Below are 1153433 nucleotides of genomic sequence, written 5' to 3'. Positions count from 1 at the left end.
GTTCGACAGCTAATTAGTGGTAGTGCTGGAATTTGAACCTAGGTGGTCTTGCCCCATAGCTGGGCTGTCTAATGTGGCAGCTACCGGCCACATGTGGCTATTGTGCTTTTGAAATGTGTAATCCTCACATCCTCACTGAGATGTGCTGTGAGTAAAATACCCACTGGATTCTGAAGACTAAGTATGAAAAAGAGAATGTAAAATTTCCTCACTTGTGTTTTTAATGTTGATTGCATGCTCAAGTGAGAATGCTTTGGACATACTGGGTTCCATAAATAAATCATTAAAATTAATTCATCCTGTTTCTTATGTCTTTGATGTGGCTATTAGAAAATTTTAAATCACATGCATAACTCATACTCTGTTTCTACCAGACTCTAGCACTGGGCTAGAGTCTTAACCATCATGCTGTGTTTTCTCTCAATGCAAAACAGATCATTCCTCCAGGCCTCAGGGCTCAACCATGTCTTTTCCTCTAAAACCAGATGATGACTTGGCCTGGACACCATGTCATTCTCAGGCTCCTGCCTCTCTCCATCTATATCTCCCACCGCTCTTCTCACTGGAGAGGTATCCCCACCAGACTCACCAACCTTGCACTCACTGTCTTGAGCCACTAATCAGCGAGGCCAATGTGCCTTGTTCTCTCTTTCTGCTCTTGTCATGCTGTTCCTTAATCTGGAACACTGTTCCTTGCCTTCCTCACTTAACTCCCACTTACTCTACTTCTTCAGGGATGCTTTCCCTGACCCCTAAGCTTCCCCATACATGCTCTCATGGCATCCTGAGCCTCCCCTTAATGACACAACCACCATTTATTATTTTTTTATATATATTGTAAGTAGATAGGTAGATAGACAGACAGACAGACAGATAGATAAATAGGTAGACAGATGATATGATTTTATGATTACTGGCTTTATCTGTCAGAAGTTGATCAGGAGTCAAAATTCACACCAGTTATTTTAACAAAGAGAATTAATATAAAGAATTGCCAACCAGACAGCTGAAAAGATGACAAGAAGTTTATCTCAGGGGTACCAACTGCAAGGAGTTGCTACCATCTCTAGGATTGGGGAATAAAGGGAAAATGTTGTGATTATTAAAACTTTGAAGCTTAGAGGAGGGAGTCCATGGAACTGACCCTTGGCTGGTGACCGTGAGCTCAGAGAAGGGTCCCTGTGCAGCTTAGATCCCTGAGCTCTGAGGAAGAGCACTGTCAGCTGGTGTTTTTAAGAGGGATGTCATGAAGCTCATTCTGCAACCACTGAAAAAGGTGTCAATGGGATTCAGCTGTTGCTACAAGAAGGCATCACCACTGCGGGGATGGCACACTCCCAGGTGATGCTCACAGGAACTGCCAGTAGACGAGAAGGAGCAAGTCCCCTCACCTCCTCCAGACTCCCTCTGTCTCTCACTGCTGGTGGAGCCCAAGACAGGGCCACGGGCGAGGCAGAAGTGAGGTCCCAGAGTCCCAGCCTCAGCATCCCAGCACAGAACACAGGGTTTGGAGCTGAGAGGTAGTAACAACTGGAACTACGGCTGACTTCCTCTCTGGCTTGTAACCTCCCTGAGAGCAGGGGCTGGGCTGAACTCCTCCTCTCCCCGCATCTACACAGCGAGTGGAACTCAGGATAGTGAACAAAGACCTTCACCTTGGAATGAGGGCATAAGGGAAGTCGCGTCCCAGTCCCAAAGTCCATCAAGGGCTTGCTTTGGGGATACTTTCCAGATGGCGGAAGAAGAGCAAGGCACTATAGATTTTGTCATTGGCTTGTACATCGTAGCCCACAGCTTTCCTTTACTTTACATGCCCAGCTGTACCGACCATGCTTTCTAAACCTCAGCTGGGGTCAGTGGTGTGACTGAGAAGAGGACAGACTTCTTTAAACCAAGACTTGATCGAATGTGGAGAAGTGTGGGTGCCAAGGCTCATGTGCCTTCTTGCCCAGTGACCAGCACGTTCTAGGTGACCAATACATATTTGTTGAATAATAAACAGACTGAGGAATAGGTGAACCTCTGTGCAGGAATGTTTTCATCTAGACATTCGAGCCTATTCACAGAATAACAGGATGCCATGTGCAGAGAAAGTCTTGGAGTGGGTTGAAAGAAATAATGGGGCTCAATTTCAATGACTAATGGTCACAGGTCACAGATTGGGGAACTGATCCTCAAATTCTTGGTATCTGTTGGGAAATTCACCAAGTGTGAGCTCTCTTCTCTATTACCAGTATTATTATTTTCTCAAATAAACACTTCATACCTACTAAAGATGATATCAGTGAGAATTTTAACAATGTAAATATTTAATTCACTGTTGCCCATTCAATAAATAATGTAAGAATCATTTACTTGTAACTTCAAATGTTTAAGAAAATGCTCATTGATTTTTAACTCACTCTTTGCTTGTTTTTTTTTAAATAAATTATGTGTCAGAGATGTTAATACAGATATATAACTTCATTATGCATTTTTTTCCCATAAGCTGCTCACAACAAATGACAGTTAAGAAATTACGAATAAGCAAGTTTGAACCTGGAGCTACTCATATTAATACCAGGAATCTGGGGATGAGTTTAAATTTTCCTCTTGCTGGCTCTTTCGTGTGGGTGAACCACAGTTAGATTTATCCTGGCACCTGAGAGTGTTTGCTGTGTGCTCCTCATAAACTGGTTACCTTAGACAAGCCATGTGTGTCCCTCATAAACTAGTGACCTTGGACAAGCCACGTGACCTCTCAGGGCTTCAGTTTCCCAGTTTGTAAATTGCTAAGCATCTCCAATGTTTCTTTAACCAATAAACCACCATTCCAATAACTGGAACCCTCAGGTCCGTGATTTCTATCAATTGACAGAATCTCAGGGTATTCCATAGGCCTTTCTTACTCTTAACAGTGGGGACAAAGTGATTTCAGGGGTTCAGAAACAAGATGCCGGCAGCATACGTGCACTAATAACAAAAGAACTGGACTCACACACAAAGGAAATGAGATTCCCAAGAAATGCCCCTGTTTATGAAAGGGCAGAAGGAAAAGAGAGCAACTTTTCACAGTGCTGAGGTTTAAACACTCAAGAACATTACCCAGGCATCAGGTATCTCGGGGAACGAGGGAGCTGGCGTCCTGCTAGGCTAATACACATATGGAAAATGTTAAACAGGGAGGCAAGGGAAGTAAGAGTATACGTGAGTTCAAGAGACACCTCGATTTGTTTCTGGGAAAGAAGGAAATTGTCGTACACGGCAAAACAAGTCGAAAGGTTGAATTAAGCTAAATCCCAATAGAGGAAATCAGCACTGGCTGGATGGGCTGGGGTGTGTTTATTTTCTTTCTTTCTTTCTCCTTCTTCCTTTCCTTCCTTCCTTCCTTTTTCTCTTTCTCTCTTCCTTTCCTTCCTTCCTTTCTTTTTCTCTTTCTCTCTTCCTTTCCTTCCTTCCTTTCTTTCTCCTCCTTTCTTTCCTTCCTTGTGTGTGTGTGTGTGTGTATGTTGCGTGCAGTGTCGTCCCCATTCCTTTTCCTCATATTCTATTAGTAAAACTTCTCTGCTGAAGATACTTGACCAACATGCCCTAGAAATGAACGTGTTGTGAGTTCTAATCCTAATGTCACCACGAGCTTGTTGAGTGACCTTCAACAAATTTCTTAACCCAATATGGACCTCAGTTTCCTCTGTAAATTTCCTTGGGTGGAGAGCAGGAAGATGGAATTCAAGACCCAAGGTATTCACTGGAGGGGACCTGAGTTTTCTAAATTACCATCTGCACATCCCAGAGTTATCTTAAAATTGACTCAATCCCTTAAAGAGGAAGATGCAGCTGGAGCAGCCCTTCCCCTGCTGTCCACGGGTGAGGACTACCCTGGATCTGGGGTAAAGACAAAGTTGCAGGAGTCTTCAGGGTTTGTAACGGAAACTTTTTTTTTTTTCATTTAGAAGGTACAGAATAAATGAATAACATAATTACCTGCCCCACAAAAAGATGAAAAAAATAAATAAAAATTAGAAGGTACAGCGTAAGTTTTATCACAGCATTGTCTATAACAGCCAAAGGAATGCAAACAACCTCCACCGCAAACTAAAAGGAATCATGAACATTTATATACGAGAACACTGAACAGCCAGTAAAATTCAGGTCTTCATAGATTTGGTCACGTGGGAAAATTCTTATATCGACAAGCGTAACAAGCAGGACTTTGAACTGTACATATACTTAGAGTATAAATGTATAATATATACATCCACATGTGCAAATATTAGACACAGATTCCGGGACTGGGGAACTACATCAGGAGGCAATGTCTAGTTCATTGTCTTTCTCTTTTTTTTAGCTTGTGAGCTAAGAATGTTTTTCTTTAAAATATTTTTGAATAATTGAGGGGGAGAAAATCAAAAGAAGAATAAAGTTTCAGAGCACATGGAAATTATGTGAAACTCAAATTTCAGTGTTCAAAAATTGAGTTTGATTGGAACGTTGCCCCGCTCATTCCTTTACGGATTACCTATGGCTTTCACACTACAAGGGCGCAGCTGAGCAATTACAACAGAAAGCGGAAGGCTGCAAAGAAGAAACCTAGCGCTCTCTGGCCCTTTGCAGAAAAAGTCTGCTGACCTCGGTGCTAAAGGACAACTAGGAAGGACACACACCCAAGAGTTCACTGTGGGATGGCCAGACTGCATAGGATTTTTGTTTTATTCTTCGAAGTTTCTTCCAATTTCTGTTTTCTTCCCCTAAACAATGACTATTTGGTGACTTTGATACGAATCCAAACATGTCCATTTATTTAAAATCTTGTAAATAGTAAAATGTTGATTTGTACAAGATACTCCTCTGGGACTGGGGCAAACAGTGGAAGATTTCAAGGGATGCCCAGAAAACTCTTCTTCCTCCAAAATGTGCCATTACAGGACTACTACCATTTATTGAGTGCCTACTACATGCCAAAATTGTGCCAACACCTTTATCTCCCAGACTTCATTCAAACTTCACTGCTACCCTTTATGGGCACTGCCGCCACCCACCTCAACCCCGCCCCATCTCAGAACTGGCTAAACTGGGGCTCAGAGACACACAGCTACTTTTATAAGAACACACAGCGACGGAGTTGCAATTCCAGCATTGATTTTTCTGACCCCAGAGCCCAGTCTGTAACCAGGAAGCCCTGCCTTACTGAGGGTGGAAGTAGACAAGAGGCTGCCTGCTTGACTCAGACCCTTCCTCCCCTAGATGGAAGGATGAGCAGACCTCTGCAGAAGAGGAGGACAAGTTAACAATCCCACCTGCGGCTTGCCAGGGTGTCCAAAAGGTCGTGTCTGTTTGTCACAGCTTTGTGTGCTGTTCTGTCATTTGTCCTTTAAACCTTGATTCAACAGATCACCTTTCCATGGAAGAGGGGAAAATCCCAGCTACTAATTGCAAGCCGTGAGCTGCTGACCAGATGTGTCAGTCTTAGTGATATGACCTGCCAGCTTATAATCTTTAACATGGGCTCCCTTAGAAAACCCTGTAGTTAATAACATCCCCCTTCAACACTCCCCAGGGACCCCCTGCTTCCTCCACTCCTATTTCCAACACCCCCAAGGCATGCTAAGCGCAGAGAACCTGGAAAACAGAATGGGCCGATGCCCACAGGGACACATGCCCATTTGGCATCGTTGTTGAGGTCAAAGGAAGTAGACGCGGCATGAGCAGTGGAGAGATTCGGGGCAGAGGAGATAACGGATTGCCAAAAGGTGGCTCAACACTATGAAGAGAGATGGAGACAAAGGAGAAACATTCTTAGGGAAGCGGCATCTGGTGGAGTTGACATGTCCTGGATCCAGCATCAGACACACCTGGAGCTATTCCCGAATCTCCCACTGACAAGTCCTGGGACCCCAGGTCAGTCCCTTAATCTCTCAAAACTTCAGTTTCCTCATTTAAAACAATAATATTAATTGCCACTTCCATGGGCTGTTATAAGAATTAAATCAGAGAATGTAAGGAAAGAAAGGGCTTAGCACAGACTTTAGAGCATACTAAGCACTCACTACATAACAGTCCTGTTATTATTATTAACATTTTGTCATTATTATTATTAATGTGTAATTATTATTATTTTGGCATTGGGCTCATTGGTTTGGAGGTGGTTTCAGTGTTTCAGGGTCCTTGTGATTCAAGCAACCAGATGAAAGAGAAAAACTCGGGCAGCTTCTGAAATTATATGAGGACACATGGGTGGTACAGTAAGCGTGGGCTTTCATATAAACCCTGGTGATCGGAGCCGCAGCTCTGCGCCCAGCTAGTTACATCTCACCTTTCTGAATCTGTTTTGTCACCTGCAAAATGATGCTCAAGGCATTTTCCTCATTGCAGAGATGGCAAAACAAAGAATAAAATCAAAACGTCTCTACATACCAGTTAATGTTCTTGTCGCTTTAAACGATGTGATTTGTTCAAAGGGTGAATGTCAGTGGCACTGCCTGTTGCCCCACCAGCCCCCAGAACTCACATCTCTCTTATCTGACCCCCAAGGCCCCACAGCCAAGGTCTCAGGGATCTGAAATCATCTTTCACATCCCATCCTGTCTCATCTTTGAAGGGCCTCCACGGTGCTGTCAGGGGCTTTACTCTGAGCAGGTTTTCTTGCAAAGTTGCCTGGCCCTGTGAGCTGCTTACCAGCAGCAAGAGGAGGTGTCGAGGTGCAAATGGGAACCAGATTTCTCTTCTTTAGAAGCTTCCCAAGGTTGTAGACTACTGGGTTGGTCTGCTTTATATTCTGAATTATTGGGCCAAGCTTTGGCCAACAAAACAATATTCTTCAAGATTCGAGTGAGAACATGGAGAGAAAAGAACTAGACTGGCTGTCGGGATTAGACTGAATGTCTTCTCCCCTGGAAGAATGCATCACTGAGCATCCTTTGGGGGTGCAAGGAAAAGAATATTCAGCTGACGGTGGCTTAGCTGGGAGATTACTTTTCTCACATGGCAAGAAGTCTGACTGAGGCAGTTCCAGGGTTGTTGCAGTAGCTCATGATGGCAGAATCAACATCCATGATTCTCTTGGCCTTCCCCTCATGGTCACAAAATGGCTGCGGCCACTGTTGACATCAAGCCCTCACAAGAGAAAACCCAAAGTGGATAGAAAGGGGACTGGTGAAAAAAAGACTCTCTCCTGGCAAACCTCTTCTTTTAGGGAAGAAAATATTTTCTGAAAGCCTTGGTATCAGAGCACCCCTACCTGCCACCGCCTTACATCATACTGGCCAGATTTGAGTCACTTGTCCACTCTAGACCAATCATGGGCCCAGGGGAAGGAGCTGACTGATACTGACATAGCTAAACTGTGATCACTGTCACCCTCAATGAAACTGGAATTTTATTAGCAAAAAGAAAAAAATGGTGAGGAGGTCAACTATCTCATAGAAATGCTCCTTGGGGACCACGTGTAATCATCCTCTTTGTCTCTCCTCCCGCATCTGGCACAGTCAGGGCTCCGTAAATCTTTGTCAAAGGAATGAAAGAATGTGTCCAACCTGGAACTTACCAGAACACCTAGCACTTAGGAGGTGCTCAGTAAACATTTGTTGAACCAATGAATATGTCTGTGCCAGTGCCTTGAATAGCACTGAGGGTCTTCAATAATAACTTGTCAAAATCAACTATAACACCCAACTCTCAGATTCCTCATTTCTTAAAGAAACTGAAGCACACCCAGGTCAGGGAACATGCTACTTATTCAAACTCTATTCCAACAACATATTCCAGATATGTTATTCCAGACCACATCCTGGCCAACTCTTTCTATAAAGGGCCAGAAAGTAAATAGTTTAGGCTTTGCGGGCCATAAGGTCTCCAACCAAGGGCATTGTTGTGGCATGGAAACAGCCATGGATACATACGTGTAAAGTCCTGGCTGTGTGTGGATGAAATTTTATTGGCAAAAAGAAGCACTGAGGCGGATCTGGCCTGAGGGCTGTGGCTGGCCGACTCCTACTCTCCACCACAAAAGCAGGCCCCCAACCTGGCATGCAGCCATCAAGCTCTGAGTGACAGCAGAAGCCAAGGATGTCTAGGCTATGTTAGGAGCCTCTGAAAAGCAGTCCCCCCAAACAGGGTTTGATGTGCAGTGATTTAGTGAGGGGGATGCCTGTGAAGGGTTAAGGGGAAGAGGCAGGAGAAGGTGGGAGAGCCTTCATACTCCCATGCAGGCCTGACACCTCTACCTCTGAAGGAGACGGGGAAAAAAGGACACAAAGCAAAGACCAGTTGGTGTCTTTCTTTTCTGCTTGGGACCAAAGGATCAAATGCATAAAGTCCTAGGCATGGTTCCCAGCCCTTACAAAGCGCTCTACACATGGTTGCTGTTACTCTTATTGTTGTTCTAAGAACCTTAACATAGCCTCCGGGTGCAATAGGGCCAATGAAATTCACCTGCATTCTACAAGACCCTGGAAGAGCCAGAGTTCCGTGCTTTCCCTGGAAAGGCTTGATCTCCTTGACTTCTAGATGGAGCCTCTATTTCCCAGACCGTGTTCTGAGGAGCCCTGGTCTGTGAGAGGGTAAGGTAGTAGATGTGACGCTAGACCAAAGCGTTCCGTGCTCAGCTGAGTTTGAGAAACGTTTCTTTAACTGAATTCAAACAAGTTCCCTTCCTGTAAATCTTCCCAGAGACTTTGGTCCAAGATTCAGAGAACTACCCAAGACTAACTTACCACGGAGCTCTTTTTAGCACTGAGCAGTGCCTGGATGGAACAGAGTGGGAAACCCAGTGCACACATTACAGGCCCACCGTGAGTCTGTGGGTATTATCCTGCTTGTCTTGCTTGGATGAGTTTCCCAAATGCTTAAGAAATATCCAGATAGTAGAATGACTGTGGATGCTTGAGAGTTTTCTAGAGAAGCTATATTGCATCATGGTTTAGAACATGGGCTGGGGAACCTCAGCCTCAGTTTCCTTAACTGTAAAATGAGGATCACAATAGTTCCTACCTCATAAGGTGTTTGTAAGCATAAAAGAGGCTGTTATTGTATAAAAACACTTGAAACAGGCACATAGAAAGGAGCATTTAAGTGTTACCTATGGCTGCAGGCTAGGCATTTTATAAATGTCACCTGTATTCCCCCAAGAGCTCTTAGAAACTGGCTCAAAATGCTAAACAAAACCAAATTTAATGTTTGTGACTTTGAAAGGCTTTCAGTGAAATTTGGTACCTGAGCTGCGGCAAGATGATTTCCTGGAGGAATGATTACAGGTCACAAAACCACCAGAGTACGTGTTTGCGGCGGGGCTCCAGGTGGTGGCTTGACAATTCTCTCCCGGGCCCAGATGCATCGGAAACTCTGCAGGGAAACGTGGAGAGGCCAGGGCCCAAGCCACACTCGGTGACATTCCCCAGAATCTTTTCAAAGTGTCAAAGGATATTGAAACCATGCTAGGGAGCACCGTGTAGTTCTAAACATTGTGAAAATTGGCCACTTTGGAAACAATTTAGTTCTACTCTGTGTATTAAATCATTTCCCCATTTTATGAGTTGTATAGAAAAATAATAATAAATTATTTCTCCCCAAGGTACTAGGAGAAATTGTATTGCAGTATTAGGTTATGATCTCTTGTACGATTTAATAGATATTCAAGGCTGCTTTGTTTTAATACACAAATATAGAGATTTAGTGAAAGGTGTGATGGGAAATACGTGTTCCTGGATCATTGAGGATTTACATTGGGGTCCCTTCCAACTAACTCCATAAGCAAAATTATATTTCAATTATAGAAATCTCTGGGGGACCACTGTGCCAGGTGAGTAAATTCATCTGCGGGCATGAGCTGGATTTTTAGGGAAGTTCATTGGCTGTGGCAGAGGGAATTGCAGTGAATTACAGTCCCAGGAACCTGATGGTTGGGGGGGGGAATATTTTTCATAATTGACTGTTGCTTTCACTCTTTTCATCGAAGGGGCAGCAGCAATGAGGATCCCACAGAACCTGGAGTGACCCCCAAAGCTGACTGTGATTGAATCAGGAAAGTGTGTTTCATAAGAAGATATTCGTTTCTACACTAAATTTGCCATGTAAAATGGAATGGGAACGTGAGACAAGACAGAGTGATGGAAGAAATGGAATGGAAGCAATGCTGGGAGTACCGACCATGTGCCAGGCGCCAAGGATAGGAAATACAGTAGTCTACAAAACCTAATGTCCGCCTTAATAGAAGCTGGCAGGGGAGATGCGGACGTGATCTTCAACGTACCTGACAACTGTGGCTCATAGACCTCTAAGATGACCCCCATGGAGCCCCACCTCCTGGTGTTCATGACCCTGTACGATCCCCTCCCTTTGAGTAGAAAGTTTCTAACTAATAGAACAGAGCATCATCGGATACTACAATGAGTGTGAACTTCTGACTTTTTATACACATTTGGGATTCGAAGAGAAGAATGGTGGTTCTGAGATGTAAAACAAATAAACTTGTAGATAAATAATTGCAGATGAAACAGTTCTCAGCTTTTCCCAGGGGTTCTCACTTCTTAAACTCACTTCCTCCACTTACAGGCACCCATGATGTTGGCTCCCAGGACAAAGCAAGAAAAGGAAGTTCCTAACAGTTTATCTGTCTTGGATCCTGTCTTGATAGCCCAGTTGGGAAGCTAGCTTCACCATGAGTATGTCACATTTTGGTGAGTACAAACTCAGCCGTGCTTGGGCCATTTAAAAACCTTTTCTTCTCAAAGCCTGCACCTCCTCCAGGAAGAAAGCAGAGGGAAGTTGGATATGGGCTGCCTCCAACCATCTAGCAATCCAAGCTGCTTCCAGACACCACGACCAATACCCTGGTACCCAGAGAGTCTGGGCGTCACCAGCCATCCACGCACAATGACTTCCAATATAGTCATCTGGTCGGAAATGAAGCGAAAGGTTAGAAGGAAAAACAGGAAGGACTAGATGGGGAAGAAGGGAGGGCAGAACCAGAATTTGGATAAAGAGAGGAAGAAGAGCTTGATGGAAAAATACTTTCCTCTTTGCCCTCAAAACATCATTGCTGGTGTGGCTTTGGAACGTGGGTAACTAGAAGAATACTTAGCACACTATTCTGGAGACTTCCAAGGAGCACGGGAGATGCGAGACAGTATAGTACAATGATTGTAAGCATGAGTTCTGAGCTGGAAAGACTGGGATTAAATTCTAGACCACTATCTACAGCTGTGGAATCTTGAGTGTGTTCTCTGAATTTTGGAAACCTTAGTTGCTTTATTTGTAAAATGAGGATCATGAGAAAATCCACCCCAGGGAGGTGGTGTGGCTCAAAGGAGATGCCGTGTTTCAGCAGCACACAGTAGGTGTTGAGTTACTGTCGTTAGGGTTACAGTTAATGAGGGAAGGGGACAATATGAAAGTGAAAAGGGTCAAACAGATCCATCAGTTTCTGTACAGTGCCCACTGGTAGGGCCTCTCTGGAAGTCCTGAGATGCTCTGGGCTAGACCGAAGGTGTCTGAGGCACTTTCTACCGCACTTGGGAAGGCAGCAGGGTGTAGGCAGCACGGAGAGCTGTGGAGTAGGAAATGTTTCCCTCTTTGTGGCCTCTCCTGGGCTGGAGTTCAGCGAGACATAGTTGGCCTCCTTGCCCGAGTCTGGGGAAATCAGAAGGCTGTGGGATGACCTTACAGAAATTGTGCAGAAGAATCCAGGTCAAAATTGGGAAGATCCAGTTGGTGTTGGAACTCAGGTTCAAAGTCAGGGATGGAAACCAAGAGTCGGCAGAGGTTAGGAGGAGACTGAGGAAGAAGGGGAGTGGGCCAGTCACATCTGCGGGAACCCGGGGTCTTTCTGTCTTTCTGCTCTGCCACGCCCTGAGGGTTAGCCTATCCTCTTGGGCTGCCCAACAGGGCTCCAAAAGGTTGCTCAGATCCAGGCATCATGGAAAGCGATTTCCAGATGTAGAAAAAGAGACATTCATTTCTTGTGTCTATTTTCAAAAGTGAGATGAAAACATCTCAGGAACTACTCAACAGATTTCCCCTGATTTTTTATTGGTCACAACCACATCACATGACCTCACACAAACCAATCCCTGGAAAGCAGAAAGGAGCAGCCACAGTTGGCACAGATCATACATGACTCAGGGACCCACCTTCTTGTGGGATGGGAGCTGGGGTGCTTTACATTTTCTTGAGAAGTACATGACTGACCAAGTGATTCATGAAACACATTAGAGCTCTATTTCCAAGGCAGAATGGACAGAGTGGTTGTTAAACAGACAACAAAGAGCATCTTATATCTCTACCCTCATGGTCCTCTCCCTCCCCACGTTTTGATCTCTAACACTTACTGAAAGCTTGGGTACCAGTCACCCACACAAAGCATTCCAAGACATTACCTTGCTTAATCCTCACATCAACAATAACAAGGAGGTACCATTTTAATCCTCATTTACTGATGAGAAAACTGTGGCTCAAAATGGTGAAGCAACTTTCCTAGGGTCACCCAGTTATAATGAGGTAGACTTGGGACTCTTGCAACTGACAGACTATATGGCCGTGCCACCACAGAGCAGCCACTAGCCGCACGTGACTCTTTAATTTTGAAGTACTTCAAGTTAAAAATCCAATCCCTCAGTCGCATCTGCCACATTTCAAGCACTCACTTAATAATGACACGCAACCTAGCAGCTGCCGTAATATGGTAGATACAGAACATTTCCATCATCAAAGATTGATTGGACAGTGTCGTCCAAGAACCCAAGATCTTAACCACGTCATGGAAACACATCCACGCGACTCACACTGTGGACTGGTGGTCTTTGTGCAGGTTTCCAAAGCAACAACACCCAAGACAGGAAGATCCCCACCTGTTTACACCCCACTTTCAAGAAAGAGGCTCTATTACAATGTAAGACCCAATTTTTTTCCCAAGAAACTTCTCAACAACCCACCTCAGAGTGGAAGGGAGACACTGAAAGGCATTTCTCATCTCCTGGGAGTGACCTGGAGGAAGAAGAACTAGAAAAGCAACCATTCAGTAGCACACTTTGAATTAGGAAATGCTCAAAACTGCACTGTGGTTACCCTGTCTCTCCACACCCAAAGCCAGCAAAGCCCCTGCCAGGGCCACATTCCCAAGCTCGTCCCAGCTCTCACCCAAACTGCCAGTCCACAGAAGATGTGTTTCCCAATTTATGACATGAAAACATTGTGTCAATACCAGGTGACAATGTGGTATAAGGTACAACCCCCAATGAAAACCCAAAATACCTTCATTGTTCCACCCTCGCAAAAATTCCTCATGAGTCAGTTTGTGGTCTGGTTAATCTGACTTTGAGATGCTGGTGGGTTAGGGAACTGGGCATGGTTCCTTCCCAAAGGCGTTGTAACAGCCGTGGAGATATTTAAGGTAGCACACGAGTCTCTCCTTTTATCCATTTCCCGTCATGCTCAGCTGGGTGGCAACCTGAGGGCCGCCAGAACAAAACTGCCCTCCAGAAGAAGTATGGAGTCTAGGAAGGAATATGTATTTAGGAGACCCAGACCTGGGCTTGATCCCTCCTCTGCCATTTACCAGCCTTCCAAAAAAGAAAGGTCACTAATCTTTTAGATCCTATCTCAATTAAAAGGGACCAGCCATTATGGAAAACAGTATGGAGATCCCTCAAAAACCTAAAAATAGACTTACCCTATGATCCAGCAATCCCATTCCTGGGCATATATCCAGACGGAACTCTCATTCAAAAAGATACAGGCACCCCAAAGTTCACAGCAGCACTCTACAACAGCCAAGACATGGAAACAACATAAATGTCCATCGACAGATACTAGATAAAGAAGTTGTGGTATATTTATACAATGAAATACTACTCAGCCATTCCAAAAAGGAATAAAATAACGCCATTTGCAGCAACATGCATGAACCTGAAGACTGTCATTCTAAGTGAAGTAACCCAGAAAGAGAAAGAAAAATACCATATGATATCACTTATATATGAAATCTAAAAAAAAGAAAAAAAAAAGAAAAGAAAAAAAGACACAAATGAACTTATCTGCAAAACAGAAACAGACTCACAGACATAGAAAACAAAATTCTAGTTACCAGGGGGGAAAGGGAGTGGAAGGGATAAATTGGGAGTTTGAGATTTACAGATAGTAACTACTATATATAAAACAGATAAACAACAAAGTCCTACTGTATAGAGCACAGGCAACTATGTTCAATATTTTGTAGTAACCTATAATGAACATGAAAAGGAATATATGTGTGTATATGTATGACTGAAACATTATGCTGTACATCAGAAATTGGTGCAACAGTGTAAACTGACCATACCTCAATAAAAAAAAAAAAAAAGAGACGAAACTTTTAGGGTTATGGTGAGAGTCAGAGGAGGTGATGGTTATAAAGCGTCTGACACATGGACTTCAAACAAATGTTACTTCCCTCTTCCCTCCAATTACTGGATAAGTGCCTTAAAAATTTGAGTTGAACTGGGGGTAAAAATAAAATAGTATTCTGGATAGAGAACCAGATATACCTAAACTGGACAGTTACGTTTTCTGAAGGGGTATCACCAAAGAAAAATGCCAGACAAGTGGAAAGGAAAACAGCATTGTGTTACTAACTGGGGCTTTGGTGCCAAACCCCAGGGCAGGGCAGGAGAGTCACCTGGGCTGGGTTGCACCGCATGAAAGTCCTCTTTTCTAAGGTTGGTGCAGTCTAAACAGCCTCTGGCCAAAGTCAACCCAGACTCTAGCTCTCCTTCACCCTGTGTTCCCTCACCTGCAAACTGACCCTGGACATTCAGGGGGAGGGAGCGGTCTCTAAGAGGCAAGGCTGGAGTTCTGTGTTATCCGGTCAGGAAGCCAGAAAAGAGAGAAGAGCAAAAGACAGACCGACTGACACAAAGTCATTATGCCCTGCCCTGAAAAGTCCAGCCCTAGAAAATGGACCCGAAGCAATGTCCTGAAATAGCGCTGGTCAGACCCACATCACTCCTGGTGATGGGGACAGTGTTTCTTGCCACTGGTTTTGATTAGGAGCCTGGAGGGAAGGAGGAGGCTGTTCAGAAGACTCTAACTGGATAATCCTGCTGGCATGGAGCTAACCTGTAACGATTTCAGGCTGGCTTTACAAAGTCACTGGGGAGGGACGTGGTAAAAGAATAGATTCCTGGGTCCAGCCCTGAAGACTGGGATCAGCAGATCCAGAGTGGACCCTGAGAGTCTATATTCTGCAAGTTGACGTATCATCACGTGGGGAAGGTTCCTGAGACGGTTGGGGTTTTTTGTCTCGTTGTTTGGGTCCATCTCCTGGTCTCCTTCTCAGACTGTTTCCATTTCCATGTCCCCTGAGTCTTGCCATTGACACTTTCCTTAGTGAGTTCTGCTCCTTCCCTGGGTCCAAAACCCTAACCTCCTCTGAAGAAATGTTTCCCCTCCAACTCCCCTGACCTGCAAAGCCACCACTGTGGGTTTTGGTTAGGAATGTGTTTTTCCAAAGGATTTTTATTTCTGGCTATGTTTCTATGAGAGGGCCCTGCATCTTAGGCAACTTGTGTTCCTCTGACAGTAGGCATGTTGGAAAAGTCTGGTAAAAATTTATCATGGAAAAGTCTGCATCTTCAGAGTTCAAAAGTAAGTTGAAGGACCAAAGAGTCACATGGTTGAATACATGGATTCACACACACACGCACGCGTGCGCAGACACAGAAGAAAACAGAATCAAAATGTGGAAAATTCTGGGCACACGCACCAGACCCATAAGGACCATGGAAATGCCAATACATACACTGGGTTACATTTCTCTAGGCAGCTGCACCCCCTCCCAAAGTGCATTGAGTTCCCTTCCTCGGGGACTGGATGTAACAACAGGCATTGACATGCCAAGGCCACCAGCATAATTTGCCTGAACCCCATACCTTACTCTCCCCCAATCTGGATCCATCAGCCAATCCCTGACATTTCATTCTAAACTCCATCTTCAACCGCTCTGTCCCTGACCACTTCCCCACCTCCTCAGCCATCCTTAATCCTCCTCCAGAGTGGGAAGCTGATTATTAAAGTGAGTCTCAGGGGTGGCAGGAGAACATCTACACATGACTCAGCTAAAGTCACTGTCAAGGACAGATCTCCATGCAGAAACAGATCATGACATACGACACACACACCAAAGAAACCTCAACCCACTTGAGGAGCATCAGAAAAGTGAAACATTCCAGACATTCCTTCTTAATGGTCAATACTCCAAATATTCCACTGGATCAGAGACAGCAGCAGGCGTCATCTGAAGTCCAAGATGGAAGCATGGAGAAGCACAAATACATGTATTAAATTGGAACGTTCTCTCTGAAACGGGAAGGAGGAGGGCCTGGCAGACGTGTGAGTGACATGTGTGCCAGGCCCCTGTGCTGTCAGCAGAGTTCCAGGTTTTGCTTAAGGGCAGGGAAGTTCTGGGAAGATAACTGTTTTTGTCAGCTACCGTGTGAAAGGAGACAATCCTTTGGTCAACTTACTTTGAGACATGTTTCTGCCAGGACAGAGTAATATCTCCATAGATTTCCAGAATCATGGAGTACTAAAACTGAAAAGCACTCGCATGCCCAAAAATGTGTTCAAGAAAACACTGGCTGCATTGGATTTAAAATGGTGCAAAGGAAGGGAGAAGGGAGATGGGAAATTCTACCATAAATAAAGTGATTTTTTTTCATTACAGGACTTTTCAGAGCCTTTAGTGGCTAAAGCACATTGTAAATTTCAAAAGGGAGATGGGTAGATAATGTTTTCCAAGCTGACTTGAGCATAGAATCTTTTTCTGAGATGTATCTTTTAGGACAACTATCTTAGAAACATTTTAGGGGAACACAAACCAATCTAACAATTTCCACCAACTGACAGAGGGGAAAACTAGGGCCCAAAGGCAAAGAGATTAGCCCTAAATAGCCCACAGGTTAGTGGAAGCCCAGGTCTCCTGACTTGGTGACTCTCCAGTCTATCCAGCTCAGATCTCCCTCCTGCCCTGAAGACCAATGGCCAACTGCCGACTGGCCATCTCTATTTGTACACGACACAGGCTCTTCAAATGTAGCATCCCCCAAATCAACCCTGACACCTCCTTGCCCAGATCCACCCCTTCTCAACTGGTCCCCACCTCAGGGGGAATGGTACCACTATATATCCAACAACCCAAGTCAGAATCCTAGGAATCAACCCTGACCCCTTCTTTTCCCTCGTTTATTCTTCTCACATCCATTCATCAGGTCTTCCTTACTTGGCACCCTAAATATCCCTGGAATCCTTCCACTTGTCTTCATCCTCCCCACCACTTCCCCACTTCAGGCTACCATCTTGCTTGCTTAGATGACTGTAGCAGTCTGCTAGCAACGACAAAGGCCTCCCTCCAATCTATTTCCCAAGGTGCATCCTTCTAAAATTCAAATCTGATCATATTTCAGCTTTCCTTAAATCTCTTCAAAGTTTCCCCATTACTCTCGGGAAAAAAATCTCAAATCCTTAATGTGGCCTATAAGCTTATAAGGCACCCACCCACCTCTCCAGACTGACCTCGCACCAACCTTCCTTTCACACGGTATACTCCACATGGACTGAATTCTCAGTCCTTGAATATGCCTCTGGTAGGCAGCCTCTAAAATGACACCAATGACCCCTGTTCCAGGACTGAAGCACATGTACAATCCCTCTCCCTGAAGTATAAGCTGGACCCAGTGACTCACTTCCAATGAAAAGAACATGACAAAAGTGTAAGATGTCACTCCCAAGATTAGGTTGCAAAAAGATTCTGGCATCCATTGTTCCCCCTCTCTCCCTCCCTCCCTCTGTTTCTCTCTCTCCCTCTCCCTAGCCCCCAGGCTGCCATATTGCAAGTAGCTCTACGGAGGGGCTCAGGTCGCAAGAAATTGATACCTCCAGCCAGCAGTCAGTGGGAAACTCAGGCAAAGCCACACCAGATTCCTAACCCAGAGATACTGACATAATAAATGTTGTTTTGAGCCATGATATTTTGGAGTCATCTGTTACACAGCACTGGATAACTACTAAACCTCTATAGACTTATTTCTGAGCAACTGCACATGCTGTTCCCAACTCCTGCATCACTCCTCCTACTTCTCCCAATGAACACCCATGTCATCTGACTCCATTTCATTCTCCGGTCTCAAGTGAGGTGACACCTCCTCCAGGAAGCCTTCTCTGACTTCCCTCATTACAGCATGGATCACACCAGACAGTAAGCTCCCTGAGGACAAGCATCATGACTGTCATGATACTTTGGATGCCCTATACCCAAAAAAGAACTGGACATAGAAGATGGGTTGTAAGTATCTCCTGAATGAATGAAGGTCATAGAAAGTCTTCTCCTCTCCATGCTGAGCTGTCTTCTCCAGTCCATGACTCAGTATCATGTAGACATTGACTATGTCCTGAGTTTCTAGAAGTCATGCTTTTAATTTACATAGTGATAATATTGAACTCGAATCTGATATTTCCACTGAGCTTTAACATATCGTATTCTCATTCATTATCTTTTTTCACTTTCACAATAACTAGTGGGGCATCAATATCCTCGTTTTACACATAAGAAAAATGAGACAAAAGGACCTGAGTAAGTTTCATCCACTACCAAGTGCAAAACTTGAGTCTCAAAATTTGTCTCCAAAGTCAGCCTAGGACTGCTCTCTGAAGGAAGATATCAGATGAACGTATACTCTAATTGCTAAATAATTTTGCTAGAATGATGCAGATTGCCTTTCATACATGACTGATGCTTTCAGTTCATCACCCAGGCATCTTGGTAAGCAAATAAACAAGATGAAATTTTTAGTCTCTAAGGGGAAAACACAACAGAATCAAGGAAATAAAGCAAAATCTAATTAAATCAGATCCGGAAAAAGGGAAGTTATGAAAAAAAAAATCAGTAAAAAGCAAAGCATTTGGAAAGAAATCAGTTTCATTGCTTTCAGATACAGTTCAGTAAGTTTATAAATTGTTAGGGGGAAAAAAAGTAGGAATAAGCAAAATGGAATAGTGAAAAAAAGGAACCATTTATAACAGGCTGCTTTACTGACCAATGCATCAAATGTAAGTTTCCAGGCTGGGCTTTATGACTCTAAGTAGTCACAAGTCACTTGGTTGTTGTTTTTTGGGTTTTTTTTTTTTAAACTCCATAAGGATCCTATTCACTATGTGTGAGTAACATTTCTAAACCCATGAAGTTCTGAATTAAATGCAATTCAATGAAAAACAATCATACTAATACCAGTTGCAGTCTATACAGTGGGGAAAATGCTTTCTAACCAAGGACTTTTGCATTTTCAGTAATCAAACGCGTGTGGGTAGCTCACAGACACATGCACCACATAATGCACCACATGCTGAACTCCACTCAACCGTAGAGAAGATTCTAGAAAAGTCTGCAAAGCGTGAGCTATGGCTACATATGTGGTTCATTGGCCCTCATCATATTTTTTAATTAGTTATCATTTTTTAATTATTACAGGGTTGACATAAATTCCAGATTTCCAGCATCTGGGCCCACATCCTCACATGGCAAACACTGACTGGAACTCATTAAGGATTTCCCCCTTGTCCAGGACATGTGGTCCTGGTATCCCAGTCTTCATCATCCCCTACTTCTTCTGTGACCAGCCCATCTCTGGCATTTACGGTATTTTCCTGGCCACTAAGGGCATGGGGTTGAGAGCCCTGTGCTAAAAATGATGGCTGCCATTTTCTTAAAATTCCATTGGTTAAAACACTTACGCAAGTGACCTTTAGGAAAAGGGAATTTTTTTTAAAGTGTTACCAGGATCCCTTCAGGTAACCTTTCTTCTTTCACTCCCTTCTCAGCCTCTCAATCAAGGCATCTTTGCTCCTCTCTGTGTCTCTGCCATTTTTCCCCTGTACTGAGGTCAGTTTCTCCATAACATCAGTTGTAAGTGTAAAACAGCCAGCCCGATTGGGCATCTATTTCTTGGTCTTTCAACTCAGCTTTCACAGCTCTCCTGGCCCAGTGTCTCATTTTCCCAAATCCAATTTGCCCAAACAGGAATCGAATTGATCTAGTTATCTGCTCAAGCTGGTCACTCTGTGAATCAGGGTGCCTGGGACCCTGCCCTAATAGCAAGGTGGGGGTTATGTGGCACAGAATATGGCTTCCCAGAGCATCGAGGACTCTAAATAAGACACACTCCCTTCAAGGGCAGGCAGGCTATGGCCCCACCACTACTATAGCCTCGGCCTCCCCAAATTATGATCCTAAGTTTTAAGCAATGCGCCTTCTCTGCTTCCATGAGCTGTGGCCTGGCTGTGGCCTGGTGTCCAGAGGGCAGAGCGATGCACAAAGGAATAATGCATTTCACTTGGCGACGGAGCCCTCTGCCACGTACACGAATGGAAGCAGTTAGCTGCTGTAATGAATTTGTAATGCTCCTTTGTTTCCTCTCTGCGCCTGCTGGCCCTTCAAAACAGTGTGAATCCACCCTAGAACAGTAATTGGGCTTCTTCTAGCCAATGCTGGGGTCCACGCCTGCTGCACCTCCTCTGAAGTGGCCATAGCCAATTGGCCTTTATTGGCCCGACTTTGGGAACTCCAAGTGACTTGCCTTTGAGATACAACAAAGAGCGTTTCTATACTCTCTGGCTCCTCCCAGCTCTGAGAGAGCCAGGAGCAGAGTGTGATTCTCAGGTTCCAGTTCACCGTGCAGAAGCAAGGAACTCTGAGCTGCAGGAGAGGCGGAGGGCATGGTGGTTAAGCACCTGGGACCTGGCTGTCATCCCAGCTCTGCCAGGAAAGTGCTGTGTGATCTCTGGCAAGTCGCTTCACCTCTCTGAACTTCACAGTCTCCATCTGTTCAGTACAGATAGTAACTCCTCTCTGGAGTGTTGAGGACAAGGTGATAAATGTAAGCAACCCTCAGGGCTTAGTTCGATATACAGTAAATAGTATTTCACTTCCTCTCCTCTCAAATCCCCTCTCTTCTAAATATTTAAAAGAGGTGGTCAGGATTTGAACTAGTACTTGGGTGTATTCTCATGCAAATCTGTGCCCAGAGAGGTTCAATCCCTCCCCTCTTGCTGGCTCCTTAGGCTGTGTCCACTTTAAACTCTAACACACAATGTTTCATGCACATCTTGTACATATAAGTTTTCCTCCACGTGTATTTCTGTTCGATAAATTTCTAGTACTGCCATCACCAGGTCAAAGGATTTTCACTCCTAACTGCCAGATGTCACAGGGCTCATTTGAACTGTTTTGGCGGGTGGAAGTGTCCCCTTGGCTCCACCAGCCACCCCGTCATTCTCAGCCTCCTAGTCCTCAGAGGGAGGCAGAGGGAAGCCCTGGCTGGCTTGTGGCAGCTTTCACACTTCCTGTCTTTCTGCAACTAGCAGAAGGCCCTCGATGCCTCCAGCAGAGACTGGGCTCAAGTGGAGCTCCCGTTTCCAAAAGAGAATGAGATGTAAAATTGGACAAGCTCCGTTCAAACCCTTGTTGCACCTGTTGCTGGCTGTGTGACCTGGGGTAAGTCTCTCAACATCTCTGAGCTTTTATAAAAAGAGTGACGAAAAGCATACATGTGGACTGGTCGCAAGGCTTGGAAATAATGGATATAAAGCCCTGAATGCAGTGCCTGACACCCAGGCTATTATCATTTTATCTTTGGTCCCCAGTACTTGAGAGTGATGCATTTCTTTCCCCTCCCAGGCTTCTCTGCTCCTTTCTTTGACATTTGACCAAGAATTCTGGACAGAGCACTGAGAAATGCTGCATCCCATCTCCCAAGTACAAGCCTCAGGGTCCATTCAAAACCCTTTCAAATACCTTCCACTTGAGATTCAGTGGCTGAGAAGGTCAACTCACTGTCAGAGACAAAGGGGACATTTGCCTGGGTTAGCCTCAGCACAGCTGTCAGGGAGCTTGAGGACTCTTTCCCTGAAAGCAGGATTATTATTACTATTATTGTTGTTGCTGCCATCATCATTGCTGTTGTTTTGATAGTTGTGATGGCACGGGGGAACCATGCTCACCCACAGATAAGGGCACAGGGAACCCAGTCTCAACTCTGAAGACCACTATCCCCTCTGAGACCCGACCATTCAATTGGAACCTGCAGTAGAAATCAGCATCTGACAGTCACTCAACATCAGCAGCTATTTAGTGAGCACCTGCTGTGTGCCAGGCCTTCAGCAAGGTTCCAGGCACACGGTGAGCAAATGAGGGAAGATTCTTCCCTGGGGGAACTCAGAATCCGGCGGGGGAGATAGTCACTACATAAGGGGTTGGTGTGATTTGGTTTTTAAGCACGTAATGGCAAACTGTGATTCCTGCCGCAGAACAGAGTACAGTGCTTAAGACCAACAAGGGATGGAGACAGAAAGATTTGGGGATGCCCAGCGGGTGGAAGGAGGTCTTAGAAAGCTGTGTGGCACTGGACTAAGCCCTCACCTCTCTGAGCCTATTCCCAGTAATTTAAACAAGGGGGCACATTACCTGTCCCTGAGCTGCTAGGGCATGAAATGTCATCTTCCACAGAGGGGTCCAGCACAGGTCCTGCCTGCAGTGGCCTCTAAGTGGGGCTAGTTCCTCTGCATTGGTTGATCCCAGGCTTACGCCGCCTGACTGTTCTGCCCTTGGAACATTCCAGTTCATGCTGGACGCCTGGGGAGAGCAAAAAGAGAACCAGTTGCCCGCAAGCTCAGGCAGAGGCGTTCGGAATTTAGGAACTTCCCAAGTAGCCTTTCCAGGGCACACCCTGATTTTGGGAAGAGATCCTACCTGCCTCTTCTTCCTAAAATGTCACATCCCAGTGACACAAACCAAACAGCCCTGTCTTCATTACGGTATTGTCATTGCTGAGTTTATTGCTACTATTACTACTACTACTAATAATGACGGCGGTGTTGATACGGCAGCCTGTCTGCCCGGTCAGTCTGTTAAGGGCTTCCACGACTTCCTCTACACGCCCCATATCCATCCAACTAACTCTCAGAAAGAAAGGGGTCATCTAAGAGTCTAATGCAAGCATGGCAAGCATTTTATGGCAAGGGCCGGAGAGTAAACATTTTAGGGTTTGCGGAACACACCGTCTCTCTCACGACTGTTCAACTCGTCCCTCATAGTGTGAAAGCAGCCATCAGAAAAGATGTAAACAAAAGGATAAGGCCGTGTCCCAATAAAACTTCATTTATAAAACCAGGCAGTGGGTGCTGGACTGAGTTGATGTGCAGGCTATGATGTTTATAAATTTAAAGATTCATCTGTCTTTATGAAGGGAGGTTGTAGAGCAGCAGCAAACCATACAGGTGCTATGGTGCAATTCGTAATGAATATGAATATCTACTGATCACAAAAATATGATCCCCCAATTACAACCGTTAGAAATTAATAAGCCTTCGTAGGTCAGAGCAAAGATAAATCTACAGAACAAATGAAAATCTATCATAACAGGAAGTGAATGGGTGGGAACATACCGCTTAGAATAAAATTTATGGTGCTAACATAAGGTCAGTATTTGGAAAAGGGCCATGTCTCAAATAACACAGATGAAAATGAAGCTGATCTGCTCTGAGCCTCCTGTATGATGCCAGGGAAAGTGTCTCCAGTGATGAGAGAGACACAGGTGGGATGTTTGGGAAGGGTTTAAAGAAAAGAGTTTTTTAAATGGGAAGGTTGGGGAAGGCATCAATTTCTAAGTTAATGTATTATTTTAACACAGTAAGTGATTTGAAATATTGTTTCTATAACTCAATTAATACATCAAATAGTAGGAGACGTTTGATTATTTCATCTCCACATACTTAAAAGCTGGTACATTTGAGCTGTTTAAAAAATGGTAATTTCTCCTTGGGGAAAGAGGAGTACACATTACGGTCAGGCAGAACTGGTATCATCTGCTTTGTTTCCAGAGCCGCTGCAGGGCTTGGCACACAGTGGGTAGTAATGAAGAAAATGAGTGAATGAGAGAGTCAGTGAATGAATGAATGAATGAACGAATGAATGAACGAACGAAACATTTAAGCCCTCCCCATTAAGCACACCACCTCAAAAAGACTCAAACTCTAGCCATTAAAGAGATCCACAACAATTTGGCCAACAATGGAAAATTCACTTAATCCTCATCTGGGCATTGCCTCTCCCAGAATTTAGCATCCTAATCACTTTCTCAAACAGGAAAGGCCAGGAGAAAGCCAGAGGATTCCCTCAGAGCTCCTAGACCTCAACTTCCCTGAAGCAGCACAAACCAAGCCAGAAACAACCCTGCCCCCAAAAGGGCACGGGCAGAGATGGTTAAGGTGGGATTCTGGAAACCCTCTCTCCCTGGGAGAAAGAAACCAATGCAACACAAGACTTAGACTGTTCTTTCTGCTGTCCATGGTGACTTTGCATGGAGGCCTGAGAGTCTTGCTGGGAAAGGATGCTGGGGCAAAGTAAGAGATGGAAAGGGATGAGGAACAGGAAGATCTTTGACAGCAAGGCAGCTGGGACCAGTCAAAGCTAACACTATTGACTGAGGGTTCCCATGTGCCAGGCACTCTGCCCAGGCTTTACCCAACTCGCCTCACCTGGACCATTAGCCCCATCTGATGACAGAGCCAAGCTACTGGGCAACATGGCTCAAGACCACAGGGCCAGCCCAAGGAGAAGCAGGAGCGCACCTTTGCGGTCCATCTGCAAAGACTGAGCTTTTAACCACCAAGTTCAGGCTTCCTCTCCATGTTTGAATTGGTAACCACAGCAATGACAGAATCAATAAAAATAACTAACACCTAGACTTCCTATAATAGGCTTTATGCACACTGGAGTCACGATCATTCTCCCCATTTTATAGATGAGGAAACTGAGGCACAAAGAGGTATAAGTAACTTGCTCAGGTTAGCTAGGGAGTGGCAGAGCTAAGATCTGGGTGAACAACTGTCCCAGTTTGCTCAGGGATGTTTCCATTTTAATACTGAAAGCTGTGTGCTAGAAAATCTCTCGGACGGGGGCAAACCAGGTCAGTTGGTCACCCTAACCAGGAGTAGGGAGCAAAGGACATGTTCTTAACCAGTTCCTGACCCTGCTCTGGAAGGCAGCAGGGTGTAACTGTTACGGGCATGAGCTTTGAAGTCAGGGCAAGACCCAGGTTCAAGCCCAGCCTTTGCTTAGCCGCAGGGTCTGTACAGCTTAGTTTTCCTTATCTGTAAAATAGGAATGGTACAATCTACTTCATTTTCTTGTTTCCAAGCCCAGGACCAGGCACAGGAAGAATGCCCAGCCCTGGTTAGATCGTATGGTCACCCTCATCATTGTAATAACAGGTTAGTCTGGAGGGAGCGTGGTGGGAACTGCTCAGGCAGGAAGGTGTGTTAAGAAAGGATTAAATGGCACATCTGCTGAGGCAGGGGAAGGGGAACCCGTGTCGCCCTCAGGTCACACCAGCTGCTGTCATCTCCCGTCCCAGGCGCCCAGATATCCTGGCGGGGTGAGGAGGCATCTGTGCCGCCTACTCAATCCTGTCTCGGCCTCAGCTGCCAGCATTAAGCTCCAGAGCCCGGGGAGAGCCCCTCTGGCTTCCTCCCACCTCCCCTCCTCGCCCGGCTATTTGTGGCCCTTGTACTATTACAGGGGACGGGGAGGTGATGCTGGTCTCTTCCGTCACATGCTCTATTCCAGAACAATGGGAAACAGGATGTTCAGCCCATCAGATCCTCTAATTGTCTCACCATTCTCTCTCTCGGCATCCCAGCCCGGCAGCCCTGCCCAGCCTCAGCGCTCCATGAATAATCAGGCCAGCACTGACAATCAATTATGTGTTTCTCCACCTCCCATGCTAATTCGGATTCCAGCCCTGATGAAGGTCATCATTCAGTCACTTTACAAACACTGAGGGATGCCGGGTACCCCAGTGAGCCTGTGCTCTGGAGTCAGGTGACTCAAGGTTCGATTGCAGCTCACCACCCACCAACTGCCTGACCTGGGTGTCAAGTTTGTTAGCCTCTCCCAGCGTCCACACTGGGCAACAGGCTAATAATAATACTCACCACACAGTGTGGTGTAAAACCCTTAGAATAATCCCTGGCAATTAGTAGGTGCTCAATAAATGTTACTTATCATTATTCACAGCACTATTCATGTTAATATGACTGTCTTATACTTTAGGTAAACAACCCTTTCATTACATCCTTGTTTCTGGGCTGTATCAAAAGTACAGTTGACTCCTGAAAAATGCAGGGGTTAGGGGCACCGACCCTCCACACAGTCGAAAAATCCCTGTGTAACTTTTGACTTTCCAAAAACTTTACTACTACTAATTGCCTACTGTTGACAAGAAGCCTTACAGAGAACATGAACAGTCGATCAACACACATCTTGTATGTGACATGTATTATATTCTTACAATAAAGTAAGCTGGAGAAAAAAAGACTTCACTCAGAAATCATAAGGAAAATACATTTACAGTACTGAACTGCATTTTATCAATGCCATCAGTTTATGTCATCTGTTAACAAGATGTATCATTTGTCAGTACCTAAGTCAATATTGTCTTATGACTCAAAACACTGCAAATACTGTATGTATTACTAACACTAGACATTAAAAACAAAAAGATACTGTGAAAAAGAAATTCACATTTATTTACAGGCACAATGATTCATGCACTGACAACAAAGAAAAAGCATCGATTGCTCTGTAGTTGCCTAGTATAATTGGAGGCACCATGTATGGTCTTTAAATGTGGCCATAAGTTTTGATAAATCTTAATTTTTTATAATAGATTTGTGTATATTTTTGGTAGCAAACAATAAAATAGACTCATATCTCTCTATATATATTCTATGCCTTCATGACACACCTACTAACTTTTTCTTAATTCTTTTGTTATTTCTAGGCTAGGCACTTCATCTGCAAGTTTTTCCAAATTGTCACAAATCTTCGATATTTTTTCCAAAATATTTATCGGAAAAAATCCATGTATAAGTGGACCCACATGATTCAAACCTGTGTTGCTCAAGGGTCAACTGTACAGAACAGCATCTTGAGGGAAAAATCTTACAAGGGGCTGAATATTAAGGAACACAAACTTCTCTCACTTGTATCATGCACTCGGGGCCAATTTCATGGGCACGTGGCCAGTGCACAGGGGCTCACACCCAGAAGGGCCTTGTGCTTGAGTTTCACCGTCCTGTGGTCTATGCTGAACTGAGTGGTGTAAGTGAACTCCAGTGGACAACTGAGTATGCACTGAGTTGGATCCTGGGCTCCAGTGCCACCCACCTCCTGCCCCCACCCCCTACGAAGTACACAGCTGATACTGTACCCACCTCCCTAAGTTACTTGGATGTGTGATTTTGCTAATAGAACCTCTGTCTCTCTTCTCTGTGTTCACAAATACTCCCTTCCACGTAGAAGCAAATTGGGGAAATAAAAGAAAAATAAGAGAAAGCAATGAAGGAAGGAAGGAAATCTCACCCCGCCATCCATGTCATCCCATTGCAGTCTGGCTTGGGAAACAGACTCCAACTCTGGAGCACATCACTTTGCCTCTCTGAGGCTCTGTTTACTCATCTGTAAGGTGGGTATAAAGTCTCCTATCTGTGATGCTCAAAGGATTAACTGAGATAGTGCTGGACTTGATTCTGTGCTTGGCATTGAGAGAGTACTCAATAAATGGCATTTCAATAATAAGAATAAGTGGGGGAGGGTATAGCTCAGTGGTAGAGCACACGCTTAGCATGCACGAGGTCCTGGGTTCAATCCCCAGTACCTCCATTAAAATCAATCAATCAATCAATCAATCTTACCACCACCACCACCCCCAAAAAAAGGAGGAGGAGGAAGAGGAGAATGGTAGTTACATGGTAACTAGACTTATCATAGTGATCATTTTAAAATGTATAGAAATAGTGACTCACTATATCATGCACCAGGAACTAACAAGAGTGTTGGAGGTCAATTATACATCAAAAACAAACAATTCATAGAGAAAGAGATCAGATCCGTGGTTATCAGAGGCAGGTGTTGCAGAAGCAGGAATTGAATGAAGGGAGTCAAAAAGAACAGACTTCCAGTTATAAGATAAACAAGTGCTAAGGATGTAACCTACAACGTGATTACTAGAAGCAACACGTCTGTATGTTACTTGCTTAATAACTTTCATAGGTGAGTCCTAAGAGTTCTCATCACAATGAAAAATTAATCTTTAAAATTCTGTTATTTTCAATCTAGATAAGATGATGGACGTTTACTAAACTTATCGTGGTCATCATTCCACGTTGTACAAGTCAAATGATTCTGCTGTACTGTACGTCTTAAACCTACAGTGTTGTAGGTCAATTTATCTCAATCAAACTGGAAGAAAAGCAGCAGCAGCTGTCAAATCTGGTGTCACTGATTACACAGTCCAGTCCTACGACCAGATCAAAACTGTTTCCTCTCTGAGCTCAACCTGTAAATTGGTTCTTCTGCTCGTGAGGGATGCAAAATCTTCCTTATTTTTCTCTCATACGTTTTTTGTTGTTCTTCTCTGGGTCACTTCCCCTCCTGGGCAGCAGGCCTTGCCCCCAGAGCTTCCTGGCCCTGGTGCGTCTGGGCACTTCTATCCCAAGCTGCGCCAGTCAAATCCTGGCTGCTTATAACCCAGACATTCACCAAACCTACATTTGCTCAAATGCCTGGACAGGCTGGTGGCTGTGCTTTACGATTCTTTTTTCATTATTACTACAAGCAAAAAAGATATAACGAAACTACATCTGAACACATAAATTGAGGTGGGAGACAGCCACCTGAGTCAGGCATTGATCTTTCGTTTGTGTAAGAGATTCACTCAGCAAATCCTTTTTATGGCTGTAGTAAAGACGGAAGCTGTACTTCAGCTGCAATGATGGTAGATTCCCAACGAGGAATAAATTTTCACATCAGTTGACGTTTGTCTGGTCAGAGGACCAGAGATCTTAAGGCTTTCTCCCGGCTCCAATTCCTCTTCTTCCTTCCACAATTCAGAATAAGCTACACTCACATAACTGATTTTTTTTTTAAATGCATCACTTCTCATTGGAGGGTAAACTGGTCCAATTTTAGGGGAGAGTAATTTAGCAGAGTAGTTCTCATAAGCCCCAACAATGTCAAAACTTCTCAATCCAACAAATCTGCCTGCAAAGACCTCACCTAAGCAAATACTCTGAAATGGGGGGGGGGGGGGCAAAGTGACTAATTTCACAACAATATTTTATTATAGTTTTAAGTTTAACAGTTAAGAATAGGAAACAGTTGGATCACTACATACGGGTCTTACTAATTCAGTGTTCTGGTTATCTCTTGTTATGTTAAAAAAAAAATTCCAAAGCTTAATGACTTCGCCACAATTTTTTACTTTGCTGATGAATCTGCCATGTGGACAAGGCTGGATTGCAGGGAGAGTGCCCCCTCTCTGTTCTATATGTCTGTTCTTAGCTGAGTTAACTCAAAAAAGCGAAGGGCTGGGACAGTGTGGATCTGTGGTCTCTTGACATAGTATTTTCAATATGGTAACCTCAAGGTAGCCTGATGTCTTAAATGATGGCTCAGGACTCCAAGGGACAGAAAGTAGAATCTGCCAGTTTCTTAAGGTTTGGGGCAGGAACCAGGCACAGCATAACTTCTGCTCTCTTCTATTGATCGAAGTCACAGAACACCATGCCTCTGTTCAGGGCATGGGCCATAGTCCCCACCTCTTCCTGGAAAGTGTATCTAAGAATTTGCAGCCATCTTTCATTCCCCCAAGTCAGTTATGCTGTAGTCATGCATGATGCAATGTCAGGGCATCACTAAAAATGATGTTAATGAAGAGATATAAATGTTTATGCTAGATTGAGGTTAAAAAAAACCTGGCTAAAAAACTTTATAGATAGCTTGATCCAAACACCAAAATGCTATAACTGGTTGCTAGAAAGCTGAGTTTTTTCCTTCTTTATATTTTTTGTTTTCTAAGATTTTCATAGGCCATGCCCGGCCCATAGCCCTGCCCTGTCTGGCTCTTATGTCATTTTAAGCTTAAGAAAGTTCATGTCCAAATCAGAATTTTTCAGATCCAGTGAGGAATTCTGTGCATCCACAGCTCCTGTTGGCTGATGGGTTACTGGCAACCCCATAAGCAGAAGGTAGACTCCCCAGTTAGCCATAGCCCCTTACTGGCCTGCTTCCTGCATTTATGACTCCTGCCCAACCCCTCTGGGCATTTGAGTTTGCAATCCCACAAACCATATTTACAACTGAAAATCAACAAATACAGACAGCTTCAGAAAACAAATCTAAGGCAAAGCACACTGGGGTAATTTGTCTGCAAAGAGGAGAATGGTGCCTGGGATGCAAAACACCCCTGATTTCCCTACACCTTGTACAAACGGGTCCTTATTCCAGGCCTCTTGGACAGGGGCCTCTCTCCCCATGCCCATCTCACACTTGCTCCCCAAGGCACATCGTAGGTAAGACGTGGTGGTCTAGGGCCACTGAGTGTCCTCTGCAATGCAGCCAAGCCCCGAGAAAGGAGTAGGGAGAAAAGGCTGGGCAGCTGAAGGAAGGGCTAGAAACGTGAGATCAAGAGCAGGTCAGCCACCGGCATGGGAGTAGGTGCCTTGTGTTTGGGATGAAAGAGACAAAGAATGAAGTCAGGGTAAAAGGAAAGAGCGTGAAATGGCCATTTCATGCCTCCTAGCAAATAAGACAGAGGGCAGCAAACCCTGGCCGCCCTAACTGCTTCCACGATCGCTAGCAAATTGCCCTGCAGACAGCTGGCAGGAACCTGGACCCCTCTTTCCAAATTATAGTTCCATGAGTCACCAACTTTGTGACTTTTGCTCTATGTGCAAATCACCTGGGCCATTATCCATTTAATATTTTTTTCTTTAAATTGATGTTAAGTGGAATCCTTTAAAAACCTCAATTTTGTCCTCTATAATTCCCTCTGAGAAATCACGGGGGTCACAGGTGATGTGCTACACACACCCACAGACACACGCGTGCACACTGCCGTGCTGGAGCTGGACCGGGAGGTTCCCAAAGGCCAGTGTTCAATTTGCAGGGATTTTGCAAGCCAGCTGTGAAATGCACCCATTTGAAAAAATTAAATTATATAAGCTTGCAATTAAGTTTTTTCAAAGATAAAGGTAATGAATACCCAGAGCTCATCCCTTCCTAATTATTTTACTGCATTTCACTATGATCTGTGTCCTCGAGGTTATTCTCACCTGTTGTATCTGTGTGATGTAAACACTGTATTAATAGCAGACTCCAGTACCTCTCTTTCCAACTCTGTGTTTGATGACACATCGGCAGCTTGATGATCGGCAGCTAGGAATATTTACACCACAGAAACCAGCAAATGCTCCACTTTCTTCCGCTGGAGGACTGATGGCTAAATATTCACCAGCACGCCATACCTTTGTGTAATTATTAAATACACATTATGTGTCTAGTATGAATGTAATATAAATGTATTTCCCCTAATGCACACTAAAACAAACTCAGCTGCCAGTGTGGAATATATATATATTCCTGTACTCCCTAAAAGGTCTTGGTGTCCATCAATGAGGAGGTGCAGCGATCTGATCCTCACTAGCTCAGCCCACCAGTCACTCATTAGGGAAAGTGAGGCCTGGAGGAGGTGAGTGAGTTCACAGAGACTACGCTGGGGATTCAAGGCCAACTCCAGCTTCTGCCTCTCTGCCCTCAGCACTTGCATCTCTCTGTTCAATGCTGCCTCCCTCTGTGGATGGTACCAAGTCGCATCCCCTAAGTACACTATTCAGAAACAGCTGGAACAAGAGGGAACAGCCTGAATGAGGGGGGAAGGGAGGGAGCTGAGGGGGCTAAAAGGGTCATTAGAAATTCACACAATTAATTAGACAATGCTGGGGACACAGCCATTGATAAGGATGGCAGGGGGCCTGTTCCCTCGGGCCCCTTGTGGGTTACCGCAAGCAAAGCTCAATGGTCTGCCTCCCTCTCAAGACACCTCCCCAAACCCGCTTAAATATTTGATGCAAAATTAAAGCCCGTTCCAACTTTTATGAGCCGTGTAGCAGTGTCTGCTACTGCTGGGCGCCTACCACCCCCACCATTTCCCAAGGAGCCCCCCACCCCCCATCCTGCGCAGCCTCCTCCTCCATCAAGCCAAGTGCATTAGGACAATTAGCACCAGCCCACTGGCGCCAATTAGCAGCCAATAGTGTCTATATTATGGAGAGAGAGCAGCGGGGGCGCCTGTGTCTCCAGCCGGCCTTCACACTCAATTACATTAAGTGGAGGCTCCAAGCTGCGGTTGGTGGGATGGACAGTTGCTGGAGTAATTGTGTCTTCTCTGTGCTGCAGGTGATCTTCCCCTGGCTCCCTGATCTGGGACTGACTCCTTGTCCACTTACATCAATACACACTCCTTCCAAACGCAGGAAAAGGGGGAGGCATGGGGTGGAGGCTGCAGTGTCCAGAGAAGCAGGATGTCATGGAGTTAAATCTTCATGTGGATCATTCATTCATTCATTCATTCAGCAAATATTCATGGAGGGTCTGCTGTGTACCTAGAATGCTTTTACAGCCAGAAGCAGCCACAAAATTGGCATTGCTCAATGCAAAATGAAAATATGAGACTCATTCAGAAACTACTAAGAACTTCACAACGATGGCACAGAGCATTAAATCAACTGCAGGGTCCTTCCTAGCAGGAGACCTTCTGAGCCCACGGCCCTACACAACAGCACAGTTGTGTATCTGTGCAGTCAGCCCTATCTGTGTTTTGGGATATGGTAGTGAACAAATCTGAACTAAAACGACTGCCTTCCAGGGACCTCACGTTTTAATGGAGGGAGACAGTAAGAAAATTGTAAACAAAATAGATTAGTAAATTAGCAAGTTTATTAGAAGGTAATAAGTACAGTAGGAAAATGGAAAAAAAAATTGAGCATGGTGAGAAGGATCAGGAGGGACAAGAAGAGTGAGCAGGGGGCAGGGTTAAATGGACACTGGGAGAGTTCTCAAGATGGTGAGATTCGAACAGAGAGTCAAAGGAGGTGAGGGAGTGAGCCTTCCAGGTGCGGGAACAGCCAGTGCAAAGGCCCTGTGGCAGAGGTGTATTTGTTACATTCAAAGAGTGGCAAAGAGGTCAGGGTGGCTAGAGTGAAGTAAAGAGGGGGAGTAGGATATGGAGGCCCAAGAATTAAGAAAGGATGGTGGGGCACTGGGCACCCGTGAAGAGTCTACCCGAGGGGTCAGCAAATGTTTTCAGGAAAAAGCGAGAGAGCAAGTATTGTAGACCCTCTAGGCCCTATGCTTTCTGTGACATCCATTCAGTTCTGCCCCTACAGCATGAAGTCACCCATATTTGATACTGAAACAAATGGGCATGGCTGTGTTCCAGTAAAACTTTATGGACACTGAAATTTGAGTCTCCTACAATCATCACATGCCATGAAATAGTATTTTTCTTTTGCTTTCTTCTACAACCATTGCAAAATACAAAAACCAATCTTAGTTCAGAGCATACAAAAAAAAAAAAAAAAAAAAAAGGGCAGCAGGCCAGATCTGGCCCAGTTGCTATAGTTCATCAACCCCAGTTTTCTGAGTAATCCAGGGAAGATGAAAGTAGGAACACACATAAAAGCAGTGGGGAGATTCTGGATATATTTTATGGTACAGCCAGCAGGACTTCCTAGAGGTCAACCTCAGGATGGATAAGAAAGAGAGAAAAGCCAGAGATGAATCCAAATTTGGATGCCTGAACAACCAGAAGGATAAGATTCAAGATGCACCTGAATGGAGAAGACAGTGGGAGGCGATGCGGTGAGGGAGGGGCGGGTGAGGATGGTAATAATCCTAAGAGCTCTTTACTAGTTATTTAACTGGGTATTTAATATGTGCTCCGCACTGTAAGAACCACTCCGCTTAAGCCTTACATAAAGGTATTCAGAGAGCTTGACTCCATTCCTGTCTCAACCCATTTCACAGACGTGGAAACTGAGTCTCAAAGGCGTGAACTCTTTCTCCAAGATCACCAAGCAGTTAAGTTGCAGGCATAGGTCTTTCCCACTCAGGAGTCTGCATTCTGCAGTATTATGTGACTCTGCCCAGACTGCTTGGAAACCTCATCTGAAGCAAGAAACTTTAAAACAGACAGGAGAAGCCTTTCCCAAGCCCACGTGTTGGTTTTCGCTTTAACTTCAGTATCAGTTTAGGGGTGTGTGTGTTTCAACAAGCCTCTCCCGGTCTCTGTGCCTCAGTCTCCCCCATCTTTTCATGCAGCTCTAGGACCAGATGCTTTCCCAGGTTCCTTTCTGACCTAACATTTGCTAACACCATGATTACTCAGCTTCTGAGCAAAGCAACTCGTGCAGGGATGTTCCAACAGCCTAAGGAAAGAGTTAATTCCCTGTGAAATTACTGGGGATTATTTACGACTTTACACAGCGTTTTATACCTTTAAGTGCTTTCTGATCACTTAGAAGCTAATCCCAGGTGGAGGCTAGAGGCCTATAAGAAAGTCCCTGTCAAGTGGAAGCTGGAATCTGAAGGAGCTGGCAGATCTGGGGCAGGGGATGGTGTCTGCTGGAAAGGCAGCCCTCCCCCTGCCCACCTCCAACAGGCGCCTTCCCCCAAGAACTGCCACTGGGTCACCTTGCCACTGGCCTGCAGCCTCAGTAGAACGGGGCATGCGCCAAACCCCCCATGTGCACCTGACCAGATGGCAAGATGGGTGAATGTGAGTGAAACAGCCCCTGCCCTTGGGGAGCGTAGGGTCCGACTAGGGGAGATGTGACTTACATGCAAGCCTGGAACCAGACTCTGGGAGCTGGTCGATGGCCCAATGCAAAAGGGCAGCACTGAGTCATTCAGCAGTGGAGATAATGTGGTGGCCAGACCCAAGGCTCCTGCAGGCTCTCAAGTCCATAGAGTGGGCCGGGGAAGGACAACGGTGGGTGACGTCTTCCCAGAGAGAACACGTGGGCTTAGTTTTGAAGGATTCCTTTATGTATCAACTCTTTGAGCATCTCTGACATGCCAGGCACTGTCCCTTCCCCCTTCATCACCATGCGTCACAGTCATGTTGCCCCCTAGTGCCCAGGGGCGGGTCTTCAATCCTCCCAAGCCTCAGTCTTTTCATCTATTAAATGGAGAGGAGAATCTCTACCTTCTGGGTCACTGGAGGGGATAATGAAATACAAAGACAAATGTGAGTAATCAGTCATTGCAATATTTTTGAGCACCTACTATATAACCAGGCACTCCTCTAAACTTCACATGAACTATACCATTGGCTCCCCTCAGCTACCTTTCAACATAGAATCTTATAGCAGCCCCATTTTACAGATGAAGAAGCTGAGACTTGGCAGGATACATGATGTGCCCAAGTTACTGGCTGAGTACACAGCCAGGAAGAGCTGCGACCAGCCTAAGAACGTATGCCTGATGCCCAAATACTACAAAAGCACCTGAGTTTTTCAAAATCCTTTGGGATAGACTACTCATGATCTGGACGCACAGCCTTCATCCTGATCAGTGATACTTTATCATCTGCTTTTTCAAGTGTGGACTTTGGGGAAAGTCATTCAAGGCTTCTATGTGTTTCTCAAGGAACTGGGAGCCAGGGGGGAAACTAGCTTCCATCTGGGACACTTTATCTCATTTGGCTGTATTAGCTCTGGCCCTCCAGGATGCAGGCACCAAGGAGAGATTCAACGTACGAGGACTTGAGGGGAAAGGGCTGTCAGAGGGGAACTGGGGTGGAAGAAGGGGAGTTGTCAGATGGAAGTCAAGTCTGCCCTTGAGAGGCGGGGAGAGGGAGGAAAGGTTGAGCGGGAGAGTTCTAGCTCATATGCAGTCTAAGGAAGCTTCCAAAGGACGCATAAAGTTCCTGAGCCAGAGTTGGCTGTCAGAGCAGTTGTGTCTCCCAGAAATGGGCCTGCCTTAGCACCCCTGCAGTGTGTGGTCCTCGGCTGGGAGTAGCCTGGGGAAGAGTGGTTTCCGTGCAAATGTGGCAGGTGAGCATCAGAGCAGCAGCCGAGGCCTCCTGCAGTGGGACCTCCCCAAGGCGCACTCTGCGGGCCGAGGCACCTGCTGGCCCCCTGTGGATGCACCATGAGGTCTGGGGATGCGAGGAACCAGCGATGTTCTCCTGGCCTGGCTACAGCAGACTGGCCCAGTGAAGGGAGGTCATGGCCACCACTGCATCGTCTCCTGATACAGATAAACCTTTCCTTTCCTCCAGCTCCATTCCTAAAATTAATTCAATCTTGACTCAAGCAGGCTGCTTCACATCAGCAAGGTAGGCAACCAGCGAAGCCGTACTTAATCCCTTAGACCATTTATCCGACAGCGGCTTTCCAAAACTTGGGGCCAGATAAATCATGCAATGAAGGAGCCACACCTATTTCCACGGCTCAATTTTTCCACCTGAAAAATGGGAGTGTCGCAAAACCAGAAACCCAAAGCACTGGTGCCCAAGGGAAAGCACTCGTTGTCAACAGGCAACACTTCCCTTTCCACCCCTGCCTCCACCCTGGAAGACTGGGTTGTCCCTTACAGCTCTTTCTTAGACGGTATCCCATTTGGTGACAGTGAATTATTTGTGCAATTATTTAAGAATTGAGTGGCAAAGATCTGAACCTCTGGTCTCCCCCTGCCTGAGTTGGTACACCAGCTGTGTCACTTAATCTCTCTGCGTCTCAGTTTCTCCGTCTGTCAAATGAGGATAATAAGAGTGTCTCCCTGACAGGGCTGCACTGAGGGTTAAACGTGAGCAGAGGAAGCGCAGAGAACTGATGCGCATCGTAAGATACAATGCAAGGAACCAGTAGCTGTGAGCTTTTAAAAATGGTTGCCGTTCCACATTAAGAGATGGAGACACTAGAAGGTCAGAGAGACTAAGTGAATAGCGTGAAGTCAAAAAGGCAGTGAGGGAGGAGACCTGGAGAGGAATTTCAGGCCGGAGCCCATGCACACGTGACCTTCTCAGCTTGTGGCTGCAGGTGGATCCTGGAGGTGTCCGTGCTACCCTGCCATTTCCATTGTGCTCTCCTTCCCCAGAGCCTCTCATTCTCCAGCTACGAGAGCTGATCTTAGGGAAGGGCAGGCTGAACAGGCACCTCCTTGTCCCTGGGAAACAGCCCCGGATGCCTCCGCCTGTGGCCCAACCCAGGGTGGGAACTTTTCAGCACCTGCCCCAGCCGGAGCCCCAGAAGCTCCAGGCTCATCCCGGCTCCCATCTTTCTGTTAAGTCCTGGTCGAATTTATCTCCTCTGCCCTATATTTTAATTATTCGAAGTCCAAACTTTTGCTCTATCTTTCCCGCCTTCCCTTAATGCTCACCTGACCTCTCCTCCCTCTGTGAGCTTCTTGTCCAAATGCAGACCTTGCCCTCTGTGTTCAAGCTGAACTCCAACATTCACTCAGCACTTAACGTGCACACGCATACATCCCATGTGTGTATCTTCTCTGTACCAATGGGTTTTGCTTGGCCACATTTCTAACTCCCCACAACTGTCACTACAGAATCAGCAACTCAACATATATTCAAACCCAGTTCTTCCCAACTAATAGTGCTGTAATAATTATAAAAAGAAGGAAGAGGAGGATCGCTGTTTTTATTCACGCTCATTAGGTGCCAGGAACTGCTACAAAGAGAGGCTTTAAATGCATGTCTCACTTGAATTTCTGAACAAGCCAATGCAGAAAAGAAAACTGAGGCTCAGAGAAGTTAAGTAACTTGGCCAAGGTCACATCTCCCCGTTTCCACTTCTGGACAAGTGGTCAGGCACTTATCCCCAGGGGCCTCCCACATAAGCCTGTTGGGCCAAGATGCCCCAGTTGGACGAGGTCTTGGCTAAACACATCCCCAAGGGCCAGAGAGAAGGACTAGGGGGCAGAGGTGTCCCAATTCAATCTAGTTGAACTTCCATCCTGCCTTTGCAAGGACTCAAGGCTCTAGGGCAAAATGCTGGCCAACTCCTAAAGCCGGGGCAAGGACAAAAGAGAACTAATTAAGATTGAAAGCAAGACAGGGACTCCGAGCGCTGCCTCCTTTTACTTCAGAGACGCCTGATAGTTCTACATTTCACTTGTTTCTTTGCAGACATCCCCAGTGGCATCTTCAAGAGACCTGGATGAACCAAAAAGTAAGACTTTCTGTCCATGTTGATGAGGGACCCACCCTGAGGAGGAGCTTATTTAATATGAATGAGCAAGTGCACATGTTAAAATCAAACATCACCCAATGCTCATCTTCTCAGTTACTAATGCCCAGTGATCTTAATTGCTCTGGGAGCTGCATTATTTTCATGGGCACCAGGAAGACACATTATTGTGGGCTGAGAAGATGGACTGTGGGTTCGTTCAGTCACCAAATGGCTCACTCATTCATCCTCAAGACAACTGCCAATTCCTTCCTTCCTTCATTTATTCTCAAGATCTATCTCCAAGCCCCTATTTCACTGGGATTTCTGTACAAGTATAATTTTGTTTTAAAAAACTTTATTTCTCAGTCTTCCCTGTTGGTTCCATTCTAGCCAAATGAGTGGGTGCATCTAGTTGACGCTTTTTTGTCCCTTTACTCTTCTGCTAGTTTGGAAAGCAGATGCAATGCCTGGAGGCAGAGCAGCCATTTTATAATCATGAGGCATTAAGCATGAAGCGAAGCAAGCTAAGAATATCACAGAAGGATACTGGAGCCGCTAAACTGATTCCAACATCCATCTCCCTCCGGACTTCTTGTTATGTAAGGAAAACAAGCAATTGTTTCACTCACATAAGAGTTGAATTTTTCTCATAATTGTAGCCAAATGTACCCCTGATATAAGTGACAATTATGAGCAAGACAGCCCTTCCCCTCTCCTAATCTAGTGAGATGGGGTGAGAAAGAAAATAAAAGATGTGATAAAAAAAGAAAGTGCCATGTACGTATGGTTCTGTTGTCACCATCCAGGGAAATGGAGACAAGGACATTTCCTGCCCAGACCCTGCCCGTAAGGTTCTTCTCATTCCTTTATCCAGAAGCCCCTGACTCTAACAGAGCTCCCTGCAGCTGAAGCCACCCACGGTCCCTGCTCTGGTGTGTACTGCCACACCTCTCCTACTAGTACAAATTCCAGAGTTCAGATCACATGCAATGAAAGAATTTCTAGATTATCACCCATTTTAGGTTGGCTCACACTTTTGATACATATGTCCACTTCTGTCACCAGTCCCGTTTTTTTCCTTCTCTCTAATTTAATGTCCCAGCAACTTCTCACTTCTATACTGGCCAGCAAGGACAAGACTACTTTCTATCCCCAGGTCTATCCCTCAGTTCCAAGGTGCAGTGACCCTCCTTAAAGTCACAGATTGGAAAAATGATCCCAGTTGCAGATTTGGTGCCTAATAATGAGGAAGGAAAATGGTGATGACTATTTTTATTTATAATAATAGTAACCACAAACAGTAATGGATCATTGATCATGTGAGCCAGTCTAGAAGAGCCCTCACACTCCTGCTCTCCCAGGGAGCCTAGAAGCTCCTGACATGCAGGGACTATGTGTGTTGTCTCCGCAATGGGGATCCAATGCCTGGCGCAGACTAAGTTCTCAGTAAATATTTATCAAGTGAGTAAATCCTCACCACAACCTAATGAGGTAAGTATGATGATCAATCCCATTTTACAGATGAGGAAACTGAGGCTCAGAGAGGGAAAGGGATCAGCCTAAGGTCACAAAGCTGGCACCGGTGGGCCTAAGATTTGAACTCAGGTGACCTGTGCTCTAAACACCATCTCCAGGACTCAGGGCTGTGTTTTGGTCTATTTGGCTGCACTTGGACATGTCCAGTGAAATTCAGGTATGAAAAAAGTACAAGGACTGTGCCATTTGTGAAGGGCTTTGATTTTTCACTTTGTTGAAATAAAAAGGCTCATGGCTGATTCACTGCAGCTTTTCTTATAAACAACATCCCAAGACACATAGGGAGGGAGCGTGCCACGAAGAAACTGTGATGGTGAAAAAAAAAAAATCACTGTTTGAGAGCATGAGTTGAAGGCAATTATTCAGATTATCAAACCACCCTTCACAACGGATTCTGAGCAGGGTTCATTTAAACAGCAGCCCCCTTTCCCTTTGGCTTACAAATGCAGTCACTGATTTCATTCAGCCAACATGTATCAAGCCTCTACTGTAAGCCAGGAATTGTTACAGACACTGAAGCCATAACTTTGAACAAAGAAGACAAAATCCCTGCCTTCATGGGGCTTATATCCTAAAGCAAGGAGACTGATAATGTGATTGGCTGGGAAATACTCCCCCGCAAAGGGTCCACGTCTTCATCCCTGGACCTGCAACATTATCTTATATGAGAAAGTGGGGGAGATCTTTACAGATGTAATTAAATCAAGAATCTTGAGATGGGGAGATTATCCTGGATTCTCTGGGTGGGCTCTAAACACAGCAGTTACAAGAGGGAGGCAGAGGGAGATTTTACATGCACAGTCAAGAGAAAGTGATGTGAAGAGAGAGCAAAGAGCTGTGAAGAGCTGGTCTTGAAGACTGGAGGGATGCGGATCCAAGCCGAGCAGCAATGGAAGCTGGAAGAGGCAAGACTTCATTCCTTTGATCCTCCAGGGGACGCCCTACTGACACCTTGATGTTGACTGAGTGATACTGATTTCACATTTCTGACCTCCAGAACTGTGAAAAATAAACATCTGCTATTTGAAGCCGCCAGGTTAGTGCTGATTTGTTCCAGGAGCGCTAGGAAGTTAATACAGATAATTTGTTTTTAATCTGATAGATGAACAGTTCAGCAGCAGTTGCTATTTAGAAAGGATTCAGTGCACACGCATCTTTCCAGAAGAAGCCCCTGCATGCAGTACCTCCCTCCTGTAATGGAAAGCCCAGTGGCAGCTTCTCAGCCCTAAGGAAAGCCCTGACTTCCTGGCTTCACTTTCCTTCTCCTTCGCTCCTTGTCAGCACAATCCCAAGGCCACAGTGGAGCGTGGATGGGGCCTTCTGCCTGCATCCTGTTTAAGCCGGGAGACTTCCCTCGCCAATTAGAGGTTTCCCCTTCAGCTGGCCCTGCTTTCCCCACACCTGCCGGGGGAAGCACGTGGCGGCCATCAGACCCCATATGTGCCATGGTCTCGTGTCACCATTGTTCCAGAGTTGGCAACTGCTCTGCAGAAGTGACCCCATTTGGGAATGTTTGGGAGAGACAGAGCGAAAGATCGACACAGCCCTCTTCTGGGGGAAAAAAAAGCAGTGATCACAGACCCCCTTGACCAGGTGCCGGATTTTGTACCCTCACTGCTGCAGGCGTGGCCCAGGTGTCTGCAGTGTCCAAAGCCTCAGACCTGCCCATTCAAGACCTGCATTTTAACAAGATTCCCAGGTGATTCATCTGTCAGAAAGAGAGACCGGGGTGCGGGAGGAAGCACTGCCTTGGTTTCACTGGTCAAGGCTATTGGTAATTCCCATTTGCCTCACTGCGGGGAGATCTGGGCACACTGCCAAGGCCAAGGACATCTGGGTTCTGCACATTCTCAATGTCCTAGGTCATGGGAGGTCTTTGCAGGACATCCCAGAATCCACTTCCCACTTTTTTCCAGTAACAGCCCCTTATTAGGGGATCAAGGCAGGCCTGCCTGTAACACTTGGGGCCTTGGGGTATGGAGGCCATGAGACTGCATCTTGAAGACCTCTCGTCACAAGAATGGAGTTGACCAAGGGCCCCAGCCCTGCACTCTGACACCCATCTGTGCGTTTGCTTGGAGGTCAGATTTCCCAAGGGCTGCCCCCAACCAATGACTGAAAATATCTGGGACACTAAGGTGGGTTCATTCTGGAAGGCAAGGGACACCACTGATGGCCAACTTTGGCTTGAGGACTTTCTTATAGCCTTGTCAAATATCCTTAGACTGCACGTTATTCTAGGACACCCCCATCCTGCCTTCCCTCCCCCTCAAACACCCCAGGACCTCAGTGCACACACGTGGACCTCCCAGTCTAAGTCTATACATCCAAATTCCAGCCATACTCCATCAGCCCTTAGCAACCGCCCTCAGGCATACACAGGAGCATCAGCACCCTGTGGGAAGACCAGCACAGGAGGGAATGCCTAGACCCTGGAAGAAGGCCTGGAATGACTACAGCATGAAATTTAAGGTTTCTGGAGCAAAGTCTTCTCCTAGGCTCCATGCACTTTCCCTCTCATGGGAAGGGGCCCCACCAAAAGAGTGACAGAGCAGAGCCCTCTAAAGCATGACCAGGCAGGCCACTGTGCCCACTGAAACAGGTGTCTCCCACCTTCAGTCCATGAAGCCAGCATGGGCTCCCTCACCAGCCCGACGGATGGGCATGTAACCCAGGTGTCAGCCAGTCAGTCTCCACGTCCAGCCCCCGGCCACAGTGACTGGCTCTTGGTGACCAAATGCCTAATCTGCTACAGAAGGTCCTGGCTGGCAAAGCTCAGAGAAGTCAATGCCCCTTCCTGCTGGGCTTGGGCTTCCTGAGGCACTGACACCATCTTCCTTCAACGAGAAGAGGTCTTAGAGCTGCCAGGGGGGACTCGTGGAGAATGAAACCAACACAGAGATGGAAAAACAGACACAGCAGAAGCCAGTGCCAACCTGGACCCTCCAATTATGTGGCCCGCTCAGTCTCTCAAAACAGAAAGATTCCAAACACATAGATGTGATCACAGAGGACAGAGAAGTGGGTGGCTGTTCTCACTCCAAAAAAAAAAAAAAAAAAAAAAAAAAAAAAAAAAAAAACCCAAAAACTCACCAAAGACGACAGACATTTGTTGAATAAGCACAGGAAAACATGCTCATAATTACTATTCCTGCGGAAAGTCAAATTAAAACCCCAAAGAAATGCCACTGCACAGCTATCAGAAAGACCAAATGAAAAATGAAAAAAATTGGAAAAGCTGGTACTATCAAGCAGCGGTGAAGATGTGGGGCCAATGGAACCCTCCTCCACTGCAGATCAGAATGCAAAGCGACATAGCCACTTGGGAAAACAGATTGGCAGGTTCTTATGCAGTAAAACGTACTTTTATCATGCTACCTAGTAATACAACTCTTAGGTATTAACTCAAGAGAAATAAAACCAATGTCCATACAAAGATGTATACACATGGATGTTCATAGCAGTTCATTCATAATCATCCCAACTGTCTACCGACTGATGAATGGATACACGAAAAGTGGAATTTCTATACAATGGAATATTACTCAACCACGAACAAGAAACAAAACACTGGTACACACAACAACATGGGGGACCCTCAAAAGCCTTGTGGAAAGTGAAAGAAACGGGGAAGGAAAGGCTAGGTACTAAATAACTTCCTTTCTATGATATTTGGGAAAAGGTGAAAATACAGAGACAGAAATCAGATCAATGACTGTGAGAGACTTGGAGCCTGAGGCAGAGAAAGAAGCACAAAGGAACTTTTAGGGGGTGATGGAGGTGTTCTATATCTTGATTGCGGTGATTACATGATCATAAGTATATGCTGGAACTCATCAAACTCATCAGTGAACTCATCAGTGAAAGGGCGTTTTTCAATGGATGTAAATTAAATAAATCTGACTTAATAAATCTGACTTTAAAAAAAAAATAAACCAAAGGGATTCCACAGCACTTATCATGTGTTCTAAGCCCTTTCCTGGGATTGCCTCTTTGAACCCTTATGACAACCTTATAAGGCAAGTAACCTAGTATTATCACCATTTCACATATGAGGAAACTGAGACACAGAGAGGTTGAGTAACCTGGCCAAAGTCATCCAGCTAATAAGTGATTCAATCCCAAGAAGTAGGGCTCCAAGTTCATGCTCTTAACCACTGTATCATCTTGGTAAATGGGGAACACGGATGCCAAATCATTAGCTAAGGTCATAGGGGAGGTTGGGAGGTGGAATGGGAGAAGAAGGGGATAAGACCCTGTTCCAGCCCCAGAGATGCTGATTTCCCCACCATTGCCACTGCAATTCTTCTGGTTCATTCTTCAATGCCAACCAACTCCCTCTGGGCCCCTAACGAGAAAGCCAGCACGATTCTGCAAGAGAAAATGACTGCTTCCTAAAAGCACTCGGTGGATTTCCCCGACACGTCTTGTCGGCACTCAGAATGCCCGTGACAGCTTCTCCTGAAATATTTCCCAGGTGAGCGCTCCGGCGGCCCCAAGCAGCCCGGCCTCTGATGAGCCCCCTTCCCACCTGTTGACAAGGCTTTCACTCTTCCAAGGCTCAGAACCGACCTCTCCCCACCTTGTTAGATGAAATGCAGAAGGTGCTTACGGAAGGTCACTGGATGGTGTTAAAAGCCGATTTCTCCTCCTCTGAGCAGTGCAAGTTGGAAGGTGGTGACCAGAGGGGAAACATTAAGAGCAATGTTCTTCCAGGTGCTGTTTCCACTGGGTGGGCCAGGAGCAGAGCGTATTTCAAACAGCAGGAAAAAGTCAGTGGGGGCTGCCACCCGGGCTCTGGGCCTGGTGCGTGGGAGCAGTGAACGTGCCACCGGGTCTGGCTTCAAACTTTTCGTAAAGGGTCGCAAATATCTGGGCTGAAATGCTCCTCCTGGCTCAGCTGGAAAGCTCTGCCAGACTCCACGCAAAGAAATCTCCCCCAGGAAGCAGCTGGAACCCAGTTTCCAGGGGCCCTCGAATGACAAGAGTGAGAACATTTGCTGACACAGGGAAAAGGCTGAACAACTCGGCAGGAGTTTTTTCACTCTGCCCTGGGGTTTGTCTACTGTAAGTCTGTCAAAGCAGGATCTGAGCCCAGTGGTATGGAGGAGTCGGGAATCATAGTTTAAATGCCATTTCAGACTTTATTCTCAAACTTTTATGTCCTTCCTCTGTTTCCACTCTCTCTGTCTTACTATTAGCAAGCTATCATAGTTTCATTTTACGGGCCAGTTGTTCTGAGTGGTTGGTTGTGACTGTTTTATGTTAAGAGGGATTCTGGACCTGGCACAGACATTGTGATCCATTAGTGATATCTGCCCTGGGTGAGGCAAGGGGAATACAGCAGGCATATTTTTCACACCTGTTACATACAAAAAGGACGTGGCAATAGAAGGAAAACTCCAGAAAAAAACAGTGTTAAAGATAAATGCAACCTGGTTCGCTGGAAACCACCAGACATCTTTTAGAAACTACACATGAGAAGCAAACCTACTGTCTTTAGCTCAACCCCAGGGGATCCAGGAGCCACACAACATCTGCGAAGCACACAGTTTTCTCCTGAGAAGGACACAGTTTCTCTTGCACAATGATGTCACTACTGTGCTCTGTGGGCCTGCTACCCCGGCCACAACAGATTAGTTGAAGGCACCAGTTTTTGTAAATAAAATTTTATCGAGACGCAGTGGACTCATTTGTTGACGTGGTGTCTTTGAATGCTTTTGCACGCCAATGATAGGATGGAACAGTTGTGGCAGACTGCACAAAGCCACAAATATTTACTGTCTGGTCCTTTACAGAAAGTTTGCTGGCCCCTGAGTCAAAGAACTGACATTTAAGCCAAAAGCAATTAAGAAAATTCTGTTCCTAATAGGAGTCAGTCATTTATAAGCTGTCTTGGAGACAGCTTCTGTCCTACAAAGGGGCGCCATGTTAGCTGATGACAAATTAGCCCACTTGGATTCTCTCTCTAAGGTACAGAATGCATCCCAGAGGTGACTCTCTAGAGATCAAGGTAGGGCATTTATCCTCAGCCCCTACTGGACCCCCCCATTGGTTGAAGGTCACCCTTAGGGTCAATCACTCCCCTTGGCTTTTGGGCACATCGAATTGTCCCATTCAATGTCCAGTCTACAATAATGACAGGCTGCAGAGCACACGGCCCTTGGGATTGCCAAAGCCTATCCTTCCCACTTTTCTCTGGGAGAAAGGGCATTATTATTGCATCATCTACCATCACATTCTCTTTCAGCTAGACCCTAGGCTCAGCCCCTAGGGTCTTCATACCATCTCTACAGTTTGTGGCTAGATTCTAGGCTTAAGGATTTTATCCAATGTAAGCAAGAGACCCCACCAACAGCAATGGGTTAATGGGAGCAATTGTACTTTCTTGTGACAAGCAGGGGGTCGGCACCCTGAGTGGGGATTATGAGGTTGCCTTCAGTTGGTTCCCACAGTTCCTCCTACTGTGCTGGGTATACCAAAGACAGCTGATACCTTACCCCAAACTCCGCACAGAAACACATGGATGCATGAAAACATGAAATAGGAGATAAGGACAGAGCAAAGCAGGGAGGAGATGGGAGAAGACAAGAAAAGAAATCTTTAAGAACAGACAGAAAACTCCATGTATCTGCTGGTTCAGTTGCAGGCTTTAAAATGTAAAGAATCACATGTTCCTTTAGTTGTTTTTTTTTTTTTTACACAGATCTATTGCCTACAATCGCACAAATGAGCACAGCAGGCACCTAATTTCACGGTTACACCCCAACTTGATTATCTGTGCTAATGCCGTTAAGGGATGCTCTCAATAGTGAAATCCACAGATAATTCCCAAAGCAGTTGAATCCAACTGCTTTGGCTTGGTCCTTTCTGTAAAATGGATGATTACTCTGTGCAACTGTCATTCCACCTCCTTTTAATAATCCTGCCCACTTTTATCACATAAAGAAGTGTTCCCAAAGCAAGGAAAAGGGATAAATGTAACAACAGAGTATACCCCACCCCCATCCACCCCCAAAGGAATCCTTGTTCTCATGGCGCCTGCCTGGACCATCTTAACAGGTGGCAAACTGAGAAACACTCAATATTTGAAGTGTTACGACACTATCACTCTCATCCTACCAAAGTCAGGGAAGCCATAGGGTATATGGAGAATGAACCAGGCTGTCAATCAGCAGGACTCAGTTCCAGATCCCCCTGCTCTTCCAGCAGTTTCCTGTGTAACCTGGACCAAGTCTCATGCCCACTCTGTGCCTCAGTTTCCCCAACTGTAAAATGGGGGAAATGACACCTACCTCGAGGTTGCCGTGGGAATTCAATGAAACATTCATAAAGCGCTTCATTACAGCAACTGGGTGCTGACAAGCACTTAAAGATGCTGCCGAGCACCACCATCTTCATTGTTATTATTATTATTGATCAATATCGTCAACCTCTAGAACCCTTCTCTCCAGCAAATCCCTCTTCCCCCAAAGCTCCAGCCACTAGAGGTGAATCCAGAACTGGCTCCAGGAAGGACCCTCCCCCTGGCCCCTGCTGTTTGCTGGGGGTTTGCTGAGCCTCCCCTGTGTGCACACAAGCCACAAGGCCCAGAGAGAAACAGCCGCCTTGCGCAGGGGCTGAAGACAGGCCACAGCAGAGGCTGCAAGTTTCTCGCCCACAAACAAAAGTTGTCTTTCATCTGATCCACTGCTCCCGAAGAGGATTCACTTCCTCCCGCCTGGGCGTTTATGAAAGCCGACAGCAGAGGCGAGAAAACAGCCAGCTCTCTCTGCGCGTGATAAAACCATTACAATCAATTTAGGCAGCTCGCAGGCGCGCAGACAGACTCTGTGTCGACTGGATTCTGTTACCAGGAGTGGGGTGAGGGAGGCTGGGGAGGGGGCTAGGTTAGGTGGGGGGCGGGAGGGGGGCCTTCTGGGAGGCTGGAGCATTTGGCCTTCCTTGGATGGGCCCCATTATGGCTGCAGCCTGGCGCCACTGCTGCGGGGGCTCGCTACCAAATGAATCTGCCATCCAACTGTTCTCCAGGAGGAAGGGAAGATGGGGGGGTGGCTACCAGTGTTAGCTTAACTCCTGTGGTCTCGTAGACTAATTGCTCACGGTGGAAACACGCCTCAAAGTGCTTTGGCCTCGTCAGTAATAGGGTATTAGATGCCTCCCATTCCGAAGCACATCGATCTGTTTCCTCCCCAGGCCTCTTGCTGGCTCCGCTCCCTGACATCCCCCGCCCCCTCCCCCCGCGTTGCTCCAGCTTCTGCTCCTGATGACTCCTCTTCCTTTTTTTTTTTTTAAGTGTTTTCTAAGCGTGTGTTTAGCAAGAGTGGTGCCTAAGTGCTAATTGTTACACCACAGATTGATTGGCGACGAGATGGCTTGCCAAGTTCCTCCAATCTCCTGGGGGAGGGGGGCAGGGGAGGAGAGAGGAAGGACAGGGAGGGGCCAAGAGGTGGGGGCTGTTGGAGGGGGAGGAGAGGGGAATCCTTGATGCTTCTGAGTTTCCTCTCCAGCTGTATCTTTCTAGGTTTGGAAATTGTGCCCATAGTTGGGGAGGCAGTGGGGCAACCTCTGCTGATATTTTATTATTATTTTCTGCCTTGGAAAAGTGGCAAAGGTTTACCCACAGGGGCCAACCCTGGACCAGGCTCCAGCTGATGGAGAGGAGCAGAGAGGGTGAATGGGAAGAGCAAACAGCCCGAAGCCCTGGGCAGGGAGAGCACTGCTTAGCCATGAAACCCTCTCAGCAGCCCCACCCCAGGTCTAGGCTAGGGGTCCCCGGCATGTGCTCGAGAAGACCTTGTACTTACCCCACTACCCTTTATCACTACCCTTCTTTAATTACCTGGCTCTTTTCATGGCCAGGGGGTTCCTGGATGGTCAGAACTATCGCTGGGCCAACTTAACCCAAACCCTGACACATTGCTCCAAAAACCCTTCTTCTCATCCACTCAAGCCACTAGATTTTGATGTGTTTGATGTGTTTGCTTAGCTGAGAACTTCAAGATTCCCGAAAGACAGACAGCGGGTGGACCCCTTTGGCATGTAAAATTCCTTTAAAAGATAATACTGGGTATTTCCTTAAAAGGAGAAGAATCTGAAGTCTTGACAACTAATGCCCCCAAACATTCCCACCTGGCAGGTGACCTTGACGACTCTGAGTGTGCATCTGCCTAAAGTGAGACAGGGCAGAGTCTATGACTGCAACAGTGAAATTCAGCCAGTCTGGGAGAGCTGCTTCTGAGCCACTTCCAAGCTCCATCTTCCAGATGGAAGGGGAGGGAGGGATATGAGATGTAAGTGGAGGGATGCGCTTTGAAGTTAGACAGCCCGGGGTCCACCTCTCATTAGTTCAGTGCCACTGGCAAGACATTTACCTTCCTAGTACCTCAGTTTACTTATCTGTAAAACAGGGATGATGAAATGCCTGGCCTGTAGGAGTTATAAGGGCAAAATGAAAGAACACTTGATGGGGGAGGGATAAAACAGGAGTATAGGATTAACTGATACAAACTACTATACATAAAATAGATAAGCAACAAGGATATACTGTATAGCATAGAGAATTATACCCAATATCTAGTAAAAACCTATAATGGAACATAATCTACAAAACTACTGAATCACTGCTGTACACCTGAAACTAACATAATATTGTAAATCAACTATACTTCAATTAAAAAAAAAAAAAGGACACTCAGTGAGTGGTAAATACCCTATACACGTGGCTGTTACAATCATTGCATGGTCACCTTCTTTCTTTGTTCTGGAATATTTAACATCATATATTCTTCCTCATTTGATGTATGCTCCATGGAGCAGCAGCCTGGGCTCACCTGGGAGCTTCTGAGAAATGCAGAACCTGGGACCCTGCCTCAGACCTACTGAACCAGGTCTGTGTCTTCCCAGGATCCCCAGGAGGTACAGATACAGACAGAAGTTTGAGAAGCACTGGCTGTACCACTCCAGAGCCCCTCCTCCCCCTACCTAAGCATAATAGATGCACAGCTCACGTTTATACTTCTTGTTGAGGATATGAGTCTCTCCTTGGTGTTTTACTCTTTGGCCAACCAAGAGCTGAGGCCTGGTTTTGGGTTTTTCAACTCTTTCTTGGGGCAAGCATCCTCTGGGTTGTGCTTGCTTCCTGGGAAATGACAACTCTGGACAATTTTTCCTGCCAATATCCATCCTGGTCAAAATTCAGCTACAGCCTTAGCCAGTTGATGAAGCATCCAGAGAAGCAAGAGAAAAAGATGATTCAGGATGTCCATTCTAGGGCTAGCCCTTTGCTCAAATGCTGAGAACAGTTTATGAGGCATAAGTACTTAAATCCACTCCCATCCATCCTGTGCCTGTCCCTGGGCCTTTGTATGTACACCTCCTTCTGCTCAGAATGCTTTTTATCACTGCCTCCTTTTCATCATTCAGATTTGACCCAGGTGTCACCTTCACAGAGACACCTCCCTCTCTGACCTTAAACATCTACCCTCTCTTGTATTATCCTCTTTCTTCTTTAGCACTTACCAGTGCTGGAAATTATCTCATTCATTTATGTCTCCCTAATCTGCATCCACCTATCCACCAAACAGAACCAAGCCCATTGAGGACAGAAGCTCTGTTCTTGTCACCACTGTACCCATAATGTCTGGAATAGGACATAGTAGGTGCTTCAGAAATCATTAACTCACTGCTTCAAGTTTCCTTATCTATAGAATGAGGATAAAATAGTGCCTTATGCACAGAGGTGTTTGTGAGATGTCATGGAAAGCTCTTCAGTCAAGTACTGGTGTCTGATTAATGCTCAATAAAATAATGCTGATTACTCAGAGCAGCAGTAGTGGTGTAATTTAATACTAAAAACAAACTTAGAGATCTTCACTCACCTCTACCCTTGAAATAAAAACTGCTAGTGTTGTAACACTGCAAACTACTACTAGTAATAATAATCTAACAAGACAGTCACAAACATGAAATTCCATTCCCATCTCAAATTGGTGTTTTGGTTTCTGCATAAGCTTGTTTGAGGACCTAAGTTAAAATATACAGGGGTGTGAATTGCAGAGTCTAGTAAATTGTTAGTAATTTACTAACAGTAAATTGTTGGTGAATGAACAAATGAATAATATTTTCTAACTGCCTGTCCCAGGGCAAACTACTGTACCTACATGAACCTCAGTTTCCTCATCATGAAATGTGAGGTGGGGTAATATTATCTATTTCATGGAGCGTGGTGATGATAAAGAGATATAATGTATACGAAATCAGCTGGCTGGGCTGTAGCAACCACTTACAAATGTTGCCTTTTCTAATTTCAGTCTCTCTCCAGCTCCTGCGATTGAGCCTTACTTGGAAGTATTTGCCTCATTTCACAGTGAGCAAAGGATTCTCAGAGAGGTTTGAGAGTTTGTCCGTCTCTCTCTCCCTGCCCCTGTCTCTCTCTGTCATGCACATACTCTTCTCAATCAGGAAAGAAAGGATAAACACACCACGTTTTCTGCTTCCAGGTCATCCTCACAAGGAACAGCAGCAAGACTTCAACTCAATTCCAGATTCCAGCTACGAAATTTTGTAAGTCTATCACCAGCAATGTGGGTCAGCACCAGGGGAATCTTGTAAGTGATTTTAAGACCTATAAACAAATTGTGGGGACCGTTGATCATCCTCTTCCTTCAACCCAAGCTCAAGGATTCTTACACAGGTTGTCTTGGGTCTTTGGTTTTCAAACTGTTTCTTCAGCTTTAGTGGTATTCCTCATGCAGATTCTCATATGAAGCCACAGATAAGGAGGATGATGGTGGTGATGATGATGATAGCTAATATATTTTTTCTGAAGTATAGTTAATTTACAATTCCTTCTTTTCATATTCTTTTTCACTATAGGTCATTACAAGGTATTGAATATAGTTCCTTGTGCTGTACCACAGGACCTTGTTTATCTATTTTATATATAGTAGTTAGTATCTGCAAATCCCCAACTCCCAATTTATCCCTCCCCTCCCCCTTTCCCCACAGTAACCATAATTTTGTTTTCTGTGTCTGTGAGTCTTTTTCTATTTTGTAAATAAGTTCATTTGTGTCTTGTTTGTTTGTTTCTACATATAAGTGATATCATAAGGTATTTTTCTTTCTCTTTCTGGCTTACTTCAATTGGTATGACCATCTCCAGGTCCATCCAAGCTGCTGCAAATGGCATTATTTTACTCTTTTTATGGCTGAGTAGTATTCCATTGTATAGATACACCACAACTTCTTTATCCAGTCATCTGTTGATGGACGTTTAGGCTGCTTCCATATCTTGGCTATGACAGCTAATAATTTTGAGTGGTCCCTATATGCTGGGCACTCTACCTAACAATCTAGATGCATTTTCTCTTTAGCTCTCAGAGTAACCTCAGGACTTAAGTAGTTCCTTCTTAAAGATGAAGAAGCAGCGTCTCTAAGAAGGAAAGTCACTTCCACAGGGTCATGCTATCAGTGCCTGGTCAGGCCTGGACATGAAGCCAGATCTGTTTAACCTCCAAGTTGAAGTGATGACCTCTGATCGTGTCCAGTGGAAGCCTCAGAAGAATCTCAGGGAATCTTCGGGCTCTGGGAGACTTGAAAAGCATCAGCCTCAGTTTCTTCTAAATCCAAGAATTTGTAATTTCAGGTTGTTGGATGTTTGAGCCCCATAATCCCCTCCGCTGCTCATTGTAAAATTTGAAATACGAAATACAGAACTGACCAAAGAAGAGACCAGAACATAAGCCCTGTTGGTATTTCTTCCCCAATGTCCCTTTGGCCACTACTTGCTAGGTAAGTAGCCTATCACAGGCAGGGTGCATATCAGTGATAATTCCTGAGTTCACATTTGAGCTCCACTGGTCTAAATGCTGTGTGACCTGGGGCAAGTACCTTGCTGTCTCAGAGCCTCAGATTTCTCATCTGAAAAATGAAGATAATAATAGTACTAACCTCACAGAGTTGTTACTGAGTTAAGTGAACTCCTTGATTTAATTGCCTGGTTTATGATACGAACTCCACAAAATCTATACGAGTGAGGGATTATCTCTTTATTCTGTGGTTAACAAGATAGAAGAGAACTCTTTCTCAAGTTTTCTTTAGTATAAAAATGTTATACAAGCGATTTTTTTTAAAATGTGCTTAGCAGCTGAACATTTTTTTCTTAAACAAGTCGAATTTTCTTAAATTAAATGTTAAACAGAGACCAATATAAAAGGCAGGTAAGATGGAGAGCTGCTCTGTTTGAAGCAGCAGCCCCCCCCCCCCATCAGTAACCGCTTTGGCACAAGCACAGAATTTTTAGAAGCCAGTTTGAAAACCACTGAGCTACCCAACCCCATGTGTCCTGTCCTCAAGGTCAAAGTCCCTTCCCTCCCCCTGACCTGCTTTATTAGAGGACTGAAAGGAAGAACCTTATGGTTCCAAAATTATGTTGCTGTTGTTTTTATTTCTTCCTTCTATTTCTGGAGCTATCAAATAGAATTTTATGGTAATGCATGATTTAGGCCAATATTATTTATTATGCAACCATTCTAAATAAATGAATGGATGGATGATTGATGGATGGGTGCATAGTGGCAGGAAAGGGATTAGCTCTAACAGGTTAACCTGTCCATATGAGCAATGGTGATGCATAGATTCTCTGGCTAAAGAGGAAGTGGTGGGAGAGAGACTAAGTAACAGTTACCAGACTCTGGTAGGTGATGCCCTCACATTACCTTGTTTACTCCCCAGCACCACCTCAGAACTCTTATCCCCACTTTGCAGAGGAGGAAAGTGAAGCTCAGAGAATTTCAGTAACCCACCCAAGGCAACACAGCTATTAAGTGGCAGGCCCAGGTCCTTGTCATCATGTCACCATGCTTTCTGCATAGAGGTTTTCTTCCTGTAGCAAATCTTCCAGAAATGCAATAGAAGATTATTAAAAGAAACTCAGCTAAAGGGTGAAAAGGAACAAGAGAGGAAAAGGAAGAGAAAAGGTTTAAGGATGGGGAAAGACTAACATTTATTGAGCACCCACTGTAAACCAGACCCTGGATTTTACGTGTATTTTCAGATTAACTCTCAACATCAAGCCGTATGGTTGCAATTATTAACTTTCTTTTTGTAATGAAGAAACCAAGGCTCAGAGAGATTGAGGAACTCTCCCAGCATCAGGTTCTCGTTCGTGCAGGTCCAGAACTCAGAACGGAAGCCCATCAGAAGTCCAGTTCCATGAGATAGAATTTTTTAAAACAAAGGAACAAGGGTAGCAGGAGGGAGGGAAGGAATAAGGGAGACACCAAATAAGAGAGACAGGAAGGAAAAGCAAAATGAGAACTGCAAGAAGGAAGAAAGGAAAAACATTTCCAACAAAAAGAAAGGACAAAAAGAATAGGGAGGATGAAGAAGGGAAGACAAAGGACCCTTTTCTTGATCTGCTCCTGTCCAGAGAAACCGCAGCACAAATTGCAGCGGACGGTTTCCCCTCACACAAAGTGCCTTTTAGCTTGCACGCCTCCCTCCGAGGGCCGGGGCGAGAGACGGCTGGCGTCGGCTGCACCGTGTCTGAGGGCGCTGGCAGGAAAATCCCAAGGAAAGCTCAGTGTCTGGGGTCATCCGATTAAAGGAGGCAGTGAGGCTGCAAATGGAGGAGACAGGGGGAAGGGGAGAGGAGGGGGTGGCGAGGGGGGCCGCCGACCCCCTTGACCTCCTGCCTGCTCTAACCCGATATAACAAATAGTCCTGGAAAACAAAATAGTATTAACCCTTGGAGCCAGGTCAACCCCTTCTGCATTCGCCTGGGACTGTGGGACTCTGCAAAGGGTTTAACTCTTTCTTGGGACCCTCTGATTGCCACTTTGCAGTCCTGCTCTCAAATTCATCAGGAGTCAACAGATCAGATGCCCGTAGGGCGTTATAGTCAGGTAGACATAAAGTGTCTGCTGTCCATCAAAAACTGGACAAGAGCCTCTGGAGAGAAAAATGATCTCTACATTGTCTATCCAGTCTGAGACTGTATTCTAAGTTGATTCTATTAAAATAGCCATATTTCCTCCCATTCCCCCTCCCCAGCCCCCAAATAAGATTAATATAAAGCCTCGGTATGCAAAGCGTGGTGGTCCAGGGGCTGCCAACTTCAGCATCACCTGGTGACTTGTTAGAATGCAGAATCTTAGGTCCTGCCCTAGACCTGCTGAGTCAGAGTCTGCATTTTAACAAGACCCCTCTAGATAAGTGGTGTGCACAGTACACAGAGAAGCACCCATGAAGCCATCATCCAGCTTAAAAAATAATTTTCCACAAGAAAAAAAATTTGTAACTCTGTATGACTGTGATGGATGTTACCTAGATTTACTGTGGTGATCAATACATATGATGCAAATATATTTTGCAATATATACAAATTTTGACTCATTATGTGGTACACCTGAAACTAATACAGTGTTATATGTCAATTATACCTCAGTGAAAAGAATTTTCCTGTTTAGAACATCTGTCTTATGCAGAAAATGAACACAGACGCACCTCAAACGCAGTAATGACATTTTAACCCAGGCAGATCATCAGGGGTTTTGGTATTTCAGAGGGTCAAAGGACTCATGTTCCTTAGCCAAGCATTATTACTACAGTGAGTATTAAGCACAGCAGTTTCAGGTTGAGTAGACAGTAATTGTTTTCATCAGTTTAGTGTCAGTTCAGCATCACTTCCCCTCTTATTGCTATAAAAAATGCCCCCTGTCTTTGGGGCTACTCCTGCTCAATCAGTCCCAGTGATTCTGATGGTGCTGCTACCCTTGGCCAGTAACTGGACGATGACTCAAACCAGGGCAATGAGAGTCCTTCCCCAGGACTTTGCATGCACTTTGGCCAGGTACGCTGGGTTGCATGAAGCCTATAGCCATTCTCCTCACTTCTTGGCTGCGTGGACGGGCAAGATGCCCATCTACCGATGAAGAGACCAGGGCAAACACAAAGCGAAGTTCAGAGATAGGGAGACAGTAAGGACGTGTGCCATCCTTTGAGCTTCTAAGGTCAGCCCCACCTCTGGACTCTCAGACACATGTGTCAGTAAGTCCCCCTCGGGGCTCAAGCCAATTTGAGGGGATGTGTGTCTTGTGCAACTGAATTAGTCCAGACAGACTCACAGAACACACAGCTCACTCTAATACCTTGAATTTGTTGGGACTTGGGGCACATCACCGGTATAACTTGCAGATCTGCCATAATGCTCTCTTGTCCTGGACCATAAATCACTACTGGGGTGATTCCCTGGAGGAAGCCATTCTTGGTACACAGACTTTCCTCCAAGTGCTAGGAACTGGCTCTTCAACAGTTTCTCCCTGGAAGACTTTTCCTGACCTCCAACCTTCAGATCCCCTGATGGCTATTCCCATGCCATCACCATTTACAACACTCATGATCCCTGAAAACCCTTCCCTGCAAAATTTCAGGCTTTAAAAGAGCCCTGGTTGTGCCTATCCTGATCACCATTAAATTCGCAAGTTCCAGCACAGAGTAATCACTCAACAACCATTATTCGAGTCAGTGAATTCTAAATCTGTAGACCTGGCTGCATCAACAAAGGATGTAGAAGACTAAACTATCCCTTCTTGGCAGAAAGGATAAGTGAGATCTTTAATGATCAGTAGAACATGGGAACTCGGGAACTGGAACTGAATCTAACGACAGACAAAAAGCATGACCAACAAAATGTTTCTAGGAGAACATGTCCCCCTGCCTCACTTCCAATATGGAGGTCTCAGAACACTAGGAGGGACTTCAGACCCTGAGGGGTACCCAGACATTGTGCTGAGACCTCTGTCTATTTTCTCTCTAACTTCCTCTACCCAAGTAAAGCCCTCACATTTGGGTCCCCACAGGAATCCCATATGCAGAAACCAGTTCACCTGAGCTGGAAGGACCCTTGTTGCCTGTCTAATCCAAATCTTTCATTTCACAATATGCTAACTAGGTTCCAAGGGGGAGGTGACTTGCCTAAACCTAGTAAGGTCAAAGTCAGAGCCAGAACCTGATGTTCTAACTCTTCTGTCTACTGTACTAGCCCAGGAGGATGAGCAGGGGACAGTGACCCCATTCAGTGGTGATGAAACTGAAGTCCAGAGAGGCAATGGGACTTGCTCCCTGACCTCCATGGTTACGGCGTGGTCAGCACTTCCATCCAGCTTTCTCCACTCCAAGGACCATCTGCAGACACTACTCTTGTAGTTCCTTCTCTACTCTATCCATTTTTCTCATACCTTCACTCTCATCTCCCCTCCCATTCTTATTTTCTGCTTCTCCCTTTATTCTTCCTCCTGGATATTGCTCTTTGGGAGTCCCATACCCAAAGACCCTACCTTCCTCCAGCCCTGGACCTACATGGACTATAATATCAGTAATGATGAAGATGACGAGGATGCCAATGGTAGTTATTTCTTGAGCTCTTTCCCCATGCCAGGCGCCATGCTAAGAACTCCCTTGCATTATCTCTTTAACTGGCTAAGCAACCTGATGAAGCAATACCATGTATCCATTCGCCAACAGCTATTTGATGTCCACCATGTGCCAGACATTGGCCTAAGAGCTGATAATATGTTGGTGAATGAGTCATTTATTCATGTATAACAGATAACCCCAAATGGCTTGAAACAACAATGACAACATATTGTTATACCATTTCTGTGGGCCAGGAACCCAGGAGAGGATTAGCTGAATAGTTCTGTCTTAGGATCTTTCATGAGGTTGCACTTAAGATGTCAGCTGGGGCCACAGTCATCAGAGGGTTTGACTGGAGCTGAAGGGTTGGCTTGTAGTCTATGCCCATAGTTGGCAAGTTGATTGTGGCAAATGGCATGAGGCCTCGGTTCCTTACAAGTGGACCTCTCCATAGGCCTGCTTGAGTGTCCTCACAATATGACAGCCGACTGCCCCCAGAGCAAATGACCCAAGACAGGGCAAGGTGGAAGCCACAGTATTTTTCATGGCCCAGCCTCAGTAGCCACCAACATCATTTCCACAATGTCTGTTGATGATCCAGGTCAGCCCTGTTCTGTATGGGAGGGAACCATACACGAGCACAAATAGCAAAGGTGGGGTCACTGCAGAACGTCTTGGAGGTGGGTGACCACAGGTGATGAATACAAAGACATGAAAACTATGCTTATGATGGCTACTATCTGTTAGACCATTACACCATTTTAAAGTTAGGGAAAATGAAGTCCACAGAGAGTAAGCCATCCATTCAAGGTCCACATTTAGGCATGCAAGAGTGGAGAAGTGAAATTGCCACAACCTCATACTCCAGCAGGCTTCTCCCATCTTCCCTACTGCTGAGCAGCCAGGATTTTAGGGTGGATCAAGCCACTAAGATTTCAGCTTGGCAAGAACCAACACCCCAGGTTTGGCCAACCTCCAGCAACCTCACCCCTCCTGCCCTCTCTGTGGATCATTTATTCCAAGAGTCCAGCTATAAATATCCACTTAGTGAAATGCCTTGCTCCTCAGGCACCCTCTCCCCAACCCACCCCCACCGCCCAGCTGCCTATATCCTGCTCAAGCAATGCCAGCTTGCAATCAGTCTGCAATCTGAGTCCACTTTGCACACCCAGCACCGACTGGCTGCCCAATCTAGTCTGCTGGAGCGCCTGGCAGGCCCCCAAGATCGCTGCTGTAAGTTAACAACACAGCAATTGTTGTTGAAAACACTAATTAACATTAAATAGGCGATGTTATCCCCATAATTCACAGGAAGTTTCCCCAATTCTTTATTCTACTCTTTTTCTTCTTCCCTGCTTTTTTTTAATGCTGGGGAGTCCCCACTTATGTCAGGAGTCACCTGGGCACAAGAAAGAGCTCAGGACCAGAGGACAGGCACACACAAAGGGTCACTGGTTCCCAGCAGCATCCTAGAGAATGTCTGGCAAGACTGACCCTGCTTTCTCTTTTTGTGCCTCCTTAAGGAAGAGTTTCTAACTTGAAGATTCAGGAGATTCCAGGGGAGTCAGAGATGCAAAGATGGCAGTTCTCTCCTCCCAGTGGAATTTGGGATGTTTGCTCTCTACACACAAGGTATCACTGAAAAGAGACTCTGGTATTTCTTTAGCAGAGTGCATTTTATAATCATTTTTCCTTTTTATGCTCCCTCTGCTCAATGGCTAATAATACTCATTACCAGCTAATAATAAGTAATTTGTTATAATTATTGAACATATACGATGGAGACAGACCCTGAGCTAAGCCCTGACAGTCATTGTCCCTGGGAATCTTCACCACCCATTGCAACCAGGAAACTCAGGATCAGAGAGAGGATCAGAAGGACACACACCCAAAGGAGTCCAGAGCAGAGGTCTGCACCCAGGCAGTCAGCCTCTCAGTTCAAGGCCATTTCCCTTGAACCACCTTGAGTTAGAGTTGGAGGAGGACCATGGTGCTCATTTTCATTCATGTCCCTCCTCCAGGGATGAGTGAGGGAAAATCCTGTGCCCTCTGACTATTGAACAAAAGAACTGCTTCTCCAGGAAGATGAGTCCTTTTCTCTCCAAGCCTTTTTTTTTTGGGGGGGGGGTCCCAGGTTCATGGATGGAGATGTGTGGCATCCATTGTTCCATGGCAGGAAGCAAGGGTGGTTTCTGAAGGAGTCAGGCTTATATTAAAACAAGCCTAGCTGGAGCTGGGAGAAAAACCCAGATCTCTGGTTCCCTGCGCTCAGTCCACAGACCATCTATTCATTCCAGGTTTGAGCATAATTCACAAAGGGCAGAATTAGGATTTGAGCGGAGAATCAGAATCCTCGAAAAGGTACCAGTGGTGCCCATGCCCAGGCACCATGTGCTTACTCTCTGCCAGATACTCTACAAGGTCGGAGGCTGTCTCTTACCCATCTATCCATGAGAAAGCTGAGAGTCAGAAAAGTGTCTCCTCTCTAGACCTGTGGTTCCAAACTTCCACCAAGGGCTTGGAGAGAGCATGGGACTGGGGAAGGGGGCAATACCAGGCCACCAGGTCCCCTGTCTGCTCTTCAGCCTGAGCAATGCCTATGAACTCTACTGACCTTTATGGATAAAAACTTGCATGGCTGAAATTTACAAGTTAGAAAGCTCACTTAATCAGACTGTAAACCAGCACCTCCACCCCAGGGCAGAGAGCGGCTGCCTTGATCCACTGGAGTTACTAGTGCCCATCAATACAAGTATCTATTGAGTGACAAGTCACTGACAGGTGCCAGGCCCTTCATATGTACTGTTCCATCTGCCAAAGAGTCCCCAGTTGGCAGAGGAAGATGAATCTCAGAGAGATGAAGTTCTTGCTCAAGGTCACAGCTAGCAAGTAACAGAGTTGGGTTGGTACCTAAGTTTGTTCATAGGCAGAACCACAAAATATCTGTGTCCTCATCCCTGCAACCTGTTCATATGTTAGTTGCATCTGGGAAGTCACTCTTGCCATGTAACCTAAGTTAAAGACCTTGAGATAGGGAGATGATCCTGGATTATCCTGATACAGTCACAAGGGTCCTTAAAAGAGTCAGAGAAGTAGGTGTGACGATGGAAGCAGAGTCAGAGGTTGGAGATGCTCCATGGCCAGCCTTGACCATGGAGCAGAGCACCAGAAGATGAGGAATGACAGGCAGCCTCTAGCAGCAGGAAAAGGCAAGGAATAGATTATCTGCTGGAGCCTCTAGAGGAAACACAGACCTGCCAACACCTGGATGTTAATCCAGTGAAATCCATTTTGGACTTGTATCTTCCAGAACGTGTGTTGTTTTAAGCCACCAAGTTTGGAGTAACTGTTACAGCAGCAGTAGGAAGCTAATATACCGATCACACTCCTAACACACAAACCATGCATGATGCCTCTGCTTGCTTTTTATTGTTGCTGAAAATTTTTGAAGCCTGAAATACCAAGAAAGTCTTTTTCTTCTTGCTAGAGTGAGTCTCTGGGAGGCATTCTCACTAGCAATCATCTCTGTTGAAGAGAAGTGGGGTTAAGTGGTCCGAACAGCTCTGGATGTAGGAAAAGCTGGGTCAGATGGGCAATAAATCCCTATCTCAGCCTCGCCAGGGAGCCATTTCTACCCCCAGACTCGTCAACCGAGGAGCAGATGGAAGGGAGAATTCCATGGTGTCACAGCCATCTCCAGGGGTCAGGCTGAGGCTACCTGGGGTCTTCACCTACTCCTTAGAGTCCCCAGGACAGCAGGCGCGTCGCCACCCTGTCGTCCGGGTCCCCTGGCGGAGGGAGCTTGGCGTCAGGCCTTAATGGGGTGATGAATTGTAGGCGTCAGAAGCCCTGAGTTCAGCTCGTTAGGACGGCTGGGCTGGCACCGTGAGGACAGAGGGGGCCACAGCTGGAGACAGGGAAATGGTTCTTTGGGGGCCTGGTGGAGCCTCTGCGGGCCCCAAGGGGGCTGGGTTGCCGGGCTGCCACTGGTCTCTGTGCCTCTTAAAGCCCATTACCTGCTGCCTTTGCCTCAGGAGCTGGGAGCAGAGAGTTTCATCAGTGCAGATTGGGCCCTGAGGATCAATGGCTCGGCCTGTGGGCTCTTCCTCCCCCGATCTTCCGCCCACCCCACTTCCTTAACTAGATGTGGGCGCCAGACCCACAACAGGTCCTCGGCAGCTGTCAGTCAAGGGCCATGAAATATTCATCTAGGTTAATCTTCTTCAAGGACCTGCCCAGAGCCCTGAGGGGGGCAGAACAGTCTTCATCAACTTGTAAAGACTGGATAGAGGGGAGGGGAGGGAAGAGGAAGGGAGGGGGCCAAAGGCAGATACTGCAGGAGACAAGAGAAAAGCAGCTAGAGACCCTCAGCTGGCACGTTCTCCAAAAACACCCATCAATCAGCATTTCTAGAGCACCCACCATGCACCCAAAGCCGCTGGTCACAATTGCATCCTCTCTCTGGGTGCTTCCCAAACCTCAGCTGGCTGTGGACCCATCTACCCATTTTTATAATATTCATGTACCAGCCGGACTATTAGTCATATCATTTTTTTCCTTAATCTCACTTTAAGCAAATAGCTTCTGAGAACTTATAATGCTAGCTTTACTTACACTTTTTTTCTAAAAAATACGCTAGTATAAATATATATATGTATAAATTATTATTACTATATATAGCAATAAAACTAAAAAACTATATAGTTTTATTTATATATATATATATGCGCTTTTAAATAGCCAAAATACATGTTCCAGACTTTGGAAGTGTATGAGACATATATCTTACTTTTCTCATCATTTCCAGGAAAAACGCATAATTGCCTCCAATTACAGATGAGGAAACTGAGGCTCAGAGAGGTGCAGTGACTTGTCTAAGGTCACATAGCAAGTAGGGAACAAATTCTGCATTCATTCCCAGGCATCTGAACTATAAGCATCAAAATAGCTTTTTAATCACTAGTTTTCAGGACATTTTGGGAAAACTCATTGACTAGGACTTTCACCTTCTGCCTTTGCCCTTTTCAGTAATTTGAGACCCTTTCTTAATTTCTATGCAAAATTATACATCTGAAAAGAAATGTCCTTTCTATCTCATTATCCCACATAGTCCCAGAAAGAGTAGGGCTCAGTGGTTGTTTCTTGGATGAATACACAAGCCACCAAGAAACCAAGACTGCTCGAATCCCTTGTCTTTCCTCGCCTTCCCCGCCACAGGCTCTATGATCAAGTGCTGCACAATGTAATTCCCACACAGCACTCACTTTGCTGCTTTTGCTCCATCCCACCTCACTCTCTCCAGGCAAAAGCAACGCTCTCTCTCACCAGGATGCCTAAGGCAGCCTCCTGACAGGGACTTGCTTCCTTAACTAGCTGCAGGCACCAGAACCCTAACAGACCCTGCAGTCTCTCCGTGCATGCTCTCCACACTGGCCAGAGTGACTCTGTCTCCATCCGCTCATCTGTAAAACTCAGAGGAGTGACACCCCTGAATGAGGTGCCACGAGGGCTTTGCATCATTCAAGGCATTGGTGCGCCGTCAATAAACGAGCTCTGCCAGGAGTGGGGAGAACGGTGAGGACCACCTGAGGCCATCGTACCTTCCCCTGCCCAAATAAGAGGTAGCCACAAGGACCCCGCAGCCTTGCCTCCAACTGCACAGACTGGGGTTCCTGGGAAGTGCAGATTTTTCCAACTGCTAGAGCAATTCCTTCCTCAGAACTCCAAGAAAGCAAGGTCTGGCCTGGCCCACACGTGGCATGTCTGTCCCGGAGGGTGGGCGAGAGGTCAGCCAGACCCCCATGTGATTGCTCCCTGACACTTCCTCCCTGCTGCCCAGCCCCGCCTGACACACTAACCCTTTGCAGACCTCTGGAATAAGTGGGGCTCTGTTAGGCCAGGACATTCAGGTGTCACCACCCCAGCTGCTGAGCCTGCCAGCCCTCCAGGCAGGTGGGCCTGAGTGCCGGAAAGCACCAGCATTTCCTCCAGCCCTGATGGGGTCAGGGATGGCGGCTAATTGGAGGATGCCGGGCTGATGCCTGTCTCCGGCTTCCTGCCGCCTTGCCCGGGGAGGTCACTGTGGGCGACAGCCCTCCATCTCCCACCTCCAGCCTCTGCCACGCAGACAGAAGTTCATTCCCAACTGCAGGTGTTTCACTCACCAACTGCAAATGCAGCCATGTCCCCAGTATATATCTCCTTGCTATATCATTGCCTCATCACTCAATGTTCACCCCAAACCCCTAGGCTGAACCCTTGAGAAAGGATGGAGGAGTTAGGATAACAGGGTCTTACTTTTCAGTCTCAGGTCTATGTCAACTACTACAAAAACAGTATTAATCAGGGCAGGCCAGCTGCTGTAACAAGCAATCCTCAAAACTCAGTGGCTTAGCCATGGCCAGCACGGGAGTACTCTGCTTCACTGGGGCCCCAGGTTCCTTCTCACTTGTGTCTTTGCATCTTCTGGGGCAGTGGTTCTCAAACCAGAGCAGGCATCAAAATCCTCTGGAGGGCTTTTAAAAACACAGATCACTGTGTTCACCTCCAGAGTATCAGATTCAGTAGGTCTGGAGTGGTTCCCCAAAATTTGCATCTCTAACACGTTCCCAGGAGATGTTGATGTTGCTGGTCTAGGGACCGTACTTTGAGAATCATGGTTTCCGGGCATCCGAATCCCTAGATTTCTGCATCTAGCTGACAGTTGAGGGAAGAAAGGGTGTGTAGGACTGTGCAAGAGTTTTTAAGAGGCCAAGCCCATCTTCCATTGGCCAATACTCTATCACATGACCCCCCTCAACTGCAAGGGAGGCTGGGAAATGTAGTCCAGAAGTTATGTCCTGGAAGAGAATCCAGGCTATCATCATGAGCACTAAAGCATTCTCCGCCATAGACACTATCTCAAATTATCCTCATGACACCTATTAAGGGAATGGCATTTTATCCACATTTAACAGAAGAGAAAACAAGTTTAGAAAGATGATACTGCTTGCCCAAAGCCACACAGCTAGTAGAAAACAGAGCTAGAGTTCAAACCCAGGTCTTTCTGACTCCAAGGCTTAAAGAGAAGGTGCCAAGTTCAGGCACAAGTCTCTGCTGTGCACCAGGAATGATGCTTGGTGCACATTTTTACAACTGTTTCCAGTTCTCATACAAACCCCCTGAGTGAAGCACTATTATGCACACTTTACAGATGGCCAAACCAAGGCTCTGGGAAAGTGACTGTGTGCAGTTACACAGCCAGCCAGTATGTGGCAGAGCCAGGATCCACATTCCTAATTAGTGAGGCACTTGGTAGGCAGGGCCTGCCTGCAGGGAGTGGAACTGCGTGGTGGAGGAATTGGGGGACTCTGGGACTTGACATCCAGGGGGTGATGTGTGATACCATGGCAACCAGGGAATATGGGACTCTTTCCGCACCCGGGGCCTGTTAGCCAGAGGCAGATGGGCCTCAGGTAGGGCTCAGAGTGAGACTAGCCATAACCCTGAGGGGATCAAGACTGGAGCTCATGAGGAAGGGGAAAAGTCAGTCTTAGGAGAGAGGGGACCAGAATGTGGCTTTGACGAAGATGGCTGGTTTTAGCAGACTGAGAAAAAGTAGAAATTTGTGAATTAGGTGTGATTAACTGTTCGGATGGAATCTCCAGTTTAGCAAAGCAAGTACTTGGCCAAGGTAACACAGCCGTGAGCTGCAGCATTTGATAGTGGCCCCAGCTCTCCCTTGGGTTGGTCGGCTGCTCCATCCCATCTGGGGGGACTCCTGCTTTCCACCGCTCACAGCAGGTAAGCCAGGATGACAGGGCGTGGTGAACAGTGGGAGTGGGGTTCAGCCGGGCAGACAGCCCAACTGTCCAACAGATCTGAGTTCACATCCTGTTCTGCCACCTCCTAGCTCTGCCAACAGAGGCAGGTGACTGTAATGTATCTGAGCCTCAGTTTCCTCATCTATAAAGTGGGAGTTAATAATACTGCCCACCTCTCTCCTACACTGGTGCAGGGAATGCAACCTGGTGCAGCCACCATGGAAAATCAGTACGAAGGCTCCTTGAAAAACTAAAAATAGCAAAAACTATGTGATCCAGCAATCCTACTCCTGGGCCTATATTCAGAAAAGATGAAAACTCTAATTTGAAAATATACATGCACCATAATGTTTGTAGCAGCACTGTTTACAATAGCCAAGACATGGAAACAACCCAAGAGTCCATCAGCAGGTGATTTGCTTAAGAAGATATATATATGGGGATATTACTCAGCCATAAAAAAGGATGCAGTATTGCCATTTGCAGCAATATGAGTGGGCCTAGAGATTATCACTCTAAGTCTGACAGACAAAGATAAATATCATGATATCTCTTATATGTGGCAAGATAAAAAATTATACAAACGAGCTGTATACAAAACAGAAACAGACTCACAGACATAGAAAATAAACGTATGGTTACCAAAGGGGAAAGTGGGAGAAAATATTAGGAGTTTGGAATTAACAGATACAAACTACTATACATAACATAGATAAGCAACAAGAATTTATTGTACAACATGGGGAACTATACTCAGTATCTTATAATAACCTATAATGGAAAATAATATGAATATATACACATATGTATGTATATGAATCACTTTGCTGTATACCTAAAATAAAACTAACACAATATTCTAAATCAACTATACTTCAACTAAAAAAAATAAGAAAGAAAGAAATACCAGCTGAAAACTTCTCTAAGCAGGGAGGAAAACATATCAAAATCCAGGAAGCCCAGAAAGTTCCAAAAAAGAGAAACCCAAAGAGAAACCCATGCCAAGATATGTGTAACTGAAGTCTCCAAAATTAAAGACAAGGAGAGAATCTCAAAATCAACAAGAGAAAAACAATTTTTACATACAAAGGACCACTCTTCAGATTACAGCAGCCCACGTGCTAGGCCCTGTATGGGCATCCTTTCATTTCATGCCTGTGGGTCAGATACCGGAACCAGCCCCATTGTACAGAGGAGGAAACTGAGGCTCAGAGAGGTGAGAAGCTTGACCTGTGCACAACACAGGAGGCACTCGTGATCCCTTTGTTGTCCAGCAGAGGAATGTGCCCACCCGTCCAGCCGCTGACGCCTAGGTCTTTGTGCTGGGCTGGGATGTCTTCCTGTCTTTCTCTGTTTGTGTTTTCCCCGGATGCTGTGGGCTGAGCTGAGTGCATCCCAGGGGGCTGCCTTGCACTGGGCTGTGTGTGTCGTCCCAGGGGCAGGCTGGGGAGCGGAGCCGGCTCCAGGCAGAGCTGTGATTTAATAAGCAGACACTTAGGGCCCTGATGCAGGGACCAGCCCAAGCGGGACAGCCTTCTCCGTTAATTGTCCATTGGCTGCCGCCCGCCATCCTGCCGGCGTCTCCGGGCTCATTAGGAAAGGGAAGGGGGGTGTCTGGGAAGAGCCTCCTGCAGCTCCAGCAGCTTCCAAGATTTTTATCACACTGGACAGCACAATTACATTCACTCTTCTGAAGGAGGATCAAAACAAGGCCAGCTCTGTCCTGGGCGTCGCCCTCCAGGCTTGGCTTAGAAAAGACAAAGGAGCTGGGTTCAAATCCAGACTCTGGCTATGAGATCCTGAGCAAGAAACTCAAACTCTCTAGGCTTCAGCTTCCCTATAGGCAAAACGGCAATGATGGGGTGTCTCCCTTTCAGAGGCATGTTAAGGCTGTGGGGAAAAACAAGGAGTCTAGAGCTGGGCAGCCTATGTTCAAATCCCAGCTCCACCACTGATGAGCTGTGTGACCTGAGCAAACAACCGAACCTCTCTGTGCCTCAGTCTTCTCACTCATCTCTAAAATGCAGGTGATAATAGTATCCCTTCACAGAGGTGCTGTGAGGTTTAAGGAAGTTACCAGAGTGACCATAACCAGCGCCATATGCATTTGCTCCTGTCACTATGTCAGAGTGTTCCGAGACGAAAATAAGGCGGAACATGGAAAAGCACTTTGATAAAGATTATTTTTAGCTGTTGCTGTTTCTTTTGGAGGATAGTTAAAAGATGTAGTGGAGACTGGCTGCTCCCCAAATCCACTAGCTCCTCCTCCTGGAAGCCCAACCAGACCACAGTTCCGGCCTCCTTTGCAGTTAGGTTGGGGCACGTGATTGAATTCTGGCCTGAGGACCCGAACAGCTGTGTGGCATGCCATTTCCAAGACTGGCTGCCCTCCTAAAAGCCTCACACCCTTCCCCAATTCCCCATTTGCCTTCTGGATGGAGAGGAAGCTAAGGCATAAAAGGAGGCAGGGTCCAAGACAGAAAGCACCTGGAGCCCTGAATGATGGCATGGAGCGGGGTCCTCCCTACCCGACCCCTGCCGCCAGCTGGCCCTGAAATGAGCAAGACACAAATGTGTTTTGAGTCAAGCCATTTTGGGGTGGTGGTTGTTGCTTTAGCAACCAGTCTACCATGACTAATACAGAGGACAAAAATGTCCTAGGCTGGGAGGAAAGACAAATGGTTAGTTTCTGCGGGCAGCTGTTGCTGTATTCTAGGAAGATCATCAGGCCACAGAGCAGAAATGGCATACGCTTTGGAGTCCGTTAACGTATCTCCTGTGTGACCTCGATCAAGTGGCATAAGCTCCCTGAGCTGCTATTCTTCCCTTGGAAAGAGAGACACACGTGATCTTCCTGGAAGGGTAGTGACAAGGATTACCCAGGGTGTGCATTTGTGACAGTGCCTAGAATACACTGGAGATTTAACTAGTGCTGTGTACCACTAGTCCATCCTTCCCATAGATGGAGCAGCTCTTTACTCTTTCAGGGCAGCTTCCACCCTCATACTGGCTCATGGTCCAACCCCAAACTGTCTTCTGCAACAAGGATGTCACCCTGCGTTGTGGGACATGTCCCCTTGACCCCAATGCCTTGTTGGGTGGTGAGGTATGGGAAGGACCATCTCAGGTCAGCCTCAGAGACTTCTCTGAGCTTTCAGCTTCTCCTTGGGATCCCCTGTGACCTGGTATTCCTCACTTGGGCCAGATGGGAGGCTGAAGAGTCTAGATTTAAGAGAACATGTGGTTCCTTCTTCCTGGGAATGCTTTGCCTGACACTCTTCAACTTTTGGCTTTTTGTTATCCTTCAGGCATCAGAATAACTGTCACCACCCTCCTGGACCTCCTAGCTAAAATAGATCTTCTGGTTAGCATCTCTTACAGACTTGGTCCTTTTCTTTCATAATAGCACTTGTTGAAACTCCTAATGTTATATTTATTTGTTTGATAACTTATTAATTGCCTCTCCCTCCAGACCGTTAAGTGGCTGAAAGGCAGAAATAATATTTGTATGAAGTATTTTATCTGCTGCAGTGATTTACTATTTTGTCTATAATACCCAGAACTGTGACTGACAGTGGGCTGAATAACTGAATGAAGGCCAGGTTTGACATTTATTAGCTGAATGCCTCGAGTACCAAGTTATTTAATCTTTGTGAATTTGATTTATAAAACAAAGACAAAAATATCTTACTATCGTGAAAAACAAAGGTTTTTCTGATGGTTTATTCAGCGCCTGATATATACTAAGGATTCAATAAGTAGTTTCTGTTGGTGGTGGTGGTGCTGTTAGCTGTCTGGGGTTGAGCTTCCCCAAAGAAAACCCTGAGGTAAGGATAGTTTATCTGGGAGGTGATTCTGGGAAGCACCAGTAGAGAAGCAAAGAAGCGACAGCAAAGGGGAAAGAAATCAATTTAAGGTGCATATAGTGAAACCTAACTCTCCTCCCCTTGAAAATGGGCAGGATGAAGTGACTCACTTCTAATGAAGAGAATTTAGTGAATGTGACTGTGGGTCACCTCTGAGACTAGTTCAGAAAAGGCCCCCCAGCTTCCATCTTGGTCTTTGTCCCTTTTAGAACACTCATTCTAGGGGAATCCAGCAACCATGTTAGGAGACACTCAAGCTGTCCTACGGGAAGACTCAGTCAGTGAGCAACCAAGGCCTCCTGCCCACAGCCATGGGAGTATGCTTGGAAGCAGATCCTCCAGCTCCAGTCAAGCTGTGGATGACTGCAGCCCTGGCCCACACCTTGACTGCATCCTTGTAAGAGAACCTGAGCCAGATTCACCCAGCTAAACCATACCTGAAATCTTGCCCCACAGAAACAGTGACAGAATAGACATCTATTGCTGTAAGCCACTAAATCAGGGGGTCATTTGTTATGCAGCCCTATATAACTGATACACAGTATTGTATGTTCTCTCATGGGAGAACTCAATCCTACAGAGCATGGTTCAGAGTTATGCCCTCTGAGAGATAAAGCTGGGGTACTTCTTCTCCAACACCCACCTGTCATTGGTAGAGGGCTACTCCTGGGGCATTAATTCCCCTAGATTTTCAGCCTGCCCCTCACTGAGGCCAAGAGAAAACCTTGCAGTGGAGAGTGATGGGTGCTTGGAGTTGGCAACATAGGGATGTACTAGAATGGTGAGTGTTGAGGGAATATTGGTGGGGCACTGAGATGGTCAGTGATAGTGGTGTGCATCCTAGATTTGTCATAGGTTCCCGAATTCCCAAATGTCTTCTTTCTCCATAAAGTGGAGTCATTAAAAGTGTTTAAAGTGGCTTCATTTGTATACCTTTGAAGATGTTTCATAAAAATAAACCCACAAGTCAGAATAATTTGTGGCTGGGAAAGTGGAAGTTTTTTCGTTTGTGTGTTTGCTTCTTTAATAACCTTACTGATTAGTGGCATAACCACCAAGTACAACATAGCACCTTATTCTGACATTGACTGTAACACAGCACAATTAGGCGATGGGGGTCTTAGAAAATGGCATTTTTATATTGCCTCATAAAATATCGAATACTGAACTTTGTAAATTACATCAATGCCTTTGAACAAACATCGAGTTCTTTTTAATAAATAAAATGTTCAAAACGATTTCCTGGAAGCGCATTTTAGACATTAATAACTGGCTTCAAATGAAATTCCGTTTCATAGTGATAAGCAAATGTAATTGCTGCAAACTGAAACAGTCTGCAAAGTTTACCTGCTCCAGAATGGAGAGGAAATACTGAGCTAATGTAGCCATCAAGATATATAACCTGCTACTTCTTGAATAAACCAAATTCCATCCCTAAACACAGAGAGCTCAGAAACTCAGACCCAAGGACATAAATATAAAGTATTTCCTGGAATTAGTTTCATATGTTTTATACATTGCAGTTATCAATTGATCTGACACAACATCTTAGCCAGTTTTAAAATTACATGTCGTGCATCAGAGAAATAGACATTTCCACGGCATCTGGTACTCTACGTTATCAAAAGCGTAGAGTTATTTAAGTAAAAAAACAAAAATCAAGATTTCCACATCATTAAAAATAATAACTCCAATAGTATAAATCTCCATTCTATTCCTCACACCAGAGGTCAGGAAACTATGGCCCACAGACCCAGTCCAGTCCACCACTGACTTTCATACGACTTACTAGATGAGAACGGTTTTCTATGTTAAACGGTTGAAAAAAAATCAGAAGAGTACTTTGAAAACTATACAAAATTCAAATGTCAGTGTCCACAGATAAAGTCCAGTTGGAACTCAGCCACACCCATCACTTACATTTTGTCTACGGCTGCTTTCACGCTATAACAAAGCTGAGTCCTTATGAAAGAGACCTTAGGACCTGCAAAATCTAAAATATCTACAGAAAACATCTGCCAACTCCTGCTCTACCTTACCTTCTTCTGCACACTAAGGAGGAGGTAAAACGGAGTTATTTTAGGGACTCAAAGTACTTGAAAGGCTTCATCTATCCCACCCCTGGCACTGCTCTAGAGTATCCTTGTATCTTACCCCTTGATGGCGGCCGTGGGGTGAACAATATCCATGGAAACCTCCAACCTGAGTCACTTACGGTCAGACAAGTGTGCAAACGGTGTGTTTTTTTCCCTTCCTCCACAAAGAGAATCTGTCTGAGTGCATGAAGTACATCAATTGCCTTTGCTCTCTCCATTTTAACCTCTGGAGACACACATATGAGCAAGAGGGAAGAACAGACATTGGGTTCATAGGAGGAGAAGCTAGTAAAATGCACATCCTTTAGCCTGCAGTGTCTATGATGACCCCTTTTCTAAGCACAGATCTAGTTTGGCCCTCGTCTGCCTGAGGTCACTTTTAAAAAGGATTCTATGATTCCACATTTCTTTTCAAAAACTTCATTTTTAAAATTACAAAACGTGTATGAATTTCTTATAGAAAGATGATAAAACAAAGCAAATAGATAAAAATTAGACTCCTTCCCCAAGATAGATCACTCTTGATATTTGGGTGCCTTGCCTTCTAGGTATCTTTCCATGCATTTGTGTGCTTTCTAATGTGACAAGAACATTCCATGTCAATAAGTAGACTCCTACAGCATTGCATTAATGCCTTCATATGGAACTCTTTGCTGTATTTAACTATTCTCTAATTGTTGGACATCTCCATTGTTTTCCAATTTTTTTTTTAACCATTGTAAAAAAGCATGGATGAACATCTTGAGAGCTAAATTCTTAGACATCCTATGACAATCTTCTTAGGATATATTTGAAAGCCTAGTATCATGTCCCCAAATGGATACATATTACAAAAAATTTTGTACATATTATAAAACTGCCCTTGGGAAAAGTCATTTATTTCCTCCAGCATTATGTAATAGTGGCTGTTACACACACACAGACACCATTCAACCTTTTTTGATGACCTACTATGTGCCACTTTTTTGAGGAGCTAGAAATGTAAGCAAAGTAATGTGACAAAGAACAAAACAGAAAAATCATCCCGTTTATGTACCTTTGAAGATGTTCATCCATCAATCCATCTATCCACCCAGTAACTCCTGCCTTCATGAAGTATATATTCTAGTGGAGGAGAGAGACAATAAATAAAATATATAGTAGGTTAGACAGTAATAAGTGGTAACAGAGAAATAAAGAGGATGAGGGACGGATATGAATCACCAGGGTAAGAAAGGGGTGGCAATATTAAGTATGACTATCAGAGAAGCTCTTCCTGAGATGGTGTCTTTCAAGCAAAGACCTGATGGGAATGAGGAATCTCTGAGGATACCTGACAGGGGAGCATTCCGGACAAAGGAATACCAAGTGCAAAGTCTTAGAGGCATGAATGTGTCCAGAGGGTTTGAAGAGCTAAGAGGCCAGTGTGGCTGGAACAGAGGGAGAAGTATGAGATGAGGTCTGAGATATAAGGTGTTCCATTGCAATAACAGTTTGACATTTACTGTGGGTGAGATGGGAACCACTGGAAGGTTTGGAGCAGAAAATGACATGCTTTTCTGTTTTAACAGAACAAATCTGGCCTCTATACTGAGAATAGACCTGGGGTGGGGGTGGGGGGATGCAGATGGGAACACAAAGGTTTGTCAGGAGGCCACTGGAGTAATCCAGAAGGAAGATGGTGGTGACTTACTCAGTGAGAGCAGTGAAAGGGGTAAGTTGTATATTTTGGACACACACACTTGTATGTCTACATACATCTTTGGAGATAGATACACAGATGCATAGGTTGGTGGATGAGTGGGTGGACAGGTAGATGGAGGATGGATGGATGGATGGATGGAAAGAAGGAAGGGTAGACTAAAATAAGATAGGATAAGGTAAGATATCCGTAATATATATGTTACCCTATGAAAACCTGAGGGAGGACCAGTGAGATTCTTAGCTTAACCTTGAAAAGGTAGACACGGCGCATTCCTTTTTCTCATTAAATGCAGCATTCTAGAGTGACTCTCTCCCCTCAACAACCCTGAAGGTAGGTATTTTTATACCCAACTTCTAGAGGAGGAAACTGAGATTCAGAGAAGTTGCTACTAAAGCCAAACAGCTAGCAAGTGGTGGCACTATTATTCCAAAATTCTAATTCATTCCAACCCGTCAGCACAAATACTGTAATATGAGAACTGGGAAGAGTATTATCCAGCCCCAAAGAAAATAATGGGAAGAGGAAGTAAATGTTAGTTGTAAAGGAGGGCTGAAAAAGAAGAGAGAGAGAAAAGGAAAGAAGGAAGAGAAAACCACCTAGCTGGTTTCTTTGTAAGTAAAAGAAATGGGAGCAGGAGGGGGAAGGAGTTAATAAAAGTCACTTGAAAGGGGACAAATAAAGATCTTTCCATATAAGATGACTCGATATGACCGAGCGGAGACTGTAGAGTCCACGGGCGTCATGTCCTTTCTCCAAGGCTAGTTATTTATCTGCTTGAGCTCTTGTTTTTTCCCCTGCCTTAAAGTGAACTACGCAAACACTCTCACTTCAAAGGGGAAAATCCTCATAAATGTCATTTTACTGCCGACCCAGAAGAATAGCATCAACAGACCCTGAAAGTGGGGCGGGGTGCAGGGACCCCCGGCACATCTGGTGACTAGGAGGGAAAGCTGTCACTGGTCGCTTGTTATCGAAGGGAGGCCAACCTTGAATGAACGCAGCTGAGCACATGCCTGTAGCCGCTAAAAGCATGGCATTGCCTCAGTTCAGATCCCAAATACGTCTCTTCTTATTTAGACAAATACCAGCAACTCTGAGCCTGGGTTTCTTTGTACAATGGAAGTGATTTAACAGTAAGCACTGCAGTCAGTGTAAGGACTTTAAAAATTAACAAATGGAAAGTGCCTAGCACAGTGCCTGGCTCATGAGTCCTTAGCAGACATGAGCTACCATCTTTGAGCATCTCTTGTATGAGTGGTGCTGGCTCTTAGTATCATGCCACTGCCTGTGATAGAAAGTGGGAGGGTATCTGCTCACATACGTGGACATTCCAGGTACAAATTATTGAAGGAGACACAAGTCTCCAAATAAAAAATGGGAATATGCAAAGTGAGCTGTAGAAAGTGGGCTGACGCTGTTGCTTGGAGACCCAAGAGTTTCTCCCACTCCCTTCTTCTCTGCTACCTCCCACTGTAAAGGCTAGAAAGCTGTGCATGTACATTGTCAGCCTCCCTTGCAGGTATAGGCCTAGTCCTGGTTCAGCAACACAAGTAGAAGTCTGCTGGGGAGGACTTTGGAAACTTTATAGCAAAGTGTTTTTTGGTAAAAAGAGTTGGGTGTAACTAGTGAAGCCTTTCCCAGTGTACCCTTTCTTCTCCCCCTTCTGAGAGTTCAGGAAGTGACCATGGGAACCACCACAGCTCCCAGGAGAACTGGCTTACTGAACCAATGCCAACAACTACCCGCTAACAGACTTCTTGGGATGGGAGTGATTTCGACCACTGTAGTCAAGTTTTCTATGATTTGTAGTCATCTGCATTCCTACAAATACAAACTCATACGAATGCAAGAGAGAGAGAAGTCCCTCCTCTCCTTGGGTCCAGCCCTATGGAATCTCAACTTCAAACAGCCTAGAGGTATCTGCAAGCATGTCTACCTTGCAGGAAAATGTGACCTTCTGCTCTACCAACAGCCAGAAAATAGGCTAAAAGACACTCAAAAGATGCTTGAAGCCAAGATGAACACAACAAAGATGAGACTCTGTGCGTTCTCAGTTTCTCACCTGTGCCATCCCAGAGACATTAGTGAAGTGGTTTTTAACAGCCTGGCCTGGTCCCAGACTTTCTCCAAGGAATCGGAAGGAGAGTTATGAATCTGCTTATGTAAGACCACTGAGTAGATAGTGTGGACTGACCAAGGAAAGTGGTAGCCTGGGGGAAAGGAAATCATGGCTTCAAGACCTTCTCCCTTTCCTGACACCATGGTAGAGTAAAGACTGATTTTATTCAGGGGCCTGGAGAGACCTCAAAATCCTCAGCAGACTTTCCTATATAATTTCCTTCCTCAACTGGCTCAGCTATGACAGGATGTTCACAGGTCTTTGGGCACTTCAACCCATTTACACTGCTTGTTAAACCCAGTCCAATTTCCCTCAAAGGTAAAGGGCATGTCTGTTTCAGAATGAATTTCTTTATCCACATCCTATAGAGAAAAATGCATTCTCTTATTACTGCCTTTAATTATTCACTCATGCATGTATGGGTTCATTGATTGGCTGATTCCATGGACATTTATTGAGCACCTACTGTAAGCCAGATTCTGCATGGAATGGAATTTCAAGAATGGCAAGTGACATGTTCCTATTTCAATAAGGATCCAATATCCTGGATTCCACTCATTTCCTACACTAAACCTTCCTCAAAATCATCTGGGGACACTTCCTCCCAATTCGTTCATTCCATGATTTATCACTTTTGTTGATATTTTTATTGCTTTTGCTCCAAGAGTGCCTGGTTGCAACTGTTCCAACAGTTTTGCTAAGTCACTCTGCAAACGCATTTTTAAAAATATCTTGGCAAGTACACAAAATTCACTGGAGAATGCCACATGACTTCATTATGATTTTTCAGAGAGCAGGAGTGTAAGGAATGGGACATACCACAAAACTTCTACAGTAGCTTTGGAAGGTCGGGGACAAACTGCCTTGCTTAGGACATATGACCACACTACCACCTGGTGGTAATGTTGTACCTGGAGCCACTGAGTAAAGATGGTGAGTTACCCCAAATCTAAATTTTTGGTGAAACCTATGAATTGGAAAGAGATCCCTCATAGATGAATCTTACAGGGCCAAAGGGCCCATGTGGGACCATATCTCAGAGACCCAGTAAAAACTGAGATCAGTACTCTCCAACTTTGATCACTAACTGCAATATTTATGGTGAATAATAATTGTTCACAGTTGTGAAGCATTTTTCATATGCCTGTCTTGGGATAGGCATTACTATTGCCTCCATTTCACAGCTGAGAAAACCAAGGTTCAAAGAGGTTTTGGAACAGCCCAGGTGTATAGTTAGCCATGTAGGGAAACGAGGGACCAAACAAACCCACATTTTCTAATGCTTACACACATATGTTCTACCTTTAGGAAGGCCATCATTCTGGCTGCAGGTGCCACATAAAGTTGAAAATCAGCTGCATCAGAGCACACTGGTATTAAGACAAGTAAATAAATAAAGAAACAAATAAATGGTATGTCACTATCATTGTGAACACATAGACTCCATGTTGGTTGAGTCTACATAGGACCAGATGGCCCTGTCTTAGGTCAGCTCAGATTCCCCAGAAGCAGAGCCTGAGGCAAGGATTCAGATGTAAGTGATTGATCAAGAGGGCTCTCCAGAGAAACCTATACCAGTGTGGGAGAAATAAGACAGGGAAGTAGAGGAAGCCAAGCAAGGATGTGGTTTCAGGTGAAGTCTAGCTTCAGCCTCATCCCACGGCAGGGCTCTGAAATGTTAACTGCATTGTAGAGTTGCTCCACCTTGAGACAAGGAGGTTCGGCTTTCATAGCCCAAGGCAAGCCAGTCTCTGGCTATGGGAACATATAACTTGAGAAGGGAACATAAACTCTCAGGCACCTTCAGCCAAGATGGCTTCAGTTGCCCAGAAGTAATTTTCTGAAGGATTGGAAGTATGAGCCATTAACGTCAGTGTCCACAGCAGCTGGCAGATGGGCCTCCTCAACCAGCAAAAGGGAACCCAGGGTATCTGGTAGGGTTCCAACAGCTTCCCCGTGTTCACTGGCTTCCTGTCACAACGGCTTCCACAAGGTTCTTCAAATGCATCCAAACACATCCACCCCAGGGCCTTTGCACATGCAGTTCCCTCTGTCTGGATGTTCTTTTTACTCACTTCCTTCAGTTCTTGGCCCAGATGTCATTATCTCAGTAAGGCCTTCCCCAACCCTCCTAATTAAAACTGAAACAACAAACACTCACACATATACTATCCTCTTTCCAGCTTTATCTTTCTCTGTAACACTTCTTACCATCTCACACATATACACTTTACGTATTTGTTTAGTGTACTATTTCTCTGAACTAGAAGGCAAGATCTGAGAGGCCAAGTGTTTTGGTCCATGTTGTTCACTGCTATGTTCCCAGCACCTAGGACAATTACCAGCACAAAGTATGCACTATAAAAGTATTTGTTCCTTGAATGAATGAAGACGTAAAGGTTTCATGGGAAAGCATGCTTGTAATAAAAGCAGAATATGCAAATAAAAACTCAATGATTACAGAAAATAAATATATGTCTGAGCACAGGAAAGAGACTGGAAGGAAATCCAGCAACATGTAAGCCGCGGTTAAATTGACAGGCAGTAGTATTCGTGATTATTAGATTCTTCTCAGAACTTTTCTGCATTTTCAGTCCAATTTTCAGTTGGGACCATGTATAATCTATCTGTTTTAGCATAGGAGGAATGTTTCATCTTATCTTGTTTTTTTAAAAAAAATAAGAGTTAAAACATGCAAGACCTTTCATGGATGAATCAGTTCAATGATCATTCATTCCCACAGCGGAAGAGACAGGCAATGTACTAAATGGTTACTATGCATGTCAAACTGTGGTGCGACATGAAGAGAGATACACTCTCGCATGACACTGTGTTCCGGCACAGTGCCTGGCTTGCACCAGGTGTTCTTTAAGGGTTTGAGAAAGAGGAGTGGAAGGAAGGGAGAAAGATAGGGAGGAAGGAACGGAGAGAGGGAGGGAAGGAGGAAACCTATCAATCAAAATCTGCCTTCCATCTTGATAGGCCTAGAGGTTTCTGCCCCAGTACCTGGATGGGGTGGGACTGTCGAAGGAGGCAAGTTCTTGGCCTTGGACAATAGCCCCAGTCTTCTGGGGAACAATGACTGTGTGTCAAGACCCCAGATTAAGCAGCCTGGATCCTGACCATGCACAAGTGACTTCAGTTGCAGTGCCTTTGGGCTCCTCTGCACAAGGGGATATTTTCACATCAGCACCTCCCTTAACGTCTCTTAGTTCATACAATAAACTGATGAGACAGACATCATTCACCCCAATTTAAAGATGAAAACTCCGAGGCAACAAGGGAGGATAAATCACCTGTCACACACTTTGAACAAAGACAAATTTTACCCGATTCTGCATCTGTCTTTATTTTCACCTACTCTAGCTGCTCCCTCTGAAATGGCATTTGGGTTTGAAAGCGAGCCTTGGAAAGAGGGGAGATTCTAAGGCTGACAAACAAGCCTGCTGGACCTGCAGCCACTTCAGACCTGGCTCTCTGTGCTCTGCTGGTGAGCAGACATCTTTGTAGCTCCGGACCCCCGGGAGTGAAATCTTCCATGTTCAAGAGACTGTAGTTCACCCAAGGTCAGAGTAATTGTGCATGATTAATGGTTGATCTCTTCGTGAAAGCCCTACACAAAAGCTCCAAACCGACTTAGTCGTAATTTCATACTCCTCCCAGTCCATTTAGAAGAACAGGGTTTTATTTCCTCTCTGCACAGCTAAGAAGTCAGAATCTTCAGCTCTGGAAAAGAGCTTTTAAACCCATGACTCACGGACTGTGGTTTCCCAAGGCCAGTACCAGACATCACAGATGTGTCTGGCCCCTTTAGGTGAAAATGAAAAGAGAGATTTTAACAGAAAGAGAGAGTGTTTGTTTGAGCACTCACCATGCACCGGGCATCATCCTGTGCCAGTCACAGGAATTAACTCTTAGTCCTCAAATCCAATATGCAGTGATTATCTCCATCTTACAGAGATGGTATGTAGCTCTCGGAAACGGAGCTGGTAAGTGGGGCAGCCAGGATCTGAACCCTGGCACTCAGGATTCAGAGCTAGAGCTTAAGGAAGTGCCCCCATCCAGCTTCATGTTTCAGAAGATGTTTCAAATCTTCCCTGCTCGTCAGTCAAAGCAATCTGCTCTTCACCTGGTAAATAACTGAGTGTAAAACGGTTCCTGCAACCAGTGACACCTGCCAGGCCACGACCAGAGTTGTCACCCCTCCTACAGCTCACATCACACCACCCATCTCCCCCCAACCCCAAGGCATGCACACACCGCTCCCCAGGTTTCGATCAGGCCCACTCACTTTTCACTTTCCTTGGCATGTCATGCTTTTGCATCCCTTCCTGCCTCTGCATGGGCTGTGCCCTCTGCCTGGCATCTGTTTTGGTCTGCCTTTGCCCACTTACCAAGTCCTGCCCGCCTTTCATGACCCAGGCTGAGCCTGGCCCCCAGCAAATGCTGGACAGATGGATGAAGCAAAACGCTAAACCCAGGTTCACTCACTGACATCCTAAGGTCCAGATGCAGCCCCCAAAGGAGTTTTGTTCAGCCACGTGGTATTTTTAAAACTTTAAATTGGTTGCCTATATTTTTAAAGGTAAGTAATTTCACTTAAAAAAAAAAAAGAAAAAAAAAACCCCGCGGCATTCTGGTAACTGTTGAAAAGCCAGAAGATCTGAAAACAGTGACCTAAAAATCCTCCACGGCAACAGTTACAGGAGCTGGGCAGTGTCTGTCCCTTGGGAGGGGATGAGGGCTCACCAGACTCCTATCCATCCTCTGTCCTCACCCACCTCGCTCAGGCATCACCTGGCTGGCCCCTGGCGGTGGGGAGTTTCAAGTCCTGCTCTAAAAGATATTCTGCAAAATGGGACTTTCAGAGCAAAGAAAGGGCAGCCTTCGAGACGTATTCTGAACTGTCCTTTCCTTCCTGGTGCCGGCTGCCTGCCTACCAAGCCCACCGCAGGATATATCATATCACCAACCAGACCATCAGTTCCAGAAACACATTGCTAAGCCAAGTCATATTCCGTTCATTCACTTAATTCACAAATATCTGTGAAGTCCCCACTAGCTGCCAGGAATTTTGTCTGACCAGCATGCATTTCAGGGAAACTGCCAGAAAGCAGTCACTTCTACTCCTTGAAATCTTCATCTTTTCTCCTAAAGCCTTTGCACTGTAACTTCTCCACACTGCATCCAAGCTCCTCCCACTGAGGAATTTCATCTCCTGTGAAGGGGCCATTAAAGACTCCTCTGTGTGACTCCATGGCTGCTCAGTGCAGCTCCTTGGCCCTGCCTTTCAGATGCTCTGGGTCTCAGCTAACACCTCGCTTGTTTTCCTGTGTGTAGTTAGAGCTGGGAGTCCAGCCACAGGGCCTGTGCTTCCCAGCAAGGCCCCATTACAGCATCCTCAGCCTGTGCCGAAGGTGTGGGTCTCATGTCCCAAACCCAGCCTGGCAACTTTTATTGGGGCTCGGGCTTTAACTGGGGATTTTACAGAGCTGCGGGTTTTATGTGAGACAGCTGGAACAGCAATCCCCACAGGTCGCCACAGCCAAAGTCTCCAAAAGGAAAACAGTGGGTTCCCCAGACAGACCTGCTCAGGCTCCCAGCACCCAGGAGAAGAAGGGAGGAGGAGGCTGTCACCCAGTTGCCCCCTGATCCCTGATCTTTGAACCCAGGCCTGTTATCTTCACAAGGGAGCAATAGAGAATTCATCAAGTCCAGGTGACTGTGTCCATGCCACCACAAATACGCAACCCAGCCAACTTCCCCAGAGCCCTGGGTGTGACGACCCCACGCCCTCGCCGATCTGCTCTCACTGGTAGACCAAGGCTGTTTGTAATCATGGAACAGTAGAAACCATTTCTCACTGGGAGTAGGGTGCTTCCTCCAGTAGGGTCACAATAAATCTTTATTCCATCCCAGCTGGTGACTCTTGTAACTTAGACCATAGGTCTTGTAACCCAGACCAGGCCCAGACTGTTGTTTTTGTTTTTGTGGGTACTTTTTTTTAAATAAGAAGATACTACCTTTAGGGTTTTTTTTTTATTGAAGTATAGTTGATTTACAGTATTATGTTAGTTTCAGGTGTACAACATAGTGATTCAGTATTTTTATAGATTATGCTCCATTTAAAGTGACTATAAGATGTTGGCTCTATTCCCTGTGCTGTGCAATATATCCTTGAACTTACAATGCATATCCACAAGGTCTTCCCTGCATGGTCCAATTTTGGCTTGAGGTGTGGAGTGAGAAATTAAAGTCACTGCAAAGCAGTCCAAGGCAAGAATCTGTCTAGATTCTCAGGATGAATATTTCCTCAACACTTGGTTTTCTCACCCATGCTTAATTCAATGGCAATTGTTTTTAGCAACTCAAATCCAATCATATTTTTTCCGAAGCATGCAATTTCATTTCCATCGGTGCAATTCTTCCCCCACACACTCACTTTTCATTGGCTTCTATTTAGTTATTAAATTATATAATTACAAAAACAAGGAGGGACAGATCCTGGTTTTGTAAGGTCTAAAGCTTATACAAATGGAAGACTGGACACAAACATTGGTATTTATTCACAATGAGAAGAGAAATCACCACTTTCCACTTTTTAAAAAGGTGGAAACATTATAAATATCGAAAAATTCAGAGAAAGAGATCATAATACTTTGTATAAATTAATTACCTCTCATATAGCTAAAATATTCTTATCCTATAACTTCTGGCCACAGATTCTTAATCACTTCTTTGTATGACAATCATTTTGTAATCATGTCTTCTCTGGAAAGACTTGAATTCAGTATTTTCTTTAGAATCATTTTTTACTGTGGAATGCACAAAATATGCAACTTCTCACCATCTACAGTGCTGCTACTTGCGCCCCAGATTCACAGGAATTGATAAATTCTATTTTACATGATTTCCATCAAATAAAGGAGAGGTTATGGGGTGAGTATCTCTGTTAAAGCTGCACTTTCAAGCATATTCCAAAATTGGAAAGAGCTTCTGTTTTAACTAGTTGTCATTCTAATTGAGTCACCTGCTAAGAGTTTTATTCATCGGGTAATTGAGAGAATTATCTGTTGACTAGCTCCTGGCTCTGTGTATTTCAAACTTCGTTTCTCTGCCACTACCCACACGTCTGGTATCAGGCATCATAGTACATACTCATATTGAAATATGCTCTCTGATCCTACACCTGTAGGTCACAACATCAGTAAGTAGACATAATGGGTGGTAGGAACATTTCTGGAAGCCGTTTCTACCTTGGGATGGCTAGATATACCTTCACACAGAAATGACTCCAAACCACACAAATATAGCCCATTCAATCCCGTCTCAATATATCCCTCCATCAATGTTCCCTTAGCAGTCACTTCAATGACCCCTGACATTTGGGGGAGTGGGAAAAGACAGTAGTCCTAACCAACTACAATTAAAATATTTTACTGCAAAAAATGTTTAAAAGCATCATGAGACAAATCTGATAAAGGATTGCTGTTCAAAGTACACAAAGAACCTTAAAACTCCCCAGAAAAATGAACTCAATGAGTAAAGATAAGCTCATTGACTTTTAGAAATTTTGCTATTCCTCAGCTTTAAATCATCCTCAGGTTTAGGAGCATGTGTTAATTCCAACATCAGAGATCTCTGCAGTAATCCAACAGGGAGTTAGGCGCTGATGGACAATAGAGATACGGTCAAGAGTCACACTGTCATAGTAACTCAGAGCCTCTTTCCTGATTTCTGCTCATCCCTGTCCTTCTCCATGGATTTTTAAAGAACTGTCAAGAAGAAAGAAAATGAAGGTTGCCAATGGAATTCTTGATGTAATAAAATCCTATTCTTATTTAAAAAAAAAATAACTTGATGAAAAAATGGACCAAAGGCATTAAGAGACACCTCATCAAAGAAGATATGCAAATGGAAAATAAGCATATGAAAAGATGTTCACCATCACATGTCATTAGGGAATTGCAAATTAAAGCAACAATGAGATACCACTATACATCTATTAGAATGGCCAAAGTCCAAAATACTAATAACATCAAGTGCTGGTGAGGATGTGGAGCAACAGGAACTCTCGTTCATTGTTGGTGGGAAGGCAAAATGGTACAGCCACTTTGGAAGACAGCTGGAGGTTCCTCACAAAACTAATCATACTCTTACCATACAATCTAGTAATCATGCTCCTTGCTATTTACCCAGATGAGTTGAAACTTTATGTCCATACAAAAACCTGCACACAGACATTTATAGGAGCTTTATTCATAACTGCCAAAACTTGGAGGCAACCAAGATGTCCTTCAGTAAGTGGATGGATAAATAAACTGTGGTCCAACCAGATAATGGAATACTGTTCAGAGGTTAAAAGATATGAGCTATTGAGGCATATAAAGACATGGAGGAAAATTTTACCATGTTACTAAGTGAAAGAAGCCATGCTGAATGTACAAGCAAATATATGTATGTGTGTGCATGACTGGGACATTGTGCTGTGCACCAGAGATTGACACACTGTGAATGACTGTACTTCAATTAAAATAAAAAATAAGGAAGAAGCCAAGATGAAAAGACTGCATACTACATGATTCCAACTATATGACATTATAGTGAAAAGTAAAAAGATCAGTGGTTACCAGACGTTATGGGGGAGGGAGGGATGAACGGGTGGAGCACAGAGGATTTTGAGGGCAGTGAAACTGTTCTGTGTGATAACAGAATGATGAATATATGCCATTATACATTTGTCAGAACCCCTAGAATGTACAACACCAAGAGTGGACCTGAATGTAAACCAGGGCGACAATGATGCTTCAATGCAGGTTCATCAGTTGTAACAAATGTACCACTCTGGTGGGGGATGTTGATGGTGGAGAAGACTGTGCACATGTTGGGGCAGGAAGCATGTGGGAACTCTCTGTGCTTTCCTCTCAATTTTGCAGTGAACAGAAAATGGCTCTAAAAATGTTTACTAATTTAAAAAAAATTTTAATTGTGATCTGTGGACATGTTGCTAGGGCTTCTCCCAGGACCTTGGAAGAGGTCTGTGCAGAAGAGAGACCCTGAAGCTTAAGCATCATTAGCCTAATATGTTGAGAACAAGCATAACTGGGTCAAATAGCAAAGAGGTCTGGGAATCAACATGATGTTTAGTAAATATGCACCTTGAGTGATGAAAGCAGAAATGTGCGGGCATCTCAGACCTGTGGGTGCACAACAAGCATTGTCTAACAGTTAGTATGCTTGCATAGGGAATGGGGAAGGCCAGAAGTTTGTGAATCAATTAACCAGAGGATGGTAAAGAGAGTTTCTACTGTCACCGCTAACATTTGTTGAATTTCTACTATGTATCAGACAGTGCTACATGCTTTATACATCCTTTAAAACCTTCATGGCAGCCCTTTTATTATTATCAATTTAGAGAAGAAGAAACGAAGGCCCTAAGAACTGAGTTACCAGAAGCCTTACTTACAGATACTCAGTGAATCTGGGATTTAAATGACAGTGCACCAGGCTCCACCAAGTCATGCTGCATTAATCCAGAACTTTGGGTGATATATTTGCCCCTCTATCTTTTTTATTGTTTGGTTAATGGTATAGTAGTACCTGTCTTGAAGTCATCCCTGAAGTTGTGCATATAAAAGTCAAAATGAGATCATGGAACAGAGAACGCCTTTTAATTGTGAAATGCTATATCTATTTGTCAGGATCCAGTCAGAAAACAGAAACCACTAAAGGTCTTTCAAACAGAGTGAGTTTAATAGAAGGAACTGATGACCCCAATGATGGAAGAGCTGAGAAGCCAGCAAGAAATGAGGAAGCAACCCAGAGGCTGGCAAGAACAAGGAACAGCTACTTCCCTTGGGCTCAAGGGATAACAAGAGAAGACAGCTTTGCCAGAATCAGAAGCTGGGGCATCCTGTGGGTGCTAGAGCCCCAGGAGGGGCTGCCCATGGAGCTGAGATAAGCGAGTAAGGAGCTGTCCTAGCAGAGATGAAGCCAAGGAGAAGAGGCAGGAGATGCCCCAGAAGCAGAGGGTTGGGTGGAAATACCCTGGCTTCTCCCCTTCTGTCACTCTCCAGTTCTCCAACATTTTTCCAGTGGGCCAACTCTTTTCAGGAGGCTGGGAACCAGAGTTTCCTGTGATACACAGTACAGCACAGAAGGGGAAGAAGAAGCAGATTCGGGGACAAGCTTGCTGTTAACCACACAACCCACAGGCAAGATACTATTGTTACAGGAGAGAACTTCAGGGTCCTGATTAACAAGAAGAGGAGAGACAGACACAGGATTCCAAAATATCACTCAACCCTTCTTCTCCCACATGGCCAGAACACACAGGTGAGAAGAGAGTGAAAAGACTCAGCCAGGAGATCTTGTATTTTTGGATAGAATCTTGACTATACAAAACTGATGGGGTGGAGGTGTAGATGAGAAAAAGGGAGGTGGATAGCTTAGACATTCTATTCTGCCTGAAACCAAGCTACAAAAGGCTAGCATGCCAAGGGTAGGGTTTATTTTCATCTTAAAATAGAAGCCTCAGGACTGATGAAGTGACCTGCCCCCCTTCAAAGGGGCCTCTGGAGAGGAGGTGTGGAGAGCTCAGCCCTGGAGACCAGGAATGACACTGTCCTTCTGGCTCCTTTGATCCATCAGAAACTGACAGCCTTTCTGTCCAGCAGTCAGCCTGGCAGAGGCAGCTCCGGCTGCCTCCTGCTTCAGGGTGTGTGGGAGGGAGCAAGCAGCTCCAGCCGAAAGCCACTATTCCCACTTCTCCCTTCATCAACACTCTGCCCTGGATTCTCCTCTGAGAGGCAAACACAGTTCCAGAGAAACAGTCTGAGCACCACGGCTGCACCAGGCCTAGTGTTGGCATATAGTTCCTGAATCCAGGACTGTCTGTCCCCATTGGCCTTGGGAGCTGCCAACATCTTATGCTGCAGCCATGTGGACCATGTTCAGCTCCTTGGAGTAGATGCCCTCTCTTCCCTGGAGCTGGAACACCCTACAACTCCTCCTTAGCAGGTTAAGTGCTGACTCAGCTCTCAGTAAATGTCACTTCTCCATGTGAGTCCTCTCTGACCATCCTCCTAAAGGATCTGTGTTTCATCGCACCCTGTACTTGTCCTTTTTTTTTTTTTGTCTATTTTTATCACTCATGGAATTACCTAGATCCAGGGTCAGCAAACTAGAACCAATAGGCTGATTCAATCCACTGCCAGTTTGTGTGAATAAAGTTTTATTGGAATATAGACATGTTCATTCATTTACATATTGTCTATGGCGGCTTTCACCTTACAGTGGCTGAGTGGAATAGTTGCAACAGAAGCCCAGGGATCTTTCTAAATGTACGTCTAAAATTAAAATCTTAAATCCTCTTTGGCTCTTCCTATTGGCTTCAGGATAGCATTCAAACTCCTTAGCATTGTATAATATGCCCTGCTAGATCTGGTTTCTGCTCACTTTGCAAGGATGCAGATACTGAAGGTACAGGAGGTTGGAATGAAGGGAACGGATACTGTCACCTGACTGCATCATGCCGGGTACTGTGCTAGGTGCTCTAGGCTTATACTCATCCTGGTGTGTCCCCTATAAAGCCCTTGCTTATCTATCAATCCTAGATTGCTGGCTGATAATATTTTTTGTTATTCTTTGATACATTTTTCAGAAAATAGTGTCAAATGTTCCAATGAAGGTTCAAACTAATTTCTTTTTAATTGAGCATTTTTGTTTGTTTCTCAGTCAGCAGACTAGGCCAATCTTCCTATGACCCCTAAATTCTGGATATCTTATCTTTATGGTGTTTTAACTAGTAGCAGCTGACCATATCAATGAGTGAGGTTCCAGATCCCCAAAACTATGCCAAATCCTGTAGAATTAGGCTCAGTTGTATATGAGGAAAACCCCAAAATATTGGATTAAGCCAACTAGAAATTCACTTCTCTGTCACATAATTTAGACTAGGAGCCACCAGTCCATGTTGACATGGCAGTTGTATAATCAACAGGGACCCCAGCTGCTTTTCTTGTATTGTTCCTCCTTTCTTAGATTCTTGCCTCAAAATCCAAGATGGCTGCTTGAGCTCCATCCCTCACATCTGCATTCCAGCCATACAGGAGAAGGAAGGGAGGAAGAAGAGGCAATGGCTTTGTTCTGGCTGTTTTTGTTTTTTTTTTTTTTTTTTTAAGGATATTGAGCACACAACCTTACTACTCAAATCTTAACAATCAGAACCTACATGACCATTCATTGCTGGAAGGTAGGCTGGGAAGTGGAGTCTTTATTCCAGGCATCTGGTGCCCAGCTAAACATGGAATTTCTATTACTGAGGAATAAATAATGGGCATGTCTAAGTACCACCAATCTCTGCCATAGTGTTCAGCTATTCCAGGCAGGATGTCACAGGTCTGACTATATTTATGCATTTTACACAAAAATAAATCAAGACCAAACTTAAAGATTACACAACACACAATTGGGTTATTTTGTTTACTCATTCATCCACTTGTTTAGTTATTCGACAAACATTTGTATAGCATCTATGCTAAGCCAGGCACTAGCATCAAGATACATGATACAAGAATTGAAAAGATCAAACTATTCCCAAGCTTACTCCTGAGGTTATTTTAAGTGAAACAAGGGGTATCACTCAATCACAAGAGTCCACAAATGTGGACAAAGTAAGAATACAGACCAGCATCTCCATCAAATAGTGCTTTCTGCACCAAGTTCCCCAATCAAATGTGAAGTTCCGAACTCTTTGAGGGTCCCCAGGCTAAGCTGTCCAGAGCTCTTCTCGCCAAGTAAACTTCAGAGTCGCCTGCTTGGCCCCCTTCCCCAGCCATGTCCAAGGACAGAATCCAGCCGGGGGCTTCAAACAGGCAGAGATATTTATGCCACATCCAGAAGACCAAACCTAAGAGACAGAGCTGATGCCACTTGAAAGGAATCGGGGTGGAATCTCCGGAGATTAAGAAAGTGACAGTGACCAAGATGCAAAGGGGAAAGGGGTGAGAAAAAGTAGAGATTAAAGCAGCCGGGCCATCCGTTATTTTGATTTGTGCCTTTTTCTATTTCAAAGGGAATTAAGGGAGATGAATTAAGACTTCATTAGATCCCGACAACTTCAGGAGTATTAATCCGTCTTCCATTTGCAATAAGACTCCCCAATCTCTGCAGGGTCAGGGTGAAGGAAAGAGAAAGCTATTGATATGTTGCTGTCTCCCTGCCCCGTGCCCCCTGCCTCTCGCCTCTGGTCACTTTCCCTTTCATGCCTTTGTTTGACATATAGGAAAGAATCATGAGGTGTTGAGTATCATTAACTTCCAAACACCTATGAAATCAGTAGGAAAGTGCAAACACTGTGGACCCCAGCTGTCTCCGCCAATGATCTGTCCTAAAGTCCTCCCCTTTGGAGATGAAAAGAAAGAGCTTGGCAGGCAGACAATCTCAGGGAGAGAGGAATGAATGAACAGGAGGGGGACATGCAGGATAAATGAAAATAGGATTGACTTCTTACCTCGATCCGGCTCACACATGGTTCTGAGCATTTAATAAACAGGTTGACACTCTGAGTTCCCCTCATTAGGAGAACGTGGAGACCTGGACTATCATAAATCAGAAGGGCAGGTTATCAAAGCTTGTGATCTTTAACTGTGTCAGGGCGCCCTCCTGTCTGCTCATGGAGGCAACAGCCCGCAAGCTGCAAAGAATTAGCCACTGCACCGTGATTTAAGACACACGCACCCCTGGAGGAGGTGGGAAGCTGGGCCAGGCAGGGAAAGGGTGCCCAGGTACCCAGCCCAAGGACAGCTGTCTCTGGGATGCGTGGTACTTGAGGGGTAAGGGTGAGGTATGATCCTATGATGGACCAAGTAACAGACCTATGTGTTTGGTGAAACTGGGAGCCAGCACTGGAAACTTTTTAAGGATGGTTTTCCAGCCTACCTTCACATCAAATTCTAATGCAAAACTCTTTAGTAAAACACATCTATCCCAGGACTCAAAAACTGCATCCAAGAGAATGAATGCATACACCCACAAAAAAATTTCAGCAAATAAATGTTCACAGCTGCTTTATTCATAATTACTCCAAACTAAAACTGATCCAAATATCCTTCAACAGGAGAATGGGCTGACATACTGTGGTACATCCATAAAACGGAATACTATTCAGTCATTAAAAGAAACAAAATTCTGGTACATGCAGCAACATGAATGAATCTCATAGATCTAGTATTGTGTGAAAGAAGCCAGACACAGGAGAGAACACACTGCATGAGTTCATTTAAATGAAGTTCAAAGACAGGCAAGACTAATCTATGGCAATAAAAGTGAGAACAGTAGCAGGATACAGGGACATGATTTGGGGCATAAGGGAACTTTCTGGGGAGATGGAAAAGTTCTGTATCTTAAGCTGGAGAATGGTTATAAGGGCAGATCCATTTACAAAAACTCATCAACCAGTACAGTTAAGAGCTGCATATTTTAGTACGGGTAAATTACATCCCAGTAACATACCACAAAAACAAACACATACAAGAATAAATGGAGATTTTAGGGCCTTTGTACATGCTTTGCCTGGAGTTCCCTTTGTCTGGAGTATCTCCCCTCCCAGGTGAGGCTGGCCCCACCATATCATTCAAATCTTAGCATAACCGTCACCTCTTCAGAGAGCTCAGCCATTCTTTGTCATGTTTTTTTGCTGTTTGTTCTCATCTTGCTAATCACACTCAGAAATCATCTTGTGTATCTATTTGTTTATTCTCTGCCTCTTCCTCCGGTCCCACCTAGACTGTAAGCTCCTACAGAGAAGGGTCTTACCCAGCCTCAGAGCTGCCTTATCAGAGAACATCAGTGCCCTTCCTCACCTCTGGCCTCTGAGTTTTGGCCAATGGGAAACCCTAGCAGGAGACTGAAAGAAAAGGGGAGTGGGAGATTAGGGTGTCGTCTCCATCTCATGAGGTTGCTACAAGGTGGCTGCATCTCTGTATCAGTGGTTCTCAACTGTGGGGAATGGTGCCCCCAGGGGACATTCGGGAATACTTGGAGGGCACTGCTGGCAGCCAGTGGGTAGAGGTCAGGGATGATGCTAAATACCCTACAATGCACAGAACAGACCCCCCACAACAAAGAATTATCCAGCTCCAAATAGTAACAGTATCAAGGTTGAGAAAACCTGTTCTAGATGAAGGTGACAGCTCATCGAAGGAGGACCTCTCTCCATCCAGATACAGGTCTGCTAGTTCCTGGGTCTAGGGGTTATAAAAGCCCCAGGTCTGCACTGTCCTTTATGCCTCCTCTCTATCCCACCCACATCCCTGGCTTAGTGCCTTTATGAAGCTCCTCAGATTATCCTATTCTTTAGCCTATGGGCTATTCTCTCTCCCAAGGACACCCTGACAGATACGCCGCTTCATCTCCAGCAGCTAAGCATCCAGTAAACATCAATAAGTGCCTGCTAAATTAATGAACTAATAAAGAGAGGCTCTCCCCAGGAGATAAGGAGTTAGAAGTCCAAGATAAATCTTGAAACTTATAATCTCTCAAAGATTGTCCAGGTGATCCTAGAACAATACCCTCATGCATTAATGGGGAAACTGAGGCCCTGGGGAGAGGAAACTACTTTTTTCAGGGTCACTCTGTTTTGAGAGGTACTCTGGGGTCCAGAAAGTATCCAGTGTTGACATTGATTGTTCGTATCATTATCCTTTGTACTTTTCCTTGAATTATTTTCCCCATAAAACTGCCAATTCCTTTGGACATAATGCAAATTCTTAAGTCCAGACCTCCTGGCTATCTAAGAGGAATATTTAATCTCTGAGATTTGAATTCATGTACACAGGCTCTGAATGTCCAGGGCTGGAGGGGCAGATCCACACATGGAGGGGCAAAAACCCTGAGGACAGATATTTCTGGCTCAGCCCCAGGTTCTGCCACATCCAAGCTCCTTGACCTACTAAAATTCAGTTCCCTTGTCTGGAAATTGGAGATGACAGAGCTTACCACTCAGGTTTGTGCTAAGGCCCCCATGAGACAATAAATATAAAGTGTGTGGCCAAGTGCTGGGTACAGAGTAGGATTTCAGAAGGTGGTGGTTTTGGCTGAGGCACTGCCCTCCAGTCCAGTTCCCTGCATCTGGTGTTCTAGAACCAAATCCTCAGAGTTCCCAATGTAACTCAAATCTAAAAAAACAGAAGATATTCAACCCTCCATATTCTTGGCTAAAATACGGGCTATGGAGAAGCCGGTCTCCAGCCATAAGGTCCAGACTGTAGGTTTAAACTGCTTATCATAGGTTTAAACTTGCCAGTGGGGGAAAAAATCCATATTCCTTTGTGAGCTTAAGAGAATAGGTTTCCTCTAGATATTCTCCAAAGAGTGGAACTGGGGATCGCCCACCCTTCGCATACAGGTGAGAGTCTTTAACACTGGAGAACATTCACATTTTCCACTTAGAGAGATTTGGGGTGGGGGGAGGGGTGGAGAAAACAGATGACTACTTCTGCGCCCCCATAACTTGGGGGCACGCTGGAGATCTGAACATTGATTAGTCTGAGAGAAACCCAAAAAGGTGTGCTTTTAGTCTAACTTAGGTCCAAGGAAGGTCCAAAGGGATGGGGAGCATAAGGAAATACTCTCTTTAATGGAGACTTATATACCACGGCTCTTCTTCCGTAAACTGGAGAGGTATCAGGACCTCCCTCACATGATCGAGGTAAGAACTGACTAGCACACACAACCACAGTCGTTATTTACCACCTACAACTGCGTGTGCTACCTTTCCCAGTGAACAGATTCTGTCGTTTGTACATTGTCCCCAGGGAAAATCACTTTCACTTTTTCTTCAAATTAGTCAAGACTGTTTACGGTAGAAAAACTGAACAGTACATATAAAAGAATAATGAAGAAAGCATCCTGAAACTCCAGCATCCTAAGACAGCTACCATCAACATCTGGGGAATGCCCTTTCATGTATCCCTTGATACATTTTATGTTGCTTTTTTAAAATCCAACCTAGTGTCAGAATCAACTACAGAGTTGTGAATTTTAATCCAGCTCTACAGAACTTGAGATTTCATGGCTGGGTTAGTGACTGAACCTTTCTGGACCTTTCTGGGCCTCGGCACCTTAATCTATGAAATGGAATCTTTGTTCCCTAGGGCGGTAGTAACAAATCTCCATCAACTGGGCAGCTTAAAAAAACAGAAATCTATTCTCTTTCAGTTCTCTGGAGGACAGAAACTCTAAAGCAAGATGTCGGTAAGGGTGTTCCTTCTGGAGCCTCTGAAGGAGAATCTGTTCAACGCCTCTCTCCTAACTTCTGTGGCTGAGGCCAATCCTTGGCTTTCTTTGACACTTGACTCAAATCCTTGCCTCCATCTTTTTGTGGCCTTCAGTTCCATGTCCCTTCTTCTCTTCCTGGGAAAGGCATTTGTCATTAGATTCAAGGCCCTACCCAGATAATCCAAGATGATCTTATCTCAAGATCCCTAACTTAATTATATCTGTAAAGATTCTTTTTCCAAAGATGTTCACATTCAGTTTCCAGGTGGACATATCTTGGGGGGGGGGGGCAGCAATCAACGAACTACAAATGGGTACAAGAAAGTTGCTTCCTAGCTGCTTTAACTGTGATAAACAAGTTAAGTGGGATAACATGTATTTGTTCTTGGCACATGATAAATGGTCAATAAATGCTGTGTAATAACCTTATCTGAAGGGCATTGTTTCTTCAAATCCTTTCTGGAGAAAGGAAGTAAGATGTGAAGTTCAGATGGGTGCCAAAAATGTGGTTTTCTTGAATTCTCTGTGAGCTCTCTCTAGTGTTTTGAAGAGGACACTCTGATACATGTATGCTCTGATTTTTTTCCCTTTCTCTTCTCTCCAGCTTGCCTTCCTCCAGTCATAGCTCAGCAGGTTGGCCACTTGACTTGGAAAAAAGAAAGCTTCAGAATGCACAGATTCAATCCAATCAATTAGGTGAATTGCATTTTATTTAGAATGAAAAATCTACCATTCATTTCAACCAGCAGCTTTTCATGATTCTGTGACATTGAGGTTAAATAGAAATTCTCTACAGCTTCATTATTTTGAGGCATAGAGTTGCTCTGATTTTTTTTTTTTTAAATCTGATAAATGAAAATCAAAACTTAAGAAAGCTGAATGACAAAGCAACGTTCCCTGCACAAAAAGATCTGTCCTTGACCGAGATGCCCCTAGTCATTTCTGGCAACTTGATTTACAAGAAGTAGGTAATAATAGAGCAAGAAAAACAATGGAGTCAGAGTCTAGAGAAGTGTTTTGTCCTGGGCTCTGTTACCCCCAGGCTTGTGGCATCTGCTGGTAAAGGAGACTCTCGATTTTCCTACCATAAGATGAGGCTTCAAAGATATGACCACCCAGGTGTCTCCCAGCTCTGACCTTCTAGAGCTCACCAGCCACAAATGCTAACATTGCTCTATTCATCCTTCTAAAAAGTTAACTTGAAACCCTTCCCTAGTGGCCAGGGAAGTGTTAGAGCTGAATTCAGCAAATTTTCTGCAGTCGAAACTCAAAATGGCATTTGTTGACTTGGAACCTTCCAGGGCTTTTGATCTAAGAACAGGACGTTCTGAAATGAATGAGCAAGACAGGAAATAAGCCAACCCACACAGGAAGCTGAGTAACAGTTTCAAGACAATACATTCAGGCTGGTCCCAAGCTTGTGTGTCCAGCAGCAGGATCCGAGGTGAAGCCCAAGAATGAAAATGCAAGAAGGACCTTTGGGAATAGGAGGAGATTTGGCTTTCCTCATGAAGGAGGAACAGCTTAGACAAGGACCACACTGTATAATTCTGGGTCCATCATGTCTTATACAGAATTGGTGCTTGGCAAGAACTCACTGACTCATTGGCTGTCAACTACTCAAGAGACAGGTTATCTTCTAGAGAAGGTTGACCATGGGGAGGAATTTCCATGAACTCAGGTGGTGGGAGAGAATATGAACGGAGAGGACTACATTATGGATCTGGCTGAGCAGTTGCTTTAGCTCTCTATGCCCTGTTAATCCACAGTTCGCCTCTTACTTCTTCCCTTGTGGGATTCAGTTTCATCATGGTCATTGTCATTCTAATTATAATCAACATCACTTTCTTCTTTTTCTTCTCCTTCTTCTTTGTATTCTTCTCCTCCTCCTCCTTTTTCCTCCTCATCATAATCTTCATTGCCTTCATCTTCATCATCAGCATAGCTGCCTTTTTTCCCAGAATTTACTATACATCTGACACTAAGCTAAGTACTTTACTCTTACTTTCTCATAACCATCACAACAATCTTAAGGAGTCTGGTTTCCTCCCCAAAGCAGATACTGAGAGGAGGATTTGGGTGCAAAAAGTTTATTTGGGAGGTGATCCTAGGAAGCATGAGGAAGGAGGGAGAGACAGGGAAGACAGCAGAAATAAAAGATGCATTAATGGGCAGCTAGTGCTGAGGTTAACTGGGGTACCATTTAGCTGTGGACCTCCTGAGGGCCTGTGGGAACACTTCAGAATTCTCCCACCATATCTCATTCCTCATTGGTTGAGGTTACTCCTGGGGGTGTCAACTCCCTGGTACTTCTGCTCTGCCCCATCCTGGGAAGTCAGAGAAAGCCCTTGAGCAGAGGGACTGAACATCAGCAAGTTGGGAACTGCCCACCTAAGCTACAGGTGGCTTGGGAGGTGGCAGGGGGCAAGGAGATATTGTTGGACACCAACAGCATCTATGATACTATTATTATTCCAGACTTAGAGATGAGGAAATTTGAGATTCAGTGAGGAAAAATAACCGATCCGGATCACATAGCTCCTAAGTGCTGGGTGTGGGAGTTGAACCGGGGTCTACAGATGCCAGAGCCTGAGCTCCCCAGCCCCATCCACCAAAGTCGGGGCAGCACCAAACTGTCTTCACCCACAAATCACCATCTCTGCTTCTGGCTGATGAGATTTAGAATTGGGAAAGCTGGGTTTTTACATTCTCCTTTGTCATTCTTCTCTAACATCTCTATGACAAATCTCAGGGCAGAGAGGGAACAGTTTTGAAGACGAAGCTCCATCAGTCAGCTGAATATCCCTCTCACACACACATCAATGACGTCTGAGGCTCTGAAACTTTAGGGAAGTCACATAAACACTTGGAGCCTCAGGTTCCTCATCTGGACAGCGGGGGGCGGGGGGGTGAACAATGACATGAGTACCCACTTCACAGGGGTTGTGGCCAAAATTCAACAAGATAACGCATAATACGAGTACAGCACAGCATCTGGCAAATCAGACGAGCTCGGTAACTTTGAGCTCATTGTTTCTATCATACATTATTAATTATCTGTAATGGCTTGGCCCTCTGGTCTCCTACCTGAAAGATGATGTTTCCAAAAGGAAAATCAGGACATTACCTGGGGCAGAGTCTAACAAGGTAAGAGGAGAGGGAAAATAAGGCAAATTCAAATTTACCCTCAATAACCTACCACATCTGGCAGCTACAACGGGCCACCGTGTATGTATGTTTAATAGCAGCGGAAGATGATCAGAGGAGCCTGCAGATGTCTAGCCAGGCTCAGACTGGGACACGTCCCTGTAAGTTGCCTGGAACAAGGTTTGACTTACCATGGCCCTACTTCTTTCCTTGCATCACCCCGGCCACCCCACCCCACACAGTCTGCTCTAAACCCAGCAGCAGCCAGAGTGGTCCTACTTAAATACATATAATATCATGCCTCTGTTCAAAATCATACAGTGATTTCTTTTTCTCTTGGAAAAAAGCTAAGACCTGATAGTGGCCACAAAAGCCCCCACTGCATAGTCTGAACATCCCCTCCTTTTACCTCTTGGCCTCCCCTCTGAGCACTCTCCCCTAGCTCCCTCCACTCCAGTCATATGAATCCCCTTGGTGGTACTGAGATCATAGCACATGCTCAGCCACTCACTGGCTGGTCTCTCCTTCTGGAATGTTCTTCCTCCATGGCCACAGAGCTTCCTTCTTTGCTCCAAGTCTTTGTCAAATGTTACCTTCTCAACCAGGACTTCCCCAACTACATCATTTAAACTACAGCAATCTCACAGCCCCACCCCACTGCCAAGACCCAACTCTCCCTGCCCTACTCCAACGTCTCTATCAGTGCCTGGCACACAGCCATCACTCAATAAATATTTAGGGGTGAATAATCCCTAAAAATGGTCCCTAGAGTGAATACCTCCAGACTCATTGGTTATCTCAAGGAATGTAAAATTCTTCAAACCAGAAGCAAAAGAAATAAACAGGCACTAGCCAGACAGTGAGAAAGATTCAGGCCCTTGTTTGGAAAGGAATCGTCTTTCACCGGAAAGAAAGAAAGATGTCCCTCCAGCAGCCCCACCCAGAACTCACACAATGTGTTCTAAGTTTAACACATCTTGTGCTCTCTCTGCTGAAACCCTTGGCTCCAGCCCATAATATCCCTGAATCCAGGAAACCATTATGACTGATCAGGGTCAAAGGTTGCTCCTATTGTAACCCACTTCCTCCATCAGAGTTTTAAATTTGGAAAACGTTCTTATTGCTATTGTGTGGAATGTCAGCTCTCAGATAACCTCAGAATTATTTTTATTTGTATACCATGACCCCCACCATCAAAAAAAAGAAAAAAGAAAAAAATGCAGAGCACGAGGGGGTTTTCATCAGAAGATGATGTTAAGAGACAAGGAGTCAGATAAGAGCCAGCTGATATTTTCAGCCTTTAGCTGAATAAAAGGAAGGAGAGGTTGTCAGATTCCCAGAGGGCCCCCCAAACGAAATTCCATTTCTTTTTTTAAGATGACTAGGATAGGAAAAAGATCAGAACCCTAAAGGAAGAGCAATTTTAGGTGACTGTAAGCACTTAAAACTTTAAGGAGGTTGTTGTAGTAGCCTTGGATATTTCTGGGTTGTTCTGCCCACCTTTTATATCAAGAAGAGTCATGGTAGTCTTACCCACAGATATGTCCTGCATCAGAGAAGTCTCTGGAGTCGACTAGGGAGAGAAGAGGAGGCAAAGGGTAGTTGATGAGGCGTGCTGAATCTTGGAATTACATACAGTAATTAAATGGCAACAGGAAGGTTGTTTGGGCCAAGAGTGTAGAACAGGTGGGCACACTGCCATCTTTAGGGAGAAAGCATACTAGAGGAAGGAGTGGGTGGAAGGTCTGTGGTGCCCTTACAAGGTCAAAAAAGTTATTTTATCCAATTCTGCAAATATTCATGGAGCCCCTACTCTGCATAAAGCTTGGTGCTAGATGCTAGCAGTACAAAGACAGAAGGCGCTAGAGTGTGATGCCACATGATTGGGCTTTGGCATGGGTTTAAATCCTTGCACTGCCATTTACTTACTAGATCAGCCTGAGCAGTTTACTTAATCCCACTAAGACTTCGTTTCCCCACCTGTAAAATGACATTGAAATTAACAGTTACCCAGACACACATTATTATATATAAAATAGATAAACAACAAGGACCTACTGGAGAGCACAGGGAACTATATTCAATTTCTTGTAATAACATATAATGGAAAAGAATCTGAAAAGAAAATATGTATGTATGTATATGTATAACTCAATCACTTTGCTGTACACCTCAAACTAACATTGTAAACCAACTATACTTCAATAAAAATGTTAAAAAAAAAAGGTAATAGTTATCCAGATACACACTACCATATATAAAAGATAGATAAACAAGGACCTACTATATAGCACAAGGAACCATATCCAATATCTTCTAATAATCTATAATGGAAACGAATCTAAAAAAGTATACATATATATATATAGTTGACTTACAGTTTTTTATATATATTTTATATTGTATTAATATACTATATTATCATATGCACATATATATCACTTTTATAACATGCATATATATGTGTGTGTATATATATATATATATATATATACACACACATATATAACTGAATCGCTTTGCTGTACACCTGAAACTAACACAACATTGTAAATCAACTATACTTCAATAAAAAAACTAATTAAAAAATATTGTTACATGCCTCATGGGGTTGTTGAGAGGATGCTATTTGGCAAAGTATCCAGCACATGGAAAGTATTTAATGACAAATAATAGGATTATTAGAAGTCCGACAGGGTCCCTCCCCTCACATGTTCACAATGTAGCGGGACATATATCCTCACAATTAAAAGAGCAACCAACATTTATTGTGTATTCACTCTGTGCCGGCTTCTATACCACGTGCTTTGCAAATACCATCTCACTGAATCCCACAGTAACCTGTGATAGACGTAAGGGCTGTTCAATAACATGCCTGGTCCTCTTTCTGCCCTTAGGACGACTGTACTTCCCTCTGTATCTTGTATTAGGGTTGGGCCGTGTCACTAATTCTGGCCACTTGGGAGTATGGGAGACAATTATGCCTGTCACTGCCTGGTTGGAGGATTTAATGGCCAGTCCATGACCCTGATGCACATGATCTTCCTTTGCCACCAGGAAAAGTGCCACTCCAATAGCTGGGGCCTTGGTCACCACATGCTTTGAGTTGTCAGTTGCCCAGATCACCGTACTACTAATACAACCTTTAATGGCTGCTTTCCCTTCTTTCCTGATTTTCTCACTTCCCTATCAGTGCTTCCTGGAATCACGTCCTCCAGAAATCTTCTTGCCTCACATCCTAGTTGCTTTGGAGATTACCCACTATGAAATAGCCATCTTAAACCACTGAGGTTAGCTCTTGCAAATCCCACTTAGAATTATCTAGAGATGAGCTAAACTCACTGTCAGGTCAACAAAGTGGGTGTTGATCTAACCCATTAATCCTGCTTATCCTGAAATATGTCCTGTTTTTGTAAATGTTCCCAGGTTACTCTTAGTCCAAACGTGGAGATGATAGGCTAGAGGCCCCTGCTGGTGTGCAAAGAACACAAAGAAATAATAAGAAATAAATCTGTGTTGGTTTAAGCCATTGAGATATAGAGATTGATAACGACTGTAGCAAAAGACTTAGCCTCTCCTGAATTTTATATAACCTTATGGGGTAAATGTTATTCTCATCCCCACTCGGTGGGCATAGACCTTGAGCACAAAGGTTAAGTGATCTGCCTGGCTCCTAGGTCTCACATCTAGCAAGTGTAGGGGGCAGGCTTCACACCCGTTTCTAAGTCCAACGGTCATGCTCGAAACCACTTTACCATATGGATAAAAGTATGTAAGTAAAGATACGTGAGTAAAGAATTATCAGTTACAGGAGGACTTTAAACAACACGAAGAATTTGTTGACAGTGTAGGTCACTACTCAAAGAAAACCACACCTTCTCCTGAGAATGGCAAACAGGACACAAAAACACTCTGTTGCCTAGAATAGGCTGACACCTCTGCTGTCGATAAAATGACCAAGTGTAGCATCCAGAACTGAAAGGACACTCAATACACATTAACTGATGAATAGCAGGATGGGCAGGATTTCATCTGTAGCATCTCTTCCAAGAAAAAAGTGGGCATCTCTGAAGAGCAGCCAGTCCCATTTCCTGGACCAGACAGTTGTTACATGATTATTATAGAAGAGATGTGATGTGCTAGGTAACACTGGGCCACAGAAAGAGAAGAGAAAATAAGTAAGTCATAGAGAGAGCTGGGAATCTAGTGGCAAGGGGCAGAGTATCTTCTTTTTCATACATAAAACAGGCAGGTCTTCATATATTTTGGGAACTCTGAACCAAAAGGAAAACTCGGGCAGGCAGCAGAATCTCTACCTGGCATCCTTTACCTTGAGATACTCGTCTGTAGGCTCATGGAAGACTACAGCAGATGCTGCTCATGCCTGGCCCCTGGCCCCCCACCACTCAAGGCTTCCACGTTTGCCAAAGACCTCTTCCTGCAAGCCAGGGTCAGGCCAGGGTGAGGAGAATGAGGCTGAAACTGCACTCCCAGACTGAGCACCTCCCTAAATTTTGTAGCCTCAGCACCTCACCCACCTTACACTAGTCCCGGAGGTGCAAGCACCTGCATCCTCCAGCCTGGGGCTTTCTCTTCCTGAAGGAGCATGTCCAGCCTTGTGCCGGGCAGGCCAGCAGCACCAGGCAGTGGAAGAGCTCGTCAGTAACCCTCAACCAAGGACAACTGTAAGACAGAGGATGAATGTTCCGGCTTCCCTGCTTCTCAGGTGGGACAGCTCTGAAGTATGCTTACACCGCCTTTCAGAAGTCCCAAGTGTAGGGCTGCCATATTGAGCAAATAAAAATATAACAAGCAAGCTCAGTTAACTTTGAATTTCAGAAAAACATTGCAAAATAGCATAGGTATGTCCCATGTACTATGTGGGATATACTTACATTTAAAAATTACTTGTTTTAAAAAATTACTTGTTTATTTGAAATTCAAATTTAACTGGGTGTCTTTCATTTTATCTGGCAACCCTACCTCATGGTTGCAACTTGCTTATAAATACCCTCTTTTCACTTCCTGATTTCTCTACGTGTGCTTCTTGGAATCAGTTCTCAATTATACCATCTGTCTGCTAATCCTAGTTACTTCTGGAAAAACTCAACCTATGATGGAGACTTCAAGCCACTAAGGGTACAGGTATGGCAGTTTCTCCATCAAATGCCCTCTGCAGTTTATCTGGGCAAGAGCTAAATGCATCACAGATCACCCAAGTGGGTGTTGTTCTAACTCATCCTTTCAACCAATGTTGAAATTCTTCTGTTCTCTGGAAAGTGAGAAAAAATTCATGTCACCAGTCTTACTAGTGGGCCTCAGGATGTAGAAAATGTTGCGATGAATTGTCAGGTTTCTTCTCCATTACTGGCCCCCAAACTCCTCATCGTTCTGAGAATAATTCATTCCACAGGAGGAGACACTAGTGGATGGAAGTGTGCACAGAAGATCTGCTCTCAGCTTTCACTGTAAACGGAGCCCAAGCTGTGTAATAAAGGGTTGCACTAGGATTCCATCCCAGTCTCTGCATGATGTTTCGTGACGGCCAAGAACACAGGCTCTGGGCAGTGAGACTGAGTATAAGGTTTTGTGTGCCACTTCCTGGCTATGTGACCTGAGCAGGGGGCTTCACTGGGTGGAGCCTCAGTTTCCTCATCTGTCAAACAAGGATAATAACACTTGCCTCACAGGGCCGTTGGGAGCATCCAGTGACATGATGTAGACAAGATCACTGTGATTATCATGCTGCCCTCTTGTTGAGTTTGTTTCGCACAACCCTAGGCCGTCACAGTGTAAAGGTTCTGCTTGCAAGGCAGACATTGGAGCGATGCTCATGGAGCAATGCCCATAACTGGCGAAGGGTTTCAAATCACTTCTCCTGGCATGAGGCCGTGGCTCTGACGATTTGCACAGAATGCATCCCAAAGCCAGGAGGAAGAGCGGACACTTTCGAGCAATGCACCCAACAGTATTTACTGAGCTTGTAGGTGAGCAGTGGGTATCTTTTTAGATGAGACATGAGCTCTTTACCAACTAGTGCCCATCCAGACTAGTTCACTCATTCTCACACCTGCCTGTTCCTTGTGGACATTTGGGTTTGTGACGTCTGATCTAATACTGTTGTGCTTTTCCCAACATCTTTCAAAATGTGTGTTTTCCCCCCAAATCCCTGAATAGTGTACATGGATGATGTTTCATGGTTTTATATGGTCCTGGTGTCCTGTGTATACCCCAGGGGAGTCCATGTACTGCAGTTTAGAGGCATAGCTAAAGGCAATTTCTGTGTGCATGTTTGGTCCTGATAAGGAATAAATTGCACCCTTCCTCCTGGCAAATAAAAGGGAATCCTAATTTTGGAACAAGAGAAAAGAATTCAAGGATCTAGTTTTTCCCAAGTCTCTATAAGAAAGTTTTAAAACTCTAAAGGTAACCCTTATTCAAATAACCTCCAGTCAGGTGTTTTCTTTTAAATTCATCTGAAAAAGGTATCAACTCTTTAGTATCAGGCCACTCTTGAATGATGACAAAGAAAGGCTTTCAACTCCTAATGGCTTTTTGTTTTCAATTTTTTTGTTTTTCACCCAAACACATCTTGCTTGGCAAAGACTTTTTATTTTTTATTTTCTTGATTCATAGGTCCTTAATGAAAGCAAAATTCAGCCTTACATTGGTCTTGTATGAATTAGGGACCGTGTAAACAGTACTTAACAGTTCTAATTGAAGGTCAGTAAATCCCCAAGAGATTAAATGAATCCTGCAGGGAGCCGTGTAAATCTCCTTCCCTCTTACAGCAGACCAGCCGAGCCCCCAGCCTGCTTTGTGCAAGGCTTAATAAACATGGTATGCATCTAATCAAAACCATTTTGCACCCAAAGAGGTTAGGGGCGTAAATCACAATTACTCTTGGCACTAAACCCTTGGCCCAAAGAGGCCCAACGTTGCCAAAAAACCATCAGGAGCTGACTTCTAGAACTTAGCTGTCTGGCCTGCTTCTCAGCAGAAATATCTAGATAGGGGTATAAAATCTGAAAAGAATAGTCATTTCAAATGCCCCCCTTGCTCTCTGCTTTCTATATTCCGTGCCAGCTATTGCCTGATACAAACAAAACGAAACAAAACATTGTCCTCATCTTGATCTTCAAATGTGGTGCAAAAACATGCTTCTTGCCATTCCTGAGTTTAATTTCACTTTTCGCTTTGGGTTACTTTCAGTGCCAATGCCTAGATCTGCCCTTGAAGTGCCATGAATTCATTTCTTGTGTCCAAATATGACTCATCTTAGAAGAAGATGGCATAAGTTCCCAAAAACCTGGATGAAAGGAACCCAACTCAGGAACATCCAGAAGGGTGGCTGTGAATCTGCATCAGAACATCGAGATGAGGACAATTTTATCCCCCCAGCACAGCTGAAAGCTACAGCTGTGAATGAACAGACAAACAAATAAAATTGTAAGAACAAAGGGTGGTCTGTGACCTGGGGACTGGAGTAACTAGAGTGAAAAACTTCTCAAGATTTCCACCAAAATGCAGAGCATGTAGATCCAAGATCCTGTATCTGTTTTATCTGTTGAATCTGGTCCTGGGATCACACATCTCAGGTAGACAGTATTCTCTTTATTTCACATATGGGAAACTGAGCTCAGAGAAAGGAAAACCGTATCTTTGATACCTAGTTGGTTGAGTGAGAAACCCGAGGTTCAAATCCCCGTTTCAGAAACCATTCTCTGTCCTTTTGACATAACACTTCTTATAGGAACAGGACAAGGAAGACACGCAGACCATCTCCAGAAAGACTCCAGAAAGTGAAGTGACATCCAAGGAATAGTTCTTCAGAGGCAGGGAGCAAAATGAAGAAAGTAAGTTCTGGAATAATGACTGAGTAGCTCGGGGATCTCAACTGGTTGGGATTCTGAGCCCTTCTCGAAGTTTGCTCCACGGGCCACTACAAGTCACAGCGGCCCTTGGGGTGATAGCTGTGTGCCATCCCAGATGTAGCCATCAACTGGGGCATCAGCTGGATGCTCTTTCCAAGATGGCAAGTTGTTGCCCCATTCATGGTCCTTCTGGCCATGCAGAAAAGACATTCTCTACTTTCCCTCATGATGTCTAACCTGCAAGCTGCCTAACATGTTCTTGGATGACCCTGGTTTTCCTCTGAAGCATCTTCTGACAAAGTCAGAGCTATGTCTTCTATCACACAAACTGTCCTGAACAACCTTGGAGGTCACTGGCAATAGCTTCTTCTCTCAATATTCTAGAGACTCACTAGCATGTATGGCCACATCTCTCCTTTAATTTTCTCTCTCTCTTTTTTTTTTTTTTTCCTTTCTCCTTCAGCCCTTTTGGAGCATCTTGCCTTGAATCTTTTACTGGTGCATTTATTGAGCCCTCTGAGTATCAGGGATAAGGTATTCTCAGGCCACCTCAACTACACAAATCCTCCCCCAACTGCAGTCCCCATCCATGTTTGGTCTGAAATGGGCCGCGATGGCTGCAGGTCACTCCATCAGCCCCAGGCAGCCTATGATTCATTCACCATCAGATGCACCTCTAGGTTAGAGACTGCCAGTTACCCCTCAATAGCCATCCATCCACCATTTCATAAGTAATAGAATCCACAAAGTCTAACTGGACACATAGCTACCTTAGCTAAAAAGACTGTATTTTTCAACTTCCTTTCGATCTAAGTCATGGCCTTCTGTTAACTTGCAGTTATCTTCTCTTCCTTTGCTTTCATTTATTCCCCTTTCATTCAGTCATACTTGTAACACAAATGAACTCAGCCTCCCATGCAACCCAGTCTCTAAAGTCAGAAAACAAAGTGAAAGTATTCCAAATCTCACTCTCTCAAGCAAACCCCAAGGAAGGAGGGGATGGTGCATTGTAAATGTACAGTAAATATCTTTAAAATCCTACTGTCACTTCTGCCTCTCTCAGTATCCTCCACTCAGATGTTAGTTACACCTGGAAATACCCTCTTTCTCTCTCTTAAAATATCCATCTCTGAAACTCCACCTTCACAGATTTTCTAGCTTTCTCCCTCAACTTAAACTCTGGGAATTTTTATTATGCAGATACAAAATCCTCTGTGATTTCTTTAATCTTTTTCTCCATTTCACCCATTATCCAGATTCTCCACAACAAAGAGGAGCCCAAGGTTCTATCCAGCAAGAATCCTTCCCTCACAGAACTTAGAAGGAGGGATGAACATATAAACGGCCATACACTAGTGATTTTTGTCCGTGTAAGGTATTTGTCTAAGGTCGAGTCTTCTGAGGCAGAGATTTGCATGCAAAGAGTTCCTTGGGGGATTGCTTGCAGGAGTAACACCTGCATGGAAGCAAAGGAAGCACGACTGGGCAGAAGGAGAACGTGGGCAGTGATGATGCAGTTGTCTCAGTCAATCTAACAGGGAGCTCAGGAGCTGGGATGGTCCATCAGAGCTGGTTTAAATCAATGCAAAGGAGCTGGGTCTTTCTACACTCCAGTTCATCAGTCACTGAGTGTAGGCTTCCCCTGAAGAGTGGGCAAGCAGCTCCCTTCAGACAAAGGCAAGTCCTGCAGAGAGACTCAGCTGTGAGCCAGAAACATCTATTATCTCTGGAGCTAGAGGGGTGAGTCCAAGGTTCTGATGGTGGAGGGATCTGGGTGGCACAGCATAGCACCCACTATAGTCTTCATTTATCCATTCAACAGATACTGTGGACCTACTCTGTGCCAGAAAAAGGGCATCTTTTTCTAACTTGCCCTCTCCCTGCTGCTATTCCTTTTCCTTGCTCCTTCCTCCTCCATCTCTCTCTCCAACCCCCACGGTTCGCCTGGAGCCAGAGCTTCAAGAATTGGCTGGCGCCTTAATTGCTTCTCTCTCCTCTGTGACATCAATTGGAGGTGACATTTCCCGGGCATGGAGCTGCATCCCTGTGGCTGCATATTCCCCCTGTCACAGGAGATCATCGAAGCTGTCACCAGTGGAAAGCTAGAAGCCACTGGAGGAATGGGGTGGGGAGCACAGAGATCCCGGGTAGCATTCAAAGGGTTGGTGAGACACACTTCTCAGAGCGGGTTCCAGAGGCACTTTCTGCCCCGCTGATCTCTGCCTCTGGAGAGTTGACAGGATCTGACATTTCAGGGGTTACCCGACTGAGCTACACCAACCAGGTCTCTCACCCAAGCCAGGGGAAAAGGGCTAGATCCTGGGTGGCAAGACAGTCCCTGAAGAAGGAACGGAGCAACGCGAACAAGGAGAGAAAGAAAATCACGAGCTGAGAGGATTTCAAATGGCCTCTTGTGGCAAACAGACATGGTTTGAGTTTCAGTTCTGACCTTTAAAGATGCCTCAGTTTCCTTAGCCATAAAATGAGGATAATAATAACCATCTCAAAGGGTAGTTGTGGGGATTAAATATGAAAATCCACTGGACCAAGCAAGTCAAAAACATAGGGATGTTTTCGATTCCTCTCTTTTGATTCCTCCAGGTTCCTTCCCTGTTTACCTGTAGCCTATCCCTTAGTAAATCGTGTCAGTTTCACTTCTAAAAGATGTCCTGAGGATGACCCCTTGCTCCGTCTCCACTGCCATCAAGCCACCACTGCCCAGACAACTTCAATAGGCTCCCAACTTGTCCCTCTGCTTCTACTCTTGCTGCCCCACAGAGCACTCAAGGTTGTCTCTGCAAAGCATAAATCAGATCATGTCATTCCCCTGCTTAACACCTTTCAGGAGGCTCTCGTGCTTGGAAAGAAGACCTCTCATGCTCTGGCCCTGACATCCCTCCAACTTCTCCCTTGCTCACTGAGCTTTAGTCCTTCCCCACTTCTTCATGAACACACCAAGTATGTTCTCACTCCAGTGCCTTTGCACTTGCTGTTGCCTGTGCCTGGAATGCCCTTCCCCTGATCTACCTGACTGATGTCTAGGCAACTTCAGATCTCTGCTTGGAAGTCAGCTGCTCAAGGTGGTCATCTGCGACTGCATAATCTCAAGTATAACCCTTATTTTGCCCCCTCCCCTTCCCCCTCTCTCTCTTTATCTCTCTCTCTCATGCATATACACACATACTCATTTTTCATCATCTCACTCTTGGCCAGCATTTTCTAGTTCACTTTGTTGCTCATCTAAGGTCTGTGTCATCCTGTAACTTCCCATCTCATTCACCATGGTATCCCCAGTCCCTAGGGACCTGATACATATTTGTTATGTAAATGAAGGCTGCATGTGCTTATTATTAACACATGGTAAATAGACTATATCCATTTCATGACTTGCACTCCTAGTAACGGGAAGCCTTCTAATCTGGCGCCAAATCTCAAGGCACATTTAGTGGATGGTGTCAGTGCCACCCACAATAATGGAGATGAAATCTGCAGCTGGGAAGTCTTGTTCTACCCTCAACAGCTTCCAGAGCTGCTCTTTAAATGACCGTTCAGGGTGACAAAGGCCAAACAGGTGTGGCGGGATGTCCCAATCCATCTCAGTTTCAGTTTGTCACCCCAGACGTACGTGCTTGCAGAGCTTGTAGGGCCCGAGGGACTGTCCAGAACGGCCCTCTCATTTTTCAGATGGGAATACCGATGCCCTGAGAAGTTAATCACATCGCTGGTTCTTCAACACAGGGGGTCCAGTCCTGGATCCACTGTCCTTGGCTGGACTCTGGCTCTTGTGTATATGGCTCTTTGTATGACTGGCTTCCGCACGTCCCTCTGGTGAGAGCTGAAATGGCAATCCCACTGGGAATAATCCTTTGACCCCTCCCATAGATCTCTGGCAAACCCTGTTCTATTAGTGTCTTTTCCACACTTCGAGGAATAGCTTATCTAATTATCCAGCCTCACCTCCCGCAGACTCAACTCCATGACAGCAGGAAGGTGTGTGTCTTATACACTCCAGTATCCTCTCAGTACTGGGCACAGAGGGATTACTCCATAAACACATGACAGGTGAAAACAAACAGAAACCTGCATTCCCAAGGAAAATTCTGAATTCTCAAATCATTTGCTCGTGGGAGCAAGACCAGTCTTCATCTACCTTCCAGCCTTTCCTTCTCCCACGCCACATTTCCTCAGCACGTCTAGTATCAGCTGGATTTTATTATTAATAATAAAAACAGCCTATGATTTATGGGGCACCAAGGGGCCCAGGCTGAATAGGGGGCTTAAGCTTTGCACATAAAAATCAAGCCTGCTACCTGAAACCCGGCAGCTCGGCCAGAAAGGAAAAATGAACCATTGGGTACTCAGGGACCAAGACACTTGGGTTTCCCTGCCAGTGGGCCCTGCCCAGCTCCAAATGGATAAGCCCAAGTTCTCCCCACCATACGCTCTCTTCCTCTGTGGTCTACTCTCCAGGGCTTGCCAACGTCAGGGCTCTGGAACCCATGGGGATTCCTGTAAGTCAGAGAATCACAGCACTGCGGGCTGGAGAGAGACCTTGAAGATCAACTAGATTAGAGGTCACTCTTGGCTGGCAGGATTGCTTTGCTTGGCCCATGTCATGCTTGTAAGAAATGTAAATCAATCGCAAACATTCAAAAATCAAATTTTTACGTAAAATGCTTGATATCTCTCTTTTCTTGAAAAATAAGAAGCTCTGGCGACGTTAAGTCGGCATTCCTGTCTGGCAACAATTTGCAGGAACTGAGTGACAGCTGCACCCTTCAAAGGATTAAGGGCCCCTGAGTTTACCCAGTCACTGTGTCTCCCTAGGGTGCTGCCAGCCAGGCTACTTCACTTACTTTTATAAATTGTCTAAGAGCTTACCACCCACAAATCAGCCAATGTTCCATTTAAAAGTGAGTTATCCAAAATCACCTAGAAGCAAAGGACAGATCTGAGCCTAGAACCAGTCTCTAGGCTTCCATCCAGGCTCCTTTCCCCAGTTTGCACTTACAGTGCTGTTCCTGGTGAGGCTGCTGAATTAATTTTCCGGGGCTGATGTAACAGGTTACCACAAACCAGGTGGCTTAAAACAACAGGAATTCATTCTCTTAGTTCTGGACGCCAGAAGCACGAAATCAAGGTGGTGGCACTCTGAAGGTTCTGGGGGGAACCCTTGCTTGCCTCTTCAGGCTTCCAATGCTCCCAGCATTCCTTGGCTTATGACAGCATCACTCAGATCTCTGCTTCTGTCTTCAAGTGGCCTTCTCCTCCCTGTCTCTGTCTGTCCTCCACTCTATCTGTCTAATCTCCCTTTGCCTCACTTCTACAGGGACACCCATCATGGGAATTAGGGACCACCTAGGTAATACAGGGTGATCTTATCTAGAGATATCATTTTGGAGGCCACCATTCAACCCACTACAGCTACTAAGCCAGAAGAGTTCCCTATAATACCCCAGCCCCATGGAAAAGATGTCAGCCTAGGATGAGTTATAAATGGATGACAGTTCCAGTGCTTGCTGCTCTGAGACCCTGGGATGCACAGGAAGTTGCAAGACAAATGCAGAGTTTCCAAAATAGCCCTCATAGGTGACCCCCACCTAAGGAAAGACCTCTAAGAAAATATAAAAACCATAACTGCAATCATTTATATTATCAGTAATAATTATGGTAATTGTGATCATAATAACAACAATAATAGCCAAGTATGGATGTTACTTCATGTAAGCCTCCCAAAAACACAGTGAGGAGAGTCAGATCGTTATACTTTGTGTAATGATGAGAAAATTGGAGCCACAGAGAGGTTAAGCAACTTGACCAAAGTCACACAGCAAGTAAGTGGTAGAACCAGGAGCTGACCAGGTCTACCTGACTCTAAGCCCATGGTTTTCACCAGCACCTAACTTAAGTATGGAAATTTGCAGGGAGTAAAGTGTCCAACTGTGCACATATGGACTCAATCTCTCCCCATCTTGGAGCATTACCTAGAATTTTTCCCATATCAGCCTCCTCTCATTCAAAAGCAATTCCTGCCAAAGGGAACGTAGGTCAAGCTGGTGCATTTAAGATACTTCCAGAGGCAGAGGGAAGGTTTAAACACTGGTGGAAAGGAAAGCACATGAGAGTATGCTGTTCCTTCAAGAATGTAGATCAGGAGACATTAATGACTTTCTCACCCACTGGTATCTTCCTTCCCAAGGAAAGGCCAGAGACCATCCTTAAAGTTGCTGGGAGCCTTCACATCTTGGGTTGTTAACTACTCTGAAGTGTGCAGGACTTCCCTCAAAATATCTAGTCTTCACAGATTTAGGTTCTGCAGCCAAGGAGCCACAACCCACCAGCTCCTCTCATCCTTGTTAATTCTCTGATTGGATTTTTTTGTACGTATGACAAAAGGGTTCTTGCCTTCCAGAATACATAAATAAAAGGATGAAAACAGCTAAGAGATTTGAAGCTGGGGGCTGAATATGTGAGGGCTTATCCCATTTGATGTTAAAAAACAGTATAAAGCCATAATAACATAAACTGTGGTACTAATAGAAAGAAAAGAGACAAATCAGAAAGCCAGGTGGTTCAACAGATGTTGTTAGGATACTGGATTACTATTAGAAGCACAGAGAGGTTAAATGACTTGCCCAAGATCACAAAGCTAAATGGAGTTAACAGTTCATGAATAATCTAATTTGAAAAAAGTTCCTGGTCTATGAGTGGCGGCCTTTCCAAAGCATCAAGTTAGTGGCAGGAACCATAATGCAGAATATGAATGGATCTGACTCCATGAAGAAATCAAAACCCATGGTATCATCCACAAAAATAAAAGCACCATTCAAAGGAGGAAAAGGATAAAAAGACAATTGACAAAATTGAAGGGGTGTACTTCTAAGTTACGAGAACAAAGGTTTAACTTATAACAGTTAATCTATAATGAGCTCTTATACATCAATAAAAAGGATAAGACGCTCTAACAAAAAATCAGAAACGTACAGTAATTCATAAAAGAAAAGCTACAAAACATTAATAAGCATATGGGGAAAAAACGTTCACCTGCTCTAATGAACAAAGAAATGCCAGGAAAATAGAGAATTTTTTTCCTTCTTAAGATTGGCAAAGATTTAAAGAGATGATAATGGCTAAGACTGGGGAGGGCCAGGGAAAAGGGCATTCTCCGCACTGCTTGCAGGAGTTTGAATTGGTACAATCTCAGGAGGCAATTTAGCAACTCTACCCAAAATACTTCTACCGATCAAGTAATTAATTCTAAGGAAATAATCAGGGACACACAGAGGTTTATGTCTAAAGTGACCTTAAATGTCCAGCAGCAGAGAACCAATTAAATCAAGTTAGAGGTAGCCTTGCAATGGAATACTTTTCAACTGTGAAGATTACTTGAAAAATATTTCAGTATCAAACAAATTACATGAGAATATATAAAAGAGAAACAGGATGCACAGGACAATTATAATTCCATAATGTGTGTGTGTATAGCCAAAGACAGAGACACTAAGATGATATAAAGCAAAATGTTAACAATGTAACAATGGTAGTCCTCTAAGAGTTGGAATTAAGTGTTGTCTTAGTCTGTTTGCTGTAACAAAATATCATGGACAGGGTGGCTTAAACAATAGACACTTATTTCTAACAATGGAGGCTGGGAAGTTTGAGATCAAGGTGCCAGTAGATTCAGTGCCTGGTGAGGACCCACTTGCTGGTTCAGAGGTGGCCATCTGCTCGCTGAGTCCTCACATAGCAGAAGGGGCAAGGAGCTCTCTGGGGTCCCTTTTATAAAGGCACTAATCCCATTCATGAAGATTCCACTCTCATGACATAATATCACCCTTAAAACCTCCCAAAGGCTCCATCACCTTGAGGGAATATGAATGGGGGAGAACCATAAATAGTCAGTCTATAGCAGGCATTTAATTGTCTCTACAGTTTTCTACATTTTCCAAATGTTCTTCAATGAACATATAAGTGATTGTCAATTCTGCTATTACCATGTCTCATTCTCCAGCCTCTAGGCACAAGATTTCATTTCCTGGCTCTCTTCCGTTTGAGGAGGAGCATGAGACTAGTCCTGGCCAAGGAGTGGTCAGCACGGCGACATGTGCCACTTCTGAGCTGTAGCACTGAAATGCCAGTGTGAGACCAGTCACGTATGAGATGGTGCCTGCTCTGTCAGCCAGGGTCACAGAATGACCACGACCAGCTGAGCTCCATGTGCTGATCCAAAATGGATACGTAGCATAAAAAGAAACATACTTTACTTTGTTGACTTTTAAGCCCACTGAGATTTGGCAAGTGTTTGTTACCACATCCTAATATAGTTTACCCTAATGGGAGAAAAAAAAAAAGCGTGTTGCTTTTACATGCAAAGAAAAGAAAAAGAAGAAAAAAAATTCCAACAAGGGAAAAATCGGCATGTGCTGATCTTAAAGACACTTTAGAATCTTGAAAATTGTGAATGTTGTCATTATAAAGGAAAAACATCCCTTATCACAGACAACTCTTCATCAATACTCCTCTGCGAATAACCCTAGTCATCCTTCTGGTGAGGCTGCCGTCGAGAGATGGTATAGTGTAAATTTCGGCAGCCTCCAGCACCTGAGTGAGACCAGTCCTGGGTTCAAATTCTGACTCTGCCATTTACACACTGTGCAACCTTGAGCCAATAATTTCTTCTCTCCGAGTCTCAGATATTCATAGGCATATCTGGGGATAATAACTGCACCCATCTGTGAGAACTGGTAAGAAGATCAAATGAGATTAGGATGGGTGACTACATAATTTATTGTATAAACCAGGGCACTTAGAGGAGTCTATGCTATTACTGATCTGGATAACAGATGTATATGGTGAAGGTACTGGGTAACCCTGGACATAAAGTCACCCTAGGCCAGAGGCTCTCAGCTCAGCTCTACTTTGGAATCACCCGGGGACTCTAGCAATAGTGATGCCTGGGCCCTACCTCCAGAGAGCTGACCCGGGGTATACATGGGCATTGCGAATTTTAAAACACTCTGGGTGATTCTGATCTGCAGCCATGGTTGAGAACCATATGTCTCTCATCTATTTGAGGCCAAACACGTGGTGAGTACCATCAGTCATTGTCATTACTATTATTATTACATCATTATTGTTATTACTAGAGAGAGTGACATGTATAATGCTTAGCGTATTATAATGATTTTGGTAGCTAGCACTGCAATAAATAATCATTATTAACAAAGAGAACATTGGGTGACATCTTGCCAATTACCATGAGCCTGGCTTAAAACAGTGGGTCTAAATAAGGAGCAGTTTTGCCCCCTAGAAGCTATCTGGCTATGTCCAGAGACATTTTTTGGTTGCTGCAACCCAGGGACAGTAGGGGAGGGCAGGGTACAACTGACATCAAAAGGGTACAGACCAGAGCTGCTGCTAAACTTCCTACAATGCACAGGACATACCCCCCTCAACAAAGAATTATCTGGTCCAGAGAATTAGTTGTGCCAAGGATAACAAACACACTTAGGAGCTGCGACGGAGAAACTCTTGAAGTAGAAAGTCATGTCGGGAACTCAGGAACAGCCTTTGTAGTCCTGTCCTTGCACTGCCGCTGCGCCTGCCAGCTGTCGGGGAAGAGGAGAGCCCCTGGGGCTGGCCCTGGGTTGCATGGTCAGCGCCTCACTTAACCTTCCCCCTGGATTTAGATCATCACACACCAGGTATGCACTCGAGATTGCCTTTCGACTTGGAGGAGCCGTTCAAAAGTCTTGGCGTCTGCTGGTGCTGGAAGTGTTTATAAGAGACTTCCTTGGGAAAGAAAGGTCATCCAGGGAAAACCAGAAACAGATTTCTTTTCTTTCTCTGGCTCACTTCCACCATGCACCTCCAAGTAGCTCACTAGCACCTAAATCGTGGAAGGGAAACTTTTAGGAAAAGAGAAGAGGAGAAGGAGAGAAGCTGTTTATGGCATTGCAAGCAGGCCTGCACTGAGGGTCAGTCCAGGCTGTGGTCTAGGAGAGGAAGAGGCAGAATTAAAAAGGGAAGGAAGGAAAGGAGACAGGATGCATAGAAAGAAGGAAGGAAGGAGGAAAAAAAGGGAAGGAGGGAGGGAGGAAATATGAAAATGGAGGGACAAAAGAAGAGAGGGACAGATGGGTGGATAGATAGATGGGTTAAAGGATAGATTAGTGGGTGGGTAGATGGACAAATGTGTAGGTGGGTTGGTGGGTAAGTGGATATATAGGTGGGTTGGTAGATAGGCAAATGAACGAATGGATGACTGCAAGGATGGATGGATGGGTGGATGGACGGATGGGCAGAAAGAAGGAAGGAAGGAAAAATGAATGGGAGAATGGACATTTGGAAAGGTAAATGGTGGGAGTATGTGTGGGGGCAGCTATCTCATGATACGCAGATCAGAGTGGATGGATAGATTGATTCATCTCAATCAAAGGCACTGTCTCTGTATGTAAGATTGCAGACTGGCGGTTCCCTAGCTGAATATGGCACCTAGCACGCTTTATTTGGCTCACTCAGCACTCTTTAACAGGGGCTCTCAATCTTAACTCTACCTTAGAATTAACTGGGGATCTTCAAAAAAAAAAAAAAAAAAAGCCCTGCTGCTCAGGTGTCGCCCCCCACGCCAATTATGTCAGTCTCTGGGGATGACAACTGACACCATTATTTTTTTAAATCTTCACATGATTCAAATGACAGCCAAGCTTGAGAATCAGTATAAATTCAAAAGACAATGTAACTAGGCTAGTGTTACGCCTGACCAAAATACGTGCAGATCCTTATCTCTTGCCTTAGGCCAAGTCCCCTTCACCCCTTGGAGTTACTTGCCTGGCCTTGCTAAGTATCTGAATTTGTAGCCAGACTCTGGTGTCACTTGGGTTAATATCTGTCCCTATATCAAGAGGCTATGTAGCTTCAGTCAAGTGGCTTAGCTGCAAAATGGACCCCATGAAAGTAAAGGTAAACGCTGTATAGAATTTTGCAAGGAGCAAGGGACATAATGTCTTGCATAGTGTAAGCATTCGATCAATGATGGCTACTATGGTTACTATTATGAGTATAATTTGAATATAATACCTCCCAATTCATAGATATGGATAGTCCTCATGGACAGCATGTACCAGTCACTTCCTTTATGCCAGCCATTGTCCTAAGAGCTTTACATTTGATATATATTGACCGATTTAATCCTTTTTCAGCCCCAAAGAGTTGGGGACTGTGGCTATTCACATTTTCCAGATGGGGAAACTGAAGCACAGAAAGGTTGAGTCACCAGCTAGTGCTGATGAAGGCATGACCTGAGCCAAGCAAGTCTGGCTATTGTTCCTCACTGTTGTGTTCCACCCTTCACAGCACCACCCTGCCTGGCCACTTAGAACTCATACAGCCCACCCTTTATATCTCTAGATGAGACAGGAGCTCAGAGGGAAGAAATGATTTCACAAAGTCTCACTGCTAGTTATTGGGGAAGATGGCCATTTGAATAGCCCTAAATCTGGAGCTCTCTCCTGTTGTGCTCTGTCAGTGTCCCTTGAAGTCTACCAAGGCTCCTCAGGTCATTAAGAACCTCTTTGAGTCTCAGAGCTTTCATTAAGTCAAATGCTTCTAAGAGGTGGTCCCTGGTAGCAGGTCATTTATTCACCCAATCATTTATGCAATGACTCTTTGCCAGGAAGAGTGCTAGGTGCTGAGGATGTGTTGTGACTGGAATGGTTACATCTCGGTCTTAAAGGAGGCTGCTGGTGGTTTAGCATTTCTCAGCAGGCTTGGCAAGGCAGACGTCTGGGCTGCAAGGTGGGAGGGGGAAGGGGCAAGTCCAGGAGCGGAGAGGCAGTTCCTTAAAACACCAGTCCTTCATTCCTGACCAGCCTCCCCACTTCACAGTTTCACCAGTCTCCACCTCAGCCTCACATCCAGCCCGCCTGTAGAGGAAAGGAACACATTCTCTGGCATCTCCATTTTTTCTTTTATGATATGTACAAACCTTTCTTGAGGAAATTGTCAAAAAGAAAATGTTGAGGGAAACACCCCACTTAACGGCACAACCACACACACGTCTGCACTTTGGGGTGCTCCCTGCCGACCTTTGTTTGCAGCAGGGTTGCCATCATGGAGCTGGCATAGTCAGGCGCACCAGGTCTCCGACTCTGACTCGTGATGTAGTCACTGTATTGATTTAGCAGCGTTACCCTCCACTAGTTTCTTGCTGTCAAAAAAAGAACCAGTGTTCTCTTCCTACCTTGCAGGATTGTTTGACAGAGGGAGCGAAATGAATATGTGTATGCTCAACGCCTGGGGCGCGGCAGGCATGCTATACATTATTCCAATTACTCCCACTTTTAGAGGTTTAGAGGAAAACAGAGCCAGCCCTGGGTCCAGGTCCTCCGTCCTCCTCCGCTTACTAACTGTGAGACACTGGGCTAGACACTTCACTTCCCTGAGACCCAAACTCCTCGTTTGTGTCCTGGTGATGAGAAAGCCTGGCTCAAGGTCACAGCAAGAAGGAAATGAAAAGAACCTGGCGAGCAGTAGGCACTGTGAAAGTAGTAGCAGCTACTCTGTTGTTGTTATTACTATTATTATTATTTCACACAATACTTACATTTCAATATTCTCTCTAAACCAAAAGAACCATTTGTAAATCAAATCACCCCGAACAGAGGCAGATCCAGGACCAGTGGGTGTGGAGTCTATAGCTCACTTCAATTGGGGAAACTTCAAGAGAAAGCATATAAAAGTATCTGGCTTTTCAGACTTGCAGATATAGAGAACAAACTAGTGGTTACCAGTGGGGAGAGGGTACCGGGGCAATATAGGGGTAAGGGGGAAAAAGGGTTATTATGGAATTCTATGAAATCATGTATGTGAAACTTTTGAAAATTATAAAGCACCATAGAATTTAAAGAATCTTTCATTCAGTAGAAAAAAAATTACTGAAGTATAGTCAGTTTATAATGTTGCACTAATTACCAGTGCACAACATAGTGTTTCAGTTACACATACACATATTCCTTTAAAAAATTGTTTTAAATCTGACTTTTGCCAATTTTGTAAGAATCCATGACCCCAGGAACATTTTGCTAGGTCCCCACTCAGGTTTGGAAAAGAGGTTCTTCTGAAAGGTAGGGCTCTAATGCATAAGCTTTGTGAGTTTCAGGAAGCCTGCTTCTGACCTAGATTGTGGGGGGTGTACGGGGTGTTGCAGGGTTGAGAGGGGAAAAGAGCCCCCACTATAGTCCTTTCCTTTAGAACTTGGCCAGCCTGTCATGCATCGGCCTATCCAGAGTTCCTCACATCCCTACCATTTGGGTTTTCACTGGTGTCGGACAAGTGGTACCCGCCCTGCCTCCTCCTCCTCCTTCTCACCCCCCCCCCTCGCTCCATTCCCAGAGACTTGGCTGGCTCCGAAGGTTCCAGACAGAGGGGCTAAACACGTTAGCCGACAGACTCGCAAGACACAAAAGGCGGCAGGAATCAAATAAAAGGAAAACGCAGCAGTCACAGGTCAGTCCTGTATAAATATTTATGCTGGAGGAAAAGTTGGTGCCTGAGTAATGACCTTGTGGCTGGTATTAATAGAGATAATGTGTGTCTCTAGAACATGCCGCCAGAAAGAGAAAGGGGGCGAGGATGGGGAGGGGGCTAGAGCAAGAGCCGGGGAGGTTATAAATCTTTGTGCCAAGCTGAAGCCCCAGCTGACCTTTATACCTTTCCCTCCCGTCCCCTCCAGCGGCCCCCCCTCATCCGTCTGCATCTTCAAATCTATTTTCTCTCCTCTTGGCCATCCTGTCTCCACATAGGCACTCTCTCGTGCATTAACCATCTCGGAACTGATGTCTGTCATTCCAGCCGGTGGCTTGGCACCGTGTGGGGTACACAGTTGGTGTTTAGTAAGAGTTCACGGCAGTGAGTTAATTGAGCCATGTATGGAGCCCAGCCTCTGTTGCTGATTGGAGGTCCCCAGTAAAGGACAGATTTTTATCCTTTGATGGTTTCTCGGTCTGCACTCCCTTCTCCATTCCAGCCAGCCTCCACTCTGTTGGAGCTTAGGGGAACTTTCCAAATGCAAATCTGATTGTGTCTCTCTCTTCTGCAAAATTCTCTCAGCAGCTCCCGTGGTATTACAATCAAATCCAAACTCCTTAACACAGCATTTCGGAGCTTTCCTGACCTCGCTCCTACTCACCTTTTCAGCTTTGTCTCTCACATTCCCCACCCCTGATGGCCCCCCTCCTCACAACAGTAACTGCCTACACAGGCATCCCTCCTTTTATCGTGCTTTGCCTCATGATGCATCTCAGATACTGCATTTTTTTACAAATTGAAGGTTTGCGGCAACCCCACAATGAGCAAGTCTATTGGCGCTGTTTCTCCAACAGCATTTGCTCACTATGTGTCCCTGTGTCACATTTTGGTAATTCTCGCAATATTTCAAACCCTCTACCAGCAAAAAGATGACTCCTCGCCAAAGGCTCAGGGGATGGCCAGCATTTTTTTTAAACAACAATGTATTTTTAATTCACTCTGTACGTTGTTTTTTTAAGACATAATGCTGTTGCACACTCAATAGACTGTGTAAACATAACTTTCATATGAATGCACTGGGAAACCCAAAAAGTTCACATGACTGACTTTATTGTGAAATTTGCTTTATGGCCACAGTCTGGAACCGAACCTGCGATGTCTCCAAGGTTGCCTGTAATTCCCAAGAAGCCATGCTCCTTTTCACATCCAGGTCTTTGCATGTTCTTTTCCCTCCACCCGGCATGCCCTCCCTGCACTTCTTAATATGACTACTTCACCTGCATCCTGGACACTTCTCTCAGGTCACATCCCCTCCTCCAGGAAGCCTTCCCTGCCTTAGATGTCCCTTTTATCCGGTCCCATCGCTCCTGGTGCTGCTCACCATCACACCACTTATCTCACTGAAGAGTCATTGTCATTTAACTTGTCTCTCTCATTCCTTCAAGACTCTTGAGTGTCATGAGGTCTGCAAACTGACATTGCTACATCCACACACACAACAATGTAAAGCCTGGCACGTGGTAAGTGCTCAGGAAACCTTCGTCAGGTGAACCACGGGGACAGGACCACACCCTCTACTTGAAAAACGTAACGGACTCAGGCTCCCCCATCTGGGACACAAGAAAGTAGAGGCCATGACCTCTGGGAAAGCCCCACCGTCATCAAGGGGATGGGAACCCAGAATTTTCTCTCTCCTTCATCTGCTGTGTGGAACTCCTATTCAGAGGCCAGTTTCCCAGTGTTGGGTAGGAAAGACCCCCCTTTTGTGCACTAAAGGAGTGAGGGAGCAAAAACAATGAGAAAGATCAGCTCTGCTCAAAAGGCTTCAACGGCAGCATTCCAGCTCAAAGATGCCGGTGCCAGGATCTGAACATTAAGATGTAGAAGGGACTTCAAGCCACAGCTTCCTGGAAGCCGACACGATCTCCCAGGGCAGGGAGCCACCGAGCAAGCCGTTCTTGGAGGCCACTGGAGGCCTGAAGTCACCGCACCCTCCTCCTCTGCTTGGAGCAAACCCCAGTTTCAGACACCAATACTTCTCTATCTGAAACGTAACGAGGAAATCAGCCATTGAACTCTTGGTCTTCACGGGCCTGTACTGTGTTAGGTCTGTGCTACACAAGGAAAGAAGGCGCTAAGAAGAGTCATACCTGACCCTTAGCACACATGGGTTGTTTTCTTTCACCTTCACCTCAGCCCTGGACCATAGGAGGCATTGTCCCCATTTTCCAGATGATGAAACTGAGGCTGGTAAGGCCTCAATTTGACCCCAGCTTGTTTAATGCCAAGCCCAAGCTCTTTCTTCTACAGTCTCCTTCCCTGATGCTTAGAATTCACACGCTCTACTGGGGACCACCTCTGACTGACACCTAACCGTTAGAAGGGACTTGGTCTTTTCCTTATTCTGTCTCCCCTGTCCCACCCACCCTAGAACCAGATTCCAAGCTGATGGGCAACACTGATATGACTGAGCCAATTTTGTCATTGGCTAAAGGAGCAAAGCCAGAGGCAGCTGAGTGAGTTCCAGAGAAAGGATGCCTACTCATTGTGGGAGCTTTAAAATGCTTCTCTGGAGAAGACAACAAAGGCAGGAAGAGATGCTTGCTCACAAAAGTTCACGGCAGCATTATTCACGAAAGCCAAGAAGTGGAAATAACCCAAATGCCCATCAGCAGATGGATGGAGAAACAAAATATGGTGTGTTCATACAATGGAATATTATTCAACCTTAGAAAGGGTTGAGATTCTGATACACGACACAACATAGATTAACCTTATAAACACTATGACCTGAATAGAGAAGAAAAAAACCACAGGAGGAAAAGAGAATTCATTCACTCTCTCTCTCTCTCTCTCAACCCCTGACTGTTTAAGCTGGGACATTCATCTTCTCCTGCTCTCAGACTAGAATGTGCACCATCAGCCCTCCTAGGTCTCCAGTTGGCCAACTGCAGCTTGTACAACTTCTCAGTCTTCATAATTGCATGAGCCAATTCCTTATAGTAAATCATATATACATACGGTCACAAAAGACAAGTACCGTATGATTCCATTTATGTGAGGTCTCTAGAGAGACCTCAAATTCACAGAGACAGGAAGTCGCATGGTGGGACAGGGTACCAGGGTCTGAGGGGAGAGGGGAAGTTACGTTTCCTGGGTCTGAGTTCCAGTCTCGGTGATGAAAAAGTTCTAGAGATGGATGGTAGCGATGGTTGCACAACAGTGTGGATGTACTTAATGCCACAAGTGTACACTTGAAAATAGCTAACATGAGAAGCCTTCTGTTTTTTATCATTAAAAAAAAAAAAAACGCGAGGAGAGAGGGAAGGAGAGCAACAAAGCAGACTAGAAGGAAAGGAAAAGAGAGGCTGGGGGGAAACAGAGTTAGGAAGAAGGAAGGCCAGGAGGGAGAGTATTTAGGGAGGCAGGTAGGCACAACAATCTGGAGTTGCTGAAGTCCCCACTTTCTCATCTCTAAACATGTGTGAGATACAGGCTAACCCCCTCTCTCACACACCTGAAGTGAGAATTCCTGTCTTCCCCGCAAGTGTACAAGGACACCCGCTTAATTAATGCTTCAAATGCCTCAAAAAAGGAAAAGATGATGGGGTAATCTGGTGGTTTCGAGTGTGCTTTCTTCCCAAAAAGAACCTGAAGAAGAACAAAAAACTGCAGCGAATGTTTGCAAAATGAAATTTAGCCTCCAGTTGTCCTTAATGCAAAATTTATTTTCAGTGTTAATAAAATTCAAAAGCGACCAAGAATGCATTATTGACGTGTCACAGTTTCCATTCTTGGAATGTAAGCTTTTTGTCCCCTACCCCCACCCCTGCCCCAGAGTTTGCGGTGGAAATCTCGAATAACAATGGTCAGATCATCAGGTCCACGGAGCAGAATGAAGCTGACCCTCCTCAATTACAGATTCACACAGAGTCCAACTGAGAACCCCATCTCACTTGACAGCACTCATTTCCCACCATTCTGATTAGGATTTGCTTCCTCATGTAGATTTCTGGCATCTGGCCTGAGGACGTGTCTGATTCCAGGGACATGGTGGGTAACATGATCTCTGCACCGATCTCTGTAACAGGGAGGGGCCTTTTTAGCCTTTTATCTTACAAGGACACCTAGCACCATGTGATGTGGAGACCTGGCCTGGCGTCCACTTGAGTGCAGGTGGGGAGCATCTGCCACCTGTAAAGCCCACCATTCACCATGGCATCATCCATCCATTTCCCCTTTGGTACCCGACTGCCTCTCCATGATGGTGGACAAAGGCATGAGTTCATGGATAACTTCCAGCAGGACCAGCAAGTCTGCCTTAGGCTCCCTGACCCCTTCCACTGCCACCCAACCGATTCAAAGGACAGCAGGTCTATTGGGTATTATTCTTCAATGAAATTGCATGTGTCCTTTTTGCCCCCATGGCACACCAAGGACACACAATGCAGGGCTCTAGACACCCAGGAGTCTGACTTGAAAAGTCAATGTCTCAAGCCCCCTCATACCAGTCCCTCATTCGTCTGGACTAATGTCTGCATCACTCCTGTTCAGGGTGCTAACTTGATCTGACCAGCAGTTAAGCACTCTACCAAGTGGCCCCCCGATGTAGGCTAATTAATCTTTAATTCTAGGATTTAAAAGATAAATTTTCCAAAATGGAAGAGAAGAAAAAGAGTATCTTTCAAGGATCAAGTCCATGGCAGGTCCTTATGATACAGTGCCTCACTTACTCTCTACAGCTTTATGAGAGAGTTGTTATCATTCCTCATTTTATGAGATCTCACAGTTAGTAAGTGGATACATCAGGGTTCAATCCCCAGGCCCTTTGATTCCACCCCTCTGATTTCCCCTCCTACCGGCAAGCTTAAAAGGCAGCACCTTCCTTGCTTCCCTCCCCCACTGGATTTCACTTCTCCCCCTCCACCCTCTTGGCCCTTCCTGGGACCATCAATACTTAATGTTTTGTGCTGTCACTTTCATAGCTGTGAAGGATCCAATTGTGCAGTTGATCTATAATGTAAGGTTAATGCCTAATTAGCTCGTTTAACATTTCTTCCGTGGATAATTCATGATAGGTCATTAACAAAAGCCAGGGCAAACAGAGGGGCATGTTCATGGCCATAAATCAGAGGCCTAAAAACATCATAGAAAAGGAAAATGCACGTAGTATTCAGGTCAAACAAAGAGCCCAATCTACATAAGTCTCCTCAAAGTTCTTCTGACCCTGAGGTCAAGGGACCAAGTGCAAGGACGGATATTTGCTAAAAGCAGGAACGGGCTGCCCAGGGCCTAGTGGGGATCTAACTCTCCCGGTCATATGGTAACACATCTCATTGTTAAACTTAGAACTCCCCAGATGGAAAAGGCCCCTTTGACTACCAAATAACGCATACCCATCACATCAATAGATACCCATCACATCACCATATACAGAGCATCTGAGATGTGCCATGTTACATTGTATGTATGTGTGTATGCATTCTATACATCGGTTAGCTACTGCTACATAACAAATACCCCAAAACTCAGTGGCATTTCATGAGTCTATGGCTTAGCTGGTTGGTGTGGCTGATTTGGGCCAGGCTCATCTGATCTTAGCTGGGTCCTCTCATGCAACTATATTGAACTGGTGGGCTGGCTAGGGGCTGCTAGTGTAGTAGGAGCTCACTCGTGTGTCTGGCCATTGATCAGCTGTTAGTTAGGGTGACTGGAGGGACCAGGTCATGTCTCTCTCATAACGAAGTCAGAGTTTCAAGAGATAGGTTAGAAGCATGCAAGACTCCTAAGACCCAGACTCAGAGCTGGCAAACTGTCATGTCTGCAGCATTTTATTGGCCTGAAGTCGCAAGCCCAGCTTAGACTGAGGGATGTGGTCATTGACTCCCACTTTTGATGGAAGGAGCTGCAAAATCACTGCACAAGGTAGAGAAAGGGTGGAGAATTGCAGTCGTTTTTGCAATCATGCTACCACAACCCATTTCTTCCTTATAACAAATCATTTATCCATTCTTCCAACAAATATTCATTGAGTACCTATGTGCCCAGCACTGTTTCAGGTGCTGAGGATACAAGTAGTGAACAAGAAAAAGTCCTTATTCACATGAAGCATAATGTCCATGGAAGATAAGAGACAAACAGTAATGAAGGGAGACATATGCAAGATACGTTTAGATGGTGCTAAATGTTCTAAGGTAAACATACCAGAGGGACTGCCTGCTAGGTATCAAGAGGCAACTTCTAATGAGGTAGTTAAGGAGGACCTCTTGAGGTGATGATATGTGACCCAACACCTGAAAGATGAGGAGGAACCAGCCATGCAGGACTGGAAGCAAAACACTCTAGCAGGAGGAAGAGCAGGTGCAAAGTTCCCAAGGCCAGACTAGAGAACTAGAGAGAAGCCAGTGTGAGTGGAGCACAGTAAGAGGAAGAGAGGTGCCAGACGAAGTCTGGGATGTGAGCCAATCCTTGGAGGGAGGTATGATTACTTTTAAGGAAAATAAAACTCAAAAAAGTCATGAAACTAGCTAGCAAGTGGTAGAGCCAGGACTTGGACCTGCAATCATCTGAATTCAAAGCCCACGCTCCCTCCACTGTCCCATTCTGCCCCCTGAGAGAAGTACCAAATGGGACTTTTTCACATAGGTGAACAAGACCTCAACCATCAGAACGGCTAATTCAAGAGCCCCTCATGGAATATGGTGGTGGCCAAAACTGGATGCTCCAGCTCAGTCTGAACTAAACTTGACTTAACTGACTGCCCCATGCAGTTCCCCCAGTAGCCAACAGACAAGCCCACACACCCTAGATTCTTATGATGAGTTGACCTGAAGCAGCATCCCAGCTCTCTGCCCAGGGATGACCACTTCTTACTGGCCTCTATTTTCCAGATGGCTCCATTCTTTCCCCATCTTGGGTCTTCCCTGGGTCGTGCATCCCTGCCGTCTAACCATATTCTGTCGGGAATCTCTAAGACCTTTGTTGCAAAAGTATTGCCCATAGCTGGGAAAGAAAAACAAGACACACCGACATCTGCTGATAAACCCTGTACAAGAACAAAAAGTCCCACTTTAAGAATTCAGTTGTCTTATGGAAACAGCCTAAATGTCCATCAACAGATGACTGGATAAAGAAGATGTGGTATATTTATACAATGGAATACTATTCAGCCATAAAAACCAACAACATAACGCCATTTGCAGCAACATGGATGCTCCAGGAGAATGTCATTCTAAGTGAAGTAAGCCAGAAAGAGAAAGAAAAATACCATATGAGACTGCTCATATGTGGAATCTAAAATAAATAAATAAAAATAAAAAGCATAAATACAAAACAAAAATAGACTCATAGACATAGAATACAAACTTGTGGTTGCCAAGGGGGCAGGGGGTGAGAAGGGATAGACTGGGATTTCAGAATTGTAGAATAGATAAACAAGATTACACTGTATAGCACAGGGAAATGTATACACGATCTTATGGTAGCTCACGGAGAAAATAATGTGACAATGAATATATATGTATATGTTCATGTATAACTGAAAAATTGTGCTCTACACTGGAATTTGACACAACATTGTAAAATGATGATAAATCAATAAAAAATGTTAAAAGAAAAAAAGGACTTTGTAAGAAAAAAAAAAAAAGAATTCAGTTGTCTTACTTGTTGGCCAAACCCAGGCAAGACCCTGTGTCATTTAAAATATGACATCTCATATATGCCAATTATTTTAATGGAGCCCCTCGTACACGTCAGGGGCTGGTCTAGGCACTGGGGGTAGAGCAGTAGGCTTGGCCTGCATCCTTTGCAGGGGAGGACCGATGATGAACTAATACAAGGCATGACATGTGGATAAATGCTATGTGGAAAATGAAGCTAGGAAAAGGAAAGGGATTATGGGGAGGGGAAGACCTCACAGATAATAGCCATGTGAGTAGGAGTCTGCCAATGAGGAAGACAGCCCTGCAGCTATTTGAAGGAATAACAGAAGTGTGCTCAGAATCTTCTGGAATCCCACAGAGACCAGTGTGGCTGAAACAGTGAATGCGTGGGGAGTGGCCAGAAATGAGGCCAGAGAGGTCACAAGGGACAGATCTTGTAGAGGCTACCAGGTCACTGTAAGAGCTCAGGCTTTCCCTTGGGGTCAGACAGAAGCTCCTAGAGGGTTCTGAGCAGAAGAAGGACCTAATAGGACCCATGTTTTCAAAGCAAAGTTCTTCTGGGGGCTGCGGGAAGCAGAGACTACAGGGGCAGAGATGGGAGAAGCAAGGAGACCTTCAAGGAACCTGCTGTATTTGTTCAGGTGAGAGGCAATGGTGGTACAGATTTGGGGGTACCAGTGAGACATGATATTCGAGTGAGCAAGACAGATAATAAATAATTGCATGGTGAATAATTTCATTGAAATACAAGAGAGGTACAGGATGCTATCAGAATGTATAATAAGGAGACTGGTAGTCTGTTTCTTTGGGGGAAGGAGAGCAGATATCCGAGAGAAGGTTTCTCGGAAGAAGTGGCAGATACTCAGTAACTTGAGCGATGGGCTCAAGTTAGTCCAGTGAGGATGACGAGATGGGCATCTCAAGCAGAAGGAAGAGCATGAGCAGAGGACGGACAGGGGCAAGTGTGGCATTTAGATGCTCGTAAGAACACACTCTGCTTCTGTGATGTCTGCCCTGTTTACTTGCCTTTGAAATAATTAATGATTCAGACACTTCATAGCAAGAGGCCCACACTGGCTCCACATGGCTATTACCACTGTTTTTTTTTTTTTTTTCCTCCACTTCTCTGGAGGCAGTTAAGGAAGATCCAAGCCTTCCCACCTAGCAAATGAATAATAAGGATGGAGCAAACTGGCTAGGTTGGAGCAAGATTAATACTGATGGTGTGACTCTGACCTGTCCAGAATTGAGTGCCCCTCATTGGGAAGGACCTGAGAAATCATTCTTTGTCCCCAATCCCTGCCCCTGTAGACAACTGTGCTACTTTTCTGAACTAAGCAGGTGTGGGGGAGATGGCAGGATGGCTCCTCAAAGGGGGACTCAAGATTAAACACATAAGCTGGCCTTTTAAAAGCTTAGCGAGCCTTTCCAATTGGATCTCAAATGGACCACACTTGAGGAATTAAATAAACAGCATTTGTCAAGGGCTTTTGTGGGCTCCCAGCTGTATTTATTTATAGGTCAGTCTGTTATTTATGGGCGCTCGTGCTCCATATAAAAGCTTTGTCGGAGAGAAGAGGTAGGGAGGAAGCAGAGTGCTTTCATGCTTACGGGGACACTTAAGTATTCGCTCCAAGGAGCTCAAACAATGAGCATTTGCTGCTTTTGTCCCACAGAAGCTGGGTGCTAGAACACATCGGGACAGCATTCCTGGAATGACTCTGGACCACTGGGCACCCCCTAAAGAGTCACGGGTCCCCTTGGAGACCACTGAGGGCCAGTTCCCAGGGAAAAGTTGAAAACTCTGAGATCTGTCACATCTTTGATTCTTTGTGACTTCTGACTCATAGATGGGAAGGCCCAAGAGTTACGCCTTGAGAAGCACACCAACAACTCCTTGAGCCATCTGCTGAGTGAGAGCTCAAGAGGTGTTGTCAAATGAATAATGAAGGACTATATGCTGTCCCCATAGTTATGAAACTGAGAAACTGGAGGGATCTCAAGATGTCATGTGTAATGTCTCAGCAAAAAAAAAAAAAAAAGTTAATACGTATCTAGAAACTTGAAATGTCCAAAGCTTGGGTTTTGAAAAGAGGAAGGGAAGGGAGAGAAGGAGAGAGAAAAAGGAAAGAAAAACTCCATGGAAAAAAAAAAAATGATGTTCGTTGCCGTGTCCTTTGTAATAGTGAAGAATTTCACTATATTGATATAGATACAGAAACGCGGAACAGCAACACTAGAGGAGTGATTAACTTGGGCCCATCCCTACTTTGAAGGGTTGCTAAAAATTTGTTCGTGGAAACTTTTACAGTAATGGAGAAACGTCTATGTTAAGATATGAACGCTACAATAGCACTGTTACTGTAATATTAAAATTAGGTGATTTTTTTAACTATTAGAAAAAAAGCCAAAAATGAGAACACTAAAATATTAAGCATGATTACTTTTGGATAGGAGGACAATGAGCCATTTTTTTAAAAATTCTATTTTTCTAAATTTCCAAATTAAAAAATTATGAGTCAATCTGATTAAAAAAAGTAAGAGTCAGTCAATGCATTGTTTAATAAATAAATAGCATTCTCTCACCGCAAGGAAACATTTTTAAAGACATCAAGGAGAAAGAATCCACTGGGTATTGTTTTTACAAGTACTATTATAATAAGTATTAAAATATTGTATACATTTATCATTGTTTCATCATCATGGAAGCAAAACAAATGCCCACAAAAAAATTTAAAATATCAGGCTCCCTAATTCACCATTTGACTTCTTTTCAGCACAATAAATTAAAATATTTGCTCTATTACTATGTGTCTATTTTCTCCCTGCTCTTGTCAACATCACCCTCCTGGCCACACAAAATCTTTCTTCGTGACCATCACTTGCCCACCACTTTAGTCCTTTCTGTGTGAACCCAGACAGGACGATGGGGCGAAGCAAGGACCACTGACTCAGAATCACGTAGATCTGTGTTTAAATCCTGCCTCTGCCACTTCCTAGCTCTGTGACCTTGGGCAAGTCCCTTCATTCCTCTGTGCTGCAGTTTCCAAGACTGATAATAGACAAGATACTTAAATGGGAAGATGAAGAATAACAACAACAAATTCAGAGTAGTAATGGAGTAGCCAAATTAATGCTTAACATGCACTGACTGCCTGGGGTGTGTCAGGCATTGTGCTAAGTGCATGACACTCATGAAGTCATTTAAACCTCAAGACCATCCAATACAGTAAGTGCTATTTTTCCCCAGATCCAGTACATTTATAGATAAGACAGACCTGTAAGTCATAGTGATCCATGGGTGGGACTCTCACTTGGTAGCTAGACCCTGGCCTCATTCCATCTTTACACCAATTCCCCCAACTGGTTCATTATTATACCCATTTTCTAGATCAGAACACCAAGGTTCAGAAGAGTAAAGGGTTGGAATAGCTCACAGGTAGAGGCAGGACTCTCACTCAGCCCTCTCTTCCCACCCCCAAATCTCTAAATCATACAGGCACTTAGTAAACCCCTAATAAATGGTGCCATTCCTCCCCTTTTAACCAGGCAGCATCTTCCGGTACGTAACCTGGCTGCTTCTTGCTGTCACACGGGCATTCTCATCCGCTCTGACCTCCCAGAGAAAGTCTCCTCAAGTGCACAGAGAATGACCTCCAGTACAGGGAAACAAAGTGTCTGCTGTCCAAAGGGCTGCTGTCCAGCCCTTCCCAGACCTGGGTAGCCCCGGCTCTCGAAAACCCCTCTACCACCAAGCCCGGAGTCTGGTTACAGGGAAAACCCTGAAGCAGAACAAGCATAAGGGAAGGGGGCGTTGCTCACTTTTCTGCCAGATCTCTGAAATGACAGCTACTGTCTGACCACAGGCAATCAATGCAGTTCTGCCCTTCCCACATGGGAGGTCGTAACATGAGACCTTCAAGGAAGCAGATAAAAATTGGTACCCAAACAAAACTGTATCTGGGATTAAAAGAGGTGTTTTTACCCAGAACAAACAAAACACTGCCCTTGTCCTTTGAGGCATCAATGAGGAAAGCGTGAGATGTGGGAGCTGTTATGTTCAATCCTTGAAAATAGATTCAACTGGGAGATTGCCTACCTCATCTAGACTCTGTAACTCATGGTGGAGAGCAGATTTCCTATAGTAAGGACAGAACCCTAGCAACTAGGCCTACTTGGGGAGAAAAGGAAAGTTGGGAACTGGAGACACATCTGTGAGTCATTTGAGTTGAAATGAACACATTCTGCCGGGCATGGAGGATGGAGGAGGGGCTGGGGCAGTTGGTTCCCATTAAACTTGGTAGCTTGAGAATTCCCTGCGTGCGATCACATGCCGGCCCCAGCACCATGCAGGGGGCCAGAGCTCCTAATGCAGCCTGAGAACTTCCCTCCGCCGGCCACTGACACATGGGACCCCAGTGTCTCCTCTGCGCCTCCAGAGAGAGAAGCAGCCAGGAAGCCTCAGGATACTGGCCCTCCCATCCACCTCATTCTCCAAGGCCCCTAATTAGGTTATTTACATGACAGACCAATTATGGTCCTGAAAAGAGTGGTTACAGGCCATTGGGTAATTAGAGACATTTTTAAAATACATCTTCGACCGCACAAAACCATGTTTACACAATGTTAAGGAACTGGCTTCAGACCACAGCAGTGAAAAGAACCCTGCAAAGGCAGAAAAAGTGCCCCCTATACCCCGAGTACAAAGGACAGCTGTATTCTTTTTGATGCTCAAGCCACAGCTGTGGGTTGATCTGCTCAAGGGCTGATGGTCAGTTTTCCTGACTCCTGGAATCTGAGGACCTACTATGTACCAGGCACTGTCCCAGGAGTTGGGGATACAAGATGGACCACTGATCAGTTTCTTCGCTTGAGGAGCTCACAACTCTCCACTGCACCAGGGCAGTTTTTGCACAGCCATCTTCGTTCACACAAATGCTTAGTCATTCATTCAACAAACATTGACGGGGCACCTCCTATGCGCCCAAAAAGGGAAAATAAAGAGAAGCAAAGGTCTGGTCTCCTTTTAAGAAGCTCAAAGTTCTCGATTATCTGGAGGTTCTATTTGTTAGCATCTTCCAGCGGCGGGCCACACCTACGTTCAGTGAATGTGCTAAGTGCTGCTGGAAGATGAGAGGACACAGAGCTAGATCCAGATTTTGATTTTGCCCAGGTTCAGTTTCTGGGTGGTTTTAGGAGCTACCAATATCTTCAGTTCATTCATTCACTTGTTTATGAACATGCTGAGCTCCTATTCTATGACAGATACAGGGTTGAGTATGGCGGATACAGAAACAAACACATAAGAAATGGTCCCTGGCCTGAGCTCACAGAAAGACACGTGGGTCCGTGATGCCAGCAGAGTTGGTGAGTTCCACAGTGCGGGAGCCTCCAAGGGAGGAACTAAGCTCTGCCTGGAAGGCAGCCCTGAGTGGGGCTAAGTCTTAAAAAGCGGTTAGTAGGCGGCCAAGTGAAGAGCAAGGAAGGGGTATCCAGCCCCTGGGCAAAGGAAGGCAAGGAAGGGTGAGGTGCATGGAGGGACCTGGTCAGGGTGGCAAGAAATGAAAGCAAAATCAATCCCAAACTCTCTGAATGGAATGGGGATGGGATGGGGCATCAGCAAGAGAGATATGAAAAGGTCACTGACCACCTTCCAGACAGAAGAGTGGCTGAGCAAGATGGAGCGGTCAGATGTTGACTGGAGATGGCCGTGCCGGGAGTTCAAACAAAACTCCATGAGGGGCAAGAGCTGGAGCTGGGGGTTCAAATCCCTGCTCGGCCATTTAATAAACCCAGGGCCTTGAGCAAGGCACTGATTGTTTTAGCCCTAGGTTTTCCCATCTGTAAAATGGGGTGGCTCACCCCTTGCTACACAGACCTGCAATTATGGTAGTGATAATGATACTACCCTATTCATGCAGGTAACATTATTAATATTAACTACCATCACTACCATTTTTCAGCCCCGTTGGTCCAGGCACCATTCTGAGTTTTTTATGTGTATTTCTCATTTAATTTCTGATTAACCTCTATGAGATGTTATATACTCCTTAGCCCCTTTTTATAGATGAGGAAAGTGAGGCCCAGAGAGGATAAGTAACTTGCCCAAGGACACCGACTGTAACCTCAGTTCCATCTCACTCTAGACCTCTCCTGCTCTTCAAACCCTTCCTTACACACCTTTCAAATCCTCATGTGAATTCAAGTCCCAAAACCTTGTCCAACATACACACTCAGTCCCACATGTCATCTGCTTCACTTTATCTCCTTGACCTCAGCCTTTCACTAAGTCCCCAGAAAATCCCTAGTTGGAAATATTTTGCCCACTCCTTCCCATCCACCCAAATCCTCTGCATTCTTGAAGGTCTAGCTCAAATGTTAAGTCCGGTTTTCCTGTAGGAAAGCTTCCAGGGCCCTGAGGTCCCTCCTCAGAACTGTCATAGCACCTCTGTCTATTAACCACACCACTAACATTCAACACCACCACCTACATCATCTTTCTTGTGGTGATTTTATGTGCCCATATTTTATTTCCCTGCTTTGATTATATCTTCTCAGATCTTACATGGAGTAGACCCTCCTTACCTATTTCACTCAGTTCACAAGTAGTTGTTGTGCATCCAGCATTGTTTTGGTCACTATAAATAAGCTTTGTGGACAAGATATGCCAAGTCCCTGCTCACAGAAGAGGGACCATATAATGAACAAGTAAACAATTAAGAAAACTTCATATAGTGAATGGTACCAGAAAGGAGATGAATGAACACAACATAGCAGACAGTGAATGGGGGGCATCCTTGAAAAAGGTGCTTCTCTAAGGAGGTGGAACATGAGCAGGAGCCTCAAGCAATCAGAGGAATCAGCCATGAGAACTTGAGAAAAGGAGTCCCAGGCAGAGGGAACCACAGATGCTAAGGCCCTGGAGTAGGAACAGATATAACTCTCAAAGAAAAGGAAAGAAGACAGCCATGGCTGCAGTATGGCAAGCCTGAAGGCGAGGTGGGAGACAAAGTCAGAGAGCTGGGTGCAGGTCAAGCATGAAGACCCTGGGGAGGGGCTTGAGCTTCTTCTAACTTGAGTTGGGCCAACACATCATTCTCCTTTGAGGAGCCCTTGAGCTGAACCGCAGACAGTTGCAGGAGCAATTTGGCCCTATCTCTGTGAGCATCACCAGCCTCTTCCCATCCTGTACCAATTAGCCCACTGATTCCATCACTCCCATCTTCAAAGGGGAAAAAATGGTGGGGAATTTACAAAGACAATAAACCTACTCTGTGGCAGGCTGCAGGCTCATAAACTTTTACCAGCCCCTCAACTGCCTAGAATACAGCACTCCTTGCCTCGCCACCAAAGCAATGCCTTTATCCACAGCCAGCACAATAAAAAAAGAAAGAAAGAAAGAAAGAAAAGTTATGGAACCCCACACCATCTGGGAGCAAATCTGGGATGTAAGATTCACTTCAATGAATCAATCTGATTTGGAACAATCAAGGCTATTACTGGGGACACCCAGTTACAATTACAGATTGCAATTCATCAACACTCAAGCCCAACTTGGTCATTCACGCACTGTGTGACCTGGGGCAAGTCACTGTCCCTTCCAGTCTTGGTTTTCCCTCTGTGAAATGATGGGTTTGGGTCACCCATAAGGGCCTCTTCATTCCACACATCTACAAGTAGGTTAAGTACCACTCAAGGACTCCTTAAGACCTGACTGGGTAACAGTGGTCTTTAGCAAGCGTGTGAGGAAGGTGCGTTGTCGTGCCCTGCAGGTGGTCTAACGAATTGGTACAACTCTTGGGGAAGATGGTTTGGTCACGTGTATCAAGAACCTTTCAAAAAAAAAAAAAATAGCACATACACTTGGATCCAGGAAATGATCACATCAGATTACAAAGATGTAGACCTATGGTTCTCAGCTGGGAGCAATTTCACTCCTCCCACCCAAAGAACACTTGGCAATGTCTGGCAACTTGTTTGGCTGTCACAGCTGTGGGTCAGGGGAGCTACTGGCATCTAGTGGGTGGAAGCCAGGGATGGTAGTGAACATCCTACCATGTATGGGACAGTCCCCACAACAAAGAATGATCTAGCCCAAAATGCCAAGAATGCCAAGCCTGAGAAACTCTGATTTAGATAAAAGGATATTCATCCCGTGTTGTTTCTGGAGCTGTCAAATAAAATTGAAAAAAAAATTGAAGAATGAAAAATACTTTAATGCAAGAAAGGGGGATGGGTTAAATAATGTGGGTTAAACCCACACAAAAACATTCAATGCTGTCATTAAAAGGTGAGCATTTTTGTGGTCGAGAGCCTGGAGACAGATGGCTGCCTGGGTCCAAATCCCACCTCTACCACTTATTGCGTGAGTGACCTTGGGTGAGTCTCTTTTTGGTTTACTTGTCTGAAAATAGGGATGAGAGTCATCATTCCTAAATGTCACATGGGGAGGATCTGAGCAGAGTGGATCCTCCTGGCTCCTTTACGTTTTTGAGTTTGCAATCCCAGAAAAATAACACAGAAAAGAGCGCCTGGTAAGATCAGCTGTCAGCCAACCAAGCATCGCTTCAGACTCTACCATTGATATTTGACCAGAATTATGTGGCCAGAGACCTACTTAGGGACTTGGTGTCACATTTTCAGAGAGATGCCCTCTGCTGAGTATCTGGTATGCATTATCTCATTTCAAACTCATAACACCACCATGAAGTCAATTCAAGCATCGGCCCTATCTGACAGATGAAAAAACTGAGGCTTGAGAGGCCAGGAACTTGCCCAAGACGACTTGCTAATAAGGAAGTGGTACAGATGATGACAACTGCCTGATGCCGGGGCCCAGGGCCTTGGCCCCCACACTGGATGGCATTCTTAAGATGCCTCATTACACAGACTTCAGTAAGTGTTATTTATAAGATTTTACCAAGTCATGTGGGCACAGGGGGCCCAGCATGGCCCAGTTTTCCTGGAACTCTCTCGGTTTTCACACTAAGAGTCCCACATTCTAGAAAGCTTCTCAGTCCTAAGCAAACCGGGATGGTGGTTCACCCTCCTTGGGGTCACGGCGGTGTCCCTGCTTCCTTCAGAGCACCCAGCCTCAGGGAGCGGAAGTTTAAATCTCTCTCTAGTCAGTCTTCTAGGGCTTAGAAACTTCTGTAAGGCAACAGGGAGAGAGACGGGAACTCTGCCCAACATGTCAGAGACCTCATTCTGCCACAAATCCGCTGCTTGAAACTAGACTCCTTTGGGTGCTTCTCTCAACCACTGAAAACAAATGAGATGGGGTTAAATTTCTCCAAGTCATCCGTCTATAACCCAGTGCCAAGCCTTCTACTCGTTCATCCACAATATAGTACCATGGTTGGCTGCCTAGGCCTAAGTATCTGCTCCAACCCTCTAGCTGTGTGACCTTGAGTAAATCAACCACCTCTCAGCCCCAGCAAATTTCCTCATCTGTACTAAATGTGGATCATAATGAGAATCCATTGCACAAGGCATTTGGAAAGTATTTATAATGAGGCTTTGGCACTTCGGAAGGTGTTCTATAAATATTATATAATACTCATTATGAACACACGTATTTCATTCAGTAAATATGAAGTGAACACAGGATACGTGACACAAAATCCTCATGGCATCTGCCTCTTTCACATGAAAAAGCCCAGGTTCTAAATCTGTATGAATTAATGACTGACTCCTTCCCTTCTGAAGTTGAGATTAAAGAGAGGGAGAGAGGCAAAGAAAGACAGAGAAGCTGTGCTCAAACGCACAAGCCAAAACACACACCCTGCGCTGCCGTAAATCCATCACTGGATGAGGGCTCTTCCCAGCTGCTGTGGCGACCGTTTGGGGCTCTGTACAGTATTCCTGCACAACTGGCTGTAATTACCAGCTGGATAATTACCGGGCCAACCCACTTCTCCCAAGTCCCTCTCAGCTCGGCAAGCAGGGAACAGCGTAAGCAAAAAACCTTCCTTCCTCCAACCCTGTGAGCCTCCCTGCCTCCTAGCTAAGCCAACCTCGGGAGGGCCCTGCCAAAAACTGCTCCCCGGGGAATAAACTGCCTCGCCAAGCTCAGTGTGCCAATGCCTTAAACTGTTTTATGTTTTTTGTCTCTATGAATTAGAAGCAGTTAAGAGAAGGCCGCCCAAGGAAACCAAGCACAAAATATATTTGGTTACAGATGGATGGGAGAGGTTTCTCATTGCTTCCCACCCCACTAAGAGCGCAAGCATGAACTTTTTTTGTTTTTCTTTTTTTAATGGCTGATGAATTTGGAGCCAGTTCTTGGAGCCCAAAGGGTGTAAGAAGCACATCCTCCTGAGTGTGGAGGAGCTGTCCCCTCTATAAACATCCCTGCCCAGGCAGCAGGGCTTGGCCCAGAATCCCACTTCCACACAGTCAAGGACAACCCCTGGAAGCAAGGAGGTGTGGGCTGTGCAAATCCTGGTGCAAAAAGGACACGCTGTTGAGGTGAAGGCTGCATCCGTGGGAGCCTCTTTCCTGATCCCCAAGCAGGGCCATCCCCCTGCGTGATCAACACTCTCCACAACCTTCCCACCATCCCAGCCCCTGGTTAAGCAGAAGGATTTGGAAATAACTCAAATACAAATCCTGCATCTGCCCCTCTCCACGTGGGCAAACCTTGTGTGCCTCAGTTTTCTCACCCATAAAATGGGGGGAATATGGGTCCAACCTCACACCCTCACATGGTCATTATGATTGAATGCAGCAATGTTTAGGACAGTACCTGACACCTATATGTGCCTAATAAATGGTACCTATGATGACAAGTTACTTAGTTCCTCCATGCCTCAGTTTACACAGCTTTAAAATACGGATCTTCAGGCGAATTGTCATGAAGATTAACTGAATGACATTTTATTTCTCAGATTCAAACAGCTGAGTGTATTTTTTGCCTGAAAGTGTGCTGAATCATCTACACACATTATTCTACTAGATCCTTATAATAATTCAGAAAATTCAGCATTATTTGAAAAATTAGAAAACTGAGGCTCAGATAAGATAACGCGTTAGTTCAAAATCTGATTCCAAATCTGTCAGATGAGAAAACTGTCCTGTCAAGTATGCCTCCCTCTAGGATGAGAAGGTACAAGAGCTTACCAGAGGCCCGACTTTCCTTGCACGCTCTCTGATCAACCTTGAGCCTAACTTGGTTTCCGTATCTCAGGAATTAGGAAGTCCATGATAGCAGAGCCAAGGGGATGTGATAAGAAAGAATAAAGATGCACCAGAAATTACCCTCTTAGAGTCCAGTCTCTGTCTCAGTCTGGTGGAAATTTGGTGAGAACGTGTCACTTTCCCAGAGTCTCATCACTTTGGTTACACTGATCAAATCAAGTTTCTGGGATGTGTTGCCCCTACAGAGGAACTGGACCACCGTCACCCACCATCATCATTACCAATACGAAGACCCCCTCTGCTGCCATCACTCTCACCATCCCATTACCACCTCCACCACCATCACCAATTCCACACCATTAGCAGCACCACCACCTCCTCCACCACCCCTACCACCCTGGAAGGGCTTACCTGAGCAAGATCTAAATTATGGAGACAAGGAAGAGTTTAATTAAGATGTCAGTCAATTGGGTGCCTTAGCAAAAGTCATAGAGATGAAACTGAAAGTGTGACCTCCATACGTAATCCCCTGAAGTAGTAAGCTTCCCCTCCAATGCCCAGCTTCCTTCGTATCATCTGAGCCAGAGGGCCAGCCAAACCGGATGTAAGTCAGAGACAAGAGGTAACAGGTGCTGCTCAGAATGGCGGTCACAGCATGATGTCTGCAGGAGGAGAACGGGTCTTAGAATCAGGCAAACGTGGGTTTGGAGCTGGCTCTACCGTTCACCAGCCGGGCACCTGAACCTCTCTGACCCTCAGTTTCCTCATCTGAAAAATATAGGTAATGAAGCCCACTTTTCAGATTTATTGTGACGGTGAATTGCCATCATGTGAGTACAATGGCCAACACTGCTAGGCTCTCAGTAAATGTATCACCACACTATTAAACCCAAGACCATTACAGAGGTCTATTCTCTACACCACTCACACCAAAAAACAGTTTTGTTAGAGGCGAGGTAGCAGCTCACTATCCCTGAGCCAGCAGGGGAGAAGCTAACTCTGGAGAAATTAAGATATTCAAGAAGTTTTAAAATGAAGATCTCTTGTTTTCATTGTGGGGGAAAAATGCTCTGAGTTCTAATATGATCAGCTGTACAAAGAAGACACACTTGTTAGAGATGTAATTTCCCAAGAAGAGGACCTTGTGTGTGGCAGAGGACGGCTGTACTCACAGTGCAATTCAGGTGAGTCTGCAAGTCTGAGCAGGAAAGAGTGAAAAGCTCTCTTCCATCTCCAGTCTTGATTCTTGTTGTATTTCTTTTCCATTTGTCTTTCCTTCTCTGGATCAGAAAGGAAGTCCGTTACACGATCAGAGAGGTGGACTCCTTGTTTTCCTCAACAATTCCCATGTGACACCGACTTTGTTTTCCTGTAATTGGAGGGCTCAGTGCAGAGCTCCAACACGGGTGGGTGATATAGCAAGAAGATGGAGACAGGGTTTGAAGTTCGATCCCTTCCTCCCTCCCCATCCCTCAAAGGGGAAGATCATTCATTTGCTTTGAAAGGGCTTTGCTCACTGGGGAAAGAAAGAGGCAGAAACCACCCAGGGAAGATAAACTAGGTGCCCCCTAAGTGTCCATTAGTCCATGGCAAACTGAAAAGGAAAGAGAGTATCACCAGTTGTTTGCACAGGTAGATGTATTCAATATCAAGGACTGCCCTTTATACAAGGATTCTGTTCTCTTCATATTTATTATGAGAAGACTCTCTCTTTAGTAATGGAACACAAGTGATTAATGCCTCCCAGCAAAAAGGCTTCAGGTTATTACTGCCCAGTGTCCCCCACTTCCATGTCTCTGGAGAACCGGTCTGCCTTTGCTGGACAATCGGGAGAGGCGGTTTTTCTGATGCTGGGTCAGAGAAAGGGAGGACAACACTGCCACCAGAAAGAAGAATGGAAAGTGGAAAGGACTGAGAGGGTCGGAGGTTAAGTCAATCTGGGTGACACAGAGCTGGAGTAGGGTGGGAAGGGAAGGGGCAGACCAGAGATGGGGAGAAAGTTAAAACCTTGCAGAAGGGGCTGAGAGTTTGGACTTGGACTTATTTAAAAGCAGCTTCACTTCAGAATGGAACTTTGGGGTCAGAGTTTTAATTGATTTATGCATTGACAAACTGTAATTTCAGATAGCAATTTTTAAAAATATTACTTAACTTGGCAAAAGAAAAATATTGGCAACCCAGATCAACCTCCAACGAGTTTTAGAATCGCATTGTTTGTGACGTTCCAAAGTTTGTGCTACTTTGGCACATGAAGTGGATTTTTCTCCAAGGGTTGTCTCTTTTATTCTGGATATAATGGGGACTCTTCTAAAAGGAAAATAGGAAGATAAGCTGCCTTCTGAATTCAGTTAAAATAAACAATCTTGACACTTTTTAAAAAGCTGATTATTGACTTACGAAAGCCTATATGATCCCAGGTTTGGAGGTAATAGAAATGGAAATTAACATTTAATGTTTGGGAGTAACTTCCACAGGGCAGGCACAGGTTAACATACTTTGTGTGCCTTATTTAGGGGGTGGGAAGGAGGTAATGAGTCCTTTCATAAGGGAGAAATTGTGATTGATGGGATAGGGGGAGAGGAGTGGAAGGGAACAAGAATGACTCCCAGATTTTTGTCCTAAACCACTGAGTTAGCTGTGGGGTATTTTGTAACCTAAGGAACACTAGAGAAAGAGGAAATTAGAGGAGTAACGGGGAAAAATGAAAAGTTGCATTTTAGACCTAAAGAGTCCGCAGTGCCTAAGAGATACACAAGTACCAATATGCAGGAAGTTTTAGGATTGATGGATTTGAAGTCCAGGAGAGATATGGAATAACAGACTTAGACTTCAACACCAGCCATACAGGCTGTCCCAGAAAATATTTAACTTTGTACTGAGACCCAGCCACCCTCTCACTACCTTCACATCTTGTCCATGTTTGGAAGATGTCCATCTTCAAGGGTCTGCTATGAAAATGCAAACCCCACCTCCGTCCAGAGGGGTTACCCTTGATCTCTTGTCATTTAACTCTCCATAGACAATTGTGAGAAAAATAATCACTATTACCAATATCCCTACAGGACCTATGCTTTCCAAAGCAGCTTTCCATACTAGATCTCACTTCTGTAATAAGATTCTTTAGGTTGCAGATGACAGAGAGTCAATTCAAACTAGCTTAAGCAACAATGGAATGTATTGGGTAGCATGTTAGTTCAGTTCCTGCAGGAAGCAGAGATCGAGATAGAATTAGACAGTCATGAGATTTATTGGGGGAGATGCCATCTAAGGATAAAGGAAGAGGAGGCAAGAGGAGATGGGGGAGAGGCTTCAGATGGTGACACTGGTCTGACACCTAGGAGAAGAGGAGGAAAGGAAGGAGAATTTGGTAGAAAGAGCCTCAAGCTACAGTGCAGCCCCAATCAAGCGTCAGTAAAGCCAATGGGAAGCACTAGTGTAAAGAGAAATGGCCCTGCTCTACCCAGTCCCCACCATGCTCACTCATTGGCTGGAGCTACCCAGGAAGAGTGTGGCTTCAGAGTGAAAGCTGCAGCAGAACACTGGGGGCTTCCAACTTTGCTACTCACAGTGGCAATCCCCTTGGTACCCCAGGAGGCTGAGAGAGAGGCTTCAGGCATAGCTAGATCCAAAGTTCAATGAAAATGTCATTATATTTCTCTCCCTCTCCCTCTCTCTCACACACACACACACACATCTCTCTCTCATCTCTCCTTTTCTCTCCAGTGACTTCATGTCCTCCTATCTCTTCTGGGCTCAACTGACACAACACCAGGCTTAGATTATTCCTAGAGAAGCTCATAATTTCTCAAAGAGGGAAATCCACTCTATCCCAGAATCCACCCTGACCTCAGCAATGGACTCACATGTTCACCTTGAACTAATCCATCACATCCAAGGGGATGGAAATAAATCCCCTAAATAGTCAGGCTAAGTAGTCGGGGAGGAGAGAAAGGGACCCCTGGTGTGAAGTCCCACTAAAATGACATGAGGCAGACAAGAGCAGTCCAAACGACAGAACAATCAATAGAAGCTACAGGTGCAACTTAGTAAATAAAAGTTACTTTCACCTAGAAGGCAAGTGGGAAACCTGGGCGTAAAGTAGATTCTTCAGCTGGGAAGAGAACATCCAGAGTCAGGTTAGCGAGTATCATCTTATTTACTTATTTTGCAGATCATGAGTTGAAGGTTAGTTTGGCCAAAATTTACTATGGTTGGATTTTGTCAGGCATTCGGTTAGGTGTAAGGAGAACAATAAAATTCTCAGAACTAATTCTATTTTCTTGTTAGAAAAATAAACAGACATCAGTAAGAAACGCTAGGAATCTGAAAATTAAACTCAGCCGTGCTAATGCCCATTTCCAAATGACATATTTTCCAGACTAAACACATGGGCTATGGAATTCTCATCCCAGCTCTGCTACTGTCTCACTGCACGGTCTTGGGTGATAACCTGCTTGATTCTTTGTCTTAATATGGGAGACAAGAGAGGAAGAATCTACTTTATAATAAGATCATTGTAAGAATTAGTTGTGATCTTCAAACATCCAGCACAGTGCCTGGAGCTTAGTTAAGTGCTCAATATATCGGTGTCTAGTATTATTAAACCTGAAAGATTTCACGCACTTCAGCTAACACTGGCTTTCTGCCCTCTAACACCAGTCAGCCACACCAGGCAGCCTGAAAAAGCCCTTTGCTTCATAATCCAATAATCCCATGGAGCCCTAAGAGGGGAAGGAAAGTGTTCCAAGCCCAACGGGCTATTTTTGGAGATGAAACATCATCCCATTATTTGCAGAAGAAAAAGGGGATAGGGCAGAGAGAGGCTCTTCATGTTATCCTACGCCTACAGTTAATAGCGCCTTGGGGAAGGTTCCGTTAGACAGAGAGAGAGGTTTCAACATCCTAGAACACAAAGCAGCTTTACAATTGTCCTTGATTTATTGCATCTCTGAGGCTGTCTTCTAGCTCTAACCACAATCCGTTTGGGTCCGCGCAAGTTTCTGCTCATGTGGATTGAAGGGCATGGACTGGAAGAAGGGTCCTGGGGATTCTCACAAGTCCTGCTCTGAGCCTGGCCCTACTCTGGAAGCCAGGGGGACACTCCACATGTCTTCAGAGTCCTTCCCACCAAGCTTTGTTTCCTACATCTTTCATAAGCTTGTCTGGTTAACTGAGATATCATTTTTTAGGGCAATGATTTAAAAAAAAAAAAAAAAGAAATCAAAAATACAAAAAAGTTCTTTGGAGGTCATGGTCTATTGGCTTTCTCTGTGGTCCAGTGAAATAAAGCAAATGGCAAAGAAGTGTTCCACTGAATAAATAATGGTGGGAGGGACCCACTGTTAACTTTGGCAGGTGGGAAGTAAGTACTCTGCCTCAACTTTCCAGGCAGAACTTGCACACAGAGAATTCCTTGCATGCTCAACCCAACTTCATCATGGTTGCACTAGGTACAGAATGGTGAGTTGGCACTGCTTTTGAGAAGAGGTTAGGTCAAGACAGCATTAAAACACACAATTGGAGTAACTCCTATGATTACTGGATGATGATTATCTATTAGACTATGTACCTTACTTAATCCAAGCAGACTAAATAAGGAAACTGAGGCTCCAAAAACAGAGGCAAAATGACCCATCACTCCTAGCTATCTACCCAACAGAAGTGATGGCATATGTCACAAGACAACAAGCACAAGAATGTTCCCAGCATCTTTATTTATAACAGCCAAACACTCAGAATGGTATGAACACCTCTCGAGAGAGGAATGGATGACGACATGGTACTGTAGTCATACATCAGAATACTATGTCAAAATAAGAAATAAACTATTGCTACACACGGCAATATAGATGAATCTCAGATACTATTTTGAGTGAAGGAAGCCAGATGCAAAAGAGTATATTCTGTCTGATTCCATTTATGTGAATTTCAAAGACAGGCAGAACCTATCAATGGAGGATAGATTATGCCCTCCCAATGGGCATACAGATTGAAAAGCAGCATGAGGGAACATTATGGGGTGCTCTATCCTGACCTGGGGGGTGGTCACACACACACGCACATAATTAGGTAAATACATAGATAGATATCAATAATCACTTGGCATTAGTGTACTTTACTCACTTTACTTTTTCTGTGTTATACCTAAATAAACGTGCAAAGAAGGAAGGGAGGGAGGGAAGGAAGCCAAGGGACTTGCACAAATCCCCACAGCTAGTAAACAGCAGAAATGGAATTTGACCCCAGATCTGCCTGGATTCGGAGTACACTTTAACTGTTGGGCTATCCTGCCTTACAGCTAGGGTTATGTGGACTATTGAATAAACATTTGTTGATGGATGGTTGTCTGTTTATGGAAACTTAGCCGCATTAGCTCACTGGCATTCAAGATTTAGATCCCGGTGAATTCCCTCTGACCTTTCCTATCACCCCTTTCAATATCTCTCATGGTTCGACAAGGAAAATTTAGCCCCAGCAAGGCTATAATGAGGCTCTACTGCAGGCTGAAGTTTCGTGGTGAATCTGGCCTCCTGTTCTTAGGCCATCACCAAGGGAATGTGGACAAGAACAGAGACAGGTATTGATCCTTGTTCATTATTTAAATGCATATGGCGGCAGGCAGCTCTGCTCAATAAAACCCTGACAGAGACGCCTCAGGCCTGAGTGATGGCCCCCAGCAATGCCCACGGGCTCCTCAAGGGACCTGAAACTCAGTTTCCCCAACTGAAAAGATGGGAGTGAGGATGGGCCCAGCCGGTCAAACGAGATGACTTGGGAGGCCATCATGGTTACACTTACAGTGTGCAATGGTACTTTGATGTTTTTTGTATTCATACAGTAGGTGGCGCATTCGGTAATTTTTATCTTGCAAAGTTTAATTTTAAAACAGAGTATTTTAAATATTGTAATTTTATTCAAACTTCAACCTGTTCATAGAAGCAGCATAGTGGTTAGGAATTCCCACCCTGGAGAGACAGACTTTCTTTTCATCCTCTTTCTGCTGCTGGCCAACACAGGGAACTAGGGCAAATCACTTCACCTCCCCAACCTTCCCTCTCCACTTCAGAAATTAGAGAATAGAATTCATATCTACCTCACAGGGCTACTGAAAGCATTAGATGAGTTCAAATGCTTATCATGGCGCTTAACGCAAACCAATCCTTCAATAAGTATGTTACCATTTTAATACCAATAATGATCATGATGATGACAATACTGATAATCTGGACAACTAGTATTATATACTCTGGGGCCACTCTTTAGCACTTAAACTAACCAGGTAAAGGAAAGAGCAATCTCTGAGATTTACAACACATTTAAGTAAAAATCAGTTCTAAAACACCTCACGATGACTTCTGACAAATCACCGAATCTTTCCGGTTCTCCATTCTCCCACCTAGTCTAAAGGACTAGATGGCTTATAAAGTCTCTTTTAGCTTAAAAGTTGGATTCTATAGAGAGAGTTCTTGGGGAAATTTCATCTGCATGCCAAAATCCGGAGCAATGGAATTGCAGCAGGCTTCTGGAGTCTTATTTCCACCAAGATTCCATGAGTTGGGAGAAGGGAGTTAATGAAGAGAATTCCAGAACTCAACAATGAGTCCTGGAACTGTGGCAAAACATTTTCACCAAAGGTTTACCCCTAACCATTTTGGGAGCTACCCAAGTGGACAATGTGGTCTCAGAAGTTGAGATTTATTTACTCATTCATTTGTTCCATATGTATTTGAGGTGTTTCTCAAGCCCTATTGTTGTAGATGTTCATTCTCACTTACAATGGGACAAGGAAGTACCAAGAGGCCTCAAGTAGATTATGTGAGTTCTACACACCTGAGTTCTGCACTCCTGAGTTCCCTGTCCCCATCAGGTAAAGAAACCCTACCTCCTCCTGCAGCTCAGGGTCAACAATTCCTCTTAATATGGTACCTCCTCCTCTCACTGCCCTATTTCTGGGCCCAAGGAATCAAAAGTACCCTGGCCAGAGCTGTAGCCTGTAGTCCAATGGGACATTTGCTGTGCCCCAAGAAGATGTCTCCTTTGGGGACCAACACTTCCAACCTGGAAGAATCCAGGCCATTGTTGTGGCCCAGATAATAAATGATAGTAATCTGGACTAGGATGATGAAGATAGAAAAATGAAAGAAATTCTATGATGTGACTTTCACTAAGGCAAGAACACCAGGGAACAAACATATTGGGAGGGTGGGGACTGGAGTTGATGACTTCAGCCCAGAACTTGCTAGATTTTTGGTGTCTTTGAGATACCCAAGTGGAGATGGTTAGAGGGCATCTGGCTACATGCTCTAGAGCTCAAAGGAGCTGCCTGGGAGACATATAAATTTGAGAATCGCTAGTATCCAGATGGCGTTGAATGCATGGGAATGGATAAGAATATGGGGGAAACACATAGGGACTAAGCCTGGATGGAAGACGTCTAATCCTAGTGGCTGGGTAGAGGAGGGGGATAAGGCTGAGATAAGGATAAGGACAACAATAAGGGAAGCAGCCAGAGAGAGAGGATAAATCAGGAGATTATGAAATTACTCAAAACCAAGTGAGGAGGTTGTGTCAAGAGGGAAGTGTGTTCGACTGTGCCAAATGCTGCTGAGAAATTACATACCGTGTGACAAAAAATATCCATCGTATAGTAAAATGAGCGTACCCATCGGATTTAGCAACATCAGGGAGACCCTCAAAGTCCACCTGTAGGGATTCAGGGGCAGGTGGGAGGTGGGGATGTAAATCAGAATGGGATGGTTAAGAGACAAAATAGGAATTATGAGAGAATAGAAACAGTAAGTATAGAGAATTCTATCCAGAAGCTGTCACTGAGAGTGATACCTATACCCTGGGTTATATGGGTCTGTGGAAGCATACATTATGCTACTACTATTCCACGCATGGCTCTGAAAAAGGAAAGAAAGTCTCTTAACAGAACTTTCTATCTGACTTAGAGGCTTGAACTTCACTTTCTGATGAGTTCAAACTTAATGGAATGCAGAACTTTGAAGGGGTAAATCTCAAGTGCTAACATACATACACACATTCACTCACACACACATGCGCAAGCACACACGCATTTTAAGAGGCTTATATACAAGCTCATAATTCTTCCTGGACATCAAATGGCTCTTTAAAGGCTCTATTTTGATGACCTAAGTATACTACAAATTAAATAGAAACATAAGGATTACATTTCCCTCGAAGCACCAAGGCTTTGAGGAAAAATCAGAGGAAGGAAAGAAATGCCTGGATGATCACATTGTGGTTTTTCCTTTCCTTCATGATTCTAAGACTTTGCAAATTCGTAGTCTTAGAGAGCATGCCAAACCTACGTGACATCAACCACCACATCCCACTAATACCCTACCCTGAAGCATCTTCTCCACGCTGTCCTCTGTGGGCAAGAAGGAAGTGGGATGACAGATCCATGTTCTCATGTATTAATGAGTGGAAGCAGAGTCTCACAGACTAGCTGGATTCTCAGAGGAAGGAATTCAGACAAAACACTCTTTGTTTCAATCTGAGAGCCATGTATTCATGATGAATGGGAAGTGACCAAGACTGGGTAAGAACAGTACCATCTTGTACTTCCCTAGCTTGTTTGCATGACATCATGGTAATGGACAACTGTTGTTTGAGTCTGGTTGGTACCCAATTTCCCCTTCAGTGAGGATGTACCTCTGCCCACTGGGGATGTTCATGCTGTTAAAGCCCCTAGTCCCTGTAGTGCCTATATGAAACAGACACCGCCAGTGAGAGTAATGCATCCCAACAGGCAGTGATCAGTTTAAAGATGGGCAAGGGACAACTAACAGGCAATCAAAGAAATGAATAATTCTAGGCCTTCTGTTGGGATGATTGGGAAAAAAGAAGCTCCTTTTCTGGTGTACTTCAAGCTGGGAGAACAGTATATAAATCTGGAACTGTTGGTGCCAGCTTGTCATGTTATTATGAAAGAGTGGAGTGGAGCTCATACAGAGGAAAGCACGAATGAAGAGCAAACAGAATACAACTGTCTTGAATACATCATTTGAGCCCTTGGATGCAGCTACACCTAAATTAAAATCTACCTTTTCACTTACCTCACTGAGTTGGGATTCTGTTGCTTTCAGCTGAGAGTCCTGAATGGGCCAGCCTTTTTTGAAGTTCCCACAATATTTTGAACTACCTATGACTTGTGGAAACCACTTCCATCTTCCCTTTACCCATAGATCAATGAAAATAGGTAGTTGTCACATCTGGGTAGTGCTTCGTGCTTTCCAGAATGCCTTCACCAAGGGTGGATGTTCAGAGTGGCCAGCCTACTTGTTAGAGCCAGCATCTGTCTGACAGCTGTTCCAACTGGTCCATCCCCATGCTATACAGATTGATAAACAATTTGGATATCACCTTTGCTTTTGCCTCTAACATCCCACTTATACTACAAAGTAGGAGCAGACCAAAGAATGGGTCACCAAGGCCATGTGATAGATGAACAAGGTAAGACTCTGAAGTGACCTCTCCAAGCTAATCAATGGCCAAACCTGGGTTTGAAATTGGGACTTTTGTTCCAAGGCTCTTTGCATCTCACTGTGATTTACACAGACTGTAAAGATAACATTACATGTTCCCCTTATTATTCTCAGAAACTGGGCTGAGGGATTCACATGCATTGAAGACTTACAACAAACCTCAGGAGGCAAGTTTCATTATCCTGCTCATTTTTCATTTAAGGAACCTGACATTCAGTGAGGTTAAGTCCATTTTGCTAGGAAGTGGATCTAAACTCAGATCTGACTACTCTAAAAAAAACCACATGGCTCCTACCCTCAAGAAACTAGTTGTGGAGTCCGGATATGCAAAACATTATTCATCATAAGCTATAAAATACAATTGATGTGATTATACTCAGATAATATATGCTATATGAGATCAGGACAAGGTAAGGTCAACTGAGTTTGCATCATCAGGAAAAACTATCATAAAGGATTTCAAATAAACTCAGGAAACGGTATTTGTGATTTTGTAATACTGTGGCTGCTTGTAAAAACTTGATGAGCTGCATTTAATCTTGAATGATGAATTGGGGCTTAGTTAGGCAGAGACAAAGGAATTCTGGGTAAAAGGGCCAGCACTTAGAAGGATATAAGTATAAGGGAAACCTAGAAGGTTCAGAGAAAAAAGCCAGTGTGCCTAAGTCAGGGGTGGTGAATCAGCTTTATTTCATACACTGTGCTTCATCAATTGAGAGTGGTCGCCTGGGGCACTATGTTGAGGACAATGATGAGACTGGGCAAGAAGTCAAAGTGAAGATCACTTAGTGATGTCTGCCATGGATGCTAGATTGGAGCCTAGTAGCACAAGTACCCTTTATTTGCCCTTCTAAGATGCCGAGTACAGAGTATATTAAAGAAGGATTAAGCAAGAAGACTGAAGAGCAAACTTAGGGTGTATCACAGAGAGTTATTTTCTGTGAGGACATGGAGTTTGGACTTGATTTAATGCGCAAGGAGGAGCAATTGAGAGCAATTGAAAAACAGAGGCTCCAAATAAAACTGGGACTACAGTATGTAGAGTAACAAGAAGGCAGCTATATGAAATTTGGTTCCTGAACATTCACAAGAGCTTTTGAACCCAGCCTTCTCATGGACCCAATCTTTATATATCAAAATGATGCTTTAAAAAGAAGAAATAAATTAAAAAGCTCAGAAAATCTCAGGTTGGAAGTAAGCAAGCACCTGGCTTTACCACAGCTATGGGATTGGCTAATAAAATCCCAGATACCACTTCCAATGGTCACTGGATCACCTCAACTGCACTCTTGGATATGGTATTCCACTGAGGGAAACTATGTCACCAAAGACCAAGGTCTGAGCTGACCTCATCACAGGTCACCATCTCATGACAGTTCATCATCATCACTCAGATTTACTGAGTATACACCATGTGCTAGGATGAGACTTACTTTACATTTGTCTCAGTTTATCCTCACAGCAACCCTTAAAAGCACCAGTGTATCCATTTTGCAGATGAGTAAACTGAGGCTTAGAAAGGGAAGATAAATTGCTCAAGGTGGAAATGAGACACAAATTGAGGTGTACACATTGCCAAGGATGGGCCCTTTACCATTACCGTCATTTAGGCCATGGCTCTGCACCCATGGGCTCCAGCATATCACATTGCCACTGACATCACAGCATGAAACCACAGACAAGCTCATGTGAGAGCCTGGGGGACTGTGTATTCTGTCCCACCCCTTTCCCAGACAACATCCACAACCAAGCCAGAAGAACTTGGAAGTTAATTTCTATGTAAACCACACACCCCAAAATACCTACTGTCAAGAAATTGGACTGAGAGTGTCTCACCCCCATAAACATCATTTCTAAGGTCCCTAGTAAATATGTCTGAAGCATTCAATGTATTTCTGAAGTTGGGAGAAAATAAACTTATAGATCATTATTGAGGTTAAACCCTCCTTAGTTTACCAAGATCGGCAAACCCTCCTAGAAACTTAGGTTTTATTGCAGTTTTCTGAGACATCTAAAATTCCCAGTTTCTACATCCAGTTCTCTGTTCTTATATGTTTGGTTTAGAATGGCGACAAAAAAACAGAAACAAAACTCCACATGCATCTAATGCCATATTTTAAATACATCTCTGAAAAGTTGGACGGTGACCAGAAACCCTCCCATTCTGGACCAAGAAGCCCTTGTTTATTTAACTGATACATAATAAGCCCATTTGCTTTTACCTTTAACCCCTTAAAAAGCTCTGTGGTTTTCATAGATTTCCTTTTCACATGTACAGTGGTACCCACTTTCATTTTCATTATATATAAAAGCTTATACTTCCCATCAAGCCCAGATTTTTTTCAATAAGAATCCATTTCAGCACACTTCAGAGCTGAGGAGAATCTCTCTCCAAAAGCAAAAGAAGTTTTTCTCCCCCTGACTTTACTTGGATCTGCACAATGGGATTACTGTACAATGTCATAGAAGTGTGAACCCCTGAAATATTTATTTGAATAATGAAGATTCCTGTGGTTCAGTTGCTAGTGCCCTCCACTGTATCGGTCAGGATACGATGAATTTTGCTGCAGTAACAAATAACCCTCAGTTTTAGGGTCTTAAAACACCAAAGCTCTATTTCTCATTCACACTACACTGCTACTGTAGGTCAACTGGGGGCTCTGCCCCATGCCCTTACTCTGGTACCAGCCTGACAGAGCATCCAACATCTGGAACCTTGCTGGCACCACAGCAGAGAGAAAGACAGATGTGGTAAATTGCCTGTCAGCTCTGAAAAGGTCCACCCAAAGTGATATATCACTTCTACTTATATTTCACAGCCAAAGTAAGTCATTTGGCCATGGCCAGTCCCAACCCCAAGCTTCAGGGAAGTGCAAACCCTCCAAAACAAGGTCAGGAAACAGCAGCATCGATGACCTCCGCCATCACAGCATCCTGCTATCTGTGAGGAAAGCATCACTGACAATGATGATGACAGTTCATCTTTACTGATGGCTGCCTATATGCAGAAATGACTTTAAAATTTTGCACATACTGTCTCACTTAACCTTTAGGGAAGCTGTGGAAGATCAGCAACTTCACCCCACTTTAAAGATATGAAAACTGAGGAACAGGAAAGTAAATTCACTTGCCCAAGGTCACCTAGCTAGTAAAAAGTTGGGCTGAGACTGGTACCCAAGTAGATAGCCTAGCTCCAAATCTTGTCCTACCTAACAGCTCTGCAATAATGCCTTCTAGGGATACCATTGCTACCACTACCAATAAATACCCTTCTCTTAGCCCAGTTTTCCTTAAGTATGCAATGATAATAATAATTTCTGACTCTTGTGATTCTTGTGCGGGAGAAAGTAAAGCAAAGTTGCTCGCTAATGTAGTTTTACCATAGCTTATCTGGTTTGATAGACACTTAGAAACAGTCAACAGTCAAACAGAAAACAGTCAAACAGTCAAAAGGCAATTTACAGGCCGGGAGAAAATACTTGCAAATCACATATCTGATAAGGGGCTAATATCCAAAGTACACAAGGAACTCATGCAACTTCATAGCAAAAATAAATAAATAGAAATAAGCCAATTAAAAATGGGGAAAGGATCTGAACAGACATATTTTCCAAAAAAGATATACAAATGACCAACAGGTACATGAACACATGCTTGACATCTCTTATCATCAGGGAAATGCAACTCAAAACCACAATAAGACATCACCTCACACCTGTTAGGATGGTGATTATCGGAAAGACAAGAGATAAAAACTGCTGGTGAGGATACAGAGAAAAGGGAATCCTAGCGTTGTGTTGGTGAGAATTCAAATTGGTGGAGCCAGTATGGAAAACAGTATGGAGGTTCCTCAAAAAATTAAAAAGAGAGCTACCATATGATCCAGCAATTTCACTTCTGGGTATATATCCAAAGGAAACAAAATTGCTATCTCAAAGAGAAATCTGCCTTCCATGTTCATTACAGCATTATTCACAATAGCCCAGAAATATAAATGTCCATCAACATTTGAACAGATAAAGAAAATGTGGTATGTACATACAATGGAATATTATCCAGACTTTAAAAAAAAAGAAATCTTGCCATTTGCAATAACATGGATGAACCCAGAAGACATCTTGTTGAGTGAAATAAGCCAAAGACAAATACTGCACAATTTCACTTATATGCAGAATCTAAATTTAAAAGAAAAAAGTTGAGCTCTTAGAAACAGAGAGTAGAATAGTAGTTTCCAGGAGCTGGAGGTGAGATAAGTAGGGAGAGGTTGAGAAAAGGTACAAACTTTCATCTATAAGCTGAATGTGCTCTGAGGATATAATGGATAACATGGTGACTATAGTTAATAATAACATATGACATAATTTAAATTTTGCTGAGAGAGTAGGACTTAAATGTTCTCACCCCCTCACAAAAAAAAAGGAAAGATAAAAAGTGAGGTGATGGATGTGTTAATTAATTCAAAGGTGGAAATCCTTTCACAGTGTATACATGTCATATCATCACATTGTACACTTTAAATAGATTACAATCTTATTTGCCAATTATAGCTCAACCATGCCAGGGGAAAAAAGGACCATTATTTTTAAGTCAGAATTTTTATATGCATTTCTTGGTTAAGGTAAGACAAATAACCCATCTCAGCCAGCCATGAAGATGTAGAAGCCAGAAACTTAGGACTTGATACCACTCTTTTCCTTACGCTTTCCATCCTCCAACCCCAAGTCTTTGCAACTTCTCTCTCATTCACTTCTTCCCAGACTCACATCTGCTTATTTCAAACCACCATGCTCTTCTGCCTGGACTATTGCCATGCTCTGCTCCCTGAAACTGGCCTTACAGCTCCTACTCTTGTTCCATTCTACTCACCCTGCAGCTCAAGTGACCACATCTGACCGTGTCACACCTTTAGTGTGATTATGTGATAAAAGTCTGTCTGAGCCCCTGGATCCAGCAGTGTCTGAAGCCAGCTGCCCTTAGATGTTTAAGTTCCTTTTCTGTCCTTTGCAAAGAATTCACACCCAGCTAATGCTTACCTCATTCCCCTACCATTCTGGACACCCCCGAGTTATCTGTGTACCCCAAGTGGCTTATCCAATGCCCAGCACCTATTAAACACTCAGTACATGTTTGCCAAAGTGAGTTGATCTGGATGACATTTAATGTCCTGCTCTAGATTGGAATGGGGTTTTGAATGGGAAAGGCCTCATGATGTTGTCCTCGAAAAACCCACAAACATCACTGAACCAAGATATAAAAGTCAGACCTAACATCTGACAAGCAAGTTGTATCACGAGTCCTCTTCTCCACCCAGCAGCTTTTAAGAAGAGTTTAGGGAGCTTTTCTCACTCCCTTAAATGTGGTTTTGCTTACATACTTCCCAACCCCCAGGAAAGGCTCTCATCTCCTGGGCCTCTTTCGTTTTCAAGTCCAGCCTGGAAAAAAAAAAAAAACGTGTGTGTGGAAAATCCTGTAATTACCGGATCTGATTTTCATTTGAACTTCTCCTCTCTGACATGACTGCAAAGTTCTTTGGTACACGGCAGCCAACAAGGCCCCAGTGTGTGTCTGTCATAAAGAATCTGCTGGGGTGTGTGTGTGTGTGTGTGTGTGTGTACATGTGTGTGTACGCGCAGGCATGCACATATGTGCAGGGCGGGGGGGTGTTTGTGTATGTGTGTATGTACTAATATGTTTGAATGAGTGTGTGAAGGAAAGTAGTATGTTTGTGTGTATGTTTGAGTGGGTGTATGAGTAAGTGTGTGTGTGAGTGAGTGCATTTTGGATATGTGTATGTACATGCTGTGTGTGAGTGAGTGTATGTGAATAAGTAAGGGGCTATGAATGGATGTGGGGTGTCCCTGTGGTGTGTGTGCATGTGAGTGAAAGTGAGTGTGTGCACGTGTGTGTGTGAGTTAGCAAGAGCTTTCTGAGCCAGCATGGAATCTGAAAAAATGTACTAAATGCCAAGCAAGAAGAGAGGGACAAGGAGCAGGAAACACAGTGCCACAAGGATGAGCATAAAGACACAGGGACCAGAGATGGAGGGAGAGCTCGGCTCTCCAGGCAAGAGGCCCTTGTGTGGGGAAGCAGAGAGGAGAGTGACTGAGGGTGGGAGGGCTCAGAGCCAACCTCAGAGACTGAAACCACAGAGTTGTGCCTATTAGTGTCCTCAACAAATCTGTCAAGAGGACAATTAGATGTGAGAAACTCACAGCCAGATGTTTATTTTGCATGGAAGATCCTAGAAACTTTGTAGGGAAAAGTGTGCCTAAAATGGCAGTAGGCAGGGTCTTGGAAGGCAGACTCTTGTCTTATTCAGAATTTAATGATGACGACCAGGAACTTCAGAGCTGGGCTTCACAGATTTGAATTTAGGCTCTGCTGCATCCTCTTGGGTAAGTTAACTAACCTCTCCCTGCCTCAGTATCTTAACCTGTAAAATGGGGAATATCTTAGAATTTGTCACATAAGGCTGTTAATGATAATGGTTAAATGGGTTAATATACATAAAGTGCCTAGAATAATGTCTGGCTATTTAAGTGTTTGTTATTGTCATCATCTCCATCACCCTCATCAGCACCTCCCCAGCATTAAGCAAAGTGCTGGCTATAAATGTAATAGGCATCTTATCTAAGTCTGCCAAATGAATGAATGAACAAATGAATGAAGTAGTTTTGCACTGGTAAGCCAGACTTTCCTTCCTGAGGCCCTGACACATATGTATCCTCTGCCCAGTGCACTAGCACTCTTATTCTGACTCCTTGCCGCCCTCCCTTGGCCTCACTACAATATACCTATCCTCCTGGACTCCAGTGAAACTCCCTTTGTTCCGAGGACCCTGCCTTGGTCTCCCCCACCCTCCCAGACATATATGTTCACATGGATCCTTGTACCTTTTGTTCCTCTGAAGTACATATTCAATGTCTGTCTTCACCACTTGGTTGGACATCCATGAAGTCAGGAACTTTGTCTTTTCTGTTCACTGCAGTAAACTCAGTACCTTGTTTATAGCAGATGCTTCATGCATTTTGGATCAATGCATGGATGGATGGATGGATGGATGAAAGATAGAGCAATGCTACTCAAGTTTTAATATGCATATGAACCAACTAAGAATTGTATGAAACGTGTTAAAATGCTGAGATTCTGCATTTCTAACTTGCTCCAGGTGATAATGATGCTTCTGGTCCACAGACCACACTTAAGTAACAGACACCTAGAGTATCTACTTGTTTGAGGATTTAGAGAATATAATTATTTTTTGTGTCATGTTAAATGGTTATATAAGGAGTAGAATGAAAAGTTCACATGAATTTTTAAAAATAAATCCCAAGGTTTGAAGACCCATAGAACTGCATCCCAAGGACCATCAGAGAGATTCATGTCCACATTTCTCTGATATGCATGGGGTTCCTTGAGAAGAAAAGTTTGAGAACTTCTGTCCTACCCAGTATCTCAATCCTGGAACAAGCCTCAATGAGACAACACAGGGTCCGTCTTCAAAATAGGTAAACCAGTCCATACAGTGTTTCCTGCTTACTGGGAAGAACTTTTCCCCCACAAAACATCTCCTTCAAGCTCAGATTCCTCCAGGGCTAAAAAGTCCACCTAAAAGGACATTGGTTTTTACTGCTCGGCCTCTGCCCACCCTGATTTCCCTTCAGTGAATTATTCTTGTATATTTCCAGATACTGCCCTGCTACCTGTGGTCTCTCAGCCCCTCCCTTCAGTCCTGTGAGCATCTCCATGAACTCTCTCTTTGCCCGAGTAAGCCAGAGTTGGTTCGGTTGCATCCAAACAATATGGTCTAACCAATTTCTTTATCACTGTTTTGGACAATGCATTAGTTCCCAATAAACAAAACCAAACCAAAAAGAAAATAAATAAGCATAATTTACAAGCAACCTAATTACTTATAAAAATATAAGATCAGTTAAGTGAATCATGGGATATTCATAAAATAGAGTATCGTGTGCCCATTAAAATGAGGGTAGAAATCTCACAAACATAATATTGAGCAACAGACACTATACCCAGAAGTATACACACTTATGTGATTCTGTTTGTACACAGTAGAAAACCAGCAAAACTAATCTATGGTGTCAAAATCTGGATACACCATCCTTGTTGGGGTGATGGAGACTAGGAAATGGGCTGGAAAGCCCTACTTCCTGATCTGGGTATTATTTCCAAGGATATTTTTACTTTGTAAAAATTCACTGAACTCTACTTTTATAATATGTACGTTTCTTCTGCATACATATTATAGTCAATGAAAAAGATTTTAATGATGAAAAAGAGTAGTTTTAAAATTTTGTTTCATAGGCTCCAGAGAGCCACATGGAATTCCTCAAAGACCACCACGTTAGGGAGAGGGGCCCCAAAGCAGAAGAGCAGAGGCTAGGTGAGTGAGATTGCAGGCTTCTGAACACAGTGAATCCAGAGCACTTCCATCCATATCTTTTTATATATTAGGAAAGAAGGGAGGGGAATGTGCTAGGAAAGGGTTCCCCACGGACACTCAACCATATCTGTAATGTTGTGTTGAAGTAAGTATGTGAGAGAGAGAACAGATACCAAGCTCTACTGGGATTTTCTGCTTTAACTATCAAAGTACCCCCCACCCCCCATTCTCCTGGAAGCTGACACCTCTATGACTGGGACCAGACTTTATCCCTAATCAGAATTTAGCACTGGGTTAGTAGTCAAGGCTACAAGTGTTCACTGAGTGACTCAGAGAACTAACACAGTAAAATCAGGTTCTTTGAAACACTGAGCACCTAGATCAAGACTTGCCTGAAGTCATCCCTACAGTGAAACTTTCAATTACATTAAATTCCCTTTTGTGTGAAATCCAGTCTCAGCTGGTCTACTAACATTCGTACTTGAAAGGTTACAAATGGCTGCAGCCCCTTAATCGCTTTGTGCCTCAGTTTCCTTGTTTGCCATACTGTAGGAACACATGAGGAAGGCATGAATTGTTAAAAGCATAGACTGTGGAGTCAAGAGACTTAGATCCAAATTGGTGCTCCCTTACTAGCTAGCTGAAAGGTCGCGAGTGAATCACTTTACTGCCCTGAGCCTCAGTTTCCTCATCTGTAAAATGGGGACAGCATGTACTTGAGAAACTGTGGGAAGTATTCAGTGAGATAATGATAGCAACACCCTCACACAGCATCCAGCACGTAGCATCCAACACCATTCCGTGTTGACCAGATGTGAAGTTCATTTCCCCAGCCCACCTCACAAAGATTTCATGCATGTCAGATGAGTGAAGGCTCTAGGCAAGCATTTCCCTGATACTCTAGATCACTATTATTATAGCAAGGTAAACCAATGTACAGAAACAGGGCAAGAGCAAAGGCCAAAGGGAAGCAATGTTATTCTGGAAAACAAACCAGGGGAAAGGAGGCAAACACAACTGCTGTTGTTTAGGGCAAGAGAAAGGCTGGTGCAAAATGGAAGAGAAGATGAGTATTTTCAAGCTTTAAATGAACTGTTTTTCCCCAACTCCATTCAGAGAGGAAAGTGCAGTCAGATATAATCAACGGCTGACAAAGAGCAAAATGTGTGTTCCGGTAAATACACTCATCTCTCCAAACTCACTTGAAACATCTTCTGCTTTTCTAAAGAAGCTCTTAGGAACTCAGAGCCACTAAGAATCACCTGGCAAGCGGCTGTTCCAGGCCAAGAGAGGGCGCCCCAGCCCTGGACAGTAGGCACCTAAGGCACCAGGTTGGGTGTCATGGAGGGTGACCTTGGAGGGGCTCGGAACCCACTGCCACTTAATGTGCTAATGGAGGTGGCACCATGTAAGTCATGAGCCACAGATTGGGCTCCTCTACCCAGGAAGGTGCAGCAAGGTGTCAGGGGGTGAACTGAGGCTTCTCTCCAGAAAGAGAGGAGGGACAAACACCTGTTGCTATTTTTTTTTTTTTTTACCGTTTTACGCATAATTGCCCAGCTGTAGTCATGGAGATCTGGAGCATGTGAAGGTCTCTGTCGGCACCCCCCCTCAAAATAACATAAGCCCCATTTATAATTTTCAGCTTTCTAGTAGCCACATTAAAGTGGGGGGGGGGGAAACAGGTGATACTAATTTTGATGGTATTTTTATATAATCCAAAACACCCCCAAATACTAACATTTCAACACATAATCAATATAAAAACTATTAATGAGATACTTTACATCCTTTTTACTTTAAGTCTTCAAAATCCAGTGTGTGCTTTATTTACACCTACATTACATGTCATTTTGGGGTGAATCACCACAGAGGATGAGTGGCTGCCATATTGGAAATGCATAGCTCTAGACGATGCCAGTTCAGGGATTGCCCCCGGGCACTTGCATCGCATTACCCTGCGAGTAATAAAAAGTCTAAGCTTCAGAGGAGAGGTACCATTCAGGAAGCTAGGATGGAGTACCACTTTTCATCTTTGGGGCACTCTGGCTTTGAGTACTGGAGGAGGAAGTCTCTCTGCGTCTTTTACGGTCCCTCTTTCTCATTCTGTTTCTGTCTTCCTGCTCTCTCTCTTTCTGCCTCTGACTTCATTTCTCTAAATCTGTCTCTCTTAAAATTTTTTTCTTATTTCAAAAGCAACAAAAGTGAGCCAGGATATTGTGCTGTACATGGAAACTAACACATTGTAACTGACCGTACTTCAATTAAAAAAAAAAAAAAAGCCAAGGTCAGGGATAGAAAATAACAAAAATGGAATGAATTTTTTAAAATGTTTTAATAAAAAATGAAATTATAATTTTTAAAACTAAAATGAATTTAAATTTTTTAAAAATAATTAAAAAAAAAAACTGAATGAGGCAGGGGAAATCCTACCTAGATGGGCTGGTAGGGGAAAACTTCTCTGAAGACAAGTTATTAAGGGAGATGCCAGCAAGATGATAAGGGATCAGCCATGAGAGGATGGCTGGGAAATGACTCTTCCAGGCTGAGGGAACAGAGTGTGCAAACTCCTGAGACAGCAAAGGACTGGATGAGTTCCAGCCACTGAAGAAGGGGGAAAACATCCTGGAGGAGAATGGTGTGGGATGAAAATGAAAAGGTAAACTTATGGGCAGATGAAATGATGGGTAGATAAGTATAACATTGATCTAAAGATGATTTATCCTTAGGATCAAAACTCGCAGGAAATACGTAAAGGATAATAGATGTAGAATATTTTATAAACTAATGTTTGATGCTATACTTTGAAACACATTTGACATATAACTCATGGATTGAATGTGAAAAAAAAAATCTCTTTTCATTTTTTTGATACCAAGAACAAAAACATGAGCAATAGTGACAGTTGGCAAGAAAACTTTTGAGTGAAAAATCATAAGCCATTGACTAGGTCCTTCTTTCCAACTTTTCACGACACTATCTCCCCTAAATCCATGTAGCACATCCTTTAAATGAACTTTTCACAGTCAGTATGTCCTTGAAAACTTCTGTGCAGTGGAGTATTAGGACCTCAAATACTATTTACCCATTACCTTGTAGACCAACTGAGTATGTCATATCTGACTGCCCTTTAATGAGCAGTGATTCCTATCAAATATTCTCAGCCTGCCTCTTGGTACGCCCCATCCTTTTATCCTTCTCCTTCTTTGTGCTCCTCAAACTTAAATGTGCATCCAAAACATCGGGGGAATGTATTTTTGAAAAACACAGATTCCCAGCCCATCTCCCAGTAACTTCAGTTGCAGTCTGCCTGGTGTGGAGCCTAGGAATCTTCATTTTATCAAGCACTCCCTTTCCAGGTGATTAAGATGCAAGTAGGGAGCCAATGCTATTTATTTTGAAATGCTGGTCTAAGGCAGCACAATAGCCCTTTCTGCAATCACAGAAAAGTTCTGGATCTGCACTGCTGAACACAGCAGCCACTACCCACATAGTTACCACCACTTGCAATGAGGCTAGTGGAACTAAGAAAGTGAATTTTTTATTTTAATTAATTCTAATTTAAATAGCCACACAGTACTAATGGTAAAATATGCCCTTCTTCCATTAATAAAATTCAAGGAATTGAACTCCTAGTTAAGGAAACTCTTGGCTCCTTACACACTATTGTGTATGTGATTACTCATCCCCCACAATTAAATCAGTTTGGAGTTTTATTTATAAAATATATATATATATGTATATATACATATATATACATATACACACACACACACACATAATTAGAGATAGGTAGATAGACAGGTGGATAGATGATTGATAGATTTTTTTTCTTAATCTGAGCTTACCTGTAATTACTATTTAGTTCCAGGCTCGTCAAAGAGTCTCTTGCTCAATGTTTGCCATGCCCAGAGTACTACACCTCTTAGTTTAAGACAAAAGTCAGCTAAGGCAGGGCACAGACGCTCCCCCAAAAAAACTCTCTTAAAAGAAAAACTTAGCTTTTCTCATCTTGTGCGCTCAATACTTTATGTGCAGGACTCCCTCATAGACCCCCAGCTTCCCAGACTGCACTGAAGTCATTGGAAATGAGCTTAAGGAGGGAGGGAAGCCAAGGGCTCAAATGTCAGAAGAGAGTAACTTAGTGTATGACCTTGAGCAAGACCTTCTCAACTTCCAAGTGAACTTCTCACTTGGAAAAGGGAAGCATCTTAGGTAAATGAGCTCAAGGATCCTTTGAATTTTAAAATTCTTATTTAAAATAACACAACTGATCTATATGTACTCTGGTGGCCATAGTATATTTATATACTTGTTTAAAGAATAAAGTAAGTTTCCCATTTGGGGGCTATATACATATACACATACATAGATTATCCACATACATAAGCAGATGTACACACAATAGATATTAATATATAAAGATACAAAGACAAAGTCTAGAAGTGTACACACCAACGTGTAATCAAGGTTGACATCCTCTGGGTACTATGTAATCAACATCTATTGGTCCTGACAACCTGGGACTCCATCTTCAGGGAACCACAACCTGATTTCCGCTCTCCCTCTTTCAGTCCATGATTTTGGATGGAGTTGACTGTACTTCCCCTCGCCAGCTCCAGTGATGGACATGTGACCCAGGCCTGGCCAATAAAGGGACAGTATTCCCCAATCTGGTCAGGTTGGGCACATGACCCAAGCCAGCCAATCAAAGTCAATCCAGGTCCCTGCCTAAAATTATGAGCAAAGAGCTCTCTTTATTCTGGGGAGAAGTGAATCTGGAGGTAACTTGGGGCCACCTTTAGGCCAAGAGGGAGAGGCTATCTAAGCAGAACCCTACCCAGAAGAAACGGAGCTGAAAGATTAACAATGGCTGATGGTCTGCTTCGAAGGTCTGGATCTAGCTACATGTGAAGACATCTCTACCCTAAACTTTGTAGCCTAGTAAGTAAATAGATCCCTCTTTCATGCTGCAGTCAGGTGAGGTCGGCAGTGACCTGCAGCCTTCATTAATGCATAGGTGGCACTGGCCGGCAGGGTAAGTGGACAACCTCCACTTTTAATTCCAGGAGCTTCTATTTTTGTTTGATTTTTTTTCACAAACTTTACAAAATGGATTTACTTTACAAAAATAATCTGATGTCTTTGCCCTTGATAATAAATGTAACTCACCTGTGTCAAGTTCTCATTGTGGCTCAAACAGTAAATTAAGCGTTTTCCATGCATTATCTCAACTACTATTCACTCTCACCCTACAAGGCAGGTACTGTTGTAATGACGATCTTGTACATGGGGAGACTGAGGCTGGGAAAGGCTAAGCAGCTGTTCAAGGTCACACAGCTAATAAACAGGGGAGACTGAACTGGGACCCATGTGTGTTGGTCTCTAAAGACCCAGTTTTATCCCTCCTTTATTCATGTTTGGAGGTAAGAACACTTGACACAAAAGAGTTCTTTAAAAAGATCTGTCTTTTGCATTAGATCCCATAAGGACCCTTGTTCATTACTAAAGATCCAGCAGCTGGCACAGAGGGGCTCACCAAACTTTTGTTGAGTGAGCAAATGAATGAATGAATGAATGAGATAGGATATCTGAAACTTGAGGAAGGTATACAAGACTCTCGTTTCAGGCCAACATCTAAAGCATTCCTTCCAACTTCATTGGGGATGTATCTTAACAGCTCAGACATGCTTTCCAGTTGAAAACATTCATTTAATTAGCAGGCATTTTCCAAAACGGATGTGCCTTTCTCAATCACTGTGTCTGCGGCGGACATTTGTTGAAAAGGTGCCCTTCCCCCAGACATCAAAGCTTACGCTCGGAGACCTTTCTCCCCCAATTACTTCCATTGGAGAAGGACAGCCCAGCAGACAGGAAATCGGTCACAACAGGCAAGATGTTTTGTAAAAAAGATACTTGTGAGGTAAGGTCTTATTGAGGGAGGGGGGAAAACAAACTATACCTTTTTAATCTGTATCTTTCAAAATGTTTCCTTGGTCAACAAGGGCTGCTCGCTGTGAATGACCAAAAATTATTTCTCACTGAGATCTAGCTTCCACTCCCAAAAGTAGTATCGAGAACAACCTATAAGATATGGTCTCAGTAGGTTTGTTTTATTTCTTCCTGATTTTTGCGGCTACCTAGATGTGCATTTTGGCTCTTTTGTCTGCCTTGGTTTGACCATTAACAATTTAGCTTGAATAGAAACCCTGAGCCTTCTCTTGAGTCCCTGTATCCCAGAGCCTGGGGCAGCAGTGTCTATGGAGTACAGATGGCATCAATATTTTAGAAAGATGATGGTCCTTAAGAAAACATGATTCTCGAGATCCCCTGAGGTATAGCTGGAGTGGGATGAATCAATCCGTTGCCCTAAACTCTTGCATAGCTCCCCTACTGCCATCTGAATAAGAAATGGATGCCTCAGCATGACTCACTGCCCTCAGTTCTTTCTGCTCTCTGACCTTCCCAGACCCCAGCCAGGTAACTTTCTTGCAGTTTCCAGCATCCTGTCTCCCCATTTCACCACCACCCCTTCTGCAAGTACTCTTACCACTTCCTAAAACATCCTCCCTGTCCCACCTGCTCTACCTTGTTCATTCTACTCAGCATCAGGTCTCAGCTTTGATGTCACCTCCTCCAGGAAGCCCTCCCTGCTTCTTCCCTCCACCCACCACTGGAAGAATTGAATCAAGTGTTCCCTCCAGCACTATCACAGCTTACCCTCTCCAGCACTGATGGCCACATTATAAATGCCCATTTATTTCTGTTACTCTCTGGACCTGAATCCCTTAAGTGCTGAGTCTCAGAATCTGGCATATATTAAGCCTTCAATGAACAGTTGAGTGAACTTGATAAATACACAAATGGGGGAGGGAGGGCAAGGGAAGGAGCATAGCATCAGGAAGAAAGTAGCTGAATTTCTCTCATTAAAATGGTTGAGCTGCGGCATGCTGTACATGATCCGGACGGCAGCAACCCTTACCCCCAATGCCAGGGCGCCCAGAAAACTAAATCCCCCCTACCGTGGTCCCTACAAAGAAATCAGCTTGGACCTAGGAGGTAATTCTAGCCAAACAGGTCTGCTTCTGCTTCTCCAAGCAAGCTCACTTTGCCCCACAGCCTGAACCAGAGAATTCGGCTTCCCAGACAAGCCACTTGGAATGAGCCTTCAAGGTCACGGAGAAGGTTGGGATGAGAAGAAAAGGCAGAGCCAGGAAGACAGAGATTCTTAGACAGAAATGGTCTCTCTGCTTGGCTTTGGGTTCTGGTTATATTCCTGTTTAGCAATTGCCAAAAATCCAGGGCTCAATAATAAAGTTACAGTGGAAAATGGGTGGCAAAGACTCTTAAAAACTGGAAGAGTCTTTTCCTTCCAAATTTCGGAGTCTCGGGGAAAACTCCATTTTACCCTTCACTTCCTCTGTCCCACAGAGCACGTCGTCAAGTAAGTGGGCTTTGGTATTTTTCTGCTCTAGGAGAGTGGTGCTGCAAAGCCCACTGGGAAAAAGAATTATTTGCTTCTCTCAGCCTCCACCTACATGGTATCTCTTTGGGACACTAAGTTTATACTTCTATTTCTCAGTACCTCAAATCTCCCTCTTCCCTGGGCCATCACTCTAAGGAAATTGCAAGAGAACTCCAGGCTCAATAGGTCTTCCTTTTGAACAAGCTCTTTTTTTTTTTTTTAATTGTAGTTGATTTACAATGTTGTGTTAGCTTCTGGTGCACAGCACAGTGATTCAGTCATACACATATACATACATACTTTCTCATAGTTTTTCATTATAGGTTTTTATGAGCTATTGAATATAGTTCCCTGTGCTATACAGTAGGACATTGCTGTTTATCCATTCTGTGTATAGTATTTTGTATCTGCAAATCCCAAACGCCTAATTTATCTCTACCCCACCATTCTCCCCAGTAACCCTAAGTTTGTTTCCTAGGTCTGTGAGTCTGTTTCTATGTTGTAAGTAAGTTCATTTGTGTCATTTTTTTAGATTTTACGTATAAGTGATTTATGGTATTTGTCTCTGTCTGAATTCCTTCACTTAGTATGATCATCTTTAGGTCCATTCATGTTGCTGAAAATGGCACTGTTTCATTTTTATGGCTGAGTACCATTCAGTTGTGTGTGTATATATGTGTGTGTGTGTGTGTGTACACACACACACATATATATACCACATCTTCTTTACCCAATCATCTGTCAATGAACATTTAGCTTGCTTCTGGAAAAACCTTTTCTTACCTCAAAAGGTGTGCTTAAGGGCCATGCTTAAATATTCTAGTTTGAGGCACACTCTCCCAGGGGTTTGAACTCTATCATTGCACCATTTAGGCTGTGTGATCTTGGGCAAGTGACCTAACTTCTCTGAGACTCATCTGTAAAGTGGGGTGATATAGAGCTCTCTCAGGAATGTTTGTGGAGATGAAATGAGAGGACATAGGAGAGGCACCAAGCGTGGCCCCTGACTTCCACAAAGCACCATCATCGGTGATTATTACTGCTGCACTGGAGTGAACTCCCTTCTTGAATGAGGACTTCCATGAGGCCACTGTTTTTTCCAACTCAGATTCAGTAATCCTAACAAAGCACAAGGAATAAACAAAAATAGATTTCTCTGTCTTCTATAAATGTTGAGCCTCAGAAAATGCACACGAGACAAAGAGCTGGTTTGCATTGACTCCAGGATGTATCATGAAGAAGTTTTGTTATTTCTGTTGTTAATACATTCCTGATAGCCACTTGTTTCCTGGTTATTTGCCTCTTTGGCGCTGACTGGCTGAGTTCCAGTTTCTTGAGGTTTTTACTGCATTTGGAAGCTATGTTATGAAAACCTTGAAGCCTCCACGAAAATGAAAACTTCCTTTTCTTCCCCTCTCTCCCCAGAGGGTGGTGGCCAAACACCCCTCAGATGCAGAGGACTGAACAATTTCAAATGCTCTGTAGCAACAATTCCGAAACTATCAGTTGTCCCTGAAATTATAGCATTTGGGCATCTCAACTCTAATTCTCTGCCTTGCCTCTCACACTGAGAAGTGGTCCAGAAAAATCCTTCATTGGTTCTGAGCATTTCCCCTTTCGATTCAGATTATTTGACTCCATGTTCATGATATAGCTCACTTTCTCCTCCATCCAACCTCCTTCCCCCATCACCCAACCATTATTTTCATCTGTAAGTCACCTTCCCCATTTCCAACAATGGCACACACACATACACAAATGCACATACACACGCACCCACACACCGCACACGGTCACTCCCTTCTCTCCCTCCACGGTGGGCATCCTCATCATTACTTATGCTCAATGAAAATCTTGGTGAAAAGGTTTGAGAAAAAACAAAGATGGCTTTCATCACCACAGGTTATGTGAAGGTGGTATAATTACACCACTAACCAAAGAAATCATTTTTTTTCCCTGAATACCTGAAAGGATTTGGATAATCCTACAAAGTCACAGTCTTGCTTTCTGCTCAGTGGTGCCAGACCAAAATCCACCCACACGGAGACAAATGGTTCTTTTTTAGCTCTAGCAAGTGTCTCAAAGGCAAGACAGCCCCACAACCTGCAAATACAGCTCCTTGGCTTGATCTCTTTCCTCTTGCTCTTGGTCTCTCAATGCTATTGCTCACTACCCAGAATCAGCCCCCAAGTGCCTGTCCACACCCTTGTCCAAAAGACAGAAACAGCGCCAAAATCGGATCCAGGAGTGGTAACCAGGGGTGGAGTGCCATCTGCTGGCCATTTTGATAAGACAGCTTTCCGTTGCTCAGCCCAGGCTAGAAAATGTTCCTTCATTTCAAAGCTGTGGAAAGAATCTGACGATCGCTTCAGGCATGGGAATAAATGATTTTTACTGTACTAATATCCTGTTATTGAGAATAGGCATGTAGAAATTTTTAAAAAATAGTAAAAGAGAAGGAGGGTTTAAGTACTCAAAGGCAAAATCAGAAATCCAGGAGAGATCAACTCTGCTTATAATTGCTTTTTTTGTTTGTTTTTGTTGTTGTTAGAGTGTTATATTGGTGAAGAATAATAAACTCTTAGGAAATTCAGTTGTACACACTCATAATCAGGACCCCCTAAATCAGCGTATCGCCATTTGCAAAGGGATTTACGATCCCCCGTAAGTTTACGAGACCTTAATACAACAAAGGCAAGAAAATACAGGAAAAGAAGAAAAGTAACACTGAAATGAATGAGCCTATTTCCAAAGGAGCAAGACTACAGCTAATGAATGTATATTTTTGTGAGGAGGCCGATATGCTTCATGTGTAAATAAGCATTTCTATTTAAGATCCAACAGGCTCACGTCTTTTTTCCAGGCTATTACAGTCTTTGTAGTCTCCTAAAATCCAGAGAAAACACTGAGGGTTCTCCCTTTTAAATAATGTACTTCTTTCGAGAGAAAATCTCATGCCTAAAGGTGCTCCTTTGAGAGCTTACTTTTTTTGCTTCTATTCTTTCTGGTTTCAAATTAGACAGTGAACTGGCAAAACTGACAGGAGGGAAAGGGGCGTCTTTCTTTACAAGGACTCGAAACACATTTTTAGTTGTCATATTCGCCAGGAAGTGTGTCAATAACATACAAACATCAGACATTCTCTTCCCAGTTGCACCATGTGCAAGTTTTTCTAAATGATCATCTACATAAGTGTAGACAAATATATGGAAAACAGTACAGGTCACACACACACGTTTCCATCTGCCACGCCTGGGAATGCCCACCCTGGAGACTTCTTCTCTGGCTGGATGTGTGTAAGCTTTCTGCACCGAACAAGTCATTGGGATTCGAATCAGTTCTTTTGTTTGTGCTCTGCTCAGACTTCCAGAGGCACCTACAAGCCACAGTCCTTACTGCAAGGGGAGGATTTGGTTAATAGTTCCTAGTATTTTCAGCCCCTTCGTTGATTTCCTTCCTTTCTAGTATTTTTAGTTCCTGAGATAAAACTTCATTTATAATAAAGTCAAAATCCCTGGAAAACATTTCGTCAATGAAACATCCAGCTTTGTTGTTTGTTACTTTATTGAATGAAGGGTTTTTTTTTTCCCCCTTGAAACCTGGAAACTCGGCTCTGATTATTTAAAGGCAGACACAAAGGCAGAATTGGGTGGAGGGTTTTTTTTTTTTTTAAAGATGCAAAAATCTTATTTAAAATGCTTGCTCTTTGCCGTAAAACTACCTTTCCAAAGGCACAGGTTTCCTAGGACCAAATTAGTCACTTGAGGAACTAGGGTATGTCAGCACCAGATTCATTTCCAGCATATTCTAAGTAAATGTATGTCTCAGCGTGGATTTTTTTGTTTTTGTTTTACTTTTTATCATTGTGTATTATTCATGGTCCCCAGTCTAAAATACGAAAATTTAAGACATAATCAAATAATATTTTAATTGAAACTCGTCAACTAAGAAGTTCTATTTCTTTTCTTTTTTCCTTTTCAAGTTTTACTCCTTTTCAGGGTCCTTTCATTATTTCCCCAGAAATTTGGGGGAGGTTTTTGCAATCATTGTACATTTGGAATAGCAGCTGCTAACTTCAACCCAATTTTCTGCCCTGTTTGAAAAAGATTTTTTGTTTGGGTTTAGGGGGGTGAGGATTGAGAGTGTACGTGTGGAGAAAGATACAGAAAACGAGAGAAAAGCACATGAATAGTTTTGCTTTGAAGTTGCTACATAATTACTGTTAAGATCTCCCAACATGTACTGAGAGAACAGCGCTTCTGACTTAAATCTGGTGAAGGAACAGCAAGCAGCGTCTAGGAAGACTTTCTTTAAGGATGGAGGAAATGAAGGACCAGGAGAAATGCAACCAAGGTAGAGAGAAAGATGTGGTTTCTGTTGTTGTTTTCTTGTAGGAAAGAGAAGGAAAGGAGAGAGGAAACGGGGAGGAAGGAGATGGAAAGGAAAATGAAAAAAGAAAACATTTATAGAGAAGGGGCGAGGAAGAGAGAAGAGGGGAGGAAGGAAGGAAAGAGAGAGGAAAGTAAGGAAGGAAGAAGGGGAAGACAGAGAAAGAAATATTTACCTAGCTGTTTTCTCTTTGAATGTTTCCCTATTCAAAGCCCTGTGTCTTTGGTGCAGAAATTAAACATTAAATATGGAACACAGAGAAAAGGAGGGGAAAAATAGTTGGCTTCCCCTTTTCATTTCCTTTGTTGGAATACTGGCTTGGAACATCTCAAGAGAAAACGGTCGCAAAGTTGGGGGATTTTTCGCTTTTCAGCAATGATCAAACTAGCAGCCTCTTTGAGCAAAAGTTGTTAATGTCATAGTGCCCCCTGGAGTACAGCGGGGAAGGGACCCTAACGTCCCCCTTCAACTTCTCTTCACTTGTTTTTCTTACCCTGGGTAGGGGAAGAAGGGAGAAGAGGATTGGAAAATTCTGAAACAATCTGAGAACCTTTTGAAGAGCTGCCACTGGCCAGGGCAGAGGTGGATTTTGAGAAATAACTTCCGATTTCTTTCAGGTAGTTCGGGGAAAGGGGAAGGAGGGAATAAAACCCTTCCTTCTCTTCATTTTTTTTTCCTTCCCCCTTACCCCCTTAATCCTATTTTAGTTGAGGTCTGACCTTGGAAGTTTCCAAAAGACTTTAATCTCCTGTACTCCAAATTGCTAAAAGGAGCTCAAAGCAAGAGTGTGTGCATGTGGGTAAAAGGCGGTTTTAAATTGTTTATTTATGAATGGGGTAGACTTTCTTGATAGTAAGAATGTTAACTAGTTCATTAGGTAGGTACTCTCTGTAAATTTAAGTCTTCCTTTTTTTCTTTTCATTCCTTTTTTTTTTTTTTTTTTCATTCCAGACAAATACATGTAATCACCAAAACTCAGCTGTGAAAGAAAATGATTTCAAGTTTTGCCTTCTGCCCTGGGCAGATCTAACCCTCGCAAACACTAATATTCTCAGATAGCTAGGAAATGCCATTTGGTATTTTCTGTAACTACCCTGCTCTTCTCCACCCGCCAACTCTTCTTCCAAAGAAAACAAATTACCTTCATGTTGGGGGCCAAGAAGGGAAGTGGAAAAAACAAGAGAAAGAATCATTTCCATACATATTCCCAGATATAAAAGAATCCAGGCTTTATACAGATCTCGAATTTGGGGAGGTACGAACTCATTGAAATCATTAAGCATTTCATTTTTCAGATGAAAGGCTCTCATTTTGCATTACCGGGCAGAGTTCTGATGTGATTTGAAGTGTCACGTTGGAGGGGTCTTGGTGATTAAGCCTTTTCCATTTCTTTCATTAAAGGGCTGATTTTCCTGATGTGGATTATAACTTCGTTCCGATCTGAAATTTCACCCACCCTCACCCACCCCCCCAAAAGTCCTATATATACGACTGATTCTGAAAGAATAACAAATCCGGTTGTATACTTTTTTTTTAACTGCTTTTGATTTTATTCAACTATGAAATGCAGAAACCACTTTGCTATCCTTCTCAAAGGTCCACTTTAAATCAAGAGATACGTCAAGGTATAATTACTCACATTTAAAACATTCTGTAATTATAGGAAGAAAGAGTAGAAAATGCCTCTTTTAAAAAAAAGGATTGTTGGAAGCAATTGACTCTCAAGAGATGTCTGTCTTTTATAAAGTTTATAATTTCCCAGTAAATTTTTTAAGTTAATAAACATCCTAAACATGAAGAACCTTAAAAGTACCCTGCCATCTGCCACCACACATACACACATAGAAAAAAAGACTAAATTCTTTTAAAATACGCATTTTTTTAAGACTTCAGAGACGGAAATATCTCTCAGGAAATGTCAAACATGAACGTCTACAAAATATCTACATGAAATAATAAATTAAACTCAGCTTTTTTTTTAATCTGACAAAACACAATAAATGGGTTTGAAACATTATTTTTGTACATGTTTTTTAGCTCTCTAAACAAACAAACACAAAAACCTCCAATAATAGATAATGCCTTATTGGGAAAGATAACATGTGTTTTCTTATAACTTGGTGGGAAAAAGTTTTTTTCGCTCTTTGCAAAGGAAATTAGATATATATTTGGGGAAAAAGAATATAATATTTCACTATGATAGGAGCCAACAAAAACCCAGGAAATTCGAAGTCCGACTGATGCTCAGCTAAAAATTCACACCATTGTGCCCCTTTACTGACAACAGATTTAAGAGCCCAGAATGTCTGGGGGAACCTCCAATTTCCTGACTTCCAGCCTCTCATGTCTAAATACCAAGTTGTTATTTAAACATCAGCCAGCCTTAGAAGGGTTGCTTTTTTTTTTTTTTTTTTTTTTTTTTTTTTTGCTTCTTGCATTTCCCCATGTATATTTTATATCTTTGCTGATCCTTTCTTGTTTCATATCACCTGAAATTTATACGGTATATTGCATTTTAACCCCAGTGACTGATACGCTTTCTGGGGAAACTGAATTTTTTTTCAGTGAGAAGGGTATTTAACAAGAGAGGAGAAGAATCGTAGAATCATGGGGTTTCCAAGCTAAGAGAAACTGAGGATCCAGAACAAATAAAAAAGGAAAAGACAAATCAAATGAAAAGGTGGAGAACTGGGGTTAAGGGGGCCCCAGATTGCGTCAATGGCGCTCTTTGGGGCTGTGCCTAGAAAATCGTTAATCGTCAGGGACTCACGCCTTTGTGTAAGTTTCAGTTACAAAATCAAATTATAGAACCCAACATGCTGTCAGGGGCCCTTGCTAAATATTTAAGCCCTCAAGTTCCACACCATTTGTGGATTCCAGATCATTAATTTACTACTGGATTGTTAATTACAACAGAGTAATGGAAAACCCCGGCACGTCGATTTCATGGACACCGCTTCTGTGCAAGTGCCTGTTGCTACTTTCCGAGGCTAAAAGCTTAACCTTTAACTGCATTTTAAGTGTTTGGGACTGGGGTGAAAGAGGGACCTGTGTGTAAGTGCTTTGAGCAGGTAAGTAGTTAGTTATTAAAATGGGCTTTGAAGCCCTCTCTTGGTGTATGTCTGCATATTTTAAAGGTCCCAGCAAAAAAACAACTTTTTTTTTAATGCACCTAATTTGGATTTCATTGAACTTTCTGCGTGCCCTGATGGTAGGATATTTGGGTGAATTAAATTCCCCCCAACCCTTCTGAATGAAAGAAAAGAAACTCTTTCTTGAAGAGATTTAGCAAGGGAAGAGAGAGTTTTTTTTTTAAAGCTTAGAGGACAGGGCTGGTAGAGGGAATAAGTGGGAAGGAGGCTTTAATTTCTAAAGCTCTAATTCCAAAGAAGAAGGATTATCTACATAAGGACTGAAACTAATTTACCTGAATTTCTTTGTCACTGCTTGGCTCTTGAATATTAAATGATTCTTTTCACTAGCCAATAAAACCAAATCCAAAGCCTGTTTGGGATGTAGAGGTGGTGCCAGCCCTCCCCACCACAACCTCCAAATAGAAAGCCAGTTTTCCATGCTGTTTGTTTTGGTTTCCCCAAGAGAAAGATTTTCAGAGAGGGAGCCGGGGTTTGGGTCACCCTACTTGGGTCGGACTCCCACGGGGGAACGTGGGGGATGTGTTGGCTCTTGTCGGTGGACCAAACGCCTCTCCCCGTATTACCCAGAAAGGAAAGAGAAAGTACCTGCCTCTCAATCAGGTCGACAAGCCGGTAGCTCTTTTGTCTTTGTTTCCCTCTCAAAGGCTGTTTTAGGATCTCTGCCAACGCAAAGGGCTGTGGAAGCGGTTGCTACTCTTCAGAAAACAGCCGAGACTTTCTGCACCTTAATACCCTTACCTTTGTAAAACAGCAGCAAAATCCACCGCCTTCCATCTGGAAGATGCCGGAGAAGATGTTTACAAAAGATTTGGGGATCCTTAAAAGCTAGTAGCTCTATAAAAATACTGAGTTTTTTTTTTTTAACTTTATGACAGCACCTTTCATTTTATTTCTGACATCCTGTTGGTTAGGATGACAAAGAGTATTAGAGAAAGCATTTAAAGTGCCTAATCATTATTACTAATAAGAAAAAGTGCCCAACACAGAGTAGGCATTCAATAGCTCTGATTTAATTTTAATAGAAATAATAGCCTTTCAAACTCTTTCTTCCCACCTTTAAACTAGAAAGATTCCCCCCTACCCCCTGCCCTTCTTTTATTACAGGAAATCAAGCAGAGGAAGAAATGAAGATAAGATAAAACTGCCCAATAATCACTGTCCCTGGATTTTCTAACCTCAAGTGACGTTTTGAGGCCTTGATTCCAAGTCTCTTTTCCACACAATGACAAGCACCCAATTGAAAAATGGATGAACTAAAGCTTTTTGCTGTTCCCCTGTCCTAATTGGATTGGTTACCCAATTTGACTGAGTGCTTAGAAATTAGTCAATAAGGCAACTAATTAATAATTTGACTGGGGGGGGGGGGATAAGTCAATTTCACAGCTGCACACAGATGTAAGTTAGGAGAAATCTCGAGGCTCCTTGTTACATAATTCTAGCAATACCTTGTTGCTTTGAAGATCTTGTAGGCTGAGTTAAACCTGGAATTTCAGGTTCAGTTCATTTGTATTAAGCCTTTTCATCTCAATGAAATAGTATAGTGGAGAGAAATGATATACAGAGAATGAAAACAAAGCTGTGAGCATTAATTCAATACAAGATATAGTAAAAATATATTCTATATGCTGTATGTTTATAAACTGTATTATATAATAATAATTTAGTCACTATAATCATGATGTTGAAGGCAATAACTATGTCCTAGGTACGTGTTAAGTAAGTACTTTGAATCCATTATCTTATTTAATCCTCTGGTCCCACAGTGGAAGAGGTACTATGAGCCCCATTTTTCTGGTAAGGAAACTGAGGCCCAGAGAGTCCAATCATCTGCCAACTGAGCGAGATCATATAATAGTGGAGAAAACAAAGATTTTTGAACCCAGACCCATGCATTCCAAACCCTGCTTTCCTAGTCCTCTCCTTGACAAGCACTGGGAAAATTAACCAGAGATCCTGTTGCCAATTTTCTTCCTGCCTAGGGGAAAACTGAATGGCTTCCAAGACTGGCCCTAATTTGCTATTTGGCCAGAGACAAGGCATGTCCCTCTGGACCTCAGTCTTCTCTGGACAAATTCAGAGAGGTCCTCTAACAGCAGCTCCATAAAATAACCTTATCATTCAAAACTCCTGGCTCTACTAAGGAACATGTTTTCGAAAAAATCAGACATTCTGTCTGTACCCAGAGATGGCAAAACTTGAAAAGACACGAGGGTTTTGTTTTGTTTTATTTAATTCTAGAATGGACCTTAAGAAATTGTTTAGAGAGGCTTCATTAAGTTGTTAAGAACAGAAGTAGCCTGGATGTGATTCGTGCTCTACCACTCATTAGGAAGGTTGGCCCCAGATGCCTCACCAGCAAAACTAGAATAATAGTATTAATAATACACATGTAAACACATATTCCCTAGGGTGGTTGTGAGGGTTAGATAAGAAAATGCTTTATACAGTGAAGGGCAGAGTGCCCGGAACATTGGGGATGCTGGGTAAGTGTTACCTAGAATAAGGATGATGATGCTGGTGGTGAATATGGTTGATAAGAACAACGGTAATGACGGTGGGTGCTGACGGTACCAACAGTGATGATGATGATGGTGGGTATGGTAAAAATGGTGATGAAGACAGTGATATTGTTGACGACTGTAGTGATGGTGTTGCTGATGATTCTAACAGTGAAAGGGATGACAGTGATGATGTTAATTCACTCAGTTAGCAGCTGAGGAAATTGAGGCCCCAAAGTTATATGCTAATAACCAGCCTAGCCAAAAGTAGAAATCTATCTCCCCAGGGCTGGCCCACTGCCTCGTCTGTTGCCCCATGCTAAAAATAAGTGGAGTAGGATTTGGCTGAAGGAAACTGAGAACTGCAGGTCAGGTCGTGGCTGAGAATCAGTGTGGTTTTGGCCTCTCCTCCGCCACCAGCTCGTTTTACAATGCCAGAGAAATCAGTTCGTCCTCACCTGACCTCATTCACTGCCTTTCATGGATGATGCCACCTCCTGATGTTTAACTGAGAGGTAAGGGAAGAAGGCGAGGTCTAGTCAGCTGCGTTTTAACCAGTAGCTCCCAGTGATTCTATTGCAGCTGGTCCAACACTGCATTCTGAGAAATTCTCCTGGAGGGAACTAATTTACTTTCTGGTTTCAACCCAAGGGACAAAACAACCTACTGAATTTGTCGGTTTAATTCTCCAGATGGAGCTAAGTGGTCCCTCAAGGGGCTTGTAATCAAGGCTGTGAGAAACCAGAATTGAAGAGAAAGAAGAAAATAAGAGGTAAAATCACATATTTCATGCCAAATACTAGCAGAACTGATATATTTTGGGTCAGTGCACATCCTCAAAGATCTCTGAGTTTTCTCAATGAGAGAGAAATTAGTTTTAAAATTCAAAGGAGCCCTACTATCAGGGGACAGTTGCCCTAAGAGCCCAAAGCTAACAAATAGAAAGAATAGATGACAATGTTCTCCTTAAGTTACCCATGCAGATATTACTAACAGATAGTGGCATCCTCCACCAAGCCCAAAGCAGCTTCCCAAGGCTTCTCACACAGCTCTAGGCAGCCATGAGCAATCGATCAGAGTGGATACAGGGATGAAAACGATTTCCTCTTAGCATGTGGGAGCGAGAACTGGAAATGATTCATAAGGTCTTGCGACTCCTGAAAAAGCCATAAAGTGACTAGGCCAGGGAAGAGGTTACAGACAGATTTAGGCCTCCCAGTCTAATCACAACAAACATTATGGATGATATTTCATTCATTCAGTCATCCACACATTTATTCATCCACCCATGCATTCACTCACTCATTTATTCATTCATTCTCTCATTCATTTTCTCATTCATTCATTCCTTCAAACATTTACTCCTTCATTCATTCATTCACTCATTCCCCTTGTCATTCATTTTTTAATTTAACCAATACTTATTCTGCATCCTATGTGCCAAACACTGTCCTGGATGCTGGAGCTATAAAAATGAACAAGGCAGACTCAACCCTATCTACATGGAGCTTACTGTCTCACAGAAAAAAATTAATTTAACAATCACACAATTCATTTTTTTTTAATTGTGGTCACTGCAACAAAGAGAAATCCTGGATGTTTTGAGAGCGCAGATTAGGGACTCAGCCTGGTCAGGAAAGGTGGGGTAAGAATGAAAGAAAATGTCCCAGGGGAAGAAACATTGGAGGTGAACACCTAAGGATGAGGAGTTAACTAGATAAAGAGGGGAAAGGGCTACCAGGTGGAAGGAATGGCTTCTCAAAGAGCCCGGAGAGGCAGAAGCACAGCACATTGCTGAAAACGAGAGGTCAGAGGGACCAGAGCCCAGAGAATTCGGGAAGGAGTGGTGCTAGATAATGCAGTGCTTCCTCCTAAACATGAGTCTTAGTGGGACCCTCACCAGCAAAACAAAAACCTTCAGTGACTGCCCCTTGCCCTCACAATGAATTCCAAACCCCTCACCATGCTCTGGCCTCGCCCACCTCGCCACCTTACCCCATGCCAGCCGTTCTCACTGAAGACACTCAACCCAGACTAAACATCCAGTGTCTAGAATGGGAAACACTACAATGTAAGCTCCATAGGAGCAAGAACAACGTGTGTTTTGTTTCCTGCTGCATCCCCAGTGCTCAGGGTCCTGGCGTAATGCCAGGCATATAGATGAACTTGAGAAGTACTGTAAATGTACAAATGAGTGATTCTTTGACCCCACCCTTGGCACAGTGCCCAGCACAATGCACTGAAGGTTTAAATGTTGGGCAAGAGGAGGGAGGGAAGAGAAGGGGAGGGAGAGAAGGAGGGAGGGAGGGAGGGAGAAAGGAAGGAAGGAAGGAAGGAAGGAAGGAAGGAAGGAAGGAAGGAAGGAACGAACACTTTACATGAGTACTGAGAAAAGGTCATGCCATAACCAAGATTTTCAAAGTTCTAATTCTCATACAAAAAAAACCCCAGAGATTCTAAATTATTTCAAGAATAAATTATTAAAAAAAAAATCCAGACTCACCAGTCTGGCAACACTGGGTCCAGTAGTGAGAAGGAGGCCTGACTGTAAGCAAGATGGGTGGAGCCCATTTGGATGCTTCCAGCCAAAAAGCATTTTTGTGGCCTCATAATTTCTGAAAGCTCTTGGCAAGGCTAACTGACTCCAGGCACAGTCTCCTGCAAAGCCCTCATCTTTGCAGTTCCTCAGTTCACCCTCATGTACCTAACACAGGCCAGGCTCTCTGCTGGGGCCTCTGTTTCCCCATCTGTAAAGTGAAGTCATTGGGTTCAATCATCTAATCCAATTCTAACACTGTGAGTGTCTCTCTTAGGTTTTCTTCTTGGAATCCCTTCCCATCCACCTACCTCAATTCCAAAAATACTAATGATAATTATGATAATAATAATTATTATTCTTATACGAGCTACCTCTTATTGAAGCATGTTTATTTCACCTTTGCAACTGTCATATAAGGTAGATCTATGATATTCATTTAACACAAGGACACTGAAGCTCAGAGAAGTGATGTACTTTGCCCAAAGTAACACAGCCAGAAAAGGGAAAAGCTGGAATTTGATCTCAGACATGTCTAAACCCAAAATCCACCCTCCCCTTCCGTTATTCACAAATCTAGCAGGTCCTGGCAGGGCTGGTGTTTACTGAGCACAGATGTAGATTCCCTAGTTAACATGGGAGGCAGGGAGAAAAAAGGAAAAGGAATGTTTACTGTCTGACCAGCCTCCCTCTTTCCTTTTCTCTTTTCTTTTTTTTTTCTTTCTAGTAAAGGTGTCTCTCACACATATACAGAGTTCTAGGGGATGTTCTCTGCCATCTATGTAGTTCTGATGGGACCACCAATCACGCAACCCTCTCAAGGGCAGCAGTCACATGGGACCTAGGTCACATGACCCACGCCTGCCCTATCATAGTGCTAGAGTACACCATCTCCTGGTCCCAGTGACTGATGACTGGTTCAAGTAGTGGACATGTGACCCAAGACAGCCAATCACAGCCCTCCCCTAGTCTGAAGTAGGGAACAAGAGGCTCTTTTCTCTAGAGCCGTTAAGTTGACATGATAAAGCTTAGAGTTTCCTGTGACCTTGCGTCCCCACCACCCCAGCCACCGTGCCATGAAAGGGAAGCCCCCTGTCAGAGGGAAGAATGTGGCCAACAGAGAAGTGAAAATGAGAATGAGGGAGAGAGGAATTGTCACCCCATGGATGGGCTCCTGCAACCAACTCCACACCTGTCCTTCCCAGTTACTGAGCCAGTAAGTGAACTGTGACACTTCTGTCACTTGCAAATCAACAGAATTCTAACTAAGAATTTTTTGACGGGCATTGCAGAGTTGTGGTTATACCCCCGTCACACTTAGAACTTTGAAACAGACTTGGAAAAGGGCAAGGGAGAAAAAGAGGCAAGGAAGAACTACTGAGAGAAAACAGACCCCAAATCACCGTGTCCTCCCCATCCAATCCTGGCTCAGTCTCTGACCCATATCAAAGCTCATGCATTGATGGCATCTGGGCTTGACTTTCCCCAGCAAATCAAAGCTACTCTTTCCCAAACAGCTACCACTTCGTTCTACATCAGCTCATTTAGTCCTCACGAAAACCTGCAAAATAGAAAAGTGATGCCCATTTTGCAGAGGAGAAAACTGAGCCATAGAGCAATTAAATTGCCACACAATTAATAAAGGACAGAGCCTGGAGTTTTGAACAAAGACCCTATAACTTTAAAGTCTATCCCCCTCTCTTTTTTTAAACTATAGCCAACTGTCTCCTCCATCAATGACACATTGGTTTGGATGCTGGCACTTTCAATGGAGTTGCCCGTCTTTTCTTTCTGCTCTGATATGTCAAGGGGATTGCCTGAGCCTCAAAGACCTGAAATTAACCAGGCGTATCCTGATACATGGGGATGTTTCTTTTCAGCAGCGTAAAGGCTTGCAGGTAGTTTGGATCCTAAGAGGAAATAGCCCCAGGGCAGTGGCCGCCAGCATCCAGCAGCCTCCCTCCACTTCCAGGAATCAGTGTCTCTGTGTGTGGAAGGCAGTTAGGACTGCCAACTTGTTAAGCGAAGATATGAAAATAAGGGTGGTTGATGGGGATGGAATAAAGCGGGACGGAGTCCTTTGAAAGCAGAGAAGATGAGAAAAATGAGAGATAATATTGTCACTCACACTGCTTTGAATCCCTAATCCAAAAGCATTTTTAAATCTGTATACAGAGTGACTTTTCATCCGGGGGGGGGGGGGTGGTGGGGAGAGGTTCTGATGACCCATAGCAAGTTGTTCCTAGGCTCTCTAATTCAAACTTACTATGTGCCCACCTCTGTTCTAGGCACTGAGGGCACAGCCATGAACAAGACAGCTTTCCCAAAACCATCTTTCTGAACCACAGATCTGATCATGTCATACTCCCCGCCTAAAACCTTCAATGGCTCCTCATTACCCACTGGATCAAGTCCAAAGCCCTTAATACGGTGTACAAAGCATTCCATTGTCCAGCCTGTTCGATTTCATCTCTCTCATTTGCTCCCCAACCCCATTCTTTCCAATCCATGCTGTGGCTCTACCAAAATTCTTTCAGTGCCCCCTGGCACCCAGGTATTTAAGCCTGCTGCCTCTCCTTTCTTGGACACCATCAGTGTCCTTTTGCCTATTCACTGGTTGCCTCCCTCTCGCTCATCCTTCAGCACAGATGTCACCTCTTCAGGGAGCTCTCTTGATCCCTCTTCCCCAACAGTGTTAAGCATCTATAAATAACAGTGCCGTCTTGTTGGTCTCCTATCATTCTCTTCTCTGGTAACAAAAAATCCTCCCTCCATTGGAGAAAGCATTCAGTGGAGATAGGGTGGGGCTATCCTGGGCTCCTACTCCAGCCACAGGTGACTTGAGCTTGGAACGTGGCTGAGCTGACTATCACTGAGACCCCACAAGGACGGAAACATCTGTTTGCTTTGCCATTCTGATCTTAAACACAACAGAGAAGGACAGATCTGTCTGCTTCACCGTTCTGATCTCAGCACCTAACAGGTGGACAATCCACAGGTGGATTATCAATAAATACATTTGAACAGATGAAAGAAGAGCTCTTAAACCTTGCTTTCCCCACAGATCAAGTGGAAAATAGCTGAAGCTTTCTCCCACCAAAAATTCTTATTTTTGTTCACAGAGAACCAAATTTCAATTTAGAGGGAACTGAGTTCAAATCCCAGCTTTGGGACCTAAGAACTCTGTGGTCTTGGGTAAGTGGTTTATCCTCTCTGAGGTTTGGTTTTCTCCTTTAAACTAGAATTAAAAATGAACCTACTTCATTGGGTTATGGTGAGGGATAAAGGAGATTATATCTGTAAAATGCTCAGGGCAGGCTCTGGCACTTGGTGGGAATCAGTCAACACTGGTGGTTTCTGAAATTGTATTTAAACTAAGGACACAGCATCCTGGATACTGCATGGGGTGGCAACAGGCGCACCAGGGGAGTAGAGGCTGGTGGGACTCCTAGCTCTGTCATTTCCCAGCAGCCCTTGGGCAAGTCAGTCACCTCCCTGGTCTCAGCTTCCTCATGCATGAAGTACAGATAATAACCTCTGCTGAGTCTACCTGATGGGATAAAGATTAAAATGAGACCAACTTATGATGGTTAGGGTTTGAAAAGCACAATGTGCTGAATATATGAAAATTTCTTTACTGTAATTACTGTTATTCTGACAGCAATCCCAACTAAATTCTTATATTTTGCTCTTCCCAGCTATGGATGTGAGTCTAATTGGTCTCTGGATCATTCAGTGTATGAGTCAGGATAGGTCTTCTGCTGTAACAAACAACCACTGTGTCTAACTTACAATGAAAGTGTCTAACTCACTGGCTCACATCATGGTGAACTCTGGTGGCAGGCTCGGGGAACTCTGCTCCCTAGTGTCATTCAGAGACTCAGGCTCTTCAGTCGTGGCAATGCCAAGACACTTGGTCTCCAACATCTCCATGAAAGATGGAGAGACACTAGAACAGAGGTCAACTACAGCCCATGGGCCAAATCTAGCCTTCCACCTCTTTTTGAAATAAAGTTTTGTTGGAGCCTAGTCATGCTCATTCGTTTACATATTGTCTATGGCTGCTTTGACGTTACAATAGGCAGACCTGAGTAGTTGTGACAATAGATCCCACGGTCCAGAGAGCAAAAAATACTTAAATTTATCTTCAGAGAAAAAGTCTGCTGACCCTTGAACTAGAAGATCCCACAAGGGGTTTTATGCCCTAGTCTGGAAGGAAGCACACATCACTTTTGTCCACATTCCACTGGCCACAACTCAATGACATGGCCCCAATGGTAGCGAAGGCTGGGAAATAAAGTCTCTCTTTGTGCCAAGAGGAAAAGGAAGCAGATTTTGGTGGTCAAGTGATAATGTCTTTACATTATCATGATTTCAACAAGTCTGTATTGAGCACCTGTATTGAGTAAGTGCAAGACACTTTCTGAGGCACTGGGGACAAAAAGATGAATGAGACAGGTATACATTGCAAGGAGCTCACTCTGACAGACAGAGCTGTATGGACAACTGGTATACCTGTATACAGTAGTGACAACAGTACTCAGAATCATCAAGTCCTTAACATGCAGCGGGCACTTGTTTACTTTCATGGACAGTGTCTCAATCGGCGCAACAATCTTAAGAGGTCAGATCTGTGATTCCCAATTTTCAAATGAGGAAACTCAATCTCAGGGGTAACATCACTTACGCAAAGTCAGAGTTGGTAAATGGTAAAATCAGGATGTAAACGCCAGCCTCTCAGACTCCGGAGCTTGAATGCTTATGCGCTTTGCTAAACAGCTGCTCCAGTTACTACTGTGAATGGTATTGCTGGCAAGGGACATGAGGAGAATGCTTTGGGAAACATTTTCTCACATCTGCTTCCACATCCCCAGGGTTCCTCTTCCTATGCAGAAGAGTTGCAACTGGGCACCTACTGACCATCAGAAAGAAGATCCAACCACACAGGACCAAGTGTGCTGGACCAAGCAGTGAACTAAACAGTCAACAAAAGGCACATTTTTCAACCTCAACTGAGCTAGCCAGGAATTTCCCATGGTGCCTTAAGGAGGGTCATTTTGCCACATCCTCTACCCTTGTCTGTACCTAGGCACTGACCTGGATTGAAACTGCTACAATAAAGGACAGAGGGATTCCTGCTCATTATTTCCATTTTGTAGGCTTTGACATGCTTATCTTTGCCATACTCTTCTCATGGGGTTTGATTTAGGGAAGCGCTTCAATTATCTAGAAACTCTGAGACCTTAGTGGTGTTTCCTTGGGTGAACACGGCCGTTCCTGAATGGGATGACTGGAAATAAGGCTAGTTATACGAGAGAAAACTGGCTCATTTCCTCTCTGTCAAATCCAAATTAGCTTCTTTCACCCACCAAAATGTAGCACTGAATGCACCAGAACAACGCTTGGTGCCCAACTGTGATCTGAAGTCCTGTTGTTAGAATGGTACTACTTTGTGGGTAGGAACATTAACTCTAGAATCAGAAAGACCAGCTTGGGGAAGTTACCTGAATTCTTAGAGTTAGTTTTCTAACAGGCAAAAGCGGGGACCCATAGTTGTCCTGGTTGTTACCCTAGTTGTTCTAGTTAGTGTTCTCCCGAAAGCAGACCCCACGTCATGAATTTATAGGCAGGTAATTTATTTGGAAAGTGATCCCAAAAAAGCAGAAATGAGCAAATGAGGAGGGGGAGAGCCATTTTTATAAGTGTATTATCAAGGTCTCTGCAGTAGGCAACAGGGTCTTAGATTTTGCACAGAGTATTTATTCAATGGATTGTCCATTGGTTAGGTCCCTGCACTTCTAGACAGAGCTTGAGTGCCACCTAGCAGGCTCTCAGAGCATTAGAGAAGGTCCTGGGGCAAATGCAGAAATCCAGGGAACAAGTCCTTGAGACTGTCAATGTAAGGTGTGTCTGAGTTCACAGGGAACTGTCCACCGCTGCAGAGGCTGAAATCAGAATTGATTGGAGGAGATGTGGAAAAGGGAACCACGGCACTTGTGACATCTACCTAGAACTCTTCTACAGAAGATAAATGAGATGCGCATGGATCCTGGGAGATAATAAGCACTCGTGGGTTACTGAGGTTTGCCATGAGATTGGGATGGGGACGATGCCCTTCTTGCGTGGCCAGTGTATTGTTTCTTTCTTCAAGTCTTCCATTTCATACTTAGAGGTTAAATGTCCTCATCTGTAAAATGAGGATAATACACAGAAAGAGTTTGAAATCATACATCCGAAAGTGCTTTGGAGAGATATAGAATATACATAAATGTGAGGGCTTCCTAGCCAACTCCCTCCTCCCGATGAACTGGGGAGAAGTCCTTGGGAGTAAGGAGGTTCTCTAAGTAGATAAGCCTGGTTCTCTTCCTGCTACTTAAACACGCTGCACAAAACTGATTGCTGGCCAGGGGACCCTTATTTGGCAATGACCTTGCAGTCAGTAACTTGCTTTTTGTTCTTCCCGTCAACCTTAAATGTTTCTCATGGCAAAATAGTACACTGAATTTCTCTGCAGAATTTCCACACACTTAGTCCATCTGGTTTGGGTCCATCTCGCTCTGGGGATGGGACTTTAATGGGCCTAAACCAGGAGTCAACAAACTACAGCCCATGGGTCAGTCACCTACTTTTGTAAATAACAAAACTTGTTGTATTCAAATACAGCCATGCCCATTCACTTACATATGGTCTATGACTCTTTCCATGCTATAATAGCAGAGCCGAGTAGTTGCAATAGAGATCATATGGCTCACAGCCTAAAATATTTACCATCTGGCCCTGGAAGAAAAAGTTTGCCAGTCCCCAGTCTGAACTAATCACCCTACCCATTTCCTGGATACCACGATTGGTCCGTAGATAAAATTTGACCCAGTCAGGCCAGTGAAGCTCAAAGTTCTCTTTTCCTCTGGACATTAACCTTAGAGGATGTGCTGTCTGGAGCCTCTACAGCCATTCTGCAGCAATGAGGAAAGACTCACCTCTCTGACCTCAAAGATAGGTAGAGGAGGTAAGACACATGCAATTAAAAGCATAGAAGAACAGAAATATAAGGCTTTGAAGAAGACATAGATAGAACATTCAAAGGCTTCAGGGAGGTGGTGTATTTAAAGCTGGCCCTAAAGATTAGTGGAATTTGGACTGAAGGAGAAGGAAAAGGTGTATCAGGTGCAGGTGGCACAGTACAAACACATTGGTAGGAGTGTCTAAAGAACTTTAGTGGAGCCACAAGGAGAGCTTTGCCAGCGAGGAAACTCTATTCCACATCCATGCAATTTGAAATCACATTCAACCACTACAGAAGCTCTTCTTCCATGTCTCAACTGAAAATATATTTTCCAAAGCATAAATGATAGAGATGGATAAGATCCTTAGAGATAGAGTATTAACAACAACAGTATGTAACCTAGCAGCCAACCACAGTCTGGTGTTCATGTGTTTTTCTTGGAGGAAGAATTGCTTCCCCTGTTTAGGGGGGATAAATGGGTATATACTAAGCACCAAGCATTGTGCTATAGACTTATTTTATCTCAGTTAATTTCCTGAAAGTTATGAGATGTTCCCTGTTCTTGAACCCAGTTTACAGAGACAGAAACTGAGGCTCAGACAAGTTCAATCATCAGCCTGGTACACGGCAAGAATCTGAACCAAGTTCACTGTCACTACTCCTCACCAATGTCCCTTCCTTTCCCACACTGGCATCCTTGTCACACTGGTTCGGCCTTTCCTTGGTGTGTGAAGCAAGTGGTGGAATTCCCTGCCGCTCTCTATCACTCCCCCCCCCCATCTTCCTCCACATGCTTCTGTGCCTCATGTCATATGAAGGGATTAGGTGATGACATTCTGTCTACCTGGCGATATCCTGGGCCTTAGGAGGGAATTCCCATGCTCAAGATATTTCTCTGGTAAGTCCCAGGTCTGAGAGGGTCCAGGGATTTCAGCAATCCCAAGGGTTCCTCCACCCATGAGCTTCATGAGGCCTGAGGCACTGATGCCTCCTTCTCTGCTGTGTGCTCAGCACCCAGCCTGGTACCAGAGAGAGAAACCTCCCATGGGGTTTTTGAAGTGGACAGAAGATCCCAGGAAACAACAACAAGAGGCAGAGAGAAGGGTCAAAGCCACAATTGACAGCAGTTTTCACTCACTCATGAGTGGGTGAATATACATCCAGACCTACACATAGAGGCAGCTTCTTTTTGTACCAACTTCATCCCTGGACAAACTCTGGATGGTTCTGGTGTATGGGGACACACACACATGCCCGAATGCACTACTTGCAAGGCCCTAGCAATTTTGCAATCATAATTTTGTGTTTGATGGGGGAGGGATAAATTAGGAGTTTGGAATTAGCAGATACAAGCTACTACATATAAAATAGATAAACAAAAATGTCCTGCTGTATAGCACAGGGATCTATATTCAATATCCTGTAATAAACCATAATGGAAAAGAGTATGTGTATATGTATGTATAACTGAATCACTATGCTAACACAGTATTGTAAATCAACTCTACTTCAATAAAAAATAATAATCTTGTGTTCAAATTATTTAAAAGGGCCTCTCAGATTATATACACTGTTTGTCCCCAGAAAATCTGGCTCCTCCACCTGCCAATACTCATAAGGGATTGTTCTGGAGAGAGATTCAAGAAACTTCTACATTTTAAGAAGACACTCAGCTTTAGCTTGCAAGTCAGACCTGGGACACCCCACCTCGAGAGGCCCAGAAACTAAAAAATTTCAACCACTTTATCAAATGATTACTGGCCAGGCTGTTGCTTTATGGTTGCCACCATATCTGGTTATCAGAAGTGCAATACAGGATCTCAACTCAGATAGAACTCACAAGCAGCATGAACGTGATTCTCCACATGCAGGAAAGTTAAATAACTATCCGAGATAATACATAATTGAGAGCCAAAGTACTTGGTATAAACCATTAATAAGGAAAGGGGGGGGTCCCAGTTGACTGGAGCCATGAGAGAAATGTATCTGCATGATTACATCTTGCATCATTACAGCCACACTCTGGAATAGTATTGTATCCATTTTGCAGATGAACTGAGGCTTAGAAAGATTATATGACTTGCCCCAAACATCAAAGGGGAGCTAAGCTCCACAGCTATGTCTCAGTACTTCCTCTGCTGCTCTAGCTACAGGTGGATGTTAGCCCTTACTATGGAATTTCCCCTCTGTCAGTTCACCTGTCCCCCAAAGTTCCTATTCACCATCTTCCGGTAGACAATGAAAATAAAGATGCTCCATCCCTGGAATTCAGACTCCTGAATTCTCCTGTTTCCTTCCCTCTCCCCTAAAATTCCCTCCTTCTTCCCCATTCTTGTTCTTGAGTCCCTGCAGAGTTCTGCCGGGGGTCCCCAGGAAGCAGTGGTCTACTACTTTTGGGAGCCCAATCCAAGCGGACCAGACCACTTCCTGCCAGGAGACTACCCAGACAGACCCATGCCTTAACCTTTGCTCTGAGTTCACAGTCAGCAGAAAGCACCTGCAATTCTGCAGCTTTTCTTACAGGCATATTACTTCCGGTTGGCCGGAATCACAGCTCCAGCCGGTGGAGGCAGATAAAGAGCTTGATAAGGGAGGAATCACACGTGGCAAGCCCTACTGCCAGGGAGCAGAGGGAGGGGCTGACTTCATTTCTTTGTTGCAGTCCTTCATGCCTGTTTCTCAAAAAGTGCACATCTGCATTTGTCCCCATAATATATCTGATGTGTGTTAAAACTCCAGTATAAAGAAAATTACAATGCTTCCTTCAGTTCACTTCCCACAGATATCTACAGTTATCAGTTTGATGTGTTCTTTCAGACCTTAAAGATATTTTTAGATAAAAAAGATTATACTACACATATTATTTTGTAATTTACAGTTTTCACTTAAATATAAGATAGTATAAGACAAATGAACTTATTTACAAAACAGAAACAGACTCACAAACATAGAAAACAAATGTATGGTTACCGAGGGGAAGAGGGTAGGAAGGGCTAAATTGGGAGTTTGAGATTTGTAGATACTAACTACTATATATAAAATAAACAATAAGTTTATACTGTATAGCACAGAGAACTATGTTCAGTATCCTGTACTGACCTATAGTGAAAAATGTGAAAATGAATATATGTATGTATATGCATGTATATGTATGATTGAACTATTATGCTATACACCAGAAATTGACACAATGTTGTACACTGACTACATTTCAATAAAAAATTATGAACAAATATAAGATATGGTGGCTTCCAATTTTTCAGTATTATAAACAACACAGCAATGAACATCTTCATCCATACATTTTTGCACCACCTTCTTGTTTCTTCTTTTTTAAAGTCAATGCCTGGAAGTGTGATTGCTAGGTCAAAGGGACTCACATGCTTAAGACTTTTGATACGTATTTCTCAGGCCTCTAAATCTATTTCTCAGTTTGTCAACCCACCAGCAGTGTGTGAAAATGCCAGTTTTTCCACATCCTTGATTTACAGGTAAGTAAAGAAGCAGCATCAGGAGTTGTTTCTTTTTTTTTTTTTTTTTAACTTTTTAAATAACTTCAGCCTCACAGAAAAGTTACAAAAATACTACAGAGAGTTCCCATATACCTTTCACCCAGCTTCAAATGTTCACATCTTCCATGATCATAGTATAACTATCAAAACCAGGAAATTAACATTGGTACACTGTTACCAACTAATGTACAGACTTTATTTGGTTAATACCAGTTTTTCACTGATGTCTTTTTTCTGTTTCCAGATCCCACATTACATCTAGTTGTCATGTCTCTAATTCTCTCCAATACGTAACAATTCCACTGTCTTTCTTTGCCCTTCATGACACTTTTAAAGAGGACTGGCCAGTTATTTGGTAGAATGTCTCTTGACTTAGATTTGTTGATTTTTCCCATGATTGCACAGAGATTTTGTATTTGGGGCAAGAATGCTACAGAAATGATGCTGCCTCCTTCTTAGTGCATTGTGTCAGAGGTTTAAGATGTTGTAATGTCTTATTTACTAGTGATATTAACCTTGATCACTTGGTTAATATGAGTGTCTGCCAGGTTTCTCCATTCTAAAGTTATGATTTACCCCCCTTTGTAACTGATAAAGATCTTGGAGGAGATACTACCATTGAGATTAGGCAAATACCCTACTTCTCAAACTTTGGCCTGTTTGTCTCAGTACCCATCCCTGGATCTCGTCAGAGGCAGCATCTTTTAAAATATAATTTGAAATGTGGAGAAAGCACACCTGATTAAACAGGCAGTAGCTAGTGAGACTGGTAGATTAACTTGGGGTCTACACTAGCCAGCTAGGTGCAGGGATATGCACCCACCGTAGAAGACGTTGTTTCCTTTATGATGAGCACTGTTGCATGACCTACCCCCGGTGACAAGTCACCTACTCCAGGGCCAGTAACTTGCCAGGCTCATGCATGTGGAAAAGGGCTTGCAAGGCAAAGCACTCCACCATCTCTCTCTCTCCTCCTCTCTCTCTTTCCCTTTCTTTCTGCTATTTATTAGCAAGGTCACCCTAAGCAAATTACTTCCCCCTCATCAGTGCCTCAGTCTCACCATCTGTAAAGTGGGGTTAACATAAGTACCTACCTCATACGGCTGTTGGTAGGACTCAGTGAGCTGATGACTACAACATCCAGCACAGAGTTAAGTGCTCTATGCTCAATAGTGACCAATATTATTGTCATGCAGCTTATCTGATTGTTCCTGGCTGCTCTTGAGGAATTTCTCCTCTGCCTTTAGGGTGTCTCCTTTACAAGACACATTAAGCAACCATCAAGCAAAACTCTCTTGTATCACAAAACAGAAGCTGCTACTCTAAGAAGGTGAGTAATTGTAAGGAGATGATCAAAGGTGGAGGTTTCCTGGCTCACATACTATTACCTTTCCCAATGATGAGTTCTGAATAGCAACACAAGTCAAACAGGACACTCCATAGACCCTCACTTTCTGTCTGCCTTAGTTAGAACTGTTTTTGTGGAAGTGACAGAGACCTGACTCAAACTGGTTTAAGTGAAAAAAAGGGGGGGGGGGTTACTTAATGGCTCAATTAACTGAAAAAAAAAATCTAGTGGCATACAAGCTTCAGGCATGGCTGGATCCAGGAGCTCAAATGAAATCAATAGGGCTTGAGATATCTCTCTCTCTCTTCATATCTTGGAGCTCTATCTTTAATTCAACCTCAGGAAAATTCTCCCTGAAGTATTTATTCCACTTCTAAGCTTACTTCCTGTCAGGTCCAACTCCAGTAGAAAGCAAGAACTTCTTTGCCAACAGTCCAACAAGTCCTGGAATGGAATCTCGTACCCTGAGATGACAAGCTATGACCCGACCTGTCTGCTGAAAAGCCCTAAGTGCAAATCTCCTAGGCCTTCAGCAAAGAATCAGATAAGGGAACACTGCCCCAGTGCTGAGTTCAAGGCCTAGGACCTCAGAGCTTGAACATGTGGTTTCTGAGTCAGAGCATTATTGCCTTACATATAATAAATATTGTGCCTGGGTGCTGACATGGTGCAATATACAAGGCAACGAGTCCCTGTTCTGTCATCTTTGACAGGGCCAACATCCCACTGCGCTAAGACATCAAAGGTCACAGATGCCTCAATGAGATAATGACCCACATTCCCCACCTACAGGCTTATGTCCTTTATATCCTCTATGTTGCTTATCAACCACTTTAACAGTAAAACAAAAAAGTAAAAGCCACCAAGTCCAAAGGACTTACTCTTGTCCACCTTCAAACCTGAACTAAACCTTGTGATCTACTCCACCACACCTGGCTTGGGTTGCATGCCCTCCTTGGAACTGGTCACTGAGGCCAGAGGGATGAAGTGCTCTGATTGGTCACATAGAAGCCCCCAGAGCAGGGAGGTGATGTCCCTCCTACCTCAACCAAGAGAACTAAGAGTGGGGGTTTCCGGAAGGAAATAAGATGATGGATGCTGGAATTTCCCATTTCTGCTAAAGGAACCAATTATTTGAGATATCCAATTCCACATTCAAGGAACGTTTGCTCTCTCCAAAGGATCAGAGTAATTTTATCATCCTCATTAAATGCATCACCATTACCAATGCTTAGCTCGTAGAGGTATACAGTTGGGTTGTTCAGAAACAGACCTGCCAGACAGCTTCTCTGGCACTGAGGAGATCTGGACTAAGATCAACTGCGCTGATGCAGACCAAATCATTTCTGATCAGCTGATGATGGTCTACAATGCTGCGTCCAGATCTGAGCTCAGTGTAGAAGACTGTGATAACTGACTGGTGATGTCTGCTCTGGCTATAGGCAAGGAGGAAAGGAGCATGTTTGTAATGTGTGTCTTATGGAACATCTCAATGACACCCTCCTGCTCTAACATACTAAAATCCAAGTCAAGGCAATAAATTTTGGAGCACACTTTGTAAATACCTCAAAGAGAGCATACAAAATAAAGCTTTGAACACAGGAGCTTACTTTTAACTGGGAAGATGGGACATTCAGAAACGCATCTGGATGTCAGACTGTTAGCCTCAAATGCTCCCAATGATTCCTGCCCACTTCTCCCAGGTTTGTCTTCAGTTTCAAAGAACATCTTTAGCCTTGATTGAGCAGCTGTCTCTGCTCTTGCCTGTGGATTCAGGAACCCTATATAAGGCTTCCAGGACAGATGAGCCCCAGATAGAGTCTCCCTTATTGATATAATCAGGAGATTTGGAAGAGCACTGACAAAAAGAGAACATTGTGTATCCAGAACACAGCCCACTTTGTGCCTACACTTCAGGATTGGCATATTCAGTGCCTCCTTTGTTCATGCTGATGCCCGGAACAGAAGCTACTTACAGAGAAAGCCTCCTGAACGTTACCAACATTTGCACACAAGTAGAGAAGAGCCTGTTGGGCAGCACTGATGACCTTACGGTGCACAGGAGTCACCTGAGGATCTTGTCAAACTGCAGAGCTTAATTCAATAGATCTGGGGTGGGGCAGGGATTCTGCATTTCTAACAAGCTTCCAGGTGATGCCCCAGATGCTGGCTCATTTTAGGGATCATGGGGCTAGATAACAGACAAACTAGGTGCTATGGAGAGAGGAAGCTGCACTGCATAGGACAGGGTAGGAAGGGCAATGAGTGACATTCTGAATATCTGCACAAACCCATCAGTCTAAAGCCTGACACACGATATAAAAAAAATACATTTAAAGTGCCCATTTTCTTTTTCCCCTTAATCCTCCTATGTTAGAAGTAGGTGGGATTGCTGTTTCCACCTCCCACCCAACCCAACACACACACACACACACACACACACACACACACACACACACTGCTTTCACGTAGGGAAACTGAGGCTCAGAAGGATGAGTAACCCATCACAGGTTACACTTTGGGTTAAGAGTCTAGCCAGAATCCCAGCAGCCAGCCCATGCCTGCCTATTTCCACTCCTCCGGGTTGCAACATAGAACTAGAAAGGGGACCCGAGACGATCTGGGGGTGCGTGCAGGACCAGCTTAAGAGCGCTCGTCCAAAAGCCTCCGGCTTCTTCAATAATGAGGCCAGTTGGAAGCCGTTAACACAGATGGGAACCAGCCAGCAACAGGTGAAAGGCCGCCCAACCTATCAGCACGGCTTGAAGCTACAGCACGTTCCTGGTTTCCTCTCCCCAGTTTCCAGGGGCCCAATCCCCAGGTGCACCTGCCAGCAAACGAGCAGCAGCCAGAGGGGAGCCCACAGTCTCCCCACTCTGTACTGCCTTCCATGTCCCCCCATTTCCTGGAGCCCCTTGGGAGAACAGTTTCTCCAGGTTAATATATAGTGCTAATGAGGGGGAGCGGCCAGCGGGAAAAGGCAAGGTCGACTTGATCTGGGGCTTGGAATGAAGCCAGGGTCCCCCTGGCCGTCGATTCTCTCCCTCCCTCCAGGTTCATGCGCTGCGCGGGGAGATTAAGATGTATAGTCTGCAAATGGGCTAACCTTTTCCAGGCCTCTTTAATGAGGCTTCCCATAATAGGGCCATTTCTCTTTCTTACGTATGTGTACACATTCACACACACACACGCACACACACCCATTCCTTAACATAATCCATATGGAAATAAAAATCTCTCCCTCGCTCTATTTTTTAAGTGGATGCTATAATGGGCGACACTTTTTTCCTTCAAATGAAAATCCATGGTTCAACAGCATGCATTTCCAGTGACTCAAGAAGGTAGTTTCAGCCAACGGGCTAGGCCCCCCCGTCTTAAAGCTCCACTTTATGGGTAGCAAGTCATCAGCTAGACCAAGAGTTCTTCGAGGGTAGAGTGGGAACCCAGCACAAGGTATGGTAAGGCTCTTAAGAAACATGCTCAGTCCTGGGAGGCTCTCTGGGTGAAGCAGCACACACAGCTCCTAAGCCTAAGTCTCTGCAGTGAAGGAACATGGTTATGCTCTACATCTTTCACACCTTCATCTACTGAAAAGGAGAAAATTCTGGTATTACCAGGTACCTTTCAGCTTTAAAATGTACAGTGCAGGTGGCGGGCAGATAAAAAAAAGCAAATTCTGAAGCTGCCCCTCTAACCCTTGACTTTTCAACAACCATCACTATTATCTGAACCAGGGATACAGACAGGAACTCTGGAGTTTCAACTCCATTCCAGATCAGATCTTCTGACCTTAAGCTTCCCAAAGAGCAGAGGCCATCTCAGGCCAGTCTCAGGTACATGAGCTTCTGAACTCAAGATGTCAAGCAATGAGTAGTGGCTCAAAATTGAATTGTCTGACCACAGGTAATAAAACTAGAAATTACTTTGTTTTTAAAAAACCTTGGCAACTTGCAAATGTAAAGGCACAGTCCCAAATAACTTAGACAAAAAGGAAATTGAAACCAACAATTACAACAAGGAAAATAACAATAATGAGAACACTCTGTATTTGAAAAATCACATGGGTAGTGCCCAAAGCTGTAATCGGAAGTGTAAGTCATAGTATTAAATGCTACCGTTATTGTCTTCTAAAGGAGACAAATAAATGAGTTGAGTATCAACTCAGGAAGTTAGAAAAGAAAAACAGAACAATGAGAGGGGAAAAAAAAAAACAAAGAACTATTAACAAAGAGAAGAGAAATAGGTGAGTTTAGATTTTAAAAATCCAAAGCAAAGATGCAAAACTCCAAAGGGGTTTAATCAAGAAAAAGATAAACAAGATACACATAATTAGAAGGAAGAGAGTTGGTGGAATAACCAGAGATGGCAAAGCTTAAAAACAGCAAAGCCTCTTAATCATGTGCAAAAACGTTTGCTGAAATATTCGCAGCATCCACAAGGTTCACATTTTAACTATAAAAATAGTCACTAACATTTCTATATAAAGCACACATGCAAATGAATAAGAAAAAAACCTTATGATAAAAAAAAATGAGCAAAGAACATGAATAGGCAACTCAGATCAGAATAAATATCTATAGGCAATTAGCACATCAGAAAATACCCAACAACCCTGTAAATCGAAGAAGTAAACATGAAAATGACCCTGATGTCATCTTTCCCACTGTCAGATTAGCAGAGTTTTGTTTCTGTGGTTGTTCTTACTGTGAATGGCTACATCTGATGAGGATGGAGATAAGGTAGACCAAGCACTCTTCGACCTAGGTGAGAGGAATGTAAATTGTTGAAAGACTTCTTGGAAACATTTCAGGTGGATGTTCAGCAATTTCCCTTTGGTGGGGAGGTCCCAAATGTAACTCTTCTTTACAAATGTTTACAAAGCAAGAACTTGATTTCTACACATTTGGGGGTTTCTGGATACCCAAATAGTCAAATTTGGGGTACCCAAGAATGAGATCAAGCCAAGGATGAGGGTACCTGGCTCCAGGACCATGCTCTGTCACCAATAACCTATATGACTTTGACAAATTATTTAATTTCTCGCAAAATTAAACCAAATGAGTAATACAGGAGCTAAATTTGATCTAAAAGCTCCCCACCCCACCCCCAGGCTGACATGTTCTATTCTCTTTTCAGTGCAAGGGTCTTCTTGGCGTCTTTAACATGACAGCATTTCTGTACCCGAGGGAAGAGAAAGAACAATGGGATGGGAGTCAAGAAAAATAGACTAACCATCAAATACAAGAGAGTTTCTAACCCTTCCACTGCTTCACTTCCTGCACTTCTTAAATGGGCCATAATGCTTTGTATGTTTAAGCTCTCAATAAATATCTGCTGAATTAATACATTAAATGAATGAATGAATCAATGACACAGAAAGCCTATTTCCAAAAGTTTTTTTCCTTGCTGATCTCCAAATCACCGGAAGGATGTAATAAAAATATATATATTGATAAAAGAAATTGTGAGCCAAGGAAGGATACACATGGACTCTGTTTCCTTGCCCCAAATCAGGCCTTAGTTAGCAATACCACACGCAGAATAAACCCCAGCTGCTGATCCAAAGCATGCCGTCATTTCAGAGGGGACAAAATCCAGTCAATCCAGTTGCAGGTACTTCCCCAGAGCTGAGAGTTACATGGCCAGTGGTGCCAGCCACATGGACTCAACCGTGTCCACTCAACCCATTCCTCAATCATCATTACCACCCTGGTGGTCAGAACGGGAGGAACCAGTGTGGGCAAAGTCACATTCCAGGTGTAGTTACCACACAACACGAGTCTGTAATGAGGCAGACTAAAGACAAATCACAGAGCAGGTCAGCTGAAGCTGGATTCAGCCAAAAGGACAACCCACTGCATGCGTATCACCACCCCCCAGGCCTTTGCCTACAGCACATATCATCTTAATCTTTCTCACTGTACCCAGATAGGACCTCGGAATCTTTCACAACACTGAACCTTCCAGGCTACCAATAGCAGCTGACCGGAATCATCATACAACATAAAATGTATCTGTGATCTCTGATTCAGAGAATGCCTGATGTTCCCATAACGAGTATTATGAGCTGGGCTGTGTCCTCCAAAAATTTGTATGTTGAAGTCCTAAGCCCCAGTGACTTGGAATGTGACAGCATTTGGAGACAGGATCTTTGCAGAGGTGATTAAGGTAAAATGAGTTCACCAGGGTGAGCCCTAAACTAATATGACTGGTGTGGTTATAAGAAGAAATCAGGACACAGACACACACAGAAGGAAGACCGTGTGAGGACACAGGGAGAATATGGCCGTTTACAAGCCAAGGAGAGAGGCCTCAGAAGAAACCAACTTTGCTGACATCGTCATCTCAGACTTCTGGCCCCCAGAACTGTGAGAAAATAAATATCTGTTGTTTATGCCACCCAGTATGTGGTATTTTGTTATTACCACCCTAATAAACAAATACAGTGGATATGTTGATAATTTGTTAGGCGAGAAACTTAAGTTATAAAAGAGTACAAAGACATGAGCTTCGTGTGATTAAATCATGCATCTAATGTGACTGTGCGGCAGAGGGGGAGGTACGTGTGTCAGTGTGTGAGAGAGTGCACACCCACAAAGGAAAACGTTTGGACTATATTACAAACCAAAGTGTTCACACTGGCTCTTTCCAGATGGTGGGAGTACAGGTGATTTGCGGGAGCAAAAGTGTGGTTCCCAATTCTTGCTGATCAATACTGCTTTGTCAGCAGTCATGTGCAATTCTAAGAGATTTATGCTATCATAACAGCTAACTCTTACATAGTACTAACTGTGTGCCAGGCACTTACTGTTTTATTTATTTGAACTCACTTAATCCTCACAATCACCCCAGAAGGCAGGGACTGTTACTATGCCCATTTTCCAGATGAGGAAACCAAGGCTCAGCAAGATTAAGTGACCGCCCGAGATGTGGAAGCTGGCACGCGGCAGTCAGGCCTCCAAACCAGGGCTTCACATCCATGGCCTTAAACACAAAGCTACCCGGCCTCTCCATAGACACCTGGTCATTTCACTGCTTTATTAAGTGTTTATCTGAACGTATTTTTTGTTTAGTGCATGATTTGATAGCGTCCATGAACACACATACACACACATACACTCACTCAGGCACATTTAGCCATGCTGCATGGCTCAGCAAGTTACTTAAGTCCTTTCCATTTAAGGTTCACAGCTTAATTGGATTCAAGACCCCATACCTGACAGGGTGACACCCATCTTGGAAACACAGGGAGGGAGAGCGGAGAAGCTCTACTTTCCTAAGTTCCGGGGTGGGGGGAGTGACCCTTATGCTCTCGGACAGGGGGCAGGGTAAGCAAACTATTCATATTTTATAAGGTTGTTTAATGGAGCCTTATTTTTTGGGTTATGTATTTTTAAAGACCACACAGCTTAGATTGATGGAGACCCGACGCCGATTCTTCTCTGAAAGCCAGAGAGCTGGAGGAAGCGCAGCCCTTCTGGGGCCAAGGAGGGACAAGGGAACGGTCACAAATGGACAAATGCCCATCAGTGGGAAACTAGTTAAATAAATTATGTTCATCCCCATAATGGAATGCAGGCAGCTGTTAAAAAGAGTGAGCTAGGGCTGTAGATCCTGTCAAGGAAGGGAGTTCACGATGTACTGCTAAGGAAAAAAGACAAGTTGCAGACCACTTGGGATGATATGATCCTATCTGGTGATAGAAAATTGCGGGGGGGGCAGGGGTGTCTGTGAGTGTGTGTGTGTCTGTGTGTCTGTGTGTTATAATCACTGAGGATATGGACCCTGGCCGAACCAACTGGAGTTCACATCCCAGCTCCTCTACTTCCTAGCTGTGTGACCTTGGGTTTTCTTAACCTCTCTGAGCCCCAACTGCCTCACCTGTAAAAGAAGAAGAAACCCCAGTACCCATCCCATTCACAATTTGGTGTGAGGGTGACAAAGATGCATAGAAAGGATATTCAGTGGCTTAGCACATGTTAAGCACTCAAGCAATGCTTGTAAGAGGAGGAGGAGGATGATATGAAAACGGTCTATAAGGAAACCTGGCAAATTTTTCAGTGTCCACCACTGGAGAGTAGTATCCGTGACAGCAAGGCTCTCACTGTTTATGCCATATATTTGTCATATCTGAATTTCCATCATGTGTGTATTTGACTTTTGTCACTGAAATACAATAAAATGGAATTTTTTAAAAAAATTTCAGCTCTCCTGAAAGAAATTGCATGACTTCTGAGGTTTCCAACAGCCTCATCTCTAGGGAGCTAGCTGCACTCCTGGGGTCAGTCTTCTCTGTGGGGTGGAGGATAGGAGAGCGAGTCTTACCAAATCTCTCGGTGGGAACAGGCAAGGTTATTTGCATACTCCCAAGATACATGCCTTGGCAGTAAAGCCTGCCCTAACTTGATCACTACAATCCCTCTTTTTTTCAGTTCAAGTCAAGCATGCTAACCCGATAAAGCTGGGCCAAGTGAGCAAACCTACAATGGTTTCAGGAAATTATCAACAGCAGCAATAATTTCCTGGGTCCTTAAAAGCATCAGGCTTGATGCTAGTACTTCTGTACCATCTCATTTCATCTCTCATAGGGATCCTCTAAGGTGGGTAGTGATTGGGCCCCTATTTTACAAAGGAGGCAACTTAGGCTCAGAGAGGTGAAGACACTTGCTCCAGGACACACAGCTAATACCAGCAAAGCCAGAATTTGATTCTAAGCTTGCCTGGCCACAAAACCTAAACCTTCCATGGGGTGCAGAATAACTACCTGTGTACTCTGTCAGAGGGAAGGGGATGGACTCTTACCATTGTCAATTAAATGCCTAGATGCCCTCTATGATCTAAATAATACCAAAGAGGAATGTAAAATATTTCAAATTCATGCCCCCCTTGAAATTTTTACCACAGTCCAAGCTCATGGTTTCCCAAACTGTTTCTGGGATATCACTGTCTTTTGTTTTGTGTGATGGTGATAAGTGTTTTCTAAAACAAGATCTAGTGATTTTAAGGAGTTTTAAGTTCATTTTATTCAGTATGTTCCCTAATTGCAAGACTTGTCAGAGCCTTTGATATGCCAAGTGCATCTGACTCCCCAAGAAGATGCCACTGAGTACAACGTTGCCCAAACTTATTTGATCATGGAACCCTTTTTCTATGATGCATCTCCCAGAACAGAATTCACTTCGGAAAATACTATCCCCAAACAAACACACCTTCTTTTCCAAGTACATTAAAAACAGTAGAAAAATTTAAACACATTTAAATCTAAGACCACACGAAAAATTATTCAGGTCTCTCCCAAAAGCATCCCTCTGCCTTCAGATAAACTCAAGATCCTTAACTATATACCCGAATATAAGAGAACTCCAAATACAAGGAAGTCCCACATATAAGATGAGCCCATGCTCTTCCCAATGGGAAAATCTAAAAATAATTTTTAAATTATATATATGTAAGTATATTCATGTACATATATATATATACACACATAACTTGAGTTTACAAACTTTTAGGGACTAGATGAAGGAGGCAAATGTTTACTTGTATGTAACTTACTGAGTCTGACATGTGTTTTTAAACCACATACAATATAAAATAACACTGAAGTAGAAAATCTACTTTCTCCCACTCCCACGTATCATGAAACAACTTAATTCAAACTCTCTGCCTGCAGCTTTATCTTAAGAAAGCCACTTTCTGTACCATCTCCCACGGCGTTCCAGCTCATGTTAAGTTCACTTCTGCTTAAATCCTTTTAAAATGCCGCCATCTTTAACCCCTGCAATGTGCCATCAGGGGCAACGTTACTCCAGGCCACAAGCAGTGGTATGCATAGCCTGGTGACAGCCGAGACAGTTGTGTTTTCCCCCTGGTTCATCCTGGTGGTGTCTAGTCCTGGCCTCGGCAATGCCACTGCTGACAGAGCTGTTTGTAAAGTGAGCTTCAGGATGCCTGTTTAGCAGCAGGGCATCCAACACTGGCAGTTCTGAGGCATAGGCTCCTGGAATTACTATTCAGCCTCTTTGGTTCTGACAGGTGAATGCTGGAATCTTCCAGAGAACTAGATTTGCTATCCAAATCATTCTGAAATAGGACTTTCCTAGTCTAAAGAAAATCACTGTGGGAACGCCTCATCGTCTGAGACACCCCACAGGGACATAAGAGTTTGCGACTGCTTCTCTTGCTGGATAATTATGGGGTGGAGCCTCTCACGTTCCAGCTGGGCACATGCAGGGTATATAAAGGAAAGACCTCTGCTCTAAAAGGATGTCTGTGCTCTATCGGCAATGAGTGGGTTAAGCTCGAGCTCTGCACTCCAGTTTGGGAAGGAGTCAGACCTGACATGGCATGGGTCTCTTTCTGCCCAGGACCAGGAAGAGTGAGGGCAAGAAAGGAAAAATTATTGACCTAGGGAGAGCACTCGATTGCAACCTCATGAGTAAATGGGCCATTTATCCCCCAGTCCTGAGCTCCTTGAAAAGGTGACCGTCCATCAATCCCTCCTCCAAGCTGCCCCTTGATGAGCTGTTCTATCAATGGGCTAATTTAGCTGATTACAGAGGAATTTGAGAGGAATGGGCCGCCAGAGCCTGGGTCTGAGCCAGCAATGCATTAAGTCCACCAGTGTCTCCATCACCCCCCACTTGGGACCGATAGGGGCGTCTTATTCCTGAAAACATGTCCCATCTGATGGGCTTTCTTTAAACTCAGCTCCAGCTTATCAGGTGCTAGGTGGAAGCCCTACTGCTATAGGGCATGGATTGTTCTGTCCTCCGAGTCCTTGATGAGGGAGGAGGGCCTCTGGGACCAGCGCCAGGCTATTCTCGGCCGCTGGTCAGCATTGTGTCAACGCCCAGCCCCTTCAGATGGGAGTGCAGGGAGAAATGCAGAGGCCCAGGCTGGACTGTCATGGCTCCTCTACACCGCTGACTTTTTACAGCACACAAGGTTTGGGAAATGCGCCCCCCCCCCAACCCCCGCCAACAATCCTCCAAAACCAGAGGGTTAAATGCCCATACAGGTGGAATAGATGAACATCCGTGCTGGAAATCTCCACACTCCTTCCAAATGGAATCACGTTTAACAGCCTCTAACATTTCCTACTGTTTCCATCTTTGGATTAAAGTATTGCTCTATCCAAATATCCCACTTAAAATATTGGGTTGTTAGCCATTTACACTTTAGTATGAGTTAGTCTGTCCACGCTATTTAAGGCTCTGGGAACAGAACATACAAGGGTATGTTCAGAAGATAAAAGTCTGTCTGGAGAGAAGGAGGGCTGAGGGATGCTATGTCAAATGCTACATGCATTTAACTCTGCACGGTTGGGTCACAGCAGGTTTCACTGGGAAGGGAAGGAAGATACTCGAGGAGGAGGGAAAAGGCCCCAGGGTTTTTAACTGAGAGGGATCTCAAATGCAGAAAAACGTGAACTTCCAGTTCAAACCCCTATTTAAAGGAATACGAGCACAGGCTCACATAGGTAGCTATAAAGTGACTTCAGTATTGTTCATTTCTATTAAGGAGGGTCTGAAACCATCCCCTACCTGTTAGTGGACTTTCCTATCAGGACTGTGTTGATATACAAGTAATTCCACTCGTTTATTTCTCCAACTTGAAACCCAAGCCAGTTTGTATTAAGCAGAAATCTTGATTGCAAATGACAGAAATCAAATTGAAACCAGGCTGAGCAAAAGAAAAACTTACTGGCTCATGCAGCTTTGAGGTTTAGAAGATTCGTTTCAGGCATGGCTGGATCCAGAAGCTCAAATGATATGGCCAACAATCTTTTTCCAGCTCTCAGTTTTTCTCCTCCCTCTTGTTGACATCATTCCTAGACAGGCTTTCCACATATAGTTTTGAAAAAGGCCACCAGGAGCTCCAGATTTGCATTCTGCCAGTTTAGAAACCCATTGGAAAAAGAACAACTCCTTCCTGAGAGCTCCAGAAGTCCCAGAGCTGTTTCTCATTGTACCCATTTCCATCTTGCACCCATCCCTCAACCAATCACTGGGGCCGGACTGGCAGACTAAATCTCACGCCCAGCTTTGAATATGATGGGGGTCTCCCCCACCCAAGCCACATGACCTGTAAATGGAGGGGGTGGTCCTCCAAAGAGAAACCAAGAGCTGCTTCCAGATGAAGAAGAGATTCTGGGCAGGTAAACAGGAAGGTCCCTACAAGACTCATAAACAGACAGTGCAGTAAAGTGTTCTTGATTCTTACATGGAAAATTCTAGATCCCGGTGGTAGGTGAGTACAGAGGCAGAACTAATTTAAATGATTCCCATAAGACCTCATCAGGACAGGTTAGTCCCCCTCTGGAGTTTAACCCCATTTCCTGATATTCTAAAGTCTGCTGATTCTTTTGGATTTCCAACTTAGCTTAACTGTGGCTTAAATGTTACATCAAAGACCAACTTCTAGTGAGAAGAGCCTTGATCCCATTGGGAACATGTGGGGTTGGGTTCCAGAAAGATGGGTTTCTTCCGTCATCTCAAGGAGCAGTTTTAATCAAACCCAGTGGCCTCTCTAAGCCCCTCACTTGATTCCACCCAACAAAGAATGGTGAGTAAAAGCTTCTTTGGAGTCAAAGCTGTGTTCGGATTAGCAGCTCTCCCATGTCCCCTGGAGCTACTGAATTAACCTCTTTGAACCTCTATATCCTCATCCATAAAATGAGGTTAAATAACCTCTAATATATAGGATTTTTCTGAGGATTAATCTTTCATTCATCATTTGAACATCTACACTTGCCAGGCACTGTGCTAGGTATGGGGAATACAAAAAGAAATAAAATTAACAAAATTCTCCACCATTATAGAGCTTATATTCTAGGAGGGGAAACAGACAATAGACATTAAGAAATAAGTAAATTATTTTGAGTGTTAAAAAATAAGTTCTATAGGGGAGGAGGTTGGAAATGTAGAGCAAAGCAGTAGAAACTAGGAGAGGAGGAGAGAAAAGTTCCAGTATTAAATCGATGGTGAGGATGAGTCTCACTGAGAAAGCAATATCTGAGCAGAAATCTGGAGACAGTGAGTGAGAGGGTAAGGAGTGAGGGAAGAGTGTTCCAGCCATGGAGAATAGTCAGTGCAAAGGTCCTGAGGTGAGAATGTGTCTGGTATAGTCAAACACTGCAAGGAAGCTGCGTTTGTGGTTAGAGAAGAATAAGCAAGGAGATGGACAGAGAAGAAACAAAAGGTCAGATCCTGTAGGCCACCGTAAGGACACAAGCCTATAAAATGATTAGCACAGCATGTCCCATAGACAATTCCAAGAAGTGGAAGAGTGGTGATGAAAATGATGGTAAAGATGCTGATACTGATGGTGAAGATGCTGATGGTGATGGTGAAGATGATGACAACGATGAGATATGATGTGGCACCCAGCCCTTCAGCAACAGCATCCAAGCTTAACACAGACATCCTTTCACCTTTCTGAGCTGTTCTGAGGATTTCCAAATTAACACAGGCAATTTGCACTTTGAACCCATGCTGAGAAAATTGCTCCGTAAACATAGGGTGTTTCCTGCCACCACAAGTCTTTATCATGTGCCTGACACCATTATCACCGAAAGGTCACCAGGTGGCACCCATTAGCAGGGCTAACACTTGTTCTGCTTACACGTCCCTGTTCTTCACTTCCTCCTGATATCAGCAGAAATTCCCTGAATCCAACAAACTGCCCCCATGAACACCATGTGTTCCTCACTCATGGCCTTTTGCCCAAACTAAGTGGATCATTGCCTGGGTAATATGTGATGTGTGGGTTCAAATTATCTGGATTTATTAACAGCAACTGACAAGGCTCCAGGCAATCAGTATTGACATCATCTAACCAGCGCCTGCCTCATCCTGGCTCTTGACTCCTGGAAGCTATTCCAAAGTGTAACTAATCCTTCTCAGATGGCTAGCCCCCACTGAGTGGTACCCTAGCACCATTCCTCCAGAAAGGAGTTTCCCAGACATTTCCAGCTCATGGACACACACACGTGCGAGGCTGAGATCTCCTTGGAGAATATCTCCTCCCATTACCTCTGACTTGGCTCAGTGGGCTCCTCGCTTCACCTAAAATCATTTCCCAAATCCACTGCAGCAGAAAGTCTCTTTTTTGAAATTTAAGTGCAGAGCTATCAAACTATTCAATGTGTTCCAAATGCCCCTGGGAAAGTCCAAACTCCTCAGTGAGAACACCGACCAGGCTCTCCATGACTAGGCCTCTGCCTTCCTCACCAGCTACATCTCCCACCAACCCCTCTGCCAACTTGAGAGCTATCAGACAAGCAGTTCCCCACTGCCCAGGCCGTTCCCTCGGTCAGGCCAGCTCCCACGTGTCCATCTCCTCCGCAGATCCTCTTCTGACCTCCCCAACTCTGGGCAGGAGCCCCTGCAATGTGTGCCCTGGGTAAGCAGCCCATAACCCCACTGCAGCTCTCACCACCTACATTGTACTGTGCCTTGATGAAGTCCTCCCATTTACCAGACACACTATCTCATGCACCTCTGGGTCTCCTCCTCTGAGGAAGGGGTCTGCTTGAAGCAGATGCTCAGTAAGTGACCCTTGCTTGAACAGAAGAACCAGTCACAGACCATCTTCACTTGACACTCCGAAGCAGATGCAGACATACAGTCCACAGAGCACTGCAGCAGGCTGGTTCAGCAGACCTGGGTCCAGATCTGCGCACCACGACCTATTGGCAGTAACTTGGGGTAACTCAACCTTTCTAGTTTTCTTATCCCTAAAAAGGGGATAGCACTTGCCAATTCTTACAGCTATACTGGGGATTAAATAAGGTATTCTAGTGAATATTCAACAAGTGCTAATAATCATTATATTCTCCATAGTCAATTAAGTGGCCGCTATATTGTTTGTTCACTGATGTATCCCAGGCATCTACCAAAGTGCCTGACACATAGTAGGTGCTCAAGAAACATTTGTTGAATGAATGAACAAGCTGGTCTTGCTAGACTGAGGGAGAAACTCCCTGTGTCCCTAGAATCTTTGGCTTCACCTGTAGGATTTCCAAGCTAACTTTTCCCACTCCCAGAGGTTCTGATTTGGCAGGGTGTGGGTGGGACCCAGAAGCCCTCATTGAATGGGCCCCCCAGGATCACTCCCTTCTCCAACAGCACCAGATGATTCAAGTCTCCATTAGCTCCCCGCCTTTTCTCAGCTCACCCCCTGTTCCTTTCCAATTGCAGTCATCTGAAAGCTCCGTCTTAGTAAGCCGAAATCATCATTGCACTGGGGCTGACACTTTTGTCAGACACAGAGACCCAGCAGAGGCTTTTAAGTGAATACTTGGTAATAGAACAATCAAGTTAAAAGAGCAGTGTGACGCAGAGCCTGAAATAGGAAAGTCTCGTGGCCAATTGATTTGGACCACACTTATGGGTTTGTGAAATGAATTTCATTTTCTGGACCAAATGGAAGCCCGTCTTATAAATCACTGCCTCTCTTGGAGATTAATAAAGGAAACAGGCTTGATTAAGAATTCAGAGCATTGGTCCCATTGCAGATTTATAGACCCAGAGGTCTCGCCACAGGGATTTCAAGACGTCCCACCTGTTAATTGTCATTTAGGAAGATTAACCCCGGGGCTTCTGGCTAAGACTTGAGGGCAGGCTCCAAGCCCTGGTTGGGAGGTAAGGTAGATGCTAGAAAACGCACTTCTCCACATATATCGAACCCTTCCCAGAAATGAACTAGTCACATGGCCTTTGATACAACATTCTGTGGGATTTTTCCTAGATTCCAGACAGGTGGGGAATGTGGTTTGAAAATCTTTCTGCATTTCTGGCCAATCTTGGCAGAGCTGGGTTGAGTCAAGATTTAAAACGAAAAAGAAAACAAAAGCAATAAGGCAAAGGGTGTTTAGTGAAATCAACCAAATGCAAAACCCCCATCAGCTTTGATGCTAGCACACCCTGCTACGTGGGGGAAGGTTTACACTGAGTGCTAAGGCATCTCGCACTCAAGAGTATCCTTGGAATTTCTTATCTGTCAAAGCCTGTCTGCTCAGCTCAAGACCAAATAGAGTAGGACTCATGAAGCAGATGTGAGGAGAGGGGACAGGACCACACTAACAAGCTTTCTGGGACAGAATCAACTCCTATTATTCTATGAAATGTCCTGGTTTGGATCCAGTCACATATAGGAAGTCACACTAGTTTAATATTCAACTCTAATATTTGGGGCCCTAATGGTTTAAAATCCAGCAAAAGTTAGAAATCAGGATGGTGTTCATAAGGATGAGAAGGGAACGCAAGGGAGGCTCCTGATGTGCTGAGAACGTTCTGTTTCTTTATCTAGATATGTTTCAGTCTGTGCAATTTTCTCAAGCTTTGCACTTAGGATGTTCACTTTTCTGATGTTTATATTTTGATAAAAAGGTAAACATTTAAAAAGCAGCACAGGACTGCTGAAACCGAATGAGTATGTCTCATGATACTGCAGGGCACTGGCAGATAGCTTAAGTGAAAACAGCAGTGAGGAAGCCTTGAGTACAGTTTATTTCATTCATTCATTCACTCATTCAATAAGCCCTGTATGCCCACCGTGTTTACTCTACATGATTCTGTTTTACCTTTTTCAGGGAACTTGTCATTATCTAAAATTATCTTGCAATTTGTTTATTTTGTTTACTGGTGTATTATCTGTCTTCTCCTAATAAAATGCAACATTATGAGGGCAGGAACCTTACGAGGGCTTTCTTGTCACTGCAGTATCCCCAGAGCCTAGCAAGTGCCTGGCATGGAGCAAACACTCCAGAAATACTGGTTTCCCAAATGAAAGAATCAAGGTAATGCCTTCAGCTCTGGAGTGTCCCAATGCAAATCTCCATGGTAGCACTAAATCGAATGGTCATTTTAAGCCAGAAAAAAAAGTACTGCTCATCTTGAGACTCTGAAATTACAGCAAGGAACAAAGCTGAAATAGTCCTGTGCAAACTCCCTGCCCCTGGGAGCTTAGAAATTAAAAAAAAAGAAAAAGAAAAAAAAGCAGTTAAGGTGTTATGACTTGTGAAGGGGGAAAGTATTTTAAGTGTTACTGGTGATGAGGAAGGATGTTACTAGAAGTGAGACAAACAGGCTACAAAAGCAAAAACAGAGAAAATAGACAATAGGACTACATCAAAAAAGCTTCTATGCAGCAAAAGAAATAATAAACAAAGTAAAAGGACAACCCTTGGAATGGGAGAAAATATCAAACCATTTAACTGATCAAGAGTTAACATTCAAAATATACAAGGGAATATCCCAACTCAAAAAAAAAATCAAATAATCCAATTAGAAAATGGGCAAAGGGCCTGGAAAGACATTTCTCTAAAGAAGACATACAAATGGCCAACAGGTACATGAAAAGGTGTCCAGCTTCACTAATCATTAGGGAAATGCAAATCAGAACCACAAAGAGATCGCACCTCACACGTGTCAGGATGAGTACTATCACAAAGACATGGGATAACAAACGCTGCCAAGGATGCAGAGAAAAGGGAATTGTTGGGCACTGTTCGTAGGAATGCAAATTGATGCAGCTACTTCAGGAAACAGTATGGAAGTCCCTTTAAAAATTAAAAATAGAGCTACCACATGGTCCTGCAATCCCTCTTCTGGGTATCTATTGAAAGGAATTGAAATCAGGATCTCAAAGAGATACCTGCATTCCTGTGTTCATCGCAGCATTATTCACAATAGCCAGGACATGGAAGGACATTAATGTCCATCAACAGAGGAATGGAAAATGTGGCATATACGTACAACAATATTTTCAGCCTTTGAAAAGAAGGACATCCTGCCATTTGCAACAACATGGATGAACCCAGAGGACATTTGGTAAGTAAAATAAGCCAGAGACAGAAGAACAAATACCACATGATCTCACTTATATGTAGAATCTAAAGTAGTCAAACTCAGAGAAACAGAGTAGAATGGTGGTTTCCAGGGCTGGAGGGAGGGAAAGCAGAGAGGTGATAGTCAAACGGTACAAAGCTTCAGTTACACAAGACAATTACGTCCTAGAGCTCTCTCTTAAAGCACAATGGTTATAGTTAACAACACTGTATTATACAATTAAAATTTCACTAAGAGGACAGAGCTATGTTAAGCACTGGAAACTTCTGAAGGTGATGGATATGACCATGTCATTGATGGTGGTGACAGTTTCACAGGTGCATACTTACCTCCAAACTCATCAAGTTGTACAATAAATATGTACAGCTTTGTGCATATCAACCCAACCTGAATAAAGTGGTTTAAGCAAAGAAGTGAGATGGAAAGAAGTGGATGCTCACTGCAGATGCTCAGTAAAGAGCCAGCTCACCGTGATGGCAGAAACTAGACCATAAATCACAGACTAGCTTCTGAGGACCCTAGGGCCCCTTCTACCAAGAAGCCCTCCTGAATACCCCTTAAGTTCCCATCAGGAGCCCTTATATCTTCGGTTAGTCTAAGTCAGAATCTCTTCAAGTGTTATTGACTGAATTGTGTCTTCCTGTCCCCCGAATTCCTATTTGAAGCCTTAACCCCCACTGTGACTATATTTGGAGATAAGGCCTTTAAAGAAGTAATTAAGATTAAATGAGGTCATAAGGGTGCGGCCTTAACCCAATAGATCCGGTGTCTTTATAAGAAAAGGAGGAGACTCCAGAGCTCTCTCTCTGGGTGGGCACACAGAGAAAAGGTCATGTGAAGATATAGCAAGAAGGTGCCATCTGCAAACCAAAGAGAGAGGTCTCAATGGGAACCAGCCCTGCTGGTACTTTGATCTTGGACTTCTACCATCCAGAACGGTTAGAAAAAAACCTCAGGGTGGTTTTTTAAGCCACCATGTCAGTGGTACTTTGTTACAGCCATCCAAGCAGAGTAATACACCAAGCGTATCTGGTTTCGTGGCTTTCAACTATGTTTATTAGCTGAGACTCTGCTAATATTGATGTACCTCGAAGGTCTTGATGGGAGCAGCCGTTGTTGGCCCTTTAAAAGGAATTCACCATCAGTATATTAGTAAATGTCCTATAAATCCTGCTGGGTATAATCAGAAGGGGTTATTGGAAGCAATTTAAGCACTGTCCCTGTTAACTCTCCTCTGAGTCACTCATTCATTCAACAAACATTTGCTGAGCAACAACCACGTACCCAGTATTGTCCCAGGCCCCAGGGAAGCAACAGTAAACAAAGCATAACAAATCCTGCTCTCATAGGGCTGATGTTCTAACGTACAGAGACCAAAAATAAACAAGTGAATGACACAGTATCAAAGAGTACTAGGACTCTAAAGGAAACTAATCAGTGTGGAGCATGATGGGAGGAGTACTTTGGAGATTGGATGGTCAGGTCAGGGAAGGTCTCTAAGAGGAGGTGACACTTTAGCTGTGACCTAAAAGACCTGCAGGGGCCAGCCAACAGGAAGACCTAGAGAAGAGCATTTCAAGAAGAGGGTACAAGTGTAAACATCCTGAGACAGAAAGGAGGGTGTGTAAAAGCCCCTCCAGCCAAAACTTCAAATTATCACTGGGTTTGAAGGAAAAAGTACGTGCTCAGTAACTATTTGTTGCTTGAACAGAACCACTCACCTGTTCAATCATGTGCCATCTTCACTTTACCCACTCAAGCTGATGTAGGTATACCAGAAGTCCCTGGTAGCAGGCTGGTTCAGCCAACCTGGGCTTGGATCCCTGCCCCATCTCTTGTTACTTTAAGGGGCTACTAGAGGTCTAGTGTACTTGTAAGGGTACATCCAACTCATTTATTGAATTGGATGCCATTTATTCAAAGCTTTTAATGTTACCCAACCTTGTTATTCAAAGTATAGTCCTCAGACCAGCAACATTTGGGTGGGAAATGTGAAATCCCTGGCCCCACTCAGATCTACAGAGTCAGAGTCTGCATTTTTAACAGATTCATGTGAACATTACAGGTTGAGAGTCATGGCTCTACAAAACACTCTGTATCATTTGATTTCATCTTGGGAAGAAAGACATTAAAAGATATGGACCCATAGGCAAAATATAACTATGTTATCCTCTCTCTCATCTTTGACTCATTATAACTTCTTTTAATAGCCCTGGAGAAATGCAGATGACCATGTGGGATGCAGAGGCACAGTTCAGAAAAAAGATCTGAATCTGGAAAGGGCTCATTGGTCAGAAGGGCTCGGAAGGGAGGAAACTCAGAAATGTTCGGTCTTCGTTTTCTATTCAGCTTATCCCAGAAATCAGAGTCAAATGGGGACAGATTCCCCTGAGAAAACCCAGGACCAAACAGCCACACTGAGTCATAACTAGTGTGCTTTTGGTGGGAGGCTCTTTGTAACAGGCTCTTGTAATGTCCCAGAAAGGGGAGCAATTACCAGCGCTGGTTACATGCTGCTTCAGAGTCTCCAAGACTTCGGGCCCAGGTCTGTCTTCCCCGAGGAATCAGACTGTGGATACTTCTGAATCCGTGTTATCTTCGGTGGGGAGGAGGCCCTGCAATTTGATTAGACACAGCTGGTGCAGCAAGGGGTCATTTGCCCGGAAAATTAGGGCTGTCTTGCCTACAAAGCCCTAAGAGGGGAAAGTGCAGGGTCAGTTGAAATGGTTTCAGCTTCCATGGGTCAAATTAAAAGGCAAAGAGAAGAATATAATCTATAATTCACGAGCCCAACCAGAGCAGGAGAGCTACATCAGAGGGAAAAGCACACGCACGTGCAGGATGGGCTCTGTCGCCTGAACGTCTTCAGGAAAAATGATTATGATTATTTTGCACAGGAAGGGAAAATGTTTCCAAGAATCGATGAAGGACACTGTTCAGAAACGTCCATAAGCTGGCCTAAGAGACAGGACGGGAAGGCCCTGAGTATCTATTTTACAGATCGTTTAAAGGTGCTGACAGCACAGTCAATTACTCAGGCAATTTTCGAATTCGAGGAGCGTCATCCGAAAGGCAGACTTTTCCATTCCCACCCCCTCAAATACCTCCTCCCAGATCAGGCGATTCCAACCACCCTCCAGCAGCAGATCTGGAGAGTAAGGGGGTGAACTCTGCACTAGCATGGCTCACAGGAGTTCAAAGGCCACCCTTGCCAAACTCCCTTCCCATCATTGCATTGAGATGGTGAATAATGAGGGAGGAAAATACAAACCCTACCCCCAAGGTCACAGGAGTGGAAAACCAAAACCTAGGCAACACAAAGTTCCATATGGATTCAATTCAGAGTCCTCTAGACCAGGGGTCAGCAAACTTTTTCTGTAAACAGCCAGACAGTAAATATTTTAGACTTTGAAAATCATAACGTCTCTGTAGCAACTACTCAACTGCCAGTGTAGCATGAAAACAGCCATAGATGATGTGTAAAGAAATAAGCGTGAACTGTTCCAATAAAACTTTATTGACAAAAACAAGTGGGGGGCCACATGTGGCCCATGGGCCAGAGTTTGCCGGCCCTTGATCTAGAACAGTGTAGTCCTAAATTATCATTTTACAGATGGAAAAACCAAGGCTGGGGAGGAAATGACTTGCCCAAGGCCACACCCCTCAGTCAAAACACAGCTTAAGTTGAAAGCCTAAAATGTTGATTCTCATCTTTTTAAACTCTCTCCACCATACCACATGGCCCCGTCCTCCATTCCTGTCTGCCTTCCCTTTAACATGTGCTAAGTAACTAGGGACACCATACACAAACACGTAGTCCTGACAGTCATGAACCGCCAACCTAGTGCTCTACTGAGAAACCATTTTTTAAATAAGTTTCCTTACAGAATCAGCATTATGCTTGTGTTTGTTTATAAATATTAATATTCTAAAACCACTGCAAATTATTAGAATAGAACTCATCTAGAGCATGCATTACCTTTGGAAATACATTTTCTCTTCACAGGTATCTGTACTTATTTGCTGATTAATTAGTCAACTAATCATGCTCATTCAAAGGAAAAAATTTTTTAATGTAAGTAACAGATGAAAAGAGAAATTGCCTATTATCCCATTATTCAAATATATCTACATTAGCAATGTGGTGTGTATTCTATTTTTCATATATCTCTATATAGACGTGGATGTATATATATATATATATATATATATGAATATGTGTGTGCATGTATGAGGGGTTTTTTTGGGGGGGGGGGGGGTAACAAAAAAGAGACCCTTCTGTGCATACCACTCTGCACAGGTGTGACATTGCTTCTATGGTAAAATGCTTATTCATTCCCATCCACTGACTTACCATTAAGTTTTGGAACACAGCCCACTCATGAGCTGCCATTTGTCTGAATTTTTCAAAAGCCTGTGGCACCGAAGATGGAATGGTGTTGGTGGTGGCTGGAAGGAGGTAGGAAGACTCCACAGAGATGCTTCCCATCTTAGGAAAAGTGAAAAGGGAAGGTAGCAGCCTAATTCTGGAGTTGTTTAATTTTTTAAGAGGTCTGCCTAATGATCTCACTGTGCAGGATGACTTTGATGGTTCAGAAATAAGCATGTCACCATTAGCAGAGGGCAATTTTTACAAAGATCCAGACCCAGGAGCTTCTAAAGATAAATAATCCATAGCAGGGAAATATTTGGCATGGGCCTCCAGGGAGTGGACTGAGGTTTGTTGTTTTTTTTTTAAAAAAAAAAGAAAACTTTCTCCATCTCAGAGTTACGAGTCTGACAAGTAAAACATGAGACTCTCTTAGGCTTGGGGACTCAGAGCTGCGACATCTCAAACCCCATGAGCTCAATGGTTCCCTCCTCTTTGAACGGTGCCCTATATCACATGACTCACCCACGACCTGACCCAATTCAAACACAACCACTTTCTGAAGCTGGCAAGGGGAGGGCTCCATGACCCATGTGGATTAAGTCCCTCTATCCATCTTTGAGCCATGACTATATACAAGAGTGTTCATTTAGGGTTTTCTCAGTTGTAAGCAACAGATGCCAACTTGGGATTCCACAGCAAAGCCGGACCTTCTTGGAAGACTACCATGTGGTTCATACATCCTAAAGAATGGACTCAGGAAAGAAAGGCAGAGCACTGTGGCCAAAAGCAGGAACTAATGGTGACACTCTTCAAGGTACGATGGTCTGGATGGACCAGCTCCAACCATTTTTAGTCCTCCCTCAAGTCTTCAATTTCCTGGAGAACCCGGCTGGCCTCCCTGAGTGTCATGACCACCCCATGACTAGGGAAGGATGCAACTTTGATTGGCATTCTCACCTTGGGGGAGGGGTGGCTTCCCCAAAGCACAACCAGACTGATGTTACTGGGGAGAAGAGGAAATGGATGCCAAGCAGGTGGAAATCGCAGATGTCCGCCCTGCAGGGGATGTGTCAGGGCTCCAAGCTGAAGTCAGGGGAGCCACAGTGTCCAGAATATATGGTTGGCCGTCCCTCCATAGCCTGATCTATCCTTCTTCCTCAGGCACATGATGCCTGCGGGGGAGGGGGGAAACTACTTGATGAAAATGGCCTTTACAAAGGAACAATTAAGCTGACACTCTGGGGCATGACACAGGGAGGTTCCAAATGGTTCTTCTAGACCTATTCATGCTCATCACCCCCAAGTTCAATCTCCCGACAGCAGTTCAGGTACTGTTTCTAAAATTCACCTCCAATCATGTCCATCCCCTACGTAAAGCCCTTCACTGGTTCCAAACTGTCCCTTCTATAGATGCCACATTAGGTATTAGAGATTCCAGGGTCTGGTTTCAATCTGCCTCATCTTCCACCTGTTATCTCCCTCGCTCCCTGGTTCCAAGTCCCCAGATACCTCAAGTTCCCTCCTCCCACACTTCTTCCTGGATTTCTTGTCCTCTCCCCTCCTTCCTACTCCCCACTCCCTCTTCACCTGGCAAACACCTTCCCACCTGTATGAGTTCACTAGGGTCTCCTTGGCAAAGCACCACAAACTCAACATAGTTCTGGTGTTGTCAGAATGCTAGATGCTAGACACCCAACAACAGGGGTGGGCAGGGCCATGCTCCTTCTGAAGGTGTTCGGGAAGGATTGTTCCACGCCCCTCTCCCAGCTTCTGGGGGTTTGCTGCCAATCTCCAGAGTTCCTTGGCTTGCAGATGCCTCATCCTGATTTCTGCCTTCATGTTTACAAGGGCATCCTCCAAATTTCCCCTTTTCATAAGGACACCAGTTATGATGCATTAGGGGCTCACCCTACTCCAGGGTGACTTTATCTTTTTTTTTTAATTGAAATATAGTCAGTTTACAGTGTTGCGTCAATTTCTGGTGTACAGGATGACGTTATCTTATCGAATTACATCCACAATGACCCTATTTCCAAACAAGGTCACATTCCGAGGTACTGGAGGTTAAGACTTCAACATATAAATTAGGAGAGTGGGGAGGGGGGAGGACACAAGTCAACCCACAACATCACCCTTCAAGCTGCAAATTAAACTGTCACTTACACAGCACAGTCTTTCCTGACTCTCCAGACCTAGTCACCCCACTCCCCACACTACACTCATTACACCTGTGCTTTTCCTTGTAGCCCTCCTCAGAGCTCACACCAATTCTCTGTTTTATGTTGATTAAGTTCCATGGCTTAAGGACTGTACTGTCTTCTTTATATAGTATTTCCAGCAACCAGCGCACAGTAAGACCTCTAACTCTATTTATTCAGTGAATGAACCAGTCACAAACTAGCCACAAACAGTTTAGTGTGAGGCATCAGAGGCAGACAAACTGGATTGGAATCCCACTTCCACACCATCCTAGAAGAATGATCTTGGTCCACAACTTGGTCTTCCCCTCTGTAAAACAGGAATAATAAAATACCTCCTTCATCAGGGCATCCGGCAAGTTAATACACATGGAAAATACGGACACTGGTGCCCGGAGCAGGGCAAGAACACAATGGGGTCAGCTCTTCAGGCAGGGAAGGCCAAAATAAGCACATGGGTGACTTTGCCGTGACAAAAAACATGTGGCTTTTACTAACGATCCAGGCCAGGCTCTGTCATTTCACAAGGTCACCATCCTTGGTCTCCTTCCATTCCCACATTTTGTGTTTCTAGTCGATCTGGCAATGCTCCTCACTGGAATGCAATTTCACGCGGTTTGGGAAGAAATGATGTTCCCTGAAACTTCCGCCTCATGGCTCTCCCGAGATGGCTCTGAGATAGGAAAGTAGATCTGGCTCCGTTCAGAACCTGTTTGAACATTCGTTGCACAGACTTCAAAAACCCAATCCCTTGGACTTCTCACCCATTTACTCTTGGCAAAGAGCAGCTTCCTGCTTCTGCGACGTTAAGGCTTTCAAGCTTAGGGGAAAAGGCTTTTTGGACAACAAACAGCCCTTTAAAAACAATATTGTGATGAGTTAAGTGTAAATGAATCAGAAACACATGGATTAAGCTTCTCTTGATGTACACATGGGTTTAATAATTATTGGAGGTGGGGGCGAAGGGAAATGGGGCTGGAAAAGCCGTGTCTTGGGTTTTATCAAATCTAAAATGTTTGAAAAGTAATTCAAGACATTCCATCCCCCCCCCACAAAAATGTAGCCAGATTTTCCGATTCTACTTCCAAGGAGCCACACAGGATCTCTCTAGTAACGATCTGAGTGTTCCAAAGTGCCAGGTTTTCGTGGCTTCTGATTGGCTGGGCATGAAGGTATGATTTATGAGACCATTCAAAGATTTATATATTGCCATTATAACAAATTCCTTCCAAACTGAACAGTACCCAAATGCAGCTTTATAAATATCTTTCCTGTTAGAAGCCTCTTTCTATTCACAAAACTCTCCTTCTTTGCTTTTCTCCCCCAGCCCCCTCTAAGCCACAGATTCCCCCATGAGGTCTCAGACCAATGAAGAGTGAGGGAATTAATTTTACCACGGCTGAAACGTGTTTCACTTTGGATGGAGTTTTAAATGACTTGGGTCTATATACGCTGCGGGTCATAAGAAGGTTATAGCTAAAGGGCTCTTAAGTTAGGTGAAGGGTGGAAGGGGTAGAATTTTATAAATGCTTATTGCTTTCATAAAAAGAAAAGCTAAGTTGTGTTCGTGCCGAACACAGCCAAACACTCAATACATCAAGGCATGCTGTTTCCTAGAGGAAATGTCCCACACTGGTTTGGCGGGCTTCTGTCTTCCTCCATTTCAATGACATCATCAACGCTGGTTAAGTAACTTCTTCCACATGTCACCATCCGTGTGTCCTTCCCCCAAACAAAGTGTAAGTCACTCAAAGCTCTGAGGTATCCTAAATTGCATGGCTTAGTGGGCAGCAGAAATGTGGTGAAAGGTGGTGAGGGAAAGGACTTTCTGATTTTCTAATTCATTATCCCATAGGTTTTGTTTCCCATGGTATGTTCACAAACCCCATCAACCACGGAGCACAGGGGTTATCAGGAAAAGAAACAACAGAGTTAAGTCTGCATGGAGTTCTGGGCAGGCACGGGATTGCAAAATTGGAATGGGAGAGTTGACGGATTTAGAAAACACAATGCAACAAGGGGTGATGATCCAACAGTGCCCAAGTGACCCAAGCCATCTGTACTAGTCAGCCATGCCACAACAATGCTGCATAACAAAATATCCCCAAATGCAATGAACTGTAAGGACAATCAGGTATTATGTTCACAGATCAGTGAGTTGAGTACAACCAGCTGAGGTTAAGAACAGACTTCAGTCTCCAGATTCCGTCTGTGGGCTCCAGGCTGTGAATTGAGTTCCAATCTACTTCAAGTATCTTTCATCCTCCTTGTACCAGTGGTCACCCAGGTCAGGGGGCCTGCTCCACATGTCACATTCTAGAGCCCAGATCTGCAATTCCTCCTCAGATACAAAGACTTTCTATACTACATTGCTTCATGTTGTCTACAATTCATGACTCTCCTCTACTGCAAGAGAGGGTCATCTGATTTCCCCTGCTCACCTCTGCTGGTCACCTGAAGACCAAATGAGCAAACAGGTGGGGAACCATGTACACCTCATAAAGGCAGATTTTATTTTCTATCTCTGCCGTGTGTCTAATCCCTCGAACAGACCCTAAAACTTAGTAGATACTAATACATATTTGTAAATAATAATGAAGTTAAAACCCAAGCAATGTGTTCTACAATCCCACTGGAGTGGACAGACAGCCCTATCTGCCCAATAATGGGGTGGATTGTACAAATCTCCTTGAGGTTACAGACTTTTGATCTGCCTTCTAAACAGGCTGTGCATTCAGGGTTGGATGTTTCATAAACTGAGTCATGATGGTGGTGGTGGGTGCCAGTGATAGTGGGAATCATACTATTAGCTAGAAAGAAAAGAAACCCAACCCTAATTAGCTTAATCAAAAAAGGGGGGAGGGATGTATTGGTCCACCTAACCAAAAACTCCATGTCAGTTCAGGCAAGTTAAAAGAACAAGGACCTAGGAGTTAAAACAAACACCTAGATGCTCTCCACCTTTCCATTCTGTCTTGGAAAGTGATGGTTTTAGATAGTGTTCATTCACCATGGGACTTCTGGACAAGACCCTCTGATGCTCAAGAAGCATGGTTGCCAACAGCTCCTCTCCCATTCTGAAGAAGTAAGAGGGTCTCCACTGGTAGAACCCTCAGAAGGGGAAGGAACCTTGTCTGTCAGAAACCCAATCAAATATCTTCCTGCATTGCACAGGCTCTAATTCACTAGATATTTATCCCTGAGCCAATGGTTGCAGTCTGGGTAGAAATATACCCATTGCTTGCACCGGTCTGACCTGGGAGCTGCTTGTCAGGGCCATCCCACCCAAACCTTGTGGCTAAGAGGGACCAATCCCTGCAAAGACAAACTCTAGGTAGTGCTAGCAGGGAAGGAGTGGACTGAATGCTGGTATACCCACTTCATGCCACCACCTCACATTTAGGTTACCTTTTTACAATTTCCAAAGCTCTTTCCCACACATTATCCCCATGTAACCATACAAAGGCTCTGTAAGGGACAGAGTAAAGTTTTTTTTTTTTTTTTTTTACTCTGATATTTCCCACCATGTTTACCAAGAGGGCACATATCTCTTCCTCTGTTCCGCATTTGGTGACTTCATGTTGGGAGCTGAAATCAGCCATAGTGGGATAGTCACATGAAAATTGGCAAAAGCTACAAATTATGACCTTTTTTTTCATATTCACCAAGAAGATCAGAGAAGGATCTGTTTACCCTCCCCAATTGATCCTCCATTTTACCTCCACAACAGTCTTCAGAAAACACAAATCTGAATAAGGCATTCCATGTAAATCCTTCCAGAGCTGACCACTGCCTTCAAATTATCTTTCCAGATTCATTCCCTTCTTTGTCCTTTGCACTTCAGCCATGACAAGTCATTTCCTATTTCCTAAAATATCAGGCGCTTTTTCACCTCTATGACTTTGCACACATTGTCACCTCTGTCAGAACACCTTCGTCACCATTCTTCACTCCTCCACCAAGACCCAACTCAAATACTCGTAGTTTGCAACTCTTCCAGGTAGAGCTGACCAATTGTCCTCTGTGGTCCCATCTCACCTCTACTCCAAAACTTTTCATTATGAATTTAATTACTCATTTAAACATCTGTCACCCACCTCTTTCTGTTTGCTGTTATATCCTAAAGTCTCGCACAGAGCTTCACCCATAGTAGACTGTTCAAAAATAATTCTCAAGTTAACAATGGCTAAAACAAACATGGATGTATCACTCATTACGTGCCAGACTCTATGCTAAGCCCTAGACCTTGTGACAGTGAGCAAACATGGTCCCTGACCTCAAAAAGCTCAGATTATACAGATGAATAAACAAGAGAGAGACCTATCCTAACCATCTTTACCTCCCTCCCACCTCCCTCCTACCTAGCATTTATTATGTGCTAAACATCTGTTTGTGGTGCGAATGATGATTCAAAGCCTCCCTGGGCTGATTCGAGCCAGTGGGAGAGCATTCTTGACTCAGCTGTCATACACCATCGTCGCCAAACACTATTAGGCATTCTTGCAGTATAAATACAAAACAAGTTACAGAGACGCAGACCCTGATGTCAGGGAGCCTGCATGCATTAAACTAATGACATCATCTCTCAGCAAACAGGAAAGAACAAACAAGCAGAGAAAGAGCTGTGTGCTCCGCAGGGAGATGGGGACGAGTGGCACAGACTCAGGATGGGATCAGAGCACAGGGACACAGGGTACTGGGAACTCGGGCCAGCTGCCCTATTTGAGTGGGATGAGTGGGAGAAAGAGCATGAATCATGGCCTCACTCACACTCTAGCTCAAAGGAGAAATGAAATGGCAATGACTAGGAGAAGAAGTGTGTATGGCACGGAGATGGTAATTAGTCAGAGCCATCTTTTTTTTTTTTTTTTTTTTTTTTTTTGAGTGCTGGGTATGCACCAGGCACTGTGCTGAATAATTCTATCTCCATCAGATCATTGAATACCCACCATCAGCCTGATGGTAACAGTTGCTATATACAGTTGAAAAAAACCAAGCCTCAGAAACGTTAAGTCACTTGCCTAAGATTGCGCAGCCAGTAAGGCAGAAGGCTGGACTCCAACTCAGATCTGTTTGATTCCTGAGCCTGATTTTTTCACCACAGCCCTGTACCACCTCAGAGAAGTAAGAAAAGGGTACCAGTTTTGACCCTCTTTTTCCAAGAGAGAACAAGTCTGGGTCAAGGATGTGTAAGTTTGAGGATCAGCCAACCATCAATTTATTCTTCATTCTGAAGACCCTGTTTGACCCCTCACATGCTCCTGATCCTCACTGGTATTTTTTTTTTCTGTCACCTTTCTGGCTATTGGGAAGGTAGATACAGGAAAAGAGCCTACAACCCTAAACGGAAACAATCTACAATATAAATTCATCACCCAAACAGATGGATTGACTCTTACCATATATCAGAGTCCTGGAAGGAAAAGATAACCCACTTTATCTGGGTTACTGAGGGGATTATTTACAAAGGTTTCGAAGGGTCAAGGGGAAACAAGGGATAGTGCGGTACCCAGGGGCTGGCAACAGCTGGGAGCCATTACTACCCTGGTTCTCAAGAGGCAAGGGGGAAGGTGGTTATTAGAACCTAAAAGAAGAAAGTCAATTGGTTGAGGCAGCCTTGATGAGAACACTGAGCTTAGATGGAGGGCCATTATCAACCTGGCAGGAGGAGCCTGGGTTAAAGCAACCCAACTCCACATCTCCTCTCTGGTTCCTCCCAAAAGCTATATCCAACCAAAGCCAGAATGCAGAAAACCCCACTGATGCAGTCCAGTTGGGACAGCTTCCCAAGATGAGAAAGAGGATATGGAAGGACCAATGGGGAAAAAAGAAAGGCACACCCACTTTATGAAGTCAGTCTCCTAGATGTAGAGCCTGAAACTCACTCTCCCAGCTTCCCTTGCAGCTAGAACCCAATTGTGTGATCCAGGTTCAGCCAATCAGCTGTGTTCAGGTGTGACATCCACTGGGCTGAAAGGGAATGGCCCAGAATGCACTCTGACACTGTTGTGGGGTGACATCCAGCCTGCAGAGGGATCAGTGACAAACATCTTAGTGGTGGTGTTTTCAGTAGTGTTAGTGGGTCAAGTTGCAGGGCCCAGATCTGGTGGAGCAACCCAGGCTACAAGTCAAACTGTGCATATTTTAAGCCTTATTTTCTGTCCTGGAAATAAGTTCAGTGAGCTTTCTGGTACCCTCAACACAATCTTCTTCTGCCTAAACTAGATAAAATAGATGCTCTTACTGGCAACCCTGAACTCTGACTGATGCACTACTCTACTTAAACTTCTGTGGCTCCCTCTTGCCATTGAAACACTAAACTCCTTCACAAGATTCTTCAAAATCTGGATCAAATCCAATTTATGTTCCAAGCTTGAATAAAATCCCCTCCTCACTCCCACCTTCCCCTCCAAGTGTCTTGCTCTCCAGTCACAAAGAAGTCACCATGCTCTTTATAGGGTCACTCCCTATCTGCCTATATTACCATTCTCCCTCTTCTTTACCTGAAAAAAAAAAAAAAAAGCAGCCCTTGAGAATGCAGCACACCTCCTCCATGAAGCCTTCCTGACCTGCCTCTAGGAAGATTTTGTGATCCTGTCTCTGTGCTCCCTTAGTACTGGGCTGACATGCCTACTGAAGTTCTTATTATACCTTCAGGTGTTTATGTATCAACCTGCTCCCCACCAGGATGGGAGTGGGGTTTGTGTCTTAAGACTCTGTAACAATTTCTTGGGACTGTCATAACGAATGACCACAAACTAGGTGACTTAAAACAATAGAAATATATTCTCTCACAGTTCTGGAAGCCAGAAGTCAGAAATCAAGATGTCAGTAGGGTCAGTTCCTTCTGGATACTCCATAAATGCTTGGACTGGGTGAATGAGTGAATGAAGTATATGGAAATCTTCCTGGTGGGTCAAAACTCAGTGTTTCCTAACAACATTCTCTTTCCTCAGTCGTGCTCTTGTCCCCGGTTTCCGCCCAGGACAGGGCCAAGTGTTAAGAGCATCTGTCGGGAGAGGATGCAGCTGTTCCTTCGTCTCTCCTGCCCCCACCTCCAACCCCCCACCAACTCTTTAATTATTTTTATAGCTGACAAACCCAGCCAGGCAAACAGGGTTAGCACAAATCTCCCTTTCATTCTTAGACTATCTAATGTCTTTTTTTCCCCCAGCTTTATGGAAGTATAATTTACAAATAAAAATTGTATATATTTAAGGTGCACAACATGATGTTTTGATGCATGTATATGATCTGAACAACCATCACAAGTTCATTAAGGTATCTATCACCTCCCTCACCTAGTTATCATTTTTCTTTCTTTCTTTTTGGTGATGAGAATACCTAAGATCTACTCTCTCAGCAAAGTGCAAGTATACAATACAGTATTGTTAACTATAACCATCATGCCATACATTAGACCTTCTGAACTTACTCACCTTGTGTAAGTGAAAATCTGGAAGGGGAGAAATTATTTACAAACCACATATCTGATAAGGGGTTAACATCCAAAATATATAAGGAATTCATAAAACACAGAAACACCAAAAAAAATTTCTGATTTAAAAATTGGCAAAGGACCCAAATAGACATTTCTATGGAAGAAATGGGGGGGGGGGGCACTGATTTCTTCTGATTTCCTGCATGTGATTGGCTTGTTGTAAATGGAACATTCTCAAGACAGGTCACCTCAGCACCTCCCTTCCCCTCCCCTCTGTTCCAGCCAAAAATGCTACTATAATGGCTTCTGCCTGGGACAGGAGGTAAGATGAACAGGCAGCTGCGGATGTGGAAGAAGTTAGGGCGTGGAGGCAGAAATAGCTCAGACACGCATCTAGTGAGTGGCTGGACCAGGGGCGACCAGTGGCGACGGGGGAAAGCGAATCCGAATGCAAAGTCAAGTTTCTTTTCTTCTGTGTTTGACGCAACTTCATGCAAAAAGAGAAGCTGGCAAAAAAGCCACAGGTCCCAGATCTCCATTAAGTTAAAGAAAGCTACTACCATTGTGAGGAACAATCTTAGTATCATGGGTCACTTAAATGCAGAGGCTGTGGAGTTGGTCCCATGTGGCAGTAATTCCCTGCTCTAGCACTTGGCAGAGACGCTACAGTAGGTAAAGTAACAGTTCCCCCCGAAGCTGTGTCTAGCTGGGACCTTAGAGTGTGACCTTGTTTGGAATAAGGGTCTTTGCAGAGGTAATTAAGGTAAGGATCTCAAGGTGAGACCATCTTGGATTCGGGTGAACCCTATATCCAATGATGGGTGTCCTTATAAGAGACGGAAAAGGGAAGGCACACAGAGAAACCCAGAGGAGGCCATGTGGAGGCAGAGGCAGGGACTGGTGTGATGAGTCTGCAATTCAAGGAATGCCAGGCATCACCAGAAACTGAAGAGGAAAGGAAGGATGCTCACCTAGAGCCTTCAGAGGGAACCGTGACCCTGCTGACACCTTCATTTTTTCTTCTCACCTCCAGAACTTAGAGAACAAATTTCAATAGTGTTAAGCCATCAAGTCTGGCAGTCCTAGAAACAAACAACAGATGCTCTCTAGGCTTCTGTTTTCTTACCTTTGAAATGGGTACAATAGGAATATCTACTTCTCAGAGGTAGCAGGAAGACCGGATGAGAGGCTGTCTTCAGGACAGGGCTTCGTATATAGTAGCTGCAGTCATTGTAAATCTTACAAGCCCATCAAGCACAGAGGGGAGAGCCATGAACGGACTAGGCCCACGCCCTCAGACAGCTGTCTAGCATGCTTAAAGGGAAGGAGAGGGAGTAATGCGTCGGCCTTGTGGGCCAGCCCCAGACATCAGAGGTGGGAGCTAGGAAGGGCAGGATAAAATCAGAGAAGACCTCAGATGACATGGAGAGGCAAGGGACCCCAGTGACAGGCAGGAGAAATAGAGAACTTAAAAAAAAAAAAAGTCATGTCCCTTCTGATGCTTCTGAGAGGACCTGGGACACAGCTCTGCATCTTTCTGAGCCTCAGTTTGTTTTTCCATAAAGTGGAGATAATAATAGAATCTCTCCTGCAAAATTGTTCTGAGGATAAAATGAACATTGGTGTGGAATGCGCTTAGGATAACGCCTGGCAGACTCACAGATATAGAGGACAAACCAGTGGTTTCCAGTGGGAATGGGGGAAGAGGCAATATAGGGGTGGGAGAGTGGGAGGTATGAACTACTGGACGTATGACAGACTCAAGGATGTATTGCACAACCCAGGGAATATAGTCAGTATATTGTAATAACTGTAAATGAAAAGTAACCTTTAAAATTGTATAAAAATAGAATTTTTAAGAACTATTATATTTAACCTAATAGAGTATATATCCTGGCATTTCAGTCTACATAAGAATATCTACTTGTATTTAAACACGTATTTATTAAATTGAAAATAAGAATTTGAACTACAAAATAAAAAGAAAATGCCTGTTATCTATTCACTCATTCTGCCCATAACTGTTGGACCCATCTGGGGGCCAGGCACCAAGCTAAGCATGTAAGCAGCACTCTGTAAACACTCCCCCATCATTTTCATTTGTGTTATTATTATTGGGTGAACTAGGAACATCTGTGTCAGCTGTGGGCTTCCCTGACTGTGGTAGAAAGATGCAGAGGGACCATTCTTTTTCCTCCCCCTCAGTCTCAATCAGCTCCCAGACGTTCTCCTTGGCATCCTTCTTAGAGGCATCTACCCATCTCCAGAGACTTTTCAGGACTGCAAGGGAGGAGCCCACTGTGGGCAAAGTCGTTCCACACGTGCACCATGGGAATCTGCCCTGAGGACATGGTCCTGGCTTCCCAGAAATACAACAGCAGTGGTGGCACAGCCATAAATCTCCCAAGTGACTTCTAGCTCATCAGTCATGCTGCTCAGCTGAGAAACAGGACACAGAGACTTCACAAGCTCCCTTGTGCCCTCAGACCCAAGAAGAAAGACCACTCCCTTTGTTCATTCATTAATTTACTCTTTCAATAAATAGTTACTGAGCATCTCTGTGTGTTGGGAAATGTTCCAGGCTCTGGGAAGATCAAGGGGAAAAATAAACAATGTCCCTCCCATCATAAAGCTAACAGCTCTGTTTATTGTACAATTAAATATATTATTTCAAACCATAGACAAGTAACCCTGGGAGAAGTGTTTATGCAGGGATCTAACCATGGGGTTCAGGAGAAGAGACTGACTGGGAAAGGCTAAGAGCTGAAGGATAATGAACACAAATTAAGCAGGCCAGGAGGGAAGTGGAGAAGGGTTCTAGGCAACAGAACAGCTGGTGCAAAGGCCCTATGGTCACAGGGAGTATTGCTGGAGGACAGAGAGGCAGAAGGGCTTGTGTAGAAAAAGGAATAAGATAGGGCTGGAAGGGGGCAGTGGGTAGATTTGCTGGGTCTTCTATGCTTTGGAAAAGACCAATGTTTAATAAAAGAGCTAACATTTATTGAGCACATCCTGGGTGCCAGGCAGTATGCCAAGTGCTCTGCATGGACTGACTCTGCCAGTATCCACAACAGGCTCAGCTCCATTTCACAGGTGAGAACCCAGGTCAAGGAGCTTTCATCACTGGCTCAAGCAGCAGAGAAAGCCCTCGATGTATTTTAACTTGAGGCTTTGGTTTTTTGTTTTTTGTTTTCTTTTTTTATCATTTTTTTATTGAGTAATAGTCATTTTACAATGTTGTGTCAAATTCCAGTGTAGAGCACAATTTTTCAGTTATACATGAACATACATATATTCATTGTCACATTTTTTTTCGCTGTGAGCTATCACAAGATCTTGCATATATTTCCCTGCGCTGTACAGTATAATCATGTTTATCTATTCTACTTCTTAAAATCCCAGTCTGTCCCTTCTCACCCCCCGCCCCCTTGGCAACCACAAGTTAGTATTCTATGTCTGTGAGTCTGTTTCTGTTTTGTATTTATTTATTTGTTTGTCTGTTTGTTTTTAGATTCCACATGAGTGATCTCATATGGTATTTTTCTTTCTCTTTCTGGCTTACTTCACTTAGAATGACATTCTCCAGGAACATCTATGTTGTTGCAAATGGCATTATGTTTTCGGTTTTTGTGGCTGAGTAGTATTCTATTGTATAAATATACCACCTCTTCTTTATCTAGTCATCTGTTGATGGACATTTAGGCTGTTTTCATGTCTTGGCTATTGTAAATAGTGCTGCTATGAACACTGGGTTGCAGGTGTCATTTTGAAGTAGGGTTCCTTCTGATAATATGCCAGGAGCAGGATTCCTGGGTCATATGGTAAGTCTATTCCTAGTCTTTTGAGGAATCTCCATACTGTTTTCCACAGTGGCTTTCCTTGCTTCCCTCTCCCACTCTTAATGATTTAGATGTCTTCTTTCACAATTTTGTGTTTATTCTACTTGCAGTTCATGGTAGTTATCACCTTTTCAGTTATGAGTTTCTCATTTTTGTAGCATCCTGCTTCTTTTCTATTTCGAGTAGACCTGTCAATACTCCTTTTAGCATGGATTTAGTGTTGTTAAACTCCTTCAGTTTTTGCTTGTCTGTGAAGTTCTTTCTCTCTCCTTCTATTCTAAAGGATAGCCTTGCTGGATAGAGTATCCTAGGCTGCATCTTTTCTTCATTCAGGACTTTGAATATATCTTGCCACTCCCTTCTGGCCTGCAGTGTTTGTGTCGAGAAATCAGCTGAGAGCCTTATGGGGGTTCCCTGGTAACTCACTCTTTGTTTTTCTCTTGCTGCCTTTAGGAACATTTCTTTATCCTTGACTCTGGTCATCTTGATTATGATATGTCTTGCTGTGGGTCTGTTTGGGTTCTTCCTGTTTGGGACCCTCTGAGCCTCCTGTACTTGGATATCAGATTCCTTCTTTAGGTTTGGGAAGTTTTCAGTCATGATTTCTTCAAATACTTTTTCAATCCCCTTTGTCCTTTCTTCCCCTTCTGGAACCCCTATTATGCATAGATTGGCACACTTTATACTATCCCATAGGTCCCTTATACTGTTTCCATTGTTTTTTATTTGTTTTTCTCTCAGCTGTTCTGATTGGGTGCTTTCTGTTGTCCTGTCTTCTAGGTCACTTATTCATTCCTCTGCATTATCTAGCCTGCTTTGTACAGCCTTTAGGTCAGCTCTCATCTCAGCAAATGAGTTTACTATTCTACTTGGTTCTTCTTTATAGCTTCTATTTCATTTTTGACATATTTTATATCTCTAAACACTATCTCTTTTAGTTCCTTCAGTACTTTGATCACTCCTTTTTTGAAATCTTGATCTAGTAGGCCATCAATGTCTATTTCCTTGATCGTACTTTCAGGGGATTTCTCTTGATCTTTTAATTGGGAGTGGTTCCTCTGCTTCTTCATATTGCTCACATCTCTCTGGCACTGTGGCTTAAGGAGTATTAGTTATCTAGTTTTCCTGGAGACTGTGTGCTCTTAATGATTTTATCAAGAGGTCTTTGTGTCTTTGCCCTATTTCACGAACTCAGCTTGCTGTTTCCAGAGGTCCTCTGTTGGCGCCCTTGTCTATGCTGCTCCCAGTGGCTGTTGCTAGCAGATCGCACCCCCTCCAAACACTGGGTCAGGTGCTAAGCTCTTACCCGGTAGGCAGGCGGGTCACTCCCCCTCCTGATGCTGCAGTCAGATGCTGCACTTGGTCAAGGCAGATGTGAGTTTTGGTGTATTTATGGGACAGGGTGAGCTACAAGCATCCTTCTACTCTGCCATCTTGCTTCTTCTCCTTGTTTTCTTTATTTGCTTCCATACACAAAAGGAAGATAAGCAGGGTTTTTGGAAAGGCAGTTGAAATAAGGTAGTGGGGGGAGGACTCAAGCACAGTTCCCAGGCTGGGCAGGTGGTTCAGAATATTATCATCACTTTGCATCCACACAGCATTTTTGTTTCTCTATGATTCCCTTCAACTTACAAGGTAAGTATTATTCCCATTTTCCTAGAGGGGAAACTTAGGCAATGAAAAGTGAAATGTCTTGCTATGAAGCAGAGAGTTCATAAGTGCTAAAGCCAGGATGTGAACTCCACTTCTCTGACCTCTAAACCAGCGCTCCTTCCAGCTCCTTCCAACTGCCCCTCCAGGACAACTACGTGCCTTTGCCCCAACTGCCTCATCCCAGACACCATCCCCTGCTAAAACTATCCTTGCAAACTCACAGGACATCCCTGGAAAAGGATGCTTTCAGTAGGAGCCTTAATTAACTCTAATCTGGTTTCCACACCCTCCCTTCAAGTGTCAAAGGATAAAAGAAACAGTTCTCAGATATTTCATTTCTTCAGTAACATTTTATAAATCTGGACCCATATTTTCATCCTCAGTCTCATATTTTTCACATCTGCAATGTTGGCTAGGCTTACCTTTACCTCTCTGAGCCTCCTTTTGTCAAAAGACCTCCAGGTAGACAATTACATTAAAAACTTGGGTGAAGACACTGATGTAACACCTGGTGTGTAGACTGTGCTCTGCAGAGCTAACCTTCACCATGGCTCTAATGAGGATTAGAGCCACAAATGAGTTTGTAAAGAGTCAAATGCAGTCACCAGACAAGGCATCGGGCCATTTTGGAAAGACCCTTAACAAACAAGCTTTGGAAAGACGACAGAAAATAAGTTATCTGATGGATCATTGATTAATCAGGGGGAAAAGTGTATATGAACTTAAATCTGGGGAGCAGCCTCTTCACACAAGTTGTAAGCTAGCTGACAGACAGACTTCTGCTGGGATATTTCATGTGCCCCCTTCCTCCCTGCAGTAATAGCCCAAGAATGCTATATCCCTTTGGACACCTCAGCTCCCCTGTCTATGAAAAGAAAAACTGGGTTAACAACTACCTTTTATTGATTATTTATTCTTCTCCAGAGCCCATGCTAGTGTTTACACACATTGACACACAGCACATCTCACTTAAGCATCATATCAATCCTCTGAAGCACACATTCTTATTACTCCCATTTTACAGATAAGAACACCGAGGTTGGGTAAGTCACTTGCTCAAGTGGTAGAGGCAGGTTTTGAACCATGGGCTGTTTGATCCTAGACTCTTAGACCATTTGGCTCAGCAACCCTATTGACTGACGCCCCAGCCCCATCTAGATCTAAACATTGCACCGTTGTCAGGTGCAGACCCACCCTTAGCCCTGCTTCCTGGAAATCCTATTCCATAGGTCAGTCTTGGCAGCCCCAGGCAGGGTCAGGGGACAGCCAGGCCAGGGAAGTTGAGTTTCTCAGCCATAAATCCCCCGTCTCTGATGTGCCCCTTAACTGATTATCTCTGGAAAACATGACCTGGAGTAAGGCTGAGGGTTGGCAGGCCAAGTCATAAAGCAGATGGCCAGGGGACATCGGGTGTCCGGACGATGCTTCTGACATTCTGGCTGGATGATGGCAGCAGACCAGCCCACACTCCCCTCCTCCTGCAAAAAGGCCTGACCCAGAGAGATGCCATGGGGAAGTCACTAGAGGTCTTCTCTATTCCCATTCTTGCCAGATCCCTCTGAGCCATTTTCCCATGGCTGTTCTTCACCTTCTGATGTGCTTCAGGTGTGTGAATATGATATGAATGCTCCAATTTCAAAGCCCCTGTGGATGGAGGATCCAGCCTCTTGGGCCCCAGGCTCTTCATTAAGCTCCTTTTCATGGACAGATAGATGGATGGATGGATGGATGGATGGATGGCACTTCACACATCACTGCAGTGGCACCATCTTCTAAAAGGTCTTTCTGACAGAAAGGGCACCAGAACCCCCTCACCCCAGAGTCAAGCAGAAGAAAACAGGGGGAAAGATTAAACTGCTAGCCCAGGGGTGAGCAATCAAAAAGCTCAAATACTGGCACATACTGGCATGAGGGTGTAGGGGCAGAGAGTCCAGTGAACCTATAATCACTGGAGATTATTTTCCAAATGCAGCATCTTGGGCAGGACTCTTCAGCCTCAACTGTGCATCAACATCACATGGGAAGAGTTTCTTAAGTGCTGTTGCTTGGACAAACCCCTGGAGATTGATTTAATTGGCCAGAAGTCGGACTTGGATGTTCGTGGCTGTAATTGTGTTTGTAAGTTCCTTAGGTGACTGTGTTGGTTCTCCACTGCAGCATAATTAGTTATTACAAACGTAGGGGCTCAAAACAACACACGTGTTATCTCGTGGTTTCCATGGGTCAGGAATCTGGGTGTGATTCAGTTGAAGCCTCTGCTCTAGTATATCTCACAAGGCAACAATCCAGATGTCGATCAGGGCTGAGGTCTCATCTGAAGGCTCATCTGGGGGCAGGATCCAGTCCCACACTCCTGTGTCATTGGCAGGATCCAGTTTCTTGCAGGTTGTAGGACTGATAGCCTTGGTTCCTTATTGGCTGTTGGTGGGAGGCTGCCCTTGGTTCTTTGCCATGTGGCCACTTGCATCATTAAAGCCAGCAAGAGAGAGTCTCTGCTAGCAAGATGGAAGTTACTAACTTAAGTAACACATTACCAAAGTGAAATCCCATCCCCTTTGCCATGTGCTAGCAGATGGAAGCAAGTCTCATGTCCTGCCCGTGTTATAAATTTCAGGAGGCAGGGTTCATGGCAGGAGGGGTGGGGATCTTAGAATCTGTCTACCACAGGGATATTGATGTCCAGCCAGGGCTGAGAATCATTCATTTAGGCAAACCCCTCAAACAAAACATTTACTTCTCATGCTTTAAAAAGCATATAAACCTCCCAGGGATCTTGTTAAAATGCAGATCCTGGCTGGTGCCTGCATTTCCTACAAAGTCCCAAGCGATACCAATGCGGGTGGTACTCAGACGTTTACAGAGAGCAGCGAGGATCCAGGGAGTGTCATAGAACCAAGGATATGTTTTCAAGGTCCAATTCCCACTCCATCTTTAGCATCATTAGAGTTAAGGGGTCATCCTCAAATACTGTAAAGCATAAAGCTTAGTCTATCAGGACATTGGATAACCAGAATCCCATATTCAGTATTACATCACTGAGCACATCTCCTATTTCCAGTCAACTGACGTAGTCACAAAACCCTAGTAATTTGGGCTTTGAGATTTCTCTTTATAGATCAGTTGAGTTAATACATGTGAACACATATATATAATACAGGTATTATGTAATACAACTCCAATGATGCTACAGAAACAGAATGTTTACTGTCAACCTACTAGAAGCTCCAAAGGAGACCAAACCTGGAAACAAGGGGAACAAACACTGAGTTCCCAGTACAGACTCTCAATTAAAAACATTCAGTGCCCTATTTTCTTGATTCTCAAAAAAAAAATCTGAAATCTAATATGCATTAAAATTGATGTGTGCAGTTGATATAGTGATGCTTTTGTTTCTCTAAAACATTGCTAATAAAAATGTATATTATTGTTGCAATAATCTCATGTCTCCCTGATTCCAACTTTGTACCTTGCAGTCCACTCAAGCACAGCCACCAGAGTTGGCCTTCTAAAGGCTAAGTCAGGTCAGGTCCCTCCTCTATGAAAAACCCACCTCATAGCTCCCACTTCACTCAGCATACAATCCAAAGTCCTCACCATGGTCTACCTACATGATAACACCCCCTCAACATCTCTGATTTCATCTTCTACCCCTCTTTTCCATCACTCTGCTCCAACCACACAGGTCTCCTGGTTGTTCCCTGACTATATCAAGCATAGGCCACCCCAGGGCCTTTGCACTTGCAAACCCCTCTGCCTTAAACACTCTAGGCCAATATTTGCATGTTTCACTCCCTCACTCCCTACATGTGTCCACCCAAATGTCACTATCAGAGAGGTCTTCCATGACTACCATATTTATAAAAAAAAAAAAAAAAAAACCATATTCTACTTTAATTGATTTTATAGTACCCATCACTTATTTCTTGTCTGGCTACCCAAACCAGAAGGTACACCCCTTGAGATGAGGGGCTTTGTCTGCCTCATTTACTGCTGTGTCCTCTGCACCTAAATAGTGCCTGGGTCATAGTTGGCACTCAGATACTTTTTGAAGGAATATGATAAATATAACCTCTTTTTAATCCTCTCCATAATATAGTTAAGTAAAAATTACCACTAACAATTTACTGATGAGAGGGTCAGAGGGATCAGCTAATTTACTGGGGTAGCAATCTGATAAGTGGCAAAGCTGGTACATCATGCCAGTCCTTGTCGCTTGAAAGCCTGAGGCCTTCCCATGTAAGATGAGAAGGGACAAATGTATAACAGCATATCTCTACCATTACAGTATCGTACAGAATAGTTTCACCATCCTAAAAGTCATCTGTGCTCCATCCATTCATCCCTCCCTCCCCTCATCCACCCTTGGCAACCACTGACCTTTTCACTGTCTCTGTACTTTACGATTTCAAGGATAAAATTCTGGAAAAGGTAAAAGTATATAGACTTTTCAAATTGGCTTCTTTCACTTAGTGAAACATGGACATTTTTGTCCATGTCTTTTCATGGCTTGATAGCTCATTTCTCTTTCTTGTTGAATAATACTCCATGTCTGGACGTACCACAGCTTGTTTCTCCATTCACCTGTTGAAGGACATCTCAGTTGCTCTGTCATTCTTTATTACAGACTTGTTGTCTTGGTCAGCTGGGGCTGCTATAACCAAATACCATAAACTGAGTGGCTTAAACAATGGACATTTATTTCTCACAGTTCTGGAGGCTGGAAGTCCAAGGTCAAGGTGCCAGCAGATTCAGTTCCTGGTGAGAGCCCTCATCCTAGCTTACAGGCACTGTCTTCTGGATGTGTCCTCATAGGTCAGGGAGAGAGAGCTCTAGGGTCCCTTCCTCTTCTTGTAAGGGCAATGTTCCCATTATGAGGCCCAATCCTTATGACCTTGTCTAAACTTAATTATCTCCCAAGGTCTCCATCTCCAAATACCAACACATTGGGAGTTAGGGCTTCAACATGTGAATCTCTGGGGCAGGGCACAAACATTCAGTCCATTGCATTTATCTTTGTCCTAAAGTTTCATGGGCTGGACCAGGTGTTCAGTCCAGGGAGCAGACACCATGCCCTGGCCAAAATCAACCCTGCCCTCCCAGGAGGCATTGCGCCCATCCAGCCTTTCCCAGAAGGCCTCTCCACCACTCAGTCCAACAGACGTCCTGGAAGCTCCTCCTCTAAGTCAAGGATCATGTAGAGAAGATCATCCAAGAACTATGCCTTCTTTGGACACTCACTTCTCACCAACTAATGGGACAGATCCCATCCTGAGCCCTCTCCACTGGTAGAGCCTGGCCAGCCTTGCCTCCACCACCCAGCACCCTGAGACATAAGGAGACAGCTCCTTAACGCCAAACCAAATGGTTCATCCAAACTCCAAACCATCACGGCAGAGTTATAGCTTCTTCCAGGCCCCATCTTGGGTTCAACCTGGACCTTAGGAGTTTTTCCTGTTTGTGTATCAACATTCTGAATGATGCCTTTGGAGAAACAGAAAGTCATAAAGGGTAAACTCTGTAAGGATCCTCTCTCCCCCAACCCTCTGTTTTAGAGTCACACAGAAGAAATGACATGTGGTCTCACATGGTGAGTTGATGACACAGGTGGGACAAGAATTGAAGCCCCAGAATCCTGGACAGGAATGGTTTCCCATAAACTCCCTCAGCAATTAAGAAATAAAAGAAAAACTGCTACCACCCTACCTTCTGAACCTCACTGTCCAGATCCATCACTGAGAAATCTTAAAGTAAGAGGAAGAAAAAATTAAACAATAAAGAGAATGTATTGGCCTCTGTTTAAAAATAAAACAGAAGGGAAGGATTCAGGTGTAGCTTGATCCAGGCACTCAACATTGTAAAAGATCCAGTCTCTTTTTTTCTATGACTCTGCATTACCCAGTATCAATTTTATCCTAAGGCTAGATACCCCTGAAGTCACAAAAAGAGTCCTAACTCAGATGTGGCACTTCTAGTCATACACTCAATCTAATCCAATCACTAGCAAGAAGAAAGGGATTCCACAGTGTGACCTGGACCAGTCAGGATCCTGCTCCAACCCTGGAGCAGATGGTGGGCTCTGTCCTTCCACTCTGGAGGCTGCTACACATCAAAAGAAAGATGAAGCCAACACTAGGCAGCCACCAACGAGATCATCCCACAGCCCTCCTCAAAGACTAAACACTACACTGAAGGTCTACATAGCATTAAGCTCTCTGTATCATAATGAAGTGTTAGCATGCTCTGTTTTGCCTGACTCCCTAGGATAAGTTTGCCTAAATCTCTAGGCAGAACATTCATGGAGATAAACCCTGTGGGCTCTCCAAGAACTGGTCCCTCTAGGCTTCTGATGGACCTTGAATGATCAAAAAGTTCTAGTCACTTACTTGGTTCTTATGGGCAAAAATATGAAATGCCACAGCCTTTGTTTGCACCAAAAACTAAGAACTCTTTCAATGATCTGCAAGATGACTTATTAAGAGTTACCACAAGTTGGTAAGTTACCCAAATTGCACAAACACCAGGGCTTACCAAGCACCCTGGCACTTTTGAAGAGTTCCAAGGGCCCTGATTCATTATTGCATGACTCTGCCAAGCTCCCCATGGAATGCACACTCTGTTGGAATTTCAGAATGGGTAGGTGGGTCACTGGTCCTTTTGACCCATCCAAGAAGATAAGGTTAAAAGGAAAATGTAAACCTCTCTCCCTCTTCTGCCTTGTCACTCCCATAAAGGATTATGAAACTTTAAAAAATAAATGTATCATTCAAGAAACATCCAAGTAGGTGGTTGCTGTGAAAGCCTTAAGCAAAAATAGAAGCATAAAGAGCGAAATATTTCAGGTTCCCCTTCACCTCCCTCAATCCCACTTCCTCTCCAGATGCGGATACCATTAATATTTTAGTGCATATTACTCTAGATTTTCTCTTGTGCGTTTATACAGAGTATATACAGACATATATTCCAATTTTTAATACCATAAAAATAGAGTATTTTTCATTCATATGTGTATTTCTAAAATGTGCTTTTCCACTTAAAAACAAGTCTCAGAGATCTACCCATTGGAGATCTACCTATATTGGCGCAATCCAAATCTACCTCACTGCTTTTTACAGTTGCATAGAACTTCCGAGTATGAATGGACCATGGCGTAGTTCATCCCTGCACGAAGAACTGATATGCATTAACTTATTTTAACCTCGGTTACCTGTCTTCATTCCCCCTGATCCACTTCCTTACATCCCACTCTATTCCTCAAACACACCAAGAAGGTTCCTGCCCCAGGGCCTTTGCACTGACTGCTCCCTTGGCCTGGATAGCCTCAATGTCTCTCTCCCTCGCTTCCTAGTCCTCAAAAGCCACATTGTCTATAAGGCCTGACCCAGCCACCTTACCTAAAATTCCAAACCTACCCTTATCCAAACACTTCATACCCAACTTGTATTATTTTTCATTCCTTGCCACTCAACACCAACTCCTCTATCTGTCTCCCCCATCAGAATGTCATTGACCCACTAGAGCAGGGATTTTTGTCTATTTGGTCTACTGCTAAGTCCCAAGTGCCTAGATCAACACCTGCATATTGTGAATGCTCAACAAACATTCATTGAATGAGTGAACAAATGACAGTCCTGTGTAATCTGTACTCTTCTTAATCCCATTTTAGTAAAGAGGAAACTGAGATATGGAGAGAGGAATTGTACAGTCAAAAGACATAACATACCAAATGCAATTACAACATCGCTAAAAACTTTCAACTGCACCCTTGGCTGTTGCTGGGCTTCTTTTGATTCATTCATGTAATACTTATTGCATGTCTATTCTGAGCTTGGCTCTGTATCTAGTAGATGTGGGTAACAACTCAGCTCCTGCCCTCCAGCAACTTATAGTCTGCTGGACGATTGAGGCTAGAAAAATCACCATGACAATGATGAGACAATCTTAGGATTCTGATGAGGAGATGAACAAGACTTGGGGGTTAGGAAGGCTTCCTGGAGGAGGTGACATCCAAGGCAAGATCTGAAAATGCATGGAAGAAACAGCATGGCAGAGGGAGGAAATAGATGTGCCAAGTCCTGGAGCTAGGAAGGGAGAGTGGTTACATAAATGTAAGCCTGAACAAGCCAGAAAAATTGATGGCACTGAGCAAAAGGTACGTTCCTCTCTCTTGCAGGTAGCCTGCTAGAAAGCCCCGACTCCCAGCTGCTGTGATGGGGAAAGCCATAGACATTTTGCTGGGGTTTAAACTGTCCCTGACACTTCCAAATGCTGGGGGATCTTTCTACTTTAATCCATGGAATTAGCTTCTGGCCCCACCAGCACCATTCCCTGAATTGCTGGAGAGCAAAGGTCAATGCATCAAGCAAGGCAGATTAATACCCAGCCGTAAATCCCAGAAGCAGCATTTAAGCAGTAGTAATATTTCACATGGGATTGCTTCAGAAATTGATCGGCCCATCTTCGGGAGGGTGCATGTTGTGTCCTAGGCTGATTGTGTTTACGAGCCTCCCCAAGCCCTCCTGGGCAGCGCCCCCCACACACCGCCCTTTGATCAAGGAAATCCAATACCTGAGGTCTGGGCTTTATGGGCAAGCAAGTCTAGATTAAGGGAATTAACCACAATAGATCACAACTAATAAAATGGTGCCTGGGCCCCACCACAGCGTGGCCCTGGGGGACAGACGGCGGGGACAGGGTCCCACCCAAGGGCCACCACTCCTAGCCTGCTGCTGGGAAGCTGAGAGTGTGTATGTGTGTGAATATGTTTTCACCCAAACGCTTTCAAACACTTCTTTTTCCTCATCTTCATTCTCCACAGAAACTTTTACATACCAACTTTCACGTGCCATTTAGATTTGACATTTCCTAGAGAAATAGAGACTCCCAGACAATCCATTTATTTATCCATGCAGCCATTCATTCATCAAATACTTATGACAAACAGATATGGTAGGCACTGGTGTGGGTTGAATTTTGTCCCCCAAAAGGACGTGTCCAGATCCTAATCCCTGTTACCCATGAATGTGACCTTATTTAGAAACAGGGTCTTTGCAGATATCATCAGGATAAGATGAGGTCCTACTGGATATAAGCCCTAAATCTAAGACAGAAGGACAGGCACACAGGGATGATGCTGTATGACAAGGGAACCAGAGACTGGAGTGATGGAGCCACAAACCAAGAAATGCCACAGATCACCAACAACACCAGAACCTGAGGACAGGTGTGAGACAGATTCTCCCTCTGTGGTTGCCAGAAGCAATCAACCCCACTGACACCCTGGCTTGAGCCAGGAAATCGGGGCAGCCTCAAGAAACTTCCCTAGAGCCTCCAGAAGGAACACAGCCCTGCTGACTCCTGGATTTTAGCCCAGTGAGGCCACATCTGACCTTCAGAGTTGAGAACCTAGCATCCTGAGAAACTAGCACAGTGCCAGGAACATACCAGGTGCTCAGTAATGACCTTGAATCACCTAGAATCCTCTTTCTTCCCATCTTGCTAAACATTACCACCATTTACCCCAGCACTCATGCTGGAAAGTGGGTCTACTCCTGTGTCCCCTATTCAGTGCTGTCAATTCTACCACCTCAAGATCGTTCACGTCTGTCCCCTCCTCACTGTGTTCCCTGCCCACATCTTGGTTAAGACTTAGTGCATCTTGTCTGGAGCACTGCAATGGCCTCTGCAATGGTTAGTTTAATGTGTCAACATGGCTAGACCATGGTACCGAGATACTTGGTCAAACATCAGTCCAGATGTCACCATAAAGGCTTTTTTTAAAAATGGGAGTTAACATTTAAATCAGTAGGCTTTCAGTAAAGCAGGTTACTCTCGACAATATGGGTGGGCCTCACCCAAGCAGTTGAAGGCCTTAAGGGGGAAAAAAATGAGGTTCCTTCAGGGAGAGAAAAATTCTGCTCCAGATTGTCTTCAGACTCAAACTGCAACAGTAACTCTTCCCTGGGTCCCTAGTCAGCCTTCTGGCCTGCCCTGAAAATTTTGAACTTATCAACACCCACAATCACATGAGTCAATTCCTTAAAATCTTTCTCTCTCTCTCTGTCTCATTCTCTCCATAGATATTTTTGTCCATTTTATAAATATTTTTATATGTTTATATAAACACATATTGATATAATTGTAAATTATATATAAATTATATACACATTCATAAATTACAAGTTATGCATAGTAATGACTAATATATACAAAATAGATAAACAAGTTTATATACATAGCACAGGGAACTATATTCACTATTTTGAGGTAATCTATGAAAAAGAAAATATATGTATGTTGATGTGACAAAAACATGCTGTACACCAGAAATTGACACATTGTAAACTGACTATACTTCAAATATATATAATTATTATAATCCACAAGTTATAACATATTATATATACATAATATATAATATAAATAATATATAATAAAATATATGGATTATTTATATGCATAAATTATATATGTGCAAGCTATTTGCTCTGTTTCTCTGAGGAACGCTGAATCAGCCTCAAAACTAGTCTCTCTGCCGCAAGCCTTGTTCTTCCCGCCCACTGTCACTTCTGTATGTTGACTCACGAAGCTTCTTTTGCTGGCACTACCCACTTCCCAGTTATTCTCCCCAAGCCCCACACACCAGTCCCCCCACTTGTCCCAGCCCCACACGGAACTGATCATCTGAGATCAGTCAGGGTCAGACTCGAACTCAGGGTGATGTGACCCCCAAGTCCATGTCCTCAAGTACGATTGCTCAGTAGTACAGTCATCACCTAATTCAAGTGAGCCCCTCATTCAATATAATGAGCCCCTCCTGCCCACTTCCCAGCTTCAACAATTACCAGCTCCTGGCTACTCTTGTTAATCTACACAACCCTTCTCCCTCCCTCATCTCTTGCATTATCTTGAAGCAAATCCCAAACATGATATCCGTCACCGAGCCATTCACACGTATTTCAGAATGTATCTCTAAAAGATAAGAACTTTCTGCTTTAACATAACCCAATACCATTATCACAGCCCCGAATTTAATAATTTAACAATAATTTTCATACTATCAAATGTCCAGCATAGTGTTCAGGTTTCTACTTACCTCATATGTCATTAATAGGGTTTTTCTTTTCAGTTTTTAAGGGTTTTTTTTTTTTTACATTTTTTCTTCGAACATTATTGAGATATAACTGGCATGTAGCATTGTATAAGTTTAAGATGTCCTGCATAATGATTTGACTACATATATCATGAAGTGATAACCACAATAAGTCTACTGAACACCCATCATTTTATCAGATGTGGTACATATACACAGTGAAATACTACTCAGCTATAAAAAAAGAATGAAACTTTGCCATTTGCAGCAACATGGGTGGACTTGGAGGTATATTATGCTAAGTGAAATACGTCAGACAGAGAAAGACAAATACCATATGATGTTACTTATATAGAGAATATAAAAAACACAAAAACTAGTGAACATAACAAAAAAAGAAGCACATTCAGAGTTACAGAGAGCAAACTATACCAGTGATTACCAGTGGAGGGGAGGAAAGGGCAAAATAAGGGTTGGGGAGTAAGAGGTACAAAACGAGTAAAATTTCAAAACTAAGTCATAAAAGAAATTTGCATACCCCCAGCATTGTATCAGGGTTCTAATAACACATTCTATCTGAACTCAATTCTCTAAGCACAAGCACCTCCCAAGTTCCCAGTAAGATGCCTAAAACCACACTCACAGGAAGAAAGGTCCTCAAACTGCATTCAAAATAAGTATCATGCAAACCAAAACCACAATGAGGTATCACTTCACACCCATCAGGATGGCTACTATAAAAACAGAGAAACAAAAACAAAAACGAAAATAACAAGTGCTGGGGAGGATGTGGAGAAATTGGAACCTCATGCATTGCCCCTGGTGAGAATGTAAAATGTACAGCCACTGTGGAAAACAGTTTGGTGGTCTGTCAAAAAATTAAACACAGAATTGCCATAGGATCCAGCAATTCCACCTCTACATATAGACCCAAACGAACTGAAAGCAGGGACTGGAACAGATATTTGTCCATTCATGTTCCTAGCAGCATTATTCATAATAGCCACAAGGTGGAAACAGCCTTAATGTTCTTCATATGATGAAGAAATGAACAAAATGTGGTATCTACATACTGTGGAATATTATTCAGTCTTAAAAAGGAAGGAAATTCTACCACACATCACCACATGGATGTACCTTGAAGACATTATGCTAATATGCCAGACACAAAAGGATAAATACTGTATGATTTCACACATGGGACCCAAAACAGTCAAATTCATGGAGACAGAAAGTAGTCGTGGTTGTCTGGGACTGGGTGGGGTGGGGTGGCTGGAAAGGGGAATGGAGACCTAGTGTTCCCAGAGTACAGAGTTTCAGTTTGAGATGATCAAAGAGTTCTGGAGGCAGATGGTGATGATGGTAGTAGAACACTGTGAATGGACTCCATGCTACTGAACGGATATTTTAAATCACTAAAAATGTTCAGTTTTATGCCACGGATATTTTAGCAGAATAATAGTAATTTTTAAAAAAAGAAATACAGTTGTGTTTAATTTCCTTACCAATTCAGCCACTGGAAAAGCCCTAGTCTCGATGTCAAGGTACAAGAATAAAGGTTTGGCAAAAAGACATGTGAAGAAGACATCATTTCAGGCAGGATGAGGCAGGGAAGACTGACCACTCAGCCCAAGACATGGAGTAATTTTCATTCTCTTCTGTTGTTGCTACTCATGTTTTCAATTTTCTAAAATTGTTACATCTCTGGGTTTTCAAATGTTAGAGGCAGAAGTTTTCTCCACATACAGAATCTCCCAGAACCCTGCCATCAAATTATACACTGGACAACAGAGCCATTAACATTCATCTGCGTCACAGAGGAACATCATTATTTTACAGCAACTGGTCTTTTTTTTTTTTTTTTAATGCAACTTTAGGCCAAAGGACATAGACTTGGCTAAGAGAGTGGAAAAAAGCAGCAAGCAGACAGGGAAATGTTTTTCAAAGAGCTTTAAAGATGAGGAGGAAAGAGTCCTTGGTGATAAAATGTGGATTCTGGGGGGTGAAAGCAACACAATTTAAAGGACAGGGGTGGATTTACCCGCCTTCATAGACAGAAGAGAGAATGACTGAGGACATGCTTTGCAGAATTTAGCACGAATAAAAGAACCGACTACTATTTTCACATATATTTAAGGAATATATAATTTTTGACGCTTCATCTTTATTGTTTTTACTGACTAAAAATATTCAATCTGTATAGACATGCATAAATTAGAAAATAGGAACTTTTCATTGTCCTATCACATGGAGAAAATACCTTTAACAGTATCAAGTTAAGTTCTTTTCCAATTTTTTTTCTGTGCAGATAGATATGCAATTATTTATGTTTGTCCATATGTAAAAAGGTTACTCACATATACATATAATTCAATGTAGCATATACAATAAATTCCACGTCACATTTTTATGACAAAAAATTCTTCAAAAATATGATCATATAAAACATTATCTTTCGACTTGCTTCTTTAATAAGGACTCATGGATGTCTTTGTATATCAACACCTCTCTCTCTAACTTGACTTTTGGATGGCTGTATTGTATTCCATAAAGAGCAGTATTCGTCCACATAATTTATTTCCTATTAATGGGCACTTGGGTTATGATCTTTTTAATGACCTTCTAGGGGAGGGAAAGGAATAGTGTATTAAATCCCTTCTAAAATAAAAGCAACATAAAATATACTTTCTAAAACTCTTTCTTCAGCCTACCACATGTAACTCAGAAAATTTAAACACTGTCCTCTCCTAACGTGGATTCCACTGATGTCAGTTTTCCTTGCATGTTGGTGCAGAATTGGATTCTTTATCATGCTTGGCATGACACAATCTTATCATTGGTCCGTGCTTTTATTTAATGATTTTTCTAGTGATTTTCTAATATTATTAGCTTATAGGGACTCACCAACAACAACAAAACTTAGGCCCCTGCAACAACCCACATCCAACCCTGTGGTCTCCCCAGCCCACCCTCCTGCTCCTCTCACTTGATGTAACCACTACCCTGGATTAATTAGCCAACCCCCTGCCTGCATTTTTTTACGCCGTCTTTTTACATCTACATGCATTCCTTAAAAGTATTCTTTAACTTTAGTTTTTTAACTTTAAAAAGGAATACCAATTTGTATGTAACTTCTTGGGACTTTTTTTTAACCTAATGTGACATTACCAAGCACTTTGACTTGGGTTCCCCTAGAGTGGGGACAGGATTTGTGTGCAAGTAATTTTGTGGGGTTAGATGGAGAAATGAGAGAGAGGTTAGTCTGTTCAGGCCGCTATCACAAAATACCTTAAACTATGTGGTTTATAAACAACAGAAATCTCTGTCTCACAGTTTTAGAGGCTGGAAGTTCAAGATCAAGGAGCCAGGATGGTCCAGATTCTGGTGAGAAAGAGTACTAATCCCTTCTGTGAGGGCTCCACGCTCTTGAACTAACCACCTGCAAAGCCCCCACCTCCTCATACCATCATCTGCTGGGAAGGAGGATGGACAGGGGTGGATAGGTTTCATTATATGAATTTGGGGAGGGACACAAACATTCAGACCATAGCAGAGGGGAAGACAGCCAATAAAAAGCACATCATACAGAGTATGACAGCTTAGTAGATACAGATTTCCTTTGGGGATAATAAGAATGTCTTCAAACTAGAAAGAGGTGGTGATTGATCCACTTTGTGAATACACTAAATGTCACCAAACTGTTCACTTTCAAATGGTTAGTTCTTGTTACATGAATTTTGCAAGTGCATTATCAAACCAACCACACTAAGGACAACTTAATCTCTTAATGTCTTAAACTGCCTGGAACCTTAATATCTTTGGGGGAAACTCAGGGTTTGTGGTACACACATTTCAGAGTTATGTTTCCCCAAGCAGTGAGGGATCTGAGGTGTTAACCCACCAACTCCTGTCAGTCCACGATTGAGAATTCCCTAAGGGATGCTACTTCGCAGGCGCTTCCAGCCTGCAATGGAGGTGGCAGAGTAAATGGGCTCAGCTGGTGGCACTGAAGATGTAAGGACAGTCACACGTAAAGTAGGTGCCCACAGTATCACTTGCACTGAAGTTCACTGCATTGTCACCATCCTTCATTTTTTTTGACTGCTGTGTTATGTTTCATGGTTTGAAAATACCTGACTTTTTTGATCACTGTATCACCAATAGGCATTTAGTTTGTTTCTAGCCATTTTTGTGAACAGTGGGTGGTGACATTCTTACTTCTCTTGGATACACATGCAGGAGAAGAATTACTAGATCAGAGGATGTATGAATTTTCAACATGACAATATAACATTAAGCTGGTTTTCCAAAGCACTTGCACCAGTCTGCATTTTCTCTGCACCCCATACCCTTTCTAATCCTGGTTTGTCAGATTTTTTTTTTTTAATTTTTGCCAAACAAATGAGTATAAAATACTATCTCATTCTGGTCTTGATGTGTCTCGTGATTAGTGATGTTCAACATCTCTTCATGTATTTATTAGCCACATATGTTCCCTCATTTGAAACGTCCATGTATTTTCCCCAGGTTTCTACTGGGTTGCTGAGCTATACTTATTGATTTCTAAAAACCTTTTACTTATGCCTGATAATAGTCTTTGTTATTTGTGTGTACTGCATTTTCTCCCAGTTGGTAACATGTCTTTCATCTTTTTAAGTGTCTGCTGATGAGCAAAATTCTTGATCTTAACAGTCAAATTTATCCATCTTTTTTAGTTTTTGAAAAACTAAACATCTGACAACAGGAAACTGTGAGGATGAGATGAGCTCATCTGTGTTACTGCTGCAGCCAGTGTGCCTTTTAAAAACATAAATCAAGTCACATCACTCAAACCCTTTCCCTGGCTCTTATCTCACTTGGAATAAAAACCAAAATCCTACAGGGAGGAGCTCATGAGATCTGACAATGGCCTCATTGTCCAGCTACCTCCTACTTTGGTCTCATCCTTTAACTCACTCCTTGTCCATCAGCCAGCCTCCAGCAGTCCCTCCAACACTTTACCAAACTCCGCCCTGCCTGCAAGCCTTTTGGATGCTTTGCTCCCTCTGCCAGGAAGGCTCTGCCCACAGATATCCCCACGGCTCCCTCTGCTGCTTCAGATCTTGCATGAGTAAGATCTGCCCACATCCTGATCCTGTTGGGTTGTTTCCCACTGTCACTTGTCACCACCTTGTGTCTATTATTTGCGGATTCATTTCTCATCCTTAAACATCAGCTTAATGGGGAACAGGTACATGCTCCATTTTGTTCATCGCTGCATCTTCAACCTTAGAACAGGACCTCTCACCCTGCAGGCCCCCCGTAAATGATAGCTCTCCCCAGAGGCGGGAGGGAGGGGTGTTTTAGGCAAGAGGCACAGCCTGAGCAAAGGCATGGTAGCAGGGAGCAGAGCATGACCCCAGCAGGGAGCCACAGGTGGTTCCATTAGCCTGAAAACGGCCTCTGCTTATCACCAAAAACTCTGAAGCACTGACTCCTTAGAAGCTGGGCTAAAACACATTGGGCTGACAAGTCATCCAAACGTTTCTTCAACCCCCTTGTCCTTCCCTGGGGCCTCTGCTGCCTTTATGTTCATCCCCGAAGGCTAGAGCTCCAACCAGCCAGTCCCAGCCAGCAGCTTGGGGGGTGCCTGGGAGGGCCTACATCTAAGAAGATGAGGGAAAGACTTTGGGGTGGGGGTGGAATGCCTGCCCAGAGCAAAGCTGCCTAGTGGGACACTGACAGCTCACAGCAAATAAACAGAAAAAAAAAACCTGAAAAGGGCCTGCATCCTCTCTAGGCCTTTAAGAAAGACACCTCTGGACTCTGGCTGAAGGTCTCAGCAGGAAACCACACACACACAGAAGGGCCACTCGGCCAAATAAATAGTTGGTTATTAAGGTACTTGTCTCCGCAGCAGGAAACCAGCATGGGGGTCGGAGAGCCTCCAGAAGAGGGCAGACATCTTTAAGAGAGAGGGGGGAGAAAAGCTTGATTTGAAACACTCATCTCCAGATGGGACCAGTGAAAACCCAGGCCCTCGGCCTGGTTTCAAACCACACAGGGAAAGGAATAGCAATGAACCGCTTTCTAGAGCCTTCCAGGGCAGAAAGAAAGGCCCTCTCCAGGCCACCATGCTGGCTGCACAGCCTGAGCTCCCCCTCAGACCTGCCCCCATGCAGCTCCCTCTGAATTTACGGCTAGGGCTAAGATGGTAGCCGAGCAGCGCATTTTGTTTCTACAAAGAGAGGCTGTCTTGGGAATGGAGCCAAGACAGGGTCTGAACAGGGATTTCCTGGCCACAGCTCTGGGCAGTGCATCTAGGATGGGGCTTCTCCAAGAGCCAGGCTGCCTTGGGCCCCGTTGCTCTCCTTTCCTGAAAGTTTCATGCTCTCTCCTTCTGTGTACCCTGTGTGGGGTTTTCTCACTTTGCCTGGAACACTCTCTCCCCACCATCCCCCACCATCCCCACTGTCTCATCTTTCAGAGCTCAGTCCACCAAGGAACCCGCCTCTGATCCCTTGGACAAGCTCAGATGCCTTGCGATGGGCTCTCCTGTACCCACCTTCTCTCCAGATGGCACACTGCTCATCACAGCTGGCATTCCACACCTGGTATAGGAGTGACGGTCCACAGCCTTCCTTCTCCATTCCTTCAGCCATGCTCACCCTGAGGGCCACAGGGCACAACACATAGTAGGCCCTCAACCAATACGTGTGCAGTGAATGAATACATGGAACTTCAGAAAGATGTGAGTATACCCCAGGCTCCTAGGCAAGTGGCCACTCTACTGTACGCGTGAGTGAATGAAAGAATGAATGAATGAGAGAATGAGTGAGTGAATGGATGAATGGGTGACTGAGTTAACAAGTAAGTGAAACACTAGGAATGAACAGGGATGGCTCCTTCGGGGGTGGCCCTACAGGTCACACCTTTCTTCTGTCTCTCCTTTTCTCTATACATAGTCAGTGGAGGAGGCAGGAGACGTTGGCACAAATACGACTCTAACCAAAACATGTGGGCAGAGGACATTTTCTAAAGGAGCACCTGGTGGGGGGGCTTCCAGGCAGAAGCTGACCCCAAAGGGGCAGCTCTGTCCCTGACCCCTTTCACCTTCTCTTGTTCTGATCTTTATGGGGCCGTCTGCCTTTTAGCATCAAAGGAGACAGCAGGGCCGTGATTTGTCCCACAACAGCTCTATAAAAATGTAATTACCCAATAACCTGCTGTCTGCAAAACAAACCATCTTCCTGTTTCTTCTCCCATAAAAAGCATTTGACAGCCCTGTTCTATCAGCTTATAAAACCTGGAGAGAGTTGACTTAGTCCTCTCTGGAATGAAAACCCTCGGGGGGGTGGGGGGTGTCCACAGTGGGGAGAAACACACCTCTGATCTCCCAGGCAGTCAGCTGCAAAGTCTCTGGGAATTTCTAGAGAAGGCAAGGGAAGCAAGTCATTTTGGTCCGATGTGGGACTGGATAATGCAAGCCTCACCTCTTTTGAAAGGACAAGGAGAACTTGGAGACGCGGAGAACCCAGGCCTGCCACGGCCTCGGGAGTCATCCCCACAACTTTCTGGAGGGTCATTCCTTCACTGAGTCACTCAAGAAACATGGAGCAGGCATCAACTATGCACTAGGCATTAGGCTAGGCCCTGAGGGTTCAAGTTCAGTACAACATGTCCTTTGAGAAATTCACATCTATAAATAATGCATTTATTTTAAATGATGATAGAGCCCTTTGATCTGAACTGCTTAACATTCAAAGGGTGTGGACAGTCCATCACTGCATGGTTGAGGCAGGGTGTAAAACAGTAAGGACACATGGCTCCACATTGCTTTTGAAAGAAAAAAATTATGGAATTTGAGGGAGGGGGGTGATAGAATTGTTGTCTATCTTGAGTGTGCCCTCAAGGATCATAGGTTGAATTGTGTCCCCCACAAAAAAAGATATGGCCAAGTCCTAACCCATGGGACCTGTGACTATGACCTTATTTAGAAGCAGAGTCTTTGCAGATGTGATTAAGACAAGGATCAAGATGAGATCATCCGGGATTAGGGTAGGTCCTGAATCCAACAAGAGTGCCCTCAAAAGAAGAAGGCAGGGGAGATCTGGTACACACAGAAGAGACCGTGGAAAGGCAGAGGCAGAGATCGGAGTGATGCAGTCACAAACCAAGGAATGCCTGGAGCCACAAGAGGCAAGGAAGGGTCCTTCCCTAGAGCTTCCAGAGGGAGCAAGACCCTGCTGACACCTTGGTTTCAGACTTCCGGCCTCCAGAACTGTGAGGCAACACATTGCTGTTGTGTAAGCCACCAAGTTTGTACTAATTTGTTACATCATCACAGGAAACTAATACAGGGTGGCTGCCAGACTAGACATATGTGCCATAGAACTGTTCACTAAAATGGATAAATTCTACTATATTTAAATTATACTTACAATAGCCAAGACACAGATGCAACCTAAACGTCCATCGATAGATGACTGGATAAAGAAGATGTCGTATATATGTCTATAATGGAATATTACTCAGCCATAAAAAAGAATGAAATAATGCCATTTGCAGCAACATAGATGGACCTAGAGATTATCACACTACATGAAGTAAGTCACAGAAAGACAAATATCATATGATATCACTTATATATAGAATTTTTAAAAATGACACAAATGAACTTATTTACAAAATAGAAAGACTCATAGACATAGAAAACAAACGTATGTTTACCAGGGGGGAAATACCAGATGATATTGATAATAAGTACCATATGATATCACTTATATGTTGAATCTAAAATGACACAAATGAACTTATTTATGAAACAGAAACAGACTTACAGACATAGAAAACGAACCTGTGGTTACCAAAAAGAAAACGGGGTGGGGGAGGGATAAATTAGGAGTTTGGGATTAGCAGATACAAACTACTATATATAAATTAGATGAACAATGAGGTCTTACTATATAGCACAGTATACTCAATATCCTGATGCTGAGTGAAAGAACCCAGACACAAAAGGACAAATACTGTGTGTTCCCACTTACATGAGGTACCTAGAAGAGAAAAATTCAGAGAGAAAGTAGAATGGAGGTTGCCAGGGGTTAGGGCGAAGTAGGGGTTAGTATTTAACAGGTACAGAGTTTCTGTTTGGGATGATGAAAAGGTTCTGAAAATGGATAGTGGTGATGGTTGTACAATATTGTAAATGTACTTAATGTCACTGAATTGTACACTTAAAATGATTAAAATGGTAAATTTTACATTATCTATTATATATATATTATATATTAAAAGAAATAAGAGATGTCTAGATGTTACCAGGGACTTGGGGTGTTTTTTGTTTTCTTCCTTATAGTTTATACACTTTTTGGTGTTTTTAATGTGTTTTACTATGAATATATATTGTATGAAGAATTCACAGTCTGGTGGGGAGACAGATAAGGAAATCAGCTATTACAGTACATGGTAATGTACACCCAGAGCTGGGCATCTAAACCAGACTGTGGGGGTAACACGGAAGGCTATCCAGAGAAAAGGCAATAAGCAGGAATGACCCAGGCAAAGAGGTAGGGTGGAGGGGAGAGGGCATTCCAGTTGTGAACTGACAGTGGAAGTGCCAAAGACTGCCCAGTTTGATTCTTGGCCTGGCTACCTACTTGCTGTGTGTCACTGGGTGAGTTAACCTCTCTGTGCTTCAGTTTCCTCTTCGGGTAAAGTGAGGATAAAAAATTGTACTTACCTCATAGGGTGTTGTGAGAATTAAGTGAGTTAATGCATATAGAGCAATTATAACAGTGCCCAATATATGGCAAAGATTATATAAGAATTAGCTTTTTCTAAAAAATGACTATAAAGGACAGGAAATTTCTGGAAATAGCACAAAATAGAAATGGAATGGCTAAAGGAGCCTGGGGAAAGTGCAATGTAAGAATCATCTTCAATAAAATACAGCAAAGAAAGCTTTGGGGGAAAAAAACAAAGGGAAATCACAAATCTGAAAGCAAAGGGTCTTATGATGACACGATTACATTTTGGACCAAGATATTTATAGCTAACAAAATTGGGTTAAAATGGGTTTGACTAAGTAAAAAGATGCTGAAAATGCATAAAGGACTTAGGCTTGAAAGCCTGAATATAAGTCAGCCTCTTTGTTAGAGAAAGCTCCACTGTATTCAACATTTGGAATTAATGACTTGGTGGTTTCCTTTGGGGAAGAAAATATCTTGACATTTCCTGGTAGGTCTTCCTTTCTATCCCCTTGCTCTCAATGACATTCTGTATCAGCATAATGGCCCTGCCTGAGCACTGATGGGCGTGTGTATGTAGATAATATTCAGGATGGTAGCAGTTGGGAGGTTCGGATTGGTATTTGCCCTCTTCATGAAGATGCAAGCAATTCCACCGCTTAAGCATGCCTTACAGTCACAAATCACCATGCAATGAATCCCAGGATTTCAAAGCTGCGGCATAAATTTCCAAGCCAGAAGAACAGCATGGAAGCCTTAAGTGCTGGGTTTCAGCCCTCTAGACTCCCTGGAACCAGTGTCTGGGGTTCTGGCAGCTTTCATCCTTCCAAGGGTTATGAATAGTGTGTTAAGCCAACGAGAGACAGCATGTGGTCTCTGAATGGAAGCCACAGCATGTACTTCAAGGCTCTTGGACCCACTTTGAAATTTTGAATGGCAAACCTCTGCTCCTCATTCCTCTGCATTATCATCTTTTAGATGGGTACAGCAATGTTTTATTGTGGCAAAGAATAAAAAGTCTTAAAAAGTCTTTGAGGGTAGGAGGACTGGGTCAGTTTAAGCCTATAAATGTTGGGATTTTATTTTGCATTTGAGGGAAAGGTTTGGAAATATCCTTTTATCCATTAGTAATATACTCAGTTTCAAGTAACAAAATACCTCACTGCAGTGCCTTAAATGTTAGGCATTCATTTTTCTTACATAATACGAATTCTGGAGGTGGTTAGCTACATGTACTGGCTTAGCAGCTCAACCATGTCCTGACCAAAGTTTTGACAAAAGAGCTGCCACAGCTCCAGCCATCACATCTAAATTTAAGACAGAAAAAAAAGTGAAAGAGGAACATGCCACATCTGTCCCCTCTTTCTAGGAGAACAGTTTTTCCCAGAATTTCTTGCAAAAGACCTTTAGGACAGATGACTATTATTCTAGTTCTGAGCTTCTGAGGTTCATTTGGTCTCTCTGAGTCATCTTGGCCTGGGAAGTCTTTGAACCTAGCCATGTTAATCAATTAATCTTTATAGGTGCTTTGAGATATCCAAGATCAAATTGTGTCAGAGCACTTGTGCCTTCTTTTTCCATTCCACACAAATCAAGAAGTACCTAACATCTAACAACCTATATGAGAAGGACTCAAAGAGTGATAAGAAGTTTAACTCAAAATAGGGAAAGACGAAGCACCTCCCAGGTCTCCTAAAACCCACAGATGTCAGAGGAGACCTCAGAATCAGACTCAAAGACTTTCTGTCTGGTTTGAACTATGAAGAAATTTCTCAGTTTGGAATTAGGAACATATGTCTTGATTCATTTGAGGCTCAATGGCCTCATTAAGCCAAGTCAAATAAGAGAAGTTATTTAAGCAAATGGATAAAAGCTATTATTTAGCATTTTATATTTACTAAGGGGCTGATCTGTCCTCTAACCCTACCTGTTCCTCATCCCCCATGTTGTTAATTATTTTTTTAGAGCTTCCCACTGATGGAGAGGGTGCTTGGAATGGGAAAATGTTCCCATTTTACAGATAAAGAGGGTGGGGCAAGGAGAAAATCCCTCGAGCCTGAAAGCTAAAGCCAGACAGTTTACCCTGTTTATTACCTAAGAAGATGAGAGCAAGGACTACTTGGGAGACTAAGTCAAACATAGGTTAAAATTGCCCCAGATCAGCCAAGACAGCCACCCACAAATTCTATCTTCAAAGTCTATAGACTCGGGTAGTCCTGTCCAGTGATCAGAGACATGTTAAGCTGAGAGGGTTAAAAACAATGACAGCAATATTAAGGACTATAGATACAACTGTTCCTTACTCAGTTTGTTCCTGGCACTGAGCTAAGCCCTCGGTATTTACTCTCAGATCTTTCAACAACCTTATGAGGTAGAGTCTGTTATTAGCCCCATTTTACAGATGAATATACTGAGGCACAGAGATGCTACGAAACTTGCTCAGCATTCCTTGAAGCAGCAGCTTCAAAATCAGGATGTGAACCTCAGCTTTCTCAGTCCCTACCCATGACTACATTTCTAGGGGTTTGTAAGGGTTCTGGAAATTCCAGAAGCCTTGGTTGACAAGCACAACTCATTCTTAGCTTCAGGGGAAAAACTGTGAATCTACAAACTTCTAAGGAACATCAGCAAAGGAGTTGGGACACTAAGATACCACCATGTATTGGACATCTCCTGTTTGCCAGATGACACACAAACGCACATGACACACCTGCTCTTATCTGATGCTTTTAACAGCACTATGAGGAGGGAGGGATGTGTCAAAGTTTGATCAAAGTTATCAGCTTTATTACATGTATTACAGCATCCCAGCCACAAAGAAATAACAGGCAGGAACTCGGTAATTTCTTGAAGGCATGATTTACAAAGCTGTGGGCAGAGTTTGGGGGAAACACAAAGATGGGAGAGCACCACAGGGCCAGCTCAGGAGAGCGCTGTTACGAACCCTAAGACCTGAAAGGCCAGGGGAGGGAGTGGTTCCTGGGACCTCAAGCAAGGGCTGTCCAGACAAGGGCTGCTTGTCAGGAGCTGTCACCTTAAGCTAAGGGATTCAGCAGCCCACAGTCACCCCCACTCCCTCGAACAAATGTCCCAACCCACTCTCTTCCCTCCCTCAGATCCCCTGCTGATGGTCCCATTGGAGGAACCCCCCAGGAAGCCAGACAGCACCAGAGCTGGCCGGTGCCATGATGGAGGTCAGCCCCAGAGCACAAGGCAGGATGGGGAAGCCCGGACAGTAGATCTGGAGGGGCAAACGGAAGATACCTGGCTCCTCAGGGACCCCAACACCTGAGATTCCTGCACCCCGATCTATTCTCAGGTTTGTGACCAACAGTGATAGTTCTGACAACAGCAAACACTAGGCATGTAAGTGAAAGGACTTCACACAAGAACACATAAGCTAATCCTACGGCCACACAAGGCCCCCAGCCCTCCCAGCTCCAAGTGTCCTGGAGGACACAGAGAAGCAGATAGGCAGTGGCAAAATCACAACGACAAAGAAAGCTCTGGGGGAAGGGCAAAGCTCCCAGCTTTGGGGCATTCGGGAACGCTTCCCGGGAAAGGGAGACCCAGCTGCCATGAGCAGGAAGAAGCAGTGAGCGAGTGGGAAGGGCCGGAGAGCAAGTGGCCGTGGGCATGCAAACAGCTTCAAAGAGCTCAGCTGGCTGGAGTGTGGTGCTGGAGGTGAGTGGTGAGAGAGGAGGCTGGACAGGTAGGCTGGGGCTAGGTCATGCAGAGCCTTGCAGACCGTGGAGATGAACTGGAACAAGAGCCTGGGGGCAATAGTGAGCCATGGAGGAGGTTTAAGCAGCTGAGTGGCATTTTATTCCATACCTAGCAGAAAGAGGGAAAGAGATGGAAGGAGAGGAGGAGAAGGAAGGAAAGAAGAGGGAAAGGGAGAGAGAAGAGAGGGAGAGTGACGAGCACACACTGGGGAGGGATGAGGGAGCAGGTCCTGGCAGTAGGAACAGGAGTGTGTCTGGTATCTGATGTCTGCCGGCGTATGTGGCCGGAGAAGCACATGTGACCTGACCTGGGAGGAGGTCAAAGTGACCCACAAACAGCTGAACATTCCTGATCATTCTATTTCCAATCCAGGGGTTGTTTCCAGGAGCTCAGCAACTTCTGCCCCCCTCCCCGTTCCCCCCCAGAACCACGATCTCCCATGCACTCCCCCTCATCCCTCCCTGCCCACGGGAGAGCTCACCCAGCTGCCAAAATGCAGTGGATGGAAGGAGCGATGGGAGGCGGGGATGAGAACACAGTGGGACTCAGAAGATGACACAAGACGGCTTACTCAGAAGACAGAAACCGTAGGCAGGCACTGGTGGGAAACCATGAGGTGCCAGGTGTAACCAGACTAAGCCCCAGCAAAAGGCACTGTGCTCCATTCATGTCAGGACCGTGTTCCTGGCTTCTGGTGTCCACGCAGCACTGCGACATCCAACCACTGGCCTAGGGAATCCTAGAGAAGGGGACTGCGGTTTGCTTCTTGGATGGGCATGGCCACAGCACTTACCCTAGGAAAACTATAATAATAATAATAAATTGTTCATAATGATTGGTGGTAATGATAGAAATTGTAATATCATGACTGTATTGACCACCTTTTGAGGACAGACTTTGCAGCAAGTACTTGGCAAGGTACTTAACAAACATGTGACCTCGTCTAACCCATCCAACAGCCATTGGAGGAAGGTAATATCCTCTTTTTCCAGATGATGGTAGACAGGCTCAGAGAACATTCAATGAGAAAAGCAGAAACTGAACTCAGGTTTTTCTGGACATCGAAGCACAGATTCTTAACTGCTCTGTTCTGCTCACCTATCTCGGTGATGGCTTTCAGAGCACACTGCCATTCTTCCAGCTTGGGAGAGAGCTCCAAACTCCAACACAGGATTCTGAGAACTAGATTCTAACCCAAAATTACTAGCCCTTTACCCTCCAGTTTGAGGGTGCCCTGCATCCATGGTCATCATTAGGAAAACTGGCCCCCGATCTTAAAAGGTACTGAAGATGTGTGATGCCTTCACTGGAACAGACTGAGCTGGTCTTTATTCTGATGTGTTTCTAAACAGCCTTCTCCAAACCCAATTTTTGTAACAGGCCCCATACATGAGTACTCGGACCCACAAAGCATTTATTAAGCCCTTGCTAGACAGAGCAGGCTGCTATATGTATTCTACAAAATACAGGGAAAATTCAAGTGACAATTCCCTAGGAGGGTCTAATCATTGACTGAGGCAGGAAACAGTTTCCCCCACATAACGCAAAGATACCCATCACTGCCTGATCTTCTAACAGCTACAGGTCGCTGTTTTGTGGCACCTGGATGAGGCAGCCAAGTTGGAGAAAGGTATTCTCATCTCCCAGCCTTCAGCGGCCACAACTTCCCACCCTGCTCAGAAAACAAACATTCTCTCCATCTTCTTCCAGCTCCAGCTACATATCCTTGAGGTGAGAACGAATAGCCCCAACCCCAACCCCCGCCACCCGGTAACTGCCGATCCTTCAGTGTCGTTTGGGGCAGAGGTGCTCACGGAGGCTGGGAGTCTTTTCGGATGGAATCCAGCCCAATCCTTCTTATATCAGAATGCCTTGTTTACCCATTAGTGGAGCTTTGGACACTAGCAGCAGACAGGCTGGCTCCAGGGCATTTAAAAGGTCACGAATTGAGAGCCCGGGAAGGCAATCAGCTGGGATTCTGATCAACAGAGCTTCCAGGGATGAGCATGGTTTTCTAAATGCACCAAAAATGGGCTTTGTCCTAGAGGAGAAGGGGACCCATGGGTCAGAGGTGAGCCTCTCTAGGAAATGATCTTTCTCTCCAGCCAAAGGTGGCCAATAACCCTTGGGGACCTGCCCTTAGTCGGAAGCTCTGCCTGAATCCCTTTGACTTTGGGGAAACTGAGAAGACCTTAGAGAAACTTTCTTGGGAAAACCACTGCCCGGGAGAAACTGAGGCAGTAAAACAAGATGGGACTCCAGCATAGTCCCAGGACCCATGATCTTTACAGGGACTCTCTAATTCCAAACAGCTGGAATAAGGAATTAACCTAACAAGCTGAGCCTCTGAAAATCCCCTGCGTGCACCCCACTTCTGCTGAACACTATCTGCATTCTCTCGTTTCATACAACCCTAAGAGGTACTTACTTTTACCCCTCCCCTGTTACAGGTGAGGCTCAGAGAGGTTAAGTCACTCACCCAAAGTTATTCAGCTACTTCTGTGGTGGAGCTGGAATTTGAACCCAGGTCTCTAAATCTAGGTTGGCCTCATCTAACAGAAAAGGGAAGAAATGGATGTCATCTAGCAGATGGGAATTATAAAGGTGCTGCGGCAGAAAGCTTAGTGTGGTCCAAGTTGGAAAGAAAGTGTATTTTTGTTCATTGTTTGTTTTTCCCAACACAGTTGTGGGGAGAAGGTGCCCTGACAGGCTGAACTGGTCAGACTGGGGGTAATATTGTGATGGACTCAGAAGGTAGAGGATGACTCACCACTTGAATGTTTTATAGCTGGTAGAAAACACAGGGAGGGAAACTTGCTGGCTAGTATCTTAGAAGAAGAAACTCTCATTTTATACATGTGGAAACTGAGACACAGATGGAAAATATCCTGCCTAAATATGAACTGGGATTACTGGCTTCCTGGCTCCTAGAACACTTCTTTTTCAAATAACCACAGTAACAACCATAATAACAAACGCGGCCAACATTTTACCGAGTGCTTAGTATGTGTCAAGCTCCAGACCAAGCATTTTATATATCAATAAATACAACACTGTTCAGTCTTCACGAAAGCCTCATGACACGTTCTAAGGCTCAGAGAGGTTGGGTCCGTTGCCTATATCATACAGTTAGTAAATGGTGGAAATAAGATTTTAAAACGTAGTCTGACTCCAGAATCTGAGCTTGTAACACTTAGGCTCTGCTTCCTTTACAGAATAGCACTCATTCGCAGACATTGATGAAGCTCTCATGGGGTTCTGTGTGAATGAGAGGTTCTGCCCACCCTCTATGAACTCACCAGTTCATCAAAGAAACACACATACCTAGAGAATTTAATACAGTATGAAAATGCTTTAGTGAAGGAGGAAGCAAAGAACAGCCTGGGTTGGAAAAGGACTATCAAGAGATGTTGTCTGAGCTGTGTGTTCATAGATGAGTAGCAGTTTACCAAAGGCAGGGAAAGGCTTTCCAATAGAGGGAACAGCATGAGGGGAGAGCTATGAAGCACGCTGTGTCTCTAAAAAACAGCAAAAAAGTCTACTTGGCTAGATTATGAAGTAGGGGAAAAGCCCAAATGCACATCATCAGGTAAGTCAATTTTTTTAAATTGTGGTGTCATTTGGAAATGGAATTGCAACAGTGGAATATTATGCTGTGATAAAGACAGACAAATAGTATATACAATAATATGGATGAATCTCCAAACCATTATGCTGAGTGAAAGAAACCAGAACCAGACAAAATATATACTGTATGAGTCCATTTAAATAAATCCAGAACAGGAAAACAAAATGAGAGAAATAAGAGTGGTTGCTTCTGTGGGGGAAGGGTCAGTAGAAAGACAACAAAGGAAGCTTTACAGTGATGAAAACTGTTCTACATCTTGATTGCTGCAGTCGTCACATGGGTGTGTAAATTTGTCAATGCATCAAATCAAATTTGTAAGATAGGTGCATTTTATTACGTGTAAATTATACCACAATTCGAAAAGAGAGAGAGGAGTGAAGAGGTGACAGAGTGAGAGCTCTTAATCTGAAGGACTGTGTATGCCTTGCTAAGGAAATTGGACTCTAGAGGATGGGAGGGACGTCACTGAGATGTTTACATAGAAGAGCAACAACGTGGCTTGAGTTTGAGAAGAATCATTCTGGGTTGAAAAGGAGGACAGAGAAGTGGGGAAGGCAAGGAATACAATTAAGAAGCTGGTAGCCAAGAAATGGCTACTGATCCAATTAAGGCAGTTGCTATAGAGATACAGGGAGGGGCTGGGAAACGTGGGGATGCCTGGATACCAACTGGATGTGGCAGGTAAGGGACAAGGAAGAAATTTGGATGATGCTGAGATTTCTGGGTGAGCAGGTAAATGTCAGCATCTTTCACAGAGATGGGTATTTTTTTAAAGGTAGGTTTGGGGACACATGAGGGAGTCAGAGTAATGAGCTTTGGTTAGGTTTACACATGGGGAGCTTCAGGGGCGAGTGGACATCTAGGGGGCGTCGGATATTCAGGGAGCAGGTGGATAAGGGGGACAGGAGAGAGATTAGGGAAAGACAAGGAGAGATTCAAGAAACAGGAATGGTGGACAGTCACAGAGGTTACCATTTAGAACATGCTTCCTGTGTGCTTGACATCTCTTGATTCTCACAGCATACCCTGAGGGAGATAGCTCCGTAGAAGGGCACGTGATTTGCTCAAAGTCACCCAACTGGTAATGGGAGGAGCCAAGATGCAAACATGGGCTAAGCGGCCCCAGTGCTGAGGGTCCTGACCACCCTGCCACAAGAGTGCATAGGACCCGTCCAGGACAGCATTCTTCAGGCTGAAGCAAACCTTCCATTGGCTCATAGCTTTGTTGCCCCAAAGTCATGGTCTCCTGCCTCCTCCCATAATGCAGTTCAAATCAACAAAACCTGATTGAGAACCACCAGCTTCAGGGGACACTCAGTTTTAAAGGTGTGGTCCTTCCCCTCTGGGGGTTCACAAATAAATTCTAGATTATCTTTGGACTCACACATTTGAGGAAGCCTACATACCATGAAGGGGTTCTTCAAGTCCAAGTTTGGACCTGGTTTCCAAAATAGATTCTCCTCCCACTAAAAACCAATTCTAGGCTTATTGTATATAACCCAGTCTTGTATAGGTAGCAGCAACCTGAATCTGTCCTGAACACAGAGTTCCCCAGACAGTCACTCAACAAGTATTTATTAACTGCTGGCAATGTGCTAGGCATTGATAGGCTCTGGTGAATTCCAATGTTTAAAAAGATAGTACTTAAAGGATCAGCAAAGCAAGTGCATCAAAACTTAAGGAGAAAAAATTTTTTTAAGAATTTCATCTTTTACAATGTCATGTGTAGCAACATGAGTGGACCTGGAGATTGTAATTCTAAGTGAAGTAAGCCAGAAAGAGAAAGAAAAATATCATATGATCACTTATATGTGGACTCTAAAAAAATGAGACAACTGAACTTATTTACAGAACAGAAACCGATTCTCAGACATAGAAAACAAACTTGAGCACCGGGGGAAAGGGGGAGGTGAAGGGATAAATTGGGAGCTTGGGATTAGCAGACATAAGCTACTATATATAAAAGATAAACAGCAATGTTCCACTGTATAGCACGGGGAACAATATTCAATATCTTGTAATCACCTATAATGAAAAAAGAATATGAAAAGAAATATATATAGATGTATAACTAAATCATTATGCTATCAGTGTCAGAATGAGCACAATATTATAAATCGACTATACTTCAATAAAAAATTTCTTTAGGAATTTCATATTTTATATCCTCCATTAATAAATGTCCAAGTAATCATAACAGCAAAAATTGAATTTAAATGGCATCATGGTATTCTCAGTACACTGGGTCTCTACTTAATCCCAGAAAAAGACATTAGTCCCCAGTCTTTACAGAACCGGATGAAATATATGTTAGAAAATGTTTGAGCATGGTAGAGTGTTTAAATCAGACAAGACTTGGTTTAAATCTCAGCTCTGCTACTTTCTGGCTGTATGATTTTGGACAAGTCCCTTAAATTATGAGCCTTTTTTTTTTTTTTCATCTGTAAAATGTGAATAGAAACAAACTCTTTGTTCTTAGAGTTGTATGGATTTCATAAAGTACTGTCAATAAAGTATATGGTCTAAATCAATATAAATGGAACCTCTTTTTACAAAATCTTCCTTCTCCGTGATTGTGTTAGTTATCTATGGTGCAGCATAACATATCACCATGAATTTAACCCCTTAAAACAACACACATTTTTTTTTGGTTTTTTTTTCTTTTTTTATAACATTTTTTATTGATTTATAATCATTTTACAATGTTGTGTCAAATTCCAGTGTTCAGCACAATTTTTCAGTCATTCATGGACATATACACACTCATTGTCACACTTTTTTCTCTGAGTTATCATAACATTTTGTGTATATTTCCCTGTGCTATACAGTGTAATCTTGTTTATCTATTCTACAATTTTGAAATCCCAGTCTATCCCTTCCCACCCTCCACCCCCCTGGTAACCACAAGTCTGTATTCTCTGTCTGTGAGTCTATTTCTGTCCTGTATTTATGCTTTGTTTTTGTTTGTTTGTTTGTTTTTGTTTTTGTTTTTTAGATTCCACATATGTGTGATCTCATATGGTATTTTTCTTTCTCTTTCTGGCTTACTTCACTTAGAATGACATTCTCCAGGAGCATCCATGTTGCTGCAAATGGCATTATGTTGTCGGTTTTTATGGCTAAGTAGTATTCCATTGTATAAATATACCACTACTTCTTTATCCAGTCACCTGTTGATGGACATTTAGGCTGTTTCCATGTTTTGGCTATTGTAAATAGTGCTGCTATGAACATTGGGGTGCAGGTGTCATCCTGAAGTAGATTTCCTTCTGGATACAAGCCCAGGAGTGGGATTCCTGGGTCATATGGTAAGTCTATTCCTAGTCTTTTGAGGAATCTCCACACTGTTTTCCATAGTGGCTGCACCAAACTGCATTCCCACCAGCAGTGTAGGAGGGTTCCCCTTTCTCCACAGCCTCTCCAGCATTTGTCATTTGTGGATTTTTGAACGACGGCCATTCTGACTGGTGTGAGGTGATACCTCATTCTAGTTTTGATTTGCATTTCTCTGATAATTAGTGATATTGAGCATTTTTTCATGTGCTTTTTGATCATTTGTATGTCTTCCTTGGAGAATTGCTTGTTTAGGTCTTCTGCCCATAACACACATTTATTATCTCACAGTTTCTGCACATTAGGAATCCAGGAGTAACTTACCTGGGTTTTCTCTTTTTGAGTGTCTCATAAGCCTGAAATCCAAGTATTCGCCAGAGTTGGAGTCCCATCTGAAAGCTCAACAGGGGAAGGTTTTTCTTCCCAGCTCACTCATGTTGTTGTCAGGATTCAGTTCCTTCTGGGCTGTTGGGCTGAGAGCCTCAGTTCCCAGCTGGCTGTCAGCCACAGCCACCCTCAGTTCCCTGTCACATTGGGCCTTCTCAACATGACACATTGCTTTATCAAAGTCAGCAAGGGAGAGAGTCTGAGCAAGATAGAGGTTATCATCTTATATAACATAATCATGGAAGTAACACCCCATTGTGTTTTCCATACTCCCTTGGTTAGCAGCAAGTCATAGGTCCTGCCCACACTGAAGGGGAGGGAACTACAAAAGAGTGTGAATCCCAGGAGGTGGGGGTCACTGGGGGGTGCCCTTAGAGACTGTCTGTCACACTAGCTGAACTTTCACCTTCAGCAAAGGCTTCTACTATTGGCACCTTAAAGAGGATGCATATGCTTTTGAGCTCAAAAGACTTGTAGCATTAAGACCCCCTCCAACATGGCGGACCAGGTTGGCCACCAGCTGGAAAGCACCAGCAAGCCTAACGTCTTTGAACAGCACTGAACAGAGGCATGGATTTGCATTCTGAAATACAAATAGGCATGTGATTTGTGATCTAATGTGATGTCTTCTCTCCTAAAGGCAGAGTGAACTTTGCTTATAAATACTTTTCTAAAATGAAGGTGTCCTGTTTGAGATTAGATAGAATCACATAAAACTCAGGACACCTTTAAGCCTACTTACTGTCAGCATGGTTCTAGACATTGGAGATACTCCTAGTTTAAAAAAAAAAAAAAAACAGACAAAACCTCTGTCCTCAAGAAACTCACACTCTTATCAGCAGAACAGAGGAGACGGAAAGAGCAGAAAGTAAAATATATAACACTTTCTGCAATACAATAATTTATCATATGTGATTCAGTTATAAAGTTTAAACATAAAATTTGAAATCCATGGTTTATTTCCAAAGATGAGAAGTACCTTAAAATGTTTATTGACAATTCCAATAACTATTTCCTCAGCAGAACAGTTTCTCCAAAATGAAATTAATTTTTAAATAACTATGGAAATCTTACTTCAGGTGATAATTGGATAAGTACATGCATTTATTACAACTCATTGAAATGTTACATTTAGAATGTGTGTGTGTTATGACATGTAAATTATACCCTAATCGGAAAAAAAGAAATAAAAATTCATTTCAGAAAAAAAAAAAACCTACCTAAGAAGTACCATGCCTGAAGAAAGATTTTTCTAATTCGGCAGTATCATTGATAGATCACAAGTTATCTGAAAATACTGATTATAACCACATAATTCATCATTTTCTCAAATAAAAGAAAATACATGGTTACCTTATGAATGCACAGCAATGTGTAAGTTATATACGTCCTCACTGCTCATTCAAACATCACCAACCATCAACAGAACACCAAACCTTGCATGATTATAATTAATTTCAGTCATCTTTGCTATCTTGCTGGTTTTCAGTTATTAGAAACCATATTAGGACAAACAAATTTCTTTTTTACTTTGTTGTTACCAGCTGCCTCTGTCAAGATTGGACCCCAGAACATATTTTAACAGTTTGCTAGTTGGCACTGTAACATTTAAATTTCAGATCTGAGTAGGTGGGTCTCCCCATGTCCTCTTGCCCTGGGTCTCAGAAATGTCCAAGGGAAGCCTGCCGAGAGGGTCTCTACTGCCAGCGCCACAGGTGGTGACGTGGAGCGGAGGCTGAGAGCAAAACCACAAGGATCACTAAGTTAAACCCAGTCGCGCCCCCACACACGACACTCCCAACTCAGAGCCTCAGTTTCTTCACCTGGAAAATGGAGCTGACAGCAGACCACACTTCGGAGAGGAGGAGAGAGAAGTAAATGAGACAAAGGCCTGTAAACCAGTGAGCACCAGGCCTGACAGGCAATAAACCCAAAAAATAAACTAGGAGTCTCCAATGTTTTGGTGGAAGCAAGAAAGCCCCCTAGTCTTTCTTTGAAAAAATTCATTTTGGGCGTTTGTGGGGAGAAGAAGAGTTTAGTGAACTGAGAATGATCTTGGAGCATCGGGTCAGAATCCTCAAGGCAGAGGTAGGAGTAATCTTCAGTGAGAACTAAGGGATGCGAGTTGTGAGCTCTACAGTAGGACCTTCTTGAGAACTATATTCAATATCTTGTAATAAACCATAATGGAAAACAATATGAAAAAGAATATATTTATATATATATGAATCACTGAATCACTTTGCTGTACACCAGAAACAACACTGTAAATCAACTATACGCCAATAAAATTTAAAAAAGAAAAAAAAGTCATAAGCTTATTGAAGCTCAGCTCTATCCACTGTTCAGAGAATGACTCAGTGCGCTGTGTGATTCCCCTGGGGCCTCAGGCCCACCTGGGGACTAAGGAAGACTGCTTTGCAAATACATACTACCTAGGGAGCTGGTCAAAATGCAGCTGAAGACCCACCCATAGACGGTCTGATTCAGTAGGTCCTGAGACTGAGCTTTTTACAAGTATCTGCTGGTAAAACTACAATTAGAAGCAGTGTTTTTGGAGCAATTCCAAGGATCCCTGCCCTTTTCCTGTTCTAAGTCATGTTCAAGTCACCCTTTAAAACATGCACACTCTGATCAGTTAGAATCCTCAGAACCTCGACACCCCTCCAGGTAGTGGCAGAAATTCACAGGGGATGGTTTTCGCCATCTTGGGCTAAGACCAGGCTGCATTCCAGTAACAGAGCAGCTTGTTGGAAGCACCAGCCTTGATGGTACATGGAAAAGCAGGAGATGTAGGTAAGCTGAGAACACTGGGCCTGGGGCAGGGGGTGGCAGACTTCTGTAAAGAACCAAATGGTAACTATTTCAGCTCTTCAGGCCGCACAATCACTGTGGTGCTAAAGCAGCCACAGGTAATACAGAAACAAATGACCATGGCTGTGTGCCAATAAAACTTTATTTATAAAAACAGGCAGTGGGCTAGATTTGGCCCCTGGGCAGGAAGTTTACCAACCCCAGATCTGTATCCAGATGGAATAGCCATGAAGCCCCAGCTGCATTGTGCTGTGTGTCTTTGCGTAAGTCACCTTACTTTTCTGAGCCTCAGTCTCCTCACGGGAAAATTCAGAAAAACAATAGCATCAGCTTCACTATGTTTCTGTAAGAATCTTCACATTTTAAATACAAATTATTTCATGCATTCTTGCAACTCAGTCCACCAGGGTAGAAGTCAGCTATTACTACTGTCTGATCTAGACTGCCAAGATTCTGACCATGGCTCCACCCCTTCCCAGCTGGATGACCTTGGGCACGTGATGTAACCTCTTTGTGCCTGAGTTTCCCACATGTCAAACAGGAATGGTAACAGTGGTGAGAATTCAATGAGACAAGTAATGCAAAATGCTTAGACTAATGCCTGTAAAAGCACTCAAAAGTTAGTCTGAATTATTATTTTTGTTATAATGCCATAGTAAATTATAAATTATTGTTTTATTATTATATTATGTTTCTCCCAGAGAAGAGATTGAATCAACAGAGTAAAAGTGAAAAATCCCTTCACAAGCAAAGAAAACACCACCAAGAGCCTTGCCTGTCTCAAATGCTATAAAAACTTGACCCTTTAGCCAAAGACACTGCATATAAAATGTCTTTCTTTGCACCCACAGGCCAGCCAGGAGACAGCCACACTGAAACCAAGGTCTGAAGCTGAAATGTATTTGTCACACTTAGCTTTGCCTCTAAATTCCTACTAGAGATGAAACACATCATCTAGAACCTTTGTGAGAACTCTAAGACAAAGCTATGGGATGGAAGGGAGGGCGGCTATTTTAATAAATAGGTCATTTTATCTGATTTTAATCTTGGTTTCATATTTGTTCCATCCGTCAGTCTCCAGAATTTGCCATCAGCTTGTCAAAGACCAGTGACGCCTTCACAAATACGTTACCTTTTGTTTTTTTAACACAGTAGATAACGCAGGCTTCTTCGAATGGGGATTCTCTTAACACACACACAGGAGAACCCAATTAACTTTCCTTAAAGAAATGCCATCGCCTTTGAGAAAAATGGTTCTTGATTCTCTCTTGCTGCTACAACACACACACACACACACACACACACACACACACACACACACACACACACACACACACACACACAAAAGTCCAAACAGCACTAAAGTAATTAAAGCAGCTGGGATTGATTGGGGTTCTGAGTGACCTTTTGGTAACTTACCTACGCCTGCCATTTAGAGAAAGAATAATTTATGATGCGAGTCGAAGTGCAGAAAACCAAGGCAGACAGAAAGAGAATTCTGATTAGCCCTAGAGGGGTGAACTGTCAGGAAAGGCCCCCGGAGCCCCTTGTCAAAACAGGGAACAAAAGCAGTAAAGGGCCAGGTTTGCCCAGACACAGACGCCTGCGGTTCCCAGGGTGCGTCTGCTCTTCTGGTTTGTAGAATCTACGAATTTCAGGGCTAGCAAGGTCTTAAAGGTCTCACCGAGCCACTTCATCTGACAAATGAGGAAACTGAGGCTCAGAGGAGGGGCTGATTTGCTCCGGATTTGACTGTAGAGCACCTGCCTGCCACTTTGCATGGACAACTGTTCTCAAACCAGAGGGATCGTCAATTCCAAAATGCCCCTTTTTTGTAAATTATAAATAAGTTTGTAGTCCAAATTACAAATTAAAATTGCAGAATGCAACCTCCACAACCCCAAGGATTTTTTTTTTTTTTGCTTTGTTCACGACTGTAAGCCCAGCACCTAGAACAGCAGCTGCTTTGTGGTGGACAATACATTTCGGTGGAAAAGCTTTCAGGAGCAATTGTCTCTGGATGCAAAAGATGCATGGTAGGGCTGCACGGTGCCCATCTGGGGGACCAAGTCAAGAAAAGGAAAGCTCTAGATGCTCAACGTATTTCATTTGCATTATGATTATTTCACAGCCTCTCCATCAACGGTCCCAGGGACATGGATGACCACTGATGAAATCTGTGTGGCTAGGAGAATTTTGACAAAATGGTCAATTTAGTCCCTTAATGGACTCTCACCACTGCCCCACCTTTGCTTCTGATGTTCCTTTCACCTGGGAAATGCTTCTCCCACCTCTGAATCTTCACATCCCATCCACACGTTAAAGCCCAGCTGGCAGGCAACCTCCTCCAGGAAGCTCTCTTTTCTTTTTCCTACATAGAAGCTACCCCTCCCTCTTTTGAGCTAACTTCCGCACAGCTTGTGGGACTTGGCTTAAATGCCACTTTGTCAGGGGAGCCTTCTCTTACCCTCTGGACGAGGTTCGATTTTCCTACTTCTTATACTTTTACTCTCATAACACTAATTATGCTTCTTTATTATCTGTCTTCCTGCCTTCAACAGTAAGTTTCATGAGAACAGAAACTATATCTGCTTGTTTTACTGTTGTATTCCTAGAATCTAGCACAATGTCTTGACCACAAGAGGCATGAATAAATGGAAGGAAGGAAGGAAGGATGGATGGATTCCATCAATGAATGTTTGAGTGAATCAATTAATAAATTAACCAGTGAATGAAACAATGAATAAATTGATGAATTTATCAACAAATCAGTGAATCAATGACTGAATCATTTATAGGCTATTTACTCTATCTGTTGCTACCTACCACACTGTTCAATTTATGTCTCAAAGACAGAACAAGGTAGTGGTTGAAAGTCTGGTTGCTAGAGTCAGGCTGCCTGAAGCCAAATTTTAACTATATTTATCACCTGCACGTTCTGGCTTTTCAGATAACTGTTTCACCTGAAATACAGTCTCATGAACTCATCTCCAGTAGGAAATGAGCAGTTAAGCCTGCAGAGGAAGAAACATGATTTTGCATCCTTCTTTCACAGCAAACATTACTAATCAAGATGGCATCCTTTCTCAGCAAAGCCAGACACAGCCTCAGAATCCTTCTCAACACAGCTACCATCAAGCAAACGAGTTGATTCTCCAGATGAAATAGCCATAGACTTGACCACTTTCTGAGATTTTTCTGTTCCAGCTGGGGACTCGTCAAAATGCAAAGCCTTTCGACTGAAGGCACATTAGCCCCTGGAACACGTAGGTGGGACAGTCTACAAACTACCACTCAGAAGGCTCTATGCTTTATCCCTAGCAAAACTTGGAATTGTGTTTACTTCGGTCAAAGGAGGTTCTATGTCATAGGAAGATTTCCAGCAATCAGATATCTCTGGGTTTGAATACCATCTCTCCGAACACAACTTCCAACTTGGACAAGTTGTTTTTACCTTCCTGTGCCTCCGTTTTCCCATCTACAAAAAGGAGCATACAATCCCCAGGCTGTTACAAGGACCAGCTAAGGTAAGGACCGTGAGCATCTTGTACCCTGCACAGCTAAATTATAGGATTATTGTGATCGTGATTATCCACATCATCATAACCATCATCTTTCCCCCTTTCTCTTCTCTCCAATTACCCCAGCTAATGGAGTCCTACTTCTCTTTAGAGGCTAGAAAGCTGTCTCAGCCCAAAACATTCCAGCTTGGGTTCTTCAACAACCCACGGAGCTCTCCTGCCTTGGATCTGAACCATGCCTGAGTTTCGAGAGAGCAGTTACATGTCCATTTTCTTCGATTATCAGTGAAAGGTTAAGTGCCCCAGCCCTCAGCCTCAGATGCCTATCTAGGTTTTCCATTATGAGCGGAGGTAGAGCAACTGGGTCTGTGAGTTCATTCTCCGGCCCTGACCCTCCAGCTAATAGAACCTCAGCCACTCTCTTGAATGTAAAGCTTTATCTCCGGGGCAAAGCCAACCAATTTAAATGGCACTCACAGCCCATGTCCGCATGTCATGGGCTCTGAGTACCCCAAGGAGCCAGAGCAATAAAATCTATTAGGTCTCCTTTGTCCCATCTTGTTGTGAACTTATAAGAAAAAGGCACTAAGAGGATCAGTACCCAGAAAAACCTTCATAATTGTGGCTTCTACACAGCGAATGAGGACAATTACCAAGGCAACCGGCCAATCATTCTGGTTAAGGGCACAGGGAGTTTAGTCCAGAAGAGGCTGTTTCGAACCTCTATTGCGCTGTAATCAGAGAGTAACCAACATTTTAAAAGGCCCTTGTTTAAAAACAGGAGGGACAGCAGGGGAGGAAAAGAGAAGAGGGGGGAAAAATTAATTTCCTCTCATTTCCTGCCTGCTCCATTGACTGCAGTCCAAAGGCAAGATGATGCCCCGTACCCTGTGCACCTGGGGCCACGGAAGCTGCCAGCCGAGCCAGTGATGTTGTCTGATTTTACGTGTGCCTTTATTTACTCTTCTCCCCCCACTGGGCCCGGCATCTGCAGTGCTGATCCCATGACAGGCACCACAAGAGTATCAGAAAAAATCTTTAAGGACAGTGCAGAGCCTCTCACAGTCCCATGAAGATAAAAATAAGATGGCATCCTTTCTTTTAAGAAAAATGGCCATATGTGTACAAAATAAAAGAGAGAGAGAGAAATCTTTTATTAAATAAACTCTCCTCAACTAAACCCTTTCAATGTACTACCTATTTTCAGACTGATGCCATAATATCCTTGAGGCTTAAAAGAGAGCCTGACACATGGGCTGGCACTTAGCAAATGCTCACTCCACTTGTTGCAACTGTCATATTGTCACTTTTCCTATTACTTTCATTACCGTTATCTCAATGTAGCTAGAATTAGAGACTCCACTGGTCAGAAGGAATCATGAAAACAATTTCCTCCGCAGTGCTAGAAGGATAGCGCCTGGCCTGTGTTTACTGAGTGAACCAATGGATTTCCTCAATGGGGGACACCTTTCCTTTCACATCTCCTGTCATGGGAAGCTCGTGAATGGAAAAGGTAGCTTCTTACTTCATTCGATAGCCTTGTTAATTCTACCAGGAAGATGCCAACACGGGGGAGGTTACCTAGGACTTTGCTACCTGTGGCTGGGTGGTTGGAGGCACGAGAGGCAGGAGTCCCGGGGACAAAGAGCTGAGAACCCAGAGACTGCAGGCCAAAGACCCATTCTCACCCGAAATCATCAACCCTCCGAGGAGCCCTGCACGGCCTAGGAGGAAAAAGTTAGTCCCCAAGTATCCGTTAGAATTTCCAGAGTCTCCATGATGGAAAAGCATCTGGAGTTTTGTGCAATTCCAGTGTCCCAATTTCCCCTGACTTCCGACATAAATTCGTAGGAGACACTCTTGAGACCAAGATGACTTCCATCATGAAATGACCTGCCAAAACCAGCCACGAGGGGATGAAGGCTGGGTAAGGAAGGATGCCCTGAAGAAGTGACCAGGAACCACTACACCTCATCGATGAATTTGGTAAAGTTGCAGGATACAAAATTAATATACAGAAATCAATTGCATTTCTATACACTAAAAACAAAACAGTAGAAAAAGAAATTAATGAAACAATACCATTTGCCATCACACCAAAAAGAATAAAATACCTAGGAATAAACCTACCCAAGGAGGCAAAGGACCTCTACTCCAAAAACTATAAGACACTGATGAAAGAAATAGAAGATGACATAAACAAAGATATGCCATGTTCTTGGATTGAAGAATCAATATTGTTAAAATGGCCATACTATCCAAGGCAACATACAGACTCAATGTAATCTGTATCAGATTACCAATGACATTTTTCACAGAGCTGGAGCAAAAAAAAATGTTAAAATTTGTATGGAAACAAAAAACCCTGAAGAGCCAAAACAGTTTTGAAAAAGGAGAACAGAGCTGGGGGAATCAGGGTCCCTGGCTTCAGACTATACTACAAAGCTACAGTAGTCAAAACAGTATGCTACTGGCACAAGAACAGACACACAGATCAATGGAACAGGATATAAAGTCTAGAAATAAACCCACTCACTTATGGTCAATTAACCTATGACAAGGGAGGCAAGAATATACAATGGAGAAAAGACAGTCTCTTCAATAAGTTGTGCTGGGAAAACTGGACAGCTACCTGTAAAAGACTGAAATTAGAACATTCTCTAACACCATATACAAAAATAAACTCAAAATGGATTAAAGACCTAAACGTAAGATCAGATACTCTAAAACTCCTAGAGGAAAACATAGGCAGAACATTCTCAGACATAAATCATAGCAATGTTTCTCAAACCAGCTTTTAGAGTAAGCGAAATAAAAATAAAAATAAACAAATGGGACCTAATTAAACTTAAGTTTTCGCACAGCTAAGGATACCATCAACAAAATGAAAAGACAACCTACAAAATGGGAGAAAATATTTGCAAATGATGTAACCGAAAAGGGACTAACTTCCAAAATATATAAACAGCTCATACAGCTTACTATAAAAAAAAATCAATCCAATCAAAAAATGGGCAGAAGACCTAGGCATCTCTCCAAAGAAGACATCCAGATGTCCAACAAGCACATGAAAAAATGCTCAACAGCACTAATTGTTAGAAAAATTCAAATCAAAACTATAATGAGATATCCCTCACACCAGTCAAAATGGCCATCACTAAAAAGTCCACAAACAATAAATGTTGGAGAGGGTGTGGAGAAAAAGGAACCCTCCCACACTGTTGGTGGGAATGTAAATTGGTGCATCCACTGTGGAGGACAGTATGGAGGTTCCTTAAAAAACTAAAAATAAACTTACCATATGATCCAGCAATTCCACTCCTGGACATATACGTAGAGAAAAACATAATTCGAAAAGACACATGCACCCCAATGTTCACAGCAGCACTATTTACAATAGTCAAGACATGGAAACGACCTAAATGTCCATCAACAGATGACTCTATAAAGAAGTTGTGGTACATTTATACAATGGAATACTACTCAGCCATAAAAAAGAATAAAATAATGCCATTTGCAGCAACATGGATGGACCTGAAGATTGTTATTCTAAGTGAAGTAAGCCAGAAAGAGAAATACCAAATGATATCACTTACAGGTGAAATCCAAAAAAAAAAAAAAAAAGACAAATGAACATACCTACAAAACAGAAACAGATTCACAAACAGAGAACTATGGATACCAGGGAGTCAAGGGTGGGGGAATGGATAAATTAGGAGTTCGAAATTTGCACTCCTTGGCGAGTGATGGAAATGTTACTATCTTGATTGTGGTGGTGGTTTTATAGGTGTAGACATCTATCAAAATTCATCATCATCCTACAATGCTCAGGACATCCCCCCTCCAGAAGACTGATCCAGGCACAAATGTCACTAGTGCTGTGACGGATAGGCTCTCCTTTAATCCAACCTCCTCCAGCCTCCATGGAGATGTAGGGATTACACCAAACTCCCCTTAGTGTGGATTTTTTCAGAGCCCCCCACCCCAGTAAATGATAAACTTTCTCTCCTTCCCATCTCAGAATTCACAGCTAGGCGTCCAGTTTCGAAACATGTGATTCTTTCTTAACACCCACCATCTCCAAGAGGGAAATCAAAACAAAACCCTCCAAATCAATTTGCAGGAAAAATAAAAGGATATTTCTGATGTTTTTATAAGCTTTTCATCCTTTTTAAAACAGAGGTTGGGGGGGTGGGTCAAGTGGCAACTGAAGAATAAAAGCAAGTGTTCAAAAGCATCAGCAACCAAAACTCCACAGAAAATCAAAACAAACCCGGCTCTCAGTGTGCGTAATTATGGGTCCAACCCAGTAATGAAAGCTTTATTAGTTTAATGTGATTCCATCAAGTACCAAAAAGTGGGAAGGAGTGGGAGAAAGAAAGTGCGTATGGGAGAGGAGAGGGAGGGGAGAGACATGAAAGAGGAATATGAGAGAGCAGAGAGGGTGAGACTAAGATGCATCTGTAGTTAAACTGTACGTCCTGGGTGTTGGATCAGCATTTATCCAAAGGAGCAGCGGGAGCAGACCTGAACACCTTCTCCAGGATGTGCGCCTTTGCATTCAACCAACAGATCACTTGATACTATGTGCTCGCCCCGGTTTTGAGCAGTGGGGATCCAGTGATGAACAAAAGAGACAAAAATCCCTCCCCTCCCCTCCCCCGAGGCTTACGTTCATGTAGGGAAAACAGACATTAAATGAAATAGTAAGTACAATGCATTGTACCTTGTGTAGAGAAAAATAAAACACAGAAGGGGATGGAAAGCACCAGGGATGCAGGGAGCACTGGAATTTTAGAGCAGGTGGCCAGGGAGGGGGTGACAGATGAGCAAAGATTTGAAGGAAGTGAAGGAGTGAGACAAGGGTAGGTCTGGAGGAAAAGCATTCCAACTGGAGGGCCAAGGATGTGCAAATGTCCTGGGGTGGGTTGTGCCTGGGGAGGAACAGTAAGGGGGGGAGGGGGCCAGTGTGGCAACAGCAGGGCAAGGGGAGAGGCCAGTGGGAGACAAGGGCAGATCCCACAGGGCCTCATAGGGATTGGAAGGCCTGTTTCCACCCTGAGGGAGAGAGGAGCCCTGGGAAGGTTTTGGACAGAGGAGAGACACAGAATCACTCGGATAGGGACTAGGGTGAGGCAAGTGATGCACCAAGGGGGCAAGAGGTAAAAAGGAGGTGCTCAGTGCCTTGCTCATCTCACCTAGTCCTGGCCCTGAGATGAAGGGTCATCTACAGCTTGATGCGAGAAATCTGGGGTGGACACCAGCCACCCCCTAAAGAAAGGCCTTTTGCCCCAGCCACTGGGAGTGCTGTTGGTGGATGGCCTCCAGCTGTCAGCCCCCTTAGGGATGGCCCTAGATGCAGGGAACTGCCTCCTTCAGGGTCCCACCGCTTCCCAGGGTGTGCTCTTTAACATAGATTTTTGTTATTGTTCAGGTAAGGGGAGGCCAACCGATCAGGAGACGGCTGTCACTGAAAAGATAGCTTATCATAGACAGTAGCCCAGATTATGAGAGCCCTACAAAAGAGGCTGTGGAGGGTATGGACTCTGATTGGTTTGCATATAAAAGATGAGCTCATAGATGGATGGGTCATTTACTATCTCTAGGAAGTGGCTAGCCCTGAGAGGGGCAGTCCCTGCAAGGTCAGCAAGGTCCCAGATGCCAAAACATCAGAATTCAAAGACATACTTAATACAGAGTGCCCCACATTCAATGACTGATCCATGCCGGAGTATAAAGGCCTGGGCCTCGTGTTTTCATTGCTGTATAGTATTCCACAGCACAAAGATACCCAATTTTCTATTCGACTCTAATAGACTTTTGGGTTAACAAGAAGGTCGTAAAAGAATTTCTCCAAATGGCTAATAAACATGTGAAAAGATGCTGAACATCATTAATTACCAGGGAAATGCTAGTTAAAATCAAAATAGGATACAATATACCCGCCAGAATGGCTAATATGAAAAGTTGGAAAATGCCAAGTGTTGGTGAGAATGTCACACCACAGCGTCCCTCTCTCATCAAGCCAAGCTGTGTAGTAGTCAGGTTACTGGATGAGAAATTGACCATGTTCACCAAAACCAAAGGAAACCAAGGACCACAGTGACGACTACAGACCTCAAATCAACCGAGCAGACACCACGCAAATTCACCACTCCCCCTCCAGAGCCCCTCATCCAGCTTAGTTTTCCCCATGAAGGCAATAAACCTAAGTACAGTTGAATAGGGGCATATATTTTGGCCTCCACACCAAACCAAAGGGGCACAGCTGTATGCTTGAATCTCGAGTCTGGAGAGCAAGGCGGTACCAGGACAATCATCTCTCTCTGACATGTTCCCTGAACGCAGGTCTGGTTGTTTTGATAGGCATCCAAACGGCTTTCAAAAAATACAAATAACCTAAGAGGTTACAATGATGAATACTGAAACCCAAATCCTAACAGCCTTCTGACTGTGGGGCTCCAGGTGGCTCAGAGATATATTTTCCCCCTCTTTTAATCTAAATCATGTTCCCAGACAGCACAGAGCCTGGTCTAAATTCTCTTTTGCACTAATCTTTTATATACTTTTATGCTTGTCTGAGATGATTGAACATGACTCATTCATGGTTCTGTTTTCCACCACCCCTGGTTGCTTCCAGTCGACAACATCTGGTTTTTTGCAGTAAAAGTTTCCCTTTGTCATATAACTCTGCAGTGTTCTTAAGACGAGAGGAGTCTACACCAGGGGCTGGTCAAATGCCAGTAACTGCCATGTATGATAGGAAAACCTGGATCATCACATGATGATGATGTGAAATTAGATATCAGCTGAATGAAAGCCACCAGCTCCACAGTGTAGACTAGCGGGTTTCGTTTTTTAAAATTATTATTATTGTTTTTCTTGCAATTTTTTTTTCAAGCAAAATTTCAATCAGATGGTGAAAAGGGTTCCTGTTCTGAGGGAGATACTCTCCCCTTTTCTCTCAAGACAATTCCTGGGACACCTGCTCTGAAACACCAGTGCCCCAGAGAGCTGCTTGAAAGCCACTGTGTAGCCCAAGTTCATGGCATAGTTCTGGTTAACAGAGGTTATCTCTGGGTGATTTTGATTTTTTTTTCACATTTTTCTGTATTTTAAATTCTCTTTGATGAACATTTATAACTCCATAACCATAAAATAAGTTGAACGTCTTAGGGAAAATGGGTATTGTTTGATATTCCTTAAACATACCTCATAAAGCATCAAGTCAGTTTCTGGCACTCAGTCTAAGTATCAACCAAGTGCTAAACACGTGTCAGGCACTGTTCTTGGCTCCGAAGACACAGTGGTGAATAGTCAGAGCCACTGACTTCAAAGATCTGCCAGTTTCATGGCCGGAAGACAAGTGGAAGAGCATCTCTGTCCAACATCGCCCTCCAGGAACTCGCTTGAGGAATGTGATTGACTTGGAAGCCTGTGGGTCTCAAGACCCTAGTACCCAGAGGAAGGATGCTTCCATCACAGCACTCAGTAATAATTCCACTAAACTCAAGTCTATGGCCACCTCCTGATCACTTTGAATAACTCATGCTAGTCATCGAGACGGCAAGGCATCACGGTGCTGGCGTAGGTCGCTGACCCTGATCGTCACCAGAAAGCAGGGCTGCAGCCACACAGTGGAGACAGGGAGGGAACTGCCTGCTATTCAAGCAGTTTGCAGGGGCATCTCTTGGTGCCTCCATGCCTGGGAGTAACTGTCCATGGGCAGTACAGCCACCCCAGTCCGAGAAGGACACGGTAACTGGGACTCAGATTCCTCCAGGATGAGGGTCTCGGTCACCCCACCAGACCAGCAGCTCAGACCAGTGGAGGGGGAGGGGAATCTGGAATGCACTGGCGGGGAGGAAGATGAGGAGCATTCATGATGACATGGAAACCACCTACAATAGTGGGGGCTCTCGTTCAACCCACTACCCCTCCTCTTAGAAATTCTTCAGAAATTGTGACCAGAGTCCTGCAGAAACCACACCTGGATGAAATGAACATACAGGAAAAGCAAGAGGCTCCAGGCTGTGCCAGGGGCAGACTGTAGCCGACGATGTTGATGTCCCATCCAGATCCTCTTACCTGGACTGCGTCCAGCTGCACTGTTGTTGGCTGAATGCAACTCACAGCTGATCCCCTTCTCCAGATACCTGCCCTAAGCTAAGCTGGAGCCACCTCCTCCAGGAGGCTAAGCAAGCCTCCTCATGGGGGAGACTGACTAAACAGCATGAGGGTACAAAAGCCCAGCCCCCTAGCCTCAAAGGGGGACCAACTCCATGCTTTATTTTTATGTAACATAATTTATGTTCCGGAATTCCCCCGTGGGATTGACTGCAAGTTGTATCCAGCTGTTTCTTCTTGATGCTTTGTGTTTGAGATTAAAAAGCAGATATTAAATTCAATGAGTTTTGACAAATGTCTTCCAATGTAACATCCCAATTAAAAATTAAACATTTCCATCACTATCTCCTGCTCCCTTCCCATCAATCCCAACCTTTTTAACAGCCACTTTTTAATTTTTACCACCATCACTTTGTCTATTCCTGAGCTTCATATATATGGAACCATGCAGTATGGATTCTTTTGTATATATCACATTCCAATCAACATAATATTTCTGAGATTCATCTGTGTTGTGTATATTAAAGGGTTTTTTTTTATTGCTGAGTACTATTCAACTGTATGAACATACAATAATTTATTTTTCCATTCTTCTGTGGGTGGAAATTTGGGTTCCTGGTTTTTAGTTATTATGGATAAATCTGCTATAAATATTCTTGCACAAGATCTTCTATGAGCATATGTTTTTATTTCTCTTGGGTAAATACCTAGCAGTGGAATAACTGAGTCATAAGACACACACATAACTTAACATTGTAAGATCCTTTCAGTTTTCCATAGTGGTTGTACCATTTTACACTAATAATGTATGAGAGTTCGAGTTGCTCCATATCCTTGCCAACATTTATTGTGGTCAGATTTTTAATTTTAGCCACTCTAGTGGATGTGAAATAACTCATGGTGGTTTCAATTTGCATACTCCTAGTAGATAATGATGTCAAGCACCTTTTTGTGTGTTTCTAAGCCATTCATGTATCTTTTCTTCCAAAATGCCTATTTGAGTATTTTGCCCATGTTACTGAGTTGTCTTTTCACCACTGATTTGTTAGTATTTTCAATATACTTGATATAATCCACAAAATATATGTGTGTTATTTTCTCTTAATCTTGCCTTTTCATTTTCTTTAAGGGGTCTTTTGGTAAGCAGGTTTTATTTTTGATGAAGTACAATTTACCTATTTATTTTTATTGTTTGTGCATTTTATGTCTTCTAAGAAGTCTTTTGCCTACACCTCCAAGACTGCTAAGATACTCCGCAATGTTTTCTTAGAGAAGTTTTATAGTTCAGCTCTCACACTGAGATCTATGATCCTTCTCCAATTAGTTTCTGTGTATAATGTGAAGTAAGGATAAGGATTCATTTTTGCAAACATGTATCCAGTTCTAGTGCTACTGGTTAAAAAGACTTCCCTTTCCTAATGGAATCTGGGCATTTGCCCAAAATTATATGGCAAATCTGTTGCATTGATCTATCTGTCCATCCTGGAGGTCATGTTCTTGCTTAGATTTTTTTTCCCCTGCCTTACCGTGTATGCCTCCCCCTTCATCTCCTGGGAGAACGCTCTTAACAAATCACTTGGGTAACAGTCCCACCACTGACTCTGATTTCACGGAACTAGCTATAAGACCACAGACAACAGACAGGCAAGTGAATTGTTAAATGAGATACTTTCAGGTGCCACGCAGTGCTGGGAAGAAGATCAATATGCTAATACTGAGGAAAGGGACTAGCTAGTTCAGAAAAGGCCTTTCTGAGGAAGTGACATTTAAGTCAAGTTCTCAGCAATGACAACTAAGTGGATTGTTGAGGGACAAGGAAAATAAACGCCTGAGCCAAGAAGGTCTAAGAACAGAGAGGGAAGAGTGTTGAGGGTTGGTCTTCAATAGGAAGAGAAGGGGTAGTATGTGGGAGAAAGATCCAGCTGCCAAGCCAGGCTGGAGGTGACTGACACGCCCTTCGTGTTAGCTGAGGGTTTTGGTGGAGGAAGGAGCAGAGACCATTTCTAACTGTCAATAGGAAGCAACGAGAACATACACCCCATCTTCAGGTGCTGAATTCTTTGGGAGCTGGGAGGAACTCACAGCCTCGCTGAAGAGGGATGTAAGGGGAAGGTATCCTCAGGGAGTGGCCAAGTTTCATTTGGAGCAAGAATTTTGATCAGTGGTTCTCAAACGTGAGCATGCGGCAGAATCAACTGGACGGCTTGTTAAAACACAGATTGCCGGGCCCCAGCCCAGGGTTTCTGATTCAGAAAGTCTGTGGTGGGACCCCAAAATCTGTATTCCTAACAAGTTCCCAGGTGATGCTGATGATGGGGGGCAGGGGACCAGGAACTACTCTTTGAGAACCACTAGCTTAGACAATACCATGTCAGGAGAGTCAGTGATTCAACCTTGGTGAGGCCACTGATGGGTTTTGCTATTAAAGTTTCACTGACACACAGCCATGCCCACTTTTCGCAGGTCATCTATGGCTGCTTTCCTGCTACCATGGCAGAGATGAGGACCTGCAACAGAGAGTGTGTGGCCTGCAAAGCCTAAAGTATTTATAACCCAGCCCCTTATAGAAAAAGTTCGCTGATCTCCATTCTGTTTTACCACTAGACTTCTGAAATTCCTTGAGGATGTCTCTGGGGGAGGAAGTTAGCAAGGAAGAACACAAGATAAGAGTCATGATCTTGTGTAACTTAATCTCTTCTCTCCTGTTCTCTTTGAATGTGTAGGTTTGTGCTCTTAAAGATTATTTCACTATCTTTTTTTTTTTTTTTTTTAGCAAAAGTCTAGTAGGAACTGACATATATATGTTTTCAATCCACCAAGGTAAAGATGTTGATTTTTAACTGAAGTATCTTTGGGTCCCTCAGACCCAAATCTTCACAAAACTCTAAGAAAGAGAGTTCTCTAGAGAGGAAGTTAAACACACTGTATGTCTCCGAGGTGGGCTTCCCTCTTTATCCACTTTGGGCCACCAACTGGTGTCAATTCATAATGAAGATTTTGTGTGGAACAAAATGAGAACTATGAGATTTGCTTTTCTTTTTAAATAAAGCTAACCATGCCCATTGTCCTTCATTCTGAAACTTTCTTCTAATGTTTTTGGTGTTAAAAATGTACTGTCTTAAAAATGAACAAATGGTGATTTTTAAATAGAAGCAATTTAAAATTTTTTTTAGTATTGCCAAAACAAAGATTTGAGAACTTTGTATTAGTCCATCTGATTTTCCAAAAATTTGCACTCATCTATAAAATACCAAAGGCTGGGAACCCATGTACTGAGATATTATAGCAGTGCTGTCCATGCATTTCACCTCCCTTGCCCACATCCCAGAAGACTATTGAGTAGGATGCCGAGGTTCTGTCTGATCTCACAGGACGTATGCAATGATTGAGTAGTGATGTCTGCACAGGTGCAGGAAATCAGAGTAGAGCCTGGGCTGCCATGTACTTGTCATCTTCAATGAGATTATCAGCAAATATACATTTCCAGTTCTGATCTTGTGATCCAGGTGGTTTCACAACCACAGAGCACACAGCCTGCTTACAAACAAGCCCTAAGGCCACAGGAGAGGGAAACTAGGCACAGGCAAACACGCGCTGCAGAACACAGCTTCTTGGAAGGACCTCAGAGATGGCATCAAAAACAGGAGCAGTCCTCTGATCACACAGTAGATCCTGCTTCCCCACAGGAACAATGTTACCATTAGTGCACCTGGCCAACAACTGTGCCCTAAGCGAATCAAAACAGGACACAAAGTAGCAACACGCATACATTTATAAGATGTAAATAGCAACTTTTCTTTATGTAAATAGCAATGAAGATCTTTTTAACCCTCACCACCATGCCAGAGAACCAATTTTTGCCACATTGAGGATGATAGCGCCCTTTTTCCATGTGAACACTTGAACTAACCAGGTCAAGAATCATTCACGTGAAGCTGCCTCCTCCAGGGAGAGATACTGATCACTTAGGGGAGAAAAGGAGGGAGATTCACTTCCACCATTTACCTTTGGAGCCCTTTAAACTCTGTACATGCGTTACCTATTCAACAACAAGTTTCAAAAATTTAAAACCATCGCCACTATCGTTTCATAAGAGAAAGGCCATTTGCTAATCACCAACGGAAAATTAAAAGGACACCGTCACAGAATATAAGACCATCTTTCCCCATAGAGAAGAAGGGGCAACTTTACCCTGAATAAGAAACAAATGTATGGTCATATTTTTGTATTTTCTTAAATGCAAAAAAAAAAAAACTTTCATTTTTTAATATTACATTGCATGTAAATAAAATGTTGTTATTTTAATAGAAGGTTCTTATTTGGGGGGAATTCTTAAGTGGTAGAACTTGAAGTAAAACTCATCCAATTCCTTCCAGCCAATTATTTTCATATCATTGACTGAAAGTCCACTTCCCCCCCTCAAAAAGTGGGAAACATTCACAACACCTGGACTGATCTTTCAGTGTCTTAACTATTCTGGGCTAAGCCTGGAAAATTCAGTAACCAAGCCTGTACTCTCTGGCTACTTCTGCCCCTCTCACTGAAGGGCCTAGGAAAATACCGTGACTACAGGTCTGAGTTCCAACCAGCAAGTATTACAATGATTACATAGTTCTTGAATGAATTTATTTTTTAAAAAAAGAAAACAAACAAACAAAACCTACTACCAGACACTTTAAGAGCCTATTAAGGCCTCAAAACGGCCATGTGAAGTACATACTACATCACCCACTTCAAAGGAGAACACGAAAACTCGGAGCAGTTAAGTGACTCACCCAGGAACACACAGCCGGAAAGCAGTAAAGACAAACTCAAACCCAGCTCAGCCAGGTGGCCAGCCTTACTCACTCAGAATGCACGCACGTGGTGCTCGCCCAGGGCTGGCTGTCTTCCCGAAGGTTTACTCCCGCCGATGGGTCCCGCCAGGAGAACGCCAGCTGAGGGAGAGGGGACAGAGTCAGGAGACACAGGCCTGAAGCTGTCTGGGCTGCGGGTGGGTCAGACACGGGCCTGTCTTTGGACTTGGTGCTGCTTCCAACACACAGCCCGAGTCCAGCTGGGTGTCTCCACAAATACAATCCCCTGTCAGACACCCTGGTCCAGGCACCAGTGAAATGCAACCTGAAGAAATGACTCAGGGGGACGCCAGGACCCACAGGCCTGAGGAGCATAAGGGGCCCTGGGACCACACACGCGTGCATTCAGAACCCACTAGGCCAGGCCCCGTCTGCAATTCCCTCCACCCGCCCCGAGCCGGGAAACCATTTCTTAAATATTAAAACGTGGCCTCTAAGCTGGGAGATTAACCGAGACGCGGCCTTCTTATCTCAGGCAGGACTTCCAGAGGCCCTCCTGGTGGAACCGTAACAAGATCCCTTCGTGAGGGGAACTAATCACTGTGAAAGCTTTTGAGGGTGGAGGGAAGCGAGGAGCAGACAGAGGTTCCAACCAGCCCAGCCCCACGCCCCACAGTGACCCAAACAAGAGCATAAATCTACCTGCTGCGAGCCCGGGGGCTCAGTCCTCCCCGCAGATGCAGAGCCCAGAGCAGCAGGCGAGGCCACGAGTCATGGCCGGACCCGTTCCACAGATGGGGCTCATCGAGTAAACGCTCAGCGAGCTGTCCAGGGCTGTAGACGCAGGGGGGTCCCCTTCACTTGTCATAACCAGCGTGGCCGGCCTCCCCCTACCCCGTCCATTCTGAAAGGTGACCCAGGGATGCGCTGGGTGCTGCAGGTTAAGTCAGGAGTTCTGGGAGTCGGTTGTGCAGTTGCCCGGAGCCTCCGCTCAGCCTCGGCAACCCTTCTCCCGGCAATTTCTTTTCTGGCCCAGGTTGCCGTTGTCCTTTCCCTGTGAAACCCCGCTGCCTGAGTTACCGAGATCCCAAGGCAGAACGAGGTCAAGGAAAGAATCCGACCTTTAGAACGCGGAAGACGCAGAACCGTGACCCCTCGCTTCAGCGACTGACGAGACGCAGGCGCGTGCGCGAGTCACGGGACTCCTCTGACCAATCAACTTGCGAGCTGCAGGCGCGTGTGCGAGTCATGTGACTCCTCTGACCAATCCCGTGCTCCCGAGCGAGAGGGCGCGCGTGTTCTCCCCGTGAGGCGGCGCTGAGGAGTAAATGAAGTAAACGTGTGGAAGGCACGCAGCTGCGGCTTGTTAACTCGCTCTCTGGTCAGGGACGTCTACCTTCTGTGCTCCAGGCTCCAGACAGACAGACCTGGGTCCCCATCCACCCTAGGGGCCTTTGGGCAAATCATTTGATTTTACAGAGCCTTGAGTTTTGGACAAAACCCCCAGAGCTATTGCAGGCTTTAAACAAAAGTACACAGAGCACAGTACCTGGTACTTAGCAAGCCCTTGATGAATGGAAGCTGCTATTTTTACTGAGGTCAAGGCGCCTCTTCTCCAACTCTACCACCCACTCCCCAACACACACACAGACTCCTTTAAATGCATGGGATGCTCAGCACGTACTGCATGGGGGAATGGCTGGTGACTCAAAACAGCAGAGGGTGAGTAGCGCACTTTGTCTCTATCAAACACCTAATATGTCCAGGACTCGCATACTGAGAAAAATAGTGATAAAGGGAGGAGCTGGGGTGTTCTGGATATGAGGGAGGCAGATTTGCAAAGGGAACAGGATGTGTCTGCTTGAGGAGACAGGACCAAGCTCTAAACCATCAAGCTAAAGAATTTCCCTGAGTCCCAAGTTTCCTCATCTGTAAAAATGTACTAGGATTCCATGTTATGGAATTGTGTGAGCATCAGATTAAATAAGCTACCGTAAAGTACTGACACAGAGGAGGGGTTTAAAATGTTAGTCTTTAGCAATATGATTGTTACTAGTGGTAATGAACCCTGGGAGGTATTATCATCAGGTGCCTTGAAGTAAAAGGATAAAAAAGTGATGAAAGAAACCCTGGGGTTTGGGCTTCCTTCTGTCTTCAACCGGGGAAAGGACCCGTGCTGGGAAGAGCATGTTAGTTAAGATGTGCTTAGCTGCAAGGAACAGACTATCCCACCTTAAACAACTGAGATTAATTTTCCCACCTAACAAGTCCAGATTTGGGAGTTCAGGAGGCCAAGGTTCTGGGTGGATATCACTGCAACTCTCTTGACCTCAATTCATGGCCCCAACTCCACCGTGGTCCTCACCTGCTCAGCCTCCAAAAGCAGTGGGGAGAGGCGGAGAGGTGGGACATTTCCCAGAACCCCTCACAGAGCTGCCATTGGGTCCCCCTGGCCAGAGCTGGGTCACATGGCTTCCCAAAAGCCAAAGAAGCCCTGGTGAAGGGAGCCGGTTTACCACGACTTAGAGACTCTTAATGATTTATCCCCTGGGGCTGGGCCAACCTCCCCTGGAGAGGAGACACTCCCCATTGTTCCCCCCAAACAACGAGATTTCATTAGCAAGAGCACCAAGGAGGAGGCTGGGTGTGCCCCCACCATGATCTTCTTCCCTGGATACACACATGGGAAGAGCAAAGGCAGGGCAGAGAGGATCCCATCCCCAATGCCCTGAGGACCTGAGGTCAATCAAGGCCTCAGGTGGGACTTACTAGATGCCTACTGTGTTCCCAGTCCTGTGCCTGACACCATCGGGGAACAGGAGACCCGGCTCCTGCCCTCTAAAGGACAATGAAGTCGTAGAAACAAGACACACAACTGTCTAAAGAGTGGACCCTCAATTTCTCCAGGCTGCCCAGATTTTGTGGGTCTCAGTGCCCTTGGCCTGCAGAGGGAGCCAGACCAGGGAAGCTGGAACAGGCGAGGGCATTCAAGGCAAGGGGCTCAGCCCGAGCACAGGCAGAGAGGGGTTAGCCATCCTAGCTGAGGGCCTCTTTCCCACATTGAGAACACTTGTGAAATGTCAGTGTTTGCCCCAAATCTGGGTACAGAGAGAGGAACCCCAGCCCCAGCCCTCACTGAGCTCACAGACCTTCGGGCACCCCGCTTGTTTCTGTACCCCGAGCACACAACAGCAACATGAATGCATATCGTTTGCTGTAAGCCAACCACTACACTGAGCACATCCCAGGTACAACCTCCCTACCCGTAGGTACCATTAAAACCCACATGTCACAAACAAGGAAACTGAGGCATGAGACATTAAATACATAGAAGAGCAGTAGAGTGGAGGGCTGTGTCAGTGGGAGGCAAGAATTCTAGGTTTGCATCTTGGCTCAGCCACAAATGCTCTGTGTGAGCCTGAGCAAGGCCCTCTCTGGGCCTCAGCTTTCCCGCCTGTAAGGGTTGATGCTCCCCCAAACACCAGGTTCTGGGCAGAGGGTTCTTGGCCACTGCTGCCCATTGGAAATGCCTGGGGACCTTCCAGAACTCCTGATACCTTCATCAGATTGCAGGCCAATTAAATCAGAAAGTCTGGGGATGGGAGCCAGGCATCTGCTTTTTTTTGTTTGTTTGTTTTGTTGTTTTTCAAGTCTCCCAGTGATTCCTACTTGCAACCAAGTTTGGGAGTAAGGATGGCAATGTCCTGGCCTTCTGTGATAGCATGAGGGTGGCCTGGTATAGAATGAAGATATTGATCCAACATTAAAGTAAATATCCAGAAGAGCCAGATCCATAGGGACAGAAGGCAGATGAGTGGGTGCTGGGGCCTGGGAGGAGGGGGGATGGGGAGGGACCGTTCAGTGGGTCAGAGTTTCCAAAAAGACATGAAAATGTTTGGCCTTTAGATTGGGGTGACGGTTGCATGACACTGTGAATGTACTACATGCTACTGAATTGTACACTTTAAAATGGTAAATTGTATGTTATGTGTATTTTACCAAAAACAGATGAAAATAAATAAATAAAAAGTAATTCAATTAAAAATAGGAGGTGTCTCTCGAAAGGTCAGAACTTTGTGGGTAAGCAAAGGGAGGAACAGGGTCAGAGCTCGGCCTCTAACCTGGACTCAAATCCTCAGTCTGCAACTTGCTAACTGGGTGCTGTGTGACCCTGAGAAATCGACCTGACCTCTCTGATCCTCTATCGTGCCTCAGCAAAATGGAGGTAAGAAAACTACCGACCTCAGCAAGCTATCCTGACCCCAAATAGGAAATGCACACATTGCTTGAGGAGTGGAAGTTACTATCACTGAGAACCTCAGGGATTTTATGGAGACCACAAACGCTGGGGCCCAGAGAGGGAAAGAACTTGAGGAGAGTTACCCAGTAGGGTAGAGACCCAAATGCTCGAGCATCCGGGTTCAAGCCTGGCCACCTCCCTCCACCCGCAGGTCAGAGAGCCTGACTCACCTGTTCCCCGGGGCGCAGGGCAGGGCTGTCGGTTCTCACCTGGCGCTACAGGCGGCCCACACCCGCCACCTGCCTTTCATCTCCCCTCCCCGTGGCTCCGGGCGCTGCTTTCCCCAATTGCCTAGGTGACGCCAGTGCCCGGGCTCTCGGCTTCCGCGGGGTGCGGGGCGGGCAGGTGCGACTGCCGCCAGGTGGGGCCGCCCCCAGGTAAGGCCGCCAGTGGGAGGCCCGCCCACCGCGCAGCTTCGCCTCCTCGCGGTCTGTGGCGACACCTGCTGGCCTCCTGCGGACGTTCACAGTCTCTGTTCAGACCTCTGCCTCAGTTCAACAAATTAATTCCCATTCATTCTAGAGCACTTATTATGTGCTGGGTATGGTGTTAAGTGTCCGGGATTCGCACCGTCCCATACCACTCAGGAATCTGCAGACTACCAGAAAACTCAGATGTGGAGAAGTCAAGCAGACAGAAAAAGATGCGAGTTCCTTGGTCAGATACAAAATAACTTTAGTTGGGGAGGTATCAGACCATCCTCTCTGAGGAGATAAGGGGAAGACTTAAAAGAAACTAAGAATAATGGAAAATAATCTGGAAACAATATATTATATATATATATATATATATATCAATAAAAAATAAAATTTTAAAAAACTGAAACTAAGAAAATCCCCCATGGAAAGGGGGTGAAAGTAATCCAGGCAGTGATAACAGCATGTTCAAAGGCCCTGAGGTAAGAAGGCACCTGGCTTTCTAAAGAGAGGAAAAGGCCCAGGAACTGGAATGTAATGGCTGTGGTATGAAGTAGGCAGAGATCAGATAAAACCCTCTATCTATACTCTCACTTTCCCCATGGGAGAGCAAAGACCTGAGAAAAGGATTTGGCCTCCTTACACAGTGAGGGAGTGACAGCCAAGTCTAGAGAACTCTTAGCAGCTATTATGTGCCAAGGACTGTGCTAAGCATACAGGCATAACAGTCAATGAGACATATTCCTGGAGATGCCCCTAATCTAGTGACGGCATCTAACCAGACTACGAAAATTAAAGAAGGTTCCCTCTACCCTGCAAAAGACAAACCCACAGGAATGAATCTCTAATGGTGGAAATCTGGGACTAGTAGAGGCCAATAGAGGAGCTATTTCAGCACTCTCCAAAGCATACATAGGAACAAATTATTTTAATCAAACCTTGTCTCCACTCTTTTGTAGAAGTGGAACACTAGGTCACAGGTGATGGAGTCAGGATACTGAGCTGGACCTCTACTAAGGGGCCAGAATCCTGGTGACAGATTGATACCAGAGGATATGTTAGTAATCGAAGTTCAGCCCAGTTCCCAGTTGAGAGAACTTGTCCTCCGCCTTCTGCAAGAGGGTCCTCAGTGCATACTGCCCAAGTCAGGCTGATAGGGCTAGTGTGACCCACGGCCACCATCCTCCTCTTCATGACCGTCTTCATTTGGAATTAACCTCATTGGCCTTATTCAGAACTTACTCTGAACCAGCCCCAAGTCCTTGATTTCTTAAACCAAAGAAGGATTATTGCTTACCACCCTTGTCCCAGCATTGCATTTTGGGCTTGGGACATGCTTACAGAGGTAAAAGCCACCCTTGAACAGCTCACAGAAGAGGCAGGTTGATTATAAAACAATCATTTCAACCTGGTGTGATAAAAGTGCCACACTGGCGGTAATTTCCACTTGGGAGGAAGCACAGAGGGACAGGGATTCCTCTTGCCTGGGGAGGTCTTGAGAGAGAAGTCAGATGTGAGCCACAAAACCTTTCACCTGAACCCGCAGCCCCATGGTTCTCAAAGTCTGGTCCTAAAGCAGCAGCCTTTTTCCCACTCGGGGACTTGTTAAAAATTCAAATGCTGAATCTGAAACTCTGGAGTGGGTCCCAGCAATCTGTTTTACCATCCCCTCCAGGTAATTCTGATGCTCGCTGAAGACTGAGAGCCTCTGGGTGAGGCAGGAAGACTCAGAGGAGCCTGTAAATCCGTGTTTTCAACAAGCATCCAGTTGATTTTCTGTGATCCCCGTGTCTGGAAACAGTGCTTAGGTTGAAATTACTGCATTTTCTCTCCACTCAAGTTTTACATTCTCCTTTTCTTCTTTTGTCTCAGAATAATTATCTCATCTCAATTCCGTGAGTGCATTTGTTCTCATAGACCATCAAGACCACACCAGAAAGAACAAATGTGGTCAAATACGGGATATTGTGACCAACCATTCATTGGCCTGGGACAGTCCTGTTTTAAGACCGAAAGTCCCATGTCCTAGAAACCTTTAAGTTTGGGGCCAACTAGGACTTGGACATCCTAAGTGGACATTTATCTATGTGCTTTACTGTGACTAAAAACATAAAATGCTGAAGAAAAGTTTCAAATTATAATTTCCACAACTTTTCCACAGCAGGCCTGATCCCATCCCAAATTTTGTAATCCTCGTCATCGTCATCTTTAAAGTTTCCTATTTCTGATCCACTTTCATGAGCAAAGCTCATAGGCAAAATGGTTTCATTTTCATGGCCATTGGACTTACAAGTATTATTGAAACTTGACTGTAACATCGAAAATGAACATTCTGTGACCCCACAATTCCTCTCTTAAGAGAAAGTTTATTGCTACATTGATGTTCCTTGTCTTGAGATTCGGAAACAACAGGTTATCCACAGGAGAATGGACCACCACATGGTACAGAAAAATAAATGGACCAAAGCTATACGCGTTGTAACTCCACAGGACTCTAGGGGCATTCCTGGGACAGACCCTCTCCTCATATCCTCTGCTGTGGCTCCTCTCTGAAGTACCCAGATAATAGTATCTGATGCATTTTTCCTGATTTTTTTAGATGTTAAAACCGCCACCAAATGGAAGAAATTAACTACTTGATGATCATGAGCACATGGCCCCCAGATCTAAGGATTGATCACCGTCAACCAATCAGAATTGTGTGCGAGCTGATCACATACCCTGGGGCACCCTTCCCTGGCCTGGCCTTTGAAAATACTTTGCTAACCCCTTGGGGAGTCTGGGTTTTTTGAGCACAAGCCACCTGTCTTCCTCCTATTGGCATCTTTTGATAAATGCTGCAACCCGGTGTCAGTAGATTGGCTGCGCATGGGCGAGTGGACCCGAGTTTGGTTTGCTAGCAATTTTGGTATTCAACATGAGGCTGTCTTGAGTAGAGGTCTTGCCCATGACACATTGATCCCAGCCGGCGGTGGCTCCCAGGGCCTGTCCAGCAGCTGTCTTTCGGAGCCCCTTTGTCTCCGGGACAGGCAGGTGTCCCTGGCCCAGGGAACTTTGAATTTTGGTGGTGAAAGAAACAAGGGACTCTCATTGGCCAGTTGAGACATCTTTGGTGAGTAATGGGGTTCCCAAGTGAGGACACCAGGGTATCTTCCCTCCTGCATTGGTCGGGATTTTCCCTTCTAGCCTTGGTCTTTGATTCCACTTCATCTCTGATGGGGCACTGGTTGGGGTTCTCCCCTTTTTGGACAGATGGGGCATTGGCTGGGAATCTCTTTCTGGGGCTAGGGAACTGTGACCCTGAGAGATGGTTTTGCATTGCATATATTTGATAACACTGGTCGTGAATAACTGGTTATAAGTAATCAGAGCTCTGTTTCATCTTAGAGTCCCACTAGGATGTATTTTTCAAAACTGGGAGACCTTCAGCTAGGCTCCCATCAATGAAAGAAAATGATATTTTATTGTGACATGGTGTGGCCTCAGTACTGCAATGAGATCTAGAGAAGAATGCCCCCGAATGGCTCTGCTATTATATCAAAGCCTTTTGCAATTGCTCTGGCTTTTATCTTGGGTGTGTGTGTGTGTGTGTGTGTGTGTGTGTGTGTGTGTGTTGGTACCTGAGTCCAAATCGTGTTCTCTCTTCCTGGTTTTGCTGAAAGTGAGGCATGTGAATGTGAGCCAATGAGATATATATATATATATATATATATATATATATATATATATATATATATATATATATATATATATATATATATATGTAATTACAGCTACTAAAAATAATAAAGGAAACATTTCAGTATACAGCAGGAAAGTAGGATATATGTTTTGAGTAAAAGAAGATATGAGGAATGGAATTGCATTTTGTTAAGGGAAAATAGAGTGATTTGGTTATAAAGCTGATTGTTCCTAGATGGGAAAAAATAAGAGACAAACTAATATGGAAACAGAAAGTTCTGGAATGTTTGTAAAAAGGAGTTTGTGCATGGTTTGGCTGAGATTGGATTAAACTCGATTAGGTAAATGGATTTTGGTATTAAAAGTAGGCTGGTGCAGGACTAGATCTGGTTTCTTCCTCTCTGTTAAGAGAACAAGTTTACTTAGAATACTGCATTTGATAACAGATTATGTGAACTCCCTTGCCTTTAAGTGGTCTACATTTGCTTTTGAAATCTTGTGTCACTTAGATTAAGTGAATAAATATTTAGTGACCTATGATCCTATCTGACCGAGTGTTTGGAAACCTTTTGATATTTTTGACAAACTTCCCATCAAATTTTAATTAAAGTTATTTTGACTTCAGCTTACTTTGGGATGTTTCAGAGGGCCACTGAGGCATCTAAGAGAGAAATATTAAACTAACTAGGATTGTTTGCTATGGTGAATTACCGTAGTGGTAATTCCATACCATATGGTGAATAGGAAGTGTCATCAAATGAGTGATAAGCCTCCTCACATTATATGGTGTGCATAAACATTATTAGTATTGACACTCTGGAAACTGTATGAAGTTTCTAAAATTTAGGTATGTCCTGGTATAACGCTGTCAGTCATAATTCTAGGTATTATCTTAAAATATTGTGTGTCACAGCACCGTGATTAAGCTTCTTGGTCAAAAACCTTATACTCAGATCTTTAACCTTGCCTTTTTAAGTCTTTCATCTTTGCTGGACAGGCAAGCTGATGCTTTTGCAAAACTGCTTCATCTTCAAGAAGATTCATAGGAAGGACTTTCTGACAAGTCCAGGTCTCTGTTAATTTCAAATAATACTGCTGACCTGGGTAAGAAATTTAAAAGTCCTAGTGGAAAGCCTGACGGCTCCATGAACAGTTAACAAAAGGACTGGTTACTGAGGGAACTGATGAATATGATTATAATTTCCTTGTTTTGTCTGGAATATTACTGGTTTTCAGTCTGTCTCTTCCAGATGTAGGGAGACCTTTCCCCTTAAGCTCATTATGATGTGTGCTAACTTGATAAATTATACCTTTGTAAGTAGAATTGAAACATTTATTCTGTCTCTCTACCTGATGCCTCCAGAAGCTGGAAACTTAGTTTCCCAGCAGCTGTATCAGATAAATGAGGAAGGCTACCTCCTAACTGGTGATATTCCTCAAAAGGGAGGAATTCACCCAAATCTGTCAGGCAAAATCTGGGACAAGCCTTTGGTATGAGTTTCCTGGATCTGAGAGGCCTTTTAGAAGTTCAATCTGAGATTCCTTATGAAAAGTTTCAGCACAGCCGATTTAAAAGAGCCTGTATGGTACACCAGAAATTGACATAAGATTGTAAACTGACTATACGTCTTTAAAAAATATATATATATATATATGTATATATATATATACACATATACATATACATATACATATACATATACATATACATATACATATATAGGAGCCTATGTGATCAATTAACCAGACTCATGTGGCAAACAAATCAGTCTTACTTTGGCTCTAGTGGAAAAAAATGAGAGTAACATCGGAGAGAAAGACTGTTTTAATAGACATTAAATTCTAGTGTTGTTCACTGTGGTCACTATTTACTAAGACTCACTGTCCAGATGGCTCTTTGTTGCTCTGTTATGTTATTGTAAGTTCTGGATAATTTCTGAAGCTTACCAAAGCAATCTACAGCCGGATAAATCTCAGACGCCCCAGGACGTGCAGCCAGGGGATGACGCTTACTGGAAAGGGAATCATTTAAAGACTGGTCTGTCTCCAATCCAGACAACAGGACCCCTGTCAGGTGCTCTTCACTGACTCCTGTGCCGTGAGCCTGAGTGGAAGTGGCTCGTGGACTCTTAACTTCCCACTTGAGCAGGGCCTCTGCATCGGGCTGGTCTGTAAGACCCAGCACGCTAGTCCTGCTGAACTGCTTACCCAACGTGTGTCTCCCCATCAACACTGAAAGTTACTGTTTTATTTCTAGCCACACTGGTGCCCCAGCGTTTAGGACAGAAGGAGAATTCTCTGATGGAGGTGTCACAGGTCTAGCTGCCCACGTGTGTAACACTGCTTGCTTTAAGTCTACTGCTAGAGGCACACTGACGATGCTTGTGTAGCAACTGGGTGTAAGTGATAAAATGTGTGGCCTAGAGGTGTTTCCCATTAAGTGACACCCTTCGGCCTGTTCACAACATGGGATTAGTTCTCCCCCAACGTGGATGACCAGGCAAATGAAAAGGAGGCCTCGCTCCGAGGGGCATGATCTGAACCTGGGGCAGGAGCCACCACCGCAGCACTGAGGGACAGATATTTTGATCAACAGTGCTTTCTACTGAAAGACTTGCTATCAAAAGGGGAAAGGAAGGGGATGGGAAAGAGAGTGGTGAGGGGGGTGGGGTACCCCGGGTCAGGCGGGGCGAGGGTGGTGGGGGGACATCTTCTGGCCATCACCCGTGCGTCTGTGGCCAAGAACTTCTCCCACCATGTTTTTTGGGGACACCTCCTCCCAGTTCCCTCCAGGAAAAAGCATCCTGACCAAAGGAAAAGACTCCTGAAGGAAAATTCATGCAGGCTCCCCTCACAATTCTTCCTCTTCCTCCCCTCAGAATGCTCCAACGCCCACCCTGTAAGTAACCCCACCCCAGGAAGAGTCTCCCCCTGCCTGAAGCCCCAGAAGCAGTATTAAAACCCTGCCTTCCTCCCCCTGTGTGCCTGGACCCCACCCACCCCCCGGAAATCAGTCCCTTTCTGCCTCCTTCCTCCTCCGCCCTCCTGGAGAGGAGACACCTATCACAGATCTTCCCAAGCGTCCACGTGCTTGCCAAGAACGTGTGGTCTCTAATGGTGCGGTTCTAGGCACGTCCATTAGAGCAGGACTGTTAATGGTGGTGTCCCAGTCTGCTCTGTTCTTACTTGTTACACGGCTCTCAGGGCTGGGAGAGGCATGTGAAAATCTTCCACTGTCGTTGGGAATTGGGGATGTGTTAAGTAGATGCAAGTTTAAAATTATTATAGCTTCTAGTGAATTAAGTCTTTTCGCATTATGTTGTAAGCCTCTTCATTTCTGATGGTGCCCTTTGCCATAGAGAAATTATATTAGGGATAATTAATTGCATTAGGGATATTAATATAGTCATGTAAGCTTGCTCTTACTATTTGCCAGATTTTTCTCTTTTTTTGAGGGGGAGGTAATTAGGTGTATTTATTTATTTTTGGAGGAGGTACTGGGGATTGAACCCAGGACCTCCTGCATGCTAAGCATGCGCTCTACCACTTGAGCTATACCCTCTCCCCAAGACTTATATGTATTTTCTTATCCTTGAACTTCAAATCTTTCTGCACCCTCACAGTTTTAGCTGCATCTTTTACCAACAATGTACAGCTGATTATTATTTTTATTTTTCCTCTTGATCCAATAAGACACTGCTTCCTATTGCTTTACTGGTATACTTAGATGTACTGAGATTGCTGATACATGGGAATCTATATCTTATGTCTTCTTTTTACACTGTTAACCTTTGTTTTTCTTCCCTTTTCTGCCTTCTGCTGGATTCCCTGAGTTTTCTCTATTTCCTCTTTTATTTTTTATGTTGGAAGTGGTACATTCTGGTCCAATTGTATTCATGTCGACACTTAACAGATTTTTAATTCTTCCCCTTGGCTTCAAACTAATTGTAGGTAATTGAGTCATTCAGTATCTATACCTTCCTCTCCAGCAATACCAAGATGCAGAACACTTTTATTCAGATCATCCTGGGACAGGATTTACTTCCACATGGTTTCATAGCCTCAGAAACACTCACTGTCATTATTTTATTCAGTTTGTGCATTTTGATTGGCCCGCATATTCACCAGTTTCTCTTCACCACTGCCTCCCACACTCCCCACTTCCTCCTGTGTTTGGTCTCCTTCCTGAAGGTTGTGTCCCTGAAAGATAAGGTATTTCAGCCCATCAGCTGATGAGCAGAGCTTTTCTCCTGTTCATTTGAAAATGTCTCCTGAGCTTTCATTCCTGACGGATAATTGCACTGGGTATAGAATTCAGGGTTGTCACTTACTTTGAAGAAGGTGACTTTTATCTTCTGTTGTTGCTGTTGAGAAGTGTGGTGTCAGGCCTTCCCTGGAAACATTTCCTTTCAATTGATTATAATACTTTCTTTGGCTCTGTTTTCTGCAGTTGTATTATGATGTGGATTTATTTTTATGTATCCTGCTTGGTTTTTACTATATGATCCAAAATTTTTAGGTATTTTGTAAACAGAGGGTTCTTTGGTTTGGTAGTTCACAGGATAGCCAAGGGGGGAAATCCAAAATCACTCTTGGAGGTGCAAGTGTGTCTCCAACACTGCCTGCCCCTAGCTGGTGGAGAGGTCTAGCAGGACAGGAATGGAGTCAGAAAAATCCCAGGCCTCAGCTACCAAACGAGCCTGGCTCTCGGTTAGCCCTGGTTGAGCAGGACTTTGGGATGGGGATAACTGGCACAGATAATTCAGATAACTTGATAGATACTCAAAGATGTTTCCTTTGGAAGGGACTTTCCATGGCTGAAAGCAGAGAGAGGAAGGAGTATGGATGAACTCCTGCTACGTGCCAGGGGCTGGTCCCAGTGCTGAGAGAACAAGGATGTACCAGCTGTGGATCCCACCTCTGGGGAGTTCACAGCCCAACAGGCGACAAGGCCTCCTTCATGAAATGGGGAAACCGAGGCTCCCAGGTGCTCCCTCAGTTGTTAGCAAGCATAACAGGTGCCCTCGTGGGAGGTGCCTGGTGCAGAGGCGGCTTCTCCACACCAACAATGCACACGGGCAACGCTCTTTGTAACTTACACTTTGGTTTCATCCTCACAACAGTCCACTGAGTCCACCCTTTTAAAGAGGGGAAGCTGAGGCTCAGAGGGCAAGGAGTGTAACTTCTCTGTGCCTCAGTTTCTTCATCTGTCCAATGGGGATAATTGTGGTCATTATGTCTTTGGGCTGGTGTGGGAAAGAGATGAGTGGATATATGTGAACTGTGTTCAGCGGTGCGGGAGATAATCATAAGAGAAGATGCCACTCAGTGTGAGAGACTAACATTATCCACACGTCACCCCACAGTCCAAGCCCCCACTGCCCCTCCCCACACTCTACCCCAGTGCCCTGTGTCATTTCCTTACAGCACGTGTCCCTGTTGGAAATCACACATTCACCTCCCTGGGTGCTGGTTTCCGTGTCCCCGCATAGATCACACGTTCCGTGAGGACAGGACCTCGCCTGTTTATTCACCGAGCGCCCCGGACGAGGTGGCACTCTGTAGATCTTTTCTGAGTCTGAGAGTGATGAAGAAACTGATGGAGGCTTGATCTCTAGGAATCCCCTACGTTAACCTCGTCCCAGGCCAGCCACTCGCTCTGAACCATAGAAAACAGCTTCTGAAAGGCCCACACCTGGTCAGTCACAGCCACGCTTAGAGTCAGTGTCGCCACGTCCAGTCCCGCCTCCTCCAACGGCATCCTCATCCCTGGGCTGCGTCTATTTTCTGCTCCTAACATGCTCTGCTTGGACCCCTGTTTATAACACCTAGTGGCTGTTAGCAATTTCCTGCAGAGCGGGGGAAGGGTCTCCTAGGCAGGGAAGAAACTAGTTACTCCTGAGTCTCCAGCAAGTGCCAGGCATCTGGATGATGTTCTAATGAATAAGTCAATCAGTGAATGAATGTTATATGATGCCAGGATAGGGTTCCCAGACATAATGTAAGACAGCTAGCTAAAACTGAATTTCAGGTAAATAATGGCTATTTTTTAGTATAAGTATGTCCCAAATATGCCATGGGATATACTTATACTGAAATTCATTTCTTGGCTTTCTGAAATTGAAATTTAACTGGACATCCTGTGTTTCTGTTTGCTAAATCTGACAGCCTTAGAGCAGAGGCACCTGCAGTGAGGGACAAGAAAGGGTGACAGAGGTCAGAGGTCACTGTGGGGTGGGGCGGGGTTTGCTGGGGAGATAGTCACAGCGGGCAATGCAGCTGCAAGAACAGTGGGTTCTAGGGTTTGGCCTTGAAGTAGCTGATCCAGGGAAGGTGGCCAAGGGCCTGGGGTCACCCCCTCTGCCCCTGCCCTCGTCCAGGGACAGTCAGGGCATCCTTCGGGAGGATGGCGGCAGGAGGGACAGGGAAATGTCGGGAGGTCACTTTGGAGGAGAGGGACGCTCGCATCTCATTGGCTGCACGCTCAGCATCTAGCATCTAGCAGGCACTCAGGAAAGGCGTGTTCAGCTGAGAACAGCCCCCCCCGCCCCCTCCCAAAGGCCAGCTGCAGTCTGCCTTCCCCAAGCGAACCAGGAGCTTCAGAGATGAGTGGGGCGCGAGACGTTTTGCTAAAAATCAGGGAACCCTGCTGTCTGCCAAAAGTCATAAACAAGGAAAAAAATGCCCCCACATTTCTACAGAATGTGTTAATTTAACTTTACTATTAGGAAAATTTCAAACATGAACAAAAGTAGAGAGAAGACTGTCACTAACGCCCACGTATTGGTGATCCAGATTTAGCAATCAACGTTTTGCCTTCCCCTTCCTCACAGGCAGACTTATTTCCCTGATGAGTATTTTTAAAGCAAATCCCAGACATCATATCATTTTATGCAACTTTTCAGTTTTAAGGAGTTTACACACCCAATAGTTCCTCTCCAAGAGGTAGGTGTTGTAATCCCATTTTACACATGTGGAAACTGAGGCTCAGAGAGGTGACATTCTTGGCCAAAGTGACAGAGGTGCACAGTGGGTCTGGCACACGCTGTCAGGACCCCGACCCTAAGACCCCCCTCCTTCCATGAGGCCCCCGGGCAGCCCTCCTCCTCTCCCCGAGGCAGGGGTCCAAGGACCAGACTTTGATCTCTTCCAGGGCCGAATTCCAGATGGAGGCCTCGCCTGCAGGCTCAGGCAAGGCGATTGATGGGGTGTTGGTGATGTCAGGTTTACAGACAAGCTCTGGGCCGGAGCTGGGGTGCAGAGGGCTGATTGTCAGCCCTGATGGGAACCAGACACCTCGGGCCCCTGGGCTGAGGGAGGAGAAGGTGCAAGGCCAGGAGCAGGGCCTGGGGCTTCTCACACCGGGGCAGCCAACAGAATCGGGAATATGTGTCAGGTGAGAGCAGGTGCTCCTGGTTCCTCAAGGATCTCAAGGTGGCCCTCAAGGTGTCCAGGTGCCCTGAACCCCCTCCACGTGGGGTCTAGTGGGAAGGGCTCTCGACTCAGGATCCAGTGTCTGCCACTGAAAATCATCTCCCTCCATCCTGCCCTCCTTGGGCCTCAGTCTGCTCATCAGTATCAAAGAAGTTCAGATTAGAGCAGGGGTCAACATAGTTTTTTGTTAAAGGCCCAAACAGTAAACACCTCACCTGTGCTAACCACACAGTCTCCATTGCAACTACCGCACTCTGCCACTAAAGCGTCAAAGCCGCCGTAGACAAGATCTAATTGAGTGGAAGTGTCCGTGTTCCGATAAAACTTTATTTACAAAAACAGGCAGTGGGCTGGATCTGGCCCTCCAGCTGTACGTGGCTGAGCCCCGGACTAGTCAGTCACTAAAGGCTCTTTGAAGTCTAAAAAATGTGCAAGTCAGACATTAGGTTTCACAAACACCTCGATTTAGAGGGCCGGGCAGGTAATGTGACTGAACAAAGCAAAAGCCAGCAGAAGACACCAGGGAGCGGTGGGGACTGCAGCCAACTGGAGAGTGCTGCCTGGACTCAAAGGGGATGGGCTGGGGTCATCTCTCCTCCAGCCAGTTGTTGCCAGGTGGAAACCAACTTGCTCCCAGATAGAAACGATTACTCAAAAGAAGCTAGAAATCTGCTCATTAAAATATGTGAATGACCCAATTTTGAAATGTTGGTTAGAAATGCAGAGTTGTAGAAAAGCGTCATGTGGCCTGTCTCACATGGCCAGGGGCCATATTAGGCCCAAGGGCCACCACGTGCCATCTCCGCCCTCCATACAGACCCTTCCTCCCACTGCAGACACCGCGCTAGTAACTTGCAGAAGCACAGAGGTTATTTGGGGTCACTTCACTGGGCCGGTTTTCTCCTTCCACCCTTGGAAGTCCACAGGCTGATGGGACAGTTAGCAACGCGGATGAGAGGAGAAGCCAGCCTCAGCTCGCGGGGGTCTGGACCGAGGATTCCCCCTGGGGAAGCAACTTTGCTGCTAGCCTGGAACCTGTGATCTGCCAGATGTTTGCCTGGGGCTGGACGGAGCACAGAGGCTTCTCCACTTCGGAGGGAAGCAAGCAGGGCTGTCACTCCAGCCACCTGACCTGAAGTCTCCCAAGGGCCACCAGCTCAGGGCCCTGGAGGCCTGTCCCTCTGAGCCAGCTCCACAGGAAGGCCCCCCTGCTCTTTTAACTTGCCGTTTCCCTGGCTGGAATGGAAGGGGTTAGGGTCGCCAGCCTGCTGGGGTGTCCTTGCCAACTGTCTCTAAGGCGACATCCCACCAAGGTGTGCGATCCTGGAAATGGCTCTGAGAGTTGGGAGACAGTGAGCAGATGCAAGGGGCTTGCCCAGGACGGGGAGGTTTATTTTTATTTGGGGGCCTACAGGCCTGGGAGACATTAAAAAATGCCTTTCAATCTTCCTGTTGGTCTCAGAGAGTAAAATTAGAGCCAGAAGTGAGTCTGAAGTGACAAGGACATGGGAAGATCTGTGTGAACTGGGGAGGAAAACAAGATGCCTTCCATTGCTGCTCCAAGCGCTGTCTAATGTGGCCTCCTCTTTTAATCTTCCTTTGAAAATCAAAGATTTATTGAGGTATAATTTATTTTCAAAAAGTACACCCATTTGGGTGCAGCTGCTGTGGAAAACATCAAAACTCTTTATGTTCCTCGAAAACTTAAAATGACCATATGGTCCAGCAATCCCACTTCTGGGTACCTACCCAAAAGAATTGAAAGCAGGGTCTCAAAGAGATCGTCATCTGGCCAGATTCAAAGCAGCATTACTAGCCAAAAGGTGGAAGCAACCCAAGTGCCCACGAATGAACAAACCAAACCTATTCTAACTGTGGAATATGATTTAGCCTTAAAAAGAAAGGAGATTCTGACACAGGCTACAACAACCTGGGCAAACCTTGAGGACATTGTGCTCTGTGAAATCAGCCAGTCACAGAAAGACGAATTCTGTATGATTCCACCACATATGTGAGGCTCCCAGAGCAGTCGTATTCACAGAGACAGAAAGTAGAATGGTGGTTACCCGGGGCAGGAGCGGGAGGGAGGGAGGGTGGCGTGTTGTTGTTTTAGTGGGGACAGAGTTTCAGTTTTATAAGATGAACAAGTTCTGGAGATCAGTTGTACCAAAATGTGAACATCCTTACTAACACCACTTAAAAGTGGTGAAGATGGTAAATTTTTATGTTGTCTGTTTTCTCTCACAATTAAAACTTAAAATTTAAAAAAATGTACCCACTTTACAGGTACAGTTCCTTGGACTTTGCTGTATAGAACATCTCCCTAGTCAAAATAGAAACAGTTCCTCAGCCCAGTGTGTCCTCTTGTGCCTGGCTGCAGTCTCTACTGGTTCTAAATATTCTGCTGATTTAAAAATCAATTAACTGGGAATTATACCCCCACTGCCCTGGGGTCTGGGCCAAGCCCAAATCTCTGTGGCTGCAAGGAGCTGTTTCCCACCCGGGGTTCCTTCCTACCTGGGCCTGGAAGGCATCTGTGGGAGAAGATGGGAGGGACCAAAGAAAAGATGTTGGCTTTGGCTTCTTAATTTCTCATGGGCTGCTCAGGTATTGAAAGTAGCGCATGTGCGGGCGCGCGCGTGCACACACACACACACACACACACACACACACATACACCTGCCCAGCCTTTGCTCACTCCCCTATGCGCTAAAGTTGCCAAGTAGGAGCCAGATTGCTCTTCAAAACCACACCTACACCTGGCCCCAATGCGCAGCTGGGAGTCTGTCCCCTGTGGCTGTTCACCCAAGGTGGAGGTCTCCCCTGGGAAAGTAAACTCAGACCAACTTCCTTGAATGCCACCCCCTCCCCATCCCAGCCTTGACCTTTTAATTTTCAAACTCCCTGACTTTTTTGCCTGTGAAGATTGGGCAGTGAAGGTCGCCCTCTGGTGGAGTATCAGGGACATAACAAAAATGTCTTGCACCCTTGGTATTTCTTTGAATTCATTCAATTCAAAATATTTGAGCGGGGAAATAATGACAGTGGAACAAGCAGGAAGACAGCGCCTTGGCCAAGTGATCAAGGTTAATGTCACCTGGAAGGGGACCTGACATGATACACTCAGAAGGGCACTCCCCTTGTGAGGTTTTCTTACCCACACATCTGTAATACTTCTGCAAGTTTTCTGTGAGCCTAAAATATCAAAAGCTTTTCAAAATGTTCGAAATTATTTCAAAATAAAAAGTTAAAGTATTTGTGGGCTTTCTTGCGTATATGAAAGGCACTGGTCTCTAAGTGGGGGATGCTGGCCTTCATGGAACTTGTATTCTTATAGGAGAGAAAACACAGAAACCAGCCAAACAGTTGCATCTTTGTCCGGGAATAAGGGCTGGGGAACAAAATAAGGAAGGATAAAGTGTTGGGGGCTCGGCTGGTGGCTGGCGGGTCAGGGGCAAGCTTTCCCTTGAGATGACTCAGTAGCAGGGACCTGAGTGGCTGACGGGGGAGCCCTTCAGACTCAGTCATTAAGTTAACAGCTATTGTTCCAGAGCCCGCTGTGTGCCAGGCGCTTGGGGACACAGCAGTGAGCAAATTCCTGCGTCCCCCGCAGTGCTTACCTTCCAGGAGGGAGGAGAAGGCATGAGGTCAATAAGGAACAGAAGGTGTCCAATGGGGCCCAGGGCTCTGTATGAGAAGCAGGGGAGAGGGGGGGTGCATGTGCTTTTAAAAAGAGCATGCGTGTAACACAGGCCTTGCTGGCAAGTGATCACTGACCACAGGCCTGGAGGAGAAGAAATGAAAATTTTCAATGGAGCCAACAGGGCGTGCAAAGGTCCGGAGGTGGGCTTCTTATCCAAAGAAAGCACCAAGCAAGATCAAACACCCACCTTCCTTACTTTGCTCTAGGCCCTTACTACTTCTCAGTCAAGAGGACACGATGTCTGTCTGTTCCCTTCCAGGTGACATTAACCTTGATCACTTGGCCAAGGCGGTGTCTTCCTGCTTGCTCCACTGTCATTATTTCCCCCCTCCCCAAATATTTTGAATTGAATGAATTCAACAAAATACCACAGGTGCAAGACATTTTTGTTATGTCCCAGATATTCCACAAGAGGGCGACCTTCACCGCCCAATCTTCACAGGCAAAAGTCAGGGAGTTTGAGAGAAAGCAAAAGGTCAAGTCTGAGATGGGGCAGGGATGCGTTCAGGAAAGCTGGTCTGAGTTTACTTTCCTAGGGGAGCCCCCCTCCACCTTGGGTGAACCGCCACATAGGGACAGACTCCTGGCTGGGCAGTTTTGATTAGGGTGATTTTCTATATAGCAAAGTTCGAGGAACTGTACCTGTAAAATGGGTGCATTTTTTAAATATTAATTATTTAATAGTGGGAGAAAACAGACAACATAAAATTTACCATCTTCACCACTTTTAACTGGTGTTAAGGATGTTCACATTTTGGTACGACTGATCTCCAGAACTTATTCATCTTATAAAACTGAAATTCTGTCCCTGCTAAACACCGCTACCCCACCCTCCCTCCCCCTCCTGCCCCAGGTAACCACCATTCTACTTTCTCTCTGTAAAATGGGATTATAACATCCACCTCTTGAGAGGAGCTGGTGGGTGTGTAAACGCCTTAAAACTGGAAAGTTGCATAAAACGATATGATGTCTGGGATTTGCTTTAAAAATACTCATCAGGGAAATAAGTGGGGGGGGGGCAAAACGTTGATTGCTAAATCTGGATCACCAATACGTGGGCGTTCGTGACAGTCTTCTCTCTACTTTTGTTCATGTTTGAAATTTTCCTAATAGTAAAGTTAAATTAACACATTCTGTAGAAATGTGGGGGCATTTTTTTCCTTGTTTATGACTTTTGGCAGACAGCGGGGTTCCCTGATTTTTAGCAAAACGTCTCGCGCCCCACTCATATCTGAAGCTCCTGGTTCGCTTGGGGAAGGCAGACTGCAGCTGGTCTTTGGGAGGGGGTGGGGGTGGGGCTGTTCTCAGCTGAACACGCCTTTCCTGAGTGCCTGCTAGATGCTAGATGCTGAGCGTGCAGCCAATGAGATGCGAGCGTCCCTCTCCTCCAAAGTGACCTCCCGACATTTCCCTGTCCCTCCTGCCGCCGTCCTCCCGAAGGATGCCCTGACTGTCCCTGGACGAGGGCAGGGGCAGAGGGGGTGACCCCAGGCCCTTGGCCACCTTCCCTGGATCAGCTACTTCAAGGCCAAACCCTAGAACCCACTGTTCTTGCAGCTGCATTGCCCGCTGTGACCGTCTCCCCAGCAAACCCCGCCCCACCCCACAGTGACCTCTGACCTCTGTCACCCTTTCTTGTCCCTCACTGCAGGTGCCTCTGCTCTAAGGCTGTCAGATTTAGCAAACAGAAACACAGGATGTCCAGTTAAATTTCAGTTTCAGAAAGCCAAGAAATGAATTTCAGTATAAGTATATCCCATGGCATATTTGGGACATACTTATACTAAAAAATAGCCATTATTTACCTGAAATTCAGTTTTAGCTAGCTGTCTTACATTATGTCTGGGAACCCTATCCTGGCATCATATAACATTCATTCACTGATTGACTTATTCATTAGAACATCATCCAGATGCCTGGCACTTGCTGGAGACTCAGGGGTAACTAGTTTCTTCCCTGCCTAGGAGACCCTTCCCCCGCTCTGCAGGAAATTGCTAACAGCCACTAGGTGTTATAAACAGGGGTCCAAGCAGAGCATGTTAGGAGCAGAAAATAGACGCAGCCCAGGGATGAGGATGCCGTTGGAGGAGGCGGGACTGGACGTGGCGACACTGACTCTAAGCGTGGCTGTGACTGACCAGGTGTGGGCCTTTCAGAAGCTGTTTTCTATGGTTCAGAGCGAGTGGCTGGCCTGGGACGAGGTTAACGTAGGGGATTCCTAGAGATCAAGCCTCCATCAGTTTCTTCATCACTCTCAGACTCAGAAAAGATCTACAGAGTGCCACCTCGTCCGGGGCGCTCGGTGAATAAACAGGCGAGGTCCTGTCCTCACGGAACGTGTGATCTATGCGGGGACACGGAAACCAGCACCCAGGGAGGTGAATGTGTGATTTCCAACAGGGACACGTGCTGTAAGGAAATGACACAGGGCACTGGGGTAGAGTGTGGGGAGGGGCAGTGGGGGCTTGGACTGTGGGGTGACGTGTGGATAATGTTAGTCTCTCACACTGAGTGGCATCTTCTCTTATGATTATCTCCCGCACCGCTGAACACAGTTCACATATATCCACTCATCTCTTTCCCACACCAGCCCAAAGACATAATGACCACAATTATCCCCATTGGACAGATGAAGAAACTGAGGCACAGAGAAGTTACACTCCTTGCCCTCTGAGCCTCAGCTTCCCCTCTTTAAAAGGGTGGACTCAGTGGACTGTTGTGAGGATGAAACCAAAGTGTAAGTTACAAAGAGCGTTGCCCGTGTGCATTGTTGGTGTGGAGAAGCCGCCTCTGCACCAGGCACCTCCCACGAGGGCACCTGTTATGCTTGCTAACAACTGAGGGAGCACCTGGGAGCCTCGGTTTCCCCATTTCATGAAGGAGGCCTTGTCGCCTGTTGGGCTGTGAACTCCCCAGAGGTGGGATCCACAGCTGGTACATCCTTGTTCTCTCAGCACTGGGACCAGCCCCTGGCACGTAGCAGGAGTTCACCCAGACTCCTTCTCTCTGCTCAATCAAAATGCACAAACTGAATAAAACAACAATGACACTGAGTGTTTCTGAGGCTATGAAACCATGTGGAAGTAAATCCTGTCCCAGGATGATCTGAATAAAAGTGTTCTGCGTTTTCATATTGCTGCAAAGGAAGGTATAGCTACTGAATAACTCAATTACCTACAATTAGTTTGAAGCCAAGGGGAAGAATTAAAAATCTGTAAGTGTCGACATGAATACAATTGGACCAGAATGTACCACTTCCAACATAAAAAATAAAAGAGGAAATAGAGAAAACTCAGGGAATCCAGCAGAAGGCAGAAAAGGGAAGAAAAACAAAGGTTAACAGTGTAAAAAGAAGACGTAAGATATAGATTCCCATATATCATCAATCTCAGTACATCTAAGTATACCAGTAAGCAATAGGAAGCAGTGTCTTAATGGATTAAGAACAAAAATAAAAATAATAATCAGCTGTACATTGTTGGTAAAAGATGCAGCTAAAACTGTGAGGGTGCAGAAAGATTTGAAGTTCAAGGATAAGAAAATACATATAAGTCTTGGGGAGAGGGTATAGCTCAAGTGGTAGAGCGCATGCTTAGCATGCAGGAGGTCCTGGGTTCAATCCCCAGTACCTCCTCCAAAAATAAATAAATACACCTAATTACCTCCCCCTCAAAAAAAGAGAAAAATCTGGCAAATAGTAAGAGCAAGCTTACATGACTATATTAATATCCCTAATGCAATTAATTATCCCTAATATAATTTCTCTATGGCAAAGGGCACCATCAGAAATGAAGAGGCTTACAACATAATGCGAAAAGACTTAATTCACTAGAAGCTATAATAATTTTAAACTTGCATCTACTTAACACATCCCCAATTCCCAACGACAGTGGAAGATTTTCACATGCCTCTCCCAGCCCTGAGAGCCGTGTAACAAGTAAGAACAGAGCAGACTGGGACACCACCATTAACAGTCCTGCTCTAATGGACGTGCCTAGAACCGCACCATTAGAGACCACACGTTCTTGGCAAGCACGTGGACGCTTGGGAAAATCTGTGATAGGTGTCTCCTCTCCAGGAGGGCGGAGGAGGAGGCAGAAAGGGACTGATTTCCGGGGGGTGGGTGGGGTCCAGGCACACAGGGGGAGGAAGGCAGGGTTTTAATACTGCTTCTGGGGCTTCAGGCAGGGGGAGACTCTTCCTGGGGTGGGGTTACTTACAGGGTGGGCGTTGGAGCATTCTGAGGGGAGGAAGAGGAAGAATTGTGAGGGGAGCCTGCATGAATTTTCCTTCAGGAGTCTTTTCCTTTGGTCAGGATGCTTTTTCCTGGAGGGAACTGGGAGGAGGTGTCCCCAGAAGACATGGTGGGAGAAGTTCCTCCTGGCCATAGACGCATGGGTGACGGTCAGCAGATGTCACCCCCAGCCCCGGCCTGACCCAGGACTCTCCATGTCCCTCACCACTCTCCCTCCCCTCCTTTCTCTTCCCAGAGGCCAATCCTGCTGCCTCTCCCTCAGGGCACCCCCTGGCACCATTCTGAGCTGCCCATGGGGGCTGGGGGCTGGCTTCCTGGGGTCACCCTGCCTGAGCCTCAGGACTGAGGCTCCCCTAGCTTTGACTCCTCTGTTCCTTCAGGCCCCACTCTCATCAGCAAGGTCTTCTTCAGCCTTTAGTGAGCACCTACTGTGTGCCAGGTCCTGGGTTGGCTGCCAGGGCCCCTGTCCCCTCCGAGTTCCCGGTTTAGCGGGAGAGTCAGAATGAGGCTGTAGGAAGCAGAAGAAAAACCCTCCTGCTATGACTGATCAGTAATTTCTGACAGCCTGCTGTGTGCCAAATGCTGTTCCTCTCACCCTCCCTCTCTCCACCCCTGTATCCCTTAGCCCTAGTATGTGCTACTTTCTGGGCTAGATGCTGCCATGCAAAAAAAACCGCTCAGAAAAGTAAGGCTGTGATCCAGATTCTGTGGATTCATTCATTCCCACAATCATTAATTTAGCCATTGGGTCCTGAGTGCTTTTCTGGGCCTGGGGCTGCTCTAGGTGATTGTGAGGACCACACACTGTCAGGAAGACCCTGAGAGGCAGTCTCACCTTCCAGCAAGTATCACTGCCACATATTGTATGGAAACCACTTCACAAACACCCTCATTGACTCTTTGTGACACTGTGTGGACCTTAAGAATCCAGGCTCTGGAGCCTGACCACTTGAGTTTGAATCCAAGTTCTGCCGCTTACCAGCTGGATGAACTTGGCCAAGTCGCTCAACCCCTCTGTGCCTCAGTTTTCCTCTCTATAAAATGGGGCTAATAACAGTCCCTCATCGTAGCCTTGTTATAAACATTGACTTAATATGTATAAAGTGCTCACAATGGTTACCTGGTACAGAGACAGTTTCTACAGTAATTTGTTAAATAGATAAAACATGAGGAAGAGAAGGTATCCCCATTTACAGATGGGAAAACTGAGGCTGGGAGAGGGGACTGGACTGGCCTTAAGGCTGTTTGTGCATCTCATACATTCATTTTTCAGACTGGAAATATCTCAGTTTTATTACAAAATGTTCATGTGCACACTGTAATATAGTCAAATATCAATGACGTCTAGGTTGCACATGACACTGTCTGCATTCTGTAACACATTCATCCTTGAGGTTATGATTTTTAACAGACTGGTGCTTAACCCTCCCAAATTTAATAGAAAAGCCATGTTCACATACACATTTACAGACCAGGTTTTTTTTGCTCCTCAATGCATCGCAGGCATGCTTCCATGCTAATACACAGATCTAGCCCTTTCTTTAAATGGCTGCCTTGCAGTTCAACGCCTGGGTCTCCTGTAATCCACCTAACAGCCCCCTCCTGATGGACAAGCACAGCCTGGCCCATAATCTGTTATCAAAACCCACCAGATAAACGTTTCTGTAATTCCATACGATACAATTGGTCAATAGGGGGCACATTGACCATCTCACACTCTGCCAATTTTTTCACTCCCCTGGGGGCAGAGGGGAGGACACTGAGCTCTGGTTTCAGAATGAAATTAACCACATTCATTCTTTTTGGTGTGTTCTGACAGTCTATGAGAACAAATGCACTCATGGAATTAAGATGAGATAATTATGCTGAGGCAAAAAAAAGGAAAAGGGAATGTAAAATTTGAATGGAAAGAAAACTCAGTAATTTCAGCTTAAGTACTGTTTCCAGACACGTGGATCACGGAAAATCAACTGGATGCTTGTAGAAAACATCAATTTACAGGCTTCTCTGAGTTTTCCTGCCTCACTCAGAGGCTCTCAGTCTTCAGCGAGCATCAGAATTACCTGGAGGGGATGGTAAAACAGAGATTGCCAGGACCCACTCCAGGGTTTGAGATTCAGCATTTGTATTTTTAACAAGTCCCCAAGTGGAAAAAATGCTGCTGCTTCAGGACCAGACTTTGAGAACCATGGGGCTGCGGGTTCAGGTGAAAGGTTTTGTGGCTCACATCTGACCTCTCTCTCAAGACCTCCCCAGGCAAGAGGAATCCCTGTCCCTCTGTGCTTCCTCCCAAGTGGAAATTACCGCCAGTGTGGCACTTTTATCACACCAGGTTGAAATGTTTGCTTTATACATCAACCTGCCTCTTCTGTGAGCTGTTGAAGGGTGGCTTTTACCTTTGCAAGCATGTCCCAAGCCCAAAATGCAATGCTGGGACAGGGGCGGTGAGCAATAATCCTTCTTTGGTTTAAGAAATCAAGGACTTGGGGCTGGTTCAGAGTGAGTTCTGAATAAGGCCAATGAGGTTAATTCCAAATGAAGACGGTCATGAAGAGGAGGATGGTGGCCGTGGGTCACACTAGCCCTATCAGCCTGACCTGGGCAGTGTGTATTGAGGACCCTCTTGCAGAAGGCTGAGGACAAGTTCTCTCATCTGGGAACTGGGCTGAACTTTGATTACTAACATATCCTCTGGTATTAATCTGTCACCAGGATTCTGGCCCCTTAGTAGAGGTCCAGCTCAGTATCCTGACTCCATCGCCTGTGACCTAGTGTTCCACTTCTGCAAAAGAGGGGGACAGGGATTGATTAAAATAATTTGTTCCTATGTATGCTTTGGAGAGTGCTGAAATAGCTCCTCCATTGGCCTCTACTGGTCCCAGATTTCCACCATTAGAGATTCATTCCTGTGGGTTTGTCTTTTGCAGGGTAAAGGGAACCTTCAATTTTCCTAGTGTGTTTAGATGCCCTCACTACACTAGGAGCGTCTCAAGGAATATGTGTCATTTACTTTTATGTCCATATGCTTAGGACAGTCCTTGGCACATAACAGCTGCTAGGAGTCCTCAAGACTTGGCTGTCACTCCCTCACTCTGTAAGGAGGGCAAATCCTTTCCCCAGGTTCCCCCAGGAAGCTGAGAGCCCAGGCAGTGGCCTCACCGGGCCAGTTGGGAGAGCAGCGAGAGTGGGGGTGGAAAGGCAGTTGTTAACCACTTGGCGCTCATTTCCCTCAGCTAGAACTCACTGAGCACCTACTGTGTGCCACGTTCAGACCCCACCTTTACAGGACTCACAGTCTGGTGGGGAGACAGGCCAGAAAATTGACATTTTACCAGCCAGTGAGGCCTGTTAACAAGCGGCAGCAGCGTGCCTTCCACACGTTTACTTCGTTTACTCCTCGGCGTTGCCTCACGGGGAGAACGCGCGCGCCCTCTCGCTCGGGAGCACGGGATTGGTCAGAGGAGTCACATGACTCGCACACGCGCCTGCAGCTCGCAAGTTGATTGGTCAGAGGAGTCACGTGACTCGTGCACATGCCTGCGGCTCGTCAGTCGCTGAGGTGCAGGGACGCAGTCTTGCGTCTTCTGGGTTCTGAAGGTTGGATTCTTTCCTTGACCTCGTTCTGCTTTCGGAGCTCGATAACCCGGGCAGCGGGGTTTCACAGGGAAAGGACAACGGCAACCTGGGCCATAAAAGAAATTGCCTGGAGAAGGGTTGACGAGGCTGAGCGCAGGCTCCGGGCAGCTCCACAACCGACTCCCAGAACTCCTGACTCTTCACCCGCAGCGCCCAGCGCAGCCCTGGGTCACCTTTCAGACTGGACGAGGGGCTGGCCACACTGGTTATGACAAGTGAAGGGGACCCCCCGCGTCTGTGGCCCTGGACGGCTCAATGAGCCCCATCTGTGGAACGGGTCCGGCCATGACTCGTGGCCTCGCCTGCTGCTCTGGGCTCTGCATCTGCGGGGAGGACTGAGCCCCCGGGCTCGCAGCAGGTAGATTTATGCTCTTGTTTGGGTCACTGTGGAGCGTGGGTCTGGGCTGGTTGGAACCTCTGATTGCCCCTCGCTTCCCTCCACCCTCAAAAGCTTTCACAGTGATTAGTTCCCCTCACGAAGGGATCTTGTTACGGTTCCACCAGGAGGGCCTCTGGAAGTCCTGCCTGAGATAAGAAGGCCGCGTCTCGGTTAATCTCCCAGCTTAGAGGCCACGTTTTAATATTTAAGAAATGGTTTCCCGGCTCGGGGCGGGTGGAGGGAATTGCAGACGGGGCCTGGCCTAGTGGGTTCTGAATGCACGCGTGTGTGGTCCCAGGGCCCCTTGTGCTCCTCAGGCCTGTGGGTCCTGGCGTCCCCCTGAGTCATTTCTTCAGGTTGCATTTCACTGGTGCCTGGACCAGGGTGCCTGACAGGGGATTGTATTTGTGGAGACACCCAGCTGGACTCGGGCTGTGTGTTGGAAGCAGCACCAAGTCCAAAGACAGGCCCGTGTCTGACCCACCCGCAGCCCAGACAGCTTCAGGCCTGTGTCTCCTGACTCTGTCCCCTCTCCCTCAGCTGGCGTTCTCCTGGCGGGACCCATCGGCGGGAGTAAACCTTCGGGAAGACAGCCAGCCCTGGGCGAGCACCACGTGCGTGCATTCTGAGTGAGTAAGGCTGGCCACCTGGCTGAGCTGGGTTTGAGTTTGTCTTTACTGCTTTCCGGCTGTGTGTTCCTGGGTGAGTCACTTAACTGCTCCGAGTTTTCGTGTTCTCCTTTGAAGTGGGTGATGTAGTATGTACTTCACATGGCCGTTTTGAGGCCTTAATAGGCTCTTAAAGTGTCTGGTGGTAGGTTTTTTATATATATTCATTCAAGAAATATGTAATTGTTGTAATACCTGCTGATTAGAACTCAGTCACTATTTGTCTTTTTAAGGCCCTTGAGTGAGAGGGCAGGAGAAGTAGCCAGAGACTACAGGCTTGGTTCCTAATTTTCCAGGCTTAGCCCAGAATAGTTAAGACTCTGAAAGATCAGGTGTTGTGAATGTTTCCCACAATCAAGGGGAAAGCAGATTTTCAGTTAATGATATGAAAATAATTGGCTGGAAGAAATTAGATGACTATTACTTCTGTTACCAAACCAAACTGGGACCTGACATGGGGTGGTGGTGAAGGAAAGCACAGCTTACGAGAACGGTGGCTCATGATCAGAAACCCAGAACTCCTGGACCGGTTTCAGCTGAGCTTTTATAAAGGCCTGGTGGGTAGAGGTGTCCTCCGGTCTGCGATCAGCTTCTGGTTGATGGTGATTAATCCTTAGGGACCAGAAGGTCTGGGGGCTGCGTCCATATGGTCATCAGGTAGTTAATTTCCTCCACTTGGCGGTGCTTTTAGCCTCTAAAAACTCAGGAAATATGCATTAGATACTATTATCTGGGTACTTGAGAGAGGAGGTGAAACAGAGAGCATAGGAGAGGGGGGTCTGTCCCGAGTAGGCCCCATAGGGTCCTGCTCGGTTACAATCCACCCCTTTTCTTTGATATGCCTCGATCTTGAGGATAAGAGGTTGGACAAGGAAGGGAATAAAGTTTGGGGTGGAGAAGTTCATCATCAACTCAGCAGAGGAGCTCGGTTTTAGGGCAGCTCGGTTTCACTCTCCAATCCTGTTTCATCCTCCCCCAAATCTTTCAGGGACTGTAGTGATGACCGCTCTGGCTACTTCCTGCTGAAACAGGGCGTAGTCAATTCCTAGAACTGGGGAATGGACACTGAGTTTAAGATATTCCCGAGTTCCAAGTCCTGGATCCGAGTCTTGTATGATTAAGATCTCAGTCCCTTTGTCCACCAGTTAGAAGTAATCGGCGGAGTGGCAACTGGAATTTTAATAGACAAACTAGATCTCATTCCCTGAGGAATTCAGGGGAATAAGCCTGAAAACCAGCCTGGAACTGGTACTTTGGGGGGACTTGTGGTCAGCTGTCTACTTTTATCTGAGTCAGTTTTAACTTATGATGTGGTGTTAACATGAACATAACAACAGCTATTGGCCATTACACATCTCCTTTCTTCTGCTAGCATATGATCTAAAGCAGTTTTACTGTCTAAAAATTTACTAGTTACTAGAGGAGACCTTGAGGTTATAAGGGTGCAGCTGCTATCTGCCAGCAGACACTGCTTTGAGAATGGCTGGTGGTGTCCTGAGTAGGACACAGCTCAGAAAATTCGAGTTCTCAACCATACAGGATTGTGCCTGCAGACATGTCCACAAGGACCACCTAGTTTTACCTTGAATGTGTGAACCACAGCCACTCCATTTTGACTTTCAAATGCATTCTCCTCCTCAAGACCAAAGCAGATGTACAGTGCATTTCCAAAAGGCCAAAGAACAGGATGCTTTGTTCAGTAAAGTTGAAGTTAGACCATGTATAAGCCAGAATGACTTCCCCATACCTCAGTGTGTACAGATATTCCCATCATTTTCCCTTTTGATAGCAAGTCTTTCAGTAGAAAGCACTGTTGATCAAAATATCTGTCCCTCAGTGCTGCGGTGGTGGCTCCTGCCCCAGGTTCAGATCATGTCCCTCGGAACGAGGCCTCCTTTTCATTTGCCTGGTTATCCACGTTGGGGGAGAACTAATCCCATATTGTGAACAGGGCGAGGGGTGTCACTTAATGGGGAAACACCTCTAGGCCACACATTTTATCACTTACACCCAGTTGTTACACAAGCATCGTCAGTGTGCCTCTAGCAGTAGACTTAAAGCAAGCAGTGTTACACATTGTGGGCAGCTAGACCTGTGACACCTCCATCAGAGAATTCTCTTTCTGTCCTAAACGCTGGGGCACCAGTGTGGCTAGAAATAAAACAGTAACTTTCAGTGTTGATGGGGAGACACACGTTGGGTAAGCAGTTCAGCAGGACTAGCGTGCTGGGTCTTACAGACCAGCCCGATGCAGAGGCCCTGCTCAAGTGGGAAGAGTCCACAAGCCACTTCCACTCAGGCTCATGGCACAGGAGTCAGTGAAGAGCACCTGACAGGGGTCCTGTTGTCTGGATTGGAGACAGACCAGTCTTTAAATGATTCCCTTTCCAGTAAGTGTCATCCCCTGGCTGCACGTCCTGGGGCATCTGAGATTTATCCGGCTGTAGATTGCTTTGGTAAGCTTCAGAAATTATCCAGAACTTACAATAATATAACAGAGCAACAAAGAGCCATCTGGACAGTGAGTCTTAGTAAATAGTGACCACAGTGAACAACACTAGAATTTAATGTCTATTAAAACAGTCTTTCTCTCTGAAATTACCCTCATTTTTTTTTCCACTAGAGCCAAAGTAAGACTGATTTGTTCGCCACATGAGTCTGGTTAATTGATTACATAGGCTCCTTTATATATATGTTTTTAATGAAGTATAGTTAGTTTACAATGTTATGTCAATTTCTGGTGTACCATATAGGCTTGTTTATTTTTTTAATTTTTTTATTGAAATGCAGTCAGTTACAATGTCAGTTTCTGGTGTACAGCACAATGTCCCAGTCATGCATATGCATACATATATTTGTCTTCATGTTATTTTTCTTAAAGGTTATTACAAGATATTGAATATATTTCCCTGTGCAACACAGAAGAAATATTTTTTAAAATCTATTTTTATATATACTAGTTTTTGCAAATTTCAAACTCTCAAATTTATCCTTACCCACCCCTTTCCCCAGTAACCGTAAGATTGTTTACTATGTCTGCAAATCTGTTTCTGTTTTGTAGATGAGTTCATAGTGTCCTTTTTTTTTTTTTAAGGTTACACAAGTGAGTGATATCATATGGTATTTTTCTTTCTCTTTCTGGCTTACTTCACTTAGAATGACAATCTGTAGGTCCATTTATGTTGCTGCAAATGGCATTGTTTTATTCTTTTTTATGGCTGAGTAGTATTCATTGTATAAATATACCACAGCTTCCTTTATCCAGTCATCTGTTGATGGACATTTATGTTGTTTCCATGTCTTGGCTGTTGCATATAGTGCTTCTATGAATATTGGGGTGCATGTATCTTTTTGAATAAAGGTTCCCTCCAGATACATGCTCAGGAGTTGGATTGCTGGATCATATGATAAGTCTATTTTTAGTTTTTTGAGGAATCTCCATACTGTTTTCCATAACGGCTGTACCAAACTATGTTCCCACCAACAGTGTAGAATGGTTCCCTTTTCTCCACACCCTCTCTAGCATTTATCATTCATGAATAAATGCTTTTTAGTGATCACCATTCTGACTGGTGTGAGGTGCCACCTCATTGTAGGTTTGATTTGCATTTCTCTGATAATTGGTGACTGAGCATTTTTTCATGTGTCTGTTGGCCATTTGTCCATATAGGCTCCTTTAAATTAGCTGTGCTAAAACTTTTCATAAGCAATTTCAGATTGAACTTTAAAAAGACTTATCAGGGCCAGGAAATCTACACCAAAGGCTTGTTCCAGATTTTGCCTGACAGATTTGGGTGAATTCCTCCCTTTTGAGGTTCCCAAAATATCACCAGTCAGGAGGTGGCCTTTCTCATTTACCTGATATAGCTGCTGGGAAATTACGAGTTTCCAGTTTCTGGAGGTATCAGGTAGAGAGACAGAATAAATGTTTTAATTCTACTTACAAAGGTATAATTTATCAAGTTAGCACACATCATAATGAGCTTAAGGGGAAGGGTCTCCCTACATCTGGAAGAGACAGATTGAAAACCAGTAACATTTCAGACAAAACCAAGAAATTATAATCATATTCATCAGTTCTCGCAGTAACCAGTCCTTTTGTTAACTGTTTATGGAGCCATCAGGCTTTCCACTAGGATTTTTAAATTTCTTACGGAGGTCAGCAGTATTATTTGAAATTAATAGAGACCTGGACTTGTCAGAAAGTCCTTCCTATGAATCTTCTTGAAGATGAAGCAGTTTTGCAAAAGCATCAGCTTGCCTGTCCAGCAAAGATGAAAGACTTAAAAAGGCAAGGTTAAAGATCTGAGTATAAGGTATTTGACCAAGAAGCTTAATCACGGTGCTGTGACACAACATTTTAAGATAACACCTAGAATTATGACTGACAGCGTTATACCAGGACATACCTAAATTTTAGAAACTTCATAGTTTCCAGAGTGTCTATACTAACAACATTTATCCATACCATATAATGTGAGGAGGCTTATCACTCATTTGAAAATGCTTCCTGTGTAATTTAACACACCAAATAATCCTAGTTAAAAAATTTCTAAGTTGCCTCATGGGCCCTCTGAAGCATTCCAAAGTTAGCTGAAATCAAAAGAACTTTAATTAGGAAAGCTGGAAAGCCACATGTAAATCAGTGAAGTTAGAACACTCCCTCACACCATACACAAAAATAAATTCAAATTGACAAAGACTTCAATGGAAGACAGTACACTGTAAATCTCCTAGAAGAGAACATAGGCAAAATATTCTCTGAGATAAACTATAGTGATGTTTTCTGGGCCAGTTTACCCAGGCAATAGAAATAAAAGCAAAAATAAATAAATGCAACCTAATTAAACTTACATGATTTTGCACAGCAAAGGAAATCATAAACAAAACAAAAAGACAACCTAAGGAACAGGAAAAAATGTTTGCCAATGATGGGACTGACAAGGGCTTAACTTCCAGAATATACAGACAGCTCATACAACTCAGTAACAAAACAACTCAGTCAAAAAATGGGCAGAAGACCTAAAAAAAAAAAATTTCTTCAATGAAGACATACAAATAGCTAATAGGCAAATGAAAAGATGCTCACTAGCACTAATTATCACAGAAATGCAAATCAAAACTATAATGAGATAACACCTCACATTGGTCAGAATGACCATCATTAAAAAGTCCACAAACGACAAATGCTAGAGAGGGTGTGGAGAAAAGGGAACCCTCCTACACTGCTGGTGGGAATGTAATTTGGTGTAGCCACTATAGATAACAGCATGGAGATTCCTTAAAAAACTAGAAATAGACTTATCATATGATCCAGCAGTTCCACTCCTGTACATATATCAGGAGGAAGCTCTAATTTGAAAAGATACATGCACCCCAAGTGTTCATAGCAGCACTATATACAATAGCCAAGGCATGGCTAGCCAAGGCATGTTCATCAACAGATAACTGGTTAAAAAAGTTGTGGTATATTTGTACAGTGGAGTACTACTCAGCCATAGGAAAGAATAAAATAATGACATTTGCAGCAACATGGATGGACCTAGAGATTATTATACTAAGTGAAGTAAGTCAGACAAAGATAAATATCATGTCACTTATATGTGAAATCTTAAAAAAATGACACAAATCAACTTATTTACAAAACAAACAGACTCATAGACATAGAAAACAAAGTTATCTAAGTTACCGAAGGGGAAAGGAGGGGGAGGGATAAATCAGGGGTTTGGGATATGCAGATACTGGCTGCTGTGTATAGCATAGATAAACAACGAGGTCTTACTGTATGGCATAGGGAACTATATTCAGTATCTTGTAATAACCTATAATGGAGAAGAATATATATATGTATGAATCACTATGCTGTACACCAGAAACTAACACAACATTGTAAATCAGCTATACTTCAATAAAAAAGAAAAAATAAGAACTTTAATTAAAATTTGATAGGAAGTTTGTCAAAAATATCAAAAAATTTCCAAACAACTTGGTCAGGTAAGATCAAAGGTAGCTGTGAATATTTATTCACTTAACCAAAGTGACAAAACTTTTCAAAAGCAAAGGTAAAGTTTACACAATTTGCTATCAGCATTCTAAGTAAATGTGGGTTTTTTTTAACAGAAAGAAACCAAATCTAGTCCTGCACCAGCCTGCTTTTAATAACAAAATCCTTTTACCTAATTAACTTTAATCTAATTTCAGCCAAACCATGCACAAAACTATTTTCAGGGCTCCCTTTCTACAAACTTTCCAGAACTTTCTTTAGCCATATTAGTTTGTTTTTATTTTGCCATCCAGAAACAACCAGCTTTGGAACGAAATTACTGCTTTTTTTTTTTTTTCCCTGGCAGACTCTACAACAGAAATAACATAAACTTATGTTTACTTCAGGTACAATAAAGGACATGTCTGTATTGATTAAACCAATAAGCTTCAGCTAGCTTTAATATTACTTATTATGGAATATTTTTCCTAGAATCATGTGAACCTGAAATTTGTTCTGGCTAGCATTTACTTAGAAGTATTTAATTTGTAAGCACTTTAAGTCAATTAAATAGAGCTCATTTACAAGTTAATTTTTATGTAAGACAGAACCAGATATCTTAATTTTTCTGCTTGAGTTTAAAAAAGCCTATTTTTTTTTCCCTTGGAAGCCCGGGTAGTTCCCTTACATCTCAAATGCATGGAAGAGAAATGCAGATTTCTCCTTGAAAACTGCCTTATACAGAACCCAGCTATCTTGGCCATTTCCAGCAATTACACCTCCCCCCACCATGACCCCCGCCCCAGGTTTCCGAATAGTAGATTCAGTTTAAACAAGTAACAGTAACAGACAATTTTATATATATAAATCTCATTGGCTCACATTTAGATACCTCACTTTCAGCAAAACCAGGAAGAGAGAACACAATTTGGACTCAGGTACCAAGACACACACACTCACACCACTCCCCACCCCCAAGATAAAACCCAGAGCAATTGCAAAAGGCTTTGATATAATAGCAGAGCCATTCGGGGGCATTCTTCTCTAGATCTCATGGAGTACTGAGGCCACACCATGTTACAATAAAATATCATTTTCTTTCATTGATGGGAGCCTAGCTGAAGTTCTCCCAGTTTTGAAAAATACACCGTAGCAGAACTCTAAGATGAAACAGAGCTCTGATTACTTATAACCAGTTATTCACGACCAGTGTTATCAAATATATGCAATGCAAAACCATCTCTCAGGGTCACAGTTCCCTAGCCCCAGAAAGAGATTCCCAGCCAATGCCCCATCTGTCCAAAAAGGGGAGAACCCCAACCAGTGCCCCATCAGAGATGAAGTGGAATCAAAGACCAAGGCTAGAAGGGAAAATCTCGACCAGCGCAGGAGGGAAGTCATCACACGTTAGCTCTATTACTCACCAAAGATGTCTGTTGGACTGCACCCCGCAGGCCTGCAGGCCTTGTGCTCATCCATCCTAAAGACTGAAGAAAGAGTCCGGAGTCAGCGATAGATACATCAGCAATTTAATAGATGGGAGACCTTACATGTCTGAAGCGGAAGGGTCCTGGAGCAGCACCCCACTCTGGACGGCAGACTGCAGGCAGGATGCAGCAGAAGCTGTCCTCACTGCAGGGGGCAATGAAGAGGCTACCCGTTGTTGGGAAAATTGATGTCAGGTTGGCCCAGCTATTACCAGGGAAAGCAGCAGAAGGGTTTGGTCCTCTTAGCCCCTCGTGCCAAGTACCTTCAAGGGTAGAGGTCTTCCATTTGTTAAATTATCAAAGGGAGGGGTAAGTGCGTAGGTATTTCCTGATTAGGCTCTAGAATTAAGGGGGAGGGCCTGTCATGCGAGTCCGATGTAAGTGAAGCAGGGACTGGTCCAGCAGGGGGTGTACAAAGAGCAAGTGAAGAGCCATCTTGGGCGGCCTGATACAACTGGCCAATGTGAGTGCCTTGTTTCCTTCACCACCAGAATCAAAAGCACTGTGGGTCAGTGATGCCAGCCCTGAAGCAAAGGCACTCAGGTACTTCCTGCATAGGCTGGGAGCCGCCACAGGCTGGGGGACAGTGTGCCATGGGTGAGACGTCCACTTGGGCCTGGGGCCCACGTTAGGTGCCAAAACTGTTAGCGAACCAGACTTGGATCTGCTCGCCTGCACACCGTAAAGCCGATCTACTGACGCTGGGTTGCGGTGAAGGAGTGCAGCGTTTACTGCAGGGCACCAAGCAAGAAGTTGGGGACAGCTGAAAAAAAGCGAATTCCTAGAAGGGCTGCAGCAAAGCATTTTTAAATGCAAGGTGAGGGAGGGGAATCCCAGGGTCTGTGATCAGCTCGTGCACAGTTCTCTGATTGGTAGATGGTGAGATAACAGGGCGGGGTCACAGGGATTAATATTATCAATCCTTATGCTCCAGTAGGTCTGGGGGCTACATGCTTCTGATCGTAAACTATAAATTTCTTCCATTTGGTGGTGGTTTTTAGCATCTGAAAAAGTCAAGAAATATGCATCAGATACTATTATCTGGGTACTTCAGAGAGGAGCTAAAGCAGAGGGTATGGGGGAGGGGTCTGTCCCGAGAAGGCCTCATAGGGTCCTGCTCAGTTACAATTCAAGTTATACCACAAGTTCCCCCCAAATAACAACATTCTATTAAGAAGACAATTACATGCAATGTAATATTGAAAAATAAAAGTTTATATATTTGCATTAAAAGACCCCACAAAAATATGACCATACATTTGTTTCTTATTCAGGATAAAGTCACCTCTTCTCTATGGGGAAAGATAGTCTTATATTCTGTGATGGTGTCCTTTTAATTTTTTATTGGTAATTAGCAAATGGCCTTTCTCTTATGAAACGATAGTGGCGATGGTTTTAAGTTTTTGAAACTTATTGTTGAATAGGTAATGTACAGAGTTCAAAGGGCTCCAAAGGTAAACGGTGGAAGTGAATCTACCTCCCTACCCCCCCCCCAGACTCTCAGCGATCAGTATCTCTCCCTGAGGGAGGCGGCTTCACGTGAGTCATTCCTGACCTGGTTAGTTCATGTGTTCACATGGAAAAAGGGCGTTACCATCCTCAGTGTGGCAAAAATTGGTTCTCTGGCATGGTGGTGAGGGTTAACAAGATCTTTGTTGCTATTTACATTTTATAAATGTATGCATGGGGCCACTTTGTGTCCTGTTCTGATTTGCTTGGGATTGGGATGCAGTCATTGGCCAGGTGCACCAATGGTAACATTGTTCCTGTGGGGAAGCAGGATCTACTGTGTGATCACAGGACTGCTCCTGTCTGATGCCATCTCTGAGGTCCTTCCAAGAAGCTGTGCTCTGCAGCACTTGTTTGTGCATGTGCCCAGTTTCCCTCTCCTGTGGCCTTAGGGCTTGTTTGTAAGCAGGCTGTGTGCTCTGTGGTAGTGGAACCACCTGGATCTCAAGATCAGACCCGGAAATGCATATTTGCTGATAATAATGCTGATTAAAGATGACAAGCACATGGCAGCCCAGGTTGTACTCTGACTTCCTGCACCCGTGCAGACATCACTAATCAGTCATTGCACATTTTCCTATGAGATCATACAGGGCTTTAGAATCTGACTCAATGTAGTTTTCTGGGACGTGGGCAAGGGAGGTGAAATGCAGCACTATTATAATATCTCAGTACACTGGTTCCCAGCCTTTGGCATTTTATATAGATGAGTACAAATTTTTGAAAAATTCAGATGGACTAATACAAAGTTCTCAACTCTTTGTTTTGGCAATATTAAAAAAAATTTAAAATTGCTGCTATTTAAAAATCATCATTTGTTCATTTTAAAGAAAGTACATTTTTAACACCAAAAAAGGTGGGCAAAAGTTTCAGAATGAAGGACAATGGGCATGGTTAACTTTATTTAAAAAGAAAAAATATCTCATAGTTCTCATTTTAAAATCACTGCTATTTAAATTTACCTTTTGTTCATTTTTTAAAAATATTTTTATTGAAGTATAGTCAGCTTACAGTATATCAGTTTATGCTGTACAGCATAATGCTTCAGTCATATATGAACAAAGATATATTCATTTCGTATTCTTTTTCACCATAAGTTACTACAAGATACTGAATATAGTTCCTTGTGCTATAGAGTATGAACTTGTTATTTATCTATTTTATATATAGTAGTTAGCACCTGCAAATCTCAAACTCCCAGTTTATCCCTTCCTATCCCCTTCCCCCTTGGTAACCATAAGTTTGTTTTCTATGTCTGTGAGCCTGTTTGTTTTGTAAATAAGCCATATCATATGGTATTTTCCTTTTTCTTTCTGGCTTCACTTAGAATGACAATCTCCAGGTCCATCCATGTTGTTGAGAATGGCATTATTTTATTATTTTTGGCTGAGTAGTATTCCATTGTATAAATATACCACAACTTGTTTATCCAGTCATCTATTGATGGACATTTAGGTTGCTTCCATGTCTTGGCTATTGCATATAGTGCTGCTATGAACATTGGAGTTCATGTATCTTTTTGAATTAAGGTTCCTTCTGGGTATATGCCCAGGAGTGGGATTGCTGGGTCATATGGTAAGTCTACTTTTGGTCTTTTGAGGAATCTCCATACTGTTTTCCATAATGGCTGCCAGCAGTATAGGAGGGTTCCCTTTTCTCGACACCCTCTCCAGCATTTATTGTCTGTGGGCTTTTTAATGATGGTCATTCTGACCGATGTGAGGTGATACCTCATTGTAGTTTTGATTTGCATTTCTCTGATATTGAGCATTTTTTCCTGTGCCTATTAGCCATTTGTATGTCTTCATTGGAGAATTGCTTGTTTAGGTTTTCTGCCTACTTTTGGTATTATTATTATTATTATTATTATTATTATTATTATTATTATTATTATTATTATTATTATTATTATTATTATGTTGTATGAGCTGTTTATATATTCTGGAAATTAAGCCCTTGTCAGTCTCATCTTTTGCAAATATTTTCTCCTATTCCTTAGGTTGTTTTTGTTTTGCTTTTGGTTTCCTTTGCTGTGCCAAAGCCTATCAGTTTAATTAGGTCCCGTTTGTTTATTTTTGCTTTTATTTCTATTGCCTGGGTAGACTGCCCTGGGAGAACATTGCTAAGATTTATGTCAGATCATATTTTGGCTATGTTTCCTTCTAAGAGGTTTGTAATGTCATGTTGTATGTGTAAGTCTTTAAGCCATTTTGAGTTTATTTTTGTGTATAGTGTGAGGGAGTATTCTAACTTCATGCAGCTGCCCAGTTTTCCCACCACCACCTGCTGAAGAGACGGTCTTTACTCCACTGTATGTTCTTGCCTCGTTTGTTAAAGGTTAAATGCCCAAAAGTTTGTGAGTTTATTTCTGGGCTCTCTATTTTGTTCCATTGATCTGTATGTCTGTTTTTGTACTGATACCATGCTGTTTTGATTACTGTAGTTCTGTAGTATTGTCTGAAGTCTGGGAGGGTTATTCCTCCAGCTTTGTTCTTTTTCTTCAGTATTGCTTTGGCAATCCTGGGTCTTTTGTGATTCCGTATAAATTTTAGGATTATTTGTTCTAGTTTTGTGAAGAAAGTCCTGAGTAATTTAATAGGGATCACATTAAATCTGTAGATTGCTTTGGGTGGTGTGGCCATTTTAACAATATTAGTTCTTTTAATCCAAGAACATGGGATATCTTTCCATTTCTTTAGGTCATCTTTAATTTCCTTAGTCAGTGTTTTGTAGTTCTTCCCATGTAAGTCTGTTAAGTCTTTCACTTTCTTGGTCAGATTTATTCCTAAGTATTTTATTTTTTGGATGCAATTTTAAAAGTGATTGTTTCTTTTCTTTTCTGATATTTCATTTTTAGTATACAGAAATGCAACGAATTTCTTTACGTTAATCTTGTATCCTGCTACTTTGCCGAATTCTTTTATCAGCTCTAATAGTTTTTGTGTGGAACCTTTAGGGTTTTCTATATATAGTATCATGTCATCTGCATATAGTGACAATTTTATGTTTTCTATTTCAATTTGGATCCATTTTATTTCTTTTACTTGTCTAATTGTTATGGCTAGGACTTGAATACTATAGCAAGTAGAAGTGGTGAGAGTGGACATCCTTGTCTTGTTCCAGATTTTAGTGGGAAGACTTTCAACTTTTCACTGTTGAGTATTATGCTGGCTGTAGGTTTGTCATAAATAGCTTTTATGTTGAGATATGTTCCCTCTATACCCACTTTGGTGAGCGTTTTTATCATAAATGGGTGCTGAATTTTATCAAATGCTTTTTCTGCCTCAATTGAGGTGATCATGTGATTTTTGTCTTTTCTCTTGTTGATGTGGTGTATCATGTTGATTGAAATACTTAGGGAAGTGAACTAAAAAGGGTGGGCCTGGAGGCAGAGGGATGAGCAGGGAGGCTATGGTGAGGTCCAGGTAAGAGGTAAGGCGAGGAATCAGAGAGGGACTTGGCATCAGCAGAATCTGGCAATGGAGAATGATGACCTCAGATGACAGGATGCCTGGGGCAAGAATTGTTTGGGTCCTGCACAGATTGCAAATGCACGCCTCTGTGAGAGGGCATAGCAAAGAACGGGAGTGTTGGGTAAACCAGTTCCACGATGTCCCCCACCTCCATCTTGGTTTCTAAATGGTGACTGAAGAGTAGTCAGGGCAATGACACTCTAAGTATGGCCCGAGCTTCACAGGAGTTGGAAGCAGAGAAAGTTGGTCTCTGCTCTTGCCCATGTGCCCATCACCACCTATGTTGGCTACCAGCTCTCCTCCCTCATTGTGTGAAGTTCTCCTGCCCTCCCTTAAGATGGGATGTCTTCCATCTCCTAGCTTATCCCCTAGAGCTATGCTGAGGGTGAACCTGATGAATTATTTTGAGCTACAGGGAGATCAGAGGTCTATTTCTAGCTCTGGAATCAGACACCTCAGTCTTGGTGTCCAAACTGATGTCTAGGGATGGATCCTGGTGCAGGGGAGGGACATAGTGTGAGCCGGCAGATTGGTGCCACCATGAATTCCTGGTCTCAGGCCGGTTCCTGTTGTTCTCATTGGTTCTCTTCCCCACTCCCATTGCACAGGCTCTTGTTCCCCTTGTTTGCACAAGAAAGCAAAGCCATCAGCCGAGGCACTCTCTTAACCTCAGGCTGGATCTCTGCTTCTTGGACCCTTCTCTGTCAGTTGCCCTCTGCTCTGTGCTGGCAGCTAAGCACACTCAAGACTCTCCAGAATTACAGAGCCACCACCCACCCAGCCACCTGTGTCCTCCCTCCTTCCTTCCCACCAACGCCGCAGCGTGGTCCCTGCCCCTCCACCCGGGGAGTTCTCAGTCTGCTCACCAGTAGCCCCCTTGTCACCACAGCCCCTGGGGCTGCCCCTGCCCGACTGCTGAGGCTGGAAACCCTCATTGTCCTTGACTCCGCTCTTTACGCCCCTCGCCTGCCTCCTCGTCACCATTCTGATTCTGTTTAAATAGCCCTGAACCCATCACCCTTACCTGCAAGTTTACTCTCTTAGAGCCACGATTCTGTTCTAAAAGGTCAAGCTGATCAAGCGTTTAACTTGCTGACGACCCCTTAGCGAGTCCACGTTTTCCTGAGTCTTCACCGACCCCAGCCTACCTGGCACCTCAGAATCAGGCACAGGCTCACACCTGTGCGTCATCCTGCACTTCCCTGGTCCCCTGGCCACCCTCCCGCCGGCCCCCGCCGGCCCCTCCCCTCCACCGGCCTCTCCCATTGGCTCTGCAGACCTCACTGAAACGACCGCCTCCCCGCACATGCGAGCACAGTAGGTTTGCCTGTTTTCTCCCGTCTGTCTTACTACCGTGAGCTACATAAGGCCAGGGATGGTGTCTGTCCTGTTTCTTGAAGAATCCCAATGCCCAGCCAAGGAGACGTAGTGACTTGGATGCAGAATCAGTGAGCGACAGGACATAGTGGGTGAGGGGTCAGAGAGAGAAGCTGAGGATGACACAGGTTTCAGGATGGAGGAGGAGGAGAAGAACAAGCGTTTGAAGGAAGGATGGCCCTGAGGCCATCTCTGGAGTGACCGGATTTCCTGGTGGAGGTATCTGGTTGGCAGATGGAAACAGAATCCACAGTACAGACTGGGGTGTCATGGGGCAGAATGAGGATATCTAACAAATATGTAGGAGAAAAAATATTCCCAGTCTTAACACAGGAATGGCAGTTTGATGTCCTGAGGTATCCTTTGCCAACTCCCTGGCCATATTGCCCTAGTAGAAAGTAAAAGTGGGTTGGACAAGTATTTCTCAAAATGCGGCCCACTGGCCCCTGTGTCAGTCACCTGGGGCGGGGAAGGCATTTAATGCAGATTTCTGGGCCCCAGCCCCTACTGGCTGGATGGGAACCTGAATGTTAAACAGCTCCTAGCGGATCAAAGACTGAAACTTGACCAAGCAGCATGAAGACTCACCCATGGGGGAGGATTTGAAGGGGTCGGCTGGCTCAGTTGCAGTGACAGAACTGGACAGGGGAGTAGTGTGCCCCTAGGACAGAGGCAAGCTGAGGGGGGCAGAGCCTGGAAGCCTCGGGCTAGAAACAGGAATGGGTTTGCCCATCGTCCAGGCTGGGCTGGGACGCACGCTCCTCTGCGGGGCTCTTTGAGAAGCCGACCTCCTCGGCCCTTAGGATCTGAGTGGGGGTTTTATCGCCTTTTCCTCCAGCACAGGGCCTGGCACCTTAGAGACACGGAGTGTCTGCTGGCGGCATCAACACATTCATTCTTAACATTCAAGTATGTTACGGTTCTGTGACAGGACCGCGTGGTTCTGAGGGGGCTGATGGCAAGGTGTTCCTGTGTGAAGTGGCTTCTGCATTTGTTAGCCTGCATCTAAGGGAGCTGCTTAAAACTGAAGGGTGGTGTCCGAGGAGAAGGAGGACAAAGATGAACAAAAATACTGCTCTGATTCACAGATTTTCCCCGGGCCAGGAAATGAATACAGTGAGTCATGAGAGGATGGGGTGGAGGTGGGACTGGCGGATAAGGAGATCTTTTTTTATTAGAATGGGTTCATGTCAAATATGGAGGGCACTGTGGATGTCTGTGGACTGTTTGAACGTTATCAGTAATAGAATTAAATGGCAGAGTTTATACACAAAAAGGAAAAACTGAAAAGTAAATGGAAGCAAATAATATATATGTGCATTTATAAGAATTGGCTGGCAAGTCAAAGTGTAACATAGAACAGAAAATGCCAAATGGTAAAAATTACCCTATTGAAAGATTATAATTCTGCTGAGTGGTAAAACGCAACAATTTGTATGAAAAAGAACATCTAACACAAAATGACAAAGGTTGGTAGTAAATGATTGGTTATAGATAACACTGGGATTCTAATCAAAGCTTTAGGAGTGGTAATATTCACATCCAAGGATAACTTATAGCAAGAATATTATGCAGAATAAAGGGCTATTACATAGAGATAAATTACATAACAGGGATACATCATGAGCCTTTATGCACCAATACTATAGGACAAAAGAAGAAAGGCCAGCCCCAGACTGGAGTGGGAAATGTTAACTCCTACTGTTTGCCCGAGACAGAGTTGAGGAGCAGACAGGGCACAGAAGATACGGAAAATACACTCGAGGAAGAATTAATCCATCTCAGATTGTACGAGCTAGCACTGTACAGTAGGATAGCCGTGTGGCTGGCTGTTGAGCACCTGGAAGTGTTAGCATAGCTCTAAGAACTAACTTTTAAATTTTATTTAATTTTAATTAAAATTTGTTTATAATGTGAAACTGTAAAATATTTTTTCCTGTTAAGTCCAAATTGTCTCAGGACAACTACATTTTGCTTTAATCACTGAAAATTTAGCATCCAAATGTAGGTATACTGTAAACATAAATACTACATTTTAAAGACATTGCAAAAATAAGAATGCTCTGTATCTCATCAGTAATTTTTATATTAATGTTGAAATATAAGAATTTGGATAGAGTTAAATATTAACTTATTTCACATGTTTTCTTTTACCTTTTGTAATGTGGCTACTAGAAAATATAAAATTACATTTACGGCTCACACGTTTCTGTTGGACAGTACTGCCCTAAGAAACAAGACACTTGCTTTGAAGGTTTTAGAGAATGTTTACAAAACCCAATCATTAATAGATTATGTTGTAAGAGACAATTACAGTCCAAGAGACTTGAAATCCAAAGAGAACTTTCCTTTATTAAAAAAAAGGCAGATCAGAAAAGAAAACACTGAGTCTAAAAATGAAAATGAAAACATTAAACATCAAAACTTGTAGGATGCAGTCAGCTTGAACACAGTCCCAGAGCAGTGGTGTCTATCCCTTCTAGGGTCAGATACCTCTGAGAATCTGATACAGAGACCCCTCCCCCAGAGAAACGCAAGCACTTGGAGAATGTGGCGTATAATTTGAGGAGGGCTGCACAAATCCAGAAGCCCTCAGGCTATAAATGCCTGTATCATCAAAACTGAAAATAAATTAACTAAGCAGGCAATTAAGATTCAAGGACAATAAAACAAAACCCTCAAGGAAACTAGGAAAAGGAACAAGATTAAAAGCCAGGATAAAAACAACAGAATTGTTAAATCCAAGAGCTGTTTTTTTTTTTTTAAATCAAACAAAACTGAAAAACAGCAACTGCTAGAATAATCAATCAAGGAAAAAAAAACAACCAACACATAAATAGTTAGAAACAAATGAGAAGAAGCATACATTACGGAAAAAAAGAAACAAAAAAAAACAGGTTTAGAATTAGGGGACTACTCTGCACAATTGCATAGTAATATGCTGGAAAAACTCATTTTTTTTCCTGTAAAAATCCAAATTGCCAAAATTGACATAAGAAATAGAAAACCTAAATCAACAACATAAAGAAATTCTTATATTTTCTAATACATAAAATATAGATTTCCTGCTCCCCCCAAAAGCAGCAGAATGTCATGAATTTGCTGGTAAATTTCAGATTTTTGAGGTGCGATCCACCCTTTCAACAATCTATGTAAAACAAGTATTTCCTGGGCGCCTGCTCTTATCAACACCAAGATACATAGTCAGCCCGATCTCAAGTCGTTGTCACATGGGGTTAACTCTCCTGTGTCACAGAAACGACTGGAAGGTCATCAGTTCATGCTGTGAAACAAAAATGACCTTGATCCCTAGACCTGATAAGGGCGCTAACTTCCTAAGCTTTGCGGTGATACGAGATACCAACAGGAGAGAAACACACTGGTGTGTGCACGTATAACTGCACATTCCCTCTTCTACAGTTAAAAGTCACATACTTAAATAAGGGAGGCAGATAGGAAGTTATTTATGTAAATAGTGCATGTAAATTAATAAGGGCTACATCAAGACCTCCAAGTAAGCAAAGTAAGATTTAAATAAGAGGTGCTAACTTGTAAATGCTTACAGACACATTCCAGCGCAAATGAAACAACTGCTCTCTTACATGTTAAACTGACTACCCCCACAGCAAACATTTCCTTGTCAGCGCTCTGATCGGAGCTCTGGCGGTGCCAATTTTCTCGAATGTCGTGTGGTTTCATGAAATGGGTAGACTGAAACATGGCTAACCTGCTAGCAAGGCAACGAAGGCATAAAATAGGCAGCAGCCAGCCAGAGAAACGCTGAAAAGTGCTGCTAATTTCAGCGTGTTTGCTTGTTCTAAGTACTGGGCGATTCTGTTTGGGTGATTTTAAGCTCACTTCAACAGACTAACTCCTCTATCTGAACAGAGCGTTGAGTAACAACAGCCCAGACAAATGCTGTTTTTAGATTATTAAAACAAAATGTGCTTTTCTTACTTCCATGCTTGTTTAAAGAAAAAAAAAAAAAAGAGACTGCCCCCAGTGTCTGTCTGCATCTTCCCATTTCCCTGGTAACTAATGCTCGTTGAGAAAAATAACATTTAGAGAGAAAAATCAACACTTTAGTCTTATCCAAGCACCTTTCTCCTTATCCAAACTTTCCTCCTCATCAACTTCTGTTTTTTACCTGCTTCATTACTTTGGAGTTCTTGCCAGAAGTGCTCAATGTCAAAAATTCTTTTTAAAGTTGACCTGAGAATTTTATTTTTTAACTTTTTTTCACTGTGACCTGAGAATTGTAAGTGAAGTGGTGGGAGGCTGGTAAATCTGGTTCCAAGCAGAGTAAGGTGCCCAGGGCAAACATTAACAACCATGCAATTACCCGGCACAACAGAGTTTTCTAATGGCCTCTCATTAGGTATTAATGACATGAAATAATTACTGTTAAAGTGACCTTTTCTTGTCAAGGGGGAGTAAACAAGTGAATCATTTAACATCAATATAACATAACAAGATAATATGAAAAATCTGCCTTTAAAAACTTCTATTGGCAAAGTGTACTTTTTATAAAGATTTTTGTTGGATTTGTTGGGATCAAATCCCTGGCTCCATGACTTCCCAAATAGGAACATAAAGCTATGTGATGGCATCGTTGGAGGGGGTGAACTGGTGTTGTGGAATCTGAGCAGTGCAAATGGCTGGAGGCTGGTGGTTCTTGAGTGCCACGTCAGATTTATCTACATCTAATTTGCAAAATACTTTAACGCATTTGACAGTTTTTCTTACCTCATAGAGATTCAGCTGCTGTGGCCAAATTGGTACAGCTAATTTAACAGTGGTTATAAAAACAAAGTTTCTTATGTAAATAAATCTAACATTCACTAATTGTTGCATAAAGTGTCATCCACTGTATGAGGACAGAATCCAAGCTAATAAATTGCTTGGAAAAATACCACCTAATCCTGCTTTTTCAGGAGACACAGGAATCATTGGACTGACCTGATTGATTACATCAGGATCTAGGAAATACGTGGTTCTTTAATAATGCTAAATAAAGCAGATTATCAGGAGTGCTAAGAACTATACACAAGACAGTGGTAACTGGACGAGACAGAGGCCAATACTATCTTTTAACAGAAAAATGGCCCCACTTTTCTCAGCCTTCTTCCATAGTACAATAGTAACAACATGGACACGCTCTTTAGTTTGCAGAGCATTTCTCATGGACTCACCCTCCTCCCTCATTTGTGGATGAAGTATCTGAGGTTGAGTAGTCTCAGCTCCAGATCCAGACAATGTCAGATTCAGAACAATGTGCAATTCCGAAGAGTTGGAGGAAGATTTAAAGCAAGGTCTTTCGATTTATTCGAATTTTGACAGTGGGCTCTGCCGCATCCTGGTGTTGACCTAGAGTGGTTTTTCCTACTGAATGGACCAGAAGAGGAGAGAGCAACGAAGTGGGAGCCAGGCAGTCACGAGTGCCTTGCTTGCATGTGGTGTGTTAGGTGGTGTACTGCTGTCACCAGCCTGGGAACTGGGAAAACAGCAGAGAGAGATGGAAGTGTTATTTCTAAGGAACATCAAAAAGAAACTGGCTGGGACCATGAAGAGAAAGGAAGTGGCAAACAGACGGGTAATCTTTTCTAGGGTTGACCACAGTCTTACGAGGTAGGAACACTGTTAGATGTGATCTGCTCAAAACAATTAAGGAACTAAACACCAGGGCTCCAAATTCAATGCCGTGTGTGTGTTCTACAAACTGACCTAGGGATGCACTTGTACCTTGGAGTATGTGAACACCATCTGAGAATACCTATTAGATGTGGTGACTAGGGGAGTGAAATTTTACTCTGAAAGGTCGAGCCTGGCTCCTGGTCAAGGACTGTTCAATCCGTAATACCTAACACCTTTTGAATAGGTGTAGATCATTTTTATTACAAAGGCAGGATGGAAGGGGAAAAAAGCCACTCAACATTTCAGTAATTCAATAATTTATTCCTCTAAAAAAGTGTGTAAAAGTATATAGCTCTCATTCACAAGGTATATATGAATGACATTTAAAATGGAGGCCTTTTAGTATTGTTTCTTTTTATCAAAGTCTTTTAGTGTACTGTACCAGCGCTATACTGTAGTTTTTTTAAATGAACTTCACATATTTTTGTATTCTTTCAAATTGTTTGCTATATATAAAAGAAGCTCACTGCAAAATGCCTGAAGGAAAAAAGGAAACAAAAGAAATTCAGAACTTCCCAGAAATGTACAGCTTTTACATTTAAAAAAGGTTCTGAAATATACATACAAGCATGCTGGACAATCCCACCCCTCTCCCCTCCCCGCTTCCCCTTTTTAGTTCAAACCATGGTAAGAGTTCAGATTTCTGCAGAATTTCCAAAATTAAAAATTAAAAAAAAAAAAAAAAATAAGTTCTCACTCTGTAGCAAATCCAGGGCTTGTACATTTCAGATTAATTCAGTAAAAAACTCACAAGTAAAATAATGCATATTTAAGGGATTATTATACAGACTTTTTCACACAGAAGTACATAATAAGATTTTTTAAAATCTATTGCCATTCATTTATTTTTGCACAAAAACGTATAAATATGTCACCAGCTTTTCTTAACTTAAAAAACTTAAATAAAAGACACCAGATGAAAACTACCCTTTGCTGCCTTTTTTTTTTTTAAATTTTTGTAGGGGTTTTTTGTTTTTTTGTGGGTTTTTCTTTTTTTTTTTTTTTTTTTTTTTGCTGAGAATTGGGTTTCTAGGGAAGAAAAGCCCCTGCATTAAAAACAGCCCATTTAAAAAAAAATTCAAAGTTCTGATGAATTCTGGGGAAAAAAGCAACCCCAAAGTGGTAAAAGATTACAAATATCTACTTTACAATTTGTCTTCTCACCAAGATAATTTTATACAAGTTTACAATCTTCATCATCTTATGCTCTTCAAAAGGCCTTGAGAATTTTTCCTTTCTGATTAAGAAAAAATAGCACTGCAATATTTTTAAAGTCAATTTTACACTGTACATATTAGATACAAATGGTTTGATATATCAGATTTTTTTTTTAACCTATACATTGTGAAAGTCAAACCCACCCCCCCGCATCAATTGGTGGTACAGAGAACAAAATTACCCATTTACAAGTTACTTCTCTGCTTTCACATTCCCACCACACAACTTTTTTAATATAATGTTTTAAACGTTAGATTATTTCAAGAAAAATACTTTTACAAAATCATATCAGTTATTACATTTTTCCTTTTTTTTTTTGTTAATAACCAGGATATGGAAGTCTCTTGGAAGAACTTTAAAAATTTGCATGATTCTCTCCACAGACGACTAGAGCTCAACAGCCTGACCGGAGCGGCTCACAGGAGGGAAGCCCACGCCCGGCGCCCTCACAGACGCACGGCAGCGCGGGGGAGAGACGGAGTCTTAGAGACAACCCTCTCGGGCCTGGAATGAGGAGTCATAAAACACTTCAATTAGCCGTAATGCTTTAAAAAGGCGTGGTTTGTTTTTTTTTTTTTTTTAAAAGTCCCACCATGAAGGCTCAACTTCAAGTACTAATTTAATGGTTAAGTTGCAATATTTCTTTGAAATAATATTCCTATGGTCCAGAAAAACTTCACCATATTTATAACTGATTTTATGAGCAGACACTTTGGATTGTGATATGTACATGAGTCCCTTTTGATCTAATGAGAGGAGAGACCTGGCTTTCAGTAAGAATTCACTAGAAAATATATTTCCTTTGTGACTATATAAAACTAATGAAGGTACTTGCCTCCATGGCTCTGGGTTAAACTTGACTGCCTTCTGTATAAAAATGTTATCCTTCATGAAACGCTGACCACTTTGAATAAGGAATATGGCAGAATGTTTACCCAGCTTATTCTCAACACCTACTGCTGGGTGGTTTTGAATATATTACTTTGTAGGCATGATCTCCCCCATTTGTTTCCACTCCTTTTCCGGCTTCTAGGACAGAGGTATGTAGTTGAAGAATCCTATGGTGGATCTGAGTTGGGTTTCAGCTACTGTACCTGGTCCTCGTGAATTAAAAAAATTAAAAGAAAGTCACAGAAACCATATGACAAAACAAGTTAAAATAAATAAACAAAATGAAGATGTCTCCAGACCTCTTGTATCTACACACAGGTATGAAGTCAACCCAAGCACTCGTGCCAGCCTAGACGGGAGCACTAGGGAGACAGAAACCCCAGTGTGAAAGCGTGCACTTGAGCTGGTTCTTAGTTTTCACGAGTCCCCGATGATGGAGTTCAGGTAACCCACAGGCCATACACCAGTAACTAGAGGATTTCATCCAGAGGCTAAACTGCCCTTATTAAACAGAGACTGAAAACACAGACTCTTGTGCAAAAGGATACTGTCTCTTCTGGTTCCCTCTTAAAAACCAACAGCAAAAAAAACTTCCTGTGGACCAGTGGTTTGGGGCCACACACACCATAACACTGGCTGAAAGTCACTGCTTATGGAAGTTTCCAGGTTCCACGAGAGAAGTGTCAGTGAGTCACTCTGGTAATGAACACTGCAGAAATGACACGTGCCTGCTGAGAAGTAATCACAGTGCAGGACTGTGGAGAGTGGTCTCGGAGGAGGATGTGGGGCATTTGCAGAGTGTAGCAGGTTCCTTGGACTGAGATTGCAGGGAGAAGGAACTGAGCCAGAGAGAACAAGTGCTTTTCCAATTAGAGTATATTCATGATGGCATTGTACAACTGAGTGAGCACCACAAAGTGGACGGGAAGGCAGGAGGTACGGTCCTGGGTGGCCGGATTGCACGTGAGCCAGGACAGAGCGTTGTACTGCTCCAAAACAAACCTGCCGGAGAGAACACACGGGTCAGGGCACCAGGCGTGACAGAGGTGGGGCTGCTCCGGAAGTCCTAACGTGCCAGATGTCTGCAGGAAGAAAGCCTAAGGGCATTCCTTAGCTTGGCCCGGGCTCTGCCCTTGAGTTTGTTTTCTCAGTTCACCTTCCTGCTAGCCCTGCCCCACCCCCTGCGGCAGCCAGCGGCCACACGTGAATTCAGACAGGCTGTCTGCAGAGAACAGGGGCAGGGATTTCAAAGACTGAGCATTAAAAAAGTATGTAAATAACAGCTCATGACTATTGTTACATTGATTACTGTTGAAATAATATTTTTTTGATATTTTGACATTACTACCACGTATTTTTGATATAAATAAGTTTATTAAAATTAACTTCACTGATTTCTTTTTACTACTATATTGTGGCCACTAGAAAAATTTTAATTATATATGTGGCTCACATTGTATTTCTACTGGACAGTGTTGCTCTAGAAGTCAAGTTCAGGTTCCTGCTTAACTATAATTTTCAAATCATTTAAGAGTTAGAAAACATTAAAAAAGCCTGCATATTTTCTCAAGGTACAGGAAGAATGTTTGCAACCTGCTGAAGTGCAGGAGCATCAGTACACACTCTGGGAGGTATTTCCCAGGTATGGAATTTGTGTCTGTCTGAATTTCATCTATATAATCTATGTCAGGCAGGGTAGAAAAGGTTTCCAAAGTCGAGTGCTTTAAGTTCCAGACTGTCTTCTACCTACCCACCCCCTAATTCTGTTTTCATCTCCATGAAATGCTCCCTCTGAACAGGACGCAGGGGCGACTGTCCTGGCACATGAGGACCGGAGGTGACGAAGCATGCCCCACCGTCCAGCCTGTGCGCGCACCAGGGACTGTGGCTCTCCCTGGCCAGACAATGCTCCACTGCACAGAAGGCAGCACCTCGTCCGTGACTACCACAAGTCTGTAATTTCAAACTGCACTGCTACGTTGCTGAGGTCTGAATCTACCTTAAAACATCAGACGTGGTTTTGGAGTCAAGAGGATGTGGAACCCGCTGAGAATTCCTGGCAGGGAGAAGTTCGTCCGTCTGTGCTACAGAAATGTGGTGATGCAGCGAAGCCTGGGAAAAGAATGAAGACAGTTACGTCCTGGTCTAGTCAACCACCGGGCCGAGGTAAGGCAGGACCACGTCTGCCAGACGCAGACGCGCTCTCAAGTCCTTACAAGCCAAGGCTTCTATAAGTCTACGAATTTTAAACTGCTCAGCAACCCCAAGGTGATCCCCACATAACTCCGTATCCTAGAGTTGGGGGAAGAAAAAGCTTAACGACTGCAAATAATTCAATAGTATCTCTCTTCTGGTTTAATCTGCAGAGGCCCCAGGCTGGACACGGCTCACTGTCCTGGTGGCAGGCTCCTCCCTCCCAACCCCTACACTTCAGCGCTGGTGCTGTGCCGGCTCATCGCACCTAAAGGCCCCTGCTGTCAGCTGTCCCCTTGAAGCGGTAAGACGGATCTCTGGATTCAGCAGGTACCAGCATGCTCTATCCACTACTTAGTTCCCCATCAATGTTTAATGTACTGGTTTTAGCACAGTTTTACTTTATTAAATAACTAAAAAATATAGTATGTAAAGAAGAGGCAATATAAATGCTTGATCCTCTGTTTTTCAATTTTTAGATTAATGAGTTATGGCTCTGGCCTCTTCAAAAGGAAACTTATAAATGCTTTGTTTTTCAGCAAAATTATGAACCCATGGATTTGTATCAATCTGCTGCTACCACTGTTCATGTTAGTGATCAAATGATGCCATCCCTGGGCCGCGGGAACCCCTCCAAATTGGTTACTGGGTCCTCAGATAGGACTTTAATAACCTTTGGTAACTTCCTTATTTTTAGGCGTGACAAGATGTCTCACGTACATCTTGAACATTTCTTACTTCAGACTGGGATCTGTCATTTCCTCAAAGAACTCTGGTTCTTTTGAATTATAAGTGGTATTTAGGGACCACAACTGTGTCAAAGGTATTACTGCTGCTAAGCTATCATTGCTCCTCAGTCTTTTCAGGAGGCAGAGCTAAGAAAACAAAAAAAAAGTATACTTTTTTAGAGAGGAAAAAATAAATCTAGGTTCATACTGATAATTCTAATTGGAAGTAAAGACTACATGGTTTTTTATATGAATTCTCTGATTTCATAATACTGTGTTAAGTCATCAGGAAAAGAAAATGACTTCAATTGTTTCTGGCTTTAACCTTCCAGATTTGCAGGTATGTCTGTGTGTGTATCTTAGTGATTACTCCATGACCATCTATTCTCCATAAAACAGTTATATAAAAATATTCCCTATTTTGTTACGAATGACTAATACTCCACCGTGAGGATGTACCATATGGTTTGGTATACATTTGTTCCTAATCTTTTACATACATCATATTTGGTTTTTGCCGAAGTTTCTTTTGAATAGATTTCTAGAAGTGGGATTTCTGCATCAAAGGGAAGTGTGCAGGGCTGTGCTATCTGGCCTTCCCACCCCAAACACCAGGGCCTTCTCCCTGGGGCCCTACCAGTAGAGTATGTTATCATGCTTTGGCTTTTTGCCAATCTGTGGATGAGAAATGGGTTTTATTTTGTGTTCTTTCACCCAAACTGGAAGTGAGAGAGCTTTTGTTTTTAACCTTTAATTTGGATTAAAAATTCCCAAGAAACATACAGGAAGGCGGGAGCGTAAACGTGGACTCAGTAGCTGGCTCCAGCCCTACTCTAGAAAAGAGCGCCGCCTGCCTGTGGCAGGGGAGGCAGAGGACAACCGGTTATCACCTCCGCCCAGGCTCAGCCTCACTGAGCGCGGTACGATACAGACTTGGAGAAGGACCGTCACGCAGAACCACGTGTCCTCCCTAGATGGACCTTTGGGTCGCAGGACGCCTCCTCCTCGGGTTAATGTGATTCATTTCTTTGTGACATGGTTTAGGGTTCCTCTCCTAAATTCTACTTTCTACCTATAACTGTAAAATATCCTCAGACTGTAAGTAGATGCGAGAGAATCGGGGAACAGAGTAAGACTATAGTGACTAAGATATTTAACAAAATTGATTTTGGTCAGTTTTGGTAAGAAATTTTACTCATCAAAGAAAAGTCACTCATCCCCCACAAACTTCAAAAAATGACACCAAACCACCAACCTTTAGGAAGAGGGGGCACTGGTTCTGAGCCTGGGGACACGATGACCAAAACCACTGGGGGAGATTCTCAGCTTTGGCAGTTGATACAAAGTACCCCAGGGCCAGAGGCTGCTGCTTCAGCTCCTCGGGTGCTTCCCTAGAGAGAAGGCGCTCACCCTGGCTCTGAAAAGTAAAGTTCCAAAAGCATGATCAGCCCCTATCGCCGAAGAAAGCTTTTTTTAAAAATTAACTTTTTTTTTTAAAGAAAGAAGTTGTGTTATAATTTAGATATATTAGTTCTAGGTGTACAACACCATGATTCAAATTATGGGAAATAATCACAAGTCTGGTTAACATCTACCACCATATATAGTTACAGCTTTTTTTCCCTGTGATGAGAACTTTTAAGATCTACTCTATTAGCAACTTTCAAGTATACAAGATAGTAGTATTAACTAGAGTCAACCCGTTGTACATGGTGCATCCCAGGACACTTATAACTGGAAGTTTGTACCTTTTGACCACCTTCATCCAACTTTTTATCAGTTCACCTGGCACCGTGTAGTGACTAATCCCTCTCCTGGCAGCCTCTCACACAAAAATGTCAAGTGACCAAGAAAGGTCAAGAGGGGAGGCAGTCCTTCCTGCACAGATACGCGACTGCGGCTCAGGCAGAAGGTACTGGCAAAAAAAAGTCAGTCAAGTAAGTAGATTTTTTTTCCTGGTTCCTTTTCTGCAGAATGTAAAGTCTGCTCCATAGCACTGTGAGGTAACAAAGTAAAAATGGAAAGAGTGGAAGCTGACAGCAGACGGCACCACCACACCCATGTGTTCTTTCACCAGCAACCAAGCAAAAATACATGAGCGCACCTGACCATCCACTCTCAACACCTGACCAGTATCTGACCTGCCAGTGGTGTGCGATCTGCTGGTGAGGAAGCCCTGCTTCAAGTCACAGCAACCCTGGTGGTCAGGCTCCTGTGAGAGCCTCACAGTGTGTTTCTGCCACTGACATTTCCCTCATCTGTGACTGCCTTAGCTAGCTTCGAGAGATGAGAGCGTACCTTTTATGCAAGCAATAATAAGTAATCCATTTGTTCCCAAAAGCCTTCTGTTTCAAGGGGGAAAAAAAATCTCAACTACTACACCAAGTTGTATCAATTCTGAGTTGGTTAAAAAAATCAGCACTTCCTGCAACCTGTAATGTCTTAATTGGGTATCAAAGAATGGTTAATGGTTCAGAAAGAGGAAATGCAGAAACTCTTAGGGGTCACCTGGCTCCAGGATGCTCAGGACTGGAAAAGGCCACCTGACCAGCTTCAGCAGCGTGCTGTTTCAACTGTGACATTCAATAGCTTGAGGCCCCAGCAAAGGGACAAAATACAGCAGGCCTCTGTTTCTTAAAAAACTAACAAACATTACACTTCAATTACCAATTCTCTGTTAATGGAGAAGCTGAATCACAACAGCTGGTACTGACAGGTCCACTGCTGTTACTTCCATTTCACAGGGAAGGTAACTAAGGCTGAGAAAAGTAAGGTAAGAAAGCTTGTCCACGGTGGTAACGCCAGTAAGACGTCAGTCAGGCTGTGATTCAGAGCTGTATTTATCAAGCTTCAGGGCCTGTGTTCTTGGCTGCTATGATATTTACCTCTAGAATTCACATTAATCCTAAAGTAAAACTATTCAGTGTAAAGTTTGCGTTCTTGGTCCCGACCACTCCATCTCCAGTGAACCAATAAATTGTCATTAACTGGCAAATGACTGTGGAGGAAATATAAAGACATTTAAAATCTCTTCCTTCCAGAAGGGAGCAATGTGAGTTGCCCTTCCATGGTGTCATCTGCTCTGTACCTCAAGTTTGCAATCTTTTCTCTTGATTGTTCTTCAGGAAACACAGGGCTGGCAGGAAAAGTCCCACCCGACAGAAACCTGACTCCTCTAAGCACATCTCTGTGTCTAAAAGAGTGTGAGCAGAGTTGCTTATACTTGTCCAGTTTAAGACGTTAGACATAGCTATTTCTCCGTGTCTTAACCCCTCAATCTCTTAACATTTTAAATAAAAAGTATAATACAGCAGGGAGACACGAATCACCTAGCTTTTAAACAAAGTGAACATGAGCGATGGCAGAACCTTTAACTCTTCAATCTCCTGCTAATCCACCTCCACTATCCCTGAGATATTAAAGGATGAAACTAGTTGTAAGCTCTGTTTTTTTCCCTTAATACTCTGGCATTAACCTGGACACTTCTCCGAAATCATCCTCCTGCAGGCTCTTCCCAGTCCTGCAGGCTGGCCACAGGGAAGACCTGACTGCCTAAATGAAGGCTCCCCGACATGGAACAACAGTTAGGCTTCTTTCAGAATAATTAACCAGCAACAATGTGTTCTTCAATTAACACAGTTACGTCACGTGTTAAATACGCAGGGTTATTGAACTAGCCTCTGAAAAGCCACCATTTTGGCAAAAAATTTAAAAATAACTGGGAAGCAGCAAGCAAAATTAATTTTTGCTCAGAAAACAATAATTGCACAAAACCCATGCAGCTGTAATAGGACTAGTCTTCTGATTAAACATACAGATCAGGAATAAGAATACATTACTTCAGAACCCCTGTTTAGTCAAAGTGGAGCCACCACAGCGTCACTTTCCCACTTGCTGTTTCTCTCGTACCAGGGACCGCGACCACCAAGAAGAGAGGTGCGTGTCGTAAAAGATGATCATGCTTCTAGAGGATTTTCTTAAAGGCTGACGGTGCTTTAAACAACCCATTTCAAACTGTCCTTACCCGACTGTGCTGGAAGTGAGAGCCCACGCCAATCCCAGAAGGAGAGCCTGGGGAGGGAACTGGGGAGGAGTTGGGAGAGGAATGGAGGTTCCCAGTCATCAATATGCCAATATCATTGTCCATATCATCTGGGAACGGAAGGTCAACAAACATGTCATCTAGAGGGGAGAGGAAAAAAAAGCACAAAAATTAAAAGGAGACCCCACAGCCCCAACTTAACCAACATACTGCGTGTGGTGGTAACAACTTAGTAAGATTTAATGTGTGCCCACTGGGGATGAGGCGCTGCGACCATTCTTTCACTTTGTACTCTCTGGTGATCTCCGAATGTGAAGTATTAACAGAATGGAGAAACAAAGAACATAAAATTCAACTCCATACTCTGTATTGCCTCCAAAGGCACATAAAAAGATGGCAAAACAGCTAGAGCAGCAACTTGATTATTAAACAAAGTTAAAACTGGCACCATCCAAGAAAACAGCAGACTCCACGTATGTGTCCAATTAACATGCATTAATTCAGCCTTCAGTATTTTAGATGTTAATAGGTATGAACCTGCCCTGAAACTGGAGGCCTATTACACAAGCAGATCAAAGCATGTTTTCACTGAGAAATCCTCTCCCGTATTATAAAAGTAAGGTGCACACAGAAAATTTGGAAAGAAAAGTGTAATGGGGAAACCCGATCACCACGAACATTTTTGCTAAGATTCAGTGTGATCATACAATGTATGTTATACATACATACATGCAGGATGGTTTCCTTTTACCTCCCCATTTAATGGGCGTAGCTGCTGGCAGCTGTGCAAAATTCTTAAAAAAACAGTGCAAATGGCTACATAATAAGCATTTTACAGTTTATAAGTAATCATTTCTTAACAAATGCCTTAAGATATTCAAACCAAAACAAATCTACTCAGAATAATCAAATAAGGAGTTGTTTTAGAGCAGATTAGATTCCCTTCGACTAGCTCAAGGCAGGTGCTATCTTCATACATTTCAAATGAGATCAGGACATATTTATTCCAAGAGTGATACTCATGTACAGGAGACTACCAAGCAGATATGACTTTGCCTTTAATGAAAAACAAGATAAAGTTAATTACCCAAGAGAGGAAAATGTTTACTTGGTCTTGGTAATAGTGTAAATTAAATCTTCAAAACCACACGGGTTTTTCAAACTTTCATATTTCGCCTGTTGTTCACGACAACGCTGAAAACCTGCAGCAGCCCAATGACTGACTCCATGTGCTAGTAGCTCTGTGTCTTGCTGAAGGAGTTAAGCTCAATACAGACAGCGTCTTCCACTCACCATTGTTGGGGCTAAACCCATCTTCGTTGGGATAGTTGGCTGGAGCCACTTGGATGGTTGACGATGTTGGGAACACCAAGATGTGTGTACAAGAAGCATCCTGAGGGGTGTTAAGCTGAGATGACTGCATGTTCAGTGCAGTGCTTCGGCCAAAAACCGAGCCCATCGTGACAGCATCTTAAAAAAGGAAAAAAAACTAATGTATCAATTCCTTTTACACAGCAGTGAACAACTCAGCAATGAAGTTTTAAGAGGACCCGAGCTGGAGCCATGCAGGTCTGACACAGCTACTGTGAGAGATGAACATTGTAAGTTGAGTCCACTTGTTCAAATATTTCCAAGAAACTGACTCAGAGCACAAGCGATGATAACTGAAGCCACATTTCACACTGGGAAGGCTAAGATAAAACTGGACTGAGTCCACCAAATATGTTTTAATTAATTATTGAAAAAGTATCTCTAAAAATAAAACTTTCTTTCCTCCTGTGATTGCTCACAATTTATAAAGGACTGATCTCCTAAATGACACAATTCTACGGAAATGGTACCATTCAACTATTAATTGTTACAGCTAATATTTATTGAATCCTCACTACATGCCAGATTCTGTGCTAAATTCTTTATTCGTAGCATCTCATTCAATCATCGGGGTAGAAAGTACTATCCCCATTTCATGAGGAGGACAGAGCACAAAGAAATGCTGTAATCTGCCCAAGAGGTGCAGACGACAGCTAACTCCAGGTCTGAGGAGCAGGCTGGTACAGGACATCTGTCTCTCTGGACCGATCGTAAGCAACCCCATTCTCTCACCACAACACTATTGACTTTTACAGGGAGTGGACAGGGTCTCTCACTTGATCAAAGAAACATTTAGATAGTAAAAACAGGTTTAAAAAGGATAACAGTGCTTAGTAATAAAATTATAAAATAGCTTAGTTGCTAATTTTTTAAAAATTCTGTGGCCACAATGTTTTGACATTTAACGCTTACTGAGAGTTACTGTGGCTACCAGCCCCCTGTCTGCCTCATGTTCATCCTCAACATGTGTCACAGAGACTCTAAATGTCCTCAGGCTGCTTGGGGAGCCTGTCAAGTACCCAGCATGCCTGCTGCAGTCATTTCTGAAGGGCGATCTTCATGCACTGACAGAGTGGGGTCAGGCAACACTAACGCGGCCCTGACGCTAAGAGCGCTCAGTCATATCCAGGACTTAGGCTCTCTCCCCAGCGATGGTCAACAAAGGTAATAAAATCATAAATCACTCCCCTTGGAAGAAACCAAATGGTTTCCATTTTTGAGTCCTAAGTACAGTCTTTTCTCATAAAGATAAAAAGGATACATTCCACACTTGTGTGTGGACTTAAGTCTGAATGCAGTGAACTGCTCTGATACCTAATTAATGAAAGTATCAGAAGTTTACCTGGCATCACTACAAAGGACCCCTGGGGTTCCATGGCAACCAGGCAGGCACTAAGGATAGAAGGAGAGTCTGCGGCAGAGATTCCACACATCCGGCACACGTCCTTGAGCCGTTTGCTGATTGTCTGTAGTGAACATTCTCCAAGGAGGATACTCCAATCTGGAATCAAATATCACAGTCACACATACTCTTTAGAAATTCATACTGATGTGAGGTTTGAGCGTTTTACCAGTTCTGCCTAGTAATTGCACTTCCAGGATCGGGCCCTAAAGGGAATACGGCTTTGCACAGGTTCCCCTCTTCGCTACAGAGAGAATGTGACTTGACATCTGTTACACTTCATTAACAAAGAAACACAGGTCTACAACTGTAGAATGAAACTACGTCCGAAATGACCTGTGACTCCAGCACAGACCCAGACAGACTCAGGCACTTCAACAAATGCCTTCTGATGGCGATGCCAGTCTGTTCCAGCCTTTCTCCTCTATCTCCAGGTCTGGTTCTTGCCCTGCCCCTATCAACACTTCTTGTTAGAAGAGGGCACGGTTGGGGCGAACCTGTACTGTTTACTGCTGTAGGTTGGCTGTTTCACAAGAGGCAAGCAGCGGAAGTGAAGTGGACCCTTCCTTAGCATGCCCGAGAACTGATGAACAGTGGGTGCGAGTAAGGTGCTCCAAATGACGTCACACTAACTGCTGACTAAAAAATCGGCACAAATTTTCTTCCTATTATTTGTTTACTGCCTCCAAACAAGGGCACTATGTCTACTCAGAGAACCGTTGAGGGTTATGTTACTCCCTGAACTGCAAAGTACTCGTCCTCTATTTTGACCCCGGCACACACAGAGCATGTCACATCCCACTGACATGTCACTCCACTGCAGGCTTCCCTACTTCCATACACTTTCTGCAAACAGGCTGCTCTCCCCTTAAAAAGCAGGTGGAAGAATAAAACGTTTCACATTTCATATGCCTAATGAGCATCAAACTGAAGTGGCTGAAATTAAAGTGGCCGGGAACATGGAGGGTGAATTTTAAAAAACCACAGAAAAATCAGATATGAGTTCTGTATTTAAAATGCTCTCAATCTTTTGATGGAGTCCTCAGTCAAACTTATACTCCAACAGATAAGAAGAGTGTGTCTCTTCTAAAAAATATTAACACAGGAAGGCAATGGCCTTAATAATCTTCCAAAACACCAAGTGACTAGACTGCTAGGCTACATTTTTATCCCCTCTTCTTCTTTTCTATTATAGTACAACTTTTCCCAAGGGTTAAGTGTGGCTCAAAGCCTTTAAGAAGTAAGATTGACTAAAAGGCATACTAGGAGAGAAGATAGGAATTCTGACAGAAATGAAATGAATCCTCTAATGTATTAGACCTCCAGGCTACTGATACAGATTCATTATAAGAATAATATTCTTTAAAAAATGAAAAGGGTAATATTTTCTATTCAGCTACAGTGTAATTCAATACTAAAAAAATTCTGTGTACAACAGATTCCTAACAAAACACTTATTTAATACATATTATATAAGACTCGTATGAACTGCTGTTAAACCCTAATAAATAACTCACTTGGGCACTTGCTACAATGCCAGGTACATCTGTATCAGGGGTTCCACAAATACCTGATAGAACTATGCACACTCTAATGCAAGGGTCAGCAAACTATGGTCTGCAGGCCACGTTCTGCCCACCACCTGTTTGTAAACAAGGTTTTATTGGAACACAGCCACACCCATTCACTGGGGCTGCTTTGACATTACAATGGCAGAGCTGAGTAGTTACAACAGTGAATGGCCAGCCTGCAAAGTCGAAAATATTTACTATCTGGCCCTTTACAAAGAAAGTTTGCCAACTCTGCCCTAATATACTTGGCATTTACAAAACTACCAAGCTAATTTGTGACATATGCTTGCTCTTGTGTAGACCTTAGAAAAAAAACTTCTCACAAATATGCATATATTGAACTTTTTATAATGTGTCATGAATTGCTAGGGCTTAAAAAAAAATAATCTAGGCCTGTTCATACTGCTCATATAAAACTGTACAAGCAGCCAGACTAGGATAATAAATGAGCTGGGCTCGATGCCAGGCAAGGCAGCTGCCAGTGGTCAGCTGGGCTGTGTTGCAGTTACAGTGCTTTGTGACTGTTAGGCGTATGATAAGGAATATAAGCAGTTGGCAGCTACACCGGGGGGTTCAACTTAAAAGAATCTGCCATCTCTTAAGTTTCCAGACTGAAGAAAATCAGACAGTGGCAATGAGAACAAAGACTGCTTCAGTTTGTAACTACTTGTCCTTGTCTGACTGACAAGGGTTCTCCTGCTGTTATGCCACCAAGACAAAAACAGACATAGAACCCATCACCGCCAACCACCCAACACAAATGAAAGACACTGAAGGCTGTTCTCACACGACTTCTACTATCATCCATTGCCTCTGACGTAGAATTTTCCAGTTAAAATGGACTGGTTCTTCTCACTGACTCAATATATACGTAAATGTTAGAAATTCTAATTTAAGTACCACTTTTATATTAATAAGACATTCTTTTCCTGTTGTATATATTGGGGTTCAATATTTAAGATTTTTTGGGGAGCGGATGATTCTGTTGCTAGTGAAAAGTCTAAAAACCACTGGTTTATCCTACACGGTTAAAAGAACCAGAATACATAATCTGCTCTATTCTTACTACCAACTTTACAACTTGCTCCCTCAGCTCGGTTAAGGACACTAGCTCAGCCCTTCTCCTTTGTTCCAGGAATTTCTCACCTTTAAGCTCCCCATGGCCAAGACGCCCAAGTCGCCCGATTACAACTCTCCAGGGTAGAGATGTCATCTGAACAATACCTATGCACCATTCCCATAACTTCTGTAGTCCAATTTTACGTGCCGACACTTTACTCCTCCGTGATCTAAAACAGAAACGGAAACGGGTTCCCCAGATCAAAGTTACCACTTAGTGAGACAAAACCAACAAAATTCCAAAGAACCCACCCACATGGTACCCACTGCATGTAGAGACAAAATTAGGACAATCCACATCTGAGAAGAGGCATAGCATCAATTTACATGCACCAAAAACACCAAGGCTCCTCACCTGTTTGGTAAAGCAATATTTACAATACAAGTTTCTAATAATTCTCCATGGAGGTCAGTGCAGGAAGCCAAAAGCCAGCGCTGGTCGTGAGACAGACAATAGCCCACAAAGAGCACGTTGTATTTCTGGCTCGCTTCACCAAACGTCTCTCCCAGCTCTGTCTGCTTGTCTTTGATTGGGGCCAATATAAAAGGAGGGGAGTAAAGCTGGATTGGGCTGGGCCGCTGAAATCAAAATCAGAATCAGTATCAACACAAAGCCACTCGACCTAACACCCGCAAGAAAACCCAGAACAGCACTGAGTGCAACCAACAGGGATAAATGACAGCAGACTGCGCCTGACCAATGCTATATATATAAATAAGAATGATACAAAAAGATTGTTTAAGGTAGGGAACCCAACCAAGCCAGTATTTCCTTATTAAAAGAAATTACTATTTTAGGAAGTAAATTGACCCAACTTCTTTAGTCATTAGGAAAGTGAATTAAAACCACAGTGAGATACTATTACACAGAAGAATGTCTGAAATAACGAAAACATCAAGTCCTGGTGAGAATACAGAGCAACTAGAACTGTCCAATGATACAGTCCCGTTGGAAAGGTGTCTGACAGCATCTGCTGAACTGAACATACACCCTGTGACCCTACAAAATGCACATACGTGTTCACAGAGGACGGGGATAAGAATGTACACAACATCAATCGTAACAGCTCCAAACAGGAAAAAGCCTAAATACCCATCAACAGTAAAGTGGATAATAAACTGACAGAGTCACACAAGACAAACACTGAACAGCAGAGAGAATTAAAAAACTACCACTACAAGCAACAGAACAGATGATTCTCAGCACTGAGTGTTAGAAGCCAGACACAAAGGACTGTAAATTACATGATTCCATCCATATAAAAATCAAAAACAGGCAAAATTATGTTGTAAGTCAGAATAGTGATTACCACTGGAGTGACTAGAAGGAACATTAGAGAGCTTTCTGGATGCTTTTTATGTTTTGTTTCTTGTGCTTGTTAAGTAATATTTTTATTTAGGGCACAAGCAATATACTTAAGACTGGCTACTTTTAAGTATGTGTATTACACTTTAATGTGTGTGTGCGCGCGCGCGCATGGGCGCATGTGTAATTTAAGAAATCAAAGCACTAGCTGTTACCTAAAACAAATATTTTAGATAAACTGTGATGAAATTTAATTCTCATCTTTGTTTACTGCTATTATACACATTTCAATATCTAGTAAACTACAGCAGGGGTCGGCAAATTTAATTAAAGGACCAGATAGTAAATACTTCAGGCTTTATGAGTCTTTGTCATATAATCTTCTCTTTTTAAAACTGTAATAATCATTCTTACCTAGCTGGTCCCACAAATACAGGCCGCAGGCCGGATTTAGCCTGCAGAGTTGCCAACCCCTGAAATACACAGCATGAGAAATAGTAATAATGGAATTAAAGAATTTTAAAGCTAAGAGAGACCTTGGAAATATTTTAATCCAGTTCTTTCATTTTAGAGATACAAAGATACTTAATGATTTGCTCAAGTTTCAAAGTTAACTTCATCACTCATACATTCACTCTCCATAGACCCAGAAATTCCACTTCTAGGTATTTACCAAGAAAACTGAAAACATATATCCACACAAACATTCATAAATAAAAGTTTAGAGCGCCATTATCCACAATAGCCAAAAAGTGGAAAAACCTGTATGTCTACCCACTAATACATGGATAAACAAGATGTGGTCTATCCATACAGTGAAATATTATTTAGCCACAAAAAGAAAGAAAGTACTGATACATGCTATGATGTGAATGAACCCTGAAAACACTATGTTAAGCGAAAGAAGCCAGAGATAAAAGCTTACCTATTGTACGATTCCATTTATATAAAATGTCCAGAACAGGCAACCCCCCAGAGACAGAAAGCAGAGAGTGGTTGTCAGGAATTAAAGGGAGGAAAAAATGATTGACTGCTAACAGGTACAGAGTTTCTTTCTGGATTGATGAAATGTTCTAAAATTAGATAGTGGTGACAGTTGTACAACTCTGTGAATAAACTGAAAACCACTGAACTATACGAGTAAAAGGATTAATTTTATGCTTTGTGAATTACATCTCAGTGAAGCTTAAGGAAAAAAAAAGAGTCCAGATGAGGTTACCTTAAAATTGTGTGTAAAACAAAATGTTAAATGTCAAATATTTTAGAAGAAATAGACAGCTTTTGATACATCACGCACTAGGTAAAACATCATTCCCAAACTCTGTTCTATGAACAACAAAGGTGATACCAGCAATAGGACTTTTCTTCTAAAATTTGCATGACAAATACTGAAATACACCCTTTCTTATGTGAAATGTGCTTGCAGGAGACTATGCCATCGCAGAGAATGAGAATTCCCGGAGTCAGGGGCCTGGTGTTTTGTTCACTGTTGCACCATCAGCACCAAAAACAGCACCTGGCACCCAGCAGACACTCAGCTCTATTTACTGAATGAAAATGCAAAACTCCAGCTTCAGACTGAGGGAGAGGCAGTATTTAGCAATGCGCCATTACCTTAATGCAAATAAAAATTTATAAACCTCAATAAATATTCATAACATTTGGTTCTTTTGTTTTTAATAAAATCAAATGATAGATTTCTCTCTTCCTGTCCCAAAACAAAAGAAAAAAAGCATAGTTTTGCAATTTATTTTAATCCAAGTCCCACTTTATCTCATGAACTCTCATAGTATTCTGCCAGTATGTTATAATCTTTAAAAATGTTACATAACACCTTGGGCTATCGTAATGCAGGTAGTCAGCCTTTCTTTTCTAGGAAAATGCACACTATTACCAGTTATCATTTGAAATTGTGATAATTTCTTACTATAAGCATAAGGAATGATTGCATCTGCATTGCAGAATAACCACAAGAAGTACATAAGTAAAAGATTCAAAGTTTATAAAGGCACAAACTCATAATTTCTAGGCACAAATGAACAAGTAGAAACATATTTTGATTCTAGAAAAACCTAGTAGTAGATAAAAGAGATGAACTGCTTACAAAAACAATATGGGAGGGAGGGTAGAGCTCAGTGGTAGAGAGCATGCTTAGCCTGCACGAGTTCCTGGGTTCAATCCCCAGTGCCTCCTCCAAAAATACTTATAAATAAATGAATAAACAAACAAACCTAGTTACCTCCTGCCCCCCCAAAAAACCCCAGAAATAAACAATGCAAACTCAAAAGAATAAACTAACCTAAAATTGCCAAAGACAGAAATTTTCTGTACGCCCAGAATGAATGTAAAGTTGTCAGCTAAGTAGCTCCCTCTCTCGGGGCCAAGCTGACCTGACCCACGTTACAACAAATGCAGTATTAAGTAGTGCATCACTTTTTTTCACTTATAAGCATTTCATAGTTTCCCAGAAAAATTTACATTATTAACTAAAATTAGCAGTTTTTTGTGTTTTTAAGTTTCTCTTATGGTGAGGAGGTGTTTGCTGGCCTTTATTAATAGGTTTCATGCAAAAGTTGTGGGAACTGAGTTTAGAAGGCTTTGAAAATTCTAAACATTGCCCTGTACATCTGTCTTCAGGATAAGGCGATTGGCAAAAGCAACAGTGTACGACTTCTGATTTGGTGTTTTAAAATTCCGCTTGAGGTACACAGCTGTGGGGAGTAGGTGTGTGAAGATGGAGCGATTCATTTACATTCAGCAGCACCAGGACAAGCAGAGGAGAAAGCAACTCCCTGTTAGAACGCGCGTCAGAGGACGGGGGGCCCAGGCAGAGCAAGCGCACCTGCAGCGGCCGCTCCTGGCGGGGGGGGGGGGGGGGGGGGAGGCTGGGCAAGTGGAGGGCGACTAGGACGGAGATTCGCTTCAAGGGGCAAAGAATAAAACAAATGTAGGCAAGTCGAGCATTGTAAGTACAAGGGGTAAGGGTATTATTGCCTTAGGTTCTACCTCAAAAAATAGCCAGAGTGTGCCTCTTTTCTCAAAACATTATTCAAGTGCATAGAGGTTGCTCCTCTATTTTAACTTAAGGATTAAAGCAAGCTGCCGCTCTCATGTGAAGGTATGAGGCCACCAAGCAGCCACCTCTCCCGGCGTGCATCCTTAGTGTGACAGTACTCTCTCTGAAAACTTCTGCTTTGCTGCAACCTACCTCCGGGTTCTTGAGGGTCATCTCGATGCTGGCGGCAGGCCCAAACCCGGTGAGGGACTTAATGTGGATCTGTGTAGGCAGAGGCCGCCTGCACCGGCAGTACACTGAAAACGCCATGGACTTCAAGTATTGAATGTAGAAAACTTGCTCATCCTTCATTGTCTGCAGCATGTACTGGCAAGGCACAATCTACAGACACAAATACAAACACCACTCGAAACAGATCTAATATGCTAACAGGAAAGTTGGGAAATGAAATGGCATGAATTCTTTACTTGCATGGGGAAGGGAACTGTAGTCTTAAAATACAGAAATGCCAAACATAATATAATTCCCCTTAACTGCTTTCAGTGACAGAGTCCTATATTCCAAATGTACACCAGCAATTTAAGAAGAGGTGCCCCTTTGCCGGTCAAGTCACACTGTTGCTTAGAAATTACCCTGTTCCCATTTTAGGGATAAATTCTCAATTTATCGTTGCTATGCCCTGAAATTTAAAGACTTGCTTTTTAATATATTTCTCATTTTTATAATGTATACACATAGTATACATAGAATCTTTGGAATTACTGTCTAATCATTTGAGACAAACTTTAAATCAATAAAAAAACTATCAACAACCTATACTGGTAACTTTAATTTCAATCTTTTGATTCTGTAAGATGGCTTTAATTAAAGTGACAGTAAAACAAAATCCAAACATTCAAGAATATAATTTTTTACCTATTAATTATAAATTAAAAAAAATTACTACACTATAAAGCTGATGAGGGTTCAGTGACAATGGATATGCTCACTCACTGCTGAAGGAAATGTAAGTAGCTATAGCCTTTTGCAAAAGGAATGTGACATTAGTTATCACTATCTTTATCTAAGAATTCACTTTAAGAAATGACCTGAAATGTGAAAAGAGATTATTCATAAAGATGTTATTACGGTTGTATTTATAATAGCGAAAAGGTAGAAAAAAGTAATCATACCTCACTGTGCAGGAACGGTTAAACATGGGAAAATACACAGTAAGTAAGTACGCTGCTTGTGAGAACTTTAAGTAACATGGAAAAGTGTTCTGAATGACTTTAAATACAAAAATACTACAAGTTACATTAAAACTATGATCTCAACTGTGTAAACAAACACAGAAAAAAGGCTAGAAAAGCATCAAAATGTTAATAATGGCTGACTCTAAAATATAGAATAATTTTTTCTATTCTGTATACTTCCAATTTATGAAAAAATCATGAACTTGTATTTACTTTCATAAAAACAACAACAATAAAGTAAAAAAAACTTGCAAACAGTTACCTGGAGAATGAAAGAATTTCTCATATGCTCAGGTAAATTATCCAGCATTTCTGTGTAGCAGCGCATCAAACTCAACAGCCAGAAGTTTCCGGAAGTGGAGTCTTCCTCTGCGGTGTAAGTGAAGGGGTCCACCATGTAGACGACCACAGCTGGAGGGTAGGCCTGGCCGTCTGCGGAGTCAGGCTCGGTGGGGATTCCTATCCTCTCCCTTTCTGTGACACTGCAGAGAGAGTCCCTCGTAAGACACTTACACAAAATAAACCCATTCCAGAGCACACTGACTCCCTGGACAATGATTACAGATTAAATGGAACAATAATATGCAGCAAAATGAAGGCAAACCAAACCAGCTGGCACCAAGATCGACAGAAAACGAAGATATGCTCCTCCAACATGGGGGATGGCTTTTCCAGCTGTCTTTCCCCCTGTGGCTAGATTCTACAAAGATGCTTTATAATACTGTTGTGTTAACAGCAAGAGTTTACTGTTACTATCCATATATTATATTTAATATAATATTAATAGTAATTAATATAAACTTACTAAGTATATTAATTAGTAAGTATACTGATAGTCCTATTATACTAGGAATAGTTTTAGGCTAAAAAGTTTAATAATACTAAGTTTCTAAGAAGTCTCAAAGTTCTAAGTTACAGACTGACAGCTGTTACTTTCTCTTGGGAAGGAGAGAAACAGAGCCCTTTACTGGGTTTAGAGACTCGTGTGGCTGAGGGGAAGGGGGCACAGGAAGAGCAGACAGGGGTCCAAGCTGAAGGTGCTTGTCATGGACACTGAGTACCACACCTTTCCTGTCCATCCTGCGACGGCTGAGAGGAGCTCTGCCCAGGCTCCGTGTCTCCACCACAGCCTATGTTCCCTTGTGTTCTCTCTGCAGAGCTGGCCCCGGAGCTGGGGTTCTGCCCTCCGACACTACCGCTGAATCCTGAGGAGGAGGCAGTGCTTATCTGGTTGACGACGGGAGCAGAGGCAGACGAGGAGGCCGGCGGCACAGAGGAACCAGGTGCAGAGCCGCCTGCTGCCGGGTTCGCAGCGCTGCCGCTAGAGGCGGGATTAAACGCGCTGCCAGCGGAGGGAGCTGCAGGCCCTGAACTTGAAGCTAGAGGCCCGGCGTTCCCAGGTGCAGCTTGTCCCTGCGCTGCTGCTGGTGGGGTCTGGTACTTAGGTGGTATCAACAGGCTGCTGTCGAGCTGCAGAGTGGCTAGATAAGGTGCTGAAAGAGTATGCAGAGAGGCGACGTTAGTCATGTTCTGCAGTGTCTGGCTGAGTCAGAAATTCAGAATGGCCACTTTGTAAAAAATTACGCTTCCATGCTGCGATGCTCTGATTACGACACCCAAAATGCTATCTCCGCACTTGAACATAAGCTTATATGTTCTGCAAACATAGAAGTGAGCATGGAGCTACTCATTATAAATTCTGGAGAAAAGCTTCACTTGAAAAAAAGAAAATATATGTGTGCGTAAAAATTAACATTTAACTACCTAGAATGCAAAAATTCGACCTAAATAAATACAGTGACGGAACACTACCATCCCCTGACACCAAAGAAGCGTAATGGTGCATCTTGACTGGGGGGCGGGGGCAGTCTGCCATTTGACTTCCCAAATTCGACTTGACCAAATAAATCCCCACTTACCTAGGTGATGGCGGCAAACTTGCGCATAAAGTTTGAGTCTGGAATGATTGTCGTTCTCCTCGCTGCCCCAGGGCTGGTTAAACCACTCACTCACAAGCTCGTCCGGCAGCTTCTGCGCAGCGGTCCTCCCCACACGCAGGATCCCATCGCGCAGCACTTTGCAGATGGGCTTGTGCTGCCCAAGCCTGCACATCTGACAGCACAAACCAGACCACTGTTACAAGAGCTGCTCCTTGTTCAGCAGCATCACTCACTATGGAGATTCTTAACCACACACGGGGAAGCATCTTCCCTGTTCTCTCAGGGCTGCCACAGACGACCAAACCATTGCAAGCTGGTCCTTTCTAGCAACTGTAATGTGCCCTGCAATTGCTGTCTCTCCAAAACCTGGACTAGCCTCTCGAAGGAAAAATAAATGTTTCTTCACTCCAGCCAATTCCTCCTACATAAGGGAAGATTGCTGAGCACTACCTGATTGCTAATGGTCAAATAAAGAATTAACCAGATTCCTGCCTACAAAGGCTGACTGAGACATATGTCCACTAAAACCTCTTAAGTAATCCGTACTCATGATTTTTCCCATAAGACGACATTAAAATTTTATGGGCCATCTGTTACGCTGTTACAGAGATTTGGAGATCACTAATAGCAGAGGCCACTGAAGCAGTAGATATGCTGATCACTTCTTAAAAGTAAGTAGTTTTCTTTAGCACAATGAGATTCTGTTATTAACCTCCAGGACATCAAATGGGTGCTTACGGCAGAGAATTAGCAATACACACCTGCAGAAAGTAAGCTACTTAACTACTTACTGACCAGCAGAAGAGGTCATACTAATGTGGAAGAACGGAAGGCTTAAAACCTCTATAAAATGCTCTAGTGCACACTCACCTGAAGCAGATATGCATTACTGCCAAATGAGCAATCCTAATAAAGTCATTAAGATCTAAAGCAATCCTGCAATCCTTTTTTGTTTTGTAACTTATGTTGAAAGCTTCATTCAAGAGAATGGCCAACTTTAAAACTGCTTTGACAAGTTTTCTGTCAGGGTAATCATGATTTAATATTATTAACACATTCATGGACCAGGCACTGTTCAGAAATTACTGTATCCAAGAGTCTCCTTTAGTGGTTTAATTAACACCATCATCTGACACATTGGCATCTTCTCACTTCTTTGTAGCAACACATAAGTTCACAACTTCATGTGTACTCACACACACAGTGATGTTCTATTATGAAATATTTTTGAAATTTAACTTGGCATCTGATTAACAAACACTTTCATATGCTTATAACATGCCTATCACAGTTCTAAATACTTTATAAATACTAATTTCACTGAATCTTGTCAAATAAAAGATACCGTAAGCATAAGGTACAAAAAACTTAGTGTGTCTGTACTTTAGCAAAAGATATGTGGCACCTGCTCTTAGACAGGCATGATTCTAATTTTTCAAAAGTAACAGGAATTTATGTACTGAATATATAAAATTATCTAAATGGCTTTTAGACATTGTTAGACATTATCAGTATGTATCAAAATTTTACTATTACAATGAATGCAGTGTCAAATATAACATGAGAGACATGATTCATTAAATGTCTTTTGATTCAGAAACTGTCAAGCTAAACATTTTTATACTGTTTTCAGGAACTGCTCCCCGCCCCCTCAAGAGATGTGCTTTCTTTTTGTAAAGTTCATCTTCTGAACAATCACTATCCCCTGATGAGCAATACTTTTAAACTCAAGCACATAAATGGGGAAAAAAACAGCTGATGGGATTTTAAGATGTATGTGGTAAAGCTGGTAGAGGGAATCTTTTAAATCTAATGAAATATAAAGCTAAGATGAGAAAGCAATGTACTTCTACAGACACATGCCAATTTAATTCTTTTCTTCATCCTCCAACTATTTGCAAATGTTCTCTGAGACCTCCTTTGAAGATATTTGTTCTTTAAAATTTAGTCATAAAAACGAGAAACCATCTGAATACTCGTATGATAAAAACAATCTTCCTATCCTTCTCACCTCGTATACAGCACTCAAGTCCCTGAAAAATGTTTTGGCTCCTTCGAGCAAGGCCTCATTTTCTGGACACACCACAATATAGGCAACATCACGGTGGCCTCCATATGGGTCCAACAACAGCCTCTCCCAAAACGGCAAGGAGAACGGCGAGATGGTGAGGAAGTCCTTGTCGTAGCCGACCAGCAGGGTGGGGATGGGCAACGGCTCAGGGGATTCTTCTGAACCTGAAACAAAACTGCAGTTTAGGAAGCTGCTCAAAAGGCTGTCTCCCACAACCTGGACAGTGTGGAGTTTCCTGGCGCATTAGTCTTAATTATGGCATCAGAAATTTTATTGTAGGTTGACGTGACACTTTTCTTTAAATCCTCTGATTAAATGGCCTCTGATGAAGAAACTTAATTAAATGAGTCAGAACGTGCTTATAAAGTTTCAACAAAATCAGAGGGCAGACTAGAGTAAGTTAAAGTTAGTTTTCCAAACAGTACTATGTCCTTTTTTTAAGATCAGCATTATAATCCTAACTATGAAGAAGCTGACAGAACTGATTCAGAAGTTCATCCAGACAAAAACGCAGTGAGGACTGGAAGGGCGAGGAGACTCTAACGATGACTCTATTTAGGGATTGTTTGTGACCGTGACTGTGCCAAGGATGTTTAGAAACCTTATCTCCAAAACTGACTATCAGAAAACAGAGATTATAAAACTTAATAGTCATGAGGAAAAAGATGCTGTTTTGTCAGGGAAGCAAGGACTTGACAGTAACTAAGCTGCTTTTCATGAACAAAAAACCGGAAGGAATTTTAACAGGGAAAAGATACTACCATAGGTTCCCCGTCCTGCCATTTTGTGGAACTGCTGCCAGGTGAGTGGCCCCTGTACATGCTGGATGTTCTCCCAGGTCCTGCCCGTGCGCTTCTTCTGGATGGCGTCCTGGAGAAAGGGCTGCAGGGACAACAGCATACGGACCACATCTTGGGAGGAGAGCATGCTGATGTCCAGCACTGGAAGAAGAGAAATGAAATGAAAAGGACCAGAAATCATAAAGGGGGCTGGCATTCCCCTCTTTCCTGCCGTCATTTTGGACCACAGTTATAGTCCATGACAAAGACATCACTGACAGCAGAGTCTATTTATAGTAGATTCTAAAATACTTGACTTAGGCATCAAGAAGGAAGATATTCTTCTCCTAAAGTGGAGAAAATATAAGTTCTTACTGGAAGTAATAAAAGAAGTTAACTATTGGATTGCCTAAAAGTGGAAAGGTAGATAGGTCTGAGTTTTGGGAACCATACAAACCTGTTTCCAAAGTTGCTAATAAGAAAAGAGAGCTGTAAAAATTTCTTAATTATTGTTTCTTACTTTAAGTTTGTTAATTTGTTTATTTACAAATATCAGTGTTCTGATTATATGATGAAAAGGAACTTAATGGAAACTTTAAAAAACTTTCAAAAATGCTCTTAATGTAAAATATTTTCACAAAATACAAGATGCATAAAGAGAGAGACAACCTTCTGCACAGGCAGAAGCCCATGAAAACACGGCAGAGGCAACATCTGTACAGAGAGGAAGGTAGGGGATTCGTCGTTTCAGAACATATATTCTTCCTGCTAGCAGGAGGGGCCCTCACTCTAGAATCTGAAGAGTCTGAAACTCTACCCTAAACTGCACATGCATGCACGAACATATGTGTATTTCTCCCCGGGGAGAAAGTCCATAGTCCTCATCAAATTCTCAAAAAGATCTGAAGAAGGATCTAATTAGGTAGGAGGCGATCAGCTATGAATCTGCACAGCTAGCTTCCTAAAGACCTTTCCTTCCTCTTACTTTTCTAGCTGATTAGGAAAGGGGCACGGATGGAAATCTATGACTTATCTACCAACTAAATCTGAAACATACGGGGCTCAAGGGGGCTCAGATGAGTCCCTAAATTAAACGCAGGTTGCAAATTGATGGCCCACAGAGGTTTTGTTTTTAATTTGGAATGTACCTCTCCAGGAAATTTCATATACAAATCTGAATTTCCAGCTTCTCTTGAAAAACTGGAAGGCTGCCTGACAACCCTGGGGCCGAGAGCATACTCCTGCGCGAACACCGCCTGCTGGAGCCGAGGAGCAGCTGCCGCCTTCAGACAGTTCTGGACGGCGCCCGCTCCGCAGCCTGCCTGAGACTGAAGCAGCATTAATCGCCTCCATCTTCAAGCCTGTGCTTCTTGTTTCGTTACAGTAAAGAAAAAAGTAAAGCACTTCTCGTACCTATGGCTCTAACAAAAGTAGGAAAATGACAGACCAAGAGAACCACAGGTTAGAGAAAAATAAAAGCACACATAATTCTTTGTGAACTCTATTCTTGTGCATACAAAACAAAGTATGTTGCTAAAGGACACAATTTAGGACATAGCTCTTCGCAAACCTGGCTCTGCACATTATTCATTTACGTGATGTGTACTTTTACGAATTTGAATTTGGTATCCCTAGCTCCCCTGCAATAAAATGTGCTATTCCTCATATCCAAAGATGGCACTACTGAGCCACCCACACAATCTGTTTTTCTCTCTGAAGGCCACTATCTAGTAAAAGGAACCACCTGAGATAATCACCCACAATTCTTCAGGGGAAAGACAGCACTTTCTTTAATTCATAAATTCAAGCAGCAGACTAATTAAAGGCCTGCTAAGCATAAGGCACTGAGCTCAAACTCAAGCAGTTATAAAAATGAATACGCCCTTGATATCCTTCCTCAAGAGCCTCCACCTCCAAGAAGCCTCCCCGCCTGGCCTCTGCAGAGAACACTGCTACTCCCTGCTCCACTGACCCCTGTCCTCTGGACATACTTTTAGTATTCCAGATTCCAAACTACGTGTATTTAAGAAGCTTACGGACCCTTCCCCTCTGCAGCACTGAGGACTATTCAAAAGCAGGGTCCATGTTTCACTCATGGAACCCCTCCAGCCTGGCCTCTGTGCCCACCGTTCCACAGAAACAGCTCTCACTATGGTCAGAAGACGTGCTTAATCCTTATCTTAAAAGCTCGGCTGCCTCTGAAGGCCTGATGACCACTCTCTCTTTCGTGAAACCTGGTTACATCGCAGAACTCACCAAGCCCTGTTCCAGGCCCTCCTCCTGCTCTGTGCTTTCTCCTGCTCAGCGAGCTCTCCTCCTCCTCAGTGCCCCTGACCTGAGATACTGTCCGCATGCCGTCTACTCCTTTTCCCCTGAGCCCCAGGCTGTGAAGTCCTAAGTGTCGACCTGACGCCTCTACCTGGATGTCTCAAAAGAGATCTTTAAAACTTCCAAAACTCAATTTATGGCCTTTCTCCCCAGACCTGGTCTTCCTCTAATACGCTTATCTTTGAATGACACCACTGTCGGTCCAGGTATGCAAATCACAAACTGGGACTCTTCCTTAATATCTGGCTCTCCCTGATTCCCAGACTTCAACTCATTACCAAGTCCTGCAGTAATACTGCCCAAACATCTCTTAAATGTTTCCACTTCTTTTCCATCGTCTTTGCTCAGACACTAAGCCAGCCTGTTGCTTCTTATTTCGTCTACTGCAACACCTTCTGTCTCCTCAAGTCCATTCCTGCCATTTTCTAATCCACAGCCCACATTATGGTCAGAGTACATTTTCTTCTTTTTTAACTACACAAAGCTGATGTCAGCCTCTTCAGAAAACCCATCAATGACCTACATGAGGAAGACCCCATCCTCAGCATGTCTCAAAAGGCTCTTCACAGCCTAGTCTTGCTGGCCTCTAAGCCTCTGTGAGCTCTCTGAAGGGCCTGTGCTCTACATAATTCTGGGCCTTCACACTTTCCACTCCTGCATGGGACACAGTTCTTCATGACCCTCCCCCCTTTCCCAGTTAACCTGCACTCACTGTTGCAATCTCAACGTTATTACTTCTTCAGAGTGTCTCTTTACCTCCAGCCTAGGGTGGCCCTCCTACTCCATGGTTTCATCACTTATAATGGTTTGTAATAATATGCTTATTTGTGTAATTTTTGATTCATATCCATTTTCCATAATAGATTAGAAAGTCCCTGAGGGCTGGTACCTTGTCTCTTTCAGTCACTATTTTATTCCCCAGGATACCTCACGGCACAGATAGCGAATGAGTAAGGAAAGGGAAGCTTGGCACTCTTATAGCTCAAGTTTTTAAGACAGTGACATGCCCCAGTAACCACAGCACAAAGTAAAATGTGATCAGTTACCAGAGACACAAAATACTGGGAAACCAGAGGAAGGAGAAAATACTCTGTAAATGGGCAGAAGGCACCATGGGAGAAGCATCACGGAAACTTGACCCAGAAGAACGGGCAGGCTTGAACGTGAAAAGGTGTGCAAAGTATCAGTTTGCATATTCTAGGTGACCTGATACTCAGCAGTCACAGGCTTCCAGTATGAGCTGCTTATGTGAATTAATAATACAAGAGAAAATTTTCATAAAATAATTAGTCTTCTCCAAAGATGTTTCAATATGAAACATTTCCCCATCCTTAAATTTAGGGTGATAACAAGATGGCTCTTAGTTTAGCTCTGTCTTTTTTTTAAAGAAATGAAATTTAAAATTTTGTCATGTTACAAAGCAAAGAAAGTCTGCAAGTTATCCTTGCACCATGATAACTTTCAAAGTACATCTGCCTTCTGGGAAACCTACCGTTGCTATGAGGCCAGGAGTGCACAGTGGCACTTCTCACCAGAGCTTCATCCACTTTGCCGCCTGTGGGATTATCCACGTACTGCCGGCCCTGCTCCAAGGCATTAAAGCATTCCGTCCAGTAATCATTATTATCTGCTTGCACCCGGTCGTAACTCCAGCTCATGCAGGGAAGAGTTTGGCGATTGTTAGAGGAAATGTAGTCCAGGAAGCTCAGTGAAGCAAAAGGTTGTGTATGCTGATTCTGCAGGAGGAGGAGAAGGCTTATTGGTGGCTCCTGGGATTTTCTGGCTCCTTCCATCTGAGGAAGGAAGGTGGTCTGACACATCATTAAGCGCCTCTCCGCAGCCTGACCAATGTCAGAATTCTTCCCAAAAATATCCAACTCATCTTCCAGGAAAAGTCCCGAATTGTAGCCAAGTTTGCGATTCATGATCGCACTAAACCCACAGGTACAGCGGTACTGGTCCTCGTTGGAAGAATCAGGGATGTAAAGCCCGACATCCGCCCCTTTGATGTTCATGTTGCAGGCGCAGATGCAACAGCTGTCAAAGTTTCTGTCTTTAAAGATATTCATCACAGAATCGGAGAGAATCAGGGTGACATAGAGACTGTGGGCTTCAGGGATTGGCTGCATGGTGGCAGGCTCCACAGAGTTAAGGGGCCGTGTGGTAGAAGGGGTAGAGGCTGGTGACCCCTGATCGGTGCTGTCATATTTAACAGACCCTTGACCACTGGCAGTGCCCCCACCTCTGGGAGTTCTTGGGGTCCTGGGGGTCCGTGGTGTGGGGACAGAGAAGCGAGGGGTTGCTGGAGATGGCAGAACTCCTGCTCCGCTGTTGCTGGCTGGGGCAGCACTGTTCAGTGTCACCGGGGTGTTCATCTGTGGTGTGTTCAGATAGTCTGGATCAGCTAGGCTCCCGACACTAGGCACGTTACTGCAACAGACAGACGGCACCAAGTGAGACCAGGCAGCAGGACACAGGTGCTGGCAAACACACAAAATCACCCAAACCTGACCGGTGCATTTCTTATTTATGCTTGCTGTCACTGGCATATTCAGTTTTCTCTTAAAAAAAAGATGAAAAGTGGTCAGTGCAGTGTGTGGAAAATCAAGAAGCCAGCTATGAAGAGGAACTCACTACAGCAATGTCCCTCTGCTTATTCCACATTTAAGCAACTCTCAATCTTTTGAGGGAAGTTTTACTATTTTTACAAGAAAATATGACTCTGGGTTTGGACACTGTAAGTTTGAAAACCTGTAACTACTAAACAGAACTTTAACACTTGAGTTCAGATGCCAAATTAGCTAGAAGACCATAGGATGAAATTTCGATCTAATTTGCAATTACATTTTTGTCATTTTTTGAAATTGAAAGTCTGCCAGTGTACTTGTTCTCTGAGGCTATAATCTATATAGGATTCTAAAATAGTTATACTCAAATGCACATGAAAATTTAACATTCTTCTAATTTTCAAAATGCAGTCCTATCTAGACTTACTAGCATTTTTAAAGTAATGAGTGACCATGAGGGGATTCTATTTTAGGAAACTCATTGGCCAGTACTATACCCACAATTAACACAAATATTACACATGCTGCTAAGAGGCCTTAGTATTAATTAGGCAGTTGCACAGAAGTACACCCTGCATCATAGTTGCCAGACTTCTAACAGATTTCTGTAGGGTGGTAGGCAATTCTAGTTCTTTTTTTGTTTGTTTTTCAACATGCTATAAATTATATAGCACGGTAATTTTTAGATTGATCACACTGTGCTGTTTTCTCATAAGCAGTGACTTCTATTTTGTTTTTTTGGGGGAGAGGTAATTAGAGTTTTTTTTTTAGTGGAGGTACTAGGGACTGAACCCAGGATCTCATGCATGTTAAACACGTGCTCTGCCACTGAGCTATATACCCCTACTTCCCCATCATAAGCAGTGACTTCTTGGAATAGCCACATAGAAAACAAAATAGTATCTGCAATGTTCTGCCTTTACATTATTATTATTATTATAAAATTTTCTTGATACACATTCTTAAATGTACATGTAAAACATCATGAGACCATTCTTTCCAATTAGAAGGCAACAAAAGAAACAGATTTTTAATGCTTAAAATTCTTCTGAAATCTACTAATGTTGTGCTTAAACTAATGTTCTTCCAGTAAGCTACATATTCATTCACTTACAATTTAAAAGAATGTCATAAAGTAATGGCTTTTCAAATCATTTTCCTGTAATTTTAATTAGCTATGCCTAAACTATCAACCTGAAAATCCAAATCAGGCACTGTGAAAAAATGTTAAATCTGAGGCACAGTGATATCTTTGAGTACAGATAACAAATGACCCAGAAACTCTGATTAGCAATCACTGATATCTCAGAGACCAAAATACTAAGTATGTAATAATGATCTTTACTCTAATTGGATTCCTTTCAAATCTTCCTGTTCAACAAAACCCAAAAACTATTATGCAGTTCAGATCAGAAAAGGAACTATGGTGATTAACTGAAAACCTAAATAATTAAATTGCTCCCTAGGCAGTAAAAATGGTTTATCTTGTATAGTTAACTTGATTTTTTCCATTCAATAAAAGTGAAGTGAGGACCAATCCCAGGTTAGATGCTGGATATGCAACAGTGAAAAAGAGGAAGAAAAGTTAGCTCACAGCAAACATGCCAGGACTCGCAGTGCTAGTGTGCTGTGACAAAGCCAGGGGCCAGGGCGAGGGAGACCACAGCAAGAGGATTTCTAGAACCGTGCTGTCCAGGGAGGTAGCCACCAGCCCCATGTGCTGAATTTAAATTAACCTAAAAAAACCTAAAACTGCAGTCCTGGTCTCAACTAGGCACATTTCAAGTGGCACACAGCTACAACCTGGGGTAGCAGAGGTCACACTGGAAGATGCAGACACATCCCAGCAGGTTCTACTGACAGTGCCAGTGTAGAATACCAGTAATTGAGGGGCAGTGATAGCAAACGATAGATTTAATAGATCCAAACAATGATCTAAATTACCTGTTACTGATACTATCATATGGCAAAGGTTACAGGTCACTTTTTTGAGGATCTTGTGTGTGCGGGAGATTGAGCTCTGGGAAGGTTCTGAAGCGGCTGCACCGTTTGCTGGTGGCGTGCTAACCCCTGCCTGGCTGTGCTGCACCTGTAAGCCAGGGCACCACCGGCGCAGAGATACGCCAAGCCCTCCCGTCCAGGGCGCTTCCGCGCACACGCGTTCCTGCTGCTGGTGAGCTGTGAGTCCCACCTAATTCCACAGGCATTAGTCCTCAGAGCCTTTCACAGTCTTGCATGGGAGGTGGGGCGACACAGCCCGTTTTAAAGACGGGAAGACCCATAAGGTCACAGAGACTAAACAAAAAAGGCAGGTATGACTCTATAGCTGAACGTCCCCAAGTCTAAGGTTCTTTTCAACCATTTCTGTCAGTTTTCATTCCAATATGGACTTCACATACCCAAGCATAAACCCTGTTTATAATATTCAAGTTGATTTCGTCGAGATGATTTTTATATGAGGTCACAGAGAAGTAGCTACAGACTGGGTCTGGATCACAAACTTGTCTTAGCTCCTAAAATGTAACTCTGGATTAACTATCAACATTTTAAAAGAAAATTTACATTAAAAGCCCGATGTCAGCCTCCCACACTCCTGTCTGAACAATCACCGCGGCTGAGCAGCAAAGGCCCCTTTAAATGGGCGTATGCGACAGCTCATCAGTGACCCTGCCCACCCCACTGTCCCTCACAGTGACCCTGAGCATCAGCAGTGCCAAGTCTTTTGTTCTGTCCCGTCCATTTCATCCACAAATTGCTTACCTGGTCCTGATAGAAACTTGAGTTTGTGGTCTTCCATTTTATAGAATTTAATTATTTTATTAAGAAATTATTAATCAAAGGGGAGACAGATTCTACATCGATGAAATAAGAACTTTTTGGGGGACAGTATGAAATACGTCCAAGCTACGAAAATACATCCTTTTCCTTCCCCTGCATCACAGCACCATTCTGTGCTGCTTTCTTACGTGGTGTGGGGTCAGTAACAGAGACACTATCATGTGAATACTTAATTTTAGAAGTATTTACCACCATCACCCCCAAAATATTACCCACTCCAATCTAGTGCTTGATTTGGGGACAATGATTTGACATTTAATGAGCACGAACACCATGGTTCTCTATACAAATAACGCCCTTACTTCTTCCACGTACATAAAATTCAGTTTAGAAAAATCATGACATTTTCAACACACAAAAATAAGCACAAAAACATGAATGACCAATAAAGGAAAGTTCCAAATGTGATGCTACTGTCATCATTTAACATGAATATTTAGTTAAGATAAAAGTCATTTTAACATGGCAGGTGACTAGACACAACCCAGCACGTACTTGTAGCCGTCTCTAACGAAAGTGGCTGCAGGGGGCATGGGCAGTTGTTCGATTTTAGGAGGGATTGCCCACGAAGGCCGAAACAGACAGGCATCAGGAATCTTCAGAGGTAGCAGGCATTGGCTCGGCAACATCTTTAGTGGAGCAAACATGGAGGATCCCACGAAGGGTTGAAAAGTTGGAACTTTGTGCACATATGAAAAGTCCTGTGATGACAAAATGTAATTCAATATACCTCTTGTCCGATCAACAGAAAAATGCCAATGCCAAAATTTTAAACTAATCAAGACAATGTACCGAACATACCGAGTGGCCCACCTCATGATCTAGTTCAGAGAACTCTCAGTAAGTTATGTGTATATGGTGTACTGATAAAGACGCATATATCTGCCTGGAAACCACCCTGTCTCTGTATAATTAATATACTGGCAATTACCTTTATCTCCTCTGGCTTGGGACTTCCTAATCCGTCTTCCACTTCCATTTTGAATTCAGTGAGCTGTGCTGAAACCATGCTGACCATAGGGCTCTCCATCATGCCTAATGCTGTCACTGTCTCTGAACTGATTCCGTCTTTATAATTCATCACAGGAGAAAATGCAGGATGCTGTTCCAAAGAAGGAGGGGTGGGGAACATCCTTTGCAGGTCTGCAACTGCTAAAAAAAATAAAAATAAAAATAAAAAATTTCTTTTAACAGGCCCGACTTCTTTTAAAAAAAAAACACCCCAAAACCCCAGTTCATAGCCAGGTACCTGATTTGGCATCAGAAATAAGTTAACTGAATGGTTGGTCATATCAGTTACATAATAGAATATTAATAATGGAAGTCTCGAGAAGAAGGCCATCGGCAGAAAATTACTCTTTCTGGAACTTTATCACTATCTTCTTGATGCTTTATAATTTGGCTTCACATTAATTAAGTGAATAAAGTCCACATAAGATACTTTTTTTTTCTTTCAACAACTGATTTCCCTGGAAAAATCTAAGGAGATGAACTAAGTAGAAGCTGGAAGCAATTTGATGAAATAATCACTTTATTAAAATAAACTTCTATCCCTGCTTACAAGTATGTATGAAATATTTCAGAATTATGTAACAAATGCTACACAGAAAATTTTAATGGAAAACCCATTAGGCATTTTATATCACAGAAAACAAGAATTGTTCAGAGTCAGAATGCTGGTTTACATGTAGTAGGATTACTCAGCTAGTTTGATAAATCCACTATACTCACTACTTTTTTGGGAAACAGTCCCATACTCTTTTCAAATTGATATTAAAACGAAACTTCATTGTTAGGATTAATAATCCTATCCAAAACCAGAAGACAATTTAGTGAAAATCAACTGAGGAAAAAAGGTATCTTTTAAGAAATACTCAGAATAGTGATTCTCAACCTTTAAAACAAACACTGTTACATACCTGAGGTTAACCATCATCAACAGGGCTCATTAAGGCACTAATTCTCACAGCAGGAACGGACAGAGTGAAATGCAAGCTGTGACTGTGATTAGGGAACCTGGCCACTAGGAGGTGTCCTGTACAGCAAATTTATTTAAACATTTGGAGCCCAAGTTTAAATCAGTGATTTGGAATCACATCCCTTGTCTCAATTTCCAACTATATTGCTCTTTCTAGCAACTTCAACATTTAAAAAGGTAAACAGTAACCACTAAATGGACTAAGATACGATTTCCAGCTCTGAATCAGAACTCAACAGAGTGCAAGTGCGTCCTGCTCTGACCAGGTCAGAGTAAGGCAAGGCCAAAAGGCAGCAGCAGCGGCCTGGGCTCACAGCCGGGCGCTCCCAGCACAGCGCTGCGGTGGGCGGGCCACTTCCTCCCTCAGGGCCTCAGTTCCTTCATCTAAAACGGAAGCCTTGACCAGGACGTGTGATTCCCACCAGGCTCTCTTTCTTTCCTTTGTTTACGGGGGGAGGGGAGAGCCTCTACCATACAGAGGCAGAGAGGTGAGAACCTCTTGGATTAGATGATTTTTTACCTTATATCCTAGTTAAACAATTACATAATCCAGAATACACTGCCCTCTCTTGGCCTCCGGTGTTTATCTGTAAAACAAGGGGAGGACAAGGCCAACAGACAGGGTTTCAGATCTAAACTTTCACTTCCAATAGAGAAGCTCCGCTTCTATTTATTTCCTATAATTGGATTCTGTGTAAGATGTCGTTAGTAAAAATGGTACCTGCTACTGCTAAGAAAAAGAAAAGAAAAGAAAAAGAAAAAGAAAAAGAAAAAGAAAACCTAAGCCCCCAAGTTGACCTTCAAGGCACCTTCTTGCTGTGACAGTATTGTACCATTAAGGAGCACAGAGCTAGGGATACAAGCCAAGCCAGAAACTACCACAGAACTACTGGACGTACTACGTAACTGGTACGTCCCGAGGCTGAAAAACAGGTCTTCAGATGTAGCAGCAACTAGATCAGTAAGTTTTCTTCAAAACAAGCTTAAAGACTTCAATATAGTTAGCTTACACTTGAAATACACTCATCACCTTTAACTTTTATAGTCCCTGTTCCTTTTTCCAAGCCAAAGAGCAGCTACTGGTCAATTTTAATATAAAATTAATTTTAAGTGGAGCATTTTAAACTGTAAGTCTGCTTCATAGGATCGGCAAACTCATATCACACTATAGATCTTAACTAACAAAGTAGGTATTTGGAAAATAATGAAACTACATAAATTCACTTTGAATTAACATGATAGTGAACGTAGACTAGCTTTTCCTTCACTTAAGTATTCTGGCTCTGGTACAAAACTTTGCCCTAAAATTAGTTTATTAAATTAGTCTTTAAATTTTCTCTAAGAAATGAAATAAAGGGATTTTTCCACTTAGGGATACTCAACTTTTTTGATGCTACATAACAGTGTTACATTATCTGAGGTTTCAAAGCTTCAGCCACCTTGATCATTTTTATCAAAGGTAAAAGATAACAAAAAAAGTATGGATAAAATGAGATTCCACCTGCCAGAGATTCACATTAAAAAGTGGTCTTCACCATTCTATTATCAGGTATTCTTCAGGAGTTAACCTCTCTAGCTTTAATTCCTTCATCTGCAAAATGGGAATAATATCTACCTCACATTGTTTTGGTGCATGTTAAATGACATAATGTATGCACAGAAGTGAACACTTTGCCAAGTACACCTAAACACTCAGAAACTGATGAGAGTCAGCAATAACCGGGCCTCCCTCCCAATGCTAGTTAGATTAGAAAAAGATGGAAATGCTGTTAAGTCACAGGGAATTTCTGAAAAGAGATGACCCTAAAGAAATTGTGAGGGAAAAAAACCTGGGAACTGGACTCAAAGTGGGCAAGGCAGAAAGAAAACAGAAACCCACAGAAACATCCCGGTCCTCCAGAAAGTAGACTGTTCCACTTACTTGCACCCTGCCTATTCTCAGGACCCACTACACCTGCGCAGGAACTCACCATTAAGGACACTGTTTCCCACCCTGTACTTCAAGTATTTATGCACAACGCTTCCAACAGAAGCATCATCACTTTCTCAGTCAACTTCTTGGTTTTCTTCCCCCCCCAGAGCACCTAGCAAAGTCCCTGACAAACGGTATGTTTTCTTGTAGAATAAAATGAAGCCAACTCAAAAGTCCAACTCATTCATTTTGCCTCCTCAAAGACTCATACTTCAACTGAACATGCTTTTCAAAGACAAAAATTCATAATCAGCTGATTAATAATAAAACCTAAGAGAAACACTTGTGTTTTTATCAATATAACACAATATGCCCTTAACACAGTCTTAATGCTGAATTAAACCTCACTGTTATTGTGTGTTGTGGTCTCCATTATTACATTCACAAATGAGTAATTACGGACCTGTGCCATCCAACACAGCATCCCCTAGCCATATGTGGCTGTGGAGCATTCAAAACAGGGCTCATCCAACCTGAGGTGTGCTGCGTGTATACAATATACCCTACATTCCAAACAGTTGGTACGAAAAAGGAATGTAAAGTATGTCAATATTTTTATACTGCCTACATATAAAAATGACAATGTTTTGGATACACTGAGTTAACTAAAGTATATTCTTATAATTAATTTCACATGGTTCTTTTTACTTTCTTAAACTGTTAGAAAACTTAAAATTACTTATGTGGCTCTCAGTGGTGGCTCACCTTGCACCCCCGTTGGATGGTGCTACTCCAGACATGGAATGTTTATGTCTGTCAGTCCACTTCAGCGTACACTAAGCTACTGCAGAGATGAGAGCTTCCTGCCATGCTACTTTCATTGTCATGTCTTGGGAGGAAATATTACGTATACGTCCCCATACACACATTTATACACACATACTTAGACACGTTAAAAAGATCCTCTTGAATCCTGTGTATCTGTATTTTCCTCATGTTAATATTTTTGCTGTATTTCAGATTCATTAATTCATATAACCTGTACTTTATAACAAAATTTTGAGTAGCTTCTTTTTGAAAAAATTCCTTTCTGAATAAAATGAGAGAAAGAAGAGAGCACACCATATACTTTACTAGGCAATGACATTAACTAGCAGGATGGCTTCTGAGTGAATAATCTTGGACAAGTTATCAGGACATTCTAACACTTAACATCACTATGTATCACTTAATGTCAAAAAAAAAAAAAAAAAAAGCAGGAGTAACTGGTTCAATACAAGGCGAAAATTTATTCATCTGACCTATTCCAAATGACTCTACTTTAATAATGTTTCTTTTAATCTGTGAGTTTCATGTTTGTAAAATTCTGCAGTGCAGAGTAATAAAAAAAGAAAAATGTTTAATTAAAAAAACCACAGAAACTGGCTGGCTATCATTATTCATTTTCATACATGTCATGCTTGAGAAAGCTTTGCATATTTTAAAAAGCTATGGATCCACTAAAGCTGTCAAAATCCAATCTCTGTATACTTCACACTTCTACATTTGAGTAAATCAGTACTACATTTATAGGTTCATAAAACTTTTTGACTCATCCCTATGACATGGTGGTTTTTCCCCTCAATTTGTTCTCATTACCAGCTGAAGTTAATGAGAAGGTATTAAAGAATGATTTGCAATGGAATTATGTTTCTGCTTCAGAGTATCCATATAAGCTACTCTGACTTTCTTTTCTCTTGTAGAATAATGTTTCTTAGGGTAAAGAATAACTAGAAAAAAAAAGTTTCTCCTCTTATCTGCATACATAGTAAAAACTTGTTGCTTTTTTAAGGAAACATAAAAACTTCAGAATGAATTGGAAAAAGGACCATAGAAAACAAATATTCATTATCCTGTGTGAATTAAATTTATGAAAATTGAAACATTTTACACAAGCTCTTACAGCTTTAATATCGCTCTGAAAAACCCCCGTGCAGCATGTATCCTACTAGGAAAGGGTTATTTGGAAAAAAAAACCTAAAGCATGTTTTTCCACATTTTAAACCATAAAAATTAATTCTTATTTTGAAAAGGAATTCAAATTTAAATGGTCTCTTAGCTGCCTGCCACCTTAGGAACACTAATTTATATAAGTTTTAATTCATAGTTGGTATTCTGTTAAAAAGATTAAAAAAAAAAAAAAAGGAGGGGAATCTCAGTTAAGGCACCACTGAGTATGAGAACATTATATATTAGCTGTAAGTACTGAGCCGAAGCTCAATCTCCCTTTCTTACTTGGTGGGTAAGGAACAGCAGCTCTTCCATCCTTCCCAAGAGGTCGGTCTTCTGTCCCAACCGTAGGCATTTTTGACGAGCGCAGTGCAGGCGACACAGCCTAAGAACAGATTATTATTATTAACACAGAAGAACGCATTTGCATGCAAGTAGGGCAGCAGGCAAGTATGTCTTAGAGTGTATGCCTATTGGTATTTTAAAATAAAGATGCTTCCTTAGTGTTCGCCAGGTGAACTTCTAGAAACACCAGCAGACAGTGACATCAAAGAGACAGTTACAACCTTATTAAGTATGAGAAACTGAGTGACTGAGTCTTTTCAGGGATCTGGTGAGGGCAGACTGTGCCATCAAAGCAGAGCTGGCAGATCCTCCTTCCTTCCCAGGTCATTAGGGAAGCAGTTTTAGGGACACAATAATTACATTAGGGTGGTGCCTCCGAGTAGTAATTGGCTATCAGTCTGGTTTTCCTTCTGTTTGGAAGCAGGCAGCTAAAAGAGATGACCTCAAGTCCTCTCAAGCTAAATATTCTTTTATTTTTCACCACATATATATATGTACATATGTATGTATCTCCTAATTTTATTTCTAAAGTTACTGTTTATCTGCATAAAAAAAACCAAAACCTTGTCTCACACAGGAAAGCTTTTTTCTTTGACTTACTATTCAAAACAAATTAAGACTCTTAATAGGCAAGATTATCTTTAAGAGCGCAAATGAACTGGTGGCAAAACAAAATAAAGTGGAAAAAAAAAGATTCTCAGAAATAGAAAGCCCTTTATTTATGCATAATTATTCAATGTCATAGATCTGAGATGTAAAATTAAATTTAAAGACTTGTGAGATGAACGCTTGGACAACAGCCTCCCAATGCCAGTCACTAATAAGATGAATTAGCAAAATGACCCTACGGTAAACTGCTCCTTTGATTAAATGTCAGACTAGAAATCAGAGTAAAGTAGAAACAATCATTTCAGAGAAATGAAAATTAGATTAAAAATGTCCAATTCTCCCTGGCACAGTAACATTACTAAGAACATATTAAAAAAAAAAAAAAGTAAACATTTCTTCTCTTAGTCCACCAGTAATTCACAGCTCACACAGAGAGTAAGCAGAATGACTCAGAGGCTAGACAGCAACCACTAGGGATGACGGCTGTGAACCGTAACTTGCTTTTTCCTTTTCTCACATCTCTACTTCTTTTTGACTCCTTTACCGTCTTCCCACCATCACCAAAGCATCTAAACTACCCTCAAGATCATTAAAACCAATCCTAGGTGATGCATGGCTTTATGGAGACAGTCAAGTTCAAAAAGGATCTCCAGTGCAAATAGTACTCCTGCTTTGTGTGTATCAGACTGATGGGAAACGGCACTCACTTCTACCAGGTCCGTTCCACACTCGCCAGCCTTCAGACGAACACGTGACCAGTGGAGTTTGAAGTTCAAAGCCTTAAGGATGGCCCAGACCCTTCCTAGCCCCATCAATCTTTACTGTTTAGGAAACAGATGCATGGTTTGCTCACTGTCCCTCAAAGCCCATCTAGTTCATTCTTGTTGCTTAACCAAGGCTCATTCCAAGCTCAAACTAACATCCCATCCCTGCGTCTCACTGATCCAGTCTTTCCACATTTAATGTCAGTTCCATTCTTCAAGGCCATTATGATCGCCTCATCTTCTAAGAAATTATAATACTAATGGTGTACAGTATCTGTTAATCAGTTACATTTTATTTAAAATGATAATGAGTTTTAGACGTCTGATTCCTACCTAACTTTCAAGCTATTACTTAAACACTGCTTGCTTGTCACTCTGTCCTAGGTGCAGTGCACCGTCTTTAGAGTCAGGTCAATTAGAGCACTTGCAGGAGGAAGTATACTGCAACAGTGATACCCATCTGCCCATTTAAGTGATTTTTCGTTTGTGTAGCTATGGCAGACTCACCCCAAGTTCGTCATCATCAGAATTATCAAAGATGTTGTCTAAGTCATGAAGGGAAGGTGCCAAATCTGTCACTTGAGTAAGGCTACTGGAGCCAGCTCTGCCAGCAGCATTATCCTGCCGGACATCTGTGGGGAAGGAGGCAAAAGGCACAGAATGAGCAACTTGGTCAAGAGAGAAGGAGTGAGGAGAGGACACAGATCTTTATGAGCAAGCCCTGCCTGTGAATTGTTTCCCTATGTTTTCAGTTAAATTTAGAGACAATTATTGCCAAATATGTTTATCAGTTTTGAAAGGAACTGAAAAACAGACTATGAAAAATATATTAAAGATGAGATCAAATTATTGCTATCACAATAAGAAAATAATTTTAAATAGAGAGGCATCTCCCTTGCATTTTATTTTAGCAACAATCCAAGTGAGGCAAATAATCATGGTACACACCTGTTTTAGTAGAACTGAAAAGGGACATGGCATTTTTCCCTTCAGGCACCGGCGTGGAATGACCTGGTGTAGTGACATCCTTGGTACCAAATCCATCCTCTGACTGTATAATAAATTCAGCCAAACAAAACACATGAACACCAACCCAAAGTGTGGAATATGAGGGAGAACACAAAGAATTAGAGGGTAGAATGGAACTTGTTATGAGCACAAGTATGATAAACCATGGTCTATGCAACCAAAGGAAATAAAAGATATGTCCTTTCCCCTGAATTTAAACTGAACCAAATACTACCACACTTTCCCTTTAATCTGAGTCAGTCAGGGTTTCGTGCCTAAACAGTACTGGTGGTGTTTGATTACAGGCCTGTAATGTGTTAAAAGCTGCCTTTAATATAACATTTTGGATGGTGAACTATGGTTCAAGATTTCTGGGTCTAGACAGAACTTTGTAAAGGAATCTGAGAAGCATTCTCCTAAACTATACTAGCCTCTTGCAACTGTCTTATTTCCTCTATTCTTAAGAATACCTCTTTAAATGGCCCAGTATTTTAGAATGTTTTAAAATTTAAAGCTAAAGACAGCAGACACCCCCAGTACTCATTTTTATGACAATGAAACTAGTAAAATTAATACTGACACAGTCTTGGAGTAGGGCTGACATTAATTCGGAGAGATATATAGGTAAAGCGCTTGGCAAAGTAAACACAGTGAGCGCTCAGTAAACACTAGATATAGTTACCAACATTTTTTCTTTACATTTTGGGCATTTTGGAATAATAATTTAAAAAGAAGTAAGTAGGGAGCATAGGCCAACAAGAATTAGCATATGAGAGGAAACATGCACTGTACAAGCTATAGCCTGGAAAATATGAGGCTTCGCTTATGTTCAGCTGACTTTTAAACAAAGGTGAGCCATGACATAAAAAGGAACAATACGCTGTTTGATACAATAGTACCAAGAGCATGAATATGGGGACAGAGCAATCAGGCAAGACTATCTCAAACAATCTGCCTCCAAGTCTTCCCACGTGTGTTGTACTGACACAGACTGAAACCCACACCAGGCTGGACTCCATCTATGTTTAATGGTACCTTATTCTTTTTCAGGGAATCTTTCTCTGTCCCTTGTTTGCATTTCTTGTTTGCTGTAAAGATGTATTTTATGTCACCGTCCTCAAAGGTATATGGGTCATTGACTTCGCCCAAACTGTCTCCAGGTTGTTGTGATAGAGGCATCGTCGGATCGAGGAAGTGGAGTGGCTGCATCTGGGGCTGCTTGTCTTGCCAGATTTTAAACCGTTTGTTAGGTTGTGCTAAGAGTCTGAAAGGGAAAATAAATGACAATTTAAGCAAGATAAAGTAAAAAGGTTACACTTTTAAAAAAGCAACATTTACAATTTAAAGCACTTGTAAAGCTTAAACTAAACATTAACAAAAAACCCTGAAAATTCACCTACAAGTGAATTTTAGAGATTATAGTCACAATTAAATAAAACTTAGTAGATTCTGTCAAGAACATAGGCTTTTGTCTCTGATTCCATGGATTCCACTTTAGAGCACAGATGGACTCTGAAGACAAACTGTCCAAGTTCAAATTCCATCTGTGTCATTTACTAACTGCATGACCCTAGTTTCTTTCTCAGCTATGAAATTAAGGTAGTAATGCAGTTGTGGTAAAGATTAAATGAGATAATCTATGTAAACTGTTTAGAATAATGGATAGATCAGAAAGCACTCTGAAACCTTTATATGCCAGCATTTAAATAATGACATGTGTTAAACCTCATGACAAAGCACTTGACTTTTAAACATTTTCCAAATGTAGAGTCTAGAATGGTGAACAAAAGCCTCTTTCATTTTGGATCTGAAGTTGTAGCAGGGACAAAAGACAAGGGAAGCCCCTGACCCTTGGGAACCTACAACCCTGGCCTCCCGGTGGGCGATCAGGTGGATGGTGCAGAGAGTCGCCTTACCTTTGCAATGCAGTGCTCTCTGAGTTTACCTCCATTTTGGCATCACATCTCTCACCCTGGAGCTCTGGAGGCCGGAACTCAGCATCGTCAATGGATGGGAGATGGTAACTATGCCACCACTTCTCTGATGACTCGGGGTTTGAGGGCCTAATCCCACAATATAAGGCGGTCTCACTGACCTCTGCCATCAGAGGCAGTCTTTGGCCTACGAGGACAGTTCTGTCGTCCAGGCTAGACAACTGCTGGAGTTCTAGCCCGTTTCCATAGAGGGCTGGGTTCACAGGGACAGATGGTGGGTCCAGACTCTCTGTTTCCTGACCTCGTGGCTGAGGGCTGAGTGTTGGCGGCAGAGGGGAAATAGGGGAATGAGGTGAATCCATAGGATTCAGATTCATTTGCTTGCTTGTATTTCTGGAAGGCACAGCCATTTGCTTATCATACTTCCTACTGCTAGACACCTCTAAGGAGGAGTCTATCCCTGCCAACCCCAGCTTCTGCCCTGGTGTGTCTTGTTCCATGCATAACTCTTCGGCCACAGAGGGCCTGTGGTGAAATGGTATCAAGGGTCTCTTTTGCAACTTGTCTCCTTTCTCTTGTCTTTCTGTCGTTTTGTGCTTAGAAGAAGCAGGAGGTGGTAAAGATGAAGATGATGATGGTCCTGCACTGAACCCTGGTTGTGATACTGTGGGAGGTCGACTGGGTCCTACTGCACAACGTTTTAAAAGTTTATGCCTGAAATAAGAATTCAAATAAGTCAGTAAATAACTCAGATGAAAATAACCTCATTTTTCTATTACCAAAGAGATGCCTCTGACAAGGTTATGTCTTTTAAAGTACACATTATGTGTGTTAATACATCAAAATGGACTCCAGGTGTTAAATACATACATCATGACAAAAAATTGCAACACACCCTGAGAGAAAATGATGAACTCATCACACACAAGTTAAGCAGATAAAAGAGCAAATTAAGAAATATCAATTAATATACTGCTAAACTCTACAAACATACTAATTTGAAAAATCCCCAAATCTTTCAAATTTGGGGGGGGGCCCTCAGGTAATTTCTTCATACTGCATTTTAAAACCAAGAGTAAAGACATCATCTGCCAAGAAGAGAACCCAAAAACACTTCCAATTTCTATTTTACCACACTCTACTAACTCTAGTATACAGTGGTTTATAAACGCTTACAATGCTATAAATCAAGAGTAAGACAACTATGTAACTCTCCTGCAAAGTGTGAAACTAAGAAAAGAAGGCTCAATCCTAAGAATATTTAACAGGATAAATACACTAGGATCTTTACATGCCACTATTATCTAAGAAAGAAGGGATAAAGGACAATTTTGGATCTTTCAGAAACATGTTAAAATGAGGCAGAAATAAAGAGGCTATAAGTCAATATTAGAACAACACACACACAAATGCATTTGTACTATCTAAGCAGGAACAGCAAGTCTGCTCACATCCTAACACACGTCTTGGCAAGCGTGGGTGTGAGAAACTGCTCAGTAAGGCCTACTAGCTTTACTCTGTGCAAAAGAGTTATACAGCAGGTCGGCCAGTTCCTCCCAATATATAAATCATTCCCAGCAAAAAATGTAAGCTCTCCTGCCGGTGTAGCAGTAACTCTCTGAGGCCACTAGGGTGGGATTAAATTACTGCTGCATTGCACTGAACGATGCCCTAGTGGGCAGTAAAACGGATTTGTGTGGCATAATGGGATGGTTTAGTGGGACAGCAGGATGGCCACCCTGCCCCATAAGGCCATTAAATAGTGTGAGGAGTGGACCATTCCACAGTGGGTTTGGTAATCCCGCAGTAGATAATCTGAAAACACTCTTGCCAAAGTCTTCGCCACTCTTTAAAAAAAAAAAAAGTCCTGACACTGAAGAAGGTTGCCTATGCATAAGGCTATTGTCAATAAAGCAAAAATTGGGCTTTAAATCTCCAGGGCAAAGTACCACAGTAAGAGATGAATGTCTCATCTGAAACTATCTCAATTATATCTTCTCAGGGTACTTATTTTAAGATCTAAGCTCTAAAAATCTTTACATAAAACTTTTTGATTTGGATTTTCTCAAGAAAGTATTTAACTACACTAGTCCTTTGATGGATATTTTATGGCAGCCTCTTTAGTGTAAGGACCTTTTGCAAAGTGGATAATCTTATGAAGCCACTTTTCTATTGCATTTAATGACTCAGCTACATTGTGGAATGGTTAGAATTAGGGATACACCAGTAAGTAATAGACCATCACTGCATATCTGTGAACAGGTAAGGGACCTTGCTGAAGCAGGCAACAGGCAGATCAGGCTCAGAAGGCTAATTATATGGGAGGCTGGTTGGTGGGAAGGAACCAGAAGCAGGCCCAAATAGCGTAGAAACACATGGTGACCAAACGGATGAGGAAGGCAGAATGACAGACATTTCAAAGGAAGCCACCATGATATACAATGATATAACTGATCTAGAAAATTAAGAAAAAAATTCAAATGATAGTTTCTAGGCTGAGAAGGGAAAAATTGTGACAAAATGACTTCAGTAGGGTACCTGGTTTGTCAGGAAACAAATATGTCAATATTAAGAATATATTTTAAAAGCACTCCCCAAAATACAAGACTAGAAAGTACATGTGAGAGGTCAGGTCTAGAGATAAATATTTACAAGTCAATGGAATGGAAGGCATAGCTACAAAAAAGACCTGAAGGCTCTAAGAATTTCATGAGGAAATAGAGCAGTAACTCCACAGGACAAAAGAAAAAGTGTTATTTATTTATTTACACTTCAGGTAAAAATAATTCAAGGTAGCAAATGAAACAGAAATCAGTTAAACGGTTTTTTTTTAAGTGAAAAAAAACCTAGATTAAGGAAAAGAGCAGGAAAAATAAGATGACACAAGTGAAGTTAAATACTCAAATTTTTATCCTATGTACTCCCTTAACAGCTGTAAGCTGTTTAGAAATCAGTATTAATAGGAAAATAGTTTTTGTCACAGAATTTACAATGGTCTAGAGACAAAAGCAAACCATGTGTTCAGCTGTTACACCACACTTATCCTGAGACTAGAGAAAGACTCTCACATGCTAAGAGAAACTTTAATGAGCAAATAACATTGTCAAAAACATCCTCCTTGAAAGATCAATCAAGAGTTTCATTAGGTACTTACAGCATCTCTCAACAAAAAGCTGACTACCAAGGCAGAGCTTGATAAAAGAGAATAAATTTACTGGGAAGCGGGGGTGGGGGACAGGAAGCAGGTGTCAAACTGTCACCTAAGTGTACACACACACACACACACACACACACACACATTTGCAGGGATTCTCAGGTGCACAGTGACCACCTCCTACCCTGAAACCAATTCATTTATGCCACATTAAGAACCCGTTGATCTAAATTAGAGATGTGAATGACCATTTTCTAGATACATGTATCTCAATTTTTTAAAGTACTGAGCAGTATCAAATGGAAGCAGAACTTTTCTAAGCTGCTCATTAAGTGAATAATCATCACCACAGGCTCTAACAGTCAGTTGAACTGGGGGTAAGGCTGGTGTACACTTGAAAAATTTAAGAACCCTAATGAAAATCTGTGACAATAAGATTCTTTACTATCACAAGGAGCAAGTCGAGGGAATCTAAGTGAGGAGTGCAAAAATTTTCTACGGAAGACAATTTGGGTTTCAACTCAAATATCTAAATGAATGAGCAACAATTTTAGCTTTTGGTACGCATTATTACCATCTACCTGCTTCAGTCATCAAAAGACACCAGCACCAACAATTAAATTTTCCATGGAAGGGTCTACTTAATCTAAATTCTATTAACCAGGCCAGCTTGTTTGATACTTATCCCTATTTTAAAATTAAGAGTAATTAAATAAACTCATTGAAATGGCAAGAGACTGTTTTGTCAAACTGATGCCTTTAGCCTTAAAGTAGTTATCTTGAAGAAATCAGTGGGAGCAATTTCATAACAGGGCCAGTTGTCTAAAAAGGCTTATTCTGAGTCCTGACAATAAAACTGTATCATCTGCACATAAGGAAAGATCAAGCTTTTATTCCCCTTTACTGAAGGGAGAAGAAAATCTAAAACAAAACAAAACTAAACTAAATGATATGGAAGTGATCTGAGAAGCCAGGAGACAGCCAACAAAATGTTCTATCATTCTACCTGACTGCCGTTCTGCCTGGGCCACTACCTACCTAGAGCAAGAACAGCTGACTCTTTGGGTTGGATCCACAAAATCCCAAGTAGCAGGATTGTTAGCAGGTTCTTCTTCAAGAGTTGGAGTTGACATCTGGCTCCTCCTAAAAAAGGTTGAAAAACGAGGCTTGTGTAAATGTAATATTCATACCTCCGAGGGGAAAATACTTAAAAGACATACATACATTTTACACAGTAACGTATCCTGCTGACAGACAGTTCAGAGGAACCCCAGGTGTGTGTGTGTGGCGGGGCCCGGGGGGTGGGGGGCAAACTACTACTTGCATGCACTAGAAGAAGCACTTTTAACACACGTGGTACACACACCAATTAAAACACTATCTGGCAGTATTAGCTGTTTTTTTTTTTTAAGTCACCTGAATGAAGTCTGTAGAAATAACCTAAAATTTTAAAAATTATCTTTTCACAGTATCTGTGAATCATTTGCCCTCCAATAGACTGTTTAAATCACTCTTAAAATGCCTATATTTACTAGCATTTAGGGGTAGGACTCCACATTTGTGAACTAAAAGACAAGAATCAAAAATATCTTCTATATGTCACTAATAATTGTTGGCAAAAGCAGATGACTGTTATTGCACAAATAAGAACACTCGGCAGCACTTCTGTCCTGCTGATTTTGCTACAGCTGATGCTGCAGTGTTTCACTGACGGCTGTGCAGGGACTTCACTTGCTCTCCATCCTCCTCTATCTTTCTGGGTGTCTCGCTTCCCTGTTCTGTGCTGCTGACAGAAGGGCTCTGCTCTGGTGATGGTGGCAAGGTTAGTGGGGATAAAAATCAAAGATGGTAAATCAAAGGAAAAGGGAAAAAAATGTTAGTCTGGATACTGTCTAGGCATTGCAGGTGGAAATGAAAAGAGCTGTACCAATAATTCTAAAGGAAAGGGTTGTTTTTATGTGACTAGAGATACCTTTTAAATTCTAGAACGTGACATGGTTTTTAATTGCAATTATTTTAGATTCTCTTCTACTGTATCTTCTTTAGTAGCCTATTCTTGAGCCAGTTAATTAGGAAATATATGTATAGTATGAATTTGCTAAAAGCGAGGTCCAAAGGACAGGTTTTAAATCTGTATTTAAAATTTTGAATAGTAGTCACTTAAGAAACATATAATTGACTTCTAAAAGAGTTCTTAAGAGTTGCTGATAAGAATGTCCATTTTATTCTGCTCTAGAGAGTCAAGACTCATAGGTTTACTTGTATCAGTCAAGAAGGTGGACATCTCAGTCATATCAAAACAGATGCGAATATGTTGAATTTGTTTACATGTAAAACAGAATTTACTAACTACTGTTGTCATTATCACTCACCCAATTAAAATAATCACCAATAGTCTCTTCTTGGAATCAATTCCTCCTCTTTTTTAAGAGACAAAGGAGGGAGGCGGGTGGGAGGGGGTAGTGGGGAGGGGTTCAGGGCAAGGAAGGGAAGGAAGGGAAGTTGGGCAGGGGAAGAAAAAAATTTCCCCCAAATCAACAAACAGAAGCACAATAACTACTAAATACTCCTCTAACTGTCATCAGTTCAGTTTAGAAATGTACTGTCAAGTAAAGTATAAGGCCAATGTATAGTAAAAAAACATGACAAAGAAGGGCATTTCCCTCTGTAAACAGGAAACATTCATCGATTGGTATACAGGGAAAAATCAAACCCACAATTATTGTCCTGATACTCAGGGTAAATCCCTGATTCACTTGTGCTTAAAAAAAAAAAAAAAAAAAACAAAGGTCAGATGAACACCATGACAATCTTGAGATGATCAGGAACTTCAAAATTTTCCTGGATAATCAAATCATTTCAAAATCTCTGTTGTGAATCTGATTCTATTACGTTCAAAAAGATGAGAGAACAATCCAACGACCGCTCAGGGTTTGATCACACAACAGTGCAATCTGATGGATCCTCTTCATGTAGTTACTAAACCCAATCCAGACATAATGCAAAAAACATACTTGGACTGGGTTCTGTTGAGGATGCATTCCTTCCAGACTCGATGGACCATATGATTGTGGAGTTTTGGAGGAATCTTCCCCGATCTCTTTGGACTGTGCATAGTTATCATCCCCCCGTCTTGGGAGCCTAGGTGACTGACAGCAGTCTGAGTACCTCCACTCTCACCTGGGAAAGAAAGACAATTTGGAATGTCAGAACTTCCTGGAAAGGTCTTCTAGTGGATAGACTGCTGGCTTATTTAACATAAATATTTTAATTGCTGAAACTCATCATGTAGCTTTGCCACTACCTGTGACAATAACACTCTCTGAAGCATCAGTACAGCTTTCGAGCACATGAATATTCACACACTCACATACCCTCAAGGGCATACCAATCCAGAGGCATTCCTACTCCACAGGTACTAGAGACAACTTACATGGGAGGGTTCAAACATGACAATATTAAAGATATAAACATGCATGGATTGTTTCCATTTTTAAATCCCAATGAAATAAATAAGTTTTGAGGCAGAACAAAACAGCAGAGGGAGCCTTGAGCTCATGTAGCTAAATGGCTGTGTAACAACTGCACACAGCGCTCTGGGTAGGATGAAGAATTTAATGGCACAAAGCTTTTAACAAGGTCAATTTTCGAATTTGTGTGTGGAACTGTTTGTCCTTATGCCTGACACTATGAAAGCTTAGTACTAAAACACTGCAAGAGGTAGACTCAGCATTTTGTATCAGAGGATTAAAAATTCACTGGTTTCTAACACCTCCCTTAGTTTTTCCAACTGTACTTGGTATGCAATCCATTTTCTACTGTGTCCACTATAATTGCTGATAATACTGATTATTAGTTATGAGTATTTTACTTTAACTTCCATCTCATACGAGACAAATACTGAAGCCAATTTCCAGTTTCAAATTCTGATCCAATTACTTTAATCAATTTGATTTCATAAATATTTTATTCTTGACATAACTACAACGCAAAATATCTTGACTGAAATATTTCTGAGCATTCTGAAAGCCTCCACTCTCATCTGGAAAAGAAAGAAGCAAATTTATATCACAAACTAATATTCTTGGTATCACTGCAGACTAACCATCATATAAGTTAAACGGTAGGCTCAACTCTATTTTTTTAAAAAAGAAAAAAAAAAAAACAACCCTAATGCTTACATTCTTAGGAACTGAAGATTTCTTTGTTCCCCAGAAAAGTACTGATATATTACAAATGAGATAAATTATGGAGACAAGGAATTTGGTCTTTCATTGCTGCCTTTTATCTTTCAAGTTCCCTGACTTGTTTCATGATGCAAAGTAATTCAATTTTACAATGGATTTTCAAATGTCTATTATAAAATGAGGCAAGGTGAAGAAACAAAGAGAAGTAGGTAACATAGCCCTTTGCCCCCAAACACAATAATTATGACCCAAAACAGGGGAGGGCATGGGGAAAGCAAGTCACAGAATCTTTTCTGATTCAAGTTGGATTAATGCTTTTCCTTTTGATGTTTTAACTAAAATGTGAGTGATGTTTTACATGGAATTAAATGAGACTTGCACTCCATGCTGTTAAATGCATATTGAATACTGTTTCTCACAATTATCTCCACAAACAGAAGAGGCGAGCTGACGTACCTATCCACATGAGGCAGAACCATTTGGCCCGCCTAGGTCCCCTGCTACTCTAGGAGACTCGGTCATTTTAGGGGGCAAACTAACCCACTCTGTCTATTTCTAGGAAAAGATGGCAATTGTCAACATTAGTCAAATGGAGAATGACAGGGCTGTGCAGGATTCTCGCTGTTAGAACATTAGGAGTCCTAAGCTGTAATTCAACATTATTATGGTGGACAATTTGGACAAATTCATTTTATGACAAAGATACTAGTTGCTTTTATTTAGCTTTTTTTTGTTTGTTTTAGGGAGTGAGGAGGCATCAAGAGATTTATTTACCCAAGGCTTATTAACACCATGGCACACACAGTTAAAGGGGAATAAATGTGAAGACTGTAGTTATGAAGTCCACACTGAAATCCACCATAACAAAACTTTTTTTCTTTGCATTATAAAATTTAGAGTTCTGAACTGATGAGAAGTCAAGGCATCATGCACACACCAGGCCTTCAATTTTAAGTTGAACAGAAATTTCACTAAGTATCAGGCAAAACAAAAACAAATATAAACAAACAAAACCTGATGTTTTTGTGATTTAATTGTTAAACAACAAACTCAACTAAACAGATGTAGTGTAACTGTTACAAATCCAAACTTTGATATGAAACATGATAAAATACTTTTCTAAATACTGGTAATTCTAGACTACCTCTAGAGGCTACGTGGTATATCCACTCATGTCTTCCACACAATATCTGAGTAATTCCTTCCAGATAACTCAATAATGTGTGTTAAAACTGGACTTCTGAGCGCTGCTTTAAGGTTTTACACTACTGCTTGTATTCTGCTTTACTGTTTATAGATCAAAAGTACGTGATCAGATAAGTGTGACAATCCTGTAAACTATATAGTATTTAACAGAGAAGGGAACTGATGTTCAGAACAGGTATAACAATTAAATAAGGTAACTCACCTAGTAAAATCTATAGCTAGGTTTTAAAATTAGGTGTGTTCAGTCACAAAGGTAATACTTTTCCCCAATATAGTGTTTAACCATGAACATTTATCGAAGACCCACTACATGCCAAGCACTATGCTAGAAACTTTGCAACACTGTCTCATCTAATCCTCAGGAAAATTACCATGTAAGCATATATCACGCTTGATAGTCCGTTTCCAAAGTTTTGCAGCCAAGACTTTATTTATTCTGATGCTACTGCCAACATGGCCCACATTAAATACCTACAAATAATCTCATTTCAGTGCAAGTATGATGACTATCCTTTTCTTAGTGACTAGATTTTCAATTAAAATGAAGTCAACTACAACAACAAAAAAGTTAATATAGGATATATACCACTCAACAAAGAAGGCAAAATCCTCCCTATTTAAATATTTTGAATTTTTCCATGAAGGAAGACTGTTTAAATTGACAAAATTTTCAAATGTAGTTAATATGTCATTAATATGGACAGATTATTGAAAGGACAAAGCATTTATTCAGAGCTTCTTATTATTAGACTAACTTTATAATATAATAAGGAAAGAATTGATCCAAGACTTGTCCCTGGCTGGCAACAGTCAACTGGGGAAAGGCTTCAACCATTCTCTCATTTAGTGTTTTCCATTTGATTAAAAAAAAAATGTGCAACTTACATCTTGCCTCCTGTCTGTGAATGCAAGCGTGCACATCAGTACGAAGGGGCAGATGTGTGTGTGGAACTCAGAAGAAAACAGATAAGCTGTTTAACCGGAGTAACTAATATGAGCACAATGAAAATTCTGAAGCACATCAATTCCGTTTACAATTTCACTTCTCCATTTTGTAAAACCTCCATGTTATTCTACCTCCACCTCGTCTACCAGAAATTTCTCAGTGTGAGTTTCCTCACCTGTTTCATGGCAAAGGGAACATGATTTTCTGGGATCTCTTCCACCCAGGACATTCCTGGATTGTACTCACCTATGACAGCCTGTTCTGGAGACGTGGGAGGGGTAAGAGGCATCCCACAGTTACTTGGGTCCTTCACACTACCAAGGCCCTGCTGCCCGACGGTAACATGACCTCCAGTACCGGCAACATTCTGAGGAACTGGGATGTCGTTCTGAGAGATCAAAACAAAAGCTGAAGGATAAACCATCCGAACACCACCTGTGAGGAAAGAGAGGAAGAGGAACAGGCCTGAGAAAAAGTTCACACTAGACTGCCAGATATGTTGTTCCAGTGGTCAGAGTCAAAGCTCAACGGCGAAAGGAGACGCTCATTAGGTACTGCCGAAAGTGACAGTGATAGGTTTCGTGTTCTCATAAGTTAATTGCTATTTCAACATGTGTTCCAACATTATCATAATAGCATTTGGAATACAGGGACCATTGGTGCTTCAGGCAAGATAACTACTCAGCAAATACCATTGTGTCAAGAGAATACAAAAAGATGGGGAAATTTTGATGAATCTGAATGATTATCTTTTTAAATTAAGGAAGATGAAGAAGATAGAATAAAGTTCTTCAGGCAAAATATTTTCTCTTACCAACAATTACTTCTACTGCCACAGGGAAATCATCGTCATATCCCAACTCCTCCTCTTCTTTCAATTCTTCTTTCTTTTTCAGCACCATTGGGTAGAAATACTGCCATTCTTCGATCAACTTACGGGTGGCTGGGTCTGACATCTTGTATGCTTGGCCTGTTAGTGTGCCATTTAAGCCATAAGGACTTACCAGTACTGAAGCAGAGAGGAGAAATACATGTCACATATCGGAGTAATAATTCCTACTAAGTGTAACGTTATATATGTGGTCATTTTAGGTTGAAGCTTAGGATTACTTAATGTATATTGCTCTTTATTTCCTAATTCCCTTTTAAAGTGTGATTTTTTAAAGTTCCTCACTACAGTACTTCTTATTTACATGCCTGTCAACTCAAATCAATTTCTGAAGGAAATCAAATGGAGAAGGTGTAACACTGTCAGGCAGCTATATCAACGCACAATATACAAACGATCTACACATTAAAGCATATAAGCATCTGTTTGATAATAGCTTATGCGATGTGAATACTGACTCTTCCATGACAGAAGACCATTTAATACATGTACTCCCAAACCAGACTGGAACTTGAACACTCTTCCTATGGTTTCCTGAGACTTCCTAAAGAGTTGAGGTAATTTAAAAATATATCAGTAAACCTTCTACTAGCAGGAAAGTCTTTATGTGCCAAGTCTGAAACATACTGTTACATGTAACTTCAATTATGACTATTCTGGAAGTCTGTTGATGAAACAACTCTAAATAAAATTTATTTTACTCAAAGTGAAGGACTCAGAGTCCCTCTATCTTATTCTGTGACTGTTTGACCTTGATGTCATTTTCACAGACACAAAAATATAGTTAATGGAATGTTGTATAACCCAGCCAGTTCTTAGTCACACCGTATTTCAGCACTTTTGTGAGGATAAAGGTCACTTTTCCTTAATCCTGATCTTTACCCAAGGAGGGAAAAAAAAATCTCAGCATAAGCAGTAACTGGGAGATCCTTTCTGAGGGGATGGTTTTATTTTTTTTAACAGCTGGATGATGTATCACAATAATCAAGACACAGACAGCTATAGACAGCACATATTTTGTGGTGCCTTTCTGCTGTTCCTCACTGATCATAATGGGATAAAAATACTGATTCCAACCAACACAGCTGATCAAGAGTGATTTTTCTGTACTAACACTTCTAAAAACTCCCTACATCAATTCGGTTAATTTTGTTCACTATAATTATCTATAGGCCAACACCTGCCCTGAGAACATACCTTTTCCACACCAGTCATAGAAAATAGGCAGGACAATGCCCCACAAAGTCTTCCATGATTCAAGGCATTAGTAACAAACTAGTAAGATTTAAAACAAGTAATCTATCAGGACCTGGTATGCTAATATTTTTCTCAGCTTAGAAGGTTAGTTTCTTTTTCACATGACTAGTAACTCCTTTTGCTATTAATATAAATAAATGCTTTGATTTTGAGTAACAGAGCTTATAATGAAGTCAGATGATCCTCAGCACTTTCAAAGTCAAGGAAACAGTATTTTTAATAATCTTGACAATCCATAATATGCACATACTGTTCAACTTTAAGTGTACAGTTTGAGAATTACATGGTTTTGAATATTATAGCAGTTCATAATAAAACATCCAAAATTATAGAATTATAAAGTACACAGCTTAAAATGTGTTGCAAGAGGAGTGAAATGTAGGTAATAATCAGGACACAGTTAAATGAGGCTCAATGTCCTTTTTTACCTTAAAACAAGAAAAAGACCTTTACTACCTTTAGGGCAAGAAACAGATGCTTTCATCAAGTTAAGTCAGAATCATTTGTAGAAAACCAAAAAGCAATCATAAATATTACTCATATGACAGGCTATTATATCAATAAAAATACTTCAGCCAATTCTATTCAAATATTGGTTTTTTAAAAATTACATTGTGTGATACAGTAGGACTATTTTAACCAGGCATCTCTAGTAATGACAAGTTAGACTGAAAAAAAACAAAGATTTTTCTAAATGGTTCAATTTAATATTATAATATTAAAAGAGTTATTCATAGAAAATACTGAATTCCAAAGACAAAACCAAAGCTTTAGAACGCACAGCTAGAGGAAAAGGACACGGAGTTATTTTGGTGCTATCTAGGGGATAAGCTGAGAATTAATAAAAATATGAATGTAAGTTAAATTGCAACCAAATATCTATAACCAGTGTAGTCTATAATTAATAAATAAGAAAGATATTAATATCAATGAAGAAACTATATACAACTCTAGAAATCTGATTTTGGTTGAAATTTCAAATACACTAAGTTTAATAGTAATTTTCTATAAGTCATTACATTCCTAAAACTATGGGACAAACAAAACAATGATTTGTCAATTACTTATTGGACTATATACTTATTGGTCCTCTTTTGATCTAAAGAAAATTCTCCACATTTTATTCCACAATACAGACAAGACTATGTTGCATATGTGAGATGCTTTCATCAGAAAACTAGCAAGCCATTATCACTTAACTGTGAAATGGTGGTCTTCTCTTTGTTCTTCAGAAACTGACTCTTACTGCTTAGCTTAACATGCCCATTTAAGATAACATGCCATTTAAGATAATATCTCATTCTGTAAAATCTCACTGGGCAAGGTGGCTATCCACTTGGTGGGGGCCGGGTGGAGAGCAGGGACACCATCATTTACTTACCTTGAAATGGTGCAGGTGAAGACTGAGCCATGTGTATATGTTCCTCATTGATCAAATAAATTGGCTGGTGTTGGGCAATCTCCACACTTGTGCATACATTACTTTCCCCATGAAGAAAGAATGTGAAAGCACAGGACAAATGCTCACTAAAAAAGAAACAATTAGAATCTCAGCTCTACATTTTGGAAATAGGTGCTAAACACACTCATGTAGAAAACGGGTACTAAACACAGGAACTACAGATGGGATACAGCTTTATCAGTCATCCAGCAAACCTTGCCCCTGATAATATTCATAAGTATAAACTTCTAGGTGATTGTGGACAAATAACGTAACAATAACTTGTTAACAAACTAAAGATGCCAGATAAATATGTCTCATGTACTATTTCCTGAACTGGCTTTTAAGTGAGCCTGGGGACAATGACAAAATAATTTTGCTTACGTTCTGTATGACATAAAAGAAACAACAAATTTATAAGTTTACAATATGTATTACAATAAGGTTATACTGTTGATCTAAAAGTAGCAATTAAGGAAAGTGCTGTATGTAAATTGCCAATATGCAATTGCTAAGGTAACACAAGTCTCTAAATGGGCTGGTAATCTGTTACATTTAATTTTTACAATTTACCTCTGATCACAAGATTTTATTAAAGCATTCCACTTCTCCATTTTCCACACAATTAGCTAAAATTTGATAAAAATGATATGTCCTGGAGAAAAATAATTTCAAAATTACTTCAGTGGCACATTCTGTCGAAGTTGTTAACTTGGCTCTAAGCCAGCCATGACATCTCCATTTCTCAAGACAGCTCATAAGAACATTTGCCTTATGAACCAAAATAACTGTATTCCAAGCAACCACCATTTAAAAACCCATTTCCAAGATTTGCTTCTTTTCAGAATTCTCTATTATAAGGTGTATTTTGAGTACTACTCAAAAAATTAAATTTTAAGTATAAAATTATAATGCTTTATGGAAAAATAAAAAAATGATAAAATTTTCACTCTATCCCAGAGTAAAATATATATATTCTTCCTTGACAAGTATGCTGAGATAACCTGAGAAAATTTTGTGTTTTACTAGAATGTGAAGTTTCATCAATAAGAAGCACCCAGTCTTGATATTTGGGTACTCAGGACAATAGAGTAAACATAAGATAGTAACTAAAATTTTTAAAGAATTTTGAAAATTTAAACATCCCTGTAACACGATACTTCTAAGTTTCAAGCTCACAAAAAGGAAATGATGCATATAATGTAAATGCATACAGGTATAAAACATTCTCAATAGTAAAAATACGCTTGCTGTCTTTTATTTATGTAAATGACACTGAAAACATATCATCCTCAAAATATAACATTATTCCCGGCACATAAGAAGACCAAAATACAGATTAAATGATTATGGAGTTGTAACTTTCCACTTGTAAAGTTCAGTGGAGGAGTGTGAGCCAGCTTATCCCTGTCACGCCGACCATCCCATGCAGTCATCAGAGTATTTATAAGACAACCAGTGAGAGTCACAGACACTGAATGCAGCACAGAACATGTTCTCGATTCCACTGAATTCCACCTGTGCGTGAGCACAAATGCAACCAACATTTGTCTATCAACTAGAAAGTGCAAAGAATGGTGCAAGAAGCTTGAAGTGACAATGACTAAAATATGGTCCTTGCCCTCAACGAGCATATAAACTAACAAAAAAATTGGTAAGAGTGCACATCAGTAAAATAAAACCAGGCACAAATACAGAAATAGAAAACCAAAATGCCAAGGGTAGGCTAAGGTGTACTAATTTTTTTCAATTTGGAAGATCCAAACACTTCAAGATAAAAACAAATGAAAATAGAGTTTTAGTGTAAAGGAAAAAGTAAAGGAGGGAACATGAGGCAAGGAGTATCTGTAGTTAAGAATAGGCTATAGCCTAGAAATTCTAAAAGGAGGAGAGACATGACACGATGGGAAGGGAGTATGAAAAAGAAGTCAGAGGTCACCCCTTGAGACAACCAAAAGTCTTGCATGTAAAAAACAGCAGGGGGCCAATTTAAGTTTTGGTTTTTAAAAGTCAGCTAAATCTAAAGAATCCAGATGAAAACCTCAAAATAGTATTCATTTGAATTTGCTATGTCCTAAAAGACACAGAGAAGAAGCACAAATGAAAAAGGTAGGAACAGAATCAATGACCTATTTTTTATATTGCTAACTTTAAAAACAAAATGTCTTCTTTGAAAGAGACAAAACTACGTAAGAAAAATAGCAAGTTATGATGGAAATTAAGAGAAACTGCCAGTAACTGATGTTTGGTAAGTTACTTCACCTTTGTGATCATAGTTTCCTCACATGTAAAATTAGCTGTTAGCACAAGTTGCTGGAGTCCCCAAAGTTCTAACTCAGGAAGTCCAGGATGGGCCCCAAGAATCTGCTTTTCTACCAAGTTCCCAGTGATGCTGTTCCTACTACTAGCCCAAGAACCACACTTTGAGAATCACTGAATTTTATGGTACATAAAATCTTTTCCAGCCATAAAATCCTTTTTTTTTTCTTAAATTACAAGAAACAAGAGGGCAGGGAATGACAATATTGACACTAGAAAGTAGAATTCCCCTTTGACCTAATAATACTACTTCTAAGACTTTATTCCATTATACATATACATTTATTATTATACCCATTATACAGTTATTAACCACAGCATTACTTGTAATGTTAAAGACTAAAAACAGCCAAAATGCCCATCAGTAGAGGACTGGCTAACTAAACCATGATACATCCCTACAAAGTAATACCGTGCAACCACTTAAAAGAAGATAATCATACTGATATGTAAAAACCTCCAACATAAACTGATAAAGATGGGGGGGGGAAACGAGGTACAAAACACTTGTGAGTAATATACTCCCATCTGTATACAAACGGGAAAGTGGGGAGGAAAAAACATATGCACACACAATTTGCTTTCACTGGCATGAAATTCCTCTGGAAGGATACACTGTAAAAACCTAATAATTTTGGTTGCCTTTGGGGAATGATTTGGGAACAAAGGGAGAATTCACAATATTCTTTTACACTTTTTGGATGTGGGGCCGTATGTCACAGAGAAAGTAATGGAGTCAAGATCTGAAGGAAGCCCTGCCTCCCATCCTGTGCAGTGTGCTTGCTGGCCCAACTGGAGGAGTGCCCTAGAGGAATCCATGTGTTTCATCTTGTCACATGTGGCTCTTAGTAGAAGCCTGCTGAGATCATCTTTGATTCTGATTCTGTTATCCAACATGGTGGCTATTTAATCAGTAAGCCATCAATATCTTTACCCATGTCATTGCTAAAAGTGGTGAATGAGACTGCACTGAAGATAGAATCCTGTGTCATTTTATCAGGTAATTCCCAAGTTACAAATTCTCCCAAGTGCTGCCAGACATTTACTATTTCTTGTCTATAAATGATCATCTAAAGGGTTACATCAAATGTTTTGATAAAATGCAGATACACAACAACTACCATATTTCTCTGATCTAGAAACCTGCCTAAAAGTAAAATTCAGGTAGTCTGATACAAAGAACAACCCTCCTCATTTTACAGATGAGAAAACAGGGCTAAAAAGTGCGGCTTGAGAATGGCATTTCTGGAATCACAGCTGGAATTAGACTTGAAATTCAGTGAACTTTCCTTCAGCTAGTCTATAAATGAAAATACTAATTTATATCTCTACTAACATTTTTATGTAGGTCAATGAGATCAGATTCATGAATGAAAACAAGGGGCTCTATAAACACATTTATAGATATGTTATATCATGTTACTACAAAGTTAGGAGGTAAAACTTATTACAAGCTTCATCCTTATTCTTGCTGCTTCTCACTTATCATCCACTTTTACCTGAACCTTTAATCACTCAACTCCATCTATTTCATACACTCTCACTGTTTGAAAATTGGAAAGGGCTTTAGAGAGGATCAGGCTCATCCCTTTTCTAATTCAGGGGGAAGGTAAAACTGTGCCCATAGTTACAGCAGTTTAGAGCACAGTTGGAATGAATCCAAGTCCCCTTCTTAACATAGTGTTCACAGCACATTGATGATGCTTTTACATTTGCTGTTTCTACTTTAGGTCAACGCTACCTTCACCCTGTATAATACAGCCCCCCTCAGCAGCAAGAACACACACACGCTATGTAATTTCAGTCACTCTCTGCATCATTTCTATTAACCCCCTACTGCTGTAGACTAGCAGGCACTATTCGAATGAATACACACTGTAATTTCACTTAAACTACAATCAGAGCCTCACCCCTGTTCTCACGGTGCTCCACTTGACAAATATTTCAACCTTCTCAACTCCGTTTATTTTCCCCTCTTTACTTGGTATATCTGGTCTGACTCAGGTAATTATTTAATCTCTTTTTCACCTTAAACATGCCTGCAGTTACACTTATCTCATCCTCCCCCAGAGTCCTGGAGGACTACACAGTTCCTTTTCTCTGTAAAGGTGCTCCCATACTTATTTATGAATAGTTTTTATTTCTACCTCTTTACTTGCTCCAGGTTTCCAAGCCCTGTGATACCTTTACTTGACCATGTTGCTCCTTAAGGGCTACTGTCATATATTTCTCCCTCTACTGACTAAAATCAAATAATCAACAACTTAATAAAATGATTAGTATAAAAGTATTAATATCACTAAACAACCTATCTATAAATATCTTTTATGTTATAAAAGAAATAAACAAGGCACTAAGACATAATGGGGTGCTATTTTAGAAAGGAACAGGCCAGAGAAGAGCTTCTCTGAAAAAAAGCGGGGGGGGGGGAGCATTTAAATAAAAAAAAAAACTGTACGTGTTAAAGATACTGAATTAGAGAAATTGACATTCTAAGGAAAATTTTTTAAAATTTAAAAGGCTGCATCATTGTGAAAATGAAGACAACTGTAAAACGAATTTGGAAATACAGGTATAATTTGTTCACTTTCTGCCTTCAAAAAGATAAAAGATTCTGCCTTCAAAAAGATAAAAGATCATCAGAATGGCTAAAAAATAAAACAAGTCCACCTATTTACTGCTTACACAAGGCACACAAAATTAAACTACAACCCCCCCAAAAAGGAAGAAAATGATACGCCAGGTGAATCTAAATAAAAACAAAGCTGGTACAGAATAGCAACAAATAAAATATTTTTAAAACTTAGGTTCATCATTACAGAATAACAAACAGAGGAATTAAATAAGACATTTAAACAATCTTGAATGTGTATGTACATTCAGGTTATATGGTATGCAATATAACTTAGAAATATATAAAGAAAAAATTGGTAGAACTACAAGGAAAAACTGACAAGTCTTTAATAAAGATTTTAACATATTTTCCTCAGTGTTTAATAGAATAAGCAAATTATTCAGAATACAAAAAAAAACAAACAAAACAAAACCATGAATGACAAAAGTATACAAACTTAAGTATACATGTAGGGTTTCAAGAAATAAATAATCAATTCTCTTTCCAAAGACACATGGTTGATGTACAAAACAGGACTGGGGACCAGGACACAAGTCCTAAATTTCAAAGAATTAATATTACAGAAACCGCATGTTCTCTAATCACAGTACAACTTAATTAGAAATCAACAGTTAAAAAAAAAAAGGTTAATAAAATCCCTTTGTTTGGAAACTTAAACGTGCACTCCCTAAATAAATCATGGGCTATAGAGGAAATCACAATGGAAATCACAAAATATTTAAAACTGAATGACAACAAAAGTAATACATGTCAAAATCTGAGTGATACAGTGCTTCCAGAGTAATTTATATCCTTATATGCCTAAAATGAAGTCTTAAAATAAATGAGATCAGCATTCAAATCAAAAAGTTATATCCAAAAGGAATAAACTCAATGAAAATAATGACAAAAGCACATATTAATAAAGTAGAGGGGGAAAGAATAGGAAGGATTAACAAAATCAGATCTTGTTCTTTGAGCACACTAAAAGAAGACAAACCCCAAAGCAGACTGATTTGAGGAAGGGAAGTAGAAAAGAGGCCTGTGCAAGGAGGGAATGGCATCACCAAACAATCCTGAAAAACAAAAAGAGGAAGTAAGCACAAGGCACTCCTCTGGCTCCCATCACCACCGCGTATGCTGTGCTGCCTCATCAGTCTTCCCTACCCTTCCTCTGACTCTTACTCATCTTTTCCAATAAATCAGCCTTAAGGTCCCAGAATAAGAGAAATGCTCCCAAACTACTCTGTGTATAACTCAGTCAAAGCACTTCAAAGTTTCTAAGTTTTACTCCTAGTCCATCTAACTTTTGTGTTAGAGGACAAAAATCATGTTTTTTCTATCATTTTGGACTCCAGTACTTTGCACGGTGTTTGGAGTGGGCAGATACCACACTAATCACTTACTTGAGTTTGTGATGCTTTGTACCTTTCTCTAAAATTTTCTGGCATTTTATTAGGAGAGTCTGAAATAAGCATGGAATTCTGAGTTATGAGATGGGGAGAACACAAGAGTAAAGCTGTGTGTGACACTGCAGCCAAGAATATAGTAGGGGAGACTGACTCCCTAGTCTTGAGAAGTTCTGACTCTCTCTCTATTGGTTCTCATACAGCGAAACTGCTTGGAGTGTATCACTGACAGCTACGATGTATAGTAAGTTATGACTCTCTTTGGGACTCAAGGTAGTTTATATTCTCTGAACTACAAAGGAGACTAGCACAGAATAACTAAGGACTAGAAATATACACCAACAGGGTATCTCTTCAGTGAGTGCAATTAAGGAATTCTGTTCTTTTATACTCTATTATCTACTCTAAGTAGTATGGTCAAATCAGTCCTCCTAAAACACATTTATAATCAAAATCTATACTACTCCATCTATCCCATGTCATAGTCCCCCACAGCCCAGAGGCAAAAAATCTACACCCCTCTGCATATCAGGCTAGGTCTTCTAGACTCTGCTGCAACTCACTTTTTTTTTAAGGTAGTATTTGAAATCTTACTTCCTTGGACAAACTCTCAACGACAGCCAATTTGGAAGGGTTAATACTCTGTACATCCCACCTACATTCCTGTAACTCCACACATTTTCCACTCCTTCATTCCCCTTAACTCCCATCTTTCAAAGTCCAACATCACTGCTACCTTCTCCATGCAGCCTTCTCATATTAGTTCTTTTCACAGAGATCTCCTTATTCTTTGCTACCAAGAGTACTTACCTCTTGTTTGGCACTCATACTATCAGAAGAACTCATTTAATTAACAAGTACTTACTAAGCACACCTATCTATCTTGGACCAGACACTCAGCTACCCTTAGGCATGTGGAAATAAACTAGACTAGAATCAGCCTTAGAAACTATTTTATAGTTTCTTAGACTATTTAAAACTTTTAAAGGAACAAAAGTACTAAAATGGAACTATGGTACCCACCAATCATGTACAGCAAATGTCCCAAAGATTTTAAAAGGGATAGAAATATGAAGATGAAGAAATTCTGGTAGGACATCCTCAGTTAAAATTGGGTACTTTAATATTAAATCTAAAAAAAAAAATGCCCTCATCATATAATTATAATATCTTATACTGGTTTGTACCCTATGTAATCTTTAAAAATTATCAGTTTATAAAAGGAATGAAATGAACCATGGGGGGGGGAAACTTTCCTATTACTTCTAAAATATCATATATTCTATCTTAAGTGTTATAAATGACTAAAATTTTATCTTCTCAGAGGTCCAGTAAGAAAAACTAAACTACATTCCAAAAATTCTGATTTCATTCTATCTTTCCGATGTCATCTTTTGCTCTATTAATTCATGTATCCAATGCTGCCATCCCTCAAATTGTTTCCCTCATAAGGCTTTGTCATAATTTGCAATTATTTACTCTGATAGTCTCCCCCACCACAGTATCTGTCCCACTGCCCTCTGTGTCCTTGCACAGCGCATGACACACAACACTTAACAGTTACGGAAGGGATGAACTACTTTTCTTCAGCAAGTTCTATCATGAGGAGAACAAGAATAGTTGATGTGCACAATGAATATTTTCCAAGTGGGAAGAAGATTAATTATTATTAATAGAAGGAGGTGTATGTAATTTCCAGTGATAGAAAAAAGGAAACTTTCAAACTGTTTACTTAGGAAAGAAACACAATGGGTTGGTGCAGGTTGCATCTGTGTAGCTGGGAAAAGACTTGCAAAAATGCAAAGAAGGAAGTAGTGTTCCAGATCATTTTATTCTTATAATATTCTAAATCTTAAGAATTTTTTTTTCACTTTTTACATTGAGTTTTCAAGAATGCAAGTAGTACATGTGCTTTCAAAATGTATTATGAATATTAATAAACTCCTGTTCTTTTCACGGTATAAAAGTGTTTTGATAACAGATTCAAAATGTAGAATGCATTTAGATAATTTTATCTAAATGCTTTCTGTGTTATGAACTTATTATCTTAAAAATTTCCAAGTTGTCATTAACTAAATCTCTTGCCAGAAGTAATTTGCCTCACTCTATAGATCCTCATTTGGGAATATTCTCCTAATGTTACTTTATCATTTTCTTTCCTTAAAAATACAGCATTTACTTTGGCAGTCTTCAGAAAGACTACATTAAGATCTGTCGCTCACTAGCATACTGACCTTTCTCTTATTGGACAAGCCTTAACTTTCACCTCCTTTTTAAAAGAGGGTGACATTATAATATTCAAATAACAAGAGTTGATTAAATTATTTCATAAAATCCTGAGATGCTTTCACTATTTCATACATCTTTCCTTTAAATTAGAAGTTAAACCTGATTACAAAGTGAATGAAAATGTCCAGGAAAGCTAATGGCATTTTTTTTTTAATATGACAGTATTTGCATTATAACTGTTAAACTACAATTACAATTCTATGGATAATCATCCTTTGAAGAAAAAAGTTATCAGTTATATTGTTACAATACAAAATTGCCTCAGTGAACAATTTTTCTTCATAAATAGGTATATACATATGCAATACATACACATATATATATACTTACAAGTATATACACACACATGCACATATATAAGAGAAATCAAACTATCAAGTTCTATGACTGCTCCTTTCTACTCTTCCATCCTCAAAGCTGAGTCGTTCCCTGGCAATAAATTCGGCATAGGGCAATGCATTAATTCTTCCCAGTCACAAGGGTAAATGATCCTGGCCCTGTAGTGGTAACAGAACAGCAGTACATCTTACATTAATACAAAAATAGTGCCCTAGTGGCCTAAAGGAATTAATGTTTCTCCCTGGGTACTTCACTTACTAGAAGCAAATGGCAGTGTGTATGTTCTGACTCAGTATGTCCTTGATCCAAAGGCTAAAGAGTGTGAGGATTCCCATCTTGATGGTACAAACTATATAAGATAATTTTCAAGACGCCAAGATAGACATAAGACTGCTCTAGTCAGTGATGTGTGCTTGAAAATAAGCAGCAGCTATACACAAAATTTGAGGAGGCTTATGAAAGTCTTTTTATTAAAATCTCTCTTGAGGTTACTAAACTAGGCCAGATTATCTAGTCATTCTCTGGGCAGACTAGAATTTCTTTGAAAATTCAATGGGAGTGTGCCTGCAGAGACTATAAAGTGACATTTATATTAGGTAACTCATCACCACAAAAGTACTTTTATTACTCACTTTAAGACATGCTTGGATTCTTTTTTGAATTTAAATATAAAACAAAACCTTTAATCCAGTTTTTGCTTACTTTAAAAGACAGTAACAAAGTTGAGGGAAGGAGCAGGGAGGATAGATTAATGAAAGGTATAGGGAACCACACAAATTTTCTACCATTTTCTCATTAAATATTAACTAGGCATTATATACTACTAAGAACAAAAAAGGATCAACTGACACTAAAATAGCTAAGACTTTATATATATGCCTGACAACACAAACTACATAAACTAGCTTTTCTCCATTGTTCCTTATTGATAAACTGAAATGCTGTTATCATTCCAGATTTCAAAATACATTTGTATAGTACATCTAAAAATCAGTGAATGTTTCAGTATACTTTACACAAATACCCACTCACTGTAACAGATCCTGCTGCTGGCCGAGGAACCTGAGTGCAGACCTGGCAGAGTTCTTGCCAGCTTCAAAGAAACCCAGGGACAGACCTCTGACATCTGCCTAGGTTCCCACACACAGCTCACAGTGGGGGAAATGACCCCCCCACCAAGAAGCTTAAAGCAGATGGGAATTCATCTGCTTTCATTCATCAGGTGAACGACAGCAAGTATGACTTTACCTGCGTGGCCAAACGACAACAACAACACACAGAAGCAGAAAAGGAACGCCTGTTGACAAACAGGTGCTAACTATGCAGCCTTTTTCGCTTTCACAGAGTGTTACTTCTCCATACTCCATCACTGCACTTTTCATCATGTATGAGTATCAACCCTTCTTATTTCTCCCTCCCTCACTGTATTTATTGTATGCAAACTACCTTAAATACTTCTAGAAAGAGATGAGGCAGGAAAAAGAGGGAAGGACCCATGCTGAGATTTTCTATCTCACTCAAACCCCAATTCTGTTTAAGGAACTGATAGTGTTAACAATGTTAATGGGAACTAATATAAAGTAAACAGTACAGCATCATAAAATTATTTTATGTCTCTACTCACAGTAATGGTTCTAGTTATACCTTTAAAAGACAATGTCTACAATAAACAAAGCAGGAAAAAAATACCTAACTTTTTACACCGCTCTATTTCAGACTAGCAGCTGACACTCAGTGTGGCTTGGCAAGTTCTGCAAAGGCTCCCAACGTCTGGCATCAGCCTGCCAGAGAGCAGGCCTTTTATATTCGGCACTGTTGCAAAACGTCTCACTCACCAGTACTCAAAGGAGGGCACAGTTTTCCTAGCAAAAGGAAAATAAAATTGGAGCTGACACTTACTTGGTAGAGTGCTGTTATTAGCAAGTATTCATCTTCCATACTCTTCCCATGCCAGAGGCCTACAACAGAAGCTAGATTTTTCTTTTTCTTTAATCAAAACACAGTGCAGCCTTTAATCATCAGCATTGCTCATGATCCCAACTTCCCTATCCCTAACATACGAAAAATAAATCTGGTGGCTAAAGCCAACAAAAATAAACATAAGATGCTGCTATACTTTTCATGTAGTCTCCTTAACAATATGAAGTCAAAGATAGTTACATGTTTTGCAATATGCTATACAAATACTAAACAGAATTAACTTTGATTCTTAATATTTAAAAGCAATTTCTCCTAATAAGGTAAAGTTCAGCTGAGAGGATATACAAGAAAAAGGAGCTATTGGAACTAATGGAGTCATTAGTAGCTGAAAATCTAAAAGACAATGTTTATTCAATATAAGGATGGCATTAGCATCTCACTGAAGGGTCCAACAGAAAATACAAGATCCTTCAGGTGATGGCTATAGCACCTAAAAAGTTGGTGTGTACCCTAGAGGTACCAAACAAATACCCACTCTTAAAACACTCTGAAATGTACAGTAGTGAAGCTAACACTTATCTAATGACAATGACATACAGTTAGCTCTGGTCACTACTAAAAAATGTAAATGCTTAAAATTACGAAAGCTTTTTTTTTTTTTTGAGAGCGCTAATTTGTAAAAGGTTTAGAGGAAACAGAAGATTCTGACAGAGAACCTCTTTTCATTATCAAGAGTCAGTAGCTTAGGCAACTTTCAGTTTTTTGTTCATTCCACAAATGTGCAAGCACTGCCCTAAAATGCCAGGTGTACCATAGTGAAGAAGGCCCACAGAGTCCTGATTCTCACAGAGCTTGAGGCATCAGACAGTTCAAACGTTTTTTAAAAGATAATTTCAGAGGGGGCAAAACACTCTGAAGAGAACAAAACAAGATGCTGTGTTTGAGTGGCTGTGGAGGGAGGCAGGGGAGAAGAAATGACACATTAGATGCGGGGCAGTGGTGGGTGTGGAAGACTTCTTCGAGGAAGAGCAAATGAGAAGCTAGCCCTGGTGACATGGAGAGGAGTTTAGAAGAGAGGGGAATTTAGACAGAGGGCATGCACAAAAGCTGGAAGTACAGGAACAAGCTTAATGTGTCTGGGTCAAAGAGGTGAACAGGGGCTGGATCACGTAAGCTTTTCAACAATAGGATGGGGCTTAAATTTTATTCTAAACACATGGATAAACCCTGCAGGATTTTAAGCAATGGTATTACCATGGTCTCATATTCTAATAAGACTACTTTTAGTTACTCTCTCAATAATATGTTATGAAGGGGTTAAGAGAAGCAGCAGGAAAAACAACTAGAAGACTATTTTGGAAGCCCAAGTCAGAGAACAGCACGGCATAGAGTAGACTGGTAGCAGTGGAAATTAAGGGGACATGGATTCAAGATGTTTTTCAAAAATAGAGCTGACAGGACATGCCAGAAGACACACCATGAAGGAAGCTGGACACAGTAGGAAGAAAGAGGCAAGGGTGAGAGATCATATTTGGAAGATGTCCACTTAAAGATGGTACTTAAAGCCAACAGAATGAGTGAGAGCACACAGGTCTGAGTCTGAAAGACTCCAGATACTGAAAATGTGTTACAACTCAACCTCTGTTTTAACATTCTCAGGTTCTTTTAAGGGGTGGAGAGGGGGAAATGCTACTGTGTAGCCAGCATGTGAGGCGTATCTTTTAATGATCTTTCTCCAAACAATAGGTAAAAAGAAAAAAGAAAGTTATGGTATATTTTTCTTAATTTTTGTTTGTTTTTGTGACAGAAGCTTCCTTCTTTCTCTCTCTCCCTCCCTCCTCTCTCCCCAAACACAAACACACACACCCCTCTTCATTTGGAGTTTAGTGAATTTAACTGAATCAAACATTCATATTTTTTTCCTTTCAAAATCATCTTTTTAAAATGTAGAATTCACTGAGTAATAAAATTCACTGAAAACAAATAATGAAGTTATAAAATACTATTAGAATCAAATTATCATCTGAATAAATACCAGTTTTTCTAATTAGTAATTATATCTATGAATCTGATTAATATCACAATCTCAAGAACAATAAATGAGGCAATCACACAATCTATTTTACATTAAATTCAGAGATTTCCACTTAAAATAATTTTCCCTTTTCATAACACTGACAAAGGTGGGGGAGAAATGTGGTAGTCATTGCTTTTCTCTGGATCAGGCTGGGTCATCTACTTAAAACAAGAGATACCATTAGCTCTACTGCTTTCTCACTGAATGACTCTGACAAAGTCTTATTTACCAACTTTAAACATATATCAGGACTGAAAACTACCCCAAATCCCATCAATAGTAGAACAGATAAATACACAGAGGTACATTCACATAATGGAATACTATACAGCAACCAGAATAAATGACCTACAACTGCACACAACCTGAATGACTATCACAAACAGTGCTGAACAAGAGAAGCCAGAAACAAAAAATATATATATGTGTGTATGATGCTGTTTACATAAAACAGAAAAATTAAAGTAAAATAAGCTTTACAACACTGCTTATACTTGGGAGGGGAGGTGCAGTGACTTGAAAGGAGAATGAGGGAGGCTTTGGGGTGTTGATAATATTCTATTTCTTGATGAGAGTGCAAGTTACATAAGCATTCTCGATTTGGAAAAACTCACTGAGCTACATACAATTATGATACATGCCCTTTTTGTACTATATATTATATACTTCAATAAAAAGTTATTCCCATGCAATCTGAAAGAAATGTGGCAAAATACTAACATTCTGGATTATAAAAAACTTTAGGTTAAAACTTTAGGTTAAGTCTGAGTTGCAAAAGCTGAGTATTTATCTTAGTGACTATGTTAAGCAGAATAATGGTTTCCCAAAGATGCTGTGTTGTAATCCCCGAACCTGAGAATGCTCTGTTCTACGTAGCAAGGGGGAACTGAAGTTAATGACTGATTAAGGTTGCTAATCAAATAACCTTAAGAGGCAAAGAAATAAGATTTGACTCTAGAGTGTTCAAAAAGGAATGCAGCCCTGCCAACATTTTTAGTTTAGCCTGGTGAGGCCCATTTCATACTTCTGATTTCCAGAACTGAAAGAGAATAAATCCGTAAGAGCGCTAATGATCTACTCTGCTCCAGCTGTATGCTAGTCTGGTTTAATTCTGGATACCACACTTTAAAAGGATATTAAGCAAACCTGAACACATTCAAAGGAGAAAGACCACAAGAACTTCAAACCATCCAACATGATGACAATGAAAGGAAGTGAAGATATTTAACCAAGGGATGAGAATTTAGGGAAGAGACAATCTTTTGTACACAACCCACACTCAAGTACACCATGTCATGAAACCTGTTTGTGCTCAGCTTGGTATTTAACAATCATTGTTGCAATGGCATGTGCCATCCTCAACTGTGGCAAATCCCAGTTTTACACACTGACCAAAATGTGGCAAATGTGGTCAAATACTTCATGGTATACCAGAGGACTCAGGCAGACTGATCAAGCACCATGGAGACAGAGACTATAGAAAAACAGATCTAAATTCAATATGATTTTCTAACTGAGTTGTTGTTTAAATAAAAAATGGGCTTACAAGAAGGGTAATATATTTGCTATACCTGAAGCTGTGGTGGAGGAAACTCCAGGAAACTCAAGCATACTGAAAGGGGAACGGGACAGAATGACCTTTAATGGTACCTTCAATCTTGAGATTCCACATTTCGATTCTCAGATCTAAGTTGTGCCTATTTAAAAATATCCCATATGGGCTGATTATTCAGAAGCAGATAGAATACTGAAAGGCAAAACACAGCAAATTATAAGAAAGATGTACTGAGACAGAGTAAAAAAAAAAAGTATCTTGAAGATACAATTTTTGAAACTTGGAATGTATACTGCTAGTAAAGTCACAATTACATGAATTCTTAAATCTAGTCAGCCAAACCAAACTTTTCTGCTCTCCTTTTTGCTACCAGGATTACTTTTTGAAAGCAGAGTGTACATGAATACCTATTTATAAAAGCAGCAATATAAAAGAGGTGAAGAAACATGATTTATGCTCCCTGGAAAGGAGACATGAGGCTGACAGCCTTCAACAGCAATATCCTGTCAGACTGAAGTATCAACCTGGGAGTTGGAATGAGAAAAATCAGTATCATTTGGGTAGAAACAGTTATAAAAAGAAGAGAATTTTCCCTGGGTGTGGTGCCTTTACACTGTTTACCCTCAAAAGTTCCTCTCAAGGATAGAGGGTTGTATTTACCCACTGTTAGCTCATGTTCATCTTGAACTTACGAAACGTATACTTTCAAATTTCTTATTCAGTAACACTTAACTTTTGTGCCTGGAGTCATTACTGGTAGGAGTTCTTAGAAATATTCTTTCTCTGGAAATATTTTCAGCTATCCTGGAAGAACTACCACCTTAAAACTCGATGGATGATTCCATCCCTCTATCCCATTTCAACTTTATACACTGAATCCCCTCTGCATCAATTAAGCAAACAACAGAGTGCAGTATATAAAACCACAATAATAAGCAATACAGAAAAAAGGATTAAAGCCATGAAAAATGTATTAATTTATTCTACACAATGCACTTGTAATTCTTCCACTTTCAGTCAAGATCACAGTACAGTTTAATAGTCTGGTTCAGGGACCAATTAATCCTTTTATATTTAAATCAATCACCGACTCCTCTCCGAATAATTTAGCTTCTACATGCTGCCTCCCATTTGATGTCTTTGGGGGAAAGAGCCCAGTTAACACTATGTGGCACATTAATCATGTTTGGTAATAGAAAGAGAAATGCATTATCAGAGAAATCTCTTACAGAAAGTAGTACATGCTCTAAAACATGTTAGTATAATCAGTATGCATGTCGTCATTTTCTTAATTAAACCAGGAGAGTTAAACCTGGAGCCAAGAGTGCACCCTTCATCTGCCTTTTCATAGTATATGTGCATACATGTATCTTACTTGATTCTCTATAAAATATATATCCAGAAACAAAACCACTCTACACAAGCCCCCCAACTGTTGTCAGATTCCTCTCCCCCATCCCAACCAAAAGCAGGACTTTTTGATGCTCAAACAATGGGAAAGGGGAAAAGTAACAGAAAAGCGTGCATTTTATTCAAACTGGCATGTATTTGGCACCTTGCCACAAAGCTGTGTCCTTTTCCTTGAGTAAATCTACAGACTAATTAATAGGGTTGATTCAGTGCAATAGTCACGTGTTGTCTTAAGATCCTTACCCTACATATAAAGCAGTTGTCCATATTTTAAGGATATTTTCTCTAAACAAATTTGTCAAGAAAGCATTAAGAGTTCATGTGACTAAGAATGGCAATGTTATACTAAATACTACTTCTTACTTTGACCAACAGCAAATAAGGGGGTGTTTCTTTTCATTCCTGGATCTTATTCGCCACAATAGGTCAACTTTGTATTCTAATGGCCACACCATGGATTACAAATGCCAGATTTAGTTTCAGAAATTTCAAAGCAAACATAAGCACTTTTCAAATGGTCCATAAGTAAGTGTTTTCCAAAAAATTTTAACCGATTAACTTTGGATGTAGATCCAGCACTTAAAAAGTGCAGTCTGTATCTTGGCATAACCCAAAGGCACTGCTGACTCAGGAGCTCTGCCAGTTCAAACAATTACAAAGGGAAGAAAGCACAGAGTGAATGTTAGCTCTGTGTTCACTTCACACCAACACAGAGAAATCAAATGGTAAAAGTGTAAGATCAGGTCTATAACACTAGTAGGAAGAACAGTGAAAAAAGCAGCCATGGTATAGGTGATAATCTGAACTCCTAAGAGCACACAGCATCTAAAGACAAAAATTCAAAAGGCTGACTACATTAACTGTCACACTGAAGAAATATTTCTCTGGGTCTATGAGCTGTGACAACCTCTGAGAATTTGTTTGACAACTATGACCTACAAAAAAATCATCAGGTGGGAAAACAGTGTCATTCCTCTCTAGGCCCTAGAATAGTTGCGTCAAAGAAACATATAGAAAGAACACAAGTCTTCTGTTTGTTTTTTATCTTGGAATGGAATGGAACACTGCTAATCAAGTTAAACAAGCGAACCAAAGCTCATCATCAAAAATCATCATCTTGTGCCCAGAATATGAAGTCACACCAGCTAACCAGCTACCATCAGCAGGATGTGTCTGCCTTGTGCGCAAGTTCATGGTGGTTGGGATTCATTCACACTCTCCTGTCTAGTTTCCCCTTGCTAAACTAGAATTAGCAGTGCCACACAACGACAAGGAGATGGTAATAGACCCCACAGATCACTAAAAAACAAAAAACAGAAAACAAATCCCAGCAGTTAAATGCAAGGGCAGGTAAATCTCCTGTATGTGTTTGGGTAAAATGCACTCTTCTATTTCCGTGACTGTACCTCTCAGAGGGAGAATCCCAAGGGGAAAATGCTTCATGGATTCAGTTTAGGATAGCATTCAAAAGAAGATCATAAAATGCCAGTCTTTTTTGAGCACTGGTGTATCTTTCCTTTTCCTCTCTGCTTTTAATCTAGCTGTCCTAATTCTGGACCCAGATAGCACTGGCACCCTCTGGCTGAGACAACAAATGAAAACCTTTCCACACCCCCCAAGTGCTCCTCTCTCAGGCTCGGCTCCCACAGGAGTAGCTCGGGACAAGTCCTTCCCATCACCCTGCAGCAGAGGCTGCACAGCTTCTGGATGGGGGTTTCAGGTACTTCTTAAGTGCCCCTGGCTTGGTAGGTTCTTGGTTATCCCTTTCTTTACTAGGCCGTGTGGGCTTATGACCAAGTGTTCTTGTATCTATGGGTAGTTAGTATCGAAAACTATAGTACAAGACAATGTATGAGTCAGAGCATATTTGGTAAAGGTTTATATGAGGGGGAATGCTCTTCTATAAACCTCAAATTTAACATAATTTGATCAACATCAAGACACAGATTTTAAAATAGATAACCCAAGCAACACGATTACCAAAGAGGATCCAATTTAGAGTCACTATCAGCAGCCATCTTTAGACAACTTACAAGTGAAAAGTAAAAGGGGAAAGAAGAGCATTAATGCAACAAAAAGCACTAATGCACAAAGACAGGTTTTAACCAGTCTTTCAAAATCACTAATAACAACACATTTTGGGTAATCAATAAAAATTAAATGAATGAATGGTGACATTTCTAAGACAATGGATAAAAGCTACTCTGGAAAGAGACTAATGCTTAAAAAAGGAAAAACAGGCTTATAAACTATCTTATTTGTAAAACTAAAATTAAAATTTAGTCACTGTCCTATATATTCTTTAATACACCATGTCTAAATCAAAATATAATAAGATGGTTTATAGTCACATGAAGGATAGAATTCTTCATTAGTCCCTTACTTTCAAAAGTTGAATCAGTTAATTTTAGACAGTCATTGTGAAAAAACAAAACCAAACACAAACACATTAGTATCTATATGAAAGGCAGTGGAACACCCCTCCACTGACTCATTAAAAACACATGCACACACACACACAAAAGAAATAGTTAATGCTGTAATACAAAATCTAAAGCCAAATGGACGTAAATAATTCTACCTGTCAAAATAATAGCTGGAATGACCATTTAAAAGAAATTTTGTGTATTTAATGCATTTACCTTATATTCTGTTATCTTCTTTGTTACATGGAACTAATTTAACATTCAAACACAACTCCAATAATATTTTATATACATTAGAACATTTTAACAATGAATATATATGTAGTAACACATAAAAACGCAATTAAATATATCTGTTCAATTCATGAGGAAATTTTTAATAGCAGGGGAAATCAGTGTACTTATTTTTTTTTTCATTTCCACCTGTGTAGAATGAATTAAATACTTTTTAAAAAGAAAGAAAAAAAGAAAACACCTCTCTTTACTCAGTATATAAGTAGGCAATCCACCCAAGTTAAGCAACTGATAAGGACATAAAAAAATTAAAGACAAAAACACCCAGCTAGCTGTTTTACAGATTTATAGAAAAACGTTGTTGATAGTGGAAAAATACTATTGCTTTCATTTTTAAGTAGGTTTTCTTTATCCAACAAATCTGCCTAGGTTAGCTACATGGTACAAGTGACATGTTCTTGACAGTCGATATAATTTAACGTAAAATAATGTCAGTGATTAAAAACACAAAATTAGAGAAACTAGATTAAGATGATGGGGAAATAGAAGCTGATAGCAACACCATCCAGAGGCAGCTCCCAAGGATATTCCCCAGGGTCTCCTAGTCAGATCTAGCAGTTCCTGTCCCATTCCTCCTCCCTCCAGCAAGGGTCTCCAGGCCAAATCCCAGTCCTTAATGCTAGAACTCTTGCCCCTGCCCTTCTATCTGAATAACCTGTACATCATATCTGAGACACTAACAGGGTTCTAGTCTTCCCTCTTGCTTCCTTTTTCAATAGTATAGAAAGGCTAGATGGTGTTAAGAAAAAAATAAGAGAAACTTAACTATCACATTTACTGAATGTATTTTTATTCAGTTTAGTTTTTATTTGGTCTTATGAGAAACCTACAGTAAGAGCTGTAATTACAAACATATGTTACTTTTAATTGTTCCACTTAAAAATTCATATACTACTGTCTGAACAATCTGGGAACAAAAACTTGGAAAAGAATAAATAAGTCCATGACCGTCACTAGTCACAAACGGGAGCAGGCACTAATCACCACCCTGGGAACTGAGAGTGGAAACAGTCATGAGAGCAGCTCCTCAGAAACCACCATTTATCACACTGGGCTGAATCAGGGGCTGAATCAGGCGTGGGAACCTAACCCACCCTGCCAATAGGGGTTCCTTTTCCAGCACTTGAAAGCGCGATAGAGAGAATGAGTTCTAGTCTCTGGCAGATCGTACCTACTAGAACCTATAACCCTGAGATTTATATGTGATCACTTCGAGAAAGTGGTGTGAGGTGGGGAGTTGGGATGAGACCCAGGGAAAGGAGTAGAGAGTCAAAGTATTAAAAGGCTAGTGTAGCATCTCAGAGTGAAGTAACAAAACCTTAAGATTAGGACATGGCAGTGAAAATGGAAAGGAAATACATTTTACAGGTAGACAAACCAAAAAGTATAACCTTGTGATACTATCTGGGTGCAGCTGATAATGTTTAAGACATAAACTCATCTATGAATCAGAATGAAGCTTGGGGGGGTGGTTATTAGGTTTATTATTTATTTTTAGAGGAGGTATTGAGGATTGAACAGAGGACCTAATGTATGCCAAGCATGCACTCTACTACTTAAGCTATACCCTCCCCACGAAGCTTCACTTTTTTAAATATCCAGAAAAATTATTTTTCTGCAGAAAAATGAGCCAAGTTATCCATATCTTATCTGCAGTCTTTTCTTATGCCTTTTAACTGGGAGGTGGGACAGTGCATCAAGTTACAGTCATTATTATTACTGATTTCTGTTTTTTAAATTGCTGTTTTAATAGTTTTATTAAAAACTGAAGAGACAATGATATTCTAGTTCCTGCATTGTCTCCACTTAACCTTGTTCCCAAGGAAACAGCTAACGTCTCAAATCAGACCCTGCATAATTATTGACTACAAAGGAAGTATGCTATAATGAGACATTTACACTTTAACAGAATGAAAATGACCAGCTTGTTTTTTGCCTTAGCATCAAATTGAAGTCTCTGATTTTCACATAGAGACCAGCGTTTTCTACTAGACATATGCTGACAGGAACAGGTTACATTACTTAACATGTTCTCAAGTGCAGAATGTTACTATTTTCAGTGGCACGCTATTCTAAATTAAAACAAAGACATAACTGAAACCATCTTTATTTTTAGATACTAGTGACTGCCTCTTTTGGAAGAAGCACAGCTTTGAAGTCATTCTGTTAAAGCATAAGTGGAGACATAACTGCTCATAAACTATCATGGATGAACATATTTCCCATGACCAAGAAGCTTGAAATTAAAATGATTTATTTTTAAAAATTGCATACATTTTTTATTACTAAAAAAAAAAGAACTAAGCACAAATCTTGAATATACTACATAATTTCTATAAAACAACTGCAAATCTCCTACCTTTTATAAACAGCCCTTTTCTAAAGAAAGTACTTTTGACACAGTGAAAGAAAGTGATACATGAATCATCTGCAGTTAGAAAAAAAGATAAATGAAATACTGAGAATTCTTTTTCATAATCACTGTCAAAACTTCTAACTTACACTTCTAAATAAATGTTTTTAGTTGAAGATTTACAAATGTTCAAATCAGGCAGTTCTATCATAACTGGAATTGTGTCTAAAAATATAACACGCATGGACATTTTATTTTGCCCAAAATTCCAAATGGTAAAAGGAAGGCTGACTAATTCAAAAACCTAGCCGCATTTACCACTACACTTGAACAAACTAAAATAAACATTACGAGAACACCTGGGAGAGAGAACCTTACAGAAAGTGCACCCATTCAGGTCCCTTCCATGTGGGGAGAAATAGTTCTGGGAGAATAATGAATGACTGATGGTATGACTTCAGATGTGATAACTGAGATTCATAATGAAGGCCCCACATCCTTTGGGAACTATTAAAATATATTCTGAATATTCTGATTACAGACAGAATTAGGGAACATATTTGAGAGAGGAAGAAAAGGAAGGAAAGAGAAAAGAAAAAAACAAAAAAAGAAAATACCTGAAGAGTAGAATTCTAGGACAGGGTTTTTCAAATGGTAGGGATCATGAAGCCAATTAAGTGGATTTCAACCAGTATCTTTTAACTAAATAGAATAGCATAAAATAGAATAGAAAACATAACAGAATTTCAGACCTGTTTTAAGAGAGCACATGAGAGTAACACAAAGACCACATACACTGGGTTGCAATGTAAGGCTCATTTCTTTGAATGCAGTTAAGAATAATTTAAAAGTTCTTTGAAAGATCAAATATTGTGGTAAACCTCAATTTAATATCTCATTAACATTAAGATTTTTCATTATATTGGCCTTTAAAATTTTTGTTAAAGACCCAAACCATAATTCAAACTAGATTCTTTCAGGTGTAACTCCATGAAAGTTAAAGTTTTGACTCTTGAGAGTTCAATTAACTCCTTCATGACATTAGATATAGCACTGCTTTCCCAATACTGGTAACCTAGCAGGCCAGGATAGTATACAGATTTAGAAAATAATTGAGAAGAGACAAAAAAAATCTGAAAATTTTAATGACAATTTCACTAAAACTTTATTAGACAAGTCTGCATGCTATAAATATAAAATTTCTCTGTGCACACACAGGATAGGCACCATCAATACTAAAATTCTCTATAAACTAAATGTATCCACTGAATGGGAAATTAAGAACCAACACCACTGAGACAGTCTAATAACCAGCAACAGGAAGCCAAGCCTGGCTAATAAAAAAAGCAATAAATTTAACTAAAGACTTCTCATTCTGAATTAAAAGCATACCAAACTTAGAAGACGGTAATACTTTATTCTTCATTATATAGTCATACAAGTTCCATTTATAGATACCCAAATTCATTTGTTTAAAGTTTATAGTTGAAGAAATATACATTTCTCAAACAATAAGAATACTCATTTTCAAATATGACAACATACTTTTTAAACATATACTGTACAAAACTGTATGCATAAAACACATAAAAATATCTAAGTTAGGAAGCCAATGTATTATAAAGTCTAACCCTAAAGAAATGGGTTGTTAGTAGATTCTTCTACAGTATAAGCAATTCTCAAAGAATTAAAATATGAAAGACTATCATATAACATTTTACCATCAAGAAACAAAAGAGGTATTTTGCTAAGATGAAATAATAGAATTCAATTAGTATTTCATTGAAATAAATTTTTTAAACTAGGTATACAGTTTTACTCTCCTCGTAAGAGGAGTAAACAGTCTGTAGAGTCTCTGGGATTTAAAAATCATAATAGAATAATTAATTCTAATTAACCTAGATAATAACTCTGTCAATGAGGAGTAAAAGTTGGCTATAGGGTCATATGCAGAGAGTAATGATAAATGGCAACCCAGTCTATCAAAAGAGATAGCCACTAAGGAGCCACATCAATTAATATGAAAGTAAGAAACAGGTGAACCACAGCCACATTTCTAGCTTTTAAAGAGAATGTGTATGTTAAGAAATCACATGCCAAAAAGCCACAATCAAATGCAACTTTGCCCCTCAATTTAACAATAGCAGCCAACCCAGTTTTCTGTTTTTGAAGTCTAAAGTTTACTAAATGCTTAACTAACTTTCAAAAGTATACTTCATATGGATGAAAAGCACAGAGTTTCTTAGGGTAAATGTCTTACAAAATGCAAAGAGGTCATTGGGGGCAAGGATTAGAACTCAATGACATGAGTGACTTGTCTTTTGTGAACTCAAAGAGATGACCTGATACACAGGACAGAGAAACAGAAAGGTCAGACTGAAAGGATACTGAAAATCTTTAGGAAATCTAAAGGTTGAGAGAGAGGGAGTGTTGTTACGGCCAATACTATTGGAAGTTGGTCTTACTGGGCCAAAAACTCAATTTCTGATGCCTAAAAGCATCTGTTTGGTTCTGCAAGGGATATAATCTAAAGGCATCAACCAATGGGAAAACTGCTCTGAGATATTACTGAGCTATGGCTTAGAAATGAATTCTTGATCATCCATTGTGAAAAATGTCTTGGTATCATTCTAAAAGGGTGTTAAATCAATTGTGATCTTTCTGGAAAAACAGCTGGAAAGCATCACTCACTCTTAAATGTCGGCCAGTTAAGAACAAAAATCACTAATCGTGTTGGACTGTGGTTTGCATTACACGGTTTTAACCATTCCAATCTTGTTTTGCTTAAGCTAATATTATATTATAACCTGGTTATATACTATCTCTGAGACATACTGAGAGATTGGGAAGAGGAAGCAGTGGAACATGGTTTTGGGTGATAGGAAAAGATAAGCAACTATGAAAAATTAACAAGGAAGAATTTAAAACAATAATCGATATGTGAATAATTGAGTTTAATGTATTTGGATTCAACGAGGAAGTCAAATACATTTCAACAAAGTGACGGGCATTGCAATGAGTAGGGTAAGGTAAACATCATTAGTATCATAGAAGAGCACTGAAAAAGCCTGACATTTTCTAGGAGATACATATAATCCATTATTCCATGTATTATGCAAATATCTATCTTTCTGAAAGACTTAGAAAAAACATTTTCTCACTGTGTAAGAAATCAAGAAAACCACAGTGCTAATTTTAGAGTTTCTTATTCAAGAATAAAAATCATTTATTATCGGGTGACTTCTAAATTCTTGTAAAGCTGTCACATAATTAGGGAGCCAAAAACATAAATGAAATATAATTTCTGCCCTCAAGGAACTTACACTCTAGGAAAAAATAGAAAATACGGCCACAGATAAGTATAACAGAGGGTATAGATAAGTGTCACAGGAAACGTATGGGTTTGTATAAAACTTCAGAAAAGATTATTCTACCTGGGACAATCAAGAGGCTTTGTGGAGGAGTCAGGACTAAAGTTGACCCTTGAAGGATTCTTGATGGGATAAAAAGCCGAAAGCTTGGAAGGAAGTCACTGCAGGAAAGGAAACACTAACAAGTAGCTAACGTTTATTGGGTGCTCACTTTGCCAGGCACTATTCTAAGTACTTATACACACATATACATATGTAATACTTCTTCATTCCCACAGTAACTGAGGTAGGCATTATGCTATTATCCCTACTTGAAGTGATAAGATACAAAGAGTTAAGATTACTTGCCCATGGTCACATCATTTGTTAAGAGTTGGGCCATGTTTCAAATTCAGATCTGACAAGAGCATTACACTCTCAAAGCACTGAACTTACAACCTTAACTGAACTGGCATGAAAAAAGCTCCTTATAATTTGGTGACTACTGTTAAAAGGATTTTACTATACACCAGCTCATTTAAGCTCTTTCTCCTTTACAGTGCTCATCAGAGGTACATTAGTATGCCCATTTTAGATACCAACACACTTACGGAGGGTCACAGAGCCACAGGTCGAGCAGACAAACCTCACGTTCGGCCAGCAAGTCTAGTGCTTCCTCACACCACCTCTTCTTTCACATTAGAACGGATGCTTACAAATTGTGTCCCATGAAGCCCTAGGGTTTCCCAGTGATGCCCCACAGTGTGCCACAGGAAGGTGCGGCATTCTCACTCTGCACCCCACTTCAACACAAATGGAACGAGTCACAGGTTTCATCTGAAAAACAGAGTTCTACTACTAACGGAAAGTTAACAACCATCTCTCTCTCACACACACATCAAAAAAAAAAAAAAAAAGTCATTTCCTATCTTCTGCTACTCTAGACTCTGGTATCCAAGTTCTACTCCAGAAAATATCTCCCATTCATTACTTAAACAATCTTTCCCTTGGTTTAAAGTGTGCAATACTTCAATCAAAACCAACACGTATTCACAATAAAAAATTAATCTAAAAGGACAACCGAGTAACAGTAAGAGCTGCCTATGACCCCTCACCAGTCTACCTGCATGCGCTCTGTGTGTACTGTGATACTTCTAGACATGCTGAGTACTTATCATTTGTGCATAGCTTTATAAAAGCCTAGCTTTCAAGAATAACCAAAAATGAGTAGCTTTCATATAATAAATAGACACTTAAATCCATAATGCTTCTGTCAAGTTGAAATGTTTTTAAAGTAGCACAACCATTAGTAAAAAGTTCATGGGCACCAAAGTGGTTAAAATAATTAAAACAGACAATTCCAAGTGCTGACAAGATGTAGGATAACAGAAAATTTCAAACCTTGCTAGTGGGAATCTAAATTGGTACAGCCACTTTGGAAAACGTAAAAGTGTCTATTAAAGCTGAACATGTGTCTACTACTCTATGACTCAGTAACTCTACTCCTAGGAACATACCCAATAGAAAATAATTACAAGAATGTTCTCAGGAGGATTATTCATAGCCCCAAAGTGTCAACAAGTGAATTTCCATCAGCAGTTAACATAAGTTAACTGTGGTATATTCAAACAAAGGATTACACAGCAATAAGAACGAACAAATTGAAACTGCACACAATATAGATGAAATCTCAAGAATGCAATGTTGGGAGCAGCCAGACACAAAACAGTATAAACTGTATGATTCCACCTAAATAAAGTTTAAACACTTGTAAAACTAATCTATGGTGCTTTTGGGATAGGGGTTCCTTTGAGGGGAGGCAGTAACTAAGAAGAGGCACAAAGGGGGCTTCTGGAATATTGGTAATGTTACATTTCTTGATCTGAGTGCTTAGACACAGCGTGTGTTCACTGTAGTGGATGGAGCTAAACTGTTATTATGTACAAACATATTTTTATACGTATATTTCACTTATAAGATTTTTTAAAATTCCATTAGGAATATGATTATTTATAGAAGGCCTACAGCAAGTAGTATAGTTAAAATATGTGCCCCTGAGAAGAATATATTACCATGTAAACGTATGGCTCCACTCTCAGTGAGTGAGTGAGGAAGCATAGCACGTTCACATGAGAAGTTACTTCTTTAAAAAACATTCCCTTGTGTGAAAATGAGTATTTTAACACTGCTTCCAGGTGGCCTTTCAATGGAAGAGTCACAGAACTAGTGGATTTAAGAGTTGGGAAGGCATTCATTAAATATCTGGGACGATAAATATGAGGTCCATGTCCATAAACAATCATAGCAAAGGATTAAAACCAAGATGTGATGGGCAGGTTGGCTGTTGGCAACCCAGAGATAAGCTGGTTAGGATAAGACCCTGACCATACCACCAGCAACACCCTGAGGAATAGAGGAGAGTGGGAGAACACAGCAGGTACAAACAAGGGTGTCAGAACCAGACCCAAATCTGAGATCTGGTTATATATATAAACAAAATGTATGACCTTGCATAAACAAGTTGGTTTTTATCCCAGTCTGCACAGTTAGCACAAGGAGACCTACTACTAGATTATAACTAGGGTTACTGCTAGGTTTAAAGGCTATGACATATACAAGTACTCATACAGAATACACAGAGGCGATGACGGTGATGACGACGGCGATGACAACATGACTCAATGGCAGCAGTGTTCTGAATAAAGGATGCAAGTTCGACAGAATTGGATCCGGGGAGGAACTGAAGTGGCTTTCTAGGGTCAGAGAGGCCAAGAAAACAGGTAAGTAAGCACAGGTAGGACTGCTCTGAGGACTCTCACAAAGAGAGAACTACAATCTGGCTGCAGTACACCACAGTGACTAAATAATTTTTTACCTGAAAGAGCCTGTACTTCCTGGTTTATAAATAAAATTTCTGTATTCATAATGCCTATATACATCTCTAGGTCCTTAGTTAAGACATCATTATTAAAGTATTAAAGTATGAGAATCAGTTCAACCACTGCTGGTGATGATAAACTCACAATCTAACTACATTTGTTTTCTATGAATTCTCTAAGCAGCAATGAGATGCATAAGGGAATCATCATCAGATGAGATTCTCTAAGATTCTTTAAGAAATTAATTTTATCTAATCTTAAATGATTGCATAATTATAGGATAAGATTAATATCTTGGGTACTAATTCAAATTGCACTTAATGATCCTACAGAAATGAATTACTAGAGATAAAAGATAAATTTTACCTTGGTTTCTGATCTTTATTTCTTTCCTTAAAACTTAATAAACCTCTTTAATTTGTCTTTCTAATGTGGCAGATTTACTAAAATTGGGAATATGCTGCAGTTACTGGCATGTATTTGGTTATTGTATTTCCTGCACAACTGACATAAATAGTAAAAAAAAAAAAAAAAAAAAAAAAAAAAAGCCAGATAGTTCTGGTAAAGGAATAAAAACTGTCCTTTTTTACCCCTCCCCAGAAATTATGTGAAACAAAATTAACCTAGAAGCAAAAGTGATCAGCAACAGAATCCCTGGAGAAAAGTACTACATACTAGAATCATTTAACAGAAAATGAAATTGGCTAACACCTGAAGGATTAATTGCAGTAGATTATTTCAAGTTGCTTAAACATACAGCCTATAAAATAAAGCCCTATGAGGCAGACAAGAGTCCAAAAGAGATTACACTTAATAATCCTCCTGAAATGGCAGAGGCACATTCCACATGAAAGGTACAATGTACTCTTGAAGGATGACAAAAATTGCAGAAGAGAGGCCAAATCTCCAGCATCCAAACTCCAAAGCTCTAATAATCCTTATTTTGTACAGGAGTATAGCTAATATTTGCATTATATGAATAGTTCAGTATTCACATGCCATCCAGAGTTGAGTACCATCTGACTGACTGACACCAGAATGCCCTGTCATCAGCACGTAAATTCCAAAGAGTGCTTTCTAGGCAATGAACTAATAAAACTAAGATGTAGCACTCTGTTTATGAGATACTGGTGATTACTATTCTGCTGCTGGATAAGCCTACTTTGTCCCAAACTCAGACTAATGGTCTTTATTACAGTCACTGAAACTGTTTACACATGGAGATAGCCCAAAAGTCAATTTCAATGACTTCACATTCACCTGGTAAAATATGATTATTTCATTCAACCATTAAAGTTGACTCTCAGAGGTCAAAATATGCCCTAATTTTCAAAATTTTGGTATTCAAAGTACCCAAATTTAGGAAAGAGACTTGGTTTTCCTCCCCCCCTTTATTTTTTAAAAGCTGTGATGGTTACAAAAGGAAACTTTACAGGCTTATTTTAAATCAGTGAGCTACCTATAACTAGTACATTTATAAATAGGATTCAGTTCATTAAAATGTATTATGTCCTCTGTATTTTGATCCAATGTCCTCTGCATTCTGAAACAGATTTATCATTTAGCCAAAGACTCAGCCAAAAATTTATCTTTCTTACTTATTTCTGCCAAGGTATATAACAGAAAAAGCTTTAAACTCTCTATATTACTAAAAGAATTCAACTACAGCCAGTGTGCTATCTTGTTAACCATTTATATAGCTATTTTTAACTCCCCAAATATTTTTGAAGGTTATCAAAAGATGAAATGGGAGGCCTTTCTTTCTGAGAAAAGTTGCCAGTAACTGTTTTTAATCAATATTGCTGGAAAGAGAATCCATCCAACAGGGAAAGCTGAATTTAAAACAATCTAGCCAACTGTTAAAACAAGGACAGCATAACAGAGTACACAGTAGTTTACAACTTCCAAATTTAGCATTTATGTACTCTCACATATTATCACATTCCTCCATCCCCTTCAGTAACATTCTAAAACATAAGTAGCTTTTCATGTCTTTTAGTAGACTGACCCATGACCACAAATGTAAAACACAAATACATTAATTAAAGATGGTACAAGTATGTGCAGATGTTACTAATAAAGTAATAAGGTGTTATGCTTATAAAGACACATGAAATAATCATTTCCACTTACAGGCTTATATTATAATAGATGTAACAGAATAAAAATTTACAATTTGTACATCAAGTCTCCTTAAATAAGCTTGATTTCATAGATAATGCCTCCAAAAAATCATACTCTGCAGAATGATTTTTATACTATGAAGACGTTTTGTGGTATAAAATATATTAAGTAATTGTTTAATACTGGGGGGGAGTTTTACAGTAAAGAAACAGAAAAAACATTAAGGAGCAAAAAAGATAAATGAGACACTAAGAAAAACGCTTGAAATTATATTTTATTTCTGATTTACGTGCTATTATTTTTAACATAAATAAGTTAAGTTACAGAGTAACAAATATAAATCAATGTCATAAAGTCCAACATTATCCCCTTAAACAAAATACTTGGAAAGAGTCTGCCTTTTCTCAACTACAGGGCAAAAAAACCCCTTCAAATGTTGGAGTTATACAATTCCAGAGGAAATTCTCACATTGTGAGAGAAAAGCAAAGTAAGTTCAAGATTATTCCTGCAGGTTCCACAGGAAACAGCCCACGATCACCTATGAATTTGGAGAATTTCTCTGTATCACTCAAGGTATATGGAGTGGTGTCAACTTAGGCAAATTTCTAAAATGCCTCAAAATTTTTTAATTAATTTACATTTTGAAAAGTAAAAACAAACAAAAGAGAAAGACAACAATCAGGCAATTTTTTTCAGATCAGGATTAAGTGGCCAGGAGGTGTCACTTTGCATTGAGAATACTTAGCATTAAAAACTGGAGAAATATTTTAAGGCCTGAGATGCAAAAAGCAACAGTTGTACACCAATAGTTTGATAACTCAACCATAGATTAAAACTATTAGATTGCACTCAGGGATAGATTGTAGATTCAACCATATCTAGGTATACATACACAAATGACACTTGTTTCATGGAGTTTTGACTTTCACAGGATTATTAATTCACTGAAGATAAATGGAAGTGAAAGCACAGAGATGAGAAGAAAAGTTGAAGACATGGAACCATGGTGTCATCTTTAAGAAGTGGAAGCTGAAGACAGTGGTGTAACAGCGTCTATGCCTCCTGTTACTCTACCTTCTGCTTTCCTTCCCCTTCCATCTCTGAAATTCAGCTCACATCTATAAACATGCTAACCACTAATGCAAAGGCTTCTTCTCATCACTAACTTGATAAGAATATAAATGACTCTTTCCATCTTTAATTTTAAAAATTCTAAGTTAGTAATTTGTGGGCAGAGGGGAGGTTTCTTTCTTTCAAGTCATGAGACTCACTTATTTCCAAAACTAAATTTTCACTTTTTGTCTTGACTTTCAAATTCCATCTTCTAGAACTGCCCACATAAGCATTTTTACCCAGATGTATTTTGTATTTAAAAATAAGTTGTTGTTACAAATAACATGCCTATTTTTTACAGCCATGCAATCAATTCTCAATTGTTCAGCACTAAGAAAGGCAATGTCAGAGGATCTTGCAATCAGGCAGACCTGAGTTCAAATGCGATCCTTATTAGCTGCCTTAGGTTAATTAACCTTTCTGTATTTCCGTTTTCAATGCTATAAAATAGAGATAATAATGCCTAACTCACAGAGATACAAACATTAAACAAGATAAGGTGTGATCATGCTCTGGACATAATAGTTACTAAAATTAATGAAAATCCCTACCGCAAATCAGAATGAAATCATCTATTCAACAGCAGACATCTCAAATTACCTAATATGAGTGTGGGGACATAAGTTTAAATCTTACAATTCAAATAAACATACTAGAAAACATACTAGAAAGGAAAATCCATTCCAAAATCCAAATAACCAAGTATTACAAAGCCATACCCAAACACTAATACCGTCAATCAATTCTGTGCTATTGGTTTTCAAACTCTTCTGAACAATACTGACTTCCTTCATACAAAATTTTACACAGTACCCCAATGCATCTTAAAAAGGAAAGACGAGAGTGGCCCTGGCTGGACTGCAGGCTATTTTCACGCAGATTGCCTAACAGTCCTGCACAGTGCACAAGGTCCCAGAGTGCTTCAGACCCCTTCCTGAGAACTGTCTTCTCTCTGCTAACCAAGTCTGTCCGCATGCTGTCCTATACAGAGAAGCAGCCACACTTTGTGCCTTTCCTGCCCTCTTGCAAAATACTGGCTCCTCCTCATTTCTGTCTACTTTATTCCTCAAAATCAGTTCAAGATTGTTTTCAGGGGCTCCATAGGATACAGCCCAGAACAATACCCTGCTCTGAACTTTTCTCTTTCTGTATCACTCATCTGGACCCTCAAGATAGCATCTTGCTTAGTATTATTCAACTTGGGGCATGTCTGTCTTCTCTCCATGCCTAGTCCCACCCAGGAGAGCAAGGTACGTGTTAGCCTCTGGACAGCTTGAAGAGGATCCGGTAGACCTCTTTTTGGTATTAGTGGTAGGCACTGAGTATGCTCTGAGAAAGGAAAAAAATTGTCACTTTTAATTAAGCACTGTTTTGGATTATCTTAGCTAGTGGTAGTTTCATATATCTCCAAGACAGAATCTCACTGACCTAGATAAACTAACATCAGTAGAGCCTAAGACTAATCAGGCAAAAGTCTTTTTTAGCCACTACCACAAAAAAATTTTTTAATTGAGATATACAGCTTTAAAATTGTGTGCGCGCTCTCTCTCTCTCTCTCTATATATATATACTTAGTGCTGTTAGCCGTGATACTATTAATACTAACACAAAAATACAAACTATAGTTAGTACTTATTTCTTATGGAGAGAGGTTAATTTGATTCAACTTCTCTGCTCTTAAAAACTTTGGAATCTGGTGCTCCGTACGACTGGAGCATGACTCCCGACTCCCTGAGGAAGAAAACACGACTGGGGAAGTGGGAAAGCAAGAGGCTTTGACAACAGCTTCGCCAAGTCATAGACTGCGAAGGGCATTCCCAGGGTCTCATTAGTACTCAGCATGTCTAACAGAGAGCTGCTTTGGTGCAGGCAGACAAGGAAGACTGTTTAAACACACAACAAAGCAGCCGAGCCCTCTCAGTACTAAGAGCAGATTCCTCTCCTTACAGCTTTTCCATCTGACACTCCTTCGGCGCTAAGTCTCATCACACCAGTACATGGTCAATCTCCGCTCTACAGGGTGTTACTCAATTATAAACAGTGTGAGGACACGGGCCACAGCAGTTTTATCCACTGCTAAACCCTTTGCATCTAGCACGATGTGTGCCACATAGCAGGCTCTTTTCAAAGGGGGTGGGGGTGGGGGGATCTAGCTATATGTAACATACATGCTGAGTAAAATAAACAGATGGAAAGAATAAAAAAAAGCATTTTTACTCTCAACCATCACAATGTTACACTGATTTTTTTTTACAATGACCTGAAGATACAGTTTTTAAATTATGTTAAATATAATATATTACATTAATAAACTTCCCTGTAAAGCAAGACTATGTGTAGGGCATTTAATGTTATTTCTGACCAGATCTGAGCTTTACTTATAGTTTTTAAGAATATGAAGAAAATACGACTGTAACACACTAGAATCTCCTGCATTCTGGCAGCACATCAAAAAACCTGTCCCAACAGGCCTAATGTTGCATGGTCAGCGAAGAGGAAAAGTGAAAGGAGTCTTCTACTTTGCTGCTTCTCTGAAAAGAGAATCACATTAGGCCATTAAGTAGTCAGATATATTATTTTATTGCTTGCAAAACCCTTGGGTAATAAAGAATGAGTACAAATTGCCATAGGCAGTTTTAGAGGAAAAACAGAACTGTGCAAAACAATGACAGCTGCTCTATGCAGCCCTGGACAACTGCAGTCAAGAAAACAGTGCATTAGTTGTAGTTTTTCTGCTCAAGTAGAGTACTCCGCCATGTGTGAGAAGGAGCGACACAAGCACGTAATTCTGCAGAATCTGGGTGTGAATGCATAAGGATGAGAAAGGTGAGGCAAGAGGGCAAATGCATTTTGTAAAAGAGACCAAAAGTCAGATTCAGTCACACACATACGTTTCCATTCTCTCCTAAATAAACTTACGGGCATCCGCCGTGAAAAAACGCACATGCCTCATCGAAGCACAGAAGTAAAAAGGTCAATACTTTTTAGTGGGTGGGGGGGACAACATTAATTTTTTCCATGAAAATAATAAGGAATAAAAACAAAGAAGGATATTTCTTTAACATGGTCTATGATCTAAGAAAACAACTTAATTTCTAAGCCAAAAACCCCACCAATTTGTGTCACATTTTGTATAGGTAAATAGCAAGAGTGAGTATTTTCACAGGATTCAGAGAATAAAATTGGACTCTCCTCTTTAAACTTGCTTGAAAGATGTTATAAAATATCATGTTTTCTTCTAAAGACCATTGCTCCACTTTAACCTCTTTATAGTGCCATTGTAAAGTCCTATGTGAGATCTTTATTTTATATACCAGTATATACCACTTAAATTTTTAGAGAAAATTATAAGAACCCTTCGGTACTATGGTTATAAACAACATAAGAGCTTTATTTTTAATTACATATTAGAATCTCATTACAAAACCATGTAACAATTTCATCCATAAAAAACCCAGAAAACTCCATTTATGAATTTTCAAATTTCAAATTGTCTTTGTAAATTTAGAAGAAAGAAATCTCTATAGAGTAAAAGAATCAACTCTACCAGCTACCAACAGGTGGCGCCAGCGGTCACAAGCAGCCACTCCAGCATCTGCTACTTCACCCTCTGTAGTCCACAGGTTCATTCTTAGTTTTAGGGAGTTTTAATAAGATGACTGATCCTGTCATGTTTAACAAAGACAAAAGCAGTCCAAGTAAAAAGTGTGCAGTCAACAAATGAAGTCCAAGACCATTTTAAAAACTAAAAGTGATGAGAAAATGATGTCAGTGGAAATAACTGTGGAGGACACAAAGTGAGGCCTGCAATACCGGAAATAACAATAATCAATAAGAGATGAGGAAGAGGAATAAGATGGGAAAACACCACATGAAGATCAGCACCAGTGTTTGCTTAATGGCGCAGTAATATGGATTCAGGAGAAATAAAAATACAAAACAAAATAAAGAAAAATTTTAAAAAATTTGAATTCAGGAGAACTGAGAAGACAGTCAAAATATTCAGAGGAAGAATTCAATGAATGAGTTCAAGGCCAAATGAAATCTAGAGCAGCATAGCTCTTTATGACACCTTTGTTGATCATCAGATGGGAGTTTACCTGCCTCAGCATTCCTAAAATGGTCCACAGCAGAATGCGTTGGGAAAAGACACTTGGATAGCACTCATACTGGGAAGAACATACCTAGTCACGCAGATGATGGGAGATCAGAAAATTCTAAGCAGGAGAAATAAAACTCAGAAAAACTATTTTGATTATACACTCCTATCAACTAAAAAATAAGTGAGTACACATCCCCAATATGTATCTATTTGCTTACTTTCTAATTTTCTACTTACTGTAACTCTATATTTCACTGACTGTAAGACTCATAAATTGTAAACACTGTCATTTTATTACTCATTAAGGAAGAAAAAACACTAATTATAATTCTTAACTGAGAAATACCATAATTTGAGATGTTAAAATGTGTATGTGAGGGGATACATCTTAGAGCCAATGAAGCGTATGTAGTTTGTGACTAACAGTAATGTATTTTGTAAACTCTTAAGCATACACAAAGTTGGAATTTTAACAGAAAGGAAAAAAGACACAAAGTTACATTTCTATTCGTGTATTTAACAGTTTGTCTTTTGCACAAGTTTGGAGATTCCTATCAGAATAGAGGATGAAAGAAGGAAACTGGCACAAGATGATGTTAGAGCTCAGTAAATTCTTAATGAATAAAGAAGCAGTTGCTCAAATACATTTATTACACATCACATGAACATGATCTGTGATGAACGCAACAAGGAGAGAAGGCAGACAAAAATACTCCTCGTGAATTACACCCCCTTATCTTTTTCATCAGAGCAATACCACGACGGGGTAAAGAGCAAATTTCAGAGCAGAACAACTCTGGGTCTGTGTCTATTTATATGCCACTCGTTATGAAAAACATTATGTAACTTCAGTGTTCTCACCTATAAAATGAAGATAACAGTTTTTATATCACAAGATTAAAATGGGGGATTAAGTGAGTAAATGCACATAAACCTTTTATCAAACTCTCAGAACACAGCAAGACTCAACAAATGGCAACAAAGGGATCATTCACGGGAATTAACTTCATCTTTTAAATTACTTTAGATTATCTGAGGTGTTAGATGGAAAGATGATATTCAAAAGTATTTGACTTAAAACCAGACTCTTCACCAAGATCACGTCTACATGTGACTCTCACTGACACAAATATTTATGGGATGAACCCTTAAATCAAAATCTACTTTTGCCTATAAATCTGAGTGAAGATCAAGTAAGGGAATTACACCAAAAATTACATACTGCCCTCTTCATTTGACATCAGGTTCAGGGTGGTAGGGGTACTTTGTTAAACTAGCACCAGGGAGCTCTCGGGGCCTCAGATGTGTCTGACAGCTGACAATACTAATGGTACAGCGTAGCACACTGTTGACAACACAAAGCCAGAAGAATCTCCAAAACAGCAAAGCCCATTTAAACAGGACACATTCTCTTTAACTAGTGCCTCTGAAACAAATGCCAGTAAAATAAGAATTCATTGATAATCTGTTCTGTAAGACTGCATTCGACTGATTACCTCTTCAAACATTTTTCAAATATAAACACTCCTGATACATGGTTTAAAATTTCTAAAACGATCAATTAAAGAATTTCACCTTGGCATAAACCCAAATGTGGAGGGCAAAATATTGACAAGATTTGTGGTAAACAGGACAGTAGAATCACTAGCCTATAAATTTGTTCCCTAGCCCCTGATGCCCGTTTGTTGTCTTAGGATTGGCAATAGCTATTCTCAGAATAAGAAATCTGAATTCCATGTACTACCTTGAATTGACTTTCCACATATGCTTTTCACAATGTCAGTTGTTTTGGATTTGAATTCTTAATTTACATTTTAAGGACATTCAGTCTGTGTTCTTTCTGGAACTCTTAAGATGCTAACCTAAAATAATACTTATTGTTGTTGTGCACAACCATATGCTAACACTGGCATCAGCACCCTGTATGTACTCATGGTGGCCCATGTTGAGTTTATGTTTCCAAGACATAAAAAATAATGGAGGTGGGGAAGGCAGGGCCCTAAATTAAGATTCACAACCTGAGAGCTCTGGTTTTAACCTGGGAAATAAACTGGACACAAGAGTCAAGGTACTGAAAAGAATGCAGCACCAATATCATGATCTAATTCATGAGAATGATGAAGGTGCTGCCTCCCAAAAATGACTGAGAAGAAGTCAAGGCCCAAGGAATACAGAGATTCTATGTCATTTGACTCAGACATCTTCTCCCTGTAACAGCTCACAAGGCAGATGCTTCTTACAAGCCAGAAACTTAGTAGTGGAAATGGAACATAATAATGCCAAAAGAATCCCGAATGGCCCTATTAAAGTTAATACCTGGAACCAGGACTTGTTGACCAAACTCATCCTCCACTTAGAACAATCTTAGCTTTTATCTTTTTCTCTAAAGATGATGCCTATCCTAGCTTCCTTCATTCTTCAAGTCCTGATGAGTTTTTTCAGTTGGTCTGGGTTCCCAATCTCCAATCAGCATGTGAAGTGCCTGGTCTAGTGGTAAAAACCTTCCTGAACCACATTCTTGCCCAGGCTCCCCAGTCTCAACAGATGTCTATCAGAACCCACCCAAGTCAAGGGCAGTGAGGAATGAGCAGTTATGGCAGAGCAGAATGCAGGCTCAAAGTCCAGCCCCCCTTAGCTTGGGTAAGTTACTTAACCTCTCTGCACTTTAGGTTTTACAACCATAAACTGAGGATAATTGTTACTTAATAGGATTGATACTAAGATTAAACAATCCTTGAAAATGCTTAGAAAAGCAGTATACAGTACTACTTTAATCAACAAATGTTAAGAGGATATTTCATTTCTACAGTTTTATATGAACGAGAGGATTACTGGAAAAGAAATACTGCAAGAGTATCATTTGTTCCTTATTTAACCAGCTTCACAGAAAAAAAAAATACTAGTTAAGGTCAATTACATCTCAATAATAGTGGGAAAAAATTTAAAAAAAAAAACTACAAGATAAAAGTCATTGATTCACCTATCCACCTATTATCCATTGACTTATTGAAATCCTACACAAAAGACAGGGCACTACGCTTAACACATTCGTTATCAGTCACGTAGGGGTGGGTAATCACGTAGGGGTGGGTAATTATAAGAATCTATCACCTCTTGCCTTGGTTCACAGACTTCATAGAATCAGTGTCAGAGACCATTCTGTCCCACACCTTCATTTTACAATTAAAGTTACTGGTATCCAGAAAGATTTATATAAAATCTTTGTAATTAATTTTATATTAATGTAAGCATCATGTACATTTGGTATTCTTAGAAATACATTTTAGATATTATTAAAGATCTCAACAGTGAAAAATTCGTATTTGAACAAATATTTTTGCTTAACTATTGAAAATTAGGGGGATCCCAGTTATTGGCTAATTATAAGTAATACAACTAGAAACATCTAAAAAAAAGTTTTTCCCACAATACCATTTGTCAAAAATGATATTATTAGGTGAAAGAATAACAGGAAATTTACAGTTCTCATTTTGTGGTACCATATCACTATTTAGAAAGATTGGACTTACTGACATTTTCCACACAGTAACAATGAATAAGTGTATAGGATACTCTTAAATGTCACCAGCTTCGGTTTTGTCCGGTTTATTTATTTTCGCTTCTTTAATATATGTGAACCTGTATTTACCATTTGTTTCCATCTGCATTTCTTTTAAGTAATAGGATGGGTGAACAAAATACTTTTCTTCTAAAGTTTGTTATAAAAATTATTGTAAAGACTGATTGAGGTGTTTTCCAAAACGGCGGCAGCGATGGACCTGGATACCCTGAGCGGCACCAACAGCAGTGCAGGCAAGAAGCACTTTGAAGTGAAAAAGCACACTTCTCACTTCCACTGCATCTGCATCTCTTGCTGGCTCGAAATATGGCAGGTGAGTCTCTGGACAATAGAGTGGGAATTCCAAAAGTATGGGCACTAGAAGAAGAATTCTTCCATCAAGCTCAACTGTTTCGTTACTCATTTAATGACCTGCCCTCCTGTTACTTGATTATAAATTAGAACCATGGTGGGGGAGGGGGAGAAAGATTGACTAAAACTGAGTCTTTGCTTGATAAATAGTGGTTGTTTTTATTGATCAATCATTTATACAGAGGGGAAGGGTCTAATTGATGTGCGCATTTTTAGTATTTTCTGGATATTATACTTGATACATTTATCATGATCAGCCTGTTGCTTTTCTTTTTTTAGTACCGCTGGTTTTCAAGTACTTAATGAAACCATCAAAATGCAGATAAGTTATTATTGCTTCAATGGGGCCTTTTTTTTTTCACAGTTTTAAAGTACAGCCAAGATAAATTCTTCTGGTGTATGTTTTTTAATGAGACTGTTTCATTCCACATTTAACTTTAGTGCATGTATTTTGAATTATCAGTTTCAGGGTTTTTAAAAATATTAACATACATTTTTCTCAGATTATTATATTGTTTCCTTTCCCAATAATGTTGTTTCACCCAAACAGGGATTTGCCATATTCAAATATCGTTGACTCTATTGTAAACTATGTATCTTATTTAACTCCCCGGCCCAGGACCGGAGGCTGGAGGGGGTGGAAGAGGGGGGGTTCATGGGTTTTAAGTATCATAAATTTTAGACAACTTTCACTTTTTAATATCTTAGCAATAGGTAAAGCAATCCCACATATGTCCTTTTTACCCACTGGAATCATGTCCAATTACTTTTTCACGCATACTTGACTATAATTATGTCATTTTATAAAGCATAAGCATCACTCACTGTTGACATAATACATTAAGGGCTAGACTAGATAAAATAACTGCCAGGAGATATGTCCAAGTGCAAGGGGCTATTATAAGAAGGGCATTTACAATCCCAACACACATTTTTGGAGTCTGACAGCCCAGAACTTAAACTCCAGATCTACATCACCAGCTATGTGACCTTAAGCAAATTACATAATCTCTCTGAGCTTTACTCTCCACATCTGTAAAATAATCATCTCTCTCTAAATGTTATTATGAGGATTAAATGAGATGTTCATTTTACTAATAAGCAAACATAAAACATGTCAGGCATTCTTCTAAGCACTCTGTAAATATTAACTTATTTAATTCTTATAATAATCCTATGATGTAGGGATAGTAATTACCTCTCTTTTACAGGTAAACCGAAACAAAGAGGTTAAGTAACTTTTACTTGCCTAAGGTCACATCACTAGCAAGTGGGAAAGCTAGGATTTGAATCCAGAGGCAGTCTGACAAAGTTCACACTCTTGAGCACCATACTGAAGTGCCTCTCAAAATACGTAAAGCACTTGCCTGGCACCCAGTATAACGATAAGGATGGTGATAAACCACGTAGTGCCACACCTAGCATAGAAGCATACAGTACTCCAGAGCCTCAAAGATGGCTGGGGGCCATGATGTTGATTAAGATGACATACAAAACACACAAGTATTTCTAGATTAAACTTACATAGTACAGAAATCTCTAAAAAGACTAAGTGCTTTAGGAATTTCAAAAGAAATCACTAATGAACTATATTTTAAATTACTTTTTCAACACTGAGACCCTGGGTTATCTCTTAACATTGTTAAATGAATCTTATAAATAATTAGAAGTTGATATTTTGGTCATATCTACATTTAGCACTCAATTTCAATTATAAAGTAGAGTTACTACTTTTTAAAAGAGAGTACTAAATGTGCTTTACTATAAAGATTCAGAAGAAAATTAAATGTATTATTTCATGTTTACTTAAAAAAAATAGACCAGTATTTTTTTTCTGATTAATAGTATATTTTCTTTATAAAAAACTAAGAAATACAGGGGTATGGAGGAGAAAACAAGAACCATCAGTCATTTAATATCATATATAGTTGAAGGCATTTAATTTTCAGATGATGACAACTTCATTTTTTCAATTCTGAAAACAGATCAGATGAAATTTCATGAACTAAAGTAATTACTGTCAAGGTGCTTCCAAGAAAGAAATATTCATCAATTCTGTGAGAAACACTAACTCCACTTAAAATTGTTTTAAATAATGCTTTCTTAACTTTTTATGCTTAACTGAGTTTATAAACAAAGTCAGTCAACAGACATGACTGACTGAATCCAACTGTTTTTTAAAACAATTTAAACAAATTTTGATGAAATGAGAACTGATTACTAATTAACGACAAACAATGGAATTAAAATTCATTCTCTTGCACAGTACAGATAAGGCCAAATAATTCAATTAGTTTTGCTCAAGTTTAACATGTTTTAGCTTGGTTCCAGATATGCTAACACACTGGAAAAGAAAAGTAACTTTTGTTCTTCTAAATAGAGTACCCTATGAAAATAAACTTTCAAGCAAAATCAATACTACTTAGATGAATACCTACTCAAAAGGCATTTACAATTTCAGTATGAATGGTCCTCAAAGGTCGACCTTCAAAATCCAAGCCCTGTATCAGCCAACAAGCAAGGAAAGTAGTGGTAAAAAATTAGTCAAGTAAATTGTGTTTCTCCTCTCACACTCATATCCCGATATTTATTTACTATGATTTTATCTTACTCTAATTTACAGAACAGATAAAGACTCTACGTACCTTCCAATTTTCCAAACTAGTAACAATTAATACTTAATGTTCAAAATAAAATTTTTAAGTATCTTTTGTGGAGGGGATCATTTAAAATCTGTTAATCAAATCAGTGAGTTCAAATAAATCGGATTAGTAAAGGTGCTCCAACACTGTGGTAATTCAGTGTTCCCATCAGTTTTGGGAAGTGACTCCTTACACTTCAGAAAATTTAACTTGTAAAAGTTTTCAGCTTCTGTACCTGATTTGACTTAACGTTAATGAAGCTAGCACAGGTTTTTATTACATGCTCAAATAGGTTTCTAAGCAAGTTGTTGATTTGCTATTTGAAGAATAAGCAGGCTTATTCTGCAGATACTCTTGTTAATGACCCTTCATGCCCTGTTTTTAATCTTACTGTTTAAACATAAGGAATACTTTCGTTATGTTTCACATATAGTGATGAAATAAAGCAAGAATTCTTTAGATGAGTTTTATGAAAACTTAGAGATCCTTTATTTTTTTTTCAACATTTATACTGTTTATTTCATCTTCTTGTCTTTTTTTAAACATTTTTTATTGATTTATAATCATTTTACAATGTGTCAAATTCCAGTGTTCAGCACAATTTTTCAGTCATTCATGGACATATACACACTCATTGTTACATTTTTTTCTCTGAGTTAGCATAACATTTTGTGTATATTTCCCTGTGCTATATACAGTGTAATCTTGTTTATCTATTCTACAATTTTGAAATCCCAGTCTATCCCTTCCCACCCTCCACCCCCCTGGCAACCACAAGTCTGTATTCTCTGTCTGTGAGTCTATTTCTGTCCTGTATTTACGCTTTGTTTTTGTTTGTTTGTTTGTTTGTTTTTGTTTTTGTTTTTTAGATTCCACATATGAGCGATCTCATATGGTATTTTTCTTTCTTTCTGGCTTACTTCACTTAGAATGACATTCTCCAGGAGCATCCATGTTGCTGCATTAGAGATCCTCCACATACGTCTAGGTACCATAAACTGATTAGACTAGTGCACTACATTATACAGTCTGTCAAGGTAACTAGTAGAGATTCCTACCAAATCTTGGCCAGTAAACATTATTTTACATGGGCCATGCTCTATCCCCCTAAGACTACACCACCACTTAAATTCCAGCCAGCTTTCTGCCCCAAACTTCAAACCCCTATTTCCAGCTATACTCCTGGTATGAGAGGGGACTACTGGCTTATAAATCAGCGCACTGCTGTATGCAGAACAGAGTTGTGATCTGATCCGAAATGTGTGGGATTTGCAGTGGACATTGCCTAATCAATCTTGGTTCCATTTTGCAACTTTCTGCATTTGTGAAATTTCCCTTTAATTGGAACAAGCAACTGGAGGAAAAGGATTAACAGGAAACCTGGCCCTTGAGCGCAGCAAACACTGCAGGGCACAAGGAGATTCATGCCTGCTGGGAAAGGACTAGCCACCCAACACGGTAGCTTCTGACACTGAAGAAAAACAGCCTGATTCTCTGAGGATAAAATGAGACTAAAATATAGACATTTACTGTGGAAAGGTCCTTAAAAATGATCTGGTACAACCTCTCATTTTCTTGACGACTGTAGTGAAAAATAATTTCAGTACAAATATTCAAGTATGTGCTGTGCACTGGGTATTAGCTCATGGATTAGCTTTTGTAAAGAGACTCCTTTAGTACACACATGAAACATGTCTGTTTATGATACATGGTTCACTTTTAAGCCTATAAAATCAATTGAGAGGCAGTATGGATTAGTGGGAATAAAAGAAATCTAAACGCTGGAACATTTAGTGAAATTAAATACTGTGGTGCTCTATGCAAATCACTTCACCTCTTATTTTAAAAAGCTAAGGGACTGTCTTACCTCACAGGTCCTTCCAACTCCAGTAACATAACAAATCAGATTCCCTTGTTAAAAAATAGCATTGAGTAATTTGAAAGTCCACACTTGAAAACTAGGAAATTGGATTAAAATGGAAAATGTTTAATTTTCCTTAATTTAATGGCAGATTAAAGAAAAACTGATAACAGAGGTACAACATTAGAATCTTTTGAATAAAATTCTGAAAGAATACATAAGCGACTATTCATAGGAACTGTCTCGTGAGCTTGGGAGCAAAAGAGGGAGATTTTTGTTGCCTTCAAAACTACCTAATTTTTTCAGGGACATGTATTACTTTTATAATTTTTTTAAAATGCCAATTAAAAAAAACTTACAAGTACTTAAATCATAGAAGGCAATGTAATATAGCAGAAAGTACAATGAACTACAGAAGCAGAGGAAAATTATAAGCCTGGCTCTGTCTAGCTCTGTGACCTCGGAAAGTATATCTGAGTTACAACATTCTAGCTTTCTTATGAAAATAGGAATGAGACTGCTCACTGGGTTACCGTCCTACTGGAGTCAATTTTATACTAACTGGTCTTAGGCTACTTTTCTCTCATGTAGTCATTAAGTATATCCATCAAACACTGAAAGAACAGCAAGAACTAAAAATTAATTACCCTATAATAAAAATAATTAACAGCCAAAAAAGATATCAGAGTTCAGGAAATGTCTGATTTGCTGAAGAAAAAGAGAAGCGGTAAAAGATAAATTTGCTGAAAACCCAAAATCTATTACTGAGAAACGTAAATAAATATATACTCAGACCTTGACCTAAATGTCTTATTAGAACAATTTCCAAATATACGTCAATAAAGTCATTAAATAAAAAATTACTATCAATCACATAAATTACAACTCTGCTGGGGTTAGGATATCGTCTTCTGTTCTTAATTGACTGATGGCCATCCTTTCCGTCTCTAAATATCAACCCAATTATTGATCTCCCTAACAATGGAGCTTGATGCATGAAATTATTCTTCGTAGCTTAATGTTAATTCACTCTGTATCAGAGAAAAATAAGGTTTGTTATTGCATTTTTCTTCCCAGCTTTACGTGACCAATAACAGGGCCATGTGGTTATCAAAGCAGCTTTCTCATAATTTATTATAAGCATGCATCTCTCTACTGTACTCTTCTCCCATTTCACAGCCCTTGAATAAAACATACTGTTAAACACTAAGTCTTCCAAGCGTTTTAGCTATGCTCAACTTTTGAGCTTCAAAAGAATGCTTTTTCATGTATCTCACCTAATAGATAAATGAATAAAAGACGGAAAAGTAACATATTTCTCCTCTGTAATTCTAAATTTGGCTAAATGCCACAAATAAACTGTATTTTTAAACTTATGATTAAGCACCAGTCACTGAATATTTAGGCAAACTTTGAAGAGACAGGCAGAAACTCACCTCTCTGTACTCCTGATATCTACTCTTCTGACCCAAGGATTCAAATTGATTTGACATACCTGTTACAGTTTGACAGCTATAGGAAAAGATGCAAACCACGTGACTACCGGCAGGGAGTCTGGCATAGAGTAGCTTCCAGCTTAGCCCCTTAGGGCAAGTGCCCAGACCACCTATTAATTGAAAGAAAGCCCAAGGCCAGGAACCTCTCTCTTCCTTCTAAATGTGCATTTAAATACCCTTCTTGGGGCTTTCTTATGCAAGCAAGGTCCATAAAAGAAAAGTGTGATAAGGAATCTCCTTCAAAGCCTTGTACACAGCCAGCTCTGGAGCTCTCTCTTTGTGTCTCCCCTCCACAAATTGTTTTCCCATTGCTCGCAGTTAGACTTTCTAGCCCAGGAGCTAAAAAGTGAATCATTTTGTTTTTTATTTGCTCTTTCTTTACTATTTCATACTTAACATTCAACGTCTACATATTATCTTTCTCTACCTTTTTTCATTTTTTGGAGAAAGACAGTACTTCTCATTTGTTTGCTAAGATTAAGGGCAAGAGGCTTGGACGTAGGCTGATCTAGCTCTGTCCCTCAGAAGCAGTCTTACCTCTCTACAGATGGTCTCTCTCACCATCTCCGTGCCTACCACCAATCTCCCAGCGCTGCTGTGAGGAATACTGCTGTGCATATGATTTATTATGATAAAGACACTCATCTAATCATTTCTTGGGTAATCAGAGAGATTCTAAATGGGAGCCCCTATATAACTTTGTAATTAATTTTATCTTAAAATTTATTTATAATCAATAAACACTCCTATATTAAATCTGTAATCATTAACCTCATTAGTTATGACAGCATGAAGAGCTGAGGAAAAACAGCGGCTGTGAAATTAGGAATGCCTCAATCTGAGTCCTCCACTTTCCAGCGGTGTGGCTTCTCAGCTAGTCACTGAACCTATCCAGGCAGCACTTTTCCTCTTAAGGGCAGAAGTCAGCAAAGTTAGGCACCAGGGCCAGTTTCACTGTGTTACCTATTTTTTGGTAAGTAAAGTTTTATTGGAACAATCTATTTACATATTGTCTATAGCTGTTTTCACAGTGCAATGTCGAACCTGACTAATTTTGATAGAAACCACATGCCCTGCAAAGCTAAAATATTTACTATCTGACCATTCACAGGAAAAGTTTACTTGAACCTGCCTAAGAATAAAATGCAGACAAACCACATCTTCGCTGAAATTTTTAAAATATAGGAATGTAAAGCTCCACTCCGAGCAGGCAAGCAGGTCAAAACTATCTTAAAAATAACATGAAGACATTATTTATCCTTTTCACTCTGATTTATTCCAAGTGCACAATGCAGTTTTCCAGAGGATACATGGTGTGTGATGTCACAGCAGACTACATGCAGAACTAGACACAAGAATGCAGCTGTTTTCCCTTAAGCCAGACATTAAAGGGATTTGCAAAACCAGTGCCACTCTTCTGACTAAATATTGTTTTCTTTTAGAAAAGTGTTATTTTAGTTTAAAAAGGGGTTATTTGTGTTAGCATATAATGGGTTTGTTATTGTTATTTTTCAAAGTCATAAATATTTTAACTTTTCTCAGGTTTTCATCCTTTAGAGTAAATATCAATAAGTACAACCTATGTAAACAAAAGCTCTCTTGGGGGCTCAATAATGTTTACAGGTGTTTTGAGCCAAAAAGTTCAAGCATCTGCTATACTGTAGCTCTAGTGATCACAGTGGCATGGTTAACTGGCCTTCTATAGCAGTCTATACACTCTGCACGGTTTGGATAAACACAATGTAGTTTATTGATCAATGGACACTACCAGGATAGTCAATGACACTAACACCACCGCCACCATGTAGCAGGTAAGTTAAGAAGGGAAATTTGACAGTTCTACTTAGAAGCTCCTCGGGGTACTTTTTAAAAAATTTATTCAAAACAATGGAAGGCAGTTTGCCCTTTCAGTGTCACATATGGGAAATTCTTACAGGATTATCTGCTGCCTCAGTTCCCCAACTGTGAGCCAAAACACCCCAGAGCACTACAGCAAATTCACAGGGGTGTGCTGGGATATTTTAAATTTGACGGGGAAATAAAGCAACATCTGTCACACTCTACACGAACTACTAGCTCAAGGTAGTCCAGTTTCCCCATTAGACTGTACTGCATTCCCTGCAAACAAATCAAAGCTTTGTAAAACTGGTTTTTCAAATCAATATGGACAGAAAATAAGAGAAGTGGCATCCAATCTGATTTTAAGGTTGGAGAAGTTGTACAGTGCTCAATAGGCACACATGTCCTATTTATAAGCAATTCTGGTTACTTAAGAAGAAAATAAATTTTATTCAATTTCTGTGCATTATTTGTTCAAACAGCTACTAAGTTGTTGGTACATAAATACTTATTAATTTTCTAGGAAAAAAAATGCTCTGAACTGGTTTTCACATCTTACTTGTTCTTTCACTAGTCAGAGTTGATTAAAATGTCTGGCATTTGTTCCTTCTATATTTGCATTAGAGACTCAATTTTACCTTTTTGTAAATTATAGTACATTGTGCTGAAGTTGTTCTTTTCCAGTGTATCTAGAAATAACTCTATTTTTAAAGGCTAAAATTTAAAGATTTCAGTAACTAATCATCAAGCACTATGGAGGGATGTATGTATAGGAATACATAAAGTATCAAAAAAAAAAAAAAAAAGAAACAACAACCCATGCACAGTCTTGTGTTCAAATAAAGGACATATCTATGTGTTAGAATTCAATTCAAGTGTCTCATAATTCTATGTGGTTTTCTAAAATTTTCAATTTTTAATAAATACATTCAATCCTTTGTTACAGAAAAATACACAAGAGCTTTTTTAATGTTTGGGATGACTTACGAATACATTCTTGAAACAAAGTAGTATTAATGAAAGCTTTAAAAAGTGAATGAGTACTATGGGATTAAATTCCCTCCAAGGAGACATTTCACTATTATTCATTAAACAGAGGGCTAAGCACAAAAGAACAAATGGTCACATTTATATAATTATTAACTTTTAATGTCAGACTATGCCAGTAAACTAATAATACAGATAATAATTTATTTTATCAACCTCTCATTTATTTTCTCTATTATTCTTCAATCCATGTCAAATGTTCTTATCTAGACTATCCTCACTTCAAGCTACAAAAGTGAAAAATGTGTTTAAGGAGGAAAAAGAACAGGAAAAATCCACACCCTCCTCCATATCTTTATGAGGAATAGTAGGGGAAAAAGCAATGCACAAATATGTTTCTGTATGTGTTGAATGATGCCTACCTCAGTGAGAAGAAAAGTCTGGAAGTGTTCGTTGTTTCTAAGGAGCTTCCCTCCTTCCTCATCTGGTAACTGTGACTGCTGCGTCCATTTGTCTGGGTCGCTTTTCACCTTTACTGCCTCATTTTATTACCCAGAGTAGCTATCTCATCTTACTACTAAAGACACTTGGCTTAACACTACCTAGAACCTGTCTTTTACATATGAAATGCCAAATACAGACTATTACACTTATAGTGAACCTTAATAGTCAAAAGGCCTCTTTATACGTATCTAAGTATCTAAGACCAAAATCAAATCCATGAAAATATTTGGTATAAAGGAGGTGAATTTTATGGAAGTTCTATCATCTGCTTTTAATGCATGGTTTATATAAAATATACAACTTTGATGTATATAAACAACATCAAATGATCTGAAAGAGGAAAAATAAAATGATGCACAATGCTATTCCTGAATTATGATCATTTAATTTTGAAAAGTTCAGTGGTTTCATCTGTAATGGAGTGAACAGTATATAAAGTGCAATAGGAACCTAGGAAGAAACTTATGAAACAGGCTAAATGATTTGCTTATCTGGTCACTGATTTAGTCATTTACATTAATTATCTCATTTAACCCTCAAAACAACCTATATAAAGTAGACATCATTATACCTTTATCATTATTCCTACCAAGAGTTTAGAAAAGAAAACACAGGAATAGAAACACAGGCTGTAGTAAGTGGAACCGTTTGACTATGTACACTAACCGCGTAACTAGAATCGGAGTCAAAATAAAGTCCTAAACTTCTGTCATTTATTTCCAAAGGAGCAGTCTGTTGGGTGGTAGATTCAAGCCCATCATTAATACTTGTAATAATGTATATATGTACCACATACCTGAAAAACTCACAGGTACAAAAAGTTCTAATTCCTAAAGTCAATATTTATAATTCTGACTACTCACATCGTGGGTCAGTACAACTGGCCCCTCACTCATCTATCTCACCTTATCTGATGTCACCCCAGCTTCAGCTCCAACTTGGCTACTCAGTAATTTCAGCTGTTTCTAAAAGCATCTGAGTTGTTCAGAGGAGTTACAGTTGGGATACTGCATGCATCCTTAAAAGAGATCAGATACACAAGTTGCCAGTGGCCCAACTAAAGGCTTCTCCATGATGTACTCAGATTTGAATTAAAAGAGGTCTGAAACTTGGATAGCTTAGTTTATAAAAAATCAAAGCACAAATACAGAATGCTTTGTTCTACAGCATCTACAGAACATACCCTGTATTATACTTCAAACACAGAGCCACATTCAAATATATCAGTGATATCCTTCAACTAAAGAATCCTCTGGTTTGAAATGTACTGAAGAATTTTATCGAGTTTTCAATGGGTATTTTTAACCCCATGTGTTTCTAAAGACTGGGGGGAAAGGAGGCTTTGCCAGTATCAGTGTCCCTTACTAATTTACCTTTCTTAACCTACAAAACATGCTTAAAATGATCGAGGTTGATACAAAACAATACATAGTCAATTTAATACTTGATCATAATCATGTGTCACAAACCAGTACTATACGTTTTTAGAGACTGAGTAAAGGGAGGGCTATAGGATAAAGCTGAAAAGTAAAAACATATAATCCCAATTTTTCTTTTTTCACACACTGGGTGTTTAAAAGATATCACAATGTCTTCCACTTTCCCTAAGAAACTCCAATGAATTCAAGGCCTGAAAATATTTAAGGACACAACAAACCACTAGCAGAAAAACGTTATTTCAGAAATGCAAACCATACTCTGATATAAAGCTTAAATTCTAGATCTTGAAATTATAAATAAGAAACAAGGGGGGGTGGCATGCTACACTGAAATGGATATAATACTTTAAAGACCATTAATATAAAGCTTAAAATTCTCCAGCTAATAGTCCAATTTCCTCCTTCAGTGAAACTTAACTTCCCCTTTCTTTTTCTTTAATTCAGCTAACCTAGAAATACTTTCGTCGACTGTCTTCAACTATCCTGCTAAGATGTTCCTTTGTTTTTTTATGTTCTCAGTACCAGGTAAACTCTATATATAAACAATGCTGGCCAATTTCAGTGAAACATAATAATCCTTCAAATGTTTCCCAACAATGTTGCCTCTAGGCTCTTCTGTGTGCAACTGATCAGAAAGGCCTCCTTCTTTCTATGTGGCCTGTTAAGATCTCAAAATGTGTTGAGGCTGTTTCCACAAAGGAGGATTGCAATTCACAGGCCAGCACTGGGGTACAGAGTCCAATAGTGTAATGTATGTTTTATACTAGGGAATACTTGAACTAAAAAAAAAACATCATAAAGAGCCCAACTGCTCAGACTTGAAACTTGGAATAAACTACTCAAGTAAGAAATCATATGGGGGGAAAACTCATGAAAAAATTGGTAATTATAAGAAACAAAGATTTTAATCCATTATAAAATATAGTATTTTAAAGGATCATCTTTTAAAATAAGAATGGTGAAAAGAATGTTGTTTCTTTTAAATTTTTAAACAATTAAAATTTTATTTTATTTTATTATTTTTTTAATGTAGGTATTGGGGATTGAACCTAGGACCTTGTACATGCTAAGCATGGGCTCTACCACTTAGCTATACCCACTCTCACCCCCAAGAATGTTGTTTTAATGACATAACTTCATATTTTGCTTTATGTTAGATGACTTTTAATATCTCATTTTTTATTTTGCTCCTAGGGCAAACTAGATTTACAACAGAAAGAAGTAAGTTCCATTCAGTTCAACCAAACCTGTAATATCCTTTGTACTAGGAATTGAAAGAGATGTTGAGTCGAATAAAAGGAAGAATGATGACGCACAGTGAACACCAAAATAAGTATGATTTTGTTTTAAAGATTCAGTTTAGGAATAAAGAAGGAATAGGGAAAGGAGGAAGGAGAGTAAATTCTCATCTTTCTTACTACAAATTCAGGAGAAAAATAAAATTTTTAAAGTAATAAAATAAAAACAAGAAACAAGAATAATAATAAAAAACATACCATTGATAAAATTAGAGGTAAAATGCCAGGAAAAAACAGCTAGATAAGTTGCCTCAGGGGAGCAGCTCAAAGAAGAGAGATCAAAGTTAACTTGAGTTGCCAGGGAGGACAGAAAAGGGGGGGGGGGAGCAAGAACAAAGGAGAAAAGGAGTTTAGACTATGTGAGGAATTGTGAAGGGCCACTCTGATCGGACAAAAGGCTTCTGCTGGGGAACAGGAATGCCAGATAAAGTTTGGGTAACATCCTAAACACAACTGGCACCACATTATGTTCTTACACAGGAGACTGCCTCACCGAAAGCAGTCTGACACAAGGATACACAGGGCAGAGTGTAACACGAGCAGTTTAAAGTCAGAAGACCCAGACAGGCAGAAGACTGAAACAAAAGACCACGTACCAACGTGATGACAAAGACCAAGCTTCAGTTACATAATTTAATATTTCATCTTGGCACTCACATCTTTCCATATTCTTTAGCCATAAATATGAAGCTACAATACTTCAACTTACATAACTATCAACAAAATCCTTCATGAAGTATATTGTCTCACTCTACCGTCAAGTTCTCAGATAGAAATTTCAATACTTTGTAAGAACCACACTTAATAAAAGCTTTATTTTTATAATATCCTCTAACACTAGAAATATACCACAGAAGTCAACCAAATCCTTCATGTAAATATTTTAGGGGTAAAAATCAAGACACAATATGAGATGCTATAAATAGCATATTGACATAAAGTAGAAATACCTAACTCATTTAATACAAACTATATGTGTATGTATGTGTATATATAAAGCTGATTATTAAATATTTGAGTAGTAAGCTTATTCTAGGACAAGAAATTATCAGGAACACATAAGAAAGGTACGTATCTTTAATTTTTTCCTAAGTATTACTACTATAACCTCCACTCCTGGTGGCAACCAACCACCACTGAACAACCCCCACATGTTGGGTTATGCGCTAGTATTTATGTTATCTTCTGTAACACTCGACAATCTTCAAAACAGTCTCCAATTTCAAAATAAAAGGGCAAACCTAGGCTCTAATTTTAAGTAGAGTAAAATTTATGTAATTTTCTTTCTTTAACAGTGTAAATTATGTTTTATTAAACTGATAAAGGGGAAATGTTAGGAAGAAAATTATATAAAATCAAGCAAAAGTAAAAATCTCAAATAGTATTTTTAACCTTCTTTTAAGAAATGAACATTTGTGTCTAATGGGAAAGGAAAATGTTCTGAAATCTAACTCTAATCTCTAATGCTTCCCCCCTGCTGCCAACATGCTACACAGATGCCACAGTCACATTTTACTGAGACCCTGATCACACCTTTCAAAGAAAGGACCCCATTTGGTCCTTCCCTTGGCCTTGTCACTTCCTGGGCCTGCCTTCCTCTTACTCTCCTGTCTCATTTCTCATCCTACCTCATTCCCTAAAGGAAATTAATAAGGACTGTTTAAGAACATTTTTTATAAAGTGACTTAGGAAAAGGCTTATATAAAAAAGTCAACCCAGAAAAGAAAGACCTTTCATGCCTTTACATTTTAAAAAGCTGTTTAATGTCTATACATTTGGGGGTAAGTCTATAAACATTAATACTTTTGAAAAAATATAAAGCACGAAACTCATTAATTATTTGAATAATTGGGAAAAATTCATATCCCTCAAATATTGGAATTACAGAGAAAACAGGTGTCATTTCTTTAATCAACTAAGTAAAAAATAAAATGGAAGTCTCCCACCACTAGGTGATTCAGCTCCAGAGGCTAAGCAATCCCGTTTTAATAGACAAACAACATTAAGTGTAAGTGAAGCACAAATAAGAGCAGGGTAACAAAGCAACGTCAAGTTTTTTGTCCTGAAATATTCATCAGGCTCCACTTGGGGTAGCAGTCAAGTAGCTCCTTGCAAACAAATATCTGTCTCCCTCCAGAAAATTAAACAGCAAGCATAAATTCTGAAGAAAATATTAAAATCTGCTAAAATAAATTTTACTAAAGTTACCAAATGCAGGCAAGAACTTAGAGAGGGACAAGACTCTACACTTGAAACAAAGGAATGGCACTGAGTTTTCCTTTTTTTTGTTTTTGTGTTTAAACAGCTTTTAGCATGAGGGCAGACTGAACCATATGGGGGGTGGCTAAAACTGATAGAACTCCAGTCTTACTGGTCTGAAGAACCAGAGTACCAAGTTCAAAGAGACCACAGCAAGCTAGGAAATGAGAAAGGAAATCCTGGAAAGAAGAGAGTCATAGATAAAATTGTTCAGATCTCTGGTTGACGCCCTGAATTATGTGCATGGGTCAGATTTAACCCAGCTAAGACTGAAAACAGTGGTTCTTAACCAGAGGAAATCTGGCCTCCCAAGGGACATTTGACACAATCTGGAGACATACTGGGTTCTCAAAACTGAAGGAGGAGGGTGTTAGTGGCATTGTGTAGGTAGAGGCCAGAAAAGCTGCTAAGCATCTTACCATTCACAGGGCAGTGCCGAAAACAATTATCTGGCCCATAATGTCACAGTGCTGAGGCCAAGAAACCCTAGGTCAAATGATTTACAGAGATTTCAGCTGCTTCCTATGATAGGTGAGGCAAGAGCCTGGAGTTTGACTCCAGCTAAAATAAACTGTCAAACAAAATAAAATCAAATAAAAATTTTTAAAAAATAAAAATACAACAACATAAACTAAATCAACATTCTCCCGAGAAATATAGCAGAATCTAGAATCTTTGTATCATTTACAATTCCCAAAACACAATTCAAAATTATTCAACAGATGAGGAAACAGCAAAACTAACCCATACTTAAGAGAAAAGACAACCAATGGAGATAATTTTATTTAGTGCCCAAGATTTTACAGCAGTTATTGTAATTATCCTTAAGGAAATAAAGGAAAATGTGCTCATATACATAAAAATACGAAATCTCAGCTGAGAAATAGAAATGATAAAAAAATCAAATCAAAACTGCAGAACTGAAAATTACCATATCAAAATAAAATATACATTAGCCAACTATTTTTACTCTCAGTGCTTATTCCAGAATCTGCCCTCTTTTTTGATACTAGAAAATGAATGGTTCACTTAAGAAATATATTGCAATATTATACCTTTTAGGGTTAATAATCTAGGTAGCAAATATATAGTAGACTTTACATCTTAGTTTTAGTCCTCTAGCAGGAATAAAAAAGATACTCACCCAACCTCTCTAGTATATTAAAAATCCATTATTGATAGTCAGAGTATCCATTTTTATTATGTACTTTTTAGACCACAAATAGAACAAATAAAAAACAAAAACTAACGGTGATAACTTCATCTTAGTTATTAAGAAAATAGGAAATAAACTTTTAAAAAAGTAAATAAGCTATCTGGAAAGCAGACAACTATCATCACCACTGGTTGAGCCGGTCTACATTTTACCACTCTACGCATAATGTTTGTGACAGTACAAAGCAGAGTCCCTGGTACATGAATGACACTTTAAAAATCCAGAGACAGTATCACTCAATTTTATCATAGGCTCTTACTAAATATTTGTCTCCTCCTTCCCGAGATGCAACAGCTTTTCACTTTGCAGCTACTTGTAACAAGATAGAGCAAGAACTCTACATTCCTAGCTATTCAATTCCCATTCATAACTCAGGCTACATAACCTGAAATTCACCACTCCACTGAAACTGTTCATGTTATGGTCACCATGACTGCCCAAATGCCAAATCATTAGTCCTTTTAGAATGTCTTTTACAGGCCTCTCGAGAAGACACAGCTGATTAATCTTGAAACTTTAAAAATCGATGGTTCTGGTGACACCAGTCTTCCTGGTTCTCATTTCTCATTGACCTTTCCCAGTCTCCTTTATGTATTCCTTTCTCTACCCAACCTGTAAATGTTGATGCTCCCTAGGATTCTAACCTTCTTTCTTTTCACACAACTGTCAAATACATTCAAGTGACAAAATACATAGTATCTTTTGATATATCTTCCATCAGACAAACTAGCAGAAAATGACCACAAATTTTATAGACCCACCAAAAACAAAGATGGTAAAACTACTATCTATGATTAATAAGACCAAATTGTCTCATTAATATTTTTTATGAATTTCCATCAGCTAGTCCTTGTTAAATGCACCACATAATACAAAGTAAATTTATGAGGAAACTAAAAAGTTATCATTGATTAGTTTTTTGGACCCTAGGAAGAGACTCCCTTTATCTTTCACACTGTAAGTAACTGTTTGCATGTCTGCTTATCCTCTCTTTAATGAGAGATCCCTTTCCCTGACTTTTCATCTTTGCATCTGTAGAAGAAAACAGGGATGACTGAGCCGTAACAGGAAAAGGACAGGAAAGAGGAGGATGGGAAGAGAAACAAGAGGTGAAGACACAGGGGACAGTGAGGAAAGAGAGGGAGGGGAAGTTTCAAAGTGCTAAAAAAAATTCTCCATCAAAATATTTCATCTTGTTACATAAAAATCATTTTTGCTACTAAAATCAAGATAAGGGCATTCCTTGTATGTTAGGTCGTGTAAGAGCATAAAAAAGGAATTAAAGCACTCAAAGTAATACTCTACCAATTGTGTTAACAGCACATACAAAAGTAATTAGAGTATTTGAAAACATGTGAGGCTATCTGGAGTATCATCCAAGAGCAGGGCAGGTTTCCCAATAAGGAAGAAAGAGCCAATTAATTCAGAAATCAATTCAATAAAAGCAAAAAATAAAAGTTCAGCTCAGAAAAACTCAACAACTTGTCTAAAAGCAAATCACTTGTAAAGAAAGGTATGAGACGTGACCCCCAACTCTTCCAATTCTAAATGCACTCTTCCCCAAGGTCACTCTGTCCATCCAAAATGATGCTCTATTTTCCACTCAGAGAAATAAAAGTAGAAAAGATGTTACACCTAATAAAGTTTCACTGTAGCAAATTCCAAATTTTTTAATTGAATCTTTGCCTTAAAATGTTTTCTAATTGTAAACAACTTCAAAAAGTTTTTTTATCATTAACATTTATACACTACAAGAAAACAAAGTTCCATGAGATTCAATCTCAAGTACAAAGTCTAAAAATAATAAAATAACACAATTACATTGCTCCGAAATCAACAGCCCCCCAGTTACACAAATCAAATGGTCAAATACACTACATGCATTATTTACGTCTTATCTGATGAAGTTCGGAAAAAAAGGATTTAGATCTGAAGATCTAAATGAAGTGTAAAGCTATACAAACTGTATGATATAGACTGATAACTACACTTGACTTTTAAACATTGTTTTTTACCATTAAAATACTAATTGCCACTCTTTTGATCCTTATTTTATTTCTATATTTCCTCTAAACTCCCCAAATTCCTGTCACATCATCACACAAACATCTGTACCTACTGATCCAAAGTTTTAGGACTTGTTCAGTTAATTCAATAGCGGCCAGTTCTGAGGACGCACACTAAGCAAGGAGAGGTACACGAAGAATGGTAAAGAAGATCACTGCGCTAAGACAACTCCATATATAACCATTCAGACTCATCAACATAAAAGTCAAAACTTTAACCAGTCAGAAAATCTAAGCCCTCTGTAAATTTAAGGAAAGTGCTAAGATGAATTATGTCCATGAAACATGTTATTAGTTAGACCAAATCAATATAAATAAAAGAAAAAAAATTGTCTCCATCAATCAAAGCACCTGTAAAAAGAATCACACCCATACACACTGGTACCTTTTCCTAAAAGCATTATTATCTTTTTCAGGCAAACTCTGATGCACATAATACCTACTGTCTATTTAAATAAAATTTTTAATAAATCCTTTAAGACTTTTAAACATACTAAAAAGGGAGAAAATATTCCAAGAAAGTTCATGGTGACTTGATCCCTGCCCCCACCAAAAAAAAAGCCAGTCCCAAATTTATGTAATTTGAAAAAAGAAATCCTGATTTTCATAAATTAGGTTTGGTTACTGAGGAGATACCACAACCATTTCATCAAAGCTTTAAGACATACAGGTAGGAGAGAGGGCTGCTAATTAAATCTCTTGTATGAACAAGAAAGTTAAGAAAGTAAGGGTTCCAAAAAAGGCAGGAGTTGCCAGGTAAAATTCTGGCCAACTACCCAAAAGATCTAACCTTAAGACTACCTAAACCGTATAAGGCTTCGAGAGCTCCTGTCGGCAGCCAGGAGCTGGGACCCTAAACTTTGGGCAAGTTCATGGACAGTAAAATACAATCAAGATTGTGTACCCTTGACCTAGAGAAATGAAATAGGCATCAACTTCCAATTAAGTCCACACTGTGTTCAAAGGAAAGTGAGATAAATATTAGATTCTGAGGGCTTTGTTTTTTGATTCTGGCTTGATTGATCTAAAACTCCACGTTTGTTTAGTATCAAGGACTGCCTTTAAAGCCAGGCATATAATAATGATTAAAAGTTTAGGATTGTTTTAAAAAAGTATTCCCAGTCCTAGTTTGACAACTCTCATGGATATGTTGACTGATTTTTAAGGGGCGTCAATCAATTCTATAAAAATTGTCACCATTTGAATTCACTTGACAGTTTATTTGGTTTGGGGTTTTTTGTTTTGTTTTGTTTTGTTTTGTTTTTGGCAGGGGGAGGTAATTAAGTTTACTTATTTATTTTTGGAGGAGATGCCAGGGATTGAACCCAGAGTCTCGTGCATGCTAAGCATGTGCTCTACCACTTGAGCTACACCCCCGCCCCACATGACTTTTTTTTTTAAAGTTATGCCACATAACACTTTAAGGAAGAAAGATAAAGAAGGATAATGAGAACAACACAACAGAGTCATTCAATTCCAAATAGTGTGGTTATAAGAGACTTAGACACTGGTTACTGATAATCATTTTTCTAGTCCAAAATTTAATATTTCACAAAAATTTAATAATAGAGTGTTTTAATAAAGTATGTTCTAGGAATCTAATTCATACATCTAAACTACTAATGTGATTGGAAAATAAATAAATAAGCTGCTTCCTCCATTCACCTCTTTCCTAAAGATTGTTGTGATCAAGCAAAAGAAACCAAAAACCAAAAGTGTTCCAAAGACTCACCTTTTGTTGACCGGCTTTTCATCTTTTTCATAAGGTCGGACAAACCATTTCCCAATCCTAACGAAGTTCTTATCCATTAGGCACCTACAATAATTACATCAAAAATTATAGTTTCAATAACAAATTAGTAAGTCACCAAATCAATAATCACAGATGAGATCCATCACTGAAGAGAAAAACACCACCAGTTAAACTGCAAAAATGTTTTCCTATCACTTAAAATGTTTACACTATACTAATTGAAGGAACTTTCTGACTTTGTGTATAGATTTTTATTATGTATTATTCTTGTACATGTAAAAAAAAAAAAAAAAGCAAAATTAATCAGTTGATGCATTCCTGAAGTATCTTACACTTCTGAATTACTTCAAATCCAATCACAATTCTGTATTACTTTAATTATTGTGTCATCGAGAATGCTGGTATGTAGGCAGCACTTCTTATAAGCACCTCAGGGATATTCTTCCAAGCCACTGATGCCCTTCTTGGAACTTTTAATGTGGGATCATTTTGCTTGGTGTGTGACAGTCAATTCTTTAGCAGGGATTTCAGTAGCAGAAGCATAGCAGAGCCTCTTCTACTTAGGTATTTTCCTTTTGCAGATACGGTAAAGCACTTGACTATGGCTTTACAAGAAAACGAGGAACTGCAGTCATTTCTTCAGTAATGGATATTTGCTTTCCTTCTGTCTAAACTGTGCCCCACTTCTGTTACCATACAGTTCTGTGTACACTGTTTTTCAGTGTCAAATCACAGGGTACTCTTTCTGAAGACACGTTAATGGCAACTGAACTCAACTTGTATAATACCAAAAATGCACACAATTCAACTGACGTGACAACAATACATATAGCTATGACCAAGTTCACTCATATATAGGCAGATGACAACTATATCATAACTGCCATCTGGTCAATTGTGAGATGCCATCATTTGCAAGGAGTATCCCTGATTTTAAAAATATAAAAATGTGGGAGAAAACATGCATTTCAAAATTGATCAAATACAACAGAAATCTCTAACACTATTCAACGAGATGATGCATGTTCTGCAAGAAAGCCTGTCAGAAAGGTGGATGTAATTTTTCTATACGAGGTTCTACCTACCAGCAAAAGAGCTATATAGCAATTCTGTATTGAATATTCAGGCAATTCTGCACGTGGCTTTTGCCTGTGTAATTACCACTCTATCAAGGAGGATGGAAACAATTCAAGCCTTCAATCAACTCATTACAGATTAGATGGGTTAGTAAATGGCAACAGTTCGGCTGACCACAATGTCACTCCCTGTGGGCAGAGCTAATCTGGAGCACTGTTGCATCAAAAAGTCACTGGCTTCAACTTCTTTTATTTTGCAAATGAATTTCTGCAACAATTTTCCTTGTTCACAATGTAAAAAATCATTTTCAAACCCCATCTGTTTTCCTGAAATTATACGTTAATTTGCTTTATAGGGTTAAAGACTATGTGACTCCATTAAAGTTACAATAGAAAATATGGAATATCCAGTAAGGTGGAAGTGCTCAAGAAGCAAAACTGAAAAGTAAAAACTCCACAGATTATTCCCTAGTTAGAAGACTTAATTGTATTGTATTTTTTTAGCTAGACTGCCTATAGATACTTCCTCTGAAAAACTGTAGCTTTTATAATCTGTTTCCTTCCTCCAATAATACTACCAACAACTATTACCAGAACCACTTCTATACCACCACATCTGATTACCAGGCGCAGTATATCACTTAATTATTGTAACAATTATATAAGACAGATGTACAATGTCAATTTTTATATACGAAGAAGCTGGGGTACAGTGAGAATGTCACCTAGACAAGGTCACACAGCTAATCAGCAGCAGAGCTGGGATCAAGCCCAGGTATATCTCATCACAGAGTCAGGACATTTAACTATTACCGAGTACTGATTCTGATGCTGTCTCATTTTCTCAATTCCTTACTCATTTTTAAAGTCCATATGTATCTTGTAATTGATGGGTCTATTTAATGTTTCTTTATTTTCCAAAAGCTGTTATTAAATTGAAGGTGAATCTTAAAATCAATAATGCTTAGAATGAAAGCAACAGAGCATGTAATAAATACAGAATCACATCAAATACTAAACACTGTCTTCTACTGACACACATCCTCACTTAATAAATACCACTTTTAAATAACATATTCATTCTCTCATATAAGTCTTGAAGGTCAGAATTAAAAAGAATCATTTATTCAGTAACAGAAAACATGAATTTACAGTTTAAGGATAGAAAAAAATCCAACGGTTAGATAGTATAATATGAAAGAAAAAACAGATAAAATGTCTCATTAAAGAGGATAATATATAAATTTTCTTTCAAAACCCTCGCCCTTCTATGATGTAAAAGCCACAAATTCTATTTACTGATTTCATTCCAGAACAAACGACGGACTGGGGTGGAGCAGCACACAGTGAAGATCACTCAAGGACAAAGGCAAAAGGCAAAAAGCTAATGAAAACGCTGAGAATCTAACTCTCCGTGCTAACATATCTCCTGGAGTTCTCACTACAGATCATATTTCTTTGTCAGGCAATGTCTACAAAAGGTTATTATCACTAATACACAAAACAGCCATAGAAACTACTGATCCTTCAATCCAAAACCATCTGGTTCCAAATGAGAGTCATAAATGACTTATGCGATTTTCAACTGCTAATCACTTTCTATGTGATCAGTGATTTCTCTCACACGAAAAGAAACCATGAGAACACATAACTGCATTGGATGAAGTACTGCTTTCACAAAGCTTTGGATTTGCAACTGACCTAACTCTGCATAAGGGAGCCGTCACAAGTCATGCCGTTAGCAGTGATGAGGCAGAAAGTTGGAGTCACCAAGTACCTCAGAGGAGGTTGGGAGCAAATTAGTGAAGATGCTGAATACTGTGCTCCCGTTCTCTACCCTGACCCCCAGCTCAATAGAGAATTATATAATTGCTGAGTTAGATGGCTCAAGGATGGCTAAGTATGAGGGCAAAGTTTCTTTTTACTCAAGAAACAAGTAAAAAGAACACAGCAATTATCACTACCGATTTTTACACTCCTCCATCTCAACTATGGCTGGTCCAAAAACAAACTTGTCCCTTCCTCCCTCACACACACACAGACAGAGATACAGATACACGTAGCTCCTCCAAGACTAATGAGCAGTACAGAAAGCATTTCCATCTGGTGTTTTGTACTTTAAGTTACGAGAGAAAATGAGAGAAGACAGGGTGTGTCTTTGCTAAGAAAGACAATTCCACCACCTGAATGAAAACTGGGACTGTGTTGACTTGACTCAGTAGCAGACAATATACTGAGATATTAATAAGTCCTTGGTTCTCAATCTTTGGGGGTCATGACTTTATGGAAAAGGAAAGGAAAGAAAAAGAAAGAAATTTAATGAAAGTTATTATAAACTCTCCTAAAAAGGCACGGAAAAGCAAAGTACTGCGTATAAATCCACAGGTTTAGTGAACTCCCTGAAGCAGACCCTAGAGTAAGAACTTCCGTACTAAATACTCCCATTAATTGCTACTGACCCTGCTTTGGCCTGGAATCCCTTCCTCATCCCACTCTAGCCCTTCCTCCTCTGATGTAATTCTGTTCATCTTTCCTGTCCCATTTCAGCCTGCACAGCACTCTAATCTACAGATCAGCACTTTCACCACTGAGTGGTAATGATTCATTTCTGTGACTCTTTTCTCCCAAGAAACAATGGGCAATTTGGGGGCAGATACAGTTATCTATCTTATTTACTGGCAATATTCAACAAATATTTAAGTGCCTATTATGCAATATGCTTTATGTTCTGCTCTGCACTAGCAGGTGCTCAATAAATATCTGAGAAATAAATGCTATGCACCGAGTGTTTTACTATTCACAATAAAATACTGTTACTCTTCTTGTTTGTAACCACTAATATGAGCAGCCTCATATTGTTATTTGAATTTTCTTGTGTGTATATGTTCCTACTAGTGAGAAAATCAATGTCTGAAAGAAAAAAAAAGTATTTCATTTCTTTATAGTCCATCACCACATACTCCAGACTAAAACCATAGTAGATACTCAACATGTGGGAAATCATATAAGTGCTAAATAATGTTTAGGAAGCCCAGCAGCTGCCCATTTATTTTAATTATACTTGAAGAATTGAATGAAGCAACTCTTTTTAAGAGAGATAATGTTAAGGTATAAAATCTACAGAACATCAGAAATATAATTTCCCCCTTTTATACTCTATCAACCTTTATTTTATTGGCAAATATATAAACCTAGCAGACATACTTCATCTGCCAAAAACTGCTTCAAATCAACATCATAGTGTTAAATATATATATATATACACACACACACACACATATACACTCAGATTTATAAAATGTTCTTAAAGCAAAGTTTTTGTAAACTATTTCTCTTTAGAAATAATTCCAAGCCCTCTACTGCTATCCAAAAATCACTGTTTCAAGAAGAAAAGAAATAGCTGCTGAAATATAAAAAAGAAATTAGGCTGTATGTATGTGTATGTGTGTGTATACATAACATTTCTGTGTCATGCCAAATGGCTCTAAATAATTAAGTACAAGAACAATTTGACTCTGAAGTTGGTAAACCTTACTCTCTAATCCCAAAGCCAGGAGCAGACTTGATGTAAGATTACAAGAGCCACAGGAGCAGCCACAGCCTCAGCCAGCACACCGTGTCTCAGATGGAACCATTGGGAGGTTTAGAAGGGAGCCACCACCAGCTCTGGCTCCTTCTGTGCCCCTCAAACAATAGAGGTATGACAGTTTTCTAGATGAAAAGGTCCAAGGATAGTGTTTCTCTACCACACCGTCAACTAAACTGCAAGTTAGTGTTATCATCTAACTACAGAGATGCTTAGACTGCATTTTATATAACTTCATACCAGAACACCCTCACCTGCATCACACGTTAAGACTTCACCAACCCTAACATACACCAAACAGGTATGCAAACAAGTCTCCTCCCTAGAAACTGCAGTGCTCCTAATTCCCAGACAAATAAAAGAAACCCATATAATTTAAGGCTGAAGAAGCCTTTTTCAACTGATCCCTTCTACCTTCATTACTTTGGGTTCCTACTGTGTCCTATAGTAGATGCTGTCACCTCTGGCCAACTAATTCCTATTATTTTCACCCTTTCCAAAATTTCTGTAAGGCTAAGCTCTTTTGTAGGACTAGCCTCACCTGAAACATCCATTTTAATGCAATTTCAAAGAACCACATAGCTCCTCTAATTTCAAACATTTTGTGTCTAATCATCCTCTAACAATAAACAAACAAACAAACAAACAAATATTTAAAATAAAAAAGTAAAGTTTTAATCCTTTCCTAGTCCTAAAAACATTAAAGTGATTACTCTTAGTGTGTACATGTTTCTCTAGACATTTACAATTAGATACATGCTCTCATTCACTTGTCAATAACATTTGTAGCATCTCTTCCTTTAAGGCATAAGCCCCTTAGATCTAAACGCTCATTTTTCTACTTCCTTTGGAAAAGTACACACTGTTGCAATTCAATAAAATGGGAATTTACTAACTATTCATTTCCTGCTCCTCTTATCACATTATTTACCCAGGGACCCTCATGTTGCAATGGTATATCATCATTTCTTCAACTAAGGCTGTACAAACACTATGCTCTAGTGAATAGATTTATAATTTTGAAATCCTTGAACCACCACATCTAAGGACATTGTTCATTTGCCCTTTGATAATCATCTCCAGTGGATCACAAGACCACAGGGCACTGAAAGCTAGTAATTTACAAATATAATGTTACTGTTATCACAATTATAATTCCAATTTTCTCCATGTTATTTTTACTCTACTTTTCCAAATGAGTATCTTCACTCTAAACACCAACTCTTGGCAAACCAAGAAGCTCCAGGCCAAAGGCAATTTTACAGCTGTGCTATAAACTACCATGGGGTGAATATGCTGACAATCCATTAGGAAAGCAGCACCAGTGGACTACTCTGAAGAGCCATTATGTTTTATAACTGTCAAATACCCACAGATTAAAGTCTCCCTAAGTAAGCATGGACAGGACAGAGCATAACAGCTTCAAAAGACCCATGTAATCTTCCATTGTGCAAAAAGCAATGACCTGCATTTTAGAGGGGGGAAAAATCCTCCCATCAAAATAAGCTGTGTTTAATTCTAAAAACTTAAGAAAGTTAAAGTTAAAGTTAAGGTATAGTACCATACATAATGCCGATTTGACAGCAATACGCCAGACATTTTAAGTGTTTCTACAAAGCTACAAAAGCAAGATTTTCACAAGTCCCATTTGTGGTGCAAATCACTGAGGCAACAATGAATCCCTAGGTGATATGCACTACACACGTTTCCTGGATTTTTAAAAAAGCTTTTCAACCCACTTTTGCTTCATTTAGATAGAGATAGGTGAGAAGATAAGGTGTATCATGAACACTATACAAATAATAACATAATAGTCACTAAATCTGCAGTATTAAAAAGTGCCAAATGAAGACACTACTGAAAAAGGATTGCAGGTTTCTGTTTTCCAAAATCCATTCACAGCTAAGGTACTTTTCTGTTAGTGAAGAAGATGAGACAACCTAAACTTAAAATATGAAATGTAACCTTCGAGAAGCTCATTGTAAGTACATACAGAATCCTACTAAATTACGAAGACTGACAAAGATCAATCTGAACTAGTGCATTATTTTTTAAAAGGAGGGGGCAAAAGGATAGCAGGGTGGGAGGAGAGAAGAGTCATGTCAAATTAGCAGATTCTATTAAAAGTAAAAAACCAAATTAATGGTATTTTATTATTCTGAGCATTTTGCCAAAAACAGATAATCATTAATAGGAAGCACATTACTTTCTCAAAAGAGAGGAAAGATAAGCATGATAGTATGAGCCTAAAACCATAAAACTTAGAAGGCCCACACACTTTCAGATACTGAAATTCAGACTCAGAAATCACAAGTGAAGAATATCAAAAGAAGTCAATAGGGCTCAAAGCTTTTAAAGACATGTATTAATATACTATAGTTGTATTATAGAAACATACCTGTTTGAGTAATATAACCAGCACCAGTTTGAAGGGTAGATTATTAGAAGAAAGAAGACCTCAATTAAGAGGTATGGTAGATTATATCTTTTTCCCAAATATGTGCTATCCTACCCTGACATCAAGCTTGGCCATGTGACTTCCATACCTCCCACTGATGAATACTACTTTCCTGGCCATTTGACTTTAAAAGCTTGGTGGTAAATGTCTTGGTTAATGAAATACACCACTTCTGAACAGAGGCTTCAACGGGCTATTACACATTTTGCCACTGCTCTTTGCTCTCTACCAGGAGCCCAACAAGTCTTTGGCAGGGGGTCCCCCACAGCATAATTCCTGCCTGGAGGGAAGTGGCTAGAGTAATGTTGTAGTAAATGACTCACAATGGACAGGCAGCACGACCAAGAAATACACCTCAACTGCCATAAGTAAGATCTTTCCGGTCTTTTGTTACTGCAGCATAACTGAGCCTAACCTGATTGATTAAAGAGGCCACTGCAATACTTCATGAAATACTTACAATGTCTTAAGTAGGCCAGTGTTGATCAAAATGAAGAGAATTGGACTGACTAGAGGGATTTCTGGAAGTTTGGAGGGAGGGGGAGAGGAGTCAATAATATATGATAAGAAACACAAACAAGGAAAAATAAATAACTCAGGAGACCAACATAATAAACAGGCTACCACATGGAAGTAGAATTAGATAAATTATATATGACCCCCAGTGAACAGAATTAAGATAAGGAAGCTGTGCTCACAGAATCAGAAGTAGTCAAGGAAAGGATGGATCACCACATTAAAAAGGATATTACAGAATGGGATTCCAGAATTAGCTGGGTAAACAGACTAACTGACTTTTACTGTTGTGCCCAACCCTGGAAATAGTAACATCAATACTTCTGTTAGCTAATATTAACAGGTGTTAGCCATTTACTGAGCCTTCACAATGAGAAAGGTACTAAGCTGAGAAAGACAATCCTTCACCATTTTAGAGGTAATGAACAGGGGCTCAGCAAACTTAAGTCATTTTTCCACATCATATAATTATATAATTGGCAGTCAAGACCCAAAATATCTCGTCTCTGCAAGTAGGGAAGAAACGGACGTCTAGAAATGTGTGCCCCCATAAAGATACATAAAATTAAAGCCAGATAATGTCAGCTTCTGTCTGACACCTTGAAAATACTGAGGTAGGCAGCAGAGAGGTGTTTTGGTTTACTTTTCCTTTAACGGTCAGATAACACTAGCCAGATGTATACAACATACTGTATGCAGATACTAAAAAAGTACTGCAGAAATGAGTAAATGAAATATTAATAAACCTCTGCAGTGACCCATCATTCTGCACACACTAGCAACCACCACCTTTTGTAAAGAAGATCAATTCATATGACTACTGCTGAGCTGCAAGTGAGAGTGTCTCAGAACAGTTAATGGAATACCTTTTTAACGAAACAAATTTGTATGCTCAAAAAAATTAAAAGCAGAAATAATAAATCAATTGTACAGGCTTTGTTCATATGCAAACGAAAGGGGAAAAAATGGTTTAGGAAGCACTGACACCTTCAAGTGATATATTCCTTGATGATGTATTTCAATAACCTCAATTTTGGCTTTCATGCTAGAAATTCAAAACATCCAAACTGGGAAACCAAGTCAATCTTATCTAAATAGAAATGGAAAGACATAACAGAAGAGTGTCAAGGATAAGACGGTAAACTGTATTTCAATAAATTTAGGTTGTAAACAGGTAAGCTACAGTAAGTTGTCTAAACAATGAGAAGAACAAAGGGGCCAGCACATATGAGCCAAACCCAGTTTCTGTTGACAATGAATAAGTATCTTTATATTTTGCTCAAAACAACCATGTAAAATGCTTCCATGCCTCATGAATAGGGTAATTTTTGTTCATAGAACACAATTACTTAAAGTTTGATGAAGAGAGGACATTATTTTAAAGAACAAAAGAATTACTACAATTTTTCAAAAGAATCTCAACTCTCCCATTCTAATTGCAGGAAGGTTGCCGAATAGCTTAATTCTTCTTTTCTAAAGAAACACTGTTTTATTTGTTTCAAAATAAATTCTTATAGAATTCAAATCAAAATATATAAAACAATAAATGGGAAAAGGGAATTAATAACTACTGAATATTAACAATAGGTCAAGTATTACATGGCATGCATCATATACATCATCTAACAAAAACTCAAAATGCATAGTATCCTCTACTTCAAGGGCATCAACTACACCTCAGTGCGGTTAGGGTAACTGCCCAAGTAACAGACCCTGAAATCAAACTGAGGTCTAACCCAAAGTTCTTTAGAACTACCTCAAGCGTAATTGCATGAATACTGAATATGACACAGTTAAGTTTCTTGTGAAATAATAATTCAACTAGACCTAGAATACAGTTTCTATCACAAATTATGAATGCATGAGCACAAAATAATCTGCATTTCTTTTTTTCTCCTAGTTTCCCTGCTTTTCTAATTTTCTCCCCAAAAAGAAACATGATATCACTTAAAATACAAAATACAAAAAAAAAAAAAAAATCAATCACAAATTCATCAATATTTTTTCTGAAAAGAAGAAATTATAATATAAAAACATTACAGTTAGTTACAATTTTTAAAGATATGTACTTTGTTCCATATACATTAAAAATTTATGTAAAAAGGACTGTGTTTAAAGGTTAAAGAGCTTTATTCTGGCATAGGATTATGGAAGTAGTAAATTATCCACATTTTCCTGAAGGGAATTTTGTGTAACCTTGTTTTGTTTTGTTTTGTTTTGTTTTGTAAAGAGACAGAGAATTACCAAATATTTGAAATATTTAAGAGTACTCAACTCTTAAAACCAATGCTTCTAAATTATACTGCCTTGCCAACAGCCTCTAAGTTTGCTCCAAATCATAGAATTAGAAACAAAAATTCAGAATGAAAAAGAAATTTGGTGGGAAAAATCTTTTTGACTGACTTAAATTATGACAACTAATCAACTCTAACTTGAGAATCCTAAACGGTGATACTGTAGTGATGCTACCCTAAATAACAGCTTGGATAAGAACTTGGGGTTGGGTTATGGCTCAGCGGCCGAGTGCCTGCTTAGCAAGCGCGAGGTCCTGGGTTCAATTCCTAGTACTCCATTAAAATAGATAAATAAACCTAATTAACTGCCCCCACAAAAAAATAAATAAAATAATTTTAATAGATAAAAAAAATAACTTAATGGTACTACAATGTCCTTTCAAAGGTGTCCTTTTGATCACCCAAGAGGATTATACAAAAACTGAGGAAGAGAAGTAAAAAAAGTTTTTCCTATCGAAGTTCTTAAATAATCCATTGTTTCTCATCTATTTCTCCCCTTAAAGCACCATCCAGAACGTGGGACATATTGTCATCCCAGGAAGTGAAGAGGTGCTCAAACATGATGAGGACAGGTCAAAAAACCACAGGAGCCATCAGAAAGTGCTTTCCCCCAGCCAAAGCTAGAAGAACTTATGCATCAAAATAAATGACAGCAATAAATTATAATTCCTTGGGTAAAACGGGAGTCCCTTTTCCCCAAATTTATAAAGAAAGAGTAAGGGAAGTTAAACAAATACATACATACAGACACATGGGGGAAAATGAAAAGCTCTTTCTCACAAAAGAATGCCAACTAATAAAAATAGAAGGAATGGTGATATTTGAAAATTAAGATTGCAATAACTAATATAGACAAAGACTACCAACAGAGGATAAAACAAGTGATTCAAAATCTGACAACAAGGTGGATAATTACAAATGTCACCAGATCTGGCCGAAGATTAATTATTAATTACAAAGACAGAATTAACAAACAGAATTAACACTGAGAAGGACACCTATAATATTCCTACTAAAAAAGCAAAACTTGAATCCAATAATGATGGAACGATCTCAAATTGAGGGGCATTATGTAAAACATATGGCCTGAACTCATCCAAAATGTCAATGTCAAGAAAGAAAAAGGTTAAGGAACTCTTGTAGATTTAGAGACATGAGAACTAAATATAATGTATGATCACAGACTGATCTTGGGGGTGGGGTGGGGGAGTGGTTAAGCTAAAAAGAACATAACGACGACAGGTAACATCTGAGTTAAACTGCGGACTGGATAATGGCATTTTATCAGTGTTCCATTTCCTAATTCTCATAATTTTACTGGGCTTATATGAGAGGATGTGCTTGTCCTTAGGAAATACTTTGCAGTCATAAAAAGAGAAGAATCTCAAGTGTGCAAATTACTCTCAAGCAGTTCAGGGAATAAACTTAACCACATGCATGCATGCGCACACACATGACACAAGCTGGGGGGGAGAAGGTAGGATGGGTGAGAGAGTGAGGAATTACACAAATTATAAAGCAAACTGGACAAAAGAAAAACTGTTAGTGAATCTGTGTAAAGGGATATATCGAGTTCTCTGTGCTAGTCCTGAAAATTCTCTTAAGTTTGAAATTAAATCAATATAAAAAGAAATCAGATTTACATAATTTTATTTTTATAAAGTTGTATGTGAAAGTGTTTTGAGAATTACAGGAAACCCTCCGAGTATCTAGCATTATTCTTGTGTGTCTCAAAACCACTGTGATGCTGTTCCTTCTCTTACCTTTCTAACAGATTGTGGATTGCTTTGAAGAGCAGCGTCCGGCATTCATAGGAAAGGCCATTTTCCCAGAGTCCTTCTTCCACAACTGAAAACAAAACAAAACAAAAATGGACCAGTGAGCAGGAAATCCAAATAAAAATAAAAGAAGCTTTTAAAACATTTTTCTAAAGCAAAGTTAATGAGCTAATTTAAGTAGATTAATTCACACTGAAACAAAGAAAATACATTAAATTCTTGCCCAAAGATATAAATATTTATATACAGAAGTGAATGATGTGTTTTAATTTTAACGTCATTGAAATACAGGCATCCCCCTCTCATAAGGTCTTTCAAGCTGCTTCTTCAAAGTTTGAAATCACTCAAAATTCTCAAATTAATCTTTCTACCTAAAAGTGTCACCAGGAATAATTTTGTTAAAGTTCTATTTAAAGTAACAAAATGACACAAATTAATACAAAGGTTATCATAGGTATTTCAGAGAGAAAATCAAAAGGAAAAAACACCCCAAAAATGACATTACACAAATTTATTTAAATGTTTTAAAAACAGTATCTGAACGGGATTTTAAGGACATAATTTTAGGGAGATTGTGAGAAAATTAAATCTTAATATAACATCAAATTTATTTCCTGAACTTATAGTTCCACTGATGTTTGACATTTTGGGAAGTATCATATTTGCCTTTGAAATATGCTGTAACATTAAGCCACAAGTAACTCAAACACAAGAGAATCTAACAGATTAACAACGCCTTCTGCATTCCTAATGTTCTTTTCATATGTAAAAAGTATAAAACACCCTAGAGAAAATAGTTTATTTTCTTCGAAATTATATAGTTCATTTCAACATAGCAAAAAATCGAAAGGATGCAAACATTTGCAAAAGAAAATTTCCTCTCCCTTTTAGCTATTGTCTGGACAAAAGCATTCACAAGAGAAAATTATGACAAAGAATTTAGATACATGTTAAATCCACAACGCATTTTTAATGCATTTACCACACCAACTGACATCTCAAAATGCATCTCCAAACTCTCCAATTAGAATTCAAAAAAGTATAATAACATTCAAGAGCTTTATCAACAGGACTTTTCTAAAATGCTAAAACTGGATAAATATTTTTTTCTTAGGATGTCAGGTAGTTTTTTTTTTAATCTTCCTGTCTATGTGGCCAATCATGAATTAGCAAATTTTTCCAAATTAACCTCTGTCAGAGACATTTTATATTATTTATAGCTAGAGATACAGAAATAAAGCACAGGAAATGAACAAACATTCCTGCTAGCAATGGATTATCTCTATTCAAGACAAACATCCAAAATTTTTCTACAATCCTCTAAAGAAGGAGTCATGAATCTCTATTCACATACATTTATCTTTTGGGTAGAGCTTTTCTTGAGTGAGAAAGAAAGCTAACATTTCAGTAAAAGGAACATCTCATATTCATTTGCTTTTCTTTCCTAATGTAAGTTTAAAGTTCTTAAAACTGTATCAACCTTCGAAGTCCAACTCTTCTGAATTACTCTTCAACTCAGTCACCAGTTTCAATTTTTTCTACATAATAGTCTTTTGTGCCATAAAGAGTACTGGTGATGCAGCATTTGTGAAACAAGTGTCTTATTCTTTCCAAGATTTTCTTCCAAGTTGGTGACATGTATTCTGTACATTTTAAAAAAACTTTTATAATTAGCATCTTCAAACACACTTTAAAATAGAATAACAGGCAATAACAAGCCTCAAACAACTGTGATCAAAGATTAACCACTATAATAATCACTATCAATTTAAACCACAAACTTAAGGTTAAGGCATTAACATGCTAACTCTTTTAATTACTGTCTATATATAGTAATTAAACTTGTGGAAAGTAACAGTCAGATCATACTTTATTTCTTATTATTTTTCATACAAAATTCCAAGAGTGATATATGTTTCAATGAATGTCTAAATAAGTTAAATCCAGAATGGAATTTTTGGAATGTAATAATAGATATTTTGCCAACATTCACTGGCCAATACTTCTTGGCTGTATTATATCTCAAGCCCCGGGCCAGAAATTAGGAATGCTCTCAAAAAGCAAATAGAGACTTTGAAAACCACTGAGAGGGAAAATTACTTTGAATCATTTGCACAATAGCTATTGAAGACTAAATGTCTTTTATTTTAAAATAATAATAAGAGTAAAATAGCTTACAATCAAGATGAGTTTTCTATCCAGAAAACAATCTTTCTCATTTTCTGAGGCTTTATTCTATATACCAAGTTTCAATCAAGTGCTATATACAAATGGGGGGGGCTGCTTTACATCACAACACTATGAGACAGAGCAGAGCATGTGATATTCACTTTAGCCACTCAGTATCTGACTTCTTCCAACTCTGGGAATTGCCTATTTCATAAGTTCTGGTTGGGGACAAAGATGGTCAATCATCCCTAACAGGAACTGAAAATACTGATTCTCCTGCAATAGGGACAAGGATATATAACCTAAACTCTACTGATGCTCCTGCAACACACTTTTGAGTCTGGATCTAGTGACACAAAAAGCAGTGAAATGGAGAGATCTTTCTGTCAGCACTAAAAACAGAGGCCGCAAGATCAAGTTTCCTGATGTTGAAGTAGCAAGAAGTACTGCAGGATCTAGTGCTCGGTGGTAACAGCACCAGTTTTCTCACCAAACCAGTTTTGAGGCACTGATCCTACAAGTGAACACTCGATATTCTCTTAATCAACTTCTTTTCAGTCTGCAACTGAGAACTCTGATCAATACAGGCAGTTTATTCTAATCTCCATTTTATAAACAAGAAAACTAAGGCTTAAAATTCTTAAACTTGCCCAAGGTCACATAACTAATACATTAAAAAATGTATTTATTAGCGTTAAATGTAGTCATACTCAACAGCTAACAACATCAAATGAATTTTATATCTACTTTTACAAATAGTACATATACAAATTATTCTATTAATTATACTCCTCAAGGGGAAGCAATTTATTTTCATAACTGCACTGACTATGACATTTCAGATATTCATAAACATGTTTTGAGTTGACTTGTTATTACGTGTGCACATACGTTTCAAATTTCACTGGAATTAGCTTCAATCTAAAATCACCTTGTATCTAGTAAAGAGGATTAGCAGCAGAGATGGGATTCAAAGCCACGTTTTCTAACTTTTAACACAACATGCTCTTTCCATTACATCACACTTCTCCCTAAGGTTTCTGTTGTTAACCCAATCCACCCCACTCCTTCTTTTATTCTTAGTATTGCCTAGAAAGGCAATCTCTGACACTTAAGCTAAACTTCCCCTTGGATCCACAATTTGCCCCTTAAATTAATGTTTTCTAAATAGCTGCATATAATCTTTTCAAAGTTTAAACAAAACTGAAATTGCTTCTGCAATCTATTTGTACAACTCCATAGTAAAGTCAAAAAAAATCATGTAACACCTTTTTAAGCTAATTTATCTGAGACACTCTTCCCAAGGTAAAATTTAAACCAACATTTCATTTGCTTGATATTGAGATTCTTCAGAAAGCACTGGAGAAGCAGGGGTATGAGAATCAGCCAGAAAGTAGTTAATCTAGGTTGTTTTCTATCAATGAAATAAGATGCATTTATTGTTTAATTATCTATCTCCCTTCCAAGGTGGACTGAGAAGTAAAGCAGCTGCTAAGAATTTTACAAGGTCAGCAGGTGTTGGGCCCTATCTTTATGAAACCTATAATCTCCCAGGGTACACTGTCTTCATCTTAAAAAAAAGGCCTCTAATTCTTTTGATCTTTCAAGTTTCAACTTAAATGCTTATTAACTCCTTAAGAATATAAATTAGCAAGAAGGCTATCTCTATATTATTTGTAAGTCAACTTACATATAATGGAAGAATTTCTCTAAAACTTTATTAATAATCTGGGGGGTGGGGCATCAAGAGAATTAAAATGTATGTACAATACACTGGAAAAATCAACCAAAATAAAGAATACCTAAATTAAAACATTCTGTGGTCTATTATAGCCAGACTGAAACTGAAAAATAAAACTAAGTAGTACCACAGCTGCCTACTTAAAAACTATTCTGGCACTAAAGTTATCTCACTTAAATTGCAAAAGCTATAATCAAAATTTGTTTAAATTGCTGTTATTCAACCATTTTTAATATAGTAATACTCATAATCAAATATTTAAACTGCAAACGTACTATATAAATGTTTTTCTTTGGGGAGAGAGACACTGTTTTAGAAAGGAAATTTTAAATAGCAGTCATTACTACTTGGTGCCCAAGTAATTTTTCAAAATCCTCACAAACTGTAATACAACTTCTTTCAACTTTGAGAAGCACGGCTCCTTGCAGAATTAATAAGCTTCTTTGAAAGAAAAACCATATAAAAGGTTGAAGAAGAAAGTCAATATGGCAAAATATCAAAGCAGCATACACTTCAATGATTTTGTGTTTCCCAGCAGAGATCTTGGAAAGATCTCTCTTCCAATTCGGCAAATGAAACTGACATACTTTACTTGAAGGGGAAAAAATGGGAGGAGGTAGAATGGAATAGGGTAGGGAGGAGCATTAAGATTGTGAAACCTTGAAGAAATTCAAGCTCATGCTTTTAGAATTCAGGTCACCCTGTCTTACACAGTTTAAAAGTAGAATTACTTTCAAAGAATACATATTTCCTCTGAGCTATGATACATATTTCCTTTTAATGTATCACATTGCAGCAACAGCTGAAATGAACGTCTAGACATCAAAAACACTTCTTACTCCCACCTACTGCTTTTTTACCTCAGGCATCAAAACTAATGAAACCTATTATCCAGAACATTGAGTTCAGTAACCACATTGGCCATTGCAAACACTGAAGGGGGAGGTACACTCTCACGGATGGCACTCCTTATTCAGTCATTAAAATTACTGAAAATCAAATTGTGCTCCAAACTCCAGAAATACAAATAGATTAAAGCAAGGTACATGAAACAAGAAGATTATTTCCAGTTAGATTTCAGTGACAAACTGCTCGAGATAATGCAGCGCTGAATCTAGGATTTATAATTTTCCCACTGCCTTTGTGTTCAAACTTTATCTGCAATATATAAAGCCCACTAGTTTTTTAACTTAAATCTATAAAAGAACTGCACTAAGCAAACATTATAATAAGAAAACAGTTATCAATTTAATTTTAAGGTTTGCAACAAATGAAACACTTTAAATATATAGAGAATGTTGAAGTATCTGCTTTTTTAAAAAAATGGGGTATAGCTGATTTACAGTATCTACTTTCTTAAAATTGACTTACAAAAAATTAAGTAACAAAGTAGCACAATGCTACATTAATTCTGAAATATAGCATTATACCCACAAAAATCCAATTACATACAACACTATTGATTGATCACAGTTATGTTATTGACTGCCTTGTAAAATCTATACTTGAAGTCATTAATAACTAAATGGACTTATCACTTACATCAAATTTAACCCACTTAGAGCCCTGATTTCCTTGAATTGCTCATGGGTGTAGAATATTTGGTATCACTTAACATATCTATGTTGAAATGGATTTTAACTTTCCCAATGTCAATTCACCAATCAAGTAAGAATTAAGGATAGAAGAGATGTATCGAAATGCTCCATTTGTTTCGACCTGCTTGCCACTTTAAATAACTACCAACACTGATAACGTTCATCAGACAAAATCACAGTTGTGATTCTAAATTTACCAGTCTAGTGCCTAACTAAGGAATCTCTAACAGCATGAGTTCTCTGCCAGTTGCAGGATAACCAGAATTTTAATGATGGTTTCTACACAGCACTGTAGCAGTTGAGACATGACCCAAGTTAGCATTTCAATGGATCATAGAACTCTGCGTAAAGCCACTAAACTTTCAATTGAAGGAGACCATAAAACTAAATTTCTAGATAAATTGAACAAGAACTTCAAAAGACAATTGCTACAGAAAACAGTCAGGCTGCAATGTTACTGTAATAGCTACACAATGAAAAAGAAATCTTTCTTGCACAATGGCTGTTACTTGACTTCTAAGGACTAAACTTGCCCCCATTTGCTACTCCTTTCAAAGATTTTAAAGTAATTATTACATTTTTAACCTTTCAAGCTATCAATATGTTCTTAACTGTCATATAATACGCATAAGTATAAAAAGGGCCAGAAGAACAACCATCAAAATCACGTTATCTTTGATTACTATAATAATTATTTTCTTCTCTGCCTCTTTGTGTATATTAGAGCTTTTCAATGAACATGCACTACCTTTAAAAAGATATATCATATTTGAAACAGGTTTTTAAAAATAAGTCTACTATTATTTATTAAACAGCTGTATACTTAAAAAATAGCTCAGAAATTATAAGAAAGATCAACACTCTTAGGACAGGAATCACCACAAGATAAAATTAAACTCCAAAAGAGGAAAACCAGGTATGTGATTCAGTTAGAACATTTATATTTAAATCCATCAATACTACAAAATAAACATTTTATAAACTTCCTCTAAGATAGACTTTCATCAAGATGACTCAGCTTATGATTTCCGCGTGGCACAGTTGAGCAATAAGAATTAAAAATATTTCCTTCCACTCTTCAGACACAACCTGATTTTGCACGCACACACACACACACACACACACACACACACACACACACACACACACACACACACGATTGCTACTAAAATTCTGACAGGGCAAGTCCCCAAATTGCCTTTTACACTAAAGCTCAAACAGCTGTCTGTCACTGCTATTACAGTGAGTAATCCTTGCAGCTGTAACTGTTTGAAATGCAGCTGTCTCGCTGGCATTCTCTCCCCACCCCCACTCATCCAGCATTTCTGTTCTTGCTACAATAATCTTAAAGAGCATTTTACAGGAGGCTTAGCCCTGGCTGAGGGCACTCTACAGCGTGACCAAGAGAACATGGAAACACGATTCATTAGACACGCCTGGAGTGATAACAATGGTGCTGCTTCTTGCTTCCTTTCATTTCGTACATCAGGCTGAGACTAATGCATTCTCGTTACACAACAAGCACATTTACAGACAGGAAAAAACTGTAATCACCTTTGATTAAGAGACAGCATATTTTTCCTATATGAGCCGCCAGCCATACTGACATAGTAATTATTTTTTAACTGACAGGTTAAAACAGCAAATGTAGCAAAAATAACATCTGCCCAAAAGAGAGAGAGAGAGATGACGACTAGTATGAAGACTTCATACACAAAGGTTTCTTAGACGAGGCTCAGTGCCATATCCTTGAGACCTGATGGTTACCTCACTTGTACTTGAGCTAGACAGTCCATGACAAATAGAATAGGCCCTAATTAAGCAATCTCACTCTATATACCCAATTCTTTACAAGTAAAAATTACAGAATCTTTTTCAGTCATTTTAACTGTAACTATTATTGACCTATCTTCTTTTACCATAAGACTACAAAATTCAACAATAGTATTAATCCCTTTTTCTTTTCCATTAGCTTACTTTTATTACAAAATAATTTATCTTCTTTTACGTAAAAATGACACACCAAAACAGAAAATCTGCTTTTTATTTAAAGTAAAACAGCAAAAAAAGGTAACTTTGATTAAGAATGGGAATATAGAATAATTATTTTATATTAGTCTATCATTTCACCCAGCTTCTATCAATCACTGCACCCAGCAAAGGTCTGAATTATAAATATAAAAGACCTAATTTAAACTGAAAAAAAAAAGTCATAAGCCACATTATATTGACAACATGTAAAGTCAATCATCTTACAGGACTTTGAAAAGTGAAGTACTTCTCCACACCCCCATACAATTACCGTCTTTTGTGGGTTCATGCATTATGCTGCTGTGTTATTGTTTATGGGAACTTTGGTAGTCAATAGGGAAAATACATATACTAGGCAGGAACTGAAAGATTATATGTTAAACCAAAATGCTGAAAAGTATTTTTTCAGGTTAGCAGACTCTGTATAGTTAAACATTTTTTTAAAAAAATGGTTAGTATCTTTTTAAACTTTCTACAACACTACTGTATTTTACGCTAGGAATATGCTATAAAACTAACAAAACAATTTGTACATGTGAAAATTTGTTAAAACAGTAAAGAATCAAAAATAAGCAAATAACTGAAAAGGTTAGGTCTGGTTCACAAAAATTTGAGGCCAAATAAACAGCTTTTTTAAAATATGGTTATGCAGAGCAAATGAGTTTTTGTGAAACAGCAAAATGCTTGAGCAACTTTCAGCTGTTGGATTTCAGAGTTTGCTGACCTGTGCTACCACACCAGGTTAGAAACTAGGAAATTCACAGCCTGGTCTGTAAGAGGACCACCAAAACCTAACATGCATTTAAACACTGTGTTTCGAAGAGAAGTCTGACATACACTGTATTATAATTACACATGTCTGAAAATTTTACCATCTAGAATAAAATAACAAGTCTCACTACAAAAGATTACATCTATATAGTTTATATTCCATGAGTGTCCCAAGTCTCATTTTTCTTATTTTAGTCTTTATTTACTGTATAAAAGCTCCCCCAAAACTATTCAAGCTAACTCCATAAGCATTTCCTGCCTGTCTTTTGTTTTGAAAGTACAAAATTAATCCCCAATATCAAATATGTCACCACAAAAAATTACTTTAAAATATTCAGTTTAAATGAATTCTTACTTTAATTAGCAAAGAGGTTAAAATACTTGGCTTACATATGAATTTCCATTATATTAATCTGACTCTTAGAAGAATCACAAAGCATTATTCAAAAGCACACAATGTATAGTTCTCCCCTCAAGTCTTCAAAATTAATTTATGGCTTTAAAAAATTTTTTTTAAACAATCTATTAGAAAGCAATAAAAGCTTCTCAAAACTTTAAATTGAAACATATCCAGAAAGATGTTGTCTTTATTCTAAAACTTTTAATAAGCTAAGCAGTTTTCAATTCACAATTTATAAATGACCTAAATATTCCAATACTGTCAACGTTTTTACTCCATGTACACGTTTCAACACTAAAAGATACGTTTGCAGTAACACGATTCAATTACGAAAACTGCAAGTGCTTTGGGAAATGAAGACGAGTTATTTATACAGAGGTGTGAGTGAGTTCAATCCTATTTTCTTTCTAAACTTGGCCAGAATGGCATTTTGATTGGAGGGTGCGGTGACCCAGTAATTTTGGATAGGGCACAATCTGGAGCTGGGAAGCGCTGAGTAGTCTCAGTAACACATGGGGCAGTGGTTTTCTCCCTGTGGTCCTGGGAGCACAATGTCCTGAGGAAAAGCCCCAGCAAGTCTCTGGCCCTTTCCATCTCCACATCTCAACTAGTATGGCAGCAATTTTATCAGTTAGAAATAAGGGAGTTCTACTATTGAGGGTTCATTTGAAAACATAAATAAGTACAAAGAGTTTGTAAAGAGGACAGAACTTGCAAACCACTGGAAAAGGGAAAGGAGTAAATAGGACCAGAACCCACAAAGCCGGGGTCGCTCCACACTCCCCAGTGCTGCTGCTTCTTTCAGTTATCTCCACTTTCTATGAGATTCTTTCCAGCTTTCCAACTGTGTGATTCTAACAATGCGCACTAGAATAGGGGAAAGTCTTCCAAGACAGATTGTGAGGACTTCAAATATAGAGTCAATTCCCAGCCAACCCACCGGTTCTCATCACAAAACCAAGTACACAACTCAACACTAAAGTTAAGCATTACTGGTTAAATCAGCTCATATAGGCTAGCCTTAGAATTTATCCACCAGTTAGCATAGGTGTTTCATGGGGAAGGGGAGTGGTGTATGTATTTTGGATTTTCGAGTAATTAACTTATAAATAACCTTTCTGGAAACATGGTATTAATACTTACTTTGTCATCTGGTGTTTGCCCATGTTGAGTCTCCTTTCCAGTTTTTAAAATCGGCTATTATAAAGTATAACAATTAAAAATTACTTTAAGTAGCATTTATCACTTAAAGGGAAAGGAGAGCATTTTGACAGTGAAGAAGTAACTCAGGAAGCTTCCTTTGTGCCTGTAATATTTCTTGGGAGCTATATATTAGATGTCTGTTGTACAATAATGCTCTATTGTAGCTCACAACTTTAAAGTTTATTTTCAACTATGTTTCAGAAACAAAAAATACATATGAAATAATACGAAGTTAAAAGTTCAACTGTATATATACTATAATAACAACATTTAAGATGCATGTTCAAATATCTTATAATGGAATAAACAAAAGTTATAATGATTGCTATAAATTTAAAGTACCTGCATCTTAAAATAACAGTGAATACTCCAACTAAAATATGCATATACTCAAAGGCAATATTATCCTTAAAAATGACTTGGCAATTAAAATGTTTATCAGATAATAAAGGAAAGAGCCTAAAGACAAAATACGGTAAACATGAAACAGATGATGTTTGGACAACACATACAACACTCTGTAAAGTACAGATACTGTTGTTAAGTTTCTTTTACAATCCAGCTTCATCAAGAAGCAAAAGCTTCTAAACTGCTCTCACTGCTTTCACTCCTAGCATCCTAAGCCCATTCTCCATGATAGATACAGCCTAAGTGATCTTTTCAAAACTGGAATCACACCATAGCATCCTTCTGCTTAAATCTCTACTCCAATGGCTTCACATGGCATTAATAATCCATTTAAGCTCCTTACCATGGCCTACAAAGTTCCACATGATCTCATCTCTAGCTATCTCTCCCATCTCCAAAGGGTCTACCAGTTTCAATAGCTTTGGCCTTCTATCTTTTCCTCCAACAAAGTGAGCTCAAAGCTTTTGCCCTTACTCTTCCCTGTGTCTGTATGTCTGGCTGGCTTCAGGCCTCAATCCAAAGATTCGTCATTTCCTCTCAGAGGCTTTCCAAAGCCCTTTATCCAAAGTAACCTTGCCCTTTCCTAGTCATTTACTTTCTCATCATTTGCAATGTGTAGCACATGACCCTAGGAAATTATTTGTTGGCTTATTATCTCTTTTACCCCTACAGAAAAATACCATCTCCATATGCACAAGGGGAATAGCAATAGTTGTGTGCTTACTATATACCACACAGAATTTTCCACAAGGAAAACACTGGCCTCAAAAAAAAATTTAAAAAAAAAATTCAAAGGGAACAAAAGGCAATCTATCACCCAAAGACAACTCTTCAGACAAGGGAATTATATATGACATAGCAGCATATGAGTTTGAGGATTCTGACACTATGCAAAACAGACACTTCCATAGAAGGCTTAGCTTTCTTCCTACAGATGATTTAAGGAAAGTTGTACACATTCTCAGAATTGTGATTTTATATGGTTTCCATGGAAACTAAATAGGGTCATAATTAAAGCACAAAAACATTTCTAGAGAAGCAAGTATAAATAAAAGATGTGATGAAAATAAAATCTTATTTGAAGCTATGATTATAAGCAAGATCAGAATGACTAATAAGGATTCTTGAGGGGGGAAAATCAATTAAATTATATTAAATTAAAATGCTTTATAATAATGACAATAAACTATCACAATTTAAAGCAGTTTACATAAGGAGGTGTGTCTCCTATTGAGTTTTGTGTGCCAAAATCAGATAACTCCAAATAATAAAACTTCTATCCCAATAAGCAATACTTAGAAATATAATTATTAACTTCTGGTCTTCCCTAGGCATAACTGATTCTAGTTATCAACTCTATACATGTTGTTGTTGTTATTATTATAAGGCCTCTTTATCACTATAAGTTCACAATGTCCTCTAATTTTTAATGACGATCAGTCATGTTCATCAAATTTAGAATAACAAAATAAAGTTATACAATTATGGAGTGACATTAAATTGTTAAATTCATACTATACATTGATATAACTGCATATAAATGTGTTACTTGCTCCATTCTATATGATGTTCAGTGAGCCAAAAGTCTCTCTATAGTTATCTGAAGCCACATCTACAAAGAAGACCAGAGGAACTTATTTTCCGGGGGGGGGGGGGGGGGGGTGCCAAAAAATTTTTTGTACAAAAATATTGTAAAATCATTTCTGTGTAAATATTAGCAATTTTATGTGATTTTCTTCCTGGAAAACCACTTTCAATATCATTATTCTTATCTCTTGACTTAATCATGGACATCAAACTTCTGTGATTCTCAAAAAAAATTTTAGTCAGTTGATTCCTTTTAATCAAGTATAACTTGATCAATTTATCAATGATAAATTCTCGATTTGGGAGACAATATTTAAAATATTTATTTTATCTATTCAAGGATAACCCAAGTATTATACTCTGAGCTAGTTACTAAAAATTTCATTTTCAGCAGAGATATTTAAAAATGAAGGTGAATAGAGAAGAAACTGGAACACAACGGCTCTTCACATTCATTTTGTATCCTTCAGTCTGGAAAAAGTAAGGCCTCTTCTAACTTTCAATTAGTCATACATACACTGTCCTTTTTAATTTTTTCACTAACCATTTTGCCCTTTTGAAGGTGAACTCAAATTAAGTCAAAGACATATAATACAAAGACAGTAATTTGGAAGTGGATTTTTGCCTCCCCAAACCAGACATTATGCCTTGCCAAGGGAGAAACTCTATAAATAAGGCTATTCACAAGATAGGAAGCATCAGCACATGCCCATTTACCTCCAGGGTAGTCAGTGAAACTTCAAAGCGCCATTAAGCACAGCATCAATGCTTTTGTCTAAAAGATCTCAGAAACTGTAAGTGATCTTGGTATCATAATTATGTAAGACTTTCCAGGAAACAAACAGGCTTCTTAAACTCACAAGAAACTGCCTAAACATTTCTCATCAACTATTAAAATCACAACCTCCTTCTTTGAAGGTGATCATACTTACACAAGTTTAAGAAAAAAAATCTTGGTTACAATGGAATAACATAAAAATGTTTTATACTTGCTTTACTTTAGTTCAGGTTAAAACAACTATTATAAAAATAAAACTCCAGATTGTGCAGTTTCAATTTTCCACTGCTCATTTTCCATGACAATCTGACCAAGAATTTCCCCGGGTGAGGAGGGGAGATGATACTCTGAAACCTTATTCTCAGAAAAATGTATCTGATAACATAACTAGTTTGCCTGAAAATAACTAATGAAAAGGTAACGATACCATAAACTGAAAGTTGGTTTTAGAAATGAGCAAGTCAAGCTTCTCTAAAGGCCAGAAAGGACTTTCTGGAAAGAATGATAAGCATCTTGGAATCTCACTACTTCTCTCACACACTGAGCTCCAATCTGCAGCCATTTCCCTCTGAGCCAATGCACTTGATGGGTGTGATAACAGATGGATCATTGTATCTGCCAACTTCCTGTGATGTACTGTATGGGGACTGATAATTTAGTGACTACAGAAGTCCCACAACAGACAATGCAAGCAATCCTGGCATTCAGTTAGTAGCTGCATGCAGTCCTTTGACAGTCTGTAGGTGTTGAATATTATGTGGATCATTGTACAATGTAAGCTCTCTGCAGTATCTGTGGCACTTTGAAAAAAATTAAAAGCTGGGCAAGCTAAGAACTAAATGAATGAACAAATATATCTTACACTTAAAGTGACATTTTTCACTTAAAAACATATGAAAAATACATATTGCTCAAATAGTTGTTAGAGTTTTGTGACCAGGTTAACTAGAAATACATGTGTACACTGAAAAAAGCATCTGTGGACTTGCTTTTCAGGTTTCACAACCTGGATAATATTGACATTTTGGGTGAAATAGTTCTTTGTTATAAGAGGCTGTCTTGTGTATTATAGGATGGTTAGCATCAGCCCTAACCTCTACCCATTAGATGGCAATAGCACCCTGCCTCCAGTAGTGATAACCAAAAAATGTATCCAAATACTGCTAAATGTGCTTTGGGTGACAACACCCCCACCCCACCCCCATTCCCACTGAGAATCACTGGATAAGATAGTCTAGAACTGCACTCTTCCAATTTTACTGTTTATTTTGAAGGAGAGGGAGAGTGTACAAGGAAAAGGGAATGTTTATTCATGGAAATTACACACAAAATACTAAAACATAATCTACATAGTGTAGATCAGCTAAGCACACATTACTATGAAGAGAAAAGGCCATCTAAAGATTCAGTGGCTGGAGGGGAGGGTATAGCTCAGTGGTAAAGTGCAAGCTTAGCATGCATAACGTCCTGGGTTCAATCCCCAGTACCTCCATTAAAAAACAATAATAATAATAGAAAGAAATCTAATTATATCTCCCCCCCTCCAATACCCATCCCCGCAAAAAAAAAAAAAAAAAAGACTCAGTGGCTGAATTATTCACCAGGCTGCACAGGGACCTGGAAAGGTAACTTCCATTAACAAACATGATAAGTGTGCTTGAGTCTCTCTGCAAAATAGAAAAAAATTCATAGCTCTGCTACAATACTATATACAAATGATCAAATAAACTGCATTATGCTGGGCACTGATTTACAGAACTGTCAACTTTAACAGATGCTTAAAGATGAAATACTCTAGGTTTTAGGTTCTGGTTTTTTAAAACTTCATATTTATGCATATACATATAAATGTGTGCCTGTATATACTCGAAATCCCAATGTAATCACATTTTAGAAATATGGGTACCAAATTAAGTATGACCATGTTATTTTACTGCACATCTCTGGAACCTGCCAAATATACTCAAGTTATTGGGGAGAGGATTAATTTGTCATTTTTGCAGCAACTCTAATGTAATGCTCTTCTCTAAGTCTAAAGCACAAAATCTCTTTTAAAATACTATGTTAGATACTACGCAATATTAGCACTTGGAGTAAATGTCCTATAATCAAAGTAAATATGCTATTTGCACATGGAAATGTAGTTCTCTTTCTTGTTATTTTCTTTCTGCCTGCTCTTTTTGCAATTTCACTTCTTGCCAATCCTGGGCTACAAGGCGGATGGGGCTGGTGGATAGACTAACTGGGGGAAATGAACTTGCTCCACAGTTGCAATTCTTCGATTAGGAAAAATTAAAACTAGAAATTCTTGAAAACCATGAGTGAATGGAATTCACTGATGATAATACAGACATACAGAGAAGAATCCTTGGTGATCTGACAAAGAAGGAACATGAGCAATGGGGCAAAATTTCCCCCAACTAGTAGAGGCCACTAGTACTACTGAACGAAACAAGAACCGATTTCTGGTAGGCCCCACAGATTTTCTTCTTCTTCCTATATTTCTGTCTTCTCCACTACACAATCAGTCTTTATTTTCAAATTCTCAAAGTGCATCCGTAAAACATAGCACTTCACTCTGCAACACTCACCCTGCCAGAAAGTCCATACTGAGCCTCTCTCGTCCAGCCTATAAGACTCCTAACACAAAGGCTCAATCTGATGGTAAGCTCCTAGCAACCTGGGAATTGCCTACACACGGAGGAGAGCTAGAGACAGTGTGGCCGTTGACCAAGCTGGTATTAAGTGCATGCTCTGCTCAAAAACTGGCCTCAACAGGTTCCAAGACCATGGTGACTAATTCGCAGCCTCTGGATACAGGTGGACAGGTCCTCGAAGCATAGCTCACCTAGTCTGACACAGTCTATTTCCAAAGATGGCTGGCACAACATATCCCATCCTACACGTTCTTTTTACATTGTGACAATGTTACACTTCCTATCAAGTGATGAGGTATAAGTCACCTCACCTGACTCTAGGTGGCTCTTTGTGACTGCCTCGAAAATTTGATGAAAGTGACACTATGCCAGTCTCCAGGTTCAAAGCTTCAGAAACTGGCAGTCTCCACGTCCTGCCTCTTGGAATGCTCATTTTTCGAATCCAACCACCCTGCTGTGAGGAAATGCAATCCACATGGAGAGGCCACATGTGGTTGTTCTGGCTGACTGTCACAGCTGAGGTCCCAGCCAACAGTCAGCATCAACCACCAGCTACGTGAGTGAAGATACCTCCAGAAGATGCCAGGCCCTAGTGATATAGTCACTCCCTGCCTTGGAGTCTTGCAAAAGGATATCCTGGAGCACAAACTAGTAGTTCCTGCTGTATTTTAAGTTCTGACCCACAGAATCCATGGGCATAATAAAATAGCTGCTTTTTGCCACTAAGTAACTCATCCAGTACAACCACTGTTCCAGGCAGAGTAGATTCAGTATCTCATTTACAAAAACAAAACCATTATAGTACTTCATACTAGTTTTGCTAGAACATAATCTGGATGACTTATCACCGTGTGACAAATCATTAAGGTAGAGGTGGTATACTGATGGTGAAAATATTCAACTTTAAAGGTACACGATCTCATTAGTAACATAATATAAACAAAGATACAGAGATTCAGTGACATCAAATACTAAGTTTGTAATTTGTAACGTTACATATTAATATAAAATTTTATGAGAACTATTATCATATAATAGAGAGGATACTAGAATGGTCTCAGCTCTAACACAAACTGGTTGTATGGCTTTTAACTCATGCATTTATCAACTCTACAAGCATTTACTGAGTGCCTATGATTGGCTAGGTACTACTTTAGGGGCTGAAAATTCAGCAGTGAAAAAAACAGACAGGTTCCTGTTTTCACAAAACTTTCATTTTAGTTGAGAGAGGCACATTAAAAACAATAAAAATTTTATTTCTATAAAAATTTTCTAATCCATGTTAAATACTATGAAGACAGAAAAATATGGTTATGAATGTCAATGGAAGTAGGACTGGGATGCTACTTTATAAAAGATGACATGGCAGTTTTAAAATATGACCCTAAAATTTTTGATACTCTTCCTACTGAGAGTTAGGATCTGTATCTCTTCCCCTTGAAGCTAGGAGGATCTGTGATTGCTTCAACTAATGAGTAGGGTGAAAGTGAAGCCATGTAATCTCTAAGGCTGTGTTATAAAAGGTCATGCAGCTTCCACCTTGTTCACTGGAACGCTAGCTTTGGAAATCCTGATGTATTAAGTCTGACTACCTTGAGGCCACTGTTCCTGAAAGGAAGCTCAAGTAACAGGGAAAGGCTACTTTCAGGAACTCTACTTGGCAATCCTAGCTGAGACCAGCCCTCAGGCCATCCCCATGGTGGAGTCAGACAGATGAGGAAAGAAGCCTCCAGACAACCCGAGCACACAGAGCCATTCAGTTGCTCTAGTTTCCCCAGCTGAGGCCTCAAACATCATGGTGCAGGGACAAAACAGACCTAAAGTGATAAAGAAAAGACCACTACATGGAGGTAGAATCTGTTCCAAGACCAACAGTCAGGCTCTTGAGGATGTAAAGAAAAAACGGTCCAAAAAGGGAGAACTGTAAGGACAAGTCCTTAAAGCAAGAAGGAACTTGAAGGCACGAGATAAGTCAGTCAGGTGGCAAAAAAAGACTAGATGATACAGTGCTTTGTATACCTTAATGAGTTATTCAGAAATTACTTTCAGTGTACGAGAAAGCCAGCCACTGTAATGCAGGCAAGACAGTTTTTTAAAAATCTCTTTGACTTCTGTGTGTTTCTTGACATTAAATGAGGAAACTGAACTAAATGCTACACAGTTCCTTTGGATCTACCATGCATACACTCAGTATTTCTCAAACTGGGTCTCTAGAAAATCTTTAAGCTCCCCACAACACATTTACCTTGTATTTTCACAAATTTAAGTAATTGTTCAAAAGTAATGCTTATTTGGGTTCATCAGGATGACCTCCTCATAACTGAAGGCCCCCACACAATTTCTGTGTGCGTGCATTTACACGTGTTCCCTCACCAAGTGCTAATGAGAAAAAAATACTTTGTATACACATGATGCATTCACATCACATGAGGACTAAATGAAGCTACAGTAAGCTGTGCAAAGGAAAGTTTTACAGCACTCCATATAGGAGGATATGATGGAAGAACTGAGTCATCACACCATCCACCATAGAATAGGCAAGCCATTATTAACAGATCTCTTTCAAAGCACACAGCACCAAATTCTTGCAGAAAGTTACATTCAAGTAAACATCAGGTAGCATAAAATATTATGTTGTTAATCTGTATTTTTATTGGTTATATAATTTTGATCGTTTTTAACCTGTAAAAATGTTTTACAGTTTCAAGTTCTATAATTATATACACTATAAGCATAAGGCATTTATTTCAAATTCGTGGTATCTAAGTCTCTAAAATTGTAATAAAATGTTCTCATACATAATATGAATATATTATACATTGGTGACTTTCACAACATCACATGTTATATGCACATTTTCCTCAACATTTTTTTTCTAAGTAAATTTAAGATTCCAGCCAACCTATATCAATTATTTTAGAAGATAACTGAGGTGAATCAACAGCAAAAAATAAATAACCCAAAGTTAGTTATTTTGAAATAACTCTGTGTTTAATGGAATGGCCTTCTCCTTCCAACTTTGTCTTTACTTGGCTAAATCTTTTTCATTCTTCAAAGTCTAATTCAAGTACCATCTCTCTACATGAACATCCCAGATAACTCCAGCACAAATTCTTTTCAGTACCTCTAAACTCTCAGATCACATCCATGCCATTCCTAGGCATGCTGCCTGACACTGTTAGTTATTTCATTCATTCCTGTTAGTAAGATGGCAAATGATGAGATGAGAACAATGGTGTAGGTGTTGTGATAATGATGACAACAATGACAGAAGCTATCGTTTACTAAGTGATAATTTATGTTCCAAGCACAAAATTAACTCTCCATAATAATCTCCACTGTCCAGATAAGGAAACTAAGGTAACAGGAATTAGTAATTTTCAAGGGCACAAAACTAATACATGAACTAGAATTCAAAAACTTTCAATTGTCTTATAACACTAGTGTTAATTAAAGCCTGGGCTTTGAAAACTCAAATTAGAATCACAGGGCTGTGAAAGTTAGATAGAAATTCCCAGCTACTCCAAATGACATTAAAATCTCAGAGAAATGGGCTTAAGAATCTATTAACAAGCTTCCCAAGTACATTCTTTTATACCTTTAAGATTAAGAAACACACTGTACCTGAACACCCCTGGAGGCCTCTATCTATATTTTTTGAGACTACTAACATTATATAGCTCTTCCTTGTCAAAAGAATTTAGTATTGAACCTGGCAAAACGGTAAGAGCTTAATAAGTGTTGACTGCCCAACTTTTATACATAAATAAATAAAAATAAGCCGTTATTAAAATTTTATAGTTGTTAAAACCTAAAAGGTCTATTTACACTACAAAATAAATTTTATAAAACACAGACTCCATCCAGTATTTATAGCCTAGACTTTTTAACATATCAGAGTTTGTAGATGTTATTAGGTACAGCAACTGGAGGAGTGGAGCACAGGATAGAGAATGGATGGCAACGACACAGAAGGCTGACAGGGGGATAGACTGTAAAGAAAGTGGAAGAACCAGAGACCTCTTGGGGGGTCCCTGGAATTCTCTGTCAATGCTCTATTCTGTAGAAGAAGCAAAGGCCAGGCTGGAATGGACCCAAAGCTACAGCATCTTTTTACTGGTTCCATCTAGCTCTAGAGTTTTATGATTCAGTGAGGTGGGTGTTGAGTTAAACTGCTGTCTTCCTACACTAGACACTTGTCTGTGGCCATCAGGATAAATTTTGAGAAGCTCAATTAACATGTGTGACCTTGGTCATAATTCCTCAAAATACATCTGCAATATTGTGATCTATCAGAAAATTCCAAGCAAAGCTTACTAGCTGGTGTGAAAAGGTGTGAAAATTCTATTCTGTAGTATCTTCTTTGTTCTGTTTTGCTTAACCAATGATTCTTAGGGCACTACAATCCAAGGTGTTTTAAGACAACTAAAATCTCTGCCTTAGGATGTTACCTAAGAAAAAAGGAAAGAAGCAGTATTTTCAAATCAAACCACCTCTACATGCCTATTTTACTAGTAACTGCTGAGATTCATACCAATTAACACATTTGGTTAATGGAGGATACTACAAAACCATAATATAGTTGAGAAATATTTCGGGATTCTCTGAATCCACAATAATTACACCTTAGTGTTAACAAAGGGGTTAAGAAATGACTGGCTACAGATGATAAACTAAAATTTGATCAGAAAGACATAAATGCAATGACACGCCAACCCTTCACACTGCTTAACCAAAGGCCCTCTGAACCAAGAACATCATAGAGCATGTTTCTCCAATTTTAAGTATGCCAACATTTCAAAGTTTGAAAAGGGGAACTTTATATAGTGTCCTAGCTTACTGATTGCATAGACTAAAAGAGTGATTCAATGAGGATTGATGAAAACTTGGTAGGTTTTCCAAATTATACTCAGCAGGAAACAATCATAATGCAGATTCTCCTTTTTTTTTCTCAAAGAGATACCACAATCTCTACAGAAAATGCTGATTTTCAGCAGTCAGTATTAAAATCCCACCAAGGGATCTCAGTTCATAAATGAATTAGTTCGTCATAAAAAGTCAAAGCTAAAATGTTTTGTTTCATCCACTTTTTAGTTTTTTTAAGGAAAAAGATAAACAACTCTCCAAATTACTCCTGAAAATATTTTCCCAATCTGATTTTAAACTCCTTAGGGGTAGAGGACAAGCGTTTTTATTCCCTTTGTTTCATAGAGTAAGTAGGACAAGGTGATATGCTTGCTGAGCATTTACTAGATGAACAGATGGATGTAAACAGTTCCAGTGTCCAAGGCAGACAGGACATTTAAAACAATTTTAAGTACACTTTCTTTTTAAAACTCACCTAGGAACAGAACTATCATAAAAAGGAAAATTTGCATAAAGTAAGCAAAAAACATGTTCCCTCCCTTTTTCCAGCATGCTCTATCTTCTTTATCCTGATTTATTTTCCTCCAGAGCACTGACTACCATCTGACTCGCTGTGTGTTTATCGTCTGTCTCCTCACTCCACACCCTATTAGAATGTAAGCTTAAAGAAGACAAAGATTTGCGTGCTTCATTTCAAGGCTATATCCTCAGTGCCCAGGGCATTCCCTGGGACACACTAAACATTCAATAAGTAACTGTCAAATCTACCTTCAGGGTTCATTAATGGTGTTTTTATTTCTTCTGGCAGCATCTATAGAGCTCTAGTTTTACACTAATAAATGAGTAAGTCTTACAGACATATATACATGCAAACAAAAATTATTTCATCCCTCATGAAATACTGCTACCTTTGAGTTCCGGTACCTGGAGAAAGGCATGTTTGAGATAGCAAGCCATCACATCCTCATCCAATCACAAAAAAGACCCAGAAAAACAATTACTTAAACTGGTCTAAAACCATAACCTTCAGTAACAGTTGCTCATCCCTCTAAAAGGATAAAGAAGATGTGTAATGCTACTCAGCCATGAAAAAAAAATGAAAATTTGCCATTTGCAGTAACATGGATGAACCCAGAGATTGGAATACTAAGGAAGTAAGTCAGACAGAGAAAGATAAATAGCATATGGTATCACTTACATGTGGAATCTAAAATATGATACAAATGAACTTATTTACAAAACAGAAACAGACTCACAGACAAAGAAAACAAACTTACAGTTACCAAAGGGGAAGAAGGATAAACTAAGAGCTCAAGATTAGCAAATACACCCTACCAAACATAAAATAGATAAACAACAAGGTCCTACTGTGTAGCAAAGGGAACTACATTCAATATCTTGTAATAATCTATAATGAAAAAGAATATATATACACATATATCTAACTGAATCACTGCTGTACACCAGAAACTAACATAACACTGTAAATCAACTGTACTTCAATAATATGTGAAAACAATTGGTCATCCCTCAAGTTAAGTATCTCTCATGCAGCATCAAAACCCAATTCAGTACTGACTTGGAAACTATCACATTACTAACACCATTCCTGCAACATCTTAAGTTGCTTCAGGGAGGTTTCTAACTAGCTTATTCCAATGCATCAGGAAAAATGGCTAAAATGATACAGTCATAGCATTTTAAATGTTCATCTACCTTTTTCAACTATAAATTCCTGTTCAAAGGGTCTGTACTTATTGCCCAGTTCATTTTCTTCAAATTGTTAATTATTTCATTATTTGTTCACTTAAAAAAACCCACAAAAAATCTGTCCCTTATCCACTAGCACATAATAATCATAAGGGCAGAGAGATGACAGGGCTGAGCATAACAAACAAATATTTGTTGAACTGTATTCAATATAAAGATCAAGATGCCAATATAATTAATCTTCAATCTATAACCTTATTTCTAGACAATTCAATTATTGTACTGAACATCCATACCAGGAACCTAATATGAAAGCAATTAAGTAAGCCTCAATTAATCTGCTAGCATTTTATTCTATTTCAACCCAATATTAAAGCTATGCATAACCAGTTATTCTAATTATATAAATGAAGGGCGATAAACATTAGGTGGCAGCAGCAGTACACTGTACTATAATCCTGAAATTGATTTTTTATATCGTCATATATAGAAATTTGATCCATAAATGGGGCTACATAAATAGTAGCCTCACAAACATAAAATGTGCAAAAAGGAACTGAAAATAAAATAAAACCCACAGATAATATTATCTCTTTGTATCCTGATTTTTCAAATTATTTCTGTAATAAAATAATTGAGCAATATCAAAAAAGCACTGGCAATTTCCTATAAATGTATTCAAATTTTTGCTTTCTATTTGCTCTCTCACAATCCATATCCAACCAGCCAACTCCTGCCCTCGAAATTACATCTACAATATGACCACTTCTCACCACACTGACCGTAGTCCAAGCCACAACCAGCATTCAGTGGGACAGTTACAACAGCTCCCCTGTTCTGTGCTGGTGTCCCCACTCTCAGCTCCACCCAGTCTATTCTCCACATGGAAGCTGCAGGGATCCTTTAAACAAGTTGTTAGTCACCTTATTCCTCTGCTCAGAACCCTTCAATGGCTTCCCAACTCAGAGAAAGGTCCTACTTTGCCTTCAACACCCTTTGTGAACTGTTCCCCCAACACACACCCTACCCCACACCCCACTGTCACCCCAACTAGTCTCCTCCATGCTGGCTCCACTCCAGTCATACTTGGCCTTCGTCATGTTAACAAGCACTCTCCACCTCAAGGGCCTTTGCATTTGCTGTTCTCCCCTCAGTATGCTCTTCTGACAGCCAACCATACAGTTTCCCCCCAACATCTTCAGGTCTCCACGCAAAAGCCACCTTAATCAGTGAGACTTTCTATGACCACTTTATTTTGATAGCACCTGTACTTCTTACTGCTTCATTTTCCTCCATGACACTAATCAGCATCTGACATTGTTTGTATTTTGTGATTACTTCTTTACTATCTCCCCTAGTACAACTTAAAATCCACAACAACCAAGATTTTAGTACATTTTCTTCAGTTTAGTTCCAGTACCTTAAACAGTGCCTGGTAAGTAAGTAGTAGCAGTCAAATATTTGCCAGTAAATGACTCCTACTGTCAAACAAGCATATAGCAATAATTGTACAGCTGTTTCTTAAGACATAAGACTACGCTAAAAGTTCAATACTACTACTGATTTACTTACTACTTTCAAGTTCGAGTATGCACAATTTGTGTGTATATAAAAATGAAGTGGCATTTTTAATGTGAACATTTTAAAGCTCTATGAACTTAAGTCAAATGTGTTATAGTGGCCATTATAATATGTTAGAATTATAGTTTTTAAAAATAAGAACTATTTTCAGTGTCTTTAAATATAAGAACTGCATGCAGGCAAGCTCTTCCACTCAAATCAACAGGTGAACTCTGTTTTTTATCTTATCTACTGACAAGCTTTGTGGGTTCAGGCTCTGCTGGCTTCAGAGAGAGAATGAATTACAGGTTTGCTCTCTGCCAAATGACTCTATAATCGGTGTTGATTGCTTAATTCTGAACTACACCAGTAGCTAACCACTGATTATGGAATGCCCAGATTTAGTCTATTTTCATTACTGTTTACATTCTATAGAATAAACATTTGGGCAAGAGATGGAAATACTAAAAAACCTCAAGAAATTTTCAAAACATAGCACACCTTTGGAATTCTCCCATGCCCTTTGTTAGAATGATCAGCATTATAGTTAACCTCCTAAAAAGTGACTTTGAAAACATACAGATGAAAAAGCCATCACTGTCACTCCTTAATTGTAATACACAGTAAGAACTTTTTCACACAGCATACTTGTGCACATTCCAAAGAAAAAGTTACAAAATTGCTTGGAAAAGGTTCTTATTTTTTTTTTTTCCTTGTAATGTTTTGTTGTTGTTTGGAGAGGAGAAGAGGCAAGGGGACAGTAGCAGAGCATGAAGAGATATTTTAGAATTTAACAAATACAGAGTATTTTTCTTCCTCCTCTGGTGTCAAACTAAACGGGGTCATGTGCTACTTTGCCACATTGATGTACACAGAAAAGATAATTATCATGCCATATTTTATGCACACAAATAAAATACAACACAAAATTATTTCTCAGTCACAAATTATCAGTTTAACAAAATGTTTACAATTTTCTTACAATTAACAGAAAAAGAAACAATTATAACCAGAGCCATGGAAACTTAGGCATACTCTTGCTTCTTGAAAGTTGGCTTAGAAAAATCTCAATTACCAATGGGTTGTGTTCCAAAATTTCACTTGTAAATCACTGACTTGGAATTCAAACTTTGTTCTCTCCTTAAATACACCAGTTAGGTTCCCAGATTGTCCAAACAGCTGATATTACCTTAAATTATACTTCTTGAAGTTGACTTAACCTCCAACATTCTCTGGAACCTGCTTCTTCTAAAATGTTTTATTTAAATTGTATACTAATTGACTTCTGTGGTCTAAGCTAGATACAGTCACCATGCTTTCTATACACTGCTATGAAAATAAGCAAACTGCATGGCAAGGCAAAAAAAGAAGAGTAATCAAGAATACTTTCTGTTTTCATGTCTCTGGACAGGGCTAGACCCCCATGAGTTGTTCGTGTTCATCAATGGGATATATTAAAGTTACAAATCCTAAACCATGTAAAATGAGTACACAAAACCTATTTTCAAGCAAAAAGAAAACCACAGCAATCTGTACCTTTAAAATCAGGTTACTGAATGGCTAAAAGAGACCACACACATACACCTCCTTTAAATTCCCATTTACTTAGCTAATGCTACAGAACTTAATAAAAGCCAGGTGGCTACACAGAGCCACAGAATAGGCACATATGCAGCTTATCTTTGCTTGGCTTTTCCTTCGCCCCTGGGTCCACATGCCGAACACTAGCAAGGGTCCTGACTGAGCTGAGAAATTCTTCCTATTCCACTGTCCCAAAGGTTTAACTCACCATTTGGAAGTATTCACATCATGATTCCACTTAGAGGAATGTTTGAAAATAAACATTCCTGATTCCTAAATCAAACTTAGCAGCAACAAGGCCACATCCTCATCTAAGGTAAAAAAGCAAAGTTAGGGGAATTCCCGAAAATTCCCCTCGCCTGCCCTCCACTGTTCCAAAGAGCTTGGTTTCCCACAGTTCAACCCCAAGAGTGAGTTCAGATTCCTTTTCTGAAATTTTGGATGATTTTTGTCAGTGACTCCAGTCTAAGAATCTTTGTCCCAACTCTGTTTTCTCACAAAAAATTCCTTTACTGAGAGAGCCTACCCCAAAACATGGAATTTTTGCTCCAAGCTTTCTCAGTATAAATTCTCTATGTTAACAGTTAATCAATTTGGCTAATATAACTAGTAGAGTACCTACTGAACTTTCTAGTATGAATCATAGCAACTATGAATGTATGAAAGCTCCAACTACTTCACAGAGAGACTTCTAAAGATTAACTTGAGATAACATCTAAAGGTACCCAAAACAGTGTCTCCAGCAGAGAGTAATGTTCCATAAAAGACTGCAGCTGTCTGTGCACATAAGCAGTATGACTGCTGTACACTAATATATCTAAGGGATTTAATCATTTGCTATCTAATAATCAACATCTATGCCACACTGCTTTCAAGCTGCACTTCACCGCATTGCTATAGTGCTTCTGCCCTGTAGTGGCTCCACTTAATTCATCCCATCCCACTTACAAAGGTAATTACATGTGCCCGCGTGTCTAACAAAATAGCATTGCTGGGCACAGTAACTTCATATTAGGATCCCATTACCTTCATATGGCCATTTAAATAAAACTGGCTTATCAACATCATCTCCTACAGATCAAGAAACTAGCATCCATCTGATACCAAATAGGGCAGCCAAACGTCTAAAAGACAAATTGCTCTTTGGAGGAGATGGAAGGAAGTTTAGTTCTTCTATATCTACTGGTACAGTGTTTGATAAGGCAATGCTAATGTCAACCTAATCAATGGCAGGTCTAAATGGCAAATCAAAATCTTTTAAAAGAGAATTCTGACGCTTAACCTCTATGCATATCACTATCTTTGTACATACAAAGAGTTCCTTATCACAGGCTGAAAAACAACTTAGGATGGATTTTCTGGAGCTGAGTCCCAGGGTAGCTGGGTGCTTGGCCTAGCTCATCTTTAAAAGGTTCCTTCCAGACCTGAGAGTCTATGTTTTCTCCTACTACCATATGGTTTTCAAAATAAATAGTGTATAGTAGTTTCAGAGTAACTGCTTCAAGTGCTTCATCAAATTTCTCCACACAATAACATGTTTTAATATCATGTTCCAGGTTTTTTGCAGCATCTGAACAAATCAACAAATAAGAAAAATGGTACCCTTTTCTATTTGTGACAGGAAAGGTTTAAAATTTTTGCTGGCAAGAAAATTACAGCTCATCCTTGAATAATGCAGGTCAGAGGCGCTGACCCTCAGTGCAGTGGAAAATCCACCTTTCTGTGCATCTGTGGTTCCAATCCCCACCCATGCATTCCACCAGCAGAGCACCATGATGTACTGCAGTACTTACTGCTGCACCTGTGCAGTTCAAATTTGTGGTGTTCAAGGGTCAATTGCACTTTAAATTTTGATAAAATTCTCTAAGTAGCCCCAGTCCAAGAAGAGTGGCAACAGTACAGACCAAAATATCAAATATATGTTTACTACAACAAAGACTACTACCTCTCAAATATCTGTGGTGTCCCTTAGATGTGCAAGGAAGTATTACTGGGGCTATGGTAATAATTATTCCCTGGGCCTATGCCTTCAGAGACAGTGAGACGTGTATCCATTCAACTAATATTCACTTCTAGAGAAAAACCAGTTATACCCTATCAGACTCTTCACATCATGAGTAATTTTTATCAGTAGCAATAAATATAAAACAGAGCTGTTTTACTGTTTCTGCTATCCTTGCTGAATACAACCACTGTAAAAGGTATGGGGAAATACGTCCACACCTGTAAACATTCCTCCAGACAACAAAGCACTTTTTGGTTTAAAGGCAGAAGAAGGCAATCTTGCACTGACAACTACGCTACAAAAAGCTTGATAGCAGATTATTAATACTCTGTATGATGGTAACAAAATTTTTCCCTCACCATATGTAAGGATCACCCTTGTCACGATGGCACTGAAATAACAGCAACAAGATCAAAATCAGAGAATGCCAGCGTGTCAGGGGAAGGGGGTGTTGAGGTTAAGACAGGCACAGAAAGATAAAAGATTCAGTCTTCCCCTACAAGCTGGGAGAACAGGTGGTTATTTCTAGGCTTTAAAGTAACTCATCCTTAATATTCCAAACTATACTTTTGTTACTTTATAGGTGGACTGATGTGGACTTTGATTCCTTAATCTAAGAAACTACCCTAGTAATACTACTGGTGTTAGATAACTGGAGATTATTAAACATCCTGCTAAAAGATGAGCTTTCTTCAAGCTGCTAGGAATGATTTAGTGTTAAAGTCACTTATTTCCATTCATTCATATATACCCATACACATATACACACACATTCATTTATTTAATTACATGGAAGTTCAGGACATGAAGAAAAAAGTATTAAAGGAATTCAAGCATTTCCCAAATTTATCAGTGTGCCAGTACTCTCAACTCTCCACTCTACCATTATATTTTGTTTTAAAAATACATCTATAAAATTCTGTAATTGTTATTGCTGAAACTTAGCAACTCTCGATTTTAGATACTTTGATCATACCTTTGCTCATACACTGTACCATGTACCTGGAACAGGCTACCCAGTGCCTGTCTCTGCCCACTACTACACCATGTTTTCCATACAATTTCCCCAATAGATTATAGGCTTATCAGAAGAAGCTGGCTAGAGTTCAGCAATCATCTCCTATCATTAAAAATACCCTCCAATAACCCTAAAAAAGAATTCCACATGTCTTACACAATAAAAATGTTCGATTCACCTGTCATTCTGTAAATCATCTTCCACATTTTCACTTTTTGATTCTCATCTGACAAAGTGAGCTAGCCTCAAAAAAAGGGGCCAGGATATGTCCAAAAAGTAAAATGGTTTGTGACTGAACAAGCAGGCAACTTAAAGATTGATATCTGGCATTTGTGATAGAAGTTTCTCATAATTTATCTAAATGCCAAATCTTCCACCAATATTTAATCAGAACTTGAAGAAGGTAATAATTGGAATAAGGGAACAGGGAGATTAAGGAGAGATGGGAGAAGAGAGATTATCCAAGCAGAGGAAACAACATGATTAAAGGCACAGAGAGAACTGGCCCTGAGTGTGGTTTGGCTAGAGATGAGTGAGTGGAAAATGTCAGGTTCCTTTCACATGGCCCCATGGAGCCTGGAACTAGTTGTCAATGCAGTATATTTGGTAAGTGAATGATAAAATAACATTTAAGGAGAAAGGGCTGAGGGGAGGGGAGGAAGGGAGAAGAAGGGGAAGAGAACAGCAGAAGAAGTATGACATTTCTTTCATTTTGGCCTCTGACAATTCCATAAGGACATAAATGGATGTACTCATTTCCCTTAAACTGAATCATATACCATCCCCGCCAAACTCCTAAGTACATACATTTAATATATGCACACATGGAGAGATTTAGCTGTCAAAAGTACGGCTCTAACTTCAAAAATCTTTCAAAGACCTAACTGGAATCGGAGCTGACGCTGAGATCGCTGCTACACCAACACAGCCCTAAGCCAAAACTCTTGTTCTGGCTGACCATGCAGGCTGTGTCACTAGACATTAACTTCACACAGCATGGAACAAGCCACCAAGTGTCTAGTGCTCTTGTGTCTGCCTAAGGCCAGATCCTACCTTTGCTTCCAATAGAGCTAGATTGTCAATATACTCAAATTATTACAACAAAGTCTTGGAAAGCAATCAAAGAAGACAAAAATAAAAGTCACTTCTACTCTTCTTATGAACATCTAGATATTTTCATCATTTAGTAAATCAAATTTCTATGAGTGAAGTAAGAAAGCCTTAACTGACCAGGTTGGCATTCCAAATCTCCCACGACAAAGCCCAAGCAACCATCCTGGTCTCACCTCCCACTGCTCCTTGAATGCATCTCTATCTCTAGCTAAATTTCACTGTCTGCTTCCTGTACAAGCCCTGCTGACACTCAGAGTCATCTATTGTTTCTCTGACCTCCCCTACAACTCAAGCACATTGCTCTCACATTTGGCATTTCCTAACTTTACTGTTGTCTGTGTAGGACTTTAAAGCTGGGAAGACAGTGAAGACTTACTTTATTAATGGGCATTGTAGAACAATAGAAAAAATACATGTTTTGGAATTTGACAGGTCTTGATTTAAAACCCAGATCTGTTAGTTTTTGGTTGTTTAGACGGGTCATTAAATTCTCTTTCTTTTTCTGTAAATTCAATCTACAGTACATCACTACTAGTTATTCAGATAATTAGAGCTAGCGTATGTAAAGCATCTGGCACTATACTAGGCCTACAAGTAAGAATCTAATACGCAGTAGTTATTACTACTATTCAACTTTGTACCTTCCTTCACCCACTCCCTACAGGTCTGTCATATCATCTTATTGTTTAAAAAAAAAAATGAGGAAACTAAAGTGATAGAGAATATACTGGGCCCACAATTTAAATTTCATCTTAACCAGACTTGCTGCAACCAGGATCACTGTGGGAAAAAAAACTGTTTAGTTATAACATTATTATTCAAAAGAAATGTGTGTAAGAGGCCTACATGAAGAAGCCAATTTTCACATATAATTGGTTAAAAGATCAGAGATGTCTTGTTACTATAGAAATGTCAGAACCGTTAAATGCTTTAAGTGAAAATGTTTCTTCACATTCTATCTTTAAATTGGTTCATTGATGAAAAAGAAAATTATTTTAAAAGGTATCATGAAGAGACTCCATTACCAAGGGGCTAGGACAGAGATTTAATAATAAACATATACAATGTAATTTCTTTGTTACACTGATTTTAGAATAAAACAGAGAAACAATGTCATATATGGCCTTTAGGAAAACGTGGGTGTGATGCATCCTAATGGGTGGCTGAACCTGAGCAACAAAAAGTCATGTTACATGAGACCTAACTGCAGGAACAAATCTATAACAAGTTTTGGAAAACCAGAACTAACCTTAATGTCAGAAAGTAAAAATGATGCCTTTGCATGGCAATGGAAACCATGCAAACTCATGTATGTGTATTGTTTACAAGGGTGAAGGTCAGTAAGTACCAAAACACAAAAAAGGGAACAAAAGGTAATGGAGGCTTTTTAGAAAGATACCTCCTAAATCTAAGTTAGGTGTTTATTTCCTAAATTCAAAGGACATGTGAATAATGTATTAACACTCAACTTTTATTCCCTGTTCTTTTCACCTCCATACTTCTGTTTACCTTCTTCAGTTTGTCCACGATGCCTAAATGCCTAATTCTGCCTATTTGGACCAATCAAATAAGATCTCTTCCTGCTTCCCTATACACTCAAACAGAAGTGGTTCCCCTCCCTTCAGTCTCCTAGGCATTTTCACTTACCCTGACTTGTAGTACTTTCATGCTCCATATTATATGGAAACATCTTTTGTCTCACAGTGGTTCTCTCTTCTGCACTGGATTATAAACTCATTGTGGACAGAATGTTCTAATAAAGCCCCAAAAGGGTTGTGAAAAAAGTAAATATTCAGTAAATGTTTCCTGAATGAAAGGGAAATAAAAGTAATTTTTGCAAAGTCTGAAATTATTTTTAGCATAATTATGTTCTAGCATAATTGTATTATTGTCTCCATATCTAAACAAACTTCAACAGCAACAATGGTTCATATACTATTAACAAAAAGATACTACTTTGTGGAATTTTTTTGGGGGGGTGGAAATAGGTGGTTAAAGTGTCAAATTTTGTCTGCAGGTAAAGTTTCTTCAACCTCCAGGATACATCTACTATTCAAAGACTGCAAGCTACAATTTAGTACATTTTATACAATACCTTAGGGGCTTCCTACACACTTGTCCTCTGCTTGCCACCTACCTTGCACTGGGGCCTCAAGAAAGCAGAAGAGGGTTGTGGGTAAGACTTTGGAGCCATAGGACCCAGTCTTTTAAAAAACCCAATGGTATGGGGAAACAGGGGAGTAGGCGATGGGTGAAGGAGGGTTGTTCAACAACCAAAAGCAAATCTAAGAGAAATACCTAAATGAAATGTGTGAACAGTGTAGTGTGGTTATATAAGAAAATATCCTTACTTTTTAAGGATTCATAATAAAATAAAAAATGTCACAATTTATAAGACTTGTTTTAAAACTTTCAAGGAAACGATGAAGCAAAAATGGCAAAACATTTTTAACTTTTAAATAGAGGTGAAATGTATGTGAGGTGTTCAGTGTAATATTCTGTCTAGCTTTTAATATATTTCAAATTTTTCATAACAGAAGTTAAAAAGAATGAAAAAATTGAAAGAAAAAAAAAAGAGAGTTTGAGATGTGAATTTCAGTCCCACCTAGGTCACATACTGATGGACAGAGGTAAGTAACTAAACCTCTGTGTTTAGTAAGCTAAACCGTGGGAGAGGGGGTACCTGGAGGAAAAGATGAACCTCCCTTCTCTGGTCAGTATTTGTTAAGACACTACTGTGGCAGCTAAAAGCCACAAAATGGAACAAAGGAAGAAGGAAGCTAAAGTTTCACCAACATGAGCAAGAGAAGACCCAGAGCTCACTACTGATTGACAGCTGCCACAAATTCCCCCACAGCTGCCAACACCACCTCCACCTCCACAAACAAGTAACAGAAAAGAGAACTGGAAGAAATCAATTTTTACAAGAGCAATAACCTGATACATCATTAACAACAAAAATCAGTTGTTATCTATACAATAAAGAATTAAAGGCAAGGGTTCTGTACACTTAAAGACCCAAAGCAAGTTAAATGCATTCTCCTAGAAGAAATGATGGTCAGTATTCTAATGGCACCTCCACAGGAGAAGCCAACTATTTCTCTTCTCTCGAAAGAAACAGACCGGACACATTTGCTTCTACTTTCACCCATTCCTCTTACTGCAGGAAATTCTGTAACCAAACAGAAAAATCTTCTAACTTAAATATGCAAAGACTATATTTAGCTTAGTTCTTCCTCTTGTGCTTAGAATATATTTGCCCATAAGCACACTGAAGGCTTACTTACATACACCACAGCCAAACAGATTCTTCTGCTCCCCGTTGACAACATTTAGATAAAAGGAAATGCACAATATTTTCATTAAAAATAGAAAAGACCATAATACATATACACACATCAATGTCACTGAAAGGAAAATTAATGAATAGTAGACATAACAGCAATAAGTAGAAAAGCCACTGCTGCCTGGAGCATTGTTCTTGTAGCAGTAGCAGAAATAGTGATGATGTTAACATTAACAGCTTATAGTTAGTTTTTTATGAACTAAGTGCTGTGCTAAGTGATTTTCATGTGTTAACTCGTGTAATCCTCAAATTCAATGAAGTATTACGACTTTAATTCCCCACTATGCAAACGAAGAAAATGAAATTTAGTGGTTTGCCAAAGGTCATACATCTAGCATCCAAGAGAGATGGGATTTGAACTTGGGTCTAACTCTGAAGCCCATGTTGTTAATTACTGAACTACAAAGCCTCTCACGAATGGATTCCCTACATTTGCTATAAGCCTGGAGCTATGACTCTGGTAATGCCAAGGCCAATTAGGGGCACTGACAATGATAAACCAGACTCATCATCCCACTACCCACTTAAAAAAAAAAAGTTAAAAGCTAATTCTAGTTAGTATACTTTAAAGGTAAAAGTTCTACTTTTTTTTTTCTTTCAAGAATTGGTTCAATGCAAAACATTTATCTTTCCCATGTGAGTTCAGACTCACCTTATCCAGAAACCTGTCTACAATGATTTACTCTCCCAGGGTTTCAGATCATTAAAGTGTTACTGTACTAAAGAATGGTAAATAGTGCAGATAATGATTAAGAAATGCACCAGAAATTCAACAAAATAACATGTAAAGTACCAACACAGCATAAAATACACACGCTGTTAACTTTCACTCTATAAAGCCTATTAAAAGACAGATGTTTAATCCCATCCACAGAAAATAAATATTCAACTTTTAAAAGTCCTATTTGGGGAGGGAAAAATACTCTTTTTCAGGCTCTGTATACTTCCAAATCCCATATTTACCTTAAATTAATTAAATCTAGTGAAAGAAGGTCAACACAGTAGACAGAGCAAACATGCCACAGTTCAGACGCAATATGTGCATTTCATATTTGCTCACGAAAAACGTTCACAGCCTGAAATAGGACAGACCTGATCTGAGTTTACTAGTACTATGGGCAGTTCTGGGGTTCATGTAACTACTGGGAGTAGCATTTTGCCATACCAGTCTTAAACTAAATAGGTGTCTGGTTCACACTTATCCATAACTAAGATAAACAAACTTGAAACTGTTGACTTATTTAGTATTCTTTATGGATTCTATTCATAGAAACTTTTTTGGCCTTCAAAATAGAAAAACATAAATATATTGATTCCTGGTTCCAAGTATTCATTCTTTCATTTTAACAAAATAATCAAAGATACATATATATACATATTTTATGATTACATCATATATATTTTAATGAATAAAATAGCAAGGTAGTAAGCAGAATTTAAAACACTATTTCCACTATTATATATATAAATTTATACTCCAGTAATTTTTTGCTGAACTCAATTGAGGAAAAATTTCTGCACATCAATTATTTCCATGTTTCTATGGACAATTCACTCTAGAATGGTTTTATCTTAAAATTTTTATTTAGCATAAGAATTTTTCTCCATTCTGTTACTGTCATGATTTTATTTCTCAAAAAAAATTAAGTGAAATTATTCAAGTCTGTGTTACTATTAGCAATGTTAAGGTTCAAGTTCATTAACTTTATTTTTGAAATGGTCCTAAATATCTCTCCAACTCTATGATGAATGTTCTCCAGCAAAAATAAGATATAACTTGTAACTTTTCACTAAAGCATGTATTATACATAACGCTTGAGTACATCCATTAAGATGCCATTTTTTACCCTAAATTAACTAATTAAAGAATATGAATTAAAGGCAACAGAATATAAATGTGAAGAATATTTAATGCCTAAGAAAAAACTTTAATAGTCCAAAATTAAGTTCAATATATCTGATGTTCATTCCAAGTCAAGCACCAGTGATAAGTTAAGGGAGGGGTGGCTGTGCACTGCAGGCCAGATTTCCAAGTACCAACCTTCTCGTTATACACTAGTATAAAAGTGTCAAAGTATAAACAACAATTTTATGTGTATGTATGCAGAAGCAAGGCAAAGTTAAGTCACATTTGGTGTTATTTAAACTAACGCATAATATTAACTCTGAGAATCTAAACGAAAGAGAAATGGAGAATATATGATGCACTCTGAGAGAACATTCATAGAAGATCTAGCATTTGCAAATAAAACAAAACATTTAACACCAACAAAATGGCAGACATAAATTAGAGATGAAATGGAGTAAGGAGAAGAGAAAGAGATAAGGACCCAAAACTACTTTTCATGTGACTAATTTTGATAATGTTGATGATGATTTAAAGATACTAACCAGTACCTCATTTATTAATTTCTATAATCCTATGAGGGAAGTACTGTTAATATTCTGATATTACAGATGAGGACACTGAGGCAGAGAGAGCTAAAGTAACAATTCCAAGGTCACATGGATAGTGAGTGGTTCATCTGGATTTAAATGTTCTTCTACTCTGCAGCAAATCCAGAAATTTAAGAAGAAATGTTCATGTCAATCAATTAATAGTTCTTAACATCTTATTTCTCTGGGGAAACCAAAAAGCACATTCAATTTCACCTTCCTTCAAAAAGAAAAACAAACCCCCCTCCCCCCCCCCAAAATCAAACCAAAACAAAAACAACACTCCTACCATCATAACTTTCTAGGAAACATTTTTCTTTTTTGAGTTTTTCTAAGTTTTAAATGAAGGGCCACATTAAGAGTTGAGGATCCACAGTATTATACTTGTTTAGAAGCTTCTTAAAATAAACAAATGAATTTTCTTTCCTGCATCATTGAATACAATAGGGTCAAAGTAGAGGCTCTTAGATTTTACATGCAACAAATGAAGGTCCCAATCTCAAGAGTTTATGTAGAAATTACAAAAACTGTTTCAATGGTAAGCGTTTATTTTAGTATTGGCTGTCTGCCCAGAGAATGCCAGAGTACATTTTAACTAAGTGGACAGAAAACAAAGTGCGACAGATCTGAACTTCACTTTGAATCTACTAAGGTCTATATAACACCACAATACAATTTCCTCTCATTACTTTTATGTGTAATTAGTCTTAGGAAGTGAATAGGTAATTTTTTTAAAGTTCAATAATTCATTTATCATTTTAACTTAGAGTTCACATTCCTATATATTTTAGAGCTCACACTCCTATATAAAGTTATATTTCAATTGAATTTTGAAGATTTAAAGAAAAAAACACTAAACCACCAACACTAGTATCTTGTTTTGTGAGGTAACATCTTTTGTAAGGTAACAAAAGGATGTAAGATTAAAAGAACACACACAGGTTTATTTAACAGCCTGGAAAGAATTAGAAAGGTTGTGTTGCGTTTGTGAATACACATAAATATATAAAGTTATTTATAGATCATATGTGCAGCATCTATATATTTAATTCCATAATAGCAGCTTCTCTTGCTTTTAAATTAAATCTTGAACTTTACACTAACCAATTCTCAAGAGGAAAGAATTATAAATGTGCCACATCCTGTTCTTTATTTCAAAGCATCAGGGTGAAATAATAAAGAGCTAATGTGGTCCTGATGATTACTGTATGTTTCATTAAAATTTCATCTCTTTGTCCCATTTAAGGACTTACTACATGCTTCTGGCCATATGGAATCAGTTATGCAGACTCTGTGATTTCTTCTCCATAAACATTACTTCACTACTTACACAGGAACAAAAATAACATAAACTAAGAAATAATTTACACCATTTTATAGCTGAGTTTTCCAGTGATTCTGTTACAATTCAAATCATCAACATTACCATCAGTTCAAATTTCATGACAATAAAATCCAAAGAAATTTCAAACATTTCACAAAGGAATATGGAAGTATTCTATAATAAATACATACATATATATATATATATATAAATAGTAACAACTAATTTTTCAGCAATAAGTTTTTTAATTGCTATGATGCTTTTCAACATATTATTTCAAACCTACTGAATGAAATAAACCTAGTCAACATGGAACAGTTTAAGTGAACCATGAAAGCATCACAAATGTGACCAATTCTTACTCCTCAAAAAGTCTGTGAGCACTGAAACAGTCACCCCAGAAGAACCATGGTGAAGCTGGAAACAGCACAGAGCAAAGCCATGGGAGCCGAGATTTCCCTGCCTACTACTACCTCTTTGCGTGAAACTGGACAAGCTGTTTAGCCCCTTTGGGCCTTGGCTCTGATCTGCAGGAGGAAACTCGATTCTTAGTTTGCAAGCTTTTAAGGCAGAATCCTGGCTACAGTTATGTCCCCAGAATAAAACATAAAAGTAGACCTGCACTGAACTCTCCGGCAGCAACTGTTGAAGAGGTTCTGAGCAAGCACTCACAGCCTCAGCAGAGAGCAAGCAGGAATCTGGGAGTTTGTGGGTACCTCCTCCAACAGTGACACCTTCCAGCACTAACCCCCAAATTCTTTGTATTGTGATTAAATTAACATGACCACATGCACTGCCATTCCCCAAAAACATCAGTCAAAAATCAGATAAGGCAATTACACTCAATAAATACTTACTGAGTACCTACCAGGTGCTAGATCCTAGGGACTAACGGCAAATAAGACACAGTCCCTCCCTTAAAAACAGCCTACCAGCTATAGGAGAGGCATATACAACCAATTACAACACAAACAAGCAAAAGTTACTGTGGAAGTAGCAGAAGGTACTACTATGACACAAAGGAGGGGCAGCTTACTCAAACTGGAGGTGTCAGGAAAGGCTAACAAACCAAATATATATTGAAGCTATATGTGCCACGCATTCTGACCTACTCATCCCTAACCTACTGTTCCGAGTAAAACTGACAATTAGTACGTCCATGTGAGTGTTCATATAAAAAAAAAATCCATGTGGATGTGAGTTACTACAAGAAGGCTGAGGAGGGGTAAGACTGCACGGGTATTTATATACACTATATCCATGCATTTCTGTTGAGGGTGAGGGTGACTTTATGCTCAATATATCCTTAAGATCCAAAAATACTTTAAATGTTTCAATGTTGTCACATGTCTCAACCCAACATAGGAATTAATTAATGTTCTGAGAAGATCTAAATCAGTACTATACATATTAACTATGAGAGTTCTTCAGAACCAATAAAATCTCCTATCTCTACCTTTTATATGTAATCATACAATTATTTTTTTTCAATCAGTCTTCCAAAAGCATATTACAATGCATGCTTAAGAATACTAGCCTTCATATACCTGCCTTGGGCTTATGAGTCCATGTTAATAAATGCAAAGAATCCAGCAGTCTTCTGTACTGGTGCTGCAGTAAAACTCTGGGAGAAATAACATCCAGACCCCTGACACAAAAACATGCTAGACTTTGTCTCTGAGAAAGGACAGAGGACCCTTCTGAGAGTCTGCACAAGACTGACAAAGGGCTTAAACATTTATTTTTTAAGGCACCACCATTTCTTTGGACAACTACAAGAGCTCTCTGTCCAGAATGCTCATGTCCCCTTTTGGCCACATCCACTTTTGCCCATTTGCACAATGAAGCCTGCCAGGGTCACACCATTCCTGTCTCATTCCCCCAGCTCCCCCAACCCCAATTCTTACTTACAATATGTAACATGGATTCTGCTTGTTCTTAAGGTAAAGATCCAAGTCCTTATCACGTCTGGAAAGCCATCTGTAATCTGGCTATACCTAGTCTACCCCACTGACACTCAGATCTGCCTCATCTGATACCACACTCCCAGGCATTCTCTCCTCTACAGCCACATTGGTCTTCTCTCATTCCTGCAATATACCGAGCCTCCTGCCACCGAGGGCGGCTGTCTTAGAACTACTGTCACTCCTCTCTTCATCTACTTCAAGTCTATTCTACTGTTACATCTCAGTTCAAACACCACTTCTTCAGGTAACTGACTTCCTTTTACTAAGCCCCAAATTATCTACATAGCAGCATACAGTTCACAATTTCTGTACTTACCTTAGTTGCGATTTTTAAAATTTATTTATGTGATTTTATTAATGTCTACCCTTCCCCCACAGTCCAAATTCAAAGACTGCGAAGCCCCAGTTTGTCTATACTCACCACTATATTCCGCAGTGCTTACAGCACAGTGACTGGTACAAACTGAGCACTTAATAAATATCTGTTGAATGGGTGAGTGAGTGAAGAGTTTAAAATCAATATGCATCTTTCAGAAGGAAAATTTATTACCACATTTTCAGTTGCAATCCCACAACAATTTATTTTCATTGAATTGGAAATTAGTGAAAAGTACTCTTTTGGGATCAAATTTTTCATGTTTTGACTTCAAGCATGAAGATTAAATTCTTTATACATGACCCCATGAATTTACATCACAAAAATAATAGACTTAAATCTTTAAAAACCAGCCTGTGAGAAACAAAGGATTAAAGATGAGTCTGTAAAGATAAAGAAATGGATAGAAGAATGGATTAAAAACTCAGACAGTAAAGAAACTCCCTAAGGGGAATAAAATGGTTTATAGCAAAGAATACACTTCAATTTAGACTTAAAATTAAAAAAAACAAAAACAAAAACAAAAACAAAAAAACCAGGGTTAAAGTTGTTGGCAAGAAAAGATTAATATAATGTTCTTTATACATAAAAGAATTCCTCAGATGAAGGCAGATTAAACAACTGATGTTTTTAAATTAGGAAGCAACAGACTAGATGCCAGCCTGTTAAGGGCATAATATTGTATTAAAAAAATCAACAGCCCAGCAGATATTGCATAACATTCATTTTCCCTTGTTAGAGCTATGCTGACTTACAGATTTGGAAGTATAATTTTTCCCCATAATATTTACACTTCTAAAAATCTTGTTCTCTAAGTAAAGGCCATCACTTACAAGTACTTATTTTATGTAGAAATCACTTTGAAATGTCACGGGAGTAATTCATCATATTATGTGTATTCCTTTAAGATACAATTTACTGGAGAGACCAAAAGACAAATCAAATGGTAACCATTTAAATGTAACTACCTTAATAAAGATAAGTACCATATAGATATCTCAATGTGTTATATCCTCACCTAGATTTTTGTTTTCTTGACTTCCTTATTCATTATTGCTTCATTGCTAACATTTACTTTTGATGTGTATTGATCATGCTAATAGCTAGAATACTGCTTTCTGTGCTGGAATTGATGGACTGTATCTTCCAAAAATCCATATGAACTGACAAAATAGCTTATTTAATGATGTTTATTCAAAGGAATGACATTTTCTAGACATTTTCACATTTAAAATATTCAGGATAAAGTATGTTAGCTTTTTAAAAAGCATAACTTACAGAATCATTTATCACTTTATAATAAATTCACCACTTGTAATTTTCATAGACCATATAAGCTACATGTACTGAGTTTATCATCACCTGTTAAGCCAACCTAATCTTGTGCTGCCTACCTGCCAGGAATACAAAATAAAAAGCCATATGCAAATGTAGTTCTCAAAGCTCAAAATGAAAAAATTTTCATTCTTACATATAAAAAATGAATGGACAAAAGAATGGCACAAATCTTTGTAACAAAAAGCTACTAGGCTCCTTCCACACTTACTCCCTCACCTCCAATCAGATAGGAGGTGAGAAAACTGAACCTGTCTTAAATGTGAGCAACACAAAAAAGCCTGTAGATTCCAACTAATTCTTCATGTACAACTATTTAATCCTGCCAGACTACTTCTTGGGAGTCTCCCTGTTATATAAACTCCTATGATCTAAAATGCAAACTGCAACAAGGATTTTTTTCTTCAACATCCCTGAAAAGACAGTCCTCTGTTTAAACAATTCCAACAATCACTTCACAAGGAAACACACACACACACACACACACACACACACACACAGCCAAAAGAAATTAATTCTGACTAGAAATGGGTACTATAAAAAGAGTAACAACAAAAACTAAAGTACTGAAGAGCAAAAGATAAATTTAAACAACATGCTGAGGAGTTCAAACTTTTTCTAAATACAATGGGGAACAAGAGTTTCTGAATCCACTAACATAACTATTTAAGAAGTCTCAATCCCAGAGAGATAACCAGAGAAGCTATAGGAGTGGAAATGTCTTCTGAAAAATCAAACTGGAAGTGCGGTAGGGGGTGGGGAGTAGGGGTGGGAGCAAGAACAAAAGTGGAAGAACTCACTACCTGTAACAGAATACAGCTAAAGTGAAGAGGACGGCCTCTGAACCCAGACTGTCTTCAATGGGCCCCAGTTCTACCACTTAACCTGTGTAACCTTGGGCAAGTTGTGTTAAATTTTTTGTACTTCAGTTTTTTCACCTGTAAAATGGAGATAATAGATCCTCCTTTGTACTTGAATTATATCATTTTTGTATTCACAAAACTCACGTGTAAAATAAATTTTAGAGAAAACAGTAAAGCTGACATGTAAAGTACATGTAACAGTGTCTGATTCATTCTAAGGCTGAATAAATGTGAGCTGCCAACATCATCATCATCATCAAAAAAAGAATTGTGAGAAGCAGAGAAACAGAAAAAGTACCAAGGAAAGAAAGACAAGAGGATACGAAGATGTTAGCTGAATCTGAGGAAAACTAAGAAGTGACCCTGGGACAAGGCCTTTGGATCATCCCAGGGAGAATGGGATCAGTAGGGAAAGAAGTAGGATTACAATGGGTTGAAGAGGAGCAGAGGCCACAGAAGAGTTGCCTCTTTGGAGAATTTTGAAAATGAAATGAAAAAAGTATAGACAGAGCCTTAAGGAGCAAAATCAAAAGAAAAAAACTGGATGAAGGGTTAAAAGGTTTTGGACCAAGAGAAAGAGGCCAGTAGACAAGGAGTAATGGAAAATAAAAGAGAAAACAAATGAAACAAAGCCGTGAAGGAGGTGAGAAAACTTGGGAACACAGCTGGCATTAAAAAGTCTCTGGTACGTTCAAAGGCTGGAGGAGGAGGGGTGGGGACAGAAGAGGATCAATTATCTCAGCAGTGCTGACCTGTGGTATGAATGAGGGATTATGAGCTAAAAACAAAGAGGGCAAGTTTCTTGTTTATTTAATTAAATACCTAGAGTACAAGACAGTCATTCCACCTGTCCCCCTTCGTTCTTCCTCAAATTGTGGAATAACTTGATTAAATTAGCTCCTACTACTTTTTTCTTAATTAGGTAAATTTTATCAAAGTATCAGAAAATGAGAAGTACAGTAAGGGTGCAACTCCTCAATTTTCACAAACTGAACACACTTGTATAATAAGTAACTTCCCTCCCCCAGCCAAACCACCACCATCATCCCAAAATTAGAATATAATCAGCCTTCCAGAACCTTCAGTTCCCACCCCCATCATGGCCTCTCCCAGGCATTACTCCCCAACAAGTGCATCCACTATCAAAGAAATCAGAATACCATGTAATTGGAAAGAAAGCAATTCTCCAGATCATCACAGCAATTGAAAATCTTTCAAATCTGAGGCATCCAGTCTCAGATAAATTCTCAAATAAAGACAAATTTGTATATAATTTACACCCATTTTTATAGTTATTCATCTGTTTTCCCAATGTAATTCTTGTTCTCCCTGTGCCTAAGTACTTAGAAATATCACTTTGCCTCAAATCTCAGTCATTCCATGTGAAAATTTCTCAAGTAATGATACTTAGTATAATTTTAAAATTTCATTTTATACTGATATAATTAACTTTGCTCCCAAGCATACAATTCTTACTTACTTTAATAGGCCTCTTTCATTACTGATTTTATCTCCCTACATATAGTTAATTTTGTGTTATTAAAAACACACAAAAAGATAAATCTCTCATACGAAAAAATTAGTACATTAAAAGAGTACATTATTTTATTTAGAAGGAAGTCAGTGTCAGGAAAGTATTTACTAACACCAACTTAAATTTTATAACATCAATTCTTTCACTGGAATTCCCAAGACAGAATTCTTAATATAGGTCACAGAATTTTCAGAGTTAGTGTCACAGATGTGTGTTATGTTTATGATGGCCAGTTATTACAGTACTCTTTGGTACTCAACCAAAAAGTTTTATAACAGAGTGTTTTGTATTAAAATAGTTGCAGAAACCTCAATTTATATAATTTGACAAATTCTATTTGCTACATAGTTAAGAAGGCCTAGAGTCCTAAACTTGCAGAACAAACTGTTCTTTAAGATTGAGTTGCATTGACATTACATTGTAAAATGACTATAACTCAATAAAAAAAAGTTAAATAAAAAGACTGAGTTGCAAAGCTATATATAATAAATAATTCTGAAAATTAATTAAATTCTGAAAATTCAATTCATACATTTAAGAGCTAAATTCAACTACATAACTATAGAAAGCTATGCAGTCATTTGAAAGAAAAAAAATCGATTTCCCTAACTCATGTTACAAGTATCCAATACATAAACAGAAGAACATGAATATATGTTTTATTAAGAGCAAAATAAACACTTTAACCCTGTGATACCTTTATACCATTCTTGCAACCTACTTACCTTGTCTTCACCTCATGGTAAAGAATAGCGTCCTTCCTTATTTCCCTATTAGCCCCCTGAAAAAGGGGTGTCTTAATCAACCTGGTAGTAACCAGCACACATTAGGAATGCCAGGCTTTTTTGTTGAATTGAACTCAATATTCACTCCTAAAATAGAATTCTGATTACTTAACATTTGAAAGGCAGTTTGAAAATGAGAAAAAAAAAATCTAACATCTCTTTGTTAAGCAGGTTCTGAATTAATATAAAGAACTTACTCGAGACTATACAGTTGTGCTCTGGTAGGAAAGCAATCTGTATCAGAATGAATCTTTGTGAAGTGAATTAATGTTCTGCACTACCTATTTTAAAGTATACTCTTGTTTCTCCACAAAATTTTGAAAATACATAAATATATTATTTGTATAAAACAAAAGTAAAAGAGGAATACTGAAAACAAAACAGATTTTCAAACTGGAAAGGTAATGAGTAACTATGGTTACTTCTTTAAATGAAGATAAAATTGTTAAAGAAGTTCTCCCAATAAAAGACTGAAAATCTCCAATTTATTTATGTGTGTATATGTACACAGTTTTTTAGAAAGAGAATAGCTTGGTGTCAAGAAATATCAGAGATTATCTTTTTCTTAACTCATATTACAATACAGAATTTTAATATAAAACTGATTTCTGCTTACATTTAAATTCAGGGAAATTGTGAACACAGATTTTTTTTTTAAAATGTTATGTATACAGGTTAAGGATAACTGGGAAGACTTATCAAGGTCAAATAATTGTGTCTAGTAATGGGGACATTCATGTACCTAAGCAGGGAAATACACTTTTCAAAATGCTACAGGAGAGCAGACTGGAAGAAAGAAAAGGGAGAAGGGAGGAGACACCAAAGAGATCAGGGCAAAGTCTTGAAACACAACCACAGACAATTTGCTCATTTTCCATGGGACTGTCCCTCGTTACAGAATTAGTAGCTATTTACCCAGCTACAACCAGCTATATTCTTAATCTATAACCGTATCTAATAAGAGGAATTTAAGTAATTACCTAAAAGGGTTGTTGTAAAAGAGTCCAATGACTTACCAGTAAGCACCAGTTAAGATGCTGGTCACATTTCATAACTGTTGACGTCCTTTATTTGAGTATCTCTGTAATCTTAGTGACTTACTTCTTGGGTTTTTCCATCTCAAATTGCTAACAGGAGCAAATGAAAGGACTTCACCTCAGTCTTTGTGGCTTGGCCATACCGTCTTGGTCATAAAACTCCAATCTAATGCCCTTTACAACAGAAGACTCTTTATTACTATTATTGGCTATCTGTGCAACGAAGCTCAAGAAAGTGGAGAAGACACAAAGCCAAGAAAGTGAGGCTTAACAGAAGGCAAGGACAAAAATATTTTCTAGGAGGATCAAATGGTTAGATATGCCTAAAGTCAAATAAAAAAGACTGAGGACTTTATTTTTTAATAAGTCCACTGGATATACACAGAAAAATGTGACTTGTCGAGTAAGTCTATAAAGATTACAGCTGTCCATGTCAGGCTGAAGTGCTACTGGGACCGTATCTCGACCAGCGAACATAAATTTCTAAAATTTCAACTACCATGCAACAAAGGCAAAGCTAAAGAAATATTCACCTGGCTGCCACTTCCTCTTTCTTTCATGACCTCACTTCCAACTTCAATAAGAAAAGCAATTGAAAAATAATTTCCTCAGACTCAGAACTCAGCATCTACCGAAATACCAGAACCTTGGTCTCTCTTCCACTACCATAAATCACTGGTACTCAACCTGGTGCAATTTTGACCTCTTAGGTCAAAATTTGATTATCAAGACTGAGGGGAAGGGAGTGTACTACTGGTAAGTAAATCAAGGCCAGAGATGCTGCTAAAATCCTACAGTGCACAGGACAGCCCCCAAAGAAAGAATTATCTAGCCCTAAGTGTCAACAGTGTCAAGACTGAAAAGCCCTGGCATAGATGAATTATCCATGCTCCTATCTAAAGCAAGTCCCTAAGAGTATGCACTAGATTCCAGCCCCCTCAACTACTACAGGACACCAGTCCAGCAATTCTGTCCAATTACATCTATTTGTGTGCAATAAAAGGCACAATCTTAATTAAGGGATCCAACAGAATTTTATTTAAAGTAATATATATTTTAAGATATCTACAGTACTAATCAAATCTAACGGGCTATTCAAAACTGTAGCAGTTCCTCCTTATTATATAATTACATTGTTTATATGTGGAAGGAATTTCTAAAGAACCTGGAAAGGAGGAAATTTAAATACATCATTTATGAACCTTTTCTTTTTGAGAAAAACAAAGTACAATCTAACTTTTAAAAAAATTCTCATTCAAGCATTTGGTCTTCTGTCTGAGAATACACATGACATCAGCTAAACCTGAATTGCCTTTGCACATCATCCAACTGGAATTTGGCACCAGCAACTTAGACAACAGGAACACAAAACACTCTCTCATGTCACTACAAATTACACTGTAAAGCAATCATTTCTTTAAAGTAAATCAAAGGTTTAACTAAAATAATGTTTGTAAGATAGAACAAGGTGGGGGGGTTGTTTTCTACAAGATTATGCTTTTGTTTTTTAATTGGAACACTAGAAAAATCTCAAGCTTTTTTTGGGGGGGTGGATGCTTAAACACACTGTTACTATCAATGCTATACCTAATATCATATAACAAATTGGTTATTACCACAGTGAACTTCAGGGAACTGGAAAACTCCTTGTGGAGTTCACAACCCACAGATCCCACCATCTTCCCCTTTTCCCCCTCTGTCATGCCTTCTCTTTGTTTAAATTCCACAGTTCTCATTACAATCACTCATGTGCATAAGCCTTCATCTCCCTTGGTCCTCTCTCATTTTCTTGTGTGCTCTGGTAAAACCCTAGTTAAATTCAACTCCCCAACTAATCGGTGCTTCAACCTATACAGGTAAATCTGTCTACAAAAAACCTGAACACGCACAAACCAGTCATACTTTAAACTCAAAACCACAACTCAAGTGGGCCCTTACCATCATGCAGAGAATTAAATCAGGTTTCACTAGGCCCTTCACTTTACTGCTCTCCTTAGAAGACTAACCCTTTTCTTCTTTACTCTCCACAAACCTCTGACACTTCTATCTTTGCTCTCAAGTGACAAGCTTGCTTTCTTTTTCAATTACAGTTAGAAACCACTGAAAGAGAAATTCCACATTTCACATCCACTACCTACCTGCATATGTGCTCAACTCTGCCTTTTCTCTTATTACTATAGATGACATACTGCTCTGATCTAAATCCAACCCCTCACTTCTGCACTTCCCCAATTTCCTATAGCTTACTGAAGAACACTGCTCCAGCAAATTCTACACATCCTCCCTGGTATTGTCAATTTCTCATTCTCCTCCGTATCATTCCCAACATATAAAACAAGTAAAGAACAGAAGGGAGAAGCAGAAAGACATAGATACCTTCTCATAAACTTAGAGACCCACCAAACACAACGTGGGAAGCAATGGATTCTAAACAACAAACATCACATTATCCTCCCCACCCTGAAATCTTGCTTACTATTGTCCCCTTTATAAAAGTGTCCTCTCCCCACTCCATCTCTGTCCCTGCCTTGCAGGGCACTTTCAGAGCACTTTGATCACCCTGCTAATACACTGCTCTTCAAGTACTGCAGAAAGATATGTATGTTTATCTTCTCTCTTGAGATTTTAAGCTCCTTGAGGTGTGGTTTAGTAACCTCACTATTTGGTACATAGTGGGCAGGTTGCGAATGTTCACCAAAGGAAGGAATGAATGAGTTTTTGCATATATGTCCTGTAGTTTACAAATTTGAAAAAGTACAACCAAAAATTTGTTATGAGACAAGCTGATTTAAATGTATTACAAGCACCTTTAAAAAGGATCGGAGAAGGATTTGAATTTAACGGGAATCCAAAAAGTGACAACAGTTTGTAACAGCTACTGGTCTGGGTGTAAATACTGGGGAAAAAAACTCATAGTGGTTAAAGCAGCTGTGCAGATTATAAGTGTGCTAAAACTTCTGAGATTTTCACAAAACTTGCTGTGGGCAAACAAATACTTCAACACAGTTTTTAAGTGCAACATTACCTATGAGCATCTCTGCAGTTCAGTGATACTTAAATATACTTAAAGATTGGTGGGCTAAATTTTTAAATGCGCATTTTAAAATCTCAATCTGTAAAACTGAGTTAATGTATAAAATAGTATTATAAAGCATACGAAATAAAATGACTAAGTATCACCAAGAATGACATCTGATTTAAATATATCAAATTTCTGAACACCACCTTATAAATTCCTGACCTGCCAGTTTATAAATAAACATGTACTTTGGTACTAAGACCCTTTAGGTGAATTCTGTAATACAAGCAAAACATCCATTAAGGTGCAATGTCATCTTTCAACTATAAGACAAATACTCCATATGTTCACAGTCTCTGAAAGTTTACTTTATTCCTGTTTTAAAATTCATAGAATTCAATGAAATTAAACTGTACTACTTTTTTAGTGTAAGAAAGAGGAGCAGGCGATCAACATCAGATTCTTTCCATAAGTGGGTTATAAATTCACCTTGTGTAGAAAAAAGGGTGTGGGTGTGTGTGTGAAGAAGATGAAGAACAACAACAACAAAAAAAACCAATGGCTTCTCTGGAAATAAATGAGAGAACTTTCTTTGAGATAACTGGGTTAGGACAAAATTCCTAAGGTTTGAACATCACACTGAGTGAAGTCAGCAAAGCTCCAAATACAGTTTACAAACCATCATGCCAACTCCCCTTAAGCCTCATTTAAGGATTACTGCCTGCAATCTAACCTCCCTGTGCCACTGCTTCAGTGGTGAGTCCAAAGAACTGATTAAACAAACATGGGGTTTCAGCAAATATACTCTTCATTAGCTACAAAGAACACACTGGAGAAGGCTATTCAACATTCACAAAGTCAGACCCCCTCTGTAAGGTTGCCACAATCTTTAGTTAAACCTGAAACTTTTAGAATAATTACAATCAATCTGCAGTAAATGTGGTAGATGATATTCTGTTGCAATATTAAATTTAAAAACAAACTAACAGAAGTAAATTAGCAGTTATAGTAAATGGATGGTATGCAAAATAGTTTTTAAAAGTGCACAAATGGAAACTGAATACTTTCAGGAAATGTGGAGTTTGTATAACAAAGAAGAGAGGGATGTTTTCAGCTAAGTGGCAACTAGCCAATGTCTCACTTTGAATCAAATCTGTCACTGAAATGAGGTTTTCCAGGAAGCACTAAGAATAATAAAACTTTAGGCTTCAAAGAAACTTAGCTTAAGAAAAAAATTCTATGGCAAATACTCAAAAAGTAACAATAAATCATTTATCCAACCTGAAATCTGAACAATTTCCGGAGATGTCAATTACACCAGACCTCTATTGGAGCTGCAGGTTTGAGCTACTTTTCTGATGCCAAATATTCACACACACAGTCAATAAAAGCCATTATTTTGATTTAAATCACATATCTAAAAATCATTAACTATTTATCATTTGAATTGGCATTCTCAGTTTTATAAGAAGACTAAAAGTCATTCCTATTAAAGTTTCAACACTAGTTAAGGCTTATTTGACAACTACTACCAAATATTTATGACCCATGCCTATTAGATACGGTATTGTACAAAGTGGTGGGATTTCCTACATTCAGGAATATCATCATAGGAAGTGTCTCTGGTGTTAGGGAATCACAAAGGGCCTAAGAGAAGCCAGCACATCCAAAAGATTAGTTTCGTATTATCAGCAGGTGGCAATTCACAGAAATTTTCTCCAAAATGTACACCTAAAAATTTTAACACACAAGTGCTTATTCTTGAAGTGTTTCATTTGGTTAAAATAAATAACTGGCAAAGACTGGGATTCAATTTAATCCAACTGTGAAAAACTATAAAATTTGTACTCTCCAACAAAGTAGTCAGTAGAAAGCATTATTACTGAATAACCAACAGGAGCAGTTAAAGACAGCAACAAAAATACAGGAAACCTATATAACTAATTTGAATATCAGTAATAAGACTCACTGTAACAAAAGTTCATTCCTGAAGTGTTATTTCCAACACATATTTTACAAGGACATTTCAAAGATTTTTCCAAGCCTGAAATTGCTCTCAGGTAATACCTTATGATAATCAACAGGATTGTTGATCATGACATTTAATAACATGCAGAGTCCAAAGTACCTGAGCTTACTAACCAAGGTCCTTGATAAGCTGGTCCCATCCTACCTTTCTGATCTATTTCCTAGTACTTCTGGCCAAATCCACTTATAAAAATACAAATTTTTGTGGTCACATACTTTCTTTTCTCTGTCCCTTTATTCACTGTATTCTCTTCTCCTAAAATAAATAAATCTCTTCATTTCAGCAACTCGGCACACTTTTCTTTCAGTACTATCTCCTCCTCCACAAAGCCTTCCCATTTCTCCCAAGCAGCAATAATCTCTCTTCTGAATTACCACAGCATAGCTATAATTATTTTGTGAAACATCACTTCATATGTAGTTATATTTAGTTACATGTATTAATATGTTTCTTTCCCCTACTTGACTGAGTGTCCTGTGAATAGAAACCATCAGTGAACCATAAAGCCCAAAGCCAGAAAGATTAGACATCAGGTTTATAGAAAGAAGCAAAGTCTTCCCACTCACCTGTATTTTCATGCCCATTCAGGGGCTTCATTGCACAGCAAGTTGGTTCTTTTCTGTTTCTTTTTTGGGGTGGGGAGAACAATTTATATGGATCCAGTAAGTTAAAAGCCTTAGAATATCTCACAGAAATCCCTGTCACAGAAATCCTAAATTATGCATGTGACAGCTGAGGAAATTAAATCTCAAATGATTAGGTAAATCATTACACGGTCACTGCAGTAAGAAAGTAGAAAAGCTGGTACTGGAGTCCAGCTTTGTGGTACTTGGGTTACTGCTTTTGTCTCACCACAGCACCCTGCCTCTGGTTAACTGTAGCAAAACATAGGGAAGGGGCAGACAGACTAACAGCACCTTTACAGTTTTCTCTCACTCTAAGGGTCCATATTTAATGTATCTATGATAGACTTTGTTGTTGTTCCTCTAAACAGCAACCTAGAAAATGTGTTCCCAAGTTTACAGTTTAAAATTCAAAATTCTTAACCCAACTTTTCTACTGCTCTCCCAGACAAACTTCCAGCTCCCAGCAGCTGCGTACTGCTATGCCACACGCAACAATGCTCATTCATACTCAATGCTCCGTGCTCAGGCTGCTGTCACTTTCCTATGCACACTCATCCTAATTTTTTGTCTTCTCTGGGCAAACTGCCTTAATGACTCCAGCCCACAGATTTCACCCTCCTATTACCTATGAAATCACATTTCTTATTATTACATGTGCTCTTGGCTCTCTGCAGAAGTAAGTATAAAGCAGTCGTTAAAGCCAAAGACTCAGAGCCAAATGCCCTTCTCTTCCACTTAGGTGTCCTTTGGGAGATTATTTAACTTCCTTATGCCTCAGTTTCCCCATCCATAAATAGGAAATCATAGTATAGTCTCTACTTCACAGTAATGATATTATGATAAAATAAGTTAATATTTAAAAAATGCTTTGAACAGTGCTCAACACATAAATAATGCACCAATGTTCGCAGCTATCGCTGCCATATCTTCCAGTACCATGGTTAGTTTTATTTCCTCAAAACTATCAACTGTCCCACAATGCTAGACACATATTGTTTCATTTTATAAGTTATATTTTAATAATATGCTTTTAAGTCTTTCCAAAAAAGTTCAATTTATCATATTTTCTCTGACATTTTTATTTTATAATGCAAAACAGTATGCTTAAAGTTTATTTCTATAATATAAAAAATATAACTATGTTAATCATAGAGGATGAACAGAGGTAAGTATCTGCTCCATTAAATCTGGAATTTGTACTAATTCAACTGTTCCATTCATTTAATCAAACACCATGCAAACTATTAAAGAGTTCCTTCTGACTTTAACAGCCAATTTCCCAGAAAGAGCAAGTGCCTGCTAAAAGATCTTAATAATCCACAGGGCCTGGAGAGTACTGCCATTTTTCTTTTTCTTTTTTAAGTTAAAAAAGGCTTTTCCTCTCAATAGAAATCAATGAAAAGCCTCTTGAACACAGCAAGAAGATAAGGTTGATTTTAGCTACAATGTAAGTCCCTGTAGAATTTCAGAGTGCCAACAATAGTGTCACTCTTCTCATTCATTGAATTTATTCCTGTCTTTTCAAGACTATAATAATCTGTGCATTACCAATCTTACTAGTATTACATTTTACATAACATAATTAAAAAATTATAAAAATCACTGTCATATCACAGCTATTATTAGTCCTGAAAAGAAATTCTAAACATGAAGGAAAAAATTATATTATGACCAATGAGACAAATTTTATATCCCTAAAACCATGTTTTTTGAGTACGGTGAGGATAGCTAAGTATTCATGTAAAAAAGTAAAGAGGGGAAAATCTGTGCCCAGATTAAAGGATATACTGTTCAAAGATCCTCAATTTTCAACAACCATAAAAGGATGGAAACAGTCATGGAAATAGATATTGATTTGAGTTCAAATTTCATATAGCAAACAAACAATATAGATGCCAAGAAGCTAAGTAAAACAGAAAGTAAGTCCGTATTTAATGAAAGGGAAAAATAATTCACTTATATTAATTTTTAATTAAGCACTTATTTTGAGATAATTGTATATTCATATGCAGTTGTAAGAAAAAATACCAAAAGATCTCATGTACCCTTTTATCCAATGCCCCCCAATGGTAACTGGTTGCAAAACTATAGAACAATATCACAATCAAGATACTAATATTGACACATCAAGATAGAGAATATTTCGTAACTCAGTCACTGTACACCTGTACATCTGAAGCCAACACAACATTATAAATCAACTATAGTTCAGTTAAAAAGAAAAAAAGATAGAGGACATTTTCATCACCACAAGAATCCTTTTTATATCCCTTTTTATCTCCCTTTTATAGCCATACTAAGTTTACTCCCCTCCCACTCTGACCTAAACTCCTGGCAACCACTAATCTATTCTTTGTGTCTATAATTAAGTCATTTCAAGAATACTGTATAAATGGAATCAAACAGTATATAACCCCTGGGATTTGCTTTTTCACTCAGCATAATTCTCTGGGGTTCATCCAGGTTGCCGCATGTATCAATAGCTTGTTCTTCTTTATTACCCAGTAGTATTCCATTGTATGGCTGTATCACAGTGTGTTTAACCTTTCCTGTGCTGAGGGACATCTGAGTTGTCTCCAATGTGGAACTTCTATGAATAAAACAGCTATAAACATTGGTGTATAGGTTTTTATGTGAATATACATTCTCATATATCTGGGATAAATGTCCAGGAGTATAACTACTGGGTTGTATGGCAGCTGCATATTTATTAAGTTATTTAAGAAACATAGTTATTTAAGAAACAACCCAACTGTTTTCTACAGTGGCTGTACCATTTTACAATCCCTCCAGAAACATATAAGTGATCCAGTTTCTCCACATCCTCTTCAGCATTTGGTGTTAACACTACTTTTTTTTTTTAATTCTAGCCATTGTGATAGGTATGTAATAATAACTGATTATAGTTTTAATTTGCATTTCTTTAATGGCCAATGATGCTAAGCAGCTTTTAATATATATATGTGCCTTGTGTACTTCTCTCTTCCATGTCTTTTGGCCATTTTCTAATTGGACTATTTGGGTTTTTACAACTGAACTTTGAGAAATCTTAACATACTTTAGATACTAGATCTTTGCCAGATGGTTTGCAAATACTTTCTATCACTCTAGCTTTCTTTCCATCCTTTCAAAGGGTATTTTTAAGTTTAATAATCAATTTTGTCAATTTTTCCTTTTACAAATTATGCTTTTGCTATTGGGTTTAAGAACTCTTAACCCAGTCCTAGATCATAAGACTGTCATACATATCATTTTTTCCAAAAGTTTTCTCATTTTACACTTTACATTCAAAGTCTATGACTCACTTTAAGTTAATTTTTGTATAAGGTGTAAGACCTGGTTCAAGGTACATTTTTTTGGCTTATGGACATTCAATTACTCCACTACCAATGGTTGAAAAAATGTATGAATTTTCAGCATATGAGACATGTAAATATTTTGTTAGATATACACCTAAGTATTTGGGGGGCAATTATAAATACTGATGTCCCCGTGTCCCTCATTTTTAGAAATACAAATGATTTCTGTATGTTATCTTGGATCCTGTGACCTTGCTGAACTCACTTATTAGTTCTAGACTTGTTTATTTGTTTTTGGTAGATCCCCTGGAATTTTCTACAAAAACCATGTTATCTGAAAATAGGGACAGTTTTCTTTCTTTCTGATCTACCTCTTCTTCTTCTTGCCTTACTACACTGACTAGAACTTCAACATTATACTGAGAAAGAATGGTTAAAGTACTGCCTTGTTCCCAATCTTAGGGGGAATGTATTCAGTCTTTCATTATTTAATATAATGTTAGCTATGGGTTTTTACAGATGTTCCTTATCAAGCTGAGGAAATCCCCGCATTACTGTTTTTCTAAGAGCTTTTATCATGAATGGATACTAATTTTTGGACTTGAGTCTGTCACAATTGGCAAAGGGAATTCAAGAAGAAGCATTGCTCTGAAACAGTTTCCAACTGTTTGTTCTTATGTATGAAGTTTGTGAATACAGAAAAATCATTCATTCCATGAAGTCTGAATTAAAGTACATTCTTCTTTATTATACAACATACGCCTTATATCAACAGCTTCAACTCTAATTTTTTTCAGGAAGCAAACTAAAACAAGATCATTTGGACAACATGTCAACAATCTGATACTTTTTGTTAAGTCAATCCATCAAAACTAAGCATTCCTTTGCATTCCATGTTTTTAAAAGTTCACTTGTTTTAATATCAGCATAAAATGTGTTGTAGTATTCTATTTTAAACACATGAAAACAACACAATTTGACCTTGTAAATGGATATATAAGTGACTTTTTTATCCTGTAATGTTTCTGCTGCTACCCTGAAAATCACAGCTTAGTTCAGTCAAGAAACAGTCATTTCCTGTCAAATACCCCAAACAAAATTCTATCCTCTAATCACTATTTAGCTGGTGTTTAAAAACTGCAGAGGTACTCTCAAGGATTCAGTGGTGAAATACTAATCAAATTCTAAATTTAAACATGCACTTTTTTAAACTCTAAAATACAAAACTGAGAATTTAAGAGTGCAGAAATCTAGGTTTAATTTAAATTTAAACTATAGCATCAAAATTTAAAAGTCTAATTATTTCAAATCACCAATGGAATATGAAAGGCAAGACAAAGGAGAGGTGAAAACATCCAAAGTATTAATAATCTATATCATACCTAATACCTAAAATATTATTATTCATTTTCTTAGTTAACAAGGACAATAAAAAGAAAAAGTAGTTAAAAATGGGTATGCTAAAATAAAATAGTTAGCATTTAAATGCTGGAAAAGCAGAAAAAATAATTAATTTTTTTATGAGGGGGAGGTAATTTTAGGTTTCTTTGTTTGTTTAAAGAGAGGTACTGGGAATTGAACCCAGGACCTTGTGCATGCTAGGCATGCACTCTACCACTGAGCTATACCCTCCCCCTAAAGCAGTATTTCTTTAAAGTTTAATATTCACTAAAACTATTCATGAAAGAACACATAAAACAACAATAACAAACTTACAGGGCTATAAAAGGCTTGTGGCTATTGCCTTTGTAGAACCAGCACCCTCCATATACTCCTTCCATTGACAAGACCCCACCCCTGATCTTATGCAGCCAGGCACTACTGCATCCCAAATGACAGAGCATAATAAAATACTTTTTTAAATTAAATGCACCAAAATTTGAAAACTCCTAACATAGCTGAAGAAAATTTGACTCTCTAATATCTATGTTAGTTATGTTTGCCTTAAAGATAAATGAAATAAATTAAGATTTCTACCTGCTTAATCTAAAAGAGTAAACAAAGAAAGAGTAAGAAAACAAATACAAATGCAAAAAACAAAGCTGACAAGAATAACAGAAATGAAAATTAGAAGTTAATCTCACTTAATTAACAGAGTATACTGCTATTAAAGGTTTTACTGTTGTCTATGATATCATAGGACTTACTCTAGAGATGTAGAACTGTTCTTCCTTAAGTTACATAAGATATACTGAGGACCTGATCACATTAGTGTTACTTGTGTTACAAGTCTACTCAGGAAATGGACAGTCCAATACTCATCAATTTCCAGAATAGTGACAAGAACAAGTGAAAGGAGTAAGAAAAACTAACTCTTGTTTCTATACTTCACCCAAATTAAATAGACCTTTTATTAAAATTGAAGTATAGTCAGTTTACAATGTTGTGTCTATTTCTAGTGTACAGCACAATGTTTCAGTCATACATGTACATACATATATTTGTTTTCATATTCTTTTTCATTATAGGTTACAAGATATTGAATATAGTTTCCTATACTATACAGTATAAACTTGTTTATCTGTTTTATATATAGTAGTCAGTATCTGCAAATCTCGAACTCCCAATTTATTCCTTCCCACCTCCTTCTCCCCCTAGTAAGTGTAAGTTTGTTTTCTATGTCAGTAAGTCTGTTTCTGTTCTGTAATGAGTTCATTTGTGTTTTTTTTAAGATCCCACATATCAGTGATATCATATGGCTTTTTTCAGATCATTTTAAAACTAATTTCTTTTTAAAGTAATCAGAAGTATTTTTCAATGCAATAAAAGTATTATATTGCCAGCGCCTTGTCTTAGTACCTGAACTTAAATAAGCACAAATATCTCTGAAAATAGTCTACGTACTATTATTTTAGAAATAACTTGAAATGTGAGCTAATTGTTTTTCAGTATTTCTACAAAAAAATTCTCAGTGTATTTAAATACATTATCAAAGCTATTCAAGATGAAGATTCAGCATTAAACAGTAATCTCAGGAAAACCCAGCTCCTCAAATTGCCAATACCCCCCCAAAAAATGTAAGTAAGAATTCCTAATTCCTCATAATCAGAGTCCCCAAAATTAAAGGAAAAGGCACAAAGAAACGAAAACCACATGTGTATTCCTCAGGAGTAAATCATCATGGGAATAGTGAGAGTGACAATCAGAAACTGCCTCTAATCCAGAGGAGAACTGCAATTCACCAGGAAACTAATTACTTGACAAGTGTCTCATAAAAAAAAAACAAACAACAAAACCAAAACTCTGTAACAGTGAAAAGAGAAGCTATTATTTAAAGCTTACAGATAATTACTTAGAGTAACCAGCAAACAGGTATTAGTTCAATTTCATTATTTAAAAGCTCCAATTAACTTTCTACCAACTTATAAAACTTCAAATAACCAGAGTCTAAATAACATTAAAGCAGACACTTTTCTATATTCCATTTTTTAAGAGAGAGACATAACTGTCAAAAGGAGGGAGAGAGGAGAAAGGAAGGAGAAGGGAAGAAGAAAATCTTGTCTGAATGTACCCACTTTTTTTTAAGGGCAGGGTGATTTCTAATTATTAGAGGGATACTAAAAATCATACATTTTAAGACTACTTCATCTGTAAATTTTCAAACCATCGGATCAAATACACTTTCACCACACTGAAAAGTACTTCAAAAACATAAAGCCCACAAAGTAAAATAAAGTTTGGCTGAATTTACATGTCTTACAGAATGTTAAATGATTCAGAAGATTGTTTAAAAAAAAATTAAAGGAGTGGTAAATGAATATAATAAGCTAGAATCCATTCTAATTTCTTAATGAACTTAGTAATACTTAAAGTTATAAACCTCAGGATTTCCAGTCAAGATAGCAACATAAATTGCTTTGGAAACCCACTCTGCTCCAAATAGATAGCAATGATAGACAAAATATAAAAAGGAGAGGTGTACAAGGCATGACTAGACTTAACAACAACAACAAAAAAAAGACAAATAACATGACACAGAAACACAATAGTAAGGGGAGCTTAAGCTGTGAGACTGCAGGGCTCTGGTTTTAGGATACCAGTGGAGGTCTAGATTTCAGATCCTGTGAGAAAAGGAATAAAAATGGCCCACCCAAGATGAGAGACAAGCTGAAATTGCTAACAGCTGCCAATGGGGTAAGCAAGCTGTGTGTATGGAAGTGTGGCTTCTAAACTGAGTGCCTACGAGACTGAGAATATACATACAACTTTATAACTAGGACGTGAGTCATACCATCTAGTTGCCTGGCCAATGGAACAAAGATATATCTAGCATGAGTGGGGGGAGGTGCTGTTAATGCGCTGAGAACTACCAATCTAAGACTTGGTTTTGGATTGGGGGTTGAGAGGAGAGAGCAGTAGGGAGAGCCAGTTAAGAACACCTGCAAAACCACCAGATAAGGGACTGTTGCAGGGGAAGGGGGGCGTCTTGGCAGTCAAGTTGTACCATGACACATGAAGAAAACTAATTAAGAAAGACAGTCTACAAATACAGCAACTAAAATGTGAAATCCCTCCTAACAAAAAAGAATCAGAATAATCTGAAAAATATCTGAAAATAATTCCTAAAAGAGAAATGTTAGAACATTTGTAAAACTTCGTTTGTAAAAGGAAAAAAATAACAAAATGAGCAAACGTGGAATAAGACTAGGTGAAACGGAGAAAAATCAGAAAGCTTGAAAATTATTTTTAAAATTTAAAGTAAGTAATGAAATTAAAAATTCAGTAGACGAGATAAAGTTTAAACTGGAAAAGCTGGAAAGGAATTAGTGAATTAGAAGATGATAATGAAACATGTTAACAGGATATAACAGTTTTTAAAAACACATACAATGAAAGACAGATAATGAGGTTCCAAGATGTATTGCAGCAGTTTCAGAACAAGCAAAGAGGCAACGGTAAGAGATTAAAATAACCTTGTATTAGGAAAGAGAAAAATTGCATTGAATCACATATTATCCACACAGATGAACAGTGTAAGAAATCTCACACAAAGGGAATATTCTAAATTAATGTATAATCTTTCAAATTGCAAGGGAAAAAATACTTTTAACTCACCTAACCTAATTTTTAAACTATATTTTGTAAGTTTTTTAAAGGTGATTTTGTCTTGGAGAGCCAAAATCTGTAGAGTCTACACGCTACTCATGAACACCACAGAGATCTTCTGGGTGTTTGTACAGAGTAAAACTGAAATGGAGAGCCAGTAAATGAGATGCAATTAACAAAAAGGCTCTCTACTGGTCCAGTCTTGAGCTGCAACCCAGGAGTCCTTGAAATTCACAGTTTTTATACCTAGAGAAATAAGGCATGAGATGAGAGTACTTTTCTTTTCAAAAGTGGTAATAAAACTTGTGATTGGGGTAGAAGAGTAACAGGATTAACAGATTCTAGAATTGAGTAACAGGATTTCCAGCAAAGAAAAAAATTTCTTGTTTACTAAAATCACATATATAAACAAAAGGCAAAGCTAGTGCTGTCAACAATAAATTATTCAATCAAAACTATCTACTAACTATCCCCTCTAAATTTAAAACAAGTAGGCAGAAAAATAATAATGCTGACAATGAAGTCTGCGTTTATTTACATTAAAGTTTTAACTCTCTTTTTGGTGGTTCAGCTATCTATAAGGCTGAAGAATCTGATGATTTTATCTGAATTGGTTGAGATACAAAACTGATTAAAGTTTTGTGTGTTTTAGCAGGACCACTGCATTAATAAAAGTGAATTAACTTTAGTACTATGCAGACATGCCTTCAAATAATCATCTAATCACCTATTTTGATGGGAATACATATCATTAGGAACTGTTCAAAGATGCAGAGTAGTTTGAAAAGTAACCACACAAGAATGAAACACAAACTACAGATAAAGCATCAGTTCAGGGTCCCTGTCATGACAAAGCATCTGCTTTGCTGCTTTATTCACTTTGGTCTAAATCTCCACCCAAGTGATCCATAAAATTACACTGAATTCCAGTGGATGAAAATATAGCAGCAGACATGCAGCTAACTGCAAAAATGGAACTCTCTATGCAGCAGAAGGTCTGGCCTTGCTAACTAGCACAGTTCAGGCAGCATCTATGTCAGCAGATAAACACTCCCTGTGCTTTTTCAGTTAATCTGTAAATGTCAGTAGGCCTTTGGCTCACTGCCATAAGGAACTCCTATCTCTGTTCTCTGCTTTATCTCTTCGTCCATTCTTCAGTCATTTAGCACAACTACTACTTTATTTTCATCAGTAAAATGTTCTTCTGGGACAAAACTGGGAGCTCCAACTGCTTCAAAAGCAGTTACTCACCAGCTGCTTGCTAAAATCATGAAAATTAGAAAGCAACACTTTATGATTTTTTAATCAAAGGAGCATAACATTTCAAATTGGCATTTAACATCCAGCAATCCATCCTCTTTTATAGAAGGCCAAAAATATATATTACATGTTCACATAAAAGCAATCACTTTGATAAAAATTTTTTTACATAAGAGAACATTTACTTACAGAATGTCTACGAAATCACAAACTCATTAACAATAAGAAACACCACCAAGCATCAACAGTGTTTAAGTATGACAGATAATCAAAATATGAGCTGTTATTTATTACTTCCTTCCACACACCAAGAACTCAACAATTTTTCACTGAAAACAAACAAACAAAAAAAGGGAAAGATTTTTAAGTATTTCATCTTTTCTTCTGCTTAGGTCTGAACTGTACCATCAATTTAACATCACATCCTGGCCTCAATCTGCCTTTTCCTACCCTCCTGACATAAAATTCTCTGTTCAAGTTACCCAAGAGTATCCAATGTAAACTGTGCATGCCATATACTCCAAAAAAAAAAAAAAAAAAGCCTTTCTTAAGTTATATTATCTGCTTTGAGTAGCTTTTCCTTCCTCTTCTCCTAGTGAAACCCTACTCTTTTTAAAGACAGTAGCTTCATCTACTTTTGTAAAGTTTTTATCAATAATCAAGTAGAATAAATAGCTTCCTTCCTATGACCCCCACACAGAATTTAGGTCTGTCTCTTTCCACTGAGACCTGTCTGACAACTTCATTCATGGGGTTAAGGACAAGCAGAGTGTTTCAACTGGAAAATATCCTGAAACAGTAGTTACTGTCGCCATAACTTATAGAATTATAGTTACCTCTTTTTTGGTGTCTGTCATCCTGCCTCTAACACCTCCTCTAGACTAAGAGCTCCTTAAAGGCATGACCTCAAGAAATGCAGTCATAGCTTTTATCACGTAGAGCTCATAGCTCTCCACATAATAACCATGCAAAAACTATCTGATGAATAGTGAAAACTGAATGCATGAACACACTTTAAGAAAATTAGTACAATGAATTATAGCTATAATTTTAGATAAAGACACAGATGCTAAGGAACATAAGACTTTAAGAGTACAATGACACAAGGTTAATGTCTCCTACTACTTCTCTCTAAGTCCCCATTTCCACCCTCTCTGCCCCTAGGAACCACAAAAATGTATATATCTATAGCTGACACACTGACTAGGGACTGTAAAATATTCCATTCAGAGAAAAAGCCACCATCTTCTTATCTGCTGTAAGCATCTGGTACTGGCTACCCTCCATGATTCCCTTCCCTCTCCAGTCCCATTTGTCTCTCTCATCTCTTCTATCTTCTCTCATACATCAGCTTTTTACATGAGAGGGCTGACTTATTTTATACAATGCTAATTGGCCAGAGAAACATATTTTCTTCTATGCAGTAAAGCAAATTTTGATTTTAATAGACTTTGTAAACATAATCTCAGCCATTTCTGCACAAGAAAATTGAGAAAAGAGTTTACACAAAAATGATTCAGGCTTCACTTGATGCACACTTTATTTTTATGTCAAGTAGGTTCCTAAACAAATTCCTAAGTCCTTATTTAGGACTACTAAATTGTGTCCCCCTTGAGGCTTACAGAAGCTTATCATCTGACTTTTAAATATTCTCTATCTATTAGAAAACACTTTAATCAAATGCCTAAATTTCTACTTTCAGTGAGTGTATAAAAGTATTAGCACTGATTGCCCTAAGGCACTTTCAGGAAAACAGTTCCCATTTGGTTAAACAGTCATCAGATTCTAAGACTGGGACTCCATACTCACACGCCCTTTTTTGTTGGGGGGAGGGAGGTAAAACTTGTACCAGGAGAAATAATACTTTGATCCAGTATCAAATCCTACTCTTCCCCACACCCCCCCAAATACCCAAATAAAGAAATGTATCTGCCCTAACACCATACTTCCCACATTTAAGCAGCTAATGTCTTTATACATACAGTAAAGGGCCTCGATTAGAAGGACAAATTTTTTTCCCGGGAAAATAATTTCAAGGTCAAGATTACATGAGCATTTTCTACCCTAGACTGCGTTGTCTAGGTAATACAATTTAAATTAGCAGAGAGCCAAAATGCTTTGTTATGTTTGAAATAAAAGAGGAAAAACATATTCTAAGCAGCCTACTTGAAAAAGTCATATGTAATTAAATTCACTTACCAACGTAAGATTTGTTTGATAAAGGGACACCACTCCTCTGCCTTTATTGTCTCATTTGCTTCTTAGACCAGGAAAAAAGCAACGGCCACATGGCAGTCACTCAACATTTCTAAAGCACTTTTATATTTTACAGTGTTAACAATTCAATGTAATTCAGCCACCTTTCTCATCACACGCTGCATAAATGATGCTAAACCAAGACATCAGTTATATTCACAATAAATTATCACACTTATTAGAACAACATCATTTGTAGCTCAAAATAATTTGAAAAGTCAAAAGAAACAGGTGAAGAAAAATAATCTTTCCTACCACGTCTAAATTGTAAAGCTCTTGGGAATTCATTCAACTAGCAACTGTTCAACTACTGCTGAATTATTTAGCAGGTGCTATGTTAATAGTGCTGACAATATGTGTGGGGACTGTCCTCAATGAGCCTATAGCCCACTGGGAGGGAGAGGAAGCAAACAGTTCTCATACATGAAGCCTATGATAACACAACTGATATATATACAAAGCACACTTCAAAGACAGTATCCGCACTGAACCTCAATTTTAGATCAATAAACCTGGATTGTTTTAATGATTAAAGATAATTGATAAAATTAGAGAATACTAATCAGCAAATTAAGTTGAAACAAAGGGCTGGATGTAGAGAATATCATAAAAGTTCCTGTCACACAGCAGGCATGTTCGCTACTGCTGTCGTAACTTAGAGGCGGTTGGGGGTGGCACCCAAATGAGCCCATCCTCTGAGTTTAAAATAGACAGAGATCCAGTTTAGACATGAGGTTACAAAAGAAGAACCATCCTCAAAATAAATTAGTAAACATACGTGCTAGCCTTGAAGCAACTGGCAAGATTCCAAACAATAAAAGAAAACTAACTATACCAAGACTACTGGAGCAATAAGTATAATAATACACATTCACTGGTTTGATAAATGAGTGCCCATGGCTTGTCATATGACAGCATCTATCTCCACCTAAGTCTCAGTTTTCTCTAAAGTACTCTATCCCAAATTGAAAACATTACTTGGAAAGATTATACGCAGAAAGCATAAAAGAAAGAACTTCTACAAGACGAAATGGGATAAGCATCTAACATACAAACTTTGATGATCAAATGCATCCAAATAAGGGCTGTGATAATAAATCAAGAAACCCTGAGATGGCTATGTTTCCTTCACTGAAATAATTGTAAGGATAAGGAAAAAAATTAACATAGACAAAAAGACAGGGAAATAGAAGTGATATATGTGTAGATCAACATGAAACATTTTATTTAAATATTCCATAAATCTAAAATCTGTGTAAAAAGAAGGTTACTTTGGTTCATAGTCAACAGCATTATTAACATACCTAATAACACATGTGAAGCAAAGGACCTCAACCAGGAGGCAATGGACTTCAGGGGATCTGCCCTGAAGAGCTCCACCTCCTCACAACTGTGCACAGTTCTAGGAAGAATGTGCATAGGTGCCTTTCTAGATCATCTAAAGCTTTCTACAGATCTCAAATGGATAAGTGAACTAAAAAAGAGCCACTCACCTAAGACTGTAAGTTTCCAACATGGCTAATGTTAATTTTCCTTGACAATGAACAATAACAGTAAGAAAACAAGTTATAAGAAGAATTAGCTTAAGAATAAATTTAAAACAAGCTATCATCAAAACTCAGTTGAAATCTTTGTACAGCAGAAAAGAAATACACTTTATTCTATGTGTAAGCTGTAAATTTGAAAATTTAAAGTTTTAGGAAACTAAGCTAGCTTCACAAAACAGATGTTGCTGCCTGTGTCATTTAATCAATTCAAGTCACATTCCTAGAAGACAATACAGCCATCTGATGAGTTCAGCGTCAATGGAATGAGCCAAATCCACACAACAGCATTTTACAAAAATAATCAGTGGTTTAAAGCAGGGCATGTGCAAAATTCCTGAAATAACACATACACAATTCACTGCCAAACTCAGATCAATTCAAAATCTGCAGAGGCAAGAAGCATTATTATGGTTCTGAAATCCATATTCAGTAAGGCTGTGTTCAGAAAAGTTTCGTATCAATTTCAAGAAAATAAATGACTAGAGAAGCTTGATAATGGTTTTGGCAGATACCAGTACCCTTCATTCAAAGCAGAATCATTTTACACAGCTCAAGATTCTTTAAAAGATAAAGAAATAAATCAAATTATAGGACCTAAGTCTTGAATTTAAGGATGAAATGTCACCTACTTGAGAAATATAACACTGCATCTTCTCAAATATTATAGCCATCCAGACAACACTTAGGGGCAAAAAAGCACAATGGAATAGGAGAAAAGCACAACTTTATTAGAGATTAGGCTGTAATTCTGGTTCTGCCACCAGCAAACTATATGGCTTTCAGCAAGCTTACTTTACCTCTTTGTGCCTTGGTTTACTCATTTCTAAACTGCCCGAGGCTGTGATGCACAAGGGACCTCTAATCTCCCCTAATATACCATCTACTGGGTTCTTCATAATCAGCATCTTTTCACAGGTTCACTCAAGTCTTCCCCAATAAGGCAATATTAATGCTTTAGGAAAATTAAAATTTCTTCTCGCAAAAAGCCTAGGAGTAAATAGAAAGTTAGAAGATTCTCAAAAATGTAGAAAACATCTTGCAAAAGAAGGACAAAAGAAAGAGAAATTACAAAGTTTTACAAAAGCACTGCTGTTCTTGCCAGAACTCAATGCTACATACCTGGAAACCAGAGGAATGGGCTTGGCTAATATTTTTCAGATTTGTTTCATGATTGCCCTCCACAGTAATCTATGTAGGACTTTTAGGTTTGAGTTTCCTCACCTGTCAGGGGGTGAGGGAGGAATTGGACTAAAATCAATGGCTTTCAAATCATACTCTTCTGAACTCTGTTTCTGTGAAAGGACCCTACAGGTCTCAGCACCTTCAAACAGAAATAGTAACAGTTGTATTATTTTATATATGATTTGGTTTTACATTAAGGTAAAACCATGTAAGGGTTCCATGTAAGATTTGTTTCTGCTTATAAATGTTTACAAGTGATGCACAAAATAAACAGTTCTTAAAATTCTGACATTCTGTAAGTTGATGACTATCATTTTGAAATGGAATTTAACAGTAAAATGAGATTTGCTTTACAGAAACTTGCTTTGTAGTAGATACACTGATTGGCTATATCTATTTAAATCTACAAGAGATACCTGGCTACATCCATTTAATACAAGAGATACCTGGCATTACTTTTCAAGTAATAGCATGGTGTGTTACTACCTGTAAAAGTTAATTAAAAGCCTCAATATAATTCAGAGTGGGTAAAATAAAGATGAATTTATTAAACGTTAAAACTCTTACTGAAACTCATTAATTCTATCAATCAGAACTGAGAAAAACAAAAGTTAAAAATGCCAGAAACTTGAAAGCCTGACATTACAACTAAAAGGACCCCACTAGCATAGGGATCCCCAAAAACAAACAAAATGATGGACAGATGAATGGTTAAATAGTAAGCCCCAATAACTGCAGCATCAAAATATTTAGTATTATGGTATATAACATTTAAAACCAAACTTTGAAAGAAACTATAATTTGAAAATTACCAGACATACTAAAGTATTTGATAGCAAAAGTTAAAAGAAGGTGAGGAAAGAGATAAAGTCCTGGTACTTAATTAAATATTTTATGGTCATAAGTTAATTTTATTTCACCAAAAGAATTTCTAAATGACTGAATTCATTCAACAAAATAGAAAATAAAGATTGTAAATTTCAAAATTCTTCTATATCAAGAATTTTCAATCATACAGTTGAAGTACTAAATATACTTAACCAGGGTTTTCAAATACAGTACCAAAACTGATCTATGTATTCTCAAAGATAATGCAAGAGGTTCACCATACTTTTAAAGATGTGTAAGAAAACCCAATAAACATTTAGCCTTTCCTTAATAACAGATCCAAACAATCATGCGTACTTTCTTCCTCCTATGGGCAGGAAATTAAACTCACTAAATTACTAATTGATAGTTTTTAATGAAAAATGGTGGTGGTAGGATGAAGAGTAGAAAACATGGATAACAAGGGATGCACCAAAATATGACAACAACTATAGTTACTTATAAACTGATGAAATTTCCAAATTAAAAAAAAAAAAGGTAAGCAATAATCCAAAGAAACCAAACATACAGTTCCATATACACAGGATGCCAGAAAATAATACCATTACGTTTATCCCCAGAGCTAAACACCCACCTCGGGACAAAGGGACATCTAAGTGGTATCTTCATGAAGTTTTAAAGGGAAACCGTACCAGAAAACTGACAACAAAGTCAGATACAGAAACACATGCTATTCATTTCCTCTATGTCTCTTAAGAACTTTACTTAACATGGTTAGAATCATAAAATCCCTGCAACCTAATTATTGCTAAAATTATTGTTAATTTACAAATGAATTGCTTTAAATTTTTTCAAAGAAAACCCACATATGGAAGGAAGACCTTCAGCATTGATAGTTTCCAGTTTCGACTACTCAAGATGCAAAGAAAGGGCCAAGGAAATGTAGTAACCTGCAATTTTGCAGGATGTGAACTGCTCGCACAGTGAGGCTGGTGAAAGGGAGAAGTCAGTGCTTGGAAATGAGCACACGTGTGGGTGGTTTGTGATTTTGTTGTTGTTTATTTCTCTACACTTGTTGCCAGAAAAACAGTAACTTTCCAGAAACTATTGTTTTACAAGCATTTTTAAAAATCAGAAATGGGCATAAAAATTATAAACCAGCCAACTGCTAGAGCTAGTGGTAGAAGAAGTGAATAGGTTTTAAGGAATGACTAGTGTTAGCCAAAAATAAAAGGGAGGAAAGTCACTGGGGACCACTCTAACTTAAGAACTGAACCAGTGAACCATATGGTTAGTCAGAAACAACAAAAAGCCATCTGCAAAAATATTTTTGGTGAATGGACCAGCCAGGGCAAAAGTTATATTTTATGGAGGAAAATTGTATGTCATAATGGTTATCTGTAAAAATGGGACTTTCAGAAGGCTTCAAGATGCACCTCTTCCAAATGTCAATGATGCACTCTAAGAGATCTGCCTCCAAAAGTCAACCTAGCTCAAAGTTTCTGCATATAAACAAATTAAGATTTTATGGGCCACAATCTAGAAACCTGTCTACTTCAAGAGAGAATAGAACTTAACAAAACCTAACTTAGCATAAAGCCCTAGTGATTTGGACCAGCTGCTCAAGAGCCATGAGCTGCCGGATGTAAAGAGCATCGCTGCACTCTGCTATCATCTGGGATAGGGACAACCTCTAGGAACCTTCCTGGCTAGGAAAGACCTCTGAGGAGCCATGCTGCAGATGGCTCAGTTCCAAACAGTTCTCCTGGCAGTCCTCTTTTTCAGTGTAGATGAATGTTCTGATTCCCAAATTAAAACATCTGACAAAAATCATGGCTCTAGTATGTGTCCTGGCGTTTGACTAAAATGCCATGGCTTTATTTAACACAGAACCTTGCCTCATTTCCCACTATATGCTCTCCTAGTCACCACCCATTACTTCTCTATCTTGCTATCCATTATGTGTATCTTCCTTTGGTCTACTCCTACTTTGTTTTGACCCACTGTATTCCCCACACCTGACTCCTGCTCTTAATCCTCAATTTTCCTTGTCTTGTGTGTGGATCCCAGCTTCTTTTCTTACTTTCATAAGCTAACCCAGCCAGAGTCCAAGACAAATTAGTAGAGGATAAGACCTGATTCCTTTCAGAATATATGAAATGGCTTAGATGAAAGAATAGGAATAATGTCATTGCATCACTGGTGGTAATCAGTTGGCACACATTCACAAACATCACTTCTTTACCATCTCCTCTCGTGGCTACCTAGGATAGGATCAGACAGCGGAAAGAGACAGCCCTTACTTCCTATTGCACATGGCCTCCTACAATTACCCAATTACACACCTGGTTTTTGCCTTCTGGAGACACACAGGTTGATTTTCACACTGCTGCCAAAGCCTAACCAAAACTGAAAAAGCAGTGATGGAAAGAGCAAAGGGAGAGAGAAGTCAGATTTTACCTTCATCCATTTGTTCTCGAGTTCGGCCTCACAAGCACTTCAAAATGTCACTTAAACATGTATTCCAATAATGTATGAAAAATGAGATGGCACTTCAAGAAGACATACTATAAAACATTGTTTTCCAAATCCTTTTTTTACCTTTTTCCCCAGCTGCTTTTCACTCAAGTGACACTCAAAGACGACTAGGCCTCTTCTTATTAGTTACTTGGGACCAAAGACATGGGTTATTACTAGATTCCCTGACACCCAAGAAGAAAGCACAAATGCTCACTCCACTCCCTTTCCACTCCCACCCCCCAAGAATCACTCTCTCAACTGTTCTATCAGAAAAAAAGAAGAGTCTTTTTAAAAAGAAGAGCTCCTTTTCTTATCCTTTCCATTCTGGGTAGCCCCTTCCCTATTTTCTCTGGCCAGAGTGAGGACACTCTGGGCTACCAGTTCCATTAAAAAGAAACTGGATTACAGACAGAATTATAAAAACAGGTATGTTTTGATAAACTGCCACCAATCTAACCCATTTGAGATTGATCTCAATTATTTCCCTACCCTGTCCTTTCATTCAAAGCCATCTTTTATCATCCCTAGAGCTTGAGAAAGCAGTAACACTTCCTGTTTTTAGAAAATAAAAGCTTCATCACTGGGATAATCATAGTCACACATATTAAATCTCCCATAAAAATATATTTAATACAATTAAATATTTTCCTCTTTGAAAATTTATATTGCATTAACTAAAAATTGAGTTGTTTTGTCTTAGTTGTATAAAGAAAACATGAAACTTAAAACAGCAATGATAAGCTGGACAAAATTAAGAAACCTACCAATCTCAGGGGATTTCCTTCAGCAGATGTAGCAATATTAGGTATTCTCATTTTTCAAAAACTGTCAAAGCACAGGAACATCTAAAGCCTTACCTTAAAATCAAGCTAACAGAGCCAAGGTATACTATTTTTGATACACGGAGAAGGAAAGATGCTTCTTCACATGGGAAACAGAAGTACAGTTATTTATTCGAGTATATTCAAAACTCACCAGTCTCAGAAATGAACATCTAAGAGTGAAGGATGAATATGACTTACAGAAAGGGAAAAAATTATGAGTTTCAAAATTAGTAAGCAAAGGGCCATGGAGACAAAATGGCAAATAGCCTATCCCCCATCCCCCACTTTTGTTAACTTGCACTCATTTCTTTATTATTAATTATCTGGGGATCCAGAACATAAGGAAGTTACAAAAGCATTGATTTGCAACTGTGTATCTGTTCCTATTTAAATATTTCAAAAGAAGACATAACACAAAAATAAGTCTGCATTCTTTATACAAGTCGCTGTTTACCAAGTTAAAAAAAAAAGTGTATTCTTGGTGGGAGGGTAGCAGCTCAGTGGTAGAGCGCATGCTTAACATGGTCGAGGTCCTGGGTTCATTCCCCAGTACCTCCATTAAAAAAAAAAAAGAAAGAAAGAAAGAAAGAAAAGGTATATTCTTGCCAGACTTCTTTGAATATGCCTCATTTTAGAGATTTGATTTTGGAATTACATTCTACATATTATAAAACAAGATTAAAATTTTTAAATAAACCCTAAAAAAAATCAAGACTAAAATGAAACAAACACACCTCTAACCAGGTGGTAACAAAACCACACAGAGAGAAATTATTCTGAGTGACTTCAAAGTACATTCTTAATGAGATATACACAAAGCAAAACAACAAATATATATATGTAAAAACACACACATATCAGTAACAGATCAAACAACAGAAAAGTATTGCTTTCAGTAGTGATACTGTTGATAGTAGTGTGTTATTATTCCAAGACGACTGTATTTAGAGTGGGAGGAAGCAAATGAGAAACTGTGGTAAGCAGAAGCAGTTTTAGCAGAGGAGAAAAAGATACAAAAGTAGGAATGACATCAGTAAAAACCCTATAGTCCTGAACCTGAGTTGCTAATGTAAGTATGAATTACTACGTTCTTTAACTTAAAAAAAAACAAAAAACATGCATCTAGGTGTGTTCACTGAAAAATCCTAGAAATAATGACCTAGCTAGTAGCAACAAGAATCCCCAGTGTTCAGACTGTGGTCTCTACACATCATACTCTGATTAAAGGACTCAGAATTCTTTGGCAAAATGGCTGATTCAGATTTGGAGCAAAAAATGTTCAGTGTAAGTCTGGAACATCTTATTATGCCAAAAGCAAGCAAAGTATCAATGACTACTAGGGTCATGTCAAAAGGACCCAGAAACCAACCTGAATAGGCTTCTACAGACCAAAGACAAGACAATTTAAAGATCAAGAAGAATGACAATTGCAATCAATTGAAACAAAGTGTTTAAAGCCATGAGTTCAAAACATTCAAAAATAAAAACGCACAGGTTATTTTTGGAGGAACAGTTGACTATCGCTCCATAAATTATAAAGAGTTTTCTTTAAATACCAGTCATATCACACCTGCTGTTTCAATAATAACTCAAGTAAGATTCAAATGTTCTACTCACAGGGGAAAGGAAACAAAACAAATTCATATATTCTGTATAAAAAGTAAAGCATCAGAAAAGAAAGAAGGGGGGGGTGTTATCTGGTCAAAAGTGTGACATAAAGACGGAAATGTTAACATCCTCTCCCAAAAAAAGAGTCATCATATGTATTCTATGCATTCCAATCTACATGTTAGCATATATATGCCCTGGTTAAAAAAAAAATCTATGCAAGAATCATCAATGATTAAGGGGAGTGCTCAGAATCTAATGGTTTTTTTCAATTGTCAACATTTTAAATATCCATTACCAATGGACTTTAAATACTGCAGGTATATGACAGAGAAGTAAGGCTCTGAATTTTGATTCCTGAAGAAAAATTACAGACCAAGGAGATATCAATGTTCAACATCCTTTAATAACTTCTACTTTGAACTAAATTAGAACCCTCAGGACACACTGAGAAAATATTTTTAAATTGTCCCCAGGGGGGAGAAAAAAAATCACATAGGCTAGAGGTTACTCCTTTTAAAATTCATGGCTTTGTTTAAAAAAAAAAAAAAAAAAAGATTACTACTACCGCTTACCAGTCTCTGGTCCCTTCTGATTCCTTGACCAGCGAACCATCCCACACTTTTCTGAAACACTCTAAAATCACTGCTCTTCACTTAGTTTACATACATACTAAAGTATGTAAACCGAACTATCCGCTACCATGCTTTCCTTCCTGAGTATTTTCCCCTACTATTTCTCACTGCTTCCTACCAACTGCTGAGGAAGTGGTCAGATAACTATAAGGGCCAACCTCCTACCACAGTGAGATGTGTTCCAGACCTACTTACAAAATAAAACTCAAACTGTGGTAAGCCCAGATTTTCAAGTGGTTCTGCTATAATCTAGGCTCTTAATGCTAATAACAGTTAACCATGGCTTAACCAAAATTAGGCTTGCTCCTGAATCACTCTTCTAAAAACTCTAAGAAAGTTAACCATTTTCCCCCTAAATTTCTCTAATGTTATGGGCAGTCAGCTACCACAAACTACACTAAGCCAATTTGAGTGAAGACAAATTCAATTGCTTTCTCCTCCTGTTGCAACTTACACACTACATTAGATACAGCATCATGGGAGGGAAGGCAGGTAGGTTTAGTCTAAAGAAAAAGTCTCATAAGTATGGTTAGTTAGCGCAGGCACTTCAAAATGAATTCCAATAACCACAACAGCACACAGACATTCTCTAGACTACATTCAAAGGATTAGAATCTTCAGCAAAATCATTTCAGGATAGAGTAAAAGTTATCTGAATCTTCAGCTACATTCAAGGAAAGCAGACTGCTCTAAAATCCTGCCATATTTTCATTCCTAAAGGAAATCAGAAAAACCACTAAGTAAATGGTATGAAAAGATTCTTACTTCTCCCAAATCTGAGGCCATTTAATAAACGCTTATTGAATTAATTGCCTTATTTCATGGAATACATATCTCATCTCCTAGAATTTCTCTCCATCATTTCCCCAAAATAAAATAAACAATCCAAAATCAATCTTAGAAGGTAACCAACATATACATATATGATGTTTCTGCAGTGGTATCACGGAGTCTTAAAATCCAACCACATGTCCTTCAGGGAAAATGTGTATGTTCGTACAGCACCTAACATTGCACTGCACAAACAGACTACAAAAATAACCACCAAGGATTCTAAAACCCAAACCTAGCACAATTAATCTATCACATTTATTTCTGCACACAAGCAGAACTGTACCAAATAAGCCTTCACAAATCCTGCCTGGGTTTAGGAAAAATGTAAATAGTAAATTGGCAAGATAATAAATAAAGAAACCTCTAAATAAAGCTAATGGCAGTGATATTTATAAATGAAAACTCATCAGTGATCAAGATAAATCGTGAAAAGTAGATGCTGAAAAGCACTTTCACGTTTACTACCTAAAGCTGTCAAATTGAAAAGCCTAGGAAAACAATCAAGAAAACTAATTCCCTACACAATAAATAAGATCACCACCATCTCAAAAAGGAAGAAAACGAGGAAAAAAGAAAAGAGGAAGGGGCCAAGGGAGGACTTAAGGAAAACTTCAGGACACACTTATTAAGCCCCCAGCCAGATGAAAAAAACTTTCCACCATATTCCTGTTCAATGGCCTTCTGTTAAAACACTCTAGTGCCTCTTCCTTAAGATGGTGTCAAAAATAGTCTTTCTGAAAACCTTCCTACACTGTTGGTAGGAATATAAATTAGTGCAGCCACTATGGAGGACTTACCATATGATCCAGGAATCCCACTCAGGGTCATGTATCTGGAGAAAACTATAATGCAGAAAGACACATGCACCCCAACCCAATGTTCACAGCAGCACTATTTACAAAGGCCAAAACATGGAAATAATCTAAATGCAGATAGACAGATGAATGGATAAAGAAGATGAGGTATGTGTGTATACACACAATGGAATATTACTCAGCCATAAAAAAGAATGAAATGATGCCATTTGTGCAAAGCGGGTGGACCTAGAGGTTATCATATTAAGTGAAGTAAGTCAGACAGAAAAAGACAAATATGATATCCCTTTGATGTGGAATCTTAAAAAAAAAAAGGTACAAATCTTATTTACAAACCAGAAATAGACTTGTGGACATAGAAAACAAACTATGGTTACCAAAGGGGAAAGGAGAAGGGAAAAATTAGAAATTTGAAATTAATAGATACACACTACTATATATAAAATAGTTAAACAACAAGGACCTATTATATAGGGAAGTATATTCGATTTCTTATAATAACCTGTACTGGAGAAGAACCCTAAAATACATATATATGTATATACATAACTGAATCACTTTGCTGTACACCTGAATCTAATATTGTAAATCAATTATACTTCAGTTAAAAAAAATAGCCCTTCAGCCATTTCCACCCATTGATGGTTTTGCCCCCTAGACTAGCATACTGCCAATCAAACTTTCTGTGGTAATGGAAAGGTTTTGTATCAGCAGTGTCCAACAGGATAACAATTAAGCACCTGAAATGTGTCCTGTGATTGAGGATCTGAGTTTTTAATTTTACTGAATTTTAATTAATTTAAATTTAAATAGCCACACGTGATAAGTGGCTACCATAGCAAATAATGCAACTCTAGAGTCAAAGTGAGTAAATCTGTTTTATTGTTGAAGACACTTTTACTGACAAAATGTACCTTTAAGGTAGAAGGATGGCTGGCTGACTTAGAGAGGCATAATCTCAACAGAAACAAGAAACTTTTCTTGAATACTTCCCTAAATATCAGCCATGCAGGCTCCTAAATACTGAAACGCATACCCTGAAACTGCTTTAAGCTATACTTTGAGACAGCTGAATTGTGTAGTCAGAAATAATTTTTATGACATGCAAGAAAGATAAATGACAAAAGATAGGATATAAAAATAAATCTTAAAAGTTCCAAGACTTTTCTTAGTTTAATCTTTTTAAAAATAGAAGTAGCTACTCATCACAGGTCCCAAACTGCCAACTGCTACACTCCTAATTTTAAAAGTTTCCTTCTCTTCTCAGTTATACTCCTGCCTGTATCACATTTTAATCGTTCATTACCTTCTATTTAAAAACTTTGTTATAGATGGCTCTGTTGGGTAGCATTTTCTGAAAGTAATGTGACATCTTTTTAAGAACACTATAAAGCAACATGAGAATAGGACTACAGTTGTTCAATAACTAACTACTGAAATAAGGTGAAATAATGAAACACAGCTTTTAAAATGCTTACTAAATTAAGTGTATATATAATATTTTCTCTGAGGAAGCCAAATCTACCAGATAATCATATTATACCTCTGTAATTAAATTTTAAAGTTTGCAAATAACATCCTCTTAGAAAAACATGAGATTAAGTTGCTAATTGTTTAATAATGATAATTGAGTTAATTTTTATAAATGATTAAAACTGATACTAGTATTATTTCCCTATCTGAACAAATGTAACTCAAGAAAAATAGATTCCCTCACGTAAAAGCATCAAAACTTCTGAGTACCAGAAAATCTAACCCCACAATTTTCTTTGGTCTTTTCATCCGAGTGAGTATACTATGATGGTATTTCTTCTAAGTTGGCCCTTCTACTAGAAAGACTATTTTGAAGGCCAAACAATTACAGATAGTTAAAATTATTCCATAAATATAGCATATAGGGAGCATGTTAAATAAAATCTACCTCTCCAAACTAATATGGTATTCAAAGTCTCCTACAGCTCAGAGAACCAAAATCAAATAAACCAACCCCCCCACACACCCCCACACACAAACGTTAACCTACAGCCTGAGCAAAACACATGTACGGAAAACAAAATCAAGTATTTTCTGCCCCAACAATCAAATTATACAAATAAAAAACCCCAACACATTTTATATAATATCAAATCACAAGTGATTCCTAAAAATACATAGTTTTTACAGATAGCAAAACTACAGCAAAAATGGCACCGAGAGAACTATAACATACATTATCACCTCCCTTCTGAAACTAAATCCCAGTACAATCTCAGAAAGTCAAGAGTAATGCTCAAGGCAGCTCCCTGACATGCTGCCATTAGATCAAGCAGACTGTCTTCTGGGATGTTGCTATGGCAATCAGAGATGGCTATCCTAAAAAGAAAAAAGCAACCACTACTGTCAATTACAGTCTCAATACTAACATCTAAAAACAAATCCAAGTCTGGAAGAAAAACCACTTTACAGATGAAGTATAAAGTCTACTGCTCTGACAATCTGCATGGTCTGATGAAAACTTTTACAGTTTAGACTTCAGTTTTTCACTCTCCTTCAATAAACCAAGCAGGTTTCCTTCCCACCAATTCCCCTTCACAAGGACACAGGGACCAATGAGCTGAGAGTTGGATGGGAAAACAAGGGGAACAGGGAGGGAAGAGAAGACCTCCCAGCTATATAAAAACAAACCAGGAGTTTTTACTGCTTCCAAATCAAAGGCAAAGGCAGGTATGGAAGGGCAAATATTTTAGAATTAAAAAATAAATAAACACTAAAATCATTTGCAAGTTTCTCCTGGAATGCAAGTTACTTTTTTCCCTAACATTTTGCAATTTTTTCTTCCAAATTCCGAAATTTGATACTTCTGATTTACTTGCACATAATGATCACTACCAAATTAGAGTTCCTTTTACTTCAAGGGGCATATTGCTAGTGGAGAGTTAATTTAGCTACAAGGTAGAAAAGTTAGAAATGCTTTCTTAAATCTTTGCTCATAAACCCAGAATTTAAAGTTTTTATCTAGGGAACAAAGCATTATATTCATCTTGTATAGATTCCACTCTGTAACAGCCGCACACACACACCCCTTGAGGAAAAAACAAAAACAAAACACTAGGGTATCTTTAAAAGCACAATTAAGTCACAATTAAGCACAGAGTAAAGTGTAGGATTCCTTAGTGATGTAAACAATTCCACTGGATACAAAATTCTGAAGCTACTTATTTTTTTTCTAATCAACAGGTCAGGTTAAAGAACAACTACAAAATATAATATTCTCCTGCCAATATGTTGTAGCCATGGTAACAACAACAACAAAAAACTAAACTGTTTCTTGGACCATCTGACTCATCTTGTTATGTAATAACTCAGTTCTGAGAGTCGAGTCATTTAATGAAACTGGAATTACTTACCAAGAAACCATCTTTATTCCCTTAGACTGTCAAAAGGTTAATAAAAAAATTTTTAAAAAAAGGAGGAAAGCAAGCAAACAAGCTAACTTTTGCAACACCTATGTCAAAGGTATGGTGCTGGGTCAAATATTTTCAAAATACTAACTAAAAACTAAACTAATACAGAATCAAAATGTCAATACTATATTCATATTCATCTCAAATTTAGATGTAATATAAGTAACAGTAAAATTTCCCCCTATTTAGGTACCAGCAATGTCTAAGAAAAATATGATTTTCAGTAACAGCTTCTCTTGGTCTCCTTCAAACAACCTAGATAGGAATGAGGAAGAATGGCTGGCTCAAAAGCACTTCATTCAACATGTTCAAAAGTAAACAAAACAGCCCAGTCCACACCATACCTAAAAACCTCCTAACTCACTGTAACTTCTATAAAGTGGCCAAAGAGTACATTTGGTTAGCTCTGTACTGCTTTATCACTAAAAAAGATCCTCATACATAATAGTCTTTGCTGCCCCATAGATGTATGCATTTATTGGACTGATAAAAGTAAATTCAAGCTACCTTATTTGAGAATGTATGCCAACAACCAATCTGTTCTCATACAACGGCTATCAAATAGTGTATCCTAATGTTTTTGGAGCACTCTTAATTTACAAATTATCAAAATCTACATAAAAATTTCAAAGGATATCATTATAAATACATATATACAAACTGAACTAATAATAGGTTAATTCTTTAAATGTTTCGATAAAAAGGTTTTTCAGGTGAGGGGAGCAGTTAAAAATACTTTGTTTTTGCCTTAGTTATGCTCAATAATCTAGCATATTATAGTATGATCTTTGTTCTTTTTTACCCACAAATGAAGTTGTGTAAATGATAATCAATACCTCCTTTAAGTGAAGATTGCCTAATATCTTTCTTCCAGAAGTGACAAATGCGTATTTACAAGCTATTTTTCTCAGCAGTCTTAGAGAAACCTGAGACCACCTCGCATTCCATATAACTTTCAAAGGCTTTGTCCACTGTCTAAAGGATAAAGTCAAGGAAGTCTTACACAATCTGATACTCATCTACCTATCTTTTCAGCCTCAACCACTCCCCCCATCCAGTCGCCTCCTCCACCACATATCCAATAAGCCCCGAAACATGGGAGTTAGCTTTAATTCAGCTTCTCGATCCCATTAAAATACAAAAACCAAAAAGTGCTGGGATCATAACTTTCTTACTTTTAGATCCACAATGCCTAACACAGTATTTAGGAAAGACTAATTGTTTGATGTATGCTTAATAGATAAAATGTGGATCCAGCCTCTTTCCCTACACTTCAGGTTGATTAATTTTATTAATAAATTAAAACTTGCACATAAATTCAATATTAAAGATTCAAAAAACAGATGTGATTAAAAATATACAAAACAGCTATTTAAAGGCTCTCATATTTCACCCAGAAAGAGAACAGATTCCTGATACTCTTCTTACCAACAACTCTCTTGCTCCAATTTATTTAACATATTGCAGCCCAGAGTAATCCTTCTAACTGCTCAAGACTCTGACGAATCCCTGCTTATGGTCTACTGAGTGGTGGGAATGCCTTAAACCACCTTTCAAGGTCCCCCATGATCTGATTTGAGCTACCTTTCCAAACTTACTTCTTCCTCTTCTCTTTATCACACCCTTCTCAACACGCAAGCTGAAATTCTATCACCATCACTCCTATTACCACCTAAGCACCTTTAAGAATCAACATTTGGCTCAGGAAAGAAAGGGACAGAGATGCTTCTGGAAAAAGCTATGAAAAGGTCTTAAATCAGTTGGAGAAAGTGAAAACTGTGGCAAAGGCTGCAGAACACCATGTTTAATTTAAACATGTACTGACTGGTGAGGTAAATACTGGGGGAAAATATGAAAGGTCACTTTACAGGTCAATGTAAGAAGCAGGCAGCCACGCCGAGTACTGAATCCATCCTCCTGTGTGCCATACTCAACAAACATCCTATTCAATGTAAGAGGTACAGCCGGTCAAGAGAAATTTGGTGGTTTGAGAGTCAGTAACTGTAGCAAGACTAACGTGCTATTACTATGATATGACACTGAAAATCCTCAACAAAAATGTATCTAACTAGCAAGGAGATCTGGTATGTGTAATATATAAAAACGCATCAAATAATATATAACAGCAAAGTTGATACTAAAGACAAAAAACTTTGGGCAACATCCACTTGTCTTCCACTCGAAGAATGCTTTAATTTTTTGACAAAACTGATAACTTGGGAAGTCTTAACTTTTAGCTTTATAGAAAATTAATTGAAGACCATCACTCAATTAGGTTGAAATGACTGCTCTCACCCTCTGAAGGTTATCACTGCCCAAGAAAGACAGCACAATACACGAGCATGACTAAGAGGTTGCTTGGGTGCCTATCCACCTAGATGAAAGTAACAACCTATGTAGGAAAGAAGCAAGAGCCTGGTGAGAGAAGTTGAGTTTTTAAAAGCATCTGTCTCTTGTAATAAGTACACAACATGAAAAAGCAAACTTGGGACGCAGGAGAATATAAAAACCTAAGCAATTTTTTTTTTAATTTTATATTTTGGACCTGCAAATTTAGCTGTCTTGAATCATAACTATATGCCCCTTCAGTTTCAAACATAAGACTAGTAAAGTCCTATCATCCTCCTCCCACAAAAAATAAAAAACCAAAAATCATGTCTAGCTCATCATTCTATCATCCCAAGGTAATGGCATCTTACAAAAGGCAAAACTGAAAAAAACCTTAACTGGCTAAACATTTTAAACAGAAAAAACAAATGCCTACTATCACAGCAGGAACAAGAACTTGGAGGAGGAAAAATCATGAAAAGAGTTAAAAGTACTATCCCTATCAGAGCATTTACCACACTGTATTGTGTACTTATCTAACTGTCCTACTAAAGAATAAATCTGAGACATCAAGAACTGAGTTGTTCAATTTACCAGCAAATGTCAAATACCTAGAATATTATCTGGCCCATGTTCAAAGTACCATAATACCTGAGGACTAAATAAAGAAAAAGACACACCAGGACAGAAAAAATTCACTAAAACCTCACAGGCTCCTGAGAACTACATAAAAATACAATTTCCTAAATTCAGGTTTTCATTAATTAAATTTCTGAAAAAATGTAACTAATTATATATTTCAAGCTCCTGAAAGGCAATAACTATGTCATTCCTAGCACACAACATAGCGCCTAACATTCAATAAATGCTTGTTGAAGTGATTTCTATACTTCCCTCTGCCTACAAACATGAAAGATAATATAAAGAGATTTGATAAGATAATTACCTAATCAGCCTTTTTCTAACTAAACCTTTGCCAGGTTATTTTAGGAGGTACTGAATTTTATTTTAACCCAGGGGCATTCAGTGATCAAATTTACCTCAAATAATACTTTTTTAAAGCCAAAACACAGAATAAAAGATGGGGTTTTAATTTTTTCCAATTTTCTTAATAGCTAGCACCTTTAATCTTAACTTTAATCTAGCTCTAGAAGTAAAAAAACTCTCTTTAAATCTATTATTTAATACATTAGGTAATTATTAGCCACTGCCCCCAAATATAACAAAGTGAGGATCAGTTTTTACTCTGTTCAAAACAACAGGCATTTGAAAGCAAATCCTGTAATGCCAACAATTATAATTATGTCCACTAGCCAACATTTACAACAAAAACATACTTTTTATACCCAACATGCCTTTAATCTAACTCTGGAATTCACAGTTCAGTACTCTGTGTACTTTTTGGCATTTTCCAGAAATTCAGCCTTCAGAAAAGTTCCATACTTAAGACACCAGCATTTTTTTTTTATGACATTAAGACTACACTTTTGAGAAAATAATGAAGTTGTGAAAGACTCTCCAGTATCAAATTTCTTTTCCAAATAACCCAAGACAAATTCTGTGATTTAACAGAGTACTTATCAGCATTTTACAAAGCACTTAGACTAGCAGTAAAATACTTTAACGCTGATTTTTCCAAAGAACTGACTACATTTAGAATTCATTGGTAGTTTATATTTTCTTCACTCTTTTGAGAAATCCAAAAGCTCACAAAGGATACCCTTAAAGACTTTTTCAATTATAAAAGGAACACAAATGCATTGGATATATACATAATTTCTAAAGGATCTAAACAAATGTATACCTTTAGGATTACTGATTAGACTGAAAGTGTCAATGGATATTTAAAGTATAATGGTCAATTCCATACATCATTTTAGTCAGTTCAAAATATTTTGGAAGTAGACAGAATATTAATAATAAAGAGATAGGATTAAAATTTTTTCCTTCCTATATATAATAACTTATTTTTAATTTATATTTAATTTTAAAAGTATATAATCAAGGAAAATGAAATAAAGAAGGTATCTACTCATAAATATAAAGAATTAAATTTAAATTATATTTATGTCATTAGTGTAATACACATTTCTGTCACATTTATAAAAAAAATCTAACAAACTGTTAAGGATAAAGGCAGATGTCTATTTTTACCAGTGTTCCAGTATTATGACAAACTATTTAGGGAATAAACTTAAGACAGATCACTATTACAAATATAAAAATGATGAAATAAATTTATTTCAGAAGAAAATACAGATTTCTACACCAACTCATTCATTTTATGAATCTTTAAATCATCTTTAGGACTTCTTTACAAAAAGATGTATAAATATGGAGATTGATTCATTTTTTTATATTCATTATGTGACCCAAATTAAAATCTCTGGATAACCAACAACCACCACCAAACCAAACTTTCATCTACTGATTGTAAATTAAATTTCTGTAATTTCAAATTTACATCATTTCCAAGGCAAAATAATTTTGAGACAAAAATGTTAACACCAAAATTGAACCACAGTTCTTCTTCAAAAAGTATTCAACCTTTTAATGCCTAAAGAATGAACTCCAGAAATCTCTTCTCAAATTAAGTTCAGCCGTCAAACATCTTTTCATGTGAAATAGTAAATATCTGTAAAGCCACCTTTATAGGCTAAAACTATAATATATCAATTACCCTAGCTTGTTAGTGCTATTATAACTGATGAATTTTTTCACAAAATAAATATTCAATAATCAGAGGGTCATTTAAAATCTCCATGAAACAATAATCTGAATTATCATTCCAGTGAATGTTTTTCCCAAACTCTATTTTCTTCCACTCAGAGATTTCCAAGAGCAAACTATGAACTCATTATTTATACAGCTGACATCCATACTCCCCACTTCTTTCAGAAGGCCATCTAAATACATAGACTCACTTTTAAAGGAGGGTATAAACAATGAAAGGGTTTTTTGCTTTGATATATCTAGACTGGCAGAGGTTAAATTTTATAGTCCATACATCTGAGTATTAATCAACCAAGTAAGATACCAGGTAAATTTTTAGGCACAATACTTAAACCTTAGGAAAACTAAAAAAGCTAGGAAAAGCTGTGAGTTCTGCTATTTAAATAAAGCATCTCAACTAATTAACTACTGAACTAAAAAGTCAGTGGCTTTAGTCTGCAGTCTCTCTAGTGTTCAACTAATAAACAGTTTCAAGATGATAAAGACTGCTACTTATTTATTTCGTTACTAAATCTGTTCTATATAGTAAATAAAGATGAATTTAATAATCACAAAACAAGGTGCAAAAACAAATCAGAGAATCTTAAATTTCTCCCTGTAAATGACTTAAGATTCAGAAAGAAAAAAATAAGCCCAGAACTATTTTCCAGCTCAAGCACCCAGCATGATGCCCAGCACATAAGTGAACTATAAATATCTGATTATTGTCTGGTTCCTAGTTCCAACATATAACTATTTCAAACCATCATCCATTCTTAGTTTATGACTACTATAAAATTAGGAACAGTAAGCCTAAATTAAAACTATTCTGCAAATAAAAAACCAAATGTGGAAAGAGAAATAGGCTTATTATGGCATGCAACATGTACTTATAATAATCCTCATTAATCAAATATTCTTTTTTTTTTGCATTCATTAACCAAATATTCTTGATAATGCTCTACATGCAATATTCAATAAAAAGTCCAAAGTACTCTGGTCAATTGATTATTAACCATACACTTACTGTAATTTTCAAGGATTAGACCACAATCCCTACTTAAAACAGTAAGGGACACAATTTTAATTTTTTGTTCTAAAATCCCTTCAGCACAGGCATGGATATTATCAGTCATCCTTGTACTGCCAAAGCCAAAAAAATAGTCAGTTATAAGAGACCACTTTTTAAAAAAATCAAATGGCTACATATAATTTAACTAAGATAATACTGACAATGCCAGGTGAAAACGAATTCAAATTTTATCTACAAGTAGAAATTCTGACCAAAACTATGAATTGTATTTTTTTTTAATTGAAGTATAGTCAGTTACAATTGTAAAAATAAGCTCATAAAGATTTAAACATTTTGACAGTGGAGTTTATTAAAGGAAAAGTATGACTATGAAATGCATTTATGTAACATTTATATCTATGAACTTTTCATATTCACTTCATATTGTATCATAAAATGAAGCTGTAATCCCCATATTATATTATAGGCAAGAATAAAAGTCAAAGCAAATTTAAATGACTTGTGTCTAATGACACGTCACAGGTAGAGGCATAGTATGAACACTCTTATTTTTAGTTACTTACCATACTTATGGTCTCTACCTTTCCAAAGGTAAATGGTAACAAAAGAATGGTAAATTTCTTCCTGACCTGTTTCATTTTGTGATATGTGATGGTGAACAGAAGGGAGTAATCGACAATCCATGACCTATACTTCCGCTGAATGCCAGCTGAGCTAAGGTTACAAATGGAAAAAGAGAACGATAGATGTTTCCTAGTCAAGGTGTGATTCACTGATGATGGAAGGATTCTTCAAGCATCCTCTAGGAGACATGGCTGCATTCCATGTGCTGCCAAATGAAATTTCAACCAATACAGGAAATTCAAGTAATTGCGGGTATGTGCGGGAGTGTGTTTTGCAAGCATCTTTGGAGGGGACAGATCAACTTTGTTAACAGTCTTTGAAAAATGCCGTTTTATAATTATAGAACTTACAAAGTACTAACTTGCTATCTTAAATATTTAGAATGTAGATGGAACCAAATGACTATCTTTATAACAAAAGAACAAAAGACGTATACTGACACTAAAAAAAATCTATCAAGGATTTCATTGTAAATGTTTGCCTAAATCACATACTAACTCATTTTATCATGTAGTCTATAGACATGATATTTAAAGAGATTAGCAATTACTTCAAGATTTCAGGGTGAGAAAGCTCAATGAAAGCTTTCAATCAATTTGATTCTATAGTGAAACATGTAGTTTCCAGTGAGAGCTTCAGTCAAGCAATATTGGCTAACCATTTCTACACAGCAAATATGAACTCTACTGTTGGGCTAGCAATTTATAATATATGTAGGATAGCCAAGGTCATTCAATCCATGTTATATTTAAAAAGTTAACAAGACTGCTGACACAGAAGTATCATCAAACACTTTAACCTCGTAAGTAGTTCTCTTTCATAGACCCTGTTCTACACGGCAATTAGAACACAAGCTTTTTGCCAACTGCCTAAACTACCTGCTGTCTACAACTCTAATAAAAATAACTTATAGAAAATAACTCAATTAAGTTTACTAGAACTTTTTAAATTAAACTACAGAATACAAAGTAAATAAAAATTAAAAAATAGGCAGTTACCCAAAAACATGAAGAAAATTATATCACTGTCTTTTTCACATGCAGTTAAAAAGAAATCAATACATCAAGAAAGTCTTTCAGATGTGGTCATGCACTTTACTTAAAACAGTCTTCTATAACAGCATGTTTTCCTATGTGATCCAGAATAGCAGGAGGACTTCGGAATGGTGTGCAATGACGCTAGACTGACAATCTTTATATTCACTTCTCTTACATTCACTCATTTACTAATTAATTTATCCAACAAATACATGCCAGGAATTATGCTGGTCCTGCAATTACAATGATGAGCAAAGTCAGATGCAGGTCCTGCCCCCGGTACAGTTTATATTACAGCGAACTTCTCATCTTATCCTACCTAAAACTCTCAAAACCCCCAACCATCTATTAAGCCCGAATTCCTTAGCCTAGTGTTTAAGCTCCATCACCATCAGGCACAAATAAGCCATTTCAATCAACTTCTCATCTTCAACTCTTCCCTAATAAATACTCCAAACTTTCCCACTCTATCTTTACACATGCAGTTTCTTGAAATGTTCGTACCCTGACATGGTCATATATCCAAATACCCAAATTCTACCCATTCTTTAAGGCTCAGCTCAACAATCAACTCTTCCTCAAAGCTCTGAGTCCTTCCAAATAACTCCAGTAATACTGTGTGCACTTCTCAGGACATGTGTAATAATGCTGTTTGAATTTATGCTATCTCCCCCTATTAGATGGTCAGTTTCTGAAAAACAGAGTATGTTTCTAATTCATTTCAGTATCTGCACAGCACCTAAAACAACATAGGCTCAATAAATATCTGCTGAATAAATGCACGGTGGTAATACTAAATATAAAAGATCATTAAACAGTTGTAATACTTTATAAAGCTCAAAGAATGCTTTTAAAACACCCTCTCATACATTATTTTATTGCTGCTACAAACATGATAAATTTAAATGTGTGGGCAACTGAGCTGAATCAGTATTGACTCCAGGACATCCTATGAAAATGTTTTTGCCCCGAGTATCCTCTAGCTCACTGCCCCGACCATACTGCCTGTCAAACTGACATCTGTGCATTCTGGGACTTATTGCTGATAATGCTGTATTTAAGTCATCTCATCTTTTTTATAAAATGGTTTCTGCTTACTGAGAATGGGTTAAAGGGGAGAAGTGTGTATTTCAGTATGTTTGAGGGCTATGGCTGAGTTCTGGTTAATGAAACTTTGACTGCAGCAGTGGGGATACTTGCCCCAGCCCCAGATTTGCTACTCAAATCAAGAGTCACTCCTTGTTACACTCTTCATGAAACTAATAAATGGCATGATACATTTTTCCATAATAATGAGTCATTGTCAACAAATGTTATTTCCTCCGTAAACATCAGAGTTCTATGTAATTTGTCCAAGGATGCCAAGGCAGGCATCCTTTTCACTGTTAGTATCTAGCAGGCTACTTCTAAAATAAAAATGTATTGCCTGAAACTGAACTGATATATCTAAATTTTTCTTTTAGACTATATTCCAATATGAATAACATGCCCTCTTATAAACAGCAAATATCAAAACTGCTTACATTTAAACAAGCCCAAGATTATCAGTGGAAAAAAAATCTTAAGAGACCTCATCTTGACGAAGTTGACACTCCTTATTCAGGCAGTCACTCCACAAATACTTACTTATTTCCTACTGATGGCAGAGAGAAAGTCTTCAAAAAGATTAGCAAAAAGCCTTATGCCCCCCAAGGCTAGCAAAGCCATAAATAAAAGTAATTTTTTAAATGGAATGTATTTTGCATATGACATTATATTAATAAGAGAAAGAGACTTCTAGTGACAAATTTGTGAATGCTCCATCCTTCACTTTACCACTGTATACACACAATCTTTTTTATTATAAGACACTTATCTTTATTCAATTTTTATCTTATTCTTAAATTTTTTGAAATCAAGCCAGTTTTGTTGCATGACTAACTGCAAAGCACAGGGTATTACTCTACCACAACACCCTGGCAACCAGCTCATATTCAGTTACACTATCACAGCACCAAAAAAAAAAAAGAAAACTAATTGTATGATCATGTGGATATTGCAGAAGCCCTTTAGTTCAATCCTAGATGGGCCTCAAGAGGATAATGCTTATTCTGTCGAACTCACTGCCAAATCACAATATCAAAGAGCCAGGATCAAAACAAGACCCAATTATACAAAGAGTGCATTTTATCAATGTTGGGTTTATATGGGAAATTATTCAAAAATATTTACAAAGATGGAGTGGTAAAGAAAATTATCCAACACTTACTAGTAATAATCATATTCAATGACAGGCTCTTCAGGTAGCATCAGGACAGCTTAGGCATGAGATATTTAAAGCAACAGAATCCAATTTCATAATTCTCTAGTGTTTAAATTATTTCTAAACCTTTGGGATCTTTTGGGAGGAGGGAGAAGAAGCGTATTCATGTGTTATTTCTGCCATTAAAATATTTTTTATACAGAATAAAAAATTTCAGCTCCCAGTAAGGCTTATGGCTGAGTACATCTACACCAAGTTCTATTTACGATTTGTTCAAGCATCAGGAAACAAAACAAAACAGAAACATTTGTAAACACTTTTCCAAGCGACTATTCACAAGTTAAGATGCCTATAAATTGGTTTAGTCTAGTATAATATCAACAGGTCCAGAAACCATGTAACTTAAATAAATGGTAGTCTATGCAACCATCTCCTGCTTCACGTAACAGTCACCCTGTTCTTTTATATTTCTGATTTTTCAAGATCTGGCCCTATGATAAAAAAAAAAAGGAGGGGGGGGGGAAAGACCGCTAATAAGAACAGATAGGTAATTCTAGCTTTTCAGTTATCTCAGTAAGACTATAAAAGCAAATGCTAATCTTCTATCAAGTCTAAATATTCAGAGGTGTTGTTGTATTTATGTCACATTTCTATGACTCCCAAACTATTTTTATTTATTTTATTTTTACTTCACTTTTATCAATTTGGTGTGCACTCAGTTTAGAGGATCTGGACTAAATGTAGGAGCTGACATTACTGGAATTAACATTTGCCAAGTATCATAGAAAACATTAAAAATTGAAAAAAAAAAAAAAAGACTTTTGTCCAGAATTATGCAAGCCAGTGTTCTTTCTGTAAGTTCAGGAAATGGATTTGATTAGATATAAATAGAATTCTAACAGTTACATAGGTTTTATTTTAAATGGTATGGTAAATTTGATTGATTCATTTTATATGGCACAATCACGTAGATTCATGTTATCTACAGCTTTGCAGTCAACAACGGTTTTAATTTTAAAAGGTACAAGAAACGGGTTTGAGTTCCACTACAACTAGAGACATTAGTAAGTCATGGACTTTTTCAAAGCTTCAGTCTTCCTTTGGGTGTGCTGATTTCAACTCTGGGTGTGCTAATTTCAATAAATGGGAGAAGACACTCATTGCATCCTCTCAATGATAACCCACCAAGATTCACTCCCACTTTCTTTTTCCCTTAAAAAAACAAACAAACAAACAAAAACCCTCCAGTTTCATTTTAGACATTTTATTTCATCACTTATATAAAATACTCCAAATAGTTAAGACTGACCTGATGCCATCTGAATGTGCCAGCAAAGAATTTGCTTGTAAATTTTGTAGCAAATGGTATAGGTATTGTTCTCTATATATGTAAATTTTTATCTCTATATTATTCAATTTTTGTTTTTTTAAAACAACTTTACTGTAGTATAATTTCTGTACAATAAACTACACATATTTCAAGTGTATAATTTGACAAATTTTGATAGATGTATACATCTATGAAATCACCACAATCAAGATTCAAATACATAATTTTTCTTTAATTAATTAGGCCTTTATACTTTATTTGAGTGGGGGTGATTAGGTTTATTTATTCATTTGTTTTTAGAGGAAGGTCCTGGGGACCAGGACCTTGGGTATGCTAAGCATGTGCTCTACCACTTGAGCTATATCCTCCCCCGTTGATTAGGTCTTTAAATTCAACTAATACATTAACTTTTTCTCCAATTTACCACATTCAGATTCTTAGATCAATCTCTCTAAACAAGAGAAAACAAAGAATTTGTTTTACTGGGCAAAGAAATCTTTATACAATCTTATCAAATCTTAAAGTTTTCTATTAAAGAACAACATTTGGGAATATACTCATTACTAACCTAATATCAAGCCCCCCCCCAAAAAAAAGCTGTAACATTAAATAACAGTTTACCTACTTTTAGGCCTAATTTTCAACACTACTTGCAGTGGTGACTTTAATATCTCATTACTAGGGGGTTTTTACTCAGGTTTACTTTGGAGTAGGTAGGTGACTTTATTATATCGATGCAAATATTAGACCATAATGCCTATACTTACCAAAACATTAATCTCCAACCCCCAAATGATTAGATTTAACTTTTCCCTAAAGCAATAATCTTTAGATTATAATTTTTTACCAATTGTTTAATTTTCATATCATTAAACATATGCCCTTTTACATGCTATTTCACTACAATCTCAATACAAATGTCTCATTTTTCATAGAAAAAAACTAATTACATGGTTCAGTAAGTTGCCTGTGGTAACACATCAATTTATTATTTACTTTCGAAAGTTAGACTTTAGCTTATTCTCTCAATTTCAAGCACATATAGCTTAATAATTCCATCTAATCAATTAGATCTTTTCTTATCGTTCATATGAAAAAATTCTGAAGTCATTATGATCTTTCCATAATTTTACAATGCAAATTTATTGCTTACCAAAGTCTTAATAAGTATTTTCCCTTTTAAGGATAAAATTTCTAATTTTCTATTAAATCTAATATTTCAGTAATTAAACACTATTTGAATAAGCATCAGACAATGAAAACTATTACTATTTTATAGCATTAGCAAACTAATTCTTTCAAAACTGAACACAGGAAAATATAACATAACATACATAATTATTTTAAAAATCACAAACTTTATATCAAGATTTGAATAATTTAGATTTCAGCAAAAACATGGAATATTACTTTATAAATACTTAGATCTACCATTTAGCACTGGGTACGTTTTTTTCCCTAAAAGTGTGTGGTTCTCTTGAAACACAAATGTATTTTTCTATTATTATCCATGGAATAATAGCAAATATGAAAGTTACAGTTTACTTTTCAGGTGCATGGTGTTAACAATCTCAAGAATTATTAACCCCATGTAATAAAATCTCCATCTAAGTGTTGATACATAAAATACTACAAATCATCTGTTTTCAAAATCATCAGATTTTTATACTTGAAAAATAAGTAAATGCAAACAATGTAAAAATTATATTTCAATTTAGTCTGAGATTAATTTTAATGAATCATAAATTGACCATCAATAATGAAAAAAAAGGATATAAAAAAAGGGTAGAAAGTCAGTGATCAGATTTTCTCTCCAGAAGAAATTTTCAAACTAATGACATTTACCTAAAGATAATTTCATTCCTGCTAGTTTTATATATAAAAGGGCCATTACTTTCACAGAAAGCAATTCTTTTTTATTTCAATTGAGAATAAATCCATTTATAATGTTAATTAAAATTGATTTAGTCAAAGATAATCAGAATCACCAAAAATCAACTGAAGAGTCAGACTATATGATACATATACACGGTAATATGTTCATACATACTTAACTGTCTATGATTTTTAGATAATTCAATGTCGACATTTCTCTTTTTAGTATGCTAAGCAGTAAGTGGCTATTAATTTTCAGAGTCCGGCTTTATCATCATAATTTGCCTTTGCTAGATGTTGAATGCTTTTCTTCCCTTCTCCTCTCTTCTGCCCCCCCCCACCTTTCCCAGGACTTAAGAACAGTCTTCATCTGATCTTTTAACTGCTTGTGTAAAAGCAGATGATTCAAGAAGTTTTCTGTTGTTTTTAAATAGGATCAAAGTTAAGTTTTTCCTCAAGCTAAAGTTTTTGGAGAAAAGAATCATCACACAGTTTCAAAGCTTTGTCCCAAATTTACTTAATTAATAGTTACAAAAGTAAAGGAGTATTTTTACACTGGAGAAATCTGACAGACAGTACCCTAACCAAGCAATCAAACTTAGTCGGATGAATATTGGGAGAAAATGACATGATGTGCCTCCAGTGTGATGCCACAAAAAGTACCCATCACCTAGTCAATATTCTTGCCAAAAATGTTTAATCTGAACCTAACCATCAGGAAACAAATTTAGAATATAGTACATTTCACAGGACAAATGACCTGCTCCCTTCAAATAACATCAGAATCATTGAAGGGCACCCCCCCACACACACACACAAAAAGACAAGTTGGGTAATATTCTAAACTAGGGGAGACTAAAATGATAAGACATCTAAATGCAACATGTGATCCTTGACTGAATCCTAGATCGGACAAGGGGGCTATAAAAGGCCTTTCATATTGGGAAAGCTGAAATGTGGATATAGATCGAATACAAGATAATTTAATTATATTAATGTTAAATTTCTTGAGTATGATGATTATACAATGGTTTTTTTTTAAGTCCCACATTCTTATAGGAGATACATGCTAGAGTATTTAAGGGTAAAGATTCATGAAGTCTACAAATTACCTTAACAGGGTTTAGCCAGAAAAAAAAGGTATATGTATATATATATGTGTGTGTGTGCGTGCGTGTGTGTGTTTGTATCTGTAAATATTTTTCAAAACAAAAAGTTGGGGGGGGATTAAGCTCCTCCTTGGAGGTATCTAAACAAAGGTTACATTAATCCCATCATTTGAGATTATATATGCAGATCATAATAATAGCAAATTGGCTCTCCATTCTTTCAGTCTTTCTCCATTCCTACAAAATTCCCACTTCTTTCAAAGGCTGCAATCAGCTCAGTGGCATAAACAATAGTATTAGAGTGTCTTAATTTATCTTACACTGGTAAATGTCACAAAACCAAATTCATTTCTCCTAGCTCTCTAAAGTCTAATGCTGCTTTTGCAGTGGCCCACACCTCCTGGCATAGGTAGCAGCACGATAAAAAATGGAAAAAAGCAATACTTATAACTAAATACAACAACAAAAGGTAACAACTGCCAATCTGCCCCTATACTGACAGTAAAGCCAATTCCTAAGATTTCTAATACTGATATTGGGACAATCACTTTTTAGAGGTGGGCAAAGGTATTCCCATTATAATTTACATGTCTATCTGTAATAAGCAAAAGGAAAGGGGACAACACAGATAAGATAAATTTGAAAATTGCAGACAGTGTATATTTACAGTTAAATTTCTTTATAGAACATATATCAAAAAAATGGATATTTATACCTCTTTGAGAATTAAAAATAGAAATAATAATGCCTATTTTAACTAGATTTCAATCTCACATTATCAAATCACTTAAAATTTGATGCCTATTTATTATAAGTCAACCTTATAAGAGTACAAACTATGTCAGAATTATAAAATATAGATTCCATTCGTTCATTCATTCAACAAACATTATTAATCACATATACTACTAAACTATATCTGATACTTCTACTGGATCAGGGACTCAATGTTTTGGGTCAAGCCATCTCCAATCCCTTGAAGTCTGTACTTGTTCTTTGTACCATCTTGGGGTTTCAGGATTGCATGTCTTTCCCATTTCTGACTAATAGGCAATGAAATGGCCAGAAGATTATGTTTAGAAAATGATTTTGTTTGGTAGGTAAGAAGAAGTCAATTTAGCATCCTATATTAATCTCTAAAATTCAAATTGAAAATGTGGGAAAGAATTCAGTCAAACAAAAAGAGAAAAGGTATTAAATTGGCAAAGACTATCAATATAAAGTTCAGTAATAATCACTGATTTTTTTAATTTAAATAACTCTGTATCCTAAACTAAACAGCATGTTTAAGTTCATAGCTCAATTCAGAATAAAACAATATATTACAATATTATGGTCTTCCTGTGCATATTCATCTTGTGTATAATCTTTCTAATTATATCTCTTTCCTGATTAGAACCTACAACTATTCCTCAAAACCTATCAGATTAAGTCCAGATTCCTCACCCTTGCTTCAATGTATCCACACTACTACCCACGTTTCCAGTCTTTCAATCTTTCCCAGCTATCTCACTTATTCGTACCCTACTCTCTGTCTTTCCCACAATTTATTCACTGTCCGCAGGCCCTTTTAGAGGCTACTTCTTCCTCTGACTAGTACAAGTTCCATCCCAACCCAGATAACATATTTATTCTCTATGACTCACCTCAAGTCTCACCAACTTGGGGCTTTACCACTGTCTTCCTATTCTTTGCTCCCTGAGGTTGAATCTGACAGTTCTACAAGATCCCCAACTTAATCATTTGCAGAGTACTCCACTGTTACCATAATTACAGACTCACTTAGCTACCTCGCTGGTAAGACTATAAGCTCCTCAAGGATAAGGACTCATTTTACATATCCAGACTGATCCCAACTCTTGCCTAACAAAGGCTAAATAAATGAACCAGAAACCAAGGTTTCTCACTAGGGCTCACAGTGTTCTTGTTATAAGTTTATAGAACACTTATTTATGCATTAGTCCTGGAACTGAATGTCTGCTCATTTGAAAAGTAGTCCATCTACAATATTTCTCTTAAATACTTACTGTTCTCTGCATTATACATATCTATGAACTTGTCTTATACCCTATTCTCTGTGATGTTCTAAGTACTTTTTTTTTACTTACAACCCAACTGAAGAGAGAGGAAACTGAGGCACAAGAAAGTTAAATAACTTGACCAATGAGACACAGCTAGCAAGTGATCAAACAGGGAATTCAAACCCAAGCCCAATTTCTGAACCACTATGCCATACAATATAAACAGCAATTCCCCAAACATAAGCCCAAAAGTGCTTATCCAAGTGACAGGAACAGGTTAGAAATGTGTCTTAGTCTTCTAGCAGACTATTTCACAGTAATTTTAAGCATTTAAACAAAAGTTTAATTTAAAACTGTGTATCCTATAGGATTATTCTCTTTCTATAGGGATTACTTTATGCATTTAAATATAAGATGGTGCTTTGTGAGGTTTCTCAGTAGTATGCTATTTGGGGTACACTGTAATGACAAAGGGAAAAGTCTAATAACAACTAAAAAGCATTTTAAGGAAGAGAAAGATGTCCCTGTAATATAAAGAATGGTACCACTGTGCTTAATGTTAAAAAGTTTCCATTAAAGTTCATTTTAGCCAAAATGAAATGACTCTTACATATACTAGAGAATGAAACAGATTCCAAAATATCCTGAATTTGTAATACTACCAATTAAAATATTCCCTTTGTATCCTTTTTTCATGATTACTCTACCTGTCATATTCTCTCTCACTGGTAACAAAGTTGTCTTTATGCCACTCATGTTTCTAATTAAGTTTCAAATGTTTTCCTGTATTAGGGTGAAACAAAAAAATTACCCCTTTCAATCACTTTAACCTACAGAAATGGACACTTCATGTGCTTCGATCTAATAACTTTCATAAATTCAACATATTAAAAAGGGTAGAGGTACTTAACAAAGTTATGATTGTTGCCTCACTGTGATATTTCCCTGGTGGCATGCAAAAGAATAAACAGTTTATACCATTTCCAGACTCAATAGGAAAGAAAATTAAAAAGTAATCATTCTTGTGCAAAAACATTCACAAGACACTGTTAAGTGAAAAAGACTGAGTTACAAAACAGCATGATACCACTTCCATTTATACATTACAAACACAAAATATTAAAACTTTGCTTTAGTAAAATGTAGTATTTCTGTATTTATTAAAAGAATTTAAAAGAAGTTAACCTTTGTTTAATTCTTTACCACAAAAACACAATATACAAATTAGTCTGCATATGCAATCTAAAGGAACCATAAAAAATCTAAATAGCCTACATCTTTTTGTTAACTCAGTAACAAGGTCCATAAAAAATAACAAAACAACTTAAATTATTTCTAGGAACACTGATCATGTGCTTTGTTGGTATGGATAAATAACTTTACTCCACACATCAACTAAATAAGCCTAAATAACAGTTGGGTTTGATTTCATCATCATTATAAAATGATGATTTATGCTGCCAACAAATTAAGACCAGACCAAAAAGTTAAAACACAAGGGATCTGTATAGTATAGAGAAATAGGAGATTAAGAGTCAGAAACAATCATGTAAAATGAAGAAGAAACTAAAGCAAACAAAAATGCCATATTTCTCTACTACATGTGTAAAAAATTTTAAAAGAACAAAAAAATATGTTTTGGTACTTACATGGACAAATACAAATATTATAAGTATCTTCTAGGAGGTGTTTTATTTTTTAAATTCTGATACAGAAATCAGATGTTTAAAACTAATTTTACCTGAGTTCACTAACTACATGAAATGAGCTTTGAGATGTGTATAATTCTGAGATTTTGCTAATTAGCCAGCTAAGTAAGCAATCTTACCCAGAACAGGTTCTTATACTTATAAACCAAATACTCTAAAAACTATGGGAGAAAGGTTTGAGTTGAACAAATGGAACATAAAGTAAACAGCTCAATTAGTCCACTGTGGTTTACTGCCCTCTGGCTGTTGTGGCAGGAGATATCACAAATTTAAAAAATGGCTGCAAAGAAAAGCTAGGAAGGTGTCAAGCAGAAACTGGCAAGAAATCCTTTAGGCATATTTAGACATTTTAGAATAGACCCTCAACTAAATACATTAGTTAGTTTTACTCTTTCCTTTAAAAAAAAATTAAGCGTATCAACTAACAAAATATTTCAAACACTATCTGAAATTTTCAACTACAAATTAACAAAATATAGAGTAATTTAGACACAATAAAAGCTGGCTCTAGGAGACTAAGTCAAAAAGAGTTAATACTCTACCCTAACTAAAGATCAGAATTAGTCCTGATTTAGAAAAATTCTTTAGATGGAAAACGTTTAGGTGAAGAGGTGAAAATTTTTTTACTAGAAATTCAAAGAATATTTATAAAAAATTGCCTCTGGTTATTAATCTGTGGTAAATACAAAAAGCAACTCAGAATAATGAACCTTACATTAATTCAAAGTTTCCAGATATCAGACATAACATGAAATTTAAAAATAGGCAACACTGGAGCAAATATTTCCAGGAATCACCTAATTACATAAAAAGCAGGAACAAAGCACAGGAAAACTTGTTATGTCAAAATCAGAGAAGATCCTTTATATTAATGTTTCTTCAAAATACTATCCGATGTCATCTTATAATTATGTCCAATAAGGCTTGCATTAAGTTTCTATTAACACTTCGTAATTTTCCACTGGAATTCAACTGCCAATAAACCAAAACAGCCACAGTCCAAGGAAAAAAAAACTCATTCCACTGACTCACATTTCACTATCATTTTATAACAGTGGATTTTAGCCTCAATTACAACCCAAACACCCAGGAGGACACTATGCTTTTCCTTGAAGAGTGGCTCACAAGGTTCCGATTTCAAGCATGACTGGGAAAGGACAAGAGAATTTGGAAAAAACAGGGGTGGGAAGAAGAGGGGTGAGAATGAGGATGTTCCTTTTGACACACACCCATTAAACATTTGGATTTTTCTTCTCAGCAGGTCTCAATCTCTTCAGAATTTATCACTATTCAAAAAGTATACAATGCAAATAAGTTAAAAACAAAAAAGAAAAAACTTACCCTGTAGTTCATGATGTATTACACCCACTAGGTTGGGTTCGTCTCCCCACCAGAATATCCATAACTCTTTGCAATCTGGTTTGACATCACGACGCCATACACACAGCAAGTTGGCTTGCAGACAGCGGATAAAACTTAACAGGATTGGATCATCTTGGGCTGGGGCTGAAATTATGGGTCCACAGTCCCCATGCCCTCCAAAATTGTACCTACGCCATTTGATTCCCGTGAGTTCCGCCTGGAAAAAGACAAGAAAATTACTATAGTTTTGACTGTTCCTTTCACTTAATGAACACTAAAAACAGGCTTCCATACAGATAAACAAATTTGCTAAAATAAATATTTACAGTACACCTCATGTCATAAGATTTCTCCCACTGAAGAATGTATGTCAATCTCTGATTTTAAGGGGGGAAATTTTCATTTCTTTTCATTTTGACATAGTTCTTTAAATTAAACACCAAAAAACAGCAAACAGATAATCATCACTTCTTGTTGAACCACTTACTACCTAAACATTTGCTATAAAGTCCCTAAATATCAAGCTATTTTCTATATTATTATTCCTTATTTAAGTCATAAATTATATTTAGAACTCAGGTAAGAGTTTAAAAAATAAGTTTGTACAATTGAAATAATTTCTTTCAATGAATGTTCACAATTTCTTCCCATTCAGAAGCTACAGTTTAAATCCTTTTTAATCAGGGAAACAGTATGCAGTACCATAGTGCTTCATTATGAAAGCCAAAATAACCTGCTAGTAAAACTGATAGAAAGTTATTGGCAATTTATTCATGTTATTTAACGTGCAGTACACAGAAAAGCTTTACTTCTGTAATAATTCCATAACATAGTTTGGTCTTCGGCTTTTTACACACACTTTAAAACTTGGGAACTTTAAACCAGTGAAGAGCAGATCCTGTATCTTTGTTCCTTTACATACATTTGTATTTTAAATTTGTTTTTAATCTTAAGTTAAAAGGAACTAAACTTCAAAGTTGTTTCAACACAAATGGAGCTGAATTCTTTATGTAACTATAAACTATAACTATGTATTCAAAACTGATAGTAAAACTGATTCACAATATAATTCTGTATCAAAGAGTCCATGTGTCCCTTGCATTTAATCTTTACTCATCTTCCCCCTCTCCAACCTCCCACCACCACTAAGTCAGTAACTTTTGTCAAGAAGTTGTTTTTTCAAAAATAAGTACCACAGGGGAGAAAAATAACCATATTTTCTACTAATAAAACTGAAACAAATTTAAAGTGCTAAAACAATCACTATAATGAACACATTTAAGAAAAATATACCAATTTTCTTCAATCCCCAAAAAAGCTCCATTTAAAAAAAATGATTCCAAAAATAATAATATACAAACTAAAAGTGTCTGAAATTCACTAACTTTTCCTTTCACATTATGAGAAAATGTAAATTTAATTTTTAATGAATACTCTTAGTTTCTGAAAGCTGATTCTCGGAGCATTTAGGCTTACTCTTTGTGCCATTTGGTTTCCTCTGACTATAAAAGCACAATACAGTCAATGAAAAAGTACAAAAATAAATAGCAAAAGTAAACTAATTATGTCAGAAATAATTATTTCCCATAATCACAGCAGAAATTATTAGCATCTTAAGTATGTACTTCCTATTTTTCTGTACATTTTTAAAGCTAGAATCATATTGCATGCTTTTATATTTTGCTTTTTCACTTACAAATATTTTATATATCACTAATTATTGTTCAAAAACAATTCTTGATGTTTTCATAATATTCTATTCACTGTAGAAAATGATTCATTTCATAATAACTGGACAATCTTCTCTTTTTCACTATTATAATTACTATAATTGATGAACATCCTTGAACATTGTTATTTTCCTGATTATTTCCTTAGGAGAGATTGTTTGACATAGAACTATCAGAGAATATGAATACTTTAGGACTCACAGGTGAGTGCCATCATACTGCTTTTTGTTAGTCTTACCAATATAAATAACCTCCTCCCAAACTGCGTATCATTTAAGATACCTGCCAATTTAATAAAATGCTATACTATTTAGTAGTCTCTTTTCTACTTAAAGGAAATCATTATCATATATTTGATAAATATAACCTGGGGCCAGTCTTCCTGGGTTTGATTCCCAGCTCTATATATACTCACTAGCTCTAAGTAGTAAGTACCTAGCAAATTATTTAATCTTTGTCACTCAGTTGCCTCAGGGTAAAATGAGAATAATGGTATTCATAGACAGTAGATGAGTTAGTATATATGGAAAGCACTTATGACAGTTCCTGGCACATCACAAAAATTACAGATACTGTTACCATTACTAGCAGTATTAGCAGTACTATTTCCCTTTAGTTGTCTGTTCACATCCTTTGTGTGTTTTTCTATCATACAAGTTCATTTTTTCAAATAAAAGCCATGTGTGTGGATGTTTTAATCAGAAAGCCTAAGATGAATTTTTAAATAAATGCCAAAGAGAAAACTAAATTAAAAGACTAAGAGGGGGCCGTTGAAATCAGAAAAGTTAAGTAGAAAACTAACTTTTCTAATTAACACCTAAGCTTTCTGTGCCTTAGGATCTTGAGGAAGTGAGAGGAGGAAAAGAGGGAGAATTAAAAATATACCAATAAATGTGATCACTAATATTCACATTTACCATATTTAACAGGTTGGAAAATTAAGATATGTCAGAGATATAAACATCAGGTGAGTCAGTCCCCCAGAAAATCTACAAACAGCAATTTACTCACTAGAATACTTTCACCTGTGTAACACCCACCATGGTTCAACAGACAAAATATTTGGCTTTGATTCAGGAAAATGGTTTCCTAATCCTAGCACTTCCACTAACTTCCTATCAGTGCTTCTATGGTCTCAGTGGTAAAAGGAAGCTGCTGCCACCTGCTCTGTATCTTTATAGAGTTGTTCTAGCAAGTGATATAACACAAATGCAAGTGACACACAACATCAAGACTACGAACTTAATCTCTTCACAGCTAATTCAGCCAGAAGAACTAAAAAAAGTCCCATTATTTTAAAACAATTTATCCCTCTACCTTAAAGATAAAATTAAATATCATCATACCAGTCTTCATTGGAAAATTTAACAATGAAACGCCATTCAAGCCTAACAGAGATAACTAAGTATAAAATGAAGGTTCAAAGACTTCGCTTTAAATTTTGAATTAATATTTGATAAGAGGAAAAAAGACTGAAACACTTCATCCAAGAAGAAAAATTCCTATCATGGATGTATATTCAATTAGATATTAAAATGTGTCCTCATACACTATGATCATGTTCATAGTTAAAAATCAAACCCACACAAAGTTATATTGACCCAATTTCTCACAAATGTACATTTCCAAGACTCAAAATTCTTGAAGCAACTCTTTAAAATATTTCTTGATGCAAATTATCCCCCAAGTGCAATTATTTCTCACTGCCAAAGATGAACAATCCATATTTATGTTCAAGTTTAAGATTATATGGTTTTCAAAACATAAAATCAAAAAAGATAAAATATACAAGGAACAAAACCAGTACTGCATATCATTTATTCATCACCTGTTTAATACCAGACACCATACTAGTGTCTTCACATATAATTTCCAATATGAGGCACTATACTAGAGTTTTCATATATTGTTTCTAATCTTCACAAACAGACAGCTAAAGAAATTAGAACTCAAATAGGTTAAGTAAGTCTCCCATAACAACATAGGTAGCAAATGGCAGGTCCCAAATATAACTGGATTTAAAGCATAACTGAATTTCAAGCATAAATTCTTTCCACTCTGCCATGGTGCTTCATATAGCTAAAGGTAAAAATTAGCCCTAGAGGATTATAAAATAGTACAAAGAAATTGTCATCAACTCAGTTTAGCAATGACAAGAGCTCATGGCAACACTTTCTAATTTAGGAAAGTTCATGAATCCTTCTTTACTCTTCCTGAGGTACCAAGAAAACTATTATGAGTCCCACTATACCATCCCATAAACAGAAGAGACTTAAAATTTCACTTCGATCATACGCCTTCTTTTACATGTTACCACTATAAGATTGCATCTGTACAAGCTAATTCTTGGAGAATATGTATAACAAACCAAGAAAATAACTATTCCAATAGCAAGAGAGACTGGAGGGAAATTTTCTCAGCAATGGCTGATATCCAACGTACAGGTAGTCAAGGTCCTCAGGAAACTATACTTAACTGACAGAAACTCCCCTGGCCTAAACAGAAGTTCAATTCAGAATGGTTCTAGTTAACCAAATTACAACAGAATCAGGATAACTGCACTTTCTTATGGTATAAATGTATTTAAAGAAAATTTGTATTGATTCTTAATGTCCTATTCTTTAGCTACTATACGTAGGAAATGAGCTGATAAATTTTCCCAGTGGAGGTCACTTATTTGCACTGACCCATTGCATTCAGATCCCTCGTGACCAACAGCATATAGTTGCAATGTGGCTCTCAAAAGTTAAACTGTATTCAGAGGTCATGGAATAGAGTAAAACTAACATGACTTGAGAAGAAGGAATCAAGGATGTAGTATTATGGAAAGACTACTGATTGGAAGCCAGGAGATCAAGTTCAAGTCCTAGCTTTTCAACTATTTACCTGTATGATATTAGGAAATCTCCATCTCAGGCCATCTCAGCTTCCCATCTTGTAAGGGGATATGGTTGATCTAGACATCATAAATGAGTTCAAGTCTCCTGGCCCAGGCTAATTACGTCCCGTCAACAAAGGCAACTTGTAAATTAGACTGAACCCTTATTAAATGCCTTATAATGATCAGCAGGAATAGGAGAGCTGCCAGAAAACATTTAAGTTTTCAAGAAATAGTTGAAAGAAAGATTTCTCAAACTCCAGAACAATTAGCTTAGTATCAGTCTTGGGCAGGAGTCTAGGATGGTGTGCAGAAAAGGCAACTGTGATCATTTGGGACTAACATAAGTAGACTAGGAAATTCCAATTCGGCCTCACCTCACTTCCTCCTCTGATACAGTTACTACTCTAGAAGATCAGAGAATACAGTTAACATATTAAGTCACCTCTCAACTCAAGTCACAGAAGGAAAAAAGCCAGGGTAATAGAAAACGTCTGTTAAAACATAACTAATCAGCTCCAGGTAAAGACGGAAGAGTAAACACACACATCTGCTTTTGCTCTCTCTTAAATTCCTCAAAAACAAAAAAACAAACAAAAACAAAAAAAAAACAAAAAAACACACACATACACACATACAAATCCCCCAAAACAACAACAAAAAAAAACCCCAGTAAAGAAGTTTCTTTCTTTGTTTTGTTTTGTTTTTTCCTTAAATCATAAAATCACAATGGTAGGTAGTAGTAGAGATGAGCACATCCAGATTTTGAAAGTTAAAAAGCAGATACTCAAGAGGTCAAGAGACTTATACCAAAGTAAACAATCTTAGCTGTGGAGAAAGTGGAGCTACAATCAAACCTATACAAAATTATAAACACAGGTACAGTCATCCATGGGAAGTTGGTTCTAGAATACCCCATAAATACCAAAACGCATGGATGCTCAAGTCCCTTATATAATACGGAGTAGTATTTTCATCCTATGCACATCCTTTAAGTAATCTCTGGAAAATTTATAATACCTAAAACAATGTAAATACTACATAAATAGTTGCAGGTGCACAGCAATTTCAAGTTTTGCTTTTTGGAACTATCTGGAATTTTTTTCCTATTTTTGGTCCACAGTTGTAAAACCTACAGATATGGAGGGTCTGACTGTATCCTATGGAAGTAGGGTTGAAAGGCAGAGAAGAGGTCAAATAAGGAAAGCTGGTTGAAAGTCTCTTAGAAGGCACTCAGAACCAGGGTACCCTTCCCATTGCCCATCTTTATACCAGCAAATCACTGAAAGGGTATTCTCTGGGACCAGTAAAACACAGGGTATCTGGACTGGGGGACACAGGCAAAAGTGAAGGCAGGAAACCAGAGTGAAAACAGTACATCAGGTGAGCATGTACAGAATGAAGGTCGAAAATCACCCTCTCCAACCTTTTCCCTCTAAGCACCTAGAAAGTTGGCAGCCAGCCTTTCATCACCCAGAAAGGAGTCTGGAAAAGTCTTCTCTGAGAAATCTGACCAGCCCAAGAGAAAGACCTCAAGATATTAACAACAGAGGTTCCCCAACTAAGGAGTCTACCCAGATCAGTGAATTACACAGGAAATAAATGTCACTCACATACTCAGAACTTCCAAGCAGTTTTTTAGTTCATCATTACTAAACATGAACAGACAACCAGGAATTACTAAATAGTTGAGGAAGTCCACCGAGGAAATACAGAAATAAAAACACAGAAAAGCAACCTGGAGGAAAGACTACATTGGAAGAAGAAAACTCTTAAAAAATCTATCATTAATATTCTCAAAGAGATAAATCAGTGCAACCATTACAAAAGAACAGGAATGCTATTTCAGAAAAGAAGCACAAAGAACTAAAAGAGAGATCCTGGAAATTTTAAAACAATGATGACAAAAATGATAAAACTCAATTAGAAAGGCTAGAAGATAAAGTTTCTTCCAGAAAAGAAAGCAAATAAACAAAAATTTAAATTAGGGGAGCGGGGGGAGGTAAAATCAGAGGAGCAGCCAGGAAGTTCAAAACCAAATACAGAGCTTTCAGAAAGAGAAAACACAGAAAATGAAAAAGAGGAAATGACCAATAAAATAATTAATGAAAATTTTTTTGGAAAAAAATGTGAATTTCTAGATTAAAAGGGCATGCTGAGTATTCAGAACAACAGATTCAAAGAGACTCATAGGAGGCATATTATTGTAAACTTTCAACACACTGCAGACACAGAGAAGATCCTCAGAGCTTCCATAAAGTAAAAAGAGGTCACATACAAAGAATCAGAAATCAGAAGGATTTCTGGTTTATCAACAGCAATACCTGAAGCAAGAAGGTAATGGTGCAATAACTCCAAAATTCTAAAGGAAAAATATTCCAAATTAGACATCTATGCCAATCTAAACTATCTATCAGGTGTAAAAGTAGAATGAAGACATTTTAAAATATGCAAAATGTTTAAAGAAAAAACGCACCTTTTCTCAGGAAGCTACTGGAGGTATACCCCACTAAAAGGAGGGAATAAACCAAGAAGTTATGAGATTTAGGAACTAAATTCAACATGGGAGGGAGCAAAATGAATCCCTATGCTTACAGGCAATAATCAGATGACTCAAGGTTGTGAACTGTGCACCAGTGTAGAAGGCAACTAATACAGATTATGAAAGGACAGATGGCTCTAGGAAAGACTCTTGTTAAGAATTTGAAACTGATAAAAAACACTTGATACACCTGAAAGTCTTAAAAGGAGATTCAAATAATAGGCAAAAAGTTTAGGGATGAGTTAGTTAAAAACACAAAGAAAAGTAAACAATCAAAAAAGGGGGAAAAAAAAACCCAACAGATCATTAACATCTTCAAATTACACAGAAAAGGAAAACTAATCAGGGTTTACTAGATGGCTCACCATACATTAACAGAATCAAGGGAATGTTGACACTGAATATTAAGCTAACCAAAATTACTATACAACTACATGGTAAAACAGAAAGATAGGAAAAGCTTGTTTACTTTGTATAAGGGAGAGAGAATGAGCTTAATCTTTATCTGCAATAGTGGAAGATCCAGAATTTAAAAACTTCACAGTAAATGTAAGCTTTGTATTTAGAAACATTTAAGAACCAAGATAAGCAACAAAAGGGATGAAAGTGTGCATCTCTGGAGAAGGTAAAACAGGGGCCAGGAGAATACTATTCATCTAAACCTTGTAGAATATTTGATTCTTTAACTAGGTAAGAGTACAATTCCGTTTGTTTGTTTGTTTTAAACAAAACAAAACTAATCAATTTGAGGTAACAAAATATATTTAATATATACAGAAAGTTACTACTAATGTTGAGAACTCACTTACACAATATTACAGACTGATTCTAAAGAAATTCCTAAGTCTAAGAACAACTTGGTATCCCATAAATTGTGTTGCAAAAGCCGAAAGGTTATTTACCATGTGTTAAAATAGCTGCTGTTGTCTGTTTCTTCTCTCCATTTTTTTGGACTATTAAAAACCTAGGTGGGCAGAGACATACTTCCAGCTACATACTCCCTCCCACTTAGCTCTGCTCAAACTCTTCCTTCTCTGAGCTAAGTGGCTTGCCAGGGAGTCCCTCAACAGAGGAGCTGAGGACAGCAAGACACTGGGCTTTCTATGTGACTCTCATCTAACACAGTATTTTCATACTGTGAGAATGCAATGTAATAATTCTCCACACAATAAAGCTGTGTATCAGAGATGCTTTCTAAATGTATATACTTTTGCTGATTCATAATAATTTCTTTCCTCAATTGTAATTTTCTTTTCAGCCCTCAGTTTACCAACATTAATTCAGAACTATAAAGACAAAAACTGGGAAGCTGGTTTAGCATAAGTGTAAGTAAAAAGGGCTGAGGTTGTATTTGACAATAAATTTAACACAATTAAACAATGTGAAGTAACTGTTTTAAAAGTTACTGCCATCTTAAGCTATATTGATAAAAATATAATATCTAAATCCTACATAACAGATCTTACCTATCAAGTGACAAGTCAATATTGCTTTCAACTCCTAGCTACATATTTTGAGAGTAATCTAGATAAAATGGAACAAATTAACAGATGAAGGACTGGGTTAGTGAGGAAATCTAAATATGTTGTATGACTGGGGGCTTAATACTTTCAAGCAAATAAACATAACAGCAAAAATAAATGAAAGAATAAAGCCACAGCTGAATTAAGTTAAATGAATTTTAATACAAAGTTAAGATTCTGCAGAAATTTGAAGTCTTCAATTATAGAAAAGACTCATATATGTAAGATGAATTCGATTTGCTCAGAACTGGCCCAAATGATAGGAGAGAATCAAACAGAAAAACCAAAACAATAATACTAAGAGCTCCCTCAAGAAAAAATCCCTGACTGAAATTCTTGAGAATCACAGATATGGGAGGTGTGGGAGAAACTGGTCAATACTAGATGTGGCTCCAAACATCAAAGGGTTGGCCGGAGAATATGATTTAGAAGGTTCCTTTCAAGCCTAAAATATGAATCTCAACGATTTCTTCCTTTCCAGAATAAAGTTTCATAACTCTAATATCATTTGTATCCCAGTCAACTAGCTCAGGGGTTGGCAAACTAGGGCCTACAGGCTGGCCATTTGTTTTGTAAATAAAGTTTTATTAGCACACAACTATGCCGCACATTGTGGCTGCTTCCACACTACAATCAGAGTTGAGCCTGAAGTAATTAACTCTCTGGTTCTATAAGAAAAAGTCTGCTGACCCTCGACAAGCATGACACACACAGGCAAATATGACATTTAAAATGTAAATAAAAAGCACCAGAATTATCCTCCCACCATAAACAACTTGAAAACTTGATATAAAATATGAAACTATTGTTTTCAGGTACTGGACAGCAGGCAACACAGAGCTGGGATCTCTGACAGAAGGAAAATAAACAGCATGGGTCCTGTAAAGCCTAAGGCAACTAGAATTTGTGAAAACAGACCACCAGAAAGGAGAGGGTTAGGCAGAAAAAGAGCTCCAGAGACCTGATACAGGTTCCTTTGAGACTGTTCCAAAATACTAAGTTGCATATTCACACAACAAAATTAAATGGTGCCTGGGAAAGAAGTACTAGAGAGCTATCATCATTCTAACAGCTCACACAAAGCTGGGAGATAGTCTGGTTCTGAACAGCCAGAGTAATAAACATCATTAAACACCTTGGGCATGATACAGAGACCACAAAGAGTCAGCCTCAAAAGTAGAAAACTGGGCCTAACATAAAGAATGCTCTACCCCACCCTAATAATCAATCTTCAGTCACCATCATATCATCATCTGTAACTTAACTGCCAGGCAAAATAAAATTAATTATTTAAAGAAAAATAAAATAAAATCCAGACTTTCAACAACATAATATTCACAATGCCTAGTATCCATAAAAGAATGTCAGATATTCAAAGAAATAGCAAAATAGGAGACCCATGGTCAGGAGAAAAAAGTCACTAAAGAGAAACAAACCCAGAAATGAAAGTGATGATCAAATTAAAAGTCAGTTTAAAACAGCTATTGCAAGTATGGTCAGGGATTTAAAGAAAAATACAAGCTTAAGGAGTGAAATGGAAGATAACTAAAAAAAAAAAAAGAAGTAAAATTTCTGGGCCTCAAATATGCAGAATGCAAAATGACAATTTCACTGAATGGATTTAACAGCAGATTAAGCACTGCCACAAAAAAAAAAAAAAAAAAAGGCCAGGGGACTTCAAAGCATACAATATTATTACCTAAGCTTAGGAATAGAGTTTTTAAAGCTCAAAGAGTAATGAGTAAAGCCAAAGCAGTCATAGTATAACATACTAACATACAAGTGACTAGGGTCCTGGCACACAAAGGTGGAAAGGAAGGACCAAAAAAATCCTCCAATATTATTTAATTATGGCCAAAGTGTCTCAAAATTTCATGAAAACAATAAATCCCAGAACCAAGGAATTCAGTGAACCCAAAGCAGTATTTAAAATAAAAGTTCCAAAACACATAGAATTAAATTTCTGAAAACCAGTGATAAAAAGGAAAATCTTAAAAGCTGTCAAGAGGAAAAAAAGACACACTACAGAAGTGGAAGCAAACACAATATTTACAACAGACCTCCCACCAGAAAATATGCAAGCAGGAAACAATGGAACAATCTGAAAGGAAAAATATCTCATCTAGAACTCTAGGTCAAGCAGAAAGATCTTTCTAAAATGAAGGTAAAATACATTTTTTTTTTAGATCAAAAAAAGCCAATGGAACCACAATATAATAAATGTAATTAGAATAGATGCTCTTCAAAAATTTCAAGTGCAAGGAAAGTATCAGATGGAAACCTGGATCTACACAAAAGTAACAAACACCAGAAACAGCTAATATATAAATAAATAAATAAATATAAAACATACCTTCTCATTCAAAATTTTTCTTAAAAACTAATTAACTGTTTATGGCAAAAATAATGGACCGTTCTGCATATTAGATACAGAAGAAAATTTTATAACAACAATGTAACAAAGGCCAGAAGGAGAAAATGGATGTATATTGTTCTAAGGTTTTTAACATTATAAGTGAAAAAATTTGTTATTTGAAGGTAAACTGTAATAAGTTGAAGATGTATATTATAAACCCTTGACCAGTCCTTAAAAAGTAAAAAAAAGACATATATCTAAAAAGACAATATTGAAGGCAAAATGGAATCATAAAACAAAACAAAACAAAACAAAACAAAAACAAAAACAAAAACAAAACCTCAAATAATCCAAAAGCAAGTAGAAAAAGGAAAAAAAAAAAGGGAGGGGGCGACAAAGAACAGATGGGACAGAAGGAAAAAAAGCTAAGCTGAGACAGTAGACTTAAACCCAACCATTATCAATATAATTATATTAAATATAGGCAATCTATTACAATTAAAAGACATCAATTTGCAGAATGGACAAAGTTTTTAAAGGCACAACTACATACTACTGAAAAGAAATGCACTTAAAGACAAGTTAAGAGTAAAATGATAGAAAAAGGTGTATCATGCAAACACAAATTGTAAGACAGCTGAAGTGACTAGATTAATACCAAATAAAGTCCTTTACTAGGAATAAAAAGGGAAATTTTGTTGTGATAAAAATGTCAATTCTTCAAGAAGACATAAATCCCAAATGTATAGGTACCTAATAACAATGCTTCAAAATATATGAAGCAAAAAAGTGATATGTCTAAAAAGAGAAACTGACAAATCCAGAATTATAATTGGAGATTTCAACAGGCCTCCTCTCAGCAACTGATCAAACAAGTAGACAGAAAATCAATAAGGATATAGAAAACATGAGCACTATCAAGCAACATAACCAAACTGCATTTATGAAACATTACAGCTCAAAAGAATACACATTTTTTTCAAATGCACATGGAACATTCATCAAGAGAAACTATATGCTGGGCCATAAACTTTTTAAAAAATGAAATTTCTGAATAGAATTAACTTGGAAATTAACAAAATATCTAAAACACTCCCCTCTCCCACAAAATATGTAAGCAAATAATATTCCTAAGTAATGTATATGACTCCCCCTCCAAAAAAATCACAAGGGAAACTAGAAAACATTTTGAACTGAGTATGAAAATAAAATATACCAAAATTTGAAGGAGACAAATAAAATAGTGCTCAAAGAGAAATCTGTAGCTTTATTTATATTAAAAAGGAAGAAAAGTGTTAAAATTGCTCTAAGCTTCTTCCTTCAGAAGCTAGAAAAGGTATAAATTAAGCCAAATGTAAATTGATAGAAATAAGAAATAAATGAAATATAAAACAGACTAACAATAGAGAAAATCAATAAAATGAAAAGCTGGTTATTTTAAAAGATCAATAAAATTGACAAACTTCTCACTAGGTTAATCAGGAAAGGGAAAAAAGACAAATTACCAGTATCAGGAATGAAAGATGAGAAATTACTTCACATCCTAGTAACACTGTAAAATAATGGATTATAAACAATGGTATGCCAATAATTAAAACTACTAAGATTAAATGGACTACCTCTTTGAAAGAATTATCAAAATAATACACACACACAAATAAAATATGAATAGCCCTATATGTATTAAAGAAATGGAATACAAAACTTAAAACCTTCCCACAAAGAATTCTCCAAGGCAAGATGGCTTCACTGGTAAATTCCATCAAACATCCAAGGAAGAGATACCACCAGTCCTATACAAACTTTCAGAAAACAGAGGAAGGATTACTTCCCAAATCATTTTATGAGACCAACATCACTAAGACCAGACAGAGACATTACAAGAAAAGAAATCTACATGCCAAAATCCTTCATGAATACAGATTTAAAAATCAGTAACAAAATATTAGCAAATCAAATCCAACAATATATAAAAATGATGACACACTCTCCACATGGAATTTATCTTGAGAATTTAAGCTTAGTTACATTAGTTTGAAAGCCCATCAATTAATTTAAATCAAGCTTAGTTCAAAAACCCATCAATGAAATTTCCATATTAACAAAACAAAAGCTGTGGTCACCTCAGCAGATGCAGAAAAAAATTTTAACAAAATTCAACACCTACCCATGGTTTAAAAAAAAAAAACAAAAAACACTAAGCAAACTAAGAATTAAAAGGAACTTCTCACTTCATTAAGGGGATATTTGAAAGCCTATAGTTAGTATCACAGTTAATTACAGAACATTTTCCACCTAAGACCAGGAACAAAGCAAGGATGTACACTCTTACCACTTCTATTCACCTTTGTACTGTAGGCCCTAACCAATGCAATAAAGAAAGAAAAAGAAATAAAAGGCATTCAGATTGGAAAGGAAGATATAATATCATCTTTACTCACAGACACACAAACAACATTATCGTGCACGTTTACAAAAAATAAAGGACTTCAGGGAAGCTCTAAAACTAATACAGTTGACTCTTGAGTAACATGTGTTTGAACTGTGCAGGTCCACTTATATGCAGATTTTTTTTTAACAGTAAATACTACAGTACTACACAATCCATGGTTGGTTGAATTTGTGGATGCAGTACTGTGGACACAGAGGAACTGCAGGTATGTAGGTTGACTGTAAGTTATACTCGGGTTTTCAACTGTGGAGAAGGTTGGTTCCCATAACCTCCATGTTGTTCAAGGCTCAACTGCAATTGAGTTTAGGAAAGTTACAGTATGTAGAATAAATATACAAAAGTTAAGTATATTCTATAATATAATGAACAATTATGTTTAGTGGTGAACAATTTTAAAATAGAATTTAAAAATCATGCCACTTTTAAAAGCATTTAAAAACATGAAATACTTAGGAATAAATTTGATAACGTATGTTCCAGACCGGTATACCAAAAACTACAAACATTGAGAGAAATTAAAGATCTAAGGAAATGGAGAGCTAGAACATAATTCATGGACTTGGATACCTAAAATTAACATTTCAATTCTCTCCAACTTGATCCACAGATTCAAAAAAAAAAAAAAAATCACCATCAAATCTCTGAAGAACTTTTTTTTAAATCAATTGACAAGTTGATTCTAAAACTTACATTGAAATGCAAAGTATCCAGGAGAGCCAAAACAATTTTGAAAAAAACAAAGTTGGAGAATTTACTCTGATTTCAAGACATACTATAAAATTTCAGTAATTATGACAGTGTGGTATTGGCATAAGAGGTATGGAGATCAAAGGAAGATAATACAGAATCCAGAAATTAGCCCATGCAAACACATACTCACATACATTCAGTACATTCAATTGATTTTTGACAATGATGGGTAAAACATGGTCTTTCAACAAGTGCTGCTGGAACAACTAGATACTATACGATTTCATTTACAAAAAAATTCTAGAAAAGGCAAAATGAATTTCTAGTAACAGCTGATCAGTGGTTGCCTGAAGGTGAGGGGAGTGTGGTTTCACTTGTCAAAACTGTACTTGCTTAAAATGGGTACATTTTATTGTATGTACATTAAATCTCAATAAAGATAATTAAAAACTTATGTATTAATGGAAGAATCCATGTAAAGAATATCTCAAAGAAAAAAAATCTATTTTTAATATAACCAAAGTAATCATCCTGTGTATCTCCAAGGTAACTGTGAATCTCTTTCTGAAAGTATTCAGTATTTTCAAAAAAAATTATTTTCATGGCTAACTACATCAGAACTCTAGTTAATGATACATACTTATTAACTTTAAAAGGGAACTCTTCTGAAATTTCTGGGAACTGAACTATTTAATAAAAGTTCATTAGTGACATTAGGATGATTTCTTACCCAACTGCAATAACAAACTATAAAAGCGAATTTGTATTATTTTCGCTGTATAGCAGATATTGTTGGTTGCCTACCCAAATATGAATGGCTCCTTTCTCCACAGTAACATATACTCTATTACGGGGGATAACCATGTGCTCACTTGAAGACCTATATATCCCAGCCTCCCTGAGGTTAAGTATGGCCAGATGTACTGTAAGGAACTTCTTTGAAGTTTCCTTACAAAGGAGGGGTGTGGCCTTCCTACATTTCCTCCTCCTCCCCATCTAGAATGTCAACCATGATGACTAGAGTTTGAGCAGCCATCTTGGACAATATGCCTCTTGTGATAAACTAGAGAACGTGGAGTAACCAGAAAGCTGAGCTTGGGTCCCCTGATGACTGAGAAGTAACCAAACCCGTTCTGAAATGCTGCCTCCAGGTTGCTTGTCTACAAAAGAGAAATTTCTATCTTGTTTAAGCTATTTGTCTATTTTTTAATAAGCACATGATCATGTTACTGTAATAAATTATTTCTGATAAGAGCATTTCAGCAACTGGCTTTTTGTTTTTTAAAAACTAGAAGAGACTTAGTGAGGTGATGAACTGATCAAAACAATACTGATAGAAACAATAAACTATCCTAACTTCACTTTCCAACTGATTTCTCAAATTGGAATAGTCTAGGAGAAAAAAAATCTGCCTATCTGTGAGAAGAAATTTTAAGCTGCATTATTACTCCATTAATCTCTGATGAAACTTCTGAAAAAAATGTAAACTGAATTATCACTCCATTAATCTCAGGCAAATCTATATGCTCCAGTGATTTCTACCTTCATGCTTGTGCTAAATTATATGGTCTACACTGTTAATTTTTAAAAGGCTCAGAAAAAGAAAGAGACCAGTAATGTCTGGAATAGCTAGGAGGAGCTTCATAGAAGCCCTAAAAGGATTTAGACAAGAAAATAAAGAAGAGCATACAATACAAAGCACTGGTTGTGTTCAGGCTCTGCAGTCAGTGACTTGGCTCCACCTCTTGCTAGCAGTGTGACCTGGGGAAAGTTACTTTAATCTTGCTTCAGTTTTCTTATCTGAAAAATGGGAACAGTAGTACCTATCTCAGCAGGATCTTGATGAGAAAATGTATGTACCTGGCAAGTAGTCAAGCAATTCCAAGCATTCAGTAAGCATTCTTAGAAAGAGTAAAAGCTGAGATGAGAATGGGCATAACACATAAAAGTCTGACTTGAAATACAGATCCTGCTAGTGAGTGACTGGCAACTTTAAATAGAAAAAGAAAACAAAAGGCTTTTTTGAGATTAAATGCTTTTGAAAAGTAAGAACACTCACAAAATATGTACACCCATTTGCATGAAAAGATGCTCCTAACCTCATGAGAAATAAAGAAACTGAAAATTTAAATACTGAGATACCTGTTGCTCAGAGTGGAAAAAATTAAAATGAGTAAGTGTCATTACAGGCCAGGATAGAAGAATGGGCATTCATATACTGCCCAAAGGAATGTAAACTGACACATCTTTTTTAAAGAATTTATGGTTATAAGTATCAAAATGCATAACTGTACTGTTACAGAAAAAAACTGAATCTTAATGTTTTTCACAGTTGGTTAAATAAAAACACATCCTATCCTATGAAATAAAATACAACTGCTTAAACAAATAATAATAAAAAAGAATGAGGTATATCTAAATTTACTGTCTTAAAAATATTTGGAGACTTTGATTATGTCTTTTATATTTTTTAAATGTTAAGCACAAGATACATCTTGCAGGAAAAGTTGGAGAATTACCCTTACTTGTAATTCCTTAAACAACAAATATGTCCATCATCAATAGGATGCATAAATAAACTGTGGCATGAGTAAATTACAACTGCACATTGTTAGAACATAGTATTAAACTAAAGAAGCAAGCTACAAAAGAATATAGTTCATTTCTTAAACATTCAAAAGAAGAACTATGTATATACAAACACACACACACACAAAATATACATGATTAAAAGTTAAAAAAAAAAAAAAAAAAAGGAAATGATAAACACAAAATCCAGAATAACAGTTACCTCTCCAGGGAGAGGAAAGAGAATGGGAAGGAAAGGTACCATAGGACTTCACAAATGATAAATTTTTTTTTCTTACATTGGGTATTGGGTACATGGGTGTTCACTGTATCGTGATTCTTTCTACTGTATATATAGTAGAAATATATGTTATTACCCAATGAAAACAATTTTGAAACTGTAATGTTTATAGGCACAAAAACATACAGAAAAAAAAATACCTGGTATGATAAAAATTAAACTACTGGTAGTTACCTCCCCATAAGGGAGGAGAATCTTCGTATTTTTTGTCAGATCCTTCAATACTGTTTGAATTTGAGACAAATTTAAATTTTTATTAAATTCATAACATTTTTCTCTTAAAATTATAATTATGAAAATGGTAACCACATGAAAAATGTTAGTGCATACAGCTGAATAAAAAGCTATATTTACACTGTAATTACATCTATTTACAAAAAAATGTGCACATTAACAAGAATAGAAGATCTGGGGTGTGTATCCGACCTAGTGGATCAGCTGGATTGCGGGTAATTTTTTTAATATGTAGTTTTAATTTCTGGGAAGTTTCATTTCTTGGAAATATTTTATATTTCATTAGTACGACCTCACTTGGAGAGAAATTAAAGGAAAATGACAACTGCAAGAAAACCAACTCTCTACCTTCAGGGTAGCCAAGTGAAAAATCTACCCACATGGGAAAGCTGAATGAATTACAGCCAATTGACAATGGATAGCACACGCTGTGCCAGTAAGTGCACTCAAAACAACTGGAGAGGATCCCCACCACACCAAGGAGATTACATCAAAAGGTTCTGAAGTGCATATGTACAATTTAGCGCTTAACTGAGAACCGGTGCTGCCAAGGAAAAGTGCAGCAAGCCAGGGAAGGCTCCATAGGACAGGGAGCCCAGGAACGTGCTGAAAAAGGAAAGAGGTTTGGAGGGGTGGGCAGAGAAGAGGGGAGGAAGGGAAAACTTCTCCCCATATGTGAGGTAAAAATATGACATGGTATAACAATTTACACTCTCAGTATCTACAAAAATATTGCCTAATCAGAAAGCTAAGTGCTGAGGGAACAAGAATAGAATGACAGTAATAAAAATTTGAAGGAACCCAAAATCAGAAAGAAGAATAGGCATCAAAGATACACACTGAGTATCTACAAATGTCCTTTCCATTCTATCCACTATGCCAATTCCTAAAAATTGACAATTTCCACAAAGGTAAGAAGAAAAAGAGAGGTGAAAGTCTATTTTAACCTCCTATCAAAAATATTACTGATATGAGATTAATATAAATAAAACCTTAATTTAAAAAGCTCAATTAAAACATTCTAAAGCAGATTTACAGAGGGAAAAATGTAATCTGCTTTCTGAGCTTACCACTATTAAAAGCAGAGGTTCTATGTAACAAAGGCTGATAGAACCAATTGCTGTCAGGGTACTCCCCCATCTTTTTCTCTTCCTATCACAGTTTCTCCATGCCCATTTCTGATCATCAAGATTTCAAGAGCTCTTCCCCTACCAAAATATTCTCATTCCCACTACCTACCACCACCATCATCATCACCCACACTCTTCAAAGCCCTTCTCCCCTCACCCTACCAGTCTTGCCTTCCCGTTTCTTCCTCACCTTTTTAATCTATCCCTCCTTATAAATCTTATTTTCAATTTAAGAGAGAAATCTGGTTCTAACTGCCTAAAATCTTTTTTGAAAGTAGGCAGATTATAAAGGCTAATGTTTGCTTTTACTTTCTTTTCACTTTCTCCTGCCTTTCTGACCCAGCTCTTGTCCATAATTAATTTTAAAACTTTGAGTTCCACAGGGTTTAATTTAACTGCAAAAACCCAGGCTCAGTGAATACTTTCATGTATACACACCTGTGATCAAAGCATAGGTCTTCTGCTAACAACTATAGCTCATGGATATTGCCAACTGTTCCTCTTTATTTTGTATACACAAGAATGAAAATCCTGTAAAACCAAGAACATCTGTTTGCCATTTGATTCCTCTCCTATGACATACATAATTGGTCACCAACTCCTGTCAATATTACCTCCAAAATATTACTTAAATCCATTTCTTTTTCTCCATTCCTACTGGTCCTGAATAATTTCTCACATCTAGACTATTCTAAGAGCCTTCTTTCCGCCTTGGGTTTCTCTGCTATTGTAATCAACACTACACAGAGCCCATATGAGTTTTCTCTCTGAAACGTATATCTGATCATGTCATGATCCTTCTCAAAACCCTTCAGGTATTACCCTGTGCATACCGAATAAACTTCCAGCTCCTTCATGTCATCTAATCTGGAATCAAACATCACTTTTCAGGCTTGTCTCCCATCTATTAAAGACTAAGCATTACACCTCAATGTTTATAACAGCACTATTCACAATAACCAAGACATGGAAGCAAACTAACTGTCCGTCGACCAATGACTGGATAAAGAAGTTGTATTATACACATATACAATGGAATGCTACTCAGCCATAAAAAAGAATAAAATAATGCCATCTGCAGCAACATGGATTGACCTGGAGATTGTTATACTAATTGAACTAACCCAGAAAGAGAAGGAAAAATACCATATCACTTACATGTGGGATCTAAAATAATGACACAAATGAGCTTATTTACAAAATAGAAATAGACCCACAGACATAGAAAACAAACTTATGGTTACCAGGGGGGAAGGGGGAGGGTGGAGAGATAAACTAGGAGTTCAGGATTTGCAGATACTATTACATATAAAATAGACAAACAAGGTCCTACTGTATAGCGCAGGGAAATGTATTCAATATCTTGTAATAGCTTATACTGAAAAAGAATATGAAAAGGAATATACATATGTATAACTGAATCACTAGGCTGTACACCAGAAATTAACACAACACTGTAAATCTACTATAATTTAAAAAAAGGACCAAAAAAGGCACCTAAAAAAAAAAAGACTAAGCATTAAATAAAAAGTAAATTTAATAAGAGAATAATTTCCAAGAATGTCTAGAAATGTTGTATGACTTGTTAATGTACTATTTATGCAATTACTTACGTAACTGATAAACTTATTCATCTCAATCATATATTACTATCTCCAAACTCAAACTTTTACAAAATAGCTAAACAACATTCTATCCACCCAATGTATTAAAACTGGATTAGGCTGTTTAAAATATTTCCATTTTCAAGCCCAATATTTAAATGTAAGCTGGATTGCAAGGATTCTAAATCAATAGTTATTTTTTTAAAAGAATGTTAACATATATATTACCAAATTTCTCACAGTTGTCTGGAAATTGTTAAAGTCAGCTCCTGGAGTTCTTAACAGTGGATCACACTTACTATATGAGAAAGTTTGCCAACAAAAATCAAAGTTATTTTAGGAGACAGGCACCTACCTTAGTGAATCCCATCTGTTTTCTTTGAGTTTACCATTTAAACTACCAAACCAGGCTATTCATCTTAACAGATTCATTAGAAAAGTTTCCTAAGAACAAGTAAATACTTCTTTTTCAAATCAAATTTATAAAATTTACTAAAGACAGTTTATTAGCTTATACATATCAAAGTATGGGTTCTCAGGAGAATCATTCTGTTGTTTAACTAAATGTTATAGGATCTTGCAGACAGACTCAAGAATAGCACCATCTGTCTGGGTTGCAAAGCTCAGTTTCACTATGATACCACCAAACAGTAATAAAATATTATTTTCATATATATCTCAAGTAATTTATAGAGAACTACAGAATTTAGTCTATCTGGGATCACAACACTTGATTCAATCCATGCAGATGATTACACTTTGTATATAAACCAACACACTCTGAAAAATGTTTTTAGTAACTTGAAGACTTTTTTACCTTCAGAAGGTAAATATTTATGGTCTTCAGTAGCTACGATGTAGATTTATGCTCTGGTATAAATTCTAAATGTTAAATTGCCCAAGTGTTATATAAATCTGTAGAATTTAAAAGTGCCTGTTATTTGTTTAGATTATCATGTAAGTAAATTTTCCTGAAATATCTATAGCTCTAGTATTATACTGCCATACTCTTTGACAGGATTTCAGTTCCCATTTTTTAATGTGAAAAGTACTTAACAAGAAAAATAAATAAATAAATAAAATCATCTATCATAAATAAAATCATCTATGTAATGTGAAGAACATAGTAACAAAGCTGACTGAGAAAAATCTCATCATATTCCTGAACTCAAAAGTAGGAAATAATAACTGACCACTGCAATTTGTAATCTGAGTAACAAACATAAGCATGCCAGTAAGAGATCCTCTGTACCTCCCATAACACTGAATCCTAAATACACAAGTGCTACTGTGCTCAGCTCAGCCTGTGGAAGAAGCTGCTGGAAGAACATGTATCTGATACTAGATGACTTTTACCAGGCAATATCAAATGAGTAAAGCAACGCTAAGTGGGTGACGGTACTACAGTCTCACAGACCTGACTTTCTGTTAAGACCTTAAGAAATTATCTCAACAGGATACTTTACGTATCTCAAGGCTTTTCTTAGTGATTACTTCAGTCTAATCAAAATGGACAAGATGATACCTGACACTTGCTAGACAGACGTTAAGGACAGAACACAACTTACCATTCTACTCTTCCCCTTATAACTGCCTTGATCCCCAGAAAGCAAAAATGCAACCCCTACTTATTTTGTCCCCAAATCTACTTTTACCAAACAATGGACCACTAAGTCCACCTCCACTGAAACTGTATGAGAAAAGTACACTAAAGCACTAGACTCAGAACCTGGGAGGCAACCATACAAGCAAGGCAGGAATTCTTGGCACACATGCATAATATATGCATGCCAATACAGTTGACCCTTGAACAACTCGGGGGTTAGGGGCATCCACCCTGCAGAGTCAAAAATCCACATGTAACTTTACAGTCAGCCCTCCTTATCTACAGATTCAATGAACTGCAGATTACATAGCACTGTAGTACACATTTACTGAAAACACTCCACGTGTAACTGGGCCCATGTAGTTCAAACTCATGTTGCTCAGGGGTTAGCTGTATATCCAAAAGCAGGGTTCTTCCTAGGATTTTTGCTTACCATCAGTAAGGCCCCTATCAGATGGTACTAAATTGTTAATTTAAGAGCAAAAAATCAGAACCAAGATAAGAAAGGAAAAAAGACACTGACCAAAGAAGCATTCTTTAAAATAAGATTTTTTCTGAGGTGGCTAACTAAACGTCTCTTAAAGAAATTCCAAGGAAAAAGACCAAAAAGTATTACAGACAATAACATCGATATCTGATCCATTTCAAGGGTCTTAGTTTGAAGAAAACTTCTCATTTGGGCAGATATGTATCAGTTCTGGTGTGACTAACTCAAAATCAGTTTTGTAACTGTGAAGTGTACAACCTGAGGAGGTGACATGTGACCTACTTAAAATAATGATTAAAGGAAAATAAAACAAAGATGGTTGACTGCAACAAGTACATCAATTAAAATGCAACTTTTTAAGCAAAAAATTTTTAAATGTTTATTCAGGCTCAAGCTCAATACCATCTGTGAATTTAAAAAGCAGTCAAGGTACAATTGAAACTGTCCCCACTTCCTTCACACTTACTAATTTCTTATATCCTCACATCTTTTATTACCCAGATGTGTCTTACTCTTTTCCAGTACAAACTCCATCACCTGAGTTCTTGATACCATTTCCAGCTAGACTTCTTTCATCAATGACCAGCTTTTCCTACATTTTTCATCTTTCTTTCTTTCTCTCCACTATTGTTGCTCCTAAGTCTACAAACACAAATGAGGCTTCTGAAAAAACACCTTCAAACTACCTTTCAATCGCTTACCCTCCCCACTTCCACATCAGTGCCTGCTCCACAATCAACTTTCTTCAAATGGAAAGTGTGCCATTCATTCATTGCACAAGCCACTATAATCCAGATTTTTACCCTCAACAGTCAAATGAAATGATTTCAACTAACTACCAAGCTGCCCAAACAACAAACTTCCTCATCTTTCACTCTTTATCTCTCCCCTTCAAGGTCCACCGCAATTATATTTGAAAATCATCATTATTCTCTTTTTTTCATGTTTACGTCAGATAAAGCAAATTATACTGTCTACTGAAAGTACATGTAACATATACATTCATGACTTAAATGTCTAGGCTTCATGAGAAGGAATTCTGAACCAAAATCTAATGTGTTTTAAAATATACAAAATTTAAAGAATGAAAGGTTACTCAGTTCAACAATTCCAACGTGTCTATGTAAGAGAGCAATCCTAGAAAGGCTTTTAAACATATTATTAAATGTAACACCATTTAACACATTTGTTTTTCCTCAATTCATTTCTCATAATAGTTTCTATATCATCTTGGATTATCTCCCACTTTTAGTTTCATATCCCATCTGCTCATTTAAGATTTCACGTCTGTCCAGTTTCTGAAATATTTGTCACTTTAGTCATTAGCATTCTGTGTAATATAGCACTGTTTTTTTAAAGTTTAGAACTGAATTATTTTAGATAACTGATTATTTTAACATCACCATTTCTTAATCTAAATCAGCCTGCCTACACTTCAAATTTTCCACCTAACAAAAATTAGATTTCAGTAAGTTTTTGTACTGTTTTTTAAAAAGAAACCAAGAACCAAGATCGTAAATAAGAAGTGCTCTCCTATATCCCACTTCAGGAAATATTCTTAAGGACAGACTCAGAGTTGTCAACTAAGCTTCCAGAGAATGTCTTTTCCATTCCCCTCTAGCAAACCACATCCATACATTCCTTCACGATCCAGTTTAAATCACCTTCTGAGTTTTCCTGACTGCCAGGTACCATGCTATCTGTCCATGGTGCTCTCCTTCTGCACTTACCATACACAATCTTAGAAATTAAATAGTACATGCAAGCCTTTTTCCCACATATCAGACACCTAATCTTTTTGTAAACCCAAGCCAGGTTTTAATCATTTCCAATGTATGTACATTATTTGAAAATGAATTACATATATCATAAATTTCTCAAATATAACATATAAAAAAATTAATGCTTAATACTAACTTATTGGCTACCTCATCCAATCTCACCCCCAATTTCCTTTTTCAGTTCACTGAGGCTTGTAAGTCCTCATTTACCACACAAAATAGTACGTAGAAAACTTGTCTCTAAGGGTGAGTGAAGGAGGAAAGGGAAGGGAAGAGCTAAAGGGCAAAGAAATACAAAATCTTTTCCTGATGACATCACAGGACTGAACACTGTTCTCAATGTTTCAATAAAAGTGTATCAGCAAAGAGGAAGCAGCAGCAGATACCTTCAGGAAGGGAAGGGAAAATTTGCTTCAATCCTTGTTCCAAAACTGGCTCTTTCCGTGGAGCCAGGAGGGGCATCCTCACCTCTCAGCACTCTCTTCAAGCCGCTCTTTCAGATAACAACCCTCTCCTAGGCCTAAAAGTGGGCCCAGAGCCTGGGTCGTCCTCACTCCCACTACCTGGAGCCAAGATGGATTTTAGGGAGTGTCTGCTCTGATTGCCAACACTACAGTCAGAGGAAAGGTACTCCTAGCATGCTAAGCAGGAACAATAAATGTAAGTTCATTCCCATAAAAATGCTACCATAAATAGCATTTGAGTTCTATAACACAAGTAATTAAGTACAATACAATAGGCTAACCATCATTTGTACCAACAAAATTCAGGGTGGGTTTTTATGTGAAAGCAAACTTACACACAAATTAACTTTTTCTAATATTTAGAATGCTAGAGACCATCTACATGTAAAATTCTACACTTTGGATATAAACTTAGGACACTATTCATATTCATATTCCATAAGACTAATACAAAAACTATAGACTGGGGGGAGGGGATTTCCTTCAACAAAGTCTAAACAATATTTTTAGATGTTGCCGTATTATTAAATGGAAAACAGAAATTGGCTGGCAGTTGATGATATATACTTTGTTCAAACATAGTAAGGGTTGTGACATGTGTGTCAGACTAAAACATAATTTAGTCTTTAAGAGGAAAAAGATATTTATTAAGTACTATTTCTGACATTCCCTGAGACAAATCTCAAAATGTTAATAGAACTGCTATTTAAAGTTCAAAGAGCACTCTGGAGCTGCCAAGGAATTAATAGCTTAAAGTACCAAACAAGAGCCACAGTTCAATCTCTAGTCTTAGCCAATCAGAGCTCAGGGTTGATACAGCAAAATCACCCAGCTTATTAAAGACACACCACACAACTGTGAATCATATACACAAGTGAAAAGCTGTAACATTTAAAGATGAATTTTAAGTTTTTCTTCTCAATCATGGTTTATGAAGAAAGACACAAGAACAATTTAATCTTCTGCTCCCCCTACAAAAAGCACAAATACAACATAACTGCCATATTAAAACAAGTAATTTTGCCATTCCAACTTCCTGGATAACTGCCTAGGGCTATTCTATAACTTCAGTTGTCATTTGCTAGAACATTCTTCCCATTAAAGAACATTATCTAGTCATCCAAAGTGCTTTACCTAAAAGATACTCAAAATGATTTTTCACACCTCCTGACTTCCATATTTCCATCAAGTTGATAGGAGAAACTGAGGCACAGAACCATTATGCAACCAACGAGATCTAGTCACTAATAAAAAAACAAAGTTTGAATACAACTCAACCTTCCCTATTACCAGCTTACTACCTATTTTACTGATGGAAAATAATCTTATAACTAAAGGTTGAGCAAAAGCCCTCCTGCACAGCTTAGAGAATTAAAAAATGAAGGAATTCTGTATCAAGCCCCAAACAAAATCTCCAACAGGTTCCAAAAGCCACAGATTGCCTACTACACTATACAAAATCTAAATACTAACCAAATTCCTATTCCTCTGAGGTATAAGCATACATCTCTTAAACAGTTGGAATTCTCTTTAATAAAGATTTCCTGGAACTCATCTAAAATATTACCAAGCCACAGTACATACAACCTAGATAATACATATTCAGAATATAGATCTTAACAGCTAAATAAGTTCAAAAAATAATAATAACATTGCGATCAGGACCTAAAGAGACAATGAGAACTCCCTTAGGGAGAAGGATGGAGAAGAGAATTGCTGTCGGGTAATTTATTCATTTAACAAATAGTTAATTAGCACTTAACTATGAAGAGAATGCAAAGATGACTTAGTCAGGGTCACTGCCCTACAGAAGCTCATATGATTAGCAGAGGCAGAAGAAGGAGGCACACATGAGGAGCAAGAGTGACAAGTTTTATCTGTGGGAGTCAAGGAAAGCTTCACAGAGGTGACATTTGACCTACTTAAAAGATGAGTAGGATTGTGCCATACATATACACACGGAAGAAAAAAAAGAGGAGCTGGTTCCTGAGTCAGATATATGTATGCTTTTCCTTACTTCTCTTTAGGACATTAAAATTCAATCATGAGAATTGTCAACACAAAATGTTTTTTCACACCAATTATACTCTTTTGAATACCTTATTTATTAACTCTCAAATTAAGTGTAGATGGATTTAATCATCTTTCCTATTTAATGAAACAATGTGTAACTATATGAGGAAGCTTCATCTGTCTTATGCAAAAATGCTTCCTCAGAAATTTATCAATGCTCTTCAGAGGGAAAAAAAAAAATCACAGTTTTAATGCAGTTTAATACCCTGTAGATAATCAATCTTTGGAATTTCCACTCAATATTATAGAGAACTCTATGCACAATTAATTATATATTTTATGTGAAACAAATCATTTCCTCAGATTTAATTTTAATATCAAACATCTTAAATATATCCAATTAATACAGTGATTTAAAATAAATTAAGACTTAATTATTATAGTAAAGAAATCTAGTGAAGACTGAGAAAAAAAGAAACATTTACCTGCAAGTTTACCTAATTCTCTTTACCTTCCCCTTTTCATTTTTTTAAGTAAACTATGCAAAATAAGACACATATGAAAGTTTAATATAATCAACTCAGGATGTTCCTTTAACAGTAATGGAATTTTACTGTACTGGAAAAAGTACAAAATGCAGAAAGCTGTCAACCAGGGCTCTGTGCTATTTCACAGTAGCAGAAATACGGTTTTAGTAAGATTCTACCACAATTCATCTAGAAAGAAAATAAACACTCAGAAATACACATAATAAACTGGAGTATGGAAATGCCAATGACGTAAACATTCTCCCTTGGACACCACTGATTCTTCTAATTTTCATTTAGAAAGAAAAAAAAAAAACTTCATCCTTTCTTTCAGACTAGAATCCAAATGTACTCTAAGAAGACATTTTATCAGTTTAAAAAAGGAAAACAAATCTACTCCAACAAACATAACTAAAACATGCTATTATAAATGCAAGTAAAACAGGAGTTCCTAAAAGAAGACTATGAGAGCCACTTTATGAGAGTAAAACCCGATCTATATATACTACAGATGATTTTAAAAATTAAGTAACAAAACAATACAGTGGGGTGGGGAGCTGCCTTTGAAACAAACACCAATCACAACATTTTAAGAGAATTTGAAACTTTCTGTATCAGCTAAAGCAAAGATAGAAAACTGTGCAGATGTACATAAGTGATTCTATACTAAACAAAACTTGGGCAAGCATACATATTTCATTCATGCAAATGAATCTGAATTTACAATTCCTCGTTTATGTTAATATTTACCAAGATTAATGGAAAATCATCTCCCCTATGTAATGAAGTGAATTCCCCCAACAGAACAAAGCTAACACCTTCAAATCTTTCAAATAAACAATGAAAGCATATACTATAAAAAGAAATTATCTGAACAGGATCAGCAAGAAGTTAAATGATTCAAGAAGGAAGAAAAGTCCTAAATTTCAAAACACATTACAAATATTGATTCATTAATTCCAAATCTCTAAGCAAGTTCTATGAAACAAATGCGTGTGTGTGCTGTGCGCACACGCGCACATGAAAAAAAATTTTAACTATCCCCCACAGCACATTTTTAGGCTATCTGCCTAATTACCTCACTTTGCAATGCATTAAATGTAATTTCTTGAAATAGGAATGTTTATACAGTGACAAAACAGAAATTCTGGTGGACATTCACAATTTATAAAAGCAGATTAGCACACAATACATTTTAAGTAAATGACACTAAAAGCAATGCTGCAGAAATCCTTTTTCTCCATTTCTAATAAATGATTGCAATGCACAGTTCAGTAGTAATAATACCTAACATTCAACGATATTACTAATTCTCATAAATGTCTAATCTCACTACCTAACTTCGGTGAAATAAATGTATCACCTGCTTTCAAAAAAAAAAAAAGTACTTCTTATTACTATTTCAAAGACTATTACTTTCTTCTGTCCAAAATAAGTCAGATCATTTCAGAACAGTATCTAGTCTATCTCTGAATCAAACTTTGAGAGTTGAATTAACTGCTCATTAAAAAAAATCTAGATAATCTTATAAGTATTTCAATGAATTTCATCTCAAATTTAAATAATTTAACAAATACATACAGAATATGCTTATCTTTTGGAAATAGTTATAATATATAGAATACAGTACAAACTAGTGACAGAGTATTTCCTTATTAATTTTAAAAACAGAAGAGATCTTTGAAAGTGTTTGATGAATAAATTAACGAGGCTAAATTATCCAGTGAACAAAAAAGATGAATCAATTTTCCCATACCTAATTAATATAATTCACTACTATAACCTAATGTTATTTAATGAAATGCCTTAAGAGATTTTTTTTCCAAATACCTAATACAGCCATGAAAAAAATGACCATAATATTCCAAAGAAAGTGCTAAACTACATAAGCACCTGGCATAAACTCAAAAGACACTCACTGTCCTAATGGTACCCCCTGTCTTTATTCTCACAAAGAAACAGCCCTAACCTAACTTCCTCTCAGTGAGCACTTCAAGCAATAACACAGCAACATACTTTCTAGCATACCAGTCTTAGGTACATTATTTTCCCTTTAAAATTATGAACTCATCACACGTACAAATGGCTCCTTAAAATGGTCCAGTAAACTGCTACACTATGCCTTAAATTGCTGTCTATTATGTACTTAAAAATATTTACTAGCAATTGGAGGTTAATATGGCAACTATTACCGGGTGGCAATTATTGCTATTATAAATATATAAATACTTTAACACCACGTGCTACTAACAACAAGATGCTAAACAGAAAACATACATTAGCAAATAATAAATATTTTCATTAAAGACAATGAACCATCATGAAAAAAAGATGCTTTATATGTAAATATTAAAATTGGAAACTGGGATGAGAAAATACCCCGGATACGTACAGGCACTTGAGAAGATTAATCACTCCTCCGTGATCATTTTCAACTGAAAGTCCTCCCCATCTAGTTCTAACTCAAAAGAATAGATTTCAAAGTTTCTACATTTACAACTATCTTCCTTCTCTGCAAAAAAAAAAAATCTCTGAAGAAAAAAGAAAGCAGGTCAACAACAGATTAGCTCAAAATCTTCAGATATAGAATGAACAGTCCTTAATAGGAATTATGTTCTAATGCATGTTTCAATTCAGGAAGGAAGAATTTTATATCACTCAATTATCCCACAGTCAGGAAGATTATAAGCAAATAAAATAACATGAATGTGGAGCATACATGTCTAAGAATTAGACTGCCTCATGTCAAGAGTATACACTAAAATCTAGCTGAAGGACACAAAATCACTTTTCTCCGTATCATCTCAATTAAGAAACAAAAGAAACAAAACTAAAGATACACTTACATCTGGAAATTATATGTCTTCCCACAAGGGTGAGTTGACATACCATAGGGAACACTGTTACACTTTCCAAAAGGGCAGATTTAACACAGTTAACTGTATTATCACTGAGTGAATATATAACAAGAGCCTCCCAGAAATGTGATGGACAGCATGAGAAAACAGTTTTGAGTCACAAAGGCACAGCCAGGCATGCATTTAATGCAGTAGCTACAAATCTCGTAACAGTAAGAATCAGAGACACAGATAATGGCCCATATCATATATACATAATGGCATTTTTCACATGTTAGGAAAAGGGGGCGGGACTTGACAGAGAATTTAGGAAATGTGACGCCACACAGAAAATCAGGAAGAAAAATAAGAAAAGGACTAACAAAAATCTTAAATCTTAAAGCACCTGGCTGCACAAATCAATTTTTACTAAGCCATATGAACACCTCAAGGTAACAGAAAGTGGGTGGGTTATTAGCGTGGTACAGAACTTTATAATCTCCAGTTTACATTTCAATCCACATTAATATGACTACTTACGCAGATTCTCTATAAGCAATACTTTGCTCAAAAAAACTGCAGGCCAAAAAGAAAAATATATGCTATTATTTAGCACAAAGAGTTCTTATAATACGTGCTTTATTTTGAACAAGTGATGATTTTATCTCCTTTGGAATTAACTACTCTATACAATGTACGTTAGGCAACATATTTTTGATATTTTAGGTTGCCGCTATGCCTAATTTTCAGAAAATTCTCAATTTGGAATGATAAAAATTTACAGTATCAGCAGCTTTTTAACTGATTCATAATTTCTTAAAATTAGCACCTATCCACCCTCTACATAAGAGAATGCAGACATTCTATAGTTCTTACAAAAAACAAATCCATGCATTTCTGCACTTCGGCATTTCTAAGTTGCTACCTAAAGAGTAATCGGGTTTTTTTGGTTTTTTTTTTAAAGCATATTCAAAAATCAATTCCTGATTTACAGAAGTTTAGGAGAGAAATACCCAAAGCACAAACCTTTAGTTAGTCATAAAGCACAGAATCCTCTCCTACAAATTGTTTCTCCAAAAGAATCTCAAGCATCTTATCTCTATAACACTATCATCCTTACTTAAGCTTAAAAAAAAAAAAGATAAAAGAAATGATTTATCTTAAAGACTGGCTACACATGTAGCACACTTTCGTTCATCTACAAAACATACTGTATATAAATTAGCCACATATATACAAGCAATTACCAGTCAGCATGATATATGGTAATTTGGGGGGATCTCTCCTCACCAATATTGGTCTACTTGGTTATTTTAATTCCCCGTTGAAGTGTCAACGTGGTCACCAGCTGCTAAACAAAAACCATTTTAAAAACCCCTTAATCAATATGTTTGCTAATCTATGAAAGTCCCTGAATCTGACTGATAGTAAATGATAGACTGAGAGAAGAAAAAAGGAGGCAAAAGGAGTTTTATTCCCATAAATCAAAAGATCAAGAGAAAATTATCACAGCACTGAGAGGAAAATCACAACTTGTAACTGAATTTTAAGGTTAAATATCTGAATAAAAGTGTTGGGGAAAAAAACTGACCTGACCTTATTACAGTGTAAGCACAGATACTGTCACTCGGTCTTTGCAGGTAAAAATCTCACGTTTTGATTTTTTTATCTGCATAATGAAATATATTTAAGAAAATAACGCTTCTATTTGAAAAGTTGGCAAGAATCTGTATCTCTCCACCAGTCTCAAAGGAAAAAAAAAAGAATCTATGCTACCCATAATTAAATGTAACTAATTACAATTTGAACACTAAATTATTTATCCAGTGTAAACAAGGATTAAGAGTAAATAATGCTCCTATCTACAGCAGAGGTTACAGAAAACAATTTCCAAAATGCATGTTCCCCAAAGGCAGTCCCCCCAAAAAGGGTACACAACTTAAAATAAGTTTTTTTAAGGCTAAATTAAACAAACCGTTCAGCCAATTTTCCAATTATATTCTACGCTTGAAACATAATTGCCTTACATCTGTTTACAAATCTTTGCTCAATATTTAAACAAATTCGTAGTCTCCCGGGCACATAGCTATACATACAGTAAGTCAAGCATAAAGCACATATTTAAAGACCACGCACTGCAATTATTAGCCTAAACGCAAGGTTTAACAACGTGAATGTTTTCAGAGCTAGGTAATACGACCTAATAAAAAGCAAAGATGGCATTTACCACCAAATGTCACTGCCACCGCCAGGAAAGAGTTGCAGGAGCCCTACACATTTTTAATTTCGATGAATCTAGACGCCGTCGTCGGGTGCCAGGCTTCCAGGAGAACAATTGACACCCTAACTGCTTCGAGATTAAGGCAGGCGATTCAAATCCGAAGGAAAAGTTGTCAATTATCAGAGAGAGCGCGAGAGAGGCGAAGGCAGATAAAAGCGATGTTATCAAACCGCCCAGCTTGTTGTTTTTTGTGTGTGTGTGGATTCGTTGTTAGGAAAGAGAAAACAGTTTTTAAAAGACCCAGGAGGAGAGAAAGAAGAAAAAGCTTTCTCCACCTTCCGTCGGCTCGATGCAATGGCTTAGCGACTCTCCGGCGTAGTAAGCCCCGAGAGGCAGGCGGCTGTCGATGTTTACAATCGCCGGAGCTTCGGGTGCAAGAGTCTTTTACTGACACAATCGCATTCAATCAACTGTTTTCGGGCGAAATTGCAGGTGTCATTATGGAATTTTTTAAAAATTCAAAAGGCGGGCGGGCGGGCAGCCGATCCGACAAGGGGGAAAAGACTGCTTATCGCAGGCGCGGGCAGCACAAGGCAAAGCCTTCCACATTTAGGGGAAAATAAGGGGGGGAAGGGGAGGGTAAGGGGAGTGCGATTGCAACAGAGGGTGGGCGTTCGAAGTGCGACCCAGAATCCGCAGCTCTGAGACTTCCACATGCAAATTCCACGCCGAGCGCCGCGCTCACAAATGATTTTTAAAGAGCCAAATAAACACTGGATGGGATCCAAGGCGAGGGAGAGACGATCCAAAAGGGGGAGAATCGGCGAGAGGCGAACGGCGGGGAGAGGCGAGGGAGGGGCGAAGTCCCAGCGGCGGGAGGAGAAAGTTGGTCCGCGGCGGAGGTCGGGGACCCCCCCCCCCCCGGCACAGCCCCCTCCCGCAGCCCGACTACTCACCAGCGAGAAGAGGTTGGAGTGACAATCCTCCAGGCTCGCCCCGTTCGCCACCCAGTTCGCTGCCGCAGTCATGATCCTCCGCGAGCCCGGCCGCCAGAGCGGGGCATGTCGGAGCGAGGCGTCCGAGGCGAGGCCGGGCCGGGCGGCGGCGCCTCGCCGGGGAGCGCGGGTCGGCCGGGCCGCCGCCGCCGCCGGGGGAGAGCGCGAGGGCCGGCGGGCGGGCGGGAGGCGCCGCGGCGACGCCGCGCTGGGGGCGGCGGGCCCGGGCCGGCGGGGGGGTCCGCGGCGGCCGCGCGGCTCCTTCCTGCTCGGGCGGCGGCGGCGGCTCCCGCGGCTCCGGCGGCGGCGGGGGGCGCTGTCCGCGCGGCCCGGCGCCCTCCCCGCCTCTCAGGGCCGCCGCTGCCTCCCGGGCCGGCGCTGCGGGCCGGCCGCCGCCTCCGCCTTCCCTGTTCCTCAGCCGCCGCCGCCGCCGCCTTGTTTATCTCCAGCCACCGACTCCCCCTCGGCCCCCGCCGGCGCGTGAGGGGAGGCGAGCCCCGAAGCCGCCGCCGCCGCCGCCGCCTCGGAGCCGCCGCCGCCGCGGAGCGCGAACTCGCGAAGGGGGGGGTGCGGACGAAGCCAGCGGGCGACCCCGGCAGCCGAGCGACGTCCCCTCCTTCCTCTTCCTCCCCCACCCCCCCCTCCTCCCCAGTCAGCCTCGCTTCTCTTCCCTCCCCGGGCTCGCTCGCTCTGACAGCAATGGCGGCCGCCGACCGCGGCTCGGCCCGCCATTGGCTCGCACCGCGTCACGTGACGGGCGCCGGCCGCGCGGGGGGGCGGTGGCAGGGCGGAGGGCGGGCGGGGGAGGGGCCGGAGCGGCAGCGGCGGCGCGGCGGCTCGCGGGCGGCGCTGCTGAGCCGAGCGCGGCCGGAATCTCTGGCGGAGAGAGGGAGGGAGATGGAGAGGGAGAGAAAGAAGTGCAGGCGGCGCGGCTCCCGGGCGGGCGGCGGCCGGCCGGCCCGAGGCCGCCGTGGGCTGCCCCGCGTGGGCGCCGCGCTCCGCCCCCTCGGGTGCCCTGATCTTTGCCGGGCGCGACCTCGAGCCCCGGGAACGCCCGTGGCCGTCGCCGCGGAGGGCTCGGGGCCCCTCGCTGGGCCCCCGACCGCCCCGGCGGGCCAGTGTGGTGGTGGGGACTCGCTGTCGGCCAAGCAGCAGGTCCAAGTGCTCCCGGGAGTGTTTCTTTGAGATCTCACTCTATCGTTGGCGTTTTTTGCAGATGACAAATCTGAAGCACAAAGAGGCTGTCACTTGCGAGAGGTCGCACAGCTGGGAAGAGGAGAGTGTGGGATTCGAATCCCTGCACCCAGGCACTGCGAAGCTGAACTCTTGCCCGAAGGTTTACAAACCTCGCCCATGGAGCGCTTACTGTGTACCAGGCACAATGCACTGAATACAGAAACGCCTTCTGAGCCCTTACTACTAGGCACTGTGTGCATTCACTGCATAAATGCTTGCTGATCTCTTGCTTTGTGCCAAAATGTATTTTAACTACCAGGCACTATACTAGGGCTGTGTTGGGAGCAGACTTTCCCACTTGGCTCCATTCAGTCAATAACCAGCACTTCCTGAGAGCATATGGCCTGGGAGTTCAGAAGAGTACCAGTAGAAGGAGGCTCTTCTCTAGTCTTTAAGACGTTTTCTCCTTGCAAAGGTGGGGAGTAGGTGACTACTTCACTAATAAGCCCCCAGATGTGGAAGAGCCAGGTGGACTGGGCTAAGAGAGGAAGAGTGGAAAACAGCAGGAAGATGGAGTGTAATGAAAGAGAAGTCCTGGACATGGGAACTGAACTTTGGAACTACCACAAATAACTGCTAAAGCAAAACCCATGAGCAGCATGTTATAATGTGTATTATCACAGCGGACACTCTGTTTTAACCTACCGACATTATGTTATAATGAATGTACCTACGTTATTTCACGTAGTCCTTAGAACAACTACATAAATAAGATATTGTTATTATCCTTAGACTATAGTAAGAGACGGTTCAGAAGTGCAATGACATCCCATGCTCTCCAGTTAGTGAGTGGCTTAAACCCAGGTCTATCTGGCTCCACGGCCCAAGCCTGAATCTAGAAGGCTCTGTGCACAGATGACTACGGATGGCTTTGGCACCTCTGGTTGTGTTTTCTTGGCCACTAGAGCTTAACTCTCGGAGCCTCATTTCCTAATCTGTCAAAAAGGGGTTCTAATTGCTGACCTACTGACCTCAGGCCAATTGTGTGCATTTCTGTTAAGATACTGTTGATGAAAATGTTTAGGGAAAAAAAAGCCAAAGCACTTTATTAGCATGCATGGTGCTACTTGGGCCTGAGCAATCAGTATGGTAGTCCATCATATCCAGGTTCATTCATGTCCCAGGAGGCCTCATCCTACACACCTCGTCACCAAATTCTCATTCTTCTGTAAGATTTTTTTAAAGTCTCTCAAAGCAACTTAATAGAAAAATGAGAAAAGGACATGGACAGTTTAGAGAATAGGAAAGATGTGGCTTTTAAATATACAAAAAGATGCTTAATACTTGTTGCTATGTACAGAATGTTTGTGTCCCCCTAAAATTCATATTCTGAAACCTTAATTCTCAGTGTAATTGTATTTGGAAATAAAGCCTTTGGATGGATATTTAGGTCATAAGGATGTAGCCCTCATGATTGGATTAGTGCCCTTGTAAGAAGAGACAAGAAGGATTTCAAGCCCTCACACACTCTCTCTCCACACTTCCCCCACCCTTCCCAACCCCTCTGCCCTCTGAAGACATAACCAGGAAGAGGGTTCGAACCAGGAACCAAATTGGCTGGCACCTTGATCTTGGACTTCTCAACCTGCGGAACTGTAAGAAATAAATTTCTCTGGCTTAAGCCACCAAGTCTATGGTAATTTGTTATAGCAGCCTCAGAAATTAAAACCGTAAGAACTATTGACAGTATTTTAAAAGCTGAGGCAACTATAAAGGGAAGCGGAACTCTTAACACACTGTCAGTGGGAATATAAATTAGCACCACAGTTTTGTAGGAGTTATCCTACAGAGATATTTGCACACATGTATAAAGATCGTAGTGCAAGGATGTGAACTGTAGTACTGCTTGTGGGGCAAACACAGGAAGCAACTTACCTGTCCATCATTTGGGGAGTAGTTAACAGTATAATCCCATGCAACTATTAAAAATAATGAGTTAGCACTACGTGTACTGACAGAGAATAATCTCCAAAAGAGACTATTAACTGAGATGTCCCTGGAAACTTACAGGAGACAATGGTAACACCAGTTGCCCCTGGGGATGGAGAGAAATTACTTTTCACTGTATTGTTTGCAATTTTTTTAACCAAATGTGTGTATGACCTATACAATGCAATAAGTTATAAACAACACAAATCAATCAATAAATGGAAAGCAGAATAATCAGTCAAACGGCACTATAAACGTAAATTAAAAAACAAACCACACAGGACAAAAAGGGAAAGAAAAAAACCTCATCTGAGGTGATTACCTTGGCTGTCAGAGCCAAGGCCCCAGAGTGGAGGAGAAAAGACCAGAAGTGCAGTGTGCAATTGCCCAGGCAACATGAGTACAGAATGAGGACCCAGGGGAACTGGGTTCTACTCTCAGATGTGCCAATGAGCAACCCTGTTATCTTAGACAAGCCGCTCAACCTCTCTGGGCCTCAGTTTTCTCCTGTGTGAAAAGGCAGCCTGGGTGAGTCTCCAGGTCATTTCTAGCAAAGAAACTCTTTTGACTTGCTGCATTGAGATGACTGATAAAGATCTTCAGAGTTCTTAATAGAGAAAGCAATGGGAGTTGATGGAGAGCCTCAGGAGATAAGATGAAAACAAAACAAAACCCATCACTGGCAACTAGAAAGCAGCGAGGTACCATCCACTAGGACTTCTGAGTCCAGTTCCCCCGGGAACCGGGGCAGAGTGGGGCTGGCGGGGGGTGCTCATCAGATGCATCCTCTCTCATGTCTGAGTTTCCCCATTTGTGAAAATGCCTACTGCCCAGGCAGGAAACAGACGTGCCCCTCTGCCCAAGACTCAGGCCTTATTCTGAGAATGACAAGTTAGTTCCCTTTCATGGTTACCCACTGTAATGGCAGAGAGAAAATGGAAGCAAAAATATGACCAGAGGAGGAACCACCCTGTTAGAAAGACCACAGGAAGCCGCCACAGCTGCAGGGTGGGAGTATTTTGGAGGAGTTAAGAATACTGCTTCAGAGCAAGATATACCTGGGTTCTAATCTCTGCTCTGTCGTGCAGCTTTGAGCAGGTCACTTAGCCCCTGTGACCCCCATTTCTTCCAGTGTGTTGACCTCCCAGAGTGACAATGCGGAGTGAGTTCTTAGCACAGTGCATGGCCCCATCAGCAGTGATCAATAAATTACAGCAATCACAATCACTTGGCTATTCTCATACATTGGGAAACAGCATCAAGTCACATCACTTGGAGGGTTTTTTCCCTTTAACCTCAGCTTTATTGGGTTTATTTTATTGTAAATAACAAAAGTAACAAAATTAACTTGCTAGCTGGAGCAAGTTGAACAACACAGGAGTACGCCAAGGCAGAGGGAAAGTCTTCTCTCCACCACTGCGATAACCAAGCTCGTCAAACTGTTGTCATGCTCGCACCAAATCATACAATTTAAACACACGTTTCTATGGGATTTTTTTCTTTTTTCTTTTTCTACTTTTTAAGAAAATGGGATCGTGTCACATATATTACTTCGCAAGCTGTTTTTTTCACTTAACCGTTTATCACAAGTGTACCTCTAGGCCTATATATCTAGATCCAACTCAGTCTTTTATTAGTTGTATAGTGTTTCATAGAACACCTGTGCCGTAATTTATCCAATTATTCCCCTACTTCTGAACCTTCGGATGGTTTCCAGTTTTTTCCTACTCTAAATAAGGGTGCAGTAAATATACTTACCCATATATCCTTATGTAGTGACACTTTTATTTCAGTTGAATAAAGTCCCCCAAATAGGATTGCTTTTTTATTGTTAATAAATGTGTATTTTTATTGTTAATAAATACAGCAGGAAGACTTTCCCCAAAGATTGTAGCAATTCACTCTCCCTCAAGCAATACCGGAAGAGTGTCTACTTCCTTTCCACCTTGTCAGCATTTGGATGTTGCCAATCTTTTTAAATTTTTGCCAACCTGATGATGGCAAAATGGTTTCGTTGTTGTTTGAATTTGCTTTCCCAAATTCCAGCGAGGTAGCTCTCCTCTTAGGTCTCTTGACCACTTGCATTTCCTCTTGATGTGTTTTGCTACCCAAGTCAGCAGCTGAGGACGAAAGAGAAACAAAGGCGGTACCAATGAGACCAGTACCGGGTTTGGCACAACAACAAACACCTGTCTTGGGTCCCGCTCACCTGGTGTGGACAAGGTCATTCATTCCGTAATTCCACAAAGATGTTTCCAGACGTTTCCGGGCGGCAGGCCTATTCTTTTCATTCCTTCACTTTCATAATTCAATTTTTTAAGTTGAGGCTTTAAGTTCCCTCTGAGAGAATGGTCTTATACCAATCAAGCTGTGTTGCCTTGGGCAATAACAGCTCTGCTCATAACCACCAAGGATTTCCTAATTGTTCCAACCTCTCCCCTAAGACAGTACAGAGGATGAAGTAGAAACAAGGGCAGTCTTTGTGGGCTCGGAGCACGGCTTGAGGTCTGGGTCAGGGCAAGAACTTGAGAGCTGGACCACACCTGGTCGAGATCCCAACTCTGCCACTTACACTCTTGACCCCTTGGACAGTGATTAACCCTTTCTGTGCCTCAGTTTCCTCATCCCTAAAGCAGGGTCACACTTGTATCTGCCTCCTAGAGCCACTGTGAGCATTCAATGAGTTGACGGAGCACTCAGCACCAGCCAGGCACATAATAAGTGTTCAATAAATGTCAGTGACTATTAGGACACAGGACTTTTTATAAAATGTAGGCGGAGACTGAACCCCAAGAAACAACACCAAAGACATCATGTAAAGAATGGTTTTAGTTTTAAAAAATTTCAATGAGGTTAAATTAACTGTATTCAGTGGCATTTTACCTATATGCCTGCATACGAACGACTCTTTTGCTTCTGGTAATGCTGATTTTTGAATGAATTTAGCAGTCCACGATGAATGGCTTTCAAATAGCCAATAATAAGGAAGTGTGTGAATGATGTCCCCTGATATTCTTCTTTGACTATAAAGAAAGAAACTGCTGCTGGACCAAAGACAAGCGACTATATTCATAAATTCTCAGCCTCCACTAAGGTTGCGTATTGCAGACTACAGCACTGGCAGGTGGTGAAATATATCACAAGAAACTAAATTCTGTTTCCTCTGGATGGACACACATACATACACACACACTTGTATGTTGGAATCGGAACAGCCTTATTTACAACAGCCAACTCTGGTATGAGGGTGAACAAAAAAAATCATCTCTAAGAGAAGAGGGTGTTCACGAGGTGGATTCTGTAACTTTTCCTCTCCAGGGCTGGGCAAGTGTGAAGTCAATGCTCATGAAAGAAATGGCCTGCTCGGATGGCCCAGAGCCAGGCTGTGCTCTGGGAGGGCAGATGCCAACTTCTCTGGCAATTCTGCCAGGACATCTCACCCTCCTCGGCTTTCTGTGCTCTAGACCAGACTCAAGTGTCCAGGGGCTTTGTAAGGAAGACAAATGTCTTTTCACCGGTGCCCTAAATCAGGGACTTCGGCCGAGGTCTGGAGACGTGAGAAGGCAAATGATTAAACCACCCCACCTGTGTGGTACTGCCCTTGGAGAAGTGACATTCAGGTCCTCGCATGTTAGACAAAAGCCACCCTCCTCCAGAGACCATCCCAGTTCCCTGCAAACGGTATGGCATTTTAAGTTCCCAGCCTGAGCTCCCACTTTTCCTGTTCCCGAGCACAGGTATACTGGGTCCCTGCCTGGGGACCAGATTTTGCTTTCTGCAACATAACATTTTATTTAAAAGCAACCCCTGGAAAGAGCACAGTCCTTACTCAGGCAACAATTTGGAGGCAATAAAAAAATGCCACATGTGAAATCTGAGTCATCACTTTATCTTCACCTGGCCCCAGTGACAGGCTCACCGGGCTTCTCAGGTCACCTGGGTTATGTGTTCTCACGCAGGATGAGGCACGTAACTCACCACTCCCGCTTGAGTCTCAGTTTTTCCTTTTTAAAATGGGCTGCCAACCTCTTAGGACGCTGGTGAGTTATAATCAATTGGTTTTTTAAATTGCGTACACAATTTCTCAATTTTCAAACGTGCTGACGGCAATAGTCTATTGCGGATGGAAATGAAGTACATCTACAGAGTCACTCTTGCTGCTGTCGGTACAGATCGTTTCCCTGAGGATATAAATTACATTTCATTCTCTATATATTGTTTACTTTATAGTCTCTTGATCTTACTTTGCTGACTTCTTGTTGTAGATTTTTCAGTGGCTTGGTTCCCACTTAATCACAACAGCTTCTGTAAATGTTAGCAAGTTGTGTTATGGGGATTTGCTACTGGCATTTCACAACGGTTACTGAACATAGAAGCCCCTTCTTTATTCCACCAGAAATACCTCGGTAAATATTCCCCTCACTTAAAAAAAATAATAGACCCTTAAGATGATTTTCCAACCAGCAGACTTTATTTCATGTTAACCATGCAATAACTCAAAGCACATTTTGCATTGTTCTGTATTTGTGGTTTTATTGAAGGGGTCACTGTTTACATAGCACATGCACCCTGATGAGCTTGTTCATTATAATCTAATCAGTCACTTCTCAAAATCCCAACAGAAAGCAGGCTTTCTTTTCCCTAGCAGAGCTGTGTGATGCAACGAGAAGGAGGCCAGCTGAGACATGCCAACCATATACTTAGTTACATGTCTTCTTACTGTACCATCTTTTCAGGAGGGGGCTGTTTTCTGAATGTGTTTATGGAGTTCATTTTATGCCAGGCATCTAACTGTCATGACTATCCTATGAGGTAGGTCCCATCCCAGGCCCCATTTGAAATGAGACAGCTGAGGCTCAGAGAGGTGCAGTGACTTGCCTGAGGTCACACAGCTTGGAAGTGCCAAGCAAGATCTGAAGCTTGGCTACTCTGTACTAAGATGAGGTTAGAGGGCTCCCTTATGCTGAGACACTCTCTGCCCCTTATTCTGGGCTTCCTATCTTCACCAACCAAGTGTGCTGCCCCACAGATGTTCCATGGGGGCCTGAAGCAATACAGCTCTGCCTCTGACCGGTCACCTGTCTCGGAGAAGCAGCCTTACCCCTCTGAGCCTCAGTCTTCACATCCATAATGTGGGCATAATTATCCTGGCCTCACAGGGAGGTTGGTAATAATATAATAATAATAAACAGAGGCATATTTAGTGAGCACTTTCCATGTGTCAGATACAGAGTGAGTGAGCTACTTTAACACCCCAAAGCTTATTTAATCCTCTCGTGAGAGGTATTCTATTATCATCCCATTTTGCAAATGGGGAAAGTGAAGGATTAAATGGAAATATCCAGAATGTGCCACCATCCAAGCCTAAGCCCCTGGCCTCTCTGTGGCTGTCACTCCTCCTGCGCTCCCCACCCAAACCCCCCCGAGTATGTTCCCTTTTCCACACAGCAGTCAGAGAGATCCAATCAAACCTAAGTCAGACCATGTCACTCCTCTGCTCTAAACCCTGTCATGACTCCCACCTCATTTAAAGTAAAAGCGAAGTGCTTTACCACCGCCTACAGGGCCCTGTGTGACCTGGCCTCGTGGTCACACCAGTGTCCCCCATGGACACTCTGCTGCAGGCCCATGCCCTCCCTGTGGCCCTCCTCACATACTCAGCCTCAGGGCCCTGGCCCTTGCCGGGTCCTCCTCCCCCAGAGTCAGATAGCCTCCACGTTGAAAAGGCGCTCTCAGACCACTTGAAACAGTATGCCCCCTGCCTCCCTCTTGCACCCCTCACTCTATTTAATTATCTCTTATTTCTCTTATCATCTAAAATCCCCTGACATGTATTTGTTTTTAATGTATGTTTGCCTGTCTCTCCCTCCTCCCAACAGAATATAAGGGGATAGAATTCAGGGTTTTTCCCCCCTCTTTGTTCATGACTGTATCCCCAGTGCCTAGAACACTATTGGTGTTTAACAAATGTTTGTTAAATGAAGCAATGTCAAAATAATACCAAGTAAAAAGTCCCTGGCTAGTGCCTGGCACAAAACAAGTGTCAATAAATGTGGGCTGTTAACATCAGAGGTGCTAAACCACCTTGGGCCACAGACAGCACATATCCGTGGCTGGAGGACGAAGGCCATGTCAGCTCTGAGCTGTCAGCTCCACCTCCGTCCAGAAAGATCTGTCCCATGGGAACTACTGAAGGGCCGAATCCCGCCCCCCCCCCCCCCAGTAGCAGCTTAGAGGGGACAGCAACACTTCTTTGCCTGGATGGAGTGGGGGGCGGGGGATCCCAAGCCAAGGAGGAGGGAGTCTCCCAGGCTTCTCAAGGGGTCTGCAAAGTCACAGTGCATCTTCAACAGCCCAAGTGGATAACTGCCCTCCAGAGCCAGAAGTGGGGTCAAGTGATGGGGCCTGAGCATCTAAAGTGAGTCTGTGCCACAGCAGCTTGGCCAGCACCGAGGATTAAACTTTGTATCATAATTCGATTTTCCGTGTAATTTTGAAAGTTACACATGCCCTATAAAATATTCAAACATCAAAGAAACGTGTAATTTAGAAAATGAAACATCCCTTTCCCAACCCAGATAATTTACTGTTAACAATATGGCATACGGGATATTCATCTTGATTTTTTTTCCCCTAAGCATATTCTAACATTCATTATTATTCTTATTACTTGCAAAAATGGGATCATACCTACATAAATTTTGCATTATACTTTTTCCCCTTAATCAGGTTTATTGCGGTGTAATCTACATATAGTAAAATTCACTGGTGTTGGTGTAGAGTTCTATGAGCTTTGATGAAACATCTACAGTTGTGTGAGCATCACGACAATAAAGATGTTACAGTTCTAATATCCTCCCAAGTCCCTCTGCCCCTTTGTAATCAACCCCTTCCTTCACCCCTCGCTTCTCTGTCCCTGTATTTTGCCTTTTCCAGAATGCCATATAAATGAAATTACAGGGTACATAGCCCTCCACTCAACTTAATGCATTTGAAGTTCCTCTATTTTGTTGCATGAATTAGTGGCTCATTTCTTTTTATTGGTGTATAATATTTCATTATACGGATGTACCATGTTTTGTTTACCTATTTATCAGCTGAAGGACATTAGGGTTGTTTCCAGTTGAGGGTGATTACAAATAAAGTCCCTATAAACATTCACACGTAAGTTTTGGGGTGAATACAAGTTTTCATTTTTCTTGGGTAAATACCCAGGAGTGGGATGGCTGAGCCATATGGTAAATATATATTTAACTTTATAAGTCACTGCCCGACTGTTTACCCAAGTGGCTTTTCCAGGTTCCTTGCTTTTTATTTTTTTTAACCTAACAGATGTGTTATTACCAGAAAATATGTATTTATGTGTTTGCAAAAAACTGTCCCATCAGAATGTGAGCTTCTTGAGGGCAAAGACACTGTCTCCTTTCTTCATGGCTGCATCCCTGCCTGGTACAGTGCCTGGGACGTAGTAGGTACTCAAGAAATACATGTGGGATGAATGAGCCCGCAGACCTCCCTCCATGTGAGGAAATGTAGAACCATGTTATTAACCCGCCAGCATCAGCGTCATGTATGTTGCCGTCCGGCTGTGTCTCACTTTTCTCCGCTAGCCCCCTTACTTTGAGTCCTTGGTACCTGCTAGGTTTGCACGTCAAGACAAGGTTAGATGGATGGGCTTGCATATTTCTTTGCAAACTCATGTGAGTTTTTCATTAAAACAAATTCCTGGAGGTAGAGTTGCTGAGTCAAAGGATACGGAAGATCACAACTTTCACAGATACTGCAAAAAGGTTATACTAATTTATACGTCCACCAAGAGGGGAGGAGATATCTCTGCTACAAGAGATTACCTGCTTGGCTGCAGGCTTACCTGAGTACTACCAGTTGGGATAAACGGTGAATCTTCACTGCTGGAGGTCTCAGAGTCATCAAGACCAGGGCTTCCCTGATTTTTGGACTTTACACATGGGTACACTCTGCAGAAAGAATGATGGAGACTAACATAAGACTGCCAGCTTCTTGTTTTGCTAAGAAAAGACTGGGGAAAAAAATCAAGACTAAAACAAATCTACTCTCTATAAAACATAGTACCTCCTATGGTCTCATAAATAAAAGGACACTTTGCTCCATTGAAAAACTGGAAAGGCAGACTCTGAGAATAAAACCAATCTAATTGTAATCCAGTTGGACTTGGATTTTTGATTTCACTGTGAATTGGGGGAAAAGAATGCAGCCTCCGGTCTTGTGGATGAGTTTGGATGGGAGCCTGGTTGCTACCAGCAGGCCTGCGTGGGTGACCCTGCGAGGGCTTTAAATGAGAACAACAAAAGGTAGTTGGGGGAAAAAAATGAAACCGAACGGGGAAGAAATGAAAGTGTTACAATTAGCTAATTGGGCTCAGTTCTTCTGGTTGTAGCTTTATCTCCCCCACTGTGCGTGGAGTTCTTCTCTACATCAAAGACCCCACTGAATGCCTGGAGAATTGGAACCAATGTTTATGGAGTGCTTTGAAGATGTAAAATACTGTTTAAATGCTAAGTATTATTATTATTATTATTACTTTAAATTTTAAATACCTTTTTTTTTTTAGGTGGTGGGAATTTTTCATGTTTGCTGTTCTTATTTTATGCTAAAAGGGAGCCTGTTTCTTAAATCATACCTCAATCAGGCTGGGGTGCGGTAAGCAACCCAAGGTACCTTTGGAATATGATCCAAATTCGCCACTCTGTTCTTGTAAATTGTGTTCCCTGCGAAGATGAACACTGTCAATCCAATGCTGTCAGTTTATGTAAGAACATGTCTCAGGATCTAATTGAAATACAGTATCTTTCCAGGCAGAGTTGATAGAGTTATCACATTACAGATTTTATTTGACTCTGCATCTCAATTCATTCCTTTGTATAGTTTCCAGATTTCTTCATAAAACAGAAATTAGACACAGTCTTGACATTAGAATTTCACGAAGAAGCAATCAAATCCAAATTACTTCGAAGAAGGAAAGGACTATAAAAATGAGTAAACAGAATGAAAAGAAAAAATATTCTGGAGGGCCCGAGTTCATGAATTAATTTTCTTATTCGGTCCTTGGGACAAATCCAACTTAATTTAGGAGGCTGCCTGACTTAAAACACAAGCAAAGACTTTTGCATCTGTGGGTACTAAGAGCTTAATGATAAATATTGTAAAGTTTGAAAGTTTTATTTACTTTTCATCCTTTTTGGGGGGGGCATAGGACTCAGACAATGAACATGACTGGTCAGCATCCTTCTCATGTGTTCACCGTGTGCTAATAGATTTTTCTTTTAACATTAATAGGGAATTTTTTAAATTAAAAAATCATCAAAGCTTCAATGAATCACCCGGCATAAAACTTGCATCCAGAATGGAACGCAGTCATTGGGCCTTTGCAATTTCCTATGGTAACCAAAGAACAAACTGTGTTTTAAAAACTCTTCTAGTAATGAGATTCACAAGAGGTCTCAAGTTACTAAGTGGCTTTGAGCCGCTTTTGAAACCGAAGTAAAGGAAAATCTCATTAATTTGAACTGTGCTAATAATGGAATTTGTTATACGTTAGCCTGGCCTAAGCTGCAAGTTTACCTTTTGCTCTACCTGTGAAGAAAACTTCACCACAGTAACCGTGTAAAGAAGACTGTGCGAGGAGTGTTCCATGTCTTTAAAAGAATAAACTGTTTTAAGGCTTCTAGCACCTCATCTTACCCAAAGAAATTCCTGCCAAATCCAGATGAGGTTTAAAGGTTGATTAGAGCAGCGGGGAAGTTAATACTACTTGGGAACTCCTTCTTTGTCAAATTCTCCTCTGTACTCAGAAGAAAGACAAGTTCATTTTGTTTAAGGATTCTGAACAGTCCCTTTAATGCAGACAGATCTCTTAACCTGCCCTTCGTACATATTGTCATGAATGAATGAGGTTTTCTTGAAACAGTAGCAAAGATCCATAATTACGACCACCAACAAAGGAAGGCACTCGATATAATGTTTTTTCTATGACACTTATATGTGTCAGGCTGTGTGCTAAGCACTTTCTGATTTCTTCATGCTGCGCCTGGTAACCGAGAGGTTCTTACTAGATGGTCACATTTACTATGAAAGTAATCTGCGTCTTCTTCCAGCTATAAGAGGACATTAACATCTATTGACCTCACGGGTATCAATGGACAGATAAAGAAAGGTCAAAGGAAAAGGAAGAAAACATACATAAATAAAGAAGTAGATGATAGATGATAGATATGGATGGGGAGGCAGATGGATGGATGGATGAACGGATGGATAGTTGGGTGGGTGGATGGATGGATGGATGGATAGAGAGAGAGAGACAGAGACAGAGAGAGAGAGATACAAAAGGCAAAGAAACAAGGAGAGGTGGCACTTTGGACATGCTAACTGGCTGTCAATGAATGGTTTACTCTCCATCCAATCAAGAACTATGGCAGGGTACATTAGAAAGTCAGCCATGAACCAAGAATGATACAGCCCTCCTGGCAACTGCAGCAAGCTGGCTTAGGATTCTGTATTTGGTGCTCCTCTGATGAGGTTCCAAGGTCTTGCTAAACTTAATCATTTCTCTAGAGGCAGACATGTAGGTTGTTATAAGCTTTTGCTATTAAATATAAATGCCATGATGAACTTCCTTACAAAGGTTCACATCTAAAGGGAATGAATAGATAGGTAGATGAATGACAGATGATAGATAGAAAGATAGATAGATAGATAGACAGATAGACAGAATGAAGGGAGGAAATAAACAAACAAGAAACAGATACATAGATAAATGGTGGTAAGTCCATACAGTAGAATACCACTCAGCAATAAAAAGGGATGAAGTATTGATACACACAACAATGTGGATGACTCTAACATTAATTACGCTGAGTGAAAGAAGCCAGACTTCTGTATGTTTCCATTTACATAGTTTGAGATAGAAAGCAGAGCAGCAGTTGCCTGGGTACCGGGATGCGAAGCAGGCAGGAAGGAAGACAAAGAGGGACCAGGAAAAGTTCTTGAGTGAAAATACATTTGTCATCTTTGATTGTGGTGATAGTTTCAGAGGTGAATACATATGTCAGCACTTGTCAAATTGCAAAGTTTAAATACATGCAGATTACTGCATGTCAACTATAATTTAGTACAGCCATAAAGTGGATGGTGATAGACAGACAGACAGACAGACAGTTGGTGGGGGATGGTACACTTGAAGGTGAACAAGAGAAAAGAGATCCAGCAGAAACTGGTTTAGGCTGCTGGGCTGAGGACTGGGGAGGAAGGCAGAGCCAAGGATAACATCGACTGCAGTGGGACACCACAGAGTGGAGGAGCATTTGAGGGGTACCCTTGGCAGGAGGGCTTCTAAGGATGAGGACATGGGAGAGGCAAATGGCCTTATACCTGAGCCCCAAACCATACTAGTTTCCACCCATCAGATGGACTTGTTCTTGGCCCTCGGCCCCAACATAGATTACCCCAGAGCCCAGCACTGTGCCTGGCACATCGTAGCCACTCAGCAAATGTTTGTCCACAGGAACAGACCCCATCTAAGCCCCACCCCAAACACACAGGTGTCCCAGCCGTCCTCCTGGCAAAGGCCTGGACTACCTTCCACTTCTGGCCTCCATTCCCACAATCCCCCAGCCCCTGGCTCTGCCCCCCCATCTTCCACACAAGCTTGTTTATGGGATGCGATGAACAAACAAGCCCGCTTCTCCAGCCCTATCCCCAAAGCTCCTGTTGGAACATGGATCCCGCTGTCTCTCCTGGCTTCCAGCGGTCCCCACAGGTTCTGCGGAAAGCAGGTTAGCTGAGGTCAGGATAGGAGGTTGGGATAGCCCTGAGTTCGCGCCTCAGCTCTGCCTCTCTTTAACATTGTGGCTGTGGGCCGATGAATTCCCCTTTCTGACCCTCAGTTTTCTCATCTGTGAAATTGGCATAGTAAGTAGTATTGGCCACAGAGTGCGTGTGACGATGCGTGAAATGAAGGCATGAAGGGCTTGGCGCACTGCATGGCCCACAGCAGGTGCTGAATAGAAGCTTCTTTTTTGTTTGTTTTGTTTGTCCCCTCTTTTTTGGGGGGAGGTAGTTAGGTTTATTTACATATTTACTTTAATTTAAAAAATTTTAACAGAGGTACTGTGAGTTGAATTCAGGACCTTGTGTATGCTTAGCACATGCTCCACCACTGAGCTCTACCCTCCCCCTATAAAAACTTCTTTATCCTAATTTTTATATAGTAGTTAGCAGGTCAAGAGCTTGGACTCTGGAGTCAGGATGATCCAAATTCAAATCCCAGATAATTGCCCCTGGGTGAGTGACTTAATTTCTCCAAGCTTCAGTTTCCTCCTCTGTAAACCAGAGATGATATAAATGCCTTGGTTAGCAGCCTGGCGGGAAACAGAGGGCACCCTGAAACAGGTTAATCTGAGGAGCATTGAGTAGATTATTTGCACAGGTGTGGGCAGGGTTTGGGATCAGTAAGGCAGAGTGCAATACCTGGGGCTAGCAGACAGAGGCACTGTTCTTGCCCCGGGTCTGCAGGAGCAAGGAGAAGGGTTAATTCCTGAACCTGGAAAGGGGAGCTGAAGGGAGAGAATCACCCAATGGGAGCTGTGGCTTTTGGAAGAGGCACAGCCACACAGCAAGGAGGAGTCTGGGGGATTCATGTCCTCCCTCGATTCTCCTGCCAGTGCCTCTTCTCTTCTTGGGCAGAACCAACCAGCAGCCAGGGTGCATGGGATCCCACTGATGCCATCGACCCAGGTCAGCCTCCTGGGCTCAGAGCAAACAGTGAAAGGGGCAAGTAGGCCTAGGGGGGCAAAGAGATGAAATCCAATATACAAAAGTCCCACCCCACTGGATCAATAGGATAACTGAGTGCGTGTCCATAAGGCATTTAGCACATAAGAGGGCTTCGCTAAGTGGCAGCCCGTGGTTATCCCAGAACCCACCCTCGCCTGGGTTCTTGAGGTTGGTACCAGGCCAGCTTTGACCCAACCTACAGTGCTGGGAATGGAGCTGAGCTGATCTTCTGCTACATTCTGTGTTTACTTAGAGAAAACTTGGCAGCTGAGAGCAAGAAGAGGTTGACTGTGGTTTTCTGCAACAGCTGGGGGTGGAGGGAAGGCAGAGAGAGGGGAGCTGGAATCTATTAGGACTCCTAAAAGCCAAGAGACCCCAGAGCCCAGGAATCTGAGAAGAGTCCACGTCAAGGGCTGCATTTGCCTGCGTTCTCTTGGCCAAGGGGGCTGTGGATTTCAAGGCTGAGTGATGAGCTCTGGGACCTTGTCCCCAGGAGGCAGGGCCACGGGGCAGCCCCCAGTGCTGGCCACGTGGAATGTGCCACTCTTGGAACCAAGGCTTTTGCTTTTTTAAATTGGCTTGTAAATCTCTGTATAGTTTTCAGGGTTTAGGAATTTTATTTTATCTGGATTAAAGTCATGTTCTGCTTTGGCATCGGAAGGCGTTTATGACTGTTAAAACAAGAAATGAAAAATATAGGCCTGGAATCAGCAAGGCTGCCTCCTGCCAGACTCATAGGGATTTGTCTGGGGAGCCAGGCTAAAGGTTTTCTGCCCCTTCTCCCTGACTGCTCTGGTCTTTCTCGGTAAAGCTGGAGCCGAGCAGCAAATACAATGGGTTGGGAGGGAGGGTCCATTAGGAAGAAAACTTTTATCTTTGCTTAGGTGAACTTTACCACTTTCCCCTCATTCTCTGTCCCTGCCCCCAGCACACCCTCTAGGGCATTGTTTAAAGGGCTTTCTCACTGTCACTGTCACTTGGCTTCACTTGGTCTAAGGGAGCAGATGGCTTAAGACTTTTGCTTCATCATTTTGGGATAACTTTGAACTCCCCAAATTGCCATTTTGGGCAAGATTTAAATAACTGAGATTCCAGCTTCATTGACCTACTTTGCCATCTTCCCTATTCCCTCCTGCTTTTAAAGCACACACGTGTACACACACACACACACACACACACAATTTCTCTCCTAACGGCAAGAGTTACGCACATTTCACGAAGAAACCTGGAAGGCAAAGAAAAGCACCACGGGGGGTGGGGGGGGGAGGGGGGAAGAAAAAGATCATGAGAGAAAATCACTCAAGTTTTTGGCAAAGATTGCTCTAGTATTTTTCCTCCTATCTATCTATCACATATCTGTTCTTAATAATATCACAGGCTATGCGCAATCTTATTGCCTGTATTTTCGCTTATATGTTGTGAGCATCTTTGTGTTCCTGCAGATAAGGTGTTGTGTTTTATGATAATAACAATAATGACTGCCATTTGTTAAGCACTGAGGTTAAGAATTCAGCCTCTGTAGTCAGAGAGATTTGGATTCTAATCTCACCTCGGTCAATTTCTAGCTGTGTCTTCGGGCAAGTGACTTAATCTTGCTGGACCTGAGTTCCCTCATCTGTGAAGTAGGGATTAAATGTGGTCTACCTCAGAGGGATGGTGGCTGGGAAGATCAAATAAAATTCTGGTAAAGAAATAAAAGCCTGGGGAGTGAGAGGTATAGAGTAAGTGTTCAATAAATCCTAGTCTATTCCTACTGCCGTGTTCAGCAGTGATCTATGTGAGACATTTGTCTGTGTTTTTCTTTTCATGAGAGTGTTACATGCGGCATTCTCTCTAAAGCAGAACTTTGCGTTCCACAGCATTTGTTTCATGGTAAGCAGCTAGATGGTTTTAAACTTCTATCTTCCCCCAAGAACACTCGACAAAATTGGCAGTCTGTACTATGCAAAAATTCACCCAGAAATGGAAGAGAGGGACATTTGCACAAGCTGGGTTGTGTCTACAGAATTAGAAGGCACAGTTGGACTAATTTTAGTGCCTAAAAATTGGAAACATTGGAATCATGCTTCACAGGAAAGGCAAGTTCTTGAAAGTGGCAAAAGGAACCGTCAGGATGGGTTGAATTGGGAACCATTCCCTCGAGGCTTGGGCGCTGTCCCAGGCTGTACCCCGACTCGATCGGGCTGGAAGTTAAAAGGCTCAGGCAGGAAAGGGTTAAATGTCCTTCAGGTCTGCAGGTTAGAAGTGGGGGTGGGGACCGCCTTCACATTGCCCCCTCATTGTCTTGGTTTTCCCAGCTATCTGCTTTCCTTTGTCTTGCCAGAGATAATTTTGCTGCTGCGACCGGGCAGTCGGACGTCTGCTGTGCTGGGGGCTCGCTGGTATTTTGTCCTCTGGGATTTCCGAGAGGCACAGGCCCCTGTGATTGGCCTCACGTGGGCAAAAACTGCACACAACTCACTTTGTATCTGAGGAGCCGAGCGGGGGCCTAGCTCCCTTTCGTCGCGGCCAATCAGGCCGGGGCTGAGAATTTATGAGATGAAGGGGAACCACTTTGAAGAAAGGCGCCCTTGTCTGCCGCCTCGCCATTGCTCGGGGGCGCGCGTGGGGCGGTGGGGAGGGGTGGGCACGGCCGGAGGGCCGGCGCCCTGGGGATGGATGGGGAAAGAAAAGAATCTGAGACATCAGGGTCAAAAGTCTTTTCTGTGAACAGGAAAGAAAACCGAGCGGGCCGCTTTCCTCCCTGCAGGTGTGTTCTCACAGGGCGGAGCCGCCGCCTTCCCCAAGGGTCAGGAAGAATGAGAGCATCCCAGCCCCTGCCTGCATTTGCCCCCAGCCCCCAGCCCTCCAAGAGAGCACAACCAGAGAGGGCGAGAGCCAATCACTTCTAGAGGCAATCATGGCAGCCGATATTCTAGAAGCAGCAATATCCCCACCATGGCAGAGAGGTGCAGCCTCACCTCTTGCTAGCCTCATACCTTCCCGCTTCTTGTCTCTGAGCCTCCGTCTCCTTGTCTCTAAAAACATGTGGTTAATCATACTCCCTTGCTCACAGGGCTGTTGGGAGAAACGTGTGTAAAGCACTCAGTGCGGCGCCTGGTATTCAGTAAGCGCTGAATAAGTAGAAGCTATTATTAATGGCAATATATTTGGTTTCAAAAGAGGCATTCCACTTTCATTAAAGCCAGAATTAAAGTCCATTCATTGACTTGTTCTCTCACTCATCCAGGCAAAAAGTAAACATTTATTTAGCAAGGCCTACTATGTGCTGGTTATTTTCCTGGAGACGATGATTACGGTAGCTACCACCTGCTTGGGGCTGACTGTGTGTTAGGCTCTCTTTTATGCCCTTCGTGGGCACTAACTTACATAAGCTTCACAAGCCCACTGTGGGGTGGTAGGTACTGTTTCCCCCACTATCTGAAAGCAGAGCGTTCCTGTGACACGTTTGTAAAACAGACTGGCGTAAAGTGAAGAAGCAATTACCTTAGGACACATCTTGCTAACGGAGGCACAAAATACATCGAGACAAAGCACAGATGCTCGCACAGTTCAAAGCTACGGTGGCTTGATGCTGAGTGTGGATCCCGGGGAAGGAGATTGGCGGTGCCAGTCTTGCTGCCTCGGGCACGCATTTTCTCTGTTGCTTCTGTAAACAACAAAACAGCAAAACAAACCCTGAATGCTATTTTGGCTTTTAGCCTTTTTTTCCGTAAAAGCGAAAATCCTCTTCAGATTCCTTTCGGTAAGCAAAACAGGTACTAATGTAGGTCTTTGAAGTGAAGTGGGATAAAGCGGGCTTCTGATAAGCAGGGACTACCTGTATTGAGAAAATGAACTTGGCCAAGATCACACAGCTCATAAGATTAGGAGCTGGGATTTGAACTAATTCTGCCCGCTTCTCAAGTCTATGTCTTAAACACTCTGCTAGCTCTAAACTAATAAATAACACATGATTCCTGTCCTTCACATCCCCGATGGGAGTTCTGTCCTCTAGAACTTCCTGCAATGAGAGAAATATTTGCTATCTGTGCTGTCCAATACAGTGGCCACTGAGAATTTGAAATGTGGTAGTGCAAATGAGGGGCTGGATTTTTAAACTTTATTTAATTTGTATTAACTTCAATGTAGATTCAAATGGCTTCACTTGGCTAGGGGCTATTTTATTAAACATCACAGCTCTAGGAATTCAGAGCCTAGGTGAAGAAATTCACATTAATCAAGGCGGTGAGTGTTATCTATTGCTCTGCCCAAGTTCTAAGGGCAGAGAGAGGAGAAGACAGCCTTGGTGTGGGGCGTGGTCCGGGGCGAGGTCACAAGAGGCTTCCTAGAGAAAGCAATTTCTGAGCCAAGTCTTGAGGAAGGAGGAGTTGGGGTTGCGGGGGAAGGGAGAGGCCACGTATCTTAAATACACCCAAATATGCTGGATTTCACAATAGGGACTGTGCTCAGCCCGTACTTTGGTAGATACTGAAACCTATAATCAAGACCCAGGGTCTTCTTTGAGCTACGAGATAACCAGAGCTCACCCATAAAGGATGAAAGAATATTGGATTCAGGAATGCATCCACTGTTGTTTTTCTTTCCCCCTTCAGTTTACAGGTATCTGCTTGTGTTTAGCTTCTAACCATCACCTCTCTGAAGATGTGAAAACACCTGGAAAACAAATTTTAAAAATTCACCGGCTCCTCAGAACGCTTTGTCAGTATCGTGTGAAGCTAAATGTCCAAGAATCGTGAGCCAGCTCCAGGCAGACAAAAGAGCAGTAATAATAATAAGGATAATGATGATAATAATGAAAAACAGTTACCACTTATTAAGACACTTACTTTGTGCCAGACCCAATGTTAAGTGCTTTCGTATATTGATCGTCTCACACAATCTTACAATCCATTCTCTACGTGACAGCAAAGTGGCCTTTTTAAGACATAAACTCTAAATCAGATCATGCTAGTCTGTGGCTAAAAACCCTTAAGTGGCTTCCCATTATATTTAGAGTGAAATCAAAGTTTCTTGCCCTGGTCTACCTCTCCCCATCTGCTCTCACTCTCCACCTACTCACTAAGCTCCAGACACGTAAGACCTCCCTCTGATATAAAGTGCCAAGCTATTGCCTGCCCCAGGACCTTTGCTCTTGCTGTTCCCCCAATAATCAACTCATGTCCCTACCCTAACCCTCCACTAGCATGAAAGTGCTGGAGGACGGGGACCTTGTTTCTTTGACCACTGTTTGCATCTTCAGTCCCTAGGACAGTAGGTACTCAATAAAAATTTGTGATGTATTTGAAAGAATTTCAACCCTATGTACTAGGCGTTATTATTCTCACGTAATAGGTGAAGAAATTGAAGGTCAGAGTGGTTAATTTGCTCAAAGCCACGCAGTTTCTGAGTTTCCGACTACACAGCTGGAGGATTCTGTCCATTTTCTCCTTGTCAGCTGGCTGGGCTGAGGCTGCACAGCTACCTCTGGAGGACAAGCATCCTTCAAGATGCAGTTTTCATCCTTTCACTCTGCAAACGGCCCTGGTTTGCCTCACTTGGTCCTTTATTGCCAGGATCTGTCTATATAATAAGAAACCCTAGCCTGCAAAACTACCCAGTCTTCCTCTGGCTTTAACTTTATGTTTTTCTTTGATCATAAATTAAATGAGTATTGTAGACAGATTGGAAAGTATAGAAAAAAACATAGAAAGAAGCTTGGAGTAGGGGGAGGGAAGGAAACCACTCATGACTTCACTACCCAGAGGCAAGTTGGTTAACGCTTTGGTTTCTTGACGGTCAGTCTTTTCAATCGTCTTTATAACAGAGTTGATACTGTCTCTCTGTGTAATGTTATATCCTGCTTTTGTCCCTTAATGCAGCATTAAATTTTTTTCATAAGCATTACAGCTAATGGTTGCATAATATTCCTTCACTTGGGTACACCCAGTTTACTCAACCAAATTTCTTCTTTTGGGGGGAATTCCCTTTTCTCATTCTGCAAGTCAGCAGGCCAAAAATACGGCTTCACTGTAAGGAGGCACACATTACAATTTCAACTTAATGATAAAGAGATGCTTGGACAATTATGTTTCCCTTTCAAGATCAGAAGAAGGCATGCCTGTATTGCATCAGAATAATTATTGCTGTTATTTTATCATTTTCTGAGATTTCATAGTATCCAAAACTTGTGGCTATTCCAGAGAAAATCCTGAATTATACCTAAAAGTCTTCACCCAAAGCATACGTTTTAGGGCTGTGTTGACTCCCATCAAAATCCCCTTGGTTGCCTTGTCATCTATACCTTCTCAGCCACTGACCCTTCCCATGATACAGCAGCTGCCACTGCAGCCAACAGGTAGGGTGAAAAAGGGCCAGGAATCTGGAGGCTAGAAACCAAGGTTTAAGGCCCAGCTTCAGGACCTAACCACTTGCCCTTGGAAGTGGCACTTCTCTTTCTCCTCTGATCATAGTCCGTGCCTCTGAGAACTGTGAAGGTCAAATGAGGGATCAGATGGGGAGGGTGTGTAGTAAACTCAAAAGAGCCATAAAGTTGTTTGGAATTCTTATGATCCAATGAGTTATGACCACAGCGGCTATTTAAAAAGACTTAAAGGTCAGCAGAGCCAATGTTCTCCAGCCCAAATCTTTAAAAGGCTGGCTCTTGTTATAAGACGATATATATAAACCGGATTAGCAGGTCCTCTGTCTGTGATAAATTCATGAGGATTTGAAAGAGTCGGGGTAGCAGGCTTTGCTCATTGCCTACCCAGTATCCACGTCCTGCCTGGCTCTGTCCTAACACACGCTCAGTTAGCGTCAGGCACTCACGCAGTCTCCATTGGGCATGTGACTCAGAGCAAGGTGACTCCACCCCCAGCTGCAGGGGTGGGCCTGATTGGTCAGAGAATAATCTCGCCCTTTGCTAGTGATTGGTCCTGCAGAGGCCATGTGATCTATTCTGGCCATTAAGACAGTGGGTATGTGGAGGGAGATCTCCTTGCTTCTAACAAAGTATCCCAGGAAAGGAGAGTGTTTCTTTTCTTTCTGGATGCCCCACCTTGAACTCTGGCCTCCATCTAGCTTTCAGACTTGGGGATGAAACCAACACGGAAAGGGGAAGAGGGGCAAGAGGAGGATGGTGGATGATGGTAAAATAACAACAACAACAGTAGCAGCAAACATTCATTGCACATTTAGAGCTCGCCAGGTGCTGCTTGAAATGTATCATGTGCTTTAGCTCAGGGGGTGGCCCCACCTATTTTGATGGCCTGTGAACCGAAAATGGTTTTTATAGTTTGTAATGGTTGAAGAAAAATCAAAAGAAGACTATTTCACAACACATGAAAGTGATGTAAAATTCAACTCTCAGTACCCATAAATAAAATTTCCCTGTTACACAGCCATGCCCATTCATTGTTGTCTATGGCTGCTTTCATGCTACAATGGTGGAGTTGTGTGGTTTGACAGAAACTACCAGCTACCTTGCCAAGAGCAAAGCATCTAATATTTACTACCTGGCCCTTTTGCCCACTCTTGCTTTAGCACATCAATAACCCTAAGAGTTGGTGTACTCTTACTATCCTGTTTTGCACCAATGAGAAAACTGAAGCTCAGAGAGGTTAAGTAATTTGTTCAAGGTCACACAGCTATGAAGAGGTGGATTTCAGATTCACTACCAAACAGTGTGGCTCCAGAGCCAGTGCTCTTCACCACCACTTTGGGAAAGAACCTGGATTCCCAATGACATTGTTGAGATGCTGAGTCAACTGACGCCAAACCTGCCTCCCCTTGGGATTTCCATGCTGAAGAGGTACATGACATTACCGTATTGGCAAAACCAGTTTGAGACTGTGTTTCTGTTCTTTGAGGGTAAAAGCATCCCAGCTGATTCTATGAGAAAGCACATAAAGGAGGTAAGAGCAGAAAGGGAAGGCAAGCTATCAGCCTCTCGGCCCAACTGCTTTCTTTCCCCAGTCAAGAGAATAAAAGCTTTCCTTCTCCAGATACTTCAGGTCTCCACAAGTTCTTCCCTTTAAAAGGGATTAGGAAGGAAATCCTATTTTAGAATAGCTGCTGCTTTTGGCAATCTGCAATATTAGCCTGATGAGGAATTACACTTGCTAATAAAATATCTCAAGTTGGGTTGAGTCTAATTGTTGCAAGTGCGAGTTGTAATAGCCTGTCGCGGGGACTTCTGTGCCGGCGCATCCCTCGCTTGGCTACAGCCCATGTGGAAAATCAATTTCCTCTAAATGTTTGAAGAATGGCACAGAAGGACCTGATTTCTTTTCCCTCTGCTGGAGTCAATCTGGAGACAGTGAGCCTATAAAATGAATGAAAATAGCTACGGTTGCAAGATGTTGGGTAGAACGCCGAGCTAAGCAAAGCCTGATCACAAGCTCTGAGTTCTAGCTTCTTTTTTTTTTTTTTGGTTTGTTTTTTACGTTTTGGGGGGAAGCAATTAGGTTTATTTATTTACTTATTTATTTTAGTGGAGGTACTGGGGATTGAACCCAAGACCTCGCATGCACTCTACCACTGAGCTATATACTCTCCCTCCCCACCAACCCGAGTTCTAGCTTTTTGTCCTAAGGCCACAGACAATACACATTTGTTTCCCAAATAGACACGCTCTTGAAAAGTCACAGAACAGAAAAGATCTGACTTCTACCCAGCAATTTCACTTCTAGGAATCTCTCCCACTGAAAAACTCCCACCACTAGGCAAGATTAGACAAACAGGGTGTTCCTCTTAACCTAGTTTGTGAGGGTGAAAAATTGGAGGTAAGATAATTATCCAACAAGAGGAGACTGGCTAAATAAATGGTGATATTTCCATGCTCTGTAGCCATTAAGAAGAAACAGACAAATCTGTATGTATTCATAGGGAAAGATTTTTGTGATATGGTATTGAGTGAAAAAAAAGCAAGTTGCAGACCAATGTGTACAGTATAGGTTTGTTTTTATAAAAAAAAAAAAAAACACTTCAACAGTGATGTGCACATTTTTATGTAGATGTTTGTACATGAGTAGAGAGAGGTCTGAAAGGATACACACCAGGTTGTAGATGGTGGCAACTTACACTCAGAAGTGGGAATGGTGCAGATGAGAGGGGGAACTTCCCTTCTACACTATTTAGATTATTTTTACAACAAGGGTATATGACTTTGGTAATGAAAAATGAAATAACAAATTGGCTTTCCAGCATGTGTGATTAGCACTGTACTCACCACCATTTCTGAGTTTTACAGACGATCAGGTCTTGATTCCACAGTGCCACTAGCCAATCAAGCTGCAGATGCAGGTTTGTTACACAGCCTGATCTGAGAGCTTTTCTTAGTCTACAGTTGCCACAAAGAGACTTCAACCTTAGCTATCTGCCTACCAGGTCAGAAGCAAACCAAAACGTCCTTCTGCCAAGGCCAGAATTTAAAGATTGACTTTTAAAAATTGTGGCAAAAAATATGTAACATAAAATGTACTATTTTAACCATTTAAAAGTGTACAGTTCAGTGGTATTGGGTACATTCACAGTGCTAAGAAATCCCCAGCACTGTGTGGTTCCAGAACTTTTTCATCACTCCAAAAGGAAGCCGCCTACCCATTAGCAATCACTCTCCATTCCCCTCTCCCCTGGCCCTGTTAAACCACTAATCTGCTTTCTGTCTCTATGGATTTGCCTATCCTAAACATTTCATAGAAATGAATTCATACCATATGTGGCCTTTTGTGCCTGGCTTCTTTCCCTTAACTTAATGTTTTCAAGGTTCATCCATGTTGGGGCAGGTGTCAGCACTTCATGCCTTTTATGGCTGCATAATATTCCATTGCATGGATAGAGCACAATTTATGGACTCATCAGTTGATGGACATTTTAATTGTTTTTATCTTTTAGATATTATGAATAATGCTGCTATGACCATTCCTATACACATTTTTGTTGAACACTTGTTTTCTACTCTTTTGGGTGTATACATAGGAATGGAATTGTGGGGTGATATAGTAATTCTGTGTTTATCCTTATCAAGATTTGCTTTTAAAATGCCAGAAGGCTAGTCTCCTGACCATAGTGGGAAAAACTTTCCCTAAGTTTCTCTAGTATGTCCTCTGTGTCTAGGCAGTTAAGTACATACATGGAGATAATTACTGTATAATTACTTTACATACACTTAAAAAACCATCTGCTAAGATCCCACTTCTAGAGTATTCCAAATATTGCTGTTACATGAGCAATTGGGGAACTATTATTCAAAGTACATTAATCAAATGATTAATCCAGGATTTCTTATGTAAGTTTCACTTTCTGTCACACTTGTGGAAATTCAACAATTCTGACTATTCTTAAGCTCAATGGCACTAACCTTGAATTGTCCAAAAGTTAGCCCAGGTGGGCAGGGTCTTGAAATGGGCTTTTGCTGAATGGTAGCTTGCAATAATTAGTGTATTTCAAGGTGGACTTAACTTGGGATCAATAAAACACAGTAGTTAAGTGGCTTTGGGATGTAGGTTGTGGGTTCAAGTCCCAACTCTGCCATCAACTAATTTATCTTGGGAAAGTCACTTTCCCCTTCTGAGTCCCCCAGTTTCCTCGTCTGTAATATGGGACTGATTATAGAACATAATTCATGGTTCAGTCATTTAACAAACATTTATTATACACATACTATTTACCAGCCCTGACTAAAACAGACAGGAATCTCTGGCCTTGTGGGGAGAGACAAAAAATAAACATAACAATAAGTGATTCTGAGGTAGTTAGACATACATTTTATGAGGAAAAAATAGAACAGGAGTGCTGAGGAAAGGTCTGCGTTTTAAATAGTGTCATCAGCATAAGCCCCACTAAGAAGGTGATAGGTGAACAAAGATTTCAAAGAAAGAAAGAGGATAAATCATGGGAATATCTGAGAGGAAGGGGAACAGACAGTGCAAAGGTCCTGAGGCAGGAGTGTTCCATCATGTTCACGGAAGGGCAAGGAGACTGGTGTGCTGGGACCAAAGTGCACGTGAGGGAGGATAGAAGATGCTGATTTCGTGGGCTACTGTGAGGACTGTGGATTTTACTCTGAGAGAGATAAGGAGCCCTTGTACGTTTTTGACCTGAGCAGACTTACATCTCAGAAGCATCATTTAAGCTGCTGTGTTGAAAGCAGACCACAGACAGACAAGGGCAGCAGTGGGCAGACCAGTTAGGATCACACTGCAGTAACCCAGGCGAGAGACGGTGGGGGCTTGGACCAAGGTGAGGGGCACGGAGGTGCTGAGATATTGTCGAGTTCTGAATACATTATGAAGGCAGAGCCAACACAGTTTCCTGTTGGGACGATTAAATAAGATAACACAGGCAAAGCTCTCATCACAGCATCTGTATGTGTTTAGTACAAAATAAGGGCCACCATTATCATCAGGGTGGGTCCCTTGCAGGGACTGATCAGGAGCCAAAAAGAAAGTAAGCAAGAGAGAACCTACTCAGTTTCCTGTGTGATTTACAGTGAGTTTTAAGGTCACCAAAGGTAATGAGGCTTTAACACAATGAAGACAAGGGCTTCTGCACCTCCCAGAGAACTGGGAAGCCCAAAGCATCAAAACCACATACTTTTGACCAAAATAGAGATTTTAAGGTCAAATTTTTCAGATAATTGCAAAAGCTTTCTTCTCACAACGTATGGAAGGCAATATCAGTTGGGTAAAAATGTTTCTAGATTCCCTGGCTTTGGAAATACTTACCGGCAATAGCATTGCAGCCCAGGTATTTATTTCAGGGTTTTCGACTGAATGCCCGACTCCAGAATTCCTTTCAGAAGGTGAAGCAATGGCCAAGAGACAACTGGATTCTTTTCAACATGCCTTCTCGTCACTCCAAATTCCAGAGACGGGACAAGAGGTCGTTTCTGAGGCTGATCAAGATGGATTTTTCCAAGGGGGATGCCAAAATCACTGCTCGAGCCTTGGGTAAATATGCCTCCCGGAAGCCCTCTGCCAACCTCTTCCCATTGGACATCTGGCCCCAGCAGGGAGAAGCAGACACCGAGGCACTTTTGGTTCTGACGCTGGCAAAGAAAGGCTGACTAAATTCATCATGAGTGCAAATGAAAGTCCACCAAACTGTACCTCTATCTCTGTTGTATCACCTGCCTTTCTAGAGCTGGCAAAGGTCTTGCTTCCACACCACCCCCCTTTTTTTTTTGTTTTTTCATTTTGCTCTGGATTAAGGTGTGATTTTTTTTTTTTACAGTTAATTAGAAGATAATAATGTCAGTGAGCTTATTGTTAATTATTTGTATCTGTACTTAATACTTATAAGTGTGCTCAGTTTCTTGCAAGCTAATATTTGACTTGTCAGATGTGTTAGTCACTGTAATTAATTGAGCCCATGTACATTTACTGGTGCTGTGGGGAAAGTTACAGGAACAGCGGCAGATAAGAAATGTCTCTGCCACCCTGCACTTACCCCTTGGATGAGAACTTTGGGGAACTGGATCTTTCTTGTGACATTCATTCTTTACCTGTCCAGCTTCTTTCCTCACTTTTCTGTTAGACCTCCCTTGTGTCTGTTAATTTCTTTTGCACCACCAGACCCAGCTGCATTATTTGCGGGATCTAGTGCAAAATTAAAACCTGGACCCTCTTCTCCCTCAGTTATCAAGAATTTCAGAGTATTAAATCCAACGTGGGGTCCCAGTGACTGCATAGGACTCACGCCTGTGAAGCCCACCCTGCATACCATGATCACCTTTTGCCTTTTCCCAAAAGGCATCTCCCCACCAAAAAGCACCCCATCCCTCTTCTCCACAGCAGGAACAGTGCACAGCACCCAAGAAGGTCTCAAGAAATAAGCAAAAGAATTTTCCAAATGCAAGCTTGAAAAATGCAGAGTGTAACCATGGAACTCCCCTGTCCTCCTGTGGATGGGACAGAAGGAACTTTCTGGAGGCACAGAAATGCTCTATATTGATGTAGGAGTGTTAGTCATGGGTGGGCAGGGTAAACATTTGTCAAAACCCATCAAACTGTAGACTCAGAAGAATACATTACACTTCGTATCATTATACATCAATTAAAAAAAAAAAGCCTGCCTATAAAAACACGTAGGACTCCACATTACCCTTCAAATAAAGTCCACTTTTTTTCACATGTCACACAAGGTCCTTCCCCAGGGGACTGGTCTTAGTTTTCCAGCCTCACCTCCAGCACCTCTGGGGCTCCCTGTTTTCCAGCCGTGCTGGCTGCTAGCATGCCCCACCTACCTGCCTTCTCACTCAACTGCTTCCCGGTGGCCAGGAGTGAAGAATCAAATACTAACACTGACACCAACTGGAAAGGCCTAAGGAGATGGAACAGAGTCCTGGAGCTTCCTGCCTTCCCGTCAACCTTTTTGTTTCCTCATTCTGGGGAAGTGGGTGGAGTCCCAGTGGAGGGAGGCACTTGGTGGGCTGCAGGCACCGGCTATTTACCAATCAATGTGGAGGTGATCAAATACAGTACGTGGCATTGCCAGATTTATATGACCCTCCTGAACTTCAATCCACTGCCTACAATTCAGGCCAGCCCTTCCTCCTCTGCCTCACACCCTCCTCCTCCTTCAAATCTTAACTCAAGAATCTTCTCCTCTTGGAAGCCTTCCCTGATCCCCTCTTCTGTCTTGATCTCGCCTTCCATATCTCTATAATAGCAATCATCACGCTAACCTAGAGTAATTGACATCTGCCTTCCCCATCTCTTCAAGACTGAGATTGTGTCTTCCTATTCCCCAAGTCCAGCAAGATGCCTGATATACACAGACCCGGGTGCACCCGTATGAGTGAAGGGGTTTTCTTGGTGGCTTTCCTGGCACGTGGTGCAGACACAGCTACACACGTGTGGATGAATGAATGAATGTGTGAATGAATGAATGAGTGAATTTCTTCTTTCTATTTCCTCTGATCGAGGCAGTGTGGAGTCTAGTACTTGGGTTTTGGAGAGGGTACTGCAGCAGCTAAGGTCTCAGACCTCAGACTCAGGCAGCCTGGAGAGATCCTAGCACGTGACCTCCCTGAGTATCAGATCAGGTCAGTGTTGATCTGGCTTCACAAGCTTGTTGTGAAGCTCACATGAGGCAATATCTAAAAAACACTGAGCCACCGGCAGCTCTGACTGAAAGAGAAGTTGGATCTTATTCACCAGAGAGCCTGAATCAGTAGGTGTGGTTGCCAGACAACAGGAAAGAAAGTCATCTGCCATTCACAACCATCCTCAAAAAAGCATCTCTGATTTTGCTTTCCATGATCTACCCAGTCTCCTGGGTCAGAAGATTGCACAACAAAAATGAAAAATTCTCTGCAATAGGGATATAACTGTTGGCGGATGTCACTGAACTGAAATCTGAAAGACAGCAAACATGGGCATTTTTTCACTGGCCTCCAACTTCCTGTTTCTCTGCAGGAAGACTCTAATTTCAGCCAAGAGAGAGAAGACAGTGGTCCTCAGTCACAAAAATCAAGACAGACACCAACTGGTTAATTGCCTTCCCAATCAAAACGCCTTGTTTTCAGCCTCTCTGGATATTCCGCCCAAGAACAGTTCTTGGCTAAACACGGCATAAATTGTCCCATCGCCCCATGCTTCTACCTCCTTCCAAACCACCGTCTCCCAACCGAGTCCTAAATTTCCAAGAAAAGGCAGTTTTGCATCCTGCCTAAGAACTCAGACTCCAGAGTCAGACAGATTGGAGTTCCAATCCTACCCTTACCAGTTCCTGGCTCTGAAATCTTGGACAAGGCTCTTAATCTTTTCATAGTTTTCTTTTCTTACCCTATCCAGCAAGGGAAGATCAGCGTCTATATGACAGAGTATCTGTGAGGACTAAATGACACTGACTAAGTGGCAGAACTCAGTGAGACCTCATTAAAAGCTGGTTGTTATTATATGCATTGTATTAAAAAGAGGATACAGGATGGTGAAAATATTTTCAAATGTTATAATAAACCCTGCAGACCTGCAAAATTGGAAAGACCCTTTGGATAAATCATCTCGTCATCTCCCGATGTGGGAAGCTAAAAAACACACCCCACCCCCCACCAAAAGATTCAGAATCAAATCCCTGAAATCTGGGAATGTGACCTTATTGGGAAAAAGGATCTTTGCAAATGCAAATGGAGGGAAAGATTGGAGGGATGTGGCCACAAGCCAAGGAAAGCCAGCAACTACCAGAAGCTGGAAATGAGGAAGCATCATTCCCCAGAGCCTTCAGAGGCAGCATGGCTCTGCCAACACCTGGATTTCAGAATTCTGGCCTTTAGAATTGTGTGAGAATAAATCACTGTTTTAAGCCACCCGTTTGCAGGAATTTGTTACAGCTGCCCCCCAAAATTAACACATCCTACGGCATCCTTAATGGGGAATGCAACAACTTGCCTCCGAGGGACTGTTCTCTGAGGATGAAGGAGATAATTCTGCAGCTTTCCTGCCTTGGTCTGTTTTGGGAGAAGCCAGCACGGGACCCTTAGCAGCCTGATCATTAAGAGCAGACAGACTTTGGTTCCTATTACAGCTTCCCTTTTGATAGTGGTGCAATCTTGGACGAGTGACTCAACCTCTCTGAATTTCAGTTTCTTCATGTAAGAAATAGGAAGAGGAATATACCTACCTCAAGAGATAATGGGATGATTCAGAAAATATATCCAATGTGCCCGGTATGCAGAAAATGGTACGATGACTCTTTTGGGGAAATCCACTTATCTTCTCACACACGTGGCAAGCTGCTGCTGTGGTTATGGGATAGTCTGTGGCCGTGGGGAACCCACAAAGCTAAATGGCATGGGTGGGTTGACCCTGTGGCTGGCTCCTGGTTAGCATGGCTCTTTTTCTTCTGAAGGAAAGGCCCGGCTGTCTCCGGGTGCCTTGTGAAAGAGCCAGCACCCAGGGCTCCTGCTTTACTGTTTCTTGATGAAATCATAGGGGACAGAAAGCCTTGAAAGTCAGCCCTGTGCTCCGAAGGTGTCGCTCTGTGTCTGCCAGGAACCTTGGAAAGGCAGTGACTTCTAAACCAGCAGTACCGACGCCCCGGCCATTCCTGCTTCGGCGTCCCGAGGATGTCTGTGTTCAGAAGGCTCCCGCGCCCATGACCCTCCTACTTACTGCCTAGAAGGGGCACATCCTTTCCACTCAGTTAAAAGGACATTTTTCCAATGAGAGCAGGTCATATTTCAAACTGCATTGCCAAGGTATCAGGAGCCAGTAAAAGGGGGCATTTAACACCGTATTTATTTTGACTGGCAAAACAGGTCATGGCTGTAAAAGAAACAGCTCTTGAGAATGAGGCAGCCTCACCGGCTCTGGGCTCACTCTCTCTACCCACACACACACTGTTTAAAGCATTCCAGGGCTGCTGCCAACTTTCCTGGCAGAGCTCTTATTTCTTTACATGTATGTTGCATTCCATCTGTTTAATGTGCTCTCTGTGCCATTCGTGGATTTTGGCAAGGCCTGGCGAGGTGGCATGGCATGCCGAGGCTTGTTCTAAGCAAAACAGGGCACGAGGCAGATGGAGGCTGGAGGCCGAGGAAGGGGTCCTGTTTCCCCTTTGGCTCAGGGGGGCCTGGAGTTGCAAAGACTGAAGGGGAATGGCAGGGTAGTTTTTCTCCAGATGTGGTCGAATCACGTGCGTGCCACTCCCGCATTTCACCCTTCCCAGGGATTTGGGGGCGCGCTTTTATGGTTTCTGATACATGGCCAGAAGAGTTAAAGTGATGCAGAAAGGTAACAGTGGGGAAATCGACTCACACTCCTGACTCTGGGGTTTCCCTAGAAACCTTCTAAGGCGAAGGCTAGAAAGCGCCAACACCTGGATCCGATAGGCCCAAGGCCTAAAGAAAACTGAACTCAATCTTTACATTATTCTCAAGAACCATTAAGTACTTGGTGGGAGAAGCTGAGGCAACGTGCTGAGATTTGGATCCTATTTCAACAGCTATGGAGGACAGGAAAGCCAGGTTTATGCACCGCCAAAACATCTGGCGAATTCAGTTGAAAAGAAAACGTACCACTCCAGTTGGGGTGGGGGTGGGGACAAAACCCTATAGGAACAGTTGTTGGGTACTGGGTGACCAAAAACATTCCATTGATTGACTCAAATGTTCGCTTTTCCATTGGTTCCTGCCCAGTCGAGCTCTTCAGAATGGGGAAAGCGACAAAGAGAAAGATTATAGGGTTAAAAAAACACAGAAAGTTTCTCAACTTAAGAGAAAGTTTGAATGCACTTTTTTTTTTTTGAGTCCAGCCAAGAGTGTAAACAGAATTCCCTTCTTAAGAAAGGGAATTATTCACCTGAATCAGGAGAAATGACAAGGCACAGGAAAAAAAATAAGATACAGATCCCTAATAAGAAACAGCCACATGTGGAATAAAATTAGTGCGAGTTGTGTAATCCCAGTTGGCCGGTTGTAAGAACAGGGAGGAGAGAGGAGCATGGGGAACATGTTTCAGATGTGATTCAAAAGGTCCTGGAGCCTGTCCTGACCCTCTGGGTTGGAATTTCTGACTCCCTTCTCTGCCTTGACTCAGAATAGGAAACCGTATCCTGACCGCGCGTTTCTTTTTATAGAATTAAACTTTCTTGCCAACTTCCTCCAGAGCACAAGATCATCCCTCCTCGTCTCTAAACAATACGCCAATCATCAGAATGGAAGTGAGGGGGAGCGCTGACCTGTTTGCACCAAACATAACCCAGGCCCCGAGCAGAAGACAAACAACAGGAACAGAGCTTGGCTTTCGTACCCGACCTGGTAAATACAACGTGTTCTTACAGGTTGGAAAACCGTCTGGCTCATCTTTGTACTTTCTCTTCTTTCTCCCGCTTCTTCTAACTTGGATCTTCCCATCAGGCCTTGACGTGGGCCAAGTTCGCATTTGCCGGTTACCGAGTGGATAATGGATGGTTTGTAAGGTTAGTAATAGGCTAGGGACGAGGAACCAGGCAGCCAAGAGTACACTGCCTATGCAATGAAATGACTTCTCTTGGTCCCGATTTCTCACCCAGCCCTAGTAGGCTGGCCGTGTGCTGATGGGAGTCAAGGAGGACGGGAACAGGATGACTTCATTCCCGTTCATTCGGTTGCCGTATTTGCCCTGGCGACAAAACCCCAGGACACCCCCTTGCCCTGGCAGATCAGCTAGTGGGGGGGGTGTGTCATTTCTTATGAGCAAGATCTACTGGAGCTTGGAGGCCCAAAGGGGACATTAATAGAACGTAAAGTGTTTAGTAGTCCCTCATTAAAAATGGATTTTGTTTTCAATGCTTTGAGGACGGAATGGTGAAGTTGGAAACTGTGCTTGTAATTGGGAGCAGGTCTCCTGCCAGATTCTAACAGCTTTAAGGGATATCCAGTTTTAGGTTTACAGTACTACATTCTGGCTCATTGAAATTGCATCTAAATGTTGCCAGAATGTGTCATAAACTACAAAATCTGTACAAAAATACATCGACATAATGGCTCTGTAGCCTTAAGTCAGAGGGGTCAGGAGCAGCATTTGTCCCCAGCAGCACTGTTCTTGCTCTGTCTCATGGCAGACTTGGGGCACCTGGGACAATTATCATTCATGAGATTCCGACCCTGGTCTGACCAGTCCGTGCAGCTGCTTAGAACACCACGGTAAAGGACTCGACACAAAGCACCTTGTTTCAGAGCCTCCATTGACCAAGCTCCTTCCTGCCTCAGAGCCTTTGCTCATGCTATTCCGCCTGCGAGGAACCCTATTCTCCTAGCTGAGTCCTAATCCAGCCCTCAGTTTACAGGCTGACTTTTCATGGAAGCCTTCCCCGACCCCTCGGACTGGGTTCCTTTGGAGCTGGTTAGTCCACTCAGGCTGCTCGAACAAAAGTACCATAGACTGGGTGGCTTAAACTACAAATATTTATTTCACGCAGTTCTAGAGGCTGGGAAGTCTGAGATCAAGGTAAGTCAGTGTCTGGTGAGGGCTCACTTCTTGGTTCATAGATGGCTGTCTTCTTGCTGTGTCCTCGGATGGTGGAAGGGGCGAGGGTGCTCTCTGAGGTCTCTTTTATAAGAGCACCAAGTCTAGTCATAAGGACTCTGCCTTCATGACCTGATTGCCTCTTAAGGACTCCACCTCCTAATACTTTCACACTGGGGGTTAGGATTTTAGCATTTGAATTTGGGGTGGGGGGACACAAACATTCAGTCCATGGTTAATAGCACTTATGAAAATTATCACTTAAAACTCCTGTTTTATGTCTGATTAGAGCTGTAATTTCTCTAAATGTAATGTCCACAGGAATCACCTGAGATTGTGGTGAAGTGCAGATTCTGATTCAGCTGGTCTGGTGGGGGGGCCTGAGGGTCTGGATTTCTAACAAGCTCCCAGGGGATGCTGATGCCGCTGGTCCACGGGCCGCACCCTGACAGCAGCGGTACCAACCTCTCTCAGTCATGGTTCCATGAGAGAAGAAAGCCTGGCAGAGAATGAGCTGAGCTACTATTTTCTCAGTTCTCCTAAAGATGGTGCTTAACTAGAAGCATTAGCTAGAAGTGAATTCCTTACCCATCTTGAATGTCTTCAGGCAAGGTTTTTCAACCTCCATACTGTTGACATTTGGGGTTGGATAATTCCTTGTGGTGAGGGACTGCCCTGTATATTGTAGGGTGTTTAGCAGCAAGCCTAGCCCCTATTCACTAGATGCCAGTAGCACCATCCCCCAATTGTGACAACTAAAGAAGTCTCCAGACATTGCCCAATGTCCCCTGAGAGGCAACGTTGCCCCTACAAGAACTACTGCCTTAGGACATTAGGGCATCATTCTCTGGCATGCCCAACTGAGAAAAGTGGGAAGTGTTTTGTTCATGGCTATCGTCCCATTGTCAAGCACAGTGCTCTGTATATTATGGACCTTCAATATGTGTTTGTTGATTGACTAAGTGGATGAATGAATGAATGAAAATAAATGAATGAAAATGAACTCCCAAATCCTGTTTGGCTGGTGGTTGAACAGAATTGCCTTCACATAGCCTCCAACCTCCTCCGCCTCTCTCTCCCCCTCAAAAAACTTAGTGGACCAGTTGTCATCCAAGGCACAAGTTTTCTAAATGTAGCATTTTCCAAAGTAAATATCCTTTTGAAAAAAATGCAAAGATCCTCGCTTGAGATCTTTTTTTAAATATCTCCAATGACTAAAATCCTCTTACAGTATGTACCCAGAGAATTGCACTTGCTTTAAGGAGAAAAATGCCATTTTTAGTCTCAAGTGTAGAAAGTACTTGAAAATCATAAACTTTTTTCTTCTTTTGCATCTGACTGGGCAAATTATAAAATCGTAGAATTAATTTTGATTCTAGATTGTTTCTAAAACTCCACCTTAGACTGAGGTTTCATAGACAAAGTAACATCAGAATCTTATTTGAAAAAAAAAAGAAAACAGGAATTTGAGGAAAAACAGTAGTTGTAGGATTGGGGGGGCATTGATGGGGGAGATAATCTTACAGGATTTCAAGAGGAAAATTGCAAATAAATAAAAATAAATCTGCACCTTGCTCAAAAGCTATGGACCAAGGTTCTATTAAGAAAAAAGGTTCAATTTGCTTGCTTCTACACACTTAGAGACTCTGAGACAAGTTTTCAAACCAAATTGCTATGTAGAAAGCAAAGTTGACTTCTCCCTCGTCTCTTCCAAACCTTTGGGCAAATGGGATTTGGAATGCTGAAGAAGTTTCTGGAAAAGGATACGGTGGGGGTAACATTCCAATGCTCTTTTGGGTATATCCTTCTTTACCTAGCAGAGGCAGAAAATCTTTTTTATCTTGGGTGCCTAGTCTGCAATCAATTGGTAGTGGCTGTATGTGTCGTGTTTGGAAGAGTGCTGTGATGGATTGATAATGTCTGCCATAGGCAGAGGAGTGTAGCAGTGGTGAACCAGCTGTGTATTTACCATTCCTGGACCTGGTATAGTCTTTTCTATTGTAGGTATCTTAGGAAAAAGGAGAGCATCAAGGAGAAGGCACTGCACATCTGAGCATAATGTGTCTCACTCCATGTCACACAGACACACCAAGACAACATTTCAAGAAAGCTCCCAAGACCAATATGATTTAGAAACACACTTTGGGGGGAAATTTCCCTTCCTTCTCTGGACATACTGGAAGAGGATATCACATGTGTGACTCCCTCTCGGGGTCAGCATGGCCAGCACCTGCCGTTTCCCCCATCCGTTACCCTACATCTGACTGTGTCACTGTGACACAGTATGCTGCCGAAACGACACATCCTCCTTCCTTGGAATGAAAGGAAGGTCTTTTCATAAGACTTATTTAGTCTGAATATTAATCATATTCATCAATATTCAATCTGCTTGCTGTCCACAATATTTAAATGAAGAGAAATGAAAAAATAGAAAAAAAAAAAAAAGACGAGTTTAGGTTTTCAAGATACTGATGAGTAAGTAATGATGGGGAAGAAAGCAACGGTGACCATAAAAAAAGAAACATCTTAAAGTGAAAAAAAAAAAAAATAGAATCCACAAATAGACTCAGCTTTCAATATTAGCCTGTATTTCAAAAAATAATGGGAAGGATGATTAAAGAGATGAATTCACATTTGAGTAGAGTCCAAATGACTTAAGAATTATTTGGATTCAAATATTTCAGTTGGACAAGGAATGATATTAGAGTTATGTGATACATTAGGGGCCGAAATGAAATGGAAATATTTCTTTCATTTAAAAGCAATTTTCTGGCCTTTGTGGTCCTTGAGAATTTCTTAGGTTGTGAGTGCCAGCCACCATCCCCCACCTTTGCTATGGATTCATGGACTTTTATTACAGATCCAGCCTGTTTTAGGGGAAAATGGAGTTTGTATTTGTGAGAGCTCTTTTTTCTCCCCCCTCAATCATGTGGCTGCGAGGGAAGGCTTTCCATGTAGAGTTGAGAGGTCAGTTATTCTAAATCCAAATTAGAAAGTTTTGGTAATAGTGATATAGCAGAATCATATCTGAATTTGGTGCTGGCTTCAGAACCTCCCCCTCGTGGAAGATACCCACATGAGGAGCATCACTGATTAGTGGGGCAAAAGAGGAAGTGCCAGCTTGGGAAGACAGGAAGCAGGTGGCCAAGTTCTTCTCTACCACATCTCAAAAACAGAGTGTTGGGGGTGGGCCCCATAGAAAGAGATTTAACTTTAAATCCAGCAAACATTTATTAAGCACCTACTTTGTGCCGGGCTCTGTACTAAGGGCTTTTACATATGGCATCTCATTCATCACCCGCTGCCGCCCCGACCTCCATGAGAAGCAGAACCATCCAAGTGGACTTCACCCATCTCTCATTCCTAAGTGTGGATTTGACAATTACCTTACAGCAGGGTTTCTCAATCTCAGCGCTGTTGGCATTTCAGGCTGGATAATTCTTTGTTGTTAGGGACTGGCCTGTGCCTAGTAGGATGTTTAGCAGCATCCCTGGCCTCTACCCACTAGATGCCAGTAGCATCCCTCATCCTAGTTATGATGACCAAAAATGCCTTCTGGACATTGCCAAATGTCCCCTGGGAGAATGAAACTGCCCTCACTTGAGACCCTCTTCTTTAGAGACAACGGTTTGAATCCTCAGGCAGCTGCAGATAAACATTCTTTTTGTTCTCTCCTGATCTGACTCAGTGGTTCTCAAACCTGAGTGGTTTATATGCAATACCATATCTACCCTACTTTTTGCGCAGGGAATTTTCAAGGGTAACTTGACTCCACCTTTTTTTGCCTCATGTGCTGACATGAGAACCTAACCCTTTCCTTAAATTTAACACCTGTGATGGTCACAAAGGTATTTCCAGCACAGAACCTCTCACATGCCCAAGCTTTTTCCATGAAACCAATGGTGACAACTGCCCTCATTGAACACTTCCCATGGGGTCCCACCATCCCCCCAAATCATTCATGTCGACACTATGAGATAGGTCCTATTTTTGCCCCATTTTAAAAGGAGACACTTAGGGTAAATAACTTGCCACACATCACAAAGCTATGGTGGAACCCATTCGATGCCAAGCTGTATCGCTTTTCAAAAGAAAATATGCACAGCATACACTCAGTAACAATTAGCGACTGTTTACTAGTGGGAAACAAATCTGTCTAATTTGATCATAAGCAGTTATTCAAAAGTATTTCCCTGAACCAAAAAAGCAGGATTGTATTGGCCAATCCTCCCATCATGGCTAGCAAGGGATATTCAGGATGTATGTGTATATAAACCCCAAATTGTGTTTCTCTTCTAAAACGCGAAACAGAAGCTACCCAAACATGCATTAACTAACTGTCAAAACAAAACAGATCATTTCCTTCGGAACTACAAAAAGACTGGAGCGTTGGCAGGTACCATAAAATAATCACGATCACACTTGCAACATCATAGTATCGTTGTACACTTGCTACTACATTTTCCCACATGGCTGAGTGCTTCTTGAGGTCAGGGACCAACTTACTCATCATCACTAGATCCTGGTCCCACAGTACAATTGTTGGGTTAGTGAATAATACATGAATATGCTTTTTAACCTAACACGTATGCATACTTTATCTCCATTCTCTCAGTAACTGTGGGTGGTGTATATTTTCAAGAGCCTCTTTTTCATAGGAAGAAACCGAAGTTGAGAGAGCTAAAGTGACCAGCAACAAGGTCACCCCGCAGAAAATGATGCACTCCAGTCTCACGCCTTGCACCCCAGATCTCATGCTTTGTACAGTAAGGGCTTCCAAGGTAAAGGTGGGTTGGGGACCCCAGGTGCTAGACTTGGCCCCGACGTCTAACATTTCTGAACTGTCCTATTAAGCAAATTAAATGTAGGGAAATTGCTTCTTACAAGCCTTTTAATGTTCATGGATTCAGCCAAGACTGCTTGTGGAGAGCAAGAGAGAACAATGTAACAAGTACAGGTAGTTCCCACAGCAGGCTATGGGATGTGTGCCTGTGCAGGGTGAGTTCTGGGTGGGACCCGAGGGTGGCTGATCTCTTGCCAGTCTCAGGAATCATCAGCCTCTTCTCATGTGTGGCCTTTGGCTGCCTTGAGTGAGAGTCCAGTGTTTATACATGTTTTTAAAGTGTTGAAGGATCATCATTTCTATTACAATCTGACCCCTAAACACAAGGATATTGCTTCATCTGATACTCAACCAGAGAATAATCTGGGGTAAACTGGCTGGGCAGAAATTATTATATTGAGCAATGATTTGTGAATGATCAATGTGACTGCTTCCTATGGGATTTTTGACGGATATATGTGACTATCACAAAATATGTTGACTTTTGATCCAAAGGTATACCTGAGAATTACTGGGAACACATCAAAACCAGACCTTATGCAAGAGATCTATGAAGACAAAAACAAGAAAGACAACTTTGACTTTTTTTTTTTTTTTTTTTTGAGTGCTAAGAGCTGTTCTACGAGGTTCATACATACTAATTCATTTAGTCATCAGACATGCTTATTTGGTAGGTACTATCATTATTATTCCCATTTCACAGATGAAAAGACTAAGGTATAGAGAGATTCAGTAGTTTGCCCAAGGACATAGCTACGAAGTGACAGAACCAGTATTTGAATCCCAGTAGACTGGGCCCTCTACATTAAACCACATTCCTCTTTCCCCAACCAGGCAGTGATCCCCAGGAGTCTTGGTTTAGAGTTCCCCATCTTTCTATCTCCCCCAAAACCTGACCCTGTCCTGTAAACATGGGGAATTCAATAAAGACTTTGTTTTGATGTGAATCAACCTCTTAGATTGTTGACTGTCCTTTAAAACATTTTGACAAGGGAAAAAGAACAACTAGCCAGGAGCTCAGCATTTTCAGGCAATCTATAGCTTGGTAAACACACCAAAAGGAGTGGAAGCAGGGCGATAAAATGAAATTATAAATAGCCCTACCATTATCTACAGAGTACATTCTAATGCGTAACAGTGGCTGGTCTGGATCCCTGTAGAAAACACCACCTCTTTGCAGTGTTTTGTTTGTGTTACTGTTTCTGTTCGTGTGAAAGGATTATAAATAAAGAGCTAAATATTTTACTGAGAATTCTACTAATTGGGGCAGGGGCTGAATGCGAGCTTATATTTGTCCTAACTCTGAAAAATGCTTGACGAAGCCCAATCGCGCCTGCGAGGTAGCAGGGGAAAGGCTTAGACTACTCCAGACAACTGTTTTCAAGCAAGTTGACAACCACTTTGCCAGGGTGCCTTTAATGAGCTAATTACAAAGGGCTCTTAGGTGTTTTCTGCAGCCAGTCCTGGAGGAGCTCTCTCCTTAAGAAACACTGAATGAGTCATTAGCACCTGAAATGCTATTAACACTATGGACTCTTAGAACTTAAAATGAAATGAATGTATCTGCCACTTCAGACTGATCTTCTGTAGTGGTCAGGACTCTTTTAGTTGCAAGCAACAGAAAACCAACTCAAATTGGCTTAAACAGAAAGGAATGTTTGTTAGCATTAAGCAGGGCTGAATCCCTGTGCTTAAAGGATGTCAGCAGGAATCTGACTCTGTCCACTTCCTGGCTTTTCTTCTTTTGTGTCTGCTCCGTGCTCAAGCAGGCTTCTCCTAAATGATGTTAAAAGAGTTCCTGGCAGTTTCAGCCGTATATCCTCCAGCCCAGCATCCCAGTGGAAAGAGAGCATCTATTATATCAATAGTTTTGGCAAAAATCCCAGGGCTAAGATTCTTTGGTTCTGATTGGCCCACCTTGGGTCACATGCCTATCCCTGAGCCAATTCCAGTGGCCAGAACAATGCTGTACTCTTATTAGCCGGGACTGGGTCACGCCTATTTCTAAAGCCAAGACATGGGCAAGTCCACTTGGAATCACAAGGATCAAGGGGGAAAGGAGCATGTTCCCAGAGAACTATCCAGATTCACATGCCAGACAAAGCAGGCAGGGTACAGAGCAGGTGGATGCTGGGCAGGTAAAACCAGTGAATGTTCTCATAACCTTCTCTCTAAATTATCTCCAACAAGCAAGGTGTTATCAAGCGGAGGAATTTTACAAGCATAATTTACATATTTGCTTAGATAGCCAAGGTTTAAAACATGACCTGTATTGGCTACAACATTTTGGAAATATTTTCTGCAAATTGTACTCACCCACATGGCTTGAAGTTTTGGGACTTTTCTTTCTTTTTATCTGTCTGCTTTTTTTTTTTTTTTTAATTCTTGGAACAAGTCCTTAAGAAAAAGAGGAACAGAAATGCCACAGAATGATTCAAAACAGATGATTCTGAGAGCAGACAGAGATGGCAAGTTAGTAGACTGTTGACATTCCTCCTGTCCTGATGACATTTCTTATGTTGAATAATATTCTCAGGGTTCCTTTCTGCCTCTCCATTTTTATGTTGATGATTTTGTTCCTAATTACAAAAGCAATATCTACCTAATTCAGGAAGAACTGAATGCATCTGTAAAGCACCACAGTGAGCACAAACACAAACACATACACCATCGCCCACCATTTTAGTTAGAAACATCTATTTAATGAGTACATGCCCTAGATATAGTCCAGGCACCATCCGAGCCCCATTTCACAGATGAGGAAGCTGAGGCTTACAGCATTCAAGCTCATAAGTGGTGGAGCAGGAACTTGAACTCTTATCTTTCTGACCTCCAAGCCCTCTTCCTTATTCCTCCACTCTATCCTATTACTCAAAGATTTCCAAAATCAACCTTACAAAAATGGCATATCATTCACAATGTTTTACAGCCTGCTTTTTCATATCCCACATTTCCCCACATTATTTAATATGTTTCTATGCAATTTTTTGAACTGCATTGAAGCTATCATATGGATGTGCCATAATTTACTTAAATAATCCCCAATTATTGGACATTTAGTTTACTTCTAATTTTTCAGTCTTATATAAATGCTACAGGGAGCCACCTTGGAGGAACATTTTTCACATATATCTCTGATTACATCCTTAGGATAAAATCCTAGAATGGCTGGATCAAAGGGATTGAGTATTTTTAGTGTTTAATACCTATTGCCAAACTGTTCTTTGGAGAGGCAGGCCCAGTGTACAATCCCATAGCAAGTGGGAGTTTCTGCGTCTCACTCTGTCTCATACCTCTTCCTCAGAGATGACTAGTCATTAGCTAATTGTGCCTCCCATCCTCTGCCATGGGGAACGGGGACCTTTTCAAAGAATAGATCATGTAGGGGGGCAGGGTATAGCTCAAACGGTAGAGCGCATGCTTAGCATACACAAGGTCCTGGCTTCACTCTCCAGTACCCCCTCTAAAAATAAATAAATAAGCCTAAATACCTCCCCCCAGAAAAATAAAAAATAAAAATAGACATTAAAAATAAATAAATAATAAAATTAAAGAGTTTTTTTTTTAAATTAAAAAAAAGTATAAATCATGTAATAGTGTTCAAATGGTTTAACATAAATGCAGTGGTAAAACTGTGTTAGTAGTAATCTGCATCTCTATATCATTGTTACTGCCTGTGTTGAGAGAGTTCATAAACCTTTTTCCCCAGCCTGTGGGACTGAATCCAGGACTCTGCCCAGTACCATTAGGACAACTCTGGGTACCAGTCAGGAGTTTCGCACTGGCTTCTGTAAAGGAGGATCTGAGGCTGACCTGCTGTAATGATCCTCGCTTACAACTGTAAGTATTAGGTTGACCTGGAGCCCATTATACCCAATTTCCCTTTCTATGGAAGCCCCCATGCTTTGGGGAGCCACTGTCAGCTGTTTTGTGTCCCATGGTGGGTCCTGATTGGACCAGCCCTTGGCCTATAATGTAGCTGGACTCAAAACACAAGAGAATCAGAGGACTTTCAGGGATTTGATCTTGAAGAACTGAAACCACTGAAGGCAAGTGGAGAGTAGCTGAGTCCCAAGAGGGGGGCTTGGGAGGGAAGATTCTGTCGCCTAAGATTCCATGGCTGTATGTCAAGCACAAGCTTGGAACTTCCTAATGGGTCCTCAACACGTATTTGTTGTTGAATGAATGAATGGATTTGCTTACAACGGATCTCTTTTTCAACACTGTTCAGCACTCCTTCCTCCTTTTTCTGGTAGCAGCCCCTCGATGGGTAATTCTAAAATGTAACTGTAGCAGGGGGAAGGGAGGTCTGACTTTGTGTGAGTTGAGGCGTGCACTTGATCCACTTGTAATGAGAGATGAAGTATAAACCCTTCTGCTCTTAGGGCCTCTCCATGGTGTGATACCAACATTCTTAACACCCACACTCCTCCTTGGCTTATTTCCATTCCCTGGAAGTGCCCTGTACTTTCTGTCTTTTGTGCATTTTCTACTATTTCTCAAGACTGGTATGTTCCTCCTTTCATCTGTCTCCATGGAAATCCTACAAGCCTATCACAAAGGCCACCTCCTCCAGGAAATCTTTCCTGCTCTGCCCTATTTTATTTTCTTCAAAGCACTGGTCAAGACCTAAGATTCCCTTACTTGTTTATGGGATTATGGCCTGTCTTCCCCACCAGGAGGCTCCTCAGGTGAGATCCTGTCTCCAGCTCTTAGATCAGAGCCTTGGATGCTGCAGGGGCTCAAAAAAACCTGTCTTGACTGATTTAGACTTGGGGATGTCACCCAGGCAAGGCTGGTGAAAGATTCCACCCAGGAGTTGGGCACCTGCTGAGTCACCTGATGGTCATCTGTCATGAGTCTTCGCAGGTCTGTTTTGGTCCACCTTCTTCCTGGGACCCAGGTGCTCATCTCTGCCTTAATTCCAGAGCTATGCCACAGTCTTCTTTGTCCATTTGACTCTGTTTTTGCTCCATGCCATCATGGAACCCTAACCAGATACTGATCTTTATAGCTAATGTTCATTTGCTCATTTGCAGAGGAGGAGACTGGGGCACTGGCTTGCCCCATGTCCCAGAGCTAGCATCACTTCTGGGCTTTGGGAGCTTTTCCTGAGTCTCTGTTGAGCTTGGCTGATTAACAGCTGACTCAGAACAGGATGAAGCCCCTTCACTCTGTATTCCAACTGAATACCCTGTTGTTTGGGTTCCTCCTGGCTCCCACATCCATCACAGACCATGTGATGTTCTGGGTCCACATGCCCTTAGCCCCTCTCCATGCTCCTGTCAACTCTGATTGGACTCAATACAGAATTCTTAACATGGCATTGGAATGATTTCTTGATCTGCCATCTGTTGGGACCCATGTCTTTGCATCGTTCATTTATGCATTCATTCATTTACCAAATATTTACTGAGCACCTACTATGCATGCCCTATTCTGGAAGGCTGGGCTATATCAGATCCCTGCCCTTATTAAGTCTACAGCAGGGGGAATAAATAATAAGTAACAATTCATAATAAATGAGCAAATTATCTAGTATCTTAAAACGTTATAAATCCTCTAGGAGAAAAAGTAGAGCCAGGTAAAGAGATTAGGAAAAAGTAGAGGGGTAGGTTACAGTTCTGAACAGATTACAGGCACACCTCGAGATGTTGTCGGTTCAGTTCCAGACCACCTCAATAAAGTGAATATCTCAATAAGGCAAGTCAACACAATTTTTTTTTGGTTTTCTAGTGCATATATAAGTTATGTTTACACTATACTGTAGTCTATTAAGTGTGCAGTTGCATTATGTCTAAAAAATGTACATACTTTAATTTAAAAATACTTTATTGCTAAAAAAATGCTAACCATCATCTGAGACTTCAGTGAGTAGTGATCTTTTTTGCAATAGTCACATCAAAGATCACTGATCACAGATCGCCATAACAAGTATAATAACAATAATGAGAAAGTTTAAAATATTGTGAGAATTACGAAAATGTGACACAGAGACGCAAAGTGAGCAAACGCTGTTGGAAAAATGGCGGCAATAGACCTGTTTGAGGGAGAGTTGCCACAAACCTTGAATTTGTAGAAAATGCAGTATCTGTGAAGCTCAGTAAAACGAGGTTTGCCTGACCTCAGGAGTGGCCTGGTTAAGGAGGAACTGGAGGAAAGAACGGCTGGGTCCCACGGGTGCCCGGGGGAAGGGTGTTGCCGGCATAGGGACCACCACATGCAAAGTCCCTAAGTGACGAGCTTTAGAATCCAGCAAATCTGGGTTCCAATCTCTAATTCTCTACTTTATCTCTGTGAGCTTGAGAAAGTTCATTAACCTCTTTGAGCCTCGGTTTCTTTATATGGGAAATGGCAATAAAAATTGGATAATACCCAGAGAGCAGGTAGAACAGAGCTAATGCTCAGGAACTGTTGTTAAAAATGGGTCCTGCCCAACCCCAGAGGTTTGGGAAATAACAGCAGGAAAGCCCGAGGCCGCAGCGGGCAGTACAGGGCGATGATTAAGAGCATCAGCTGTCACTGAGTGGCCCTGTGACCTTGGGCTAGTTTATGTAACCTCAGTCTCCTCACTTTTAAGTGGGATAATAATAGCAAGGACATCAGAGAGTCATTGTGAGGAATCAGTGAGCGAATCCTGGAACGTGCGCAGGAGGGGGGCTTGGCTCTGAAGAAGCACTCAATGAATGGCAGCTATTTTTTTGGCTGAAACCGTGGGGAGAGAGGCTTTCTTCTCTTCGTAGGGTTGCTACACTGGTAGAATGTGTGCCGGGAGCTGCTGGGGCCATGTGTGGGAGGTCTGGCCTGTAAAGGAAGCGGCCCCAGAGAAGGCAGAGCTGAGAGGTGGACAGAAAGGGACTTCCGAAGACTTTTTAAAAATATATAACTTTAAAAATTAACCTGAAAAACGTATTACCTGGGGCATGCACCATACCCGCATTTAACTTATGCAGATCCACCTCTATGTGCTTGCCTCTGTGATGAGGCAGCGAGCGCAGTCCCCAGGAAGCAAAGGGCCGGGAAGGAGGTGTTGAGTGCTAGTTGGAAAGGTAAGGATTGAATTTGTCCCTTGGTGGCTTCCGTAACGGAGGGAGGCTCCAAACCAAGCCCCTTCCTTCTCCCCTCTGGTTCCCAACCATCCCAATGTTGAGCACCATCGGATGCCCCTTCAAAACCCTCCCCAAATCTCACCAGCCTGCACATGAAACAGTTGTTTGAGAAAAGGCAGAACAACAAAAAGCCCCTATGAATTATTCTCTGCTTTTTAAAGGGATTTTTTTTTTCATTGCACTAATGCTGAAAAGCTAGTCATATGTCTCTGTGTGGGAGGTATTGTTTATTCATTCTACGGACAATTCCAGCTGCACTCTGGATATGCAGGCCTTCGCTGTGACTCCAGAGCCCAACCACCCCAGACCTCTGCCGCCTGCAGGTCATAATGGAGCAGTTCTCAGCTTGTGGCCCGCAAACCACCAAGAGGGTCTACAGCTCCCTCCTGAAGCCCCCAACCTGGTCCCGGAAGGCCACACTCTTCCTCTGCTTCTTCTGAGCAAGTAACACATACATCCATGGATTTCCAGCTTTGTGCATGACTAAGCGCCACTTTCTAGGAAACTACTAAGTGAGTTACTACAATTTACTAGTCATAACTAAAATTAGTATGTTACTAGGGTTTACCAGGAACTCAGCTGCAGTGTTCTTCTTGGAAGTCTGGCTCCTGCTCCGTGTTTGCCAACACTGCAAAACTCTACTGCACAAATCAGAAAGTGGGAATTGGTGATGCAGACGGGAGGAAGGGTCTTTGGCTTTGCCTAAGTGAGCCAAAGGTCAAAAGAACTTGAGAGCCACAGTTCTAGGATCTGGATATTCAGAAATGCCCTCTCTGGGGTGCTTTCGCCCCCCCCAACACACTGCAATAGCCCTGACATTTCCAGCTGCCCCTATGTCAGTACTGACTCCACACATTTAAACCACAATGAGTTACCCACACAACACATTTTAGACAAGTATCCATAAATAACATTAAAATTCCAGTTCTGACCTCCAGATGCCTAAGAACTCCTTCATACATTTATAAATATTCATTAAGATTCTAAACTACGTCAAGCATGTGTTAGTTCTGGGGCATACGGTGGCAATGGGGTCTGTCACATTCCCTGTCTGCATTGAGCTTCCAGTCTCGTGTCAGAAAAATACATAAGCAAAGCTTGTATACAATTATTTCAATTCTAGGGGCTTAAAAAACTAAATGATGTATTGAGTAGAGAATAGGATAGGAGGCCCTATTTAAACACCATGGTCAAGGAAGGTATTATCAGCCAGGGTTCTGTGGTTGCAAGCAACAGAAAATGATGCTGGAATTTGCTTGGTAAGATGTGAGGTGGCTCACAGAAGCAAGGAGAAAACTGGAAAAGGTGCAGGAAGAACAGGAACCAGGGAAATGCTGGGGATGGAGGTAGCAGGAAGGAATACAGTGTCCTAAATATCTCACATGCAGGATATATCAAGGACAACCGTTTCCCATCCCTAGTTCATTTGGGTCAAGGGCCCCTCCCTTGCCGGAGAAGTGGGTGGAAGGGCAGGGCACCTTGATTGGCAGTTGTTCCAAAACCACATGGAATGGGGTTGGGGGAGGGAAATAGGGGTTCTATGGCAGATCCCATTGGCTGGCCAAACCAATACATTTCCACTTCCTTCCCTACTGCCTGTTTCCATTGTCAAGGCCAATAATAGCTAAATTCATGCCTTCCCTGCCTCCGTTGCAGGAAGGAGTGGCCAATGAGACAAGCTCCTGGGGGTGGAGGAAGGGTTCTGGAAAAGCTTTTGCCTCTGAATAAAAGGGACAGGTGTTGCGGGTACCACCACTTCCCACTTTTTCCTGTATGAATGTGGGGAAAAAGCTTGGAATGGCAGCCACCAGCTTTCTTACAACCATGAGAGAAAACCCAAGAGAATTCCAGAGATACTGGTCTTGATATTGCTGTGTCACCAAACAAATTCTGGAATCACCTGAGATTTTGTTTTGTGAGAAAAATTAATTGCTTTTTCTAAAGCTATTTTTTGTCAGGTATTCTCCTGTTACTTGCAGGCAACCATATTCTCAGCGAATTATGGTAGATTGTATTATTGTTCCCAACCATTTGCCCTCTTTCCTATGACAGGATTAAACAACCCTGTTCATTGCCATGTGAAATGCAGTGTCTCCAGGAAGTGGTCTATCCTTCCCCATCCTGACAGACTTGGGCACGTGACTTCTTTTGGCTAATGGAATGTCAGTGGATGCGACTGACATTCATATGCCAAGTCTGAACTAAAAGCTTTAAGAGAGATGGTGGCAATTCAGTTGTCACCTGCTGTTTCTTATCAACCACAAAGGCTACTTGTCCCAAAGAGAGGCTTCTCCTTCAGCCTGTGTCCCAGAATGAGAGATGAATGAGGTGCAGCAGCTGAAATGTACCCAACCTGAAATAAATGTTGTGGTAAGCCACAAAATTTGGGGTTGTTTGTTAACGCAGCAAAACTGACCAATACGTTGAAAATGATGCTGGTGCCCCAAAAATTGGTATGGATGTTGGGCAGGCACAATTAATGGGTATTAATGATTGAAGGCCTTACTGAGAAAGTGGCAAGAAAGCTGAAGTATCCAGCCTGCAAAATAACCAGCCAGTCAAAGAATTAGGTGAGGTGTTCTAAGTCAAAGAATCACATGCTCAAAAATCTGAAGTAGAAAAGTACTTGGCATTTTTTTAGGAATTGAAAGGTCAACATGACTGGAACATCCTCATTCTTACTCCTTACCCTGTTTCCGTTTTCTGTTTCTTACAACACATGATGTTCAGACTGGACCACCTGCTTTCAATTTTGCCCACAGCAGTGTTATGCAGTAGAGACCATGAAGTCATTATCTGGAGAAGCGCTGCTCACCCACCCTAAGCTGGCCCTTTGGGAGAAAGTTTGGTTTGAAGTTTTGGTTTTCTTCATAGTGGAGTCAAGGTGAACCCAGGTAAAGAGGAGCTGAGAAAGGACAGGGAAGAGGAGAAACAGAAACATGAAGTTGGAGGTGGATGGAGAGATGGAAAAGGCTGGTGGCTCTTCTGGAATTCATAAGCTGGGATGACTGGGGGCCCAACTTCAGCCTCGCAAATATGTTTGGTTGGGCTGGAACTATGATTTTTAAACATTTGAGTGTAAATGCTTTGGGGCAGGAATGCACTGTTTTGTTCACCATAGTCCTCACCATTCCCTATTGTCTTACATCTAATGGTTTCCTTCACTTCATCATATTACCTGTCTGGCTTCTGCAGCCAATTGAGATTGTCATCTATGCTTTATGTAAAAAATACCTGAAAGAAAGGATTGGAAGGGATCTACAATTAAATTCAATTCTGACTTCACACTTGAAATCTTTCTACCAGAGTCCCTCCCACCTCAGTAGCCTCTATTCATCATTTTAATGCAGCTAATGTGCTAAAGAGTTTGGGGCAAACATATGTTGAAAGTAAAGGGAGCACCTCACATTGTTTTGGACTCAACAACAGATGAAGAACTAATATTTCTCATCAGTTGCTAAAGCTTGAGGAGGAAAATAACATCAAGTGTCCCCCCTGGGAGGAAGAGGGTTCTCAGTGGGAATCGTTTCTGCCTCTGGGACCATCTAATTTCTCATGGGAGGAAAGGCCAAAAACGCCTCTCCCAACCAGAAGAGGGGGAAAAAAGAAAATACACTTGGGGACTGCCATGATGGAGAAGGCTGGTCCAGGGGCAGTGCTGAGGGCAGGGGGCAATGTGTCCAGGGCTGGTAAGAGCCTCTCAGGCCGCATTCCCCAGCTCAGCCTGAACTTTCGACCCCATTGTCTACTCTAATTACTAGAACCAGCAGGATTAATTCCTCGACCTACTTTCCAGTCCTTTTTGCTGCCACAGAGCGATAAGGCCTCACTGGGTTTCTCTCTGTCTTTTTAATGCAGCAGAACTCGCTGAGGAGTTACATGCAAACTCAAATTTGAACCAAAGGAGCATCTCATCTTTGAACTGAAGAAAGGGGCTCAGGAGAGCTCCTCTTCAGCTGATTCTCACTTTTATCCTCTCTAAAGTTACTCAATGAAGAACAATCAAACACATGTGGGAAAAAATCCCCTACTTTGAGAACTATGGGATACAGAAATAAAAACAAGATATTTTCTATTTATAAAATTAGCATAAGATTCAACCTCACAAGTGCTGGTGAGGTTGCAAGAAGCCTGTATGTTCAAAAGTTGCTGGTTGGCACAATTTTACAAAATGGCAATATATATATCAGGGGCCATTAAAAACACTGCTGTCCATTGATCCAGTAATCTCATTCCTGGGAAGTTATCCAAAGGAAGTGGTTCAAAAGAAGGAAAAAGCTGTACACATAGAGACCTTCCCGGCAGCATAAAGACCGGAGTGGCAAAATAACCTGCAGGGTGGCAAACCCATGGGCCAAATCCAGCCTGAGATCTGTTTTTATATGGCCAACAAGCTAAAAAAAAAATTTTTTTAAAGCATTCTGAAGATTGTTAAAGCAAACAAAGGATATGTGAAGTGCTGACCCTGAAGGAAGAGAAAACTGGATGAAGACTATAAAACCACACGGGTAAATGTTTATAATACATTAAGCTTTGCAAAATAAAATGGAATGTTCGCTATGGTATCAACTATGTCAAAATATGTCATGCCATACAGACAGGAAGAGAAGGCAAAAAATGAAATCTGTTGTTTGGGAGTAATTTGAAATTATTAATTTTTCTTAAAAGAATTCCTTCATATTGGTGGATGCTCAAGGGTAGGGAGTTTATTTTGTAAATGCTGCAGGCTTGCAATGGAGTACTACACAGCCATCAAAAGTGATGCTGTGGGTCTGTATTTACCAAGATGGAAAGATGTTCATGATGTACTGTTGAGTGAAAAGGCACATTATAGAGCAGCATGCAGCGTGATCTCATTTATATACGGGCAGACCTTGTTTTATTGTGCTTTACAGCTATTGCATTTCTTCCTTCCTTCCTTCCTTTCTTTCTTTCTTTCTTTTTTCTTTCTTTTCTTTCTTTTTTACAAATTCAAGATTTGTGGCAACCCCACATTGAACAAATCTATTTGCACCATTTTTCCAACAGCATTTGCTCATTTTGTGTCTCTGTGTCACATACTGGTAATTCTCACAACATTTTAAGCTCTTTCATTATTACTATATTTGTGGTGGTGATCAGTCATCTTTGATGTTACTGTTGCAAAAAGGTTACGACTCACTGAAGGCTCAGATGATACTTAACATTTTTTAGCAATAAAATATTTTTTAGTTAAGGCACGCACATTGTTTTCTTAGACATAATGGTCTTGCACACTTAATAGACTGTAATATAGCATAAACATAATTTTTACGGTCACCAGGAAAGCAAAAAATTTGTGTGACTTGCTTTACTGTGATAGTCATTTTATCACAGTGGTCTGGAACTGAACCCCAAATTTCTCCGAGGTCTGCCTTTAAACTGAATACGGATCCATCTCTGTGTATAAGATGGAGAACAATCTGGAAGGAGAGATATCAAATATGTTTACAGCAGTTATCTCTGAGTAATGGATTTGGAGTGAACTTTTTTTCTTTCTTCCACTTGAAGGTTTAGAGTTTTGAATGTTTGTTTCGCAAGGGCCATCTATTATTTTTAGAATCGGAAACAAAATATTTTCATAAAAACTTTTAAAATGTTGTTAAAAGTGTTTTTACAATGAAAAAGCAAACTGTGCCATTTACAATGCAGCCAAAGTCATGAGAATCTAAGCAAAAATGTCCCCTCCCAGCTGTTGGCCACCTTGTCAGTCTACCTCCACTTTATTTTTTGTTTTTTTTTCTTATTTTTTTATTTTTTAAACTTTTTTGTGGGGAGGAGGTAATTGGGTTTATTTATTTTTAGAGGAGCTACTGGGTTTTGAACCCAGGACCTTGTGCATGCCAAGCATGTGCTCTACCACTTGAGCTATGCCCTGCCCCCACCTCCACTTTAAGTGCTACTTCCTCCAGCCTGAGGCTCTCTCGCCCAGGCCTGAGCTCACACTGGAGGGGACTGAAGCTCTTCCTTTGGGTTCAAAATTTAAGGCAACACCCAAAACTCAGTAGTCACGATAAATATTTTAATACCATATTTTTTAAAAATTAAAATTAATGGGAAAAATCCATAAGGAACAAAATATTAACATTTTAAATAAAGACGGGATTACTATGACTGATTTTTCCTTTTGCCTGAGGCCACAATATGGCTTGGAACTGCACTGTTACTGATCTTGCCCTCATTTAAAATGCTGATATTTTACTCATCATGGATTTTTTGGGCATTAATTTTTATTTTTAAAAAGTATCATATTAAAATATTACTTATGTTGATCTTGAGTTTCTTTGGCAGCCCCTTAAACGTACTAAAAAGCATTGAACTGTACACTTTCAAAAGACCTTTGTAATATACAAATTACATCTCAATGGAGCTGTTTAAAAACTATTTGTGGCCACTGAAATTTGAATTTTATGTAATTTTTACATACATTCCTGAAATGTATAGGTATATAAAACATTCTTAGCTCATGGATGATACAAAATAGGTGACAGTCCCAATTTGGCCCATGGGCTATAGTTTGCTGACTCCTGAGTTAAACCATGGGAAATGCTTGACACAGTACCTGATAAGCAATGGTTTAAGCTTAAAAGGAGTCAACTGGCCTCTTTGAGGCTGTTTCCACCAACAGATGATGGGCTAATACATACCCATCTCTATAGCATTCGTACGTATAGTACTTGGGGAGATGCCAGAGGAATGCAGGCTGAACAACGAGACAGAATTTCCCTTTGGGGTGTCAATACTTAAGCTTCCCCACATAATCAGGAGCAGGTGCTGAGCCAGGCCCCAGGCAGCTTGCTCTGGAGGCCCCGGGAGCTGCTGGACCGGCTCTGATCACTACTTCTATTCGCATCACTGTTCTGTTCTTGGTCTCGTTCTGCCACCAATAGTCCCGCTTCTCACTCATATTTCTCAGCAGAGTTTGTAATGACTGTCCTAGCAGCTTATCAGCTTCATTACTGCATGACAGGGCTGTAAAACTGCAGATAACCCTGGCTCTCCGGGCGGGAGGGCGGCTGCCTTATCAGACACTGACTACAATAATTAACCATGTGGGGAAATAAAAACAAATATTGGACAGCGATGCCTCAGACGTGACCGAAAGCCCCTGACTCAACAAAGCCCCTGGGCTCTGCTGTTTCCTTATCATTTTGCCTGCCTCTGTACTCACTGCGGTTTTCCTGAAATTTCTACCACCTGAGCTCCTGTTTCACCCACCTGTGACCTCTGAGCTGAAAACTCCACGTCTTAACCTTCCATTTTTAAAATCACCCTTACCAAATCTTTCATGCCCTCTAATTCTTCCACTTCAATCTGTCTCAGCAGACCACCAAAAAATAAAATGGACTACTGAGGCCTCCATCTGAGGCTTGCTGGGAGGATTACATGAGGCAGAGCACATGAAGGACCTGGCTTGGTGCCTGACCCAAGGTGGGTCTTGGTCGACAACTGTTAGTATCATTTCAGTAGGTGTGTTGAATAGCAGTGCCCAGGATTTGCGGGCCTGTCCTTATTCCCAGGGGTACAGACTGTCTGTTGGTCAAACTTCATCACCCCAAATGCAACAAATATCTTGCCATACCCAAATGGTTCATAATCAATTCCATTCATTCATTCATGCAACAGTGAGGGGCTTCTGTACAATGTTAAGTGATTCGGACTCTTCTGGAGGCACTGGAGGCACTGGAAGCATTGACAGTCTTTAAAAGTTAAAAAAAAAAAAAGGGGGTTAGTAAAACTATGTAACTGAACATCTAAGCTCCAGGCTCTGTTCTAGACAAGAGTGGCATGGCTCCTGTCCTCAAGGGGCTTAATGAAATTGAGAAGAGCAACCAGGCACACAATGCAGGGAGCTTGTAGGAGAGAGGAATCAGTTCAGCCTAAACGTTCAGCCCTAGGGGCTTTCTGTAGGGCAAACAGTGTGAGTTACCCTTGAAGGATAAATGGGGTTGGCCCAGATGCTAAGGGGGCTCAGGCATCCAAATCCCAGCACAAGGGAAAAGTACAGATGGTCCTCATGTTTTTAGCATCTTGTTACACTGGCAGCTGATTCTTAATTTTTTTTTTCATTTCATTTTTTTAATGGAGGGATTGGGGATTAAACCTGGGACTTCCTGCATGCTATGCATGTGCTCTACCATTGAGCTATATCCACTGCCCCCAGAAAGTTTTTTTTTAATTCAAATTTTTTTTTTTTAATTTTTCATTTTATTTTTGGCAGCTCATTCTTTAGCTTTAATGAGGTACTGGGGATTGAACCAAGGACCTTATGCATGCTAGGCACATACCCTACCACTGAGCTGTACCCTCCCGCTGGCAGCTCATTCTTAAATGTAGTTTGAAAGGCCTGCTAGGCTCCCAACTTTTTTGTTGTTGTTAAACCCACGATGTCTCAGCCTTGGTTGCTGTGGGAGGCAGAGTGAGGTGCTGAAGCTTTCTGTGCTTCAGTTTCCACATCTAAGAAACAGAGATGATGAAGACAGTCCTACAGGGGTGTTATCAGGATAAAATGGAACAACTTAGCAAAACATTTGGAGGCTAGTAAAAGCTAGATGTTGTTATGCATGTTTATCTTTACCAACTTCTCCCACTTGGCTTTTCCCCACCCACAGGCAAAGAAGGTGGGATGAATGCTAGACAGTTACTGAAAAAAAAATTTTTGTATCACCTATAGCACGCAGTGGTTCATTAATATCTCTCAGAGATGAATCTGACTCCTGCCTTTTAGCTGCTTTGACAGTTGTGTGGACTTCTCATTGTTTACCCAATATCCATTCCCTCATTCTTCCTTGCTCACGGAATGCAGTTTTGTTTGTGGTAGCAATGTGCCAGACTCCGAGGTTGGACTGTGATGGGTCTAAGCCACTCTGGCTATATGACCCAGTTTTGGCCAACGAGACCTAAGCAGAAAGTTTTGGCTTTCTTGACAAATGAGGTCCCAGCTGGCATTGCCTCTGCCATTGTCTCCCTGCTTTGAACTGGGAAAGTGATGGCTGGAACTGTGGCAGCCTCAGTGTGATCATGAGCAAGTGGTCAGGAGACTCTCAGAGACTAGTCCTGACATGACTGAACCACTCAACCAACAGCACAATCTTTGACCCAGTGTTTAGCCACCATGATGGTTTTGGTCACAGTGCCAAGATGATCCTGACTGGTTGAGCAGGGTTGACCATAGACAGGTTTTTATTCAGAGCCAAGAGCACTAAACCAAAGCACTAAGTCATGGGTGTCTGGGGCCCAGAGTCAGGTTACCAGGCAATCTCAGCAACCAACTGAGGTCCTGGCAATGAGGCTAGGACTGGAACATAGAGAAGCTGACTGCTCCCCATCCCCCCAGCCTGACTTTGCTAGGCCAGAAACATGGCAGCAGACTGGTTGGAGGAGGAAGCTCCGTCCAACCCAACAGGCTAGGGCATGGGTCTCTAGCTGGGACAAGAAGGGCTCAAACACCCTAACACCTGACTGGATCTGGGGTTCCCACTCACTACATGTCCTGTTTCCTCAATAGATCTGGCACTTTGTTTCTCTGAGGATCTCTCATGAGTTCTCATTTTTACAACCTTCTCCCTTTATTGGCTTGCTGTTCAGAATAAGGTAGAAAGATGATAGGGCAGCGGGCTGAAAACTCCAAGGGGCTGTAGTTCCTTCTCCCCGCTGCCCCTCCCATGCATAAACATTTGCTGAGCGAGTGACTGAATGCACGGATGAGCGGTCCTTCAGGTTCCATCCTGCTACTATCTGCACTAATCCATAATCATTTCTATTTGACTTTGGAATGCATTATGTAATTTGAATTCTGCAAATTTACCTTCCTAATTAGGTTCTTCTTTGGCTAACACAGAAATTACTTTGCACAGATTGAGTGATGGCAGGGGGAAGTTTGCTAGGTGTTGGTATCATTAGGTAGATAATCCATATATTGGCAGTCAAGAGTTGTCTATATCAGGAAGGCCAACGAAACTGATATTTGAAGCATGGTGAGTGCGTGGGCATGGTGGGGTGTGTGTGTGTGTGTGTGTGTGTGCGCACACATGCGCCTGGTGCCCTGTGTCTACATTAACTAATCCATGGAAACTGGGTCTACTTAAAACCCTACCTTCTAGCTCAGTCTTGGTCTAGACTTTCTGACCTATCCTGTCACTGTTTTGAGGGTTCCAAGGTATCCACAGCTTCAAAGATCCAGGAATTGAGTGCGATTATACCTGGTCCTGTTCAGCCTTCAGGATCTCAATACCAGGGACGAGGTTCCCAGGTGAGAGCAGCAGACACTGGGGTACTGTGTTATCCCCCTGCTTGCCCCAAACAGAAAACATTGAATGAATGAATGAATGAATGAACAAATGGATGGTTGGATGGATGGATGGGTGGATGAACTCTTTATACAACACGTCCCCAGTCTCAAATCTTGGTTCTCCAAGGATAAATACTGATGTATTGACCCCTGTGCCACACATCCACCTGGGTCTCTGCTGACTGACCCTCTGTCTGGGCTGGGGCTGGGGTTCACTTTGACCTTGATTAATAGGTTCTCTGTTCCCCTGGAAAGAATCCCAAGTGCCCAGTCCAGCTGGGGATTCTTCATCCTATGTGCCTGGGTCTAGGATGCCTGCTTCCTGGGCTTGTTTCAATGTTTAGAAATTTGATGGGGTGGGGCCTGGCCTGGCTGGCCACGTGCCTTTTAAGCTGGCAGGTCTCACCCCAGCCACACAGCCAGCATTCAATACAAATGAATCATTGACATTGTCAACTCATTCACAGCCTTTGTCCTGGATCATTCACCTTGACCTAGCTAGCTTGGCTTTATTTCTAATATCCTCTAGGTATCTTGGCTCCAGCCCCTATATTAACCCCCAGATTGATTTATGTTTCCACATTGGCTGTGATCTCATAGTTCCCTCCTGGACAATGGGTCACACTTGACTTCCTACCCCAAATTGTGTCACTGAGCTCTGCCTTCTCTCCTCAATGAAGGTTCATGCCAATCCCTTTTATTACATCACCCTTGGCAGCTTTGGGTTAACACTTGGCCAAATCCAGGACCCTACATCCATAGCATCTTGTAACCTTCTCTCTCCTGGGTCCATCTGGCCTTGGGAACGAGAGCGGGATGTCTATACCCATGGATCTTCTTAGATCCCTAAAGCCAGCCTTTCCTGACCTCCCTTGGCAGCTTTCCTTCATCAAACATTTATCAAATTCCTACTATGTGTCAGGCATTGTGCCAAGCCTGAGGGATTGAATTGCAGCCTGAACGTACATAGTCATTACACGAAAAGGTCTTGGAGAGACAGACATGTAAATAGGCAACTGCAATGCCACGTGCTAAGAGCCAGAACAGAAGGACGAGAGCTCTGTGAACCATCATAGCACCTCCCAACAAGAAGTCAGAACTAGAGTAAAGGAGATGAAAATGGTGCCAGAGGCCAAATGGGTTCCAAATGGAAACCCCAGGGAATTACTGCCCCAGAGTTCCCTACCCTGGAAACCAGAGCCACTTCCTCCTCTGGAGGGGAGCACTGATGATCCAAGGATGGCAACCACCATCACAAGAGCTGATCCGATAACCAGGCTCTGGACGGCCAGCCAGGCACTCCCCGCACAGAGGAAGAATTTATCGAGCCTCTTCTCGATAAAAAAAGTATTGCTCCAAAGCAAATGTGGGGTTTCTGCCTAAAAGGAAAGAGTTGGAGAAATTACTGAAAATACAATGACAGCAAATCCAGCCCCCAGATAAAGGGGACAAGGGCTTTGAAAGAGCGCCGTGATTCTAAGAAAAAATTAGAAGGAAGCTGAGCTGTCTCCGTGAGATGAGGAACCAAGAGACAACGCAGTATGGAAGTCTTGGTGTCAAACCATGACAAAGAAGAGAGCGAAATAAATGCTATAAAAGTAAGGTTTGTCCCGGGCTAATACTCACGGCATGGCACCTGGAAATCTGAACTCACTAATTTGCACTGTGTGAGGAGAGAAAGTCTAAAAGAGTAAGTGATTCAAGTGACAGAATTTACTTGGGCAAGAAATGATTTAATTACTGGGAAGAAAGTATAGTTGACAAAGAAGTAATATCAGGAAGTGGTGGAGGGGTCTTACTTAAACGAATAGAGGAGGTTTCTTTGGTAACAGAACATAACTGTTTTCATGAAATGATGCTTAAAGTCCTCAAGAAAGTGCTTTCCCTTCCTCTTCCTGCCTGGATGGGCTTCCCCTACATCACATGATCTGCTTTCTTGAGATGGCATTCACTCTCTTCTTCCTCTTAGAACATAAGATGGACTAGGTGCGGAGGGGAGAGGCTTCTCAATAAAGGAAGGTCCAAAAATGCCATCCCTGTTCTATTTGTGAAGCTATTAATTTCTTTGTCAAAACCTGGTGGGATTTAAAGCAGAAGGATTTTATTAGGGAAAAGGTCTGGGTGAAAATAAACAGAGAGGGAGTCAGAGGAGTGAGGAGGACCATCAGACCTCCAGTGAAGAGGAGAGGGAAGGAAGGTCCTGGGGGAGCATCCTAGACCATGCAGTCTAAGGAAGGTTCGGCAAGGCCCTTGGAGTTACAGCTGCTGTGCTCAGTCACTGCCTGGGAGCGGCAGCCCTGGGGATGTCAGAGCCAGAACTGGGGCCCTTGATCAGTGACAAGCCCTGAGGTAAGAGGTTCTCAAGACACAATGTCATGGTTGCTCCATCTCTCTTCATAGTTAGAGTGGCTCCAGTTTCAAGTTCAGACCTGAGAATGTCTGGACCACAGGTGTCTCCATAGCTTTTGGGTATGAGACGCAATCGAAGAGAGAAAGTTTGGGTGCTAAAATATTTCAGTTGCTGAGATATTTCAATGGTTTGAGAAGACCATTGGGGTAAATACTTAAAAATTAAGGCAGAACTTCTCAAGGGTAGTCCCCTTCTGGCAGAAGACACTTGGGACACCTATTGAAATGTCTTTATTCTGCCCAGATCTTAGGGGCTGAGAACCAGAGCTCAAATAGATGCCATATTAATCAATAGCACAAAGGTAAAGGGAAGCTGGCTTGGTGTTATTAACACTAGATCCAAATTAAATGACACCTAAGTGAAATCTGACTATATTTTAATATCACACTCTTCCTACTTCTTTTTCTTGCTGCTGGTAGCTACATACACCCGTCTGCTTCAAATGCCTTCTATCTTCCAAGCCCTCCTTTCAGACTGCTGGGGGAAAAAAAGTTGCAACATTCTCAAAAAACTGAGCTTCAGAGAAAGCAGTAAGATTACTCAATTGTTTCCCCCTTGTTAATTTGAGGATCTTAAATTATGCATGTTGTTGGGCTCATATTTGCATGTTCAATTCACATGCCTGAGCTACCAGTCAGCAAGATGAAAACCGAGCACAATAATTTAAGTAACCTGTGTCTGATTTCTCCTCACCCAAATTTTAGGGCTGACTGTCTTTGAGACAAAGAATAGATAATCAAATCACGTGGGAAGTGCAGGGGGAGTGCTGGTGAGGTCAAGAAAGGAAAGACGGGGTCACCGAGCCAGCTCCTGCCTCCATCCCTTCTGGATTGCCAACAGTTTCTCCTTCCACGCCCTGCTGGGTTTCATAACCTCCATGAGGCCCCTTTCCCAGAGGAGACTGACTGCCTTGATTCTGATCCTTAAATCTAGCTGGTCAGGAAGGCCAGAAGTGGAGTTTGTCCTCTGCCTGATGTGGGTAACCTTGAATATAAAGACGCCACCACAATACAGATGGTCCTGAAATTTGATCCAATGCGATGGCAACATGCAGATTAGGAAGTTGGAGCCACCCGTCTATTGGCTGATTGCTAATGTGATGTCACAAAGGCCTAGCCCAAACGTGGCTAGAACTGCTGTGGGCAAGTTTCTGGACAAGTTGAAAAGCTTTTATTTATTCATTTATTTAAAAATTTTTTTATTTGTATGTGTGAGCCCTTTTTTAAAAAAAATCGCTGGTGCTGGTTTCCTGAATTTCCTGTGTTAGTAAAAAAAAAAAAAAAAAAAAAAAAAAAGTTCATGTACAGCCAGAGCTGAAGGACTCAGGGCTGAGAAGCATTTTGTTCTGTGTGGCAGCTCTGTCCCTTTACTTAGGGTTGACCGGTGTTTTGAACAAAAATGACATGAGAGAAAACTGTGAATTCCAAATGAGCCATGGAGACTTGACGAACCTCTGCAGCTGAGTGGTTTCCGAGAAGCCCCAGTCTGACCCAAACTCTGTGAGTCAGCTAGTGGAAGTCTTTGGCTGTGATCTTGACTCCAAAGCTAAAGAAATGCAGGCATAGGCGGTTGGGGCCTCCCTGACTTTTCCCTACCTCTCTTTGCCTGGTTCAAAGCAAAGACAGAATGAAGTTCCCTGACTTATGAACTTCTGGCAATTGGCCCCTCAATGTGAACTTCCCCATGTCAATACCTTTGAAGAGGTGACGTCTATTAGAACCGAGAGAGAAAGATTACACAGAGATAACCAGATAGATAACTTCAAGCTTCACACACCTTGAAAGCTTGTCTTTCCCAAACAGTTGCCCTTGAAATGTGTGGCAGCTCCTATGACACTGCCTATATGGTCTCCTAAAGCTACTGGGAATTTTTCTAACATCTCTCACCGCAAGGAATCCATCCTCCCCAAGTTGGTGCCGGCAGAGATAGAAGACAGTGGGACTGTTTCATGGGGGTGGGATGTGTCGGGGGGGAGGCGCTCAATGTCGTTTGTTTGGTTTGCCTAGATACCATTTTACCTTCTGGGACTAGCATCCATGTTTCCCTTTGGGAAAACATCCCACACTCACTGTCAGTCTTTGGATGGAGGGGATCCCTGCCCCCCAGCTCTAGAGGTAGGTGTGTGTCCCAGACCCAGCTGAGCTGCATGTTCCATTCTCCTGGCTACAGTGACTGATCAGGACTGGTCAATCCTGGGAATTTGATGAGAACTCTTTGAGACTAGGTGCTCTTATTTCTCACTGAGATTGCTAAACTTTTGGGAGGCAGCCATGAGCTGATGGGCTGGTGGTGACCATTTTTACCCTGACAAAGAAAAAGGTTATTCAACGATGAAGTAAATACCAAAAAAAAAAAAAAAAAAAAAGAGAGAGAGAGAGAGAGGGAGAGCTAAAAGAGAGAGAAAGATTTCTGATAATGTTTGAGCACCTGGATCCAACTATGCCTGAAACTAGTGCCCTGCACATTGTAGTTAATGGAGCCAATATATTTTCATTTTGGTATGTCAGATGGGATTGAATGTTAACTTGGTAAAAAAAGAGTCCTCACTTATACATCCTAACCACAGGGCAAGTCTTACTCTTACTCTCAAGGATGGATTTAGGGCTGTGTTAGTCCCCTTCCTGTGTGGTTTCTTACTGGTTCTTTCTGCTTGGTTGGTGGGGGAGGGTTGGTGTGATGGCATATAGGTGACAGGTAGAGGAGATTGGTTATCCTGGAGTGGTACAGCACAGGGATCAAATGAAGGGTACTGGGCTCAGACAGTGCTGGGCAACTAACATCACCTCTCTGAACCCCACTTCTCTCCTCTGTAATGTGGGGAGAATGAAAGCCTCTCTATGTTGTGTGGGCATTTTATGCACAGTGTCTCTGCATAGTAAATGCTCAAGAAACAGCAGCCAGGAGCTGATCTGAGACAACCCCCTACAGAAGATGGGCTCTCTTCTCCCAGCCTCCAGTGCAGCATTGGCACAACGGAGGGGAGGGCTCTGAACGCCTTCGCTGCAGTTCTAACCAACAATTCTGAGCCTCTGTTGACATTGCCAGCCACAAGCACCTGCCAGGCGGGCAGCGTGCACCTGCCACCTGCCACTCCAAGAAGGGATTCCGATCCAGCCAGAGCAGGCGGCCTTCTTTCTAGGCCAGCTCCTGGCTGTGTGCAGAGTCTGCGAGCCCGCCCACCTGTTCTGAAACCCCAGCTGGGCTCATACTTAGCCTCTCCCACCTCCCACCGCCAGCTTCCTTCCTTGATCCCATGCCTTCCACGTCGTAGGCGCAGTGCTAGGATCCACAGTGGATGCAAGGAAGGAAATCTGCATTGGTAAAGCACCTACCACCTGCCACACGATTGTCTATGCTTACCTCTCAGCCTCACAGACCCTGGGAGTTGTGGTAAACAAGCCCATTTCACAGAGACGCGGACTGAGAGCACCGCCCAGGGTGGGGGTGGGGTGGAGTTCAAATCCAAATCCTGGTGTGTTTCTTCAAAGCCCGCATTCCTCTCCTCTCACGAGCTGCCTATCACAATAGTGTGTTGTGAAATAATGTCACATTAAAAAACGGAGTGCAGCGTCACACTCATGGGCCTTTATCTCAGAGAAATTAAAAAAAGAACCTATGTTCACACAAAAACCTGTACACAAATGTCCACTGTAGCTTTATTCATAATTACCAAAAACTAGAAGCAACCTCAATGTCCCTCAATTACAGAATGGACTTGGAAAAAAAAAAACCCCAGTATATCCACACCATGGAATATTACTCAGCAATAGAAAGGAACGAGCTATTGATACATGCAACAGCTCCAATGAATCTCCAGGGCTTCAAGAGAAGTGAGTGAAAAAAAGCCAAGCGTGAAAGTTTGCATACTGTATGGCTTCATTTATGGAACGTTTTCAACACAGCAAAATGGAGAATGAATGAATGGTTCCCAGGGACTGGGGAAGCTGCACGGTAGCTGTAAAAGGGTAGTGTCGGGGAGCTTTGTGGTGATGGAACGGTTTGGTATCTTGATTGTGATGATGTTTATACAAATCTACATGTGTTAAAACTGCACAGAACTGTCCACATACATACAAACGAGTACACCTGAAATGGGCAAAAATCTGCATAATTGATCCATTGTACCAAGGCCAATTGCAGGTTTGGATATTATTCTATAGTTACGAAGGATGTTCTCACTGGGGGAAACTGGGTGGAGGGTATAAGGGACCTCCCTCTTTCTCTTTTTTTTTGGGGGGGGGAACTTCCTGTGAATCTATTATTATTTAAAAACATGTTTTTACGTTAAAAAGAAAGCACAGTTCCTAACACAGAATAAGTCAATAAATAGTTGCCATAAATCCTACTAGGATTCCAACTCTTATACAGCCATGTACACAGAGTAGGGAGACAGATATATTAACAGTTGACTCAAATACTGGAGCTAGAAAGCAGAGATGTGCGACAGAAATATACTCAGAGACACATATACAATGAAAAGTTTTCTAGTAAAGCAACAGATGAAATTAATTTTAATAAGGTATTTTATCTAACCCAATATACCCCAAATAGTATCTATCATTTCAACATGTAATCAATATAAAAATTAATGAGATACTTTACATTCTTTTTTTTTTGTACTATATCTTTGAAATCTGTGTGTAAGTACAACCCATCTCAATTCAGATGCTAAATTTTCATTGAAAATACCTGATCTGTATTTAGACTTCATAATTTATGGTTGAAAAACTAGATTCACATATCTGAGCTGTTCCAAACATAAAGTTTTCCAGTAACTGAATGCAGTATTAGTTTTTCTAGCTTCAATTCAAATTAATGAAATTAAGTTATTTTAATTAAAAGTTCGGTTACTCAGTTGCACTAGCCACACTTCACTGCTCAGTGGACACATTTGGCTACTGTGCTGAGGTAGAAAGGGATGTGTGCTAGATAGAGGATTCCAGATAAGCTTTTAGGGAAGTTGTGGCATTTGAGCCAAGCCTCAGAAGAGCACTATGATTTTAACAGGGAGTGAATATGTCAAGTACACAAAACACCATGGACTAAAAGAAGCAGAGTCTGCTGGTGCCCACCTAATATCTATTCCCCTTTTCCCTAGCAACCTAACTTTGATTTTTTTTTGTTGAGTGGCAACAGACCAACTAAGAAACTACATTTCCCAGATTCCTTTGTAGACACTGTAGCCAAGTCATTTCTGATAAAGTATATGTGGGAAGTAAATGGGTGGAGCTTCCAGGAAAGCCTCCTTAAAAATGGGGCTGACTCAGCCAATGTATCCTTTTGCCTTTCCCTCTTCCTCTTTCTGCATGCCTGAAATGAAGACATGATGGCTGGAGTTGCAGCAGCAATTTTGTGACCTTGAAAATGGAAACCATGCACCAAGGATAATCGAGAAAGAAAAAATGAACACTGATGATTTTGAGGACATATTCTGCCAGCCCTGGGCTTCTTTTTAAATGAGAAGAAAATAAACTCCTACCTTGTTTAAACTATTGTTATTTTAGGTCTCTGTTACTAGCACCCAAGCATAATTCCTAACCAATACAAGGTGTAAAAGTGTTAGGAGACAAGAGAATAGTTTGGTATGATTGGTGTTTCATAAAATCATCCTGGGAAAGTTATTTACTTATTGACTACTGCTCATAGGGCATAAAAAGTATAATTTATGTAATCATCGCTGCAATAAAATTTTGTAGATGAGGAAACAGAGACACAGAGAGATTAAGCAACTTAGTCAAGGTTACAAAGCTAACAGGTAGTGGATCTGGGCTTCAAGTCCAGGCAGTTTGACCAAAGAGCAGCTGTCTGGGATGAAAGTAAGGGAACTATGGGTGAATAACGTGAAGGAACTTAAATTGGGTTCAAACACACGAACCTGATGTTCAGGCCTTACTTGCTTTGTTGCCTCCAGGCCCATGTGGGTCTCTGAACACCAACCTCAGCTCCTCTACTGGGATTTGCCTGGCCACGTCCCTCCACTTGACTGCACCCAGACTCTGGGTCTTGCTCCTGGGATTTGCCTGCTCCTTTAAAGTGTGCTAACTGACCTCATGGAGATGACCTCTTGGCTGAAGACCATATACTCTAAGCCCTGGTGCCGGGGCCAGCTCCCTGGTCTTCTCCCAAGCTGTCTGACCCAGCAGGGAGCTCCCTCATTTTTCTCTAGGGGGGACCCACAGCATCATGGATTGCAGTCAGCCTCACTGGGGTTGACGTTCAGCTGGTAGGCATAGGAATGCCATGCTAGGTGTTCATAGCTGATGTCTGTTCTGATTGCCCAGTGGCCATGCTGTGCCAGTTATTAAAGATGCAATATTCCCCCTGCTTGGGTTACAAACTCTGTGTCTTCCCAGGTATGGGATCTTGGACAAGTCACATTGCCCCTGAGTTTCAATGTGCTCATCTATGGAATGGGAATATAACACCTCCGCGGTTACTGAGACTGCAAAATCAGCTTATGTTTGTAAAGAATTTAGCCACACACCTAGCTCCTTGACAGTGCTTGGTAGCTGATAGTTACCATTATTCCACTGGCGATATCTCAGCCCAAGAATGGGAAGGTCAGCATTATCACTCCCTGGGTTTTGAACCCGAAGGGTGGATCATCCTTGAGAGTGAACAACCATAACCTCAGTCTGGTAGAATGGAGGAACGCTGGTCTTGGATTTAGGCTATCTGGGGTCTGGTCCCAGCTCAGCTGCTGATGTGGACAAGCTGCCACTGCCATCTCTGGGCAGCCTTCAGTGAGAGCACTGTAGACAAAGGCCGAGGGAGGGGGGTGCAGGTTGGCTGTATAGATCGACAAGTGGGGCTGGGGAAGGGGACTTGGGATTCAGATGCAGGAGAGGGGCAAAGGTAGTGGGCATAAGGCATGGGGGTAAAGAGGGTCCTGTCTTAAAGGAGGCCAGTCCTATCAGCCTGCGGTGTCTCCTAGGAAACTTGTGAAAGGAAGGGAGGTAGAAATGAACATCTGTTAAGCTCCTACTATGTACCAAATTCTCTCTCTCTATTATCTTATGTAAATTTAATAACACAGTTCAAGGAAAGCATTTTAATCTCCCCTTTAGAAAGATGGAGATTAAGGCTCAAAGAGGGAAATGACTTGCCCAAGGGTCACACAGTTGGGAGGCAGCGAGGCGAAATTCAAGCCTGGACCTGACTGCCCAGAGGGATGTCTTTTCAGCTCCGTGAAAAATGCCCTCTGAGGGGTTTCCTCTTGTGTGTGCTGCTCCTCTGGCTGAACTCTGCTTTCCAGGCTGGCTCCTTCTTCTCCTGCAGGCTTCAGTTTAAACATCACCCTCTGGGGAGGCTTTCCCTGGCCACCCACACCCCTGGGCCCTGAACAGGCCACACCTGTCCATGTTATCCTCTCTCACTGAGCCGCTCACCACGTCACAAGCCACAATCACTTATTAACTTTTTGTTTGCTTCCTTTATCTAGACAAAGGCTTTACTTTCAAGAAGCTGACATTTGCATGAAGAAGAAAGACAAGGAACCCAAAAACCAGTAGTTATTCAGGATGGTGACAAGTGCTGAGAATAAAATAAAAATAGGCCATGGGCTGGAAAGTGACAGAGATGGGAAAGGAAATTTAGATGGGGGTGGTCAGGGAAGACTTCTTGGGGACGTGATGTTTTTGATGAGATTTGAGAGGTGAGAAGGAGAGAGTCATATGAAAATCCAAGAAAGTGCTCCAGGCAGAAGGAACAGCAGGGTGGGAATGAGTTCAGTGTGTTCAAGAAATAAAGGAAAGCCAAGTGGCTAGAGCTGGGTGGTCCAGGAGAGGATGACAAGAGCTGAGATGAGGCCAGGGGCCAGATCATAAAAGGCCTTAGAGGCTGAGATAAGGAGTTGGTTCGTTACTGATGGTTTGTCTGCCACTTAGACTATAAGCTCCATGAGAACAGGGACCTTGTCTTGCTCGTCACTGTATCCCTAGATTCCAGACCAGTGCTTGGCACATGGCAGGTACTCAGAAAATACTGGCTGAATCAATGAATGCATGTGTTACCACCCTGCCTCCTACACTCTCCCTACATGCCCTATATGTTTTCCAGCATCTCCTTCTCCCCAGGCTTCCTGTCTTCCCTTTGGTGTCCCATTCATCCCAGGCCCTACCTTTGAGAATGTACCCCAACTACGTGAAATTATTTACCCCTAAAGGCTCAGGGTGGATCTCCCTTTCAAGGAGAGCTGCATTTGTAGAGTGCATTTCAGAAAGCTCCCCCCAGGCTTTATGATGCCAAATGGTGGGATTTCAGGCCCATGCGTGTCTGGGCTCACATGCACATGTGTATACTTCGAGGTCCTAGTTCCCCGCTCAGATTGGTGCAGAAGGCGACCCCAACCCACCGGCAGCTAGGAAACTCGGTCACATCAATAATTCCTATGCCTTGCTCTACACTGGTGCCCGGGGGAGCGGGGAGTTAATTAGCTTTGCTAGAAAGGGCCTGTGAAATGTTTGGAACTCTGCAGCCTGAGCACCCTGCAGACTCAAGGCGCAGCTCTGCATTCCAGCCCCAGCCTGGGCTCCCCCAGCCAGATCTTACACCTGTTCATAGCACTGGGTGGTATTTACAAACAGTGGACACTCATGGGTCAGCAGGAGGACAGGACTGGGTTGTCGCAGAGTTAACTTAATGGTGAAACAATCACCGTTCATCCTCCCTTCTCCAGGGAGTGCAAATGGCTTTATAAACACTAGGCCTAGGGCAAGCGAGGGAGACGGGGTGAGTGGTTTACCTTGGGTGGGGAGTGAGCCTTCAGTCCATTAAGGGGAATCTAAGAGCAGAAGTTAATGGTCCCTCCAGGCCTGGAAGTTAATTCGGCCTTGAAAATAGTTCTCAAGATCCATTTGCCGACCACTTCGTGGGCCCACACTGATCTCCATGCCCTGCCCACACCTCCCTCCACTCGCCGTTCCTTGGCCTGACTTACTCCAAGACGCCGGCCCAGGAAGTCACTGACCTTGGACGGGCTTTTCAAAGTGGGAAGCATGCTCCTTCTGTATGTGACACAGGGCTGCACTAGGGTGGACGCAACACGAGTGAGGCACTTGCCTCTTGTCCAAAACTTAAGGGGCTGCCAAAACACTCTGTCATCAAGATAAAATAAATACCAGCAATAATTTTTTTTAAATGAAGATGAATGAAAAATATTCATAAGGAACAAAACATCAAAATTTATAATAAAGACAGGGATCCTATCCTCCTCTCCCTACCCAGATCCTCACTCAAATGACCTTGACCCTCACTGGTATCACCTTGACCTTCACCTGCATGGTCTTGACCCTCACCCATCTCCCTACATCAGCCTTGCATCAGCCATGATGCAAGATGATTTTAGGTGGTCCACATGTGAGCATTTAAAATGTTAATACTTCGGGTTTTTTGTTTTTTTTTTTTCAGATTAGGGCAAATGATCTCAGCTTTCTATTCATAGTGGAGATATACCATTTTTCTTTTAAAATACATTAATTTCAGTAAATAATTTAAAGAAATGTATTGAGTAAATGATAGCACACGTGGTCTGTGGATGGGGTCAAGACCTGGAAGGTGGGGATGCTTGGGCAAAGTCTCCACCTGTGACCCCATCAAAGGCAGGCCAAGTTAACCTTCTCTTCTACTCCTTGGATGAAGGTGACTTCTGATTTAAAGCAGGAGCTTGACAAGAAGGGAACAAGGCTTATCAGAAGTGTGGCCTTGACAGTCACTGAACCTCTCTGAGCTTCAAACTCTTCACCTCTAAAGTGGGGCTCACAATGCTTGCCACAGAGGGCTGTGAGGTTTACAGGAGACAATTATAATGTGCTTGGCGGGGACCAACAGAGCCACCACATCCTGACTTCCAGGGGCTCCTTTCCCCACTAAAAATACTAAAAATTATTTTTCATGACTGCATGGTTATGAAGATAAATGCAATCTACCTCAATTATATTCACCTTTATACCAATGCAGTCAAGGTATGCACCTTGCTTATTGCAAGAAGTAAAACATTTGGGGGGGGGGGTGCTCCTGAAAGTTTCACGACTGCAGGCACTGTGCTTGCTGTGTCCAGGGGCCAGCCCTTGGCACTACAGGCAAGCACTAAATCTTTTCATCTTCACAGTGCCACAAGGCAGGCATTATTAGCTCCATTTGCAAAGAAAGCGCAGAGAGGTTGAGCAATTTGCCCAAGGTCACACAGCCACTTAGTAGCAAGGGCAGAGATTTGACTCCAGATCCCCCTGATTCTGGAGTCTGCCCTCCTGGCATGCCTCAGGAAGTGAGATAATTTGGAGGGCTGCCAACTCTGAGTGATCATGTCCCTTGGTAATGGAAACTATGATTACATTCAGGGCCCGCTCCTGCGGGGCCTGTAAGGTGGAAGTAGTCTACAGGAGGGCCCCTGTGTCCTGGCCTCTTGGTTGTCTACTAATTTGGGAGGGGGCTGGGTGACACACTCAGGCTGGTTGTTTGAGAGTCTCTGGGCATTTGAGCTGCCACCCCCAGGCAGCAAGATGTCCTCAGAGCCTCTGGGACACGGAGCACCAAACTCCAGCAGAGCGGGTTGCTGTTTGCTTCGTGCCTCTGTGTTCTTGAAAAGGACAAAGGAAAAGAGAGAAAAAGAACTTTGGACACAGACCAAAGCCACTCAGGTTTTCGGCTGGGTGTCCCCGTGCCATCTTCTCTATGAGGAGGGTCTGACAAGTGTCACCTGAGCAACGGGTCAGAGCCATTCCCTTCCACGCACGCGACACTGCAATTTTAAACAATTGTGGCTTGAGACAAAGATCCTCCCGGGGAAGGAAAATCTAACCAAGTTTGCAGTTTCCAGCTTCGGTGCTTCTTGAATTATACATGGGCAAAACCCCCTTGAAGGCTGCTTTTTAAGCCGTGAGGGGAAGGCATATAATTTTGGTCTCTGGCGTTCTGCTAGAACACTTGCTGAAAATGGGGCCCCTCCCCAGCCAAGTGGCGTTTGCCTCGAGACCAAATGGGGGACGTTTGACGCCTCAAATAGCTTCAAGCTGCCAGCAGAAAGGGTGCCGAGGGAACTGGTTCTTTTTCTCTTGGCCACAGTCTTGTCTCCTTAAGGCTTCTGTCCATAGGAGGCCCCTGCCTGGCGGTGGCAGCTGTAACACAGGCCACAGGCATTCTGCTCCTGCCTGGCTAGAAGGAGGGAAAAGTACTACGTCCTTTGGGGAGGGGAGGCAGGGGACTGGTTCCGGGCCTGCAAGGTGCAGCAGGTTTCAGCCAGGCCACGCTTCAGCCTGCTCTGGGAGATGGCATCTCCAGGCCCAGACTGCCCCAACTCCATGCTGGGTCCAGAAAAGACAGAGATATTTTTGGCCCCTGTAATCTGTCTCTAGTGGTCTGTAGCTGCAAAATGCTACCCAGAAGGGGCTCGCTGGCACTCTTCTCTCCCACTGGGGTTTGCCCAAGGACAGTAGACAAGGGCATTTGAAGGATCTGAGTCAGCCGGGGTCATTTGGGTCATTGGTGGCTTAAGAATGTGAGCCCTAGTGACTGTCATGGGGGTTGGGATGGAGCTTTGTAACTTATTAGCTGTTGGAACTCCAGGTGGTTACTGTACCTCTGGGACCCTCTGTTTCCCTGTCTGTAGAATGGGCTGATTACCTACTTAAAAGGGTTGCTGTGAAAACGAAGTTCCTGCCGAGTGCCTTTAGCACAGTAACTGGGTAGAGTTTAAAGCACTCCAAAAATGATGGCTATTGTGATCATCTGCACGTTGAAGATGAGGAAATGACCAGTGGTATGACTCTTGGTAACTCAGAGGGGGTGTGTGTGTGCGTGTGCAAGCATGCGTATGTGAGCGCCTGTGCCCACGGAGTGTGAATGTGTGTCTGTGCACACGCTCCAACCAAAGGTCTGGGGAAGAGCCCTAGACGCAGAAACCTGAGAAGGGCAAATACTTCATTATTTAGAGTCAAAAGCTACTCATTAGGCGAGACTCACTTAGAAAGAAAAGCTGACCTACAAGTGTAAGATGTTATTATAAGTGATGACAATGATTATAGGATGAGGGTGTGAGCGGAGAGAGGGAGCCAGAGAGGTTAATGTCCATTAACTACCTCGAATTAGGAGATGGGCTTCTGCAGACACTTCGGGGCGAAACCTAACGGTCTGTTTATTTACCTCACGGGGAGCTCTTAGCACATCAAAAAGGTATTTAAAACACAACCCCCCCCCAACAATTAGCTTTAGGAAGAAGAGTAAATATGGACGCAATTTATCACTCCAAGAGAGCCCTGCTATCAGAGACAGATGCCGTCAGTTAAATAAAACAGACCCTAAAACCCTCCGGAAAGATCAACCCAGAAGCAGTTTGCTAATTTGCCGATCATCGGAGGACAGTAGGACTTTGGCAGCATATCAACAATTCATACCTTTCTGCTAATTTTTTCTAACCTAAGTTACACGCCCCTTTTCTCATCCAGCAGGGGAAGGATGACTCAGGAATGAGTTGATGGTGATTTCACTGGCTTTGTCCATTTTTTTTTAAAGGAATTCTAGTAGTTTCTTTATTTATTTTAATGCAGGTACTGGGGATTGAGCTCAGGACCTCGTGCATGCTAAGCACACATTCTACCACTGAGCTTTACTCTCCAACCCCCCAAACCTGGCTTTGTCCATTTTTAATTTTAAAAATGTAACAGAAGGAAGTTGAATACTGAAAGAGCCACGGGATTGGGACTTGACTATAGGGGCACCAGTCACCCCAGTTTGCCAGGGACTGAGGGGTTTCAGTGCTACAGCTGGGAGAGTCCCAAGCAAACAGAGATAAGTGGTCACCCTGCTTATGCCCCCTTCCCCAGGCCCCAAGTTGAGTATCAGTCAATCTCAGTTGGAGTAATAGTGGGCAGAAGCTGGCTTGCGGCTTCCCTGTTAGAAATTCTACCTCCCCCCATATGGCAAGACAGACTGTGAACCCATTAGCAACAGGAATGTGGGGTCACGTGGGGCCGGTGCCTGAGAGCCACACACACGGAGCTAAGCATCCAGGGAGACCTCTCATAGGTGAAGGCACGGGGGGGCCGAAAGCTGATCTTGTACAGATTGCTTTTAACTTCCCAGAGAACTCTTGATGGAAAATTGCAGAGCCTGGCGACTCTCCGCAGACTCCAGAATCTCTGCCCCGCTGCTCGCTGTGTATCTGAGCGTGTTATATAAACCGGGGCAAGAACACACACGATATACTGGAAATGCACCTCGTCCTACCATTTCAGCTGTTTCCACTGCTTCTGAGATTTCGTATATAAATATCTCTGTGTGTGCGTTTGTGTGTACGTTTCTTGACATATTTACGAAGTCCCAGTTTGCCAACCTTCGGGGCATAATGCAAGAACTATTTTTCATCCTAATCTGCTGTAATGGCATGTTTTATTATACTTTTTCAGCTGTTTCCATTGCTTTTGCTGTTTCATGTTTTATGTATTTTAACAAATGCTTTAATTTTAGGATGTTGTGCCCTAAGATGTTTTCACAAAGGCTCACTTTGGAAAATCGAGGGGATTCACAGTGATGGCCTTGGAGGCTCTACCCACACACAGCCCGGCACAGAGGAAAGAGGGTCCAAATACAGGGTAGGAAGCAGACACCCTTGAAGGCAGACCCAGGAGGCTGATGGCTTAAAGGCCTGGTGTCCATAACATCAAGATGTAGGGGGACTCTGTGTTCACCTGGGGTTTCTGCCCTGTTTTAGCCCTAAAAGTCTGGCACCCTGGAACCCCTTCAGTTCTGGACAAAGCAGGATGGTTGGTCTCCCTACCAAGATAGCGGGTTTGATGCTTGAATAGGCTGGTTCTTAGCAGGTGGGGAGGGCTCTCAGTGTGACACAGAAGAAGCTCCGGGTTTGCAATGCCCTCTTCTTAGTTTAAAACCCCAGCTCTGCCAATGCTATCATCACCGTTTGAATCTGAGGAAGTCACTTAGACCCTAAGTCTCAGTCTCCTCATCTGGAAAATGGGGCTGGGGAAAGCGTATCATCGTGCAGAAGTGCTGTAAGGGAGGGATGGAGGAAGCAACGTGTGTTCTTCACCTGGTACACAGTCTCCCTGTCCCCCAGCCCAACAATGAGGGAGTCACACCGGATGCTTTTGAAGTGCTCAAAAGCCATGTCCTGTGCCAGATTTAGGCACCAATGTGTCCCAGTAGCCTGTTCAGACCCTTTGGTAGTGGGGGCTGAGAGACACAAGTGGTATAATAATAATAATATATTATAAAATATCTTATAAATATGCTACTTTATATTGTAAAGTATTACAGTAATAATGGTAATAATAATAATAATAATAATAGCTTCTGTTTACTAAGTGTTTACTCTGTGCCAGGCAAGCCCTGTGTTAAGCATTGCCCTTCCTCATCCCATGTAATCTCCCAGCAGGACACTTGCTGGGTAGGTGAGATCATGATTCCCATTTTGCAGATGAGGAAATGGAGACTCAGAGAGGTGAAGACATTTACCAAAGACCACACAGCAAGCAAAAGTTCAATGGGGCATTTGCGAGCACATCGGTGTTACTCCAACATCCCTGCTTTTTAGCACGACACCCTGCGGTGTCTGTGCCTGGAAGGAGTGGAGAGTCACCTGGGGCTGTCAGGCATTGAGAAGAAATACAGAGGGAAGGTCAATGGGCAGAGCTGAGAAGCCTTTTGGTTGTTGGGCCTCACACACCTGCTCCAGCCTGGAATGATCCCAAAGTGGGGCAGGGGGTGGGGCCCAATCTTTGATACCTGCCCTTCTCCTTCCCCTTTCTCTCCCACACCCACTCCATACCCACAGCCCACCATGGACCCTCCTGCCTGTGTCTATGCATACATGTATGTTCCCCTGAGCAGGAACATTATTACTTTTCCTTTACGCCCTATAGCCTCTCTCTGAAAACTCCTATTCACACTGCAAAGCACAGCTCCTCAATGTCCAGGCCCTTATCCCTTTAGACTCCCACTAGTGGCTTCTTTACTAACTTAATTGTAGCGTCTGCCCGTGCCTGACACAAGATGATAAAAGTTGGAATGTTTGTTGGTCAGAGAAGTCTCAGTTGTCTCACTCCCTCCATCTGGAAGACAATCAGCCAATGCGTTTCAGACCCTGACAATGTGCTACATACACCACTGTGTTTAATTTAATTAATGGAGCCTCAGGAGCATCATCATCTCTGTTTTCTAGATCATGGGTAGGCAAACTACAGCCCGCGAGCCGGCTGCCTGTTTTTGTAAATAAAGTTGTATTGCACACAGCTGCGCTCATTCATGTGCGTATGTCCACGGCGGCTTTCACGCTACAGCAGCAAAGTTGAAGAGTTGCCACAGAGACAGCATGGCCTGCGAAGATATTTACTGTCTGATCCTTTGCAGAAAAACTGTGCCAACTCTGTAAACCAAATGAAGACCTGAGGTCAGAGAGGCTGAGCAACTTGCCCCAGTTAACTCAGCCAGCCAAGGACAGCCCTGGGGTTCAAACCTGGAACCCCAGGTTTCCAAAGCAGTGCTCTTTCTGTGTCCCCAGATGCCATCCTTACTTTCTTCCAAGTCCCCGTCTGCAGAGGTTCCCCATTGCTCTGCATAACGCCACACGGAGAAGGCTCCCTCCTGCCTGGCTTGGGGGCCGAGAGCAGTCGCTGCTACAGAGGACCCCCCTGCACTCAGGTGTGAGCTGTTAAGGCACACTGGAGCCCAGAAAAAAGGGAGTGGGCTGGGGAAGATTTGTTTTTTTTTTTTTTAACAGGATGAAAATGCATTTGATAAAGAATCTCACCTCGCCTGCTGATCTCATTTCCCAAGCACTTTATGGATAAACCAGTGGTGCCAAGTGAATCAGTCCTTACTTAACTGCTCTGCTGTTCCCAGTTTTCAGGGGCCGGATCCAGGACAGCTTGCAGGGGGCAGGGCCTTCCTTCGGCCTTGAGACCGCCCCTCAAAGCAGGAGACAAGACTCCTTCCCATATCCCAGAGCCCAGCTCCTCTGATGCCCCCATGGCGCCCCCAACCAGTGCCCATCTTCCCCATTCCCACCCTGCAGCTCCGCCTGCCCCACTCTCCTGGGGTCTGCTTCCCTAGCCGGCCCTGGGAGCTTGATTTCAAACTGAGATACAATTACAGATCACGTTCCTTTTCTTCCCCACTTTTTCTTTCTAATAAAGCTGTTTTGTGTCTCCAAACCCCCCCCTTTTCCTGCATTCCTCCCATCTTAGTCTTCCCGCTCCCCCTCCTGTAGGAAATGTCTTGGATTCTCTCACCGGGGTGTAATGGTTAAATTGCTACCAGCTGATTAAACAGCAGAAGTTGAAGCTGTAATCCTTGGGCGTTCAGGAACCCGGGGAGGCAGAGACGAGGGCCCTGACCCGCTTGGCCCCTGCTGACCCCCCTGCGATGTGCTGCCTGGGCTCCACTCTTCTCATTGTCCCAGGCCGCCTGGTAGAATCCGAAGGGAAGGGAAGGGAAGGGGCAAGGGGAGGAAAAGGAGAGGGGAGGAGGGGGTGGATGCCTCCCTGTCCCCTGGCCCAACCTCTGAGGAATGTCTGCTTCCACCCCTGTCCCTTCCCTGCCCCCCTGTAAAGCCACACACACACACACACACATTCTTGCATACACACTCACACTCACACACACCGGGATCCCCAGTCCCACACCCCAGGTTTCTCACTCTGCAGAATGCAAGCCAGAAAAAGACAGGTCCGCCTCCCAGAAACCCTTCCTCCCGCACCTGCCCCCACTCCCCCGGGAAGGGTCGGGAAGATAGAGAGGTGTGAGCTGGGAGAGGCGTCTGGGGACAGGGAGGAGGATGGCTGTAGGGCTGTAGGGATGGCAGACTTAGGTTCAACCCTGGCTCTGACAGCACATCATTGTGCCCAGCCTGGCACAAAGCACGTCTCATTTCAAACGGCCGGCGCTGAGAGCTGGGGGCAGTGAATCATCAAAGCCCCACCCTCCATAAAAGCTGTGTGCCCCTGGGCTCCTTGCTGGACTCCTCTGACCCTCAGCTCCTCCTCTGCAAATGCCATCACCATGCTTTCCCAATGGGCCTGTGACAACTGGACATGACACTCCACAAGCCAGACTCCCACGAGGGTGTCTCTCCAGTTCTGACTCAGGCTCTGGGTGAAGACTAGCAAGGGGTGGTGAGCCTCCTTGGGAAAGTTAATTCCTATGGAAAGCACAGTTCAGACGAGTGGAGGATCTGGCCTGGATTCCTCCTGTCTCACACTGACTCAGAAACCAAAGAGCAGAGCCTGTGGATGAAGAGGGAACTGGCTACAAGCACAGGGGATGGCTGCGACCTGTCCAAGTACACTGCTCTCAGAAGCATCTTTTCTCTTTCCATAGGGGGAAAGAAAAGCCTCTGTATTAGTCAGGGTTCTCCACAGAAACAAGCAGAACTACCTCTAGGTAGGTAGAGATATGAGATAGATATCCTGGATGTAGCATAGGCAGAACACAGATAAATCCATATCTAGATGCAGGTGTACTATCAGCCCTCCTTATCTGCTGATTTCACATCCGCCAATACAGAGGGCTGACTGGATTCATTGTACTAAGCCACTTTGTGTAGGGGACTTGAGCATCTTCGAATTGTGGTATCTGCTGGGGGTCCTGGAACCAGTCTCTACGACACCAAGGGACAACAGATATGCCTATACAGGTATTACACATACCCAAATCTACCTATCTATCGAGAGGAAGAGGCAGAGAAAGAGATTTATTATAAGAAATTGGCTTGCACAATTATGGAGGCTGTGAAGTCCCACGATCTACCGTCTGTAAGCTGGAGACCCAGCAGAGCCAGTGGTCTAAGTTCCAGTCCAAGGGGAAGACTGACTCCAGCTCAGAAATAATCAGGCAGAGAGAGCGAGCTCCACTTCCTCTGTCTTTTTGTTCCATTCAGGCCCCTCAAGGGATTGGAGGAGGCCCGCCACAGAGGGGAGGGCCATCTGCTTTGTTCTGTCTGCCCATCCAGATGCTAATCTCATCCTTAAACACCCTCACAGACACACCCAGAAATTGTGTTTAACCAAATATCTGGGCACCCTGTGGCCCCGTCAAGCTGACACATAAAACTGAATATCACAGGATCCGAGTCAGGTAGGAGAGGGCAGAGGGGCGGGCTGCTCGAGGGCTGTAGGTCAGGCCGGTCTCTGTGCAGCAAGGTGACTAGTGTTCCCCCAAATCCATGTCCGCCTGGAAACTCAGCGTGTGACCTTGTTGGGAAATGGGGTCTTTGAGGACACAGCCAAGTTGGAATTGAGATGAGATCAGACTGGATTAGGTTGGGCCCTACATCCAAAGAGAATGTCCTTATAAAAGACAGAAGGGGCCACAGACACAGGGAAGAAGGCCATGTGAAGACAGAGTGGGAGACTGCAGGATGCTGCCACAAGCCACGGAATGCCTGGGGCCCCCAGAAGGTGGGAGAAGCAAGGAAGGGTCCTTCCCCCGAGACTTGAGAGGGAGCATGGTCCTGCTGACACCTGGATTTTGAACTTCTGGCTCCAGAATTGTGAGACAGTACTTTTTTTTTTTTAAGATTGGAGAGATGAGACCTGCAGTCTTAGGCATCCTTTCCTAGGTTTTAAGCCACCCAGTTGGCGGTAACTTGTTAGAGCAGCCACAAGAAACCGATAACACCCCGCAAAGCATACATCATTGGTCCCATTTTACGAAAGAGGCACAGAGGGGGAAAGTCCTCTGTCTCAAATCACATGGCTGGTTGGAAGCGAAGGCAAGATTCAAGTTCAGGTCTAACTCCAGTGCCTGGAGTTGGTTCCAACACTGAGTTCACCCAGATGGGACATTTCTATGGGAGAGAGACATGCTTTTGATGGAAGGGAAGACAAGCACTGGATTTCTCTGCCACCAGCTAACAGGCTGTCAAGGGAGCTGTGGCCAGGGTTCCGAGAGATGGGACCCACAGTCTCAGGCATCCTTTCCTAGGCTGAGTTCCCAGGAAGGGGTGGGTAGGGGGAGTAGATCTAAAAATTTCAGTGATGGAATTGTGAGAGAAAGAAACTCTGGTCACAGCTGGTTTGACCAGAACATTCTTCTTGTCTGGGAACTGCCCTGACCTTGGTGGGGGGAATAAGCTACTAAAACTGGGTATTTACCTAGAAGTAGGGCTGGGGCAGGTGACTGGAGCATAGAATTCAGGAAGGCATTTGCTCCTGGGGTTGTGCCAGGACCCAGCCCCGGGCGGTGTGAGCCTGAGAGTAAATGCCTCCTTATATTTTGCATGGTGCTTGCCACACCCCTGGCCTGTCCCGTCCCAGGGGAAACTCATCAGAGGAACAGAGGACTTTCTGGGCCGTGGACAGCTAGTGAGCTGTGGAGCCACAGCTTACACAGTTTACATCCTGGCTTTAGCCACTTACTAGCTGAGTGACCATGAATGGGTCTGTTCTCTTATCTGAACTCAGTTTTCTCATCTGTAAAATGGGGATAATAGATTAAAACCTACTTGTTGGCTGCGGTGGGGATTAAATGAGAGTCTGCACGTGGAGTGCCCAGCACTCAGTAATGTTAGCTGTGGTTGTCACATCTGCAGCTCAGAAAGAGGAAGTTAGCTGGGGAGCTGCCTCTGGAGGCAGATCAAAGGTGGCCAGCCAAGTTGATGAGCCGGTTGGGTGTATCTTCAGAGTGAACAACAACTGGTCATTTCTTGTTTAAGAAAAAAGCCAAGCTCAGGCTGGAAGGGTGAGGCAGGGATGTGAGGCTGCAGCCTGTGCACACAGCCGTTTAGGAATCTTCCCAGCCCTGTGCAGGGAGCCACAGCTTGCCAGCCTCTTCCTTCTGTCCGGATGGGATCCATGGAGCTCCTGGAGCACCGCCAGGACCATCTCCTGGTGGAGGAGCACTGGAGAGATTTCCGGCTCCCCACTAGTTTCAGCTCCAAATACATGAGCTGGTCACCTCCCAGTGTCCTGGTGTTTCCGGCTGAGCCAGAGAGGACACTGGGTTGGGTCTCTGGTGATAAAGACAGGTTGGGTTGAGCAACAGAATCTGCTCCTTATCCAAGCAACAGATCTTTTCTAAAGTTCAGCTCTGGTCTGATGCCCTGCCTGTGGCAGTGGTTCCTACTCCCACCATCATGAGTTCACAATTCTCCAGGCTGACAGTGGTGGTCCACAACCCTCCCCATAACCACCACCAGCCTGAGGAGGAAGGCAGACTGGACCTTGCATCAGTTCACCTGCTTTTACTCTCAAGCTCATTGACTTTCTCTCCCGACCCTTGTTCCCACCCCAGAGAGAGACACGTACATCCAATGCAAGAGGTAGGTTCAAAGTTCCTATTTGGGTTTGGTTTTTTTTATTTTAAAGGTGGGGCTGCCCATCTGCCCAAGGCAACCCCTTTCCAATTTTCCAGCTTGAACTATAGCCCCTGCCTGCTTTCTTGCACCTGGCTTGAACCCAGCTCCTTAACCTGTCCCTCTGCCAGGCTCCCAATGCGACATTCACACTTTTCCATTAGCACAATTATCACATCCTCAATGAGAGCATCTACCATTTATTGAGCTGTTACTATGTGCCAGGCACTGTGCTAAAATCTTTCCTCACGTTATCTCATTTAGACCTGGCAATAACCCTAAGAGAAGAAGATTATTTTACAGATGAGCCTAAAGTAATTCTTTGATGTGAGAAGATTACTTTATAGAGAGGATAGACTGCTTGACCAAGTCCACCCATCTCGGGAAGCTGGGTTTGAATACAAGTCTGTTCGATGTCGCATTCGGGGAACCTAAACTTCCCAATAAGCTATCCCGTACTTTAGTTACCTGCAGACTTCTCCCCATGCTCAACCTTGGGTCCCCATGTCCCCCAGGGAATAGAATCTCAGAGAGAGAGGCACAGCTATTATTTTTTAAAAAGAAATTATATAAACTCACAAATGAATTCTATTAAAAACAAAGGAAGTAAGTATTTAAAACTCCTCGCTTCTAAATCAATTGAATGCATTATCCTATTACTTATGCTCTTGAGATGATTTCTGTCTATTACGTCTGTACTGGGAAAATACTATACAGTATTCGCTGCTACTGTACACCTGCACAACTCTTCCCAACTCTGTTCAATGACCTCATGCTGGTAGCTTAAAACTGGCCATGACAGGAATATTTACACCACGGTAATTGGCAAATGCTGCAAATCAGGGTTTTGCTCCAGAGAGCCAATTATTAAACACTTACCCGCACACCTCGGATCCCAACTTTTGTGGTCAGTGTTAGTCATCTCCTTTGAAGAGATGAAGCAACTGAGTCTCAGAAATGCAAGTGATTGGCCCAAGGTCAACTGCTAGAAAGTGGTGGAGCCAGGACAAGCCCCGAGTTCATGCCATTTCCACTGCACTGATACACCTTTATGTCTACTGAAGACAGAAAAATTTTAAAAATTTAGGAGCTCACTCCCTTCCAACCTACCCCAACCTTCAGCTGCTGCCTTGTGTTTGGTGAGTAAAAGCAGAAGGTGGTTGAAGATTCCAGCCATGCAGAAGGCCTCTGGTTCAGAGAGAAGCATGGTAGGTAAATCCTTGGCCTGGGAAGGAGGGGGAGAGAGAGAGAGAAAGAAAAAAAAGACAAGATCAAGTTTTCAACAGACTGAAATCTCATTCCATTCACCTGAGCCTTTAACAGCTAGGGCTATGCTGGCCAATTAAAAGCAGTTTCATCTCTGGCGTCTCTTAGCAGGTTATTTAAAAGACTTAAAAAAATTAATCTTTCATTTATCCCAAGAATAAAACAACATTCCTGCCTCCCCTCCTATCCAGCCATTCTTTTCAAAATGACGAGGTACAGTTAAATAAACGTTATTAATCGCAGACCGGAACTGCAATTTTTCTGAACTCTGTGGACCTAGCATGATTTGTTGCTTCTTTCGGTTACACGTGTATTTTTATGTAGATTCAAGGTCCCTCTTCTGAAAGAATCATGAGCTCAGCAAATATCAGAAAAGCCTGAAACTCATCGGTTGGTAAATATCATTAGTTCCGTCTCTAGGAGGGCAGAGAATTTGGCCTGGGTGCCCTAGAGGGACCTGATCCTTGCTCCTGGGAGTTTGATAATCTGGTTGGGGATTTAAAGGCAAGCACAGCTAAATGGCTAAAGAATAGTGAGAAGAGGAAATGCAGGTATTGAATATATCTGCAGGGCGATTCAACAACTATCACTCGAGAGAGGCAACCTCAAACAACACTTAGAAATCATTGGTATAGACTTTCAAACGAGCAAAGTTGAGGGGGGAAGAAAAACCCCAACGGCGTTCAATACTGGTAAGGATCTGCGGGGATTACGCCCTCCACTCCCCATCCATGTAGTTCAGGAGGAGCTGATTCCACCTCTGGCTGGTATGGGTGTGTGGTAGACAGACTTCCAAGGTGGCCCCTGGTGATCCCTGTCTCTCGATGTTCACACCCTTGTATAATCCCCTCCTCCTGAGTGTGGGCTGAACCTAACAACTGGCTTCTAATCAACAGAATATAGCAAAAGTGATGGGAGGTCACCTCTGTGATTTCCGTGATGCTGGCAGACTATCTCTATTTCCATCTCATACTGCTTGCTTTGATGAAGTAAACAACCATGTGGGGGAGCCTATGTGGCAAGGAACTAAGGGCAACCTTCAGCCAAGGCAACTGTCAGTGAGAATCTGAGACCCTTGGTCCAAAATCCTGTGAAACACCGAGTCCTGCCAACAACCACTAAGTAAGTTTAGAAGTGGGTACTTTCCCATTCGAGTCTTCAGATGAGTCTGTGGACCCAGGGCCAACACCTTCATAGCACCCTTATGAGAGGATGTGAAGCAGAGGACCCAGCCAACCTGTGCCTGGATTCCTGACCCACGGAAGATTGTGAGATAATAAATGTGGGCTGTTTTAAATTGCTAAATTTGGGGGTAATTTGTTATATAGTAACAGATGACTAAGACATATGATCCTGGATAGACATATGATCCTGGTCTAACCAACCAGAGCATTGCATTCCCCTACCTACAATGATTAGTTCAGGGCTGTCCATGTGATTCAGGGTTAGGGCCAATCCTGGGACTTTTATAAGATCAGAGGGGGAAGAGACGCTCTGTCCATTGGTCTTGCAGTTGAGAACTGCCAAAGACTACCTTGTGAAGAGGATCTACCAGAGAATGAAACAATATAACACCATAAGACAGAGATTTCAGGGCCCTGACAACATTTTGTGGAGCTCCTAGATCCAGCCTTGCCTGAAACATTCCCTATAGAATTTTTAGTTATATAATCTAATCAATACTGTTTACTACTTAAGTTGTTTGGTGTTGGGTTTCTCTTATTTATTAAAGCCTCTTTTAGTCATTCATTTGATAGGTATTCATTGAGTTTTTACATGTGCTAAGGGCTGTAGGGGTAAAAAGGATTAGAATTAGTTATTGAACTTGGTCTCAATGTGTTTCCTTAAGGGAAAAAGCTATACATGTATCTATAACATCTATTTGAAAACATAAGCTCCTCAATTTCAGGAGTACCATTCTTTTCATGATTGTACTCTCACTATCTAACATACAGTAGGTGCTCAATAAATGTTTATTGATCCTAAAATGATCCAAATGCTCTGGAAGAAATCCAGAAAGAGGACAAACCACTTTTAAGGAGGACTGGGAAAGACTTCATGAAGAAGAAATCTGAGGTACTGAGTTTGAAAGGATAGATCGGATAGAACTTGGAGAGATGAGGGAGAGGGTATTCCAGGCAAGGGAGCAGCATGAACCTAGAAGAGTGTGATGTCTATGGATCAAGTGGGCTGGACTACAGGGTGGATGAAGGACTCTATGGAAGATAAGGCGAGGAACACAGGATGGGATCAGATCTTAGACAGTTTTGGATAACAATGTATTCTTATGAACAACAAACTTAGCAGTTCATAATAACAAACATTAGTGATTTCACAGTTTCTCTGCACCAGTAATTCAGGAGCAGCTTAGGTGGTTCTGGCTCAGGGTCGCTCATGAGGTTGCAGTCAGGATGTCAGCTGGGGCTGTAGCCTCATCTGAAGGCTAGACTGGGGCTGGAGGATCTGCTTCCAAGATGCCGAACTGATGTGTTGGCAAATTGGTGCTCGTTGGCAGAAGACCTCAGTTCCTCAACACGTGGACTTACTCCTAAGGCTGCTTGAGTGTCCTAATGATATAACAGCTGGTTCCCACAAAATGAATGATCCAAGAGAGAAGAGGGATCAGAAGCCACCATGTCACTTATGATCCAGCCTTGGAAGTCATGTTCCATCATGTCTGCAATATGCTATTATGCAGCTCAGCACTTTTCAATGTGGGAAGGAACTACAGAGGTATTCATAGAGGGGTGTGACTACCAGGTGGCAAGGACCGATCATTGGGGTCCACCTTGGAGGCTGGCTGTCACTAGTAATAATCAGTTATGTATTAACTGCCCATCACAGAAAACCCCACTAATAGTGGCTTATGCTATATGAACCTTTACTATTTATTTAACAAACGGTCAAGGTGCACATGGTCCCATTGCTGTCAGGGCTCAACAATGTCATCAGGAACTGCAGGCTATTTCTATTTTTTTACTCTCCCAATCTCAGAATATTAATTATGTCTGTTCTTATGGTTGCAAGACAGCTGCCACAGCACCAGACATTATATCCTCACATAACAGTGTCAAATACAAGATGAGAAAAAAAGGAAGAGAAGGAAAGAGAGGAATTATTCTTAAGCAATTCTTTTTCCCTTGGGAAAGAAAATCTTTCCAAGACTCCTCTGCCCCCCTCCCCGAAGACTTCCTATTACATCTATTTGACCAGAACTAGTTCAGCTGCCCACCTCTACACCAATCACTGTCAAAGGGAAACAACACTGCCTTTGTTTTTTTGTTGTTGTTGTTCTTGTTTTCTAATTTAGACCCATTTGCTGGGCCTGGACAGACTGCTGCCCTGAACAACATCAGAGGAATTTATCAAGAAAGAAAAAAGAAAGGGTCATTGGGTGAGCGACCAATAGTGTCCACGATTATAATGATGATTATCCGAGGTCACATTTCTTTGGACACTTATAACCCACCAGGCTCTGGACCAGGCACTTTACATGTATTACTTCACTGAATCTTTGCAGCCACTATGTGAGACAGGTTCTACCTAGCACCCATTTATTACAGGTTGAATTATGTCCGCCCCACCTCCCACCAAGTACTTCAGAATGTGACCTTATTTAGGTCATTGGAGATATAATTAATTAAGATGAGGTAATTAGGGTGGGCCCTTATCCAATATGACTGGTGTCCTTATACAAAGGGGAAATTTGGACACAGATACAGACACACATAGAAGGAAGACAATGGGAAGAGACCCTGGGGGAGAGGGCCATCTCTACACACTAAGGAGGGAGGCCTGGGGCAGAGCCTTCCCTCCACAGCCCTCAGAAGGAAGCAACCCTGCTGCCACTTTGATTTCCAGCTTCCGCCCTCCAGAATCGTGAGACAACGAGTTTCTGTTGTTGGAGCCACCCAATTTGTAATACTTCGTTACGGCAGCCCTAGCAGATGAGTACGCCATTTTACAGAGTAACAGCTGGAAAGTTAAGTAAATTTTCCAAGTACTGATTTTTAACCCAGGTCTCTCTGACCCCAAAGCCCATGCTCTTAACCACAGGTCTGAGATGGACCGTATCCTGCAGCAGTGGGGAGAAAGTCTGAGTGGCCCATCCGAGCCCTGTTTCAGGTGGAACCTCATCACTGCAGAGATCAAAAAGGTCCTTTTCGTGTCTATCATCCATCTCTTTTATCCCAGGCTCACTGCCTCTGGCCTGGTTTCTAGGAGACAGGCAGAACCCCTCCTAGAGGCCTCCTCGTAAAACCCCACCATGCGGATGAGAAGTAGGTAATTAAGTCCCTTCCTTTCTAGGACCTGTGGTCTCAGACTTTGATCTTTCTTCTCTCTGCCCTGAAGCTCCCCCAGCCACTGAAGGAGGCGTGAGCAGGCTGTGAGAATGGCTGGGTAAGGGCAAGCATCCGAGGGGACCGAGGACACACCTGGAGCCAGTGGGATAAGGAAGGAGCCCGGGCTGGAGACCTGACCCTGCCATGCTCCATGTGGCCATGATAAGAGCCCTGGGCCCCTGTCCACCCAGCGAGGGGCTGACAGTGCCATCTCTAGGCCCCCTTCTTGACTCCTGATACCCAAAGCCACTCGATAGCTTGGCGCCTCTATGTCCCCAACTCTAAAGCTTCATTGTCTACATTTATATACTACATTTTTGGTTAAAAAGGAAGAGAGAGGGAGAGCAGGAGAATAAGAAGCTGGCTCTTCTCTCTCGAGTCATTACAGAGCTCCCTCCCATCTCACCCCCAGTCCGTGGCCTCCTCCCTCTCTGTCTCTATTCAGTTTGCAAGGCTGTTATTCCTGCCAAATGAGTCACTGATGTGGGAAAGTTACTTTATTTTGGCAGACTTCACCATTGCTCCGAGAAATGGAGTCTGTCAGCCTACAGTCACAGAAGACACAGGTTATCGTTCATCCCTCTCTGCATTCACTCATTCATTCATTCATGCCCAGAGCACGTGATTAGCTCCTTCACATACACACATGGGCAACTTTACTTACTGCCTTTTATCTCAGGAAGTAGATGGGAAACTTAAACGAGGTAATATATGTAAAAGGCTAATAATAATAATAATAATAATAATAATAATAATAATAATAATAATAATACCTAAGCCTCATTGAGTACTTATGTGTCAAGCTGCATGGTAAGCTTTTTCCTTAAATAAATAAGGCAATAAATCAAGCAGGCTTCATTTAATGCCTTTAATCCTAATGCTGCCTTCTGGGGCAGGGATGATTATTATCTTTGTTTTGGAGATTCCAAGGCTGAAGCTCAGAGGGGTCAAGGTGACCTGGCCACGGTCATTACACGTCTCGTAAGTGGCATAGGGAAATCAAGCCCAGCTTCCTCTTCTCGTGACCCACATTTATAAGGTGCTGACCGCACGGCAGGCACTGAACTTACAACTTAGTTCTCCACTCCCAGCCCACTTGTTCTTCACACGAACCTGTGACGTCAGGACTGTGATTAGCATCTCTGTTTTCCAGCTGAGCAAACTGAGTTTTGGAGAAATGGGGCAACTTGCCCGAGGGGGCATGGCTATTACCCAGAAGAGCTGGGTGGAAGGCAGGCCGTCTTGGCTCAGAAGACGCTCTGTCCTCATTGTGAGCAGAGAGCCTGGCACTTAGCACTGAGCGTCCCACTCTTGTCGGCCACGCTCACCATCGGCACCATGGACACTCCTTCTGGTGTCCTCACATGGTCCTGAGGACATAGACCCTGTGACAGAGACAGTGCCGTGCGCTCACCAAACTCCGCGTCCTCATTCTCTGAGACACACAGGTGGACCTGGCAGTTAGGCAGGTTCATGTCACTGAAATCTGACCAATGGGGTCTGAGGATAAGTGAGAATTGTCACTTCCAAGCCTGGCCCTAAAAAAAAAAGCCTGTCATTCTATATCTGCTGGTCAGATGCAGAGGATCCCATGGAAGATTCTGAGACCCTAGGGGAGGGTGGAACCACTGAATTGGAAGATGCCTGGGCCCTGAGTGACTGCATGGAGCCAGGCTCTTCCAACGTGAACGATACTGGACTGTGATGTGGACCTCAGCCTTTATGGGGGTAACCACTGGGATGGGGCTGTTTGTTACAGCAGTCAGCCTATCCTCACTCATACAGATGTTATTGGATGGATTTTTAATATAAATGAGATTCTGGTCTGTTTCCTTGGAAAAGGGCTCACCTCCACCAGAATTCAAGCTCCATAAAGGTAGAGTCTCCTATGTCAAGTGCAGAGCCTGGCACACAGTAGGTCTTCAGGAAATATTTGAGGAAGTGATGGAATGAACCTCCCATCTCAGAAAGCTTCCTGGATGGTGATGCAGGAGGAAGGTCTTTATCATGCCACCTGATTCTCCATCCCTTCCCAACACTCCCACCAAGTAACCAGCATCTACCTCCCTGCATGTCCCTAGTATGGTGCTGGGGCAACAACCCCAGCAGTAATATCTAGAACCTGCTTGTCAAGGCTGATGTCACTGTATAAATATCAAGCTGACTTCATTCCATCCTAACTGGCTGTCAAATCTGGGAAAAGCCAAGTGGAGTGGGCTCCAAGCTGCACACACTATATTCAGATGTTTACAGAAAACCAGCGCATGAGGATTTGCTCGAAAGCTAAATTTCCTCTTAGCCAAAGCCCAGAAATACCTTTTAAACCCTGAGCAAATAAAGCCAGAGAAAAAAAGGCATTTTCCCTCTGACGGAGCCCTCGAAGCCTGGGAGATCTTCAACTCTGGCAGGAAGCGAGCTTGCTGCAAAAAGTGTGCTACATGGTGGAGCCACTCGCTGCCCACAACCAGCCCCTTTGAGAACTTTCCCTCTGGTCCCAAAGCACACGGCACAAACAGCCACGAGCCCTAGCCCTGACTTCAGACTTCGAATAGAAGCCCTGAAATGCACTTGTAGGTCCACTAGAACAGATAATATTGGCTCAGAATAAAGTAAAACTGAGCATTGTTATTTTTTTTTAAGTTAACCAACCCAACAAAACCGTTTCCCTATGGAGTATTGAACAGAGTGGGATGTACGCCAAACAGAAATTTGCTAGAACCATCACTGACGTTGAGAATACTGGCTGACATTTATCGAGTACTTCCTAGGTGCCAAGCGAGGGCTTTCTACAGAAACCTCATTTAATCCTCACAGCTTCTGAGACAGAAATGGTCATTATTATGTCTTTTACAGATGCAGAAATGGAGGAGCAGAGAGGTTCAGTAACAGCTTTGATTTCACAGAACCAGTGAGTCGCTCTGCCAGGATCCTCACCCAGCATGTCTAGAATTAGCCAGGTCCAAGTTCAAAGCCCAGCTCAGTCTGGCTATATGATCTTGGGCAATTTCTTTAACTTCTCAGAGCATCTGAAGACAAGAATAGTAATTGTACCTAGTTCATAAATGTAAGTGAGAGGATCTATGGGAAAGAAGCTAGAATGATCATTTTCTCTTACTGTGTTTCATCTCGTGTGTTGTTTTAGTTATAAGGCATTATTCGGGCTGCTGGCAGCAGGAAGCAGCTGCTGCCCATGTCCCAGTGGGTAAGAGATTCTGGGGCAGTCGAGACCAGGAAGGAGCCAATCAGAAGGGGCCTGAGTGCAACTGGCAGGGGTTGGAGGTGACAGGAAGCAGCCACAGAAGCGGGAAGAGGGCTTGGCAGGACAAACTATGAGATCATCAAATCCAGCAGCAAAACCAGTGAAAATGGCCCCTTAGGTCAAGTGAAATGTGGTTCCCCTTGGTTATGGCCACAAAGGCACCTCTCCTTTCTATCTGTAGCAGGGGAAATGACTTGTTGGTGCAAGAAGGAAACTGTGGAGCAGAGAAAGGCCATGGACTTCTGGGATGGTCAGATCAGTGCTTGGGAGAAGACAAGGGCCAGCTGAGCAGGAAGAAACAGGCAGTGTATGAGTTCCTGTAGCTGCTGTAACAAGCAACCACAAATTGGTAGCTTAAAACAATAGAAATTTTTTCTCTCACAGTTCTGGAGGCCAGAAGTCAGAAATCAAGGTGTGGTCAGGTCCACACTCTCTCTGAAGGCTCTGTGGGAGGGTCCTGACCTGCCTCTTCCAGGTTCTGGTGGCTCCTGGTGTTCCTTGGCTTATGGCTACACCCCTCCAACCTCAGCCTCTGTCTTCACATGGTCTTCTCTGTGTGTATCTCTCCGCCTTCTATTTTTCTCTCTTATAAGGACATTTGTTATCAGAGTTAGGGACCATCCTAATCCAGGATAATCTCATCTTGAGATCCTTGACTTTATTACATCTACAAAGACCCATTTTTCAAACAAGGTCACATCCACAAATGGAAATATCTTTGAGGGGCCACCATTCAACCCACTACAGGCTAAGGAAATAGAAGGGTTCATTTGACCCCTAGAACTTATAATCATTAATGATTTCAAACATTAAAAAGTACAGAACATAAAATAACAGACATCCACGTACCCAGAAGCCCAATCTAACTGATGTTAACATTTTCCTGTAATTGTTCTGATGTCTGTCTTGGAAAGAAAAAGATACATTACGAACGTATCCCTTCCCTTCCTTCTCTCCTCAGGAGAGAACCACAATCCTGAAGTTGGTATTTCACTCTTACATATGTTGTTATATTTTCACTGCATGTGTATGTAACTTTATTTTATTTTTTAAGAAAGAAATGGAAAATTTTATTTGAGCCAAATCTGAGGATTATAACCCAGGAAGAGCATCTCAGAAAGCTCTGAGAACTGCTCCCTGTAACTCGAAATAATTGATAGTATTATGTCCTGTGCGTTTATAAAATTTTACATACATTCCTGTCTATTCCTATACTAGTGCCACACTTGTCTCGATTATGTTAGCTTTGCGGTAAACTTTGAAATTTGGAAGTGTCAGTCCTCCAACTTTGTTCTTCTTTTTCAAGAATTTCGGCTCTTCTGGATTTCTTGCATTTTCATGTAACTAGAGGATCAGCCAGTCAATTTCTGTGAAAAAGGCAGCTGGAATTTTGATGGAGATTGCATTGAACGTGCAGATTACTTTGGGCAGTATTGCCATCTTAACAATATAATGTTTTTTGATCTATAATCTTGGGCTTTATTTCAATTTATTTATATCTTCTTAAATCTGCCAATGGCATTTGATAGTTTTTAATATTCAAGACTTGCACTACTTGTGTTAAATGTACCCATAAGTATTTTATTTTTTTATGCTATTATAAGTGGAACCATTTTCTTAACGTTATCTTCAGATTGTTTACTGCTAATGTATAGAAATACAACTGTTTTTGTATATTGGTCTTGTATCCTACAATCTTGTTTAACTCGTTTTAAGGCTCTAATAGTCCTTTGGTTTTGTTTTTTGCAGTTGTAGATTCCTAAGGATTTTCTACAGACAAGATGATGTCATCTGCACATAGAGACAGTTTTACATCTTCCTTTCCAATCTGGTTGCCTTTTCTTTCTTTTTCTTTCTTTAGTTGCCCGAGCTAAAACCTTCAGTACAATGTTGAATAGAAGTAGTGACAGTGGATATCCTTGTCTTGCTTCTGATCCCAGAGAGAAATTATTTAGTCTTTCATCATTAAGTATGATGTTAGCCATGGGTTTTTCATAGATGCTATTTATCAGATTGAGGAAGCTCCCTTCTATTCCTAGTTTTTAAGTGCTTTGTGTTTTTTTTTTTTTTAATCATGAAAAGATGTTGGATCTTGTCAAATACTCTTTCTGTACGTACTGAAATTACTGAATTTTTCCCTTTTATTCTATGAAGATGGCGTATTATGTTGATTACATTCTTAATATGTTACACCAATCTTCTATTCCTGGGATAAATCCCACTTGGCCATGGTATATAATCCATGTTCTAGGTTGCTGGATTTGGTTCGCTTTGCTGAGAAATTTGGCACCTATATTAACAAGAGACACTGGTCTGTAGTCTTCTTTGGATGTCTTGGCTTTGGTATCATAGTAATACCGGTCACACAGAATGATCAGGGAAGTATTTTCTCCTATTTTGGGGGAAGTGTGTATGAAGGATCCGAGTTAATTATTCTCTAAATGTTAGGCAGGATTCACCAGTGAAGCCATCTGTGCCTGAGCTTTTCTTCATAGGAAGTTTATTGAATTACAGATCAAATCCTTTAAAATTTAATGAGCATTTTTCAATGATCTCCAGGATATGGGCTATCCTGGAGAATGCTCCATGTGCACTTGAGAAGAATGTTTTCTGATGTTGTTGGCTGAAGTGTTCTATGGATGTCTAGAAGCCTTGCACTGTTCAAGCTTTCTATTTCTTTGTGAATCTTCTGCCTGTTGAAAGTACAGTGTCAAAGTCTCCAACCTTTATTGCTGAATGGTCTCGTTCTCCTTGCAGTTTTGTCAGTTTTCGCTTCATGCAATTCGAGGCTCTGTTGTTATCTCCTAGATTAATATGTCATTATGAAATGTCCTTCTTTGTCTCAAGTAGTTTTTTTCCTTAATGTCCATTTTATCTGATATTTTTATAGTTAATCTACTTCCCTTTTGGCTACCATTTGCATGGTGTATCTCTCTCCATCCTTTTACTTTCAATCTACTTGTATCTTTTCATCTAAACTGTGTCTATTTGTAGACAGCATAGAGTTGGATTTTTAAAATTTATCCTGCTCATTTCTGCCTTTTGATTGGCCTGTTCAGTTCACTTACATTTACTATAAATACTGATATGGTAGAGTTTAATGTAATTATAGACAAGCTATCTATAACTAGGCTTTTTCTATGAGTCTATGTCTTTTTTTTTTTTTAAACCTCTATTCCTCTATTATTGCCTCCTTTTGTGTTAAATAGATTATTTTCTAGTTAAATTCCACTGTTCTTTCCTTTACTGTATTTTCTGACGTATTTTCTTAGTGGTGCCCTGGAGATTACAGATAACACCTTAATTTAAAGCAATCTAGTTCAGATTAATACAATTTGATTTCAACAATACACAAAAATTTTGCCTCATATTCCTTACCCCCTCCTTTGTGCTTCTGCTGTCTTATAATACAATACAAAGAAAAATCACATCTTTCACGTTATAAGCCCATCAGCTGAGGTTGGGAGTTAGACTTTATGCAGACGTCTTTTAAATAAGAAAGGAAAAGAAAAATATACGTATGCATTATTTTATATTTACCTGTGTAATTATCTTTACTTGTGCTCTTAATTTCTTTTATGTGGATTCAAGTTACTGCCTAGAGCCCTTTCATTTTAACCTGAATGACTCCCTTTAATATTCCTTGTAGGGCAGATCTCCTAGCAATAAATATTCTTTTTTTTTTTTTTGTCAATGTCTTAATTTCATTTTCATTTTTGAAGGATAGATATACTGGATATGGACTCCTTTGTTGGCAGCGTTTTCCTTTCAGCACCTTGAATATGTCAACACCCTGCTTCACAAACTTTGTGATTCCTGATAAGAAATCCACTGTTAATCTTATTGAGGTGATGAGTTACTTTTCTCTGCTTTTTGCTCTTGGTCTTTACTTTTGACAGTTTGACTATCAGTGGCATATCTGTGTCTAGATATGGATCTCTTTGAGTTTACCCTACTTGGAGTTTGTTAAGTTTCTTGGATGGGCAGATGGATTTCTTTCTTTTTTTTTTTTTTTTTAATCAAATATGTGATATTATTTTTTTTAAAAATATTCCTTCTGCACCTTTCTCTTTCTCCTTTCCTTTTAGGATTCCCATTATGCATAGTTGATATGTTTGATGGTATCCCACAGGTCTCTGAGGCTCTGTTCATTTATCTTCATTCCTTTTTCCTTTCTGTTGCTCAAACTCAATACTCTCAATTGACCTGTCTTCAAGTTTGCTGATTCCTTCTTCTGCCAACTCAATTCTGCTGTTGAGTCCCTTCACTGAATTTTTCACTCCAATTATGGCATTGTATTTATCAACTCCAGAATATCTATTGGGTTCTTCTAAAGTAATTTCTATCTCTTTTTTGATGTCTCTATTTGGTGATATAGCATCTCACACTCGCCTTTCATTCTTTAGACATGGCTTCCTTTAGACTTTTGAACATATTTAAAATAGCTAATTTTAAATCTTTGTCTAGTAAGTCCAATGTCTTGGCTTCCAAAGGGACGGGTTCCTATGTATGAGCCACATATCCCTGTTTTTTTCAATGTCTTTTTTAATTATTGAAAACTGGACAATTTTAGTAACATAATGTGGCAACTCTGGAAATCAGACTTTCTCCCTCCCTAGGGCTTTTGCTTTTGCTGTTTGCTGTTGTTACTGTTTGTTTAGTGACTGTCCTGGACTAATTCTGTCAAGTGTGCATGATTACTGAAATCTCTGCTTGGTTAGCTTAATGGTCAGCTTTTCATTGAACAGAGATTTTCATAAATGCCTTGAACCAGTTAGTTGCCAGCCTTTTCTGAGGGCCTGTGAGTGTTGGGGTATACTTTCTGTGCTGTGGCAGGTGGTTTATAACTGCCTTAACCTTAATTTCCACTTGTACAGATCCTCAAGGTCAGCCAGAGTTGAGACATACGGTTTTGCTAAGGTATTTCTTGAGCATACACCCAGCCTTGCATGTGTGCATGGTCTTCTGGATGCCTAGGTCTATATTAGAGCTTTTTGAAGCCACCTTTGGAGAGCTGACAGCTCCTTTCTTTTTTTTCAGTTGTCTGTCAGCTTCTTTCAGCCCCAAACGGTAAAACTGCCTCAGTGACTGTGATGTTAAAAATTGCCACTGATTGTTTTTGACAAATGCTGTGGGGATAAAACTGGGTGAGCTCTGAGTCAGGTCAGATAAAGACAAGCCCTAAGAATGGAGCTTTCCAGCAAGCCATGAGACAGGTTAAATGTGATAATTCTCTGGGGGTGGAGCTTTTGGTGAGCTCTAAACCCATCTGACTCCTCCAGCAGCAGCTAGGCTGCTGGTTTTCATAGCTATCCTACTTGCAAGGCTGTTGGTTTTCAAGGCCACCACAGAGCTGAGGGAGAAGGATGGGATTAGGGTAAATTAAAACACAGCAAAATTCACTACTGTCACTGAAATTCAGCCATTGAAAAAATTCCTTAGGTTGTTGTAAGTATTCAGTTAATTTCCAGAGTCCTCAAAAAGTTGATTTTGACAATTTTTGATAGTATTCTTGTTGCTTTTATGAAGGAGTAGGGTTTAAGAGGTCCTTTCTCTCTCATTCTAGAAGTGTTTCTATCCATGTACAAAATTTGACAACCTGTTTTGTTCTCTAATAGTTGCCTTTTGTAAAAAAATTGAAGTACCATCTGTTACAATGCGCCAATTTCTGGTGTACAGCACAATGTCCCAGTCATGCATATACATACATATATTCATTTTCATATACTTTTTCATTTAAGATTATTATAAGATATTGAACACAACTCCCTGTGCTATACAGCAGAAACTTTTTAAAAATCTATTTTTATATATAGTGATAGTTGCCTTTTTATATGTGTGTTGAGACCTAATTTATTCATGTTAACTGCTGAATAGTATCCTAATTTATAAGTAAACCACCATTTGTTAATCAGCCTTCTTAGTAAGAGACAGTTATTATCTTCCAATTTTTGTTCTTATCAATAATACTATAATAAACATCTTTGTGCACGTCTGTGCACATGTGTGAGAGCTTCTCTAGGGCATACATCTAGAAACCTGTTTGCTGAGGCATAGTGTCTGTGCCTAAAGGTATCCTTAGGTTTACTTAATATTTCCAAGTTTCTAATCTGCCAGCAACTGCCAACCCATCAGCAATGAAAAAGAGGTTCTTGTTTCATCACATTCTTGCCAACACTTGGAATCATCAGATTTTGTTCAGATAATCCAATGGGTATGAAACAGTATCTCATTGTTTCTTTATTTGCATTTAAAGGAGGATATTTTGGAATCTAAGTCAAGTCTATGAAGACGATAGACATGCTTTCAGCTGGTAAGTTGTCAAAAAACCAATGGGAGTTAGTTTTCCTGGTAAAGAATGTATCTTTGAGCTATTCCCGCTGAGGCCAGACCCTAACGGGCACCTCTGCCCCCTCCTTCTGCAGCTGCCGATCTTTTCCTGGTTGAGCTTCAGATGACATCACAGCCCTAGCTGACCTCTTGACTGCAGTGAGGGGTGTTAAGCAGAAGGCCAAGATAAGCTTTGCCTGGACTCTGAATCTGCAAAAACTATGAGATAGTAAATATATGGTGTTTGAAGCCTCTAGGCTGTGGGAATATTGTTAGGCAGCACCACATAACTGATATGGGAGAGAAGGACAGACTGCCAACCTTCGGGATTCTATGGGTCTCCTTTACTGGGTTTGGGCTCCACCCCATGAGAGAGCAGTAGATCTGGGTCCTAAAGACCATCATCTGTTTACTTTTCTGTCACCTGGGGCAGGGACCTGTCTGTAACCTCAGTGCCCGCACAGTGTGTGTGGCACAGCATGGGTGACCCATCGTTATGTGTCAAATGCTAAATTGAAGAGTGGGATGACCCTTCAGAGGACCAGGGAAACCCAGCTGCAAAACACAAAGAGCCAGGCCTGAAGATCCTCAGAAACAAGGTCAGTCTGGGGCTGAAATAACCCATTTGTCTCCTTTTATGAGGACCATCAGAGAGCCCCATCGGAAGTGTGAGCATCACCGAAACCATGATGGTGTGACCATGGGTTTCGGCATTAGGGGCAGTGTAGGGCAGTGGTTAGCACATGGGGGTCTTGGGCCCATGGGATTTGGTCCAAGATGCTGACTCGGCCCCTTCCTGGTTCCCTTTCACTGCTAAACCTCAGTTTCTCATCTGTAAAATGGGGTCAACAGTGGTGCTCATCTTGTAGGTCTGAGGATTCACTACCTAAAATTCGTAGCACATAGTAAATGCTCAGCTAACGCATCTCATGAGAAACAGATTTGAATAGAGCACTGCTGTGTAAGCTGGTGAGCCCCAGGCAGCTAAAATCGTGCAGACTGGAGCCCAGTTTTCCTTTCCAGGGGCCACAGGAAGCTGGCTCCAAACATGTGCCAAGGAGAGGAGAAAGCTTGGAGGGGGACCCACGGAAGCCAGGTGGGACGATGCTATCTAAGAAGTCACTAGTTCCTCTTTCCCTTTCTTAGGGAAAAACTGCTGCCCAGACCCAAAAAGAGGTACTGGAGACAGGACTAGTCTGACAAGTAAACAGAGAAGTGGTTGTGCGACAGAGATAATTCATGGGGCGTAGAGAATGCCCGCCCTCCCACCCCCTCACCCCAGAATTACCCACAGGCTGGCCAATCACTGCACCTGACATTGCCACCATTCGGTCTGTTGCTAGAGGCCCCGGGAAATGTGGTATGTCAACTTACACTCATCCAGCATCTCCTTAGTGCCTACAGTGTCCAGACCATTGCGGGAGAAAGAGCCACACACATTTGTCTCGTAATTTACGAGGTACTTGAATTGCTAATCTGATCATTGTGACAGTGCTCCCAAGCAGGTATTTATGATGATCCCCATTTTGCAGAGGAGGAAACTGAGGCATCATGAGGTTAAGGGTTAACGGGCTTCTTGCAAGTCAAGCATGCAGTAAGTAGCAGAGACAGAAAGCAAATTGCATCTGGCTCCAAGTTCTTGGTGTTTTGGGTTTTTTTTTTAAGTCCTAGCTGCTGTCAAGAAGTTTACGGAAAACAGGTAAGTCAGCCAATTGAGAAAATGTTCAAGGGGTTTTCAAACTTGGTTCCCTGGTGCTCTAGGGGTCTCCCTGGGTGCTGGGAGGTGGGAGGGTTGACAGGTGGGTGGCACTGGGCCTCCGGCTCCCCAGGCATGGCGACCAGATCTACTCCCCTTTCTTCTGTCTCTGGAGGTACAAACTGTTCGATTTTCCAGGAGAGATAATAAAACAGTAAACCAAACGAGAATTTCTTGAATACCTGTTGTGCATCACACCCGGAGTGGCGGGAAGAGCCACTTCAGGGAGTGTTGAGAGGAGCTTACAAAACAACCCTCTTGTGAAAGGTTGAAGAACAATAAAAAATTAAATAACGGCTCAATTTAGCAACAGATGAGCTGTCCCACGGCCGCATCTGGCTCCCTAATTAATTGCTTCAGCAGTGACTTGGGTGGTCAACGGAGAGCGAGGATCTGTTTAGCTGAGTAACCCAGTACCACCCATTATCAGCAACAGGGAGCAGGAGCCTGGAGCGATGAAACCCAGGCCGGGCAAGTTTGGACAGGGAGGAGACAGATGGGAAGGAGGGAGGTGGTAAGGACCGGCAAGGCGCAGGATTATGGCAAGAGGTCTCTCTGAACAGAGGGCGGCACCAAAGGCTGGTATAGCTCGGGGATCACTGCAGGTCTGCACCCCGTTGATGAGGGCTCTCCTCTTAAAAAGCCCTGCCCCACCCCTCTCCCACGCCCTCTAATCCCCCTGCCATATGCTGGCCCTCTGGACCCTGCTGGACAGAGACCAGATGCTGGCCAGGTGGAAATCCCATCCCTGCCTCTCTGTAACGTAAATACACGGGTGATAACGACACCCACCTTATGGGGCTGCCTGGAGAGCAAACTGGATCACGCACCAGAAAGGGCCTGGCACCGTCTGCTGCTGGCACCTGACGTGTTCTCAATAAATGTTATTGGCTACTCTCTGCAGCTACATTCAACATGGGCAGGCTGGGAACAAGCTCTTCTTGGTTTTTATTCACTCATTTAACAAGCATTTAATGGGCACCTACTCTGTGCCAGGCACCACGCTGGGAGCCCAGGCCAGAGACTGAAAAGTTCATTTTCCTTAAGTAGCTCCCAGTGCACTGGGGAGGCGGAGGGCGGCCAATCCCAGTTCCGGGTAAGTGTTGGAACGCCTTCCTGGTAACAACGAGGTAAGTTCACATTTACTGCTTGCCATGTGCCAGTGAGGATGAGCTTTATGTGTATTATTATCTCACTTGAGCTTTACAAGGGGGGAAGCTGAGGCTCTGAAAAGCTCTGAGGGCCACGTCTTTGGCCCAAGGGCACGTGACCCATAGGTGGCGTGAAATCTTAGCTATTATTTATTATTAGAGCAGTCCTTGCTTTTGCATGGTTCTGATATGCATGAACTTCAGTTACCAAGTTTAAAAAAATAACACTAACCACTCGCCTCCCCCTTCCCCCCACGACCAAAGTGGTTCCAATTTCACCGACCGCGGTATATGAAGTGTGAGTGATTGCACAAAGTACAAACTTTGCTGCCAGCTCTTCAGGCCACAGATCACTATGTAAATAATCGATGTGCGTCACAGTCAGTGACCCATCACGTCGCTTCTTTCCAAGTCTGCTGGCGACTGGTCATTGAGCATCTGCCGTTCAGTTCACACGCAGACAGTGAGTGCTGACTCCCTGTCTCTCAGGGACAACCCGTGTGACATTTTATACAAATAGACAATAAAAGGAATGAACTGGCCAACAGAGATGAAAGAGCAGTGCAGCAAAGAAGCGAAAAAGTGACGCTGGAAGTGAGATCTGAATCAGGCTTCGGTGGGGTTTGTCACTGGAGATAATCAAGGGTCGGGGTTCTCCAGAGAAACAAATTATAGAAGACAATTGTCTATCTATCTATCTAACTACATATATATCAGTTATGATGCACAGAGATGATATATATATATATACTCTAGACAGAAAGACAGACAGATAGATAGGCAGATGGAAGGATGGATGGATGGAAGGATGGATGGGTGGGTGGATGGGTGGATGGATGGATAGGTAGGTAGGTAGGTAAGTAGAAGGATGGATAAATGGATAGATAGATAGATAGATAGATAGACAGACAGATAGAAAGATAGAGAGATAGAGAGAGAGATAGAGAGATGAATGGATAGATAGACAGGTAGATAAAGGAGGTTGCTAAGTCCAAAATCTGTAGGGTAGGCCAGCAGGTTGCAGACACAGTTGATGCTGCAGCTTGGGTTTAAACGCTATCTGTAAGCAGAATTCCCTCTTCCTTGGGGGGAAATCAATCTTTTTCTATGAAAGCCTTCAACTGATTGGATGAGGCCCACTCATACTATGGAGGGTAATCTGCTTTACTCAAAGTCCACCAATTTAAATGTTAATTGCATCTGAAAAGTCTCTTCACAGAAGTTTCCAGAATAACGTTTGACCAAATATCTGGGTACTGCGGCCCAGCCAAGTTGACATAAAATTAACCATGAGAGGATTACAGGCTTACAGAAGAAACAGATGATCGTGGGAACGTTGACACTGTCTCTATTTAAGAGGCTCTAGACCTGCTGCCAGAGGAAGACAGATTTACTGACATAAATGAGGGAAGTGGTTGTGACGAAAAGGATGAAGATATCCCAGAGGAAGTGAGGCCAGCAGGAACGCTCCAAGATATTTCACGACACTGAAAGTACAATGGATAAAATGTTGGAAACTGACCCAGTCTTAGAGAGGAATATGACAGTTTGCTAAGGCCTATAAAAGATGCTCCCTCAATATTACGAGTTAAACAACCAGAAGAAAGCAAGCGCTGTTCAAACTATTTTTGATGGCTTTTACACAAGGAAATACAAGACTTTAATTCTCAATGTTTCCAATGGTCTAAATTAAACTATACTAAACACATGTTAGTTTTACTAGTTTCTCATTTCCTTAAACATTTATAACTGACAGTAAGAGAGTTTTCAATGTTTGGACAGAAAAAAAAAGTTAAAGGTCACAGAATAATCTTATTTTATCCCATTGATTTTTAAGATCGTTTTGCACAATTTGAGCTTGTACGTCCTGAAGGTCTGCATGACCATGCGAAGCAAGGACTGTCTGCTTTATTTGTAACATTAACATCATTATGATCATCACCATCATCAACACCATCATCTCCTCCACTGGCAAATGCCCAGGGTGCGGGGCCAGGCGTCAAGTTCCTTTTGACACCTTTTTCTGACTCTGGACAGGGGGTTTCATGCAAAATCCCCGGCCAAGGCCTTCCCATGCTCTGGCCAACTCTCTCTTCCCTCTGCAGGGGATTCAGGATTCTCTACAGCCTCAGGAAGTTCCCAAGAAGGAAAGCTCGGTTTACACACCAATAAAAATAACCCAGGGGTGATAAACAGCCCCATGTCTCCAGGGCTAGCTGCTCTTACGCAACGTGCCTTGATTTCAAAAGCCCCACATGGCACCAGGACACGACTCAGACTGTGATGTACACCCTGGTTGACAGCACAGGGAGGGGCCCCCTCTGTCCGCAATGTCTGGTGACTTTGGCTGTGACATGAGGTGGTCCATTCACAACAGAAGGCACACAGAAAGAGCACAGCCAGTTGGATTGACTTAAATACGGATATTTCTTTTCAGTTTCTATTTTTGGTAAGATATATAAGGAATGGATGATCTTAGCAGAAAACTCAAAATACACATAGACCAAAAGGAAAAACATCAAAACCACCTATAGTCCAATCACCAGAGAGCATTGCCGCTGACTTCATCCATACAGAGTTTTCTAGAAGCTACATACCAAAAGTACATAGTGCAGAGCATCAGATTGCAGACTCTGGAGTCACTTTGTAAGTCTGTTGCCCAGATAGAGGGTTTCCGTGTTCTCTCCACTGCAAAAGAAGGCAGGAGGAGGTCTCTGTGTGCATCCTTGTTTCTTCAGGATAAATTCTTCAAGGGCAACTTAAGTGTCAAAGAGGATGCACATTTTAATGGATTTGTTCATCCCTTCCCCAGTCAGGAAACTGATTAAAATGGGTTACCTGGAATTTTTGAAGTAGGAATTGGTACCCTAACCAACCACCAGAGAGAGGGGGGTGCCCAGAAGGGCTGAGCCTCCTACCCAGGGCACACAATAATTGTCATCACTGGAATATCAGCTCCGTGAGGGCAGGGACGGTGTCTGCCCTGCTCACTGCTGTGTGCCCGCTCCCCCAGTGATGGAATCAGAAGAAGAACCAGAATTTTCTGGAACCAACTGGAGCCCTGAGGTCTCCACATGGTTCTGCTAACCACTTTTTAAGAGATACCAAGCTGGATTCTTCCACCATGCAGGCTTTGTTAAATTCTATAATGAATAAAATATCAGCCAACTCACTTCAAAGAGAAAAGGAGGGCGCCAGAAAACCCCCAGAAGGAGGACACGGAACAAAGCCAGCCAGCTACGAGAGGTGAAAATAAATAAATGCGTCATTTGTATTGTCATTTGATTGACATGTCTTGAATCATTTATGGCGAGCTCCACCTCTTTCTAATAATATGGAAATCGGAACATGTTGCTTTCAGTCATGATTATGAGTGCGTTTCAGAGCGTGTTCGCAGGTGAGGGAGACGTGTTGGTGGTGGCACGGCCGCTAAGGTACACGGTCATTTATGGGTGTCAGCAGGCGGCCACCGTGGGCTTCCTGCAGTGTGGTGGCCTTCAACATGTGGTCAGAGAGGGAAATGTCATTTGTCCTTGTACAAGTGATCACCCAGTCACCGCCATGCACCAGGGCTTTGCAGAACTGGTCGTTCACTTCGCTGGGACCGAATGCTGCATGAACGCCTACTGTGTACTGGGCCCCATGTTGGACGTTGTGCCAACAACAAAGTCTGGAGAGCAAGACAGACAGATACAGAAACAAGTAGCCACCTCTCCCACCTGGGTCGGGCTTACTCTTTAAAAATAATGTTTTTTATGCATCAACTACTTGGATTCTCCCAGAAGCCTTAGCTGGGGAGTCTTCTAGACTCAGGCTGACCCAGCTTGAGCTCCTGGCTCTGCCACTCACTGGGGAAAGCGACTCACCCTTCCCAGCCTCCTCTTCCTCCTCTGTAAAACGGGTGCTGGTGATGCCAGATAAAACATGAGATGCTTTGTTAGTGTAAGTATATCCCAACTATTGCACAGGTTATACTTATACCACAAAATATTATTCACTATTCCTCTGAAACTCCAATCGAACTGGGGCCTGCTGTCTCCGTTTGCTAAACCTGGTGATCCTGGAAGGGAAGACTGGGATGCTTTCTGATGGATGCCTCTCAGGGCAGTCAACACTCGCCTGGTGCTCCCAGAGCAGGGGGCAGACGGGCCACAGTGGCCCCATAAAGGGGTTCTAAGCAAGGCACCAACAGCATCCCTGAGCGATTTCTTACTCCCCATCCCCAAACCTTCACATCAGGCAGATTCCCAGGCCCAGCAAAGCTGCAGGTAGATCGTCAAGTTTGCAGCCAAGTATCACAGGCTGTTGACTGAAAAGACAAGACCCTTCACGATCGGTCAGCTAATCCACCTCTGATTTTGCTGAGGAGGCCGGGAGAGGTTTGGTCACTTGCCTAAGGCTGGGGTCACCAACTCCAGTACCGCAGGGGCCAACCAGGAGAGATAGAGGCTTTCTAAGATGGTAAGAAGTGGTGGAGACTGGCAAACTGGAGAGAAGGGGCCCTCTAATGGGGCAGTAGCAGTGGCCTATTTCCCACAGACATGAGGGAATGAGGACCCAGAGTAGTCAGTGCCTCTGAAATTCCCCTGGGAAGCTGGAAATCTGTGTGTGTGTTTCCTGTGAACTCTCTCAGTTTGGAAATGCTGGCACCTAACTGGAAATTCTTAAGAACACTGTATGGGCCAAGGAAAATATGTCAGCAGGCCAGACTGGGCCCTGGGGTCACCACGTGCAATCTCTGGTCTATGGCCCCACAGGACATCGGAATCACAGCCAGGGTTCCTGGGCCAAGGTACTTTCTATCACGCCAGGAAAAGGCCATGAGAAGAAGCGCCACATGGGAGGAGGGAACTGGGAGTGGAAACATGGGGCGAGGGGTGGGGGGGATGGCCAGCAGCTCCTACCCAGTCTCCAGTGGGGGTTTAGAGAGGGAAATCCTGTGCACTACTTTATTTTAAGAGAGGTGGAATTTATGGAGCATAAAATTAACCACTGTAACATATACAGTTCAGCAGCATTTACTACAATCACAATGTCATGCAACCATCACCCCAATCTAGTTCCAAAACATTCTCATCACCCACAAAAGGAAACTCTGTACCTGTTAAGCAGTCCCTCACCATCCTCCCTTCCCCTCCAGCCCTGGCAACCACTAATCTGCTTTCTATCTCTACAGATTTACCTATTCTGGATATTTCATATAGATGGAATCCTACAATATGTGGCCTTTTACATACGGCTTCTTTCACTTAGCATCATGTCTTTAGGGTTCATCCATGCTGTAGCAGGTGTCAGTATCTTATTCCTTTTTATGGCCATATAATATTCCATCATCTGAATGGGCCACTTTTTGTTTATCCTCCCATTGACAGATATCTGAGTATTTTCACCTTCCAGCTATGGTGAATAGTCCCCAGGCTCACTTTTGAAGGGAAGGTAACCCCACGCTGGTGTTTGTGGTCACAGGGTTGACAGACCCATTTACACACAGCCAGCATAGTGCTAGGGCCCACAGAAATGTCTTAATTCCTTTGAAAATCAGAAATAAGAAACCTGACTTTCAGAGTCGAAGAAAGTGTTTTGATTTTGAATTTGGCCTGGATTATATTTGTCTTTTATACCAAACCAGCCATAAAATACAAGCATGGAGGAAGGAACTCACAAAGGCAAAAGAGACTAGAGCACACAAAAAAGTGGCCCTGCAGGGACACAGAAAAGCCAAGGACCTGGAGTTAGAGAAACCACAGGGGGACCCCTGTTCTCTGACCCACCGGTCTTGTGAGTGCATGCCCAGGGGTCAGGTTCTTTGTCCTGTTCAACATGGCATCCTCCACGGCAGAACAGGGCCTGGCATGCAGTAGGGACTCAAGAAATACAGAAAGAATGAATGAATCTAAGATGAGTCACCGAGATTCTCTGTGCCTTGATTTCCTCCTCCAAGACATGGGGAAAAAAAATCATCTTTGTCTCTGTGGCTGGCTGAGAGGGTGAAAAGGCTGTGCCTGGTGCCAGGAAGGGAGAAAGCCTTCCAGAATCTCCTTCCTCCCCTTTGTTGTTTCGGCCGGGTGGGGGCGGGGTGAAGTTGACAGCCGACTTACGAGAAGCAAATTTCCATCAAACCCAAGGTGCATTTGCTCCTGTCTTTGAGCAAACACATCAGGTATTTCGACATCTGGGCTGAGGAGCCTGGGGTCTGGGGAGAGGGGGTGATTAGCAGGCAAAACCACAAAGAAAACGGCAAAGAAAATGATGCCAGAGAGAAACAAGTACTAACAGGGAAGGGCCAGTGAGTGAGTGTGTATGTGTGTCTGTAAATGCATTTTGTGTGTCTGTGTGAGAACCGTGTGTGTTTGTCAGTGTCCACATGTGCACGTGGGTGCGTGCACGTGTGCACGTGCACATGGTGGGTAGAAGGGGTGGAGGGGGATGCGGGGGGGGGCGTGGCAGGGTTGGGGGAAGCAGCTCTGTGATCATAGACGTGAATTCTGCTTTGACTTAAGTCAAGTCGAGACTGCACACTTCTAGGGGCGGGCAGCAGGGTGGGGTCTGAAAGCAGGAAATGCCCATATCTGGGTTTTGTCTAGATGAGAGGAAATTCTTTGCCCAAGGCAACAGTCCCCCCCTGGGGTGTGACCTCCTCTGTGGGTGACTGGGAACTCGAGAAAGCCCGGATCCTCTTCAAACTCAATTTGCATTAGAAATCAATGTGGGTCCTTTTTTTTCTTTTTCTCTTTCTTCAGGCCCTGAGACGCCAAGACCCTCAAGCGGGTAATAATGATGCTTTTCAGACCAGGACTTCAAACTGCTGAGCTGTGATTAGTCTCCTTTCAAAATTAGGAAAACTGGGGTGACTTGAAGGAATCCACTGACAGGTCAAAGGGAGGCTCATGGAAACATCGGCCCCACGCAGGGTCCCACTTACGAGGGGCCACAGCACAAGGAGGCCCTGCTGGTTTCTGGACAGAAGTAAACTGAATCTCTTATTGAGGTCTCCAGGGCAAAACTCTGCAGGCCAAGGAGGCAGGCTACTGTTAGAACATTCTGGAAGACCTTTCTGTGATCAGCACTGTCCAGAAACCTCCGCGTGTCATGGGAATAAGAGGCAGCTTATTGGTCGGAATAAAGTTTGAGTCCTGTGAAGGGAGCTCAGTTTTCTCATCTGTGAAGTGGGGATCGTGTCCTTCGGTGTAGGGTTCATTGTTTGAGGACTAAACAGATATGGGGAAGTTTAGCACAGTGTATGGCGCAGACCCGAGAAGTGGTAATCATCAGTCATCATCATCATCTCCCAGAAGGCTACCTCCCTAGCAACGGAGATCCCTGAGAATCTCAAAATTCAAAGACCTGAGGAGGCTAAGAAAACTCAGCCCCCACTCCTGGTCACTGCTGCTGAGGGATGAGATCAACTCCATAAAAACAGTGACAAGATTTCCTGATAGGCGGTCACTGTCCCCTGGCTTCCTGGGGAACCTTGGTGATGTGGGCTGAAGAGGGTCTAAGAAACCTTGTGTCAAGAATGTTGGATTTCAAGTTGGAACTTCCAAAATTTTACTCTCTGGAAGAGCTGGTCTAAGGGTGTGTGTCCACAGACCCCAAACAGATGACTGGCTTTGGGGGAGTAGGTGTCCTGGAAAGGGGCTGGGTTTGGAGGGAACCTCAGAGTTCTGCAGACCTGGGTTCAAAGCCCACCTCTGCTGCATCTCTGCTGTGTGGGCCCGAGCGAATGATGTCGTATTAATATGCTATCTTGGGATGGCAAATAGCAGACAGTAGGCACATCGTAGGAGGTCTAAAATGGTGGTTCTGTTGGTTGGATCAATTCAATTGGTGAATGGACTGGTTTGAGACAATCAAAATGATTCTCTACAGTGAATTGGGTTGGTTTTTTTTTTTTCAGTCCACAGACATTTACAAAGAACCTGTTGTGTGCCAGATCCTGGGGGCTCAACCGGAAATGAGACAGGACCACTGTTCAGGGAAGAAGGATGCCACTGAATGCTAGTAATGTATGTAGTCTGATCACCATGCTTCTCCTGAGAGGCACTCGCTCAAGCAGAGAGTGACATACTCCCCTCAGGTGCTTCCCTGCCAGAGGGGCCTCCTGGGAGGGTAGACCCAACCACAGATCTTTGGAACTGCTACAGTAGTCCCTGGGGACACGAGGTGACAGCAGATGGCTTTCCAATCCCAGACAAACAGAAGAAAAAGGTTGCTGAGCCATCAGTTGGGAGGGTTTCCCTGCAGGTCAAATACTGAGGTGCAGCCCAGTTCCTCAGGAGCCTCTCTGAGATAAAAAGACTCATCCAGCATCAAGCAAAATTGACACGAGGGCATCTGGGCCACCAGCTACCAGCCAAGAAGCCCCCAGAGGGTTGTTTACTGACAGAGATGGGCCTTTCCCCGACGCTTGGGTCCAACCTGCAGCTGCAGAGGTCATAGGGTTGGCTGAGGACAGGTTCCCGAGGAAAAGGAAGGGGGAGGGGAATGGGGGTCATTTGGCCTTGGGTCTTCAGGCCCAGTGAGAGCTCTCTTTGGGTTCTCTCTGGTCCCAGGCCGGGAAGCAGCCTGGTCCTCCAGCTTCCCAGGTGTGTGCTGGCCAGGAGGAGAGGAGCATGGATGAAGTTAGAATGCTGGAGGACCAGGTGTGTGCGAGCAGCCTCCCCTGGCATGAAAGCTCATCTTGCTAAAGTACCTGTTCAGTCTCCGAGTGCTGCCGTAACAAAGTACCACAACCTGGATGGCTTAGGACACTAGAACTTGTTCTCAAGTTGCGGAAGCCAGAAGTCTGAAATCAAGGTATCAGCAGAGCCGTGGTCCCTCCCAAGTCTCTCGAGGGGGACCCTTCCTTGCAGCTTCTAGTCTCTGGTGGTTGCCTGATGTCCTTGGTGTTCCTTGCCTTTGTAGACGCATCCCTCCAATCTCAACCACCTACTTCCCATCTCTGCCTCCCCATGGTCTCTGGGTCCAAATCTTCCTCTTCTTACAAGAACACCAGATTGGAAGAGGATCCACCCCACTCCAGTCTGAGCTCACCTTAACTAATCACAAATGCAGGAACTATTTTCAACTAAGGTCACATTCACAGGTTCAGGGTAGACATGAATTGGAGGGATACTGTTCAACTCTGTTCACTACCCAAGCATTGGAACCATAATATCCTGGGTTCAAATCCCATCTTTGCACTTGTAGGCTGCGGACGTCAGGTATACCTCTTAATCCCACCAGGCCTCCATTTCAACATCAGAAAAATGGGGAAGTAGGGCATGCCCAGTAAGGTCACTGTGAAGATTTGAACTAATGTATGTAGAACGCGTAGTAGGTCTCACAAAATGGAAGAGGTCTTTATCTTTATTTCTGTAGGACTCTGTCTTGGATGTGTCCATTCCCTGCAGCTGGAGCAAAGCTCTGGCTCCAGGTGTTTCCATCCCGACACGCAGTGGCGCTCCCCGGGAGCAGTGGAAGTCGGGCATGGGCGCATGCGCAGCCTCCTGCTGCGGTCGCCGCCAGCATTCCTGGTGCACCTGCCCATCTTCTGGGCGGAGGCCAGGATGTGGCAGTCCTCGCAAGAGGCAAGCACGTGTCCAGGGGAAGCCAGAGGGACTGAGTGATGTAATTCCAGAAGGGAAACGTCCACAGGATTCCTTCCATTTTTCCCAAGTTCCAGGCTGAGCAGGTGGTAGTGAGGATGTGTCTTCAGACACATCCCAGAACTCTGAGAATGTGGGATCTGGCTGGAGCTGTGCTCAAACAGCTGTGTGGGCATCATAAATCTCTGCTGGAGATGAGGCACCGAGGCTCTCAACGAGTCCTGCTAATGGTAAATCTTTCAGCACCCACAGCGCAAGACCTGGACTCTGAGAACATCAAGGTGAGACTGTCTGCCTCCCTCAGTCTATGCCCCTCCAAATGTGGAGGGTTGTCTCCTTCACTGAAAGCATCAGGGGAGCTTTAACTGCAAAGCAGACGTGCTCCAGATCCAATCTGAATGCCTCGGAACCTAGGCTCTTACCTGCAAACTCTCTACCAGGAAGGAACCCTCTTCTGCAAGACCCTGGGTGATTTGGACGAGTTTAGGCCAGACAGTGTCCCTTGGGTATTGTGGAGTTTTGTGTGGTTTTCGTTGTTTGCTTTTCAGTGCAGCATATCTTTAAATCCTCACTTTCAAAAAAAGTGGTCATTAGCTTTGATTTACAGGATGGGAAATCAGAAGTTCAGGTCCCTGATTTATCACCTCAGAGACATATGACTTTGAGTAATCCCTTCATCTCTCTTAGACTGCTCACTGCAGAAGGATGAGGATAAAATCTTACTGGCTGGATACAAGGGTGAAATGAGATACTCTGTGGCTATCAATCAGAGTTTTAGTTGGAAACAACCTGGGGTACTGCTCATAAATCCATTCCTCAAAAAACAAAAAACTGATTTGTAGCACTTGCCAATTTCCATGGTGTAAATACTCCCATCACTGCTGATTTTAAGCTACCGATGTGACGTTGCTAAATGAGGAGTTGGGAAGAGGAATCAACCATTGGTTCTCCTGAGCTGAGCTGAGCCAGCTCCAGCACAGCCCTGAAGACAACAGACACAAATTCTGGCTAATTGTATCACAGAAGAAATGCACTCAAAGGATATGGGATAGCATGCAGAATTCCCAGCTGGTAAATTAAACTCGGAGTTTGTGCAGGTGGGAGTCACACCCCAAATCACCTGAGAAGCAGTCCAATGGTGAAGATGCTGCTACTGTCCCCTCTGGCACAGATACAGTAATGTGCCCTGTCATCACCAACAATTCTGTACACTGGTCAATGCCACTAAAACTGCAGCCACTGATGTCTCTGAAAACACCACATAGCTCCTGCGAACGCCATCCTTGCCAGCATGGAAAAGGCACGGAGAGGTGTGGTTCCTGCTTCCTCCCACTCTTAGCTTCCATATAATCTAGAAAGGTGCATCTGATTGGTTGAGCCAAGTCCCATGTCTGGGCCGAGCTGCAAAGGATGCTGGGAAAGTGAGTGTATTAGTTTCCTGTGGCTGCTATAACAAATCACCACCGACCAGGTGGTTTAAAACCACATAATTTTATTCTCTTACACTTCTGCAGGCCTGAAGTCCAAAGTCCAGGCGTCAGCCGGGCTGCTCTTCCTCCGGAGGTTCTAGGGAAGAATCTTTCCCGGCCTCTTCTGACTTCTGGTGGCTGACAGCATTCCTCGTGGCTACATCACTCTAGTCTCTGCTTCGGTCTTCACATGGCCTTCTCTTCTTCTCTCTCTGTGTCTCTCCTTTGTGTGTCTCTTATAAGGATACTTGCCATTGGATTTAGGGCCCACTTGGATAATCCAGGAAGATCTCATCTTGAGATCCTTAATTACACTGGCAAAGACCCTTTTCCCCAAATAAGGTCACATTCACAGGTCCCACTGCAGTTGAGTATCTATGTTTTCAGTTTCTATTTTAGGCAGTGAGCTCTGTCTCATAGGATAGGAGATTCCTTAATTATAAGAAGGGGGATCAGCAGCTGGGCAGTCAGAAAAACATCCAGTGACTCTAGAACTAAGGTCACAATTTTTTTTCCGTAAAGAGTCACAGGGTAAATATTTTTGGCTTTGAGGGTCACACAGTTACAACTACTCACCTCTGCCCTTGTCAAATGGAAACAGCCATAGACATTCTGTAAACAAATGGGGGAGGCTGTGTTCTCATAAAACTTTATTCACAAAAACAGGTGTCTGTCTAGATTTGGCTCAAGGGCAATAGATTGCCCACCCCTGTTCTAGAACATAAAGGGGCCCAGCATGTTCCAGAACATGAAGGAGAGCTCAGCAGGTGTTGAGTCGTCAATGCTCGGTGTCTTTGAAAGGTATTGAACAGGGCAGACAGAGCTAGGGCAGAAATGAATAAACAATGAAACCTCACCACAATGCCCCGTGACCCATGCTCTGGAATATACAAGGGTGAAGAACGGTGGTGTCTAACAACATCAACAACAGAAAATTCAAGTTTGTGAGATGAGTTTTACCTGTTTTTGAGCCTAGTGCTAAGTGTGGCCCAAATTTTGATTCCTGGTTTTATACCTCACGACAGCACCCCTGAGCCAGCCAGAGACCCGGGCGCCCACAGTCACAAGGAGGATCAGGGAAGAGTGCAGAGGGATTTATACAAATTAACCCCATCAGAGAAGCACTGGGGGCCGAAGCCCAGTCTGTCCTGCTGGCAATTGGGAGGAGCCATCAATAGCCTCCATGTGGGGTGAATCGCATGAAATCCAGATTTCTCCCTCTGGGATGGTAAGAGAGCACAGGAAACAGTGTCTGAAGGGCAAAGGGGCAATGCTGGTGCTTGTAGTTAAAAACAAAACAAAACACCAAAAAAATACATTGGCTTTGAAGGCTGACAGATCCGGGTCCAAGTCTCAACTCCCTAGTGATCCAATACAGCACTCTCTACCTCTCTGAGACTCAGTTTCCTCATCTGTAAAATGAGAAGAGTTAGAGCCATCCCACCAAAAAGTGACCAGGATTAAACGAAATAATTGTCATAAAAATCGTGGCCCCTAGTTACTGAATGCTCAGTAATGCACACTCATCTAGCTCCTGACAAGTCTGACTGTGGAATGAAGAGTGAAAGTCTTCATTTTTGAAAGTCAGCACAGCAGAAAGTAGCTGTCAGGGTCAGCGGGCTCCTTCAAGGGAGGCCCCGGGGAAGCCCGCCCTCAGCCCTCCAGGCTGCCCGGACAGCAGCCCTGGCGCAGGATTTCGGAGCTGGCTGCCGACTGGCCTTCGCCCACCCCCTGGCCGTTTCTCCTGACTTTCCTCAGCAGGCGGCAGGTCCTCACTCTTGGAGAGGGGACTTGCTTTCTGGATGGAGCCCAAAGTTAAATGGAGCCAGGTCTGATGAACAAGGTAGGAGATGAAGCTGGCTGGGATCGCTTTGAGAAAAGATCCGTGATTGCAAAATAACGAGCAGGGGTCACTTGAATGGCTTAGAGCCTGGCTCTGAAGGAAATCCCCAGAGAGGAGCTCCAAAAGGGCTTTAAGCACGGGGAGCTTGGCTGGAATAAGTAAGTCCCTGGAGAGGTGACTATGGCAGGGGAAACACTTGTTTGGAAGGGCAAGTTCTGGGGTGTTTGTAGTCTCTCTACGCTATAGTCGTATCTTGCACGATTCATTCATTCATTCATTCATTCATTCAACATGTATGAAGCAGTAGGCCCTGAGCTAGGCACTGGGTGTGGTTGCCAATCTTGACTTCATCCTTACCCTCAGATTTACAGCCATAAACAGACATTATTCCAACTCATATACGGGAACATTGAGACAATGTCACTGTGGTCTTTGCAAATGTTGCCTCTAGCGTTGTGCAGTGCACAACCTGTACAAAGGTACGTGGCAGCCTTGCGTGAATGGGAGAAAAAATAAGGGTGTGTGAGTTATATACCTAGGGTCAGGGAGACACTTGATCTGGATCATTAAGGAAGTGAAGTTTTCGAGGAAAGGGAAAACCAGACAGGAACAGTGTGTAACAAAGCACCAGGAGTGCAAGGTGGGTTCAGCAAATGCTGAGACCTTGGGAGGATTTGGAGAGGAGGCAGGCAGGCAGGCTCCAGGCAATGAGGCTGAGGGGACTGGTTTCCTGAGCGTGAGTCAAGATCCCCTGGGGGCTTCTGGGGGAGTCAGAGAGGCCCTAGAATGTCAGACATTCCATTCCTCTGTGTTGGCGGCACAGTCTTTGCCTGAGGGGAAGATGCCGGAAAGCACACTGGCCTTGGCGTAGCACAGATCAGGTCTGGATCTCAGCTCTGCAGCCCTGGGCTGTGTTCTCCAGCCAGTCACTTAACCTCTCTGAGCAGGAGTTTCCTAAGCTGCAAAACGGAGGTCACAGCAATGCTGGGGTTGGGGGACTTGGCAAGATTGGAAGTCAGACATATAACAGGTGTCATAAAAGTTGTTTTCTTTCCTCTCCAAGTTCTGGTCTCAGCCAACCTTTGTGTAGGGGACAGAAACCAATACTTACGGTGCTGACAGCACCAGCCTTCAGTAGGTTGAGCCAGTAGGCGATTATTCTCATTTCAGAAAGTCTTTCTAGATAGTTGGCCCAAGTCTCCTGGTTTCATTCATTAACATAGCATTAGGAGTGCTTTCTCTGTGTTTAGCATCGCCCTTGCTCCTCAGTGGTCTTTTAAAATGCAAATCTGCCCCTATGAGTCCCCAGTGCCTCGGGGTAAATGACTTTTATCAGCGTATTCCATCTACACTGAGGTGGAGGGGTGGGGCACACAGAAATGGGGGGTGTATGTCTCATGTTGAAAGAGAGGAGATGGGGACTCACTCCCCCCGCCCCCGCCCAGAGATAGCCAGGAAGCTCTTGGGATTGGAATCTAAAGAAAGAAGGAAAGGAGCCCCGAGGGCAGACTGAACCCCCAACTCCACTCAGCTACCCGGCCCCTGCGTGGTGTTGTGTGGGGTCCAGCAGACATTCCATGTTCACTGGGGCTGCTCTGTTTGCTAGGCTGGGACTGTAAACACTAGGGAGCCCTTGGGGGACTCACAGTCTGGCTGGGAAACCGAGCATAAATGGAAAAGCAAGGCACAGAGGCCAAGTGCTACTGTAATTGTAACTGCGACGGCTACCTGTCGCCGAGCCTTTACCGAGTCTGGTCCTGTGCTAAAAACCTTGTTACCTGTTATCTCCCCCTTGAGGTGGCGAATAGTAACCACTTTTTGCAGATGAGGAAACTGAGGCTCAGAGCGGTGAAAAATGCCTTGCCCAAGGTCAGAAAGCTAGCAGGTGGCAGAGACTACAAAACCCAAGTTCTCCACTGCTAGGTTATTTGGCCAGAATTGGAAAATTAGCCCATAAGTATGAGTCCAAGCAGGGATTTCCCTCTGTTACCTTTCATTGAATTTCAGTGCAGCATCTTGGAAACAAAACCCTCTGAGCCACTGTTGTCTCACCAGAGACCCCAGAGGTCCCATCTCAACCACAGGAGTCTTCCCAAGACACCCTTCCTACTACAATGTCTCCCCTTCTATGTACGTGCAGGTCCAACATGGGAGAGATAGAATGTGAAATAAGAAATCCTGCAACATAAAAATATGTATGAAATAAAGCCTCCCCCCATTAGGCGCAAAATATGGAATCATGCAAATCTCCCCAGTTTAAAAAAAAAAAAAAAGACATCAGTAACTGCATCATTTCAGAGCCAAGTGGCTCCACTGAAATTTAAATGGTGGTGCACAGTTGCCATGTGCTAGTGACATTTTAATGGATATAAAGAAACAGGCTCACTACCCCTTTCAGGGGTGTGCTGGGATTAGTTGCGGTTCTAATTACGTCAAGATCTTCAAGAATACATTCCTTTTAAAACTGTGACCTCCCTCATGACTGTTTGTGCACGTGTATAAAAATATGTAACCCGTATAAATTACAGGTCTCCAAATGGCCCCTTCTGTGGACTTAGTTGCTTGCAAACAACTGCCGTTTAGCTATCAAATAGGAACTAAATGCTTACTGTATGGAGCCTAAACCCCACAGCAACACTGAATGCAAGTTGTCCCCTCCTCTGCTCCATTCTCTTCTCTTCCATTCCAAACTCTTCAACTCCCAGACTACATTTCCTATTTCATTTTCCCAGCTCTTATTTATGTAGATGAAATAAGTCTCTCTACAAAGTCCTCCTTACTTTTCCCACTTGTCCCATCGCACGTCTGTATTAAATGGAGATTCTACTGAGTCTACAGGGCTAAGGACTTAGACCTGGGCTGGCAAACACTCTAAGGGGAGAAAAGGAAGGAGACAGAAATTCCATCATTGGTACGTAGGTTGGAGATCTAGACTGTCATTACCCCTTGGTCCTATCTCTTTGTACTCTCCCCTGGGCCCCACCATACCTTGCTGACAGCCATTCCTGGCTAGGGGTCATCGCCCCCACCCCCATACCTGCTGCCCACGCCCACCCTAGGCTGCCCCTCTGCCTAGCCTGTCCATCTTCTCCTTCTTTAGGAGTCAGATCCTGCATTGTCTCTTCTGTGTCCCTTCCAGGCCCCCAGGCCCGTTTAGCCACTCCTTCCTCTGGATTCCACCCTCCACACACCCACATTCTTGACAACCTCCTGCAATGGTTTGTTTATAGGTCAATTTTATCTCTAGGCAGTGAGCTCCCAGAGAGTGAGGACTAACTCATTTTCATGTCTCAGTCCTCAGCCCTAAGCCCTGCTTACGTACTAGGTGCTCCATAAACATCACTACCTAACAGTTGCCTAAGAAAGGCTTTTGGAATCGCACAGAACTGAAGAGAGTAAAAACAAAACATTCCAAGCATAGGGATGGATGTTCCTTGGGAAAGGCTGATTGCACAGTTTCTCATCTGAACACTCTGGGTGAGTAAGCAGGCACCTCGGTGTGCTCAATTCCCAAAAATGGCTAAGCAAACAAGTCTCATCTGACATGCTCTTATCCAAAGGCAGGTTATCTCCCCTCTGCTTTAATCAAGGCTGCCCTCAGAATAGAATGCAGCAGAAGTGAGGCTCGTCTAGTTCCAGGCCTCAGCCCTAGGAGATCTTGAGGCTTCTCTTTTCACCACATCAAGAAGCCCAAGCTATCCGGCTGGAAAGGTCACACGGAGGAAAACCAAGCACCCCAGCTGACAGCCCACACCAACTACCAGATAGGTGAGTGAGGACATCTTGGATCTTTTAGCCCCAGCCAAGTTCCCAGCATACTACAGCTACATAAGTGAGTCCAGCTGACAACATGTAAAGAAGAAGAACCACCCAGCTGGGCCCCACCTGAATTCCTGAACCACAGAATCATGAGCAATAAAAGAGCTGTTCTTTGAAGCCACTGTGTTTGGGGATGGTTTGTTACACAGCAATTGATAACTGATACATTGACTTTTTTCTGAATGAGCAAAACAGTTGGTGGTGGGGGTTTATTGTGGCTTCTGAGCTGGGAGTTAGAGAGGATATAACTAGAATTCGAGCTTCTCTATTTGTGTTTGTTTGCTTGTTTGAACTTTAAAATATATATATTTTTATATGTTTATATAGGAACTTTATTTGTAATTGTCCCAAATTGGATCCAACTCAAATGTCCCTTCCCTGGGGAATGGAAATAGCTACTTTGATTTTGGTGGTGGCTTCACGGGGTGTAGATATCTATCAAAATTCATCAAATTGTACATCTGAAATATGTGACTAGTTTACTGTACAGGAACCAGACCACAATAAAGGTGATAAAAAAATAAATAAAAGAGGCTGACAGATATGATAACTGAATGCCATATGGGCTCCACCATTTCCTTTTGTTATAAAGGACATTATAGGGACAAATGGCAAGATCTGAAGGAAGTTTGTAGATGAAATAATAATGCTGTATCAGTGCTAATTCCCTGATTTTGGTAATTATATCGTAAGACTGTATTGTAAGAGAATATCATTTGTTTTTAGGAACTACACGCTGAAGTATTTAGAGGCAAGAGAGGTACTATGTCTGCAGCTTACTGTGAAATGGTTCTGAAAAAAAAATACACCTTTCTCTTCTATATGTATCTATCTAGAGAGAAACAGACAAGAATAAAGCAAATGTGATGAAGTGTTTATATTTGGGGAATCCAGGTGAAGGGTATATGGGAATTCTTTGTACTGCTCTTGCAAGTTTTTGGTAAGTCTGAAATTATATTCAAATAAAAAGTAATTGGGGGAAAAAAAAAAAAAGAAGAAAGAAGCAAATTGTGGTGCATGCACAGTTGCCCCCAGAGAGAAAAGAATGATCAGCTTTGAGGGCGGGACTCTCCCTGGAAATGCCTGACTCAGACCTGCCTTCTGCCCCTTTCTCGTCTCCCTCCGGTGGCATACACGTGACAGGGGCCACTGGCCAGCCTGGGCTGTCTGTTCCGTGTCCCACGGGCGGCCCAGCATCTGGAAACGGATTAACAGCTACGGGTAAACTCACCCCCTCCCCCTTACTCACACCCAGGGTTCTCTGAAGGCAAGGCTGGGTTTTGGATCATTAACTGTTTGGGAAGGTTTTTCCTGGGCCATCCCTGGAGCCCTGGGCCAGGGGCTCAGTTACAGCTCCGCCTTCCTTGCCCGTCTCCATGTGGGGGATTCCTGTTCGGAGCCACAAAGCACTAGCCACAAGGATAACGGAGGTGAGGGGCTCCAGCAGTCCCCACTCTGTTAGGATGCATTGCTGAGAGCACGTACCTGGGGTGGTTTTGCTTTTACCTGCCTGGGCCAGGCAGGGCTGAGAGGAGAGGATCTAGATGGCCCAGAGGAAGGGCGGCACAGGCAGCGTTCACAGGATCCAGGCCACCCGAGGCTACCAGGCTGAGCGATGCCAACTGTGCATGTATCTGGGCAGAGCTTCCTTCCGGAGGGGAGCTGGCTGGGCAGGAAAGAGCCATGAGGGCAGTCTCTGACTTGCCGCTTCCTGGCTGGGTGACACTGGCCAGGAGACTTCTCCTAGTGCTGGGTGAAGGCCCCCATCTGCAAGGAAAATGATCAAACACACCGGAGACGTGAACGAAGCGTTAGGACAGTGCCTGGCACAAAGTCAGATCACCCATAAAATCGATGTTTCGATTCTACCTATGTTTATGGAGCGCGGACTCAGAGCCAGGCACGGTCGGACCCTAAAGGGGGTGTGCTCTGCCTTCCTCGGCCCCCAAGAATGGACACAAGGCCTTCCCCTCTTGCTCCTTCACCCTGATCATCCCCTTCTCATATGCCGACAGCACCACTGAAGCCCAGGTGCTAGAGCATCTCGGTTCAAATAGGAGCCCCGCCTCCGAGGGAGTGAGGGTGAGTTCCCTGACCGACGCATGCCTAGGTTTCCCCTCCCAGAGCTGGGTATAGTAATAGCATCCATCCCTTAGAGTGTGCTAGTGTGCTGAATCCACCCGTGCAAATTAAGAGCAGTGAATGCTTGTATAGCAGTTACTGTGTGCCAGACACGGATCTACACTTTTTACTAGTATCAATCCCATTTTACAGATGAGAAAGCTGAGGCACTGAAAGGCTGCATAATTTGCCCCAAATCATAGAGAGAATAAAAGGCAGAGCTGGAATGTGATATAGGAGTCTGTGTTCCTAACCCCTGATTTTTCCTGTCACGGGCATACAGTAAGTGCTCAATTCTCGTTTGCTGTGACTAGTGCTCAGAACGTGGGCCAGCTTCATGGCTGCCAGACCTGTGCAGTTCCACAGGGCCTAGCTCTACGAGACATCTGTCGATGTGTTGAAATTCTTAATTTTTAACGAAGGGCCCCCACATCTTCATTTTGCACTGGGGCCCTGAAGTACGTAGCTGGTCTTGCTCAGAATCTTACAGGAGGTGATCAACTACTTCTTCTTTCTCCCTCCCTAGACTGTGAGCCCCTTGGAATCTAAGATACAGCTACCTTATCTCTCCATCCACCTGAGTCCATGCCCAGCAGGTAGCAGGTGTTCACGGTCTGGCTGGGGGGGACAGAGGTGGCCAGAGTCACAGCTGTTGTCCCCACCCCGCTATTTCCCCTCAACACCTCGAGAAGAGCTTCCAGCCCAGGGAGCCTCAGGAACTGCCAGAGAAGGAATTTTCCTGAAGTGTGCAGGGCCTCGCCGCCATTCTGGGAAGACCACCCAGACCAGGTCTGTCCAGAGTGGCAAGGAGAGAGAGGTGAGGCCCGGAGACACTGTAGCTCGCTGCACCAGGGGAATCCCAGGCAGGCCCAAGAGACCCTAATAAACACTTAATCATGATGCTGGCTCTGTAAACAATGGCAGTGAGACTGAGCTGGACATGTAATTAGGCTGGCTGGAGCTGGGCAGGGTTTTCTCCGGCGTCGCTGGAGGTAATGCAGTTCCCAAAGTGCCGGCTTGTGGTCAGAGCACAAAGGTAAACAAGACCCTCCCTAAGGGCAGGCATGGCTTAGTCCAAAGGTTCAAGTGCAGCAGTTATGGTGGTTAGAAGGCTTCCCCCCTCCCCATTTCTATAAGGATGGGGGAAGGGTATGGTTCAAGTGGTAGAGTGCATGTTTAGCATGAACGAGGTCCTGGGTTCAATCCCCAGTACCTCCTCTAAAAATAAATAAATAAACCCAATTACCTCCCAATGCCTCCCCCAGTCAAAAAAAAGGGAAAATCCATTAAAAAAAAAAAAAAAGATGATAACCATTTCTGTAGGGAGCAGGTAGTGTCAGGGGAGGGGAGGAACAAACATTTGTTCAGCACCTAGTCTGTATCAGACTCTGTGCTTGATTGATGTTACGAGAAAGGGGTCCGGGGCCAGGCAGGAGCAAGGCGCGGGCATTTCTGGGACTGGATGTCACACTTCTCCCCTGCCCGCCTGCCCTTCCCTCCTCCACACACATTTCTAATTCCTGACTGAGGTGAAATTCACATAACTTAAAATTAGCCGTGTTAAAAGTGTACAGTTCAGCGGCATTTAGTACATTCTCTTGTGTAACCACCACCTCTATCAAGTTCTGAAACACTTTCTTCACCCCAAAGGAGACCCTCACCTGGTACCCCCTGCCTCCTCAAGTCCTCCCCTTCAGCCCCTGGCAACCACTAATCTGCTTTCTGTCACTACGGATTTGCCTAACTCTGGACATTTTCTAGAAATGGAATCATATCATACGGGACCTTTGGGGACTGGCTTCTTTCATGATGTCTCCTGTTAGCAAGGTTCACTCACCAGCAGCACGCGTCAGTGCTTCATTACTTTTTATTGCTAAATAATATTCCACTGTCTGGATATGCCACATTTTGCTTATCCATTCACCCTCTGGTGGACACGGGGTTGGTTCCGCTTTTTGACTTTTATAAATAGTGCTATGAACATTTGTGTGCAAGTTTTTGTGTGGACGTGTTTTCAGTTCTCTTGGGGGTGTATACACCTGGGAGTGGGATGGTGGGGTCACAGGAGAACTCTATATTGAGCTTTTTCCTGGTTTCTATGGCACCTGCACCATTTTTCATTTCCACCAGCAATGTGCAAGGGTTCCCGTCCCTCTATACCCTCGCCAACACTTATTTTCTTTCTTTTTTTAAAAAAATAATTACTGCTTTCTCATGGGGGCCAAGGTAAGCCCCTACCTGCCACTGGGGCTCAAACACAGAGTCGTGTCTTCTGGAATTACAGGAAAGCCCTATAAAAGCCAGAGTACAGGAGGGCAAATTTGCACTCCCCCCCACCACCCCTCACCGGCCAAAATAATTCATCACACAGGAGAAGCTGGACAGGAAGAGCAGCTCCAGGCTCTCTACGGGGCTCCTACGGGGCTTGGTGATGATTTGAGCATTGCGAGCTTTCCCCGGGAGCCCTGTGGGTGCCATGGGGGGAAATGGCTGTGTGTGAGCTGAGAGACAGCCTGGACCCTTGGCGCCCAGCTGGCTCTGCCACAGACACCTCTGCCTGAGTGTCACCAAGGGAGGCAGTGTTTCTCCAGCTCTCCCAGGGCACTGATGGCCTGGGGGTCCTGGCACAGGGCAACGCTGATGAAAATGACAAAATGGGAGGTAGTGGGAAGAGGGCCGGCCTGTGTGAACAGTCACATGGCTCCTCCCACCCACAAAGGGACCAAGAAGCTCAGTCATACTCCGTTTCATTGCACTTCGCAGATAGTGCATTTTGTTGTTGTTGTTGTTGTTCTGTTTTGTTTTTTTAAACAAATGGAAGGTTTGTGGCAACCCTGCCTTGAGCAAGTCTATCGGTGCCATCTTCCCAACGGCATTTGCTCACTTCCTGTCCCTGTGTCACATGTTTGTTCATTTTCACAATATTTCACGCTTTGTCATTATATCTGTTATGGCGATCTGTGGTCAGTGATTTTGATGTGACTATAGTAAAAAGATTACGATTCGCTGAAAGCTCAGATGATAGTTAGCATTTTTTAGCAATAACGTATTTTTTAGTTAAGGTATAAACATTGTTTTCTTTAGACACAATGCAGTTGCACACTTAATAGACGACAGTGTAGTGTAAACGTAACTTTCCCATGCCCTGGGAAACCAAAAAGTTCACAGAGCTCCCTTCGCTGTGCCAGTCGCTTTACCATGGTGCTCCAGAATGGAGCCTGCAGCATCTCGGAGGTCTGCCTGTACTGTTGCATTATTCTTGCAAGGGAAGAGAACCAGAAATACTTGGCACACAGCGCCAATGATTACCATACAAGACTGGCTGTAAATAATGTATCATCTATGATATTTTGATACATCAGTAATAATTACACTGATGCTTATGAGTGCTTGCTATGTACTAGGCACTGAGCTAAATGCATCCTTTCATGAATTCTTCTGGCAGTCCTGGGCCACAGGCATTATGGTCTCTAATGATTCTTGTCTGTTGTTTAGGAGGCTTTGGGCTACAAGTTATAGACAGCACAACTTAGGCTTGAATGCCTTAAACACTAAGAATGGTCATTATTTCACATAATAAGAAATTGGAGGAAGGGCACACTCAGGGCATCATGCCCATGGCTGAGTGGTATCTTCAACGTGACAGTTCTCCCCATCTCGGATCTGACATCTTCCAGGCTGAATCTGTCTCGGGCTGCAGGATTCGCAGCATCACATTCAGAGACAATGACTGTCCAGTATCATCACTTTCTTAAGAGGGAGGAGGAATTTCCCAGAAGCCCCAGCGCACTTTCCTATGTGTCCCCTTGGCTGTCATTGGATCACGTAACCACTGGGGAACCAATCACAGCAAGAGAAATACGAGCCCCCATGCTGATGTCTTCATCTGGGTAGAATAGATATTAGGGAGGCAGGAGGGGTGGGGTTAAGCACAGTGAACAGATCCAGGGTCTGACCCCCTGGCAAGGGTGGTCCTGAAACCTCCAGTCCAGTCACCTCCCCCTCCACCTCAACTCCTGACTTCCTTTTAAACCATGGTTTCCAGCATCTGGACATCACCCGCCTTCAATTTGCCTTCAGCTGCACCCCACCCCCGGTGTCCAGCCAACCAGTGACCCCACACGTCCATTCCAATCAGCCAGCCCAGCTCAGAGCCAGCCAGAGAACTTTCCGTTCTGCTCCTGGATCATGTGTCTACCCGCATCAGCCTTTCCTGGCTGCCCGCAGGGCCGAGGCCTCTCAGAACTGCTCCTGTGCAGTCAGACATATCCAGCTGATCAGCAGTTCTGGGCAGGGGCGGCAGGGGTAAGGGCCTTTGGATCCTCCGTCCACATGCATCAGCTGTTCCCAGCCACAGCTCCAGCACCGTGGGGCAACACGGCCGGGCCTGGTCCCCATAGGTGGAGGGGGCCACACAATTAGCCTTTCTTGTCAGGAGGCTGAAGCATGAGATTGGGCTTGGAGATGGACAACTGTGGGGAGGGTTTTGGAGGAGTGAGAAGGAGGGATGACAGAGAAAGAAGAAGGGGGGAGAGAGAGAGAGAGCACAAGGAGATTCTGAGACATTCCCAGCACCTAATAGCATGCCTGGTACAAAGTGGGAAAGAGTTGGTTCAACTGGCCTGAAAAACAGAAGAGAGAGAAGATCCTGAGAGGGAGGAGGGGAAGGAAGAGGAAAGAGATACAGAGGAGAGTGGGTCAGGAGGGGGTGAGTATAACCCTCTTGTCTTTACACCCCATCACTGTCATAGTCCCGGGTACACGGTCGTGGTCCCACAAATGTTTATCTTGTTGAACTAAGAGAAGAGGAGACGGAGCCAAAGTCAGAGAGGAAAGAAGACAGAGGGAAGAAGACCATGGGCCAGGGGGTTCTGGGGGGAGAGATGGGGAGACAGAGAGAGAGAAAAGGGGGAGGCGAGGTCAGTAATTAAGAAAGAGAACGGGCAGGACCAACTTAGCAAAGAAAGCGGAAGCAAAGAGGTTAGGCAGGTGATGGGAGCTGGAGCTGGCTCAGCCCTTTGATGAAAATGCACATTAGCAAACGTGCTGGGATCTGACAAGTGCCAACAGGCCCATTGCAGAGTTAAAAAGTGCTCCATCTGTCAGGGTTTCAATTTTTAAGTCAGCACTTCCCTTGTCCTTCTCACGCTGAGATTCTCAACTGAGGTCTTCCCCGCGCGTCTCCCACAAGCCCGCAGGGCTGGTTGCGGAGCCCTCAGTCTTCCAGGGAGCCTGGGAGGGCAGGGTGAGCGTGTCAGGAGGGGCCCTGGGATTGGGGGGAAAGGGGGTGTGGCCGCCGCCCCAACAGCAGCTGTTGCAGGGGTGTCTGGTGGAGGGAGGGCACGGGAAAGCAGGTAAGGTTTTCAGCAGGCACTGGGAGGACCCAGGGCAATGAACCTCTGTCTGTACTGGGTTGAATAGGGTCCCCCCAAATTCATGTCCATCCGAAACCTCGGAGTGTGACCTTATTTGGAAATAGGGTCAAAGATCTTGAGATGAAATCATCCTGGGTGTATGTTAGGCCCTAAATCCAATGACTGGTGTCTTACAAGAAGAGGAAAGGACACAGAGACAAAAAGAGAGGAAGGCGATGTGAAGACAGAAGCAGACATCGGCAGGATGCAGGTACAAGCCAAGGAGCGCCAAGGACTGCCTGGAGCCACCAGAAGCTGGGAGAAAGGCAAGGAACAGACTCCCCCTAAAGCCTCCAGAAGGAACCAAACCCTGCCAACACCTGGGTGTTGGATTCTGGCCTCCAGAACTGTGAGAGAATCATTTCGGTTGTTTTAAACCACCCAGTTTGTGGTAACTTGTTACAGCAGCCCCAGAAGATTACTATAACCTGCTGGCTTCAGGGGACCCACTTGCCTGCTTTTGGGACCATGGGATGATGGCATGACTATTAAAGACGAGGGAGGGTTCCAGCCCTCAAACCTGGCCCTGTCCAGTCTCCAGAGCTGGAGAGTGACTTGCTCTCTCCCCACTTGCGAATCATGTTTCTTCTCTTCCTTTCAGAACTGAAGTCCCAGCCCTGCCAGCATCTGTCACTAGGGGGGCAGGCTTCCATCCAGCTCTGCAATCAGGGGCTAAGGGAAGCTCAGGAAACCACCAGACTGTACGGGGCCCAGGGTGCTGGAGAGGGGCTACCTTTGTGTGCTCCTTTAGCAAAGACTGCGACCTCTAACAGTCCTGGGTTCAAATCCTGTGACTTCCTAGGTATGCCAGCTTCCTTTGGCCTTGCCTTCAACTCTGGGCTTTGAAAACAGCCTCACCTATAAAAGGAGAAAGAAAACCCCTACTTTGTGCGGTCACTGGGAGAATCAAAGAAGAGAATGTGTAAGAAGAGCCTAGACAAGGCCTTAGTGAATGGTGATGAGGAAGATGAAGACCTCTCCAAGGTCGCTTCCATCTGTCCTGGAATGGTATAGAGGGTTGTAAAGAAAGATGGTCTCTGCCCTCTAGTAACACGGGGAGACTGGCCTGTGTGTGAAAGCATTAGGAAGCCATAAAACACATGACAACACCAAGTGACAGGTATTTAGCACAGCATGACTGGGGTCAGGTCTTACAGGGGCCACGTGGGTAGTAGGTAGAGCAGAATGACTAACTCGCCTGGGTTTGCCTGGGACTTGCCCAGGTTAAGCCCTGGACGTCTTGCATCATGGGCCAAATGGGACAGTGGTCACCCTAAGTGGAGGAATCATGCATCCATTCATTCTCTGGACAGCTTTTGAGAGCTCACCAGAGGCCAGACTCTTTCAGGCAGTGGGGACACTGGACACAGCCCTTGCCTCCAGAACACTCATATGCAGACTTGCACACATGCATCCATCATTCAAGAAAGCATCTATTGAGCACCTACGGTGTGCCAGGCCCTCAGGTGCAGCGATGGCACAGAGTATCTGATCTCAGGATGCTCACATCTAGTAGGGGAGAGGGAGGCAGGTAAGTCCCTCCAGTGCAGGAAGGGCTTTTGCAGCATCCAGTGGGTGGAGAGGCCTCAAGAGAGAAGAGAGACTCCCAACCCCATTAAGGCAGGGATGGGGTAGTTCAGGGAATCTTCTGGAAAGGGGTGGCGCTGAGCTGACTGAATGGAGAGCTGGCAGGAGCCAGTCAGAGAAACGGGGAAGGGTGCTGAGGCAAAAGGATCAACCTGAACACAGGTAGGGTGCTCATAGGAAACACAAGTATGGCGCTCTGGTGCAGATAGGAGGTGCGGGCCCACAGCAGGGAGGTGGTCAGGATGAAGACAGGCAAGGAAAGGGCAGGGGAAGGAGGGAGTCGGGTTTGCAAAGGCACGGAGGCAGGAGCTGGCAGGACGTGTGGAAGGGTCTTGGCTGAAGGTGTTTAGACCCAGTGCCCACCCTGGCTGGAGGCGGGGCAGCTGTCCTGGCTGCTGGACATTGTGGGTGCAGAGCATTGTGGGAAGGTGCAGGGGAAGGACAACACACATGCTCAGCTTCAGGACCAACAACCGCTGGGAGAAACAAGGAGAAGAAAGAAGAGTCAAGACAGACTGGACAGCATCCTACGCCTGCGCCCCAGTCTAGGGGTGCTGTATGGTGACACTGAGTCTTCCTTGGAGTTTGTGTCAAAGATGCACATTGTCCCTACTTGTCGTGTAACTGTTTCTGTCCAATGAATAAACATCTGTTGAGCATCTTGGAGCTGGCCTCACTGTGGAGAAGACAAACTGGATACTGTGAAGGAGAGAGACCTGGGGGTCTCACCTGGGGGCTTGAGGGGGCGCATGTGGCCAGGGAAGTTCTCCCTGAACTGACCCCCAGTGATCCAGCAGTGCTCGTCTTGGGAAGATGTGGGGAGACGGGCATATCCCAGGCAGAGGGAGAAGCACATATAAATGCTCAGAGGTGGAAACAAGCAGCTTATATGCAGGGAACAGAATAGCCAGGAAGGATGGGGTAGGAGATCAGGGGACATGGGAAGCGATGCAGGTACAGAAGTGGGCCAGGGTCAGATCAAGGCTGGCAGAGGTGAGAGGTGAGTGAAAAGAGTCTCCTTCTCATTGGACCCTGAGACCCAGACAAACAAGCTGCTCATGGTGACACAGCCTGTTAGCATCAGAGCTGGCGTTAGGACCCAGGACCCCGACTTTCTTATTTCCTCTTGATCTGACCCTGCCTCCCCTTCTGGGGGAAGTGAAGACAGAGACTCAGCAGGCGCTGTTGGAGGAGACCTGTGTTTCAAGGATCTGTTGTGGCTTCAAGAAAGGCTTGGCTTGTCTGGGCAGTGGGGCACTGCCCCTGGAGCCCGAGAGCCAGCCTGCACTCTGCTGCACAGCCTTTATGTCTGCCCCTTAATTTCCAGGCCTTTCAATTTCCTGATCTAAGAGAATTTTACAGACATGGTGTGGCATGGCTGGCTGTAATAACCGTCTGTTGAATAAATGACCCCTTCTGTCTTGACTCATAGGTAGTTAAACCTCATGCTGAGAGCAAAGGTGAAGCAGTCGGGGCTGGGGGGCAGGGGTGGTTTGCTTTGCCAGTGACCTGCCGGCTGTCTTCACTCTTGGGGGCTTCAATTTATCATTGACAGAACATGACTAACAATGTTTACTTAACTCCTTTGGTGTTTGGTACCGCTTAAGCAAAAATATTTGGCATAAGAAATGCTTCCTGAATTCTGTTCTTGGGTCCCCCTGGTCTAGCTCCCCAATTTTCCACTAGGAACCCACCTCTCCCCTGCCATGTCTAAGCACAGTCCCTGGACTTTGGGTACCATTAAATGCATCCTTCATCTCCAGGGACCATGTGACTCTGGACTGGCCAATCAGAACGCTGCATTCTCCTGGCCAAAGGAACTGAATCAGAAGTGGGCATATGGCCCAATCAGAACCAATGGGACAAAATGATTCTGCTACCGCCTTTGGAAAAGGTTATTCACTCTTTTCTGCTGGACTTGAACCTGGGAAAATATGACAGGAGCTGCTGGCAGCCATTTCATGGAGATGGAGAGTGGAAGCCATACAGAGTTCTGGTGACCTTTGTACCTCCCAGATCCAACAGTGCCTGAAGCCCACCCCTCCTCTAGACTTTTCAGTTGTGTGCATCAAGAAATTCCTCATTTTGCCTAGATCAGCTGGAGCTGGGTCTCTGTCTACTTGAAATCTAAAGAATCCTGATATGATCATCATGTAGACTGGGGTCAGCAAACCATGGCTCAGGGGTCAAATCCAATCCACTGCCTATTTTCCCCTCTCCATTAAGGACTTTTGTGAGATATAATTTACATAAATAAATTCACCCCTTTTAAGTGTAAAATTTATGTATTTTTGTGAATATATACAGTCACACAACCAGCACCAAAACCAATTTTTGGAAGGTTTCCAATCACTCCCAAGATTTCCCTCATGCCCCTGCCTTATCGGTAAATGAACTTTCTAAATAGCAGCTTTCTTGAGATACGATTCACCTACCATAAAAGTCACTCATTTAAAGCGTACAATTCAATGGCTTTTAGTATAGTCACAAACACGTGCAAACACCACCACAGTCAATTCTGGAATATTTTCATCACCCCAAAAAGAAACCTCATCCTTTAGTCATCAGCTCACCACCCCCAACCCCTTGACTCTCCCCACTCCAGCCCTAAGCAACCACGAGTCTACTTTCTGTCTCTATGGATTTGCCCATTCGGGACACTTCAAATGAAGGAACTCATACTGTATGTGCTCTGTGTGTCTGGTGTCTTTCACTAAGCATCGTTTGAAGATTCATCTGTGATGTTGCATGTACCAGTACCACATTCCTTTTTATAACCAAATAATATTCCACTGTATGGATAGACCACATTTTGTTTATCTGTTCATCAGCTGGTGGATGTCTGGGTTGTTCCCACTTTTTGACTATTATGAATAATGCTACTGTGGACATTAGTGTACATGTTTTTGCATGGACATATGTTTTCAGTTCTTTGGGGTATACACCTAGGAATGAGGCTGCTGAGTCACATGACAACGCTACCTTTAATCCTCGAGGAACCACTAGACTATTTTCCAAAGTGCTGTACCATTTGACATTCCCATTGGCAGTATATGAGGATTCTGGTTTCTCCAATTCCTCACCAACACTTGTTATTACCTGACTTTTCAATCATTGTCATCCTTACAGGTCAGTGCTGTATCACTTGTGTTTGTAAATAAAGTTTTATTGGAACACAGCCACGCTCATTTGTCATTTCCACATTGTCTATGGCTGCTTTTATGCTACAAGGGCAGAGTTGAACAGTTGAAAAAAAGATGCTGTGACCCACAAAGCTTAAAATATTCACTATCTCACCTTTTACAGTGAACTTTTAGTTCACCAGCCCCTGACTAAGACCGATACTTCCATTTTTTTTTTTTTGTAAGAGGAAACTAAGGCCCAGAGACATTACATCTCTACCCTAGGGCACACAGCCTGGACTGGAATCTTTCTGGGCCTCAGTTCCAACATCTATAAAATGGGAAATGATTTCACGAGACATGGTGAGAATTAAATATAGTCCATAGAGTGCTTAGCTCAGGGGTAGATATTCATTAGGTATGACACTTCCCCAGAAGCCAAGGTGCCTGACACCTAGTTTAATGATCCACACCCCTCAATTTCCCATATAGAAGCTTTTTCAACCAGTCACGAATTACTAACCTGTGAACTGAGCCTTCCTGACCCTGATCTGGAAAAGCCTAAATGTGCATCGTATGTACACCTCAGATTCACACATCTGGAGATGCCCCTCGGCAAGCAGAACAGGGTCCTCTTTCCTCTCCCACGTCCTCTCTGCTCTGTTGCCCCATAGGCCTCTGGCACACCACAGCTCCTGCTGACCTACAAGCCGGCTCTCGCAGCCCTGCAGCCTTCTCTCCTTCCTAGCTCCGGGTCAGAGGGTCAGCCCTCTCTGGTCCCCAGTGCCACCCCCTGGGCCAATGCAGCCATGCACCATGGAACAGGCCACGCTTCTGTGGTGGAGAATGTGGGCTCCATTTGAATTCAGGGTAGGTCAGGGGCGGAGTCTGGCCCCAGGACCTTGGGCACATTACTCAACCTCTCTTGGGCACATTACTCTGAGGCCTTATCTGCAAAATGGGAACAGCCATGTCTACCTCTTAGGGCTTCCCTGAGTATTAAAGGAGCTGAATGTATGAGAAGTCCAAGGCACAGTCCCTGGCAGGGTTTAATAAATGTGTTCTTGGAAAAGGAGTAGAAAAGAGTGACTGTTGCAGCTGTGCAAAGTGCTTTCTGACCCTCCTCCCCATTTTATAATGATTATGAGGGCTCAGAGATGTGAAGTGAGCTCCCCAAGGTCACACAGCAAGTGAGGGGCAGAGTTCTATACCTAATTCCCTGTGCCACTTCAGGTCAAGACTTTCCCCTCTCTGGGGCTCCCTGTCCCCATCTGTCCCCATCATTGGACTGATGATCTAGAAGACCTCATCCTGTTCTAGGTCCAGGGTCCCAGCTCCCTCAGTGTCCCTCTCCTGGGAAGGGTGGGAATGCTTTACCCCCCTGTCGCTCCTCTGGCCTCCTTACCAGCTGGCAGTGCCTACATCTGTCCCACGGGCCACCCTCCCTTCCTCTGCCCTTTCCTCTCTCATTTCTGCAGCTTAAGAGTATCACCTGCTTCCTGCACAACTGACTCAGCCAGGGAGAGCGGGCTTGGGCTCCTACAGGTGTTTCTACTTCTGGCTAGGCTGTTTCCACCAAATGCCGAGCTGACAGTTCTGCAACCCTCCCTTCAAGGTGGAAATGGGGTTGTGGTGGCATGGCTGTGGAGGCTGCAAAAAGAGTCTTTACTCAACTCGGATTCACGAAATGACTCCTCTTTTACAAGCCCTCCCCTCTGAGCCAGCAGTCCAGGAAACTATAGAATACGTGGGAAGAGACCCCTGATGGGAACCTAAATCTCGACAGTCAGTCTCCCTGGAGCGGCTGTCCCTGATCACTTCCTGCCACCTGCTCCCACTCTCTGGGGCTGATTCTTCTCTTCCTTTGGGTTTTCTCTAAAATGTCACCTCCTCAGAGAGGCCTTCCCAGATTGCTCCTCTAACTAGCCCCCTCCCTCCATTCTTCTCATCCTCATTTCCTGTTTGCGTCCCTCAGCACACTTCACCCACGTTACAATTTTACACATTCCTGTTGATTTATCTGAGGACTTGTTGAGTTGGCTAGGTTCTGAGAGGGGCAGGCTTGCATCCGTGTTTTTCATCCATCTATAGCCCAGCTCTCAGAGCACCTGGCGCATAGTAGGCACTCAATGCATTATGGATGAATGAATGAAAACCTTGTTTGGGGCAGTGAGAGAAGCCTGGGGAAGCTGCTCTTTGGCAGTGAAAACACGCCAAGCCAGAGGGTCCTCCTGAAGGGCGCGGACTTCATCCCCCTTGTTTCCCTCACCAAACTTGTCCAGAGGCCGCGGGGCTGCAAGGAGAGTACTGTGTGTACAACTATTTTCGCAGCTTTTCAGACTTCCGAACAAGCTGCCTTCCCAAGAAAACACATTACGCAGGGCCCCCCCCGCCCCCCTTCTCCTGCTCAGACAGCCAATGTCCCAAAGATCAGCCTTTTGTTTATGATAATAGAGCAGGGGCCATGGCAACGCACTGTGATGTCATGGAAGTGTGAGGTCATAAATCCTTCCAAAGGAAGAATGGGACGGAGAGGACACAATGGGCTCTGAGCCTCCCCTGGCCTGGCTGGAGCTGCTGCTAGACGTTTTCTTATACCGAGTGGCCTATTTCTTTTTCTCTTTTCCTCCCTTTTTTTCTTTTCCTCTCTCACTTTTTTTTTTAATCCCTGAAAAAAGGGAAATTAAAATAAATAAATAAAAATTTTAAAAGACTCTGAGTGGAAAGATTTGTCCCAGGAATTTCCTGTTGGCTCATGTCCAGGTAACAGGGAATACCAGCAACGATGTGAACAATGCTTCCTCGTCCCAAACCTGCCACGGGAAAACTTGCCCGAGTCCCCAGTTTCGTGGCTAAAATATGGCAAAGCCTTGGAGAGTTACCGGGCTCGGGACTGTGGGGTTTGCGAGGAAATCTTTCTCTTGTTCCCTCTCCGTCTTCCCTTCCACTCAGTCCTTCTCTCTCTGGCTTTTTCTCATTTTCTCTTTTTTCTTTTCCCTAATCTCAGTCTGTCCTGCCTTCTCTTTGCCTGGTTTTCCCTCTGTTTCTCCCTGACTCTAAATACGTCTCTTTCCACCTCAGTCTCCATCTCTCTCTCTCTCAGTCTTGGTCTCTCTGTGTTTGTCTTTCTCAGGGGTTCTTTCTCCTGTGGAGTCCGTCTGTCTCTCCCAGTCTCTGTCTTGGTCAGCCTCACTGCTTTTGACTCACTATTGCTCTCTCTCTCTCTCTCTCTCACTCACTTTCCTCTCACAGTCCCTCCCCTGTGCTCATGTTACTATAACAAATCAACATTTCTGACTCAGAGGACTGAAGGGTAGGCCCGCTGCCCGGGCTTTGTGATCTGCAGGCTGAACGGCGAGGGGTCCAGGTTTCCGGCTGGGGGCTCCAAGTGGCGAGAGGCGCACGGATGCGGGACATCTGCACCCACTCAAGGAACACGTTGGGCCTGTGATTCGGGAGCTGCGTGCACAACAGGAGAGAGGGTGGCCCACCATCTGTCAGGGCCTGCAGACCTATTGGTGACATGCATCTCCCTCAGCCAGCCCCTTCTCTGATGCTCCTTTGGTAGGGAAGTAGGGCATGAGGGAGGGGGAGACTCTCCCAGTCGTTGGCCACCCCAGGAACCCTTGTCCTGTCCAGAACCTCCTTCTGACAACCTATACTGTGTCCTGCACCATCCTCCATATTTAACCTAAACCCAGGTTTTCCACCTCAAACCTAGTGACATTTGGGCTGGCTCATTCTTTGTACTGGGGGCTGCCCTGTGCACTGTAGGATGTTTAACATCATTCATGGCCTCTACTCACTAGATGCCAGCAGCACCCCTCCCCACAAATTACGACAACCAGAAATGTCACCAGACACAGCAGGCCAATTGTCCCCTGGGGCAGGGGTAAATCAACCCTGGTTGAGAGTCACAGCTCTAAACCATCTCTTGTCTATTCCTTCCACCCAGCTTCCTCACTTTCATTTCCTCCCTTGCTAAACTCATCCATAGCGCCCTATTATTAGTATTACTACTTACTGTCAGTATCAGAGTGAACATCTTTATGGGACTTTCTATGTGGCCAGGGACTGAGCTAAGTGCTCTGTATATGTAAGAACTAATTTCCTAGCACCTATCTCACAGGGCTGTGGTGAGGTTGGTCATGATAAAGCAACGCCCCTTAGCCCAGGATCAGCCGGTAGATATTATTATTATTGCTGTTGTATGTGGGCTTCAGTTTCCCTAAGCCTTTTCACGCTTCTCTGCTCTTGCACGTGCCTTTCCCTCCACTTGCACCGAACTCGCCCCCTTTCTCCACCTGGCACCCTCCCCCACTTCCCCCAGGACCTAGTTCTGATCTGACTGGTTCTCTAAAGACTGTCTTGGGTTCTGGAGCCCCCTTGGCCTTCTCCTCTGGAGGCTCCTGTCTCTTTTTCAACTTTTCCCACCGTGACCCTTCCAGGGAGAGCTGGGAGCTGGAGTGGGGGTGGGGGGCAGGAGCAACAGCTGACGTATCTCTGCGTCCTTGTGCCAGATGGGGTTGGCACTTGGTGACCACTGAAGGTTCTGATGAGAGTAGGCCAAGTACCTTGGATGGGAAGCCTATGATAGGGACAGAAAGAATAGGAGGAGCCAGCCCAGTTCCAATTCCCCTCAGTCCATCTTGGTCCACGTGGTCCAACCACTCTCTCACTGGCTCTAGGGTGGTCATGTGAACCAGGCCCAGATGATCAGGGGCAGCCCTGCTCCCAGTCTCAGTAATTGGCTCATGGAGGAGTATAGAAGTCAGCTTGATTCAATGACATTTTTGGAACAAAGTGGACTAAAAGGTAAACCAGAGGCTTCCTGCAGCCTCAATGGCACCAGGAGGGGTATCCAAACGAGAGAGGCAGGATTGGGAGATGGGGCAAGAGACTGGATGTCACCATGTGAAACCCTAGGGCAGGTGATGCCTGAAGTTTCCATCTTGAACTCCCCACTTCTGGGGCTAACAATTTGCCTATTTCATTGAAGCTGTTTGGAGTGAACTGGCTGTCCTTCTATGCCATGCCTCTTAACTCCCAAACTAGTGCTCTCTGCCCTGCAGTAACTCCTACACTGCTTTTCCAAGTGGACCTTGCTAGAGAACCCTTCATCCTTCTGATCACAGACCCAGGAGCTCCAGAATTGATGAGGAACACCTGGGGGTCCCCTTAGCTCTGCACAGTTTGCTGCCTGCACTCCCTCAGCAAACTCAAGGTGATACTTAGATCAGGAACTGAAAACACAACCCCGGGTCCCCAGGGAGGCAGACGGGACTGCTGAGTGGCTCTCACCTTGGGGTATGTCTGCTGGGCGTCAGATCAAGACAAGAGGCCTCCCCACAGAAGAACGCAAGGCCAGGCATGGGGGCGAGCTCACCGGGCCCACACCTGCACGTCTCCCCGCAAGAGATGAAGATAGGACTTCCCCCACAGCCCCAATGTCTCTGTGCACAGCCCTGCCCCCACCCCACCCCACGCCGCCGCCAAAAGCTCGGTCAAAGGTAACTCACTAAAAAGCCATGGAGGATGGGGGAAGTGGCACAAAAAACACTACTGCACCTTCTAAAATGAAGTATAGATGGGCAAGTGTGTGCATGTGTTTGCGAACCCTGTGTGAACTACCGCGCACCGCATGCTGCAGATCCCATTTTCATACTGAAGAGCGTGGTTTGGGCGCACTGGGCACAAGCGCGCATGCGCCCGCGCGCAGACACACGTTGTATTAAGCACTTGGAAGTACCGCTCCACGCAGGATTCTGAAATCCGAAATGGGGAACAAACAGGGGGCATGGTGCCGTTAGGCAGTGAGTGCAGGTAAAAGCCAACAGACAGACACCTCCACGGTTCCCAAGGTGTCCTCCTCGCCGTCCAAACGTAACCATCTCGCGGTACCTGGGGTTCTGGGAAGCACCCCAAACTCAACTGCTTTCCTACTCCTTTCTACCCTCCTACCCAGATGGTACCCGTGATATAATCACGGTATAACCCCCCTGAAGGCTGCGAGCCATGGAATAAATTTCGAGCCATGCTATAAACTGTGCTTTTGGATGTCATTGAGCGCTCCCATGCCAATGACATCACTGTTTCCATGGCAACTAATATAATTAACATGAGAGAAAGTGCAAGGAGAAAGAGAAAGAAAAGAGGGAAAACACCAAGTCTAACCCCAAACAGAGCAAATTACATGGTGGGGGAGAGGAGGGGTGCCGAGGGGTCTATAAAATGTTTTACTGCCACTTGTTAGAAAGGCCCGACATAACTCTGTTCATGGCTGCGGGGGTAATGAGATCATTTGCAAACTGTATCTCTTGCAAAACACAGAAAGAGCTTTGTCGCCTTCACAGTTTATGGAGTTGAAACAGAGGAGTCTGCTCCAGGTGAAGCAGGAACACCTCCACCTCCCTCCCTGTTCAAGGTTCTTGTTAAGCCAGAGTCTACTCTACCCAGGGACCAGAGGGACTTAAACAGACGTGGGTTTGGCCCTCTGGGCATTCACGTCCTCAATCAGGCGGTGTGGACACACTGAAACATATCCAAGCATAAAGCAGAAATGGGCAAATTGAAGAAGCAAACACTTGTAACTTGGCTGTGCACAGTGATGACACCTCACATCCAAGTCGGGCTTTCCAGCACCTAAAAGTCCTGTGTGCATTATCTCGATCAAGCTTAGTCCTAGGCATGTTTTATGCCCATTCTGCAGATGTGCACATCGGGGCTCAGAGAGGAAAGCGTGCTGAGTTGGCTGAGCTGAGTCTCGAACCCAGCTCTGACCAACTCCTGACACAGCGTTCTCTCCACTGTCTCAGGGTTTTCCCGACTCTTCCACAGCTGTCAGCCAACTGCGTTGAGCTGGGAGAAACCCCTAGTTCAACCCTTGCTTTCATGCTGCATGCAGAGTAGGATAAGTCATTCTTTCTCCCTGACCTCAGTTTCTCCAGTTTTCCATTACTTGATGATGTTGAGCTGGAATGGCCCAGAAAGGCTGTGCCCTCTGGGTCCTTGGCCGGCCTCAGGTCAGAGGCAACTGGGCCCACAAAAGCACCTCATACAGGGCTCCATCCTACGGAGATGTGGGGTTCCTCAGAAAGATCTGGGGTGCAGTGTGGGGTGGAAACACTCAAGACAGTGAGGGCAGGACTGGTTATATAATTTGTGGAGCCCAGTGCAAACCGAACATGTGGGGCTCTGTTCAAAAGCAAGGAACAGTGCTGCTAAAAGTACTAAAATATAAAGAGCTTCTCCTTTCTTCTGCAGACTCTCTCTCCACCCGTCAGGGTGTTTTTATTTGCTATTTAATGTTGTGCTCTCTTGGGCACAGGGATACTTGGGAGCAAGTGCAGACTGTCACAGGTTCCCAGGGCCCTGCCATGACTTAGCATGCATGCCTGCGTGGACAATGACTGCTGGGTCTCCCTCCTGCCAGGCCCCGGGCCAAACTGTCCTGGGTAGGGTGGGGAAATTGATCAGGACACCTACCCTTCCCAGAGGGCTGTCACCCCAATCCATGGTGGACTGGTGACCCCAAGGGGATTGCAACCTCTGTGCCTGGTCGTGCTTAGCACCTGGATTGGAGGTGTGCAAGAGGCTTGCCCCGACTTGCCTGCTGAAGGCACCATGGCACTGCCAGTCTGGGGTACAGATGGTGGCCACTCTGCCCTCTCTCCGAGATGCTGCAGGACATGGATGCCCAACATCAACTCTCCCTGTCCAGCCCTCAGTCCCCTGCCAGGGACAGGGTGGCAGCAGTCACTGAGTGGGGACGGGGAGCAGGTGGAGAGAATCCATCCTGGTGAGATGGGAAGGCAGTGGGAGCCAGACCCCAAGGTCAATGCTCCAAGCCCCCTGTGCATGTTGCATTATCCCATCCACTTCCATTTATGAAAGAAATACAAAGGTAAACGTATTAAGAATTTCAAGATGGTGACAGCAGAGCCTGAATCCCCAAGTGCATGCCCCATGTGGTTGCACCTGTCGCCTGCCCATGCAGTCGGCCCCGACTGTGAGCCTTGTCAGCTGTGATTCTAAGCAAGATTTCATATGGTGGAAACAAAGAAAGATTTCCTAGCTAGAAAGAATGTTAACTGTAAATGATAAAAAGATAACCCCCAGAGGGGGAAAAAAAGTAACTTTACAGTGGAAAAACCTGACAAACCCTACCTCAGCCAGGTAGTCAAGGTCAACATCAAGTGTGAATCAAGTTGCTAGTATGCACCCTTGATGGGATGTGAGGAGCATGGTACTTTACCTCTGTGGTCTCCCTCCCCAAAACCTATGACCCCAGGCTAATCAAGAGGAAAACATCAGACAAATTTTAATGGGAGGGAATCCTACAAAATCCCTGACCAGTGCTCCGCAAAACTGCCAAGGTCATCAAAAACAAGGAAAAGTCTGAGAAACTGCCACAGAGCAGAGGAGGCTAAGGAAACACAATGACTAAATGTAATGGGTTTTAGTTAATAATAATGTATTACTATTGGTTCCTTCACTGTGACAAATGTACCAGACTAATGTAAGATACTAATTACAGGGGAAATTGGGTGTGGGGTGTACGGGAACCCTCAGTGCTATAATCATAATTTTTCTGTAAATCTAAAGCTGTTCTTAAAACATGAAGTCTATTAAAAAAGATATCCCCCCAAACGCCCCCACATTCCCCTGACCTAGGCCAAGGCCTTCCTGTACAGATGAAGGCTGTACAGTGCAGTGGTCACAACCATGGGCTCCGGAGGCAGGAAATCTGGGTTCAAATTCTGACGCTGCCACTCTGCTGTGTGACACTGGGCAACTGACTTCACCTCTCTGAGCCTCAGTTTCCTTGTATGTCAAAAGTGGGTAAGAGAAACAGAGTTTGGGGTTGTTGTAGGGATCAAAGTGGGAACTTCAGGTGAAACTCAAGCATGAAGCCTGGCCAGGCTAGTGGCTGCACCCAGGGGTGGTGACAGATGCGAGCTAGCGAAGCCTTTTCCATCCACATCAGGGCACTCCAGGACAGTACATGTCTTTTGAACAGATCCACATACAGAAAGGGCTTGATTTACATGATGGCCCTCTTGAGTCAAGGCGACCCTTAATTGGAAATGCCAGAGTCTACACCTGGTCACTGGGTTGTTTGCTTGGACTTCAAAAAAAGATGGTGTGATACGATTGCAATCTCTCTATGCTGAATCCACATGCAGAGAGGAATGTGGGTAAATCCAGCCCCAGGAGCTGCAGTATTGACAGGAATAATTCCCCTAGGTTTCTCAAGAATTTCTCAAAAAGGGAATGTTCGTCTCCCCACCCCCACCACCTATGAACTCTTGATAACGATGTCCACATTCAAGGCCGTCATGATGACTCAATGAGACAGGACATAGGGTGAGGCTAGCACAGGACAAGCACTCAGATGATGTGGGCTACTACTTACTGGCCTCCAACTAGGAGCTAGGCCAGGACTTGATGTTATTATCCCCATTTCACAGACAAAGAAACTGAGGCTCAGAGAGGATAAATGACTTTGTCAAGGTCAAATAGGGGGTGAGTAGAGGCTGGACTCAATGGTGTCCTTCTGTAGAATGGGCCTCCTTTCCAAATTCCAACAGTGGGGACAGATGGGCTGGTGGCAGCTCTGTAAGCAGAGAGGGGATTCAAACTCACACTTACGTTTCTCCGGAGCCTCAACTCTTAACTGGATTACTCTACAATAAGAAGGCAATGCTACCTTCGGTATTTTCTATATCCTTGGAGCAATTCACAAAATCATATCCTTGGAGCTGCCTGGGAAAGGGGAGTTATTCAAATCCAAGGTGATAATTTTCCTTTTCATGCATGGTACAAGGTCTGCTGTTCAGGGCACTTGTACAAAGTGTGCAAACACCACTAGCTGTAAATATTAATGTTGAGAGTCATAGCTGGGCCATCATCGGCAGGGCTGTGTTCAGGCTGACTCACAGGTGGCATCTGAAGGATGCATAAGGCACCACTTGCCCCCAGCCGTCCCTCTGCTGCCTTCCCGCTGGCTGGCCCCTTCCCCTATTTGACCTTCATGGGCTCTGAGGCAGCCTGTGACTGTCTCCTACAGGTTGCTGTGAAAATGCGTATTTCCCAGGAAGGATCCGGCACCGACCTGGCTGGCAGCTGGGATTGTTTTAAAAAGCAGTCCCGCCCACATTCCACATCCAGAACCCAAACGCTGGCAGGCTCCATGCTCGGCCAGAGTTGTACTTCCCCTGCCCTCCGCCGGAAAGCACTTTGTGCAATTATAGAGCCCCAGAGGAAGAGAAGGAATTGTTATTCCATTTATGTTGGTTGGGGCTGCCTTCTATGATCACGTGTCTCAACTTCTCTGTCCCCCACCCCAGACAGTACGGTTGGGGAGGCACTTACACAGAGTATATGCTTCATCAACATTCAAATCACCATGGGAATAGCGCCCATCCACTCCTCAGCGGCTCTTGCCGCAGCCCGCTTTCCTGTACATTTTCCCCCACCACCCTGGGTCAGATCTCCGGCCCCTGGGAGACCTGGGTGACAAGCAAACTTCACTAGGGTGCACTGGGGATGGGGACAGGGAGAGATCTTTGGCAGCGGTGGTGGTGGGGGGCAGCCAGATGACTTTGCAGGATGGAGGGTGCCATAAAGTTGGGAGCAGACCTCCACCAATCCCGGCCAGGATGATTTTTCCCAGGGCTGCCTTGATTGACTGCCCTAACATAGCGGGAGCTCTCCTGGGCAGCGTATGTGACATGCGTTCCTCGGTAAGAAGGGAGGAGTAAACAGCGAGGCATGGAAAGCATTAGCACCTTGCCTGATGCATGGTGTTGTTGTTGTTGTTTTGTTTAAAAATTTATGCCCTAATTTATGCCAGAATGTGTCCTTTCCTCTCCAATGCTCACCATCGCCCACAAACATTTACAAAGCCCCCATCTGGTGCAAACCCATCACGTACCAGATGCAGTGAGTAATATTCAGCTGTGGGAGGGAACTTATTGACTGCTCACCTAGGAGCCACACGCTTGACCTGTATTTCTTTGCTTAACCTGCCAAGAACCGTAACAGGGAGACAGACTGACCCTTATTTTGTAGATTCACAAACTGAGGTGCAGAGACATTAAAGTTTCTAGCATAAAGCGAGAGCCCGTGGGCTTTCCTCTGTGGCACAGAGTCCCTCGTGCAGAAACAGAGTCCCTTCCTTCATGGAGCCACAGTCTGCAGTGGAGCCGAGAAATGAACCCATGGGGAAAAAAGGACCACACGTTGGCTCAGTGACCCAAGTGAGCACCATAGGGGCCATGTGAGCCTAGTGGAGGTAGACTCCCTGTGAACAGAAGGCTTCCAGGAGGCCCTGCCAAGTGGCCGCGGGAGGATTTAAGTAGAAGCCAGTAGACAGGACACAAAGAAAACACAAAGAGAATTCAGGTGCCAGTTGGGCTTGAGTGCAAGAGAGCGGGGGCGGTTCTGATGGAGGACCAAGTGCAAAGACTTTACTAACGAACCGAACGAGCTCAGATTTTGCAGGCAATGGGAAACCTTGTTGGTTTTTAAGGAAGAAAGTGATAAAAAAAAAAAAAAAGCAGTCCTTGGGAAAGTCCATCCAGGTGCACATCATCATAATAAGTACAAATGCTCCTACTACTGCCTTTCATCAGTGCATTTCTTTCTTTATCAGCCAGGCTCTGTGCTAAGCCTGTTAATGACTTATTTTACTGTCCAAATGACACACGCTTTGTGAGAGGTTTTTATAATCAGCCCCATGTTTCAGCATCCATCCCTCCAAATCCAGATTGCTAGGACAGGGTCAAAGTATTTTGCATTATGGGATAGATGTGAATTTGGGGGGTCCAGAGGGTGGACTGTAATGGGTTTAGTAGTGTCCCCTCCAAATTCATGTCTACCTGGCACCTCAGAATGTAACCTTATTTGGAAACAGAATCTTTCCAGATGTAATTAGTTAAGGATCTCAAGATGAAGTCATCCTGGGTTTACGGTGGACCCTAAACCCAATGTCTGGTGTTCTTATAAAAGAGGAGAGGCCACAGAGACCAAAGGAGAGGAAGGCGATGTGAATATGGAGGCAGATTGGAGTGATGTGGTGACAAGCCAAGAAATGCCCAGGACTGCTGGGAGCCACCTGGAGCCAGGGTAGAGGCATGGAACAGATCCTCCCCCAGAGCCTCCAGAAAGAACCCATCCTACTGACACCTTTATTTCAGACTTCTGGTCTCCACAACCATGAGAGAATACATTTCTGCTGTTTTGAGCCACCCAACTTGTGGCAAAAAGACTGGGGGGTGCCCAGTCTTTCTCTGCTTTGGTCTGACAGAGGGGAAGAGGGGACAATGGACTGGATCCCAGTTAAAGCCTGCTGTGGTTGAGAGCTGCAAACAGGGCTTCATCTACAGGACTATGTGCTTGGGCTGTGCACAATGCCCGGCACACAGTAGGGGCTCTAAATATGCCTGCAAGAATGGGAACTGTCCACCCTACTAGGTGCTGACCTATGAATGGGTACGTGACTACCTTGGAGATGGACTGAGTGAAAGGAGGGAAGTGAGAGAAGATAAGGGGTCTGGGTCAAGGCTTGGGAACCAGGAGAAAAGCAAAGACTGCCCCCCTCTTCTCTCCTTCAGCCATCAGACAGGGCTTGGCTAATTTGGAGGCTATGACCTCTACGACACATTTCAGGAGAACTTAAACCTGCCTCTTTCTCCAGCCCAGAGAACCAAGCTAATTCTAAGTGCCAGCCTATGCAGATCAGATTCCCATACCCTCATCACTCACCAAAAAATTCCACACAACTCTCAGAGCACAAAGTCTTAAATGATCCCTGTGACTCTGAATGGCCAGAAAGCATATTTGACTTAAAAAAATTCTCATCTCTCAGCAGAAGGAGAGATAGTAGATACTTTTCAGATAGGCTGATTTTTTTTAATCAAAAGGAAATTAGAGAATAGGGAGCAATGTATATTTCTTAGGGGGAGAGCGGGAGCCTTATTCCTTGCCTGTCTTAAAATAGCCTGACAGAACGCAGCATTTGCATTATGCTCAGGGTCAGCTGCTCTGGGGACTGCAGCCCAGCCCTGCCTGGAGAAGGGAGCGAGGGGCTGAGTTTTGAGATTTACTGCATTAATGCTTCTCCAGTTTCCGTGGAGTGGCCACTGGAGAGACGCTTGGCTGTGGATGTAGTGAAAGAAACACATGCGGAAACGCAGTATCAATAACTATATATAACTCACATCTGAAATGCCTTTCACTGCACCAGGAGTGCTTTCCAAATATATTATCTCATTAAGTCCATACAAAAGAGGAGGGAGGTAGGGTCCTCTCTCCCTCCTCTTATGAGGGGATGGAGATTCAAAGCCCAGGTCTTGTGATTGCACGAGATGTATCCTTTCATCTACACCTGTGTTCTTCCATATGGCTTCCCAGAGGCCCAAGAGTGAAAGTGTCCTGCAGGCAAACAGCAGGGATGGGCTAAGGCAATGCCAGCTGCTGTAACAAACTGACTTTCAAATATCTATGATTTAACACAACAGACATTTATTTCTCACCATGTGAAATCCCAGATGGGAGTTGCTGATTGGCAGGCAGCCTTCCACATAATCATTTGGGGACCCCAGTTCCTTCCAACTTTTGACTCTGCCCATCTCTCAGCCTCAAAATCCTCTGCATTTAGCCTAGAGATGAGGCAGGGATTTATGGGCCAGGCCTGGATATGCCCCCATCATTGCCACCCTTTTCCATTGGATAGGGCTCAGTCACATAGCTATATCTACTTGCAAAGGAGGTTGGGAAATGTAGTCTAGCTCTGTCACATGGTTACACCCACCTGCAAGGGAGTCTGGGAAATGTAGTCCAGCTCTGTTACAGGAGGAAGAGGTGTGGTGAAGAGCCAGCCAGTCTGGCTTGTGGGACCCTCCACTCCCACTTCTGGCTCCAAGCAGGGTGGTTCCTATTTTATCTATTTTATATACAGCATTCTGCATAAGATTTAGTTTAGAAAAAGGACCACAGGATTTTTTTAAAATATGTCAAGGCTTTTAGATAAGTAGTCCTCAGACAGGGCTGATTATCTGGACCACTAGGGGAGGTTATGAAAAACATAGATTCCTGGACTGCTCCCTTGACGATTCTGATTCAGTAAATACAGGGTCCAGTGTAGTAGGTACCACCAGTGTATATGCTGGGCTTCTCCATTCACCTTTGCAAAGCTATGAACAAAATGGTGAAGGATAGAAATGGCAGATGATCCTGGCGAAGAAAAGACAGGAGATGACAGCAGAAAGTGCTGATGAGGACGTGGAGGAACAGGAGCTCTTGCACAGACACTTATCTAGCAAAGCTGAAGGTACACACAGCCTATGACCCAGCAATTCCACTCCAAGTTAATGTTCTAGAAAAACTCTTACCCATGTGCACTCATGGACGCATGTAGCAACGCATCACTGTCACGACTGCCAAAATCCGGAAGTGACCCAAATGTCCATCAGTAGTAGAAGGGATGGACTGTGACTGTATGGTCATAAATGGGGTACAACATAGCAATGCAAACAGATGAACGACCACTATTGACAAGAGTACGTTTGAAAACTCTCATTTTGTTGAGCACAAAGAAGCAAAGGAAGAAGGAATTTATGAGCATGAGTCCACTTGTATAAAGTCCTAAATCAGGCAAAACTAAACAGAATAGGTTAGGGATGTAAACATGTGTGGCAACACAAAAATGTATTTCTAAAGAGTTGTGATGATGGAGACCTCTAGGAGAGACACCCAAGGGGCCCGGAGACACTGACTGTGTTCTATTTACTTGCCTAGGTGTTTGATATGTGAGTATTTATAACTTATAACTATTTTTATACTGACATGTATGTTTCATGCACTTTTCTGTATGTAGGTTATCCCTCTTAGCAAAAGAAAATGCAAGGAGGGAAGGGGACATCTGTTGGCCCACATGGCTCAGACGGTACAGCACAGGGTGCAGAGAACAGCCTTTGGAATCAGAAAGTCCCAAGCACAAACCCCAGCTCTGCCCCCACCACCTGTGCATGCCTGGACCCACTGCTTAGCCTTTGGGTCTCTTGGTGTCCTCATCTCTTTAGTGGAGATGAAAAGCCTTCCTTATAGGAGAAGAATAGACAATGTGTTTAGTCTTCTTGTTGGAAAAAAATATAGAACATATTCAGCATAGGAATCAACACATAGTAGGTGCTTGATAAATTGTAGGTCACCTCAGCAAATGAACACCTCCTGTTGTGAGCCAACAGGAGGCTGGATCTGACATAGCAAATGATGATGCTATGGTCATTGTCATTGTACCAGCCTCACTTCTGTCTTATTTTGTATCTCTAGAGTTCTGTTCGTCTTGCCTTCCCCCATTCACCTCCTTCCAGCAATGTCACTGGGCTGTATTCTTCAGCTAACTCAGATGACTGTGGAGGAGGCAGGCAGACATACAGACACTAGACATCTATGCTGTCTTGCTGCCTTGATGTAGGTGACATTTGGTTTCTTCCAAGCCAGTAATGCCCATCTGGGGAGCATTTCAGAGGCTCCTCACCTTAGTCCTAACCTAATCAGCAATCCTGGGGGACAACATCACTCCTTGTTTTCTTGGCTCCATCTTCATTCCCTCCTTAGGACCCTCCTCAGTTCAATCCAACACTGGCCCCAAGGTGACTCTTCCATCAATTTCAGTGCCAGGCAACAATTCTACCCTAGTTTAAAAATGGTTGGAAAATACTGACATAAACCAATGGGCTAGGGCATCCTTAAGGTCTGGGGGCTTTCAGGTTCATAGACATAAGGTATTTGTTAGAGGTGGGGAAGGTTCCCCTTTAGCTGTCTTGCTATCTGATCACCAAGCCCATTCTCCAATAATGGCCTCTGCTTCCTTTACCCCTGACTACAGGGCCTCTCTGAAAAAGTTTTTGGGACAACAGAGATTATTTAGATATCTTAAACAGAATTACCAGAGGACATACAGGGGGTGTTAAAGGCTTTTTGCAAGTTTCTGTGGTCAAGTAAGTTTTGGAATGATCTGGTTAATCACAATTTAAAAGATGCCTTTATTACAGGACTTCTCAGAGCCTTTAAAATGCTAATGACTTAAGAAAATCCAATGGAGGACCAGAAATGAAGCATTTTCCAAGCTTACCATAGAGTTTCTTATGACACTAGGGTTCCCTAAACATTACTTTTCCCCAAAAACTCTTAGGGGAAATTCCTCTGTAGCTGCAATTTCAGATTGATGGCATAGAAATAAGATTCCTGCTTTTAGTGAGCCCACTGGACAAGTCTCCCTGCTGAGGGAAGGTGAGCCAGGCTCCTGGTCTCTCTTTGCCTCACTCTACCCTGCAGCAAAATGGGTGCAGGGCCATTAGCACCAAGGCTGTCAAGAGAGTTTATTACACTTTGTTATGTGATCCTGGAAGGACAAGTTATTATTATCATCAAGGGCACATAATAGTGGGCGCTTCACAGCATCATATAATTTCTGGATGACAAAAATGGTTCCCATTAGATCATCTAATTGGTTCCTTTGGTTAGAACAGGAAGGTCCTGGCTGATCTAATCACACCCTTGGCTCTGCAGGCACAAAGGCATTCCTTCCTCCCAGGAGCTCAAAGAGCTTCACTTTTATTAGGGTCAAGAGTCTTTCTGGAGGTGAGGGAAGATGGTAAGGGGTGGCATCCTCAACTGCAAAAATATACTCATTCTTTTACGTTACAAGAGAAGCATCATTCTCAAACGCAAAGTGGCAAGCCTACTGGTGTCAATGGTTAACACAACCCTCCAGTGGAAATGACTCCATCAACACTCAGATTCTCGGGTTTCGAAGCCTTCACTTTGCCCACAGCTCAGGATATGCCAACCTCTGCCCCTTGAAGACAACACAGAGCAAGGAGCCATGGAGGCCACACTTATTACTTGTCTTGGATCAGAATCATGAAGGCAGAAATGTCAATCAACAAGCAAGAGCCAGTTACAGACATTTTCTTTACCCACTAGTGCACGCTTTCTATTGAAAAGCACTACAACTTGGGGTCCCATGGCCTCACCATTCACTAGCTGTGTAATGTGGGGCAGGTTATTTAAGCTTTGTGAGCCTCAGTGTCTCCTCCGTGTGAAATGGGGCAGTAATAGTGCCCACCTCACAGTGTCAATATGAGGATACAGTGGGAGGGCCCCGTGCCAGGGGAAGTGTTCTCACCACTTGCCTCACAGGAGCAACCTGGGCATAAAAGAGGTTCTGGGCTGCAAAGACCTTTGTGACCACTGCAGGGTTCTTCAGGAGACCAGCGGTGTTAGATTTAAGGGAGAAGTTAGGTTCTCATGTCAGCACATAAGGCGAAAAAGGATGGAGTTAAGTTACACTTGAAAATATCCTGCCCATAAAGTGTGGTATATATGCTATTGCGTATAAACCACTCAAGTTTGAGAACCACTGAGTCAGATTAGGAGGGAATAAAATGAGTATTTGTCTAGAACTGTCTGGGCATTCAAACCATCCTGTCTCTGAGGCAGTGGGTTTCTGACTTTGTACCCCTAGAGGACATCTGGCAATGTCTGGTTAAGGACACTCCCATGAACTGCTAATGCAGACCTGCCAGCCAGCTGTTCGGGGAGCACTCTGGCAATAAGGAGCAATAGCCTTAAAAATATGTCTGTCCCTTGACTGGCAATTCCACTCCTAGGAATTCCGCCCAAGGAAATCAGAGTGTTCAATGTGTCACTTAGCTGTAATGATATTCACCACAGTTTTGGCAAAAACAGCAAAAGATGAGGACCTACTTCAATGCCCAACAATAAGGAACTGATTGAAAAGTGTGATACTGACGCACGATGTAGCCACTAAGACTGATGCAAAAGTGCATGTGCTGACATAGAAAGATGTCCTTTTTGCACCGCAAAGAAAAAAAGCAGATTACCACAAAGCAGTGTAATACATTTAAAAACTGTATGTGTCGGCATATGTATAGAAAGGAAGGCTGATGGCCAATAAACATATGAAAAGATGCCTAGCTTCACAGTAATCAGGGAAATGAAGATGACGTACGTACCCCTGAAATTGACCAAAAAAAAAAAAAAGATGGATAATTTCCAGTGTTGTCAAGGGCATGGGGGATCAGATTTTCTCGTGCGCTATAAGGAGAGGTATAATTTGGTACAGTCTTTTTGGAGAGGCATTTGACAATGTCTATCGAAATTTAAATCAAGTGATCTACAATTTCATTTCTATGACTCTTTCCCACAAAAACGCTTGCACAAGTGGACAAAGATGTACGCTTTGTATTAGTGACAAACTGGAAGCAACCTAAGTGCCCATAAGTAGGGGACTGGCTCTGTAAACCACAGTCTGTTGATGCAACGGAATGTTATCCAGTTGTCAAAGAGAATCAGGAAGATCTGCGTGAGTTGGTACAGAAAGCTCTCCAAGTCACGTGGTTAGGTGAAAAAAAAAAGCAAATCAAAGAAACATACACACTGCACGATCCTGTGCGTGTTTTTTTTAAAAAATACTACATATTTATCTATATATCCATGCACAGCTACAAAAAAAACAAGAGGTTGGACAAGTCCACACTGAAGAGTTAACAGCAGTTACCTCTGTTGGGAGGGACTGGAGGAGAAGGAAAAGGGGTGCTTTTTTTTTTATATTCCAACTCTTCTGGAATAGTTTGCATGCATTCATGCAATACTTGGCTGAACTTAGAAAACAAACAAAGAAGAACCATGGAGAGATGTTAACACCGGACCTTTCTGGGTGGAGGGGTTAAGGGTGATTTTTTTTTTTTTTTAGTTTTCTGTGGCTTGTCAGGATTTTTCTGATTTTTCTACAATGAATGTGGGTTATCTGTGCAACTTTAAAACCTTTTTTTTTTTATTGTAAGAGGAATGATATTGAATGAATACCTTACAAAAGTAAGGTATTTTGTAGAGAAAGCTACTGCAAGGCATAGGACACAGCTTCCTACCCTCACAGATACTGTGATCTAGTTGGGACTTTCTCTTTCTCTCCACACACACACACACACACACACACACACACACACACACACACACACACACACACACGACAGAACAGAGGTAGGGAGTGCTGCTAGAGGTCAAAGGATGGTGAGAATGGTATGCAGTGATGTGGCGGGGAAGGTATCCTGGGGGCTCTGGTAGTTAAACACTGCCTTGTAGAAACAGGAGAGCTTTAACAGACAAGAAACCCTCCCGTAATTGAAATTCTATTATCTGTACTGGTGGCAACCTGCTCTGGGGATTAATGACCCTTGTTATCAATTAATTCTTCCAGGATTCCAAGCTAGATATCATCTACTACAACTTAAGTGGCTTTTTTTTTTTTTTTTTTTTTTGGCTTCTGTCCTTTGCAGACACAGAGACCCTTCTGGACATCTCAACAGGAAAAATAAGTTGTGTGTCTCATCCATCTCCTAGATTAAGACCACAAACAAAGGAGAGGAAACGCTCCCCGATGCGAAAACAGTCCCATCCACCACTGCCCCACGCGGCTGGTTTTCGACAGTGAAAAAATGAGCTCTCCGAATCCTTTTCTTCTGCTGGGTTTGCACGCCTGCTGTCCGACACATGTCTTTATCATGGGCAACTGCTCAGGGTGCATCACCCCCCACTGCCCCCACCCCCGGCCTCAAAGTAACCCTGGGAGGTTTGCTGGGATCATCGCCATTATACAGATGGCAAAACTGAGACTCTCAGAGTTGACTGACTGTGGGTCACAGAGATGGAGTTTGAGGCCTGGGGACAGGGCATCTTATCTGCATCATCCCTGCCTCTGACTGATGAGGTCAAGGATGCGGGCGACGTCCCCTGAGCTAATGAGCTTCCCGGCCTCTCTGTGCGGACTACACCCAGGCCAGACACACGGGCTTTCAGTCTCTGAGGATCAGATCCGAGTATGTTCCTACCAGCATGCATTTTTCCACCCCAAACAAAAGCTAAGCATGAACGCAGGTGCTGGGGTTAAAGACCTCAGCCCATTAGGGCTCATAGGCAGGTGCGGGACAGACTCTTAAACACACAACTTCAGTGCGAGGTGGGACATGCTGTGAAAGAAGAGAAACATCCAGGATTTGGGAGAGGTCGAGAAAGGCTCCTTGGAGGAGCTGAAGGGTGAGCTGAATGTTGAAGAACAAACACAAGTGTGCCACCCAAGAGAAGAGGGAGAAAGGTGGCGGCAGGAGAAGCGACCGCAGGAATACAGAACAAAACAGGCACTGGCCAGCGTTTATTACGTGCTGGCCATGTGGTAATTTTCAGGGATCAGCTCATTTGACCACCAGTCCTACAAGAGAGGCACCATTCTGTCTTCTTCTCAAGTGATTTGCCCAGTGCTGTGTAGCTTGGAGGGCCAAGTGGTGGATCCACGTCTGTCTGGCTTGAGAACAGGTGGTCCTGACCCTTCTGTCCAGTGGTTCTCAATCAGAGTGATGTGGCCCCCTGGGGACACCTGGCAATATCTGGAGACATCTCTGGTTGCCACAGCCAGGATGGAAGGTGCTACTGGCATCTAGTAGGTAGAGGCCAGGGACAGTGCTCAACATCCTACAATGCACAGGACGGCCCCCTCCCCAAAGCACAGAGCCGGGAGGGTGTCTGTGGTATGCGGGGCACTTGGCAGGTAGCTGGGGAAGATACTGCAGGAGATGAAGCCCTGGAGATGGGCTGGGTAAGGTCCAAGTGAGGCTTGGAGACAGGAAGGGCTTGGAGGCAGAGCAGATTTGTGCTTTAGGATGACTGCCCTAGCACCGCAGGGGAGGACATCTCAGAGGGGAGAGAGAGAGCCCCGTAGCAGGTTGCGGCAACAGACCAGGGTCCAGATAAGGTTTGTGGGCAGAGGTGAAGGGAAAGGAACAGAGGAGACAGAAAAGCAGCTCCTCTGAGCGATGATGGGCTGACATCGCGTGTCCCACTATGAAGGATGGTACATTAAACCCTTTAAATGAGAGTAGCGACCTGATTAGAGATGGAGCCTAGGGGCTCCCCCCTCGGGATGCACACATATTAACACGGTTATTCAAGCAGCCGGGGCTCGGAGCTCAGGGAGAAAGCGTTCAGCCCGGCAGCCACATCTGGCCTGTGGGCACTGATGCTCCCCTCCAAGCCTCTAGTCTCCTGAAGTCTCCCTACGCACTCCCCCACCCCGCAGGCCCCCACTCACTTGTCCTGCTCTTCCATCCCTTGCACTTGCTTGTCTCCCCCCAACTGGAGGCAGGGGCTGATGCAGGTGGACCCCGGCCTCCTCCAGGTGAGGACTCACTGTCTGGCCCTGCACCGGAGCTTGCTGGGGGACCAACTTCTAGGGGTGGGGTGGAATTTATTTGTGCTGGGGGTCCAGATGGAGATGTTTGGGCTGAGCTTAATCTTTTTGCCTAATTCTGAGGACAGGAGGTCCTGGAAATGGATCCCCGAGGACTCCCCAGGCTAGGTTAAGCTACTGGTTGCTTCCTTCAAAAAGGCTGGAGTATCTGAGCCCTGGGACGCCAGCCGCTGCTGCTGCGTGTGTGTGTGTGTGTGTGTGTGTGTGTGTGTGTGTTTGTATGTGGTGTAAATATTCTGGGCGTAAGGACAGCCTCACTGCATCTTAAATCATGAAATCACGTCAGCCCCCTGTGCAAAAGCCTCTGAATGCACACAGAACTACAAGATGAAATCACAGCCACCCAAAGACCCCCATGATACTACCCTTTCCAGCACTCTGGCCTCATCTATCATTTTTCTCCTATAGTGAACCTGCTGCTCCAGCTGGAAGAGTCTCTTCAACGGCCCCCAAATGCACCCTGGTGACTCCCAGCCCCACACCTTTTCTGGGATGGGCTCCCTGTGGCCCTCCCTCAAGGCCCCACCTCCTGCCCTCTCCCTCACAGGTGAATATGCTAGCTTTTCTTTCGCTCCCACCTGTCTCCAAGGCTTCCTCCAGACCCTCAGCCCACTCCTCCAGTTACCTCCTATAACACTCACAAGTTTGAGGGTGCATATTTCTATTCAATGGTTACTCTTGAGGGTAAATGTCTTAGCAGATGAGTGAGGGCAATGGACATGCAAAATCAATGTTGTTTATTATTATTACTATTATTATTATTTCAATTTTCCAACTTCCAACCGCCCTTCCCTGCCTTCATCTCTAAGCAACCACTAATCTACTTTCTATCTCTATAGATTTCCCTATTCTGGACTTCTGTGTGAAAAAAATTATACAATCCCTGATCTTTTGGGACTGCCTTTTTTCACTTAGCATAATATTTTCAAGGTTCATCCATGTGGCAGTATGAGTCAGTACTCCCTGTCCTTTTATGGTTGAATAATATTCCATTGTATGCATAGACCACATTGTTTACCCATCCATCTTCCACCTTTGGGCTACTGTGAATAATGTGAATAATGATGCTATGAACATTTGGGTAACAATTCTAATGTGGACATATATCTTCATCTCTTAACAGTACACACTGTTTTAACTGCTTTCTTTTTTTTGCTAGCCACGTTTCATTTATTTTGAAATTCCGAATAACATCAGAACATAGGATCCTTGAGTGGAGGAGGAGAAGGCACAGGTTTAAAAAAGTGTCTTCATGATGCCATCCGGATAGTAACCTTCTTGAAGGGCAGCAACCACATATTTCTTTTGGATCCAAGAAATTGCTCAACAGATTCTTGTTAAGAGATGTGAATGACTGCATGACTAAGTCAGACTCTATAAACGTTCACCCCATCGGGTCCCTTCACACTCTCGCCAGGTGTGGGATACTGCAGAGTGCAAACATTCATGCCCATTTTACAGATGAGGAAACTGAGTGAGGGGACGACTGCCACAGCCCTGTGCCTGTGAGGAGTTCTGGAAGACAGCTGTAGGTGTGGCAAATTCCCCTTTGATTTTGCTGGGCTCCCCTGTGGGAGTGAGAAGCTAGGGGCTCTGCTTTCAACAGGAAACTCTGGATTGTCCCAACAGACACGCGATCTGGTGTGACTTATTTTACAAAAGGATACTTCATTGTACCAAAGAACCGAGGATCCAATGATTTGCTGGGTCCCGGGGGGCGTGTGCTTTGTGGCACCACGGGCCCCAGAACGCATCATCTTACACACCAGCTGGGCTTCGAAAGGAGTTGTAAGTCAGAGTTGTGTAAACTGGATCATATTTTCGAGAATAGATAAAAGAATGAGACTGAATCTTTGGGAAGGATCTGTGCATGAAGTGATAATCAGAACCAGATTTATGATTTCTGTGAAGACAAAAACCATAGATAAATGTCGACACTGCCTGGAATCCTGTGATGATTAATTAAGAGCCTCCTCGGCTAAGAGACACCGTCCGAGCCTTAGAGATATTCTCTCACTTAAATCTGACAAAAGGAAAAAAAAGGGGGGAAAAGAAAACAAAAAAACTTCAGTTAGGTGTTATTTGCCTCCAGTTTAAGAGCTGGGGAAACGGAGGCTCGGTGATATTAAGCAACTTGCCTGAAGTCACAGGGCTCAGAGGTTAAGCTGGGATTCCAACCAGGCCCACCCTTTTCTGGAAGCTCTGGCTCCTTACAGGAGGCAGTGCAGGGTTGCATGTCGACTCTGAGGTCACTCTGCCTGGCTGGAGTCCCAGCCCCATCCCTTCCTCAAGGTGCAACTGCTTCCTGGACTGTAAAATGGGCTGCAGAAACCCTCCCTTCACAGGTTACTGTGAACTTTCAATGAGATAATTTATTTAAAGCCAGAGCCCATAAATGATAGCAAGCATCACGCTGAACTGTCCCCCCCACCTCACCCCATCACGGACTATCATGACCAACAATGGCATAGGTCAAACACCTAAAGTGTCCAGCAGAGCCCAATGGACCCTAAACAACAGGCCTGTGCTTGGATCATCTGTGGCCCATCTCTGCCCTGTCACTCACACGGGATTTTGGCAAACTGCTTAACCTCTCTGGGCTTCAGAGTTGGGGCTACAGACAGCACCACCCCAAAGGGTAATTGTGAGGATTAAATGAGCCCCATAAAGTGCTATAAACCAGGAATCACTCAATCAGTAGCTTTCGGAATTATTACATGCTAGGAGCTTTACAGATGCTGTTTCAAATGGTCCACGATCCCAAACAAGTTTTTATAGAGGAGGCAGCTGAGATCAGAGAGGTTAGTAGCTCTCTGGTCCCACGAGCAATCCAAGTGGAGCTGGGGTCCGTGCTCCTCTGACACTGTGCCCGCCCGGTAGACTCTTCACCCAACAGCCGTTCTTCGGTACCCCTCTCTCCTGATTTTGTTTGGATGTACACCATTCCATGCATAGGGAATGAGGCCTATTCCTAGACCCAGAGGGATATGTAGCAATTTGAGTCCCCTGGGAAGCAGATGCCAAGACAACGGACAGGTTCTTGTGTGAGATTTATTACTGAGCCTCCTGTGAGGGTCAGAGGAAGGGAGCAGGAGGAGGCAGGGAGAGCCTTCAGCTCAACATGCTGGTCTGATGCCTGGGAACGGAGAGGGGGAAGGAAGGAAGAAAGGAGGACTAGGGAGGAGAAACCTCAGATTGCAATGCAGCTCTGAGAAAGTCTATAAATCCCCCAGTTCTAGGATCCCCACCATATACAGTCACTGTTTCAGAGCGGCCTTTGGGAGCAGGAACCTTGCATGAATGTTGCAGATCTGAAGGGGGCAGTGCCTGCAGGCTGTCAGATAACTATCTCCATTGCATCAGGTTCTCTGGAAGGGAGATCTGAATAGCACATCTCCATGGCCACCACTGGTGCTTGGCAAGCCATTCAAAGTGATTCCACTTCCCCCGGCAGTGCCTGGTTTGGGCGGGAGTATGTGATGTGCCTGGACCAGTAAGATGTATGGAGAAGTCTATTGGGGTACTTGTGGGAAAAGTGATTTTTCCTTTTCCACTCAGTGTAGTTGTATAGAGATGTGATGTCTGGAGCTGTGGCAGCCACTCTGAGACTAGGAAGAGACAAACTTGAAGACAAAAGCCAACATGTTCAAGATGGCAGGGTGAGAAGATGGAAAAAATGTGGGTCCTTGATGGCATCAATGTGTCACTGAATTAAGCACCCTGGAATATCCTCCCTCAAGAGGCTTGCTATGTGAGATAATAAATCCTTTATCATTTAAGTCATTTATCGTTATACAACAAATTACTTCCCTAAATGGAGCAGCTTAAAACAACAACAATTTATTATCTCACACAGTTCGGAGAGTCAGAAATCTAGGAGCAGCTTAGCTGGGAGGTTCTGGCTCAAGGTCTTTCATGAGTTCAGTCAAGAGGCTGCCCTGGACTGCAGTCATCTGAGGGTTTGCCTGGGACTGGAGGATCCCTTCCCAAGATGGTTCACTCACAGGGCTATTGGCACAGGGTCTTAGCTCCTCACCACATGGGCCTCTCCACAGGACAGCTTGAGTGTCCTTACAACATGGCAACTGGCCTTCCCCAGATCAGCAATCAAGAGAGAGAGAAAGGAAAAAGCCACAATGCTCTTTATGACCAAGGCTCTAAAATAACCCACTGTCACTTTCGCCTTTTCCTATTCACTATTTGCAAGTCACATTGGCCAGCTCATACTCAAGGGGGAGAGACACTAAGCTCCAGTTCTTAAAGGGAGGAGCAGCAAAGAATTTTTGGACTTCAAGCCACTACAGATACTTGTAGTTGGGTCTTCTCTACTTATAAAGATTTGCAAAGACAGTATTCTTTCTACCACACAACACTGCCAGCTTGGTTGGGGGAAACTGTGTGCTGGGAAGGAGACCCAAACCCTCCAGAGATTTTCCAAGTTGGAAACTCTCCAGTTCCGTAAGATTCTCACTGAGCGGGCCTCCTTAAAGATAGCTGTACCTGTAAAACATGCCCTGTCTAAAAACAAGTGTAAACGTTATACTTTATGAGGAAATATTAAAAATATACAGCAAAGGATAAAGAATAATTCAGCAACTCCCATGAACCTCTACCACCTAGCTTAAGAAATGAAACAATTCCCACGTAAGGAAGCCCCATATGTTCGCATATCCTGATCACACTGTTCTTACCTCCAGTGGGACACATTCTCTATATTTCAGTGTTTTTCATTCCCATGAATTTCTTTATACTTTAACTGCACATAGGGTAGCTCTATGAAATCTATGGTATTGTTTCCCACATTTCAAAACTTTGTAGAAATGGGGTAATACTGAATAGATTCTTCTGTGAGTTGCTTTTTTCTCTACATTATGTCTGTAAGATTCAATCACGTGAGGACATGAAGAGATTGGAACCCTCATTCATTGCTGGTAGGCATGTAAGATGGTGTAGCCACTTTGGAAGACAATCTGGCAGTTTCTCAAAAAGTCCAACACAGAATTGCCATATGACCTAGCAATGCTACTCCTAAGCATTCTAAAGAGTATGAAAACAAATGTCCACACAAAATCTTGTAAGTGGATGTACATAGCAGCTTCACTCATAAGAATCACAAGACAGAAACAATACAAATGTCCATCTACCAATGAACTGATAAACAAAAGCAGTCCATACATACAATGGAATATTATACATCCATAAAAAGGGGAAAGTCCTGATACCTGCTACAAAGTAAAAGAACCTTGAAAACATTATGCTCAGTGAAAAAAAGCCATTCCTCAAAGACCACATGTTGTATGATTCCACTTACATGAAATATCCAGAATACGTAAATCCATGGAGACAGAAAGCAGATTAGGGGTTGCCTGGAGCTGGGGGAGAGGAGGAATAGGGAGTGACTGCTAATGGGTATGGGGTTTCTTTTGGAGGTAATTAAAGTGTTATGGACTTAGATAGTGGTGATGGTTGCCTAGTGTTGTGAATATCCTAAAAACCACTGTACTGTACACTTTGAAGAGTGAATTTTATGATGTGGGAATTATATCTCAATTTAAAAACTCCACCGTGTTAATGCATAGGCCTGGTCATTCATTTTCACGACTATATCATAGTAATCCATTAGTAGGAATATTCTACAGCTATCCATTCTCTCGTTAATGGCCATTTGTGTGGTTTCTCTCTTTGTTGCTATTTCAAGCCGCGCTGGCACGATCATCCCCTGTGTACTTAATTGTGCACGTGTGAGGGTTTCTTGGGGGTACCTACCAAGGAGCGTGGTCGCTGGAGGGTAGGGCATAGTCATCTTTAAAGCTACACCACTGCTCTCTCAAACTCCTTATGAGTCTGGGAAGAGGAGGTAAGGAAGCCAGTTCTGCCTCCACCCTTGGCCCCTGCAAACCACCCGAGGTCTCAGAAAATAGGGCAATTGAAATGGAAAACAAATAACAGAAATCAAGTGGTGGGCTGCTTCCCCTGCCGCTGTTCCGAGACCCGCCGGACAGGCAGCAGGGCCTCCCCCACCAGAAAATATTAACAGCATTTAATGAATATTCACAAGGATTCATTAAACATTTCCCCGTGTGGCTGAACAAAACAGCGTTCAAACCCCCAAGCCATTAACAAAAAAGGAAGAAGAAATATTACAGGGATGATGTGCACAAGCCAGGAACGCCATGGGCAAGAAACAGCTGCTGCTTTTTTTCTTTTTTTAACTCAACTTCATCTTCTTCATCTTACTAGTGTTTAAAATGGGCCCAGTATCCTAATCTCTGCAACTTCTTTGACTAGGCCAGTCCTGATTGATAGGACGATGATTACAGTTTTCTACTTCATGTACACAGAAAGCTGCCTTTGTCACAGCAGTCATATGTAAACGAGACATTTCTGTTGAAAGGGCTTTTCTCTGAACTATCTCATTGGACCCTCGCAGCTACCCGATGGGTGGTCCAAGTCCTATGATAATCCATCATTCGATGGACAAGGAAACAGGTCCACGTTTATTAGTGGACCCACCCAAGGGCACTACTGAGATAAGACTATTATGGCCCCCGTGCTTTGGCCATCTTCTAAGGAAAGCTGACCTCGTGACCTCATGACCTCGCCACCCTGACCACAGCCCACGGGACCAGGCGCCGGCCTGAGCCACAGACTGAGGCTCAGAGGTGGTCTGGTGTGCCAGCGCTGCCCAGCCGCTAGAGAGCCAGTGAGACCTGCTCTCCCGGGGAATCTGAGGTCAGGCTGGAGAACAGGTGGGAGCTTGGGCAGAGGGTGACAGACCCACAAGTGCACAGTCTGACCTGGTCTTGAAGTCACACACTGTCACTTAACCACATTCCATTCCTTCCAAGTGAGCCATTAAGCCTGGCCCGCACTCGAGAGGAGAGGAATCAGCCTCTCTCTTTGGAAAGGAGGAGTATCAGAGAACTGGTGGGTATTTCAAAACCACTCCAAGACCCAGGTCATATTACCAGGAAACGGTGAAGGTGGGATTTATCAACCCGTTCCTTCTGTAAAGATGGGTGCTTTTGATAGCTTTGCTTGCCAATATGGTAGTCACTAGCCACATGGGCTACGGAGCACTTGAAACATGGCTAATGTGCCTCAGGAACTGTATTTTTTATGTTATTTAATTTTACTTAATTTAAAGTTAAAAGCTGTTCGTCCCCCTACTGCAAAAACTTGTATGTATGTTAGGTACAACTTGGGTATGTGAATCAACGCTCCCTGTGAATTTGATAAAATCCAAATAAGATCAAGTATTTCCAATGAAAATTCAACATGCTGAGATGTGCCATGATATAAAATACACACTGGACTTTGACTACTTAGTGTGAGAAAGAAGAATGTAAAATATCTCATTAGCCTTCTTCGTATTGATCGTATGTTGAAATGATAATATTTTGGATCTATTGGGTTAAATAAAATCTATTATTAAAATTCATTTTGCATGTCTCTTTTTTGCTTATCGAGCTGTTAGGAAATTTTAAATTACAATTGTGACCCACATTATATTTCTACTGAGGCACCGCATGACATACTAAATACTATGAATTCACAGTTCCTACCTTCCTGGAGCTTACAGTCAAAAGGGAAAGACAGATATTAAGTGATTAATGCAAAGAATAACGAGTGCAAACAAGGCAGAAATCGGGGAGTTGTGTGAGTTTCACAGGGGACCTAACCCAGATCAGTCTGTCTCCAAAGCAAGTTTGTGACTGCAGAGGGAAGGGGAGAGCCCCGAAGCCCAGGGCTGGGAGCAGCGGGTGGGAGGTGAGGGGCAGGGGCTCTGTGCTGGGCGGCACGGTGCCAGCCCCATGGGTTCAGGGCCAAAGGAAGCGGATGTGCCAGGAGCACTGTCACTTTGATGTGCAGGTGGTGAGGCGGCAGGGAGGGGCCGGGCAGCATCAGCTGTCAGGTTGGCACTTGCTGGCTCTGCCCACACACTGGCCGGGGCTCCAGAGGCCCCCAGGGCTCCCTGGGTGTGGCTTCATGTGGCTGTGCTGGAAAGCACCTGGGCTCTGGGGAAAGCCAGGGCACTGAGCAGGGGGCTGGCCCTGGCTCTGATTCAGGGTCTACCCTGAGCTCTGGTTCGCAGGCTCCTTCCCAAGCACAAGCCGGAAGGTAACTGACACCTAAGCTAGGACTGGACTCAGACAACAAGGACTCATTGGTCCATGCTCCTGGCCAACGTGATGTTCATGACAGCTCCAGATGATTCAAATTCCATTGCCACCTACCTGGCCCCTTGCCACATCTTTCCTTCCCCTAATCTGCCCTTCGCCTTATCATCGAAATTCTCACTGTTCCTAAAACCTGCCAAGCATGTTGTTGCCTCAGGGCCTTTGCAATCGCTGTATCCTCTTCCTCAAATCCTCCTCACAGAATTTACACAGTTGGTGTCTTCTTGTCACTTAAGTCTTAGCTCAAAGCTCACCTCTGTCCCTGACCACCCTTTCTAAAGTTACCTCCATGCCAGGCCTCTCTGTACAGTGACTCTGTCCCATTTCCCTATTGGATCTCCTTTCATATCACACTCCTTGCCATCAGAAGTGATCTTGTTCATTTGTTTGTTTGTTGTCGTCTGTCCTCCCAACCAGAAAACAAGCTCCAGGAGAACAGCGGCCTTGTCCAGTGCCTAGAACAGTTCCTGGCATGCACTCAAAAAATATTTGTTGAATGAATTCATTCATCTTCTCAGAACTTGGATCTGAAAACAATTATGGAGACCTCATAGGAATGTGGACAAATGTTTGTGATGAAAGGCTAAGTTTAAAAAGGAACGGAAAATGATACTCTCCAACACTACACATATAAAACCCGTAGGTGCAGGAACAAAGAAGGAAATGTGCAGGAAAGAGAATCACTGTCTGTTGGGGGCGGAGGACTAGAGATGATTTCTATTTTTCAAACTTCTACTTAACATGGCTATACTGTTTTTTTTTTAATAACAGCATGACTAAGATATAAGTCACATACCATAAAGTTGACCCTTTAAAATCGGACAATTCAGTGATTTCTTTTTCTTTTAGTACATTCTCAAAGTTGTGCATAGATCTAATTTCAGAGCATTTTCATCATCCCAAAAAGAGACCCTACACTCAGCAGCAGTCAGTCTTATTTCCTCCGCCTACCCAGCCCCAGGCAGTTGGTAATCTATTTTCTGTCTCTATGAATTTGCCTATTCTGGACATTTCATGTAAGTGAAATGATATAATATGTGGCCTTTTGTGCCTGACTTCTTTCACTTAGCATCATGTCTTCAAGGTCCATCCATGTGTTAGTACTTCATTCCTTTTTATGGCTGAATTCTATTCCATTGTAGAATCTCCAGTGTGATATACCACATTTTGTTGATCTAGGCGCTGATAAACACCTGGGTTGTTTCTGATACTGTTTTTACCATGAGCAAAATAAAAAGGGGGTGGGGAGTGAAGTGGGCGCTTCCTTCTGTAGCTCTAGATTATCTTACTCTCCTCCAAAATCTTTGAGGCTTCCTGATGCTTACCAGTTACCGCAATCCAACCTCCTTTGCTTACACCTGGATGTCTTTCCAGCATTTTCTTCAACTCCTTCCCCTGAGCCCCTCTGCACTTTTTGACGCACTAGGCATGCCCTCTCTGCCACTAGGCCTTGGCCAACGCTGCTGCTCGTCCACCTCTTGGAAAAAAATCATTGCACTCCACTCCAATGTTACTTCCTTTGTGAAGACATCCCTCCTCGTGGTCCTCTGTCTACAACCTGCTCCACTCCTAAAGGACTCAGTATTTTGTTCATTCCTCTGTCTGGTCCCGGCCTTGGCCCGTGATAGGAGTTCCCTTGGGCTCTCATTCATCTTTGCCTCCCTGGTATCTGACATGGTCCCTGGAACCATCGGGTACCCACCCAAGTCTGACTGAATGTACAGATGGGGCTGTGATCTGCTGTGATACACTGAAGAGGCATCCTATGACAACACCCTTTGTCAAACAGGACATCAAAATGTCGAGGTTAAGAGAACAGGCTTTGGAGTCAGATGGACTCAGTTCGAATCCTGACTCAGGTCCTTGCTAGCTGGGTGGCTGCTCAAAGATCACGTCCTCATCTTTAAAACGGGGATAATTTCTCCCACCTCTTGGAACTGTTGTGCAGATTAAGTGCAGGCACAACATTTAACAAAAAGCAGTTGCCCCATAAGTGTTATTTTAAATTGAGGCAAAACATACATGACATAAAATGGATCATTTTAACCGTTTTTAAGGGTACAGTTAGATGGCATTAAGTACCTTCACATTATTGCATCAATAAGAATTTTGATGATGATGATGATAATGATGATGTTGGAAGCCTTAATGGTGTTTAGTTTGCTAGAGACTGGAGGTGCTTTTCTGAATCAGTCATGGACTCTAAGTCTTTGCTTTAACTAAATCATTTCACCTTCCCAAGAATGCTAGGAGGTTTTATCATGCCCATTTATAGGGGAAGCTCTGAGAGTTCTAATGACACTTCCAAGGAAGCAGGCGGGAGAGCTGGCACAGCCCCCAGACCCACTGCCTCCCCACCACCTATCTACAGCCGCCCACGGGGTTTTGATGACCCCCTTTTGACAAGCCACTCAAACTGCTTCTCTGAGATTTTGACTTCAGCACTGGCAGGGCTGTAGCTGAACGGGAAAAGAGGTGGTATCTTTTGGGGACAGGGTGAGTGAGTCTGGCATCCACAGCTGGGACCCCGTGTCCCATATGCAGTGACAGTGATGGGGCTCAGCCCCAACAAGCTGCTGATGTCTTTATGCGGCTGGGCTGGACTCTGCCGGGGCAGGCCCAGCGTGCATCGCCCCAGTGACAGATGATAAAGATCTCATTTGGCTATGAGATCCACTCGAGGAACTGAATGGAGACAATTGAAAAGCCCTGCACACCAGCCACCGAAGCTGAAAGCCCGCAGATTCTGCTGATTTAAGGTCTTCTGTGTGGATTTGCTGATCCTGGAGAATCTCAGCTATTTGGGCTTTTTAACAGAGTCTCCGGGCCTCCTCGCAGGGAACCGGAGTGCCAGCACGAAAGGAGGACCTGTGTGGTTGAGTCCGTAGTATCCAGATGGGATGAGCGTCTAACATTCGGCCCATTGCGTTTCATTCTGAAGACTAATTATGATTGCTTTCTAATTCCTCACTGCCTCCTGGGGAAACTCTTAAAGGGACCCCTCTCCCCTTTTCCTTTGCCACAGGGCTGAATATCTGCCCTTGCAATTGGCATGCCTCCTCCCGCCGTCATTGCTATATTTCAGCAACTCCTGAGAGCCCAACAAATGCTAGTTAACCAGCTAATTGCAGCTACAACTGACCCCTTGAGTGTGTGAATGAACGTGACAAGTGGCTGGTGACATGCTCAAGTCACTCATTTGTGATGCCGAGTTTACCATTTGACTGTGCTCCTCTAAGTAAAAGGGTCTCACATCAGGTGATGCCAATTCACAGTGCCTTTGGAAACAATCGTGAAATTGGCTAATAGAATTTACAGTCATGGCATTTATGGGGAGAGGATGCTGGATAAAACCCAATAGAGATCTGATCCACTGCCTTCTAGGTGCTGATGCTCTGAACACACCAGACCAGCAACAGTCTAATCGCTCTTACAAAAAGCATTTCAAAATGAATGGGACTGGGTATGTAAACCACGGTTAGTGCTTAGAATGGAATGGCCTTTGGGCAGTCAGAAGGGAGCAGCACATCTCCCTGGCACAGCTCGCCTGACTTCCCACCTGCACACCTTTGCAATCTGCTGTTCCTTCTAAATAACTTTCCATCTTTTCTGATCCCCAAGCATACGTGTGCTTGGCATTCAGTGGCTGTCCAACAAATGAGTGGACGTCTACGGCTTTCCCTTCCTCAGGGGTTCACAAAGCAAGGTACACAAGGGGTGCGTCTGTGGGGGCAGCTGGGAGTGGAGGGAGGATAATCTTGGTGTATTAGAAAGAGGTCTACAATGTATAGCTAAGTGGGAAAAAGTAGGTTACAAGAGGTGTCTTGTGACCCAATTTTTTGTAAAGAGAAAATTTCATATTTACATGTTTGTTTTACGTGCAGTAAAGTCTGGAAGGGTACACAGCACATTAACAGTGATTACTTCTAGGGAGTCAGGGGTGGTGGAATAGGGAGTATGAATAGGAACTTTTTGCTTTTCATTTTATACTTTCTAAAGTGTTTATTTTTTTCCAGTAGGCTTTGTATTAATTTTATAATTAAAAATCTAACGAAGATATTTAAACGTGCTTGGGGAACAGAATAGCTATGTTTCCCAAATATTTGCAACTGGCCTTTGTCCCAGACATACCAAGCTGTTAGTTATCAAGTCGGGTGCATGTGTTATATTTATTGAACCAGACTATGAGCTCCAAGAGGGCAGGGACTGAGTCTAACAGCAATACGGTTAACAGAAATCCCAGCACCAACTCCACCATTCCTCAGTCCCAAATGTGCTACATACATCGCCTAGTTAATGCCACTTACTTGTAAGTCTTCAGAGCCCCTTAATGCTCTGGGCAGGCAGAAGGGTTCAAGAAATATTTTAGATTAAAGAATGAGGTTGGCGATGCTTTGAAGAAATAGATAATCGGGGCTCCCTCGTTCAACTGTGACCACTTTTCTATCAGAGTGAGACTTTAAAAGCATCTCTCCTAACAAAAGGAGACAGTGGGTAGCAATGCAGAGGTTAAGCTCTACCCTCAATCCAAACCAGAATTCTAAAGGCCTGAGTTCTAGAACACACTCAGTCATGTTTCCCACATTGGGTTCTGTGGAACCTCAGTCCTGTACAATGCTCTGTGAAAAAGAGCTCCATGATTTGGAAAATCCTTCTTCTTACCAACCCTCTTGGTGATTCGCACACCTGTGAGCACGTTAAAGGCTCTGAAAAGTCCTGCAGTAAATAAAGAAGCAGGTTTAAATTTATTCAACCTCAATTTTCCCCAAATCATTTGATCAGAGAGCCTGTGTTTTATGGGCTATTCTGGATATGTTTCATGTAAAATACTTTGTAAAATGCTGCCCTGGAATGTCCTCAACCAGCTGCCACCAAGAAATGTTTGCTTTCCCTTGGAGGCAGATTAAGGCTCTACCCCGGCCTTGAAATGGTCAGTACTGGGTGCTTCCAAATTGCATCCAATCTGGTGAAAGAAGAAAAGAAGAAAGAAAAGAAAGAAAAGAAAAGAGAGAAAAAGAAATTGGGCAAAGTCTTCGTGGCATGGATGGAAGCAAGATATCCTACCTGTCAACTACTAAAAGGGCACAGCACACAATTCTTGGTGCTTTGGGAACAGATGATCTGACCACTGTTTAGCACCACATGCACAGCTCCATGAAAAGGATGAGATATCTGGGGCCAGAGAGTCCTAGGATAGTTCTACCATGGACTCACTGTGTGGCCTTGGGTAAGTCACTGTACTTCTCTGAGCCTGTTTCCACATTTAAAAATGAGAATTAAAGTGCCTCCCTTGAAGAATTTTTTGAGGAGTGGACACACTACACAGGGAAAGTTTGAGAAGGGAGAGTTTCCCTAAGGTTATTCACGTCTGCCACTGCTCTACTCTCCTTTGGAACTGCTGGGCTCTCTCTTTGCTTCCCTTGGTTTCTATCCTCTTTTGCACAGACCTACTGAGCCTGGAGAGGGATAAGACTCCCAAGGGCTGTACGGGGAAATATGGCTGATAAAAATTTCATCGGATAGAGTGAAAACCCGAAATGAAAAACCTGGCAAAGAATTGTCATCTTAAAACTTTATGCATTGTTAAAACCAACACATCTAAGGGTATGTCTAAGGAGAATCTTGCAGGTACTTTTAAAGATAGGTAAGAAAAATTTTTTACCTACATGCACTGTTTGTGGCAGAAACAGATACAGTGATAACGTCCGTTGTCGCCCAGCCTTGGGTTATTGTGTCAGCTACAAGGTGTCCTCGCTGGACAACCCTGGGTAAGCAACTAAACCTCTCTGTGCTTCGGTTTCCACATGTGTAAGATGGAAAGAAAGAAGTAGCAAACCTCACAGGAGTCACGATGAAAATCCGTGCAACGTGCCGGCAGAGGACCTTGCCCTGGGGTCAGCGCCCAACATCACTCTCATTACGACTATTAATAATTACGTGCCGGGTTCTCGGTTCCTTTTGCTATCTTCCCTCACCTTTCCTTTCCCCTGGCCATCTCCTCCACACCCTTTTATTTTTCCCATCGATACAAACAACAACAAAAAAAGCCAGCCAAGGCGCTGCTCGGCCACTGAGGTGTTTGCAAGGAGCAGGGTCATCATCGGGGCGGGTGCTGAGAGCCGCTGTCCCAACGCCGGGTCCCCAGCGGTGCTGCCGGCCGGGGTTGCGCGATGCGCGTTCCCAGGCCATGTCCGGGTCCTCCGATGGGCGGGGCCGGCCCGCGGGCCGCAGGGGCGGGGAAGGGGGCGTCGCCGGCCGAGGGGTCCCCGCGCGCCCCAGCCTCTCGCCAGCGGGACGCCGCGTCCCCGGGGCGGCTGGGCTGCTCCGCCCCAGCGGGCCCGCCGCGCCGCCGCCGCTCTCGCTGCCGCGTGCATGCCAATTAGGCTCTAATTTGATTTCTCTTCTATCTGTGCGAACCCCATTAAAACCCAATTCCGCTTATTACCAACAGCTTTCTTGCACCGCAACGCCTCGCCCTCCCAGGGCTGCTCCCGCGCAGTGAAGAGCGGGGCTCCGTGCGCCCGGCCGGCGGGGGCCCCGTTCCCCGGCGCCGCACCGGCCCCCGCCTCCCCCGGATGCGCGGTGACTTGCGGCGCCACACCCGGGTTCCTCAGGCCCAGGTCCGGGCCCAGGCTCCGCGCCCCCGCAGTCACAGGGCCGTATCTTAGGAAACAATGGAATCGTAGAAAGCTGGAATTGGGCGTTGTTGGGTACTCGGAGGTCATCAAGTCCCGCCTCCCACGCCCTGCAGGAGGAATTCCCTAGACGCCGGGCGATCCTCAGCCCTCCGCCTGTATCTGGGCTGTTCCCAGCACGGGGAGTTAACTCCCTCTCTCGAGGAAGCCTGGCTGGGTTCACGTTCCCGCCCCACCGCTGTGTGACCTTAAACAAAGCTCTGGACCTCTCTGGTCCGAAGTAGCCTCATCTGTAAAACGGCCGCGATGATAGTACTTGCCTCCTAAAACTGTTGGGAGTATAAAACGAGACAGGCAAAGCAGAAGAGCGCCAGACACAGTGAGCGCTCAATAAAAGACCGCTGTGAGAAGTAGTGCTCCCGGGCCTGTCTAGGTACAAAATGTTAAGTGCGGGCCAAAAATCTCAGTCATCAGGGTTAATATTTTAAAACAATATTTTTAATAGCTGAAAAGTAATGCTAGAAAGTCAATGATGAACAAATCATGAAAATTTTAAGGACAGAACTAGGGTTAGGATGTGTCAAATGAGATCCTCCTGTGAGTTCAGAGTGGAATCCTGTCTTTCTTTAAAATTCGGATGTTTTGTTCATTGTGGAGTTATTGGCATTCGAGTTTTTTTTTTTTAATACCGCATTAAAATATTATTATTCATCTGGATCAGTGAGTTGTTTGGTGCCCTTTTAACTTTTGCAGCCGATAGCCCCCGCCCGAAGTAGCACTCACAATAAAAATCTCTGAGTCTTAGGTTTCTTATCTACAAACTGGGGCTAAGAATGACTACTTATAGGGGTGCTTTGAGAATTAATAAGCAGGCAGCATAATTAAAAGCATCTGCTCTAGAATCTGGCAAGTTCAAACTCTCCTCTGCCACTTACTAGCTGGGGGAGGTCACAGCCTCTCTGTGCCTCTGTGTCCTCATCTGGATGATGGGGACACTGATAGTGTTTAGCCTGGAGAGGCTGCTGGAAGTTTAACTCCAGTAACACTCACAAAGCACATCAGCACATAACAAGAGGTAACTTGTGTCCTGCAATTATTAGCTGAAAGTATATACTTGAACTTGACTGACTGTCCCTGACATAGCACAAGCCCTCAATAATTCGGGGTAGTGGGGATTATTTGACATCATTTTTGTAAGGGGCCTGGCACATAGTAGCTGCTCAAGTTGACTGAAAGTGTGAGAAGGGCAGATACCACTTCTGACTTGTTCCCTATCTCAGCCCCTAAAAGCTCTGCACAAAGTGGGTTTGCAGAATTTTTTTGCGGAATGAGTTAATGGTTAGCTGACATGTCCCCTCCATTTTTGGTTTCTGGAACAACTGGAAAACGTTGTCCTTTCACGGCCCCCACATCCTCATCCCTGTACAACAGCAGTAATGCTAATGACCAGGGGTTGGCTCCTGCTTACCAGTGGGGCTTGTCCAACTTCAATTCTCGAAAAATACATGGAAGGGCCCCAGAAGCTTTCATGTTTGGCCCCTTGGCCTTGTAGAGGAAACTAAAGGAGGAGAATAGAAATGCACTCCTTATAGGTACCTGCAGCCAATGACCTGACATGTTTGTGAGCCAGAAGCCCTCCCATCACAAAATACTATTGATGCTGCAAGAATCATAGAAATGGCTTTGGGAAGTGTGTTAAGATTGTCCCAATATTAGGCTCAGGAGACTGCTCCACTACTTAACCTGGCTGCCTGGCTCCTGTGGGCATTTGAGTTGACAACCTCTGGTCCCTCTGGAACCTCCCCGACCTGAAGCCAAGATCTGGTCCTGCCTTCTTGCCTGCTGGCTCCAGACTCTGGACTTTCAGCAGAGCACACAGACAGTGGGGATTATAGCCTGGACTTGGCTTCTGACATTTCTTAGATTTTGGCAACTTGCAGGGATGGGCCTAACCATTCTGTTCACTGGTCTGGGTCCCAGAGCTCTCCCCAGTGCTCCCTTTTCAGTGCTCTTGGGGGAACTGGTGATATCTTTGAGGCTACTTTCCAGGTGTGGAGGAGTGATGTGGGCAGACCAGACAGTCCATCATCGCTCGTCTTCCTTGTGCCTAAGGCAGGCACTTTCAAGATGACTAACTGGGGTTAAATAGCTGAGATACACAAGTTCAAAGCCAACCTCTCATTCTCTTGGCACTGAGGTCTAGTCAGTGATGATAGTCAAAGTATGTGACACTCAGGACAGCAGGGACCAGTCAGAACAGATCCTGGCTGTAGCACAGAAGCAGGATCCTGGATGCCCCCTCTGCTATACCAGGGTACCATTATCCCTTTATTGCTGGATTGTAAAGAGGTCCGTGAGGTCCTGCAATGGAAGGGGCTGGCATAGCCAAGGTGGCAGGCGGTACTTAGGGGTTCAGATCAACAGTTCCTTACCAACTGCTACAGACAGAAGTTCCATCATTTCAACAAATGTCACCATGTCAGTACATCCCAGTGACTCAGTGCCGCCTCTAAGCACGGGGGCTGTTATCACTGCTCCCCCATTAGATTCTGAACCCCACAGGGATGGGGCTGTGTTGTACCCTTCTTCAGCGCTCAGCACAGGGCCTCCCAAGGAGCAAGCACGAGAGCGCGCGCGCACACACATGTTGTGGAAGAGGAAGGGATGGAGGCATTCTTGGACATTAATGAATAAATCTGGGGTTGATGACACCTTTCTGATGAAGGTGCCTGGAGCAACCTGACTGCTTGTCTCTGTCTAATTACCCCACTGACTTGTCGGCTGCCTTCTTTCAACAGCTGGGAGTTTGAGGTTGGGGGATTCTGTTGCATTTGCTTCAGTGACTTTCACAGAGAACTCGCCTGTGTCATTCTGACAGGGCACGAGAGGGAGGGTCTGTTGCACTGAATTTTAATACATGCTACCTGGGTCATCTCACGACCAACACCTTTTTTTTTTTTTTTTCCTTCATTCTCAAAATGATCCCATTACAGGATATATTCTTTTCTTGGGGCAGACGTAGCAAATGACCACTAACTGGTAATTACTGGCTTAAAACAACAGAAATTGATTCTCTCACAGTTCTGGGGGCCAGAAGTCCAACAGCAAGGCTTTGGTTGGGCCTAGAGATTGTCATACTAAATGCAGTAAGTCAGGCAGAGAAAGACGGTATCATATGATATCACTTATTTGTGGAATCTAAACGAATGATATAAAGGAACTTATTTCCAAAATAGAAACAGATTCACAGACATAGAAAACAATCTTATGGTTACCTTATGGAAGGGTGGAGGGATAAAGTAGGAGTTTGGAATTAGCAGTTACATACCACTATATATATAATAAACAACAAGGTCCTACTGCAGAGCACAGGGAACTATATTCAATACTTTGTAATAACCTGTAATGGAAAAGAACCTGAAAAAGAATATATATATATTCTTTTATATTCATATATATATATATATATATAGCTAAATCACTTTGCTGTACACCCAAAACTAATACAACATTGTAAATCAACTGTACTTCAATAATTTAAAAAAGGCGGTGAACTCTGAGATATCATTGGGATGACTGCACAGAGAAAGCTATCACCTCGAGAGAGGAAATCAGGTGTGCACAGACCAGCGGGTCTCAAATGGGGGCGATTTTGCCCTTCAGGGACATGTGGGCAATGTCTGGAGACATTTTTGGGTTGTCACGACAGGGTGTAGGGTGCTACCGGCCAAGGACACTGCTAAACACCCTACAATGAACAGGACTGACCCTCACAACAAAGAAATACCTGGTCCCAGAGGTTGGTCATGCTGGGTTGAGGATCTCTGGGGTAGACAGATCCCTCGTCCCTCCATGTGGGGCCTGGGATAGCACACAGCCAGCACACCCTGCACAAAGCCTGCAACTGACGGGTGTTCCCATCAGCAGGAGGAACCCCCTAGTGCAACCCCGACAATGTGAGGTGTTGTCAGCCCTCAGCTAAGACTCCTAGAAGGAAAGACTCCTTCCATTCAAAGCCTGCTCTGCTCCCTGATCTGCTGTGGCCACTTCTCTGCGAACCCTGGGAACTGGGACCAGAAGACACCAGAACTTCGGCAGGAATTTCCCTAATCAGCCACTGGCTACTTGGGGCACTAGAAGTCAAGGTACTCGTTTCTGACAGCTCTGTGAAAGTCGACTCTGGGTGGGAAATCAGTCTTTGGAGTTCCCCAGAATATGTGAATATTTTCACGGGGGAAAAGAATCCATTAGCGGTGAGGGCTTTTCTTGCTGGATGGCAGACAGGAACTGAACACAAACCCTTATCCCTGTGACACACCGAAGATGAGCTCCAAGTATCCATCCTCCAAAGACACATGGCGATCTGCGCTGCACTGGGAGGCCCAGGAGCATGGGGACCAGCTCTTGGCATGGCAGCCACAGTTTTGTCTCTCCAGGCATCTGGCAGGCTAAGACCTGTACCTCTTCTTGCAGAGGACACTGCGGCTCAGCTGGCTTGGTCTCTGGGAGATGTTGTGAGTTCCAGCATCAGCTGGTTCATGAGATGCAATTTCTGTGTGTGCAGTGGCCTCCTTTTGCTCTCTTTCCGTGCTCCCAAAAGGAGCTGGTGTCAGTGGCTGTTGCTGTCTTGCCTTGACCCTAAGCTTTGGAGACAGCTCTCTGGGTAGCATATGGCTTCATTTCCTCACCTCTCCAAGAGGCCAAGAGGGATGTGACATGACACATGCTGGACACAAAGCCAGGACCCCTTGCTCTACCATCAATACAGGGAGGGAGTTTGCACACCTCGTATACTGACTTCCCAGGGCAGCTGTCACGAAGTTCTACAAACCTGGCTGGCTGAAAACAACAGAAATGGAGTCTCTGATAGTTCTGGAGCCTGAAGTCCAAAAGCAAGGTGTTAGCAGGGCCGTACTCTCCCACGAATCCTTCCTGATTCTTCCAGCTTCCGGAGGCTCCCAGCGTTCCTGGGATGGTGGCTGCATCCCTCCAGCCTCTGCCTCCGTTGGTCACATGGTCTCTTCTCCGTGGGTTTGTAAAGATACATGTGATTGCATTTAAGGTCTACCTGGATTATCCAGGGTTATCTCCTCATTTCAAGATCATTAACTTAATCACATCTGCAAAGACCCTTTTTCCAAACAAGATGCCGTTCACAGGTTCCAGGGATTGGACGGGACCATCTTGGCTGGGAAGAGGGGTACATTTTTCAGATTATTGCACTCACTTCCCTTCTTCTGGGCTCTTCTGGAAAATGGCAGGCTATTGAGCCATGAGTTCCCTTCTGGTTCCAAAAATCTGTAGGTGATCCTCAGAGAACAGACTGAGTCTGTCCTGATGTTCACAGCAGCAGCATCACAACAGAACGTCTGATTGTTCCAGAGCACTTTCACATCCGTCTGGCTTTGTGCTGCTGACCTCCTAATGAGGCACACGGGGTGGCTCATGGTGCACCCACTTAAGTGATGAAGCAACCAAGGTCAGGAAACCCCCAACTCTTTCTCTCCTTGCGTTATTCAGCTAATTAATCAGAGCCAGGAGCAGACCTCTCGGTTTCCCTGGGCCATGCTGCTTCCCATGGAACAGCCCCTCACCACCGTGGGCTTTGTTCTGGAGACGGAGGAAGGTGCTGCCACGGAGACCCAAGCCCACCAAGGATCCCTGACTCACACTCTCTGGGCGTGTTGGAGGGGCTTCACTTGAATTCACGGTGGTCCAGGTGGTGGCAGGTTCCTGTGTCTCGGCGCATCACACTGTGAGGGACCCCTTCTTCCCTGTGGGGCCTTCCTAATAAGCAAGGGGGTTTTCTCAGACCTCAGAAACTGAGAGAATATTCTGGGACATTAGCAGAATTAGAAAGATCTGCTTTGCCTCCAAGCAAAAAAAGATTCCCCCAAAAAAGTATCTTCAATGTTCAATTAGAACAGCTCAGATTCAGGGATGGGGACCTGGGGGGCAGGTCCTCATTCCTAGGTCCACCTGCCTCTGACTTGCAGATCGGGCAAAGATTTTCCTGTCCTCGGCCTCAGTTTCCTTGAAATAGCATCAATTTGGTCAGAGGGGTAAGGGGTAGGAAGGAGAGCACCCCAGTCCTGCCTATTGAACCTAACTCAGAAATGAGGATGAAGAGCTAGTTACAGCCAAGTGTTCCGAGTTTTTGAGAAGAAAGATGTAACATCTACACAAAGTATCATTAACTTTATTACTTCTCGGGAAGAGGCGGGGGAACCAGTTAGGAATCGGCTAGATGAGAGGTGAGTGCACTGCGTTAAGATCCCAGGAGGGTGTGGGGGGTGGATGGGAAATGACCATTACTTATTTATTGCTTTTGTTAAGTGGCTGTAATGTGCTGGGTGCTGTGCTGGATGTGTGTGGAACACAGACATATATAAACCACCCAGGGTCAACCTCCTGTGGGTGGGTGGAAGTTAAAAGCTCTCACATCTCCTCTTCCCGCAAACAGGACCATCTTCCGCACGGGCCGAACCTTGTGCCAGAAATCCCCGCCATTAGCTACCGTTCCCTGGGGGTAGCCGGCAGAGGCTGTGTATCTGGGTTAAGGCATCTTACTACCTGGGAGGAGTATGGCAATGCCCCGCTCACGGATAGCACACACTGATTTAGCTCATTTCCCCTGCCTTCGGCCACTGATGCAGCTGGGACCTGGGCCTCCCGTGTGCATGGCGGGGAGGGACTGGCCCTGGGCTGACGAATTGCTGCTGGGTGGGTCTGTGGGAAGTCAGGGGTCAGCACCACTGGAAGGTGGGGAGGGAAGGGTCAATGAAGGCAGACTCTTGCCACCAATGGGCGCAAAGACTCTGGACGAAACGACACATTAACAAGCAAATGTTTAACTAGATCTCATAGCAAGGGAACAACTTCAAGGGCCAATAGCAGTTCTAACTGCCAGGTGTAGGATAACTTTCAGTCTCTGATGGATCACGGGTCTCTGAGAAACTGAGGAGTTTTGGATTCTTTTCCTTTGAAAAATGCACTGCCCTGTGTATGCATAAGTGTACACACACACACACACACACACACACACACACACACACACACACACACGATGCACACTTTGTATGCAATTTCAATGGGTCCACTTATCCTTGAAACCCACCCTAGAACCCCTGTTAGGAACCCTTCTTTAACCACATTCAAACACTGTTCACTGCCTTAGTCTGAAACTTCTCAACAACCCTGGGAGGCTAGTGCAGCACCATCCTCTTTCATGAAATGGAGGCCCAGAGGGAGCACAAGACTTGCCTCAGGTCGTGCAGTTAGTGAGTGTCCAAGTTGGGACCGGGACCCCTGCCTGTACAAATCTAGGAGGCACTATTTCATCCAATTCTACACTCCAAAGAATGCATTTACAATGAGAGTACAATGAGAGTGGTAACTCCTTGGACTCAGCCAATGGGGCTGCCCTGGTAAACCTATGCCTAGATCTTCCCATAGCCATGTCTTTAGAGCTCATTTATAGGTATAGAAGCAAAAGGGCCAATGGAGAGACAGAAAAATGAGTCCTGGGGAAATTTTGATAGGGATTCATTTACTGAAGACTTTGATGCCTAAGGCCCCAGATGGAAGACTATTTCTACATCATCCATTGATCCAATATATTCATATATGGAGCACCTCCCAGGTAAATTTCAGCACCCAACCAACTTGAGTAAAATCCAAACTCTTTACCACAGTCACCATGGCCCCTTGCCTTTCTCCCTCCCCTCCCCTCTTGCAACTCTCTTCCTTACACTCCAGCAGTCCTGACCTTCTGTCAGTTCCTAGCTCTTGCCAAACTTTTCCCACCCCAGGGCCTTTGCACTTGCTGTCCCTGCCACCTGAGAATATTCCTACCCTGGCTCTTCCCACGGCTGACTCAGTCTCATCCCTTAGATCTCAGCTTGAATGTCACTTTCTCAGAGGGATTGTCTTTGACTTTATCTAAGAATATTCCTCCACCATTCTCCAGCCATCTGTTTCTGTCTTCCTAGCACTTATAACAATCTGTAGCTGTTTTATGTCTTTATTTGCTTATGTACTCATTCTCCCTTGACCAAATAAAGCTCCATGAAGGTGGGAGCTGTGCTGTCTTGTTCGTGATTATATTCCCGGCCGCTAGCATGTAATAAAGGCTCAACTGTTGCAGAATGAATGGTTGCAAAGTATATTTGGAATCAGGAGTACTCCTCAGCCACCACTTTACCCTACTTAGTGCAGTAACACAATCAACATTTGGCTCCAGTGTGAGGCTGTCCTCATCTTGAGCTGGTAGGAACGTGACTCTCCCAGATGGTGGCCTCTGGGGCCAAGCGAGAAACCAAGTGGAAAAGAGGAACGTCCTGTGACTTCAGCTTGGAGAAGCAAGAACAAGTGCAGTGTAAGGGGAGGGTCGGATGCTCCTAACTCAAGAAAGATGAGACCGTGATGCTGGCTCAAAAAAAAAAAAAAAAAAAAAATATATATATATATATATATATATATATATATATATGTATGTCTTGCCAACTGGATCCATCGTCACAGGAAACCATCCTATAGACAGTTTTAGGACATAGTGGCACAGGGAAGGGGGCTGCACGTGGAGTGTCAGGGGACTTTTAGAAGTTGTACTGCTTTCTCAGGGAAATGCTGCTGGCTTCTGGAACTGCAGTTTAATTAAATTCAGTTGGCTGGATACCTTCAAAGGCTGTTCCAGGTTCTTACCAGCCCTTGCAGACACAGACATCTTCCAAGCAAATGTGTGAGCAAGAGAGTGGTGAAGCAATCGCTGGCAAGATAAGGCAGGCGTTCTCCAATCACAGGTCATCCCATCTGGGCTTGCAGAGGGACTCGACTGTCCAGTCCTTCCTCCTCCCACCTCTCCCTGCCTCCATTCGGGACAAAGGAGGTGAGACAGTGCTTTCTCCAGGGAGGGCACCGGGCTATGAGGGAGGCACCAAAAGTTGCAGACAGACCCACATAGACTGCTTTCTCGGGCTTGAACTCTGACCCAGACCCTCCCAGGGTGACTCACCTCTACCCTAGGGGTGGAGCCTGTGGGGCAGGTTTCTCAAAGTTGATCTCCCAAAGAAGAGAGCTTTGGGGGCCCCACAGGCTGCTGCTTTGTGAAATGACCCTTATGACGAGCCCAGGACTGTGCTAGATGCATGCACGCCTTCATCCCATCGTCTTGTGTCAACAATGTTGAGAAAAGGTTTTGCTAAGCCCCTCTTCCAGGGGAGGAAATCAAGACAGAAAGGTCATCATCACTGGCCCAAGATCACTCAGCTTGTAAGTGGCTAGTGGCGTAAGTTGAGAGGCTGAGCTCATGCATTTGGCACTACTTGTTAATGACCCGTCACTGGTGACTAGCAGGCACTGTTTTGGGTGCTATGGATATGAGTATAAATATTCCTCCCACCCCCTGCCAAGAGTGTAACTTTTTTTAAAGCAACCCTTGCCCTCAAAGAGTTTGCTCTCTCTTCTACACTTAAGGTTGCATACTACATATCAATGTGTGTCTCTGTCTCATTCTCTGATTAGGCTGCACACTTTTTAAGAACAGGTGCCCCACCACAGCTTCCCAGGCATGAGCTTTGGACCCCATGGAGAAAGCAGTTTGGTATAGCCTAGGGACCCTTTTCAGAACCAAGTTTTTCATGAATAAAATTAAGCACATCGGATTGCAGAGGAAACCAATTATACTGTACTCCAGATTTCAAAATATGAAAACCCGAGTTTGTGAAATAGTACTCTGTGAGCATCTTTATTACGTCTTAAGTATCAAGATCTACTACTGCAACTTCCAAGTTGTGAGGAGCACAAACAATACTTGGTATCTGTGCAACTAGTGTTAATGATAGACGAGTCTGCGATTTGCACGTGTGCTGAAGTCACAGGAACTGCTGATGCCACAGTGGTTTGTCACCTGCAGCCCTCATAGAATAAAATGCGCCTTTCTATTAGAAGTTAGTGAAAGTAGAGATGTTGGGTTTTTTTTCCCCGGCTAAATTCATGGATCCCTGAATTCCACCTATGCACCTGCAAGGGTGTCTGAGGACGCCAGGTTTAGGACCCCTGTCAATCAAGTGGCATTTCCACACACTGTGCTACTTTCCACAAGCACCCAGGGCTGCTGAGGGCCTCAATAACCCAGCTGGGAAGGCACTGCCCAGGGTCGCTGTCCTACCCTGTTCTGTGATCGTTCAGTTTATCCACATCATCTAAGTGGGTACGGTGATGTCACATGGGAATGAAGCAATAAGTAAAGGCAAGAGGGCAGGGGGGTCAAGAGCATGGTTGAGGGGGTCGGGGGTGGAAGGGTCACAGGCAATCAGATTGATAACCAGATGCTCCCCTCCCCACTCATTAGCTGTGTGTCCTTGGGTGGGTCAGTAAGGGATCAGGACTCAGCTCTCTCACCTGTGCAGTGGGGCTGAAGCACATGCCTTGGTTGGGGAGGCTGTGAGGACCCAGTGAGGGAAGGGATGGAAAGTTCTGGTACATTGCCGGTGCCTCCGCACTCAATAAAAGACAACTGTTTGAGAGCCACCTTGCACTTTCATTGTTTATCAAGGGCCTCTCTCCTAAGCCAGTAGAGTACAGCCGACAGGATTTGAATCAGAACATTCCAGATCACTGCTTCTCTCTGTCTCACCCTGAATCCCACTCTAGGAAGTGGCTGTCCACAGTTGGAAGAGGCTCCCCGTGGGAACCTCGAAAAGTTTGTCTCTTCCTCCTAGCACAGTCCCAGCCGATGAGTTTGGGGAGTGCATGTTTAACCATCAGTTCCAAGGCTTTTCTTTTCTTTCCTTTCTTCTTTCTTTCTTTCTTTTTTCAATTGTCCACCAAAGCCGAGTTGCTGAGTGAATCGTTAAGGGAGCAAATTCCAAGAGCGTGAGCTTCTCTTGTTTCCCAGGACAGGTTTGGGCCAAGACAAACCTCGCTGATGCCAACAGCAGTTGCTTAAACAGTGGAGCTCAGAGCTGGCTTCCCGGCCTGGCTTACGGGACTCTGTTTGAACTTTCTCCTCTCTCCTTCCACCCGGTGATTAAAGGAACCACATGGAACTTTCTCCTTCTGCCTCTTCCCCCTTCCTATCCCACGCGCCCCCTTGGAAAGGCTCTGCAAAGTCCCTGTTTCTCAAAGAGCCGGGAGCTGTGGCCTCTTGATTTATGTTCACTTGGCAACGTGAGGCTGCAATGGCCCGAGCAGCCTGAATAACTGGAAAAGGGAAATGGAGAAGGGTGGGGCTGATGGGAGGGTCTGACTGTGGCTTGTGCTAGGCCCTCCCCTGCCACCCCCACCATCAGGCCAGAGCCAAGGACCCCAGGACCTGTGGCCAAACGAAAACCAAACCAAGTGGCTGGAGTTTGAAAAAGAAGTCAAAGTTGTTCCGAGAAACAAACAACATCTGTCCTTTCTGGGTGCTTGGTGATTCCTTGGGTTTTCTCCTTGCACGGATCCCTCCTCCTGGCCATTTTGGGTTTAAGGTGTAAACATGAGGAAATAGGGGAAACCTGGATCTCCCAATCTGACCCATTGTAGGAGCTCCATAAATGTTATCTGAATTAAGTACTTTATAAAAGAAATGGGGGTTGGCTCTTTTTGGTTTGGTTCTGCTCTGTGTCTTGCCTGAGCCTGCAGGACATGAGTTCACATCTCTATAAAAGCAGGGCTTTAATCCCCCATTCAGGGCTGTGTCTGTTTCCTGAATTAGATCTTATGTGACTTGAGGGCAGGAACGATTCTTTTTTCCTTCTCTCCCTCCCTCTTTCCCTCTCACAAATATTTACTGAGCACCTACTGTGTGCTCCACTCCCACTCTAACACTCAGCATGTCTGTCTCCTAAGAGGTGCTTAGTTAAGTGTTGGATGGATGGATGGACGGACAGGTGAATGAATGAACAGATGGAGTTTTAGGTGGGACTCCAAAAAGTCAGCCAGGGTCTTTGGTTCTCCTAGAAGGTCATGCATGTGATTAAAATCTCAGAATTGGGACCCCAGTCAGCAAAGAGGTGGGCTCGGATTGGAGCTGGGAATAAGGGTCCCTGGTTGCCAGTCCCAACTTGGCCCCCATCTTGCTGTTTGTCTGGGAACGATTTATTTAACTCTTTGGGCTGCAGTTGTCCTATCTGTAAAATGAAAGCAATCTCAAGACTTCTTTAAAGTTCTGTTATTCTCCATAACCTTTACCCCTAAACCAAGGAAATCAGGTCCTCCCACAAAACAATGATGAGACCACCAGGTTCACTCCCAGCTCATTCACTTCTTGGACTGTCTCTTCTTGGTTTGACTTGGAATTGCCCATGTCTTTTCCTGTTCAGGAATCTACAGTGGGTGTCACTTTCAGCATACTTTCCTTTCTTTGGCTTTCAAAGGATTCACAGTCTGTCCACAACCCACAAATCCACCGCATTTCTCAGCATTCAGCATTTGGAATCTCCCACTGCTTCCTCCCTGACCCTGACTTGCTTCAAGATCTTATATGTCCTTCCTGTTTCATTTATGACTTCTAAATCTTGGGGATTTCATAAAACTTCTATTAGCATCAACCAAATTTAAGTCAGTTTTGAACAGATCATCTAAAAACAAGATCTTACTACAGGAGAGGAAAAAAATGACCCATATTTGCATACCCAAAGACAAATTCTGTGGACATCTTGGTTTATGTCCTTCCAGTCTTTTTTCTTTTTAAATCTGAGCAGGGTATTTTAGGGGATGAACCACATAATGTACTTATCTATCAACCAGCTATGGTTGGTACTGGTGTGGAGACTGTTTCTAGTCTTTCACCAGAGTCTATGTGTTGTGAGGAACATCCTGTCACTAAGTCTTTTTACACGTCTTTAATTATTTCCTTGGGCTAAATTCCTAACAGTACAATCACCAGGATTAAAGGCTTTTTGATGCTGGGGGAGCGGAGCGGGGGCGTGGGAGTAAGGGAAGAGGAACCACATTGAGATCCAAATCCTTTTGTGAGTCCAGGGAACACAATGAGTGAGAAAGTGTCATCCTCACCTTTTCTTTGGGAACTGGCCAGGTTGACAGGCATCCCAGCACCCTTGCTTTCCTGCCTACTCATGTTCTGGCCCAACCTCAAGCTTCTGAGACCTCTAGGGGGCTTTTTAAAAGTAATATGCTAAAGAAAAAAACACCAGTGTGTCCTTAGCTGGGACTGAGGCTTCAGAGCGATGTCTCTCCTGGGTCTCCCTCCCACGTCCCTGCCCATGTCCCTCTACCCCCTTATTGGTTGATGGAACTACGCACTTGGACATGTGTGATTGACTGTGGAATTAAAAAATATGTATGACACAATGTTTTTAGGCTTTTCCCAGAGATATTTATATCACACAAATGGCATGTTGGGTTTTTTTCCTCCTCTCAACCACGAAGAATGGATAAATCAATTGTCTTAATCAAGCTAATGGAGAGGGCATGGACTAGAAAGATGGGTGAGGGGGCTCTTTGCCTGAGCCTGCAGCTTCTTTATCGGGGGTAGAGGGCAGGGGTGCTGGCAAAGTCACTTCATATCTCTGGGTCTCTGTTTCCCTGTCTTTGAGATGGGCGTGGAGATATCTGAACGCTAATGACTTCATGGGATAAAGATCATCTTCTAAGCATTTAGAACTCCTTGGAAGGAAGGAGCTGCATGAATTTTTAATCCTCTATTTTCAGCTCTTTGGAGCTATGTGTAGGAGCAAAGCTGTAAACACAGAGAACTCACCACTACATTCTAGTTTATAAGGTTTTTGTCTCACACAGTCCCATGGATCTGACCTTATGAACGACTCAGAATGTGGGGGAAATGCAGTTTGTTGTGGTGGCTGTTAATACATAAAAATTAATAGCTTGGCAAACACGGGGATCACCCTGTCACGCTGCGGTCATGTTTACACCAAGCAAATATATTTCAAGTCCCTAAACCTTAGGCAGCTCTGCAGGCCAGAATCGGCACAATTCCCATGCAAGACACAGAATCCCGTGCCAGAATCACCATGGCTCTGAAGGGAGATGTTAGTGAGAAAGAATTCTGCAGCCAGAACCCCATCAGCCTCCAAATTCCTTATAGATGAAGCAGGATTTTCAGTTTCTCATTTATTGAGGCCTACCAACTCCAATGAGCAGTGAAAAAAAGAAAAAGGAAATTCATAAAGATCCAAACTGGGAATCTCATTCCTTGTTCATCCATCCATCCACCAAATATTTACTGAGCACCTAGAATCTACCTGGGACTGTGCTAAGTGCTGGGGATCCAGTGGATGGCCAAAGCAGAACTGTCCTTGACAGGGGGGAGGTTGTAATCAAGTCAAGAAGACAGACATTATCAGTCATCACGCAGGAAATGTGCATTTACAGCCAAGTTGGGAGCTGTGAAAGGAAGGCTGTGGGGCTGAGGTGCATCATCACTGGGGGACCCCATCTAGCCTTGGAGATGAGGGAAGGTGGAAGTCACTGTATATGCAAAGCCCCCTTTTAAGAGAGAGTGGTTTGTTTGAGGATGTGAAAGTCCAGAGTAGTAAAAGTGAGGGAGAGAGAACTAAAAGATGGAGTGAGACATGCCCATTGAGATGGCCATTTAAAAAAAAAAAAAAAAAGGAAAGTAACGAGTGTTGGTAAGGATGTGGAAAAATTGGAACCCTTGTGCTCTGCTAGTGAGAACGTAAGATGGTGCACTCATTGTGGAAAACAGTTTCGGTGGTTACTCAACAAGTTAAACGCAGAATTACCATATGATCCAGCAATTCCACTCCTAAGTATACACTCAAAAGAACTGAAAACAGATGTTCAAACGAAAACTTATATACAAATATTCATAGAGGCACTATTTCCAATAGCCAAAAGTGGGAAACAACCCAAATGTTCATCAATGAATAAACAAAGGGTGGTCTATCCATACAGTGGAATATTATTCAACCATAAAAAGGAATGAAGTTGCTACAACATGGATGGACAATGGAAACGTTGTGCTAAGAGAAAGAAGTCATAAATGACCACTGTTGTAGGATTTCATTTATACGAAATGTCCAGTATAGGCAAATCCACAGAGATAGAAAGCAGATTGGTGGTTGCCAGGGACTGGGAAAGGGTGGGATGGGAAGTGACCTCTTATGAGTAAGGGGTTTCTTTTTGGGGTGATGAAAAAGTTCTGAATTAGGTAGTAGTGATGGCTGCACAACAGTGTGAATCAACTTAATGTCACTGAGTTGCACAGTTTAAAATCATTAAATGGTAAATTTAATGTTATGTAAATTTAATAATAATAATAATAATAATAATAATAATAATAACAAAAGTTGGAGCTAGGGAGGCAGGCTGAGCCAGTTGGTGAAGGACTTGGATAGTGTTTTCATGCTGAGAACAAGGAACAGATCATCTGTATTGCTGGTGGGAAATGGATGGGAGTGGGCAACAGGGGGACCCACGAGGAGGTGGGAGCCATGGTCTAGGAGCCAGATGGCCAGGACCAGGGGGCACAGTGGTGTTGGAAAGAAGGGGGCAGATTTGAGGTATATGCAGCAGGTAAAAGCAAGAGGGCTTGGTAAAGGATTGCAGACACCATCATTCCAGACAGACTCAACTCTGCTCCCTCATATACATTTGTGCACGTATCATTCACGGGGCTTGAAGGGAGAAAGTATGTATTCTCAGAGGGAGTCTGGAAAGCATGCTGGAAGAAGACCCTTAGATTCAATTTTTTTTATGCTTTTTGCTGCCAGATCTCCAGCAAGTAACTTCATTTCGTGGTGCCTCCATTTCTTCCCCTGTAAAATCGGGACCTTAAGACCTACTTCATAAATTGTTATGTGGAGACGAGAAGAAATAAGCGTATCGGGACAACAGCACCTGCCCTAGCTTTCTTCCGGATTCTTGGGAGACCCAAAGGAGCTGTTAATCTGTCAGAGACAACATAGATCACCCAGGGAAGGCAGCCCGCACTGCTGGGGCTGATGTCACAGCTTTTAGAACGCGGGTCTCTTGAACAGATTCTCCAAAAACGGTGACTTTATAATAATCTCGAAGGTAACCGATTACAGCTGTTACGGCTAGGATAAAGGCGGAGGACTCTAGGAAGCTGTGCTAGACGAGAAGCAAAGTCGCCCACCACGTTACTGTCTTTCTTCTGTACTCACCCCGGCTCCCTCCAGCGCCGGCTCCGCCCCTGGCTAAGCCCCACCCAGGCCCCGCCCCCGATTTTAGCGCGGGCCACGCCCCCTTAGCTCCCAGCTCCCAGGGTTGGAGGCTTCCACCTGCGTTAAACATTTGGTACCCGGGAGGGGACGAAAGGGCATTTGATGGATGAGGATGGAAGGGCTAGAAATTGACAGGGTGAGAACGGGGGAGACGAATCCTTCCCTGTCCCCGTTATTCACTCACTCCCTTGTTGAGGGCTTTGGCTTTTGCATAATGTAAGTACTTATTTAATGCGTGCTCTGGCTCGAGAGCTCTTCATTTGTCTTTCTGTCCTTCATATGCCAATATGCTTCCGCCTCGTGTCTGTCTAGGTTGAAGCGCCTGAAGAGAAGGGTGCTTCCCAACAGCTCTTGTTCGACCCCAGCCCCGGGCCAAGGGCAGAGAGGCTGAGGCTGGGGCGGGGGAGCGGGGGCGAGGGGGACGAGGGAGACGAGGGGGAGGAGTGAGAGCACCATATGACTGGCTTCTGGAACCAGATCCGATGCCAACTTGGATTCTGTCCTTTCCTCCAATAAAAAGAACTTTTCACTTGTTTTTTCCAAACATCCTTTAACAATTTTTATTTAAATAGACTGGTTCCTATCTATCTGATTGAAGGCATCACAGCGCAAAAACGAAGCTAACTCCTACACACGCGCGCGCCCGCGCACGCACACACACACACACACACTCCTCTCGAGGTTTTCCCGAACGTATCTACTCCGGTTACAACTAGACGCGGCCCCTCCCCCACCTCGCCTTTCCCCTTCCTCTCCTCAATCTTGGGAGGAGCATTCTCTGTGTCTTCCCAAGTCCCCGAGGGGGACCTCCTATGTTGGACTGGAGTGGGGGGAGGGTCACATAACGAAGACCAGAAAGAACAAATTAGATAATCAAAAGAATTATAGTAATTGCTTTCACTTTCCCCGAGCCCACTCTGAGGATTCTCTCCCCCGCCCCTTCCCTGGCGTTCTGTCTGTCGGGAATACTCGGTCTTTCCAACCCTCTCCCCTCCCCCAGGCTCCTCCTCTCCTCTCCCTCGCTCCCGCGTTCCCTCTCTTCCTCCGTTTTCTGGTGTGCTGGAACGTTCAGCAGAATATGATGAATGATCACCTGTCACGGCTTGTTTATTATAATGCAGGCAATCAATTACACATCCCCAACGCTGGCCGGCCCGCAGGAAATTTATATGCTCAGCACAAACCAATGTGAAAATGGAATCTCATTTGCCAAATGTCTTTCTCCCCGTACAGCACGATGATTACAGTCTGTGTTTGTTTCAACAGTCGTGTACAACTGACAGTGCCATCATTTACTGCCTGGCTCAGGTCACGTTTCTCTAAGGGTTTATTTATTGTGTTACGAAGGCCAGCACAGGAAAAGGACAAGGGTGTCTGACAGGGATGCCACCGTGTTAAAAAGTGGGCGGGTTGGGCTGCATTCCTGGGCGGTGCTGCAGCCTCGTCAGCCCCTGGGCCCTGCCTCCCCAGGCCACCTCCCCCAGCACCCTGTTGCCCAGACTCCTAGGCCCTCCGTGTGAGGCAGCTTTGGGGACCAGAAGCTCCACAGGTCCCAGTATCAGATAGACCACAGCTGAAATTTGGGTTCTGCTAGTTGTGTGTGGTCAGTGATTCAGCCTCCTCATCTGGAAAATGGGAGTTTGAAGCCCCCCACCCCCCACGGGAATATTGTGATGTCTGGGATATCAGAGGGGTTAATAAATGTTAGTTCTGGTGACTTGAGATGACGCTCTGGCCAGACTAAAACCTACCCACTGGGAGGCAGAGAGGAAAGGTCCCATTTGAAGAGATGTGAGTTAGAATTCTCGCCCTGTGTCATAATTTCCCTTAATTTCCACTCTCTGAGACTTGCCGGTCTCAAGATCTTCTATTCTCCTTCTAGGTGGAATTTTGCATTTACGTTTCCTTTGCTCCGACACATAGTATGACTTTGGGAAAATAAAGTGGCTACCTCACTCTGCTTCCCTTCCTGTGGTTGTAAAAATAGGCTTGGCACTCCTGGCCTTCCGAGCTGTGTGACCTCAGGCAGGCCAGTCCCTTTATCTCTCGGGGCCTGGGATTCCTCCCATGGGAAGTGGAGAGAATAACTCCTAAACAGCCAGCTCAGTCGTGCTGGCAGGATCCAGAGTGCCCATAGTGTAAAGAGAGCCACGTAAACTGTAAAGCACCATTGTCACCGCTGTCCGGCTTCTTTCTGTCAGGAGTTCTCCTTGGTCCTCGGGCTTCTGCTGCACAAGGCATTGATTCAAATTTGTGAGCCCCACAGCACTTGGCATAAAGTGGGAGATCAGTAAAAGAGGGGGCAGGAAGATTCTCATATGTGTATTCGATTGTTCTTTGTTGTATTGTACATTTCTTTGTCATTTTACACAGGTATTTGTTTAATGGCTGTCTGCCCTGCTAGAGTGGAAACTTTAAAAGGAAAGGCACCAGATTGATTCTGGTCACCTCTGTGTCCCCAGCATATAGCTTCGACTTGGCATATCTTACAGAAATCAGTAAATATCTGTGGCTTTAATAGATGAATAAATGAATGGCTACATGAATAAATTCATTACTGGGGCAATGTCTGTCATGCAGAGGGTGGGCCCTGACAAATGGATGTTTCCAGGTATCTTCACTAACCCTGAATCTCATAGAATCGGGCTGTTTCACACGTGCCCAGCCTTGTCTGGGTGCCTGGGGTTACGCATATCACATGTGCTCAGTGCCAATCTGTGAGAGATCATGGACATGTCCACCTGGCTACTCCTACCTACCCCTCAGACTAACATCCCCTGGATATACTCCCAGTTTATCCCTCTCCACCCCATGTTGCCTTGAAATCCCTAAACCTCCCTAAAGTCTCTCCACCTCCATAGAGTATTTGGGTCCCTAAAATGCACAGTGCCTGCCTAAAACAGATGTCTTCAATCAATCAATAAAGATGATCATTTCTAAGCACTGATATATGGAATACAACTTAGAATCCCATTAAAATATGCTGGATCAGGGAAAAAAAATGATACGAGTTCTTATTTAAAGAGCAAAAATTTAACAGCTGCATTGTATATTTCAGGCAGTGCTTTGGACTTGTAGAAGGGATTTCTTTCTATAAATACAATTATTAGTTGCCATGACTATACTAATAACCAGGGGGGGTGGCACAGAACGGTACCTCCCCAGCAGGGTGGGCTGGGGAAAGCCCAGTATTCCCTTTGCTGATTTGCTTCACTAGTTGACTAACAGACCTTATTCCCTGGCCCAGTGGATCACATCTTGCCAACGCCAGCTTCCCAACGTGGAGCCGGAGCAAGAGCAGGCGTTGAGGGGTCCTGGGGGAAAAGCAGCCTGTGTTTGCTGCCGCTTTGACAGTTGAGGCTCCGAGAGGGGCTGGCAAACAATGGGAAATGAAACATCTGAGTGGTTGCAAAAAATTCCCTGGGAAATCCCCCCTGGTGGTATTTCTGTGCGACGGCAGTGACAAGGGGGAGCTTGGGGCTTTCGATTTCAAGGGTTCCTGAGCAGACCGCAATAGTGTTCCGAGATGGCAGTCCCCAGAAACAGCTCTTCCTGGACACAAAAGGCCAGCCTGTGTCTGTCCAGGGAAGATTTGGCCACGTGCATGATGTTGACTGTCAATGGCTGTGGCTTGTCGGGGGCTCACCCACCCTTGTAGAACTCATGCCTCTGAACCTTCTGCTCTAAGACAAATTCCTCTCATCTCTTGCCCTGGATTTTCCCCTGGTCTCAAGAGCTTGGGGGGGACTTATACAACTGGCGGGGTTTCCCTTGGGCTCAGCCCCACCTGCAGAACTGTGAGAACCTTAGTCCCCTGTGGACCCCTCCCCCACCATCTAATAGAAAAAATCCAAAATTGAGGCCTCATATGCATTCCCCTGGCCTTTTCCCATTAATAGGTAGCCTCCTCCTGTTTTCTCTGTTCCTGTTTATAATGGACATTTATTTGTCTGTTGCTCTCCCCCGGCCTCATTTAGAGAATAAAGTGAACTGATATTAACCAACTCTTGTTTTGCTTCCCTTAGAACTAATAAATATTCAAAGTCCTTGACCACTCTTGCTAGTCTCTTGCTGCCGCTGCCGCTGCTGCCGCTGCTGCTGCTGCTGCTGTGATGGAATGCATGTGTTTATAGATCCACTTAAAGGTGAGGTTCATGGATTTTTAGAGACACTTAGTTGATGAGAGAACCAAAGCTTAAAGGAGATAAATAACTTGCCCATGTGTACTAGTCAGGAAGATTCAGTTGCAAAGTGACAAACTCTTAACTTGAATGGACTCAAGCTAGATCAGAAATGTACTGGAGTTTTTAACTGAGAAGCAGGGGCTGTATTAGCTCAGGCATAGCTGGATCCAGGCTCTCCATTAAGTCTCCAGGGTTTCCTCTCCCCATCTCTTTGGCTCTGCCTTTCTCTGTTTTGTTTTCATTTTGAGATTGGCTTTTTCTACCTGTTTTACATTTTTGCAAAGTCATATCAAGACTTTCTCCTGGTTGCCTCAGTAAAAGTTCCAGGGTCAGGTCTGGTGGGTTCTGATAGGTTCAGATGCCCATTGCTAACCCAATGACTATGGCAAGGGGGATAGAACAGAACAATCTGATTGCCCAAGCCCCAGTCATGTGCTCACTGCTGAAGCCTAGCCAAGCCATACAGGCAGAGTGAAAGTGAGTGGTTCCCCAAAGAATACTGGGGTGCTCTTACCAGAAGGAGGAATGGATGCTGGGAGGGCAGAAAGCCATAGTGTCCTACACTCCCATGTCATGCTGCCAGGAAAGGCCAGGCAGACCTGCACACAGATCCGAGCTCTACCTCCTCCATGCAGCTGGGGACCACCTCCAGGACCCCCTCATACTCTATCTAGATCTGGGACTCTAGTCCCACCCCCCGCCCCATGAATTCATTCATTTGGTGGTTTTCAAAATGTGCATTCTTGGGTGCTGCTGGAGGGAGGAAGACAGTGAATGGGAGCAAGGAAGACGGGTGACAGAAGCTCAGTGGCTGGGACTATAGGACCCCTTACTGCCCCTATTTCAACCAGGTGGCAAATCTCATGTCCATTTGTATATGTACCTTTGCACATTTTTATTTAAACAAACCGCTCCTCATATTTTTAAACCTGAAAATCTGATTTTTCTGCAACCCCTGTCCACTCGCACAGTCACAAATGAGGAACAGTAACCAGAAAGAAGCACGAGCCTGACCAAGGCCACATGTGCCGCAACAAAGTGCAGAGTCTGAGAAATCACACCCCTGGGCTCCCGTGTCCTTCCCTTTCCACTCACAGCTTCGCAGGTGGGTTGGAGATCTGTGGACAGAGACCACTACATACAACCCTCCAGCACACATCACTGGTTAACCAAGGACGCAAATCTTAACATTAATAGAGCAGCTTCCCAGAGCAGAGCAGAAAGAGGAAAACTTTGTGTGGCTTTTTGTCTGGTCTCTGGGGACAGGCAGCTACTGGGGACTCTATCTGTAGGAAACATCCTGCCAGAAGGGAGAAAAACAGCCAGATTCTGCTACTCCCGCCTCATACTCTGAGCTTACATCACCATCCCAGAAGAACCTACATGAGTAAGCCATGTGCTTCTGTTTAAGATGTTTACAAACAATTCCTCCGCTCTGTCCTCCCATGTCTGGAAAGCTGGTATCCGTGCACCAGCCCTGCCATGCATTTCAAATCCACCTCTCCTCTGTGCTGGTCACTGTTAATCATCACAGCTAACCTTTCTGAGTGCTTACAAATGCTCTCGAAAGTGTGTGCTAAGCACTTGACAGGAACTGTTTGATCGAGTCCTCCCCAGAACCCTGTGCAGTGGGTATTATTTTCATCCTTATTTTAGGAGGAGATGAAGGTGCAGAGAGATGAATTAATTTCTCCAAGCTTCAAACTCAGGCAATCAGAGTCAAGGGCATGAGCTCTTGGTTATATTGCTACGAGAGGTGCACAAGGAGTGCTTTGGACAAGGGAGAAGTAGACTGCAGCCTCACCTGTACGTAGACAGACCAGGAAGTTCTCCACTCCCTTCCACCATCCAGGGGCTTCCAGCTGAGCCTGAGGACCACTGTGTTTTCCTTTTCCCTTCTCTCCTACTATCTTGCCTCCTGCAAACACACACACAGCGGATGCCAGGGGAGGAAAGGCTTACCAGGTGCCGGCGGAACACAGCTAAGTCGGGTAAGGAAACACGTGGTCGCATCACTTAGACTACCTTGCAGCCGCTTATTGAATTAGTGTGATTCCTAACATCTTCAACTTGGATCTCCTCCAGGCCAGCCAGCTGGTGCATTCAGTACGACTCAGCTCGCCTTAACTCAATTAACTAAGCCGGGCTGAGCTGAACTCAACAAGTATTTCTTAAGCACTGAGCTGGCTGCAGGGGGAAAAAAAAAACAAAGAAGGACAAGACTCAGACTCTGCCAGACTCTGCCCTTAAGGAGATGTCTTGTGCTTTTAATGGATAAGACGGTGCCATGTTTTCTAAGTACCACCTTCGTACTCCCCCTGTGCTATGATTTACTTCATATTTTTCTTTAAATAAAGAAACATTTAAGGAAATTAATTTTCTTCTTTAAACTTAGATAAGTTAATTTTTTCCTTATTGAGGTGAAATTGACATAACTTAAACGCAATCATTTTAAAGTGAAGAGTTTAGCAGCATTTAGTATATTCGCAGTGCTGTGTAACCACCACCTCCATCTAATACCAAAACATTTCTATCACTCCAACATAAAACCTCATACCCACGAAGCCGGCTCTCCCCGTGTTCACCTCCCCTTAACCCCTCATGGCCACTAATCTGTTTTCTGTCTCTATGGATTTGCCAGTTCTGGACATTTTATATAAATGGAATCATACAATACGTGATCTTTTGTGTCTGGCTTCTTTCACTGAGCATCGTTTTCGAGGTTCATCCATGCTATAGCCTGTGTCAGTGCTTCCTTCCTTTTTATGGCTGAATAATACTCCATTGTCAGCATCCACCACAGCATGTTTATCCATTCATCTGTTGATGGATAATTGAGCTGTTTCTACCTTTAGGCTATTATGAATGCTGCTATATAAGTTTACTTCATTCATTCATTCATTCATTTAGATATAATTGACAATAATATAACATTGTAAAAACAAGGAACGCCTCACATATTTGCATATTATCCTTTCGCAGGGGCTAATCTTCTCTGCATTGTTCCAATTTGGGGATTTTTGCTGCCGAAGTGAGCACTGAATGTTATTTCAAAAGGAAAATTTAATCACTACTGTAAATAGAAAACCTGTATTCTTCTAATGGAAAATAGAATGGATATGTAACTATTAGGAGTAAAAATTCCATACTTGTAGCACATAAAATCACCTTGTGCACTATCAGATGCAGTAGTAAAAAGCCTGGACTCTGGATGTGATCAGTCTTGACTCTGAAGCCTGGTTTTGCCATCTGTGGGGACCCTGGCTGATGTCCTGTCCACAGCCTCAATTTCCTCATTTGTAAAATAAGAATACAGTTGACTCCTGAATATCATACGGGTTAAGGACACGGACCCCTCGCACAGTTGAAAAATCCAAATATAATTTTACAGGTGTCCCTCATATCCACAGTTCCGCATGGAGGATTCAACCAACCGATAGCATAATACTCTAGGATTTACTGAAAAAAAATCTGTGTGTACGTGGACCTGTGTAGTTTAAACCCATGCTGGTCAAGGGTCAGCAGTACTTGTAATTGCTTCCTTGAAGTTGTTGCAACAATCAAAATCATGTCAGGTCTCAGCATTGTCAGGCACGTAGTAAGCACTCAGCATGTGGATGCTGGTAGGTGGGCTCACAGGTCATGAACAGGACCAGGAACAGTACAAAGGGAGAATGCGCTCTGTGCCAGGAACCGGGTGAAGCACTTGTGTGTGCATTATCTCACGGAACCCCCACAAGGTGCTACAAGCAAACTTATTACCTCCATTTTACAGATCAGAAAACAGGCTAAGAGAGGTGGAGCTGGTTGTGGAAGGTCACAGAGCAGAGACTTGAGCTCTGGGAATATGAGAAGTGACCCCGAGTCCACTGGATTGTCAGGCTGACCCTGAGCATACATGATTAGTTGCAAAAGGGCTGCGTGAGTCCTCGAGGTCCAGATCTGGCAACTCGCTGCAGCCCAGCCTGGGGGCTCCATCCTTGCTGATCTCCTCCCAGCTGTGTCCCTTTAGCAAGTCACCCTTTCTCGGGACTGCCAAGACGAGGCTCCTCTCATCTTTTCTAGTTGACTTATCTCTAAGAGTTAGTGGGATTCACCTGCCCTCCTTGTACCCCACCACCCCTCAGGGTCCCTCAAACTGCCCCTTCGCTCTGCAACCTCTCCTCTTCCACGCTACATCAGAGCCCTCGGGACTGTCATGCAGCCTCTCACTAATTATCCACTGTTGCTGCAGAAATTAGCAAGTCTCAGGTTCACATGTATCCATCACATTTTCATCGATGGGAGGTGTTTGAGTCACAGTTTCAGGCTGTGTGGGGAGTCCTGTCCCACCTGAGGCTGACACTACCAGCGGGTTGTATTGATTTCCTGGGGCTGCTACACGAATCAATGCCAATTTGGTGGCTCAGAACAACAGACATTTATTCTCCCACAGATCTGGAGGCCAGAAGTCCAAAGTTAGGGTGGCAGCAGGGCTGTGCTCCCTCCGAAGTCTCTGGGGGAGGGTTCTTCCTCATCTCTTCCATTTTCTGGGGGCTCCTGGCATTCCTTGGCTTGTAACCACATCACTCCAACCTCTGCCTCCATCTTCACAAGGCCTTCTCCCTGTGTGCCTCTTTTCCACCTCTTACACAGACACTTGGTGTTGGATTTAGGGCCCACCCTAATCTAGTATGATCATCACCTTAATTACCTCTGCAAAGACCCTATTTCTGAATAAGGTCACATTTCAAGACTCCAAGTGGACACAAATTTTGGTGGGATGCTAGTCACCCCACTACGGAAGTCCTCAATTAGACTGATGTTCTTTGTGACAGGTTACTGTGTATTTGAGCCCAGTGGGTATGAACAGAAAAGAGCTGACTTTCCTCCAAAGACAGTTATCAGCCATACTCTTACAGATCTCCCTCTCCCAGCCCTTAGTGGCACCCTGGGCAGGTCCTGTAGTTTTCTAGACAGTTTCCAATAATCGTAAGTCCAGTCCAGGTCTGGCCAGTTGAAAACATCCACTTTAGCCGCCACTCTCCAACTCAGTTTTGCCCCAGGGCCTAAGAAACCCAGGGTCTAGCCACCTCTTGCCCTGCTCCTCCCCTGTGCTTCTGGTTCCCAAGGTGCACCAAACAGGATGATTCTGTGGGCTACCAAATTTGACCACTGCTGCATTAAACCAAGTTGCCCAGATGTCTTTACTTCAGACTCATTTGATGTGAGAATACACATCAAAAAGCAGGTAGTTTCCAACCTTATTCAACCCAGGAAACTCCTTTTCCACAGAACACCCCACCACCCTGGTGTTTCCCAGAGCATGTGTTGGGAAAAGCCACACTACATAAAATAACAGCAAAATGCAAAGTACATTCACAACTATTATGGGTGCAGGGCAGTAGAAGACAATCTTTTGGGTAAATATATCAACTCTGGAGCAATTCTGTGATTTATTCAGAAAGTTGGCTTCTGTATCATGGTGGACAAGACCCAACTTGGCTGGAAGACTGCAATCCCTCAGCAGAGCCACATGGACACCTAAGCGGGCCAAATTCCACTCTGAGAAAGGACAATTCTTATACTGAAAGGCTAGAACTTTCAAGAAATATTTACGTTACAGTATAGTCCTATAATGTATGCAATCAGCAGAATCATAATAATAAGTACACTAATATAATAGTGATAGAAAAGACAGAATAAACACACATACAGGCCAGGCAAGGGTTCACCTGCCTTTCTGCTCCAGGTGTGGATCTGGGGTCCGTGCGGTAGTCTCAGCCCTGAGCACCTCTCAGCCCCCGGGGTTGAGTCCAGTGCTTAAATATCTGCTGTTTTCATACAATACAGCCTCTAAAATCTGGTGTTCAACTGAGCATCAACAACCTTTTCCAACAGCATAGAAAACCCGGCTGTGTTGGACTGACTGGGAGAAACCAATTAAACATCTCTCCAAGGGCCTTCAAGGCTAACTGCTGATCATACTCTGAATTCTAGTAACTGTAGAGCTGCACTGTCACCTCAAAAGTGACTCCCCTGTAGTCTCAAAGATGAAAAGAAACTGGTTTTGTCCATATCGGGAAGGCAAATATTTTCTGAAAGCCAGGACCAACCCTACAACTGGGTTCAGGAGGGGCTATCAAAGTGGTAAGATTTGAAAAGTCAATCACATCACTGCAGTCCCGTTTCCCATTCTATCCTCGCCCCATACTAAAAAAGTCTAGAGGGAAAAAAAAAGGTTTTAATCTGATGGTGTTACCTGAATGGGGTAACTCTTCAATCCTCAGTCGTCTAGCAAGTTTATCAGTCTTTCCATTTAGCCACCAGCCTCTAAGGGCCAGAGAGGGCAGGGATTCAGAAGGTTGAGCAGGCTGGGGAACCCTGAGCTGGTTCTCACTCTTTCTCAATTTCATCCCCTGTGTAAAAACTCCCACAGCCCACAGCCCACAGAGTGATGTCCAGGCTCAAGGACCTTTGTCTGCTGAACCCTGCCCACCTCATGAGCTGAGCCCCCCTGGGGCAGGGTCTGGTTCTCTTTGATCCGCAGGTCTGCCCAGCACCAAGCACAGATTTTGGCAGATGAGCCAGAGCACAGGGAGTAAATGTCAGACGAGTATAAAAGTAACCTAAAACACAGGTACCACACGTGCAAGTCTCAGCACTGTGTCACGTCAAAACTTTTTTTTGAATTTAAACTGGTGAGCAATTTAAATCTTTAACAAATTTCTCAGAGAACACCCCAAAATTCCTACATATAAGGTAAAGCAAAACTCTAGAACTTTTGTATCCCTCCTCCACAGCATCTGGCCCTCAAATTTCAAATTATCTCCAAGTCTCCTTCAGATCTAACTTCCCTCGTTTTCCTTCCCATCTCCCTTTCCAAATGCAGCTTCCACTCTTTTCTAGACGCACAGGGTAGCTGGTTAAAAGCATGACCTCTGGGGCTCACCTTGCTGGGTACAAACTGAGGTCTGTCACTCCACTGGCACAGGAACCTGGTAGGTGCTCCCTATGGTAAGGACTCCATAAATGTGAATTGTTATTTAAAACCTATTGGCTTCTCCACTATTTTTTTTTTTTTAACTTTTCCCCACTTTTCCATTAATGCAGTAAGAAACATGCATGGCTTTCCCAGGGCTGCCAAACAAATTGCCATAAACTTCATGCCTTAAAACAACAAGAACTCATTCTCTCACAGTTCCAAAACCAAGGTGGCAGTGGGTCCATGCTCCCTCCAGAGGCTCCAGGGGAGATCTCTGTCCCTTATCTCTTCCAGCTCCTGGTGGCTGTCAGCATTCCTGAGCTTGTGGCCTCATGACTCCAATTCCTGCCTCTGTCTTCACCTGACATTCCCCTGTTGGTCTCTCCTCTCTGTGTCTCATGAGAATATTTGACATTGGATTTAGGGCCCACCCAGATAAATCCGGGGCAATCTCATTTCAAGATTCTTAATTTAATTACATCTGCAAAGACCCTTTTTCTAAATACGGTCACATTCACTGGTTCTGGGGGGTGGGGTGGTCAGGATGTGGACACACCTTCTGCAGAGGCCATAATTCAATCCACTACAAAATGACATTGGGTCCTTCCTCTGGTGGGTAGTTGGTGGGGATAAGGCTGTACACTCCTGTAATTTTTTTTTCAATTTTTGAATTCTTGTCATGATGGATAAATCAAGTCAGCAGCCAGCATCAGGTACTTGGGAATGTGGAAGGTAAGAGACAAACAGCAGAAAGGCACAGGCAACTTCTCCATTTCACTGACATTCATCAACTCTTTTTAAATGATGCAAGTTTGCAGCCACAGCACACCTCATTGCAAGGGCTGCTGCAGCCTTCGGGGGTGAGCTGGGTGCAAGAAGCAGTGAGTTTCAGCCACAGGGTGCGAGCCTCAGGCAGACACATTCTGTTGAAGGACGAGGGACAGAGCATCTCCGGTTTCCCACTGAGAGTGGTGAGCTGCATGCATCGCTGGCTGGGGGGCGGTTCAGGTTAGTTATTTATTGATATCCTGTGTTAAGATTCCTGCCTAGGCTGAACTGAAGGGATCCAGGAGGCAGTGACTTCACGCGACTCAGATTGCAATCAGCCAGCCTCTTGGCGCATGTGTTTATCTACCCAGAACTATTTTTGGTGTGTGTTCATAGACAGCACACACCAAAGTATTTGGTATTTGAGATGCAAGCGTTAAAGATGATTAAAGTTAGCTGCTAATGAGCATGCCTAGAATAGATATACTCTGTGTGTGTGTGTGTCTGTGTGTGTGCGGGTCCCATGTGTGTGCTCTATTGTGTGTCTGCCAAGCAGATGTCTACAAACCTGCCCTTAGGTGACCTCACCAGTGTCCCAGATCAGCTAAGATGTCCATGGACAGAAGACAGAAATGCATGAAAACTGGCTTGTCTCAAAATACTGCCTTAACAGACATCCCATCTCCCCCAGCTATATTCTGCCCATCCTTCAAAGCCTAGCCCATTCTGCCGTATCAAAGAGCCTCGCTTGTACTCTGAACTCCCAGACCAGGGATAACAAATAGGTTTCATCCCCAGTACTAACCTGGATCCACCTGGCAGGGATTACCTGGAGCACCGTGTTGAGCCGAATGCTCAGAACATTCAGACCATACCAATAGCTTCAAGCCTTTGTATGTCCCCGTTGGCTAGCCCAGAATCTGGATGGAGTAGGCACTTAACAAATACTTGTTCAGTAATTAATTTTCATTGTCTGGACTCTGAAATTAGGTCAGAAGAAAGGTTTCTCTCTGTAGTACAATCCCCTAAGGGCTTCCAAGAGAAAAACCTGGATGCCCACTAAAGGGTTGGGTGCCTGGGCTTGCTGGTCTACCCTCTATCTTCCCAGCTCCTCCTTGATTCTGCCAATCTCATTAACCAAATCCTGCATGTGTACTGGGGTGTCCCCCTCCAAGAGAATGACCCTGTAATTGTTGGGCAAAATACTAACGTCAGGCTCATCCATCAAGCCTTCCTCTAATAGTAGTTTTGTTTTCCTAGTGGAATGTAGTATCCTTAAGAAGAGACACACATACTATGAGGCTTTATGTAGGCTGGTTTCTAGCTGTGAGCTATGGACCTGAAATGAGAGTTAAATTGATGGAGAGCCACTAAGCTATTGCCTCTGAATCTGGGTGTATGTAAAACCCAAGTATTGACAGCCCTGAGTGGATATGTTGCAGGCTGGCTCTTCCAGCCTTGACTGAGGCGTGATCTCTCTCTCTCTCTCCCGAAGCAGCCCAAAAGAATGGAAATAGGATGGCTAGCTGATTGTTTTCACAGTCTGCACGACAGACCGCCCCCACAAGAAGACTCTAGGTCAAGTGCTCTTCTCCACTCTGTGGATCGAGTGGGGAGAAATTAGCTCTCGGTGGTATTCCCAATTATGGAGAAAATGATTCCTCCCTGGCCTGGCTGTAATGTGCCTGGCAATGGACCAAGAGGCAGGAAAGCCTGTCTTCTTCCCCTGCCTCTCTCCTCGTCTCTCGGTATGACCTTGGGAGGGGACATAACCGATCAGCTTCTTTGCTGCTTCGTCTATAATGATCCACCTTGTAGCACTTCATAGTCCTGCTCTAGGATAAATGAGACAAGCCTCTAAAAGCCATCTTTTCATCTCCAAGAAAGACCAGAAATAGGTAAATGCTAAGGATAATCATTTCCTTTGTTTATGCTGTATGTGTTACTAACTTGTGGGATTTTTAAATAATGGCAAAAATGAATGGATTACATGTGTTTTGTTTTTTCCCTAGGTGCCTTGAGGCATTTCCAGGGTGTTGTATTATTATCACTCACCTTTTTTATGGAGTGGATATTGTTGGGCCCATTTGTTACTCAGCAAACTAAGGGACTGGCTTTGAAGTGTGGATGGGCTGGAACTCATTTCTACACTTCATCTAGGGTGGTGCTTTGCTGCCGACGCACAGATCCCCAGGGGACCCTCAGGGTTATTGGTTTAGCCAATTATTAAGCCGCATCTCAGACATCTTCCCACCCTCCCTCCACTCCAGCTGAGTTTCTGTTACTTCTTTACAAGCACCAAATGCTTTTCCAATCTCCAACTATGCACACCTGTTCTCCTCTACGTGGGAGGCTCTTCCTGCACATGCTTCCTCTGACCAATTCCTACCCATCCTTCAGGCCTCAGCTTCAATGTCACCTTTGCAGTGAGGTCTTCCACGACCCCCAGGCTTTGCCAAGTCCCCCCGTTCTCTGCTCTCAGAGGCACTATATTTGTCCTTTACAGAGCTTATCACACTTGCATCTAAATAATTGTTAGTTTAATGTCTGTCTTCCCCACTAATGATAAGTTCCATGAGGGCAAGGATCTGTTTGTCTTGTTCATTACTGTGACTCCAGAACTGAGCAGGCACTCAGTAAAAATCTGCGGAATGAGCAGATGGATGGATGACGGATAGAGGTATAGATAATGGATGGATGGATGGACTGATGGAGTGTGTTTGTATATGAGAGTGATCCAAATTGCCAGTATTCATCATCTAGAGAAAGTTTTAAGTTCCAAATGTTCCGAGAAGTTTATGGATGCAGACCTAGGATACATGTCCCACAGATTCTCTGGGGAGAACCCTTCTTTGCCTCATCCTAGTTTCTGGTGATGGCTGCCCATCCTTGGCATTCCTTGGCTCGCAGCTGCGTTACTCCCATCCCTGCCTCCATCGTCACATGGTATTCTCCCTGAGAGTCTCTGTCTTCATGCTGTTTTCCCTCTTTCTATAAGAACAACAGTCATACTGGATTAAGGGTCCACCCTAATCCATCATGACCTTATCTTAACTAATTACACCTGCAACAACTTTGTTTCCAAACAAGGTCACATTCTGAGGTACTCTGGGTTAGGACTTCAACATATCCTGGCAGGGGGCACTCAATTCAAGCCTAACAATCTGTGAAACAGCGATGCCTCTCCCAGGTGTGTATTGTAGACACCCCTGCCTAGGATGACAAGGAGACATGTGGGAGGATGCTGGTGGCAGCCAGGTTTGTCACAGCAAGGAGCCAGAGGTGACCTACCCATCCATGTTGGGGGAAATGGATAAACCAAATGTGATAAATGCAGATGATGGGATAATACGCAGTGGGCAGGAAGAATACACTGAATTTGCATCTGTCATCGTGGATAGATCTTAAAATATAGTACGAAATGAAAAAAGTAGGAACTAGACTGAGATTTATGATACAATACCATTGACGTAAATTTAAAACACACCCAAAGAACAACATTATATATGTTTCATAAGCACTGGAAAGCGGGTTGGAAGGATTTATTTTGAATACCCTGGAGTCGCTACCTGTGGGAGGCAGTGAGAAGTGGTAACACTAGATGGAGGCAAGAAATAATATGAGAAGGCACAAGAGGGACTAGAACAGACAAGCGCCAAACCCATGGCGTAAACGGTTGTGTGATTGTGCGAACGGGTCCAAATTGTACAAAGAGGAAAGAAATCATGTAAGGGATTAATTAGTGACAATTGTGCTGAGGATTCGGGGGAGTCCAGGGTCTTACAAGCACACACAGCAGGGATACCTGATCTGCCCTGGGGCATCAGGGAAGACTTTGTGGAGAAAACAGTGTTCACACTAAGACTTGGGGAAGAATTGGAGTTGTGCTGGGTGGTGAAGAGCAGGACGGAAAGTTCCAGGCAGAAGGACCACGTGCCTGGGTGTATCAGCCTGGGGTCAGTGGCACGGTCCCCGCACCTCTGCTCTGCCCTCCTTGCCACCCCTAAGGAAGGAGAGGGGACAGAGCTGGTGGGGGGGTGTGTCGCCCACTCAGACACCCATACGGACCAGGTGGCAGAAATGAGTAAATGATGCAGGCACACTGAAACACTTCCACAAAGAATTAGGGGTCTTCCTCGATTTCAACACCACAGGGCTCCACAAGTCTCCTTTTCCTCACTTTTAATGGAGACACGGGTGCTGGTTTCTTCTATTAAAAAAAACAGTGCTGCAGATTTGCAGATATAGTAAACAATCTTATGGTTACCCGGGTGAGGAGAAGGGATAAATTTGGGAGTTTGAGATTTGCAAATATTAACTACTATATATAAAAATAGATAAAAACCAAATTTCCTCTGTATAGCATGGGGAACTGTATCCAATATCTTGTAATAATCTTTAATGAAAAAGAATATGAAAATGAACACAAGTATGTATATGTATGGCTGGGACACTATGCTGTACACCAGAGATTGACACATTATAACTGACTACACTTCAATAAATAAAAGAGAGAGAGAGAGAAAAGAAAAACAGCAGTGCAGTTTGATAAGAAGCAGCAGGTGACTTGGAGTTGGGGGGATGATAGGGAGAGACGGGGTCTGTGGAAGACCAGGAAGGATCATTTCAGGTAAGGGACCAGCTGCCACTGAGCTTCAGACAAGGCCTGCCCCTCCTGAAGGCGGTCCCAGTCTTGACAGCTCTTTCCTTTTGCAAGAAAAACTGTTGATCTGTATTCGTAAATGAAGTCTTCCTTTTGCCTGTTACCATCTAATCTAACCATAAGGAGGTACCAGTTCACAGCCACTAGGATGCAATCATAAAAGAAAGAAAATGGAAAGTCACAAGCGTTGGGGAGGATGTGGAGAAACTGAAAGTCTCATGCATTGCTGGTGGGAATGAAAAGTGGCTCAGCCGCTGTGGAAAACAATGTGATGCCATCTCAGAAAATTACACCTACAACTACCAGGTGACCCAGCAATTCCACTCCTCGTTATATGCCCAAAAGAATGGAAAGCAGGTATTCAAACTAGCACATCTGGTCTAGTTCATACTAGACTTATTCACCAATAGCTAGAACATGGAAACAGCCCAGAAGTCCATGAACAGCTAAATGGATAAACACAATGTGGTCCAGCCATACAATGGAATATTATTTGGCCTTTAAAAGGAATGAAGTACTGATACCTGCTACAACATGGATGAACCTCGAGTCTATGATGCTGAATCAAAGAAGCAGACACAGTCATGGAGTGTGTGATTCCATTTACATGGAGTGTCATCCATCACAGGCAAATCCAGAGACAGAAAGCAGACTAGTGGTTGCCAGGGGCTGGGGGGAGGAGGGGAATGGGCACGAATGAGTAACGGGTACGGGGCTTCCTTCTGGGGTGATGAACATGTTTCTTCACAAGATTGTGAAGGTACTACCACTGAACTGTTCACTTTAAAATGGTTAATTTTATATTATGTGAATTGCACTTCAATTTTAAAAACTGGGGAAAATGTAGTTCATATATTTAAGGGAAAAAAATGTGGGCCACATGAAACAAGCCCACAGACTGAACCTCAGACCTGTGATGCCCACGTGTGAGTTTGGTGCACAAGCCCCCCCACCCCCGACGATCTTGGGCAGAAGTGCAGGGTTAGGATCCCTGTTTTCCTGGGAAGGAAAATGAGGCTCCAAGAAGTAAAGGGATTGGATGGGGGTCAAGTGCAGGAGCTAGGGCTGGGGGCCAGAGGGTGGTCTCTAAGCAAACTGATCCCACATTCCCTGCAGTTGGGGCCCAGGGGTGGGAGAAGTACAAGAGGGGCAACAACTATTGAAGCAGGTGGTGGTGGGAGGTCCTGTCTGAGCTGCAACCCCCAACAAGAACCGTGTGTGTCGAAATCCCCTCGGAACTGTCACCTCCTCCCTCACAGGGCCCAGAGCACCCTTATGAATTTAAGGCAATTCAGCAAACCCGTGTTGAGCACCTACTATGCACAAGATTTACACTACGTGTGAGAACAATAAAAGTAGCAGGTGCAATGCCTAAGAGTTCACTCTGTGCAAAGCCCATTCTGCACAGGGGCCTCTGATGCTCGCAGTAATTAATCTGAGGCAGGAGCGGAGCTGGTACACCCTGCATGGGTAACTTACACCAATTCAACCGCATGCCATTGGCCAAAAAGCAAAGCAGATAATGCTTTTGAAAGGGTGTGGACAAGGCCACCTGTCTTGTCCCTACGTGGACTTGCTACACAGGAAGCACAGAAACAGAGTATGTGGACCTGCTCGTCTGCAGTTTCCAATTCCAGGACCCTTCCCTATGATGAACAGCTGTCTGTGCTAAGTGTGATTCTAGAGCTGTTTCTCAACCCTGCAGGGGGAGGGGAGTCTGAGGGATTTTCATGGATGTTTTTGCCTTCACACTGGCTTTAGTACCTGTACACACTGCAATTCACCTATAGTATTAACATCCCGTTCCACAAGTGAGAAAACAGAGGATCACAGGGAATAAGTTACTTGCCAAGGTCTCTGAGTTAATAAGTGATGAAGAAGAGATTTGAGCTCAATCTGTTTTATTCTAAAACTCTTTTTTTTTTTCTTCACTATATTGCCTCCCTATCTGCAAGAGGGGCCCAAAGGAAATCAGCACGCCAGAAAATACAGACTCTTCACAGACTCTCACTCCCGGAGATGGCACTGAGCAGTCATCTGCCTGCCTCTTGCTTCTGGATGAGGCCACAAGTAAATTCAAATTCAAAAAGCAACGTATTGAGCTGTGTGATTCTTAGGATGCACCTGATTGCAAGAGATGGAACCTAACTCAGATTGACTTAAACCAAAAAGGAAATGTATTGGCTCATAGAACTGGAAAGTTCATGGGGTGATGGCTTCAGGCATGGCTGGGTCAAGGGGCTCAAATAGTCAGAACACAGTCTCTCCAAGTTTGTCTTCCTCTGTGTTGGCTTTATTCTCAGACAGATTTTTCCTTCCTTTACATAAAGAGAGCCACTAGCAGCATCAAGGTGAAAATCTGACCACTCAGAAACCCAAAAAGATTTTCTCTATCCCAGTAATTCTGTCAACATCCCTGAAGTTGGCTCTGATTATCTCCACTTGGCTCTCTCATGCATAGCCAGGAACTAATCACTACGGTCAGGGATGTGTGAGACCCTCCATCATCAGGCCTAGGCCATGAACTCACCTCCAGAGTGTGAGAGTAAGGTGAGCCCCAAATCTTTACAGCTAAGAGAGAGGGGCTGCTGTGGCCAGAAGGCAAGGAAATGGGCCTAGGTGGGTGAAACAGATACCCTGCCCGCCATCCTGGCACATCAAGAACTGAGCGAGGCATGTTCAATATGTGATGTCACGTCCTGACAGCCTCTTATATCATTACTGCTGTTCCAAGAGGCTCAGAGAGGCTTAAGGTTTTGGCCGACACCTCACTTCCAGGTGAGGACGTGGCCCACCTTGCCCAGAGCACCCTGCCCTTAGGTAGCGGAGCCAGGACTTGAACCCGGATGTGTCTGACATGGAGTCCAGAGCTTGCCCTGGCCCCATAGGAACCTCTGCACACCAGTGAGGCCCATGGAACCTCTTCAGTGCCTCGTTCCAGTCTCTTAACTTGCAAACCCTGTCAGCGAGTTCTTTATTTCCACAAACAGTTGTACTGATGGCTCTGCGATCCACAGGCTGGCCTCAGAACAGCCTTCCCCACGCTCTGCCTTCCAAAGAAACACATCAGAGATTCCAGGAGTCGAGGCCCATGTGGAAACATTTCTCAGCTACCATTTTGTTTCAGGATGTCAAAAGGCACCCTACACCTTGAACTTGAGCTCCTTGTAGCACCTCCAGCTGAGAGCTAAAGGCGGCCAGGGTCAGTCACCTCCTAGAAAGGCCCTCTGTCGAGGGCGGTGGCAGACCTCACCAGGTAGAAAAGCTGACGAGCCAGGGTTGAAACAGAGGCCTCTTTCTGTTTGGTCAATAAGCAGCTGTGAAGGATGCGTAGGATGGAGCTAAATTTATTTGTTCCTTTCTTTCTCGGAACAGCAGCAAAGAGTCTCAGAACGCAGCTGTCTTGCTCTCCCGTGAGCCTTTTGCAGGCACCAGCATGCACAGAGGTCGGCTCTCCAGGACACGGATTTTTTTCCCGTTGGTTCCCTTCCTGCTGTGGGCAGGATTTCCAGTGCCTCTCTCCAGTGGGTAGAACCTCGGAGCTGCCTCCCAGGCCCAGGGTGAAGTCACTACCTTTTAAAAACAGACAGGCTGCGGAACACAGATACCCTGGCCCTTGCGGCCCCACCCTGGAAAACCACATTAGTCCCTCCCGCCCCTGCTTTCACTGCTCAGACCTGTGGGAAACTTGTAAGACCCAAGCCTCTGGGGAAAGGTGGGGGGGGGGGGGCAGCCTGGGAGGGGCCTTCCAAAGGCACAGCCAGGCTGGTTTGGCAGAGTCCTTTCTGGAATCCATCTGCTTTCGGAAAAGCCTAGCCAAGGGCCACCTTCAGCCGGGCCTGGAGCCTACTGGTCAAAGCGGGGGTTCTTTTAGAAGAGCTTTGTTGAGACTTTCAAAAGGTACCCGCGGGTGGGGAAGTGAAAGGAGGGGGGCACGCCGGGGAAGAAACTGCTTCTTTATTTCTAGCCTTGCTTGAACGGCTTCTTGACGGTTACTGCTACAGTTTTGCTGAGTCAGAAGCATCCCCCAGCTGCTCACCGGAAACACAGCTGTTAGGCGAAAATAACCACAGAGCCCAGCATTAAGCATCGTGCACCTTCCAGAAAAGAGGGCAGAAAACCTCAAAACAAAAGAGAAAAACACAAAACAATAAAAGCGGCACCGTCGAAAACCCACCATGGCTCGCTCCCTCAGCCAAGCCTGTGGTTCTCTCCTCAACGGTCCCAGCTCAGAGACGGAGCAAAGTTTGGCAGCCTTTTCACTGCAGTAGGTTAAGTAGTGTTCCACCCTGCCCCATCCCCCACCACCAAAAAAAGAGAGATGTCCATGTCTTAACCCTGGGGACCTGTGAATGTGACCTTACTTGGAAAAAAGATCTTTGCAGATGGAACAAACTTAAGGATCTCAAGATGAGGCCATCCTGGATTTCCTGGGTGGGCCCCACACCTAGTGACAGGTATCCTTACAAAGAGCGGGCAGAGGGAGATTAGGCACGCAGAGAACACACACAGACACCAGAGGGGAAGGCCAGGGGAAGATGGAGGAAGACTGGAGTTATGCAGCCCCAAGCAAAGGGACACCAAGGATTTGTTATGGCAGCCACATGGCTTCCATTTGCCAGGTCTTCTCCCTGCCACCCTTTCCCCCTCATCCAGACTGGAAAAAAGTTCTCAGCATCTTGGGTGCAAGGTGTCTTACATAAACATGGAGGCTTCCTTTCCTCAGGGCTTAGTCATTGCCAGGAAGTAGGATGGTGCCTCGGGGACTTCAAGGTCAAGGAAGGAGCTGGGATCCCTAGTTTGAGATAAGACTATGCCACAGACAGAGACACAGGTGTGTGACCTCATTAACCAGCCACCATTCACTGAGGTAGCTGAGTGTGATGTGTTAGAAAACGGCTCTGGGTTCGAATACTGGCTGTCACTTACTAGGTGTGTGACCTGGGGTGAGCTATTTAACTTCTCTGGGCCTTACTTTCCTCATCTATACAATGGGGAGATGACCCATTGTACACAGTGGACCCTTGGTGCAATGGAGAGATGACCTGAAAATCATCCTATTAAACATAGTGATGTTGGAAAGAATTATTACAGTTACTGCATAACAGAGTTTTGAAGGAAATCAGGGTAATTCCCAGGGGCGAAAAACAAAGAAGGAAAGAAAGCCCAGAGCTGATAGGGAAGCTCCTGCGGTGCCTGGGGACAGGAGGCACCTCCTTGAGTTAGACAAGGCTGGGAGCTGGAACTGGAAAACCATCAAAGAGCAGAGTCTTTCATGAGCTTCCACCCTGATACAGTTGTAAAGATTAAGTGAGTGAATGCATGCAAAGCTGTACTCGGATGAGGCTGTATTTGAAAGCTCTTACTGTTTGGTGCTTTATACACCATAGTAAATGTCTTTTGTTTTTGAAAGTGCAGCAACCATGACACTGTACTTTGGTGACAGCATCACAGCTTACCTTTGGGAGATCATCTCTTTCCCACCCCCTTGTTCTCAGACCTGGCCAATCAGAGTCAGGGATTAGTTCAGGGGTGGGCACGTGATCCAAAGTGGGTTAATCAGAGTGAATAAATGCTGAAAATATTGGGAAAGAGGAATTCACTTTCTCTTGGATTTACATATGAGAGGGACATGAGCCTGGAGCTGCTGGAGGCTCTCTCTGCCATGACCTGGGGAGATGCCAAAACCAAGGAAAGAAGACACAAGACAGAGAGAAATTCCCAGTGACACTGTCTGAGTCCCTGGATCCAGCAGAGCCTGAAACCATCCGTACCTCCAAACTTCTGCCCTCCTTCCCTATGGACACTCCAATTACATGTAGGGTCAGCCATCTAATATTATTGCAAAGGTCTTTGATGCTGTGGTCATTTTTCTCTAGTTCTTTTTTTCTCCCTGTGCTACAGTTTGACTGTTATTGTGTCAACATGTCTACTAATTTTTTCCTTCTGCAAATGTTGATATGCTGTTATTTAATATGTTAAGAGTATGTTTCATATGCTGTTTAATATGCAAACCTATCCAGTGAATTTTATATTTTAGAACTGTATTTTTCCTCTCTATAAGTTTAATTTGAGTCTTTAAAAATTTTTTTCTTCCACTTCTCATTATGTTCACGTTTTCCTTTAAATCTTTGAATATATTTGTAATGGGTGTTTCAAAGTCCTTGTTTGTTAATTGCACCATCTTTTTCATTTTGAGTCTTGTTTATAGTGACTGATATTTCTCCTGTTAACCGTTCACATTTCTATGCTTCCTTAGATGTGAGAGCTCTGGGAATTATTCAGCTTATACTTCTCCAGTAGTTGTTCTTTGCCATCTTTGGAGCACTTCATCCAAAGCCTGAGCAACTTATTATTCAGCCAATGACTCAACGGAGGTCTCCTTATACAGATTCCTGGCACGTGTATCTATACAGTGCCTTCTCTGGAACTCTGCCTCACAAATTCCTGCTTCTTCAGCCTCTGCATATGACAGTCTATGTCCCTTCAACTCAAAGAGGCCACCATGCTCTGCTTGGGATCCTCCTTCCTGTGCTGCAGTCTGAAGAGTATTTCTGGGCAGAAAGCCAAGGGGATCACAGGGCTCACTCTTTGCTTCCCTTCCTTTAGGGCTCATAGTCCTGCATAGCCTGTTCCCCACTGTCTGAAAACAGTCATTTAATATATTTTGTCCAGTTTTCTAGTTGTGTGCCGCTGGAAAACAAGTCTGGTGCCAGTTACTTCATTATGGCCTGAGGCAGAAGTTGACTCTAGTTTAAGAGAGAGAGAAAGAAAAAAAAAAAAAAGTATGCATTGGAAGGGCCTAGGGGGATTCACAGAATAAATGTAATAGCCAAAGAACAGTCCTCAGAAGGGACAGTGGCCAGAGCAGCTCTGGAGACCCAGGGGAGCTAAGAGATAGTCTCTTCCGGGCACAGACACCTGGATGAATGGGCTCCAACCCTGTCGAATCCTTCAAGACTCAAATTTCTGGGAGAGTATGTCTGGACTAGCCACAGTCATGGGCTTACATCTTGGCCAGAGGAGGGCAAGGCACTCTGAGGAATGATACTACCAAGACAACAGCCAATGGCAGAGGATGGATCGCCCAAACAGAACAGGGTTGCTCCTTCCAGAAGAAAGGAGAATGGCTGATAGGCAAAAACAGCAGACACAGCACCCAATGTCTACCAGAGAGCATCACCTTTAAGAGGTGTTGGCTTTTACACTCAGAGCCTGCGGATTTATTTTTGCTTTTTCCCCACTAGACTGCATTGCTGTCCTTCCCTTGACATCCCTGCCTCTCCCTGCAACACAGAAAGGCTTGCTCTGGGACGATTCCACTTTATGGGTAACACATATAGGCAGTATGAACTTCGCATCAGGCCAGAAACACCGGTTTAGGGCTCACTGGTAATGGATTCTCTAAGTCCGCCAATGTTCAAGGACGACTTCCAGAGGATAACACTCAGGGGGTGGGGGTGGGGAGGGCAAGCTTGAACCTGCATCCTGGGAACACAGCAAGAAACAAAACGTGTCCATTCCCCTTCCTCGGCTTGTAACCACCCAGAGTTGGAAGCTCCTTGCCTGAAAGAGAATGCTTTGTGTTTCAAGAGTGAGTATGAGGTGGCTGCAGGCCAGTTTATCAAGCAGCTTAATTCAACCAAACACACAGACAAATGCATCAACAGGTAAGGGAACCAGATGTTCTCTGCTTAGACTGTTCTGAGGAAATTCCGCCGCCCCCATTCTGCCTAGAGGCTAATCAGACAGTGTGTGTGTGTGTGTGTGTGTGCGCGCGCGCGCGCGCGCGCGCGTGTGTGTAAGTTCTACAAAACTCATCACCTGAGGTCCTTAAAATTTCCACAAACGTCACTTTCTTGTATAATCATACCCATTTCAGAGATGTAAAGTCAAAGGAACATTTCGTGGAATGGTGAGTCAGTGATAAAAACCAAGAATCAAGTTAATGACTGAGGGTCAGATTCTGATGTGTCTTGAAAACAGTTCTGAAAACATGAGAAGGGAAGGGGAGGGAAGGGAGAGACGGGGAAAGGAGAGAAAGGAAAAAAAAGGAAAACAGATCTTCACGGGTGCTGGGTTTTCAGAGACTTAGGGTGTTGAGAGATGCGAACAGTCCAGGTTTAAATTGAAATCATAGTCAAGTAAAAGCACATCGCATCACATGGCTACTTTTTTTTTCCCCTCCAGCTTTGTTTATTAGCTCTGTCCATTGTCTGGTTCAACTTAGAAAGAAGCCTTTTCATTCCTTATTGGGGCTTTTTCCTTCCCAAGAAAGAAATCATGAAACGTTCGTGCTGATTGAGCTCGCCTCCCAGGCCAGCGGGAAGAAGGTCCAGGGATGAGGACAGCCTTCTGGGAAAGTGTCTAGAGCCTGTGAGGTCTGTAAAGGGACAAACGATCATGTCCACTGTTGTATTTCTGATGCCAAGCACAATGCCTAATCCATAGTAGGTGTTCACTAAATTATCTGCTGAATGAAAGAATGACTGGCTGAACGTGAACCTCCAGTCTCTTCTATCCTGCGAATTCACCAAAACAGACTCCAGTGCTTCCAGACCTTTGCACATTTTTCCCATTCTTTGTCGTCCTGGCAACTGTTTCCTCACCCTTTTAAGGCAATGGACCTTAACCTTCTGTGGGTCAGGAACTCTTCTGATGGGAGCAATGGAACCTCTTCTCAAAAAATGCACAGATTCACACACATGGTTCTGCAGACCCTTTCCAGTCGTGAGCAGATGCCCTGAACCCCCACCTACAGTCTCAGGCAAGCAACCCCAACCTTCCTCTCCTCCTTCCCTACAAAGGTATTTGCTCCTTTGCACCAAGTTCCCAGAGCACTTTCTTTTTCCTTTTAGTTCAAAACAACTTATTCGGCTCACACATCTGTCACTTGGGCAGGGCTCAGAGGGGACCTCCACTCTGTTAGCTGGGGAGGCTTGAGACTGGGGCTGGAATCAACCAAAGGCTCCCTCACTCGCATGCCTGAAGGTGGATGCTGGAAAGGCCTGGACAGCCGGGAGCAGTAGCCAGGGTCCTGGGGAAGCTCTGCCCGTCTCTCTCTGTTTCTCTACTCAGTCTCTCTGGCATATCCAGGGCACTTAGCAACATATTTTTCTTATTACTTAACACGCAACGTTGCAGTGATTATTCATGCCTGTTGATTGTGGTAATTTACTTAGTTTGTTTCATCAGCAACAACACTGTGTGTCCCTCAGGGATGAGAACTACAACATGTTCATCTCTGTTTCCGAGGGCCCTAACAGGTAGCTTGCACACAGTAAGCATTTAATATATTCTAGTCGGAATCTGTATGTAAGGATGCCTCCACTATATTTCAAAAACCTGTTAGAAGGTAGCCTATTTACATACATCAATACAATAAAATAAAAAATTTAAACAAGGAAATGGGGACTAAGTGAAAATAGAGGTAGGAAAATGTGTTGAAATAATGCATAAGGTCAGTACCCAAAATATATACCATGGATTTCCATACCATTATTGGCAGTGGCCCAGAAATCTGGTTTGAGCATCCTGGCAGTAAGAGTAAAGAGGGAAATAAAATCAGTTGCAAAATTCATGGTGTTAGATATAAGCAAACTGATTGCTTAGGAAAACACAGCTTTTACTAGTAATAGACTATATAAAATTGCAACCTCCTGGCATTAAAAATGATAGCAAGTTTATACCCAATGCAGGTTAAGGGAAGTTCAACACAAGCTGATCTATAAATGGCCAAAACAAAGGTATTAAAGGCTGCAGTTCTCTGAGACTCTGGCTTTATCTACGGGAAAATGTAAGGCTATCTAGTCCAGCGTTTCCAAAAGTGCATACAATACTAGTCCTGGAGACCGCTCCACCCACAAAGCATTCTGCAGTCAGGAAAGGTGAGAAACCCACCCATGGCTTCCCCAGAACTTCATGGTGAACACTAGCATTTTAAAGGCTCTGAGAAGTCCTGCAGCAAAGAAAGCCAGCATTTCCTAAGCTCCTTTGACCACTGTTGTGCAAGAACCTAGGGACACTCTTCAAATTGGACCTAGGTCCACTGATTCTACTTGTAAAGGTTTTTTTTCCCCCTCTAAGAACAGATAAGATTAACAGACTGCTATTCTTAAGCAAAGCATACCAGTATCTCTTTCCTTTGTCCCTTCTTAAAAGGATGTAAGAAGGAAACAAAGTAATATCTGCAAATCTCCTGCCGAAAACACCTTTATTTAAAATCCTATTTGCTCTTTCTCCTAGGTATGACTCCAAATAAATAAATGATTTTTAGAAGAGAAATTGGTTCTTTTGAATTCCAAATAAGGCAGAAAAAAAGTATGACTGAACATCACCAAGGGCTCACAATTTCTGCTCCTGAGAAATTAAAAAGGGGTCAGCACATCCCTTTTCCTTGCTGGTCACCTCTGTAGATGTCAGGCAGGACCCTGCGGTTATCCACAACCACAGCCGTATCCTGGGTTGTCCGTAACTGGCTGCTAAATGAGCAGCACTGGCTCAGGCCAGTTGGAAAACTGAAGAGTCACACCTTCAGCAGATGGCAGAGAGCAGCAAGGGCAATAACTGTCTGTTTGTTTTGGCATCGCTTAGGAAAAGAAATTAAGGGTGTGTGCTACCCTTTGTGCAGTTCCTGTCTCTTGGTACACTAGCATTTCCATCTCAAAAGAATCCAAGTGTGAGCTAGTTCGAAAAGGGAAAGCGTGCCTCGTTTTGGCAGGCCATAGAACAACCCCACAGTCCTTACTTCACAAAGCACTCGTTAATATCCTACCTAATATTCCATGGAACGCATGGCAGAAAACTAATGAAATAAATGGAGGGACTGCAGGGCCTTTAAGGTCAACGATTCTCAAACTAGGTTCCATGGGGCACTAGTGGTTCCCACAGTGTTTCAGGGGCTGCTAGAGAGAGAGGGAAAGAGGCCTCTCTGGCAGGCAGAGATCTGAGCCCCCAGACCCAGTTCAGTCATGGTAGTTTCTCTTCTTTCTACCCAAGAACGTGTCTGGGGGGATAAAAAAGGGGCCGAGGTGGGGTTCAGTTATTTAAAATTAGAAAGCTGTTTGAGAATCACTGCTTAAACAAAGCTCCCAATTCATTATTTCTCAGAGCTGAGATTCTGATAAGAATTGAAAAGCGAACAGTTTTAGTTATATTCTTACCAAGAACCTAGGGGGCAGAAATTTAATTTTTTTTTAAAATCAAAAGCAGAGCCATGGCATAACATATGATGAATGAAGAAAATATTTGCAGCTGTATCATTACTAAAGAGTTAATATACTTAGGTTATAAAATGATCCTACAAATTAATAAGGAAAAGACCAATAACCCAGTAGAAACATGGGCCAAGGCTACAGAATTCACAGAAGCAGAAATGCAAATATTCAATAAACATATGAAAAGATGCTCGGGCTCACTTGTCAGGGAAATGCAAATGAGAACAATGAGATACTATTTTTTACCCATCAGATTGGCAAAAATGGAAAATATGTGTAACATCCAGAGCTGGCAAGGGTGTAAGGAATCTAGTTCTCTCAAATGCCGTCGGGGGAGGACTGTAAATTATTATAAAGTGGTGGAAAATCAACTGTTGGTATTTTTGAAAATTTAAACTGTAGCCCGGCACTCCCACTTCTGGGAATATATCCACCAGAAATGAAAATGCCAGTGTATAAAGACATAAATATATGAAGAAATGTATTGCAGCATCGTTTGTAATAGTTAAAAGAAAAAAACCCAAAAAAACCTGAAAGCAATTTGAATGTACATTAATAGCAAAATAGTTGAATAAATCATGATGTATTTATATTAAGGAATACAGAGCAGATACTAAAAATTATAAAATAAAATTGTACATATTGACTAGGAGATATGCCTGTGACACTTTGTTAAACAGAATAAAAGCAAGTGTGATCCTATTTTTATTAAGAAAAAAAAATTGAAAGACTGAAAAAAAAAAGTCATACCCTGTAAGTGAGTTTCTATATGTTTTTATAAATAAAGAAAACAGACAGGATACATTTATACCTAACTGTTAACAGTGATTGCATTAGGGAGCTGGATTGGAGATGAGTGGTGAGGCTATTAATTTTATTTTAGACACTTCTTTATTATTTGAAATGTTACAAAAGATATGTATTACTTTTGTAATTCAGATGATTGGAATTTTTAAAAACAGAATTAGGACAGGAAATTCAAAGCAAATCATATTACTCTGACAATCACCGGAAGGCAGAGTGGGATTAGCCTCCTGGTGTGGAATCTTAAAGCATAGAACCCAAAGGGACATAGAGCTAATAGAAGGCAACCATTACGCCTGGGGGTGGTTGGAAGAGGGAGAGTCTTTTAACGGGGCTGACACTTTCCTTGAAAAACAGTCTTGACTACTCTCTAATATATGCGGAAGGACTGAATGAGACTCCAAAGTAATATATACTTACTACAGAACAGGAGTCAGCAAATTTTTTCTGTAAAAGACCAAATAGTATGTATCTTAGGGTTTGTGGCCCGTTTGGTCTCTGTCACAACTGCTCATCTCTGTCATTGTAGCACATCAACAGCCATAGACAGTGTGTAAATGAAATGGGTGTGGCAGCGTCTCAATAAATCTTTATTTATAAAACAGGTAATAGGTGGATTTGACGCAGGGGCTAGAGTTTGCTGACCTTTGCTACAGAACATGGGCATAACTATTTTTTAAAAGCAAACTTTTTCATTGAAGTATACGTAATATGCAAGGGTGTAAGGTACACCAATAAAAATACACCAATCTGAAGAATTTTTATGAAGTGAACACATCTTTACAATCATCACCCAGATTAAGATGAACATAACCAACCCCTTAAAAGTGTTCCTCATGTCCCTCCTCATTATCCCCATCCCCCACCACCAAAGATAGCCACTAATTTTACTCATTTCTGTCCTCACCATTCATTTTGCTAGGTTGTAGACATTATGTAAATGAAATTATACAGCACTTTCTTTCCCTCAGTGATATGTGAGTGAGATCTCTCTATGCTACTGTGTGGGTTTGTCCAACTTCATTGCTATACAGTGTTCTATATATAGTGTTGCAATTATCACATTGTAAGAATATGCCACAATTTATATGTTAGTTCTACTATTGATGATACTTGGGTGGTTTCCAGTTTGGGGCTTGCTATAGACTGAATGTTTGTGTCCCTCTAAAATTCATACGTGTTGAAACTCAATCTCCATATGATGGTATTAGGAGTTGGGGTTTTGGGAAGGAAAGCAGGTCATAAGGGTGGCCCTCATGAATAGGATTAGTGCCCTTATAAAAGAGACCCTAGAGAGATCCTTGCCCTTTCCACCATGTGAGGACACAGTGAGATGATGGCCATCCATGAACCAGGAAGTGGACCCTCACTGGACACCAATTCTGCCCACACTTTGATCTTAGATTTCCCAGCCTCCACAACTGTGAAAAATAAATATCTGTTGTTTATAAACCATTCCATCTATGGTATTCTGTTATAGCTGCCTGAATGGACTAAGACAGGGCTATTACAAATTATGCCGCTATGAATATTCTTGGCCATGTCTTTTGGTGCATACATTTACTTATTGCTACTGAACATATTCCTAGAGTACATGTGCTACATTCAGCTTTTGTAAAATACCAAGTAATCCTCCAAAATGGATGTCCTGATCTGGCCTCCTATCTTCAGTATAGGAGAGTTCCAGCTGCTCCCAGCACTGTCAACATTTGGTATTGACAGATTTCTTTGTAATTTTAGCCATTCTTGTATGTGTATGTATAAAATTTGTATACAGTACAGTTCAAAAGTCTTAGGTGTCCACTAAGAGCTTTTACATACATAAAAATTCTCACTGTGGCTTGAATCACATTCCCTTAATTACTAATGATGTTGACTCTCTTTTGCAGGTTTATTGGCCCTTTGAACTTTCCTTTGTGAAAAGAGTATTTCTATGTTTTGCCCATTTTTTAAAAATGGGTTGTCTATCTTTTTCTTATTGATTTACAAGAGTTCTTCAACAATTCTGAATATAATTCCTCTGTTGATATCTTTATTCCAACTATCTTCTCCCACTCAGTGGTTTGCATTTTCATTGTCTTAATGGAGTCTTTTGATGAACAGAAGTTCTTAGTTTTAATGAACAATTCATCAATTGTTTTTTCTGGTTAGCTGTGTGTGGGCCCTGTTTCAGAAATATTTGCTAAAAGAAAACTGATTCTCTAATCATAACACTTCTGAACCAAATGTGTCAGATTTCTTCCCCCCGTACCAATCAATTTTCTAACTCTGGGGACACCAACTGGGTGTCCTATTATTTAATTCAATTCTGCATCAGACTCCACAGGTTAATAAGGGCTCAGTCCCACAAGACTGCCCCAACTCAGATGCCTGCCACAAGTAACAGGTTGCCAGGGTGCCCACACTTCTGTCTGACATGGCTAAAAAACCAAGACTTCCCACAACTGCCACTCCCCATATTCAATAATTTGCTGGAATGGCTCATAGAATTTACCAATTTATTATAAAGATAGAAGAACAAGATGAAAGGTACACAGGGCATGATCTGGAAGGGTCCTAATCACAAGAGTTTCTGTCTCCATGGTCAGGATGCATCATTCTCTGGAATGTGGATCTGTTCATCCACTCAGAAGCTCTCCAAACTCCACAGTTTAGGAAGTTTTACGGAGTCTTCATCATATGGGCATGATTGATTTTTAACTCAATCTCCAGTCCCTCTCTTCTCTCCAGAGGATGGGAAGTGGGGCTGAAAGTTCCAAGCCTTTAATCATGGCTTGGGCTTTCTGGGAACCAGCCCCCATCCTGAAGCTTATCAGGAGACCACCAAGAGTTGCTTCAGTCAAACAAAAGATGCTCCTATCACCCAGGAAATTGCAAGGGAGCTCTGTGTCAGGAATCAGATGCAGAGACCAATACATATTTCTTATTATGTCACATTTGCCTATAGATATTCTCCTATGTTATCTCTTAGAAGAGTTCTTGTTTGACTTCACACATTTGAGTCTACAATCATCCTAATAATCTCAACCAGGAATGTTTACGAGTTACCACTACCCACTGCAATATTTTCAGTCCCCCATGGTCCTTGCCATTTGCCATTGACAGGTAGAATTTATTTCCCCTTTCTTTCAATCTTAGCTGGCCTCTCTGACTGCCTCAATCAACAGAATGTAGCATAACTGACAGCACGACTTCCAGGGATAGGTCACAGAAAGTGATAAGGCTTCTACCTGGCTCTCTCTGTCTCAGGACACCTGCTTTGGGTGTCTTGACCACCATGTAAGACGTCCAGCTGCCCTGAAGCCCCTATGCCAGAGAGACCACACTGAGATAAAACATACACCCTAGGATCCCAGCTGTTCCACTGCACAGCTGTACAAGTCTTCCTAATCCAGATGCCAGACATGAGTGTGAAGAAGACTTCTAGGGAGTCCCCTCCCTACCTAGCCACATGAGATACCCTGAGCTAGAAATGCCCAGCCAAGGGACCTGTCTTTCCAGACTCGGACTCAGCATGAGTTTCACTGGGAGAACTAACCTGTGGACCAAGGTAGGCTGGTTTCCACACCTGCTGTTTATTTCAGGGGCGTGTTTTCAAACCCCAAAGGCAAAGGAAGCTTTGACTTTCCTTTTTCAAGGCTCATTTCAATCTACTTAGTATCTATGCAAATGGAAGAGCCCATTCATGAAAGGAGAGACTCCTGGAGATTAAACAGATGGGAAAGATGAGATAAGAAGTCCCCCTTGGAAACCCTTGAAGGGTAGTGAAGTCCTGGTGCTCATCCAGAGACATGAGCTAGGGATCACTTCATGAGCTTTGGTCAGAAAGATAAGACCCAAAGCGGGGCTGGAGGTGGGGCCTTACTGCATCCAACACTGGAATAAGGCTGACTTCACAAAGCAAGACTCCTTGCTCCGGAGTCCCTGTCACTCAGCCTCTGACTCCAGCCATCTAGCAGTTCAGGTTAAAGAAAAAGCTCCTCCCAACTAGTACCTGGGGATTAACCAGGCCTCTGAGATCCAGCCAAGGGAAACAACCACTTCGACTTCCCGGAGGTTTAAGTGGAGCAGGCAAATCAGGGTGGCTGATTAATTAACACGACTGCATTTTTCACTCTTTAAACACACGCGGGACTTGCTAATAATGGCAATAACACCAACCTCTAGCCACAATCATATGATTTACCTGTTTATTCCCCACCCCCAACCCCAGCCCCCCAGACAAACTACAGGAGATCAGAGACCTGGGTCACCTGCTTCTCACCACATCTCCCCGCCTAGGCCAGTGGCCCTGGAATTACTCCCTGAATGGATGGGTGAATGAGTGAGTGATGAATGGTAATAACAGCCCTGTAGAGGTGCCTACTTCATGCAGACACTGTCCCTTATTTCACGGCCTCCTTTGGCTTCCCTTGAGGCAGGGAATGGTTCTCTTGCTCTTATGGAAGTTAGGAAATTTGTCAAAACCTCAGACTCACTAAGAGGCAGAATCTGATTTCGGAGCCAGCCTGACTCACACACCTTGCTCTTTGATAATAAGCACACTCTTGGCCACAGAGGGGCCTGGCAGGAGACTGCTCACCCTTTTTTCTTTCTTGAGATAAGAGTGTTTTCACAAAGGCCCTGGAGACCAGAGTCTAAAACTCCAAGCTGCTCTGCTGGGCCTGGACCAGGCACCATAACCCTGCCCAGAGCTTCTGGCTTAGGCCAGGGCTCCTGCCCCACTTCTGTGGCCTGGGAACTCAGGGGAAAGGGCAATTAAATTAACGGGGTCACGGAAAGAGGAGGAGGGTGAGAGGCTGGTGGCCGAGTCCAGAGAGGCCAGATTCCAATTTGCATAATAATTTTGTTAGCAACAATAGGCATCCAGGACATCTATTTAAAGGCTGTAATGTTAATTTAATGGGAAAAAAGCTAATACAATTCCCCCAGAATTTTTCAATTAAATTAATGTGATGGGCTTTAATGGATAGCTTAAGTAGAGAGCGCAAATAGGAGAAATATTGCATAAATTATGTATACATTTATATCTATATGCTGCCCATATATATAATCTCTCTGCTCTAAGGTTCTGACGTATGAGAGGCCCTATGCTTAAATCTGGCAACCAGTTATAACGCTATTTCAATTAAAGTGACCCTTTTATCATCCAAAGAAGGGGAGGGCTCCTCCCTGTGGGGTTTCCGCAAACCCTTCCCCTTCAACAACACACTAGGAGGTTCAGGTCTTAAAGGAACAGAAGACTCACAGAATCATAAGCCACGATAACACACAGGTGCACAGACAGTCAACAATAGGAGAAATCTAGCAACGCGAAATCCTCTCCCTCAGTCGCTGCTCCCTAAAGACATCTAATGGGACAGTAAATAAAATGGACTGAATTTCATTACTCTCTCGAGCATGAGTTCATCAATGCATCCTGTTCAGTGAGTGGTTACTGAAGAGCCACTAAATACTAGAGACTGTTGCAGGTGCTTCCAGGAATATCACAGTGAACAATCAGACCTGATCCCTGCCTCACAAAAAAAATTCGGGATGTGTTCTTTGCGCTTCCATTCGATCATTTGTAAAATAAAGATAATGACTTGGGGAGCCATGAGTTAGTGTCCAAGGTGGCCCCGAAGAATCTCATCACCTGGTACCCACACCTTCGTGTGGGACTCTTCCACACTGAACAGTGTAACCGACAGTCGGCTATTGGAGGAATTGGGGGAGTGTGGCTGCTAAGGCAAGGTCATAAAAGACACTGCAGCCTCCTTTTAATTCCCTCTCTCTCTCTCTCTCTCTCTCTCTCTCTCTCTCTCTCTCTCTCTCTCAGTCTCTCAGCTCATCTGCTCGAGGGAAGCTGGCCACTATGTTGTGAGGGTGCTCAAGCAACCCTAGGGGGAGGTCCACGTGGTGAGGAACTGGGGCCTCCTGCCACTGGCCAGCATCACCTTGCCAGCAGCTACTGGGCTGGGAGCAGATCCTCCAGCCCCAGCCAAGCCTTCAGATGAGACTGCAGCCCCAGCTGCATCACAACTGCTCCTTCATGAGAGACCCAGAGTCAGAAACACCTTGCTGAGCCATTCTCAGATTGCTGACCCACAGAAACTGTGTGAGATGATAGATGTTTATTGTTGTGTTAAGCTTCTATGTGTCAGAACAATCTGTAATGCACTGATAAATAGCAGGCACAATACTTTCCCTTTCCAGCTGGCCTGGGGCGAAACCACAACCGAGACAAAGTCGGCCCCCTCTTCGGGGTCCACACCGCTTCCTGTTCACCTCTGTGCATCACGTGCCCCTGTCCTAAGGCCACACTCTCTGCTCCTTTGCTTAAGCTCTGAGCTGACGCACAGGCTCAAAGTTCAACATGACCATTCTCAGAGGTATTGTCATTTTAATTAAAGTCTTTGTAAAATCAAAAAGGATTCCAGACCCTGAGAAAGGAAGGTCTCCTGAAGAAATCTCAGGAAACAGGAGATGTTAGGTGATGGGAGTTCTCAGGGCTCCTCAAATCACTTCTCCCAGGGCCCATGCTTTTAACTCAATTTCAGCAGCCAAAACAGAAAGGGCACACAAATGCTAATATTGACCCGTTTCCAGTTTTTAGCATCAGCCTTTGTTTCCGTGGGCAACTTTTCTCCCTCACAGGCTATGATGGTTTATAAATTGCTGATAGAAAAGAGAAATAGCTAAGTGAGGTTTCCATTAATTAAACTCCATAATGGACCAGGAGTGAGCATCAGTGGAGTCCTGGCCGTGCCAGTCCACGGAGGCAGCTGTGAACTTGCAGGGAGCCCTGGATTGAGTCTTGGCTCGTGCATGAACATGAGTGAGTCCACCCATCTCTCAGAGCCCATTTTCTTTTTCGTAAAGTGGGGTTATTAATAGCTGTCTCACGCGGGTAGGAGGGAGCCTGGCACGCAGGAGAGCTGAATGCACACTGCTCTTGCAGGGCGCCCCGTGGAGAGGATGACAGAGGCAGCGGGAACTAGCCTTTCTGTTCAGCATCCAGTGAACTATTTCACTGAACCTCATAAGAGCTGACACCTCAGGGAGACGGTGGGTCTGCTGTGCTTGGTGGTGAGTGCTCTCTGGCTGGCCAGCTGGACTCTAGAGGGTTGCCCAGCTACCAATAGCTCTGCTGCCTGCCAGTGCAGGTGGTCCCTCTGGGCTGTTTCCCAAGAGGGTTTCCCTCTGGGACTGACTGCTGAGTTGGCCCCTTTCCCGGGAGGCATGAGGGCGACAGCAAGGGGAGTAGGGAAGCCAGAGTTCCGCAGGGCAGAGTGCGATGCTCTCCCTGTTGGGATCACTCCCATCTGAAGTGGAGGCAGGCTGGGTCGCTAGGACAGCACACTTAGGAAAGTTACAGCAGGACTGTCTCCAGAGCATCATCCCCAGAAGGCTTGGGTCCTTCTGGTCTGTACAAACCAGGGTAGGAGTGCAGCTTCTCTCCAAGGAGCCGGAAGGATGTGACTTGAGGGTTACCCCACCCGTCTTCACCACCATGTGGATAAAGTCCGTCTGCAGGAAGAGAGAGAGGGGCACACACACTTCTGAACCATTTCCTTCTCTTTTTAAGCAGACAGCTGGATCCTTGTCCTCTGCAGCCTGGTTCATCACTGTCCTTGATGATCAACAGCAGAATCAGAATGGAATTCAGCAGGCAAGTGAGCATTAACACCCTGTCTTGTAAATAAAGGTGAGTGGCTTGTGTTACAAAAATCAGGTAGCCAGACAACAAAAGCATCACTGAGTTGTCTGCCCTTCATAGGAGCTGCTCTTTGCAGTGGAGGCTGTGATGGAGTGATGATCACAATAGCACCTGTCAACTCACTCCTCCATCCATGCATCCATACATCACCTGGTCCACCCATCCACCCATCCACTCATGCATCCACCCATTCATCAGTCCAACAGTCTATTGATCCATCTATCCATCCATCCACCCATCTATTCATCTATCCACCCAGCCATACATGTGTCTCTCCATCCATTCACCCATGTATCCAACCACTCATGCATGCATTCATCCGTTCATCCATCCACACATCCATCCAGCCAGCCAATCATTCACTCATTCATTCAGGAAAATTTTATGAAGTACCTAGGACATCCTTGGCTCTATGAAAGAGCCCCAGTTCAGTGGACATTTACTGAGCACCTACTCTATGCCTGCTGTGCTAGATGCTGATTTGCAAAGCAGAATACGCCAGGGCCCTCCAAGGAGTTTACACTCTGGCTATGGGTGGGAGACAGAAAAGCAAACATCCACTAGAGTGAAAGGAGAATACAGAAACACAGAGGAGACCCAACAGCCCATGGTTCATACTGGCCCTTCAGTCTCTGCCCAGTCACCAGTGTAAATAACTGTGTATTTGCTGAAGAGTCAGTGAAGGGGCAGCAGAGATAACTCACCACTGTGGACACACGTGTTTCACCTGACTGGCACCTTTTGGGACAATGAGTGCTCTCTCATCCTCAGCCACCATGGTGCAGGTAGAGCTGACCCCACTCACCTACTCCAGGTCTGGCCAAACAGAAAACCATATACTGCTGAATGGGTTCTGGGATGTGGGCAGCAAGCCCTTCTCGGTACCTTGGTGGGAGCCTGGGGAAAGGGAAGAATCTCCTTTGGATGCTGATGAGCCTGGAGCTGCCAGCAGGCAAATGCGTCTGAGAACGATGCCAACACAGGAAGTAGGACCAAGAGGAGGAGATCGGAGGCCAGCATTGCTGGAGCTCCTAGATCCAGCCGTGCCTCCTCTGATCCATGAGCCAGTGAATCCCTCTTTTGACTTCAACCAGTCTATGGTGGTTTCTGTCAAGTACAACCCACAGTCCCAAAGAACACTCTTGGGAACATTCAGAAATAAGACCCGTGTCCACAGAAATAGGAACTGCTTCATCAGGTAGCTCTGCCCACATGTTAGGAGATAAAGTAGTGGGATGGTGGGTGGATGGATGGATGCGTGGGTGAGATGATGGGTTGATGAACGCTATCTTGATCACCAGTCAACTGCAACCTCATATACAAAGAGCAGCTCCTGTCAAGGACAAACAGGGCTCACTGACTCTTCCAGAAGAGAGGTGACCTAGATTTTCAGTTCAGCCCTGCCTCTGATCTGCTGTGTGATCTTGGGCTAGTGACTGTACCCCTCTGGGGCTAAGACACCTCAATTGCAAAGTGAAGGAACTATATGAGATCCATGCTTCTTGGAACATAATCAAGAACGGCAGTCTTTCGAAATGAAATGGAAAAACTATTGACATATGTGTGTGCTTAGGAGTTGTTATGAATTAAACAGTGTCCTCCTCAGCTTCCATCCCAGAAAAGATATGTTGAAGGCTTAACTCCCAGACTTTCAGACTATTTCCTTATTTGGAAATAGAGTCATTGTAATTAGTTACGATAAAGTCATAGCGGAGTAGGGTGGGTCCCTAGTCCAATATGACTGGTGTCCTTAGAAGATGATGGCCGTGTGAAGACAGACATGCAGGAAGAAGGCCGTGTGGTGATGAAGGCGAAGACTACAGGGATGCAGCCGCCAGCCAAGCAATGCCAAAGACTGCCAGAGACTTCCAGAAGCTACAAAGAGGCAAGGCAGGACTTCTCCCTAGAGCCTTCAGAGGGAGCACGGCCCTGCTGACACCTTGGTTTCAGACTCCGAGCCTCTAGAACTGTGAGACAACAGATTTATGTTGTTTTAAGCCCCCACTCCTGTGCACAGTGCTCTGTTACGGCGGCCCGAGGACACTGCTAAAGGAGTTAGGACACCTGCTGATTCTGGACCGCACACCCCGTCAGAGACCAACACTCATACTTCTGCATTAAATGCTCTAAGAGGTCCTCCTGAAAACACCCACCGAAATGCATCGAATCCAGCATTTCCACAACCCTTATGATGACTGCTAGGACCTGATGATCTCCAAGATCTGTTCCAACTGTGACTTTGTGGGACTGCTCTTAACCTAATCATCTCAAAGGGAGAAGACATGGCTAGGAAGGGGCCAGGGAGGGAATGTGGGGAGGTCTGGTCAAACTTGCATCCTTTTTCTATTCTAAGTTTTTAAAGAATCCATGTAGGTGGTTTAAAAATATTCAAACAGTGGGGAAAAAAAAAAGCTGTACAGTGAAAATAAATCTTCTACACCTCTCCCCCAGGCCTTCACAAGACACAGCTCCCCACTCTCTTATTTATTCATCCAGAGATAATTCTATGCATATATAAGCACATATATAGATATGCTCCTTGTTTTGCACAAATGGTAGTCTACTATATTTATTGTTTTCCACAGTGCTTTTTTTTTTTTAACTTACACTGTAAAGATTTCTGTATCAGCGAATACAGATCAGAGTTTCTCAGTCTTGGCACCACAGATATCATGTGCTGCATCGTTCTTCGAGGTGCGGGCTGTGCTGGGCACTGTAGGATGTTAAACAGTATCTCTGGGCCCACCCACTAGATGCCACTAGCACTGCCCCACCCCACTCAATTGTGACAACCAGAAATGTCTCCAGACATTGCCAAATGCCTTCTGGTGGGTAAAGCTGGTCTGAGTGAGAACTACTGATATAAATCTACTTCATTCTTCTGAATGGCTGTCCAGTCTTCCACTGCATAATTTACTTACTCAGTCCCTTCCTGCTGGCCGTTTAAGTCACTTCCAGTCTTTGGTTAGTATAAACAATGTTATAATGAACATTCCTGCACACGTGTCTTTGGCGCATAAACATACGTTTATCTGTTGGCTAAATCTGTAGGATCCTGTCTTGTTCATCACTCAGTAAATATTGGTTAAGTACACATACAAACAGAAGAAGAATGGGCCCTGGGTGCTTCCAAGTCCTATCTTTTCCACCAAGTAGGGGAAATTCTGCCTATGGTTGGAGGAAATGAGGTCAATGCAGGGAGAGAAACAGTGCCAAGAGATGAAGTGTTTCTCTAAGCCCCTTGATCCAGTCATGCCTGAAGCCAGATCCTCCTGGAGTCACCCATTCTGAGTCAGTGTTATTTTCTTTATGGCTTAAGCCTGTTTGAGTCGGGGTTTTGTAACCTACAACTAAAATACTTCTGGGTATCAACAGAAGCGGCGCTCGTCCAAGAAGCCTGTCCTGACCCAACCCTCTTTTCTAGGCTCCTACAGATCCCATGCTGGGTACTCAGTCAAGTACTTCCACCATGAGAGTCACTGTCCCCTCCTTGGTCTCCGTGCCCCTGATTCCACAGCCCTTGCCCAGACTGGAAGCTCAGAAGGCTCTGTTGAATGGGTGAGTGTGAGTACCACATGACTTGCAACCTCAACGCCTCTGCTATGTGCGGGCTCAATAAAACCCTGCAAGGAGCCTTCTGGCAGCAGAAGAATCCTCTTAACTCGATTCGAGAAGCTCTGCCAAAGGAGCAAAACAATACCAGCTCCAGGGCACGAGGCTGTGAAGGGAGGGAGGGGTTTCTGGGGTGAGGGGCTGTCTTCCAGGAATCTCTGCCGTCCTGAGCCGCCCACTGAACGTCACAGGGCAAATGGCCCAATGGCCCTGAGGTCCCTGACTGTGCTGAAACTTTCCACTCACTTCCAGAACAGGTTTGGCTTCGCTGGGAACCATCCTGCCTCAGCGAATCACGCCCCACCTGCCACAAACAAAGCACACCATTTACGTCGTTAATGTTTATAAAGCTCTCTGCGCGCCTTGGACCGGAGCCTCCGCACAAGCACAAAGCTTTACAGGCTAGCAGAAAGGACAAGAACCTCCCTCAACAGCCTCCAATCTGTAAAGTAGCCCGAAGCCATGCCACATCATCCAGGAGGACCCCGAGGGCGGAGGAAGGCAATAAGCACACATGCACATCAGAGTGCGAGGTGTGTTCACGTGCCTTCCACACTGTGAAATGAGCACCTACTGTGTGCCGGGCACTGGTCTAGGCACCAGTCCAGGTATTCAGCAGGGAACCAAAGTTTTCGTTCTAGTAGGGGAGGCCATGAAAGAAAGGCATTTCAAACACAAATAAATGTGATAAAGAAAAGAGAACAGTGAGAGGGGGATAAAGAGGGACTGTGGAGAGATGCTGCTTGAGGCTGGGGAATCAACTCTGTCACCAATTCAATCCTCACAACCATAAGATGTCACTGTCCCTGTTTTGCAGGAGAGGAGGCCACAGGTAAGAGAAGGCAGTGACCTGCCACTGTCACACAGTCAGAAAGAGCAGGCGTCTTAGGGGCACCTGGGATTTGCTCTAAGCAGGTTTGGTAGACACTCAGACACAGGCGTGGCTGTCACGAAGGAGGAGGTTTATCGCACTTATAGACCCCTAGAGACAGGAGGCACGGCCCACCATGCAGGGTCACACGGGGAAGCACCAGGGCAGTCAGGAGGCAGAGGCAGCAACGGAAAAACACAGGCAAGAGCTTTTATGGTGGGTTCTCATGGCAAGAGTGAGTGAGGCAGGTAAGCAGGCTCAGGATGGGCTAGTTTGAATAATCTGTAAGATCCTGGACAGAGGAGCTGTCCCCAAGTTGTGTGCTCAGGGGTCATTAGGGCGGGTAGATAGTGGCTCAGAGTGTGAGAGTTTCATATAGAGGAGGAAGGGAGGTATGAGCTGGGGTTTGGTTGGTTTGCATCTGAAAGGTGTACTTCCCGGCGAGTTGTTCACCCTCTCTAGGAACTGGCTAAGCCTGGGAGGGGCAGCCCCGAATGGGTAGCAGGGTCCCACGATGTTCAAAGCATCAGAATACAGAAACTAAAAGACACAGTTAATACACAGACTTGGCCTGGGGCTCAAGCTGCCCCCTTGGCTGCCCATAGTCACTGCAGGGACCAAGACCACGGCTAAGAGGGACTCTCCACCTGTAGGGAGGATGCAACAGGTAAGGTTCAGCTGCATCTGGAAAGAGCAGTGTTGCTCTTGTGTCACTTAAGACACTCTCTTGGCACGGGCTCACTAATCCTCGTAAGCCTACAGACAGAAGGGTAAAACGAGACAGAGACAGGTCCTTAAACTGTGAAGCTGATGAGAAGGAAAACGAGTTTTTGCCGGGATACCCAAGAATTGTTTTATTTCCTTATAAATCCTGCCCCATTTCAATTCAGAGCTTGTTGTCCAGGGCAAAGGACGGAGGAGGTGGTGTCCCTGATTAAAACAACACAAATACTGTTTTCAAAAATGTAGCTGGCTGATGCCCATGTTGTTTTAATTTGCTGGGACCAGATTGTCCAGCCCTCGTGGATTTGATCCCAGACAGGCTCGTTTGACTTATTCAGAGAAAAACTCTGCTTTCAGCCACACGCTGTCCCCCTCACCCTGGCCAAATGTGTTGTAATCCTCACTAAAGGTCCCAACAGTTGTTGTCCAGGAACCCTGAACCCACCTTCTGGTTCCCATCTCCAGATGCTACTCGCATGTCCTCCATGTGCCACTGGCCCCAGGAGGACACCACAGAGCTGGTCAAGGCTTAACCTCCGAGTGAAACAAGACGAGCTACAAGTGTATGGTAGGTACTCCATAATTGTCTCCTGAATGAATGAGTGAGCAATTGGACGGATGGATGGATGGATGGATGGGTGTGTTTTCTTTAGCCTTTCATCTGTTGATGGCTCTGGGCTCTGGGCTGGGTTCAAGTTCTACTGGGCAGGGAAAAAGAATTTTCTGTCTCGTTTCCAATGAAATACTTCCATCCCCATATTGACTAGAAAGCTCCCTTCTTTTTAAAGGGGCCACCTCCTTCCTCAAAAAACTAAAAATAGAACCACCATAGGACCTCAGCAATCCTACTTCTGGGTATATATCCAAAGAAAATGAAATCAGGATCTTGAAGAGATATCTGCATTTCCATGATCACTGAAGCGTTATTCACAACAGCCAAGACATAGAAACAAATGTTCACTGACAAATGAGTGGCTAAAGAAAATGTGCCATATACACACAACGGAGTATTATTGGGCCATAAAAAAGGAGGTCCTGCCCTTTGCAACAACAAGAACCTGGAAGACATTATGCTAAGTGAAATAAGCCAGACACAGAAACAGAAATATTGCATGGTATCACTTATACGTGGAATCTAAAAAAGTCGACCTTGCAGCAGCAGGGGTTGGGTTGCCAGGGGCTGGGTAGGACAAGAAATGGGGAGATGTTGGTCAAAGGGTATAAACTTTTGGTTCGAAGATGAATAAGTTCTGGGGATCGATTTAATAATACTGTTATTAGTACTATTAGTTAACAGTACTGTTTTGTATACTTGAAATTTGTGAAGAATGTAGATCTTAAATGTTCTTACCACAGACACACACAAAATTGTAATCATGAAAAATAAAAATAAAAGGATCCACCTCCATCTCTTTCATTTTATTCTTTTCTCTTACTTTATGCCTCAAAACAAGCTTGGCAGCCTGGAGAACACTGGGAGATTATGAAGACAGTCTCTCCTTTAAAAATGACCATGATCTCACTCCTCCTCCCACCCCCATGGAAACTGGAGCACAGCTCAAGGAGACCCGCTGTCACAGGATCCTGCTTACGGGCACAAAAGCTGGGAAATTTCAGAGCCAATCTGGGCCAAGGGAGGCCGGAGCTTGTGAGCCGGGCTGAAATGATTCTTCCAGACTGCAGAGAAAAGCGTGGCCTGCCCGCCGGCCAGCCTGCCCAGCGGCAAACAGGAAATCCCAGAATTTATAGATGACCCCGTTACAAGGCAAATGTTTTGGAACAAATTGTTCTTCTTTTTAAATCCTTGTTTTCCACTAGTTTTTCTTTCTGGATTCCCCCCTCCTTTCCACCTTCCCGCTGTCCTTGTTAAACTGGGGCCACAGCGCCACCTGCTGCCTGTTGTGGGCGGCGGGACTCCGCTGGGACGGGCCCTGGGTCCTGTCCCCAGTTCCCCTTCCCTACACTGGGTGGGACAGTGGCTTTCCGGCTCCTGTCCCGAGAGTCTGTGCTTAAGATCACGTACCAAGCTGCGAGAGAACTGCTCCCGTGGTTATTATGTGACCTGAAGATGCGCAGTAAACTCTCTCCCTACCACCCGTCCTCTGGGAGGGCCAAAACGGGTGGAAAAAGCAAATCACGTGGCCACCATCCAAGGCCAGGTCTCCACTCCCTGCACACCAGCTGTACCAGCTCTGGCCAATCCTGTCAACCCAACGAGCCTCAATGTCTTCTGGACCCAACTGTGGCTCAACTCGACCCAGGCGGCGTGGAAAACATAGGTGCGTGTGCCTGGCCCATGGACAACGCTTCATCAACATTTGTCTCCTTTCCTTGCTGTCTGGAGTATTGCTCATGGGCCTCAGAAGATTGGCATGTCTCTCTCCTTATAAGAGTGGGGGCTCCACAGGAACACGGTGCACCAGTGCCCATGATGAACCTCGGCAAAGTCCCCACTTGTGAGCTGATTGACCTGGAAGGGTGGCTTCTCCCTCTTTGGTCTTGGTTTCCTCCCCTGTATCTGGGACAGTAATCGTACCCATATTACAAAGCATTGCTGTGAGCACTGAAGTCAAGGCACATCCAGAATTTAGCAGAGGGGCCTGTAGGAGGTGGATCGTCTCCCACCCTAGCTGTTATTATAAGACGAACCGGCACCTAACACATGGTAAGCATTTGATGAATGAATGAAAACATCATAGGACCTAAGTCAGAAGACTGACGAGTTACAGTCCAGCCAAGAGACACCAAACATCACTGTGTCTGATCCTCCTCATCCAGAAACTTTTCCTTACTGACTGTAGGACCTTCTGCCCGGGACCTCAGTTTTCCCACCTGTCAGATGGGCAGGACGTCTATCCTATGCCTGGTGCTCAGAGATACAGATGGATCTGTCCAGGCGTGTGCATGAAACTGCCTTGAAATGTTTAAAGAGTATAGGAAGGAAGGGAGGCTTTATTCTCATGCAGGGTGGTTCCATGTGCCTGGAGGCTTCACCCTCATCCTCCAAGGGTTCCTGGGGCACGTGGGGTTTCTCTTTACACAAAGTGGTAGCCACATCCCCGAGCCCCAACTCACTGGCAGAATGTGGGAGGAGGGTCAGGTGAGTTTCACACTACAGAGTCCAGGCTAATTAACTCGTTTGCTACTGACACAAGTTGAATACATTCCAAGAAGTGGGTTGCCCCTCAAGGAAAGCTCCTCCTCTGACCGCAAGAGAGAATAATGTGTCGTGGCTTAATGCTACCGCCAATATGGCAACTAGTTGGCGTGACTCGTGGCAGGAGAGCAGGGGATAAGGTGACAATGGGAAGCAAGTCCGGGGCCACCTTGAGCACCATGAGGGAGAGTCCCAACCTAGTTCAGCGGGCGCTGGGGAGCCACAGAGGACTTACAGGCAAGGGAGGAACATGTCCAGAAAAAGAACACAGGCAGCTGCAAGAGGGATGAATTACAGCAAGGACGACATAGCTCCTTCCATGCCACGTGGCCTCCAGGTAGGATAACCAACTGCCCTGGTTCACCAGGGACACAGGGAGTTCCCGACACATGGGATCTTCAGTTTTAAAACCAGGAAAGTCCCAGGATGAGCTGGTTACCCTAAGTTAGTGTCAAAAGTGCCTCCTGGAGTTGTGCAAGACCGACTCTGACTCCTGCCCTATAAGGCATGTTTTTCCTCCACTCTTCATCTGCTCTCAGAAATAACCTATCTCCTGTGCCACTCCCTCTCAGTTCTAGCCTGCTGAGCAACGACTGGCTTCCTGGATGAATACACAGGGATGGACTGCACGCCGATCCCTTCTGGGTATTCTTTGTGCATTTAAACAAAGGCCTCCTGGAGACAGTGTTTAATCCAATGGAGTGACTCTAACAGTAGGCATTCTTAACCTAGGAGAGATGGGGAAGACTTCGGTGGGGGGAGGGGGAGGTAAGTGGGGAGTGGCATACCCACATTACATCCCGTCGGCAGCTATCCATTATACCTTGCACAGAGCCGGCTCTGTCTTCCTGGCTCTCCACTAGCCCCCCTGCCCTGCCAAGCAAGCCTGCGGGAGCCTGGGCTGCTTAAATATTCTGTAAATAATGCTGACTACAGAACTTTATAGATAGACTCACAGAATCAGAACAATAGAATCACAGAATGTCAGAGCAGAAACAGATGCGAGGCATCATAGAGTCCAGGGTCAGAAAACACACTGCACTCATGCTGCCACTTCCCCTGCCAGGCTTGTGGCAGACATCACTAATCAATCATGACATGGTCTCGCTGAGCTTGTTTGTAGCCGTAGAATCCTTCGAGGCATTCCAGGAAGCAACTACCAATTATCTTGGGTCTACTAATTAAAGCTAAGGTTTATTGAATGCATTTACTATATTCCCTTTCCCACACCCTTTTTCATTATTACCACTTGAATCACCAACTGTTTGCCATGCCCTTTTTATCAGGGTTTCTCAATCGCGGCACCGCTGACACTTGGGCCGAACAATTCTTGGTTGTGGGGGGTTGTCCGGTGCATTGCAGGATGCTTAGAAGTGTCCCTGGCCTCTACCTTTTAGATGCCAGTAAAGCTGCCCCCCACCCTGCCCCTGCCAATTCATAACAACCCAAACTGTCTCCAGGCATTGCCAAATGACCCCTGGGGTTGGGGGGGGGGCAAAGTCACTCCTGGTTGACAACTATTTGTTTATAGATTTTCTCTAATCTTCATAATACTTCTCTAAAGCAGATTTTTCTGGATCCTTTATTTTACAGATGAAGAAACTGAGGCCAAGAAAGGGTCTGAGCCTAGCCGGTGACAAAAGCAGGATGCAGGGCCCAAATTCCCCTCTGAGGGCTCTTCCTCCTCCAGCCATTTGGGAAATTCCGTTCGGTTCATTGTCTGTGGTTGCAAATTCCCAGGGGAAGGCATGGAACCTGGGAGGTTGAGAAAAACCAGATGTCTAATCGATGCTCCCGCGTGGGACCAGGGTGCTGGAGGTGAATGGGGCCTGGTGACGTGCGGCAAACATCTTGGGCTCTACTCCACCCTGAAAAGGGCTCTGGGCGCAGAGGCAGCCCAGAGGAGAGGCTGTCTGGGACCCTGTGATGCTTGCCAGTGGCAAGGAGGCTGTGAGGGAAGCGCTGGCAATAGTATTACTAATACCCAACAATACCCCCCATCTTGTGAACACTGACAAGGCTCTCCCCACTTCACGGGAGGCATATGAAATCTGGCTCTGCCCCCAGAGATTTGGGATTGAAATCCTGACAGTTTGGACATACAGCCCGTGGGCAATGTTTCCCTTCTCCGGGGCTTGTGTCTGTGCCAAGAATTCCTAACAAAGGGTGGGGTGGGGCAGGGGGGATTAATTAATTTAAAAACCCCATATTTTTTTAAAAAAAAAAGGCTCATGAAACTGACCGGTAAGAAACTGTCCATTTTCCTCCTTGGTAGCGATCAAAATGTCGTGAGTTTCTACACACATATTTTACAGACGTTCCATAAATCCTCTGGTTATGCTTCTTCCGTATAAGTAAGGTCCCCTGGGAAGTCATTGAGTTTCCTCACTACATGTATTCAAGAGAAAATTGGATGTAACACTTAGAGAAGGCAGCGGTCAGGGGGGAGGAGGCGGGGGAAGAGGGGAGGGCGTTTGAGGAGAGCGGAGACTGAAAGTTCAGTGCCAAGGACAGCGACACCCCTTGTCTTGGAAATTCCTGACATTTTCGAACCATCTTTGGCTTCGAGTGCACAAATAATCTCTTTGTGCTATCTTTTTATTCCTTTTATGTATTTATTTCCACCCGCAGAAGTAATACTTTCCTCTTTTTTGCACAAAATCTGAAAGGGGAGAGAAAGTAGAAAGAAAGCAGGATTCCTGCCACCCCCCACCATCCCCACCCCCCCAAAAAAAAACCCACCTTGAATATCAAGGTTTCTTGCTTTGTTCTGCTTTGTTTTGAAGATTTTTCCTGGGCAGTGTGATGGCACCATTTCAGCCATGGGGGTCCCACTTTCAGTGTGGGTGACAGTCACCCAGGGAGCTTGCTGAAACTGCAGAATCCCCAAGGCTGTACCCCCTCAGAGTTGGGGGGGTTGTAGGTCAGGGGTGGGTCCCACGGATCTGCGTTTTTAATAAAACCCTTGGGTGACTCTGATGTGGGCGGACATTGGACCACACTTTGAGAAATAATGAGTTTCAGGTTTTTCAGACCCTCAGCAAATCAGAGACGTGAAAATCCAGATTTAAAACAAAAATCGGGGTTGGGGGAAGATGATTTGTTTTCTGCAAGGGCTCGGCTTAAATAGGCATTTCCCTTAGTGCCGTTAACATATGATTCCGTTCACACTCGGTGATTCAGCGACGCAGCCAGGACTTCATCTGCACTCTGGGCCAATACGGCAAAACGCCACCTTTTTACAGAGCAGTGGTGACACCCATCTGCTCAAATAAATTAACGTTTCCATCTCAAATAACTCATTTGGCTGGATCGTAGAGATTGCACACCAACTCAAAGGGAGAGGGGAGGAGGCGATACAGGGGATGGGTGGGGGGCAGGAGAGGCATTTTGCAATGGATAAATTGCAACACTGGCTGCATTTTTATAGCCAAAGGAGGGGGGGTGGATAAACACAGTTATAGTGTAAGTCACATGCGCCCTGTTACTACCTCCTTCCATAATTCCTATTGATGCCTTGGGGTAGGTCATAGGCAGGGCTGCATCAGCTGATGGGTGCAGCGAGCTAGGGCTGACGTTCCTGCTCACAGACACTGGAGTGTGTGAACATGTGTGTGTGTGTGTGTGTGTGTGTGTGTGTGTGTGTATGCTTGTGGGGTAGGGGACGGCATCGAGATGTGGGAGGTGTTCTGGACAATAAGATCAAGAAGTGCAGTGAAGGGCACAGAGTACATAGTGGAAAGGGCAGGTATTTCTTTCTTTTTAAAAAATTTTTTTACTTTGAAATAATTTTAGAGTTGACGAAAAGGTTCGAAAATAGTACGACAATTTCCTGTATACGCCTCACCCCAGCTTTCCCCAATGTTAACATCTCACACAACTATTGCACAATGATCCAAACCAGGAAACTAACATTGGTGCTTTACCGTTAACTAACCTTCAGGTCCTATTCCCATGTCACTGGTTTTTCCACTTATGTCCTTTTCCTGGTGAATAGGTACTTTCAAGTCAGAGAGATCTGGGTAGGAATCCCAGCTCTGTCACTGTGAAACTGCCCAAGCTCTACCCATCTCTCAGAGCCCTAGTCTCTTCTCCATAAAATGGGAGATAACCATCTTCACTAAATAGGATCCTGGTAAAGATTACACGCAAAACTGTGTGTCCAGAGAGATTGGCACACAAGTAGGCACCAATATTGGTTTTCTCCTTCCCACCCTCTTTCAAAGAAAGGAGCACACTCTGTCCTCAAGGACAGATGGACATTTGTGTAAATTCCTGTTAGATCGGCTTGATTTAATCTCAGCTGCTGGATCAACTGGCTCCGTTTTGGGGGGAAAAAAAAAAAGACAAGACGGGAGACGAGGAAATTAATTAGGAGCCTATTGCAACAACCCATGTAAGCTAAGTCTGCAGAGGGGCAGCAGAGGGGTAAAGAGAGCAAAGGTTTAATAAACATTTCAAATGCAGAGTCAAGAGAAGCTGATGATGGTCTGTTTGTGGAAAGGGGGAAATAGGAGGAAGCAGAGATTAGCAGATTGTACTTTTGAATGACTGCTGATCCCTTTCACTGAGATGACAAGAGGGAACCAGCTCAAGGGAGGAGAGAAGCCAGAAGCAATAATGATCCTAACCAGTACTTGTTGAGTGCCTGCTGTATGCCTGCCAGGCACCACACTTAGCACTTTCCGAGAACAATGTCATTGAATTCTCTTAATAACCCAAGAAAACTGTGACACAGAGAAATTAAGTCACTTGCTCACATAACCTTTTTTTTTGGATATATTAAAACAAGGTACCTACAAGCAGGACTGACTACACAACTTGCAGAGCTCACTGCAAGATGTAAATGAGAACACTTCGTTCAAAATGTGTTAAGAATTTCAAGATGGTGAGCGCAGAACATGGAACCAAGCACAGAGTCCTCCTGAGAGGGGGGCCCTGTGTCACTGCCCCGGTCTCAGGCTCTGCTGCAGGAAATCTGTACGAAGGCAGGTGCAAAGAAGGACTTTGAGACGAGAAGAAAGCTAAGGGAGAGTGCGGGGGGCACACCTGCTCGGGGAGCCACGCTCACTGCAACCAGCAAGAGAAACTCACAAGAAGTAGCCAGCAAGTGGGAGCAGGGACAGGAAGACGCAGTCAGAGGCACCAAGGATGAAGGCGCCCCTCCGTCTGCCAAATGGGACATTGCTGTTGGCCTCAGAAGCCCAGTTTCTCAGGAGTGGAGGAGGCAGAAGCTGGATTGCGTTACCCAGTGGGCTGAATGGAAGTGCAGGCGCTGCTGGGCAGCCCTGGCATTCTTATCTCAAGAAGTTCAGAGGACAAGTGTGTGGCACCACGAAAGTGATTTTTTTTTTTTTTTTAAAAAAAAAACCGCTGAAAGACGGTTTCTCATTTGGGTCCCCTGGGCACTAAGAAATGCCTTCCTCCTTCTGCTTTTTCTCCTCCCACTTAGGCACACAAATGTTTGGCTGACTCGATCCTTAAGTTGTGGCTGGGGACTGGAGCTGAAACGCCTTTGAGGATTCTTGCACGGCAACCACTAAAATCTCTTTCTGGGGACTCAAGTGCTGCCAAGGCTTCAGCGTGGCCGGGAACGGGCTACTTTCCTTTGTTTGGACAATTGCAACCAGGAGGGACAAATCGTCATGGGCCATTTATTTATAGACACTGGCTGGGCTGTTGGTCTCATTCTGAATAAAGATATTAAAGGGTAAGAGGCAGCTCAGGGCTTCCACAGAACCCATCTCACAAAAAGAAACCTGCCTCCCATTTTTCCATTTCACAGCCTCCTGCTTTCAGTGTCGTCCTCCTGAACGTTTTCACTCCCCTTTTCCTTCCTAAGCCATAGAGTCCCCAAACTACTGGAAGCCCCCCTCAAACGACTGGCCTTCAACCCAAGTATGTAGATTGCCCTGGACATTGGCACTGAACACCTAGACTTTCCATGACTGGTTAGTTCCTGAGTCTAAAATAATCGGTATTTTCAGGAATGTGTGTGTTTCTAAAGTCACAGTTTTACGTTTAAAAAATAGACTTCATTTTTGGAGCAGTTTTAAGCAAAACTGAGTGGAGAGTATGGAGTTCCCATGTACCCCTGGTCCTCAACACACACAGCCTCCCCCAACATCAACATCCCCCAACACAGTGGGACATTTGTTACAATCGATGAACCTACCCCAACGTACCATCATTACCTGAGTCCACAGTTCACGTGAGGGTCACTCTTGGTGTTGTACACTCTGGGTTTGGACAAATGTACAGTGACATGCGTCCACCATTACTGTGTCATACAGAGTGGTTTCTCTGCCCTACAAGCCCTCTGTGTGCCACAGATTCATCCCTCCCTCAACTCAACTGCTGGCAACCACTCATCTTTTTACTGTCTCCGTAGTTTTGCCTTTTCCACAATGTCATATAGTTGGACTCAGACAGTGTGTAGCCTTTTCAGAGCAAAGTTTAACTTTTAAAATGCGTGCTTAATGTGGAAAAACCCAACTGCACAGAAGTGGATGCCATGTCCATGTGAACTAGTCTGTGTGAACTAGCTATGCAGGGCTGCAGTAACTAGTAAGCCCTGAAATCTCAGTCACTCCTAACTAGTCCACTTCTCACTTGGACAAAGTCTGATGCAGGATACCAGGGACTCCCCTAACCTCAGCACATGGCTTCCAGAGTCACTGCAGCAAAGGAGAGAGAGAAAGAGTTGAAAAATCCCACCTGCTTTTAAAAACCTCCATCCAGAGGGGACACATAGACCTGCTCACCCCGAAGGCCAGACTTAGTCACTCAGCCCCTATCAAACCACACAGAGATGAGGAAACAAATGTGAACACAAGGGTTATGCAGTGAGCATGACTGTTTTGCCACAAAGTGAAAGTTACCTCCACGCTCCGATCCCACCCTGCAGAGGTAACTACCTCCTATTAACAGCTGGGTCAGTATCCTTCCAGGTCGTCCTCTAATACATGCGTATTTATGTACATTGCTCATAATCTATTCCACTACATATTCATGTGTAATACATACAACCTCTTCTTTTACAAAAATGGGACCGTGCTTTGCCTGCGCTCTTGCAATATGTTTTTTTTTTTTCTTTCACTTGACAGTGTGTCTCGGACATCCATTCCAGTAGGGTTGAGAGTAAATGTGATTTAACAATAAAACAGTGACACTAAACTGTGTTCTCTTCGGTGCTCTCTGCACTGGCTGTAAGCTCTCAGGCCACACATCTCCGGTGTCATTAACTGGGACTTTCCTGTTTACCAGGCATGGTGCTAAGTGACTTATCCCCTCCCAACAATACCATAAGGCCCATGCCATCATTCTCTCTCCCCGGTATTCAGATGACGCACTTGCAGCTCGGAGAGTTGAAGAAATGTCCTGCTCAAAGTCACACGGATGCTGAGTGGCAGGAGGCGATCCACTGGACTCCAGAACTTGGGTTTTCTCCTCCGTCTTGTCTATAGTGCCTTTTCAAAGCCTCAGTGCCGACCTTGGCCTTGGAACATCATAGGTGCTAAGTAGTATTTCTTGAATAAATGGCTCAGAGGTGCCCAAAGACTGAACGGAATCCCCAGCGCTGTATGAAAATGGCTGTAGGCATCTATAGTACTTACTGCCAATACCAGCCTCATTATTATTATTCTACATTCAGAAAAATGTAAACAGCTTTGTAATCCCTGGACACAGAGTGCAAAGGGACAGTGACGGACAACAAGGCTGGCTGGGAGGTAGAGCAGCATTATTTCTGACTAGGAGAGGATACAGAGGCATACAACCTTAGGGCAGAAAAAGAGTATTTGCGATTATTCAGTTCAACGCACTTTACAAGTAAGGAAGTAAAGGTGAAGTATGCAGATGTGGGGAGAAGTGACTTGTCCCAGGTCATGTAGAAAGTGAAGGGCAGGCCTGGCCGGATGGAGCTCAGGCTTCCTGACTCCCAGAGGTGGCTTCTCTATTGCCTTATCTATCACTGATGCATGGACAGAAGGGAAGTAGCTCCTCCCTCGATGTAAACCAAGTCCATGGTCACAGACAGATGTTCCAAAAAACGTTGCTGGTGGAAAATTCAAGTTGACGTATAGTATTTTTAAGGAATGTTTCCATAGAGATGCACAAATAATTGGAACAATAATCCCTTATCCAGACAGAAAAGAACCATTCATTTGAACAGGACGTGTAGAGGGGGTGGGGGTGATTTGCCCGTTCTCCTGGAGCACTGGACAGAAAGGCCAGGCTGAGCTCTAGAGATCTGGGTTTAAAAGCCAACATTTCAGAAGTGGGGACTGAAGTCTTCTGACAGTCCTGCTCGTGGCTAACCCCTAGCCTGCACATCTTCACTGGACAAGCACATCATGGGTCTTTCTGTAAGCCGGGCCCTGGCTGTGGTGCTGCCCACAGAGTGCCAGCTCCTCTCTGGAAGAGCATCTCCACCTGTATGAGCTTCCTCTTGCTGCTGTAACACGTGACCCAATCCCTAGGGACTTACAGCAACATAAATTTATGTTCTGGATGCCTGAAGTCTAAAATCAAGGTGTTAGCAGGGCTGGTTCCTTTTGCAGACTTCGGGGAAGCATCGATTTCCTTGTCTTTCTCTACTCCTGGATGCTGCCCGCTTTCCTGGGCTCATGGCGCCTTCATTGCATCCTTCCAACTTCTTGTTCCTGTTGTTACATCTCCTACTGCTGACAACACCACAGGTGCAGGCGTGTACAAGCCTGGGGGCCATGGGAAAGGTACTTAACTTCTTCAAGCCCCAGTTTCCTCTGAGAAAGACAGCAGTGATGGAAACACATTAAATGAGGTATGTGTAAATGCTGAGCACGGGGCCCGGCACATGGTAAGGATCCAAGGAAGGCTGCAGTTTTAAGGGTAGCAATGATTCTTATTACCACCGTCAGCATCAGCTGACACTCTCATTTCCACAACAGGGTTCAGAGAACACAGAGGGAGGGTGTGACGTCTGCTGGAGGGCTCAGGAGTCCCCAGAGGAGGAGACCCCTGAGCTGGCCCTGATCAGATGACTGTGATGGAAACCGGCCAACACACAAAGGAGAGAAGGGATGTTCTGGGCAGAGGAACCTGCACAGTGAATGGCATGGGTGTCAGAAAGTACACAGGCGTTTACAGAAATCAGAAGGGCTCAGGTACCAGAGTAGAGGGTCAGGGGTCAGTATCAGGAGGCCGGAGGGATGGTGAAGGGCTCCAGGCGTAGGTCTTGGGCATCAGAGAGACCTGGGCTTGAGTCCCACTGCTCCACCTGAGAGCTCCAGAGCCTGGGCATCTTCTCTGTACCTTCTCTCCCCATCCTCCTTTATAAAAAGTGGGTGATGACAGCGCCTACCTCCCAGGGTTGTTGCAGTAAGTGATGGGGGAGCTGCTGGGAGGTCCCTGAGAAAGGGCTTTGCAGACCTGAGGTGTTGGGACTTTCAAGAGCCACTTTCTCCTCTCTCGTTTACCCTTCACTCTACACCCTCTGTCCCTTCTCCTCGGCCAGCAGAAACTCTGAGCACTGACCTTCCTAATCTGGTGTTTCTGTCGCCGTCCTCCTGAACTTAAAAATAACAGATTTTTCACAGGTGGAAAAGATGTTAAGAGAACTCTGCTCGTCTATAAAGTGTGGGTAATGACAGCATTGACCTCTGATGGTCGCTCTGAGGATTCGCAGAGACTGAGCACAAGGTGTTTGGTATCATATTGTGGGAGGTTAAAAGCGTCAGCTCCGGAGTCGGACGGATGGAACCCAGATTCTGGCTGTGTCAGTTACTGGCTCTGTGACTGTGGGCAAACCTCTCTCAGCCACAATCCCTCATCTGCAAGTGAGGATGATAGCGCTGGTCACAGAGGTCCCCACAGAGAATGTCTAGAACACGCTCATTAACTATTATTATTATTACGCTCTTTTCATTTACATATGAGAAAAATTAGCCTCAGAGAGGGGAAGTGCCTTGTCCAAGGTCACACAGCAACTTGGTGGCCATCCATCACACAGGAGGCAGCTTCCTGTAGGATCAGAGGTCCAGGGGAATTCTTGGCACGAGTTCCAGGGCTTGGAATCTGAGACTCTGCAGAGCACACCCCTTTGAGGCTGTTTTCCTGTGTGAAGGGCAAGGTGGTACCCATCCACCCGCAGCCTACAAATCCACCTTGGTGGCCACCGCATCCTAGGGTTGTGCGGCGCTGCCTGCTGACGAGTCAGATGGCACCAGCAGACGGTCTCTCCATGCTACTGGAGCCTGCATCGCTCCCATCATTTATTTTGGACAGGACACAAGATGGGATATCAAAGGAATCAGCTGCTGGTCAGAGGAAACAGCTAAGGGGCCAGACCTCGTCCTGGGGCTTCCAGGAACAGAGTCAACACCCCATGTGGGTGGGAATTTGCCCCCCCCATTTTAATCTGACTTTATGAATTGAAACAATCCATTCAAAGATATGAGGCAAACTGTTTCTTGGTATACAGCATTTTACTAAAAAAAAAACAACTAGTTATATATACCTTTTTAAAATTTTTTTTGTATACTTTTTTTGAAAACTGGAGGTATTGGTACTAGAGAGTTTCTGGCAACAGTTGGGGCAAATGAAGGAAAAGAGTCAGGACTCCTGGTTCCCCATGTTCAAAAGAGCCAAAGGATGACCTTACACACAGCAACTCAGGGTTGCCTTTTTCCATCATGCTCTGCCGAATAACTGAGCTTTTCAGACTTCTTGGGAGCAGATACGGGTGTGAGTAATGCCTTCCTTTGCTCAAGGCACAACATAAACACCCGCTAGTGCCCAGTCAGCGGGCCCACAAGATTCCAGCTATGGTCCAGGCCAACAGGCGCCACTGCCATTCAGAGGTGACTGCCACCTCCCAGCTTCAACAGCAAGCACGCGTGAGGAAGAGGTTCTGGGGAGGGTGGCTCATAGGGGCCACAGACATCAGAGTTCACAGCTTCCATTCTGGGTCTGGGCAACCAGGTCGTGGACGGGTTGATGCTGACATGTCCTTGGCGGGTAAGGCGTGGTAGAAAGGACAATGACCTCAAGGTCAGCAGATCTGGAGTCAGATCCCTGATGCAGGCTCAAGTCTACCCTCAGTTTCCCCATCTATAAATTGGGCATCTCCAAGAGATGTACCCTAATTTTTTTTTAAATAACCTTTAATTTTTAGAGCGGTTTTAGGTTCACAGTGATGCTGAGCAGAAGGTACAGAGAGTTGCCATATACCCCCAGCCCCACACATGCACAGCCTCCCCCATTCTCTACAATCCCCCAGCAGAATGGGACGTTTGTTATAATCACTGAACCTACACTGGCACCCAGAGTCACAGTTTACATTCAGTTCAGTCTTGGTGTTGGACATCCAGTGGGTTCTGACAAATATATGATGACATGATCTGCTGTACATGTACCACACGGAACAGTGTTGCTGCCCTAAAAACCCTCTGCGCTCTGCCCAGTCTTCCCTGCTTCCACCCAACCACTGGCAACCACTGGTCTTTTTACTGTCTCCACTCTTCTGCCTTTTCCAGAATGTCATACAGTTGGAATCATACATATGTAGCCTTTTCAGAGGGGTTTCTTTCACTTAACTGATATGCATTTAATTTTCCTCCATGCCTTTTCATGGCTTGACAGCTTATTTCTTTCTAGTGCTAATAATGGTCCACTGTCAGGATGGACTACAGCTTATTCAACCATTCACTGACTGAAGGGCAACTTGGTTGCTTCCAAGTTTTGGCAACTATGGATAAAGCTGCTATAAACATCTGTGTGCAGGGTTTTGTGTGGACCTTTTTAACTCCCTGAGTTTGAAAACCAAACCGGCTGTGCATCCTTTTGATAGTTTGCAGTCTAGAAGTAAGCCCGGAGGAATTTACTGTGTCTGTCACATTCGCCACCAGAATCTGAACAAATGTAGCTGAGAATACCAGGGAAATGGTTGAAGTGGAGATCAGAAGGCATGAATTATCTTTATATCCGTGGGAATATCAACCTTTTGTTCAACCAGGTTTTCATAGCAAAATCAAAATGTTATCAAGGAACCCCCACCACCACCACCAATCAATTACAGGCGTATCTCGTTTTATTATGCTTCACAGATACTGATTTTTTTACAAATAGGTTTGTGGCAACCCAGCGTCGATGAAGTCTATCGGAGCCATTGTTCCAACAGCGTTTGCTCACTTCCTGTCTCTGTGTCACATTTGGATGATTCTCACAATATTTCAAACGTTTGCATTATTATTATATTTGTTACAGTGATCTGTGATCAGTGATCTTTGATAAAGGCTCAGATGATGGTTAGCATTTTTTAGCAATAAAGGATTTTTTTAGAGGGGGACGTAATCAGGTTTATTTATTTGATTATTTTTTAATGGAGGTGCTGGGGATTGAACCTAGGACCTTGTGCACGCTAAGCACGTGTTCTACCACTTGAGCTAAATCCTCCCCTCAACAATAAAGGATTTTTAAATTAAGGTATGTGCATATTTTTTGAGACATGATGCTATTGCACACTTAACAGACTACAGCAGAGTGTCAACATAACTCTCATTAACACTAGAAAACAGAAAAATCCGTGTGATTCACTTTACTGCGATACTCGCTTTCTTGAGGTGGTCTGGAAACAAACTCGCAGTATCTCCGAGGTCTGCCTGTACTATTGTTAGGAAGAATAACAACAGAATTGCCCTCCACTTTAGCCTGTCAGGGATTCAAAAGTGCTTTTGAATGCTAATCCATTCATCACCGTAGCCCTGGAAGCGTTCCATTAGGTAAAACCTGTATTATTTTTACTACTGCAAAGTATGTAGTGTGGTTCTCTTGATGGAAAAAATGCTCAGAGCTATGATCTGAGAGGAGCAACGGGGAGAAGATGCTCTGGGTGGCCTGAGCACATGAGGACAGTCCGAATAACTCCTGGATGTCAGAGCTGCCCACAGGCCTCTGTCGTGCCTAGGAAGTGCTGCTTCTGAAGGGTCAGGGCCCGGAAACACTTTCCGATGAGCTGAGTACTGTGGGGCCCTGGGAAGCTCACTGACCGTGAGTCTCCTGAAATCATATTATTTATTATTCTTGGCTATGCAGCTCGCTTACTGGGAGACTTGAGGGAACCATGTAACCTCTCCACTTTCCTCACTTGTAAATGGGCTGGTTTGTTGTTTTGCCCACCTCGCAGAAGTGTTGTGTCACTAAAACAATTGACGGCAGAACAGAAAGACCGTTTAACCATTTGGTGCCCTGCCTCAGAAATCCCACCTGCATGCAGTGAAAGAACTTCCCTAGGTGATCACAGTCCTGGCCAGCAGTCACCAACTGGGGAAGGACTCCAGTGCCCAGGCTGGGGGGAGCTGGGGCAGCGCAGGTCTGAGGGAAAGGCACGGGCTTCTGAGCTGGAAAGACCTGGGCTCAAATTCCAGCTCTGCCATTTACTGCCTGTGTGACCTAGCGTAAGTCGATTAACCTCTCTGAGCCTCCATTTCCTGCTCCACGAACTGGGAATATCCAGTCTTTGAGGGTTGCTGTAGGGATTAAACGAAGCACCTGACATTTAGTAGGTACTTAATAAAAGGCAGTGGTTACGAGGGCCTGTCATTTTCCACTAGGTCTTACACATGTAATGCAGTGTTTCCAAAAAGTACAGAAATCATTCCACTTACGGGAAACGAGCAGAGAGTTTTAGGTGGAACTCTTAGGAATTCTTAGATATATGGAATTAGTAACAAATAAGGCACATCAGACTTGTGATTTTATGACTATTTCTGATTAGAATGGGGCTAAGTTTTCAAAAAGTGAGTCAACTTAAAAATCATAGTAAATAAGTGATCACATAGTTGGACTTGCAGTAACAAAATCTGAAGGTGGCTGACAGCATAGAAACAAAGGCGCTGGACTAGGGGCAGGCTCTGACCTCAGTTTTACACTCATCAGTCATATAGACTCATCTCTCTGAGCCTCAGTTTTCTCATCTGTAAAAATGGATAATACCTAAGAAGAGTGAAAATAAGGTAACAATAATGAAAGCTCTTAGAAAACTGCAAAAGCACCCTCCAGCATAAGAGGTTTGCCTGTTATTCCTAACGTGTGCTTTGATGGAGAAGTGGTCCACACTTGGCTGCCAGCTGCTAAGACTGCAACAGAGATGAAGTTCAAAACCAAGGATGGTTTCAATCCCCACCCTGTCACTGACGGCCCTGCAGCCTTGAGCAAGCTGTTGAAAGTTTCTATCGCAATCTCTCCATCTGTAAAAAGGCGTTAATAATAACAATACCATTTGCAATTCAACTCAGAGGCCAAAAAAAGGCCAAGAACCCAACAGAAAACGGGCAAAAGATGTGACGGGACAGAGGACCAAAGATGAAATATGAGTGGCTCTTGACATACAAACACATTCTCTATCTCACTCATGAGAGACGTGCTCATTCAAACCACACTGCATATGACTTTTGTTTATCATCAGATTTGCAAAGATCAGTTTGATAAAGCTGCACTGGTAAGGGATGGGAAGCAGGTATGCCGTTAGACTGGTGGTGGGGAGGTAAACTGCTCCAGCTCTGTGGAGGGCAATTTACAATTTGTCCAAAGTGTAAAGTACGCACCCTTTTAGGAGGGCTGAATGCTGGGGTCCACACCCTAAGCTGTGGAATGTGCCAGTGTTCCCTTACACGGCCAAAGGACTTAAGAGCAAGTGAAGAATCCTGAGGTGGGGAAATCATTCTGGGCTTTCCAGGTGTGTCTGATGTAATCACACGGGTCCTTGTAAGAGGGAGGCAGGAGATCAGAGAGGAGGAGGCGATGACCTGACAGAGCAGACAGCAGAATAGTGTCCTCTGGAAATGGAGGAAGGGGCCACGAGCCAAGAAAGACAGACAACCACCGGAAGCAGAAAAAGGCAAAGAAACAATTCTTCTAGAGCCTGCAGAAGGAATCTGACCTGCCAACACCTTGATTTTGGCCTGATGAAATAGATTTTGGACCTCTGACCCCCAACAGTGAGGGAATACACGTTGTGTTGTCTTAAGCCACTAGATTGTGACTAAGCGTGACAGGAAACGAACGCACACCCTGCCGCTCAGCCATCCCTCTCCTAGGGCTTCATCCTGCACACACATCCCAATATGCACATGATGAGGAGGCACGAAGTTCTGTGTTGATCTCCGCAGGTCAGCTTTTCTGTGGATGAGCAGCTCGGGCTGTGACTTCATGCCGTCTGTAGGGCTCCGGTGAAACGCAGGCACGCTTCATCCTTCCCACTACACTGAAACTGGCAAGGTGACGCTTCTGCCAATCCCGCGTCCAGTATTCAAACTGCAGGGAGATCGCTGTGGCGGAAGCAGGTTTCCAGCTGAGATCCCCAGGGTCAAGTGCCATGGAAGTCCCTCATTATCTAATCCTTAGAAGCCTGAGGGTGAGCCCAAACGCGGCCCTCCTCTCTCTGCAAACACAGCAACACACAGCTCTTTGTCTTCGCTGCCGAGTGCGTCTCTCTCCTGATACGGGAGAAATACTCCCGCGTGATGGATTAAAATTTCTCAAAGAGGGAGGCAAAATAAACGTATTTCCATGACTTCGAGTACAAATCCCCATGCAGGGTCTCGTGCCATCCTCAGAGCTGGGCTAGAGAGCTATTTTAAAATTAATGCCGTGTGGGAGCCAGACCTACTCGATGGAAAAATCTTCTGCTACAGGATAGAGATGGGCAAGAAATCAGTGCTGGGGCTCCCCGAGTGCTTGACTGTGGTTACAAACGTTCCCGGCTGCATCCGCAGAGCTGCTCGGAGTCAACCGTAAACCTTTTGCCAGGGACTCGGGAGGCAAGGCTGACAAGGCAAGTTGAAAATCTGAGCCCCTTTGACGAGGAGTCTTTCCAGACTGCTAAAAATACCCAAGGATCTGCCTGAAGCGGGGACAGGCCAGGGAAACCTTCCTCCCCTCCCTCCTCCACCTCCCTGTGCCTGGTAAGAAAAGGGGCCAGTGAAGCAGGTGGGGATGATGGAGCAGGAGAACTCAGCAAACATGAGGTGAAGCACCTCTTGCCAGACCTGGTGCTGTGTGCCAGGGATGCAGAGGTGTCTCCCTGGACTAAAGGAGCTTAGATGGAGGTAAGGATCCAGCGTGGACTTGAGAGCCAGAGGGACCTAAGTTCGAATCCCAGCTCTGCCACTTACACTCATTTGTGTGGCCCTGTGCCCAAAGCATGTGGCTTTATAAGCCTCAGTTTTCCCATCTGAAAAGTGGAGCTAATAATATGAATGTATGGACTGCAAGCTTTAGGCACAGTGTGTAGCGAGTGCCTGGCATGGAGTGGGCCCTTTATAAGTGGTAGCTCTGACAGCCTAGTGAAGAAAGATCCATAAAAGCAATGGGAAATCCAACAAGGAGGAAAATCGCACACAGTGTGGTTTGGGTGGCAAGTGTCAGAAAAATTCTCAAGAAGGAAAGGTTCCTGCTAAGACCTCACCCAGTCTCTAGTCCTTGGAAATCTCTCCCAAGCTTCTGAAGCTGATGAATGCTACATTTCTTCCAGCCTGCCCAGATCTGCCAAAGGTTTGTCCTTCTTTGCAGCACCATTGCAATATTCATCCGTTTGGTATTTGTAGAACTGAATGGTATCATTCCTTCTCTGACACTCAGGGAACTAGAAAATAGCAGATGTGTGACAAATGAGTCGATCAGAGGGTTTGGGAGGATAATGAAGGATACCCTGGGTAGAGAAGGCAGGGAGCGTTCATGGACATGGCATGTGTATCACTCAGAGGTCAATCAGAAAGGCTGAGCCACTATATACACACTTAGCCTCACTTCAGACACCAGCCACCAGTGGGGTCCCCAGGCCACCTGCACGTCTGACCAACTGGCCACAAAACTGAAGGGTTTCCCATGACCCACTTAGGTTTGATAATTCCCTAGGATAGCTCACAGAACCCAGGAAAGCTCTATACTTATGATTTCCGTTTTGTTGTAAAGTTACACAGATCAGGACCAGCCAAAGGAAGAGATGGATAGGGCGAGGTCTGAGAGGGTCCCAAACGTGGAGCTTCCTGGCCCTCTGCCCGGAATCGGGGCATCATCAGTGTGTTTCATCAGCAACTCGAATCCTGGCACATCACCTGTTCACCAACCAGGATGCTCCACCGGGCTTTTTTGTGCAAAGAGTTGAGATTTCATCACGTAGGCATGATTGACTGAATCATTGGCCACGTGACTGAACTCAAGACTCCAGTTCCTGTCCCCTACCCAGAGGTCAGGCTGGCTTAAAGCTCCAATGCTGTTATCACGTAGTTGGTCTTCCTGGCTGACCAACCCCACGCTGGTCAGATGGGGTCAGATGACCCCATCTGGAATCGTCGCACCTCTTAGAATCAACTCAGGTGTGGTCCAAGAGGCTCATGAGTTAACAGACACTCATGTTATGTCGGAAATTACAAGGATTTAGAGTCTCATTTATAGGAATCGGAGATAAAGGCCAAATTCTTTGTTATACAACAGACGTGAAGTGGGGGAGAGCAAGGATGTGCTGGAACTCCATGAGAATGGTTCAAAACCCAGGACTGATCTTGTTGCTTCCGGCATCAGTGGCGTGGAGGTCTGGAGGAAGCCGGGCCCTTTCTCACAGAGCGGAACGCACACACCTGGCCCAGGAGCTGGAGGAGCTGAAGGTGGGTCCAGGAAAAGGTGGGGCAGTTGCAGGCCTGGCATCATGTCACACCCGTGGATAAGCAACACCAAGCATGAGCTGTGTCACTTCCACCCTCGCAATCTCCCACGGGGATCCATCCCTCTGTGGCCGCCCTTCTCAGAAACATACAGAGATGACAATTCTGGGAAGCATGGGCGAGCCCAGCCAAGGTGTACGTGAGACCAGTGAGAAGCCAACTCCAAAGCAAGAGGTAGTGGGGGAGGGGAGGGGAGGGGACACTAATGTGTGCATTAATGGGTGGTAAGAGGGGTGTTCCTAGAACAACTCTGGAGCCCATCAACTCTGGGATAACACTGACTGTCCGTTTGGTCTTTTTAAAGAATGCAGACACCCTGGGATGAGAAGTCATTAAGACACAAACTTAGACTAACTAGAGTCTAGGTGGTTTCTGGTCCTTTCTCTGCATCTAACTTGTTTTCTTGACCTTGACAAATTCAAACCTCCAATGCCACACCCCCAGCGAGTTATTCTTGGGACTGTGTTTCTGTGTGAGCCAAAGGCAGACCCATGAGCCCGAGAGATGATGGCTTTGCATCTCCCTCACCGAATCCACACACTATCCCCACTAAGGGCTAAGTACAAAGGACCCGCCACGCAGCACAGTCTGGGTGCAGCCTGTGAGTCCTGCTTCCAGCAGGAAGGACCGGGCTTCTCCTGCCACCTCTTCAGCCCGCCTCTCAGCCATTTCACAGCCAGTTAGCACTTCTGTCACAGAGAAGCTGAAACTCAAAACAGTCCATTTCACCGCCTGGAAGCCCATTTAGAGAAAAAGATGGAGGGGAGGGAAGAGACCAGGAGCTAACATGATGACCCGGGTGATCAGTCCCTTCCAGGCGTTCATCACAACGAATCTGGGGATAACTGAGACAGACAAGGAAAGCAGATGCAGAAGGATCTTGGGGATAACAGACACGCTGCTAGGTAGACAGGCCCGGTAACATCCTCAGTTTCCCAGCCATTGTTTCACTTCAAAACTCTGTCCTGTTGTTGAGTGCACTCTCTTTATTTCTGCTTAGAAAAATACCATAGTCAAAATATCTACAGACTAGAAGCTGGCACCTTGGCGGTCGGTCATCCTCGATTTTTCTCTCCCTGTCCCCCCTACATCTGAGCCATCGACAAGTCCTACGGCTGCCACCTCCAAAGGACTTCCCAAGTCCGCCTGCTGCCCCTCCTCTAGCTCCAGGGCACCCTGCTGGTCCGAACTCCATCAGCTCTTGCCTGTGAGACTGTAACCGCCCCCCAGCTGGCTCCGTGTACCCCTCCCTGTTGAGGTAGGCTACTGTTACGCGCTTTCAACATGACATATTCTTGGCTGCCCTCTTGGAATAAAGAATCCCCATCACATGAGTCCTACTTCCTCAATGTTTTAGAAATCAGAATGCAAACTTCCAGGCCCCTGTGGGTGTGTGACCCAGAACCCACACATCAGCAGCTCCCCACGCGGTGAGACTCGAAAGTCCGTGTTCATTGGTGTAGGTGGCAGAGACTCTCGACTGCCTGTGGCCAGAAGAGGGGCAGCGGTGGCCCAGAGGCTGCCAGGTGGAGCAGAGATGCTGGTGCTGGGGCAGCTGCAGTAAGGAAAGCTAGGCTCCGAGCATGTGGTGTTCAGCCTCAGCTGCACAGGGATTTCTGCGTCGGCCCCTCTGCAGGCATCATTTTGGGGGCTGCTTTTTTTTTTTTTTTTTTTTTTTTTGGTGCTGAAACCCAGGAACAAACTTGGGGGCTGCTCTTGGAAGCTTCCTTTCAAGTCTGGTCCTCTCCAATAACTTCTGGAGTGACCTCACATCCTTTAAAAAATAAATCTCTTTTCTGCTTAAAAGCCAGAGTGGATTCCATTGCTTGTCCTAGGAATTGGCTGAGACACTCCTCTCCAGTCTATTCCCCAGTCGGCAGTCAAAACCAGCTTTTTAAAAACTGAAATCAAATCTCACCCCTTGCCTCCTCGGAAGGCCCCATGTGAAGGGGCTCAGCTCTCCAGCCTCATTCCGTCCCACCCTCCTCCTCTCGCCTGCTCTGCTCCAGCTACACTGGCTAACACAAGTTCCTCCCCAGCTCTGGACTCGGTACCAGCGATTCCCTCTGCCGGGCAAGTGTTTCCTTCAGTCCTTCCCATGTGTCATCACAGGTCACTATCACCTCTTCGGAAAGGCTGGCCTGGATCACGCTGTAGCCACCGCACACGCCTTCTTCATTATCCTCCATCTGATCACACTGTTAATTCCTTTAGGGGATCCACCCTGATCTGTCAGTATTTCCCTTGTTCACTCGTTTATGGTCATGTTACTATTTACTGACCATCTCTTTCACTGGATTCCAGATTCCAGGAGGGCAGAGACCATGTTTTCTCATTAACGCAGAGTCCCCAGAGCAATCCCAAACAAAGGAATTATAAAGAATCAGCACTGACTGAGCACCTATATGCTAGAACTCTTACAGAACATGCACTAGATGGCATCCTGGACCTCACACCAACCCTAAGAGGTAGGGACTATCAGTCTTCCTATTTGACAGCTGAGAAAGCTGAGCACAGAAAGGTTGAGTAACTTGCCCAAGGACACAGTAAATGGAGAGCTAGAGCTAGCAAATGGAGAGTGGCGTTTGTACCCAGGTAGCCTAGCTTGGGAATCCACAATCTTGAGTAGATATGTCTCCTAAGAAGGAAGGAAGGAAAAGTAATGAGTGAACAAATGAGTGAAAAGTACGTAAGCCCAGTAATGTCCAGCAGCAGGGCCATCTCTGCAGATTCCTTCGAGTCCTCGGCCTCTGTCCTTCAGGTGGGTAGAAGCTGGCTGGGGCTGCTGTACGTAACAAGCACTTGCACTCACGAGCATGCAGGTGTTTTACCCGCCCCCCGGCCTGACTCTGGTGAGTAGTCTGACATTCATATCTCACAAGGGAACTGGGGTTCCAAACTCAGAGTCACGGATCTTTTACTGTGTGCTGATTCATAGACTCTCCTGTGAAACTCAGAGATCCCCCGGGGGAGAAAAAAAGAGTTGAGCTTACCAACGTAAACCCTGTGGAAGTAAGTGCCCTGGTCAACAGGCCTAGACTTCGGCCAAGGAGAGCTCTCCGAGACATCTCATGTCACACCCTCAGCACCGTCAAATTCACACATTCAGGGAAAGATTCTCTTAGTTGACCCTCAACACCCCTGCAACCCAAATACTTTCTGAACTGAATTCTGAACAAGCTAAAGTGCCTTTTTCATTAGCAACGGTAGAAAATCCCACTTTGTCATGATCATCACGTTGCTGTCTATCATTTGTTATGCTGTGATGTCACAATATACTGTTAGCATTATGTGATGAACAGCAGCATCTCCATGTCTGGCTCTCTTCTGAGTATCTAGAATAACCAAGATGCAGAGACAGTGGAGACCACAGTCATATTTTCGCCAAGTCCACAGAGAGTGAATGAATGAAACTGGACGTTGACCAGAAGATCTGTGACTTCCTTATTTTAAAGATTAACAAAGCGGTCTGCACAAAGACACAGACAGTGTTTTCCCTGAGAGCTAAGATTCTCTGTTTTGCTCTTCCTATTTATAGTCTCCATATTATTTATAGTCTCTTTATATTTTTCCGTACTTTCTGAGTTTGTTGGTATTCTTTGTTAGTGAGGATGTTCTAGGTGCTTTTATCGCAGGGGGAAAAATAATATACCTATTGTCGAACAAGCAACCTAGGGAATGCATTTGGTAAGTCACTCTGGACATCCATCAACGTGGCAACCTTGCCATTCTGGAAGTTCTACGGAGCCCTGAGGCTAAAAGATGGGCGGGGTGCGGGGGGGGGGGGTGGAGGGCACTGCCAAAGAGAGTTGAGGGGAGACTGAGGCAAATACCTGGAGCCCAAAGGAGGCAGGAAGTGGAAAGAATCAATCTAGAGGGTTTAGGGCTCGCCCAGATAGGACACTGGGCTCTCCCCCTTTTAGCACTGAAAATCCCACGCCCCAGGAAACCCTCAGTCCCCGGCACACACAGACAGCTGGTCATCCTACCAGGGAGCGGGGACAGGGCTGTAAAGAAACAGCACACTTAGAAGGCAGCAGTTATTGCCCTATGACTCGGATCTGTCACCTCTATGAACGCTCAGACTCCTATAATAAATCAGCTCGTCCCGACAGATCTGCTCTCTCTCATTCCCCGAGAGGCTCCCTTCATTTCCTGAGAGATGACTTTATTCTCTGTTTGTTTTCACAGTGGTCTCTTTAAAGTCTCAGCTGTTCCAAGGAGAGTAAATAGGTTTTAAAATTAATTATCAGTTAAAGAGAGGTTAACTAGCACCGGGCTAGCCATCTATTTGGTCTGTGACGGAGGCAGCCCACCCCTCCCCTCTCCAGAACCCAACGACCTACACGAGGACCGATAAACCCCAACAGCAGAGGCTGTTCACGTGTGATCTGTGGACTGATGAAAGTCATCCTTGGTATTCACCTCGTCCCTGTTGGAAGGTGAATTCTGTGGTCATTTTGATTTTCCAGCTCATCAGTATGTATGCCAGCCTTCTAGGTAGGCTTACCAAATTAAAAAAAAAAAAAAGTGGCTTGCAAATATTCTATTGGCATAAAAATTTGTCACCAGTCCCTGCTGCACTTAGGGTAACTACTATGATAGAGGAAATGAGGGCAGCGAGGCCTAGAGGAACAGCACATTTGTCACCCAGCGTGTGTTTCTCCCTGAAGTTAACATCTGGCACATCTTCTCGTGTCCTGATTTCAGCTGGGCTCAGTCTGATTTCTTAGTCTAAACTCTTGACATGTGATCCCGTGCCTTCCCTGCTCCTATTGGAAGTCCCAGGGTCTCCTCAGGAGGGGACGAGGCTGTGGTTTGTGTTAATAACAATCCTTCTGCTGAATTCCACAGCTTCATCTGATCTCATAGTTAATGAATATTTATAAGAAGCTGACAGCGTTTGCAAAATCGGCTCAGGCCAGGCAGGTGAGCACTTGAAACCAAGACGATTATGTCATTGGTGTTCTGATGGGCACGCACAGGAAAATACACAAAATTACAAACAGGACGCAAGAGGACGGGCGCTGGCTCTCCTCTGTATTCTGTCACTAACCCGGAACTCCTTAGAATGCAGAAAATAGAACTTGCAAAAACCATGCATCATCTGGATGTCCTGGAAACGTCAATTGATGATCTGAAGCCCAGGGAGTCTCTTGGGAGTCAGTGGAGTGAGAGTCGGTAGTGTCAGGAGGAGATGCATTTGGGGACCACAGTCACACCGTCTCCCCACTCTCACCTCCCGCCCCTCTGTGTTAGGCTCAGAAGGCTCGAACATATGCTGGTGGGTGACCTAGCGGTGGTCACAGGCCACGAAGGTCAAGCATGTTCGACTTCTCGAAGCACCTTATGAAGTCACTCTCAGCCATGGGAAGGAGACTGGGCTCACTGAAGAGGCAGGAGAACAGGGCCCATTCATTTCCTGACCCCCAGGATGCAGGTGTGTCTGCACTCCCTGCGGTGTAAGGATTCACCGCTCTTTCTTTCCCCCCATCCCCTCTTCTCTGGGTCAACATCCATGTCTTTTCCCTCCTCTTCTCTTCTTCCTTGCATCTCTTAAGCCAGAGTTTCTCATCCATGGCACTATGACATTTAAGACCAGGTAATTCTTTGTACTGGGGGGTGCGCTGCACATTGCAGGATGTTTAACAGCACTGGCCCCTACCCATTAGATGCCTGCAGCATCTCCAACCAAGTTGTAACAATCAAACATATCTCCAGACATCACCATGTGCCCCCAGGAGGCAAAAGCTCCCTCCGTTGAGGACCACTACCTGAGACTAACCAGTGACACTGCATTCAGCATCCAGCCTACATCCCACTCCTCATCCCTTGATTCTCCTCAAACTCCGATGGCTACACATTTGGCTGTGGTTTTGGGGATCCCAAATCACCCTCCAAAGTCTCCCCAGGAGGTACCACCTCACTCCTTCAGTTTTACCTCCTCAGATGACACCAGTTTACAACTTTCTCCATAAACAAGGCGACAATATAACTTCTTGTCCAAACCAGCATCCTTTTGAGAGTGAAATGGTGTACCAGGAATAATTACACTGGGACAAGAGATGTAAACTGGGACTATCCTGGGCAAATGGAGATGTATGGTCACCACTATGTAAGCCTCTTCTTACAAGATGCTCTTGCTTGTGTGTCCCAAGTTGGACAATAGGACATAACGCACATCTTCTAAGTCTCTGGCTTTGCATACCTGGGTTGTGTTCACCCCATCATTCTCCTGAGGACTAGCTCACCACGGGAGGTCAAGGAAATAGCTGAGGGCTAGATTTTAATAAAGGAACTGGGCTAACCCGTGTTCACAGCAGCACTCTTCACAATTACCAAAAGGTGGAAGTAACCCAAGTGTCCATCACCAGATGAATGGATAGATAAAATGTGGTCTATCCCTACAACGGAATATTATCCAGCCACTAAAAAGGAAGGAAATCCTGACACATGCTATAACGTGGCTGAACCTTGAGGACATTATGTTAAGTGAAATAAGCCAGTCACAAAAGGACAAATACTTTATGATTCCATTTATAGGAGGTACCTAGAGTCGTCAAACTCACAGAGAGAGAAAGTGGAATGGTGGTTACCAGGGGCTGGAGGGCGTCGGGAAAGGGGAGTTAGTATTTAATGGGTATGGAGTTTCAGTTTTGCAAGATGCAAAGGGTTCTGTGAATGGCTGGTGGTGATGGTCACACTAATGTGAATGTCCTTAAGGCCACCAAACTGTACACTTAAAGGGGGTTAGAATGGTAAATTTTACGTATGCATATCTACCACAACTAAATATAATAGTAAGACAAATAATTTAAAGAAAAAAAGAACTGGAGTCGTGTTCAACAGAGAAATGCCAGGGACAAGGCAAAAGCACTGTGGTAGGATATTTGAGCTTTTGTGCTCATCCAGTGCGAAGGGAGGAGAGCATAAGGCCACAGCTGCACTAGGCCTAAGAAAGAAGTGAAGCCGTCCCAAGCGTGAGGGACCCCCATGATCAGCGAGAGCCTTGGAGAACACGCTCTGTGTCTCAGCTTCTACTGGTCTCCCCTTGCCCCCTCCGTTTAAAAAAAAAAAATCACTCATCACCTTATCCCAAGCAGCAAACAGAAACAGTAACATCCTCCTTGCGTGTCTGTGTAACATTCCCGTGGTCTCTGGTTTGCAACGATTTTCTTGAGACACAATTTTTAAATCCTCTGTTGGCAAAAAGGGAGACTGCCTCTTCCCCATCGCCAACCTCCCTGATCCGCCCAGCCCAACCCACTGACTCCTCCAAAGATGAAAACTGAGGACAGTCCATTGAAACTGAGTGACGATGGGGAGGCCCCATTGTCACTGTCTCAGTGGGCTTTCTGCAAAGCGCTCCCTCTGAGGCTGTGCAGGTCAGTGGTCAGACTGGCTGCACCCGGGCGCTGAGCGGAATTTGCTGTGAGCGGGGTTAATCTATACGATCCAGAAGACAAACACCAGAGGACTCAAGAGCAACAAGATGCATGTTTGGAAAACCTTGCCGCCGCAGTCTGCGAGAAGCGAAATGGCCCAGGTCAGTAATTAGAAGCCGCTCTGAAGCAGCCTTGCAGGGCAGAGTGTGGTGGGTTACGCAGTGTGTACACAATGGGTATGAAATCAATTAACAAAGTGGAAAGGCGGCGCGTTTTCCCGGTTGCTTCAGCACTCGTTAGTAACCCTGCAGAAGGAAGTGTGAGTGGCCTGGACAGCTGATGATTCAGAACAGAACTACATGTGGTATATGTGTGTGTGTGTGTGTGTGTGTGCGGCGGGGTCTAGAGTCAACTTAAGATTTCAGGCAGAAGTGAGACGCCTTGCTGCTCTCTCTGCTGAGCCATGAAAGTCTGTCTCAAACAGCTGAAGGTCAGAGCTGGTGAGTCTGGGTGACAAATATTGGCGTAGGTTTTTATTTTGAGCAAAGTCAGGCTACTTTATCTTCCACTGTGCTCCTTGGGAAAATATTTTCCAGGAGCCGAACTATTTCCAGACACAAAACAAAACCAGTTCATCTCGTTGGGAGTTAAGTATGGAGGGAAATGGAATTTCGCATGTTTCCGTAAATCTTTTTTTTTCATGTGTCCATAAATCTTCATTAATTCAACGAAACAATCTCAGCACAGGCAAGGCGCTATGCTCTACAGCTCTGTGGATATATCAAGATAAGAGCGTTTTAAAATGACGTATGTTTAAGTAAAACTACGTTATGTCTAAACACCAGTGAATCTTCCCCAGTGTAGGACAGGGTAGCCCAATGCGGCAAGCAGGGGACATACCTTTCCCTGGTGACAGGAATAGCCTTCTTGTTTGATGCTACTTCTGCTAACTATGTTTCTCGGAACGAAGGTAAACATGCAGGCCAAGGGAGTTTCACAAATATTTGCTCTTTGGTTAATATTAATGTATGTCCGTGTTTACTTGAATTTTCAAGTATACCCGGCATTGGTACCGACTGGCCATAAATGAACTAGTAGCAAAACCCGTAACAGCAATGAGGGGACAGGCGCGAGCTTCTTCGGAACTATTTTCAGAGCCCTTAAATGGTGTCCCGACGTTTCTTTTTCCTGTTTTTCATCTTTATCGCCAACTTTAAGCCCCGATGTTAACGAAGAAGAGAAGTTAACATTTTTCTAAGCACTCCTATGGAAGCGCTTTAAATTCCTGTCCTGTTTCACAATCCCAGTCCTCAACTAGCCTCCGAGAGGGAATTATTCCCATTTTACAGACTGAGGAAATGGGCACAGAAGTGGAGTCCTTTGCCAAAGGTCAAATGAGCTGAGCCCAAGTCTGTCCAGCTATAAGCTCTCTATAACAACGCAAATAAATCAGAAGATACACTTCTCTTCAAGTAGCATGGAAGTATGGAAAATCAATAAAATCAGAATTTGCTTCCCCTAGTGCATTATAAAAGTTTATTTTTCAGACCATTAATCACTTGATAGAGAATAGGGAAGGGAAGGGGAAACTGAGAATGCAAATGTCCAAAACCACTGGTGGCTGCAGGTGAAGCAGCGCTGAAATTACAATGCTGATCGGTGGGAAAATACAACTCGATTTGGAATGTTCGGTCTATACCCAGCTTTCTGTAAGCTCACTTACAGCGTAAATTAAAAGAGATCAGCAACAAGGGCAGAGAAGCAGGGGGCGTATTACGAAGAGCCGGGGCTTTGGAGTCAGATGATCCGGGATCCTGGATATGAATGCCTCTGCTACTTCTACGCTGTGTAACCTTAGGCAAGCTGCTTACCCTCTCTGACTTTCAGGGTCCTCATTTATGAACTAAAGGTAGTAACACTCACCTCAGCAGGGTTATGGTGAAGCTTAAGTTGGATAAAGTGTACAAAGCACCCATCCCACTGGGGATAATCAATAAATGTTAATTTCCTTCTCTTCTCTATTCACTAGATATAAAATTGTTACTGATGTAGGGGGAAGGTATAGCTCTATGGTAGAGTGCGTGCCTAGCATGCACAAAGTCCTGGATTCAATCCCCAGTACTTCTATTAATAAATAAACAAATAAACAAACAAACAAACCTAATTACTCCCGCTCCACACACAAAAAATTGTTACTGATGTGTCTGAGGCCAGACTGAAAATGGTATTAATAGACTATGAAAAGATTAGGAAATAATCACACTGAGAAATTTATCTGAGGCAGCAAAAATGTTATCTATCTTTGTGACCCAAATGTGGACCTCTATGACCCAGACACATGTACTTGGGACCCAAACGTGAAGACGTGTCCATTTCTAGGTTGGTGCCACCAAGATGCCAACACACATAGACCTGCTTTCCAAGTCAGAGAATTCGTTCAACACAGTCCTTCCCAAAGCGTGTTCCTTGAAGTTCTAATCTCATGAATATTTCTTAAATGGAAAACCAAAATGAGCATTCAACCTCTAAGACTGGAAATCACAACATACTGTATCTCTCCCTCGGAAATTTTAATACAGTCTAATGGCAAAAACTGTTTGACCACAGAACCCTTTTCTACTTAACATCTATTATTCATCTTATGAAACTAGTGTCCCAATAACACATGCCAGAAAAATGCTGTTTTTAGACTAGTCAAAATCTACTGCATTTCAACAGTGTGAAAAGAAAGAAATATAAATTTCTAGTCACTTCTGACTTGACCTCTGTTCCCTCTGGCTTTTTCTTTCAAAGTCATTTCTACTTTCACATGTGCTCGCTGTGGTTTATTTTACTTACTAAAACAAGAGGCAATTTATTCCTGTTTCAGAATGTGAGAGCTAGACTCTTATACATGGGAGGGAAATGACACTGCCAAGAGTGAGGAGCGTTTCCTAAATCTAATGTCCACCAGAAGGAACAAAAATAAAGTGGGGCTTACATCAATAAGGGCAGATACTAATTATCTGTGCTTAAAATTCCTTTAAAGTTCAACTGTCCACATTTGGCACATCAAAGAGGCTTTTATTGGGCACATCAGAAGGGCATTCCTTTCAAAAGAGCCACAGAATCAAGCGAAGACATAAACGTGCTATTTATCACTTTGTCAAGGTTCAGCTAGGTCCTAGTCCCCATGCCAAGAGCCCCTGAAGCCAACAGGAGCCATCAATTCAATAATCAACAAGAGTCAGTAGAGACAGTATCAACGAATTTGCAGAGTATCGTCATATCATACTTGAAAACGGCTGTTGGCCAACGTCAGCTGTAAAGCTGGAACTTGCTGCACGGCTGGTGCATTAAAACATTTTGACACCTGGTCAACAAAAGACCCATTTTAGTGTCTGTGTCAAAAGCCTTGTGGGAAGCAGAATTCTGAGACGGTCCCTCGAGACGCCCAGCTCTTGCTGTTCATACACCTTTCCCAGTTCTTCAAACACTAACCTAGGTACTGCTAAGAAGGGATTCTGCAGAAGTAAGATTATCCAGGTGGGACTCACCTACTCACATGAGCCCTATAAAGCTGAATCTAAATGTCAGAGACTCAAAGAATGAGTATTTTATATGCCACTGCTGGCTTAAAGATGGAGAGGGCCACGTGGCAAGGAATGTGGGCAGCCTCTCAGAGCTGCCAGTGGCTGCCAGCTGACAGTCAGCAAGAAATCTAGGACCTCTTGTACTACTGGGTTGCAAAGAAACTAGGTTTTACTAAAATAGTCAATGAGCAGCTTAAGCCTCGGTATGAACAACAGGGTCAAAGAGTCTTCTGAATTAGGTAAGTTAATTAATGCATTAAAATTAATGCTCTAGGCTTATCACCCAGTACAGAGGTGAGAGATAGGGTTCCCGGACTGGGAGGGGCTGCCTGGAGCGCTGGTTTGCCATGACTGGTTAGTGATGTCTGCCACGGCACTGGCTGGGCTCTATTCTGAGTGGACACATTTTGCACATCCAGTCTAGATTTATAAACAGGGCATGAATGCAGAGTAGAGGCCTGTCCAGTCAAAAATCAGTTTTGATAAAGACGTCTAGGTTCTTCCTAAACGTTCTTCACTGTGCCCTACTTTCTCTCCTTGGGGTCATGTTACTGCTCACCTAGGCAACCTCCCACTCACATTCTTCTCCCATCATCCATGCTCTATTACCCAGATGACAGAAACCATGGAAAGTTAACGTGGTGTGATTGCAACAAATTCTAACACACTGATTACGAATGCCCAGAAGCATGAAGAGAATGCTCATCACCGTAAGGCATAAAACTTCCCTTCCCTTCCCACCTCAACTGGAAACAATTCAGCGTTTCTTCTTGTCCTTCCCTGGAAGTGGCCTCCAGGTATCATTCCTCCAACACGGAAGATTTTTTAAAGTATCTACATTGGAACCTTATTCAGCATCTGAAGTGAAGACTCAGCACTCCAAGCCAAGGTGTTGATTACTATGAATATTTCAGCATTTAATTCATGGTACTCAGTTAAGTCATCTCTTCTTTCATATGCAGACTTTCTTTTGAACCCACTCGAGACCAAAAATAACCCCTTCCATCTACATAACAATATTTTTCAAAGAATTTTCACCAAAAAAATTCCCTAATTTCATCTGACTTAGATCAGTAAGAGGATTTTGTGATTCTCATTTTACAGATTAAAAACTCAGACACTGAAGTATCTGAGAAACTAAGTGAACTCCCTGCAGTCACATGGGCTGGTCCAGCCTGGTCCAGTACTTCTCCCATGAACATCCTTAGCAGGTGCATAAGAAGTACAGCCAAGAGAGTAAACCTCCCTGAGCCTCAAGCTCCTCATCTGTATAACTTCAAATGTCATAGCTGCCTTTGAGGCTTGATATGAGAGGTGGAAATGTATAAAGTGCCTATCCCCTTGTGGTACGCTGAAAAAGGGCCCTCCGAGGGGAAGAACCTTGAAAACATTATGCGAAGTCAAATAAGTCGGACACAAAAGGCCAAATACTGTATCCATCCGTTGATAAGAAATGCCCAGAACAGGCAAATCCATTGAGCCCTCTGAGGATATATATTTACTTCCTAATTCCCAGAACCTGTGAACAGTAACTCATACGGCAAATGATGTGATTAAGCCGAGGATCTGGAGATGGGAAGGTCAGCCTGGATTGTCCGGGCAGACCCTAAATACAGTCACGTGCATGTAGAAGAGAGAGGCAGAGGGAGATTTGACACTGACACGCAGAGGAGAGAAAGAGACATGAAGACGGAGGCAGAGACAGAAGTGATGAGGACACAAGCCAAGGAGTGCCGGTGGCCACGAGACACTGGAGGAGGCAAGGAATGGATTCCCGGTAGAACCTCTGGAGGGAACATGACCCTGCCGACCTGTTGGTTCTGGACCCACACGTATGCACACGTATGTACCATATAAACGTGTACACGGTCGCACATACACAGAATAAGGGTAGAGATGGTGCCTGTCTAGTAGCGTCGCTGGGAGGATGCAATGAGAGTGTCTGTCCCAGGCCTGGCACCGTTCCCGGCACGTCATGTGCACTAGTAACTCTGAGCTGCCATCACAATAGGGAAAAGCCCTCGTCTTAGAGTAAAACTCAGACTGAAGGGAGGAACCTGGATGAGCTTCCTAGGGCTGCTGCAGCAGATGACTGCACACTGAGTGGCTTAAAGCAACACAGACGTATTGTCTCTCGCCATTCTAGAGGTCACATGTCTGAAGAGGGTGGGCAGGGCGGCCTTCCTGTTGGAGGCTCCTGGGGAGAATCCGTTTTCTTACCTTTTCTGGCTTCTACGGGCCACTCTTGTTCCTTGGATCCTGGCCCCATGTCACTCCCACCTCCACTTCCGTGTTCACACCTTCTGTGACTCTGACCCATAAGAACCCTTGTGATGACATGGCGCCCACTTCAATAATCCACCCTAATCCTCCCATCTCCAGATTCTTAACCACATCCGCAAAGTCCCTTCTGCCATCTAAGGTAGCATGTTGACTGGTTCCGGGGATTGGGCTGTGAACATGCTGGGGGGGCCATTATTCGCCCCCCACAGAAAGCCTGAGTGCCCTGCTCTATCCAGCAGAGGGGAGAGAAGTCCTCTAACTCAACCTGCTGGGTTTTTTTTCTTTCTTTCTTTCTAATTGAACGTAGTGGGAAAAGATGGAAATCTGCACTTCGATACAATATTTATACTCAGCAGACATGTTTACACGTTCAGGAGCCTATTAAACTAAATTCCAATGGGCAGATCACTTACCTCACACGCACAGCAACAGGGGATGGAAAGAGGACCTTGGATAATGCTCATCGCTTTCTTTTAAAATGTCAGGGGACCGATGACGCAGCAGAACTTCTGCTGCAGCTGGTCAGCAGCCCCTGTAATCAAACGGGAACAGTCATCCCAACAATATTCCTAGCCATCTAATTTCCAGGACATCTTTTGAAACAAAAGAACCCTGCCAAGTTTCCCAAAGGAATACGTTCTGGCTCTCTCTGCATTTTCATCCTTCTTTTCTTCTAAGAATTTCCCAAGCCAGACGGGCCCAGTTTCGTGCATGTCGGCTGCCTCTCTGCCGCAGAGCGTCTGCCCCTTCCTTCCTTCCTCTGTCTCATCCTCTGCCTGGAAAAATCTTCTCACTAATGCAGATGTTCAAACCTGGCATGCCAAGGGGAGGAAGGGTGTCCACTGCTCGGAGTATTTATGACTCAGTCTGAGAAAGGAGAGAAGTGGCTGCCTAGGGCAGGGCAGGGGTAGGGGCATGCGAAGTGACTGCCAACTGGTGTGTGATTCTTTGGGGGGAGTTGCACAACTTTGTGAATAAACTAGAAACCAATGATCTGGACACTTTACATGGGTAAATTATACCTCCATAAAGCTATTTTTTAAGAAAGACTCAGTCTGACAGGCTCAATAAATAAGAGTAGGCCTCATTTCCTTAGGAAGTGTACTGTTTTCAGTATGGGGGGTAGGCTCTGTCTACTAGAGGAGACAGTCGGATTAGCAGACTGTGACACAGTGACGAGAGCTGTGACAGAGAAAAGCAGAGAGAGCTTCCGGAACACAATAGGAACCGGCAGACCTGGGCTGTGTTTAGCCCATCTGTCCCATTAAAGCCAGAAAGCCACCTAGTAAAACTGTCCCTGCCACCCCAACACCATTCACGAGGCCACCGTGCCTCACTGCACCGTACCCTCCACCACCCACCCTGTTCACCAGGGCCTGGGTTCCCGGGTCCACCCCTCACCTCTGCCTGGCTACTCCACCTAAGCCAGCGAGGCATGCCAGCTAGAGAACCCTTCCCAGCAAAGGCAACACTTCATCCCAGTCTCGAGGGACACCTAAGAGGTAGCCAGAGGACAAAGGGACGGAAGAAAGCACTCCAAGCCAAGGGCGCACCAGGGCAAAGACACAGGAGCGGAGCCATAATCAGACTCGTTCCAGGGATGGGAAGCAGTTCTGCGTGGCCAGGCCATGGGCGGCCACACGTCGCGGCCAGGGGAGCAGAAGGGGCCTCACGGTGAGTGTCCTGCTGAGGAGTTAGGACATTGTGCTAAGGGTTGTGGGCAATCTGCAAATGCCTATGAGAGACACGGATATTCACAGTAGCCACAAAGGGGAAGCAACCCAAATGGCCATCAACAGATGAATGGGTAGACAAGATGTGGTATGTCCTTGCAATGGGACATTATCCAGCCAGGAAAAGGAATAAAGTACCGATACACGCTGCAACGTGGAGGAAGCTTGAATACATTATGTGAAGTGAAAGAAGCCAGACACAATGAACAGATATTGTATGACTCCACTCGTATGTATTATCTGGACTCAGCAAGTTCACAGAGGCGGAAAGCACAGTGGAGATTACCAGGGGCGAGGGCAGGAGGCAGAGGGAGTTGCTGCTTCCTGGATATAGGGTTTCCCTTAGGAGTGATGGAAAAGATTGGGAGGTAGACTCTGGGGATGGTTGCACACCATTATGAATGTAATCAGCGCACTTTAAATCAATTGTACACTTGTAAACGGTTAAAATGACATATTTTGTGTACATATATTTTACCACAATTAAAAAAATTTTTAGTATGAGAAACACAAATGTTCATAGAGTATTATTCCCAACAGCCAAAAGGTGGAAGCGACCCAAATGTCCATCAACAGACGGCTGGGTAAACAAAATGTGGACCACCCCCACAATGGAATACTATTCAACCATAAAAAGGAATGAAGTAATGACACCTGCTGCAACACGGATGAACCTCCAAAACATATGTAAAAAGCCAGACGAGAAAAGTCACATACTGAATGAGTCCATTTACATGAAATGTCCAGAATAAGCAAATCCATGGAGACAGAAAGTAGATTCATGGTTGTGAGAGGCTGGGGGAGAAGGAACGAAGATTGTTTAATGGATACAGGGTTTCCTTTTGGGGCAACAGAAATATTTTGGAACTAGACGGAGGTGATGGTTGCACAATACTGTGAAGGTATAAACACAAGTGAGTTATATACCCTAAAAGTGGTTAATTTTATGTTATGTGAATTTTACCTCATTTTTTTTTAGCAGTGTGAAAGGAAGAGCTTCCTGGTTCAGTAAATATGTGTCCCACAACTTGCAGGGTTTACATCACAGAGCAGAGCCTAAAACCCAAGTCAGGATCTCCACTCCAAGGCAACATTCTCCCAATTCCTCAGGAACGCCTGCCAGTCAGTCAAAAGAGGAGGACCTTAGCACCCCTCCCTAAAACGTGGCAGCTTTCAGACTGAAACCAAGGATAAGAGATGAGAAAAGTAGGCAGATTCAAGGCCATTTCCAAATGGGAAGCCCTGCCTTCTCCCTTCTTCTAGCTGCAAAACAGAATTTACACTTAAAAGGGTCACGATCTGGCCTCCCTGGGAGTGAGGGCTGCCAGGTCTGTGCCTGGAAACCGTGGCAGGAAGTACCTCTGGTTCTGGAGAGCTCGGGGCCACCGCCTGCATCCTTTCCCCAGTCCTCCCATCCACGTGTGTACTGTTTTCATGATTTCCACCCCCGATTCTTGGTCTTTCTTCCCAAACCACAATCTTATTCTTCCTAGTTCAGTGGGTTGAGGAGGAACTCAGCAAGGGCTTTGGGAGATTCTGGGGTGAGAGTGAAGGCAACAGGGCTCTGCACACTGGAGCACTGGCTTGGTTTCCCACGTTCCTCGAGTCCTTGAGTCCTTATGAGAAGCAGGGGCATTCATTTCTCCCTCTGCGTGGACAAGGCCACCCACAGGCCCCAGATGTACAGGGGCAGGAGCAAAGGAAAGCCGAGCCGTGCAATTTATTCACGACGTCAGCGAACTCAGGACAGAGCAGCCTTATGGGTGGAGGAGAGTACCAACAAGAAAGCAGAATAAAGGGAAATTTGGATGACTTTTATAATGTTTACATTAAGAATTCCAACTGCTTTATGATATTCTACAGTGGTGAGCTCTCAACTGGAGAGATTCTTGGCTATGTGACAATTTTGGTTGTCACAGTAGGGAGGAAGGTACTACTGGCATCTACTAGGTAGAGGCTGGGATGCTGCTCAACATCCTACAATGCACAGGAGAGCCCCCCACTCACAACAGAATAATCCAGCCCAGAATATCACTGGTGCCAAGGCCGAGAAACTTGGTTATATTGCATTTACCTTACAAGACTATTTTCATTTTATATTTTGAACATATAGGAGTTAGTCAGAAAAAGGAATTTTACATAGGCAGACATTTAAAGGGGACCCCAAATGTTTATCCAGAGTATTTCCTAATGATAACATTCCCAAAATAAAAAAAAATAAATAAATAACACAGAATCTCAAAATCTTCCTCATGTTCTTCAACAATCTACAAAGCTACAGATTAGGGACTGTTTGAATATGTGTGTGAAATGCCCACAGCTGGAATGGCTACGCTGTAGAGGAAATCTAAGTGGGATTCTGGGACTCTGAGCTCTACTCTCAGATAAGTAAGACGGCTCCTGCCCTCAGGTGGTACACAATGTGAGAAACTGTCTAATAGTAATCCAGAAATGCTTATAAAGATAGGCAAAGAGGTGATTCACTTCTTCTGGGGATTCAGGAAAAATAATCAAGAAGGTGAATTTTGAACTGAGTCCTCTAGAAATTCTTCAAGAGAACAAAATAGGTAAGAACACTGGAGACAAAGAAAGAGCTAAGACACTGTTAGGTATTGAATTGTGTTCCCCCAAAGAAATGTTAAAGTCCCAGTCTCCTGAGAATGTAACCTTATTTGGAATTAGGGTCATTACAAATGTAATCATTAGGACCTACTGGAGCATGCGGACCCTTTATCCAATATGACTGGGGTCTTTATAAGTGGAGAAGAAACACAGTCACACACAGGAAGGATGCCATGTGAAGATGGAAGTGGAAACTGAGGTATGCAGTTGCAAACCAGGGAATGCCAACGATTGCTGAGAACCATCAGAAGCTGAAAGAGGCAAGGAAGGATGCTCCCCTACAGGTGTCAGAGGGAGTGTGGCCCTGCCAACCCCTTGATTTTAGACTGCAGCCTCCAGAACAGAGGGCAAGTAAATTTCTGTTGTTTTAAGCCACCCAGTTTGTGGTACCTTGTTACAGCAGCCCAAGGAAACTAACATACCAGAGTTAAATAACATAAAATTCCTTCATTTTGAACAAACAATTGGTTAATTGTTTCAATCAATGTGGGGGTGAGTAATAGAAGATTTGATGTTGAAAAGATACCAGAGAACCTGTCACATCCTTCTTGAAAGCTGTATGGAGGAGGTGTTATTGTGGGAGCTGTGAAAAAGGAGGAGTGATAGAAGGGAAATGGTTTGATAAACTGAGAATTATGTTAAGAATAGCTGTAAGTTCTAAGATGAGAGGCAAGATATGGGGTAGCATCAATGCCAATTCCTGAATAAAACATCAACTGAGAAATTGTCAAACCCTGGATATGTGTCGAGGATAAGAAGATGTACTTAAGGCTTTGATATCAGGTTAGAATCAAGAAGGAAGAAATAACTGAAAAAGAAGAAGGAAGAAAAGAAGGAGGAGGGGGCAATGAACAATTTGAAACCAATGAATATAACTTCACATTTATAATACCAAAAAAAATGAAATAAATGTAACAAAGTATGTACCCAGCCTGTACAATGAAAATTACAAAACACTGCTAAAAGAAATGTTTTAAAGACTAAAATAAATGGAATGATATACCATATCCATGGATGGGTAGAGTCATATTGTTAAGATGTTGATTTTCCCTATATCAATCAATAGATTCAACATGACCCCAACCAAAATTCTAGCAGAGTGTTTAATAGGAACAAGCTTATCCTAAAATTTATGTGGAAAAACAAATGACTTAGACTACACAAAGTAACTTTTTAAAAAGAAGAACAAAGCTGGAGTACTTATCTGACCAGGTGCTATTGGTTGAAAAGACAGACATATAGATCAATGGAACAGAACAGAGAGCTCAGAAATATATCCACAGGGATACGGCCAAATGATTTTTGATAAAAGCATCAAGGTAATTCAATGAGGAAAGAAAAATTTCACAACAAATAGTGAAGGGACAACTGAATGTCTACATGAAAAAAATAAACTTCAAACTTAAGTACGTAATATACACAAAAACTAACTATTAATGAATCACAGATTTAAAGGTTAAAGATAAAACTACAAAACTTCTAGAAGAAAACATAGGAGAAAATCGTTGTGATCTTGGGGTGGGCAAAGATTTCTAAGGTAGGGCACAAGAGACAAAGACCGTAAAAAATTGAGGAATTAAATTTATCAAAATTTAAAACTTGACTCTGCAAAAGACACAGTTAAGAAGATGAAAGGGGAAAAAAGCCAACCAACAGACTGGTAGAAAATACACATATTTGACAAAGGACTTGTGGAGAGAATCTAAAAAGGACCCTTACAATTTAATCATAAGACAAACAATCTGTTTCTTTTTTTAATCAGCAAAAGATTTAAACAGTACTAAAAGAAGGTATATAATGATCAATAAACACATGGAAAAGTGCTCAACACTAGTCGTCAAGGAAATGCAAACAATAACAATGAGATACCACCACATACCCATTAGAACGGCTAACATTAAAAAGACTGACAATACCAAGCGGTGCCTAGGATGCAGAACTCACACACCCGGAACTCATATGCTGTTGGTGGAAATATAAAAATGACACGTCTACTTTGGATAAAAGGTCTGGCAGTATCTTAAAAAGTAAATATATACCTGCCGTACAACCCGGCTATTCTTAGGTATGTGTCCAAGAGAAATGGAAACATATGTCCACACAATCTTATACACAAATGTTTATAAAAGCCCATAATAATACCCCAAACCTGGAAACAACCCAAGTGGCCATCAACAAGTGAAAGAACAAACAAATTGTGGAATGCTGTTCAACAGTAAAAGGAAATGAACTACTGATATATGCAACGATGTCGCTGAATCTCAAAAACCAGTAAAAGAAGCCAGACACAAGAGTACATACGGCCTGATTCCATTATATGAAATTATACAAACTGTAGAAGTGGAGTGACAGAGAGCAGAGCCGCGGTTGCCTGACGCCAGAGGTGGAAGGGGGACTGGCTTCTAAGAGGCTGCAAGGAATTTGGCGGTGGGGGGGTGTTGAAAACATTCTCTACTTTGATTAAAGTGATGAGTATACACATTTGTCAAAACATCAGTGGGTACACTTAAAACCAGTGCTGTTTGTTGTGTCTAAATTATACTTCAATAAAGTTGATTAAAAGAATAATGAAGGCAGAGGCAAGGATCCCCTTGATATGCTGGGAGCCTAAGGGGGCTTGGCTGGGTGGTGCTTGGGTTCTGCTCGGTGTCATGGCTGACGACATTATTCTGGCGTCTTGTTGATGTGCGGCTGGAGACCAGGACTCTGAGTTTTTCTCTGCTGACTTATGTGTGTGTCTTTCCGGTACTCGGTAAACGGTGACAGTAAAAGGTTTGAGATCAATTCTCATCTGTGTGCTCTGCGGCAGGGAACTCTGATTGCGATTCAAAACGTTCTCTGTCTGTCAGCCTCTCTTTGAAAATTCAGAGAGAGTGAAAAGTGTGTCATTTACCTAAAAGAGGGAGGCTAGTTTGGGTAAGAACCAGCCCAAATCAGGAGCCATTTGGCACAGGCTCTGGCTGGCAAGAGTTGTGACACCTGGCTCCTCCCTGTCCATCTGCAAACCATGAGCCGTAGTAGGGTCACATGGACCCAGTGTGAGAAATCTGACGTCCTGGGAGGTGCCAGACTCCTAGGGCCCATCAGCACCGTGAGAATCCCTGAAAGCATCACCCCATTCTCAGGGCTGATGTTATATAACCATCCTGGACAGGTGAGAGGATAGTTTGCCCTACACTTTCAGGGAGGATGAGTCCTTGGATAACCAACTGCCGTGCTGGCAGCAAACGACAGTGTGAGATGGTAAAGGAGCAACGGAGATCTGCAGCCCAGGATGTGGACAATCCAAGGGCCAGTGTCAATCCACCTCTCATTCTGGGGTCCAGGCAGCCACCACAGGAGGGCCTAGATGACCAAGGAGAACCCAGCAGGGGCCATGGGACTGGTTCATAAGATAAGGGGTTAGTCTACCCAGTACTGCAGGCAGGGAGGCAGTGTGGACTTCTGCCCGGGCCATCCAGGTGTTCCTTCCACTTCCCCCCATCCCACTGCACTCAATACCTACCCAAGAGGCAGAACAGTGTCTTTAAAATCTGCATCATTTCTCTTTCCCAAACCCTTCAAAAGGCTCCTTTTCATTTGGGATAAAATCAACAGCCTCACTCAGAGTAGACTCTGAGGCCCGATTCATACAGTAATGCTCCAGGGCGCTTGCTTGTAAAGCAGATTCCAGGTTCCTTGTCCAGAGATGCTGATTCCACTAGCCTGAGATGGACCCAAGCATCTGCATTGGCAACAAACCCCTGAGATAATCCTGATGCAGGTGACCCACGAATTGCCCTTCAGAAATCCTGGTCTCCCCGTCTCTCCTCTCAGCCCATGCTGTTCCTCTGGCCCATGATCTCCAAGTGCATGAGCTCCCTTCCCTTCCTTTGAAGTCTTTTCCCAATGGTGGGGCCCAGGAGGGCCCTTGCATTGGCTTCGGCCACCACCCAGAACTCCATTGGCTCCCCCAGCCTTCCCACGTGCCTTCTTTGACTTGGATGTTTTCATTGCCTCGAGAGGCATCAAGTTGGTATTTCAAACTGTTGCTTCGAGACAAGTTATCAATATGTGTCTCTGAGACAGAAAATTCTGGAGCCACCGGTATTCTTTCCTCTTTCAAGACATTCTGACAGCCTGTGTTTCTCTACCTAGAACTTCAGTCTCTGCCCCACTCCACCTCGTCCCATTCTTTGAGTTAAATGTTGAGCTCCCAACAAGACTGAAAGCCCTCTGAGGGCAAGAACTTTCTCTCTCTTCTTCACTGTACACCAGGAACTGAGCACACCACCTGGCGTATCATTAATACTCAACAAGTGTTTGCTATGTGAACATGAAAAAAAGCAGGAGATTTCATGAGTGTCTCTGAGTAAACAAAATGAGTCCAAGATTGGGGAGGCCACCAAGACAGGAGGCAAGAGCCAGGCTAAGAAAAGTGAGCTGATGAACAGCTTCCAGGCCAGAGGGGAACAGTGGCCTGCCCCCCTATACTCCCTGCTGGGGGGCAGTGGGAAGTCTTCCCTGTGTTACTTGGGGAAGTAAGCCCCACACATACCAGCAGCAGAGGGGACTCAGTCCTAATACCAATTAACACTGGCAAATGGCCCCAGGGCTCCTCTTCCTGACCTTTTAAATCCTATCCCAGATGTCACAGCTCAGTTCTGATTCAGGAATCGCCTGCCATGGTGGTCCTCCAGGCTCCCCCTGCTCAGCCCACTCCCCAGGGGCAGCAGTGACACAAGCTCAAAGCCCCAGGGACCTTCACCAGCCTCACCCCACCTCGGACCCCTTGGAGACCAGATTCAACTCACCTGGAATCAAAGTTTCCTTATGTGTCTTTTTTGGGAGGGAAAAATCCTAAAGGAGATGCCCTACTGAATGTCTTTTCCTTCATTTAAGGGTAGGGAGTTTGGGGGGTCATTTTAAAGATTCCTTCTCCTTTTTACTAAAGCTTTATTTGTTTATTTCCCCCGCAGGTCTACTATGATAATTCACCGGGATCCCTGGGCTTTTCATAGGAGGGGCATGGTTTTAGTAGGTCACGAACCCCTCGTGGATATTCATAGGTTTTGATCCTGTTTTACAAGACTTTATATCATAAAGGTAGAGAAGCAGCAGCAGCATCTTTGTAAGCAGAACGCTTTTGCTCAAATCCCAGCTCTACACCTGACAAATGAAGTGACTCTGGGCAGACCATTTACATCATGTGGAAGTCCTACAGAGGGCTGCTGGGGGGCTCTCCCTGGATCATCTACATGGAAGTCCTCCTGGGATACTTGGTCAGAATGCACACATGTTCTCTGAGAACCCCAGCCAGGCGCCCCTAGGCAGTGACATTAATGCTATTCACCCACACCTGTGCAGGTGATTCCCATCCTACAGATGAGGAAACTGAGGCCAAGGTAGGTCACTGAACATCCCTGATCAATGATTGGAAGAGGCTGAATCCTGCAAGTAGAAGGGAAGAATTTTAAAAAATGAAAAAAGAAAAAAAAAAAGCCCAAAATCAAAATCATGCTTCTTTGTTCGCCTTCTGGAACTCAGACTCCCAACTCCCTGGAGCGAGCATGACGTTGAGTCCTGGAATGTTTTTCAAGACGAAGATAGCTTTCCCATTCTGTCGTGTTTTTCGCTCTCCTCTGATTCCCACCTGCTTGTTGCTGTCTGCTGGTGTCACACCTTCTGCACACTCGGAGCTCAGAGCAGAGTTGGGCTGGGTGAAACCGGGGCTCCATCTGCCCGCATGCTTTCTGGGGGGTGTCTGAAGGTAGCTTTGTGCCGGCACCCTTTGCCAGGAGGCTGAGAAGCCTTCTGCAGTGCCACCCGGCTCCCATCCACTCTCAGCAGAAGAAGCCGGTACCAAATCCAGCCCCTGGTGCCACTCAGCCAGATGGCAGGGGAAGCAAAACAAAAGTGACCTTGTTAGCAGACGGTGTCTTCCCCGGGAGAAGCTATTTTTGTTGTGGTTGTGAACTGAAGTTGTCTAGGCTGAGTCTCCTTCTCTGCGAGGGCTGTGGAATGTTAATTTGTTCCAAAGTTCAGTATTTTGATTAGAACCAGGAGTGCCAGATTTTGTCAGAAACATTTTGGAATAGGGTAGGCTCATGCGCGCTCACTCTTGCTGGCTGGCTCCCTCTCCCCCCACCCCCCACCACCACCTCTCTCTCTCTTTCTCTTTTGGCCACTGTACAAAGTAAATGTTGCTGCAGCAGCTGCTCTGGAGGAACAGCCCATCACAAATCAGAGCCGAGGGGTGAACCGGCTCCTCCCTGCATGTGGCCGTGACCTCATGCCCACAGAGGCACCCGGACAGGGGACAGACGTGAGACAGTGCTGTTCACGACACACCCTGCGTTTCTGTGGAAAGAGCTGAGAGCCTGACCCAGAGTCTGGGACATCAGGGTCCCAGACTGAGTGAGCTGGAGAAAAGAGGCTCGAAGCTGTCAGAGATTCTGCAGCCAAGAGGTCAGGTTCAAAGGCAGTTCTGGATTCTGAAAACCTTCCCTCTTTCTTTCTCTTTGGTTCTTTTTCCCTGACCATCTTCACTTCTCTCTCCCTCTCTAATGAGTTATGAACCCAAGTCATGTGCAACTATATTCCGCATTACAAAATAAACACAGGTAAGATGAAAGTGCCCCCGGACCCTAGCCCCAGTCCCAGCCTGCCAGGCCTTCCCAGGCCTAAGTAGGTGCAGACCCCTCACCTGCCTCATTGTCATGCTTGATAGTATCAAACCTATTCTCTGTTGTCTGTCTGGTGGGTGAAAAATGCTTTTAGTTTTGGTTTGGCTTTTTTGTTTGTTTTGTAGCACAGAGCAGTGGTTAAAAGCATGAACCTTGAACCTGGCTTCCCTGCGATCTGACCCAGGCCCAGTAGCAGCAGCGGTGGCGGTGGCAGCCATGTGCACGAGGTACACAACCTGGCTGAGAGTCTGTTCCAGCGTGTGTGCAGCAGGATGGGTTCCGGGGCGAGTTCCAGGGCAGCTGGGGTGCAGAATGAACTTGCATGGGTGGAGCGCTCAGGTCAGGCTGGCCAGCGCGGGGGCTCTGAGGGGCTGGCTTTCATCAGACTGCCATCGTCTCCCCATCACTCGTGATGTTGGACACCCACCGCCCCCCTCCCCGAACCTGCACTTTCCCTTTCAATTCGGAGTAGACAATTTCCCACATTTTCCAGGTTCCACACCACGGCTGGGAAAGAACTCGGGAGCAGAGAATTTTGGGCTTCTCTTCCAGTGGCCAGGCAAAGAGAGGACAAATACTCGGGGTGGAGTAACTTTCCCATTTCTTCCAGCTGGGATAACGAAGGTCCCTAGGGTGGTGGGACTTCTCCAGAGGCACAGAGGCCCCTGAGGCAGAGCCAGGACCCACTCCCTACAAGACAGCTCTCCCTCTGCCTCTCCAGGGCCAAGGCTAACTGGCCAGTGGTAGCTTCCTGAAGAGCTGGGTTGAGGAGGATTCTGAACTACAATAGAGATGCTGATGGGAAGAGATGCTCTGCCGTAAATATAAGAGCGTGGTGGTGCCCACTGTCCCAACACCCACTGCTGGTTTGCCTGTCAGGGAATAATGCCTTCACTGAGAGGAAGGCATACAAAGTCTGCTGTACCCAGGCTGTTCAGGCTTTGTTTCTGGGCCTCTTTTTCCCTCTGCCTGATCTAAAAGGGCCTGCCTAGTCACAGGGTTCGGAAGGGCAGAGCAGCCTGTGAGCAGTCTTCTCCAGCTGGAAGAGCTGGATGCCCTGGGCCGTAAACTTGCCCACTTGTCGGCCAAAGTGGAGGCTCGGTGGGCCTCTCGGGTGGGTGTTCAGAAACGCAGCAGCACAGCCCCTGGGCAACAATCATTTAGAAGCACTAGTAAGCCTGCAGCTAAGACTAGGTGCTCCGAGATGCCTGTATCCTCTCGGCCTCAGATCAATACTCGGGAGGGGAGGAGCAGAAGTACAGGCTACATACACAGAGGTGGGCACTGCTGCTCCAGGCCGCAGCTCAAGAGGAGGCTGGCCGGCCTCCCCCCGCCTCAATTCCCCTCGCAGGGCCAGGAGGACTATGGAGGGCTCCTCTGCAGGCTGCCATCTGCTGCCGCAAGCATCTGTGCTCACTGCCTCCCGTACAGACGAACTGCCTGTCCCTCTTCCCCACTTCCCTCCAGCTACTTCTCCTCCCCTTTCCCACAAGAAGGCCTTCTGAACGGGTGTGCAGGCTGCAAGCAGATGTTCAGGATGCTTCCCGGACTATCCAGGTACAGGGCAGCCAGTGCTTCCTCCTCGGTGCCCCAGCAGCCAGATCTGTGAGCCTCTGGATAGCTTACAGGTGAGCCTGCTTTAAGAAAATCCAACAGGAACAAAGCCCACATTTGCACAGCAGACACCTACGGGCAAAGTGTCCCCACACTGTGCAGTGACCCTTCTAATCAATTTCATGATTTCTTTCCTCTGTGGTTCTGTGTTCTCAATCAGAAGAAGAGGGGCCCAGGTATCAGATCACCTGGAGTTTTGTCAGTATTCACCTGGCCAGTCCCCACGTTTCCCACTCCCAGGCAAATTGGGGCGGGGAGTTAGTGGAAAGATGTTTGAGGGCCCAGGTGATGCTAACAGCCCCCTCCTCTACCACCACCACTGCTATTCTTGTGCATTTCAGCTCTGATTTACAGTTCAGTATTTACCTACACGATGGGGAAAGGACGGTCTCTTTGACAAATGATGTTGGAAAAACTGTGTATCTACATGCAAAAGAATGAATTTGGATCCTTAGCTTACACAATAGACAGAAATTAACTCAAAATGGATTAAAGACCTAAATGTAAGACCTTAAACTATAGACTTTCTAGAAGGAAACACAGGGGAGAAGATCCAGGACATTGGGATTTGTGACGACTTCATGGGTATGACACCAAAAGCACAGGCAACAAAAGCAAATACAGACAAACGAGATTACATCAAACTTAAAAGCTTCTGTGCATCAAGGGAAACAGTAAACAGAGTGAAAAGACAACCTACAGAATGAGAAAATATTTACAAATCATACATCTGATAAGCAGTTAATATCCAGGGTATGTAAGGAACTTCTACAGCTCAACAACAGCAAAACACAAAACCCAGTTTAAAATGGGCAAAAGACTTGAATAGACAATTCCCCAAAGAAGATACACAAATGGCCAACAGGCATATGAAGAGATGCTCAACGTCATGAGAAATGCAAATAAAAACCAATGAGGTATCACCTCACAGCCATCAGAATGCTACTATCAAAAGAACAGAAAACAAGTGTTGGCAAGGATGTGGAGAAGCTGGAACCCTTGTGCACTGTTGGTGGAAATGTAAAACGGGGTAGTCATTATGGCAAACAGTAGGTTCCCCCCAAAATTAAAAATAGAACTACCATATGATCTGGTAATCCCACTTCTGGGCATATATCCAAAAGAATTCAAAGCAAGATCTTGAAGAGATATTTGTACACCCATGTTAAGTGCAGCATTATTCACAATAACCAAGAGGCGGAAGCAACCCAAGTGTCCACTGACACGAGTGGATAAGGAAAATATGCTTTATCTATATTATGAAATATTATGCATCCTTCACAAAGAAGGAGATTCTGTCACATGCTACAACATGGATGAACCTGGAGAACATTACGCTTAGTGAAATAAGCCAGACGCAAAAGGTCAGATAGTGTATGACTTCACTCACATGAAGTATCTATCTAAAATAGTCAAAATTAAAGAAACAAAGTAGAAAGGTGGTTACCAAGGGCTGGAGGAAAGGGGCAAGGTGAGTAAGCATTTAGTGGGTACAAAGTTTTTGTTTTGCAGGGTCAAAAAAATTCTAGAGATTTGTTGCACACAACCTAAATAGACTTAGCCCTACCAAACTGCACACTTAAAAATGGTTAAGTTGGTAAATTTGTTAAGTGTTTTTTTTTTTTTAACCACAGTAAAAAAGTTAGCAATTACCTATGGTGGAGGAGGGTGGGCTTTGACACTGAACTGTTCCCATATTGCTATGATCATTAGATCAATTAGAAATGAGGTTTAAACATCTCAGAAAGAATATGTACGTTTATTTGATAGTGAGATTATACATTTAAAATTTTTTTTATTTGTACAAATTAGATCCAGAACACATTGTTTACATAAAATGGGCATCTAAGGCATACTCTTGCCTCCACAGAAATAATTGCATTCCATAGAACAATCCATTTGTGAGCAGGAAAGGGATTTTTAAAGATTCCAACCATCTCCTGTAATTGAAGGATGATGACTCTGGGGTTTGGCTTGCTTCTCCCAATATGTTTTGGGAGACACAGTTCTCTCAGTTCATTTCATTATATCCACATCCACTGCCCAGGCACTATGTCTGGTCCACTCACTATTATATCTATTCTGGCCGCTGGTTCTGAAATGGGCCTTCAGTAAGCGGTTGTTGAATGAATAAACAAGCACGTGAGCAGATCTACCAGTGAATGTTGTGTCGTGGGGTATCAGTGAGAATGCATCGCTACATATATCTGTGTCATTTCAATACCTCCACTTCCGTGCATGTCTGCACTGCTAATGCACGTCTCTGTGGACTGACCATTTATTCTTAGAGACGACCTACATAGACAATCAAGGGCAGCTACAAAAATAACGCTACGGAAGCACCAGGCACTGTTACATTATGTTCTATAAACAAGGATACAAGGTATACAAATTAACCTCTCAAGTCATGGAAGACAAGTTGTGTTCTCTGAGAACAAGAGGTCCAAGGTCAAATGAGTTTGGGAGATCTGGGAGATTAAACAGAGCTAAAGAGGTCTCTAAATGTGGGATGTCTCAGAGTCTTTAAAATGCCAAAGTGCATGGTTACTCCTGAAAAAATAGTAGGTAGCAGTCCTTGAACTTGTTTGATGTTGGGACCCTTCTGCATCCCTCCTCTGAGAAGGACTTTGCAGTAAATACAGGTACATGCTGAACCTGAAGAGTTGTGCTTGGAGTAAGAAGAATTCATTCTGGCTGGGGTTAGAGAGAGCCGGAGGCAGGCAGAGCCATGCAGAGTTAAAGAGTTTCCTCCTTTTCGTTCCTTCATTCACTCAGCGCACATTGGTAAATGTGCGTTAAGAGCCAGGCCTTGTGATAGACAATGAAGATGTGAACATGGATGAGAAATGGGCCACCATCACCCTCACTCAGTCCAGGAAAATCTGAACATCAGGGCTCCCACCTGGCCCACCAAAAGGACTTAGCCCCAAAAGTGGAAATTACGGGCTCAAATATTTGAAACGTCCAGGGAATAGGGAGGAACATGAAATAAGAAATTATTATAAAGGCCCGTGAAACAGATGACAAGGGCCTGGGTGGCAGAGGGCAGGTGGGTTCCAAGAAATACTTCACCTGTGGCATACTAGACCCATCCCATCAACCAACGGGTGACCCTAGAAGGCTATTTTATTCAGGGCACTGCAGGGTTACAGGAGAAACAGACACAAGAGGTGGTCCTGAGTCTGTGGGAGGTTATATCTGATTGATCCTCTATCCATTAACTGTCTTCTCAACAAGGCTAATCAACTTTGTCAGAAGCAAACACATTCCAGGACTGAAGGGACCAAAACGAAAACGGCACTCGGACCCAGGCATGCAGAATGCAGAAAGGGAGGGGAAGGACTGGCCAGCTCCTTCTGTGCCAGTGGTCACAGATGTGCTGCCTCTGGGGACCCAGACAAGCACTGGGTGACAGATGGAAATGCTGTACATTTTCTTCTCCCACGATAACCAGAATAATTCCAGTGAAAGAGAGGAAGGAAATCGAACAGAACAAGAACAAGGGTGGGGTGCAAATGAGCAAGCTAAACAGGACAACAAATTACAAGGGGCAGAGGCAGCCGCCAAGTCGCGCTGTGCCTGGAGAGAACGGCACCAGGAGTCAGGTGTGACCACAGACATTTGGAAGGACTGATGACTCCCGCAATGCACTTTGGGGGCTGCAGCTCCCCAAAATGGCCTTCTGCCCCTTCCCAGTCACCGCCTAACCTCTCCAATCAAACAGCAGCCAACAGTGATGTGAACAACAGTGCAGATCATGGGGGGACACATACCTGGAGAAGAAGGAGGCCAGAGTCAGAGGTGAAATTCAAAGCTGATGTTCTATTACTTTCTCCCTGGAATTTGTGGGTCTTAGGGTCACAAATGCAGACTGAATGGTCCCTTGGAGCATTCTGGGCTGTGTGATGGTTCTTCCCATTTGCGTGGGGATGGGGGAGAGGAGGATACTAGAGAGACCGCGTCCTTTCATGTGGAAGCACTAGGAAGCTTCCTGCAGGCAGCTGTGGAAACCTAGCCCTGTGGAACGCAACGTAGGTTGGGACACTTGCAAGGGCTGCTTCAAACACATGCAAGATGAAAGGGTGAGAAGTGAAGGCAGGGGAGGGAGGGAGGTGGGGGGAGGGGAGGGTTGGTCCCTCCAAAAACAGAAAGAAGAAAGGAAATCGTCTGGTTTGGGTTTGGGTCCCAAGTGACTTTCACACTGTGAAAAACTGCCCAAAATCCTCAACCAACCATGACTCCACTCCCCCTGGTGCATTTTTAGGATGCCACCAGACTCGTCATCAGACACACGCGTCCTCTTTAGACCCATGCATGACCTGGGCCTGAGGGATGGTACTGATGGTGAAATGCACCCATGGTACGTAATATTCTGAAAGCGATTCATGACTGCATTAACAGAGTCTGCCCCTCAACCCCACTCAACCCTCACCTCAGGAGCTTGGGATTTAGAGTTACTCTTATTTTACTGACAAGGAAGCTGAAGGTAGAAGGGAAAGGTCCCCTGTCAACCAGCCTACAGCTGACAACTCAAAGACCAGAGATTCCAACCCCTGTATCTCCTGAATCCCTCTGGGCCAGGGGTGGTCAAACTACAGCCTGCAGGCCAAACCTGGTCCAATGCCTGCAAGCTAAGAATGTTTTTTGCATTCTTAAATGGTTGGGGGGAAAAAGCAAAAGAAGACTACTTTGTGAGACGTGAAAACTATACAAAATTAAAATTTCTGTCCATAGAAAGTTTTATTGGCCAGCAGCCACGCCAACTTACGACGTAGCATCTATGGCTGCTTTTGTGCCTTAATAGCAGAGCTGAGTAGTTGCAACGGAGATTGTATGGCCCAAAAACCTGAAAATATTTACTAGCAGGCCCTTTATAGAAAAAGTGCATTCCCTAGTGGCCTGTGGGTTGGTTGCTGGAAGTGGAGACCCTCCCCAGGAATCACCCTCAGAGCTGCTTGCCCACTGCCCTCCCTGTGGCAACCTTCATCCAGCAGGTGCAAAGGCCCTTCTCCCCGGCCTCCACTGGTGATGTTTCTAAAGGCCATCACCACTCCAGGGAGCCCTGTGGGAATGCCTGACACATCTGCTGCATCTGCTCAGTCCTGCCCTTCCTTCCTTAGAGATGCTGCTCCCCAGGGCACACCCCCATAAACCTACATGTGAACTGTCTCAGAAGCTATTTCCTGAGGACCCGATCCAGGATGGAGGAGCATCAGGACATTTAGGGGGAAACGCTATCTTTTCTTCTCCAGTAATCCACAGACCAGCAGCCATGTCTCAGTTTCTTCTTAACAGGAGTATCACTGATGCCCAATCAGTTCCAGAGCAGTTCTCCTTCTGTTGATCAGATTTAATAGAGAGAACTGATGGGAGGGGACATTCTGGTTTTCTAGTCTGCTTTTCCTTTTGATGTCTTTAGAAGACATTCAACCCCACTGCTTAAAACATGTCAGTGATTTCCCACTGCCCTGGGGTAAAGGTCACAATGACCTTCTCGGTCCATACAGTCCTGCCTTCTCTGCAGCTCCATCTTCATCCCTGTGACCCCTTGTTCTCTGCACTACATGGCACTGACATTCTCCAAGTGTTAGTTCCTCTACCACAGGGCCTTTGCACATGCTGTCTCCATTGTCTAGGCCCCCACTTCACACCTGGTTCACTCAATTCACTCTTGATAATTTCTTAGATCTCAACTCAGTTGTCTCTTCCTCAGGACAGCTTTTGCCTTTCCTTGGGCTGGTTTCTCCATGAGACACAGCCGAAGACAACGATACCTTTAGGGGCTAGTGAGAAAAGTGTTTAATTTCTTTTAAATTCAAAAAACAAAGTGACTATAATAATGACTATATATTGATGGACCTAGTGAGGGTTTATAACTAACTCTACTGTAACATGTAATTTTTTTTTTAAAATAAGAAAGGGGCCCATCGAGGCCTGAATAATGCAGCCAGGCCTCTTCTGACCTCCTCTCAACCTCCCAGCACCACTAGGTCAGGTCTTCCCATTAAATGCCTGCAAGGTGCCCTGAACTCTTCCGTTAGAGCACTTACCACAGTTGTCATTTTGCATCTGTCACCTAGACTGTGGGCTTGCTGAGGGCAGGGACCACATTAGACTTATGCTCCATACAGCAACCAGTCTGACACTGCACCTGGCTCATCGTATGGGCTCAAGAGGAACCTGCTGCAGGCGTGACTGCATGAAGCCAATCCGTCTGCACAACTGAGCCTACTTTTTAAGCAAGATCTGCTTTTAACTGCCTGCTGGCAGGTCCGCTGGGAGGGGACAGGACGGAAACCAAGAGGAAAGACTCACAATGGACCCGGGAGAATGGACGGTGCCAAACTTCTCCCCTTGGGGAGCTGGCGAGGGGAGGGGATGGCGGAGATGGAGTGTAAACAAACATTTCCTTGTCTGGTAGGTCATTCTGTAATTATACGAAGGTCAAGCACTTTGGACTCCCGGAAGTCAGACAATATCTGCTTCCAGAGGCCATTAATGCTCAAGGGCCCCCCAGAGTGAAGGGGGACTTTCATTAGCAGGTCTTGTCCTGTTCGGGAAGGAAATGTGCTCAGTGACAGTCCGAGTGAAACAACAGAGCAAGCAAAAAGCAATAGGCAGGGGCGCTGACCTCGGAGTTCGGAGAAGTGGGGGGAACAAAACAAATACGTTAGGAACTGGGGGAAGGGGCCGAGCACAGCTGGAAGCCCTGGGCAAGGTACTCTGGAGGAAAGGGGTGAGGATGACTCTGACCTGCGGCTTCCAGGGAGGGACTCAGCAAGAGGCCTGAGGGTGGTGCCTGGCTCCAAGGGCCAGTCTGCACTGCCACAGGTGCTCCCCACTGGTGGGAAGTACCTGGAACCAGGTGGAGAACAACAGATAGCTGAGAGAAAGCAGGTGAGGCTGTTGCCAGATGTGGGAACCTGGCTTTTGCCACCCGGCTGCCCTCATTCATTTCCACTCAGCCAAGGTGGCGGGACAGTCTGGTCCCTTCATGGCTGGGCTTACATCGACAGGGCTGGAGGATGGGGGATAAAGGGGAGGCCTGACGGGCTGCCCAAAGAAAAACACACATACACACAACCCCCCACCGGTAGCAAACAGGATGGACGGGTGGCTGTGAGCCAAGATCCCCGGGTTTGCACTTGACTCCAGCTTGGTGGCATGGTGGCCAGGCTTCCCTTTGCCGGAACGAGGCAGATTATGGGAAGAGGCACCGGCATTCTTAAAATTCCCCAGGCCTCATAGATCTAAAATTAACAAGACTGTTTACAGTGCTGGACGTGGACTGGAACATAACATTAGTAAATAACATCGCAATGACCCAGTGATCCAGTGTCCCAACTGCTGTCATCTTCACCTATGACAACTAATGCGTCCGTCACAATTATCAGTAATTACATCACTGTCCTTTGTATTCAAGCCTGACTGATGTTGTCCCTGTATGTGACAAAGAATGAATCATATAATCTTCTTTAAACAGCTTTTGAGATATCAGTCGCATACCATACAATTGAATGGTTTTTGGTATATTTGCAGGGTTGTGCAACCATCACCACAATCTAATTTTAGAACATTTTAGTCTCCTCTAAAAGAAACCCTGTACCAATAGCAGTTAGTCCTGAGTTCTCCCTCTCTCCACCCCCTGAAAACCACTAATTTTCTGTCTCTATGGCTTTGCTTATTCTATATATTTCATACAAATAGAATCACACATTGTGGTCTTTGGGGGACTGGATTCTTTCGCTGAGCATAATGTTTTCAGGGTTCATCCACGTGGTAGCATCTATCTGTGCCATGTTATTCATTTTCATTGCCAAATATTATTCCAGTGTATGGATATGTCCCACTGTGTTTATTGACTCATCACCTGATTGACATTTGGGCTATTTCCACCTTTGGGCTACTGTTCATAATGCTGCTAGGAATGTTGGCACACTCAACCAGGTGACACGTAAACTGCAAGTGCCCTGATGATCCTACAACTTCAAACACTGCGTACCCTTCTTCTGACCCAACGGTGTATGACAACACATTATGCTTTCCACCTCATCTTGTCCCAAAACGCAGTTTTGTGTGAAGGGATCATGGCAGCCTGTGAGGTGGAATAGTGCAATATGTGAAGAGACAACACCTGAATGACTTGGAAAAATAAAACTGCTCAGCTCTGCAATGCTTCTTATGTGACAATACTGCGATGTCTGCTCATTCACACGCCCATATGTTTATGAGAGAGGCCAAATGCAGAAGGTGCAGACCTGGGGCCCAGAGGCCAAATTCATCCCCACAGGCATGCTGTGTTGGGCCAGCATATTATCTTAAAATTACTGTATCTGACATTAAAAAAAAAAACACGATACAAATCTTGATTTCTGCTTTCTCTTGAAAACGTAGCAGCTCTCGCCTCACAGGTACTTGCTCTTTCAGATGGGGCCACCCCCTCCCAGCTGCCAAGACCCCATGGCTCGCTTTCATCTCCGTGGTTCTGAAGCCAGGCTCAGCTGTCATTGGTCATTTACAGGCACTGTTGTTTTTCTGATGATGAGAACCACTTGCAGCCAGGCCTCCACCAAACAGGAGAAAATCCAGCTGAGCAAGCCTCAAGGCAAATGGAGAAAGCTTATTTCTTTACGGAGAAAAAGATGACTCCCTTGTGATTTAATGTGCTCAATCACACACACACGATGCATCCAGTGCACACGCTCCTGAATAATGCCTGTCTGTCCTCTACAGGTGTGAGAGTCTGCAACCTAGGCCTGCGGTCTTTCCACATGTGTGTGTGGCATCTCTCCTATCTGAGTGTATCTCCTAAGTTCTCTGAGGACCATCCTTCTAATCTCTTTCTGTATCTACCACCCATGGTTCCCTGAAGTACCTCCTACGCGACCGCTGACCAGAGATGTATCAATATATAACAGGCGGTCAATTCCAATGAAATCTTTGAGGATGATAATAGATACATTTATCAAGCACTTGCTGTATGCCCGGCTCTGTTCTAAGCTCCTTGCTTAGAACAGGTACTCAGGTACTCAGGTTTTCACCCAACCCACGACAAATAGGTAAATGAGTTGTCCAAAGTCACCCAGTAAACGGTGGAGCTGGAATCTGAAGTTAGGTGGTCAGATTCTGGAACCCATCCTCTCAGCTTCGAGTTTCAACGGCTATTCTAGATTGATTTTTCTTGGGGGTGAGGTCTTTTTTTTTAACCTAGTGGGAGAAACTGAGGCACAGAACAGGACCAAGTCTCACCCAGGATCAACTGAAGCCTGAGTGCCCAGGACTTTCTTCCGAATGAACCGTGGGTGAATTCCCCGCTCTGTGCCCTGTAAGTACCTGATTCTGCTTCACAGAGACCTTCCCATTCGAGCCCACCTTTACTTTGTCAAATGTCAGAGGTCTGGGGATAGCAGTGGACAACATTTTGGGGGTACAAGAGCGCTCTCAGGAAAAAAAATAACTAGAATCTGCCTTTTCTCATTACAAGTTAAAAAAGAAAAAAGCCGTGTCCCACAAGGAGATGAATTGTAATTTTTACAACTCAATTGATTACAGGCTGGACACATCTGAGACACATGAATAAAGAGCAGCAAAGAGGTGACCAGGAGTTTCAACTTTCCATCCACAGAGCTCACTGGGGTTTGCCAAGTGCAATCACACCCATTTCTCCCTTTTTTCTAGAAACCTCTTGAAATAGCTCCTAGGGGGGTAGATGTTGTGATCACCCATCCTCTCTTCACAGATGGGGACAGTGTGGCTCAGACGTGTGAAGGGATGCACTCAAGGTCCCAAAGTCACACACACCAAATCAGCAGCAGCCTGGGAGTCAAAATTAGTTGACTCCATACAACATGATAATTACCAAGCTTGTGCCAGGGTCTGCGAGCAGCACTGGGAATATACAGAGACAGATAAGATGTGCCTTTCTCCCTATGATGATAGGGTCTCTGTGTTTGGCTCAGTTATGCACCCCAGAGAAGCCCCCATTCCTCCAGGTACCCAGAAACGCTGGTAGCTCTGGGTTCTGGCAGCCTGCTGCCGCCCCAGCCCTCCCTTTGGAAAACTCCCCACCAGTTTCAGCCTCCTGCTAGTGGTTCCCCCAATCCAGTGAAGCCTGGGCACCAAGGAGTTCAAACAGGTTCCCCTCAAAGCCAAAAAATTAAGCTGGACCCCTATAGCACTCCTTACACCAAAATAAATTCCAAAAGGGTTAGCATTCAATTTAAAAATTAAAGTCGTAAAAAGACTAAGGAGAAAAAAATTGGTCATTAAAAATATATATAACCATGGAGAGGAAAAGGCAAACACAAAACCAAAAAGCCATAAAGAAAAGGTTAATATATCTAACTACATAAAAATTAAGATCTCTGTGGTGAAAAAAAATTACAAATGCAAACAATAAACTGGAAAAATATTTGTAGCACATTTCTTTAGTATTCAAAGAGCTCCTATATATCTCTATTAAAAAAAAAAGAACAAAGCCAAACACAAAATGTGCAAAGGACACGAAAAAACATTTCATAAAAGAAATATAAATGGCCAAATAAACATATGAAAAAATGCACTCATAATGCATGCACGTTAAAGTGAGCCAATTTTTCAGCAGCAAGACTGTCAGAGATTAACCAGATTGATAATGCCCAGGTAGGGTGAGGATGTGGGGCCGGTACTTTCAAACATTCTTAGGGAGGGTAAACTGGAGCAGCCATTTGGAGCACAATTTAGCAACATCTACCAAAATGTAAAGTGTGCGTACCCAGTAACTAGCAAGCCCACTTCTCGTCATTTGTGCTCCAGCTATGTTTGCTCCACCACTGCAAGGTGTACATGCAAGGACGTTTCAGCAGCAGCACAATTTACAGGCAAACGTTAGACACAACCCAGACGCCAATCAAACAGGCAAATGATGAAGTTAAGTATCCAGCCACATAAAAGAATGAAGAAGTCTACATGTGCTGATCTGGAAAGATTTCCAAGGTGTGCTGATAGCCCCAAAAAAGCAAGATCTGAACATCATCAGATGCCCTGATGACCACTGGCATCTCCTCTCCCACCTTATTTCAACTCCAGCCCAAGGTCATGGCTAATTTACTAACAGAATGACGGTGCATGGTGAGTCACTCAATCTCTCTGTGTCTCAGTTTCCTCTTGGTGAATGGGGACTGTAAGCACTGCCCCGCCATACAATTCAGTGGGATAATACAGGAAGCACATAGAAGAATTCACGGCACTTGGTAAGCACTACCTAAATGCTGGAATTTTTAAAATTTTCATGAAGCGGAAGAGCAAGGGGTAGAATAGTGTAGGTAGCGTGCTATATAGCTTTTGTACTTACAGGAAAAAGAGACATAACACGTGCAAAGTATGAGCCTGCATTTGCATAAACACAGGAAGATGGTGACACTGGAAGAGAACAGAGAGGCTGGGGACGGCAGCAGAAGAGGGACTTTTCGCTATAAAACCCTTTTGAATGCTGACACACATATATGTATTAGCTGGTTAGAAATAGGTGAAAATAAAATTTTTTAAAGGTTATACATAAATACATATCCTTACACATGAACAGAAAATTTCAGGAAAGCTATACAAGAAATTGTTACCGGTGGTTACATCTAGGGAGTGAGAAGAGCAGGAAGGCGATTTTTATTTTCGCTTCTCTTTTTATATATATATATATATATATTTCTATCTTAGATGCCTGTGTGAGGTTTATAGCAAAAAACAAAAAAAAAGCATACCCAAGCCTAAAAAGACAACGGTCAGTGCTCCCTTTCCACATTACTTGTGAGACCTGCCGTCTCTAAGGCTCTGGTTCTTCCAGCTGAGCGGCCAGCCATCCCGGGGGCCGGGCAAGAAACTGCTGGGTGGGCAGCACTGGAACCTAAAGGGCGGTCAAGGCTCTGGGCCTCAGTCCGGCGTGTGTTATTTCTCCCATCCATCTCCCATCGGTAACAGAATCAATACCCACTTAAAACCCCGTGCTGGCTTCCTCCTGCCTACAGGAAAAAGTCCAAACTCCGTAACACAGCATGAAAAGTCCTTTGCAATCTGTCCCCCTACACCTCTCCTGCTTCATCATCTACATTCAAGTCATACTAAGCAGTGCGGAGCTGGGGGAAAGCATGGAGGCGGGTGTGGGGGACAGACAGGCCTGGGGAGAAACCCGAGTGCTCCACTTGTTAGCCTTGACCTCAGCCAAGTAATGCGGTCTCTCCCAGCATCATCTGAAAAACCAGGGATAACCCCACCTACTCCTTGCAGGATGTTGGAGGATTCAGCGAGCAAGCAGTTAGCATACTGATCGGTGTATAACCGAATGATGCTGTTTGATGGTTCTGGCCTTGGGAGTAGCCCTTCTTTCTGTCCCCTCATCTCCTTCCTCCTCTTCTGCCTGGCAAACTTCTCATGAAGCCTTTCCTGAATCCCTCTCTGGTTTCCCTTAGTATCAATGCACTTTCCCATGGTGATACTCAGCACTTCGTATTATAATTACGTTATATAAGGGTCACTGGTGGTGTCGTCTGTTAGTACAGATCTGGGTGGAGCAGGTGTTCAGTAAATATTTTCTGAACGAATATACTTAATCAACTGCCCTCAGTGAACCTCTGGGTACCAACGTTACCATCATGAGAAGGGAATTAACTGAGAAAAGGAAACAATGCTTCCAATTCAAGGAGGCCGACAGGGCTGCAGTCAGCTCCCCAAGACTGGTCTTTTGTCTCAAAGAAAAGTCGCACAGACCTTTGCCATGGGTTTCATAATGCTTTGCCATTTCTCTCTTTCCAGACTTCCCTTTAATGCATACCTGTTTGCATACAATGTAACCCCTGGGCACCATAACGCTGCCTTCTCTTTCAAATAAAATATTGATGACAAAAGGAGAGGCAACCCAACCATTCTGCTTTCCAATTACAGGTGCACTAGGGCACCAGCACCTGAGAAATATCAACCTTGTTCTCTTCCTGTCTGTGACCCGGAAAATGTCAGAACAGATGTTTCAAAATGTGTATAAAAATAAACAAAGCCACAATGGAGGGCTCCCTAGCTGGCCCCACGAGGCCAGCATCAGCTTGGAGTGCAGTATGATGGCTGCAGTGCAAACACTAGAAACACACTGGGCACACGTGCTTTGCTGTGTCTGCAACAGCCTGTCGGGTGGAGAGATTGGGGTCGCAGTGCCCTGAGCTGGGGTTGGGGGGCACTCTTCGCTGCCTGCCTTGGGGAGGGAAGGGCAGGAGGCTTGGCAGGATTTGGATCTTCTCGTGACTCTGGGATCTGAGTCCCCGCTGTCAAATCGAGCCCTTTCTAGCACAGATTCTAGCGCTGGTGAAAGGAATGGGAGGATGGGGGAGCGGAGGAAGGAGAGGGCCTAGTGCTGCGCTGGGGACTTTTGCATATGTGATCTCATTTCACACTGATGTCCCTTCTGGGAGATGGGTATTCCCATTATTCAGATAAAGAAACTGAGTCCAGAGAGGGGCAGGCAGTCAGCAGCACAGTCAGAATCCGACCCTGCTCTATGGGGCACCAATCCCAGCCCTTGTTACATTCCCCCCATCAACAGCCAAGGTCAGACCCTCACCCTCTGCAAACAGGGGGCACTCTCCCTTCAGGTGCCTGTGACCTTTATTCTGGTGGAAGCCAGGGGCTGGCGCTCTCTCCTCTGCCCAGGCAGCGCTGGCCTTCCTTCCCGCAAGCCAAGCGGTAAACTGTTTCTAGAGAAGCCACACCTAGGGTGGGGGAGGAGGTGATACTGCCCCCTAGTGTTCAATGGACTGCACACACCTCCGCATCTCATGGCGGCCCTTTCCCTTTAAGGCTGCCCTGTGTACCCATTTTACTTAGATGTCGACAATGTAATAATAATGGAGAAGCACTCTTCTTATTCACCCTGTCACCCACCCAGAATTGTAGGGGTAGCCCTGGCCCAGCGTGATAACGCACATAAAGAGGCCATGTGTGGAGGTGTCCTGGGTACTCAGAGTTAGTGGAACTGGACTGCAGGGCTGTCTTTCCTTTAAAAGGCATGTCCACCAACTTCAGTACAGCAGAGGCTCTGATCCCAAGCACATCTTTGCTGAAACGCAGTGTTCTGGGCAGGTAAACACTGCCTCTACCCCATCTTTAAAGACAGAGTGACGACCCACAAAAGCCAGGTGGAAATCCCATATTTGTTTGGGGGGTGGGGAATGGGCAGTCCTCTGGTGGGGAAAAACCAAGGTTTATGTATAATTGATGCAAGATGTCACTTTTTTTGGATCAGATGAAAGATTTTTCTGGTCTTCAGCCTGTTTAAGAGACTTTCTATAAATTTCTTTTTACAGAATAAGTGCTCAGTAATCAGAAAAGGATCCAATTCCAGATAAAGCCCATGCTTTAAAACAGAATCTTGGGCATCTCTTCTCCCCCATCCAACAAGGGATGGATCCCAGTTTCATAACACTCATTTTGGCTCTGCCACTTTTCTGGAAATTTCCCTGACCCTTGTTAGCCTCAGTTTCTCCTACTGTAAAATGGAGCCAGGCTACCTCTCATCTGTGAAGAGATTCAAGGAGATGGAAGGCTCCCGAAGAAGGTTTCAAAGATCCTGGACTTGGAATTCTCATTACAAAAGCTCCTTTCACCTTCAAAGCACCGTAGCATTAACTAGACCTGCCTAATTACATTGCGGAGAAATGCCTTGCATTTATTTCGCCTGAATGTGACAGAAATTGGGGTGGTCATCTGTCAAAAATGTTCCTGTGCCCGAGAGACAGATACATAAACTTTCAGTCTTATCTGATTATCAATGAAGGTTCTATGTAGGTTTTTTTTTTTTTTCCTTAAGGTCTAAATACTAGGTGCATGATAAAAGAACAGTTCCTTTTTGCAATATGCCGGCTGTCATGGGCTTCCAGGCAAGATATTATTTCTGATAAATAGGTATGGACAATAGATAATGTCTATATTAATATCACTAAAACGTGGTCCTCTCCTGCAGCTCACCCGAGACGGGGACGGTGGTGTATAAAGAGGCAGATGCCAGACAAGAGACTTTTTTCTTGTGACAGTTTGAGCTCCCCTGCCGCAATTAACTTTTTCTCCCCCTCCCTCTCCTCCTTCATCTCATGCAATGCGGTTCAGTGAAAGGGGGCCTGTATTTTCCTCCTGCTGATGGAAGTTGATTAGCAGTCAGGTGGAGTGATGCTCAGGGGACAACACAGCAGATTAATTAAATCACTTCTACTGGCTAAGTGGTGACACTTTGATTTATAGCAGAGCTCACTCAACCAGACAGCAGCTTTTCTTGCATGCCGAAGGAGAGAAGGGCCACACTGGCCACTGGTTGGAGGCCGAGGGCTTTGCAAACTTTAAAGACAAGCATCCTAGTCATTAAAGCAGAGGCTCCCTGCTGGGCTCTTCGCTCAGGGGCAGGGGGACCTGCAGGCTCAGAAGGGATGCTGAAGAGAATGGAGCAGCCCAGGCAGGCCAGCAATCTAACAAAAAGCCAGGGGATCCATTTCAGAGCGTGCAGAACCCGACCACATTTTTTTCAAGCAGAAAAGCAGGCTTGAAAAGGCTCAGCACGGTTTTCTCCAGGTCTGTCTCTACCACGAGATTCGCTGGCATTGTACCTCAGCTAGCCCTAAAGACACAGCCCTAGGATGGTCTTGTTGAATTGATTCAGGGGGGTTTGTGATTATTTTCCATTACCTCACGGGGTCTTCTCAATGAGGAGCCCTCAAAAGAAAATGCACATGATAGCTGTGCTTCTGGCAGTATGTTTCATGTTGAGCTGGGTACATTTTGTGGCTGATCTTATTTCACTCTTTGCTTGGGCTGCTAAGAAGCTCAGAGCTGACTGTGCAGCCAAAACCGCAGTCCCCTCCCCATGCCCCTGTGTATGAACTCCTTATGGATTCTGTGCATAAGTCTCTCCTAACTCTCCGTTTCCCTGGAAAACTTTTGCTTATCTTATCTGAAACTGTCTGGGGGGAAGCGGCCCCCAGTTCCCTTAGGAACAAGGTCATACCGGATAGTAGTCAAAACCTAGGCTCCCCAGCATATTAAGGAAACTCCAGTTATCCAATAAACTGTATTGGAGAAGGGCGCCTGTTAAGACACAAATTCCTGGGTCCCAGTGCAGACTTTCTGAGCCAGAATCAGTCAAGATGGGGCCCAGGCATCTCCTAAGCAATCCTGGAACACTTGAGAACTACAGTTTTACAGTCAGATAGCCCCCAAACCAGATCTCAGTTTCACCAATTAACAGCAGGTTACCTCAAGCAAGGTCCTTCATCTTTCCAGGCTTCCTTTTCTCAACTATAAAATGGCATTGGCGAGAATTATATTAGATGTCTGCATGTAGGCAAACACCTCCCATGGCTGGCTGGAAGCTATAGGAGTCAATAAATAGCAGATAACCCAAATGGCCATCAACAGAGGAATAGGTAAACCAATGAAGTATGTACATAAATGGAATATTATTCAGTTGTAAAAAGAAAGTTCTGACACCTGCCACAACATGGATGCGTCTTGAGGACATTAGGCTAAGTGAAAGAAATCAGACACTGAGGAATAAATATTGTATGATTCCACTTACATGAGGCACCAAAGGAGTCAAAGCCATAGAGACAGGAAATAGAATGGCGGTTGCCAAGGGCTCGGGGGAAGGGGAGTCAGTCCGTGATGGGCACAGTTTCATTTTTAGAAAATGAAAAGAGTTCTGGAGACGGATGCTGGTGACCCTTGCACAATGACATGAACGTACTCCATGCCACTGACCTGTGCACTGAGAAATGTTTAAGGGGGTGGGGGCATAGCTCAGTGGTTAGAGCACATGTTTGGCATGCACATGGTGGGTTCAATCCTCAGTGCTTCCATTAAGGGGGAAAAAAAGAAATGGCTAAAATGATAAATTCTATATTATGTATATTTAATCACAATTGAAAAATAAAATACTGTTACCATTACCACCAACAACAAACCAAATTTATTCTGGACTCCCCACCTCCATTTCCCACCTTGCCCCCTCAGAAGCTCTATAATCAATCAAAGCATCTGGTGGAGGTGTGGGCGGAAGAACAGATGAGGAATGGGAGAGAAATGACAGAATCCAGACCTCTCATTGTTTTTCTTTTAACCCAAGAAGTCCAAAAAGTCCCCAAGAAGCCACAGAATGCTTATCCCAACTGTGAAGGAAGCTGACGCGACATCAAATATTAAAAGGGTTGAAAGAACCGGCATAGCTTTCCATATAAATGAATCTACTAACATATATGAAGATTGCTTTTAAAATTCAAATATAATTATTTTTTAAAAGGCATCCTGTGAGCTCTGTCTCTCTCCCAACACTGACACTTCTGGGCCGTTGTCATGCTCCAGTGAGGTGCCTGTTGGCAGCCGGCCCAAAGCACTTTGTAACATGCCCTCCAGATCCTAAGTGAAGACTGATCAAAGAATTGGCACCAGCAAAGACAAGACTGAAATCAGCTCTCAAAGGGGTGGGGCTGGGCTATTGTCCCTCTTTGTGGGAACAGCTGCTTAACGGGGAATTGGAGCGGCGTGATTATAATATGCATACGGACTGCTCTGTTAACAGAAGCCGGCTTAACGTACTCCAGGGGCCTCCACCTTGCGTTTTGGCAAAGGGTTCTGCGAGGATGCTGTGTCAAACGTTTTTGAAAATGTCTCCTTGACACGGAGGGTGAGTAAGGGCGCCGGTGAATCTCATTACAGCCCTACGCCTCCCTCTGTTGCTCCCCAGCTCCCTTTTCTTGGCTGCTGCCAGCGGGGCACAGCACCGGGGGTTCACCCTGCACCCAGTTTTAATCAGGACATAGGGAATGCAAGAGGGGAGAGCTGCATTTACCTGGGTGGACTGGGGAGCCCAGCTCCTGAGTCCAGTGGGGAGGGTCACTTGTTGGTCTGCAGGTCAGAGTACGCAGGTTTGCAGATGCCCCGGGATTAGGGGGGAGGGGCAGGGAAGATGGAGTGAGTTTCACCTAAGTTCTCATAAATGATTAACACATCACTGAACAATTAATTCATCTTCATCGTGCTCACCGCCATCCCGACACTGGGGACCTCAAGGAGCCCCATGGACACCCCTGATCTCTGGTTCCCAGGAGGGGGGAGGGGGGAAGCGATCCTTGAGGCGTTAGGCTCTTCCATGTTCATCTTATATAATCCTCCCCGTGATGGCATCCCCTTCACCAGAGGAGGAAACTGCACTTTAAGAAGGTTAAAGAGACTTCACCAAGGTCTCCTAGGAGAAAGTGGCAAGGCTAGGACACACCCCCGGTCTGCCTCACTCCAGGGCCTTTTGTTTGTGGGTTGGTTTTGTTTTTAATTGCACCTGCTTTAAAGAGACGGATGCATTTCTTTTCTTTTTCTATGGGGAAAAGTTGGCTACTCCCCAAATCCTGCCTGCCCCAGTTCGGGACGATCTCACTGCCTCCTCTGCCCATTGGCAACTAAAAGGCCCCCCGGTCCCCATGTCTGCAGTGACTGAGGGGAAGACAGAGTGAGAGGGGGGAGCCACGGAACAGTTTTAAAATGAATATATGCATGTGTCTCTCCTGCTAATCACTGGAATGCATTTTCAGGAGAGGTGAGCAGAGGGATTAGCTGCAGGACTCCCATTAATGTTAACTTTATTTCAGTAATGAGGTGCCAAGGCATGGAACAATCACGGTGGCTAATACGGTGTAATCACAGTGATGAGACACGCACGCTGGGAGAGGAGGGGGAGGGGTGAGAGTCAGGAGGAGGAAGCCGCTGGCTGGTGGGGACGATGACACCGAGAGGCAACAGGAGCAAAACGCGGGAGGAAGAGAGAGGAGGCAGGTGAACCCTGATGAGGGCTGAGCGGGTTAAAGGAAAGCCCCCGTAGAGGGGAAATAATACTAGCGACGCCTCAGTGAAGCTGCCATTGGCCAGGCCAGGTGAGGAACCCTGCCAATTTCACTGAATCCTCATGAGGAAGCGGGTGTTCGGTATTATCCCCATGGTAGAGATCGGCCAACCGGGTTTTAGGACAGTTAAGTCATTTGCCAAAGTCACGCAGCCAGTGGAAGAGTCTCAGGTTGAAGTCAGATTTCTCCTAACTGCTACTACACTTTACAGTACGCCCCCTCTGCTGTGAATGGGGCGGGGGGAACAATGTGAAAACACCAGGAGCAGCACCAGAAGGAGGAAGAAAGAAGTGGCCGTGCACGTGGGCACCCCCACCCCATGGACTGGTGCAAACTGTGTTCGTAGGGCTCCCCACGCCCAACCTCAGCTGTCCATCTGGATGTCCTGGTGATGCTGGGAGCGGGGGATCAGCCAAGTTCCAGGTACCACCTGTAGCCAGAAAAGAACTCAAAGCACCAGGAGCAGAGGCTAGCATGTTCGCTGGCTCTCCAGACCACCCAAATCCTTTAGTTCAAAAAATGCCTGTTGGCCAGAGACCACTCTCAACAGGGCCTAGTGTCTCTCCACATGTGGTCTGCAGGCTCATGTGGGCGCCTGTGGAAAATGCAGCTGATCCCAGAATAAGGACTTCAGGGGAGCGGCTCTGGAGCTGACCCCTACAGAGCTTGCAGGAGTCCAAGGCACTACATTTCAATGTCCATAACCAGTAAGACACACTCTGCAGGCCAGTCCTGCCCCAAATCCATGACCCCATTGCCCCATGGGTTGCTCTGGAGCACAGAGTTTGTAACATTCAGCACATTTATGGAGGACCTACTGTGTTTGTCCCAAGCCCTACTCTATGCCCTGGGGATACAGAGCTTACACTCCAGTGAAGACAGACAGACAGACAGGACATCCTGTCCGACAGGGAGAGTGCTGTGAACTAAAAAAAAGAAACATTTAGAGGAGAGCAGTGATTCCCAACAGGGATGACACTGCCCTTCAGGGGACAGCGTCTGGAGACATTTCAGTTGTCACAATGGGGTGTGTGGGGTGCCCCTGTCATCTGGGGATGCTCTCACTTACCCTTCCAGAGGGTGCCTCTGGCTGTGGGGCTAAGGGGAGCAGGAGGACCGATTGGGAGGCTGCTGGCATCTTCTAGACCAGAAATGTGGGGACTTGAACAGGAGCAGGAGAGGTGGGGTGGCAAGAAGTGGTCTGATGTGGAATGTACTGTCAAGGTGGAGCCTGTGGGACTTGTTAACGGATTAGATAAGGGTGTGACACAGAGAAGGGGCAAGAGTGATGCTTGGAGCCCACTTTCCATTAGGTCCCTGGTCCAAAGGTGTCCCTGAAATATGTGACTCCATGCCCCACTCCTCCCCTTGACCCAGTGGTTCTCAACTAGGAGTGACTGACCCCTCCAGGGAACATGAGGCTGTGTCTGGAGACACTGTGGGCTGTCACCACTGGGAACGAGGGCAGCTACTGGCATCTAGTGGGGAGGGGCCAGGGATGCTGCTCAACACCCTACAGAGCCCTTTCCCAGCCTCCCACCTTTCCCATCGCAAAGAATCATCTGGCCCCAAATGTCAAGCATGGCAAGGCTGAGGAATCCTGCCCCACCCCTGCCCCCGCTGCCTCCTCTCACACAGGGCCCGGCCCTGCCAATTTAGCCGGACTTCATCAGAGACCAGAGATTCCAAATCAATGCACGTCCATGGCTAAGGTCCATATTAACTACATCTCACTTGCTTCTGACAGTGACACAGATCAGATGCTGCTGCTGTCACCGCTGCCACCACATGAAACAAGAATGTTGGAGAGCAAATTCATTATCCAGCTGTTAAGAGCGACAGAGCATACACACGTCTCTCCCAGACTCGGGTACCTGGGAGCTGGCCCTGCTGTATGATTGAGTGGCTGCCAGCCTCCTCCTCTCCGTAACCTTGACACGCCGGGGCAGGGGCTCCGCTGCACAAGCTAAAGATCCAAAAGGCAACATCGGCGGCAACAAATGGATGGGTTAATGCGTTTCATGCCCCCATCGCTACCAGACTTTCACGGGGGAAAAAAAAAAACCCTCCGTTTGCAGGGTTTAATATCCCAGCTGCTAGGAATCAGTTTCGGCAGAAGGAAGAAAATGGGACGTCGACATAGAGATCCGTTTGTATTCAGTTATATTTGCTTAAAAACCGGTTTTGGGTCTGCAGGTTATTCTTGCTGGCTTGGACCTCAAGCAACAAGATATCACACTTCCAGGTGGTATCTTTAAGGAAAGCTAATTAGGATTCTTGGCACTTGTAGCATGAAACACTTTACAATTTTCTTCAAAGCAATTTGCCAACATTAGCTAATTAAAACACCCAGCCTTCCGTTGAGGGACAATGAGAAGAGAGCAGAATCCTCATTTCTCGGCATCTGCTGGAGGGCGAAAACTCCAATTCCCGTTGCTTCCACCTGGTGGAGATCTTTCTCTGAAGGTGGCCTTTCACAGGTTTTGGCAACCTTGGGAGCACTGAAGATCCAGCTTTTCTAGCACTTAGTCTCTAAAACAAGGGACATGGCTAAGGAAGGAGTTTGAGCAATTATGACTGGTCCACTAAGCCAAAGGTCGGTACACTATAGCCTGCAGGCTGAACTCGGCCCTCGGCCTGTCTGTGTAAATAAAGTTTTATTGTAACATAGCCATGCCTATTTGTGTACATCATGTCTCTGGCTGTACTCAAGTTACAACAACAAAGTTAAAAATTTAAGATGTTTGTTGAGGGCAAAATGATGGCTCGGGAGAGGGGCCTGGGTGGACTTCAGTGAGAGCACAATGCTTTAGGGTGACCTGGTGGATGGTGTATTTCTGGTTTTCCAGATGGGGAAATTGAGGCTCTGAGCTAGGAGGTGGGACTGACCCCGTGTCACACAAGCGATCTGGCTTGCCTTCAGACATCTAGAAGCCCAAACTAGGGCTCTAGCAAACTAAGTTATCCAGCTTCTCAGTAACTGATAGTCAGATGATCTCTCTCTTCCTCCCTCCCTCCCTTTCCTTTGCCTTCCCTCTTTTCTTTCCTTCCCCTGTGCTTTCGGTAAAAATAGTAATCAGAAGAGAAGAAAGTGGGAGTAATGAGTATGGAGAATTGAAAAGCAAAGAAATGACTGAGAAAAAAAAAAGCAAAAACATAAAACAAAAACAAACATTAAAAACCGAGCCAGTGTAACACTCAAAGCTGAAAATACTATTGGGCCCTCTTCAGAGAAAGTCTGTTGACCACTGCCCTGAGCTGTCTCCTCACTTCTGCCTTGACTGTGATCTTCCACCTGGGAGGGTCGAACTGCCCCCAGCCCTGACCGGGCTTGTCTCAGCTGACCACCTCCAGGTGTCTGTGTCATCAGTGGGGCTTCTGGGATTCAGCACTCTAGGCTGAAACACGAGAACCAACAACCAATGTGGGGAGAAAACCTTCTCCATACACAACCGGGGGCTCAGCCAGGACTCACGCATGTTGTCAATAGAAGGGCGGAGAGTCAGGAAAGAGCACAGACGGTCTTCATTTTAAGTCACCTCTTGACTTATCAACATCACATCGCGTCGAAATGCAGAGCTGGGTCAGAGCCCCACTTCCTCGCTCCGGGGCCTGGGTAAGCCGAGTCCCTCTCGTGGCTTGTTTCCTCCCATGTAAAGTGGGAAACATTGCCCGCTTTGCAGGGTGGCAGTGCTATTTCACTACATCTTTCGAGACCCTGTTGTCAACACTGTCACACAACACGCCCTCCATCAAGGGCCAGAGAAGGAGACCAAGCGCTCTTTCCCGGTCTTCCCCCCCACCCCCCCATTCAACCCACCACTCGAGGGCCTGGCCTTGCAGCTCCTAGAGTCTCATACGGTTATCAGCATGAGTCCCCAAATGAAGGCCTTTGAGTAAGTGTCTTGGACAGCAGTAGGGTTATGTAATTTTTAAAAGGGAGACTTTGAATTTACTCCCCCAGTGTAAACGAAAGAACTAGGAAAATCCAACAGACTCTCTCCCTTTTATTTCATTCTCGTTAAGACTCGCAGGATCACACTCCCCTGCAATTTATCCCCAACATCCCCCTGCCCCAGACCCCACCATCCAATTTGAAAACGCCACTGTGTTCAGAATTCACTCCTCCCTCTTGAGTGCCGCCTGCTGGGTGAGGCCTCTGTTTGGAGGAAGAGCATGGGCTGGGGCTCACCAGGTCCCCGGAACTGGACGGAGGCATCCGGGGTCACCAATGGAGCTGATGTCCTCTGGTCCTGAGGTGTCTGATGGCAAGACCAACGCGACTTGTTGGCTTGAGGATGGCAGAAAGTCCAGACACCCCCTTTGATTTTCTCCCAGCCTCACTGGTACACGGTCATCTGCCTTTATTCCACATACTGTTTGTATGGAGCAGCTTGAAGGGTCCTTACTCATCCAGGACAAAACTGCTCTACAAGGGTGCAGGAAAACTCTGCTGCTGGCCACACTCCCAGTGTCACCCTTATAACAAGGCCCCTCTGCCAATCAGCCCCTCGAAGGAGGAGCTGGTGGAGGCAGGGCTGGAGGTCATTGGCAGACAGAAGGGCACTGCCTACAGAAGCTGCACAGGACTTTCAGTGTAAGTCAGAGGCATGCGCGTGTCCCACAGACTCGCACGCAGCCATGTACAGGGACAGTCTTGCTGTGTAGACCAGAGTGGGCTCAAGCAGACCTTTAACCTAGGGTAACTAAATGAGGAAACGGAGACTCCTGCAAGTGGCCAGGCTTTTAGCTTAGTCTCAACCCCTCATTTCACATCTTGGATCCACTCAGTTGCACTGCTCACGAGAAGCTTCTGAAGGCAAAGGGGCTTAAGAGCTGGTTCACCAGCCTGAAAGTCACAGAATCATGGCATCTCAGGGTTGGAAGATGGAAATAAATATTTACAGAGCGTGGTACATGCAAGAAACTTTACAAACGTTATCTATTTAATCCAAAAAGAGCTTGTCATGCTTGTTTCACCAGTAAGGAAACCAAGCTCCAGAGCGACTAAGTATTAGGTCAAGATGACGCTACTAGTCAGGGGCAGAACCAGGGTTAAGCCCAGGTCCTTTTGGCTGAGCCCAGCTCTCCGTGTTGGGCTGCACTTCCTCCATGGGGGTCCCCAGTACAACCCCCTACACACTAGCTCTTTGCAAAGCTTTACTGTAAGCATTTTTTAAAAAGGCTTTATTGGGATATAAATACAAAAGGTACACTCAACTGTATGCTTCATATATTTCTTAGTATATTCAGAGTTGTGCAGCCATCCCTGTCATCAATTTTTGAACACTTTCCTCACCCCAAAGGAAATCCTGTATCTATTAGCTCCTAACTTTCCCCCAAACACTAAACTGCATCTGGTCTCTATAAATTTGCTTATTCTAGACACTTCATGTAAATAGAATTATACGATTTGTGGCCTTTTGGGCTTGGCTTCTCTCATTTGCATCATGTTTTCAAGGGTCGTGCATGTTGGAGCTGCATCAGCACCTCATTTCTTTTTACGGCCGAATCATATTCCACTGTGTGGCTCGACCACTTTCCTGTTTATCCATTCATCTGCTGGTGGGCACTTGGGTTGTTTCCACTTTTTGGCTGTTGTGAATGACAACATGTGGTATGGCTATTCCTGTAGGTGTTTTTCTTCACATTTCTCACAAATGACATTTTTACTCCTTTTATTAAAGACTGAAAGTTAGAAGCACCTGTTCTCTCCTTGCACAACACTGCAAATATTTGTTGAAATGACTGAGGCACTTACAATAGGAGAAGCAGCTGGGTGTGGTGAAAAGACAGTAGATCAGGAGTCAGGACACAGAATTTCTCTATTTTTTAAATTTATTTATTCAATAAAAACTTACTGAAATAGAGTGTAAGGCATTATACTGGATACTAATGATTTCACACCCTGTTTTATCAGTCATTAAAAACAAAAAAGTTGCCCATTCCGTTCTAGAAAACAAAGGTCAGTCATTCATCTTTCCAGGGCCTCACTCTCCTCATCAGCAGAGTGGGGACAACACATACACCGGGTATACCTGGGAAGGCTGGGAGAAGGAGGCAGAATGATCCACCTGAGAGAGTCCTAGAATATCAGGAACTCAACAAATGTAATAATATTGCCCACACGACATGAAAAACGACCTGCATTCATCAACCTCACCTGAGGTAAACTACTGGTTCCTACTCAATGATCAAGTTTTTCACACACCTGGAGTTGCCCATGAAAGAAGAACCACACAAGCTCCTTACTTTGCAGAAAACAGATTCGGCTGTTCTAAGTGGCTGAACATTTAAACACTACCTCCAAAGGTGGAAAGACCTTATAAAGTAGTAGGTCAGAATGAGCAGAATTAGTTGGTACCTGATGATCCACTGTGGAGAAGGGAAACAAGGAAAAAGACCATCCGTAGAATCTTCAAGCTCCTGGCATTGCACTCTCCCATCTTTGCCAGAAGATGGCGATGTGGTCCCACGAGGTTGCATTAGTGCAACGTTGGCGATGAAATGTCAGGGCACCTGAAGTCATGCTACCTGGAGACTTGTGCACCTACCTTGTCTACTGCATTGCAGAGCTCTGGGCATCACTGAACACATTCATAGGGGAGAAAAAGAGGCACACAGAACAGTGTTTACAAAGGCTACAGGGCTCTGACAAAACTGGCAAATGGCTTGAGGTCTAACTCCAGATGTCACCAGAATAAAGATTTGGAGGGTGCGGAGGGGGGGGGGAGAGGCAAATGAATTAAAACAAAGAACATTATGCAAATTAGAATCAAATAATTACCCCTTTACGTTACATCTATTCCAAGGAATAGTATCATTCATTAAAGATCAAGTAGTATTAAATAAGACACCAAAAGTACAAGCAGTCAAAGAAAAATTAGATTAATTGAACTTCATTAACATTAAAACTCTAAGCTTCAAAGAACACCATCAAGAAAGTGAAACGACAACCCACAGAATGGGAGGAAATGTTTGCAAATCATGTATCTGATAAGGGACTTGTATCCAAAATATATAAAGAATTCTAACAATTCAAGAATAAAAAGACAACCAACTCAAAAACGGGCAGAGGACTAGGACAGACATCTCTCCAAAGATGTACAAACGGTTACTAAGTACACGAAAAGATGTTCAACATCATTAGCCATCAGGGATACGCAAGTCAAAAAGCACAATGAGATACCACTTCATCCTCACTAGGATGGCTATAATCCAAAAGGCAGACCATGACAAGCACTGGCAAGGATGTGGAATAACTGGAATCCTCATACATTGCTGGTGGGAATGCAAAATGGTACAACTGCTTTGGAAAACAGTTCGGCAGGACCTCTGAAGGTGAAACGTGGAGTTACCACGTGACCCAGTAATTCCACTTCTAGTATATGCCCAAGAGGACTAAAAACGCATGTTCACACAAAACTCACACACAAATGTTCACAGCAGCATTATTCACAACAGTGAAAAGGTGGAAACAACCCAAATGTTCATCAAGTGATGAATGGGTAAGTAAATATGGTTAATCCATATGAAGGAATATTACTCAACCATAAAGAGGAATGAAATACTGACACAAGCTACAAGAGTGAACTCTGACAACATGCTAAGTAAAAGAAGCCAGTCACAAGAGACCACATGCTGTATGACTCTATATGAAATACCCAGAAAAGGTCGATCCATAGAGACAGAAGGTAAATTAATCATCGCCAGGGACCGATGGGGAGGAGGAATGGGGAATGACTGCCAAAGGGTATGGGGTTTCTTTTGGAGGGATGAAAATGTTCTGAAGTTAGTGGTAGTTGCTGCATAACTTTGTAAACAACTTGAACTACACTTAAAAAGGGTGAACTGTATGGTATATGACTATTTCAAGTAAAAAAAACAGTGAAGTACTGATAACATGCTACGACTTCAGACAAGCATTGAAAACATGATGCTACACGAAAGGAATCAGACACAAAAGACCACGTATTGTATGATTCCATGTATATGAAATGTCCAGAACAGGCAAACCTACACAGGCAGAAAGTAGACTAGTGGCTCTCAAGGGCTGGACAGATTGGGAGGAATGGGCGCAGGGTCAGGGGTGACAGCTAATGGGTACGAGATTTCTTTCCAACATGATGAAAATGTTCTAAAATTGATTGTGATGATGATCACACAACTCCATGAATAGACTAAAATCACTGAATCGTCCACTTTAAGTGAGTGAATTGCATGGTAAGTGAATTACATCTCAACAAAGCTGCTACAGAAAACACAGTTCCAGGGCTGCTGGGCAGCACAATGCAGGAGAGGCGAGGGGTGGCGGGGAACACACCAATCTCTGTAACCACGTGAACGCCCCCTGGTGCTTTGCAATGAAAAGTGGGCCTTTACCCATCTCCCTGGATCAATGTATTCTTGGTGGGCCATGACCCTGGCTACCTAACTCCACAGCCGACCCGGCACGCAGGCCTCGTGATCTCCCACTCAGATGTCAAAGCCCCATTCAAGGGCCATTCATTTGGTTACAAAACGGAAAACAGGATGGCAATTTCCTTTTTTGTTAAATATATTAATATACGTGTACGTGTATGAAGAGACACACACCAAATAGCGGTTATCTACAGATGGAAGGATTATGACAGCTTTTATTCTCGTTACTTCTCTAATTTTTTTACAATGCAATGTGTCACTCTGTAATTAGAAAAAATCACAAAAATTAGAAAACATGTCATTCTACTCATAGGTCTTTCCCGTCTGCCTCGCTCAGAGTAACACTCCTCTATTCTCACGTGTAAAATCCCAAGTGACAAGTAGTGACATAACTGCCTGTGTCCCCCAACAGACATTGTTATCTGAAATCAGAGACCATTTCTAATTTATCATTCTATCCAACATCCAAAAATGCCTGCTTTTGGTAGGCTTGGTACACACAGTATATGTACTAAATACCAGTCGGTCTCCTCTGTCTAAAGCCCGTATGAAAATTTTATTGTAGACTTTGCATCCTCTGAGGAAAGATCAGTACAATGTCATTAATGCTTTGTATTAACATGAGGGAAGTATTTCCCTTTTTGCCATTGCTGCCAAGAAATTCAATCGCATCAACTGTACTGCTGTCTCATATCTGCATTCTATTTTAGACTGGTTCTAATTTAATTTCTGTTTTGCTAATCAGTATTACATACAAATATGTAGAGTTTCCTCAAATCCTTTTTGGAAAGAAACAAGCTATACTAGTGTAGACCTATGAATGAGGTAGGACTAAATAAATGGTGTCTGTGCTGTCCAGGCATAAAAGACTTTCTCTGGAAACCCAAACTGACAGTTTATCCTCAGGGGGATGGCAGCATCAACACCTCAGGATGTGATTAGGTACCACATTGCCACAACCTGAGGCTCAGGATCAACTCGATTTTAAATTCCAGGAGGCTGTCTTCCAGTCTGTACGCTCCCCAGCAGAGAGCCGGGCACACAGCACGTGCCAAGTAAGTACCTGCTAAAGGAACCACTGGGGCCGGCAATTCCGTGTCATCACCATTCAAGGGGCAACAAAGTGTAACCCAGGGTTTCTCCACCTCGGCACTGCTGACACAGGCTGGATAACCCTGGGGGACGTGCGGGGCATCTGCAGTGCACTCTAAGATGCTGAGCCGCATCCGGGGCCTCAACGAGAGGCCAGCAGCCCCTCCACACACACGTTATGACAACCAAAACTCCTCACACATCCCCCGGGAGGCAAAGCAGCCCTCTCCGGGTCTAGTAGCTACCGGCTAGAATCCCAGAAGGCCAGGGCTGGAAGGAACCTGGTGCACACTCCCGTGTACACTGTCGCAGATGGGCAAACAGGCCCAGAAAAGAGGAGACACCCTAGAGCCAGGAAGAACTCCAGCAGCACAACTCAGTGCTTCCCCTGCCCCTGCTGTCCTTTGGGTTTACGTATCAACTCAGCAGCGCTTCCTTCAAGGGCTGTATCAGCCAGTGCAGCTGCCGTCACAGAAATACCACAGACCCGGGAGCTCAAACGACAGTTTATTCTCTCGCAGTTCTGGAGGCTGAAGTCCAAGATCAAGGTGTCAGTAGGCTTGTTTCTCCTGAGGCTCCCCTCAGCTTGCAGACGGCGGCCTTCTTGAAGCCCTGGTTTGCTCCCTCTTTTTATAAGGACACAGCCCTATTGGATTAGAAGCCACTCTCAAGGCCTCACCTCTTCAAAGACTTTCTCTCTAAATATGCTACATTCTGTGCACTGGGAGGTCGGGACTTCAGCATGCAGATTTTGGGGGCAGTGGGAGGGAACCATTCAGCTCATTATAAGGACTCTGCTTGGTGTTAAAAACAATGTTAAGATAAAGCCTTCTCACCAGGGCTGTGCTGAAAGGCTAAGTTTACCTTCCAGGGCATTCTTCAAAAACCCTTCCTGGAAGGACAAGCAGTGAAAAGGTGAAACATTTCGCTTAAATCAAGGATGATCCAAACCCAGGGCCAAACAGCAAGCTTCGGAACAGATAACCCCGCCTCCTTCTAGGACCCCCTCCTCAGTGCTCAGAGCCCAGTGTGGCACTTACTACATCACAGGGGATAAAAGCACAGGTCCAAGAGCAAAAAAAGATCTGGGTTCAATCACTATCCTGATAGCATTTCCCTATGCAAAGAAATTAACTTCTGACTTTATTTCCTTAGACTGAGGATAAAAAGACCTACTAGCCTTGTAAGGGTGGTTGTTAGAATTTAAATAAGAAGCCTTTCGCACCAGAAATGATGGGAAGACAGTCGCTGCTATCACAACAGGCCGAGGCTGGGCTCACAGGCGCCTTCAAGGGCTCTGAGGCTGGCACATGGCTCCACCACCTGACGGTAAAACCTGGAGCAAAATTTAGCCTGAGCATCAGGTTAAATCCTCTTAAAATGAAGATAAGAACACCTGCCTCGGAAGGTGGTGCCGTGTGAAAGTGATGACGGGTGTGCAGGATGGTACATTGTGAGCACTTTCCAAATGTTTTCCATCTGGGCAGGAGTCCTCCAGAGACTGTCCTATGTTCTGCCTTGGTGAATGGGAGAGCAGGAGGAAGGAGGGGGCTGTCACGCACACTGAGTTAAGCCTCAGGTCTTTGACAGCACCAGCAGCAGACCTATTTCCCTCTCCCTGCAAAGGAGACTCCCCTGAGTCCCTGAGCACAGAATCAATCGACAGGTGCCGGGAAAGAACCATCACCACCAGATGGTTCTCCGTCCGTCCGCAGAAACAGCTTCATTGTCTTGCAGAGAGGGAGCCCGCAAAGGCACGGGCCCCACGGTCTCCTGACAGGAATTATGCTGAGCACAGAAAACCTATGGAATTGGTGCCACCAAGTGGCACAGAGAGCAACTGTTGGTTTTCGTACCACCAGCAGCTCATACTTCTCTCCCCTTCCTCTTCTTCCCATCTCTCCATTCTCTCTCCCCTCTCCTGCCTTTGACATAGCGCCCACGAGCATCATCGTTTAAATCGCGTCTGTCCTTGAAAGTCCGAAAAGGCTGCGGTGAAAAGACAGGGCTTTAAGATCACATTGGACTGGACTCCGTGGTTCCTCCCTGCGCTAAATCAGGTCAATGAGCTTATTTGTGTCAAATAAATGAGCCCAGCCGACTGCTAAGCTGCTGCAAGACTATTTATCTCGGGCTTCCAAGCTGGCACTTAGCAGGCTGCAGACAAAGCTCAGGAAGGGTGCGGGTGCCAGGGGCTGAGCTCTTGGGGCACGCCCTGGACTACTGCCCAGATGAAACCCTCCCTGGAGAAACTGAGTCCAGTGTTGTGTGTGGGGGACTCTGGGCCTCCGAGACTGTGGAGGGGAGCACAGAAGATTCCAGCTTCAAACAGCACCCCATGGAGCAGCTGTGAGAATCCTCAGAAACTGACATCCCTCATGCCCTCAAAAACCATCAGGTGGACCAGACATCTGACAAAGCAGAGCTGGCATTGGGCGGAACGTGGCTGCTCTGAGCTCAGATCATCCTTTCCCTGCACCAGACATCCAGTCTCCACGTGTCCTTCCCAGTCGTTTTATATATATATATATTTTAAATTTCTGTATTTAATGAGTCACTGAAGTGGATGGCCTGCATGGGATATTGTAAGCAGGGTTCCCCATCTTTTCCTCTTAGCTCCCTCAAGAAAGTGGGAGTCTCTTGCGATTGGCTTTGTCCTCTGCATGCTTCATGCAGGTCAACTCCGGCCAAGGTACAATGCCTATTAACTTAGTCATGAGGAACACAAAGATTTGTTTCTCTACTGTAAAAACCAGACAAGGAAAAGGGATGCAGAAACGCAAGGCCAAACTTGTGTGCAGTTCTAAACGGGCTCTCAACCCTACCCAGGCTTTAGTTAAGAGGCCAGATGATTCAAATAAAATGTACACTTTCTCTGCTCTGGAAATGAATTTGCTATAATTGGGTCAAGTCAATCTAACAGGATCTGTTTACTTGTCTGTTTATACTTTAATTTGCGTTTATTTTTTGCTGAATTTATTTCCAGGCCATAAATTTTTGTTTCCTCAGTTTCTTCTAGGGTATCTTTTTCTTCTGTGCAAACTCCTCTTCTGGTTTAGGAACAACCTGCTCTTTTTCAGCAGGTATCATCTCCACGCGGCAGGGAGAGCTTGTGTAAGGGTCGATCTGACCATGAGCTCTGTAAGTCCTGTGTCGCATCTTGGAAGCTTTGTCCACCTGGATGTGCTCAGTGACCAGAGAATCTACATCTAAGCCCTTACATTCAGCATTACTCTCTGTGTTTTTGAGCATGTGCAGTAAAAATTCAGCCCTCTTTTTGGGCCATCGACCCTGCATCCAGCCCCACTGTTCTGCCTGGGCACACCTACTAGCTCCACCACTGTAACGACGGAACGGCACACACTGCTTCTGTGACGTGACATCCTTCAGATACTTGGTGGCTTTTCGGATATGCATACCCTTAATGGCATGGGCAGTATTCACGAGTGTTCTTAAAGTGAACATAAAGGTATGAACCTCTTGATTTGCATGACTTTGTGGGATTTTCTGGGTCAAGTGAATAGCGAACCATTTTTAGAGGTCACCTAACGGAAAAGCTGTTTATTCTTAAATAATATGTACAGCAGGATTATACTTCCATTTATGTACTAATGGAAAATACATGTTTATGTGCAAAATACAGGCAAAACTTTACAGTGAAACTTTCATTAGTGGTTATCTTTGGGAGGATAGGAATCTACTTTGGCACAATTTAATTTCTTTGTAATTTCATACACTTTAAAATGTAATTTTCTACATTGTCAGGTTTCTGCCTAGCAATCACAAAAGAAATGCCATGAAAACCTTTTACTGAGCGATGACTGCAGAAGCCCTTAACGGGAATTCCAAGATGCTCTGAGTATCTCGGGTCAAGCAGGCCTAAATAACTTAGCACTGTTAGGTACAGCCACACAGTCCAGTTCCATGCCTCCCTGCCAAAAGGCAGCTGTTTTTATGATGGAAACCACAGCAGCTGTCTTCACAGGTGCAGAGCAGCAGTACAAGATAAGTTGGTCCCAGCAGAGAATACAGTGTCTATCTAAAATTTGAGGAGAAAGAGGCAGAAAACAGGGAGCCCCAGTTGAAACCCTCAAGAGAGAAGGGGAAGCCCTGGGTTGAGGAAAACAGGCTCCGGATGGCTGGTTTCCACTCCCTGTGAGAATCAAAGCCAACGCCAAGCTGCTAGGCCCTGGCCTTGCTGTAAGACAAAAATCAGAATTTTGGATCTGCAAGATACCTCAGCGATCACCCTCCTCTGACAAATGAGGAAAACCAAAGCCAAAAGAGGTTAATTTACTCAAAGTGACTAACGCCTGTGTTCTTGTCAATAAAATTAGGATGCTACTCACAGCTCAGACTGCTGTTACTAAGGAGTGTGTGTTAATAGTGACATGTGGCCAACACGGTCTGAAATCTTGAATTTCACTGGCAACACCACTTTTCTCTTTTAGCGAACACTTTTGATTTTGTGGTAATCTGGATGCAAGCTGACCCGAGCTTGCCTACTCTATGCTGCATAAAAAACTTACGAATTTAAAAAGTTCAAAGACTGGAGGAGCTATTGACCCTACCAAAAACTCTGGAAGTACCCACTTACAAATAATGCATTTCTAGCAGTGATGTGTTTTGGTTCCTCTGGGTCCACAGAACGCACAGTCCTGAGAAACAGTACAGCTGGACCCCTGTCCAAACGTGTGATTGACTGCTTGGCCCATGGGTGTAATTGGCCAGTTGTTTTGTTTCTTTATGGTAATACTGAAGGCTGTACTTCTGTATGTAACAAGTCCAGCAGTTCAGCTCTGACAGCAGACACGAGGCGAGCTGTGCACAAGCATGAAGATAAGGGGCGAGGGTCTTCGGGGCCGGCAGGCACGACTCCCGCTGTTCGCTCACCGTCCGCAGGGTCACCTGTTCCTCTCCGTGTCTGTGAAAGCGGCCTGGACGCGAAACGTCGCAGACATGTGACTGAGCAAAAACAGGGATCCTGGACCCAAAACTGTCCTCAGACCATGAGGACAACCTATGCTAGAAGAATCCGAACAGGAAAAGGGCCTGGAGGGCAGTGCACTGATGCCGCCATCGGGAAAAGTGCTGTGTAGGAAAGAACTCTCATCATCCCACCAGCTACTTTTTTTTTTTAATTATTACTATTTACTTATGTGGTACCTTTTTATAGTAGAGTGACTAGCTTTCCAAATGTAATCTGTAGTGACATTTCTCCTCCCCCGACCCACAAAGTCATTCTGTGCAGAGAGCTGCTGTAGGGCCTGGGGAGAGCCGATCTGCCGGGTGGGGAGGGGGCTGTTTGTAAACCTGTGGGTCGTTCTGCAGACAGGAGGGTGTCTGAACTTGGACTGTGTCGGCGCACGAGGGACGCTGCAGCAGAGTAATGAAGCCACTCCTGGAGACAGCACTGGGCTGGTAGAGACCTGCGAGGAAGCAGCAGGCCCTGTGGGATTTCAGGGTAATTTAATCAGCAGCACTTGGGCACGGCAGAAAGCAAGGGCAGGGATATAATAAAGTCGGCTCTCAGCTCCTGGCAGTTTTTCTATATAACTGAAGGGGGAAATGTGACCCGAGGGTAGGGCCTCTCCACCTCAGCACTGCTAATGTTTGAAGCTAGATGCTGCTGTGTAGTGGGGGCTGCCCCGTGCACCACAGGGTGTTCAGCAGCAGCCCTGGTCTCTGCCCACCACCTGTACTACACCCTCTCTCAGTTGTGACAAAAATGTCTCAGATGTTGCCAACTATTCCCTGGGGGCAAAACTGCCCCTGTTCCCCGTCCTAGATTAACTGGAAAAGTTAGTTTGTTAATACATAAGCCACTTGCTTCTAAGTAATGCAGGCCTGAGGAAGACAAGAGGGGTTTAAGGCCTCCTTCAGTGAAGGCTGTTCTGTAAGAAAAAGATGAAGAGAAAAACCAGCCAAGGTCACAAACAGCACTTCACCACATCTGAAAGATAAATGGCCAGTCAAAACATGGGAAGGGGTTCATCTCACTAGAAATTAAGTAAATATCAAGTATAACATTGAGATCCATTAGCAAAGAGTTGAAAAATGATAACACGGGGTTCTCAGGGATGTGGCAAGAGACACTCCCACAAACTTCAGGTGGGAGTACAAACTGAAAATAGTTCTGAGATAAACATACAAATGTGCACATGAAAGCAAATCTCAGTGCATTATTTGTAGTGGCCAAAAAAAAAAGTAGTAAGCTAAATGTCCTCAGCAAGGGATGAATAACATTAATGTCATGAAATTGACACCATGTGGTCATTAAAATTATTAGATAGGCGTATGTGTAACATAGAAAGACATCCACCAGAGGACTGTTTTCAAGAGGAAAAAATTCTCATTTCTGTCTAGAAAATCATGAGGGGGGAAAAAATGTCTGAGGCTGATCTCTAGGTTGTGTGATTTCAGTTATTATTTTCATCTTGATGTACTTCTGAATTACCTGCATTTTTTAAATCTTTAGCATGATTTCTTCTAGAAATAGTAATAAAAATAATACCAAGAGCTCTGTAGTTGCCACCCTCCCACCAGAGGGGCCCACCCATCCCCACCCTGCCAACTACCTGATGTTAGGCCCCCGCTGGGCTGCGGACACGACCTCCTGCCCAGCACTGGGCCCTCACTCACTCTGACACCTCACAACAACCCCACAGGAGCAGATGTGATCCCATGTTACAGAGCAGGGCCTGGGACTCAGAAGAGGAAAGGAAACTGCCCAAGGCCATGCGTTAGTCCACCTTAGGTAGAATTCTCTCCTGCCTGTAAAGAACAGGCCAAATAAGCAACATCTCTGCCCACTTACAATCCCCAACGATGGGAACAGCTTGCCCGGAACCTGCACGCAGCTCCCCCACAGTGCCTCTGCAGGCTCACCCACCTAGGCACTCCCCAGCAGGCCTTCAAGTCAGCTCTAGGAGCAGGCTGAAAGCTGCAAACCCTGCTCTAAAATCCTACCTCCTGCTTTTCCAAGAGCTTGCCAAGCTTGCCCTTCAAAGTCAGCTCCAATGCCACAGGATCCAGGCCACCCCACATCCCAGGTGCCATGGAGGCAGGTATCCACCCTTTGACCATGCTCATCTCAGGGCCCTTTTCTACAGAATGTTTCTTTCCCTGTTAGGACCTATCTTATCTTTATTGCTCCAGCAATGAGCATGGCAATTAAGATTCAGAATCATGGGAAATGCTTTGAATTACCCAATTACCTTTAGCCCTAAACACTTGGGATTAAAAAAAAATTTTTTTCTGAACTGAAGGTGTTTCCATCCCTTCTTTGATCTCTTCCTAAAACCCTAATGTGTATCACACACTTTGCTGAGCTCTAGGCATACAGAACTAATGCAAGGTCCCTAATTCTAGAAACCTTTGGTCAAGGGAACCAGAAACAAACCAGAGAGGGGATCAGGGAGGGCTCTTGGCCTGGAAGCCTGGGGATGCCCATGACGTTCCAGGTCTTTAGGTGGCTTCCTTACAGAGTCTGCAGTACCGTTAAGTTTCCAGAACAGTGAACACACCTCTTAATTGACTTAAGTACAAAAAAAAACATGCTCTAGGGCCAAGTGAAAATGCCCTTTGTATTATCAACCCAGTTTGGCTACTTATACCACCTCTCCCCTCTCCTGGTCCAAAGCCACACGCCCTCACGGGAGTGTTTACAGTTGAGTCAGCACTGGAGCTGGCAAGGGGTGGTGAGGAGGACAGTGGAACCGGAACCAGACATGAAGCTCTTGTTTTGGGTCCGTCATGAAATCTCAGTGGGGACCCCAGGAAGTCACTTCATTCTCACTATTTCCCCATCTACGGAGTGGGAACAAGCAAGGCTTAATTCTCTACCTAAGTTATAGAGACTGTAAAAGCAGTGAAAATGCAAATTGTGCTAGCCAATATTCAAATGCACGGCTGACCTTTGATGTCAACTGTTTTCACAGTAATTCTACGTTATTGCTCAAAAATTCAAATAAGCTCCAAGGAGAGGCTGGTCAGTGACAACCACCAGAAGACAGACTGAGTTACCAAAAGGAATGAGATAGTGAAACACCCAGATGTGCCCATTACTTTCACATACAAAGTCTGACTGAGCACTGGTGAAGACCCACAGAATCTGAAAAGCCCGATGCAAATTGAGTAGATTTCCTGGGATCTAACATTAAAAAATAACTGCCAGATAGTTCACCCTCTAAGAATAGCTGATTTAGGGGGACAAACTACTTTAGGAAGATAAGTGTAAGAAGTAGTGGGAGGAGGGGGCGAGGGTATAGCTCAGTGGTAGAGTACATGCTTAGCGTGCCTGAGGGCCTCGGTTCAATACCCAATACCTCTATTTAAAAAATGAACAACTTAATTACCTCCTCCCAAAAAAGATTAAAAAATTAATTAAAACATTTTTGAGTAGTTGGACAAAACAATTAAAAAAATTTTAAAAAAAAAGTTTAAAAAAAGAAGTAGTAACGGTTCCGAAAGTTTAGGGAAATTTCCACTATACAGACTGCAGAAATATACAGAACAGCAAACATGGCCCAAAGAAAAATCTCCACCGAAATAAAAGCGCTGGAAGTTGACTGTAAAACTTGCGCCCTGCTCCAAGGTCAAAAGCTGAACAACCGAAAAAATGACCAAGACCTTGCCTGATCCTGGGGTTAGTCAGGGGCTCCGGTAAAGACGTGTGCATCAATTCCTGAGAGCAAAGAGTCATACTACCCAAGGGGTATGATGCCTCAGCCATGACCAGGAAGGGCTGGTGTCACACCAAAAGCACAGAAGCGCTTCGAGCATATGGACCAGCAGCCTGTGTGTCCAGCTCCACTGAAGGTTGATGTGAGTCTTTTAATAGCACCTTGAGAGTAACGTGGGTTTTGTTCTTCTTAGTAAACCATAGGGAAATCAAATGTCTGTACCTGTTACATTTCCAGAAGCAGAAAGCAATAAAGGAGGACCACTTACAGTCCGTTGTGAGACGTATCTCCACTTAGGAAATGCCTTAAGGTAGGATTCCATGACAGGAGAGGAGAGGAGGCTGTCTTGCAGGTGACTTTCCAAGGCTTCCGCTGTACCACCGCTGAGCAGACCAGTCACTTCAATAGTGGTGTAAGAAATGAAAACAAAACCGCCCAGGACAACAAGGCAGAATTTCTGGTTAAAATGGTGCGTGCACATAGGTAAACAAGCATATCCAAATACCACTGGAAAAAAAACCTGAAAGCACATGGTGCCAGCTGCTAGGAAGCTGACACAGGATGAGAACGGAACAGCATCTGAGTTTTTAGAACACCGTATTCCGGGCCCACTCCTGAGGATGCTGTTAAAATAAAAATAAAAAATAAACCACCTTGAGGGAACATGCATGTTCTAAGAGGCTATACATTTTATCTGGGTGAAGGGACAATTTCACTCATGAAACCCAAGAACACAAGAAAATGAGGACATCAGCAACAATAACATCCTTGAATGTATTCAATTCTCAAGGTGAGGCACGTTTCCTATAGGAAATACTAGAATTTTCCCACAACTCCAAAGAAATCCAATAAATAACTTTACAGCGAGGGGCCCAGGGAGAACAAACGTGGGGACCCACAGGTCCCCAAGCAGCCGCAATGGCAGAGGCACCCAGAGCACTGATGCCTCCGCCAGGTGGCCCACAGTCTTGTCTTGAATGTGAACTGCTGACGTTTTCCAAATGCGTCACAGGACAAGTCCATCTGGTAAACCTGGCGGCCGAGTGAAGCCAAAGAGCACAACACAAGAAGTGGTCAAGGTCAAGTCTTCTCCCCACCACTAGTGAGGGGCTTCAGGCTGCAAGTTCTTGAGCAGCGCATCCTGGCTGGCGGGTCGAGTCCCCCCACCGTTATGCGGGGAAGAGCTCAGGCGGGCTCTCTCCGTAGCAGTACTTTGCTACGGGATCCCTATAGGTGTTCTCGTGCTGCACGCTCTGTTGGCAAAAGGGGAGAGAAGAGCGTGGTGAGAGCGAGCAGGGCAGCGGCCATCAGACATTCCTTGTGGGAGCCGGGCAAGTCCGTCTCCTCCAAATGTCACCAAAAGGTTCCAAGGCACTTCCTGGAACAGAGGTGGATGCTCATCACAGAATGTCAATGAAGGGCATGAAATGGACACAGTCACTGCATAACCATTTCTTTTCATGCACACTAGTGAGTTTTTGGAACAACCTGGCCATGACTGGGACAACTCGAGACAATGAATTTTTCTCAAATTATTTTAAGTCAGATTAAGATCCAACAGGATCTAACAGCTTCAGAGGAATTCTCCTGCAGAGGCGAAGGAGACGCACCTCAAATCGCTTTCGTCAAGTTTTATGTACCTAAGGGATGATATACAAGCCAAATCCCACAGTACCACACAAGCCTCGTTTGGCTAAGCAGACTCCAAGTGGGATTTAACACAGACAATCATCCTCAATGGCTAATTTTTCAGCAATTTGTTTTCATACAAGCAACTTGAGTTTTTGGCTAATCTAGATTAGCCTAAAACCATTAATTAGCCTAAGACCAAGGCTAAACATCTAAACTGTAAGTATTAATCCAGTTTACAGACCATGCAGCCAAATCTTGTCTGTCTTGGGACACTGTTATAAAGGCAAACTGGCAACTGGGAAATTTCTCTTTACAATGAAAAGACAAAGTCAGAAAGTTTAGCACCTTCACTCAAGTTTGGAAATATCCTGGGTTTTATCAGTTAAGGAAAGAAAACACTTGGCCTATTCTAGTATTTCTCAGAATGGGAGAGAGCCTGAATCAGAATGAATCATGTGTTCAGCCTTCCTCCACATTTCCTTTAAAACCCATTCAAATGGAAAGCTCCTCCAGCAAAACAAGACCATCAGGAATTTCTTCATGTTTTCAAATGCTCATTATAATCCCTGAAACATCTACCCAAGCATGCTGAATGCTCTCAGAGCAGACCAGAGACAAAAAGAACAGCATAAAATCAAAAGGTGGACTACATACAGAAGTCTGGCAAAGGATGCAAGAGTTCCAGACAATGACAAATGAGTCAGTTATCTCAGACGGAGCCAGTACAATCTTGGAGACACCATGAATGGACGCCTGTATAACAAACACGTCTGGTGATTTTACAGAGGGAGCTCCAACAACTGACCGATTACAGAAGCTGAGAGCAGAGGACGCAGAGTGATGGAAAGACAAAGACGTTCACACGCTTTCAGCAGCTGGTGCCGGTGCCATGTTTAGTGCCCAAAGAGCCAAGCATTTAATGACAACATGCTAAAAAGAGTTGAGAGCTACAAATTTACCCGAGTTTTTCAACACCCACCTGCCCCATCCCCTTGAATCCTAAAATAAACTGCAACTCTATCCCAGAATAAATTACCACCCACTCTGAACGAGTGGTTGCTGGAAAGCCTTAGTCAAATTTCAGTCAAAGATAGTGGAGAGAACTTCTCTCAGGAATTCGACTATTAAGACTCCAGAGGTGAAAATAATTTCAAGCTTCCACTCAAAATGTAGACAAGCTAATCAAACAGTGGAGATGTAAGGTGGTCAGACCTTGACTTAATATAAATATTTTACATCCCTAACTTGTACAAATCTCACACTTACATTCTAAATACAGGCAGTCCTCCATACCCATGGGTTCTGCCATCTGTGGATTCAACCAGCTAAGGATCAGAAGTATAACCAGAAAGTTCCAAAAAGCAAAACACAGCATTTACATTGTATTGTTATATGTAATCTATAGAGATGATTTAAAGCATCCTGGAGGATGTATGTAGTAGGTTATATGCAAGTATTATGCCATTTTACATAAGGGATTTGAACATTCGGAGATGAGGTCTCAGAACCAATCACCCACGGATACCAAGGGATGACTGTACAATCATTCCACCAAAGCGCCATACAGTTCCATTTAAATCTCGTCTCCATCATCACCCCACCGAAGGCCCCCAGTGCATATTTTTGAGTTTTCTTCTAGACTCTGACCCCTACCTACACATCCCCCAGCTAGAGGCATCACAGCTCCTGACCTGGGATGAGGTTCTGCATTTAGCCAAACATAATTCAAAGTGATCTTCAACTGCCATGAAGAGGTTCTGGAATGCCACGGCTGCCCGGTTGAGGAAGCGCTCCAGGAGAAGTTGCTATGGAAACAAAAGTTAGTACCTGTAATAAATTCCAGACTCAGCAGCACAAGGTAACCTTGGAAATTTCTCCTAAACTAAGAGACTGCTGATACAGGGAAGGGGAGGGGGGAAGAAGGGGGAGAGGTAGAGAAAGAGAGAGGGAGGCTCAAGTGAGCAGGAGGGCTGGTGTCTCATTCATTAGACATCTTACTAGCAAAACAATGGCTCATTCTGCCAAAGTACCACTGGAGTAACCGGGAACCACTTCCTTTCCTGGCAGACAAAGGCTACCTCACAGCAGCCATTTCTGACACCTACAAAGCTCCCTTCTAAGTTCTACTTCCAAAAGAATCTCACATGAAGATCTAGTCCTCATTGTGAAGTGAACGCAGAGAGAACAAAGGAGATGGGGAGCCAGGAGCACCTCTGGTACCTTGCTGGGCTGCAGGCAGCAGGACACGCAGTACTCGTAGGCGCCGCAGCAGCCGTTGGACAAGCAGCCATCACAGCAGTACTGCTTTGTGCCAGGGACGTGGACGTTACAGCAGCCATTCACCAGCAAATCCTTCCTTTCACACACGTAACCTGAAAGTCAGAAACTAGCCTGAGTATAAACCCAGCAGTCCTCCCACCTGTCCACCAGGGGCAATCACGAAGCAGCAATCAAAGTCCTGCACACAAAGAACAGAGAGACGGAGTCCGGAGACAGGGCATCCTAAGGACCACAGGGCCAGGAATCAGGCACAGTGTGATCAGAGCTTGCTTCCTACGAGAGGCAGTTTACAGAAAACATGGACTCCTGTTTTACATGTAGGTTATGCATCCCAATCTATCAAAGACCTTTTAGTCTGCTGCCGTGTGTTTGATTTAATCATCACGTTGCCTGTTTCCTGATCTAACCTATGCAGGCCAATTTTTTCGTCTATGCTTGAAAAACATTCTCTTTCAAACAAAAATCTGAAAAGCGGAAAAAACCAAGGCGTTCATTCCTGAAAGCAAGATCCTTCTAGATTATTAAAAAACAAAAACAAAACCCAAAAAACCCACCACAACTCCACACATACTCTTTACATTTAATACCTTTTAAGTGCTTGCCAGTTACTTAGTAGTTTGAAGGATATTTTTTTAAGAACAAGTAGTCACACCTAACCTTTAAAAACGGACTCAGGCTATAAGTATACATGTCAGAGATTCAGTTAACCCTCAGCACTAGGGAACGCAAGTACTCTAACACCCAAGGAAGAAAAATCCTCCTAACTCCCTCCATCTCTCATAAATCCTCATCCTCCTTCAACCCAGTTCACTCACTCATGCTCAACTGTAAGTAAAGAATCTGCTCACAAAAGCTAAATTTATTGTTCAGAGCTGCTAAAGAGACATTTCTCTACATCCTTCTGGGAGTAGGAAAAATGTAGGAATAAGTCCACGAGGGACACCACTTGGCCCCTGGGACACTGCCAGGTGCACACACAGACCCACAGGTGCACGCACAGGCCCACAGGTGCAGAGCAGCTGTTCCTCACTTCATTCCATTCCAAATGCCCCAGCTTCCTAATCCTCAGAGAATGAGACCTGGTGAAGCATGAGGTTGTTTTCAGAAACTAGTCTGGAAAACAAAGTCTGTGCAAAAGCAGGAGGCACCAGCACAACAGTGGGAGAGAGCGGAAGGGGCCTCTCTTCGCACTGGGGAAACAGGCCTGGGAGAACCAGATTCCAGTTACCTGGGATCATCTTGTCACATTATCTCTGTGTCAGGAAGATGTAAAATATTATGTGATCTAAACTCCACTCGTTGAATTTACCTTTTTGCCCTTTTCTCTTTTCCATATCATAACTGTCAGCATTTCAGGCCTTCTGTTCTTCCCCAGTACAAACTGCCAGTATTTAGCCTTGAAACCACAGGTTTTTCTAACTTCTGGTGAAAGAAAAGTTCATCAAGATTTCTCCTTCTGCATCAAAAATTACTCCTGCAAACATTATTTCCAACAAGGAGTCCTATGAGATCACAACCTCGAGTGAGCTGCCATTGACTAGGAAACTGACTTGTAACTTTTCAAAAGTTTGTAATTCTAATTGGTTTATTTAATAACATGTCACCCTGGCAATATTTGTGATGGTGACATCTGCTTGCAAAAAGGCAAAAATTTCTCCAAGTTTTCTTTATTACACTGCTTACCTCCTCTCCCACATACCTAGAGGTCAAAAAAAACCCAAAAACAACCCTATGGTTCTCAGATTTTTTGATTGGTTCTTGGAACTTTTTACTTAAGTTTGAGAGTCTCTGTCTCACTTGAATTAATCAGGGGGAAATTCTTTTGTTAGCTACAAAAGAAAAAGACAAATTGCCATTCATAACCCAATAGTAAATTTTAAAGTCAAGGCATAAGGTTTCATGTTTTCTATCATACAAACAAAAGTCTGTAAGAAATCAAGCACTGAACTCCAAGTTCAGTCCCAGTCTTAGTCCTAGGTCTGCCCACTGACTGACTAGCTGTGTCATCTTGTGGAAGTAACTTCCTTTCACTGAACTTTATTCTGTTTAAAAAAAAAAAAAAAAGTTATTCACAGTATTATCTGCTTTATCAGGATGATCTTAAAAACAGAGCTTTGCACTGCTGAGTCGCCACTGTATTTTTGTGCAAAATTTTACAGCTCTTCTAACCTAGGTGGGTGGTTTTCCTGGTTCCTGCCTTCAACCGCAAATAATCTCATCTGCTCTGATGCCTTTGAGATCGTTTGGGAAAAGTTTTTTTTTCTTTTTAATTATTTCGCTGGGGATGCAAATTTTTTTTTAAAATTACAACGCGCTATAGTTTCATTTTAAAGATAGCACGTGTCTTCATTTTGTTGGGTTTCATTATGTAGCAATGAAGATTCTAATTCAAGGTTACCTGTATCAATTTCAGTATTGTCATGGTCATAATCCACTTGTTCTGAGACTCTCTGAGAGAGAGTAAAATGTACTCTTGCAAACAAACCATATTATTTGCAAACCACCAGCTGAAAAAAGAAAAACAATCTGTAAAACAATCAGGGAACTCTGATCACCATTTGAATAGCTGACATTAAGGAAAAGTGTTACTCTTGTGGTGTGATAACAGTATCCCACTTATGGTTTATTAAAGAGCCACTGCCATCTTGGGCATGTTCCTGAACCACTTGGCGCCTGTGTCTTCACCTATAAAGTGAGGGCAGCAACACCTACAGCTCACAGGTCTGCTGCAAAAATCAAATGAGATGTTGTTCAAGGAGAGTTTTTACCCAGTGCCCAGCATACAGTGAGAGCTACATTAATGCAGGCTGAGCATTAGTGGGAGTCTCTCCTTGGGGGACCGAGCCAGTCTTAATAGTAAGGTCCAGCAGTTATCTGATCCAAACGCCTCACGCTGCACTTCCTACACACTTTCATACAGACAAAACGAAAGCGAGAAAACTCTGGAAGAAAGCACTAAGTCAAAGAGACTGTTTTTTTTTTTCTTAATTGAGATAGAGCTGATTTACAATATTATATAAATTTCAGGTGACAACACAGCGACTCACGATTTTGAGGTTATATTCCATTTATAATTATAAAATACTGACTATATTTCCTGTGCTATACAATATATCCTTGTAGCTTATTTATTTTATACATAGTAGTTTTTACCTCTTTGTCCTCTACCTCTATAAAAAAGAATGAAATTTTGCCATTTGCAACAACATGGATGTATTTGGAGGGTATTATGCTTAGTAAAATAAGCCAGAAAGAGAAAGACAAATACTTTGATATCATATAATAGCACTTACATGTGGATCTAAAAAAACAAAACTAGCGAATATAACAAAAAGAAACAGACTGATGTTCTAATTGTAACAGTAACACATTTTGAATGTGTTTATAATTCATTTGAGATTGTGCAGTCAGTCAGTCAACAAGCATATTCATTTCCTAAATACCAACACTGTGGATATGACTCAGGTCACCATGCAGGAAAACTGATTATGCTATAGAGTTCACCATCAAGATGAGAAGAAAAGATTGGCAAGATGTGAAAATACTGGGGCTGGGAAGAGACTGGCAGGAAGCAAGCAGCCCAGTAGCTGATGTATGATAAAATGCTAAAACTGTAAGTTATAGGCACCAGAAACTTCAGAGTTACAATGATCAAACCTACTTCTCTGATGTTGAGGGGAACCTTTTTCAGACTGTTTTCCTTAATAGATTATTGCAAGGTATTAAATACAGTTCCCTGGGTTATATAATAAATCCTTGTTGCCTACCTATTTTATATAGAATAGTGTGTGCATTTGTTAATCCTATACTCCTAATTTATCCCTCCTCCATCTGCCTTTCCCCTTTGGTAACCGTAAGTTTGTTTTCTATGTCTGTGAGTCTGTTTCTGTTTTGTAAATAAATTCATTTCTGTCATATTTTTTAAAATGTTCCACATATAAGTGATATCATATGATATTTGTCTTTCTCTGACTTACTTCACTTAGTGTGATATACTCTAGGTCCATCCATGTTGCTGCAAATGGCATTCTTTTATTATTTTTTCATGGCTGAGTAGTATTCCATTGTATAAATATATCATGGCTTCTTTACTCAGTTATCTGTCAATGGACATTTATGTTGCTTCCATGTCTTGGCTACTGTAAACCATGCTGCTATGAACACTGGGGTGCATGTATCTTTTCCAATTAGAATTTCTATCTTTTCTGCCCACAAGTGGGATTGCTGAACCACATGGTAATCCTGTTTTCAGTTTTTCAAGGAACCTCCATACTGTTTTCCATAGTGGTTGCACCAAATTACATTCCCACTCTGATCCTGAGGGGGCCCTTGATGAGTACGACATAAAAGACAAAGTTGTAAGAAATGCTGGAATGGGCAAGAAGGGGAAAGGCAGCATATCAAATCTCTATTTAAAAACCTATGAATGGCCGCACAGGTGTATTTCATCAATTGCAGCAGAGGAAGGGAGCCAGCCTTACCTAGTTCATCCGTGATGAGGTGCTTCCCCTGAATGGAGTTCCGGCACTGGTTGCTGGGCCGACTGCTGTTGCCCAAGTTAAACTGCACTTTCCATGGAATGGGCTGATCGTGGTCTTGAACCTGGAGGAGATTCCTATCTCTCACTGCCCTCTCCTCCTACAAAGAGACCATAAATGAGAAAGTTAAACTAGCATTTCTTGCATTTTCACCAATTTTGCATAGAAATTACAGTAAAAGGACAGAAACAATTTTAAAAAGCTTGCACAAAAGGAACCTGCCTCCCCTGGTATGAGCTAAGTCTAAGCCAATGTCATCAGAAAACAAAAAAAAGCAAAATAAACCTATAGGAGGAAGTAACCAAATGAGGATTACACTTCAAAATTGGCAAACTAGCAACATGGAGGGACCTGGAGATCATCATATACTAAGTGAAGTAAGCCAGAAAGACAAATACCATATGATATCACTTACATGTGGAATCTAAAAAAAATGACACAAATGAATTTATTTATAAAACAGACATGGACTCACAGACATAGAAAACAAACTTATGGTTACCAGAGGGAAAGGGGGTGGGAAGAGATAAATTAGGAGTTTGAGATCTGCAGATACTAACTACTATATGTAAAATAGATAAACAAGTTTCTACTGTATAGCACAGGGAACTTTATTCAGTATCTTGCAGTAACTTATAATGAAAAAGAACATGAAAAGGAATACATGTATGTACATGTATGACTGAAACATGCTGTACATCAGAAATTGACACACTGTAAACTGACTATACTTCAATTCACTTCAATTAAAAAAACATAAATGAGAAGAAAAAATTAAATAACAAGAACAAAAATATGGCTTGGTATACAATGCAATGGAGTTTTATACGATAGAATAACTCACAAAGCTAAACTACTACAGTACCACAGATCAATTTTCAAGCATGATAGTAAAAATTTTAAGGAAAACAAAAAAAACTGACAAACTTACATAAATGGCCCTTGGATAAAGTGCACATTATAGACCTGTACAAAAGTGTTAATTTTCTGAAAAAAATTGGAGGGAAAAGAGTTTTGAACTTTCTTTCTGATGGCAAATTATTTAACATTTTTTTCACTGAAACAACTACACTGTGTAATAGAATGTAAAATCTGAATACATTTTTAAAATAGAAGAGGAGACTTCAAAGAAACTTTCCACTGTCATTTCTGAAAATTCCCAGACACATCTAGGGCACAAGGTCACTTTCATTTGCGGTGAGGAGTACTTCAGTGGTAAACGTACGGGAACACTGCATTAGAAGGTTGATTTTAGGGACAAGAAGCATGTCAACTTGCAAATTTCTTCTATGAAAAAATACTGAGTATGTGACCCTTAGAATACATCTTTCTTTTCAAAAGACACCCATGCCAGCCAGCCCTTTACCTAGTCACTCAAAGTGAGCAGTTGCTCTAGAGGCAAGAGTTTAGACCGTTTCTCCTAGCCTCCAAGCTTTCCAAATCGCCTTTCGTATACTGAGGAAGGTACCCAAGAGCCAGAAAACATGCCAAGCAGGTAACAGCCATCTTCTGAATTCTCAGCCTACTGTTGGAAAACAAAACAGTGATAAAAGACTCCCACTGAGAGGTTTTTTATAAACTTTAACCATTTTACCATTTTAATTGAGGTCTGTGGCCTTTACCATTAAGAATGATCTGCATTTGTGCCACTGAGCAAAAGGGACTAACCCTGAAAGCTGATAGCAAAGGTTACACTTTAAGACAATGGAAAAGATCTGTAGTCACTAAGATTTCTTTAAGAAAGGAATCTGGGAAGTGTTCTTAATACTTAAGGTGTACATATCCACATGTACTTTGGCACAGCAGACACATTTTTGAGGCCTGTCCTATAGAAACGAGTAAGGACACATCAGGATGTCCACCACAGCACTGCTGATGTGGCAGAAAAACCCGGAACACCAACCACAGGGAAATGACTAGATCAACACTGGTACAACTGTGGCTATTATCAAAAATAATTAGACATGACTGCATTTATCTAGAGCGGTAGTCCTCAAACCTGACTTGCACAGTGGATTACACAAGAACCTTAAATTCTGATCCCTGAGCCCAACCTTAGTCTGAATAAAAATCTCTGTGGATGAGACATGGGAATCAAGATTTTTAAAGCATCCAGATGATTGTAATACTCAGGGCTGCAGACCACTGGTGCATGTCCATAGTAGATCAAGTGAAAAAACAAGTTACCAAATAACATGTATATTATCACACATTATACTACGATAATAATTATATTAATATACACATACATACAGGTTCTTAAGAGCTGAGATAAAGGTATGGAAAGATATACTACAAACCATTAACACGGAAGGGATATAGGTGGTTAGTAACATCTGTCATCATTTTTGGAATAGTTTCACTTTTAATTTAAAATAAAATGATAAAAAACATTAACAATAGGCGACACTGAGTGAGGGATCTACAGGAACTCTGTACTATCCTTGAAATTTTTCTGTAAACCTCTAATTTTTCCAAAATAAAAAGTTTATTTAAAAAAAACCATGATCACCAATATGAAAGACATAAATTGTCCATGATCCCATCACTTAAATAAAGCTATATCTATTTTTGCATATTATCTTCCAGCCTTTGACCCCAGCACTTACACGACAAATTAGGACGCTCCACATTCAGCTCCTCTTGACACTAATTGGATGGTAAACCATTCAAGTACCTACATTATCTTGATAATCGCATTTTCAAGGCTCTATAATAATCCATCATGTTGATGTGCCTTAATTTAGTAAACACATCCTCTACAGATCAATGTGTTAAGCCCATCCCAGGTTTCTGTTATCATAGATAGCACTGCAATAAAAATGTAGAGCTTTTGCTTATTCTCTTGAATAATTTGTGGTAGGAATTATTATTAGAAGTAGAGTCAGTGCTATACAGGGCCAAATAATTTCAAGTTATAGATGCCACTTGTAACATTAGCAGCCTTTCAATAACACTGTGCCGCACCAGTACTGGATTTTGTTCTTTAATTTAATAAAGGTAAGCTTGTTCTTCAAGTTGGCTTTAATTTCTGTTCTGCCCCCTCTCTTTTGTTTCTTTTATAGAGGAGAACTGGCACCAGCAGGAACAGGATGGGTTATACAAAAACAACATCTGTATTCCTCAGCTGGGGCAAGGAGAGGAGTTAAATGCAGAAGCCTGGGGAATACGGGACAAACCACGTAGGTGCACACTGCTTAACTACATGTAAACTCCTGCTCCACTGCTCTGCTGGGACCCACCAGTTAAGGACATAATCAAGCTATGTGCAAACTAAACTGAGTTTCAAACGCTACACTAGATAAACAACCATAAGGACTATTAAGAGGCTGGTCAAAGTACAGTAAATTGGATCTCATGACAAGATTAAAAGTACTCTTAACATTAATCTCAAACTATCCTGTTATTCTTTCTGAAAGAACACAAGAGTTCATGGACAAGTGCATCCTGGAAGGATTTCTTCCACATAACTGTGTTCCTGCTAAACAGGAAGGCAGTTCTCCCAGCTCTTGAACTTGTTTTCAAACATGAATATTATTCAAGACCTTGCCAAAAGGATTGGGTATGAGTTGTACAACCAGAAAAGATACAAGACATTGTGTAAGACATCATGGCAAACGTAATGAATTAGCACATGGTCGCTTGTCTGAAGGTCCAGTCTTGCAAGGGTGAGGTGAAGGGGCACTGAGGGGACTCCTTCGCTGGACAAGTGAAACTTCCCCAAACTGGGCCACCTACCCTATTAGGTTGTCTCAATTTTAAGCTCACCTTCCCAATATGTGTGTATGTGTGTCTATTTTTCATTCAAGATTCATTCAAAAGTTATCAAGTTCTAACAATGTGTTAAGGATATGGAGACAAAGGTAGGTGGGTTCTCTGTTCTCAGAGAGCCTCCAGAGCAGCTCACACAGAGATATGCACAGAAATCAGTGCAATCAACCACAGCCAAAGTCCACACAGGCTATACGGGGATACAGAGAAAAAAGAGAAAACAAAGAAGAGAAAACAAAAAACAAAACAAAAACAAGAACTTTCTTCATAAACTGCAAGGAGCTACAGAAATTTTTATTACTCGTGTATATTACTCAACCTGATTTTAAAAGGAGTATTTTAATAACTGTTCTATTTTTCAAGGGTTATCATAAGAGTCAAATGAGATAAATGTCTCATGTTAGTAAAGCACTTAAACACAAGGCATTGTCATTAAAAGATCTGCTCATGATTCTCAAAAGAGAAGAAAAAAAAGGGACAAAGGCCAGAGGGAATCCCAAATGTCTAATATTTGTGGAATGGCTAAATACAGCCTGAACATGGAAAATTTTAGTTATAAAAAATTAAACTTAAAAAAAGCTTTTAAAGATGGGGAAAAATGCATGAATGTTAAGCGAAGAAACAGTATGCCCCAATTATATTTTTAAAATATGAAAAATGAAGAAAGAAAGTATGCCCAAATATCATCAGTGAATCCCTCTGGTTAGTGAGATTAAGGATAATTGTTTTCCTCCTCTACCCTGTGCCATACTCCTCAAACTTTATGAAAGGTATATATACCTTGGTGGTCAGTGAAAAAGAGAACAACAAAAAACATTAGCAACTTTTTCTTATGATTTATTACACTTTAGACAGTGTCTAACTTGGCACCAATTTACATACTTAATTACTTTAAAGCCAAAGATGTTAATATATTTTCAAGGAGTTACACAAATAGCCCTGAGACTTTCAGGAACTACACCACTTGAACAAGTATGAGACTGGTTATTTACATGAGAGGACCTCTAAGGACCCTTTTGACTCCAGGGTTGGGATTTCTCTAATCTCAGCTCAAATGCCCCAAAGAGTTAGGCCCACCTCGCTGTTCTACTTCTGCATCTTGTTTTGTTTCCTTTATAAATTATTTGAAATAATTCTGTTCATTTGCCATTCATTTCCTCCCCTCACCCCCTAACACAATATAGGCTCTCGGAGAATAAGATGGTATCTGCACTGTAACATCTCCATCAACTTGCAGACAGTGTCGAGTGCAGCTGGCGTTCACTAAACATTTGTTAAATCAATGTGCAAGTCACCTAGCACCCAATCCTCTCCCCTGATGGCATCCCCACCAAGCTGGCTAATGTCTCCTGCGCTCCCATCCCTACAATTTAAACTATCCCCCAAAGCATTAATTAACATGAAAACTGAAGAAAAGAGGAATTCACAGCAGTAGAGAATAATCAAGTATTCTCTAGGCAAAAAGTGGCCACATCTGCTACCTGAGTTCACAGTCTCACTGAAGCAGAGCTAAGGATCACATGGGGCTCTGGAGTTTTTCACAGCCTCTTCTGAGTTAATCCTAATCACCACCACCTCCCTTCCCAGCCAGTACATGCCAAAGCGCAGCTCCAAGTTATAGATGCAACCTGAGACCAGGTAACACGGAGCAAACTCACCTCAAGTCACTGAGCTCATGGTGGGCGGGCGGACAACGTGAGCTGCAGCAGAGAGCAGAGCAGGAAGAGCCAACTCAGATCTCTGGAGGGGCATCAGTCAGAATGGGCTCTGAGGTTCTGGTCCCAAGGACCCCTTATACTCTTAAAAACGACTGAGGACTTCAATATGTGGGCTTGTGAGGGTTGTAGCTATTGACATTTATCATATTGGAAATTAAAACAAATTCTTAAAATACCTGTTTAAAAATAACAATAATGAGCCCATTCCATGTCAACATTTTGTGTGGGGACCCATTTTTCAAAATATATATATACGTATTTGGTGAGATGAGAAAATGTTTTTACATTTTTGCAAATGTTTTTAATGTCTAGCTCAAGAGAAAACAGCTGGATTCTCACATCTTCCTCTGCATAGAATTTACTGCAATAGGTTGTTTGGGCGAAGGTTATGAAGAAAATCTACCTCACACAGATACATAGCTGGAAAGAGGAGTTTTTAGTGGCTTTTCGAGATAATTATGGATAATCTTCTTCGATACTATATCGAAACTTGACAAGTATAGTTTCTTAAAAGTTTGTTGCAAATGGTGCAGCCACATTGGAAAACATTTCAGCAGTTCCTCAAAAAGTTAAACAGAGTTACCAAGTGACCAATCAGTTTCACAGGGAGGACTTTACTCAAGAGAAACGAAAACGTTATTTCCAAGCAAAACCTGTACACCAACGTTCAAGGCAGCATTGTTCATGACAGCCAAAAGCAAGCCAAGTCTCCATCAACTAATGACGGATGAACAAAATGTGGTAGATGCCTACAACAGAATATTATTCAGACATAAAATGAAGTACTAACACATTCTACAACATGCATAGGCCTTGAAAACACTGGCTTTTAAGAAGCCAGACACAGATGACCACATAGTGTATGATTCCATTTATATGAAATGTCCTGAATAAGCTAAATCCATGGAGACAGAAAGTTGACTGGTGGTTGCCAGAGGCTTGACAGGCAGGGATAGAGAGGTTATAGCAAAAGTGTTTCTTAGGCTGTGGGGAATCAGATCCAGGGAAATCTGTAAGACAAAAATTTTGCCAACAGTTTTAGGGGATTCAAAATCATCCCCCTCACCACAAACCCATATGATTATGGTCATAAATCATAAGTGTAAAAAAAAAAGCAAAAACAAAAAAAGGCACACTGGGGGGAAAAAAAAGAACAAGGTACACCAGAGTGCTTAAAAGGTGGTTGTAGAGAAAGTCACAGAGTACACAGCATCTGAGTCAATACAGGAAAAATTAGGAGTGTGCTAAGCTGAGAAGGAAAAGTCATCCCAAATAAAAAGACTTGATTCACAGCACTGTTAATCAATTATATGTCAATTAAAAAAAAAAAGACTCAATTTTTTTTTTCAACCAATATCTGAATACAGATGAAGTGCCTGCGAGTACTCTAGGGACTGGGATTCTACGAACATCACAGACAAGGTTCCTGTTCTCCAGAATATTACGTTCTAGAAAGGAGAATGAGGGGAGACAGATAAACAAGTAAATGATCAGAAATCCTCAGTAAGTGATGCCTACCACAAAGAAGGAAAGCAGGCCTATGGGCCAGGAACTGAAGTCACTGACACTGTGTCACCTCGTGTGGCCTGGAGCAGTAACAGCCTCACCTGAACTGACAAAAGAGACTCACGGTGTGGAGATCCTGGGAAGGGAGTCTGCAATCTTGAGTGCAACAGGAATCCAAAGAATTATACACAAGGAAGCACCGAGACAGTTTTTTTTTCAGATTATCACCCCTCCAGCTGGATAGAGAACAGACTGTAGGACAAGAAAGGAAGCAGAGATCTGTTTGTGGGTGACTACAGAGGTCCAGATGAGGTAGGCTGACTTATGGTGGCAGCAGTGACAACTGGGAGAGATGAACAGATTCAGGATCCACTCTGGAGGCAGAAGCCATGTTTTGCACATGGGGAGTAAGAGAAAGAAAAGCAGAAAGTATGTGTGGCTTGACTACCTGGTGAACACGAATGCCACACAGTGAGCCTGGGGATGAAGTTTGGTGGTGGAGAATCAAGAATTCTGTTTTGGCCAAGTACGAGAAGTACAATACATTCAAAAAGACAGGTCAAATAGGCAGCTGGATATAAGAATTTGGGGTTTTCTGGATAGGTGTAGGCGGAAGCTACAAATTAGGATAGCAACAGCATACAGCTGGTACTTAATGGTGCCAGGGATCAGCTGGGTCAGGTGGGGAGGAAGGCAGAGGTCTGAGTCCTGGCTCACTACAGCACCCACAGGTCCACTGGACAGAGAAATAACATGTGACCATGAAGTGTCTGCAAAGTGGCAGAACACTCAAGCCCGAGAAATACTTAGTTCATGAGAATGTCACCAAACACATCCTGGCCTACAAAAGAGGCCTCCAGCACTCGCCCTTCTCTTTGCGGGAGGCGGGACACAGCTCCCCCACCAATCTGCTGAAACTCGGATGACGATATCGTTTAGCGTTTATTTGGTATTCACTGCTAAATTTTACTTAAGAACTTGACTCTTGAGAACGAAAAGGAGAGCTTTTCTAACTCCGTCGGAGCAGTATCATAAACCAGGGTGGTACGGAGTACACCCCCGAGTATGCTCACGCTATGTGAAAGCCCAAATGTTCAACCTGAACTTCTAAAACAAACTTACCATTCTCTCGGTAACATTTCCCACCTAAGCACCTTGCCTTTTCTCTCAGAAATTCCCACAGGGAACAAACTAAAGGGAAGGGGAGGTGAAAAGAAAATTCCACAGAACGGGCACCCGGTGGGGTCCTGTGGAGTCTCCCTGCGCCCATTAATTAAATGTAAACCAGGAACACCTGCGCTGGCCCCGTAACTCGGCTGCTGAATGACCCAGGCAGCTCCACCTTTCTCAGTCTCGGATTCCCCCGCTGTAACATGGGGACACCACTCCCCACACTGCCGCGAAGATGAAGGGAGAAATGCAGGTAGGAAGCAGGTAGGCGGCCCTCAGGGTGACAAGCACAGCGTTAGGCCCCACAGCACCAGGTTTACGTCCCAGGTCTGCCCCTCCTCAACCCGGGTCAGGAATGCCCACCTCTCCGGACCAGGAGGCCCGGAGCACCGGACATTCGGGCAGCGCAGCTGCAGAGGCAGCTTCCCCCACCCAGGGAGGGGGGCGGCCACTGACCTGCTTGAAGGTGCTGGTGAGGAAGTAGACGAGCGAGAGCCCGAAGACCAGGGCGAGCACCCACCTCTTCCGCAGAAGCCGGCGCCACACCATGGCCGCCAGGTTCACCATCCCGGAGCGGAGCGGGGCAGGCCCGGGGCCCGGGCGGCATGGCCCCTACGCGGCCGGCAGCCCCATAGCTCGCGGCGGGCGCCGGCCCCGTGGCCCCCGGCCCAGCCAGCTCCCGGCAGCCACCCCGCGCCTCCTCACGTGATCTCGCCCCACGCACCGCCTCCACTCTCGCGTCACCCGCCGGCCTCGCTCGGCCCCCTCCTCATTGGTCCCTGCCGAACGGCTGCTCCCTATTGGCTAAAGCCAGGAAAGAGGGGCGGGCAATCGTGTGCGAGCGGCAGGTGCAGCTGTGCTCGGGTCTTAGCGCCGCGCCGGGCAACCTGAGAGACCCTGAGGAGAGGCCGGAAGCACTCGGAAGTCAGGTGCTCCTCGGGCCGCGCGAGTGATTGGCTTGGAAGGACGTGAATGATGCCTCTGTGATTGCTGAATTGTCTGGGCAGGTAAAAAGAGAACGTTATTTTCCCTCTCCGGGCATGGTCAATGTAGTCTCCTGCCCTTGCAGTCCTAGGGCGTTTCGGGCTAAACGTGGGTTGCAGGAATGAAAAACGCTCGCGGCATTGTATCTGAAGTGCACCTGCCTGCTTCCAATGCAAGTGATGCAGGAGATGCTGTCTCGCGTGCATTTCTGTGCAGTCATGTTACGGCCCGGGGATGCAGCTTAAAACATCTCATATACTGTAAACTCTTGGTGAAATCCCTCTTAGAGATATAGTCTGATGTATGGAGCAGAGAGTGAAAAGGCATTTTATTCATTCAGATGCATTCCATGTGCAAAAATTTTATTCCAGAATTCGATATTGGGAATAATTATGTAAGGCCTGCTTCTAACAGAGTCTGAAGCCTCTTCGAAAGTGAGCGTCTGAGAGTGGAATCTTGGGTATTTGACTAAGGAGGCTGTGTCAAATTTGTGGATGGAAACTTGGGATTCTGTATTTTATTTTCCCCAAGGGTTTGCAGGTGATGAGAAATCATTGCAAGGAGAGCATTAAGCCGAGATTGCAAGTTCTTGAAAAATATTTACACGATGAGCTTTCCTTGATAGGTGAAGATGGTGCTACTGACCCATTTCTTGGCTGATTTTTTCCAAAAGAGAAAGGAGGCGTAGCTGGTGGGTTTTCTCTCTAATCAGCGGCCCTGGTAACACCAATGCTGTCCCCTGAAGAAAGCTGGTCTCTCAACAGCCGATTATGGTGCTCTGAACTAAGCTTAGATACCATCATTTGTTCTGGTACCAAAAAGTATTCAAGGAAGCTAAACTAATGCATGTAAAGTCTCTGGCCTTTATTTCTCCTCTGGGATGAAAGATTAGGGAGGGAGCAACGGATATAAAAAATGATAAGTGAGAGACCCTTTGATGTTCTACTCATTGAGTAAATACCTGTTGAGTGCTACTCTGTGCCAGGCAGTGTTCTGGATGTGGAGACAGAGGGGCAAACCAGGCAGACAGATTCTTGCTTTTATGGAGTTGACATTCTAATGGGGGACAGATCACCAATAAATAAGAAAACATGTAAATAAATAAGTGTTATGAAGAAGGTAAAACAGGTCAATGTATGTTGGGTCAGGATGGTGAGATGAGATGGCCTCTGGGAAGAGGTGACATTTGACCTGAAGGAGCCAGAAGGAAAAGCATTCTAGGGAGAGGGAGCAGCAAGGACAAAGGCCCTGAGGCAGGGACAAGCTGGCTTGTTTGAAAAACAAAAAGGCCAGTGTGAAGTGAATGAAGGGCTGCAAATGGCAAAATATCTTTCTTATAGGCGAGTTGTATTCCATTACTTGTATATGCTGCATCTTCTTTATCCATTCATCTATTACTGTGCACTTTGGATGTTTCCATATCTTGGCAGTTATAAACAATATTGCTGTTAATAGCGGGGTATATCTTTTTGAATTAATTCTTATTTTGTGGTTGGCTTTATTCCTTTCTTAAGTTTAAAAAGCTAAAGCTCTAAACATACTTAGAAACCATGAATAGTACATAAATGTAAAATTTAAAAATATGCACAGTATAATGTGTATATGTATTTACGTGCAATATATATTGCATATGTGCAGTCAAATTGTGACAATTCTACCTAATAAAACTGGGGAAAAAATTTTTTAAAGGCCAGTGTAGTTGGAGGAGAGTAGTTATAGGGAGAGTGGAAGAAATGAGGTTGGAAACAGGTGAGGCTACATCAGGCCTAACTTGTAGGCCAGGAGCAGAGCTTGGGTTTTATTCAGATTGCAGTGGGTAGCCTTCAGAGGGCCTAACACATGTTTTTTGTATTCCTTAATCAGGACTCAGGGCTTGACAACAGGATAAGATCCTTTAAAATCATAACCATCCTCAAGGGTCCCAAGGAGGGATCGGTGAGAGGCTAACCAGAGATATGGAGGCAACAGAACCATCTACTGATAGCTACCCATGAAGCTGTAAGGCATAGTCTCAGGTTCCAGGCATCTCGTGGACTTTTCACTTAAGTGTTCTGTTCCTTCCAGGGTTTGGAGGCTTTGGTAAGCTCCTGTGACCTGGGCATCCCTTTAGAGAGGAAGAAGAGGCCTGCTTTCTCTGGAATCCAGTGGTCACACCCTGATCTGGAGCCCCACATACCCACCTCAGGTGTCATCAACATGGAGTTCTAAAGTCCATGTGGTTCCTCACAGTCAGCCAGGTGACCTGTCTCCCTGAGAATTCACATCTTCATTCCCACTTTATTAAATGTGAGAGCTGAAAGGAAGCTTTGAGTTCAGACACTTCACCCACCTTCCATTTAACCATGGGGATTCTGAGGCCACAAAGAGATTACTGATTTGCCTAGGGTCACAAATGAGGGGTTGTATCAGTCCAGAATCCATATCTCCTATCAGTCTGCTGCTCACTTCACCTGCAACATTTCTTTGCTGCCCAGTTCACTGCTTTCTTCTCTCATGTAGCAACTTCCTCTACCTCCGGGCTTCTCCTCCTTATCTGTGAAAAGGGGTGATGACACTTTCCTCATGGGACAGAACGTTGATTTGAGGGTGGAATGGTATAGCAGATCAAAACACGGTGTGCAAAATGTCAGTGAGCTCTAGGGATGTAAGAGACAAATAGTCCTTGTTTACGGTTACCATGGCAATCTGGGAGTGTGGGGAGACTCTGGCTCATGCCATATGTTGACTTTTAGGTCTTAAGGAAAATGCAGAGACGCCACAGCAGCAACACGGATAACATTCCACCCGAAAGGTAGGAATCCCCTCATTCCATCTGAGGGCTCTGGGCTTAGAGTGGTCAGAGGCAACCCAAAGCTGGATTGAATAATACCTGCCCCTCAGGGCTCCTTGTCAGAATTGCAAAGGAGATCTGATGGGAAACTGCTTTGCACAGTGATGGCCCCACCCCTTCAACACATGACAGCTTGCTGTTGCTGTGATGGTAATTCTCAAAGCCTGTGCAACCGGTGAGCCACTTGACTTGTTGTCGCAGTGATTGTGCCCAGGGGATTTTCATTTATCCAGGGGTCTGAGTGGTAACATGGCGAGGCTGATGACATTGAAAGGAGATTTTTATTACTTGCATTTCCCAAGAGGAGAGGGCATGCCAGGCACCACTCAGGGCCACCTGGGAATCACCAGGGTCAGTCAGGAGGCAGAAAGGAGCAAAGGGAAAGCACAGGTCACAGCGTTTATTGTGTTTTCCACACAAAGTAGGGCAAGGCACGGGAAGCAGCTTAGGACTGACTAGTCTGAATGATGTTGGTGGGCTCTAAGCTACAGGAGTGGTCTCTAGTTTTCTGGGACCTGGCCCTGGGTAACTTGGGGCAGAGGATATATTGGCTGAGGATGTAAGTTAGATTAAGGAGGTGGTTGGGATCTGAGCTCTGGATCATAGGGGAGTTGTACACAATGTTGCCCATTAGTTGGGCCCAAAATGAGTAGATGCCAAATAGACAAATACAGAATCTGAGAAAACACAGTTATAACACTCAGGAGCTAGAATTTCTATCTCGTTAAGCCCAGGAGAGTACAGACCCTGGGGACCTGTTCTCAGGTTGTGATAGTCTTCCAGTCCCAGACCCCCACCATTCTAGTGCCTACATCCAAGGAGGAGGCAGCCAAACTTTCCCTCCCTCACATCATATTCCAGGTCCCCTGCAATACTGAGGTTGGCTACAAAATCACAAAGAGTATCCACCAGTCCCAACATTGGGGCTGAATTTTGCATCAAGCCTGCCTGTTCTTCAGGGAAGAACACTGGCCTTAAGTCAGACAACCCTTGGCCAAAAATCCCAGTTTAGCGACCTCCCACTTCAGTGCCTTTGGCAAGCACCTTCACCTCTAGGCCTCGGTTTCCCCATCCATAAGTGGCAGGTAACAAAACTCAGGGTTGCTTATAAATGAGTGAATGAGTATGAAAAGACACAAACACAGCATCTGGCATATAATAAGCATGGCTCTTGGAGCTTTTCCAGCCTTTGGAGACAGAATTACTGTCTACTCTCAAGTGAATCACGAGATCTTTGGGGGCAGAGACCATGCCAGAAAAAACCAAGGCCACTGTGTCACCTTCACATGAGCCTGCAGAAGTCAGGACTGTTTTTACTACCATTTTACAGATGAGGAAACCGAGGCTCAGAGAGGATAAGTAAGTGACCTGAAGTCACACAGTCAGGAAGTGGCAGGGCTGAGATTTGGGCCCTGGTCCATTTGACCCCACACAGTCTTTTCTCTGAGACACCACATTTCAGCTGCTTGGGTGGATCCTCTCCTTTCCCAGGCTGCCTCACACTCTAACCCTTAAGTGGTTAAGTTAGAAGCACAGCCTCTGCCCTCTAAGGAATGTTCTTTCCCATTTAGGCTGAAATCTCGGCTGGATGCTGGGGAGAGGCCAGGGGAAGGGAGGCTAGCTATAAAAAGGCCCTTGGTGGGTTGAGTCTTCTCTGGTTGTACTGGAGGCACCTGAGCCCAGTGAACGCAGAGTGCTGGCCAGCTCAAGGTGGGAAGGAGGTTTCCAGGGCCCCATGGGGCAGTGAGGGAGAGAGGGTGGGCCACTGTGGGCACCTGCCAGGACTCCTGCTTTCTGAGCTTAGCTTCTTGAAGTACAGAGAAAGCTCAAGGCCCCCTGAGGATCATATCCATGGTGTTAGTTGTTGTTGTCATTATTAATACTATTGTTATTATTATCCCAGACCCAAGGGAGCAGGACCACACATTTCCTGGACTTCTGGAGCCAGCAGGGATGATGGGCCATGGGAGGTCGGGGAGTGGGTAGGCATCTTCAGGTTCCCTCCCTCTCACCAGCTTTATGTTACCCCCAGGTCAAGTTAGTAAGGCCAATGAAGCCAACCCCAAGATTTCTCCAGACCGACATCTCCCCTGCTGAATTTCACAGGTGTTCTGCAAGATGTGAATAGGTTTTCCATGGAAACAATCCTGTGGTCAAATAAGTTGGGGAAACACTAGGTTTAAACAGAGTTAATTTTTTCACTTGCAGGCCTTCTCAGAGCCTTTAGTATGCTCATTCATTATCTCAAATAATATTTATTGAGCATATTCTATGTGCCAGGTGCATTGTGCTGGGTAGAGGAGATCCACAGGGGAGCCAGATCATGGCCTTTGACCTCAGGGAGCAGAGCCCAATTTAAAGTGCTGTTCTCAGTGCTGACTGCCTGTTAGAATCACCCCGAGGGCTCTGAAGACAGAGATGCTGGGGTCCACCCCCAAAAATTTTGACTCAGTTGGTCAACACTGGGTCTAGGGCACTGGTGTTTTTCAAAAGTTCCCCCGAGTAATTATAACGTATGCCCAGGGTTGAGAGGCACAGGTAAGCAGTAGAACAATAACTGATCAGTCCCATGCAGAGGAGGTCAGGGTGCAGTGAGGGCAAAGAACAAGGAGACTGTCGTGTGGGTGGTAGGCAAGGCTCCACCCAGCAAGAGAGATTCGAACTGAAGTCTGACTCATGAGCATAGGTTACCCAGGTGGGCAGTGTGGGGTGTGGGTAGACAGCTGGTGAAGGGGCCGGCCTGGGCAAAGGCCCTACAGTAGGAAGCTCTTGGCTAGTGAGAAGAGGGCACATGATGAATTTGAAGTTCAGGCCCAGATAATCCAGGGCATCCAGCAAGTTCATCTCTCTGAGTGTTGGTCTCTCTATCTGTAAAATGGGAATGATATTAGTCCCTATCTCTAGAGTTTATCCAAGACCACAGGAAGGAGTTTCAAATGGGAAGCCCTTTTAGTGGGCTATTGAAATAATCGAACGTATGCTTTTGTTTTTGTTTTTTTAATGCACCCTGGTCTCTGAGTGAATAGATTATATACAGTCGAATGTGGAAGCAGTGTAAAACCTCCCCCTGTAGCCTTCCTCTGGTGTCATTTTGTGCCTGAGTGCTAGCTAGACTTTTTCCTCCCTTCTGGCCCAGAAATCGCAGCCAAGCGCTCAGCTCAGAGGCTAGTGTGGATGAAGGGGGCGTCTTTGAGAGTCTGAAGGCAGAAGCAGCCTCCCCACCAGCACTCTTCTCAGGCTTATCCGGCCTTCCCACTGGCAGCCTCCCTGCCACCCCGTTCCCATCCAGCCTGGTGCTGGGGGCCTCGGCTAGCGGCGGGGACGTGTTCATCCAGATGCCTGCATCCAGGGAGGAAGGCGGGGGTCGCGGCGAAGGGGGCGCCTACCACCACCGCCAGCCCCATCACCACTTCCACCATGGTGGCCACCGTGGGGGCTCCCTACTGCAGCATGTTGGCGGGGACCACCGTGCACACTCCGATGAGGGGGGCGATGAGCAGCCGGGGACGCCTGCCCCAGCCCTGTCCGAGCTGAAGGCTGTAATCTGCTGGCTCCAGAAAGGCCTGCCATTCATCCTGATCCTTCTGGCCAAAGTTTGCTTCCAGCATAAGCTTGGTGAGTCCGGGGGGATGCAGAGATTGCAGCCTGTGGCTTTACCTACGGGGTGGGGTGGGGGTTCTCTATCCTAGGTGCCAAGGGAAGGCAGTAGAGGTCTTCATGGTGCAAAGTGCTTGGGAGTCTGGAATTCTGAGTCAGAACTGGGTTCAAATCCTGGCCAGCTAGCTGTGTGACTTCAGGCAAGTCAGTCACCTTCTCTGAGCCTCAGCTTCCTCATCTGCCCAGTAGGGGTTGTGATAGAGACTTCCTCAGCTGGTTGGGTGATGTGAAGGAGTATACTACTTAGTTCAAACTGCTCCAGTCTGGATCCAGGCCCTGCCCCTTCCTAGCTGTGTGACACTGGCTACATTATGTAAACTCTCTGTGCCTCAGTCCCATCATCCATAAAATGGGGATTATAATACTATATATACTACTATATGTATTATATGTACTATTACATATATTGTATACATGCATTATAGCTATACATATACTATAATATAATACATTATGTATACTATTATATACATATAATATAATAGTATGTTATGTATACTGTTACAGTATATGTACAGTTTCTGCTTTTGTGAGATTGCAGTGAGGTGAAATGAGTTAATATCTGTAAAGCATTTGGGACAGTGCCTGGCAGAGAGTAAGTGCTATGTGAGAATAGATGATTATTTTTATCATATTCATTATTAATACCCGTGAAATACTTAACATAGAACCCTGCACATAGCAAGTGCTCAATAAGTACGACCTATTGTTATCAGAAAGTAAGATAATGATTCATAAGGGCTTAGCCTAGTACCTGACACACACTTAACATTCAATAAATGTGATTGCTGGTCGACTGTTATTTAAATTATCTCTGTTACTTACTGTTACTAGATCATGATGCTGCTGTGCCCTGGAGAGTTTTAAGCTCTCGTTTTAGTCTTATGGTAGAAATTTCGGTAGGAATTATCTCATGGCCTACTGCATCCCACAGGAAGATATCTAGAGGAGATTAGGCCATCGTGTCTTATTTGCCCCTTTCTGGTGACTTCCAGCTCACTCAGATCACTCCTTCCTTTTTGGGGTGCTGCTATGTCAGTCCCTCCCTTTCTATTGCTAGAAATGGAAGCCGACCTATTCCCCCTTACCCTGAATTCCAGCAAACTCACAACCAAGCTGTATTCTCGAGTATGGTCATTTTCTTTTTCAGTTGGCAGATTTGTTTGTTTAATCAAAGAGGAGAATATAAGAGAGGACTGTGGGGCTACTAGCTTTGATTTTGTATGTTTTTGGTGAAGAAACACGTCTTTTACAAGGCAGATCTTGGAAAATACCTGGATTACATGTACTATTTTTTTTAAAAAGTAAAAAATAAATAAAAAGTAAAAAATAAAAGTGAAATCCAGTCACGTGGAGTTCTGCATGTTGTGTGGAAGCAGAATCCTGTCCACAGAGAACAAAAAGTAGGATTGGAAAAGCCCTATTCAGGGAGAATTCCAAGATTATAGCTTGGCAAATTGTGGAATAAAATTCAGTTCTTTCCCCGCCTCTGCAAGGGTCATGTTTTCCTGTCAGCCAGGAATTTTTTCCCCTTTAACATGAAACTTTAATTTTTTATGGTGTGGGGGTCTTTTTCTACATGTGCTTTTACTACAGATCACATGTCTTGGATTCTTTATGAAAGTAGAAAGAAAAATAGGCCCCATTTACTAACAGCTGGAGATTGTGCACTCTGAGCAGTATCCCTTCGTGAAGTAAGTCCTGTTATTTTGTCTGTTTTACAGAGGAGGAAACGGGCTCAGAGAGGTGCAGTGACTGAGCCAAGCTTACACAGAGAGGAGGTGGCAGAGCCAAGATTTGAACTCAGGTCTTACCAGACTGCACAGCCCATGCTTCTACCTGGTTCTATAAAATACCCCCACAGTGGCCTCAATCCCATCCCTAAGTCAGAAGCCTGTTCTCAGTGGTTCAGGGTTTCCAGTGATACACCTGGCGGCCCCAGTGCCCCAGAAATGGGATTTTCTCTCTCTCTCTGTGGTTAGCGTGTCAGCTCCGAGGGGACTCAGGATGTGTCTTTTTAACGTTGCTCACAGCCTGATGGGTCTGAGTGGGTGGTCTCGGCCCCGCCTCTGTCTCGCAGGCATTGCCGTGTGCATCGGGATGGCCAGCACCTTCGCCTATGCCAACTCAACACTCCGAGAACAAGTCTCCCTCAAGGTGAGTCACCTGGCAAATTAGTCTCCTAGGGCTGCTGTAATGAACGACCACAAACTTCATGACTTGAAACAACCGAAGTGTATGACCTCACAGTTCTGTAGATCAGAAGTCTGAAGTGGGGCCCTCTAGCCTAAGATCAAGGTGTCAGCAGGACTCCATTCCTTCTGGAGGGTTCAGAGGTCAGTCTCTTTCCTCGCCCTTTCCAGGTTCTAGAAGTCACCCACGTTCATTGGCTCACATCCCTATCATCCTCCTTTGAGCCAGCACTGTTGCATCTCTGTGACCATCCTTCTACAGACACATCTCCCTCTGATGCACCTCTTCTGTCTCCCTCTTCCACTTTTAGGGACCCCTGTGATAGCATTGCCCCCCACCCCAGATAATCCAGGAGACACTCCCCATTGCACAGTCAGCTGATTAGCAACCTTAATTCCACCTGCAGCCCACATTGCATTTGCCATGTATTCGTAAGTTGTAGAGATTAGGACGGTGACATCTTTAGGAGGCCCATCTTCTACCTCCCACCCCGGGCAGATTCCTGGATTTGCCATCCTTCTGCTCCAGCCTTCCAGTAGTAACATCTCTCCCATGAGCCCCTGGCCCAGTCCCATTACCCTCCTGGCATTCAACCAGTTAGCTCACTTCCTACCCACTCTCATGGTTAAGGTCATCCTACTGGCACTGCTGAGTGGCCATGTGGCTTCACCACCATCATCCCGAATGCCCTGTCTGATACCTGCTGAGCACTAACTGTGTCCAGCCCAGTGCTCGGCCCGTTACACAGCTCATCTTGCACATTCATTCCAGCAACCTGGGAGTGAGGCAGAATTATTCTTAACTCATTTTCCCAATGAGGAAACAGTGACCCAGAATTTCTTGACTAAGAACTGAGTTTCTTGCCTAAAGCCACACAGCCAGGACAAAGGGTGGCATCAGGATATGAACCCAGGCATTGAGCCCAGAGCCTGTGCTCCCCGCCAGGTTCAAATCCCAGCTCCTGCAAGTCCTTGGACAGGTTATTTCCGTGATCTCAGCCCCAGGTGCTGTCTCTGGAAGAGGAACTTCCACACCAGCTTCATACACCCATTGTGAGTATTAAATGAGATCATGCATGGAAGGTGTTCAGCGTGGTTCCTGGCTTATAGGAACTGTGTAATTGAGCTATTTTTAACAAGCCTGTGTTTTCTACTGCACGTGTGATCCTGTAACAGTCACCATCCTCTCTGACCCTCCTTCGGGGTCATCTGCTTTCTGAGAGCCACCTGGGCCTCCATGAGGCATGGAGGGCAGCTCAGTCTCCATTGGAGACATGAGCACATTGAAGTCCAGAGTTGGGCATGGAGACAGAGGTTCTTCTTGACCCTTAGTCTCATCTTCTTCATGCAAACCCCTTTCTGCTGCTGTTAGAGCAGTAGGTTGATCAACACCATGGTGGGAGGCTATTGTGACTGGCTCTTCTTGATTGCAGTGACATCTGAATTGAGCCCTGACTTGAATTTTAAGGGTAAGGGCATACCTGTATATGTGGATAGGCTTCGAGGGGTCCTTGAACTCTGTGAAGACACAGGCAATGTTTTGGCTGTCTGCGTGTATTTTTGTTAAAGAGAGTCTGTGTGACCTTAGGAATCTCAGCTTACTGCTAGAGAAGTACCCCATTTTTGTCCTTCTGAGTCTGGCTTCTCCCGGCATTGCTAATTCCCTTTCTCTTCACTTTGGGTTTGGATTTACAGGGGACTAAACTGGAATCTATTATTTATTGGGGTAAAAAGGGCTGCCGAGTGGATTAATCACATTGATAAGAGCAGTTGGTTGGTGGGAGGTGGTTTCTCGGGCAGTTAACCTTGACCACTCCTGGAATAATGGATGGATGGAGATGCATTTATTTTGTCTACTCTATGGAAATGTGCATCATAACAGTGTGTGGGGCACTGAGCTATGTCTGGAGACAGTGGATCATTTACTGAAACCATAGGGAAGGTCACGCTGGGAAAGTTATGACCTCATCTTATTCCAGCAATGCAGCTGCCTTGGTCCAAGAAAAGACAAGCTTTTGAGAATCAGGAGTATGAGGGTCCAGTGATGTATCCCAAGCTACACAGGCAGGAGCCTGCCTCCAGAAATCTCCTAGGGTTGCTCTTAGGCTGAGAAACTAAGAAACAGCAAAACGAGACGGTTTCCCGGCTTGTCTTCCTGGGGGCTGATCAGAAACAAGGCTGGAGAAAGAGAAGACAGGGCTGGATTGCAAAGGGCTTTGACAGCCACGTGTATGAGTATGAATTTAATTCTATAAATGTGGCCCTACGTCTAATGGTCAGTCTGGGGCAGTAGCCCAGGGGTTTATGCTAGAAAAAGTGAGAACAGAAGTTTCCAACCTGTCGATCTGAATCTACTGCTGGGTTTAAAGTCAGAATGACAGGTTCTTACCCCTTAGTGAGCCTGAAGTATGCACCCATACCAGACTGAATGTTTACATTTATAAAGTTTACTTAACCCTTAACAAAACAAAATGAGATTTTTTAACAAGGGCAATGAGGCTGAAACATGTGCCCTTGAGCAAGAGTTACTGAATTTCTCTGTGCGTCAGTTCCTAACAGTAAATGTAAACTAATGATTCCTACATACCAGGCACTGTTCTGAGTGTTTTAATGTACATTAATTCTCACAACTCTATAAGAGAGTGCAATATATACCCATTTTACAGATGAGGAAAGAGAAATACAGAAAGTTTAAGTAACTTGCCCAAGCTTGGACAACCCCCAGGTAGCAGACCAAAGATTTGAACCAAGGCCATCCAGCTCCAGAGTCTGTTTTCGCTAACCATGCTGCCCTCCTGCCTTTCTGAATAGTTTTCCAAGCAGATTTCCACATTTTTGTTACCTTGTCTGAAACCATCCTCTGGGTTCCAGTGGGATGGAAAGATGCCAATGCCTTTCCTTTCACTGTTAGCCCTGTTTCCTTGGAACCTTTGAAAAAGGGAAAAGTTGCCCCTTGTTGGGGAACATTCTGAACTGTTTTGCCAGGTTCACCTTTGGCAGCTCAGCTTCCCCACAGATCTCTTGCTTTGTCTCTAGGAGAAGAGGTCGGTGCTGGTCATCTTGTGGATCTTGGCCTTTCTGGCGGGGAACACCCTCTATGTGCTCTATACATTCAGTTCCCAGCAGCTGTACAACAGGTGAGCAGGGGAGTCTGACCCCCACAGTGGGAAAGTGGGGGACTTTGTTAGCCTTGACACACAGCCCTTTCACTTCAGAACAATGCAGTGGCTTTGCATTGTAATTACATTGTACATTGTAATTTTCAGATTCCACCCTGTTGTTATATACACACACGCCTAGACCAGAAGTCATATTATAATGCAAGCCACATGTGCAATTTTGCATTTTCTAGTAGCCACATAGTACATGGTGGGGAGGATTGGCTAGTGAGAGTCTCTAGGATAGGACTGAAACTCAATTCAAGCTTTCAGATCACATCCATCTATTTTGAAAATGGACTTTGAGGAATGAGCAGTTTTCCCACTTTCTGGGGCCACTGGAAGTTGCATAAAAGCAATTTGGGAAGTTAGTTCCAAGACATCGACATGCATCTCACACACTGCATTAGTTGTCTGGCCCAGAAGATCAAAGTCCTGGTGGAGGGTGTAGAAGGTGGAGTTTCCCAGAACCTTGGATGAATTTCCAGCTCATGCCATTCTCTAGGTGTGATCACATTCAGAGGCTCAGACCTCAGTGCCCTCATCAAACCAGGGCTGAGTCAAACTGGCAGCCCACAAAGAGAAACAGTGGCTTGGGAAAAAAGCAACAGAGCTAAGCCTCCTTCCTTCTTGATGTCAGTGGTCTAGAGTGTGTTTGTAAGTGATACCAACAGCTGTTATCTTATTTTGCCCTCCCAGTGACCCAGCAGGATATTACTGGCCCCATTTTACAGGTGAGGAAACTGAGGCCTAATGAAATTCTTTCTAATGGGCCATAGTCCTGGTAGGTACCCACAAGCTTGAATCTCCCCAGGATTTGAAGTCTGATGACCAGCGTCAGAGGGCTTTCATCCTGCCCCTTACCAGCTTTGTGCCCTTTGGCAAATTAAAGGAAACTCTTTGAACCTCCTAGTTTTTGCATTTGTGAAACCAGGACCAAGTTAAGTTTTGCCTTATCCACCTGAACAGGCTAATTATTAGAGAGGCAAATGTTGTAAATACATGAAAAGTACTGGGGAAACTGTGAGACATTTGCTATGTTGTAATCATGCCATAATTAATATAATTCTTTTATGATGAATTACTAAACCTGTTGGTGGTGGTGGTGCCTAATAGGGCATAAAACAGACAATAAAATGTATCCATCCATTAAAGTTCATAGTGTACATTAGAAATAAGTGGACTTAGTGATCAATCCGGAAAAACACTTTGGCATCTTTCCTGCTCCAAAAGCCAAAACAAAAAACACTAAGACGACATTACAACCCAAACAGGTGGATTGAACAGATAGACGTCTCTGAGATAAAATGGAAAGTGAAGGGCAGATCTTCACTTTATTGCCATCAGAGATGAGTATTAAAAAAGCAGGGCATAGACGTCAGCCAGCCAGCCTGGGATATTCCCAGGGAAGGACAAGGGCAGAGGCAAAGAAGGGAGCTCAGGGCTGCCAGCCTCTCCCCGCATCACAATGCGGATGGCAACTCAGACTCAAACTTGGAGACGAGGCATCCCACGGAGACAGAACTCAGATGTGGAAGGACACTGAAGGTATCTTGAGAGATAGCCAAAATAGATTGTTTTCATTGATTTTGCCCTACTCTAGCTCTTCAAAGATTTTTGTTATAAATAGAAATCGATTTTTACAAATAAAAGAGTAGACCACTCAGTTCCTAGGATGCTCTCATCAGGGGACCTCAATGTGCACCGTTTTCCACCAGCCCTGCAGTGTGTGTAGAAAGCATTTAGAAAGCGTTCACTCTGGGTTGTGTGCACTGTTATCTGCTTTTGAGGGGACAGGCAGAACTCCGACTGGCCTTTTCTCAGAGCCTCTAATCCAATGGGAAAAAAAGCAAGAGGACCAGCATGGTTTGGGTGCTGGTTCCAATCCTAGCTCCACATTCTAACTGAAATGCCACATGCTAGTTTATCCCACGTCATAGTGCCCCAGATTCCCCAGCCCAAAATGGGATAATCCTAGTGCCTACCACATAGAGCGTTTGGGAAGATGAAATGAGTTAAGACACACACAGCATTCAGAATAGGGTCAGCAAGATGTAAAGAGCCAAGATATTATTACCACAAGTGACATCATCCTTCTCTGAGGTGGTGGAGAGCAGTGCTACTCAACATGTGGTCCGTGGACTTGTGCCAGTGTCAGAATGGCTTGTTGTCTGTCTCCAAGAAGGGAAGTACAGAAATTGAGTGTGAGGTTGACTTACCCACTCACGGATGGGTAAAATGGGTTGACACACTCCGAGTGGCACTGCAGTAGAGTAAGAATTGACAGCAATAACTGTAGCCAGGGTGCCTGGGTTCGAATCCACCACTGTCCCTTCATGGTTGTAGTACTTCATGCATGTTACTTTACCTTCCTGTGCCTCAGTTTTCTCATCTGCAAAGTGGGTGGATAACAGCACCTGCCTCATAGACATGTTATCATCATCCGTACTGCCCGGCAGAGTCTGTAGTAGGTCCATTATTGAATGCCACCAATAACGCAATGAGGAAGGGAACGATTTCCGTTTTATTGGTGAGGCTTACAGAGAGAACATTATTTGTCTAGGCTCCAATAAATGGAGAAGCCTGGATTCAAATTCAGGTTTGTCTGATATTGATGCCTGTATGCTTATCACGTAGAGTGACCTTGGGCAACTGACTTCACCTCTCCAATCTTCAGTGTCTCATTTATAAAGTGGGGATAAGTAGTGCTCACTGTGCAGGACAATGAGATACAGTGAGTAAACAGCTTAGCACAGTGTCTGCACATCAGATCCTCCCTCTTTCTCTCCCTCTTTCATAGTATTGTTTGGCTTCCTTCCATCCCTCCTTCCACTTCCTCTTGTAAAGCCTCTTGTGGACACATAAAACTGGAGGGGACCTTAACTAATGATGCTCCAAGTGTATCTCATCGTTTAACTCTCAGGGGAACAGAGGCTTAAAGAGGTCAGGATACCCACCTGAGGTCACACAGCAAGTTAGTAGCAGGTTCAGCAACAGGGCAGAGATGTCTGACTCCCAGCTGAGTGCTCTTTCTACAGGTAATATTTACAAGGTTCCCAGAGTGATTAGAAGGGGCTGACAAGGGCCAGTGATCCTAAGTGAGCATCCTGACTCTCTGAACCCTCCCTCAGCCTCATCTTCCTGAAGCCTAACCTAGAGACCCTGGACTTCTTCGACCTGCTGTGGATCGTGGGGATCGCAGACTTTGTGCTGAAGTATATCACCATCGCCCTCAAGTGCCTTGTCGTGGCCCTGCCTAAGATCATCCTGGCCGTCAAGTCCAAGGTAGGCACAGGCTGGGGCCCCGTCACGCTGATCATGCAGGGGATTCAGGGCACCTTCTGGAGGAGGAAAGAGTGGGCTTGGGCAGAGCTGATGTCAGGACATCAAATGACCAGCTCCTGAGCTGGTGGATCCTTTACCAACCTCTCCTGATTCCTTGAAGCTGAGCATGACTCTTTGTTGTCACCACCCTCCTGTCACGCCTCTGCTCTCCAACTCCATTTCCTAAGTTTCATCGTTCAAAGCTGCCCTTGATGCAGTTTTCATCTAAATTTCACCTGAGAAAGAAAAAAAGCACATTGACATGCACTGTGTGCTGCTTTTCCCAGGGAAGGATGGCTGTTATGGGTTTTGACTCTTTGTGGCTTTGAGGATGTGTTTTGTAAAGAGTACCTACCGAGGCTCGAAAGGAAAGAACTCTGATCAGTTAGGGAATGATCAATGATTCTTTACTGTGTACCTTAGGGAAAGGCCTGTGGGCCCGTGTTGGGATGAGGTGGTGTTGGGGAATAACCACTGTAATTCAGAGGACTGAGCAGGGCTGGGAAAAGATGCCATCATTAGATCAGAAAGCTCAGAATTTGTCCCAGGTGTTGGTTGGCAGAAGAGAATATTGGAATTGACTGTCCATCTTGACTGACAGTTGATCAGATCATTGGCCAGGCATGTAGGAAAAATGTGTTCCTTTGTTTCTTCTGTCCACACACACACTCAGTACCTCTGCCACCAGACATGTGGGTTTTCCACACATCATCTAATTCTCCAACACCAGCTGAGTGTCCTACAATTTCGCTCAATTCTGACACTGTCTACCTAGAGATAGTGTCAGATCCCCAGGTTAAGGGCTCAGTCCCATAAGATGCCAACTGCAAGTCCCAGATTGTCACCTGTACTTCTGTTAGACCAGCTATAAATCAGAGTTACCACGACCCCCTCCTTGGGTTTAGTCATTTGCTAGAGCAGCTCACAGAACTCAGGAAAACTCTTAAACACTTACCAATTTATTCTATAATAAAGGATACAATGAAAGTTATAGATGAAGAGATCTCTAGGGTGAGGTCCAGAAGAGTCCCAAGCACAGGAGCTTCTGTGCCCTTGGAGTTGGGGAGCATCACCCTCCCAGCCTATAGATATGTTCACCAACTCAGAAGGTCTCCAGACCCTGTGTTATCACATTGGCATGATTGATTTTTAAGTCCCCCTCCCGCCCCTCTCCACTTTTTGGAATAATGGGGGTATGGCTGAAAGTCTCAAGCTTCTAATTATGGCTTAGTCTTTCTGGTGACCAGCCCCTACCCAGGAGCCCACCAGGATCCCCCTCATCAGAACAAAAGACACTCTAGGGAATGCCAAGGGATTTAGGAGGTCAGCATCAGATGCTTCTATCACTCAGGAAGTTACAAAGATCTTAGGAGCTCTGTGTCAGGAACTTGGAATCAAAGACTAAATGTGAGAATGAAAGATTTTCCTAGCACCCCAATTTACAAGGGCTTTTAGGAACTCTAGGTCAGGAACCGGGGGCAGAGATCAATAAAAATATCTCTTATTATTGCACCCCAGGGTAATTCTGTCCCCCAACACCTCACCTTTACTCCTCACCTCCACCACAAATTTATCTGGTTGAGCCAAAATGCTAGAAAATTTAGCAGTTTTCTTAGATAAAGCCACAGCTCTGGTGCCCAGAATCAGGAAGTCTCAAATGGCATAAAGACAAAAAAAAAAAGCGACAGAGAAGAAAGGCAAGAGAGGAAACAATAGGTCTAAAGAATTCCTGAGATGCCTCCCTGCTCACCTGTCCCCAAACCATAATAACCATTATCATTTGCCCATTGAGCTCATGCCACATGTCAGGTCAGCACCAGGGAGGTGGCAGTATGGCCTGATGGCTACACACGTGGATGTTAGCATCAGATGTGTCTACATCCTGGTCCCTGCTGTATCCTATCCTAGCTGTGTGACTTTGGGCAGATGATGAAACCTCTCTGAGCCTTAGTTTCCTCATCTGTCAACTGATGACAATAATAGCACCTTCTTCCTATGTCCTAACCTCATAAGAACTGTTTCTGGTGGGAAATCTTTGCCTCATGCCCAGCATTATTAGTAAGCGCTCAGTGAATGATTTGCAATACTTCTAAGTTTTATTTAGTCTTCATGATGGCCAGCTCTGCACCAACTAGCTGTGTGACCTTGAATAAGTAACTTAGTTTCTCTGTGTCTCAGTTCCCTCATCTGTAAAATGGGGGTAATAATTGTGCTGAATGTCTTCCTCTTGCCCCTCGAGGGGTACTCTCCACCTTTCTTGCCCTGCTCTCTGCCCTAGAAGCTGAGCTGGGTGAACTATATCAACAGGCTCCTGTGGCCCCTGGCTGCCAGTTGGGTTCAGCCAGTGGGAAGCCTGAAAGGAGCAAGAGGCAGAGGTGTATTAGTCTCCTATGGAAGCCATAACACATTGCCACATTAAGCCACGTTGGTGGTGTAAGGGACCATAAATGTATTACCTTACAGTTATGGAGGTCACAGTTCTAAAATGAGTTTCACTGAGCTGAAGTCAAGGTGTCCACAGGGCTGCATTCCCTCCTCCATCCCTCCTGCCCTCTTGGCACTGGCAGGTTGAGTCCTTCTCTCCTCTCTCTCTGACCTCTGCTTCCATCGTCATATCTCCTCTGACTCCGACCCTCCTGCCTCCGTCTAAGGACCCTTGTGGTTACACTGAACATGTCTGGAGAATCTCCCCATCTCAAGCTCTGTAAACTTAGTTACGTCTGCATAGTCCCCTTTGCCGTGTAAGGTAACCTATTCACAGCTTTTGGGGATTAGGATGCGGACAGCTTTAGGGGGGTTATTATTCTACCGGCCATACCTGGTTTTCTCCCTGCTGGGCACCCATGGGTTGGTGCTGTACTTTACACACGTTGACTTGTTAAATCCGCACAACAGCCCCATGAAGCAGGTGCCGTTTCCCCATCCCCTTTCGCAGATGTGGGAGATAAGCGCCAACACACAGTTCCCATCATGGGCAGCACTCCGCAGACAGCTTCCTCTTGAAGTCTGGTAACCTGACCCTCCCCTCTTCCCTTCCGGCTGGGGGATTACAGCTCCCGCCTGTGGAGAGAGCTTCACTACCCCTTGTTCCTTTCCCTAAATCCTGCCACACCTTTGTAAAGAGCAGACGTATTGAACTCTTTACAACCCCATGAATAAATGGTCAAAAGGTTTGAACAAACACCTCACCAAAGAACATATACCGATGGCGTATAAGTACCTGAAAAGATGCTCCACGTCATTAGCCTTTAGAGAAATGAAAGTTAAAACCACAGTTATATATCACCACACATGGGGTACAGTGGCTAAAATTTAAAAGGTTGACCGTACCAAGTGTTGGCAGAAATGGGGAAGATTTGGAGCTCTCAGACAGTGCTAGTGGGAATGCAAAATGTACATCCAAAATAAGCTGTGGGGTGTGTGTGTGTGTGGAATACTACTCAGCCTAGAAAAGAATGAAATTTTGCCATTTGCAGCAACATGCATGGACTTGGAGGGCATTTTGCTAAGTGAAATAAGCCAGACATAGAAAGACAAAAACTGTATGATATCACTTATATGTGGAATCTAAAAAATACAACAAACTAGTGAATAAAACAAAAAACAGCAGGCTCACAAATACAGAGAACAAACTAGCAGTTACCAGTGGGGGAGGAGAAAGGATTATTATGGGATTATATGAAATCATGCGTGTGAAACTTTTGAAAATTGTAAAGCACTATAGAATTTAAAGAATCACTTAATAAAAATTAAATTAAATAGTTCCTTTTCAGAAACAAAAAAACAAAAAATAAATCCCAAAATGGTACATCCACTTTGGAAAACAGTTTGACTGTTTCTTGAAAGATGAAGCCTATACCTGCCACACAATCCAGCCACCCTTCCCCTAGGTATTTACCCAAGAGGAATGTTAACATATGTCCACGTAAATCCTTTTGCTTGAATGTTCACACAGCTTTATTTATAATAGCCGTAAACTGGAAATCATCTAAATTTCCATTAATAGGTGAATAGATAAATTGTGACATAGCCATGAAATACAACTCAACGATATAAAGGAATGAACTATTGATATAAACAATATAAATGAATCTCAAAATAATAATTATGCTAAGTGAAGGTAATCATAACCAAAAAAACAGAATACAGTGTATGATTCCATTTATAGAAAGCTCTAGAAAATGTGAAGTCCTCTGTGGTGACAGAAAGCAGATCAGTGGTGGCCTGGAGGGGCCAGAGAGAGGGATTACCAAGGGGCACAAGGAAACTCTAAGGTATTAGAAATGCTTCGTCTTGACGATGGTGGTGGTTTCACAGGTGTACACGTGTAACAGATTTATCAGATTGCACACTGTGAGGGGGGAATCACTGCCTTATCTCTGCGATGACTTCAGCCCTCTCTCTGCTCCAGCCTGGGCCTCTGTGGTCCTGGCGTGGCTGCAGGACATCCTTGGGACCTCAGCTCCAGGGTCTTATCTACATGCCTTGAACCTTTTCCTTCATAGCGTTTGTGACACTTGACGATTACCTGTCTGTGTGATGATTAGATTCCCTTCTCTCTGTCTTCCCACCATACTGAGTTTTGCCCACCAGTCTCTCCGCAAGACTTAGTGCAGTGGCGGGCACAGAGCAGGGCTTGTCAACAGTGGGTAAGTGGGTGACATGGCTGAGACACTGGAATTAGGATCAAGCCCTGCCGTGGGCCTTCTGGTTCATTATCTACAGGCAGAAATGAGACAGGAAATCTTTTCAGTATCCACTGGGGCAAGAGACGCAAATCGAGACATGCGAGGAAGGTAGCTAGCTCAGCACTGACTGCCTGGAATAATGATGGCTTGCAATTATTAAGCACCGACTATGTACCTGACACTGTGCTAAGAGCACTTCACATATGAATTACCTTACACAGCCTCTTGCTGGTCCTCTCGGGGAGGTCCCGTTCCTCTTGATGATGGATGAGGAGATGGAAGGTGGAGAGGACCAGTAGCTGTTACATGGCAGAGTTGGGACTCCAGCCCAAGGCTTCAGTGTTGGGGCCCAAGCTCTGTCTCAAAGTGAGTGTGGGCAAAAGAAAACAGGCGGTGAATGGTTACTCATTGCCTGGTGTGTTCCGGTTCTTGCTAGATTCTCTCCCATGTCTTGACTCACAGAAGGCTCTCAGCACCCCTCTGAGAGAGAGAGATTATTATCACCTCTTTCTCGATGAAAAGCTGAGTACAGTCATCCCTCAGTATCTACGAGGGTCTGTTTCCAAGATCTTCCTCGGATACCAACATCCAAGGATGCTCAAGCCCCTTACAGTTGGCCCTCCATACCCACAGTTCTGCATCCACAGATTTTCAGTGTGAGGTTGGTTGAATCATCATATGAGGACCCTATGAATATGGAGGACCCACTGTATTGGTTTCTTGTGGCTGCCATGACAAATAACCCCATGCCTGGTGACTGAAAACAGCAGAAGTTTGTTCTCTCACAGTCCTGGAGGTCAGACATCCAAAATTGGTGTCACTGGGACAAAATCTAGGTGTCAGCTGGGAGGGCGCCCCCACTCCCTGGGATGTTAGGGGAGGGTCCCTTCCTGGCTATTCCCACTTCCTGTGGCGGCTGGCATTCCTTAGCTCGCAGCAGCAGCATTCCAGGATCTGCCTCCATGGTCACATGGCCTCCTCTGCTGTGTGCAACGTCTCCCTCTACCTGTCTCTTACATGGAGATGTGTGACTGCATTGGCGGCCCACCCAGAACATCCAGGATACTCTCCCCAAGCCAGGAGCCTTAACTTAATCATGTCCCCAAAGACCCTTTTCCAGGTAAGGTCACATTCATAGCTTCCAGGGGTTGGGCCCTGCTGTCTTTGGGGAGCCATTTTTTCACTTACTCGACACTGAAGCTGTACGAGAAGTGAGATTTTCTGTCCAAAAACACCCAGTTGGTCAGGTATAGAATCAGAGTCAGAATCTAAGTCTTCCATCTCCCAATGCTGTGGCCACCTCAGGTATCATCTGCCCGGCACTGAATGGATGTTGGAACCCCTGGGCTGTTCCCAACCCTGCCACTTATCGGTCACGGGGCCTTGGGTGAATCCCTTCATGTCCCTGAGTTAGTTTCTTCCCATAGAAAATTGAGATGTTAACGAAACCCTGCTTGAGATGCTGCAAACATAAGACTTACTGTATGTAAGTGAAAGGAGGAGTAGAGGGGTCATCACCTGGAGAGGAGGCAGGTGAGACTCTGCAGCCCCCTACCTACCCAGCATCCTTCTTCTTCCCCTCACTCTCTCCTGCACCCCTTCCCTGTGTCCTCTGTGCTTCAGCCGGACCCTGCTTCTTTCACTTCTTTACACACACCACCTAGTCCCAGCTGACACCTAGATTTTGCCCCAGTGGCACCCATTTTCCAGATGAGAAAACTGAGGCACTAGATGCTGAGGCACTAACCCGTGCAGCTTCCAGAGTCATCTGTGTGCTGCCCTGTCTCCTACCCACCGTGCCCGCTGATCCTTCTGCCTCAGAGACTCTTCCCCCTTTCTTGTGTCTTAACCAACTCTTGCTCCTTCTACAGATCATGACCTCTTAGAAACCTTCCCTGCCCCTTTAGGCAAGGGTGGTGCCCCAACTGGGGACTCTTGCAGCACCCTATTCTCCCCCTGTTCCAGCAGTCACCACCCTGGATGTAATTGCTTGTTTAATTGTCTGCCTCCTCGGCTCACTTGTAACCTGTGTGACAACAGGAAATGAATGCATCTGCCTTCTTTGTTGATGGATCACCAGCATCTGATAGGCACTCAGAAGTGCTCATTGTCTGTACGTATATATGTTTGGGTGGGTGGTTGGATGGGTGAATGGATATCTAGGTGGATGGATGGGATTGGATGGCTACATGGGAAGGTTGGTGGATAGCTGGACAGTCAAGTGATTGTGTGGATGGATGGATATTTAGATATATGATGGATGGATATTTAGAAGAATGGATGAAGAGACAGGTGGGTAGATGGATAGGTGAGTGGAGGAGTCTAGCCATCGCTAACTCTTACCACCTCCTTTTGTAGCAGCAGTGAGAGCTTAGATTCCATTGTCAGCTCAGCTCAAACCTCTCATGTTTGGTAAGGTGTCCTCTGTCATAAAGACACCAAAATCTGCAAGGCAAGGTAATAATACTTCACTGTGCTAGAAAGGAACATGGAGGGACCTTCAAAGAAATCTGACAACTAAACTAATAGTAATAAATATAACTAAACATTGCTGAGCAGTTCCAAGGCGCCAGGCAGTGTGTTAAGCAATGCCATTTGTTCAGGAAATAGCTGCTCAATGCCAGCTTTGTGCCAGGCGCTATTCCAGGCACTGGGGATACATCCATGAACAAAGTAGACAAAAATCCACGTACCCCTGGAGTTTATAGTCTACTGAAGGCCTCGTCTTGTTTCTTCTTAACAACCCGGGAAGGTAGACACTGTTGATATCTCTTTGCACAGAGCAGAAACTGAAGTAAATAACTTGCCCAAGATTGCAAACCTCAGAGTAACAGCACTGATGGCAATAGGAGTAGCTGTTGTGAAGTCAGCCCCTCATGTGGGCTGGACGCTGCTCTGATTCATTTCCTTCTGACATCTGTCTTACAAGGCAAGTGCTATTGTTTCGTGGGGTTTTTTTTCATTGAGGTAAAATTTACATCACATAAAATCAGCCAGTAATCATTTTAAAGTATACAGTTCAATGGCATTCAGTATAGTCATGGTGTTTGACAGCCATCACCTCTGTCTAGTTTTAAGACATATTTGTCACCCCAAAAGGAAACCCCATACCCATTCAATCAGTCCCCTTTCCCTCTGGCAATTACCAGTCTGCTTTCTACCTCTTGATTTACCTATTCTGGGCATTTCATATAAATGGAATCATATACTATGTGACCTTTTGTGTCTGCTTCTGTCACTTAGCATCATGTTTTCAGGTTTATCCATACTGTGGCAGGTGTCAGCCCTCCATTCCTTTTTATGGCTGCATAATATTCCATTTTGTGCCCAGACCACCATTTGTTCATCCCTTCTTCTGTTGATAGACATTCGGGTTGCTTCCACTTTTTGACTATTGAGAGTAGCAGTGCATTGAACATTCGTGTACAAGTATCTGTTTGAACACAGTTTTTCTGGGTAAATACTTAGGAGTGGAATTTCTGGGTCATATAGTAATTTTATCTTTAACTTTTTGAGGAGCCACCAAACTGTTTCCCACAGCAGCTACACCATTTTATATTCTCAGAAGGTGCTGCTTTGAATCTCTGTTTTCCAGAGGAAAAAAGACACACAGTGAGAGGTTAAGAAGTAGCCCAAGGTCACACAACCTATAAGTGACTCAGTGGGGATTTGAACTCAGGCAGTCTGACTCCAGAACCCCTGCTCTGAGTTACTGACCACACCCCCACCACCACCATGTAAGTTCTCTGGATTTGCTCGGGGAATTCCTCAGAGTTGACTGAGAAGCCGAGTCCCCATACACCATCTCTAAAATTCCCCCAAGTTGAGGCAATGGCCAGCTCACTTCCTTCTTCGATGGGCACTGCTGGGGTCGAAGGGGCGGGGATGGGACGCGGCACCCTTTCCCTGCACTGCCGAGGTGTGGGCGACAGTTATTAATGCCTCCCTGGCAACTGTCCAGCTGCCTTTTTCTGATTATTATTATTTTATTCGGCGAGATTAATGTGCCAGGTCAGAGCATAATCCAGCCTGTAAGAAGTGATGTGAATAGTCTCCTCAAGATAAATTGCGGGCTTGGAAAAGGTTCACAGCCTTTTCTTGCCTGTCTGAGTGCTCTCCCGAATCCTCATCAATCCTTGTCTGGGCAGAAGAAAAGGACAGGTCTTCATTTGCAGCTGGTAGGGGGCGGGGGGAGAAGAGCACATCTGTCAGGGACCCCTAATGGCTCACAGCACAGATGCTCTTTCCTGCGCCTCCACGCATCCACTGAGAGGGTGGGTGGGTTTTTAATCTTACAATCATTATATTGGAAGGGCTTCTGGTATTTGGGTTTGCTTGATGGCCCCACAGTCCCTGACATGGGAGGCGGAGTGAGCCGCTGATTCCCAGGTGCCTCCAGGATCTCCTCACACCTGGGCCTCCCAGGACAGCCATGCTCATTGGCCGGCCAAGATGAGGTGGGGTTAACAGTGAGGACCTCAGCCCCAAACCATCACACTGGCCTGGTGTCCAGAGCAGCCACTTGTCACCACAAATCCAGACAAATTGTACAACTTACACAACTTGTACATCTTGGCCCTGCCTGATCAGACTCCCATCCACCTCTCTGACCTCATCACCATGACCCTCCCCTCTCCCTTGCTCAGTCTGGACAAGCCAGCACTGCCTTCCTTCTCAGGCCCTTTGTACTTACCATTCCTTCCACCTGGGAAGGTTTCCCCCTATGTTCCTGTGGCTGTCCCCTTCCCATCACTCCAATGTCACTTCCTCTGAGACTGTGTCACCTCCATGACCACCTTGTTTGTAGTGGTGGTCCCCAACATGCATTATCCCATCACCATTTTATTTCCTTTCAGTATCTGAAATGACCAGATTGTTTTGTGTTTGTTTTCTGTCCCCTCTACTTGAGTGTGGACTCAGGCAAACAAGGACCATTAGGTCTGTCTTGATGCACAGGAAATGCACCGTAGATGTGATGGGCTGAATGAAGAGCCTCATGTTAATTACCCGTTAGGAGGTGGAAACCAGTCCTGCTGCTGCCCCGCCGGGTAGTGTCCTCCTTGGCTGCATCCCCTTTCTCTCCTCAATCCCAAGGGCGTTATTTGGGACTTACTTGCTTACAGAGTGAGTGCTAGACTCTGAGAATATAAAAATGAGTAAGGTGCCCTCCTCACCTTCATGCAGTCCTTTATTCTCTGTGAGTGATGCTAACGCTGGCTAAGAGGGCAAATCTCTTCTCCCAGAAATGTACATATCACACACGGCAGCTCCTAGCATTAACAGTAGTGATCATTTAAAACTTGACTTGTCCACATTGCTCCTTCCTTTTGTTAAAAGGAAATACTCCTGGCCTAGGAATCTGGAGCTGCACTGTCCAGTGTGGCAGCCACAAATTGCAGGTGGCTATTTAAATTTCAATTAAAAATTTAAAATTCACTTCCTCAGTTGTACTAGCCATGTTCCCACTGCTTGATAGGCACATGTGGCTAGTTGCTCCTGGGTGACTGTGCTGGACTGCACAGATAGAGAACAGTCCCATCATCATAGAATGTTCTAGAACAGCATTGTTCTGGAACATTCTTAGGACAGGGTTTATTCAACCTCCCCAGAGCATGGGTGGCAGGCCACTGCCTTTCTGCCCATTTCTCAGATGGAGAAATATAAAAGCGGGTACTTCTCTAAAAACGCTATGGGCATCACTATTAAATTCTGCACAGCAGGACGGATGCTGGCCTTAAGTCAGCAAAACCAGGTTCAGATCCTGGTTCCTGGACTTATTACCCATGTGACTGTGGACAGGTGACCTCACTCTTTGGAACCCTCAGCTTCCTCATCTCTGAAGTGGTCATTTTTATCCCCTTGAGGTTATGAGAAGCTGGAAGGCTGGATATCCAGTTTCTGGGTGGTAAGTAGGATTAGCTGTATCAGAAGCAAGGAGGAGTTTAGCTGCACTGTTTTCTCCAAAGAATGCAGCATTTGACCAACTTCCTGTCTTTTCCCATAAGAACAGGAAGGAGGAAGCCCTCCCCATGTCTGAAATTATCTTAACTGACCTCTAACGCAGCCTGCATAGCCAGCCCCTGGACGAGAGGTTTCCACAGGGCAGGATTCCACAAGCTTTCAGCCCTGGTGGTTTGTCTGTAAGTACAGGGGAGGGCGGACATAAGTTAAAAAGGTGGTTTTCTTGGATGTGAGAGTCAAGAGCATTCATGAGGCTTTATGTGCCATTAAAGTCTCCTCTATTTTCTGGACCCTGAACCCAGCATTTTTGTTTCCCATTGATTGAGTCATCTTCCCTCCTAGAGGTCAGTCATTCCCCTCCCTCCCGCCTCCTCCTGAGCAGACACTGATCTCCACCAGCGCAGGTCTGGGTTTCCTAGGTCTCAGCTGTGGTTCTTACAGTACATCATTCTGGGTATGAAAGGGCAGAACTTCTGGAAAAGCCAGCTGTACTTGCCTCCGTTTCCCACACAGCAGGGCTCGAAGGGGTTAAAACAGTGGTTCCCAACTAGAGAAACATTTGGCCGTTTCTGGAGACATTTTTGACTGTCATAACGGGATCGGGGAGTTGCTCTTGGTAGTTAGTGGGTAGAGACCAGTGATGCTGCTAAATGTCTGACAGCACGCAGGACAGCCCCTGAGCCCAAGAATGATCCAGTTCCAAATGTCAGTAGTGCCAAGGTTGAGAAACCCTGGGTTAAATGTTTGTTTTTTGGGCTGAACTGCACTCCCCCCACCGCCTTCCCCAAAATTCATATGTTGAAGTCCTAGCCCCTAGTATAGTCAGAATGTGGCTGTATTAGGAGAAAGAGTCTTTAAACAGATAATTAAGTTAAAATGAGGTCATTAGGGTGGGCCCTAATCTAATATGATCAATGTCCCTTTAAAAAGGAAATCGGGACACAGACATACAAAAGGGAAGACCATGTAAAGACACAGGGAGAAGACAGCCCCCTATTAGCCAAGGATAGAGGCGTGGAACAGATCTTTCCCTTAAGGCTCTTAAGAAGGAACCAACCCTGCTTACACCCTGACCTCAGACTTCTAGTCTCTAGAACTGTCAGAAAATAAGCTTCTGTTGCTATAAGCTCCCCAGTCTGTGGTACTGCGTTACAGCAGCCCTAGCAAATTAATATACCTACAGACCAGTTTACCCGTAGCTCAGGTCCTTTTCAGAGTGTTTTTTCATCTATTCAGATGTCTCCCAACCTTCTCCCATTCCCCTAATTATTGAAGATACTCCATTTTTAAAATAGGTTATATAGTCACAGGGTTCAGACGTTAAAACACTAAAAACAGTATATTGTGAAAAGTCTCCCTCCCTCTCCTGCCCCCAGACACCCGTTTCCCCTCCTGGGAAATGAACGTATCATCCCCAAGTCTTTTCATAGCTACTGCCTACATAGACCAGCAGGTGCACGTATATGTTCTTCCTACTCATCTTTGTATATTCAAACAGTAATATTCTACACACAGCTCCCACCTTGCTTTTTTTTTTTTTTAACTTAACCATCTATGTTGGAGATTGTAGCAGACAAATACATAGAGAAAACACAGCGTAATGGTTAAAAGCCAGACTGCCTGGGTTCAACTTCTGTTTGAGAAACCCTTTGCCTTTACCAGCTATGTGACCCTGCACGTTCCTTCACCTCTGTGTGCTTTCACTTCCTCATCTGTAAAATGAGATCATAATAGTACCTTCTGTGTTCCTTTTCAATTGCTGCTTAACAAATTACCACCAACTCTGACTGAAAAACACTCATTTATTCACAATTCTGTAGGTGAGAAGCCAGGCGGGCTTGACTGTGTTCTTTGTGCAGGGTCACATAAGGCCAAAATCAAAGTGTCAGCCAGGCTAGGCTCCTATCAGAGGTCTTGGAGGAGAATCGACTTCCAGGCTTATTCGGGTTGTTGGCAGAATTCAGTTCTGTGTGGTTGTAAGACTGAGATCCCCATTTTCCTGCTGGCTGTTGGGTGGGGGTCAGTCTCAGCTCCCAGAAACCACACTCTGGTCCTTTCACAAAGCCTCTTCCACATTCAAGCCAGGATGGAATCCTTGTGCTTCATATCTCTCTGCTGTCCCCTTCTGCTTTTAAAGGGCTCCTGTGATTACATTGGACCCACACAGATAATCACCCTTTAGATGAGCTCAGAGTCCACTGATTAGTAACCATAATTACATCTGCAGAATCCCTTTTGCCATATAATGTAACATAATCCAGGTGTGATATTGCATCAAATTCCCAGTCCTGGGGATTAAGGTGGAAATTTGGGGGAGGTGCACCACACGCTGCCTCAAAGGGATTCAACTGCACATCTCATAGCCTACAATATGTAAAGGTCGGATTTTGTTTTTAACAGCTGGATTTTTGTATTGTGGAAACTATTTAGATTTACTAAGGGTTTTGTTAAAGGGGCTCCTCCAAGGACACTTCGGACAGTTGTGAATTGTTTAGCTCCCTTTGACCCATTGATTCCGTGGTTCTCCAGGGCTCAGGTTAGATGTCACCTCCCCCCAGCCCCCTTAAGGCAATGTTAGTTCCCCTCATTTATTTTCCCACAGCGCCCTCTCTCCCAGCACTTACCGCTGCTCTGTCATTATCTGGGCATTGTCTCCTCCACTGGACTGTAAATTCCAAGGGGCAGACATACGTCTGTCTCATTCACTGGTGCAGCCACATCTTAAGAAAAATCCTTACAGTGACCCCACGTGGGTGATGGCCAGTTTGCCTAAACCCATTTTACAGATGAAACTGAGGATCAGGGAGGCTAAACAGTTTGTCAAGGGTCACTGGGCTCATAGGTGGCAAAGCTAGGACACAATCCCAGGTCTTTTGACTTATGACAGGTCCTAAGAACATTGGCTAGTATTTTCAAGTTTTCTCCTTGCTTGTTTATGCCTCCACTATGGGAAATCTTTCATTTGCATCATTTCCTTTGGTCCCATCAACAATGCTATGAAATAGGTACTACTATTATTTGAGTTTTACAGGTGAGGAAAATGTAGTTTAGAGTCAGGAAAGTCACCCAGCTAGTGAGCAGTAAAAGCAGGGTGTGAGCCCAGAGGGTGCTCTGTCTGCAGCTGTTCTTGAAAATAATGATCCTTTTCTCATCCTGATGTTTCACTGGAACAGAACAGAAAGCCAGCAACAAAGATACTGTAAGCAATACTAATATCCAGTATTACCAAATGTTTAGTGTCCTTTATCCTTAACCTAACTCCATCTCTGTAATGCCAAAAAGATTCCAGAGTACATCAAGAAAAAAGACAAGCAAGAAATGCCTTTTTCTGGAGGCAGTGTGGGGTCATGGAAAGAACAGAGACTTTGAAATAAAACTTACATTCAAATTCTGGCTCCACCACCTTCTGCCTCTAGGACCCTGATTGACCTCACTGAACCTCAGTATCCCCATCTTTAAAATGGGGATATGAGGACTTGCCTTATAACCCTGTTGTGAGGATTAATTAAGATAGCACAGGTCAAGTGATGGCTGGTTAGTTAATTATTGTTATTCTAAAAGTAGAGAGCGTTCACAGTTACCATTTATAGTTTTAAAGCAAACAAGGAAGTCAGAATTTAACCCTAATCAGATGGACCAAAGTACTACTTACTCAACTGTGATTCTGAGGTCTTAGGGAACTGTTAATAGGCATTTTATTAAAAGGTGTTCTGTGGCCAGATGACTTTGGGAAATGCTTTAAACATTATCTTCCACTTGCATATAGTAAAGGCTCTAAGAAGTCCTGGAGCCAAGAAAATGGTTTCACTTTGTCTTCCCTGACATTTTCCCAAATTACTAACCATAGAACCCTTTTGTTAAGGAGCACACAATGCCGTAAAACCTAGTTCAGAGGTTGGCAGGTGACAGCCTGTAGATCCTGTGCTTGTTTTTACAAATAAAATTTTATTGGAACATAGTCATGCTCATTCATGTATTGTCTGTGGCTGCTTTCATGCTACACTGGTGAGGTTGAATAGTGGTGACGGGATCTCTGTGACCCACAAAACCTAACATATTTATTGCCTGGCCTTTAAGAAAAATTTTGCTAACCCTGGTCAGGAGTTTGAATTTATTTGCATTCTTGATTCTTTCTAGTTTGGCCCTTGCTGGAAAGTTAAGTCAGGGACTCAGTATTCTGCAACACACAGACATTTGGGAAATAGAAGACCCAAAGGAATGAAATATGGCCAGGCGTCTGTGCTAGAAACCATCAGAAATGAGTTTGATCAAATGTCAATTTTGAGGACTTGACTATTTGAAATCACCAGGCTGATTTTAGTTTTTCCCCAAAACAGCAGGTGATCACACTTAACCCTAGGATTTTTTTCTTTCTTCTGCTTGGTGTTTGTAGCCCAGGTGCCCACCAATCCCTAGGGCAGTGCTGAAGCCAGAGATGGCAAACACTCTAGGAGCTGCCATTTGCCAGCTTGTACCTGTGCCAGGCATCACTAATCAGTCATGACCCTGCTCCACCCAGTTCAGCTTTCTCAGTGCAGCAATCCAGACAGTCTCTACCAGTCAATGTCAGAACATAAGATAAAACCTAAGCCTTTACTTTCAGTTGTTCCTTATAAAGAAAATAGAACATTCTGGCATCTGCAGAACTCTGTGGCCTCTCAGCTGATTGGATGAGGCTTACCAAGATTATTGAGGATAATGCCCTTTACTTAAAGCCAACTGACTGTAGATATTCCTCATATGTATAAGATACCTTCACAGCAACACCAAGATTGGTGTTTGGTTGCATAACTGGATACTGTAGCCTAAACTGAAACATGAAACTAACCATCACAATCCCCCATTAAACAAGATATGGAAGTTGGATCTGAGCTTGATGTTTTATTGTTTCCAGGAAGTATCCATGAAGTCTAATTTATTGACATTTTGAAAATAAAAAAATGATTGTTGAATTTGAACAAAAACCATGGGATTTTTCTCCTTAGCTCTGCGAGTATGAAGAACTGCATTATTCAATTTCCTATTAAGCGCTGCATTCTTGGAACGAACCCCACTTGATCACAGTGTATTATCTTCTTGATATGCTACTGAATGCATGCTACCATTTGACTTAGGATTTTTGCATCAGCTGTCTTAAGCGTCCCTCTCCCTTCGTCAGTGACTTCCTGGAAATTGCTCCCATCACTTTCACTTACATCTCATTGGCCACCACTGAGTCACATTCACTGCATGGGGGGCTGGGGAGCATCTTACAGCTGGGGGCCAGTGGACCTAGGCAAAAATCAGGATTCTTATTTTGAAAGAGGAAGGGGAGAATGGACCTTGGGAGGCACCAGCAGTCTCTGTCCCAGTATGATCATCCCTGGTTTGTAGATGAGGGTCCCAAGGTTCAGCAAGGTATGTTCACTTACCCAGGGTCACACAGCTAGTCTGTGGCAGAGCTATGACTTAAGGCTAGGTCTTCCAGAGGCCAAGGGAGATGCCCCAGGGACCAACAATAATAACATAAGCAATGTTCTATGATATGATACAGTGATAACAAATAGCTGATGTGCTTGGTACTGTTCTAAAGGCTTCCTAGACATGAGCTAATTGAATCATCACAACAACTCTATGAGGTAGATACTTATTACCCCCAATTTGCAGATGAGGAAACTGAGGCACAGAGAGGGTAAGTGACTTGCCGAGGGCACACAGTTCGTAAATGGCAAAGCTGGGATTTGAACTTGAGCAGTCTAGCTCCAGAACCCTGGCTCTTCACCACTACACAGTCCTCTCTGCCCATCTTTCCACACCCTGCCCTCCTGACTGAGTTATCCCAGCACAAATGACAGCAGCCGCCGCCACTCTCTTGTGTGGCCAAGGAACAGCCAGAATTGCTCCCCACCAATCTAGGCGCCACGGGCCCTCCTCTCCCAGCCCCTGTGGTCTATAATCTCCTCCCTCAGCTACCCTGCCCCCCTTTCTGTCTCAGAGGCCTGCACATTATATTTTGTTGTTGTTCTTGTTTTATTTTGTTTTCCTTCCCCCCGTTCCCTGGGAGACTCTAAAAGGCTACATTCTGCCTCTGAGGGACATGGTAAGGACAGGGCCCCAGCGAGAGGGCACCTGGGATTTCCTGCACCCCAGCCTCCACCCCTGCCTGGGACAGAGAGGCTTCTCTTGCGTTATTTATTTATTTATCTAGCCCTGCTCAGCTCCACACCCCCCAAGCTGTTGTTCCCCACTGGGGAAGATGAAAAATGGCTTCAGACAATGGAGGACAAGGCTTGCCACATGGCCCCCGCAGTTTAATTTCCTTTAATTCATTTTATATTGAACCAAATGATACTGTTTGTTTTTAATGGCAAACACTCAACACGGAGGAGGGGCGGCCAGGCCTCCTCCTGGGGAAATTAGGAACACAGCTGCTATTTAAACTCTCTTCCACCTCCCCCCTACCCCTCACCCGCCACCCGCCACCCCCAGCACTAGGCCTTTGGAAATCACTTTCCAGGTTGAAAGATGATACCTTTCACCAGCTCAGATGGTCACTGCGCAGGAAGCTGGAGCAGCTCCCCCGCAGCAGTCAACCCCTCTTAGGGTGGCCACCCCATCCCAAGGCCCAGCCTTCTTTGGGAATAACTGGAGAGATACATGGGAAGAGGGCTGGGCCACGGCTGTTGTTGGCACCCCTACTGCCCTGCCTGTTACTGAGAATTTGAGGCAGGCACCTGGCCCGAGCAGGACCCATCCAGTGCCCTTTCCCGGCAAGAGAGGAACACAGAGGTTGGATGCATTCAGTCATTTAGCACCTGGGAGTAGCATCATGCATCAGTCTGTGTTTTAACCTGGTCACCGAGTAATTCACGTGCATGGGAAAGTTGCAAACACACCCGTAAAGAGGAGAGGTCCTTCCACTTCAGCTGGGAGGTGGGCTGGTGAGCCAGCACTCCCTTGAAGTCAGAGAGAACCCAGAATCCCTCCAGAGCCCCTTTTGGCTTAGGTGGGCCAGAGTCAGTTTCAACTCCTTGCAGGCAAAGAGAACTTGACTGTATATACCAGTCCCCTTGGCAGAGGGTGGAGGGCTTCACAGGCTTTGGCCTGTCCATGGCTTTGGCAGGGGCCAAACCATCATGATTAATGTCCAGTTTGGACATTCTGGAGGCCCCTCTAATTCCTCAGAAGTTGGGCTCTACCTCTGCTCTCTTGTTCACAGACTGTTAGACCCAGGAAGACCTTATTCTACAGAGGAGGAAACCAAGGCCCGGAAGTTACTGCTTCCAGGTCACATGATTTAGCCTCTCATATATTCATTCTACACATAATTATTAGACATCGACAGAGTGCCAGTCACCCTGCTCAGCACGGGAGATACTGAGACCCAGGACTTTCAAGCTCAAAGCTCACAGACTGATGGGGCGGCAGGCAGAGAAGTAGGGCCCTCTTGGAAATTGGGCAGGGGGGCACCTAAACCAGTCCCTAGCAAAGTCTTCCTAGATAAGGTGACCTTGGAACTGAATTTTAAAGGACGGGTAGGGGTTAGCCAGGCAAAGCCAAGCCACGGAGAGGGGACAGCTAGAGCCACAGCACCAAAGTGGGAAGCCGTTTGGCCTGTGCATTTTCCCAGATAACTGGTGAATGTCTCCTCCCTCCTAGACTCTAAGCTCCAGGAGGGCAGGGGTGATGTCTGCCAAGCTCATGCTTAGGCACAGTGATGCATAGTAGGTGTGCAGTGACTCTCAAATGAGCAGATGAGAGATGTAAATGGCTGGTGTGAGTTTGCATTCAGGGCACGGCAGGGAGGCCCCAGTCCCTGGCCCCTAGGCCCACCCTGCTGTAGCTTTCTGGGCCACATTATGGCTGAGCATTGGCAACCCCTACTCTAGGGTGCTGTGGGGATTAATTAGTCAGCTAAGTGGTGATTATTTTGCTCTCCTCCAGCTAAATGATTAGAGAGGCAGCCAGGCTCCCTGAGGTGGCCTCGGAGGCATCCTTTTCACCTCTTCCCTCCGGGTGGGGGCCTGGAGTCTGCCACTCTCTCTGCTGGCTTTCTGGGGTTGGCTTCCAGTGCTGTCGGTGGGTCCCGCACTGTTCTCCATTTCCTCCGATGGTCCTCCTTCCCTGGGGGCAAGGACAGGGGTTAGAACTGAGATCTGGCCTAAGGGAGCCCACCACTTACACTTAACTTTTAGTTTGTCCAAAAACATCCCAGAAACAACTTGGGCCGTGGAGGGAGGCGGATCCCAGTGTGAACCCCAGTTCTGCCATTTCCATCACTATCACTTTTGGCCATTCATCTCCCCACTTGTGCCTCAGTTTCCCCATCAGTAAAAAAGGAGGTAATGCTGTTCACCTCTCAAAGTTTTAGGGAGATTTGAGGTGAGCTAAAAAATAGAGACAATGCAGGTGCAGCTGCTTCCAGCAATTCTGACACGTAGCAGGTGCTCAGTCGTGTGTATGTGTTTTTCTTTTGTGCATTCTCCCTCGTGACCCTCACGGGTCAGGACTCTGCTGGAGGTTGGAGGTAAACAAACAGCAGGCCTTGTGACTCAGCGGCTGAGAGCCCACGAAGGCTTGGCAGACCTTTGCCTCTTCTTCTCGGGGCTTAGAAGTGCCAAGATCAGACCCTGAACTGGCAAAGGAGGAGAGAAATGGAACACTCCCCCCCACCCCCCAGCTGGGTCTTGGAGCAGCCTGGGTTTGAATCTGGCTTTGCCACTAGCTGCATAGCCTCAGATAAGTGAGTTCATGGCTTTGAGCTTCCACTGCCTCATCTGTGTATGTATCTGCTGTCACCATCTTGAAATTCTAAATATATGTATATATATTTTTTAACAAGAGGCCCAGCATTTTCATTTTCCACCAGGCATTGCAAATTATGTAGCCAGTCTTGGTAGTAGGAGATAGTCAGAGAGGCATCAGGGGGCCACAGTACCAGAGGCCACTCCCAGCCCCTGCCTTCCCCCATCCTGCCCTAGAGCCAGCCTTTCAGGGAGAGGCCTTAAACTAAGATTCTCTGACCATTTGGTCCTCACACTATCCTCGTGACAGTGGGAACTGTTTCCTTCCTGTATTAATTTCCTCTTGCTACAGTAACAAATTAATGCAAACTTAGTGGCTTAAAATAATACAAATTTATTATCTTACAGTTCTGGAGGTAAGAAGTCCAGACTCAGTCTCATGGGGCTAAAGGCAAGGTGTCAGTAGGGCTGGTTACTTCTGGACGCTCTAGGAGAGAATGTGTCTTCCAACTTCTGGAAGGCTGCCAGTGATCCTTGGCTTGTAGCCCCTTACTCTGTCTTCATAGCATATCTCTCCAACCTCTGTTTCCTTCACGCTGACCTTCCAGCCTCCCTGATAAGGACCTTTGTAATGACATTACCAACCCCCCCCCAACCTTCATAATCCAGGATAATCTCCCCTCTTCAAAATCCTTAAAACTTAATCACATCTGCACATGCACAAAATTCCTTTTGCCATGCAAGGTGACATTTGCAGGTTCTAGGGATTAGGACATGGGCATCTCTGGGGAGCCATTATTCAGCCTGCCACATCTCCCACTTTGCAGATGAGGAAACTGAAGCCTAGAGAGGTGATGTAACTTGGGCAGAATTACCCTCCCAGTAAAGAGACAGATCTGCAGTTGGGGCCCATATCTGTTTAGTTTCTGTCCTAGTCTCTAGACCATAAGGAAGGAGGCACCTTCTGTCCATCTCTGCCTCCCTCTCCCTGTGCACCCAGCCCCCAGTGCTTTAGGAGGTAGACAGGATTGGGCAGTTGAGGCCCAGAGCCTTGGTGTCTAAGGTTGTAGCTGACTTGGGGACAGATAAGCACATCCATCCGCCTGGGACTGGGACGGAGGGAAGAGGCCGCCTTTCCACAGTTAACAGGGTCCCAGGCCACTTCGGGCTTAATTATCAACACCTTATAATTAGGTTTCTCCTGGGTCCCGAGGAGCAGGGCCCTGTTTGTAAAGAAGCTTCTGATACGCGTGTTGCTGGGACACGTGGCCTGGGCCCTTTCTGTTCATGGGGCCAAGGCTTCCAAATCAAGGGAACCACAGCCGATGAAGCTGGGCACCCGACAACTGCTGCTAAGGGCCAGGTTGCTCCTCGCAGTCTAGCGGCTCCTATGGGGCTTCAGCTGGGCCCCAAGGACTCTGTTAGCTGGCCTCTCAGGCCACAGCACAGAGGCCAATCCCAGCCATTGGCCTCGAAGCCAGAAGAGCAGAGAGAGGACCAGTGTAGGAGACTGGAAGTGGGAGGGAGAAGGTGGCAGGGGTTTTCACCGGCTCTGGTCTTTAATAACAAGTGTCCAGTTATTAGAAGGTAGGAAGTGGTGGCAGGTAAGAGCATCCATGCTGACGTCAGACAGACCTGGACTCAGATCCCACCTCTGCCACTTATTACCTCTGTGACCTTAGGCAAAAACGATGAACTTCTCCAAAACTGAGCCTCAGGTTCCCCTATCTACAAATTGGGGGTACTAATTGGCCCCCTGCCTCATGGAGTTGTTATAGTCAATTTAAAAAGTAAGCAAGCAAATGTTCTGCTTGTGGCTTTTTAAAAAAGATACCACATGTAAGGTATATATTTTTAAAAAATAACAATAAATACTCATGAACCCAGCTTAAAAAGTACAGAATTAATCGTGGCTTAGAAACTCCCTACACCCACCTCCTGGGTTCCATCTACCTCCCTTCTTCCGGTTGAGAATAAGAAACCAGTTTTGTGGTTACCATTTCCTCATTTTCCTTGTGTCTGCTTTTTTGTAGTTTTGATGTCTTCTTCCTTACTGACCTGTTATTAAAGACAGAGCAGGCATAAGCATATATAACCTCCTCCCTTCCATACCTAATTTCCTACCAGTTTCCTCCCCTGCTCTCTCCTCTGTGTTACCTACCAAGAACACTGCTGGTTGGGAAACCAGAACATCAAGCTAGTCAGTACTATGAGTAAACTTAGAATTAATAGGCTCTGAGTGAGCACCAGAGGGACTTTGCTGTGAATAAAGTACATGTACCAAGAGGCTTAGGCTTCCTAGAAAGTACAAAATACCCAAGCTTTATGCTTAAATGAACCTGGGTTTGAATATCAGCACTGCTCACTAGCCTGAACCACCAATTCTTTGCAGTCACTCTAAAAACATTTCTTGAGTGTCTACTGAATGACAGGCACTACATGGGTATAGGGAGGCAGTGGTGAATGAAACAGACAGGGTCCCTGCTTTCATTGAGTTGAGGAGATCACCATTAAACAAACACAGACATAAAACTTTACATTGCAGTAAGCACACAGAATTTGTGGAGAACTCAGGAATATGGGAAGGGCTTTCTCTGCGGAAATGATTTTGGAGCTGAAACTTGTACTTCCTTGCCATCTGACTTTAGCTAAAATAAATTCATTTTCTCATCCGTGAAATGGAGCTGGAAATTACCCCCTCACAGCTCTGCTCTTAGTAATGGCCCTGACTCAGTGCCTGGCTCAGCACAGCCACTCAGTAAATGTCATCTCCCTGCCTCCCTGTCGGCCTGGGCAGTGTATGTTGCTGGAGTCGAATGAGGAACTATGTTAGTGAGCAGTTAGTAAGTGATGGAAAACCTGCTGTTGGTAAGGAAGTTAGGAAGCCTTCTAAGAAGGTCTCACTGGCCCCTCTTTGACTGCCTTTGATGGATGATGGGGGAGGGGAGGCGGTAAGAGGGTATGTTGTCCACTGTCAACAGGAAGGCTTCATCTTTTGCTGGGGAAGGTGGTGTTAAGTAATACAAAGGCTGTGCTGTAGAATCCAATCCCAGCTCTGCGGCAAGTCATTTCACCCCTCTCAGCCTTCTGGTTCTCATCTGCAAACTAGTCCATTTAATACCTCTCCTTTGGCTTTGTCATGTGGAACAGTGACTTTTAAAATAAGTGTATTGCTCAAGTGGTAGAGCACATGCTTAGCATGCAGAAGGCCCTGGGTTCAATCCCCAGTACCTTTCTCTAAAAATAAACGAACAAACCTAATTACCTACCCCCCACCCAAATTAAATAATACAGTAATACACCAGGTGTGGCCATTATGGCTGTTACCACCAGAGCAAGGAGGAACTGGGATAAAGGAGCAGAGGTCTGGGGTGCAGCCTAGAAGAAAAGGGGGAGCCAAAGGGCTAATTTACACTGAAGGACGCGGTTTAAGTCCTTGCTCCACCCTTTCCTAGCTGGGTCCCTGGGGCAGGTCCCATACCCCTCTGAGCCTCAGTTCCCTAGACTGTCAGAGAGCAGAGAGCTAAGAGCCACCTTCACCGGGTGGCTGTGAAATCATGCAGGCAAGTCGCCTCACACGGCTCCTGACCAGTCGGAGGGAGCTGGTGTGGTTACTCCCTGCTAGACATGTGGCCTTAGGGGTGAAATATTCAAATAAGAGGGCGGGAGTGGGCGGACGAAGATGCAGCAAAAAAGTGGAAAGGGCAGCTCTGCCCTTCACAGTCACCTCCTTTGTCCGCGGAGGCCGAAGAGCCGGAGGCTGGGGGCTTGGTACCGGCGCCGGGCGACCCGAGGTCCCGGCCGGGAGTCCGCAGGCAGACCCGGGCGGCCGGGGGCGCGGGGCTGTGACCTCATCGGCCGGCGCCGTCCCGCGGGGCCATGAGATCATGAGATGCCGGCGCTCGCCGAGGAGTCGATTTGTTGGGAGCGTGGGGACAGCCGGCCGCCCGTCGCGGTGATCTCATCCGGGCCCGGGGGAGGAGGAGGCAAGCGGCCGAGCCCGCCCGCGCCACCGGGAGGGGAATTGATGGCCGCCGCCGGCCGGTGACGTCACCGACAGTGCCGGTTGCCTGGTAACACGCGGCTGCCTGCCTCTGGCCCCGCCCCCAGACCCCGCCTCCCACCTGCCAAGCTCTCAGCCCCTATCCATCCTGGCTCGCTCTTCTCTTTCCTTTTTTATTTATTGAGGCATAACTTACATATTGTAAAGTGTCCTAATTACAAGCGTACAAGCTCGATGAATTTTTACATATGTATGTATCCATATGTAAAATATGTATATGTATATCCATATGTTTCGAGATATCACCAGCGTTCTCCAATAGAAATAGAATGCCAGCCACATAGGCAATTTAAACAAGCAAAAGGGAACAGGTGACATTAATGCTAATAATATATTTTATTTATCCCAGTATGCTCAAAGTTTTAACATTTCAACCTGTAATCAATATTTTAAAAGTTTAACGGGTTCTTTTACTTTTTTGTTTTTTTCTAAGACTTTGAAATTTCCTTAAATTTCACTACATCTCAACTGAGATTTAGCCACATTACAAGTTCTCAGTAGCCACAACTGACAAGTGGCTACTGTACTAGGCAGCACAGATATAAAAACGTTTCCAGCACCCGAAAGTCTCCTTGGTTCCCCCTTCTGGTTAGTACCCTGGCCAAGGCTACCTATTATTCTGAATCTAATCATCCCTCTTGAGTTCTTTTCCCCCACTGACGCCTTATATCTTTTCTTTCTCTCTCCCCACATCTCACTTTAACTCCTACTAGTGTCTCACATTCTCTGTTCCTTACAGTGGCTGAAAGCACTAGATGGGAAGTCAGACTGGATTTAAACCTGGCTCTACCCCTATCTAGCACTTGGACAATGTGCTTTGCCTCGTAAAGCCTCCGTTTCCTCACCTGTTAACTAGGGCTCATAAGAACAGTGTCCCTCTCTAGGGTTGTCGGACTTGGGGGCCACATGCAGGTACTAAGTGTTTCACAGAGAAACTTTCATCACCAAACTGTGAGCAGGCCCTAGTTCTGCCCTTTTCCTGCTAGTTTCTTCTCTCTTCCCCGTCGTACTTCGCTCATTAGCTTAGTCTCCCACACTTTATTCCTGTCTCCCATGCCTCTGTTGAGCTTTCTCATCCGAGAAATGGGTCTAGATCATAACTACCTCACCAGGGGAGCATTTGATGTGCCACTCCTGGCTCATGGTAGGGGCTGAAGAATGAGATGACTTTCTCCTCCTCCTTGGCGCACCCTTTGCCTGGCCTCTCACTCCTGCGTGCTTTTTTTCTTTTGGCCTCTAGCTCTGTCATTTCTCCCCTCTTCTGCTCACATCCCCTATTTCCTCTCCTGTGTCTCTCTCCTTCCCCCACCCCCTACTCTTCTCTCTAGCCTCCCTTCTAGTCCCCGCCCCCTCAACACCTCTTGCGCCCAGCACTCCTGGCCAGGCTGTTCTGAAGTCATTTACCACCCCCAGCCTTCTCTAGACAGAGGAGACCTGGATCGGGCCAGCCTGCCCCTCAGCCGAGGGGCTCGGCACCTCGGAGGTCGGTGTTGGGGCTGTTTTGTTCTGAAGGGCTCTTTCAGCCACGGTCCCCCGTGCAGCCTGCAATCGTAACAGACCCTCAGGCCGCCTTCCCAAGAAAACAAGTCTTTGTTTTCAGCCCTTTGCGCCGGCCCAGCCCGCCCATTTCGGAACAGGAAACGAGCCCCTGTCCCCTGTGGAGGTCGGGAGCTAACCAGCGGTCCCGGCTAGAAAAGCAAATGAGGGAAACCACCCAGGAGGCTGGACGCAGTTCCTGCTTATTTTTCCCCACATTCAGGAAGGGTTGTGCAAGGAGGCTGCCTTTGGCCCTGTGCTGGCTTTAACTCAGGGAAGCTTTCCGGCCTCCTTTTCCTGCCTGCCCCTTTCTATGGGAGACCTGCCTCTCCCTCTCTCTGTGGTCCCGATGCGGCTGTCTGTCACAGCGCCCGGCCCACCCTCTGCCCCACGTGACCAATCCAGCCAAGGCTCGCAGCTCAGGGAGAAACAGGGTCTCTCTGTTAGAATTAAGCTGTGAGAGTGTTGGCTTGGTGCAGCGAGTGGCTGTCTTCCCTACCAGGTATAGGTACCCAGACCTTTCTAGCTGTGTCCCCTCGGGCAGTTTACCCATCCTCTCCGTCTCACTTTTCTTATCTGTAAAATGGGAGCAGTAACACCTACCTCAAAGTGTTGCACGGAGGGTGGGTGCCTGGCACACATTCAGAGCTACATCATGGTCATCATCATCACCATGATGATTACCTCCTGGAGAGAGCCTGTCCTTGGCAGAAGAGAAGGAAGCTTACACAGGAAGATCAGAGACAAGCTGAGCTGAGGGACAGGGAAGAGGAGGAGAAAGAGTACTACAGAAGCACAGCTCTTTAACTACATTGTTTGAGCTCCTGGATCCAGCTGTACTTGAAGCTAGAGCCATTCCTTGCCATCCCAGATTTGTGACCTAATACATCTCATTCTTGTGTAACCTCTTTCAAGTTAGCTTTCTGTCACTTACTTACAACCGAAAGTGACACTGTCATACAGACTATTATACCAATAGTTCTCGTAATAGTGCTTAGAGGCCCAGAATGTCAGAGTTGGGTTGACACTCCCATTACACAGAACAGAACACTGAGGCCCAGAGAGGAAGAACACCTTGCCCAAGGCCACACAGCTAGGAAGGATGCACACCTGGCTGTCTGACTTCAAACTTTACACTTATAACGCTGTTTTACGTTATAAGTGGCTGCATATAAAAATCAGTTCTTTTCCATTCTGCCTTCCTGGTCCACTGCCATCCTATTTAATCAGGCTTAATTCATTTTGTCTGTAAGATGTTTTATACTTGCCAGGCTGCTGGCAGGGGCTACAGCTAACACTTACTGAGTACTTACCACGTGCTGGGCACTAAACTCAAAGCTTTACACGCGTTAGTTCATTTATCCTCCCAGCAATCCTAGGAGGTGGGTACTAGCATTAGCCCCATTTTACCAATGAGGAAACTGAGATATAGAGGGATGAATTGACTTGTCACTCTGTGAAAGACAGAGTCAGAATTCAGACCCAGCTCATCTGACTCCAAAGCCCATGCTCTTCACCATTTCACTTGCTCAGGCTCCAGGGCCTTCCCACCTTGGAAGAGGCAGAGCTGGGATTTGCACCCAGTGTCACAGTCCATCCCTCCCTCCCTTCCTCCCTTCCTTCCTATCTTCCTGCTGCATGTCTGTCCTATGGTGCTCTTGTGCCCAATCTGGCAGTCACTGGACAGCCCCTTTTCCTCTCTCCTGGCATCATTTTACAAACACCTCCTTATCCACCAACCCTCAGTTCCTGGCACCTTCAGCATCAGGGTTCTCCATGAGCCACATCTGTGGGAAACCTAGCTATTTGAACCACGTCATTTAGCCCACCCATTCATTGTTTCATTCATTCATTCAACAAAGATTTATTGATCATCTACTGAGTGCCAAACCCTTTGTATTAGTTAGAACTGGGATAAGCCAGTAAAGGCAAATTCCAAAAACAGAAAAAGAACCCAAAATAATAATAGCTTAAATTTAAAAAGAGTTTACATCTTCCCATGTAAAATCCAAAGGTAAGCAATCCAAACCTGGTAGTGTGACATCTTCCAGCTTATTACACCAATCCTGGGGTGTGGGACTCCTCCTCATGGACCAAAATGGCAGCTAGAGCACCAATTATAACATCCAAGTTCCAGCTCGCAAGATAGAGGAAGAGGGTGTGTGGAGAATAAGGTGGAAAAGTTTGCAATATAGAAAATGAAAGCTGAATACAGAGGATGGGGAGTATCAGGGAAAAGTAGGAAGTTCACGGGTGCTATTTTATGTACATTATTCAGTGATACTTCCTGATGAGGTGACATTTGTGCCAAGAGCCGAGGGAAGTGAGGCGGCCAGCTGACTGACATCAGGAGGAAGGATGCTCTAAGGAGAGGGAAGAGCAAATGCAAAGGCCCTGAGATAAGATTGTGCTTGTTTTTTTTGTTTGTTTATTTTTGTTTTTGTTTTTGTTTTTTAAGAAACAAGCACATCAAACACAAATCCCATTCATGAGGACACCATCCTTATGACCCAATTATGTCCCAAAGGCTCCCTTCTCCAAATACCATCACATTGAGGGTTAAGGCTTCAACATATGAGTTTAGTGGGGACATATTCAATCCATAGCACCAGCTGAGTAGCCTTAGATGAGTACTTTAGTTCTGTTCCCTCTTTCATTCTTTCTTTTTGGCTTATAACAACCACCATTTTATTATTTCCTATGATTTGTGGGTCAGGAGGAGTTCAGCCATGAAACACTGGGGACAGCTGATCTCCATGTGATGTCTGCTGAGGCTGAACCACCCAGGATGCCTTTTTCACTCACAGGTCTAATGCTTCGGCTGACATGCGTGGGATGACTTGCCCAGAGTCTTACATCTGGGGCCTCAGTTCTCCCTGTTGGCTGGGTTCCTTGCTTCTCGCCCATGGAGTCTCACTCTGAGCCTCTCCGTCTCCACGCGGCCTCTTCATGTGGTCTCTCCTGGTCCCTTGGGTTTCTTACAATGTGGTGCTGGAGGAGGAAGGGTAAGTGACAGGGAGGCAGTGACAAATACCAGATCTCCTGGGGCCTGGGCCTGGGCATCCCAGATAGCACCTCTGCCTCATTCTAGTTCACTCCTGAGCTCTTGTGAAACTGGGGTATCCCATCTCTAAAAAGGTATCCCATCTCTAAAAGAAGCTGTACCCCGGCTCATCGTAAAGTTCTTTACTCACTCTTATCACGAACTGGGTCCTTCCTGGATGTCTGTATTTTAGGTTTATTCAATCCTCACAATCTCCTTGGTATGTTGGAGCCAGCTTGCACTGGCTTAAGAGAGCCAATGGTTACATTTTCAGGAAATTTGCCAGCAGTTTTTAAATCTTGAGTGGCTTGAAATTGGCCTTGTGGGAGTATTTACACCACAGAAATTGGAAACACACACATCAGGGCTGTTTTGTTTGTTTGTTTGTTTGTTTTCCAGAGAGCTGATTTGTCTGCACACAACTCTGTGTGTGTGTGTGTGTGTGTGTGTGTGTGTGTGTGTGTTTTCAACCTCATTTACAGCTGAGGAAACTGAGGCTCAGAGAAGTTAAATTATTGTCCCAAATCAACCAATTTAGTAGATGGCAGATGTGACCTTGGAGCCCCAGATCCCGTGTCCCTAACCACTGTGCAGTCCTGCTTCCGTAGATGAGAAAATGTGTGTGAAAGAGATTCATAAACAGGTAACGCCATACAAATATACATTATTAATTTGGATACATAAAAACATCTATCATCCCTGTCTATCCATTCTTTATATCTTTGTACACTTAAGGCTGCTAACAACTATCTGATTGCGTCTCCCTTCCATTCCCCTTCACCCCCAGAATTCTTCACATCACCTTTCCCAGGTGGGTATGTCCTCCAGAATTTTCCTTCTCTGTTCCTTTCTTCAGCCCCTTAGCATCCCATTCATTTCCCACTGTCTTCCAGAGGCAGCCCTTTGTTGTTTCCTTGCTTCTCACTTCACTTTTGGTCCCTCCCCCATCCTAGCAGGAAGAAAGTCAGAACAGAATCCGCCTTCCCCGCTTCAGTGCTCCCGCCCCCGCCCCCTTGGTCAGGATCCCAGCAGCGAACTCTCTATGCCCAAGTTCTGCAGCAATTGCCACTGTCCCCCTTCACGGGTGGCAGGGAGGCCAGACGGCTCATAATCTGATCACTTTCCTTGTTCTCTGACACCCCAGAGAAACCACACGTTCCATTTGGTGGTCGTCAGAAATAACATGCTTAAGCAACCTGGAATTATAAAACTGCTTAATTAGAGAGAGATGGTTTCACTGGGATATGCCCAGTTTTCCCCGGTGGTTTTCTCTCCTTCTCCAAGTGCCCCCCCCCCCCCACCAGCAGCTAATTGCTACCTTTAGCATGGTGCCACACAGGCTCTCTCTCCCTTTATTTTATTTTCTGTGACATCAGGGCTTGCTTTTAGAGAAGGTCTCTCCTCCATGTTCCAGCTCTCCTTCTCCACCAATTTCCATCAACTCTAGAAATTGACCTGAGTAATAAGGGTAGAAATCTTTCCCTTCAGAGGTCTCTACTTTTTAAATAAGCACCTACTATGTGCTCTGTGCTCGGGATATGACCAGGAACCAAATTATCTTCACGCTTATGGGTCTTGTGGTCCAGAGGAAGAGAGAGATATTAAAATAACTATTTAGATATTGTGAGAAGTGCTCTAAAGGAGTGATTTAAAAAGTATAATGGGAGCATCTAATTTAATTAAGGAGTCAGGGAGGGCTTCTCATAGGACATGACAGACAACTGAGACCTACCCGGGAGATGGACAGGTGTTCACTTGGCAAAGAGTAGGGGACCAGTACTCCACCTGCAGGGGGAGAGCTTGGCCGACAGAACAAAGCAAGTGAAAGAAGGGCCAAGAAGCTGGTCCCTGAGCCTGCTCTGAAATTCTGGGGGTACGTTGGAGTCCCCACCAAGCCTTGACGTGTCTAGGTTCTGATGTTCTAGACCAGGGGTCAGCAATCCACAGAGCGCAGATCAAATATGCCCCAACACCTGTTTTTGTAAATAAAATTTTATTGGAACACAGCCATGCCTGCGGCCGCACTCTTAACCACCACGCAGGCTGGTTGTGCAAGTTTAGCCTGAGAGGGGACAGCAGGGTCTGTCCCCAGAGTCAGCCAGATGCCGGCACGCAGGGGTTCCGAGAGACACAGGGACATAGGACCTTTCATGAGGTGGCTGTGTCCTCACCCACCGTGAGGCCAGGCAGACAGAGCAGAACACTGACCAGCAAGATGGCAAAAGATTGACCATTCTTTTGGTCACCTCTGGCCGTCTGGAACATCCTTCTTCCCTCATCCTGCCCACATTTCCTTCACCGTCCTTGTTCCTACTTATCCATTAAAATAGTGCTTCTCAAAGTTGAATGTGCACACACTTCACCTGGGAATCTTGTGAAATTGCAGATTCTGATTCAGGAGGTCTAGGGTGAGGCCTGAGATTCTGCATGTCTCACAAGCTCCCGGGAGATGCCTACAGTGTTGGTCCAGGGACCACACGTTGGGCTGCAAGGTTTATAAGATCAGCTTAGATGATACCTTCTCTTAGAAGACTGACCTAATCAGGCCCCCGCCTCCATTTCCACCCCATGCCTCAATTCTGCACTCACCTCTAGCAGAGTTCTACCAGTTCTACCACACTGTATTGTAATAATTTGATTTGTATCTGTCTTCCTCATTGGTTAATGAGCTCCCTGAGGACAGGAATGAGGTCTTGGATATCTTATCACCAGAGCCTAGCACTGTGTCTGGTACGTAGGGTGTTCAATAATGGAAGGAAGGAAGGAGGGAGGAAGGGAGGGAGAGGGAAGAGAGGAGGATACATCAATGAATGGGAGGTAGGGAAGGAAGGAAGGATGGGTGCAAGGATGAGAGAGAAGAAGGAAAGGAAGAAAGAAAAGGAGAGTTCTTTGGAAGTGCACTGAATTCAAGGAGGAGTGACAAAAGCAAGTTAATTAAGGTTGGAAGTTGGGAGAGACTGTGCTGTTGGTCTGGAGTGAGATGGAACACGTGGATTACCGGATGGGCATTCTGCAGATCCTGGGGCCTGCTGTCAGGAAGTGGACAGAGTTGAACAGCCTTGTCACTGAGCTGCTGCACCATTGCTACAGCTTCCATCATGCCATTGGCATATAAAACCAACATGGTGGCCATCTCCCATGTCTCTGCTCCCCAGTGATCACCTTCCCACAGGCTCTGGCAGGAAACCAGCATTTCCCTCCAGAGGATATTTTCAGGGTCAGGGACTGGTAGGAGTCTGGAGCAGGTAGAGGGCCCCTTGGAAAGTGATGACCTCATCATGAGGAGGCAGCCAAACAATCACAAAGGTCAGGCATTAGGGTGAATGGCCAACTGGATGCCCTTCCTTGGTCCTTAGCAGACGTGGGTACATCTGCTCAAGGGGTCCCTTTCCAAGGGTCCTGTGTCCAGCCCATCAAGATGGAATATAATGGGATGGATATAAAGTCTCCATCCACATTCTGCACGTATCCATTTGATGGATACACAACATTTTTATAACCTTTTTCTCCCCCTAATTTAAACAAATCACATGCTCAGTACAAAAAATTGAAAAAGGCAGAAAACCACAACGAAAATGAGTAGTTTCTGCATTCTTTATCTCTTCCACTTGGAGCTATAGTGTGGGCATTTCCCTGAATCAATAGATATCCTTTGCCAGGGTGATTTCTTTTTTTATCTTTTTTTTTTTTTGAAATAATTTTAGACTTAAGGAAAAGTTACAAAAATAGTACAGAGAGTTCCCATATACCCTTTACCGACTGTCCCCTAAAGTTAACATCTAATGTAACCGTAGTGCAGTTAGCAAAGCCAGGAAATCAACGTCAATACCGTTACTATTAACTAAACTGCAGACCTTATCACATTTTGCCAGTTGTTCCTCTAATGTCCTTTTCCTGATCGAGGATCAAATCCAAGATCCCATGTTGCATTTATTTATCGTGTCTCCTTAGTCCTCTTTGATCTAACAATTCCTTCGACTTTTCTTGGTCTCTTGTGACCTTGACACTTTGGAAGAGTGCTGGACGGTTATTTTGTAGAATGTTCCTCAGTTAGGATTTGTCTCCTGTTTTCGTATAATTCAATTGAGGTTATGAGCTTTTGACCAGAATCACAGAAGTGATGCTGTGTCCTTCCTAGTGCATCATATCAGGGTTCAGGCTTCAGTATGACTCACCACTTGGGGTGTTCACCTTGGTCACGTGGCTAACATGGCATGGGCTGGATTTCTTCACTATACAGTCCCTCTTTTTCAGCCATTTGAATGGCTGTATGGCTTTCCATTATAGATCTCTACCATAACCAGACTCTCTTTTTGCACATTCAATTTGTTACCTGCTTTTGTTTGTACTGTTACAAAGATCGCTGCAGTGACCATTCCTACTGGCACGTCTGTTAGCACAGATCTGTGATTATTTTCTTGGGATAAATTCCTAGCAGTAGAAATGCTGGAGCAAAGATTATTCACGTGTATAATAAGGCTATGCATGCCTGGGGCAGGGCTATTTGTTTGTTTCTAGGTTTGTTTGTTTGTTTGTTTTAATCAGCTTCATTGAGGTATAATATTACATATCTGTACAACAAAATGCATAAATTTGAAGCATCTATTTCAATGAGTTTTGGCAAATGTATATACAAGGTAACCACCACACCAATCACTGTATAAACTATAAAATTTTAAATCTAAAATCTAAAATTTCTTTCACTCTGCAAAATTCCTCGATGCCCCCTTGTAATCAGTCCTCCCCTAACTCACCCCAGGCAACCACTGATCTCATTTCCATCACTGCAGTTTGATGTTACTTATCCTAAGACTTCATATAAATCAGAATTATACAATATGTCCTATTTTATAACTGTCTTCTTTGATTGGACAGAATGTCTGTGAGATTCATCCATGTTGTTGTGTATGGTAAACATTTGTTCATTTTTTTTATTGCTGAATGACATCCTTTTGTATAAATATACCCCAATTTGTTTATCCATTCCTCCGTTGATGGACATTTGGGCTGTTTCCAGTTTGGGGGTATTTGAACAAAGCTGCTTTGAGCATTTGCCTACAAATTGACACACATTTTCATTTCTCTCAGGTGCACACCTGGGAGTGGAATTGCTGGGTCCTAAGTAGGTGTCTGTTTAACTTTATCAGATATGACAGGGTGGGTGGTTCTCATGTCCACATTATAGCACAGGCCCCAGAAAGCTTGAGGGGCTTGAACGAAGGCCAGGGGAGGAAGAGAAGTAGAATTTGTTGAGCGCTGCTCTGTGCCAGGCACAAGGATCAGTGCCTTTCCGGTTTATTTCCCTTTCATCTTCATCCCTAGAAGGAAGGGATTGTGATTCCCATCCGGTAGGTGAGGACAGTGAGGCTCATGAACATCCAGCAAGATAAGAGTCTGAGTCTCCATAGTGTGAGACCCCAAGTCCATGTTCTTTCACTGGATGTGAGCCTGCCTCCTTGGAGACGGTAGGCAGTGGAGCTGGGAAGGAGGACACATCCTTCCCCTGTCTCCACTTCTCTGCCTGCCCTTACCTGCATCCTGTGGTCCACCCTGCCTGTGCCACTGAGGGCAGTAACCTGTGATGCCTGGGTCAGCCCTCTAGGGCGATCTGTGTGCGGGGCCGCGGACCAAGCCCCCGTGATTGGCTGTGAGCCCTCAAAGCCACAGCAGGCACCAGGGAGTGACCCACACTCCAACCCTCTACCAAAGGTGTCCAGTTTCTCCCTCCCTGAAATGCGATCCTCAGAGTGTTGATCTCCTGGGCTGGTGGGCAGGGGGCGAGGGCACTGGGCAGGGGCCACGTCTCCCCGGCCATGTCGCAGGCCCATTAGGAGCCAGCCTGAGTGCTTTCCAGGGCTGATTAATGGGCTGCCTGTGACTTGGAATGTCATTACTCCCTGGGCTGAGGGGCCCCCCGGCTGGGTCCTTTGGGTCTTTACTGCTGATAACAATTGATGCTTTGTGCATGGCTGCAGGGAAAGTTCTATCTGGTCATCGAGGAGTTGAGCCAGCTGTTCCGGTCCCTCGTTCCCATCCAGCTGTGGTATAAATACATCATGGGTGACGATGCCTCCAACAGCTACTTCCTAGGAGGGGTCCTCATCATCCTCTACAGCCTCTGCAAGGTGAGGGGCCGTGGGCTGCAGGGCTGGCCTAAGGAGGACCCACTCACTGGCTGCACCTTGGGGAGCAAGTGGGGAGCCCTCTTCTCTTTTTGTTTAGTGGAAAAATCAAATCCACACAACACAAAATTCACCACTAACCACTTTGTGGTGTACATGAACGTGGCATTTAGTGGCTTGTCAGTGTTGTGCTGCCACCACCTCTGTCTGGTTCCAAGACGTTTTCATCCCCCAGAAAGGAACCCTTACCCATGAAGCTGTCACTCTTCTGTCCTCTACCAGACCCTGTACCCATGAAGCTGTCATTCTTTTGTTCTCTACCAGTCCCCTGGTCACCACTGGTCTTCTTTCTGTCTCTATGGATTTCCCTTTTCTGGACATTTCATATAAATGAAATCATACACTATATGAGCTTTGTGTCTGGCTTCTTTCCCTTAGCATCATGTTTCTGAGATTCCTCCACATTGTAACATGTATCAGTCCCTCACTCCTTTTTATGGTTACATCCGCCCTAATTTCTTGCCCACCAAGCTCACCATATGTTGTCCTTTCACGTCGTCTTCTTCACAACAACCTTTCAGGATACATGTTGTTATTATTCCTATATAATGTGCAAGGAACTGAGGCCCAGAGAGAAGTAACTTGCCCAGCGTCATTCAGCTGGAGATCACAGAATGAGCGTCAACCCAGGCAGGCTACCTCCAGAGCCTGGAGCTCATAATCCAGCGATAATACTGCCACGGAATTTGTTTTCTGTTCCTCTTAAATTGCACACCCTCAACTCTGCAAATCAGTATGCATCACTGCTCTTTTCATCATTAGTACGAATCAGGTTTTCCTCCCCTAACGATAAACACGTGCTCTTCATTCTTTTACCTTATCTATTTCTGGCTTCAGAGAATCCTGGGGGAATGCATGTGTTCCCTTTCTTTCCTCCCAGCAGGACTAGTGAGACAGTCCATGCAGTGTCAACTGCTGGGGCTTATTTTACCTGCTGATTCTGATCTGCTGGCAGTGGCTGACTGGAGTACTAGATGGAGAAGGATGAGCATGCCCTGGCTCAGAAGAAGAGTGCTGTGATCGATTAGCAATGCCTGTCCTGGGCTTGGGATGGGAGAAAGGCAGTAGGCGTGCTATATATTTGCTATCGTGGACCAGTTGGCAGGGGAACCTGCAGATAGAAAACAACAAGATGAAAGCCGAGCAAAACTGATGGGAATGAGGAGTTTCAAATGGGAAGCTGTACCCTGAAAATGTTCAGAGTCTAAGATAAGGGGGGGTCCCTGGGGCTTGTTCAGGCATGGTGAGAGAGATCCTGAACAGCCCCTGGATACCTTTCAGCCATCACCCTGCTCTCCTTTCAGTCATTCGACATCTGTGGCCGTGTGGGTGGAGTTAGGAAAGCCCTGAAGCTTCTCTGCACCTCTCAGGTGAGTTGGCTTCTGATGGTCCTAAGCGAGGTCACAGAAACCAGGAACTGGAAACAGATCTCACAGTGCTTCTGAGGGTGTCTGTCCAGCGAGGGACCTCAGCTGTGTTTGTTCCTCTCTCCCTTCCATCAAACAGAATTACGGGGTCCGGGCCACTGGGCAGCAGTGCACAGAAGCCGGTGATATCTGTGCCATCTGCCAGGCTGAGTTCCGAGAGCCTCTGATCCTTATGTGCCAGGTAAGCGGAGCTGGGCGGGGTCATTGAAGACGGGAGCCAGGGGACCACAGAGCCCTGCCTCATGCAGAAGTCCCAAATGTCTGTCCTGTGACCAAACCTCAGGGCTGTGGGATTGGTCTTTGGGAATAGTGCAGTCATGCCTGGAGTCTGTCAGACCCAGGTTCAAATCTTAGTTCTGCCTTTTACTAGCTGGCTGTCCTTGGGCAGGTTACTTCACTTCTCTGAGCCTCGGTTTCATCAGCAAACTGTAGAAAATGAAAAATTCAGCATAGTGTAGTGTCACAATATCCTGAGCATGAATCTGAGCAGCACTGTGAAGCCTGAGTGGCTCAGTCCATCTCCCTGAGCCTTGATTGTTCTCATTTATAAAATGGGTATCATAATAATGCCTATTTCATACAGCTATTATTATGATTAAACGAGATCATCTCTGGAAAGAGCTAAGTTTGAATTATTCAGCCCTACAAGTTGCTATTATTACAGTTACTCATGTAATTATAATTATTATTACCATGTGTTTTTATTGTTAGTTGTTGATCACCAAACCATTGCTGTGTACTGATTGGTCACTCTTAACTGCCTAACTTTATCTCTTCTTCTCCTCTGCCTCCCCCTCTTCCTCCTCCTCTCCCTCCTCCTCCTCCTGACATCAGGGACTAAGATGTCAATTCAGCAAATGTGTATGAGTCAAAGCATCCTATCAAACACCAGGGAGGAGAGGCAGAGGGCACACAGACCCCCTTCTCTAGAAACACACGGTCTCCTTGGGGAAACAGACACATACATAAATAACTATGAAACAAGGCAGGCAGTGATAAGTGCTGTGTAAGAGAGATTCATGCAGCATCCCAGGGGACCAGGACGGAGAGCGACGAGTTGCAGGTTAAGAAGGCTTTTGGGGGAGGTATAGCCTGCAGACCACAAGGAATGGGAGACCATATGGCGCCCTGACCACCACCCACCTTCCAGAGTTAGGACAGGAGGTGGGGCACCTTTTTTTTTTTTGGCATCAACAACATTTTTGGGGGTTTTGCTGTTAGGGAATTTTTAGGGGGTTCATTTTTAATTTTTGATTGTATTTATTTTAAAATCGAGAATAAATTTGCATGACTCAAAATTCAGAAAGGTGACAAAGAAATCATGATGACTAGATGTAGTGGTTGGATTCTGGAACAGAAAGAGGACATGAGAGAAAAACAAGTCTCAGGAAACCCGAAGAAAGTCTGGAGTTTAGTTCATAGTCATGCATCAACGTGGGTTTCTTAGCTTTGACAAACATACCACGGTCATGTAAGTGGCTAATATTAGGGGAGACTGAAACTGGGTGAGGGGTGTATGAGTACGTTCTCTACTACCTCTGCAACTTTTCTGTAAGGCTCAAATCATTCAAAAATAAAAAGTTCATTAAGAAAATACGTTAAAGTTACAAAAAGGGAAGTGATGTCAGGGCTCCTACCCTTGTCCCCAGCTCCCCAGTCCCCTTAATACGCACACAGGCAACCACTGTTGCTAGTTTCCTTTATATCTTTCCAGAGATGCTTTGCAGAATTTAAAACACATACATACACACACGCACATCTTTTCCAAAAAGATATAAGTTGAAGCACGTTCTCCCCAAGCTACATTCTGCATCTTTCCTTTTTGACTTGAAGCTCTACATTTAGAGAGTGCTTCTTACTTGCATAACGCCGCATTTTATGGATAGACCATCATTTGTTTAACCGTTCTCCTATTGACGGGCATCTAGTAGTTCATAATCTGGTTATTACAAACATGGCTGCCACGAGCGATCAGGAATGGGGCGATCTATAGCACTACCTGGGCTCATCGTGTTGATTAAATGAGTTAATTCAGGTAAAGCATTTAGAACTACTCCTGGCATGTGGTCAAGGTTCAATAAATATTAGCTGTTGCTGGCACGTATTCCATGTCACATGCACATGAGCAGGGTAAATTCCTAGCGGTGGAATTATGGGGTCAGAGGGTATACAGTTCTGACAGCTGTTGCTAAATCGCCCTCCGTAAAGAGTGTATCCGTTTACGCTCCCAGTGCAGAGTGCAGCTCGACCTCTTGCTTCCCTCCCTCACCAACACACCGTGTTCTCAAGCCTTTTGTGAGCCTTGCCAACCTGACAGGTGACAAACACTATCTCGGTACAGTGTTAATTTGCATTTGCCTAATTATGAGAGCAGATGATCGTCTTTCCCTGTGCTTCAGAGCCATCTGTATTTCCTTCTCGGTAGCAGAGATTATTTGAACATGATGTCAAGGTGAAAGTCTGTCTTCTTCCTTTCCGGCAATCTCTCCAAGCCTTAGTCTATTTGTCTCTGTCCCATTCTTCTCCCCGTTCCGCTGCGCCTTCCCACAGCTGGACTGGCATTGGTGGGAGGGTTGGACAAGACACCGCCATCCTGGGTCTAGGAGTAGTGGCCACGCCTCGTGCTGGTGGAAGCCCACAAACATGGCAGTCCTAGCACATGGCTCAGTCTCTCTCTGCTGCTGTGAGATGGGCTTGGAATGGCAGAGATGACTTCCACAGTTGAAAGGGCCTCACGTTCATTCCTAAATGCACTGAAAGGATGAACGAATGAATGAATGAGGCAAGTGTTACAACCTCAATAAAGGCTTCACTGATTCTGTCTCCCCAGACTAGTCAGTGCCCCCAGCTATATGGCCTCAGTGTTTTTCCTTCATGGAACTTAGCTAGAGAGCTAATTGGGCAACTGGTTGTGTAAGGTCTGTCTCCTCTTTGCCAAATTATAAGCCACATGAGCGTGGTGACAGTGTCTGTCTTGTTTAGTAGTGGAATCACAGTACTGACTCAGTAAATATTAGATGAATGTATGGGTGGATGAGATGAATGGATGGGTGGAATGGATGGATGGACTGATGGGTCGATGGATGGATGGATGGGATGGATGAGTGGTTGGATGGATGGGATAGATGAAATGGGCAGATGATTGGGATGGATATGGATGGTAGCCAAGCAGAGAGGTGGTTGGGTGAGACCCAAGGTGGGTGAATAGACATAAAAAATGTATGGGTGACTGAATGGATGGACAAATGGATTGGCAGATGAGTGAGTGAATAGGTGAGTAGATGAGAACATTCATTGGTCTCAATAACTTTTTTTAACTTTTAAAAAAACATTTTGTTTGGATTTTTATACTATCATTTTATATTATCAATTTTATTTTGAAAAATGTCAAGCCTCCAGAAAAGTTGAATGATAGTAGAACCCTTTTATCCTTTATCTAGATTCACTAGTTATTAACATTTTACCACATTTGCTTTTTCTTGATATAAATTTTTCCCCTAAACCGGTTGAAAATAAGTTGCTAACATTTTGATTCTTCATCTCTAAATATTTCAGCAGCCATCTCCCAAAAACAAGGACATTCTCTCCCCTAGCCACAATTCTATTATCACACCCAGGAAATTTTAAATTGATATAAAATACTAATATTTAAATATATATTCAAATGTCTCCAGTCTTCTTCAAAATATCCTTCAGAGCTAGAGTTTTCCACTCCCATCCAGGATCCAGTCAAGAATCATATACTGTATTTGATTGTCATGTGAAAGTGCTTTTAATGTTGATCCTCCTATGAGGGGAGTAGTATCCCCATTTTACAGATGAGGAAATAAAGGCACAGGGAGGTTAAAATCATTTGTCCAAGTTATATAGCCAGAGAGTGGTGGAACCCGTTAATGTTTCCAGTCTCCTCATGTTTCTCTTGACCCCTATGGTCTATTCTCAACCCAGCCACTAGAAGGATCTTTTTAAGACACAACTCCTATCAAATCAGTCCTCTGCTGAAAACCCTGCCATGGCTCCCTATTTCTCTCAGAATAAAAGCCAAAGCCCTCATGGGGCCCACGGGGCCCTACACAACTCTATGACTTCATCCCATCCTCCACCCCCAGGCTCAACCCCACTCTCCTTATTGTCCCTGCATCACAGCAGGCATATTCCTGCCTCAGGGCCTTTGCACATGCTGTTCCCTCTGTTTAGAGCACTCTTTTCTCAGGTATCACCCTCCTGCAAGTTTTGCCTAAAGAGCGGTATCTCAGGGACGTCCTTCCAGGCCACCCTGTTTATCATCTCGGGCCTCCCAGGCCCTCCAATCCCCCCTTTCCTGTTTTTCCATCTTAGTACTTACCACTGGCAGACTTTACCTCTTAAGAGATTCATCTTTCCAGGTGTCTCTCTAGCTAAGAATGCAAGCTCTGTGAGGGCGGGAATTGTCTTTTTGTTTGCTGCTGGTCCCAGCAGTGGGTACATGGTGGATGCCCCATAAAGCGACCCCAGTGGTACTGACCTCTGTCCCCGCAGCACGTGTTCTGTGAGGAGTGCCTCTGCCTTTGGCTGGATCGTGAGCGCACGTGCCCACTCTGCCGCTCGGTTGCCGTGGATACCCTGCGCTGCTGGAAGGACGGGGCCACTTCGGCACACTTCCAAGTGTACTAGGGCTGAAGACTGCAGCCTTGATGCTCCCAGGCACACCAGGGAGAGGATAGCAGGTCAGCTGTATTGGGTCCGACACTGGGGACTTCCTCGACAAAAAGGCCTCAAGCACTAACTATCCTCCTTCCTGCCTCTCTCCATCCCTTCCTCTAAAACCAGGCCCCTGCCCTACCCGTCTTCGCCTTCCTCTCTTGTTGTTCATGGTGTGTGCATCCTTCTCTTATGCGTGGGGAAGCTTCTCACTCAGACTTGGTCTCTGCCCAGGTGTGTCTCCCACATCCCTCCAAGTCAAGGAACTGCTAATAGACCAAGTCCCAGATGTTGGTTGTTTTAACCTGTGGTGACCTAATACCTGATGATGCAAACTGGAAAGAGGCCTGGAGGTACTGCCTCCCCCAAAATGGCCCAGGTCCGCAGATGAGCATCACTGTGAAGTATTTTCCAAATACAAATGCTGTGCCCCACCTTGTACATACAGTAACTTGGTGTCCCAAACAGTGCAAGCCAGGCACAGCACTGAGCTCCCTGCTTGGATGACCTCCTGTAATTCTCACAACAGCCCTATGGTGGAGGTACTATTATTTCTTCTATTTCACGAATGAGAAAACTGAGGCCCAGAGCTCCATGTGGTGACTTTCCCAGAGCCACCCGGCAAGCAGTGATGGACCAGGTTTTCAACCCAGGACTGTCTGGCTTTGGAGCCTGACTCTTAACCACATGCTGACCTGCTGCTCAGACACTGCAGATGTGGGGCCCAGGAAACATGATTTTTTAAAAGCACAAGAGGTGATTTTGATGCCCACCCGTGGCCCTGGTGCATAGCATATTCAATTTGGACTGTATTGAGAACGTGCATAGTGAAAACTCGCTCCTGAAATCTAGTCATGGCTGCATCCATGGAAAGACTTGGTCCTTGAACACTGCTGTTATGCTGGTCTCTGGCTGGGATGTTTAATCAGGAAAGGTCAGTTCTGGTCCAGATGCAGATATCACTGGGTGCCCACTCCCATCTTTATTTCCCTCCTCCTCCTTTTGTCCTGTCACTTAAGTCACAGGCTTGTCAACAGCTCCATTGGTCATTGCCTTCTCCCCTGGTAGCCTTCAGAGCGAAAGGCATGATCAGTGTTACAGATTTTTCCACAAGCCAGGGTGCTGGCATAGAGCAGTCATGATCAGTGTTCCTGGAATCTCTGTATCACTGCTACTAATATCTATACCACGTTTCTCCACCCATGAGACCCTCCCTGCTCTGAAATCTGCCACAGGTGATCCCTTAGAAGCCACTGAAATCTTGCCTACCCTGCCACTCTCCCAACTCTGTTCTTTCATTGTCAGCCTCAGCACAATGGGCTAGCACCATCCACATTACAGAGAAAGCAGTCTGTGTGGCTACTGAGCAAATTAGCAAGAAAGCCCCAGGAGAAATGGTGGGAGCCTTGCTGCCACCTCGCTCTCAGCCAGTGTTCACATGCCCTTCCCGCCCCCAAGAGATTCAGGACTTTTGCCCCTTTGTGCTCTCAAGCCAAGACCTTCTCCTCTGCCTGGTATCCCTGGCTCTTTCCTGGTACCCAGCAAGACATCCCTTCCAGGGCAGCATGGCATCTTTCAAGCTCTGTTACTATGGCAATGGCCACGATGTTACAATCCCACTTGCCTGGATAATCAAGTCGAAAGGGGAAGCAGAGGGAAATAGGGCCTGGTGGATTCAGCTTCTCAGCTCCCCCCGCCTTGAGGAAGAACTGAAAGGAAGCAACAGGAGCTTCTGCAACTGGTTTTTATCAGAAAGATCGCCCTGCCTGCAGATGCCATCAAAGAAGCATGAGAAATTGCAGCTGGAGAAGACTTATTAAAGTGCCAGCGTGTGGTGGAGCAGATAGAGCAGTCTGTTGGGAGTCAGGCATGGATTTCTGATTCCAAACTCTGCATGACTTTGGGAAGTCACTTCACCTCCCTGTAGCCATCTCCAGGGTGACAAAGCCTAGTGTATTATCTACTGGAACCAGGGAAACTAACACTAGATTACTGGCGAATATGCCAACGTTTTTGTCAATTACATTCATGCCACCAAAAGAAATTTTTTTTTCTAACATTCTGCAGATAATGACCCAAGCCTCCAACACTATAAAGACTGTCACATGTTAGGGACCCTCGGGGGCAGGTGGGATGACTTAGTTAAGGATTTTATTTATTCACTTCCTACCCTCTGGGAGAAAGTCACCTCTGGAGATTTTCTTTTGGCTGGGAGGATTTAACTTCTGCTCTAGGGAGGAACAGTGACCAGTGCAAACATCAGGCTGCGTGTATTCCCCAGGACGAGTTTTTAGTAAAAGCCTCCAAAAGTCACCATTGGAAAGGAAGAACGATGCCATTCTCTTTTACCTGTCTTGGCTCTGCAACTCATTTGTTAGAAGCAGGATTAACTGAGTGTCAGGTCAGAGAATCCTTCTCTTAATATTTTATGATTCACTGACTCAAGTTCCACAAATTCTTGGAAATGGCCCTCTTAATGTAAAAGATCTTGAGCAGAATAAGTATGAGAGCTAAAAAGGCAAGCTTTGGACCCAGACAGAATAGGTTCAACACCTTGGGAGACTTCCAGGGCTGCCAAGACTGAGGGTTGGAAAGAGCTAATGTAAAGCAAGTCCTGGAATCTTTTTAATACTGTTAATACTGGGCCAAACAGAGCTGCTTTTTGGTGTTTTAACATCCCTTGAAGTTGACACTGCCAATAAATATGACCTGTCAATGAAACTTACATCTGTGGTCTTGAGTCTCTGTTCACCCCTTGAAGCCAGTGGACATGTTTTAGGGCAAATGCAAAGAAGCACTTTGTGCAGTGGGTGGTCATCTGATGTCAGGTTTTCCCTAAAGTGGATCCCATGAAGTTGCACGTGATTTATTAAGGAAGTGCTCCCAGGAGAAACCAGGAAGGTAATGAGTGAGACAGGAGAGGGAAGGGTATGAAACCCAACAAGAGGGCGACTGTCAGAGAAGCCACACCTCAGCTTGGTCCCACGGGGAGCTCTGGAGCACCAGCTGCATCTCAGAGTTTGCCCCACCTTGAGGTTTCTGTCCTCCCACACCGTCAGTCCTTAACTGGGGGCTGATAGGGGTGAGTACCTCTCAGGCACTCCATGGAGGAGGCGCCAAGCCTCTGAAGGTGTCAGGTGCCATGAATCACACAGGTGCAGGATGGCCCACAGAACTGGTGGAAGGGATCACAAGGGATCTTGGTGTGGCATCTATAGTGTCCACTGTGGCCGTTAACTATAGGTTGAATGGCCCCAGGATGTGTGGGCTGATTCAAGAAGGGTCTTCGCAGATGCCAGATGATGATATTTAAGATGTAAATTAATGGCATTTGGTGGGAATTCATACTCTTGGTCAACATTATGAAGTTGTCCACAAAAGCGCATCAGGCAGAACTTTCTGCTTGCAGTTACTTGAAAACCAACTCAAATACAGCTTAAATAAAAGAAGTACTTTATTTGACTCGTGTAACAGTATGGGTTTCAGGTACAACTGGATTCAGGGGCTCCAGGAATGATATTAGAACTGTGTCTTTCCATCCTTCAATTCTGTTTTCCTTTGAGATGGTTTGGTTTTCTGGGAGTTGGCTCCCATGTGGTGGTAAGATGGCCCCCAGAAGCTCTGTGTTTATGTTCTACCAGCTTCAGACCCCAGCAAAGTGAGTTCCTGCTTTTCCAAAGCTCCAGTAGGAGTCCTGAGGTTGATTCTCATTATTTTGTCCCCAAACCAGTCACTTTAGCTTTGGGAATGCTGAACGGGCCTAGGTCAGATGTTGAGCTCTGGATGTGGGGACAGAGGTGGGTGGGAGATGGAGTCTACCTCTCCAAGCCACATGGACTGAAAGTGGGGATGGGTGGGTCCCCAAAGAAGAAGAGGATCTATTATCTAGAAAAACAACCTGTCTTCAACCTACCAGTCTTAGGAACAAACTAGAATTTGGCCTTTTGGTACATCTCAGGCCAGGTAAATGCTGGTGAAAGTATCCCATGTAGAGCAGCCTGTTTGCCCACAGCTGGGGACATCAATCTGCAGGCTCATTGGCTTATCTACATGATGTTATGCATAAACGATGGTTTTGTGTACTGACCTTGAACTGTTGGGCAGGTTCCCCCAACCTGTTGCTCAACCCAAGGGTACTACTTAGGCCAACCCTCCCCTTGGGGTGTTCTCAGGAATACGACAAAGACAGGAGGTGAGGGTATGACGTTCTGTCCCACAGAAGGTTGGGGTGTGCAGCCAGAACCTCCCATAGTCTTTGGGGACCAGCCTTCCAAAAGGAAATGAAAACGCAAAGGTCTTTGGCTGGAAGCACACAACCAATTTTTTAATAAAGTCATTACAAATATGTACAAAGCATCTCCAAGGTACGAAATTCCTCTTACGAAAGAGCATGACGAACCAGCAAGGGTAGAACCCAGAACGGAATGTCCCCAAGCTTATTGCCTCTCCAGCTGAGTCAGAGGCCTCACTGAGGTTCCAAACAGCCCCACAGCCATCCCCACCGCACACACGGGCTCCTGGGCACTTATAGTGCAAAAGACCTTGAGGGGAGGAACTTGGGGGTTCAAGTGGGGGATGGGACGGGAAGGAGGTGAGAAAGGCTTCCCATGTCCTAGGAAGTAAGTTGAACAACGCATGTTTGCAAATGAGATGCTTGTCCCAGGGACCTTATAGAAATCAGGAACTCAAAAGGCAGGGAACAGATACATAAAATCCCCAACTAAACCATCCAGCCTGTCCTAGAGTGTCCCCAGATGCAACCTAAGTCAGGCTCCCCTGCTCCTTACTGGGCCCCAGGCTTGGGCTTGCCCTTGAACTAGTAGTGCCGTGGAACCAGCTCAGGAAGGGACCCAGTGTAGCAGGACAGGTAGCTCATGGACTTGGGGGATGTGGAGGGGGAGTCAGGCAAACCTGAATCCGGATCTTTGCTCAGCCTCTTCACATGCAACTTAGGCTAAATTTCATAACCTCTCTGAGCCTCAGCTTTCTCAACTGTAAAATGGGAATCGTAACAGCACTGTCTTCCGGAGTGAGCATGAGGAATAACTAAGGGGGAAACATGAGCACTTAACACAGTGCTTGGGGGTGTGAGCCCGCCATACATGGGTGCTTTCTTTACTGTGAAGCAGCAAGAACCAGTCTTTTCATGCTGGGAATGAGTTGAGGTTGTCAGCTTTTGAATCACCTTCATGGTAATGTAGCTCTCAGTAAATATAAATACTATAAAATAACCTGCCAGCAAGGCTTAGGGACACAGTGATGACCTGTTAAATCTGTTAAACACCGTGAACCAGACTGGAAAGGGACGTTCAGCATCGTCTGGTTCCAAGCAGGTCTACCCCTCCATCATCAATACATAAGTATATTTCTAAAGGAGATTCTACAACCTGGCACACTGTAGGTGCTCAATAAACAGGTATTGAAAGAACAAATTCAACTTTTAAAAATAACTTTTGGTTTACGCTTTAAAATGACACTCTTGATATCAACTTCCTCCCTCCATCAGCTCCCATGGGACTAGGCCAGGGTGTCTAGCCTGTCCCCTCACCCCCAAACCTGCTTCTGGCCCTGTGATTGGCCCAGATGGACTTAAGAAGTCATTCAGAAAAGGAACTGGTATCAACATTGAAGAACAAAACCTGTTTTCTTCTAATGCATCTTCTACTGCAGCTTCTAATACCAGATGGACACTCAACAAGTCCACAGCAGCAAGCCAGTGTCCCCAAAAGATACTTGTGCAGGATCAGAGGAGGACTTTGCCAATTTCCCAGTGAGGGGAAGTGATATTTTGTCACTGTCAGAAACATGATAATAAAGCATGAGCTCAGATACATAAATTGTGAAACCAGAGTCACAGCTCCATTGTTCTGTGACAGTATTGTTTAAATCACCTTTTTCCCCCATCAAAATAGAGAAGAATTTTAAAATGAGACCACTGGAAGAAGTGGAAAAGAAGTCTCCAGTATCCCAATGAAAGAGGAACAAAATGGGAATTGAGTTCTAGGAGACACACAGCCTAGGACCATGGACAGCAGCCACAGAGGCACATGGGCTCCCCCAAAGAAACCTGTTACTCAAGCTATATCTATGCCAAAGGGAATGTGAAATGGAACCCCCAAATCTGAAAAGGGGAAAAGAGATCTTATTTGCTCGTGGGGGTTGGGGGTAGAGGAGAGAAGCTTCCAGAAGGGAATGGATCTAAGTTGGAATGTTGATGTCCCAAGAGGTTCCAATCCCTGTGGTTCCTGGACCCCCATCCTCTGAGAACAACCAGGAAGGAGATCTTTCTGTTTTCTCCTCACCTCATTATGCAGCAAGCTACCTAAACGATGATCTCAGAGGCCTCCCTCTGCTCTGCACGGACACACACACACACACACACATTGCTGTCTGCTGAAACCCGATATGAGGTCTTTTTTTTAAATTTATTTCAAAGCCTCCCTCCCTCTCTCTCTCTCTTCACAGACGCTCTGCAGTGAAGCTAATCAAAATCAATGACTCCTTGGCAGCCAGAGAAAAGGGAGGGGGAAGAGAAGGAGGGATGGTGCCAGCACTTTGCACACTGTGGAAATATTTTTTTAAAAAAACCACCACCCCACTATCTCATGCAATTCAAGTAATGCAATAGGAGAGACGGTGGAGACAATATATACATATATATCATGCTTCAATTTCCTAATACAAATGTCCATCAAGAAGTCAAATCTCATATAAAAACAAGCATTAAAAACAACCCCTTGTCAAAAATCGGGGCAGTTGAGAAATGCACTCAAATTAATGATGTGCAAGAAAAAAGCCAGGATTAGATAAATACACAGTTTCTAATAATACAAGAGAATATGTACAAGGGACTTGGCTGTAAAGCTCCATCAGGAAGGTCCTGGGTGCCCAGTTCTCTCAGCAGTGTGGCTTCATTGAAATCAGTATTGCCCAAAACCCCAGCATTTGGAGTCTGGATTCTCTAGAGGAAATGTCATAAGCTAATCAGGGTCAAAAAAGGGATCTCCTGACCTTTAACCTGCATCTAGGTGGTCAGCTGTCCCCACTGCAGTCTGGAAGGCGCAGCCTTAAAGGAGCAGAAGAGAGCTGTGATCACGTACAACTACAGTAATGAAAACCCCGGCCCCAGAAAATGGGGTAAGCGGGAAAGACTAGTGTCTGCACGTCGTATCATTCTAATTCATCTGCCTTCTCTAAGTTCTTGGCTTGGTGGGAATGCCACCTGCGGCTCTCTGCCGACCCCTGCCTACACACCGTCCCCTGTAAACGTAACTGTAGGGAGGGCTCCAGCCCTGAAGGGAAACAAGTTCCCCAAAAATCAGCTTTCCTTTTTGTTTTGCTGAGTTCCAGGCTGTCTGGAGGAGAGGGGAAGCTGCCCTCACCTTCAGCAGTTCTGGATTGCATTTTTCTTTAAAGGGCTATTTAGGAAAACATAGGCATAGTTTTTTGTTTGTTTTTTTTAAAGAAAGAAAGACAGCTCCCAGCTTGCAGCAGCACTGAAAGCTCCTGCATTCTAAAGGACCTGGTAATTTTCAGCAAAGCCCATGGGGAAGAATGGCTGTTTCAGCCCCATGTCAACCTTAAAATGGCTGATCCCTCTGCTGGCTTCTTAGAACTGGAAGGGTGTGCACTAACCAGCACCGCAGACCCCCTGTCCGTCGGTTCTGGGTGGTGATCTGCAAATCCAGCTTTGAAGAGCGACTGTCTGAACCTGCAGCCTGGTGCCTCACCAACTCAGTTTTGAAAAAGGCAGTGTGTGTCCTGCACAGAGGAATACCTGTTGTTGGATTTATTTTTAATGAAAGCAAAAAAATAATCATCGCTCCCTGAAGAGTCTTTGCAGCCAAGTCTCAGTCCAGCACACATCTTTTTCTTTTTTAGCCCTTCAAGAAACTTCTGAAAATAGTAGCTTATCTTGGAAAAAAAAAAAAATCAGACCCTCTGTCAGTCAGTGAGATGCTGGTGCATTTCATTTAAATGACCCTCTCCCTCCCCCAACCTCCCTTGCTTATAAATCACCCTTGACCACAACGTAGCCATTTCTTGGCTCTTTAATCCATAAAACCTAAGCCCTGAAATCCCCTTGGGGAGTGGGGGAGGCTGTGGACTGAACTCCCAGGATACTTCTGTGGCGGTGGAGGAGACTGCAAACAAGTCGTATGTGAGGTCAGCTTTCCACCACGTAACCAGCAAGCCACTCAGTGCCATCCCCTCCACTTCCTCCCAGACCCCAAGGTTTGCTCCAGAACACCTCTGGATATTCATCCCCACGTAGAGAAAGAGAAAAGACTCTCAAGTGGCACTTTGTGACTGATCCCTTAAAAAAAGAGAATCCAAAACAGCAAAATAGTAATCTCTCTTGTTCCCGGGCCTTGCTGGTCTGGCCGCAGAATACCATGGCAGCACCAGCAAGAACACACTTAGCACCAGCAAAATTTAGGTGAAGCACCAGACACACCAGATTGGTAGGAAAAAAAAAATCCCATTTGTCTTGATGTGACAGTGGGACTAGCCATCTATCTAGGGAGGGAGAGAGAGAGATTAGGACTTGTCAAGAGTTAAGAAATGGAGGTATCCCAGACTGCCCCTACAGAATTGGCCCCAAGTCCTCCTCACTTTTTCTTTCTATTTTGCCTTTTGCAGTTTCACCTCGTCCTCCACCAGCATCCCTCCCAGGCGGTTGGTCACCTCTGAGGCTAATCCCCACCAGTCTTTGCAGATTTTCTAGGTACACAGTAACGATCTCTCTTCCAGTGCCCCAGACAGGAAAGAGCATCAAAGTTCACATCGGAAGGTGCAGAAAAGGGAGGGGACCACGTCCTCAACAAGGCATGCACTGAATAGTAATATTCATATTTTCTTTTTATATATATATAGGGCTGTTTGTAAATAGCGTTGGGGTGTCTGTTTCTGCAGCTGGATGTCCAAGGGGCTTCCCCAGTCCCATTCCACGTTGCTACTATTGCTCCAGGCGCCGTCTTTATTCTCCACTTCCTTCTCGAAGTGCCAACTGCGACCTTTCAAGCTCTGGGCTCCCCCTCAGGAAAACGGGAACCAGCTTTCTCCAAGGACACAGGGTTTTCACCAACCTGCAGAAATAAAGACTTGCAGTTCAGTCAGTAGGCACGTGCATCAGCCACTGAAGATGGTGTCAGTGCACTGGGCTCCTGCACACCCAGCCCCACGTGTCCTGTGTCGGGAGCTAGAGGGGATGGGAGAGAGCTGCTAGGCACCAAAGCTCTGATTATGGAAGACAGGTCCCCCTAAAATTAGTCTTGGTGCTGCCCCACCCCTCAAAGTCCTGTCCATGTAGCAGCTTTCCATAAACATACATTTCCTCATGCACCCCCCCATACACACACCCATCTCTGTTTTCAGACCTAGATGTTTGCATAGACATCTTCTGTGATAGGTAACCGTGCTACTTTTTGGCTCCTCCAAATCAGGAACAGGACCGTCATCTATTCATCTCATAGATCCATATTCAAGGCAGACTTGCAGGACAGTCTCTGCTTGCCTGCATCCATCCATCCATCCATTCACTGCCAAACATGCCAGGCACTATCCTAGATGTTACAGATCCAGTGACAAAGTTCTTACCCTTAACGAGCTCAGAGGCCAAACAGAGGGAGACAGGAAGAAATTGGTAACGACAGTGTCACAAGGAGAGCACGCAATCTGGGTAAACTTGGGCTATGGGAGCCCAGAGGAGAGGCATCTCATGATAGAGCAGGGGAGTCAGAGAAAGCTCCTCAGAGAAAGAGGCAAACCCCTGCTGAGTACTGAAGGATGCCAGGGAATTAGCCAGAATCAGATGAGGTACTCCAGGCAGGACAGAAAAAACAGCATATACCCAAGAGAATGGAAAACATTTGGCCACACAAAAACCTGTACATAAATGGCCCCAAAGTGCAAACAACCCAAATGTCCATCATGTGATGAATGCATAAATTAAATGGGATACTTCCATACAATGGAATATTATTTGGCCATGAAAAGGAATGAAGCACTGATACATGCTACATGATGAACCTTGAAGACATGATGCTAAATGAAAGAAGCCAGGCATGAAGGGACAAATATTGCATGATTCTGTTTATAGGAAATGTCTAGAACAAGCAAATCTATAGAGACAGAAAGCAGATTCGTGGCTGCCCAGGGCAGGGAAGAGGGGTTAGGGAATGCAAGTAACTGGGGAGTAACTGCTAATGGGTACAGGGCTTCTGCCGGGGAAATGAAAATGCTCTAAAATTGGTTGTGGGGAGGGCTGCACAACTTTGGAAATATAATAAAAACCATTGACTTGTGCACTTTAAAAGGACGGATTTCATGGGATCCAAATTGTATCAGGAAGAGGAAGAGGAGTAGAGGAAGGGGGTGCAGAGAGAGGGGGATGGGAGGGGAGGAAAGGAGAAGAAACGGGACACAGGAATGAATTACCATGACTAGGTCAGGGAGCTTAATGAGGCTCAAGCAAAGACAGGAGGTTGGAGAGTTAGCAGAGGAGGTAAAAACAATTCACACATGACTCTAAAGCAGGTGGTGTGAGAACTGCCGTGTGAGGGATGCAGACCGAGTCTCTCCGGGGGTATGTATAGACGTAGATACGATGTATAAATATGTGTAGGAGAGAAAGGGGGAGAGAGAGCACTTTATGACCTTCAAGTAGGAAAAAGTCCGGGATGTTGACTTGTAGGAACTGCACCAACAGGCTAGCTCCCTTGGCCTCTGGCCTCCTGCCAGGTCTAGTTCGCAGAAGGCAGTAATGGGACAGTGCGATCAGGGCACAGATCAGCCACAGTGCCTGCCAGGAAGCCCTCCGGTGCAGCTCCAGGAGCCTCTCCAGGCTCCGCGTCCTATTCCTTCACCTCACTTTCAGGCCGGGGGTGCTGCAGGGTCCCTCACTGATTTCCTAAACTCTGCCCACCCTTTGCCATCAAACCTTTACTAAACTCTCCTGATGACTCACTTTAGGGGTGCTCTCTGCCTCTTATTTGGATAATGATACAACTGCATGAAAGAGGGAAGTCGTAATCCCACAGACCCCCCACAGCCTACATTAGCTGACAGTCACGAGGATCTGGATCAGTAACTGCAAACCTTTTGCCTTGGAGCTGCACCATCGCCCTCCAGCCTACCATTCCCGCACCAGCCCGTTCCCCTCCTAGCCCATCAGGGCACAAGTGCAGGAGACTGTCTGCTTTACTGTGTAGCTGCCCTAGGTATTCAAGGAATACTGAATCAGAGTCATCCATCAACTCAGTTGAGAAACACACTTGATTTAGTTTATGGAAACCAGCTTCTGTAACCCCTAAAAAAAAAATCTCACTTTATTGTGTAGTTACACTAACCTATAGAATGAAAGTCAGTAGCATCAGCCTGTAGGTTATTATGCTGCCTTAAACACGGTGACAAAATGGAAGGCTGGAGGGAGAGAAAGGAACCATATTTATTAAGCACCTACTGTGTGCTGTTGAGTGTGTTGACTTTGTGCTAAGCATTGTTCTCTGCACGAGATAAAGCCGAGTGCCTGTCTTCAGTCTGCCTCCCGTCTCACTGGGGAAGACATGAAATACGAGAGGCCAGGACTGCAACAGACCATTGTCTGCAGGTGTGTTTATAGCCCAGCAGTCAGGATGTGATTACACTCACCAGGAAAAATTCAGAGTGGAAGCTGGATTTGAACGGGGCCTTGAAGACACACATACATAGTTCGTCCACATTTGGAAGAAGACAGGATTGTTTTGGTGGGGAGAGGACCTGACTGAGAAAGGTGCAAGGGCAGTGACAAAGTACGGCTCAAACAGGGGACCACGATGAGCAGGGAAGTGCACCTGAATGTGGTGACAGCGGAGGTTGTGTCGACACCTGAGTTGAATGGAGATGATGAAGGGAACGTAACCATGGCATCAGGAGAGAAACGGTATCGTTTTCTTGCAAAACTAGGACCAGCAAATGATTTTCACTTTCCCTACCTGTAAATCACTGAGCCTGTATGTAATGAGTCTTTCTAAGGCTTTCCCAGGGCTGCTAAGTGGACAAATTCCTGTGCCCGTGATGTATTGGTTACAGGTTGGTGACCACAGTGAAAGGGGAACATCAGAAGCACACCTCTGCGCGGCATCAGCGAGCCAGTGGACACCATGTCATCACAGTCAGAGGGTGGGCCTGTGCATACGCTGTTGGGGGATTTTTAATTGGACGCCCTAGACCAGGGATCCAGCCCACAGAAGCAGTCACATAAATGTGCTCAAGGATGTTCCCTCCAGCTGTATGTGTAATGAATTTGGAATTTATTACAAATTTGAAAACAATCCCCATGTATTTATCGGTAGGAGACCGAGTTAACAAAGGAAGCTACATGCATATTAGAAAGAGGCAAATCTAAACATGACTAAGACAGAAAGATAGCTATGATTCTTAACTGAAAAGAGCAAATGGCCAAATAGCAGGATCCCAGATGTTTTTTCCTTTAATGAATGTGTGTGTGTGTGTGTGTACACAAATATCTATCTCTGTCTACATATCCATACTGAAAGGTATGGCAGAAGGGCAAAATAGTGTACTGGTTAAGGGCCCAGACTCTGGCACTCAACACTCAACACCTGAATTGGAATCCTAATTCAGGCACGTAAAAGCTGTGTGACCTTGGGCCAGTTATGAACCTCTCTGGGCCTCAGCTGTCTTATATGGAAAAAGCAGACAATAATAGTGAATCTCACTGTGTTGATGTAAGGACTGAAAGTATTAACATATGTGAGGCACTTAGAAGTCTGGCACATAGTAAGGTCTGCCTTTGTTGTCGTTATTATTGTTGTTTTAATGTACTTCAGACTCAAAGTTACCCCAGGGGAGCAGCTTTGGGGGCACAGTAAAAGAGCATTTACAGTACTTTATACACTTTAACTCTGTATCATTTATGTATTTTTTTCTTTTCTTTTTTTGCAAGGAGCAAGGAGTCATTGTACAATTTAAAACTAGTTTAAAAACATAAAGGCCACCGCCCCCTAGGAGCCACTTGTCCTGCCCCTGGGATGTTTTTCCTCAAACTTGGCTCATAAGGAACTTTCTCAAATGCTGACTCACAATCAAAGCTCACAACTGAAGAGACTCATGAAACGCCTTTGTAAAAATGTCCCTTATTTCCACTTTTCACCCACAGAGTGGAAGGGCAGGCGGGCAGAGGGGAGAACAGGAAACCTGGAGACCCTACTTGGGGTGCTGCAGGTGGGAAGTTGTGAGCTGTGGACCTGCTGCAGCGTTAGACAAAGCAGAAGCCTCACTCCCTTGTTCCTACAGCTGAGAAGAGCCTCGTCTTGATGCACAGTAGTTATCTCTATGCCTTGGTTTCCCCGTCTATAAGGTGAAGGAGTTGGGTTAGGCGATTTCTAAAGTCATGTCTACCTCTGGCTACCAGAACGGTGACCTCTTTGGATCATAGATCATTTGAGACTTGGGTCAAAGCTATGGTTTCTCTCTGAAGTTAGGGGAAGGGGATAGAGGAAGATGAAATCAGTCAATTTTGTGTCTCATTTCTGGGGGGTCCTAAATTCCCTGAGTCTCTCCCAGATGCATTCATTCATTTACCCACCCATCCATCCATCTATTCATTCAGTAGTCAGAGAATGCCTGCTCTGTGCTGGTCACTGGGCCAGGTGCTGGGATACAGTGAAAGGCAAAATAACAGGATGAGGGCCCTCCAGGGACCTGGAGGCCAGTGTCCCCCAGGTTGGGGAGTCTCGTCCTAGGGGGTTCCCCCAGCCCTGGTGCAGGGGCTTAAGAAGGCTGTTGGTGAGTCACTGCACTGGTGGGCGGGGGGCAGGATTAGCAACCACTTTCAGAAAAGCCCCCTAAGGGTTCCCACCATCCTCTGACTATGGGCCCATGGACTGAAATTTACACCAAATAAGAACAGCACTATCCCACAGTATCATTTACCATTTTCTCCTATTTTCTAAACACCAGTGACATGCCTTATACTGCCAAGAAGGCAGAGGGACATGCCTAAGGTCATACAACTGGTAAATGGCAGATCAGGACCTGATCTGAAAGTCCACCTGACTCCGAAGTCCATGCTGCTTTCCACCAAGCTGTCCTGCCTCACCATAAAATCTGGGTGAACGAGATAAACAGTTACCAGCAGTTAAACTTTCTGAATCCAGAATTAGGCCCCATGGTGTGCCAAGAGGCTAAAACATTTTCAGTATGGGCTATCTTTGAAGGTGGTACCTCTTCTCAAATCTATCCATAGCTCCTGACACATACCCAATCTCTGAAGACCCCTCCAAAAATACTTCATCTACATTTCCCCACCACCAGTATGTTAGTATCCTATGGTATTTATTAAGTCCCATGTGCCAGATCTAAGAATATCAGATGAATGTGGTGCACGGCTGTACCATGGTGACAGGTACAGCCAGGCAGGCAAGGAAGCTCTCCAAACCCTTGGTGACACTGCTGTGACTTGGAATCTTTCCCTGAAGTTGGGATGGGCACGCCAGGGATCATCAGCACTCATCCACTCAAACAATGGCTAGAAGTGTGGTCCACGAAGACTATTCCATAAGAAGACAACATAGATTTAACTGAGGATGGTCACAGCCAGCTCCAAGCCAAGCTGATAATCACATTACGCCAGTGACATAAATGAGAAATGGGAACAAGTGTCAGAGTTTATCTAGAAAGTCCTTCTGGGTCTTTACCACAAGATTTTATACTTTATACTCGTTAAACAATCCTTATAATAAAAGAATGTCTTTATACACTTTGATATCAAACTTCCACTGGTGGGCATTCTTGTGCCCAAAGAGTGATAACCCAGGATGCACTGCGTCACACTGGAAATAATCTAACTGCCCAATAATAGCAGACTGAGAAGGTAAATGATGGAACAGTCAAACAGTGAAATACTAAACAACCTTTAAGAAATGTGTCATAGAAACTGTTATAAAGCACAGAGAAATGTCCGTGATATAATGACTAAGTCAGATTACAGAGAATGTATTCAGAGGGATTCCATTTGTTAAAGTACTGCTCAGTGAATTTTTTAAAATGGAAAGATATCTATCAGAATATTAACAATGGGTAGTGAGATTAAAAACAATCGACTAAAGTTTTCTTTTATTCAGTATTTTCTAAGTTTTTGATAATGAACTTGTAATATTTTTGTAATCAAGAAAGAAGCTATTTTTAAAAAGGAATATTGTATTAAGTTTCCCAAGGCTATTTAATTCCATCTTGCCCAAGTCTGTGGCCTGTGGAGCAGAGGTTCAAAGATGGCAACACTCTGTGGGGCAGCCGATTTTCTCTGCACAGGGGAGTAAAGGAACTTTCTCTTTTCCTGGGTAACCAGCAATACTGAAAGGAGGCATTTCCCTGATGTGGGCTAAAGCATCAGTAGCACAGGCACCAGTTTAGGGCAGGAAGGAGGGAGGAGAGACAATACTGACTTAAATGATGAAATTTCTTAGGTGATAGAAATCCAGCCAGTACCCACAACGTTCTGGAGGGTGCTCAGGGTTGGGCATCGGGGAGCTGGTTCGGGGACCAGACCTCTCAGACCTCGGCGGGAGGTGAACTAGTTCATTTCCACTGAGAGGCTGGGGTGGGGGGGTCAGAGCCAGGGTCTCCTGCCCCTGCCCTGAGGTCTAGGAGCATCTGAGGCCAGGCGCTAGGACTAATTTATCTTCACATCCCTGTATCCTGTTGCCTGTCTCTGAGCTGGTGCTCAATTCAAGTTTGCAAACGCATGAGGATAGAACATAGCCCCATTAATTGCACTGCGTCTAATTCCCCTCTTGTCAAGTGCCTCTACATGTGCTGTCGACACCTGTGAATCCCTTTACAACAAAACTCAACCTCCCTACCACGACCTGATCTAGCCCCTCTCTGACTTCCTCTCCACCAAGTTCATGTGATGTTAGCCCACTGCTCATTTTTCTCTTCCTCAAACATACCGTGTAGAAATCTCACCTCCAGGGCACTGGATGTGCTATTATTCTCTCTTCCTAGAACACCTCTCTTCCAAGTGCCCTGTCTGGTTTCTTGTCACTTAAGTCACTAGTCCCTTGGTTCCTCCTCAAAGTGACCATCACCAGGCACTGCAGGTAACGAGTGCCCCAGGCGCTCTCTATGACACGCATACCTCGAAGATATGATATATATATATTTTTTGTTTTGTTTTGTTTTTTACTAAATAGAAGGTTGGTGGCAACCCTGCATCAAGCAAGTCTATCGACACCATTTTTCCAACAGCATTGCCTCACTTCGTGTCTCTGTGTCACATTTGGGTAATTCTCACACTATTTCAAACATTTTCATTATTATTATATTTGTTATGGTGACCTGTGATCAGTGATCTTGGACGTGATTATTGCAAAAAGATTATGACTTACAGAAGGATCAGATGGTGGTTAGCACTTTTTAGCAATAAAGTGTTTTTAATTGAGGTTCGTACATTGTTTTTAAAGATGGTGCTTTTGCACAATTAATAGATCACAGTATAGTGTAAACATAACTTTTTTAAAAATTGAAGTATAGTCAGTTACAATGTGTCAATTTCTGGTGTACAGCACAATGTCCCGAGCATATATATATATATATATATATATACACACATTTAATCATTTTCATATTCTTTTTCATTAAAGGTTATTACAAGATATTGAATATAGTTCCCTATGCTACACAGAAGAAATTCATTTTTTATCTATTTGTAAACATAACTTTTATACACACTGGGAAACCAAAACATTCCTGACTCGCTTTATTGCAGTGGTCTGTAACCAAACCCGCATACTTCTGAGGTACATTTCCTTTGTGTAGTCTTCAGAGCTCTCAGCGCTTTCTGAAATTGTCTCTGTTAGAACCGCATAATCCCCAAATGGCCACAACAATATCTCCTCTCCCACCTGGTAGTCTAGAACCTTGCCACTCCCCCATGGGGTGGTGTCTAACTCCACTCCCCTTAAATCTGGGTCAGTTTATGACTTGCTTTTAACCAAAGGGATTTCTAAAGCTGGGTCAGAAAAGGCAAAGCAGCTTCCACTTGCCCCACCCCCGCCCTGGGATGTTTGCTTTTGGAGCGCTAAGACACCAGGTCAGAATCCATTTACTCTGAGGCTGCCATGCTTGCTGTGGGGAAGCCCAGGCCACAACAGGAGGCTGAGTATAGATGCTCTGATTGGCCATCCCAGCCAGCGCCCAGCATCAACAATCTGGAAATGAAGATTCCCCTCCCACGACCCCCACCATGACTCCAGCCCCCAGCCAGCCAGGAATAGAGCCAAGTCGCCCCTGCTATGCCCGGTCTGAATGTCTAACCCACAGAACAGGTGAGCATAATCAAAGAGCTGTTTTAAACCACTAAGTTTTGGAGTAATTAGTTACACAGCAACAGCAACCAGAGCAATCTTTATTGATTCATCATCTGTCTCTTACCATTAAAATGTGGGTTCCATGAAAGCAGGGACTTCTGTGTCCTTCCTGGGTCCACAGTGCCCTGTACACAGTAGGCACTCAATAAGTAATAGGTGAATAAGGGAAAGAAGCTGAATTTGGGAAACAGTAATAGTCATCTTGTATCGTTTCTGATTGATTCATGTCTTCATCATAGTTATTTTGTATCCACTATGTGACAGGCAAGTTGCCAAGGGTTAGGGATACTGTGGGGCAGCTCTTGGGAAATGCTGTCACACACAGTGATGATCAGAAGGGAAACAGAAGCCCTCACTCCACTCCTCCCTACCCCAAATGTAGGCCTGAAAAGCTGACTTTTCAAAAACCAGAGGTGCAGTTGCTAAATCCACCCAGCCCACATCTGGGGGTATGTTTATCCCCGGGTGTGGCTGTTTTTCCATCCACAGCTCAGTCACTTGTGCTCTGGCCTCTCACTGGGCAAGCAGGTGACTGCAGACAGGGACCACGTGGCAGAAAGGCTGCCATAGTCCTGCACATCTGGCTCCTTCCCAGGAGCGGGGTAGGTTCCTCCCCACCTTCCCCAACCCCCAACAACTGTCTCCCCTTCTGCTCCCTCCTTTCCTTCCTTGCCTAGGCTTTCAAGCTCTAAAAGTAATCCTAGCAGGGGTGCAGCCGGTTGGGAGGGAGGCCTGAGGGATGGGCCTCCAGGTTTAACCACTTAATCCCCAAAGTACCTGCCAAGAACCAGTTAGCATGTCTGGTGGGCAGGCCAGGCCGTCATTAATTCATTAAAGCAGGCTCCTGCTGGCCCATTATCTTCTCTGCAGCTGACCACGTCGCCTCTTGGGCGTGCAGAGTCCCCCTTTCTCCCCTTCTCCTTAGTCTCAAGGCAAGGTTCTACCCACCCCTGGTCCCCTCTCCCAGACAGATTCCTCCTTCTCTCTCCCTCCCCGCCCCCTCCCAAAGCACACTTCTCCCTCCCTCCCACGCCTCTGCCAGCCAGCACTCACCATAAAGCATCTTTTGTTCCTTCTCCTGTATCTTCCAGCAGTGACTGGTTAAATCATACCCATTCTCCTCCCGGCCTCCCCAGCCTCCAAGGAGCCTCCCCCAGGCTCTCTCAGAAAGGGAATCTCTCTAATGCAGGGATTCGAGGCTCACTGCTTGCTGCCTGGTATCTCCTCTGCTTGCTGCCTGGTATCTCCTCCTCCCCTGCACCCCTCAAGTCATTGGAGGGGCTGCGTGCTGCTGCAGGCCCTCAAAGACAGAAACTCCAATTCCAGTTCTGACGTTGCCACTGATCCTTTGGGATGAATTAGGTGGACTCTCTCTGCCTCAGTTTCCCCTTTGAAACAGTAAGAATGGCATTAACCATTCCATAACATCCTCTGATGATTCTGCTAAGTGCCAGGCACTGCACTGGGCACTTGAAATGGATGCTCTCCCATCAACCTCCCAACAACCTTGATAGAGATACAGCTCCAGTTTACAGATACAGGCTCAGAGAGGTTATGGTTCTTACCCAAGGTCACACTGCCAGAAAGTTCCTAGGCTGGGACTTAAATCCAGTTCCATCTGACCCTAAAGCCATGCTCTTAACTGCTATACTGTCCTGGTCCACATGGCCCTGATTCCCCAGGTGGCAAGCAGGAATGATATGGAATCACCAGCAATGACAATGGTAAAATGTTGTCTACTTTGGGAAAGAAAGATATTAAATGCATAATCATAGTCATGATAGCTCCCTTTTGTTTTTCTTTTTTATGTACCAGGCACTGTTTTAGAGCTTTCTGCATATGATTTCATTTTACCCTCTTGACAATATCTATGCATTTAGGTACCACTATTGTCCCCACTTTACATATGGGACAACTGGGTCTCAGAGGTTCTTTCTGGATTTTGTTTGTTTGTTTGATGGGACTTCTGAGAAGAGTATTGCCGGCTCACAGTACAGGCTCAAAACAAGTTTGCTGAGACTGCTGTTGTGCATATAGTAAAGCTCAACCCTTAAAGCCTAAGAAAATGGTCAGTCCTAGTGGCTGATTCAGGCCTCCCTGGAACACCTTCGGAACCCTGTGAGCATCCCCACTTATCCTCTGGGATAGGAAATGTGGAGAAGACCACAAACAGCACTCAACAAACTCCTTCTCCAGGGGATTTCCTTTCACTTCTTCCTAACTTACCGAAGGCTGGGAAAAGATAGGTTTTCCCCAGTCAAGCCAAAAGCTCAAGAAAGGCCCGGGTTGTAGGTAGCAGGGAGAGGATCCAAGTCCTGAGGATAGGGGCGGAGCTTGGGAGACCCGGAATGGGAAACCCCGGGATGCGGGCACAGTGATCAGAGGGAGCGAGGTGTGACGCTCCAGGAAAACTGTGCTGGGCATCCTGGGGTCTGGGCAGCAGACACGGAAGGACCCTAGATGGTGTGGTTGCTTGGGAAGTCCGGACGCGACACAGTAGGCGGGAGGAGAACCCAGGGGTGTGCTGAGGGGGTGACCTGGAGTCGGGACGCAGCACAGGACTTTGGGACAGAAGCAGAGTGAGGAGGGAGAAATAAATTCTTCCGTTTCAATTATCTGCTGACACCGCACAAGCGAAATTCCTCCCCGTCCCCTCCCCTTACCCCGTGGGTCCTCCCCCGCGTCCGAGCGCAGAGGGGCGCGCTCCATCCGCTGCTGGCGCCCTCGCAGAGGTCTCGGATCACCTCCCAGCCGACAGCCTTCTCCTGGGGTCCCTGGGAGCAGCCTCAGCCCCGACGCGCACACAGCGCACACACAGCCTTCCTTGGGCTGGGCATTCTCCGCCCTCTGGGTGGGATGCCCAGCATCCCTCACCGCCTAGTCCTGGTAAGGGAGCGCTTCTCCAGCCTTGCCTGGACCCCAAGACATGAAGAAGCCCTCTTCTCCATCTCTACTGGATTCCTCTCGGTCCCCATCTTTGTAATCCACTTTCCCACTATCTTATTCTCCAAGAAGTCTCTTTTTCTCCAGCTCCTCCGACTTTCCTCGTCTTGCCACCGTTTTTCCTCTCCCTCCTCTCCCACCTTCCTTCCGCCTTTCTCTAGATTTCACACTTTGGGCTTCGCGTCTCTTGTTCGACTCCCTTTTTCTCATCCCCCCCGCCCCGCGCCCCATACAAGACGGTCCTGCCCCTAGGATTCAGCAACCCCATCGTGGTCCCCTGCGGTCGAGGGTATACCCGGGCCTCTCTTCCGAGAGCAGTAGATGGGACCTCCAGGACCCGGGCAAAGACTGCCCAGAAGAGCGCACCTCTCTTCGCCAGCGCCCGGGCTGCGCCGGCCCACGCGACATCTGTCGCCCGCGCTCCCGGCTCACACCCCGCGCACCCCCGCAGCTTCCCGGGCGCTGCCACCCCCCACGCTCCGGCTGCCACCTCTCCCTGCGGGCGCTGAGCCAGCTTCCCAGGGTGTCGTTGCACCGTGGGGCTCGGCTGCGACCTGGGCGCTTGGCGTCCGTGGGCCATGGCAACCTGATCCTGGCCTTCTCACCTTCGACCTTCACTTTCCGGGCCTAGACCCACCTATGTTGGGCGCAGCCTGATTCCCTCCATCGCCATTCTCTACGGCTCTCCTCTCTATTTCAGAATCTGAAAAGACAGTCCTTACATGTTCGCTCCCGAAAGCGCCTAGCACAGAGCCAAGCGCACAGCTGGAGCTCAGTAATTCCCCAACCCCAAGGACCTAGCACACAGTAGGTGCTCAATACCATTCTGCCTCTGGTACCAAACATACTAGGTGTTCAATACTCACACCCCCCCCCCACCACGCATTGCCAAGCATTCTGCAGCCTCTGAAACATTCCCTTCGTCAACGGGGCTGGGCACCCCAGAAGCTCAGTCAATGCTCTTTCATTAAGGCTTCCCCCCCTTGGAGTTTCCCGAAGAGCCTCAGATCCCAGCCCACTTCGGGGCATCTCCTTCATCTTAGCTCCCTATTTCGTGAAAAGGAAGCCAAGCTCCTTAAACGGGACACCGCTGCTAAGAAGCAGCGAAGAAGTTGGCAGAGCAGAGGAAAACTGCGAAGTGTGCGGGCTTTACGGAGAAAGAGCCGGCCAGAAACCTGGAGGAGGAGAAATTCGCGAGATGCGCTCGGGGCGCCCGAGGACGTGCAACAGAAAGTGGAGAAGTGACATTTAGGAAGCAGAGGGTCTGGCGCTGAGGTGATGGAGACCGCGGCGACTTAGGACCAGGGAGCGACTTGGAAGAAGACTAGGGACTTGTCTTGAAACCGCGATAGATTATAATTCTTTGGTGTGGCTGGTGACTCTTCTCTCACAGCAAGCACACTTTTTACTTCCACTGTGTTTGCTTGAAAGGCTGGTGGGGCTTATAGAGGCCAAAGTCCTTCCAAAGCCACCCCGCTGGAGGGAGTGGCAAGATGCGCTTAAGGAGTCGGAGACAAGGGGCAGAAACGGTGGACGTGATGCTTGGAAGGAGAGATGGGGACTGCCGAGGAGGGGGACGGAGATCCTTGCGAGAGAAGGGAGCAGAGGAAGGAGATGGGAAGAGAAGAAAGCCGCACTTGGGGCTCTCTCGCTCCCCAGCCAGCCCCGCGTCTCCAGTCCCCAGCCGCCGCGCCCTGGCGCTCGCTCGCGTACCTGTTGCTCGCTCCGGCTGGGTCTCGGCTCCGGCCCCACCAAGAAGCCCCGCGTTCCTACAAGTTCCGCCTGCCGAGCAGCCAGGCCGCCAGCGCCGCCACCTGCGCGGCCGCGCACAGCCAGGGCCAGTAGGTGGGGAGCGCGCTGGGCGCCGGCGCCCTCCGGCTCCGCGCGCGGCGCCGCCACATGGTGCGCTGGTGCAGCTCGTCGCCGAGTGCCTTGAGCCGGGCGGCCGTGAGCTGCGCGGCGGACGAGCGCAGACCCAGGCGGCCCGCGCTGCAGGCGCACACGGCTGGGGGGCCGCGGCCGCGGTGCAGGGGGCACGGGCACATGACCGCTCGCCTCGCTCCCTCCCCGCGTCGGGCCGCCCCTCGCCTCCTCTCCCTCCGGCCTTTGCGCCCGCCTCCGCCGCTCTCCAGCCGCCGGGGGCCTCCCCTGGACACCAAGTTTCTCCTTGTGTTGTGCGTTTGTTGTGCTGACGGCGCTATTATTAATTAAAGTGTCACATGGTGGAGGGGGGCGGGGAGGGCGCGGGGAGGGGGGTTACATCATCCGGCCCCCCGGGGGGGGGGGCTGGAGGCAGAAGAAACCGAGAGGTAACTTTTAACCCTAGCAGCGCCGGCAGCGAGGGGGCGCGCGGGTTGGGAGAGGAGGAGCACCCGGCGCTGGGACGCCTGAAGGCACCGGCCGCGGGTGTCCGGGACTTGGGGGGTCGCGGGAGACCCCCGCGGAGGCTTGGAGCGCCAAGCAAGGTTTTTCTCCTTCCTATTTTCCCGAATTCAGTTCCAGTTCCGATTTGGCGAGGGGAGCAATCTTGTTTGCCGTTTTGAGTGAAGCTGTTATCGAATTCGGCTGCCTCATTCAAAAATATTCCGAAGCTATTGTTTCGTTTGGGAGAGATGGGTCGATTCAAAATCTCTTGAGAGGGCCAGATTCAACCCAACTTGCGTACTTTCAGATCTGACTCGGCACCTGTAGGCTGCGAATTTGAGCACAGACGACACACGCCCCCACCCCTGTCTGAGTTACGCCACCAGGCACTAAAGCGCCCCCAGCGCCGCTAGAAGCCTTGATGGAGGCGGGTGGAGGGTTAGGGGGTCGACCCTTAGCATCGGCCCTTCGCGGCGCACCGCGCCTACCTGCCCCCCTCCCCAAAGATCTTCCCAAGGGGTTTTCCAGTAGAAAATTTACTTTTGTCTGCTTCTTTTGTGAATATTACTTTCCCGCCTGGGTTAGTTTCTAGCAGTGATCTAATGCGCAATGGAGACTCTGAGGGGTCTGTGGGGTAGGAGATGGGCGGCATGGGAGACTTGAGCCTCCTTTTTTCCGGTCTGAGAGCTGCCCCTGTGCCCTTCCAGACAAGAAAATCTGCAGTTGTCCCTGCTGGTGGAGGTACAGATGCGCGACAGAGCTCTCAGTATTCTCTGGGGGAGACAGAGACCTTCACCCATCTTAAATCCATTGGGATTCAGAAAACGAGGGAACCTCGAGGTGGCTCCAAGCTGGTCTTCTAAATCCTGGTAAGACACAGCTCTTATCTGCCACTTCTCACTGGCAGAGTGTTTCCAAGGCCTGATAAATCCTTCAGTCACTTAGAAAAGATTCTTCAAGACTGTGAACTTAGTTTGGGTCTGGGTTTATCATGGAGAGAGTTCCCCTTGGCCTGGAGCATGGTCAGGGATCAGATCCTAGCTCTGCAATGTGATCTTGGTATCTCTTAGATCTGCCCAGCCCCAATTCTCCTACCCTTAGTAATGGTCAACACTCACTGGGTGCCTTCTGTGTAGGTTACTGGGCTAAGGCCCCTGTCTACACAGCCTAAAGTGAGTTTCCTAACAATTCTAGGGTGGTGAGAGTGTGCTATTACTATCCTATTTTACAGATGAGGAAACTGAGGCACAGGGAGGTAAGGCCTCTTGTCCAAGGTCACAGAGTTAGTGAAGAATAAACTTGGATCTAAACTGGGGCAGTCTGCCCCAGGCTCTAAGCTCTTAACCACGGTTTTATACTGCCCCCTGTAATCTGGGAATAATAATACGTTCCTCCCAGGATTGGGGCAGAGATTAAATGAGAGAAATGTGTGCCAAGCACCTGGCATGCAGTGGGCCCTGGATAAACCTTGGTTCCCTTTGCTTCTGGCCAGAACCACTTCCCCATTCTCCTGGGACTCACCTCCTTAATCCCCTCTAGTCTTTGCAGAGGGGACCTGATCCACTGCCCGGTTGAGTGTTCCAAGAATGAAGATACAGTGTCTATTTAAAAAGCCCTTTGGATTTAAATTGAACAATTCCCTCCCCCCCTTTTTAATCTGCACGCTTTTAACGGCTCACTTCATGGACATTAATTTTAATGGGACGATTATTACCCTGTTTGGAAGCCTGCCCCTCGAAATGCTGGGCTCGTGAGGTGGCGCTGGGTCGGGTCCCAGCAGCTTGGATGTTTTCTGTAGCAGAGAGAGTGCAGCCTTGGCCATGGAGACGTGTCATTCAGCAGAGGGAGAAGAGGGGGTGATGGATAAGTGGGGGAAAAGAGAAGACTTCTTTCTCTCCCCTCAACTCTCTGCACGTGACAGTCAGCCCCTAATTTGCTCACCTTAGAGCTGTTCTGCCCTATTTGGCCATTCACTAACTGGGGAAACAGGCCTTGCATTGAGGCTTTTTGGAGACTGTTTCCTCAACTGTTAAGTAGGAAAAATAATAGTACCTATCTCACAGCATTTAATAAGATCACACCAGTAAGCCCAGCACACTGTTGGCATTTAATAAATGTTGGCTACTGTTACTATTTTAAAGTAGATTGTGACTCACTAAACAGTGTGCTTTGCAGAATGTTGGAGAGCCCACATCCTCCAATCTATAGGGTTCCTCTGTAATCGCCTCTGGGCGATCCCATCATTGATGTTGAGAATTGTCCAGAAAAAGCAAATTCTTTGGCAGAGTGAAGTAACACTCTCCTTAAACTTCAGTAAAATTGAATTTTTGATTTTAATGTATAGTTTAATGAATATTTATATGTTGTTTACTCTGTGCCAGGCCCTGTTCTAAGTGCCTTAAACATCTTAACTCATTTAACAACCATATGTGATAGGACAGGTACAACTTTTCATCCTGTTTTCTGGATGAGCAAACTGAGGCAGAGCATTTTAAATAATTTGTCCAAGATCATACAGCTGTCTGGCCCCAGAGTTTGTGTTCTCTTAGCATTATGTCACTACTGGGGACTTGGGAAGAGGGAGGGAGGCTGTTATGTAGAGGGAGGCCGTGTCCCCCTAAAATTCTTATGTGGAAGTCCTAAGCTCCAGGACCTTAGAATGTGACTGTATTTGGAGATAAGTTCTTTAAAGAGATAATTAAATTAAAATGAGGTCATCAGAGTGGGGCCCCAATATAATATGACTGGTGTCCTTGTAAGAAGAGAGAGAGACACCAGGCATGTGGAGAGGCGGCCGTCTGCAAGCCAAGGAGGGAGGCCTCAGACGACACTAACCCCGCCAATGCCCTGATCTTGGACTTCTGACCTACAGAACTGTGAGAAAATAACTTTCTGATGTTTAAACCTTCCCACTCTGTCATGGCAGCCCTGCTATACAGGGAGTGAGACAGGGAGAGAGACAGGAAGAATGCCCTAAAAGGGAAGTTAGAAGTAGATACTCAGCAGGCTGTGGCCACTTTGACTGCCAGGCATGTGCTTGGACATTTTCCTGGGTTCTTGAGAAGGGCTGAGTTCTAGGACTGTTCACATGTTCCCCTCCCTCCTTCTTTGTGTCCTGTTGGAGATGTTCAAGGGAGGAGGAGTTTTAGGGAATTATTTTAAGAACTAGTCCATGAAACCCAGTTGATACATTTATTCAGAGAATACTTTCCCTACCAATTGCAAGGATGTGCAACCTCTCTTGTAAAGAAATAAGACAGATTTTTCTAGTCCATGAAGATTTCCTATGGTATTTCCAGTGCTTAAAACTGGGCTTAGCACATAGCCAACGCTCAGTAAATATTTGTAGAAGGAAAAAAGGAAGGTAGGGAGGGAGGGAAAAGGAGGGAGGGAGGGGGAGGGGGAGAGAGAGAAAGGAAGGAAGGAGGAAAGAAAGAAAGAAAAAGGAAGGAGGGAAGGAAGGAAAGAATGAATGAATGGTAAGCATCCTGATTTGTCTCTCCTACTTTCAAACACACATGGTGATGTACGTAGAATTATCATCAATAACATTAAAAAAAATAAAAAAGTCTTGCCCCAAATCATTCCCTTACCTTCTAAAGGAATCAATAGTCAAGTATTTTGAGCAGGAAGTGTGTGTATATTGGGGGTGGGGGGTGTATTTCTTTTCTTTAATTAAAACAATAATTACCTAGCCTGGTGTTTGAGACCAAGTGAGCCTTACCTTATGATGGTTTAATTCACGTGGCTTGGTGAAGTGGTAAATGAATGAACAGCTGTTGCCTCCTCCAAGCAGCTGTGTTTCCTGAAGCCATGTATTAATGCCAGGGCCAGATTTGATGCCAGGAGTTGGCCTGGTGAACAACAGGGTTCTTGAATCAAAATCAGACTAATAGCACAGTGGTTTGACACTCTGTGCCAGGAAGGCCTGGGTTTGAACCCTAGCCCCTCCATGCAATATTGGGCCCTACCCTGGGCATATTTTTCATCTCTCTGAGCCTCTACTTTCCCATCTGTAAAATGGGAATAATAATCAAATCACCTACCTCTTGGGTTGTTGCGAGGATTAAAAGAGAGAATGTATCAAGTGTTTAGCAAAGTGCTTGGCACTCAATAAATGTTAGTTATGGTCCTTGTTGATGTATCAGGATTATTAAGCATCCACTTAAGAAACAGAATAGGGACCCTGACCCAAACCCACTGGGAAAACAAGTGGATTCATATTTCAGTGAGTCCAATATTCAATTACATCACATTCATTCCCAGGGAAGTCCCCTGCATTCAATAGCCCTGGAGCAGGACAGCGCTCATCTCTCACATTTATCCTACTTAACCCTCTGATACCTGAAAAGATGGGGTAACTCCTCCAGGGATATCCTAATTATTCATTTGCTACTTCTCCCTTAAGATTCTTTTTGTTGTAAGTAAAGAGTGAATAGCAGACAAATGTCCCCAGCAGGAGAGAAAAGATTAACCAGCCCATAATTATAGTCTCATCAATACTTTAAGTGTAAAGGGTAAACCTCACTTAAATAAAACCAAATGCCTTGATTACCAGAGTCACAACAGATAGGGTTGATTAAACTTGCACTCCTGCTGTGAACATTCAGACATATTGTCCTTTGCTCAGGCAATAATCACTTTATTGCAGCCAACGGAGGAGCTTGGTTTAAACAATCGAATCTCTAGACTTGAAATTATACTGCTGAGAGGGTAAATGAGGATAAATACTGGAGAACAATTTGGCAGACCTAGAAAAACTGGACATTCACATGCCCTGTGACCTGGTGATTCCATTTCTAGCCATTTACTCTAGATCAGTGGTTCTCAACTAAGGACAGTTTTGCTCCCCAGGAGACATTTGGCAAAGTCTGGAGATGTTTTTTGGTTGTCAAAACTGAAGGGTGTCGCTAGCCTAATGGGTAGAAGCTTGGGATGCTGCTTAACATCCTACAGTGTACAGACAACAAAGAATTATCTGGCCCAAAATGTCAATAGTGCCAAGTGTGAGAAACCCTGCCCTAGGTATAGCAGGTGGTATGCATTTGATAAATACTTGAGTCATAGGATTTTTATTAGTTACTTGACAATAAGTCCAGAGCAGGGATTGGCAAACTATGGTGTGTGAGCCAGTCGGTCTGCTGCCTGTTTTTGTAATAATTTTACTGGAATACGGTCATGCTTATTCATTTATGTATTGTTTCTGGCTGCATTTCTGCTGCAACAGAAGAGTTGAATAGTTGTAACAGAAATCGTTTGGGCTGCAATGGGTAAACTATTACTCTCTGGCCCTTTACAGAAAAAGTGTGTTGACCCCTGATCTGGAGGAAGACAAGCTCAGGGTTGGGTTTATGGTGCAAATATTTCATTAAGAATCAGGGTATAGTTCAGTGGTGGAGTGCGGGCTTAGCACGCAGGAGGTCCTAGGTTCAATCCTCGGTACCACCATTAAGTAAATAAATAAACTAATCAAACAACCAACCAACCTAATTACCACCACTCCCTGCAAAAAAAAAAAAAAAAAAAAAAAAAAAAAAGAATAGGGCTATGCCTTTGCTTCTGTTCCACAGTCCTCAGTATTTTGATTTTGGTCCTCAGGTTTATTGCCTCGTGGATGCAGTATGGCTGCCACAGCTCCAGATATTGCAGTGTACTGGGTTGAATAGTGTCCTCCAAGGTTTGTCTCCATCTGGACACCATGAATACGACCTTATTGGAAGATAAGGTCTTTGCAAATGTAAACAAGTTAAGATGAGGTCATACAGGATTAGGGTGTGTCCTAATCCAACGACTGATGTCCTTATAAGAGGAGGAAAATTTGGATACTGACATGCACAGAGAGAATATGGCCATGTAAAGTTGGAGGCAGAGACTGGAGTTATGCTGACGCAAATCAAGGAACAGGTAGGATTGCTGGAAACCACCAGAAGCTAGGAGAGAGGCAAGGAAAGATGCTTCCTTTGAGTCTTTGGAGACATAAGGTACAATCTGGTGATCCAAGATAGCTGTGTGAATTCCCATCACATTCCCAGAATTACCACTTAACACTTTCACTTATATTTTATTGGCCAGAACAACTTAGTCATGTGGCCACACCTAGCTACATGGGATGCTGGGAAATGTAGTCTTATAGGTAAGGAAAGTCTTATAGGTAAGTAGCAATGTGCCTAGCTAATACATATGAGAATCTGTTACCAAGAGGGAAAGGAAGAACAGATGGTTGTTGAAAGTCTCTGCTTCACCATTATTGCCTTAACCCAGGGGTTGGCAAACTATGGCCCTTGGGCCAAATTCAGCCTTCCATCTATTTTTCTTTTAATTGAATTTTTAAAGATAATGGTTAATTCACGTGCAATTGTAGAAGAAATATACAGCGATCCCTTTTACACTTTGCCCAATATTCCTCAGTGGTAATATTTGGCAAAACTATAGTACAATATCATAATCAGGCTATTGACACTGATCCAATCCACTGATCTTATTCAGATTCCACAGTTTTACTTGCACTGTGTGTGGGTATGTGTTAAGTTCTACACAATTTAATCACCTGTGTAGGTTCGTGTATCCACTGCTGGAAGGATGCTGTTTCCATGACATGGATGTACCATAGTTTATTGAACCATTCAACCATCAAAGAACATCTGGGTTGTTTCCAGTTTGGGGCTATGAGAAATAAAACTGCTGTGAACATTCATACACAGGGTTTTGTGTAAACACAAGTTTCCCTTTTCCTGCGATGAATGCCCAAGAATGCAATTGTTGGGTCACGTGATAGTTGTATGTTTAGTTTTCTAAGAATCTGCCAAACTGTATACCTTTCAACCAGCAATGGATAAGTGATCCCAGTTTCTCTGCATCCTCTCCAGCATTTGGTGGTGTCATTATATTTTATTTTAGCCATTCTGATAGGTGTGTAGTGATATCCCAGTGTGGTTTTGCTTTACTTTTGCCTAATGGCTAGTGATGTTGACCATCTTTACATGTGCTTATTTGCTATCTATATATCTTCTTTGGTGAGTCCATCTGTTTTTGTAAATAAAGCTTTATTGGGGCACACTCACACCCATCATGTGTGTAACATCTCTGTCTGCTTTTACACTATAAGAGCAGAACTGAGCACTTGGGAAAGAAATTCTATGACCTGCGAGCCTAAGATATTTACTCTTTCCCTTTATGGAAAAAATTTGCCAGTGCCTGCCTTAGACAGATTATGATTTATTTCTTGAGGCTGGGCACAAAGATATTCAAACAAAATCAGGGTTTTGGTAGCAAGAAAGGAGGATATGGTGGTATCTCCTACATGAAATGCTGTTGTATTTCCCCTTCTTATTAAAGAAACCAGTCATTGGATCAGGACCCACTCTCCTCCTGTATGACCTCATCTTAACTTGTTTATAGTTGCAAAGTCTCCCAGTGGTACCCGACTTCTGTTGAAGAAACTGCCTCTCTTCTTGTTTGCATGATTTCTAAGAAATCAGGTGTAATTTTTATCTTTGTCCTCTGTGGGTAAGGTGTTTTCACCCTTCTGACTTCTTTCAGGATTTTTTCCCTTTATTTCTGATTTTGTATAGTTTGAAAATGATATGCCTCAGGATAGATTTTTTTGGCATTTTTCTTGCTTGGAGTCCTCTGAGCTTCCTAAATCTGTGGGTTGGTGTCTGATATTAATTTGGGGGAAATTCTCATTCATTATTGTTTCAAACATTTCTTCTGTTCCTCACCGTCTTTTCTCTCCCTCTGATGTTCCCATAATGCATGTGTTACACCTTTTGGAGTTGTCCCACAGTCTTTGGATATTCTGTTCCATTCTTTTCAATCTTTATTCTCTTTCCTTTTCAGTTTTAGAGCTTTCTGTTGTGATGTCCTCAAGCTCAGAGATTCTTTCCTCAGCCACGTCCAGTCTACTGATGAGTCCATCAAAGGCATTCTTCATTTCTGTTACAGTTTTTGATCTTTAGCATTTGTTTTTGCTTCTGTCTTAGGATTGCCTTCTCTCAGCTTACACTGCTCATGTGTTCTTGAATGCTATCTACTTTATCCATGAGAGCCTTTCACATGTTAATCACAGAGGTTTTAAATTCCTAGTCTGATCTTGCCAACTTCTCTGCCATGTCTGGTTCTGATGCTTGCGTTCTCTCTTTGAATTGTGTTTTTGTTTGTTTGTTTTTGCCTTTTAGTATACCTTGTAATTTTTTTCTTGGTAGCTGGATGTGACGTACCAGGTAAAAGGAACTGCTGAAACCAAGCCTTTAGTAATATGTTGGTGAGGTGTAGTGAGAGGGGAAGACTTCCGTAGTCCTATGATTAGGTCTGTCTTTGAGTGAGCCTGTACCTCTAGACTGTGAACTTCACAAGTGTTTCTCAGTTTTTCTCTCCCCTCTTAGGAGGGACAGGAGGACTGAAATGGGGTATTTCCCTTCTCCCCCGTGGAAGGCTGCAGCTGGCAGGATTTGGACATTTCCCTTCCCCCGGGTGAGTTAGGATTTGACAATAACCCCAGCAGATTAGGCTCTGGTTAACTGCTTTTTTCTGCAGGCAGGCCTTGTTGAGACGACGAGCACTGTGGCGTATTTGAAAACGGTTCTTTTCCCCTCTCCCTGCTAGAAGTGTCGGGGGACTCTCTCTCTGATAATTATTGTGAGAACCTGGTTGGGCCCCTGGAGGAAAAACTCATAAAAGTGTGGGGCCCTCTCTGTGACAGGGTCTCCCTGGAGCTTTTAGCTCTCAGACTTGGCAAGTTATCCATTACAGTTCAGATTTTCCTAGCTCGGCACTGTTCCGCTTGTGAGACTCTGCTTCAGTAAGCTGGACTCCCTGGATTTGCCTGTTTCTCCAATCTTGGAGGCAGTGGTTTCCTCTGTCACCACCTCTCTTATGGATCCAAGAAGAGTTGATGATTTTTCAGTCTGCTCAGCTTTTTACTTCTTGTTAGGACAGAGTGGAAACTTCCAAGCTCCTTACACGCAGAACCAGACGTCAACCTAAGAATTTAAGTAACACAGAACCCAACCCAGTCTGGAGAAGAAGGAAAGGAAGGCTTCTTGAAGGAGGTGACCTCTAAAGTGAAACCTGGTAGGAGTTAAGCAGATGCAGGTGAGAGGGGATGGGAGCATGATGGGATGGAAAGCTGTAAGTGATTGAAATGATGAGAGCTTAGAGGCTAAGAAGGGAAAGTGCTGAGAACTCAGGCTACAGAATGTCTTGCATGGCTCTGACCTTGGAGAAATACGTGAAAAATGGACCTTAAGATTCACAACACTGACACATCACAAAGGAACTCAGGCACATTATAGACATTCCTGACTTCATCCTTATGACAGCTCCCGTGATGTCCATCTGCAAAGTGCTTGGAGGAAATTCGGAGTGGCTTAGGGCACTTTGCTGCTAAGTGCCCATATAAATTGCAACTTATTGGCGCAATTGTTTGATTTCCTATTTTTCTTTCCGTTTGTGTGTCACCTGTAATTAGAGTTCCAAAGTGCTCAGCGCACCAAAGTGCTCAGAGTGATTTTTCTATAAAACAGAAAGGAGAGGAGACTCATGTCTTCATCAGATTGCAAAGAGGAATGGAACAAGCAACTCTACCTCCTGTATGAGCACTTGTGTTGAGATTTATGAGACTTTCAGTGACATTCCCTCACTTCTTTCTTAAAGGAGTGAATTCATCTTTCTCTCTGCTACTCTGTGTGTGTCTGTATGTGTGTAGTTGTGTATATATTTATTGCTTGCAGCCTCATCAGTAACACAAATATTTCTCAAGCATCTCCTGTATGTGGTCACAAACCTCAGAAACACCTGCTTTCTCTTAGCTCCATCATCCATGAGTTCATTTGTTCATTCCTTCATTCATCCAATTAACCAACCATTACTGAGCACATCCTAGGAACCAGGCTCAGAACACAAGGATGAACAGGATAGACCTGGTTCCTACCCTCAGGCAGCCTACATTCTAATGGGGGAGACGCACAAACAAGTAAATAATAAAGAAAACAACTTACCCGTTAAGGAAAGGGTCAGTTTCAGCAGTAGAGAAAATTGCGTGTGGACCCGTTACTTAGATGAGGTACTTAGTAGGGATGGCTTGTCTGAAGAGGTCACATTTAAGCTGAGAGCTGAAGGGTGGAGGCAGATAGCCTCACTAAGGAGCGATGTGGGAAGAGTATTTTAGGATGACAAATGTATGTACAGAGGCCCCTGAGGTAGAAAGGGGCATAGATTCTTCAGACCAGAGATAAGTTTGAATGGGAAGGCGTAAAATACACACTAAGCCCTCATATGCTGTAGGTGGGGATATAAAGCGATACAGCCACTTTGAAAAAAATCGTGGGAAGTTCCTCAAACAATTAAACATGATTCAAAATGATGTAATCCAGAAATTCCACTGCTAAGTATATACCCAAGAGAAATGAAAACGTATGTCTACACAAAAACCCGTACATGAATGTTCATAGCAGCATTATTCATAATAGCCAAAAGGTGGAAATGACCCAAATCCCCACCAGTGGATGAACGGAGAATCAAAATGCATTCTATATACACAATGGAATAGTATTCAGCTATAAAAAGAAATGAACCACTGATGCATACTAGGACATAAATGAACCTTGAAAACACCATGCTAAGAGAAAGAAGCCAGCCACACAGGACCACATATTTTATGATTCCATGCCTATGAAATGTCCAGAATAGAGACGTCTATACAGAAAATAGAATTGTGGTTGCCTAGGAGAGGATTAGGGGAGATGGTTAAAGGGAGTGGGGTTTCTTTTTGGGGTGATGATGTTCTAAATGTGGTGATGGTTATGTGTATCTGTGAATAATTTAAAAGCCATTGAATTACACATTTTAAATGGGTGAATTGTATAGTATGTGAATTATATCTCAATAAAGCTGTTTTTTAAAATGATTTTATTTGTTATTTCAAGAATAGGGGAGGCACCTTTCAATAAAGAAGTGTGCTGATCTGATTCAACTTTTCAAAAGCTCTCTGGCAGCTGTGATCATTGCCAGGAGCCAGAGTGGAGGTGAGGATCCCAGTGGGGGAGATACTCTGGGTGTGCTGATGGTACTTTGGGCTGCCAGATTCAGCAAATAAAAACACAGAGCACGTAGTTAAATTGGAATTTCAGATAAGCAAATAATTTTTTAAAAAATATAAGTATTATTAACAGATACACACCACTATATATAAAATAGATAAACAACGAGGACCTACTGTAAAGCACAGGGAACTATATTCAATATCTTGTCATAACTTATAATGGAAAAGAATCTGAAAAAGAATAGATATATATATGTATAATTGAATCACTTTGCTGTACACCTGAAATATTGTAAATCAACTATACTTCAATAAAAAATTAAAAAATTAAATATAAGTATGTCTCACATATTGCATAAGACATACTTATACTAAAAAGTTATTCTTTGCTTATCTGAGACCCAAATTTTGCATGGGCATACTTATACTAAAAAACAAATCGTTGTCTACCTGAAATTCCAATTTAACTAGGTATCTGTATTTTATCTGGCAACCCTACTTGGACTAGGATGGTGGGATGGTGGGCAGGGCAGGTGGAGAGAAATGGACAGTGTCAAGCTATATTGTGAAGGTAGAATTTTCAGGACTTGCTGATGTGAGCTGAAGGGAAGAGGGAGAACCAGGTTCCTGGGGGCAGCGTGAGGGTAGCGGTGTCATTTGCTGAGACAGGAAAAGCTAGGTTGGGGTTGCAAAGAAACAAATTGGGAGGGAGGATTGGGAATTTTAAAAATGATGTCAGGGTTCTTGTCTCATCAGAGTCAGGGTCAAAGTCATGCTAACAAGAATATCTTTACTGCAATGTGAACCCAGATTGGGGTGACTTCAGGACAAACTCATGCTTGCCTTGGTATGTTGCTTTTTAAGTAGGCAGGCGAGGAAATCAGAGCTTGGAGTCTCAAGGTCTGAGCTGGAGTGAGAGCATCCACCCCGCAGACCAAAACCACAGTCTTCTTAACAAAGCATCTCCAATGAGCATCAGGCTGGAGCTGAATTTTCAAGGCAAATAAAAGGGACCCACAGCCAGAACCTGTTCCTTCGCTGGGGGAGAGTAATACTTTCAGGGGGAGGGGCTTTAGAACCAGGCTGGGGAGATGAAAGGGGCGGGGGCTTCAATAAAAGCAGGAGGGGACTGAGGCGAGAGAAAGAGATATGAGGAGCGGTGTCCATATGGGACAACCTCCTTTTGAATGATGAAGTCTGTAACTGGCAGCTGACACTGAATCCCGTCTGTGCAGCATTTAAAAAAATAGAATTATTGATGGGAGAATTCTCAAGAACGAGCAAATTGTTTCTTGTTGCAGACAGTTTTTCTTTAAGACCAAAGTTGTTCCACCACCCGAGGAATTTTATACTTTGCTGATTATGAAGACATAAAACAGCAACAAAGGGCAATAATGCCTATAGTGGTGAATACATCAGGGTCATGTTGATGTTCGAAATGGCCGCTTGTATCATTGTGATATTTTCGTTCATGTTTCTGAACAGCCTACTCTGAAATCACAATCACTTCCTTCTGTTAGTCTCATATTAGTCTCCTGGTGTTCTTGACACCTTAGTGATCCCAAGTGAGGTGTGGTTCTTCAGTCCTGCCCGAGAGAGCTAAGGAGGTATCTTAACGTTAAATGGAAGGGAGTTTTGTCCTATATCATGGATTGATCAAGAATGAACTACTGTTGGGGGGAGGGTATAGCTCAAACGGTAGAGCTCATGCTTAGCATGCATGAGGTCTTGGGTTCAATCCCCAGTAGTTCCTCTAAAAATAAGTAAACCTAATTACATCCTCCCTCCACCAAAAAAAAAAAAAAAAAAAAAAAAAAAAAGATTAAAAGAATGAACTAGTGTTGGGTTTGAAGGCTACTGAATGCCATTTATGCTTTTAGTAAAAATCTTCATTCTTTAAAAATCAGAACTTGTTGCTAGTCATTAAAAATTGGGATATTGATTCTTTAGAAGATCTGGACTGAGATCCAACAGCTGGGTGGGACAGAATTTTGGTTTCCCTCTCTAGATGGGCATCCACACTCCATTTGCCACAGTCCACACCTGGCCTCATTTTTGTTTCCTGGAGTCACCTATAGGCATTTGAGTCTGTGGTCATTGAAGGCATTCTGAGATAGGTAGAACATGGCTCCCAAAGAGATCCAGGTCCTAATCCCTGAAACCTGTGGCTATTACCTTAGATGGCAAAAAGGGTTTGGTGATGTGAGTAAATTAAGGATCTTGAGATGGGGAGAGGAGCCTGGATTATCCAGGTGGGCCTTACGTAATCACAAGTACACTTCTAAGAGGGAGGCAGAGGGAGACCAGAACACAGATAGAAAGCAGCGTGATGACTGAAGGAAGACGTGCTGCCGCTGGCTTTGAAGATGGAGGAAGACACCACAGGCCCCAAGGAACCAAGGAGTGCATGTTCTAGAAGCTGGAAAAGGCAAGAAAACAGACTCTCCTCTCAGGGAATCATGGCCTTGCCAGCACCTTGATTTCAGCCCAGTGCAATGGAGTTTGGACTTCTGGCTTCTAGAACTGTAAGAGAATAATTGCATGTTGTCTTAAGCCACTTAATGTATTACAGCAGCTATGGGAAACTGACAAACCCTCTTACCTCGTACATGGTTTAACTTTTCTTTAACCGAGGATGAGCCAGTGGATAAATGTTCCTTTCAAGCTCTTATTTCTTGGGAGGACAATCTTCAAGTCACCTTAGAAGGTCCCAGTTGGATTGAGGGTGAGCTGCCCACAGCAGGACCAACTCAACAAGGCTCTTTGGTAGCTGTCCTTCCTTCCCTGTTTTACTCTTCTCAGTTCCCCATGCCTGTTCTCTGGAATTACTTCTAGAAATTACTAGCTACCTGCAAGCCCAGGTCTCAGGCTCTGCTTTCTGGGGGAACCCAAGGGAGGACAATTTTGTAGAATACAATTTTCTACAATATTGCAGAAAATTAGAATATACGGATAAAGAACACTAAATCACCCGTATCCCTTCCCTCTCTAGCTATCTCTTCTGGTAAGATTTCAGTGTACATTCTTTTTAATGTATGCACTTTTTAAAAGAGATACTACTGGGATCATGCCATGATGTATGGTTATGTATCCTGACTTTGTCTTATGGTGAATCTTTTCATAGGGTTAAATTTTCTTCTCCAATGTAACTTGATGGCCGCACAGTTTTTTCACTTATTCATTATTTGTAGAGCAGCTATTACGTGCCAGATACTGTTCTGAGCACTGAAGGCACAGCAATGAATAAATAGATCAGGTCTCTGCCCTCGTGAAGCTGACAATCCAGTTAAGATCTTTCGTACATTCTAATGCCCTGTTAACAACTATTTAGATTGTTTCTGAGTTTCAGTACTATAAACAATGCTTCAGTGAACATCCTTGAAGGTATTCTTTGAATTCCTCAAATCTCTTCTCTTGGATCAATTCCTAGAAGTGGAATTGCTGAGAGAAAGAGGATGTGAGTAAATGAGGGTGCTGGGAATCCCACCTAGATCTGTCTGACTCTGGGGCCCAGGCTGTTAATAACCATGCTGGTAACATCACTGAATTGGAAAACAAATACACAGTAACGAGAGGTGCAGCCAAATGGTTCCTAGCTGGCTTAGGTGTGTGGGCTCTATGATTCTGATAATTAATAGGGCAGGTATGGAGTAAGAAAGAGGGTTAGAATCCTGGGAATTACCAGCTGTGTGATTTGTGGTTCAGTTCATCTGTGAAGTTCTCAATAGTTCTCACTCTACAGGTTGTTAATAAGTACATATTTATTGAGCCCCTACTAATCACTGGCCTCCAAGCCAAGAACTGTCAGTCCAGGAGGGAAAGCAGATGCTAGCCATCACACAAATAGAAAATTACAAATTGTGTTCTGTTCTATAAGTATGTGATGCTGTTAAGAGTGAATTAAGAGGGAGGCCTGATTTGGGGGAGGGGTTTAGGAAAAGTGATTTACAGCTGAGATACAAAAGATGTGGAGGAGTTAACCAGGTCCAGCTGGGAAGAAAAGTTCCCTGAGGAAGGAACCGCAGGTACAAAGCATTTATAAGTTGGTATGGGATTGTGTGCCTCTTTTCAATCTCACAGCCCTCACACTTGTAGTTCCTTCTGGAAAGAGCTGATCTTCCCATGGTTGGTTTCTCTCATTTAGCTTTTAGTTTACATGACATCTCAGGTGGTCGATTCTTTGACCATCCTTCTAAAATTAAGCCTACCATCCCCACCCCTCGCCTTGTTTAATTGCCTTACTTTGTCTTACTGATCCAAATGTTCGTAGTCATTTGAAAGTCTCCTCCTTTCCACCCCATCACTTGAATGCAAATCCCGAGGGGAAGGGTTATCTTTGTTTTGTCTGCAGAGTTAAATGCTGAATTCTCAGCGCCAGGAACCTAGTAGTTGTTCGATGCATGTTTGTTGAATAAAGAAACAGGGCTTGGCGCACAGTCTGCCCTTGGCAAAAGCCACAAACCGGAGAGATGAGAAGCTAGGCGCAAGGTCAGTACACAGACCCGGGCCTGGAATGCCGCGAGCCACCGGCGCCTGGGTCCGCTCGAGGGGCGAGCCGGGGGCGGGGCCCGCCCACCCGGAACCCGAGCGCGCCGGCGGCGGCTGTTTCCGGCGGCGGCGGACACTTCCCGCGGAGGGACTGTTCCGTGGCAGCCGGCGGGGCCGAGGGGGACGCGGCGGGCCGGGAGCGGCGGCGATGGACGACCACAGTCTGGACGAGTTCCGCCGGCGCTGGCAGGAGGAGCTGGCGCAGGCCCAGGCGCTGAGGAAGCGGCGGCGGCCCGAGGCTGCCGAGCGGCGGCCACGGCGGCCCGAGGTGCCCCCCGTGCGCGGCGAGCAGCAGGCCTCGGGGTACCTGGCGCTGGCCCAGGGACTTCTGGAGGGCGCGGGGCGGCCCCCAGCGGCGCGGGCGACCCGGGCTGAGAGGCAGGAGGCGGCGAGCCGTTCCCGCTCCCCTCCGGCCCGCGAGGCTGCCGGGGGCGGGGAGCAGTTGGTGGACCAACTCATACGGGACCTGGTGAGTGGCCGTCGCCTCCCACCGAGGCACGGGCTGGCCATTGCCCCGGTACAAACCCCCTAATGAGTTGGAAAGTAACTGTGTGCCACCAGTGTGGGGGATGGGGAAATGAATATCGGTACACACACCTATGTTTGCGTGTGCATGGAGTATTCCTGGAAGCTGTGGTTCCCAACTGGGGCGATTTTATTCCCCGGTTTGGCAGCGTGTGCAGACATTTTGGATGCCACAACTGAGGCTAGGGGTGGTTGCTGTTAGCATATAGTGGGTGGAGGCCAGGGATGCTCAGAACATTCTACAGTGCAATGGATGGCACCCACAAAAAATGATGTGGCCCAAAATGTCAGTAAGTATGAGACTGAGAAATCCTGCTCTGGAAGAGTTCCTAAACTTTTAACAAGATTGCCTTTGGGGAGGAGGACCCACGACGTGGATAGGAAGGAATTTTAACTCTTCTCTATGTACTATTTGCACAATTTAAGCTTTTCTAACTGTGCGTGTGTTAAACTAAAGCAGAAAAAAAGAAGAATCTTTTGGTAAGAACCTCCATGCTAATGATAGTGCCCATTTTGTGGGGCATGAAGCCTTTCCAGAATCTGGAGGAAGCCGGGGACTCCCCCATACCCCGCCAAAAAAAAAAAGAGCCCCCTTCCCAAAGTTGGCACAATCAAGATCATCTGAAACACATTCATGGTTAAGAGTTGGAACAAGGCAACAGGTTTTAATGGCTTAATTTAAATTGTTCTCAAGGGCAGCTTCTAGTTCTTCCCAGTTGGGAGTAATTCTGTAATTGCCAAGCTGTTTCCAGAAATAGTGGCTTATTTAGGGTAATATGTAGTTATATTCGAATAACATTACTAGCTATGAGTTTTCATCAAATTTCTGGTTTTGTGCTCTGCCTATCTCTAAGGTTAGAAAACTTTTTTTCTTGGGTGTATGTGTATTATAAACATTGTCATTTAATGTGATAATTCTTACACGAAAATTTCATTTTGGCATCCTGCCTGCTTCTGTAAGAAGTGGGTCATACTGAAGAAGTCTGACAGATATAAAAATAAATGTTTTTCAGTGCCCTGGGAAGGTGGCTTATCACCTGATAAGTTGCTCAGGCCAGTCCAGATCTATGCAGAAGTTAATCCCATAGAAGCAGATACTTAGGCTGAGGCTAAATCAGCTCATGGGAGTAGAGAGAAACAGGAACGGGGATTACCAGGACAAAGGCACATTTGGGGCCTCACAGCTGAAATCCTCCCCTCTGAATGTGGCATTGTCTTCAGGAGTCACAACAATCTTGGGAGGCAGGTATTGTTAGTCTCCTTTCACAAAGGAGGAAACACAGGTTTTCTGCGATTTGCCCAGGGTTCCCCAGCTGACAAGTTCTTGGGATTGAATTTGGATCCAGGTCTTTTGAACTTTACATTTCACCAGGTAGGATCTCCGTAAACTTGACTTATTGTGAGAATCTCCTTAGGCCTTATTGAAATACAGGTTCTGGCCCCTCCCAGACCTGCTGCATCAGTTTCCAGAGGAGGGGCCCAGAAACCTGGTGATTGGGATGATCCGGCAAGTTTGAGACACTGTTCTCAGCTGTAAAGCTTCTTTTGGTTTGAGGTCTTGATTCTCAAGGCTTTCCAGTCCTAGTGCTGCTGAGGCATAGGCATTGATACCAAAAATAGAGGAGCCCTAAATAAGGTGTCCTAAAAAGGGAAGAGGCCTGCCTACTGGAGTCTCTAGGAAACTTCAGAATGTTCATCATATGTAGTTAGAAAAGCCGTCCTGGGAGTATACGCCCATGATCCTTTCCGCTCCTTTTGGAATCACCACACTAGGTTCTGCTAGGCTCTCAACTACTGTGAGCGTTATCCATCCTTTGGGGCACCACTAGAGGTGTTAGTTTTTTTTCTTTTTGTACTTAGCGATCATCACTATAAATAAAGTAATAGCAGTTCACTGTGTGCTTACTTGTTGTCTCGTTGGTATTGTCTTAAATAAGGGTTTAGAGACATTATCTTCTTTGGTTCGCCAATGACCCTCATCAGTGGCAATTATTAGTCCCATTTGGCAAATGAGGATTAGGAGAATAGTTAATTTAAGGGGCAGTAAACCCACCCAGTACCTTCAGTCTGAGAAATGATGGTATCCTTTATAGAAAAGGCTTGGATTCGTATGTCACAGTGGCAGGAAGTGCAAGTGAATGAAGTAGGCTCAGTGCTGCTCATTCCATCCTTTTTTCCTGGTTCATCAGGTGCTGTCTCTTCCAGACTCCAGCTGTACTTTTGTAATGATTTGTTTCATAATGGCTACTGTTCTTTTTGTCACAAAAAATAGTGAACATAATGGCATAGAAATTGTCTTCATGACATCCCTAAAGAATACTTAAATTATTTTTGTTGAAGCACAGCCCTCCTCTTGGTCTTGTTTTCCCACTGTTTAAAATTAAAAAACTCTGTATTGTGTACAGATCATAAATGTACATCTTGATGAGTTTCCAAGTGTGTACATATTCATGTAAATAGCGCCTAGGTTCCAGAACAGCATTACTAGCTTGTCAGAACAGCTACATGTGCCCTTCCACCCAAAAGGTAACCACAGTGATTGACTTCTGACACTTTATTTTAATTTTGTCTGAGTTTGAACTAAATAAGTAGAATCATACAGCTTGTACTTTTCTGTGTCTGGGTTCCTATGCATAGCGTTATGTATGAGATTTATTCTCTGAATGTGTCAAACATCTTATTAATTCTGTTGACGGACATTATCGGTAACTAGTTTGTTAATAGCCAGTTTGGGGCTGTCAGGAGTGGTGCTGCTGTGAACAGTTTCTACATCTTTTGGAACATGTACACTTTTTTCTTGGGTATTTGCTTAGGAGTGGAATTGCTGGGTTCCAAGTTATGTGTATGTTTGGCCTAAGTAAATAATGACAGTTTTTCAAAGTGGTTGTACTGTTCTTTTCATTTTTCATAGTAACTGGAGTATGTACAATACAGTATTTCACTTTCTTCTTTGCCGTAAATATACCACTACCCAACTGAGATGACCCTAGCATGGATGAAATGATAGTGACAAATTGGGAAACGTATGCCATGGCTGGACTAATAGTGCAAGCCTCTGCCCAGGTCAGCTGGTGTAGTCATGTAGGAATGTGGTCCTAGTGTTGCAGAATCTTTAGGTTTGTTTTTCTTTCCCAAATTGGGATTGCATATTTTTATGTAGACTCTATCAGTTTTTGCTGCACAGAGAACACTACAAAATTTTGGCTTAAGATGATCAACATTTATTTGGGTCCCCATCTTGCAGGGTGGCCGTTTGGGCTGGGCACAGGTGGGCTCATTTACATGTCTGAGGTTAACTCCTCTCAGCTAGGGAGCTCTGCTTCTAGGAGTTAGCTAGCTGTTGGCTATGTGTGTGTGTGTGTGCGCGCGTCTGGGATATGTGTCTCTCATTATCCAGCAGGTTAGCCCTGGGTGGGCCTTACCAGAGTTATGGGAGCAGCAAGAGGGCAAGTCCCAGTCCCCAAGTGCTTCTGAAGTCTGCCTAGGTCATGTTTGTTATTGTCATTGACCAAAGCAAGTCATGAGGCGACCGACGCCCAGAATCAGAGATACCCAAATGCTTGAATACAGAGAGGCATGAATGAATTAGGGGTCTGGTTAATGCAGCAATCTATCACAAAAACTCTCTCCACTTTTAATTGTTAAATAATAGAAAACAATACCATTTTAGGCACTAACACTGCAGGTTAAACAACACCTCTCTGTGGCTAGATCTGACTTGGGTCATGAGTTTCTGATTTTTGCTAATATGCCTTCCCAAGAATCCTTTGCTGTGTGGGTGACTGTTGGTAACGAGTCATTTGAGACTCCCCAGAAACCCTGACAGACTCATCTAATTGACATGAAAGGGAAATAAAAAGCTGGTACCACCTCCTAACATCCCCTTCCCCCGCCTTTCTCCCCAGCCTTTGGTGCAGCCTGTGGTGGTTTCGGTGCAGTCTTCAGTATCATCACTAGAGCAAGAACGCCTAGGAAGTTAGCAGTCAAGGGTTACGTTGCCTTTTGGTGGGTAATGTGAACAGCACTGCCTGTGGTGCATGTGGCCGGTATGAGCCAGACCTTGATGGACAAGCCTAGCTGAAACGAAAACTTAAATGACTCCTTCAGCCTTGTCCTGTGAAACTTTTAGTAATAGTGCTTAGAAACCATCTGTTTAGGTGGTGAGTTAGGAACACCTAAGTTGTCTTCTTGGTATATAGTGAGATTAGTGAAGAAAATGATACACCCCTGGATGGAATTTGAGAGGCAGTAGACAATTTTCCCCCCCTTTCTCAGTAAACTCAGGCTTCTCAGTGGAGCCACTTGAGTATAATTGCAAGCATGCTGCTTCTTCACTGTGGTGGTTGTGAAGTCCAGTTGCTTGGTCCCGTTTCTATTTAGGTGAAATATCAGGACTCTGGGCTGCAGACAGTAAGCACCAAACTCAAATGGGCTTAACAAACCCACACAGGATTATGTTGATTCACTTAACTGAAAATTCCAGGTAGTGGTCTTTGTTCTGGGTGCTTTTATAATGTAAGTAGAAATTTCTCCATCTCTCTTTTATCCTCACCACACCCGGGTTTTACTGACATATAATTGACACAGAACACTGTATAAGTTTAATGAATACAACACAGTGATTTGACATATGTATATATTGCAGAATGATTACCACAGTGGTTTACTTAACATCCATTACTTCACACGGTTCCAAAAAATTTTTTTTCCTTGTGGAAATCCCTCTATCTCTTGGTCCTGCTTTCCTTTTGCTGGCTTTATTCATAGACAGGTGCTCCCCAATTTGGGATGGAATGGTTACCAGCAACTCCAGTCTTACATTCTTTCACCTTAACAGCTCAGGGGAAAGAGAGCCTCTGTTTTGTGCAGCAAAAGCCATAATTTAAGTTCCTGTTGGTCTAGACTGGGTCATGTGTCCATCCTTGAACCAGTTGCTGACTCAGAATGGCCAGGCTTGTATCCATTGCCCATTCCTGAAGATAAGAGTAGGGTCAGCCACACCTAAACCATGTTGACTAAGAGTGGGGTGGTTTCCTAAAGGAAAAGAAGAGGAGATGTTGGGCAGAGACAACAAATGCCCACTTTAGGTGGGTAAATGACGAAGCCCTAACTGTAGGAATGCAGGTGTTTTCTGTTCTTCCAGCACATAGTCACTGTTCAGCTGGGTATGGGAGAATCAGCAGTAAACAGAATGGACACCGTCCCTGACCTCAGAAGCCTGCAGCCCTGGTTCTTTTAACTAAAAGGGTGACATTAATGGAGCAGGATGACCCTGGTTACATATCCAGGCTCTGGAATCAGACAGATCCGAGTTCAGATTTGGGCTCTGCTGCTGACTAGTTGTTTGACCTTGGGCAGGTTAATGCACCCTGCTGTACTTATCAAAGGAGGGCAGTGCTAGTGTCATCTTGCGTAGAGGCGATGAAAGAAGGCATGGGACATTCTTAGCGCCAAGCCTGGCTTACTTACGTAGCCAGTAAATTAAAGCTGATGCTATGATTATCGTTCGCATTGCAGAAGACTTCACTATACTGCCTCACTTCCTCTGTGCTAAGACTTAGCACTGAGAAGCCCTGTGTTTTCCTCCCCTCTTGGACTGGAATCCCCGGAGGGCAGGGTGTGTTGTCTTCCTTTTGTACCCCCACCTATGGTGCTCAGTGCTGTAGCGGCCCCGCCTGCATGTGTGGAGTTGAAATAACGTGGGCAGAAGTGCTGCTTCCCGCAGCAGCCTAATAAAGAGGCTCTCTGGTGGTTAAATCCCCTGTGAATATTCACAGTGTGAAGATTTGGGTTTTCAGGCCTGATGAAAGTTTTAATACTGCTGACCAATATTTATTGCTCACTGTGTCAATATTTAATTTGTCTGACAGAGCCTGCATCTGTGTTGTCAACAAGATCAATTTGATGATTTAACTTTCCTCTGTTTTTAAGTTAGGAACAAGTAGGGAAACTAACACAAAATGAGAAGGCAGCTGAATCAAATGTGATCTCATGCGTTGGCTTACCTGGAGTGACTTCCCTTCCTCTTTCAGTCCTTGGCCTTCCTTTTGAGGCTTAACTTGATTCTTGTTGCAATGTTGACTCTCCCCAGAACCCTCCAGCCCAAGGTTCTCTTCCTTCTCCCTCCCCGCAACTAAAACGTTCTCTTGTCAATGCTATTCATTTTTTCCTCTTATGAATGAGCAGCTGTCTACTTGGTCATGTTTAAAATGGTCTCTGTGTACACAACTTGTAACTTAGGTCAGGTCTTTGATGGAAGGTTCTGCTGCTGGAATAAGCTCAGGCTTCATTCATTCATTCCACAAATACTCATTAAAGTAGCTTCTTGGTACCAGGCCCTTTTCTAGGCGCTGAGGCTACAAGCAGTGAACAAGACAGAAAAATCCATACTCTTATAAAGCTCACATTCTAAGCCAGAGGGAGATAGTCAATGAACAAGTAATAGTCAGGTAATAGATGCTCTGGAGAAGAATAAGGCAGGTTGAAGGGGTAGAGTGTGTGTGTGTTGGGGAGCAGCTATAATCTTAAATAGTGCTCTCCAAGAAGGCCTTCCTGGGCAGGGCACACCTGTGGAAGAAGGTGAGGGAGCAAGCCTGCAGGGATTTGGGGGAGGGCATTCTAGGCAGAGAACGGCACATGTGAAGATTCTGTGGCGGCCAGGGCCAGGTGGCCTCAAGGGCCTCTGTGACCTCTGTGATCATACAGGGCTCCAGGCTCAGAAGCTCCCTTACTTGGTTTAATGCTCTGTTGTTTCCATTTTTAAACTCTTACTATTAACTAAGGGGGCTCCACCTTTTAATTTTATACTGGGCTCGATAAGTTATATACCTGAGCCTGGTGGTACAAATGTGCTTAGAGTGTTTGAGACCCTTGATGTGAAACTTTCCACAACTATAGCCACAGGCACCCCTCTGGGACCTGAAGCTTTTAACAAAGGAGTCGTCCCCCCCACCGCAACACACACACACCCCCGACTTCTCTCCTCTCTGGAGAGAAAAGCTCTGATCCCAGTTTAGACTAAAATAGGGATTTGAACTCAGTGGTCCAGGCTCTTCTGCCTCACTAGCTTCTCCCATTGCCCAGCTTCCTGGGATTGCCACAGCTCTTGCTACCCCAGTCTTTTAGATTGCTGTTTTGTGTCCTTTGCCAGAGCACTCAGGGGAATCATACCAGTAGGTGGTGAATGAGAATGGTTCTTGAAGTTGGAAAGCCCATTAAAAAAAAAAAAAAAGATAAAATCCTGTGAACATTTAATGTGCATCTACTGTGTGCAGTGCAGTGTACCTCTTAGATATTGTAGTGTTATTAGTTCAGTTCTGTCATCCATGCATGCTCTCAAAAAAATGTATGGAATCCCTTTTGCTCTTTCTCATAGTGAGGCAGGGGGATTAGGTTAAATGTTAAAAGATAAATTGGCTTTTTGTGGACTGCTTGGGAGCTTAACCACTCTTTATAGCACTGTTGCTTTGGAGAAATGATTTCCAAGTTCTAAACAGCAGCCTTACTAATGAACTTGAGAATACCTTGGGGGACTATCTCTACTGCCTTTTGTAGACTCCAATTTTTATTCCATTTTACGTGAGGATGACTTATCTCTGTAAAAGATCTTAGCTCTTTGAGTGTTGACATCATTTCTTACCCATTTGCTAACAGCACCTCCCCTACCCCCAGCACCTGGCATGGCCCTGAATTCAGATAGTGTTTTGAACATAAAACACCTTATTTTTAAAATGTATTGCTTTTCTATATGAAAATATCATTTCAAAAATACTGAGGAAATTCAGAAGACTAGAAGGACAAAAACCTCTCGTAATGTTAACTACTCACTACATTTAGGTGGACTTAAGTCGTTTTTTTTCCCCCTTTATATAAATAAGAACTTATGTTTCAAGACACATTTGGGAATGTAAATGAATGCCTGTTTATCTTGACAGTGTTTCAGACCTTTTTTCCCCCTAATCAACCAATTTTACTTTTCTTAAAGACAGTGCAGGTTGAACTGGAATTCATCGATTCCTTCTGACTGAGATTGTGAGAGTCTACTGTTGAGTGGTATGTGGGAAGTTGAGATAAATTTCTGTAGAAAACTATCTCCTTTCTGCCGCAGATTTAGCAGAAATGTTGTTGTATATCTATCTTTTGAATTCGAGGTGATTTTCTCAGTTTCTTAAAACACCATCTAGAGAGATCTTTTGTGTTCTGTTTGCCCTGGAGATGCACATTGGGAACAAATCTCAAGTCAGTTTCTTCACTTTTTACTGATTTGGCTCTTAGTAATTATCCCTTCTTCTACTAAACAAGAGAAGACAGATTAAATTTCTAACAGTAAGGCACAAAACCAATCCATTTACAGAATTAGTCTTACATTAGCGCGTAAGAGTACAAATCAGCCTCCCTGGGGATGGGTCTATTTGCAATTTCTCTTAGCATTTTTGGAGTAAGTCCAGTAGACTTTGGGAAAATCTAGTATTCACTGACTTTGAATTAACAAAGTAACATGACCCTTTTGTGGTGGTTTTCTTTTCTTTCTTTTCTTTTTTTTTTTTGGCTTGATTGGGAAAGGATTTATTTATTTATTTTTTAATATCTGTCTGTAATTTAGGGTTGTGGTTCTCAACTTTCGGTTTGCATGAGGATCCCTGAGGAAGAGATGCTTGAGCCCCACCCCTGGGAATTTGGGGCAGTAGGTCTGAGTGAGATCCTGGGCATTTGGTTTAAAACAGACACACCCACACACAACTCTGCAGATGATTTTGATGTATAATACAGGACAAGAATCACTAATAGTGGGTAGAGAATCAATATCTGAACCATTAAAAAAAAAAAACACCGGGTTGTATGTTGTCAAAAAGATGTTTTTCCTTAAATTTGAAGGAATGTTAATACTTTAAATTTATTGGTTTTCTGTAGCATAAATTTGGCCATTCTAAATTATTCTCTAAACATTGTAGTCATACTGACATTTTTATAGTGTGACCAAGTTTCCCTGTAATATTTCCAGTGTCTTTAATCTCTTTTCTTTCTTCTTGGAATATCTTAGTTTCTGAAATGCCAACTTGTCCGTTTCCTTGTTTAAGTCAGTGAAGATACAGAGTTGGTTAATGTAGCCCATGACTTTTTGGGTGGCTGTGTGCTTCAAAATAGCTTGGATGGAAGTCTAATAGCACCTTTCAGATGGCAAAATGTTTCTCTGCACACTAGTAGCAAGTAGAATTTTTTTTAACTTACATTTATGAACGGTGGGAAGTACCAGAGGAGAGTGCTAAGACCTTCTTGCTGCTGCTGTTAAGGTATATGTGGTTACTGGGCTGTGGCCTCTGTCCAGGATGTGGCTCCTTATCCTTGTCAAATCATGCATGCTGAGAAAGGAATTGCAATTTCAACCACATGGTCAAACGTGCTCACAACCTTGTCTTCTGTAAGGTATTTCCCAAGTGATATGTTACTAATAATAACAAAGTGAAGTTTATGAATGATTTACTTAACCTTGAAGCTAGTCTGGGTGTTTTGTTTGTTCTCTGGTATAATAACATCACTCTAACTTACGTGCGTTCCATTTTTGCCTCTTGAGTGGAAAGGAAAGTAGGTTACCTAGACTAATGTCTGGAGTGGTATGTGAGAACCTTTGGGAATGTGCTGAACAGAGGACTATCACGGATCATGTCTGTTGCTTTGGAAATAAAGGGTGGGTTTTGTGTGATACAGACTCTGAGGTGGAGATTTGCTCGAAGGTCGTTTCGTGGCTTGGCCTCTCTGAGGGGTCCCAAATTGAGGCCTTCATACCCAGCTATGGAGCAGTCATTGGATGCACACTGCCCTTGAGGAGGGGGTGTGACCTGGGATGAGGTAGCTTGTTTGGCCAAGGGCAGTTCCTGGGCAGGACTCCACCTGAGCCAATGGCAGGCAGCGTTCTGGGCATCTGGGGAGTAAGTGTCATAGACCCACAGGGGGATCTGAGTGACCCACCACAGCATCCATTCCAAGAGCCAATGATAGACTGTCTTGCCAAAAAGATTCTAAGTGTGCAGCATTAAACTTCAGCATGTGGTCTCCTGACCTTGTGGGCCTACATATTCCTTAAAATGTGGAGATATGGACCTTTCTTTAGTATATTTTTCTTTTTTTCCCTCTGCCATTCCCAACCAGTGGTGGTAACAGGGAAGGTCATTTGCATAAGAGTCTGGGGCTTGATCTGTTTGAAATTGACCATCATTCTGGAGTTTAGGTGTCATTCTAAGAGCATAGCGATAAAAAAAAAGTTTGGCTTTGTAATGTTGGTGTTTACATAGTTATAATTCAGTGCTTTGAAGCAGTTGTTGCCCTCTAGAACTTATAAGTGACCAAGAACCATCACAAGTGGCACATTAACAGTGAAGCCAGCATGGCATCTCTTGATTGTCCATTGGTGTGGGAGTGCCTGGTCATTCACACCATGGTGGCTGCTGCCTTTTCATCCACTGTGCACTATGGCGGATCCTTCTTTAGTTATTACTGTGGTATAACCTTTTAAAATTGATGGTTCTTTTTTGAAAGCCCTGTTGGAAAAGACCTTGTTGTATGGCCACTTTCAATGTTCAGACTCCTGAGGGACAGGCTTTGCTGTCCCATCCCCTTTCCACTGTCGTCAACTATCATCCACCTGTCGTATGACAAGGGGAGACAACTTTCTGTGTAAACAGCAAGCTGGTGTGGGGGGTAACATGGAATTTGGACTTAATCAACGAATAGTTGTTGAAGGAAAAAAGGGGGGGACCTGGAATGCTGCTCAAGGAAAGAAAACAGTAATATTAACAGTCAGTTAATTGCATGCTTAGCCTGATACTTGTGCCAAGTCCTTTCCATGTATTATGTCATTTTATTCTTATAACTGCGCTGTGAATAGGTATGTTGATATCTGTTTTACAGATAAGGAAGCTGAGGCTCAGATGTGTTTAGCCTGGTCTCATGGCTAGTCCGATGGCAGAACCAGGATGGTCAGTGTGAGCCTGTGCTGCACCCAGAGATCGTGGGGGTCAGGATCAGGGAGGATGGCAGCAGTCTGGAGTGTGCCAGGGGAGAGGTGTTATTTTCTAGGATAAGAATAGAGAATTGGCCAACTGAATAAGCAAAAGGGAGAAGGCTCCTGCCACTGTAAGTGTGACTTTTCTGCACGAGCAAAACTAAAAACATGATTTCTCACACTTCATCATAGTGTAGTAGTGTCGAGTCCAGAAGCCAGTTTATAGTGAGTCCCAAAGGGACCAACTGAAGGAAGTAATGCCTGGTGCATCTCTAACAGTTGGGGGAAAAAGTTAAATATGAGTTCACTTTGCATGAGTACAGACTTTTCTTTGCCTTTATTCTGCTTGTATGAGAACAAGAAACAGTTTTCTCTTGTTTCTTTACCGAGTGGTAAGGTAGACTTCACCTCACTGTAGTCCAGTAATCCAAGAGACCGCAGAAGGAAGTCCAGGGCTGTGAATGATGGTGTCGGACTGTGTACAGCTCTCCTCCACTCCCCGGGGGGTTATGATAAGGAGTCTCAAGTTGTATCTGGGCGGAGAGAGAAAGTAAGGCCTCTTTTTTTTTTTTTTTTTGATGAGTAAATCCAATTAGCTGTGGGAGGGGACCTAGCCTGACATTAGACCAACAACTTTCCATTATTTTTTTAGGCAAGGACGCCTTTGTCTTCCAATTACACTTGCAGATTTTTTCCTGTTGTTTTCTGTACAGCCAACACTTCTGTCCTGATTTAACATTCTGTTCCTTCTTTACCCATGGAGAACTGTCAACTCTTCCTCTTTTTCCCTCTAGAGATCCTTTTTTGGCCTTCATGCTTAGCCTTGCACTGTCTTTACAGTTGAATACATTTCCTCCTTATGCCCTGGATAATCTTTTAGCTCTGAGACTCCTAGATGAATAGAAACATGATCCCAGAAAAATCTTTACCCTGAATCTTGGTAGGGTCTAAGTCAGTGCTCACAGTCCCTTAAAAATGCTGAGGCTCTTTTCATGCAGCCTTGTAATATACAACTGTCGTATCTGGGTGGTGAATTAATAATTTGCTTGCAACCAGTAAGTCACTGATGTCAGCCAAAGCTTATTAAAAATGAATTTTATTAAGCAAGTTCTGTTGGGACAAAAAGCGCTGCTTTCCCCAGCTTTACAGAAGCACACACCGAAGTGAGCTTTGGCAGGTGGGTTCGGGAACAAGCCATGGGATACATATGCACACTTGGCCTTTTTTTCTTTCACACTCATATTTCTTTGTGCTACGAGGATCGTCATGACAGCCTTATCTCTCAAATAAAGCCTGTTACCTCATCCCTAATTGCTTATCCAAAGGCAGGCAAGCTCTAATTTCTCCACATTAGTAAATGACACCGAAGAAGAACAGCTTTGTTTGCACTGGCTCACTCAGGTTCACCAGCGTACGCCCCCAAGTGCATTAGGAAACCTTGTGCTTCGCCTGTGGCCGGGGGAGGTGTGCTCACCTTACTCAAGAGCAGCACTTCATTTATTTACTTTTTGCTCACGTTCACAGCCCTATTCCCCTCTTCCTGATGAAAACACTTGAGTGACCTAGGTCAGCATTGCACCGCTGTGGGTACTCACTCCCCTTCAAGTTGGGGGGTAGTGGCAGTTGTCCTGGGAGGACCAGTGGCCTCCCTGATTTTAAGGCTCACTTTCTTGGCCACCTGCCACTCACCTTTCCCTTGACGCCAAGAGGCTTTCCACAAACCTTTGCAGTGATGCTGGCAGCGTACCCCAGGTTGTGAGATGGCACCCTTGCGTCTCCTTTCTGAAGCATTACAGGAATAGTCTTGTGGATTTTGTAAGTGAACGTGAGGTGGGTAGGCTTGTGGGGGTTGGAGAATTGAGAGTGGCCGTCAAGTTCTGAATGAGTTCTGTGCCTGTGCTCCACAGAGCAGTGAGCATGCTCGGATCCCCCTGGGAATCAGCATTGTCCCTCCTGTCACCACCAAAGAATGTTATTGGTAATTTAAAGAGCCTGTACATATGAGCATTTTCATATCTCAGGATTGTACGCTTATTTCTTTTCTTTTTCCTCAGAATGAAATGGATGACGTGCCCTTCTTTGATATCCAGCTGCCTTACGAGTTGGCAATCAATATATTTCAGTATCTGGACAGGAAGGAGCTAGGAAGGTGTGCGCAGGTAAGCTGTCGTAACGGATGGTCAGGATTCACCTACACGCGTAGTTCAAGTAGGAAACGCTTCCATGACAGAAATGTACTTCGCAGAATGACAGAGAAGTAGTGAGTTGGGTAGCAGCTTTACTTGAAGGAAAGTCACCTTGAACTGAAACAGTTGTGTTCCACATCATCACGTGGTATTTATCTTCTTGTGACCGTGGCCCAAGAGTCATATTCTCCCTGCAGTCTGAGTCTCCCTGCCATGGCTGCCCTGCGGCCACATGCTTGAGGCTGACAACTCTGTGCTCGGCCTTTACTGAGCTAGCCAGAGCTGTTAATGTCCTCGCCGGTTTTTAATGCAAAGATGTGAGGTCTCGGTTAAATTAAGCTAGTCATTAGGTTGGGAGCTGAGGGTCAGCCTGGGGACAAAATAGTGAAGTCATGTTTCAGACGTATCATCCAAATTACCCTTTAAACACTGGAATCCCACTCAGGTTCGAGGCATCTGAGAACTGAGACCCTCCCCCACCGACAGAACCATGGACCAGTGTCACCCATCTTGTGCCTGCTCTGGGACACATGCCACTGGAGTGGAATGCTGGGAGAGCTGACCTAGGCCATACTTCACTGTGTGCACGAATCACGGGGGATCTTGATAAAATGCAAATTCAGATTCAAGAGTTCTGGGATGGGGCCTGATAGCCTGCATTACTACCAGCTGATGCCAGTGTTGCTTTGGCTTTGCTTTGAGAGGCAAGTCCTTATGCCATTAAAATTGGTCTTTTATTCTCTACTTTTTGGTGAAGAGTATTTAATTTCTCATAAGTTAAATGTGTATATGATTGCTGACCATTTGGCTTTTCGTGGACAGCTGTGTTCCCCTGAAGACGCTGGAGTATCCATTGCCCATAAGCACCAAATAATTAATTTGTTTAGTAGTTACCATTTCCCATCCATGGATTCTAGAATGCATTTGACACAAGTTTCTGGGCCTTCAGGAGAAAGGGTTTAGTGTAATCAAGTGGTAGGAGAACTATACGCCAAAAATCCAAAGCACCATCATGAATGTGAATTAAAAACACTAAGGCAGTTTGAGAGTGGTGAAAACTGTAACCAAACTTAGACTCTAGAGCTTGCTAACTCTATGGCAGTTCAGTGAAATCACACAAAATACAGAACAGTTTAGAGAGTTTCTGGTTTTACTCTATTGCCCTATTGTGATTTTACCCTGTTTCCCTATTTTGAAGCATTTTGCTTAAGCAAAATTATTTTTCTACTTAAATACGAATTTGTAAAAGCTTTCAGTGTTGTTGATTGCTACAGTATCATCAGAGGGGGGAGGGTGTTGGCAAACATTTTTTGATGCAGAGTGTAGAAATCTTTAGGAAATGATGGAAGAAATTATTCAAAGGCCAAAATTCACAAAATAAAAATGTTTGAAGTGTAAACCATGCTCGGAGCCTATTGATTGCGTTAAGTAAGAGTACCTATATTGTCTTCTTCTTTCCCTTGGAAATTGGATTTGTTACATTCTAACTTTACATGTTGGCCCTGTTCCCAAGAGTTGAAAACAAGGGTGTAGCTAAATGAGTCCAGCTCCTGGATTTCAGCCTGATGCTGTTAGCCGAAGTCTTGGAACAGGGTCTAATAGCTAGCTTTCTACAAAGTCAGCATTAGATGATAAAATCTTCATTCTTGATAGGGAGCTGCTGTTTAAGGAATCATTTCTTTAACGTTGCTTTTTGCTCTCCTGCTTTGTAGAGGGCCATGTGGCTTTCACATCTGCTGCTGGTTTTCTCTTCCAAAGAGTTTATCAGTGAAAGATAGGATCTAGTGGAAGAAGAGATCCCCCTTTTGGTACAACGGGGCTGCATTCCAGGGTGGATTGGTTATGCTGGTGAGATTATTCTGCAGGTGTGAACAGTCTAATTTGCAACACAGTAGTTCAATTGTCCACCAGAATTCTTCCCTCCTGGGCCAGTTGGATTTGGGTTTTTGTTGTTGTTGTTAAACTTAATTTGTAGAGCACACGTATAAGAATAGAAAGTATCCTTAAAGAGAACCCCTGAGGTGGTTCTGATCCTCAAAGCCAGGATTTTTTTCATAGAGCTTTTGCAGGAAAGTGACAATGGATGTCCAGTCATTTGTAGAATTGGCTTTGTTTTTCCAAACATTAAAATGAAACCGCAGAGTAATAAAAATAAGTATCATTTTCATTTGTTTCTCACGGTGTTTTTATTTTTGAAACAGGGAAAAGAGCCTTCTGTTGACTGAAACGTCCTGCTGCTTTATGATTTTATTTTACAGGGGGTTTGCTCTCTGTCTCATTCTTTGTCTCTCTGGTTCTCTTTTAATCTAGCTGCCTTGGGATTTCAGTGAAATTGGTTGGACCAGTTATGTGGAATTGGCACCATGAACTATCTGTGTGCCCTTGGAGAAAACCTGTTTGCTTAGATCTTTATGCCAAATTGGTAACTGACTAACAGTAAGGAACCCTGATTGGGGAGGACTTCTGAGCTTTCCTTATGCCACAAACTATGCTGGAGAACTGATTTGGCTCTGACTTTGTCTCCTTTCTGCATCCCCCCTTTTTCTGTTTTGTTAGGCTTTATGCTTCAAAACTGAAGTGCTACTATGTTAGTTTGTGATTGTTGTGTACTCTGGATGCTAATCTCTCTAGCTCCTTGCTACCCGTAGCTGCCTCTCGAGGGATTTAGTACCTCTGTGGGAGTTTCATGCTGAAATGTCTCAGTGTGGTTTTTAGTAAGCAGTTATACATGGGGCAGTTCACTGAGCAGTTTATCATTTGGATGTTTGTAACTTTATGTTCATTTTTTGTGTGTACGCCTATAGGATTTCCTGGCACTTTAAAGGATAATGTTTTGAAATGGATAACAATGACAAAACTGTTGATTGCAAAATTGCAAAATTGTTTGGTTTTTATGAGAAAAGTAAGTGTGCTGTTGTATTACAACATGAGTAATTCTAAGGAGTAAAGGTTTTTAAGTATTCACCAATGTTCATTGAAGAAACTTTAAAAATAATTATAAATTCCCAGCTGTTAAAAAAAAATAGTACAGAGAAGTTCTAAGTACTCTTCTCCATTTCCTCTGTTGGTAATGCCTTGCAGAACTATAGAACAGTATCAAAACCAGGAACTGACATTTATAAAGTCCATGAAACTTATTCAGGTTTTACCAGTTTAACATGCACTTATTTGTGTGTGACCACACAGTCAAGATACAGAACTTCCATCACAAGAATCTTTCCTGCTACCCTTCTATAGCCACACCCTTCCCCATCGCTGACTTCTGACAGCTGCTAATTTGTTCTCCGTCTCATAACTCTGTAATTTTGTTTTTTAATTTTCATCCTTAACATATATTTTAGTTATATGTACTTCCTAATGTGTGATTTTAGAAATTTAGCTGCATAAACAACAAGGCCATGTTTTTCAAGTAAAAGGTAGAAAAATGTGCTTAAAGAATGTAATAAAGAAAAAGAGGTAGATGGAGAGGTTAAAAACTTAAGATTTATGATAAAATTGGCACGCAAGAAGGAGGTGTTACCAAAATAAATAAGTAATTCTGGAACGAAAGCCCAGTCTATTAGATTATGATATTTCAAGATTCAGGGAAAATGTGATCTTATGATCTTCCCAGATGTCCAAATAGGAGAAACTAAAATCCGAGTTTTTCTAGCTAAAGATCTTAATGATGTCTTTAAAAGTCGAGAATCCAGAGCCAAGTGTAACTGGGTTAATTCGCATAGCAGAAATGATTCTGAGGACCTGTAGTTGCTGGTGGGGTTCCCTTAGTTCTTAACTTCTGCCTTTGCCCCCAGACTACTCTCAGGGCATGCCCAAGACCCAAGGACCCACAGGAGTTTTCTTTTAATTCACCAGGTTGCAATGGCTGCCTCCTCTGAAAAGGGTTAGGGAAAAGCAAAGCAACTCCAGAAGAAAAGACGGGGAGTTGGATGAAACCAGAATGGCAGAGTAGTGCTAACCCCTTGAACAGAGTGGTGAGGACTTGGGAGTTTTTTATACTGTTTGCTTTACTTTTGTGTGGTTAAAATTTTCCATATTAAATTTTTTAAATATATTTTTATTGAGGTACAGTCAGTTTACAATGTTGTGTCAATTTCTGGTGTACAGCACCATGCTTCAGTCACATGGGAACATACATACATTCGTTCTCGTATTCTTCTTCACCATAGGTTACTACAAGATACTGAATATGGTTCCCTGCGCTATACAATATAAACCTGCTGTTTACCTATTTTATATATATTAGTTAATACATACTAAAATTTAAAAGAGAAAAAAATTAGAAAAGCCAGAGATTGTATTTGAATAAGAAAGTCAGAGCCTCCCGAGGGCAGCATGTGCCAGGAGTTGACCTTTGAAAATAAAAGCAATCTGTTTTTTGTTTTTTTTTTTTTAAGCATCGAACTTAGGAACAGTTGGACTTACTCTTCTCATGCAGTTATTTACAGAGGGCCTACTGTGTGCCGTGTGCCATTCTAGACAGTAAATACAGCAGGGAGCAAAACATAAAAACCCCTGCCTTACAGAAAGCTTTACATCATATACAGTAAATACGTTGTTAAATATAGAACGTGTCAAATGAAGGTAAGTGCTGTGCTGAAAAAAAAGACAGCAGAGATGATGTTGGGGTTGCACTTTTAAGTGGCCAGGGACGGCCTCACAGAGAAGGTGACCTTTGATGAGAGGCCTGAAGGAGGGAAGAAGGAAGCTGTGCAAGTCTCGGGCAGTGGCGAATAGCAAGTGCCAGGGCCGTGAAGTGAGCGCACCTGCTGTGTTTGAGGAACAGCAGGAAGGTCACAGTGGCTGATTGTGATAGCCGAGTAATGGCCTCCCCAAAGATGTTCCTGTCCTGATCCTCAGAACCTGTGACTGTGTTACCTGTTATGGTAAAAGGACGTTTGCAGATGTAAGTTGAGGATCTTGAGACGGTGATTATCTTGGATTATCCAGGTGGATTCAAAATAATTACAAAGCTCCTTAGAGGGTGGTAGGAGGTCAGAGAGGAGAGGAGATGCTAGATTGCCAGCTTTGAAAATGGAGGAAGAGGCCACAAGCCATGGAATCTACATGGCCTCTCAAAGCTGGAACAGGAAAGGAAGCAGATTGTCCTCTGAAGCCTCCAGAAGGAATGCAGCCCTGTCACCAACACCTTGATTTTAGACTTCTGGTTTCCAGAGCTGTAAGAGAATAATTGTGTATTATTTTAAGCTGGAAGTTTGTGATAAGTTAGAGTATCGGGAGAAAATTAATAAAGGGGTGTAGTGAGCAGGTAGGGATAAGAGACGGAGAGATGGTCCGAATTCGAAAGGCACTTAATCTGTTAACAGAAACTGAACTTTTATCCTGAATGAGATGGGAAACCATTGAAGTGTTTTAAGCAGACGAGTGACAAGGTCTGACTTAGGTTTTAAAAGGGATCACTTTGGGGAGGAGGTTATAGCTCAGTGGTAGACATGAGGTCCTGGGTTCAATCCCCAGTACCTCCTCTAAAAATGAATAAATTGATAAACTTAATTGCCTCCCCCCTCAAAAACAACAACGACGACAAAAAGGGACACTTTGGGTGCTATGTGAAGAATAGGCTCTCAGGGGTCAAGGACGGCAGCAAGGAGACCAGTTAGGGTGCCAGGAGCACACAGTGGTTTGGACTAGACTGTGCTGGTAGAAGTGGGCAGAGTCAGGATTGCTGATGGGTTGGGTGTGGGGAGAGAAGGGTCAGCAGGACCCTAGGGTGTTTGGCCTGAGCAACCAGATGGATGAGACTGCTGTTACTGACGAGAGGAAAACGGTGGGATGAGCAAGTCTGGGAGAGATTAGTAGTTGGAGGTGAGGCTGGAGATGAGATCCGAGTTGAATTGAGGGCTGAAAAGGTACATTTAGAAGCTCTCAGCACATGGATGGTATTTAAAGCCAGGAAACTTAACGAGATCATCAGGGAAGCAAGTGTAGACGAAGGAGGGAATTCGGGGATTGAGCCCTGGCACAGCACAGTGATTAGAGGAGATGAGGAGATGAGGAGACTGAGAAAGGGAGACCTGTGAGACGGGAAGAAAACCCAGACTACAGAGTCCCCTGAATCAAGGAATAGAAGTCTTCAAGGAGGTGAAGGTGATCACAGGTGGTAAGTGCTGCTGTCAGTCAGGTAAGAGGACTGAGAAATGGCTGTTGGATTTACCAGTTGGAGGCAAGAGGCGTGGTGGGGACAAAAGTGAGGGAGGCCCAAAGCAAATGAGAAGGAAGGAAATTGAGATAATGAGTCTACATACAGCTGTCTGTACACGGTGTGTCCCCTCCAAGTAGATATGGTGTATCAGTGCTGGAGTTGAACAATGACACTTTTTCCCCTGTTATGGGCCTCACTGGTAACCCTAATCCAAGTAGAGTTAATAAAGCTAGTTTTTGAGCCAAGGGCTTTTTTTTTTTTTTTTTTTTTAAATGCTGCAATTCATAGTGGTGCTATAAAGCAAAATGCTGGAGACACTTTTATGAGCAAATTCTTGCAGCTGAGGCTCACTCAGTGGGGCTTTTACTGGGCAGGGCCCTTTCAATCCTGGTGTGTGAAAGAAAGACCATTAGGCCTTTGGAAAATTCAGGCTTATAAACCTTCTAGATTTAATGTAACTTAAGAAATCAAAATAATCAGATTTCCTTTTGGTGAGACTCTTTAAAATTTACTTGTGAAAGTTTAACTAGGTCTTTTTCTTGTGTGTTTTTTTTTTTTTCTTCAGTATTAAAAGAAATTCTTAGAACCTGTCATTTTTGTTCTCCTTTAAAAGAAGAGTTAAAAGGCAACCCTTCCTTTATAGTTTACTAAAGAAATTGTTGGCACATTTCTGTGTTTAATACTGAATTGTAGGTATGATCCTGATCCCTTTTTGGAAATAATTCTCATCTCTAGCTTTTATAAATCCCTCAAAGAGCTTTATTGTTTGTTACCCAAGATTTAAACTTTATCCCAAATATTTTCTACAGAAGAAGCCCTTGGTTTAGGGGTTAGCAGTTAGCACTGGGGAGGGCACATTGAAACATCAGCTTTTTGTTCTCAGGTTTTCATCCCATAACCCTGTTGTACAAATTTCAGATTGTGCTATTTAAAATGACTTGGCATTTTCTTTGAAGCTGATATAAAAATGTTTTCAGCTTCTAGGGTTTTTAAGGTCTGACATATTTGAGACCTCTTAAAGTCCCCGAAAAGTTTATCTGTTTTAAAGTAGCTGAAATTTGTACAGTTTAGTTCTCATGAAGACTCATCCAGAATATTTAATTGGGATTTTCTGGTTTGTAATCACTGAGCATTGAATTTCGATTCTCTTGAAACACCGATGCTTCACTGGCTCCATCTAACGAAGTGCAGCCTTGTAGCTAATTTTGGGATTACAGGATTGAAAAGATAGCCCCGTGTTTAGGGTCAGTCCTGTGATCCAACCTGACTGCAAGGGCAGAGACCAAAACTTCTCCCTTTAGCTCCCTGAGCCATGGGGAGGCAGCCCCCCATCTGAGCACATCCATGGGATGTTGCTCATCTGCAGAGGATATCGGGTTGGCAGGTTAAGGTGGAAAATGGATGAGAATGACTGGCCCTAGTGCCCAGCCTGCAGTTAGTGCCCAGCACACACCTTAAATCGACTGACTGGTAATAACCCATATCACTGTTGTGTGAGGTGTCTTCTGGAGGGCACTAGGCTTTTGAGACACTTCTTGCAAGAAGCAGGAGCCAAGACAGGTTTGAGAAATGCAGCTTCTATTATCTCCTTCTTAGAGCTAGGCAACACAGATTAGCCTATTTAAAGCTCAGACGTTCTGCAGTGAAGAGTCTTGCTTAGTTTAGTTTAAACCAGTGTTCTGCGAACTCATGTGACCATGGAATCCTTTTCTAAAGTAACTTATTAACGCCCTGAGGAACTGCTGTTCCACTGAACGTGCTTAGGGAAGTGCTGGTCTGTGTAATGAAATAATGACTTACATTTATATGATCTCTTAGCTACTCTGAGTCTTTCATCCAGTAGTTACATTTCATAATTTCTACAAAATTTTACATTTTATAATTTTTACAAAAAAGGCTCATATATCCCAAGGATCAGAGTAAACTCGCATGTGTTTAGTTAGCACTGTGTGCCTTTGAGAACCCATGAGGGCGTCTGTGTGTTCGCCCTTATCTCATAATTTATTTAACCCTGAATTCCAGGGGCCTGCGGGAGAAGTACTCTGCTCTGGAGCTATTTGGGTTGTAGCCTGGCTCCATCACGGCTGATGTTGGTCGATCCTGATCTGTGCTTCATGATTGCCTAGTGCTGAGACTCACTTTGGCACAGACAGATGGACAGACACCACCCAGTGTCATGGACAGGCTCAGCTGTGGACCAAACATGCCAAAAATAAAACCATGGTGTTCTGTCTAGTCAGAATTGGAACTCCAGTGTTATTGTGTCATTATCCTGTTCTTTATTACCTGACCACTTGTGATCAGATGAGGGTTTGTTTCCCTGGTGCCCTTATGGCTAAGATGGAGAAGTGTGGGATGACAGTGTGGTTAAGTGGATTTGTAACTTATGCTGTGGCCATGCCCAGGGTGGGCTACTTAATGGATCCATGTCAGCCTAAGGGGAGGGCTCTAGTGGTTTGCCATGGCTCTATCCTCAGCCCCATCCTGGTTAATTTTTTAAAATAATTAAGACACGAAGGTCCACAGACTGTATTTTGCAGATGACTTATGCTAGGGAGAAGTAGCTAATGCAAGGGATGACAGAATTGAGATACAAAGATGATATAAAATGCTGAGGGTGGGTTTGTGCCATGAGCTGAATTTAGAATTGATAGAAAGTTTAGAAAGTTAAGAATTTAAGTGTAAAACATACTAGTGTGAGAGTAAGAAATAAGGACTTTTTTTTTCTTTAATTGCAGTTTGTGTTTAAAAAGACTGGAAATTGGTAAATACCAAATTGAGATTACCCTTGGGGAAAAGGATGTTGATGCTGAGAGATGCACAGGAGTTTTAAGTTTATCAGTGGTATTTCTTAAAGCAGAGTGGCAAGTCCATGCATGTTTGTGATATTCTTTATACCTTTTTGTTTGCCTTAAATATTTAATAAAATAGACTCTGGAAGCTTGGACCATTCATTTAGTAGCCATGATGATGTATCTTCAAGTGAAGTAACAAATTAGTATGTGATAAAATCCTTCTTTTCATGGCACTTGAAAGTCTGTATTTGGGGTATTGTTTAGTCCCAAGTACCAAATTTGAAGAGGGACAGTGTGGATGCATAAATATTCGGGCCCACTTTAGAGATAATGGATATGGGAGCTAGTCCTGTGACAGTTTGTTGAAGGAAACAGGTAGTATTTAGAACTTAAATGTGCCATCAGAGTGTTCTGTTGGTCAGTATTGCCTTGACCTACTTTTGGTTGAGTAAGGCATTGAAATAATGATTATTTTTAGTATAGTTTGAGATGGGAAATCGGGAAATTTGAGACTGAAGTGACCTGAGTTCTTAGATTCTGACTCATTTTTACTTTAAGTTCTAGACTCTTTCTGTTGCCATGGAGCAGGCAGAAAGCCATTAAAGATTTAATGAAAGTTCTTTATTAAAAATCTAAGAAGCTAATGGCTTCCTTATTTAAAGTAATATTTGGAACAGCATAATTTCATAGTAAGGAATTTGTGTATCCTGTGGTACTATCAGTAGTGATCTGTAGGAGTATGTGCCATATATGGAGAGAATTACATTTGTAAAGTACTTTTCTATGAGCTCCTTTAGATACACAACTGTTCTGTTGGTTGGTGGGGTATGTTGCTCACACTTTAAAGATAAGGAAACTAGGGCCAGAGGGTCATAGAATATAGTGTTTTAAGGGACATTTTGGCGTCTGACTCCTCTGTCCCATCCCTCATTTCACAGAGGAGGAAAGAGGTGCAGAGAAGCTTAGTGGCTTTCCCATAGTAACCTAGCTTGTTACTGAAAGACCTGGCACTAGATTGAGTTTTTTCTACAACTGTAACTGGTTTTCTATTACATCACACTGCTTCTTGAATAATGGAGGTGATCATAAAGACATGTTCCTAAAAATATATATACATTCCTATCACTTTAGGTCTCTCTGGAGAAATTACTATGTAAAGGAACTTTGCCATGATTTTTTCTTTTGTACAGTGTAGATTTTTTTTTAAATATAAAGAACTCCCTCACTATTTTTAATGATAAGTTTTTAAATGAGAACTTCTGGTTTTTGTCCTTTATTCTAGTAATATATTACATTGATTAAAAAAAAAAAGTAACCAACCTTGCATTCCTGGGATAAATTGCATTTGATTGTAATATATAATCCTTTTTACATATTGCTGGATTCAGTTTGCTAGTGTTTTGTTGAAGATTTTTGTATATATCCATAAGGAATATTATGAAGTCTTTGTCTGGTTTTGGTATCAGGGTAATACTGGCCTCCTAGGATGAGTTGGGATGTGTTCTTTCTTCTGTTTTTTGCAACAGTTTGTGAATGATTGGTGTTAATTCCCTTCTAAACATTTGATAGAATTCACCAGTGAAGCCATTTAGGCTTGGACTTTTCTTTGTGTAAAGTCTTTAAACTGCTCATTCAACCTCTTTACTTGTTTGTTATAGTTCTATTCAGATTTTCTGTTCCTTCTTGAGTCGGTTTTAGTATTTTGTGCCTTTCTAGGAATGTATTGGGTTATCTAATTTGTTGGCATATAATTGTTCATAGTATACAGTCCTTTTCATTTTAGTAGTGGATAGTGATGGCCTCTCTTTCATTTTTGATTTGAGTAATTTGAATCCTCCCCACCCAGTCAGTCTGACTAAAGGTTTGCCAATTTTGTTGATCTTTTAAAAAGAACCAACTTTTATTTCGTTGATTTTTCCCCCCTCTATTTCACTTATCTCTGTTGTAATCTTTATTATTTTCTTTGTTCTGCTTAGTTTTCTTTTTCTAGTTTAAGGTGGAAGTGGAGAGTATTGACCTGAGATCTTTTTCAGCTTAGGAGTTTTGGGGTATAACTTTCCCTCAAAGCACTGCTTTCACTGTGTCCCGTAAGTTTTGTATGTTCCATTTTTGTTGTCAGTTATCTCAAATATTTTATAGTTTCTCTTGCAATTTCTTATTTGACCTATTGGTTATTTAGGAGTCCATTGTTTAATTTCCACATGTTTATTTTGCAGATTTTCTTATGTGCTTGATTTCTGATTTCATTCCATTATGGTCAGAGAACATATTTTGTATGATTTCAGTCCTTTTAAATTTACTGAGATTTGTTTTATGGTCCAGCATCTGGTCTGTCCTGGAGAATGTTCCATTGCACTTGAGGAAAATATGCACTCTGTTGTTTGGTAGAGTGTTCTATGAATATCTCTTTGTCTAGTTGATTTGTAGTATTCAGTTGTTATATTTTCTTGATATTCTGCTTAGTTATTCTATCCATTATTAAAAGTGGAATGTTGAAGTCTTCAAGTATTGTTGAAATGTCCAGTTATTCTTCAGTTTTATCAGTTTTTGCTTCATGTATTTTGGGGCTCTGTTACATGCATATGCTTATAATAGTTATATCTTCATGATGGATTGATCCTCGTTATAAAAATATCCTGTCTCCAGTGACAATTTTTGACTTAAAGTTTATTTTATGTGGTATTAGTGTACAAATTCCAGCTCTCCTTTGCATATTGTTTGCATAGTATATCTTGTTCCCTCCTTTTACTTTCAACCTATCTGTGTGTTTGAATCTAAATATGTCTCTTGTAAACAGCATGTAGGTCATTTTTTTTTATTCTGCCTATCTGTCTTTTGATTGGAATATTTAGTCCATTTACATTTAATATAATTACTGATAAGGAAGCATTTATGTCTAACATCTTGCTGTTTGTTTTCAGTATATCATGTCTTTTTTAATTCTCTTTTCCTATAATACTATCTTCTTTGATGTTAAATATTTTTGTAGCATACCATTTTAATTCCCTTGTTTCTTCTACCATATTTTTGGAGTTATTTTCATAATGGTTGCCTTGGGGATTACAATGAACATCATAAAACAATCTAGTTTTGATTAATACCAACCTAATTTCAATAGTATACCAAAACTGCTCCAGTATAACTGTTCCCTCTCCTTTCTTTGTTCTATTATTTCCATACAAATTCTATGAGCCCATCAACACAGTTACAGGCAATGCCTTTTTAATCAGACAGAAGAAAAGAGATGTAAGTAAAAATACATTTATACTGTCTTTTATATTTACCTATGGAGTGACCTTTACTTGGTGTACTTTATTTCCTCATGTGTATTGAGTTACTGTCTAGTGTCTTCTCATTTCAGCCTAAAAGACTGCCTTTAGTATTTCTTGTAGGCAAATCTGATCTGCTAGTGATGGAGTCTCTTATTTTTTGTCTATCTAGGAATATCTTAGTTTCTCTATTTTTGAAGAATATGGTTTTGCTGGATATAGATTTATTGGTTGGCAACTCTCTTTTGGTGGTTTGAATATGCTATTCCACTGCTCTCTGACCTCATGATTTCTGATGAGAAGTACAGAATCCCTTGTGCCTGAGTCTTTTTCTCTTGATGCTTTCAAGATTCTATCTTTGGCTTTCAGCAGTTTGACCATGATGTGTCTAGGTGTGGGTCTCTGAGTTTATTCTTCATGCAATTTGTTGAGCTTCTTTCATATGCAGATTAATGTTTTTCATTACATTGGGGGAGTTTTTGGCTGTTATTTCTTCAGATAGTCTTTCTACCTTCTTCTCTTACCCCTTCCTTTCTGGGACTCCCATAATGCCTGTGTTGGCCCACTTGGATAGTGTCACATGGATCTCTGAGGCTCTGTTAATTTTGTTCATTTTTCTGGTTTTTTTCTTGGTTCTGTTTCTTTCTCAGTCTGTATAATCTTAATTGACCTTAAGTTTGCTGACTCTTCTGCTAGTTCAAATCTGTTAAGCCCCTCCTATGAATTTTTTTGTTGCAGTTGTACTTTTCAACTCTAAAACTCCTTTTTGGTTCTTTTAAAACATAATTTTAATCTTTTTATTAGTATTTCCTACTTTGTTAGACATTGTGCTCATAAATTTATTTCTTTAGACATGCTTTACTTTAGTGTTTTGAACATATTTATAATGGATGATTTAAAGTCTTTGTTTAGTAAATATATTGTCTAGATTTCTTTGGGACAGTTTCTATTGACTGTTTTTTCTTCCTGTATATGAATCATACCTTCCTGTTTCTTTGCATGTCTCATATTTCTCTGTTAAAAAACTGGACTTTAAAAATAGTATACCGTTGGCCTTTGAACAACACAGGTTTGAACAACATGGGTCCACTTACACACAGATCATTTTCACTAAATACATACTGCAGTACTACAGGCTCAGCAGGGTGAATCCACAGAAGTGGAACCTTGGATATGGAGAGACAACTGTAACGTTACATACGGATTTTCAACAGTGTGGAGGATTGGCGTCCTTAACCCCAACATTGTTCAGGGTCAGCTGTAATCTGGCAACTCTGGAAATCAGATTCTCTTCCCTCTGGAGGGTTTGTTGTTGTTTGTTTGTTTAGTGACTTTCTTGGACTAATTCTCTAGTTTATATTGTCATGTATGACCACTGAAGTCTCTGCTGAGTTAGCTTAGTGGTTAGCTAGTGATTAGACAGAGACTTCCTTAAATACATCGAACCAGGAAGTCTCCCAGTCCTTGCTGAGGTGCTGTCTGTATGTTGAGAATGTGCCTTCAGTGTGCCAGCAATTTACAGCTACGCCTTAGCCTTTGCTTCCTGCTTGTGTAGAGCCTCAAGATTAGCCAGAGTTGAGAGATCAGGGCCTTTTCAGGTCTTTCCTCATACCCATAGTCTTACACATGCCCACGGCATTCTTGAGTCCCAGAAATATACTGGAGCCTTTTAGCACCCACTATGGACATCCCATTCCCCTGGTTTTCCTAATCTGTCTTGTTATATCTGATCTAAGTCAGACAAGACAAACCGTGAGAACAGAGCTTTCCAGCAAGTTGGCAGATAGGCCAAATAGTAACAGTTGTCCAGGGATGGTACTTTTGGGGAGCTGTAAGCCCGTTTAGGTTCTCCAGTAGTTGCTAAGCTGCTGGTTTTTACAGCTACTGTAGTTGGATGCTATTAGTTTTCCAGGCTGCCACGGAGCTGGAGGATGAGGATGGGATTAATGCAAGTTACAGCAACACAAAGGTTGCTATTCTTACCAAGACTCAGCTGTTTTTCTTGAATAAATGCTCCTCAGAATGTTGCAAGTCTTTAGTTAATTTCCAGAATTCTGAAAAAGTTGATTTTGACAAATTTTGACAGTATTCTTGTTGCTTCTATGGAGGAGCAGATTTTCGGAGATCTTTATACTTTGTAGTCCTGAAAGTTAACTCCCTATCAGTACTTCATCAAGTGAGGCGCCCTTGTGTAATAAGAGTCTGCCACGCACATGCTGTGTGCTCTCTCTTCCTGTGTCTCATGTTCTCTCTTCTTAGCTGAGTATTTGATGTCTTGAAGTGGCCCAAGGGAGTGTTAAGGAGCACAGGTTACTGTGTACCACTGGTCATGATGTCTTACTTTATTAGAAGTGAATCTCGGCCTTTGGATGGGCAACAAGCAGAACGTGTTGCAGACCCAAGATCATGCTGATCTGCCGGATCGGTTTCTCATTTTGCCAGCAGAGTCCATCTTCTGCAGTCTGCCCAAATTTGTACATTATCCCATGATGAAGTAAACCCACGCTCCCCAAAGTTAGGGTTGGAAGACAAAGCACCAATAGCTAAGATGGCCTTTTCCTCTGGATACTGTTGGGATTTGAAATTCAGTCCAGACATACCATTAATTTCTCTATATCAGGTCTTACCATCCTGGCTATCAGCTTGACTTTTCTGTTAACTATTTTTTTTAATCTACACATTTAAAATCTAAGTTTTCCCACATAACATAAATTTGAATTTCTCATACAACCAGAAGCTTTGTGTTGTGGATATTTATTTTATTACAGCTCTCTATTTCTGGAGGCCATCAGTCTCCAGCTCTATAAGATGGAAATACAAGTGCCTATTGGTAAAAAGTAAAAGATTCTGTTCTGAAAAGCTGTATATGATTTTGTATCTATTAACATGTTACAGTATTTTTTGTCTTTTATGTATTTATGTATTTTTCTCTTATATTTTACACATATATATGTATAAAATTAAGTAGTCTAAAATGTGATATTAGATGGTAGTACAACAATTTCGAAATCTTGAAAGATAAAACTAGAAACATTTGCTTGTATTTTTTTTCACCTCTGAGTGTTTTGTTAATGAGACATTTTATACTGCCATAAACCCAGGGCAGTAATAAAGGTGTTGATTGATTTTTGGATGACAAGAGGCTTCTCTAATTGCAGAATTTGACATTTGTGTCTCTTCTGCTGTTTTAGGTGAGCAAGATGTGGAAGGTGATTGCAGAAGATGAAGTGCTCTGGTACAGGCTGTGCCAGCAGGAAGGGCACCTGCCCGAGAGCAGCATCTCCGATTATTCTTGCTGGAAGCTCATCTTCCAAGAGTGCCGAGCCAAAGAACACATGTTAAGAACCAACTGGAAGGTAGGCAGTGGCCAATATCATTACCTGTAGGAGAATAACCTACAAGGACTCAGGAATCCAAGCTCAGGAATTAAACACCGAGTCCCTCCAATTACAGCCTGAGGTTAACTGCCAAAAACAGAGAGAGGAGTATGGCGAGCGTCCCTTCAGCTGTTGGTCGTTTGTTGCCCATTTTGTTTACCATTAGAGTATCTGCCCCTGTTTTCAACCACACAGTTTGGGAGTATCCTGTTGTCCTCCAGGAGAGGAAGGGTGGGTCTGAGGTGCTGGTCACCTCGCCTCCGGTGGTTAGGGTCTTTGGAGTAGTGCTCAATGCAGCCCCCTTTCACTGTCACCGTCTCCCTGGATGGATCAAGAAATCAGAAGCACTACCTGAATACAAAAGAGGAGCTGGAAGTGCTGTTTCCAGTAAATGCAAGAGAGAGATTATCAAATGTCTCCAAATACTGTCTTCTCTTCCCTCACATAACCTATTGGCTTGCTTCCATAACATTTATCACTTCAAAATCTCTACAGAAATATTAGATCACAGCTATGAATTTGCACAGTGAAGTGTTTCTGTAGGAAATAACTGTCAGGAGCAGCGTTACATAAAGCTGTTTGAGGCATGACGGGACAGCAGCGTGCTGGCCGTTTCTTCCTACCTTCTTCTCTTTCCTCTCCTGTAAAGGTCAATCCTAATAGACTTTGAGATTAACAAGCTTTTGCTCATTACTGATGGTGACATATTGCCTGTGTGCATGTCTGTCCCAAGTCACCTCATAACCTGATTAGTGACCGATACTCTTGATCTGGGCAATGTCACAGTTTCCAGCAAAGTTAATAAGAGCAGGTTTTCTCTAACTCAGGAATTCTTAACCCTGGCACTAGCGACATTTGGGGCCAGAGACTTTTTGGTGAGTGAGGGCTGTCCTGGGCCTTCATTGCAGGATGTTCTACAGGCATCTCTAGCCTTTAACCTGCTAGATGCCAGTAGCAGTCTCTTCCTACCCCCAGTCCTGGCAACCAAAAATGTCTTCAGATATTGTCAAATGTCCCCTGGGGGCAAAATCGCCCTTGATTGAGAACTACCTTCTAAAGAGAATTAGCATAGCCATCCTTAGGCCATTAAGACATCTCCACTAAGTAAAATCTCACTGGCCCCAGGGTTTGCATCCTCCCCAAGTAATAAACTTGCCCCCCTCGCCCCCCTTGCCCTCTGGCTCGTATGCTTGATCAGGTCTGTGTGAGAGACAGAAGTGAGAGCCAGCAGTGAGTTTGTTGAAGCTGCCCAGACAGGCTGGGGCCGGCATGCAAAGGGTCTAACCCTGGCAGGAGGGGCTGTCATTTAAGAAAGCTTGAGAGTTAGGCATTTCCTTGGGTCTTTTTGTCCAGAAAGGAGGGACACTTCTGAGATTTGTAAACATGAGAGCTGGAGATACTCAGTGTACCCTGGCTCGAATTCATAAATGTCAGACCCTGAGAGAGAGAGAGAAGGCAGCAGCTGAGATCTTTGTTTCCTTTTTGGTAATAGAGGAGTCGAGGGAAGGAAGCAGGTACGTCCTCCTCATCCAGGCTGGAGGTGGCAGAAGTGAAGGTGTTTGAAGACCCATCTCTTAGTATCTGGTACTTGATACCCGTATATGGGTTACATACAATTTAACTGAACGTCTTGTTTCTTGTTTTTCTCTAACAAGCACAAAGCCATATGTTTAGTAAGTGCTCAGTAAGTGGCTGTTGATTAAATGAACTGGAATCAAACTGCAGGCAGACTGGAGGGAGGCTTCTCTTTGGAGTGCCTTGGGCCCAGTTCCTGACACGTTACCAATCAGGACTACATGAGTGAAATGTCAGATGATGACTCTCGTGTTATAGCTGTGGTAATGGGATGCTTGTTGTGATTCTAGAATGAAAGGCGCCCTATGAAAACATAAAAATAGTGTTAGAGCAAGTTGCTTTCCCTTTGTGTACCTTTGTTTTCTCATCTCTAAAGTGGGCTGAGGGTAGACCTGCTCATAGTGCCATGGTGAGGATGACTATCTAATGATACATCTAATGTTCCTCCTGTGGAGCGCGGCCCAAGTCTGCTGCTCAGTGAGTGCTGGCCTGTGCACACAGGTGCTGTGGGTGGTGCTGCTTGAGGTCAGCCTCGGTACGGGCTGGGCCGCTGACTTGGTTTGTTATATCCTAGGTCAGTGTCTGGGGAGCCTGAGAAGGGACTCGGGTGTTCTCAGGTACTTCCACATAGGGGATGCCCTGTAAAGGCATGAACTTGATGTGGACCTGCATTCAGAGCCAGCGTGGAAATGGTTTGATAAGCTGGTTGTGGTGGCTGCAGTATTCCTTTTCCTGTTGTTTGCATACATTCTTTTCACTGTGGCATTCTAGGATCTCTCTAAGACAGGAATACCAGTGGAGCCCATGACGGGGGAGCCACATGACAGAAATTACTGGATGCCATAAGCACATGGGCCCTCTCCTTTTCTTTCAGCACCTTGGCCCTCAAAAGAGCTTTGCTATTCTGATCATTTTGGCTGTGGTCCTCACGCAGCTGCTCTGAAGTCCTTCCCTTCCATCCCTATGCCTCCACTAGCGGGACAGCTCCACTTGGATTTATCCAGTTTTATCTCTCAGCCTGGGACATGGTCCTGGAATTAAGTGAGAGCATCATGCAGATCATCTTGCCTGGAGCCTGGAATACAGATACTTCAGAAATACTGGCATTGAAGGAATGGATGTCATCATCTGCCTCCTAATAACATAGATAATAGTAATAGTAACTACCACTTATTGATCACATGCTTGTGCTGAGAAGTGTGCTTGGCACTTACGCACACATTTCTAATCCTTGTGCTGGTACAGCAAAGCTGAAATTCTGGATGACTTGGTATTTTTGAATACCTTTATTCATGCTTGCTTTTTGGCTTAGCTATCTCACTCTTCCCAGCATCCCATGTGTGAATACTTTATATCCCTCCAGATTCCCTTAATTTTTATTTTGAAAATATATATATATGTGAGATATATATGGAATCAATAAAAAACAATTATGATACAATAAATCAAAAGTCACAAACAGGCATATAGTGGAAAATACATCTCCCTCTTGCCTCTCTCCGCCTACTACCTAGCTCCCTCCTCAGGAGCAACTGTTATGGTTTTAAGGTTTCCTTTAAATACCATTTCCATGAACCTCTGACCTCTCAATCAGAAATAATGTCTTCTCTTCTTCATTTTCCCATCCTGATTTTTATCTTGTTGTATATACTTTTACATTTTATTCTGAGAGCTTCTATAAGGGCTGTTAATAGGTAAAATATCATTAAATACTTTCTCTCGTCTAAACTGAATGTTTTAGCATACTTTATACGTTTCTTCAGATCCTTGCACCAGCAGCCTCCTGTGGAGTGCAGTGGTTTCCAGCCTGTAATCCCCTTGAGGACCGGGCAATGTCTTGCACATCCCAGGCCCACTGGTTCTGTTCAATGTGTGTGCTAACTCGTAAATACTAATAGCTTAACATGCTCGTTGTCACCTTTGTCCTTTTGAATGTCTTGGTGACTGTGAACACAGTCCATGCTGTAAAGAACTGCTGTGGAACGTAGGTGAGAGTGGAATGCTTTGTCTCTCAGCCATCCAGAGACTAGTATAAACTGCACCCCCTTTTCTTACGCAGAATCGCAAAGGCGCCGTGAGTGAGCTGGAACACATTCCTGACGCGGTTTTATGTGACGTGCATTCTCACGATGGCGTCGTCATTGCTGGGTAAGCAGAAGCAATTTTTCACTTAATACTCTTCATCTTAAGGTCTTTCACTTTTCATGGACCGCCGCCTGAGTCCAGCGACCTCATCCTCCCCTCCCACTTCCAGCCCTTGTTGGAGATGGACGTCTCCACGCCTCCGTCCTCCGGTCCAGAGAGCTCTGAAGTTAGCGGTGAGAAGCGATGGGGCGGAGTGACTCTGGAACCTATTTGTCTCAATGTATCTTTCCAGCTTTTAAATCACTCTGTGGCATGTTATGCTAGATTTTCATTAGGGCAAGCAGTTTGTATTTTATGAAGACATAAAAAAGTCAAGCAAGAATAATAAGTGTTGGCACAAACAGGTCCTGTTCACGCTCTCTTGTTCTGAAGTCTTTATTATGAGGAAGGGCTGTGGCCACAGATAATCTTCCTTCCCCACCACACAGTTTGTATTTGCAGTTAACTTTTCCTGAAATAGGCTTTTTATTTGTCTCCGTGGCTGAGAAAATTTAATTTTAGCTTCTGCAAATTCCTTTGGCTTCTGTTTCAAAAACCACTTTCGTGAATCCTTCATATTTTATTGCAGAGATGTTTTTATGTGTTTCTTTAATGTATAAGAAGAAGGTAACTTTCTTTTTAGATTAACAAGAGGCTGAGCTAGAGTTTCACGTTGTGTACTTAATGCCATACAGTAGAGACCAGGACACTCAAACTTCTGAGTCTGGATTGGCTTTGGAGTGAGCCCTCCAGGAGGGGTTCTAATTGGAGGAAGAAACAAAAACAAGCCTTGGACTTAACAGTTCAGTCGTAAGGGAGTCTTTTTCTTTAAACTCTTGCCTTAAGAAATGTTCCCTTAAAGAGTACCATTTGAATTGGAATTTCAAAGAGTCAGATTATTTTAATATTTTGTGGTTTGTGATACTTATGAAAAAGTATTTTGCTTCAAACAAGATATGCCTTAAGAGAAACACTTTCCTTTAGCTGTTGTTTTACTGGCCATGATTTAGGGGTTAATGCCCTTCTTGGGAGTGTTGTAGAACTGTTACTTACCTGCAGGAAGGTTAACGGGCCAGAAATCTAGAATTCCCTCCATCCAGTTATCAGTGTGGCTCTGGGCTTCTGCCCCTCGTTGCTCAAGTGTGGGCCTGAGAGTTCATGCAGGGTAAGATCCTTTCCACCTGCAAATTCTGAGATTCCTCGGTAACTCCCAAAGGAACTTGAGCCACTCTAGCTTAAAGGGGTCCTCTCGTGTGTCAGAAGACCTTTGAGGGCAGAATGTTGAGACTGGGCTGAAAGAGTCAGAAAGGAATTAGAAATAAAAGAGGCTTTAATCTTGAAAGCCAGTTACGAATTTCTTATCTGGACACAGACCTCACAAAAGGCAGAATGGCCATGAGTCCAGATGCCAGTCCTTCTTTTCCTGCCTCTCCGTTCCCTTAAGGCCTGCTCAGCATTATAGATTATGCCAGCACGAAGCGAAGCCATGGCAGAGTTTTGTGGATCGATAAGATGAAACGTGATCTGCGGGTCAGAGAGGCTCCTCACGGCCCCTCTTTCTAAGAGAACCTTGTGTTTATGGCCTAGCATCAGATACTTCAGTCTTGCTTGTATGTAGAGCATCTTGTGTTTATCATTAAAATTTTATCTGGTGGTTACGAAGCTTGTTTTCTGGGTCAGATCTTGAATCCCTTTTCATTTGAGACAGCGGTGTTTGTGGTTACCTCATTCCCAATCAATGCTGTATTCACCAGGCTTTCGACAGTCATGTATCTCCAAGGAGCTTCTTAAAGAGACAGTGGCCACCTCACCATTTCTTCCTCTTCTACTTCTCTTGCATTGCTCCAATATTTATTCTTTCTTCCCTTTTTCTCTTATGTTTTACACAAGTAGAATCTGTTCAGAGGCTTGGTTTTGATATAGCTGCAGCTAACCCATGTAACATTTTTGCATTTAAACCTATTAAAATATGTTTATGTAATTGATGAAGATTCTGTTGCAGAATCTTTTCCCAGCTTCTTCCTACTTTTCAGTCCTCTGTGTAAATGCTCCTGGTTTGGAATCGCATTGCTTAGGCTTCGACTAGCTTGTATTACAGTTGACCCGGTCTTGGTTCTGCCTTACTCTTTGCACACAGAACCGGGTAACCTTCGAATGCTCTTTCATTCATCAACTCTGAGGCATTCGAGTCTCTGTCAAGTAAACAAGACCTGGATGCCTCCTACCTGAGGCTTCTTTTTCCAGCAGAGAAAACAGACATGATTCTCAAGGCTTTTGATCTTTCACTCTTGTCCACGAGTGTCTGCTTCCCTTACTGTCTCATGGATGATAATTTCCACTTACCTTTTCGTGATGTTCGGAGCCCTTTGAAATTTGTTTCCAACCTCCTTTTCTCCTCATTACTCTTCTCAGGGTACCTTTAGTTTTTTTTTTTCGCCACACTGTTCTAGTTCCCCCTGACCACGTCTTGTTTTAAATTGAGATGCAGTTTACATATCACAAAATTCCCCTTTTTAAGTTGTGTGAGTCAGCAATGTTTAGTATATTCACAAGATTGTGTAACTGTCCACCATTATCTAATTCTAGAACATTTTCATCACCCTAAAAAGAAACCCAGTCCCCATTCTTTAAGGTACAACTCAAGTCTTGCCTCCTGCCACAGGTGTCCATAGCATTGTAGTCCCCACCCCAGCATCTCCCCTTGTTAGAACTCCTGCGGAAGTGATCATCTGAGCTTGTAGGGCAGCTAACCATGTGGCCTTGAGGCTTCACCTAAACATTTTTGTTTTATGTTGTTGTTTTACTTTTTTAACTTTACAGCCATGTATTTTCTTCCCAGTTAATTTGTAAGCATCGTTTAAAGCTAGAGGTGGTATGTAATATTTCATTAAATGCCCTGTAGTGCTTATACATTTTTTTTATCTGAAATAAGCATTACCATTTAATAGACTCCCTTCTCCTCACCTGTACACTACATGTTACATGGGGAACTGGAGAAATTCCTAATTTCTTTTACCTGTTCTCTGATTACTTAGTTTTTTCAACTTAGAATCATACAGTTTTAAACCTAGAAGGAACGTTAGAGATTCTGTTCCGAAACACTGACTTTGTGTGAAGGAGCAGAGGCTCAGTGAGGTCCGGTGAGTGGGACTGGCATGCGTGCCCTGCACTACCTGGCCGGCTGTGCTTCTGGGACGTGCGTTTAGAGCTGGCCTTGGTGCTGCTTCTCCAGCCCTCACTTGCTGCTCTGACGGCCCATCTAGCGTAGTGTCATTTTGGTTTCTTTTGTGGCATGTACCTTTCTTTTCTGCTAAAAATGAAAGCAGTAGTAAAACCGTGTTGTTTTTGCAAAACTGTTAGAAAGTGGAGAAGAGAAAGCCAGCATGCTAACATAACTCCCGTTACGGTTTTTGGTGTTTACTGTTTATTTTTCAGTCTTTTTAAAAATACATACTTTAATTGATTCATGGGGATACATTTTTATATTTTCCAGATTATGAAGACATTTTACAAATACTCTCTTAATCTTCAGCTTCTTTCCAGTGTAACTTTTTGCCTTGAGGTTTCTGAACCATCCCTCAAGCCCGCTTTCCAGAGTGCACCTTCCTTCTTTTCGTCAGCGCTGTAAATAACAAGAGAGTTTGATCTCGTTGACGGTACCCCTCTGAAAATGGTGGGGACCACGTATTTAGCATCTTTGTACCCTCAGAGCCTAACACCTGTCCCAGCACCCAGGAAACTTGGGGGAAAGTGGGTATAGAATGAAAATTCCTCACACTTCTGAGACCCTGCACTCTCTCTGAGCCTCCTTGCTGCATCTTTGACTTACTAAGCTCCTACTCTGGCCCTTCCTCTTGCCTCGCTGGTGGCATTCAACCACTTAGCAGTGACAGGCAGCATTTCGGAAAATAATGGAAACATCTGTTTTCTTTGGTCAGGTAGGTGCAAGTTCCTTCAGCTGTGACTAAGTATGTGATTCAAACACAATCTTTACTTTGATTTTCCAGCGAAAATTTTCCACTTTTTTAAGTTGAGAAGAATTTGCACTCAGAAGCCACCAGTTTCTCTACAATAAGCCAGTGTTCGCTTTCTCTCAGAATTTGGCCTCTGTCTGCATTTTCTCAGTGATTTGATAGCATTTCTGAAATGGAGTGGGGTTTAGTGTGTGCCTTCTTTATATTTAGAAGAGATGTTATCTAGAAAGTTGGCTGATAAATGACTAGAAAGCATGATTTTTGTTTGTTTGGTTTTGGCTTTTGTTGATGAGTGCTGTGAGAATTTTTAAATGTCTCTCAAATTATGTTTATCATTGAGGAAAAAAGACTTAGACAAGACGGGGATGTGACGGCATCCCGCCCTGTTTTGTGATGCCTGGACTGTTCTTTCTCTACACTTGCACTCTGGAAGTTAAGAGTGTTGAAAACAGATGACATCATGAGTTCAGAAAGGTCAAATTATCAAGCCTGAGATGTAGGTCTAGGTATGATTCGCCAGAAATACATTTGCTTTACTGCCACCTAGTGAAAGAGAGTGTCTCAGGTACAACTTGCAGGAGAAAGCCAAGCCGGAGGCTTGTAGGAGGCCTCGTGCCAGCTCTGCTAACCATTAAGCTATTAGCTCACCAGAAGCTTTTATCAGATGCCCAGGAGTATGGTGGTGTTTTGCAATAAACTCCCTCCTCACTGTTAAGAGTCGTAAGTCAGAAGTGTTTCAGTTTGCATAAAAAAACACACTTTTCTGTTCACATTAGAGGACCATTCCCTCCCACCCCTTTTGGTTTAAAAAAAAAAAACAAGCACCCTCTTTGTGTCAGGGTTTTCCTTAACACTCCTAAATGTCCCCCCCCCATTTTCTGCTGGTGTGATCTGCCTTTTTAGGGTACAGTTCCTGCCTTTACTGGAAGAAACAGTGACTATATCCATATTTTTTTCTCTGCCAAGGGCGGTTGGAGGGAAGACTGTATCATTTGGTGTCACAGAGTGTTAGCGGTCTTCTTTTCCTAAAAATTATTCAGTTGTCCCATTTGTCTCCTGCATTTCCTCCATCTCCTTCCCTCGGAGGCCAGCATGCCCTCATAGACACAGAGCAAAACTGTCCATGTGTCTGTAGCAGCCATGTGGCCACTGGCTGTGGTTCCAGCTCTTATCATCGTTAAATCTCTGTCTGTCCACACAGCCTGGACAGTCAGCGTCAAGAGAGTTGCCAGTCTTCTGGAAACATGAAGCAAAATTTTGAGCTTCCAGTTTATATATGTGACATTTGGTGTCCGACTCTCTGGGTGGTTCACTTTGCCTATTGACATTTTCATTGGAATGTTATCGTTGTTTATAATTAAGAACTATTGGAAAATAATAGTTAAAACATAGGCATGTCTCTAAGGTAACTTGACCCACCATCTGGCTTTTAGCCAGTTTTTCCTCCACTTTTCCCAGTAATTAAAAATATGCCTTTGTGTTGACTATGTACCATGCCAGAATATGGCTTTGATCTGAAATAGTGTATATTTGCCCTGAATTTTAAAATACTTTTTCTTTGGGAGCTGAAGAACTCAAGGAGGGTGTTTGCAATACTCTGCTAGCTTCGTTTCAATGTATAAAAAAATGGATAATACCTATGATTATTTTGAGGCTCTTAAGATAACAGATGCTTTGTAAACACAGATTGGGAATAAAAATGGCATTAGATAAATATCACCTCTTATTTATACTCACTAAGGATCTGCTCTCTCTCTTTCTCCTCTTTGAAAAACTCTTTCTCTTGACAGTTTTCCTTTCAACCTTGTGTTCCATAGATTTTGTATTGCTGCTTATGACATTGGACTGTTTCCCATAAGAAATGCGAGCATTACCCGTTAGCGACCTGTTTTAAAAAATACTTTTATTTATTTATTTTCTGCTGTGAGGTATACATGCTCTTCTGGTAAATAAGTCTGAGGTAAGATATTGATAAGAGACCAGAGGAGAGCTTTACATTTATTATACCCTTAATGAAGGAGCTCCAGAATATCCTTAATAAATACTGGTGAACTCATGGCTGCATTTATCCATCTCTGGTTCTCCAAGGAATAATGGGAAGGGCCACAGCTCCAATAACTCTGCATAATCATCATTGACTCTGACTCTATTGATTGTGATTAACCAAGATGTATGGAAAACAGTTTTAAGTGTGTAGCGCATGGATCTCGTAAGGTCCATTAAGATGTTCATTATTTTTCAATTGATGCATCTTAAGCTGCACTTGATGTTTGTAGTAGTGCATTTCCACAGAAAGACTGCACTGTGGGATTGAGTTCATTTTGTTAATTGCATAATACAACACAGTCATGTTTCATAGAAAACAGTAAATACTCTTGCTCTCATTGATTTGTAATCTTTGGTATTACTAAAGAAAGTCTGCAGCATGTGACTAGTTTCTAAAACCTCTGCATGTTAAGGGTATAAATGTTTCTTGAAATGTGGCCACCGCACTTTTAGGGGCGTCTGCCTAATTGCTTTGTAGGCCTTAAACCACTTCCATCTTCTAAGTTTAAGTCAGTAGATTCATTCATTCAACATTTACTAAGCGCAGATGAATACTACAGACACATCCTTGCTCACAGGCTGAAGGGATCCAGTTGCAGGCAGGGGGTTACAGCACAGTGTGAGAGATGTCAGGGATGTCAGGGTAGGGAAGATCAGGGCACCAGGACACACTGGGGAGAGGCACCTCGTGTGGGCTCTGAGTCAGGCGTGGTTTCTCCTCAGGAGTGACTTCTCAGTTCAGTCTGGAAGGGATGACTGGGAGTTGGCCAGGCACAGTTTTGTATGGACTGGGGATGCAAATAACTTGCACACGTGCTGCCACTCCTCACTCCTAAACCGACGATGGGCATGAAAATCCATTATAGGATTTATTTTTCTGGTGTGCTGGATGGAGGACAGCTTCAGAACCCTTCTCAACACAGGGCCATAGGCAGCCACTACCGGTTTATTGGATTTGACACACAAATGAAACCATTTGTTGTTCCATGGCCTGAGGCCTCATAACAAGGCTCCTTTTGGCTGCTCTGAGCCCCTGATCAGCATAGTCTTGTGGCTTTGTTTGGGGGCGGCTGTGTAAGTGTGGCCCTGTAGACGGTGAAGTTTTACCAGCCATCCTGTATGTGCTCCCACGTCACCTGTGAGGCACGTGTAGGAGACACCTTTGCATCTGCTCGGTCCCAAACTCCTTGTTACATACTGAGCTTTTTTTTTTGTTGGCTCCTTGCTGTCCACTTGAGCCATCATGGTAGAATTGATGAGTTACGGTCAAGGGCTGTGTCCCACAAGCCTGACTCACAGCACTGAAAACAATAAATTCCTTATATTGCACTTAAGTAGGGATGGTTCTTAAAAGCTGTATTTGTTTAAAGACACTGTCACTGGGGGAGGCAGAGTGGCTTGTTGGCTAAAGCAGCAGTTGGAGAAAAGCCTAGGGACGTGGTTTGATCCCAGCTGTGCCGGTAAGATGTTTCTTGTGACCTTAGGTAAGTCACTCAACCTTACTTCCACATTCTTGAATCAGAACAACCCCCCAGGTTGTTATGAAGAGCCTTGAAAAAAATTCTTTTCAGTAATTAAATGTTGGCACCTGGAAGCACAGTGGAGCCACCCCCCTGCCCTTTTGGCTGTTTAGACAAGAAGAAAGGTTAAAGGTTGTTTTTAGCTGTAAACATTTCTTCCTTTTTCTTTGGGTCCCTCAATCCAAATTGGTAGTCTGCTTATTGGAAACTTACTAGTTAATGAAAGCTCTTCGGTGGCAAATCATTTTAAATTGGCAGTTGCTCTGGCGTGCCGAGCTTGAGAGAGGCTCTCTTCCCATTCTTTCAACAAAAAATCAGCTGTGGTCTCTGACCTATTTATTTGGAGGTAAACACAGCCTTGCCAAGCGTAAAAAAGACGAGGAAAGCATACAGCTTCACTGGTCCGTGCCGTGGGCTGGGACATCCTTACTCGTTTGGAAAAGGCTTCTTTCTTCCTCAGTTTTTCTTTCGTGTTCTTACATCAGCTAATATATTAGTTGCAGTTGTACTTTGCACAGACACTAATTAGAGAGCCATCAACATTGGGGTCCAAAGGCTCACTGACAATGCAACTGTCATAGTGGGGTCTTAATTGGTTGAGTGTAATTGTCATTAGGCAGTGATAAAGACATCTGGAGCCCTGGAGAAAAATCAGCCTTTTTCCCTACCTCCCTTCTGTATCTATTCTTGCTTCTCTTGGCCAATGTTGTTAAGCGCTTTTAGATCACATTTAGGGTTTGGTCCAGGTCCCTCTGCCCTAAGCAATGTTTCACCCTCATGTAAATGTCTGTTTCTTTAGCACAAGTTCATTAATGCAGAGTCTAAACGCCAGCACTGTGGCTGCTTCCACGTGTCCGATTTGACAGCCTATTGCCTAGTCATCACGCAGTACCTGCTGAAATAGGATCTTCCCTGTTCCCGTCATAAAGGAGGCAAGGAGTCTTTTATGTTTGCCTCCTGAGTCATTTTGCAGCAAAACATTTATGCTATTAACATGCTCTTTGGCCGTGAAGAACGGAGTTGATTTAAATGGATGTCTATGGGAAATTTTATGTTTACTGAAATTTAGCTTATCCTATATTTTATAGAGAGATTTTAATCCATTTGGAAGTAAATGCAAGAAGTCTGATGCATCTTGATGTGTGCATTCTGGGTATTTCACTGATTGTTATACTGGAAGGTGGGCAGTAGAAGTAAAAGGAGGTGCCGCTCAAACGGTCAGGTTATTACCTGGGCTCCCGCCCCCCTTTCAGTTGCCATTTATTATCAGCTGTGTATAAGGCACATAATGGAGGCTGTCATCAAGGTAGGGTCTTCACAGTCCAGTTGAGGAGACATGGAATGAAGCACTGAGTGCCATTCTTCACATCCAGGGGCATAGGAGTTGAGTCAGAGAAGGCTTCACGCAGGAGGAAGGCCTGGGCTAGACCTTGAGATATTGGTAGGCTTGAGCCAGGTGGGTGGTTCTCATTCTCTGTGGCACGCTGGAAACACTGTTGTCTGGTTCCACCCCCAGAGTCAGGTTTCATTGCTCTGGTGTGCTCTTGGGTACTGGGAGTTTTAAAAGCATCCTAGGTAATTCTAATTTGTAGCCAAGGTTGAGACCCACCGGCTGGGTCATGAGGGAGGGCACTCTGGAAAGGTGGGTAATGGGAGCCAGAGCTTGGAAGCCAGTGAGTGGCAGGCCTGGCTGGAGGCCAGCTCATGCTAAGGAAGAGGAGGCAATGAGGCTGGGGAGAGAGGTGGAGGCCAACTTGTGGAGGGTTCTCAGTGCCCTGCTGGTAGTTACAGCTTCATGCAGTGCGGTGTTAAGGCCTAAGTACTTACAGCGGGCTTCCTACGTGTCAAGTGCTATTCTGGTCCAACTGGTCTGGTCACTGGATTGACAGTGGGGAGCAGGAACCAACCCCTGACCTGAGAAGCTTGCGGATCCATAGGGTAGGTGAACAGTCAGATGACCCACCCCAACCCAAACACAGTTGCCACGAGAGAAACGTCAGGCTGCTGTCATGGTGAGACCCGTGGCCTAGTGTGGAGGGTAACGGAGAGTGACCTGTGTAGTCAAGTAGGCTTGAGGGCTTGGCTTGTGCAGGGTTGGCTGAAGGTGGGAGAGGCTCAGGAGGAGGGATGGTACCATGGTTGGCTAAGAGGTGATGAGGGAGTTGGACCAGGTGGCAGGGCAGGAACGGTGGGGTGACCGCATGTACAGTGGTGCAGGCAGCGGGCAGAGGAGGCGTCAAGGAGACCCTTGGTTTCGCACCGGTGACCTGGGACTGGTGCTGTCACTGACAAAATCAGGAACTCAGACTCGCAGCAGGCAGTTTGGTGCTGAGCTGAGGCATTTTGAAGAGAGCATGTATTTAATTTTTTGTGACTGGAGTTGCAGCCTGGGGGGAACAGCCTCCCAGAAAATGCTGGTCAGGAGCCTTCAGTGTGAATAGAGTGCTCTTCTCTGTGGGATCTCTGCCCCCCCCTTCCCCCAGGCGAGAGAGACCAACACATTGTATCTCATAGGCTGCGGTTGTGTGGTTCAGCAGTTTTTCAAGTTTGGGGTTGGTGGTGGTTGCCTTTCCTTGGAACTCGTGTTAAGGGAGCTTGTGGGTGATGGGGCTCAGGCCCCCCAAATCCTCTCCTCTCTACCCCTGAGGGGGCACCATAGAGAACCATGTGAAGCGGCTGGTGTGGTCCCATACACAGGTCATAAAAACAGGATGGCCGAGGCTGATGGAAAGGAAGTACTTTCCTGGTTTGTGCACTTTCTTTCAAAAGTTCCTTAGTCTTCTGACCTCCTGAGCTCCCTCTCTCTGTCCTTCTTTCACTGACCTTCTCTGAGTTTTTGAAAGACGTCGCCATCCTTCTTACCCTTATTTTCTGATTGGCCATTTCCTTCCACATAGAATTTAACCTGAAGAATCTAATCATACACAGTTTAGATATTCAAACATGTTATCTCTGAAGTGTCTCTGTAGCTAAGCAAGTGACCTTACTGCAGGGAATGCCCAAGTCATTTTCGAGGTGTCAGGGTGAGCCTGGTAGTTTTGGTGCAGCCGGGGCTGGGGGGTGTTCTAGTGGAGGGTTCCTCGTTAAGGGTGATAGGGAGCGCTGCCTGGAGGGCCTGGGAGCCAGCGGCCATGCTCTGGCTGTGGTGATACCAGTATCTGCCTTTGCTTGTGCATCTTGAGGCTTAATGACACTCACAGGGTGAGCGTTTCTGTTTACTGGAGGGTCAGTGGTCAAAGGCCCAGCAGTCCAATTTTAGAAAGAACGTCTCTCCTTTTTGCTTCTTTACACACACGTGTGTGTGCGCGCGCACACACACACACACACTCTCTCTAGGAGCCATCCTATGGGAGAGGACCCGGTGTTCCAACCTAGAGAATATGTGTGACAGAGTGGCCTTGGAATTGCACAATGTATATATTTGCCATCAATTAATAATTTGGGGGAAATACTGCCTCATTTAGTACATGAAGCATTCCTGGGTCAGAGTATTCTCAGTTTTTTATTAAGAGACCTCAGATGAGAAGTTGATCGGTAATTACTTCATAGGTGTATCATGTCACAGACTTTAGTAATTAAATAAACCCCAGAGTTATCTTGTTCAATTCTCTACTCATAATGTGGGATCAAAGAAACCCTGAAGGAGCTAGGCTTGGCCTCAGGAAGACTGAACCCCCTTACAGATGTCTCCTGTGTTTGCGTGAGTACATCCTGAGACTCACCCCCTTTCTAACACGCCTCCCCACAGTTGCTTTACGTGTTGAATCAAACCCTCTGTAGCAGACGTGAGGAAGTCAGTGTAAATACCTCAGTGGCAGGCAGCGCACCACCTCATCAGCCGGCCATTCCATTATCCGGGGGGCCTGGAGTCTGAGCAGGTTCTGGCCCTGCCTCGGCTTTGATGGAGAGAGTCATTTGTCGGAGTGGCAGGAGTAATAGGAGAGAGTGAGTGCTCCTATTTTCTAAGTGGGCAAAACCGAGGAGTGTCATGCATTTTAGCAAGAGCTTTTCATGAGAAGGCAGCATTGTCTGGCAGCTAAAGGCAAGATTTAATTGTTTCAGCAAATCAATTAGTCTTTAGGGACTTTAATCAGTCAAATCTGATGCATGGATGAGGTATTAGAAAGCTTGTGCCTGTGAGACCATTAGTCCTCAGCAGTTCCCTCTGTCTTTCGTGTGTGCGCGTCTGTGTAAATAGTGTGGCTTCTATGAATTTCTGCTAGTGATCCCTTTCCTGGGAGAACTCAAGGTGGCAGATTGGTTATAATAGTCTAAAGGAAACCCAGGGAGATCTTGCTACCCAATTTTTTATTACAGTGTTCTATTTGGAAATTGTCACCATTGTGCGTGGGAACATGAAATGGTCTTTGTGTTACCTACTTGCCATGTTCTCCCCTTGGAGTGACTCCTGTAAGCAGTGCTGCAGGAGTGCTTCCACACCCACCACATGCCACTCTGTCATTTTAAAGCTCCCCCATTCTCTCCACCGTGGCCCTGCTCTTCAGTCCCCACTTGGAACCAAGTGTGTCCTTCTTTTCCAGATATACATCAGGGGACGTGAGAGTGTGGGACACCCGCACCTGGGACTACATAGCCCCCTTCCTGGAATCAGAGTATGAGGAGGACGAGCCTGGAATGCAGCCATATGTCTCCTTTGTGAGGATAAACAGCTCGCTGGCGGTAGCGGCTTATGAGGATGGTAAGTAACCGCCACCCTCCTCCCTACTAAGAAGAAAAAAAAAGCTTTGCAAAAATTAAGCAGCTGTGGCCGGCTCCCCCCTGTGATCCCTCCATACATACACGTGGTCACACACATGTTCACTCACATATACACTCATTCTTGCCTTTATGTGAAGAAGTTGGCCAGTAACCCTCACTGCATTAGGAGGTATTGGAACACAGCACCCATTAAAACTGGTGTTTAATTCCTACTGGAACTGTCAGGCTGGGTTTTAGTGCCAGACTCAAGGCTGGCCAAGCCATCTTAAGCAAATAACTTGTTTGGTGTAAAATATTAAATATATTTGGCTTACTTTTCCTTTAGTCTCCGCTTGATCCAAAGGGAACAGTGAAAAGAGGAGAGACATAGATAATCTATTGACATATATGGAAATAGAAAAATAAAAGTCAGGGCTTCCCTTTTCCTGGCACTTATATACCAGGCAAGATAATTTATGGTTGTCTCTCTGGGACTGATAGAATTCTTTGTGTATGAACAACTGTGGATTTATAAAACTAGGTAAGGATAGTCTAAAATTGGTGTCAACTAATTAATGAGAGCTTACAGCTAATAGGAGTAATAGTTTTTGATTGCCCTGGTATCCTAAACTACCTCTCATGGTCCTAACTTTCATTACGTTGCAAAGTTTGAATCTTCAGAAGCTTTGTCTCCTCACTTGCCTGCAAGTTGAGCCACAAAATGTTTCAGAATGTTAGCATTCACTACACCTTCAGAGATAGTGTAACTATCTATTGACTCAGAGGAACAAAACTATAGTTAAGTAGCTAATGAGGAATTTAATATCCGTATACCATTTAAAAGTAAAAATTAGGGCTAAAATCTTAAATATTTTCATTTTATTACTCTAACAACTGAACTGATATTTTTGATTTGACATTAGCCAACACCATTGATGGATTTTCCTTTCAGCCTCTAGAAATTCAGCTAAGCTGTCTCTGGGGTATGTCATAGGTCATGTATGTTTATTGAGATCCTGATAGATAACATAAGAGCAGCTTGAGTGTGTTTCCTACTTTCCAAATTATCTAAGATTTTTTCCAAACAACGACGCAAAGGTTGCAGTACTTTTAAGTTAGGATCACAGTTTTAGAACCATCCATTTGCCTCTCCCTGCTACACACATATTTTTCTTGAGATGGGGTAACAAGTCCAGAGAGGCCAAGTGATTTCTTTGAGGTTGAATCATTCATCAGTAATGAATCCAGAAGAGTGCTCGTGTCTCCTAGTCCGTGCTGGGGTTGTAGTACTACTTATGTAGTAATACCCAACAGACACGCTTGTAGAAAGGTGCAGCCGATTTATTTACATCCCCCACATCCCGTATCTTGCGAGCTCGACAGAACAGCTTGTGGTGATGCGCAAGTGTGCTGCTGGTTTTATGTTGTTGTTTAGGATTGTCTTTGTCACCTTCATCCCTGCCGTTTGCACAGAAATATTGGGGAACCATGTAGGTATGACAGAAAAAGTCCTTTCTTCAGTAAACATTTGGCAAATAATTGCTGTAGTATATTTTAAATGCTTAGTTTTTAAAACAATTTTTTTATGGTTAAAATTCAGAGCACAAAAGTATAAAATGCAAGAGAAAATGTATCCAAAAAGAAGTGAAGTGTTGCTCCCTGTTCCCCTACCTCTAGTTCCTCCACATTTTACACGTGGGTCCTGCTCTCCACTTTTGCACGTTGCTTTTTGACCTAATGGCACATCCTGGTATCTTTCTGTATTAGTGCTTACAAGTAAACCCTTTACTTTTTCAGCCTGTGCAGTATTGCATTATGCGGCTGTACTATAATTTATTAGGGCCCTTAGTGATGCACATTTGGGTTTTTTTGTTGTTGTTGTTACTAAAAACAGCGCGACTAGCAATATCCTTGAACAAATATCATGATGGACTTACACAGATGTATCCATGAGGTAAATTACTAGCAATTACTGGGTTGGAGCCTTACAGATACTTTACATTTTGATAACTATTGCCAAACTGCCCTTCAAAAAGATTTTACCAGTTTATAGTCTCACCAAACTGTGTGAGAGTGACTGCTTCCTCATGCTTGTCTGATAAGTGGAAATGGTATTTCACTGGTGTTTTTATTTGCCTTTCTTTATAAGTGTGTATGTAAACATCTTTTCATTGTGTTATTAGGTGTTTGTATTTTTTTCTCTGCAAATTATTTGTTCCTGTCTTTCCTCATTTTTCTTTGGGTTGTTTTCTGATGGAAAAGAAGGCGCTAAGGAAATAACCCTTGTCATGTCGATTTCAAATATTTTTCAATTTGCCATTTATTCTCCAGTGGACTTTGTTTATTTTTCTAGATGGTGGTTATGTGTGTGTGATTTTAATTTTTTAACCTCTAAATGAGTAGGTTTTATTTTGTAATTTAGTATGTTTGACTAAAACATTTTAAGGGATGTAAGGTCAAACCAATATACATAGTTATGCATTGCGAAGTCTTGCTGCTACTCATTTTTGTCCACTTCATTCTAAAGCAGCCAGATGTTTTGGTTTCTTGTCTATCCATTCAGTATTTCTATATCTCAAATAAAAGCAAATATGAATTTCTATTCTTATTCTCTTCCACCTGTTTTTAAACAAGAGATAACATGCTACTTTATGTTGTTGCACACCTTGGCTTTTTTTTTCATTTAACAGCATATCCTTTTTTTTAATTGAATAAATTTGACATGTAACATGAAAGTTTTTAGGTGTACAGTGCATTACTTTGATACATTTGTATATTGTAATATGATTGCCATTTAGCAATGTTTGTCACATTTCATAATTATAGTATGATATTATTGTCTATATTCATTATACTGTGCAGTAGAACTCTTTGGCTTATTTACTGTTTGTTATAAGTTTGTACCTTTAAACACTGTAAATCTTGTCCCCTCCTTACCCTCTGGTAACCAACATTTCACTCTGTTTTTCTTTTAAACAGGTTTAATTTTTTTTTAGATTCCACATGTAGGTAATCTCATACAGTACTTGTCTTTTTCTGACTTACTTCATTTAGCATAATAGGCTCAAGGTCCATTGATGTTGTTGCAAATAGCAGAATCTTCTTTCTCATGGCCAGATAATGTTTTATTGTGCATTTATACCACATCTTTTTTATCCTTTCATCCATTGATGGGCATTTGGGTTGTGTCCTTATTTTGGGTATTGTGAATAATGCTGTTATCAACCTGGAAATGCTTACATCTCATTAATGACATATTTTGAAAGATTGTCCATGTCAGGGTATAGAGAAGGTGCTTCTTTTTCACACCTGCATAGTATTCCATTGTGTGCACGTAATGGGTTATTTACACAACTCTTACTGAGAAGCAGTTGTGGTTTTTCTGATCTTTTGCTATTACAGTGTTAAAGTAAAAAACCTCAACATACGACATTTCATGTGAGTGCAGGAAGGATAGTTTCCTATAAAATTTCTGGGTCAATGGGTAAATGTAAATACGGTTATATTTTTTTACACTTTTAACAGCAAGGTATGAAAGTGTGCCCTTTTCTTCACAGTTTCATCACCAAAGTATGTTTCAAACTGTTAGATATTTGTCGCTTTGATAGATAGAAATTGTATGCAAATGTAGGTTCAATTTACATTTCTGTTAGTGTGAAAGAAGCTGAATTTTTTTCACATGTGTACCTGCTATTTGTTTTTCTTTTTCTCCTTTTCCTGTTATGTCTGATTTTTTATATTTAAATCTTGGCCAGTACAGAGTTCATCCTGGAATTGTATAAGATACGAATCTGATTATACCTTTGTTCCAGCATCTCTCATGAAAAAGCCCATCTTTACCTCAGTGGTTTGAGGTGCTGCATTTACAAGTTTTTACATATGAAATTCTTTTAGTGTTTCAGTCTATTTCTGGAGAGTACCTTCTGGCCAGGTGGTCTGTCTGGTCGTTTACATTTACATCATCACGTGTATCAGTCTTGTCCTTCTGAGTCTCAGGTCATGCTCTGGGGGATTTTCCCTTCTGTAGGGGAGCTCTGTAGTACTTCTGTGGTGGCATCATTGACATTGAAATCTTTGATTTGTCTCAAACTCCTTTTTATATTAGGATTATTTCTTTTATAAGAGCTCTTGTGTTTTTCTGCTCTTCTCTCTGCATTTGTTTTACAGACTGATTGGGATTGTTACTTTCTGAGATAAACAGTAACTTATCATTTCCCCCCCAGACCTCAGGTGGCAATGTCTTTGGTCTCACTTCAGTTGAACAGATTGACTCTGTGATATTTATACCAACATATTCATGAGTAGCTACTTTTGGGCAAACACATACTGAAATAGTCAAACACACATTTTTGTATCACTCCTTTCTAGCAGCAGCGAACAGGCACTTCATAGGCAGTGCCATCGCACAAAGGAAATTTGCCTCGTGGGGTCTGCTGTGTGAAATTTGTGACTGTGCCCCACAGAAAAGAATAAGATAATAAAATGAGTTAATGAACTTCAGCCCCCTAGTTGTGCCAACGGGAAGCTCTGAAGCCATCCAGACCCCCTTGATGGTCTGCGCACGTCTTCTCCACAGGAGTCAGGTCCAGAGAGGGAGATGAGAACTGCTTTGGGAGAAAGTAAGTCGTCCCTATATCCTTTTTAGCCTCCTTGCCCTGCCGGAACACTGGACACCCACCTGCGGTGCTGAGATTTGGCAAGGTGATCCACAGTTGTGATTTTTTGAATTCCAACCCACTGGCCTCATATTTCTTCTGCCTTGTTTCCGATTGTCAGCACTGGCCATCCTCCAGTTTGATTTTACCACTAATTGTGTTGCACGTTACCGTACCGAAATGAATCAAATCAAAATGCTTTTCCTGGAGCATCAGATAAAGCAGGCGAAGGTTCTGAGTAATGAGCAGATGCTGCTAATGCAGGGACAGTGCAGACCTTGCCAGGACTCCATCTGCTCCATGCTTGCCTGCCTTTGGCCTCAAGCCACAGCATTAGGGGATGGCAGTGTACTCGGAACCCGCTCCCTGTTCACAGAGTTGGTCTCGAAAACTCACTCTTTGGTGAGAAATGAGATGACACACTTCTTAGGTGCAAAGAAGTTATTATTTGTCCCTCTAAGTGGAGAGAGGAGAGACAAGACCCCAGTGCATATTAGCGTGTGGAAACCTAGATGGGACTGCCAACAGTCATGTTTATATGGTGCCATCGAACAGGGCAAAGTGGCTTATCCATGTCTGCAGCACTCCCAGTGCAATTGTCTGCACACACACATGCTCCATTGTCTGGGAGTGTGCCTGCCCTGGGCCCAAGTGACTGATTTCTCACTTACTGATGTGTATACAATGGATGGGAGTGTTTCTCTCTAGGCTTCTTTTTACCAGTGAATAGTAGGACCATGTTTGTAGTTAGATAGCTACAGAGACCAGGTGCTTCTAAAGTTTTATTTATAAATTTATGTTTAATTAAAAAAAATCAGTTCTTTAGTAATTTTGCTTATGTCTCTCGTTTGTATGTTGATGATGACATTTGAATGTAATGATGCCACCTTTGAATGCACTATTGAGTCTACTCCCCTCCCCTGTTCAAAAGTGAGGTTTCAGAAGTGGATTATTAACATACTAACACGTTGATTGGGAGATGGCTAGGACTGCTGGCTGTGGATGGTGGAGAACTTTGGGTTTTTTCAAGACCTGCCTTTTCTGATCATTTTTCTCTTTAAAGTTTCAATAAGTAATTCGTGCCTGAAACCTTTGCCTACTCTTAGGTCTTAGGGATCTTATTCAGATACTCGGCAGACCAAAAAAAAAATGAGAAACAACTTTCTGATAAAAACCAAAAATACCACGTGTGGTCCTTTTCAAAGATAGGATAAATTTAAACAGTTTTCTTAACAGTAGGAATATTCACATTTTAAAGATATTCAGAGTGGAATTAAAAAATTGAAATGCAGAGTTCTGAACTGAGGGGGTTCTTTCAGTGTTGAGGAAGTATTTAACTAGGCCATTAACTTTAAAGCTGCCTGACATCTAGACTGGTCTAGGATGTTAGATTTGGTTTCATAGACAAGCCATAGAAACTGTATTTATGTTATACAGAAAGCTGCTGAATAAAAATGCCCTTTTTTTTTTTTTAAAGGTTTTTCTATTCTTCAGTGAGGGGAGTTTGAAATTACAATGTTTTATACTTACATGTGCTTCAGACTCAATATGCATTGTAACTACATAATAGTTCAGTGTTCCTCAAGTGGTAGTCCACAGATAAAATCATGGATGGGAGTTGTGAGATCTCTAGGAAATTTTTTTTAATTTGTATATTTTTAATTTTTAAAAAGAATCTGGATGTTTTGGCCTTATCACTGAACCATTCTGTGGGATCTCATTATTTGAATTTGCATCTTGTAGTCACAGACTGTAGGCACCAGGTGATCGCCTACATGCCATGTAATGCTTTGGTTTTGACACTGACAGGTCCATAGGTGAATTCTTAGAGGTCTGTATGGAACACTAGAGAGGGAAATTCTTATGCTTTAGGCACAGATTTAGCAGATGATCAGTTTCTAGGATAACTACAAATTTTTTAACTTACTAGTGAAAATAACTTGAAATACTTTTTTCTCATGTGGAAAAACAGTGGCACATTGCATTTATGATACAAGATTTGGTGTTAATCCTTTGGATTATTGGGAGTGGTTTACTGAACACTGATTTTTAATAAGATACAGTATGATGCATAAATTCATAGTAGCTGTCCTGTCTTAGTATAGTTGAGGTTAAAAATGGAGAGGAGCAATAAATAGCACAGGGTGGCTTTGGGGAGAAAGTTGAGACTAGAGACATAAATTATCTAAGTTCTTAAATGTACCTAATGAAAACCAAGCATAAATTTGGGGGGGGGGGGAGAATATAAATTGAATGTTAAGTCAGAATTTAATTTCCTCTTTAATACTTTTAATTTAAGTTGTAATGTTTACTCCATTCTAAACCCTAGGCTCTATTAAAGCAAAAATAAATGCATTTGTGGAGTGTACTTAGTATTTTCAGCCAAAAAGCCATTATGCAGACCCATGGAGTAGGAAGGCAGCCCAGTGCGGCCAGCGACAGGTGGAGCAGGGAGTCTGAGTAGAGCAGTAGCCTGGAGGGTTTGGAAGGTTCGCAACATACAGGGAAATTGAACAGGTAAGTATATTGAGAACAATGGGAGCCAGTTTTTTCATTATTGGTGAAGGGAAGATACAGGTATCGAAACAGGGTAGCCAGAGTGAACTCTGTGAGGCTGGACTGGAATAGGAAGTGTTGGTGTGGAATTCATGTTTTCACTATAGATAGAGAAGTAAATAGAAATGTATATGTTTGTATGCATATATATTCACGTGTGTCCTGGCTTTGTTTGCTGAGAAGGTATAGAAGGAGCAACAGTCTAGTAGCAATAAGTATACCTAGTGCTCAGATGTTGAAAATACCGCTCTTCACTAAAAGGACCCAGGGCTGCTTGGAATAATGGCTGACTCCAGGGGAAATCTCCAAATACTTAAAAACTGTGAAAAACCTGGAGCTAACTTTGTACTTAATGATAACAGGTAATGGTTTCCCTTTAAAATCAGAAACAAGGCAAGAGTGTCCACTTTCACTACTATTGTTCAGCATTGTACTGGAGGTCCTACTTAGGGCAGTAAGGCAAGAAAAAGAAAGAAAAGGCATCCAGATAGGGAGGAAGTAAAGTTATCTATGGGTGAGTTGTCTATGGATACAATCCTAAGCAACCAATAAGAGTGTTACTAGAATAATATGAGGTTAACATGCAAAAATCTGCTGTATTCAAGTTAGCAACAAACAATTAGAAATTAATATTGCATCAAAAATGTAGCATAGTTGGGGATTAATTGAGCAAAATATGTTTAAGACCTGTATACTGAAAACTATAAAATATTGCTGAAAAAAATTTAAGGAAAGCCCAAATGAATGGAGAGTTATTCATGGATTGGCAGATTGGAAGCTTTTAAGATGTCAGCTCTGCCTTAATTGACCTAGGGATTCCATCCAATCAAAATCTCTATAGGCTTTTTAGGTAGAAATTGATAAGCTGATTCTAAAATTTTAGATCTAAAAGAATACGTGAAGCTAAGAATAGCCAAGAACGACCTTGAAAAACAAGTACAAAGCTGGAGGACTTACCCTACCTTTTCAAAAAACGATAAAGGAGGAAAAGTTTGTATTTATAGGACAATGGAACCAAATTGGAGCTTCAAGAGGCCAAATCACGGACAGTTTGAGCAACAAACTATGATGGCAGTAATGGATTATAACCTAGAGAATAAGGTAAATATCCATGAGTCCTTACTGACGTAAATAGTTGAATAAGTTAGGGAGATGGGGCAGCTCTTCCTTACGGTAGCATTTCAATTAATACACGGAGAAGAGATGGTGAAAATAGAAAACGAATATTTGGCAAGTACCACAATAACTGTTGCGGGCAAGAATCACCAATGGATGCTGAAATTAATATGAGAAACAGGATATTTGCAAGATTTCAAATTCTCTCTCCGCAAGAGAAAAATAGTGACTTTACAGTGGAGAAACCTGACGGATACCACCTTAACCAGGTGATGAAGGTTACCATTGCTAGTCATGAGGAACTGACAGCACGTTCCTTCTGATACTGTGTGTTGAAAAGGAACAACAGTTCTGTGCTACTTCTGCTACAAAATGCACAGCCTGATTTAAACATGACTGAGCATCAGACAACTGATAGACCTTTTGCACGATAAGTGGTCAGTGCTGTCCAAGTGTCAAGGGCATGAAGCATATGTCTCAGAGTGGAATAGAAGGAGGAGACATGACAGTTAAAAGCAATGTGGAATCCTGAATTGGATCCTGGACCAGAAAAAGGATGTGGGTGGGAGAGTTGGTGAAATTCAAATAAAGTCAATGTTAAGTTCTTGGCTTTGATCATGCTGCTATGGTTTGTAATATGTTAACATTTGGGGAAGCCAGGTAAAGTGTGTACTGTGACTGTATAATTTTTGCAACCTTTTTGTAAGTTGAAATATTTCAAAATGAAAAAAAAGTTAGATTATTAACTAAGGATTAGGTTTTTTTCTCATAACTTGATTCTTTTATAGTTAGATGATTCCTCAGATGAGAATATACCTGTCCCTTTTCTCTTGTCTGGCTGGATTGGGGGCCTGAGGTTAGAAGAGATTCGAACCCGTGTGTTCTTCCGGTGATGGTTGTACAATTAGGGATTCTCAACACACTTTTTGTATCTTGCTTATTTGTCTTTGGGCTATTTCCTCCCTCCTCTTTTTTTTTTTTTTTTTAAATGCATGATGGTGAGTATCTATAATCTATGGTGTTTTGTTTCCAAAAAATGCTCTCTAAAGAATGATGTTAGCTATTTTATTTTAAAATGTCAATGTTTAGAAATATGCCAGAAGTTACTTTTTTGCCACTACTGAAAACTTATGATAAATAATTTTTTTTTGATTCTATATAGAAAATGTGAAAGGGAGACCTAGTTTTTCAAAATTATTTTAGGAGGTAAACAAAAAAGTCTAAAGATGACAGGTTTCAAAGCCAGGTAGATCGGTGGGTCTGGAGTTCAGGGGAGAAATCTGTATTGGGCTGTTGTGATCCTCCTCTGAGGAACACGGAGCGACATGGAGGAGCCCCGGCCAAATGTTCAGGGTCCTCGTGGCAAAACCTGTCTATGAGCTGAGGAGATTTGCATGTGTAAGTTTCTCTGTTTCCATTTACTTGTTCTCATTTGGTGTTAACTCAAAACTGACTGCAGCTTTGAGGGTTTTTTTCTGCGTTTTGTTTGAGCCATTTATTTACACTTTGATTGAAAGGAAATTGATATTATAGTTTCAAGATCTTTTGAGGATTTGGAATGGGATTTCTAGAAGCTGTAAAATGTCATCACTAGAATTTTCATTGTAAATCTGTTCTAATTGAGAAGTCAGTTTGCAGTGTAGCTACTGAAAATATTTATAAAACATGAGTTAATATTTGTTTTTAGTTTTGTTAGTGATAGCCCTTCAAATTGTTTCTTAAAACCCTTTTATTGCTGAAAACTCAAAATACATAGAAGTGGAGAGAATAATATGATGAACCCCCACATACCTATCACTCAACCTCAGTAGGTACCAGCGTTGTTTTTAAATTACACAGGTTTCTAAATATTATATAGTCATTATCACTCAACATATCAGTGGAACTATTTTGAAGATAGACATTTTCCTGTTATCAATAGACAGTAGTTTTCAAAAGAAGAGAAAGAACAAGGAGGCTAACACTTACTGAATGCCGGTCCTCGCCCAGGCCCCGTGCCGGCTGATTTAGGGGAAGTGGTGATGCTGTGGATTCCTTTGCAGTTTAATTCACTTTAACCCATCAATGGGTTGGAGGTAGAATTTGAGTTTTTAATTAAATTTTTTGTATCCAAATTAAGTATTGATTATAAAATTACGAAGATTATGATTGGAAAAAAACAATAAAAACATCCCATCACTGATAAGTATTTATAAAGATATATATACAAAGTATAACAAATTGATGTAGAAAAAACTCAATTAGCACCAAAGGATATACGTATAGTAAAAAGTTTTCTTTCTCTCCCTATCACCACTGAGTCCTTTGATTCCCCAAGTCACCTCTTCTCTTCTCTGGAGGCATTGACCACTCCCAGCATCTGACACACTCTTCCAGATAGATTCTATGTTATGTTCACATCACTCAGTTACTTTGTGGGAAAGAACTGGCTGGAGTTAGTGGCTGTGTGCACAGTGATGTCTCTTTCACACCGTCTGCCTCCTCGCACTTTCCCTTGTAGAAGAGCTGGTCCGATATCTTCCACGTCAACCTGTGTTTCCTTTGACTTTAAATTCTTCCATTTAGTCTCATTGTCATATTCTTACACTATATCATTTGCCTCTTTTTCAGTTTACTGTCTCTTCATTTTTGATTCTCCTTTTCAGAATGTCCTTTCCTTTTGCTTTGGACTTGAGACTACCAAATATATTCATGTTTCCTCCTTCTTGACTCAGTTTCTGCTTTGGTGACCTCGTGTCTCGCTTATGTCCTGACCAGTCACTTCATTGGACCACAGGCCCATTCAGATCGCCTTACTTGTCAGTCTGGAATGCAGCTTCCAGAGCACTCCAGATGTACTGTTTTTCTGCTGTAAGCCATGGAGTTCAACTTTAGAGCTATGTTCACCTGGGATGTCAAGGATGACATGCACAGTGGAGGCAGCATCCAAGTGAAGAATCAATTTCATTCAGCTTTTTTCTTTTTCAGAACCCTCCATTATTTGGCCCTTCATAAAGACTCTTGTTTGCACTGCTTTTAACATCCAACTGACCACCTCTTCTGTGGAAGCAGAACTTGTTTTGTCCTCTCAAAATTTATGCCACCTTGACATCCCTGGCCTACATTTCACAGTGATACTGTGTAAACTTAATGAGTGAAGAGGCACACGTTTAGTGAGTGCTATGGGTGTATTTAAAATTTCTGTTAAAATGCTTGTTGCAAAATTTCCTTTGACTCCCGCTTAATATCTTATAGGCAAATGTTTATTTACATGGTGGAAATTGAGATTGCCAGCTGTCTTTATAAATAGCAGCTTCATTCTGTGTCTCTGAACTGCAGTTAATTGATCCTGTCTACTTAACTATTACAAAGCTGAGACCAAGCCTCAGGTGTTTATTGTACGAGCTTAAGCGAACAGGAGCTCATGGCTTAAAATAAGTTCTGATCAAGAAAGCACTGAAGACCACAGGAGATACTCTGCAATTCAAGTAGTGACCAGTCTATGGCTTTCTAAACCATTAACTTATTTTAAATTTTATGGTGCATGAAAAAGATCAATGGGGAGGGTTAATACCAATTGTCTTTTTCCAAAACCAGTTCAGCAGTTATTTACCTTTCAAGCAATTAACATAATTACCATTATGCTAAAAAGTAATTTTGGAAAGTTCTGCCTTGAGCTCTTATGACTCCACCGGGACAGTTTTAGTTGGGACTTATCTTTTTGATGGAAGCCTAATTGCAATTTTGGCTTTGTGCGTGCAAACAGAAGCAGCTAATTGTTTAGGCAAATAGCAGATTAATTTAAATATGCATCCCTAATAAAACAAAAATGGTATCCATTATGGTCCTTGTTCCCATGACGAGGAATATAAATATTCTGTGCAAGTACCATTAGGCAGAGGTCTTAAGGATTGTCGACATTATTTCACAGTGGTAGCACTTTCCTGATATCGAGTAATCTTTACAAAAGCTAACATAAATCAGTTTAAACTCATTTAGATCCCATTTCCACTATGTGCAGTTTCATTACCACACTCTGGCTGGCCTCCTTTGGGAGGTGGGAGGGGTATGCTGCAAACTGGCATGGGTGCCCATCCACAGCTGCTGAGCAGGCTTTATGTCTCCTCAAAAGACTGGCCATCGTTACTCATGTCACCATTAATGACTGTTCCTGGGCTGCTGTGAACTCAGAGTTCCTGCAGCCCTGCTGCCGCTCGTCAAGGTGGAGGGTCCAGGGCCCAGAGAGCAGGTGGGACTGCCAAGCCCTACTCCTATCTACTTTATTGGGCCAGTGTCCCTCACTCATTGTGGTCTTCCAGGTTTTTCAAGAGACCCTTCGTTTTTCTTTTGTCTGCTTCCTTTTCATATTTCTCATGAATGGAACTAGCTCAGGATTAAACATCTTTTATCTGGCGATTGAGGTTTTGTCAGGGAGAGAGACAGACACCTGCTCTCCTTCCAGCTTTCCTGGTATGGGGGCAGACGGGCCGTTAGCTCTGGCTCTCAGCGCTGTGCCTGGTTCAGGGAGTGATGGCGATGACCTGTCTGTTAAGTCAGTACCAAGGAACCACACGGAAGCTCCCTCCGCATTTGCTAAGAAGTTTTCTCTGGCTTCACCTGGGCCTAGCACGCGGGATGCGGGTAGTAGACACCTTTTGAAGAGTCTCCTTTCTCTAAAGGCCCTCCCCAGTCCCTTTAGAGGTAGGCAGATTCATAGAATTTGAGCTGGCCTTTTGGCCTCAGTTGAATAGATAAGGATACGGGCCCCAGGCCTAAGGGCAGCTGATTCACGGTCTGGGCTGAGCCACTTGGGCTTCAGACTTTGTCTCAGTTGTGTGCTTGGAACAGAAGACCTTGTGAAGTGGGGAAGAGAGAAAGCTGCTTTGTTTTGAGGAGGAGAGAGAGAGGGATGCCCGGAGCTGCAGAGAGAAGCAGGGGCAAGGTACGTACACTGCCTTGGGGCCAAGTGTTTTCCTAGTTCATGGTCTGAGCTGATCCTTTTTAATGTCCAGCTATACTTCCTGCCCTTGGGTTCCATGAAATAGTCCTCCTCTTCAGTCTGTTTCCTTATGTATTTAAGCCAGTTGATTTATTTCTTACAACCAAATGTTCCCTTGCTAAAACATAAGACAGGCATTCAGTAAACCATGATTGATGTTCAGCTGAATTCACTCCATAGGAGATATAGCAGGGAAAGGACAGAATTCTTCCGCTCCAGAAGTCCACCCAATACCAAGTGTCAAATCCGTATTATTGCTGCATCTACAATATGATAAAACTTGGCCTTTCAAATGAATTTACATCATATTTTTAAAATCATCACCTGCTTAAGAAGGGAATTTATTTGGCTCTGACAGGCATTGGCTACTACTTCTTTAATATCATGTAATGCAGTTCAGCTTGAAATGTCTGCAAAAGTTAGCTGCTCCTTTGGGGGGGGGGTCTTTAAATAGTGTGACAACAGGACAAAAAGTTAAACTTATCCATTTTCCCACTGCACTTCGTGTGTATATGTTATATTTTTGTGACTCTACCTTGTCTCTCTCCAATGTGAATTTTGTGAGCACTGGGATCATATCCCTCCTGAATGCCCCCAAAAGAGATGCTTGGTGATGCCACTACTATGTAAACTCCACGCGGTCAGGGACTTTTTTGTTTATTTTGTGTTGTTCACTGCGGTTTCCCCAGTGCCTAGAACAGTGGCTGGTCCAGAGCAGAGGCTCAAAAAATACTTACTGAGTTGTGTTGTTGCACTGACTCCTTTTTGGCTAAATATTGATTGACGTGGATAATCACTACAATATTACGAAACATTCTTATAATTCAGGTATTTACTGTTCAGGCCCCTGCAGTTTTGAGGTTATAAAAGTAGCCATGATAACAACTCTATTAACTAATAAAATGACCTTTTATAAAATTACCTTTCAGTCAGACAGCCCTCCTGTTAGCTGCTGTGTTTGTTCCTCCTCACCTTGCCCAGGTGTTTTGGGGTTAGATACCCAACAATACAGTTGCAAAGTGTAACCACAAATCTTGCAAAAGCTGCAGGATTTAATAATGTTACAAGTGATACGGGAAGAGCAGTGGAAGTGGTAATTACATGGGTAAATACAAATGGCTTTTAAATTTTTTCTCTTTAAAAGATAATTGCCTGCCTATGTAGAAATAACAATGTTATGTGGGGTTTACAACATATGTAGAGATAAAAAGTGTGGCAACAATAGCAGAGAGGCTGGCTGGGAGGGAGGACATGGAAGTTTGCTGCTGTAAAGTTCTTACACTCTACGTGATGTTGTGTGTTATCGCTTGAAGGTAGGCTGGTAAGTCACAGATGTATGTTAAACTCCTAAAGCAACCACTAAAATAAGAGTTTTGGCTAGTAAACCAATGGAGGAATTAAAATGAAGTAAATGCATAATTAATCCACATATTTAGTCCGGAAGAAGGCAGAAAAAGAGGGGAAAGGGGAGCAAAGAACAAACAGGACAAATAAAAAACAAGCAGCAAAATGGTGGATTAAACCCACCTTTACCAATAATCACATTAAAGATAAATAGTCTGTAAACACCCCAATTAAAAGCAAGACCAATTATATGCTGTCTACAAGAAACCCATGTCAGGTATAAAGACAGGAGGCAAGGTGAAGGCATGCATACTAACACTAACTGAAGGCAAGCTGGAGTGGCTGTAGCAATATCAGACAAAGTAGATTTCAGAGCAAAGAGCATAACCAGGGATTGAGGGACATTGCGTATAATACAGGGTCAGTGCATCAAGCAGACATGACAATCCTAACTGTTAATGCACCTAAAAGTGACCTTGGAGGGCTGTGCAAATGATAGGGGCACTGATGATCTGACTGAGTTGTACACTTAATAGTTGAAGTAGAGAAAATTGACGAAGATCATGACATAACAGGCACCCAGAAGAGAAGGGTGTGCTCCTTAAATGGTTGGCACCCTAAATATATTTTCTAAAAAGCCCCTTTGTAGAATAGCTCTGCAACCTTGCAGTGTAGAGTATTTTATTGCATACAGTTCTGTTGGGGAAATGATGCCAACAAAACCAATACTTGATTAATAATGAAAAATGTGTTTATAGATAAACTCCATGTGTGCTTCGAGTGAGCTGTGGTTGAATAACTTCCACACTTGGCAGAACACAGGTTGAGTTTATGGCGATTACTCATTGAGCTCATAGTTATTTTATGCACTTGTAAATGCAGCCGCTCATCCTGCACTTTCTAGCTAAACTCTAGCCCAGCCTCATCACATACCAAGTGGCTTTGGACCAGTTACTGAACCTCATGGAGTTTCTGCTTCTTTTTTGTCAAACGAAAATAATGCTGATCCCCCAGGATGGAAGTCAGCACTGTAGGAGGGGAGACAGAGGAGCCAGAAGCTTTATGTAGTAGCAGTTGCTTTGCTGTTGTATTGTGATGCCTGTAAACAAATGCAATGCAGGAATATTAGGAAGAGGCACATCTTGGAATGTGCCTGGCTCCTCTCTAATGTGTAGAGCCATTGCATTTTCTGCAGCATATCTGTTTCTTCTGTGTCAGAATGGAAAGAATTTGCCAAAATATTTGCCAGAGGAACGTGTTGTGGAGCCTTTTGCAATCTGCTTGTCCCCCCAGTTTATCATAATTCTTAGAAGAGTACACTGTGTTTTACATCTGAAGCAACATTTAACTTGAGGAAAGCTCTTCTTTTGTTTGTAGTCACCTCCTTAGCCTACTGACAGTTTGAAAGCCTTGCAAAGCAGCCCAAATGTATTATTTTCTTCTGACTCGCTCTATTTAGTGCTGAATGACGCCTTATAGTAAAATCTAAGTTCGAAGCATTTACTGTTTAAAGACAAAGGACAAGGAAAGAAAGATAGGAAGAGGGGTTGCAAAGAGAAGAAAAGTGAAACTTGATCTGCTTTAGATAATAGGAAGTTATAGGAAATAGGACTGGACTTACGGGTGGGCGATAGCATTATTGATAGATTAAATATGCTCTATAACATAGCAGGCACTATAAAATATATAAAATAACGTCTCTCTCCAGCGTTTTGTATCATTTATCACCTTTAGTCTGCCCAACAGTCCTGTGTAGTAGGTAATGTTATCTTCAGTTCTGCAGATGAGAAAACAGGCTCTCAGCAATGAGCAACTTGCCCAAGGCCTTCGGCTAGCAAGCAGTGGAGCTGGATTTGAACTTAAACAACCATAGACTTATCTGTACACAATTTTTTTCAATGACTTTTGAAAAAAGTAGTTCTCTGTTGGTGGACATTTAGCTAACTTCTGATCTTCTGACATAATTTAAAACATTATAGTGACTCTCCTGTGTATGTTTGTAATTTGATAAAAGTTGTTGTATTGCCTCCAGAGTTGGGTGAAATAGTTTACATTCTTACCAAAAATTTAAGAGAGAACTTATTTCTCCACATCCTCAACAATAAAATGTTCTATGAAATTTTTTGCCTTTGTCAATTTGATGAAAAGTAGTACCTTATTATAGTTTTTATTTGTATTTTTCAGATTGTGACTTTTTACATTTGTCAGATGTTTATGTGTCAGTTGCATTTGTTTTTCTGTGAACAGCATTCTTATGTCCTTTGTTCACTTTTCAATTGCCTTTTCTTATTGAATCTTAGAAGCTCTTTATATAGTAAGGAAATCGGCCCTTTGTTATATGTGATGCAAATATATTTTTTACCAATTTATTATTTATCTTTTAAACTTTCTTTATATTTCAAGATTAGTTTGTAATTGTGCATATTAAGTGAATTTTTAATTGTTACCTGAATTATTTTTTTCTACATAGGATTTCTTAATATTTGGGATCTAAGGACTGGAAAGTATCCTATTCATCGTTTTGAGCATGATGCGAGAATACAAGCACTAGCTCTCAGCCAGGAAGATGCAACTGTTGCTACAGCTTCTGCTTTTGATGTCGTAATGTTATGCCCCAATGAGGAGGGATATTGGCAAATAACTGCAGAATTTGAAGTTCAGAAACTGGTGAGCAAAATTTTAGTCTGGTCATTTTATTTTTCATTCTTAGAATCTCTGGGTCTGATACAAACAAATAGTAATGATGTTGGAAGCACCCATTCACCAGGGCTCCTGTGGGCCTCATGTCCATAAATCTCAGCCTTTCGAAATAGGTGGTTTTATTTTCCCCACTTACCAAGAAGCCAGTAGAGGCTTAGATCAGTGAGTTGCTTGCCCCAGGTAAGAAGTTGTGATTTCAACCTTAGGGCTGACTTCAGAGCTAGAGTTTCTCATCACTGTCGTCCTCAGTCTCCTTCACATTAACAGGACATTCACTGCTGGAAATCTGAGATATATAAGTGAAAATGAGTTCAGTGGTACCATCCCAGCCCATGTGGAAAAGAAGCTTTCCATTCTACACTGTCTGCATTCCAAGATTGTCTCAGCTGGCATTAAGAGTAACTCTTGAGTGAAAGTAGATTTAAATCAGTGTCACCTTGGGAGCCGTGTTCCACAACATCCTGTGTGAAGCTAAGTCAGCCTTAAGAGTTCTTTACATAGAGCATATTCCCGAGTTCAGTGGTATCTGAGCCTCTACATTTGTATTGGGCTGGGGGAGTGATTTGTTAGTAAGAAGGAAAGGCTTAAATCTGTCCATGCTGAATTTGGATTTAATTTAAAGCAACCTTGGTTTTGGCCCTAGAATGAGAGTGAACAGAAAAGCCAATGCTGAATAGTAAATTGATGGCCTGACCTGGAACAAATCCTGTTCGTCTCCCTTGTCCCCTAGTGGAAAGTCTTGTTAGACATGAATAACCAAAAAGCCATGGCGTCACTGCTTCACCTGCCATAAGCTGCTTTCCCTTTTAGTGACCAGTCTCTGCAGTTCGGGTGTGGTGTTCCCCCCAAACGGCCTGATGCTGTCATCTCCTCCTGGGGTTTTATTAGAAAAAATGTGAAAATACCATATTTCTGTTTGTTCTCAAAACTACCTAGTGCTTGTTATTTGGTCTCCAACTAGAGAATACTGTAGGTCAATAATAACTATCTGAACTCAGTTAAGATCTGAGTCCCTCCAGAAAGTGCAAATCCGGCCTTGGCAGTAAGGTGGTATCCTGGCACAGGCAGGAAGCGTTTTCAGTTCCCAGTAAATGGCACAGCCACAGTCAGTCTGAGCCTCTTGGTCTGTCAGAAATCCAGCAGAAGGTGAAATTAAATGGCTAGACTGATCAGGCTGATTTTAGGAAAGTAAGAGATGGTTTTTAGCACGAGGGAGAGGACACACCAGCTGGTGCTCTAGGCATGTGTTGTGATACTTTCTATTTATGTTTTCTCACCCTGGATGAGGGCTTGCCACAGAACACACTCTCTGGAGAAGGCGCCCCTTCCCAGACTGCTGGGCCATCTTTGTCTTCCCCAGATAGGCTCCCTGAACCACAGTGGCAGCGTTCCCAGGTTTGTAATGCTGGCCTAGAACAGCCGTCCTTTGTGATGGGCCCCGGGCTGGGGACCTGGGGCCGTGGGGCCGCTGCTCACGCTGTCGGGCCTGAGGATTAGCGCAGTCACCCAGATGTTTACTCTCTCTCAGGCGCCTCTGGACGGTTCTCAGGATTCAGGCCTTTGAACTCGTTTGGCTTCTGGTCAGGGCAGTGCTGTCCTTTTACACTGTGGATTTTCATAATCGTGTGGGCGACTCCCCTCTGCTCTTGTACTCTCAGAATTTACTCCGCGAGGCGGACCCTGCGCTCGGGGGGAAGCGTGTCACTTAGGAATACAGAAAAGCAAGTTATTCCTAAAGGGAGCTCCTCACACCTGTGCGGATGAGAGAACGTGTTAGCAGTGATGCAGCTGGGAGGACTGTGGTGGCACAAAAATGCTCGCAGTGGCCTCCCTACCCTCGGATGACACTGAAACCAGGAGAAAGCAGATAACATAGATAGTTCTGACCTTTTAGCAACACATTTTTGGCTTCTGTACAAGTGTTAAAATGTGATTTTTTGTCATTTGGAACTGAGTGAACTTTATTTATTCTGTTTCTTGTGAAAAAAAGTAAAACTAACTTTTATTTTTGAATAGTTACTACAGCTTCATGGTTCAGAATTTAAAAGGCACAATAAGGTTTACAGGGCGAAATCCTCCTTCCACTCCACCCCAGAACCTGTTTCCCTCCCCAAAGGCAGTCATTGTTAGATTTGTGCACGTTCCAGCCAAGGTTATCACAGGCTTCCTCTGCCCCACCTTTGCACACAGTAGCACACTGTGAATCCTGTTACCTTGTTTTCTTTTTTCCCCCAAATTTGTCTTAGAGAGGATCCTGTATGTATGAGTTTATAAAGAATGTCTTCAGGCTTTTTTCTATAGCCACGTGGTATAGAAAACGTAGAGATACTGTAAGTTATTTAATTAGTCCCTTAGTAATGCATGTTTAGGGTTTCTCAGTTTTTAGGTATGACCAAATAGTGCTACAGGAAATAACTTTGTATGCAACTGTTTTGCATAAATGTGAGTTTATTTGTAAATAAATTCCCAAAAGTGGCTTGCTGGGTCAGAGCATATGTGCATTTGACATTGTGATAAATGTTGCCAGATTTTCCTCTGTAGAAGTCAGACCAGATTACATCTCACCAACTGCAAGTGGGATCCATAAATGTGGTTGTTTGTCCCCCCTCCACTTCCAGCCCAGTATCTCATCAGACTGATTAATCTTTACTGATATGACAGATGAAAATGGCATCTTGGTGAATTTTCACTTTGTAGTTCTCCCTTTAGGAGTGTATTGTGTTTCTTTTATGACGAGCATCTTTTCGTATGTGTAAGAACTGTGTTTCACTTCCTGTGAACTGACCCTTGGTCCATTTTTTCTGTTGGGTTGCTGGTCTTCTCATGGATGTGTAGGAAGAATTTTTGACCAAGTCAGGATGAATTGTAGGCGAGATGTGAAGGACTAAACAACTCTTATTCTTTAACAGGTTGACTACCTTGAAATAGTTCCAGATACTGGAAGGTACCCTGTGGCGGTAGCCACTGCTGGAGATCTGGTATACCTGCTAAAAGCCGAGGACTCTGCCAGAACCCTCCATTATGTCTACGGCCAGCCTGTCACATGTCTAGATGTCTCAGCCAGCCAGGCTGCTTTCGGTGTGAAGAGTCTGGGATGGGTGTATGAAGGAAACAAGGTACAAAAATAGCAAGATGCACAATTAACAGAAAAGAACATGAATTTTATTTTTTAGAAGGCAGTTTAAAAATTAAATCTCTGTGATAATATATTTTAAAAGTTGTGTTCAGGCAATATATCAGCATGGTAAAAAAAAAAAATCGGGTACTTCAAAATCATATAAAATGAAAAGTAATTGTTTTCTTTCTCTTCCCTTCCTCCAGCCCTACTCCACAGAAGAAACTATTAACAGTTTTTTGGTATCCAAACTGGAAATTTTTAATGCATATGTATAGGTATATTTATACCCTAAAAATGTATCTTTGTAGAAATGAGAGGTATACATCTGTTTTGTGCCCATCGTTTTTTTTCAGCAGTGTACCTCGGAGAGCATTTTATGTCAGCTCCCTTTCCCTAGGATTCCAACAGTGCATACAACCCAGTCTGTTTAACCAGCCCCCTCACCGGTGGGCATTTAGGTTGCTTTCGCTGTTTGAGCTGTTATAGACAGTGCTGCAAAGCATGTTGCACCTTGAAAAAGTCCTTATGTAGTGTATCTCTAGGATAGATTCCTAACAATTATGTTGCTTGGTAGGAGGGTTGATGGACATTGCCAAACTGCCCTCTAAAAAGGTTGCATCAAAATTTACATTTTCATCCACAGTGTGTAAAATTGCCTCCAGTACTCCTTGAGCCAGAAACAAGGAGACAAGTTTTTAATTGAAATTCTTTGCGTGATGACTCAATTTTATCACGACTTAGTGTTTTACTATCCTGACTGTAGGCCAAGTACTTAGTCTTAAAGCTGACTTACAGAACTCTTTCTCTTCCAGTGGAATCAGAGGAGAGAGGGATAAAGTTTTGTTTTGTTTTGATTTTCCTCCAATTTGCCAGCTCTTGACCCTGCTGGCAGTGGGTGTAATCCCTGGGAAGGAACTCCTCTGAGCCAGCGGCTCCTCTGATGACATCCTCCTTCTAAGGAAGGAACCCTTGTCCACATAGCAGTGTTGTGAAACGGAAGAGAGCCAGGCTCTGGACGCACACTGCCAGCATTCCAGCTGCAACCCTACCACCTACTGCCCAATGTGACCTTAAACAGGTTGTGTTTAACCTTCTTTGTGCCTCAGTTTCCTCATTTGTAAAAGGGAGTTCCTAACAGTATCTACTTCATAAAATTGTAGAATTAAGTGAGAACAAATGTGTGAAGCTTTAAGTGTAGTGCCTGGCTCTAGGGTGTTAAAAACCATCACTGTGAGCTCCCTGTTCTTTCCACCACTCACAGTTTGAGTCTGGCCTCTGGTTGTGATTTTTACATCTTGTTTCCCCTATGTATAGACACCTGTAAGGCCAAATCTAGGTGTTCATGGGTTTTGCAACCTGGGTTCCAATTGTGTATTCTTCATCTAGGAAGATAGATAAAACCATAGAAGACACATGTGGCTTATTATAATCTCATTGTGAGAAGGGACTCCCTTTGTGCTCAAGTTGGCCTGCTTTGCTGGAGCGTGTACAGCATATCTTAGCTGGAAAGTCTATGATGATATAAGTCCTATGTTTTGTCTTCCCAGGGAGTGGGGGAAGGGGACAGTATTTGGTTTCCTAAGGCAGTTTCCTTTCTCAGTCTTTGAAAACACTTTTCCAATCCTCGGTGAGCTCAGTTGTTGAGAGAAGAGAGACTGCTTTCTAATTTTTCATCCATCGTACTTCCAAGTTTCAGTTATCTCATTTATTTCTCAAGTTCTCAGTGTAGCAAGATGATGGTTGTATTTAATACTAGCCTGGTTTAAATTTTTCATATTTTTAATACATTTTTCATCTGGCAGTTCCTATTTCTTTTGACTTATCTGCATCTGTTTCTATTGTGATACAATTGGAGTGGACATATTTGAGAAACCAGTTAAAGGGATTGCTCAGCACAAAATTCGACTGGGAGCATCCTTTAGCTACAGATATAAGTAGGCACTTTTTTGGATGCCTCTCAAAATTTCCAACCTAATTAAAAAAGCATTAATTATAAGAATCAGCTGATTCATACATTAATTTGATGAAAACTCCTTTGTAAAAAGTTATAGTCTCTCCAACAGCTTGTTAACAGATATTTTTCACTGATGTTTTAAAATTAAGAGTGGAAGTAAATTTGCTACAAGAATGTGTTTAAATATCTTTTTGAAATCTGACAGTAGCGTTTAGTCATCCAGATATTTTGTGAGTACACCCCAAACCTTCAAACACTCGTGTGGGTGGATGGGTTGTTGTTACTAGTGCCGGTGATAACTCTGCATTGACATGTTTCACCAACATGAACGCCACCCACTCGAACGTGAGGGAAGCCAAGCTTTAGCTATGAAACTTTCCTTATTTTTACAGAGGTGAGACTTCCCATCTGATTATGTTTAGTGGATTTCCTGCTTTCCTCAGAAAAGCCAACATTTCTGTGTGAATTAAACTGTGTCATGGGTGGCTCTGTGAGATTTTGGTAGCATCCTGCCACCCCATAATGTACTGTCATAATTCTCAAAGCCTCATGTGCAGGCTCAGTGTCACTTTGCTTATGAGTACCGCACTTTGGGTCTGTCTGTCTCCGGCCTGGCAGCTTGTGTTCCAGCACATTTTATTAGCTCAGTGTGAGCCTATTAGCAGTAGAATTTGCCTGAAGCTATGTACCCATGGGGGTTTGTGTCTGTGCCTCTGGCCTGTATGTCTAGGATTCAGATAAAGGCTTTATGAGAACACAGGTTGGGGTTATCTTCGTTTGTGCCTGATACAGAACTGGGGGTTAGCTCTAGTCCAGTAGTGATTAACTGTGATAAAATCAGACACTGAAATCCAAATGTTGATGCAGAATTTTAGTCAGGAACTGAAATTTGCGTGACCAGTAGACGTATTCCAGACGTTCTGTTTTTGTTTAGTTGGAGAATATCCTTGCACCATATGATGATCACATTAGCATTTTATAGGCACCACAGCTGAATGAGCATCAGTAATAATGGTTCACATTCATCTATTCATATATCTACTAGCCAGCCTGTCATGTGTTTGTCATGGGTAGTTACAGACTGCCAGTTGTGTTCTGGCATTGGAGCCTTAAAACAGCATTATGAGGGGAAGGTATAGCTCAAGTGGTAGAGCACATGCTTAGCATGCACGAGGTCCTAGGTTCAATCCCCAGTACCTCTTCTACCTCTTCTAAATGTAAATGAATAAATAAACCTTAATACCTCCCCCTCAAAAAAACAAAACAAAACAAAACAAACAAACAAACAAACAGCATTATGCACAGATTCAGCAAACTGGTACTTGTCAAGTAACCTAGCTCTGTTAATAAACAGAGTTTTATAAGGAAATGAACCAAGTAACTTACCTTTAGCGACCATTTGTCTATTTAATCTTAAGGAAAGGCTTCTGAATACAGCTGATTCACTCATTTCCAGCTTAGGTAGTAAGAATCAGAGAAAGAGTTAGTGCTGTGGTACATTTTGGTTTTCCTGTGGTGCAGGGATTCCCCAGACTTTTGGAATTTAGAGGCCAGAATTAGGGGCCACCCTTGGGTTTGCCAGCATCTTCTTTGGCCAAATAAAGTCATAGAAAGAAATGGCTATTATCAATTTTCACTCTTTTTTTAAAAGATCAGATGTTTAAACATCTTTTTTTAAAGGTAATTTTTTGACTGGGTAATGCATTCACCTAATTCAGAAGTCAAAAGATGGGAAAGGGAGGGTGTGCAGTGGAATGACTCCTGCTACTTTTTTCAACCTGCCACCCGGTTTCTCTGCCTGGAGCCAAATCAGTGTTGCCGGTTTCTCATGCATCCTTATGCTATGTAAGCAGAGTATCCATACATGCCCTCAATCCCCTCTTTGCAAAAAATATAAATGGTAAAATACTATATTATTGTTCTCCATGTTGCTTTTTCCTGCAACAAAATCTCTTGGAGATCATTTCATCGTTTCTTATGACAAAATAAAGAACTTCCTGATGGTTTTTTGTTTGTTTGTTTTGCAATTTTGTGATGTTGCACCTTGTGCACGTACCTTAAGTAATTCGGCTATCCCCCTACTGATGGGTGTTAGGTTGCTCCCAGTGTTTTGCTGTTGGGAATAATACTTGGTCCACATGAATATGTTTGTAGAATTAGTTCCTCCAAGGACACTTGCTGGGTCAGAGGGGTCTGTGCCTTCATCATTTTTATAGACACGGCCCTCTATAGGGCGTTTCTTGGAAAGTGGTAGATGGCAGTGCATCCCATTTTCCCAGCGGTTCCTTACCATCTTTCCTCTCACGGACTTTACAGAAAGATCACAGCAAAATGAGGCCAGAAGGAATAAACAGATCTGTCTGGCCCTGACCTTCATTTAATTATTTTGTAGTTCTCTGCTTTGAGGATGAATGACCTCATCTAGCATCACAGGGCTTCACCTAGAATCAGTGCCTGGGCAAGTGCACAAGTCTTTTTTTAAAAGAAACATGGTTTACTTGCACAAAACTGATCAGTTCTGAGAGACTACAAATGCCCTTGAAATGGTTTCTGTGAGTGTGAAGCAAATGGTGAGAATTTGAATTGGTCCCTCTTATTATAGTGTGGAAATTGTCCCCCTAATTTATCAAGTCGTGTTCCTGCCCTGATTTTATATGGTTTATCTATCAATAAACATTGTGATACTTGATGGGAAAGAACCTGAGAGCCCTATCAGACCGCTGTTAGGGTGGAAAGAGCTACATACAACCCGCACCGCTAGGGGCCCCTTCTCACTTTGTGTTGTACCACTTGAGGGAAAGCCTGTGGTTCTTTTAAGAGAGTCGTCTGATCTGCCTCTTTTCTGTAAAATGAGGAGGGTTGGACATGTGACTGTCCAGCACCCACACTTCCTTGATTCTTTAAGTGATTAGGTGGTTTAAACTTTCTCCTTTCCCCGTGGAGTCGTGTTGAGCTGACCTACCACTGGAGGCAGACCCGTAGCAGAGGACTTCTGAAACGGGTTGAGGCATCCATTGCTCTACTGTTGCTTCTCTGATGGCATCTCCCAAGGGCCATACCTACTGCTGGCAGGAATGATTGGGCTGGAACTTGTTTAGTACTCCTTCATCAGCTCTTGTGTCTTGCTGGTGAGAAGGGCTGTTTTTGAAGTTCTTTTGCTTTTAGATGAAAATGGATTCTTAAGTTTTGACATTGCATCTTGGGTTCTCAGACTTCTGTGGCATAAATGATCTTACAAGTAGTCATTGCTAAGCAGCATACAATTGCAGAAGAAAACAAATGTAATAGCAATTACTGTGGCCTCACCTCTTCATCATGCCGCAGAGCAAAAAGATCAGTGTCAACTCTGTTAATGTGGCCCTCTGTGCCCAAATGTCCCTTTAAAATGTCTTTGTTTCATATTTCCTGAATCTGTCAAAAATACTTCCATCCATGAAAACGTTTTTATGATACCATATCATCTTTATTAATTCTTTTGCTGCCTCAATTAAATTTTGCTCTCAGAGGTGGAGGGTTAGAAGATAGAATTGCCTCATTTAAGAGCATTATGTTGGCGATGAGTCTCATACCTCATAAAGGAAGAGAGAGACCCACTTACAGCTCTTAGCATCATTCTATATATTTGGACATATTTCCTAATTTAGTTCTGAAGTACTTGGCATTCGGTGGCAGATCGTATTAAGCAGCACGCAGCGCGCATCCTAATCAGGGGAACGTGAGTGAAGTAATTCAGAAGGCTGGCGTGTGTTTGACAAGGACGCTTGCTTGGCGCTGCTGCCTCAGCTTACATCACGCTGGAAAATAATTGCTAACATCTCTTATGATAATCATTCCCTATACACGGACGTGAAAAGACTCTGGATTGGTTACTTGCACTCGTCACGAGTTGAAATACCTGTCTGGGAGAGACTTTGGAATCAAACGCAGTGCTCGTGGTTTCTGGCCCCATTCTCCCTTACCTACACGAGAATATGAAATCCGTCTTTCCTGTTGTTCAAGGTTCCATTCCGGAGGACAGCTAAAAAGTTAGTGTTCTACAAGCTGGATGAATAATTTAAAATTGAAAGTTCACAAAGCAAATAAATGTCTCATTTCCTTTTCACTTTCACCTTAAACCTTTGACATTTTTCATATTTATTTACTTCCTTCCTGGAGAAGTTTAAGAAAATAGCTCTTGGAGACCGATTTTCTAGGTTACTGAGTGATGTTGATTACCATAAGGGTCCATTTTTTTTTTTCTGAGGTTGCTGGCATTGTTAATGACTGCTTACTGAACACATCCTATATGCTAGATTTCTGATAGGCCCTGGAAATAGAGATGACACACACATGACGTCTGCCTCGGGGCTTACCGCCTTATGGTCTTTAACACAGCTTAGCAATGCAGAGGTGGTTTTCTCCATGTGGAGATGGACGTGAGGTCATTGGGAGACCTTCACAGTGAATTTGCTGAATTCCAGAGTAATGAAAAAATGATACAAGTAAGTATGCAGATCAGGATGGAATATTCATATGCATTTGTACCTGTTTTAGTATTAAAATAGTATCCAAAATTTATATAATTGGTAGTATATTTTTAATAGTGGATAATAATAAATGAAATTCTCCTCACATGTTGTGGAAACCCTGAAGCACCTCCAAAGAGCCCTAGGGTTTCTCAAGACAAATCTCTGACTTAGAGACCTTGGAGGACCCGGCCACTTCTGGTTTTCACTACAACCATGAAGGGTGATTCTGCAGAAAGTATTCTTGGAAGGCTGCTGCTGCTTGTAGAAGCTAAGAGTGCTTTAGGATCTTTTGTGACCCTGAACCACCCCTGGGAGGGAGTGATGAAGTTACAGAAAGTAAATATAAGGAGAAGTATTTTCAGCTAAGTCAGGTAGTGGTACAACCAGTGGGGACTGAACAAAGGTTTTAGAGTCCGATAAACCTTAGGCAAGTTGCCTACATGCCTCAGGTTTCCCATCTGGAAATGGGGTAGCACCTGGAAAAAGTAGGTAATGTGCTTATGGCTGGTGCTCAGGACTTGTTAGGCTTCACCTCCCCATCCCCACCAGTTTTAGGGTCAGGTCAGAGTTGGAGAGCTGGGCAAGGGGGCAGTCTGGGCAGAGGTACCAGGCCTGGAGGAGGGAGTTTCCAGGGCGGGCTGGAGCACAGGGACCGTGGGCTGGTGTGGGAGCTGTGCTCAAGCCATGCTTGCAGTGAGAAGTGTGTTCTTCACAAGATTCATTTTCCTGAGTTATTTTGAAGGAACACATTTAGAATAGGAAGGGGCAGGTGAATTTGGCTTCTTGCACAACGTATGCAGAGAGTTAATGTGAATGCTGAGTCACTTTGTGTACAGTCACTGAGAGATGCGAAGCTTTGTTGGAGAGGGCTGGCACTGTCTCGATCATCATTTCTCTGCACTCACATTTGCATAGTTTTTGTATATCAATGACACTCCTGTCGTTTTCTAATTTCTAAAAACATCCATCAGCATTCTTGAGGCTCTGAGCAAGTTTATAAGCCCATTACATTGGAATATATGATGATCATTGCCTTTTTTTCTCATTTGTCTTTTGAATTAAGCTTAGAATTTTATTTAGGGCCTAATTTTTCTAGTGGCTTTCCTGATTATTTATGTGGAATTTCCATCCTGGTTTACGGCTCCATACCCACGGGAGAGTGTGAACTTGAAGCTGATCTTCACATTTATTTCACTTTTTGAATACGTATGGCTTTGGTTTCTTTGTGCCAGATGAGTCTCAGAGTAAATACGGCCCAAGTGGCACCTGGGTTTGTTACGGTTAAAAATCAGCTTGTTTTACAGTTAATGAAGATTAAGGAGGCCAACTGGAAATGTTTGCCTTTGCTCTGCGACAAGTAACGGTGACACTGTAGAGCAGGCTGCAGGCTTTCCATACATGTGGGTCCAGACAGTTGGGACAGATGCTGTTGGTTTGGTTTGGTAGTGGGTAGGAGATCAGGGCACACCGGAAATGGCCTGTGTGAGTTTGAATTTCAGAATATTTAAGACATTTTTACTATTTTCAAATGTACATAGCAGCTTAAACTAGACTAATAAAAATATTACAAAGTAGAGGACTTTTTCTTTTTATTCAGTATGTAGGTGAATATGATTTATTAATTCGCCCAGCACTTCAGCCTTCTATAAGGCACTGTGTTAGAGGGTTTATAATTATCAGTTATTGAGTTGCAGATGAGTTCTTCTAATGGATGCAAAGTTACTCTTTTGAGCATTCTCTCAGTGTGTTATTAATTTACAGGGTACACCGGGTTTTGCAGAGAGGCAAAGGATAACTACAGCTCAGTCCCCATTTGAACAATCACATTCTAAATTAAGGGACTTGGGAGGTTTTCAGTGTGTGAGAATGAGGCCAAGAATCGTCTGAACTGTGCCACACACAGACAGCAGCTGTGTCGTGCCCCGGCTTCCAGCCTTGGCTCACCTGTCCTGCTGTGAGCGGTCCACTGATGTGGGACCGACTGACTGGACCTGGACTGAATTCAGTACCTCAATTTCTTTGGATCTTTCTAGGCTAGTACCTCTGGCCCAGGCTCCGTCTGTTCCCCTGGTGGCCTCTCTGCACTGTGACGTTTCCTTAAGGTGTGAGCTCTTATCTCATGCTCACAATAAGTTTTAAAATACATGTTGAAAATGACATGAGAATAAGTCTTCCCTACCCGCCCCCCTTTCCCCACCTATAGGCTCTTGTGCTGCCTGTTGGTGCCCCTCATGGTCCCTTTCAGGTTTTGTCAGAGCAGAGCTGTGTACCAAGGACTGTGGGTGAGGCCCTGGTGCTCACCTGCTGCCTGACCTTCAAGACCCTGGGGATTCAGGCTCAGCAGCACCTGCAAATCAAGCTCCCTTCCTCCAGGCAGGCAGGCACAGTCCAGAATATGCCATGTTTACTCCTGACTGGCAGTACCATTCCCTCTTCCCTCCTGTTTCTCTGTGTCCCCTCAGGAAAGGTCCATCCTGGGTCCCACTTTCTAGAAGAAGCCTCGCCAGCCGTTCCAGCCCTCAGTGCACATCTCCCTTCCCTGCCTCTTACAGTCACCAGGTCTGCACCTCACATTACCGTGTTGTCCTGCCCAGCAAATATTCTTAACCAGATTGCCATCGGCTGGGAGGCAGGAAGTGAGCATTTAGAGCTGAGGAACACTTCATTAATGTTTGAAATCGGCTTTTTGGCTTGGAAGACAGTGTAGGTTCTCCAAGTGTAGTGCACCTCAGTGTAGGTTCTACAGTGCAGGGGTTCTCACACGCCAGAGGGTGTCAGAAAAATACAGATCTTGGGACTCCACCCTCAAGGCTTCTGATTCAGGTGAGTCTGGGTGGGGCCTGAGGAGCTGCATGTCTAACGAGTGCCCAGTGCTGCTGATGCTGCCGGTCCAGGGGCCACACTTTGGGCTCTGGGTCAGAGGTTGAAAGAACATGGCTTGGGAGCCCACCCACCCGGGTTTGAATTCTGGTTCGAAAACTTCACTACCGTGTAAGTGATTTGACCTCTCTACACCTCCACCTCCTCATACATAAACTGTGTAAAAGCATGACACCCACCCTGTGGAATTGTGGGGATCTGGTGAGAGGACGCATCATCACAGTGTTTGGCGCATGAGAGAACACTAGAAATATTAGCCATTATTAATAACCATTTTTGCCAGGACTCAGGAAAAGGCTTGTGCTGCGGTGGCAGCCGGCAACTTAGGAATAAGATGACTGGGGCTCTGCCTAGTGCGTCCTCAGCTGCTGCTGTTAACCTGAGTAAATGGGGCAAGTTATTTAAACTTATTTTAAGCCTCAGTTTCTTTATGCATAAAATGTGGACAGTAGTATTTGTCTTCCTTTGATGGTTGTGTAAGTCGAATGAAATGATATTTTGAAAGGCTTTGTGTGAAAGGAGTATCATGATTATTATTAATAGCTAACATTTATAGTGTTTTTTATGTGCAAGGTGCTGCTGGGCTGTCTGTGCTGACAGCCGTGAACCATACAGTGTCGGGAAAGGTTGTCGTGCCCTCCGGGGCATGCAGGGGAGCCCACGGGGTGGACTCCTTGCCCTGCACACACCAAAGGCCCTGATTGTTCACTGCGGTTTTTCACGCTGCTCCATCAGCTGTCATTGGTCTCAGGGGATCTGATTGTAGCCACATTCTGCCTGTCTACCCACTTCTAGGCCCTTGTCCAGGCTAACTTGGGGTCAGACGAGAAGTTGCCAGGCTAGTGAGAAGAAAAGCCCCAGCCACGTAATATCCTGAGCTGCACAGTGTTAGGTTTGTGGGCTCACAAGTGTCCTCGTGTTACTAGCATCTCACTTGTAGTCTTCCCATTTAAAAAGTAATGTCCAGATTGTCTTTAATTTCAAAGAGCTCACTTTGTGGTTTGCAGACTCAGTTTTCCTCCCTGTATAACACAGATTTAATAATAACTTTCTTTCTCATGAGAACTGTGATTAGTTACATGTAGTTAATATTTGTGAAGTGCTTTGAAACTGTCCATGAGGCCTGTTGGGAACATGAAAGGAGATTGTGAGGATTTTCAGCATTCAGTTAAACATTTGCATAATAATTATAGTTTCTTCTTCGCACTCAGTGCTCTGACAGTGAACATTTCCTGTTCATTTTATGTCCTGCATTAGTCAGTTTTTTGTAGTCATACCTCTTATGCTTATTCTAGCACTAGGACAGAGACTGTCTACAGAGATTCCCGAAGCAAAGCAGAGAGCCATATTCTGCTCGCCCCACAAAGTACACTTGCCTTCCTTTATTATTTCCAGCACTTGTGGCTGTAGGGGAGCGAGATTGGGATGATGCTGGCCTGCATTTTCACCCGAGCGCACTCTTGCACTCTGGGTTCTTTTCAGGCTTAGGTCACAATAGGTGTCTTGGCCTCACTCTGGTCCTTTGTAGACATCTGCCCACATCACAAAGCCCCCACGTCTGGCACGGTCTGCGAGGATTGGCAGTGCCTTCCCAGGCAGAGTCCAGTCCTGGAACCGTGGGGGTTGCAGGTGCACTGGCACGTGGTGGTGGGGAGCGAACGCGGGCCTTGCCTACCCAGCGCCTGGCGACTCTCAGCAACACCGTTCCATCCCTGAAATATCTTGGCCTCATGGGCTTGTCACTCTAATTAAAACTTAAACATGAAAGCAGACCAGGCTGCTTCTTTCTTTGTGCTGCATTTGAGTGTGGACTGTGCCAGCAGCACGTCATGAAAACTGTCAAGGGGCTGCTATGTTTCAGGGATCTGTGCTCGTGTCAGGGGTCCATTTCGTCAAGCCTTGCATCTTACTGGCTGCTGTTGCTAAGAGCACCTGAGAGGCAAGTTTTTGTTTGCCAACAGAAAGTCACCTCTGGGACGTTGGTGAAAGTCATTTCCACATGTACACAGAGACACCGAGTTACCAAGCCTCGTGCTCTGACTTATCTCTGGCGAGGACTTACAAAATAGTCTCTCTGGCTGATTGTCAAAAATTACATCATATTGGAGTAAACTGCTTTTAAATCAGACATCCATTATTCATGTATATTAACTGCTTTTTTATTTTTTTATTGGCTGTTTGTGTATGATTTACTCTTTTCTCGCTAGCTCGCCCTCCCTCCCCAATTGTCTGTCTTTCTCATCGTTTTTTTAGATCTTAGCTCATCTGTGAATTTATGGAGGCCGTTCACTTAGCTTTGTATGTGAACATCAATATGCACACCCTGCATTTTTTATAGTAAAATTTTTTAGCACGTTTTGGGGATCATATTTATGTTGGGTCAAAAAAGCAACTTGGGTCATTTACAGGAGTAAATTCTACCCCAGATACCAAGAGGTCTTTTTCTTTTTTGTATCTTTTTTTTTTTTTAAGTGAGCATTACTAGTCTTGTACTTCAAGATCTGTATCAAATGAAACTGTACCTCCCACTTATGAACCAGCTAAATATGTTGCTGTTGGTGGAAAGCAAATTGATTTAATGTGTTCATTTGTATGCGTGGAGCATATCTTTAATGTAAGGCTGGTGTATCATTCGCCTGTAATCAATTACTCATTCTTCCATCAGATATATACCAGGTCTGTCCCGTGTGTCAAACAAACATGGCACAGGTATCCAGGAAAGTAAGTGTTCACTCCAGACCGTAATGCTGGAGGTCCCCTGTGCACCTGGCACCTCTGTGTTCCTGGTAAGTTGCCCTGATCCGTGGACTTGACTGTTTGGAACAGTAAGGACTAGATACAGTTTGTTCTATTTATTTAACCCCAAATCAGCACTGTTGTTGTGTATAGTGAACATTTATGTACTTTCATGCACATTTACCTGAATCTTTGTTCACTGTTCTTTCTAGCATTTCAGACCTCTTTTTCTGGAATAATTTCCCAAATCTTCAAAAAGCATATTCTTCAGTGAGGGTCTCTTGGCCACAGGTGCTCTCTGTATTTTTATCCCAAAACACCTTTATTTCATGCTCATTTTTGAATGGTGGTTTTATTAGTGTTTTATCATTTCTAGGTGGATAGATATTTTCCCTCAGCCCACTGAAGAGATGATGGTTTTGACTTCTGTTGATGCTACTTGGGAAAGCTGTCTAGTTTTCATCCCCTTTGAGGACTCTTTCTCTTCTTTTGGCTACTTTTAAGATCTTTTTCCTTGTCTTTAATTTTCTGTAGTTTCACTCTGTTGTCTCTAGGCGTGGATTTAGCTTATTTTTCCTGTTGGGATTTCTTGTCTTCTTTCCTTTCAGTTGTAGAAAGTTCTCAGCCGCTGTCTTGTTGAAATTTCCCCTCCCTCGTTCTCTCTCTCCTTTCTGTCTAGAGTTTAGGTTCATTCAGTGTGTGTTAGCCCAGCCTGATCTCCCTTGTCTGCTCTCACCCACTCACTCATATTCTCCGTCCCCGTCACTCTGGGATGCACCCTGAATAATTTCTTCACCTCTGTCTTCCAGTTCACAGATTCTCTCTTGGATGCTAATTATCTGTTTAACTCATCCATTGATTTTTAATTTCTAGAAATTCTCTTTGTTTTGTTTTTCAAAGCTGCTTAATCAGTTTTGCTGCTTTTGACCCCTCACACTCTGATTTCTGTAAATATTTCCAGCATGCACAGTTTTCTTTATGTGATAAACAGCTGATATCCTTGGAAGACTAATTCTTCTGTTTTCTATCGCTCACTTAAGATGAGTTGTTTGTCTTTGGAAAAAAATTTTTTTAAAATTGTGAGCTCATATTTGGCTGATCTTGATTTGTAGATCTCCTGTGGGGCCTGGGTTGAGAGGGTCTCCCTCCTGAGAAGATTTTGCCAGGTACGAGGAAGCATGTTACCAACATGAAAATAATTACTAGGCCTGGGGTTTTTTTGGCCTTGCAGGTAGTATAAATTCAAACTCTTAACCAGCATGAGGGCATATGTGTGGTTGCAGGCCCTCGGGCAAACATTTTCCATCCTGAGCTGAACCTGAGATAGACAAGTTTCCAAGTTTTCTTCACCAATGGATAGATCTTTGTTCCTAGCTTGCTTTTTACTGAGAACAAGGGCCCCAGCTTTAGGCAGACATCTCAGTTCTGGTTCCACTTAGTACTGGCTGGAAGCTTTCCCTCCTATTCCCCCAGTTTTCTGGGCTCCTAACCCTGGCAGATGTCCTCAGAGCTGCCCCTGACATGAGTGCTACTTCCATTTCTGGTTTTAGTCTTCTCTTCATTGTTGGCTCCTTGGAATTTCTCTGATTTCTTAAGAGTTAAACAGAATGTTTGCAGGAATGTTTAATAGACTGAATCTTGGGGGGAGGGTATAGCTCAAATGGTAGAGTGCGTGCTTACCACGCACAAGGTCCTGGGTTCAATCCCCAGGACCTGTTACAAATATAAATAAATAAGCCTAGTTACCTCCCCATCGTAAGACAGAACAAAACGGAACAAAAATAGACTGAATGCTAACTAGCCATCTTCAGTGTGTCACACAGGGTGGTTTCCATAGAGAGTCTAGTGTGCCGTGTCATCAGAGGTGGGACCTTGGGCTGGGATGCATTTCGAGAGTTCTAGAATCTGGCTATTGTGGAGAGCGATCTGTGGAATCTTCTATTCTGAGAATGATGAAGGGGTTCCTTTGTACAAGCTCACAGCAAGATTAGACACCCAGAAATGGCGGGTATGTGTGTTTGGGGGGGGACAGCAGGATGTGTTGAGCCAAAAAAGGATTGTCTAAGTGTTTATTGTGTACCAGACGGTGGGAAGCCTTTGGTTTGCCTGATAGTCGTGTACCAATCAGTTAATCTGCAAGCACTTACTGAGTACCTGGCACATGCTGAGCCCTTAGTCAGTGCTGCAGGGAATGAGTGATAGGATTTCTGCCCCAAGGAATTTACAGTCTAAGGCTAGGACAATGTTTTATAGCACGTGGCGTGGCGCTTGATAACAGAGCCTCAGCTGGCGCGCTAAAATCAGTCTCCTTGGTGACCTTCCCACCCTCTAGTGCTTGAGAACCACAGGTCACGGGAAAGGTCAGAGGAGTAATTGCACAGTTCAAGATGGCACCTGGGGGACACCCAGTGGGGTGTCCAGACAGTAAATCCCTCAGCACCAACAAGAGGGGTAAACTCTGTGAGGGGCACAAAGAGAGCACAGAATAAGCTTAATTGGGATGGAAGAGGAGAGAGCATGAAGATTATTTTCTTTACTCTCTAGAATTTGGCTTCTTATCATGACTTTACCCCCTCAGAAGAGCAAAATATATGTGGTAGTGACAGAGAGGGCTTGTTAAGGATCAGAAAAGAAAGTAGATTGACTTCGTCATCTCCAAGAATTTGTCAGATCTTCCTCCGCATGCCTTCTTTTACTTTGCTTCAGTCCAGTACAGCATCGCCTAACCTTTTGTTCTCTTTGTCACTTCCCTTTTTCAAAATGGTGGCAGGCAAACTATCTTGAGTTCACAAAGCCTTTTTAAAAGTCACAGTCTTGTGAGGAAGCCGCCTGACCACTTCTTACAGTTTCGGAAAGGCAGTGCCTGGGGTCCCGAGTAGGTAAGCCCACTGCTCAGGTTGACGTTGTTGGTGTAATGCCTTTGGCAGATAACATATAGGAGTATTCTGTGAGAATTGTTCCACAGTTGGATGTATTTTGGATGTGTTTGTGGGAGACAGTGAGCTGCTTCTATTCCATCATCTTGAAGCCCCTCCAACAACAATAGAAGTGTGAGGAAGACTCACTATTTTGGTAAGCTTAATCAAAGAAAACACAAATGGAGTTCCTGTCTTCAGTCACATGAGCAAAAGTCTGGGACTGAGAGGCTCTGTCATCTCTGCATAGCTGTTTCTGTATGCAAGTGGTTCCTCTTTAATTAGGAGGGTAATAGCAGCCCCAGATTTAGGAAATGTTCGCAGTGCTAAATCCAGTTCTTGACCAGTGAAGGAGGAAGTTGACCGGCCTTGAGCTCACCCCACTGCAGGGACAATAGCCACTTCTCAGCCCCTCCCTTCATAGTTTGGTTGGAAGGCCTGTCCAAGGCACACTAAGGGGTCCAGGTTGTGCCTGGAAGGGGCAGGGCCTGCCTGCACCAGGGCAGTTGCTGATGTTTCCCAGATGTTGGGCGTGTGGCTGCCACCTCCTTCCTGAGGTGCCCCTAGTCATACCACCACCTGCGAGGGCAGGGCTGTGAGGTGGGTCGCCTCAGGGCGGCAAGTCCTGCAAACGGAGGAGCAGGACGGTTGGTGGCCGAGCAGTGGCTGGTGAAGATGTGGACTGTTTCAGCTGCAGCCAGCTGAGGCTTCTGCACGTCTTCCACCGTCCCCGTTCCTTCCCATGCTGACTGGCTGTTGAAGGGATTACGGCATTATTTATTTTGTTTAAAAAAATTAGAAACAACCCAAATGTCCATCAATATGGAATTATATATCCATAGACAAATTCGATGCAGAACAAGGTCTGTCTGTAGGTACTGATAAGGAGAGAACTCTCATGTTATTTAGTAGGAAACACAAGTTACAGAACAATAGTCCCATTCAGAGAAAAGAACAATTTTATACACACTCAGAGAAGGAGAGAAACAGACAAGACAGCCAAATGTATAGAAAAACTCTTTAACATCACACAGTTGGACCTCCATGTCCACAGGTTCCCAAATCAGGGATTCAACCAACCTCAGATAGAAAATAGTTGGAAAAAAAAATTCTAGAAAGTTCCAAAAAGCAAAACTTGAATTTGCTGAGCACCAGTGACTCTTTACGTAACATTTACATTGTATTAGGTATTGTAAGTAATCTAGAGATGATTTAAAGTGTACAGGAGGATGTAGGTTATATGCCAATACTACAGCATTTATATAAGGAACTTGAGCATCGGTAGATTTTTGTATTTATGGGGTCCCATGGATACCGAGGGACAGCTGTATACACTGATTATTTCTGAGAGATGGTTATATAGAAGGTTACAACTTTTTGTTATGTAATTCTTATGTTAGAACTTGTTACATGATATATTATGTTTGAAATCAGAAAAAAGACAAAGTTCTTTTTAGAAATTTCAGAGAAATCTGAATAATTGACAAAATTGAAAGTTAGGATTCTGTGACTAGGATTTGTGAAAATACTTCAAGATCTCTAAGAAGGAAAAACAGTTCTTTTTAAACAGTGCTTACGTCCACCAGGCGCCCTCTCTAGATCTGGAAGCCAAAGAGAAAGAAGACCCCGCTGTTCCCAAGTCCGCATACTGCATCTCCTGCAGTTATCTTTACAAAATATATAACATGGTTCAGTCATTCTAGGTAATTCTTAAACATCTAACTCCTATAAAAATTTGCTCTGTAATCACTATTTAAGCCTTTGTGTAATATACACTTGGTACTTTAAAAAAAAAAACAGCAACATCTCTTGATTTGGCAGTCACATTAGCGCAGAACGTTTTCATCAAGATTTTAGCTACGGGTCGTTTTTTTCCTTTCTATCCATACACCTCTGAGAGCGAGTCAAGTGGCCATGGGTTGAGACTCACCCAACTAGGGCAATAAAGAGAAAAATTAGTCTAATGCATGGTCTTAACAAGGAGGAGAGTGTGAGCATGAATAATTAATCTCACTAGTCTGTGGCAATCAGATAAAATGAAGTCCCATTTGCTCAACCTTATTAAAAGAGAGAGAGCGCGGGCAGGAGAGAGCCGGTAAAGGTGGTTAAGGGACTCGTAACGTGGCAAGAACCGGCTCTGCGCCGGGTAATGGGTTTTCTGATCCCCACGGTCTTTAACTAAACGTAATGGTCAAGGTACTCTTTGGATCATCCTGATTCATTGGATTATTAAACTTTTTTTTTAAAATGTTTGACTAAACTAAAGTAGACGTCTTGATGATGAATTTGTAGTCTTTTTAGAGAGGGATTAGATTCCACTATATCATTTAGAAATGATCCATCCTCTTGTCAAAAAAGGACTTCTAGAGAAAGTAAAGACGTACGAACAGATTCAGTGTCCAATTTTCATTCTTGTATCTACCATGGACATTTCTTCCTGCTAGAGATGTTGAAGTGTTTTAAAAGCAAGAAGAGACTGAGTGCAGGAACCATACTGAAAGCTCCATAATGATACCTAAGTGCAGAATGTTACTTTTAGGGTATACCGTGGGATTGCTGGTTTTATTTTTCCTCCCTCCAGGAACTGATTTTAATGCACTTTTAGTGTATTCATTGTGGATAGAAGATTTAATTTATTTCTGTGTTCCTACTTGGAAGAATAATCTTATTTTGGATATTTTACAGAAGTTGAAATTTTCTCAGAAACTTTTGTTTTCAACTGCATGAAAATAAAAATAAAATTCAGCTTGCTCTCTACAGTCTTTATGCATCAAGAAGGCAGTTTATGTTTTGTTATTGCCCTCTTTCCTTTCAGATGCTGTTAGCAATAGTGAATTAATATTACAGTGTTGTTTTGACTGTTAGGAGTTTCCAGAGATTCTCTTGGTAGAAATGTATGTTGACAGTGAGATCAGTGATTTTCAAGGTGGGGTCAATTTATTAACCTCTCAATACTAAAATAAGAATCTGTATACTGATAACTGAGAGATGTGTAGAAAAATATAGCACATCATTTTCATGTGTGTGCTGGCTGAGAGGAGAATCTCTCTCTTCAAAGTATTAACATTTAAAACTTTTGAGTTCAGTGATTCATTTTAACCACATGATCAACAGAATAAAATGTATGCTCACAGGTGGGTGTGGGTGTGAATGAGGAAGCTAACAATGAATTTTGGGGCAAGGACTGTGTCTTCAGTACTTAGAACAGTTACTGCAACCACTTAATGTTAATTAATTGAATTACCAAGTTTTTTAGTAAAAGACTTAATCTTCAGAAAGATTCCATATGAATTATCCTTTTTTTTCTTTTTGCGAGAGAGGGGGCAGCATTCAGATATGATGAATGCATCGTCTAGAGATCAAGGGTACTTTCTTATTTGCCTCCATACCTTATGGAACAGAGCTTCTGGTGATCATTGAGCGGAGAGTGACTGAAGAGAGAAATGTTTGGAATATCAATTATACCTCAATTAAAAAAGTTTTTTTAATGTTTGGGAATAAGAGTTTTGGTTTGTAGTTTAAAGGAATCATCTAGTGGTTAATTGTGCAAGCTTCATCTTCCTGGATGCTTGTACTGTTTGTTCTTTGACCCTCTGTGGTATAAATACTGAGGGGGAGAAAGAACTCACGCTGGCTCATGGGCAGGCGCCCTGACCTCTTGTTAGCCTTCCCCATTAACTCCAGGTCAGAAGCAGTCAGGGACCCTTAGTTTCCAGGCTTTTTCTGCGTTAGGAAGTTGGGATATGTAATTTTCCCATTTGGCATTTTTTTGTGCGTCCTGTGAGTTTTTTTGCACCTTGGCCTGGGGAATTCTTTGGGTTTTCTTTTCTTCTGCATTTCCTTTTGTCTCTCTGACAGCCACATCCCTGTGCTGTCGTTACCTGGAAAGGGGCAGGAAATTAAGTGGCAGAGCATCTTGTCTAACGGGCTGGGAGGTGGTGATGGTGCCCTGGGCGATGCTGGGCAGAAGGTGTGTGTGTAGGTCTGCTGCACGTGACTGCACACCCACGTGTTCTCCCTTCTCCTGCAGATCCTGGTGTACAGCCTGGAAGCGGAACGCTGCGTCTCAAAGCTGGGTAATGCGCTTGGTGACTTCACCTGCGTCAACCTCCGCGACAGCCCTCCCAATCTCATGGTCAGTGGCAACATGGACAGGAGGTAAGTCTGAATAAAGAGCTGCGTTTTGTAGCAGCTTCTGCTGAGGCCTGGCTGCTCCGCCTCCACTGAACTCGCTGATTTCCGACTCGGCTCACCCTTCTCACTTCTCTCTCGCAGCTCTGCCCACCTGAGTTCAGCCCTGATCCCATAAATACTATCCCTGTGAACCTGGAGAACAAAGTCTGGTAGTAGGTAATAGCTGGATGGAGCTGCGTCTGTGTCTGTGTTTCTGAAACGCCATGGGAAGGTTGTCTTTTAGCCATTTGGTGGATGCAGTTGGTGGAAGGTCTAGTGAGACCCCTTGGAATATCTTTTGTCCCCCTGCTGTAAAATTTGTTTGGCATTTGAAAGCTCACTTTCTAATATTAAAAACAATAACCTAAGGGATGAATCATGTTCAGCAAAATAGGGTTGCCTGCCAAATGATGTCAAGAGTGTATTTCAGAACACTATGGTGTCCCTCTGGTGATGAGGGAAAAAAGAGACTGCATGTGAACAGATTCCAATTTCTATTTAGCTGATTAGCAGTCTTCCCTTTAACATATTGGCTTAGGGAGTCGGATTTTCCCGGTACAGGGTCCAGTGCCAGCTCCGGCCGCTCCAGGACCCATCAGCACAAAAGGATTAAAGTGTTTGAAAAGACTCTCTGAGTCCAAATTTTAGGTTTTTTTCCTTTGTGCCTCCTCTCCCCCTTGTTTTTTCTTTTTCTTTCTTCTTCCTTTTTTTTTTCCTGGCTGATTATCTGCCATGTCTGATCCAGTGCCCTGGAGAGAGGTAGCATGGCTGGAAGCCAGGTTTGGCCAGCACCCCGCCCTGGCCGCCCTGGGCTGCAGGTGGCGGGCCTCTGGGTCGGGGTATCAGATTGAGAGGTGGGTACCGCTTTGTGCAGAACCCCAGTCCTCTGTCGTACTTGTGCAGCAGCTTGTAAAAAATGATCATTTTGTCAAATAATATTTCCAACTTCTGACCTTCATACTCCTATCACCCTCCCAATAGAGCAAAAAGATAATGTGAGTGTGCTTCATTGAAAGAAAACACGATCTCTTTTCTCAAGGCCACTTAAAACAGCAGCTACTTTTCATGCTTGAGAATCAGTGTGTATCCAGGCAGTTTTTCTCTTTGGAAAAAAAAAAATTAGGCTTGATTAGTGGCCCCACTCGTGGCACAGCAAACAAAACAAGTCAGTTTGTAGTTTTACTCTCCCGTTTTCGTTCCCAGCCTGAGCCACACAAAGGCTCCAAGTTTATCTGCTAGGATCTCCCCATGGGGACCTAGCAGCTCCTCGCTTTTCAGGAGAGCAAGTGCAGAGAGCTCTGGGGGACAGCCAGATCCAAGGGTTTGGGATTATAGGTTATCCTTCAGAGTTGACAGCATGAGCATTCAGGTGTTCAACCACAGCTAGGCCACAGGAAACCAGACTGGTGTTCCAGAGAAGAGACTTCTGCTTTCTGCAAAACCTAGCCTCATTAGCTCTAGAAGAACAGCTAAAGCCAGACTGTCGGGACCACTGTCAGCTGTACATCCTGCTGTCAGTTAGGAGACCTGTACAGACCCAGCAAGGCTGGCGTTTTCACCTGGAGTGGGGCTGCCTGCTGATGTACCCGTTGCCAGAAGAGAAGCTGCCTGCTCAGTGTCAAAGGGCTCTCTGTTCATTCTGAAGGCCAAATCTGACCATGATGAGTCCGTTTTATTAGTCAGCCAACGTTACATATTTTTTTAAACCTTTGTCTTTATGGATGAAAAGAATAGATTCAGGACTTGGAGTTAGGGAGGGGCTGTTCAAAGAGGCATTTCTTCAGGGCCATTTCTAGATCTGTGTGCCAGCTGTTTGACCACTGCTGGTCTCTCAGAGTCTGTCCATTATACATAAGATGGTTCTTTGTGAATCAGATTAACAGTGTTAGCAATATGACACAGGGGTTAAAAATTTATACATCTAGAAAAAGGGAGGAATAAGGACTCTAACTTCTTCGTGTGGTAGAAGCATGTCTTGTGGGGGTTTTCCAAAGACATAATAGCTATGAGTGGACGGACTTTGTTAGAGATGCACGCCCATGCAGCTTGTGTTTTCTTTCAAAAGTGGGAGTAAGGGGACAGATACCGTGAAGAGAGCTATGTCCTTGGCTCTCATTTAATGGCTGATGCAATTTGAAAACCCTGGAACCTCTTTTTTTTTTTTTAATTTAAAAACCTGAATTTCTATTGCATTCTCTTAATACTTTATAAATAACTTGAGAATAAAATAGACTCTAAAGATACATAAAACTATTCAAGATTAGGATGAAAATAATGTTTCATTAAAGCAAGGAAATCAGCTTGTGTTAGTTAAGAAACATGGGTGGAATTTTACAAAGAGGGTTTTTTTTGGTGGGGTGGGGGAGGTGGTGTCGGCTGAAATTAAACATGAAAAAATAGCTCACCTAGCCTGTCACTAGAGGTTAAGTAGAGTCTGATAAAGATTAAGAGAATGACTAGGGAGGGAACTGAGTTATTGTTGGATTGTAATTTTCCCTTGCTGGGAGGGAAGGGTTATAAAGTGGGGTTATAGAGGTGGAGCTCTCTGCATAAGAGTTTCAACACTATAGATCAGTGAGGGTTTTTTTTAAATGCATATTTTGCCTTTTCCTGCTAAACCAAGAAGAGTAATAAGTAACGTTAGAGGAGTGGTGTGTGTGCCAGCTGTTAGGACTAGATGCCTGTGTCTTACCACGGGATGTCTAGTGCTCAGAGAGGGCTTACCTCTGCCTGTTTTGTATTTATTCTGAGATGTACTTTTTCCTTTTTTACATTTTCACATGTATGAAATCAAGTTGTCTTTTACAACAACATCTTAAGAATAATTGGCAGCATTTAAAAATGTTACATAAAGTAATGGTGCTTCTTACATTTGATGGTGTTTCCATCAAATGTAAGAAAGTATATATTTATTTAATGAAGGCAAAAATAACCCATAGCTTAGAAAATTAGAACATTTATGAGAAACTTGAATGGGTTACCAAGATAAAGTCTTCAGGAATAGACCACTGTGGTTTTTAGTTTTTTGTTTGTTTAGTTTAACCTTTGTCTAGGGTTTACTGAACATTTAATCACTGAACTATAAATTTATGTCTTCCACCAAATTTGGGAAATCTTTGATCATTATTTCTTAAAATTTTTTTTTCCACACTGATTCCTTTCCCCTCTCCTTCTGGGACTCCAGTGATGTGAAGGCCGGACCATTTGATGTTATCCCACAGGTCCCTGAAGCTCTGTTCAGTTTCTTTCCTAAACTCTGTATTCCTCAGATTACAGCTATCTGTTGATTTAATGTTGGGTTCACTAACTCTTTCCTCTGTCACCTCCATTCTCCAATTGAGCCCATCCAGTGAATTTTTTATTTCAGATTTTATACTTTTTGGTTCAAAATTTCCATTTAGTTCTTTTTCATTATTTCTATTTATCTGCTCAGAATGTCATTATTTCTTATTATTTTACCTTTTACCTCTTGGAATGTAGTTACAGTAGCTGCTTTAAAGTCATTGATGATTCCTAAAATCTGGGTTACGTTAGGGTTGACATCTGTTCATTGTTTTTTTTCCTTTGATAATGGGTCACATTTTCCCCGGGGTTTTGTGTTTTTTTTGGTTTGTTTTTTTTTTTGGAGGGGGAAATGGTATGTCAAGTAATTTGGGGTGTATCCTGGATGCAAAGTGTCCACTTTGCATCCTGTTACATAATCCTCTGGAGAATGCTGAGTTTTTGTTTCTGTTTTTGTTTTAAGCAGGCAGTCCCCCCCGGTTAGTTCAGGCTGCAAGCTGTGTTTTGCCTCCTGTGGGTGGTGATTCCAATGTCAGTTTCCAGAGCCTCTGTGGCTCTTCTCTGGCTCCGTCCTGCACCTGTGCCACGCAGGGGTTCATCTGGGGTGGCAGTCATGTAAATCTCAGTTGAGCCTTTGCTGTGCTGCTTTGGATCTGTCCTGCACAGCTCAGAGCAGTGCCTGGAACGTGTGCGGGGTCACACACAGGATTAGGGGCTCCCCGTCTCCAGTTTCCGCCTCTCTTCATCCCTAAGCTTTTGTAGGTTTCAGGGGCCCCTTCCCCACTGGGCCTTTGATCAGAAGGTGGGGTTTCTCTCAAAGTTTTACCGGCCGGCATCATGGCCACCATGCGGCTCTGTGATTAGACACTACCTTTGGGCAAAGCCACAGAGGCAAGAGAGGGAGAAGAGCCCCCCAAAGACCCCATACCCACGTTCTTTTGGACCTCAGGGGCCTCTTTCCTTGGTTCTTCAAAAAGGGCATTTCTATTGAAATTTTAGCTCCGGCACCGCCACCCGGCTCTGCTACTGGAGCTCATATTTGGGGCAAGGCTCTGAGAGAAAAGAGGGGAAGAATAGGAAATCCTTTCCTCATACAGCCGCTTCCTCCACAGTCCACTGCACTGAGTTAACTGTCCAGAGTCCTCAGGTGTTGCTTTATGTGTATTGTCTAGAGGTTTTGGTTGTAGTCAGCAGAAGACAGAGGTGGTAGTGGGCTTAGTCAGTCTCGGCCAGAATCAGAACTCTAAATAACTTTCTTTAAATTATCTAAATAAACTCTATAGTTGGCAGTGGAGGGCTGTATGAAATGGAGTCTGTTCTGTTGCCCTCAGTCTTCTCATCTGGGATCTGCTCATTCCTCTCCAGTGACTGAAGTCAGGCATACAGACTAGAGAAGCTTTTCTGTGCTCTGCTGGGGAGAATCAAAGTAAGAGTTGCTGGTAAGGGCATATGTCAGGTTGTTAGTGGGTTGCCAAGGCAACACTCAGTAAACCAACAAATCCCACTGCTTTCCCTGCTGTAATCTTAAGTTGATTTTTTTTCATTTTAGCTTTATTGAGATAGAGCTCACTTACCTATAATTCACCAATTTAAATTGTACAATTTAATGTAGAGTTCATAAGGTTGTGCAACCATCACCAAGTCAGATTTAGAACATTTTCATCACCTCAAATAGAAACCTTATACCCATTAGCAGTCACTCTCCATGTCCCCCCAGCCTCTCCAGCTCTAGGCAACCACGGATCGCTTCCTGCCTCTATGCATCTGTCTGTTTTGGATGTTTCCTATAAATGGAGACATATAACATGAGACCTTTTAGGGACTGGCTTCTTCACTTAGCATCATGTTTCCAAGATAAACCTGTGTTGTTGCTTGAATCACTACTTCATTCCTTTTTATGGCCAAATAATATGCCATTGTATGAGTATACCACATTTGCTTATACATTCAGCAGCTTATTTCCACTTTGGGGCTATTATGAATAATGTTGCTGTTACCATTCAACTATAAATTTTTGTATAGACGTATGTTTTCCATTCTCTTAGGTACATACTTAGGAGTGGAATTGCTGGCTTATATAATAACTCTATTGAACTATTTGGGGAACTGCCAGACTCTTTTCCAAAGTGGCTGTACATCTTCCATTCCTACCAGCAGTGTTTGAGGGTTCCAGTTTCTCCATACCCTCACCAGTACTTGCCGTTGTCTCTGATTATCGCTGTCCTAAAGGATGAGAAGTGGTGTGATGTTGAATATCCTTTCATGTGCTTTTTGGCCTCTTTGAATAAATGTCTATTCCTATCCTTTGCCCATTTTTAGATTAGGTTGTCTTTTTATTGGTCACAAGAGTTCTTTATAATACGTAGTCCAGGTACCAATCCCTTATTGGATACGATTTGTAAATACTTTTTCCCATTCTGTGGGTTGTCTTTTCACTGTCTTGATGATGCCTTTTGAAGCACAAGGTTTTAATTTTGATGAAGTTCGATGTATCCATGTTTTCTTTGTCATTAGTGCTGTTGGTGTCATACTGAAGAAGCCATCTCCCAGCCCCAAGTCACAGAGATTTACTCCTATGTCTACTTAAAAGAATTTTTATGGTTTTGGCTCCTACGTTAAGGTCTGCAATGCACTTGGAGTTAATGTCTGTTTATGGTGTGAAGTGGCAGTCCAACCTCATTCTTTTTTGCATGTGGATACCAGCTGTTCTGGCATCATCTGTTGAAAAGACTGCTCTTTCCCCACTGAGTTGTCTTAGCTCCTCTGGAAAACCAGTTGACCACAAAATGGAGGGACTATTCTAGGTGTACTCGTATGACTGTATGATACTCATACTCATTGTCCGCAGGTGGTATCCTGGGCTGGCCTGTAAGGACTGCATAGTGTTCCATCTAGCAGAGTTCAAGATCATCCAGTGTAGGCCCAGCTAAGGAAACAGGTCCAGAAAGGTTGAGTGATCAGTCCGAGGGACTTATTACTCTTTATGGGCAATATACAAAGAACTCTAAACTTCAGAGGCACAGCTTTACAATATAGAGAGCTCTAAGCATAGCCTCGGTGGATTAAACTGGGCAGGTCCACCTAAACATACATGTTTTTCTAGTTGCTATTTAAAATGAGTTATTTGCCAGAAAAGGCCATCATTGATGCTCTCTATATAGATACAGCTATTGATTTGGACATACAAGGTTATATTTAAAATCCTCTTTAATAGCCCAGGTTTGATGAGACAACACAGAATCATGTTATTGATTTCTTTTTTTAAAAAAAAAAACCCAGTTTTCATGATTAATTTGGTCATTTTTTTTTAAAGCCTACGTTTTAATGCCATCTTGCTTGTTCCCTTTATTTTCTGGATAGAAATATAGCTGAAGGTCAGGTCCTTCTTAATGAAACTGCCGAGCCAGAGTCTGAATAGGCTTCATCTTTGCCATCAAATACAGTTTGCCTTGTTATTATTATGGGACTATTTAATCCAAACCAAGAGGAAGCAAGCCCTGAGTTGTGACCCCCAATTAAAGAGTCTCAGAGCTCACTTCTTGCCCTGACAAATACAAAGTTGTGGTGTGCTTCTGGTGCCGCCGCCTGCTGTTAGAGAGAGAGTGAGTGGGGCGTAAATGTTATATGTGCTCCATCTGCAAGTGTTATAATAAGTTATTCAAAGCTCTTAGCACAGGACCAACCAGAGCGTGCCTCCCTCTCAGTTCCAGCACGTTTTCCTGCCCATCAGATGGATGCTCCTCTGTTGGAGTCTTTGGAAGGTTCTGGTGTCTTTTGTTTTAATTGGCGGGCTAGAGCCGACTCCTATGGTGTGATTTTCATTAGAGAGGGGCTGGAGAGGGAGTGTTGGAACAGCCCTCCAAACCCAACCATGAATATTAAACATAATACAATTACAGCTTTCAGACCAATTTTTTTTTTTCTTTTCAACAGGCAAAGTTGATGAAACACTCATGAGATAGGGATTCACAATATCTGTCATTGGCTTCTTTTTGTCCCTGGAATCAGTTGTCTTGGCACATTCGTGCCCGTTTGCCGTGCTACCTGCTTCCCTGCGTCGGGTGTTTGATTTGAGCGCTGAGGGCCCTGGCTCTGCCAAGGTGCGCTGCGGCTTGGGTTGGGGCCGTGCTGTCAGGTGTGCGAGGCAGACATGCATCTCTCCACGTGAACTCGAGCGGTTCATGTGGACTCCGCACCCCGTGCTGCCTGCTGTCTCTGTCCGTCAGCCAGAGACCAGAGTGATGCCTAAAGAGATGTCTTGTAAGTGCTTTTCCCTTTTCTCTGTGGGGAGAGGTTCGAATCTGTTTTGGCCCACTTCTGTTTTCCTTAGTGAGATAAAATACACTAATGCTGTATCTTTCGGTGTGTCTGTGTATTTTGTTTGGAGCCATCCATGCTGGTATCTAAATACAATAGGAAAACAGATGGCAAACTTTGAACTTCTGGACCAAATTTGTGTTTGCCTTTGTCTCCTTAACAGCCAAACTGTAAATTATGGAGTATAAATATTCAACAGAGGAGCTCTTTATGAAAATCACCAGAGCAAAATAGACCCTTATTAACCAAATATGCACTGAAAAGGACTTGGGCTAAAATCGCCCGCCCCCCTTTTCACGTTCCCATCAGTAGGCAGAGCAGCTGTAGCCTCCAGCAGAGTCCTTTCACAGCATCTCTACCTTTCCTCTCTCCTCTTACCCACAAATGCCTACAGATAAGTGTCTTGAAGTGCTGACAGAGGGGCTCTTTATTTTCAAAGTGTTATTGCATGCTCCCTCCGCACCTCTGGTCCCGGGCGCTCACTGGTAAGTGGGGCCCTGAATGGCGTGGCCCTTCTGTAACCCGCGCCCCCTCGTTGGTTACACGTCCCAGCCTGAAAGAAGTAATGGATCTCTCTGTGTGTCCTAAGACTACAGATTTCCAAAACCCTGTTTTATTTGAAATAAAGCATCCATATGGGAGTGTATACAAGGTATGTTGTGTACAATTTAAAGAGTAATGAATACCTGGACATCCATCACCTGACTTAAGACCGTGAGCAGGACTTATGAAGGCCTCTGGGTGCCCCTCCCAGCCACGAATGAGTTCTTGTTTCTTAAACAACATGGCAGTGTCAAGAATAAAGAGTAAGCCGCCTTTATTCCCCTCATTCTTCCACTCACACTCTTCCCCAGGGTAGCTGCTGTTCCCAATGTGAGAATGTCCTCCAGAATTTTTATCTTTAAAATTTTTCAGTTTTACTTAAACAGGTAACCTATATCTTCAAAACTGAAAAGCACAAGAAACTATAAATATAGGGAGACGTTGTCTTCTGGGAGCTTCTCTGTCCTCAGCCAAGGCTGCCTAACAGGTAGCATTCTCCAGAGGCCATGTGCACACGCTCAGCGCAGGTGTGTGTCCCCCGCACCTGTCATGCGGCCGGGCCCATGCTTCTGGTGTGGAGTGGTGGTTTGGTGACGGCTGCCTGTGCCTGTGTGCAGCTCTGCCTCATTCTCTAAAGACCACGCAGGGCCCCCTGTGTGGATGTCCCAGCGTGGCCTTTCCGAGCTCCGCTGATGGAGCTGGGCCTTCGTGCCGTCCCCACTGAGTCACTCAGCTTCGTGACAATGTAAATGTTGTTTCTCACTTTTCCTGTTGGCCTGCTTATTGTAATGTCTTTCTGTCGCAGGCTGCAGGTAAGGGCTCTTCTGTCTTTTGCCAGTTCCTACTTTATGATGATACTCTTTGATATGTGCTTCCTTTAACTTACTCTGATTCGTGCTCACTGTGAGTACGCACGCCTTTCATTCTGGAGAAATACCAGCCATTTAACTCTGAATATTACTTCTTTGCCATACAGTCTCTTTTCTCCTTTTGGAATTTCTTTCGGAGACAAGCAGAACCATCGTCCCCTTCCATCCTTCCTGTCTCTTAACCCTTCATTCACATTGTTCATGTTTGTGCTCCATTCTAGGTACTTTTCAGATCTAGTCTTCACTATCAATTTGAAGGATTTTTTTTTTTTTTTTTACAAGAAATTAGCCAGTCCTCTCTGGTGCAGACATTTTTCCCAGTTTACCATTTGCCTTGACTTTGTTTTTCCCACGTGGTAGAAGAAAAATCGTAAGTACTTTTATGTGCAGTTGTCAGTATTTTTCTTGACTTCTGGGGTTTTATGTGTAGAAAGGCCTTCCTATCCTGAATATTTTTAATTGTGTAACTCTGAGCCCTCTATAGTTAATTTTGGTGTGGTATATATGGTAGAGCTCCAAGTTAAGAAAGCTGTTAATAGGGTATTTTGCCTTTAATACCCTAAGTGGGATCTTCAATTACATTTATAAAACTAGAAGTTGTACAAAAGGTAGCTGTTGATTGACATATTAAAATTTGATTCTGAATTATTACTGAATTCTCTTGGATTGTCATCCCTAATGATAAATTTGTCCACTTCTCATTTTCTTCTTTTATCTAATTGTATTTAATTTTTTAAAACAATGTTAAATAATGTTGGTAAAAGTATACCACTATTTTTTAAAGACTTTTCATTAGGAATAAGTGTAACATTTCATCAGATTTCTTTTCAGCATCAATGGGAATGACCCTATGGTTTTAACTGCTTTTTATAGTCATATGGTAGGCTATATTAACACCTTGATCGCCACATCACCCAAATCTGGGTAACAGTTGTGGTTCCTAAGGGGCACCCCATCCACAGTGGGCAATGAGCGTGTTAAGAGAGCCTAGATGGAGTCCACTTGTCTGTAGCACATTGCTGTGAAGTCTGTTGTACCCTATTTGGGTCTTTGCACAGATGGAGATCTCCAGTTGTCTTCTGCCGTGCTCCTGGTGGCAGGTTTTGGGTGATAAGATGCTGGCTCCCTGGGGAGAGCTGGGAAGCTCTCCCGCTCTCCCTCCCTCCCTCCCTCCCTCTGCTGTGCTGTGGACAGTGCACTGGGGTGGCTGTTCCTTCCAGCTTGCTCTTCATTCCTTGCTCTATATGGATTTTCTGTCTCCTGGGGGTCAAGAAAGTCATTTATTCACCTAGGTCTTCAAATTTGGAGATTTAAAAAATTAACTCAAGAAAGAGAAACTGAATTACTTTAAAAAGTGGGGGGGAAACCTACCTACAAAAGAGATTAGGTCCATGTGGGGTTCTTTAACTGAAGTATAGTTGATTTATAATTTTGCTTTTTTTTTTTTTTAATATTTTCCCGGCAAGTTTTACCAAACATTTTAGGAAACTGTATGTACCCTTCTCATCCTTAATGAAGTACTCTCTTCTAATGTTTTTTCCTCTGAAATCTACCTTTTCAGGTATTAAAATTGTCACCCCTCGTCCTTGTCACATGCAAATGTGCCTTTCACATGTAGCATGTACTGAGTGTTGCTGTGGGACCCATTTGAAGCTCTTCCTGTTAGGAGGTGGATTTATCCTGTGTGCGTCTGTCCACCAGGCTGACACGTTGGGTCCTTCTGAGCTGTCTGCTCTGTTTTGCGTTTGTTTTATACATCACTCCCTCCTGTGTGTTGGCTTCTCACGGGCCTTCTGATATTTTGCTCCATCACTTTTTTTCAGAGAGTGTCCACAGGTAGTTCACTTTGAATCTTTTTCTGTTTAAAAAAAAAAACAAAACACTTCATTATGCCCTCAAACTTGGTAGGTAAGCTGGTATAGAATTTTTGATTCAAATAATTTCCCCTCAGAACTCTGAAAATACGTGTGTGCACACTCATGTAACTATCAGCGTTTAGGGCCTAGCACCTGTTTCAGGTCATCCCTTCTCCCCACGTTTTTTTGTGTCAGACATGTTCTCAACCACGTTTAGCATATCAGCATTACGTTTGCCCAGCTTCCTGCTCGCTGGCGAGGTCTTTTCAGGGTAGCAGTTGTCTTTTGTGACCTGGAGCAGAGGGGCTGTTAAATTTACCTGTACTGAAATATCACCACACTGAACGTTAGCTCTTGTGGCTTATATCAGCAACTGTGTTGGTGTTTTTAGTGGATAAGAGATTTGTCTCATGGTCTAATTTGCCCTTATGTGGAAATTTGGCATATACTTGTATAAAAAGTAGTTTTTAAAGACATTCTTAAAGAAATTCAGTTTATTACAAGGCAGGTACTCATCTCAAGGCTTTAGTGACTGCCAAGTGTCCACATACTCGTATCACAATTCTGTTTGTCATGCTTTGTCAATTACGATGCGTTCTCTGGCCGGATTTCAACAAGATGGTAGTGAACTTACAAAGTTAAGTTAAATACCTGTGAAGTGGGTATGGGCTTGGGTTGCAGACAAATGTACCTGTTTTACATTTTGCCCTTAACAGAGTTTTATATGAACAGAGCAGTGGCCACGTGGGGCCGTACACTTACCCTCTGCCCAGGCTTCTCGGGCCGGCACTCCCATGGAGGCATGATGCTAGGCAAGGCTCAGCTTCCCTCTCCGTGGCCTGCGCCCAGGGCAGGTGTCCCCCCTGTGGAGCACAAAGTGAGTGACAGGGCAGCCGGTTTGTTCGTTCTGAGTCCTCGTTCTGTGCCTTGACTAGCTATGGGTGCTCTAAGCTAGTTCATTCCTAGGGCCTCTGGGCCGCCTACGAGGACACACTAACAAGGAGAGAGAGGTCTGGTATCAGTATTTCGATGTTTGTAACTGAAGGGGTTTCGTGTTCTTCGTTTTCATAGGGTTGTTGTGCACAGCCCAGCACAACTGAGGAGGAATTTGTCATTGCGGGCTTTAACGCTGATCTCTGTGCTCACCTTGGGCCCTCCAGGGTGAGGCTCCATGACCTCCGCACTGACACGATCGCCCTGTCCGTCTCTGCCCACCAACTCGGAGTCTCTGCTGTCCAGATGGACGACTGGAAAATCGTCAGTGGAGGCGAAGAAGGCCTGGTCTCCGTGTGGGATTACCGGATGAACCAGAAGCTGTGGGAGGTGCACTCCAGGTGAGGCGCCTCAGGCGCTGTTAGTAAGCCCAGCAGCAGGAATGATCTGCGTCGGCCTTGGAGCCGGCGCAGCACCGGGAGCTATCCACATGATACCATGTCACCCTCACTGTAACCGTCAGCCAGCTGCCGTCACCTCCATTTTCAGATGAGGAAAGGGGCTCACAGATGGAGCTGGTCATCGCTACAGTGTTCAAACTGCCTTGACCCCCATCAGTTCAGGTAGAGACCACGGCAGGACCGGCCAGACAGCATGTAGGGCCACTGCCGGCTGCCCGGGCCCCAGCCCCAACTAAGGAGGAATTTGTAACTTTAACCTTTAGCTTTAAAAAATTCAAGAGACAAGATAGGCTCCCAGGCACAGGCTGATGGCTTCACAGATATAGATACATGGCTACTCAGGGGGCCTAACCCCTTAAATATGGTGAGCTTGCTCCTAACCTTTAAAGCAGAGGCAGTCTCTCTTGGAGCAGCGCTCAGCTGGAGCTGACCTGAGGCCATCCCCTCGCCCACATCCATCCAGCCCCACGTGCCTGTGGGAGACGGACACCAAGCCTCTCCCCGCTGTCCCTCAGCACCGCTGTGCCGACGTGTTCTGGGGCAGGGGGCCCGTGGGTGTGATGAGGGAGAGCATCCAAAGATGCGCGCGAGGCAGGCCCCCACGACCTGCAAAGCAAGGTGACGTGAAGACTGCTCACAGTCTAGTGTAAGTGCGAGCTCAAGCGAGGAATTGGTTTCCTCCTTGGAGGGCAGTGGCCTTCAGACGAGACCCCAGGATGCCATCTGTGCTGCCTGGCTCTGGCCCTCCCTGCCCCCCTCAGCAAACCCAACGGCCCTTTTTCTGATTTCTCAGTGATGCGCTTAGTTGCCACCAGGTGGTGCCAGAAGGCAGTGAAAACTCCCACACTTTGGAATCCCAGAGCTATCTGCCTTTAAGGAAACCCTATTTGTTTTAAAGAACTGGCTCAATCTGGCCTCTAGGACAGCTCCCACTGCAGTTGAGGCCCCCAGGGACTGTCAGCAGCAGCTCTGTTTAGTTCACTAGGCCCGTACTCCAGCAGATGTCATTTTTCTCTCCCTGAAAAGCTGCACTCCCTCGGATGGGTCATTCAGGTGAAGCCAGGGTAAGTAAGGTCATGCCCAGAATTGTCCTGTCCCAGCCTTCCTGACTTGTTTGTAAATGCACGTCCAGTTCTCACCACTGGTTAGTGGCTTGTCCCAGAAGGAAGTCCCTGTTTCTACCAAAGAAAAGCTGGTGCCTCCCCCGTCTCCTGCCCAGAATTCTACTCACTCAAGTCCTCCAGGCCAGTGCGCACTGCCGACCCCAATTCCCACTCAAGCTCTGGTCCCGCTGTGGCGCGCTCACACTGCCACCCTGCCTGCTCCAGCCTCGTCGGCCAAACTCCTCTAGTCCTCCCGCCCCTCCTCAGCCAGCTCTCCCCTGTCCTCCCCTTTCTGGCGCTGGTACCATCAGTCAGGCAGCTGCAAGCCTGGGCCTGAGCCTGGACTCTTCTCTTCCCCCTCCTCCTCACCTCACCTTTTTCTTTCCATCCATCCCTCCTGCCTTGGGCTTCCCCTTAACTTTGATTGCTCTGGAGAGAATCCTCTGTCCCTGCCCCCAGCCACCTGCAAAGCAGCCCCAACTCGGCCTGTAGGGACCCCACTCACCCACTCCTGCCACTCTCTGCCCTTCTGAGAGGGCCTGGCTGACCTTTTCAGCCTGTGGTGACGTCTCCTGTTCCTCCTCCCAAGTGCTGAATTCTGTGTCCCATCTTGTGGCTTACAACATCTCTTGTGCTCCAGAAACACTGGCTATCTTTTGTGGGAATGTATCTCACCTGCTTCACAGTTGGGAGTCTCTGATGACAGGCATCTGCTTGCATTAGACGTCTTTTTTATCCTGTCTCCTGGCTCAGTTCTCCACTGGGTAGAACTTCTTACAATGAACAAAAGCCTTTGCTGCTTAGATTTCAAGCAATTTTGTTCAAAAATTTTGTGCTTTCACAACCTCGAGTACACATGTCACTTGTTTGTAGCCCTCTGACTTTAGGAGTAGTGGGCCTTTGTAGGTGACCACCAGCTATGCCCCACAGGTGGGGGACCTGGCTCAGAGAGCTCGAGTGACTCACCCAAGGCCAGCCAGCGGGCGGGCGTAGAAATGGGGCTGTTCACCACCACGTGCGTCTGAATTGTTTCAAGCTGAGTTTGTCCTTTATGTCCAAAACCACACCAAGTTTGGGGGGCAGTCAGGCAGAGTGCACAAGGGGCATTCACACTTGTCTACGGAGGAGGCCTAGCTAGTTTTGGGAAACTGGAAACTGAGGCGAGACATCGCCCCTCTGGGGTCCCAGTTTCCTACTCTGTTAAGGAGGAGCCTGGCTTAGAGGGTTCAGAGTTTCTGGCAGCTCCAAACCTCCGAGACCACGTAGCAAAGGTAGGATGTGCTCAGGTTCCATGGGACTTACCGTGACAAGCCTCCTCTCCCATGTGTTCCAGGCACCCCGTGCGGCACATCTCCTTCAACAGCCACAGCCTCATCACAGCCAATGTGCCCTACGAGAGAGTGGTGTGCAATGCCGACCTGGACCGCTTCACCACGCACAGGAGGTCAGTGTCCGGGCTAGGTTGGGCTGGATTTAGAGGTGTTCAGGAGAAACCATCTTCGCTTGATTTTATAAATAGAACACCCCGGGGCCACACCACTCCCTGCAGGATGTGCCCAGGCGTGGCCGTTCTTTCCAGAGTCGGGAACACACGTGTGGCTGCAGCAGAGTGGCATCAGCCAATAACAGGTGCTGAGTGCCTGTGTTCAGCGCTTCAGCAAGACTCTACATGGGGGAGGGACACAGTCGGAGGGCTGCTGTCTGAGCCCAAGACAGAAGGCTTAGGGACCTGCTGTGTTAGAGGCCCAGGCTTTGCCTATGTCACTAGGATTTGGAGGTGTGCCCTTATGCTCAGTGTGCTGGGTGGCAGCTACCAGACGGGAGAGAGGCCCACACAGGAGGCTCAGGGGCCCTTTCTCATTAGACTGGTGCCCTGGCTGACAAGTGGCCTCTTTGCAAGGCCTTCCCTGAGGCTGACCCTTGCTGCCTCCCAGTACTCACCTCAGTTGCCTCCATCAAACTTGTGGCTTACCTGCTTCTCTCTAGTCCTGGGCTCCAGAGTGTCGATACACTGTGGGCCAGAAGGAGATGTTTGTTAGTGATTTGCTGTCCTGTCTCAAGCAAATGCTGGCTACAAAGACAAGCTATGGGAGGTGAGGGCCAGGAACCCAGGACTGACCCCATCACCACCTCTGCTTTCTCTAGACACCGGGGGCTGATCCAGGCCTATGAGTTTGCAGTGGACCAGCTGGCCTTCCAGAGCACCGTTCCCATCTGCCGTTCGTCCTATGACACCACGGTGGGCTGCAACTATGACCTTGCCCTTGCTTTTCCCTATGACAGTATTTAGGGTGTTGCCTCATTTGGGAGCAGGGAGAAACGTGGGAAGAACCAATTCTGTGAGTTTTAGAACTACAGGGGAGCACCGCACTGGGTTTAAGTGCTGGGGGATGAAAGCAGCCCCCGGGCGCACGTGTGTGAGCATACAGCCCTCAGCTGCCCACGTGTGTCCCTGGCCAGTTACTGTCCCTGTCTCTCAGTTCCGCACACTGATGACGCCCACTTATTATTCCCTCCTCTCCCCATCCCCGGAGTGTCACCCCGGCCCAACCCCATGGTTCTGTACACTACACAGGCCCCTGCTACAGCTCAGATGAGGCCCTTCTGCCCCAGCCCGCTGGCCCTCTTCCCATCTCCTAACCCTTTCTGCTTTGGGGGCCTTTGGATATGCTGGTCTCTGAGCCAGAAGGCTGCAGCACTCACCTGGCCCTTGGATCTGAGGTAGCTGTTCACTCTGGATCGTCTTCTCTGACTCCACCCCTGACATGAACCTGGGAGAGCGGTACTTTCTCCTCATAGCTTTTACCACGGTTTATAATTATATATTTATACAATTATTTCATTAATAACTTTTGCTTACTTTTGTGTCTACAACATGTGCTATGAAGTGGACATTTTCTACATTATTCATTGAATAAACCACCATCCTTGATGTGGGATGGAAGATGATTGGTTCTGGAGGAGAGAATGAGTGAGAAGAGGAAGAGACATCTGAGGAAGCAGGGTGTGAAGCCACTAAGACAGGGCAGCGCCTGTCACAAACTCAGTTTGATAAACAGCTTCCATTTCCAAAGGATTAAGAGGGCAGACCGTGGCGTTACTCTTAATTTAGAGTGTTCTCAGCAGCAGCTAATATCCCTTCAAAATATCAAAGCAAAAACCCTGATAGAACTACAAAGGGAAGCAACAATCCACGCTCATGGTGGGTGATCAGATCACATCAGTCAAAATTTACAAGCTTGACCCAGTAGATGTAGATAGAATTTTGTACCTTTTCAAATACCCATAGACCATGGACAAAAAATGACCATGTGTGAAGGCCACGAAGAGTAGTTCCTGACACGCCCAATTCAATACAGTTAGAAATCAAACAGCTGAATGAAAGAAAAGGTGCTCCTGGATTTCATGACGGAAAGTAAGACCAAAAGTCAGGGAACTGAGCTGTCACCTCAGAAAGCTTAAAGGTAACAGTGATCCCAAAGTAGAAGAAAGGAGTTAAGTAAGGATTAAAAGCATACATTAATGAAATAGAGACCCAGATAACAAAAAAACTGCTTTGGGCTTTTTTCCCTAAGACAAAATATACAACTCTTGATAAAGGGGTGGGGAGGCAAAAGGGTCTATCAGAAACAGAAGTAGGGACACAGAACAAGTATTTTCAGTGTGGAGACAGCGTGCCCACACTAATCCAAGAAAATGAAGCTTCTGTACTGTCCATGAGCAGATAAGGCTGGGAAATGCACTATGACTCAGAGACCTAGAACTTTGGAGTCGTGAAGGTTCTGAAAGGTCTTTCAGGCTGTTTAAGATACTCGGTCCAACTGGACAGGACGACAAAGCCAAGTAAAAAGCCGCAACTGGGAACCATCACCTCTCAGTCCAGAGAGGCTGCTTTCCTGGGAGGCAGCTTTGTCAGGACAGTTCTCTGCTTCCTTTCAGAAAACCCAATTACTTCGTAAACGCAGCCAGGCTGCAGTTAGCAAGGGAAGGCTGTATTTTATTTACGCTCCCTGCCGTGTGGCGCTCCGACCCCCAAGCGATCTCGCATGTTCTTTATGCAGCTGGACCACTGGGTCAAGTATAATTTTTTTCTTATAAGCAGCAGCCCCTTCCAGTCTGATTTTACAGGTACATTCTCCCTCCCTAGCTTTGCAGGAATGAAGGATAAGGGAAGAATTCAAAAGAAATTAGATCAGAAAAGTTTACTGAAAGTAAAAAGAGCTTTAAACTGTTTTTATTCCCTGCCAACTGCTGGTCCAGTGTAAGATGTTATAAGCGCTGGGTTTTTCTTCCCAGTCTGTTTATAACATCACCCATTCATGAAAACCAGCTGGGTTATGTGAAGGAAAAGTTCACTGGACCCGAACTATCATCTCCAAACACGCCAAGCTGAGTCAGCGTTCTACTGTAAACCTTACCTCCTGGAAGAAATCACCCTGACAGGGAGAGGAGCAAGGTTCCTTATGAGCCAGTATTCACCAGTGGCCCATGTCCACCCCCTTCTGCTCATCCCACCTTACCTCTGTCCCCATCGGCTGTTTTGTGGGACCTTCTTCACAAGCTCTGAGTTCTTTGCCGACGTATCGCCAGCTTTCCTTCTGAAGCTCTTCCGCTGTCTGACCTCCACCTCAACGTCCCCCTAAAGACAGAAGAGACTCAGATATGCCGCTCGGGGAGCCAGAGGACCAGCCTCCAGAGATCTTTGTCTTATCTTAAAATGTTGTACGCCTTTTGCGTTCTACTTTATAACATTATGTCCATGTTAGTTCTAGTATTAAATTGTTTTCAGATTTATTTATTGCTGCAGTTACTTGCACCCTGGCAAGGTGTGTGGTGACAGTCCCCTGGCATATACCACTTTACCAGCTACCCCCCCCCCACCGGAAATCTCACCTGGCTTGTTGCACAGCTTTCCCCAGAACTCCTAAAAGAGGGGTTCCTAGCCCAGGACCCAGGAAACCCTCCCAACTCTGTGAAATTGTGCATAGTTGTGTTTCTGGGAGGAAGTATGGCTCTCTGTGAGATTCTCGAAGGGGACCACAGCCCTCTGAGAATTTCATTTGTGCCACTAGACTGTGCTCTGCATTCCCAGCCATGTGCCACCACTGCCCGGGCAGTAGTTCACTTTAAGAGCCATCCTAGGGCTGGCGTCACCTTCCTCTACCAAGGAGGCATCTTGCCCTGGCCAACTGTGTTCAGCTGATTCAAGGAAAACTGGAATGTCCCTAAGAGTGGCATGTTGGTCCTTTCTGTGCAGGAGAGCTGATGACAGCCAGGGGAACGTCCTCCGTACCCCTCCTGAGAGCCAGAGGCCCCCTAGTTGAGCAGCTCGCGCATCCCACTCTGCATTTAAATGACAAACACCGGCCACTGCAAACCAACTCTGCTCTTCCTCGAAGAGAAACCGCTTCCCGGTGAGGGCACAGCCTCCTGCTGAAGCCGGCGGCGGCTGTCCTGAAAGCAGCTCCCCAGCAGTGGCCCAGCCAGGAGCCAGGGGCTGCCTGGCCCTCGACGTGGGCTTTAGGCAGCAGCTGCGGCAGCCGGGCGCTCCCGGTGCCGAGAGCCACAAAGGCCTGCCCGCCTCACCCCACGTGGCCGGGCCAGATGGCGGCCTGGCTGCTGCGGCGCGGCCTGCGGCGATTTGGACGGCAGCTGCCTGTGACGCACGGTGGCAGAGCCCCTCTCGCTGGGCTCCGGCAGGTGCCATGTGCGCTCCAGCCGGCTCTTGGCCTCTCGTGTTGAGCAGGGGCTTCCAAGCAGAGGCTTTTGAGAGCTCTGCGCAGGGACCTTCCCCGACGAGGGGAGGGAAGACTCTCTTACCCTGCTTCTCCTGAGCTGAGCCTGTCAAGGCGGATCCTCTCTCCCCTTGCCCAGGGCTGGGACCAGTGCTGCCTCATCAATTCTCTAAGATGGAGGTGGCAGCAAACTGCCTCTCGGCACATCCTCCGACCCTACTGCTGCCCCGTGAACCACTCCTCGGGCAAAGATGAACCTAGTCCCTCGCTGATCTGGTCAACCAGTGGATTAGAAGGATGAGCAGCCCCCTTGCGCCCGTCAGAGTCCTGAGTCCTCCTGGGGCCAAGTTCATCCACCACTGAACCCCTGCTGGCACTTGGCCACTGATTCTAGAAGAGCCCAGGAACAAAAGCAGCACTAACACCCTGGCTCCACCCACTCAACTCTCCAAGGCCTTCCCAAGGTCACTGTGTGGGAGGACAGCTTGCAAAGCAGGTGTTTGCAGGAGCCTTGCCAAGGCAACTTGTATTTTTAACTCTCCATCAGCCTACGTAAGTGGCTGCGCCGTCTGCAGTGCAGCGGAGCCTGGTGAACAGCAGGCAGTGGGGACAGGTTCAACTGCTCAGTGACAAGGATCGGATCCACACACGACCTGTTCCCATTAGCAAAGCACACAAAGAACTTTCCAGTCCCTTGGATCAGAAAATAATGGAATTGTTTTGCTAAAGTCTAGCAATAATTCATTTCCTGAGAGGGTGCTTGGCCAAAATTGGAAGCTGTTGTCATCTTACTCCGTTCCCTTATCCATAATTCATGTTTAACGTGCCTGCAGAAGGTTTCCCCTGAGCGTCTCGTATCAGATTTCCATTACATAGCCCTTTCGTAAACCTACCCAACTGTCATGTTTGTGTCAAATTGCCGCATTCCTTTAACAGCCAAAAGCTGAGTTCTGGTAGCTTTTCCGCAGGGTAACAGGGCAACAGAGGACTAGATCCCACTTTCGACCTGATTCCTGGGAAATGGGTGGAGCACGTGGGGAGAGGTGACCTCACCCTTCATCCCACAGGCTGCGGACACTGTCCCTGCTCCGTCTCCTCCACCCACAGCCGGAGGCCCTCAAAGCACTGACTTCAAATATTTGACTTAGCACTGACTGCTGCCTCTTCTAGTCACGGATATAATTCCTGATAGAAGGAAAGCTGTAAAACAAGTGCACTCGACGTATCAATTTGCGTATTTTAGAACAAATTCTAAAACACCACCTGTGGGCTGTTTCCGATGAGGTGTCCTGTCCGGGGCGAGGATGCTGCTGCTCTTGCTCTGCAGTTAGGGTCTCTGCAGCTAGAAAGCCCTTCGTGGGCACGCCCGCCAGTCCAGCAGGGAACAGGAGCCCTTTCTGAGCCACCTGCCTTGGTCCTGAGCAGACCGTGCTGCCCAGACGGCTGTCCCGATCCCCGAGCCCAGAGCAATGAGTCGGTCTTTCTAATCAGAGGTCAGCACCCTGGGGAACACCCACCCTTCCTAGGAACAGCTCTGCACCAACCAACAGTTAACCCTGATCACTTCCTGAATGACCGAATGAGTGGAAACACCACCTCGAGCACACGGTGCCCTGGGAGCCGGGAGGAGAGCCCCAGGTGGACTCTGCCACCCTCGCTCTGGCGGAGAGGAGCCCCAACCCTGCCGATCAGAGGACACCCTCAGTGACTGGGAACAAGTCAGCTTTCTTTTGAGCAGCATGGACTGGGCTCATGGTGAATAAATCTCATTTTAATTAGCAGTTTAGGTAAGCCAGGGCCCAAAGCTTCAAAGACATTAGGCCGGCCCTCGGAGGTCTGAACCAGTGCAAATGCTTGCCCAGTGCCTGCAGTAGCCGCACTGCCTAAACGAAGACTCGGCAGGAGGGCCAATGGGAGATCTATTATTTATAAAACACTTTACATTAATGAACTGCCTTTGTTGAAAGCCAAAATGGAAGCAAACTGGGGGACTCCCTGAACATCCAAGCCTCTGGAGGCCATGCCCACAGTCCTGCTGCCCAGTGACTCCCTGGGCCCCTGGCTGTCCGTGGAGGGCAGGGAAGGCACACGAGGTGGGAGGAGTGGGGGCTGCACTTGCACGTGCAAGGTTGCGGCACCTAAAGAGGACCAGATCTGTGATACCAGGCCTTCTTCGATTCCTCCTGCTGGCAGCCAGGAACCCCAGGGTGTCAGCAACTGATCCCAGCCGCAGGGTGGAGTGGGGGGAGGTCACATCCCACTTTCCCACCAACTGCTGGTGCCTGGAGGGTAGGAAGCTGGGGCCTCCGCCTTCCCCCGACCTACTGCTTGAAAACGTCAAAATTTTTGTGGAATTAAGTGCTAGTCTAGGAACGAAAAGCAGAGCTCTGGACAGGACCAAAGACAGCTCTGTACTTACCAGAGGTGGGGCCGCACTGCCTCTCACAGCCCATCTGCGCATCGGGTCCCTGGAGGCTGGCCTTCCTCAGGCTGAGCTGGGGTGGGAGGCTGGTCCAGTCCTGCCAGGTGCCCTAGGGACAGGATGCCCGTGTCAGGGTCAGCTCTCACTGACTGCCACCCTCGGGACGTCTGCTCTTCCACACTGTCCTCTGGGCTATGTGCTCACACTTCCCTTAACTCTCCTCACTGCTCTGTTTTTGCTTTTAATTTAAATACAGACATCAACCTCATCCTAAACAACAAATCTGCCTGTGTGTGCAGGACACAGCGCTGGGGGTGCCAGAGGAAGGGCTGACACGCCTGCCTCAGGGAAAGGGGCCCGGACTAGGATGGAGGCTCCAGGGTGTGCCTTTTACATTCTGAACCCCAGCATGTGGGTATAAGATGGATAAAGCACACTTAATAGCAAACCCGTGGATTAAAAATTCAAGACTGCAACTTGGTTAATAGCAAGTAGCCAATTATCAGGGAGCCTTGGAAGGCCAGGAACTCGCCTCCCAGCGAGTCGGTGAAAGGAGCTACCAGGAGGAGGCCCGGAACATCAGCGGTGACCAGCCATCGTGGCGATGGCAGCGCTGCCCTGAGTCAGCAGGTCGCCTGGGCACCGCTGAATGCCAGCCCGCTGCCAACTCACGGGCTGCGGCCACCAACCGAGATGAACGACCTTTGTTCCCTTCCCCCCAACATCAGAAGGAGCTGTGGGAGATGCTTACCTGGGGCTGTCACTTTCCCACTGCCACCTCACCGAGGACTGCAGAGCGTGGGGCTGTGTAGCCAGTCCCGTCCTGACCAAGGGCCACAGGGCACACCCAGCCTGATTGTCGGGAGCCAGTGCGCCAGGCTCCGACCGCCAGCATCCCCAGCACTGTGGGGCGAGCTGGGTGGTCTCCGCAGGCACCTGGCCCAGGCTCAGGGCTCCACGCGTCTTCTCCTTGGGTCTGAATATCTGGTCATGCCACTGAGGAAGCCCCACCACCCAAGTCCCGGCCCCCGCAGGGCGAGGAGTGGCTCTTCCTTAATTTACTGCCTAGGGTTGAGAAGGCAGATAAATTCCCGGCACTTACGCAGGAAAAACAGCAAACGTTTCACCCAAAATAAACCAAAAAGGGAGGGGAAAAAAATCCCCTTTCAAATCAGCCTTTGAAAACCAACCAGCCGCTGCCTGCTCCTCGTCAGCCTCGGGCCCCCAGAGGGCCAGGCCTCGTGCACAGACGTGAGCAACAGACAGGAGCCACGTTCTGTAACAAACCCTTTTTCTTTTTTATTAGAAATAAAAACAGCGAAGTCCCACATACCGTATACCCTGTGAGAAAACGAGGAGTGAGGAGTGTTGACTATTTACAAGAGCTGAAGCAGAGGGGCCCCGCGAGCCCCGCAGCCCCGGTCGGGGCCCCGGTCCCGGTGCGGGTTCTGCGTGGGGCGGGGCGCTCAGTGGCACAGGGCGATGGTTTCCATGTTAAGGAAGCGGACGTGCATCTTGGTCTCGATGTCTATCCCCTGCCAGATCTGGAAAGGACGGAGCAGCGTGAGCGGCCGTCCCCCCACCACCCTCTTCCGCCACCGACTGAGATGCTCCCACGGGTGACAGCGGAGCACTGTTTCAAGACTGTGAGCAACGTGTGGAAGAGAAACTTCTATCTGCCTTTTTGTGCTCTGACATTTGGATTCTTTCTGGATTGTCACGGCAAGTTATTATTAAGTACTGAATCCAAGCTCTTAGCTGAAGTCATTTGAATCCCACCCACCACTTCAGGTTCTGATTTTCATGCAGATTCCTCAACCCCGTTAAACCTCCTTTGCACCAGTAAAATGTTGAGACCACCACCCCTGCCGCCCACGCACAGGATGTTGTGGGGGCTCCAGTGGAGTCACCCACAGAAGCAGTCTCTGAACTATTAGGGGCCATGCAGTTGTCAGGTTTCACTAAGCCATCAGCATTAATTAAAAGGTGACAACCTATATAGGTCTTTAGAACCTCCCAGGGACGGGACAGGTCACCGTGTTCTAGACGGACAAGCTCATGCCCAGACAAGGGAATTTCTGCCAAAGACCACGTCCGTCGCCACATACCTGGTTACTAGCACTGCCGTCATGGCCCATCCTGGCCAGGGCCCTGGGCATTCAGGCTCCCAGACCCTGCCCGCCACACCAGGAAGCCCTAGCGCGCCCAGGACTGTGCTCGCCCGCTCAGAGCCCAGGAGGACCATGGGTGGAGAGATGGAGGGAAGGATGAGAAGAGGAGTAGAGGGATGTAGAGGGTGGTGACTTGTCACTGTCTCCCCGCTTATGTAGCAACTTCAGGCTCGAGCTATCACCCTCAACATCTCCAGGGATAGCCACAAGGCCAGGGAAAAGCAGAGCCCTCTGGCCACCCAAGCCACAAGGAGGACTCAGCACATTTCTTGCCACAGTCACATGCCCAGGGTCCCAGGTCCCCCAGTGCTTTCCCTGTTAGATGGACAAGACATTCCCAGAAAAAGATACCTGATGTCTGGGGGGGTTTCTGCCAAGTGCCAGGTGGCAAGAGGATGACAGTGGAGTGCAGAGAATGGGAGGGGCCGGCTAGTCAGGAAAAGCCTCCAAGGTCATGGACTTGGGAGCACTAGAGGCATGGCCAGGGGCGGGGGCCAGCCTCCTGGGGAGGAAGCTTGGTTTCTCAGGCCAAAAAAGGAATTCATCCTGTCTTCTGGCTTAAAGCAGCAACCCCTCCTCCCTGGCCTCCCTGGCCTCCCGATTCCTTATCCTGGTTCCTGCTAGAGTGTATCACATTCCCGGAGAGCAGCCTCGACACAAGCCAAGGTGACCTGCGGCACAAACGTCAATTCTGGCTTCACCTGCTCTGCCCGCCCTGCCCAGCCCTGGGGTAGGGCGCATCTGAGGGAGGAGGGAGCCTGCCCACCCTGGGCCCAGCAGTCCCTCCAGTCTTCCCCTCGGGCCTGGGCCTGTGCGCCTGGCCCCTTCCTCTTGCTATGACTGGCCATGGTGGTGGTGCAGACTTTGGGGGAGTGCCCAGTGGAGCTGCACCATGGCTCCCTGGGGCTGGGGCCACCTGAGTCCCCGGCCCTGCCCCAGACACAGGCCTGTCTCCCTCAGGGCCACCCAGGAGGTGGGGGTTGGCAGCTGGACCAGGAGCCCCTGGGTGTCGTTCCCATGACTTCCCATCTTCCTCACCTCCTGGAAAGGGCTAGGGGACACTGCTGTTGGGACGCTCTGCGCCGAAGTGTGGGCAGGGCATGGGGGCTCCACTTCCTGCCACGGGGACCTGCCTATCAGGGCAGCGAGAGGCCCCAGTTCCCAGCGGAGAGGCATGTCTGTAGCAGTGAAGGCTGGGCGAAGCCGGAAATCCACTAGCCGGGGTGGGGGTGGGGGCAGCTGGACAGACAGCACTGTCTACCAGCCCCAGTTAAGGGCACAGCAGGGGCAGAACCGCACGCGGTCAGCACCAGTGTGTGCTTCTGAGAAGAGCTAGTCTCGTGTAGGCATAGAACATTCCAGAACCCCGGTTCCGACCGTCAGCAGAGATGCTTCTGAGAAGGGGGACCAGGGACTCACAGAGGAGACAGGTGGAGTTGTCCTAGTAGGCCCTTTTGTACTTGCTAAGTTGTTTTGACCGTCTGTGACTATCATCACCCTTTCAATGGAAATGATTAAAACCAGTTTAAATTGTTTTAAAGGCCACACCCAGGCTTGACCTCTTTCTAAGAGATGCCCGTCTCTTGACCAGCAGGGTCCCCCTCACACCCGCAGTGCAGCCCACGTGCCCACCCCCACCGCTGGGTACCCACCTTCAGGAAGTCATCAAAGGTGATCCCCTCGTACACCTGATCAGGCTCCTGGGGACAGAGCACAGAGGCCGTGAGTGGCTTCTGCCCAGAGACTCCATCCCTCCCCCGACCTCCTCCCCGCCCCAGTACAGAAGGTTGGGGCATGTTAGCAGAATTAGGAGAACACGGAAAACGTTCTGCACTGTTCACCTCCAGCTTGAGTCCACTCACCCTGAACTCCAACGTCCCTGCTCTGGCTTGATGGTGGGATGGAGAGCTTTTCGGGCTCAGCAGGGCTCCACCCATGCCCTCAGGGAGGACAGGGTGGAGGAGGGTGGAAAGGGAAGGGGGACGGGCACAGAGGCAGGTCCCTCCTCCCGGCACCGGCACCGCCACCTCCAGCCACTTCCCAGAAGCACAGCCACCAACAGACACCTCCTACCATTCCTTGGTCCTGTCTCATCAAACCAGTCTTACCAAGACCAGCTCTAGGCTAATCTGCGTTCCAGACCGCTGGGGAGAGGGCCAAGGGAATAAAGGTCTGGCCCGTGCGCTCGCCGTGATGACATCTCGCCCCAGAGCCCCTCACCTGCCGAGTCCCTGGCAGTGCCAGTCCCTGCACACAGGGGCGCATGACGTAAGTGGGGCTCCTGCTCCTCACGCTGTGACTCTCACGACTGAGTCCCCAAAACCCTCACCCCTTGCCTGCATGCCCTTTGTGACAGAGAAACCTGAGCTGACACCCCATTGCCCGTCGATACAAGCCCAGCCAAATAAATCATGGTCATCTGGGCTATGGATTCCCACGCACCACGAAGAAGGGGTCGATGTAGGTGTGCCGATACGGAAAGGCCCCAGGACACATAACGCAGTGGAAAGAAACAAATGAGGAGTGGAAACGCGTCTGCAGATTCTTCCCTACACCACTAACCAGACGCCACCACCTGCGAGGTGGATGTGAGGCGTCAGCGTGGGGCAGCAGAAGCCGCAGCAGTTCAATTCCATTTTATATGAACCTAAACTCAGAGACACACATGTACACGTTGGTATATGTCAGGAAAAGCCCGACGGAGGGCAGTTCTCTTCAGGGAGAAGGACGAGGGCGGATGGCAGGAGGGCAGTGAGAGATGCCGTTGTTTCTGCACCTCTGAAACCCGCTCCCACGTGCATGTGAGGGAGCACCGGCGGGCACCCGCCGAGTGTTTGCTACGTGCGCTTTACAAATGTTACTACTAACACCTACCGAGGCAAACCTCACAGCGGCCCCCAGAGCTGGGTTCTGTTCTGAATCCCGTTTTGGATATGCTTCTTAATTTTGTGAAAAATACTAATTCTCGGAAGGCCTGGGCCAGCCCTGTCCCTAGGGCTCCCTACTCTTCCTGCCCACGGGCAGAGATGGAATTGGCAGCCCCCTGTCTGCCGGCAGCCCCCAGTTCCCAGGGCGGCCGAGGAGAGCTAATTACAGACAAGAACCCCCTGGCCCGAGGGTGGGCACCCAGTAGAAGGATGGCGGATGGAAGGGCTGGGCAGAGGGGAAGCACCCCAGGCCAAAACCCCAGCAAAGCCGTCCCACCCTCAAGTCACAAGAAGGCTTTCCAGAGAAGGCGCTGGAAAGAGATCACTGCTCCAGTCAATAGCCTGCAAGTCCATTAACGCGTGGTGATGAATTGTGCGTCTTCCGAGGGCGTCGGCAGCAGGATGCTGTGTCCTCCGAGGCCGGACAGTACCGAACAGACATGGCCACCCCTCGCCCTGCGTCTCTGCGCGCACACAGCTCGTCCGTGTCCATCTGGCCAAGGTGACATGTTTTAAGAGCACACAGAGGCTCCGTACGTAAACAGAGGCACACACAGTGAGCGGGTCACACACCCAGGACGCTGGCACGAGCTCTTGAAATGCCTCTGCTTCTGAGGTTGTGCAGGTTTTATGCAGCTCAGCGGCCGCCAGCTGCCACCCAATTTACTACAGCAAATTAAGAAAACTGTCGCCACTCGACACTGGAGTGGGACAGGGAGCAACTCAAAGAAGGAGAGAGCAATTTAATCAAATGGGAGTCTGGCTCGGGTAACCCGGCAGGGATCCCTGCGCTCCCCGCCGCCCATGTCACCAGCCCTTTCTGCGGCAGTTAATTTGCTGAGTGGGGTGGTTTCACCAACACCGAAGTCTCCCCCGGGCCCCTGAAGCCCACAGGTAAAATACAGGCCAATGAAGTAGCCACAGCCCCTGCCCACAGGGGCCTGCCGTCTCCTGATGACAGGGCTGGGCACAATCAGCAGGTTCCAGCATGAGAACACCCCCTCACCGGGGGCTGGGGCAACCCCACAGCCACTGTAACGACATAGAAGCGCGAAGGGGATGCCTGAGGGGGTCACCCAAAACATCAGGGGACAGAGTCCAAGGAGATGGTCACGGGTCGCCTGCCTGGCCCCTAGGGGCTCAGAGCCCCATGTCGGGGGCTGGCTGGGCTGCACTGGGCCCTACAAGAGTCTACTGAATGCAGCCAAGGTCACTGCCCCCGAACTCCAGAAAATTCTTTAAGTCCCTGAGCCTTGGTCTCCCCACCAGTAAAACAAGGCTACAACTCTATGAAGGATGCACGTGAGGCTCCCAGCATGGTGCCTGCACATGCTCTGTGGTCACCCGACAGGGGAGGAGTTTTGGGGGGTGCCTGGCTGCCTGGAGCCTGCTGGGGCGGTACCTCCCAGGGCCCCCACCCGACAATAGCACCATCTGAGCTCAAACAAATCCGTTATACCCCTTCCCTGGCCATTCATTACCGCACCCTCTGCTTCAACGGCTCTGCCCTGGGGGTGACTCTGCCCCCACTCCACCATGAGGGACATTAGGCCATCTCTGGAGACATTTCTGGTTGTCACTAGAAGGTGTGTGTGACTGGCATCTAGAGGATAGAGGCCAGGAACACTGCTCAACACCCCAACGTCCCCAGGACGGCCTCACATGTCAACAGTGCCGGGGGAGACACCCACGCTCACTCACCTGACTTCACCCCAGGCCTGACAGCATGGCTCTGAGAAACCACCCGGCCACTTCTACACCCGTGGGACCGTGACAAGCCTCAGACGTGTCTGGCAGTGGTCCAGCTCATGCTCACACGGTCCTGCCTACCTTCCACCCCCATCATGGCTCAAGTGCAGGCCCCAACCTGGGCCACAGTGGCAGCCTCAAAAGTGCCTCCCTCCTCCTGTCTCGGCCAGATCCTCTCCTCTCCTCTGGGGCCCAGCCGGGCCTCCTACCCTCCTCAAGGCACAAGCCCCGATGGCCGAGTCCTACCCTCTGGTTCATCCACACCCCACGGCTCCCAGCTCCTCACTGGACCCCAGAGCTCCCTGCTAAGCCTGACCTCCAGGTCACAAAGCCCCTCATTACTAGACAAATCAATGAGAGGGAGACCCTGCTGTCCACCCACCCGGCCTGGAGCTATGCCAGGGGCTACCCATGGGCCTGGGCAGGTTACACAGCTGGGTCTACGGCCCCCAAAGCCCAGCCGCCCCTGCCTGGCATGGCCCTCTGGGGGTGGGACCTCCAGTGGGTCTCCTGGGGGAACAGGAAAACAGTGAGAGGCCTCTGAGCACTGCTTTGTGCCAGGCCTGTTGGTCTCTGCCCTCCAGGGCCTTCCAGAAACACAGACTGTAACCAGGGCACCCATGGCAGGCCAGGTCAGCAGAGGGAGGTGGGGATCTGGGGGTCGCGGCCCTAGGAGCCCTCACCATCTGGCCCACACAGACGCTGGCTGCCTCCATCATGGCCCCGTCGGCGATGGAGCGCGCTGACTCCTTCTCGATGTGGGGGTTTCCTGAGAGCAGCTCCTCCACCACCTGCCGGGCGGGGCAGAGAGACCGTGACCTCGGGCCTCCGTCCAGGCCGCAGGGCAGGGAGGCACCGGGGCCCTGGCGGGCGCGGGAGCACACTTTACATTTCGGTACTCTTCCAGGGTGATGCGGCCGTCGCTGTCCGAGTCATACATGTGGAACAGAACTGGGGTGGAAGAGGGGCTGAGTCAGGAGAGGTTGAGGGGAGCCCTGGGTCCCCCGCCCCCCAACCTTCCCCCACCTCCAACTGAGCAAAAGACCCTAGTAATGCAACCTCAGTGCCAAAACCATAGTGGCTAAGGGCAGGAGCCATGTGGCCAGACTGATCGCTTCTTCAGTGGTGACCTTGGGCAAGCGGCCTAACTTCTCTGAGCCTCGGTGTCCCCATCTGTAAGATGGGGTAACGACATGTCTACTGCATGGTGCTGCAAGGTGAGCGAGGCTGGAGCACGGGACACTGTGCGTGCAGACGACGTGACAGTCTCATAACGTGAAGCCATATCAGTGTTACTTCAAAGTGTCATTCCCTACAGACCCAAGAGGGCGGCTGTCACCACAGGCCCGTGGCAGGTCGTGGACCCCGCTGCCTACAACCCGGCCCATGGCTGATCTGGGCCGGCCCCTGATGGCACGAGGGGCACTGGCGCCTCCTCTGGTTATTTCACGCTTAGTGACATCACATGGTTCCTCTACTGACATTGCTCAGCATCCCGCAGCCCAGCAGAGCTACGAGCTGACGGGGAGGTGACCTCTCCACCCCCGGCTGAGCCTCCAGGAGCCTCCAGCTCACGAGGTCCTTGGCCCTGGCATTTATCCAGCCCCGCACTGCGCGAACACCTCCCTTCATCCTCACACGACCCCGTGAGCCCCGCTCACAGGAGGTAAGGCGTCTGCCCACAGCCTCCCCATTAAGGGAGGGGCAGAGATTTGAACCGGAGTCTGTCCCATTCCACAGCCCCCATGAATGACCCCTGACCTGTCCCTTGGAACAATCTGGAAGCTGGGTAGACACCAGGCACCACCCCCCTGCCCCCAACAGCTCACTACACAACCCGAGCTAAGTATAGCCCAGCCCTGTGTTTACATTCCCTGCAGACGTGGCCGCCTTGGGACGGGTGAAGGAGTCATGGGAAAGTGCATGGCGGCGGGGCAGGAGGAGGTGGGATGGAGGCCACCCTGGTCCGTGACTAAACTTGCTCAGAAGCCCAGGGCCAGCGGAGGCTCCTCTGGGACAGACGGTCCCCACGGAGGCCGCCCAGTGAAGCTGCGTAGGGTGGTGGGGGATGGGCCAGGGAGGCGGAGAAAGGAACTTCTCCAGCATCCCTGACTGCCTGGGTGATCTCATCCAGCCTCAGAACCACCCGTGTCCACAGCTCTCATCCCCACCACCAGGTCCGAGGTCACCCGGCTGCTTAGTGTTGGGACCAGGACTGATGGCTCTTTTCCCATCACCCACACACCCCTTCTAGTCCCAGAAAACCACCAGCTGCTGGGTCAAGTGTGCCCTGGGGAGGGGACCCAGGACACCCACATCGCAGCTTCTCTTTCCGGCAGAGCTGCACCTGCTCCTCGTCCATGGCGATGTCGATGGGCCGGAAGTAGGACATGATGGTCAGGAAGTCCTCGAAGTTGATCTCATCGGCCAGGCCGCTGGGTCCCTTGCGCAGGTTCCTGCGGGAACAACGAGGGGGTGTCAGAGACGCATTAAGAACGGACTCTTGTCCTTTGGCTGCCAACAGCTCTCAAGAACCCAGCCCTTCCGGGCACATGCACTGCCTACGATGGCTGTCCCAGCCTTGGGTTCTGTTTCCCAGCAACCTGCTCAGGGAAAAACCGGGGCCCCCAGAGGGTTTAGTCCCACCCCGCGCTGCCCTCTCCCAAGAACTCACTGGCTGGGGGGCTGGGACAGGGGTACACAGTCAACTGCTACTGGGAAGCTGGGAAGGAGGGCTGCCCAGGTGTGCTTCAATGCACAGAGCCAAGCCCTCACACATGGGACACCGAGGCAGTAATTCACCAAGGTATACCTCTAGACTCTTTCCTTTAGATCAGGGGCCAGCAGCCTGCAGCCTGGGGGCCAAATCCCACCTGCCACCTATGGCCCATGAGCTAAGAAAGGTTTTTACGTTTTTATACAGTTGAAAAAAATGTTTGAAAAGAATTTAAAAAAAAAAAAAAGAATCGTACCTCATGGCAAGTGGAATCTACATGAAATTCAAATTTCAGCCTCCATAAATAAAGTTTTATTGGCACACAGCCAGGCCCATTCATTTACATATGTGGCTGTGTTCAAGCTAGGAAGACAGAGTTGAGCAGTTGTGACGGAGACCATGCGGCCCACAAAGCCTAAAATATTTACTCTCTGGCCTTTTAGAGAAAAAGTTTGCCAATTCCTGCTCTCTCTTGGCTGTCTGAAACTCCAGCACAGTGATCAGTTGCAGGCAGCTCTGAGATCATCTGTTTCCTACCAGAGAGCAATGTTCACCTGTGGCTGCAGGTTTTCTAATATGTCAGGGCAGGTTTGAGGTTGTCTGTATGCAGGTGCTTTTCTGAAGGGGCAGCGCGCCGCAGGCTGGGTCTGCCCCATGCCTAGCACACGGCGGGGACTCAGCCAGTGTGTGAGTGCGTCAAGAGGCCATCGGGCACAGGTCCTGGCGGAGAAGAGTTTTGAGAAAACAACCTGGAGACGACTTGCACCAAACATGGGCACCTGACCCATCGCTGTCAAACCCCCTTCACTGACTGACTCCCTCAGGGCCAGGCTGCCAGCGGGCTGACCGGCTGAGGGCTCCCCCTGCCCTCACTGTGCATCCTCGCAAAGAGATAGCCCCCGGCTGGCCCGGGATGACTCACAGTCAAGGGCTAGTGCTTCTCAAATGCACCTGGGCCCCACCTGGGGTCAGGACCACACATTCGCGGGTCTCTCGTAAGGGGTCCACCTTCTCCTTTTCGAGTACCGCCCCTGAAGTGTGCAGCACACTTCACAGTTTAGAAATCTCACTGCTCCCAATCTGATTTTCCATAAAGAGGTGGCGACCAAGCCTGGAACAGGGAAGGCAGGTTGTGAAACAAGAAATCAGAGAGATGAGGTGAGATCGTCCCTGGACTGAGGAAACCTAGTCTTTGAACGTTTTTCTCCATCTTCCCTGAAAGCTTCTATCTTACAAAGGTTTCCCACTGCTCCTCCAGACAGATGTTCAATAATCTGAGTTCTTGCTGTTAGGGGCACAGACCACACTTACAGGGAGTAAAAATAGCCCTGGGATTTTCCAGACTCCTCTGAGGTACTTTTTGCTGCTGGGTTGCACGTCCTTCTCAAGGAGCTCAGACTGTAGTGAGAGGGATGAAGATGAGCTCAGGGGGGACACATGACAGGCCCAGGGGCAGGGAGGCCACATCTGTGTCCTTTTCAGGGCAGGTCGAGACCAGGCTGCTTCAGCATCAGGACCCGATTCAGGGGCGAGGGGTCCCTTCCCCTCCTAGTGTCCCTGGTGGGGGGAGCGGTCCACACGGGCCCACATCATGGGCTTTAAAGGCAACGAGAGTGCAGAGGCCGAGGAAACCCAGACATAGCACCTGGAGCCAGACCTACCTGCTCTCCACTCTATTTCCAAAACAGGGCACCCAAGGCCAGGGTTGGCAGATGGAAGAATGGGGGCTACATCCAAATCTGCAGCCCAGCACGAGAGCATTGATTTACAGCAGTGTTTTTGCTTCCTTAACTCCATGACCCAGTAAGGAACAGAGCTCTTGGAGGTAGGGCGGACCCCACCCAAACTGCCCTCTAGGACTGGCTTTTTGGCTTTTCCGATCACTGTCCGGTCCCCAAATCATCTTAGGAAGCAAGGCAGATACTGCTATTTCTTGAAAGGAATATCTCATCTCCAGCCCCTCCCTCCCCTCCTTGTCAGCACTTACAGGGCGAGATGTGGAGGGTGCGAGCGCTCTGAGCTGTTCTGGGTCTGGACGGGAAGCCGTTCCTTAACTTGCCCCTCCTTGGTGACTTCTGGGCTGCCTGACTCACCTGGCGCCTCCCTTTCTCCTCACTGTGTCTCTAAGCAGCTGCCCAAGGCTGAGGTCCCAGGACCTACGGGGGGAGGCCATGCCCTCTTCCCTCCCGCATCACCTTCCGATGGCAACTCCCCACAGCAGGTGCCTCACGAGCTGCCCGTGCTGCAGACCAGGAGGCCCTTGCTCCCTCCCCATCACATCCAGTCAGTCACCAGTTTCACTCCTGAGCTTTGCAAAAAGGACATCAGACTCTGTGGCTCCCCCGCTCGATGCCCTTTGGAAGTTCCTCCAGCTCTCGGAGGGACCCGCCCAGCCCAGCCCAGCCCCCACTCAGGGGCCCGGAGGCTTGTTTCAATGTCCACCTTCTGGACACTCAACATCCCTGATCGACTAAGGCCTCTTCCCCCATCCCTCAGGGGGCTCTGCGCCTGCACCTGCCCTCAACAGCTCTATCCTAACTTCAGAGGCTCCAAGTAGAGGTCTCTCCTGCCCCCGACTGAGCACTGTGGACTCAGGTTTCAGCTCCGGTCCTGCCCACACCCCGATCCCTCGGCAGAGGCTGCGCTCATGGCCACACCTGAATTCCACCCTAAGAGCTAAAAACAACTCCTGGATCTGTTGCCGGCTCCCACAGGTGACCACTGAGGGCAGATTTGTTTTAAGAAATAATTACATATAGTGAAAGGTACAAATCTCACGTTTGGACCAACGTGTGCACCTGTGAAACCTGGCCCCCAGTTAGGAGACCGGAGGCTCCCCCCTTGCCCCTCTCCAGTCTGACCAAGCTCCCTCCTTAGGGTGGCAGCGAGGACGGGAGGACCAGGCCTGCCAGGCTCTTGGCCCCAGGTGGGCTCCACAGGCTGGGGGAAGCGGGGTTCGCCAGTACCTCCAGGGCTGGCATCCTCTCCACGCCCAGAACCCTGGGAAACACCAGTCCCTCCAGCTCCACCCACAGAAGGCTGGGTCCCCGCCAACGTCACACCTGGCCAAGTGTGCATCCAGTGTTTTGGAAACAAGCCTTGTAGACACGTACGAGCCGGCACACGAACACACAAACACACACGCAGGCACATATACCCTCTTCTCACACCAGGTGCCCACGAGGCTCTGGTCACTTTTCACGGCCTTCCTGGGAGGCCTCCAGCCCAGACAGCCACGTCCTCACCCACCCGGGTACCTCCCGGCTCCGCTACCTCTTCTGCTCTGCCTCCTGCCCTCCAGGCCTCCCTCTGAGATTCCGAAGGCAGAACCAGGATGAACAAGGAGAGAGGGGCACTGGACCCCATCACTGATCTGTCACTGACTGTGTGACTTCAAAGATTCCCCCTTTGGCAAATGTGACAATTTGCTGTAAAGATTCCTCTGGTACAGACTCTCTCACCCCCACCCCTAGACCCGACCTACCTCTGTCCTGTTATCCCCTCTCAGGTGTCTCAAAGCTGCCTACCGCAACCCTCCACTCAGGAGCCCTGGCTCCAGCCTGGCGGACCCTGGCTTCAGTCCCCATCTGTAAGATGCAAACCAGGTTCATGCTCTGCACCCCACCTTAAAGCCCATCAGCACCCCACTGCTGCTCTGAGGTTGAAGTCAAGACCCCTCTTGCTGATTTAAGAGCTGCACAATGCAGTCCTGTCCACCCGACACCTCTCTGTGCTCCAGCCAGGCCTCCTCTCTGCCACTCACAGTCCTATACTCTGTGCCACAGGCCCTTTGCACATGCAGTTCTGTTCTCTCTCTGCTTTGCCTAGTTGACTCTCGGGCACTCTTTCCTCAGGGCTCGCCCTGTGGGCCCTGGAGGAAGGCCTCTGCATTTTCTGGGGCAGCCTGAGGAACCCCTAACCCTACCCCATGAACAGATGAGGCTCAGAGTCTTGCTTGGGGCCCCACAGCTGTGGCAGAACCAGAGCTGGGCAGTTCAGGCTCACACAACTTGAAACCTCTCTGGGAAGTCCCTACCCATTACATGGCCTCAGCAGGTCCTATCCCCTCCTACCTATTTCCTCTTTCCTCTTTCTGCCAGTGCTCTCTGTTTCTTAGTGATCTCTGCGGACACAGGGTGTCAGGCCTGGGGCCCTGGTGTGTTTGTCCACAGGCTGCTGCAGCCTGAGGAGGGTGTGCCCACCTTCCACCTCTCAACCAAGCCTCAGACATGTGATCTCCATCCAATCACGTGAGTATTTCAACTCCGACCACACTAGACGTCTGGGGCCATAAACTCTGGTCTCAGCCTCAGCTCTGGGACGCTGTCCTTCTCTGCCTCAGTTTCTCCATCTATAAGCCAGAATGATGAGCCCAATGACAGCTACCCCAGATCTTCAACAAGCACCATCTCAGCGCAGCCTCAGAGCGACCATGAGAGTCAGGTGCTATCATTACCTCCATTCTGTATATGAGGGAACTGAAGCAGCCTCCAAGAAGCCCCCAGTGACCCCTGCCTCCTGGTATGCATGCACCTGTACAGTGCCCCCTCCAAGTTTGGGGTGACCTAGTGACTCACTTCTGATGAAGAGAATATAGCAAAAGTGATGGGAGGTTTTGCAAGATTAAGTTACCAAAAGATGGTGTCTTCCATCCCAGATGCCCGATCTCTCTCCCTCTCTCTCACTGGAACATCTGACTGGGGGAAGCCAGCTGCCACAAGTGGTATCCCTAGGGACCAGTCCATGAGACGCCTCCAGCCATGTGAGTGAGCTCGGAGGCAGAGCCTCCCCCAGTGGAGCCTTCAAGTGACTGCAGCCCCAGCTGACCCACCCTGAGACCAAGAACCCAGATCCCTGATGCATAGAAATAGTGGGCTAATAAACATGTATTGTTTTAAACTGCTAAGTTTGGGGGGTGATTTGTTACACAGCTATAGCTAACTAATACAGAGGCCTAGAGAGACTGAGTGAGCTGTCCCAAGTCACCCAGCTACGAGTCCAGGCCTGCCAGACCCCGGACCTGTGCTTGTAGCTCCTACCTGACACAGCCCCCTCTTCTCTGTGTCAGCTTAAGGGGCTGTTCTGAGCACACAATTAATGCTAGAACTTACCAAGGCAAAATGCCCCCGCCGAGAACAAAGCCACCCACCATCAGTGGTGCCAGAAGGGCCCACCTGTTGTCGAAGAAGGCACGGATGATTTTGGATCGGATCGGGTTGAGCTCCAGGTCAGGGACGTTGTTGAAGTTCTCCTTGCTTTGTTCCAAGGAGGAGAGGCACCAGGAAAAGAATGAGAAAAGAAAGTGATGTCAGAGGGCGTGTTCATCGCTTATCAACTGTGATTTTTATCCTGAGCAGGTCCCATGAGAACAGAGTTGAGAGATAAGACTGGAGTGTTCTGCGTTGATCTGCCTCCTTGTCTGACCTTCGGGCTGGTGGGAGCAGGGAGGGTCTTTGTGCATCTGGTAAAGGTCCTGGACATCCACCCACCCCACCCAGGAAGACACAGCAACACAAGATCAGCACCCCATTCCAAGGTGTCAGAGGTCCCCCCAAGGCCCGTCGCAGACCCCAGGTAGGGAAGCCCCACATTGGGCCTTCTGGAATTGGAGCAGCAGGATGCTGGCTTGGAGACCTGGAAGACAGTCTGGCAGGTCCTCAACGGGTGAAACGTGGAGTTACCATGTGACCCAGTGACTCCACTCCCAGGTATATACCTGGGTATACACCCCAGAGAAATGGAAACATCCATCCACATAAAAACTTGTCCGTGAATGTTCAGAGCAGCATTCCTCCTAACAGCCATAAAGTACAACCATCTCAAGTGTCTACCAACAGGTAACTGAAGAAACATGATCTACTCATACAATGGAGTATTATTCAGCCGTAAAAAGAAATGAACTATGGACGCATGCTACAACACGGGCAGACCTTGGGGACAAAGATGCTAAGTGAAAGAAGCCAGACACAAAAAGCCACACAATGTATGATTTCATTTATATGAAATGTTTGAGATAAGTAAATTCACAGAGACTGAAAGGAGATTACTGGTTGCCAGAGGCTGGGGGTTGGGAGTGATGGAGAATGGTGGCTAAATTCTTTGGGGGATGATGAAAATGCTGTGAAACTGATCATGGCGATGGATGCATAACTCTATATAAACACACCAGAAGCCATTGCATTGCACATTTAGTGGGTGAGTGTAAGGTATGTGAACTATGTTTCAGTAAAGCTGTTAAAAAAAAAAGAGATGTTTGCAGGAGAGGGTGAATTTCAAACCCGACCGACAGCTCTGTTGCCGGCCACAGGTGTCGCTGGGTCCTGGAGGCTGCGGGTTTGCAGGCAACCTGACCTGCCCGCAGGAGACCCTTCTTTGTTCTCAGAATCTGCTTCCTGCTTACTTTGTCTTCTGCTCTGTGGACAATGGGCAGGGGCCTTGGAAAGGCCCTCAGGCACCAGCGGTAATCCCCAAGAACAAGGAGGCAGACCCAGAGCGGGGGTGGGGAGGTGGGAGGATTTTAGCTACTTAAAACAAGAATGTCCAGGGATCCTCAGATTCAGAACTTAAAACGAGAAACAGCCCATGCCGGGAAGGAGGAAGTGCCACATGCGGAGAATTAGGTGCCAGCTGAGCTGGAAGGCTCTTTGAGCTCACAGCTGGCCCTTGTCCTGCCCCATCTTACAGATGGGGAGGCTGAGGCTCAGAGAGGAAAAGCAGGACCGAGTCCCAGGGCTCCGTTCCCACCTGCCCCCTGTGTTTTCTCCATCTCGGTGCGGCTGCCCGCCCCTCTCCCCAGTGCTCCTGTGAAGGAAAAACCGGGCTGGTCTAACAAGATAACTCACAAGTCTAGGAATGTGAAGGAGAGGCTGGGCTGGGCTAACAAGATAACTCACAAGTCTAAGTATTGGAATACTGATCTGAGTTCTGCTGGACTAACTTGTAAATCTAAGTTAATTAGTGTTGGTTTGCTGTTTATATTTTTTTGCTAGCCAGCTGGGTTTTCAAAGATACATATCTGGCTTTGGAATGTTGGCTTGCTGCCTCCCCGCCTCCACTTTTGTGTTAATGATGCTGCTAAAGCTGTTCCATGCCTATTGGCCAAATACCCCAAGCTTGTACTTTACCCTATAAAACCTCACGCGCACGTCTTGGAGGTGCTCAGAGCTTCGGAGCAGAAGCCCCTCTGAGCCCGCCGGCGTAATACATCTGAGTGCTCCAGCCCTCCGAGTGGTGCTTGTTTCTTGGCTGGCCTGTCGTTTCCGTAACACTCCCAGCCTGGCTTGCTTTCAGCAACTGGCCAAACCCAGGAGCCAGCGTCAGTGGACACCAACACTTTAGATTCCTGGGGGCTCAGTTCTGAAGGAGGCAACACGCTCGAGCACCTGGCCTGCACCAACGGAATATTATTTGGCCGAGAAAGGGATGCAGTAGTCAGTAAAAGACGCCAGACACAAAAGGCCACGTATGATACGATTCCATTTACATCCACAGAGACAGAGAGCAGACTGGTGGATGCCTGGGGCAGGGGGACAGTGGACTCAGTCAGCACAGGGTTTCTTTTGGGGCTGATGAAAATGTTCTAAAATTGACTGCAGACTTTAAATGGGTACATTGTACTACATGTGAATTATATCTCAATAGAGCTGTTTTAAAATGCTCCCCAAATATTTTTAAAAACCAAAAAAAGCAGAGAACGCTGCTCTACGGCTCCAATGATATAAAGAACAAAGTGTAGGACACGAATCTTGCGGTTCAAAGTCCAGTTAATGGTCAACTATCTCCGGGGATGGTGACTAGGCGGGAGCAGGAGGGGGCTCTTGGGGCTGAGAAAGTTCCGCTCTTGAGCTGGGTTTGGGGTCCCAGGTGTTTCCGTCTGTGAAAGATCGTCTCACTGGCACGGCACAGTCCACTCTGCCTGAGCACGGACCCCATCCTCCCTCCCTCCTCATCAGTGGGAAGCAACCGCAGGCGGAAACAGATGGAAAACGCAGAGCCCCCAGAATGGGAACAGGTCAGGTCAAAGGGGCCGTGGGGAGCTTGGGAGAACGGAAAGGAAGCAACCAGCTGCTACGTGGGCGTCAGCACGAGACCCCAAGCCCTCTCTGGCTTTCACTGTTCGAGACCCCAAGCCCTCTCTGGCTTTCACTGTTCGGCAGTCCTGGCTACTGTTTAACCCTTCCTGAGCCTCCGTCTCCTCATCTGTGAAGTGGGCACACCTCTGGAATCACACCTGGGTTCTACCAGCTCTGCCACCTGAGACAAGTGACTTAGCCTCTCTGAGGCCCCGTGTGCTCCTCTGCAAACAGGAGCCTCACAAGGCTGTCATGTGCTTGCGTGCGAGGAAGTCTGGAACGCACTCAGCACGGGGCCCGGAGAGGAGTGAGGGCTCCACGGACAGAGGCTTCTGGGCACCCCAGGCCATGGGGGTGGGACTCTCATTCCCGCAGCACCGCATCCTCAGGGCCTTGCATGGTCAACACACGGCATGCGGAACAGACAGCGGAGCGGAAGGGACTGTGGGGGCGGGCAGGGCACCTGGCCTGCGCCAGGCTGGGTCCTTCCCCAGGTGTCCACACCTTCCACCGCCCCCAGGAGCTCTCCATCTGCAGGTCCTTGCAGAGCATCACAAGCCGGCTCTGCCTTGTTAAGCACTGGAAGGGGCTCTCAGGGGAGCTGTCCCCCAGGGTTGCTGGAAGGATCACGTTCAGGGACACAGCTGGGAAGTGGGTCTGGTTAATTCCCCAGGAAGGACAGAGGCCAAACACAGGAAAACTGCAGATTCTGGGGGCCTGGGGGAAACCCCACCCCTACGCGTGTGAAGGCACGAAGGGACCCGCCAGCAGCATCCCCCCCACCAGGCACCAGGAGTCCCCACAAAGGGGCAGAGGGACCCTGGGCTGATGTGGGAAAGAGAAAGAGAGCAGACAGCAGTGGCCCAGGAGGACAGAGGGAGAAAGACCTCAAAGAGCCTGACTGTGTGTCTGGAGAAGATAATTAACAGCTTAAAAGAGGTCTGACCTCCCACTGACAGCAGAGGAGCTGAGGCAGATGCTAGGAATCCAGCTGGGGACACCATCCCAGGGCCCTGACCTCACAGCCCCTGGCAGGTCTGTGCAGGTGTCTCTGAACCCCAGCCCCCTTTCTCCACAAGCAGCTGCTAGAACCACACTCAAATCTCCTCTCTCCCTCAGCACAGGCACCTCACCGACTCTCCAAACATCAGTTTCTGAATCTGTGAATTGGGTCCAGACCCAGCACCTCCAATATCAAAGGGGATGTGAAGTCAAGCACACCTGGGGGCCAGTCCGGGCTCGGCCCCTGACCAGGCACATGGCCTTAGGTGAGACACTGCATGTCATCTGTAAAATGGGGATCGGGGAATATCTGGGTAGCACCATGGGGTTAATGAGATGACTAAATGAGTAACGCACGTAAGGAACTTAGCGTGCTGCCTGACACACAGTGAGCTCTTCATTTTGAAATGATGATGATGACAGTAGCAGCCGACCTTCTATGTACTCCCAAGATGCCAGGTACTGTTCCGAGAGCTTTACGCTACTATCCTGCAAGGTAGGAGCATACCTGAAAGATGAGGAAACTCACTGCTAAGAGCGATGCCCCCGATGGATGTGGCACATGGAAGCTCCGGCCGGGAGCAGCTTCTCCCAAGAGCTCTGCCTGGCTATCTGGTCCCGGGGGAGCAGTTCCCAGGTATTTGCCAACCTCCCTTTTCAACAAGTTGAGTGCAGGTCTTGAGACCAGAGGCTGGAAAGGCTAACCACAGTTTAAGGCATTTGCCCGGGGACCGGGGCTTTCCTGCCAGAATCTTTTGTGTGAAGGCACGTGACTAGGAGAAGCACCTGATGGGTGGTGTACAGAATTCTTGGCCCTTCTCAAACATGAACTTGCATGTGGATCCCAGGAATTGTGGTAAAAATGCAGATTCTGCTTCAATAGTCCTATAAAGGCCGGTTTCGGTCTCATTTTCCTTCCTCCCCACCTGCCCCAGGTGCCCACGGGGCTGGTCAAACCAGCTCAGCGGAAGGCCTCTCCCCCACCACCCGTGGGAACAGCTCTGCCTCACCCTGAGCCCAGGACTGGGGGCGGGGCTGATGCTCGGCACCCAGTGGTCCAGTGATGGTGCCTCAGTGACCAGTGGGGAGGGGTTTGCCCACCAGGGCCCTAGGGCGGTCCACCTGCTATGGGGGTTTTTTAATTTACTTTTTTTTTAATGGGGAAGGGGGTAATTAGGTTTTTTATTTAGTTATTTATTTCAGTGGAGGTACTGGGGATTGAACCCAGGACCTCGTGCATGCTACGCATGACGTGCTCTACCACTGAGCTATATCCTCCCCCTTCTCTGGGTTTTAAACTTTCCCCCTCAAGTTTCCCAAGCCAGGCTGAGTGCTCTTGTGAACTCAGCCCCGTTTAATCACTCCCACACCCAATGAGGGACGATGTCAATGACCCCCATTTTATAGGCAAGAAAATGAGGCCCAGAGAGGGGGAGGGACTAAGCCACAGACACACAGCTAGCAGAGGAGCTTTGAATCCGGCTCTACCACCCCGTGCACGTCCTCACACTTATTACTTCCTTTGGGCTGTTCGTTTTTACTTTAAAGAGAACAAGAGAGAGCTTCTTGGGGCATCTGCTCGCACCCAGCCCTGAGATGCCCCATCCGGAACCCTGAACGTGGGCAAGACAAGCGTCCAGCCCACAACGGAAGGAATGACTGAAAACCACGAAGGAGGGTGGGCCGGGCGCTTCCTCCTGCCTCGTGGTGTGGGTTGGTTTCCGGAGGCTTTGAGGCTCAGCTCAACTGCAAAGTTCTCTCTGCTGGTTTGGGACTCAGGCTGCCCCCAACCACTGCCAGGGCTTACCGGCCTCCGAGCTGGGGAGGATTCTCAGCCTGGAACTCGGGCCTCCCTGCTCTCTGGGGGTCCAGGGCTTCCCACATCAAGAAAGGCCACTGGGCTCTCCCCTCCGCAGGCTGCTTGCCCTGCGCTTCCCAACTCCCTCCTTGCGCTTAGGGTTTAGCTTGTGATGTTTAAACGGGGGGGGGGGGACTGGGGGCTCCCCTCTAGGGGCTGGCGAAGGAGGAAGCACGTCTCATTCAGCACTCCTCTTCCCAGGCAGTGCCGAGCCACTCACGGTGCAGCCCAAACAAGCAGCACCGGGACCACTCAGAAGCTTGTGAGAGATGCAGAGTCTTGGCTGGCCCAAACCCGCTGAATCAGAACCTGCATCCCCAGGATTCCTGTGCAAGTTCGTGTTTGAGAAGCTCCAAGGATTCCTTATACCACCCATCAGGCGGTTCTCCCAGCCATATACCTTTGCACAAAAGATGCTGGCAGGACAGCCCTGGTCCCCCGGCCCCGAGGCAAATGTCTCTTTCAAAAGCTGGGCCAGCACCAACCAGCAAAGCCATTCCTCCCCAGTACACACTTTCTCCATGCCTGGGCCCGGCCAGCCTCCCAACACCTGTCATGTCCTCATCACAGGGACAGTGACCTGCATTCCAGCACCTTCCACGTCCCAGGCACTGTTCGGGTGCTGGCTTCAGCAGCCATGGGACAGACACGATGCCTCCTGGGGTTCTAGCTGGGGAAATGATACAGACAGAAAACGGTATCTCAGGCAGAGAGAAGCACTTCGAAGACAAACCAAGCAGCCTGGGGATGGAGGAGACACAGGGAGCCAGTGAAAGTCTCAGTGGGATGTTCAGGGAAGGCCTCACGGTGAGACATGAGCACAGACCTGAAGGAGGCAAGTTCTCAGTCCCAGGGGACGCTTGGTGACGTCTGCAGACATTTTTGGTCGTCACATTAGGAAAAGGTGCCACTGGCGGCTAGTGGGTAGAGGTCAGGGGCGGTGCTCAGCATCCTACAATATAGATGACGCCCCCCAGCCCTGCCCCAACAAGAATGACCTAGTGCCAGTGGAAACCCTACCCTGGGGAAAAGCATTCTAGAAAGAAGGAACGGCCCATGCTACAGCCCTGAGGCTGGAACAGCAAGAATGTCCACGTGGCTGGAACAGAAGGAGTAAAAGGAAGACGGTCAGGAGGTCAGAGGGGTGGTGAGACCCACCGCACAGGGATGTGCAGGACACGCATGGACCAGGCGGCTGTGACTTCATTTTACCTGGTGAGATGGAGCATAGAGCAGGGAAGAGCCATTTTCGTAGGCTCCCTGTGCATCGCTGTGAGAACAGGAGGAGGAGGTCCAGGGGAGGCTGCTGGATCGTCCGGAGGAGGGACATCTGGGAGGACGAGAGGGTCAACTCGGGACATGTTAAGTGTGAGATGGCCTTGGGACATCAAGTGGATGGGCAGTGGCTACGTGAGCCAAGTTCAGAGGAGGTGTCCCGGCCAGAGATAGGAATTTGGGAGTAAACATCCAGGTGGTATTTCAAGTCAGGGAGGAGTCCTTGCTACAGCCAAGACGGACCTCTGTAATCTGCCCCCAACTCCGTCCTCTCACCACTCAGGCTGACAGAGCTGGGTCCCACCTCTGCCCGGAGCACCCTGCCCGCTTCCCTCTGCACACGGGCTCCTCCTCCCCATTCGGCTCTCAGCCCCAACGCGGCCACCTCCGAGGAGCCTTCACCGACCACCTATCCCAAGGTCCACCTTCTCACAGTGCTCCCAGGGGATTCCCCTCTCTGCCCCGTTTCCTTCCTTTGTCACCGTAGATAATGAACTTGCTTGTATGCCAGTTACCTCTGTCTCTTTCTCTCTCTCTCTCACACACACATGCACATCCACCTGAACAGAAGCCACCACGAGGAGCAGAGGGAGCCTCCCTTCTAATTTCATGTCCTTGGAACTATAACCCTCTGTGGAAGGCCGCCTAATGCCTACTTTTGTAAAGCAAGGACTGAGTCAAGTATTAACCATCTTGGGATGTCTCTCAAAATTTTTTTATTTGAGTCCCCGCTAGTAAATTTAAAACCATTGAGAAAGCGTCTCCCTGCTCCGGGGGACACCTGGGCGCCCTTCCACACCAAGCTGACGTCTCAGGGCACCCCTTCTCACCTCTGACTTCACACTCTCGCCGGAGCAGGTGGGAGAGCCCTGGGGCTGCTCACACCCTCGTTTCCTGGGCAGTTTTACAAGTGACTGTGGGATTTTCTTTGTAAGTGAGCATGCCTCATCCCAGCTGAGGTTTTACAGGGAGGTCTGGTTAACTCCTGGAGGGCATTAAATACTGACAGCAAAACAGCCTCATGATCTAGGCAGGGCCTCAACTCTTTCACTGTCGTGAACACTTCTTCAAATAAAAAAAAAAAAAAAGTGGGCGGAGGGTATAGCTCCGGGTAGAGGGTGTGCTTAGCATGCATGAGGTCCTAGGTTCAATTCCCAGTACCTCCACTTAAAAAAATTAAGTTTAATTTTAAAAAAAAGTAAATATTTAGCTACTTGACAGATGAAAAGCAAAGCAACTGGGTTAAAAAGTGGCTTAATTGGGCAAAAAGCGAGATGATCACAGGGATTCAGGGCTCCAGCTACTCCAAAAGCCAGCCCTGCGGTGGGACCTTGACCGCCATAGCCTCAGCCTCTTCATCTGGACAGTGGGGTGATGGTGGGAAACCTCAGAGAGCCCCCGAGACCCTTGGGACCACATAGGTGCGCGTCCAGCCCAGCCTGGCACACGTGAGCACCCAGCGGAGGGGGGCTGGGCTCCCATGTAGGCTCCTGAGCCTGGCTAACCCCTCACTGGGTAAACGGGAGGCTCTGCTGTGGGACGCAAGACAGGCCCTGGGGGTGGGACTCCTGCTGATGCCCCGGGTCTGGCCCATCAGATCCTGCTCGTCGTGCTGCTGGTGGCACTTGACAGCAAGCGGCCGCATCCTTTTTCTTCCCTGCACACGTCTGTGGTCACGTTCACCCCAGGAGCCACCCCACCTCTGGTGGCTCGGTGAATCTAAAAATATTTCTGCAACACAGCTCTATCTAATCAGGCGTCCCCCTGACCTGCACCAGTCAGTTTGAAGGATTCCATCACATCTATTTCTGGGGCTTGGTGAGCCCGCCAGACTGTTATCAGGAAGTAAAAGTTACTATTTAGGGGGGAGGGTACCGCTTAAGTGGTAGAGCGCATGCTTGGCATACACAGGGTCCTGAGTTCAATCCCCAGTACCTCTTCTAAAAACCTAATTGCCTCCCCACATAAAATAAAATAAAATTTTTTAAAAAGGTTGCTGTTTAAAACATTCACTGCAGAAGGGGTCCCACGGACGAAAGTAAAAGGAACAGAAGCCATTACTGTATTTTCCTCACTGTCTACAATTAGCATCTTTTTATTTATGCAGGGTCCTCCCTGCTAGAAAAAAAGCTTTGGAGGACAGAAATCTCTACACCATAGGTGCTCAATAAATGAGTCAGAGGAACATTTTCTATCCTAGCATTTTTCACCAAGAGGCCTCGGAACTCAGTGCTTTGCGATCAGGGGGGATTCAGGTTTGAGGGGCCGTCTTAAAGGAAAAGAATGCAGTATTAGGATTTTGTTTGTTTATTAAACCAGGTGCTGGGCCTTGTAAGGAGCCCACACAGAGTGGGGCCCTGACACACTGGCTGTGAAAGCCTCAGGGTAAACTCACCCCTGGATGTCCTTACACGATTTTCAGAAAGAGAGGGGACCTGACCAAACACGGGTAGGAAGTGGTGGATTAAAAATTAAAATTAATTTTGGCAGCTTTTATCTCATGGGATTTTTTAAAAGCTTTATTGTATTTATTAAAGGGGCACCAGTTTGAAAATCCAATTCTTTGTGAAGTTTTAAATGCAACTTACAAATCTTACTAGGCTGTGTATATAAAGTCTGCAGGTGAATGATCACTTTTAAGGGGTCTTTTGCACTAGAAGTATTGAAAAGTCCCAGTGGGACTCTGACAAGCTCTCAGGCAGCTTCACCCTCTGAGAGGGAGAGAGAGAGCTGCCTCCCACACCCTCCCAGACTAGGGGGCTGGAGGTCTTGCTCAGGGGACTCCGGTCCACGACTTTACAAATCTTAATACTAAAGAAACAAAGCACTTTTCTGTGCACTGAAACTCCATAACATCTCAGGGCCTCCTGGACATGCCCAGGGATCAGAGAGGTTGAAGGTCCAGCCTGGGGTCACACAGGAAACCCTTGGCAGAGTTGGGACCAGCTTACAGCCCAGAGTCGCTCATCTCTTCTGCCCAAGGAGGATGTGCAGGAAAGCCCAAGGGGGCCAGCAAAGCCGCCCCATCACCCTTCCCCAGGCCCTGGAGTGTGGACTCGGATTAGGCAAAGCAGCTCCAGGGCGCTGGGAGGAGGCCCTTGTTCCTGCAGGCCGTTTGCATAAGCACTGCGGTCAGCTGTGTTACCTCCTTCCTGTAGGCCAGGCTGGGCTGTCACCCGGTGTAGCTGACACTACCTGCTGAGCAGAGGCTGCAAGACACCAAAGCAGGCGCTGTGGTGTTGGGAATTATACACCCCACCCAGGATGCTAAGGCCAGAGGGCCTCAGACAGCAGAGCAGGGAGACTGAGGTCCTCACCTGTCACTCGCAAGCCAAAGCCACACCCCCGGCTTCCTTAGAGACGAATCTCCACACTGGGTTCCAATCCCAGCTCCTCCGCTTATGAGCTGTGTGACCAGGGGCCAGGCGCGTGGCCTCTCTGAGCCTTACTTTCCCACATGCAAAGAGGGGAGACGGGGTGCTCCAAACACTACTTCCCGTGGGGCTGTACAAGACAGAAGTAATGTGCCCCAGCTGTGCAGCACAAACCGTGCTGAAGTACTGAGCTTGTGTCTGTGAACAGTCCCTGTGTGCCAGGCCCTCAGGTAAATTCTTTCGCCAGGAATGTGTAAACCCTGTGAGGGAAATGTTATTACTAACAATGGATCTTGTCTATACCGTGCTTGACACATTACAGAGAACTCTTCTAGTCAATGTACTCACCTACTGGTTCCTCACTTCTTTGTTCTCTCATTCACTCATTCATTTGTTCATTCATTCATTCATTCATTCAACCAACCGACTCCTCCCAGAGCATTTACCCTATTACAAGCCCCAGACTCAGCACTAGAGCCAGGGGGAAAAGACCCAGTTCCTGTTCAAGTGGCTGACAGTCTGTTAGGGCAGGTGGCTGGAAGGGGGGCAGTTACAATTCTGTGCTGTGAATGCTGGGATGAGGCACCCCCAGGAGGAAGCTGGGGGGGGTGCAGGAGGCAGGAGGGTATCTTGGAAGAGGTGGTGGCCACACTGGGAGCTCAGCAAAGCAAAAGCTGAAGACCTTGGTGGACCCTCTTCAGCTAGAGCATGGATGTGACCTTGAGGGCACTGGGGAGCCCCCGAGGGCTGGGGAGCAGGGGCTCCTCACTGGGTCCAAGCAGACGCACACAGGGCTTGCTTGAGGGCAGGGGTGGGAAGGGCAATGCACATGGTGGTCCTTGGGGTCAGTGCACAGGAGACAGGTAAGCGGGATACAAGGTTGCAGGCAGAGCCAATGGCTCACCTTCCCAAGCTCTAGCCTGGCCCCAAGAGGAGTAGGAAGCAGGAGGCTGCACGTGGACCCCTCAGGACCTGTGGGGGTACAGCCTCCACCCAATCAAGCCTAGGGTGGAGTATAGCCTCCACCCAATCAAGCCTAGGGTATACCGGATACCATCCGTGGTGCTGAGTGAGGCAAATCTGACCAAGACTGTACATGCTGGTTAGAAATGCAGAGTCCCAGGCACCACATTTTAGCAAGATTCCTGGGTGATCTGCACACACACTCATGCTGGGAAAGAACCAGTGTGGAGCTCACCGTTTCATCACATCCTTGCAAAGGTCCCCAGGACCCCACCAACAGTGGAATGACACCAGTCCTATCTGCCAAACGCCAAAGAACCCAGCTCAGAGCAGAAGCGTCCTGTACATATCTGCTCATCTTTAATGCTCAAATCAAATCCGCATTCACTTTACAGATGAGGAGACAAGCTCAGAGAAACAGAGCAACTAATACAAAGTTCCCCAGCAAGTGATACAGATGATTCAAATATGGTTTGTTTCCCAAGTCTGGGTTTTCGCCTCTGCTTCCCCCAAGTCTGAAAAGTAAACACGTGTAATTTGAACCTGAGGCCTCTCACCAAGCCAAGACCCATGGACCCCAGACCCATAACTGCGAGCTGCGTGGTGGGCCTGGCCACCAGCACAGGTACTGGCCACCTGGCACAGAGCACGTACCCACCAACTTCTAAAGGAATGAAGGGTGCCCTTGATACTTCCATGTTCCAATATCCAGGTGTTCCCACCTGTCCTCACTCCTCAGCCTGTGACCCCAGGAAGCCCACCTTGCCCTGGGAAACCACTCCACCCTCCACCCCTGCCTGCCTTTGGCGGATGGTACCCAGCCCTGCCCCCTCACAGCTCTGGGAAAAAACAGTTTGCATTTCCAGCCCCTGGGCCACAGTGATTGGCTCAGCCCTGGGCATGTGACTCCCAGCAGAGCCAATGAAAAGCCAGGGAACCTTTTGCTGGTCACTGTTCTGGCTCCTTCACTGGGCTTAGTCAATGAAATGTGTACAATTCAAGAAGTCAGTCCTGACTGCATTTACTTCTGCCTTCAATACAATCAGATTGAGACAGGAGGCCACCAGAACCTAGAGACCACCAGACTCTGAGCTCTGGAAATGGATGCTCTGAGAATACGGCGCACTGGACTAACAACATGCCTTTGTTTAGACAGACGAGAGAAAGTGGATAGTATTTACATGTTGGTTTCTATAAAAACTCAGGTCAAACTTAGGTCTGTTTACTAAGAAAAAATACATTTTCCTGGACTATTAAAAGGTTTAAAGTTCCAACACTGTAACCTTGAGACTCTGAATGTTTATTTTAGGAAACTACATCTGTTAGAAAGTTTGTGGCAGAATGATATTCACCCGATGTTGGAAACACTGCCTGCCATAGTTCAACTTAAAGATTCCTCACCAACTTTGTGATCAGCTCACTGACTAGGACCTCTCACGCACCTGGTTCTAAATAACACAAGTACCACCTAAGACCAAACACACTCTCCTAGAAGAAGGTACACAGTAAGGCATTCTTCCTTATAAAAAAGTAACCCAACCAGCTTCTAAGAGAGTCATGTTAAATACACAATGTAGAAGCGGTGATTTTCCTTGACAGAAACCCGAGGCTGCCAACCACCATCTTGCCTGGGGCTGGAACTACCAACCAGAGGAACCACCAGAGACAAGAGATGTTGTCATGACAACAACCACGCCCCTGAACTGAGCTGCACCACAACCAGTTTGTCTCCAGGTGCCCAGCACTGAGCACAATCCTGGCATTCAACAGGTCCACATTCGTGTCTGGGGTTCCAAAGAAGTCAGGGTCAGGGAGGGGTGGCTAACCAGCTCTTCATCCGCGCCCCCATCTTTACTTACAATGTTCTGATCTCAGTACAAACAGAGATGTGGCTCTTGCCCTCCCACATGAGAACACCTTGTCTAGAAGGGATCAGCAGAATAGCAACCACTACGGGTTTGCCCCCAGGAGACGGGGCATCCCACACGCCTAGCAGCCAGCCAGGGCTCAGGGGAAGACAGAAATGGAAAGAGACATCCCCCAGGGCCACGGCCCTGCCCAGTGCCCACACCCAGCTGCCCCTCTTACCGAATGGTGGGCTGGTCTCCACTCAGCTGCTTAAACCTCCGGTGGAGCTGTTCGATCTGGTCTGAGGAGACTTGAGCAGTAGCAGGAAAGAAAGAAAGAAAGAAAAGTGAGAAAGGCATCACTGACCTCTGAACTCAGAGCTACAGGGGGCAGCCCGGAGCCTCAGCCCCACCCTCCTGCTCCATCCATCCCCACCCATCCAGGCACAGCTGGAGGCAGAAGCCAAGAAGGGGTCTGCCGCTCTTCCTGGTAACGCAGCCAGGGTCATCAGCCTGCCCCCTTAGCTATGATACAATTACTACCATCAGCAGCTCCAGGGACAGGACACGCGCGAATCAGGTCATTTCTCCTTCCTCAGCACATTAAGGAGATCGCATTGGCTTGCCCGACTTCCTCCCCTCCCACTCCTGAAAACAGGCATTTCCCCTCGCCCCCAACGGAGAAAGGGGCTTCGTGTAGTCACATGTGAAGAGACAGAGGAGGAGCAAAGGGTTCAGGCTGGCGCCGGAAGTGATTTGGGAGACTTATAGTGAGAAGTGTACAGAGAACCTGGTAAAGAAAGGGAAGTGGAAGGAAAAGAAACTGAATGTTGACCACTGCTGCTGTGGATCATGTGTTTAGACTCCCCCATCGTTTCATTTTTTTTTTCTTCCAGTTTTACTGAAGTATAACTGGCATACAGGACTGTATCAATTTAAGGTGTACCGCATCATGATTTGACTCACACAGAGCATAAAATGGTGACCACAGGACGTTTAGTGAGCATCCCGCATCTCATATGCAAAATTAAACAGAAAAAAATTTTTTTCCTAGTGACGAGCACTGTTAGGATTTACTCTCTTAACAACTTTCACATACAACATCCTGCAGTATTAATTCTATTTATCATGTTGTACGTTACATCCCCAGTATTGACATAACTGGACGACTGTACCTTTTGAACGTCTTCATCCAATTCCCTCTCCTCCCACCCCTAATTGTTTTAGAAAACCTAAGTACAGTTTTGTTTTGTTTTGTTTTTTAATTACCATTTGGGGCAGGTGGGCCATGTCTCCCCCACAACTAAGCCTGGACCTGGTGGGTTCCACCCACACGTCAGTGCTGATTTTATGACATGCACAGTACTCAACACTTACAGGGACCTTCTCACTTCCCTCTCATAACCCTGTAAGTGAGTGGATACTTTCTTACTGTGTTTTGTCATTTGAAAAGCACAGCGTGGAGAGTGCTATGATCACACAACGGGTAGAGCGGGGATCTGACCCCAAGTCTGCGCACTCAAAAAGCTCACCCTTAACTGCTACACAGATCACCCTGTTTTCCTGGTGTTCAAGGCCCTCAGGCCTGTGCCTGGGGACTATACAGAGCGCAGGGAAAATGTTCCAAAACAGTGGCTGGGTTGGGGAATGGCTCTCTCCCCACCACCATCCCCTCAGCATTTCCCATCCCTCAAGCATCTTTCTCTTCCTGTTCCACAGGCAGCTCAATTCTGGGACCAACTTCATCTTACTTTTTTTTTAAAGCTTCAGGCTCAAGCTGTGATCTCCTCAAGAATCTGCAACTCAGAATTCTCAAGCCTCTCTAGATGCAGTTGCTGGCTAGAAAATACTCATTGTGACAACCAACCCGTCCCGAAGGCTTGCCCTGTGCTGGTGTTGCGGGGGGACGGGTGCCCGTCTCCACACATTAGCTCATCTGTTTCTCATGACACTCTGGGAGGAGAATGCATCCCCATTTTACAGATGTAGATACTGACACTCAGAAAAGTCAGGTAATCCCTGGGGACAATGACCACCTTTGGGGAGGAAAATACAGCCATTTACATCACGTGTACATTAGCAAGGACACGCACGTTCTCTGTGGTCTAGCCATTCCACTCTTCGGCATGGAGCCAACAGAAATGCACACCTGTCCTCATCAGAGGACGTGAAGAAGGATTTCACAGCAGGAAGATCTGAAGAAGCCTAAACTGGAAATTCCCCAAACGCCCTGCAATGGCATAGTAAAGTGTGTGGTAGACTCAACAAGGGAACAGTATACAGCAGTGAAAATGAACAAACAAGACGAACAATAACTTGGGTGAGTTTCAAAACGTAACAACAAGCAAAAGCAGCCAGGCACGAAAGAGCACACACGTTAGGATTCCATTTACATAAAACGGGCAAAACTCATCTATAGTACTGGAAGTCAGGAGAGAAAGGATACATACTACAGGATTCCATGAACATGACATTCTGGAAAAGCAAAATTCTGAAGACCATTAACAAGATCAGGGGTTACCAGGGGTTGAGGGGGCTGAGGGATGAGCTGGTGGCGCCCAGAGGATTTTTAGGGCAGTGAAACTGCTCCGTGTGATACTGTAATTACGGACACATGTCATTACACATTCCTCCAAACTCACAGAATGTAGGACACCCGGAGAGAACCCTAATGTGAACCACAGGTTCTGGGTGATGATGTGCCAGTGCAGGTCCATCAACGGTAACAAATGTCCCAATCTGGGGGGGAGGGTTGTTGACACTGGGGGAGGCTGTGCGTGTGTGGGGAACAGGGGTACATGAGTCATCTCGGTACCTTTCCTGAATTTTGCTGTTAACCTAAAACAGCTCAGAATAATAGTCTTAATTTTTTAAAAAAGTCAGGATAGCAGTTGCCCTTGATGCAGTAGTGATTTGAACGGGGCATGAGGGGGCTTCTGGGCACTGGGAATGTTTTATTTCTTGACCCAGCTGCAGGTTACACAGACGTGTTCTCAGAAAGTTTTTGGAACTCTATGTTTATGAGTGATGCATTTTTCTGTACGTGATCTCACGATAAAACATTTACCCAAGACATTCAGTAATTCTACTTAGAAAGGATTTATCTTGAAAGAATAAATCCAACAGGTACAGAAAGATGAATACATAAGTGTGTTCACTGTTGTGTTCTCCCTAATAGCTTAAAAACTGAACTCAACCTAAGTTCCCACCAAAAGCAGATTACGGGATATTTAGCCAATTAAAAGCAAAATGCTGCCTTTAAAAGTGACAGTTGTGTATTTAACGTGAACATACACTCCTGACATAACGTTGTCTGAAAACAGCATGCTATGAAAACAGCATGACTCCATGTTGGGAAGAAAACATCTAAATATACACAAATGTATATAAGTAATGAAAGAAAGTCAACTTGCTTTCCCAAAATAATAGCAATTATCTCTCAATACTGGGATTAGAGACTATGTTTGTTTTGCTTTGATTCATCTATATTTTCCAAATCTTCTCTAACATACAATGTGTATTTATTAGTCATGTAACGAATATTGTAAGCACACAATACAGTCCCATATGGGACAGCCGAGAGACTGCAAAACTATTGTTAACGATGAATCATTCACTGGCAAGCACTACGTCCTGGGGACATGTGTGCTTATTTTATCCTTTCCATGACCCTACAGCCGACAGACAGACTATTCCCATTTTACAGAAGAGCACACTGAGGCTCTGAGGGACAGGTAACTCGCTTAAGGTCACTCAACTTGAAAGAGGCAGACCCAGGATTTGAACTGTCTGGAGGAACGTGGGCGGTTTAGTTTTGTTTTGTTTTTTAACTGACACCCCACACTGTCTCCCTCTGGGTGATCAGATTAGACTGGCCAGTTAAGAGTTCCCAGCTCTGATCGATAGATTAAAAAAAAAAAATACACTGATCTGCTGCGAAATACTGATCAGAAATTGCAGCCAAAGATGTGCTCCTAAACCCCCTCTATGAAAGATGAGCACATTGTGCTCAGTGAAAGAGGCCGGTCACAAAGCCCACGCATTGTAAGATCCCATTTACGAGAAATTCAAACCCACAGAGACAGAAAGTAGACCAGTGGTTGCCTGGGGCTGGTGAAGGAGAGAGGGAATCACTGCTAATAGCTGTGGAGTTTCTTTGGGTGATTGGGGTGGGGGGAGAAAATGTTCTAAGATTAGATTGTTACACAACCCTGTGATTATACTAAAACCTGAGTACCCTTTAAAGGGGTGAAATGCAGGGTTTGTGAGTTGTATCTCAATAAAGACATTAGACATGGGAACACTGAGACTCGCCCAAGGTCACACAGATAGGACGAAGTGTATAAACCATCGCAGACCAGGTTTCTCTAATGAAGAGTCTCCAGCTAACTGCAACCCAAGTGCATGTATACACGACACACGTGCACTTCTCTGTCCTGCCTGACTGAAAGCAGAAAAATGAGGACACCCGCCCCAACTCTGGTCCCCTTTTTGGCACCCAAATCCCCAAAGCCAAGAGCTCGCCCCTTAGCTAAGCTCCAGGCACCCGCAGCTCCACTCCCCGGGCCCCCCACAGGGTCTGTCCCTCGAGCACCTGATACACGTGTGCCTGTATCACACCCTGGAAGACCCTGTCTGTTGCTCCCCTCAAGGGTTCCCGAGATGGAAGCTTTCCCAGTTTCCCTGCTCCTCACTCTGAGCCCTCTCTCCAGGCCCCCGTGAGGTCACAGTTGCCAAGGGAACAAGAGGCAGAGACAACTCGGTGCCTGGCATTGCAATGTCGTTATTTTGGGTTTTAGATTTCAACCTGAGGGAAATGTACACCCTTCCACGGGGCTGGTGAGAGTTTAATCTGCCCAATTTTGGAGGGGGCGGGAGTGACCTGTCACTTTGTATCAAAAGCTTAAGCAAAAAAACATATGCCTGCCAGGTCCAATACAGAGCCACCAGCCACATGTGGCTACTAAGATGTGCCGAAGTGTAAAAAGCACACAGGCCTTCAAAGACTTAGTATGAAAAAAATACAGACTGTCTTAAAAATTTTGATACTAATTACGTGCTGAAATAATATTTTAGACATAACGGGTTAAATACAACATATTATTTAAATTGATTTCACCTGTTAACTTTTTTTTTTTAATGTGGCTACTAGAAAATCTAGAATTATATTACACCTATAGCTTGTTGAAAATTTAGAATTGTTCCACCTCACAATATATTTGTACTGGGCAGTGCTTGGGATATGTGCTCTGAACCAGAAACTTGATTCCTAGGAATGATTCCTGAGGAACCAAGACAAGTGTACAAAGATGAACAGGTAAGAGTAAACATCGTTGCCTGTTTGAAATGGTTAAAAAAAAAAAAGGAGGGGGGGAATGGTGAGCCACGGGAAACTGATCAAATAAATCCTGCTGCATCCCGAAGGCAGAATACTCCACAGTCTTTAAAAAAAAAAATTTTTTTTAAATATTGTGGGACACAGAAAACGTGTTCATGGAATATCATTACAAGGAAAAACCGACAGGCAATAAAGGTCTCGTTTATATGAAAGTTCACACGGATATGCATGTGCGTGCCCAGGAAAAATCAGGCAAGGGTTATGACCAAACAGTAAATCGTTCCAGATGGTAGAACGTCAGGACATTTCTCTCCTCCAGTTCTTTATTTTTGCTTATCCATCCTTTAACTTTTCTGCAATTAAGAGGGATTACTTGTGTAGTCTTATTTAAATTTCAGTTTTTCTTTTAACCTTGACGGCTTCATGAAAACTCAAATAGAAAATGCCTAAGTGTTGGTGAGACTGTGGAGAAACTGGAGCCCCCCCCCCCCAGACTGCTGGCGGGAATGCAAAATGGTGCAGCCGATGTGAAAAACAGCTTGGTGATTCCTCAATAAATTAAACATAGATTTACCACACACGATCCAGAAATTCTCCTCCTAAGTATATACCTGAGATAAATGAAAACATATGTCCACACAGACACCTGTAAGTGAATGTTCACAGCAGCACTACCCACAATATCCAAAAGGCACAAACAACCCCAATGTCCATCGACAGGTAAATAGATTAAAAAATTAAGTGTTCTGTCCGTACAATGGACTAGTATGTGGCCGTAACAAATAGTGAAACACTGACACCTGCCACAACGTGGAGGAACCTTGAACACTGGTTGAGGGGAAGAAATCAGACACAAAAGGCCCCATCGTGTATGGTTCCCTTTACATGAAATGCCCAGAAGAGGCAAATCTGCAGACATAGCAAGTGGACTAGCGGCTGCCGGGGGCTGGGGTAGGAGGAGAGGGGGACTGCTAATGGATACGGGGCCAGTGTGCAGCCCTGCTCTGCGGAGCAAGGGGCCACTGGGGGAAGGAGAGTCGCACAGACTAGACGGTCAGAGACGACACTCAGGAAGGAGGGCAGGAGGAGACCAGGGGCAGAGATACAGGCCCCCAAACCCCTGCAAGGTCCAGCCTCCCTCGCGTGGCTCAGGAGGAAATGGAACATCTGTGCTCACCCACTGCGGGGTGGTCAGGACTATCTGGGCCTGTGTTCCCCGGGACCCAAGTCTAGGGGTGAGGGGCATAAGAAATAGGAGTTGCTCCTTGCTTCCAGATTCTGTGCTGCTCTCAGGGGCCTGGGGGCCTGAGAGACTCCCTCGTGGTGCACCTGTGTCAGCTTAGCCCCCTGACCGGTGCCCCTGCTGCACATTAAGAGATATTGACTGAGCGCCTCTGGTTTGCTGGGCACCTGCCAGATGCCAGAGATGCAGACACAAATTGCAGAGCCCTCACCTCACTGGGATCCAAGATCCTAAGTGCGGTGTCCTCTTGCCAAGGAGCACCAAGGAGGGAGCGAGGCTTCCAGTCCACGGGGATCAGGTGGGAGGCAATGCCCAGTGGGATCCCAGAGGCTGGGGGCCAGACGGGGGAGGCAGGGCTGGTAGAACTCAGGGAGCCCCAAGCCCTTCAGCACAGCTGGAAGGCAGACCAGGAACAGGGGTGCAGGCGGGGCACACATGTCAGGCTAATTCAGACTTCACCCTGAGTTTTCAGAGGATGCTAAGCCGTGGAATAAGATCCCATGTGCCTGGCACAGCATGGAGGGTGGATGCAGACAGTGGGCCTGGGTACCCACTGAGAGGCTGGCAGATGTAGTGGTCCAGGTAGGGAAGGGCATCCAAAACACAGCTGGGAGAAATAAAGGCGGCTGAGAACATGCTGGCTGCTTCCTCCAGGGGCGCCCCAGAGCCACCATGCCTCCCTGCACCCCATTTTCCCCAGCAGTGCCAGCCTGGATGCAGGCACTGAGACACCAACTGGCATCACTGGGGAGATCTTGGTGGCTTCTGAGGCCGCCCAAAGCTCTCCTGCTTGCTGCATCCCAACAGACTGGCCAGGACTCAGTCCAGGCATCAGCCAAAGCCCTGGACCACAGAGGGGCACCAGGCCAGACAGAAAGGTGAGCTGACCACATCCGGCCAAGAGCTGTTGGTTCAACCCCCAGCCTCCTAAACCGCCTCCAGGAGGCTGTTACTTCCTCCACCGTAATACAGAGTATTATAATAATAGCACCGCCGACGCGAGGCTGTTCATACCACAAAAAACAATCAAAATCACATACACAACATGCAAGAACACTGAAATGTGGGAATACCCAAACGTCCACCCAAACGCAGGTGAGCAAAATGCGGTATCTCCACACAACCGAATAAATTCCACCTTGAGACGGAATGAAGTACTGACATCTGCTACAACCTGGATGAACCTTGAAAACATGATGTTAAGTGAAGGAGGCCAGCCACGGGAGGCCACGACTGTATGAAGCACCCACAGTAAGCAAATCCACAGAGATAGAAAGTAGATTAGTGTTTGGTTGCCAGGGGCTGCAAGGTGGACGATTAAAGTGACTGCTGACGGGCGTGAAGTCTGTTTCTGGGGTGACGAAGATGTTCTGGAATAGACCGGGGATGTTGGCACTGCATTGTGAACGCACTTAATACCGTTGACCTGTATGCTTTAAAATGGCTAAGGTGGTAAAGTTTCTGTGATTTGAATTTTGCAACAGTAGAAAAAAAAAAATCACATACACATTCAGCACTGGACCTGGCAGGGGGAGCAGGAGACATCAGAGCTGTCATGATTGTGACTATCACGCCCCCCCAAACAATAATCTCATGGTACCTACTCAGCTCTTCAGCCGGCTCCAGGCTCCCAGGGGAGTGGGAACTGGCTGTGTGCCACCTGGGGCTCCAGCCAAAGCAATGACTAATCCCAGCCCAAGGAGGGAGGCGGGGAGGGCAGAGGGACCGGCCTCACATGCCTGGGGCACACAAGATGCTTCACAGTGCTGGACGCTCTGCTCCTCCCCTCCACCTGCCTTCCCCTTAGAAGCCACATCGTGCTCAGCGTGGACACATCACAGACCATGCCTGGCTGCTGGGAATCTCACCTAAACTGAAGATGCACTGGGGTGCACTTGGCCTTGAGAAAGAAGTTACTGAACCCAATTCTGTTCTCAGAAGCAGAATCAGCAACAAGAAGATTCACTGCCTGTGTTCCACCTGCACCTTCAAACACTTGCAAACTTTCACCTGCTTAGTAAGGAATTCCCGGGAGGGGTGGCCCTGGCCCATGCCAGCCTGGGGACGTGGGTAGTGAGCATTTCATTAGGATGTCCAGGGGTTTTCCTGCACAGAATGCATCCTCCAGTTCTCAGGACCAGAGATGAAGCAGGGACAGAGCGAGGTGATGCGACTTTAGGGATTCTCCTCTTGTGAGCAAAGAGAACTCAGACAGCTGTCAGAGTGGGTGAGCATGACTCTCAAAATCACACAGACTGTCCCTGCTCATCCACACTCACGTTCTGACGGCTGCGCTCTGCTCCTTCCCATTTGCCTCGGAGCACCACGGGTCAGCACCTACTCAGAGGAAGCCAGGTGTTTGACACACTTGTCTTGCTGAGTCCTCATACCAGTGCTGGCCTCTCTGGGTGGTTATCATGCCCATTTTACAGATAGGGAAACAGTCTCAGAGAGGTGAAGTCACTTGCTGATAAGAGCAGCAGACCTGGGATTTGAACCCCGGGTCTGTGACTCCGTGTTCTCCTGCCTGTTTGCTATGCTGTCTGCCAAAATGGAGAAGTGGCTGGGATGCTGAATACACATCATTTATGTCACTAAAGAGACAAAGATGTCTCCACTTTAATAAAAAAAAAAAAAAGGCTGAAGACAAGGAGAAAAAAGCAAGCTAATCAGTGGAGATTTGGAGAGGGGAACCCTTTCAGAGCCTCTGAGGAACTGGTTTTCACATCCTTCCAGAAGTATCTTCAAGCTCTAGATTTACAGAAAGTACGAGGGCTTGTTATGGGAGGCCATTTAGGTAAAGCACTCCAGTTCCTGCCACTAGGAGCTAACACAGACTCTCCATCCCACTACAAACCCATAAAGCATTGGATCAAATTAGAAAAACGTTTAAGATACCACTAAGCTAGAAAGAGAAATCCCCAGGTGCCAGAGGCAAGGAGGGGACTCAGACCCAGCAGGCGAGGTCCCCCAGGGCTGCCAGGATGGTTCCAGGCTCTAACAGCTAAGAATGGGGGGCTTCTAGCCCACTGAGTGACAGCAGTGGCCTTGGGTCCATAGGGGTGAGAAGCTCCTGTGAAAAGCCAGAGCATAAATGGTTGCCCCTCCATATAAGGTGGGACAGAAAACCACCTCCGGCCCCACTGGCCCAGAGAGTCAACAAGGAAACTGACTCTGCTGCAGAGGGGCAGGGAGCAGAGGAGACGGGTAGGACTCACGATGAATCAAAACTCCAGACCTGTGCCATGCATGAGTCAAAATCCCAAACCTCGGTGGTACAGGAAATCCAAATTGAGGAATTAATGTAAAAAATGTTTCTAGACCAGAGAAAACCCTAAGGTACCCAGAACAATAAATGCAAAGCACCGTGCAAGGCACTTCTATAACCCTGGGTCCAGGGCACATGGCACTGTCATGGGGGAGGTACTTCAGCTAAGCCCATCTCCACTTGGTCTGGCTTCAGCCTGAATCTGGAGATGAAGATAGTTCAAAGAATGTGAAAAACCAGGGGGAGATAGTCCAGTCGAAGATGAGCTCATAATCAAAAATGAAACCGCACAAGCAAATGAACTGCCATGTGGGAGAATCAGTAGACACAATTAATACATGGAATGGCATCCCAGGAAGGCAAGACAGCAGAGATTATACAGTAAGGCTCAAACTATTACAAATAAAGTAAGAATCATGCTCCATTACAAAAGCAGTGAATTTAAAACCATATGGAACTTACAAAATGTTTTTTAAAAGTCACTGGAATTTAAAAAACTAAGGTGGGTTAAAGCAGCAAAGCTGTAGTCGCTAAAGAGAGAGTTAGTAAACCAGAAGACAGACCTAAGGAAATGATTCAGAATACAGCACAGAGAAACAGAAAGAAAGAAAATATGAAAGAAAGTGAAGAGGCACTCAGGACAGAATGACATGGTCCAACATTTTTCTAATAGGAATTACCGAGGAAGAAGAGAAAGGGAGGGATAATATTTCCATGATGGAAGACATGAGTTATTTTTAGAAAGAAACAGCATGAAACAGTCCCGGGCAAGATAAATCAAATCCACACCTAGACAAAGCATGGCAAAAACAACCACCAACTAAATTTTTTAAACAGAGGGGGAAAAGCAGATTTCTACAAAGAAATATCACCGAGACAAAAGCGCTGACATTTTCAACAGCAAAAAGAGACCAAAAACACAGTGCTGAGAGAAAACAAGCAGCAACCTCAAATTTTATACCTAGCCAAATGGTCACTCCTGTACGCTGGCAAAATAAAGGCATTTTCAGACAAAGATGGCAACTCGCAGAGACTTGTTGAAGAAAAAGTTTTGGAAAAGTGTGTTATATAAGAAGAAAACTCAATCTATAAGAAAGAACAGTTGTAAGATTTAATAGAGTCTGCATAAAACAATAATAAAACCAATATGTAGGTTTCAAAAAATACTGGAGTGATACTAATTAAAGCATGCTAAGGTCCCTGATCACTGCACAAGGGCAAGATGATGGGTAACTTGAGATATGTCAAAAATGGTATGAATTACTGAAGGAAGTTACAGAATGCCTTAAAAAGGAGGTATGTGGCCAGCTTCTGAAAGGTTTACGATCAAAATGATTAGCACCTGCCAACAATGTCTGAATACCTATGATGTGTAAAGAGCTTTACTCACATTCTCATTTAATCTTCACAGCAGCCCAGGGACACATTCCCATTTCACAGATGAGGAAAACTGAGACTCAGGGAGGCAAAGTTTCTTGCTTAGACAGTACCAGGCAGTGCTGTCATTCGAACCCATATCTGTCTGCTGGTAAAAGCTGAGGTGGTGGGAAGCTAGTCTGTGCCCAAGGGGGACTCTGAGGTCTCAGAGAGGCAGGTGAGGACAAGGGAAGCCACCAGAACTACCAGGTGAGGGAGGCCTGGGAAGTGCTGGGCGCTCACCCGGGGTTCTCTGATCCCTGGGACTCTGGCATGGGTGCTCCGAGGACGGGAGGGAACCCGCCTTTTCTTTCCATCACTCTGTGACTCAGCCACACCAATCGTGTCGATGTCTCCTGCCTGGCCACCTGCCCTCCCTCCCAGAGGCACCTGGGCCCTGGGACCTGACTGCTCCCTCTTATCTCCCAGGGAGCTGTGCCGAGAACAGAAGGCGCACTCTGACAGCCTGCCCGTCCACAAAGGTCACACTGCTGGGACAACCAAGGACCTTTTTGTCCTCTCACTGAAGGTGGTGGCCACCACCACTGGTGGAAATCACCCACTTGGCCTTCTGGTTTTATGAATTAATAACAAAGCTGGAGCTGGCAACAGGATGAACAGAAGGAACAGGGTGCCAGGCTCCTCCCTGTCACCTTGTCCAGCCTCCCCAGCCTGGGAAAAGGAGGCCCTGCCTTATCTTTCCAAAGCCGTGGGCGCTTCTAGGCTGAAAAAAACCTTATTCCCCCGGCTTGAGATAACGGCTTTTGAAGTGCTTTGCAAAGGTAGAGAAGCATCTTATCAACACACGAGGTATTATGCCTGTAAGACTGGGCCATACGGCGTTATCTGAGCAGTGATTAAATTCCGTGCTGCATTCGGGGACCATTAACTTGCACAAAAAAAATACCCTGTCAGGGTGGGGGTGGGAGAGGTGAGAAAGAAAGATGCATAAGGGATCTAATTACTCCTAATCCTGGGAGCTGGGAAGTCTCGGAGTGGATTGCCAATTGCTTTCATGCAGAGGAAACACAAATTCTTCTGAAACAGAAGCCATGCAGTAAGACCCAGGAAACGGGTGGCAGGGGGGGTGTCACATTCCTGCCTCTTCTTAGCACTCCCCATGCCCCTCATGCTGCGCACCAGCAAGTCTGCCCGCCCCAGCAGGGGGTAGCTCACGGTTCTAGAACTTTCCACATCTGCCAGAGTCGATCCTATCTGCCTCGAGGTCCGATTTTTCCCTTGCCAGCTGATCACACACGCGTGTGGAACACTGTTAACGAGGCTGTGAGGCAGCAGGCAGCCTCTCCCAGGTAACAGACGCTGGGACTCTTACCGTCTCGGTCTGTATTAAGTCACGTGGGAGGGGCAGCTTTTTACACGCGAGAAAGCAGCAACCATTAAAAGGCCTGGTTTTGGATCTGGGGGCCACACACAGCATCTCAGTGACCCTGAGTGGTCACTTGCACATCTAAGCCTCAGTTTCCTCATCTGTAAAGTGGTCAACAAGTGTCCCACGGGGCTCTTACAAGGATTAGAAGATGAGTGATGTCAGAAAGAGCAGCTGTCACCTCAGTCACAGCCCAAGGCTATCTGGTCAACCAGCCCACTTGCAAAGGGGCAGACGAGCAGCGCAGAGGCCCACGGCCTGGACCAGGAGTCTCAGTGAGGTCGCGCAGGGCAAGCCCGATGATCGCCAGCCTCCAGCCCTTGCTCTGCAGCTACTGCTAACGTGGGATGACCGGGCCAGCTGAACAGAGTACACAGTGTCCATGCGGGCTGGGGCAGGAGGTGGTTTTGGGAGCCCAGGAGTTCGGTTCACCTGCTACCCAGCCTTTTCCTGCACATTTCCACACTGTGAGCACCCAGGGAGGTGGGCAGGGGTCTGGACACCCCACCTGAACAAGGCAGAAAATGTTCCGGAGGCTGGGGACACTTGGGCCTCCCTCCCATGGCCTTAACAACTGTCCTGCCCTGAGGACTCGGTCCTGCAGGGCCTCAGAGACATGTTCGTCCCTCCCCTAGTAGGAAGCCACCATTATTCATTTTTCTAATAATTTAAGTGCCTTTATTATCGTTTTCTTATTGAGGTCTGATTTACATACGATGGAATACACCTTCCCTGCTTTGAGAGCCTCACAAAGGCTGGGAGTCCATGTCTCCCAGAGCCACATGGACACAGTTCTGTACCCCCACTTTATGGGGTTCAGAGACTCCCCAAGGACCCCAGGTTAAAACTGTGGTCCACCCCAGAGGAACTGGAAAGGGAGCCAGGTAGGTTTTGTTGGCCCTTGAGCTTAACAAGCCTTGGTGACAACAGGCAGAGTTCATTGGTACCGGCCGACACTTACCCCTCAAGGCTGAGCTTCTGGAGGGCAGGGGAGGTGTCTGGTGTACCTGGGTATCCAGGGCCTGGAGCACAGTGGGAACGTGGCACATGGTGAAGGGGCCGAGGCCGTGGTCTGGAGCCTCTTGAAGACTCTATAACCGAGGAGTACTGCCCAGTGGAGAGATTCCAGTGGCAAACACAGGGCCACCCCCACAAGTCAGCCTGGGCCACACAGGCCTCCCCCATCTCTGGTTCCCCCAACAAAGGATGAGCTCCAGGGGTTAGACCAGGAATTGGTAGCCTGTGGCTTTGGGCCATATCATACCATCTCTTGAGCCTCGATGTCCTTGTCTAGAGAATAGGAAAGCCACCGTGTTCCTGGGAGGATTCCATGAGCACTGCGGAGAAACCACAGAGCTCAGCCCACGGTCTGGCAGATGACGGGTGCCCCGTCAACATTAGCCCTCACCATCACGAGGCCTGAACTCTCGATCTGGGAGACTGTTTTTTCTTCTTCCTTCTAGCTGCTTCTTGGCAACAACATAGACATGCCTGTGAGCTGTTTTGGAGCCTGAAGGAAAAAAAAAAGACCTCTCCACCTTTCCCAGAATCCTCCTCTTATTTCCTTTCCAACTCCAGGAGCAGACACGGAATCGGGGGGACGGGAAGCGAGGCCCCCTCCAGGCCAGCTCAAGGTGGCAACGGGGAATGCACTCTGGTGAGTGACTCCTAAGGAGCCACTCTTCCTGTCCAGGTCCCAGGTCACACCTAGGGACACACACTAGGCTTGACTCCATTCCCGCCAGGGAGGAAGGCCAGCTCACCCCTCAAACAAGCAGCCAGGATGCTTTCGATTGGGTTCTTAATAGGAATTGTAACAATCTAAGCAGTCAGCTTTCTGGGCGCAGAAGAGATGTCTGAGAATACTTGTTTAATGTTTTCAATCAATCAAGAAGGCTCTCACAGGCGAGGAGAGGTGGGTGTGCAGACCTGAGGATGCCCTGCGTGGGCGAGCTGGCTGGGGCTGGCGTGGCCAGCTGGTGGGGTGGCACTAGGTTTTATACCAGACACACGTTCTGAGGCAATACTCCTTGGGTGATAAAATCCACAGGGCCTTCACCCCTTCAACGTGTACCTCTTGTGCGCCAAGCAAGCAGCACACGCTGAGTATAAAGCTGAACAAGATATCCTCCCCGCTCTCAGGGAGCTCTGAGCTTTGAGGGGGTGGCAGATGACAAACCTGACAATTATAACGCGGTGTAATGCCTGCTATTATGGGAGGGAAGGCAGGGGCTGTGGGAGGGCTGAGGACGGGCATCTAACCCACAAAAGGTTGCAGGGAGGGTAGCTAGGGATGGCTGTGTGGAAGGGAACGACAGCTAAGCAGAGCCCTAAACGATGAAGAGCATGGGTTTCATAAAGAGACAAGGCAAAGAGGAAACGCTAGTGATCTTACACTGGGTGGAGGTTACCGAAGTATTTGCCTTATGCAACCACCGAACTTTGTAAAATGGAAAGAGTGCTCCAGGCACGGGAACAGACTGTGCAAAGGCCTGGAGGTGAGAAAAATACATGGGCAGGCTCTTCCTACCCCTTCTGAGTTCCTAGAAATCTAAGAGGCAACAAAATACAGTGAAAGCATAGTGGTGGCAGCAGGACAGTGAACTTGGGGATCCTGGGACTCCCCGACTCCGCTGCTCATGAGCCATGGGATGGCAGGCTAGTTGCTTTACCCCTCTGAGCCTCAGTTTCCTTATTTGTAAAATGGCCATCGTACCACCTTCCCGGGAGGATTATGATGAGGATTCCATGGGAGTGCATACAAAGAGGCCAGGCTGATTATTCACATCAGGGACCATCTTGGGCACAGCCGATTCTCCGGCGCCCTGGTCACAGGTTCCTCCCCCTTCTCAGAGATGCTTCCTGGGGGTTCTTATACGAACACTCCACTCAGCCTGCAGGATCCTGGGAGCGTGGACATTCCCATACCAAGTCAAACACTGTGGTACATACATACATCATCTGGTTGAATCTATACTGCCACCTCAGGATACAGACAGGGGCACCAACGCTCAAAGAGGTAGAATGACTTGCTTAAGGTCATACAGCTGTGAAGAAGTGGTCCCAAGACTTAACTCTTACCTGTGGCTCAGAGTGACCAGGACCCATAAATGTATTTAGGGCATGGCCAGTAATGCTAAACACTCATGCTTGTTTTAAACACCTTATGTGTATTCACTCACTCAATTCTTCCCAACAACTCCGAGGAAGGTGCCGCCTCTAGCCCCAGGTCAGAACGGATGCAAGTGAGGCGTGTATGACCTATACGTGACTTGCCCAACAAGACCCTTTAAATCAGGCTCCCACCCAAAGCTGAGCCCTGACTATGCCTGTGTCCTCATCTCATATAAATCTCCTTCACTGTCCTCAACTTGTTCCTGCCAAAGGACCTTTGCATTTGATGTGTCCTCTCTCTGCACCAAATACACTTCCCACAGGTCTTCACACACGTGGCTCCTCATTTAGGTCTGTTCCATTCTCACCTCCTCCAAGAAGCCCTCCTGGTCTACCCCTAAAGAAATGTTTCCTTGCCCCTCTCCTAACTTTCATGTTACCAGATTATATCTTGTTCACAGAGCTTGACACCTATGGGTTGATTTATTTATACCATGTGTCTCTCTGAGCCTGAAACGGTAAAAGTGCTCAGACTGCGCCAACCCCTTCACACGACTAGGGGAACTTTCCACCCACTTAAAGCTCAGACAACAGAAAGCATTCATCTTCTACACTAGTCTGACCTCAGAACCCCTTCCCTGACCTCCTCCTGTCTCCCCTCCCACTTTGGGATGTGAAAGTCATCATTCCTGGGGGAGGCTGGACCCTGGAAACTGACAAGATTCCCAGCATGCTCTGCAGCCCTGTCACCTGTCAAACCCACAACCAGACGGAATTCCGCTAGACTGCTCCAAGTGGGGACTGAAAAACAGTGGCCAGGGGCCAGCCCACCTTTCCTGCAGAGATCCCAGCTACAGAGAACCCCACTTCTACCCATCCAGATTCAAGGCAGCCAGAGGGCACTCGATAAACAACAAAACAGGGAAAACCCAAGAAAGTCAGGTGAAGGGAATTCTATCTCCTCTCTTACATTAGCCTTGGGGTTGAACTAGACTTTATAAAACTTTTGAAGAAGTAAAATAGTCACATATGGTTCAAAGTGAAAATATAAAAAAGTTTACAGTGAAAAACTCACTCCCCCTTCATCCCTTCTACCAAATCCCCCAACAAGTATTCATTATTCTTACTTCCTTGATGCAAATAAGTTACTTATTCCCCCTCTTTAAAAAAAAAAAAAAAGGTTCCATATTATACATACTGCACCACACCTTTATTTTCTCCAGTTGCAGATAATTCCATATTTGTACACAAGGTGTCTACATACATATGTGTGTGTATGCATGTATACACACACCAGTTATTAAGGGCTTTCTGTAATTTTCACCTGACTCTCCTGGAAAGAGGTGTTTGAGGATAAGGAGGGGTCGTTTTTCAACCCATGGAGAAATGGCTGGGCCAACCCCTGCCGGTGATCAACTATGGATGCTGGTTGTCTGCACTAAACTCAAAGCAGGCACCAGGAGCCAGCTCCTTCCTAGAAATAACATCTGCATCCCATTTCTTGAGCATTTATCTACCAGATACTAGCAGAAATCCCATTCCAGAGAGAAGGAAACCAAGCCTCAGAGAAGTAAAGTGACTAGTCCGAGGTCACACAGCCAGGAAGTGGAGCTGGCATAGTTCACACCCGGTCTTCCCATAGCCAGTCAGTTTGCCCACCCCCCTGGACTCTCGAGGTCTTCAGTCCACATCCCCCTTTACAGCCCGCAAAAGAACCGGGCACCCCGAGGTCAGGGCCCAGTGTCAAGTTCCCAGCCGGGCTGAGCTTGGGCGAACAGGCGCTTCCGCCATTACTTCCCTGCGGGGCGCGCAGACTCTGCGGGTCCCGGGAGTCCGGGTGAGCTCGAGGAAGGTCGCCGGGCTCCGGCAAAGGGCTCTGCGGGCGCTGCCTCGCTTAAAACTCCCAGCCACCCGAGGAGGGGGACCCTTTTGAACCCATTTTACAGACGGGAGAACGAAAGGAGGCGCAGAGATCTGCTCACCCGCCGGGAAGCGCCAGAGCCGCGCTCCCACCTCGCGCCCGTCTTCAAAACTTTCCTCCTCCTGCGCATCGTGAATCCTAACGACTTTCAGGTGCGGGGCGCGCACACCTGCTGTGCATCCCTGAGCCCTCTTTCTCCCGGGCCCAGGCGTCTGCTCCGCCCCGGGCAGGGAAGCCCGGACCCTGCTCCCTCCCCCGTCCAGTCCCCAGGACCCAGGCTTCCCAGCCAACTCCGAGAGCGCTGAGCGACCGCGGCACTTACTCAGCATCGCCGCAGCCTGCAAAGTGGCTGGCGGGGACCCATTTGAAGGAGGGGGTGACTGAGGAGCAGAGAGAGCCAGCTACTAGCCCAAGGTCACACAGCGCGGCAGCGCGAAGCCGAGTGGGCGGCTGTGGGCTGGGAGCCCCCAGCGCCAGCGGTGGGTAGTCCCTACCCCTGTCCCAGTGCCCCGCGGGATACTCACACCCGGTCTTGCCCACGAGCTCCCGCACCTCCTCGGACGCGGAGTGGGAAGCGCCCATGGTGCCCGCGGCGGGCGCCCCGGGACGCTCGTCGCTCCCAGGCCCCGGGCTGGCGTCGGCTGCGCAGCGGCCGGTCCGGCCTCGGGTCCAACGCGAGTCGGGACGCCGGGGAAGGACCTGAGCAGCGGGTTCCGCGTGGGGCGCGAGCTCGGCCTCTTATATCGGCGGAGGGCGGCGCGCCACGGTCCTAGCGCGCGCCGGTTTCGCTCACCGCGGGGAGGGGGAGCGCCCCGCCCCCGGCCGGAAACCGCGGGGAGTGGGTGGGGAGGGGAAGGAGAATGCCGAGCCCACCGTCCAGGTTCCCCAGCCCCCGCAGCTACGGTAGTGCTCCGGGTACATCACCCCTTCCGCACCCCTACTGGTTCTGGGAAGAAGCAGGTGTGAGCAGAGCTGGGATGTAGGTAGGAGGGGTGAGACCCCAGGGAGGTTCCATGCCCAGCCCACCCTGGCTCCACCTCACATCCTCCCAGATCTCAGGAGGGAAATTCCCTGGCGACAGTGGAGGACAGCGAGCATTAATTAGCTCTATGGTGAACAGCAATAAAGATAATATAATAATAATCTAACTTGAATGCGCACTGGGGACTTTGCTTGGCTTCTTCCAGGAAAGCCCACTCTGATGAAGTGGACACCCCCACGTGCCAGACTGGCCCATCCCAGCTGCACAGCCTAGTTGCTTAGGGTGGGTGCAGTCTCAAATTTGAGGCTCAGAGAGCTCCTCTGGGGATTCTGATTCAAGCAGGACCCAGAAGGCGGCATTTCAAACTGCTAGAGAGAATGCAATTCTCCTCCGAGTTTTGCCTTAAACTGGCTGAAGGAGTTGGGTTCTGTAGCCAGGCTGTGTGACCCTGGCCAGTCCTGCCACCTGTCTAACCATGATTCCTTCTCCATAAAATGGGGATAATAATGAGATATCCATCAAAAGGGCCTGGCCTGGCACACAGCACAAGAAGACACTGGAATCATGTCTACTTTACAAGAGAGGAACTGATTCTCAAAAAAGTCACACAGCCAGGGCAGAAATTCAAAGTCAACACTGTCCATATCTCAAGCCCGGACCACTGTGCTGCACAGTGCTTGGTGACGTGGCCATCCAGGGTTGGCATACATTCAGGGTCTGTCCTGGGTGCCAGGCTCTGTAATAGTGCTGGGTGGGGGCTTTGGTGTCCACGGAGACTCGGGCGGGCCCACCTACATCTGCTTCATAGGGTACTGGGGAGGGGGTGCTGAGAACCAAACAGGCTGCAGATCACAGGCCTGGGCTGAGGGTCACAGCTCTTTCCAGGGGCTGGGGTGCCATTCAGAGCCACCAGGAGGCTCCTGAAACGTGCCAGAGCAGCAGAGTCAGCCCCCCTCCTGGTTGAAAACCCAGCTCCCCCTCACCCTCTGTCGGGGCAGCACCTGGGATGTGCATTTGCGGAGCTTGCTAGGGCAGTGCTGAGACCCAGCCAAGCTGGGGAAATGTTGGCTGTGGGGCACTGGCTGTTCCAAGCAAACTGGAGAGCCGGCTGGGGGACTGCATTTCGGGTCAGAAGGAATCCAGAAACCAGACTGGCCTCTGGGTCAGAACAGGGGATCCCAGGGCCTCTTGGGAATTACCTACGATGGCTGGACACAACCTTGTTTTGACTTAAAATATCTGTTCCTGGAATTTTATTATATTAAATTATCCAAGGATTAAACAATGGGGCTTTCTGCTGCAGAGGGAGAAAATGACTGCCTTTCCTCCCTCTTGGCATGGTTACTCTCAGAGCTGGTACAGTGCAGGTGGCGGGGTCTGCAGGGGAGGGGGAGCCCTAGGACAGTGCCCTGGGGCAGTGAGGGAGCACATGGCTTTACTCTACCTGCCCCTCCCCCCAGTGATCACTTAGAGACCCCAGAGTATGGGGTGAAGGAAAGTGGTCTTTACCCCATCAATTCTCTACACAGTCAACTTCATCTCAAGCCCCATTGGCCGCTGTCAGCCCGTAGACAAGCCCTGGTGTTTGTCCCTTCAGCTCGGCACTGCCCTCCCCTTCCTCTTTCCTTGGCCCGGGCTCTTCAGATCTTAGGATAAACATCACCTCCTTGAAGAGCCCTTCTCAGGGCCCCCATTCACTTTCCTGAATCTGCTGCCAAACCAGCCACCTTCGCCAGCCAGCGGAAGCTGGAAGGCTGGGGTGTGATGACCACGGGGAGTTTCCTCCTGATGGCAGGACTTGGAGGAATAATCTAGAGCTCCTTGGGGCAGCAGCAAGGCCCAGTGTGCAGGCTGGCTTGCTCATTCATTTATTTACTGCACACTTATCCAGGGCCTGCTGGGTCCAGGGGCCTGCCTGGGTCCTGGAGCCACAACCAGGAATAACCAGGACCCAGACTTCTACTCTTAAGAAAGTTCTGGAAGAGTGGGAGACAGACACACAGGAGGTGACAGTGCAGCAGGGTGGATGAGGGCCCACAGACATCAGGAATGTTCGAGCCAGAATGGCCCCTGGAGACACTCTGTGAGCCCCTAAGCCAAGCTTTGGGGAGTTCATGATCGTCCCCAGCTATGGTTCTGCAGGGACATGCCAAAGGCAAATACCGGGTGGTTCTGAGACAATCTGTGAGGTTCGGGGTCCCTGTGGTCACCCACCCCCTGCCTGGGCTTTGCCTCCCCCTCCAGTGGTGGTGCACGCCCACAGCTGGGCTCTCGCCACACAGAGCCGGCTACCGCCTGTGCCAGGACGCCAGAGCTTTAATTCAATCCTACTGATGGCGTCAGAGCACAGGGAGGTCTGGAGCGTTGCGTGGGGTCTGGCTGGGCTGATTGGATCTGTTGTCTGGGGCCCTGGAAGAAGAGGCACCCTGTGTGGTGATCTTTATCCTCCCCCTCATGCAGCGTGACCTTAGGAGAGGTAGGAAACACTTCAGTCACCAGGCAACTGCCTTTCTTCTCCCCGAGGAGCTGATTAAAAACAGTGGCTGCAGTGAGAATGGCTGATACCTGTGAGGCCACAAAGGGCAGCTGAGCCTGGAGACAGCGAGGATGGTCTTCACGTGTGGAAGGGACGCAGGCTACTGAATCGTGCTTGGGCAAGTGACTTCACCTCCTCAGGCCTCAGTTTCCCATCTGTAAAATGGGAATAATCATGTTGACTTCTTCATGATGCTTATGATGGTTAAACATGGATTCGTATATGTAAAGTGCTTAAAACAGTGCCTGAGATAGTAAGTGCTACCCTGTGGTCGGCAGATAAACAGTCTCCGAGACAGCAGAAGGAAAGCTCTACCCTGCGACATTACTGATTTCCTGTTTCCCTGGTGTAAATATTCCCACCATGGTCAATTTCAAGTTACCAGTAACTGAACAATGGGCTTGCAAAATTCCTGGATGTTTGACAGTTTGTTCTTGCAAGCTGGTCTCAGACAAAGCACGCTGTTATACGCTGTTACACTGTTATTATTATTCATATGTTCATTCATTAATTCATTCATTCACTACTGAGTGCCAGAAATTCACACACTACAGTGAGATAAGTCAGTCTCTCTCTTCAGAGTCTGGGAGGAAAGAGATAGGAACACACCATCACTGATGGGTACACTAGTGGGTACCGGCTGCTGCAGGAGCCTGGAGAAGGGGCACCCAATACATGCCTGTTTCATTAATGGGAAAACCAAGGCGTTCGGAATGGGTGGTAAACCAGAATCCGAGTGCCGATAGGAAGTTGTGTAAATGGCGGTTCCTAAAATTCACCTGTACTGCTCTCCTGTCCCTCTTAATCACTTAGGTTGGAGGGACTCCCAAGGCTTGGCAATGTTCTGGGTGTAACAAGGCACTTTTCTTAATTTGGGGGCCACTGACCCTAAAAAATGTTACCAGGACTCCAAGTGCCATCTTGCTTGGCCTTTGACTTAGAAACGCCAGACCTTAATCATTTCAAACAAGTAAGGATTAGTGGTGCTCTAGTAAAATATGTCCAGGGAGGGAAACCCCAGAACCGTCTACACCAGGGTCTCGACTGTGAAGTGGTTTTTCCCTCAAGCTCATCCAAAGTCCTTCTGCTGATCTCATAGGTCTTGGTTTCTTGGTTTTAGTGTGCATGGAATCAGAGAAGAATCAGCCCCAATTTGCATTTTGAATTTAAAGTTGTCCTTTTGGTAATCTTCTAAGCAATCCCTTCTCACCCGAGGCACCCTGACCTTTGAAGCTAACTTTGGGCAACAGTGCACTGTAGGAGATGGATTCAGATCTGAGTTGCATCTTGGCTGTATGACTCCCTGGGTTGTGTGGCCTTGGGTTGGTTCCTTTGCCACTCTGAACCTCAATGTCCTCATCTGTATAATGGGTCCACAACCCCATCTTTGGAGAGAGGACTCAGCAAATGTGAAATGGCTGGCATCTCCACTCCACCCCCTACTTCCGGTCTTGGGAGAGTGATCTCTGCAAGGGGGTCTTAGAAGAGTTGTTTCCTGCTCTTCATTTTCTGAGAGCTTTAAATTCCACCCTGAGTGGGAAAATCATAACCTCTCCATGGTCAGGGACAAGGGTCCTTCTCAGTGTTCAACTTCCCCAGATCCGTCAGCTTCCAGTGAGGAGCCGCTTGAGCAGCACTTCAACCCAGGGGCTGCACTTCTGCGGCTGCCCCCAGCATCTCCTCAACCCAGACCACAGAGGGATGCAGCTCCACGGGAGGGAGCACTGACCGCCTAAAAATAGGAGCTCTTTGGGGGAGGGCAGCTTGAGCATGTTTTTCTATTATTTATGTAATTCTAAATAGTGCCTTATTACTGGAACTTGCAGGGGGCAGATGGAAGCTTGTCCCTGGATGGGCTTCAAACTCTGCCTTGTTGTCCAAGAAACAAACTCACCAGAGAAGCAGAAAGAGGTGGCTGTGGACCAAAATCTATTTTGACTTCGCCACATCGCTTTCCATCGAGCGGTGGGGCAGGCTTTGCAGAGGGTGGGAGCCGTGGAAGGAGGCAGCGGTGATCAGAATTTGGGAGGGTTTGCTAGGATCTCTTCTCTAGACACAAACGCAGCAAGCCCGGGATGGTTGCTTTGCTTTGCTCAGTGTCTGCAATTTGGGGAGAGGCATTTGACACCATTGAATGTAGGACTGTATGGAAGTCAGAATAACAGACCCCAAAGATGCCCACATCCTAATCTCCGGAGCCTGTAACTAACGTTAAGTTACATGCAAGAGAAAATTAAGGCTGTAAATCAGCTGCCCTGGAGATGGAGAGATTACCTTGGATTATCTGGGTGGGCCCAGTGTCATCACAAAGGTCCTTATATGTGAAAGAGGAAGTGGGGGGGGGTGGTCAGAGTCAAGAGTGATGTGACCCGATGTGAGAAAGACCTAACTAGACATTGCTGGCTTTGAACTGGAGAAAGGGGCCACCAGCCAAGGAATGCGGGCAGCCTCTGTCAGTGGGAAAATGCAAGGAAACAGATTATTCCCTAGAGTCTCCGGGAAGGAACACAGTCTTGCTGACACCTTGGTTTTAGCCCAGTGAGACCCATTTTGGACTCCTGACCTTCCAGAACTGCAAGATAACACATTGATGTTGTTTTAAGCCACCAGGTTTGCGGGCACTTGTTACAATAGCCCAGAACTGGGTTTGTACTTGCAAGACCCCAGTGCCAAGGAAACAGCATTGACCAGACTGTCTTCCTGGAGGGACGGTCCTTTAAGTTCTGTGTGCACGCACACCACCTGGGGTGGCGGGGGTCGGGGGGGAGTCTTATTTAAATTCACATTCCTGGGCCCCTCTCCAGAGTTCTGACTCAGGAAGTCCAGGAGTGCTTTTGAAATGAGAACTCCACGTGATTCTAATATAGATTTTTTTTTTTGGCTGATGGCTGTACTGAGCCATAATTCATATACTATACAACTCTCGCACGTAGACTGTGCAATGCAATGGTTTTTAGTATTAGTATTTTTAGTATTTTCACAGAATGGTGCAATCATCACTACAATCAATTTAGAACCTTTCCATCATCCCATCGTGTTTTCAAGGTTCATCCACGTTGCAGAATCAGTACTTCATTCCTTTTAATTGCCAAAGAATATTGCGCTGTATGTGTGGAGCGCATTTTGTTTCTCCACCCATCCATTAGTGGACACGTGGGTGGCTTTCCCTAAAGTCCCTTATTTAGCCGTCATAGCCACCTGAGAGGTGTTGTGGCAATTTAGTGTTCCCATTTGCAGATGTGGAAACTGAGGCTCACAGGGGTACAAATCACCTGCTCAAGCTAACACAGTTTGGAGGTGACGGAGCCCTGATGGGTCCAAGTCCCTGACCCACCAGCCAGTGATAGGTGTTTGTCTCCACTGACGATTACGCAGCTGGCAAAAGGGAAGAAAATGGAAAACCCACTTCTCCCATCGGCTGAATCGGTTTGCCACACTCTCGCTCTGTTACCGAGGGATGACCCAGGAGATGCCCTTCACTGAACGCGAAGCACTTGCTGTATTATGTGACCTCACCAGGCCCTGAGACAACATCGTGGGACGTGCATTCTCCATCTCATCCCCCCACCCCCACTACAAGCACAAGGAACTCCGGGCTTAGAGGAGTCATGCCGGAGTCAGGCTCATGGGTGCCACATGCGGTTCTCAAATGGTTTTGTGCCCCAGGGGCCTAGGAATCTGCATTTTGAAGAGCCCAGGTTGTTCCTGATGCAGGTCATCTGAACACCACACATGAAGAAACTGCATACCACCCGAAATGGCTGGGGCAGGTACAGGGGCCGGGTGTGCTCACCAGAGACCCCTTCCTCAGCTCCCCAAAGTCCTTCCTCAGAAGCTGTTCAGGCTGGTGTCCAGGACTGTGCGGGGGACTTGAGAGGCCCTTTGGACTGAGACGAGGCATCTCCCAGCCTCACTGTCCCCGGGCACCTGTGGGAATAGATTCCACACTTGGGTGCAAGGAGGGAGACCCTTCCCAAAGGGCCACCTCTGTGCCTGAGGAAAACTAGCTTCCAGCACATTCTCCACTATTAGAGACTCTCCCCTCAGCTACTGGCCTTCAGGCAGGCCCCGGCCTCCAGTGCGCCAGGAGGGGACAGGGCTGGGCTTGGAGGCTGAGCTGGCCACCTCAGGGACCATGAGCTGACCGCTAGGGTAGTCCCACTGGCTGTGATCCTGCCACCTGGTTCATTGCCCCCGCCAGGGGGTGGGTGCGGGGAAGGCACAGCCTTCTCCTCCCTCCCTTCCCACCCCCATCCCCACCTTCACTCCCTGGATGGCTTCAAGTACAAGCTGGACCCGGCTGAGAGCCTGGGAGGCAGGAAGATAAATACATGGTGGGGTTCAGAGTCAGTGCAGTCGATAATTTGGGGCTTATTTGGGACAGGACACGGCAGGCACCTACCATCCAGGCCAGCTCGGGCAGATGGAGGGCAGAGGCAGGCCGGGGCGGGGTAGGGTGAGGACGGAGGTAAGAGGTGGGTCCGAGAGCCCTGGCAGCCACCCCTCCCCAGGCCGTGCTGACTCAGCTGAGCCCAGGCCCCGCTCCGCTGACTGGGCACTCTTCCCAGATGTCCACCCTCAGCTCTCTCCTGAAACCCTCCCAGGGCTGGCGGCAGAGAGCAGAGATGGGAACCATATCTGGCTGTTCGCTTTGTGAAGAAAGATGTGGATGTGAAGGAGAGACAGGAGGCTTCCCAGCAGTTCTTTGAAGACCCTTTAAGCAGAGGGAATGTCCCCTCTGCTAGAGAGACTCCAGGGTGGGGTGGTTGGGCTCAGACCCTGCCGTGTGCACTTGAGGGCTGAGTAGCCAGGACCCTCCAGGGGTGAGTGGTGAGGCCTGAGGGTTGGATTACAGCAGAGGCCCTCTCCCCTCAGTCTCTGTCCACAAAGTGTGGCAGAACAGGGGACATCTCACACCACGCAGGCCAAGTGTTTACTTCTCATTCAGGAAGGTGCAATCAGGAGACTCCTGGCTTTGGGTCCCTTCTTGACATTCAAAGTCAAGAGCAGAATTTCCCTGAGATGCATAGTTACAGATTTAGATATAGATATATATTTAGAAACAGCAACATGAGACTACCGTCTCTTTGGGGAGGATTTGGAAACTGCAAGGCCGGCCTGTCTGCCCGGGACCAGAGTGGCAGGGGAGGGGGGGTGCGGGTGGGAGTCCCAGTGCAGAATGAACCAGAGCAATGTTCTCAAACTTGGCCACACATCTGAACCATCTGGGGAGTGTTTAAAACCCCTATTGCTCAGGCCACACCCTGGACCACAATTAAATC

At 43.5% G+C, this 1153433-nt stretch overlaps 6 protein-coding genes, 1 long non-coding RNA gene and 1 other non-coding gene across 14 annotated transcripts; 2 read left to right on the top strand and 6 right to left on the bottom strand.

The window, feature by feature from the left end:
- Positions 1-322800: 322800 nt before the first annotated feature.
- On the bottom strand, positions 322801-576753 carry MED13L (mediator complex subunit 13L). Of its 2 annotated transcripts, none has more exons than XM_074356208.1 (31): positions 576620-576753; positions 543699-543936; positions 448353-448437; positions 436639-436722; positions 378735-378880; positions 376022-376216; positions 375454-375642; positions 371883-372048; positions 369907-370011; positions 365697-366428; positions 364816-365044; positions 363721-363823; positions 363280-363404; positions 361340-361439; positions 356107-356327; positions 355671-355876; positions 351263-352200; positions 347425-347604; positions 346604-346827; positions 344572-344764; positions 343719-344145; positions 342915-343134; positions 341610-341798; positions 337451-337674; positions 337123-337265; positions 334346-334504; positions 332926-333102; positions 331615-331772; positions 328846-329007; positions 326669-326781; positions 322801-325671 (listed from the first exon to the last, which is right to left on the bottom strand). In XM_074356208.1, the coding sequence occupies exons 1-31, from the start codon at positions 576689-576691 to the stop codon at positions 325539-325541; spliced, it is 6636 nt and encodes a 2211-aa protein (XP_074212309.1). In that variant the 5' UTR covers positions 576692-576753; the 3' UTR covers positions 322801-325538. The 2 variants fall into 2 exon arrangements, with proteins under 2 accessions (XP_074212309.1, XP_074212310.1); XM_074356209.1 differs by having other exon boundaries at positions 356107-356324.
- A 4523-nt stretch (positions 576754-581276) lies between these two features.
- SPRING1 (SREBF pathway regulator in golgi 1) lies at positions 581277-898588 on the bottom strand. 3 transcript variants are annotated; one of them, XR_012503697.1, is made up of 10 exons: positions 898325-898588; positions 889647-889803; positions 885106-885257; positions 884577-884690; positions 831943-832061; positions 692847-693128; positions 657649-657763; positions 596120-596282; positions 587694-587799; positions 581277-581943 (listed from the first exon to the last, which is right to left on the bottom strand). XR_012503697.1 is itself a non-coding variant. In XM_074356476.1 (5 exons), the coding sequence occupies exons 1-5, from the start codon at positions 898433-898435 to the stop codon at positions 882470-882472; spliced, it is 696 nt and encodes a 231-aa protein (XP_074212577.1). In that variant the 5' UTR covers positions 898436-898588; the 3' UTR covers positions 882009-882469. The 3 variants fall into 3 exon arrangements, 2 of the variants coding, with proteins under 2 accessions (XP_074212577.1, XP_074212578.1); XM_074356476.1 differs by lacking the exons at positions 581277-581943; positions 587694-587799; positions 596120-596282; ... (1 more) ...; positions 692847-693128; positions 831943-832061 and adding an exon at positions 882009-882631; XM_074356477.1 differs by lacking the exons at positions 581277-581943; positions 587694-587799; positions 596120-596282; ... (1 more) ...; positions 692847-693128; positions 831943-832061 and adding an exon at positions 882009-882506 and having other exon boundaries at positions 898325-898586.
- LOC123619320 (U6 spliceosomal RNA) lies at positions 763048-763149 on the bottom strand. Its single transcript, XR_006727894.1, has one exon. It is a non-coding gene; the product is annotated as a U6 spliceosomal RNA (small nuclear RNA).
- A 111-nt stretch (positions 898589-898699) lies between the features above and the next one.
- On the top strand, positions 898700-955406 carry RNFT2 (ring finger protein, transmembrane 2). 3 transcript variants are annotated; one of them, XR_012503554.1, is made up of 12 exons: positions 898700-898875; positions 900917-901089; positions 901585-901643; positions 904819-905297; positions 907420-907496; positions 910568-910668; positions 913821-913974; positions 948003-948152; positions 949514-949579; positions 949716-949817; positions 954155-954342; positions 954446-955406. XR_012503554.1 is itself a non-coding variant. In XM_010963605.3 (11 exons), the coding sequence occupies exons 2-11, from the start codon at positions 901066-901068 to the stop codon at positions 954287-954289; spliced, it is 1347 nt and encodes a 448-aa protein (XP_010961907.1). In that variant the 5' UTR covers positions 898700-898875; positions 900917-901065; the 3' UTR covers positions 954290-955406. The 3 variants fall into 3 exon arrangements, 2 of the variants coding, with proteins under 2 accessions (XP_010961907.1, XP_010961908.1); XM_010963605.3 differs by having other exon boundaries at positions 954155-955406; XM_010963606.3 differs by lacking the exon at positions 900917-901089 and having other exon boundaries at positions 954155-955406.
- LOC123619313 (uncharacterized) lies at positions 929341-937454 on the bottom strand. Its single transcript, XR_006727869.2, has 3 exons — positions 937113-937454; positions 935321-935443; positions 929341-932765 (listed from the first exon to the last, which is right to left on the bottom strand). It is a non-coding gene; the product is annotated as an uncharacterized LOC123619313 (long non-coding RNA).
- Positions 955407-957823: 2417 nt separating the features above from the next.
- HRK (harakiri, BCL2 interacting protein) lies at positions 957824-976792 on the bottom strand. Its single transcript, XM_074356097.1, has 2 exons — positions 976348-976792; positions 957824-963405 (listed from the first exon to the last, which is right to left on the bottom strand). The coding sequence occupies exon 1, from the start codon at positions 976677-976679 to the stop codon at positions 976404-976406; it is 276 nt and encodes a 91-aa protein (XP_074212198.1). The 5' UTR covers positions 976680-976792; the 3' UTR covers positions 957824-963405; positions 976348-976403.
- Positions 976793-992649: 15857 nt separating this feature from the next.
- On the top strand, positions 992650-1095629 carry FBXW8 (F-box and WD repeat domain containing 8). 2 transcript variants are annotated; one of them, XM_010963628.3, is made up of 11 exons: positions 992650-993056; positions 1006166-1006270; positions 1021716-1021880; positions 1025536-1025624; positions 1037682-1037839; positions 1054958-1055154; positions 1058097-1058303; positions 1077329-1077456; positions 1089499-1089672; positions 1092169-1092279; positions 1092981-1095629. In XM_010963628.3, the coding sequence occupies exons 1-11, from the start codon at positions 992736-992738 to the stop codon at positions 1093123-1093125; spliced, it is 1800 nt and encodes a 599-aa protein (XP_010961930.2). In that variant the 5' UTR covers positions 992650-992735; the 3' UTR covers positions 1093126-1095629. The 2 variants fall into 2 exon arrangements, with proteins under 2 accessions (XP_010961930.2, XP_074212267.1); XM_074356166.1 differs by lacking the exon at positions 1006166-1006270.
- TESC (tescalcin) lies at positions 1089101-1145369 on the bottom strand. Its single transcript, XM_074356167.1, has 12 exons — positions 1145158-1145369; positions 1127188-1127257; positions 1113730-1113810; positions 1108156-1108295; positions 1106729-1106790; positions 1106523-1106630; positions 1102816-1102863; positions 1098990-1100536; positions 1092808-1095474; positions 1092138-1092225; positions 1089485-1089652; positions 1089101-1089201 (listed from the first exon to the last, which is right to left on the bottom strand). The coding sequence occupies exons 1-8, from the start codon at positions 1145213-1145215 to the stop codon at positions 1100459-1100461; spliced, it is 645 nt and encodes a 214-aa protein (XP_074212268.1). The 5' UTR covers positions 1145216-1145369; the 3' UTR covers positions 1089101-1089201; positions 1089485-1089652; positions 1092138-1092225; positions 1092808-1095474; positions 1098990-1100458.
- Positions 1145370-1153433: the final 8064 nt, after the last annotated feature.

The sequence above is a fragment of the Camelus bactrianus genome, chromosome 32 (assembly GCF_048773025.1).
Source record: "Camelus bactrianus isolate YW-2024 breed Bactrian camel chromosome 32, ASM4877302v1, whole genome shotgun sequence".
NCBI classification, from domain to species: domain Eukaryota; kingdom Metazoa; phylum Chordata; class Mammalia; order Artiodactyla; family Camelidae; genus Camelus; species Camelus bactrianus.
This window is presented reverse-complemented; position numbering and strand designations above follow the sequence as displayed.

What these genes read in the sequence shown, in the direction of transcription:
- HRK (XM_074356097.1), bottom strand. Translation starts at nt 976,679, where the DNA reads ATGTGCCCGTGCCCCCTGCACCGCGGCCGCGGCCCCCCAGCCGTGTGC.
- SPRING1 (XM_074356476.1), bottom strand. Translation starts at nt 898,435, where the DNA reads ATGGTGAACCTGGCGGCCATGGTGTGGCGCCGGCTTCTGCGGAAGAGG. An exon ending in CCTCATCACGGATGAACTAG is followed by an intron (nt 885,258 to 889,646) that starts GTAAGGCTGGCT and finishes TCTGACTTTCAG; the next exon opens with GTTACGTGTGTGAAAGGAAG. An exon ending in AATGCAGAACCTCATCCCAG is followed by an intron (nt 882,632 to 884,576) that starts GTCAGGAGCTGT and finishes CCTCTGTTCCAG; the next exon opens with GAAGTGCCTTGGAACCTTTT.
- MED13L (XM_074356208.1), bottom strand. Translation starts at nt 576,691, where the DNA reads ATGACTGCGGCAGCGAACTGGGTGGCGAACGGGGCGAGCCTGGAGGAT. An exon ending in AATACATCATGAACTACAGG is followed by an intron (nt 448,438 to 543,698) that starts GTAAGTTTTTTC and finishes TTTTGTTTTCAG; the next exon opens with TTGTGGAAGAAGGACTCTGG. An exon ending in AATATTGCTTTACCAAACAG is followed by an intron (nt 337,266 to 337,450) that starts GTGAGGAGCCTT and finishes TTTCTGTTTTAG; the next exon opens with ATCACGGAGGAGTAAAGTGT.
- FBXW8 (XM_010963628.3), top strand. Translation starts at nt 992,736, where the DNA reads ATGGACGACCACAGTCTGGACGAGTTCCGCCGGCGCTGGCAGGAGGAG. An exon ending in AGCTAGGAAGGTGTGCGCAG is followed by an intron (nt 1,006,271 to 1,021,715) that starts GTAAGCTGTCGT and finishes CTGCTGTTTTAG; the next exon opens with GTGAGCAAGATGTGGAAGGT. An exon ending in GGGTGTATGAAGGAAACAAG is followed by an intron (nt 1,058,304 to 1,077,328) that starts GTACAAAAATAG and finishes CTTCTCCTGCAG; the next exon opens with ATCCTGGTGTACAGCCTGGA.
- RNFT2 (XM_010963605.3), top strand. Translation starts at nt 901,066, where the DNA reads ATGTGGTTCCTCACAGTCAGCCAG. An exon ending in GGTTCCTCACAGTCAGCCAG is followed by an intron (nt 901,090 to 901,584) that starts GTGACCTGTCTC and finishes GTTGACTTTTAG; the next exon opens with GTCTTAAGGAAAATGCAGAG. An exon ending in CTCTGATCCTTATGTGCCAG is followed by an intron (nt 949,818 to 954,154) that starts GTAAGCGGAGCT and finishes CTGTCCCCGCAG; the next exon opens with CACGTGTTCTGTGAGGAGTG.
- TESC (XM_074356167.1), bottom strand. Translation starts at nt 1,145,215, where the DNA reads ATGGGCGCTTCCCACTCCGCGTCCGAGGAGGTGCGGGAGCTCGTGGGC. An exon ending in CGTGCCTTCTTCGACAACAG is followed by an intron (nt 1,108,296 to 1,113,729) that starts GTGGGCCCTTCT and finishes TTGTTCCCGCAG; the next exon opens with GAACCTGCGCAAGGGACCCA. An exon ending in CCGGAAAGAGAAGCTGCGAT is followed by an intron (nt 1,106,791 to 1,108,155) that starts GTGGGTGTCCTG and finishes CTTCCACCCCAG; the next exon opens with TTCTGTTCCACATGTATGAC.